The sequence below is a fragment of the Manis javanica genome, chromosome 6 (genome assembly GCF_040802235.1).
Source record: "Manis javanica isolate MJ-LG chromosome 6, MJ_LKY, whole genome shotgun sequence".
Classification (NCBI taxonomy): domain Eukaryota; kingdom Metazoa; phylum Chordata; class Mammalia; order Pholidota; family Manidae; genus Manis; species Manis javanica.
Genome location: NC_133161.1, coordinates 42,300,673 through 43,454,105, shown reverse-complemented (window position 1 = coordinate 43,454,105; position 1,153,433 = coordinate 42,300,673). Strand labels below are relative to the sequence as shown.

Genomic DNA, 1,153,433 nt, shown 5'->3' with positions numbered 1-1,153,433 from the left:
ACTCAGCTGGTAGCTATGAAAGGGCAAGTCTCCAAGTATAGGACTTTTACACCACACCCCAAATTTCCTTTGCCCATCACACAGAGACTTGTGCCAATCCATTCTGCTCTTCAGAGCTGAGTGCTGAATAGTACACATTTCCTACATTTCGGCCACCCACTTTTTCAGTTGATTCACAAAATGACTGGGTCCCACTCAGTGGGGACATTGTACCTAGAATATGACCATCTCATTCCTCTGTAAGGGCATTGGGGTTATTAACAGGGTTTCCTCAAGAATCCCCTGAAAGCTGAAACCTGGTTTTGGCTTTAAGCCACAAGTAGGGAGTTCACTTTTCTGTCAATTGACCCATGATGAATGGATAATCAAAATCATAAGGGTAAAAACTAATTTATTAAGGGTTTTTATTTTTTCAAGAATGGAAATTTGTTTTATCTCAGTCAGCCTAAGAAAAGAGATTGGGAAATGGTAAAGGAAGACTAAGAAAGAAATGGAAGTTTGAAATATGCCAAAAATGAATAGTTTGTTTGGCTTGGGAAGGGATGGGAGGCAGGGCAAGGATGAATGGTACACAATCCAGCAGACATTTTTAAAGATAACACTGTCAAAATATGTTCTAGAACATGTTTTTTATCTCTATTTAAAAACTGAAGGCATATTTTGTTGGTAACCTGGAATTGTTTTCATAGAGCAAATATCTATCACATGATTTCTAAAACACCAATGCTCAAGACTTTTGCAGCATTCAGTGTGTAGGCATAGTCTGTTCCCACTACCTGGAATGTTTTCCCCCTTACCAGGTGAGCAACCTTCAAAATTCAGCTCAATGACTACCTCTCTGGAAAGCCTTTCCTGACCACTCAGGAAATAGGAGGCTGATCACCCACCCCTTCCTTTTGTGTACCCACAGCCCCCTCTTCCCACTATCTCTGTATAGTTCTTCACAGCTGACATTCAGACCTTCTTTGCTAGCTCTTCTAACTGATCCTTGTACCCTTTGCACTGAGCCTAACACAGTACCTGACACACCTGACCAAAGGTTTGTTGGTATAACAACCAAATGCAGTGGGTAGACCTGATTTCAATCCTAATTCAGACAACCTACTGTAAAAAGTTGTGAAACAACTGGGCAAATCCAAAATATACTATTAAAAAACATTATGGAGTTATCTCTAATTTCATGAAGTATGATAATGGTACGATTGCTCTGTAAGAACATATGCTTATTTTTAAGAAATATATACAGAAGTAGCTAGAAATGCAGTGACATAATGACAGCGATTTGCTTTAAAAGACTTCAGCCAAAGGAAAACTAAAAGAGAGAGGAAGGGCAGAGAGGAGGGAGGGAGAAAGGAAGGAAGATGAAAGAGAGATGAAGCAAACAAGGCACAATGTTGGCAACCATCGAATCTGGGGATGGATTTGGCAACTTTCTGAATGTGAGAATGTTTTCATTATAGAATGGTTTTTTAAAAGGCTTACTGGAAAAGAAAATATAAAGAAGTTGATAAAATTAAGCCCAGATGATCTTTGCATTCATTTCATTTTTGAGGCCTTTTCTAGCTTCTGAGAATCTGCTGTTAAGGGCTGCGTTGGCCACATATATCTGAACCAACTAAGGACAGGAGCTCCCTCCAAGCAAACCTGTTACAACTTTTGCTTTGGAAAATCCTGGCTTGTTTTCAACCTGCTCCGAACCTAGACCAAACACAGCCTCTAACCTGGGCAAAAGGAGTCCCCTGCATGATCTAATCTATCTCACCAAGGTGCCAAATTTTCCCTTTATGACTGTATTGATTAGGCTTAACCAAGTGGGTTCAAGAAGATAATTTATTTCTCCCTCACGCAGATGACCAGGTAGGGGTCTAGGACAGGGACAGCAGCTCCGCAACTGCCAGCATCTCCTCTTTCTTATTCTGCAGTGTCCATCTCATACTCCAGCACTACATTTACATCCCAACAGCCAGAATCTTTGCATGATTCTTTCTTTTCTAAATGGAACTATCACTGATATACAGTCTTATGTTGGTTTCAAATGCACAACACGGTGGTTCAGTAGTTACATTACCAAATCCTCACCCCCTCTAGCATCGTTACTATTTATCAAAGTAGAAAGATGTTACAGAATCATTGACTATATTCTCCACGCTATACTACCTTCCCTGTGACCAATGATTGCAAATTACTGTGCCTCTTTATCCCCCCACCCTTCTCCCAAAACCCACCCTTACCTCCCCCCTTGGTAACCGTAGTCACTTCTTATTGTCTGTGAGTCTACTGCTGTTTTATTCCTTCTGTTTCACTTTGTTTTTATATTCCACAAGTAAGTGAAATCATATGGTATTTGTTTTTCTCCACCTGGCTTATTTCAATGAGTATAATACCCTCTAGATCCATCCATATTGTTGCAAATGGCAGGATTTGTTTTCTTTTTATTGCTGAATAATATTCCATTGTGTCTGTATATCACATCTTCTTTATCCATTCGTCTATTGACAGACACTTAGGTTGCTTCCATATCTTGGCTATTGCAAATAGTACAGCAATAAACATAGGGGTGCATATACCCTTTCAAATTAGGGATTTTGTTTTCTTTGGGTAAATTCCTAGGAGTGAGATTACTGGATCAAATGGTATCTCTATTTTTAGGTTTTTGAGGAACCTCCAAACTATATGGGACAGGACCAGACACCACCAGTTTACATTCCCACCAACAGTTGGGTTCCCATTTCTCCACATCCTCACCAGCATTTGTTCTTTCTTGTCTTTTGGATAATGGCCATTCTAACCGGTGTGAGGTTAGAATGTGGTTTTGATTTGCATTTCCCTGATGACCAGCAATGTGGAGCATCTTTTCATATACCTGTTGACCATTTGTATTTCTCCTATGAGGAAATGTCTGTTTAGGTCCTCCACCTATTTTTTAATCAGTTTTTTTGTTTTTTGGATGTTGAGGCATATGAGTTCTTTACATATTTTGGATGTTAACTTCTTACCAGATGAGTCATTTATGAGTATATTGTCCCATACTACAGAATGCTATTTTGTTCTGCTGGTGGTGTCCTTTGCTGTACAGAAGCTTTTGAGTTTGATGTAGCCCCACTTCTTCATTTTTTGTTTCCTTTACCCAAGAAGATGTGTCCAGGAAAAAATTGCTCATACTTAGATTAAAGAGATTTTTGCTTATGCTTTCTTCTAAGAGTGTCATGGTTTCATGAGTTATATTCAGATCTTTGATCCATTTAGAGTTTACTTTTGTGTATGGAGTTAGATAATAATCCAGTTTCATTCTCTTACATGTAGCTGTCCAGTTTTGCCAACACCAGCTGTTGGAAAGACTGTCTTATCCCCATTACACATTCATGGCTCCTTTATCGTGTACTAATTAACCTTATATGTGTGGGTTTATTTCTGGCTCTTTATTCTGTTCCATTGATCTATTGGTCTGTTCTTGTGCCAATACCAAACTGTCTTGATTACTGTGGCATTGTAGTAGTTTGAACTCAGAGAGTGCAATCCTCCCAGCTTAGCTATTCTGAGGATTGCTTTGGCTATTCGGGGTCTTTTGTGGTTCCATATGAATTTTAGAACTATTTGCTCTAGTTCATTGAAGAATGCTGTTGTATTTTGATAGGGATTGCACTGAATCTGTAAATTGCTTTGGGCAGGATAGTCATTTTGACAATATTAATTTGTCCTATTTATGAGCATGGGATAGATTTCCATTTATTGGTGTCTTCTTTGATTTCTCTCGTGAGTATCTTACAGTTTTCAGAGTATAGGTCTTTCATCTCCTTGGCTAGGTTTATTCCTAGGTATTATATTCTTTCTGATGCAATTGTAAATGGAGTTGTTTTCCTGATTTCTCTTTCTGCTAGTTTGTTGTTAATATATAGGAACATGACAGATTTTTGTGTATTAATTTTGTATCCTGCAACTTTGCTGAATTCAGTTATTAGTTCTTGTAGTTTTTTGGTGGATACTTTAGGGTTTTCTATGTCTAATATCATGTCATCTGCAAATAATGACAGTTTAACTTCTTTCTTATCAATATGAATGTCTTTTATTTCTTTGTGTATTCTGATTGTGTATTCTGACCAATAAAAATGGTCAGAGTGGGCATCCTTGTCTTGTTTCTAATCTTAGATGAAAAGCTTTCAGTTTTTTGTTATATTAAGTAGCATGATTCTTACATGACCGCAATTTGCTGAAAGGGATGTCTAGAAATGTCATCTTTGTCTGGAGAACCATGTAAGGAGAGTAAAAAATGCAGGACAACCAGTAATTTTCACTATCATGCTCAAGCAAAAAAAGGCATTTATTATCTTTTGGGCATATATTCCTGGGGACTATTTAGAAAGATGTGGTCAGTAAAAGGTAAAAATCAGGTTTCCAGGAGTTCCTGCAAAAAACATTCTCTTAATTAATATAACTTGCATTGGTGCTCTTTCTGCTGGCATCAAAATGCATCCTTGCTCCTATCTGCATCAGGGAGAGCTCACCTGAGGATGGACATAACACATGGTAGAGCACAGCAAGACATGGAGAGACTGCAGACACCATTAGAGTCTCTGCATCAAGCCATGCCAGTAACTGGAGTGGTAAATTATGTAAAACAACAAATATTCCCCAGCCATGCTTTTTTTCTTAACAACAACAAAACACTATTTTGACCTTTGTCACTACAACATGCAACCTGACATTGGAGGAGACCTAAAAGACGGATATCTGCAAAGGGCAGGAGATGCAAGGCACTCCTGGCACTTCAGCGGTTTCCAGGAGGAGGAGACTCTCACCTGCAGAGTATCTGCTGCATATTCAGCATGGTGGTGCCTTCAAACCAGGTGTATTTCATACATATTAGCATATATACCATATATTTATCATATACATTCTCTCACTGAACTCTCACATAATCCTGAAGTACACTCATCACCCCCATTTTACATAGGTGGGCACAAAGGCTTAGAGTTGCTAAGTCACCTCTCCAGGGTCACACCATTGAGAGGTAACAAAACAGGTATTAGAAGCCAGATCCACCCCACTCCCATACTTCCTTTAAATTCCCTCCTGGGTCGTCTTCCTTTCCTGGTCCTGTCCCATATAGGCCCCTCCTCCTGGTCCTCCTGCACCCACTGGCTTCTGTTGCTGTCAGCCTTTTTTAAGGTGCTGGGGGCCCCAAGGCAGATGGGGAGCACTCCAGCTAGCACTGCAACTGGCTCTTTGGAAATAAACTGTGAACGCACATCTCTAGGACACCGTTGGAGATGCACAGGGTCTCATGCGTAAGTGATTTCAATCAGATTGTAGTAAGAGGGTGGTAATTTTATCCCAGGTAATCCAACCGTGACCACCTGGTCATGGAGGAGGACTGGCATGGCCAAAGAGCTCCAGGGATCTAAGCACTGGTTCCAGCTCTGGCCCTGAATCCCTTAGGCAAGTCACGGCCCCTCTCTGGGCCTCCATCTCTTCATCTATAAAGGCAGGACTGGGCCTAGTGGTGTGGTAAGCTCTTTTCTGACTCACCATAGCTGGGATCCGAAAGTCCTCAGATCTCAGTGCCAGTTTGTGTCATCCTCAAGCAACAGTCACTAGGCCAGCAGGAGGCCAGGTTTCACTGGGGAGTTCCTCACCTCTCAAGAGTTAAACATTTATTCTCCCAAATAGATGTATTAAGTACAGAAATGGAATAGAAGTAACCAGGTGTCTATGGGGGCTCATTTATGGAAAATTCCTTAAGCTTCTGCAATCTCTACCCGTGGTGATGTGAGCACCCAATCTGGATCTAAGAGAAAACATGGGCCAAATTGCTCCATTGAGCATATCACTTCTTCCCCAGCCTTTCTCACCTTCTTGCTGGCACAGGATGCCTCTTGCCTGATCAGTTTTCTCCACTAATTAAATGTCACACTTCCAGCTGCAATCACCAAGCGATGCTCTCCAGGCAATTCAGTAGAGGGAAAAATAAGGTCCTTCCCATTTCTTACTACCCTCATGAGATGTTGTCTGTGAGGCTGGCAAAAACCGATGACAAATAACAGGGTTGCTATGAGGAAGTGTTAATGGGGCCTATGGCCCAAGCAGCAGCAATTATGAGGCAAAAGGAAATACTTAAAAGGAAGTAAATAGATCCTTCCCAGAAAGCCCATGACCCACATATCTATGATTCACCATACCCCATAGTCATGATCTATTCTAGTATATTTCTCTATTTTATAGGAAATATAATGACCCATTATTATGTAAGCATTCTTGTAGGCTGCCACACTTCTTTTTGGAAGTGGTGGGCTACAGATTCATAAGTCTACAGGATGTTATCAGCTGGTGTCCAATGATGAATGAATAGGGATCTAGAGTCAATATGGAGAATTGGTCAAATTAAAGCATTTCATAGCAATAAGCACCCTACATCTTCAGAATATCTGTGTGAAATATGAAAGGCATGAGTTCTTACCAGACCCAAAAAGGATAAATCACTTGGCTGAGCTCACTGAGTCTGTACGTGATAGACTTCTACACCAGACCATGACTCCTTTCAATGTGGTTGCCACCCTAACAGTTTTCAAGTTTACTCTCATTGAAACAGAACAGAAAAGGAAGAGGCAGCAAGAACAGGGAGCATTACAGCTTTAAAAATTTAGCCACAGTATTCAAAACCACTAGATTCCCTCCGGACAATAAGCCCTGGGTAATCAGCAGACATGGGAATGTGATCCCAAGTCCCCAAATGCTCAACCAATTCCAAGCACGCCACAACTGGCAGTGATGGCGTGGCTGATGGTTGGAGGGAAGAGTTTGCATGCCTGAGCCTTAGGAATGTGACCTCTCTCTCAGGGTCAACCACCCTTCCTCCCCACTTGGACCACAGGCCCTTGGCTAATTTTCTCTTCCACTGAAATGCAGACATCCAAGAGCAGAGGCAAGTTGTTGCTGGAAGGGAACCCAAACATTCAATTCAACTTGTTTTATAGGTAAGAAAACTGAAGTCCTGAAAAAAGGGGGTGACTTGCCCAAGGTTATACAGACATTGACAACAAACAGGTTTCCTAACTGCCTTCCATTCCTCTTTCCAAACCGTCCAGCTGCCCGCTTTGCCTGTGTGTGACTGACATAATCCTGGTGGCACAGACTCCTTTTAAGGTGCCAGAGGAAAAATGCAATTTCCTGAAGATATACAATGGAGCTCAAGGCGGCAGCTCTTACCGTTCTCTTAGACCACCTCTTTCCTCCTCAGCACGTGCATCCCAGGGTGGGGAATGGAGGGAATGAGTTTGGATTAGTTAAACTGTCCCCATCCTTTCCTAACTACACAGTCACCATACTTTACTCCTTTCTGATTCCCCATGCTTCTTTGTGTGAAGCCACTTCACCATACTTGTGATTCTTTTTTCTGTGATGAAATCCCTCCTTCAACCTGACTTCCAGAGCACCCCTCTTTCAAATTCATCAGGTAAGACTGAAGAGGTCTGAACCTCAACCTCCAAAAGACTACCCATCCTCCCTATAAATTGGGTGATGCAAACAGATCCCTTAGAGAAGGGAATCCTTAACTCCACTCTCTAGATGTTGCCAAAGCCCAGTTCTAGCTCAACTGGATTCAATTTTCAGATGCATCCTATATCCAGCTCCCACACAGCCCTCATCCCAGACCCAAAGACCAAATTCTTCCCCTCTCCATGCCAGTCCCCTTTGTCTGCAGTGCCTTTTCCTCTCTCTGCTGGGCAATGCCTGCTTATTTGCCAAGGGCCAGCTCCCATCACTCCTATTCTAAGATGCTATATTGATCTGGGTCCCAACAAGGTTCAGATGAAGAGATTCTATTTCATGGAAGGAATACTTACTGAGGTGTGGACAGTACTTAAAAAAAAAAGAGGTATAGTGAGGCAACCAAATGATAGCAAATGCGGGAAGCCACTGCTATCCAGTGACTGAATGGGACAAAGGGAAGAAAGTGCCACACAAGCCTTTTGAGAACCAGAGGCAGGGAGGAAGGACTGCCAGCCTGTGCTGCAGTTGTGGACAGTCGCAGTCACTGCTGGGGAACACAGTGCTGAAGAAGAAAGAACACCCCAGCCTCTCTCTTCTACCCTCTCATCTTCTGCTGTTGCCTCCCTTTGGAGGAACCCGACTAGGCACCACAGGGCAAAGCAGCATGGCATGCTGTTTGCAGGATTCCACACCAGGATGCAGGGCGGGGCAGAGATGAGCAGAGAAAGAATCTAGGGTTAGGGGAGGTGAGGGACACAGAGAACAACTGGGAGAGCTCTCTATGCCCTGGCCAGTTAGCTTCTGAAAGACAGGCACACAGGAGGTACTCAATAAGTGATTACTTCATTAATGAATTAATGACAAGCATGAGCAAATTTTAACTCTCTGGTTCTTTATTTTACTCCCCCAAATTTAATTTCTTTGTTAAGTTCAGCCACTTTCTGATTAATAAAAAAACTTCTCAGTCTCATCCTAAGGAAGAAAAGATAGCTTCCTGCTCTATTGTCACCAGTGAACTCAGCAAATATCAGTTGGGTCTTTCTGCCCACGTACTTTGTGATAGAAGACTCAAATATGATTAAGGACTCAGTTCTTGGGGGAAATGTTATGGACAGTCTTAAGTGGCAGATAGCTTGAACTCAAATGGAATTGTTTTGATGGAAAAAAAACATAAAAACAAGTTGATCCAAAGGCTCTTTAAATAGCAGTAATAACTATCACTATTTATTGAGCACTTACTACGTGACTGAAACATTACTGGATGCATTCCAGACATTAATCACTATTAGTTAACCTTTACAACCTGGAGAGGTGGTTGTTTCTTCCAGTTTACAAATGAAGGAATTGAAGCCAAAGACATTAAGTAGCCACCTAAACTCACACAATAAATAATTGACTGTGATTAGTCCAAGTCTCACTCTAGAGTTCATGTTTTATCCAAAACATTTAGACAATTTTTTACTGTAGAAAAGGCACCTCCTGTAGAAAAATATGAATAAAAAACTTTTCCATAAGTGAGTATAAAAGAATAGATTCAACCCTTTACCTGCCCTTGTGGTGTGATCCAATAGTAATAAGTATAGCAGAGTGGAAGACCAGAAGTCTGAGTTCTAATGCAGAATCTGAGAAGACACAAAAAAACTTAACCTCAGCAACTAGCTCCCTGTTCCACAGTGCTCTCTGGTGGCCAGCTCACATCATGCATGATTTTTCTTTTTGAATTCAAGAATTAAATGTTTAATCACCAAAGATTCACCTAGGGTCAACCTTGGGTAAAGTAGATTAAGTCTGTTTTCCAGTCATTTTGTGTTCCAGCCTCATGCCCGCTGACCTCACACTCTTCATGACTGCAGTAGACAGAGCATAATCTGGGCATCAGGATGACCTGAGGTCAAGTGCCAGCCCCACCCCTTAGAACATGCCCACCAGTGGGACAAACAGAGCTCCAGGATCCTGCTGGAGCTCCCCAAGTTTCCATCCCTAATCTTTCCTGTTAACACCCAGAGCCCAATTCTGTCACTGTACTAAAGGTTGATTGACCACATCTAAGACCTTCAGATGATGGTGGTGCTGGTGACATTAGTGGTGGCTCAGACTCTTAGTTTCTGGTCCAACAGCGTAACAGGATTTATATCCCTTGAAATCAGGATGTTGCATGGCATGAACTAATTGAAGCTGTTTTTTTTTAAAGGAAACAGCTGTTCAAGCTAGTATAATCGAAAAGTTCTTTGAAGTCTCCATGACATGCATTGAGAAGTGATAGAGGGGTAGGGATGTTGTAGGACTTCCTGTAGGAAGTGACACTTGACACTACTCTTAAAGATTGAGTAGAAGTAAACCATGTAAAGAGAAGTTTAGAGACAAAGGTATTCCCACAGGGACCCAACATGAGTAAAGCCAAAAATCCAAAAGGAAGAAAGTCAGCATTACAAATTCTGTGACCAAGGCAAGACCTAGATGTGATCGACAAGGTCAATGGATACAAGAGGTATTTTTCATGGTATCCTGCTGAGGAACTTGGGCTTTTGTTGTATAGTGGGTAAGTTACTAGAGGTTTGAAAGCCAAAGCATGACAGGATCATACTTGGCATTTTAGATAAATCACTCAAATGTTCAGATGGCTGTGAAGGACAGATGTGATAGAATGAAATAGGAGGCAATCAGGAAGGCAGAGGAGGTTGTTGTATTTGGACCGCAGAGAAGTGAGGGTTACTGGAGTCTTTGAAGGAACCAAAATGAGTTCTAAACCATGAGAGAGAAGGAAAAACTGTCAAACAAGGTCAAAACAGGCTAATTTACAACAAAATGGATGGATCTAAAGGGTATTATGCTCAGCGAAATAAGCCAGGCCAAGAAAGACAAATACCATATGATTTCACTTCTTTGTGGAATATAAAAACAAAGCAAAACAGAATGAACAAAACAGCAGTAGACTCATAGGCACTGAGAAGTGACTGGTAGTTACCATGGGGGTGGGGGTGGGGTGGGTGAGTGGGGAAAGTGAGGGGGATAAAGCGGCACAAAAATTCTCAATCATGATATAAGTTGGCCATGGGGATAGTACAGTATGGAGAATATAGCCAGTGATTCTGTAACATCTTCCTATGTTGACAGATAGTAACTGCACTAATGGAGTTGAGGATTTAATAACATGCATAACTGTTGAACCACTGTGTTGTATTTGAAACCAATATAAGATTGTATATCAATGATACATCAATAAAAACCACTGTGTTGATTTGAAACCAAAAGAAAAAATAGGTTAAGTGGATGATGTAGTTTTTATCTGCGGGCTAGTTAACTTCTTAGTATGGAATTCTTGAATTATTCAGATTTACCTACTGCACCACAGACATTGCTGGACCTCCCCAGACTACTTCATGTCTCCATGCAGACCCCTACAAAAACAGCAGATGCTCCCTGAAGTCCGCTCAACCCTAAGAGGGAAAAGGGGCTTAGGCAAGCATGCCAAGTTTCCCTCTCCCCAGACTTAATCAGTCTAGTCACTCCATGTCTTCTGGGGCAGGGGGAACAAAGGAATAGAGGAGGCCAGGTTCGTTACACTAACCTACCTATACAATAGAATTAAAACCCAAAAGTTAAGATCCCTTGCCTTTATTAGTTTCAAGTCCAGCACTCTTCAGAAGTTAAAGGCCAAAAGCAATCTTCCCCAAATTCTTCTTAACCATGGGTTTTTGATGCTTGGGTGAAGATAAAGTCCTTTCAGCAGCCACAGCCTAGGTTATCATTCATGAAGAGGTCAGTGTTTCTTTCAGGGCCTCAAAATTACATTAGATTCAAATCGGTCTCACTTTTTAAAAAATTGAGACAGAATTCCCATACCTTAAGATCCACCCTTTTAAAATGTAATGTTCACTGGTTTTTAGTATATTCACAGAGTTGTGTAACCCCCAGACCCTGAAGTGGTTCTCCCAGGTAAAATTACATCCTCATAACACAAAGTATTGCCCAAGTCCACAGCAGAGACTCTGAAGTAGCTATGAAGGAAGTCAGACTTTGCGAGGATGCCTGTTAGTCTCTGTCCATTGCTCAGACTCCATGACCTGACAACATCAACTGGATTTACTTAATTCATTCAGTCGGTTGGTTGCCTTAAGTGGCTAATTATGGCACTAAGCTGACCATATCTGGGCGCACTTCCATCTATGAAAACGGTGCCTTTCTCAGCAAGTGGCATATGCAAAAATACTGCCTTCTAGCAGAGAAGAAATTTACACAGATGGCAGATCTAGTCACCTGGGCTTATTTGAGACCCCCTTTCTTTCTCATCCAATGTATTTTAAACCTCCCAATTTCTACGTCCCTTAAGAAATGAGTTTGAGTTTGGGCACCCTGGTGTTGCATTAAGGTGGGCTCTGTCCCATGACACGGCCCCTAACACTCACTCAGAATCAGGTATATTAGTCCTGCTGCACAGTGGCTGCTTTCCTTGCTTATGAAGTGACTTAACTCTGGGCAACCTCCCTCCTGGGTAAGATTTCCACATTTTTTTCAGCTAAAGAATCACACTGGCAGATTCCTAAAAAGAAACTGCTAATGGACATTCTGAAGGTTGGGCTGCTACAGCCTGGATGTGGACCAAAACCCCTGTCAGGGCTCCTAGAGATCCTGCGTTTCCTCAGCTTTGGATGCCCAAGCCTGGAGTAGCCTGCCTTCCTGATCTACCTTCTGCAGTCATGCACTGTGCCCCTACTATTTTATTTCTCTCCATTGTTCTATTTCATTCATTAAAACTCAGCTGCATTTCCAACTGCTTCTTAAATGGGATCATTTTCCTTTCTAATGCAAGTAATCAGTACTATTTGGTAGAAAGTGGGCTCTTAAAAAAAAATTATAAAAATTTTCAAACAGATAATTTAAAATAGAATGAACACCTTTAAAATTATTAGCTAGATTCAACATTGTTAACATTTTGTCATACCTGTTTTACTCATCTACTTACCGATATATTGCTTAACTAACTTAAAATAAATTACATATAACATTTTTCCCTGAAACATTTCAGCATACAAAACCAAAAAAATAAAGACAATCTTCTCCATAAATAGGGTATTATCATAGCTAACATTATCAATAATTCCCTATATCATGTTATAAATATTTGAATTTCCCCAATTTTTCTCCAAAATCTTTTCAGCTGGTTTTTTCCAACCAGACTGCCAAGGACCACCCATTGCAGTTGGTTCTGTCTAGAGCAGTCGCCACTTTCATTTTTTTTCTGCTTCCATGATACTTTTTGAAGAAACCAGATCAATTGTCCTGTATGACATAGCCAAAAGACAAGAAATAACAAGTGTTGGAATGGATGTGGAGAGAAGGAAATCCTCATGCACTGGTGGTAGGAATGTAAACTGATGCAGCCGCTATGGAAAACAGTATGGAGGTTCCTCAAAATAATAATAAATAAATACTGCACAACTCAGGAATACCGTATTTTAAAAAGGAAGGAAATTCCTTTTAATGCTGAACATTCCATTGTATGTATATGCCACATTTTGCTTATCCATTCATCTGTTGATGAACATTTGAGTAGCTTCCACATTTTATCTATAGTGAATAATGCTTATATGGATTTTCAGACTTTGCTTTCAAAATTTTTTTGCATATACACCCAGAAGTGCATTTTTAATTTTTTGAAGAACTACCAGTTTTCCACTGCAAATATACCATTTTACATTCTCATCAACAGTACATAAGGGTTCCAATTTCTCAACCAGAATCATGAATTTTTACATATTGAAAATGTTTCAAATAACTAGTCCTTATTGTTTTTGATACTTAGAAACAGTCCCCTTCAAGTAGCTTCCTGTTTTGCCCCCATTAGTATTTTAATGCTACCTTGCTATTACATGACTATTAGGTAGTAATTACTAATTAAGTAATTTCAGTAAGAAACACTGATGAATACAAAAATTGGTAGATTAAAGGGGGATGAAGGACAGGACATTTACATGGTCTTGGAGAATCACCCCACAGAATATTTAGTATATAATGGTAGGAAAATGTAACTTTACAATGGAGAAACCTGGCAACCATCATGAATCAAAGCTTAAAGTTTACACCATCGGAAATTGAACTAATTGACACTATTTGCCCCTCAAAGAGATGCACTGGGAGGAACAGCATTACTCCTGAGATATACCTGCCAGAAATGCATACCCTGGGTCTCTGGGGAGACTATCAAACAAATCCAAATTGAAGAACATTCTACAAAGGCTATTCTGCAATCTTCAGAAATGCCAGGGTCATGAAGGTCAAGGGGAGACTAAAGAACTCCTCCAAATTGAAGGTGACTGGAGAAACACAACAACAGGCTACAGCAGATAATCCAGGACTAGATGCTCTTGCTGTGGACATGGTTGGGGCAACTGACAAAACTTGAGCAGGGTCTGAGCGAGGGTGGGAGCTCTTTCTGATATTCTTGTAACTTGTCTTCAGTGAGTCTGAACTTATTAAAAAATAAAATTTGAAAAATAAAATGCCCCAACCACAGACCTTTGTTTTGGTTTACAATAATTTCATTGAGATTTTACAACTATGCCATATTCTCTACACTAAGGGCCCACATTATTTTTCTTTACTGATCAGAACCAACCACACCTCTGTGGGTAAAGCTACAATTCTGGGCCCTGAAATCTAAAGAATGGTTAAAGTTTGTGCAATCACCAAACCAACCTTCAAGAATGAAACTGAGATTACATTTCTAGGAAGTGACCCCAAGCCTACGGACAAGCCATGGAATCCCAGGCTGCCCCTCCACAGGTCCTCCCTTGGTCCAGGCTGAAGTCTGGCATTTGGGCAGCAGACGTTATCACTTCCTACTGAGGCCTGTCACTAACAATTTAAACTAGAACTCCAATAATACTCCACAGCACACAGAACTTAGCCGCTTTACAGTTTAAATGCAGCATATACTGTTCCATCCACTAACATATGAAAGATCTATATACAGATTCCCATCTCTAATCAAATCCTTGCTTCAGTCATGCCTGCTTTAAGAAGCTATACCTGCAGCAGCCTGCACTCCAAGGCAGTGGGTCTCAGGCTTTGGTGAGGATCAGAATTACCTGGGAAACTTGGTACAAATGCAAAGGCCCAGGACCCTACCCTAATTTCAACTGTGTTCTTTATTAGCTTTTCCAGTGATTCCGATACCAGTTTTCAAACCAAAGTTTGAGAAAAGAAAACCCAGACCTACAGTGCAGGCATAGCTTCTGCCTCTCCTGTTCTCATTTTCACTGAGGCTTCACCTTTTGCTTTAGGGCCCAGCACATGCAGCCCAGCCCCTCAGAAACCACCTGTATAAAAAAAAGGACACTTAGCAGCAACCTGCCAAACTGAAGATCCTATATGGTTAGCACATAATACAATATCATTTCAGCCTAGAACCACTCATTTTACCCTGCTGGACTCTTTAGTCAGCATTTTCTCTCCAATCCTTATTTATTGTCTAGAACCAACGTTTCTCACCCAAGCACCAAATATTATGGGATTTTAGAGGGTCCAATAAACAGCACCCCTACTGTTTAGAACAGTGGTTCTCCACTAGGAGTGTTACTTTGCCAGGATACCTGGCAATATCTGGAGCTATTTTTGTTATCAGTTGGGGGAAGCAGGAAGGAAGAAGGATGCCATTGGCATCTAACAGGTGGAGGCCCAGGATGATGATGAACACCCTATGATGCACAGAATGCCCACACAACTGAGAATTTTCCAGACAAAAATGTCAACAGTGCCAGTGTTAAGTGACCCTTATTTAGAATAGCACCCATTCTAAAATTGCAGTGTAAGACAAAAGTGTAAGAAGATAGGAGACACACCATTTTTATGACTTTAAAGACTAGATTAAGAGACCTTGTTTATCTGAAGGCAAGTGAATTTCCTATTACTGAACCCCAGAAGGAGATTATCCCCCTAGCAGGTGAGGTAACTGTATGCCTCCGTAAGTGAGGTGAGGCTCCTCTAGAACTCCTAGCATGTTGGAGCTAACATATGCCACCTGCAAGCAAATTCCCAGGAGGAAAAAAATACCCACAGAATAGCAACTAAAAAGGTAGAAAGAGCACAGTATTACATTTAACCTCCCTCCAAAGGTATGGCAATAACAGGGGGAAAGCATTCCCTCCCAACATGATTCAAAAGCACTGGGCAGGGGAGGTGTGGGCAGCAGGCTCCTACTAGCTCCTGAGAACCAACAGGTTGAATCTTCGGAACGTTTGCAAGCTAGCTGTTAAACCCTTGGCAGCTTGAAATCAGCCACAGTAGGAATATTTATACCATGAAAGCAAAAAAACACCATAAATCAGTGGCTTAGTTTTTTAGAAAATAAAGTTGGATCCTACTTTTACATGGAAACACTAAAACTGAAGATGGATTCAGGATTTAAATGAAACAAAGAAAACATAAAATACCAAAAAATGTACAATCAGAGCAAAGGTCTTTCTAAGCCATGTGTACCAATGACAAAAACCATAAATAACGAGATCAACATATAACTACATAAAAACACATTATTTATGTCAAAAAATTTCCACTAACAGGCAAACTACACACTAGGGAAATTATCTGCAAAATACATGACTAACAATAACCTATTAATAATCCTTACACATTAGTTAAGAAAAAGACAAGCACTAAATGGGAAAAAACTCACTTAAGTATTTCACAAGATATAAATGAGTTCAAAATTAATAAACTTAAACATACCAGGTTTGCCTATCACAGTGGCATAGAGGAGAAGGTAGAACATAGCCAATATGGTTAAATATGTAGAGTATTAGGAAAAACTTTTGGCAAAAGAACAGGTTGGCACAGAGAAGGCAGTTTAACACAGAGAAGACAAGTAATGATTCTATAGCATCTTACTATGCTGATGGACAGTGACTGTAATAGGGTACGTGGTGGGGAATTGATAATGGGGGAGTCTAGTCACCATGTTGCTCATGTAATTGTATATTAATGATACCAAAATAATAAAAAATTTAAAAAATTAAAAAATAAAAGAACAGGTTGGTACAAACCTTTTGTTGGCAACATGGTTATACCCTTTAACCTTCCACATTTACTACTCTAAGAAAAATGAAGTGTAAAAAGATTCAGTTAGACTATTGTGGCCAATAATAATAGGCTAAAGAAGTTATTGTAACTCCATTTAGTGAAATACTATGCATACTCTCATGTTGCTGAATTATTTGACATTGGAAAGATGTTCACCACTTAAATTCAAAAACAGTATTAAATAGAGGCTGCAAGACAGAATATTCGGGATGAGCAAGTTGTGTAAACATAAAATGTGTACTGAAAGTATACCAATAAAGTCTAAAAGGATATACAGAAAAGAGTGAAGAATATTTCCCTTTTTACTTACCTGCATTTCTACAGTGGGTATATGTTACCTGCATATTTCGCTGGTTTGTTTTTAATAGGAGTTAATGGAACTTGAGTTAAGCAGAAAAACCCTTATTTCAATATATCATTGTTTGAAGTGAATTTTGTAAATAATCATTTCAGGTTTTTTAAATATAACTGTTCAAAATCAAAGGTCATCACTTTGGAACAATTTTTGTTTAAGAATCAAATGGTTGTGCAAATGAAGCAAATAGGCATAAAATGACAGGAAAGCAAATGACAATCATTAACTACAATCTTTGTTCCACTGGCTATTATGTTATAATAAATAAAATGACAGTTAACCAAAAACACTTTTATTTTTGTCTTCAAAGAACAAACTGTTCTTTTTCTAAGATAATCATGATCAACTTACAAAAACGGGCATTTACAATGCATTTTCAAAGCATTTCCCTTTAACGGGAAACTTAGCTTTACAGAATCCAAATACTAAAAGGTTGGAAAAAATTTCTTGTCATTATAAAACAAAACATAATCTAGCATAAGAAAAGGAAATCCATTCATACTTCAGGTCCTTCTCCTCCAGGAACAAGCTGCATAGGAAGAAAAAGAGTTTATTAATAACACCATCACATCATCTAAAAACTCCTACTAGGAGCTCCTCATGAACCAAAGCCATTTTTCCCCGTTCCTCACATTCCCATTTTCTCCAGGTCATTGCTATCTACTTATAATTTCCAGCATCATCAATTAATACTTAGTGTGTCAACAATGATTCTTGACAAAATAAAAGACTAAAAAGCCCAAGCAAAATAATCTTTGGACCTAATGTTACCTTCAAGAGTTCAGTTTTGGGGCCCTGATCACCAGAGCATCCCTTTTCTATCTTAAGCACAACTGGGCCGTGAACATTTCGTTGAGCAAGTTAGTTCTAGTTAGTTCTGTGATCCCTGCCCCACAAATATGAGCTAACATCCAAGTAAAATAGCTTTATTGTGTCTTACCATTGTTATATTATTTCCATTAAGCAAAATCTGATCTAATTTAGTAATCCTTCTTCCTTCCGGTGTGATTTCACTAGATGAATAGATACAACAGAGTCAGGATAAATAATAATAATCAAAGCCATCATTCTGATCCCTAAACAAGATTATTCTTGTACATAAATCAATGTGAGGTTAGACAATTTTATCAGTTCTCAAACACAAGGGATATCCAATAGGTGACGTACATTCTTCCGGAACTGATTGACCTAAGACTCACATCCACTAGGACTTATCTCTATAAAAGCTGAAACTTGCCCACAAGATCAAATATGAAATCAAATGTTTACTCAATTTTTACAATTGCTTACAATTTTACAATTGCTTTCTATTAAATCAATCTATCAATCTGTACTCAATTCAATTTTGAAAGCAGAAATGCTGGTCATCATCATTATAACTAATACAATGGAGCCATCATTTACGTTTTGTTATACTGTTAAAACACTCTTATTATCAGTTACCTGATTTGACCTGAGCTCTAAGGTTCCTGGCTGTTTTTAGTATGTTCTACCTTAAACTGCTATCTCCACTAATTTCCTAGCAATTTAGTAATAATTACATTACAGTAGTATGGTAATAACCCTCTGATCCAATTTTACTGGTAGTAGTAGATAAAATTCCTTAAAGGTAATTCCAATGTTTTCTCATAAATCATTTTAGACACATTAATGCTAAAATTGCTTTAAATTAAAAAGAGAGATTTCCCAATTCTTTAATTTTTAACACTACTCACAACTCAGTGACATCCTCCAGTACCATATCTGAAAGAAGGTGTTAAGAAAACAAACTAACAGGTTGAATTTACTCTGGCTTCTGCCTTTGTTCAGGTTTAATTATAAAACTCAAAACAATGTCTCAAATTCATAATATTTGTAGTTGGTAGGAACTTTTTTTAGTACACACACCTCTTAAAATGCTATCACATGTTCCCTGAGAAGAAACAAATTTTTATTATAATAATTAGTAAATACTGATTATCTATAGTTCTTCTGTTCTTAAATAACAGAAGAAAAACCCATACCATCACCACCTTTTAGAAGGATACTGACAAAGTCGTCAAATCCTAGAAGCGTGCCAACAATTTCCTTATCACTCTTCATCACAATGTGAATTCTCGATCCTATACATTTGTCCACAAGCTCTATGGATATATATTTTTTAAAGGAAAAAAAGTGGGGGAGAGGGAAAAGATTATTTTACCCATTCATTTACTTCAACAATTATTTGAGCGCCTACTAGCACTTGTTATTTGCATATGGTAAGATAAACTAAGAAGTATTCATTCAAAAAACTTTAGATCTTAAACATTTCTCTGTTCAATAATTAGCATAAGTTTCCCCTGTTCGCCACTTACCTATCTTTTGTAGAAATTTATGGTCTTTGTGGTTTTATATTTATCTGATTAACATATGAACTCCCCCTTTAAAATCTAAACTCCAAGAGAGCTGAGACCGTGGTTGTTTTTTGCACATTACTGTATCCCCAATGGACAGTCCCTGGCACACACTAGGAATTCAAAAAGAGTTTGTCAAATAAATGAAAGAATGAAAACTTTCAATCACTGACACATCAGCTAACTCACTCTTCAGCTACGAATTAATTAGGAAGAGAGGCATAATTGCCTTCATCAGAGATTCCTCCCTGTTAGTACCTCTGCTTTGACAGCAGCTTTAACATCTCTAGCCGGCTTAGCATTATTTGGTATGTTATTTGTCCAGTATTCTATGTACTTCACTGGTTTGTGTATTATTTTAAGGCAATGGCCGTGATTTAAATGTGAATACTGCCAAGCCACTTTGTCTGGTACACAGACGCTCAACAACTCTTTGGTTAAAGAAAGGCAAATGGAACTGGTTTCCAGATTCTTCTTTTAAGGCTCATTCTATACTCCAGTGCTTCTCTTAATAACCGGCCGGATACAGGACAGGGTGTAATCTGTAGAACTTAAAACAATGCCAAGTTGAAGACTGGGACTGCTACCCGTGAACGTGGTAGGCGAGCTCACAACAACGAAGGCCGACCACGCATTTATAAATTGTAGACCTTTTCCGTGACGACGTGGTTTGGGAAGTCACAAGTCTCTGCCTCAAGGAGCCTTACCACGCTGAAGAGACATGGGCGCCCCATGGCCGCAGAGACTTGGAGCCTGGAGACACGCAGCGGAAGAGGAAAGCAGCTGGCCGGTTACGCTTCCCTAACACTCGGCCAGGGGCTGCCTCGGCCGGAGCCCCTAAACCCCCAACCGTAAGCTTCAGCTCCCTCCCGCCCCGCTCCCCACAGGACGGGAGTTACCGAGAGGTAGTAGCTGCGACGGGTTTGTGGTCGCGTTAGCCGCCATGGCTACGCCGGAAGTGGCCTGCTTCCATGCACAGAGGGGCGGTGAGTTTGAAAGAGCGCGCTTCCGCTTTTTTCCGCAGCGCGGACAGGCTCGACCAATCTGAGGCCGAGTGTGCGATCGGTCCAGTCCACGTGGGTCGTGCCAAGTAATTTCCCGGGCACAGTGAACCCGGCAAAAGTAACAGGCCATTGAACATTCTGCGGGCCTGACAGATACCCACTTTCCCCTCAAAGTTGCTGGGAGACGTTAAAAATATCCCGCCTTGAGGAGCTGAACAGACACTTCTCCAAAGAAGAAATTCAAATGGCTAACAGGCACATGAAAAGATGCTCCACATCGCTAATTATCAGGGAAATGCAAATTAAAACCACAATGAGATATCACCTCACACCAGTTAGGATGGCCAACATCCAAACGACAAACAAATGTTGGCAAGGATGTGGAGAAACGGGAACCCTCCTACACTGCTGGTGGGAATGTAAATTAGTTCAACCATTGTGGAAAGCACTACGGAGGTTCCTCAAAAAACTAAAAAAAGAAATACCATTTGACCCAGGAATTCCATTCTTAGGAATTTACCCTAAAAATGCAGGAGCCCAGTTTGAAAAAGACATACGCACCCCTATGTTTATTGCAGCACTATTTGCAATAGCCAAGAAATGGAAGCAATCTAAGTGTCCATCAGTAGATGAATGGGTAAAGAAGATGTGGTACATACACATAATGGAATATTATCCAGCCATAAGAAGAAAATAAATCCTCCTATTTGCAAAAACATAGATGGAGCTGGAGGGTATTATGCTCAGTGAAAGAAGCCAGACTGAGGAAGACAAGTATCAAATGATTTCACTCATCTGCGGAGTGTGAGAACAAAGCAAAAACTGAAGGAATAAAACAGCAGCAGACTCACAGAACCCAAGAATGGACTAACAGTTACCAAAGGGAAAGGGACTGGGAAGAGTGGGTGGGAAGGGAGGGATAAGGGGAAAAACGGGGCATTACAATTAGCACACATAATGTAGGGGGGTGGGGAGACACGGGTAAGGCAGAACATACAGAGAAGACAAGTAATGATTCTATAGCATCTTACTACACTGATGGACAGTGACTGTAATGGGGTATGTGGGGGGGACTTGATAATAGGGGGAGTCTAGTAACCATAATGTTGTTCAAGTAACTGTACATTAACAAAACCAAATATATATATATCCTGCCTTGTTAATAAATCCTTCTTCTAACCCGGAAGGCTTCTCAAAATACAGAAACCTTTGAGCTGTCTCATTTTCCACTATAAGGTTGCATCTCACTTCAAACCAAGATCTTTCTTAAAACCAGTATAAATCAATTCGATTTTCCCACCACAAATTCATTGTGTTGCAATTTCATAAAAGCCATTCATTTTCTTAAGGAATTACTGCTTTTAAAGTCCAGCGGATTAAAAACCCACAACCAACATTTTAAAAAAATTTTCTAGCGTGCGAATTTAAGATATGTTTTCTGTTTATTTCTACCACCTTATTTATTTCATTGTTCTTATTTTACTATATCTAGAAGTCTAATTCATTAGGACTTTGTATTCACTTTCTTCAGCCAACACATACTGCCTAACAAGCAACCAACCACCAGATGTCTCTCTGTTAATGTTAATGTCATCACACTTAAGAACCCTTAACGCTTTTTGCACTTCTGTTTTGAAAAGAGAAGAGAACAAATTCTCGGCCTTACTCTCTTTTATATGTGTATGCAAGGATCTTAAAGCTGGAGGATCAAAACAGCAGAGGCCAGAAAAACATCATTCATTCATACAACAAATAGTTGTAAAGCACCATCATTTATTCATTAAATAATTACTTATTAGTTGCAAACTATTTGACTAGCATTTTGCTGAGTACAAAACTGTACAAAACAACTACAAGGTTTTCTGCCCTTGTAGGAGCTGAAGATTGAATGGGGAAGAAAGACAATGAACAAACATTATGTACATGGCACATGAAATTTAATATATACAGCAAAAAGACCTCTTTAACCATCAGGGACCCTAGAGAATTAGTTATGATTTACCACAAATGTCAGCGAGGAGGTTCAGAAAGCCCTCATAAATGTGCCCTACATTTCAAAGCTTCCTAGAGTTCAGCCTTCTAAATACCAAGCCAATCCTGGCTTTTTTGCATTTCATAAAATATTGAGTGCCTACTATATGCTAGGATTCTCACAAATACACCTACTCAATCTTTATGACTATCCTTTGAGACAGGTGTTAGGATGAACTTCCTCAGGTTAAATAATTTGCCCACTGGTCACATAGATAGCTTGGGAAACTTCGCAAAGCAACTGACAGTAATCTAATCTTGGAGGATGGGTAAGAATTCATCTTTTGCCAAATAATCTCAGTCCTTAGTGATTTTACTTCTTTGCACTTAAGATGCTCTGTCCCCCAGTTCTGGTAAAATCCTGCTCATCTTTCAAAACCCTTTAAAGGTGACCACTTCTTTCAGGATTCTCTGACTTGCAGATTCGGTGGGCTCTGTCATTGTCCTGCAACAAGGTTAATAGCTCTCAGAATACTCTCAATATATTCTCTTTTTATTATCTATCCAGGGGGTTACCACCCCTCACAAAAGACTATTAGTTCCTCAAAGTCAAGAATTTTGGGAAGCAGTATAGTGATTAACCCCACTGGTTTTGAAATGAAATTAGTTTGGTTCAAATCCCATCACCACAATTCTTTCTCTTTACCTGACCTTAGACTAGTTAAGTAACCTAAGTCTCAATTTACCATTGGAAAAAATGAGGATAATCGTATCTATTTGTAGGATTCTTATGAAGACTGAGATTATCCATGAAAAGTGGTTAGCAGAGCACTGGCACATAGAGCTTTTTCATTAAATGTGTGCAGTTATTGCTTATTTATCTTTGTGTCCTAATGCTTAACATGATGAGTGACTTAAGAGTGGGTGTTACAAAAGCTAGCATTGCTTATGTTCATATTTGTATCTAATTTCTATAAGCCATTATAAACCATAGAATACACAGATCTAAAGCCGCACCAATATGCCTCCATGTTATCAAATATTTAAGGGTAAAAGCGAAGGAAGGGACATGAAGGAATTGGATACTCGGAGGTGAACAAAAAAGATGTTTAAAAGAAAGAAGAAAAGCTGAGGAAAAAGGAGGGAAGCGGCGGGGTTTTAAGGGAAGAAGTGAGGGCAAAGCAGGCGAAAGCGGGTTGAGACCGCACGGGGAGAGCAGGGTACAGGGAACAGGCGTGCGGTGTGCAGGGCGGCGCACCCAGGCAACAGGTGTACGGTGCGCAGGGCGGGGAGGCCCACCGGGGGGGGAGGCCCACCGGGGGGGGGAGGCCCACCCAGGCCCACCCAGGCCCCGCCCCATCCCGACACCAGTGCCCTCGGCGCCCACGTCCCCCACCATCAGAGCTCCGCCCCCTCCCCTCAGACCACGCCCCAGGTCCCTCCCCGTCCTGTCCTGCCCCGCCCGCCGGCGACGGCAGCGCACCAGGTGACAGCCCGGAAGCAGCGGAAGCGGCTGAGGGAAACGCGGCCATCGGCCCCGGAGGGCGGCGCGGTGGTCCAGGAGCCTGCGTCCGCTCCGGACGCCCTGCGGGGCCCTCATGCGGCTCCCTCGCTGACATCTGAAATCCGCCGCTCGCGGTCCTCCTGGAGACCGCTGGGTCGCCCCGCCTGCCGCCCTTGGCGGTTGAAATCGTGGTGCGGAACCGCGGCCGCCGCCCATGGAGAAGGCCGGGCGGGGCGGTGCTGGCTCCTCGCGGGGGCCCGTACTGCACATCGTGGTGGTCGGCTTTCATCACAAGAAGGGCTGCCAGGTGAGGAAGGGGCCCGAACCCGCCTCTGGCCGCTCGCGGATTCGCGCGCCGCGGTCCCCCGCCCCGCTTGGCTCCGTCCTCCCTCCAGCGCCCTCGGTCCCCCCGCCTCTGAGCTAGACGCCTCTCTCCGGCTCCTCGCACTCGCCCCACCCGAGGCCCATATCCCCGACTCCCTTCTATCTCCTGCCCTGAAAGTCGTATTTTGAGTAGCAGAGGAGCTAAGCGTTGGCGCGTTGGGTTGGCAGGTGTTTTTAAGTTTTTTGGTGGAGTGGGTCCCACTCTCCTCATCCATCTCTTGTCTCCATTGGCCTTCTGGGTATCCACCTGTAAGGGGAGCGCTTAGAGAAATTCAGTCCTTGGACTGCATTTTGAAGGTAATGAGCTCAGTGGGCTTTCACACAAATGGCTCGGGTTGATTGAAGCACAGACGGAGCCGTGGGAAAGTCAACTTCCTTTGTTTACTCGTGGAAACCCTAGAATCCGTCCGCCGTGTTCGGGTGGTGTATTGACTCCGCCCCCTTCCCATTGGGCCTTGGTTTTGCTATTTGATCGTCCAGATTTTGCCTTTTGGTGAGTAACTGACCTCCCCAGCTCAATTGCAATAAGAGAAAGTGTATTTACCGAGCAAAGAAATATACAAATACAAGTCATTTTTAAGCTTCATCATTGAAATGGTGAACGAGAGCAATGGAGCATTTGCAGTCTATGCATTGAAGGCAAGGAAACAAAATAGAAACAAATGAGCAGCATTGGAAGACAGTGATGTCATAATGTGCTATTGAACAGTAAATTGAAATGCTTAAAGTGCTAAAAATACTACTACCACTAGGAAATAGAGCTCTTGATTTCTTGCAATGTACAGATAATGTAACATTTTAGACCTGGTAGCAAAATTTAAGTTCCTTAGAGGATGATAACAGAAAAGTGGTGGAGTGGAAAGATAGCTGGGTATATATTGTAAAAACTGCTCAACTTTAAAATATATCATATTCATTGCCCCTCAGGTAAAAGCCCTATAGAAACATACCAAGGGGGAAGTGGCATTAAATGTGAAATTAAAACATTTTTTAAAATTTCAAACAACAGTAGTAGAATACAAGTTTTAAAAATGTGGCCCTATATTTAGAGGCAAGATAGGATAGATATTTTAAATTGAACCATGGTATGCAGACACAGTATTAATCATCATTGGATTTTTCATACTTTAAAACTCCACATTTTTTTACTTAGTTGTCATGTTATAACTTATTTTGGATATGGCTGAAAGAACTGAAGCCTGGAGGAAGTAAAATGATCTTACTGAGGTCACACAGCAAAACAAATCCTGGAGTCAGAATTGCTTCTGGCACCATGTGTGTTCATTCTGCTGATCCATGTGGCATTTAGGAATCACTTAGAGTAAAGAAGGAAGTGGAAGCCCACTTCCAAACCAAACTGAGTGGAACTTTTAAAGACAAAAAAGGAACTATTGGTAGGAGATAGAATAAAATCTTTTAGTTTTTGCTTTCATCTAGTGTCAAGATTAATAAGTTTTGTACCTGCTTTATTGGCAAAAGTAATATAATTTGTATTTCCAGAAATAAAAAAATATTTATTTTAGGAAACAAAATGTAATGTTGCTTAGGATAAAGTGAAGGTTCCTGTGGCCAGGATTCTTGCCTGGCCTGGTCGGCTCGCTCACTATTGACTCTTTATAAAGAGCTCCTCCGCCCAGTGCTCTGAATGACACGATGGCATGGGCCCATGGCCACAGGACGTGACATAGACTGAGGACAGAGACTGAGATGGCTGCAGGGGTAGAGAGGCCCAAAGGCAGAGACCAGCTTTCTGCATGCAGACACGCTCTAAGTGGATGGGATTCTAGTGATTGACCTGCCACCGTGGGATTAAAGTTCCATAGTGAGCTTGCCTGGGGCTGAAACCCATTGGCAAGACAGAGTAAAAGAAACTAAACAACATACTGTTCTAAAATGAAAGAGGCACTTTGGGCTGAAGTAGCACCCTGGGTGCCATGGCATTTCTCTATATTTGTCTGGCTTTTGGTTTTAGCAGTGAGGTAGCAGGGACTGGTTTTATAAAAAGAACAGTGTGCTTGGAGTCAGAAGACCCAGATGATGTCCTGGCTTCACAGCTCTTGTGAGCTCCAAGCAAGTCCAAATTGCTGACTTTTTCTGTACCTCATTATTTTCTACCAGATTTCTTCAGAGGAATTTTAGACCTAACAAGAATTCTTAGAGATCATCTACTCCATTTCCCTTAAATTTACAGATGAGTAAACTGAAATCCAGAAAGGTTAAAGGACTTGAGCATACTTAGCTCGTTTGGTGCTACCAGAAAAACCAGAGCTGGATAATAGTTAAAGTTGTAAAAAGTTTTCAGACAAGCTGTTGCAGTAGGGGGAAAGAGACCTCAGTACAGAACTGGGCTCAATTCCAAATACAATGAAGAAAAGCAGGAATTTGTAGCTAAGGAGTGGAATGGGGATCAGTGAGGGGAAAATTACTATCTCAGGAGTGCTGGTGAGGTTCTGGCTAAGCCCACCTAACAGGATTCTTGCTAAAATTAGGCAATGCAGAGACTAACAGGAAAGCCCTAGTTGAGAAGAGAGTTCAGAGAAACCTAACTTAAAGTTTGGTTAAGGAGAAATTATTTGTCAGCTAAAGCTGAAACCCAGATTTCCCTAGTATTTATAACTACATCTCTTAATAGCACTTTTAGGTTGTAAGCTCCTAGTAGAAAGGAAATATATGCCTTGAGTAATTGATTCATTTTTATTTATCTGTTTATCTATTTATTGAGACCCATATGGTGCTTCAGAGACAAGGGCAATTATTTTTTAATGCTTGTTGAGTGTCTGCTCATCTGGGTTGCTGATAGAATGGAGGAGAATGCAGTGGGTTCTGCCACAGTGCAATGAAAGGTGAGAAACCTAGTATGGATTATTTTCTTACTGCTGACCAACAAAAGAAGACAGCTTTTTAAAATGTCTCACCTCTCAAAGCAGAAAATGAAGAGTTAAGAGCTTAGTTTTGCAAATCAAACTAGGATTTGTTACAGGTAGTCATAGTCTAAATAATGCACAGTGAATAAAAAGGTGATTTTTAGATTGATATATTGCATAGTCTATAGCTTTTGCAAGAGTCAAACATTTATTTTAGTAGACCTATTACTCAGAAAAATTTTGGCTTACTAGTAATCCTCTGTTAATTTTCCTTTTGTGGAGGTTGGTTGGATAGATGGCACTATGATTTTTCAACTCTAAAGAGAGGGTTCGGGGAGTGGATAATCTGAAAAACCTTCATTCGGAAACACTCTGTGGTATTAGCCATGTTGTGTGTAGGGCCACAGGAAGTCTGCTCAGACAACAGAGCGAATGAATGAAAAAATATCTTATACTAAGTTGGTTGATGAAATTGACAGGTCAAGTCAGTAAAAAACAATGAAACTTTTGCTAGAGCCATAATTTGTGTAGTCATAGTAGTTCATCCAAGTGGAACAGGAGATTCAGTGGATATATATAATAGTATTGGAAACAATGGGAAAATAGTTTGTTCACCTACATTTTTTTCAGTTTTGATTGCCCTACAGTTCCCCTTTTTTTTGTCTTAGTTTTTCTAAAATACTGAGAATGATGTTGATTTTGCCAGGTAAAAAGGAGTAATGTAAAAGTGTTTTAAAATTTCCAGTGTATGTCATATTCCTAAAGTATGTTCTTCACCTCTACAAATCAATGCATTTAAATGTAAGCTTTCTTAAAGCCTTCAAAATCAAGTACATTTCATGTTTTGAAAAGTGCGTGTGTTACAGGTGTTAAGTCTTAGAATGTTCTCAAGCCTTCAAAATCAAGAATATTTCATGTTTTGGAAAGTGCATGTGTTACAGGTGTTAAGTCTTAGAATGTTCTAGAGACTGCTGTTCCTTTTCAATCAGTGTATCAGGTGATTCAAAGGCTCTAATTATGTAAGACTTCCCTCGGGATGAATTAACCAGCTACCATAGTCTTTTCCATTTTAGTTCCAGGTGTAAAGGATTAAAAGTGGATGGCTTATTGAATTTTTACTCTGACATCAGATTGTTTTAGTTTGTGTTGTGTGAGGGTGCTTTGTCAAACTGCTCTTCCAAATGTTCACAATGCTGCATGTCACGTTGATCATAAGTTCTTTACGTGCACTGAGATTATTCATAGTGTAGATTCCCATACTTCATTGTAATTTGTAATTTTTAGACTCAAGTGAACAGAAGTAAAACCTTTGTTTAAAAGTAATGCCTTTCAGCAGTCTGCTGGGCTAAGCATAACATTATGTAGAGGAATGTACTAAATCTTTGTGGACTCTTCTGTTATAAAGGTGCTCTATGGTGCTATGGTAAAGGAGTCAGGCGGACAAAGCCATCTTCTAATGCAGCACCGCTGTGTTGAAGGTCCCCAAACTAGGCATGTAGATGTTCATCTTGTTTCCTACATTTTTTCTACTTTTGACGCCTTCAGATGTATTTTAAATGAAAAATGCCTTCATTTAAATTAAAACGGACATCTGATGGCGGAGTAACTGATGAAGCAGATGTCAAGTTTGTAACTTAGTGAGATGCTGCAGCAGCTATGTCAAAAGACAAAGCAAATCTGCAGCACAGATATGTGTGACTCTTCTTGAATCCCTTGGCAGGAGCAAGCAGTGGTACTTGTGAACACAGATATGTGAAATTCTTCTTGAATCCCACAGCAGGAACAAACAGTGGTGCTTATGGTAACCAAAAGATGAGAGGCATGGGCTTGTCAAACCATTGAGTTATGGCAGCCCAGCCAGCCAGCCAGCTTCTGAGTCATGTTTATGGAGGCAGCTATGGTGGCCAGAACAGCATGAGTGGATATGACCAAATATTACAGGAAAAGGCCAGTGCTTTTCAATCAACATTGCATAGGCAGCCAAGGAGCAATGAACAGAAGCTTCTACAATAGTGGAAGCCATGCATCTGTGGGAGGGAACAGAATGAGAGGGATGGCTAGCATGTCCAGTATGAGTGGTAGATGGAGGATTATAATTGATCCTGATCAGTGACTCTTGGTCAACATTTGTGTGGTCAACAAAACTTACGGTTAATAGTTTTGCAATATAAGCTTGTGATTTAGGCTTACTCTAAGTGGAAAATCAGGATTGTTTTATTAAAGACTTAAGGTTCAGTATTTTTGAACATATATATTCATGTAAGATATAACAACCAAGTATAACTGTTAAACAATTTTCAGCTTTTCTCAAGTTAGTTGTATTATAGGACATACTTAAGCAGTAAGTGTATTATGGTGAATTATTTTGAATATTGCTCTTACACCACATTACATTGAACACTGGATGCATGTTGAAAGATGCTTTTTTGTAAAACTCAATACAGGAGCTGTGTCTGTAATTAAAAGTGAAACATTTGGCATGCTTGCTAATTCTAGTTTCATTTAATAACCTAAGGCATGTAAGTTTAAGCAGTTAATGGGGAGAATTTTGAGACACAATACCAGTACTTTAGAATTTTGGTCTTGGTCTTTGTATGAAATTCTGAGGCCTTGATTTAAATCTTCTCTTGTATTGTTATTTCCTTTTGGGTGTATTGCTGTAGCTCCAGGACAAGTCCTGGTGAAACCAAAATAAGTAAGGGAAAAGGATAGGTTGGGAGAAAGGCTCTTATTTCTTACAGTCACTAGCCAGGCTCAGCTCCGTCCATCTTCTCTGACCCTCTCACGCTCCCCTTCCCCTACCTGTCCCATCCGGCAGGAACTCCATGGGTGGGTCCTTGGTGTCTGGCAAAAGCCAGACCAATTCCATACCAGTAACAGAGGGGAGGAGAGAATAGCCATTTTCTCTCCACCCATTGCCCCAGTTCTACAGGAGTGCTCTGCAGTGGTTAACACCTATTGACATGTAAATGAACTAAGGCTAGGCAGGAGATCCTGGAAATTTTGCCCGTTTACCCCACAATCCACCCCTCCAGAATTCTTGCCTCACAGTCTACGTGTCCCCAATCTTCTGCAGTGGCCCCTGTGTGAGAAAGCTAGAGCACTGTAATCAGACTAACACTATACAAAAAAACAATAGTAGTTATGACACAGAGATCAATAAAGTCATGACAGTCCTTAAACTTGCGTGTCCAGCTGGGTTCAGAGTCCTACCCAGATTAAGTCCATAGCTCGCCCATTCCACAGGAGGCAAGCAGCTGAACTGGTATGGAGCTCTGTGCACACTAAGCAAGCAGCATCTGTAGCTAGGAGGTAGGCCCAATCTGCAAAGACTGTAGAAGAAAATAAGCTTAAGGGTGATAAAATACATGTTTAATGATATCAGTGAAGGCAAACCTTGTCCATTAAGAAGGCTACTGGAAGCACATGCACTGGCCACAATAATGAGACAAAACTCCCCTTCAAAGTGCTTTTACCTTCCAGCTATTTGGGTATACTAATACTACTGTGACCTTTGGGGGCCAGTCTGCAGTTACTCCAGGAACACAGGAGGCCAGCTTCCAGGCCTTGTACCCAAGGTGCCAGAAGGGCCAACCATCACTGGTCCATGTGTCCAGATGTCCAAGGCCATGTAGTCTGCAGGTTGCTGTGGGACTCAATCACATAATGTGTTCCTGCCAGGCTCTACTGACCTCTTCAAATGTCAGAGGCAGGACTACAACCCACAGGTCTTCTGTCCTGGACCAGGTTGTCTGCTTCATCATTCTCTAGGGATGCCAAGATACATGGCATGCAAGTTGCTGCCAGAGGCCCCAGTCACATGGACATCTAGCTTGTCCATTTTACAATGATGGAGATAACTGCACACATTAACTGAACTCTCTTCTTCCCAGCCCCACCTGATGCCCATGCATGCCAAGGGGAATAAGGGCCTCAGAATTTGTGACTAGTGCAGGGTCAACACTTTCCAGTAGCCTACAAGACCCAAAACCTCTTGCAATAATGCCATAGTTAACTGTAAGAGAATCAGAAGTGAGCATAACATCATACACATTAGATTCCCCTATTCTCAAGGGGATTCAGGCTTGTTCTACTCTGACAGCCCCACCCCTGTATAATATTGGGGCCCTAGGATACTGCTCAGGGTCACAATAAATCAGGGAACATCCAGCTCCTGTGTCCACCAGTGCCAGGACATGCACCTCCCCAACAGCCTCTAACAGCTCACATTTTTCTGCTTCCCCCTCCCACACCACTAGCATGTCTCTCAGGAGCATGACCTTGGTTTTCAATAGCTTTGTTCCCTTTTCAGAGCACCCCACAACTTGTCTTCCTGTTCTGACAGTTACCACCAAAGGGCATCTCTCCCATTAGTAACCCTTTCTAATGCCACAGGAAACAACCACCCCTCTTTTCCTGTAACCTCATGGCTACTCAGTTCCAAGGAGTCTCTGATTTTGCAGAGGGCCAACTCCATTGCCTCCAGGGTCCCCATCCTTCCTCAGTTCTGGGGAGGGGCCCCACTCCTCTAGGAGGCTCTTTACCCTAACCACATCCCCACTGGGGAATCTCCAGATGAATACCCACCATCCACAGGGAAGTCCCCAGGTGAATCCCCCCCACCCCTAGAGGGGTCCAAGGGTATTTCCCCACCATCTATAGGAGCAGCCCACCCAAACATTGATAGATTTCATGAAGATAGATTTCAGGTTCACCAGATCCTGCCTACTATGCCAGATGTAGCTCCAGGAGGAAGGATGTTCTCTGCCTGGGGCCAGTCCTTTTTGTATCCGATGAAACCAAAATAAGTCAAGGGAAAGGGTAGTTTGGAAAAAAGGCTCTTATTTCTTACAGTTGCTAGCCAGGCTCAGCTCTGTCCATCTCTGGCTGCCGGTTGTGCTCCCCTTCCTCCGCCTGCCCCTTCTGGCAGGAACTCCGTAGGCAGGTTCTTGGTGACTGGCAGATGCTAGACCAATTACATACTAGGAACAGAAAAGAGGAGAGAATGGCCATTTTCTCTCCACCCTTTGCCCCAGATCAGCAGGAGGCTCTGCAGTAGAAAATACCTATTGATATGTCAATGAACTAAGGCTCAGCAGGAGATTCTAGAAATTCTGCCATTTACCCCACAATTGTGTTAAGTGAAATTTATCAAATAAATCTTCCTTTTAAAAACTAAAGGAAAAAAAGGGTTTAAATGAACATCTACTAACTTTATCATGATCATCTCTTCACTTTTATTGGAGTAATTTGTGAGAATGAATTCTAATGGTGATTATTCTAGTTTATCAACATAGTATTTAGAACATTTGAAGCAAACAACATTTAAAATAGTTATGAGTCTGGCACAGCTGATGGGTAGGGAGAGGGGTCCCAGGGACAGCAGTGGAAGGGGCTGCCCAAAGCGGGGGCTGGCCCTACCCATCAGGGCTGGTACCTACCATTCTGTTGCCTCAGCCCTGCCGCCTGCGGCCCTGAAAGAGACTGAACTGCAATGAATGGAGAAAAAAAAGTGGGGGATGGGGGTGGATACGGGAACAAAACTGGCAGCTTTCCCAGGCACTGGGGCTGGGCTGGGGCAGAGTGAGCCCAACATGGGGTGGTGGCAGGCCTGGCAGACAGACCCTAGGCCTACCCTCCCTGCCTTGTTCTGAGGGAGCCCATGAGCCCCTCCCTGCAGACTCTCTATCGGTACATTAGTTCCCAATGCAGGCTGGGGGTTGAAGAGGCCAATGGGGGTAACTGGGGAAGCCCCTCTCATCCTGCCATGGCCCTATCTGTGCAGCCATGGTTTTGTGCATGGCTGTCCGTTCATGGAAGACACAACCCCTTTTTCCATCCCTGTGGGCTCAGCCTTGCTTTGACAGCCTTCATCACATCATCAACAGGCTTTGCTGAGGCTGGAGGGTGGGCAGGCTGCAGGGGGCCTGGCCTTTGGAAGCTGTACCCCTGACAAACAAGACTTAATCGGAAGCTAACTGCTGTACCTGTTGTAGACATTTAGTTGGCATTCCAGTTTTTTGCTATTTTCAGTAGTGCTACAAACAACACCCTTTTGGCTAAATCTTTGTGACTTTTTTTTTCTTAAGTATGGAGACATTTTAAGCCATTTTTTTTTTCATGCTGATCTTGTTAAAATGGATTTTGACGCAGAATATACTGAACACAATTTAAATTAGTCTGGATGATTCTGCCTTCATAACAGATGTCACTCATTGTACTGTGACATTCTCAGTTTATTTTAACATAGTGCCTCACACATGCCTCTGACTCAGCTAAGCTTTTGATAGCCAGTCAGAGAGAGATCACAGAGCAGATAGTTACGTCTCAGTGTTGACCCAAAAGAGAGTTGGATCAAAACAAAGTTTTCAGCTTTCCCTCCCTGCTTTCTCGTTTGTTGCTTCTTTTCTTCCATGATCAGGGAGACAGCATCTACTAAATGAATTAGAGCTGTTTATGAAAAAAAATGACATAGTCATGGGGTTTACAAGACCTAATGCCTTTTTAGCATATTATTGGGGGCTTCATGATAGCTGGTTAGACAGATATAGATGCTTTTCTCACTTATTTCTCGGTTTTGGCAGTATCTACATAATAATTATCAGAAGTCTGACTTCTGAATAAACTATGTTTGGGTGCCCAGTTAGGTTTGAAATATAGCCCTCTGCACTTGTATTTTTTTCATCCAAGTATGATCATTGTCACAAGGTATTCTGTGTATTCAAATATAAGGCAATGACTTCAGTGTTGTTAATGAAGTCTATTCCTGCCCCCACGGCCTTCACTGGTGATATTAGTAATTTGTTAGACTCTGTTGGATGGGTATGGTATGCTCCTAGAATTTGGAATTTTTTTTGCCAAGTTAAAGTTCAATATTGAAATGTTAAAAATGAATTAACTTATGAAAGCTTGCTAGGGTAGAGTTCATTAAAATAAATTGATTTAAATAGTACATTAAGAAGTTTCTAATTATTTTTTCCTGAAAGAAAAACATTTTTTGTAACATTGTTATCATTTTTGTATTTATTATCAATAACCTAGAAATAATATTCCTTACTATCTAATCTGGAAGACGAGTCTGTCATTCTACCATATATTTTGTACAAATCTTTGTCCTGTTTCTCCTCTAGTAGAAAATCTTGGCATACAGTATTCCTAATATCCCTTTCTGCTTTCAGCTCTGATAGATTGTCTTTTACCACTCTCTGATCAACAGCAAAGTGTGTGTAGTAATCAAGAGACCTGAGTTGCAATTTGGCCCTAAATGGTTGTTAAATGTGTAACCTGGGGCAAGTTGCCTAATGTTTATTTGTAGACTTGGTTTCTTCATTTAGAAAATGGTGTTTTTTTAAATGGGTGATTACTAACATCCCCTCCACTTCCTTGATTCTAATGAAATCAGCAAACATTTACTCAATAGCCATTATAGGCTATATTTGGAAACACCCTTCAGTTCAACAGGCAAAACTAATGTTCAGTGATAGCGGTCTGAACAGAGAAACCTTCTGGGATGATGACAGTTCCTGTGTCTTGATGGGGTGGTTGCCCATATCTATATAAATCATTATCACCTATAGACTCTGTACACTTAAGATCTTTGCGTTTTGTACTTTTTAGTTACACCTCAAATCTAAATAACTTTTTAAAAATCTTTCTCTTTGTTAACAGATCACAAACTATATCCTTCAATCCTTTTGAGGAGAGTTTGTCCAAAAACTGTCTATTCTATAATATTCTTTCTTTAAACTCCTACCTGTACAGAGCTAGGAATTAGCAACAATTCTCCATTTGTATTTAAATTTTGAGACTTAAAAATATATAATTTAGGAAAAAGAAAATGAATAACTGCGCAATCATTCCTTATGTCCTATCCTCACTTGTTGTACTAAATAAGCATGGTGTCTTCAGAGACATAAAAGCCACAGTTCAATGTAGAAACACAGACTTCTCTTAATGCTAATGTAATTTATGTACTGAAAGCATAAATTTCTGTTTAGTACAATGATTTTCGTCACTCTTTGTAACCAAGTAATAGTAAGGATACTAAATTCCATAAAGTGTGCCCTAAATACACTTACTACCTGTCATGAACTATTTAAAAACTACTAATGTAAGGGTTAGTCACCATGCAATTCACCATTGCTGTTCTATGAAGATACTATTATTAACAATACTAATAGCTGCCATTTATTGAATGTTTACTGTATACTAAGCACTGTGTTAAATGTGTATTTATTCTCACTTATTCCTCACAATATACCAAGGTTTTATTAGCCCTCTTTTATAGATAGGAAATTGAGATTTAGAGATCACTGACTTTAGAGATAAGGTCACATGGCTAATCAAGTAGCAGTCTGGGACTGAAACTCAGTGTTTATCCAGTTTCAAAGGTCCATGCATTTAAACACTTGGTCTTCATATTTTAAGTGTTTTCTTAAATTGATATAACATCAATAATTAAGTACACAAAACTTAATGGCATAGCTTGATTAGTTTAGATATATATATATATATGTATCTCCTTATAACCACTATCCAGATCAAGATAGAGAATAATTCCAGTACTTTAGAAGATCCCCGCATGTGCCCCCTCAGTCATTACCCACCTGAAGGTAACCACTGTTCTGACCTATGTCACCATACATTGGTGTTGCTCTTTTGTATCTTACTTGTTTTACTTGGTGTTATGTCTGAGATTGATCCATGTTGTTTATGTCAGTAGGAATAGTAAAATAGCTCCTTAATTCTAGAAGAAAACAGAACTGGAAGCCTTTATTCACTTTAATATATGAAAGCATATGGTTTAAACTTGTTTCCATATTATTTTTTTAGACACTCAAGACATCAAACATTCTCACTAGTTTTCCCCCCTTCACCTATTTCATTCATACCTCCAGTCCCCTTTCCTGTGGCAACTACCGATCTGTTTTCTGTGAGTGTGAGTCTTATTTCTGTCTTGTTTGTTCATCTGTTTTGTTTTTTTAGATTGTACATATAAGTGAAATCATGTGATATTTGTCTTTCTCTGACTTATTTTACTTAGCATAATAGGTCCTCAGGTCCATCCATGTTGTTGCAAATAGCAAGATTTTGTTCTTTTTCATGGCTGAGTAATACTCCATTGTGTATATGTATCACATCTTTTTATCCATTTATCTATCAATGGACATTTAGGTTGCTTCCTTATTTGAGCTATTGTAAATAATGCTGTGGTAAACATAGGGGTGTCTTTATCTTTTTGAATTGGTGATTTTGTTTTCTTTGGGTATCCCAAAAATGGAATTGCTGGGTCATACAGTATTTCTATCTTTAGTTTTTTGAGAAACTTCCATACTGCCTTCCATAGTGACTGCACCATTTTGCAGTCTCACCAGCAGTGTATCAGAGTTCCCTTTTCTCCATATACTTGCCAACACTTGTTCCTTTTCTTTTTAATACTAGCCATTCTGGCTGGTGTGAAGTGATACCTCACTGTGGTTTTGACTTACATTTCCCTGATGATTAGTGATGTTGAGTATCTTCTCATGTGCCTGTTGGCCATCTGTATGTTGTCTTTGAAAAAAAGTCTATTCAGGTCCTCTGCCCACTTTTAAGTCAGATTATTTGGGTTTTTTTAGTGTTGAGTTGTATGAGTTCTTTATGTATATTGGATATTAGACTCTTATTGGATATATCATTTGCAAATGTATTCTCCCATACAATAGGTTGCCTTTTTGTTTTGTTGGTGGTTTCCTTTACTGTGCGGAAGCTTTTAGTTTGGTGTAGTCCACTTGTTTATATTTGCTTTTGTTTACCTTGGGGAGACATATCCAGAAAAAAAATTGCTAATGCTGGTGTTCAAGAGTTTACTCCCTATGTTTTCTTCCAGGAGTTTTATGATTTTGAGTCTTATATTTAGGTCTTTAATCTATTTTGAGTTTATTTTTGTGTATGGTATAAGACAGTGATCCAGTTTCATTCTTTTGCATGTAGCTGACTGGTTTTCTACTACAGTTAATTGAAGAGATTGTCCTTTTCCAATTGTATATTCTTGCCTCCTTTGTCATATATTAATTGACCATTTATGCATGGGTTTATTTTGGGGCTCTCTATTCTGTTAAATTGGTTTATGTGTTCTTCTGTAGGACCATACTGTTTTGATTACTGTAGCTTTGTAGTATAGTGTGAAATCAGGGCACATGATACCTCCAGCTTTGTTCTTTTTCAAGATTGCTTTGGCTTTTTGTGGGTTTATTGTGGTTCCCTACATGTTTTAGGATTATTTGCTCTAGTTCTGTGAAAAAAATGCCATTGGTATTTTGACAGGGATTGCATTGAATCTATAGATTGCTTTGGGCAGTATGACCATTTTAACAATATTAATTCTTCCTATCCTTGAGCATGGAATAGCTTTCCATTTTTGTCTTCTTAATTTCTTTCATCAGTATTTTACAGTTTTCAGAGACTAGGTCTTTCACCTCCTTGGTTAAATTTATTCTTAAGTATTGTAGATTTATTCTTAGGTATTCTTTTTGATGCAGTCATGAATGGGATTTTTTTTTAAGTTTCTCTTTTTCTTTTTCATTATTTGTAAGTCCACTTAATTCTAAAAATAAAATGTGGACTTCAGTGGTAAGTCTCTGTAGTACCACTGCAGTTTTACAGTGTGCACTTTATTTTTCTGGGCATATAGTGCACTCATAAAACTATGAAACAGTTTGTCATGCTAAGGTAGAGTAATGTTAAACACAAGCTGTTTCAGAAATAAACAGCTGACAAGTATTGGCATTTGTTGCCAACTTTTTAAGAGAGTAGAGGAAAAGTGCCAGTTCTTTTGTAGTATTGATTCTTCAAGAGATTTGGGAGAGAAAACATACAACCACTGTTTTCTTTAAAGAGAAAAATATCATGACAGAGCCTTAACTTTGGAAGCTAAAGTTTTTGACTGAATATGAAAACAAATACCCCATGATTCTGATTGAAGGGAGAAAAATCCCTGAGGTGCCTGGAAAGGGAGGGAGAGGCAGAGCAGCTGGCTCAGAATTTCCAGGAAGCACTGTCCTCTCAGTAAGACCCTTGTGTCAGTATCTGTGGGGACCTTGGATGTGTTTAATATGTGTGGTTTGGGGCATTGTGGCTTCTATTATTTGTATGCTTCTCTAAATGTGGAATGGATGTTGCATTGATAAAAGTGAACAAAGGATACTTTTCAAGTTCTCAAAGTTCACAGCAGGATACTATGTTATTGTGTTTTTGTAGTTTTTCTTTGTCATTTTCTCAATCTTTTGTTTCCAAGGACAAGTAAATGGAATCTGACTAGAGAACACCAGTTTGGCTTGTGAGTTATGAAAAGGGGTGGTAATTTTTACTATTCTTGAAGGACATGTATATTGCCACTTCTTACATGGTTCATTTAACTTTTAGAAAAATGGCCTTTTTATTCCTTGTGATTAGAACATCTTTATTCAGCTTTTACATTTTTGAAATCTGCTACTGTCTTTTCCTTGCAGTCTTTTGTAATCATGTGAGTAGGTAAATTATTACGACTGGTTGGGATCAAAATAGATTCAGCCACATGAATATTGGTTGACATAAGAGAAGTATTTGAAATTTGCATGAATTAATAACATTATCTTTGGGGAGGCATTTGATACATCTGTCACACGTGGTATGTGTGACAGATACCATCTTTGATCCCTAAATTTAATTTAGATTTGGGGCTTGAACTTCCTCTGTTTAATAGCATCCCTACTGGATGATAATCTTTCTAAATGTTTCTTAATCTCTGGGGATTTATTTTGATTTTTGTCAATGATTGTTTATATATACTTAGGGCTGCCTTGTACTGCTGTGTAGACTACAGCACAGCTGCATGGAGAGTCCTTCATGTAAGCTGCAGTATTGTGGGATACCCCTGTAGTTGGACAGTGAGGCACCCTCTTAAGCCTACCTTTACTTTTGATGCTTAGCTTAATTGACCTTATTGTTTAAATTACTTTTGATTCAACTGAGTATTATTTAAGAGTTTGGTGTAGACTGTGTAGACTCTGCACAGCACACTGAAGGGAGAGTTTGGGGCAACTTCAAAGAGAATTCCTCTTAAGCCCCTGGGTGTTGGTCACTTGTTAAACTACATCTTCAGAAAAGTAGATTTCTGTATCTCCCTTTGCCTGCAAGAGGATAGAATGGAAATAGGATTTCCTTCAGAAGTTAGGGACTGCTTGAGGTTATCTTTTACTTTTTTTTTTTTTAATTCTAAAAGCAATACATATAAATTTTTTAAAAATACTAATTTACTTAAAAAGACAATAATATCTTCAATTTACTGTCAAATGGGTTCAGAAAAAGTGTGTGTATATACAAATACAACACAGATAAAGCACATGTGGCCAAAGAATTAGCAGTTTATCAATATAGATTATAACTTTCAACTTTTCTGTAAGCTTGAAATTTTAAAAAAAGAATTTAAAAAAATCTTAGGAATATTCCTTTATCTTCAATCCCCAATCATATTTACCTCACCAGAGGTAAAATCTCTTTTAGCAGTCTAGCTTCTGTATTTTTTTTTATTAAGATATCATTGATATACATTCTTATGAAGGTTTCACATAGCTTGGTTATTTTGAAGCATGATTTTTTTTAAATCCATCTATAGAGATATATAATTTTTTGCATAAATAGAATCACAGTATACGTAGGATTATACTATATTTACTGACATTCTGCTTGCTTTTTTTTTCCCTCTCACTTTTTTATTTATGTATCATTAATATACAATCACATGAGCAACACTATGGTTACTAGATTCCTCCCATTATCAAGTCCCCACCACAGACCCCACTACAGTCCCTGTCCATCAGCATAGTACGATGATGTAGAGTCACTACTTGTCTTCTCTGTGCTATACTGCCATCCCCATACCACCCCCCACATTATGTGTGCTAATCATAATACCCCTTGATCCCCTTATCCCTCCATTCCCACCAACACTCCCCAGGCCCTTTCCCTTTGGTAACTGTTAGTCCATTCTTGGGTTCTGTGAGTCTACTGCTGTTCCCTCAGCTTTTGCTTTGTTGTTATACCCCACAGATGAGTGAAATCATTTGGTACTTGTCTTTCTCTGCCTGGCTTATTTCACTGAGCATAATACCCTCTAGCTCCATCCTGTTGTTGCAAATGGTAGGATTTGTTTTCTTCTTATGGCTGAATAATATTCCATTGTGTATATGTACCATATCTTCTTTATCCATTCATCTACTGATGGACACTTAGATTGCTTCCATTGCTATAGTAAATAGTGGTGAAACAAACAGGGGTGCATATGTCTTTTTGAATCTCGGATCTTGCACTCTTATGGTAAATTCCTAGGAGTAGAATTCCATGTCAAATGGCATTTGTATTTTTAGTTTATTGAGGAACCTCCATATTGCTTTCCACAGTGGTTGAACTACCTTACATTCCCACCAGCAGTGTAGGAGGGTTTCCCTTTCTCTGCATCCTCGCTATTATTTGTTGTTCTTAGTCTTTTTGATGCTGGCCATCCTTACTGGTGTGAAGTGATATCTCATTGTGGTTTTAATTTGCATTTCTCCGATGATTAGCAATGTGAAGAATCTTTGCATGTGCCTGTTGGCCATCTGAATTTCTTCTTCACAGAAGTGTCCAGATCCTATGCCCATTTTTTAATTGGATTATTTGCTTTTTGAGGCATGTGAGCTCCTTATATATATTTTGGACGTCAGCCCCTTATCAGATATGTCACCCATGAATATATTCTACCATGCTGGAGGATGCCTTTTTGTGCCACTGCTGGTGTCCTTTGCTGTACAGAAGCTATTTAGTTTGATATAGTCCCACTTGTTCATTTTTGCCCTTCTTTCCCTTGACCAGGGAGATATGTTCATGAAAAAGTTGCTTCAAGAGTTTTCCTGTTTTCTTCTAAGAGTTTTATGGTTTCATTACTTGAGGTTTTTTATCCATTTTGAGTTTCCTTTTGTGTATGGAGTTCAACAGTAATTCAGTTTCATTCTCTTACATATAGCTGTCCAGTTTTGCCAACACCAGCTGTTGAAGAGGCTGTCATTTCCCCATTGTATATCCATGGCTCCTTTATCATATACTAATTGACCATAAATGCTTGGGTTAATATCTGGACTCTCTATTCTGTTCCACTGGTCTTTGGGTCTGTTCTTGTGCCAGTGCCAAATTGTCTTGATTACTGTGGCTTTGTAGTAGAGCTTGAAGTTGGGGAGCGTAATCCCCACTGTTTTATTCTTCCTTCTCAGGATTGTTTTGGCTATTTGGGGTCTTTTGTGGTTCCATATGAATTTTAGAATAATTTGCTCCAATTTGTTGAAGAATGCTGTCAGTATTTTGATAGGGATTGCATTGAATCTGTAGATTGCTTTAGGCAGGATGGCCATTTTGACAATATTAATTCTTCCTACCCAAGAGCATGGGATGAATTTCCATTTATTAGTGTCCTCTTTAATTTCTCTCAAGAGTGTCTTGTTGTTTTCAGGGTATGGGTCTTTCACTTTCTTGGTTAGGTTTATTCCTAGGTATTTTATTCTTTTTTATGCAATTGTGAGTGGAATTGTTTTCCTGATTTCTCTTTCTGCTAGTTCATCATTAGTGTATAGGAATGCAACAGATTTCTGTGTTTTAATTTTGTATCCTGCTACTTTGCTGAATTCAGATACTAGTTCTAGTAGTCTTGGAGTGGATTCTTTAGGGATGTACAATATCATGTCATGTACAATATCATTTGGAATGGATTCTTTAGGGTTTTTTATGTACAATATCAGTGACAGTTTGACTTCCTCCTTAACAATCTGGATGCCTTTTATTTCTTCATGTTGTCTGCTTGCTGTGGCTAGGACCTCCAGAACTATGTTGAATAAAAGCGAGGAGAGTGGGCATCCTTCTCTTGTTCTCGATCTCAGAGGAAAAGCTTTCAACTTCTCACTGTTAAAATATGATGTTGGCTGTGGGTTTGTCATATATGGCCTTTATTATGTTGAGGTACTTGCCTTCTGTACCCATTTTGTAGAGAGTTTCTATCATGAATGGGTGTTGAATTTTGTCAAATGCTTTTTCAGCATCTATGGAGATGATCATGTGATTTTGGTCTTTCTTTTTATTGATACAGTGGATGACGTTGACAGATTTTCAAAAAATGTACCATCCTTGCATCCCTGGGATGAATCCCACTTGATCATGATGTATGATCCTCTTGATGTATTTTTGAATTCGGTTTGCTAATATTTTGTTGAGTATTTTTGCATCTATGTTCATCAGGGATATTGGTCTGTAGTTTTCTTTTTTGTGGTGTCTACCTGTTTTTGGTATTAGAGTGATGCTGGCTTCATAGAATGAGTTTGGAAGTATTCCCTCCTCTTCTATTTTTTGGAAAACTTTAAGGAGAATGGATATTATGTCTTCTCTAAATGTTTGATAAAATTCAGCGGTTAAGCCTTCTGGACCGGAGGTTTTGTTCTTAGGTAGTTTTTGATTACTGATTCAATTTTATTGCAGGTAATTGGTCTGTTCAGATTTTCTGTTTCTCCCTGGGTCAGTCATGGAAGGTTGTATTTTTCTAAAGTCCATTTCTTCTGGGTTATCTAGTTTGTTAGCATATAATTTTTCATAGTATTCTCTAATAATTCTTTGTTTTTCTGAGGTGTCCATAGTGATTTTTACTTTCCAATTTCTGATTCTGTTTATGTGTGTAGATTCTCTTTTTCTCTTGATAAGTCTGGCTAGGTGCTTATCTATTTTGTTTATTTTGTCAAAGAACCAGCTCTTGGTTTCATTAATTTTTTTTTGTTTTATTCTTCTCAAGTTTATTTATTCTCTGATCTTTATTATGTCTCTCCTTCTACTGACCTTGGGCCTCATTTGTTCTTCTTTTTCCAGTTTCAGTAATTGTGAATTTAGACTATTCATTTGGGGTATTTCTTCCTTCTTAAATAGGCCTGGACTGCTGTATACTTTCCTCTTAGAACTGTCTTCACTGCATTCCACAGAAGTTGGGGTGTTGCCCTGTTGTTTTCATTTGTCTCCATATATTGCTTGATCTCTGTTTTAATTTGGTTACTGATCCATTGATATTAGGAGCATGTTGTTAAGCCTCCATGTGTTTGTGAGCCTTTTTGTTTTCTTTGTACAGTTTATTTCTAGTTTCATACCTTTGTGATCTGAGAAGCTGGTTGGTAAAATTTCAGTCTTTTTTATTTGCTGAGGCTCTTTTTGTGGCCTAGTATGTGGTCTATTCTAGAAAATGTTCCATGTGCACTTGAGAAGAATGTGTATCCTGATGCTTTTCAGTGGAGTGTTCTGTAGATGTCTGTTAGGTCCATGTGTTGTTCAGTGCCTCTGTGTCCTTGTTTATTTTCTGTCTGGTTGATCTGTCCTTTGGAGTGAGTGGTGTGTTGACGTCTCCTAAAATGAATGCGTTGCATTCTGTCTCCCCCTTTAATTCTGTTAGTATTTGTTTCACATATGTAGGTGCTCCTGTATTTGGTGCATAGATATTTATAATGGTTATATCCTCTTGTTAGACTGACCCCTTTACCATTATGTAATGTCCTTCTTTGTCTCTTTTTACTTTCTTTGTTTTGAAGTCTATTTTTTCTGATACAAGTACTCCAACAACTGCTTTTTTCTCCCTACAGTTTGCATGAAACACCTTTTTCCATCCCTTCACTTAGTCTGTGTATGTCTTTGAGTTTGAGGTGAGTCTCTCATAGGCAGCGTATAGATGGGTTTTGCTTTTTTATCCATTCTATAACTCTGTGTCTTTTGATTGGTACATTCAGTGCATTTATATTTAGGGTCATTGTCAATAGATATGTACTTACTGCCATTACAGGCCTTGGATTCGTGGTTACCAAAGGTTCAAGGGCAGCTTCTTTACTATCTTGCAGTCTACCTGAACTCACTCATTAACACTATTATAAACACAGTCTGAGGATTCTTTTTTCTCCCCCTTCTTTTTCTTCCTCCTCCACTCTTTATATGTTAGGTGTCATATTTTGTACTCTTTGTGTATCCCTTGACTGACTTTGTGGGTAGTTCATTTAATTTTGCATTTGGTTATAAGTTGGTCTGCTTCCTTTGCTGTGGTTTTATTTTCTGTGGTGACAGCTATTTAGCCTTAGGCACACTTCCATCCAGAGCAGTGCCTGTAAAATACACTGTAGAGATGGTTTATGGGAGGTAAATTCCCTCAACTTTTTCTTATCTGGGAATTGTTTAATCCCTCATTCAAATTTAAATGATAATCTTGCTGGGTAGAGTATTCTTGGTTCAAGGCCCTTCTGTTTCATTGCATTGAATATATCATGCCATTCTCTTCTGGCCTGTAGGGTTTCTGCTGAGAGGTCTGATGATAGTCTGATGGGTTTTCCTTTGCAGGTGATCTTTTTTCTCTCTGGCTGTTTTTAATACTCTGTCCTTGTCTTTGATCTTTGCCATTTTAATTATTATATGTCTTGGTGTTGTCATTCTTGGGTCCCTTTTGTTGGGAGATCTGTGTATCTCCATGACCTGAGAGACTATTTCATTCCCCAGATTGGTGAAGTTTTCAGCAGTTATTCCTTCAAAGACACTTTCTGTCCTTTTTTTCTCTCTTCTTCTTCTGGTTCCCTTATAATATGAATATTGTTCTGTTTGGATTGGTCACACAGTTCTCTTAATATTCTTTCATTCCTAGAGATCCTTTTTTCTCTCTCTACCTCAGCTTCTCTGTATTCCTGTTCTCAGATTTCTATTCCATTAACAGTCTCCTCTACCTCATCTAATCTGCCTTTAAATCCCTCCATTGTTTGTTTCATTTCTGTTGTCTCCTCCCTGAATTTGTCCCTTAGCTCTTGAATATTTTTCTGTAGCTCCATCAGCATGTTTGTGACTTTTATTTTGAATTCTTTTTCAAGAAGATTGGTGATTTCAGTCTCACTGAGCCCTCTTTCTGGTGTTTGAGGGATTTTGGATTGAACAAGGTTCTTCAGCCTTTTCATAGTCCTGGAGCGATGGGAGTGGTAGCTGGTGAGTGGTGTAGGTGTCATCTGGAAGGACAAAGTCCCTTCCTGCCTTCCGGTCACCGTGCCTGTCTCCGTTGTCTGTGCTGATTAACCATGGGCGGGACAGCTCTCGGGATGGCCTAGGGCGCTGGTGGCTTCACAGGCGAGTGGCACAGGTTGTGCCACAAGAAAAAAGCCCCTTCGTGGCTCCCAATCTCAGTACCCATTTCCACTGTCTGCCTGTCAATTACAAGCAGGGAGCAGCTTGTGGGTCTGGGCTGGTACGCTGTGCGCAGAAGCCTCTGCCTTAAGCTATGTAGTTGTTGCAGGCGGGGCTGCTCTCCAGACTGCCTGTAGCAATGGCATGGACAGCCTGTTTGTGCGCAGGTGCTAGTGTGGAGGAAAGACTGGCAAGCTGCTTATTGTTGTGAGGGACCTCAGGGCTGCGTTGCCAACCAGGGGGCAAGGGGATACAGTGCTTGAAGCTCCTGAAAGTTCCCAGACTGCTGGGCTGAGTGAGCCAAGACGATATTGTCCACCTGTTCCTTCTCCTAAACCATTGCTCCTTTAAGACTTTTAAAGCACCTGCTTTTCTTTTGTCCCAGCGCAGCCGGTTGTGGGAACCTGTTCAGTCTTAGTCTCAGACTAGTTTTCAGCCCCTCCGATCTCCAAAGCATCATGCAATGTAGGTCTGTGCTCCCAGAGCAGATTTCTATGGCTGGGTATTTAGCAGTTCTATTCATCCACTCCCTCCACTCTCTGATTCTTTTCCTCCCACCAGTGAGCTGGGGTGGAGAGAGAGCTCGGGTTCCCCTGGGTCACAGCTTTTTACTTTACCCTTTTCTGTGAGATGTTGACTTCTCCCAGATGTAGACTGGCTGGTGTACTGTTACTTATGGTCACTATTTTAGGAATAGTTGTATTTGCTGTATTTTCAAAATATATGAGGATTTGGGAGGAGATGTCCATCACACTACTCACAGCACCATCTTTCCCATCTCATTCTGCTTGCTTTTTAACAGTATGTATTAGTTTTCTATTGCTGCTGTAATGAATTACCACAAACTTAGTGACTTAAAACAACAAAAATTTTAGAACTCTGGAGGTCAGAAATCTGAAATGGATTTCACTGGGCTAAAATCAAGGTGTTGGCAGGGCAACATATCTTTAGAATGCTTGGGGTAAATTATGTTCTCACCTTTTCTAACTTCTAAAGGTGCCTGAATTCCTTGGCTCATGGCCCCTTCCTCCATTTTCAGAGCATCTTGAAACACAACATCTCTTACTCTGACTCATACCTCTCTCATATAAAGATCCTTGTGATTGTACATTGGGCCCACTTGAATAATCCCCATCTCAAGATCCTTAAACATAATCTGCAAAGTTTCTTTTGCATTGTAAGGTAATATGTTGACAGATTCCAGGAATTAGGATGTGGACATCTTTGGAGGGCTCTTATTTTACCTACCACACAGCATACTGCATCTGTCTTGCTTTATCGGTATATATGAATCTAACATTCTTTTTAACAGTTGGGTAGGACTGATACAAAATTAACCACTCTTCTGATGAATATTTAGGTTTCCAGTTTTTATGCTACAGTAAGTAAGTCATGCTGCTCTGAACATTTTTGTACATGTTTGTGTGAGTATGTTAGTATATCCATGGAATAAATTCCTAAAACTGACATTGCTGAGTCAAAGGGTAAATTTATTACTGATTTGATAACACTGTCAGATTGCCATCCCAACTGTGGCACTAATTTACAACCCCACAGCCACACCTATTTCCCTATACTGTTGTCAACACAAAATATTAATAATCTTCATGTATTTTAATATATGAGTAAAAGTTTAATTTCAAATGGCATTTCCATTGTTAAAAATAAGGTTGAGCATTATTGTACTACTTTCTTTTAGTATTATCTAGATTAAACTTTTTGGATCCTAAAGAACAACATGTTTCATGAAGTACTCATGAGAATTTGGGTCCATGATGTTTATGTTTACTTGAAAGCATGTTTATTCCATACTAAATACTTTTTAAGTAACTATTTATACATGTAAGTTAGTAGTTTTCTAAAAGAAATCATTGTGTAATAATTATCAAGACTTTTTAGGATGTTAAGTATTGGACTTGGGTGTTGACTACAAAAAACACAATACTTCCTTGTTCCTGTTTTGTTTTGAGGGTTTTTTTATGTTAAAGCAAAAATTCTGAATTGGGAGTTTTTAAACTATAGCTACCAGCTTCATAGTGTCAGCTTTGAATTTATAAGTGTTTTTATTACATCTTTGTCATGTCCTGCATTTCCCCACACTTTAAGGAATAGTCAGAATATAAAACCTGTGTGAAATATAAGTAAAGAAGATACAGAGAAGTGTGAAATGTAATTTGAGATTATTTATGCCCAGCCTTCAGTTAATTGATCTGAGAGAAAAGGAGTATTCTATAATCCAAACCTTTAAAAAATCCTTTCAAACTAAAAGCATTTATTGGTTCTGAAGGAGGGTCAAGGAAATGTACTGCATGGCCATAGTGTTAGTATCAGGGGTGGTAGGGAATCTTTTTACTGTGTAGTCCTTTGGTATCTTTAAATGTTTTTAAAATGGAATCAGACTGTCTATTAAAAGTAATCACTGTTAAAGCCCTTTTATAATAATTGGCTCTTATGTGACTGAAGTGGCAACTTGATTCCATTGAGGTGTAGGAAGATGAACCATCTTTATTAAAGATGGAATCTAAAAGTGATTGTTATTCCTATGTTGTTCCAACTTTAGTGTATATGTTACTAATGCAATACAGATTTCTGCTTAAATATACTTTGAAAGGCAATGAAGCCTACTTCACCTAGAACTAACACTTAGTCAATATGATAACCAGGTCCTGTGCATTTAATTCTTACTTCCTCTCCAAAAGTCTCATTGAAATAACAGAAACAAATAGAAGCACAGAGAAAATACTAATAAGTTTGTAGAATGCTAGAAACTGGGGGTACATCCTAAAAAGTTTATTATTCTATAAAACACAGTGTTTGAAAGACTTCATTGAACTGCCATTGATCAGTACTCAATCTTGGGGGAAAAATAAAACCTGAAATGTGGGTTAATGCCCATTTAGCCCCTGATCAACTCCCCCATCAAAACCTTGAGCTCAAAGCTACAAGTACTGTGAGCAAGGGAGCCAGTGGTGGGAAACAAACTTAGATCCTGGCTCAACATCTCAGGCTCCCTTCTTGGATCTCCTCTTCTCAGTTCAGTAGGATGTGGATTTTCCTCAGGGCTCCATGGCTTCAGTTACCATGTATTTGATGACAACTCCCAATTGAAAATCTCCTATCCAGTCACCACCACCACTACACCGTAGCCTGTTCTGCACATCAAAATTGAACAACCTTTAAGTCAGAAAGGGGAAAAGGCTTACAAATCTTTACCCCTTTGACTCCTTTTTCCTCTTCTAGGCCATAGGTTTGCTGATGATGTCAAACGGCATCAACAAGTGTGGCTTATCCTTACTTAAGAACTTAAAACCATTTTTGCCTGTCAGGATAAAATACTCCCTTTGATCAAAAACCTTTGGGCTAATATCCTTTACCATTTTAGGTTGAATTCTCTTACCCGCCCCTGATTCCAGGAGACAGACATGACAGTCACACTTTACCTGAAGAATGGAAGTATTTGCCCTTCCTTGCCTTACCGGATGGCGCACACAACTACCAGGAAGGTATGTAAAACGGTGAAGCAATTAGTAGGTGCTATGTTTTTTTAAATTTGCCAGTAAGTACTGTGGTAAATGAAAGGCCTTTGGCCTATTGTGACTACTCATAAAATTTTTCTGTGCTTGCTTGGAGATGAGTAGTCATGCACTAGAGGATCTCCAGGAGGAGTGTTAATTAGGCTTGTATTGATAATGGCTGGTCAACTTTGGCTACTTTTTTGCCAGGAGCATTGGCCAAGGTGATTAGCTGGAAGAGGACATCTGCTACTGGCAGCATGTCCTCAATTTATACTTCAGACTCCTCTCAGAGCCATGCTAAAGGGCTTACCTGCTCGAGCTGCAGATTGGAGCACCAGCTGCCAATTTAGTAGGTTATTACTCCAGTGTCTACCTGGAAACAGCTGGTATTGCTTCTCCACCCCCTGGAGCCACTGCTACCACAGTGCTCTGCCTAAAAGTTGCCTTGCATGTGTGAACATCCTCCAAAGCAGTGCTGTGAAGTTAGTACTGAGTCACCTACCACCCTACAAAAGAGTGCTTTGACTAGCTTGATGAAGGACTATATTTTATTATGGCATTAGAGGCTCTACCAAAACACCAGGTTAAACTTGGTTTGATTACCTATATTCCTAATATTTAAAAATTCTTATAGGAAATGAAGCAGATGTTACTCTGCAGTTTAACAGATATTTTCAATACAGCATTTTTAATCTCACAAATCTTTTTTCCTAACCTTTTTATTATGAAAGTTTTGAAACATATAGAAGAGTTGAAAAAATAGTGTAGCAAATATTCCACCGATTTTCTTTCTATTTGTGTGTGTGTACAGTTTTACCTGTACTATTTGAAAGTCAGACACTTTACCTCTAAATACTTTAGCATGCATCTGCTAAGAGTAAGATCATTTGCCAGGATAACTTCCAATACCATTAGCACAGCTAAGAGATTTAACAGTAATTCCATAATACCATTTATTAGCCAATTCTATGTTCAAATTTCCCCAATTGTCCCAAGAATTTCTTGAATCAATTCAAGATTCATGTGTTGCTTTGGTTTATATGATTCTTTCTTTTTTTTAAATTTATTTTTATTAAGGTATCATTGATAAACAATCTTATGAAGGTTGCACAAGAAAAAACAATAATCGTTACTACATTCACCCTTATTATTAATTCCCCCACCATACCCCATTGCAGTCACTGTCCATCAGGTTTCATAAGAAAAAACAATAATTGTTAGTATATTAACCCTTATTATTAATTCCTCCACCATATGCCATTACAGTCACTGCCACAGAGTCCCTACTTGTCTTCTCTCTGCTACACTGTCTTCACCGTGACCCCACACATACCATGTGCACTAATCATGATACCCTTCAATCTCCTTCTTCCTCCCTTCCCACTCACCCTCCCCCACCCTTCCCCTTTGGTAACCGCTAGTCCCTTCTTAGAGTCTATGATGATTCTCTTTCTTTTAATCTGGAACAATCGTGTATGGATAAAGTATTTTCTTTAGTAGTCAAAGTCTCAATTTGACCTGTTTCAATTCAGCCTCTTGGGCTTTTTGCGATGAGCATACACTGTGTAAGGCAATGAGAATTATAAGAAACCAGTGGTTGTGATGAAATAAGTATGGCATGGGTTCCTTGTTATGTCATCATTTTTGTTTTAATGACTGCATTATAATAACCTCAAATTTCATTATTTATTAATAAGGGCAACTCACTTTGGTATTTACACTTTTCTGTGTATCTCTTAGATACTGTGTTTTTTCACTTGCCACCCAGAAACGGAAATGGAGCCACAGTATATGGAATCTCTTGCTATCGACAAATTGAAGCCAAGGTATAATCGTTACAATGAGCAACCAAAAAACCCCAATTATAAGTGTTCACTGCCTAAAATGTAAAATTTAGGGAAATAACTAGTCTTTATTATTCATGTGGTGCTTGTGATACTATTTAAAAATTTTACAGTTTATAGCTATTCTCATTAGGAGAATTCACATGAATGCTTTTTAAGTTGACATTGGTAACCATAATTATATTTGTGTCATATATTTTATACATTGCTTTTAGACAGTGGTACCTAAATTATCCGTTTGTCTTCAAAATACTGCGTTTAAATTTCTTGGTGTCCTTGAATTGTATTTATAATGTTTGGTATGTGACTTAGGAAAATGGAGTAGTAATGTATGTTTTGTTCTTTTCTTTTTTTTTTTTAGAAGCATTTTAGTATTTAGTAGTTGAAAGGACTTGCAGTAGCTTTGAACTACTCACAAGTTATCTTAATAATCTACAACTAAGATTGTTGATAATTCTAAACTACCTGCCAGCTTAATGCCTGACTTAACTATAATGTCTCTATTTAATAAATTCAAATAAACCAAGATGGGTAGCTCAGCTGCCCCTTTCATGTTTTTTGTTTGGTAAGCAGCACTCTTTTTCTGTGGTGACAATACTCCTTATGAGTAAAAAGCTCTTTCCTCTCATGAGATCATTAAGACTTGGGAGTAGTAGGTACTGAGTGTTTCTCGACCCTTGGCTGCACCCTGGAATCACCTGGGGAGCTTTAGCTAGGGATGACTTGGCCCTAATCCCAGAGATTCTGATTTAATATTCTGGGCATTGGGAGTTTTAGAAGCTCCCAAATGATTCTAATATGTAGCTAAGACTGTGAACCACTGCTCTAAAACAATAGTTTTTGACCAAAATTAGCTGCACACTCTTTCTTTTCTTTTGTTTTCTTTTTTTAAAACATGCCCGGCCTTCTACCATAGAGTAGAGCTTAGGTGATGAAGTTTTAAAAGCTTCTCCAGATGAATAACTTAGTAAATCTTTAAAAATTTTATTTTAATTTTTTATAATGAACATTTCAAACATGCAGACAAATTAAAAAATTGGACAATGAATACCTCTATACCCACTGTCTAGATTTAACAATGTTGACATTTGACCACATTTGCTGTGGGGTGTGTGCGTGTATGTGTGTATATGTCTGTCCTTGTACCATCTGAAAGTAAACTGCAGGTGTGAATTCCACCTACTGTGAAATAACCCTCCATGTGCAGGGCCTGGATCATAGGACACACCCTGTAAATGTTTGTGGAATGAATAACTATTTAAAGATAAAGAAACCTGAGAATAGGAGTTAGGCTGGTAACTCTGTGCATTTGATTCTTCGTATACTGTTGCCCTTACATATTTTCATATGAGATGTATTGATCTGCTGCCCTTTCTTTGTGATCTGTTCCTTTTACTACCTCTTATCCCATATAGGTTATGAAAGCACTAGTAAAATTATTTCTCCAAAGCTGCTGTTGTTCACAACAGTTGTCATGTTCTCCATAGCCTTTAAATTTCATACTGCCTGTCTCCCTCACCCCTGAGTCTGACCCACTCCAAGTATATTGGGGTTGCCCATTCCTCCAAGTTTTTCAGCCTCATGTGAGAACCAGACAGATAAGCCAGATATCAGAGAGACCAAAAGTTTAGGAGAAAGACTGTAATTCCCTCTGAACAAAAGTGGAACAGATGGATGAATCCAGTCAAGGTAGGTAGAAAACAGATTGAAGAAAGGCTCTACTCTTATTTGGCTAATCATAAGTCACGAAGACACTGAGAGCCCTTGGTCCTCAGGACAGATACAAGATGTCAGACCATAGATAGAAGATCGAAGTGTTTCTTACTTCCTTCACAGTTTTACTAGAGGTTGATCAAATCAAGGCTTGTTTTCTACTAGCAGAGAATGGTAGAAATCACATGGTCATCCTCAGAAACACCAAGGCATGAGTAATGGCTCAGGTGTGGGCTACAATACAAGTCTGCCAGGATAGACTCCAAGCAGCACAGAGCAACCAGCTTAACAAAACTGCTGCCAGTTCTTAAATTTCTGGACAAACAGGCATTTTTGTCATCTCTTAAAACTATCTCCTTCTCATCAGAAACAGTGGTTTCTGAAAGGGACCCATTTTAAATTCAGAACCATGGCAGTTGATGTGCATTATGGGTGTGACAACTTACCACGAAAAGGTTTCTCCATCAGACTTAAGTTCTTGAGACTAGAGATTGTCTGTCACTGTTACATTCCCAGTGCGTGCCAGATTCTCACACACAGCGTCCTCGCTGACACTTGTTCATTCAATAAATGGTTCTTGAGATTCTCAATAAGTACTTTTTGAATTTAATTAATTAAATGCAAGAGATTTTTTTCTAATTGCTCTTTTTCTACTGCTAAGTAATGATTTTGAAGTATTTCTAACAGTGACTATTTGTTTATAATAGGCATTGAAAGTACGGCAAGCAGATGTCACCAGAGAGACTGTTCAGAAAAGTGTCTGTGTTCTAAGCAAGCTGGTAAGAGACCAAATAACTTTGTAACGTGCTTTTTTAAACACTCATGGCAGATTTGTGTTTGAGGATAAGGCATTATTAGAATAAGGAGAGATTTATGAAAACAGTGATATATTAAATTAGGGCTCATTACTTATATTCTTGCATCTCCTCTTTCTTTTTGCCTTTCAGCAGTTTTACTCTCATTTGCGCCTCTACCAAGGACTAGATAAGTGGAAGGAGATCTCATAGATAGGTTTTTGGAAAGGCGGTTGACACTTGACCAAAACAAGGCAGCTGATATATTTCACTTACCCATTTTTGTTTTGTTCTCAAGACTTATGATAAATAATATTTTAGTATTAAAATTCAAAATATAGTTACTCAGACTGTACTAATGATATAGAAGTGCATGACTCTTTTTGCAATGAAAAATGATAGCCTTAACTTGCTCTTTGAAAACTTAGAAAGTTTAAGGAAAGGAAATTTTGTAATTAATTGTATTATAACAGTACTCTAAAATTGATTCTTCTGTGTTCAAGTTGATCAGATTGAGTATATAATCATTTCAACTTCTTATTTTTAAAAAGAAAATATTGAACTTTTTTCATAGTTTTGTTCATTAAATCATTTGTGATGTTGTATGTTTATTACTAATGAAATAATAACACCTTTATCAGTAATACCAAATGACTAATTCTCCATGTCAGTATAGTCCCCCAAAATTCCTTTGTGTGGAAAAACCCAGATCTCTGTCATTTTATCTTAGATCTATATGATTACTGCATACAAAGGTTTCTGCAGTTAACCTAAACTGAAATTGGGAATATTTCATTAGCCTGGTCACCTTACGTATGTAGGTTTTGTTAATCATGTTTTCTGCAGTTGCCCAATTTCTTATGTCCATAGACAATTTAAGTGTAGTTTGCTTACTTTAGGTTGTTTTGCAAAATAAGATTTATTTTCGCTCTTAAAAAATAAACAAAATCCTGAATAATGTTAATTTAATACTGTGGACCTTAATAATAAGATTTTGAGGGTCAAGGTATTTCTTTCAAGATAGTAATTTTAAATAGAAGGCAGGACGAGTCTTCTAGGAAAGGAATGGTTATTAAAGACCCCAGTATCTGAAAATTGGCAGGTATTGCTAATCTGATTCCTGCACACAGTTTCTAGAATGGCAACCTAAAAAATATACATCAGTGAATAAGTGTTTTTGCACTGGGCCAGATGACCAGAACATAGGAGTACCAGATATTAAACCAAACATAACATGTTGAAAGGCTTCCTGAGTAATTTCATTATTCAGAGCACAATTATAATACCATAAGTGCCATTCATCCAGTGCCTATATGTCAGGAATGCTATACCAGACACTTTTTAGATATAATTATCATTCTAATCCCCATAAAAGAACAGTGAGATCTAAGTATTTACCCTTCTCATTTTAGAAATAAAGATATACATCTCAGAGGAGAAATTATCTCTCATAGACATGTAACTACTAAGTGATAAAACTGGGTAAAAATCCAGTTTTCTGTCTCTAAACAGGAATGGGGTTGGGGAGAGGTAGCTCACACAAAAAGGTTTGGGGGTTCATAGTGCATTGTAGTCTGTCTATATATATATATAAATACAACAATTTTATACTCAGATGGTAATAATGATATGTTAACAAGGATATTAGGAGAAAAAACTCTTCAGGTATAGCTAGTTTTTTACTAATTGTTTTATTTAATCAGAGCATATATACAGCATTGATCTCTATCCAAAAAAGAACATTAAAATCAGAAAGCATCTTAAAAATAAAAGGATAGAAATGGTAGAAGAGGCTTTAATTAGGAGAAATAAGAATTAAGGAATTATTTTGTTCAGGTTACAAAAGAATATTATGATAGAGGACAAAAGTTGTTCTGTGCCTCCATAGAGGACAAAAAAGGGAAATGAACTCAGATTTAATCATGAATGTTCAACAAGACATAAGTACCAGTTGCTACAGGATGATTAGATGTTGGCAGAGCCAGCAGAACTAGAACGTTTTAAATGTTATGAGAATAATAGCTAAGACTTAAGTGCTTTTTATGTGCCAAATACTCTACCACATGCTTTTACCTGTGTCATTAATTCTGAAAACAACCCCATAAGATATACTGCCTTTTCCTATACCCATGTTCACATCAGCAAGCAGGTATGGAGAGGCTAGGTGCCCAGAGTGAGCAACTGAGTAATGGAACAGAACCAGGAAGTCTCAACCGCTGTGCTCAGAATGTGACAGGCACTTTTCAACTGTAGCCAGAGCTAGAATAGATGACTTACCAGCTTTCAGCTGGGAATAATAAAAATACTAAAATTGACAGTTACTAACTTTTTTTTTTCCTGTTCTCCTTAAGTTAAAAAGCTGCATGGTGTTTGTTTTTTACTACTATCATCATAATGGTAATTTCTCATTTTTTCCTTTAAGCCTCTTTATGGCTTACTTCAAGCAAAACTTCAGCTCATTACCCACGCATATTTTGAAGAGAAGGATTTTTCCCAAATTTCCATTCTTAAGGTAACTACATCCCTCTATATAAATGTGTTTGGCTGAAGACAGATTCATGATCAAGTAAAATTGTTAGTAATATTGTGAAGAATATAATTTATTACCTTAAGAAAGACATTCTTTGAAAATAACATTGAAGGGCCAGGGATCTGCCCAAAATATATAATTCATACTTATTAAATAGTTAGCCAAACTGTCTTTGATTAGGAAATAATGACTGCAAATGACTGTACTAATATAAATGCTTTTATTAATGGATTATAGCCCTTTTGTCTATGGCTTCTCTAAATTTGCTTATCTATTAATAGACTGCACAGTATGTTTGTATATCAGTCTTTTTCCTAGCTCCCATAGCAAAAAATAGAAACACCATATGACTATTTTACTGAAGATAGGTAACATGTTTTTCTCAAGGCTGCCATGAATGTGTAGAATGTGGATCTCTCCTGGATTCTATTGAGGGTATGATGGTTAGGTATTTAGCAAAAAAGTAGAAATTTATCCTAGGAATCCATACCACCATGTGAATGAATCAAGCTCTAAAATGTAGCAGAAAAAGAGAAAGGAGTACTGGAAACTAGCAAGGTTTCAGGAAGACCATGTTTCTAAATTTAGGACCAGGCAAAACAAACTGCCTCAATTAACCAGTTTTTTTCTGTTTATTATATTTCTGATTTAGTGTATAAAATGATAATAAAATGGTCTAAACTGAATCTTTTTTATAGGAGCTTTATGAACATATGAATAGTTCCTTGGGAGGAATTTCATTAGAAGGATCCCAAGTATATCTTGGTAAGTAACTTTTTACAAGTTAGAAGACAAGCCTTTATTTTTTTGTGGGCATACTAAGTTGCATGTAAAACTTCATAATCACAATTATCTCTCTGTGTAGTACTTCTTGAGCATTTGATGCTGTTGCTCCCTTAAATACCTTCTTAGCCACTGTTTATATTGAGAAGGGTTAACATAACGTACCTGTAATATTTGCAACTACGATTGTACTAGGCAAGTTTTTGCTTTTCAGAATAGTAATGAAAGTTTTTTCTATCCTACGATAAGGTTAACCAGGTTTATTCCCTGTCATAACAGAGAGGGAGAGCAAGAGAGTGATCTGCTCAGCTCTTTTCTAAGATTCTTCAAGTTGGGGGTTTTGTTCAATTTATACTATCCTGACCCAGAATATCCATTGGTGTCCAAGGTACTCAGTAGGCATCACTATCCTTTTCATGGTTTTTTTAAGTTATAATCACACAGTGACTTTTGTTCAGTCAGCCCTCCTTTAACATGAAGTAGCCATTCTGTGCTAATTCACTTTTACAATCCTGTGTGTGATGTAAGCTAGTTTCAGAGCTCCTCTTCTGAGAACATGTTTTTCTCTAAATTATTTGCTCTTGACCTGTGACAGATGATCTGAGAAGGCTATGATTCAGAAATAATAGCATATGGAGGTAGTGACCAAAACCATGTATTTAAGTGATTGCTAAACTTGTGTAATTTGTAAGATGTGTATAGAATGGGGAGATGTTAGAGCAGAACTGTCTATAGCAGTAGCTACTAGCCACATATGACTCTTTAAATTTAGTTTAGAATTATTAAGTCAATTTGTCAGTCACACTTTCCACATTTCAAGTGCCGAATTAGCTGCATGGGCTACTATAGGGAGTAATGCAGAATGTTTTATTGGGCAGAATTTTTTAATGCTTGACTATTAACAGTGATTTGATAAGTTCTAAGTTTATGTGTACATAATCACCTGTTACCTAAATACTTGAATATTTGCATATTGCTGCTTTCTTTTTTACTTTCCTTTTGGGTTAGGGGAAGGACTTCAACAAAAACAGTAGAATGTGGTCACAGATGAGCAGCTTTTTTCTTAACGTTATAGGTCTGTCTCCTCGAGATCTTGTGCTTCATTTTCGACACAAGGTATGATACCATATTTAATTTACCATGTATTAAAATGGGACACAGTTTTTATTGTGTTTTAACTAGGCAATATTTTTTTATAAATGATACACAAAAACTGGACATATTTAATGTATGCAATTTGATGAGTCTGCATACATTAGTGAAACCAACACCACAATCAAAATAATGAACATATCCATTACCTCCAAAAGTTTATTCCTGCTTCTTTGATTTTTTTTCTTTTTTGTAGTAAGAACACTACATGAGACTGTCTTCTTAAAAAATTTCTAAGTGTACAATACTGAAGTGCTAACTATATGCACATTGCTCTACAGCATATCTCTAGAATTTATTCATCTTGCATAACTGAAACTTAACAGCTGTCAAGCAACAACTTCCATTTCCCATTCCCCCCAGCTCCTGGCAACTTTCATCCTACTGTCTGTTTCTATGATTTGACTCTTTTAGCTACCTTATACAAGTGGAATCATAGTGTTTTCCTTCTGTGATGGCTTAATTCACTTATTTATGCTCATTCATGTTACATGTGGTGGGATTTCTCTTTATTAAGGCTGAATAATATTCCATTGTATATATATGTATATGTGTGTGTATATATGCATACACACCAGATTTTCTTCATCCATTCATCTGTTAATGAACATTTAGCTGTCTGCATTCCTTGGTTATTTTGACTAATGCTTCTGTGAACGTAAAGAGTGCAAATATTTCTTCAAGATCTTGATTTTAATTCTATTGGATATATAGCCAGAAGTAAGATTATTGGATAATATGGGACTTATACTTTAAACTTTTTGAGGAACCTCCGTACTGTTTTCCATTGTAGCTGCACTATTTTCATTCCAATTTAAGAATACAGCAGTATGAGGGCTCCAATTTCTCCATATCCTTGCCAGCAGTTGTTATCTTTTCTTTTCCTGGTAACAGCCATCCCAACAAGTGTAAGGTGATAACCTCATTGTGGTTTTGATATGCATTTCCCTCATGATGAGTGATGTTGAGAACCTTTACCTATGCCTTTGGCCATTTACGGAGCTTTTCTTTGGTGAAATGCCTATTTAAGTTCTTTTCCCCGTTTTCAATTGGGTTATTTGTTTTTCTGCTACTGAGTTGTAGCTTATTATATATTTTGGACATTGAAACTTCATCAATCTCATCAAAGATTGCTTTGCAAGTATTTTCTCCTGTTCTGTAGCTGTCTTTTTCATTCTGTTGATTTTTCCTTTGCTGTGAAGAAGCTTTTAGTTTGACACAGTTCCACTCATCTATCTTTGCTTTTGTTGCCTGTGTTTTTGGTGTCATACTCATTAAATGGCTGCCAAGGCCAGTGCTGTGAAGTTCTTCCCCTGTGTTTTCCTCTAGAGTTCTACAGTTTCAGATCTTACATTTAGGTCTTTAATCTACTTTGAGTTGATTTATGTGTGTGGTGTAAGATAAGGGTCTGATTTCATTCTTTCACCTTTTTTTTTGAGTATCATTAACATACAATCTTATGTTGATTTCAAGTGTACATCACAGTGGTTCAACAGTCCTCATGACCAGCTTATATTGTGATTGCAAATTCTTGTGTTCCATTTATCTCCCACAACTGCCCCAACCCCTCCCCCTTTAACTGGACAAACTTCATGTGCTACATGGTCAAGTGCAGGATTGTTGCATAACTGTGTTTGGTTCTTTTGAAACAGCTCTCATAACAATACAAAGTTGAAAGTATTGGTGGTGATTATATGATAGAAATTTCTCAAAGTATATAAATACTGTCTGCACAGGATAGGATACTTTTTCCCATATTTGTAATTTCAGCTATCATGAAATTAGAGTAGAAAAAAACATGTTCTAGATATTTTATAGGTTGCATTGAGGTTGGAACACTTTTCCAGTAAAATACCTGTACTTGTGCCTTCTGATCTTTATTATTAAAGCATATATGTTGACTAGGATATACACACATTGATCATTCATTTAACAAGCATTTCTTATCTGCTCTATCAATGCCCTGGACATCCAAAAATAAATGAATAGTCCTGCCCTTTAAGAAACTTGCAGATTTTAAGCAAAAAATGGCACTATTCTTTACAAAACACACAATTTGTTAGAGATTTAAGAGGTTCTTTTTAGGGGACACATAATTTCTCAATGTAAGCTCATAATTTTCTATGTATTTTTTTAAAGCCCTGTTATTTAGTATTGATTAAAAATATATATACTTATGTTTGAGAGGGGGAAAAGGCAAATGAGTATTAGGGTTGAGTTTCCTATTTTAATACAATATTTCTCTTTTTCTTCAGGTCTTAATCCTGTTTAAACTAATTCTTCTTGAAAAAAAGGTGAGATTGGAAGAGATGGAATATTTAACATTACTGACATTTCTTAAATACTATATAAAATCAATGATGAAGTATAAATTAAGACCATTTTGCCTATCAAATGTGGTGAGCTGTAACACATATTCTTGTCTACTACCATAGAATAAATTCATGCAGTCTTTCTGTAAACAGTTTGATAGTATATTCAACTAGCGGAATGATTGTTGTTTTTTAATTTAAATATAGTTAACATACCATATATTAGTTTCAGATGTATGGCATAATGATTAGACATCACAAAGTAAAAATCATGATAAATATAGTTACCATCTGTCCCCATACAGAGTTTATTTACAGTATTACTGACTATATTCCTTATGCTATACTTTGCATCCCCATGATTTACTTATAACTGGGAGTTTGTACCTTTTAATCTTTAATCCCCTTCACCTATTTTGCCTGTCTCCTGACCCCAGGATAGTTTTGACTGCAGGTAACAGAGGTAACCAATTTAAACTGACTTAAATCGTAAGGAAATACATTGGCTCACTTCAAACATCAAGATTATTTGACTGAATGATTGAACAGTATAATAAAGTACCTAGTTTTTTTCTCATCTCTTTGCTCTGGAATCCTTGGTGCTAACTTTATCTTAAACCTGGTACCCTTTATAGAGTATGATAACTGCCAACAATAATTGAGCTAAATGCCTCCTCAGTTATAACTGGTGGCAGAAATAATACCTCTTCCCAAACCTTGTTATAAGAATTCCTCCTTTTAATTTGTTTGCACCTATGAGGCCATGTGCCTGTTCTGAACCAATATTGTTGCTAAAGAAATGCCTATACTGATTGGCTTAAGCTTGGATTCCATACCACTATCTAGTACAAAGGGAAGGGATTGCCATAATTTTAGGCCAAATATTTTGATCAGAGATTAAGCTAAGGATCTGCAAATTAGGCCCCAGGGCCAAATCTGGCCCACCACCTGTTTTTGTAAATAAAGTTTTATTGGAATACAGAGGTGGAATGGATTTTGGAGAGTCAGCCATTCATAATGTCCAGAATGTTTCATTACCTTAAAAATGCTTATTATTTGGCCCAGTTATTCTTCCCTTAGAACTAATATGAGTTGGACACAAAGCTCTAAGAGATTCTATCACAGAATCATTTTTAATAATGAATTATCAGTGAATAACTTAGTAATGGTTTATCTTGTATATAATTCCAGTCAGCAAAAAGATTCTGAGGGTTTTTTTAATTGTCATAAAGATGTTTCATGGAATGTTAAGTGAAAAAGGTTGGTCCAACTATTTTTATAAATAACATATATTCATTGGAAAGAGACTGGAAGAAAAGACATTAACAGTTGACAAGAATACAGCTTTTATTTTTAAGAAGGAAATACTTTTTCATATTCTAGTTTTCTGCAATGGATGTGTATTCCTTCTTCATACAGAAAAAAGTAAATTTAAAAAAAATGAATCTAATATATATTAGTATGCTTCAACCTTTTAAAAAAGTTTTTAATTGTTGTAAAATACACATAGCATATAATTTACCATCTTAATCATATCTAACTATATAGTTGAGTGGTATTAAGCACATTCACATTGTGCTTTTATGACCATCCATCCACAAAACTCTTTGTGCAAGACTCAAACTCTCTATCCATTAAATAATAACTCCCCATTCTCTTCTCCCCCCAACCTCTGGCACCCACTGTTCTACTTCCCATCTCTATGAATTTGGCTACTCTAGGTTTCTCATGTAAGTGGAATCATGCCATATTTAATTTTTTGTGACTGGCATATTCCACTTAGCATGATGTCCTTAAGATTCATCCATGTACAACATGTGTGAGAATTTTCTTCCTTTTTAATGCTGATTAATTTTCCATTGTACATACATACCCATTTGTTGATCCCTTTATCCATCAATGGGTTACTTCTACCATTTTGGCTCATGAATAATGCTACTATGAACATGAGTTTACATATATCTCTTCAAGAACCTGCTTTCACTTCTTTTGGGCATATATCCAGAATTGGGATTGCTGGATCATATGATAATTCTATTTTTAATTTTTTAAGGTACAAGCATATGTTTTTCATAGCAGCTGCACCATTTTACATTCCTACCAATAGTGCACAAGGGCTACAGTTTCTCCATGTCCTCGTCAACTCTTGTTATTTTCTGGCTTTTTTGATGGTACCGCCCTAATAGTTGTGAAGTGGTATCTCCTGGTCTTGATTAACATTTCCCTAATTATTAGTAATGTTGAGCACCTTTTCATGTGCTTGTTGTTGGCTGTTTGTATATCTTCCTAGGAAAAATGTCTGTTCAAGTCCTGTCACAATAGTTGTAGCATCCATTGGTAATTTTTACCTGAATCTTGGTGGGTATTGGTTGATCTCTAATTCTTAATCATTCATTCTGTACTTATTAGCTGTTAATCTTCTGTAAAGAAAAGTTTTCCCCCTAACTCTTATCCCCCACCACCACATTTTTTTAGTATCATTGGACTCATGGATTTTCTAATTTTGATTGAATCCATTTCAGGTTCTCTTTTATATTTCTCCAGTAAACAAATTGGTGGGCTCACTGATGACTGTCTTGTCCCTTTTTCCAGGTAAGAAAATAGCAATATCTACTTTTTCTTTTAACTTGTACTGGAATTTTCAATGATAAAAGTTTCAAAGATAAACTCGTTAAGATTAACATTTCTATTTTAATATGACATTTTCCTTTAGGCAGTATAGGTTTCTTTTTCTCTGAGATTTTCTTTTTTTAATATCTGTGCAAGCATAGCTTATTAAAATTTTTATAGGTGAGTTCCACTACTTAGAACAGAATATACAACTTTTATTTTCTTCCACCTTATTATAAGCCAAACTGTTCTCCAATGTTGTATGTTTTAGGCATGATTGAGCATGGTCTCAGTGACTCTTCTCAGTACAGACCCCGAAAGAGTATGTCTGAAGATGCTGGACTTGAAGAAAACAATCCCCCTGTAGATGATTTTGTTTCTGTGTCTGCTCCTGACATTTCAAATACTGACTTGGGAATGGTCAAGAAAATCATGACAGGAAACCATGGAGAAGATTCTGCCATCAAGACTGAAGAACCTTTGTTCCAAGTAGAAGATGAGAGCAGGAAAGGACAGGAATCCAATGATACCAATCAATATTTGAAACCTCCTTCTCGCCCATCTCCAGAGTCTTCAGAAAGTGACTGGGAGACCTTGGATCCTAGTATCTTAGAGGACCCCACGTTAAAAGAACGAGAACAGGTGGGGTCAGAACAGACAGACTCATTACTGAAGGAATCTGTGCCCTCAGACAGTCCTCCGATTACGGTACAACCTCAAGCTAACACAGGCCAGGTGGTGTTGATACCAGGGCTGATTTCCGGCTTGGAAGAGGACCAGTATGGCATGCCCCTGGCCATCTTCACAAAGGTAAAGTTCAATATCTTTTATTGAGGCCCTTAAAGAATCTGATAAACTCCCTTTAGAATTTAACTTTTAGTGTTGAACACATTTTAGGTATGAAAAAAATACTCAAAATGTATTTGTAATTTTTTTAAATAACTTAAACACAACATAATAAATCAAATTGAATCTTTGACTCAGGATCTTAACATCCTAGGATATCATTTCTTTATGTCATTGCCATTAATACATTTAGATTCTAGTAGCTACATTATTTGGATTCTCTAATTTTTCATTTTATTCAGGAAAAACTATTTTATTGCCATTTGTGAATTATTTTTCAAAATGGAATAAACGAAGAGAAATTCCATTTCATCCCCTCATCAGCAAGCGTTTATGGCCTTGCTGTGTGCCTGGGCATCATACTGTGTTCTGAATGCCTGCACCCGTGATTTCGCAGTCTGCCATGAAAAGCAAATACATCTTTACTGTAACTAGAACAAAGTTTTATGTTTTTCTCTATATACCATCCTTCATGCATGAAGTAAAACTTTATGTGGAAAAGAAAGTAGGAGGATAGCGTTGACTTGAACATGTACTTCTTCCTGTGCTGTACTCTGCCATACATTCTTCCTGGTATATCCAGCTGCACAAGAAGCCCTTGCCCCAGTAATAAGTACTTACTGAGCAGGTAACACAGAATGCTGTCTGTGTTCATTCTGTGGCCTGTTGGGGGATTCTGAAGCTATCTTAATTGGTTTAATGATTGAACTATTGCAGTTTCTTAAAACTGAGATTTAGGAACCTGTGGAGAAAACTCAGGGCTCTCAATCTGCTGGGTTAGTCAGTAGCCCTAAATTATGGTTTCTCTGAACTCGTGTGGTAGTCGACTGCATATACTTTTTGGAGCCCTTACTTTGCTGTTTTACCCACCCACCCTTAAATTTGTATGTTTGTGAAGATAATCAAGAGGGAGATTAACTGCGGAGGGATTTTGTTTTTTGTCTTTGAGGTTGCTGAGTTAAAGTAGTGTAAACATGTATTATGTGTGCTCTTAATAAACAGTGTTTGGCAGAATATTTTATTTGTGTGCCTTATACCAGTGCTGAATATATGATGGGCTTTCCATCCATCATTACAGTAAATAAAGCATTTTTCTTTTTGGTTTTATTTTATTATGTACTGGTTAAAATATGATTTCTCACAGTTTTAAATGCAAATGTCAAATCTTTCATGTTAGTAACTTTGGAATGTGAAGTATTCTTAAAAGTGAACTGTCTTTAGGCTTTTTTTTCTCTTGAAGGTCTTAAAATGCTTGTACAGAAGGAATTGGGTTAGCAAAACATCTTGAAAAGTAGTTTCAAAAAGCTGGAAAGAAGCTTACATGAGTGGAGAACATTGCTGAAGTAGGGTAGTGAGCTTTGAAGAGAATAATAAGCTAAATGATCCCTGGTTCAGTAAGCATGTGGAGACAGATTTCTATTTAAGAAAGCATTTTGTCTGGAAGAGATTCCCCAGCTCTCCAGCTCTCTAGTCTTCTCTCTGGTACGTAGAATTGCCTGAGGATGATGGCTTTCATGTCTGTGTTAGAGATGAGGATTACTATATAAATGCTGTAGACACCAGATTCTAAAATATGCTTAAATCTTTCCTGAGAACTTTGTAGGAAGTGTAGGAAATAAGCTGGGGTGCCGAGGGAGAGGAGATGGGTCTGGAGGCAGCTTTCAGGTACAAAACCCATAAGGTATAGGGACGGGAGTGAAGGAACCAGAGGAGAAGGACAATTAGAAAATGTACGTATTCTCCACTGGACATGTATTTCCACTTTATTAGCAAAAAAAGGAGAATGAGGGAAATGGGAAAAAAGGTTGAGAGGAAGTTGGGGTAGCTGTTGTGTTCAAATGTGAAAAGACAATCCTGAGGGCTTTTCTTCCATTTTACCCTGATCTTAAATCTTTCTATCTTATCACTGAAAGAGTTCTGGTATGGGCTGCACACTGGGGCAGAGCAGCTAGAGCAGGACTGGCCAGCAAAGCTTACAGCCCTGGGAGTTAGGGCTCCGGCCTGTTTGAATCTCACAAGTCAGCTTCCCCCCTCCTCTTTTCCAGTTGTAAGGGAACTTTTATTATTTAGTGAAATGAGTTGAGTGTGGTCATAAATGGAACTCTGGTGAATATAAAGTAATCACTGTAGAGATTGAGCATCTTTTCATAATCTTGTTAGCCATCTGGATATCCCTTGGTGTTCTATTTGTTCAAAGCTCTTGAATTGTCTCCCTTGTCACTGATTTGTGGGTATATGTTCTAGATACCATTTCTGTTTATTAGTTTTTTTTTAACCTTACAGTTAGTACTTTGTGGGTCTCAAAAAATTCTCCCCTCCGGAAGGTCATGGAAACAATCTCCTATATTATCTTTTAAAGCTTTATAATTTTGACCTTCACATTTTGGTTTTTATTTACCTGGACTTTATTTTTGTGTATGGTTGAGGAAGGTAGTCTGTTTCTGGACTCATTTTGTTGTTCTTCTATTGGCGTGTTTGCCTATCTGTGGGGAGTGCTACACTGAGTGAATTACCATGGATATCATGTCCAGCAGAGAAAAGGCTTCCCCTCCTATTATTCTTCAAGACTGTCTTAGCCATTGGCATTTCCACATCACTTTTAGAATCAACATAAGTTCTCACTCACACAGGTTGAGATTTTGATAAGGATTACCTTTAAACTCAAGATAAATTTGGTTAAATATTCAAAAGGTTCCAAAGCTTCTCTGTATAATAAAAAGTCTCCCACTCATTCCATCCCCTGCTGCTCAGTTGCCCTCTCTGGTGGCAGCCAACATTATCAATGCCTTCTGTTCCTTCTGGGAGTATTTTATGCATAAACAAATGCATAGATATTTCCCCTCTCCCTTTTTACACAAATGGGAGCAGACTGTACCCATCTTCATGCCCCTTGTTCGTGTTTACTAAATATTCCTTGGAGGTGAACTTAATCCCTGTTTATCACTGTAGGGTGTTCCACTATATGAACAGTTACTAAGTTTCCCATTCATGATTGGTTAGGATTCTAGTCTTCCACTGTAATAAATAATGCTGAAATAAATAGCTTTTTTTTTTTTTATTCTCACACATGAGCAGGTCTATCTGTAGGATAAATTACAGGAAGTAGAATGCAGGGTCGAAGAGTTTATGTATTTGTGTATATATATATATATACACACACAATTTTTTAGAGAATCTATTTTTTGATAATTTTAAAAAGCTTTGAACTGTTGACATTTTCAAACAATTTCTAGTTTCTGTGCTGTTACAGACCTAGCCAAGAATTCAGTGCTGTTACAGACCTAGCCAAGAATACACTTTTCTTCTCCAACACAATCAATTATGAAATGTAATACTATGCAGAGTTCTTACTACTGTTTTGCAATATAAATCTTCTGTGGTGATCGATAGTTCTGTTATCTGGCAACAAAGGAGGTGCTGTTGCTATTTACAGCACTTCTGTGACTAAGAAGGATTCTCAATTGCAGTTGAAGTGGGTATTTTGGGATCCACATTGAGTGTGAAAGAGCATTCAGTATTGTAATTATTTATGTTTAAAACAGGTAGTTAGGAAGGGTCTTCCTTTTAAATACATAACACACATAGTAAAGCATGAGCCACAAGCCCTTTGCATGAGCCACTTTGGCTGAGTGATTCTGAGTGAGGGCAGGGGTCCTTTCAGCCTTTAGTCACAGAAGGATGGTTTGAGAAGCACTCTGCTGAGTGTCTCTAATGCATAGCCATGGATTTATTTTTGCAGCTTCTTTGGGCAGTTTATCAAGCAGAGGAAGACATTGTCTAGAGTAAGAGTAAAACCAAGTTATTAGACCTACATTCCAGCTTTTGGAAGTTTTCTGTCCCATATTAGGTATTTAAAAACTACCTGTCAGTACAAAGTACATCCTAGATATACTGAAGAAAATGAACTAGCAAAAGGGATAGCTCCTGCCTTCAGAGGAATTCATCTCATGGTGTAAATAAGATTATCATCCAGATAAGTTCAGTTTTTCTGTTTCTGTTTTTTTATAAGTAAAAATAAATAAAACTGTCATAGAACTTGAGATTGAGAGCAAGTTCATGTGTTCCACAAGTCTGCCATCCTGGCCTCACACACAAATTGTGCCACTTGTTAAAAATCTGTCTTGATTTAGAATCTCTCAGCAGAATTCCGCTTCCTCCCTCAATGCGTCATTCCAGTGTTAGTACTTTATTCTCAGGAAAAAGCTGCATTTTGTGCACTGAACTGTGGTTTGGAAATTCAGCTGTAATATTCAGGACAATGGTATTTCCAAATAAAATGCAAATGGAAATTAATTAAATACACAGCCACTTCTAGTTTCATTTTGCTTTACACATTTAGTAACAAATATCTTGAAATATTTTTGCATGATTTTTAACAAGAGGACAATACAACAAATGCTATGCAGTGCTTTGATATTCTTATCATCGTACTTGGTGTACTGTTATGTATATATGTGCAGATGCATGTGTTTTAAATTTTTACTAGAAGAACTAACAGCTTTCTATTAAACAATATAGAAATACTAAGTATTAAGCCCAACAATGGGCCTAATGCTTCATTTCCTAAATGAAAAAGTCCAGTTCATTAGTTACTGTGGAGGGTTTTAAGTTGAACTGAAAATAAATCAAGTAAGACAATCTTCATGTTAGACATCTTTGCCAGGATCTGGCCATTTATTTATAAAGGTTGGTGATTAACGGTACTTATTGCAGTCAGGACCTGAGGTTTCCCTGGAATATTATTGCAATGAGTCAAAACTCAGCTGCATTAGAGATGAGTGGGTGTAGTGGAAGATGGGGAGTTTCTTTTCCTCCTATCAGCTCTCTAGGCTTGAAGAGAGAGGTAGCTGTTCTGTTACTTTTCTAATACTCTTTATTCCTCTAATTTGTATTCCTCTAATACTCCTTTAATTCATAGGGATATCTGTGTTTGCCTTACATGGCGTTGCAGCAGCATCATCTTCTCTCTGATGTCACTGTTCGGGGATTCGTTGCTGGAGCTACTAACATCCTTTTTCGACAACAGAAACACCTCAGTGATGCCATTGTGGAAGTAAGTTTATGTATGAGTACTTGTCCTTGACACTGCTGGTCTCTGTTTTCTTTATTTAAATGGAATTATAAGGGCATAATTGTCAAAAATAAGAATAAAACCAAGTTGTTAGACCTATATTCCAATATTTTGAAGTCTTCTCTCCCATACTAAGTGCTTAACAGCCACCTGTTAGCATGACACTTCCCAGATGCAGTGAAGAACATGGACTAGCAAAAGGGATAACATTATTAGTGTTAATAATAACACTAATAATGGTGACAGTTGCTTCCTGTGCCAGGCATTATGATGCCTTACATATATTAACTAATTCTCATAACAGCTGGTGAGATAGGTATTATTACCACACCTCCAAAAGCTAAGGAACAGAGAGATCAAACAGTTAGTTAAATGGATAAACCAGGATCACAACCCAGGCAACCTGATTCTACTACCATGTCATAATAAAAATTATTTATTGTTTAAATAAATACTTCTAGCCTGTTTAATATGCACTTGATATCAAGAGGAAGAGATATATATTTGACACCTTAGCAGGATATAAGATATATGCAGGATATAAACACATATATAGGTGTTCAGTTTCACAATTGAAGTAATTAAAAAGAAATTTCAGCCACCCAAAGGTTTTTTAAGGTTCTAACAGAAAGTACCAAATGTGCTTCCTGGGGAAATGTAAGTGAAAAATATGGGATTCAAAGCTATGTTTATTCCAATTTTGAAGAAAAGTACATACAGAACTTCCAAGGCAGGAGAATACAGATGGGGAGGACAGAGTTGCTTTAACATTATTGGTTACATTCTAGTTCTAAAGTTGGTTGGCAAGATCATGAGTTTTATTATTATACTTCAAAGCTAGCCTATAAGTTACAGATATTTCTCTGTATATCAAATATTATATAATAATATTCCAAAGTATCTGTACTCACAAGTTTTTAGGAATTAACCCTAATTTTATTCATTTGTGGTTGTGTGATAAAGGTGATTTTTATTATACATCTTTATTTCCCCAAATACTTATAATCAACATAAATTGCTTTTATAATTCAAAATTACATATTTATGTGTGTATTTTCAGAAAACTAAAAATAAGCATTTTTTAAATAGAGAAAGAAACTTCAATGTAAAAATCTGTCTTTTTCACTTTTTGAGAATGCTGTTGTTCATATTTTTTATTTCCAGCTCCAACTTCCCAGTAGTTACTCTTTAAAGTAGGACGTGGGATATCTGCATGAATGCCCAGACTCTGACTTGTACCTGGGTGCCCTCTAGGTAGAAGAAGCTCTGATCCAGATCCATGATCCAGACCTCAGGAAGCTGCTGAATCCAACCACTGCAGACCTGAGGTTCGCAGATTACCTGGTGAGGCACGTGACTGAGAACCGGGATGATGTCTTCTTGGATGGCACAGGCTGGGAAGGAGGTGACGAATGGATCCGAGCCCAGTTTGCAGTCTACATCCACGCGCTCCTGGCTGCCACACTACAGCTAGGTAAGGACCATACAGCCACTTTTTCATTTTGTTACATTTATGATGTTTTGAAATGCATAAGAAATATATTTTCATTTTAGAAAAATTACCTGTTACTCCTTCATACAGAGATAACTACTCTTATTCAAGACCTTTTTCTATGCATATACTTCAGATTTTACTTTGTGGTATTCATATATTTCCTTTTACAAAAATGGATCCCATCATTAAAAAAATGGATCCCATTAAAAAAATGGTTTTTTAAACTTTGGTTTTCTTTATAATACAAACAAATATATATCAAGACAGTAAATGCATATCTTTGTCACTTTTACATGGCTGCTTAGTATTAAAACATATTGCAGTGTTTAGTAGTGTTTAGGGGCTAAACACTGATGTACATACATAAAGGGAAAAAACAGAAATGTAAAAAATAGAAGTCACTGGAAATCACTTTCTGAGTGATTAGCCCTCAGACTTATTCCCCATTCTAAGAACTATTACTCCTGTTCAATGATTAAAATGGACCAAGTAAACGTAAAATCACTCCTCTATTAATACTATCTAACTCCCTGTAGGAAAAAATGTATGAAAAGAGAACATGAGGTTCTGCGATGAACTTTCCCACAATGGACAGCTACCCCCTGGATATTTTAGCAAATATTCAATTTTTTTATTGCTTGTTGTTGTTAAAAGAGTGTTGAGCTTTTGTTTTTCATTTTTTTAAATTACCTCTACCACCTTTTTGAGGATTTTTTTTTTTTTTAGAGGGCATCTCTCATATTTATTGATCAAATGGTTGTTAACAACAATAAAATGCTGTATAGGGGACTCAATGCACAATCATTAATCAACCCCAAGCCTAATTCTCAACAGTCTCCAATCTTCTGAAGCATAACGAACAAGTTCTTACATGGTGAACAACTTCTTAAATAGTGAATAAGTTCTTACATGGTGAACAGTGCAAGGGCAGTCATCACAAACTTTGGGTTTTGATCATGCATTAGGAACTATAAACAGTCAGGTCAAATATGAATATTTGTTTGATTTTTATACTTGATTTATATGTGAATCCCACATTTCTCCCTTATTATTATTATTTTTTTAAATAAAATGCTGAAGTGGTAGGTAGATGCAAGATAAAGGTAGAAAACATAGTTTAGTGCTGTAAGAAAGCAAATGTAGATGATCAGGTGTGTGCCTATAGACTAAGTATTAATCCAAGCTAGACAACGGCAACAAAACATCCACAGATGCAGAAAATTTCTCTCAAAACAGGGGGTGAGGTACTAAGCCTCACCTCTGTTGATCCCCAGTTTCTCACCTGATGGCCCCCCTGCGACTGTGCCTGTCTTAGGTTAGGTTGTTCCTCCCTTTAGGGATCTTACCCATCTCTGACTTACCAGTCATCTTCCAGGGCCATACAGGGAAATGTAAAGTTGGTAAGTGAGAGAGAAGCCATATTGTTTGAAAAGGTTAGCTTTTTACTTCTTTGCAGATTTATGCCCTGTGGCTTCTATGCCCAGCATTTGTCTTGAGGTATCTTTACCACTTGGAAGAATTATGATACTTGGTAAATTCGATATGAGGCACGAATTTTACTTAAGGGTTGTAATTAGGAAGGAAGAAGAAAAGCTATAGAAGTAGCAGATGGAAGAAAACATGGGAAGATTGATTATTTCTTTGACATATCTTCTTGTAGAGTAACATAAGCATGTATAGGTTTTAAACTACTAATTAAATTGTGCACACACATTAACATAGTAGGAATACAGCTAGATAACCAAAGCAGACCTACAATTACCAGCCATCTCCAGTGAAACCAAGAAAACCAGTTAGGCACCCTAGCCATTTGTGAAAACTTATCAATGATATGATGGATATTGTCTAACTGAATTGGAATAGTTTGAGAAAAATCAGACAAATTAAAACAACCCATTCCTGGGAACTGTTCACATCCCATATGTTCTTTTAACAGTAGATAGTTTGTAGTCACAAGATTTTGGAGCGCTGCAACTTGCACTTCTCCTAATTCTTGGTTGAGTTCTGACAGTATAGATCCAGTCAAATTTGTTGTTTTACTGTATGCACAGGCCAGCTTAGATATCTCCTTCTTCATTCCAATGGCAAGTCCAGGAACTGGTGGAATGAATGCAGCTACAACTGCAACAGCGCCAGGATCTTTGTTGAAGTTTTTTGATGATCATCTTCCAGAATGACTCTTCCAGAGAATGTTGATGTTGGAAGTTCTTTTTCATATCGTATCTTAATTCGTTTTCTGGGTAGCCAAATGAGGCTTTGATCCTCTGTATAAACACAAACAAACCCTTTGCCCACACTTTGATATGCCCTTTATATCATTGCGAAGAACTTAATGGAGATGACCACACAGGAACTGCTTTTTTTTTTTTAAGAGGAATATTATCAGAAAAATGTACTTCCATAGCTGATCATCTGACAACCTTTAAATGATCAAAATTAAGGATTTTAAAGCATGCTTTAATCGTAGATTTATGATTAGTTTTATCCTATCAGGGAGTAATAATCCCCCTTTCCTTTTTTTTTTTGTTATCATTAATCTACAATTACATGGAGAATATTATGTTTACTAGGCTCTCCCCTATATCAGGTCCCCCCCACAAACCCCTTTACAGTCACTGTCCATCAGCACAGCAAAATGTTATAGAATCACTACTTGTCTTCTCTGTGTTGTACAACCCTCCCCTTTCTCCCACCCCCCCATTATGCATGCGAATCATAATACCCCCTTTCTTCTTCCCCCCCTTATCTCTCCCCACCCACCCATTCTCCCCAGTCCCTTTCCCTTTGGTACCTGTTAGTCCATTCTTGGGTTCTGTGATGCTACTGCTGTTTTGTTCCTTCAGTTTTTCCTTTGTTCTTATACTCCACAGATGAGTGAAATCATTTGGTATTTCTCTTTCTGCACCTGACTTATTTCACTGAGCATAATACCCTCTAGCTCCATCCATGTTGTTGCAAATGGTAGGATTTGTTTTCTTCTTATGGTTGAGTAATATTCCATTGTGTATATGTACCACATCTTCTTTATCCATTCATATACTGATGGACACTTAGGTTGCTTCCAATTCTTGGCTATTTGTGCTGCGATAAACATAGGGGTGCATCTGTCTTTTTCAAACTTCAGTGCTGCATTCTTAGGGTAAATTCCTAGGAGTGGAATTCCTGGGTCAAATGGTAAGTCTATTTTGAGGAACCTCCATACTGCTTTCCACAATGGTTGAACTAATTTACATTCCCACCAGCAGTGTAGGAGGGTTCCTCTTTCTCCATAACCTCGCCAACATTTGTTGTTGTTTGTCTTTTGGATGGTAGCCATCCTTACTGGTGTGAGGTGATACCTCATTGTGGTTTTAATTTGCATTTCTCTGATAATTAGCGATGTGGAGCATCTTTTCATGTGTCTGTTGGCCATCTGTATTTCTTTTTTTGGAGAACTGTCTGTTCAGTTCCTCTGCCCATTTTTTAATTGGATTATTTGTTTTTTGTTTGTTGAGTCGTGTGAGCTCTTTATATATTCTGGACTTCAAGCCTTTATCGGATCTGTCATTTACAAATATATTCTCCCATACTGTAGGGTACCTTTTTGTTCTATTGATGGTGTCTTTTGCTGTACAGAAGCTTTTCAGCTTAATATAGTCCCACTTGTTCATTTTTGCTGTTGTTTTCCTTGCCCGGGGAGATATGTTCAAGAAGAGGTCACTCATGTTTATGTCTAAGAGGTTTTTGCCTATGTTTTTTTCCAAGAGTTTAATGGTTTCATGACTTACATTCAGGTCTTTGGTCCATTTTAAGTTTACTTTTGTATATGGGGTTAGACAATGGTCCAGTTTCATTCTCCTACATGTAGCTGTCCAGTTTTGCCAGCACCATCTGTTGAAGAGACTGTCATTTCGCCATTGTATGTCCGTGGCTCCTTTATCGTATATTAATTGACTATATATGTTTGGGTTAATGTCTGGAGTCTCTATTCTGTTCCACTGGTCTGTGGCTCTGTTCTTGTGCCAGTACCAAATTGTCTTGATTACTATGGCTTTGTAGTAGAGCTTGAAGTTGGGGAGTGAGATCCCCCCTACTTTATTCTTCTTTCTCAGGATTGCTTTGGCTATTTGGGGTCTTTGGTGTTTCCGTATGAATGTTTGAACTATTTGTTCCAGTTTGTTGAAGAATGTTGCTGGTAATTTGATAGGGATTGCATCAAATCTGTATATTGCTTTGAGCAGGATGGCCATTTTGACAATATTATTTCTTCCTAGCCATGAGCATGGGATGAGTTTCCATTTGTTAGTGTCCCCTTTAATTTCACTTAAGAGTGACTTGTAGTTTTCAGAGTATAAGTCTTTCACTTCTTTGGTTAGGTTTATTCCTAGGTATTTTATTCTTTTTGATGCAATGGTGAATGGAATTGTTTTCCTGATTTCTCTTTCTATTGATTCATTGTTAGTGTATAGGAAAGCTACAGATTTCTGTGTGTTAATTTTGTATCCTGCAACTTTGCTGTATTCCAATATTAGTTCTAGTAGTTTTAGAGTGGAGTCTTTGGGGTTTTTTATGTACAATATCATGTCATCTGCAAATAGTGACAGTTTAACTTCTTCTTTACCAATCTGGATTCCTTGTATTTCTTTGTTTTGTCTGATTGCTGTGGCTAGAACCTCCAGTACTATGTTAAATAACAGTGGGGAGAGTGGGCATCCCTGTCTTGTTCCTGATCTCAGAGGAAAAGCTTTCAGCTTCTCGCTGTTCAGTATAATGTTGGCTGTGGGTTTATCATATATGGCCTTTATTATGTTGAGGTACTTGCCCTCTATACCCATTTTGCTGAGAGTTTTTATCATGAATGGATGTTGAATTTTGTCAAATGCTTTTTCAGCATCTATGGAGATGATCATGTGGTTTTTGTCCTTCTTTTTGTTGATGTGGTGGATGATGTTGATGGATTTTCAAATGTTGTACCATCCTTGCATCCCTGGGATGAATCCCACTTGGTCATGGTGTATGAGTCCTTTTGATAAATTTTTTAATTCGGTTCGCTAATATTTTATTGAGTATTTTTGCATCTACATTCATCAGGGATATTGGTCTGTAATTTTCTTTTTTGGTGGGGTCTTTGCCTGGTTTTGGTATTAGGGTGATGTTGGCTCCATAGAATGAGTTTGGGAGTATTCCCTCCTCTTCTTTTTTTTGGAAAACTTTAAGGAGAATGGGTATTATGTCTTCTCTGTGTGTCTGATAAAATTCCGAGGTAAATCCGTCCGGCCCCGGGGTTTTGTTATTGGGTAGTTTTTTGATTACCGTTTCAATTTCTTTGCTGGTAATTGGTTTGTTTAGATTTTGTGTTTCTTCCTTGGTCAGTCTTGGAAGGTTGTATTTTTCTAGGAAGTTGTCCATTTCTTCTAGGTTTTCCAGCTTCTTCGCATATAGGTTTTCATAGTAGTCCCTAATAATTCTTTGTATTTCTGTTGGGTCTGTCGTGATGTTTCCTTTCTCATTTCTGATTCTGTTGATTTGTGTTGATTCTCTTTTTCTCTTAATAAGTCTGGCTAGAGGCTTATCTATTTTGTTTATTTTCTCAAAGAACCAGCTCTTGGTTTCATTGATTTTTGCTATTGTTTTATTCTTCTCAATTTTGTTTATTTCTTCTCTGATCTTTACTATGTCCCTCCTTCTGCTGACTTTAGGCCTCATTTGTTCTTCTTTTTCCAGTTTCAATAATTGTGATGTTAGACTATTCATTTGGGATTGTTCTTCCTTCTTTAAGTGTGCCTGGATCGCTATATACTTTCCTCTTAAGACTGCTTTCGCTGCGTACCACAGAAGTTGGGGCTTTGTGTTGTTATTTGTTTCCATATATTCCTTGATGTCTATTTTAATTTGTTCGTTGATCCATTGATTATTTAGTAGCATGTTGTTAAGCCTCCATGTGTTTGTGAGCCTTTTTGTTATCTTTGTAGAATTTATTTCTAGTTTTATACCTTTGTGGTCTGAAAAGTTGGTTGGTAGAATTTCAATATTTTGGAATTTACTGAGGCTCTTTTTGTGGGCTAGTATGTGGTCTATTCTGGAGAATGTTCCATGTGCACTTGAGAAGACTGTATATCCTGTTGCTTTTGGATGTAGAGTTCTATAGATGTCTATTAGGTCCATCTGTTCTACTGTGTTGTTCAGTGCCTGTGTGTCCTTACTTATTTTCTGCCCGGTGGATCTATCCTTTGGGGTGAGTGGCGTGTTAAAGTCTCCTAAAATGAATGCATTGCGGTCTATTTCCCCCTTTAGTTCTGTCAGTATTTGTTTCACATATGCTGGTGCTCCTGTGTTGGGTGCATATATATTTAGAATGGTTATATCCTCTTGGACTGAGCCCTTTATCATTATGTAGTGTCCTTCTTATCTCTTGTTACTTTCTTTGTTTTGAAGTCTATTTTGTCTGATATTAGTACTGCAACCCCTGCTTTCTTCTCTCTGTTGTTTGCCTGAAATATGTTTTTCCATCCCTTGACTTTTAGTCTGTGCATGTCTTTGGGTTTGAGGTGAGTCTTTTGTAAGCAGCATATAGATGGGTCTTGCTTTTTTATCCATTCCATTACTCTGTGTCTTTTGATTGGTGCATTAAGTCCATTTACATTTAGGGTGACTATTGAAAGATATGTACTTATTGCCATTGCAGGCTTTAGATTTGTGGTTACCAAAGGTTCAAGGTTAGCTTCTTTAGTATCTTACTGCCTAACTTAGCTTGCTTATTGAGCTGTTATATACACTGTCTGGAGATTCTTTTCTTCTCTCCCTTCTTATTCCTCCTCCTCCATTCTTCATATGTTGTGTGTTTTGTTCTGTGCTCTTTTTAGGAGTGCTCCCATCTAGAGCAGTCCCTGTAAGTTGCCCTGTAGAGGTGGTTTGTGGGAGGCAAATTCCCTCAACTTTTGCTTGTGTGGGAATTGTTTAATCCCTCCATCATATTTAAATGATAATCGTGCTGGATACAGTATCCTTGGTTCAAGGCCCTTCTGTTTCATTGCATTAAATATATCATGCCATTCTCTTCTGGCCTGTAGGGTTTCTGTCGAGAGGTCTGATGATAGCCTGATGGGTTTTCCTTTATAGGTGACCTTTTTTCTCTCTAGCTGCCTTTAAAACTCTTTCCTTGTCCTTGATCTTTGCCATGACGTCTTTTTTTTTTTAACTGTGAAGTACACATAACCCAGATTTGCCATCTTAACCATGTGTAAGTGTGGAGTTCTATAGTGACATTAAGTTCACTCACACTGTTGTGTCAGTGAAGTTTTTTACGCAACTCCACCACTATCAACTCCCAGATTAGTTCTTCACATAGTATATATGTAGTTTTAAACCAGACTTTAGGTGTGCAGTTGTAAAGGAAATGTGTAGAGCAAGTCCTTATTTGTTAATGTGATATTTTTTAATGTCTGCCACTTGTACAAATGTAGCAGCATCTGAGAAACCAAAATCAAAGCCCCTAACCCAGAATCATTCAGTAAGAAATAATCCCCAGTGACAAAACCCCAGTTACTAATAATAGGAGCTTTTTTTTCCCAACATTTACTATATACAGGGATCTGTTTTGAGCACTTTACATCTACTAACTCATACTCAAAATAACCCTGGAGATAGATACCTTGTCATCTTCATTTTAGAGGAAAAATGAGACACAGAAAGGTTAAATTGCTTCCTCATCCATTTAGTGTGAGCTGGGATTTAAACCCGAGGAATCTGGCTCAGGCCCACGCTGCTAAAGGAAGTTCAGCACAGTGAACTGAGTAAATTGTTTGAGGAGTATATGCTTATGAGAACTTCCTTATGCTGCATATCGAGCCATGTATATTCTTCTCCTTTCTCAGCAAAAGAAGTCATACTTTATCTTCAAAGCAAGCAATTTGAAATTAATATAGGACGGAAGAGCTACATTTAATCAGTTCTCCAAACTTTTTCTGTTATTCTAAGTAGAAGAAATGCTCTGCACTGAAGTTTCCCATGATATTGATAAAGCTGAAATGTTTTAAATGTTAAATATGAAAATCCCCTTTTTATTTTGAGTATTTTGACTGAGAAATGCATGGAAACTCAAGAGTTGAACATCACCAAATTAGAAGAAAAATTCCCAAAACAAGAGAAAAAGTTGGTTAAAGGATCCAATTTATGCATTCATTCTAATCTTTTCTTGTAGAAAAATGACATTTATGACAAGTTAGCAACCCTCATTTGCCTACTCCATATGTATGTATCAGTACATTTACTCCCTGTCCAGACTATAGTTTTTGCTAATAATCATATGCCTTTTAAGCTTGGTAAGGAACATGTGGAAATATTTTGGAGTTGTAAGTGACCTTAGAACATATCTGGCTCAATATTCTTATTTTCTGGTTAGGAAAATGAAGTTCAAAGTGATTAAGTGACTTGCTAAAGGCCACATAGCTTCTTAACAGGATTTCTGAAACTAGACCAAGTTCCCTGACATCTGGTAGGCTCTCTCCCCAAAAAAGCAGGGGAGCAAGGACAGTGAAGCCATTCCTTTACCCTTTTTGGTTGTTAATCTTCACATGTCTGATTGGCTGCAGTCCAGCTCAACTTTCAAATATTTACTTGACAGATAATGAAAAGATATTATTGGACTATGGGACAACCTTTGTTACAGCATGGAAGAATACTCACAACTACCGGGTCTGGAACAGCAACAAGCATCCAGCACTTGCAGAAATAAATCCAAAGTAAGCACATCCTTTGAAGATTGATAGATAACACACAAAATGGTTGCTTTACAGAGTGTCCCCAGTATAAAGAAAATCATCTTAACTTTCATGATATTATGCATATCTTCAAGAATCTCCTTAAGTAGATTATGAAAAAGGCTGCCAAATGCAGAGAAGCAGCTGAAAACTGCTTCCCTGTTCTTTTCTGAGACAGAAATCTCCGGGCACTCTTGGAAGCACTGACATTTCTCCCAGCTCTCGGTGTATTCACAGGAGGCCCTGGCACACAGTGACGCTCAGTATGTGATAGCTCTTCTCTCCCGTTGCTGGGATCTGTACTTCAGCAGAAAAGGTCAAACAAGATAGAAGCCTTAAAGGAAATACCGCGAGGCAAAACTGAGAGGTTATTGTAAACCATCAAGTATGAAAAACCAAAGTTGATATGTGAATTCCTAGGTACCTAGTCAGTACTGGTTTCCACATCAGATACTAAAATTCCACAAAATTTAATACCTGTCTTTGTATGGAATATGGACTGGACAAAGACTTTACCCCACATAGGCATAAAAGACATTTAAACTTGCTATGGAATGGTGCCACTATGAAATAATACCATCTTTGTATGAATGGAACAGAGTTGAGTCGAAAGAGACTCACTGATATAATGAAGACATCCTGGGAACTTATCTTGTAAATTAAGAATTAAAATGATGTGTATTTTTATAATACAAACATACACTGAATGTTTGTTTTCATTTGTATTTTAAACTTATACTTCCTGAGAATCGGACAAAAATCAACTTTGGACTGGCTACTATATTATTTGGGAACTAGGGTTAACTTAATTAAAGTGGGGATGTGATTTAAGTGGTGCAAAAATGGATACTCCCTTCCCCTCCCACAATATGTGAAGTCCAGGCATTTATGGCGTAGTAACTTGGGGAAGCATCTGCAAGGAAAAGGTACTGTAGCAGAGCTTTGGAAAACATGCATATTAAACTTCATATTATCTATCAAGAGAAACGATTAGGTTCAGCCCTGATTTGGGTGAACTGAATCATCATACTGAGCTATAATAGAATCCCACATAGACGTTCGAATGTGGTAAAAAAAGAATTAAAAAGCAAAACATTTTAATAGTATTAAATCAAAGAGCTAAGAGTTCACAGTATTCTCCCTCGCTAACCACGAGGTCTGTATTCTGAAGAGGGATGAGGAGAAACAGAGGTGTGTTTGGGTTGCCTGGTGGCTCTCACTGGAGGTTTGCGGGGGCCATCTGTCCTCCCCCAGGGCTCTGCACTGCTGACCCGCTCAGACCCTTAGCCAGTCGCCATGTCTGCTGTGGTGCCTTTCACTTGAACCAGTTCCACAGATTTTAATACGGCCTCATAAGAGGCTCAGGTGGAACAGGCTTTAAAGGATTGTAAAATAGTGCTTTTTAAAATATGTAAATAAACTGAGGTTATTTAGATTGGAGAGAAGACTGAAGAAGGACCTGAAATATATAGGGGAAGGAGCTTATGCAGATACTATAGTCAGCCAATTTTCATTATTTTCACTAAATTTAAAACAGAAATGATAGCCTTCAGTTGTTATCAGGAGGTGTAATTTCAAAATAATCCCAACTAATTGTAAGATTTGAGGTCTATGAAACCTTCTCTTCAATTCCTTAAAGATCAGAGAAGGTAGTCCTTAATTTCCCTTAGTAAGCAGCAGGCAGGCATATTTCATCTAAACACAGCCTTTCCAGGAATACAGAGCATAACTTGGTAATCTCTCAGTTCTTTCAAACTGTGATTCAGGAATCTACAAAGACAGAAGTTTTACATATGCTTAATATGGCCAGTAAACAAATTTATCATTTAAAAAGCCATGAATACATTTTGATGTTTTTATAAGTAGCTATAGATTTCATTAGGGTCACTTTGTTAGACATTCACAGAGACCCCTGAGAATAAGGTAAGAATCTGGAAATTTACTAACTCCTTCTTTTATAGTGTAACTTTGGTCAGGTTGCCTGATTGTGCATGTGTATACACATACATACACTTTTTCTCCCTTTTATATATTTTTTAGAACTGCATTTTGAGTTGCTTTTCTAATGAGAAGTCAAGATTTTACAGATCCATCCACAAATGTTTATATACTAATAGGTAGTCAGAATCAAGTTATAACCTGTGATCATGGCCTAAGTTAGTAACTATAACCCTGACTGTCCTGGGGAGCTTGTTAAAAACGTTGATGCCTTAGACCCAACCCAGACCAAATAGGTCAGAACATCAGGGTAGCACAAACACAAACCCCACCCAAGGAACAAACAAAACACCAATTTTACAAGTGAGGAAATAAGCTTACGTCCCCATAGCTGTAGGAGGAGAGCTGTGACCAGAGCCCCATTTCCTGCTAGCATGTTCAGAGCACCACTGCCCAGCAGAAGTCCCCCTGTGAGCTTACTGGTACTTCCTTGTGATAAATCTTGTTTGCAGCATTACTGGTGAAATACTTATAATCTAAACTCAAACTTTGTATTACAGCCATCCTTTTCAAGGCCAATACTCAGTGTCAGACGTGAAGTTAAGATTCTCACAGTGAGTATTTAAAGAAAGTACTAGGAAAATTTATCTGAATTTATGCCATGTGTTTCATTGCTAAATGGGAATTGTTTTTCTCACTTGATAGACTTGTGCTTCAAATGGTAACCAAATATGTGCATAACATTCTCTAGCTTAGCAGTGTGTATGTTTCAAAGGGAAAACACTGCTGTTTTATGGAGAATGGTGTGAACTAATAATAGGATTTGCCATTTTTATTCTGGTGAGGTAACTTTAGCAAATCATGACTGTAGGGATAATTAACCATACACCAATCCTTCTGTTCTTACCACTTTTTGGTTCATCTTCATGTTCTTTTAGTATTTTCTGAAAGTTTGCATGCTTTAAAATTTAATAAGTTAATTGATGCATAACAAATAATAACTTAGCTTCTTTTTCAATAATTCTAATTTGGGAGATGGTTATTGAGTGGTTAGTGTATACATGTGTGATTTTTTTTTTTAACTGTACTTAACACTTCTTTCTTTTACTCAGTTCTGTTCAAAACAGTGAACGTGGCAAAAAAATTGGAAACGTCATGGTCACAACTAGCCGTAATGTTGTACAAACAGGAAAAGCTGTTGGTAAGGCATGCCTTTAGCAAGGAACAGATTGGAATCTGAGCACATCGCTCATCTATCTTTAATATGTCATTGATAAAAACATAAAGTTGCAGAGGTCTGTGTATCATATAATAATGTAAAATGGTTGAATAGAGGTTTTTTGGTATTTTTCAGTTTCTTGTCTTAATCATTAAAAAATACTCTTGTGACACCAGATAGCACCAAAGAAAGTTCAGCAAATTTTGCTACATTTGATGGAGAGTGATAGCATTTTCTGTGAGTTTACTGTTGTTACCAGGATTTGAGGTTCACTGGAATTTTTCCCCATTCCCTGAGCTGCCCACAATTCTTTATAAACAGTAGAAAACCATAATAAAGTAGGCATTAGGAACTGCTTCTTCTAAGATATATCACACAAAGAAAATCAGTAAAATCAATAGTTCATTTCTTTAAAAGATCAAGAGTATTAATAAAACCCTTCCAGACTAATAGAGGAAAAAAGGAGAAGGTACAAATTACCAATATTGGGAATGAAGGAGGGAACATCACTCTACATCTTATAAAAATAAGATAATACGAGAATATTGTGAATAACTTTATGACATCTTTTGGACAGCTGAGGTAAAATACGTAAATTCTTTGCAAGACTCAAATTGCCAAAACTGATACAATAAGAAATTTCAAAAATCTGAATAGCCCTATATCTATTAAATAGATTGAATTAAAAATTTTAAACCTTGCTACAAGATTTTACATTTAATCCAGGCCCAGATGGCTCTACTTAGGGACTTTATCAAATAGGTAAGGAATAATATGCTACCCTGATGCTGAAGCCAGAGAGGTGATAGCATGTAATTATATATACTCTTCTGCACCTAGCTTTTTTTCACTTAAAATATTTTGAAGATTGTTCCATATCCATTCTAAAGAAATTCTTCATTCCTTTTCTGTGTATTGAACTTTTTGTATAATTTCAAACTTAAAGAATGATACATCAGTGTACAGAAACTCCCAGTTACCTCAGATTCACCAGTTATTTACCTTTTGCCACATTTGCTTTGTCATATCAGTATGTAAAAAAAACAGGACCCATCTCTTTCCTTAGCTCCTGGGAGAAGTTGACTAACCCTTACTGAACACAGTTCAACAGCCCTGGAACTAGGTGATCTCTGTGCAGGGGTCCTCAGCTATGAGGGATAGATTCCATATACCAGGAGTAGATGGGGGAGAGAACTGCTTCACAGACTGTCTTAGGAGACAAGATAGCTTTATCACTGGGTTCGTTTTATTACCAGAGAATGGAATTTGATGTATAAGCATTTATTTCAATATAATATTACACATTTGACTTATTTTTAATTCTTGTTTTTTAACAGACAAATTCTGCTTTATCATAGGTATATGCTATTAATTGTTACTTAACTCTTAGTGTTACTACTGCTAATGTCTAAATTCTAAGGCCAGTTCTCCTGTTGCACACTCCTCCAGGAATAGTGGGCATGTATGATCCAACTTAGATAATTTCACTTGAGCATCAACTTTTGAGATACTATTCTTTAAAACAAAGGAGACCTGAGGCAGAGAGAGCTCTTGTGTGACCTTTAATGCAACATCATTTTAGATGACCAAAGCAAATGTCCCTAAAGCAGCCTAACCCCTCCTCCCTGTATAGTGGTTATCTATTACCAGCTTGGGTTTAGGGTACAGAATGCACATAGGACTTTGTCATCTCTGCAGATGATTCCATGCACAGCCAGTGCTGATAGCCTAGCACAGTGGATATTAAGGGAAGAGTTTGCTGAATACCTTCAGTATGCTTAGAAGAATGCTTAGAGATACTTAAGAGATACAGGTATAGATAGTTCAAGATACTTAGGAAAATAGGCTCTTATACCCAGAAATGATCCAGTTTCCTATTAGGTACTCCCTTGGAAAGGAATTGTTTGGAAACTAGAAACTTCAGTGATATTTTAGTAACTATTATCACATTGATGTGTTAAAGTAAATTAACATTTACTAATTAGCATTGGTCTTTCACTGTCTCTCAACAAAAGTGAAGACACTTTCCTTTTGTTTTTCTCCTCTTTCCATCCAGGCCAGTCAGTTGGAGGAGCTTTCTCCAGTGCCAAGACAGCTATGTCTTCGTGGCTTTCTACTTTCACCAGTTCCACCCCTCAGAGTCTCACTGAGCCATCCGATGGGAAGCCCTGAGCACGGCATCCAGCGGCTGCTGTTGCTTTCTTAGGTTAAGTGTTCCCTGTCTGTCTGCTGCTCCCAGACTGTTCCTCTCTATTGGCCACAGGTCCACAGCAGGGTACTGATTCGTCGAACTGTTTACATGGACGGTTGCCCTCTGTCTAAATGAATGTCGCAGGATGCAGAAAAATGAAATCACAACCAATGCAGGGATGGCTTTCCAGGTTGGGGTTTAAATTGACTACTTTTATTTCAGTCTGAGCCTGATTAAAACTCACAGTGAACCTTCAATGAATTTGAGTTCTGATACACATTTGTTTGCTTCAGAGTTTTTACTTTCGTAAATTTTGTCCTGTTTTGATGTTTGAATATCCAGATGGTCACTGTAATTTATATGTGCTAAAATTAAGTTATATTGCTATTTTAATTTCTCTAAAGCTGGCCCTAAAATGTGCTTAAAAAGTTAAAGGGCCATGCAGTCCAGGCCTTTGTTATTTTTTTGCTGAGTTATATGATGATTTTTTTTGTTTGTTGCTTTTGTGCCCCAAAATAGATTTATCGATTCACTTCCACCTGGAAACGTGAAAGAGGTGGTAGTTCTGAGTATGGAGTGTTTTGTTTCATGTTTTTAATTTGTTCTTTCCCTGTCCGAAACACTTGCTTTGAGATGTCAAAGAGTGTCACTCTGCTTTCTTCTCTTCTTTCTCTTAGGTGTGCAGAGAACTAGCATAGTGACAATGACAGCGGTATAGCAGTGTTTGAGCAGCTTAGCCTGAATGTATATTTAGGGCAAGACTTTAAAAGACTTCGATGTTAGTTCTGGCAGCTCTAGTCACGTTGCAGTCTTTTACAAGGATTTTTTTTAACCTACAGTTTGTGCCTTCTGTTTCTTCGTTTGAACAGTTTTCCATTGGGTGTTTACAGGCCTACAGGTTTTTTTCTTAGTCTTCCTCTTCAGAAAGCTCTTTACGGCTCTTGGCCTTTCTAATTCCCTGATGGAAAACCCTCCTCTAATCAATCCCCAACCCCTTCTAAAAGTATTTATAAAAGAAAAGCAAGAAGATACATAAATAGAAATCTCATTTTAGATCACATTTATAAATGCAAGAGGCAAGAGAAGAAAACTACAGCCATGACATCAGTCATGTTTCATAAAGGACATCTGGTTTCATTTTAGACGTGCACATGTGTGCTATCTACTGAAGATTTTTACACAACTGGACCTCATGTATCTGCCATGCTCAGCTGTCATTTGCTTTTCAAGGGGACTTTGGATGGGTGTTCTCAGGGAGTACTTACAAGGGACAGACTGCTTTTTCAAAGGCTACTTGGAAAATACATTGTGAGTATAATCTACATATGATATAGAAAGTATTGGGGAAATAAGGGTCCTAGTTAAGGAGGACACTTGGTTATACTTGATGTATCACTTAAGAAATGTTTGTGTGATAAGGAAATCCTTCTAAAGCATGTGAAATGGACATAGGGACATAATATATAAATATTCCCAGAATTTCCAGTTTGTGTTTTAACACAAGTCCAACAAATCTAAATGCATACTTCCACTTGAGCGTAACTCAAGAATTCAGTGATGATAAATTAAAGGGCTTATTTTCAGAACTCCATTCTACTCTGCTAGGAAAATTAACCTTCTCAGGAAATAGTATTTGAAGAGAAGAAAGTAATACCAAACCAAACCTTTTTAAAAGGTACTTTAATCAGTGTTACACTGAAACCATAAAGAATTCATTCTAACATCATGTTGTTTTGTGAGACTACGTCATTAGCTGGAGTGTGATAGTGTATTTGTGTGCAGTTGTTACCTTTCACCTGCTAGAAGTACACAGTGCTCAGGGCACCAGGAGGGCCAGCTAGCACGCTGCAGGTCATCCTTTAGTTTGCCTGGTTTGTATGACTGGGGTAAACTCTCATCCCTCCCTCTTCGAAAGCAGCCCAATCCATGCTTTGGAAGCCCACTGAAATAAAAACATTTACATGACATTTAACTTTGCTCTAGTATCACTTATTTCCCATTTCAATGTACACCTCAGTTGAACTTTCTAGTAATGTTTCCCATTCAGAGTTCGACTTCTAAAGTGGTCGTTTAAGTGGCTTTCAGCATAAAATGAATTATCTCAGAAGAGAAATTTTATCATAGAAATGGTCAAAAGACTAACTGTAGTTCCTTTGGGTTCTGGGAGGTGTTGGAGTTTTTAGGGAGCTTAGGCTGTTGAGTTGTTGGCAGGAGCCATGGGGCAGCCAGCATGGTTGAAGTCAGGAAGCCTGGCCCCTTGTCCTATGTCGCCTGTGTGCTTCAGGCTCAGATTCCAGGCTCCAGCTGAGCAGCGGGACCCAGAGCGGTTGCTTCGCTCTAATCACCAGCTCAGTGAGCCATTGGAGCCAACAGTGGGCCGTCTTTGGACATATCCCTGGGAAAGGTGTGTGTTTCAGCCACAGTTGCTCCAGTGCTTTTGTGTCTAGTACTGAGTATTTATAAGTAGGCCTGAGGGAGCAAGGGTCAGCCAGGCTTTTCAACATGTGCCAGGCACACAGACTGCACCCCTTGCTTGGTGGCGACTTAAAAGTAGTGTTTGCAAACAGTTTCTGGCATACTTAAATTCCTACTAGGTACTGTAATGACAGTGATACTGGTAAGGAAAAGAGAGTAAACCTACCACATCCTAAGCTAGGTGAATAGAAAATGCTGTATGTCAAAGTAAAGCTTAGAATCATTGTGCCATATGCATTTAGCTCACATAAACCAATACGAATGGTCTGTCCCCAAGTCCATCACTGATTTGATTTACTAGCCCCAAGCCCTTAAACAATTCTTCCCTACTTTTTGCTTTAAGAAACACAGCAACAATACCTTTGGGCAGCAAACCAGACCTATGACAGGATTTCTTCAACCTTATCTTGCTTTCTTAGTTCTATATTAAGCGTTGAATATATATGTGTGTGTGTGTGTCACACACACACACATATATAAAATCATTTACTTGGGAAAGGCAAGGAGAATGCAAATTAGGAAGGGAGAGAAGTGAGAAGTTGCAAGGCTGAGGACCAAGGTACTTACAACCTAAATGAAAGTATTTTGAGAGCAGTATTTAACATGCTAAAGGTTGTAAGAATTATTTTGCAAAGAAGTTTGTATTTTAATCTGCTAGTTACAAGTTTTAAAATGAAGCTATAACACTGTCTCCCTAGCTGGCAGGTTTTGTTCTTATTTTATGTTTTGTGGAAGTTATACTGGTCTTTTTCCCTCCAGGCCTAGTGATGAGTCAGGATAAGGGGCCAGTGGACTGATGCCTAAACCACATGAACTTTTACATGCTTCAGCAGTTTGGGGAAGTAGTCCATTAGGATGGTTGCTGCTAAATGTTGCCTATTATTTTATCAGGGAGTTGACTGGGTCTCTTGAAATGACATTAGCATTTGCATGCTCTGATTGTTTGATCGGAGGTGGCAGGGCATTCATGGCCTTTCCACCCGATTCCTTGGTAGCCTTTAAACGGGATGGGTAGCCCTAGTTTCTAGAAGATGATTGTCATTCCATATAGCACATTGTGCCACTAGGAAATTTTTCATTCCAAGTCTTTGGACTTCATAACATTAGAATTGTTTTTCCATAATTTCCAGCATTCCATAAATACTCATCAAGACAAAGAAAAGCAATGTGGATCTTTATTATTTCCATATAAATAACTTCAGTACCCATGACTTCCTGCTTTAATATGGAGAAGAAACTAGCTCCCTTGTATGGTAACTCCAAAACTAAAAGATTGTACAAGTATAAGGGGTTGACTGACTGTATTTTGTAAGATGCTAATGCATTTGTATTTCTGTGCTGTTCTAAAGTTTACCTTTTTACTCATATTAATTAAAGATATAGAAACTATATATTTAAATCATGTAAATGGGACACTATTTAGGGATTTTTTCCGATCTTCCATCAGCTTCTCAGACACACATAGTATGCTGCTCAAATTTTTTTGTGTGCAATATAAACATTTGAACATTTCAGTCAGGTATTGAGCCAAAAAGGGTAACTGAGGTTTTTATAAGCTTCTGTGCTTTGCTTGAAATATTAATCATTTATAGCTGAAAATATAGGATCAAGACGTATGTATTTCAGGCCACTTGATCATTGGTTCCTAAATTTAGGAAACATTTGATTAATGAGTTGGTGAAGGCATTTAATAGTTACAAAAATAGTTTAAGTATCTGAGATTAAAGGCTTTCTATAAACCCTTTCTAAGAAAATTTAGCTTAGGAATCTTAGAAATTTTTTTCTGAGGAAATTTAGCTGTGACACATGTTTTGATCAGAAGTGTAGTGTCTCTTTGCTCTAGTAGTTTTATAATTTGTACTAGTTCTTTGTTTCTTAAAAATGTTAAAATTATAAATCATGTCTAATCATAGTGAATTGTAAACCTTCTACTGTACTTTAAGAAAAAATGAGAATAAAATTATACCATTGTCTTGCATACAATTGTACTTGGCCTGTCTTTGTGGAAGTACCCCTCATGTTGTCAGTGTGGTTTCTAGCCTGCTTCACAGTTGGACAACAGAGCCAGCTTGATATATTAAAAATTCAGCACACAGGAAGAACTAGAGGACTCATTGTTCATTTAGTCTCTCAGTTTGGCACCTCCATTTTTAAGGGATGACTCCCACAGGAAGAGCCCTTTAGTTTGTGTGGAGTGCTGAGTGCTTGAGACCCCACAAAGTACAGGCAGACTGAGGTTGGTCACCCTCACTAACAAATCCCCAGGGAAGAGGACATTGTCATTAGCAGCCCATTTTTCCGCCTGGACTGGGAAGCTTCAAAATAGCCCTTGACATTTCCACTGAAGACTTCCTAGCACGTTTTCTTATATCTATTTCCATGTACTATGGTTTTCTTACAGCCACTCTACAAACAGAAGCTGTGTGATGTGCTTCACAGAAGTGGACAAATTTTTTTGTCCCCTGGGAAAGTGCGCCTCCTAGAGTGCTGGGTTAAGTTTAAGATGCCGATGTTCTCTGACACGGACCTTTACTGGCCTGGCACTGCTGAGGTGACCTGGGGACAGTACAGCTCTGCACTGCTGGCATCTCCCCTTTTCAGAGGACTTGTTCCTGCTGGGCTCTGGGCCCTGCCGCCGTGAGGTGATGGTTCCACGTTTCCAAGGTCAGAGCTGCCTGTGCTTTACTCTGATAAGATGGGAGTTGTACTTACTGCATCTGGTATCATCTAGAAGAAGTGTGGCTATGGAGCCAGTTTTTTCCAAGGAACAACCCTTCATGAAGAGTTTACCTCTGCCTGGGTTTAATCTACATTGGATTGGGAAACACACTCGGCAGGACTGATCTGTCCAAGTTCATGATGGATAAATCCACAACTGGCCTTTAAGATAACATGGCTGAAAGTCCACTCCAGTTGAGGCGGCTGAGGTCTAGTCACTCAGCACACATAGACATACTTTATATGATCGTGGAGTCCGAAGCCAGGGAACCACCCAAGGCAGGAGATCAGAATGGTTATGCTTGTTCTTGATCCCATTAGCACCTGCATTTAACATTGCTAGTATTTCAATGCAAAAACTAAGACTAAAATATTTTTAAATCTGTGTTCTATCCTTCACTGGATCTGGCTACACTCCTGGAGCCCATAGATGTGGACTGGGAGTGTGAAAAAATGGAGAATAGTTGATCATTGTTGAAGCCAGGTGATGAGTGTGTAGGGGTTCATTAGACAGTTCTGGTTTTGTGTGTGTATGAGAATTTCCATAGTGAAAAGTTGAAAACTTCTTGCCAGCTATTAGCTCTCTCGCTAATGAAAAGACTGTACCCCAGCACCACCAACACTCTTTAGTTTTCCTGTTTATTTCTGCACAGGCAGTTCTCTCTAATAGTCATAGAGAATTTTTAAAGCCTTTGGTCAGGCTTTGGCATCAGATCAGTGTGTCTCCCAGTCCTGTTCTGACCTTGTGTGGTTCCAGTCACTTGTCCTTGTAAAGCAGAATCTAGAGTTCATTTTTTTCCCTACAGTTAGCTTTGGAATGGAAAGGCTTGAAAAGAGAAAATCACTTTCTGGAAGTTTGTTATTCAGTCGTAAGTTCTCACTCTTCTCAGTAACATGTCTCAATTCCATCTCTTTCTAGCTTCACTTAAATCATTTCCAGTATATTGTGTCTGGCCTAAACTGGTTTCCTTATTTCCAGTCCACCCTACCCACCACACCTAGACTAACTCCCTAAAACATGAGGGTATTCTCCGTTGTCACTTCACTGCATGGTAACCCCCTGTGTCTGCTTACTGCCTACGGAATGAAGTTGATTCCTAAGTCAGAACTCAGGACCCACCACCCAGCAATTCATGCCCCTTTAGCTTCTCCACTGATGCCCTGACCTCCACAAGACCCTGGCCAGCTTAAACCTTTGCTGTTGTTGTCACTTTCCCACATCTCTAGTTGTTGGAGACGCTTTATTAAGACAACCTGCAATCAAAGGAAGACCCACCTCCAGCCTGTCTTCTGCCTTAAAGTCTCCTCTGCGGCCACTCTTGAGTTCTTCTGAAAATAACTCAGTGAATACTGTATAAATTTCCCTGTCTTAGAAATTTGCAATTATTTTAAGAAAGGGACAGACAACTTAAGTGTGAAATACACATACAAAAAAGATCAGGAAATACATATATTACATTAAGGAGAAAGCAACCATTCATGCGACCACGACTCAGGTAAGAAATAGGATGTTGCCAGCACAGAGCAAGTCCCCCCTCTGTTGTTCCTGGATCACAACTTTTCCTATGGTACTCTGATTTTTGTCAGTTCTTTATAATTTTACCTCCTTCCTCCTATATATGTGTCCCAAACAGCAAAGTTTATTTTTTGTCTGGTTTTGAATTTCTGTAAATGGAATCACACCATTTGTATTTTGTCTTTTTCTGCCTAATTTTGGTTTTTAGGAGATGATTCTCTTTGCTTTATAATACTATTCCATTGTACGGCTCTTTTATCCAGTCCACTGTAAATGAACATTGGCTGTTTCTGGTTTGGAGCAAATGTGAACAGCAGGGCTGCTGACCATCCTAGTATGCATACCCCACTACTCCTATGCACGTTTCTCTATGGTGTAAATGTGGGAGCGAAAGGGGGGATCCTGGAAATATGTACATCTTCAACCTTTTTAGTTAATGCCCCCTTGTTTTTCCAAGTAGTGCTACCATTTAACCCTCACACCAGCAGGGCATGAGAATGTCAATGTTATTCAACATTGTCTCCAGTGCTTTGTTATCACCAGGAATTTTATTTTAATATTTGGTCATCTGGTAGGTGTGAAATGGGATCTCATTGTGAGTTTTAACTTAAATTTCCTTAGGTACTAATAAGGTTGAGTACTTTTTCTTTTATTTATTGACCATTTGGATTTCCAGTTTCATGAATGCCTGTTCAATTCTTTTCCCCATACTTCTTTTTTTTTTTAGTTTTTTAAGTTGATTGATATACACTCTTATGAAGGTTTCACATGAAAAACAATGTGGTTACTACATTTACCCATATTATCAAGTCCCCACCCATACCCCAATGCAGTCACTGTCCATCAGTGCAGCAAGACGCCACAGATCCACTATGTGCCTTCTCTGTGCTACACTGTTCTCCCCGTGATGCCCCACACCATGTGTACTAAACATAATACCCCTCAATCCCTTCTCCCTCCCTCCCCACCCACCGTCCCACACCTCTCCCTTTGGTAACCACTAGTTTCATTCTTGGAGTCTGCTGCTATTTTGTTCCTTCAGTTTTGATTCATTGTTATACTCCACAAATGAGGGAAATCACTTGGCACTTGTCTTTCTCCGCCTGGCTTATTTCACTGAGCATAATGTCCTCCAGCTCCATCCATGTTGTTGCAGTTGTTTCTTTTGGCCAAATAGTATTCCATTGTGCATATGTACTTCTTCTTTATCCATTCATCTACTGATGGACACTTAGGTTGCTTCCATATCTTGGCTATTATAAAAAGTGCTGCGATAAACATAGGGGTGTATATGTCTTTTTGGATCTGAGAAGTTGTATTCTTTGGGTAAATTCCAAAGAGTGGATTCCGGGGTCAAATGGTATTTCTATTTTTAGTTTTTTGCTTTCCACATATTGCTTTCCACAGTGGTTGAACTAGCTTTCCACAATGGTTGAACTAGCTTACATTCCCACCAGCAGTGTAGGAGGGTTCCCCTTCCTCCACATTCTCACCAGCATTTGTTGTTCTTAGTCGTTTTGATGCTGGCCATCCCCATACTTCTATTAAATTGTCTGTTTCTTACTTGCTTGGGTTTTTATTTTAATTTGGTATATGTGTGTGTATGTATTCTGGATACTATTTCTTTGTTAGTTTTGTGTATTGCAGATGTCTCATCCTGTGACTTACCTTCATTTGTGGTATCTTTTGATGAATGGAGTTCTTAATGTCGTGGAATTTATCTTTCCTCTTAGAGTAGAGGAAATCCTATTTTTTTGTATCTTTAAATTAAACCTTTCTACCTCCAGGTCATTGAAATATTCTCTGTAATCTTCTAGATGTTTTTCAGTTTTGCCTTTAACACTTAAGATCTTATCCACCTGGAATTTCCTCTTTAGAGTGGGAGTCGAATTGCCTGCCTCACGGGGCCCCTGCTGCCATGGCTAGGAAGTTTTGGCACTTCTGATTTTGTCAAGTAAGGACTCTTCTTAAACTACCTTCTGTTATCACTATCACTTCATACAAAGATGTTTTAATACCAAAATAATGGGAGGAGGATAGGGTAAAGGAAAATCCTTTAAATCAAATGATTAACTGTCAGAGTTATACTAGTTTAATTTGTTCTTATTTTTCTCATTTTATTACAGGTCCTGCCAAAGATTTGCCCCAGCACCAGTTCATGGAGATGGATGAAGGAGCCTCATGTTTTACTCTGAAGGGCTGACCTTCCCCAAGTACTAACCATCACATAAGACATCGGGTGTTTAACAGAACTATCCTGAGTAGCCACAAACCCAAGATAATGAACACGGTACCAGAGACTCACACGGCACCAGGGACCCAAGATTTGCCTTTCTGGCTACTTGCACTGGGAAGTTACTCCAGACTAACCAAAATCCCTCGTGTTCTATTTTTAAGCACTGCCTTCTATTTGTATTTGAGTGCCCACTATGTACACCATAGTACATGCCACACACACACACACTTCCTGGCTGCCTTAGAGTTCTTGCCGTTTGGCAGGGGAGGTGGGTGGTTACCACAGAGGGTAGAGGGTGGAGTCGAGGGTAAGCCAGGGTGTGCTCAGGTGCATCACTGTGACCACCTGCTTTCCAACAGGGACGAGTTCAAGGCGCTTCCCCTGAGAGCCTCAGCCAAGACCTGAAGGCTAAATGACCACTTTGGGGGTGAGGTAGGGAGTGAGAAAAGAGGTAGTAGAATATGAAGGCTCTAAAGCCTAGCGGTACGGCACCGGCACAAGCACAAGCACAGGCACAGGCACGGGAGCAGCGGACATTCTGTAATGCAGCTGGAGGCTAAATGGCAAAGGGGGACAGGCAAGAGATGAGGCTGGAAACCCAGCCAGGTCAGGGTGGGGAGAGCACTGTCAGCCGGGCAGGAGAGTGGGGACTTGATCTAAAAGGCCATAGGAGAGCCGAGAAGGGCTTCCCTGGGGGCAAGTGGTGGGTTGGGTGCTACATTTTGGAAACAGTTCATTCAGAAGGAAGTTCCCATCCCCCCGCATTCATGCTGCCCTTGCTATAAATTTCCTGATGTTTCTCTGAACACAAAGACCACCCTTTTCCCTTCCTCAGTGGCCCAGTCTCACAACTTTCCTCTGATTTTAAGTCACATTTGCCCCAAATGATAGGCCCAGGAGCAAAACTCCTATGACAGGGCCCTCAGTCAGAAAGGAGGCACTGTGAGAGCATGTGTTTTCCTCTCATTTCACGAGAGACTAGATTAATGGGGTTTGTCAATAAAAAGCAGCTATAAAGTGACTGGACGGGACAGGGATAGCATGGAGGACCCTTGAGTATCTGCTTAAGTTACTCTTTTTGGCAAAGTAGAGACCCAGGGGACAGATGCCACCAATGCTATGCTGTTTAAACTTGAGTGAAACTCACTTTTTCTTAATGTAAGTCACAAGCAGGAAGGAAGTACTCTGTATATTCAGAAAGCCCATCTGCAGTTAACATCTGGATTTTCATTTATACTCAATCTAATCCATGGATTTTTTTTTTTTTTTTTTTGCTAAACCCTATGAACCATATGCTTGCTTGTGGGGATAATGAGGTCAGAGTAGGACAATGGAGAATTTGAGAAGTATCCACCTGCCCCTCCTGGCTTTGCCCTAGAAATAGTCACCCAGCAGCCCTTCCTAGAAACCACTGAGGCAGAAGTTAGCCTACACTATTCTCAGCTACATTAATCCTGAATTGGTTCTTTGTACAAGACCATCCATTTGACACCAAAGCTTCCGTATCCTCACTAGGTCATTCACTCCCCACTAATGCCTTGAAAATGGAATTCCCAGGTAGTTTTAATAGATGAAGATGAATATTTTTTGAAGATGAATATTTTGGTCATTTAAAAGCATAAGGCAAGGCCAGCAGGACTGGAATTTTTTAATCTTGCCTATTTTACAGTCTTAAAGTGTGTTTTCCTATTAAGTGATAGAGCCCTCATTTTGAGACTTGAAGTTTAAAACATTTTTATTTTGAGTGCCATTAATTCCACCCTTTTGAGTACCTGGGCCTAATAAATTCTTAGAATTTTTCTGTTGGGGCCTTGGAAATGAAGGGTACTAGTGATTACTGGCTAGAAAACATGTTTGTTTCCTTTTAAGTTATCAGGTTAAATCCTGTGACTGTTCTCCCTTGAAGACAAGGCTAATGTTCCCAAAGTTTCTAATACAATTCCTAGGCAACAGGGAATGGGTCTCTTACTTGCACAGCATTGTTTAAAGTGCATAGAAGTCAGCCAGAGTATATGCTGAAGTATAGTATAAAGGTGTTAGAGAACTGAAATGGTCTGTACATCAGACAGAAAAATGTGTTAACCTACAACCTGACAGCTGGAAACATAGCTCCCCTCTGCTGCAGCCCAGCAGGACTAAGTAAAGATTTACTCAGCACAAGACCACTTACGATGGGGTGAGGTGTCATCTGAGGTCTCGAAGACAAGAGATCTACTCAGAAAGTTGATGTAAAGAATGTGATGAGTGTCTTGAGAGGTCAAGTAATGTGCTGTGGCAGTCCTTTCAGCTGGGGCAATCAGAGAAGACTTCCTGGAGGAAGTGGCATTCACGCTGCTCCTTGAGCGAGGATGGTAAGATTGTGAAGAAGGAGCAGATTTTCAGCCCACCCTAGAGGCACCCATGGCCTGTGTTGCAGGAGAGGAGCAGGTCAGAGTGTGTAAAGCTGTGGGAGTGAGTAAGGAGTGGTGATAAAGGAGAAGTAGGGAAGAAAATAGTCTGGGGGCGCATAAGCCAGAAGGAACCTGAGCATAGAAATCACTCCCAAGGTTACTCTTGGTGAGAATACAAGGATTAAACAAAAAAGAATGAGGCGGGAGAAAACTCCTAATAGCAGATACAGGAAGGAAAAGAACTGCTGTCGGGGTCATCTGTATGTTGAGGACTTGTGTTAGATGAGATGACTGCCTTTCCAGGGTCAGGAGTACAAAATATCTTCCATCAAGAAACCTGGAAAGTTTTGGAAAATGCAGTTATTTTACATCATCTTCCCAAACAAAAACATTTTGAAAATAAACAGTTTATTTTCTTTAGGGACCAAAAGGTATTTTATCCACTTTCAAGCTGAGACCGATTTCAAAGCCAAGCATAGTGTTGATTAAAATCAACTATTTCACTTTATCTAGGTAGTTACATAGGTATACACATAGTTAAGGTGAAGTTGTACACGTAAGATGTATTAAATTTTTTAAAACCATAAGCCCAGCCATTTCAAAATGTAATTTAGGTAGGCATGGTCAATAGAAGGAATATGGTTTGCATTTCTCAGGCACATCTTTCAAGAAAACTGCAAACCCAAAAAGGCTGGATCTGTGACAAGCGAAAATTACAAAAAGGTACCTGCATTTTCCATTTAGTAGACTTTGGCAACAGTAATTAGCATCACCTTTTGTAGTTGCTCAGGGCTTTATAATTTACAAGTTAGGGCTCCACAGATTGGAGGTGGATGGGCTTGGGTTTGAGGTAGATTTAGATATGAACATGTAGATGCATTTCTTTGTGTTTATATTTATTGTCCATCTTCCCCTAGAGAATGTGAAGAGGGATTTTTTTAATTTATTCTCTGCTGTGTTATCAGAGACTAGACCAGTGCCTGGCATGTAGTAAGCACTTAGTAAACATTGGATGAATGAATGGACAGACAGTTCTGATTTGTAACTGGGGGACAAGGGAAAAGTTTTATGTAATTAAAAGACAAAGAGTCACAATCCACAGACAGAACAGAGGAGAATGAAGAGAATGGTGAGTGTCTGGGGTTTGAGGAGGGGGGGACCAGAAATGAGTAATGAAATGGGATATAAAAAGGAAGCATGAACTTAATGCATATTCAAAGTAGCATTGTATCTGATACATGGTTAGCTCTGAACACACATTTGCTATTACCCTTATTTTTTATTATATTAACAATTGAAGAGATTTGTATGAATTTTTAATGAATGTGTAAGGTATAAAGTATAACAATAAAATGAACACTCCACCATCAAACTTAGGATGGTGTTTCTCTTCCCTCTGAGCCAGGAAAGAGATGGGCAGAGGCAAGCTGAAATGCAGAGGCTTGTTGAACTCCTCCCACATGGACCTCCTCCCGTGGGCTTCCAGTCCAATCTCTACCTCCCTTTCATTTATTTACTAGGAGAAGATTTCTGTATACAGAGAACCCCAAAAGGTGAAGGGAGAATACAGTCCCTACATTCTTGTGTGACCTTGGGCAAGTTAAAAAAAAAAACTTCTCTGGACCTATGTTCTAAAATAGGAGTTGGATCAGTGGTTTTCAAATACTCTTAGTTGGGAAACTGCTCAAACAAAAATCTTACCCCAGAAGAAAGAGTAAAACTGCTCTGACTGAAGTGGACACGTTCCCTGGTACCTGGCCATTTATTCCTTCCTTTCTTAGGTCTCCATGACTCAGTGCTTCCAGTACTATGCCGAGCTCCCGCACTCCAACACGGTTCTTCTTTGTATGTGTTTGAATGTTAAGCTAACACTTGTTTCATTGCTTTAAAAGATGCACTTTTAAGAAGCACAGCCCATGAAGCAGGAGGGAATGTTTTTTGGCCCTGCGCCCTGATTAGGAGAGCATCTAATGCATTTTAAATGGACATGATCCCATCCTAAGTTTGACTAGCATTCCATTCCTAAGAGTTAATACCAAGGAAATAATCCAAAAGGAAGCAAGAGTTATGTGCATGGAATTCTTTGTCATAGCATTTTTCATCAGAACAAGTAATGAAAACCTGGGAACAACTGACACAGAACGACTGAGTTACAATACTTAAAGGTTGATACTAAGAAGTACAATGCTCACTGTAATCTTAGCTGTTCAAACTATCACTGTGAAAAGTGGGGTAATATGGAGAAGAAAATGCAGAAACAAAATTATACAAAAGAAGGCAGTGCACGGGGGTGGGGGTGGGGAGAGTAATCCAACTTGCTTCCCTCTGCATTTCTTCCTCCTTCCTGGGCCTTGTCTTGGTTTCTCCCACAGTGCTAAAGAACATGGAAAAACAAGTGCATTTATGAGGTCAGTGACGCTACGGTGATTTTCTTCTGCTTCTGAACTGTTACTCTGTTGGAGGGAGGGGGCAGAATCTAAGCACAGATAGAGGCAAAGAAGACACAGCATATAAGTAAAAGCCTCTCAGCCTTTCATATAAGCCAGTGCCTTTTTTCCCCTTTGGGCCCTGAATACATCTCCCTCACCATCCTTGCTGTTCTGGGGTAACTCTGGTTGTGTAATGAACTAAGAGGATAGGAGCCTAGCACAGTAGGAGGCACTTGATGAGTACTGTAACATGAAGAGAATCTTCCCTTACTAAAGCAAGGCTTTGTGGTTATGGCTTACCAAGAAGCACAATGTAACAGATGTACTCAAACAGCAAAAGGAACTAAGAAAGCAGCGCTTCCAACTATTTCTGTTTTATGAAGTGTTTGGCAAAACTGTAAAAGGATATTTAGTATCAAAAAAAGTAGGCCAAGGGTAAGAAGAACTCTTCATACCCAGGAGAATTCAGCTGACCAAATGAAGTCTGATCCAGAATAAACAGTTCTCATCTGGAAATCTAGCAGTTCCAGAAAGTGCTGTCCAAGAGGAAAAAGGCCCACGACGCTGCTTTGCCTAATTATGTAATGCTTTAGGGAAGACGGAGGAGGTGCCGTCGTCTCAGTGTGCATGGGTGAGATCAAGTGTGAGACGAAAGATTTCTCAGGCTTCAGAGAAGGCTGTTTGAAGGGAAACCGTACTCACGTGCCCTTTCCCATGAACTCGACCAACCTCAGCCAGTTTCCCCCTGTTCACCCAATGTTCGAAGCCTAAAACAAGGTTTCTATTATCAAATCCCTCCAATAGAAATAACTATCAAATAGTCACATGAGTGGCACTGCAAACGAAGGAACTCCTTGAAAATGAAACTGAAGTTAGCTACTGCGAACAGGTCAAGACCATTGATGTTTGTGTTTTATCAGGAAAAGCTTTATTATCTTTCCCTTAGAAGTCACTTAAAAATATCAGACAAATTAAATTCCAGATGGTAAGAAGAAACTAAAGTATAACTTACTTTCTCCAACAGATTGTAAAAATCCAGGCTTCAGATTGAGAGCAGGCACCTTAAAGAGATAATTGTGCACCTTAAAGAGATAATTGTACACCATGTTCATAGCAGCACTTTTCACAAAAGGGGTGGAAGCAACCTAAGTGCCCATTTATGGATGAGTGGATAAAACAAAATGTGATATTATTCAGCCTTAAAAAGAAATTCTGACACATGCTATAACATGGATGAGCCTTGAAGACATTATGTTAAGTAAAATGAGCTAGTCATAAAAGGACATATACTGTCTAATTCCACTTATATCGAGTGCCCAGAATAAGACAGATTTCACAGAGACAATAGAATGGTGGTTGCCAAAGGCTGGTGGAGAGGAGGCACGGGGAGTTATTGTTCAATGAATGCGGTTTCAGTTTTGCAAGATAAAAGCAGTTCTGGCAATGAATGGTGGTGATGGTTGCACAGCAGTGAATGTACTTAATGGCACTGAACTGTACACTTAAAAATGGTTAAGATGGTAAATTTTATGTGTATTTTACCACAGCTTTTTAATATGCAGGCTTGATTCCACAGATCCTTTAATGATGGGAAAGTGCCTCATTTTATGTTTTCTACTTTTACTGGAGGTACTATGCAAATTATTTTCTATATATGTTATTTTTGCTAAATAGAGGATTCTGTTACATCCTGTAAAAAAATTAATCTATATTACTTAATACATAGAAGTCAGCCTAATTAATCGTAAGGACATTATTCTTTCTGCAACAGTTCCAGTGAACCCCTTCCAAGGCCTCATACCAACAAACTCCATGGGACAATACTACATCTTTTAACCATCAAATGGAAATTAATAATTTTTGTTTCACGTATTCATCCAATAATAATACTTATTAACAAATATTAAATAATTGCTGCATGTCAGAAAATATGCTGACAACTTTAACATGTAATATGTATTTAATAATTATATTAGTAGAAATTATCCCCAATTTTGAGAGGAAAAATTTGAACTGAGGTTAGAACTCAAATTCAGATAGTATATAATCCACTACACCCAAAAAGACCACAGAGCTGTACAACTGGAAGAGACAGTTGGAATCTTCAGGTTCAACCCCTTCATTGTTGTTTACCTTATCATGGAAAATTTCAAGTATGTGCAAAAGTAATCAAAAAAATATATAATAAATCTCTTCATACAGTATATAGTAAACCATTCAGCTTCAGTACCACCCAGCTTCAGTAGTGACCAATTTATAGTCATTCTTATTTCATCTTTACCCTCACTTAGTTTCCTGCCTCCCCAAGAATTTTTGTTTTAAACTTTTTATTTGGAAAGTATTTCAAGTATACATGTATGTTGCAAAAGTGAAAACAGTAAAAACAAAAACACTCATTACCCTTTACTCAGATTCATCTATTATTAACATTTTATTCCACTTGCTTTATTTATATGCCTTTCTCTCTCTTTTGCACACACACACACACACACCTTCCCTGACACACTCTTTTTTCTGAGCCATTTTAGGGTAGGTTACAGACATCATGGTCCTTTACCCCTATATACTTCATTGTGGGTTTCGTAAGAATAAGGATATTCTCTTACAGACCATAGTACAGTTATAAACTTCAGCAAATTTAACACTGATTCAATAATTTTATCTACTGTATAAATTTATATTCCGATTTTGTCAATTGCATTCTTTATAGTGTTTCTTTCCCAATTTTGTCAATTGTGTTCTTCATAGCATTTCTTTTCCTGCTAGCACAGAATCCAGTTTGGGCTCGCATGTTGCATTTAGTTGTCAGCCTCTATTTCCAGAACCTTTGTCTTTTATGACATTGACATTTTGTAAAAAAACACAAACCCCGCGTTCTTTTTTTAATAAGATGTTCCTCCTTTGGGGTTTGTCTGTCATTTCCTTATGATTAGATTCAAAATATGCATTCTTGACCAGAATACTACCTAGATGATGTGTCCCTTTCAGGATATCATCTGGAAGCATATGATGTCCCTCTGCCCTTTATTAGTGATGTTAATCTTGATCACTGGTCAAGGTTGTTGCCCAATTGCATCACTGTACAATATTCTTCCCACCCCCTCACAAATGATAAACAGTTTGTGGGGAGACACATTAAGATCATGCCAAGATTCTACTTATCATAAAAATTTCCCCTTGATTTAGCATCTGTGTTTAGTTACCTAATGCATAACAGATTGTGCCAAAACTTAGTGGCTTAAAACAATAAATATTTATGATCTCAGGCAGTTTATGTGGATCAGGAAATTGGCAGTGGCTTGCCTGGATGGTTCTGCATCAGGGTCTCTTGTGAGATTACATTTCAGCGATTGTCCAGAAAGTGCCATCATCTGAAGGCTTGCATAGGAGAATCCACTTCCAAGATGGTTCATTTACACCCCTGGCAAATTTGTGCTGGACCTGAGGAGGCCTCAGTTCTTTGTCACATGGACCTCTCCCTAGGCTTGTCTGCATGCCCTCATGACATGACACTGGCTTCCTCTAGAGCAAGTGATCCCTAAGAGAGCAAGGTGAGAGCATTGCCTTTTGTAACCTAGTCCTGGAAGTCACACGCTGTCACTTCCACTACAGTCTACTCATTATAAGTGAGTGACTAAGTCCAGCCCACATTCTACAGGAAGGGAATTAAGCGCCAACCCTTTTTTTTTTTTTTAAAAAGCTCCAGCTCTTGAAGGGAGAGTGTCACAGAATTTGTGGACATATATTAAGACTGTCACAGCAACCACTGATGATTCTTGCCTGATTCAGTCCTTAGCTACACAACAATGGTTTTCCAGCTATCCTGTATTATTTTTGAAGTAAATCCAAGCAGTATGATTCATCTGTAAATATTTAAGAATATGTTTCTAAAAGATAAATTTTTTAATCTTATAAACTAATAACTGAATATTATCAAGTAGCAAATCAGTACTTCAATTTCCATTTGTCTCAGAAATGCCATATCTTGTGAGATACAATTCACATGCCATAAAATTCACCCTTTTAAAATGTTCAGTTCAGTGGTTTATAGTACTTTCACAAAGCTGTACAATCATCACCATTGTTTAAATCCAGCACCCCAAAAACAAGTCCTATATCCATTAAAATCGCTTCCCATTTCTCACTCAGCCTCTGGCAACCACTAAGATGCTTTCTATGGATTCGTCTATTCTAGATAATTCGTATAATGGAATAGTACAATGTGTGGCCTTTTTTGTCTGGCTTCTTTCACTTTAGCATAAAGATTTCAAGGTTGATCCATATTGTAGCATGAGTAAGTACCTCAGTCCTTTTAATGACCGATTAATATTCCATTGTGTAGATATACTCCATTTGTTTACCCACTTTTTGGCTATTACAAGTAATGCTGCTATGAACAGTTGTGTACAAATTTTTGTGTGAAGCCACATTTATTTTTAGCTTGTTTGTTTGAATCAGGACCAAAATTAAGTCCACATATGCCATTAGTTGATAAATCTTTTAAGTCTCTGAAGTTCCTTCTCCACAACTATACTTTTTCCCCAGTTTGTTGAAGAAACTGGGTCAATTGTCCTGTACAGTTTTCCAAAATTTGTATTTTGCTAATTGCATCCTCTTGGTATAATTTAACATGTTCTTGTTACTTCATAAATTGGTAGCTGGGTATAGAGGCTTGGTGAGATTCAGACTTGAGGGAGGTAGGGGGCAAGATTGCATTACAGGTTGGCTGCTTTACTGCTAAAATAATGTCTAGGTGTCTCTCTCGCTTTGATATTAGCAGTCATTGACAATGCCCAGATCCATTATGGAATGAGTGATAGCCATTATGTTTTATTTGTTAGCTGGAATATGGTATATAAAATAAGCTATTTTATTACTGCAGGATTCAGTTTTTATATAAAAGGGCAGTGTTTGAGTATTTCCCTTTATTTACAATTTTCAAAATGAATTGGTTCATTATCATCTTTTAATAGTGATCAACCATGTGGTTTTTAAAAATGAGTTCATATTACAAATTCAATGAAATCCCCATCAAAATACCAATGACATTTTTCAATGAAATAGAGCTAACAATCCTAAAATTTATATGGAACTAAAAAGATGCTGAATAACCAAAGCAATCTTGAGAAAGAAAAAAAGCAAATGTGGGGGTATCATACTCCCTGTCTTCAAGCTATAATGCAAATCTACAGTAATCAAAAGAGTATGATACTGGCACAGGATCAGACCTATAGATCAATGGAACATAATAGAAAGCCCAGGAATAAGACCATGCATATATGGTCAATTAATATATGACAAAGGAGGCAAGAATATACAGTGCGGAAAAATGTTTCAATAACTAGTATTGGGAAAACGGCATAGAAATGCAAAAAAATTAAACTGGATTACTAACACCATACACAAAAGTAAACTTGAAATGTATTAAAGGCCTAAATATAAGACATGAAATGATAGAACTCTTGGAAGAAAACAGGCAAATCTCTTAAACCATAAGCCTGAGTAATTTTTTTCTGAATAAGTCTCCCTGGAAAAAGGAAACAAAAGCAAATTAAACAAGTGGACTAGATCAAACTAAAAAGCTTCTGTACAGCAAAGGAAACCGACAAAACAAAAAAGCAACCTATGGTATGGGATAATATATTCATAAATGATGTATCCTATAAGGAGCTAACATTCAAAGTGACTAAAGAACTCATACAACTCAACACCAAAACAACAACCCAATTCAAAAATGGGCAGAGGACCTGCACAGTCATTTTCCAAAGACATACAGATGGCCAACAGACACATGAAAAGATGCGCCACATCACTAATCCTCAGGGAAATGCAAGTCAAAACCACAATGAGTATCATCTCACACAGTCAGAATGGCCACTATCCAAAAGACAAAAAATAACAAGTGTAGGTGAGGATGTGGAGGAAAAGAAGCCCCTCCTACACTGTTGATGGGAATGTAAATTGGTGCAGCCTCTATGGAGAGTTCTCAGAAAACTATAAATAGATATACCATATTACCCAGTAATTCCACTTCTAGGAATTTACCCAAAGAAAACAAAAATCTCTGATTTGAAAAGATATATGCACCCCTATTTTTTTCTTTTATTTTTTTCTTAAGGTATCATTGATACACAATCTTATGAAGGTTTCACAAGAAAAACAATGTGGTTACTACATTCACCCTTATTATCAAGTCCCCCCCCATATCCCATTGTAGTCACTGTCCATCAGAGTAGTAGGATGCCACAGAGTCACTACTTGTCTTCTCTGTGCTACACTGTCTTCCCTGTGACCCCCGACACACCATGTGCACTAATCATGATAACCTTAATCCCCTTCTCCCTCCCTCACCCCTCCCCTTTGGTAACCACTAGTTCCTTCTTGGGAGTCTGTGAGTCTGCTTCTATTGTGTTCCTTCAGTTTTCCTTCATCGTTATACTCCACAAATGAGGGAAATCATTTGGTATTTGTCTTTCTCTGCCTGACTTATTTCACTGAGCATTATATCCTCTAGCTCCATCCATGTTATTGCAAATGTTAGGATTTGTTTCTTTCTTATGGCTGAATAGTATTACGGTGTGTATATGTACCACCTCTTCTTTATCCATTCATCTACTGATGGACACTTAGGTTGCTTCCATATCTTGGCTATTGTAAATAGTGCTGCAATAAACATAGGGGGGCATATGTCTTTTTGAATCTGAGAACTTGTATTCTTAGGGTAAATTCCTAGGAGTGGAATTCCAGGGTCAAATGGTATTTCTATTTTTATTTTTTTGAGGAACCTCCCTATTGCTTTCCACAATGGTTGAACTAGTTTACATTCCTACCAGCAGTGTAGGAGGGTTCCCCTTTCTCTGCATCCTCACCAGCATTTGTTGTTCCTAGTCTTTTCTATGTTGTCCATCCTAACTGGTGTGAGGTGATATCTCATTGTGATTTTAATTTGCATTTCCCTGATAATTAGCGATGTGGAGCATCTTTTCATGATATGCACTCCCACTTACAATAGCCCAGACATGGAGACAATCTAAGTGTTCCTTAATAAATGAATGGATAAAAAAGAAAAGATGGTACATATATACAGTGGAATAATATTCAGCCATAAAGAAAGAAATCCTGCCATTTGCAACAATATGGATGGGCCTGGTAGAGATTAGCCAGGTAGAGAAAGACAGATACCATATGATTTCACTTATTTGTGGAATCTTAAAAAAAAATGAACAAAATAGCAGTAGATTTATACACACTGAGAAGTAACTGGTAGTTACCATGGGGGAGGGGTTGGGGTGGGTGAAATAGGTGAAGAAGATAAAGTGGCACAAAATTTCAATCATAATATAAATTAGTCACAGGGATGAAAGTACAGCATAAAAAATAGTCAGTAGTTCTGTAACAACTTTCTGTGTTGACCAGTAGTTTGGGTAAATCAGTATGTTATATACTTGAAAACAATATAATGTTGTATGTCAACTATACTTAATAGATATATAAAATATCCAAAAATTTTTTAATACAATAAAAAAATACCATGTGTCAAAAACTAGCTAACCTGAGAGAAACATACTATACTCAAATTACTTTCTCCATTTTCTTTTTAAAAAATGAATTCATGGATTGGACATACTTAATATATTCTAATCCATTGAAATTATTTTTTATATATTTCAATTTTTTTTAATTCCCATATTGGTAGGAACATGAGTCCAATCTTTGATATTCATTATCTTAATGATTAATGATATTTCTTTTGATATAAAGTCCTCTTATTTAGAGTTTAATATTTAAAATAGTCTAATGGGTTTGCCACAACATGGATGGAGCTAGAGGGTATTATGCTCAGTGAAATAAGCCAGGTGGAGAAAGACAAGTGCCAAATGATTTCCTTCATTTGTGGAGTATAACAACAAAGCAAAGCTGAAGGAACAAAATGCAGCAGACTCACAGACTACAAGAAGGACTAGTGGTTACCAAAGGGGAGGGGTGTGGGAAGGTGGGTGGGGAGGGAGGGAGAAGGGGATTGAGGGGTATTATGTTTAGTACACATGGTGTGGGGGATCATGGGGAGAACAGTGTAGCACAGAGAAGGCAAACAGTGAACCTGTGGCATCTTACTACACTGATGACTGACTGCATTGGGGTATGGGGCGGGACTTGATAATATGGGTAAGTGTAGTAACCACATTGTTTTTTCATGTGAAACCTTCATAAGAGTGTATATCAATAATACCTTAATAAAAATTTTTTTAAAAGAATAAATAAATAAATAAAATAGTCTAATGGCATGCTTTTTCCAAATAAAAAGTGTTTGAAATTTTTCATGCTAATGTTTTAATTTCTGAAGAAGATAATGAGATTAAATATTAGTAGACCATTTCCAGGAATAAACATTGACATATTTTATAGTGGTATTCGTAGGAGGTTCAGTGGATTAAAGTGGTTTCCTTTATTAACTATTAAACAGCCAGCACCCTCATACAGACTATGGAATATCTTCAACATGAAGATACATGACACAACATGGGGTTGTTATTGCAAAAACAGCTACTTTCAAATACATACATTAATTTTTGCATTTTATGGCTCCCCCTGCAGAAACATTACTGGTAAACACCAGGAAAAATAAACTGCAATAAGTAAAGCATAAATGTATTATAATTCAGAAACTTTAATTTTCAACAAACTATTAATATATGTATCTTCCTCTTATTTGAGCTATTATTCTTAGTGTTGCTCCTGTTATCATCTCTTTGGCCAATGGTTCTCTTTTCGTTTTTCCCCTGTGGCCGGTATATCCTTACATGGCTGGGATCCAGGGATGGCTGCCAGCATGCATGTGTGCATGCACGTTCCCTCAGGTGTCAGGCCTTCCTGGCCTGTTGAATAGGGCCTGTCCTACTCAACCAGGCCATATTCCTGGGGCCTTTGCCTTCCCCACACTAGCTAGCCATTGAAGAGGAGGTTTGAATGATAACTATTATAAGACCCCATAAGGCCATGCTATCCTTATGGGCCCTGGAGCCTGCCCAGCAATCGTGAATCCTAAGTATCTCCTATTCCATGGAGCACACTAGTCAGGTCTGACTAATGGTTCTTGTTGGCTAGTTGGTTCTCAAATCTTTGATATGACTCCTAATAGTCTTTGATAGCTTCCTTGGTATCTGGTTTAAGATGTTTTAAGCTCCTCTGTACATTTCTTCCCCTGTATCTGGAATCAGCCTTTTCTCCGGGAATTCTTGTTTTTTTTTAGTATGCTAGGAATGGTCACTGCCATAGGACCGGTGATTGTTTCCAGGCCTGTTCAATAGTTTGGAGGAAATTTGTTTTCAGTTAAAATGTATTATTTCATATGGATATCTGCACTGCAAACTCGGAACCACAGGATTTTACTTATCTTTTATTTTACATCTCATTCTCCTTTCTATGGATTCTAAAATCCCAGTTTTAAAAAGATTCTAGTAATAGCAGTTACAATTATTCATCTTTTGTAACCTATTCATATGTTGTAATTCACAGTACATATACACACAATAGTCTCAGAATACTAATACCGATACTACCACTAATAACATAACTAAAAACAAAGAGTTTTCCTTCCCTTTTTTTTCCTCTTAGGGTTTATTCGATCCACTAGGAATGTACAAATTACTGTTTTAAATTGATTAAAATTTGGCGTGGTTTTACCACCCATTGGACATGAATTTAGACTCATTAGCTCCTTTGTAAAATGTTTAAATCTAATTTTGTTTTATTTACATAAAATATTACATAATTCCAAATCAAATTTACAAAACAAGGTATATTCAAAGAAGACTTTTTGTTTTATCCTTCATCCAGTTCTTTCCCTCTCCCTCTAATTAACCATTTAAAAATATTTATAATTTATTCTACTAAGCAAATTATAGATAATATACGTTTTACTGTACACACACACTTTTCTCCACTTTGCTCTTAATATATTCTGGACATCTACTATATGGATTTAACATTATTTAACCAGTCCTTTAATAATAGACATTTGGGTTTTTCTGATCTTTTTGCTATTACAAATATTATTGTAAGGAATAATAGTCTTGTGCATACTTTTAAAAAAATAATATTTTTTGCTAGTTTATCTTCGGAGGTTATCCCTAGATATGGAATTCCTGATCAAAGGGATTAGTATTTTTACCATTATTACCAAATCTCCCATCATTAAAAATAATTTGCAGGGCCATCAGCAACATATGAGAATACCTACTCCACTAACAGTATGTCAAACTTTTGGAGCTTTGCAAATTTAATATATGAGAAATAGTATCTCAGTGTTGGTTTTATTTTGTGTGTGTTTTTCTCTAAATATGAGTGAGGTGAACATGTTTTCATATTGTTGAAAGCCATTTCTTTTCCCGTTCAGTGTTCATCTCACAAGCTCAACTTCCTGTAGAGTTCTTGGTCTTTTTATTTTTAAAAGCTCTTTAAAGATATTAGAGAGACTAACCTTTGGAAATACTTTTTCTCACTGTGGTGTTGATTTGCATTTCCCTGATGATTAGTGGTGTTCAGCATCTTCCCATGTTTCTGAGGGCCATCTGTATGTCTTTGGGAAAATGTCTATTCAAGTCCTCTGCCCATTTTTTAATTGGACTATTTAGGGGTTTTTAGTGTTGAATTGTGGGCATTCTCTATATATTTTGAATATTAGCTATCAGATATGTCATTTGTGAATATATTTTCCCATTAAGAATAGTTTTCCATGCAGAAGATTTTAATTGAATGTAGTTTGACTTTTTTTTGCTTTGGTTACCTTGCTTCATGAGACATACCCAGGAAAAAAAATGCTAAGGCTTTTGTCCAACAGTTTATCATCTTTGTTTTCTTTTAGGAGTTTTATGGTTTCAGGTCTTATATTTAAGGCTTTGATCCATTTTGAGTTTTGAGAGTGGTGTAAAAACTGATCAGGTTTCATGCTTTTGCATGTAGCTGTCCAGTTTGTCTAGCACCTTTTACTAAAGAGACTGTCTTTTCCCATTGTGTATTCTTATCTCCTTTGTCACGTATTAATTGACCATATCTGTGAATTTGTTTCTGTGTTCTCTATTCTATTCCATTGATGTATGGGTCTTCTCTTGTGTCAGTACTGTACTGTTTTTCCTTTAATCAAATGTACAACACAGTGGTTTAACAGTCTCCCTTCAACTGCCCCCACCTCAGCCCACTACCCCCCATCTGGGTAACCACTAGTCATTTCTCAGTGTCTACGAGTCTAATACTGTTTAATTCTTTCTGTTTTCCTCTGTTTTAGATTCCACAAGTAAAATCATATTGTATTTGTCTTTCTCTGCATGGTTTATTTCACTGAGCATAATGCCCTCTAGATCCATCCATGTTGTTGCAAATGGCAGAATTTGTTTTCTTTTTATGGCTGAATAATATTCCCTTGTGTATATGTACCACATCTTCTGTATGTAGTCTCTATTGATGAACACTTAGGTTGCTTCCATATCTTGGCTATTGCAAACAGTGTAGCAGTAAACATAGGGGTGCATATATCTTTTTGATTCATGTTTTGTTTTCTTTGGGAAAAATTCCTAGGAGTGAGATTACTGGGCAAAATGATATTTCTATTTTTAGTTTTTTGAGGAACCTCCATGCTGCTTTCCACAGCAGTTCCACCAATTTGCAGTCCCACCAACAGTGTAGGAGGGTTCCTATTTCTCTACATGCTCACCAGCATTTGTTGTTTTTTGTCTTTTGGATAGTAGCCATTTTAACTAGTGTGAGGAGATATCTCACTGTGGTTTTAATTTGCATTTCCCTGATGATTAGTGATTAGTGGAGCATCTTTTCATATACCTGTTGGCCATTTGTATTTCTTCTTTAGAGAGGTATCTGTGCAGGTTCTCTGACTATTTTTTAATCGTTGTTGTTTTTGGGGTGCTGCAGCATATGAATTCTTGATATATTTTGGATATTAACCCCTTATCAGATGAGTCATTTACGAATATATTCCCCAATACTGTAGGATGCCTCTTTGTTCTGCTGATGGTGTCCTTTGCTATACAGAAGCTTTTTAGTTTGATGTAGTCCCACTTGTTCATTTTTTGTTTCCCTTGCCCGAGGAAATGTTTTCAAGAAAAAGTTGCTCGTGTTTATATTCAACAAATTTTTGCCTATGTTTTCTTCTAACAGTTTTATGGTTTCATGACTTACATTCAGATCTTTGATCCATTTCAAGTTTACTTTTGTATATTGAGTTAGACAATAATCCAGTTTCATTCTCTTACATGTAGCTGTCCAGTTTAGCCAGCACCAATTGTTGAAGAGGTTGTCTTTTCCCCGTTGTATATTCATGACACTTTTATCATATATTAATTGACCATATATGTGTGGGTTTAAATCTGGGCTCTCTATTCTGTTCCATTGATCTATGGGTCTGTTCTTGTGCCAGTACCAAATTGTTTTGCTTATCATAGCTTTGTAGTAGAGTTTGAAGTCAGGGAGTATAATCACTCCAGCTTTGTTCTTTCTGAGGATTGCTTTGGCTATTTGGGGTCTTTTGTGGTTCCACATGAATTTTAGAACTATTTGTTCTAGTTCATTAAAGAATGCTGCTGGTATTTTGCTAGGGATTGCACTGAATCTATAAATTGCTTTGGACAGGAGGGCCATTTTGACAATATTAATTCTTCCTATCCATGAACATGGAATAGATTTCCATTTTTTGTTGTGTAAATTTTTAAATTTCTCTCATGAGTGTCTTACAGTTTTCAGAGTAAAAGCCTTTTACCTCCTTGGTTAGGTTTATTCCTAGGCATTTTATTCTTTTTCATGCAATTGTAAATGGAGTTGTTTTTCTGATTTCTCTTTCTGGTAGTTCATTGTTAGTATATAGCAACACAACAGATTTCTTGTGTATTAATTTTGTATCCTGTAATTTTACTGAATTCAGTAATTAATTCTAATAGTTTTTTGGAGTCTTTAGGGTTTTCTGTGTATTATATGTCATTTGCAGTGGCAGTTTTACTTCTTCCTTACCAGTTTGGATGTTTTTTTTATCTCTTTGTGTTGTCTGATCGCTGTGGCTAGGACCTCCAGTACTATGTTGAATAAAAGTAGTGAGAGTGGGCATCCTTGTCTTGTTCCCAATCTTAGAGGAAAAGCTTTCAGCTTTTAGCTTTTAAGTATGATGTTGGCTGTGGGTTTGTGGTTTTTACCCTTCCTTTTCTTAATGTGGTGTATCACATTGATAGATTTACAGATACCAAATTATCCTTGCATCCCTGCAGTAAATCGCACTTGGTCATGATGAATGATCCTTTTGATGTATTTTTTAATTTGGTTTGCTAATATTTTTTTTTTAGTGCAGCAGAGTGGAAGTTTTATTTGAACACACTACAAATGAGGAGTGGGCCAGAGTCCAGGTAAACAAAGGCGGTTTACTAATATTTTGTTGAGGATTTCTGCATCTATCAGGGACATTGGTCTAAATTTTTTTTTTTGTAGTGTCTTTGCCTGGTTTTAGTATCAGGGTTATGCTGGCCTCCTAAATGTATTTGGAAGCATTCCTTCCTCTTCAGTTTTTTGGAATAGTTTGAGGATAGGTATTAACTCCTCCTTAAATGTATGATAGACTTTACCTGTGAAGTTATCTGGTCCTAGACTTTTGTTTGTTGCGAGTCTTTTTATTACTGATTCAATTTCATTACTACTAATCAGTCTGTTTGAATTTCCCTTGCTGCTGCTTTAGTCTTAGAAAATTGCATGTTTCTAGGAATTTATTCATTTCTTCTAGGTTGTCCAATTTGTTGGCATGTAATTTTTCATAGTAATGTTATAATCCTTTGAAGTTCTGTGATGTTGGTTTTAACTTCTCCTCTTATATTTCTGGTTTTATTTGAGTCTTCTTTTTTTCTTGATGAGCTAAAAGTTAATTTTATTTCCTCTCAAAGAATGGGCTCTTAGTTTCTTGATCTTTTTATTGTTTTTCTAATTCTGTTTCCACTCTGGTCTTTATTACTTCCTTCCTTTCACTAATTTGGGGGTTTGTTCTTTTTCTAGTTCCTTTAGGTGTAAGATGGATTTAGGATTTTTCTTGTTTCCTGGAGGTAGGCCTGTATTGCTATAAACTTCCCTCTTAGAACTGCTTTCTGCTGCATCCCAAAGATTTTGAACTGTTGTGTTCCTATTTTGATTGCTCTCCAGGTATTTTTTTCATTTATTTGATTTCATTATTGATCCATGGTTATTTTGTAGCATGTTATTTAACCTCTATGTTTGTTTTTTGTTTTTTTCCTTGTAATTGATTTAGTTTCATACTATTGTGGTCAGAAAAGTTGCTTGATAGTTCAGTCTCCTTAGATTTATTCAGACTAGCTTTGTGGCCTAATGTGATCTATCCTGAAGAATGTTCTGTGTGCACTTGAAAAAAATGTGGATTCTACTGTTTTTGGATAGACTGTTCTGTGTGTATCTGCTAAGTCCATCTAATCTAATGTGTCATTCAAAACCAGTTTTCTTATTTTCTGTCTGGATGACCTATCTATTGATATAAATGGGATGTTAATGTCCCCAGCTATTATTTTTTTACTGCCAATTCTTTCCTTTATATCTTTTAATCTTTTCTTTATATATTTAAGTGTTCCTCCCTGTTGGGTGCATAGATACTCACAATTATACCTTCTCGCTGGATCGAATCTTTTATCATTATGTAATATCTTTTTTGTCTCATTACAGTATTTGTTTTAAATCTAGTTAGTCTGATACAAGTACTGCTATCCTACCTTTTTTCTTTTTCATTTCTATTTGCATGGAGTATCTTTTTCCGTCCCTTCACTTTCAGCCTATGTGCCTTTAGGAATAAAGTGGGTCTCTTGTAGGCAGCATATAGATATGGGTCTTGGTTTTTTATCCATTCAGTCACCCAACATCTTTTGATTGGAGCATTTAGTCTGTTTACATTTATAGGAACTATTGATATGTATGTACTCATTGCCATTTTGTTACACATTTTCTCGTGTTTCTCTAATTCTTCTCTGATCCTTTCTTCTCTTGCTCTCTTCCATGCATTCACATGACTTTAGTGTAATGGTTAGATCCTTTATTTTTTTAGTATTTCTTACAGGCTTTTGGTCTGTGGTTACCATGAAGTTCATATGTAACATCCTACATATATAGTAGACTGTTAAATTGTTGACTGCATAAGTTCAAATGCACTGTAACAGCACATTTTTACTCCCTCTCCTCCATGTTATATGCATATGTCTTATTTTACACCTTTTTACCTAGTGATTCTGTCAGTAATTTTGTAGACATAACTGTTTTCACTACTTTGGTCTTTCAACCTTCATATTAGCATTTAATTAATTGATCTACTACCTTCACTATGTTTGTTTTAACCAGAGAAATTTTTCCCCTTCTTGCTTGTAGTTTGCCTTTCCTTTTTCTCTTAAAGAAGTCCCTTTAACATTTCTTATAAGGGCAGTTTAGTCATGGTGAACTCCTTTACCTTATGCACGTAACTTGTTACTTTTCTTTTTATGCTTTAATGATTACCTTTTAATCTTTTACAATTTCATTATGTGTCTTGGTGTGGACCTCCTTGGGGTCATCTTGTTTGGGGCTTTCTGTGCTTTCTGGACCTGTATATCTGTTTCCCTCCCTAGGTTAGCTAAGTTTTCAGCTATTACTTCTTCAAGTTAAGTTTTCCACCCATTTCTTCTTCTGGGAGTCCTATAATGTGACTGTTAGTACACTTGATGTTGTCCCAGAGGTCCCTTAACCATTCTGTTTTTTCTAGTTTTTCTGTGTATTGTTCAGCTTGCTTTTCAGTGCCCTTACGGATCAGCTATCTTTTCTGCATCCTCTAATCATGTTGATTCCCTCTAGTGTATTTTTCCTTAATTGTATTCTTCAATCTGATTGGTTCTTTTTATATTTTGTATCTTTGTTCAAGCCTTCCCTGAGTTCATCCATTCTTGTCTGAAGTCCAGTATCCTTATAACCATTACTTTGAACTCTTTGTCAGGTAGATTAACTGTTTCACTTAGTTCTTTTTGTTTTGTCTTGTTTGGAGCATATCCCTCTCTCTTCATTTTGTTAACATTTTTGTTTCTGTGAATTAGGTGGAACAGCTACCTTTCCCAGTCTGGCCTTCTGTAGGAACATTTCCTGGGTAGACTGTGTGACTGGCTGCTTTGGCTGGAGGGTGAGTGAGTGCAGTCCAGTGGACCCAGTGTGTGCTGGACCAGGGATGACTGGAGGCTTTAGGGTGCAGACCCAAGGACCTTGGTGCTCTGGGCCAGTGAGTATGAAGCAGCGGACTAGTGTGCTGGGCCACAGGGGTGCCCTAGGCCAAAGGGGTGTGAATCAGGCAAGTGCCGGTGTATGTTAGGCTAAAGGATGCCCTGTCAGGGTGGCAGAGGCCAAAGGGACAAGGGTCAGGGGAGTAGACTTTTGTGTTTGGCTGGTGCTGTCTTGGTAGGGCTGCTACATCTCAGGTGGGTGCACTTGGGCATGGGGGACTGTCTGGAGGTACTATGGGTGTCAGGGCCCTGCTCCCATCCGTACTATCAATGTGTGTGTGTGTGTGTGTGTGTGTGTGGCGGGGGGGAGTGGTTATAAACAATGGCACTTGCCAGCACCTCCAATCTCAGAGAGTTCTAGCAGTTCCCCTCCATTTGTGGGTGCTCTAGTTTTTTAATTCATCTAAAGAAGCATTCACTTAAAAACTGCCTCAAACAGATCTCAAATAATAGAGACAGCTATAAGGGCAGTTGGAATGAAAAGATCATGCTGACTGAAGCAAGTAGCATGGGCAAAGGCAGGGAAGTATAGCAAATGCGATTAGATATTAAGGTTTGTGGGTAAACAATGTAAGATAAGGCTATAAAAGAAACTTAAATCCAAATTACAGAGAGCCTTAAATGTGCTAAAGGATTTGTGGACTTCTTCATTCAGTAACCTAGAATCAAATCCTTTTAATTAAGCCCTAACACAATGGCTTTCATTGGAACTGCATGAAATAATCAATCACCTTAGTACTTCAAAAGAAACTGTTCCTAGATCCACCCACCAGAAACTGTGGTTAATTTTGTTTGGGATGAGGTTCAGGCTTTTAAAACTACCCCCAGATGATCTTATGAGACTAGGATTGAAAGTCATTTTCTTTGAACTATAATTTGTTAATACATGGGCACAAATCAGACAATAAAAAAGTAAAGCCAAATGTATTATACACATGAATGTATGTGTATAGATACATAATGTGTGTGTACATGTATCTCAAGCAAAATTCTGTGGAAACCACCCTTAACAAGCTAAACTGACACAGTACAATTAAAGCACAGCATTACACCATCACAAGATACCGAATATATACAATTTATTTAATAAATTAATGTCATTCAAAATACAGTGCCAGAACATTATGCAGTTGAACATGCTAGTAATGTTTGTCATGAAGCACCTGTGCTCATGTTAGATTGGCGGCACCCCGCTACTGCTAGTGGTTCCTGGGATTAATGCCAGAGCAGCACTAGTTACCTGCTCTTCTGCACAGCTAGTGCAGAGAATTCCTGAACAGTTCACCTTTCTAATCCTAACCCCCACACACACAACAGGATAAAAAAAACACACCCTGACAGCTAACAGATATCTATACACAATCACTCTACAGTAATGCTTGTTATTAAATTAAGATGTAATGACCTGGTTAACCCACTCTAAATCTTTAAGATGGAGAAATACAACAGCAGCAGGTAGTTATATGCATGAGCCAATGTTAATGTAATACAGAAAGTGGAGGCATTTACTGATTAAAGCCCCACAGACCCGCACAATGAGGGACTAGCAATTTTTATTGCAAGCCCAGCGACTTAAGTCCACACCTGGTAAATGACCAGCTGATTGGAAGACCTGTATTCTAGATAGACAAGTATAAGTTAGTGAAAAACAGAATACATGCACCTAATAGTATAGTTAGACTGATCCAGCAGTCATAGCTTTCCCTGTGCAATACCATAAAATGGAAGATCTTCCTCAACTACAGTATAGGATTTAGACATTTCTATACCAACATGGACACTAGTGTTAAGTGCAGCTGAATTAATTACACTGAAAAAACTGTATTCCAGGACTTCAAAACAGAAGCATAGGAATGAAATACATATACTAAAATAATCTCAGCATAATTTGATATACCACACTAGGAACAGGAAACTAAGTGAACTTTTTGAACTGTACATACACAGGGCTAACAATGTGTGTTAGATAATCCATATTCTTATGTCCTCATGATACATGTTTATCAATTATTGGATAATCTATTTGATATTATGGAAGCATATCTGTAAGACTCACTGATATATATATATATATTATACATATAATATATATATATTATGCTGATGCAAATAGTAAGTAGGGCATAAAAATAAAATTTATCAAAGATAGATTTTATATACTCATATTTAGTCCTTTCATAGCCTCTCTTATTTAGCAAAGAAAATGAAAAAGCACATAAATCAGGTGTGCACTCCCTGATCTCCCAACTATACAGGTGGTAGTGCAACCATTTCTCCATCTAGTTCAAACTCCTCTGTCCCATCGGGCGAAAAAAGGTAAGTTGGTGGTTTCCATGGAGATTCTTCAAGGCAGGATGGATAAAGTTTCCCCACAGTGCATCGAAAATCTCTCCCTAAGTCCCACAGTACACGTTCAGATATCTGCTGTCGTAGACACCACCGGTCAAGTTCCAGATCATATTGGTAGGTGACATACTTAGCTCTCTCACTTAAATGGGTTTCTCGCATAAACACACAGAGAGAATTCGAGATTACAACAGCTCTAACACAGGGGTCTGAGTACCTCTTAGCAGGGATGTTGGCTGCCATTTTCCACTCATTTTTATTCACATCATAAATTTCCACAGTTACTGAAGACCCATCTATAGTGCCAGAGGGGAGTCTTATGCCAGAATTGGTAGCAATGTGCAACCCTCCAATATAGAAAATTTTATCACCAAAAGCTGCAGCTGAAGCAAAAGACCTACTAGTCTGTCTCATGGCCATTTCTACCCACGAATCAGACCTTGGAAAATAACAGTACATGAGGTTCAATGTCATCACATAAATGCAGTCATGAACCACAACTGCTGCGCTCCACTGCCAAGCACAAGGCAAAGGGCTTACCATTGTCCATTCATCCTTCTCAGTGTCATATCTTTCTACAGTCCTCCGATTAAGTTCTCCACCTACACTATCTCCTCCAATTGCATAGATATAGCCTTCACAGCAAACCAAAGATGGCTTTATGCGGACAAAAAGCATCGGGGTCTTTGGAAACCAGGTATTTTGCTGTGCATCAAACCAATAAAAGCAATTCACAGTTCTAAAGGCAGTCTGAAGTTTGCTTGTTTTACTGTGATTTGTTTTTGTGTTTTTCAGAGGAACTTGACCACCTGCTATGTAGATGTCATTATCAGGAGTTACAACAGTCCCAACCTTATGCAAATCAGCTGGTGGGCTGCATATCTTGTAAACTTTTTCTGCTTGGGGGCTGTAACAGACAGAAGTGTAAAGACTACAAGGATTTTCTGAAGATGCTTCAATGAAAATCATCATCTCTTCTTTAGTCATTCCAAGTCTTGGTTTGAAAAACTTGGGCATGGATTTATACAAACCTTGAACCACTACAGACTTATCATTGGGTGGCAGACCTTGAAACCAAGCTCTCTGGGTTACTTCTGAAAGTGCATCAATTCTTATTTGGCTAAGAACTGAAGACAAATACTGGGATCGCGATTCTGTGTTGTACTCTAACCACAGCATAGCAGCTTCGCGAACTGTCTCCTCCTTTTCCACATTTAAATTGTCACTACTGAGAATGTCTATCAGTAGGTCATGTGACAGCTGCATGAAAGCTTCCTGGTGATACACAGCAGTAAACTTGTGCTCCACCATTCTTTTAGCACTTTGTTTTAATTCCTCACAACTGAAGAGATCAGCAAAACTCAACAATCGCACACAATTCTCTGCATTTATTTTTTTAATTAAATATTCTTGACAACGTTGTAGCACATCTTCTACCTAAAATGGGGGGAAAAAGGCTGATAAAGGCAGGATAGACAACACTTATATATAAAACACAAGTATATTAAGCAGATCCCTATACTGTGGTTTTTATTTTTAGATACATATGTTTGGTCTAAGAGATAATGTCTTCCAGTAGTAATAAAATTAGAAGACTATACATTGTTTTGCATTTCTTCTTCCTGTCCAGTGGCCTACTTAACTGTCCTATTTAGAAGCTGGTAATGTAACATCAAATGGGCTCTTAAAAAACTGAATAGTCTTAAGGGAAAGGTAAGGAAATTCATACTTACATATACTTTTATAGGCTTTAAAATGTATTTATATAGTTGAGAGAGCCATATGAAAACAATGTAAATCACAGTACAGGAAATGATTATTGTTAAGTAGCTGGACTCTGGTCATATGAAGACAGTCGTATGAAACCAGAAAACCATACATAATGACACGGTGATTATAATTTGCCTTTCTTATCTACAGAGGTAAGATAGCCAATCAAAGAAAAACAAATACAGTAATGTGAAGTTATAAATTACCTAGATTTAAAAGACCTTAGTCACTCTTACCTAGATTTAAAAGACCTTAGTCACTCTAAGTTTCCTAGATTTCTTAAGAAAGGAAAAATAGACCTCTGTTGCATGAGAAGTTCTACCTATGTGTTGAATATCACAACAGTTATTATGATACTGAATATCATAATGGTTAACTAGAAGCCGTTTAACGTGAGAAGTGAGGTTGTTTGGAATCAAAAAATGGACTGTCCAATCAATAAACAATATTAGACAAGTGGCCTTACCTCTCTAAGTCTTATGTTTTCTCCTATATAAAAGTGGGAAATCCTTACAAATGATTATTGTCAGGATTAGATGAGAACCTACCTAAAGCATTAGTACAGCACCTGGCAAATCATTTCATGTGATTAATAGTGGAAGACATGTTGGTAGTCATAAAATACCTCATCCCTAGCTTGCCAGGGCAACCCAGTTCAAGAAACAGAGTCCAAGAAGCTACCATGGCCTTCAGTTTCCCCAGAGTTACATGTCCAATAAGTATGATACCACAAGTTTATGGAAAATAAAAAGAGTACAGACCTCAAAAGGAAGAAAGGTATATAGGGCATAACAGAGTTACACCAGGTATTGGCATTCAACTACTGCCACTCATATTCATTCAGCACACATCTATCAAGTACCTACTAGGTATCATGAACTGTGCTCCCAAATTTAACCTTCAGTCTGAAGGTTCTCTCCTTGGAGAAATTTGTTCCTGAAATGCAAAGTGTCATTCCAAAACAAGGAAAGGAATGTGGAAATGTTTTTATATTCCACTTAAGATTTTTAAAAAATTTGAGGCAGAAATAAAGAGTAAAATAGTTCCATATGTAAATTAATCATCACTTTTTATTTTAACTATTTTCCCTCATTAGCTCAATATGGTCACACAGCTATTATAAATATTTAAGTTTGGTAATTTCCCTAAGAAACTTGAAATCTTCTTTGAAAACTAGTACCATCAAAAATTAGTACATCTAAGCTTTTAGCAAAAAAAAATGAAGCAGTGAAATTTAACAGTTAAAAATTATTTTTACTCAAAATCTAAATTTGTAGGTATATTAGGCAGACTATGAAACCATGAAATTTTTACTTATCTTTTAAAGTTCCCATCATAAAAAGTATGTTTACAGGCTGATCAAATCCTACGCTGCTTTGCCTTTACAAATATTAGAGAGAAGAAAACTTTTATCTTCTAAAATCTGCAGTAAGAAAATTACTCAGATTTAAGGTATCACCAATGAAACAATGTTTCTTGAAAAAATAAACTATAATTTATGTATGTAACTTAGAGAAAAAACTGCTTACCTGTAAGAAGCAAGCTGTTTCATAAAGCTGTTCTACAGTGCTGTCATTTATTGCCAAGTTACCCGTGTATGCATAAGTTATTATTATCTGTAAGGTGGCTGCATCCACATTCCTCAGGTGTACGTGTGTCTGTTTGCTTTCACTTAGTCCACTCATGAACATGGCCCTACAGCAGAAAGAGAAAACACAAAGCCTATGGTTTTAGTGTAAAACAAATGCAGAGCTAAAAAAAAAAACTAGACAACTTGAGACGTTTATTTAGATTATTTGCTGATGGACAACTTATAGTGAAAACTTTTGAGGGAAACAATAGAAAGGTATAATCAGTCCACGTATCAGCCAGAGATATACCAAACTACACCACTCAGGTGAATATACTTAATCCTTATACTCTTACAATGGAGTACTCTTCATCAAGAAAACAGTATAACACAGATGAACCTCAAAAACATTATGCTCAGTGAAAGAAACCAATACAAAAGATCACTTATCAGGTGATTCCATTTGTATGAAATGTCCCCAGAAAGCAAATATATAGAGACAAAACAGAGAGTAGTAGTTACCTAGGGCTGTGGGAAAGAATGGTAAGTGACCATAAACAGACAGAAGGTGATGGAAATGTTTCAAATTAAGACTACAGAGATGGCTGTATATCTATCTCTTTAAATAAACTAAAATTCAATTAATTGTACACCTAAAATCAGTGGATTTTATGGTATGTAAATTACAACTCAATAAAGCTGTCAAATTCATTTATTCAAACGATTTCCTAAAAATCTATTATATACACAAAACTATGCTGGAAAGACAATTAGCATTGTGGAGATTACAAAGGAGAACACCCATATATGGGTGAGAGATGAAAAGTCAATGTAAAGACTTACTGCATGCAGAGGAAAAAAGCCTGTAGTAATCAAAAGTGGGTATTCCAACAGTCATTAGCTTGGGCCCCTTGAGGACAAGATGAGAAAGGCATTCAAAATGGGTAAATAGTGAGTCAGGATAAAATGTAACCGTTTTTTTCCAGGGGCATGGCTGAATATGAGGGCTCATGCAGGAGACTGGAAAGTGAACTAGAAAGAGGAGTGGCAGACAGACCAAAGTATTTAAAATGAGGCATAGGGGTCTGAGCTTTTTCTTTGGTAGTAAAGAACACTGAAGGGTTTTAAGCATGGATTTACTAACATAATTGAATGTATTTCACGATGAATACTCCGTACACACCTTAAGGGCCAAGGACTAGAGACAGGAAAACTGGTTATGAGGCTATTACAATAATCTAGATAAGAAGAGGAATATGAGCTAGGGTGGCAGAAATGGATACAAAAGCTATTTACAAAGAAACCAGCACAATCTGGTGATTCTCTGAACATAGGGAATGGGATAAAATAGGAAACAGGGAAAGAATCAAAGCTACCTATTTATTTTCAAGTAAGTACCTGAAAAAATACTGTTTTTTTTTAAACCATTACGAGAAAAATTTTAAGGCCAAGGAAGAAAGTCAATTCTGGGGAAATTTTGGATATATTTAAGATAAGGGTGGTTCAGTCAAATGGAAATAATACAATCATCAGTTAAGAATTTAACATTATTGGAACTCTGGAGAAGGTCAGGGATTAATGCAGTGGATTGTGAATTACTTACAAAGTGACATGTTACAGCCACATAAGCTGTCTGAGGAAGAATAAAAATCTAAAGGAAAACCCCACACAGAAGTCTAATGACCAACCTGAAGTAGAGTTCAATTAGGATAAAAAAGAATGACGGAAAGCTGAGAAAGATTCATCTGAGAAATAAGAACAAGCAGGCCAGGGTATAATGCTATTCAGGGCAACAGAGATGGGGTGTCCAAAACTGTGGAGTCAAGGGTAATAAACACTGAAAAAGCAATCAGTTAGGATGGCTGATGACCTCCTCCCAAAGAATGTAAGACAACCATAAATAAACCCAAAAGAATAATGGAGACAGGAAGAGTTCCTGAAAAACATCCAAGACATGACAAGAAACTCTTTAAAAACATCCACTGCTAATAGCTTCACGTGTTTGACATGGGACAATGGGAGATTAGCAAAAAAAAACTCAAAAAGAATTATAAGTGCTCTGAGTAAAAAATGGAAGATTTAGGTGTCAAGTGGTTTTTATGTCTATTCTAGTAGAAGGTTATAACTCTGGAAGAAGTAAGGTAAGGGAACAGCTAACTATATAGATGACACTGAGACTGTTTAGACTAGGTTTATGATGAACCAGAATCGTAAATTTCTATGAAGAAACTTTTTCCTTAAGACCCAAGATATCTAGCCAACCTAATTACAAAACCTTCAAACAAGTATTTTTAAGAAATAGCAAATACTGAATATTATACAATATCAAAACAGGCTTAAGTACTACAGTGGGAGAGTTGCTGAGAAATTAATTCTCAAGTAATTCTCTCACTTGGGTTCTAAAATGAACTGTAAATGTTACTAAGAAATGGAAACCACTATTTCAGAGGTTCTTTTGGTTCTTGGTGGAATGGAATTGGTAATTCAAACTACAAAGGAAGAATGTATCTAGTTAAAAAGGCAGAATTTCTAACAGTAGATTTCTAATGGTAAAGATTGTAGCAATATATGTAAAGATACTCAAATCTACAAACATGAAAGAATCCAGTCAAAGAACACATGGGAAAAGATCAAATTATTATTGAGGGAGCTTATGATAATCCACCCCACTGAGAGAAAAGATATATATGGGAGACAAATATATTAATGCTTTTGTCTTGTGGATTATAAAACTGGCCCAGACACTGGGTCTTACAGATGGGTAGCTTTAATCCCAAACACATAGTGGACTATTCTTTCTATTTATTGTTCTTTCTACTTATTTTCACTTAGCTGATTTTTTAGGGAGAATATATTCTCCCAGAAGACCAGGGATGCTAAAGAAAGGAAACAGTGATAAAGAAAAAAGACTTTGTTATTTTTAAGATTGTAACATTAATGGAAGACTTAAGTTTCTTGGTTTTCAGCAAAAAAAGAGTAATACATGAGGTTTTTTTCAGCAAAAAGACTGACATCCAACCCACTCAATTAAAGATTAATAATAACCTCATGGCTAGAGAATTTTAAAGAACAGTGTCATCAATACAATCACATAAATAATGAGGAAGGAAAAAAAGGGAAGATATCTAAATAAACCCACGTTACTTCCTGTTAAAGATGACAACATAGAAACTACTACAGAACTTCTGCATAGGTTTAAAAGTTAGACTAGACAGTTGCTATGATTATTACCACAAAAGATTCTATTCTATCATTACAAATGCCCATCTGAAAATCCACAACTAAGGCATAAAAAAGCTCTTTTCAGTAACAGGCAATCAATTTATAATTAATGGCCATTAAAAAGGGAGAGCTAATAGGTCCAGGCATTGACTGAACCTGTAACCTCAAATTTCTAGCACAGTTTACTAAGCCAACAGACCTGGGGGGCGGAAAAGCCATCACACCATATGGGAAGCTTTTAAATATACAAATTTTCAAACTGTCTTACATACACCCAGTGAATAAATTTAGGTGTGAAATCCAAGAATCTCTGTTTGTAAAAGTACCCAAGGGGCTTCTGATGACAACCAGACTCTAGAACCACTGTTCACAAGATGCTAAGCTTTCTGAGATGAGAAAACAAGTATCTGACATTGCATGAATAATCCGCAGCTTAACCTGAAACAATTACAAACACAGCAAAAACAACTAGCATTTGGGCCTTAGCTTCTGTAATCACCATCAGATGTGTTATACTGAGGGATGTGAAATTTCTACACTTCATGTTAGCCTTATTAGCCTTGAAAAGTGAAGATTAAACCTGCCCTGTCTAGCAGCCGTCACTAAAGAGCAGCAGAAATGAACTTTCATGGCTGATCTCTACTTATGGTTGTTAGTATTTATTGTAGGAATATACTGATCCACATTTAATTCATCTTTATTCACCCTGTCCCTTTCAAGTATTAAGTAAAAATTCAACCTAAGGGCAGAGAAGAAATAAAGGAATTTTTATATGCTTTAGCTTCTATTTCCCTCATCAATCACATAACAGAGAGAAACCTACTTCAAAAAGATTCAAAGTTGCAAAACATCATAAAAATGTAAAATTAAGGTTTATTTATATTTAACAAATAACTACTAAATTCTGAGACACAGAACACATTAATATGTTATTAATTATTAAACATTTAAATCTGGCAAGGAGTCTGATAGGCTAAGTGGATAACACAAATGACAACAGTAACCAAGAATGAAAAAAAAATACATTTTTGCAAAGGAAACAGAAGTGCTTAACATGTCTCAATAGCACCACAATTATCCTCTGAAGTTACTGAGTCTACTGTAATTCTTTAATTTATAAATACCATTTTCTAAATTTAATACTTTAAAAATTTCAAGAGTAAAAGAACATCACCCCACTTGCTTTTCTTTCTTTTAATGGAAAAATAGTACTCTGAACTTATCTTACCATCATTAACTTTTCCTTAATTTCAACAAGTTTGTTGTATTTAATATTTAAACCTTTGTAGAAACTTTTCACCTGTTTTCCTTACTTATACATGCCAGGAAGTAATTTGGTAAGCACTATATCATCTGAATAGAAAATGTAAGCAAAATATTAAGACACATAATTTAAAAAAATTTAAATAATGTTTAAAAAAATTCCTACTAAAAGAAGCTAATAGTCTGCATTTGAAATTACAAACCAATTAGGATTAAAGTACTTACCTAAAATAAGAGCTACATGTTGCAAGAACCATCTTATGACAAGGGAATTCAGTGCCCTCAACAATTAACACTATGTCAGTAAACAACTGCTGCTCATAAAACATTTTTAACTGTTCCAACAAGGACACAGCATACTCAGTATTAATCTGCCTCTCGTCTTGAGTGGACATGACTGTATTCCATTAATATCTCCCAGAACAGATCAGAAAAGTCAGTACTGATGGAAAGTCAAGTGAATGTTTCAGATATAAAGGAGAAACTCTGCTTGCTGTTATCTGCAGTATTCAGACCAAGACTGACATATTCATTAATGAACAGTATATTGTTATAGGTTTGTAACCACTCTTAGGTCATCATGTGTTAATTAAGTTCTTCAGAGTTTTTTCAACAGTCTGGAGACATCTTGCTCAAACTTGCAATTGTGCAGCTCATGAGTGAAAGAGAGTAACACACGAGGTAGATTTTGTGACAACATCGTAGTTCTGTGGATCCCTTTGGAGTAACTAAAAATAAAGAAAAGTCAGTTAGAGTATCTAGGTCACTACATTTTTGGAATATAATGTTTAAAATGCCAGACTTAAATATAAATGATATTTAGTGAAGTTCAACTTTAGACATTACCATAAAAATGAAAAATAAGGGACATTTTTAGTCTACTACATTAAAAATAAAACTGGAAAAAATTAACATTTGCAGTTTTAACTTTTTGCTTTCTATATAAAATACAAACATTCTAGAAAATAAGGAGTGTATCAATCAGCATACATAAAGAATTTAAATTACTAGCAAAGCCAGATCTCCTTTTTATTTTTTTAGTATCATTAATATATAATCACATGAGCAACATCGTAGCTACTAGATTCCCCCCATTATCAAGTTCCCAGCACAGACCCCATTACAGTCACTGTCCATCAGCCTAAGATGCTATAGAATCACTACTTGTCTTCTCTGTGCTATACTGCCTTCCTTGTGCCCCCACCCACCACATTATGTGTGATAATGGTAAATGCCCCTTATTCCCCTTATCCCTCCATTCCCACCCATCCTCCCCAGTCCCTTTTCCTTTGGTAACTGTTAGTCTGTTCTTGGGTTCTGTGAGTCTGCTGCTGTTTTGTTACTTGAATTTTTCTTTGTTCTTATACTCCATAGATGAGTGAAATCACTTGGTACTTGTCTTTCTCCACCTGGCTTATTTCATTGAGCATAATATCCTCTAGTTCCATCCATGTTGTTGCAAATGGCAGGATATGTTTTCTTCTTATGGCTGAATAATATTCCATTGTGTATATGTACCACATCTTTATCCATTCATCTACTGATGGACACTTAGGTTGCTTCCATTTCTTGGCTATTGTAAATAATGCTGTGATAAACATAGGGGTGCATATGTCTTTTTGAAACTGGGCTCCTGAATTCTTAGGGTAACTTCCTAGGAGTGGAATTACTGGGTCATCTCCTAGTTATTTTAATGGCAATATATTACCGTAATTTAAAATAAGAAAAATATCCCTTTCTCTTGCATTGAGATTCTCATTCGGAGGAATTATTTTAAATGTATTCACAAAGGCTTTAATTTAAATTACTTAAAGTATAAAGTAAGTAGATTCAATTTGCTTATTTCCAATGTATAAATTACATATTTTTTAAACTTACAGTTCAATCCTGTAAGTGTATGCAATGTATCTCTTTGTACAGTGGTTCCTTCCTAGAAATCTTTATAAAAGTGTACAACTTCAGAGAATAAAGAAACAAAACACAATAAAAAGACCTATTTTCCTACATGAAGACTCATTATATTTACAAATATGAATGTTCTCCAAAATGTGTAAATTTAATATAAAATCCAACCCAAATTTATAGAAGATTGATATGGAAGAATCACAACTTACCAAGATATTTGAGGGAAAAAGGGCCAGTTTTTCCTCATGACTGATTAAATATTAAAATTCACTGCAAATCTACAATAAGCCCAAGTAAACTTAAGATATAAGATATGATAAAGATAAGCATGGCATTTCAAACTTGGAACAACTGACTAATCACTCAAGCAAGCAAAAAAAAAAAAAAAAGACCAAAAAACAGCCAACCAAGGGTTTAGTCATACTGCAAACCATTCCTCAAAAGAAATTCCAGCTATATTAAAGTTTAACTTTAAAATGTTATTTGAGTCAGTATTTACAACTTATGGCGAAGGAATTACAAATCAGGAGAAAAGAGAAAATGGATACAGAATGCTAGTAACAGTAATGCTAGCTAAAAACTATCACCTCTTTCCCAATTACATGATTTAGTTCCCATCATCAGAAAGTCAAATACTACTGACATGAAACCTATAAATATGACCCTCATTGGAACCACTAACATTTTTTCTCACAAAATATCACCCATGTCAAAGAGAAGATCATACTGTACACTTCCTGCAAAACTATACTATTACTTGAACTGTTTAACTTGATACAGACTGTCAAATTTCCAGGCAGTTAACTGTGTAAGTAACTAAAATGGGTGCAAAGGCAGTGAGACTTTGGTCATTTAAGGTAATGACTTTGCTCTTCCAGATCTGAAAGTTACACTATAATTCTAAGTTCTACTACTACTACATCTTCTAAGGCCAATCATACCTAAAATCACCGGCTATTTTCACATAAGGACTAGTGTTAGGGTGTGGAAAAACAAGCATTCCTACACAGGGCTGTAAGCTGATATTTATCTACAGGTCCTTTATTCAAAACTCCTGGAGCTACAAGTGTTCTAGAATTTACAATTTTTTGGATTTTACAGAAGTAATGTGGTACATATATCATATCTTGTAAGACTCAGAGTCTGGAGCAGCACTCCATAACAGAACATACTATCTTTGCTGTGGAAAATACGAACAGTGTGAAAAATAATACTATATATAGCCTCATGTTACTTCACGTCAGGTTTTGCAAAGTTTTTTTAAAAACTTGATTTTAAGGGCTTTTTGAATTTCAGAATTACAAGTGAAATATTATAGAGAGCATAATTATATAAAAATATAGTATTTGTCACTATAAATGCATAACACCTCAATCAATTCTACCTCTAGAAATTTATCTTACAGAAATGCATGTATTAATAAACTGAATGTACTAACCCCAGCTACAGGATCCAAAACTGTCCCATCTATATTTAAACCAGGCATCAGGAACTGAAAGCCAAGGCTAAGAGGAATTTGGATCACAACACTAGACCCCAGAATTCTTTGCAGACTAGCTGCACAGACTCAATTTAGGTCATTTCTTTAATCTATACTATGACCTGAGTTTTTGGAATGACTCTTTTGGGCCCCATTTAATTTGTTTTGTCCTGGTTTTACTAGCTTTGATATTTTAAAATCAGATGCATAAAACTATTAAAACATATGAAATTTACTTTTATAAAGCAGCCAACTTTACATAATCCTCATTATCACTGTTTTATGCACTCGTATTTTCCACCCTTTCCTTTCTAATCTAGGGTACATTTTCTTCCTGATGAGGTCGTTTTTATTTAGGATATCTTAATATTAAAATAGGCAGAAAGAGTAAGTCATTCAGATTACAAATTAAGTAAGTAAAGATCTGTATGTAGGGCAACTCAAAATAAAATTAAAAGTCACTTTTCTGGGAACGAAAGACCATATTAACTAAAAATGTGAAAAGCTGCAATGTTTAAGATGATTAACCAACCTTCAGACATCCATAACGTGAACATTTTCTATAACTATTCCCTCTCTTCTAAAAACAAAATTTGAAATATCTTAAATACTCTGAAACATTTCAGTCTGCACTATATTCATTATTACTAAGTGATCTGACACATCTTACAAATTTTCCCTCTTTAATATACTGTGTCATATATCATTCTGTATTACCTCTAAAAATAACTTCAGAATAAGTCACACATCCTGTTATCTGCAGAAGTTAGCATCCTTAGACTGAACAGTTCTGAGGCATCAAGGGAACAGCTTAATTTTATTATATATTAATGGCTACGTTTAACTCAACAAATGTTTATTGAGTATTTACTAAGTGCTGGCCATTGTACTCTACTTTGAGAGTTGCCAACCACTAGAACTCCAAAACCCCAAATGCACTTACTTTTACCATAGACTACAGCCAAAGCCATGACTGTCATTTAAAAACAGCATGCTTCAAAAAACCAATTATTCCAGACAAACCAAATAAAAAAAGAGGCAGGCAAATGAGTTGAGTATAAGAACCATTTTTCTTAAGATTTAGCCATCTTGACCTTTCATTTCCAAACTTTGGATAAAGAAGTTAAGTACAAGAAATTTTATTCTTAACCATAAGAAAAACTGCATGTAAAATGAGCAAAGGAGGTAGTAGCTGGCACTTGGCCACACTACTAACAGTGTAGGAGGAAAAACTTATCAAAGACCTATCTGAGCCTTCTGATTTTTATTACCCTTCTGATTTTTATTAATATATGTGATGAGTATCTAATTTTTTAAAAAAGTTCAAAAGGTATACTGCTCTCTTTTCTCATCACAAAGACCAAACATTTTAGGCTTTGCAAGCCATAAGGTCTCTACCCCAAATGTTAACTGTAGCCTGAATGCAGCAAAAGATAACATGTAAGCAAATGGATCCAATTGTTTTTCAATAAAACTTTTTTACAAAAATAGGCTTCAAGCCACATGCATCAATCTCTGCTTCAGACTGGTTTTTGATCAAATAATGTCAGTGACTAAAATGCATAATTCAAGTTATTTTTCCTAGAAGAATGTTTTCCCTTCATATCACAAAACAAGGAAAAAGCACAAACCTTAAATACTTGAAAAGTTGAATATAACTCTTACTCTAACCTCTACATATTCCATTTTTTTTCCCCAACAAGTATTTCAACACCTGTTAACTAATCACACAACTGCTTACTCCCACCTAGTTGGTGCAGGTTCATGGGACTCCTGAAACACTTTTTCATTTATCTAGTGAGTTCCCCCTCTATTAAGGTTAAAAAAAAAAAGGTACATTCCAAGATAATCTGTTGAAAAAAATCTCAAAATGAGAAAAAACTATCAAGTCAAAAACAAATTACTATTTTTACCAACTATAGCAATATCTAAGTAGATCTGAAAAACAGAAGATGTATACAACACAACACTATGTACAGATATTTAGTGGGCACATGGATTCATCTGATGAACCAAAGGCCAGAAATTGGGAAATGACTGTTACACTGTAACATGCTACAATTCCTAATACCAGTCACCTCAAGACTAATGGGAAAGTCCTGTATATTTAAAGCTGGTCATTTGAATGTATTACACAGTAGAAAATGCCAACAAGAGGAAGATTAAATGGGAGTCACACAAACAAAATATAATGAAATTCATAATCTAATAAGAGTGGAATATACTATGACATATAAACTATGGATATTCTTACTCCTTTTTCTAAGTTCTGGGCTCAGTTCAATGTTTTTGATGGATCTGCTTGATAGAGAATAACAGCAATGAGTAAGATTATAATACTATACACAGGATGAGATCCTTTCCTCCACTCTCTACTGACTTTCTCCAGTAGAATCTGCAGACTTTCTGCAAGTACAGGACAAGAGCTTCCTATAAAATCAGGAAATGTACAAATTAACTGAGACTGAGGGGAAAAAAAACAAAAATTTTGGCTCTAATGTATCTTTTCTAGGATACCAAGCCTTCAAGGTGAATTCCAGCCCATAAAATAGTTTCAAAACAAACACTGTTATTAAATGATTATCAGGATTAAATGAGTCAACAATCCCATAGTAATATACACAATTCTACTTAAATCTGAAACACCTTTTACAGAAAATTATTTCAATAGATTTTCCTCCCTTACATAACCCACATGACTATAAAGTAAATCTTCAGAGCTAACCTGATTTTTCATTTTCTCCATAAAGGCAGAAATGTAGAAAAATCTAACTTTCAAACCACAAGTACTCCAGAAGTTTAAGTTGGTTGTCTGAAATCCTCAATTCACTTTCCTATAAAATAACAGTATAAAAAAGGCATTTAAGTCTTTAAGTTACAAAAGCAAAAATATGCCCAAAAGTTTATCTGCAAAGAAAATTTACACAAAGTAAAAACTACTGTTAACACTAATTCAAAAAATAATAGTAATGACAGATCTTATTATATTCATTTTATAGATTCTGAATATTGATACTAAAGGGAAAGGAACCAAGATTAATTGGAGAAAGGTATGAAATGTTGAAATTAAAAAAAATAATCTCAAATATTCTTAAGAGTTTTCAGAGGTTGATGGCAGGGGTTTTTATTAAGGGGGAGGGACAGTGTCTAATCTCACTTAGAAACCTAATTTTCATTCCCACAGGTATGTCATTTGTAGTGCCTTTTCATTGGGTATCTCCAAAAACACAAATAGAAGCAAAGCAAGCTACTCCAACATTAACCAGGCAAAACCTGGAGGATCAAGGCAAGAATAAAGGATTAAGTACTGAATGTGAAAATGAGATGGATCAGCAATTACCTGCACTGTATTAAATGAAGGAGGGATAAAAAGATGGGAAGAGCTGCAAACAAGGGCCGCACAGAAACTATACAGTAGGAATGAATCAGTGTTAGAGACAAGGGTGTGGGCTATAGGTCAACATCTGTTTGAAGCACTTTGACAGTTACTAACTTGGTGGTGCTGCATCTTCCAGTGCAACAAATGTTAATACAGAAGATAGAAAACTTTTGTTGGAAAAGATCCACTGTGGAGCCAAACTGCTTGGGTTGAAAACCCAATTCTGCAATTTACGGGTTGTGTGATCTTTCACAGTTATTTACTTTCTGTGCCATAGTATGCTCATCAGTAAAATAGGGGATAAAAACAGAATTCTTCTCAATGAATTAAGGATTAAACAGGCTTCATAAAGAACTTGGAACAGTACCTGACACATAACACTACAACATAAATATCTGAAATTATTTATCTTAATGCAGTTAATGGTCAAGCTTTTGGTAGCACTTTTCCAACTCCTAAATCTCCACACCTACACCAGGTCTACAGGTCCCAATGACAAGGTTTCAGCACCCAGAGTTCTCTTTTCACCGAGGCTGAATGGCATTTTATAGATACAAGAAATTCATTCAAAGATTTTAGATGTATTTTGATGGCACAAATTATGAAACAAACTAGTTTAAACAAATCTTGAGAAGGCTGATGCCAGCATAAAAAAACTAAATAAGAGTCCAGGAAGTCACCAGTCAAAAACAAGCCTTTCTTCATTCAATGAGGAGACAGGTTTCTCCTCAGGGAGGACAAAATATTGGTGCCAGAAATAGTCTGCTTTCAAGTTAGTCAAAACCACCCTGACAGTTGAGAATGTTTGGAAGACATTACATGGTCTCTCAATTGTCATACACTACCACAAAGAGAATTTTTGGAGTTGTGACAAATATCAATCAAAAAACAAACACCTTGCCTTTTGAAGAACTTATCAAGTTTGATTAATTTCAGTATAGCTTGCCCCTACTATGGTAAAATTCAGAGCACAGGACTATTTCCTTGTGTTGCCCTTCTCCAATCACGCTGAAAAGACTACATAGCTCCATTACATTAATTATGCTCTGTGCCCTAAATAAATTCAGGTCACAAGTATAAGCTTCTATACTACACTGTGATTAATATATCACCTCACTTTAAAAAAATTAAACAAGAACATAAAGGAGATGTCGTCTGTAATAGAATAATTATATGAGTGTAGTATGTCCATTTATTTTGGATTATCACTTTTTTTTCCTCTCAGTTCTCTGCACAGTGACTTAAGAAAACAAAAGCAAAACTGACCTTAACTTTTTCTCTGGGATTTCTTTTTCCACCAAGTCAATGATTTTTTTTTCAATCACAATAGCAGAAGAAAATATTTCCCAGATATTCAAACATTCTCACAAGGTCTTTAAGGGCATACCCACTTAACACGACTGTTCAAGTTTATCGGTCACATAAAAAAGAAAGTAAACTAAGGAATACTTAGAAACCTCTTGCCTACCATGGAAGCTACTACATATCATCACTTGTCAGAGGTATTGGGAGTGGAGGAGAGAAGAGAAGTTTAAAAACCTCTCATTAATTATTTTCTCCAAATGTACAATAATCCCTTTTCCCCACACTGAGGAATCTAGGTACTGCAAACTCCCGGGAAAGGAACCATGAGTAATCTTCACATACTTAAAAAGTTACTTTAAAGAGATTAATCAAGTTTTTTTCTAAGTCTATGAGTTATTTGAATATTACCTGCTCTATTCACACTCCACAAAACTGAAATAAGACTGAGATAAAAGGAAGGACTTTGACCTTTTCATTCATGTATTTTATGACAGCAAAACAAATCATTCTCCCTGGTCTTAGGAATGTGGGCGAGGAGAAAAACTCTTCTAAATAAATGTGTAAAATCTTTGGGAAAACCAAGGTATCTTTTAGCTTTTAAAACTCGTTCCAGTTTCTAAGAATTTACCATCCACCTTAAACACATTCAGTGTTCAATGTTTGGAGCTTTCACTAAACCAGAAGAAAATCTACAGAAGAGTGTGACTTAAATACTGACACCTTTATTCCCACCCATCTCCTTACAAACCCTAGGAATAACTAAAGTTGACAATTTTATGGTTATGCTTCTTATGAGGGCAAAGAAGGGAGGAGAGTTACGCCTCCTACAAAACTGAGTGGAGAAAACAGCAGTACGCTATAAAGCACGCTGAACAGAAATGTCGCACTCTTGCAGCGTTTACTGACAGACAGCTTCTTGAGGATTTCAGGGCCCAATCTATGAAGGGGCTTCAATAAGCACCAGACCAACAAAAAAATCAAAGTGAAGAGGTAAGTTTAACACCAGTTAGCAGCCAGATGGAAAGAACAGCAAAATTCCACATCGAGGAGACTGCAAAACAACTAGACCGGTTTGACTTTACAATTTACGTTAGGTCAGATAAAAAGTCCTTCTGAAAACAAAAAAAATCAGGAAAAAAAAGTCCTCACCAAAGGTTAAAATAAGTCACAACTGCAAGAATCTTAAGCCCACACCACTCAAATTCAGGGAAAGAAATCAGTTTTTCAAAAGAAGAGAAATAAAACTCACTCTATTAGTTGCCTCAATGGAAGATAATTTAATTGTGGTCAGCATATTGCTGATAGCATTCTGTTTCTGAATGCTCAGTGAGACAAACTTATAGATTCATGTGTAAGTAACACGTGACCAGTCCTGAACCCTGTTTTTAAAAGGCTAAATGATATAGGAGACAGATACTTCACACAAACATTCCCTTTTAAAGTTAATTTTACATTTTGGATTCTTTTTCTAGTTTCACTTGAAAGGGCCATCGTGGTAGCGGGACAACTCTAGAGATCTGAGGCCCATAGTGTGTATTCTTGTCTTTGTGAGGTCGTTATAAAAAGAAAGCTTAGACTGTTACACCAGGAAAAAAAAATGTTAACTCAAAAAAACTGCTCCACATCAAACTAAGGCATACTCTACTCCGTGGTTTCTCAATTCACAGGGAGAGGTGGTCGAGTTCAAGCAAGTTAACGATTTCAGTCTAAAGTAAACACGTACACAGTTCTCCGTTTCAAACGGTAGCTTCTGCTTTCTTTTCAAAATCATTAGTAGATCATAATGGCACCTCTGTTAATCTAGTCATCTCCTGGTTATTCTACATGTACCAGGGAAGAAAAATGAAACGGCTTGCCTTCCTTCGACCCACCATCTCGCGAACCCGTCTCGAGTTGTTAAGGGAAAAAGCTTTATTTCGGAAAGGGTGGGCACCATCCGGAGTCAGGACGCCGCCCGGGAGACCAGCGGCCGCTCAAAGGCCGGCGGCCCGAAGCGGAAGTCCAACGAGCCGGTGCGCCCCGCTGCCCCAGCCCCGCGACCCGGCAGGGCTCCTGGCTGCAAAGGGGCCGCCGCGAGGTGCGGAGGGCGGCGCCGGCCGCCAGCGCCCCCCACCCCCCCACCGCCCTCAGCGGAAGCGTCTCGGGTTTGAAAGATGCCGCCGCCGCCCCCCGCCCGCCTAGCCACAAAGGGCCGAGCCCCCTCCAAGCGCAGCCCTCCTCCTCCAATTCCTCTACGGGTCGTCGCGGGGTCTCTTCTCCTGCCCGCTCCCTCCCGGTGCTGGCTGTGCCTGCTCACCCGAGTTCCTCAGTCGCGACGGTTAGGATCCCGTGCCGCCGGCTGCGCCGAAGACACTAGGGCCCTCGGACGCGGAGGCGGGGGCGTGGCCCTCCCGCTGCGGACAGGGCGGGGGTCGCGCCTCTGCCTCCGGCCCAGGACTGGCGCCGCCGCTTCCTCGTCCTTCCGGCTTCCCCTCGCGCCCTCCCTCGGTCGGCCGGTCCTGCGCGGAAAGCAGCGTCTTCTGCGGGTGCCGCCGCACGCTCCTCAGGGCCCGACCTCCTTGGAGAGCTGGGAGCGCGCGGCCAGCGGAGCGCTGGCCGGCCCTCAGCGAGTTCCCCTTCCCGCCCCTCGCGCCGAGCGCCACAAACGGCAGTTCTGCAGTTTCCCTGGTTCTTGAGCCGCCCCCCGCCCCTTCACTAGCCCCCTTACCCCGCCTCTTTCCTTTGCTGGAGCCCACCGGAAAGCCCAAACAATTGGATCCACGCAGGCGCGAAGGAGGAAACGGCTAGAACAGGAAGGGCGGGGGCGACGCGAGCTGACGGGGGAACGCTCTTCGAAGGGCTTTCCCGGGAAAGGTCAGCGGAGGGCGCGTGCGCGCCGAGGGGGTCGCTTCCCCAGACCCGCGGGTCTTGGTGACGCCCGCGGGTTCTGGCGGCGGAACTTGCGGCTTAACCTGCGAAAGGAGAGGCCGGAGAAATGCCATGCTAGGAAATCCAGACAGCAAAGCGCCGAATTACATGCCATGGACTCTTCCCCCTTTGAAATACGGAAGGTTGCAGACTGGGTCTGGGACTGGGAATAAGGGGGCTAGACAACAGACCAGGGGACGAAGGGGAGACATGGGAGACTGGCTGAGTGGGCTCTATCTCCTCGTCCCCTTGTCTGCAAAATACGCTCTCCACATTACAGTCCAGGTTCGGTTTTGCCGATCTCTTCCAGAAAGTGTTCATGTACTGGTTTCTCAAGGCGAAGGAAAAACTCAAAGCAGCACCCGAAAGAGCCCGCAGCTCTGGGGAGAGAATCGTGGGCGTGCGGAGGAGATTCTCAGCATGTGGAGCTTCAGACAGTTTTGTGCTGCAATGCGGTGGTTGCCTGCTCCCCTTCAGCCGGTTCCAGAGGTTCGCCTTAAGCTTCACAAAGCGAAGCCTTTGTTAGCCTCTGATGGCTGTGGCCCACGTTGGTTTGGCTTATTTGGTACAAATTGCTAACAGGCAGAAAGTTGTAGATTTGGTCTATTTGGAAAGTTTTTTGTGAATCAAAAATGGTCAGGAATGGCCACACAGACTTCACCTGCCTTTGTAACTTCCACTTTTAGCAGAAGCCCAATCTGAAGAATGTACATGACTAAATTACAAACTAAAAGCGTATACATTACTGAAGAGCCTCTTCCTGTAGGATAGGTTAGATGTGCTGAATGCACACAGAGATAAGTGTATCTGGGACTATTGAAAAAGGATTTACAGTACAATTTAGAAACAATTCATTCAACAAATCTTAACATTGAGTGTCCACTATGCTATCACCTTGCTTAGTCTGACTAAATGTTTAAGTGTTTTAATATAAAAAAAGCCACACTGAAGATTCAGTTATTTAACAAATGCTTGAGCACTTACTGTGCCAAACGATCCTCGAGATGCAAAGTAGAAGAAGGCAGAAACAATAAATAATACCTATGGTAAGAGTGTTTCATCTTGTAGACAACAGCCATTTAAGATTTTTAAGGAGGAGAATATTGTGGTAAGATTTTAGAAAACTAATTCTGAAGCATAGTGGATATCAGACTGGAAGCAGGGGTCCTAGTTAGAAGACTGTTAAAATAGTTCAGACAGGAGCTATGGGTTTAATGTAATTTAGTGGCAGTGAGGATAGTGAAGCAAAGATGGATTTGAAACTAGCTAGATACGATAAAACTTGGTTACTCTAAGGATGAGGGAAAGTAAGAAGTGAAGGATGACAGTTTTCTAATCAGAGTGGTTAGATATTAATATCTAACCTTAGAAAGTAGCTAATTGTCAGGATGAAAGGCCTAAAAATATGTCATTTTAATAGCTATTCAGTTAGGAATCCATTTGGCTGCAAGTAAAAAAAGGTTCTATTGCTATGACTTAAATAGGGGTCTATTTGGTCACTTAAGTCTAGGTAGTCAGTTACTCTCGGTTCAACAGCTCAAGTACAGCAGAACCACAATATCTGTAATTCTCTTGACATTTCTCATGGTTGCAAGATGGCTGCAGCAGTTTCAGCCTTCACATTTTTTTGTTCAAGGCAAGAAGATGGAGAAAGGAGTGGCTTCAGCCACCTGTTTTTGTTTGTTTTCAGTAAAGTAAAAGCTTTCTCAGGATAATACCTCATACCCCCCAACTCAGCAGACTTCCATATACATCTCATTTTCTGGAACTGTAATTTGGCCTTCCAAGCTCTAGTACAAGGGAGGAAAGCATTGGGAATGGGTGTTGGGTCAGACAAATAGTAATCTGGTAGTTAATACTTAAAGCATCACTCTTTAACATTTAAAACACAGGGCTGGCAGGCTGCATTGATGTTTCTGGAGTTTCAAAGAAGCCGATCTTTCTAGTGTCCTTTTCTTAACCGGCAAAAGGACAGGTTGAACAGTTACCCTCAACTATTTGTACTTGTTTGCCATTCCTTCCCTCAAGGTTGACATCCCCACTTAAAATGTCTCAGAGGGGACTGGAACATCAGGAAGAAGGGGCTGCTGCAGTCAGAGGAGGCTGACTCGTTCAGCTTTTCTTCTGCAGCTGCTATTGTAGAACAATTGTAGGGTGCTTGACATTATCCGCATCACTACTACCTTGATTTCTGTACAGAGCTTACCTCTCAGCTTGCAAGCTGAACAATCACAGCTTGTTATAGTGTCCAGTTTAGGGAGATCATAAGTTCTCCTGAGATACAGAGAAAAAAGAAGTAGAGCAATAGGAGTGTTGGAGGACAAAGACCCAATGAGGTAAATTCTGTGAAAGCAATTATGTGAATGGGTGTTATAGAACAAGCAGGTCAAGAAAGGCTTCTCGGAAAAAACAGGGCAGGATAGGTAGGAAAATAAGGGAACCAAAAGAGGAATACAGCAGGGTTTAAGGCACAGAGATTTAAATGAGCTCTGGTAGGCTTCACTATTATGTTCTCTTTTCTCACAATACTTTTATCTTGTAGCCCTTATTATGATTATTAGTAAGTTTTTATAATGTTAGCTCCATGAAGGCAGAAACCACTTTTATATCTTGCTGACTTTCCCATGCCTTACACAATACCTGGCAAGGCACTCATATACATGCTGAGTGAACCAGGTCATTTGCTATGACGGAACTTGGCGCATAGGTTTGAGAATGACAGGATATAGAGAGAGGTTAGAGGTAGATACAGATCATGAGGGGGCTTGTATGTTTAATTTGGAATCTATCCAAAAATAAATGGGGAACTATCTGCTTACGTTATCTGTCTGTTCTTGCATGTTGTCTACTTTATCTATTAGAACCTTTAGAATATTAATCATAGTTGTTTTACATTCCCAGTCTGATAATTCCCACATTCCTACCATATCTGAGACAGATTTTGATGCTTGTTCTGTCTCTTCAAACTGTGGGGGGTTTTTTTTTTTGGCCTTTTAGTGTGTCTGTAATTTTTTCTTGATAGTTGGATATAATGGACTGGGCGAAGTACATCATGGATACTGGGAACTGCTATAAATAGGCCATTAGCAAGGTGGTGATAAAGTGTGGGGGCAGGGCAAGTATTCTGTAATCCTATGATTTGGTCTTAAATCTTTTAGTGAGCCTATACCTCTGGATTATGAACTTCACACATCTTCTCTGTCCCCTTCCCTGTCAACACTTAGGTGGTATAGGACAGTTAGACTGTGCTGGAGTGTGGAATTTTTCTTCACTGAGGTAGTTTAGGCTCTGATAAAACCCAAGCAGCTTATGCTCTGGTTAAATACTTTCTCTTGAGGGCAGAGCTTGATAAAAAGAACAGAATAACCTAGTATATTTTTAAATGGTTTCTCTGCCTCTGCCGAAAACACTTGGGGATTATTCTTCAACACACACCATGAAAAGCTGGTAGAGCTCCAGGAGGTAAAACTCACAAAAGTGTGTGGACCCTACCCATAACGTCTCAGACTTGTCAGTAATTCTCAAATTTATTAACCCTGAGCCTCCAGCAATTTGTCAATTATAGTTCAGGTTGTCTTAATTGGTGCTTGTTCCTTCAGAGATTCCTACCTTTGGGAATCTGCTCCAGGAAATTGTGATTCTCTGTATTTACTTAGCCTAGAATCAGCCATTTCCCCAAGCTCTGATTCCTTTTAATGGAGAATTGTATTTAGAAAACAAGATCTAAGGGCTAAGTGTGCTCCTTGTATCTGAAATATTGTTGCTGTAGACCCTCTCAACAAACAGAACCAGAAAACAGATGTAAGCCTATACATACACACATATATAGGTATGTACAGACTCATTTGCATATATACCTATAGCTATCCATCTATGTTTATATTAAAGCCATGAGTTCACACTAATATCCCTAATTCCAATCAACACCACTGGGTTTATTTCTGTTTTTCATTCTCTCTACTAATGAAAAATCTGTCTCAGGGGTAGATTTCTAACACATGTCACTCAGGAAATTGTTGATCAGGGAGACCAAAAATTAATAAGGGTATAGGGAATTCGAACTGAACAAAAATTTGATCTAAAGGACTTTTATAAAGAAAGAACATCTGATAATTCACAAACTTGTGAAATGTAATTAAAGAAGTATTTAGAAGGAAAATTATACTTTAAACATATATATGTATGTGTGTATATATATATATATAAGTATATATATGGAAAATTAAATAAATTAGCTAAATGTTCAACTTAAGAAGCTAGAAAAGCAAACAACAAAGGAAACCCAAAGATATTTAAGGAGAGAATAACAGAATAGTAATTTATCATATAGGAAATATAAGAGATGAACAACAAAAGGAAAGGTTGCTGCTTTGATAAGACTAATGAATATCCTCTTGAGCACACTGATCAAGGAAAAATATAGAAGACAAACAATATTAACCAAAATGAAACCATATTTACAGATATCACAAGCATTTTTAAAAAGCAAAAATTATGAAAAATTTAATACTTATGAATTGGGAAACTCAGACAAAAAGGACAGTTTCTTAGAAAAATTCAAGTTATCAAAACTAAATAAATGGAAAACCCAAACAGACTTATGATCATTACATAACTGCATCAGTAGCCGAGTCCTACCTACAAAAGAAAATACAGAACACATTATTTCAGAGAAATTCTGTCAAGCCTTCAAGAAATAGGTAGATAAGCCTTCTCTTATGCAAACTGCTCTAGAGAACAGAAAAAGATGGCAAGTTATCTAACTTATTGTATGAACTTAGGATATCTTGAAATAAAGACAATAAAATAATTGAAAATTTAAAACCATCCCATTTATAATCTTAGATTCCAAAATCCTAAATAAAATACCAGCAAATGGAATGCAATATATATTAAGATATTTCAACACCAAGTTCGGTGTATCTCAGGAATACAAGGATTGTTTAATGAGAGAAAAATATATTAAGGAATCTGCCTTATTAGCAAGGCGAAGGAGAAAAAATAAGATTATTTCAATAGATGCAAGAAAACCATTTGTTAAAACTCAACATTCAGGGAGGGTGTGGGGGATAAAGGGGTACAAAAATTCTCAAACATAAGTTGATCATGGGGATAGTAATACAGTATGGAGAATATAGCCAATGATTCTGTGACATCTTTCTATGTTGACTGCACTAGTGGGGGTGTGGGTTTAGTAATATGGGTAACTGTTGAACCACTTGTACATTTGAAACCAATCAAATTGTATATCAATTATACTTCAATAAAAAATAAATTAGAAAACAACCTCAACATTCATTCAAAATGTTAAAACTTCTCAGTCAATCTGGAATAAGAGAGACCTTACTAACTTATCGAGTACCTAGAAAATAACCTACAATAATTCTTTATGGTGAATCATTAGAAATTACATACAAGACCATGATAACTGCTGTCAGTTTTTTAAATTGAATATTGTGTTGAAGGTCTTAGAAGGTTAAGATAAGAGAAATGAAAATACATTCATCAAAAAGGAAGAAATAAACTGTCATTATTTGTAGATGATCTGAATGTCCACATAGAAAATCTAGTCAAACCTATCTACCAAAAAATTGAAACTAATGAGAGTTCAGCAAAGTTGCTAGAATAGAAAATCAATATATAAATATCAATAGTATTCCTACATTACTACCAAATTAGAAAACATAATTTAAATAAAAGAAATAATTGTCATTAACAAAAACTGTAGCTCAAAGATATCTGTAAAGGAAATTATAAATTAGAACCTTGTATTTAAGATTCATGGAGACAGATGTAATTTTAGTTCATTCACTTAATTTCTGTGTAATATCCCATAATCCATCTGTACTATAATTAATCCATTCTCATTTCATGGATATTTAGGTCTTTTTATTTAATATTATGAGCAATGCTACTGAAACAAACATTTTCAATAAACGACTCCTTATGTGTATATGCAAGATTTTTTCTAGGCTACTTCTAGAAGTAGAGTTGCTGGTTCATGGAGTATGACACATTTTCAACTGTTTAACGTATTATCTATTTGCTCTCCAAAGTGATTTTTACCAATTTACGCTGTCATCAGCAATGTATACACATTTTTTTTCACTTTACTTCCTCCTTAACCCTTGATATCGTACAAATTTTCCCAGTCGGATAGTTGCAAATAGCATCTCATTTATATCCCACAAGAATGTGGGCTCCCTAGGAATCATAATTTTGTTTTTTCATTCCTGTTGTTTCCTTGGGGCTAGAATTGTGCTGATGTCATTGTAAGGACTCAAGTATTTGTGGAGGGAAAGAGTGAGGCTAAGCATCCTTAATGTATCTATTACTGACTGGTATATTAAAGAGGAGGCTCAAGGTGTGGAAAGACTTGTGTTCAAAATTCCAATTTGAATTCAGCAAGTCATCTGGAGAAAGTAGAAATCACTCTGCTTTAATGTGAGACAAAGACTTGTCATACTGTAAAAATGAGGGCGGCATTACCCACCCAAGCATTAGAAAAGGCACTGCGCCTGGAGACCCAAAGACCGCAGCCCAAACCCGTTCCTACGAGTAGGATTGCAATTTCACATATATGGGCAGATTACTTCACCTGTCTGAATCTCAGGTGTCTGTATGTTAAACAGAGGTGATGATAATACCCGTTTGGAATCCTGAACAGAGAACACAGTTCACTAACTGGACCTTAACACAAAAATAGCAACCATTATCTAACTTCAGACACTCTATCTCACACAAAATGCCTCAGTTGGTAGAAAAACCACCTTATATCAGAGGTCTAATTGGAATCCATAGATGAGTTAGTGCCACTCTGTTTAATCATTGACACCCTCCAGAACAGCCTCAAACACAAAGCTTCCAAGTGGCTGGCATTTCTGGACATCTCATTCCAGTCTTGCTCCTTGCTGACCTACCTACCAACCTTCTCAACTATGCAGCCTGCAAGCCCTGTTTGACTAAACGCAAGTCACCATATCCCTCCACCTATTTACTGCATAGTCACTAGACTTTGTTCCTTCTCAAGGACACTTCTGTTCTAAGCAGCCCTCATAGGAGGGTCTTCATTCTCCCACTCAACATACACTCCAGGGCTGAGACATGGCCACTAGCTCGTGACAGATCCAAGTATTCCGGGGACTGAATATTATAAAATTTTGGAAACTGTATTTAAGAAAAAACATTATAAAATTATGAATAAAAACATCTAGTTAAGTTTTTCTCATCCTTTGGTCAATCTGCCACATTCACTTGGGACATGGAACCTCTAAATGACTGTAATATGAAGGGGGTGACTCATCCTAAAACCCAGCTTCCCAGAACTGTTCCTTCCTCAGCACCAACGACTTTTCATCCCCATAGTACTTCAGCAAAACACTACTATGGCCATCCTATGGACCTTGTTACAATTTCCAATTGCTCCAACTCTGAAATCCTAAACTTCAAATTTCCATTTTCTGATTACAACCTCTCCACTAGATCTTTGACTGTCATGTAGAAGACTTCTATTACCTTGCCTCCGTTTGATCAGCTCCTCTCTGACATTACTGATTTTCTATTCCTGACTATATGCTAGGCCACTAAGTACGGTGAGGTGAGGGAGGCATCTAGAGAATAAAGTTTAAGGAGGCATTCAAGCTCAGTATCATACAAGTGCAGGGAATACATTATGTGCCATCATGTATTACTCTTCCACCATTATACTGAACATTCTTGAACCTTTAACTTTTCTTTCCACAAACCCTGCAAAACCATAGTTCTTGATCAATCATTCAGTATCTCTCCCAAGGGACTGAATATGATGAAGCAAGTGATGTACCTCTGCAGATGAGGGTCAATACAAATTGCTGATCCCCACACCAGGTCACCCCTCAACTCTACCAACAACTCTTTTACGTGTCTGTAGATGACTGCTTCTTCCATTCCCTGCATCAGTGTGGCAGACATTGTTACCTGTCTGCTCAATTAAAACCCAGTCTCTTTCTTATCACAGCCTCCCAGTTTATTGCAAGTGGCAATATGCCCGCTAAAAGACTTTATTTTCCTATGGTAAGCCAACGTGATAAAATTTGAAGTTGGTTAGTCAAGCTGTGCAAGAGCAAAACCAATGAAACAGCAGAAGCTGCTATGTGGCCTTTGTGCTCTTCTATACTTTACTTTCATCCCCTTTTCTGCTTAGATATCTTGGAACATGAGGCAATTTTGAGATGGTAGCCAGTGCTAAGGATAGTAGAGTACAGAGAAGATGGGGTTGTGACACCAAAGAGTTACCACATCAGCCCTGAATGGCATACCTCCAGATTTCTTTGTGTCAAACAAGAACACTGATAAGCCAGTTTCAGACACTATTTCTCCTCAGACACAATTTCTATCCAGAAATGCTGTCACTCATCCTAAATTTTCAATTTTCTCTGGAAATATTCCTGTTCTTCACTGAACATAAATCAAGGTCAAGAGATGCAAATACACTCAGACTACTGCCTTCAGGACTTCATTTCCCTCTGATCTCAAATTTTCTTTTGTCCAAGGCATTGTACCCAGTCTTAGTTATACCGCCTTCTATCTCCTCACATCCGCTTATCTCCCTTCTATGTCCACTATCTATAACATGTCTCTCCATTCAGGAGATAAAGATACCCAAATCGGTCTTTAAAAACAAAAACAAAAACCCTACTATCCCCACGACTCCCCTTAACTACTATACTGCCTTCCTTTCACATATAAACAGTCGTGTGTATGTGCCAGCTTCATTTTCAGACTGCATATCCATCATGCCACAGACGACTTCCGTCCCACCACTTTCCCCAACCAGTGGCGTCCTAGGGCCAGAGCTTCTTTTATCCAGGTTTTACTCTCAGTGGCATTAATCCGGCTTGAGCGCCCCTTCCATGTGTCTTCCTCCTCTCAAGCCGGTACTTTGCCCAGGTTGGCCTCCTCCCTTTCCCCTTTTCATCAATCCGCTCCTCTTTCTTAAGTGTTGGAAGCCTTAGGCCCAAGGAAGGAGGAGCTGCTTAAACACACCCAAATGGACGAGCGGTGCAAGAGAGCAAGGGGAACAGGGTAGCGCCCCATCCTCTGGAAGAGCGGACTCCAGAGCGCTACACGCACTACGGCAGAAAAGAAAGGAACACTGAGGTTTCACCCGGAAACAAAGGGCGGAAAGCTTCTAGCGGCTGCTAGGGCACCCCGTACGCGGGCTACTTCCGCCGCCTTGGTGTGAGTGGGGTGGGGAGTGGCTAGCCTCGCAAGGGACGCGTGCGCGGGCAGCCTGCGGGAGATCTGCGCGTGCGCAAGGCTCGGCACGTGCTGGTTCCGCCGCGCATATAAACGTGGACGCCATTTCCCGAGCCGCCATAAATGCTCCGGGTGGGTGAAGTACGTTTGGTTCAGTGGTGTGTGACGTCGTAGGCTCTCCTAGCCGTACACGTCAAACCAGAGGAGATCGCTGTGCCAGACGGTAGTAGGGTGTGTGCGAAGCGGTGGGTGTGGGGGTGAGTAGTAATGGAGTGGCTTGTGGCAGGGTGAGGCCTAGCTGAGGAGACGTTGAACCGATGCTCAATCTGAGGAGGGATCCCGAGTGGCCGCGCGGCAGAGCCTAAGGACATGAGAACACTGTAGGTCAGGTCTAAGGGGCCGACCTTCGCGTTTGAGGCCCTGCACTGGTTCGCTGCTGGGCTCCAGGGCCTCCGTCTTCCCAAGGTGCAGCTGCAGCGGGAGTCTTGACAGGCTAAGGCGCGACGCGGGCATGTTTTTGGGTGCTGCTACAGGAGTCCTAAACGCACTGCGGCCCTGTGTCCCCCAGGCCAGGCGGGCGGGAAGAGAACAGAGCAAATCTGCCACCAGGCTTGGAGTTCTGAAGGGGAACTAAGAAAACTTTTCTACCTTCACAGCATTTTACAGGGCTGAATGAGACTGCCATTTCCTAAATATGAACACCTTTTTTTTCAGGCTAGAGAATGAAATCTTCAGAAAACAACGGATATTTTGACAGCAGTAACGGCAGACCCTTTTATGTGCAGGCCATGGCCCAGCATCCTTACCTGAGTCCCTGGTACCAGCATCCCATCTATCATCCATTCTCTGCTCCTGGGGCAGGTAAGGGATCTAAGAAGGTTCAGTGAGATTAGGGACCCTCCCTGTAAACCAATGCCCGTAGGTTTTCTAGTGCTTTTCTCTATTACCTCCCTTCCTCACCCTGTCCTGTCCCAGAAGAGATTGTGGAAGCAAACGGGCAGCTTTTGAAGTTTGGATTAACAGGTAACATTTGCATTCTAGCAATATGCCAATTACTCTGCTAGAAATGGGTTCCCTCATTAGACCTCTCAACACCCCATGAGCTAGGTACTGCTGCTGCTGTTCTTTCATAAATGAGGGACCTGAGGCTGTCAGTGACTAGCCCAGGGTCACACAGGAGTCAACCCCAAAATAATCTTGTGTTCTGAGAGCAGTCAGATTGGAAGAGCTTAGACATCCTAGTCCTTTAATGTTTTCATCAAGGCCTAAAGATTTCAAAAGCTTACGCTGAGGTCAGAAAACTATTTTGGGGGAAGAAAGACAAGTAAGACTTGAAAATGTAAGGTAGACATCCAGGATTTCATTCATTACAGGGCAGTGCAGAGACTTTAGGCAGAGTGGGAGGATCCTCGGGGTGATTCTCCCTTCTATCACCTCCTGTAGCAAAAGTATTGTTAAACTTGTGTGTACTGTGCTATAAAGACAGCATGTTGTTTACACTGCACAACTGTTCCCAGCTGATTAGTAGAACCTTTTAAGTCCTCTGAGGAGCTGGTAGTGGCAGCCATTTCAGAATTGCAGCCAAAGCAAGAAGGAATTCTGCCGACATATGGCCTCTGACTTCAGCTCTTCACTGGGTCTCCAGTGAGCCAGACTACCTGGCTAATTTTGGACTTGACTTGTACCACCACATGAGCCAATTCCTTAAAGAAGTTTTTCTATATAAACATCCCATTGCTTTTTTCACTGGAGGTGTCTGACTAATACAGATACTGAAATGGTGTAAAGGAAGAAAATGTAGGAGGAAAACCCTTGACTATAGAGGTCGGAAATTCCCGAGAGAAAGAAACACATTTTTTATCTTAAAACCTTCTTTGAGTTAAAAGGCTGAGACCCTACAGACCTCTATAGTTTTTACACATCATTCCTCTTGAGGTTTAAAATATTTGTTATTTATAGAGTTGTGGTTTAGGAGAATGAAAGTGGTGATGACTGGGAGTAAGAATGAGATTTTTTTTTTAATTGCAGCCTCACTTAGATTTTGGTGAAAAAATAAATTTATAGGATTTATTGTCTGCATAATCTGGAATTCCAAGAGGGAAGCCACAGTTTGGCTGGCTCTGAGGGAATCAAAGGACATAATCCACTGTAGAGTCTTTCTCCCTCCATTCTAGGTTTTGATTTCTTTGTGTTGGCCTCAATTTCGGCCATCATTTCAAAGTGGCAAAGATGGTCACAGCATTTCCAGGCCTGTAATGATTTTATGACTAGTGATCCCAGGGAAGACTCTCTCTTCCAAAAGTTTCAACTAGAGTTCCAAAGCTGCCTCTCCTTGGTCAGGCATTGATACATGCCCTTCCTGTTCTAATTACCAAGCCAGGAAGAGGGACAAGTCTTCTTGACCAGTCTGGTGATAATGCCCATGTTGAGTTGGTGTGTGCCTATCCTCTACCATGTGGATAGAGAGGGATGGTCTCCAATTTTGTTAGGGCTTGAGGACCTATTAACAAAAGAAGATAGAATGGACACTGGCTGTAGAAAAGATGCTGATTCACAGAGGGTAATTTATACCATTTTTGGATAATTAGCTAGAAAGTCAAAATGCATTGAAAGTTAAATGGCTTGATGAAATTGTTTATTAAACAGCATGACTGTTGTCCTCAGGGTGTAGAGCTGTTCTTTAGACAAATTAAACATGAATTGAGCAAATAAACTCAAAGTATCCTGGTTGTGTTAATCTGGAAAGCATCTTCTCATGATTTATTTGATACGTAGTCATTTTGAGTAGGAATTATCCAGCATGAGAGGTGTGACTACTCTCTAAATAACAGAACGTCTTTTAGCTGAAAGTGGCTTAAGTTGTTTTTCAATAAAATACCCAAATGAATATGGTTAAAAATTAAAGTCGTATGCAAACATGGAATGAAGTCTTTCCCTCTGGCTTCTTTTCCCAGTCTCCCAAGTGCTCTTCTCTGAGGCAAAAAGTGTTAGGAGTAGCTGGGGTATCATTCCAGATGTATGCTATGCATATCAAGTATCTCTACCTCTTTTCAGTAGGCTTTATATTTTAGAACACTTTTAGGATCAAAGCAAGATGGAGCAGAAATGAAGATTTCCCAAATAACTTTAACCATGTATGGCCTCTCCCATTGTCAACACTCCCTACCAGGTTGATACATATGTAGTGAACCTACAGTGACATGTTATCACCTAAAGACCATAGTTTCCTCTTGGTGCTACGTGTATGGTTTGGGATAAAGGCATCCTGACAGGAGTCCATCATCATACTATTCTACTAAAGAGTTTCAATACCCTGAAAGGCCCCTCGCTATTCATGCCTCCATCTTCCCTCCCCTTGGCAATCACCAATCTTTTTACTGTCTTCGTAGCTTTGCCTATTCCAGAGAGTCTTGTCACTGGAATCCTACAGTATGTAGCTTTTCAGTTTGCCTTCAAAAGAAGTAATAGGCATTTCAGGTTCATTCCCTCATGTGTTTTCATAATTTAACAATATGTTTCCATTTACTGCTGAATGTATAACATTTCATATGCTCTCTTGCCTTCTGAAGGATACCTGAGATGTTTTGGTAATATTCTATGTTTAGCTTTGTAAGAGGGCCAGACTGTCTTCCAAAGGAGCTGTACCATTATTTCTTGATGACATGATGTGGAACATCTTTTCACATGTTTATTTTCTATCTGTGCATCTTCTCTGGTGAGGTGTTTATTAAGATCTGCAGTCACATTGTAAAGTCAGGTTATTTTCTTAACATACTAAGGGTTCTTTGTATATAGGCATACTTTATTTTACTGAACTTTGCAGAAATCGTGTTTTCACAAATTGAAGGTTTGTCAAACCTGCGTTCAGCAGGTCTGTCATTTTTCCAACATTATTTGTTCATTTTATGTCCCTCTCACATTTTGATAATTCTTGTAATTTTCATACTTTTGCATTATTATATTTGTTACAGTGATCTGTGATCAGTGATTTCAACTCAGTGAAAGCTCAGATGTGTAGAGTGTTTTAGCAGTAAAACATTTTAATTAGGAAATGTATATTGTTAGACAATGATATCACATGCTTAAAAGACTATAGTGTAAACATAACTTTTATATGTGTTGAAACACCAAAAAATTCATTGAACTCACTTTCTTGTGATACATGAAGTGTATCAATGGTGGTGGTCTAAAACCCAACCTGCAATCTCTCTGAGATATGCCTGTATTTTGGATAATAGTCCTTTGTCCTTTGTTAGGTATGTCTTGTACAAATATTTTTCTCCCAGGGGCTTGTCTTTTCATTCACTTGACAGTGTCTTTGGCAGAGTTTATTTTAATGAAGTGCAGCTTATCAGTTTTTACATGGATTGTGCTACTGGTGTTATATCTAAAAAGTCATCCCTATACCCAAGGTCATCAAGTTTTACCTTGTGTTATCTTCTAGGAATTGTACAGTTTTGCATTTTATGTTTAGATCTCTGGTCCATTTTGAGTTGATTTTTGCAAAGCGTATAAAATCTGCCTAAGTTGATTATTTTGCATGTGGATGTCCAGTTCCAGAACCATTTATTAATTAGTGTTGGCATGGTACATCTTTCTCTCTTTCCTTCTAATCCTGGTGTTTATACTGAAAGTAAGTGTGTTTTGGATGCAACAGTTAGCTTTTTAGTGTACCTTGTAATGTCAGGCATTATGTGATGGATAAAAGGAATGGATCTAAACAGGACTTGAGTAATGTGGTGTGTAGTAATGCAGTGGAGGTGGGAAGGGATCATAGTCCTATGGTTGTCAAAGGAATCTAATTAAGTCAGTCTTTTAGTGAAATTATGCCTTTGAACTGTGAACTGCACATGCTTTACTTCTCCCCTCCCATTGGATTGGAAAGGGTGAATAGTCAGCTGGAGAAAAGTATTTCCCTTTTCCCCAGATCAGCTGGGCTCTGGTTAACTGGTGTCTTAGGTCTGGCCTTGTAAAGAACAGTTCTGGTATATGTCACACTGGCTCCTTTGCCCCTCTCACTGAGGGAAGCATAGGGGATTTTTCTCCTACAATTACTGTGAGAAAATGGCTGAGCTAGGTTTTCTTGCCATTGGCCAACATCTCCCATTTTTCCCACCATCTAATCCCTGGCAGCTGCCATTCTACTGTTTTCTGAGTTCATGTTTTCTAGATTTTACATAAAAATGAGATTATATCACATTTGTCTTTCTCTGTCCAAGTGATTTCTTCTGGCAAAATGCCCTCAAGGTTCAGCTGTTATCACAAATGGTAGGATTTTCTTTGAAAAAGTGAATTAGATTTGGTACCACTTGGAAGGGGTTGGGAAGGTGACCCAGAAAAGGGAAGAAAAGAAGTTGGGCCCAGCGAAGCACCCATGTCTAGTTTGTGTCTTTGGTATTAGTGGGAGAGTAATTAGATGATTTACAGTGAGAGACCCAATAGAGGGCCTTTGTCCCATCCTAAGGAACATGTCATTATTCCCCATTTCCTGACAGGCCATAATAAGCCATTCAGATACTGTACATGCAGTGAGCATTCAAGTTGGGTCAGAGATCCAAATAGTATGGATTACAGACCCGTGATGTCAGAGAAGTCAAGAAACTTAACTAGTAGGGAAAAGCTTGAGAGAGGACTCAAGTCCTTTGCATTGGTAACTGAAGAGAGAAGACATAAGAACGGACAGATTTTGCTGAGGGGGACTAGAGTAAAACTAACAAATTTAACACCCATGATTTTGCAGTGGGTGAGTGGATAGTGGTCCTGAGGTGATCTAGTGGCAGGCACCTGCTACTAAGTATTCTGTTCTACTCTTACACAATTGACTGTATGGTGTGGCTTTACTGGGGAAGTGATCTGTCTCTGTCCTACCTCAACTTCATTGTGTTGGTTTCTAACCTCTTAAAACAGTGTTTAACTCCAAGCTCAGATATGCCTCCTTTCAGTGAAGGGAAGAACCCTTATGATTGTACACATGTATTACTACACATGCCAGGTACAGGAGGCACTTTGATACATTCCACAGCAGTGCAGTTGAGTTCCTAAGATCTACCTCACCCTCCTGATTAAATTGCCTCATGAACACTGAGTATAACTAATGCTTCTAGTGTATACTAGAATAGAAGTTTTATCTTAATTTGATGTGCTAATTGTACAGATCTGTCTTGCAAAATCAAATGCCTTTCCCAAAAAAGTACTTGTGAGAGAGAAATGTGTGGCATGATTGACATCACTGTGGTGTTCATCCCCGAGGAATGGAAATGGGGGAAGAAACATATATGTGTATGTGACTGAACAGTGCTGAACAAGTAGATTTAGAAAGGCTTTTAAATCTACAGAACATTTTTTCCCCTTGCTTTGTAAAGCCTGACATGCAGTGTTCTTTCTGCAGCCATGACAGTCCATGAACTCAAGTGTGTACTTGATCTCTTGTAAAGGAGTCACTAAGTACCAATGACTGTTACATGTGGAGTAATTGATGGCCTGGGACCCACCTAGTCAGAGCAGATGCCTATCTAGTACTGAGGAAGGGTTTGGGAGGCCCTGCTGTTCCTGTATTTGCTCCTTCACCCTTCATTGTTGCATCCTGGGTATACCCAGGGAGGAACTGGGAGCCATTAGTAAACAACCGGCAGGGAAAAACTCAATATTTCAAAAATTGATGTGTCCATATGGGTGTTTCCTGGCTGAATGTTGTAACTGGCTACAGTATACGAAACAGCTAACCACTACATTCTCTTTTTAGGTGTCAGATATGGAAGTGTGTATTTTCCATATGCAGTGATGCTCAGCGAATATCCTGGCTTTCTCATACCTCAGTCCCTGTTGTCTACAGTTAACAGAGGACCTGTGTTTTATAACACACCACATTTCCAGCACTATAATGGCTGTGGAAAAGAAAAGAAAATAAGTCAAACTGAATGTCAGAAGTCTAAAAACATGAATGAAAAACAAGACAACCACTCCGAAGGCGATGGCCATGACATAGGTAGGGTGGCCAGTGTCCCTAGTACTAACACTGACAGAGAAACTGACAACATTCCTGAAGAAACACGGGGGGCCTTGTCTTGTGTTGCCCAGAAGAGGGAGCTCCATGGTAAGAGCCCTGGGGATGAAAGTCTGCAGGGAAGTGCACCTCAAAGAAGCTGTGCGTCTGAGGGAGAGAAAATGAGGATGGAAGAGGGCAAAGGATCCCCCGTCATACAATTCTGGAAGAGTTTGAAAGAAACTGTGCGTTTGTATGACCTGGCTTACGGTAAAAGCATGCCAGAGAACGGGGAGCAGCACAGTGGGATTTCACAGAGTTCTTGTGAAGGTGGTGATGTGCTCGATAACCCTCGTGAGGCTGACGAGGGCATTGCACATAAAGATGACCACAGAGCTGGTCAGTTGGAGCAGTGCCTTGTAAGATGTGAGATGTTAAAGGCAGGATCACTCATGGACATGAACTTGAATAAAGCAGGACAGGTCCTGTCGTCTCCAGGTGAAGTTAAAGACAGAAGTCAGATCCATAAGACCGTGAACTCAAACACGTCCCAGTCTGCTGGAGGTGGCGGCCAGTACCAGCAGGAAAAGCCATTCTGCTCCAGCAACGAAGGAGTTAAGGACTTGAGCCTACACTCCAAATGCCAGACCCCCCATTATGTTGAGGGAAGAATGGGAACATGTAGTGGGGACCTTGGCTCCCTTTGGAAAGTGGTTGATGAAGTGGTAGAGAGTAATAGCTACCCAGAGGTGTGTGTCTCCCCCGCTGCCTGGTCAGCCCAGTTCAACAAGATTGGTGAAGGAATCCAGTGTGATAGGAGCTGGTGGCATGAAATGGAGCAGAAGTCCTTGGGGTCGTCACCAGAAAGTCGGAAGGGAACAGTGGATTCAGGGGGGAGTAGAGATCTGGATATATATCAAGTGATGCTGAGTGACAGCTACCCTGAGATGTGCACTTACTCGCCTCCCAGGTCACCCCAGACGAACAGGGTTCATGAAGGAATCCAGTGTTGTCGGTGCTGCTGCCATGGAATGGAGCAGAGGTCCCTGGGGTCATCACCAGAAAGTAGTGGGAAGGGAACAGAGGAGTCAGGCGGTAGTAGGGACCTGGATGAATATGAAGTGCTGGAGAGTGACAGCCGCATTGACTGGGGTGCTCGCTCTTCTGCCTGGTTAGCCCAGATGAACAGGGTTCATGAAGGAATCCAGTGTTGTCGGTGCTGCTGCCATGGAATGGAGCAGAAGTCCCCGGGGTCATCACCAGAAAGTAGTGGGAAGGGAACAGAGGAATCAGGTGGGAGTAGGGACCTGGATGAATATGAAGTGCTGGAGGGTGACAGCTGCACTGACGGGTGTGCTCTCTCTCCTGCCTGGTCAACCCAGGTGAACAGGGTTCGTGAAGGAATCCAGTGTGGTAGGTGCTGCTGCCATGGAATGGAGCAGAGGTCCCCAGGGTCATCACCAGAAAGTAGTGGGAAGGGAACAGAGGAATCAGGTGGGAGTAGGGACCTGGATGAATATGAAGTGCTGGAGGGTGACAGCTGCACTGACGGGTGTGCTCTCTCTCCTGCCTGGTCAACCCAGGTGAACAGGGTTCGTGAAGGAATCCAGTGTGGTAGGTGCTGCTGCCATGGAATGGAGCAGAGGTCCCCGGGGTCATCACCAGAAAGTAGTGGGAAGGGAACAGAGGAATCAGGTGGGAGTAGGGACCTGGATGAATATGAAGTGCTGGAGGGTGACAGCTGCACTGACGGGTGTGCTCTCTCTCCTGCCTGGTCAACCCAGGTGAACAGGACTCATGAAGGAATCCAGTGTTGTCGGTGCTGCTGCCATGGAATGGAGCAGAGGTCCCCGGGGTCATCAGCAAGAAGTAGTGGGAAGAGAACAGAGGAGTCAGGCGGGAGTAGGGACCTGGATGAATATGAAGTGGAGAGTGACAGCTACTCTGAGATGTGTGTCCCTTCCCCTACCATGTCGGCCCCACCCAGCTGTGTAGATGTGGGCATCATGTGCAATATAAGCTTGTGCCAGGGCGAGGACGTCTTGGCGAATCTTAAGGAAACTGCCCTCATAGGTGAAGGGCCATTGCCATACTGTAGAAGAAAGGGTTCTGGGAGGTCAGTCAGGAGTAGGGAACTGGTTGGTGATGAAGTGGTAGAGAGGAAAAGCTACCCCGAGTCGTGTGGACCCTCTCCTACTTGGTCGGCCCGGTTCAACAAGGTTGATGAAGGGATTCAATGTGAATTGAGCTCACAGCATGATGCAGAGCTAGAGAAGTCCTCTGAGCAGATGCTCTCTGCAGATGAAGAGTCCTCAGCAGGCTGCAAGATGAAGGGGTCAAGGGAAAAGTCAGTCAGGAATAGGAAAGTCAACACAGATGAGACTGCAGAGGTTTATAATGAAAGCTTCAAAAAGAGTGCAAAAGTTAAAAAGGTTCTGAAAGGCAGGGAACTCCAAGCCCTGAGCAGCTTCTCAAATGGTAGGGCAGTTGATGTGTTGAAGAAAAATGCTGCCCTGAACACCGTACTTCCCAAGGATTCAGAGGATGGTGAGTTGGAAGAGGGAGGTGAAGATGAAATGGATGAGGTAGAGTGCCTCCTTGAAGCTAGCCCAGATAGCCCTCTGACATCTTCCAGAGGAAAGTTTTATGGCAAGGCTGGTAGGATAAGCAGAATGCCGCCAGAGAGCTCTGTCCCCCAGCTTCCCGTCTGGCCCACCGGAAATGAGTACAAGGCAAAGCATGGCCACTATGGGAGCATCCCTGTGGTCTGCAAGGCGACGGGACCGGATGGCTGTGAGATCAACTGTGGCAGGCTGCGAATGGAATGTACCGTGGCCAAACGGGAGGGCTTGGAGTCCAGGAGAGCCTCCTGTGGACCAGTGCAGTGTAAGTGACTAATGGGCTCATTTCCTATCTGGTAGGTGAATTTGGGGTCCTGGGCACAGAGGTAGCTGTGAATCAGTAGCATTTCTCCATTTTGGAGATGTGTTCTCATTTCAGCTATGGGTCCCCATATTTGTAGGATTTGCAGAGATAATCTTAAGTTCTTGCACCCTAGGAAGTTACACTCACTGAGAGCTCTAGCAGATGACTGAAAGCAGGGTGATGGTGGTAAAGGAGAACTGGGGTTGAGATAGAAAAGGAGAGATGGACATAGATCTAGCTAGAGTTGCTGAGAATGGGCAGTCCATGTGGAGGCAGTAGATTTTGATACAGATTTAGGAGTTGTGGTTTACAGTGGAAATGGACAGAAGCATGAGCTCAGATGGGCATCCAGGGCAGGTCAGTGTGTCGGCCATTCAGCCTGAGATCATCCTGTGAGCAGGGAGACTCCTGATGAGTGGGATAAAAGAGATGCTAAGCAGAACGGGGGAAAAGTCCTGTAGGCAGTAGAAGCCGATCCACACTGAGTAGACCAATGGCAGGAAGCAATGGGCTGTGGGAATCTTAACTGGCAGTGCTCTGTAGGGGAGGTGAGAATGCAGGGCACCTGCATGGCCAAAAACCAGTTGACTCAGCAGTGGATAATGGGGCTCCTAACTCAGATGGGAGTAAGAGACATGGACATCTGAGAGGATTGCCATTTGATTCTTAGGAAAAAAATAAAATGCTGGGATTTGAAGTTGAGTGAGTAGAGGAAATGCTGACATCCATGGAGAAGAGCTAGCTCGGGTAAGGAAGTTGTTTTGTTTCACTCTGTAGTTGTGGGTGGGAGGGGTGTGAAATAGTGAGGTGAGGCACTGGGCTAGCAGGTCATGCACACCTGGGTGAAGCTGGAGTTTGGACAGCCTTTGCTTAGGGAGAGGGGGGCTTACAGGAGGGGACAGGCCCAAAGTAGAGCTTGGAGGAAGATTATATGTGGGTGCAAAGTGAAGTAAAGCAGGTAAGTGAGGAATGGGAAGCATGAGGGCCCCAGGGAAGTGTAATCAAGTTCCAGTCTTAGCCCCAGACTCTTCAGATTGAAGAAATACTTAAGTCTGTCCCTTCTACTTAAAAACCAGGGTATTGTCAAGTCTCAACTCTTGGCTGTTAGATGTCATGATTTTGGTTCATACTCTGATTTGGAAAGGGTTTTTTAAAGTAGGCTGATGTTGTGATACGAGCAGTGTTTTTATCTTTGGTTTGGTTTGTTGCTGCTTGTGGAGAAGGTAGGAGTGAATGTTCTGGGGCACTGCTTAGACCTCATGGTCTAAGGGGAGTCTTTGTGGAAACTCCATAACGGATGGGAGCATTCCAGATGTGTAAGCCCTAGTTCACAATGACTAACACTGTGAAGTTACTAGTTAGATTTGAACACTGGCCACCTTTATTGTTCTCAAGTCTTACTGCTTCTGCTGTCATTTCCCGTCATAGTGGATATGAATAATTTTTTCTATCTTGGGAAATAACATTGGTCTTTATTCCCCTCCCTCAACTCTAATACTGTAATTACACAATGAAGATCTTAATTTCCAGACTGAAGGTTCTCTTATCTGCATTGTGTGCATTATTATTTTTGCCAAATGGTATCTTTTCTACTGCTAAGAGCTGTGGAATGGTATAGAATGGTATCTTAAAGTAGGTAATTTCTGTACAATTTGTTTTTGGTGTGTTTCTCCCTTTGAGTTTTAAGCAACTGCTTATTTAATGTATGAAATGCATCTTCCCTCAGGTAACTGTGAGAGATCGAAAACCAAGGCACCTTACAAAGTAACAAGTAAGCAAAGAGACTGGGAGCAGTAAAGCTTTGGAAATACTCAGCAGGCACAGAGGTTGGTATTTAACTGTTGTTTTGATGTGATTTGCTCTTAGGATTTACTTTGGGGGTTTCGTACTGGCTGCCTCTTCTGCCCTCAGCTAGCACTGCTGTGGGCGATAAAAATGGTAGCATTCTAACCAGGTCATAGACATCCATCCATAGATCATAGCTTACAAATAGATCGGAGCCAAGCCTTTCATTCTTGGGACACTATTTTTATGCTGGTTTTTCACATGGAATTCCCCATGCTGTTAATGACAGTACATTATGGGTTATATGGGATTTTGTAAGGTATACAGGAGGCTTCACTCTGACCTCATGTGTCCCAGGTTAGAGCTGGGTACTGGAAGTGTAGTATATCCCTCACTCCAGGGTGAGGAGCAGGGCAGGCTTCCTTCCACACCTTGTCTAGGCATTGAGTATCTCTGCTGTACATCCAGCATGTCTTGGGTGTTAGGCATCTCCAGTTTGATGGCCATTTAAAGGCCTTTCCTGCTCTGGACTGATCATAAAGACTGATAACCAAGCTCAAGCTAAATGTCAAAACATTTAGCTTTATATCCTAAAGATAAGATATTGGTATGTTTCTCCATGTATCATTTTAAGGAAATGTTTTTCATTGTTATTTCATAGGAAGCATTGCTGAATTCCAGCTATCAAGAAGAGATGAATATTGCATCATCGTGATGGATTAGAATGTTATGATCTCTTGTTGAACTAATAAAGTTATGATACCAAAAGTTAAGTTTAGAAAATGACATTGTAAAGCCTTTGGAATTGTAAGTTCTAAAGTAAAACAATAAAGTTAGTTGCATATGTATGTGACTCTTAACTATTTTCTCCCCCTCCCAAGATGGTCATATCAGTGATAACACCAGTAGTTCTGGGTCATTCATGAACGTTTCTGCCATGTATGTCTGTGTCTTCTAAGCTCCAAGGAACATTAGGCAAGGGGGAAAGGTGGTAGACTGAAGACAGAATTAATTAAGGATTCCCCATAAGCATGGACTCCCCTATACTTTTTTTCTGCTTAATTTTTAATTAAGGTATTATTGATACACACTCTTATGAAGGTTTCACATGAAAAAACAATATGGTTACTACATTAAGCCATATTTTTTATTAAGTCCCTACCCATACTCCATTGTAGTCACTGTCCATCAGTGTAGTAAGATGCCACAGATCCACTATGTACCTTCTCTGTGCTACACTGTTTCCCTGTGATCCCTCACACCATGTGTACTAAACATAATACCCGTCAATCCCCTTCTCCCTCCCTCCCAACCAGCCCTCCCACACCCCTCCCCTTTGGTAACCACTAGTCTCTTCTTAGAGTCTGTGAGTCTTCTGCTGTTTTGTTCCTTCAGTTCTGCTTCGTTGTTATACTCCACAAATGAGGGAAATCATTTGGCACTTTTCTTTCTCTGCCTGGCTTATTTCACTGAGCATAATATCCTCCAGATCCATCCATGTTGTTGCAAATGGTAGGATTTGTTTCTTTCTCATGGCTGAATAGTATTACAGTGTGTATATGTACCACCTCTTCTTTATCCATTCATCTACTGATGGGACACTTAGGTTGCTTCCATATCTTGGCTATTGTACATAGTGCTGCAATGAACATAGGGGTGCATATGTCTTTTTCAATCTGAGAACTTCTATTCTTTGGGTAAATTCCAAGGAGTGGGATTCCGGGGTCAAATAGTATTTCTATTTTTAGTTTTTTGAGGAACCTCCCTATTGCTTTCTACAATGGTTGAACTAGCAGCTAACATTCCCATCAGCAGCGTAGGAGGGTTCCCCTTTCTCCGCATCCTTGCCAGCATTTGTTGTTCTTAGTTTTTTTGATGCTGGCCATCCTAACTGGTGTGAGGTGATATCTCATTGTGGTTTTAATTTGCATTTCCCTGATGATTAGTGATGTGGAGCATCTTTTCATGTGCCTGTTTGCCATCTGAATTTCTTTGGAGAATTGTCTGTTCATATCCTCTGTCCATTTTTTAATTGGGTTATTTGCTTTTAGGGTGTTGAGGTGTGTGAGTTCTTTATATATTTTGGATGTTAACCCCTTGTTGGATATGTTGTTTACAAATGTATTCTCCCATACTGTAGGATGCCTTTTTTTTCTGTTGACGGTGTCCTTTGCCGTACAGAAGCTTTTTAGTTTGATGTAGTTCCATGTGTTCTTTTTTGCTTTTGTTTCCCTTGCTTGAGGAGATGCATTCAGGAAGAAGTCGCTCATGTTTATATTTAGATTTTTGCCTATGTTGTCTTCTAAGAGTGTCATGGTTTCACGACTTTGATCCATTTTGAGTTTACTTTTGTGTATGGGGTTAAACAATAATCCAGTTTCATTCTCTTGCATGTAGCTGTCCAGTTTTGCCAACACCAGTTGTTGAAGAGGATGTCATTTCCCCATTGTATGTCCATGGCTCCTTTGTCATATATTAATTGACCATATATGTTTGGGTTTATATCTGGGCTCTCTAGCCTGCTCCATTGGTCTATGCTTCTGTTCTTGTGCCAGTACCAAATTGTCTTGATTACTGTGGCTTTCTAGTAGAGCTTGAAGTTGGGGAATGTAATCCCCCCAGCTTTTTCTTTGTCAGGATTGCTTTGGCTATTCGGGGTCTTTTGTGGTTCCATATAAATTTTAGAACTATTTGCTCTAGTTTATTGAAGAATGCTGTTGGTATTTTGATAGGAATTGCATTGAATCTATAGATTGCTTTAGACAGGATGGCCATTTTAACAGTATTAATTCTTCCTATCCATGATCACAGGATGTATTTCCATTTATTGGTATCTTCTTTTATTTCTCTCATGAATGTCTTGTAGTTTTCAGAGTATAGGTCTTTCACTTCCTTTTATTCCTAGGTATTTTATTCTTTTTGATGCAATAGTGAATGGAATAGTTTTCCTGATCTCTCTTTCTGCTAGTTCATTGTTAGTGTATAGGAATGCAACAGATTTCTGTGTATTAAGTTTGTATCCTGCAACTTTGCTGAATTCAGATATTAGATCTAGTAATTTTGGAGTGGATTCTTTAGGGATTTTTTGTACAATATCATGTCATCTGCAAACAGGGACAGTTTGACTTCTTACTTGCCAGTCTGTCTGCTTTTTATTTCTTTGTGTGATCTGATTGCCATGGCTAGGACCTCCAGTACTATGTTGAATAGAAGTGGGGAGAGTGGGCGTCCTTGCTCCTGATCTTAAAGAAAAAGCTTTCAGCTTCTCGCTGTGAAGTATAATGTTGCCTGTGGTTTTGGTATATATGACCTTTATTATGTTGAGGTACTTGCCCTCTATACCCATTTTGTTGAGCGTTTTTATCATGAATGGATGTTGAATTTTGTCAAATGCTTTTGATCTATGTAGATGATCATGTGGTTTTTGTTGTTCTTTTTGTTGATGTGGATGTTGATGGATTTTTGAATGTTGTACCATCCTTGCATCCCTGGAATAAATCCTACTTGATAATGATGGATGATCTTTTTGATGTAAATGATGTGTTTTTTAATTCGGTTTGCTAACATTTTGCTGAGTATTTTTGCATCTATGTTCATCAGGGATATTGACCTGTAATTTTATTTTTTTCATGGTGTCTTTGCCTGGTTTTGGTATTAGAGTGATGCTGGCCTCATAGAATGAGTTTGGGAGTATTCCCTCTTCCACTTTTTGGAAAACTTTAAGGAGGATGGATGGGTATCAAACTAAATGTTTGATAAAATTCAGCAGTGAAGCCACCTGGTCCAGGAGTTTTGTTAGGTAGGTTTTTGATTACCAGATCAACTTCGTTTGCTGGTAATTGGTCTGTTCAGATTGTGTTTCTGTTGGGTCAGACTTGGAAGGTTGTATTTTTCTAGAAAGTTGTCCGTTTCTTCTAGGTTATCCCATTTGTTAATATATAATTTTTCATAATATTCTCTAATAATTCTTTGTATTTCTGTGGTGTCTATAGTGATTTTTCGTTTCTCATTTTTTATTTTGTTTATTAGAGTAGACTTTTCTTTTGATAAGTCTGGCTAGGGTTTATCTATTGTTTATTTTCTCAAAGAAACAGCTCTTGCTTTCATTGATTCTTTCTATTGTTTTATTCTTCCCAATTTTATTTATTTATGCTCTGATCTTTATGATGTCTCTCCTACTGACTTTGGGCCTCATTTGTTCTTCTTTTTCTAGTTTCGTTAATTCTGAGTTTAGACTGTTCATATGGGATTGTTATTTCCTGAGGTAGGCCTGTACTGCAATATACTTTCCTCTTAGCACGGCCTTCGCTGTGTCCCAAAGATTTTGTGGTGTTGAATTATTGTTGCCATTGGTCTCCATATATTGCTTGATCTCTGTTTTTATTTAGTCATTGATCCATTGGTTATTTAGGAACATGTTGTGAAGTCTCCATGTGTTTGTGGGGTTTTTCATTTTCTTTGCGTCATATTTGTAGTTTCATACCTTTGTGGTCTGAGAAACTGGTTGGTACAATTTCAATCTTTTTGAATTTATTGAGGCTCTTTTTGTGGCTAGTATATGATCTATTCTTGAAAATGTGCCATGTGTACATGAGAAGAATGTGTATCTTGCTGCTTTTGGGTGTAGAGTTCTGTAGATGTCTGTTAGGTCCATCTGTTCTAATGTGTTGTTCAGTGCCTCTGTCTCCTTATTTTCTGTCTGGTTGATCTGTCCTTTGGAGTGAGTGGAGTATTGAAGTCTCCTAGAATGAATGCATTGTATTCTATTTCCCCTTTTAATTCTGTTAGTATTTGTTTCACATACGTAGGTACTCCTTTGTTGGCTGCATATTTACAATGGTTATATCCTCTTGTTGGACTGAGCCCTTTATCATTATGTAATGTGCTTCTTTATCTCTTGTTACTTTGTTTTGAATTCTATTTTGTCTGATACAAGCACTGCAACTTCTCCTTTTTTCTCCCTATTACATGAAATATCTTTTTCCATTCCTTTGCTTTTAGACTGTGTATGTCTTTCGGTTTAAAGTGAGTCTCTTGCAGGCAGCATATAGATGGGTCTTGTTTTTAATCCATTCAGTGACCCCGTGTCCTTTGATTGGTTTATTCAGACCATTTATATTTAGGGTGATTGTTAATAGGTATATACTTACTCCCTTTGCAGGCTTTAGATTCGTGGTTACTAAATGTTTAAGGCCAACTTCCTTACTAAGAGTTTAACTTAACTCACTTACTATGCTATTACAAATACAATCTAAAGGTTCTTTTTTTCTCCTCCTTTTTCTTTCTCCTCCATTCTTTATATATTAGGTATCATATTCTGTACTCTGTCTATCCCTTGATTGACTTTGGGGATAGCTGATTTCATTTACATTTGCTTAGTAATTAACTGTTCTACTTCCTTTACTGTGGTTTTATTACCTCTGGTGACAGCTATTAAACCTTAGGAACACTTCAATCTATAGCAGTCCCTCCAAAATACACTGTAAGATGGTTTGTGGGAGGTAAATCTCTCAGCTTTTGCTCATGTATAAATTGTTTAATCCCTTCTTCAAATTTAAATGATAATCTTGCAGGATAAAGTAATCTTGGTTCAAGGCCCCTCTGCTTCATTGCACTAAATACATCATGCCACTCCCTTCTGGCCTGTAAGGTTTCTGCTGAGGTCTGATGATAGTCGTGATGGGCTTTCCTTTGTATGTGATCTTATTTTTCTCTCTGGCTGCTTTTAATCGTGTCTTTATCCTTGATCTTTGCCATTTTAATCACTGTATGTCTTGGTGTTATCTTCCTTGGGTCCCTTGTGTTGGGAGATCTGTGAACCTCCATGGCCTAAGAGACTATCTCCTTACCCAGACTGGGGAAGTTTTTGGCAATTACCTCCTGAAAGGCACTTCCAATCCCTTTTTCTCTCTTCTTCTGGTACCCCTATAATGTGAATATTGTTCTGTTTGGATTGGTTACAGAGTTCTCTCAATATTCTTTCATTCTTAGAGATCCTTTTTTCTCTCTGTGCCTCTGCTCTTTGTATTCCTCTTCTCTAATTTCTATTTCATTTATTATTTCCTCCACTATATCTAACCTTTTAAAAAATCTTCCATTGTATGTTTCATTTGTGATACTGTGTTCCATAACGGTTGGATCTCTGACCAGAATTCATTCCCGAGTTCTTAAAATATTTTTCAGGTTCCTTGAACATTTCATATTTGTATGTGGTGCCTTCTAGTGCCCAGAAGCTCTACTCTCTGGAGCTGCTCAGCCCCTGGAGCGTTGTTGGGGGTCGCAGGGGACTGGTGATGGTGCCCTGTTCCATGAGGCTTATTCTTTTGTCTGGGTGTATGCAGTCTGGCGCAGCCCTCTTTCATGTTGCTCTTTCAGGATTAGTTGTATTAATTATGTTTTCATATTATATTCTGTTTTAGGAGGATGCCTCTGTCTCACCTCTCACACCACCATCTTTAATCCTCCCCTATACTTTTTTTTATGGAGACCATGCAGTGCAACTCCACTGATGGAATGACTGGGGTGAGGTGTAGTATCCTGTTCTAACCATTGTACCCTCTTAGAAACAAAGGTGACCTAGGGAAACAGTCTTTATGCTCAAACCTACAACTGCATTTTCAATTTGTGGAACAAATATCCCAATAAATGATACAGGCTGAGTATGACTTGGTGTCAGAATGTCTGAGTGAGAGTGAAGGCAGTTCGAAGGCTAACAGAAGAGCACAGATGTGGATGAGGATAAAGGTGCCCATGTGAAGAGCTGTCTGGGTGAGAATATGGAGGGTATTTTGATAAAAATGAATGGGTGTACTCAGTGTTGCCTCTAGTTACTGTGTGATGAAAATGTCTTAAATTTTTAATTTTAATTATAGTAATTAAGTAACTGTCAAATGGACTGAGATTAGGTAAAAAGTGGTATTGCTTTTTACAGATAAGATGCAGATGCAAAAAGGCAAGCAAAGGATGGGAGTTTCCAAAGCTGGTCTTTATAAGAATGTCTATGACTTTGCCTAACTGCTACTTAAACATGTGATTTATGTACTCCAGGAAAACATCATTAGCTCCTATCCCCACCCAAGGGTGACTTTTATGTGTTGTAGTATCACCTGTGTTTTCACTTGCATAGACCATTTCTTGACATAACATGAGACTTGCAATGTACCCTTCTCAAATAGACCACATATTCCTCGGGGCCGTGGATTGCAGTATCCAGTGCATTATTGCCCTGGGAGACTATAGATTTGGGCACAAAGAATGGCTTAGTGTCCATTAGATTAACAGATTTGGCCTTGTGGTCATCGTTCACTCCTTCATTCCAACACCAGCAGAACACTAAAGCGGGAAGGCTCAGTTAGGAATGCTTGGCTGGAGTAACTGAAGATTAGTGATGTCTTGATTTCAGATGACCCAACTCACTTGTTTTTTAATAGAACCAAGGCATGCCATAGCTTTGACTTACTCCCTGCCAGAAGTTCCAACGGTCTGATTTGTCCACCTATACATTCCTAAGAGAGGGTTAGAGAGAGTGACTTATAGTGTGTTAGTATGAGTTGAATCTGATTGCTTTTTTGACACTCGTGAAATGGGAGTTTGAAGTGTTAAGGTACTTAAATCAACTATAAGTGGGGTGCTCTGGCTAGTAGGAACATGTTGGAGCCTAGCAGATGGGGAAGATAGGGGAAACAAAAAGGATACCAGTGAATACATTACTGTTTTGTAGTAATTTCCAAAGTCTCACCTTTATCCTAAAGGCTACATAACAAGTCAAGCATACATTTGGAAAATGGAGTCCAAAAGGAAGGGTAATTCTTGACAACACACCCTTTCATTTTCCCAAGTGGCTAATGTACCCGTTAACAGTTTTGAGTTTCTTAGGACCAGGCTCTGAGATGACCTGTGTATGAAAAATTTAACAGGGAGTGCTTTGGGAAGTAACATTTCAAGGGGGGCAAACAAAGCATGATTAAGCACAGGGAGAAGCTTGGGTGTGATGCAGTCACACAAAAGACCTTAACCAATCCCACTGACAGTTCCTGAGCTGCAATGGCCCTACAAAGCTGTCTCAGTTGGGACAAGAGGCCACACTTTATACCTCTGCACTGACCAGTTACTGTGATGCAGGATGCCCCTAGGAAGGAGGCATGACTGGATCATACAGCTCTCTTCAAGAACAATCTCTGGAAAGGGGAAGATAGTTGCAAGCTGTCAGCTGTTAACCATCCCAGCAGCTGAGGAAATAAATACTTAAGTCTTGAAGTCAGGGTTTGGGGTTAGGAGCCAGATATAAAGTGACACAATATAGCATCCTCTATAACTTTCAAATCATGTTCCAACAGGAAAATGTAACCATACTTTTAATAAATTGCATTGAACACCACTATGTGTGACTCACTGTGTTAGGTGAGAATCCAACAGGAAAGAAGATGGATGGCCTCAGCCCACAGGAAGCTTCCAGACATGGACAGTGGATAATTACCACAAATGTAGTGGCTTAAGACAATACCAACTGACTTCAATTCCTGGTGTCATATGTAAGGAGGTTAAAAGTTTTCACTCTGCCCTAACAAGCTGAACAAACTAAAAAATGATCAAATCTTTTCTCTGTTGGAGAATTGTCCCAGGGCAACCTGCTGACTCAAAAACTGGAGAGAAAGGAAGATGTAAAGTCACAACTTACTGGAGTAGAAACCACTGGGAACCAGGGCCAGGTAGGGTATCAGTTTTAACAAGTGTGCCATTGTGTTGATAGGATGGTAAGGAGGAGGGAGAGGATATATAGGAAACTTCTGTTCTTTGTGCTTGCTTCTGTGAACCTAAAGCTGCTGTAAAAAAAAGATACTTTTGAGCTGCAGGTACCCAGACCTGCTGAGATGCATCAGCTGCAGCACATTCAAAGCTGGAAGTTCTCAGGTGGGCTGTGCTTAGCCAACAGGATGAGGATGTATTTTGGACATGGGTACCTGACTCCTTAATTTTTCTGAATGCTTCTGGGAACAGTAATGATCATGGGGCAATAGAAGTAAGATCTAATAAGCAAGTTAAGTACATGATTTTTCATTATTACAGGCTAGCACACGCCCGCCCAAAAACCCAACCAATCATGCCAGGGGTTTTTGAACACAGGCCTTCTGTGTGCAGCAAGGCCCAGCAAGCTTTATACTGTTGAGTTAAAAAATGAAAAAAACTGCAGATACATATGTAAAGTATGCTAGCATTTGTGTTAAGAAGAGAAAAAACATTTGCTTGTGATATATAAGATATTTCTGGATGAGTTCACGAGTAACTGGTAATGTTACTACTGGGGAAGGGAACAATAGCTGAGGGCAGAGGAGATAGGAGGAATGTTTTTCATGATTAAACCTCATACGCCTTTTAAATTTGGACCATGTAAGTACATTATGATTAAAAAATAAATGAACGTTTTTAAATAAGGAGCTTTTATTACCTTCAACCACAGAGAAAAGGCCAAGCTGAAGTCTGGGAGTGAAGTCAAGCCGCCTGTCAGGAGGGTGATGGCTGTGGCAGCGCCTGGAACTCCCCAGAGACTCCCTTTGTCCAGCCACCCTTGGCAGCGCTGTTCCAAAGAAATCACAAGCCGCAGATGAGCAGGGAGGAGGACACTGACGAAGGCGCTCCTGCCTGAAATCAGCCCCTGTGCACAGCCGGCACCTGGGAGGATCCCTCCCTCCCCTGTGGGTCACATCTGTGCTGGAAGACGTGAGAGCTCACAGGCCAACACCAAAGGTCCTCAGCGCGTCCCTCCTTTTCTTCTCCGACCCCCATGCCTCTGCTCTTTGGCCACAGTGTTTGATTGCTGAGATGAGAATGCCACACAAGTCAAGTCCTACCAGTCTGAGTCTGAACTCTCATTTGACTTACAAGACTTATGCTTCCGTTTTTTCTTCTTTTTCTTTTCTTTCTTCCTTTTCTTTTGCTTTTCTTTCTTCTTCTTTTTAAGTTTCTCTTTGCATTCTGAGGAACTGGAGCTGCTCGCATCTTCATCTGAGGTAGAATCCTCCAGTAACTGTTTTAACTGTTGTATCCTAAACATGTGAGAATGACCAAAGAATCATATTTAAATGAAAAAAAATTCCAGATAAAAATATATAAAAGCAGTAGTGAAGGTAAAAAATGCCACGAATAACCACCTTCTTGAAGACAATACTTGTTTTTACTTGTGCATGTTTCCCTGATTCTTGTCCACATCCACGCCCACTTTACATGACTGTAACCAGGGTACAAGCCATTTTGTGCTCTTTTCATTGTGCTAAATGTTTGTGTATTTCTGCAATCCTTACAGTTTTGTTTTGTTTTTTTTACATGAAGAACATTCTGTTTACTAGGGTCCCCCCTTCACCAAGTCTCCCCCCACAAACCCCATCAGTCACTGTCCATCAGCGTAGTAAGATGTTGTAGAATCACTACTTGTCTTCTCTGTGTTGCAAAGCCCTCCCCGTGCCCCCCCCACCAGCCCACATTATACATGCTAATCTTAATACCCTCTTTCTTTTTCCCCGCCCTTTTCCTCCCCTTCCTTCCCATTCTCCCCAGTCCCTTTCCCTTTGGTAACTGTCAGTCCATTCTTGGGTTCTGTGATTCTGCTGCTGTTTTGTTCCTTCAGTTTTTCTTTGTTCTTATACTACACATATGAGTGAAATCATTTGGTATTTGTCTTTCTCCACCTGGCTTATTTCACTGAGCATAATATCCTCTAGCTACATCCATGTTGTTGCAAATGGTAATTCCTTAGTTTTAACTTCTAACAGATGCATACTTTCCTGAATCATATCCCCCCTCAAGTTCATAGTAGATAATCTACCTCCTCAACAATTATAACTCAATACCACCAGTTTGAGAAAAACCCCATTTTTTCACCCTATCTTTATTCATATTTCAGAATAATTTTTAATAATAGCTCAGATCCTTAAAGACATTGGAGAAGATAAACTAACTCATACAAAAGAGAATCAATTGTTTAGTAGTAGAAGACACCAAAATGCGGACTGCCAACAATTGTCAGTGGTGTGAGCAGGCTGGGCCAAGCCCACTGCTTTAAGCTACCCCAAGTAGAACAAGGCTAGCCTGTTCATTCCTGCCACTGGTCTTTTCAGTGATTACCTCTGCTCTACAAATATTTCATAATTAATTAAAGTACCACATTTAATAACCTGTTCCTCTAATACTGGAATGATTGTTTTCAACTTAATATAATTTAAAACCTTATGAGGGTATTGTTATCAGGACAATCTCACCTTACATCCTTTTCATGTCTTTTATTCTCTTGTATGATGTCATACATGGGATCTTCATGTGCCTTGAGGGTGAGAAAAGGTTAAGGTTGGATTAGGCTTCGTGGACTGTTATTTAAAAATTAAATTCCTATATTACTAAAACCAGTTTTTTTCCCTGTTTGGTATTTTTTTTGTTCAACATGCCCAAATCCTTCCTAAGAGTCACCTAAAGATCATCACTGCAAACTCACTGAGGCTATGAAAAGGATTTTCCAATTAGAAAAATACATGTAATTTAAATATTCTTTGTAACAAAATCAACCATGGCACAATCATTCAATACTATTCAAGGTAGAAAAATAGAGCTAATTCTCTGTTCTATGTGGATAAATGACCAAGTGAATTACAATGATACATAAGAATGAAACATTTACAGATACACAGAATATATGTTAAGTACCCCAAAGTTTGGAAGTATAATGGAATTGTATATAATTTTAAATGACTTGAATTACTTAAAAATAAGAATATATATAGGGGAAATGTTATGGTATGTGAATTATCTCAATTTATAAAAAGAATAAATGTTTACCATAGAAATTTTAGATGTTACCAAAAATTAAAAAATATATATATTACTGCACTATCTGGGGATAATTACTATTAACATTTTGGTTTCTTTCAATCATTATTCATAAACTAGGAAGAATTATAATCATATAGTATATACAATTCTGCTTTCCACTTACGTTTTCAAAAACGTTGGGTGATCTTTCTAGTCCAATCAATTGGGGGGACCTCTGAAGTCAATAACCATAGGTTTTTCTTTGTGTGGGTTAACATTTTCCCATCGCATTGCATTCTTATAAAACACTACTAATGACTAATTTCTGATACAGAAAGTTGTTGATATGTTAGACTATTAAGTTGATTTTTCTTTAGTTTCCATTTTTTCAATCATAATTATGAAACCTATCCTTATACATACAAAAACAGTTATACGTATATTGATGTTTTCTTATATCCTTAAATTCTTACATTTCTGAGTCAAAAAAAATTAGTAGGTTTAAAGTTTTTCAGCTTTTTCACCTGTTCTATAGTATCTAAAAATTGACATTCCATCTAGAAGTGGAATGATTGATCCCACATAAGTTATTTCTAATTATTAAAATGAAAACAGTACTTTAAATGTCTTAACAACTCTAGAGAATGTCTATTGACCATGGTTTGATATACGTGGATAACCTCAGTATATGCAGACAGCAGCCTGTTTCACTTGGCAGAAGCAGTTACTGAATTGTAAATAAACACTTCTAGGAGTGACTGTTAAAGTGAGGAAATGATCTATTTTACTGTCATCTAAAGAGCACATAATTTATATACACATTCCTAGCTTATGATTTAAAGGCATCTAATCTTAGATAAAGACTGGGAAACTAAAAACCTGACTTTAGTTATGAAACATGCTATCTTAAAGTGATTGAATAAACATCTGCTTCAGAAAAAGAACCACTATTACCAAGATATAAGCAAATAGCACTATAATAAGAAGTTAGTTTTTTGTTAAAGAACTAATATGTCATGCAAAAGTAATTTAACAAAGATGTAGCTAATACCATATATTTTGGCCCAAAGGCTCCTGGGCATGTTTTCATGTGAACTTCCATTTCACTGATTATTACCTGACTCATTGGTATTCACTACCTCTAATGAATGTAAATTGACATGGCGGGGTTTTACTACTCTGAACTGTTCTAGCTTTTGGTTGCCTTTGATTAAAAAAGGGCATTCTTTGTCGCCTGTTCAATGACCATACCGTTTACAACGCCAACCTAAAATAAAGAAAAAAGGAAATATCTATAAGATAATACAGTTTCATTTAATGAAGATGAAGAATCAGTAGCTAATATTGAAATTTTTCTTCATTAAAATCCAATTCTAAAAGCACAGAAGCCATGGCAATGTAATGTATAGCATGATGACTATAGTTAATAATAGTGTACTGCTTATTTAAAAGTTGCTAAGAGAGTAGATCTTAAAAAATTGTATGACCTATATGGTGACAGATGTTAACTACACTTCTTGTAGTGATCATTTCACAATATATATAAATACTGAATCATTACTCTGTACACTTGAAATGAATACAATATTATTATGTCAATTATGCCTCAAAAAGGACCAAACAATAGTGGAGCCCAAGAAAAGAAAAATTAGTTAGTTAATTGAAAACAAGCATTAAAGAAAGAAATCAAATACAAGGAACCACAAACTGAATGAATCTATTTACATGATATATCCAGAAAAGCCAAATTGATAAAGGTAATAGATTAAGGTGGTCTGTTGTAGAAAATGGGGATCAGAAACAGTCATGAAGATCCTAATGGGCAGATAAAATGTTCTAAAATTTCCTTATGGTAATGGTTTGCACATAGTAGTTAATAAAGATCACTGTATTGTACACTTGAACTAGGTGGATTTCATGATACATAAACTATAGTAAATCTCTTTTCAAAAAGCCACAAACTCAAAAGACAGGTAAAAGTCCTAAGAAACAAAAAAAACCAAAAAAACACTGGATGTTGTAATGTAGATAAATTAATACTAAACGAAGAGCAACCCAGAAAACTCAAATTTTATGGCACCAGAGGAGAGAACTGAGAATCAATTCAATTTGTTCTTGCAGAACCTACAAAAAGCTCAGGAATTGGCAGCACCAGATAGCTCTGGAAATAGTTTGAAGGAGGAGCTAAAATAAGGAGGACTGGTAATAAGTCCAAGGGCAACTCTCCCTGGCAATGTAGAAGGAAGTTTATTGTCTAGAAAAGATGAAGCATAGAGTCTCTGGCCAAAGAAACATGAGATACATTTGAAGGCAAGGAGACACAGTAAATATAGAGGATTACATGAATGAATAAAAAGCAGATGGCAAGATTTCCCTGCCTTTTTCATCAAATCAGCTCCCACAACACTAACAGCACCGCCTTCACTCTCCAAGGAGGAGCCTTCTTCTCTAGGAAAATATAACCCACACAAAGAAAAACCTATGGTTATTGACTTCAGAGGTCCCCCAATTGATTGGACTAGAAAGATCACCCAACAGTGAAATCCAAAAAGCCCTACTCACATACTTAGAACTTACAATCAACTTTTTATCTCCTATTTATGAACAAGAATAGCTGTGGTAGCCAGTCTCCAAGATGGCCCAATAACCCGACTCCTAGAAAGCATGCCCTCATGTAGTTCTTGCTACCCTGAAAAAAATAATTGGTGTAACTAGAATACTGGAGAAATGATGAAGTGTTACTTCAAAAGTTAGGTCATAAAAGATGTTCTTCCTTCCCGTGTCATGGATCACTGGCTCTGGGGGAAACCAGCTGACAGGCTGGAGAATATGCAAACAGCATTATAGACAGACCTACGTGGCTAGGTAGGGCTCATCACTAAAACCATCATCAACTTACCAGACATGATGATCCTTGTGAATGATCCTTTTTTGAAGTGGATCCTATACTCCCAGCCAAGCCTGGGCTGACATCTTGACTGCAATCTCATTACAAATCCAAAGACACAGCCACCCAGCTAAGCTGTCCTGAGAATTCCTGACCCACAGAATTTGTAAGATATTAAATATTTGTTTTAAGTTTCTAAATGTTGGTATAATTTTTTACACAGTAATATATAACTGACATAACAGGGAAATAGATTACCAGACACCTGAAATCCTCTTCAGTGAAAGACAGAGGCCAAATTAAACCGACAGAAAACATAACAGAAAGCTCCCAGGGAGAAGAGATTCTGAAAAATATATATCCTTAGAGAGACAAGAAAATATAATTGTCAACAACACAACAGCATACCATAAAAACTACAGAGAACAAAGAAGAGCTTTTAAAAACAACAAATGAAAAACAGAATAATTGAAAAATAAAGATGAAAATATATTCTAAAAAGGAAAACAACAGACATGAGATAAAAATAAAGTTAGAAAGTTAGTGCAGGAGGTCAACACTCTGAATGACTGAACTGCAAACATAGAGGGGAAATTAAAAAATCTCAGAACTGAGATGCAATTCCAGATTGAAAAGGCTCACCAGTTACCTTGTACAATGGCTGAACATAGACACATACCAAGACACACCATTGTGAAATTTCAGAAGACAGGAAAAGATCCTATAAGCTTCCAGAAAGGAAAGACTAACAATAAGCAAAACAAAAAAACAGGATGTCATAAAATAGGGAGTTGTCATCACTTTGGACTTCTCAACAGCAATTCTAGAAACAACAAGGCAACAGAGTAATACTTTCAGAATTCTGAAGAAAACTGATTTAAAAATTTTTTGTTGTTGTAAAATACACATAAAATTTACCAATACAATCATCCATCTCCATAACTCTTTTCACCTGGTAAAACTTGAAAACTCTATACTCACTGAACAAAAATGCCTCATTCCCCACCCTACCCCCAACCCAGCGAATAGGCAGCTCCCATTCTACTTTCTTTCCTATGATTTTGAATACCCTAAGTAGTAAATGAAATCATAAACTTTCTGTCATTTTGTGAGCTGGTTTATTTCACTGAGCACAATGCCCTCAACATTCCATGTTGTAGCATGTGTCAGAACTTCCTTCTTTTATAAGGTTGGATAATATTCCATTTTGCTTATCCACTTATTCATCAATGGACACTTGAGTTGCTTGCATGTTTTAGCTTTTATGAATAATGCTGCTATGAACATGAGTGTACAAACATCTCTTCAAGATCCTGTTTTCAATTTTTGGGGGTATATACCAAAAATGGAATTTCTGGATCATGTAGTAATTTAAAAAAATTTTTAGGAAACAAAATACTGCTTTCCATAGCTTTTTAATTTTTTAAATCAAATGTACATCACAGTGGTTCAACAGTCCCCTTCCCCTCGCCCCTGCTCCTACCTACTCCCATCCTCCTTGGTAACCACTCGTCACTTCTCAGTGTCTATGAATCTAATGCTGTTTTGTTCCTTCTGTTTTGCTTTGCTTTAATATTCCACAAATAAGTGAAGTCGTATGTTATTTGTCTTTCTCCATCTGGCTTATTTTACTGTGCATAATATCCTCTAGAGGCATTTTTATTTTTATGGCTAAATAATATTCCATTGCATATATGTACCACATCTTCTTTATCCAGTCATCTATTGATAGACACTTAGGTTGCTTCCATATCTTGGTTATTGCAAACAGTACAGCAATAAACATAGGTGTGCATACATCTTTATGAATCAGGGATTTTGTTTTCTTTGGGTAAATTCCTAGGAGTGGAATTACTGGATCAAATGGTATTTCTATTTTTACTTTTTTGAGGAACCTCCATACTGCTTTCCACAGCAGTTCCACAAATATGCAGTCATAGCAGTATAGAAGGGTTCCCATTTCTCCACAGCCTTGCCAGCATTTGTTTCTTGTTTTTTTGGATAGTGGTTATTCTAAATGGTGTGAGTTGCTATCTCATTGTGGTTTTAATTTGCATTTCCCTCATGATTAGTGATGTGGAGCATCTTTCCATGTGCCTGTTGGCCATTCATATTTCTTCTTTGGAGAAGTGTCTGTAAAGGTCCTCTGCCCATTTTTTTATCTCATTATTTGATTTTGGGTGTTGAGGCATATGAGTTCTTTATATATTTTGGGTATTAACCCCTTATCAGATGAGTCATTTACAAATACATTGTCCCATACTGTATGATGCCTTTTTCTGCTGATGGTGTCCTTTGCTGTACAGAAGGCTTTTAAGTTTGATGTAGTCCCATTTGTTCATTTTTGACTTTGTTTCCCTTGCCCGAGGAGATGTGTCTAGCAAAATTAGCCCATCCTTATATCCAAGAGATTTTTTAATATGTTCCAACAGTTTTATGGTTTCATGACTTACATTCAGGTCTTTGATCCATCTCAAGTTTATGTTTGTGTATGCAGTTAGACAATAATCAAGTTTCATTATCTTACATGTAGCTGACCAGTTTTGCCAATACCAGTTGTTGAAGAGGACTTGTCCCCATGGTATGTTCATGGCTTTTATATCACATATGAATTGACCATATATATGTGGGTTTATATATGGGCTCTCTATTCTGTTCCACTTATCTATGGGTCTGTTCTTGTGCCAGTACCAAAGTGTTTTGCTTACTATAGCTTTGTAGTAGAGTTTGAAGTCAGGGAGCATAATAGCCCCCAGCTTTGTTGTTCTTTCTGAGGATTGCTTTGGCATTCGGTTTTTTTTTTTTGTGTGTGTGTGTGTGTGTGTGTGTGGTTCCATATGAATTTTAGAACTATCTGTTTTACTTCATTGAAGAATGTTGTTGGTATTTTGATAGGGATTGCAGTAAATCTGTAGTTTGCTTTAGGCAGGATGGCCATTTTGCCAATATTAATTATTCCTATCCATGAATATGGGATTTCTTTCCATTTTTTGGTGTCTTCTTTAATTTCTCTTATGAACATCTTATAGTTTTCAGAGTATAGGTCTTTCACCTCCTTGGTTAGGTTTATTCCCAGGTATTTTACTCTTTTTGATGCAATTGTATATGGAGTTGTTTTCCTGATTTCTCTTTCTGCTAGCTCATTATTATTACATAGGAATGCAGTGGATTTATTAATTTTGTACCCTGAAATTTTGCTGAATTCAGTTGTTCTTGTAGTTTTCTGGTGGATTCTTCAGGTTTTCTATGTATAAAATCATGTTATCTACAAATAGTCAGAGTTTAGCTTCTTCCTTTCCAATGTGGATGCCTTTTATCTCTTTGTGTTGTCTGATTGCTGTGGCTAGGACTTCCAGTACTATGCTGAATAAAAGTGGTGAGAGTGGGCATCCTTGTCTTGTTCTGATCTTAGAGGAAAAGCTTTCAGCTTTACACTATTAAGTATGATGTTGGCTATGGGCTTGTCCTATATGGCTGTTATTATGTTGAGGTATGTACCCTTTATACCCTTTTTATTAAGAGTTTTTATCATGAATGGATGTTAAGTTTTGTCAAATACTTTTTCAGCATCCTTCATTTCCTGGTTTCATTGATATTTTTCTATTGTCTTCTCCTCTATCTTACTTCTGTTCTGATCTTTATAATGTCTCTCCTTCTTCTAACTTCAAATTTCATTTCTTCTTTTTCCAGTTTCTTAAATTGTGATTTTAGATGGTTTATTTGGGATAGTTCTTCTTCCTTGAGGTAATCATGTTTACTGAGATATCATGTGGTTTTTATCCTTCTTTTTGTTAATGTGGTGTATGATATTGATGGATTTATGAATATAGTACCATACTTGCATCCCTGGAATAAATCCCACTTAGTCTTAATAGATGATCTTGTGGTTTGATATATTTTTGGATTCAGTTTGCTAGTATTTTGTTAAGGATTTTTGCATCTATGTTCATCAGGGATATAGGTCTGTAATTTTTTTGTATGGTATCTTTTTCTGGTTTTAGTATTAGAGTGGTGCTGGCCGCATAGAATGAGTTTGGAAGTATTTCCTCTTCTACTTCTTGGAATACTTTAAGAAGGATGAGTAATTGCTCTTCTTTAAGTGTTTGGTAGAATTTGTTGAAGCTGTCTGGATCTTATTTATTGTCTAGCTGGTTGATCTATTGATATGAGTGGTGTTAAAGTCTCCTAAAATGAATGTCTTGCAATCTATTTTTCTCCTTTAATTCTGTTAGTGTGTGTTTTATATATTTACATGCTCCTATGTTGGATGCATATATATATAATGGTTATATCCTCTTGTTGGATTGATCCCTTTATCATTATGTAATGTTCTTCTTTGTCTCCTGTTAATTACTTTGTTTTGAAATCAATTTTGTCTGATAGAAGTACTGCTACTCCTTATTTTTTCTCCCTATCATTTGCATGGAATATCTTTTTTTCATCCCTTCACTGTGTATGTTTTTGAGTCTGAAGTGAATCTCCTGCAGGCAGCATATAGATGGATCTTATAGATCCATCCACAGCACATAGAAGTTTCCTTATCCATTCTGCTACTCTATGCCTTTTGATTGGTGCATTCAGTCCATTTATATTTAAGGTGACTATTGGTAGATATGTACTTATTGCCATTTTATTAATTGTTTTCTAGCTGTTTATATCTCCTCTCTCTTCATTTCTCCCTCTCTTATACTCTTGTTATTGATGGTTTTGCTTAGTGTTGTAATTGGATTTCTTTCTTTTTTAAATTTGTGTGTGTGTCTTTATTGTAGGCTTTAGTTTTGTGGTTACCAACAGTTCAAGGATAGCTTCCTTACTATATAATTGTCTATATTAAATTACTGATTACTCTATTTCAAACACAATCTAAAGGTACTTTTTTATCTTTCTTCTTTCTCCTCCACATTTTTATTGAATGTATTAATCTGCACTTTTTGTGTATCCCCCTTGACTGATTTTGTGTATAGTTGATTTTTCTTTTGTTTCATTTTAATTTTGTCCTTTCTTGGTAATTAGTTTGTCTACTATCTTTACTGGGTTATTTTTTTTCACTGGTGAAACGTATTTAGCCTTAGGGTCATTTCCATCTATAGCAATTCCTTTAACATATCATGTAAAACTGGTTTAGTGGTGGCAAATCCCTTCAACTTTTGTTTATCTGGGAATTGTTAAGTACCTGCTTCAAATTTAAATAATCTTGCCTTGGCAGAGGATTCTTGGTTGGAGGTTCTTCTGTTTCAGGACATTAAATATATCATGCCACTCCCTTCTGGCTTTAAGAGTTTCTGTTGAGAAGTCTGATAGCCTGATGGGATTTCCCTTATAAGTAATCTTTTTTTCTCTCTCTCTGGAGGCTTTCAACTCTCTCCTTATTCTTGATCTTTGCCATTTTAGTTATTATGTGCCTTGGTGTTGTGTTCCTGGGGTTCCTTTTGTTAGGGGAGCTCTGCACTTCCATGACCTGAGTATCTGTTTCCTTCTCCTGACTGGGGATGTTTTCAACAATTATCTCCTTAAATAGACTTTCTATCCCTTTGTCATTCTCTTCTCCTTCTGGTGACTGTATTATGCAAATATTGTTTCACTTGGATTGGTCACACAGCTCTTATCATTCTTTGATTTCTAGAGATCCTTTTTTCTACTACTCAGCTTCTTTGTTTTCATAGCTCTAATTTCTATTTCACTTTTATGATCTAATCTACTTTTAAATTCCTCCATTGTATGTTTCATTTCAGATACTGTATTGTTCAGCTATAAGTGGCTCTTTCTCAGGTTTTCTATCTTTGTTGAAGTCCTCCCTGAGGTCTTGATTACTTTTCTATAATCTGTGAGAATGTTTATGGCTTTTATTTTGAATCTTTATCAAGAAGATTGGGGATCTCTTTTTCATGTAGCCCTCTCTCTGGGGTTATTTTTTGTAGTTTTATTTCGATCAAATTTCTTTGCCTGCTCATTTTTTCAGAAATTCTGCATTTTTCCCTTTGTATTAGATATCTCTGCTATGCTTTCTGGTCTAAAGAGTAATAGCTTTATGAAGATGTGCTATGATGCCCAGAAGCTCGAGATACTTTATTCTCTAGTGCCTGGTTCTATTTTGCGGGGGCCCCAGCTGTTGGCATGTCATGGGTGGGGCTGCTTTGTGTCTGGCTCAGTTGTCTAAGCCTGAAGGGACAGTTTGCTTGAGCTGCTGCTTTTGTGATCAGCTCAGGAATCTCTGTTGAGCTTGCTGTGGGCAGAGCCATCCTCTGACTGGCCTGTAGCAATGGTGGGGCTGCAGGATTAATGGAGTGGGCAGACCAACGTGCCCCAGCCAGAAGCACAGAACCAGGGTTGGACACCTGCATGGAGGTAGGAGCTGTTGGGGCTGGCTCCTCCAGGCTCCTCTCCAGTTGGGCTGAAATGGAGCCAAGCAAGCTGAGAGAGTCTCCCTTTGCCTGCCATGCAGCAAGTCTGATGCTAGTGCAGGGCCAAGCAGGTTGTCTATCAGGAGTGTGCACAGAAAGGAGCCTCAGGGCTGTGTTGCCAGCAAGGGGAATGGAGCATCTGGGGTTCCCAATCTGTTGGGTCAAGGAAGGCTGGGGAGATATCCTCCACCTGCCCTTTCTCCTGAGGACAGAATTCCATCCAACCCTCATCCCCTCTGATACCCCTCCAACTACTGACAAGTCTTTCCAAGTGTCACCTCTGCTTTGGGTCTCAGGACTGGCAGAACATGCCTGTCCTCCACACTGGCTGGAGTCTCAGCCTCCCAGAGTGTCCCACCTGCCCCTGGTGTCCAGCCCTGATAATCACGAGTACCCACTGCAATATAGGCTCATGCTCCTGCAGATCTCCAGGGCCAGGTGTGCAGTGCTCCTGGGCTCCTACCCCCTCCCCAGTCCATTCCTCTTTCTCCTCCCTGTTGACTGGGGCCAGGGGAGTTCTTGGGTCTCTCTTGATCTTGGCTTTGACACCTCACCCTTTTCTGTGTGGTCCTCTCTTCCTCCTTGGGTATAAGGGGTCTGTTCTGCAGCTTTCAGGTCATTTTCAGTCTAATTGCATTTGCTGTATTTTCCTATTTTATGTGTTTTGGGGAGAAGATTTCTGTCTTGCCTTCCTATTCAACATCTTTAATCCTTCTCTTCCACAGCTTTTTGCATCCCGTTTTACATTCCCACCAGCAGTACACAAACATTTCAATTTTCCACATCCTTGCCAACACTTTTTTTTGTTAACAGCCATCCTAATGGGTATGAGGTGGTATCTCATTGTCATTTTGATCTGCATTTTCCTAATGATTAGTAATGTTAAGTATCTTTTCATGGGCTTAATGGCCATCTGTATATCTTCTTTGGAAAAATGTTCAAGTCCTTTGCCAAATTTTAATTAGGTTGTTTCTTTGTTGTTGAATTTCAGGAGTTCTCTATATATTCTGGATATAATTCCTTATCAGATACATAATATGAAAATATTTTCTCCCATTCTGTAGATTGCCTTTTTATGCTGTTGATAATGTCATTTATTCAAAAAATGTTTAATTTTTCATGAAGTCAATTTGTCTGTTTTTTCTTGTTGCCTGTGCCTTTGATGTTTTATCCAAGAAATCACAGCCATATCTGATTTTGTGCAGCTTTGCCCTATGTTTTCTTCTAAGAGGTTTATAACTTTAGGTGTTAACATTTAAGTCTTTGATCCACTTGAGTTAATTTTTATGTATGGCATTAGATAAGGGTCCAATTTCATTCTTGTGGATATGTATATCCAGTTTTACCAGCACAATTTGTTGAAAAGAGTCTTTTCCCCCATTTAATGGCCTTCACACTCTTGTCAAAGATAATTTGACCATATAAGTGAGGCTTTATTTCTTGGCCTATACATCAGTCTTTTTGCCAGTACCACATTGTTTTGATTACTGTAGCTGTGTGGTAAGTTTTAAATCAGGAAGTATGAATACTCCAGCTTTGTTCTTCTTTTTTAAGACTCTTTGGGCTACTCAGGGCCCTTGAGATTCCATATGAATTTTAGGATGGGATTTTCTATTTCTGAAAAAAATGTCTTTGGGATTTTCATAGTAATTGTATTGAGTCTGGAGATAACTGAGTAGCATTGGCATCTTAACAATTTTTTTTTATTAAGGTATTATTGATATATACTCTTATGAAGGTTTCACATGAAAAAACAATGTGGTTACTACATTCACCCGTATTATTGTGTTCCCCCCATACCCCACTGCAGTCACTGCCCATCAGTATAGTAAGATGCCAGGGAGTCACTATCTGCCTTCTCTGTGCTACACTGTCTTCCCCTATAATCCCCCCCACCATGTGTGCCAATCATAATATTCCTGAATCCCCTCTCCCTCCCTGCCCATCACCCTCCCTGACTCCTCCCCTTTGCTAACCACTAGTCCCTTCTTGGAGTCTCTGAGTCTGTTGCTGTTTTATTCCCTCAGTTTTGCTTCGTTGTTACACTCCACAAATGAGGGAAATCATTTGGTACTTGTCTTTCTCCGCCTTGCTTATTTCACTGAGCATAATATCCTCCAGATCCATCCATGTTGTTGCAAGTGGTAGGATTTGTTTCTTTCTTATGGCTAAATAGTATTACAGTGTGTATATGTACTACATCTTTTTTATCCATTCATCTACTGATGGACACTTAAGGTTGCTTCCATATCTTGGCTATTGTAAACAGTGCTGCAATAAACATAGGCATGCATATGTCTTTTTGAATCTGAGAAATTATATTCTTTGGGTAAATTCCTAGGAGTGGAATTCCCAGGTAAATTGGTATTTCTATTTTTAGTTTTTTGAGGAAACTCCATATTGCTTTCCACAATGGTTGAACTAACTTACATTCCCCAGCAGTGTAGGAGTGTTCTCCTTTCTCTGCATTATCGCCAGCGTTTGTTCTTAAGACTTTTCAATACTGGCCATCCTAACTGGTGTGAGGTGGTACCTCATTATGGTTTTAATTTGCATTTCCCTGATAATTAGTGATGGGAGCATCTTTTCATGTGCCTGATGGCCATCTGAACTTCTTTGGAGAATTGTCTGTTCATATCCTCCACCCATTTTTTTAATGGGGTTATTTCCTTTTTGGTTGTTGAAGCATGTCAGTTCTTTACACATTTTGGATGTTAACCCCTCGTCAGATATGTCATTAACAAATATATTCTCCCATACTGTAGTGGCATCTTAACAATCTTAAGTCTTCCACACTGAACAAGAGATTGTTTCCATTTATTTATTTTGGCTTTAATTTGTTTTGGCAATGTTTTATAGTTTTCACTGTATAAGTCTTCCATTTCCTTGGTTAATTCCTAAGCATTTTATTCTCTTTGAAGCTACTGTTAATGGAATTGTTTTTGTAATTTCCTTTTCAGATGTTCATTTTCAGTGTATAGAAATGCAACTACTTTCTGTGTTGATATTGTACCTGCCACTTTGCCAAACTCATTTATTACACCCAATAGTTTTTGTACAGTCTTTAGGGTTTTCAATATATAAGATAATCTCAAGGAAAGTGATTTTTAAGCTACCATTCCATACCCTGGCAAATTAAAAAACTGTAAAAAAAAAAAAAAAGATGTTTCCAGAAAAGTAAGTTCTTGAAAAATTTATCTCCTATAAACCCATTTCAAAGGAAGGTGCAGGAGAAATCACCCCACATATAACAAGAGAATATAGTAACAAAGATAATGACTTAACACAGAAAAAAACTGGATATCCAACACAGGAAAGAAGCTTAGGGAAAGTGCAGAATGATGATTTCTTAGTCAGCTTGGGATCCCATAACAAAATATAAACTAGGTAGTTGAAACAACAGAAATTCATTTTCTCACAGTGCCAGCACGGTTAATTTTGATTGCTTATCTGGGGGGTCTAATATGTGGGTGCCAGCATGGTTGATTCTGATGTTTCTTCTAAGCTGACACACAACTAGGTACTCACATGGTATGTCCTCACACAGTGGAGTGAGAGAGCAAGCTCTCTGCTATCTCTTCTTAAAAGAAACTAATTACATCATGACAGCAACCCTCATTACTTAATCTAGTCCTAATTACCTCCCAAAGGCCCCATCTCCTAATGCCATTACATTAGGCGTTAAGGCCTTAACATATGAATTTGAGGGGGACACAAATTCAATTGATGACATATAGTGAGGGCAGATCCCTGGATGATAAGCATGGAGCAACCATTATTAGAAAGATGAAACTGATAGAATACTTCAAGCATTTGAAGGTCTGAAGATTAAGCTTGGGAACAATCTGGGGGTGAATAAGAAATCAGTACATGGAAACCAAAAACAAGAAGAAGAAGAAGAAACATACCCACACATACATAAAACAAGACAACTGTTAATTCCAGGGGAAAAGAGATTGTTATTCAGGATGCATGAAAGGAAAAGTAATCAGTTTACTATAAGTCTCAGCTCTGAATATAATCCTAATAAAATAAATACCAAAGATTTATCTAACAAAAAGGATGAAAAAACTATTCTTGGGAAGATAAGATTTGGTAAGGGTATATGTATGTGGTGAGAGAAGGAGAGAGCTAAATTCTCATCTTTCCTTATGCAGTTTCAACAGACAATGCCTACACCTGAAAAATCAATATAATACAAGCGTGATCTTTAAACACATGAAGATAAACATCAAAATGACTAACTGAAAGAGCTTCAAATGGGAAGGGAGAAAAAGAGAGTGGGAAGTCCCATTGTGAAGGAAGTATCTTTGTACAAACAAATGTCTTTAAAAGGCAGCAGTACCCTTTCTTCAAATGCCATCTTATGTTGGATGAAGGTATTGCTGCACTGGTGGGGCACACAGTGTACACACAGAACCTTACCTGCTCCAGACCCACCTCTGAGGCCTGTGGCTCCTTTGTGGTTATGGATACAACTTTAACACCTCTGATGGAGGGTGACTGACTAAGATAAGACCCAAAGGAACTGCCCTCCGATGCATCCCTTGTCCTATGGCATTTCAATCATGAAATGTCCTTTTTCTTTTTTTAAGATGGCCTCTGTAATTGTTAGTACAGAATATTCTACAGAGTTGAATTTTGCAATAAATTAGAATTCTACATGCCATATATAATTTGTGATCTGAATGGTGATTTCATATAGAAATAATGCTATAGTCTTGGTGATAAAATACAAAGGTTTAAGTTATTTTTTGGAATATCCTTTTTGTTACAGGAATATTACTGGCAAGCCCAGACTGCTGCACATCTAGTCAGAAGCCCTGGATCAAAGCTCTGCTCTACCTCTTACCTTAGACTACTCACTGACACATGAAGTTGGCTTCCTTATCTACAAAACAGAGGTCATCATGACTTAGTAGGGCTGTGGTGAACAAATTAATTAAAGAAAGAAGCACGGTGTGTAAATTGTGGTATGTAACTTGGGTGTGCCAGCGAGTGTTACCAGTTACCTGAAACTCTTCCATACTCACACTGCATAACTTTGACTTCCTTCCCCAGTGGCATCCAAAGGCCTTTAGTTGGTGCATGAGCCAGAAACTCCCTGGCATGTTCATTGCCTGGCACATCTGGTATACAGTCTTCTGGCTTAGTCTCATCTTCCTAAAACAGCAAACAACATATAAACCATATGGTTAAAAAGAAGCCCTGGAATTCTCTCCCACCTGCTTGAGGACACAGCATTCCCAGCTTTCTCATGGGCAGGAGATCCCAGTGTCATCCCTGATAACTCTCTGAGGAACTGGAAAAAAAGACAAATTAGACCTGGCCTAATAAATAAATAAATAATAAATAAATCAGACTAAACAAATAAATCAGAAGAACCATATCAGAGAAATGATGTAGCTGTTCTTAGAGAAATGTTACTAGTGTTGTTCATGCAGCAGTGATTTCTGAGCTACAAATTCTGATTCTAGATCATAAAAATTAGATTCTAAGGTCAAAGAAAGTCTCTGCTAACTTAAAAGCTTTGTGGAATGAGGCAAAGTATAGAATTAAACAAGTCAGGTTTCCTAGAAAAAAACAACATTTTAAGTTAAAATGGATTTTTATATCTTGAAAGCCAATGTTATGTTTTATAGTCTCACACATGCGGTACTTATGAAATGTATTTTTACCACTTAGTACTGCATTATACAATTAAGGTGCTATTTTTTTACTTTATGATTTTTTCAAAGTTTCCATGAATATTGAATTTATAATGGAAGATTGTTTTCTGAAAATCTTTCTTCATTAAAAGTTACAAATAGAGAGGCCTGCTCTGGCCTTTAATTCTCTATGTCTGGCTTCGCAGAAGGTCACTGCGGTGGGGCCGGCCTGCTGGAGGGCTGCCCACACCAGGGGAGGTGGGACTGGATGCACTTCAAGTCTCCTCAGTCTGCTGTTCTCTGAGCCGATGACATGCAACAAACCAGCAGTGGGTGTGTCAGGGAAGGAACACGGGGCAGCGGAGCTTTGGGAAGATGCAGCCATGAGAGAGAGAGGGAGAAGGGGAGCTGCTGACAATGCCTGTGGGTCTGCCACCGTCTCTGAGGGAACAGACATGTGGCTGATAACATTTGCACAAAGGCACAAGCTGTGATAAAGCCCAAAGTGTAGGAACCCACTGGCATCTGCAGGGAAGAAACAGGGTTATCCTAAAGGGAGGTTCAAAACCCAATGTGACTGTTTTCACAACTTACTGAGTCAAACATCTTAAGAGAATAACTGAAACTACAAATTCACACTGACCTTGATAAGCCCAGGAGGAGGTTTTTCATAGCTAGAAAGGAAAAAAAAGCCTGTCACCAACCATGTTCATAGGAAACCAACACATTTTATTAACACATGAAATAACACATAACACATTTTAATGAGCGAAAGCAACTGCAGGCCAAAGAAAAATGGATATTTTTAGGAGAAACGTAAAACTACATTGCATCTAAAACAGTCCATCAAATATGCCTGACAGTCAGAGATCACATGAAGTGATGCTGAGACCTAGACCTTAAATTCACTGAAATAATAGCTCACTTGGTGTCGTAACACAATTCTTTTACTTTTGTGAAGAGGGAAAGCAAGAGATTGCAGTGAAAATGTGCGGTAAGAAGACCTGTGAGATAATTTTGCCACCAAACAGTCATTACAGTTGCCAGATTATTTACCTAGCAGACCCACCACTTACTCAGCACTGAAGAAGCTCATGAGGGAGGGTTGAGGGGCCTGTTCTAGCATGGCTGGGACAGCACAGGGAGGGGCAAAGCAGGATGGAAGGGCCAGTTGCAGGGGAAGGTGGTGAAGGTGATCTGTCCTAGAGGCTCCCTGTCCCATTTCCCCGCAGCTCCCAACTGGAGATCCTCGCAGCCAGTCCTACCCGCAGAGTGAGCGGTCTGCTCCTCAGCTCTCTGACCACCCTTTTCCCTGACGGACCTCCCTGCATGCAGGGTGCAGGACCCCTGTGTGGCATCTGGATGATAGGCAGCATTCAATAAAGAATGCTGCTAGACTATTTGATCAATAAATATGAGAGATGCCCTCTCAAAAAAAAAAAAAAAAAAAGAATGCTGCTAGACTAAGAACAGAAATGATTGTGTGGGAATGTATTTCCCTTTCACCACAGAGTTCTCGGACCCCCAGGATCCCGAGGACACAGGTCAAGCCGAGGTTCCCAATTCACCTTCACTTCCCATCACTCTGCCAGAACTGTGGGAAAAGGCCTCTGGATTCCAAATCTGGAAAATCAGCACCAAATGCTCATGTTCATTTTTAAGTATTGACATACTACTAGCTATTAAATAAAGCTTGTGTATTTGGCTTTTAATCATGAATGCCTAAGAGGTCATAAACAAAAATAAGAATATAAAAAAGCAACAGAACAACCAAACATCCCAGTTTGTTCATCTACAAGGAACACTTTACTGAGGAAACCTGGACACTGCAGTTGATTTAAAATTGTGTCTTGACTCCAGAAACTAGGAAATGTGAGGGATTCAACACTGTTGTACCTACTCAACAAAATATCAGCAAAGCAAACTGAAAAATACACTGAAAGGATCATTCACTACGATCAAGTGGGATTTATTTCAGGAATGCAAGGATGGTTCAATATTAGCAAACCAATCAACATGATACACCACATTAACAAAAGGAAGGATAAAAACCATGTGAACATCTCAGTACATGCAGAAAAAGCATTTGACAAAATTCAACATCCATTCATGATGAAACTCAACAAACTGGGTAAAGAGGAAATATACCTCAACATAAGAAAGGCCTTATATGATGAACCCACAGCTAACATCATACTCAGTGTTGAAAAGCTGAATCTCAATTTCCTCATGGGTATATATTTCACAGCACACATGTGAAAGGCACTCCACAACACTGGCTTCTGCTGCTTCTGTTGAAGACAAGTTGATGCTCTCAGCTGCCTCATGACACAGCCCAAGGAGGCAGCACTAGAATTACAAAGGCCAAGATCTGGACCCAACAGAAGTAGGAGAAAACTTGTTGGGTGGTAAATGACAAATGCTATGAGTTACTAATCCAGAGCTTTTCTAAACAAACAGAGGAGGGTATGCCCCATGAAGATTACGTAGTAATTGACTGGGCATGAATACACTTGGCTTCTTAGGTATGATAGTACTTTTTCCAAGCAAATGCTTAAAATATTTTCTAACAAAATGGTGGCATGAAAAAGTCACAACATAGCAAGAACAATAGAAAGGTGCAAAAATTGAAGAAATGATCATGCTTTGCCTTATGCATAGATCAAACTGAGTTTGGTAGTACAGTCTATAAATCCAATAAACCAGTAAGCCATCCTTTTAGCCACAAAAGTTGTACAACCAAGAACAGATGGCCAATCAAGGTGAAATACAAATTCCTGAAAAACATTAACTATTGTTGCCAAGATGTTCAGGAGTGTGATGGAACTATACATTTTGAAATCAATTACTAGCAACGGCACTCCCTAAAAAGTCTATTTTATAATCATTTTCACAAAGTTAAAGGACTGTAACAATGTGGAATACAGCTAATCAATTAATTTAACATTCATAAAGATAATTCTCAAAACTTAAATCAACATTGTACTATTAAATATAACAGATTTATTAAATAAATAATCCCTTAGGATAGATCTTGTCTCTACCAAGGGTCAGATTATAGAGTGAATAATCTATAACTATCAACCAAGTAAATCAGTACTTTTTTAGGCACCAGTTATTTTTTTATTTTTTATTTTTTGAGAGGGCATCTCTCATATTTATTGATCAAATGGTTGTTAACAACAATAAAATTCAGTATAGGGGGGGTCAATGCTCATTGTACAATCATTAATCCATCTCAAGCCTAATTCTCGTCAGTCTCCAATCTTCTGAAGCATAACAAGCAAGTCCTTATGTGGTGAACGAATTCTTACATAGTGAATAAATTCTTACATGATGAAGAGTACAAGGGCATTCATCACAGAAACTTTCAGTTTTGATCACGCATTATGAACTAAAACAATCAGGTCAAATATGAATATTCATTTGATTTTTATACTTGATTTATATGTTGATCCCACATTTCTCCCTTTATTATTATTATTATTTTTATTTTTAATAAAATGCTGAAGTGGTAGGTAGATGCAAGATAAAGGTAGAAAACATAGTTTAGTGCTGTAAGAAGGCAAATGTAGATGATCAGGTGTGTGCCTATGGACTAAGTATTAATCCAAGCTAGACAAGGGCAGCAAAACATCCATGGATGCAGAAGATTTCTCTCAAAGTAGGGGGGATGAGGTTCTGAGCCTCACCTCTGTTGATCCCCAATTTCTCACCTGATAGCACCCCTGTGACTGTGCCTGTCTTAGGTTGTGCCTCCTTTAAGGAATCTTACCCATCTCTGGCTAACCAGTCATCTTCCGGGGCCATACAGAGAAATGTAAAGTTGGTAAGTGAGAGAGAAGCCATATTTTTTGGAAAAGGTTAGCTTTTTACTTCTTTGCAGATTTATGCCCTGTGGCTTCTATGCCCAGCACTTGTCTCGAGGTATCTTTATCACCTGGAGGAATTATGATACTCGGTAAATTCGATATGAGGCACGAATTCTATTTAAGGGTTGTAATTAGGAAGGAAGAAGAAAAGCTATAGAGGTAGCATATCGAAGAAAACATGGGAGGATTGATTATTTCTTTGACATATCTTCTTGTAGAGTACCTTAAGTATGCATAGGTTTTAAACTACTAACTAACTTGCACACACATATTAACATAATAGGAATATGGTGACATAAACAAAGCAAATCTATAATTACCATCCATCTCCAGTGAAGCCAAGAAAACCATTAGGCACCCTAGGCATTTCTGAAAATTTGTCTATGATATGATAGATATTGTCCAACTGTACTTGAACAGTCGGAGAAAAATCACACAAATTAAAGCAGCCCATTTCTGGGATCTGTTCACATCCCATATGTTCTTTTAACCGTAGATAGTCTATAGTCATAAGATTTTGGAGTGCTACAACTTGCACCCCTCCCAACTCCTGGCTGAGTTCCATCAGTACAGATCCGGTCAAATTCGTTGTCTCACTGTATGCACATGCCAGCCTAGACATCTCCCTCCTCATTCCTATGGCAAGTCCAGGAAACGGTGGGGTGGACGCAGCCACAACCGCAGCATCGCCCGGATCCCTGTGGAGGCTTTTTGATGATCATCCCCCGGCACGAGTCCTCCAGAGAGTGCTGATGCCGGAAGCTCCTCCTCATATCATATCTTAGTTCATTTTCTGGGTATCCAAGCTAGGCCTTGATCTTCTGCATAGAAACAAACAGACCCTTTGCCCACACTTTGACATGCCCTCTATACCACTGTGCAGAACTCATTGGAGGTCAGCAGACAGGGACTGCTTTTTTTTTTTTTTTTATTAAGAGAAAGGAATATTATCAGAAAAGAGTACCTCCATAGCTGATCACCTGACACCCTTTAAGTGATCAACATTAAGGATATTTAAAGCATGCGTTGATCTTTGATTTAGCAATAGTTTTATCCTATCAAGGAGTAATCCCCCTTTTCTTTCTTTCTTTCTTTCTTTTTTTTTTCTTTTTTTAATTTTTAATCTATACCTACATGAAGAATACTATGTTTACTATGCTCTCCCCTATATCAGGTCCCCCCTAACAACCACATTACGATTACTGTCTATCAGCTTAGCAAAATGTTGTAGAGTCACTACTTGTCCTCTCTGTGTTGTGCAGCCCACCCTCCCCTTTCTCCCTCCCCCCCATGCATTCTAATCTTAATACCCCCCTTCTTCTTCTCCCCCCCTTTATCCCTCCCTGCCCACCCATCCTCCCCAGTTCCTTTCCCTTTGGTACCTGTTAGTCCATTTTTGGGTTCTGTAATTCCACTGCTGTTTTGTTCCTTCAGTTTTTCCTTTGTTCCTATACTCCACAGATGAGTGAAATCATTTGGTATTTCTCTTTCTCCGCTTGGTTTATTTCACTGAGCATAATACTCTCCAGCTCCATCCATGTTGCTGCAAATGGTTGGATTTTTCCACTTCTTACGGCTGAGTAGTATTCCATTGTGTATATATACCACATCTTCTTTATCCATTCATCTACCGATGGGCATTTAGGTTGCTTCCAATTCTTGGCTATTGTAAATAGTACTGCGATAAACATAGGGGTGCTTCTGTCTTTCTCAAACTTGATTGCTGTGTTCTTAGAGTAAATTCCTAGGAGTGGAATTCCTGGGTCAAATGGTAGGTCTGTTTTGAGCATTTTGATGAACCTCCATACTGCTTTCCACAATGGTTGAACTAATTTACATTCCCACCAGCAGTGCAGGAGGGTTCCCCTTTCTCCACAGCCTCGCCAACATTTGTTGTTGTTTGTCTTTTGGATGGCAGCTATCCTTACTGGTGTGAGGTGATACCTCACTGTAGTTTTAATTTGCATTTCTCTGATAATTAGCGATGTGGAGCATCTTTTCATGTGTCTCTTGGCCATCTGTATTTCTTTTTTAGAGAACTGTCTGTTCAGTTCCTCTGCCCATTTTTTAATTGGGTTATTTGTTTTTTCTTTGTTGAGGCGTGTGAGCTCTTTATATATTCTGGACGTCAAGCCTTTATCGGATCTGTCATTTTCAAATATATTCTCCCATACTGTAGGGTTCCTTTTTGTTCTATTGATGGTGTCTTTTGCTGTACAGAAGCTTTTCAGCTTAATGTAGTCCCACTTGCTCATTTTTGCTGTTGTTTTCCTTGCCCGGGGAGATATGTTCAAGAAGAGGTCACTCATGTTTATGTCTAAGAGGTTTTTGCCTATGTTTTTTTTCCAAGAGTTTAATGGTTTCATGACTTACATTTAGGTCTTTGATCCATTTTGAGTTTACCTTTGTATATGGGGTTAGACAATGGTCCAGTTTCATTCTCCTACATGTAGCTGTCCAGTTTTGCCAGCACCATCTGTTGAAGAGACTGTCATTTTGCCATTGTATGTCCATGGCTCCTTTATCAAATATTAATTGACCATATGTTTGGGTTAATGTCTGGAGTCTCTAATCTGTTCCACTGGTCTGTGGCTCTATTCTTGTGCCAGTACCAAATTGTCTTGATTACTATGGCTTTGTAGTAGAGCTTGAAGTTGGGGAGTGAGATCCCCCCTACTTTATTCTTCTTTTTCAGGATTGCTTTGGCTATTCGGGGTCTTTGGTGTTTCCATATGAATTTTTGAATTATTTGTTCCAATTCATTGAAGAATGTTGCTGGTAATTTGAGAGGGATTGCATCAAATCTGTATATTGCTTTGGGCAGGAGGGCCATTTTGACAATATTAATTCTTCCTAGCCATGAGCATGGGATGAGTTTCCATTTATTAGTGTCCCCTTTAATTTCTCTTAAGAGTGACTTGTAGTTTTCAGAGTATAAGTCTTTCACTTCTTTGGTTAGGTTTATTCCTAGGTATTTTATTCTTTTTGATGCAATGGTGAATGGAATTGTTTTCCTGATTTCTCTTTCTATTGATTCATTGTTAGTGTATAGGAAAGCTACAGATTTCTGTGTGTTAATTTTGTATCCTGCAACTTTGCTGTATTCCGATATCAGTTCTAGTAGTTTTGGAGTGGAGTCTTTAGGGTTTTTTATGTACACTATCATATCATCTGCAAATAGTGACAGTTTAACTTCTTCTTTACCAATCTGGATTCCTTGTATTTCTTTGTTTTGTCTGATTGCCATGGCTAGGACCTCCAGTACTATGTTAAATAACAGTGGGGAGAGTGGGCATCCCTGTCTTGTTCCCGATCTCAGAGGAAATGCTCTCTGCTTCTCGCTGTTCAGTATAATGCTGGCTGTGGGTTTATCATATATGGCCTTTATTATGTTGAGGTACTTGCCCTCTATTCCCATTTTTATCATGAATGGATGTTGAATTTTGTCAAATGCTTTTTCAGCATCTATGGAGATGATCATGTGGTTTTTGTCTTTCTTTTTGTTGATGTGGTGGATGATGTTGATGGATTTTCGAATGTTGTACCATCCTTGCATCCCTGGGATGAATCCCACTGGTCATGGTGTATGATCCTTTTGATACACTGTTGAATTCTGTTTGCTAATATTTTATTGAGTATTTTTGCATCTACATTCATCAGGGATATTGGTCTGTAATTTTCTTTTTTGGTGGGGTCTTTGCCTGGTTTTGGTATTAGGGTGATGTTGGCTTCATAGAATGAGTTTGGGAGTATTCCCTCCTCTTCTTTTTTTTGGAAAACTTTAAGGAGAATGGGTATTATGTCTTCTCTGTGTGTCTGATAAAATTCCGAGGTAAATCCGTCCGGCCCCGGGGTTTTGTTCTTGGGTAGTTTTTTGAATACCGTTTCAATTTCTTTGCTGGTAATTGGTTTGTTTAGATTTTGTGTTTCTTCCTTGGTCAGTCTTGGGAGGTTCTATTTTTCTAGGAAGTTGTCCATTTCTCCTAGGTTTTCCGGCTTGTTGGCATATAGGTTTTCATAGTATTCTTTAATAATTCTTTGTATTTCTGTGGAGTCTGTCGTGATTTTTCCATTCTCTTTTCTGATTATGTTGATTTGTGTTGATTCTCTTTTTCTCTTAATAAGTTTGGCTAGAGGCTTATCTATTTTGTTTATTTTCTTAAGGAACCAGCTCTTGGTTTCATTGATTTTTGTTATTGTTTTATTCTTCTCAATTTTGTTTTTTTCTTCTCTGATCTTTATTATGTCCCTCCTTCTGCTGACTTCAGGCCTCATTTGTTCTTCTTTTTCCAGTTTCGATAATTGTGATGTTAGACTATTCATTTGAGATTGTTCTTCCTTCTTCAAATGTGCCTGGATTGCTATATACTTTCCTCTTAAGACTGCTTTCGCTGCGTCCCACAGAAGTTGGGGCTTAGTGTTGTTGTTGTCATTTGTTTCTATATATTCCTTGATCTGTATTTTAATTTGTTTGTTGATCCATTGATTATTTAGTAGTATGTTGTTAAGCCTCCATGTGTTTGTGAGCCTTTTTGTTTTCTTTGTAGAATTTATTTCTACTTTTATACCTTTGTGGTCTGAAAAATTGGTTGGTAGAATTTCAATATTTTGGAATTTACTGAGGCTCTTTTTGTGAGCTAGTATGTGGTCTATTCTGGAGAATGTTCCATGTGCACTTGAGAAGAATGTATATCCTGTTGCTTTTGGATGTAGAGTTCTACAGATGTCTATTAGGTCCATCTGTTCTAGTGTGTTGTTCAGTGCCTGTGTGTCCTTACTTATTTTCTGCCCGGTGGATCTATCCTTTGGGGTGAGTGGTGTGTTGAAGTCTCCTACAATGAATGCATTCCAGTCTATTTCCCTCTTAAGTTCTGTTAGTATTTGCTTCACATATGCTGGTGCTCCTGTATTGGGTGCATATATATTTAGAATGGTTATATCCTCTTGTTGGACTGATAGGCACCAGTTATTTTAATGCATGTTGCTTGTATTTGTAAAACTGGATACCTGTTGCTGTTTGCTAAATATATATGTATGACAGAAAGAGCTGTATGTAAAGAGAGATATAGAAATAAATATGACTAATACTGTTGTATTCTATTTCACTCATAACTTTTTCTAATGCAAAATAATAAACAGCTGTATTAAGAAACAAAAACAAAATAAATATAACAGATTTTGAAATGGGATTATGTTTATGTGCAGTTTGGCTTCTGTGGTATGACAGTGAAGAAGTCTACATTTGTCTTTGTAGTTAATTCTATTTTTTAAAAGTTGGTGAAGCCCATTATTTTGTACCATCTGAGAAACCAACCATTAAATCATTCATTTTGTAATGACTTGCTCTGTGTAGTAAGATTAATGTGAAAGGGAAGAAATATTGTGTATGAGGCAAGAAATCTTTATTTTCCCAAGTATTTCAAATGCTGCTTTTTTTTTTTTTTTGAGTACTGGTGGGATTTCTTTTAGAAAAGCCCTTCATGTGCTGATGGACAGTGACTGTAATGGGATATGTGGTGGGGACTTGGTAATAGGGGGTGAATGTAGTAACCACAATGTTGCTCATGTGAAATCTGAGCATAAGATTGTATATCAACGATACCTTAATAAAAATAAAAAGAAAGAGAAAAGCCCTTCATGTAAACATATTCCATCTCACACAATTACTCCTAAAGCTAGCTGCTATGGAGCTGGAAGGCAGTAATAAAACTGCCACATATATTTTGAGTGTCCATTCTGTTATGCCTGGCAGCCCAGGAGTGAGAAGAGCTGGAGCACAGATGGAAGACTCCAGATGCCTTCAGGAGTCTGGCAATAGAGAAAGTAAGTAAAGTATAACAAAATGACCAATGGAGAATGAAGCAGGCACATCAGGGATGAAAGGATTTAAATTCTATTTGTAAAAAAAAACTAGGGTCTCATTTAACATGACAGACTGACCAACATGCTTATCTGTTTTCTAAAACAACAGTAAAATAAAAAAGGTAGAAAGCCACAAAGAAATCTGGAGTGGAGATAACATAAGAGAAAGATTTCAACAACTTTGGGACAGTGGAAGGAGGTAATGTGACTTGTGTGGGTGCAGAAATTTACAGTCTTCGAAAGGTGGAGGTTGGTGAATATGGACATGGAGTAGCTAAAGCCACCACTATTCTCCTTGCCTACAATCAGGAGAGTCTGCCTGCCCACCCCTTGAAGGAGACTTCAGATTTAGTCCCCTCTGAGCAAAACCAAGGATGGGGATTTTGCTGAATGATAGTAAGCATGGGCTGACAACAGATGTGTGAAAGTTTCTGTCTGAACTCCAGAACACTCAGCTCTCTCTCTCCCAAAGCATCCCAGAACACTGACAGCCAGACATACATATCCCTGGGCTGAAAATTCTTCCCTGGAGAAAATGAAGAGCCCTAAAAGAATTCCACCTACTGACATTTGAGAGTTTCTTGATTAAAAGGGCAGCCTACAGTCTGACCTCCCTACAATGGTGCTACCAGTCAACAAAATGAGCATCTTTTCTCTCTTGCACAGACTCTCATCAAAAGAGCTTTATAATGCTTCACTCCTAAATATGACTAGAGGCTCAGACACCCACACATTAGGAGAAAAACTCTTAATGGAAGATAGGGATCAAAAGAAAAGGCAAATAAAACACAGAGGCAATGGAGGGAGCAAAAGAAAACAAAAAGAAACTAATGAATAGCCTCAAAGAATTTTCAGAGTAAGAAAGAGTTCTTGAATTTAAAAATATGATAGCAGAATTTTAATATGTGCAGTACAAGAAGTTACAGATAAATCTACAAAGTAAAATAAAAAGCCAAAGAGATGGACAGTAGGAAAGAAAAGAGAGGATCAACAGAAAGAAAAAGCAAAAAGGAGGGGAAGAAGTTAAAATGTAGATCCACATACACATTTAATGTACCCATAACATATCAGAAAAGACTTATATTATCAGGAAACTTCAAGATGACAGCAATAAGGGGAAGTTTCTTAAAATTAACCTCTGGTAGACACTTTCACAGGAAGATACAAAATGTGCTTGAGAAAAACATGGGAGTAAAGACAAAACAAGGAGCACATGGAATTCAGGAATAGGTTTCAAGGCATAAGAGTGGTAAAGGAAGTCCCAGAACAATTGTTATACACCAGATCTGGAAAGTAACCAATGACTATTTGAAGACAACAGATGGAATATTCTAAATAACAATAAGCCTATTAATGATATAATTATAGGAACATGTGGAAGAAGTACGTCAGCTTTTGGAGGCTTTAGGGAAAAAACAGAAGTTGATAGTAGAAAATGAAGCAAATGCAAAATTGACGCTCTTATTACATACTTGAAAGTTATACTACAGAGCAAAAAAAAATCATAAAACACTATTTGGCTCAAAAGTAAACAATATACCATAGTTATAATATTAATATGAACATTGATTTAACAAAATTACTATAATGGAGCTACTGAAGGATGGAAATAAGGTTAGCCAGGAGAACTAAATCGTTATCTACAACTCCAAGAAGTTAATAGACAAAGTCTAAAATGGTTACATCAAAGAAAGTAGTATAAAATTTACAAATATGCAGTTAAACCCAAGAACTAAAAACTGAAAGAGTTTGCACATGGAAGCCTTAGCCTTGTTGGGGGCGTGGAAAGGTTGTGCATGAGTGGGATGGGGGGTGGGGGCTCAAGTGGACAGGCCACCACTTTTTGTAGTATTTTTAGTAATATTTGAGTTTTAAAAGTGTATACAAGTATTGCTCAGGATGAATACAAGTTAATTAAAAATAAAAAAAACTGAAACAGAAACTATTTATGGAATAACTCAGTGAACACCAAACAGAAAAGTTTGCCTTCTAAAGCTAATTACAGGATGACAGAATCACAGAAAAGAACTGAAAGTTCATTATTCCAAACTCCCACCTGATGTTTAAACCTCCCTTGCAACCTGCCCTTCTCTCAGTGGTTATCGGGACTCTTCTTGAACCCCTGGGGCTGGGGCAGCAGTGCCTCTGGGTCAGGCAATGCTGACCAGCAAGAGTGAACGACTCTCGCCCTAACTCCTCTTGTTGAGCGATACTGGCCTCCGTGTGGCTCCCACCCGACCATCCATCCCCTCACCCCATCATTCTCTGGTTCTCCCCTGCTCACCACGCAACCGTTACAGGGCTGGGTTTTTCCTCTGCCCGTAACAGCGGGGGAGGAAGGGAATGGGGAGGTTACCCAGCTTCTAGTGGGTCCTTGGAACTGAAAAACCCGAAAGGACGGCGGGCAGAGCGCTCAGGCCCCGCCTCACGGATCCAGTCTCCGGATCCAGTCTACGTATTCAGTCCGAGCGCCCGACCCCCGGCGCGCAAGCCGGGCACGCACGCCGCGGGGTCAGGGAGACCCCCGCCGCCTCCGCGCTCAGGCCGGGGGCCCCCCGCGTTCCCCGCCGCGGGCCCGAGCGACGAGAGGGGGGCCTGCTCTTCCCGCCGCGAGGCCGCGCCCGGGCGCCCGGGCAACGGACCTTCCTTCTCCGCCGAGGGGCGCCGGGAGCCCGGTGTCTGCGCCGCTCCGCGGCCGGCCGGCTCGCCTGCCCACTCGCAGGTCTCCGAGGGCCCGGCCTGGCGCGCCCCCACGGCGCCCGGGAGACGCCCGTTCACGGCGGAAGGCCGCAGGGCGGGCGGGGACTCACAAGGACTCCAGGTGCTGGAGCTGCTGCAGCTGCTGTGCGTCGTGCCGCCGCCGCTTCTGCTCCCGGCGCCGCTGCAGCTCCTGCTCCGGCGGCCCCCGCGTCGTCGCGCCGCGGCCGGGACGACATTGCGCCCCTGGCGCAGCCGAGGCGGCGGCAAGACGGCCCTTCCTCCGCGCCGTGCCCGCTAGGCCCGCAGCGCCCCCTCCCGCCTTCGCCCCGCGGCCGCCCGGGCAGGGGCCGGTGTCCCCGCCAAGGCCGCTTGTCCCCCGCCTCCCCACAGACCGGCTGGGCCGCCTTCCCGCGACGCGGCCCCAAGGCCGAGCTGGGAGCACCCGGGCCCTCGCTGCCAGACCGCCTGGTGCCGGAGCGCGCCCCCTGGCGGCGGCCGGGGGCTGAGGATGCGCGGTGGGAGCCTGGGGCCCCTCTGCGGGCCAGGGCCGCCTGCCCTTGCGGCCTCCACCCCTGGAGGCCACGAACCTGTGCAGGTCATCACTGTCTTGCCCAGTGGCCAGGCACACGAGAGCTGCTCGTTACATGTACTGGATTCATTCAATTTGCAAGAAAGCAAGACTCCACAGACACTCCTCGTTTTCCAGAGCATGCGAAGCATGGTTAAGACAGTTGATGGTTTCTTTATTTAGACACATCTTGGGTGCTGGAAATTAAAATTAAAGCTAATATATATTGACCACTTTTTATGTGCTGTCATTGTCTAAGCGCTTAAGAGTTAATATTAAAACCTAATACGTGCTGTTTCCATGCTTATATATTACCTTTATTTTGAGGAAGTCGAGAGAATTGAGACGTGCTCAGGGATGCAGAAGTGTTAAGTTGTGGAGCCAGATGGAAAAGTCTTAGGTTCTGAGCTGGGTTATATTTTGAAACCGTATTTGATATGTGAAGTTATGATACGTGTTTTAGCTTTAACATAATGGAAGAAAGCATAGAGGAAGTAAAAGTAACAGCATATGGACTATTTCCCTCAAATGTGGCATTCAGTATGGTTAATATGTAACATATATGAAGAGCTCTTTCATATTAGAGAAAATCCAAATACGCAGACATACAAAAGGCTATGAACAGACATACAATGTTACACTGACATGTCCCAGAACTTGGAAATCAGGTTTCCCTCTGAAGGAAGAACTGGTGTGTGAATCAATTCAGCTATTAATGTAAATTACCTGGGCCAGTAAATGGCCTGTAAATACTGTGCAGAACATCCTCATCTGGACAAGAAGACTATAGTTACAGGAAGATGTGATGGGAAACAAAATGCAACTTAAATGTTACATAAGGAAAATGGTGGACAGGATTTTTCATCAAACCACGTGGTGACTCCAGGTGTGCTGTCAGTACTGGGGGTGGGAGAATTTCTTAGAACTTGGAGACGGAAGGAGAGGGAACACTGCTGAAACAAATTTCTCCTTCACATTTGCCTGCAGTCCACTTAGGTGGACTTTTCAGGGGATGTTTTTCTTAATGCTGGTCTTTATCCCAGCACAGTGTGTACCAAGCTAAAGTTATCAGTTTACTTGCCTTAGCCTTTGGGGTTTACTGCTCTTGGAAGATCTGACTCATGAATCCTCTTTTATTTCAGGCTCAATGAAAAGAGGAATTCTTTCTTTATAGCCCTGCTTGTTTGATTTTTCCCTCCTAACATTTCAACTTCCTGTATAGAGGAGGATAGGACAGAACCAGGTTTTCTGATTTTCATTCAGACCAATCTTTTTTCAAATCCCCTTTTCCTCCTGCATGCTGCTCCACACCTCTATCCTGTCCTCAGAACTTTTGGGTGTTTTTATATTCTTCTAATTGTGTTACATTCTTTTTTATCTTAGTCCTCTATTCTCACTAATTCACTAATTTTCTCTTCTTACTTTATCACTCCCCCTGCCCCATTTTTATTCTAGTATCTCATGCCTACTCACCTCTTCTCCCCATCTTTCTGAGCTTTTAGTCTACTCGACTCTTCTTGACTAACGAGTCAGTTTTTAGACTTGGGACATCCTCAAAAACCCACAGAAACTTAATGGAAATACTTTTTAAAAGTTTCAGCTTGATTTTAATTAGTTCTTAGGATAACGTTGTCACTAAAACCAAGAAGTAAACTTTCTCTTTGGTAGATTGCTACAGGTATCAAATTCATAAAATGTCTTTCAGGATTCAAAGAGTTATTGGAGAGCACATGTACTGTTTGATCAGATAATTAACATGTTAAAAGGAATGACAAGAAATCAAACCACTTGGAGCCTTAAAAAGCAAAATGGAAGCAGTAGCCAAGCACTCAGCCTGTCTCTTTTCATATGTCTACCTCCCTGTCCTGGAGTGTCTTCTCTTTTACAGTATCACAGGATTTTTAAAATTGAAAGAAGTCTTAGAAATTGACGCATAGATTGCTGTCATGTATTGCCAAGCTACAGTGGGACGTTTGCTCTTCAGTCACAATACAGGAGTGGAATCTAGAGGGTAGTATGCTCAGTGAAATAAGCCAGGCGGAGAAAGACAAGTACCAAATTATTTCACTCATTTGTGGAGTATAATGACAAACCAAAATTGAAGGAACAAAACAGCAGCAGACCCACAGACTCCAAGAAGGGACTAGCGGTTACAAAAGGAAAGGGGGTGGAAGGCAGAAGGGGATTGAGGGGTATTATGATTAATTAGTACCCATGGTGTGGGGGGTTCACGGGGAAGACAGTGCAGCACAGAGAAGACAAGTAGGGACTCTGTGGCATCTTACTACACTGATGGACAGTGACTGCAATGGGGTATGGAGGAGACTAGTTAATATGGGTGGATGTAGTAACCACATTGTTTTTCATGCGAAACCTTCATTAGACTGTATATCAATGATACCTTCATTAAAAAAATTATTTTAAAAAAAGAGTGGAAGATTCCTAACCGAAACAAGGTTAACTTGTTTGTATTTGTGCAAAACTTGAATTTTATAATAAATACCTGACATAGTTATTATATCTGTAAGGGAATCCTAGAAAGTATATAGAAAAAGCAAATCACTCAATTCAACCACCTACAACCAGTGTTAATAGAATGATGCATATTAATAAGTTTTCTATTTCAATAGAGTAAGTTCTGTTAGGAACAGTGAACATTTCTTTAGTGCTGCATGTAGTTTCTCATTATATTCTGGGACCCAACAAGATCTATAATAATCTTATAGTTAGTTTTATTCCTCTCACAGAGAACACTGACACTGTTAATTAACTTGCAGGTCACCTAGGTAGTCCACATAAAGGTGTATTATTCCCTTAATAAATCATTGAATTAAATTTGCTCATGTTTTAGGCATTTTTCCCTCTACATTTATAAATTAGATTGGTACCCAATTTCACTCCCCCTCTCTGTTGCTCTTTACCAGATTTGCTTATCAGGATTGTTTGCGTCTGAAAGAATGAGAATGAGAAACTTTCGGTGATCTGCTTTCATTTATCCAACGTTTTAATAAGTAAGAATAACCAATTCTAAACTAAGAATGCACTGAAACTAATGAGTTTCCTGCGGCATCTGGGTCTTTCTGAGCTCAGTCACGCGGCTGAGACCACGTGGCATGCTTGCTCCTAAGTATCAGCTCACAGGGCACCCACAGATGGCTTGAGGATCACTCAGCAACTTAAAAACTTTTCGCTGAACAACGGTCAGCGGAGCCTCGCAATACACGCCTCCCTCGTTCTCTAAATATTAAAAGAAAAATCCTGAAAAAAAAATCAAAGTATGGTTTCAGGCTTTCTCAACGTAGAATCCATCCTTGTAACTAAGTTAAAAACAATGATAGAAATCTAAGTTTCTCTCGCTCCCCGAAGCAGCAGGGGTATTTAGATCAGTGGTCATGTGGAGCTTCTCGTGGCCCTAAGTCCGGAGATTCTGAAGGGATGGGCGGAGCTCGGCGGACAAACGCTTCTCTCGCCCCCCGCTCTGGGCCGAGCGCCGCCCCGAGCAGCGCGCGTTCCTCCCCCGCCGGCGGACCCCCTCTGGAGCCCCCAGACTGTGGCCGGGGCCGCCGCGCACAGCTTGCGCGGCGCACGGCGCAGCAGGCCGGGCCTGGCGCGCGGCCGGGGCTCCTCCCCTCGCTCGGATGTGGCCGGGGGGCGGAAGCAAGGGGTGGCTGCTGCGGCCGGGAGTCTCCTCCACGTTTGCAAACGCCGCCGCGGGCCCAGGCCCGAGCCGCGCTGCCCGAGCGCCGTGCACCCCCGCCAGCTTCGTGCCGCGCGCCTCACCCGCCCCGGCTCCTCTCCCCGCCGCCGCCGATGGCGTTCAGGGCCCGGGGCTGGCGGTCCCCGCCGCCGCTGCTCCTGCTGCTGCTCTGGGTGACCGGGCAGGCGGCGCCCGTGGCGGGCCTGGGCGCCGACGCGGAGCTGCAGATCCAACGGCGTTTTGTGCCGGATGAGTGCCCGCGCACCGTGCGCAGCGGCGACTTCGTGCGCTACCACTACGTGGGCACGTTCCCCGACGGCCAGAAGTTCGACTCCAGGTACCACGCCCCGAGCACCCGGCCGGGCCTGCGAGGCTGGACGCCCCGCTCTCCCGCTCCCCTCTCTCCGGACAGGCCTTTCCCTCCCGACGGACCTCCCCCAGCTCCGCCCCGCGGGCCCCGCGCTCCTCCCTCCCCGTCGTCCTACCCCAGAGCTCCCCGACCCTAAATCTCTAAAGCCCGAGAGTGAGCCTCTCGGCCCTTCGGCTCCCGCAGCCCGCCCGCCCGGGACTGGGATCTTCTATAGGATCTTGCGCAGCAGGGTTGGAACAGATCACGCCCTCCCTTCCCGCCCAGCGCATTTACACAGGCGAAATCCATGTCAGATGGCCCTTCATGAGGAGACCCCCCCCAAGAGCGTTGATGCCTGCCTGCCGCCTCCCTTTACTGTTCCTTCAGGCAAGATCCTTTGAGTGTCTAGTCCGATGATGCTTTTCGCAGATGATGATGATAATGAAGCTGGTGACAGCAGCCTTAAACATTTATGGACCTATTACAGTGTGCCAGGGTAGTTCTAAGTGCTTTCCATATAACGGACTCATTTAGTTCTTAAAGTTCTCTGAGGGAGGTACTATCATTACCCTCATTTTGCCAGTTCAGGTAACTTAGGGCCATCGGGGCTAAGAAACTTGTTTAAGTGGAGTCAGGTTGAAACTTAAGTGGAGTCACATGCAATTCCAGGGTCTGTTATTGGAACTACCACTGCCCCCTTTTTGTGGCCATTGGACAGGGGTTAATCCAGACCAAGTCACTCTGCTTTGCCATGGGGCCCTGCACTATGCCCACGATTCTTTCCTGCAACTCTGCCCCAAGATCACAATATCTCTTCCCAACTTCTCTCCAGTTTAGCTTTAGCTTTCCTCCATTGCCAGGCTGCCCTCCTCCCTAAGGCTTTGTCACAAACCCAGGTCTGTGCCCACACTTCCCTCAGTGAATCACCAGACCAGGCAAAGAAAACTATTTGTTGAGCATGTGTTATGTGCCCTAGGCTGTGCTAGGCTCATTCCTGATGTTATCTTTTTAAACATACTCTCAGCCTCTTGCCATTTTTGAAAGTCCAGACAGTGAGTTGAATATACAAACGTTGTTTAGCATACTGTATGGCACAAGCAAGTGCTTAGAAATGATTTTTCTTACTGTTGTTTCAGTTGCTTTTTTTTAACACCTTTATTGAAATATAATTAACATACCACACAGCTCATTCATTTAAAGTATACAATTCAGTAGGGTTTTTAGTATATTCACAGAGTTGCACAACCATCACAACTATCTAATTCCAGAACATTTTCATCACTCCAAAAAAGAAATGCTAGACCCTTCTAGCAGTCACTCCCCTTCCCTCCAGCCCTAGGCAACCACTAATCTACTTTCTGTCCCTATATGGAATAATATAATTTGTGGTGCTTTGTATCTGGCTTCTTTCACTTAGTATGTTTACAAGGTTCATCCATATTGTAACATATATCAACAATCCACTCCTTTTTATGGTTACATAATATTCATTGTATGGCTATTCCACATTTTGTTCATCCATCAGTTATGGGTATTTGGGCTGTTTACAATTTTTGGCTAATGAGCATTTGTGTACAAGGTTTTGTGTGGATATACATTTTCATTTCTTTTGGGTATACACCTAGATTTGGAATTGTTGGGTCCTGCAGTAACTGTGTTTAACTTTTTGAGGAACTTCCAAACCATCTTCCAACATGGCTGCACCATTTTACATTCCCACTAGCAACGTATGAGGATTCCTAGTTCTCCACATTCTCTCCAACACTTGTAATTGTCTTTTTGATTATAGCCATCCTTGTAAGTATGAAGTGGTATCTCATTATCCCTTTGATTCACATTTCTCTAATGGCTAATGATGCTGAACATCTTTTCTTGTGTTTATTGGCCATTTGTATATCTTCCTTCACTTGATTCTTTAATTAGGAAATAAGGGAGAAATTCCTGCTTGTACTTATAGTAATTAATCATTTCCATTTATACAAGTTGCCTACCCCCCAGGCAAGGCAGACACTGAGGTGGTGTGGGTCAGTGGAAGGCGTACAGAGGAGCTACCATTATTCAGCAACCATGCACACAGGGTCTGCCTCTGGAGACAGTGTCCCTCCCTGTCTGCACCATTCATATACCAGACAGTTACATGGCATGATATGTACAGAAAAGATAATACCACACACTTCTGCCTCCCACCAGACTTCACACAGAGGTCTTACTGAACGCCTTTACATGTATTACTTCATTCAATCTCAGATGAATTCATTTAACCTCACAAGGCAGTGAGATGGGTACGAATGAACAAACTGAGGCTCAGAAAGTTCAAGCAATTTGCCCAAGAAGTCAGACTAAGTGGTGGAGTGCGGTCTTGAATCCAGGCAGTGTAGTGCCGGAGTCCATAGTCTTTACATCTATCTATACGACTGAAGAAGGGCAAGGAGCTGTGCAAACATACAGAAGCCTTGACTGTATGTTGTGTGTGGGTGGGGGGTGGGGGAGTGGTCAGGGTGGAGTCCCAGGATGACAGAGATGAGACCTGAGGATGATTCAGATTTACCAGGGAGCTGCTGAAGGGTGAGGGACTGGGGTTGGGGAGCATTGTTTTGGGGGGTGTGGAAGGTGTTCAGTATGGCCTGAGCTTGGAGGGCAAGTAGGGAAGTGACAGGAGGAAAAAGAAGGTGAGAAGAAGAGGCCTGAGAGGAAGGCGGGGGCCAGCCTTTGAGAGATCTTGTCGGCTTGGCTGTGGAGTTTGTTTGGACTTTGTCTAAGGACAGTGGAAAGCCAATGAAGAGTTTTAATCGGGGGACCCTTGTACTTAGACCCTCAGATTTGCATGTTATAAGGTACCTGTGGCTGCAGTGAGGACAATGGAGGGAGGGGCAGGGCACACTGATGTGAGTTCTTCTTTAGGGCCTGCATTCCTTTGGTAATTTATGAAGTATTAGAACATGACTTTGCTGTTCCTGCCCAAAGATTTCAGGAGAGGAGAAATCTAAGGTGTTTTGGACTTGGCTGCTGATTTGTAGATTTTGCTGAGAAGAAAATGATGACTATCACCCCAATCAGACTCATAAACCACAAAGGGCCTTTCTTCCCTCAGAGCTTTCCTCCTGCATCTTGGTGCAGTTGGTGTCTTGTGAGCTTATGGGCATTTGCAGTTACCAGGAGGTCCAGCTTCTGCCCTTGGCCGCTGGCTTAGACATGGTTTCATTTTATTTCAAAGCAACCACAGGCCTGTTCCTATGCTTCTGAGCTGCTGCTCCTGACACAAGAAGACAGCAGCTTCCCACCTGTAGGTTTCTGTGGGGCTTCTGCTTGCACTGTCCATCTTGGGAGCTCCTTGTCAGCCATTCCTGATTCAGCTTTTTAGGAATTCCATAGCATTCCTCGAGAAAGGGTTAGAGGAATGATCTCTTCACTCTGATTCCATCTGGGGCCTGACGCTTAATATGTTCCTGTTAACTTTAGCCAGCAAAACTAGCATCTGGCCGTTTCGTCCATAGCCTCCAGGCCTGTCCGCTGGCTCTTAAGTTCCAAACACTCAAAAGCTATTATTGTGCCCCCACTGCGTGCCCTATTAGGTGGGGTTCTCTAGCACAGGAGTGTTCACACTGTACACGCATTAGAATCACCTGGAGAGCTTGTGCTACACAGAGTCTCATTTGGTAGGTCCTGTGTTTCTAACAAGTTCCCAGGTGTTACTGATGCTGACGTTCTGAGGACCACACTCTGAGAACCTTACTCTAAAAGAATCATAGACTCATTACAGAGGTCAACTTCATTTTATATATCCATTCATTCATTCACTTATTCATTAAACAATACTTATTGAGTACCTACTATTCAAGGTGCTGAGATGTCTCAGAGAATAGAACAGACAAAAATCCCTCCTCTCCAGTGACACTAGTCTGTATGATACCACAGTGGATATATGTCGTTATGCATACGTCTAAGAATGCACCATGCCGAGAGCAAACCCTAATGTAAACTGTGGACTTTGGGTGATAGTGGTAGGTTCATGGAGTGTAACAAATGTCCCACTGTGATGGGGGGTGTTGATAATAGGGGAGTCTGTGGGGGAGGGGGATATATGGGAATTCTTTGCAACTTCCATTCAGTTTTGCTCCTTAGGCAGGGAGCTTTGAAAGTGAGAATCTGCATAGCAGCTCTTCCTGTGGAAAAGCCATGTAATAAAAGAGAAGTTGCAGCTAGTGCATTAGCCCAGTGAGGTTCTGCTGACTTTAGGAACGGAGCCTAGCTTCCAGGAAGTTCTTTCAACTAGGGTTCCCTGAGGCCATTGGCCAACCAACCTAACCTTGCAAAGACTAAATGGCATTGCTCTTTTCATTTGAGGTTCATTGCAAGCAACTGTACATTCATATTGTTCATTTAATTTGGCTATGTTTTACTGGGCTGAGAACTTGTGTAAGACAATAATTATTTATATAGATCTGACATTTTAACTTGTGTAGGTGCTTAAAAACAAAAATCCACAATAGCTATGTAATGATTTTACTTTGTTTTGCAGTTTTTCTTTAAATGATCTTTAATGTGTCAAAGACCATCCACACCCTCTACTCACATTTCTGGGTCGCATCTTCTGTGGAGGTGTGAATTGATACATTCTCTCTCATTTCCCTTCTCTCCTCTCCTTGCTTGTCTCTCCCTCCTCCATTGCCTTCTCTCTCTTCCTACCTTGCAACAGTCTGCCATTTTTCCTTCTGGATAGCAAGTAGCCTGCCAGTTCATTAATGGCTTGCCTTTTCCCCCTGCCAGGCTAACTAGTTGCTGGTAGAGGTGGTTGTTTCAGGGAAATATTCTTGGGCAAAGGGCCTGGGAAGCCCAGAGTCATCTTCGGGAGTGTGTGCTGCGGAGAGAGAGGTGGGAGGCAGAAAAGTCATACTTTGCTTCCCCACTGTCCAGTTTGCAGTTGAGCCCAGGCTCAATCTACGGGAGGGTGTTGAATCTCACCTGGGTAAGTTCTAACTACAGGGCAGTCTTCTCTTCCCTCTGTAGTGGCCATTTTTTCCTTTGTTTCCGGATCTGAGATCAAAATTATCTCAGCAACAAATAGTGTAAATGTATGTCGATTTTTGCAAAAAGCTTTAATTTTAGAAAGTAATACATCTGTGCAGAGTTTATAATTCCATAAATCTTAAAATTATAATTGCCAAGCTAACAGGAGTGGGGAAGGGGCTCCAAGGTGGGGTGTAGCTGTTCTGAAGGCAGATTTCAAGCTGCAGACTTCCTTCTGCTCTGCCGCCTTCCACTCTGCAGCCTCTGCAGCGTCGGAGGCACATGGGCCACCCTTGGTCAGACTTTTCTTTTGCATACACCAAGATTCTGTTTCTTCCCTTCTAGGTCAGTTCCCACTTCTTCATACCCTTTCTGTCTTCCAAATCTTGTTGTCGTCTCTTGACAGCAATGATTTCCTCTCTGAGTTCCTAAATCCTTTTTTACAAAGAATTGCTTAGGAGCTTTGGGGAAGGAATGGGCTTCAGAGGCTCTAGAGAGGGAGTATATTCAGTTCCATGTTCTTTTAAAAGCTCATCCTCACTGCAATTTGAAACCTACATTTAGAAATAAAGCCACAGTATTTATGCTTTATGGGTAGGGCCTCAAGGAGTGGTTACTTATCCTGAGGAATATGCCACAAGATAATGTGTGCTTGCGTGTGGGCAGTTTAATGAGTTGAATATGATGGGTTTTATGTGATGTCTCCTGTCTTAGTGGTCCTTGGGCCAGTAATCTTGAAGAGCACTGTTGAAGGGTGCTGCAGATGCCTCCCATCGCAGGGGCAGGGGAAGGCAGACAGACATGTAGGGCAGCAATCAAAGGGTCTGCTGTAGCAGTGAGTGAGCAGGGGAGAAAAAGACGCTGCTCGGGAGGATAGGAGAGTTTTGGATGTGCTGAATGACTTCCATTTGCCTTTCTAGGTCCACTGTACCCCTGTTCTATTTTTGTTCTGGAAGGCTGACCTCTATGGACTACATGTGCATAGTATGGATTATATCAGTGACCCTCTTGTCATCTGGCTTCTGGTTGTGTTCAGCCAATGGGGCATCAGTTGGAGATCAGAGGGAGGAGAGTGACGTGGAGATATTTATTCCCCTGGCTCCCTGCCTATAGAGTCACCACCTCTTTGTCCCTCAACCAGAGGTCCTAGCTTAGCATCTGTCAGTAGCCCTGAGACACCCTCACTATCCTTAGATCCTTCAAACCCAGGTGTGACAACAGCACCTCCTATTTGACCCCAAAGGTACTACACTGCCCCTTAAGTTTCTCTGCATCCACACACACTTTAGCACACAGCTCCTTTATTAAACTTTCCTGGAACTTCCTAATTTGGATGTATCATCTGTTTCCTGCAGAACATCTGCAAAAGGTATAAATCAGCCAGATCCTGGGACAGGCTGTGTAGGTGCTTATTCCAGAGCTTGCAGAAATAATTTTCATGGGCCAGTTCTGGGCTTGACACTACACGTAAATTTGTGCCAGTTGTGCTGATCAGGACAAATTTTCTCAGAATGACTTTATTTTTCCAGATGGTCAGAGTTTTAAGCAGTAGATAGGACTGATCTTGCATTGATAGTTTCTTGTGTATGTAAATTATACATTTTCTTTCAGAAAAGTGTTTTTTGTTTTTAGCACTTTACTTAGGCAGTCATCAAATGAAAAAATTAATGCTATGAGGCAACGACAGTTCTTATACACCATGTAGGGAGCCTCTGGCGGGCAAGAGGAGAAAAGTACTGGGTTCTAGCTTTTTTCTTAGGAGCCTAAGTCTCAGCACCACCTTGAAGTGTTATATGACATTAACTGGAGTAGTATCTGGGAAAACTTAGTTTTCCATGGTGCCTGACACATGGAATGCTCTGTAGTAGTAGTTATTTTTAAAAACTCTCGTTACATTTGGGAACTATATTCAGGTTCTGTGGACGAAAAACATATTTTTAAAGCAGTTCCCAGTCTGTGCATTGTTTTACACATGTTCTGTACCTGGGCTGCCTCTGAAGCCTTGTGTTCTAGTCCATTATGCATATAAGCCCACCAGTTTGATGATGGTTCAGGGCATGGAGTCCCCAGCCAAGTGAAATTCAAGAGCTGGCATTCCTGGGGGCAGTGTTGGTCCCTTGGAGATTGAGAGTGGAGGTGTAAAGCTGTCTTGGGCACAGAACTGATCATGTGCTTTGTCCTCAGGCTTAGGCCTGAACGTGGAATCTTGTTCTCTGTTCAGTGACCTCGGAGAAAGCAAAGCTATTAAAACGGGTTGTAAAACTGGAGGAGAGAAGGGATGGGGGGCAGGTCTGAGGAAGCTGCCCCGACGATGGACTGTACTGTTTGCTCGAGCTATTCATTAGGGAAAATGAGGAAAACGTGGAAGTGGGTTGCCACATGAAGGACAAAACATCCTAGTGAGGTAAATTCCAACAGCTTTTAACATCTTATTATACAGGTATTACATGATCATTTTGAAAATTAAGAGAGAATTAAAGACAAAACAAATTAAGTCACCTGAAATCCCCTACCAATAGATTACCATTGATAATATTTTCTTGTTGATCACCTTGTGGATTTTCTCACATGTATCTCTGTAAGTAAATTCAGAATGGCATTATTTTATACTGTGGCTCTGTAACCTGCACATTCCTCTTGACGTGTATGTCCTTCCATGCCAGTGCAGAGAGATCTGTTATTTTATATGGGAACAAAGCATTTTATTGTATGTCCTTGCCTTAAATGCAGTCAGTGCCATATCCTTGAATTCTAAGTTATTTCCAGTGTTTCATTGTTATAAACCAAGCCCTGTAGTCATTTTCTTAAACACAGCATCTGAAACTCTGTGGGTTTCTCTGCCAGTTTTTTATACTAGGCAAAGTCCATATCTTGGATGTCTTCATATCCCCCAAGCACCCAGCATAGTCTCCTCATGGGAAAACCCTTGTAGGTTGCTGAGTTTCACATTCAGGAGGCTGAGAGCATTGGTCACAGCCATGATTCTGTTCTTCATCTTCCAGCATAAGGCCAACTAATTTTTTAGTGGAAGAATTGGTAGCTATTGTGCAAAGTTGACTTAATTTACATTTTTTTTTGTACAGAGTTATGTGTTGCTTATCTGACTAGATTTGCTGGCAATATTCAAGGCAATTTTAAAAAGTACAGCCCTACAAGCACTGTCCAGTGAACACATTTCCTTTAACTCCTCCAGTGGCTTTTTGCTCTGCAGTGACCTTCTCATTTTCACTGGTTTCACTAAGGGAAGGATTAATTCATACTTTTCTTTCTCTTGCTCTACCTTTCCGGTTTTCAGCTATGACAGAGATTCCACTTTCAACGTGTTAGTGGGAAAAGGACAACTGATCACAGGGATGGACCAAGCTCTGGTCGGAATGTGTGTAAATGAGAGGCGTTTTGTGACGATTCCCCCAAAACTTGCCTATGGAAGTGAAGGAGTTTGTAAGTTTTTGTTCCGTGTTTATAAACATATCTGCAGAAACAACCAGAACATTGGCAGAGAATCTTTGGAAGCTTTAGATTAGGGAAAATGAGAAGCAACAAACACACACATACTCATAGGCACAGCTAAAATTTCATCTTAGGCTGATTTCTCCTAGATATGAAAGAAGGTGTTATTAACATAGGTATACTGATGTTACCCTTGTGAGAGGAAAATTTGTTTTTTCTGTTTCCTTTTAATTTCCTTTGGAGAAAAGAGGGAAGGTGCATGGTCCATCTTAGTTCATAGCAGTGACCCCCCTTGAACCCTTTAGCATCATCCTATGTGTTTGGCTGAAAGGCAGCAGCTTCTCAGTGTGAACTCTCTTTAATTTTTAGCTGGTGTGATCCCCCCAGATTCAGTGCTTCATTTTGATGTACTTCTGATGGATATTTGGAATTCTGAAGATCAGGTTCAGATTCACACTTATTTCAAGCCCCCCAGTTGCCCTCGGACCATCCAGGTGTCTGATTTTGTAAGGTATCACTACAATGGGACATTCTTGGATGGGACACTGTTTGATTCAAGGTAAGTGCCTCCATTTAGGGTAGTGAAATGCCCCTTAGTTCCTTCCATCTCACCTGATTTTTATGCCCCTGGAGAAACCAGAAAAGTCTGGTTTCCAACTTTTACAGCACCAACTTCTTTACTTAAGGTTTTTGGTTAATGTTTCATGTTTCACAGTACCAGAGTCAGCATTTTCATACATCTTAGAAAAATCTAAGAGCAAGGTTTATCTAAATTAACATATTTTGAGATCTCGTCATCAAGTAACAGGCCGTATTCCAAGTAGGTTCATGCATTTTTTGGTTTATTTTTATGGTTTTTCCATGGATGGCGGGGAGAAAGCTGAATGTATATGAAACTACAGAGAAGTGCAGAAGTAAAGTACTCAGCCAGAGAACAATGAACCCTTTGGGCTTTCCTCTCATGATCATGTTTGGTTAGATAGACTAGCAGGCCTGTTTTTGTGGAACACTGTGGCTTAATGCTACACTTTTCATGTCTTCCTTAACTTGAGGATTTCTGAGTTTGGGAGCAAAGATCCCATAAATGCCTGTCTCTGGGGATGGGGATGAGTTCACCATTTAGCTTAGATCTGGATTACCAAAACCTTCCCATGGGATGAATTAGAAACACCCTCATGACATGGAACTTTTCCCCTTTCTCATTGGTTTTCAGTCACAATCGCATGAGAACATATGATACGTATGTGGGAATCGGCTGGCTGATTCCCGGAATGGATAAAGGGCTGTTGGGGATGTGTGTGGGGGAAAAGCGCATCATCACCATACCTCCTTTTCTGGCCTATGGAGAAGATGGAGATGGTAAGTCCTTTCCATTCCTCAAGCCACCCTCATCTGTCCTTGCTTTTATTGTAGTGATTAATGTAACTTACCACGTGAAACCCACCAGACCTTCTGGTCTAGACTTGCGCTATCCACCATAGTAGCCACTAGCTATATAGGACTGTTTATACTTAAAATTAAATAAAATGTAAAATTCTGTTCCTTAGTCACACTGCCACTTTTCATGTACTTAGTAGCCACATGTTACTAAGGGCTACCACACTGGACAGTTCAGATACAGAGCATTTCCATCACTGCAGAAAGTTCTGTCTAGCAGTGCTGGTCTAGATCACCTGCTATCCGAGGACTGAGTTGCATAAACCTCCACATATTCATGATCCTCGGTGTCCCTAAGTTAGCCATCTGCTACTGCCTCCTCAGCTGTAACCTTGGGCACCAACCTCTCCAGCCTGCATTTTCCCATCTGTGAAATGGAATTTGAATTAGACAGTCTAAAGGCTGTTAACACCAAGGTAGAATTTAGCATCTGATGCCAGAATCACCATATTTTCTCTGATTCATAGCCCCACAGTGGGTTTTACCTGTGGTATTAGTTCCTTGCAGACAAATGCAAAGCATAATGCTAGGAAAAAAACAGTAATTTGAACTAGTGTCCCGTTTGTAGTTTTACTGTGAGGAAAAACAGAATATTAGCTGGTAAAGTTTCTCAGTTACTCATATATGAATTTCAGGCACATTTAATCATAGTGACAGGCTGACACAACAAAAAGATCTCTGGGCATTTAAACAAGCAGATATATGTAGTTAAGAATGGACATGAAAACATGATGTTATTAAGAAGTTTACTGACAGTGCTACCTGACTTAACTAACCCCCAATAGAATGTTTTCCAAGCTGTGTTTCCTGGCTTTGTAGGTCTACAGAGCAGGAGGAGAGGGGAGCCTGAGAGGATGGGGCTTAGCCTTCTTCCCTGCCCACCTCCATTGCAGACCGTTTCTTTAAAAAAGCAGGGTGGGTGGAGATTCCCTGCTAAAAGAAAAATAAAGTTTGAAAACAACAGCTCTAAATATGTCTTAATTCTCCCCTCCCTGAGATATGTGATCATTCTTACTGATGCTCAAATTGTCTCAACCTTGGCCAGTGGAAGTTCATTTCCCTTGAATCCCAAATCCTTTTGACATCATCCACATGCATATGATGTATATAATAAAACTAGATACCTACTCTAATATGAGGACTATTATTCATTTATTATAAATGAATAATTAATTTAAATATTTAAAATAAATAGCTTATTTAAAATAGTTGTTTTGTAATACTTTTTAATTTAGTATTGTGCTCAGGTGTCCAGGTCTAGCTAAGGTATGATATGGGAATTACAGCTCAATAAAGTTGTTAAAAAAAACCCCAAATATTCATTTAGTACATGATAATGCTAGAAAAACTTAAACCCTGGAGTTAACTTAAGGCTTTCTTTTTTCTATTAAATTAAAAGATAGAGAAAGTACGAAAGATTAAAATTCGCACACACACACACACCCTTCAAAAATTGGCCACACCTTGCATTCCAGAGACTGACTCAGCAGCCCACCTTCTGCAGATTTCACCACTCCCCTGAGGGCAAGGAGTCAGGGTGGGCTCTGCCAAAGAGCCAATCGAAGGAGCCGAGGCCTGGCTTGCCGTCTTCACTTGTCCAGGCCTACTCCTCTGCATGGTATTACCAGTGGTAAGGGTGTTGAGGTTGGTGGTCTGTTAGTTAACTTTCTTTTATCCCAAAGTTCTGGATTTAGAGTTATTTAGTGGTTGATGTTGATCTTTGCAGGAAGACCTAGTACCCAATGATCTCTTCATGTGGATTATCATTGTGCATATATTCAATAAAATCCCCAATATTAGGAATATCCAAGCCAAGCCTTACCATCCAGATGTGAGATAGAGATGATTTAAGGACTATTTTTATTTTGGATTGTGGGTGCCATTTTTTTCTTTAATCTCAGCTAGCTTTAGTTTAATTTATATCTTGTTTCAGATGCACTGAAAATGTTGAGTTTTGCATTTTGCGTCTTAAAAGAATTGACTGTTTAGTTCCAAAGAAAAAGTCTGTAGTGCTCTCCAGAACCAGATCCAGGCTTTGGAATTTATGCCTTTAAGTGTCTGTGATTTGCATTTGTACCCAAACAGAAACCCACAGAGGCATGTATTTGGGTTTGCATGTGGGTGCATATTCACCCACATAGAGCCTTGATCTGCCAGCACAAGCACAGAAAATATGTTTACTGTAGTCTCATGTCATGAATAACAGTTTGTTCCTTTTTTTGATGAAGTTAGGCTTCAAATTATATCTGCCACTATTTACAATAGCCAAGATATGAAAGCAACCTAAGTGTCCATCAGTAGATGAATGGATAAAGAAGATGTGGTACATATACACAATGGAATATTATTCAGCCATAAGAAGAAAACAAGTCCTACCATTTGCAACAACATGGATGGAGCTAGAGGGTATTATGCTCAGTGAAATAAGCCAGCAGTAAAAGACAAGTACCAAATGATTTCTCTCATTTGTAGAGTATAACAATGAAACAAAACTGAAGGAACAAAGTAGCAGCAGACTTACAGACTCCAAGAAGGGACTAGTGGTTACCAAAGGGGAAGGGTTGGGAGGGTGAGTGGGGAGTGAGTGAGAAGGGGATTGTGGGGTAACATGATTGGTGCACAAGGTGTGTGTGGGGTCACCGGAAGACAGTGTAGCTCAGAGAAGACAAGTAGGGACTCTGTGACATCTTACTACACTGATGGACAGTGATTGCAATGGGGTGCTGGTGGGGACTCAATAATAAGGGTGAATGTAGTAACTGCATTGTTTTTCTTGTGAAACCTTCATAAGAGTGTATATCAGTGATACCTTAATAAAAAAGAAATTATACCTGCCGGCCCATGGTTGAACAACATGGTGAGAGAGCATATGTAGGCACCACGGGGGACCATCCAAGATGTGGAAGAACATTTATTTCCTTGGCTTGGGAACTTCAAGGACTGAGTAGCACCAACACCATGCGTGTCGAGTTATAAAGTACTTCCTGAATGTTGCTTCCTGATTTCATCCTCCTCCTCCATTCCCCTCTAGGGAAAGACATTCCTGGACAGGCATCTCTGGTGTTTGATGTTGCATTATTGGACCTCCATAACCCCAAGGATGGCATTTCCATTGAGAACAAGGTAGTACCTGAAAACTGTGAGCGACGAAGTCAAAGTGGGGACTTTCTCAGGTATCATTACAATGGCACGCTTCTGGATGGCACCTTCTTTGATTCCAGGTAAGGAGGCAACTGGAGCCTTCACTCACCAGAACATCTTATTAAATATAGTCTGCTTCTGCCTAGACCGTTCTCTGAATGCCCTGTCAGTGTTAATCTGTGGTTGGTATTTTCATCTCCAATACAGATTTCTGTTTTCTGATACCGAGTTCCTTCAGAGGTCGTCAGACCAGGCTCTTCCTTGGGTCCTACCGCAGATGAGTCTGCAGGAAAACAGGGGAGCTTCCCCCTGGGCTCCCACCATGCCATTACGCTGTGCTCAGCTATCTGAATACACACCAACTGTGGGGTCCAAGATGGGAAGTGGGCGGAAGTGAGGTCCAGAGGATCGATGAGAGGAGAACAGACTTGGTGCCCAGTGACCTAGGTTCTACTTCCTGTGTGTGGTATCTTGGACAGCCTTTGACCTCCCTGGGCTTTCGTTTTTTCCGCTATTAGCACTTTTCTCAGCGAAATGGTTAGAGTCAAGGGTAAAGCTTGTGAGAGTGCTTTACGATCTTTAAAGCCTGATTTGCTGGAGAGAACTGGTTCAGCTCCCTTCCTGATGCTGCAGAGGCTGACTGCCATGACTCTGTTGTGATTCCATCTTGTTTTGTTTATCAGGCTCAGCCTGCAGTTGTGCAGATGGCTCAGAGCCCAGCCTGGCGGCAGGCTGTTCGGTATGTCTTGCTCATTCAAGTGGCATGTGTTTTTGGAAACCACGCCTTTAGTTCCCAGTAGAGCAAACAAGTAGTGACAGCAATCTACCTGTTTCTCTGAGGTAATAAGCTATCAGTTCATTTAGTCATCCAAAACACACCATACCGAAGAATTTTTATATGGTGTTACCTTATTTGAATAACACATCCCTCTTTTCCTAAGGTCTCTTAATTTTTCATTTGTTTTTTTTTTTGAGAAAAAGTAATAGTCACATGGTTCAAAATAAAACAAAATATTCATTGAGATATGTTATACTGCTCGTCCCTGCCTACCTCACATTCTCCTCTCCCCTAGCCACTTAGAGTTAACCACTTTTATTAATAATTTTCTTTTTTATTCTTCCAGTATATGGATTTTTTTTCTAATCCAGATATAAGGAAATACAAATATTATCTTATTTTCTTCCCTTTATAGTATCTAACATTATGTACATTATGTTATGTATTATATACACTGTTTCGCTTCTGGCTTTTTTTCACTTTGGGGTTTCTCCATGCTCATGCATAGAGAGAAGTCATTTATTTTTTTATGTCTGCATAGTGTTTCATTGGTGGGTATACCAAATTTAACCATTCCCCTACTGATGAATAGTTGAGTTCTTTTTATTTTTTCTATTATAAGAAAATCTGTGAGTGTGTGCATTATGTGTTACATACAAACTTGGTTCTGTCCTTTATTCCCTGAAATTATATTTCTAATAGAAAGGCCATTTTTTTTAGTGTACAGATTTCTTTTCACATTAATGGAACCTCAGTTTTCTAGGTTTAAAGCAACTTTCCATGTTAATGCGCTGGGATCTGGTCCATCTTAACAGCTGCATAATATTTTATTATGTAGATTTGCCTTAATTTAAGTAATCCATCCCTATTGTTTTCTACCTTTTGACATTCTAAGCAGGGCTGCAGTAATTATTTGTGAGGCTAAATCTTAAGATGTAAGATTGTTTCCTTGGGTAAAATTTCTATAAAAATCTATGGGTGAAAGGTTATATGTGTTTTTACAGCTTTTGATATACACTATGGTTTTACTCCCCATCACTGTCTAAGACTGACCCATTCCCTGCAGACTCAGTAGCACTGAGAATCATTTTTAATTCATATTTGCCAATTTATAGGATAAAAATGGAACCTTATAGTTTTAATCTGAATTTCTTTGAATTGCTGTTGAGGTTGAAATTCGTTCAACTGTTTATTGACTGTTTGAATATCTTCATTTGTGGTTTACCTGTTTATGTCTTTTGGCTGTTTTTATAGGGAGGGCATGGTATTTGTCCTGTTCTTATTGATTAGAGATCTCATACATTAAATATATTAACACTTTTATGGTTACATACTGTTGAAAGCATATCTCTGATTATTTGCATTTTTATTTTGGTTTTTGTGATTTTGGCCCTATTTAAATGTAAACTTTTTATGTTACATACATTCAACTTTTCCATTATTGTTCCCTTTATTCTTGTATTAATTCTTATTTTTCTGTCTTTCCTGTCTCTGGGGACTGCCCCCTCCCCCTAGAATATATGAATATTTGCCTGTATTTTCCTGAGGCCCTTTTATTCTTCTTTCAGTTCTTTTTTCCTGGGTCCCTTTTAATTGTTTTATTTTTTTATGTTTTAAAATAGTCTCCATTAGAATTTTTATTTTAAAAAGTATTATGTTCTTATTGTATAAGCAAAACACAGAATTGCATAATAAATTGTAATAATTTCCTATCAACCCCTTCCATGCTCACCACCCTGAGGTAAATATTAATAAGCTTGCATTGCATTTCTCCATGCTTATAAATGCTTTCATGTTTAAATCTTCAATTCATCTGGAATTCATTGTGGTATTCCGTGTGACAGTAAGGATCAAAATTCTGTTTTTCCAGATGCTTGGCTAGTTTTTCCATCCCCCTTTACTGAATAACTCAGTCTTTCCTTCACTCATCTAAAATGTGACTTTTATTATGTACCAAGTTCTTATATATACTTTTGGGTCTTTGTCTAGAATTTTTGTCCTTTCCATTGATTTAGCTATTCCGGAGCCAGTATCACCTTTAACTATTATTGCTTTTCTGTTTGTATGGTAGAGAGTGATCTTTCTCTTTTTTAAAATATTGTTTTTTTCCTACCAAGTCCAAGTGACGCACTGACATGGTTCAAAGTCCTGAAAGAATAAAAGGGTATAAAATGAAAAATTTCCCTCTTGTCCTTGTCCCTCAGTCAGCCAGGTCCCCTGTGTTATTAATGCCATAGGTCTTCCTTTACACACAATGAAATACATATACATATTCTCCCATTTAAATTTTTCACAGGAATGAGAATTTGATATGTCCTGCACTTTCAAAATAGTATTCTTAATTGTTTCTTTTTCCAAATGAATTTTAGAGTCCCTTCCCCCATGCATACCTGTCGAATTTTGATTGAAACTGTTTCAGAATTTCCAAATTAGTTTGGGGGCCATTGACAACTTTCTAATTCCCAGCTTTCCCATTGGGGACCATGATGATTTTCCATTTATTTAAGTCATCTTTGAAAATAATTCGAAGTTCTCTACACCTAAAGTCCACTCTGCTCCTCCATTCTCTTTGCTGAGGCTCTCCCCTGCCTCTGGCCCCTGCTGTTACCCCAGCGCCCTTTCTCTGTGCTGATCCCCACATCCCTCAGGCACCCCTCAGGGTCTGCCGACTCCCTCCACCCCCGGAAACTGCTGAGTGCTCCACCTGGCGGCTCTCGCTCCACGTGACAGCCCTTTGCAAGGCACCCATCCTGAGAGGGGCCTCCTCTTCCCTGAACAACCAGCGCTGGGCTGTCCTCCACTGATGATCGCCAAGTGCCTGCCAGAGAGGTAGTAACCTGGGGACAGAGTGAGGCCTGGAGGACGCTAGAGAGACAAGCCTGCCTGCCTTTGCTGTTGTGTTTCCACCCTGGCCTTCCTGGCCGCGTGAGGGGATAAGGTCTGGAGCTCCTTAATGCAGGGGAAAGGGTACTTCTGCACAGCCGCCTGCAGGGTGCAATGCAGATAATCTGCTTCCCAGGTGAGGAGAATTGTCTGTTCCTATTCCTTCATTCCCCTTGGCTTTGTGGTCTCTGAGGGGTGTTGATAAGGGAGAGCCCCTCCCAGCTCACTGGCCCCCTCTGCTGGCGGTCCTCTCTGAGGCAGTCACCCTGTGGCTGTGTTGGATAAGGTAGTGTTGGAACTGACTGGCTCTTTCAGGACAGGCTTTTTGCCACATCTGCGGCAGGTAACGTAGGGTAATGGGTGAAGATCACTATGGTTCAGCTTTTGGTAGTAGACGTGGCATATGCGGTCTTCTTACTTTGTGTTCTGGAGTCATCAGGCCTTGGGGAATTGGTTCCTGTTTTCAATTTCACAGTAATTGGACTCAATTGGCAATTTATACAGAGGCCGGATCTCTCTACTGAGCAGAATGCCTGGCCTCTTGCCAAGCACTTGGGAAGCCCAAGGGCTCACCAAAAGGTAGCTTAGTGACCAGGGGCTGAACCAAGGAGAGCTCCTCCCGGCTCTGGTACAGACTGCAGAGTTAAATTGCTCTCAGTATAGATGCTACTTTCCTGGCAATCCAAGTATTCATGTCCACATGTCCAGGTGTTCTTCTCTTTGTGACACATTCTCAGTTTCTTATAAGGGCTACCCCTGATGCTTGTTTCATTAAGTTGACATGGTCACCGAGCATATGGTCCGATTTCTATTAGTTCTATTTCCGTGGGGTTGCTTCTGGCCACCCTCAGCCCATCATAACCTGGCCGAACCAGAGGGCTGAAAGGCTTCTTTCTGGGGCTGTTCCTGGCACAGCTGCTCCTGTGCTGGGTGTGGGTTCTTGTTTGCCATTTCAGGGGAGCCTGTTTCCTGTGTCCTCATATTTTGTGGGTCACCCTATTCCAGGGCCCGGAGGCCTCTGCATTCCTGTCGCCTCTTGGAACCAACTAATGTACACAGCAGCTGTGGTGTCCCTTGGGAGGAACCTCTTTTCTATCTTCTCTTCCAGCTATTCGCGGAACCGTACCTTTGACACATACATCGGGCAGGGCTACGTGATTGCAGGAATGGATGAAGGTTTGCTAGGTGTTTGCATCGGAGAGAAGCGGAGGATTGTGGTCCCTCCTCACCTCGGCTATGGAGAGGAAGGAAGAGGTGAGCTGGCTGCCTTCCTAAGGTTAAACTAAGTGGCACTAGCTGGCTGCTTCCAAGCAACCAGGACTTCCTCAGAGCCAAAATGTTGAAGTTAAAGTCCAACTTAAAACTTAAATGCCCAAATAGCTTCAGTTTCTAGAAATGTTCTATTATTTCCCCTTTACCCCACAGGTGGCCCATTTTCCTTTTGAAAACTTTTAGACCTATACCAAAGTTGGAAGAAATGTGCAGTGAATTCTGCTTAGATTCACCAATTGTTAACAACTTGCTATATTTATTTTTTTCTCTATACCGTGACATTTTTTGTTGTTTTGAACCATTTGAAAGTAAATTACAAACCCCCCTTTTTGGTTTTTATTTTTAACAACTTTATTGAGGTGTAGATTATATACCGTAAAAATCACCTATTTTAAGTATACAATTCAGTGACTTTTAGTAACTGTAGTGAGTTGTGCAACCATCGCCCTAATCTAGTTTTAGGACATTTTTGTCACATTAGTAGCAAACTCCCTTTTAAAAATTAAACAAGTAATACATGTTGACTTAAGAAAAAAGAAAATACAGATAAACAAACAAAACTCTCCCATAATCCCACCACCAGGAATAAACATTGTAACGTGGTAGGCAGACTGGTGTCCCCAAAAGATGTTCATATCTAGCCCCAGAACCTATGAATATGTTACTTTATATGGTAAAAGGGACTTTGCAGATGTGATTAAGGTAGGGATCTTGAGATGGGGAGATTATCCTGGATCATCTGGGGGCCTTGATGTACTTAAAAGAGTCTTTTTAAGAGAGAAGCTGGAGGAAAAAGCATGAAACAGTTCTCTCCTGAAGCCTCCAAAAGGAACACATCCTCGCTAGCACGCTGAATTTAGACTTTTGACCTCCAGAGTTATGATGATAAATTTGAACTGATTTAAGCCACCAACTTTGTAGTGATTTGTTACAACAGCAGTAGGAAACTAATACAACCATGGAGTGACTATCCTTTTATGCTTTCGAATATATGCAAATCTATGGAGGTAAAAGGAAATACACAGCCACCTACACTAATAGATACCGACAAAAATGGGATCATCTATACATATTACTTTGTAAATTTCTCCACCTAACTTTTTGTGAACATCTTTCTAGGCCAACAGATACTTTTTAATGATTGTATAGTATTCCAAACCATTTTCTTTCTTAATTACGTTTTTTACTCATGTACTATTATTGATAACTTAAGAATAGTTGATACAGTATTTATTTTGCTTTTGTATTCTTTTTTGCTGATGGATTCTGGTTGCTGGCTGTACACATTCATTTTATTAACCTTCTTCTGACTACTACTGATATATCATGTGGATCTTTGGAATTTTTTTAGTAGGGTTTGTCCAGAAGATCTAAGAAACATGAAATATCAGATTGGTTGGAAACTAGCATGTACTGTGGAGAAACTTTTTTTCTTCTTGACTTAAATTTCTGATTTATAAATCTGCAATGGATCACAGCTTAAGTAAGACTCCTTCAACAGGCCTTGCTTCATGTCCTGTTTGTCTGGCGTTGTTTTATAGCATGTAAACTTATATTTCTAATCAAATACATATAGAAATAGACAAATACTTTCAGAGGATTCATGTTTTTTTTATGCCCTCAGGAACAAATTGTTTCTCTAAAAAGAATATATTAATGGAAAACATTTGCTTAAATTACTCTTCTCCTCTTGGCTTTCTATCAAGTATGAGACAGAGCTGTTGAGAACAATTATAAAAGGCTCTGGGAGGCATTTGAAGGCCCATAAATTTTCTGGGCATGAGGCTGCTTCCTCCTGAATCATATGTTACCAGGGCAGGAGGGGCACCCTGACGTGTGACACCCAGGTCTCCAGGCCTCTGTCCTCTGGATTAGCACCTCTGGCTTCTGTGTGTGATTTGCGATTTGCATAGGACCTTGTGCATCTCCCTAAAAAGGGTGTCAGGACACGGAAGACATTTGTGGTTTCCTTACCACATACCACAGGGCCAGACACAGAGTAAATCTTCAGTAAATACTTACAGAATAAAGCAATATGCTGGGCTCATGTGGAGTTCTCAGGGCTCCATTACGGACATTTCATTTTGTGGTAGCCACTTTTCCCTGCAGGGTTGGTAGAGGGGAGGGAGTAGGCTTTCCTGAAAGGGTCTGGCCCTTTCTACTGTCTGCTTTGTTTCATGGGGTCAGCCCTGAATTTAGGGTACTCGAATTTGTTTGCAGCCCTGAAGGGGGGAATGGATTCTACCTGAGGGTTTGTGAAAGCATCACTTTCTCAATGGTTTTCTGTTTCTCAATTTCCAGATTACCTTTCAAGACCTCTTTTAGGAAAGAGAGGGAAACAACTAGTATTTTATCCTCTGTGTGTCAAGGACTTCTTGCCTATGAACTCTCAAACCTTGAAATAGTTCTTAGTTGAGATAATGAGGCCCAGAGAGGTTGAGTCATTTGCCCAAGACCACAATAGCTAATTAGTAATGGAGCTGTAGGCCAAGGGGGAAGAACGGGTTTCCAGTAGGCAGTGGCTTGCTGATACCCATACACGGAGAACTGACAGCTCCAACCAGAAGTCCCAGAGCCCTTGGAGGAAAACCACAGCCACTGAGTGCTGCAGTGTTTCCTTCTGGCAGCGCTAGCCACTGCCTTAGTTTTTGTTATCTGTGCCCTTTCTTGAGGAGGCACTCTAGCGGAGGAAAGGGAATGTCCATTCAGTTACGGGTTTATTCTGTGAGGAGGCTGGTGTTGGGGCCATAAAGAAATGTTAGATTCCTTTTCACCTGTTCACTGGCCAGCATGTTGTCCTGCACTCCCGATGCTTTGTGGAAGGCAGAGCAGGATAGGGGGAAGGGGGTCGGGGGCTGCTGGCTTCCTGGGGCAGGTGGGATCCTGTGGCTTGAGGTCTGGTCTTTATTTTTTGTATGCCCAGAAACCCCATCTGCCCATTCATCAAAGATTTATTAAGTGCCTTCATGACCAGGTACTGCTCTAAGTGCTGGGGACTCAGCCAAGAAAAAAGACAAGCAAAACTCCCAAGCCCACCCAGACCTTATGTTCTTGTCAATGAGTCAATAGATGTGTGAGTTTGGGCCTTAATCAGGCACCTGGTAGACTAACTCATGTTAACTTCCAGGAGCTGATGTACAACCCGGATGCTTAAGAGTTACTTAACAGGGTGTCATTAACCTCTTCCAGGATCAGAATCTGTGGGCATGGAATCCCTGGGACCTGAGTGGCTGCTTATTAGGAAAGAACTGGACAAACTGGTGTCCGTGCCCAGGGAAGTGGGTGGTCTGGGAACGTGTTCCTTTTGGCCTTGAGAAAGGCCTGCATCTGTCTGAATGTGCCTTTGAGGGGAGATTAAATTTGCCCTGGCTAAGTGCTGGCAGGTCCTGTCGTAGGTGTCCCACTCTGGGTCCCATCCACATGTGTTTTCTTCCGAGCGGTTCATGGAGCTGTCAAGCCACAGCTTTCTTTTCCATCAATCCCGACCGCACTGCGACCACGGCCTGCACTTGGTCCTCTTCATAGAGATGGACTATCCTAAGTCTCTCAGCTGCTCTCATATAGACCATTTAGGACAGCGTTCTTTCAACGTGTCTGTCGTTTAGAACCCCCTGGAAAACTTTTAAAAAAATGCAGTGCCAGGTCCTGCTGTTCTCAAATATTGATGTATGTAATATACATAGTTACCATTTTAATCAGTTGTAAGTATACAATTCAGTGTTACTAAATATAATCACAAGCTTGTCTGACCACCACCACTATCTATACCTAAAACTTTATTTTTATTTTTTTAATTGAAATATATTTGACATGTAACATTGTGTAAGTATAAGGTATACCACATACCGATTTGATACACTTATTACCACAGTGTGATTATCACCCTGGATTTAGCTAACACTTCTGTCATGTCATACATGATCATTTCTTCTTGGTGATAGGAATGATTAAGGTCTAGTCTCCTAACAAAATAGCAGCAGACTCAGAGACTCCAAGAAGGAACTAGTGGTTACCAAAGGGGTGGGGTGTGGGAGGGCGGGTGGGGTGTGGGAGGGAGAAGGGGATTGAGGGGTATTATTTTTAGTACACATGGTGTGGGGGATCACGGGAGAACAGTGTAGCACAGAGACGGCACATAGTGAATCTGTGGCATCTTACTACACTGATGGACAGTGACTGCATTGGGGTTTGGGTGGGGACTTGATAATATGGGTAAATGTAGTAACCACATTGTTTTTCATGTGAAACCTTCATAAGATTATATATCAATAATACATTAATTAAAAAAATGTTTATCAAATGAAAAAAAAAGGCTGAGAATGACTTTAAATCTGAAAGAAAAAAAAAAAGATCTTGTATCCTAGCAAGCTTGGTGTCTGTAATCAGTATACTGTGCATTAGATTGCCAGGACTTAATGATCTACTAGTTGTAAGTTTGTACCCTTAAGTAACATCTCTACTGTTCCCCCACCCCACAGCCTTGGTAACCACTGTTTTACTCTGTTTTTACGAGTTCTGACTCTTTTAATTCTATGTATGAGTGATACCATATTATATTTGTCTTTCTCAAAGTCTGACTTCTCCCACTTAGCACGATGGCCTCAAGGTCCATCCATTTTGTCTCACCAAAACTTTTTCATCGTCCCCACCATAAACTCCATATCCATTAAACAGTAACTGCCCATTTCCTCCTCCCCACCACCTCTGGCAACCACCCTTCTGCTTTCTGGCTCTATGAATTTACCTATTCTAGGTGTAAGTGGAATCATATAATATTTTTCCTTCGTGTATGGCTTAGTTTGCTTAGCATAATGTTTTCAAAGTCCATCTGTATTTTAGCATATATCAATATTCATTCCTTTTTATTGCTGAATAACATTCTATTATATGGCTATACCACATTTTATGTGTCCATTCGTTGGCCAGTGAGCTGGTCCCCACCTTTTGGCTATCGTAAATAATGCTGCTGTGAAAACTGGTGTACAGATACCTGTTAAAATCTCTACTTTTAATTCTTTTGAATCTACATCTAGGAGAGAGATTTTTAATTTTTTATTGAGATATAAATTCACATAATTTAAAATTCACTGTTTTAAAGTGTCCAGTTGGTGGGTTTTAGTATTCACAAGGTTGTACAGCCATTATACTAATTCCATGTCTCCTCACTCCAAAAAGAAACTGCATACTCCTTAAGCAGTCACTCCGCATTCATGCATACACTCACACCCCCACATCTGGTAATCATTAATCTATTTTCTGTCCCTGTTCTGAACATTGCACATCAATGGAATCATGCAGAATGATTTCGTGTCTGGCTTCTATCACTTAGCATAATGTTTTCAAGGTTCATTCCTAGTTGATTTTAATGGGCAACCAAGGTTGAGAAACCAGTGTTCTGGTTCGACAGTCACTCACCCTGTTAGTGTGGCTAGCTTCCCACATAGAGCAACCCTAAGCCCTGGTTCTGAGCAACCTATGTGGCAGTCTGCAATACCTGTTTCTGGTGGGAAAGCTCCTGCACCCTGTTACCACTCATCAGCAACTCCCCATCACTAGTGAATATCAGGCACCTGAGTTCTGCTATAAAGGCAAAGCTTCTCTAACGACTACTTTAGAAATTTTGTGCAACCCCCAAAATCTATGCCTCAGTTTACTCATCTCTAGGTTGGGCATATGGGATTGTAATGAGAATTAAATAAGTTAATACACATAAAGCACTTAGAAAAGTGCCTGGTACTTAATAAGTGTATATGTTAGACAGCATTAAGTGTATATGTTAGACAGCAACTGAAAAACAGACACAGAAAAGTACATGGCAGGGGCAGGGGGCAGGGAGGGGCCGCTGGTGTTCACATAGCTTATCTCCATCTGAATTCTGTCTATAGCTGTGTTGTTTTCTTGAACAAGTTATATCATCTCTGTGTTGGTTTTTCTTATCTATAAAATGGTAATATAAATAGTATACATCCTTGATTCTAAGTTGTAAGTAACACCATTTACAAAATTTTTATATTAAACTTTTCTGCAATCATCTGGGTGTGTGTTGAATAACTGATGCATATGTTTAAGGTGTGCTTCGGACCCCCAGGTCCCTGAGAAGCTATCATTAAATTCATGAAGCGAGTTCTAATCCTGGATTTATGGTAATACCTCACAAGTTTGCGGCAGGGATTTAATTAGAAAATGAAAAGGACTTTTGTTAAGTGTGTAAAACATTGTTCAGTTGTGAGGTGCTGTATTCAAAAGTGGAGATAATGGAGAAGAAAAGCATATTGATGGTTTTGTATAGGACGAGTAGGATGTGTTGTGAAAGTACTCTGAATGTTAGGTGTACTGTATCGTGAAGGGTGGATGTGACCAGTTTTGGCTAGGTATTGTTCTCCCATGTCGTTTCTCTTAGTTTTAGTTCTCTTATGCAGTGATAGGGCCCTGCGGTGATTTCCACCCTCCAGCTGATGTTCCCATCTCACCTCTACCTCTGGCAGGAGCAGCACAGCCTTAGATTGTCTGAGCTTTCATTTTCTTACTGTGATGAAGCTAGCCATAAATTGCTCAGGCTTGGTGAGTTTGGAGCGCATCACCTTGAACTGTAGTCCAAACTGCGCTCCTAACAGCGCGTGACCCTGCACAAGTCCATGACTTAGTTTCCCCATCTATAAAATGAGGGGTAGGTCGCTTCTGCCTGCCTTCCAGCTTCAGTCGCCCAGTGTTCCCTGGGCTCCCAGGTCTGGGTCCCGCGTTCCCCACGGGAGGTCTGTGAGGACCCGCCTGGTGAGGCGGGAGGCGCAGGCGCTGCCCCTAGCAGGGCTCACCCACTCACTCACTCCCGCGTCTGTCCTTCAGGGGATATTCCTGGCTCGGCTGTGCTGGTGTTTGACATCCACGTGATCGACTTCCACAACCCTTCTGACTCCATCAGCGTCACCTCCCACTACAAGCCCCCCGACTGCTCAGTGCTGAGTAAGAAGGGGGATTACCTCAAGTATCACTACAACGCCTCGCTGCTGGATGGGACCCTGCTGGATTCCACGTAAGGGCAGTCGGATGGTGGGGGAATGAGCCTGGAGTTGTGTTCCCACCGTTCGCCTTTCATCAGCCACTGGTTGACAGCTCTATCTCCACACCTTCCCCACTGCAGAGAGCCAGCCAACACCCCCGCACGGGGCACTGTTCTGAGTTCCCCATGAATACTCTCCTCCTGCTCCTGTGAAACTGTCTTTGTGAAAACAGACATCACAACTGCTGTCTTTAAAAATTTACCTGCAGATGAAGTCCAGACTCTGGGGTCTGGCCATCAGGTCTTTGTCAGCTGTTCTGCTTCACTGCTTTCGCGTTCTGCTGGGGCCCATCTCCTGCCTCCCAGGCAGCCACGTGCAGTGGTGCAGGATGTGCACTGCTTACTCCCTTCTGGCCAGTTTCTGCCATGGCTTAAATGTATTCCCCTTCTCTCAAAATCTTTCCTTAATTCCTAGGAAGAATCAACTGCTTCCACTTCTGTAGTCTCATGATGTTTATTTTATGTGTTACCTCCTATTAGCTATCTATTTTTCTTTCTAATTCTTTTGCTGGTTTGAATACCTTAGGGACATTTAACATGTTTATTCATGTTTTTATTCCTTACACTTAGCCCAGAGCATAGCACAAAGGGAACATTTTATAAATGTTAATTGGCTGAGATGAATCTGAACACATATTAATAGGAATCAACAGTATAAGCTAGTATCATGCAGGTAAAAGGAGCTTTGCTTATTTTTCTGAATGTTCAGACTTATCTTATGATATAAATTAATACGATATATTCTCTTATTTGGGAAACAATTTCAGCCTTTCTTTATATCTCCATTTAAGTACATCCACTTCTATACAGAGCCTGACTTAGATTCCTAAGTTTGGTCTTGGGGAGAAACAAGGGCTTCTTATGAAGACGTGTGTGCTGCTGTATTTATTTTCCATGAGGAGGGGAGGGCCTTCTCTCCCTCCCACCAGTCCCTGTACCTTCTGGCTCCAGGTGGCAGTGTGTATGGCTGTGGAGAGCAAGGCCATGGAGACAGAGTCCTAGGGACATACTCTTCAGAAACATTTTTCTGGTGCTACGAGATCCTGTACACCAATGCATTTAGCATATTTCTTCAGATCTAACTAAAATGTATTGATTATTAGAAGCATCATTTTATATACCTCTAAGAAAGTAAAAATGCTGCCAAAAATAATGACATGCTGTCAATTGTAAAATGCATCTCAATTACATAGGTGTCAAAAGGTGAAAAAAAATATATTGTAGAATCAACGATGTAAATACTACCTCCTGGGGCAAATATTTATGGGGATATGACTTACAGTAAACCTCACACTAATATCAGGAGCCTTTGTAGCAGCAGGAGGAAACACAGCTTGTAGTTGTTTAGGGGATCAAGTGAATTTATGCAAATGAAAATGGCCCCCAAGGTTAGTACAGTCTGTGAGGTCAATGGCTTGCCGTCATCTCTTTTACCAACGTTCATATTCTTGTCTGGTACTCTTAGGTGGTGAAAAGAGGAAGTTAGGGGTGGAAAATGAACAACGGAATTCCTTCTCAGTGGGTTCAGGATGTGCTTCTCTTACAGGGTGCGGAGAGTCCGTCTTCCTGCTTTCTGATGTATCTGACGGATTCACGACACTCTTACAGAGTATTGGGAGCCCTATGATACTCTTTTCTCTTATCAGACTCCATCCTATGCCAGGAGAGTCATTTGTGTTAGCATGAAAATCTACACAGAGGAGCAACATCCAGGCGTCCCTGCTGGTCTCTTCTGGGTCTAAGCTTCAGGGTAATGGGAAAATGGGAAGGGCGGTAGGTGTTTGCCTGCCTGTGTATGCGAGAGGAGCCCCTTCTGGAAGTGGAACCTGGTCCCGCCCTGAGCCCCACGTAGCCCCATAAACATCGAGGCAGGTGCCACTGTGGACACTTGTTCATCAGCTCTGGGAGAGGCTGGCTGCTGAGAGGACAGGGAATGTGGGGGGAGAGCCAGAGAAGGCCGCCTGCCAGCAGGAAGCAGGAAGCAGGAAGCTTGCGATGGGTGGGAAGCTGGGAACTCACAGAAGGAATGAGGAGAATGTCTGAGAGACAAACTGGCCAAAAACTAAAAATACAAATGAAAGGATGACCTGAGGGAAGGAATCAGTGGCTTTTGTAGATGACACATGGAAACAAATTGTTTGCTGGAGGATTTTCTTAACATGTGTCTAAACTGGCCTCAGATGGGAAGACTCATTATTTGATAACTAAATGGGTTCTTAAATATTCTGTAAGAATCTGAAATCAAGTAGTCCCATGGGAAGGCTCCAGTGGTCCCTCGAGAAAGGTAGTGTGAGGCTTCTCTGTGCTGCTGACAAGGAGGCATTTTGCGGTGGGGGTGGGACAGAGGCCCCCTGCTCCCTTCTCCCCCTCCCGCAGGCCTTGGGCCAAGGCACCCTCTGCCAGAGTTGGCTTTGTGTTGGTTTCGTCCTGGGTAGGACAGATACAAACCCTGTTTTGGTTTGCTGGCCCCAGAGAACCAGCCAGGCCCTGGGAGCCAGTTTGAGGGGCGAGAGGCAGCAGGTGAGGCTGGGAACCTGGAAGGGATGCGACCCAAGGGGGTGTCCATCCCTCCCATGTTGGGCCTGTCAGCAAGGGGCCCCAAGATAAACGGAGGCTTCTTCCACATTGAGGAACATTCCCACTGTTTGTCTTTAGAAAGTGGTAGGAATGTTGTAGGTTTGGAAGTAGATTTATTTTCAGTAGAGAATCGAAAATCCAGGGTCTTAACTATATTATATATATTTTTAGTTTTTATGAAAATTCCTGACTAGGACATTAGCTAAAACTTAGAGATGAATTGCAGGAGCAGCACAAAGAACTTCTTTTCCCCTGAACCACTGGGGAGTAGGTTGCCACCATGATCCCCTCACCCTGAGTACTTTAGTTTGCATTTCCTACAAATGTGGACATCCTCCTACATAATCAATGCAGACATCAAAATCAGTAAGTTAACTTTGATACATCACTACCTTTTAATCCTCAAACCCCACTGAAGTTTTGCCAAATGTTCCTTTTAAGTTCTTTTGTAACAAAAGGATCTCCTTCCAATAGGCTCCAGCAGTCTGGCGCAGTCCTCAGTCTTCCCTTGACTGTCACCTTGAGACTTTTGAAGATTACAGGCTGGTTATTTTGCAGAAGAGGCCTTCAATTTGGGCATGTCTGTTTCCTCGTGATGAGATAGGTGTTCTGGATCTTGGGCAGAAAGATTACAGAAGTGATGTCCTCTTCTCATGAAAATATTCTCAAGTACCAATGGGTTGATGATCTAACCCAGAACTCTTTTGTTTGTTTGTTTTCAGGTGGAATTTAGGCAAAACGTATAATATTGTTTTGGGGTCAGGCCAAGTTGTACTGGGAATGGATATGGGTCTCCGAGAGATGTGTGTTGGAGAGAAACGGACAGTGATCATCCCGCCCCACCTGGGCTACGGGGAGGCTGGCGTGGGTGAGTGAGCAACATTTTTAAAGGGTGTTTGGGGAATATTCACCATCTGAATTTTGTGTTTTTTGGGGTGCCATGTTTGGAGATGAAATGCTCTAATTTAAGACCTAAAGAATCTGTGGTTTAAGTATTTCACACTTTTGTTTAAAGACCCCTGTGAATTCAGTGTTAGTGCCATTTTAATACCCCATGTCCTCCTGAGAAAGCAGGGGTTTCTGTGAAATAAGTCATTTTCCAACCCTGTGTGGGAAACATCCCTGAAGGGGTGTCCCAGGCCATCTGCTGTAGGCAAGGATAAGTGCTTCCTTCTGGAACGGTGTCCTTTCCTGCAGCAGTGGGGTGTTGCAGGCCTTTGCTTTGTGCTTCTCAACCTATAAACTCTCCAAGTAGTTTTCTTTTAGAAGAGATTAGTTTCCAGTTCTGGAAATTCCAGCTTTACCTCGCCCTCAAAGCTATTATGGCTCACTTCATGATTTCGGCCAGAATGAGTTGCACACATGCGGGACTGGGAGCCCTTTCCTTCCCAGCGTTTGTATGCGCCTACTATCTGGAGGAGATAGAAGTGCTAACTTGTAAAAGGCATAGGCAGATTGGACAGGTTTTCTTTTTTTTTTTTTTCACAATTTTTCAAATAATTTAAAAAATACGCTCTGCTACTTCCCCCCACCCCAATCTGAGAAGAAACACTTTAAAAAAGATGTAGAAATCCTATAAGACCATGCTCCTGTGACATATATTCTAAATTATTATAACATATCATAATAACTTTAAATAATACATATTACAGATTTTTTTCATAGACTTATAAAACTTATTTTGGGCCCATACTATATATACTGTTCTCAAATTTATATATATAGTCCTATCTTGGATCATGATTTTAAGGCATACTGTTATTATTCTTAAGTTATGCTGTTAGATTTATTCAAAAGTTCTACCATTATATCCTCTACTAGTGGCTTTCAAATGTTGTTCACAAAGACACACCATAAGAGACATTTTATTACCCAACCTGTTTTTTTACACATACACATACAATTTATATGTACATGGTTTTATATGTAAATTGATACTCAAGTTTCATAGAATAACACCTATTCTTTCTATGTGCAATGTACCCTTAGATATTTTATTCTATTAATTTTTTTTAAAATGCTAGACACCATCCTCTAAACTAATTTCATGACCCACTAGTGGTTACAGCCTGCAGTTTGGAAAAACCACTTGCTGATGCTGAGTTTTCTAGCCTTCACAAGAAACGCCCACCGTCCTACGGCAGCTAGACCCCCGGGTGGGGGAGGGCGGAGGGGACACGCACATCTGCTGCCCTGTGGCTTAATTCTGCCTCCCCGCCTGTGAGGTAGATGGAGAAGTGCCCGGCAGTGCCGTGCTGGTGTTTGACATCGAGCTGCTGGAGCTTGTGGCTGGCCTGCCCGAGGGATACATGTTTGTATGGAATGACGAGGTGTCACCCAACCTCTATGAAGAAATTGACAAGGATGGCAATGGAGAAGTCCTTCTCGTAGAGGTAACTGACCTTAAAGGGAAGTGGGACCAGAGCGGCTGGGGAACCTTCGTGGGCCGGGGACCTGCTCTGAATGTGAAGCCTTCTCAGAGGGAAGGCTCACCTGTGCTTCTCGTGGTAGCTGATACCCTCATGTACCAAGCCCTTCTACACACAGTCTAAAGCTCACAATTCCTCCTTGAAGAAACTGAGGCCCTGAGAGGTACCGGGCCCCCACATCTGGATTCAGTTCTTATTCCTGGGGGCTCACCCTGGGCCTGCATTGTGCTAAGTTTTTTTACATATATGATCTTGGTTGGCTCTCAACACAACCATGTAATCATCACTGGTTTTCAGAACAGCAGCAGCACACAGAGAATGTAAATGCCTTGTCTGAAGGACACACAGCTACCCAGTGGTTCAAACCAGGATACACACCCCCAACTTTATCCTGTGCTATTTCTCCGGTACCAGATACCCCTTCCTGGAGCTCCTGGCAAGAGTCCTCTGTCCTGTTACAGCCTGGGTGAATCCCAGCTTGCTTCCTCCTCCACATTTGCTTGTTCAAGGACAGTCTCCAGGCTTCTCTCTCTCTTCTATCCCCATTTTCTCTTAATATCAACAGTTCCTTGGTTACTGGATTGTTCACATTCACATAAAAACATGCTATTATTTTCCCTTCTCTTGATGTGTCTCTGTATGTCTTTTATTTATTTGCTCCCTTTATCATAAAATCCTCAAAAGAGTTGTCTGGCCTCCCTGCCTCCCATCAGTTCCTCTCCTCATCTCTTAAACTGACTCCTGTCGGGCATTTGTCCCTGCATGCCACCGAATCTGGTCTTGCTAAGGGGGCCAGTGCCTTTCACATTGCTGAATCCAGTGGATACTTCTCACCTTCCTTACTGGATGAAACACAGCTCGCTCCTTTGCAGGATGCCTGCCTTCCTCAGCTGCGATCGTCACCCTTGCTTGGCGCCCCTTCTACCTCACCAGTAGCTCCTTCTCAGGAGTCTCCCGTATCTCCTTATGTCGGAGTGTCCCAGGCGAAGTACTCTCGTCTCCACCTTCACATCACTCCCTTGGAGGCCTCATCCAGTCCCCTGGCTTACCATCCATATCCTGATGACTTCCAAGTTTGTAGCTCTAGTCTGCTCTTCCGTCTTCACTACACACTCATATGTCCAATTTCATTGGATTGACAGTTCATCGAGTGAACCCTGATGTCCATTCTCTACTCCCAACTTGCTTCACCAAAGCCTTCCCCATCTCTTCCATTGGCAATTCTATCCTTCCAGTTGCTCAGGAGAGAGTACCCAGTCATCTTGGACTCGTCTTGTTCTCTTACAGGTATAATAATCCTTGAGGAAATTATTCTAGCTCTATCTTGAAAATACATCCAGAGCCTGATGTCTCTCCACCCCTAGTCCATTGCATCTTAGCCCAGTGCACACATCTCTCTGACAGTCTTCATGCTTCACCCGTACCCCTCACGCCAGCCAGTGATCCTTCTAAAACACAGGTTGCATCATGGCCCGCTTTATCACAGAACTCTGCGGAAGCCCCCTCCCCATTTCCAGAGTCCCTGTATGGGCCTGCAAAGGCCCTATCTGACCTGTTCATGGCAACCTCTTGCCCAGCTGCTATCCTCCTGCTGTCCTGTGAACACACCAGGCATGCATCCATTCGGCCTTTGTGTCAGCTGCTCCCTCTGCTCAGAGTATGCTCCCCTAGGTAACTGTTTGGCTCATTCCCTCATTTCCTTCAAGCCTTTGCACAGTCTCCCTTTTCCACTGGGCTTTTACCCTGACTGCCAAATTGATGTTCCCCCTTGCTGTCCCAGTTTTATTCTTCACCTTCCCTCTTTGGCCCTACATTTTCATTTTTGAGGAACATTCCACAAATTCTAACTTAATGTGTAATTTAATTTCTAACTAAATATGTAATTTACTTATTTTAATGTTCATTTTTAATTGTATCCTTTCCACTAGAATATGCTAGAATTAAAGGCAGGATGTTCTGTTTATGGATGTACCTTTAGGGTCTAAGATGATGTTCAGCATACAGTAGACAATAAGTTTTCAATATACGTATGAATGAATGAATGCAGGTAGCCATGTTCTCAGAGGCTGGGTCTGGGTGGTTAGGGGATCAGCCTTTGGTGCAGAACGAAGGATTAATTTGGGAAGGGACAGCACCAGTGGCTGCTGTGTTAAACGCTGCCTGGAACCTGTGGGCTCCTGAGTCCTTTAGTGAGGGGTTTTTAACCTGCATCTGGGGAAGGAAACTTAAGTTGTGCAGCTCTCAAGATTTCCTGTCTGTTTGGCTAGCTCACTCACATTCCAGCCACATTGCCCTTCGGCTGCTCTGTTCAGCCCTGGCTCAGTGCTTGGCTACTGCACCTCACGGTCTGTCTCACTCCCTTTCTCTCCAGTTCTCAGAGTATATTCATGCCCAGGTGGCATCTGGCAAAGGGAAACTCGCTCCTGGGTTTGATGCGGAGATGATTGTGAAGAATATGTTCACCAACCAGGACCGGAATGGAGATGGGAAGGTCACGGCTGAGGAATTCAAACTCAAAGACCAGGAGGTCAAACACGATGAACTCTAAAGCTGACTGGAGCGGCTTGTGTGGCACCAAGCCCACTGTCATGGAAGCATGTGCAGTGAGGGCACAAGGGTCTCTCAGAAGGTGAATCGGTCAGCAGGGAGCAGATGGGTCATGTCGTACCTGGGGCATGCGTCAGGGGTGGGTTGATACACTAGGTGAGGATTTTTAAGCCTGATGCCAGCAATACTAAACAAATCGGTGTGACGTCCCTTAGCACAGACTGTGTAGAATACCAAAAAGGTATTTCGTAGTATGCGATGCATAGAGTATCAACAAGGCACTGCCAACCAGTGTTTTATGAACCTTCTGGGTAGTTTTATTATTAAAGAAAAAGTGTCATACAGAAGTTATAACCATCTTGGAGGGAACAGAAGAAAAAGTGTCCAGGATAGCTACATAAAGATTAAAAAAATTTTTTTAACTTGGTATTTTAAAAGTGTTCTCCAGATGGGCAGAAAAGACAAAGGGAACGCCCGGCAGGATTCCCAGAGCACCGCAGGAAACTTTTCTCAGCAGCCTGCATAGGCAGCAGTACCGCCCAGCCTCCCCCTTCCTCCTACAGGCACTCAGACCCGTGCTTTCTGTCGGTCACACCCGCCACAGTGGGCTTTCAATAGGCTGGGGAGCTTCGAGGTTGAATCAGTGGGCCAAACACAGGGCATCTTGGCCCATGAGGAAGGAATTTGATTCTGGGTCTGTTGCATAAGGTTATCTGCTCCCCTTTCTTACCCCCATCACTCCTCGCGCAGCGCATGCCCCTCCCTGAAGCCTCTGATCAGATCGTACACATGGGATCCGTGGCTGAGCTGAACTCCCGAGTATCTCACTGTGGCCAAGAAGGAAATGTCATCCAGATGTGAACATAAACAAGGCGATGTATTTCTGCCCTTCAGTCGTCTCCTGAAGAGGGGGTGCCCTAAAGCTGGGGAGCCTCTCTCTGTGCAGGAACACAAGGACACTGTACCTGCGGCCTGTCCCCGTGTGACACAGAAACCACCTTGCTGCCTTGTCTTTTGCTCCCAGGTAGTGGTGTCACTCACCCTGAAGTGATTTTGAAATTGCTTTGTTTTACTAATTTAAATTGTTTTGTACTGATGTAGCCCTGAGATAGTTCATGAAAATGCCATGCTCTCATTCAATGGAATAAATGTTGGAAAACTGATCTTTTTGCATATAAAATATTGAATGATACCATCAGGTTTTATGGTGTTTTATTGGAAGGCTGAGAGGATCCCCAGAGTATATGCCACGCAGACAGAATGCCTGATAAAAACCTTCGGGACTGCATTGCACTGAATTGGAAGGGGAGCACTGTGCGGATGTGCAGGTCCCAGTAGGAAGCACACCCTCATGTGGGACTTCGGAGAGAAGCTAATGAAAGGACTGTTTACAGTGTGGGCCAGGCTTGCAGACCCAGTAAAGATGTTGAGGTGCCCCTTACAGCTGCTGGCAACAGGAGGCCATTCTGCCCCCTGGGCCTGAAGGATCACGGGGAACCCAGGCAGCAGATGGAGCAGAGAAGTCAGGGAAGAAACATGCCATTCTCTCCGCCCCATCACTGGCTCCCATTTGCTGAATGCAATCTGAAGGCAGAGGGAAAATTGTTCGGGGCCTGGTGTTCTCAGAGGTCAGCCTTTTGAAGTGTAGAAAAAGGTGAAGAATGACTGTAGGGGTTGCAGTGGGAGCAAATAGAGAGTAACTGGCACATGTATAGGGAAAAAAATTATATATATAGTTGTTTTTGGAAAGCAAATATTGCCTAACCTTTTGCAGAAGCATCTTCAGGGACTTGTATTTTGGGAGGCAAAGGAGATGCCCGTGGCCTTCCTGGCTGCTGCTGGCCACGGTCACTGATGTCCCCTAACCCTCTTCTACCTAGGACTCAGTCACTCAGATTTTTCACTTAACAGAATACCTTAAGTGCACTGATAGGTATAATCTTGGTAAACTGACTTGCCCTTTGGAATGCATCTGACCTATAAATCTTCATTATTATTTTCATGAAGATATCTTCATGAAAATCTACCCGATTTTTAGTTGACCCTCTGAATTTCTTCAGTGGTGGTTTTATTTTTATTAAGTATTGCTTTCAACTGTGCATCACAGTGGTTCTATAGTCCCCCTGATCAACTTATACTGTGATTGCGATTGTTGGCCCTTTTATCCTCTTCCCCTCCCCCTCTCCCTGCACCTGCCCCAGCCCTCCATCCTCGGTAACCACCAGTCTGTGATTCTACTGCTGTTTTGTTCCTTCTGTTTTGCTTTGTTTTTATATTCCACAAATAAGCGAAATCATATGGTATTTGTCTTTCTCCTCCTGAGTGGTGGTTTTCTACAGGGTGGAGGGAGGTTGGCTAATGAAAAATAAGTTTCTCTGGGGGAAATTAAGGACTATGGGCTTTAGAGCTTCAAAAAGAGAGAGACCCATAGCTTGTTTTGTTTTTTTACTACTCTTGCCAGTCTGATGGCTGAGCTGGAAGATTCGTCTTTTCCCACCTTCAGATGCAGGCTGAAATACTGGCTCTTCTTTGGTCTCCAGCCTGCAGGATATTTTTTTCAGCTTTATTGAGGTATAATTAACAAATAAAATTCTAAGATCAAAATGTACATTGTGATTTGATATAAAATACATTGTGAAAGGATTCCTCCCAACTAGTTAACACATCCATTAACCTCACCTTTTTTTTTTGAGAACATTAAAGTTCTACTTTCTTAGCAAATTTTAACTCCACAATGTTACCAACTATAATCACCATATTATATATTACATCCTTGGACCTTATTCATCTTATAGCTGACCGTTGTACCCTTTTACCAACCTCTTTCCCCCATCCCCTAACCCCTAGTAACCACTTTTTCACTCTTCAGTTTCTATGATTTCAACTTCTTTATTTTTGATCCCTCATGTAAGAGATACCACACAATATTTATTTTTCTAAACCTTTGGCTTGCTAAGTGTTACCTGGGCACTTCCATTCTTCCTGGGGATAAAGAGGGCATTAAGTCATCTGTGGCTATGTCAGCGGCTTTAACCTCTCTGGAAGGGCAAGCCGCTTAGCTGGCCTCACTTCATGAAGCTACTGCAACACTTGCTTATATCTGTGTTATGATTATGGCTTGTACTCTGCCAGCAAGGCTGTGAGTACTAATTAACGATCCAAATGTAGGGTGGAGATGCCACACAGCATTTTTTCTTAATCATAGTTTATACTCAATTTCTGTGTTGCCACTTGAGGCAGCTTGAGTTCTATGCTTGAGTTCTCCTGATAGAACAGCTGTTCACAGGCTCCAGGGGCAGAGACTGACTTCTACCTAGTGTAGAACTAAGAGTATCTTAGAGAACAAGACATCTAAGTGGTGATGCATGTGACCAATGTGCTTGAAACACCACTAGACTACCTTGCAGGCATAAACAGTTTGCAATATTAGGTTAAAAACCCAGTGAGTTTTGATCTCTGATTACCTAATCTCTAATGTCTTTCAAAAGTTACTTAAGACAGAAAAAGGCTGTGCAACACAGTGAAGACAAGTAGTGATTCTACAGCATCTTACTACGTTGATGGACAGTGACTGTAATGGGGTATGTGGGGGGGACTTGGTGAAGGGGGGAGCCTAGTAAACAATGTTCTTCAAAAAAAAAAAATTTAATTTTGGCAGGGAAGTTGGCCTGACTACAAGATTATAATAAGCATCTTAAGAGCTTAGGTTTCTAGGAACAAAGTTGCTTTCTTTGAAGCCTGTTTGCCTTGGCTGTCTTGGGGACCTGGGGGTCTTTTTATAGGATAAGAATACTGCTCCCAATTATCTATTGCTACTTGCAGACATAAAACACCTTCAGCACTTTTGTCTATTAAAGTTGTACTGAAATATCAGACTAAGTACAAAAGACAGCCTGATGACTGAATCCTGGGGTAACATTGGAAGTTTCAGGACTAGTCATTCAAGATCACGTGCACCTTTTCCTTCCTGATTCTCCATAGGGTGTACCAAGAAGAAAACCCTGAACCTGAAGTGTGGTTAAAAATACCTTCAGTAAATACCTCATCAACTTCATGAAATCTACCATGGAATGTAGATTTCTTGTGAAATCACTCTGGAACAAGCTGGTATCTCTGAGGGTTTTTCTTTCTTTCTTAGTTTCATCAACATTGTCTTAGCATGCAGAACTATATCTTGTAAGTAATACATGAAATTGAAAAAACCTACAGTTTATGCCAGACCCTTTAGAGAATGTGGTAGTTACTATACACTACAAATGTTCCCTAGGACTACAAAAGATCTTGCCATTTCATCAAGATCTTGAAATGGAAATAAGTGTTCTGGGGGATATAATAATTTATACTTCTGTGGCTAGATAACAGCTAACAATACTTGAATACCTGTACTGAGCTATTTTAAATGCATACAGAGATGTAGATGAATATATCACATCCTCAACAATTGTAGAGGATATATTGTTACTTGTACTTTACAGGTGAGCAAATAGATATGGGTTAAATAACTTGTTCTGGTCACATACCTACTAAGTGGTAGAAAGAGGATTCAAATCCAGGTAGTCTTATAGCACGTCACCTAATACCTATATTAAATTGCTCTGAAAACTGAACTTGGAAACTAATTTTTAAATATCAGTAGCATTAGGTAGTGAGATGTGGTGGTGTCACAGGCATACAGTGGAGGAGGCCTGGCCTCACGATCAAGTTCCAGTTCCCGTGGCAGCTGGAGGGGCTGTAGACCTCAAGCTCCCAAGACCTTCATTTGATGGGCACGGGGGTGGGGGGTGATTGACTGTAGCCTTGGTAAAGGGCTGAACCATGATGAGAATGCAGGTCAGAACTTACATATTCTTTACATTTACATCATGCAGTATTTGTGGAAGCATGTTATTAATTCCTTTGGAAAGATAATATGGCAAGCTCTAATTGTAATATAAGGGGGAAGAGCTATCATTGCATCAGAGAGTCCCAACTTCTATGAAAAAGTCCCCTGGGTAATTCTGATATACCTATGTCATGCTGCCTGCTTTGAAGCAGGAAGTTTAGAGTTTGGTTTTGGAAAAAAACCGAAGGAGGGAACCATCTACCTGCCGCCTGTGGATCAAGTGAAGATTCCTGTGGCTGGGATTCTCACCTGGCTGACTTGTTCACTACACACATGTGGGTAATATATTGTTACTGACTCTAAAGAGTGCCCAGTGCTCTAGGCGACATGGTGGCAGGGCCACACGGCTGCAGGAGCACAGAGACCAGAGTGGTGGCAGCATTGAGGACAGAGACTCAGACGGCTGCAGGGGCAGAGAGGCCCAGAGGCAGAGACTGACTTGCTGCATGCAGACTCGCTCTGAGGTGGACGGGATTCTAGTGACTGACCTGCCACCATGGGAATAAAGCTGGGTATAAATGCTTTCACCCCAAGAATGTCCCATTGTCATTCCTTGGTCTCAATGAATCCACAGTGAACTTGCCCGGGGCGGAAACCCATTGGCAAGACACCACCACCTCATACTCTTGGTCGTTCACGATAAAAAGGAACAGTGGTGGAGGATAGGGATGGGCTGCTCTGTCAGAAAAGCCTGCCCTCTGCCACATCTGATTGGACTCGAGATTGCTGGCCACACTGGACACCCAGAACCAGCAGGTCATGCTTTGTGTGTATCACAGGTCAGATACTTTAAGAAAATCGATTAGTTGCTCGCAGAGTCTGGAGCTCAAGGGTTACAGTCAGGGTCAAATTTATCACAAGGGCACGTGTAAGCCTTGGGTAACCAGTTAAGGGCAGCAGAAATTTGGAATGGGAAGTCACACTGCAGAGAGGAATGTTGGCTTAGCTTTAGGCACCATGGGACCCAGCTACAGTTTTTTCGTGCTTATGGCTGTTTTGGCAATTCTTAGGCTTACAATTAAGTACATTCGGACTGAAATTTTGTGGGGGAAATAATTTCCCCAGGCCCCAGTATTTACTGGGGGGCAAATTAAATTTCTCTGCAAATATCTTAATTTTTTAAAGAAAGCTTTGCTTTTAAAAATTTCTCAAAAAACCCCCTTCAACAAAACTTCTTAAGAGAACTGAGCCAAAAGCATTGTCTACCAAAGGCAAACTTTGAAAACACTACAAAGAAAAGTTGACAGAAGAAAGGAAAACTGCTTAAAAGCAGCAAACAAGCCAGTGTCGGAGAGAAGAGACCTTCTGTAATACTCCACAGTAGTGACAGGTGAGAAATAACAGTACTGCCAGAGCCATAAAAGCCAAACAGTAGCTATCAGAAATATAATTCCAACAGTCTTATAAGCCATATAAGATACAGAAAATAAAAATTTTTTTTTAAAGAACCACTTGGACTGTGTTCTCTCCCCCTCCCCCTCCAAGGGAGAGAAGGCTCATAAATGGCAGGTCACAGTTGGAGAAGCAACACCAAGAGCCAGCTTCGTGCTCAGGAGAGAACAGAGCCTCCTTTCCCATGGTTTTGGATGCTGTACATTCAGAGAAACTTCTCTAGTAATGAACTAGAAAAATGATCCCAGAAAGTACAGTCTTGTCTGCAAATACCTTTTTTTTTATATCATTAGTGTATAATTACTTGAACATTATGGTTACTAGACTCCCCCCATTATCAAGTCCCCACCACATACCCCATTACAGTCACTGTCCATCAGCATAGTAAGATGCTATAGAATCACTACTTGTCTTCTCTGTATATACTGCCTTTCCCGTGTCCCCCTCCTACATTATGTTCTAATCGTAATGCCCCATTTTCCCCCCTTATCCCTCCATTCCCACCCACCCTTCCCAGTCCCTTTCACTTTGGTAACTGTTAGTCCATTTACAGGTTCTGTGAGTCTGCTGCTGTTTTGTTCCTGCAGTTTTGCTTTGTTGTTATACTCCACAAATGATGGAAATCATTTGGTACTTGTCTTTCTCTGCCTGACTTATTTCACTTAACATAATACCCTCATCCATGTTGTTGCAAATGGTCGGATTTGTTTCTTTCTTATGGCTGAATAGTATTCCGTTGTATATATGTATCACTTCTACTTTATCCATTCATCTACTAATGGACATTTAGGTTGCTTCCATTTCTCAGCTATTGTAAATAGTGCTGTGATAAACATAGGGGTGCATATGTCTTTTTCAAACGGGGCTCCTGCATTCTTAGGGTAAATTCCTAGGAGTGGAATTCCAGGGTCAAATGGTATTTCTATTTTTAGTTTTTTGAGGAACCTCCATACTGCTTTCCACAATGGTTGAACTAGTTTACATTCCCACCAGCAGTGTAGGAGGGTTCCCCTTTCTCCACATTCTCGCCGTCATTTGTTGTTGTTTGTCTTTTGGATGGTGACCATCCTAACTGGTGTGAGGTGATATCTCATTGTGGTTTTAATTTGCATTTCTCTGATGATTAGTGATGTGGAGCATCTTTTCATGTGCCTGTTGGTCATCTGAATTTCTTCTTTGGAGAAGTGTCTGTTCAGCTCCTCTGCCCATTTTTTAATTGGCTTATTTGCTGTTTGTTGAGGTGCGTTAGCTCTTTATATAATTTGGATGTCAACCCCTTATCAGATGTCATTTATGAATATATTCTCCCATACTGTATGTCTTTTTGTTCTGTTGATGGTATCCTTTGCTGTACAGAAGCTTTTTAGTTTGATATAGTCCCACTTGTTCATTTTTGCTTTTGTTTTCCTTGCCCGGGGAGATATGTTCATAAAGAAGTTGCTCATATTTATGTCCAAGAGATTTTTGCGTATATTTTTTTCTAAGAGTTTTATGGTTTTATGACTTACATTCAGGTCTTTAATCCATTTTGAGCTTACTTTTGTGTACGGGGTTAGACAATAATACAGTTTCATGCAAATATCTTTTTGCCCTTAAATTTATAATATGTAAATTTGTAAATATTCAATTTAGTCACTATGACAAGCACATTAGTATTCATATACCACAGACACGCAAGAAAAACAGGTGCTTAATAAATATTTGTTGAATGAGTCAATAATAGTCTCAACATTAGAATTAAAGTTTTCATTTCCTGTTTATTTTCAGTGCTGCACTAGAGAACATTTTATAATGATTAGTGATGTGGATAATACCAATAGTTGTTTCAAATACTAAGTGCTAGTATTTTCTGGTAAATATTGATACTCACCAAACAAAATAACCAAACATAACATAATTTCAGGAAATGGTGACACCACCTGTGTAATTCACCCAAATTACAAAATGGCTACATTTAAAATCATGCATATTTTACCATTTCATTAAATTTCTTTTAAAACTTCTACAAACTTTCCCAGTGTACAAAGATTCCTCCAAAACTTCATAACATTAAATTACAAAAGTCTTTCTAGAAAAGTAGAAAGTTATTTTTCAAATTTTGGCTTTATGAGTTTTTTTTTAATCTGTTAAAAAATATAGTGAGGAGTGTGTTGAGAGAGGCTGACTAAATGGAGCTTCCAGTTGATGGATACAACGTGTCTGAAAATACTTCAGTCATGTGGAGGAGAAACTTCAAGAGCAAGAATATATTATAAATAAAAGGCTTTCAGCAAGATGAAAAAATGAGCAGTTCTTGCATCAGTTGCACCCATCGGACAGAAGACTTCTTAAAGAATGCTTGTTTATAGAATCTTCTGTAAGATAGAGTTGGCTACATCCAGTGATTCATCTTTTACTAGAACAATATCATAAGAGTCCATGTACTTTGCTAAAAGCTCATCCACCTAATCAACAACAAGAATTAAATTAATATGCAAGGAAGAAAAGCAAATAATTTCAAGATAAATCTCTTTGTTAAGTCTTTTGGGCAAAATACAGCAAATTAAATTCACTTTCACAAAACCTTTGAAATGAAGAAATACTTTCAAATATATAACACTTGCTGACAGACATTTTCCCACATGGCACTCTTCCGAAATGATTTCTCTCTAGCCCAGTGGTTCTCCACTGGAGAGACTGTGCACAGAACACTTGGCAATGTCTGGAGACATTTTTGCTTCTCATGACTGAGGAGTACTACTGGCTTTTAGCAGAGAGAGGCCAGAGAGGCCTCATTTAGTATGTATACCCTCCTCACCCCCAATACCTGTGATGTGCACATATATGCACACCAACTCCTTTCACCATCACCAAAGTAATGAGGTAAAGAGCAATTAAAATGTCTCTCAGCTACTTTCTCAGCTATCTTTGGTACAACTACCTATCAAGTTTCATCCTAATTTTTTCTTAAAAAAAAATTAAACAACAGATCTGTATACTTACTCTGTCATTTAGATATCCAATTTTCAGAATATATTCAACATTAGCTACTCCATCTGCCATTCTTATGTCTCCTTGAGAGTCTCCCAGCAGAATTATATTGCTATTGTCTTTTAGTTGACTGAAATAGTCTGTATTCTTCAAGGCACCATCATGTTTGTTATATACATGAATTAGTTCTCCTTTAAATCCTTTGAGTATACCCTATTAAAAACATAAATCCTTTGAACAGTAGGTTTTGCAAATTCTATTTATTGTATTTTCACATTTGTGATAGGAAAGAAGGGTTCTGAGAAGTTAAGGATGCTCCAGAAACTACTTTAAATTTTAAACACAATGAGTTGAAAACCCCATTTTATTTTTCATTTGTTTCCCAACCAAAAGGTCCCATTTCATGTATATCATAATTTATTGTCTTGATTAGAAGAACTTGTTCAAATACTGTCAGTTATAATTAATTTCTATTTTTTTACTTATAGATGTCAAGTCTTCAGAGTTGCTACACTACATTACTTTAAAAAAAGTTTTACTAATTTTAATACTAGTCTCTACCTTGGGAAACAAAAGTTTAAGGGTACATTATTTTAAAAACATGAATGTTGATATAACACTAGAAAATGTAAGTCCCATACTAGGCCTATCAACATGGTCTAATTTAAATGAATATACATTAAATAATAAATAACAAGTACATTTACAAAATTAAAATCTTTTCAGATTTTAAAAGTAATTATGAGGAATTTCATAAACTTACATTGTCATCAAAATCCATGAAGTTGGACACTACTGTGATATTTGGATGGTAAACACCAGCTTGACGGATAACCTCTTCTAGTATATCACCGATACCAGCCGAAAATATAAACACAGGGATACTGTATTGCTGGAGCTTATCAAAGAAATTCTCATATCCCTCCCTGCAAGATGGAGGTAGAAATTGATCATTAAAGAGCAAGATAAGAAAGGTTTTTTTCACCTAGAAGTTAAAAAAGGTAAACATTTCTACCTATTCTATGGCTCATTTATATTCTCATTTCAAAATACTGCCCAGGAGGGCTGTTATTGATATTTATACCACTAGTGCAAGATTTTCAAACAGTTAACCCTTATTCTCCCTTTAATAAATCCAAATAGTACAAATTCGATGATTTTAGATTTGCACCGAATATGGATACAAACCTACAGTTCAGAATTTACACCATTTTACAACAAACAATTAAATCACATCTTGAAAACCCCACTCAGGGACAGCTGGAACACTTCCTGCTGCTCATCCTGCCTGGGTGCTCCTCACTGGCAGTAGAAGGAACTGAGCTGTATCCGCCTTACATCTGACAGCTGTAGGCAGTGCTTTGATGTTAAAATCTTTTCTTCCCTTTTTATTTTTCCTGAGCTATAGGTTAAGTGGCCTACAGAAGAATGAAATACTTACTAGCTGTCCTCACACTCTTTCTGTCAATTAATGCTTCCCCCTAAGGAGGAAACTCCTTAGAAGTTATCATCTTAAAATGCAGCACAATCCAAATGTATGTATATATGTATATATATATATATGTAGTATTATCATATTTGCCTAATGCACTGCAAATTTGAAAAGTAGAAAACAGTATTGAAAATAAGCTTAAAATGTTTATGTCTTATAATTCATGAATTACAAATATTTTTATTATTTGCTAAAACATAGCTGCCTTTCCTAGAGATAGATTTCAAGGGAGTTTTAAGAATTCAGAAAGTAGATTCATGTAACTTGATGAAGAGCTAAAAACCCCTTTCAACTTGATTTATAAATTTGTAAATTTCATAAATTTGTAAATAGTTGGAAATTTTTAATCTGGAGAAAGGAAAGATCTAATATGTCATTCTAAATTCCTTATGTCTCCACTATTTTATGATAAGTGGCATATTTTATATGTTTTTATATGGAATACTGTTATAGCTCACTTTAATGAAAATGTACACCAGAACACATATGTAACAGTAATTCAAGTCCGTAGATAATTTACAACAAAAACCCCCAAGAAACTTACTTGAGCATAACATCAGATTCTGCCACAATTTCTTTCAGTTTAGCTTTTGGTAAAGCCTGTTCAATAAGCAAACCATGTGACTTAGTATACCTGGAGTTCATGACCAAAGAAAAAAGAGAGTACCAATTAAAGCACATTAAAATGATTAACTTAATTAAAAAGCATTCTTCAGTGTGAGAAAAATGCAGTATTTCATTCATCATATTTTGGACTCAAATTTTAAGAGATTTAAATTCATCCCTAATGAATATATACCGCATGTATCTCAAAATGTGGTATGTATGTTTTTAATGCATTTCCCAGTTCTTCCCAAATTCTGGTTTGGTTTAAATGCATTAATAAGATAATGAAAGAATACTAAGTGCAAACCTTTCCTAAGTCTACAGGTAAGAGCTGAATGTAAACCAGTCACAGTCATTTATTTCTCTGAGCACAGTAAGAATTAGAGCATTTTTTTCACCTAGTTGTAGCCTGCATTTACACAAAATGTGTAAGTACTGAAGCTGTTGCCTAGTGAGCGAGAGAAATCTTTGTTATGAAAAGTTTTATATAAATAGGTGCCTTGTAATAACATAAAAGCACCTACAATCACAGCATCTCAGTATAATAGGCCTTTAGAGCCTCTCCACTGATAACTAAAAAATCCTCCTATGAAATCCCTAAGTGACCTTCCTCTCTGTGCCAGCCCCTGTTCTGCTAAGTGAGCTCATTTGTCCGGGAAGCTTGTGCTGTCGCTAGAAATTCTAATTGCTAGGCAGTCCTTCTTTGCATGTCGCTGAAAACTAAACCTCCAGAGTCCAGGTGCAGTGCTACTTCCACAGGCACGTATAGTTAAGTCTGACCTCTTCTCAGCACTTCATACCATCAACACTGTTCAAGTGTGCAAGGGAATGAGGTTAGGTAAAAGCATGATGAAGATACTCATCGTTCCTGGTCTCTTATTTTCTAAAACCACACGCTGTTGCTGCTCAAATCAAAGCTATTCTCTATTCCTTGAAATCTTCCTCAAATGGGATGGCTCCAATTTCTGTGATTATCTTTGTGGACTCCTCTGACCCACTCTAGTTTGTCAACATTTCTCTTAATAGCTTTCAATCCCAGGACTCAACACAATGCTTTCAGGGTGGTCTGCTTAGAACTCTGCATTTCGATTAATACCACGAACCACCAGAGGCCCATTTCTCACTATGTCACCACCTGGTTCCAACTGAGGTCACAGTCCATTTAAATCCTAATTCATTTTCTTTACATAATCAGATATCTTGTTTGTATACTCATAAAAAAAATTGTTTTTAAGACTTAAATGTAAGATTTTAAATTTATTTCCAATGATCTTCATCTTAAAAAAACAGAACAAAACCAAGTCTAGACTATTAGAGTGATGAGAGAATTAGAGTTCATTTTACTACATTTAACCATTGCTCTAACTCATTGGATATTTTGTGAATCTATATACAGTACAGGGGAAAACAAACCATTAATTGTAAGTGTAGTATCATTTTATCACATTTTTAACTCACCCATTGCCCAAGATGTACTTACCACTCTACCATGTAAGGGTACTTCTCGTCTATGGTAAGAACAGGATCAATTTCAATAGCATAATATTTTTCCTTTAGTTGCCATAACTACAAATAAACAAATAAAGATGAAGCATTGTCATTAAGAGTTGTCATTAAACTGCTTAGCTTTATAGAAAGCAAAATAACTTATACAAATGTTTTCCATAAGCTGCTTTAAATGATAAGGATTAGATAATGAGTGCTTAGTTAATGCATATATTGACTAAAGACATCTTTGCTGATTTTAGTTTACATGTAACTATAAAGGTAGTTTTCTTTTTTAAATACTTTCATGTCAGCAATTCAAACTAATATTTAAATTATCACTACAGAAAAACTTTCATTTTCATATGAAAGCATTAAATTTGATTCCCGTTTCAAGTGTTATTTTGTTAAAAGATGCCTACTCAAGGAAAGCAGAAAACTGAGGCAATTTCCTGATCAATTTAAGGGAGGAAAACCTTCATAAAACCAAAGTACTTTTAACTTTTAATTGTCCAGTTAATGTAAGGACACCAGAATATTCTGGTAATCAAAAGTTTTTCATTTTTTACTGTTGTCAGAAAGTTACTGTTAATTTTTTTCTTTAAAACATCTTGAGAGCATATAGTCCATACAATAAACCTAAAATTTATTGAGGGTTTACTTTGTGTCAGGTATGGCTATAAGCACTTGGCATCATTGTTTATTTTATTTTATTTTATTTTTTATTTTGGTATCATTAATCTACAATCACATGAAGCACATTATATTTACTAGGCTCCCCCCTTCACCAAGTCCCCCCCACACCCTTCCCCACAGTCACCATCCATCAGCGCAGTAAGATGCCACAAAATCACCACCTGTCCTCTCTGTGCTGCACAGCCCTCCCTGTGACCCCCCACACTATACATGCCAATCGCAATGCCCCCCTTCTTCTTCCCCGCCCTTATCCCTCCCTTCCCACCCATCTTCCCCAGTCCCCCTCCCTTTGGTAACTGTTAGTCCATTCCTGGGCTCTGTGGGCATCCATTGTTTATGTGAATGCAATCCTCAGAAATCCTCAGGCAAAGAGGGTAACGAAGTCTTCTTTGAGTAACTCTGGGTTCCTCTTAGTGTTTACCTTTTTTCGACATTCATCTGTAACCAGTTTACTGTTGTCAATGACATCTGAAGAAAGCAAGCAAATTACGCATTAAAACAAATACTCTGATTGATGCTGCTGAAGTAGGGCAGGGACATGGGACAAGCATCATGATTAGCTTTTCCTGCCTATGATGAAAAATGCCAAAATATAGATAGTATAGTAAGAAAAGGAGGGACTCCACCTTAAGGCTAAGATTCCATTTTAAAACCCAGGGAGTTAGGAGTTAAGATTCCTAACATATTCTTTGGTAATTAGCCGACAAACTATCTCAAAAGCAAGGCAAACAGTCTTAACTGGTATGTTCCCAGTACCTGAGGGAAGCCACTATCTTGGAGAGGAACCGGATCAATAAATTCCTTGTGTTAAGTTTATCTTACAGAATTATCTAGAGGAATGATAGTGGAGACTGGACATAGTGTCTTTCACTGGAGATAGACATCCTGAGATGGCATGACAAGCCTATGCCCCCCTGGCCTTTTATCCCATTCCTAAAAATCCTTAAAAGACAGAACCCCCAACCTTAAGTGTGCCTCCTCTCTGTGGTTGCTCACACTCTGATTTCTCCAAGTGTGTACTCTTTAAATAAAGCCTTCTCACTGCTCAACTTACTGCGTTTTGTCTCTATGCTCTTCTAGTGGTAGTGTCTTTGTTACTTTGCCATTTCATTCTATTTTCTAGACTTGAGCACAAGTCTTCACTCTCTCTGTCCTACTTCAGATTAGTAGGGAGAGGCTGCTGAGAACTCTGATTTGGGTCTGCGAGTTACGATTGCCCAGGTGACCTGGACAGGACTGTGGCTGTACAATCATGCTCTTTGGTAGCCTGCCTGAAATCTCCTTTCTTTGCCTTTGGGAAGTTCTCAGAACAATCTCACTCTATCCAGTGCTCTGCAGCTCCCCCAAATCCTGGGTGGTAGGGACTTAGACCCCACACCATGCAGATTCAAGTGGACACTGGACACCAGGTGACCCTGGCTTTAGGATTGGCAAGGGACCTATCTACCCTATGCCGAGCAGAGTTCAGTGAGCTTCCCTTTCCTCCCTCTGCTTTTTATTGCTCTCTGCTGTCTGCATGGCAGCTGCCATTCCCTGCTACTCCAATTTTAAAGAATTCCTTCCTTACCTAAACTCCTCTGACCTGTTCGAGAAAGTTCTCGTTCAGAGTCAAGAACCCTCCCCTGTTCAGATTGAAGTTTCTCCTAGTGCTTCATCTGGTACACAGGGAGACACCTCCACAGGTGCAGCTGCCCGGCAACACTACCACTACTTTAAATAACTTATCACTTTTCTTTTAAGTTTAAATGCCAAGTCAACTAGCATGGTCACTAAAACTTTCAGTTTTAGTATTGTAATTCATATGCATTGCTAAAGAATCCAATGATTTAAAAAATCTAAGCCTTGGATCTAAAGCCTTTTTTCTACATTTGGGATTAATTGATTAGAAAGTCTCCAAAGAGGAATTACTGGACCAAGGAGTATAATATGTAGTGGCTTTAATATAAATCATCAAAATGATTTTTTTAATTATACATATACCAACACCAAATAAGAGGGCTTACTTTGTCAGGTTAAAGAGTATTATTTTAAACACTCACTGCCAAGTTTAGAAACCAAAAGAAAATATATTATCCTAGCAAGACATTTCACTTTGATATTTATTTAGTAACATATAAATTGTGTTAAGAACACAAAAATTTAGTAATATTCCTGGAAAACACAGAATATTTGATAAATGCTGTTTCCTTAGGTTAATCCAAAGTTTAAGACCCATTTAGGTATTTCTTGAATAAATAATGAACAAGCCACACTTGGAAAGAAAAATTTCAGAAGACTTCATTCGTCTTGCAACCAAAACCACACAGAAAACAGCCATTTATGTAACGTGTGGAAAAACAAATTCTCAAAATATAGTTAGAAAAAACTGGTTCTCTCATTTTCAATGTCCAAAAAAAAAGAAAAGCACCCACTAGTCACAGAGATACTACAGGTAGAAAAGGATTTTAAAATAATAATTGATGAATTTATGAATGCCACACTTACAATGAGAGGTTGGGCATCTCTTGCCTTCATGGGAAAATCTACTCAGTGTCATATCAAAGTCTGTTATGATCTGCAACAGAAAGGAAAAAAAGGCATTATAGAAAACACAGCTACCAAGGCCACATGCTGCCTAGAGGCATGGGACTATGCTCTATCCCTGCCACCCCACTGTAGGTCATTTGCTCTAGATTGAGCTTTCTAATGCAGTTCCTGCATAAACTCCTGAGAATTACCTAATTACGAGGTGATACCTTAAGTGCCCTAGCACTGTCACCAAATAAAACCCAATGAATCTGTAGAGGAATTTACAATTGCAGGTGATATGGTCACTACTGTTGGTAGATATAAAACACTGCGCAATTTCAACCCACTTGGTCAATGTACAAAAATGCAGGGAAAACAAAGCTTAGTGATTGGTGCTGTTACTTTTTTTTTTAACTGAAGTATAGCTGATATACACAGTATTATATTGATTTTAGGTATACAACATAGTGATTCAGATACTGTTACATTCCCGATTTAACTTCTCTAATTAGGTAAGCTGTACCAAGCAACAAGGATACATGGCAATAGTTTACCATGCCCTGAAATTTAGGAGTCTGAGATTGGATTAAATATTTTTTTCAAAAATATTTAAAGAAACAATTTTTTTTTTTACTGGATATCTAGACTGTTGATTTAATTTACATTAAAAATATTCCTTAAAAAAAGAATATTATTAAAAAATCAGTTATCCTTTAATAAAGTTACATCTTTGAACTAGAATGGTTTATTTGATTAAAGGAAGAGCAATTTAAAACTGCTCAGATATTCAAGAATAGTACTGTTATTAATAAATATTAACAGTATTCTTAAAGTGGTTTAATACTTATGCATAGCATTAGTTTGCTTAGAACTTACTCAGATTTTGGCAGAACATGAGATGACTGAGTCTGCTTAAACATTAAAAGTAAAGACCTAATACTAAAGGCTTATAAGTAATTATTCACCTGAAGTTTGGCAGCTCCTCCTTTGATAAGACCACAGATAATCTCTTCTACTCTTGCAGGGTTCTTGATGTGAACTGAACTTTTCTGGAATTCTGGCATCTAAAAATAAAAGGAAATTACTTTATTTTTAATTCGTCATTTCCTAGGTTCTTTGAATGCCAATCAGAAGCGTGTATTATATAAAAATATAAAAATGTTGAGGCATTATTTAAAAAGAAGGAAACCACTGTATCAAATTACCATTTATACAAAAATATCAGTAGTTTCCATCTACGAGATTAAGATAAAACTACATCTGTAATACATTATCAGAAAGTAACTTTCCTAATTATAAAAGTCATGCATGCTTACCACAGAATTAACAGGAAAAAAAATTAAAAAGAAAATAAAAATTGCCTGGAATTCTGCTACCTAAAGATAAATATTTTGATTTATTTTCTATTATATTCATTTCTATAGTTATAAACATACATGTATACACACATAGTTTATCTCATTCTCCTTATATATTTTTGGCTTTCTTACATTATTTCATATACAATTTTATAATTTTCTAAACAGAATTCATTAATCAAAATAAAATCCTAGAATTGACTGCAAAATATTTGAATTGTGAGTTTTCACATAAGAACTTTTCTGCTTAAGATTTAGCTCACATTCATAATTACATTAAACAAATTTCTTAGCAGAAATGAAACAAATATTACATGATTCTTCCCCACAAGCTTACCTTTGTACAGATTAAAACATTTAATATATTTAATTTGAAAAGTTGCTTCAACATCTTTGCTCCTTTATTATACTATATCCCAAGTAATTTCATTGTTCTTGCATTAATTTACAATCGATTTATTTCAAGTTAAGACACCTACTAAAAAATATTAGACCACCTGGACTTAGGCTGCTACCAGGCTGGTTTATATAGATTTTAGTATTGCTCAACTGTTAAATATTGTTTCTTTTTTCTACCCTGTAACAGACAGAATGAAACTGATCAGAGTAAAATCAGCACAAGCACAGTGCTCTTAGAGCACATGTACAAAATGGGGGGAAGCAAATTATAGATCATTGAAGAGTCAGTTTCACAATATAAAAGAACAGCAATAGACCCTCAAATCAAGGTTCTGTGCTGGTTTGCACCCAATCGCCTTTATTTTATATGCTATTATTCTGGGTATGTTATCACAAATATTAATGTATTTCATGTGTGTTATGAAACATTCCCCAGACCTTACATCTTTGCTACAAGAGAATCTGACCAGATAAGTCTATCAGGTCCCAGGGTCTCTACAGAATGGACAAAATTAGAAAATCACAGAAAGGCTAAAATGTTTCCCTAAAACTAGAAGATGAATACAGAAGTGTACAGGAAGAGAAATGACACTGGATGCTGGGATATGATGATTAGCAGTACAGTACTTACACCATTTTCCTGATGAGTTTTAGGAACTCATTGCTGTTGGGGAATTATCATTTTTGTAGCTCCCTTACAAATACCTTAGCTAATAAGTTAATCTCCTAACAACTAAATTCTGCTCTTACCTCTGCCTTAACTGGTAGATGCCTAGTAATCCACATATTAATCAATAGCTAACCCATTATTGAGAACAACAGAGGATATAAGTCACTGACTGCATTTTCACCAAGAAAATTAAACATTTTATTTTAATGTGTCATGCTGAGAAAGATGCCCTGCCTTAAGTAAATCACACCCTGCAGTATAGTTTTTAAAAGCTGTATTTAAATAGGATAGGATATGTACACCTGAAACCAATATAATATTGTATGTCAACTATATTTCAATTAAAAAAATAAAAATAAATAGGATAGGATAACCTGTTTCAGATAATGGATAGGAGAATAGCACCAAGGCCACATGAAAGTAGGCTCATTTCTACTAGACCAAGAACTATCTGCTTGGCTTATTCTACATCAGTGGGGCCTGGAAAAGAACCAGAGGCCCCTGCTTCTGCACAATACACAACCATTCCTTTTCATATATGTAAGTAGTGAATACCCAAAGCGCATTAGAGTGAAATAACAGTAATGAACGCACACGAAAGAGCAGCTACTTTCTCCACAGAACACTACAGGATGGTGGACGTAGGTGTGAGAAATATAAAAGTGTTAATTATATCTGCCTTGATTATATAGTAATACAGTACACCCCCCCTTCTGCAATACATATGCAGTGTCATTAAAGTATATGATAAATATTTCTCAAACATTAGAAGTTGGTAATTTTACTCAAATATTTTAGAATGTAGCTTAAGAAATATAATTCTAAAATACCCTGTGGAACATTGTCAATGAACATCAGAGTATCAGAACCTTAAAAAACACACTGCCAGGGGTATGCATTTCGTATGTCAACATACTTTTTTTACCTCTTCAAATCCCTTCATCATACTCCTCTTGGATAAAAATACACCTGTTTGGTGGCACATAAAATAACAATACTTCAAACTGGAAGGGCAAGTTGTTTTTGAACTGCTTGAAAACGTTTCAATTTGATTATGACACAATTGGAAAATAAATAAGGGGATAAAATTTTCCATTCTCTGCAAACAGAAGAAAACAAATTCATTTTTAAGCCATAATGTGAGATGCTGGGAAAGGAGGAAAGCATTCCTGTTAAGAATCAGGGCATTTTGGCTGATTGGAGCCTAATCTGAATCAACACTAAAGATGACTAGGAAAAACCTAAAATACATTTATTCTGGCTCATCTTTAATAAAACATATTTGCATGGATAAAACGGACTCCTAATCATTAGTCTACTTCCATATTCAAAAAGCAGTGGTTTCTAAAGAAGTTGCTTTCATAGTGATACAGTTTCATTCACAACTCTATAGCAGTATTAGGTTATTTGGTATTACCATGTTACAGATGCATTCAGACAGGATAAAAATGAGTATATCTGCATGATATAGTCACAAATTTGTCCTAATGATGTTTGTATTTTTCTAAGAACAGCCCACATAAAGATGAGTACACATTACTTCAGAATCTTTGTTTGCTGCTCTCAGGAGAAACATTTTTTCTGTTTTCCAATGTTCATATTTGGTACAAACAAAAGACTTCATTATTTCAATGGTACAAAGAAGTGGTCACTACAATTTTTACGTAACTATACAAAATTTTATGTAACTACATAGATTTAAAGCCAGCTAATCAGACCAGTACATTTACTTAGATATGTAAAACATTCTATGATTTACTTGGAAGATGATGCATTAAATCACAAAATTTTAGTGATAGCCATCTCCCCCTGCCTTCCACATACTCGGCCTGTATCCACATTAAGGTAGTGTAGGCTAAATTCTTTCACATTGACATGATGTCCAGATAAAATACAAGAAGAACGGAAGGAACTGCAATTACTTCTGCTGGAGCCAAAGGAGGAAGATCCAACTGTGCTACTTTTCCAAGAAAAGCAGGATCTGAATTTGGGGAGAAGTCAGAGTGCAGGACCTAATGTGGAAAAAGAATAGGTAGTGCTATTTGTCTGGAGCTTAAGGGTACATGGAGGGGAAAGAGAGAGGCAGAGAGAGGGGGAGACAGAGTGTGTGTATGTGTGTGTGTGTAAAGGAGATTTGGAGCCAGATCCTAAGAGTTAAGAATAACATCCTAAGTTGTCAACCTAAAAGAGCCATCAACATTCTCAGAAAAGCAAACCCAAGGTAAAAATCATGTAAATTAATGCAGCGATAGTAAGTATATATATAATCTTCTGGCTTGTTTTCCTTCAATAGTCTTTTTGTGGATTGATTACATTGCTACCTGATTCTAAAAGAGACACACGTTAGAAGAATCTTGGACCCAGGTAACAAATTATATAGCAAAACATTACTACATCCCTTAAAATCATTTTAGTTAAAAAAAAACAAAAACAGAACTCAAGAAAGTAAGTTTAGACCAATTTAATTCTACAAAACAGAGATACATGCTCAATACCAAGGAATCAAATGTTAATCATGCAATGGATGCAAAGATCATGCCTATGTATTAGGTTGAAGCATATGAAACTGCCAATATTGGACTCTATTTGACATACAAGAAAACCCAGGAATTTCATATGCTTCATCCTAACAGCAATAGCTACACTGGCGACAACTTACTCAGCACTTTGAGTCAGCTTTCACTTCCCACTGTATGCTGGATGAGGGAAATTAAGCTGAACAAGAGATTTATTAACTGTGACACAAAGCTGTTTGCATGCTAAGTTATCTTCTGGTTTATAGGCTCAAACCAAAAAAAGAAAGCTGGAAAGCAAGAGGATGAAAAAATAGAGGAGAGGAAGAACAAGAACAGAAAGAAAATGAAAGGGGGTCACAGGGCAGTTTCCTCTTTAAAGAAGAGGGAGAAATTGTGATTTTTAAGAGTTTGTCATTTTGAATATGGAAAATGGATATAATTTTTTTTCCATGGGTACAAACAAATGTTACTTACAGAGTAAAAACACTCATTCATGATATAAGAGACTGACATTTACTGAGTGCTTATATGTGATATTAGGCACTTTATGTATACTTTTACATTAAATATGAATAAGAACATTTCAGTTATAAGATTAATAAGGTCTGAGAATCTAATGTATAACGTGACTACAGTTTATAACACTGTCCAACTGAACTTTGCCAAAAGAGTACAACTCAAATATTCTAAAAAAAACACGTAAATATGTGAGATAGATGTGTTAACTGTATGGGGGAATCCATTCACAATGCTTAAGTGTATCAAATCATCAAGTTGTACACTTAAATATCTTTCAATTGTTATTTGTCAACTATACCTCAATAAAGTTGGAAAAAAATATGAAAAAAGCAACATGAGGTTGGTGGTTTCATACCCATTTATTAAAAGTAAGATTGTTACCCACTGAAGGGTATCACAGCTATTAAAGACTGAGTTAAGATCTGAAGTCAGTTCTGACTCCAAAGCCTCTATTTCTTACCTCATTCTAATGTCTGTAGTGCAATGGACTCTACTGCTGTACAAGACTTTTTTTTTTAATGCTTGTGATTTTAATTCAGAGGCCTAAGATAAAACATCTCACACTATATGATTTTAGTGTTATTGATGAGCAAGGAAAACAGCACAGAATGAAATGGGGTAACCATTTTATAAACTGAGAAACAATGTAATAAATGCACACTACATTTCAAGCAAAAAAACCTTCAAAGATGAAGTTCAAAAACTTCAATTTAACAAATATTTGAGGTTCTGTTATGTATCAAACATTGTGAAGATAGATCTTCATAAAGTTACAGTCCCAAAATTAACTACCTGTTTAGAGACAGATGTAAAAGTGAAGATCCACCATTAATAAATGGAACTGGAAATACTAAAATACCCACCATTTTCACATGTACAGCAGAATCTTGATTAGGCATTTCTTGGGTATCCGATCAATCTTCTGGATTTTCACAGGTGATGTTACAGTAAAAGAGAGAGAAAAAGTACACGTGACACATACACATTTCAGGCTCTTCCCGTATGTTGATGACATACTAAGATGGTACTTTTGGTTTGATTTACATACAGTTTACTGAAGGCATCTTTTTTCTTTCCTAAGAACCTCAGCAAAGACTTTACTTTCACAAAGTTTTGGGTTAAAAATTTTGTATGGAGAACTTGCAGCTCTCCTATACAAACTTAAATGGTGTTAAGAATTGAATAAAGAATTAAACTGAAGTATATTTGCAAGAAATTACTTATTTCAAGAACATTTGGTCAACATTTTCTCTACATGTAAGGATGAAGTTTGTGGGGAAATTGTGCTTTACTACTATTGAACCAATGAAGGAATATATAAATAGAATGTAAGGAGAACCATACACAAAAGCCAAGTTTATTCTTCAATCTTCTCATACTAAAATCTTTAATTTTGTGAAATGATGTGATTAAGATCTGAATTGTGTTTGAATCTAACAGAGTGTCTGGCACAAAATAGGTACATGATAGTGCTTGTTAAATGAATGATAATTTTAAGGGTTTGGGTAAAATTTATACATATCTGTTTATTAAACCAAAAAAGCAATTTTTAAAATATCTTGTATCATTATTCCATTTTTTTTTCACTTTTGGAGTATAAATCTTAGGGAAAATTACTTCCTTTGGTTCCTCAGTGAGTTTACTTTTACTTTATTCTAGGTAAGAAAAATTTTATAATAAAAGCATTATTTAAAGAGGGCACTTAATTTAAAGGGGAAAATCTGACTTTCTGAAACTCTAGTAATAGAAATTGGAAATTAGATGTGTGTACTTTATAATTAACAGTAAGTTAATGAATGGTCTTTTAACTGATAGCATAGTAGAGTTGAGTAAACAGTATTTCCAAAGAGTAATATACCTCCAATTTTTCACATCTGAAAAATGACGTAGTATCTGTAGAAGTATCTATCTATCTACTCTATAAAATTCATAAAACATTTGATCACCACCCCCAAAATATAATTACAATGTAGTTTAGTAGAAGTCAGTAGTCTTTGAATGATTACAATCAAATTTGAGTTAACCTTTCCTTGGTCTAACTTCTGTCAGTCATCCATCTTAAACAAGTAAGATGTCACAGAAGCTGCCTGCAAGTCTGCTTCTTCATTTACAGAAACCAAAGCATGCAAAATTAAAAATGCTTATGGTTTTCCTTTGATGTTTAATATCTAAAAGTGGTATAGGTTTCTCAGCAGGCACTATTTAAATAAAATCATTTTATTATAGCTTGAAAAAGAGGAAGGAGAATGTGGAAAAGTACAGTAGAGTTTACAAAAAATATCACATCTCTGAAATATTTGAAAGGACCAAAAGAAAACAGAATTAAAGCAGTGAAGAACATATTTAGTAACTGGGAATCGAAGATCTTTTTGTTGCACAAAGCCAGGTAGCCTAATTCCTCCCTACCTTCCCCTCATCCCCCAAGTATGGCTCTTTTGGAGCACTCAGGTTTAGTGAAAAAAAAAAAAAAAAAAAAAAAAGCAGAGAAAATAAAAAGTTAATGTTAGTAGGTAAAAGAGTAATCATCTTTCTCATGGTATCTTCATATTTTATTTAAACAAAACAAATGAAAACATGGAATCATCAGAAATCTGATCATGGCTAACTTCAGGACATTATTTTTGACAAGTAAACCAACAATTCATGGATATTATGCAAATTTCAACTGAAGATCTTTCATTCTTCCCTACCTCTCCTGGCAACATGACCAAAATTTTTCCTTGTTCAAAGATAGTCGCACATAAAGTGATACCATGGTCTTAATTTAAAAAAAATAACCCTGCTGTCAATATCATTATAAAAGTACAGAGACGCAGGCACAAATGTCAGCATTCTGGCACCATCCTAATGAAGATACTAAAAAGTAGGGCAGGGTATTTTTAAACCAATAGGCTTGTAAACCTATACCTGGTATATAAAGTTCTGGCTTACTTTGCCAACAGTCGTCTGTTGCAGATGCTTCAAGAGAAGAGTTGTTGGAAAAACACATCAAGGGTAGAAACACATTCAAAAATAGAAAATGCTACCCTTGAACTATGAGCTCTCTTCAAAGGATGTCTTGAAGTTTTAGGTCTTTGGAATCTTTACATGTGGACTGGAAAATCTGGAAACTGGAAAATAATTATGGTGTGTGCTTTCACTATGAGGTTAAGGTCTCTACTCTGACAGTGTTCATTACAAGGAATATGTAGGACAAGGCTAAAGACAAGCCAAGAGGTAAGAACTTCACTTGAATAGCACAAATATGACAAACCGAAGCCTCAGCTATAGTGGCAGTTCATTATGAGATGATTAACTTTACCTTGAAAATATATTTATATAAATAAATCACTGACTGAAAATTTCTATGTGAAAAAAATGTATTTGCCTGTAATACAAGTGTTAAAGTATCCGAATGCAAATTGAATATCTTTAAAGGCCCACTTGATTCCATCTTATAAAAAGCAAAAAAGATTAAATGCATCAAAACTATTAGCTAAAAAAGTTACAATTCTGCTTTAATTTTGGTATCTGCAGAAACATTTACACTACACTAAAATGAAATTTTGAATGGTAAAAACTGTATACTCCTTACATAAGAAAAGGCATTGTATTACCGTAATATGGACAGGTTGACAACAGTACTAAACTAATCCAGAATGAATTAAATTAGTAAAGTAAATTAGAAAAATTAATTTATTTAGTAAATAAATTAATAAATAAACTAAATTAGTAAACAGTACTAATCCAGAATGAATCCATGTTTACTGTACTTTTCCAGCAACCTATATTACTTGTCTTGAGCTTGGGTTTTTAATGACAGTTTCTTAGGGTGATTAGTACATGGAAAATCAAACTGTAAGTTTGTTATTTCTGTAGCATTATAAATAGGTTTCTTGAATCATTTAAATAATTTTCCCTATAGATTTTCAAGACAGCAGTGAAAAAAACACAGACTGGAAAGTGAAACTTTCTCAATATAGACATAAAACAAAAATGAAACTGAACAACAAAACTTGGGAGAGGACGAGGAGCCAGAAGAGAGGGAGAAATTTCAAAGGCTAGTTATTTAAAAATTGGCAATTTATACCAACTTTCTTAAGTAGTAAAACTTGGTTTCTTGTCAGAATGTTGTGGATACTTATGAAAATACATTAATTTCAGAGCTCAGAATTTATTCACCTATCCACCCCATTCCCAATGACCTAATATCTAATAGCATTTTTTCAGATGAATTAACAAAGGCACAGGGAAATTAAGTATTATACTGATTACCCTTAAGCCACTTTGAGTTCTTCTGTCCTTGATTTTGTCCTAGAACAACAGCATAGGTGGTAAGCAAAATATCCAGAGATTCAGGGCTTGGATACAGGCTGCCAATAAAAACCAAGTAAACTGCTTTAAGAAATAGTTTGCCGCATGATTTTAATTATCCTCATAAAAAAAAAACCCTATAAAAATATGGTAAATTCAATTATTTAAATCTAAGCCACAACTAGCCACAATCTAAGCCAATTCTAGGCTTTTATGGTAATATATATAATTTTCTATATACAATTTGTTATAAGCTTTAGAGACAATAACACAGCTTTTATCAATTCTTAAAACAAACTACTATAATCCCATTCCATGATATCCTAGATAAAGCTCACAGGTACAAAATAAAAATTATTTTTATTACTAGGCATAATAAGTAGTTCCTAATCCTAGGGACACAAAACATGTAGCTCTCAACATAGTCACACAGCAACTCAATGAGCAACAAGACTGGAACTTAACAGTGTTTTTTTTCCCCTAGAAGAGAGATTTCTGACGGCACTTTGCTTTTTCTTAACACCTACATGTGAAACAAGGTTGTACAGTTAGATCTTAGAAATTGTAATTTCTGAGACCCCAGACACTGAAATTTTACATATTCATATATTTGAAAACTAAGAAGAAACTTTGCATTATATGGATTCATTATATTTTTACTTCTTTAATTTGTATTTTTAAGTGCCTAAAATTTCAACCAAGATACTGAACCAAATAAGATTTAGATAAAGTTAAACAAGAGAAACTCATTTGTTTTCATGAACTGTACACACTTACCCCGAAAGTAACCGGACAAGCTACGCCAGTGAAAGAAAATTCTTCCTGTCTGAGAAGTGTTAATATAGCACAAGGTGCAGCAGAGGGCGGTTCCAAAAGCCTCGGCTAAGCTCTCGGCAAAAACAGACCTGTGACGCACAAGTACGCGGAACTGTATTATGCTCTGTGTGATGGGCTTGTAGCTCTGGGCTGGTCACCAGTCTACAGAACATGATCAATTGAAATGTGATAGTGAAGAGGAGCTAAATCAGTACGTTAGGGCACTTGCAACTTGCTCTGCAAAGAAAAAAAGGAGCCTCAATATTAACACTTAAAACACCTCACGGTGTTTCCCGGATGTCAGTGTGCTTGTGGTATGGGCACTTTCCTGCATGAACACTGTATTTCAGTAGAGTCCAAATGCTGAGGTCGTGGCGCCAGGGTCTGGGGGAAGGGAGAATGGTTAACTATTGCTCAATGGGTAGGTTTGGAAAACATAAGAGTTATGGAGATGGACGGTGGTGATAGCACAAAAAAAATGAATGTACTGAAAAGGCCGTTGATCTGTACACTTAAAAGTTAAAGTGGTAAATTTTATGTTATGTATATTTTACCACAATTTAAACAAGATTAAAAAAGACATGAAGCATGTATATGTATAACAGAATGTTAACAGTCTATTGCAGAGTAATGGGATTTAAAGTGATTTTTATGCTTTTCTTCATATTTTCCTACAATGTAAATTGTTTACAAAATCATGAATGTATTTGCTAAAAATTCTGAACACAATGAAACTAGTTTTTAGGGTTAAGAAATTGAAAAAAAGTTCCTCTCCTGCTGTCAATAGAAGCAGTCAGACTGCTATGAAGAAAAATGTTTTTAAAGAGAATCAGTCTTACTTTAAACCATAGTAGTAGGACTGCAATATGCTAATACCATGTGTCAGAGCCTGATAGATAACTTAAGCTCCGGGCACCCTGGGAAGCTTTATCATGAGGAACATGGCTAAGCTACACTGGTGTAAACAAAAATTTTTTTTATTAGCCTTCTCTCTTCTACGCTCAAAAGAAATTGAACCCATGCATTTCACTAACAAAACTTTGTGAGGTAGTATCCACTATTAAAAACAACACAAAAATTTTTTAATTGCTTCTTTCAATGGCCACTAATAAATTATCCAAACTTGATATCTACCAAATGTTAAAAATTTGGCACGCTACCTTATTGTAATAAGAGAGAAAGCTCACATTAAACCCTAAGACCTTTATTATCTTGGAAAGTTGATCATCTACTTGGGGTGTACTGGAGCATACTACCTCCAAATTACAATGAGGCTGTAGTGAACAGCCTAAACCGGAAGTTACCTTAAATGAAGGTAAGTTTGCTCCTTCAAAATGCTGCTAATAAGAATAAATAAATGCTGCTAAGAAAACCTAACTAAACCTAATATTATCAATGTACAGGTATTTCTCAGAATTGAGTTTTAAAGGAATTTGTATTATGGCTCTGTGTATACATTAAAAACAATTCTTAAACAAGAACAAAAAAAAAAGAGGGAGAAGACTCACAACAAAACATTCCTGGAAAATCTTTCATGAAATGGAAGCTTAAGAGCAACCAGGTGATGTTTTGAAAATATTTCTGTATTACATGTGAATATGATAATTTTAGTGTCCTGTAATACATTAACAGAGTTAGCAAGGATGAGAGTCTTACAGGTATCACTTCGAAAGATGACTCAAGTCATCTTCACAACAAAGAATGCTGGAGTTAAGAGTTCCACAACCTTTTTGGAGGCCTATTTAGAGATACTATTAAAAGCTTTAGAAATATACATTCCCTATGACACACCAATTTTATGTCCTAAGGAATTTATCCTAAGGAAGTAAGGCAGTACACAAAGTTAAAAGGATGTGTACTGAAGAGTTGTTTTGTGGTAGGAAACCAAGGACACAAAGTTGAGGCTTCAGGAATGCAGAGGAATCACAAGGTGCTTGTGTTCTTGAGATTGAAACAATGTAACAATGTATTCCCCTCTCCACGTTGACTCAGTGGTATGGGACAGCTTGTTCATCATAGTCATGGAAGCCCCACTAGTTTATAATAAGATATTCGGGTAACCTTTACAGAGATAGATTAAAATACAGCTAGCATCGTGAATGCATCTATAGTGACCTAATAGCTCCCACTGCAGCTGTTCCTGGGTGATGACTCCCCCGTAGTTTGTAGTGAATGTATAATCCCCCATAACCTTGTAGTGCATGTATAAAAGACATGGCCCTGCTGTCCTGGGGGCTCAGCCTTTGAATATGAATCCGCTAAGCCAGTGTCGGCACTAATAAAGGCTGCTTCTCGCCAAACGTCTCGGTGTCCTGACTCCTTGTTTGTAGTTCCCGTGGTTCCTGCAACAGTTTTATAATATTGGGAAACTACAAACAACCTAAATGCCCAATATCTAAATGTTCATTAATATAGGGGAGGTGAATAAACTATGGTACACACATAAAATATGAAATTAAACAGTTCTCAAAAATGATATTATAAACTGCTAAAATGTATATTTACTATGTCAGATACTTCTAAGCACTTGACAAACCTCATCTATATAATACTCATAACCCAAGAAGGTATGTGCTATTATTATCCTCATTTTACTGGTGAATAAATGTAAGCTTTTAGCTGGCAAGAAGCAGAAATGGTTGCAAAATCAGGTTTCTGTGCCTTTGGAATCCATGCCTGTAAATCACTGGCCAGTACTGCTCTGTGAGATCAATAGTCACAGATACACTGAGGTGTACATGATCTATTGCTGAGTGAAAAACCTGCTGAGAGGACAGCAGGAGTCCAATTTTGGGGGATAAATATATAAGCAGAGGAAAGTCTCAAATGGAATACATAAGACAGTACCAGTAATGGGATAAGGGGCCATTTTTAATTTCTGAGCTTTATAAAATAAATGTGTTCCTTGGAGAATAAAAAATGGCTTATCAAAGACTGTATTGTAGTAGCACCAATCATGTCCAAAATCAGAAAAGAAAGTCAAAAAATAAAACAATTGGAGCTGGTCAACATCATATGGGTGGATTATTTGAAATAATATTTCTTAAGTAGAGACAAAAGCAAGGAATTCAGTCAGATTACTCTAAAACAAAACAAAATATTTGTATCATCAAAACAAAGAGGGATAATATCTTATCAAGAGGAGTGTTAGTCTCTTCAGGGTAGAAGATGGCTTTGACTATTGGTGTCTATCCTGGAAAAATGGGTATTGCTTCTTGCCCATGGGGGACTTCCTCCACCTTTTAATTCCATCCAGTGTATCTATACAGTGCGGGCGAGATGCTGTGTCTGGTGGGCTGTTACTCCAGGAGGGACAAACATTTTTTGAGCACTTTCTTAGCCAGTATATTTGAGTCCCAGAAGCATGCAATGGCCCTCTACATACACTCTAATTTAACTTGATCGGTAAGACCTTAAGAGAAAGATAGTACTTCCCCAGTTATTACCTGGAATAGATAAGGAATCTAAGGTCTGGAGAAGTCACTTATTATGTGACTTACATACAAGAGCTGGAACACTCTTTTTTTCCTACTACATATCACAGTTTCTGTGGCAGGAACCGCAGGGAACTACAAACAAGGAGTTGGGACACGGAGATACTTGGAGGGAAGCAGCCTTTATTAGTGCCCGCACTGGTTCGGCGGATTCTTACCCAAAGGCTGAGTCCGCAGGGCAGCAGGGCCGTGTCTTTTATACATTCACTACAAGGTTAGTGAGGACTCAGCACCCAGGAACAGTTGCAGTGGGAGCTATTAGGTCATTATAGGTATATTCAGGATTCTAGTTGTATTTTAATCTATCTCTATAAAGGTTACCTGGATACCATATTTATAAACTAGTGGGCTTCCTTGGCTATGATCAACAAGCTGTTCCATACCACTGAGTCCCCGTGAGGGGGGAATACATTGTTACATTGTTTCAATCTCAAGCATCCAAGCACCTTGTGATTCCTCTACATTCCTGGAGCCTCAACAGAAAGTCTCCTTGGCTTCCTACCATATTTCTAGGCAGTAATACACACGTAACACATGAGCGGGCTAAGAGATATCCTCGAATAGAATAATGTTTTGAAACTGCCACAGAAAAGTAACAAGGACACAGGCAAAGCATTGAATAAAAGAAAATGAATTTTGTTTCAAATAGCTCTATGATGCCTTTTTTTTGGAGAAGAGATATAAAAGGAGCTAGAAGTGTAAAGGAAGGCTTTTTAGCAGGACAAAGGACTTTCATCTCTGGACACAATGGCTGGCCCTGTTGCCTTGGAGTCTCTTCTCTTTACTCATTGTTGTATAAACAGAAAGTATTCTTATCACTCTGAAAGCAAACAGTAGGCCTGAAATTGATAGGCCAAAGAGCACAGCACTTCTCATGCAAGACTCAAACCTTTGGAAGATTTTTCTCCTCTTATAACACTAAGACTGGCTGTCTTTATCAATGGAGAACAGGATCCTGAGTAACTAGTTACAACTTTTTAGATATTGTCAATCAACTTGAAAAGCTAAAAATGATCACTTCATATTTTGTCATCAAAAAGTTTCTCAAATTTTTGAAGTAATTAAAAAAAAACCCATGAAGATAAAATCTCTCAATCTGAACCTTAATAATTTGATTCATTCACTCATTTGACCTTTAACCTTGGGGCAGAGAAGTAAAGGAATTAAAGGTATACATTAATTAACAAGTGTATGAGAAAGAAATCACTTCATAATCCCACATAAACCTGAAGTATAGTTACTTCTCAATAATCCAATCTAAGACTTAACTACTAACTCAGTTTACAATAATTCAATTATCATGCAATGTGTTTTTAAACTTCAATTTGAACTTGACTGACACCCTAGGAAGTTATTCCAAACAAAGCAAAAAACCATATAAGGAAGACAATTCAGTAGGAGGTGAGATGCAATACTCTCTATAAGCATTCTTGCAAAACTTGTTCTTGTTAATTGCTGCATGAGGCAAATAGAAAGGTGATTTTTAAAATGACAATACAAAAGATCCATCTAGGCATCTGACTTCTCTTAAAACTTCTCTGAAGAACAGTCAACTAACTTCAAAACTGTGATTGTTCAAAACAATTGAAACAAGGTGATATAAATATTTACACGAATATGGTTTAAAATGTTTAAGGAGCAAAAACAGAGGTAAGACAATGAATTACTATATTTTAGAAAAAAGAATGGCAAGTAGAGATTTTCTCATAAATTTTTTTCTCATTTAAAATAATTCCAAAAACTTAGCCTATTGGTGAAGCTGATTGCTGCATTTGTGAATTTACACATGCATATGCAAACTGAGGAAAACCTATGGTTTTATTAATCTTAGTTCATTTCTTGATGTAAAAATCTAGCATGAAAAACTTAATTTTCAGAAACTCAAATGCAGTTCTTGAACATACTATTTTTGTAACTTTCTTAAAAAGTAATAACATGTAGCTTAAACATAGGAAATGAATGACACTTATGTTGCGCTAGGTAGATCAAGTTCAAGAAAATCAGATGTTAAGAGCATCACAAAGGCAGCCTTTCCTAGATCTTCTCTCAAATGCACTGTTTTAATATTTCAAGATGCTTAGCACAGAAATTGTTTCCATTTTATTGTATCTGTGCCTGAAATGGAACAAGAAGAAAAACTTTGCTTTAATTTTGAACTCCTTCACCACAAGGTTGGTATTCTATCTGTTGAAAAGAAACAGTACTGTTGAGGATTGCTATTTTGGGAAGGGTTGTACTCAAAATGGCAAAATGGTTACACTATTTAATCTTTTATTCTTGGTGCATTATATCCAGTACATCTAAACAGAGAGTACAAAGACTTAACTTACTATTCCTTCTTTTTGCTATACCAGATAAATTCATTTAAAAGGTAGTAAGGAAAGAAAACTATTTTGAAACAGATTCAAGTTGATAAACTAATGACTTACAGCAAAGAATTATCTGAAATTGTGTGTTGGGCCACTGTGTAATAATTTGAATTTTAAAAGCATGTAAGTAGAAGAAATCACAAAAGAGCCCTTTCAAAACTACCTTGAATATTAAAAACTTAACATAGTAAAGCAAAGTACTTAACCTTAGAAAAATTTGGTAACATTATATATTATATTCAATAGTAGAATGTGTGCTCATCAGAATAGAATATATAAAAATAAGTTTACCAGAGAATACCTTCTAAAACTTGATGGTCAGGTTTTATACTGTTGAGTGCTTTTGAACTTTTAAAGAACAGATGGCTCCCATGCTAAATTGTTAACGACACAAAAAAATTAAGCTATCCAATTCCATTTATGAAACCAACTAGTATAAAACCCTGAAACAAAAGCCTATCAAAAATAGCACAAAAAGAGGACAAATACCTAATTTCACTTATGAATATAGATGCAAAAGTCTTAAATAATAAGACAGTAACAAACTAAATTCAACAGTACAATAACCACCTAACATGACTCAATCAAATACATTCCAAAAATCAATTAATATTCATCACAGATCAATAAGAGGATCACAGGCTGATTCTATTTTCTTCTTTATACTCTTTGGTATGTTCTAATTTTTCTAATGAATGTATCTTATACCCAGAAGAAACTAAAGATTATTTTCAAAAAGTTTTATGTTCCACAAAACAGCAGCAGACTCACAGACTACAAGAAGGGACTAGCAGTTACCAAAGGGGAGGGGTGGGGGAGGACAGGCAGGAAGTGACAGAGAAGGGGATTGAGAGGTATTATGATTAGTACACATGGTGTGTGGGAGCTAATGCAGAAGACAGTGTAGCACAGAGAAGACAAGTAGTGACCCTGTGGCATCTTACTACACTGATGGACAGTGACTGCAATAGGGTATGGGGGGGACTTAATAATATGGGTGAATGTAGTGATCACATTGTTTTTCATGTGTAACCTTCATAGAGTGTATATCAATAACACCTTAATAAAAATAAAATAAAATAAAAGGCATGGAAAAAAAAAGTTTTATGTTCCAAAACAAAAGAAAGTCCAAGTGTACATAATGCTACTATATCTTCAGAAGAACTGTACATGGCACATGTTAAGTCATATTTACTAAAATGAAAATTATCTGTTGAGGCAAATCATACCACACTATTTTTTCTGTAGTAGCCTTCCTCATTATATGGCTGGGAAAGTAAACTAATGAGCAGGTTACACAAATATTTAAGCAATATTCTATATTCTCCTCCTACTATGGCTATAGAATGAAGTCATAATTTGTAAATGAGAAGTCATGGAAATTAAGAATTAGTACATAGGTTTAAAGAAGTTACTTAAAAGGGTTGAAAAGGACGGTCACATTTTGACTATTCATAAGTAGAAGTTAAACAAAAAACTCAGAAAAATATATTTCTAACATCCTCTTACAGTTAAAATAATTTTATAAAAGTCCTTGCAAATCAAGAAAAAAAACTTAGACAATTCAGAAAAGAAAATAAATGGCCAATTATTTTAAAAGGTCAACCTCAAAAGTAATAAATACTTTAAAAAAATTATCATTTGGCACATGAGAAAAAAATGATACTCCCAAGAAAATAGGGAGTTAGGTATTTGAATATACTGCTGGTGGAAATGTAAATTGGTACAACCTTTCCAGAGTGTAACCTAACAGCACATCCAGAAACCTTAGATTTGCACAAGCCCTTTGACCCAGGAATTCCATTTAAACAATCATGGATATGCACAGATGCTATAATAATGTATACAGATCCATTATTTATCATAATGAAATGTACACTGAAGAACTTGCTAAATAGATTATGATATATGTATATGATAATATAAATATGATATTCTTTAAAATAAATGGGAAAATGTAGCTTAAAATAGGTAAATAATTTAAAATGGAGAAATTCCTTATAAAAAGCTGGATCTTAATTCAGGTACTCACAAGTCCTTAATTATTAAAACTCCCCTAAAACTAAGTCATATGATTGGAAATCCATGCATGTGAACCCCATGAGTTAATTTTTAAAAATCTATAGTGAATTATATGATCTGTGTTTGTTGTAAATGTATTAGAGAGGATTCAGAAGTGAGTCAAATGCATTTCCAATAGATTTCCAATAGAACTTTATCCACATTTCTTATTACATATGACAACCCATGTTCCTTGTACAATTTTAGTGAAATTAAGGTTAGTAACTGAAAATGACAGTTATATATGCCAAGCCTCCAAGTGTGCTAGCCAGGTCAGTTTGACTACCGCCAATTCTGACTGCAGCCATGCAGGGATTAGGCCCTATTTTCTGGAGTGCCAGGTGCTCAGGTTGAAAACTACTGCTCAACATCCAGATTGGTTAGGAAGAAGTTACACTCTTACTGTTTGCAGATGACATGATATTATACATAGAAAACGCTAAAGAATCCACCCCAAAAATAACAGAACTAATAATGGAATTCAGCAAAGTTGTGGGATACAAAATTAAAACACAGAAACCTATTGCATTTCTATATATTAATGATGAAATACCAGAAAGAGAAACCAGGAAAGCAATTCTGTTTATAATTGCATCAAAAAGAACAAAATACCTAGGAATAAATCTAACCAAGGAGGTAAAAGACCTATACTCTGAAAACTACAAGACACTCATGAGAGAAATTAAAGAAGATGCCAATAAATGGAAATACATCCCAGGCTCATGGATAGGAAAAAATTAATATTGTCAAAATGGCCATCCTGCTAAAGCAATCTACAGATTCAATATAATCCCTATCAAAATACTAACAGCATTCTTCAACGAACTAGAACAAATAGTTCTAAAATTCATATGGAACCACAAGACCCTGAATAGCCAAAGCAATCCTAAGAAGGAAGAATAAAGGTGGAGGAATTATACTCCCCAACTTCAAGCTCCACTACAAAGTCACAGTAATCAAGACAATTTGGTACTGGCACAAGAACAGACCCATAGATCAATGGAACAGAATAGAGAGCCCAGAAATAAACCCACACATATATGGCAAATTAATATACAATAAAGGAGCCATGGATATACAATGGGGAAATGACAGTCTCTTCAACAGCTGGTGTTGGCAAAACTGGACAGCTACATTTAAGAGAATGAAACTGGATTACTGTCTAAATCCATACACAAAAGTAAACTCGAAATGGATCAAACACCTGAAAGTAAGTCATGAAACCATAAAACTCTTAGAAGAAAATATAGGCAAAACTCTCTTGAATATAAGGATGAGCAACTTTTTCCTGAACACATCTCCTCGGGCAAGGGAAACAAAAGCAAAAATGAACAAATGGGACTACATCAAACTAAAAAGCTTCTGTACAGCAGAGGACACCACCAGGAGAATAAAAAGGCATTCTACAGTATGGGAGAATATATTCATAAATGACATATCCTATTAGGGGTTAACATTCAAAATATATAAATAACTCACAAGCCTCAACATCCAAAAAACAAACAACCTGATTAAAAAATGGGCATAGGATCTGGACACTTCTCCAAAGAAGAAATTCAGATGGCTAACAGACAAATGAAAATGTGCTCCACATTGCTAATTATCAGGGACACGCAAGTTAAAACCACAATGTGATACTACTTCACACAGTTTGATGGCCAACATCTAAAAGGCAAGAAACAACAAATGCTGGTGATGATACAGAGAAAGAAGAAATATCCTACACTGCTAGTGGGAATGTAAATTAGTTCTATTGTGGAAAGCAATAGGGAGGTTCCTCAAAAAACTAAAAATAGAAATATCATTTGAGCTGGGAACTCCACTCCTAGGAATTTTCCCAAAGAAAACAAGATCCCAGATTCAAAAAGACATATGCATCCCTATGTTTACTGCTGCACTGTTGACAATAGCCAAGATATGGAAGCAACTTAAGTGTCCATTAGTAGATGAATGGATAAAGAAGATGTGGTACATATACACAATGGAATATTATTCAGCCATAAGAAGAAAACAAATCCTACCATTTGCAACAACATGGATGGAGCTAGAGGGTATTATGCTCAGTGAAATAAGCCAGGCGGAGAAAGACAAATACCAAATAATTTCCCTCATTTGTGGAGTGTAACAACAAAGCAAAACTGAAGGAACAAAACAGCAGCAAAATCACAGATTCCAAGAAGGGACTAGCAATTACCAAAGGGAAGGGGGTGAGGATGGAGGAAGAAGGGAATTGAGGGGTATTATAACTGGTGCACATGGTGTGGAGGGATCTAGGGGAAGACAGTATAGCACAGAGAAAACAAGTAGTGACTCTATAGCATCTTACTATGCCGATGGGCAGTGACTGCAATGGGGTGTGGAGGGAGACTTGATAACAGGCATGAATGTAGTAACCACAATGTTGCTCATGTGAAAAACTTCTTAAGATTGTATATCAAAGATACCTTAATAATAATTTTAAAAAACTGCTCAAAATTGACATCATGCTGGACATCTCCCCATTTCCAATCCTTTTAGCTTTATGAAAGATGCATGATATAACTGGACATACTATGTTTATCTCCAAATCTGAGGGCTTAAATAAATTACTCTTTAGAGATAATTTTTAAATGCATTGCTAAATATGAACCTACCGTAAGAGAATGTCGTGTCTAAAAGTATAATTATTTAAAACAACAAGTGAAACCAACCATAGAGACACAAAGACAGAACATATTCTTAATACAATATACTGAAGGAAACAGGGAGCAGGAGAGTTTTTAGGTGTATCTTCTTCATTCTAGAGAACAGGAAACTGAGACTTAGACAAGTGAAGGATTTGTTCAAGGCCAAACCACTACAGTGGCAGTGCTGACTTTAGTTACGACATACTAAATTCTCAGACTTTGTATATACATGACTTCATTCCCTTACAAAATTGTCTAGTGTTCAGATCATGGATTATGGAAAAGAAAAAAACACTGTGTATCTTTACTAGATAAACCACAGTACTTATAATACATAGTGAATAACAGAATAATAATTAAGGATAGACTTCCCTATCCTACTGTTGGAGGATGTGTTTGTTCTCCTCAGTTCTTGTCCCAGCCCCAAGAAAGAACTGAAGGACCGAGACACAGTAGTGAAGCAGAATGAAAGTTTTACTTAAATACACTCCAAGGGAGGAGCAGGCCAGAGTCAAGGTAGAAAAAGGCAGGTTTCCTTGAATAAAGCAGAGGAAGGAAAACCAGATGGAGGAAAGGGAAGCTCATTGAACCCCTACTTGGCATTGGGCATATCCCTTGCCATCTCCTGAAGCCAGGGTCCCTGGCATCCAGTGTTCACTTGAATTTGCACAGCGTGGGAACTAAGTCCCTACCACCCCAGGATTTGGGGCAGCCGCCAAGCACTGGATGGAGTCAGATTATGTTGTGAACTTCCCAAAGGCAAAGAAAGGAGATTTTCAGGCAGGCTACTAAGAGCATGATTGTGTGGTGGGAGTTCCATCCAGGTCACCCAAGTGACAGGAACTTAGAAGCCCAAATCAGAGCTCTCAGCAGCCCCTCCCTACCTATCTGGAGCAGAACAGAGTGACACACTCCAAGAAAGGTGAGTGTGGGTAAAACTCAGGGAGGAGACACGCTTAAGGGTGTAGGGTCTGGGGTTTTATAGTGCTTTTTGGGTAACAGTCAGCATAAGACATGATGTAGACAGATCATTTATAATTCCTTTGAAGTTCTGTCTAAAGAACAGAGTTATTTAGGTGACTATGCTGGTTTGGACTTCAGCACTCTTTGTCCACAGAGATTTATTTACACTTTAGAGGTCTATTGCCCTAGTTACAAAGTTACTTGATTAAGGGGCTGGAAGAGAAGGAAAAAACAGCCTATAGATTAAGTTAAAGAATAAGCTGGGCCTTTCTGCAAGCTAAGTAGATTTTACAATGGCATGATCTAATTGATATAATGAAGACATGGGTTGGCTCAGATACTTTATCTAGTGAATATTCGGACATTCTATGTTACTCCTGGCCTTCAGAACGTCAACCTAATTAACTCAGTAACTCTGTGAATCCTTTCTGACTCCCTAGTTTTATCTGGTTAACTCTGAGTCCCATTTAGTGGGCTTTACTGGCTTTATTTTCCCTCTACCAGCTCATATCTATTTTTTGCCTAACACTACCAAAACCAGGAACACAGACAAAAATCATATATATTTTGTGGTTGTGCACAGAAGACAAAATAGAATGACTTAAATTACTTGAAAAGACATAAAAATTTTAAAGATCAACGACACAGTAACACCTTAAGTGTTAATTAAACACTAAGTGTTAAAGAAGTAATTCTCATTTTCAACTGGGAAGCTTATTTACAAAAAAGCTCTCTGAAGCTAGAATCAGATTGAATGCTGGCTCTGTTACTTCCTACTTAGTTCCTAAGTAAATTAATAGAAAATTAAGACAATAATTACCAGCTTGGACTGTGTCTTAAGGATTAAATAAGGTAAAAATGCAGCAGAGTGTACTTGGCCATAAACAGACACCCCAAAATTTGAGTTTCTTTTCCCTGGTTACAGGATAACAAGGCAGTGCCATACTAACCCAACTAGGACTTAGTTTCTAATTGTTTTCTAGTTCTAGTCCCCATATAGCCCCCCTTTCTCTTAAGGTAACTTTAGTGATTTTTATCTTTTGTAACATTTCATTATGCTCTAATGCATAGGTTTGTAGCTCTAAGAGTCCCTGCCCAGGGCAAGTTCCCAGTGAAGCTGAAGACAAGAGAAAGGACAGGTTGGAGGAAAAAGGCATTGCATAGCGTGGGATTGCTCACAGCTTGCTTGCGTTTGCTAGCCAGCCCTTGCTCCGTCCTTCCCCTACTGCCGTGGAGCACTCTCTCTCCCTGCCTGCCCCTTCTGACAGGAACTCCATGGAGGAGTCCCTAGTAACTGGCAGGTATCAGACTAATTATGTACCAGAATGGAGGAGAAGAGAGAATGGCCGCTTTCCTCCCCCCTTGCCCTGACTGGAGGCTCTCCTGTGGTAAACATCCATTCATATATAAATGGACTAATGACAGGCAGGAAATTCTGGATGAAAATTTCCACTTACCCGACAACCCACCCCTCCAGAATTCTTGCCTCATAATCTACGTGCCCCCAGTCTTCTGCAATGGCCCCTGTGTGAGAAAGCTGAAGCACTGTAACTAAAGTTCAAAGTCTGACTCAGATTAAATCCATAGCTCGCACATTCCACAGGAGGCCAGTGGCTGAACTGGCAGAGGGCTCCAGGCATACTCAGCAAGCAGCAGCTGTGGCTAGGGCGGGCCCAATCCGCAAAGACTAGAAGAAAATAAACTTAAGGGAGATAAAACGTATGTTTAATGACACCAATGTAGGCAAACCTGTCCATGAGGTAGGATGCATGCAGAGAGCGGTCCTGTGATGGGACAATGCAGGTAGGATGTGTGCAGAAGGTCCTGTGACAGGACAGTGGCAGGAACAGGGTAGGTGCAGTGCTACTGGAAGCACATGCACTGGCCACAATAATGAGACGAAAGCCCCTGCAAATGCGTTCACCTCCCAGCCGTGTGGGGTATATTAATACTACCCTGACCTTTGGGGGTCCCTCTGCAATTACTCCAGGAACAAACAGGAGGGCAGCTTCCAGGCCTTGTCCCCAACATGCAAGGAGGGCCAGCCAACACTGGTCCATGTTTTGAGATGTCCAAGGCCATGTAGCCTCCGGGTTGCTGTGGGCCTCAGTCACACGGTATGTTTCTGCCAGGTGGAGGCAAGCCTCACTGGCGGAGAAGAGTTCACACAGTCTTCTGCCCTGGACCAAGTCTGTTTCATCAACCCCTGGGGATGCCAAAGCAAATGGCCTGCAAGCTGCTGTCAGAGGCCTCAGTCACACATCGTCCAGCATATCTGTCAATTTTGCAATGGCAGAGGTAATTGCACATATTTTATCCCAGCCCCACCTGATGGTCTTACATGCCAAGGGGCACAAGGGCCTCAGAATTTGTGTCAAGTGCAGGATACTCTCCAGTAGCCTACAAGATCCAAAACCTTTTGCAGCAATGCCATAGTTATCTGTAAGAGAATCTGAGGAGAGTATAACACATACACAACATTATAGTCCCCTATTCCCAAGGGAATTCAGGCTTATTCCACTCTACAGCCCTACCCCTGCAACTATTTGTAACAGTGAGGGCGCCAGGACACCATTCAGGGTCACAGTAAATCAGGGAGCATTCAGTTCCTGTGTCCATGAGTGCCAGGACACACTACATATTCACTGGGGACTGCTCATTTCTTCAACATGGGGCGTCTCGCAAGCGGCCCCAGCAGTCCCCCAAGGCCTTGATCGTCTCCTCAGTCAAACCAGACACCCAATCATCATCCAGCAAGGTCCCAGACAGGTTCTGCATGTCCTCCCCCAGAAAGTCCTGCAGACACATGGGCCAGACATGGGGCTTTGCCTCCAGCTTCCACGTCTTGGACCTTAGCGGCTGGAGCTGCTGCTCTGGCTTTAATTGCTGCCACAGCGAGGAAGATTCTACTGGGCTGTCCATCAGTTTCTCTTTCACTGACTCTGCCTATATCAAATCAACCCACATTTGGGTCCTCAAGGTCTTCTGAACCTCTTCTTTCAGCAGCAGATCATATCTCCTTCCAAGCTCTTACAGTTTCAACCTCCCCTGGATCTGCTATAGTATGAGTAACCTCACTTATGGCTTACTCTATGTGGTGGGGCAAGAATCGTCAGCAGCGACCCAAACAGGGATTGGGGAGCTGTATGGAGCACCAGATTTCTCATCCCCATGGTGAACAACTCCTCATCGAGGCCCTGAGGGTCCATATTGTAGATGATACTCATGCCAACTCCCATAAAACCTGCTGGAGCTCTGCATAGCATACATCTGACAGCTAGTTGGGGTACAGTGATTAGGCCATATGGCTCGAAGTGCTGCTGTCAGCTAGTCCAAAAGCACATAATTCCCTGGGGTCTGATGGGCATTTTGTAACCTCTGCAGGAGAGTGGGGTGAGTCATCAGGGAAGCCAGTGTATCCATCTCTGACCCAGACAGAACAATGCCCTCTACTCCTAAATCCCAAAAATGCAAAAGCCGCGTGGGCAGAAGCTTGAGGGTTTCTACTGAAACCAGGTGCTCAAACCCACCAGCTCCGTCTGGGTATAGGGGCGGAGCATGGAGTGCTCCACAACGTAGGAGAGGGCTGCTCCTCTCCCTGAGGAACCCATATTTGCTGTGTCTTTATTTTCTTAACTACAACTGGTTAGGCTTTCAATATGGGAGGGGCTGCTAACTCAGGTGGTGGCCTTGGCAACTCTATCCTCAGCCCGCCCCCTCAGTCCCTGGACTCCTCCTCCCCTAACATCTAGTCTACCATTTCCAGAACCAAAGGCACCACCCCTTCTTTAACCTCCCCCACGGCCTGTTGCAGCCCACATTTTTCTGCTGACCCCTCCTGTACCACTAGCATGTCTCTAAGCAGCATGATCTGTTTTCAATAGCTTTCGCTTTTTCAGAGCATCCGGCAACTCGTTTTCCTGTTCTGCTAATTGCAGTCGAAGTACATCTCTCTCCTTGGTAACTCCTTCCAATACTGCAAGAAACAGCCAATCCACATTTTCTGCTACCTCGAGACTACTCAGTTCTCCTAAGGAGTTCCCTATTTTGCTGAGGGCCAACTCCACTGCCTCCAATGTCCCAACCCTTTCCCAATTCTAGGTAGGGGCCCACTCCTCTAGGAGGCACTTTACACCAGACAACATCCCCACTAGGGGATCTCTGGGTGAATCTCCGCACCCATAGGGGGGTCCCAGGTGAATTCCCACCACCCACTGGTGGGTACCTGGATGAATCCTCACCACCCATAGTGGGGCCCAAGGGTGTTTCTCCATCATCTACAGGGGCAGCTCACTGCAACATCACACTCATAAGGGCAGATTTCGGGTTCACTGGATCCTGCCGACTATGCTAAAATGTAGCTCCGGGAGTCCCCACCCAGGGCAAGTTCTTGGTGAAACCAAAGACAAAGCAAGGGGCAGGTTGGGAGACAGTCTTTACTGCTCGTAGCTCACTTGGGTTCACTAGCCAGCCCTCGCTCTGTCCCTCCCCTATGGCCCTGGTATGCACTCTCTCCCCCTGCCTGTCCCCTCGGGCAGGAACTCCATGGGCATTTCCTTAATGACTGGAGGGTGTCAGACCAATTAGGTACCAGGAGTGGAGGGGAAGGAAGGAGAGGGTAGGGGAGAAAGGCCGTTTTCTCTCTACCCCTTGTCCCCAGATCGGCCAGAAGCTCTGCGGAGGTAAACATCCATTGGTATGTAAATGGACTAAGGTCAGGTGGGAAATTCTGGGTGAACACTTCCATTTACCCCACAGGTTCTCAAAACTTTTCCTGCCTCCCTCCATCAAAATCAATTGAGTGTCTCATTCCTTCATAACACCAATGATAGCACAGAGAAATCTAGATAAACTGATAAACTGTTCAGGAGCAAGACTGTATAAAAATATAATATGTAATAAATATTAAACATATATTAAACAAAAATATATTATGTATAAAAATATGACTGTAAAAAAAAGTTGCAAAAATAACATCATTTTTGACGATGTTATTCTGAACCCAGACCCTGAGTGGTATGAGGTGAGGTAAATGAGATGGCTGAGTCATGACAAGTCTTTGAAGGAGATAAAATAGGGGCAGGAAGGTCTTGCAAGAAACCACATCATGTTAAACATGGGATATCTATTTCCACCTACTTACAAGCAGGAACTTGTGAAACAAATTAAGCAATCCTCCAATCAACTGCTTAACATCTTTGTAGTCAGTATCTTGAGGCAGATCAACAACATATATGGAAAAAATACACAAACAGATGTATATCTTATAATGGCAGATGTCATGCTTGATATAATTTTTATAGATGAATGGTTTGTCAGGGAAGAAAAGAAATTTTCCCTCTACCTTCCTAAGGTTTTGCATCTTGGCTGAGACCCCCCCATACTAAAAAGAAATATAAATTTTTTAAAAAAATTTTAATTTCATACCTATGGGGACCCCACAAAGATATAAAACCCAAAGACAACCAGACAACTGAAGCTCACATACCATCCTGCGCTAAGGAGAAAGGGGTAGGGGCCATGGCTTCAAAGGGGAGGAAGGCAACCACAGGAAGACAAGAAGAGCAAATGTGGAGGAAACAAACCTTTGCCCTGCCACCCAGATACATTTCTCACACGAAAAAGTATTCTACAGTAATAGCTCTCTGCCTGGTATAGGCGCCCTTTCTAAATTCTTTTAGGCAGTTAGCTGAGCAGTAAAGAAAGAGCTTTTCTTGACTGGCCGGGTCTTGATGACTTCAGCTGAAAATAATCCACATGCCAAAGTGGCACATTTTGGGGTGGCATATTTTGCTCCTTTTCAGGTTTAAGCAACACTGGGAGAATAAACATAAAAGTACATAAACAAGAGAGGTAATTTATATATTCAGGCAGAAAAAAGAATGAAATCTTGTTATCTAAGATAACGTGTAGACCTAGACAGTATTATACTAAGTGAAATAATTCAGACAGAAAATGACAAACACAGTATGTTTCAACTTATATATGGAATAAAAAAAAAAAAAACCAGAAACAGACTTATAAATATTGAGAACAAACTGACAGTTGCTAGAGGCCTGGAGGGCAAGGGGATAGGAGAGTTAGGAAGGAGATTAAGAAGTACAAACTTTCAGTTATATATAAATAAGTAATGGGAATGAAAAGCACAGGATAGGGACTGTAGTCAATAATATTGTAATTGTGCATTGACAGATGGTAACTGTACTTATCATAGTGAGCATTTCATAATGTACATATAAATGTTGATTCACTATGTTGTACACCTGACACTAATATAATATCCCATATGTCAATTACACTTGAATAAAAAAAGGTTATAAATGTACCACAGTGACACAGCAGGGATATGTCTGCCACCTGCTGACAGAAAAATAAGATTGCACAGATTTCCCAGATGGCAGATCATTAAAGAGAGGAAATCTATTAGGTAGGGTTTATGACATTAAATTTCAAACAAGTCATTATACTTAAGATATAAATTACAACCTCTAATTTGAGAGAGTAAGAATTAAAGCAGGATTCAAGTTTCTTTATATGTTTAATTCAGTAACTCTAAATAATGTGATACCTAAACTATTTTAAAAGCAAACAAAAAAGGAATATATGGAAATGACAACATAAACAATAGGGAACATTTAAACTGCTATGAAAAATTAAGAATAATCCAAAAGATTTTGTGAAATTATAAAATCTGTGAAGGAAAAAGTTTCCTTCTACCTTTCTAGGTTTTTTATTGAGACTCTCCTGTAATAAAAGACCAATAAACAGTAGAAAAACAAATAGTTTAATAACATGCATACCTCCTGTATACATGGGACGGGACCCAGGGAAATTCATTAACTTCCGAAAATGGCCCAAGTCATCACCTTAAAACACCATCTCTAGCTAAAGACTAAAGGAGATGTTACGTGCAGGAGAGACAGGTTTTCAGGCAAAGCACAGTAAACAAGAGTAAGGTTGTTACGCAGATTTAAGTCTGAGCCTTCTCCATTGGTAAGAGTTGCTACAGATTTATTCATCTCCCTCTTCCTGGTAGAGAGGGAGACTCCCTTACAAATGGAGATTTCCCTGTGCAAAAGGTAACTTCTAGTCCATCTTCAGAGCTTCTCAGTGTCTGCTGTGTCTCTGAAATAATCTGCTCAAATAATCCGTACGCCAAAGAGGTATGTGTAGGGCTGACATATTCTGCTACCCACAAGAGCAGGAACTGAATAAGTATGCATTAAAGATAGTTAAGTCTTACACTGCTGTGGGAGGAGCAGAAAGGGGAGGACAGAAAATTGGCTGAGTGCAGGTATGAAATCTGTAGGATTTAAAAGGGAGCAGAATTTGTAACTCCAAAATATACCTCTTTGGCATAAGGATTATTTTAGGCTGATTAATTTTTAAAAAGCAGCAGACATTGCAGAAGCTCTTAAGACCAATGTAGAGCAATTTGTTAAGAACAATTTATACTTACAGAGAAAATCTCCATTTGTAAGTGGGTCTCCCTCTCCGGACTTGAAAGAAGGACTGACTGAAGTATGAGAAACTCCTATCTGCAACCCTATGTTTACTGCTGCATTATTTACTGTGGGTAAAACTGTAATATTTCCAGAATATCTCACCTGGCTTTAGTACATTTGCATATGGACAGGCGGTCTTCAGCGGTGGAGAGCAGTCATCTCCATATCAGTGGGTAATTATCTGGGCAAAGGAGGGCTTATATGAACCTGAAAGATTATGGGAGTTCGGATTTACTTCGGCCAGAGCAGGATAGAGAGATGGCCTGGGACTGCAATTTGTAAGCAATAAACAGGTTTTAAATTTTATTTCTCCCTTTGATGTCAGTTTTAGAGGTATTATGCCCCAGGGTTTCCTTTCCCAGGACTTACATTCACATAGCCAAGAAATGGAAGCAACCTAAGTGTGATTAATAGATGAGTGGATAAAGAAGATGTGGCACCTATGTTGCCGGGCAGCTGTGTCTGGGGAGGTGTCTCCCTGTGCACTAGGTGAAGCCCTAGGAGAGACTGCAACCTGGATGGGGGAGGGTTCTTGACTCTGGACAAGAAAGAATTCTTTCTCCAACAAGTCTGACAGGTGCCAGGTGAAATAGGGCAGACAGGAGACAAGCATCACAGTTAACTTTTCCTGCCTGTCATGAAAAATGCTGAGATACAAACAGTATAGTAAGAACAAGAAGGATTCCATCTTTAAGCTAAGATGACATTTTAAAAACCAGGAAGTTAGGAAGTAAAATTTCTAACATTCTTTAGCAAACAGCCAATAAATAACTCAAACCACTTTGGGGGCAGTCTTGATTGGTATGTTCCCAGAGGTTAGTTGCTATCCTGGAGAGGAACTGACCAATTTCTTGTGTTAAATTAATTTTGTAGAATTATCTGGACGACTAATAATAAAAGAGACTTAATGTCTCTCACTGGAGATAAGCATTTTGAGACCACTTTCCAGGTCTATACCCACTCCCTGGCACCTTTGAAAAATCCTTAAGAGGGAACCTCCAACCTTTCAGTGCTTATCTCTGAGGATGCCCACACTTTTTAAGTGGATAACTTTAAATAAAGTTTTCTTGTGGTAGGAAGCCAAGCCAAGAATAGGGACAAATGTTTCTTAAAGGCTTTAAGAAGGTAGAGGAAAACCAGGGTGCTTGAGTTTGAAGCAATGTAACAATGTGCCCCCCACCAGGACCCAGTGATATGGAACAGCTTGTTGATCACAGTCATGTAGACCCATTAGTTTACAACAGGGTATCTGGGTAAACTTTATATTGAGATGGGTTAAAACATAACTAGCATTCTGGCTGAACCTATAGTACACTAACGGCTCCCACTGCAAAATCCCTGGGGGGCTGACTCTCCTTCACCCTTTTAGTGAATGTAGAAAAGTCATGGCCCTGCTGTGCTTGGGGCTCAGCCTTTGGATATGAATCCACCGAGCCAGTGCTGGCACTAGTAAACTGCTTCTCACCAAATGTCAAAGTGTTCTAACTCCTTGCTCATAGTTCCCGTGGTTGCTGCAACATTCTCACTACTCAACTTAATTGTGTTTTGTCTCTGCGCTTTTCCAGTGGTAAGTGTTTTGTTTCTTTGCTATTACATTCTATTTCTAAGTCTTCACTTAGCTCTGCTTTACTCCTGGTTAAGTAGGGAGGGGCTGCTGAGAGCTTAGATTTGGGCCTGCAAGTTCCCATAGCGTAGGGGACCTGGACAGAACTGCAGCCTGAAAACCTCTTTTCTTTGGGAAGTTCTCAGAATATAATCTCACTCCATCACATGTTCTATGGCTCCCCAAATCCTGGAGTGGTAGGGGCTAGCTCCCATGCAGTGCAGACCCAAGCGGACATGGAATGCCCAGTGACCTGGCTTTACAAGATGGCAAGGAAATCTGCCTTATACCAAGAAAATGTTCAGCAAACTTTCTCTCTTTCCCTCTGCACTTTCCTGTTCTTGGACACCTGCAAGGCAGCTGACATTCCCTGCTACTCTCACTTTAATTAATTCCTTCCTTACCTACACTCTTTCAACCTGCTTGAGAATTTTTTCTCCTACAGTCAAGAACCCTCCCCCCTTCCCAGGTTGTTTCATTTGGTGTGCAGAGAGAGACCTCCCCGATGCAGCTGCCCAGCAACACAGTTAAGGAAGGAATTCATTAAAACAAGAGTGGCAGTGAATGGCAGCGGCAGTGAATGGTAGCAGCCATGCGGCAGCAGAGAACAAGGAAGAGCAAGGGGAAGTTTAAGTCTAGAAAGAAATGAAATAGCAAAGTAACAAAGATGCTATCATTGGAAGAGTGCAGAGACAAAATGCATTAAGTTATGCAGTGAGAAGACCTTACTTAAAAAGTACACACTTGAAGAAAGGGGAGTGAGAGCAACCACAGAGAGGAGGCACACTTAAGGGTCTAGAGTTCCGTCTTTTAAGGCTTTCAGGGATGGGGCAAAGGTAAGGGAGGCAGGGCAGGGCAGGGAGGGGTGGGTGGGTGTGGACTTGATATGTGGTCTCATGACATCTCTGGTGAGCAACATTATATCACCACCCACAGTCAGTCCTTCAGATGATTCTGTTAAGATAAACTTAACACAAAGAATTTACTGATCCTGTTCTTCTCCAAGGCAGTGTTTTCCCTCTGGGAAACACCATTTAAGCACTGGAACGTAACAGTTAAAAACTGCTTGCCCTGCCTTAAGATAGGGTGGGTTACTGTCTTATTACCGAAGAATATATTAGGAATCTTACCTCCTAACTCCCTGGTTTTTAAAATGAAATCTTAATCTTAAGAGGGAGTCCCTCCTGTTTTTACTATACTGTTTATATCTTGGCATTTTTCATCATAGGTAGGAAGGATTAATCATGATGCCTGTCCCATGTTCCTACCCTACTTCACATATACACAATAGAATATTATCCAGCCATTATAAAAAGAAAGAAATCTTGCCATGTGCAACAACTTGGATGGATCTAAAGGGTATTATGCAGAGTAAAATAAGCCAGGCAGAGAAAGATAAATACCATATGATTTCTCTTATTTGTGGAATATAAATACAAAACAAAACAGAATGAACAAAACAGAGGAGTAGACTCAAAGACACTGAGAAGTGACTTGTGGCTACCATAGGGGAGGAGCTGGCAGGGTGGGAAGGATGAGGGGTATGAAGGGGCACAAAAACTCTCAATCATAATGTAGACTGGTCATGGAGACAGTAGTACAGCATGGAGAATATAGTCAATGATCTGTAACATCTTCCTATGTTGACAGATAGTAGCTGTACTAGTGGGAATGAGGATTTAATAATATGGGTAACTGATAAACCAATATGTTGTATATTTGAAACTAATATAAGATTGTATATTATCTATACTTCAATTAAAAATATGTATATAACATTAATAATTTTTAAAAAGAAACTCCTATCAAGAGACAATGCTCTTAAATCTCATATCAACCTTTACTCACTTTAGCCATACTTTTCCTCCCCTCCACCCTTTATCAGGTCTTCCCACACCTTACCCTCTTTTTGTCTTTAGCTTTAGATAGTACAATTCTAAACCACCTAAGTGAGTTACTCATTTCTCCCATGTTATTATATACATGTTATTCACTTGTTTGTTTTTCTCTTGCTAGTCTGTCTTTTGCTACAGGGTCAAAACTAGAGAATTTAGAAAGGCAGAGGGAAAATAATTTCCCCTCCTCCACACTCAACTCCTAATTCAGCTACCAAATTAATCATACTAAAATGCATTCCAGATCTTATCACTTACTAAAAAAAAAAAACACTCAAAGACTCTTTCACCAAGAAATTACAAATTCCTTACTACTGATAATGAAGATGTTTCTACAGGTCCCTACATGCTTTTAAAATGTTTTTAATCAGTCAGTTTAAAAAATATGTATAAAACACATGCTCACGTTATTTCAAACAGTATGAAGCGTTAAAGGATGAGAAAGCTGAAGTCACCCTCCACGGTCTCATGCTCCCAAGTTCTATCATCACCAGTAACAAACACAGACACCTTCTAGTACAGTTTTTCAAGAATTTCCACTGATATATAAGCATATACATGTATATTTCTTTTGGAACCTCAACTTGTACAGCTTGCTTTTTTCTCTAGTTACTATCTTTTGAACTTTTTTAAAAAAATGTTAACTCATGATACCAAAAAAAAAAGTTTACTCATATAGATCTACTTTTGCTTTTAGAGCTGCACAATATTTTATTATACACATGGACCATAATTTAACCATGTACTATAATTTATTTAACCAATGTATATTACCTCCAACAAAGTAAATTAAAGTGACCATTTTTCTGTATCCTCATCACTCTGCTTCCTCTCTTCACACAGTTAATGCTTTAGCAGCCCTCATTCTGACAATGTGAGCAATTAACCGGGAAGTTTTGTGAAGTAAAATCTGTGATTTTGCTGGAGGCAACAATTTGAACTGTTTATATCAATGGTTCTCAAACTTTAGCATTTGCAGAATCATGCAGGGTTTGTTAAATGAAAAAAAATAGAAGGATCTAACAATATGATGGCTTTTAGACCACAAAGAGAATTCTTGGATAAAGTTAAAATATTAGTATCTGGTTCAAAGGTGACTCAATCCATTAGGTAAATGAATTCACAACAAAAGGAGTAAGAAAAAAAATCTGCAAAGCTATAACTGTTTCAGGAATTATTCTAACATAAAAATAGCTCACTAGACATGTGAAGGAATGGGAACCCTCCTACACTATTGGTGGGAATGTAAATTGGTGCAACCATTGTGGAGAGCAGTAAGGAGTTTCCTCAAAAAACTAGAAATAGAAATACTATTTGACCCAGAAATTCCTAATTCCTAGGAATTTTCCCAAAGAAAACAAAATCCCTGATTCGAAAAGACATATGCATCCGTTTATCACTGCTCTATTTGCAATAGCCAAGATACGGAAGCAACCTAAGTGTCCATCAATAGATGAATGGATAAAGAAGATGTGGTACATAAATACAATGGAAATTATTCAGCCATCAAAAGAAAAAAAAAATCCTCCCATTTGCAACAACATGGACGGATCTAGAGGGTATTATGCTCAGTGAAATGAGCCAGGTGGAGACAGACAAATACCATGATTTGATTTATTTGTCAAGTATAAAAACAAAGCAAAACAGAAGGAACAAACAGCAGTAGACTCATAGACAGGGAGAAGGGACCAGCGGTTACCAAGGGGGAGGGGCTGGGTGGGAAGGAAAGCATTAGGGTGGGAAGGGAGGGTTAAGGGGATAAAGGGACACAATAATTCTCAATCACAATATAAATTGGTCACAGGGACAGTAGTACAGCATGGAGAATACAGTTGATGATTCTGTAATATCTTTCTAAGTTGACAGATAGTAACCACACTACAGGGGGTGAGGATTTAATAATATGGGTAACTGTTGAACCACTGTGTTGTATATTTGAAACCAACATAAGATTGCATTGTCAGCAATACTTAAAAAAAAAAAGGCTACCTCATAAAGTACCTTTTGTAGGATCTGAAAAATCAAAAGTTAGCATAAGTGCATAAGTACAGCCATCTTAAAGGCTTAAACACCACCCTCTAAGCTAGGAGAAGGAAAATTATTAGAATCTTGAAAAACAAGTTAGTCAGCCGTGTTAAATGTAGTGACCTTCAGTTAGCTAACCTCAAATCAGTTAATCATGAACACCAGGTGGTGGGCAGCTGCGGCCTTCAGACTGCTAACCTTGGTCGGATAGTCATGCATACCAAGCTTATCTTGCTGAAACACTGTGTAAGAAAATACTGTCTTTTTGAAAATGCTATGCTATAAAAACCTCTGGCTTTAGCTGCTCAGGGTACTTGTTGAGACCCGCTGCGTCGGGCTAACTTGGACCCCTGCTAGCTGGTTCCTGAATAAATTCCTCTTGCTTATTGCATCAAGAGACGCCTTTCGTGAGTGATTTGGGGCAGCGTCCTCCTCTGGGGAAATCCAACATTTGGGGGCTCGTCCGGGATCATGCGCTCACCCCGCTTCACTCCCGAAGTCGCTCTTGGAGGAAGAAGTAAGATTAGTGGCGCCTTGGTTTGTCTGTATTCTGTTTTCTGTTTTTCAGTAAGACCGGTCAGAATTCTGAAAGGGGGTACCCACCGTCTGGCAGCTGTCCCGATCCTGTAAAGGGGTCGAGACTGGAGCACCGCAGGCTGCAACCCTGGGGGACGCCTCGGGGAGGTTGGGAGGCCAGGGACGCCTGGTAGCCTCCCGTCTGTTTTTCCGGCAAGGTGAATCTGATGAGATAGGGTTGATTTTTGGGCGCCAGGAATATCAACCCTCTGATTCCTTTCGGTTTCTGTTTGAAAATCTGAGAAAAACAAAAAGCGGCCGCTGTGTGTCTAATCTGTGTGTCTCTGTTTTTTGTGTCTTTCACGTGCCTAATAATTGTTATACTGACAATGGGACAGACTCAGACAACCCCCTAAGTGTGTAAATGAATATATCTTTCTACCTCCGGATGGTATTAATGAAATTGATTTAAAGACAAGCGCTTGTGAAAATTGAGTGTTCTAAAACTTCCAGAAAACCTGATAAAAAAAGTGTTAAGCATTAATGCTAACTTGAGTTTGCCTGAGGCGGGCATGTCCTGGTAGTTATCAGCTGCCTAAGTTTACCTAAGGTCATTTAAGTCATGTTATCTGCTAAATCTTTTAAGAATAGAATGCTTAGAAGCTTGGCTTTGTCTAGTGTTCAGTGGGGGTCTTGTGAGTAGGCTAGCGTAGTTGTTGCAGGTAAGTGAGCTGGATAAGTGTGGCAAGTGAACACCTTTTTAATTGTGTGTTGCAGTGTGTATGCCTACCTGCAGCCTGAGAATCTTTGTAGTAACTTAAAGCCTTAGAGTTTTGTTAAGTTGAGAAGATGTGCTCTGTGTTTGCTGGGAGATTGTGCTGTGAAGCTCATGGTTGCAGAAATTGTAGAATGTGTTCGTAAGTTTGTCGGTCTAGAAAATGTTAGTTTGACAGTTTGAAGTGTCCTGCTTCTCAGTGTTCACTATAAGTTAAAGTTTCTAATGGTTTTAAGTTCTAATTAAAACCATTTAAAGCAATAAAGAAAACATTTCTCTATGCTAAAGGCTGTATGTTTTAATAAGAAAAAGTATAAAGAATGAAAACTCTTTTGCATGCTAAAGAATGTGTTTTGTGATAAAAGAAAGTAACTTTGTTCTAAAGTACAGCTATTTATTTAAAGAGAGACAAAGAGAGAAAACAGCGTGGTGCCTTTTCTTGTGGAAGATCCACTCAGCCTGTTGCTTTGGGGGGAGGGTTAGGATGTTTAGAGATAAAATGAGATAAACCCAGTCAAGCCCCAGGCAAGCCCAGGCATAATTCTCACCGGCTTATGTGCTTGGGACCATGGGGCAAATGAAGAATAAATTACTATATTCTTACAGATATAGTCGTGCCTAGTGAAATTAAAGCAAGTGAGTCTTGATATCAAGTGCACAGCAAAATTAGAATCTCGTTTCCAGTTAAACAGTTTTCTTTAACTGTTAGTCTGCTCTTAATGTTGAAAGATCAAAGCAGTTTCTCATGCTTAAAGTCTCAGTGAGTTGCCATGAAATCGTAATATTAAAAAGGACTAAAAGCTAAAGTTTGTTAACAACTGTATAACCTTTATTTGCCTTTGAAATATTTTGTTATTGAAAATGATTGCATGGCCTGAAAAAGTGAATTCCTAAGCAGAATGGTAACAAAGCTTTTTTCAGCTGATTAAATGCACTTAGTTAACAAACCAAAATTTATTCTTAAAAATTGAACTGTAGAATCTGGACAAGATTATGTTTCTCCCAGAAAAACAGGTTTCACTGTAAAAGTTTAGATAGACAAACATGTGACCACTTTTGAGAAAAGTTGTAATAGATTTTTTGAGAACTGAAGGGTCCCCACCAGTAAGATGGCAAACTTCCGGCTTCTCTTCGGGGGGGGGGGGGGGGGGGTCCTCAGTTCCCGCCGGCGCCACCTGAAGCCCAATCACCTCTCGCCCCCCTCCCAATCCCAGCACCTAGCCAACAGCCACCAGCCCCGTAGAAGTGACACCTCAATCAATTCATGCCCCCTCCTATATAACCCAGCACCTTTCCCTAATAAAGCGGAACTCTCCGGTGAATTGCTGCTATGTGTCGCTCCTTTCCTTTCAAGAACCACCAGGTCTTCTTGTTTAATTTATATGCTGTATGTTTTAAAAAAAAACATGGGGGACTCTCCATATTTTTTAATGCAAATGATCTTAGAGCTTTTAATAGAATTTGCATAGCAGCTTATATCTACTATTAAAGAGTAAAACATTCTTGAAGCTTTCAGGGAAGACCTGTAGACTTAAGCACTTTCTCTGCTTTTTTGTATCTGGTTTTAGACACTTATGCTGAGTTATGTTCTTATTATTTTCACTGTTTGTAAGCTATTGATTGTAAGCCAAAATTTATCATTTCTCAGTCCCTAAATGAAGAAGTAAAATGCCTGATCTCTTTCATCTCAAAGCATATTTCTGGTCAGATCTGAATATCTGTGTGAAAGAAAGGGACATTTAAATTTGAGATTCTGCTTAAACTTTTAAGTTGAATTTGACTATAGCCATATTCATTCTTTGTATGTATCTCTAACAGGCCTTTTGTATGCCTGGTGATATTATACTCTGCCTTGAGTTTAGACAGTTCTTTCAGCTAAATATGAATTCTTATTATAGCTTTTTTCCCCTCCTGAAGATGAAAGCAGAAGAATCTACCATCTGCTACCATTCTCTCAAGAATGCTTAGTAACCTAGAATTATTTTGACTTTCTGTATATTGTCTTTAAAAATTGACAGCAGCAGTCAATTTTTAAGCAGTCAACCTTTTTAAGATGTCTCATTTACTGTGCTGAGTATATAGACAATAAATGTGTAATGATAGTTCTAAAAAAATTAAATGCAAAAAGGTGCTTTTACCTCTAGTTAACTCTGATATTTTCCAGAGGGCCCCTGGAACATGTCAGAAGAATTTTTTCTCATTAGAGAAAGTATTTGACTAATTTGGCTTATTTATCTGATATATATATTTACCAGGAAAGCACTGTCAAAGAGAATGATGCTAAACTTTGTTACTGAATGTTTTGTATTACAGAAATATCTGAATTACCTTATGTCAACTGTTTCACAGTAAGCTCTCATCAGATCTTTAACCATTGTCATTTGTAAGTCTTTTGTCATTTATAGTATTATCCCTAAACTGGTAAAGAACTGGATTTCAGCAGAACAGGTATTAGTTACATAAGATTACATAAACTAAAGAAAATGATTTTGTGTCTTTTTGTTTCAAATGTTGCTGATAAAGTGTTTTAACCTTGTTCTCTTAAACTGACAACAGTTTAGTAAATGACTATCTTTATGAGCAGAATTGAAACGTCCTTCTTTCTACTTGATCCCTCCAGAGTTTAAAAACTTTCAGTGACTGTTTTTGTATTCCATGGCAGTATGTTTATTTGCACGAGTTCAATAAGAATCTGCTTTCCTTGTGAGAAGACTACTTAAGAACACTGGTTATACTACCAGGGCTTTGACTGGAATGTCATACCTGAGAGACATGTGTATAGACTCAGATGTGAACAACTTTAAAGAACTAAGATTGACTTTATAAAGCCAACAAAGCCCCTTGGAAGAACTGGCCTGGTACCTTGCTTACAGAGTTCCCAGCAGCCTTACCAGGTGAGTAAAGAAGGTCACTTCCTGGCAGGTGCAGAGACCTCGAGAAAAGAAGAATTCATCCAAATCTACAGGTACTGCAGGCAAAGCCTGATGGCAAGTCTAGCTTGACTGTCTAGCCTCAAGAGGCTTTTAAAAGTTCAATCTGAAATTCCTTACAAAAAGTTCCAGCAAAGCATATTTAAAAGAGCCTGTGTAATCAATTGCTCTTCTTGCTGCACCTGTGCAAATAATCAAGCCAGCTGTTAATTATTTTCTTAACCTAGTTACTTCTAGTAAAAATGAGAGTGATTTTAGAGAGAAGTATTGTTTCAATAATGCAGCCTCCTTCCAGAATAAAAAAATCCAACTCCAGATGCTGCTACATAACCTAATAACACAATTTGTTTTATCTTGCCTAGAAGCCACAAAACTGCAAATAGTAATAAAAATGAGACCCAGAATAAAAGTGCCAGCCTTCTGAAGCCCTCTCAACTGACCAGTGATGGAGACCTAGCTGCACCCTTTACTGCACCCCCTTCTCAGCACGAAGCAGCCAGAGCGGTCATCGCCCCTTTTCCCTAGCAGCAGCTAGAGTCTCTATCTGTAGAAGAAAGAATGAGACCATACCCATAGCCTTCCCTGGTAAAAACAGGTATTTAATCCCTCCTCCCAAGGGATGGTGGGCTTGTAACACTGGAGTGACCCCATGTGTCTCTACTTCTGCCTTCAACTCTTCCCGTGATTTCTGTATCATGGTCCAGCTGGTGCCCAGGTTGATGTATCAGGATGATCTCTCATTCGTAGCTGAATCTGAACCTAGGCGTAGATATAGAAGAGAGCCGGTCTCGCTGACCTTAGCTGTATTGTTAGGGATAGGTGTCACAGCTGGAGTGGGAACGGGAGCAGCCGCTATTGTCCAAGGGAACCAACATTATGAAGGGCTAAGGACAGCTATTGATGAAGACCTAAGGACCATAGAGCAATCCATTACAAAACTTGAAGAATCTCTGACTTCCCTCTCTGAGGTAGTCTTGCAGAATAGACGAGGGCTAGATCTGCTGTTCCTAAAAGAAGGAGGACTGTGTGCAGCTTTAAAAGAAGAATGCTGCTTTTATGCAGACCATTCCGGAATAGTAAGAGATTCAATGTCAAAGCTTAGGGAAAGGCTAGGCCAGAGAAAGAAAGAACGAGAAGCCAGCCAAGGGCTATTTGAATCTTGGTTCACTAGATCCCCGTGGTTTACAACCCTGATATCCACTCTGGCTGGGCCCCTACTCATCCTTGTGTTGCTCCTCACTTTAGGACCCTGCATACTAAATCGGCTGATAACTTTGTTAGAGAAAGAGTGAGTGCTGTTCATGTGCTGATGTTGAGGCAACAATATCATTCACTCACCCCACAAGAAGACACAAACATTCCATGATTGGAATGCCCCTAAAGAGAAGTGGGGAAATGTAGGATCTGAAAAATCAAAAGTTAGCATAAGTGCATAAGTACAGCCATCTTAAAGGCTTAAACACCACCCTCTAAGCTAGGAGAAGGAAATTAGAATCTTGAAAAACAAGTTAGTCAGCCGTGTTAAATGTAGTGACCTTCAGTTAGCTAACCTCAAATCAGTTAATCATGAACACCAGGTGGTGGGCAGCTGCGGCCTTCAGACTGCTAACCTTGGTCGGATAGTCATGCATACCAAGCTTATCTTGCTGAAACACTGTGTAAGAAAATACTGTCTTTTTGAAAATGCTATGCTATAAAAACCTCTGGCTTTAGCTGCTCAGGGTACTTGTTGAGACCCGCTGCGTCGGGCTAACTTGGACCCCTGCTAGCTGGTTCCTGAATAAATTCCTCTTGCTTATTGCATCAAGAGACGCCTTTCGTGAGTGATTTGGGGTGGCGTCCTCCTCTGGGAAAATCCAACACTTTCAGTCAAGAATCCCAGATAAGGTTTACTAACTTAGAAAACTTATTTAACATACTACAATGCTGTAAGTTTTTTGTGTCACTTGGAGAATTGATTTTTTATTAGTATAACTGCTGAAAAATAAATCAAAGAAAACGTTTTCCCCTAAACCTTGTATCATTAAATTTTCAGAGTTAGCCTTAACCAGAATGGTAATCAATCTCATTAAATGGAAAAAAAAAAAATTCATTACATAAGAGATCAAATTTTCATTCAAGTTGAAAATGTGGTTAAACTTGTTTCAAGAGGATAATACACAGGAAACATGACAAATGTGGTTTGAAAAGATAAATTTATATGCCCGGTATAAACATTGTTTTTTTTACAGACATTTCCGTACTTGCGAATTGGGGGTTCATTATCTTGGACAGACTTTTCACCAGTGTTCAAGAGTTTAATATATTTCCTTCATTTTACAATATTTTTTATTCAAACTGGACCAACCATAATTGTTACCCGTCAAATAATTCCACACCCATCAAACATTTCCCAATATAATCTACTCTTTTGGACTCCAAATAGCCTTTTATTGCTATCTTTCTCACAAAATTTATATTCAATCTAGAAGAACTGTTAGGACACTAGCTTTTAAGCTAGTTGTGACATATAAATGGGAAAGCAGCTTATAAATCTCATGAACATGTATAAAGGCAGTGGCCATCTCTCGAGAACTATTAAGTTCTAGATATTTCAGGTGTGAATAAATAAATCTTTACATTTGGGGTGGACAAAAGATCAAAGCTATTCTGAGTTTGTATTCTCTATTACTATAGTACCAACTACTTGCAATAGCTGGAATGCTCTATTCTTCTATCAGCTGACTGATCACCAGTAATATTTTAATTATATGCATGCATTTTATTTGATCAAATATTAAATCCCTATTTACTGAATGGCAAATGATACAGAAAAAGAATAGGCACTATGGTGTAGCATGGTAGACTGCCAATTACCTAATTCATACACATCCTCCCCTTCTTTCTAATTTAGAGTCTCAGTTTTGTCCAAGGGTGGCAATTTGCTCAACCAAAAAAATCTCCTCCACTTCACTTACAGTTAGGATGGCCATATGACATTGTTCTCTCCCATGACATGTGAGGAAAACGTTCTGCTTTACTGAAATAAGTATCCCCTCCATTTCCTCCTTTCTGCTGCCTGCAACTGGCTATGTTGGCCAGGACTATAACAGCCATCTCATGACCCTGAGAAAAACTAAGGAAATTTAAAGACCTCTGCCTTAATATCACATTACATTAGAAAAATAAACTCTGCATTGTTTATTAAAGCCACTGATTTGGGATCTCTGTTTCTCTTAATCAAGTGCAATTAAGACAAATATGTACCAATGTAGACCCTTAAAGAACACACACAATGGTAAACAATACAAGACAGTATAAATTGCTGCATCATGAGAAACCATCAGGAAATGTCACAGGAGTTGAGGAAATACACGTTGCAAACAAAGCAAGAATTCTAAACAGGTCTTAAAAGGTCATAACTCCAAGTATTGACATAAACTAGATAAAAGTTGAGATATACTGTTAAAGCCTATGTGATATTGTGATCCACTAAAGCGGTCATTTAAATCTTGGTGCACCCCTCAACCGTTTCTAAATACAGACTCATCAAAGGACTTTCTACTTACTCAGTATAATACCAAACGAGCATCCAGTATTATCTTAAGATAGAAGAAAGGAAGTTTTTCTTAGAAGTTTATCTCCAGTAAAGGAAACACACTATAGTAAGGTTTCCAAAACAGCACCAGCTATTTAAAGAGTGATTATTGATCTTCACAAGGAAGCCATAAATAACTAGTTGAGATGTGTTCAAATTAGCAATGACAGTTTTAACTGGTTGGGGAGCTAGAAGTGACATCCCATTTCCCCTACAATCCAAAGAATTCCTACCCTCCTTGTTGCTCTTTAGGGGATAGTATGAAGACTATACATTTGTTGTGTTTTTGTGCTTGTTTTATTTCATTTGTTAGATATTGCTACTTTGGGAGAACTAGTTTCCCCTAGTTTGGAGATACAATTAACATATATCACTCTATAAATTTGAGGTACATAACATTTGACTTACATACACTGTTCTGTGATTACCATAATTAAGTTTAGTTAGCATCTATTATTTCATATACATGCAATGAAAACACAAAAAAATAGAAAAAAAATTTTTCCTTGTGATTAGAATGTAGGATTTCCTCTTAACAACTTTTCTATATATCATACAGGAGTGTTAACTATAGTCATGTTGTATGTATGTTACATCCCTAGTACTTATTTATGTTACAACAGGAATTACTTATTTATCTTACAACTGGAGGTAGTACCACCTTCCTCCAATTACTTTGGGAGAACTTAATAAGTCATATGAGAAGAGTAAGACTAAGCTATCTAATATTTTCTAAAAATTGGTTTTCCATTAGAGAAAAATAGTAATTTGCCGGTAAAAAATAAAACTAGGATATATTTTCATAATGCAGGAGCAATTAGGAAAGCAGTTAGTATATATAAAATTTGGAAAATGGTACCACTTAATAGGAGAAATTATATCAACTGGATAGAAGTGCAGGCTGAAGTAGGTAGAGGGAGTTAATATAAGGTTGAAAATAGTAAGACATAATATAAATAAGAATATGCAGAAATAAGCAAATATAAGTCAATCTGAGTACTATACTCTAAAAGAGTGGGATGTCCCTATGCCTTTCAAAGGCATCTGTCTACCTGTGTTCTCCATCTTTTGCCTTTCTATCTCTTCTGGAACTCAGAGTGATGGATTATTCATTCATTCACTTTACTCTCTTCTCTCACTTATTTTTTTTTTTGCCCCTGCACAATCCCTGCTGTCTTCTTGGCCTCAGAGCACTGCCCAACCCAGGTAAGCACTCAGTAAGCCTTGTAAGTTTGTTTTCTTCCACAGTAAGTAAATGAAGGAGCAGCATTTCCCACAAGGGAGGGAAGGGAATGGGACTTTGTAGTTCCAAGACAGCACGGGGGCTGGGCCTTCCCACCTCACTCAGTCCTGGGAAGCAGGAGGTATGAGGCAGCTGATTTAAGAGCCCAGGAGTATATTCCTGGAGGGAAGGATGACATGCCCACCTCACAGGGCAGTGCAAAGAGCTGGCCCTCCTGCACCCTGCTCCCAGGCAGTGGCTCCCTGGGACTGGCTGTCCTCTCCCACTTCTTTAATTCCGCCCTTTTCACTGCTCCCCTACCTACCAACATGCTCATGTGCCAACCATCAAAAACAAACCAAAGTAAGACACACACACCTGCAGCAGAAGTATATCTGGTCCTCAGTCACTTTCTGGTTTTCTTCATTGTTTTTCTGTTGGTCACTCAACCAACCGTGACAACAGCCTTTCAGTCCAACTAGTGACCTCTGCAGACTGACACTGCAAATTCTGCCCCTTCTTTTGGAAAGGCTTCCTGTTATTCTACCTCTGACAGCTCTTTCTGTTTTTTATACTGAACACCCAATTAAACATCAGCATTCTCGAGTTTTCTCTTTTCTTCTTGCTGTACAATTATTGATGAGAAATCTTATCCCCACTATTACTGCTGAGAGGCTGGACATTTGAACAAATAATGTTTTTAGTTCCAATTTATTTTCTGAACTCCAGCCCTACATTTTCAGTTGCTGCTGCTAATAACAAAAAATAATATATATATTTTATATATATATGTATGTGTATATATATATACTGGTGTAACCCCAGGGGGAAAATCCCAGGGCAAAATACCTTTGAAACCAAAATCAGTCAAAGGGAGAAATAAAGTGGGAGAAACCCATTTATTTCTTACAAGCAGTTGTCTACTTCCACTCTCCCGAGTTTCTCTCAACCTGGCTGCAGAAGAAGGGACCCCAACCAACCTCTCAGGTCCAGATATGCCTTTGCTCACCCTAGGAATTACCTATTGATATGGAGATGTACTTCCCCCTACCCCTTGGAAACACCTATTGATATGGAGATGCACTAAGGTTAGACAAGAGAGTTTGGAAATACTGCGATTTTACCCACAGCCACACGTCTCACCAGAAATCTCACCTTACAATCTACTCGTTCCCCATCATCCTTAATGGCCCATGTTCAAGAAAAGTGGAGCATTGTAGCCAGCCTAATAATATACGATAGCAACAGCAATAAAATCATGATGATTCTCAAGCCGTAAGGTTCAACTACGTTCAAAGTCCCATGCAGATTAAGCCACGGCTCGCCCATTCCACAGGCAGGCAGTAGCTGAACTGGTAGGGAGTTCAGAGCAATCATCATGCTCTGGCTGCAGCCAGGGGGCGGATCCAGGCCAGAGAGACTGCAGAAGAAAATAACCTGAAGAGCAATAGGATACATGTTTTAATGACACCAGCACAGGCAAATCTTATCCCTCAGGTAGGATGCATGCAAGAGAGTGATCCTGTTATACAACAATGGCAGGAATTGGACCTCATCCTTGTCTAGTATACCAGACTTTCACCCCCTTCCCTGTGGGAGTTATAGATGGGTCAACATATAGGTAGGTACATGCACTGGCCATAAAGATAAAACAAAACTTCCCTGTAAGATGCTCTTACCTTCCGGACGTTCTTGGTACACTACTGTGATCTTTGGGGACCACACTGCTGTTACTCATGACTACACAGGAGGCCAGCTTCCAGGCCTTTTCCCCAGGGTGCCAGAAGGGCCAGTGTGGGTAAAATTCTAACATTTCCATAATATCTCACCTGGTTTTGGTGTATTTGCATATCCTCAGGGGTGGAAAGAAGCTCATCAATGGGTAATTACCTGGGCAACCAATGGAGTGTCTGAACCTGAGAGTTTAAAGGGAGGGGCTGGCTTGCTTGCTTGATTGCTTCCAGGAGGAGAGAGAGAAGGCCCTGGACTGCAGTTTGTAAGCAATAAACAGGTTCTAAACTTTATTTCTCCCTTTGACTGATTTCGGTTTTTAGAGGTATTTTGCCCTGGGATTTCCTTTCCCCGGACTTACAGCTAGCCATCGCTGATCCATGTGTCAAAATATCCAGGGCCACGTCCAATCAACAGGGTCTCCAGGGTTTAATACAGTTGGGGCTGGCAGCAGGAAGTTGCTCTGCTGGCCATATTCTGGTTTCAATAACTCCTCTTCAGTTTGCACGTACAGTTGTATAGGAGAGGCAGCAATGTGTAGTAGCATATCCACGGGGCTCAAAGCTCCTCTTTGGGGCTTCTCACTCAAATACTGTAGCACTGTCCATAAATGAAATGAAGAGCCCTGTAGACTACTGTTGTCTGACTTCAGACCAGAATTCAACAAACCACTGTAGCTCTCTATCATGCCCACCCTGGTAGGGTAAAATGGTACATGAAACTTCCACTTTATTCCTAATTGCCGCACCCATTCTTGCAACACATGTCCAGTAAAGTGGGTGCCTTGATCGCTCTCAATCACCTGCGGCTGGCCATAAGCTACAAATAGATGCTCTAGGCCCCTTTTGGTGCTTTGCTGATCTATAGGACGTGCAGGAAAAGCAACTAACAGGCCAGTAGCTGTGTCCACACAAGTCATGGCATAACGATATCCTTCTGATATGGGCAAAGGCCCAATGTAGTCTATCTGCCACCTGACAAGGGGTTATCAGTCCTTTTATTATTGTCCCATGTTGCTGTGGGACTCAGTATAAGTCCTTCTTAGAGCACACAAGGCACTCCTTCTGGGCTATGCTGAATTCTTCAAAGGTCAAAGGCAAGCCCCACCCCCACCCACAGGCTACAGCCCACATTGTCTTTTGCCTCATGTACAACAAACGCTGATGTAACCATTGGGCTACATCAGAGGCGGGCTGTCCTTTTAGCCAGTGCAGCTGGGCCAATGTGTCTGCTTCATCATTCTCTGGGGATGCCAAAGGTAAATGACCAGTCACATGACATACAGTAACTGTCTTAGTCAAGGCCCATAGGTCTTGCCACAACTCTTGCCCCCAAAGGGGCCGATGATCAACTATCCAGTTGGCATTGTACCATGTTAGTAGCCACACGGTCAAGTCCCAGTAGACGGCCCAGCTGTCAGTGCAAACAACTGTGGGGGAGGGCTCCTGGGTGATCATGAGCCATACCGCCTGTAACTCAGCCCATTGACTGCTCTTTTCCCCTCCATCCTCCATCCATATTGTCTCAATCTTAGGATGGAAAGCCACAGCCCTCCACTTTGGGGGCTGCCCACGACTGGAGCCATCTGTATACCAAGCATCTTCAGGTACAGGGGCTTTTCCCTCCTGATAAGGACTCACAAATATCAATGGCTCAAAAGCAAGTTCTTCCTGCTTTCCACTGGTATATGTCACTGGCTCCAGTAAGTGCTTCTCCACTTAAGGGGATAGTACAGAGCATGCTGTACAGCTGTAAATATGTGCCCCATTTTGGCTACTGTAGGTGTCTATGCCATGCCACTCCATGGCCTTTGGGTCCAGTCTTGCACCCACCCCGCAATGGGACAGGTGGTTATTACTTTGGTCAGAGCTGTTCTGGTGATGGGCTCCATAGCCAGCAAGGAATGGTATATAGCAGCCAGTTCCTCTATCAAGGTGTACCAGACCTCTCCTCCTTCCCATAGGTGTGACCAGAATCCAATAGGTTGGCGACTCCCTTCAAGCCACTGCCAAAGACCCCATCCATAACCATCTTTGGTTAAATGAACATCTAGCTCACAGGGCTTTGATGAGTCCATTACACTCAAGGCCTGTATGGCCTTCACTGCTGGCTTAGCAGCAGTAAAAGCAGCTGCACATGTCTCATCCCAGTCCCACCTGAAGCCCTTTTGTACCAACCAGTATAAGGGCTTCAGAACTTGTGCCAAATGCAGGATAAACATTCTCCAGTAGCCCAAAAGACCCAAAAACTTTGGTAATACTGCCACAGTGGTAGGGGTGGGGAAAGCCTGGACCTTATCTATGACTGCTTCTGGGGTAATTTTAGTTTTACCCTACCAGACAACCCCCAAGAATTTTATAGACAAACCAGGTCCCTAAACCTTGGTGCTGTTCACAGCCCATCCTTTCTCCTGTAGATGTTGCAGCAGTCTAGGAACTGCCCCTTCTAAATCTGCAAGAGAATCAGACGTGAGCATGATATTATCAATGTAGTGAAACAGCCACATTGTTTGCGGTTTTTTCCATGTAGCCAAGTTCTAGGCTACAAGTCTGTGACAAATGGTGGGACTGTGGAGGTATCCTTGCAGAAGGACAGTGACTGTCCATTCCACTGACGGCCTTCCCATGGGAAGGCAAACTGTCATGACTTTCCTGTGCTATGTCAAACGAAAAGAAAGCATTAGTAAGGTCCACAATATATGTCCCTAGTTCATGACCAAGGGTGTCTGTAAGGGCTACTATAGAGGGAACTGCAGCATGCAAATGGAGTGTGACTTTACTCAATTCCCCGTAATCCATAGTCATATGCCAGGAGCCATCTGTTTTTTTCACTGGCGACACTGGGGAATTAAAAGGACTATGAGTGGGCTTTATGAGGCCCACCTTCTCCAACTCCTGTGGAGTATCTCCAATTTCCTCATGCCCTCCAGGCAATTTATACTGCTTTGTATTTGTCACTCGCCAAGGTATAGGCAGAGCTACAGGTGGGTGGTTACCATGTCCCCTCAGAACTGCCTTTACCACATGTACCCTCAGTTTGAACTTATCTGCAGTGGTCTGTAACCACAGGCACTGCAGGATATCTACCCTCAAAATATATTCAGGGATGGGAGAAATGTACACAGTATACTTCTTTGGGGGGTAAACGCCCTATCCCCAGTGGGATTTGGGCTTTCTTCACTCTAACTGCCTCACCCCCATAGCTATCACAGCAGGGGTTCCGGGAAACTGCTCAGGGTTGCCATAAATCAGAGGACACTCAGCTCCTGTGTCCACCAGTGCCAGGACACACTGTACATTCACAGGGGACCAATGAATTGGTAATTCTACATGTGGCCTCTGGTCCCCACCACGACCCCCAAGATGGGGGCCTTAACACCCCCTTCAGTCGAACTGCAATGCCCAATCATCATCTTGGGGGGGTGAGGGCCCAGATGGATCCTGAGTACTGTCCCCCAGGAAGTCTTACAGGGACACAGGCCAGACATGGCCTTTCCCTCTGGCTTCTGTATCCTGGACCTCAGTGGCTGGAACTGCTGCTCTGGCTTTAATTGGTGCCACAGTTCTAACAATATCCTATTGGATTGCAAATCAAGTTTTTTTTCACTATACCAGCCTTTATCAAATCAACCCACATCTGGGTCCTCGATACCTTCATGGGGCCCTTTGTACCTCTCCTTTCAGTCATAGCCCATACTCCCTTCTGTGCTCTTATTGTTTCAACCTTCCTAAGATCTTCTAAAGTAACAAGTAGCCTCAGTTATGGCTTGCCCTATGTGGGGGCAAGAATAGTCACTAGGAACCCAAAGAGAGATGGGGCAGCTGTATGGAGGCACCAGATTTCTCATTCCTACGGTGAACAACTCCTCATCAGGGCCCTGGGAGTCCATAGTATAGATGATATTTTCAGCTCCCATATACCTGCTGGAGCTCTGCATACTTTTGCCTGCTAGAGGGTAAGTATGGTAAATTACCCTGATTAGGCCAAACTGCCCTGATGGCTGCTATCAGCCAATGAATGCAGAAGCACCCAATTCCCTGAGGTGTTACAGGCCCTTTGCAACCGCTACCAAAGGGAAGGGTGAATCATCAGGGAAACCAGTCTACTCATTCAGAACCCAACATAACAAGGTTTTCCACCCCCATATCCCAGACACATAAAAGCCATGTAGGCAGAGGTTCCGACGGCTTCTGCCAATACTGGATACTCATGTCCACCAGCTTATCCTGGGTATAGAGGCGGAGCATGGAGTGCTCCACAACCTGGGGAAGGCTGGGGAAGGGGAGGCTCTTCCTTGAGGAGCCTGCAGTTGTGGCGTTTTTATTTTCTTAATTACGACTGGGCAAGCCTTTAACACAGGAGAGGCTAGTGCCTCAGGTGGTGGCCTCGGCAAGAGAGAGCCCTCGGCCCCACCCTCTCAGCCTCTCTCAAGATTTCCTCTTCCACCTCCAGGGCTAAAGGTACTGTTCTTTCCTCCCTCTCCCCCATGGTCTCCTGCAGCGTGGATTCCCCTAATGTCTCCTCCCTCCTTCCTGCTAACTTATCTTCCAGGATCATGACCTGTCCTCTCAATAACTGTCTCTCTTCCTTAAGGGCATCCCATAGGTCATCGCCCAGGTCCTCCAAGTGTTGCCGAAGTGTGTCTCTCTCCTGCGGAAGTCTCTCTCTCTCCTCGATAACACTTTCTACTATCTCAAGGAGGACAACCACTCAAGGCCTCTATGTAGTCTTCTATCTCACAGAGGGCTAATTCCACACTTCTGGTGTCTCCACCCTTCCCCAATTATGGGGAAAGCCCCACCCTTCTAGGAGGTGCTTTACCCTAAACCAATTCCCCACTAGGGGCTCCCCAGTTGGAAGCCCCACAGAGGTCCCCCAGGTAAAGCTGTACCCTCTACTGCTGCAGCTACTAGAGCCTCCCCACCATCCATCCACAGGGGGAGTTCCGGGCATCTCTCCACCATCTCTAGGGGTAGCTCACCCAAGGGTCACATCCATGTAGACAGATTTTGGGTCCTGCTGACTACTGCCAGATATAACTATGGGGGGAAAATCCTGAGGCAAAATACCTTTGAAACCAAAATCAGTCAAAGGGAGAAATAAAGTGGGAGAAACCCATTTATTTCTTAAAAAGGGACCCCACCCAACCTCTCTGGTCCAGATATGCCTTCACTCACCCTTGTAATTACCTACTGATACGGATATGGACTACTCCTGCCCACCCCTTGGAAACAGCTATTGATATGGAGATGCACTAAGGCCAAGCAAGAGATTCTGGAAATATTGCAATTTTACCCACAATTGATTACTGTGAGCCAATATACTGACCAACAATAACCAAATGCTTTTCTAAGCACTTATATTAACTAATTTGTGGACATTTCTACTTTACTATTCCCTGACCTCCTCACATATAACATGACAAAGTGAACTTACTTTTCCATGTTTTCCCTGGCTGCTCTTCAAACTTCCCCTTTCCCCTTTTCTGTCCTGGCTAATAATCTAGCCTGTCTCACCATTTTACCTTGTAACTCTGAGGTCTACCCTCCCTGTGATTACTCGATTTAATGGTCATAAATAATGCTAAGCTCTCAGATGATAGCAGTTGAATTCACTGTTATCTCATTTAATCTCCACAACCCTATGAAGTAGGTACCATTACTTCCTAATTAGCAGATGAAGAAACAGAGACTCAGTAAAGTTCAATAACTTGCCCAAGATCACACAGCTTGATAAACAAGTATGATTACATTTGTATGACCGCAGTTTGTGCTGCCAGAGTCCTGTTGATTTTCTCTCTGAAATGTTTACATTTTGATCTCTCATTTCCTAGTCTACACCCTAATTATTTTCACAAGAAATACTGACAATATCCTCCTAAATTATTTCCTTCTTTCTAGGGCCTCCCCTTCCACTCCATCCTGCCTAAGTCATCTTTATAAAATAGTTTTGAGCATGCAACTATTCTGTTTAAAAACCTCTGGAGGCCCCTCATCGCCTACAAAATAAAGGGGAAACTCTTTAGAATGTCATTACAAGATCCCATTACAATTTGGGCCTCCTAATCCACTTTCCCTATTTCATCCCTCCAAATACATATCTTCTCAGCAGCAGCCAAAACACTGCTTGCCATATGCCTTTTCTCATGCTATCCCTTCTGCCTCAAATTGCCTGTCTTCCTATTAAATGTATGTTTGAAGGCTCTTCTTCACTATTAACAGTTGTGTAGCAAATCATACATTCTAAGTAGGGTTAACTGTTTCCTTTTTTGTGTTTCAAGCATTTTCTGCATATTTCTATTGAATGCAATGGATAAGAGTACACATAGACTCCGGAGCTAAGGAGACCTGATTTGAATCTGGGCTTTCCTTCTCACTAGCTGCGTGACAATGACCAAGTTCCCATTGCAAAAATTCTGGGGACATCATTCTATATTTGTAAAGTAGAGGTGGGGGTAGGAGACTTAGAATGGGTACAGTAATTATTGAACCTATCTCACAGAACTGCTGTGAAGAGTAAGTAAATTAAATCAACATATAAAACATTAGGTGTAGGTCTGGGCAACATATTAAACATGCATAACCATTATTATTATGGTTCTTTTATTTATATACTTTTTTGTGTAAGTATACCTGAGTTTTGGGTCTGTGTTTTATTCACATTTATATCTCAAAAGTACAGTTACTACTCAACAAATGCTTGTTAATTGAATAATACATTTTTAATTAAAAATGCATTTCCCATCTGAATATATAAAATAAGTAGTCACACATATCCATCAGCTTTCAGAGTATATGAAAATTCAAAAGTTTTAACCTAACTTTTCTTGCTACTCAAAAATCATAACAAGTAAAGAAAACAGGTCTTCAGAAAAAGCAATTACTTATATCCCCCCCAACAAAAAATTAAACAAAGGAAGTCTGTTGTGAGAATAAAAAGTCCCAAAACATCCGTTACATGTATCAAATAATCCAAGGTTTTTAAAAATGCATTTTAAAGCTAAATACTAAAATTTGGCCAAATAATTTCTGAAATACAAAGTAAGAGAATGAAAAACTAGATTGTCTCATTATTATTCAGTGGGTATAAAAGTATAAATAACTTGCTAAAAAGAATCTGACTAAAAAGTGTTAAGTTTTCCAAATACAGTAAATCATTTGTGTCTAGGATTGACCTTGCTCTAGAAATTGACATTGAATGAAATAAACATGTTGAAATAAAGTCATTAAAAAATAAAAAAGCAAATAATTCAAATACTTCCTAAAACTAATTTTGAAACTTTATAATTCAGTAGATCAGTCACAGTTTATACTCTTTTGACCTTTTTACATCTTCATATAAAGAACTGAGCACAAAGTTTCTCTGTACAGATTGTTTATCTATAGTACAAAATTATGGCTAATGCAGTGGAATCTGAGATGTCACATTTGTGAAACTTTTATGTACATTATTACATCACTGAATGCCCTTCTATCCCAAACTGATTTGCCAGTGTTAGCAGCTGTAACAATAAAGCAAGATTTTTAACCAATAAAATTTAGACTATGATTATGCCTTATTACTATCTTATTACCCTATTTCTTGATGTCTTAAATTGGTTCATCTATTTCTGTAATTCAAAGCAAAAACCCAAATACGCCGAATCTCCCTGTTTTTTTTAGACACTTCTAAAACTACAGGAGAGGAAAAATTTAAGATTAATTGGAAGTAAATATCTGGTTCACTTATAGCAAAATGAATTAAGGGAAAAAAACTTAAATGGCACTAGAATTATCCTAAAAGCACTATATATATGATTTTGTGTGCTTTGTTCTTAAAATTAGTGCAAATCTTTTGAATGAATGGTAATTTAAGATAAAATTACAATTGAGAGTATACATCATCCAAGCTATATTTTTCATGAATCATGAACATCAAACCCTTCCTAACATTTTCAACCCTTTCTTTGGGGAAAAAAGGAAACCCCTTGCTTGGTGCTGTTTTCCCTGATTACTGCCCTCTTTCCTTTCACAAAAAAGTTCTCCAATGAGTGGTGTACTGCACCACCCTATTAAAACTGGCTCACTAAATCCCATGTCTCTCCTACCATAGTTTGATTATTTTTTTTTTATTAAGTTATCAATGATATACAATCTTATGAAGGTTTCACCTGAGCAACATTGTGGTCACTACATTCACCCCTATTATCAAGTCCTCACCCCCACCCCATTGCAGTCACTGTCCATCAACGAAGATGCTATAGAGTCACTACTTATCTCTTCTGTGCTATATTGCGTTACCTGTGACACCCCCTACATTATGTTTATTAATCATAATGCCCTTTAATCCCCTTCTCCCTCCTTCCCCACTCACCCTCCACAACCCCTTCCCTTTGGTAACCACTAGTCTCTTCTCGGAGTCTGTGTAATTACTCTTTTTCTTAAACTCTTTTCTTCCCTTTTGGCTTTGGTAAGGCTAACCAATATCCTGAAACTCCTAAAACCATGCTTCTTCCTTAATTTTCTTCACCAGCTCCTTACCTGAGAATTTTCTGCAAAATTTAGTCCTCAGCCTATAGCTCTTCTCTCCTTCTCAGAACATATACTGGACTCTTTTTCAATTTTAACTTCTATATAAGTGGCTCGCAAAATATTCTCCACTTCTCCCTAGTATGATCTCATCTCTAAATGTGTGATGGGCACTTCCACTCAAGTGTCACCTTACCACCTTAAATTCAAAATGTCTGAAAACAGACTCTTCTTCTACACAAACCCAGTTAGTTATCCCTCTCAATTGTTTTTGTCAACTGTATCTGTCACTCAGAGAGGAAAATAAATTTTGGAATCATTTTTAATCCCATTCTGTCTGTCATCTAGTCAAGTAGAATTTATAAAAATCTACTTTTAATGTGCATACCCCATTTCTGCAAGAAAATTTTAAAGCATGGTATCTAAAGCTTTCTGAAATTTGGACTCTGACTTGCTTTCAAACCTTGTAACTCACCATCCCCATCCCTTAATTTCTAAGAAGCATTTTTGTTTCCAACCAGATTTGTCAACTCATTGTCTCTTTCATTTTCTACCTCTGACTAGGCTCACTTCACCAGGTATCAAAAAGCTCTCTCATGTCCTTTAATTATCTGAGTTTCACTGAATTTTATGGCCATTTCAACTCCTACTTTTTCCATCCTCCCTAACTATTAACTCTCCTTTCTCTGACCACCCACAACCCTAGCACCCCCAAGGACAGGGATGTTTATGTTTTCTGAACTACTGTATCTGAATAGCTAAACCAATGGTTGCATACAGAGGTTACCAAATAAACAGTCAATGAATCACCACAGGGCTTACTGTCTTATACAGTCTCAAGTACCATCTTATTCTATTTAACTTCTCACATTTTAAGATAATGCCTTGTCTCCTTCAAAGGGAAGGACTTATAATTTCTCCTTAATGTTGATTTTTCTCTGGTTGCTACTATGAATGGGGCTCTTTCGTATTGCATTTTCCAATTTGTTTTTGCTGGTAGTAGCAGAATGTTACACATTTTCGTACTTCAATCTTCTTTCTGGTCACTTTAACAAAGTCATAAATTCTAATAGATTTTCAGTTGGTTCATTAGGATTTTCAAGACAGTTACATTGCTTATAATGGAGAATTAGTCTCTTCCTTTCAAATATGTGTACTTATTATTGCTTTTTGGTTAATGTATTGGCTAGATTAGATTTATCATTTTTTATATCTCATAAGGCATGAGCAAGGTGTCAATCATATATTAGGCACTGAATAAATTGTACTATATAACAGTCCTCACACTACACTGCACATGAGAATCTGATATGTATTTAAAAATAAGCTTCTCAAATGATTTCACATTTAACTTGAGATTTGCTAATACAGAGGGTATGTAGAAAATGAGACTATGGATTTCGAGGTGGGATTCAGTTTCCTCCTATTATAATAAGATAAAACACATCTAACTTTCTAAATGATAAAGACTGTAATTTCTTTTTTACTAGGGTGATAAATGTTGACCTTGGGCAAGAGTAAGTTGAGAAAGAAAAAAAGAGATGACAGACATTCACCAAAAAAAAGAAAATTAAGAAAACAAAAAACCAAACACATTTATGAATCTCTTTATAAACAAAACAAAACAAACAAACAAAAAGGGCTAGTTGGCAGAGCTGCCATAACAAAATCCCTGGCTGAGTGGCTTAACAGAAATTCATTTTGTCAGCCCTGGAGGCTAGAAGTACAAGATGAAGGTGTTGGCGGGATTGCTTTCTTCTGAGGCCTCTCTCCTTGGCTTGGAGATGGCTGCCCTCTTGCTGTGTCTTACAAGTACACCCCTCTGTGCAGGCAAGCCCCTACGTTTTCTTCCTTTTATTGTAAGGACACCAATAATATTGGATTAGGCCCCTCCCTAAGGTCTCATTTCACCTTAAACACTTCTTTAAAGAACTAATCTCCACCCATGGTTACATTCTGAGGTGCTGGGGATTAGGGCTTCAGCATATGAAATTTTTTAGAAGTATAGTTGATATTGTACTGGTTTCAAGTACACCACATAGCGATTCAACACTTATCTATATTGTTAAGTGCTCACCCCAATTAAATGTAGTTACTATCTGCCAACATAGAAAGGTATTACATTATTATTGTCTAGGCTGTACTTTCATCCCTGTGACTGTATTATAATTGAGATTCTGTGCCTCTTTATCCCCTTCACTGATTTCAACAATGAATTTTAGAGGACACAATTACCCATTACAAAGAGTAAAATCTAAAGTCTTTTCACAGAATGCTAAATTTATGTAAAAGGATATTAAATTGGGAATCTCCTTGTTTTGATTCAATTCAGGAACCAAAATAATATACATGGATGAGGAAACTCCCATGTATATTATTTAGTAAGGAAATGGAGAAAATTGGTTTCATGACTTTTGGGCCCTCATCCACTTAAAGAGTGAAAAACGGTAAAGAGAAGGAAGAGGGTATCTGGATAAGTTGCTGTGCCACATTTGCCCTCTGCCTTCAAGGGGGTGGCTACCACCTTACCAAGCTAGCAAGAGGAGCCTTTTATGGGGTCACTCCAAGAACCTAAAGTGAGTTTGTTGTGGCACCCTGACACCTGATCCATGCTCATAAAGATAGGTAGTGTGGCAGAGGTGGCTTTGTTGTACTCCACTACAAAGCACATATACTAAAACCGGAACAGTATTAGCATGGCCCCTGTCAAAGCACAGCATGCAAATTCATGAAGCACTCAATATTTTTTTATAGTTGGTAATGCTATTGCATACTTGAAATTTGCTGAGTAGAAAATATATGTTCTCAAACACATACACAAAAAGATAAGTATGTGGGGAGGAAGGAGTGACATTCTTGTAATGGCCTGTATCTTAAGAGTTTGTCAGAGTTATGGTGTGTGAATATTTCCCACACACTGGACAGGGAGCAAGGAAGGGAACGAGCCAGGAACCGATGTCCGGCCCAAAAGTGCCACCTGAGAGGGAGGGACTTCAAAGGCAAAAGCCCATAAGAAATGGGTCATTTAATATGAAAATCTGGCTAAGGGGAGTGGGGTACCAAAGGAAATTAAATGCCCACATTAAGGGGCAAGAGTGAAAGAACAAAAGAAAGTCAACTTGAAATATCTTGCAGGCAGAGAGCACAAACCTAGCCAGTCAAATAAGAACTTTCACTTTTTATTTCCTCAATGCTGCCCACCCCCCCACACACCACTTTCTCCTATCACACTGACCCAAAAGTCTGAAGCAAGGGCCAGTAGGGTAAGGAAGAGAGGCAGGCAGACAGGTTGGTAATGACTTTCTCTCCCATCCCAGACCACTGGCCACCACTAACTAGGGTGAGGAGAAGCCACCTGCAGTCACAGCCTGGGAGTGGTGAAGAAGTTTGTGTTAGGATAGGTTATGGTGCAGTTACAACACAAAAATCTCAGTTCCTTAACACATAGAAAAGTTTATTTTTCATTCACAAAATATGGTTCTAGATGACTCTCCAGCGCAGATGTCCTCCATGTGTTGGCTCAGTATATTCCAGGCATCTCTGATAGTGTGTCTTCTCCTTCTCATCATGATGCTTCATGGTTTACTCCAGTAGGAGGCAAGAATATGGACAACTGTGTACCTGATCATAACTATATTGGCTCAGAAGTGACCATATCATTTCCGGACACAGTCTACTAGCCAGAATAGTGAAAGCTTGTCCAACTGCAGGAAGGGGAGAACTAAAAATATTGGTGAGCACTAGCTAATGTCTACTTATAAATCCCAGCTCAGAATTAATATTGAAACTGTAAATAATATGTAACAGTGGACACTTCTATTTACAGAAATAGAGTCGAGACTAGTTGTAATTTTAAAAGATTTTTTACCTATGAGTAAATAAAAAAGTCATGGGCCTATCACTTTTCACCAGAGGCAAAAAAGATTACCATTGCTGAATCAATTTTAAAGGGCTACAAGGGAAAAAATAAGCTGTGTTCTATTTATATCCTTTGCATCATGGCTATTACACATATCTATCACTTTTAGAACATCATCTTCTAAATCTTAGAAATCATCTAATTTAACGTTTTTATACTAAAATTTTTAATCTCTCTCTAGTTTAAGAACTGTAATTCTCTTTCCCTCAGTAAACATGTGAGGCTAGAAATGTGTTGTCATCAGGTGTCTCTTCCTGTTTACTGAGTAGCCTATCAAATGTCATTCTTTTCTATGAACATAATTTATTTTAGCTTTTAAACTCCTTCAAGGAAAGACCCGTATTCAACTTAGTTTAACAGCAAACTGAAGAGTGTATATATGGGCTTTAAATTTAAGTCATTTTTAGAGCCTTCTTTTAAAATCTTGGAATTTTAGAAAAATATTCTCAGCTTTCTAAAACAGCTTCAAAAGCACAAATTAAACATATATGATTTTAAATCATTTGTCAATTTGTTATCAATATATTAAAGGCATTACATTTTCCAAACTACTTGATACTAAGTTTTCTGGATTAGTCTCTGGAATGATTACAAAGGAAAACCAAATTCTAAGTTAGTTTACTGAGAGATCAAAGTAGATTTGGGTGACCAAATGCAAAATTTAATAAAAATAAATAAAATGCACACTTCTGGATAACCTATCTAATAAGAATGATGACTGAAGAGGATCAATAAGGAAAACTGAGATTTGTGAAGCTGTAGAAAAGCTCAATTCTGCTGAGGGTAACTGTAGGACAGGAAAGATACCTTTCATTCACAAATAACTGGTAAAAATCCTTGCAAGATTTCTATCTTGCAAGTAATCTAGAAAGTATAAGACAAATTCTTATAAATAGCATATGTGTGAGTAAACAGTTGATCCGTGAATAGCTCAGGGTTTCGGATGCCAACCCCCACCAATCCATAGTTGAAAATCTGCACATAACATCTGACTCCCCAAAAACTTAACTACTAAAAGTCTATTATAGACCAGAAGCCTTACTGGTAACATAAGCAGTCAATTAACACATATTTTGTATATTATATGTTTGATATACTGTATTCCTACAATAAAAAGATTCCAGAGAAAAGAAAACACTTTTTTCTAATTGTCACAAATCTCCAAAAAAATGTTGTTTATGAAAAAAATCACCCCATTAGAGGATCCAGTTATATAAATAGTGCAAGGGTTAACTGTATAAACATATATATGCACACATTTAAAATAAATGTTTTTACTTTAAAATGAAAGTTCCTCTTGAAAGTGATTCCATCTTATATCCAGAAAATAAAAAGGAGTTTGTTTCATTGGTGCTGTCCCAATTCCCTGACAACTAACCATGCACATTTTTAGATGGTGTAAAGATAACTATCATCATTAGAAACCAAATTTATTTATTTATTTTCCAGACAGGTTTTTTTTTTCATTTTGGTATCATTAACATACAGTTACATGAACAACACTGTGGTTACTAGATTCCACCCATTATCAAGTCCCCACCACATACCTCATTACAGTCACTCTCCATCAGTGTAATAAGATGCTGTAGAATCACTACTTGTCTTCTCTGTGCTATACTGTCTTTTCCGTGCCCTACCTCCTACATTATGTGTTCTAATCATAATGCCCATTTCCCTTTATCCCTCTCTCCCCACCCATCCTTCCCAGTCCCTCTCCCTTTTGTTAGTCCATTCTTGGGTTCTGTGAGTCTGCTGTTGTTTTGTTCCTTCAGTTTTTTCTTTGTTCTTATACTCCCCAGATGAGTGAAATCATTTGATACTTGTCTTTCTTCACCTGGCTTATTTGACACTTAGGTTGCTTCCATTTCTTGGCTATTGTAAATAGTGCTGCGACAAATATAGGGGTGCATATGCCTTTTTGAAACTGGGCTCCTGCATTCTTAGGGTAAATTCCTAGAAATGGAATGCCTGGGTCAAATGGTATTTCTATTTTGAGCTTTTGAGGAACCTCCATACTGCTTTCCACAATGGTTGACCTAATTTACATTCCCACCAGCAGTGTAGGAGGGTTCCCCTTTCTCCACATACTTCCCAACATTTGCTGTTGTTTGTCTTTTGTATGTTGGCCATCCTAACTGGTGTGAGGTGATATCTCCTTGTGGTTTTAATTTGCATTTCTCCGATGATTAGTGATGTGGAGAATCTTTTCAGTGCCATATGAATCTCTTCTTTGGAGAAGTGTCTGTTCAGCTCCTCTGCCCATTTTTTAATTGGATTATTTGCTTTTTGTTTGCTGAGGTGCGTGAGCTCCTTGTATATTTTGGATGTCAACCCCTTGTCAGATACGTCTTTTATGAATATATTCTCCCATTCTGTAGGATGTCTTAGTGTTCTACTGACAGTGTCCTTTGCTGTACAGAAGGTTTTTGGTTTGATATAGTTCATTTTCGCTTTTGTTTCCCTTACCCATGGAGATACGTTCATGAAGAAGTTGTTCATGTTTACATTCAAGAAAATTTTGCCTATGTTTTCTTCTAAGAGTTTTATGGTTTTATGACTTAATTCAGGTCTTTGATCCATTTCGAGTTTACTTTTGTGTATGGAGTTAGATAGTAATCCAGTTTCATTCTCTTACATGTAGCTGTCCAGTATTGCCAACACCAGCTGTTGAAGAGGCTGTCATTTCCCCACTGTATATCCATGGCTCCTTTATTGTATATTAATTGACCATATATGCTTGGGTTAATATCTGGACTCTCTATTCTGTTCCACTGGTCTATGGCTCTGTTCTTGTTCCAGTACCAAATTGTCTTAATTACTGTGGTTTTGTAGTAGAGCTTGAAGTAGGGAAGTGAGATCCCCCCTGCTTTATTCTTCCTTCTCAGGATTGCTTTGACTATTTGGGGTCTTTTGTGGTTCCATATGAATTTTAAAACTATTTGTTCCAGTTTGTTGAAGAATGCTGTTGGTATTTTGATAGGGATTGCATTGAATCTGTAGATTGCTTTAGGTAGGATGGCCATTTTGACAATATTAATTCTTCCTATCTGAGAGCATGGGATGAATTTCCATTTATTAGTGTCCTCTTTAATTTCTCTTAGGTGTGTCTTGTAGTTTTCAGGGTACAGGTCTTTGACTTCCTTGGTCAGGTTTATTTCTAGGTATTTTATTCTTTTTGATTCAATTGTGAATGGAATTGTTTTCCTGATTTCTCTTTCTGCTAGTTCATGGTTAGTGTATAGGAATGCAACAGATTTGTGTATTAATTTTATATCCTGCAACTTTGCTGAATTCAGATATTAGTTCTGGTAGTTTTGGAGTACATTCTTTAGGGTTTTTTATGTACAATATCATGTCATCTGCAAACAGTGACTGTTTAACTTCTTCCTTGCCAATCTGGATGCCCATTATTTCTTTGTGTTGTCTACTTGCCATGATGAGGACCTCCAGTACTATGTTGAATAAAAGCGGGGAGAGTGGGCATCCTTATCTTGTTCCTGATCTTAAAGGAAAAGCTTTCAGCTTCTCACTGTTAAGTATGATGCTGGCTCTGGGGCTGTCATATATGGCCTTTATTATGTTGAGGTACTTGCCCTCTATACCCATTTTATTGAAAGTTTTTATGATGAATGGATGTTGAATTTTTCGAATGCTTTTTCAGCATCTGTGGAAATGATCATGTGGCTACTATTTCCCTAAAACTTTTTACAGATTTTTATCAGCATCTGTGGAAATGATCATGTGGTTTTTATCTTTCTTTTTGTTATGTGGTGGATAATGTTGATGGATTTTCGAATGTTGTACCATCCTTGCATCCCTGGAATGAATCCCACTTGATCATGGTGTAAGATTCTCTTGATGTATTTTTGAATTCAGTAGAAAAAAATTTAATTCTTAAATCTGTACACTGCAATTTTTTAAATCACTAACACTAAGTTTCAAGTACTGGGTTTTTCTTTTATGAGGAAAAATTAGTTGCTACTATTTCCCTAAAACTTTTTACAGATTGTCCCCAACTTATAATGGTTCAACTTTTAATTTTTTGACATTACAATGGTGCAAAAGTCACATGCATTCAGGGGAAACCATACTTTGAATTTCTGATCTTTGATCTTTTGCTGGGCTAGAGACATGATATTCTGTCTTCATGATTCCAGACAGCAGGAGCTAGCCACAGCTCCCAGTCAGCTACGCTGTCACGAGGGTAAACGGGCACAAACCAAACCATTGCTTTTCACTTTCATTACAATATTCAATAAACTACATGAGATATTCAACACTTCATTTTAAAACACACTTGGTGTTAGAAGATTTTGCCCAATTTTAGGCTGATGTAAGTGTTCTGAGCACATTTAAGGTATGAGAGGCTAAGCTATGTTCAGTTAGTATATTAAATGCATTTTCAACTTAATGATGGGTTTATAGAGATGAAACCAAACTGTAAATTGAGGAAGATCTTCATTGTTAATGTTTTCATATTTAGGGTAAATTAATTTTAAAGTAGATAAATACTATTTGGAGAGAAGCAATGACTGTAGAAAAGTCAACCAAGTAAAAAACACTAAAGTTGTCATGCATCATTCTGGTTACATTTCTCCCTCAGAGCCTCATCCTTCAAAGCCTAAATTCTGTATTGGAGTGAAACTTTCTGCCTGGCAGGAAACTTCCAATCAGTTCAAGCTTTGGTACAGAATCTTTGTTTTTAAAGAAAGTAGACATTACTGGCCAAAAATGCCACAGAGAGAACAGATCATACCTGCTGAGTAGGTGTGTTTGATTGGAATAGTGAGTTAATACTCAGCAGAAAGTGAGAAGTGATGGTCAACTTATATGAGGAAGGAATTGAAACTTTCAAGAATTCATGATAGGTCGGGGGAAAGGAGGAATTCAGGCTTACAATTATATATTGTAATTCATTCCCAAATATAATTCATCTCCAAATACTAGTTGCATTTGTGCAAAGTTCTACTGCATGTGTATCAACTTCTATATACATGTTTGGCAACCTTTATCTTTTTGGTCCAGTTTACAATAACTGCAAGTCATCCTTATTGAGCATAATTAGAGAAGTTTTTATAATGAAGGATTAGGAGAGATAAAGATGAGAGAAAATAACACCAGTGGCTAAAACTTATGCCCTATACTAGTGTCCCTTAGGAAAAATGGCTGTAGAATGTGAGAGGCTGATCATCTGTGTCCTACTATTTATTAAGTAGTTACTATGGGCCAAATATTACTAAATGTCTACACAACTGTGTTTATATACAGCACTTCTGACACCAAAGCTGTGAGTTTTATCCTCATACCAAGCAATCTTCCAACTGTCTAGACAATTCAATTATGATGCTATCTAGAGTTAATGTCTGATTCCATGAATTAAGGACTCAGTCTGCAAATCTGCCTCCACTTCAGATACCAGTCTCAAGTCCCAAGTTGCCACTCTGTTGGGAAAATGGAACTTTCTGACCAGGAGTCCCGCCAGGCCTTAATAGCGTCCACTGCTTATATAATAAGGGCACATGTGCACATTTATGGGATGTTTATCTTCAACAGAGCCACTGGTCAGGTACCAGACTGCCTGCCAGTCCAAGGTAGGGGTGGAGTCTCTTCTTCCCTCCATTCCTGGTACGTAATTGGTCAGGCCCCCGCCAGTCACCAGGGACCCACCCACAGAGCTCCTCCCAGTGGGAGGGGAATGGAGTAACTTGGATGGATGAAGAGAGCTCAGGAGCCATGTGAGACAGGGTTCTCAGCAGTGACAGGGAGAGAGAGGGGCAGCTGGGGGTTCAGAGCCCTAAGAATGGGGAGGGAACCGAGAGAGCTGCTGGTGAGACCCAGAAGAGACTGAGCCATGAGAACAAAGCCCTTTCATTCCCAACATCTTTCCCTTGCCTTTCTTTGGTCTCACCAGATTCATAAGGAACTTGCCCCAGGTGGGAAACCCCTCCTCCCAGGGCTACACATACTTCTTACTGACAAGCTGTAAGTTTGAGAGTTTCCAGAAACCCCTCCTCAGGTTCCAGAATTTGCTATAATGGCTCCAGAACAGCCATATGGAAGGGAAGCACAGGGCAGGTATGGGAGATGGGGTGGACAGCCTCCATGCCCTTTGCAGGCACACCATACTTTCAGCACCTCAAGGTATTCACCAATCTAGAAATCTCCTTTACAAGTTTTTATTGAGGTTCTGTTATATAGGTAAGATTGATTAAATCACTGACCAAAAGTGATTAGCTCAAACTCTAGTCCCTTCCCCCTACAGAGAAACTGGGGGTGAGGTGGAGGGGTGAGACTGAATGTTCCAATCCTCTTACCATGCCTTGATAATTATGGCAACTTAGTCCCATCCCATGCCAGTTCATCTTATCAACATACAAAAAAACACTCTTAACACTTCCCAGAGTTCAAGTACTTTAGGAGCTGTGTGCCAGAAACTTGGGACGAACACCAAATTCATTAATTTCAATAAATGTACCACACTAATGTTAAGATGTTAGTAATAGGGAAAACTGGTTGGGAATACAAGAGGACTCTACTTATCTGCTTGACTATTCTGTAAACTTAAAAACTGTTCTAAAATAACAAGTTTATTTAAAAATAAAGTGCATTGACTATGATAAATTAATTAATAATCTTGAAGAGATTTTTGGTGCAAGGAAGAGAAATCTACACAAACTAGCTCCAGTAATAGGCAGGGCTGGTTGTTACAGGATCCCAGGTAACACACAAAAGAATGAACAATTAGGGCTGGAAGGAAAGAAACATCAACTTTGGGAAACCACTCATCTCTTAGGTCTGAGCATCTCAAGCTTATCTTCTGACTGGCTTCCTCTGTATCTTTATCTTGCTGCCCCCTATGGACATTTCAGCTGTAGCATATAAAGCCTACTAGCAACTCTTCCACTCTCTTAATCAAAAACTCTTAAAGTGCTTTATTATCTTAAACTCAGTAGTAGAAGTCATTTGTTTACCTAGCCAGCTTTGGATATGCCCACCTTGGTTAGGTGGTTGCCACTGGTTCCATTACCTGTGACCAGTCTGAGCTATGTCCACTGGATATCCATGGCTATACAGATTCTCTAAGGTAGAGGTTTTTGGGGATGGGGTAGACAGTGGAATAAGCATGCCCCCTAAAACACAACTATTAAAAGAGATAAAACCAGGATTTGAAGCCAGGTCTTCAGACTTCCAATTAAGTGTTTATCCCATTTGAAGAAGAAACCTATTAAAATTAGAAGTTAAAAACATAGAGCTCTCTTGACTTTTTCCTTTTAAAAGCTACTAGCAGTACACATATATTACAATCTGAAATAATGTAACATTAATGTATACAAGTATATGTAAAGATGACTTGTCTCCATACAAATAAGTAAGTTGGTCTGCCTGATGGGCCTTTTATTATTTTTCACACAGATGGAAAACTGTTATGATGGTATCATTGTGGGATTTTATGAAAGCACTGATTATTCTCTACTTGGTTTAGAAAAGAAGTGATGTAACAGACCAACCAATCCAGTACATAAAGGAAGATACTGCAATTAGTCTTTTTTTCCCAAATATGTATGCTACATTTTTGGTTTGGTACAAGAGAAAGTCACCAAAGTTCTCTAAGCAGGACAGCAACATAAGTAAAATGAAATTTCTGAGATAAAAACATTTGCTGCTGTGGGTATAGAAGTGGATTAATAGTGATAACCAAAGAATAATTTGGTTCAAGGAATATTATTGGCATATGAGACACGTGGGAGTTAATTTTTTAAGTTTTAGTGAGAAAATCTGTATTCAACCTGCGCCAATAGCAACTAATTGGGCAAATAGTTTCTTGGATTAGAATATATGCCTGAGACTTAAGCATATGGACTTTAAATGATATTATTTAGTATAGTAATAGATTGTTAACTTACTTGACATAAATATTTCGCCCCAGATGTTCAAGTGTATAGCACTTTATTGGAAGTATAAATGGGATTATACACTCCCCTAAGTACACTGGAATGCAACCCAGTAATCTGTGATCAGTGAGCTTTAATTTAAAAAAAAAACTAAACTAAAAACACCCTCAACTTTGAAGCAAATATTGCTTAAAATGTATTTCAAATAGAATTCTTTAAACACTCTCTTACAATAAAATTGGACGTAAATTTTTAAAATAATGTTATGCAAGAGGTTTGGGAGGAAAATGAATACAAAAATACTTCCTGGCAGTTTCAGACAGGAATTTGTATACAAAACACACTATACCTGAATTTCAAATGGATTAACTGGCCTTCTTTCCACCACTGCGAAAGTTACACGTTCTCATAATATAATCCATTTTAGCAACGGTGCAAAAATTACAACTATTGTAATTGGATTAGTTGCAAGACTCTGACCGGGATGCTGGAAGGAAGGGGCATCCTGTCCAGAACGTTCAGTTTACTTCTTAAGAAACGGGTTTTGCAAGACGAGATTGCTTGTTTCCAAATCACCTATTTACTGCGGCCGTTTTGTTTCAAGTGGAGACATAACAAAGGCCACGGGAACCCGAGTGATGCCGGTCACATCAGGTCACTGAGCCCGCAGGGTCGCTGCACACGGGGTAAAAGGGCCCCCGTGCGCGCCTCGCATTCCGGCAGCGGCCGGTGAGAGCAGGCGAGGCCGGACGCAACGCCCCGCAGCCCATCAGGCGCTCAGCGCGCCAAGAGCCCGCACTCACCATCTCGATGATCTTGGTCTTCCGGCCCGTCTTCCTCTTCAAGGTGAACAAGTACTGGGCCAGCGCCACCCCCGCCACCAGGGCGCACACGCTGGCGCTCGCCACAGCGCCCACCCTCGCGACGGCCGCCCGGTCCATGGATAGTCCCTCCGCGCCTCCCGCGCCTCTCGGCCTTGAAAGGAGAGGTCGTGCACCGTCAGAGGCTGCGGAGAAACGCGGACGCCCCGCCCCAGCCGCTTGGCACGAGCCCCGCCCTCGCGGGAAAGCCCTGTCCACGAAGGCGCAGGACCGGGCTCCGGAGAGGCGCGGCCTGGTCCACGGCGAGGGTGGAGCGGGGTGGTGGGTGTTTCTCCGAGCCTGGGCGGTAGGAACTATCCAAACACAAAAGGGAATTGTGCCAATTACCGTTCTCTGCTAAGAAGGACAGCGTAGTGTTCATTCTAGCCCTGCCCAGTAGAAATCTGTTACTAGCCACTGTCTACTCAGAAAGACTCTGCCTTCCCCCCAACCCCATCCCCACTCGGTCACTCGGGACTACAACGCCCAGAAGGCATCGCGGCCCAGCCTCGGACTTGCGCAGTAGGGTTCATTGTGAAGCGCCTTGTGCTCTGACAAACTGTCGCGCGGCAAAGGAAGTAATCGCGAGTAGGAAGGCAATCTACAAAATGTGAGAAAATATTTGCAAACCACGTATTTGATAAAGGGTTAACATCCAGAGTATGTAAAGAACTCATAACAGCATAAAACAATCCAATTAAAAAATGAACAAAAAAATCAGATAATTACAAGTTTTGGGGAGGATGTGCAGGAATTGGAACTCTTGTGCATTGTTGGTGGAAATATAAATTGGCTTAGCCACTATGGAAAACAGTATGGAAGCTCCTCAAAAATTAAAAAAATTACCATGTGCTCCAGCAATCCTAGCTCTCGGTATATAACCAAAAGATTTGAAAGCCGGTACTCTGATATCTGTACTCCTGTGTTCATTGCAGCGCTATTATAGCTAAGATGTGCAAACAACCTGTGTCCATCAACATGAATGGATAAGGAAATGTGGTGTATACACCAAGTGTAATACAATTTAGCCTTTAAAAAGAAGGAAATTTTAGTGTTCAACAACACAGATGAGCCTTGAGGACAATTATTTAAGATAAATGACATAAGCCAGTCACAAAAAGACAAATACTGCATTTTTCCACTTCCATGAGATAAAAAGCAGAAACAGAAAGTTTAGCAAGAAACAGAAAGTAGAATGGTGGTTACTAGGGATGGTGGAAATAGAAAATGAGGAGTTTTTCAGCTGAGTATTGTCAGTTTTGCAATATGAAAAAGTTCTAGAGATCTGTTGCACAACCATGTGCAAATAGTTAATACTGTACTGTACATTTTTAAATGGTTAATTGTAAGTTCTGTGTTACATGTTTTATATAACACAATAAAAGAAAATCCTATGGCAACAAGGGCAAAGATGGCTTAAAGTTAGGATGGAGTGAGGAGGTGTCCTTTCCACCACTGCTGCCCTTTTTCTCCTACATCCAATCACCACTTCTTCCATCATTTCCCCTTTGTGAGCAGCAAGGCTTGTTCCTACCTGCCTGGTCTCTTCCAAGGGATTGGCAATTTCTACCATTAGTCTCTGCGAATGACAGAGAAGGGATGCAGGGGAAGTCCTTTCAGGGACCACTCTGACTCAGTGGAGCTGGTGGTGCTGTATCTCTGTCTGGAACACGGACCAAGTTGGAGCAAGAGAACAAGCTGGAGTAGTGAAGCCAAGGGTTGCTTTTCTTGGCACCCTCCATTCTTGCTCTCATCCGTCCAGTTCTGGGAACCTGGCAGATGTTCTTAAAGGGACATTTGTGGAAAGAGTGCTCTTAGAAAGGTGGGGCAGGACCCCTGACCAGGCAGTTGGTAAGAAAACTTATGGAATTAACAGCTAGGAGCATGAATGCCCTTTCTATGTTTTGTTTTGTGAGCAAGATTGATCCTCCAATGCCATATAATGATGTTGGGGATACAGAATGGTTCTTTTCTTATGAAGGATGTTGGCTTTTTAATACAAGTGCAGTATATGTGAGATCCTGTGAACATATTTGAGAAAAAGGTGACAAAAATTTTAAAGGATTGCATTGAGGACTGTCACATGCTTCTTGAGCATCCTCCACTTGACCTATTCTTCAACGAGTCCCCAGCAAACGGTAAAGCAAATTTCAGCCTGAGATTCAAGTGGAATGCATGTACTAATACCTATTAATTCCTCGTTACAATAGGATTATTCCTTTCACTCAGGCCTGTGGTACTGGCAGGATGGGCAAGTGTTTTGGTCTTCATACTGCCATGCTACTCCCTATCCGCCCCTGAAGTGGCTTGATAAACAGTACAAAGAAACACATGTGGGCACAGCCCTAAAGGCCAAGCCTTTTGAAGGTGCTTCTCATGCAGAGGGAATTGTGCTAGAAAAAGTAAGAGTTAAAGCCAAATAGCCAAATCCTGCCATCAGGAAGTGTGCACAGTCCAGCTGACCAAATGGTAAAAAAAAAAATCACATCCTTTGTATCCAATAATGGTTGCTTGAATTTTATTGAAGAAAATGAAGAAGTTCTGGTTGCTGGATTTGACTGAAAGGTCATGCTGTGGGTGACCTTCCTGGAGTCCACTTTAAGGTTGCCAAAGTAGCCAGTGTTTCTCTTTTGGCTTTATCAAAGGCAAGAAGAAGAGACCAAGATCGTAAGTTTTGATGGTGAAAACACAGTAGTAATACATTCTCATATGCTAAAAAAAAAAGGATTATTGCTTCCACTTATGTCTACTTTGTAGACCACTGCAGTTTAGATTAATTTAGCTGAATTTAAAACCAAGATTAAGAAAAAATTAATTATACATAGAGTTATTATTAAGACAGCTGCTGTATACCAAGAAAATGTTTTGTAGGTGTGTTTGCTTTTTTGAACCAAATGATCTTTATTAATACTGTTGAAGACAAAAAAGGATATTCAGAAACCTTAACTGGAATTGTTTGGATATGCTATCAGATCCATCTGGAAACCCAAAGGAAAATCTAAGCTGTGATTTTAAAACCTACCAATTTTTTAGAAAAGAAAATTAATAGTATGCAGCCTTTCCACAAATGAAATTTTGTGATTTTTGCCTTTGAAGCCCTAAGAGGTACTGGGAAACAAATGGAAGCTGCTGATGATTGCCCATATGGGTTTTTTGTTCTGGTTTCTTTTGTTTTTTTTTAACTCTTTAAGTATGTAAACCTTTATTTTTCAGCAAATTATTGTCCATAATGTTTCATGATGCCACTTGGGACAGAAGAAACTATGGGAAGCAATATGCAGGAATTTGATGTAGTGGAGTTTATAAAATTTTGCTGTGCATTACTTTCCACTTTGCTGTGGTATAATAATTGGTACAGCCTTGGTTTGAAGTAGTTTAAATAGTGTTCTTGTGAGGAAGAGCCATTTCTTGGATGCAGGTTTAAAAATCACACCCACTAATACTCCTATTAAAAATTAAAACAACGCAAAGCATAACTAAAAACTCACCACTGACACCCACTTTCTCATTTTTTGGGGTATTAAGCTGTGGGATGGTGGCAGCCTAAAAGAATTTCGAGACCAGGAAGAGGGTACATACAGAAGCAGGGTTCTGCTATTATATGTGTGATTTAGAGGAGTCGTGGGACATCTCTGGACCTTACTTTCTTATCCCTCAAAAGTTGAGGACAAATGATTTTGGACACCTTTTAGCTGTTAAAGCTCTTTGATTAAAAAGTAACGGTCTTTTTCATGCCCTGGGAGGGAACTTGGCAGTGGTCTGAAGAAAAAGAGGAGGGAAGCCCTGCTGTAACAAACATACACTTAGGCAATCAATTATCAGTTAATCCAGTGTTTCTCAAACTTGCAGGTGTTCGTGCACCACCTGCGGATGTTTGGGGAGGGGCCAGAAGTCTGCGTTTCTAGCAGCTCTTGAGGTACGCAGATGCTGTTCACCCAGGGACCACACACTGAGAGGCAAAGAGCTCAGTTGTGACTGAGGGCCTTTCAGGAACCTAGAGGACTTAACAGAGTGGAACAAGGGTGGAGAAATAGGAAGGAATTAAAGTTTGCTAATGCTATCAATAGATCTGCAATGTATTTTTGAAATCCAGGAGAAATGAGTGTTTGACATAGAGCATTTATAGACAATGTTGGAAAGTTAGTTTTGTTTATTAGAGACATTTTCTTGTTTATTCTATCAATTTAGAATTTTTTCAGTCGTGAAGATGTTCAAGGCCATTGTCACATTACAGCTATTTTTCGCTGATACAATCTGTTTAAATTCAAACTGAAGCTAAGTCTCTTATCTAAGAATTTTGACTGTTTATATATCATTCAGTAGCATTGATGGAAAAAAAAACTTTCACCATAACTTGGGTATTTAGGATAATCTCTAGTCAGTCCCCATGAGGTTTTCTCTTCTGCTTGCATGAGGCAAAGAGAGACCTTTTCAGATGCTGAACACATCTCCACTTCCTATTTTCTCTCCTTGAGATGACTTTTGAACTGGCTGATGCAGAATGTGTGCAAACGATCACTTACTTATTGTTTAGCCTATTGATTTCTGTCCTTGCTTGGCTATATCTCTAAATGGAACTTGTGCTCCCAAGTTTTTTTCGTTATGATGTATTAGCAGCATTTGAGATAGCTGGTTACTCCCTCCCTCTAAATAGACTTTTTGTTTTTTCACTTCTTTCCTAATAATACTCCTGGTTTTCCTTTGATCTCTTAAGATGCCCCTGTTCAGATTTCTGGCAGACTACTCCTCTTCTCTCTGACCTCTGTGGCACCTTAAAGCCCTGTCCTTCTGCCTCTTCATTTCTCTATCCCTCACTTCCTGAGAGACCTTCTGTTTTGTGACTTTAAGTACCATGTATATGCTAATGGCTCTCCCAAATCTGAATCCTGCACTATGGAAAGGTGAATCTAACTTTTTATTTGGCACTTCCTCTGAGATATCCAAAAAACATTCCAGACTTAATGTGTGCAAGGCTAAACACCTCATTATACCTTCCTTCCAACTTCTGCTACTCACTGTACTCTCCATTTCATTAATGGAATTTCATCTGGCCAGTTACTCAAACCAAACTCTTGGGAATCATCTTTGACCTGTCTCTGATACACACCACCTGGATCCAAAATACATCCAGAATCTGACCACTTCTCACCTTCAGTGCTACATTTTGGTCTCTCCCACCATCATCTCTTGCCTGGATTATTGTAGTAGCCTTCTAAATTGTCTCCCCCAAGTCTATCCATGCTCCTTTACAGTCTGTTCGCCCATATATGGTAGCCATCGTGATCTTTTGTATCACTCCTTTCCTCAAAACCCTCCAATGGCTGGTCCCCCAGCACACTCATAGTAAAAGCAAAGTCCTCACACTGGACTATATAAGTACTCAGTTTATCCAGGTTAACCTCGTGTTCATCATCTCCTACTACCTTGCCCTTCATTCCATTTGTTCCAGTCATCATAGGCTCCTTGCTGTTCTTTGAATGTGTCATGCATGTTCCTATCTCAGATTTCTTTGGAGTACCTGTTTCCTTGCTTGGAAAGTTCTTTTCCTGGATATTCCCATGTTCTCCTTTATCTTCAAATATTTGCTCAGAAGTTGCTTTCTCAGTGGTCCTTACCCTGACCATTCCATATATAATTTCATTCCTTTCAATAATGCAAGATGATTAAGCTCTGGCAATTCCGATCCCCTTCACTCTTACCTTAGCACTTTTTGCCTCTAACAGACTATATAATTTACTAATTTGTTATGTTTATTGTATCTCTTTTCCTGCTGGAATAATCTTCTGAATGGCAGAGATTTTTGTTATCTGATGTATTTTTGGATTTTAGAACTGCGCCTAGAAAATGGAAATTATGCCACATGTAACACTGTGGATAAAGCTGGAGGACATTACACTAAATAATATTAAGTTAAGCCAGCCACAGAAGGACAAATACTGCATGATTCCACTTATAAAAGGTATCTAGAATAGTCAAACTCATTGAAACAGAGAGTAGAATGGTGATTGCCAGGAACTAGAGGAGGGAGCAATGAGTATAAAATTTCAATAATGCAAGATGAGTAAGTTTTAGAGATCTGCTGTACAACATTGTGACTATAGTTAATAGTACTGTACTGTATATTTAAAAATTTGTTAATAGGGTAGCTCTCATGTTAAGTATCCATGCCATACACATTTTAAAAAAGTGATGAGTGTGTGTAGTAACAGCAGTCAGTAAACTTCCAAATGGGTATGCATCAATTGCTTTCTGTCCTGAATATTAAATGTTACTACACATACACTCACAAAGAATTGTGCCTGGCACATAATAGGCACTCAATAAATAGTTTTTGAATCAATGAAGAGGGCATTTTGGTACATTTTAGCATAATGTCAGGGTGTGGTATATGAGTGAAAAGTACAGATTACACTCTTTCTCATCTTTCTTTTGAATAAATGTTACCATTGTAAGGTAAAATTGATCCAAAATGACCAGGCAAGGAGGCTACAAAGAAGCCAAAAGTTTAATAGGGCGCAATCCCAGGCGATGTTCACCAGTCTGATTAGTCACAGGCCGGAGAAGTCGCGCCCAGCAGGGCAAGTAGCGAGTTTTTAAAGAAGGTAGGGGGAGGCAGAGCATAGATTTACAGTGGCGCAAGGATTGGCTAGCTTAAGGCACCTTTTTCAGGTTGGCAGGGGGCAGCAGCTGGGGACTTTGGTACGTCGTCAGTGTCCGATGTGCTCACCCCTCCCTCTGGTGCCCCCAGCCTTACAACCATTGTAGTCTTTTATTGGAGTAGAGAATTAGTTTCTTATATTTGAGTGAAACCAAAAGTAATTTAACAGTACACCAAAGGAGTAATTTAGCAACTGGATGTAATATGGATGGAGATATAAGTAGGACCAATAGGCACATTGACTTAAGTTTTCCATCAATCTTGCCCTTTTTTTAAAAAAAACTTCAGCTCATTTCTGCCTTGTCTTATTTACCTTTTCTAATGGCTTCATTATTTATGATTCTTTTGTGTCTGCCCTTACTAATGTCATGGAATGCATTTGGATGAAAGTTTGGTTGTTGCAGGTTTCTTGAACCTTGGTTGGAATGAGTTTGATAATTCTATTCAGTTTGAGGCTGTACTAAAAGAGCCCAGGTGATTTGAAGCAGTTCCAGGGAAAACGTAAGAATATCTACATTGATTCTGGGTCATCAGATAATTCAGAATGACCTAGGTGGTATTTTAGGCTGGGAAGTTTGGGAACATTCTGATATGGGTTGCAAGAGAGTGATGTATCTTTCGTAACCCAGTAGTATGGCATATTATAATATTCCTGTGCATTTGGAGTACATAAATGAGAAAAGATGGCACTTACTAAATGCTGTTACTTCCTTTAAAAAAATCAGTGGAAGTGTATTGCATTTGTTTAGAACTCATTTACCAGATCTGAAGTTTAATCATCTGCCAATTTGTGTGGTTATACAACACAATTAACAATAATGAGTGATACAAATGTTTTTCAGAAATTTTTCTGAAGTGTTAATATTCATTATAGATTTATTATTTATCTGCTATATATTTTTTCTTCAGTTCTACCCAGGGATATTTTTCAAGTACAATAGTTCATTTTATTTTATTTTAGTTTTTTATTATTGAAAAATTATTGAAAATCATTTAACATTTATATGTTGATATACAATCTTATATTGGTTTCAGATGTATAACACAGTGGTTCAACAGTTACCCATATTATTAAATCTACACCCCCTCTAGTGCGGTAACTAACTACCAACACAGAAAGATGTTACAGAATCATTGACTATTTTCCTGCTATACTACTGTCCCTGCGATGAACTTACATTGTGATTGCAAATTATTGTGCCCCTTTCCACCCACCCTTCACCCTCTCCACCTACCCACACCAACCCCTCCCTCTCTATAACCACTAGTACCTTCTCAGTGTCTATGAGACTACTGCTGTTTTGTTCTTTCTGTTTTGCTTGGTTTTTATACTCCACAAAAAGTGAAATCATATGGCATTTGTCTTTCTCCACCTGGCTTATTTCACTGAGCATAATATCCTCTAGATCCATCCATGTTGCTGCAAATGGCAGGATTTCTTATTCTTTTTATGGCTGAATAATATTCCATTGTGTGTATGTACCACATCTTCTTTATTCATTCATCTATTGATGGACACTTAGGTTGCTTCCATAATTTCGCTATTGTAAATAATGCAGTGATAAACATAGGGGCACATATATCTTTTGGAATCAGGGATTTTGTTTTCTTCAGGTAAATTCCTAGAAGTGGAATTACTGGGTCAAATAGTATTTTTAGTTTTAGTTTTTTGAGGAGCCTCCATACTACTTTTCACAGCAGCTGTGCAAATTTACATGGCCATCAACAGTGTAGGAGGGTTCCTATTTCTTCACATCCTCACCAACATTTGTTATTTCTTGGCTTTTAGATAGAGGCCATTCTGCCTGGTGTGAGGTGATATCTCATTGTGGTTTTGATTTGCATTTCCCTGATGATTAGCAATGTAGAGCATCTTTTCATGTGCCTGTTGGCCATTTGTATTTCTTCTTCAGAGAAATGTCTGTTTGGGTCCTCCACCCATCTTTTAATTGGGTTATTTGTCTTTTTGGGTGTTGAGGCATATGAGTTCTTTATATATTTTGGATGTTAACCCTTTATCAGATGAGTCATTTATTGTTAGGGTCCAGGCTTCCGAGGCTTCCCCAGAGAACAAACTACACAGGCATAGAGATGTAAATTCAAGCAAAGTCTTTATTCAGCCAGCTAGCTGGGGTCCAAGTCAGCCCGATGCAGAGGGTCTCAACAAGGACCCCGAGCACTCAGAGCCAAGGGTTTATATAGCAATTTCAAAGCACTTAACTCATAGCAATTTTCTATAACTATACATTATTCTTGCAAGACATATATCCTGGAGTTAAGCAAGGGCAGGGTAAGACTACTCCTCAATGGTTAGGGAGGTTCTGCACGATAAGCTTGGTATGTAAGATTAACTGACCAAGGTTAGCTGACCAAGGGTCACAGCTGCCCACCACCCGGTGCTCATGATTAACTTGTTTTTCAAGGCCTTACCCAGGCCCAGGGTTTGTTTTTTTTTTTTTTTTTTTTTCCTCTGAGTCACACTCTCAGAAAATGGTTTCTAGGTTTCTAAGATGGCTATGCTTATGCTAATTTACTAATCTTACTAATGCTTAGATTCTACATTTCCCCACTTTCCTTTGACCATTCCAATCATGGAATGTTTGTTTCTTCCTGCTGTGTGAGTGAATGATACTGCGTTCTCAGCATTAGCACCTGAACAGCACTCAGTCTTTCCCTAACAAAGGCTATTAGCCGGTTTAAGATACAGGGACCTAAAGTGAGAAGCAGTATAAAAATAAGCAAGGGCCCTGCCAGGGTGGATATCAGGGTTGTAAACCATGGGGATTTAGTAAACTAGGATTCAAATAGCCCTTGGCTGGCCTCTCGCTCTCTCTTCCTTTGATCTGGTCTCTCTCTAAGTTTAGACATTGAATCTCTTACTATTCCGGAATGGTCTGCTGTTAAGGTTTAGCTAAGTTTTATTAGTTCTTTTTCCTGACTCTTAATGCTCTCTGCACTCCTTTACATTATGAATATATCCTCCCATACTGTGGGATGCCTTTTTGTTCTGCTGATAAAGTTTCTTGCTGTACAGAAGCTTTTTAGTTTGATTTAATCCTACTTGTTCATTTTTTTATTTTGTTTCCCTTGCCTGAGGAGATGTGTCTAGGAAAAAATTGCTCATGATTATATTAAAAAGAATTTTGCCTATGTTTTCTTCTAAGAGTTTTTGATTATTGTCTAACTCCATACACAAAAGTAAACTCTGTGTATGGAGTTAGACAAAATCAGTTTCATTCTCTTACATGTAGCCGTCCAGTTTACCCCACCAAGACATTTTTTTAAAACTCTAACTTCTTTTTTCTTGACATAAAGAGGACATTAGTTGAAGATATCTTTACCCTTCCCTTCCCTCCTTAATATTTTTTTCTTTCTGGTATTTTTTTTTTGAAATAATTTTAGACTCCCATAGAAGTTGCAGAAATAGTACAGATAATTCCTGTGGACCTTTCACATAGCTTCTTCTAGTGATCTTACAACTGTATCTTATAACTGTTGTGGGACAGCTGCGTCTGGGGAGGTCTCTCCCTGTGCACCAGGTGAAACCTCAACCTGGACAGGAGAGGGTTCTTGACTGAACGAGAAAGAATTCTCAAGCAGGTCAGAAGAGTGTAGTTAGGAAGGAATTTATTAATGCAAGAGCAGAGATGAATGGCAGTGGCCTTGCAGGTAGCTGAAAGCAGGAAAGTGCAGAGGTGCAGAGGGAGGGAGAAGAAGGTCGTTGCATAGGGTTCCCCAGGCGATGGGAACTTGCAGGCCCAAATCAGAGCTCTCAGCAGCCCCTCCCTACTTATCAGGGGTAAAATGGAGACTTGGAAATAGAATGAAATAGCAAAAAGACAAAATGCACTAAGTTGAGCAGTGAGAAAGCTTTATTTTAAGGTACACACTTAGAGAAAAAGTGCTGGTGTCCTCAGAGAGGAGGTATGCTCAACGGCTGGGGGTTCCCTCTTTAAGGATTTTTCAAAGGTCCAGGGTATATAGACTTGTAAAGTGGTCTCAAAATGCTTATCTCTGGTGAGAGACATTAAGTCTTTTCTCTTCTATTATCAGTCCTCCAGGTAATGCTGCAAAATTAACTTAACACAGAAATCGGTCAGTTCCTCTGCAGGATAGCAGCTTCCCTCTGGGAACATATCAATCAAGACCACCATCCCTGCCCACAAAGTGGATTGAGTTGTTGTCTGTTTGCTAAAGAATATGTTAGGAATCTTACTTCCTAACTTACTGGTTTTTAAAATGGAATCTTAGCCTTAAGACAGAATCTTTCTTGTCTTACTATATAGTTTATATCTAGGCTTTTTTGGAAAACTAATCATGATGCTTGTCTCCTGTCTCTGCCCTATATCATAACCATAGCATAATTACAAAATAAATATGGTGACATTGGTACAATATAGAAATTCAAGTACACATCTTATTTGGATTTCATCACTTTTCACAAGCACTTCTTTGGTTGTTGGTATGTAGTTCTAACAAATTTTGTCAGGTGAAATCACCATCAGGATCAGGATATAGATCCAGGAACAGGCTCCACCATCCCAAAGGAGTTCCCTTGTATGACCATTTTATAGTCACACCCTCACACCAAACTTAACCCCTGGAAACCACCTATCTGTACAGTATGATGTTCTTGTGATCCATTTAAATTGTTCTGTGTAGCAATAATTCGTTTTTTCTAATGTTGAGTTGTATTACATGGTATGAATCTGGCAACTTGTCTAACAATTTATACATTACACATTAAATGACATTTGTTCTTTTTCTTGATCGTTGCTTTTTTAAAAACCTTGGGGAAAAAAGTACCATCACTAAAAAAAAAAAAAGTAGCATCACTGCCTAATATTTATTGGATACTTAATAAATAATGCCAGGTTCAAAAGTTTTGACCTCCATCTGCAACTCTACTCCTCCTGCCCTCTCTGGAAGTTGAGGGTTGGGACTGAAAAGTCCAACCCCTAATCACAAGTTTGGTCTTTCAGGTAACCAGCCTCCTTCCCAAGATATCTAGGGGCCCCACTGTGAGTCACCTCATTAGCATAGACTCTTGTGTGGTTGGAAAATGGCTTATGAATAACAAAAGATACTCCTTTCGCTAAGGGAATAACTAGGTGTGGGTAAGATTGCAGTATTTCCAGAATCTCTCACCTGGCTTCAGTGCATCTTCATATCAATAGGTGTTTCCAAGGGGTGGAGAAAAGTAGTCCATCTCCATATCAATAGGTAATTACAGGGCAAGCAAGGACATATCTGGACAGGAGAGGTTGGGTGGGGCCTCTTATTCTGCAGCTGCTTACAAGAGACAGGAATCAACTGCCTGTAAGAAATAAATGGGTTTCTCCCACTCTGTTTCATCCTTTGACTGATTTTGGTTTCAGAGGTACTTTACTCCAAGATTTTCCCCCTGGAGTTACAGTAGGGTTTCAGAAGCCTGGTGCCAGAAACCAGAGACAATGACAAGATACATGTTTTTCTTATACCAGAGGCCATGGATTAAAAAAAAAAAGGATAAAAAAAGGTTAAAAAATACTGGCACAAAACAGACTCACATTCAGTAATTAATAATTAGTCCAGTCTCTTATGTTTTCATATGAAAATGTCTCCCAGCGCAAGGCTTCTCTTCCCAGGCTTGCATTCCTAAGGTTATGTTTCAAAAGCAGGAGTGAAAGGGTATCTCACTGCAACCCTCCTTACCCAGAAGGACTCAGGAGACATGGGCCCACGCAAGACATTTTATTATCTGAAAGAGAAAGTGGCTGCCCCCAGAGAGAGAGAGAGAGGGAGCAGCAGCGTGGTGCAGAGAGTTGTGCCTTTTATTGTGCCAGGGTACTGCTTGGCCTGTTGCCTTCAGGGAGGGTGGGAATGTTAGAAATAAGGTGGGGCAAGCCCAGACAAGTCCAGGCATGATTCTCATCAGCTTATGTGCTTGGAACCATGGGGTAAATGGAGGATAAATTACTATATTCTTATAAGGAGTGACTTCATCCTTTTAGGCAACTAGTGTAATTGCACTGAGAGACAAGGTTATGTTTTATTCTGAACCTCTTTCCAACTGTTAATGTAACTGGATATTGCTCATCATTTAACGTATTTATTCATTTATTTTATCTTCAACTACTATACTTAAATATTTCCACCTTCTAAAGGGGAATGTAAGATTGGATCACAGTGTGGTCCAGAATGTGGGCAGCCATACTATCTAGTAGGCACCTCCCCATCAGTCCATTCCCTTTCATATAAGGGAGGGTTACATGGGTACAGAATTAGAGAGCTGCTTCTACCACAAGGGAATATAGATCCATTCACTGTTAACCCCAATTTGCCCAATAAGGTGAAAGAGCACCCCTCCTTATCAGGGCCTTAAGGAACTCTGACATAATAGTTTAAAAATAGCTGAGGAATCATCCCTGCTGCCAGAACCTGTAGTTGTAGTCTTGGCCCTTGGAACCACTGTGTCAGGTAGCAAAAAAACAAAGTTTGAGTTGATGTGGGAAGAAAGAAAAAAATATAATCGTATCAGAGTTCTCTCACTTGGGAAAGAATTGGATAGTCATACCAGCATCCTCCTGCAGCTGCTCATACCCAGATCTACCATAAAAACAAAGGAAACTAGTAGGAACACTGTAAGATAAATTCTAGCCGAAATAAGCAGGCGACGGGAGGCAACAAAGGGCCAGGCAGTTTATTTGTGCACAATTCCCAGGTGAAGTTCACTAGTCTGAAACATAGGCTGGGGAAGTCGCGTCCAGGAGGGGAGGCGGGGAGTTTTTAAGAGAAATGGGAAGGGAGGGGGAAGTGGGCTGTGCTAGGGGTATGTGGGGAATTTTTTATTGGCTCAGGGTCAGGTGATGGACAGCCAGAGGTCTCCTCCTTCTGGATGGAGGGGGTCCGCATCCAGGGTTTGTCCACACATCATGGGACTGGAATCCAGGAAGAGCTATTCGTTCCTTCCCCATAAGGCACAGAGCTACTTGGCACTGTCTCTGCTCTGCCTGCACTGTCCTCACCCTTCCCTCCATTGACTCCAGCCTTACAAACACTACCTCTTCGTGTTGGGTGTGAGCACATGCTCATTAAGGCACATAAGCCATTCCTTCATGCTTATCTTCCCACCACCCCCAATACTGCAATTGCTTATTCCAATGCTCTATCAAGCTATTATTTTGAGGAAGATATCTCTTTGCCTATTGTTAGACATTAGGGGCTATAAAGTATGTTCCTTGGTCTGAACAAATGTGATTGAATGGTCCAAATATGCTATAGCAGCTTCTGTTCAGGTTCTTTTATGTTAGTCTGGTGCATTTGCCTCTACCACTGGGTAAGCAAAGCTCAGCCCCAAAACAGTGTCTACTCCTGTGAGACCCATTTGTAGCCCCCTGGGGCTACTGGCATCAATCTGACTTGCCAATCCTGTAACAAGCCTTCCCCCTGGGAATCTGCCATATAGCTCTCTCTAGTATCTGTCCCTTGGTTGGCAAACAGGACAGTTCTTAATTGACTTTTTTGTTTGCTTTTTAGTGGCTGGTGGTGTTTTTTATTTTTTATTATTTTTAATTGAAGCATAGTTGACATGCAATATTACATTGGTTTCAGGTGTATGACAGTGATTTGACAATTATACAAGTGCTCACCATGAGTTCTACTGACATTTTGTACCTCACAGGGTGCAAAGGAATATGTCTGCCTTCAGTCCGTCTCTGCATTGCTGCAGTCACTTCAATGCCCACTCATTTCATGGACCTAGGTGGCTACCACAAGCACGCACACAGGCTGTCCACTTGCCAGTTCCATTTCTTTGCAGAACCTGAAAACTTCTGATTTCAGCAATTACCTGGCTTTGCTCTCCCTCAGTGTGCACTGCTTTCTTACTTTCTTGGTGACCAGAGGTTTTAGAGGTACTCTCTGTTGTCCCAGTGTAATTATTTCCTTTGGCTATGGCTTTGAAGTTGGGAACAACCAAAATTTGAGCTTGATATAATATCAAAGTCCAACCCAGCATTCTCTTTTATTTTCATTTTAGTTATCACAGATAACACTAACCAAGGGATTACATATTTCAATTTATTCTTATTGTTTGCATTTCCTTGTGCATCAAGTAAACCGACTTCCTAGGAATGGAGTTCGTCTCTAAAATCTACTGGTACCTTTTAGTTAGCAGGATAGCTGCTGCTCCATACCATGGGTGACCACATAGTCAATCAGGAATCAAAGGTTCTTCATCACTCCTAACCCCCTTTCATCTGTTCTCTTCCCAAACCATAGGTCTACCTGAAGTAGGGAAGTTCTCATGAATCCTACATTTCCTAACACCAAAAATGTGTCTTTTCCAAATAACAACCAATATTCTGACACCAACCAGGTATCCAACAATTCAGTTCTGACACTACCCAGAGTAGTGCAGACCCACAAGACTGCCCCCACTTCAAACACCAGCTCCAAGTGGGATGCCCAGCCCACCAAACTTCTGCCCAGCCCACTACCAGTTCTGTGATTCCAATTACCTCTTCATCAGGTTTGCAAAATCACTAGAACATCTCACAGAACTCAGGAAAGTACTCTGCTCATAGTTTCCAGTTTATTACAAGGGACCTAGCCAAATGGAAGACATGTCTAAGGAGAGATTTAGGAAACTGGAGATGGCAAAGAGCTTCCATGTACTGTCTTGGTGCATCACCTTCCCATCACATCAGAGTATATACAAATAGCACTTTTTTCTTAATCCCATTTCTTTTGCCTATTATGAAAACAGTTGAATCTGGGGGAAAGAGCATTCACCAACCTGTGAACTCTCTTAATCTCTTTGTTCAAGTTTTTATTGAACTTATCTCCAGCACCCTTCTACTCTGGGGAAGTGGAGGTTAGATTTAAAGTCAAACTCTCTAATATATTTTTTTAGTTTTTTAATATTTTTAAATTATCAAATGTATATCACAGTGGTTCAACAGTGCCCCTCCCCCTTAATTCTTTCTTGGTAACCATGAGTTACTTCTCAGTGTCTGTGAGTCTAATGCTGTCAAACCCTCTAATCTTGTTTGGCCTTTGTGGTGACCAACCTCCACCCTGTAGAGACCAGACCCTGAACCTCTTATTAGCATAAACTAAGGTGTAGTCAAAAAGGGCTTGTTACGAGTACAAAAGATTCCTCTCTATCACTCAGAAAATCCCAAGGGTTTTAGGAGCTCAGTGCCATAAACAACAGAGAAAAACAAATATATTTTTATTATGTGCAATATAGATAAGTCCTTCTAGAATCCAGGGTCCTTTTGCATTGTAATTCAAAAGGACCAAAGGGCTTTCACATTGATGGCATACATAAGCCCAGTGATACGTAGAAATAGATGATCTTTAATTCTAGATGAGGAATCACTGCAGGGAGGTTATATGGGTTGCCTGAGGACACAAAGGCAGTTTGAGGCAAAAAATGGAGTTGTGACCCAGTTCTCTGGTTCTGTTTTGCTTTGCCTTTCCCCCTCTATTTTGCCTTTTTCCATATTGAAATGGGAGAGAGAATGGACATGTTTTGAATACTGTGGTCTTCCATCTTAGCATGAGCTATTTGGTTCATTTGATCTCAGCAGTTCATTTAGATGGACAAACTGCATTCTTTCCAAAGACAAAACTGAAGGGAAATTAGTTTGCAAAGGACATTGTGCTAAATAGTGCTGGTAGAAGAATCTTGATGGACTTCACAGATTATAGGTTTTTTTTTTCGGTTCTATAATTCTTACCCAAATATTCCAGAAGAGAGAATTTGTCCAATCCAAAAATGCAGACTTACTCAGTAACCTGACTTATTAATGTTATTAAAAAATATGTTGCCATTTGGATTTATAGTTTACCAATGATCATAAAACACAATTAAAATCAATAATGAATGTTTCTTCTCAAAAGTGTCTATATTTAATTTGCTATGCCTTTGGAGATAATTCATGGTGTAGATTTTTATGATTAAGAAATGTTTTCTTTTAAAGTGAAAGATCATGTCTTCATTTAAAGCCTGTGAGCAGTAGTCTACTATTCTATAAGAAAAAAGAATTTAATGAAGGCTGTTTGGCTGAGGCTGACAATAGTGGAAATGGATAAAGCAAGCAAACTATAACCAGGCATCTTGGAGGAAAGCATTCCAGAGGTGAAATATAAATTACTTCCCTTTTAAAAATTATGTGTACTATAATGAATTGTCATAAATATGCCCTAACTTTTAGAGTAGTTTTTACCAAGAAATATTTAGGAAAAAAGGTTATGTAGTTCTTACTTCTCTGGAGAGAGGTATAGGTTTGTGTTATTCCTAACATATTAATCTGCTGGAATTTTTGAAAAAATTTATGGTTTTGCTTAATTTGTTGAAAACCTAGGTTTGGTGGGGGTAGAGCTAGTACAAACATTTTGAATTATTAAAAAACTTTGTTTCGAAGTAATGTTCAAAAAATGTACAAGAACAATCATATTCCTTTTATTGGAAATGAAAGCCATTCACATCAGAATAAATAAATATGCTGGTTTTGTTAGAAAAGTTGTTGCCTTTTTCATTTGTGGTACTAAAAACATCCGTGGGAAAAATTGTAGTATTTCCAGAATATCTTGCCTGGCTTTGGTACATCTGCATATCAAAGCATTCAGAGGTGGAAAGAAGTCTATTCTTATCTGTACCTGAGAGGTGAAGGGGAGGGCCAGTTTTGCTTCTGCTGGAGCAGGAAAAAGAGACGGCCCAGGACTGCAGTTTGTGAGCAATAAACAGATTTTAAACTTTTTTTCTCCCTTTGACTGATTTTGGTTTTTAGAGATATTTTGCCCTGGGATTTCCTCTCCCCAGACTTACAACATCACACTATCCTTTTCCTAATTGCCTGTGTATTAGTTTCCTGAGTTTCCATAGCTACTATTACAGACTGGATGGTTTAAACAACAGTCATTTATTTTCTCGTAGGTATGGTGTTTACCTCCAGGGTTTTTTATGTGAAACAAAACCTTTATCTGTTACATTACTGCAAATTCTGGTAAAACACAAAATTCCTACCCAGGAATGCACTTAACACAAGTGTTCAATGCTCCATGGAAGTATCCTGCTGCTCTTAAAAAAAAAAAAAATCAAGGTCAGGGGGTGCTAATGCACAAAAGTTTCTACCTTCAGGACTTCATTTCTCTCCTATCTCAGGCAAAGTCTGTTCGGGAGGTAAAAATACCTAAATCTCTAAAACACTATACAAAAATTTCACAATCTTTATTACAACCCCACTATTCGCCTTAACTACTACTATCCTTTGTCCTTTAATTCACATACAAAGAGTTGTCTGCATGTGTCAGCTTCACATTCAAACTACGCATCTCATGCCACGACTTCAAGGGGCTTTCTGTCCCACCACTCCCCCAGCCAATGGCGTCCTAGGGCCAGAGCCCCTTCTCCCCGAATTTTACTCCGAGTGGCATTAAGCCGGCTTGAGCGCTCCTCCTGTGTGGCTCTGTCCTGTCAAGCACGTACTGTGCCCATGTTGGCCTCCTCCTTTTCCTCTTTCTCATCAATTGGCTCCTCTTCCTTAAGTGGCAGCAGCCATAGGCCAAAGGAAGGAGTCCAGGAGCTGGTTAAATATACTCAAGTGGAGGAGCGGTCCAGGAGAGCAAGGTGGACAGGGAAGAGCCCCATACTCTGAATCAGAGTCGGCGCCAAGGCGCTACATGCATGAGGGATGAGTAGAAGACAAGACCGAACGGTCACCATAAAGGACGGCACAGAGAGCAACTTCCCGCCTCCACTCCAGGGCCCACGCAGGCTTCTTCCGGCGCTGTGGGGCAGAGCCACTGGGCCTCCCACAGGGCGCATGCGCAGGTGGCCTGCAGAAGCAACGCGCCTGCGCAAGAGGCAGCACGAGCCTACTCCGCCGTGCATATAAAGGCGGGCGCCACGGCCCGCGATGCCATAACTCTCCGGGTGGCTAGGGCAGTAGTTTTGTGTTATGTGTGACGTCGTAGACACTGCTAGTCGCATAGGTCGACCCAGAACAGGTTGGTGTGCCAGATGAGAACAGGGTTTGTGCGAATTGGTGGTTGTGGGGGTCAGCGGTAATTGATTGGCTTTCAGGAGAGGTGAGGGTTGAGGGTGCCTGGGTGAGGCCTAGGTGAGCAGATGCTGAGCCCAGGGGATGGACTCCAGCATGAGCCGGGTCCCAGGTGGCCTCTGGCTGAAGACGAGAACACTTCAGCCCTGGCCTCAGTCGCTGCCCTTGAGTGCCCCCGATGGGCACCGCCCCTTGCGTTTGAGGCCTTCACTAGTTCTCTGTTGGCCTCAAGGCCTCAGTCTTACCACGGTACAGCTGCACCGGGAGACTTGACAGGCTAAGGCTTGAGGTGGGCCTGTTTTTGGGTGCTGCAACAGGAGTCCTAAACGCACAGCGGTCCCGTGTCCCCAAGGCCAGGTGAGCGGGAAGAGAACGGAGCGAATCTGCCACCAGGCTTGGAGTTCTGAAGGGGAACTAGGAAGACTTTTCTACCTTCACAGCATTTTACAGGGCTGAATGAGACTGCCATTTCCTAAATATGAACACCTTTTTTTTCAGGCTATAGAATGAAATCTTCAGAAAACAACAGATATTTTGACAGCAGTAACGCCAGACCCTTTTTTGTGCAGGCCATGGCCCAGCATCCTTACCTGAGTCCCTGGTACCAGCATCCCATCTATCATCCATTCTCTGCTCCTGGGGCAGGTAAGGGATCTAAGAAGGTTCAGTGAGATTAGGGACCCTCCCTGTAAACCAATGCCTGTAGGTTTTCTAGTACTTTTCTCTATTACCTCCCTTCTCAGCCTGTCCTCTCCCAGAAGAGATTGTGGCAGCAAACGGGCAGCTTTTGAAGTTCGGATTAACAGGTAACATTTGCATTCTAGCAATATGCCGGTTACTCTGCTAGAAATGGGTTCCCTCATTAGACCTCTCAACAATCCCATGAGCTAGGTACTGCTGCTCTTGTTCTTTCATAAATGAGGGACCTGAGGCTCAATCAGTGACTAGCCCAGGGTCACACAGGAGCCAACCCCAAAATAATCTTGTGTTCTGAGAGCAGTCAGATTGGAAGAGGTTAGACATCCTAGTCCTTTAATGTTTTCATCAAGGCCTAAAGATTTCAAAAGCTTACGCTGAGGTCAGAAAACTATTTTGGGGGAAGAAAGACAAGTAAGACTTGAAAATGTAAGGTAGACATCCAGGATTTCATTCATTACAGGGCAGTGCAGGGATGTAGGCAGAGTGGGAGGATCCTGGGGGTAATTCTTCCTTCTTACATCTCCCGTAGTAGGAATAATGTTAAGCTTCTGTGTACTGTGCTGTAGAGACAGCATGTTGTGTACATTGTGCAGCTGTTTTCCAACTAGAAAACTAGGTGTGATAAAGGACTGCTTTTGAGTTCATCAACTGTTTCCAGCTGGGTAGTAGAACCTCCAAGTCCTCCAAGGAGCTGCTAGTGGCACCATTTCAGAACTGGAGTCAGAGCAAGAAGGTGTTCTGTGGGCATGTGTCCTCTGACTTCACTGTGTCTCCAGTGAGACAGACTACCTGGCCGATTTTGGACTTGCACTACCACATGAGCCAATTCCTTAAAGAAATTTTCCTGTACAAACACCCCTTGCCTCTTTCGCGGGGGATGTCTAATACAGATACTGAAATGGTGCAAAAGAAGAAGTTGTAGGAGGAAAACTCTTGACTATAGAGGTGGAAAATTCCTGAGGGAAACAAACGACATATTGTATCTTAAACCTTCTTTGAGTTAAAAGGCTGAGACCTTACAGACCTATGGTTTTTCCACGTCATGGAAACCTCCTCTTGAGGTTTAAAATATTTGTTCTTGAGAGTTGTGGTTTAGGAGAATGAAAGTGTGATGACTGGGAGTAAGAATAAGATATTATTTTTAAATCGCAGCCTCACTTAGATTTTGGTGAAAAATAAATTTATAGGGTTTATTGTCTGCATAACCTGGAATTTCAAGAGGGAAGCCATGGTCTGGCTCCAGACGGAATCAAAGGACATGATCCATCATTGAGTCTTTCTCCCTCCATTCTAGGTTTTGATTTCTCTGTGTTGGTCTCAACCTCAACCATCACTTCAAAGTGACAATGATGGTCAGAGCATTTCCAGGCCTATAATGATTTTACGGCTACTGATCCCAGAGAGGAGTCCTCTCTTCCAAAAGTTTCAACTGAAGTTCCAAAACTGCCTCTCTTTGGTTTGGCTTTATCACATGCCCTGTCTGTTTTAACTAGCAAACAGTGTGGACAGAGAGGGATGGTCTCCAGTTTCAGTAGGGCTCGAGGGCCTATTAACCATAGAAGACAGAGTGGATGGATGCTGGCTCTAGAAAAGATATTGATAGAGTGACAGAGGATAATTTATACCATTTTTGGATAATAAGCTAGAAAGAGAAGAATTTATTGGAAGTTAAATGGCCTTGATTAATTGTATATTAAACACCATAGCTGTCATGGTCAAAGTGTAGAGCTGTTAGTCAGGTGAATTAAGCATGAGCTCAGCAAGTGGACTCAAAGTATCCTAGTTGTGTTAAACTGAAAGGCAAATTCTCATGATTTATTGGTACCTAGTCATTTTGAGTAGGAATTATTCAGAATGAGAGGCATGACTACTCTCTAAATAACAGAACATCTTTTAGCTGAAAGTGGCTAAGTTGTTTATTGAAAAAGTGACCAAATGAATATGGTTAAAAGTTAAAGTCATATGCAAACATGGAATGAAGTCTCTCCCTCTGGCTTCTTTTTCCCAGTCTCCCAGTACTCTTCTCAAAGGCAGAGTGTTAACGAGTAATTGGGTATCTTTCGAAATGTATTCTGTACGTATCAAGGATCTCTACCTCTACTTTTTTCAAGGTTTTATTTTTTAGAGCACTTTTAGAATCAAAAACAGACGGAGCATAAGTGAAGATTCCCCAGATATTTAACCATGTATGGCCTCTCCCATTATCAACATTCCCTACCAGGTGGATACATACATTGTAATCATTGAACCTACAGTGACATGTTGTCATGCAAAGAGCATAGTTTCCTCTTGGTGCTGCATGTATGGTTTGGGATAAAGGCATCCCGACAGGAGTCCATCATCATAACTATTCTACTAAAGAGTTTTACTGCCCTGAAAGGCCCCTCCGCTATTCGTGGCTCCATCTTCCCTTCCCCTGGCAATCACCAGTCTTTTTACTGTCTCCATAGCATGGCTTATTCCAGAATCCTATCATTGGAATCCTACAGTATGTAGCTTTTCAGTTTGTCTTCAAAAGAAGTAATAGGCATTTCAGGTTCATTCCCTCATGTGTTTTCATAACTGGACAATTCATTCCTATTTACTGCTGAAATAATTCTCCCTCGTGTGAATGTACAACACTTTATATGCTCTCTCGCCTCCTGAAGGATATGAGATGACCCAGGTTTTGGTAATAGAGTTTCTTTTTTGGTTGCCCTTTGTTATTTTTTTTTTTAAATTATTTTTTATTGAAGGGTAGTTGACACACAGTATTACATTAGTTTCAGGTGTACAACACAGTGATTCAGCATTTATATACATGATAATTTTAGCTACCAGCTATCACCATACAAAGTTGTTACAATATTTTGACTATATTCCTTATGCTATACATTACACCCCGGTTACTTATTTATTTTACAATTGTAAGTGTGTACTTTTTTTTTTTTTTATAGGGCATCTCTCGTATTTATTGATCAAATGGTTGTTAAAAACAATAAAATTCTGTATAGGGGGGTCAATGCTCAATGCACAATCATTAATCCATCTCAAGCCTAATTCTCATCAGTCTCCAATCTTCTGAAGCATAATGAACAAGTTCTTACATGGTGAACGAATTCTTACATAGCGAATAAATTCTTACATGGTGAACAGTACAAGGGCAGTCATCACAGAAACTTTCGGTTTTGATCACGCATTATGAACTATAAACAATCAGGTCAAATATGAATATTTGTTTGATTTTTATACTTGATTTATATGTGGATCCCACATTTCTCCCTTTATTATTATTATTATTTTTATTTTTAATAAAATGCTGAAGTGGTAGGTAGATACAAGATAAAGATAGAAAACATAGTTTAGTGCTGTAAGAGGGCAAATGTAGATGATCAGGTGTGTGCCTATGGACTAAGTATTAATCCAAGCTAGACAAGGACAGCAAAACATCCACGGATGCAGAAGATTTCTCTCAAAGCAGGGGGCGGTGAGGTTCTGAGCCTCACCTCTGTTGATCCCCAATTTCTCACCTGATGGCCCCCCTGCGACTGTGCCTGTCTTAGGTTGTTCCTCCCTTGAGGAATCTTACCCGTCTCTGGCTAACCAGTCCTCTTCCGGGGCCATACAGGGAAATGTAAAGTTGGTAAGTGAGAGAGAAGTCATATTGTTTGAAAAGGTTAGCTTTTTACTTCTTTGCAGATTTATGCCCTGTGGCTTCTATGCCCAGCACTTGTCTCGAGGTATCTTTACCACCTGGAGGAATTATGATACTCGGTAAATTCGATATGAGGCACGAATTCTATTTAAGGGTTGTAATTAGGAAAGAAGAAGAAAAGCTATAGAGGTAGCATATGGAAGAAAACATGGGAGAATTGATTATTTCTTTGACATATCTTCTTGTAGAGTACCTTAAGTATGTATAGGTTTTAAACTACTAACTAATTTGCACACACATTTTAACATAATAGGAATACGGTGACATAAACAAAGCAAATCTATAATTACCATCCATCTCCAGTGAAGCCAAGAAAACCATTTAGGCCCCCTAGGCATTTGTGAAAATTTGTCTATGATATGATGGATATTGTCCAACTGTACTTGAACAGTCTGAGAGAAATCAGACAAATTAAAGCAGCCCATTTCTGGGATCTGTTCACATCCCATATGTTCTTTTAACCGTAGATAGTCTATAGTCATAAGATTTTGGAGTGCTACACCTTGCACCCCTCCCAACTCCTGGTTGAGTTCCAACAGTACAGATCTGGTCAAATTCGTTGTCTCACTGTATGTACATGCCAGCCTAGACATCTCCCTCCTCATTCCTATGGCAAGTCCAGGAGACGGTGGGCTGGATGCAGCCACAACCGCAGCATCGTCCGGATCCCTGTGGAGGCTTTTTGATGATCATCCCCCAGCACAAGTCCTCCAGAGAGTGTTGATGCTGGAAGCTCCTCCTCATATCGTATCTTAGTTCATTTTCTGGGTATCCAAGCTAGGCCTTGATCTTCTGCATAGAAACAAACAGACCCTTTGCCCACACTTTGACATGCCCTCTATACCATTGTGCAGAACTCATTGGAGGTCAGCACACAGTAACTGCTTTTTTTTTTTTTTTTTTATTAAGAGAAAGGAATATTATCAGAAAAGAGTACCTCCATAGCTGATCATCTGACACCCTTTAAGTGATCCACATTAAGGATATTTAAAGCATGCATTGATCTTGATTTACCAATAGTTTTATCCTATCAAGGAGTAATCCCCCTTTTCTTTCTTTCTTTCTTTTTTTTTTTTTTAATTTTTAATCTATACTTACATGAAGAATACTATGTTTACTATGCTCTCCCCTATATCAGGTCCCCCCTAACAACCACATTACGGTTACTGTCCATCAGCTTAGCAAAATGTTGTAGAGTCACTACTTGTCCTCTCTGTGTTGTGCAGCCCACCCTCCCCTTTCTCCCTCCCCCCCATGCATGCTAATCTTAATACCCCCCTTCTCCTTCCCCCCCCTTATCCCTCCCTGCCCACCCATCCTCCCCAGTTCCTTTCCCTTTGGTACCTGTTAGTCCATTTTTGGGTTCTGTAATTCCGCTGCTGTTTTGTTCCTTCAGTTTTTCCTTTGTTCCTATACTCCTCAGATGAGTGAAATCATTTGGTATTTCTCTTTCTCCGCTTGGCTTATTTCACTGAGCATAATACTCTCCAGCTCCATCCATGTTGCTGCAAATGGTTGGATTTTTCCACTTCTTATGGCTGAGTAGTATTCCATTGTGTATATGTACCACATATTCTTTATCCATTCATCTCCCGATGGACATTTAGGTTGCTTCCAATTCTTGGCTATTGTAAATAGTGCTGCGATAAAGATAGGGGTGCATCTGTCTTTCTCAAACTTGATTGCTGCGTTCTTAGGGTAAATTCCTAGTAGTGGAATTCCTGGGTCAAATGGTAGGTCTGTTTTGAGCATTTTGATGAACCTCCAAACTGCTTTCCACAATGGTTGAACTAATTTACATTCCCACCAGCAGTGTAGGAGGGTTCCCCTTTCTCCACAGCCTCGCCAACATTTGTTGTTGTTTGTCTTGGATGGCAGCTATCCTTACTGGTGTGAGTTGATACCTCATTGTAGTTTTAATTTGCATTTCTCTGATAATTAGCGATGTGGAGCATCTTTTCATGTGTCTCTTGGCCATCTGTATTTCTTTTTTAGAGAACTATCTGTTCAGTTCCTCTGCCCATTTTTTAATTGGGTTGTTTGTTTTTTGTTTGTTGAGGCGTGTGAGCTCTTTATATATTCTGGACATCAAGCCTTTATCGAATCTGTCATTTTCAATTATATTCCCCCATACCGTAGGGTTCCTTTTTGTTCTATTGATGGTTTCTTTCGCTTTACAGAAGCTTTTCAGCTTAATGTAGTCCCACTTGCTCATTTTTGCTGTTGTTTTCCTTGCCCGGGGAGATATGTTCAAGAAGAGGTCACTCATGTTTATGTCTAAGAGGATTTTGCCTATGTTTTTTTCCAAGAGTTTAATGGTTTCATGACTTACATTTAGGTCTTTGATCCATTTTGAGTTTACCTTTGTATATGGGGTTAGACAATGGTCCAGTTTCATTCTCCTACATGTAGCTGTCCAGTTTTGCCAGCACCATCTGTTGAAGAGACTGTCATTTCGCCATTGTATGTCCATGGCTCCTTTATCGTATATTAATTGACCATATATGTTTGGGTTAATTTCTGGAGTCTCTAATCTGTTCCACTGGTCTGTGGCTCTGTTCTTGTGCCAGTACCAAATTGTCTTGATTACTATGGCTTTGTAGTAGAGCTTGAAGTTGGGGACTGAGATCCCCCCTACTTTATTCTTCTTTCTCAGGATTGCTTTGGCTATTCGGGGTCTTTGGTGTTTCCATATGAATTTTTGAATTATTTGTTCCAATTCATTGAAGAATGTTGCTGGTAATTTGAGAGGGATTGCATCAAATCTGTATATTGCTTTTGGCAGGATGGCCATTTTGACGATATTAATTCTTCCTAGCCATGAGCATGGGATGAGTTTCCATTTATTAGTGTCCCCTTTAATTTCTCTTAAGAGTGACGTGTAGTTTTCAGAGTATAAGTCTTTCACTTCTTTGGTTAGGTTTATTCTTAGGTATTTTATTCTTTTTGAGGCAATGGTGAATGGAATTGTTTTCCTGATTTCTCTTTCTATTGATTCATTGTTAGTGTATAGGAAAGCTACAGATTTCTGTGTGTTAATTTTGTATCCTGCAACTTTGCTGTATTCCGATATCAGTTCCAGTAGTTTTGGAGTGGAGTCTTTAGGGTTTTTTATGTACAGTATCATATCATCTGCAAATAGTGACAATTTAACTTCTTCTTTACCAATCTGGATTCCTTGTATTTCTTTGTTTTGTCTGATTGCCGTGGCTAGGACCTCCAGTACTATGTTAAGTAACAGTGGAGAGAGTGGGCATCCCTGTCTTGTTCCCGATCTCAGAGGAAATGCTTTCAGCTCCTCGCTGTTCAGTATAATGCTGGCTGTGGGTTTATCATATATGGCCTTTATTATGTTGAGGTACTTGCCCTCTATTCCCATTTTGCTGAGAGTTTTTATCATGAATGGATGTTGAATTTTGTCAAATGTTTTTTCAGCATCTATGGAGATGATCATGTGGTTTTTGTCTTTCTTTTTGTTGACGTGGTGGATGATGTTGATGGATTTTTGAATGTTGTACCATCCTTGCATCCCTGGGATGAATCCCACTTGGTCATGGTGTATGATCCTTTTGATATATTGTTGAATTCTGTTTGCTAATATTTTATTGAGTATTTTTGCATCTACGTTCATCAGGCATATTGGTCTGTAATTTTCTTTTTTGGTGGGGTCTTTGCCTGGTTTTGGTATTAGGGTGATGTTGGCTTCATAGAATGAGTTTGGGAGTATTCCCTGTTCTTCTATTTTTTGGAACACTTTAAGGAGAATGGGTATTATGTCTTCTCTGTGTATCTGATAAAATTCTGAGGTAAATCCGTCCGGCCCCGGGGTTTTGTTGTTGGGTAGTTTTTTGTTTACCATTTCAATTTCTTTGCTCATAATTGGTTTGTTTAACTTTTGTGTTTCTTCCTTGGTCAGTCTTGGAAGGTTGTATTTTTCTAGGAAGTTGTCCATTTCTCCTAGGTTTTCCGGCTTGTTGGCATATAGGTTTTCATAGTATTCTTTAATAATTCTTTGTATTTCTATGGAGTCTGTCGTGATTTTTCCATTCTCTTTTCTGATTATGTTGATTTGTGTTGATTCTCTTTTTCTCTTAATAAGTTTGGCTAGAGGCTTATCTATTTTGTTTATTTTCTCAAAGAACCAGCTCTTGGTTTCGTTGATTTTTGCTATTGTTTTATTCTTCTCAATTTTGTTTATTTCTTCTCTGATCTTTATTATGTCCCTCCTTCTGCTGACTTTAGGCGTCATTTGTTCTTCTTTTTCCAGTTTCGATAATTGTGATGTTAGACTATTCATTTGGGATTGTTCTTCCTTCTTCAAGTGTGCCTGGATTGGTATATACTTTCCTCTTAAGACTGCTTTCGCTGTGTCCCACAGAAGTTGGGCCTTTGTGTTGCTGTTGTCATTTGTTTCTATATATTCCTTGATCTCTATTTTGATTTGTTCATTGATCCATTGATTATTTAGTCGCATGTTGTTAAGCCTCCATGTGTTTGTGAGCCTTTTTGTTTTCTTTGTAGAATTTATTTGTACTTTTATACCTTTGTGGTCTGAAAAATTGGTTGGTAGAATTTCAATATTTTGGAATTTACTGAGGCTCTTTTTGTGAGCTAGTATGTGGTCTATTCTGGAGAATGTTCCATGTGCACTTGAGAAGAATGTATATCCTGTTGCTTTTGGATGTAGAGTTCTATAGATGTCTATTAGGTCCATCTGTTCTAGTGTGTTGTTCAGTGCCTGTGTGTCCTTACTTATTTTCTGCCCGGTGTATCTATCCTTTGGGGTGAGTGGTGTGTTGAAGTCTCCTAAAATGAATGCATTGCAGTCTATTTCCCTCTTTAGTTCTGTTAGTATTTGTTTCACATATGCTGGTGCTCCTGTGTTGGGTGCATATATATTTAGAATGGTTATATCCTCTTGTTGGACTGAGCCCTTTATCATTATGTAGTATCCTTCTTTATCTCTTGTTACTTTCTTTGTTTTGAAGTCTATTTTGTCTGATATTAGTACTGGAACCCCTGCTTTCTTTTCACTGTTATTTGCCTGAAATATGTTTTTCCATCCCTTGACTTTTAGTCTATGCTTGTCTTTGTGTTAAGGGTGAGTTTCTTGTAAGCAGCATATAGATGGATCTTGCTTTTTTATCCATTCTATTACTCTGTGTCTTTTGATTGGTGCATTAAGTCCATTTACATTTAGGGTGACTATTGAGAGATATGTACTTATTGCCATTGCAGGCTTTAGATTTGTTGTTACCAAAGGTTGAAGGTTAGCTTCTTTAGTATCTTACTGTCTAACTTAGCTCGCTTAGTGAGGTGTTATATACACTGTCTAGAGATTCTTTTCTTCTCTCCCTTCTTGTTCCTCCTCCTCCATTCTTCATATGTTGTGTGTTTTGTTCTGTGCTCTTTTTAGGAGTGCTCCCCTCTAGAGCAGTCCCTGTAGGATGCCCTGTGGAGGTGGTTTGTGGGAAGCAAATTCCCTCAGCTTTTCGTTGTCTGGGAATTGTTTAATCCCGCCATCATATTTAAATGATAGTCGTGCTGGATACAGTATCCTTCGTTCAAGGCCCTTCTGTTTCATTTTATTAAGTATATCATGCCATTCTCTTCTGGCCTGTAGGGTTTCTGTCGAGAAGTCTAATGTTAGCCTGATGGGTTTTCCTTTATAGGTGACGTTTTTCTCTCTAGCTGCCTTTAAAACTCTTTCCTTGTCCTTGATCCTTGCCATTTTAATTACTATGTGTCTTGGTGTTGTTCTCCTTGGATCCTTTCTTTTGGGGGTTCTGTGTAATTCCATGGTCTGTTCGATTATTTCCTCCCCCAGTTTGGAGAAGTTTTCAGCAATTATTCAAAGAGACTTTCTATCCCTTTTCCTCTGTTTTTTCTTCTGGTACCCCTATAATACGAATAGTATTCCTTTTGGATTGGTCACATAGTTCTCTTAGTGTTGTTTCATTCCTGGAGATCCTTTTATCTCTCTCTATGTCAGCTTCTATACGTTCCTGTTCTCTGGCTTCTATTCCTTCAATAGCCTCTTGCATCTTATCCATTCTGCTTATAAATCCTTCCAGGGATTGTTTCACTTCTGTGATCTCCTTCCTGACATCTGTGATCTCCCTCTGGACTTCATCCCATTGCTCTTGCATTTTTCTCTGCATCTCATCCTATTGCTCTTGCATTTTTCTCTGCATCTCTGTCAGCATATTCATGATTTTTATTTTGAATTCTTTTTCAGGAGGACTGGTTAGGTCTGTCTCCTTCTCAGGTATTGTCTCTGTGATCTTTGTCTGCCTGTAGTTTTGCCTTTTCATGGTGATAGAGATAGTTTGCAGAGCTGGTACGAGTGACCACTGGAAGAGCTTCCTTTCTTGTTCGTTTGTGGCCTTCCTCTCCCCCTTCACAAGGCGCTGGGTTCTTCCAGGTGTGGATTTGGTCTAGATGTTGTCCTGTGTCCTCTGGTCTTTATTTTAGGAAGAGTTTTCTTTGTTATATTTTCATAGCTCTATGTATTTTTGGGAGGAGATTTCCACTGCTCTACTCACGCCGCCATCCTGGCTCCGCCCCCCCTTTGTTATTTTTTATTAAGGTATCATTGATATACACTCTTATGAAGGTTTCACAAGAAAAGCAGAGTGGTTATTACATTAACCCTTGTTACCAAGTCCCCCCCTATTCCCCTTGCAGTCAGTGTCCATCAGTGTAGTAAGATGTCACAGAGTCAATATTTGTCTTCTCTCAGCTACTGTCTTCCCTGTGACCCCCCACACACTATGTGCACCAATCATAATAGCCCACAATCCCCTTCTCCCTCCCTCCCCACCCACCCTTCCCCACCCCTACCCTTTGGTAACCACTAGTCCTTTCTTGGAGTCTGTAAGTTTGCTGCTATTTCGTTCCTTCAGTTTTACTTCGTTGTTATACTCCACAAATGATGGCAATCATTTGGTACTTGTCTTTCTCTGCCTGACTTATTTCACTGAACATAATACCCTCATCCATGTTGTTGCAAATGGTAGGATTTTTTTCTTTCTTATGGTTGAATAGTATTCCGTTGTATATATGTATTACTTCTTCATTATCCATTCATCTACTGATGGGCACTTAGGTCGCTTCCATGTCTTGGCTATTGTAAATAGTGCTGCAATAAACATAGTGATGAATGGGTCTTTTTGAATCTGAGTTGATGTTTTCTTTAGGTAAATTCCTAGGAGTGGAATTCCTAGGTCAAATGGTATTTCTATTTTTAGTTTTTTGAGGAACCTCCCTCCATATTGCTTTCCACAATGGTTGAACTAATTTACATTTCCACCAGCAGTGTAGGAGGGTTCCCCTTTCTCTGTATTCTTGCCAGCATTTATTGTTCCTACTCTTTTCTTTGTTGGCCATCCTAATTGGTGTGAGGTGATATCTCATTGTGGTTTTAATTTGCATTTCCCTGATAATTAGTGATGTGGAGCGTCTTTTCATGTGCCTGTTGGCCACCTGAATTTCTTCTTTGGAGAAGTGACCATTCATATCCTCCACACATTTTTTAATAGGGTTATTTGCTTTTTGGGTGAGTTCTTTATATATTTTGGATGTTAACCCCTTTTTGGATGTGTCATTTACAAATATATTCTCCCATACTTTTTGTTCTGCTGATGTTGTCCTTTGCTATAAAGAAGCTTTTTAGCATGATGTAGTCATGTTCATTTTTTGATTTTGTTTCCCTTGCCTGAGGAGATGCATTCAGGAAAAAGTTGCTCATGTTTATTTTCAAGAGATTTTTGCCTTTGTTTACTTCTAAGAGTTTTATGGACTTATGACTTACATTCAGGTCTTTGATCCACTTTGAGTTTACTTTTGTATATGGGTTTATACAATAATCCACTGTCATTCTCTAACATGTATCTGTCCAGTTTTCCCCACACCTGTTGTTGAAGAGGCTGTCATTTCCCCATTGTATGTCCATGGCTCCTTTATCGTATATTAATTGACCATATGTGGTTGGGTTTATAACTGGGCTCTCTAGTCTGTTCCATTGATCTATGGTTCTGTTCTTGTGACAGTACCAAATTGTCTTGATTACTGTGGCTTTGTGGTAGAACTTGAAGTTGGGGAGCGTAATCCCTCCAGCTTTATTCTTCCTTCTCAGGATTGCTTTGGTTATTCGGGGTCTTTTGTGATTCCATAATAATTTTAGAATTATTTTCTCTTGTTCATTGAAGAATGCTGTTGGTATTTTGATAGGGATTCCATTGAATCTGTAGATTGCTTTAGGCAGGATGGCCATTTGACAATATTAATTCTTCCTATCCATGAGCATGGGATTTGTTTCCATTTATTGGTATCTTCTTTAATTTCTCTCATGAGTGTCTTGTAGTTTTCAGAGTATAGATAGGTCTTTCACTTCCTTGGTTAGGTTTATTCCTAGGTATTTTATACTTTTTGATGCAATTGTGAATGGAATTGTATTCCTGATTTCTCTTTCTGCTAGTTCATCATTAGTGTATAGGAATGCAACAGATTTCTGGGTATTAATTTTGTATCCTCCAACTTTGCTGAATTCATATATTAGATCTAGTAGCTTTGGAGTGGAGTCTTTAGGGTTTTTTATGTACAATATCATGTCATCTGCAAACAGTGACAGTTTAGCTTCTTCTTGCCAGTCTGTATGCCTTTTATTTTGCTCTGTTGTCTGATTGCCGTGGCTAAGACCTCCAGAACTATGTTGAATAAAAGTGGAGAGAGTGGGCATCCTTGTCTTATTCCTGATCTTAAAGGAAAAGCTTTCAGCTTCTCTCTGTGAAGTATGATGTTGGTTGTGGGCTTGTCATATATGGCCTTTATTATATTGAGGTACTTGCCCTCTATACCCATTTTGTTGAGAGTTTTTATCATGAATGTATGTTGAATTTTGTTGAATGCTTTTTGCATCTATGGAGATGATCATGTGGTTTTGTCTTCTTTTGTTGATGTGGTGGATGATTTTGATGGATTTTTGAATGTTGTACCATCCTTGCAACCCTGGAATAAATCCTATTTGATTATGATGGATGATCTTTTTGATGTATTTTTGAATTCAGTTTGCTAATATTTTGTTGAGTATTTTTGCATCTATGTTCATCAGGGATATTGGTCTGTAATTTTCTTTTTTTGTGGTGTCTTTGTCTGGTTTTGTTATTAGGGTGATGCTGGCCTCGTAGAAAGAGTTTGGGAGTATTCCTTCCTCTTCTACTTTTTGGAAAACTCTAAGGAGAGTGGGTATTAGGTCTTCACTAAACGTTTGATAAAATTCAGCAGTGAAGCCATGTGGTCCAGGTGATTTGTTCTTAGGTAGTTTTTTGATTTCCAATTCAATTTCCTGGCTGTTCATCTATTCTGATTTTCTGTTTCTTCCTCAGTCAGCCTTGGAAGGTTGTATTTTTCTAGATAGTTGTCCATTTCTTGTAGGTTATCCAGTTTGTTAGTACATAATTTTTCATAGTATTCTCTCATAATTCTTTGTATTTCTATGGTGTCCATAGTGATTTTTCTTTCTCATTTCTGATTCCGTTTGTGTAGACTCTCTTTTTTTCTTGATAAGTCTGGCTGGGGGTTCATCTATTTTGCATATTTTCTTGAAGAAAATCTCCTGTTTTCATTGATTCTTTGTATTGTTTTAATCTTCTCAATTTTATTTATTTCTGCTCTTATCTTTATTATTTCCCTCCTTCTACTGACTTTGGGCCTCATTTGTTCTTTTTCTAGTTTTTTTATTTGTGAGTTTAGACTGTTCATATGGGATTGTTCTTCTTTCCTGAGGTAGGACTAAATTGCAATATATTTTCCTCTTAGCATGGCCTTCACTGCATCCCACAGATTTTGCAGTTTTGAATTATTGTTGTCATTTGTCTCCATATATTGCTTGATCTTTGTTTTTATTTGGTCATTGATCCATTGGTTATTTAGGAGCATGTTGTTAAACCTCCATGTGTTTGTGGGATTTTTTGTTTTCCTTATGTAATTTATTTCTAGTTTCACACCTTTGTGGTTTGAGAAGCTGGTTGGTACAATTTCAATCTTTTTGAATTTACTGAGGCTCTTTTTGTGGCCTAGTATATGATCTATTCTTGAAAATGTTCCATGTGCACTTGAGAAGAATGTGTATCCTGTTGCTTTTGGATGGAGTGTTCTATAGATGTCTATTAGGTCCATGTGTTTTAATATATTGTTCATTGCCTCTGTCTCCTTACTTATTTTCTGTGAGGTTGATCTGTCCTTTGGAGTGCATGGTGTGTTGAAGTCTCCTAGAATGAATGCATTACATTCTATTCCCCCCTTTAATTCTATTCGTATTTGTTTCACATATGTAGGTGATCCTGTGTTGGATGCGTAGAGATTTATAATAGTCATATCCTCTTGTTGGACTGACACCTTTATCATTATGTAATGTCCTTCCTTGACTGTTGTTACTTTCTTTGTTTTGAAATCTATTTTGTTTGATACAATTACTACAACTCCTGCTTTTTTCTCCCTGTTAGTTGCATGAAATATCTTTCCATCCCTTTACTTTCAGTCTATGTATGTCTTTTGGTTTGAAGTGAGTCTGTTGTAGGCAGCATATAGACCGGTCTTGTTTTTTTTTGTTTTTTGTTTCTATGTTGGTAATAATATACAATCAGATGAGCAACATTGTGGTTACTAGATTCCCCCCATTATCAATTCCGCACCACATACCCCATTACAGTCGATGTCCATCAGCATAGTAAGATGCTATAGAGTCACTACTTGTCTTCTCTGTGCTATATTGCCTTCCCCGTCTCCCCCTCATGTTAGGTGTGCTAATTGTAATGCCCCTTATTCCCCTTCTCTCTCTCTTCCCACCAACCCTCCCCAGTCCCTTTCCCTTTCGTAACTGTTAGTCCATTCCTGGGTTCTGTGAGTCTTCTGCTGTTTTGTTCCTTCAGTTTTTTCTTTGTTCTTATGCTCCAGAAATGAGTGAAATCATTTGGTACTTTTCTTTCTCTGCCTGGCTTATTTCACTGAGCATAATACCCTCTCCTCCATCCATGTTGTTGCAAATGTTGCATGTTGTTTTCTTTGGGTCTTGTTTTGTTATCCATTCAGTGACTCTGTGTCTTTTGATTAGTGCATTCAGACCATTTACATTTAGGGTGATTATAGATAGGTATGTATTTATTGCCACTGCAAGCTTTCGATTCTTGGTTACAAAAGGTTCAAGGGTAATCCTCTTACTATCTAACAGTCTAATTTAACTCACTTAACTCACTTAGTGTGCTGTTACAAACACAACCTAAAGGTTCTTTTTTTTCCTCCTCTTTCTTCCACCTCCGTTGTTTATGTATTAACTATCATATTCCGTATTCTTTGTCTATTCCTTGATTAACTTTGGGTGTAGTTGTTTGCATCTGCTTAGCAATTAATTGTTCTGCTTTCTTTCCTGTGGTTTTATTTCCCCTGGTGACAACTATTTAGCCTTGGGAACACTGCCATCTACAGCAGTCCCTCCAAAATGCACTGTAGAGTTGTTTTTTGGGGAGGTAAATTCTCTCAGCTTTTGCTTATCTGGAAATTGTTTAATCCCTCCTTAAAATTTAAATGTTAATCCTGTCAGGTAAAGTATTCTTGGTTCAAGGCCCTTTTGTTACATTGCATTAAATATATCATGCCACTCCCTTCTGGCCTGTAATGTTCCTGTTGAGAAGTCTGATGATAGCCTGATGGGATGTCCTTCATAGGTGATCTGTTTTCTCTCTCTAGCTGCTTTTGTAAGTCTGTCCTTATCCTTGATCTGTGCCATTTTAATTATTATATGTCTTGGTGTTATCTTCCTTGGTTCCTTTGTGTTGGGAGATCTGTGCATCTCCATGGCCAGAGAGACTATCTCCTTCCCAGATTGGGGAAGTTTTCAACAATTACCTCCTTTTAGACACTTTCTATCCTTTTTTTTCTCTCTTCCTCTTCTGGTATCCCTACAATATGCATATTGTTTTGTTTGGATTTGTCACACAGTTCTCTCAATATTCTTTTATTCTTAGAGATCTTTTTTTCTTTCTGCTTACTGTCTCTTCTACTACATGTGATCTGTTTTTAAATCCCTCCATTGTATGTTTCATTTTAGATATAGAATTTCTTAATGATTGAATCTCCTGCTTAAATTTGTCCCTGAGTTCTTGAATACTTTTTTTTTTACCTCCATGAGCATGTTTATGATTTTTATTTTGAATTCTGTTTCAGGAAGATTGGTGAGCTCAGTTTCACTTCGGCCTTTTTCTGGTGTTTGTGAGATTTTTATCTGAACCAGGTTCCTTTGATGTTTCATATTTGTATGTGGTGACCTCTAGTTCCCAGAAGCTCTAGTCTCTGGAGCCCCTCAGCCTCTGGAGAGATGTCGGGGTTCACAGGGGAGGGGCACTGGTGCCTAGAGGGAGGAAAGAGCTGTTTCCTGCTTCCCGGCTGCAGTGCCTCTCTCCACTGTCAGAACTGGGCTGAATACACAGGTGTAAGCCTCTGTGCTTTGCATCTATAGCTGGCATTGTCACAGCCTCCCTCTAGCTGGTCTGATGCCAGGGCAAGGACTGCCAGTTTGTGAGCCGGTCGTGGCAGGCCTGGAGGAAGGTGCAGCCAGCTGTGTATCACAGTGGGGGGGTCCCAGAGCTGATTAGCCAGCCAGGAGGATGGAGTGCCTGAACCTCCCAAAAGTTCCCAACCTGCTGGGCAGAGCACACCCAGACAGCCTTGTCCACCTATCCCTTCTGCACAGCAAGCTCCATGGAAACCCCGCTCCTTCAGCAGCCCTCTCGCTGCTAGGAAGCCTCTCAGGCCACTCGCTTTTCCTTTGTCCCAGAGCAGCTGGATGTTGATCCCTGTCCTCCACAAATGGCTGAAATCTCAGTCTCTCCAAGTATTCTGCCTGTCTTAGCTTTCCAACCCCTCTAATCTCCAGAGCACCATGCAATGTAGGTTTGTGCTCCCAAAGCAGATCTCCAGGGCTGCTATTCAGCAGTCCTAGGCTTCCACACCTTCCCAGCTCCATTTCTCTTCCTCCTGGCAGTGAGTTGGGGTAGGGAAAGTGCTTGGGTCTTGCCAAATCAAGGCTTTGGTATGTTACCCTGTTTCATGAGGTCTGCTCTGTTCTCCAGGTGTATGCAGACTGACATAGCCTTCTTTCCTGTTGCTTTTTTAGGATTAGTTGTATTAACCGTATTTTCATGTTATATATGATTTTGGGAGAAGTTCTCTGTATCACTTCTCATACCATCTTCAATATTCCCTCTTGGTTTGGTAATATTCTATGTTTAACTTTGTAAAAGAAGGCCAGACTGTCTTCCAGAGGGGCCGTGTCATTATTTCTTGATGACATGATGTGGAGTATCTTTCACATGTTCATTTTCCATCTGTGCATCTTCTCTGGTGAGGTGTTTGTTAAGGTCTACAATCACATTGTAAGGTCAGATTATTTTCTTAACGTATTAAGGGTTCTTCGTATATAAGTGTACCTTGTTTTACTGCATTTTGCAGAAGTCGTGTTTTTACAAATTTAAGGTTTGGCAACCCTGCGTCCAGCAGATCTGTTGGTGTCATTTTTCCAACAGCATTTGCTCACTTCATGTCCTTCCTACATTTTATAATTCTCATAATATTTCATAATTTTACATGGCATTTGTGATATTGGTGATTTCACTCATGAAAGCTCAGATAATATTTAGAGTGTTTTAGTAATACAGCATATTAATTAAGATATGCATGTTGTTAGACATAATGGTATCACACACTTCAAAGACTAGAGCAGAGTTAAACATAACTTTTATATGTGTTGGGACCAAAAAATTCACTGGAATTTCTGGTAATATCTGCTCCATGGCGGTGGTCTGGAACCAAACCTGAAATTTTTCTGAGGTAACACCTGTATTTTGGATAATAGTTCTTTGTCAGATACGTGTTGTTCAAATAGTTAAACCCAGTCTTCTCTCTCAATGGCTTGTCTTTTCATTTGATTGTCTTTGGCAGAGTTTATTTTAATAATGAGATCCATCTTAGCAGTTCATACATGAATTGAGCCATTGTTGTTTCTAAAAGTCATCACCATACTTAAGGTCATTGTGTTTTACCTGTGTTATCTTCTAGGAATTTTATAGTTTAAAATTTATAGTTTCGCATTTTATGTTTAGATTTGTGGTCCATTTTGAGTGAATTTTTGCAAAGGGTATAAAATCTGCCTAGATGAATTATTTTGCATGTGAATGTCCAGTTCCAGAACCATTTGTTGATTAGTGTTGGCATGGTACATCTTTCTCCATATACTTCTAATCCTGGTGTTTATATTTAAAGTGAGTATTTTTGGAGGCAGTAGGTAGCTTTTAGTGCGCCTTGTAATGTTTTCAGACATTATGTGATGGATAAAAGAAAGAGCTCTAAACAAGACTTGAGTAATGTGGTGTGCAGTAATGTGGTGGTGGAGGTGGGGAAAGATCATAGTCCTATGGTTATCAAAGGAACATAATTAGGTCTGAGTCTTTTAGTGAGATTATGCCTTTGGACTGTGAACTACACATGCTTTATTTCTCCCCTCTGATTGGATTGGAAAAGGTGAGTGTCGGCTGGAGAAAATTATTTCCCTTTTCCCCACATCCGTTGGGCTCTCGTTAACTGGTGTCTTAGGTCTGGCCTTGTTAAGAACAGTTCTGGTATATGTCACACTGGCTCCTTTGCCCCTCTCGCTGAGGAAAGCATAGGGGATTTTTCTCCTAGAATTACTGTGAGAAAATGGCTGAGCTAGGTTTTTCTTCCTGTTGGCCAGCATCTCCCATTTCCCCCACCAACTAGCCCCTGACAACTGCCATTCTACTGTTACTGAGTTCATGTTTTCTAGATTTTACATACAAGTGAGATGGTGTTTGTCTTTGTCTGTCTGAGTGATTTCTTTTAGAAAATGCCCTCAGGGTTCAGCTGTTGTCACAAGTGAAAGGATTTTCTTTGAAAAAGTGAATTAGATTTGGTACCAGTTGAAAGGGGTTGGGAAGGATGACTCAGAAAAGGGAAGGGAAGAATGGTGTCAGTGGGGAACCCTTGTATAGTTTGCATCGTGGTGTTAGTGGGAGAGTAATGAGATGATTTACAATGAGAGACTCGATAGAGGGCCTTTGTCTCATCCCAAGGAACACGGTCATTATTTCCCATTCCCTGACAGGCCATAATAAGCCATTCAGATACTGTACATGCAATGAGCATTCAAAGTTGGGTCAGAGATCCAAGCAGTATGGATTACAGACCTGTGATGTCAGGGAAGTCAAGAAACTTAACTAGTAATCAGGGAAAAACTTGGGAGAGGACTTAAGTCCTTCTCATTGGTAACCTAAGAGGGAAGACATGAGAAAGAGCAGCCATTTTGCTGAGGAGGGAGGGTGAAAAACTAACAACTTTAACACCCATGATTTTGCAGTGGGTGAGTGGATAGTGGTCCTGAGATGGGGTCTAAAGGCAGGCACCTGCTACTAAGTATTCTGTTCTACTGTCTTACACAGTGAACTGTGTATGGTGGGACTTTACTGGGGAAGTGATCTGTCTCTGTCCTTACATGAACTTCATTGTGTTGGTTTCTAATCTTTTAAGACAGTGTTTAACTACAAGCTAAGACCTGCCTCCTTTCAATGAAGGGAAGAACCCTTATGCTTGTACACATGCCAGGTACAAGAGGCATTTTGATACATTCTGTAGCAGTGCAGTTGAGTTCCTAAGATCTGCTTCACCCTCCTGATTAAATTGCCTCATGAACATTGAATATAACTAATGCTTCTTGTGTATACTCAATAGAAATTTTATCTTGATTTGCCAATTGTATGGATTTGTCTTGCACAATCAAATGCCTTTTCCAAAAAATGTACTTATGAGAGAGAAATGTCTGGCATGTGGTGTTTACCACTGAGGAGTGGAAATGGGGGGAGAAAAATAAATGTGAATGAATAGTGTTGAACAAGTAGATTTAGAAAGGCTTCTACTCCCCTTTCTCTGTAAGGCCTGACATGTAGTATTGTTTCTGTAGCTACAACAGTCCATGAGAGTGTGTATTTGGTCTTTTGTAAGGAGTCACTAAGTACCAGTGACTGCTACGTGCTGACTTAGTGATGGCCTGACACCCAATTAGTCAGAGCAGAAGATGCCTATCTAGTGCTGAAGAAGGGTTCTGGAGCCCCACTGTTCCAGTCATTGCCCCTTCCCTTCCTTGTTGCATCCAGGGTACACCCAGGGAGGAACTGGGGGCCATTAGCTACCACCTGGCAGGGAGGAGACTCAGTTGGCGTGGACACATAGGTGTGTGCTGGCTGAATGTTGTGACTAGCCGCAGGAGACCAAACAGCTAACCACTACATTCTCTTTCTAGGTGTCAGATATGGAAGTGTGTATTTTCCATATGCAGTGATGCTCAGCGAATATCCTGGCTTTCTCATACCTCAGTCCCTGTTGTCTACAGTTAACAGAGGACCTGTGTTTTATAACACACCACAATTCCAGCACTACAATGGCTGTGGAAAAGAAAAGAAAACAAGAGAGTGTCAAACTGAATGTCAGAAGTCTAAAAACATGAATGAAAAACAAGACAACCACTCCGAAGGCGATGGCCATGACATAGGTAGGGTGGCCAGTGTCCCTAGTACTAACACTGACAGAGAAACTGACAACATTCCTGAAGAAACACGGGGGGCCTTGTCTTGTGTTGCCCAGAAGAGGGAGCTCCATGGTAAGAGCCCTGGGGATGAAAGTCTGCAGGGAAGTGCACCTCAAAGAAGCTGTGCGTCTGAGGGAGAGAAAATGAGGATGGAAGAGGGCAAAGGATCCCCCGTCATACAATTCTGGAAGAGTTTGAAAGAAACTGTGCGTTTGTATGACCTGGCTTACGGTAAAAGCATGCCAGAGAACGGGGAGCAGCACAGTGGGATTTCACAGAGTTCTTGTGAAGGTGGTGATGTGCTCGATAACCCTCGTGAGGCTGACGAGGGCATTGCACATAAAGATGACCACAGAGCTGGTCAGTTGGAGCAGTGCCTTGTAAGATGTGAGATGTTAAAGGCAGGATCACTCATGGACATGAACTTGAATAAAGCAAGACAGGTCCTGTCGTCTCCAGGTGAAGTTAAAGACAGAAGTCAGATCCATAAGACCGTGAACTCAAACACGTCCCAGTCTGCTGGAGGTGGCGGCCAGTACCAGCAGGAAAAGCCATTCTGCTCCAGCAACGAAGGAGTTAAGGACTTGAGCCTACACTCCAAATGCCAGACCCCCCATTATGTTGAGGGAAGAATAGGAACATGTAGTGGGGATCTTGGCTCCCTTTGGAAAGTGGTTGATGAAGTGGTAGAGAGTAATAGCTACCCAGAGGTGTGTGTCTCTCCCGCTGCCTGGTCAGCCCAGTTCAACAAGATTGGTGAAGGAATCCAGTGTGATAGGAGCTGGTGGCATGAAATGGAGCAGAAGTCCTTGGGGTCGTCACCAGAAAGTCGGAAGGGAACAGTGGATTCAGGGGAGAGTAGAGATCTGGATATATATCAAGTGATGCTGAGTGACAGCTACCCTGAGTTGTGCACTTACTTGCCTCCCAGGTCACCCCAGACGAACAGGGTTCGTGAAGGAATCCAGTGTTGTCGGTGCTGCTGCCATGGAATGGAGCAGAGGTCCCCGGAGTCATCACCAGAAAGTAGTGGGAAGAGAACAGAGGAGTCAGGTGGGAGTAGGGACCTGGATGAATATGAAGTGGTGGAGAGTGACAGCTACTCCGAGATGTGTGTCCCTTCCCCTACCATGTCGGCCCCACCCAGCTATGTAGATGCGGGCATCATGTGCAATATAAGCTTGTGCCAGGGTGAGGACGTCTTGGTGAATCTTAAGGAAACTGCCCTGATAGGTGAAGGGCCATTGCCATACTGTAGAAGAAAGGGTTCTGGGAGGTCAGTCAGGAGTAGGGAACTGGTTGGTGATGAAGTGGTAGAGAGGAAAAGCTACCCCGAGTCGTGTGGACCCTCTCCTACTTGGTCGGCCCAGTTCAACAAGGTTGATGAAGGGATTCAATGTGAATTGAGCTCACAGCATGATGCAGAGCTAGAGAAGTCCTCTGAGCAGATGCTCTCTGCAGATGAAGAGTCCTCAGCAGGCTGCAAGATGAAGGGGTCAAGGGAAAAGTCAGTCAGGAATAGGAAAGTCAACACAGATGAGACTGCAGAGGTTTATAATGAAAGCTTCAAAAAGAGTGCAAAAGTTAAAAAGGTTCTGAAAGGCAGGGAACTCCAAACCCTGAGCAGCTTCTCAAATGGTAGGGCAGTTGATGTGTTGAAGAAAAATGCTGCCCTGAACACCGTACTTCCCAAGGATTCAGAGGATGGTGAGTTGGAAGAGGGAGGTGAAGATGAAATGGATGAGGTAGAGTGCCTCCTTGAAGCTAGCCCAGATAGCCCTCTGACATCTTCCAGAGGAAGGTTTTATGGCAAGGCTGGTAGGATAAGCAGAATGCCGCCAGAGAGCTCTGTCCCCCAGCTTCCCGTCTGGCCCACCGGAAATGAGTACAAGGCAAAGCATGGCCACTATGGGAGCATCCCTGTGGTCTGCAAGGCGACGGGACCGGGTGGCTGTGAGATCAACTGTGGCAGGCTGCGAATGGAATGTACCGTGGCCAAACGGGAGGGCTTGGAGTCCAGGAGAGCCTCCTGTGGACCAGTGCAGTGTAAGTGACTAATGGGCTCATTTCCTATCTGGTAGGTGAATTTGGGGTCCTGGGCACAGAGGTAGCTGTGAATCAGTAGCATTTCTCCATTTTGGAGATGTGTTCTCATTTCAGCTATGGGTCCCCATATTTGTAGGATTTGCAGAGATAATCTTAAATTCTTGCACGCTAGGAAGTTACACTCACTGAGAGCTCTAGCAGATGACTGAAAGCAGGGTGATGGTGGTAAAGGAGAATTGGGGTTGAGATAGAAAAGGAGAGATGGACATAGATCTAGCTAGAGTTGCTGAGAACGGGCAGTCCATGTGGAGGCAGTAGATTTTGATACAGATTTAGGAGTTGTGGTTTACAGTGGAAATGGACAGAAGCATGAGCTCAGATGGGCATCCAGGGCAGGTCAGTGTGTCGGCCATTTAGCCTGAGATCATCCTGTGAGCAGGGAGACTCCTGATGAGTGGGATAAAAGAGATGCTAAGCAGAACGGGGGAAAAGTCCTGTAGGCAGTAGAAGCCGATCCACACTGAGTAGACCAATGGCAGGAAGCAATGGGCTGTGGGAATCTTAACTGGCAGTGCTCTGTAGGGGAGGTGAGAATGCAGGGCACCTGCATGGCCAAAAACCAGTTGACTCAGCAGTGGATAATGGGGCTCCTAACTCAGATGGGAGTAAGAGACACGGGCATCTGAGAGGATTGCCAGTTGATTCTTAGGAAAAAAATAAAATGCTGGGATTTGAAGTTGAGTGAGTAGAGGAAATGCTGACATCCATGGAGAAGAGCTAGCTCGGGTAAGGAAGTTGTTTTGTTTCACTCTGTAGTTGTGGGTGGGAGGAGTGTGAAATTGTGAGGTGAGGCACTGGGCTAGCAGGTCATGCACACCTGGGTGAAGCTGGAGTTTGGACAGCCTTTGCTTAGGGAGAGGGGGGCTTACAGGAGGGGGCAGGCCCAAAGTAGAGCTTGGAGGAAGATTATATGTGGGTGCAAAGTGAAGTAAAGCAGGTAAGTGAGGAATGGGAAGCATGAGGGCCCCAGGGAAGTGTAATCAAGTTCCAGTCTTAGCCCCAGACTCTTCAGATTGAAGAAATACTTAAGTCTGTCCCTTCTACTTAAAAACCAGGGTATTGTCAAGTCTCAACTCTTGGCTGTTAGATGTCATGATTTTGGTTCATACTCTGATTTGGAAAGGGTTTTTTAAAGTAGGCTGATGTTGTGATACGAGCAGTGTTTTTATCTTTGGTTTGGTTTGTTGCTGCTTGTGGAGAAGGTAGGAGTGAATGTTCTGGGGCACTGCTTAGACCTCATGGTCTAAGGGGAGTCTTTGTGGAAACTCCATAATGGATGGGAGCATTCCAGATGTGTAAGCCCTAGTTCACAATGACTAACACTGTGAAGTTAATAGTTAAATTTGAACACTGGCCACCTTTATTGTTCTCAAGTCTTACTGCTTCTGCTGTCATTTCCTGTCATAGTGGATATGAATAATTTTTTCTATCTTGGGAAGTAACATTGTTCTTTATTCCCCTCCCCCAACTCTAATACTGTAATTACACAATGAAGATCTTAATTTCCAGACTGAAGGTTCTCTTATCTGCATTGTGTGCATTATTATTTTTGCCAAATGGTATCTTTTCTACTGCTAAGAGCTGTGGAATGGTATAGAATGGTATCTTAAAGTAGGTAATTTCTGTACAATTTGTTTTTGGTGTGTTTTTCCCTTTGAGTTTTATGCAACTGGTTATTTAATGTATGAAATGCATCTTCCCTCAGGTAACTGTGGGAGATCGAAAACCAAGGCACCTTACAAAGTTACAAGTAAGCAAAGAGACTGGAAGCAGTAAAGCTTTGGAAATACTCAGCAGGCACAGAGGTTGGTATTTAACTGTGTTGTTTTAATGTCCTATGATTTGCTTTTAGGACTTGGAGGGTTTTGTACTGGCTGCCTGTTCTGCCCTCAGCTAGCACTGCTGTGGGCGATCAAAAATGGCAGCATCCTAACCAGGTCATAGACATCCATCCATAGATCCTAGTTTACAAATATATCGGAGCCAAACCTTTCATTCTTGGGACACTATTTTCATGCTGGTTTTTCACATAAAATTCACCACGCTGTTGGTGACAGTATGGGTATCCAGGAGGCTTCACTCTTCCCTCATGTGTCCCAGGTTAGAGCTGGGTACTGCTAGTGTAGTATATCCCTTAAGGGGTGAATTGCAGGGCCGGCTTCCTTCCACACTGTATCTAAGCATTGAGCTTTCCTGCTGTACATGCAGCCCCACGTCTTGGGTGTTGCAGCCCCACGTCTTGGGTGTTGGTGTATCTGGAGTTTGACAGCCATTTAAAGGCCATTCCTACTCTGAACTGATCATAAAAGAAAGACTGATAAGACTAAGCTCAGGCAAAATGTCAAGACCTTTATCTTTATCCTAAAGAGAACTGAGGATATTGGCAATGATTCTCTGTATAACAGATCTTGAGTGTGTTGTACAATTTAAGGAAATGTATTCTATTGTTATTTCATAGGATACACTGCTGAGTTCCAGCTGCCAAGGAGAGCGAAATGTTCCATCATCATAATGGTTTAGAATGTATGATTTCTTGTTGAACTAGTAAAGTTGTTATATCAAAAGTAAGTTAAGAAGAGTACATTGTAAAGCCTTTGGAATTATAAGTTGTAAAAGAAAATAAATTGAGTTGCGTGTGTGTACAATAAGCTTTTTTCTTCCCTTCCCCAAATGGCCACATCACTGATAACATAACCAATAGAGTTGGGTCGTTCATGTACACCTGCCATTTATACTTCTATTTTATAATTTCCAGGGTACCTTTAGGTAACAGCAAAAGCATGGTGGAGTTTAGAATAAACAGGTGAATGATTCTCCATAAACAGTACCTTTCCTGAGGGTAGAGACTATCTTGCTAAATTTTATAGATGGAGAGCAGGCACACAGTGGGCCATTTGATGGGTGTGACCTGTACTGGGTTATATGATATATATTCTTTACTTCTATGCAGTGTATATTCCTAGTAACAGGAAGCTTTAGGGAAGCGAAACTTCCTCATAGTCAGATCCTAGGGCCTAGATGTGGAGCCATTCTTCTCCCAATATTGGTACAAATTATGTCTGACTAGGTGCCAGAGAGGTTTATGTGGCATTAAATACTTCCTATGTTATTTGAAAGAGCTACACATGGCAGCATTCATTGTGCTGCAGATGTGGGAGTGCTACCAAGAGTGGACAGAATGAGGATACATAGATGGGACCATGTCTCTCAGCTCAGGTTTGAGAAGCTATACTTACTGTGTTTGTAACTCCTTACAGTAATCGAGTACCTCTCGAGATAGTGTAATGAGAGTAAAAACTGATAGCATTGCTGTCGGGTGAACAAGTCTTGTTTCCAAGGCTGGGTTTATGAGGTCTTTGCGACTGGTTCCGGTGACTCCAGGTGAACAGCTCTGGCCTATATCCCACCCCTGGCTGGATAAGGTGATCTTCCTGTATCCCCAGTACACACTGCGTTACCAGTTTCACCATATGATGCATGAAATACAGTAGGAGGTGTACTTGTCACTCTTCCTGATCCACAGGGTGTTAACATTTCCAGGTGTTACTGATAAATTCTATCTCCCCTATGGTATATCCCTACTGAGTAGTTAGTGTGGAGTCTGGCGTTTAGCATACAGTGTTTAATGGATTAGTTTTAACAGATTTTGCCCTGTGGTCAGTTTTTACCAGCATTCTGAGCCCATCAGAACACAAGTGAAATACAGAGGTTGTGAGCAACATAATGGATGGGGTGGGGTAGGAAGGGTACAGTGAGGTGCTTTCAAAGATCCTCCAGGTGACCCAGCGTTCATGCTTGTATTAGAGGAGGTGGAAGGCATTTCATTTTATTCAAACTCGTTTGTACTCCTTTATCTTTCCTGGAAGATGAAGTGGGTTTTCATCAGTGTGTTAGTTGAATCTGTTTGTGTTTTTGATACTTGAAGTGTTAGGAAAGAACTGTCAGCACTTAAGAGTGTAACTTCTGATCTCTATGGTAGGGAGATGTTGGGACCCTAGAAGGAGGGGAAGGAGATAGCAGTAGATAGAAACACAAAAAGAGGATAGCAGTCAATGTATCTTCTCCGTTTTGTAATCTTGCTGAGAGTCTGATCTTTATCCTAGAGGTTAATGAAAAGACAAGCATACATTTGGAAGAGGTCAACTGAAGGACCTACGCTATCATTCTCTCAAGCCGCTATTAGCTGGCTGCGGCAAGCTCAGTACTTGAGAGCTGTACTCTGAGGTGGAGATTTGTGTGCAGGAAATTAATGGGGAGTGTTAGGAGTGACATTTCTTGGGGAGGGAGGTATAAAGGAAGCAGCAGACAGAGAAATTGGGATGTGGTAAGAGTCACAAATGAGTCCTTGGCCAATTTCCTTGAGAGCATCTTAGTTATTGTGACCATGCTGAACTGTTCCCCTTGGGGTAAGGGGTCAGATCTAATAATCCCTGAATTTATTTGTCACTATGATGTAAGACTGTCCTGGAAAAGGGTGTACTGTGTGTGGGGCAGCCTTCTTTAGGAAACTTCAGTTTCTGGAAAGGGGAAGTCCATTGAAAGCTGTTGGGAGAGAAAATACTTAAATGCTAATGTCCAGGTTGGGGTTGGGATGGGTTAGTGGGCAGATAACAGGTAACAGAGCATCCACTGAAACTTCCTGGTCATGTTCCAGCTGGAGAATCTATACATTCAGCAAATTTGTGTTGAACACAGTGTGTCATTCAGTGTGTTGAAAGCTGAGAAGCTAATGGAATGTGATGTGTGCCCTCAAGCTTTCAGGTGAGTGGGCGGTCAAGACAAGGAAACAGTCACCATGGAGTGAGTGGTTTCCTGGGTATTACAGCACAGCAGGAGCAGCTGGGAGCCCCTGGGAAGGGTCCAAGCTAGGCTTCTGACTTAATACTGTGGTGGCTGGTGGCACCATTTGTAGAGTAAAAGAATGCTGAGTGTCACACTTGAGAGCAGGATATGATGGTGTGGCCACCCACGGGGCTTCTAAGTCTAGGGCTCAGGAAAGCGCTGAGGTTTGTCATCATCAGTCTTGATGCTTTTTAAGCTGTTAAGAGTCAATGAGAACACAGTAAAGGGAAAGTCTAGGTCAGACTGTGATAAATGGATATTTAAAGGGCCAAGGCCAAGAGTTACAAGGGAAGGCAAGCAGAAGCAACCAGTGAGCTATTTAGTGGACAATCCCGAGTGGTGTCATGAAATGTATTGTTAAGGATCTTTCACAAAAAAGTGGCACCCTCTTTCCACCATCTTTCCATGCCGCCACAGTGGTGTGCATGAGTGTTCTGGCCAATGCTCTAAAGAGAGTTGAAAAGAGAGGCAACCGTTAGGTTCTTACTAGGCTGTGTTCCAAAGTCGTCATTTGGTTTCTAATGGTGATGATGAAGCATGGTTACATCAGTAAATTTGAATTTGATCACAGCTGGGAAAATTGTGAACCTCACCATCAGGTTAAACAAGTGTGGAGTGATCAGTTCCAGATTTGATGTGCAACTCAAAAGATCTAGGAAAATGGCAGAATAATCTGCTCCTGTCCCATCAAATTGGTTTCATTGTACTGACAACCTCACCTGGCATCATGGAACACGAGAAAGCAAGATGAAAACACACAGGAGGGGAAATCTTGTTTTTTTTTGCCTAGGGATGTCATATATATGTGCAAATAAAACGCCTCAATGGAAAAAAAAAGTGGTCAATGTCAAATGTTAAAAAAGCCAAGTAAGAAAAGGACTAGAAAGGATTTGTGAAATAATGGCATCATGTGGTCCTAGCAAGATCACTTTCAGGGATGCTATAAAGGCGTTAGGGACTGAACTGCATCCCAAGTTCATATGTTGAAGTCCTAATACCCAGTGTATTTTTGCAAAGGACGTGTAAGAGAGCAATTAAGGTTAAATGAGGCCCAAAGGCTGGGTCCCTGATCCAGCAGAACTGTTGGAAAACTGTCAGAGATCCCAGAGCCTGTTCTCTGCATGCTTGTGTTGAGGAAAGGCCACATGAGGCTCAGTGAGAAGGCTGCTGTCTGCCCTCAGCAGAAATCTGTTGGCACTTTGGTTTGGAAATTTTATTCTCCAGAACTGTTAAGAAATTTATTTGTTGTTAATGCCACCCAGTCTGTGGTGTTTTGTTATGGAAATCTGAGTGGACTGATCTAAGAAGTATAACCCAGAGCCCAATGCAGTGGGTAAGGCAGGAAATGGCTAAGTTAAGTACAGAGAACAAATATAGGCAGTTCTTAAAGAAACTGCTCAAAAGCAGTGGCTCCCAGCTGAGCCTGTTTCTGTGCATTTTGTTATTTATATATACCATTGCATTGAGGTATGACTGACATATGAAAAGCACGTATGTAATGTATACAACTTGAGTTTGGAGATAAGAATATACCTGTTAAAACATTTACCACAATCTATGCCACAAACCTATTCACCTCTAAAAGGTTTCCTCTGACCTCTTTTTTGTGATAAGACAACTTTCTTTGAAAATTGTTAAGTATATGATACAGTATTATTAACTATGGGCACTATGCTGTCAATTTCTAGGACTTACTCATCTTGTAGAACTGAAGTTTTTACCCACTGACTAATACATTCCTGTTTCCCACTCCTCCCAGTCCCTGGCAACCACCACTCTACTTTCTTGTCCATAGTTGACTATTTTGGACTCATCATGGATGTAGTATTTGTCTTTCTGTGTCCACCTATTTTACTTAGCATAAAGTCCTCCCGTTTCATCCCTAATTTCACAAATAGTAGGATTTCCTTCCTTTTTATGGCTGAATAACAGTATGTTTTGCCATTCTTAATCCCTTTATCTATTGGACATTTATATTGCCTACATATCTTGGCTATGGTGAATAATGCTTCAATGAACACTGGAGTGCAGACATGTATCTTCAAATCCTGATTCCAGTTCTTTTGGATATATACCCAGAAGTGGGATTGCTGCATCATATGGGAGTTCCATTTTTAGTATTTTGAGGAACGGCCACAATGTTTTTGGTAGTGGCTGCACCTACTTACATTGCCATTTACAATTTACAAAGGTTCCCTTTCTCCACATACTCACCAGAATTTATTATCTTTTGTCTTTTTGATAAAAGCCATTCTAACATGTATGAGGTAATATCTTACTGTGATTTTGGTTTGCATTTCATTTACTTCATCAGAGATGTTGAGTACCTTTTAATACCCCTGTTGGTCATTCTTTGGAGGAATATATTCAGTTTTTATTTTTTAAATTAGCTTCTTTTTTGCTATTGAGACGTAGTTCTTTATATATTTTGTACACTAACCCTTTATCAGATGTATGGTTTGCAAATATTTTCTCCCATTCCATAGGTTTCCTTTTCATCTTGATTGTTTCTTTGCTGTGTAAAAGCTCATTATTTTCATATACTCGGTGCCATATCCAAAAAAATCACTGTCACAGGTAATGTCAAGAAGCTTTTTTCTTGTGTTTTCTTATGGGAATTTTAGTTTCTGGTCTTAATGTTTTGAGCATTTATTCCATTTTGAATTGGTGTTTGTGTATGGTGTAAGATAAGGGTCCAGTTTTATTCTGGAGATATTTTCAGTTGTCATAGTTGAGGGGGTGGTGGTGTGTGCTAGTGGCATCTAGGGGGTAGAGGCCAGGGATGCTGTTGAATATACTGTGATGCACAGAATAGGGCCCCCACAACTAAGATTTATTCAGTCCCTGAAATAAATAGGGCTAAGTTTCAGAAACCCTGATGTAAAGGACAGAAAACTTCTAGATAGAGATAGAGGACTAAGATAATTTTTTTTTTTAAGATTTAAGAGGCTTGAGCATATTAATGACTGTTGGGCAGGTAAATGGGCCCCTTCAGACAAGGTAAGAGGATGTGTAAATTGGTACAGACTTTTTTGGAGGGCAATTTGGTAGTATCTGTAAAAATTAAAATATGTAATTCCACTGTTAATGAGCTATTATATTGAAATAATTGCACATGGACACTACTCATGGATTTTCATTATGGTTGTTGATAAAGAAAAATTCTGAGATGTCCTAAAATTGAGTGACATAAGGGCTGGAGAATAGGGGAGAGAGATAAGGAAAGGTAATCAGTCAACAGCTGTGGGCACAGCTAACCAGACGCTCCACTTTCCTAGATGAAGTCACAACAGTTACCTAGAAAGCCCCCAGAATTCCTGGATCCCTCTTGTGTATGAATGGTGCCAGACCATCAACAGTCAATCCATGAGCCTTCTCTATGGACTAACCACCCATCCCTGGACTTTCTCTGATTCATGTTAGTCTACCTTCTTTATAGCCAATTAAAGAATCTTCTTTAAGACCTCTTATAAATGTCCTGTTCTTTGGGTTTGGTAGACAAGTTGTTTTTGCTAATGGCCTTGCTGCTGGTGAAACAGAAATTTCCTGTCCCAGGACTCAGTCTTTGGCTTGCTAGTCAGCTTTATGGCCTGAGTTCAGTTTGGAGATGATAAATTTGTGTGGATACCAGTGTACAAGGCTGTGTGATTTTTCTCTAGCATCATGGGTGTAAATGCAGAATAGGTTTGAGGTTCTTCTGAGAAAGCTGGGCAAAAGGACAGGTCAACCCCTATACTGAATTTTATTGTTGTTAACAACCATTTGATCAATAAATATGAGAGATACCCTCTCAAAAAAAAAAAAAAAGTTAAAAAAAAAAATTAAGTAAACTGAAGAAAATGATTTTATGACTTTTCGTTTCAAATGTTGCTGATAAAGTGTTTTAAGCTTTTCTCTTAAGCTGAGAACAGTTTAATAAATAATAATACTTTCATAAAAAAAATAAGTAAGTCATGGGGATGTAATGTAATGTACAAGTATTGTACAGCAAGGGGAATACAGTCAATACCATTGTACTAATTTTGTAAGGTGACAGATGGTAACTAGACTTGTTGTGGTGATCATCTGACACAGAATTGTCAGATCACAATGTTGTATACCTGAAACTAACATAATATTGTATGTCAATTATACCTCAAATATGAAAAATAAAACTGAAAAAAAAAAAAAAAAAAAAAAAGGACAGGTCAAGACAGATGACAGGCTTAGGTGATGGACTTTGGAATCTAGACTAGAAACAGAAGACAGAGAAAACCTGAGTGAGGAAGTAGGGATAGTAGTTAATTTCCAAGGGCTGCAGAGAACGGACAGATTCCAGTTAAAGCAGGAAGTGGAGGAATGCTCCAGGAAGAGGTTAAGCTATACAGCAGTGGTTCTCCAAGTGTGGTCCTCAGACCAACAGCATTCGCATCATTTGGAGATTTGTTAGAAAGTAAAATTCCCAGGTCTACTCCAGACCTACTGAATCAGAAATTCTGGAAGTCTGGAAGCACAGGTATATGTTGAACAATCACTCTACTTGATTTTGATGCCCAAAGGCTTGAAAATCATTGATGGGCAGATTCTTTCATATTGTTTTAAGAATACTTTTATCATGAGTGGGATTCCAGAGTTAGAAATTTCTGGAAGGAGAAAAGTAGAGGCTGGGACTGGGTAGGAAATTCAGAAACATACAGGAGAGGACAAATGGCCCATATTCTGATGATGAGCAGGATGCCAAAGATAAGTGTAAAGTATGCCTGAATTAACTGGCCTTAAGGTTTTTATAAACGACAAACCCCAGTGATTCCAGTCTGGACCAATTATATTACTGAGGTACTCCAAAGCCAAGACCAAGAGTGTTTATTGATGAGAATCAGAGATAGGTCCTTTCTGGGCCTTGCTTGGTGTTCTTTAAGGAGGGGGTAATCCAACCCAGGGAAAGAGGCTACATATGAGAGCAGAATTCCTGTGACTCTGAAAATAGCAACAGATCATGCTGGATAGGAGGGACACTTACCTGTGAGCAAGATCTAGCTCCAGTATGGCTCAGCAAAGAACAAGACTTATCCCCCAGGCTGTAGGCACCACCCAGAAGGGCTGAGCTGCTTCTATGGCTGCACAGTCAAAGATAGAAAAGCACAGATGGGCTCTGCTTAGGTAGACAACAGGAAGATGAAAGAAGTGAGGGATGATTTTGGGATGTGGGTAGCTGACTCAGTATAGTAATTCTCCTATATTCTTAAAATTTTTCCAATTACTCTGAGAAAATCTTGGGACTCAGGCAGTAAGATGCAATAAAATTAAATACAATGTAGCCACACAAGGTTTTACATTATTGTAGGAACTCCTCCCCACCAGCAGCAAATCATCTCAGGTGATTATAAACACCTTTTAAGGCAGGAACACGCGATGAGAAAAAGATAGTCTCTTCAATAAATGGTATTGAGAAATCTGTACAGCTAAATGCTGAAGAAGGAAACTGGACCACTGTCTTACACCATACCCAGAAATAAACTCAAAATGCATTAAAAGCTTAAATATAAGACCTGAAACCGTAAAACTGCTAGCAGGAAACATGCAGTAAACTCTTAAAAATTAGCATTAGTACTTTTTTTTCTGGATATGTCTCTTCAAGCAAGGGAAATAAAAGCAAAAATAAACTGAATGACTACATCAAACTAAAAAACTTCTGCACAGTGAAGGAAACCATTGAAATGAAAAGGCAACCACTACTGAATGGGAGAATATATTCCCTAGTGATATGCCCAATAAGAGGTTAAAACTCAAAATATATAAAGAACTCATCCAACACCAAAACAAAAAAAAAATCCGATTAAAAAGTGGGCAGAGGATCTGAATAGACATTTTTTCAGAGAAGTCATACAGATGGCCAAGAAACACATGAAAAGATGCTCAACATCACTAATCAGGGAAATACAAATCAAAACCACAATATCACCTCATACCAGTCAGAACAGATAGTACAAAAAAGACAAGAGATAATAAGTATTGGTCAGGTTATGGAGAAAAGGAAACTGTTGTGCACTACTGGTGGGAATGTAAATTGGTGCAGCTACTATGGAAAGCAGTATGGGGGTTTCTCAAAAAATTAAAATAGAAATACCGTATGACCCAGTGATTCCATTTCTGGGAATTTACCCAAAGAAAACAAAACCACTAATTCGAAAAGATACATGCACCTCTATGTTTATGGCAACATTATTTATAATAGCCAAGATATGGAAGAAACCAAAGTGTCCATCGATAGATGGTGGATAAAGATGATGTGGTATCTATATGCAATGGAATATTAGCCATAAAAAAAGAATTAAATCTTGCTATTTGTGACATTGTGGATGGACTTAGAGGGTATTATGCTAATGAAATAAGTCAGACAAGACAAATACCATATGATTTCATTTATATGTGGAATCTAAAAAAATAAATGAGTAAGCAAACAAAACAGATTCATAAACACAGAGAAGAAACCAGTGGTTGTCATAGGGGAGCGGTTGGAAGGATGGTTAAAATAAGTGAAGGAGATAAGGTACAAACTTTCAATTATAAAATAAGACACAGGGATGAAAAGTACAGCATAGGAAATAAAGTCAGTAATATTGTAAAATCTTTGGTGACAGCTATTTACTACAGTTACTGTGATGAGCATTTTGTAACGTATGTAATTGTCAAATCACTATGTTGTACATCTGAAACCAATGTAGTATATCAACTACACAATAAAAATAAAACACCTTTTAGTGCAACATCAAATGTATTTTTATTAAAATAATACATTTTATGCTGTTAAATGAAAAAAAACTGTGTGTAGATGAATGTATAGCATTTGTGTAAAAAAAGCCCTGTATTTGTTTGTGACAAGAAGCTGCTAAAACTGGCAGACATTGAGGAAGGGAAGTGGGTAGCTGAGGGAGAAAGGAAGAAGAGTTTTCATGACTGAACCTCATGTACTTTTAAAGTTTGGACTACATAAATAGGTTATGATTCAAAACTAAATGAATGTTTTTTGAAATAAATATAATAAGGAGCTTTTATTACCTCTAACCTTTATTACCTTTAACAAGAGATAAGGCCAAGCTGAAGTCTGGGAGTGAAGTCAAGCCGCCTGTCAGGAGGGTGATGGCTGTGGCAGCGCCTGGAACTCCCCAGAGACTCCCTTTGTCCAGCCACCCTTGGCAGCGCCGTTCCAAAGGAATCACAAGCTGCAGATGAGCAGGCAGGAGGACACTGACGAAGGCGCTCCTGCCTGAAATCAGCCCCTGTGCACAGCCGGCACCTGGGAGGATCCCTCCCTCCCCTGTGGGTCACATCTGTGCTGGAAGACGTGAGAGCTCACAGGCCCACACCAAAGGTCCTCAGCGCGTCCCTCCTTTTCTTCTCCGACCCCCATGCCTCTGCTCTTTGGCCACAGTGTTTGATTGCTGAGATGAGAATGCCACACAAGTCAAGTCCTATCAGTCTGAGTCCGAACTCTCATTTGACTTGCAAGACTTATGCTTCCGTTTTTTCTTCTTTTTCTTTTCTTTCTTCCTTTTCTTTTGCTTTTCTTTCTTCTTCTTTTTCTTAAGTTTCTCTTTGCATTCTGAGGAACTGGAGCTGCTCGCATCTTCATCTGAGGTAGAATCCTCCAGTAACTGTTTTAACTGTTGTATCCTAAACATGTGAGAATGGCCAAAGAATCATATTTAAATGAAAAAAATTTCAGATAAAAATATATAAAAGCAGTAATGAAGGTAAAAAATGCCATAAATAACCACCTTCTTGAAGACAGTACTTGTTTTTACTTGTGCATGTTTCCCCGATTCTTGTCCATATCCACGCCCACTTTACATGACTGTAACCAGGGTATAAGCCATTTTGTGTTCTTTTCATTGTGCTAAATGTTTCTATAGTCCTTACAATTTTAACTTCTAACAGATGCATACTTTCCTGAATCATTCCCTCCCTGTTCATAGTAGATAATCTACCTCCTCAACAATTATAACTCAGTGTCACCAATTTGAGAAAAACAAACCCTTCTGTTTTTTCACCCTATCTAAAATCTTCTGACAAAAGCTCAGATCTTTAATGAAATTGGACAATATCAACTATTAGTGGCATGAGTGGGCGAGGCTGGGCCAAGCCCACTGCTTTAAATTAATCCAAGCAGAACAGGCTGGCCTGCTCATTCCGCACACATTGACCTTTTCAGTTATTACTTCTGCCCTCCAAATGTTTCACAAGTAAAGTTCCATATTTGCTAGGCCAATCATTCAATACTGGAACAGTTGTTTCTAACTTTCAGCTTCAAACTTAAAAGGACATTGTTATCAGGACAACTTTACCTTATATCCTTTTCATGTCTTTTATTCTCTCTTATGATGTCATACATAGGATCTTCATGTGCCTTAAGGGTTAGAGAAAATTAAAGTTAGGTTAGGCTTCACAGACTGTTAGTTAAATTAAGACTAAATCGCTATTTCACTGAAACCAGTTTTTTCCCCTTTTAGCATGATTTTATGTTCTAATTGTTCCTAAGAGTCACCATCACTTCAAACTCATGGAGGCTATAAAAAATATTTTCCAATTTTACAAATATAGGATATAATTTGAATAACCTTTATAAAGAAAAAAACCATGGTAGAAACATTAAATACTATTCAAGGTTAGAAATACTGAGGTAATTCTCTTTGTTCTATATGGACAGATGATCAAGAGATATTACTAAGCTAAACAAGTGAGTTGGAAAATGATACATAAGAATAATTCATTTAGAGGTGCACAAAAACATGTATATGCTCAAAAAAGAGTCTGGAAATATACTGAATAAGCTACTTACTACAAATTCCCTCTGGGGAGACAGGATAGAGTGGACTTGAAAAATCAATTGTGAAAAACCTTAACTGTACTGTTTTCATTTTGTTAAAGTAAGCAAACGTATTCTTGTAATATCTGTAGAATTTAAAATCACTTAAATTACTTAAAAATATGAACACAGAGTGAGCTTTATGGTGTGTGAATTATCTTTAAAAATGTTTATTGTAAAAATTTTACATACTAAAGGAAAAAAGTAAAATATACATTATCTTACCACCAAGGTATATCCAGTGCTAACAATTTGGGGTGATGCTTCTAGTCATTAATTCATAATTTACAAAAAATTATAATCATACTATATATACAACTTTATTCTTTTGTGAACATCTTCCCATGATTATATATTCTTCTACAACATAATTAGAAGTGATATGATTTCTATGTTACAGTAATTTATGTTGGCCACTGAGATTGTTTCCTGTTTTCTTTAGTTTCTATTCTCCAACCACGTCAATATGATAGTTACCCATCTCATAAAAATTTGCATATACTGATGTTCTGTTATATCCTTAGGATCAATTCTTAGAATTTAGTCTCTGAATTCAACAATATGGATTTACATTTACATTTTTGAAATGTATCACCAAAGTGTATTATAGAAGCTATAAAAATTGGTAGTATAGCTAGAAGTGATTTATCTAGAATATTTTCTTCAAATTATTAAAGTGAAAGCACAATATTTTAAATGTCTTAATTATTTCACTGTCATCTAAAGGGGATATATATAATTTATATACACAAAGACTGAAGAACTAGAACCCTAATTTTAGAATAGATAATGTCTGCTTCAGAAACAGAATCAGTATGCCCAAGGAATAAGCAAATAACACTTTAATAAGTTAGTTTTTTGTTAATGAAATAATCTGTCACACAATTTGATTTAATGGAGATGTAGTTGACACCAGATACTGTGGTCCAAAGGCTTCTAGGGATGTATTTTATGTGAACCTACAGTTCACTGGTGATGGCCTGGTTCACTGATGCTCTCTATTTCTGGTAAATGTAAAATGACACTCTGGGGTTCTACTTACTACTCTGAACTGTTCTAACTTTTGGTTGCCTTTGATGAAGAAAGGACATTCTTTGTCACCTGTTCGGTGACCATACCGTTTACAACGCCAACCTACAAAGAAAAAGGGACATATTTTAGTAAGATAACACATTTTTACTTAATCAAGATAAAGTATCAGTAGATCATATTAACTATTTTCTTCATTAGATTCCAATTTTAAAAAGCAGATCGATTGATGGATGAACCACATAAAATCCTGGAAAACAGAGGGAAGCTAATTGCTTCCGTAAGTATTCTTTAATCTTGGAATTTTAGAAATGAACCAAGTACTTACCCAGCAATCCCATGCAAATAAAATAGTGTGATTTTTTTTTTTTTTTTAGTAAGGGTTGAATTGTGTCATCTTTCCTGCGGTTCTCGTTGTGTTGAATGTCCACCTTCTGGGACCTCAGAATGTGACCTTACTGGGAGATAGGGTCTTTGAAGACCTGGAATTGATCCATCCCTCCACAGCCCTCAGAAGGCACCAACTCCACTGACATCTTTATTTTCGACTTTCAAGCCTTCAGAACTGTGAGACTAAATACATTTCTCTTGCTTAAGTCACCCAGTCTGTGGTACTCTGTTATGGCCGACCTAGCAGACTGTAAGGTATTAAACAACTCTAACCAAGGTCAGGAAGCAGGAAGAGGGATTATAGGTAAGATCACTCAACATGGCTCCATGCTGACAGCTACTGAAAATATGTAGTGACAGAGAAGTAATATTTTTCCCTTTACATTTTTATGTGAGAGTTGGTAGTAGGAAATCATTGGAAAAAATTTGGTTCACAGAATCTCTTATGATCATCACTGACCTGCACTTGTCCATACCTCCCCACTAATTAGTTCCACATGGGAAAGAAGGAATGCACTCTTAATGCAAATGCACACTGCTTTAAACAGATGTCTGTCTGTATGAAAAAAACGGAGGGATGTTCAAAGCCATGCATTACTGTGTGACTATTAAGAAGGATGTATACCATCTGTGATAAGAAATCTTTGTTAAAGGAGAGGTGATTCTTGTTACTTCAGGTGTGGTCAATGGACCAGCATACCTGGCATCACCTGAGAACTTGTTAGAACTAGATTATCAGCAACCCCACATCCCACCATGTTTGAGAAGCTCCACTCTAGATAACACTAGGATAAGTGAAATTAAAATGTGATTATGGGCTATCTGTGTTTTTTTATGATTTTTTAATTAAGGTATTATTGATATACACTCTTATGAAGGTTTCACATGAAAAACAATGTGGTTACTACATTCACCCATATTGTCGTGTCCCCCCGTTCCCACTGCAGTCACTGCCCATCAGTGTACTAAGATGCCACAGATCCACTATGTGCCTTCTCTGTGCTACACAGTTCTCCGCATGACCCCCCACACCATGTGTGCCAATCATAATACCCCTCAATCCCCTTCTCCCTCCTTCTCCACCCACCCTCCCCCACCCCACTCCTTTGGTAACCGCTAGTCGTTTCTTGGAGTCTGAGTCTGTCGATGTATTGCTCCTTCTAGTTTTGCTTTGTTATACTCCACAAATGAGGGAAATCATTTGGTACTTGTCTTTCTCCGCCTGGCTTATTTCACTGAGCATAATATCCTCCAGCTCCATCCATGTTGTTGCAAATGGTAAGATTTGTTTCTTTCTTACGGCTGAATAGTATTTCATTGTGTATAGGTACCACCTCTACTTCATCTATTCATCTACTGATGGACACTTAGGTTGCTTCCATATCTTGACTATTGTAAATAGTGCTGTGATAAACATAGGGTACATATGTCTTTTTGAACCTGAGAAATTATATTCTTTGGGTAAATTCCTAGGAGTGGAATTCTGGCTCAAATGGTATTTCTATTTTTAGTTTTTTGAGGAACCTCCACATTGCTTTCCACAATGGTTGAACTAGTTTACATTCCCACCAGCAGTGTAGGAGGGTTCCCCTTCTCCTCATCCTCACCCCCATTTGTTGTTCTTAGTCTTTTAGATACTGGCCATCCTAACTGGTGTGAGGTGATCTCACTGTGGTTTTTATTTGCAGTTCCCTGATAATTAATGATGGGGAGCATCTTCTCATGTCTCTCTTTGGAGAATTGTCTGTTCATATCCTCTGCCCATTTTTTAATCGGGTTATTTGCTTTTTGGGTGTTGAGGCGTGTGAGTTCGTTATATATTTTGGATGTTAACCCCTTGTCGGATATGTTGTTTACAAATATATTCTCCCATACTGTAGGATGCCTTTTTGTTCTGTTGATGGGTGTCCTTTGCTGTACAGAATCTTTTAAGTTTGATGTAGTCCCATGTGTTCATTTTTGCTTTTGTTTCCCTTGCTTGAGGAGATGCATTCAGAAAAAAGTTGCTCATGTTTATATTCAGGAGATTTTTGCTTATGTTATCTTCTAAGAGTTTTATGGTTTCATGACTTACATTCAGGTGTTTGATCCATTTCGAGTTTACTTTTGTGTATGGTTATAAACAATAATCCATTTTCATTCTCTTGCATGTAGTTGTCCAGTTTTGCTAACACCAGTTGTTGAAGAGTCTGTCATTTTCCCATTTTATGTCCATGGCTACTTTATCGTATATTAATTGACCATATATGCTTGGGTTTATATCTGAGCTCTTGTCTTTGCCATTGGTCTATGGGTCTGTTCTTGTGCCAGTACCAAATTGTCTTGATTACTGTGGCTTTGTAGTAGAGATTGAAGTTGGGGAGCATAATCCCTCCAGTTTTATTCTTCTCAGGATTGCTTTGGTTATTCGGGGTCTTTGGAGGTTCCATATGAATTTTAGAATTATTTTCTCTAGTTCATTGAAGAATGCTGTTGGTATTTTGATGGGGAATCCACTGAATCTGTAGATTGCTTTAGGCAGGATGGCTATTTTGACAATATTAATTCTTCCTATCCATTAGCATGGACGTGTTTCCATTTATTGGTATCTTCTTTAATTTCTCTCATGGGTGTCTTGTAGTTTTCAGTGCGTACATGTTTCATTTCCTTCATTAGGTTTATTCCTAGGTATTTTATTCTTTTTGATGCAATTGTGAATGGAATTGTTTTCCTGCTTTCTGTTCACCATTCGTGTATAGGAGTGCAACATATTTCTGTGTATTAATTTTGTATCCTGCAACATTGCTGAATTCAGGTTTTAGTTCTAGTAGTTTTGGAGTGGATTCTTTAGGGTTTTCTATGAACAATATCATGTCATCTGCAAACAGTGACAGTTTTAACTTCTTCTTTACCAATCTGGATGCCTTTTATTTCTTTGTGTTGTCTGATTGCTGTGGTGAGGACCTCCAGAGCTATGCTGAATAAAAGTGGAGAGAGTGGGCATCCTTGTCTTATTCCTGATCTTAAAGGAAAGACTTTCAGCCTCTCACTGTTAAGTATAATGGTGGCTGTGGGCTTGTCATATATGACTTTTATTATGTTGAGGTACTTGCCCTCTATACCCATTTTGTTGAGAATTTTTATCATGAATGAATGTTGAATTTTGTCAAATGCTTTCCCAGCATCTGTGGACCTGCTCATGTGGTTTCTGTTCTTCTTTTTGTTGACATCGTGGATGATGTTAATGGATTTTTGTTGTTGTTGTTGTTGATGGATTTTTGAATGTTGTACCATCCTTGCATTCCTGGAATAAATCCTGCTTGATCATTATGGATGATCTTTTTGATGTATTTTTGAATTCAGTTTGCTAATATTTTGTTGAGTATTTTTGCATCTATGTTCATCAGGGATATTGGTCTGTAATTTCCTTGTTTTATGGTGTCTTTGCCTGGTTTTGGTATTATGGTGATGCTGGCCTCATAGAATGAATTTGGAAGTATTCTCTCCTCTTCTAGTTTCTGGAAAACTTTAAGGAGAATGGGTATTAAGTCTTTAATAAGTGTTTGATAAAATTCAGCAGTGAAGCAGTCTGGTCCAGGGATTTTGTTCTTAGGTAGTTTTTTGATTACCAATTCAATTTTGTTGTTAGTAATTGGTCTATTCAGATTTCCTGTTTCTTTCTGGGTGAGCCGTGGAAGGTTGTAGTTTTCTAGAAAGTTGTCCATTTCTTGTAGGTTATCCAGTTTGTTAGTGTATACTTCTTCATAGTATTCTCTAATAATTCTTTGTATTTCTGTGGTGTCTGTAGTGATTTTTCTGTTTTTATTTTTGATTGTTTGTGTAGACTATCTTTTTTTCTTGATAAATCTGGCTAGGGGTTTATTTATTTTGTTTATTTTCTCAAAGAACTAGCTCCTGCTTTCATTGATTCTATTGTTTTATTCTTTTCAATTTTATTTATTTCTGCTCTAATATATATTATGTCCCTTCTTCTACTAACTTTGGGCCTCATTTGTTCTTCTTTTTCTAGTTTCATTAATTTTGAGTTTAGACTGTTCATATGGGATTGTTCTTCTTTCCTGAGGTAGGCCTGAATTGCAATGTATTTCCCTCTTAGCACATCCTTTGCTGCCTCCCACAGATTTTGCAGTGTTGACTTACTGTTGTCAATTGTCTCCATATATTGCTTTATCTGTTTTCATTTGGTCATTGATCCACTGGTTATTTAGGAGCATGTTCTTAAGCCTCCATGTGTTTGTGGGCTTTTTTGTATTCTTTGTGTAATTTATTTCTAGTTTCATACCTTTGTGGTCTTCTTGAGAAGCTGGTTGGTACAACTTCAATCTTTTTGAATTTACTGAGGCTCTTTTTGTGGCCTAGTATGTGGTCTATTCTGGAAAATGTTCCATGTGCATTTGAGAAGAATGTGTATCCTGCTGCTTTTGGGTATAGAGTTCTGTAGATGTCTGTTAGGTCCATCTGTTCTAATGTGTTGTTCAGTGCCTATGTGTCCTTACTTATTTTCTGTCTGGTTGATATGTCCTTCAGAGTTAGTGGAGTGTTGATGTCTCCTAGAATGAATGTATTACATTCTATTTCCACTTTTAATTGTTAGTATTTGTAGTACTACTGTGTTGGGTGGATATGTATTTATAATGGTCATATCCTCTTGTTGGATTGACCCCTTTATCATTATGTAATGTCCTTCTTTGTCTCTTGTTACTTTGTTTTGAATTCTACTTTGTCTGATACAAGTACTGCAACACCTGTTTTTTTCTCCCTATTAGTGGCATGAAATCGCTTTTTCTAGCCCCTCACTTTTAGTGTGCATGTATTTCGGTTTGAAGTGAGTCTCTTGTAGGCAGCATATAGTTGGGTCATGTTTTTTATCCATTCAGTGACTCTATGTCTTTTGATTGGTGCATTTAGAGCATTTACATTTAGGGTGATTATCAATAGATATGTACTTATTGCCATTGTAGGCTTTAGATTCGTGGTTACCAAAGGTTCAAGGGTAATTTTCTTACTATCTGAGAGTCTAACATAACTCACTTAGTATGCTATTACAAACACAGTCTAAAGGTTCCTTTTTTTCTCCTCCTTTATCTTCCTCCTCCATTCTTTATATATTAGGTATAATATTCTGTACTCTTTGTCTATCCCTTGACTGACTTTGGGTGTAGTTGATTTAATTTTGCAATTGTTTAGTAATTAATTGAGCATTTCCTCCAAAATACAGTGTAGAGATGGTTTGTGGGAGGTAAATTCTCTCAGCTTTTGCTTATCTGGAAATTGTTTAATCCCTCCAAATTTAAATGATAATCTTGCTGGATAGAGTATTCTTGGTTTGAGGCCCTTCTGTTTCATTGCATTAAATATATCATGCCACTCCCTTCTGGCCTGTAAGATTTCTGCTGAGGATTCTGATGATAGCCTGATGGGTTTTCCTTTGTATGTGATCTTTTTTCTCTCTCTGGCTGCTTTTAATATTCTGTCCTTATTCTTGATCTTTGCCATTTTAATTATTGTATGTCTTGGTGTTGTTCTCCTTGGGTCCTTTGTGTTCGGAAATCTGTGTACCTCCATGGCCTGAGAGACTATCTCCTTACCCAGACTGGGGAAGTTTTCAGCAATTACCTCCTCAAAAAAAACAACAACCCTCCATTTTGTTTTTTTCTTTTAATTTTTATTTTGGTACCATTAATCTACAATTACATAAGGAATATTATGTTTACTAGACTCCCCCCATCACCAAGTTCCCCCCACATACCCTATTGCAGTCATTGTCCATCAGTGTAGTAAGATGATGTAGAATCACTACTTGTCTTCTCTGTGTTGCACAGACTTCCCTGTGCCCCCCCAAATTATACATGCTAATCATAATGTCCCCTTTCTCCCCCCCACCCCCACCTATCCCTCCCTTCCCATCCATCCTCCCCAGTCCCTTTCCCTTTGGTAACTGTTAGTTCATTCCTGGCTTCAAGTGAGTCTGCTACTGTTTTGTTCCTTCAGTTTTTTCTTGTTCTTATACTCCACAGATGAGTGAAATCATTTGATACTTGTCTTCCTCTGTTGTGTTCTTAATCATTGGATCTCCATCCTAAACTCATTCCTGAGCTCTTGAATATTTTTCTGTACCTCAGGAGCATGTTTATAATTTTTATTTTGAAATCTCTTTGAGGAAGATTGATTAGTGCAGTCTCACTTGACCCTTTTTTTTGGTGTTTGTGGGATTTTGGTTTAACCAGGTTCCTTTGATGCTTCATATTTTTACGTGGTGCCCTCTAGTGCCCAGAAACTCTACTCTCTGGAGCTGCTTAGTCCCTGGAGGGAAGTCAGGGGTTGCAGGGGAGCAGTCCTGGTGCCTGGGTAGAGGAAAAAGCTGTTTTGTCCTTCCTGGCTGCTATGCCTGTCTCCACTGCCAGACCTGTGGGCTGAACACACAGTTGTAAGCCTCTATGCTTTGCGTTTGTAGTTGCTCTTGGCAGGGCTTCCCTCTGACTGGCCTGACACCAGGGTAGGGCTTGCTGGTTTGCGAGCCAGGTGTGGGCTGGCCGGGAGGAAGGTGTAGCAGGCTGTGTGTCACAGTGGGGGGCCTTGGAGTTGTGTAGCCAGCCAGGAGGATGGAGCACCTGAAGATCCTGAAAGTTCCCAACCTGCTGGGCAGAGTGCACTTGGCGAATTTTGTCTACCTGTCCTTTCTCTCGAGCAGTAAGCTGTGTGTAATCCTTGCCCCTTTAGCATACCTCTCGCTGTTAGGAAGTCTCTCAGACTGCCCACCCAGAGCAGCCGTATATAGATCCCTGGTTTCCACAAGGAGCTGGAATCTCAGTCTCTCCAGGCATTCCGCCTTAGTTTTCCAACCCCAGTAATCACCGGAGCACCACGCAATATAGGTTCGTGCCCCCAGAGCAGATCTCCAGGGCTACGTATTCAGCAATTCCAGGCCTCCACTCCCTGTCCGCTCTATTTCTCTTCCTCCTGCCAGTGAGCTGGGGTGGGGGAAGGCCTTGCATCCCGCCGGGTCACAGCTTTGGTATGTTAACCTGTTCTGTGAGGTCTATTCTTTCCTTCAGGTTTATGGAGTCTGGTGCAGCCTTCTTTCCTGTTGCTCTTTCAGCATTAGTTGTATTAATTATATTTTCATATTATATGTGGTTTTAGGAGGTTTCTATCTCACCTCTTACGCCGCCATCTTTAATCCCTTCTTCTCTATGTGTGTGTTTTTTATCATCTTGGATGGATCTATGCTTTGTGGTCCTGAAGCTTATATAACTTAAGGGGAGGAAGGGCTCTTAAGGGGAAAAAATTAATCTTGCCTTGGCAAATTGAAAAAAAAAAAAAGGCTGTATAAGCACATTATTGGGACTCCATAAGGCCTTTGGAAGTTCTAAGTGAGGGGTCTTAAATCTTATGCTTCATTAACCTAATGGTAAAAGTGGTTCTGGTCCTAATCAGTTAATCTGTAAGTCAGTGAAAAGACCTGTAAAATGGCAAGTGAAACACAACTAACTATGCCACAAACCCAGAGTGGTTTTTAAGCTTAAAAAAAGAAAAAAAAAGCACAGCAGACTTCTGGGTAAAGATGACTGACTGAAAGTAATCATTTACTTTTATCCCCTTCATGACATCCCATAAAAATAACAACAAAGAGAATACTTTTATAAAAAGGCATAAACCACAAAGACAGGGAATACAGGAAAGGAGACAACAGTATAAAATTATTGGAAGCTCTAATGGAGATAGAGCATGCTAAATGAATAGCAGACCCCAAAAAACTGAATTCTAAGTCAGTGGTAGGGAGAACTGAGAACCAACTCAGTTTCAATTTGTAGAACTCCCCAAAGCTCCGGATTTGGCAGCCTACTTCTGGGAATAGAGTTGAAGGGGTAGCTTAAAAAGGATAATTGGTCAGAAGACCATGTATATTCCTCCCTGACCCTGGTTAAATGTTTATTTTTTGGAGAAGGTAAAAGGGATCGTCTCTGGCTATAATGATGTCAGGCACTTTAGAAGGCAAGGTGCCATGCCGAACATGGGAAGATCATGTGAATGCCTGAGGACTGAGTGCTGGGTGCTGAGACTTCACAGCCTTCTTCCTTCAATCAGTTCCCAGATGTCTTGCCAATGGGTTTCAGTCTTTCAACACTATGGCTTCAGTGTTACCAAAGAAATGACAGTAGAACATTCTTGGGGTGAAAGGGTTATACCCAACTTTATTTCCATGGTGGCAGGTCAATTACTAAAATCTCATCCACTCAGAGCAAGTCATCATGCAGCAAGCTGGTTTCTGCATCTGGGCCACTCTGTCTGCACAGTCGTCCCAGTCTCTATACTCAGCGATGCCATCACTCCAGCCTCTGCTCTGCTCTCCTGCAGCCTTGCAGTCATGCCACTGTGTCTCCCAGACCACTGGGCGGGGCTCTTTATATAGAGTCAATAGCAATGTATTGCCCACATGTGTGTAGTGAGCTAGCCAAGGAGGGCCAGGTGAGAATCCTGGCCACAGGGACTTTGATTTTATCCACACTCCATCCCTCCAGGATTCTCTCCTCTCAATCTATGTGCCCGCAGTCCTCTGCAATGGTCTCTGTGCAAGGAAGCTGGAACATTGTAATCAAACTCCACAACAACATAATACAATATAAAAATAACAAAAATTACAACAAATTATAATAACCCTCAAGCCTGAGGAGATCCATTGCCACCAAGTGGTCATCCTAGCTGTACTGAGACCAGTTCTACTCAAATGAGTTAATCAAAAGGGCCATGGGTGGGCCTTACAATATCCACCTTCTCTAGCCTCTCCAGCAAAAAGTCTTGCAGACACACAGGCCAATCTTTGCTTTATCTCTGCCTTCTGCTTCATCCTCAGCAGCCAGAAGTGCTGCTCCAGTCTCAGTTGTTGCCACAGCTCCAGTCCAATTTCTTTCTGACTGATCCTGCCTTTTCAAAGCCACCCACATTTGGGTCCTTGCAACCTTCACAGGGTCCTTTAAATTCTTTCTTCGAGAAGCAGACTGTATTTCTTTCCGTGCTTGAGCCTGAGGATAGTAGTAGATCATGGAGTGCTCCACAACCTGAGGAGGGGGCTGAACCTCTCCTGAAAGAACCCGCAGTTGCCAAGTCCTTCTGGCTTTCCACCAGCTTTCAACCAGGGGAGGTCTCAACTGAGGAGGGGCCAGTACCTCTGGGCCTCCATCCCGACCTGTTCATCAAACCTCCACTCCTCCATTTCTGGGGCTGACAGCTCCACTACATCCTTCACCTGCCCCACGGCACCAGGAAGCCTGCATTCCCATACTGCTGCTTCTTGTGCTGCTCCTTCTTGGGCTGCTGCTCCTTCTCATGCTGCTTCCTCTCGGGCCACAGCACTTCGTAGTGACGTCATTTCTGTCAGCTTTCTCTTGGGGTAGACCCCATTCCTCCACCCCTTCACAGTACCACATGTCCACAGGGAACGCTTGAATGCCTCCCTGACCATAGGCACAGCCTGCTGAAACACTCCTCCTATGAGGGCAACCTGTTCTTCTTCCTTGGTCACCAATGAACCCTGCCAACTGTCGCCAATTGTCTTGCCAATGGATTTCATCCCTGGGCAAGTTCGCTATGGATTCACGGTGACCAAAGAAATGACAGTAGAACATTCTTGGGGTGAAAGCGTTATACCCAACTTTATTTCCACGGTGGCAGGTCAATCACCAAAATCCCATCCACTCAGAGCAAGTCTTCATGCAGCAAGCCAGTCTCTGCCTCTGGGCCTCTCCGCCCACACAGCCATCCTCTGGGCTTCTCTACCTGCAGAGCCGTCCTCTGGGCCTCTATTCTCAGCGCTGCCACCACTCCAGCCTTTGCTCTGTTCTCCTGCAGCCTTGCAGCCATGCCACTGTGTTGCCAAGACCACTGGGTGGAGCTCTTCATATAGAGTCAATAGCAACGTATTGCCCACACCTGTGTACTAAGCTAGCCAACCAGGGCCAGTTGAGAATTCTGGCCACAGGAACTTTCATTTTATCCACACCAGAACATAAGGAATGTAGCCTTTACCCTGAGGCAGGAAATAACTTTTCTGTCAAAATCTACCAGCCTAATGAAAATGACCTACAGATACTGATCTGAGAGATTACTCTTTACTACAATATTTTGTTATCTGTTTAAGAAAAAAAAAAGTTTACCAAACTAATCATCCCAGACAGGACACCTTACAGTGATGTTTAGAATTTTTACTCAGCTTTTTAAAAATCTCTCACTCCTAAACAGGAATGAGTGTGACAGCCAGCCTCTAAGAGTACACCAGTAAGCCCTACCTCCTGGTATGCACACCCTCCTATAGCCTCCTCCACAGTGCACAGGACTGAGCTTGTAAGCAAGTGCATATTATGGAAATGACAGCTTATGATTTCTGAGGCTTGGTCATAAAATACAGGGTTGCTTGTACCTTATTGTCTCCTGGATCACTGGCTCTAGGTAAAGAACACTGGAATATCATCCTGAGGATACTCAAACAGTCCTACAGAGAGGTACATGTAGCAAAAAATGAAGACTTCCGTCAATTGCAATGCATCAGTTTGCAATGTATATGAGTAAGACATCTTGGAAATATGTCCTCCAGTTCCATCCTTGCCTTTGGATGACTGCAGCCCTAGCTGACATTTTGACTGTAACTTTATGAGAGACTCAATGATAATCACCCAGATAAGCTCTCTTCAATTCCTGGCCCATAGAAACTGTGAGATGGTACAAGATAATTTTTGTATGAAGCCACTATATTTTGGGATCATTTGTTACACAGTCATAGACTACAGTAATACAGTAGGTAGCTGGATTCACAGAGATCTGAAAGCCTTTTAAATGAAAGACAAAGGTGAAAAAATAAACAAACAGAAATTACTAATTTGGAAGGAACAGACACATCAGGAAGAAGGAAAAAAATTTACATCCTTAGATAACATACTGCAATAGAACATGAAAAAATAAAATTGTAGACCAAAAAATGCCTGTTGCATTGGAAAACATGATAGCATAAATAAAAATCTTAAATGAAAGACTGGAAGATATGTTGATGAAATAGTCTAGGAAGCAGAAAATAAAAATATGGGAGAAATGATCAGAAATTAGAAAATCAGTCTAGAAAATCCACTCTCTGAAAATTAACAAACACAGAAGGGAAGAAATAACCAATGAAACAATTTGTGAAATTTCAAAACACAGGGAATTCCAAGCTTCCAGAATGTAAAAATTTAAAAAAAGTAACAACAAAACAGTTTACATCAAAGCATCCAGAATCTTAATTGCTTTGGATTTCTCAATGGCAGTTCTGCAAATGAGAAGGCTATGAAGCACTGCCTTCAAATTTCTGAAGGAAGCTGGTTTTTAAATGAGAATTACACTAAATGGCTATCTAAAAATATAAAATAGACAGGTTTCTAGGAAAATGAAGTCTTGAAAATTTTATCTCCCATAAACCCACCTCCTAATACTAGAGTATGTGCTCGACATAGCAAGAGACTACTGCAAAGACCCAAGATACAGGAAAAAGGAGAGAGGATAAGGGAAAGCACAGAATGATGGTAAAGGAGGATCCCTGGATGACAGCATATGGAGTAACTATCCTCAGAAAGGCGATTCTGACAGAGTACCTCAAACATCTGAAATCTTGAATTAGTGATTATACACAGGAAAAAACAGCAAAAACAATAAGAACCACAACAAAAAAAACGTATTAATTGCAGGGCAAACAAAACATTATGCATGATGATGGAGGAAATGTAATTAGTCTAGTACAGGATTCAACTCTGAAAATAATCATTAAATTATGATACAACTATTACTGGGAAAAAGGGAGATAGGATGGGTGTGTGTATGAGGTCAGGTGGAGGCAAAAAGAGCTCAATTCTTGCTTTCTACAGTAAGATAATGAAAAAATCTGAAAAATCAAGGGTCAGGAATACAATCATGCTAATGAGATACATGGAAATAAACTTCAAAATAACTTTCTTTAGAGGTTCAAGTGGCTGTTTTAATTATGTGCATGAGGAATCTTTGTACAAATGCCTTTAAAAGGCAGCAGTACCCTTCCTTCAAATGCCATCTTATGTTGGATGAAGGTGTTGCTGTTCTGGTGGGGCACAAGGTATACACACAGACCCACCTCTGAGGCCTCTGACTCCTTTGCAGTTACGGATACAACCTTAACACCTCTGATGGAGGGTGACTGACTAAGGTTAAGACCCAGAGGGACTGCCCTCCGATGCATCCCTTGTCCTATGGCATTTCAAACATGGAATATCCTTTTTTTTTTTAAGATGGCCATTGCTTTAACTGTTAGTACAGAATATTCTATAGACTTGGATTTTGTAATAAATTAGAATTCTACATGTCATATATATAATTTGTGGTTTGAATGGTCATTTCATATAGAAATAACGCTATAGTTTTGGTGATAAAATACAAAGGTTTAAGTTATTTTTTGTAATATCCTTTGTGTTACAGGAATATTACTGGTGAGCCCAGACTGCTGCACTTCTAGTCAGAAGCCCTGGATCAAAGCTCTGCTCTAACTTTTACATTAGACCACTCACTGACACATGAAGTTGGCTTCTTTATCTATAAAACAGAGGTTATGCCATGACTTTAGTAGGGCTGTGGTGAATAAATTAATTAAAGAAGCACAGTGTGTAAATTGTGGTATGTAACTGGGGTGTGCCAGTGAGTGTTACCAGTTACCTGAAAGTCTTCCATACTCACACTGCATAACTTTGACTTCCTTCCCCAGTGGCATCCAAAGGCCTTTAGTTGGTGCATGAGCCAGAAACTCCCTGGCATGTTCATTGCCTGGCACATCTGGTATACAGTCTTCTGGCTTCGTCTCATCTTCCTAAAACAGCAAACAACATATAAACCATATGGTTAAAAAGAAGCCCTGGAATTCTCTCCCACCTGCTTGAGGACACAGCATTCCCGGCTTTCTCATGGGTAGGAGATCCCAGTGTCATCCCTGATAACTCCCTGAGGAACTGAAAAGAAACACAAATTAGACCTGACCCAGTAAGTAAGAAGTAAGTAAATAAATAAATAAAACCAACTGAACAAATAAATCTGAAGAACCGTATCGCAAAAATGACATAGCTGTTTTTAGAGAAATGTTACTAGTGTTCATGCAGGAATGATTTCTGAGTTCCAAATTCTGATTCTAGATCACAAAAATTAGATTCTAAGGTCAAAGAAAGTCTCTGCTAATTTAAAAGCTTTGTGGAATGAGGCAAAGTATAGAATTAAACAAGTCAGGTTACCTAGAATAAAAATAACATGTTAAGCTAAAATGGATTTTTATATCTGGAAGGCCAATGCTATGTTTTATAATCTCACATATGCTGTATTTATGAAATGTATTTTTACCACTTAATAACTGCATTATACAATTAACGTGCTATTTTTTTTACTTTATGATTTTTTCAAAGTTTCCATGAATATTAAATTTATAATGGAAGAATGTTTTCTAAAAATCTTTCTTCATTAAAATTAACAGAGAGGCCTGCTCTGGCCTTTAATTCTCTATGTCTGGCTTTGCAGAAGGTCACTGTGGTGGGGCCAGGCTGCTGGAGGGCCACCTGCACCAGGGGAGATGGGACTGGATGCACTTCAAGTCTCCTCAGTCTGCTGTTCTCTGAGCCGATGACATGCAACAAACCAGCAGTGGGTGCGTCAGGGAAGGAACACGGGGCAGCGGAGCTTTGGGAAGATGCAGCCACGAGTGAGAGAGGGAGAAGGGGAGCTGCTGACAATGCCTGTGGGCCTGCCGCCATCTCTGAGGGAACAGACATGTGACTGATAACATTTGCACAAAGGCACAAGCTGTGATAAAGCCCAAAGTGTAGGAACCCACTGGCACCTGCAGGGAAGAAACAGGGTTATCCTAAAGGGAGGTTCAAAACCCAATGCGACTTGTTTTCACAACTTACTGAGTCAAACATCTTAAGAGAATAACTGAAACTACAAATTCACACTGACCTTGATAAGCCCAGGAGGAGGTTTTTCATAGCTAGAAAGAAAAAAAAAGCCTGTCACCAACCATGTTCATAGGAAACCAACATATTTTATTAACACATAACACATTTTAATGAGCGAAAGCAACTGCAGGCCAAAGAAAAAGGGATATTTTTAGGAGAAATGTAAAACTACATTGCATCTAAAACAGTCCATCAAATATGCCTGGCAGTCAGAGATCACATGAAGTGATGCTGAGACCTACACCTTAAACTCACTGAAATAATAGCTCATTTGGTGTCATAACACAATTATTTTATTTTTGTAAAAAGGGAAAGCAGAAGATTGCAGCAAAAATGTGTGGTAAGAACACCTGTGAGAAAATTTTGCCACCAAACAGTCATTACAGTTGCCAGATTATTTACCTAGCAGACCCACCACTTACTCAGCACTGAAGAAGCTCATGGGGGAGGGTTGAGGGGCCTGTTCTAGCATGGCTGGGACAGCACAGGGAGGGGCAAAGCTGGATGGAAGGGCCAGTTGCAGGGGAAGGTGGTGAAGGTGACCTGTCCTAGAGGCTCCCTGTCCCATTTCCCCGCAGCTCCCAACTGGAGATCCTCGCAGCCAGTCCTACCCGCAGAGTGAGCGGTCTGCTCCTCAGCTCTCTGACCATCCTTTTCCCTGAGGGACCTCCCTGCATGCAGGGTGCAGGACCCCTGTGTGGCATCTGGATGATAGGCAGCATTCAATAAAGAATGCTGCTAGACTAAGAACAGAAATGATTGTGTGGGAATGTATTTCCCTTTCACCACAGAGTTCTCGGAGCCCCAGGATCCTGAGAACACAGGTCAAGCCGAGGTTCCCAATTCACTTTTACTTTCTATGACTGTGCCGGAACTGTGAGAAAAATGCTTTGGATTCCAAATCTGGAAAATCAGCATGAAGTGCTCATGTCATTTGAAGTTATTTTTAAAAATACTAATTTTTTTTTTACTGAGATAGAATGGAGACATAACATTGTAGTTTAATTGCAATCATGTTCATTTTTTTTGTGTGTGTGTGTGGAGTGGAGGCAGTCTGTAGGATGAAACCCTTAACCTGGGGGTCTGGTGCTGTCTCTGGGCAGGCCAGACTCATGTTCATTTTTAAGTTTTGACGCACTACTGGTTATCACACACACTGGACACCCCCACCACACACACACACACACACACACACACACACATACACATACACAAACGGTGAAAAAAGAAGACAACTGAGCATCTCAGGTCTTTTCAATGTCTTTATAAGGGACATTTCACTGAGAGAGGGAATCTGGGCACCATGGCTGGTTTGAAATTGTGTCTTGACTCTAAAAACCTGGAAAATGTGGGAGTCTCAAAATTGCTGCATATAGATAGTGAGTTCAGAGATTATTACTTTTCTGAGTTTCGTAGTGAAAATGTCTTATTTTTAGCATCAGTAAAACAGTATGTTAAAATTGTAAATCATTTAAGTAATAGTCAAAAAGATTTTGAGTACCCCAAAACTAATATAGGACCATCTGCAAAATAGTTTAAGATTAAAAAAAAAAAAAGGCAGTGGAGTACAGAAAAACATATTTGGATTGCTTCTATTTGCATGTATGGGAAAAAGGGGATTCTATATGCACATTTATAATCAGACATGCTTTCCTATGAAGAGAATACCTCTGAAAGGATACCTGAGGGAGGCAGCTTTAATTTATTTACATGCAAATATACTGCCTCAAACAATGTATTTTAATTATAAAAGAAAATGAAATTAATGGCATCTTCTTTGCATCTATGTAGGAATAAGCCCAGGCTAATATATTCTGAAAAGCCAAAGGAAACCCAGGACTGAGAGAAAAATGGGCCAAAAATACATCATTAGGAGCTTATTTCTGCTATAGAGTTATATAGACTACATTAAAAATTTTTTTTTCAATTTTCTTTTTGCAATTAAATTCCCACTCTAGCTTTAACCAACTTAGTATTTTTCTCCTACAAAAAACAACAGGTACAACAGGAGAAACTAAACTTCTCAGGCAAGTTGAAGGTTCAACTTAAAAACTTACTCCTTGTAGAAGTAAACAGTCGACAATGATCATCAAGGCACAGTGCTAAGTACCAGAAGGGAGGACTAAGGGCATAAAGATACTCCTAATTCCAACTAGAAAAGTATAAAATTAAAACTGTTCTCAGAAATGTCCACATAACTCTTGACAAAGGTCACTGTACATTGGGACCCATAACATGGGAGCACCCCCACCCTGCCCGGAGCCCAAGAAGTCAGATGTAAATGGAAGTCTGCCGCACTAATAGGAAATACCTCACTGTCAAAGAAACTTAACATAAACCATTCACAACTTAGCTTTAGCTAGCTTACCTGACCCTGGAAAACAGGACCTGCTAGCCTTCTGAGGAAATCCCCATCTGAAATAACTAATTTGGTGACAATCATACCCTGTTTCCCAGTTGCCTCTTTTAATGTTCTATTCAACTTGATCTCGCCCAAAATTCCTCAGGAAGAGTACTCCACTGCTGGTGAGGCACCGTGATGCCCCAATTCATGACTGTTTTCCCTTAAATAAAAGATACCAAACTTGTTACTAAATGGAATTACTTTGTCATTTGACACTCTTTATAACTGTGTAACACTGCTGGTGAGGCACTGTGCTCCGCAGTTCATGAATTTCCTTTGAATAAAGGATACCAAACTCACTACTAAATCGTATTACTTTGTCATTTGGCACACTTTATGACTGTGTAACTGTCCTGATAAAGGATATATTTGGGTTTTTGAAGAAGAGGACCCCATATTCCGGCTGCAACACTTTCCAGTTCTACATCAGTGTGAATGGGCTTTGGTGGTAAATAAATTTTGAATTCTTATTCATTTTCACTGCTGTGTACTTTGGGTAAGTTACTTAACCCCTGGAACCTCAATTTCCTCAAGGGTAATATTTCACAGCACATGTGTGAAAGGCACTCCACAATGCTGGTTTCTGCCCCTTTTGTTGAAGACAAGGTGATGCTTTCAGCAGCCTCATGACACAGCTCAAAGGAGCACTAGCATCACAAAAGTCAAGATGTGGACCCGACAAAGAGACTTTGTCAACCCAAGCCAGCCTTCAGGTATTTTCACAGATCTGTAGCTTTACATGGATTTACCAGCTGCTAATAAGCAAATGTGGGCCCATACTTGGCATTGGACTTCCCACATACATTGTCCCCAGCTGTTCTTACTGCCTTTCTAGGCCATGTGACTTGGAGGAACCCTCTTCTACATCTGGCTTCAGGGATGTATGCAGACATCCCTTACTCCATGCAGATGGCACATCAGCATTCAGCCACATGTATCCCTAACCTCTTGTGAAGCTCATAAAATATGTCTAATTACAGTTAATAAACTATCTTGTTAGTAAGAGCAGGGCAGGCCAGGAATCCTGACCTTCATTTACCAATGATAAATCAGAGGCTACCCCAGTAAGAGGCCAAATTGGGACAGGCACTCAAACCTCATGATATCAAGAGTTCTTTCATTGAGTTGCAGCCTCCATTCCAGGCCAGCAATGCAGTCTGTCTCAACAACCATGAGGAGTTAAATAAACCTTGCAAGGGCATGCAGCCCAGTGCCCAAGTGCTGGCCTCTGGTCAAGCCTCACCTGCACAGGACTGTCCATAAGTGTTTAGCTGAATCCATAATTATTCTAGCATTATGTTTGTCACTGGAAATCACAAGACTCCAGGGACACTTTATATTCAGAGCACGAGTACTGTTTGATTTGGGCACACATACTGTTCTGAATCCAGTTTTCCTTAATTTTCCCCCCTAAAACACTGCTCATTTATTCACTTTTTATTTATTGTGATATAATTCACATACCATGCCTTCCTATATTTTGACAATACATTCCCCACTAAAGCAAAACCTATGAGTTTGGAGGGAGCTAGTAAAAAGAACAATGACCTCTGCCATTTCTGAGGCAAGGGTTGGGTTGAGTGTGTGCAGATATTAAATGCATACACACGTTTTCTTGTTGATCCTGGGAACATCCATGCATGTGTGAGGGAAAAAGTCAAGCTAAGAGTCAATATCTGAGCCACACTCTGATGGAAACAGAGCTGTAGGGTTTTTAATCAGGGATTTAGCAAAGATAGGCTTTCATTATCTGGTTTGCAGACCAGGAACGACCTTGTTACAGCAGAAAGCTTCTGCCTGTGCTCATCTGTACCCAGCTACCACAGACTAGCCAGGCCCTCTGTATTTCCAGCCAGGACTGAGCTGAGAGAGTCCCAAGTACAAATCTGTATTTGAGAAAGGCTGAGACAGGAAGGAAATTCTGAGGCCAGGTGTGTGTGCACTCAAAAGAGAATCTCTTAAGCTCTGTCCCTCTTCCTCAAGAAGTAATACATACACATATTTAGCTCAGATCTGTGTCTTTACCCTGTAAACCTCCAGGGAAGTAGGCATTATTATACTTCAGAATGGTTGCAAAGTTTAGAAACATTTCACATTTTCCTTTACGGTGAATGACGGATGAGAAATGCCACTGACAGTCACTACAGCAGGAAAAACTTCCCTTTGGCTTAGTCTCTGGGTGCTTCCAAATTAAGAATTGTGATGGAGGTTTTTCCACTGACATCCTCACCATCATTAATTCAGAGCTTTTCTAAGGAGACTTTAGAAGTCTAAAGGTAAGGAGGACTTACCTACTCCCTGAGGATTGCATAGTAAACCTGATATAAACAGTATTAGCTTTTTAGGTATGGTATTTCCAAAGTAAATATTTAAAATATCTTCCAATGGAAAGCTGTGGCATGTTATAGGCCTAACAAGAGCAGTGGAAATTTACATAAGTTGGGAAGGCGATACAGTTCATCAGCAGCCATTCATTAGAAACATTAATAATATGCCTTATTTTAAAGGAGTTTGGAAGGGAGGGGGTAGACACTATGTAAATATTCAGTAATCCAACAATACTTTATTTTTGCGATAGTTGTACAAATAACACATGCCAAACAAAATAAGATTCAAATTCCTGAAAAATATGTAAATGTTTTTGCCTAGGTGGAAAAGGAGTGTGATGGAACTGCACATTTTGAAATATGTTATTATTAGCAATGACCTTCCCTTACAAGTCCATTTTACAACTGTTTACACAAGTTTAAAGGAACATGGTTAAAGTTTTTTTCCTAGGGCTTAACAATGCATTAGTTTATGCACTATGTTAAAAAAGATATTTCTCAAAGACTGAAGGATTATTTAAAGATTAACAGATTTGGAAACGAGAATAGGAGGGTGTTTGTATAGTTTGCTTTTGTGCCGTGACAGCTGAGAAGTCTGTTACCTTTGTAGTTAGTCCTTACAATTAAAAAAAAAAGAGGTCCCTTACTTTGTACCACCTGTGAGCCTTGCTATTGTATCATTCAGATTGTAATAAACTGTTCTGAGCAGTATGAAGACTAAATTATATAAGAGAGGAAAAACACTGTCTTCCCAAGTGGGTATGGGGCAAGAAATTTTTATTTTACCCAGTACTTAAAAGTACTATTAATATTTTTGAATGCTGGGTAGGATTTCTTTTGGAAAAGTCCTTCATGTAAGCATACTCCGTTCCAACTATTCCTGCAGTGGCTCTTATGGGGCTGGAAGACAGAGAAGAAACTGCCACATATATACATAATCTCCATTCTGTTACGACTAGTGGTCAAGGCACACTTCAGTGAGAGACCCACAGCAGGGGTTGGCGCACAGATGCAAGACTCAGATGCCTTCAGGGGCCTGGCAGGTATGGTCAAAGGGTAAGAAAATTTAAGGTCAAGTGTAAGCAAAAGGTCAGAGGAGTGTGAGGGCACTTAAGGCACACCTGTGGGTAAACGAACTTGAATTCAATTTGTAAAAAACCCCAATGGGACTTTCCCTTTAACAAGGCAGGTTGACCAACTTATTTTTTTGCCTTCCTTTCTAAGCTTTTCTTAAAATGACAGAAAAGAAAGAGAAAAGGTAAGAAGTCACAAAGAAATTCTGTGAAGAGATACTACCAGAGAACAATTCAAGACAAGGCTGGGAAGACAATGGGAAGTGGAAGAAAGTAACTGACTTCTTTAGGTAGACGAAGTTACCCCCTTTGGAAGACTGGAGTTGGGAGTATGAAAACTGAGTGGCTGAAACCACCAATTTTCTCCTTCCTCACAGCCAGGAGACTCTGTCCTCATGCTTGAAGAGACTGCAGGTTTAGTGCCCTGTGAAACTTTCTTGGAAAGGCCCCACATGCATAGGAATATTTGTACAGGATAGGGATCAGGGTGAGTGCTGGCTGGAAATAGTTGTTAAGTGTCAGTCTGAACTCTAGATCCCCAACGTCTCCATCTTAATCCAGAACCCTGGTAGCAAAGCTTATTTCCAGCACCCAGACCTGAGAATGGAAGTTTCTTCTTTGGAAACTGAACAGGCCCCAGACAAAAACCTCCACCTCCTAATATGTGGGAGCTTCCCACAGATGACCACAGTCTGGTATCCCTACAGTGAAACTTACTAGTCAACAAAGCAATACCTTTGCATCATCCTCTCTTTCTCAACAGCCCCCTCCAAAATAGCTTTGTAATGCTTCAGTCTCAATGAGGGAGATCCAATATCTCTACACATTAGGACAAAACCTCTAAGTGAAAGAAATCAAAAGAAAAGGAAAAGAAGAAACAGGCAGTGGAAGGAGAAGAAAACAAAGAAAAACTCATGAGTATCCTCCAAGATGAGAGATGTTATTGATGAAATAATAGGATGCTATGAAAAGAATTCTCAGAACAAGAAAAAGCTCTTTAAAGTTAAAGATATAATAATTGAATCTTAAAAAATGTAAAACAGAATGGTTGGAAGATAAGTCTTACAGAAGGTTAGAATGAAAAGACAAAAAGAAAATGGAGAGAAAAGATAGAGGATCAATAGAATTCTAAGAGAAAGAGAAAACAAAATGGTGGAAAAGAAATTAAAATATAAATCATATATGAATATTAAATATCCATGAAGTGTTACGCAAATAAAAAATTTTAAAAATCCAGTGAGAAAAAGTTCAGATAACCATGAATCTGCAAAATACTTGGGACCAAGAATTCTTTAACATTTCCAAAGGTGGGGTGAAGTAGAACAAATAACTTCTAAAGGAAAGGGAATCACAGCAGCATCAGATTTCTTAGCAACATTGGGAGCTAGAAAATTATGGTGTCTCACCTTTGAAATTGAGTGAAAATGATTTCTAACCTAGAATTCTATACCTGGCAAAACTACCCATCAATCATGTTTGAGGGTAGAATAAAGACATTTTCATACATGTAAGAACTCAACAAATTTACCCCTAATGCACTTTTTACAGGAAGTTACATAATGTGCTTCAGCAAAATAAAGTAAAGACAGAAGATCCAGGAATGGATCCAATACAGGAGAGTGATGAAGTCCCATGACAATTGCTGTACACCAGTCTAGAAAGTTAGTAGGGTGTACTGGTGGAGAACAGAAGGAAGACTGTAGGTAACAAAACAAAACAAAAAAACCTTATCAGGTATGTAGAAACATATGGGAAAAGTTTTTAAACCTTTGGAATAAAATTAGCAGTGGATGATAGGAAATAAAGCAAATGAAAACATGGAGGATCTTATTAACTACCTAAAAAACAACAGTTGTACTAGAAAGCAAAAGAAATCATAGAACACCGTTTGGATTAAAAGTGAACAATACTGCATAGTTATAATCTTAATACTAACTATATTTAACAAAATTATAATGGAGCTATACTGGAAGGATGAAGATATGAAGCGCAGGGAAAGAACTAACCCCTCATCTATGAAGCAGGTTGATAGGTAATATCGACTGTTCAAAAAGAGCAGTGTAAAAATATAATTTAGAAATAAGTAGTTAAATCTCTTAAGAAAAAACTAAGTTTCTTCAATTGAAGCCTCAGTTGGAGGGAGTGTTGCAGGAAGTATGTGGGGTGACTGAAAAGTGGGGATGGGAAACACTATTTTTTGAAATTAGTCTTTTAATTTTATTTTTTATTAGTTCTTTAAATTTTATTCCAAAGATTTAAAAGCTGAGAGTACTTTAAACTAATGTTTAAACTACATTAAAGTCTTACTTTGGAAATAAACATTTTCGTTTAAAAGCAAACAAGCATCTGAACTAGCAAAACCACATATGTCAGCAGCTGGGAAAGTTTTAAATCTCTTAAATGGAAAAATCAGAGTCTGGAAATCTGATACCTGGGTACTTCCTTAGTTTTGCTAGGTTACAGACAGATGTATCCTCGATCAGGTTACTTAACTGCTGAACCTGGATTTCCTCATCTGCAAAAGGTTATAATAATCTCTGATGTCTGTTGAGTGCACTATGAGCTACAAAATAAATACAGAGTATTAACCATCATCTGGTATCCGAGAGTTTAAGATACTGAGGGCCGAGCTGGGCTGAGCCCTGCCTGAACTAATCCTAGGGACAATAGGAGATGGAGAGGGCTACAGGGAACAGGATCGTGAATGTCAGCAAGGCAGGGCCTGTATCCTAAAACCACTGCCTACTGGGATGAAGTTTAGCTTGAGAACCACACTAAAATGAGCAGGCCAGACTCCAATAAAGCAATGTATTTTTTTGTCAAAGCTTCCATAAGATTAATTATTAAGGATTTTAACATCTTGAGACCTTTCCTTACATGATCATCTTGGCATAGTAATAAGTGGTGCCTGAAACAGAAACGCATTTTTTATGGAATAACTCAGTGAATACCAAACCTAAGTTTGTTTTCTAAAGCTAATTACAGAATGACAGAATCACAGAAAAGAACTGAAAGTTCATTATTCCAAACTCCCACCTGATGTTTAAACCTCCCTTGCAACCTGCCCTTCTCTCAGTGGTTATCGGGACTCTTCTTGAACCCCTGGGGCTGGGGCAGCAGTGCCTCTGGGTCAGGCAATGCTGACCAGCAAGAGTGAAAGACTCTCGCCCTAACTCCTCTTGTTGAGCGATACTGGCCTCCGTGTGGCTCCCACCCGACCATCCATCCCCTCACCCCATCATTCTCTGGTTCTCCCCTGCTCACCACGCAACCGTTACAGGGCTGGGTTTTTCCTCTGCCCGTAACAGCGGGGGAGGAAGGGAATGGGGAGGTTACCCAGCTTCTAGTGGGTCCTTGGAACTGAAAAACCCGAAAGGACGGCGGGCAGAGCGCTCAGGCCCCGCCTCACGGATCCAGTCCCCGGATCCGGTCCGAGCGCCCGACCCCCGGCGCGCAAGCCGGGCACGCACGCCGCGGGGTCAGGGAGACCCCCGCCGCCTCCGCGTTCAGGCCGCGCGCGCCTCGCTGCGGGCCTGAGCGACGGGGGCGGGGTCTGCTCTTCCCGCCGCGAGGCCGCGCCCGGATGCCCGGGCAACGGACCTTCCTTCTCCCCCGAGGGGCGCCGGGAGCCCAGTGTCTGCGCCGCTCCGCGGACGGCCGGCCCGCCTGCCCACTCGCGGGTTTCGGAGGGCCCGGCCTGGCGCGCCCCCACGGCGCCCGGGAGACGCCCGTTCCCGGCGGAAGGCCGCAGGGCGGGCGGGGACTCACAAGGACTCCAGGTGCTGGAGCTGCTGCAGCTGCTGCGCGTCGTGCCGCCGCCGCTTCTGCTCCCGGCGCCGCTGCAGCTCCTGCTCCGGCGGCTCCCGCTGCCGCCGTGCGCCCGCGGCCCCCGCGTCGTCGCGCCGCGGCCGGGACGACATTGCGGCCCCTGGCGCAGCCGAGGCGGCGGCAAGACGGCCCTTCCTCCGCGCCGCGCCCGCTCGGCCCGCAGCGCCCCCTCCCGCTTTCGCCCCGCGGCCGCCCGGGCAGGGGCCGGTGTCCCCGCCAAGGCCGCTTGTCCCCCGCCTCCCCACAGACCGGCTGGGCCGCCTTCCCGCGACGCGGCCCCAAGGCCGAGCTGGGAGCACCCGGGCCCTCGCCGCCAGACCGCCGGGTGCCGGAGGTCGGAGCGCGCCCCCTGGCGGCGGCCGGGGGCTGAGGATGCGCGGTGGGAGCCTGGGGCCCCTCTACGAGCCAGGGCCGCCCGCCCTTGCGGCCTCCACCCCTGGAGGCCACGAACCTGTGCAGGTCATCACTGTCTTGCCCAGTGGCCAGGCACACGAGAGCTGCTCGTTACATGTACTGGATTCATTCAGTTTGCAAGAAAGCAAGACTCCATAGACACTCCCCGTTTTCCAGAGCATGCGAAGCATGGTTAAGACAGTTGATGGGTGCTTTATTTAGACATATTTTGGGTGCTGGAAATGAGAAAAAAAAGCTAATATATACTGAGAGCTTTTTATGAGCCGTCATTGTCTAAGCACTTAACGAGAGTTCATTTAATCTAAAAACAAGTGTTGTTACTACTCTTAAGTTTTACCCTTATTTTATAGATAAAAAGGAGGTCCAGAGAGTTAAATGGTATGTTCAAGTATACATAAGTGGTAAGTCGTGAAGCCAGGATGCAAAAGTCTCAGGTGCTTAACTAGGTTGTATTTTGAAACCATATCTGATACATAATTGTTTTACCTTTGAAAGGAAGGACAGTACAGAGGATGTAAAAACAACAGCATAAGAGAAATACTTGTCACAAATATTCAACTGGTTAATACCTTACATGTATGAGGAGCCCTTTCAAATTTATTCAAGAAAACAAAGAGGTGATACACAGACACAAAATTATACTGACATGTAGTATAGTTCGGAAATGACCTATTCCTCTAAGAATGAAGCTAATAAAAATTGTTGCATGAATGGATGACTCAGCCATTTATGGAAGTTACCTGGACCTATAAATGGCCTATAAAATACCTTATAGGACATCCAAATCTAGCCAAGAAGCAGCATATAGTCTCTGTAAAATGTGATTTAGAAGCAAAGAAAATCTATGTTACAGGGGAAGTTGGTCTACAAAATCTAGAAAAGGAAAACTAAGGAAAATTAATCAGTGTTTGTCTATCATTTTTCAGTAGTGACCCAAGCTCTGTAATAGAAATGTTCACTATTTGGACAAAAATGGGTGGAACTGACCAAAATCGGCTCCATCTGAAAAGATGTTCTGATTCCATTCTCACCTGGCAACATTCTGATGGCCATTTTATAGTAGATCCTGTTAATGAGCAGAAGAAAGTTTTGGTTAAAGCTAGGTATCAGAGTCCTTGGAAAAGTGTTTCTCCTATTATAAATTGACATTGTGATTTATAAATCAGTCTCTTGTGACTAAAGTTATTATTATAAAAATACAATGACAATGTTATTGTTTTTTTTAAGATGGCTGCAAGGGTATCTGCCATCCAACTTCTTTCTCTAGAATGTGGTGTTGATTCTCCTCCCCATGGAGAGTTGGGGTCTATGCCCCATGCCTTGCATCTGGGCCAAACTTGAGGTGACTTGCTTATAACTAGTAGAAAGCAGTGTGATGGTGTGTAATTTCTCATGTGAGGTTGGATAAATTCATATAGTTGCCACCTATATGAACCACCTGGTTTGCTTGAAATATTCCCTCTTGAAGCCTTTAGTGCAGTATAAATTATTCAGGAGCCATGATGCCACCAGCTCTGAGATGGCCTTAGCTAACCCAAGATGGGAGATCATGTGAAGAGGCCTGAGACTAAATAGATGTCAAGCCAACCTCCAGCTAACTAACCACCTCCCACCCTTGTCAGCTCCAGTCTGACACCTCATGAGAGAGCTCAAGTCAGAACTGCTAAACCAAGCCCTTCAGGAATTTATGACACACAGAAAGTGAGAGAGATAATAAGTTGCTCATTATTACATGCTAGTATGTTTGGGGTGGTTTGTTACGGAGTGACAGTTATCATTAGACTTCAAGGAAGTGTTGGGCTTTGGGTCTATAAAGCTAAGGAGTCAACCCTGAGCAGTGGTGCCCCCTGCAGCTCCTGGGGAGCCAGAGGACTTTACTCACTAGCACACTTTTCCTTTCTCTAATCTTAAGATTGTTGGTAAACTAACATTGAAAAATATGCAGTCTCACTACTAATCAAAGATATGCAGACTAAGGCATTATTAACATAGTGTCTCATATTTGTTGTAAGAACATTTTAATATTCAATGATTATACCTATTATGGCCACGTGGTGCAATCATTACATTTTTGTATTATTGGTGGCATATCACTTTTGGATGCAAAGAAGTGGGTGTTTGACATGATGTGTTGTGCAGGGAGCTTGGATTCCTAGAGGCCTGGAGATGCCTTGTGAGTCAGGAGGTGGCCTCTGACCCTAGTTGATAGACAGCTCCATGCGACCACTGCCCTACATCCTGTAATTGTATTTGTCTACTAAGAAGGGAGGAACTGTCACTGTCATCCTTGCTTAGGCTTCCCCTTACCAATTGACTGGTTGTTATGGATTCCATCAAATTTCATTCTGTAGGTAATAAAGGACTGATCTACCCTGAGTAGTTGAGACGTGAGATGTGAGGTACAGTTTCGGCTTAGCCATTGGTGAGAAAGGCATGAAGGACATTGGTGGAAATTTGAATTTGTGACCCAGTCCTGTCCCTCTCAGGCTTTCTAGCATATGTCTGAGAGACTTGTCACCTAAATGTCCAAAAGTGTTCTACAGGAAAAGATATTCAATAAAAGAGTGATGTACAGTGGTGGGGGAACATATGAAGTGGTATACTTTTTTTAGACTTTTTCTCCATATATTGTGAACATTTTTTTCAAGTCAAACATTTTGATGATTTGAATTTTAGTAGTGGGATAGTATATTACCATAGTTGGCAATCCAAATAATTTCCTTGTTTATTTTTTATAACCAATGTTAACCATTTCATAATATCAAAACATGAAAAATTAATGGTCTCAACGATTTTCATGAAATTCTATTTTATCTTTAAGAAATTTAAAAGATAATTACATATTCTAGTGGAAACAATTGGTTAAGATGGGAATTTAAATCCTAAGCTAAAATCCAGTGAAAAAAGCGAGAAGTTTCAACGTTTTCTGACAGGGTATTAGAGCTACAGTGAGTGACTTTGAAAGCAAAGATTAAAAAAAAGTTTTAAATATTGGCATTATTATGTTCATCTGTAAAGTTGAACATTTGCATATGTTATATACTACTTGGTAATCTACTCCAAGGTATATAGTAAAGAGAATATTTAGCACATGTGGTCAGAAGACATGTGCAAGTGATTTCATAGCAGCACTGGTTCTACTAGGAAAAAATGAATGCTGGCAAACTGTTCAAATGCCCCACTGTGGATAAAATGAAGGTTCCTATGGTCAGGACTCTCACCTGGCCCTGGCTGGCTACCTCACTACACATGTGTGGGTAATGCATTGCTATTGACTGTATATAAAGAGCCCCGCCCAGTGCTCTGGGTGACACGGTGGCACAGCTGCAAGGCTGCAGGAGAGCAGAGAGAGGCTGGAGTGGTAGCAGTGCCAAGGACAGAGGCCCAGAGGACGACAGCTGTGTGGACAGAGGGGTCCAGAGGCAGAGACCGTCTTGCTGCGTGCAGACTCACTCTGAGTGAACGGGATTTTAGTGATTAACCTGTCACTGTGGAAATAAAGTTGGGTATAACCCTTTTACCCCAAGATTGAGCTACTGTCATTTCTTTGGTCACACTGAATTCGCAGTAAACTTGCCAGGGGCTGAAATCCATTGGCAAGACACCCACCATCTCTGTGATCTTGGTCTTCCTCTCCATCATCTTCTTCTACGTGAATTAGTATGGACCAGCGCCACCCCTGCCACCAGGGCGCACACGCTGGCGCTCCCACCGCGCCCAACCTTCTCAGACCAGCAGGGTCCATAGCCTGTGCCTGCGCCTCCTGGCCCTAAACAGAAATGCAGTTCCCCAGGGCTGTAGGCCTCGGAATCGCAAACACACTACCAACGCGGACGCCCCGCCCGCTCTGAGTGAGTCCCGCCCCCTCGGAAAGCCCCCTCCCACGAACACCCAGGGGCGGAGGCGGGGGTTGCGCGGGAGGGCGTGGCCTGCAGCGGCCTGAGCGGGAGGAGGATGGCTGGTGTTCCTCAGAGACTGGTTCCCTAAGGTCAGAAAAGGGAATTGTATTAATTTTTGTCTTTGCTAACGGGGACCGGGCAGCGTTCATTTTAGCCCTGCCCAGTAGGAATCTGTTTCCTACCACGGTCCACTCAGAAAAACTGTGCCTTCCAAACTCCTCTGTCCCTCGGGACTACAAGCCCCAGAAGGCATCGCGGCCCAGCCTCGGACTTGCGCGGTAGCGTTCGTTGTAAAGTGCTATGACAACAGGGCGAAGATGACTTGGAGCTAGGCAAGAGCGGGGAAGTGTCCCTTCCGCTGCTGCTGTCCTTTTTCTGCTGCATCCCACTCACTGCCTCCTTCATCATTTCCTCCTTTTTGTGAGCGGCAAGACTTGCCGTTGTTCTCGCCTGCCTGGTCCCTTCCAAGGGACTGATGCCGTTTCTCCTGCTTGTCTCCGGGGGTGACTGAGAAGGGATGCAGGGGAGCTCCTTGCGGGGATCGCTTCAACTCTGTGGAGCTGGTGGTGCTACCTGGTGAAGCTCTGTCTTTGCCCGGGACGTGGAAAAAGTTGCAACAGGAGAACAAGAGCGAGTGGTGAAGCTAAGGGTTGCTTTTCTCTGCAGCCTTCGTTCTCGCTCTGGTTGTTCCAACCTTGGGACTTTGGCAGGCATTCTTACAGGGAAATCTGCGGTGAATTCAAAGAAAGGTAGGCAGGACCCACATGACCTGGCATCAGGTAAGAGAGTATATTTGGAATTATCCACTGGGTACATTGAATGCCTTTTCTGTCTTTTGTTTGGTGGGCAAGATTGATCCTCTGATGCCATGTAATGGTTTTGGATGATAGGTTTCTTAGAAAGGATGTTTGCATTAGAACAAAACGAAACAAAGCACACATCTACGAGCATAATGTGTGTGAGATTTTGTGAATATTTTCGAGAAAGGGTGATAAGAATTCTGAAATATTTTATTCAGGAACGTGGGGCAGGGGCATCCTCTTGTGACATTTCAACAGTTCTTGTGAGCAAATGGTCAAAGTAGTTCTCAGTCTATGACTGAAGTAGGATGCATGTTACTAATACCCCTTAATTCCTTCTTGCAATAGGATTACTTCTTCTCCTCCTTTCTTTACATTGCAGACCATAGCAGTTTAGATGAACTGAGCTGAGTTTATCAGCATCTCCCTGTCCCAAGCAAGTCCAGTAGTTGACCCCATTTCCTGGAGAAATCAGTAGGTTTTTTTTTTGTTGTTGCCTTGTTATTTTTATTTTAAAAGTGAAACCATGTAACACATATACACAATTTGAAGGTACTGGGAGAGAACTATGGGTCATAACTGAAGTGTGCCAGCATTCAAAGAGAGAGAGCTTTTCTAACTTAGAAATATGTAAAGAGAATAACTGATGAGATTATTTTTTTTGGTTAATAGACTGAACCATTATTTAGAAGAACTTAAAAAAAGAAACTTAAAAAAATTTCAAATAATTTACAAGTTATGTATTAGAGTTTATGGAATTTTTCATTTTATGTAATTGTCCTTAAATTACAACTACACACTCATGTTTTTGGTACAAATTATTGATGGAAACTTTCAATGAAGGGAAAAAATCCAATTTCAATAGTATACAGTAAATTTTAAAGTTCTGTCTCTTTTCAGAAATGTATCAAGTCTATTCCTTCATAATAAATAAAGGCTTTCAACTATTTCTCAACAATTATTGAAGCACACAAAGTTATAAAATATTGCTGTTGATCAGCAACATTTTAATGAAAGATTACTATCAGTCTTTTGAATGTCTCATTTAAATCTTCAGTCCAGAGATTTAACTTTGTAATTTTGTCTTGCTCAGAACATGCTCTACCACCTCTACCTCTACTACTATAGCTATATTAGGTTGCTACTGACATTTATTTGACATTTATTGAATGCTTCCTATGGGTTGGGCACTAGGGTAAGAAGTTACATGTGTTAGACCATTTAATCATCCCACTCCCCAGTACAATTGGGAAATTAGAGGGTGAGGGACTTGTCTAAGGTTGCATTGCTGGAGTGTGGAGTCAGAAAGGGAACCCAGGTCTGTACAACTGCCTCCTGTGCTCTTTTTTCTTTTATTGAAAATTCCGGCACTCAAGCTTTATAATACTGTCTTCAAAAGCAACATTCTTCTAAACCGTACGTGCATTTGCCATCTTTTTTGGACTGGAAGACCTGATTCTTACTTTCCAAAATTTGAGGGGGCAGTAGCAAGATCTGGAGAAAGCAAAGCTCTAAATATGAATGATGACAGCATAAGGGTCTTAGCCTCCTAATTCCAGAATCTGCTTTCTAATGCACATGTTCTTTCCACAGGATCTTTGGGTTATCATTGCTGCAGCCATCCTTGTAGTCATCCTTCCGTATTGCAGACTAAGCCCAATGAGGTGTTAAAGCATCTGTATCTTAAATGAAAACTCAATCTGAGTAATCTTGGTGTTGAAGGTAACATGTATGTAAGTATTAAAAACAACAAAGAAAGTGGTAAGAGTAGAAGAGAATTTCTGGAGCTTAGGGGATAAAGAGATTATCTCCTATTTATTATTTTAACAAGGCATAAGAAATCACTCTTTTGTTAAACCTTAAATATTATTAAAACCTTCAAGTTATTTTCTAATCATCCTTTAAAAATGTAATTAAATATATGAAATACTTTTCTGCAGTGTGAACTTGCAGTGATTATAATTAATATTCAGAGACTTATAGCTTTTGGTCTTTGTAGGGTGGTTGCACTTGTTTGTGGTTCTGGAGTAAACATCCAGGTTTTGGGTGGTACTTCCACCACTTTATCATTGTGTGAACACTTGGGCAGGTTTCATAACCTCTCTGTATTCAGGGATACCTGAATAGTAGTACCTAGGATATACTTTGTAGTTCTGTTATGAAGATTAAAGGAGAATTTTTGCAAAGCATTTAGAACATTGCTAGAGGACTATTAAATGATTAATTAATGTTAGCTATTATTTTCCCTTCTAGTGGAGGGAGATACTAGCCACTGAAAACCAGATTTTTGGTTTTTGTTTTTAATTTACTTTAAATCACTGAGGAGCTGGAAATCAATACTGAATAAATAGAGGTTTATAAAATACAAACCCTTGTTTCTTATTTTATTCAAGACAGCTAAACCAAATAAATAATCAATTTATACATACTTAATTTTTTGCTGTTCTGAATGCTTTTTGTTTTTGTAACAGAATAGCCAAGTTTCATGACTGAGAAATGCCCTATTACAATTATCCCTTACTGTAACTGAACTTGTAACTGAACTTCACCCAATTGCTTACCTTAATATCTTAAAGTCAAGACCTGTATCTTTCTGAATTTGGAAAATGAATTAGCATTTTATTTGTTTTATTTTATGGTTGTTTTTAATTTTTTTCTAGGTGTAGGATGTCCTTCCAGGAGAAAGGATAGAATTTATTTTGCTAACCTTCTGAATTTAATTTACTAACTTATTAACCTTCAGATGAAATAGTAAATGTGGCCAAAATAGAGGAGTATCCCATTTTAAAAAAGAGTGAAACTTTATTATTTTTTTGTTATGGAAAATTTTATTATTTTACTTTTATTATTTTTTATTATTTTAATTTTTTTGATATCATTAATATACACTTACATGAACAAAATTGTGTTTACTAGATTCCCTCCATTATCAATTCCCCACCACATACCCCATTACAGTCACTGTCCATCAGCCTAGTAAGATGCTATAGAATCACTACTTGTCTTCTCTGTGCTATACTGCCTTCCCCATGCCCCCCCTACATTATGTGTGCTAATGATAATGCCTCTTTTCCCCCCTTATCCCTCCCTTCCCACCCATCCTCCTCAGTCCCTTTCCCTTTGGTAACTATTAGTCCATTCATGGGTTCTGTGAGTCTGCTGCTGTTTTGTTCCTTCAGTTTTTCTTTGTTCTTATACTCCACATATGAGTGAAATCATTTGGTACTTGTCTTTCTTTCCCTGGCTTATTTCACTGAGCATAATACCCTCTAGCTCCATCCATGTTGTTGTAAATGGTAGGATTTGTTTTCTTCTTATGGCTGAATAATATTCCATTGTGTCTATGTACCACATTTTCTTTATCCATTCATCTACAGATGGACATTTAGGTTGTTTCCATTTCTTGACTTTTGTAAATAGTGCTGCCATAAACATAGGGGTGCATCTGTCTTTTTCAAACTGGTCTGCTACATTCTTAGGGTAAATTCCTAAGTATTTGGGTGGAATTCCTGGGTCAAATGGTATTTCTATTTTGAGCATTTTGAGGAACCTCCATACTGCTTTCCACAATGGTTGAACTAATTTACATTCCTACCAGCAGTGTAGGAGGGTTCCCCTTTCTCCACAACCTCGTCAACATTTGTTGTTGTTTGTCTTTTGGATGGTGGCCATCCTTACTGGTGTGAGGTGATATCTCATTGTGGTTTTAATTTGCATTTCGCTGATGACAAGCGACGTGGAGCATCTTTTCATGTGTCTTTTGGCCATCTCAATTTCTTCTTTAGAGAGAACTGTCTATTCAGCTCCTCTGCCCATTTTTTAACTGGATTATTTGCTTTTTGTTTGTTGAGGTGTGGGAGTTCTTTATATATTTTGGATGTCAACCCTTTATCAGATCTGTCATTTATGAATATATTCTCCCATACTGTAGGATACCTTTTCATTCTATTGATGGTGTCCTTTGCCGTACAGAAACTTTTCAGCTTGATACAGTCCCATTTGTTCATTTTTGCTTTTGTTTCCCTTGCCCAGGGAGATATGTTCAAGAAGAGGTCACTCATGTTTATGTCCATGAGATTTTTCTTTTTTTTTTTTTTGAGAGGGCATCTCTCATATTTATTGATCAAATGGTTGTTAGCAACAATAAAATTCTGTATAGGGGAGTCAATGCTCAATGCACAATCATTAATCCACCCCCAGCCTAATTCTCATCAGTCTCCAATCTTCTGAAGCATAACAAACAAGTTCTTACATGGTGAACAAATTCTTACATAGTGAATTAGTTCTTACATGGTGAGCAGTACAAAGGCAGTCATCACAAAAACTTTCGGTTTTGATCACTCATTATGCACTATAAACAATCAGGTCAAATATGAATATTTGATTTTTATACTTGATTTATATGTGAATCCCACATTTCTCCCTTTATTATTATTATTATTATTATTATTATTTTTTAAATAAAATGCTGAAGTGGTAGGTAGATGCAAGATAAAGGTAGAAAACATAGTTTAGTGTTGTAAGAGAGCAAATGTAGATGATCAGGTGTGTGCCTGTAGAGTATGTGTTACTCCAAGCTAGACAAGGGCAATAATACATCCATGGATGGAGAAGATTTCTCTCAAAACAGGGGGGGTGAGGTTCTAAGCCTCACCTCTGTTGATCCCCAATTTCTCACCTGATGGCCCCCCTGTGACTGTGCCTGTCTTAGGTTGTTCCTCCCTTGAGGAATCTTACCCGTCTCTGGCTAACCAGTCATCTTCCGGGGCCATACAGGGAAATGTAAAGTTGGTAAGTGAGAGAGAAGCCATATTGTTTGAAAAGGTTAGCTTTTTACTTCTTTGCAGATTTATGCCCTGTGGCTTCTATGCCCAGCATTTATCTTGAGGTATCTTTACGACTTGGAGGAGTTATGATACTCGGTGAATTCTATATGAGGCATGAATTCTATTTAAGGGTTGTAATTAGGAAGGAAGAAGAAAAGCTATAGAGGTAGCAGATGGAAGGAAACATGGGAAGATTGATTATTTCTTTGACATATCTTCTTGTAGAGTAACTTAAGCATGTACAGGTTTTAAACTACTAATTAAATTCCACACACACACTAACATAATAGGAATACAGTTACATAACCAAAGCAGATCTATAATTACCAGCCATCTCCAGTGAAGCCAAGAAAACCAGTTAGGCACCCTAGACATTTGTGAAAATTTGTCTATGATATAATGGATATTGCCCAACTGTACTTGAAAAGTCTGAGAGAAATCAGACAAATTAAAACAACCCATTCCTGGGAACTGTTCACATCCCGTATGTTCTTTTAACAGTAGATAGTCTGTAGTTGTAAGATTTTGGAGCGCTACAACTTGCACTTCTCCTAATTCTTGGTTGAGTTCCAACAGTATAGATCCAGTCAAATTTTTTGTTTTACTGTATGCACAGGCCAGCTTAGATATCTCCTTCTTCATTCCAATGGCAAGTCCAGGAACCAGTGGGATGAATGCAGCTACAACTGCAGCATGGCCTGGATCTTTGTTGAGGTTTTTTGATGATCATCTTCTGGTATGTTCAGAGAGTGCTGATGTTGGAAGTTCTTTTTCATATCATATCTTAGTTCATTTTCTGGGTAGCCAAATTAGGCTTTGATCCTCTGTATAAACACAAACAGACCCTTTGCCCACACTTTCATATGCCCTTTATACCATTGTGTAGAACTCATTGGAGGTCACCACACAGGAACTGCTTTTTTTTTTTTAAGAGAAAGGAATATTATCAGAAAGTGTACATCCATAGCTGATCATCTGACACCCTTTAAGTGATCAAAATTAAGGATATTTAAAGCATGCATTAATCGTTGATTTACAGTTAGTTTTATCCTATCAGGGAGTAATCCACCTTCTCTTTCTTTCCTTTTTTTTGTTATCTTTAATCTACACTTACATGAAGAATATTATGTTTACTAGGCTCTTCCCTATACCAGGTCCCCCCTCTAAACTCCTTTACAGTCACTGTCCATCAGCATAGCAAAATGTTGTAGAATCACTACTTGTCTTCTCTATCTTGTACAGCCCTCCCCTTTCTCCCACCCCCTCCATGCATGCTAATCTTAATACCCCTCTTCTTCTTCTCCCCCCTTATCCCTCCCTACCCACCCCATCCTCCCCAGTCACTTTCCCTTTGGTACCTGTTAGTCCATTCTTGGGTTCTGTGATTCTGCTGCTGTTTTGTTCCTTCAGTTTTTCCTTTGTTCTTATACTCCACAGATGAGTGAAATCATTTGGTATTTCTCTTTCTCCGCTTGGCTTATTTCACTGAGCATAATACCCTCCAGGTCCATCCATGTTGCTGCAAATGGTAGGATTTGCCCTCTTCTTATGGCTGAGTAGTATTCCATTATGTATATGTATCACATCTTCTTTATCCATTCATCTACCGATGGACATTTAGGTTGCTTCCAATTCTTGGCTATTGTAAATAGTACTGCCATAAACAAAGGGGTGCATCTGTCTTAAACTTGATTCCTGCGTTCTTGGGGTAAATTCCTAGGAGTGGAATTCCTGGGTTAAATGGTAGGTCTGTTTTGAGCATTTTGATGAACCTCCATACTGCTTTCCACAATGGTTGAACTAATTTACATTCCCACCAGCAGTGTAGGAGGGTTCCCCTTTCTCCACAGCCTCGCCAACATTTGTTGTTGTTTGTCTTTTGGATGGCAGCCATCCTTACTGGTGTGAGGTGATACCTCATTGTAGTTTTAATTTGCATTTCTTTGATAATTAGTGATGTGGAGCATCTTTTCATGTGTCTGTTGGCCATCTGTATTTCTTTTTTAGATAACTGTCTGTTAAGTTCCTCTGCCCATTTTTTAATTGGATTATTTGATTTTTGTTTGCTGAGGCATGTGAGCTCTTTATATATTTTGGACTTCAAGCGTTTATCGGATCTGTCATTTACAAATATATTTTCCCATACTGTAGGGTTCCTTTTTGTTCTATTGATGGTGTCTTTTGCTGTACAGAAGCTTTTCAGCTTAATGTAGTCCCACTTGTTCATTTTTGCTGTTGTTTTCTTGCCTGGGGAGATATGTTCAAGAAGAGGTCACTCATGTTTATGTCTAAGAGGTTTTTGCCTATATTTTTTTCCACGAGTTCAATGGTTTCATGACCTCCATTCAGGTCTTTGATCCATTTTGAATTATTTTTGTATATGGGGTTAGACAGTGATACAGTTTCATTCTCCTACATGTAGCTGTCCAGTTTTGCCAGCACCATCTGTTGAAGAGACTGTCATTTCGCCATTGTATGTCCATGGCTCCTTTATCGTATATTAATTGACCATATATGTTTGGGTTAATGTCTGGAGTCTCTAGTCTGTTCTACTGGTCTGTGGCTCTGTTCTTGTGCCAGTACCAAATTGTCTTGATTACTATGGCTTTATAGTAGAGCTTGAAGTTCGGGAGTGAGATCCCCCCTACTTTATTCTTTCTCAGGACTGCTTTGGCTATTCGGGGTCTTTGGTGTTTCCATATGAATTTTTGAATTATTTGTTCCAGTTCATTGAAGAATGTTGCTGGTAGTTTGATAGGGATTGCATCAAATCTGTATATTGCTTTGGGCAGGATGGCCATTTTGACGATATTGATTCTTCCTAGCCACGAGCATGGATGAGTTTCCATTTGTTAGTGTCCCCTTTAATTTCTCTTAAGAGTGATTTGTAGTTTTCAGAGTATAGGTCATTCACTTCTTTGGTTAGATTTTTTCCTAAGTATTTTATTCTTTTTTATGCAATTGTGAATGGAATTGTTTTCCTGATTTCTCTTTCTATTAGTTCATTGTTAATGTATAGGAAAGCTACAGATTACTGTGTGTTAATTTTGTATCCTGCAACTTTGCTGTCTTCTGATATCAGTTCTAGTAGTTTTGGGGTGGAGTCTTTAGGGTTTTTTATGTACAATATCATGTCATCTGCAAATAGTGACAGTTTAACTTCTTCTTTACCCATCTGGATTCCTTGTATTTCTTTGTTTTGTCTGATTGCCATGGCTAGGACCTCCAGTACTATGTTAAATAGCAGTGGGGAGAGTGGGCATCCCTGTCTAGTTCCCGATCTCAGAGGAAAAGCTTTCAGCTTCTCGCTGTTAAGTATGATGTTGGCTGTGGGTTTATGATATATGGCCTTTATTATGTTGAGGAACTTGCCCTCTATTCCCATTTTGCTGAGAGTTTTTATCATGAATGGATGTTGAATTTTGTCAAATGCTTTTTCAGCATCTATGGAGATGATCATGTGGTTTTTGTCCTTCTTTTTGTTGATGTGGTGGATGATGTTGATGGATTTTTGAATGTTGTACCATCCTTGCATCCCTGGGATGAATCCCACTTGGTCATGGTGTATGATCCTTTTGATATACTTTTGAATTCAGTTTGCTAATATTTTACTGAGTATTTTTGCATCTACATTCATCAGGGATATTGGTCTGTAATTTTCTTTTTTGGTGGGGTCTTTGCCAAGTTTTGGTATTAGGGTGATGTTGGCTTCATAGAATGAGTTTAGGAGTATTCCCTCCTCTTCTATTTTTTGGAAAACTTTAAGGAGAATGGGTATTATGTCTTCTCTGTGTGTCTGATAAAATTCTGAGGTAAATCTGTCTGGCCCGGGTGCTTTGTTCTTTTGTAGTTTTTTGATTACCGTTTCAATTTCTTTGCTCGTAGTTGGTTTGTTTAACTTTTGTGTTTCTTCCTTGGTCAGTCTTGGGAGGTTGTATTTTTCTAATAAGTTGTCCATTTCTCCTAGGTTTTCCAGCTTGTTGGCATATAGGTTTTCATAGTACTCTTTAATGACTGTTTGTATTTCTGTGGAGTCTGTCGTGATTTTTCCATTCTCATTTCTGATTCTGTTGATTTGTGTTGATTCTCTTTTTCTCTTATTTAGTCTGGCTAGAGGCTTATCTATTTTGTTTATTTTCTCGAAGAACCATGTCTTGATTTCATTGATTTTTTCTTTTGTTTTATTCTTCTCAATTTTATTTATTTCTTCTGTCATCTTTATTATGTCCCTTGTTCTGCTGACCTTAGGCCTCATTTATATTTATTCTTCTTTTTCCAATTTTGATAATTGTGACATTAGACTATTCATTTGGGATTGTTCTTCCTTCTTTAAATATGCCTGGATTGCTATATACTTTCCTCTTAAGACTGCTTTTGCTGTTTCCCACAGAAGTTGGTGCTTTGTGTTGTTGTCATTTCTTTCCGTATATTGCTGGATCTCTATTTTAATTTGGTCGTTGATCCATTGATTATTTAGGAGCATGTTGTTAAGCCTCCATGTGTTTGTGAGCCTTTTTGCTTTCTTGGTACAATTTATTTCTAGTTTTATACCTTTGTGGTCTGAAAAGTTGGTTGGTAGGATTTCAATCTTTTGGAATTTACTGAGGCTCTTTTTGTGGCCTCGTATGTGGTCTATTCTGGAGAATGTTCCATGGGCACTTGAGAAGAATGTGTATCCTGTTGCTTTTGGATGTAGAGTTCTATAGATGTCTATTAGGCCCATCTTTTCTAGTGTGTTGTTCAGTGCCTGTGTGTCCTTACTTATTTTCTGCCAGGTGGATCTATCTTTTGGGGTGAGTGGTGTGTTGAAGTCTCCTAAAATGAATGCATTGCAGTCTATTTCCCCCTTTAGTTCTGTTAGTATTTGTTTCACATATGCTGGTGCTCCTGTGTTGGGTGCATATATATTTAGAATGGTTATATCCTCCTGTTGGACTGAGCCCTTTATCATTATGTAGTGTCCTTCTTTATCTCTTGTTACTTTCTTTGTTTTGAAGTCTATTTTGTCTGATATTAGTACTGCAACCCCTGCTTTCTTCTTCCAGTTGTTTGCATGAAATACCTTTTTCCATCCCTTGACTTTTAATCTGTGCTTGTCTTTGGGTTGAAGGTGAGTTTCTTGTAAGCAGCATATAGATGGGTCTTGCTTTTTTATCCATTCTATTACCCTGTGTCTTTTGATTGGTGCATTCAATCCATTTACATTTAGGGTGATTATTGAAAGATATGTACTTATTGCCATTGCATGCTTTAGATTCCTGGTTACCAAAGGTTCAAGGTTATCTTCTTTACTACCTTACTGTCTACCTTAACTTGCTTATTGAGCTACTATAAACACTATCTGATGATTCTCTTTCTCTCCTTTCTTATTCCTCCTCCTCCATTCTTCATATGTTGGGTGTTTTGTTCTGTGCTCTTTTTAGGAGTGCTCCCATCTAGAGCAGCCCCTACAAAATACCCTGTTGAGGTGGTTTTTGGGAGGCAAATTCCCTCAACTTTTGCTTTTCTGGGAATTTTTTAAACCCTCCTTCATATTTAAATGATAATCATGCTGGATACAGTATCCTTGGTTCAAGGTCCTTCTGTTTCATTGCATTAAATATATCATGCCATTCTCTTCTCGCCTGTAAGATTTCTGTTGAGATGTCTGATGATAGCCTGATGGGTTTTCCTTTGTAGGTGACCTTTTCTCTCTCTTTGGCTGCCTTTTATACTCTGTCCTTGTCCTTGATCTTTGCCATTTTAATTATTATGTGTCTTGGTGTTGTCCTCATTGGGTCCCTTCTGTTGGGAGTTCTGTGTGCTTCTGTGGTCTGAGCAACTATTTCCTCCCCCAGTTTAGGGAAATTCTCAGCAATTATTTCTTCAAGGATATTTTCTATCCCATTTTCTCTCTCTTCTTCTTCTGTTACCCCTATAGTATTGTTCCTTTTGTATTGGTCACACAGTTCTCTTAATTTTGTTTCATTCCTGGAGATCCTTTTATGTCTCTCTGCGTCAGCTCCTTTGCGTTCCTGTTCTCTGGTTTCTGTTCCGTCAATGGCCTCTTGCATCTTATCCATTCTGCTTATAAATCCTTCCAGAGATTGTTTCATTTCTGTATCCTCCCTATGGACATCACCCCTTAGCTCTTGTATATTTCTCTGCAGCTCTGTCAGCATGTTTATGATTTTTATTTTGAATTCTTTTTCAGGGAGACTGGTTAGGTCTGTCTCTGCAGATCCTCTCTCAGGGGTTGTCTGAACTATTTTGGACTGGACTAAATTTTTTTGCCTTTTCATGTTGATAGCGGTGGCTGTTGGCACATTGCGGGTGTGTCAGTTGGGAGAAGAAAGTCCTTCCCTGCTTGCTGGATGCCTTGCCCTTCTCTGCTGCCTGTGTCGGTTACCTGCACTCTTGGAGCAGCCACCGGGTTAATCCCCTAAGCTGCTGTGGGCAGGGTCTCTGTCAGAGCAGCGCAGAGCCCCGCGGGGAGTGGCAGGCACGCCAGGTGCGTCTCCTCCATAATATCGATGCCCCTGCCGGGCAGCTGTGTGCCAGCAGCAGCCTTTGGGTTTGGCCCAGGCAGCTGTGCGTTGGGCTGGGATTCTGGTTGGCTACTGGGAGTGTGGCTGCTCCCTCTGGCTCTGCTGCAGGTGTGCACGGGGCTCTCCTGCACGGACCTCTCCTGGGCTCCTCTGTCGTCACTGGCGCTGGTGCACTCAGGCCTCTCCCTGGGTGTTCGGTTGCTGCTGCGGTGGGCTCGCACGAGCTGCTTGCGGTCCCCTCTGGTGTCACTGGTGCACACAGGCTGCTCCCAGGCCCCTCCGGTGCCACTGCCCCCGGCTCATGCTGCCACTCTCCCACTACTGGGCTGGTGTGTCGGGGTCCGCACCAGTTGGGGGAATGATTTGCAGGCTGCTTAGTTCTGTGAGGGGCTTCAGAGCTGTGCTCCTGCCCAGGGGTTTAGGGCATCGATTCCCTAGGATTCCCAGCTGCTGGGTAAGTGTGCTAGGACGTCTTCGTCCAGCTGTGGGGTCCCTGTCTCTTTTAGACTTGCAAAAAGCACTCGCTTTTCTTTTGTCTCAGGGGCGCTGGTTTTGGGGACCTGCCCACAGGTTTTGCTTTTCCGTTTCTCTAATATCCAGCACCTGGTTCATCTTGTGTCTGCGCTCCAGGTGCGGATTTCTAGAGCTGATTGTTTCGCAGTCCTGGGCTTTCACTCCCTCCCCATTTCAACTCCTTTCTTCCTGTCGGGTTTTGGGGTTGTGGAGCATTTGGGTCTTGCCTGGTCATGGCTTGTATCTTACCCCCTTCATATGATGTTGAGTTCTCACAGATGTAGATGTATCCTGGTTGGTGTACTGCATTCACTGGTGTCTCTTTTAGGAATAGTTGTATTTATTGTATTTTCATAAATGTATAGTTTCTGGGAGGAGATTTCCACTGAAGTATTCATGCTGCCATCTTCCCGTGATCCTACATGGTTGTTTAACAATTTTCACCAGTTTCCCTGGTGAGGAGTAGGTCCATGGTGCCTCTCACATGTCATACGAAAAGTAGAATCCTCTGAAACTGTAAATTGTATACCATAATGGTTATGGGAGAAATACTTAACATATGAAAGGATTTGGTCTGATTTCCATTAGATATCAAGGTTCTCTGGTGTCTGTAAGACAGTCAAGAGTACACAAAAAAGTGATTATGTACAATCTTATTACAAACACAACCACATGTGCAAAGATAACTTTTTTGTGGATATTTTTTATTGGCTTGAGCCTACGAATTAAGCTTTTTGTGAATAAACAGGGATATTCAGGAACTTTCAGTTCAGACTTGCTGTCAAATCCACCTTTGAAGCCAAAGTAGAAATAGTCTCCTCTTAGAAATCTATTGTCCTGAAACCCAAGTTGTCATTTTAAAATCTTCCAATTTTTAGAAAAAGAAATTAATGGTGTATCAGTTTAACATAGATAAGATTTGTGGTTTCTTAATTTCTTGGGAGTGAGCAGTGTGCCTTTCTCTGCTTCTGCCTCTGAAATAGGAAAAGAATTTGGGAAACACATACTGGCTATTGACCATCAACCCAAATAGTTGGTTTTCCTATTGTTCATTAACTCTCTAAAGGTGTAAGTCCTTATTCAATAAATTATTTTCCACAGTGGTACACAATAACACTTGGGACATGGGGGAGTCAATGTGCAGGATTTGATACAATGGAATTTAGGTGTTTCTGCTATGTATTACCTCATGTTCTGTCCTGAAATGAAAGCCAGTTGATGTGAAATAATTAAGGTAGCTGTGGTCTTGTGAGGAAGAGCCACTAATTGGACCTAGGTTTAAAATCAGAAAACCCTCCCCACCCTGTTGTAAAAATTAAAATAAAGCAAAATAAGCAAAAAAGTCCCTCTATTGGTCCATGGTTTTTCAATTTTTTTGGAAATTAAATTGCAGAGAGTGGCAGCCTAGCAAGATAAGGATCTAGAGACCAGGGAGAGGGTATGCAGAAGCAAGTTTCTGCCATTTGCTGTGTGATTTAGGGGAGTCATATAACCTCTCTGGGCTTCTCCTATAGAACAAGAGGATTATCTAATTGATGGTACCTTCCAGCTGTAAAGCTCTTTAATTTAAAAAATAATTCTCCTTTTTAAGCTTTGGAAAGGTAATTGGTGGCAGAGGTCCCATGAAAAAGGAATGGAGAAAGTAGAGCATGCTAGAAGAAAACGTCCAGTTAGGCTACCAGGTGTTAGTTCAACCAGTGCTTTTCAAACTTGAAGGTGCGTATGAATCACGTGGGAACGTGATCTGGGAGGGGTTGGGATTCACATTTCTAACAAGCTCTGGGTGGCCCTGCTGCTACTGGTCCAGGCACTACACCCCAAATGGCAGATAACTAAACAGTCTAGGAAAGGAGGGCTTTCAGAAGCTAATGAGAAGTGGTAGGTGACCAAGGAGAATTGTTAGAGCAGGAGAAACAGGAGGGAACTAAATGTTGCCTGTGTTATTTTGTCAACAGGGATACATCTTCAGTTTTATGGTAGAAGTCCATGAGAAATTAGTGCTTGTTTCCATTCCAGAAATTTGGGGAACATTTCCATTTACAGACAATTTTGGAGATTTAATTTTTCATATTGAAGGGTTTTACTGCTTTATTTTAGGAAGCTGAAAAAATCCATTCATTAACAAAGGTTTTTAAGGCCATTTTCACATAATAGCTATTTTCACCTGATGCAGTCAAACTGCAGCTACGTCTCTTGTGGTCAGTAAGCATTTTGATTTTATATATGTCATTCAATAGCATTGATGAAAAAAACTTCTCTTTCATCATTACTTGTGTGTTTTATATGTTCTCTAGGCAGACCCCATGAAGTTCCTTCATCTGCCTGCATGAGGTGAAAGAGACCCCTTTGGATGTTGAGCAGATCTTCTTTTCCTATTTTCTCTCAAGATGCCTTTTGAACTGGCTGATGCAGAATGTGTGAAAAGATCACTTACCTTCTGTCTAGCCTATTGATTTCTGTCCTTGGCTATGTCTCCAAATGGAGCTTGTGCCCCCAAGTATTTGTTCTTTATGATGCATTTCATATAGTTGGTCATTCTATTTTTCTAGATATACTTTTTTTCACATTCTTCCAGACAACTCACTCCTGATTTTCTCCTGGTCTCATTGGATTCTCCTATTTGGTTTTCTGGCAGACTTCTTTTCCCTGACTTCTGACCCTAGAGTGCAGTCCTTCTACCTTGGAAGCTTGTGTCTGATTTCCTCCATTCTCCCCCACCCCCATCACCTTTTTCCTTTCCTAATTATGTTTTGTATCCTTTCACTGTAATAAATCATAGCCATGATGATACTGTATGCTGAGTGCTGTGAGTTCTCCTAGTGAGTCATTGAGTGGTATTGAATTGGGTGATGTTCTGCTTTGGGTTGCAAGAGAATGATGTCTCTTCATCCTGGTAATCCAATAGTATGCCATATTATAGTTTTCCAATGTGTCTAGAATATATGATGAGAATATATAGCATTTATTAAATATTGTTACTTCCCTCTAAAATAAAAAAAATCCAATAAAAGTAGAATAAAAATGTTTATTACATTTGTTGAATGCTTACTGCCAGATTTGAAGTTTAGTCATCTGACAATTTGTATGATTATACAGTGCCGTTAGTAATAATGAATGATGCAGATGTTTTTCAGGACCCCAACCCCCCACATATGTTAAAACTCATATGTTTATTTACCTACTATGTATTTTTCCTTCACTTCCATCAACATCTTGCCTCTAATTTTTACTAATTTCTTTTTTAGTAAAAAAGAGGGCCATGGATGGATTCTATTCAATCTTTGTCATTCACATTTTTTTCTTTTTTTCCCTATTGTTTGTTTCTTTAAATTTGTCATTTTGAAATAATTCTATATTCACATAGAAGTCGCAGTGATCAAAACCATTAAATTGACATTACTACAATACAATATCTAAACTAGAGGCCTTATTTCAATTTTACCAGGTATTACACTTTTCTTTTTGGAATGCAGTTCCAAGAAATTGAAATTTATCCCATGGAACTACCACCAAAATCAGAATAAAGAACTTTTCCATCATCCCAAAGAAATTTCCTTTCACTAGCCCCTTAGAATCACATATCTGGCAACCACTGATCAGTTTAATTTGTCATTTTGAAAATGTTATAGAAATGGAATAATTTTATATGTGACCTTTTGGGATTGGGTGTTTTTTTCACTCAGCATAATGCCCTTGGGATCCATCCAAGTTGTTACTTCATTTAAAAAAATTGCTTGGTTTTATTCGATGGTATGGATGTACCATATTTTGTTTAACCATTCACACATAGAAGGACTCTTGGTTTTCTTTTTCAATGAAGGTTTTAAAAATAATCATAAAAAGAGTAAAAACCATAGCAATGGGTGATGTTTTTTGAGTGCTTTTTATGTGCCATGTTTTGTGGTAATACTAGTGTAATACTTTTTTTTAAACTTAAAGTTTTTATTTTTTAATTGTGGTAAAATATACATAACAAAATTTACCATCTTATCCATTTTTAAGTGTATGCTTGAGTAGTGTTAAGTACATTTGTATCTGTATGACCAATCCCCAAAATTCTGTGTCTTACAAAACTGAAACTCTATCCCCATTAAACAAAAACTTTCCATTTCCCACTTCCCCAATCCTGGTAATTACTATTCTTCTCTTTATAAACTGAACCACCCTCATATAAGTGGAATTATACAGTGTTTGTTTTTGTGACTGGCTTATTTCACTTAGAATAATGTTCTCAAGGTTCATCCATGTTGTAGCGTGAGTCAGAGTTTCCATCCTTTTGAAGGCTTTTTCATTATATGTATATATCACATTTTATTTATCCATTTATCTGTTGATAGACAATTGGGTTGCTTCTGCCTCTTGGTGATTAAGAATAATGATACTATGAACACGAGTGTATAGATCTCTTTCTGAGCACTTGCTTTCTGTTCTTTGGGTGTATACCCAGGAGTAGAACTGCTGTATCATATAGTAATTTCTCTTTTTAATTTTTTATCATCATACTGTTTCCGTAGTGGCTACACCATCTTATATTCCTACCAGTAGTGCACAAGGGTTCTAATTACTTCATGTTATTTTCTTTCTTTTCTTCTCTTTTTTTTTGGGTAGTAACCATCCTAAAGTGGCATCTCATTGTGGTTTTGCTTTGCATTTCCCTAATGATTAGTGACATTGAGCATCATTTTATATGCTTTTGGTCATGTGTATATCCTCTTTGGCAAAATATCTATTCAGGTCCTTCACCCATTCACATTTTTTTGTTCTTGAGTTGCATATTATGTTCTTTGTATGTTCTGTATATTAACCCTTTATCAGACATATGATTTTCAAATATTTTCTCTCATTGCATAGGTTGCCTCTATTGCATTCTTATTTAATCCTCCCAACAATTCCTACCTTATTTTATAAGTGAAGAAGCTGAAGTATAGAGAAGTTCAGTAACTTTTAGTCACCTGCCTTTGGTTACTTGGTTAGTATATGGTATAATGGAAATTCAAATTCATACTGATTGCTTCCAGATCTGTACTTTTCAACACCACTTTCAGCTAATTTCTTGGCCAACTTTTTGAAACAGTGGCCTTGGTTTCTGTGATTAGCCTATGTAGAAGGCCTCCTTTAAGAAGCAGATTAGTCTACATTTAAAAAAGATGCAGTTGATCCTCATTATTTATAGTTCCATATTTGTGAGTTTGCTCTCTTGCTAAAATTTATTTGGCATTCCAAAATCAATACTCATGGTGATTTTGGGGTCATTCATAGTCATGTCAGAAAATTTGAGTCACTGGATGCAAATATTCCCAGCTGCCTTCTTGTTTCAGCTTTTGTACTATAAACAAGTATCTATTTCATGGTCTATTTAGTGTCATGTTTTCCACATATCCCATTTAAAATGGTCCCCAAATATAATGCTAAAATGCTGTCTAATATTCCTATGTGCAAGATGTACCTTATGGAGAAAATACATAAATTAGAAAAGCTTTCTACAGTATGGGAGAATACATTAATAAATGACATATCTGATAAGGGGTTGACATCCAAAATATACAAAGAGCTCACATACCTCAACAAACAAAAAGGAAATAATCCAATTAAAAAATGGGCAGAGGATCTGAACAGACATTTCTCCAAAGAAGAAATTCAAATGACCAACAGGCACTGAAAAGGTGCTCCACATCGCTAATCGTCAGAAAAATGGAAACTAAAACCACAATGAGATATCACCTCACACCAGTTAGAATGGCCACCATCCAAAAGACAAACAACAACAAATGTTGGTGAGGGTATGGAGAAAGGGAAACCCTTCTACATTGCTGGTGGGAATGTAAATTAGTTCAATCATTGTGGAAAGCAGTATGGAGGTTCCTCAAAAAACTAAAAATAGAAATACCATTTGAGCCAGGAATTCCACTCCTAGGAATTTACCCTAAGAATGCAGCAGCCCAGTTTGAAAAAGACATATGCATCCCTCTGTTTATGGCAGCACTATTTACAATAGCCAAGAAATGGATGCAACCTAAGTGTCCATCAGTAGATGAATGGATAAAGAAGATGTGGTACATATATACAATGGAATATTATTCAGCCATAAGAAGAAAACAAATTCTACCATTTGCAACAACATGGATGGAGCTAGAGGGTATTATGCTCAGTGAAATAAGCCAGGGAGAGAAAGACAAGTACCAAATGATTTCACTCATATGTGGAGTATAAGAACAAAGAAAAACTGAAGGAACAAAACAGCAGCAGACTCACAGAACCCAAGAATGGACTAACAGTTACCAAAGGGAAAGGGACTGGAGAGGATGGGTGAGAAGGGAAGGATAAGGGGAAAAAGGGGCATTACCATTAGCACACATAATGTGGGGTGTGGGGCACAGGGAAGGCAGTATAGCACAGAGAAGAAAAGTAGTGACTCTGTAGCATCTTACTACACTGATGGACAGTGACTGTAATGGGGCATGTGGTGAGGACTTGATAGTGGGGGGAATCTAGTAACCACTATGTTGCTCATGTAATTGTGTATTAATGATACCAAAATACAAAAAAAGAAAACCTTTATTCAAATATGAGTTATAGTGTTGTTGGTGTTTGAGTTCCTTGTTAATGAATCAATAGTATGTTAAAAAAAAGTCTTTAAACAGAAACACAAAAAACACAAAGTTGATGAAAATGTGACTAGAGGCTTGCAGAAACCTAACTTTGTATTTCCTGTAGGATCAACAGTTCAGTATTCTTTAATGCAGTGTTTACTGTGACCTTGTAGAATATAACTTTGATTAAGGAGGATTGAGTGCATTTCCTAATTATCACTAAAAGCAGTATAGCATGAAGGGAAGCCTCAGTTATGTTAGGTGAATGAACTCTCATAGAATTGCAGGATGTGTGATATTTGTGTTATAATTCAAGAGGTCCAGTGGGCTGGACCATATTAGTAACTAAATGGTAGTTATGGCTGGTATATTCTTATTCTAGATAAAGAATTAAAATACAGAGAGGTTTTGTGAGTGATGTGAGGACACAGAGGTAGTTGGTGGTTTAAGTAGACTTATAACCTAATTTTCCTGGTTCTTTTTTGATGTGAATTTCCCTCTTCCACCATGCCTGTCTGCAATTAGGATGAGAAAAGGGAGTGAATGCTTTTTGAGTACCTGCAGTGTACCAGTTCTGGTGTTAGTTATTTGATGCATTTGCTCTCATTTGATCTTCAGCAACTTTTATGACAGAGATGCTGCAGACTGTCCAATGACCAAGAAAATTAGGCATTTTGCTGAGGAATTATGGGCTAGCTAGTGCTGGCTGAATTTCAATCTCCATCCTCCAAAAAAAAAAAAAAAAAATTTTGCAGTTGTCTAATGTCCCAGAAAAGAGAATTGGCCCACCATAAATGTAAAATTTATCAGTCTTACTTCCCAATGGCATTGTAAAATACCTTATTAATGTTTCCACTCATTTGGAGCTGTGGTTTCACATATGTCCACGAGGTACAAAAAATTGAAGTGAAATGCAGAAATGTTTCTCTCAAAGTTGTCCAAGTTCACGTGCTATGCCTTAAGAGATAATTAATTCATAATTCATGGTGTGAAGTTGTGTTTTTTTGCAAAGTGGATTTTTATTATAAATAAATACTTTCTTTTTATAGTGAACGAAAATGTCTTTATTTAAAGCCCGTGATTGGTGGTCTATTGTTCTGGGAGAAAAAGAAGAATTTGATCAAGGCTGTTTGTGTTTGGCTGATGTTGACAATACTGGGAATGGACAAGGTAAGCAACTCACCATGCATCTTGGAGCAAAGCTCTAAGATGAAATAGAAATGATTCCCTTTTTTTTAATAAAAATTATTTTTTAAACTGAGGCATATACAATAAAATGCACAAATCTTAATATACAGTTCAGTGCACTTTGACATATGTATGCACTCATGTAACCATCACCCAAATCAATATGTCAAACACTGGCACTAATTTTTTTCCCCTTCACCCATTTCACTTATCCTTCTACCTCCTTACTTTTTAAATGTGTACCTTATAGAACTTAAGTGAACTGCCATAATTATGCCCTCATTTTGAAGGTAGTTTCCTTTCTAAGTAGTATGCCGGTCATAGGCTGATAAATGCAGTTCTTCTTCATTGTTTGTGTTTTTCTAGTTGGTGTTGATCCTATCTTATTATTTGGAACTGGAAGAATATAAGGTATCATTTAATTTGTTTTCATGTGTTGCAAAGTTAGGTTTTGGAGAGTAAAGGTGGTAAAATATTTTGAACTTTGAAAAAATTTCTTTTTTAGAATTTATTTGCAAGAAAATTACATTCTTTATAAATTGAATCTAAAAGCCACTCATACCAGAATGGAGCAGTTATGCTAGCTCTATTTCTTGGTAGAAAATTATTAAATCATTGCTTTCATTTTCATATTATGATGCTAGAAACAACATTTTATGTTATTTGCTCCTTTATGTATCTTCAGATGTTTTTTTGAGCAGTCTTTAAAACATTTTAGTTCTATGTCATTTGTATTTGAAGTTTGTATTTGGTTTTGATGATTTATGGTTATGACCTTTAATTTTTTTTTGGTAATCCAGATAGTCATTGGTCTCTTAAAAAGAAAACTTACCATGATTATTCTTTTGTTCACTGTATATAAATATTGTTCCCTTATGTTTTTCTTTATTCTATTTCTTTTGCCTATAATGAAAATGGTAGAATCTGGAGGGCAAGGGGAAAGGAGAAGATTATATTGGCAAAGAAGAATGGGAGACATTAAATCATACTGAGCACCTATTAAATTGTTTCTAAGGAAAATCTGGCTCCATCCCCCCAACAATTGGAGATACCTTCCATTCAGAGGGTATCCTGAAAGGGTCCTCAAAGATTATTAACCCTGCCTCCTGCCCAACTGTTTGTTAAAACTTATGATTCCCCTATTATTTGGCAACACAAGAGTTATACCACAAAAATTCCTGCCAGAGAGAGAACACTTTTAAACCCACTCCCACTCAAACTGTCTAAAGGTCAACTTGGTTGGAAAGTATACTTATTGACTGTTTGAATAACACACTGTTCATTTCATCATTTCTGTTAGAGCTCCTCACTGGGGTGCCACCAGTGTGTTACCAGTAAGCTCAGGTGTTGCTTCCCCCAGTTAGTGGCCAGCTGTGTGCAGCTTCCTCTGTTCTCCCAAGCATGCTGTACAAAAATCATTCCATGTGTATGTTGCGCATAGAAAAAATAAAAACCACTGATAATTATTTCTTAAAGCCTGGATTACCTGAACCATAATATCCTAGGATGATTATTATATATGAAGGTTTTTCTATCCCAGATGTACAGGATCCTATAAGATCACATTCTCTGGGGGTAGGTGGATAGGGGGCAGGGGGAGGGCTTAGTAAGAATCAGAGTAGAAAACACATAAGGCTGGCTGAAAAATAGCTCCTGCATTTGCCTTTTAGCTATCTAGCATTTATACCTCAGATGGTGGGACTGTCCCTTGTACACTTGCACATGCTCATGTTCTTACCCAACTGCAGTGGGAGGTAGCCATGTGCGCCTGGGGTTACAGAGGCCCTTTCAGGGAGCCCTGGCTCTTTAAGTCCAAGGTGATATCCCTTTTTCTTGTCACTCAGACATGGTAATGTTACAGTATTCTCCTGTCTCCAGACAAAGTGGAATGTACAATCCTGTTCACAAAACCTATGTATAATAGTTGAGGGAAAGGAGAGAGAGAAAAATTTTAAAAATTAAAATGAAGGAGTTGGAAAAATTATATGTTAAGTTAAAGAAGTCATGTTGGAGGCTATCTTTGCTTGTTTTGCAGTTGGTCACCACACTGTGTAATGATGCTACTAACTTAAAAATTTTAACTTTGACTAATCTGTCTGGTTAGGGTGATTGGTCTTGGATGGAGATGAAAGGATGAGAGCAGTGATCTGGCCTTCATTCCTGAGGGATCTAGAACACTGATGCTTCTCTGAAGGGAATTATAGTAGTTTCATTTACTACTGATTCAGACAATATAGGGTAGTGCCCACAGGGACCCCTGGGTTTCACTCGTATTTCTTTCAGCCCCATTTGACCCTTCTGAGATGACGATGTAGTCCTGGTTCCTGCAGACTGGATTGTGGGAGTACATGTAGAGGTACATATAAAAGTACCTGTCAGGTAAAAGCAAACTGTGTCTCTTGGTGTCTGTGTATTGGAACAGAGAAAATGTATTACTAAGATCTAGGACAGTACTCAAGAGGATGGGTTGTATTAGTTGGCTCCAAGGAAAGATAGGATATGGAAAATAGAAGAACTTGGAGTTACCTTTTAAATTATATTACTCTGCCCTAACTTTATAAGACCCATTAGACTTTAATATTGGCATATTTGTTTATTAAACAGGGATGTGATAGGAGTCACTACATATGCATACTTCAGATTTTTGGCGTCAAATTTTGGAAACTGCCCCAGATTAGGTGTAGGAGTGATACTGATTTTGATTTTTCTCCCTGGTGGGAGATAGAGTTCCACTGGCTTTTATATAGACCTCTCAATATAATATCCCTCACTGTAGATGTTAGAGAACCAAATGGATATTCTGCCATTTTCTGTTGAAATATAATTTCCTTTAAATTTGCAGAAACTGAGTGAGAAATCATAGGTTAGCTTTGCTTCCCACTGGGTGAACTAAGTTGAAAAATTCATTTACCACTGGGTCTCCATAATTGCCAACAACTATCTTTCTGGGCTTTTAGAATTAGTAGTAACTCAGAACTAGTATTCACTATTCTCACAATGTTTGGTTATTTCTCTTTTCTCAGTACACTTGGATAAATGACTAGTTTTTCTGTGGGGAAGGACCTGAAGGAAATTCATCTTAGGCACGTGTGGTACTATAGCAATGCCTATACACATCTTTGTCTTTATTTAAGGGGCTCTGAGTCTGTAAATTGACTTAAATGTGGGAATAGGTGAGACAGCATGACTGTCTAAGATGGTGGCTTAAATTAGTCCTCTTTTTCCTAGGCCTGGGTTATATATTTTTGGTTATAGACTTAAAAAAAAAAGACCCTAATGTAAAAAACACACTATAGTACATTCTTACAATCGAATACTGCTCAGTAATAAAAAAGTTAATGAACCACTGGGGAAAAAGACCTTAATGAGTTGTCTCTACATTTAATTCCTGGGAATCCCATGTTAATTAATCATAGCTTGAAATCTATAGATTTCAACAATTAGACTGTTACCTGAGACTTTGTTACTATAATAGTCCTGCTGTCTATTTTAATAATCATGCATCCACATTTTGATTCTGAAGCCTCTAGGATCATTCTTTGTCTCTCCTAGCTTCTGGTAGTCCCAGGCATTCTTTGGCTTGTAGACGTATCACTCTAAACTTTGCTCCCATTGTCACATGATCAGCTCCTTGTATGTCTCTGTGTCTTCATATAGCATTCTCTTCCCCCTGTCTCTTTTTTCTCTTCTTGTAAGGATGCTAATTGAGTCCTATTACACACCTAATTGAGTGTGGCCTCATCTTAACTTAATTACATCTGCAAAAACCCTATTTCCAAATAAACTCACAAGTACTGGAGATTAGGAGTTCAACATATCTTCTAGGGGGACACAGTTTAACCCATAAAGCCTAGCCTACTATTTCCCCCTTTTGTACATAAGGCTAGACATGTTAATCAGATCACTCTATCTAGTGAGGCCTTAGAATCCTTTTAATACATTGTTTTCAGCAGCCACAACTAGCTGTGGAGTTGACACTGTGATGAAATCAGTTTACAACCTTTTATTAGTCCTTTGACAAAAGGCTTGCTTTGTATTTAATTATGACTACTAATTCGAAATTAAGGCTTAGGAAAAAATGTGATAGATATGTCAGTACATTTGAATATTGGTAATGAATGTAAAGCTATTTTTGAAAAGCTGTATGCTATCAAAATAAGTTCCCTTTAATTACATATTCTGTTGGCATATTGGCCTTTGTATATGAAGCAAAACTGGATTCTTTTAATTTTTAGATTTCTCTTTTAAATATTATAAGTTTATTTCCAAGGAAATTTTGTTGCTAATGTTTGTTTCTTTCTGTATCTTTTTTTTTAAAATTTCTTTACAGATAAAATAATTGTGGGTAGCTTTATGGGATACCTAAGAATCTTTAACCCCCATCCTGTAAAAACAGGAGATGGAGCTCAAGCTGAAGATTTGCTTCTAGAAGTGCATCTACAAGATCCAATACTGCAAGTGGAAGTAGGAAAGTTTGTTTCGTAAGTACAGCCCACTAACTCTGATACTTCATCTTGCTTGGAGTAGGCCAGTCCCTTACTTTGTCACTTTAGTGGATTCTTCAAAGAAAAAAAAGACCACCTACAAATTAAATATATTTTCTAGATATTGTCACCTAGGTGTTCCTCAATTACGGAACATTTTTTATATGGAAACCTATACATTTCAGGTAGAGTAATTTAGGACTTTTAAAAAATAATGACAGACTTAAAAGCCTGATATGTCAGAAGATTAAAAAAAGAAAAGGAGATAAACTTTTCAAAATAACCAAATAAAAAAATAGAAAGCATTCACATACTTAAAATACTCATTGTCCAGGTTATATAAAATCTGTTTAAATAATTGACAAAATACAGTTATGTTATTTGGCCCATAACTTTGAAGTTTTAAAACAAATTACTTATTTGAGGTAGAGAGGTCCTTATTTTCTTAAAGCCAGCTCAACCCACAAAGTAAGTCTTCCGCTTCCCAGAGTTTTGTTTCAGAGTGCTTTACCTCTAAACCTAATTAATTTTAGAAAGCTGTTTATTAGCGTGCATTTTGTGTAATATGTCTGTTTTTTATTTACTAATGATATGCTATTTTATCTTATTTTCATACATGAATTAAAAAAAATAACCCTGTTTTTCTTAATCACTTGTAAGAAAAATTATATAGGCAGAGGTGGTCTTGTTTTCCCCTACTCTTCTTTTTGAGCTTCCTTTTGCCTTCTTAAGTCAGGGAGTGCCCTGGGCTCTAGATTTGACTTACTCCATTTACTCATCATAATTTATTGGCTCCATTTATTCAGGGCTCTGACTCAAGAAAAGCTTGAACAACCGTTCCTGGGCATTAACCATATTCTGGTCATGGTTCATTCTGAAGGGAAGCTCTTCATAGATATTATAGGCCAGGGCACAAGGTGGAACTTTTATGTACTGCGTCAGGCTGGCTTGGAGAGATTTTGTGATTGATGTGGTCGGTAAATACCTGCTCCTTCTAAAAATTAATGATGGTCAGGAGCCCATTGTGTACCTAGCACATATTAGACATGATGATTTATAAAGTGAGAAGACAAGAGGATTGTTGCCTTTAAAAAGCATTTTTATCTTTCTATTTTTTAGATGAATTCAATTACATAAGATGAATTGAAGAGTTAAATGCTGTCACAATCATTCTGCATAGTAGTTCTAAGTGTGGCTCTCATCTATGTGATCACCTGTTGGAAGGGAGGAAGTTAACATGAATGAGTAGATATTGTACTAGTAGTGATTAACTAGTGTTATCTCATTAATCTTATCTATAAGATAATGATTGACATTTAGAGATAAGGAAACTAGCTAGAGCTCAGAACTTCAGTTAGGATTCAGGCCCAGGTCTGTCTGACTCCATAATTTATTGTCTTTCCATGATATCATATTCTTTTCCTGTGTATGATGGAAAAATTGTTTTGAGTGTTCAGGCTACATATAAAAATATTTTGAAGGCAATATTGATTACTTGGTAGTGAGTGATGAGTATTTTCTTCTTAACAATGTTTGAGAGGTATTTAACTTAATTCTTATTTTATAAATGAGAGACGAACACTCTGAAACATTAAATGGTCACACAAATATCATTGTATAAAGTCAGGACCCCAAACCAGGTCTTCAGATTTCAGTTATAGTTCCAGTTTAGAACAGTATCTGTATCATAGGTTGTACACTGGAGGCCTTCTTACAGATGTGTTTTAAATTTAAAAGAGTTGTCAACATTTAAGAACCAGGAGATTTCACATAAAGTCCCTGCCTTTTGGCTTTCCTTGAAAAAATGTGGAGATCTGACCACCAGCCCAGAACTGAGTAGTAGTCAACTCCTTTAGTCTGGCCCCAGTCTGCAGTTCATCACAGCCATTTACACCCTTTACTCATTTGCATCCCCTGGCTTAGACCTTGAAGACTTTGAATTTTGGATTTCTAGACTGCTGTGTCTTGGGAAACCACTTGACAGGGGCTAAAAAGTCTGGTTGTGACAGTGGCAGTTTATTTCAATTTGAAATTTAGAGTGAAGTCTTTCATACCTTTTATAAAATTTCAGAACTGGAAGTGATGTTTGCCATTTACTAATAATGATTAGCATTCTGTGGTGCTTTATACTTTACAAGGTGCTTATGCATGATTTTATTTTGTTTAATTGGACCCCTTGTTTTTCAGAAGGGGAAACAGGCTCAGAGAGATTACGTGACTTGCCCAAGGTCACAGGTTAGTTAGGCAGAGAGCCAAGACCATAACTTGTATCTCTGTACTGTGAGAGAGCGCTCATGAAGGGGCCCACAGTGTGGGGAGGCTGGCTGCCTTGGCTTCAGTCTGAAGGCAGCTCCTTGAGGCCGAGTCCTTGAGCTTCTGGGATTGTCAAGTTGCTATTTGTGTCACATTTATTTTTCAGTTTCGAATGTTATCTAATGAATTGTTTAGTTTACTTGTGCCAGGTTGTGGTTACAATTTCTTTTTAAAATTATCATACAATTTTTTTTCTTTTACATCTGGAACCAGTATTTAAAGTTTTAAAACTTTCCCCATTTTTCAGAGGTACTGAAATGCTTCATTTGGCTGTGTTGCATTCTAGAAAACTCTGTGTCTACTCTGTCTCAGGTAAGAAACACTTTTTTTAATGTAGAATTTGTGCTGGAAACTGGGTTTCTTAATATTATATAAGAATAGATACTCTATGTTGACTTGGTAGAGAATACAAACCATTTGGTTGAAGGTTTTCTTACTGTGGTTAGCATTTTCTCATTGTTCATTTATTCTTTCTGGTACTTAGGTTATTACATTTTCTTGGTCTGATATTTCCATGCATAATTCCTTTTAATAATCTCCTTTCTCCCAGTAATTGTGTCCAGGATTGTCTTTCACTAATAAAGGCCAGTTCTGGGTACTTAGGACACTTGAGTCTTAAGAAATGTTCAATAGCAACAACAAAATTCATTAGATGCTGAGTCATAAGTATGTTGTCTTTTGTGAAGCCCAAGTGTTTTCTCTTTACAGTTCCAATTTCTTGGCTTTTGGTTGTCTTCACTCAACCAGACCTCAAGATGCTTATTTGAGGCTTAATCAGGTTTTATTCTCTGACACTGTTTTGTGGATACAAGTATGGTAGTTAACTGTGGTTTGCTTTCAGCATTTTGGACTTTATTAAAAGGTAACTTAAAACTTTTTTGTTTCAGTTATTAGATAAGTTTTAGTTCAAGTTGAGAGAGGTATTTTCATGGACATCAATATTGGGGAAATTTTTAATGGGACCAGTAAAGCTAAGTGTCTGTGGGTCTGTTCCTTGCAGAAAAGATACTCTCCTTTGGAGTTTGCTGTAAATATTAGCTTCTGTACTTTGGATTTCTCACACTCATTCTCATGGTTTGGACTTTCTTTGTGTTTTGCTTTCAATTTGATTAATGATTTATGTTTATTGTCCTTGAGCTGAATATTCTTGGGCAGTCTCTTTTTGGGGTGAAGATCTGTTAGATTTCTAAGCTGGATTTAGTAACCTGACCTGTGGTATATGGTAAGCATACTTGTTGAATGAATGAGTAATTTCCGGATAGTGCTGAGGCAATTGGTGGTGGCTCTTTATTACTTTCTATATGTTTTCTTCCACCTTTTTCTCCATTAGCACCATCATTTTCTTTTCCACTCTGTTTACATCAGAGGTCCAATACAGTACCTCTTATTAACACTTTCATTGTTAAACACTTCCGTTGGTTTCAAGGTAAAAGATGTTGCTCCTCCTAGTATAGGGCAAATACTTTCTGTTTTAGAGTAAATGGAGAAGGTATGATAATGGCTACTTTATTGCATGCATCTGTTCCTCTGTTTTCCATCATAAGCCTGTTAACTGTGAGTGGTATTTTAGTAACTGGGTTACACATGCCAAGGAAGAGAACTTGCCCTTAGTTGCCTCTGAATACTTCTTGGAAACTTGGTCCCTTCTGGAGGCTCTGTGGGGACCCCAAAAGGGCAGGAGAGGGAAAGATCCTAGAAATTAGAAATTAGGTTAAGACTCTTGGCCTTCCCTGGTTCCACTTGAACAATGCCCAGAAAGAGAGATGCCCCTTGAGAGTCACTGGGGCATAGGGCATAGACTAATATGTAAATGTAGTTTGTGTCACAAAAGTCTACTGAAAGAAACTGGCATGTTTGGTCACAGCTTCTTTGTGGGACATTGGTATCCTTTAAATTAGTGTTGAAAATTAAAGTTATTCATCCTGGGAATGGTGATTTTATCACTCTTTTATTCTTTGTATTCATTTACAAGCTTGGTGTTCTCTGGGGAGGAGTTCTCCAAACTACATTCCCTTATGCCCCACCTCACTTCCCTTCTCTGTCTCTCATTTCTTCAGCCTCTTATGATATTCCTAGGCTGACAATTTGTATATTTTTCCTGGCTTGGCTTAAATTGAAAAACAGGGAAGTGAATGTTTTTGTTCTCTTGAATATGTTTCTTGAGGTTCCAGACTGAACTTTTACCTAACTTTTACTGTAACAGAGGAAGCATAAACATTTTCTAGTTTAAGTAAAACCATTGGTGTCTGCAGATGAAAGTGTTAGCTGAACTTGACATCCTTTCCCCCAACAGCCTCCACAAATATTTTTGGTTTTCTTTTGTATGCTGTGTGCTTCTAAAAAAGTTTTGAGGCAAACTAGGGGAGACCTTTTGGACACACCAAACAACCCTTAGTAATTAGAGGCTACCATGCTGACTTCTTTTTGGTGGGTAATATGTCATAAAATGCATGTTTAATACAGAGAACCAGCAAGGGTCTTGCTGACTTGGAGTTAGCCCATTTTATACTCTGGTAAAGGAAAATTATCACATAGATTCTCGGATTCCTTTCTGATGGGCTTTAGTTTCTGAGTAAATGGTTACAGATGTGTGAACTTAAGCCATACTGATTGTGTTCTCTTAAATTTTGTTTTGCAAAAATTGTGTACTTCTCAACAAGCACTTACTAAGCATTTGACATATTTATAGAATTTAAGTGTTTGTCATGAGAGGGCAAAAAGATACGGTTCTTTACTTTTGATAGGCTTATGTAATCTGATTTGGTTATTTCACACAATGAACCTTTTAACTTACTCTGTAAAGGCTTTTATTTCATTTAACATCATTAGATTTCTCAGCAGTTATGTAAAATTGCACTGAAAACTGTTGTCAAGGTGTCTTGATTATTCTGGAGAATTTTTTTTAAAAATCAGATCTTAAATAAGGCCAACAGCATAAATGTTTTAATATCTATTTACTTTCTAAATGAAACTTTATATTAAATTGAGCTATATGTAGACTATAATTATAGATATACACTTACTATATTCAGTCTGTATATATAAGGACAAAACACATGTAAGTAATTTAAATCTTCTGTCATATTGATGTTTCTCTAGGAAAAAAATGCAGAAATTTATTCCAATGCAGTATCTAAGGAAAATAATTTGCCTTTTGTTCTCCATGGTTGCTATATTATGTTTTAAAGTGCTGTCACCTGAAATTTAAAAATTTACCAGTGCGTTTGGAGTTTTTTCAGAACACAAATGCTAGTGTCATTTCATGCCAAGTTTGTTTAAGTATTGACTGCTGACCCCTGTATTCACTGACCTGTTGGCTAGCAGGCATTTGTAAGTGCATTCCTTACTCAGAGGGGTTGACCTGGTTTTAGGTGTAGAATGAAATTTATAATATCTATAGGAATAAATGATATGTTTCTTAGAATTTCATTCTTTGGTTTTCTTGGAGGCTAGAACTCTCCTTACGTTAATGCTGTGAATTATTTAGTTATGTTTTATTTTTGTCCATGTGGTTGTGATTATCCCTCAGTTTCCTTGGGCCTTACTGATTTTACTACCATTTAGATTCCAGAAAGCTTTTATCTCCTATCAGGGCTAGCTGGCAAATTTTAGTCTTTCTCTTTGTTTTTTATTTCACTGGTATGTGAAGTCTTTTGTAGCCATTTCCAGGGGCATAGATCTGAGTCATAGTGATTCTCCTCTGAAAAATTCTCTTGTTAGTTTTCCTTTTTCAACCCTCCACCTTCCAATGAAGAAGAGAAGGCCTGGCTGAGGTTGGAGGTGAAAATGACATATTTTTGATGCTGCTTTCTTTCAGGGAACTGTCATTAGCTTACCAGTCTCTCTGAAATTTGTTAAAAGATAGACATCCAGGAACCAGGATATATAGTGCTGGCTCTAAATACCTATTTTGAATACTGTGGCCTTTACCAGCTGTGTGATTTTGGGGGAAATTGCTTAAAATTTTTTGAACTTAAGGTGCCTCAATTCTAAAATAGAAATAGAAACATTTCTATTCTTCAACCTCAGTGTATGTTGGTAAATCCTTCTGGACAAAAACAAATAAATGCTCATGTATAACTATGTATATACATACAGATAGACATATATATTTAGATTGCTTTAATGATCTAATACTATCCAGTTTGGGGACTGTTACATTTGCTTTATATTTTAGGTTTTTGTTTAACTTTGCACTTTTGAGTTAATGACAAAGATGTTTCTTTATAGAAAAAGTTGTGTTCTGAATCCTTTTTCTTTCCAACATCTTTTAACCATAACATTATTGTCTGGTATATCACTTACATATAACTCCAACTGTAAGTATTCTAGAAATCTTAACAACCAGAGAGTAAAATATGGATAAAGACTCTTTTCTCATTTGGAAAGAACTTAAAAGTGAATGTAGCACATATGATCTGTTAAATGCAGAGAAAGTTTCTTTGTTTTGAAAGAGATTCTTTTTGGCAGACTTCAAGTAAATCATTGTCCTATTTACTTGCTGAGGGAAATGTTAAGACGATTTCTCCATTAAATTAGAATATAATATATTAAGAGCTTGAGTATTTTGAGAGCTGGTACAGAAAATTGAATTGCTTAAAAGTTTGGGGAATTTTTTTTCTTACACACTTTGAATCATGTCTTTGCTCTATTATTGTTTATAATTGCAAGGAACTTAACCTCATTTATTTCGGAGCTGAAACTAGAGGGTTTTATTTTATTTAAATTATTACACTTTACTCAGATGTAATGGAAATAGAGTAAAATGTCACCCAGGATAGTATTTCATCTAGTGGTATGACCTAGCTGACACTTAAATTGTTTTAACTGTGCTGGCATTCTGTGTCATCAGTATGCTAATTGTTTAAAATACATAGTGTTTTAGTGCTTTAGTCACTTCAAATTTCACTGAAGTAGAATTACTTAGAATTGGTGGAGAGGATGAGAAGAAATTAATATTTCTTAATGTAAAAAAAAACAAAGCTATCCTTTTATTTCTTTCTCCTTAGGAACCTTGGGTAATGTGGAACATGGGAACCAATATCAGATCAAACTGATATATGAACATAATCTTCAGAGAACAGCCTGCAATATGACTTATGGATCATTTGGTGGTGTAAAAGGTAATTTGCAATAATCATGAGTGTGCTATTGCAAGTACTAGGTTTAGAATATTTAGAGGATTATGTGGTGTGAATATATTTTATTGAAACTTTATATTGAATTGGCCAAGCAAAATAACAAAAAAAAGAAAACTGAACATTGGATGTGTTTGATTTTCATATAACCAGCATTTTTATATATAGAGACATTTTTAAAATTGCCTTTCCTTTAAATTTTGTCTCTTCTACATGGGCTGGCTGAAATCGAGCTTTTTCATGGATGAACTGTGTGCCTGCCACTCTCAGTGGAAGAGGGGGTTTGTCTCATTGATGAGGGTCCCTGCTGCACTGACTATAGGGAGGGCAAAGCCACAGACCCTTCTCCCCACCCACCTGACCTCCAGGGCCACTGCACAAAGTTGTGCAGTTTGTTTCTGCTCAAGGGCACCTGGACTGGGGGGCAAATGGAGACTGAAATGCAGACCTGCTTCTGCTTGTCAAGCCACATGCCCTGGCCTGGAATGAACCTCCCCAGGGGAACGCTGCCTTTTCTAAATTTCACAAGGCATTACCTTCACCAGGCACTGGCTCAGTGAGGCTGGGTTCCTCCCACATTGGGGTATATTTTTCTAATTAGCACAAGGGCTACCTGCAGCATGCACTGTAGTCCCAGAGCTTCCGGAGTTACCAGGGCAGGGGGCTTGCCTGTATACACTGTTGCTGCTGGCGTGGGAGGGTTTTTTTTCGTAACTTGACTCCTCTGACTTCATTGTGATAGGTTGATAGAGGAGCTGCTGGTGCCAGAGCAGGGACTGGAAGCCAGGGGGAGACACTTACCTGAGTGATTTTGTGTGTGTGTGTGTGTGTGGCACCTGCTGAACATGTGACTAGGAATTGTATAATATTTTAGCTGTTTTTGAACTCATGTTTTTATGAGTTTATTGTCTAACCCTTGCATTAAGAAGTAGATTACCTATGTTAGATTCTTCTGTAGTGACATGAAGAAGTGACCTGATATTGGAAGTATCCTTCATTCATGTGAGCTCAGTTTTTTCATACAGAAGGGAAAAAGCAAGGAATAGATGAATTTGAGCATACCAGTTAGTAGTCAGGAATATTTTGGGTGGTGATATACAGGTAGATATTTTGTATCAAAGTGATACAAAACAAAATACTTGACTGGATTACAGGGTTGCTTAATTTGAGTAACAGGAATGTTTGGTGAAGACTATGGGAGATGTCTAGAATAAGATGAAGAGAGGAGAGAAAGCTAAAATTTGATGAGAGGCTAACTTCTATCAGTGAAGTGTCTCTCTCAATATCAGTTGTTAGAACTGATTTTCCCTGTTCTTTAAAAAAATGTCTGACAATTGGGGGACCTAGGTCTCCTTTGTTTAATTAAGTATTTTCAATTGTCTTTCCCTTACTAAATCCCCAAAGGGCTAAATTGTATAAATCTGGAGTCCAAAAAATTATGATAAGAGAAAAAAATGCTTTGGCTAAATGAAAATAAGTTTTTAATTTTTTTTGGTTCCATCAAGACAAATTCTTTAGGTCACATATGAAAAGTTATATTTATTGCACCATACTTTTAATTTTATTATCAGATCAGGTTAACCCAATTAAAGTTTCAAATAAGTTAAATAAAAAAGTCTTGCTTTTGCATGACATTTTTTGCTGGATTTAATAATGGACTTCCCAAGTCATTATAGTTGCTACTAGTTTTGAAAAGAACAGAACACTCTGTACACATATGATACCCCTTTTAGTTCTTGAATTATAACTTACATTTAAAAAGTACCTTTTGAAAAAACAAGAGGCCATTCATGTTTTACTTTCCTATGGTTAAGCAGAATATTTCACAATTTGAAGCAGAGAACTGTTGAGTAGCAGAAGTAATTATTCCATTTTATGGGTTTGAAACACATAACATTATTGAGGTATCTGCAAGAAAACATGAAAAAATAGTGGGGTGGTATTTCAGTAAAAATTAGTCATTTTTGGGAGTTGACATGGGGAGTGAGGTGTTACTGCAAATGTGACAAGATTTCTTTTGGGGTTGATGAAATGTTCTAAAATTAGATTATAGTGGTGGTTGCACAGTTCTCAATGTACTAAAACCTATTGAGTTGTATACTTTAAAGGAGTGGTATGTAAATTACATCTCAGCAAAACTTTGTATTAGCCATGGGGTAAACTCTGATGCTAGAGATGATAGTACAGTCTATGCATTCTATCTTACTCATGGCCATGTGAAATGCTGGCTCAGTGAGGCAATACTCCTACAAAGCAGTTTGGCTATTAAGAACCATGAAAGTGTTCTTGGATGCTGATGTGTCACTTATGGGAATTTACACTAAGAAATGATCCAAAATGTGGAAAAGTCATACCAAGTTGCTGTATAGTTTTTTTTGTTTCACTTCATTTTTTAAAAATTGAAATATCATTGATATACAATCTTATATTGGTTTCAAATATACAACACAGTGGTTCAACAGTTACCCATGTTATTAAATCCTTGCCCCCTCTAGTGAAGTTACTATCTGTCAATATAGAAAGATGTTACAGAATCATTGACTATATTTTCCATGCTGTACTACTATCCTCATGACCAACTTATGATTGAGAATTTTTGTGTCCCTTTATCCTCATCCTTCCCAACCACCTACCCCAGCCTTCCCCCCATGGTATACACCAGTCAGTCACTTCTCAGTCTATAAGTCTACTGGTGTTTTGTTAATTCTGTTTTACTTTGTTTTTATATTCCATAAATAGAGTGAAATCATATGATATTTGTGTGTCTCCACCTGGCTATATACTTATTTCCTCCCTCTTTCTATCTTCCCTTCCTTCCTTTTATATGTACATATATGTATTTATTTGTAATATAGAAAAATTAGAAGTGATCTAAATGAGTAATAGAGAATGACTTTATTTTGATGTATAGATTCAGTGGGTTATTATGAAGGTATTAAGATTAAGTTTTGTTTATGGAAATGAACATCTTTGAACATAAATTACTGCCTACTCTTCTGATTATTTCCTTAGGATAGAATGTAGAAGTGGAGTTATTGAGTCAGAAGATCATAAAATACTTTTTTCTCAGTTTGAAAGCCCCTCTCCCCCCAACTCTGAAACACTACATAAATAAATTGTAAAAATACAGAACTCAGGAAGAAGAAAGTAAAAGTCATCCTGGTCAAAAGAAAGCCTACGCTTTCTTTAAGCCTGATGTTGCTAGGGTATGTCTAATGAGCAACTTTCTTGGGTAAGCGGGTCAGTCTGTTAAGCTGAAAACTTCCCTAGACTTAATCTGACTTTATAAGAGGGAACTTAAAAATCCTTGTCACCTGCCTTTCTCTGTATTTAAGGTGGCTTATTGTGGAAATGTTAAGTTGGGTAATTATGTCAGTAGTCTTCAAGAAAGGAATTAAGCAAAAGAAAGCCTGAAATAATTTTGAACAAATGTGTTTAAAATATGGGAAAACAGTTTATTTTGTATGTGCATCAGAATGAATTACCACAAGATGGCAGTCCTCTACAACCTTGGGTTTTAGTTGGGTCTGCCTTTGATTTAGGTATGGTAAAATATCACTAAAGGAGGATTTTGATCCCAAATAATACTTTGCCTTTTATTAAAAAGAACTTCTTTAAGTTGCAAAAAGTAATACAATGATTAAAAAAAATTATTTGTAATAGGTAACACCTCAGAATATAATGTAAAAATGCTCCCAACTGCGTTTCTCAAACTTTGATTTGCATTTGAATCATGTGATCATGATAAAAATGCCTGTTTTGATTCTGTAAGTCCAGGATTGGAGAGTTAATTTCTGACAGTATCCCAGGTAAGCCAGGTCACAGTGATCATGATAAAAATGCCTGTTTTGATTCTGTAAGTCCAGGATTGGAGAGTCAATTTCTGACAGTATCCCAGGTAAGCCAGGTCACAGAGATTTAGAAGTATGCTGCCAGCCTTCATCCACCAAGTGCTTTTTCTGTACCAGGCAGTGTTCTAAGCACCTTACAGGTCGAGTCACTTTAGATACACTTACTATATGGTAGAGGAAGGATTTTAACCCAGGCTCTCTGCTTCCAGAATGTTGTGGTGTTAACCATACTAGACTGCTTCCCTGTCTGGGCTGTAAGTAAACTTACCTTCTTCCTAACTCAGAAAAAAACTTTCCTTCCAGAAAGGATTATATCTTGGTTTGGCCAAAGTTAGTGCATAACTTTGGTTCTTCCTCGATTATGGAAAACATGTTGAGTAACTTCTGGGTCAGATATTTGCTTTTTCAATTTCATTTTCTTGGTTGGTGCTTTGGTTCATAAGAAAAGTCTACCCCCCAAATAATCAGAGGTTAAATGTGGGAGGGTAATCTATTATTTGAAATTAGCAAAATAATAATTACTGTTTTTATTTAACCATTTTTATTTGCTTGTTTGTTAAGAAAATCTTTCAAAAACACCATTGATGCATTTGCAATAACTCAAAGGTGCATTGATTCTATGTAGTAAGAAGGTTTGGTTTTACCTCAGGTTATGTTCAATGCATGTTAATGAGAACAAAGTGATGAAGAAATAGGAAATCTAGTTTAATGAATTAGTTGAAGAATATTTACCTAATATCTTTATTCAGACTATTCCCTACCATTCTAGAATTCAGATTAAAATTCTTTTTATATTTAGGGGAGAAATTACTGAAATGTGCAATATTAATGGCTGTGTTGGGATTTTTTTAGAGGGGGTATGGGAGATGTGTTTGAAATTGGAGATGATAAAACAGTTTCTTTGATTTAAACGTAAACTTTTTTGAGGGAACTTGTGACCCTGAGTTTTTATAAAAGTAGTAGTTTATCTTTGTTTTTTATACTATTGACAAGTTAATGCTTGCAAAAATTTGTGAGTGGCATAAGCATGGACAATCAAATTACAGTTTGGAAATATACTAAATCAATTTTGAAAAGGTGGATTTGAATAGATTTAAAAATATGTTACTAAAATTGGTGGAATTTATTTGTCTTGGTAATACGAACTTTACTTATTTTTGAAAAAAGGAACAAACGATATTTCTGCCAGATTTTCCTCTGCTTTTGTTTCATTGTGTCACAATAACTGCCAGGGGTTGTCGTCATGGTACTTTACCTGGTTAAGATAAGCTTGCCAATTCAGAATAGTGTTCTGAAAAGGACAACATTAGTATTGACTGACAGAAAGCCAGTAGTGGAATGAAGAAAGAATGTTACTGTTTTAAGGTCAACAACTGTATATACTTAGCTTGGTAAAATAAGATCTTTATATAGTCTATGTAATGTATCTTGCTACCATCAAGATATTTGAGCTAGAATTTTCCTTTACTCATAATATGACTTAGAGACTCTGTAGTTAGTTATATCCTCAATTACCCAAAATTTGTCCTATAGGGCTGGGCCAGGTTAATGAATGTGTAGGGAACCTTTCAAATGTCGGACAGGGACACTGGGAAGAAATAATAGATTTATTGGAGATACATGGGAACTTTCAGGGACTAGAGCAAGTCTGATGGTAGTCACCCTTGCATCATCTCTTTCTCTCTGTTTGTCCATCTATCCATCCATCTAGTCATCCCATGCACATTTACTGAGAGTCCTCTGAGTGCCCAGGTCCAGTAGTCATTTCTTGGAGTAGAAAAATGAATAAAAGATAGTTTATTTTCTCAACCAGCTCATGACCCAGGGAGCAATAAAGACTAAAATTAACTATATTATAGGTGGTAATAGAGATGGATATGTATAATTATGCTGGAGCTCTGAGAATGGAGCAGCTCACTTAAGCTGAAAGAGAGAGTGTGGTGTGTGTGTGTATGTGTGTGTGTGTGTGTGTGTGTGTGTGTGTGTGTGTGTGTGTGTGTGTGTGTGTATGTGTAGGGGAGTACATGAGGGCAGGGGAATGTGCTGTTACCTTTTTTTATTCCAGCTCTTCATTTTTATCCTGTTTAATCCAGAGATTAGTAACTCCAGTTTCCTATAAATGAGCAGTTTTATGGCTTTTAGTATAAACCTTTCATTGCCCATAGGCTGAGACATTCAAATTCCTTCTGGGGTAGTCTTTTTCTCTTGAGATTATTTTTCAGACTTTGGAGCACTTTAAAAGAATATTACTTTGCTATAAAAGATCTTGGTATTTTCAGACTACTAAATTGACTTTCTTACCTGTAGTTTAAAGCAAGGCAAAATTACCTCCATTAGCTTCAAGCTGACTTTAGTGGAGAAGGGTATAGTACTCTGTAGGTAGATAGAGTACTTTGACTGTTTATTGAGAATGACAAGTTTAAGGGAAGAGACAAGAAAATGAACTAACACAAGACATTAAGATATAAATGGAAAGACAAATTTACCACTAGGACGAAGAGTGGGAAGGGGTGGATTTCTGAGGCAGTATCAGTGAGTAATTAACCTCACAACAGTTATGTTTTTAGTCCTGGTGTACCATAGATATGTTAAATTTGGGGGCATGTCCCAAATTCTCTATAGATAGATTGAAACTTGAAATAATGTAGGGTCTGATTTTGTTTCCTCTCTTTCAATACTCCTCACACCAAAGTGCATTCTTTTGTAATAAAAGTGATCATGTTCACAAAGGAATATTTTAAACATATGGACCTGTAGAAAAGAGAAAATAAATGATTTAGCTCAATCTCCCAAACAATAACCACTGATAACATGTTAGTGTACAATATATTATAACCTAGAACATTCCAACATGGGCTAACCCAGAGTAATTTTACATTTCTGCAATTTATCTATCTCACCAGCAAAAGAGCACAGCTGTTGTAAAGATATGTTTATCATGTAAACGCTGGGATATCATGTATTCTGCAGCTGGGGATGCAGAATAACAGGTGTAAGCAAGTAATGGCAATAAATATGTTGAATAGTTGTACTTCTTAGAAAAGCTTTTACTTCAGATGAATGTATCTTGAAGTCAGTTGAAGAATTTACTAAGTAATGGTCCTCAATTTGCATCAGTTGAAAACATGATAATGTAGGGGGTGCACAGGGAATGCACTATAGCACAGAGAAGACAAGTAGTGACTCTTTAACATCTTACTATGCTGATGGACAGTGACTGTAATGGGGTATGTGGTAGGGACTTGATAATGGGGGGAATCTAGTAACCACAATATTGCTCATGTACTTGTATATTAATGATACAAAAAAAGATAAATGAAAGACATCAGATATTAAAAAAAGAAAACATGGATTTACTAGCAAACAAAAAACCCCGTATTACTTAGGTTTATCTGCAAATAATAAAAAGAACATGCTGTAGGATATTCCTAAATATATGGTGATGGATATATTTTACTTGTCAATTCTTACATGCCAAAGTAAACTTGCCTTTCCATTAAAGTGGCAAAAAATTTCATACGGTGATTTTAAGACTATGTACATTTATATTCTGGGAGAGCCCTCTTGAGCCACATGGTGGGTGTCCAATGGCAGCTCAGGATCTCTGGTAGCAGTGTCTGTGGGTAGGTGGGGAGTACCCTGTATCAGTACTCTGGGACGGATGGGGAGTACCCGTATGACTACTCTGGAGAAGTATGAAAGTGCTTCTGACACAATGCCCTCTGCTTGTTCTTGCTACCTTGCCTTTCAGTTATTTTTTTGTGTGTATATACTTGGAACATTGCTTGTAAATGACTTTTGTTTCACGAAATTTGAGATTTTGTGATGTGAAGTAGTTCCTGAGTCTCATTTTGGATCTTTTCCTTTTGCATCCTGTCCATATCACGTGGATCATCACTGATGGTTTGAGATTTGGTAGCTGACACCACCACTGTGCCTCACTTGTTAACAAATTGTCCCTCAATTATTATAATGTTGTATTGCATATGTGTGTATATAGTATATTGTTAGGGTTTTATTTTGGTTCTCATTTTGTTTTAGTTCTGCAGCTTCTCATTATCACCCTGTCATTGGTGCATGTTTTGTTTAATTCATATTAAATTGCTTGGTAGTGTGAAACGTCAGAGAGCTTTCTTCTGATTCTTGGTTTTGTTTTTTCTTCATCTCTTTTGCTTGTTATTGTCCCTTTTCCTTCTCTCCCTGCCCTTTTTCTGTAGTGTGTTTATGGATTTGCCAGGCCAATCTCTATCTCGCTCAAGCTTAGCCTGGCCAACTCCATCTGGACCAGTTTGCCTTTTCATGATGCTGGTGGATTTTCCTTGCCTTTGTTTCCACCCAATCAGAGATGTGTTTGTTTTTCTTTCTCATGCCCGGTTTTAAGGTCTGGATATCGCTGTGTCTCTGCCTGTCATTTGTCTGTGGAGGTGGTGGGGATGGAAAGGAGAGGCAGAGAGAGTGTCTGATTGTGGCAGCCTTACTGGATGATCCGGCCTCAGCCCTGTCTTCTGTGTATTGTTAAGTGTCTTGAATTGCCATTCACTCCCCCTTGATGGTCTCTAACTTGCTGTCTTGGAAGGTGAGGAGGATGTTCTCAGACTTTAGATCTTCCCTGTAATGACTTCCTCACCAGGATTCCTCAGACAGCCCTGTCGTTCCTTCCCGTTTGATTGTATCTCATCAGAATTCATTTCTATTCTCCCCTTTCCCTTTTCCTCCCTTTCCCTGTCTTTTCTTCTGGTCCCCTGTGTGCGTGTGAGGCTTCATTCTGCAGTTCCTTTTCTAACCTGTCTTACACTCCCCACAGTCATCATCATTACCTGGTATATTTAGCTTGGCTGCTGTTTTTATGGTCTATGGCCTTTACTGCTGTCTTTCTATTTGCAAAAAAATACCAACATGGTAAAATTTGTTTTTCTTGTCTGATAGAAAAGGAATGTGATAAAGGTAGAGCTTTTGTTATTCTGGGCATTTCCATTTCTCCAGGTGGTCCACATGTCCTCTGGACCTGTCTTTCTCTAAATTTGAAAGGTTTTCAGAATTTTGTTTATTTACAACCATGCCACCCCTCTTCCTTGCGTAGAGTCTGGAGTTAGCACCTTCACAAAATGCACTAAATCTACCCTAAAGATTCTTGGAAACATCTATGTTTCTTTATAGTCACCATTTTTCATAGATTATGGCATGAAGTCATGTTCTTTTCTTTGTTTCATTGCTGCTGGTATGTATTTACTGTTCTTTCTCATTTACTCATTTATTTGTTTAATCCACAATGTTACATTTTTGAAAGGGTTTTTGAAAATAGCCCTTGAACTGCCAGATTTGAAAAACGGATGTTCATCATAAAAATTCTTGTGGATTCAACAGTTCAGTTGTTTGGATGATTCTGGTATATTCTTAGGTAGACAGTCTTTTATTTTATTCCTATTATGTGAGCTATTTATTTAGTACAGATTAATTTCTTTGTACTTGATGTGACTGCCTTTTCCCCAGATTGTTCTTGGCTTTTAAATTGTGTATGTGTTTTAATGTGGTCAAACTGTTCCTTTCCTGTACAATTTATTCTATTTCTTCTACGCTTACAAAGTTCTCCCCCTTGCAATTTTCTTTGTTCTGTCTTCTGTAGCTTGATTTTCTAGCAGGAATTTTTATATCTGCTTATAAAGAAGACTGAATGGAAAGAGACCTAATATTTATTATGTCCTATATGTTGTGCTAATGCAGTTTACCTTGTAAAATAGGTAACTTAATTGCCCAGTTTGGGAAACAGAAGTTCAGAGAAGATAAAGGTCTTGCTGCAAATCATACCTGGACATAGTGAGGCTTTGAATCCAGAAGTATATGATTCCAAAGCCCATGTTCTTTCTAATACACTATCTCTTATTTAATTGCCTTGCTAGTAGGGAGAGGGTCTGTGTGAACTCAGAAAGAGGAAAGAGAAGGAGGCTTTTCCACAGGCTTAATGAAGGAAGAGACCATATCTTTTATTCACCACTGCATATCTAATGTGTCGCACAGTTTTTGGTACATAGTAGGTGCTAAATAAGCATATGTTGAGTGAATGAACCAAAACAGTCATGTGATTGCAGAACTGATGTTATATTTATCAGGCTTTCAAAATTATTTTTCAAAAACAAATGTTGGCCCAGTACCCTCATTCTGAACAACTTCTGAGTTTTGCTTTCTTGTTTAACAAACACATGGTAAACATCTAGTACAGTATGTGGCTATGGTAGTTATTGTCTTCCACAGTGGTAAAAGTGGAGGTGATTATTTGGACCTCCTGGATTCACCTTTACTCAAGTTGTTTCTCAATATGCTAGTGAGAGCTTTTATACAAGTCAACCTTATGAGTAGAAATAATAACTTTTCTCATTGACTCAGAGTTTCATTTCTATATACATTATTCATCCTTTTGTTAATAAGTTTCTCAGCATAAAAATGTGATATTCAGACTTGTTATGTATTTGTGATAATAATCACAAATCAAAAGTTTTTAGTTTTCAAAAATTATTTAAATACTTTAATATTTGGTATAAAAGAGATTTCTTCTCTTTAACCCTTTTATCTCTGTCCTCTCTGTGCCCTATGAAGGCTCATTGTCTTTGAACTCTTCCACTTCTTTTATTTTACTTTGATTTTTTTCAGTCAAATGGAACTTCAGAAAAATAGAATTTTTATCAAGAAAGTTGGGAGTCAAAGTATATACATAATATGGGCATGGTGTAGAATATAAAGGTCTGACAGCACAGTAGTCACAAATTTGTGACTGAGGTGGAAAGAAGATAATATATTTAAAAGGTTCAGTATGTTTGGGAATATAATTATCAGTAAAGGAAGCAAAAATATTTTACTAATAATATGTATGAGCATGGTGGAATATTTTTTTTTTTTTTTTTTTTTTTGAGAGGGCATCTCTCATATTTATTGATCAAATGGTTGTTAACAACAATAAAATTCAGTATAGGGGGGTCAATGCTCAATGTACAATCATTAATCCATCTCAAGCCTAATTCTCGTCAGTCTCCAATCTTCTGAAGCATAACGAACAAGTTCTTACATGGTGAACGAATTCTTACAGAGTGAATAAATTCTTACATGGTGAACAGTACAAGGGCATTCATCACAGAAACTTTCGGTTTTGATCATGCAATATGACCTATAAACCATCAGGTCAAATATGAATATTCATTTGATTTTTGTACTTGATTTATATGTTGATCCCACATTTCTCCTATTATTATTATTATTTTTATTTTTAATAAAATGCTGAAGTTGTAGGTAGATGCAAGATAAAGGTAGAAAACATAGTTTAGTGCTGTAAGAAGGCAAATATAGATGATCAGATGATCAGGTGTGTGCCTATGGACTAAGTATTAATCCAGGCTAGACAAGGGCAGCAAGATATCCACGGATGCAGAAGATTTCTCTCAAAGCAGGGGGGGTGAGGTTCTGAGCCTCACCTCTGTTGATCCCCAAATTCTCACCTGATGGCCCCCCTGCGACTGTGCCTGTCTTAGGTTGTTCCTCCCTTGAGGAATCTTACCCATCTCTGGCTAACCAGTCATCTTCCGGGGCCATACAGGGAAATGTAAAGTTGGTAAGTGAGAGAGAAGCCATATTGTTTGCAAAGGTTAGCTTTTTACTTCTTTGCAGATTTATGCCCTGTGGCTTCTATGCCCAGCACTTGTCTCGAGGTATCTTTACCACCTGGAGGAATTATGATACTCGGTAAATTCGATATGAGGCACGAATTCTATTTAAGGTTTGTAATTAGGAAGGAAGAAGAAAAGCTATAGATGTAGCATATGAAGGAAACTTGGGAGGATTGATTATTTCTTTGACATATCTTCTTGTATAGTACCTTAAGTATGTATAGGTTTTAAACTACTAACTAATTTGCACACACATATTAACATAATAGGAATACGGTGACATAAACAAAGCAAATCTATAATTACCAGCCATCTCCAGTGAAGCCAAGAAAACCATTTAGGCACCCTAGGCATTTGTGAAAAGTTATCTATGATATGATGGATATTTTCCAACTGTACTTGAACCATCAGACAAATTAAAGCAGCCCATTTCTGGGATCTGTTCACATCCCATATGTTCTTTTAACCATAGATAGTCTATAGTCATGAGATTTTGGGGTGCTACAACTTGCACCCCTCCCAACCCCTGGTTGAGTTCCAACAGTACAGATCCAGTCAAATTCGTTGTCTCACTGTATGCACATGCCAGCCTAGACATCTCCCTCCTCCTTCTTATGGCAAGTCCAGGAGACGGTGGGCTGGATGCAGCCACAACCGCAGCATCGTCCGGATCCCTGTGGAGGCTTTTTGATGATCATCCCCCGGCACGAGTCCTCCAGAGAGTGCTGATGCCGGAAGCTCCTCCTCATATCGTATCTTAGTTCATTTTCTGGGTATCCAAGCTAGGCCTTGATCTTCTGCGTAGAAACAAACAGACCCTTTGCCCACACTTTGACATGCCCTCTATACCACTGTGCAGAACTCATTGGAGGTCAGCACACAGTAACTGCTTTTTTTTTTTTTTTTTTAATTAAGAGAAAGGAATATTATCAGAAAAGAGTACCTCCATAGCTGATCATCTGACACCCTTTAAGTGATCAACATTAAGGATATTTAAAGCATGCGTTGATCTTTGATTTACCAATAGTTTTATCCTGTTAAGGAGTAATCCCCCTTTTCTTTCTTTCTTTCTTTTTTTTTTTAAATTTTTAATCTACACTTACCTGAAGAATACTATGTTTACTATGCTCTCCCCTATATCAGGTCCCCCCTAACAACCACATTATGGTTACTGTCCATCAGCTTAGCAAAATGTGGTAGAGTCACTACTTGTCCTCTCTGTGTTGTGCAGCCCACCCTCCCCTTTCTCCCTCCCCCCCATGCATGCTAATCTTAATACCCCCCTTCTTCTTCCCCCCCCTTATCCCTCCCTGCCCACCCATCCTCCCCAGTTCCTTTCCCTTTGGTACCTGTTAGTCCATTTTTGGGTTCTGTAATTCTGCTGCTGTTTTGTTCCGTCAGTTTTTCCTTTGTTCCTATACTCCTCAGATGAGTGAAATCATTTGGTATTTCTCTTTCTCCGCTTGGCTTATTTCACTGAGCATAATACTCTCCAGCTCCATCCATGTTGCTGCAAATGGTTGGATTTTTCCACTTCTTATGGCTGAGTAGTATTCCATTGTGTATATGTACCACATCTTCTTTATCCATTCATCTACAGATGGACATTTAGGTTGCTTCATGGTGGAATATTTTTTAAATGAAATGAATAAAATGAAAAAATTAGTCATCATAAAATAACTTCTATAAGTTTATTTGGGATCAAATTGTCACATAACTAAAAATTCATGAATTCTTTGGACTGAAAAGCCTGCCAAAGAAAATAATGAAGTGAAGAATGTCATGTCACCTTTTGCCTCATTTTGAGGCAACCCTAGATAATCAGGTCCTCAGTCTGCAAATAACCTCTAATCGTCTCTAAACTGAAGCCTTTTTCCTTCTGCCAAGGGACTGTATTAGTGGTCACATGCGGTTGCTGAGAGGCTGTGGTTCCCAAAGCTGTCTGGGTTCTTTGATTGCCATCCAGGGAGTGAACTGATAGGCTCAGCTGGAGTGAATGAACAGACAGAATGCAGCCTTGCTTTTCTGTGTAGGGATGTTGGTGCTAATAAAAGATTAATGCTGTTTTCTTACACGGAATCAGCAAATAAGGTTTTGATAACCCTTGTCTCACCAGTGAATCATATGGCCCCTGTTGTCAAATAGATATGGTTGAAATGCTAGAGAATAATGTCAGAGGAGAATCCCAGTTGTATGCTGGCTCTTGTTACTTGCCTAGGCATTATAGTTGTAGGTGTTTTATAATGTTGGGGAATTTCCCTCATTTGTTTTTAAGATCCTTTATGGATCCACAGTGAGAACTCAGAAGATCAAGGGAATAATAGGATTGATTCTCATCCTGTGCCGGATTTTCTCATATATATGGTATTCATTTATAAAATCTCTGGTCCAAGACCCATAAAACAATGTTACTTTCAAATAGCGTCTTCCTGTGTACTATGCTGTATAAAACCTTTAGTTCCTGGGGAAGGTTATAAAGAGGGTTCCCTGTAGTCTGCAAATTCATTTTTTACATGATCATTTAAAGTTGTTACTTTTCCTGAAAGGTGAATTCTGATTCCTTCTATACATATGCTATAGAAATTTGGTGGTTAAATGCCTCCTTGCCTACTATGGCTAAGAGAGGGAAAGGCTAAAAAGAATATTTGAAGTTTCTTGGTGTTGTTTAAAGAAAATAATAATTTCTTTCATGGTGGCTGAATGCCAAGCTGGAAAAGTGTTTTGGTAATGTCTGTGGTCAGAATGGCTTTGATAAAAGGATGGTTAAATATGGTAGTCTTGATAGGATTTGACAACCAGTTTCGATCTATATATATGTTTCATTATGGTCCACTTCTTAATAGTGGAATAAATATTTTACTCAAGTGAGAAGGAAAATGATTACCATAAAACTACTTTATTCAAATGACACTGATATAAGTGGTTCCAGTAGTTTCAGAAATTCATCTACAAAATACATTGCCATGGGAAATGAACAGTCTCCCTTTCCCCCCAAGTTTCTTGCATTAGGTTAATTGAGTAACCCTTTTCCATTCTACATGGAGACTCTTGCTGGCAGATATAAATTCTAAAACACAAGGTAGAGCTATATGTTAATGATTAATAAGAAAAGCAAATATATATATATATATATGTGAAAGAAATTTTAAGTAGATTATCTTTTTGATGGACATTTGGGTGGTTTCTAGTTTTTGACTAATGTGAATAAAAGTGCTATGAACATTCTTATGTAATTATTTATATGCATGGGACAAAAATAAGAGTCATACAAATGTAGGATGGTTTTTTTTTGTTATATTGCTAAAAAGTTTTTCCAGTCCTTTTCACTACGGTAAGATTTTAAGACACTTAAGAATATCAAAAGTAGAGTACTAATAATAGTAGGTATGCTTTATGTGGAAGAATGGTATCATATGTGTTTACCTCTTAAACCTAAAAGATATAAAATTTACACCTTCAGTATTTCATACAGTACATAATTTAAGTCACTTCTGGCTGATTTAGAGTGCCAGAAATGATTAAGCATGGCATATTAGAATAAATCCATATTAGATTAATATTTGAACTATATTTCTAAGTTAAGAATAAGCAGGGTTTTAAAAACCAAGTATCCTTACATTGAAATTGGTAAGAGCCTTTTAAAACTGTATTTCTAGATCTTTGCTAAAATAAGACAGTACTATTTAATATGGAAACAATAACTGAGAAGTATTCCTAAATCTAATTTGGAAAGTTATATTCATGATTTTAGAGAACTGTGAACATAGAATGTGTGAGTGGAAAATTAAGATTTCATATGGCTTTTTGCAGGCTGGTTGATTAAGTCCTATATAGTTCATTGTCCTAAAGATGAAATTTGTACACGGTTTTGGAAGGCAGGAGTTGTATATTAAAAGTGCTTGTTTCCAAGGTAGTACAAACTGGTTTTAACAATCTGTCATCTTTCATTTACCAAAGGAAATATGTAAAAAGAAAAGGAAAATGTTCAGCGGGAACAAAATGTTGCGATGATGAAAAGCTTCAAGGAAAGACTACTAAAAAGAAACTTGCTTTTTTCCTCAACAATCTGAATTCATTTTGCTTTCATTATATATCTAGCCTGAAGGCAAAGTATGCTGAGTATTATAACAAAGAGGGTGTTATAAGGAGGGCTTTAAAAAAATAATAAAGTATAACATATGTGTGAACCATGCAACTTTATAACAGGAAACTTTATAATAAGGGAGGGACTGTGCTTAGCCTTTCCACAATTTTGGAAGAATGAATTTTATTAGGTGTTAGACAAAGAAATTATCAACTGACTTTTATGCTGTAAGGTTGAAAGATTTGTTATGACCATTTCTAGACTTTAGCAGTGGTTTTATTGTGGGTCCTGATATATTAGGAACAGTGCCTAGCTCTATTAATATGTCTACTGTTGCTAGTTCTCTTAAGGAATATGATGTTTAACTTTTACCTTTCAGTGAAAGATTATTCAAAATCCTGTTATTCTGTGGTTTTTCTCAGCAGTATTAGACTGTTCTTGAATTGATCAACACATAATATAATTTGGGAACCCAATCAATGGTTCTTTTCTTTTTGAAAGATGGTGACAAATTCTTTTGAAACTTGGGAAATTGGCTCCATCATTCATCCCTTACTCTTTATTTGCTTCTCTTGCCTGACTTCCTAAAACCGTATTGTTTTGATGTCATGTGTAGAATAGATTATCTGTTGGGGAATCAGTGTGGATTAATTATATTGGGATAAATATAAGCTTGACAAATGATATAGGTTATTAGGCATTGGGCCTAAAAAGTTTTTCAGTTAATGAGGACACTAAAATTAGGGACCTCTAATATGCCAGAACCATATTTCTTGTAAATTTTCCCTAGTTTTGAAATTAACTGGCAATAGGCAGTTTTTCTAGTTCTTAAAGGCTAATATATTATGGTAGAGTTTTAGGATTTATACAGTGCTTATTATAGAATAGTTGAGCTCTTCGTGTTTATCACAGTTACTGAACTGAGCTAGAAGTGTAGAAGTAAGTCTTTTACCTTTTGGCTTTCCAATAATCTATTTAAAAAATATTATACTTACTCATTCTCCTCTTCTTCCTCTCCTACTTAAAAACGATTATACGTCTTGCACATTTTTGTACTATTAAATAAAGATGTCAAAATTTAATGATACCTTTTAATATGGTTCAAGAAACTGCAGGGTTGTTAGAAAATCAGGGGTAAAGTTCCTAGGCTTAGGAGAGAGATGTTAGAAGTATGTTAACTAGATATATCATTACATCTTTAAAAATCGACTATTTACTTTAAACCCTGCAAGATCACAGAAGCACTCAAAATAACTTTTAACCGTGTATGTAATAATACGATAAAACAAAAAGTCAAAGCTTATGAAGGATCAGTCCCTCTCACTCCCCCTCTCTCCAGTGATTCATTTCTGCCTTTATTTTTTCTGATGGTTACCTCCTTATCTCTAAATAATATGGTTACACCCCTATTTTGGATTAATCATATTTAGATTTTGTCTATTGATGTACCACAGTGATAAAGGTTTTGATTAATGAAGCATCCTTTCTTTTATCCTTCTATTTATCACTATTCTCATATAAAAAGTCAGTCAAGCTGCTGACTTTTGCACTTAGAACAGGAAACTTAAATTTCTATTTCTTGTTCTTTCAGCTTTCAACTGCTTGATTCCACATTTTGTGAAACTGGGCAGATGAGCCATTTTATCTTTTACCTTTGTTTCCCCCTCCCTTAAGTCAACTTCTGTCAACTCTACCTTTATTCTTTGTCAAGGGTAACAATATTTACATACTAGTCTGTGATTATAACTATATCTCCCATAACTTCATAGAGATGATTCTAAAAGTCAATGCATACTCTGAATTATGTAAATATTTTTCAATGTAGTTTACCAGGATTGTATTTCCTTCTTTATTGAGTACAATGTCCCGTGTTACTCAAAGGAAAATGTTCCTAGTGGATTCTTTTTTTTTTTCAAAGTACTTTTCTCTACATAGCCTTACAGTTGCTGAAGGTTTTCTGTGCTTTCAATAATCCTACTGAAACTGTCAATTCCTTTTTATTTCTGGAGGCCTTCCTGTCATCCCGGAGGTATGGGATTTTTTTCCTCCTAATTTTTTACTTCTTGAATTACCTCATTTTGTTCTTTGTTTTTCTTGGGATTTTCTTATTGCAGGCTTTCCTCAAATGTCTGGTTATCAGTTTTTATTTGAAGATGAATCTATAAAATGGCTAAGTACTGTGAAAGTGGATTGGGCTTTTGACTAGCTGGCTACCTTTAAAGTGTGAAGGCAGGGAGCTAGCTTAAATAAGGGACCTCTGAATATCAGAATGAAAAGAAAGTCATATAGTTACAGGAGCTAGCATCTATATTAGTCACTATAGCACTTCTCAGACAGGTCAATATTTTTTAGAGAGAAGGACCCTTCTCTCCCCCTACCCTTTTGTTTTCTTTTTTGTTTTGTGGTTGAGGGCAATAAATAGCTGGCAGATAATGTATGACAAATGTAAAGAGGGAAGGAAAGTGGACATTTGACTATCTGGCTATGCTTGGCTACCTACCTGTCTGTCTAATCTTGCTTTCTGTCAAAGCATTTTTATTAAGATATGACACGCACCATACAATTCACCTATTTAAAGAACATAATTCATTGGTTTTTAGTATGCTTACAGAGTTGTGTAGCCATCACCACATTAATTCTAGAACATTTTTACCACTCCAAAATAAACCCCTTGCTCACTAAAATGGTTCTGAGACTTATTTCCAGTGTGTATTTGTGTGTGTGTAGGGGGGGTTTCATACATACCAGCAATTCTCCAGATACCAGCTGGGTGTTCTGCAACTCAACTCAGTTCTGGCACTATCTACCCAGAGATGTCACCTGTTGAGAGTTTGGTCCTACAAAACTCTCCCATCCCCCATTTCAGATACCAATCACAAGCCCAGGTTGTTACCTGTGATTCTGACTGATTGGCTATAAATCAGAGGTTCGCCTCTTTGGGTTTAATTAATGTGCTAGAGTAGCTCACAGAACTAAGAGAAACAATTTACTTATTAGATCACTGGCTTATTATAAAAGGATATACGTCAGAAACAGCCAGATGGAAGGGCAAAGTATGGGAAAAGGGCGAAGAGCTTCAATGCCCTCTCCAGGTGTATCACTTTCCCTATATCTCCATGTGTTCATCAACCCAGAAGCTTGCTGAACCCTGTCTTTTGGGTTTTTAGAGAAGCTTCATTAGCTATGACTGATTAAACCATTGGTGACTGGCGACTGAGTCAACCTCTAGCCCCTGTCCATTCTGTGGAATTCAGGGTGTGGTGCTGAAAGCTCCTATGGTCTAATCACATGGTTGGTTCTTCCAGCAGTCAGCCTCCATCTTTAGGTGAGGTCCAAAGGATACCTCATTAACATAACAGGAGACATCTATATTGTTCTCAACAATATAGGATGTTCTGAGGTTTTTGGGAGCTGTGAGTCAGGAACTGTGAATGAAGACCAAATATATGCTAAAGTGACCAAACACATGTTTCTTATAAATTACAATATTGCATCCATTAACAGTTACATCCCATTTCCATCCAAGCTCCCCAGTCCTAGGCAACAACTAATCTATTTTCTGTCTCTATAGGCATTTTCATATTCTGGACATTTCATGTAAATGTAACCATACAATATGATGTATTTTCTGATGGCTTTCTTTCACTTAGCATAATGTTTCCAAGGTTTATTTATGCTGTAGCATGTGTCAGTATTTCATTCCCTGTTCATTGCAGAATACTGTTCCACTGTATGAATAGACCACATTATATTTATCTATTTATCAGTTGATGGACATTACTTTATTTCTACTTTATTGTTATTTGGAATAATGCTATTATGAACATTCATATACAAATTTTTATGTGGGCATAAGTTTTCATTTCTCTTGGGTATGTACTTAGCAGTGGAACTTGCTGGGTATTAGGGTAACTCTATGTTTAACCTTTTGAGAAACTGCCAAACTGTCTGCTGTACTGATTTTCATTCCTACCAGCAATGCACAAGGATTCCATTCAAGGATGAGGTTGTTCACATACTTGCCAACACTTGTTATTGTTCATCTTTTTGGTTATAGCCACCATGGTGGGTGGGTGGTGGTATCTCATTGTAGTTTTGATTTGCATTTCTCTGATGGCTAATAATGTTGAACATCTTTTCATGGATTATTTGCTACTCATTTATATTTAACAGTCAAGCAATGAAGGCTGACTATAGACTGTATGTCCCTGGGGGCAGGGGCCAGGGCTTGCCAACCGGAGGGCTCCATTTTAGGAAATCTAGGGGACTACCTGGCTGTTTTACTGGGGACTCATATTTTATCTGTAGCTGTAGGTCCTTTCTCCTGAGGTAATTTTCTTTCTCTAGGGTTTTTTTTTTTAACTCTTGTCTGGGGAGAATGAGCCTAGTCCCATGTATTCTGGAACTGGCTGGGAAAGGGAGTTTGAGTATTGACTAACCAGGATGTAGACTGTTTCTTCATCCATGTGTTTTCAAGAGCTTGCCCTATTCCTGTGTTATTCTATGCCTAATGTCCTGCTAATCTGGAGTCCCTTGTTTAGTTCAGCTTCTTCAGAGATTATATATTGTTTCCTGTGAAGGTTTGGGTATCTGTTACTTACATAGACTTTTAAATAGCACGCTTGTCTTCAGATCCCACCTCACCCCACTTTCTGTGGTACCTGGTGCTTTTATTTCCTGAGCCTTTTCATAACTTTATGGGGTGAATAAATACATTCCTCTTTAGGCATTTAGACTTGACCTTGCTCTGCTCTTCTGTGTTGATTACCTTTGTTCCGTTCACTTTCCATCCTCACAGAGTGCAGTTAGGCTCACCACAGGTCTTCTGATTTCTTTGAAGGAGTTTATGTCTGTTTATTTTATTCCTTGTTGTTTGGGGTGATTTTTATTTTTAAAGACAAAAGAGTCTTTAGTTCACTATCTTGAAATTGGAAGTCATACTTCTTCTTTTGATGTAATGCTTCTATAAATATTGGGAAGAAGCCTGTCCTCAGAGTCACTTGTCAGGTACAAGAAGATGTGAATGGGTGTCTCCACAGGCTCTTAATTTCTTTCCTGAGTGAAATAATAATAAAGGGGGTCATAATGGTTGCCAGGTCATGATTACTGAAGCTTGGCTCTAAGACCTGGGCAGAAAGCTTGGTTGTCTGCCCCCAGAGTTGAGTGAGTTATTTCACCTGTGGGACCCAGTGAATGTTCAGACAGTTGAGTAATCCCACCTTCAGCCACCATGGCTGGCAGCAGGACAAGTAATATCTGAGTACTTGGCATGATAATTAACAGAGAATATAAGAGAAATGTAAATGTTTGCAGGACTTTGTCTCTTAGTTTCCTACAGTTTCCTTTTTATTGCTATCAATAAGATTAGTTTTTCTCAGAGAATGGGGGGCATTCTTAATTTTGGCAGGTGTGAGGATTACTATCATTCTGACATGGTTTCTGTAGGGAGAGGAGATGAACACAGTGTACTACAAGAGCATTTAACCCAATGTTTGTTAGAGACACTAACAATCCCGGGTTCTAATTTTCTATTTCTGATTAGGAAGCCTGGTTCTATCTTATAATAGCATATAAGTCATTTCACCTGGCTCTTCCACTAAATTTCATCCATAATTTAACATATTTGAGTACAGAGTATCTGAGATACTGTTTGTAAAACAGTCAGTCCTGTGCTTGGTTCCATCTACCAACTGTCAGCCCCCAGTTTAGCAAGCCCAGTGGAAAATGAGAGTCTCTCCTAATAATTCTAACCAACAAACAGACCTGCCAAGGACTTTAAATGGCTCAACTTGGATCATATGCTCATTCTTGAGCCCATCACTAATGTCACAGAATGGTATACTCTTATGGGTAAGGTCTTGGTTAAGTTCTTAGCTCTCAGATAAGTGGTGGATTTTGGTACGTAGTTAGTCCTATTTGGATCACACAGAATTTGTGAACAGATCCTGGCTCACCAAACCTGTATGTTTGCTATACAGAGAAAAGATAAATCTCTAGAATAGTGGTTCTCAAACTTTAGTGTCCACCAGAATTGCCTGGAAGGCTTATGGAAACACAGGTTGTGGGGCTGCACTCTCAGAGTTTCTGCCTCAGTAGGACTGGGGTGGCACCCTATAATTCGTATTTCTAACTAGTTCTCACGTGATGTTGATATTGCTGGTCTGAGAAACCACACTTTGAGAACCACTGCTTTTTTTTTTTGAGAGGGCATCTCTCATATTTATTGATCAAATGGTTGTTAACAACAATAAAATTCTGTATAGGGGAGTCAATGCTCAATGCACAATCATTAATCCACCCCCAGCCTAATTCTTGTCAGTCTCCAATCTGCTGAAGCATAATGAACAAGTTCTTACATGATGAACAAATTCTTACATAGTGAATAAGTTCTTACATGGTGAACAGTACAAGGGCAGTCATCACAAAAACTTTCGGTTTTGATCACTCATTATGAACTAAAAACAATCTGGTCAAATATGAATATTCGTTTGATTTTTATACTTGATTATATGTGAATCCCACATTTCTCCTTTTATTATTATTATTATTATTATTTTTTAATAAAATGCTGAAGTGGTAGGTAGATGTAAGATAAAGGTAGAAAATTCTGTTTAGTGTTGTAAGAGAGCAAATGTAGATGATCAGGTGTGTGCCTGTAGATTATGTGAGAACCACTGCTTTTGAACAGTGTTCTTAAACTTCAGTGTGCAAATAATTTTCTGGGAGGTTTTGCTGAAAGTGGTGCTTCTAGGGCCAAAATTCAGATTTGGAAGTTTAGGGTAGAGCCTAAGAATCTGCATTTTTTTTTTTTTTTTTTTTTTTTTTTTTTTTTTTTTTGAGAGGGCATCTCTCATATTTATTGATCAAATGGTTGTTAACAACAATAAAATTCAGTATAGGGGGGTCAATGCTCAATGTACAATCATTAATCCATCTCAAGCCTAATTCTCGTCAGTCTCCAATCTTCTGAAGCATAACGAACAAGTTCTTACATGGTGAACGAATTCTTACAGAGTGAATAAATTCTTACATGGTGAACAGTACAAGGGCATTCATCACAGAAACTTTCGGTTTTGATCATGCAATATGACCTATAAACCATCAGGTCAAATATGAATATTCATTTGATTTTTGTACTTGATTTATATGTTGATCCCACATTTCTCCTATTATTATTATTATTTTTATTTTTAATAAGATGCTGAAGTGGTAGGTAGATGCAAGATAAAGGTAGAAAACATAGTTTAGTGCTGTAAGAAGGCAAATGTAGATGATCAGATGATCAGGTGTGTGCCTATGGACTAAGTATTGATCCAGGCTAGACAAGGGCAGCAAGACATCCACGGATGCAGAAGATTTCTCTCAAAGCAGGGGGGGTGAGGTTCTGAGCCTCACCTCTGTTGATCCCCAAATTCTCACCTGATGGCCCCCCTGCGACTGTGCCTGTCTTAGGTTGTTCCTCCCTTGAGGAATCTTACCCGTCTCTGGCTAACCAGTCATCTTCCGGGGCCATACAGGGAAATGTAAAGTTGGTAAGTGAGAGAGAAGCCATATTGTTTGCAAAGGTTAGCTTTTTACTTCTTTGCAGATTTATGCCCTGTGGCTTCTATGCCCAGCACTTGTCTCGAGGTATCTTTACCACCTGGAGGAATTATGATACTCGGTAAATTCGATATGAGGCACGAATTTTATTTAAGGTTTGTAATTAGGAAGGAAGAAGAAAAGCTATAGATGTAGCATATGAAGGAAACTTGGGAGGATTGATTATTTCTTTGACATATCTTCTTGTATAGTACCTTAAGTATGTATAGGTTTTAAACTACTAACTAATTTGCACACACATATTAACATAATAGGAATACGGTGACATAAACAAAGCAAATCTATAATTACCAGCCATCTCCAGTGAAGCCAAGAAAACCATTTAGGCACCCTAGGCATTTGTGAAAAGTTATCTATGATATGATGGATATTGTCCAACTGTACTTGAACCATCAGACAAATTAAAGCAGCCCATTTCTGGGATCTGTTCACATCCCATATGTTCTTTTAACCATAGATAGTCTATAGTCATGAGATTTTGGGGTGCTACAACTTGCACCCCTCCCAACTCCTGGTTGAGTTCCAACAGTACAGATCCAGTCAAATTCGTTGTCTCACTGTATGCACATGCCAGCCTAGACATCTCCCTCCTCCTTCTTATGGCAAGTCCAGGAGACGGTGGGCTGGATGCAGCCACAACCGCAGCATCGTCCGGATCCCTGTGGAGGCTTTTTGATGATCATCCCCCGGCACGAGTCCTCCAGAGAGTGCTGATGCCGGAAGCTCCTCCTCATATCGTATCTTATTTCATTTTCTGGGTATCCAAGCTAGGCCTTGATCTTCTGCGTAGAAACAAACAGACCCTTTGCCCACACTTTGACATGCCCTCTATACCACTGTGCAGAACTCATTGGAGGTCAGCACACAGTAACTGCTTTTTTTTTTTTTTTTTTAATTAAGAGAAAGGAATATTATCAGAAAAGAGTACCTCCATAGCTGATCATCTGACACCCTTTAAGTGATCAACATTAAGGATATTTAAAGCATGCGTTGATCTTTGATTTACCAATAGTTTTATCCTGTTAACGAGTAATCCCCTTTTCTTTCTTTCTTTCTTTCTTTTTTTTTTTTTTTTTTTAATTTTTAATCTACCCTTACATGAAGAATACTATGTTTACTATGCTCTCCCCTATATCAGGTCCCCCCTAACAACCCCATTACGGTTACTGTCCATCAGCTTAGCAAAATGTGGTAGAGTCACTACTTGTCCTCTCTGTGTTGTGCAGCCCACCCTCCCCTTTCTCCCTCCCCCCCATGCATGCTAATCTTAATACCCCCCTTCTTCTTCCCCCCCCTTATCCCTCCCTGCCCACCCATCCTCCCCAGTTCCTTTCCCTTTGGTACCTGTTAGTCCATTTTTGGGTTCTGTAATTCTGCTGCTGTTTTGTTCCTTCAGTTTTTCCTTTGTTCCTATACTCCTCAGATGAGTGACATCATTTGGTATTTCTCTTTCTCCGCTTGGCTTATTTCACTGAGCATAATACTCTCCAGCTCCATCCATGTTGCTGCAAATGGTTGGATTTTTCCACTTCTTATGGCTGAGTAGTATTCCATTGTGTATATGTACCACATCTTCTTTATCCATTCATCTACAGATGGACATTTAGGTTGCTTCCAATTCTTGGCTATTGTAAATAGTGCTGCGATAAACATAGGAGTGCATCTGTCTTTCTCAAACTTGGTTGCTGCGTTCTTAGGGTAAATTCCTAGGAGTGGAATTCCTGGGTCAAATGGTAGGTCTGTTTTGAGCATTTTGATGCACCTCCATACTGCTTTCCACAATGGTTGAACTAATTTACATTCCCACCAGCAGTGTAGGAGGGTTCCCCTTTCTCCACAGCCTCGCCAACATTTGTTGTTGTTTGTCTTTTGGATGGCAGCTATCCTTACTGGTGTGAGGTGATACCTCATTGTAGTTTTAATTTGCATTTCTCTGATAATTAGCGATGTGGAGCATCTTTTCATGTGTCTCTTGGCCATCTGTATTTCTTTTTTGGAGAACTGTCTGTTCAGTTCCTCTGCCCATTTTTTAATTGGGTTATTTGTTTTTTGTTTGTTGAGGCATGTGAGCTCTTTATATATTCTGGACGTCAAGCCTTTATCAGATCTGTCATTTTCAAATATATTCTCCCATACTGTAGGGTTCCTTTTTGTTCTATTGATGGTGTCTTTCGCTGTACAGAAGCTTTTCAGCTTAATGTAGTCCCACTTGCTCATTTTTGCTGTTGTTTTCCTTGCCCGGGGAGATATGTTCAAGAAGAGATCACTCATGTTTATGTCTAAGAGGTTTTTGCCTATGTTTTTTTCCAAGAGTTTAATGGTTTCGTGACTTACATTCAGGTCTTTGATCCATTTTGAGTTTACCTTTGTATATGGGGTTAGACAATGGTCCAGTTTCATTCTCCTACATGTAGCTGTCCAGTTTTGCCAGCACCATCTGTTGAAGAGACTGTCATTTTGCCATTGTATGTCCATGGCTCCTTTATCAAATATTAATTGACCATATATGTTTGGGTTAATTTCTGGGGTCTCTAATCTGTTCCACTGGTCTGTGGCTCTGTTCTTGTGCCAGTACCAAATTGTCTTGATTACTATGGCTTTGTAGTAGAGCTTGAAGTTGGGGAGTGAGATCCCCCCTACTTTATTCTTCTTTTTCAGGATTGCTTTGGCTATTCGGGGTCTTTGGTGTTTCCATATGAATTTTTGAATTATTTGTTCTAATTCATTGAAGAATGTTGCTGGTAATTTGAGAGGGATTGCATCAAATTTGTATATTGCTTTCGGCAGGATGGCCATTTTGACGATATTAATTCTTCCTAGCCATGAGCATGGGATGAGTTTCCATTTATTAGTGTCCCCTTTAATTTCTCTTAAGAGTGACTTGTAGTTTTCAGAGTATAAGTCTTTCACTTCTTTGGTTAGGTTTATTCCTAGGTATTTTATTCTTTTTGATGCAATGGTGAATGGAATTGTTTTCCTGATTTCTCTTTCTATTGATTCGTTGTTAGTGTATAGGAAAGCTACAGATTTCTGTGTGTTGATTTTGTATCCTGCAACTTTGCTGTATTCCGATATCAGTTCTAGTAGTTTTGGAGTGGAGTCTTTAGGGTTTTTTATGTACAGTATCATATCATCTGCAAATAGTGACAGTTTAACTTCTTCTTTACCAATCTGGATTCCTTGTATTTCTTTGTTTTGTCTGATTGCCGTGGCTAGGACCTCCAGTACTATGTTAAATAACAGTGGGGAGAGTGGGCATCCCTGTCTGGTTCCCGATCTCAGTGGAAATGCTTTCAGCTTCTCGCTGTTCAGTATAATGCTGGCTGTGGGTTTATCATATATGGCCTTTATTATGTTGAGGTACTTGCCCTCTATTCCCATTTTGCTGAGAGTTTTTATCATGAATGGATGTTGAATTTTGTCAAATGCTTTTTCAGCATCTATGGAGATGATCATGTGGTTTTTGTCTTTCTTTTTGTTGATGTGGTGGATGATGTTGATGGATTTTCGAATGTTGTACCATCCTTGCATCCCTGGGATGAACCCCACTTGGTCATGGTGTATGATCCTTTTGATATACTGTTGAATTCTGTTTGCTAATATTTTATTGAGTATTTTTGCATCTACATTCATCAGGGATATTGGTCTGTAATTTTCTTTTTTGGTGGGGTCTTTTCCTGGTTTTGGTATTAGGGTGATGTTGGCTTCATAGAATGAGTTTGGGAGTATTCCCTCTTCTTCTATTTTGTGGAACACTTTAAGGAGAATGGGTATTATGTCTTCTCTGTGTGTCTGATAAAATTCCGAGGTAAATCCGTCCGGCCCCGGGGTTTTGTTCTTGGGTAGTTTTTTGATTACTGTTTCAATTTCTTTGCTTGTAATTGGTTTGTTTAACTTTTGTGTTTCTTCCTTGGTCAGTCTTGGGAGGTTGTATTTTTCTAGGAAGTTGTCCATTTCTTCTAGGTTTTCCAGCTTGTTGGCATATAGGTTTTCATAGTAGTCTTTAATAATTCTTTGTATTTCTGTGGAGTCTGTCGTGATTTTTCCATTCTCATTTCTGATTATGTTGATTTGTGTTGACTCTCTTTTTCTCTTAATAAGTTGGGCTAGAGGCTTATCTATTTTGTTTATTTTCTCAAAGAACCAGCTCTTGGTTTCGTTGATTTTTGCTATTGTTTTATTCTTCTCAATTTTGTTTATTTCTTCTCTGATCTTTATTATGTCCCTCCTTCTGCTGACTTTAGGCCTCATTTGTTCTTCTTTTTCCAGTTTTAATAATTGTGATGTTAGACTATTCATTTGGGATTGTTCTTCCTTCTTCAAGTGTGCCTGGATTGCTATATACTTTCCTCTTAAGACTGCTTTCGCTGCATCCCACAGAAGTTGGGGCTTAGTGTTGTTGTTGTCATTTGTTTCTATATATTCCTTGATCTCTATTTTGATTTGTTCATTGATCCATTGATTATTTAGTAGCATGTTGTTAAGCCTCCATGTGTTTGTGAGCCTTTTTGTTTTCTTTGTAGAATTTATTTCTACTTTCATACCTTTGTGGTCTGAAAAATTGGTTGGTAGAATTTCAATATTGTGGAATTTACTGAGGCTCTTTTTGTGAGCTAGTATGTGGTCTATTCTGGAGAATGTTCCATGTGCACTTGAGAAGAATGTATATCCTGTTGCTTTTGGATGTAAAGTTCTATAGATGTCTATTAGGTCCATCTGTTCTAGTGTGTTGTTCAGTGCCTGTGTGTCTTTACTTATTTTCTGCCCGGTGGATCTATCCTTTGGGGTGAGTGGTGTGTTGAAGTCTCCTACAATGAATGCAGTGCAGTCTATTTCCCTCTTTAGTTCTGTTAGTATTTGCTTCACATATGCTGGTGCTCCTGTATTGGGTGCATATATATTTAGAATGGTTATATCCTCTTGTTGGACTAAGCCCTTTATCATTATGTAGTGGCCTTCTTTATCTCTTGTTACTTTCTTTGTTTTGAAGTCTATTTTGTCTGATATTAGTACTGCAACCCCTGCTTTCTTCTCACTGTTGTTTGCCTGAAATATGTTTTTCCATCCCTTGACTTTTAGTCTATGCTTATCTTTGGGTTTAAGGTGAGTTTCTTGTAAGCAGCATATAGATGGGTCTTGCTTTTTTATCCATTCTATTACTCTATGTCTTTTGATTGGTGCATTAAGTCCATTTACATTTAGGGTGACTATTGAAAGATATGTACTTATTGCCATTGCAGGCTTTAGATTCGTGGTTACCAACGGTTCAAGGTTAGCTTCTTTAGTATCTTACTGCCTAACTTAGCTCGCTTATTGAGCTGTTATATACACTGTCTGGAGAGTCTTTTCTTCTCTCCCTTCTTATTCCTCCTCCTCCATTCTTCATATGTTGTGTGTTTTGTTCTGTGCTCTTTTTAGGGGTGCTCCCATCTAGAGCAGTCCCTGTAGGATGCCCTGTAGAGGTGGTTTGTGGGAAGCAAATTCCCTCAGCTTTTGCTTGTCTGGGAATTGTTTGATCCCACCATCATATTTAAATGATAGTCGTGCTGGATACAGTATCCTTGGTTCAAGGCCCTTCTGTTTCATTGCATTAAGTATATCATGCCATTCTCTTCTGGCCTGTAGGGTTTCTGTTGAGAAGTCTGATGTTAGCCTGATTGGTTTTCCTTTATAGGTGACCTTTTTCTCTCTAGCTGCCTTTAAAACTCTTTCCTTGTCCTTGATCCTTGCCATTTTAATTATTATGTGTCTTGGTGTTGTCCTCCTTGGATCCTTTCTGTTGGGGGTTCTGTATAATTCCATGGTCTGTTCGATTATTTCCTCCCCCAGTTTGGGGAAGTTTTCAGCAATTATTTCTTCAAAGACACTTTCTATCCCTTTTCCTCTTTCTTCCTCTTCTGGTATCCCTATAATACGAATGTTTTTCCTTTTGTATTGGTCACATATTTCTCTTAGTGTTGTTTCATTCCTGGAGATCCTTTTATCTCTCTCTATGTCAGCTTCTATACGTTCCTGTTCTCTGGCTTCTATTCCTTCAATGGCCTCTTGCATCTTATCCATTCTGCTTATAAATCCTTCCAGGGATTGTTTCACTTCTGTGATCTCTTTCCTGACATCTGTGATCTCCTTCCGGACTTCATCCCACTGCTCTTGCATTTTTCTCTGCATCTCATCCCACTGCTCTTGCATTTTTCTCTGCATCTCATCCCATTGCTCTTGCATTTTTTTCTGCATCTCTGTCAGCATGTTCATGATTTTTATTTTGAATTCTTTTTCAGGAGGACTAGTTAGGTCTGTCTCCTTCTCAGGTGTTGTCTCTGTGATCTTTGTCTGCCTGTAGTTTTGCCTTTTCATGGTGATAGAGATAGTTTGCAGAGCTGGTACAAGTGACCGCTGGAAGAGCTTCCCTTCTTGTTGGTTTGTAGCCTTTTCCTGGGAGAATAGCGACCTCTAGTGGCTTGTGCTGGGCAGCTGTGCGCAGACAGGGCTTCTGCTTCCTGCCCAGTTGCTTTGGGGTTTATCTCCGCTGTTGCTGTGGGCTTGGCCTGGCTGGGGCTGTTCCTCCAAAATGGTGGAGCCCCGTTGGAGGGGGAGCAGCCAGGAGACTATTTATCTCCGTAAGGGGCCTCTGTGCTCCCTGCTGCCCAGGGGGTTAGAGTGCCCAGAGATCCCCAGATTCCCTGCTTCTGGTCTAAGTGACCTGTCCTGCCCCTTTAAGATTTCCAAAAAGCACTCTCCAAACCAAAACAACAGCAGCAACAATGAGAGAGGGAACAGAAAGAAAAAGAAAAAAAAAAGGAAAAAAAAAGGAAAAAACAAGCGATTTTTTTTTTTTTTTTTTTTTGTCCTCAGGTGCCGGTCCCAGGCACCCGCTCACTGGTCCTGCTGCCCTGTCTCCCTAGCACCAGGGTCCCTGTCCTTTCAAGGCTTCCAAAAAGCACCCACCCACCGGTCCCGCAGGGAAGGAACGCTGAATATTCTTTGTCCTCAGGCACTGGTCCCACGCACCCGCTCACCAGTCCCGCCGCCCTGCCTCCCTAGCACCGGGGTCCCTGTCCCTTCAAGGCTTCCAAAAAGCACTCGGCAAAAAGAGAGAAAAAAAAGGGGAAAAACGCGCGATTTCTTCCGTCCTCAGGTGCTGGTCTCAGGCACCCACCCACCGGTCCCACAGGGAAAAATGCGGGATATTCTTTGTCCTCAGGTGCCGGTCCCAGGCACCCGCTCACTAGTCCCGCCGCCCTGCCTCCCTAGCACCGGGGTCCCTGTCCCTTTTAGGCTTCCAAAAAGCACTCGCAGAAAAGAGAAAAAAAAAAAGGGGAAAAACGCGCGATTTCCTCTGTCCTCAAGTGCCGGTCTCAGGCACCCGCCCACCGGTCCCGCAGGGAAAAATGGGGGATATTCTTTGTCCTCAGGCGCTGGTCCCAGCCACCCGCTCACCAGTCCCGCCACCGTGCCTCCCTAGCACTGGGGTCCCCGTCCCTTCAAGGCTTCCAAAAAGCGCTCGCCAAAAAGAGAAAAAAAAAAAAAAAAAAAAAGGGGAAAAACGCGTGACCTCCTCCGTCCTCAGGCACCGGTCTCAGGCACCCGCCCCCAGGTCTCGCAGGGAGAAACGCGGGATATTCTTTGTCCTCCGGCGCCGTTCCCAGGCACCTCCTCACCGGTCCCGCCACCCTGCCTCCCCAGCAACGGGGGCCCGTCCCTCTAAGGCTTCCAAAAAGCGCTCGCCAAAAAAAAAGAAAAAAAAAACCGCTCCGGTTTCTCTCCACCCGCCGGGAGCCGGGGGGAGGGGCGCTCGGGTCCCGCCGGGCTGGGGCTTGTATCTTACCCCCTTCACAAGGCGCTGGATTCTTGCAGGTGTGGATGTGGTCTGGATGTTGTCCTGTGTCCTGTGGTCTCTATTTTAGGAAGATTTTTCTTTGTTATATTTTCATAGCTCTATGTGTTTTTGGGAGGAGATTTCCACTGCTCTACTCACGCCGCCATCTTGGCTCCGCCTCAAGAATCTGCATTTTTAAGTACACCTAGCTAATTCTTATTATAGGAGCCACAGGAGATCATTAGACCTTACTGTGAGAAATGCTACTCTGTAGGTTTCATGTAACAAATATTATAATTAACCATCCTTATTTATTTGTTTTTACTAAATTGCTACACAACTTTTCTGATTTCTATATGTAATTTTCTTTCAGTCATTACCCTGCAGGAAATGGAACTTATTTCAGATAATTTAAATGAAGGGATTTTGCAAAAGCTATCATTGACAGGTGTAGGCACGGTTAACGGAACAAATAGTGAAGCACCCAAATATTATCAACAGTGGAAGCTGTTATCATTTCTATGGTTGAAGAGACAGAAGGAGGTAATTGTTTAATTTTGAGGGTTTATTAAGAGCTGGAGCCAAGGAGAAGATCCCTCTTCCTACTTTTCATTCAGATAAAAGTTTCTCATCTTTTGCCAAGGGAGGCACAAAGTCCCATCAGTCACTCTATTGTCACTGGGCAATATTTCAGTCATATTCCCATCTGAAACCAAAATTGCAATTTAGCAAATGTAGTGTATATGAATATGAATATAAAGTATACTGTTCACTTAGATAGCAGGAAAAGGGGTGTGATGGGGAGAAATAATTAATACAAAATATGTTTAGTTGTAATAGTCTCTATCTTTGTAGCTAGTAAACAGACTGCAGTTGATAAATAACTTCCTTTCTCTACCACCTACTTTATGTTCCCTTATATTTTTCTAGCATCTTAGCTAATCACGGTTCTTTACCTTCATATCTGAAACATCTGAGTTCTTAGTGGTTCTAAGTTTGTTGGGTCGCCATAGTTTTCCATTAACTTTATTATTGGACATAATACTAAGAGGCCAGTGAATCCCCTGGATTTTAGACATAGCCTACCCGTTCCTGCTGTACAACTACCATCTAGTTTGCTCTTAGTGATAGGGAGCAATCACTCTGTCAGTACATTAACCTTTTTTTTTTTTTTTTTGGCCTGTCACTCCTCTGGTGGTGGAATTTCAGCTAAGGGGTAGTCTCAGTTTCAAATTTAGTAGACCCATGGTTGTGTGCTTTGCTGGAAGATTTCTTTTCCCAGGAACTAGGATCTTTAATATCTTCACAATGTGTGTCCACACACCTCTCCCCTAGATATCCTTTTAATCAATATTTCTTTCTAGTTCTTTGACCCCAACCCATTAGCCATTGCCCATGTATCAGCGTAAATCTGAATCTCAGGCCATCTCACCTTCCTAGGGCACTGATGACCAGATGTATTGGTCGAAGTTAAACTCACTAAGAAGATTTTTCTGTTACTGTTTTTCAAGGATACCTCGGGATGAGAAGCTGATATTATAGCTGACCACTGGTGCCAGTTTATCATGTAGATCCAGCTGTAAACAAGTTTGTGTGTTATTTTTTTCCTCTGTGCATTGGTCATAGGAAATCCCCATGAGGCCATGGAAGAGGCAGTGAAGCAGCAGGAGTAGGTATATGGGAATTTGAGCCACTTGGTTCATTCAATTTATGCCTTTTTTTCCTGTTTATGGATTTCATTTGTGTCTAATGATGAAATGCTATTCACATGCTCAATTTCATGTGACTTAGTAGACTGAGTAAACCACTTCATGATGAGCAGCTCTGATCATGTAGTCACTTGCTGTCCTATAGCTAGCTGTGCCATCTGTACCATGGCCCAGTAGAACTAGGAGCTGTTTTTCAAATGGAGAATAATTGTTGACAGAAGACTCTAGGATCTGTGCAGTGACTCCTTTTGGGGCTTTCCAGAGGCTATACAGAGCTGACCTACCCACTGTAGATAATTCAAGTACTATTGAGTTGGCTGGGTCATAAGGCAGGGCAGCTTACATTGCAGCCTTTGTCAGCTGCAGAGCCCTCTTTCGTTCTGGACTCTACTTGAAAGTAGGAACTTTACTTGCATGTGCCACATGTTGCTTCCAGATTCAAAGAGACTCTCCAGATTTTGTGTTTTTCCTCTTTGAAAGGCAGTACAAGGTGAAGCAATGTCTATTTTTAGAGGGCATATCCCTTCATGCTCCAGACTTCCCTGGAAAGTTCACAGTATGGCAGGTTCTTGAATTTTTATTGAGTACTTGCCCCTTCCTTCTTCCCAGGTCTAGTTATAAAATCATCAGTGTTCCTTGGGTTATCAAGATGATCAAGGTCCCTGAGGACAGTGTAATAACAAAGATCAGGAGAACTAAAATTGAAGCAAGAGTGAAGATAATCCTTTTTTTTAAATGACAGTCTTTACTTTTAAGTGATTATCAGTATACTAAGTCATAACAAGTAATACATTCTTGAATTCTATCATCTAATAATTTTGACTAAGAGAAACTAAAAGCAGTCCAAACAATTATACTACTATTCATTGTTCTAACCCTTATCTGGAAAGGATAGTTTTAAGGCTGGCTGCTGCTTCACACAGATTACAAATAACTATTTACTATTTTTTCATAGATAAAGTCCCTGACCTTCAAGAAAGCTTTAGGAAAAGAATTGATCCCTTTCTTTCTTCATAATTAAAAAAAATACTATGTCTAAGAAATTAAGAACCAGTATAAATATATACGTTACTTGAGCACAGGAAAATGGCACAGGAAAATAGAGAATGTATACCCAGTACATTTCTAAGAATATGAGGTAAAAAGACAAAATCTTCGTGTAAGCTCTAAGTTCATATAAAAAGCCAGATTTTCCAAAAAAAAATGAAGGGACGTACTCTGTAATAGAAATCATTTAATGCCTTTTCACAAGAATATAACTTGAGCTTTGCTAAATGTTCATATTCCATGAAAGCATCTAAAATGCCAATTCATGGAATAGGTGCTTCTTTCTTTTTTCCCTATCCATTTATGCAGTAGTTTGCACGAATTTCTTGTCAGATGTCACAGGCAAAGGCCAAGAGGTTATTCATCTGTGTTCTGCTGGACGTAGGCCTGGAGGATGGTTTTCTTTTTCACTTCAGTGCTGTAGCTGCCATGGGATCCCAGAGCTCAGCCTGGAAGCCTTTCTCCCTCTACAGGTGGTTCTGTTCAATTTCTGCTGGAGCTGCTTTGGCCTGCTTCAGCCTCAGGTTCTTTTGCTTGGGGGCCTTGGAGACCTCAGTGGCACAATTCTCAGCTTGCACAGCAGCTGGGTGCCCTGCAACTGACTTGCCTTGGTGGCGGTCTGTACTGCTATTTTTGATAGACAAAGAGAACTAGTACTTGTGATTGTCTTTATTAATTTGGATTAAAAAATGTGCTAGGTTAATAGATTTGCACCAGGTTTTATGGGCTGTGTTGACCTTTCCACTAACTATACCATATTTTTGAGTAACAGCTGTAATTGGAATCTCTTCTAACTAAGATTATGATAATCCATAGTCATTATCCAAGATCCATTTGGCTCTTTCACAGGCCAAAGAGGATATTGAATGAGGGTGCATCATCATTGCGTCTTTGAAGTCTTTGATGGTGGCACTAATCTCTGCAATTTCCTTAGGGATGAGTATTGCTTTAGAAAAGTGTGCTATTTTGGTGGGTTGGGGGCAGTTCCAAGAGATTCCAGGAATCATAATAGCCTTCATAATACCCTTATTAGAAAGGAAGCTAATGTAGATATTCAGTTCATGAGTATTTCTGTTCCAACTGTGCTTTAAACAAATTGGAAAATCATGTCAGGTCTGTGTACCCATTGGACTTACTGTGAGGAAGACCTGGGCCAAGGCTTCATTTATAAATAGAACTCCATAAATCCCATTTTGACTTAGTGAATTATGTGGTATTTGGCATTCCTAGGGATTAATGAACTCTAGAAGGTCTATGAATTTCCTTTTCCTTTGTGAAGTGTCGTCCTGTTAAATGGCCACTGAAGAAGATTTTGGGTTCTCCTCTGTCCCTTGATTTGGGTGTTCAAGGTCCCAAACTTTTTTATTTTGTAAATACTCAAGCAGAGAAGGTAGCACACTCAGCAGTTTTTGTATTTACTGTTGTCACCAAATAACAAAGTGCAACAGCCACTTATCTCTCAAAGCTATGTCTTGCTGGCACTTTCTTCTACACTACACCAATGATAACTTGAACAATTGTGATTCCATTGCATGCCGTGTATTTCTGTTTCCTTATTTTGTCTTGGCAGGGACATCATCTGTGTGTTTATCAGATATATGAGCAAAGCAGTCCCCAAATCCTAAGTACTACATCAGTTAAGGTCCCAGAAGGAAACAGAATTCATGTCAGATGGTTCAAATGAAGACATTTTTTTTTTTGAGAGGGCATCTCTCATATTTATTGATCAAATGGTTGTTAACAACAATGAAATTCTGTATAGGGGGGTCAATGCTCAATGTACAATCATTAATCCATCTCAAGCCTAATTCTCGTCAGTCTCCAATCTTCTGAAGCATAACGAACAAGTTCTTACATGGTGAACGAATTCTTACATAGTGAATAAATTCTTACATGGTGAACAGTACAAGGGCATTCATCACAGAAACTTTCGGTTTTGATCATGCATTATGAACTATAAACAATCAGGTCAAATATGAATATTCGTTTGATTTTTATACTTGATTTATATGTTGATCCCACATTTCTCCCTTTATTATTATTATTATTTTTATTTTTAATAAAATGCTGAAGTGGTAGGTAGATGCAAGATAAAGGTAGAAAACATAGTTTAGTGCTGTAAGAGGGCAAATGTAGATGATCAGGTGTGTGCCTATGGACTAAGTATTAATCCAAGCTAGACAAGGGCAGCAAGACATTCACGGATGCAGAAGATTTCTCTCAAAGCAGTGGGGGTGAGGTTCTGAGCCTCACCTCTGTTGATCCCCAAATTCTCACCTGATGGCCCCCCTGCGACTGTGCCTGTCTTAGGTTGTTCCTCCCTTGAGGAATCTTACCCGTCTCTGGCTAACTAGTCATCTTCCGGGGCCATACAGGGAAATGTAAAGTTGGTAAGTGAGAGAGAAGCAATATTGTTTGAAAAGGTTAGCTTTTTACTTCTTTGCAGATTTGTGCCCTGTGGCTTCTATGCCCAGCACTTGTCTCGAGGTATCTTTACCACCTGGAGGAATTATGATACTCGGTAAATTCGATATGAGGCACGAATTCTATTTAAGGGTTGTAATTAGGAAGGAAGAAGAAGAGCTATAGATGTAGCATATGAAGGAAACATGGGAGGATTAATTATTTCTTTGACATATCTTCTTGTAGAGTACCTTAAGCATGTATAGGTTTTAAACTACCAACTAATTTGCGCTCACATATTAACATAATAGGAATACGGTGACATAAACAAAGCAAACCTATAATTACCATCCATCCCCAGTGAAGCCAAGAAAACCATTTAGGCACCCTAGGCATTTGTGAAAATTTGTCTATGATATGATGGATATTGTCCAACTGTACTTGAACAGTCTGAGAGAAATCAGACAAATTAAAGCAGCCCATTTCTGGGATCTGTTCACATCCCATATGTTCTTTTAACCGTAGATAGTCTATAGTCATAAGATTTTGGAGTGCTACAACTTGCACCCCTCCCAACTCCTGGTTGAGTTCCAACAGTGCAGATCCGGTCAAATTCGTTGTCTCACTGTATGCACATGCCAGCCTAGACATCTCCCTCCTCATTCCAATGGCAAGTCCAGGAAATGGTGGGGTGGATGCAGCCACAACCGCAGCATCGCCCAGATCCCTGTGGAGGCTTTTTGATGATCATCCCCCGGCACAAGTCCTCCAGAGAGTGCTGATGCCGGAAGCTCCTCCTCATATCGTATCTTAGTTCATTTTCTGGGTATCCAAGCTAGGCTTTGTTCTTCTGCATAGAAACAAACAGACCCTTTGCCCACACTTTGACATGCCCTCTATACCACTGTGCAGAACTCATTGGAGGTCAGCACACAGGAACTGCTTTTTTTTTTTTTTTTTTTTTAATTAAGAGAAAGGAATATTATCAGAAAAGAGTACCTCCATAGCTGATCATCTGACACTCTTTAAGTGATCAACATTAAGGATATTTAAAACATGCTTTGATCTTTGATTCACCAATAGTTTTATCCTATCAAGGAGTAATCCCCCTTTTCTTTCTTTCTTCTTTTTTTTTCAATCTTTAATCTACACTTACATGAAGAATACTATGTTTACTATGCTCTCCCCTATATCAGATCCCCCCTAACAACCACATTATGGTTACTGTTCATCAGCTTAGCAAAATGTTGTAGAGTCACTACTTGTCCTCTCTGTGCTGTGCAGCCCACCCTCCCCTTTCTCCCTCCCCCCATGCATGCTAATCTTAATATCCCCCTTCTTCTTCCCCCCCCTTATCCCTTCCTGCCCACCCATCCTCCCCAGTTCCTTTCCCTTTGGTACCTGTTAGTCCATTTTTGGGTTCTGTAATTCCGCTGCTGTTTTGTTCCTTCAGTTTTTCCTTTGTTCCTATACTCCTCAGATGAGTGAAATCATTTGGTATTTCTCTTTCTCTGCTTGGCTTATTTCACTGAGCATAATACTCTCCGGCTCCATCCATGTTGCTGCAAATGGTTGGATTTTTCCACTTCTTATGGCTGAGTAGTATTCCATTGTGTATATGTACCACATCTTCTTTATCCATTCATCTCCCGATAGACATTTAGGTTGTTTCCAATTCTTGGCTATTGTAAATAGTGCTGCAATAAACATAGGGGTGCATCTGTCTTTCTCAAACTTGATTGCTGCGTTCTTAGGGTAAATTCCTAGGAGTGGAATTCCTGGGTCAAATGGTAGGTCTGTTTTGAGCATTTTGATGAACCTCCATACTGCTTTCCACAATGGTTGAACTAATTTACATTCCCACCAGCAGTGTAGGAGGGTTCCCCTTTCTCCACAGCCTCGCCAACATTTGTTGTTGTTTGTCTTTTGGATGGTGGTGATCCTTACTGGTGTGAGGTGATACCTCATTGTAGTTTTAATTTGCATTTCTCTGATAATTAGCGATGTGGAGCATCTTTTCATGTGTCTCTTGGCCATCTGTATTTCTTTTTTGGAGAACTGTCTGTTCAGTTCCTCTGCCCATTTTTTTAATTGGGTTATTTGTTTTTTGTTTGTTGAGGCATGTGAGCTCTTTATATATTCTGGACGTCAAGCCTTTATCGGATCTGTCATTTTCAAATATATTCTCCCATACCGTAGGGTTCCTTTTTGTTCTATTGATGGTGTCTTTCTCTGTACAGAAGCTTTTCAGCTTAATGTAGTCCCACTTGCTCAGTTTGGGGAAGTTTTCAGCAATTATTTCTTCAAAGACACTTTCTATCCCTTTTCCTCTTTCTTCCTCTTCTGGTACCCCTATAATACGAATCTTATTCCTTTTGGATTGGTCATGTAGTTCTCTTAGTTTTGTTTCATTCCTGGATATCCTTTTATCTCTCTGTATGTCAGCTTCTATACGTTCCTGTTCTCTGGCTTCTATTCCTTCAATGGCCTCTTGCATCTTATCCATTCTGCTTATGAATCCTTCCAGGGATTGTTTCACTTCTGTGATCTCCTTCCTGACATCTGTAATCTCCCTCTGGACTTCATCCCATTGCTCTTGCATTTTTCTCTGCATCTCTGTCAGCATGTTCATGATTTTTATTTTGAATTCTTTTTCAGGAGGACTGGTTGGTCTGTCTCCTTCTCAGGTGTTGTCTCTGTGATCTTTGTCTGCCTGTAGTTTTGCCTTTTCATGGTGATAGAGATAGTTTGCAGAGCTGGTACGAGTGACCGCTGGAAGAGCTTCCCTTCTTGTTGTTTTGTGGCCTTCCTCTCCTGGGAGAATTGCGACCTCTAGTGGCTTATGCTTGTCAACTGTGTGCGGACAGGGCTTCTGCTACCTGCCCATTTGCTATGGAGTTTACCTCCACTGTTGCTGTGGGCGTGGCCTGGCTGGGGCTGCTCCTCCAAAATGGTGGAGCCCCGTTGGAGGGGGAGTGGCCAGGAGGCTATTTATCTCCATAAGGGGCCTCTGTGCTCCCTGTTGCCCAGGGGGTTAGAGTGCCCAGAGATCCCCAGATTCCCTGCCTCTGGGCTAAGTGTCCTGTCCTGCCCCTTTAAGACTTCCAGAAAGCACTTTCCAAACCAAAACAACAACAGCAACAATGAGAGAGGAAACAGAAAAAAAAAAAAGTAATACGAAAAAACACGCGATTTTTTTTTTTGTCCTCAGTCGTCGGTCCCAGGCACCCGCTCACTGGTCCTGCTGCCCTGCTTCCCTAGCACCTGAGTCCCTGTCCCTTCAAGGCTTCCAAAAAGCACCCGCCAAAAAAAAAAAAAAAAAGGGAAAAACGCACGATATTGTTTGTCCTCAGTTGCCAGTCCCAGGCACCCGCCCACCAGTCCTGCCGCCCTGCCTCCCTAGCACTGGGGTCCCCGTCCCTCCAAGGCCTCCAAAAAACAGTCGCCAAAAAAAAAAGGGAGAAACACGTGACCCTCTCTGTCCCCAGGTGCCGGTCCCAGGCACCTGCTAACCGGCCCTGCCGCCCTGCCTCCCTGCCTCCCTGGCACTGGGGTCCCTGTCCCCCTAAGGCCTTCGAAAAGCACTTGCCAAAAAGAAAAAAATGGGAGAAACGCGCGATTTTCTTTGTCCTCAGGCACCGGTCCCAGGCACCCGCCCACCAGTCTTGCTGCCCTACCTCCCTGGTATTGGGGTCCCTGTCCTGCCAAGGCTTCCAAAAAGCACTCACCAAAAAAAAAAAAAGGGAAAAACGCGCAATTTTCTTTGTCCTCAGGTGCCGGCCCCAGGCCCCCGCCCACCGGTCCTGCCACCCTGCCTCCCTAGTATTGGGAAAAATGCGCGATTTTCTTTGTACCCAGGCGCCGGTCTCAGGCACCCGCTCACCAGTCTTGCTGCCCTGTGTCGCTGGTATTGGGGTCCCTTTCCCTTTAAGGCTTCCAAAAAGCACTCGCCAAAAAGAGAAAAAAAAAAGGGGAAAAACACGCGATTTCCTCTCTCCTCAGGTGCCGGTCTCAGGCACCCACCCTCGGGTACCGCAGGGAAAGATGCGCGATATTCTTTGTCCTCAGGCGCCACTCCCAGGCACCCGCTCACCGGTCCCGCTGCCCTGTCTCCCTAGCACTGGGGTCCCTGTCCCTTTAAGGCTTCCAAAAAGCACTCACCAAGAAGAGAAAAAAAAAGGGGAAAAACGCGCGATTTCCTCTGTCCTCAGTCGCCGGTGTCAGGCACCCGGCCACCGGTCCCACAGGTAGAAACGCGCGATATTCTTTGTACTCAGGTGCCGGTCCCAGGCACCCAGTCACCGGTCCTGCTGCCCTGCCTCCCTAGCACCGGTGTCCCTGTCCCTTTAAGGCTTCCAAAAAGCACTCGCCAAAAAAAAACCGCTCTGGTTTCTTTCCACCTGCCGGGAGCTGGGGGTAGGGGCGCTTGGGTCCCGCCGGGCTGGGGCTTGTATCTTACCCCCTTCGCAAGGCGCTGGGTTCTTGCAGGTGTGGATGTGGTCTGGATGTTTTCCTGTGTTCTCTGGTCTCTATTTTAGGAAGAGTTTTCTTTGTTATATTTTCATAGATCTATGTGTTTTTGGGAGGAGATTTCCACTGCTCTACTCACGCTGCCATCCTGGCTCCGCCCCCCCCAAATGAAGACATTTTAAAGAAGTACAATTATAGAGGTGTGGGAAGGGTTAAGCAAAGAAATTGTTTCTAAGGTTAGCAAAATAAATATAAACTATCTAACTTAAGTCATTGTATTTTGTATACAGTCCAAAGCTTGGAGTGTGTTTGTTACAGCAGCTTGGCCTTTAATTCAAGAATTTACAATGTTTTGGCTGTGTAGATGTGACTGACAGCTGAGACATGATTATATTTCCTTTGTTTTCTCCAAGGTTTAAAATAATATAAGAAATACCTTTATACCCTTTACCCAGATTTTTATCTCATTTGCTTTATCATATCTTTTTGTCTTTTTCATTTACTCTCTCTTATTTTCATGTCTATAATTTTTTTCTGAACCATTTGAGAATATAGTACATACATATGCCTCTTTATCTCTGAGTATTTGAGTGTATATTCTCATATAACCATAGCACAGTTAATAATTTAAAAAAATTACATAAATATAATACTTTTATTAGTTCTAATATTGAAATTCTGGTGTTATCAGTTGATCTAATAATATAATTATGTGCTCTTTAGCATTTCCACATGCTACTACAGAATCTAGTTTAGGGGCAGGCACTGCATTCAATTACATATATTTTTAGCCTCTTTTAGGCTGGAAAATTTCTACAGCCTCTCTTTATCTTTTATAACATTGATATTTTTGAAGAATTTAGTCTCCAACCATTTCAAAAAATAGGACATTCCTCTTTCCCTTGTCAGTTGTTTCTTTGTGATTACATTGAGATTATCCATTATTGGCCAGAATACTGCCAGGAATAAGTGGTACTTCATTTTTCTCATAGTGTCATGTAGAGTCACTTTCATTGATGATTAATTTTGATCTGCTGGCCAACGTGTTGCCTGATTTCTCCACTGTATAATTACTCTTTCCTCCCCTTGCTCCTAATAAGAAGTAAAAATGTCCTGCTTTTCACTAAAATTTTCCCTTAAAATTATCATTCATTAATTATTCTTGCCTTTTAAAATCTTCACTGTAATGGTTGCAAGATGATTTTTCTAACTTAGCACTTCCTTTATATTTGCCAGTAGGCCCTCAGTGTCCTATAAGCAGTAGATATCCCTCCTCTCTGATTTATTTGTGTATTTAAGAGTTTCTATTTTTTCTAAATAGTTTATAATTCAATACTGAACTTAATAATTTGGTGAGTAAATTGTCCCAGATTTGGCCACTAGAAGCCTTTTCATGTTGGCTCCTGTGTCCTGGTATGTGCCTTCATCTTGTTTTTTTTTTTTTACCACTTGTTTCCTTCTAGCATAGCAAGGTATTCCTGGGTCAGTTTATACTTGTCCTGCTCCAACCATGGAATAAGCTGTTTCTCTGAGGTGCCCTGGCTCCTTTTAATGAGAAATGGTATTAGAAACCAAGATATGAGTACTAGGTGTACTCATGTTACACAGAGTCTTTGTTTCTAGGCCCTTTCAGAGAACAAAGCTAGGAAATATGTTCATGTATACTCACATATATGTATATACATAAACACATACACACATGCACATAAAAATACATATGTGGACATAAACATGCGTATACTTATACATATACATTATTTAGATATTACAAGTTTATGCCGATATCACTAATTTCAGTCCATCACTACCTGATTCTTTTTTGCTTTCCCTATTCTATATTTATGTGTCCCTTTTCTCAAAGCAGAACCCTGGTTCCCAGCATCAACACATGTACTCATTTGCTCATTCTTATACAGCATCTAAAGTAATTTCGGACTTGCTTTTGTCCATATCATTACAATAAACAAAACTGTATCTATCTTTTCTTTCTAGCTAACTCACTCCCAGAATCAAGTGCTTCTCTAAGGCTGCCACTTTCAGTCTTGCACACTGTTCAAGTTCTTTCCCTGGAGTCAGAGCCATGAGCTCTAGGCCCCAACACATGTTGAGTATTTTTGCACTTATTGTTTCATTTTTTCAAAATCATTGTTTTGATTTTGTTTACACTTTCTCTACAATCTCTGCTGCCCTCTCTTCTTTTTTATAGAATCTTACCAGCTTTCCCTTCACTATTTACTATGCTCGCAGGTTTCTGGTAGTAGCAGTGGGCTGATGGTGGAAGTGCTATTGCATTCTTCCACACGTATTTGTGGAGGTTGCAGTGTTCTCATAGTAATGCAGAAGATGTGGCTGCAGTGTGGTTTTAAGGCTTTTTCAGGAGAGTAAAGGAGAGAGGGTTTTGGAATTAGATGACTACCTTTATTCTCTGAATCCAGAAACTCTGTTTTTTGAAACATTTTCATATCCCCGAGATAAAATTAAAAGGAATATAAAGGACTATTGTGAAAAACTTCACACCAATAATTTAATAACTTAGATGAAATAAATAATGGCCTGAGGACCACAACTTACCAAAAATTGATACAAGAAGAAAAAGAGTCTGAATAGCCCTCTATTAATATTTTGAATTCGTAGTCAAACATCTTTCCACAAAGAAAATTTATAACTCAGGTGGTTTCACAGATGAAATATATTAAATATTTAAGGAAGAAATAATATCAATATTATACAAACTCTTTCCAAAAATAGGCAAGGAGGAAATGTTTCCCAAGCCATTTTATAAGGCCTGTACAGCTTTGATACTAAACCTGACAAAGGTATTATATGAAGGAAAAATTGCAGTCAGTACTCCTTGGAAACACAGGTGCAAAAATACTAAAATGATATTAGCAAGTGGAATCTAGAAATGTACAAAATGAATAACCTATCATGAACAATTGGAATTTATCCCAGGAACGCAAGATTGGTTCAATAATTGAAAATAAATCAATACAAAAGCTACAAAATTTACCATGAAATGGATCATAGACTTAAATTTAAAAGCTAAAACTACAAAATTCATCAAAGAAAAAAATAAGAGGAAATGTTTACTACGTTGGAGTAGGCAAAGATTTCTTAGGGCATACAAAGAACTAATCATTAGAGAAAGAAAATGATAAATTATACTTCACCAAAACTGAAATGTTCTAGTCTTCAAAAGACAGACTGTTAAGAAACTGTAAAGGCAAGCCTCAGACTCAGAGAAAATATTCACAATGCACAAAGCTGACAAATGAATTGTATGCAGAAAATATAATGAACTTTTGTAATTCTTAAGAAAATAAAGAACCCAATTTAAAAAAATGGACAAATATCTGATGATAATTATCACAAAGAATATATAAAAATGGTCTAATAAGGACATGAAAAGATGGTCAGCATCGTTAGGCCTCGGGGAAATTCAAATTAAAACCACAGTGAGATACTTCTACATATCCATCAGAAAAATAAAAAAGACTGAAAATGTCAGGCTCAATTACTGGCTTATCACCTTGAACTTGTGACAGTTTGATTTTGTGTTCTTATAGGGCAGATCTGTGGAAAATTCAAGTTTTCTGAACTCCTTTTATTTGGGATGTCTGAACTCCCATATTCTCTCTTGCCTGTGGATCGTGTTAGGGCTTGTTTTAGGTTTTGTTAGGTAGGTCTAGAGCTGACCTTGCACTGGGATATGGCCCTTACTCTCAAGGGAGCAACCTTTCTCAGGGTATTTACAGGTCTCAGTGAGGTCTCTCCATATCAGCTAGGCCAGACCTTTAACATCCTCCAGCACTGCTTGCTTTCTGGTATCTGTTCCCTTCTCAGCCCTATACTAGTCATCCTCTGATAAATCCTGTCCAGTCTCTCCATGGGCATGTTTAGTTCGGTGCTTAATCCAGAATGCTCAGGAAACTGTCGCCCAGCCTTCTGCTTCTCCTACTGCAAGGCTTCCTTCTCTCTGGTGCTCTGCCCCACAGATTGCATGTTCCTCAGCTGCCTCCAATTTTGATTTCTGCCACCTCTGCTTTGTGAGGCCACTGCATTCTGCTTCAACTCCAGCTTGCTGTGTTACAGTTGGAAATTGTCTCTTGACAGAGAGATTGGACAGTGATGGGGCTTACCTCATGAATTTCCATTTTCTTGGCATCATAGGTTTATGCTGCCTGTGGTTGAATGCCTGCTACCAGTAGCTGATATATTTTGTCCAGTTTATGGTAGCTTATGGTGAGAGAGCTAGTTACTTTATTTTAGCAGGAAGCTGAAATCTTCCAAGAGAGTTTGGACTTCCTCAAAGCTGGAAAATGAGATTATTCATGATTTCCTGAGATAGAATAGAAAAGCTGTAAGATCTACTTTACATTTTGTTCAGGAACAGGGAAGAATGATTCCACAGTGCAGGTTTAAAGGGACAATAATGAGGAACAATACAATTGTTTCTTGCTCGTACTCTGCCAAGTTGAGGTAGGAAGGAGACTTTACCTTTTCATTTGCTTTCTGACTGTTCAGTCTTACTAGGTTTATAATTTAAAATAGTTAAAAATAAACCAAGTTTAACAATAAGACTAAATGCCTGAGAATAGCCCCCGCAGCCCTCAAATGACCTATGATTGGCTCTTTGATAAGCACAAATATGTTTATAAGTATTAAATAGCTTTGGCAATGACAGAAGATAATAATTTGAAATCTTTATTATTCTGAATATTGGATTTCTGGTTATCTTTCTCAGAATCCAAGAAGTGACCTACTTGTTTAATTAAAATATATGTTGTACAGACCAAGAATACATGAATAAGAATGTTAGACTTAATGGGCTTCATAACATTTCTCATCATTTAATTTTAATTTTAACTTTAGCATGCATGATTAATAACACCTATCACTTACTGAGTACTATCTTAGACACTGTGCTAGGTGCTTTGCAGTACTGACTTTTGTATTTTAAGAAATATGAAATTGGTACTATTTTACTCCAGTTTTTCATATGAGAAAATTCAGAGAGTTTAATCTGTTCAAAGTTGCCAACTTAGTAAATGGCAGAGCTGAGATCTGAACTTCAGCTGACTCCACAGTCTTGCTCTTGGGACCCTGAGTGGTGCTGGAAAATGGAGTGGTATTTCTTTCTTTCTTTGTATGAAGAAAAATGATAGGGGAAATTCAGGGTCCTGCATACCTAAACTGGTTTAGTGGGTCAAAGTAGGTTTCCAAGAAGGTGGTCTCAGAGCTGGAATTAAAAAAAAAAGGTGAAATTGGGGCATGTGGTGGGGACTTGATAATGGGGGGAATGTAGTAACCACAGTGTTGCTCATGTAATTGTATATTAATGATACCAAAATAAAAATAAATAAATAAAAAGGGAAAAAAAAGAAACTTGTATGCTAGAATCAACGTAAAATTATTTTAAAAAAAGGTGAAGAGGATGTAGGGAAAAGGAAAAGGGTGAGTGGGGAAGAAGAACCCGGATGATATAGGTTACAGGACACACATTTTTAGTTTTAAGTAGAGTAAGTTCTGAGAACCTAATGTATAGCTTTGGTGACTATAATATTGTATTGTATATTAGAAAGTTAAGAGTAAAACCTCACCACAGGCACATATGTACCAATAAACTATGAGAAATGATAGATATGTTAATTATCTTGATCTTGATAATCATTCCACAATGCGTTATGTATATAAATTCATCACATTATATACTGTAAATACATACAATCATATTCTTCAATTATTCCTTCATAAAATTTAAAAAAAGAGAAAATAAAGAGAGGAATAGCAGTGCAAATGTCAGGAGCCAAGGTAGAACCTATTTCTTTCGTAAGGAATGATTTTTTTCAGAAGTTTGATTTCAGTTGGTTTGTCTAAAGCAGAGCTTCCCAAAGTATGTCCAGCTAAATGGTGATTCTGTAATGTGTAAGCAGGTGTTCCCTTGGCGAAATAAGTCTGGAAAATACTGGGTTGATCAATTATATAGGAGTTCTTAGAGCTGTTAATACGCTCAGCTGTGCAACTGTAACTCTGAGAGGGGATGTAGGATGTACTGTTTTTCACATCGTTTTTTAAATTTTTTTAATTTTGGTATCATTAATCTACAATTACATGAAGAACATTATGTTTACTAGGCTCCCCCCTTCACCAAGTACCCCCCACATACTCCTTCACAGTCACTGTCCATCTGCGTAGTAAGATGCTGTAAAATCTCTACTTGTCTTCTCTGTGTTACGCAGCCCTCCCCGTGCCCCCCATGCACTATACATGCTAATCGTAATGCCCTCTTTCTTTTTCCCTGCCCTTATCCCTCCCTTCCCACCCATCCTCCCCAGTCCCTTTCCCTTTGGTAACTATTAGTCCATTCTTGGGTTCTGTGATTCTGCTGCTGTTTTGTTCCTTCAGTTTTCTTTTGTTCTTATACTCCACATATGAGTGAAATCATTTGGTACTTGTCTTTCTCCGCCTGGCTTATTTCACTGAGCATGATACCCTCTAGCTCCATCCATGTTGTTGCGAATGGTAGGATCTGTTTTTTTCTAATGGCTGAATAATATTCCATTGTGTATATGTACCACATCTTCTTTATCCATTCATCTACTGATGGACATTTAGGTTGCTTCCATATCTTGGCTATTGTAAATAGTGCAGCAATAAACATAGGGGCGCATCTGTCTTTTTCAAACTGGAGTGCTGCATTCTTAGGGTAAATTCCTAGAAGTGGAATTCCTGGGTCAAATGGTATTTCTATTTTGAGCATTCTGAGGAACCTCCATACTGCTTTCCACAATGGTTGAACTAGTTTACATTCCCACCAGCAGTGTAGGAGGGTTCCCCTTTCTCCACATCCTCACCAGCATTTGTTGTTCGTCTTTCTTTTCGATGATGGCAATCCTTACTGGTGTGAGGTGATATCTCATTATGGTTTTAATTTGCATTTCTCTGATAATTAGCGATGTGGAGCATCTTTTCATGTGCCTGTTGGCCATCTGGATTTCTTCTTTATAGAACTGTCTATTCAGCTCCTCTGCCCATTTTTTTAATTTTTTTAATTTTGGTATCATTAATCTACAATTACAGAAAGAACATTATGTTTACTAGGTTCCACCCTTCACCAAGTCTCCCCCACATACCTCTTCACAGTCATTGTCCATCTGCATAGTAAGATGCTGTAAAATCACAACTTGTCTTCTCTGTGTTGCACAGCCTTCCCCGTGCCCCCCATGCACTATACATGCTAATCGTAATGCCCTCTTTCTTTTTCCCCGCCGACATTTGTTGTTGTTTGTCTTTTCGATGATGGTGATCCTTACTGGTGTGAGGTGATATCTCATTGTGGTTTTAATTTGCATTTCTCTGATGATTAGCGATGTGGAGCATTTTTACATGTGTCTGTTGGCCATTTGGATTTCTTCTTTAGAGAACTGTCTATTCAGCTCCTCTGCCCATTTGTTAATTGGATTATTTGTTTTTTGTTTGTTGTGGCATGTGAGCTCGTTATATATTTTGGATGTCAATCCTTTATCAGATCTGTCATTTATGAATATGTTCTCCCATACTGTAGGATACCTTTTTGTTCTATTGATGGTGTCCTTTGCTGTACAGAAGCTTTTTAGCTTGATATAGTCCCACTTATTCATTTTTGCCTTTGTTTCCCTTGCCTGGGGAGATATGTTCATGAAGAAGTCACTCATGTTTATGTCCATGAGATTTTTGCCTATGTTTTTTTCTAAGAGTTTTATGGTTTTATGACTTACATTCAGGTCTTTGATCCATTTGGAGTTTACTTTTGTGTATGGGGTTAGACAATGGTTCAGTTTCATTCTCCTACATGTAGCTGTCCAGTTTTGCCAGCACCATCTGTTGAAGAGACTGTGATTTTGCCATTGTATGTCCATGGCTCCTTTATTGTATATTAATTGGCCATATATGTTTGGGTTAATGTCTGGAGTCTCTATTCTGTACCACTGGTCTGTGGCTCTGTTCTTGTGCCAGTACCAAATTGTCTTGATTACTGTGGCTTTGTAGTAGAGCTTGAAGTTGGGGAGCGAGATCCCCCCTACTTTATTCTTCTTTCTCAGGCTTGCTTTGGCTATTCGGGGTCTTTGGCGGTTCCATATGAATTTTTGAACTATTTGTTCCAGTTCATTGAAGAATGCTGTTGGTAATTTGATAGCGATTGCATCGAATCTGTATATTGCTTTGGGCAGGATGGCCATTTTGATGATATTCATTCTTCCTAGCCAGGAGCATGGGATGAGTTTCCATTTGTTAGTGACCTCTTTAATTTCTCTTAAAAGTGTCTTGTAGTTTTTAGGGTATAGGTCTTTCACTTCCTTGGTTAGTTTTATTCCTAGGTATTTTATTCTTTTTGATGCAATTGTGAATGGAATTGTTTTCCTGATTTCTCTTTCTATTAGTTCATTGTCAGTGAACAGGAAAGCTACCGATTTCTGTGTGTTAATTTTGTATCCTGCAACTTTGCTGAATTCCGATATTAGTTCTAGTAGTTTTGGAGTGGAGTCTTTAGGGTTTTTTATGCCCAATATCATGCCATCTGCAAATAGTGACAGTTTGACTTCTTCTTTACCAATCTGGATTACTTGTATTTCTTTGTTTTGTCTGATTGCCATGGTTAGGACCTCCAGTACTACATTGAAAAACAGTGGGGAGAGTGGGCATCCCTGTCTTGTTCCTGATCTCAGAGGAAAAGCTTTCAGCCTCTCACTGTTCAGTATGATGTTAGCTGTGGGTTTATCATATATGATCTTTATTATGTTGAGGTACTTGCCCTTTATGCCCATTTTGCTGAGAGTTTTTATCATGAATGGATGTTGAATTTTGTCGAATGCTTTTTCAGCATCTATAAAGATGATCATGTGGTTTTTGTCCTTCTTTTTGTTGATGTGGTGGATGATGTTGATGGATTTTCGAGTGTTGTACCATCCTTGCATCCCTGGAATGAATTCCACTTGGTCATGGTGTATGATCCTCTTGATGTATTTTTGAATTCGGTTTGCTAATATTTTGTTGAGTATTTTTGCATCTACATTCATCAAGGATATTGGTCTGTAATTTTCTTTTTTTGGGGGGTCTTTGCCTGGTTTTGGTATTAGGGTGATGTTGGCTTCATAGAATGAGTTTGGGAGTATTCCCTTCTCTTCTATTGTTTGGAAAACTTTAAGGAGAATGGGTATTATGTCTTCTCTGTATGTCTGATAAAATTCCAAGGTAAATCCATCTGGCCCTGGGGTTTTGTTGTTGGGTAGTTTTTTGATTAGTGATTCAATTTCGTTGTTGGTAATTGGTTTGTTTAGATTTTGTGTTTCTGGGTCAGTCTTGGAAGGTTGTATTTTTCTAGGAAGTTGTCCATTTCTCCTAGGTTTTCCAGCTTGTTAGCATATAGGTTTTCATAGTATTCTTAATAATTCTTTGTATTTCTGTGGGGTCCGTTGTGATTTCTCCTTTCTCGTTTCTGATTCTGTTCATGTGTGTTGACTCTCTTTTTCTCTTAATAAGTCTGGCTAGAGGCTTATCTATTCTGTTTATTTTCTCGAAGAACCAGCTCTTGGTTTCATTGATTGTTTCTATTGTTTTATTCTTCTCAATTTTATTTATTTCCTCTGTCATCTTTATTATGTCCCTACATCTGCTGATCTTAGGCCTCATTTGTTCTTCTTTTTCCTATTTCGATAATTGTAACATTAGACCATTCATTTGGGATTGTTTTTCCTTCTTTAAATATGCCTGGATTGCTATATACTTTCCTCTTAAGACTACTTTTTGCTGCATCCCACAGTAGTTGGGGCTTTGTGTTCTTGTTGTCATTTGTTTGCATATATTGCTGGATCTCCATTTTAATTTGGTCATTGATCCATTGATTATTTAGGAGCATGTCGTTAAACCTCCATGTGTTTGTGAGCCTTTTTGCTTTTTTTGTACAATTTATTTCTAGTTTTATACCTTTGTGGTCTGAAAAGTTGGTTGGTAAGATTTCAATCTTTAGGAATTTACTGAGGCTCTTTTCGTGGCCTAGTATGTGGTCTATTCTGGAGAATGTTACATGTGCACTTGAGAAGAATATGTATCCTGTTGCTTTTGGATGTAGAGTTCTATAGTTGTCTGTTAGGTCCATCTGTTCTAGTGTGTTGTTCAGTGCCTCTGTGTCCTTACTTATTTTCTGCCTGGTGGATCTGTCCTTTGGAGTGAGTAGTGTGTTAAAGTCTCCCAAAATGAATGCATTGCATTCTATTTCCTCCTTTAATTCTGTTAGTATTTGTTTCCCATATATTGGTGCTCCTGTATTGGGTGCATATATGTTTATAATGGTTATATCCTCTTGTTGGACTGAGCCCTTTATCGTTATGTAGTGTCCTTCTTTATCTCTTGTTACTTTCTTTGTTTTGAAGTCTATTTTGTCTGATAATAGTACTGCAACTCCTGCTTTCTTCTCTCTGTTGTTTGCCTGAAATATGTTTTTCCATCCCTTGACTTTTAGTCTGTGCTTGTCTTTGGGTTTGAGATGAGTTTCTTGTAAGCAGCATATAGATGGGTCTTGCTTTTTTATCCATTCTATTACCCTGTGTCTTTTGATTGGTGCATTCAGTCCATTTACATTTAGGGTGACTATTGAAAAATATGTACTTATTGCCATTGCAGGCTTTAGATTTGTGGTTACCAAAGATTCAAGGTTAGCTTGTTTACTACCTTACTGTCTGACTTAGCTTGCTTATTGAGCTGTTATAAACACAGTCTGATGATTATTTCTTTCCCTTCTTATTCCTCCTCCTCCATTCTTCATACGTTGGGTGTTTTGTTCTGAGCTCTTTTTAGGAGTGCTCCCATCTAGAGCAGCCCTCCAAAATACCCTGTTGAGGTGGTTTGTGGGAGGCAAATTACTTCAACTTTTGCTTGTCTGGGAATTGTTTAATCCCTCCTTCATATTTAAATGATAATCATGCTGGGTACAGTATCCTTAGTTCAAAGTCCTTCTGTTTCATTGCATTAAATATATCATGCCATTCTCTTCTGGCCTGTAAGGTTTCTGTTGAGAAGTCTGATGATAGCCTGATGGGTTTTCCTTTGTAGGTGACCTTTTTTCTCTCTCTGGCTGCCTTTAATACTCTGTCCTTGTCCTTGATCTTTGCCATTTTAATTATTATGTGTCTTGGTGTTGTCCTCTTTGGGTCCCTTCTGTTTTGAGTTCTGTGTGCCTCTAGTCTGAGCAACTATTTCCTCCCCCAGTTTGGGGAAGTTCTCAGCAATTATTTCTTCAAAGACACTTTCTATCCCTTTTTCTCTCTTCTTCCTCTGGTACCCCTATAATGAGGATATTGTCCCTTTTGGATTGGTCACACAGTTCTCTTAATATTGTTTCATTCCTGGAGATCCTTTTATCTCTCTCTGCATCAGCTTCTATGCGTTCCTATTCTCTGGTTTCTATTCCATCAATGGCCTCTTGCATCTTATCCATTCTGCTTATAAATCCTTCCAGATTTTGTTTCTCTTCTGTAATCTCCCTCCGGACTTCATCCCTTAGCTCTTGCATATTTCTCTGCAGCTCTGTCAGCATGTTTATGATTTTTATTTTGAATTCTTTTTCAGGGAGACTGGTTAGGTCTGCCACTGCAGACCCTTTCTCAGGTGTTGTTTGAACTATCGTGGACTGGACTAAATTTTTTTGCCTTTTCATGTTAATAGTGGTGGCTCTAGGCAGGTTCTGGGTGTGTTGGCTGGGAGAAGAAAGTCCTTTCCTGCTTGCTGGATGCCTTGCCCTTCTGCACTGCCTGTGACAGTTATCCGCACTCCTGGAGCAGCCACCGGGTTAGTCCCCTAAGCTGCTGTGGATGGGGTCTCCATCAGAGCAGCATGGAGCCCTGCGGGGATTGACAGGCATGCCAGGTGTGCTCCTCCATGCTAGCAGCACCCCTGCTGGGCAGCTGTGTGCCAGCAGCGGCCTTTGGGTCTGGCCTAGGTGGCTTTGCGTTGGGCTGGGATTCTGATCGGCTGCTGGGAGCACGCCTGCTCCCTCTGGCTCTGCTGCAGGTGCGTGTGTGGCTCTCCTGTGCAGGCCTCTACTGGGCTCCTCTGGCTCCACTGCTGCCGGTGAGTGTGAGCTGCACCCGGGCTTTTTGGTCGCGCTTCTGTGGGCTCGCACAAGCCTCTCCTGGTCCCCTCCTGTGCCGTTGGTGCATGGATCTGCTCCTGGTCCCTTCCGGCACCACTGTCCCCATCACGCGCTGCCACTCTCCCGCTACTGGCCGGTGTGTTGGGGTCAGCGCCAGTTGGAGGAACGACTGGCAGGCTGCTTAGTGCTGTGAGAGGCTTCAGAGCTGCACTGCCTCCCTGGGGTTTAGGGCACCCACGTTTCCCCGGGATTCCCAGCTGCTGGCTAAGTGTGCTGGGACAATTTCATCTAGTGATGGGGTCCCTTTCTCTTTAAGACTTGCAGAAAGCACTCGCTTTTCTTTTGTCTCAGGGGCGCCAGTTGTGGGGACCTGCCCACAGGTTTTGCTTTTCCGTTTCTCTAATATCCAGCACCACGTGCACCTTGTGTTGGTGTTCTGGGTGTGGATTTCTAGAGCTGGTTGTTTAGCAGTCCTGCGCTTTCACTCACTCCCCATTCCGACTCCTTTCTTCCCACTGAGTTTTGGGGTGGGGGAGCATTCGGGTCCCGCCTGGCTGCGGCTTGTATCTTACCCCCTTCGTGTGATGTTGAGTTCTCGCAGATGTAGATGTATCCTTGCTGTTGTACTGCATCCACTGGTGTCTCTTTTAGGAATAGTTATATTTATTGTATTTTCATAAATATATATGTTTTGGGGAGAAGATTTCCTCTGAACTACTCACGCTGCCATCTTCCCCTAGTTTTCACATCTTAATGGACATGGAGTTCTTATTGTTTCATTGAGCTTTTTATGAGGCTAATGTTTCAAAGCAGAAATTTGGGAGAAATTTGGTGAAAGATTTTGATCTTCCTTATATATCAGGCAAGAATGTCAGTAGAACATTATATATAATGACTGTAATTGTTATATGGAATAATTTAAACCCCTTATATTCATAGTAATTCCTTAATTATGCTGGAGTTGTAGTTGTGTTAGAAAAATTTATCCCTTAGTTCTGTTTTGGCACTTGGATCCATCTCCCATAGGTACAATGCTATTAAGGGTGATTAGGTTCCACAAAAGCTCATTTTACCCATAATGGAGACAAAGTATATTATTGTTGTTATATGTATATTTAGCAAATGTGATAACATTTCTATGAAGAAATGGCTTCTGAATATTTATTTGGAATTCCTGGAGCACAATTATGTAACATCAGAGAGCCCAGATTCTGGTAGGAGGAGAGATGATGTAGTGTTTTCCTAATCTGCTAATGGCAGCATTTGTATAGATGCAGATACCTCTCCACGAAGATAAATGCTTCTTTAGGTCAGTGCTTTCCTACCTTTTTGGAATTGAGAACTAATATTAATTCTCTTCAAGAAGATCCAGGTTCCTGGCCTCAGAATCAAATATGTATTTGTGGACTATGTGGAAATAAGAACATGCCTGTATTTTTTTCCTTTTGTCCTATTTATAGTATTTTTACTTGTAAGAAATGAAAACAAATTTTAACATTTTTTTAGGCTTCTGATAGTCTCTGCCTCTTAAAATATCAGGAAGGAAATTAAACATTATTAAATGGGTAGATTACCACTATTTAGTATAGGATGAATTTAAGATGAAAATAATGTCACAATTACAAAATAAAATTCCTGTTCTTTCATCAGTTTAATAAATCACTTTCCTTTCCAAGTTACTATGCATGTATTTAGAAAGATATTAAAAGTATTTCTGGAAGTTCATTAATGGTAGACAATTTTACACACAGATTTTAAAATATGTATTTGCTAATTCAGTTTTCCCCATTATTTTCCTATTCCTTGGCTTCCCCTAGCCTTTTCTCCCTCATATGTTGTCTTTCTCTAACATTTCATCTACTTATATGTGTGCAAATTCTAAAGGATGCCCAAATGTTAGGGATGCTTTGTAGGAGGGAATAGAATTTCTTTAAGATTCTGGGGTACCCAATTTAAGTAGTACTAACAAAGTTACATACCTGTAGGTTTGATCCTATTACTGGTGAATTAACCCCACTCATTCAACTTTAGCATTCATTTTTGCCATTTGGGGATTAAGTAAAAGGCTATGGCTTGTTGTAAAAGAACTTATTCTCATGACCAGCAAACAGTTCTAAATGCATTTATTACTGTCTGGATCCATTTTCTTATATTCATATGTGAATGGAGGTGTTTCTTCTCAAATAAGTGGCCTAAAGTACCGCAATTTGTTTTGCTCTCTCTCTTCTCTATTTGATAAGAGGAATTAAGTTTGCATGTTCTTCTCAAATTGTTGGAACCAACACGGTGAGTCAATAGAGACAGAAGAAGCTGGATGAGAAGAGAAGCTCAAGCCATTTTATCATTAGATTCAATATAGATAAATATAGATTAGGAAATATTTTCTGTTTGAGTTGCATCCTGTCCCTTTTTCTTGCATTTTCTTAGGAAAAAAATTCATGTTTTAGGAAACTAACATAAAAAGGAACATTTGAATAGTGATTCCTGGATTAGGGAAAGAATTATTACCATCTGTGATTCATTGTTAATTAGTTTCCTCATTCTTACCCATTTGAGGATCAAAGGCTTTGTTTGATATCATTGAACTCTGATGTCTTATAAGAGCACACACTTCTGACACTAGGCCACCAGGCCTTCTATGTTCTTGCTAAATAAACAGTCATAATGTACGCGCTGTTCTTTGGCTAGTACAATGGCATCTGCACTTCTGCTTTTAATAAGAATAAGAATAGCCTCTTTCTAAATACTGCCATTAAAAATAGAGTGGTTCTTCCATTAGTAGGAGAAATTCTTTACTGATAGTTGACCCTTTTATTTTCCTTTTTGGTTATCAAACCTAGGCCTCAGTCCTACTGCAGAAAAATAAGCTGAACTTTATACTTTCTGTTTACCAAAAAAGAGATTTGTATGTCTCTATACAAAGAAAAGTAGCTTTTTCCCATACAAGAAAAGCATGGGTACTATATTCCACTGGAGTAAAAAAGAATTGCCTTTTAATGATGGAAACAACCCCGGATCTTTCAGAAAAAGAAAAAAAAAGGTATCTATGGGAAGTGTATAGGCAATCAGGTAATAAGCCTGTTGAAAATCATTTAGGATCAGCAAGTAGTTTACTCTACTTGGTTTCTTCCCATGGCCGTAGTTTGGGGGAGAACTTTGATCTGGTTTGAGGCAGTGGGTGCATGTGTTTGCCTAGCTTATGGATATTGTGTGAAGGAAAGGGTCTCTTGGGTGGACTAGAGTGCTTTTTGTTTTATTGATTATCTTGTAAAATAGGGGTTGCCTTATTAAAAACAAGGAATATATGTGGTGAAATTTGATACTTCATTTTTAACAACTGACATTTTCTCATACATTGATATATTTATGGCAGATTTTACTAAAAGGGCTGTACATTAATAACCATTTGTTATGTAACAGAAAAGAGCACACTTAAGATTATTTGCAGTTCCTGACTTTTTATCACTAAAGGTGCTTTTTCTGGCAATTAGCATTTTTGCTTACATGAGCCATTATTATACCTGTGAAGTGTCTTGGGCTTAAAGTAATTTTGAAAACAGGGGAATTGATTAAAATTCAAAAATGTTAGTTCCCCAAAATGCTACCCAATGGTTACTTAGATTTTATATTGACTCCATACAATGCTTATGATGCAAATATATTCCGATTACATTTTCATACAGAATAACATTTATAATTCTCAGATTGCACATATATTCCAACCATACTGAAATAACTATAATGTTCAAACAACAGTAGCTGGTCTGACTTTTAAATGAAACACTTGCTAGCTGAAGGACATTCCTCTTGAGGCATGGATTGGAAACCATGTTGAGTATGCTAAGTGATTCCATCTGATCTGTAGAAAATCACTATGGGTTACATTTCCACTTTGCACATATGTCACTGACAAAGCCAACTGGCTGGAGTGAGCTTGAAAAGGACATTTCTGTCTGGGCTTTTGGAAGACTGCATTTTTTAATGTGAAACATAAAAAACCCCACTATTCACTGGTTGCATATAAAAAGCAAATGGTCAAAGGAAACAAGATGAACTATAAAAAGCTCATAGGATGAAAACATTAAAGTTTGTGTACAACTTTAATTTATTATATTTGTAGTAGGTTTAAAAATAATTACACTTAATATAATAAGCCAACCTCCCAAAAAAAGCAAAAAGATTTAGAATCAACCTCAGACTGTACAGAGAAGGATACATTGATATAGCTTGAAAAAGAAAAAAATTCAACATTGTTCCTTTTATAAATGTTTAATCACAACTGTATATGGATTTCTTACTTACTGAGTGTAGTCTTGGAAAATTGATGTGAATAAATGTACTTTTGTCCTTTGAGGAAATGCAATCTGGGCTGGAAAAAAACTCTCAATTTGAGGCAAAAATTTCTGAATTTGAGTCCTTGTTTTGCCATTGACTGATTTTGTCCATATAAAACACATCCTCTTTTAGCTTTGGGTTTCCCTCAAAATATAGCTGTATATTTCCCTGATCCTGTCATTGTCAGTAATGAACTGTTATTTAGAAGTGGCTTAAGCTCCTGGTAAGAAAGCCACTTTTGTAGTTGCAGGGTATTATTTTTAAGTGTGCAGTAACTGACCTGGTGAAGCCAGAGCTTATGGACCACATGTGCCATTGAGAGATTCAAGAGTATTTAGAAGTAGTTACAAAAGCCATTTTAGTTAGTTAGGATTTATCATAGACTTCTTTTGTGAAGCTCTTTGCTAGGTACAGTTAGAGTTATAAAATAAATAAAGTGCTAGTGTCCCAGCCCTAAGAAAGGAAAGAAACTAATACAAGAAACCAACATGAGTTATGCCGACTTGTGCTATGGAGTTTTGCTGGCGATTGACAGACTTCATGTAATCACCTATCAAAGACCTCACAACAGCATTTATTGAATGCTTACTATGTACCAGGAGTTTTTCTGAGAGTCATATAACTAGTTTATTTTATAGATGAGGAAACTAAGGTTTAAAGAATTTCCTTTAGGGCACAGAAATGAGAAGTGGCACAGGTTACATGTTCACACCTACCTAAATTGCATAGTGCTGGGGGCTGCATATCTTCAAATGAGAAGAGTTTATGCGTTAGGTGTCATGACATTAAAAAACAAAAAGGTGTATTTCCATGTTGAGTGATTATTAGAGTGGAAGCCAGTGATACCTTTTGGCTGACCCTCTGTTGCCTAATATGAGAGGCTCTCTGGGGTCAGGATGTGGGGCTGTTCCAAATTGATCTGCACTTAGGATTTGCTTTGATGTTTGCCACACTCCCGTCATGGTTAGATTGCGTCTTCACCACTGTGGTGACTCCTATTATATAAAAAACTAGTTTGTATGCAACTGTGTTCATAAACTAAGGGCTAGATTTAAGCAGTTTTGAGTACAGTCATGTTAATGAAATGTGAAGGTAATTGATTCTCAGGCAGGCAACTGTAATTTGTCAATAAAGAAATGAGTTCTATGTGATACGTATTTTTATACATATATTATTTGCCCATTGTAAGTTATCCAATTCATGTGTTTACCAATTTACATTTAATCTTATATAGACTAAGTACTAAACAAATGCCAGTACCCTTCTTAATTCTGAAATTAGTTGCAAGTAATAACAATAAAATAAAACATTCCAAGCCCACCTTTTAAATACAAGTTATAAAATTTCACTTGGCTAGGAATAGGGGGAAAGATATCATGTTTTATGGTTTTGATTTAGACTAAGAAATTTGTTTTACAACCACAAAATGAAAGCCACGTACCTTTTCTGAAGTGTATGAGAAAAATTTAAAGCCTTTCTGTAAGTTTAGCAGTGCTTTTTGTACCTTCTGTTTCTCTTGTCCCAAATGCAGTTACCAGCTATTGGCTCATCAACAGCAGCCAGAGACTCCTCAGAGGCCCAGCTCTGCTAGTGTCACTTTCTCCATGAGGCCTTCTTAATCTGGCCTCTGGTTTGGTTATTTCTGCTTGTTTATTTCTGCAGATTTTGTTTTTTTATGTCTTGCCTTCAATTGTTGTATGTATTAAGTTATGGTGCAATGATTTGTTTTAGTCTTTTTTGACCTTTTGACCGTATTTCTTTCTTGAGACCAAGGACTATATTTATTCATGTTTTTAATCTCCAGTATGTAGCTCAGTTCCAGACGTACAGCAAGTAATTAATGTCTGGAATGAATGGATATGCTAATTATATTGTGATTCAAGAAAAAAAGATTGAAATCACCAAGTATAGTGAACTCCATGCGAAAGTATTTATTTTAAAATAGTTCAGTTTGCAATTAAAATGTCTTCTTTGGTTATTTCATTATAACAAGAAGAAAAAAAAATAGGGGAAACTGTTTTTTACTGTGGGAGGTTATGTCCTTGATTAAATAATTCCCTTGCTTTTAAATCACACACTTTTTTACTAGTATAGAAATTTTAGAGCATTGTAATTTTGGAATAATTCTAGAGTGCTTCAGGCAACTCATGTAACTGAAGATAAAGGTTTTGTACTGTTCATATACTAACTGGAGTGAATTTTTAATTGCTTATAACCTTTTTAAGAAAGTTTAACAACCTTACAAACCTTGCCAGAGTTGCTGTTCTTCATTGAGGTATGTGGCAAGTTTGAATTATGGAATGCATTTGTGTTTGAATTTTGAATAAGGAGGAATTTTGAAAAGGGAATCATGCTTATATTTGAGGAACTTGGAAATGATGGAAATAAAAAGCAATAAATGTGTCTGTATCTATATATTCCAATGTACGGATTTAAAGAAGTATTCTTTTTTTAAAAATTTATTTTATTTTATTTATTTTTTTTAAATTTTGTTATCTCTTTACTTGACATCAAAGCAGTGTCTGCTGAGGGCCTTACATATCTTATACATGATAATTCTAGGTACCAGCTATCACCATACCAAGTTGTTACAATATTTTGACTATATTCCTTATGCTATACATTACATCCCGGTTATTTATTTATTTTACAATTGGAAGTGTGTACTTTTTTTTTTTTTTTTTTTTTTTTGTGAGGACATCTCTCATGTTTATTGATCAAATGGTTGTTGACCACAATAAAATTCTGTATAGGGGGGTCAGTGCTCAATGCACAATCATTAATCCACCCCAAGCCTAATTTTCATCAGTCTCCAATCTTCTGAAGCATAACAAACAAGTTCTTACATGGAGAACAAATTCTTACATAGTGAATAAGTTCCATGGTGAACAGTACAAGGGCAGTCATCACAGAGGCTTTTGGTTTTGATTATGCATTAGGAACTATAAACAGTCAGTTCAAATATGAATATTCATTTTATTTTTATACTTGATTTATATGTGGATACCACATTTCTCTATTATTATAATTTTTAATAAAATGCTGAAGTGGTAGGTAGATATAAGATAAAGGTAGAAAACATAGTTTAGTGTTGTAAGAGAGCAAATGTAGATGATCAGGTGTGTGCCTGTAGACTATGTGTTAATCCAAGCTAGACAAGGGCAATAAAACATCCACGGATGCAGAAGATTTCTCTCAGAACGGGGGGGGGGGTTCTAAGCCTCACCTCTGTTGATCCCCATTTTCTCACCTGATGGCCCCCCTGCGACTGTGCCTGTCTTAGGTTGTTCCTCCCTTGAGGAATCTTACCTGTCTCTGGCTAACCAGTCATCTTCCGGGGCCATACAGGGAAATGTTAAGTTGGTAAGTGAGAGAGAAGCCTTATTGTTTGAAAAGGTTAGCTTTTTACTTCTTTGCATATTTTATGCCCTGTGGCTTCTATGCCCAGCATTTGTCTTGAGGTTTCTTTACCACTTGGAAGAATTATGATACTCGGTAAATTCGATATGAGGCACGAATTGTACTTAAGGGTTATAATTAGGAAGGAAGAAGAAAAGCTATAGAAGTAGCAGGTGGAAGAAAACCTGGGAAGATTGATTATTTCTTTGACATACCTTCTTGTAGAGTAACTTCAGCATGTATAGGTTTTAAACTACTAATTAAATTGCACACACATTAACATAATAGGAGTACAGTTATGTAACCAAAGCATACCTGTAATTACCAGCCATCTCCAGTGAAACCAAGAAAACCAGTTAGGCACCTTAGGCATTTGTGAAAACTTATCTATAATATGGTGGATATTGTCCAACTGAACTTGAACAGTCTGAGAGAAATCAGACAAATTAAAACAACCCATTCCTGGGGACTGTTCACATCCCATATGTTCTTTTAACAGTAAATAGTCTGTAGTTCTAAGATTTTGGAGCACTGCAATTTGCACTTCTCTTAATTCTTGGTTGAGTTCCAACAGTTTAGATCCAGTCAAATTTGTTGTTTTTCTGAATGCACAGGCCAGCTTAGATATCTCTTTCTTCATTCCTATGGCAAGTCCAGGAACCGGTGGGATGAGTGCATCTACACCTGTAGCAGTGCATGGATCTTTGTTGGGGTTTTTTGATGGTCATCTTCTGGCATGAGTCTTCCTGAGAGTGCTGATGTTGGAAGTTCTTTTTCATATCGTATCTTAGTTCATTTTCAGGGGAAGTATTCTTGATTAAAGACCAAATACAGTATAGGAATTTTTTTTAACTCTAAGATGAAAATATTGCAATTATATATACAGTGAAATCAGGGGGTCTTTGTAAATGAAAGGAGGCCAGTGTATAATTAGCAGAGGCAGACACTATGATATATTTGAATATAATTTTAGCCTTTTATCTATAGCATGAACACTATTAAAAATTGAAACTTTATTTTTGTATTGTGTATGTATGTGTGTGTGTTTCTGTCTAAGAAGTTAAAAACTTAAGGATGCAACTGTTTGTTGATGGAAATAATAGAGATTGTATGGAGTTTTGCCTTAAAAATTTTTTTTACTCTCTTGTAACCAAGGTATCAGATTGTTCTGTGATTGAGTTTAAGAAAAGTTTGGGGAATAGTTCCTAAGGCTAGCATAATGGATGGGTTTGGATGACATCTTTATTACCCCGTGAACTGAAAGGTCTGGTCATTGGCCTTGATTTCTATGCTGTTCTGCAGGTCCCTCAACAAAGGATTCTAACGGTGTAGAAAAAAGAGGAGTAAGATGCATTATCACCATCTCTACCATCATCGCCTTAATTTGGCTTTCTCTGTTGCTCATTTACATTGCTGACAGAGCCTCCCTACTTGTTTGCATGCCTCTTATCTTTCTCCTTAGGCTCCCTGTTTCTTCTCTCCTTCCAATCTCCATTCTGCTGCTGTAGAGTAGTTTCTCAGAGCCCAGATCTGATTGCTCGTGGCTCCCATCACCTGTAAGAAGAGTAACAGGGCTTGTATAAGTCTCTGGTCCTGCTGAACTCCCTTGTCTGATCTTGCTTCACACCTCACTTGAAATAACACTTTCTCATGCTTCTGCCTATGCAGTGAAATACTTTTGCCCAGGTTTTTGTTTAGCCAACTCCTGCTCCTTCAAAATTTCATTCAGTCTTCTCATTTTTGGTGGGAGAACTTTGAAACCAATTATACCCATATCTCTCTCATCCCTGTCTTAGGGATGCCTTTTAAGTGAAGCTCTAAGACACTTTGTGTGTGATTCTACCATAACATCACACTGTCTTATAGTTTTTTATTTCTCTCTTTCACTAGACTATGAGTTCCTTGAGGTTAAAGACTTCTTTTTATGTCTTCATCTGATGCCTGACATAACTTCTGTTTGTTGGGAATCCTAAAAACTCAAGGAGTTATTTATTATTTATTATATTTGAGTTCATTTTGTTTGAGTCCATTGTCCTTGAGTCCATTTATTTAGCTACAGGTCCCAAAGTCTAGTGCTACTTTGTAGTAAACCAAGTAGTAACAATAGTCATTTTGATTTTCTAACCTCTTTACAGGTGGTAAATGTTCACTGTCATCTGTTAAAAAGAGATTTAAAGTTGATGGAGGCATATTTAAAATTAGTTTATCTCCACTCTGGATGTTTTCTTAAACGGGTCTTAGTGTGTGTGAATGTGGTGGGTTTGGTATTTACTTTTGAATAGGAGTTTTATGATTAGTCATATTTGCATTTTATAAATTCTAGTATGAGATACTTATAATTTATAATATTACTAATAGCTACATTTTTTGGACATAATTCATGAGTGACTGTGTGCTATATCTTTGTATATAGTATCTTTTTTTCTTTTACTTTTTGAGCCAGAAATACATTTATTGACATGGAAGAATGTCCTTATATTATTGCTAGAGTATAAAAAGCAGATTGTGAACAACATATATTCGTTACTTTCTTTTTAACATACAATACACATAGAAAGAGGCTGGAAAGATCTGTATCACAGTGTTAACTGTGTTTCTCTCTTGTGGCAGTTCTAGGTGATTTTCACTTTGTAATTTGATAACATTTTTTAGGATCTGGGTTTTTGTAGTTTTTACAATAATCACATAGTATTTTCATAATCTAATAAAAGTACTTTCAATTAAAATATGTCATTGACTTGGAAATGACAGTGGCCATCGCTCTTGGAGAAAGACCAGTGTTTTGCCACCTTTAATGTGCATATGAATCACCTGTGCATGTGTGCATATGATTTAGCAGGTTACAGGTGGGACCTGGGGCTTTACATTCCTAACAAGTTCCCAACCATTGCCTAGGTTGCTTCAAAGTTCACCCTTTGAAGAGCAAGTTCTTGGTAAACAATAAAAAGCCTGTGTTATGAGATTTCATTGCTTTTGTTTTGCCTATTTTATTTCAGGTAGAAACATGCATGGAATAATAAAAGACTTCTAGAAAACAAAACTGGTTTAACTATTATGATTTAAATTATCATTTAATATTCCATTGTGTACATGTGCTACATCTTCTTCTTTATCCATTCATCTACTGATGGACACTTAGGTTGCTTCCGTATCTTGGCTATTGTAAATAGTGCTGCAATAAACATAGGGGTGCATATGTCTTTTTGAACCTGGGATCTTCTTTTCTTTGGGTAAATTCCTAAGAGTAGAATTCCTGGGTCAAATGGTATTTCTATTTTTAGTTTTTTGAGGAACCTCTATAGTGCTTTCCACAATGGTTGAACTAATTTACATTCCCACCAACAGTGTAGGAGGGTTCCCCTTTCTCCACATCCCCACCAGCATTTGTTGTTCCTTGTCTTTTTGATGGTGGCCATCCTAACTGGTGTGAGGTGATATCTCATTGTAGTTTTAATTTGCATTTCCCTGATAATTAGCGATGTGAAGCATCTTTTCATTTACCTGTTGGTCACTTTAATTTCTTCTTTGGAGAAGTATCTTTTAAGATCCTCTGCCATTTTTTTAATCGGGTTATTTGCTTTTTGGGTGTTGAGGCATTTGAGTTCTTTATATATTTTGGATGTTAACTCCTTGTCAGATATGTCATTTACGAATATATTCTCCCATACTGTAGGATGCCTTTTTGTTCTACTGATGGTGTCCTTTGCTGTACAGCAGCTTTTTAGTTTGATGTAGTCCCGTTTGTTCAATTTTACTTTTGTTTCTTTTGCATGAGATGTGTTCAGAAAAAAGTTGCTCATCTTTTTATTTGAGAGATTTTTGCCTATGTTTTCTTCTAAGAGTTTTATGGTTTCATGACTTATATTCAGGTCTTTGATCCATTTTGAATTTACTTTTGTGCATGGAGTTAGACAATAATCCAGTTTCATTCTCTTGCATGTAGCTGTCCAGTTTTGACAACGCCAGCTGTTGAAGAGGCTGTTGTTTCCCCGTTGTATACCCATGGCTCCTTTATTGTATATTAATTGACCATATATGCTTGGGTTAATATCTGGGCTCTCTATTCTGTTCCATTGATCTATGGGTCTGTTTTTGTACCAGTACCAAATTGTCTTGATTACTGTGGCTTTGTAGTAGAGCTTGAAGTTGGGGAGAGTAATACCCCCAACTTTATTCTTCCTTCTCAGGATTGCTTTGGTTTTTCGGGGTCTTTTGTGGTCCCATATAAATTTTAGAACTATTTTGTATATGGTATCTTATTTAATTGCCAAAGCAATCTTATCAAGTCAGTATGATTAACTGTGTTATATAGGTGAGGAAACTGATGCTTACAAATAGAATTTTTTTGCTTGAGTTTATACAGCTACTCAGGGCAGAGCTGAAGTTTGGATGTAGGTGGACCTCACTCTGTAGAGTTCTTAGCTATTATGTTTTCTCCCTGTTGCATTGTGACAGATAGTGCTTTTGATAATTTGAATGCAGTAAGTTCATTTCAAGTTTTTAAAAATATTCTTGCACAGACATTTCATTTCAGTTAGGCTTTACTTCGAAGTACAGTGGAAGAATAATGTGTTAAAACACTAACTTTTACTGTTTTTTTATTCCTTTAAAATAGATTTAAAGGTGAAGGTTAGGATGTTGAGTGTGCCTGGTCTCTCCTCATTAGATGCCAGTACCAGCCCCACCCCACCCCAGCCCGCATGGGACAACCACTGCAAGTTAAAAATCACCCCTGCAGTTCTACATGATGGGGTTAATATTAACCAAAACTAAGCACTGCATTTTAGGTATGGCTTATACCCCTTTTTTCTTCTATTACAACTGTTAGATATGGATCTGAATTTAATATATGTCCCTTTTGAACAAACCAGGAGAAGTCATAAATTCATACACTAGCCTGTTGATATTACACATTTTTTTGGAAGTAATGATCAATGCCAAAGTTTCTGATTTATATTTCATACTCATATGTTCTGCTTATTTATTTCAAATTATAAAAGCCATATATGATTTGCAGAAAACTTGGAAAAATACAGAAAATTATTAAGAAGAAAATTTAAATCACTTATAATCCTAAAATTTAGATATAAACAGAAAAACATGTATTTATAAATAAAGTCTTGATGAAAATGCAGTGTAATTTTGGTGAACTCTTAGAAACATTCTAGATTAAGATAGAATCTTCCCTTTCTGGGTTAAAAATGGGAAACAATGACAAAAAAAACAATTGTTTACAAATAATTCCTGATTTGAGAAAACACTCAAGGTGCTAGATCTGTTTAATTTTTGTACTTAATTTTGAAATATATAAATTGTGATAGCATGTATGAGGATAACTGGGAGATTAAGAAAGGCTGCTTTATGAATGAATTATCCATTTGAGAGATTAATTTCCTTATATGTGTGTAAAGTACCTTTCTATATAACACTCTCTTTCAACTGTTCATATATAATATGCAGCCTAGTTGTATATGTTGACATATGTGTATGTATAAAATATTTATATATTTGTATCTGTTCTTAATTTTATAAACAATAAAATCTAGGTTTGAACAGAAGCCATAGTCTATGTTATATAATTGAAAAATCATGTTTCTATCTAGGCAAACCTAAGGAAAGTAATAACTCTCAAACAATTCATCTGTTTAGAAAATGCTTTCAGGACTTTACATGTTAAATGCATAATTCTATTACAGTTATTGAATTTTGTAATGAGAAGCATTTGTTCATTGACTTAAACTTTTAACAGAACTTAACAATTAAAAATTTCCCAGAATGATGCATAGCATGTTTGCTGGAGAAATAGAGGGGATTGAGAAATGATATTGTCTGGAAAACTGAAATTGTCTTATAGGTTAAATTTGAATATTGGCATTGGTAGTTTAAGGTGGCTATTGATGATGCTGATGTACTAATTTATTTTGTATTATTTTCTCTTAGAGTGTACCATAGCAATTCTGACTGATTTCAGGTAGTTACTAAAATGTTACCAGATTGCAAATATATTTTTATAAATTACAAATAATCTGTTTAGAATCTTATTTATTTTATCTAGGAAGGGGTAGTTTTCATTATTAAACTTTTGCTGTCTCTTTTTGGAGTTAGACGTTTGTTGACTAAGGGCTTTCTATAAGGAGGAACACATTGTATTTCATACATTTATTTATGGTTTTATTAGACCAGCCATTTTTTTTTCTTATGAAAGCTGCTGGTATTATATAACTGGCATCCCAAAATGTGAAGTCAGTAGAGAACTATTAAAATATCCTAGATAGAAAGTATATTTGATTTAAGAAGGAAAAACAAGACAACTGCAAATGTTATTTCTTTTACTTGGGTTAAAGATATCTTTTAATAAAGGCTGTTAACTTTTCAATTTATATTGTCTTTATAAAGGCTAAGAGAAACAATTTTTTGACTACAGATTTTGGTTATATGTTTGATGTTGTGCGAGGTCCTTTCATATGTTTCTGGTTAATTCTTAAAACAACCTGTGAAGTCTTTATTATTCCCATCCTACAGAAGAGGAGACTGTTAGAGTCAGAATTATACACAGTTATATGCATTTCTATATATATACATATCAAATATATAAATATATGAATACACACATATGTATTAAAAGATGTGAAAAATTCAAGGTTTAGATATCATAATTGCAGTCTCAAGGAAATGGAGAAAAAATACTTCTTTGGAAGTACTGATTTTTTTCAATATTGTAGCATCAGATTTGATTGAATAGATGATAATAAAAGTAGTGGTTTTATAATGTAATCTCATTTTTTTCCTTCTTGAATTTGTCACTGCTGATATATTTTAGTTTTGAATTTAATATGTGGCAGGCGTTTTAGTATTTTATTAAAGGAATGCCATCAAGTAAAGGATTTTATGGGTTATCTCAGAACATGGGTCCAAAAAGGAGTGTGGTTTACTTTTTTGGGGAATGAGAATTTTGCATTTGGTAGCACTGAATAGGTTACATGACCTCACTTACCTTTCCACATGAGCATATTTATTTTTCTATTTTCCTTTTTCTTTCTTTAAGACAGGATTCAGTTCTGAGGTCTTTTGAAAATCCAGTTGAGGTAGGTCATGAAGGATTTGACTTTCTCTTCAGCAGGAGGTGGCAATCTTAGCACATTTAGTTCTAATTAAAACCAGATCCCAGTGTTTCACTAGGGAATTTATTATTACTTATAAGCAATGAGAATTTTGAGCTTGGGAGTGGAGTTTTCTCTCATAAACTTTATAGTGCATTTGGGCCTCAGCATTTAAAAAAGCTGTTGACTGCTCATTGTGCATTAAAAAGGTTAAAAGTCATCATTTTAGTAGTTTTGTGGCATTCTCTTTCATTATAAAGCTCATTTTATAGGTTTTATAAAGGTGCATTAAAATACAGCAGCTTCTGTTGGAATGATGTTAAATTAAGTTCTCGGCTTTACTGGTCACTTTTTTATCCTGCACAAAGTTGTTTGGACATTTAAAGTTATACACATGACTGAAGATTGGAAGTATTTGCGCACTAACACATACAAATAACCAAGGTGTGTGTACAGATACAGGAATGAAGTGGAAAAATGGAGGTGCTTGCTTATCTGGGCAGTTCAGATTCTTTTTTTTTACTTTGGTATCATTAATCTACAATTACATGAGCAATACTGTGGTTACTAGATTCCCCTCATTACCAAGTCCCCCCCACATACCCCATTACAGTCACTGTCCATCAGCATGGTAAGATGCTATAGAATCACTACTTGTCTTCTCTGTGTTGTACAGCCTTCCCCATACCCCCTGCCCCCACATTATGTGTGCTAATCATAATGCCCCTTTTCCCCCCTTATCCCTCCCTTCCCACCCACCCTTTCCAGTGCCTTTCCCTTTGGTAACTGTTAGTTCATTCTTGGGTTCTGTGAGTGCTACTGTTTTGTTCCTTTAGTTTTTTTCTTTGTTCTTATACTCCACATATGAGTGAAATCATTTGGTACTTGTCCTTTTCCACCTGGCTTATTTCACTGAGTATAATACCCTCTAGCTTCATCCATGTTGTTGGAAATGATAGGATTTGTTTTCTTCTTATGGCTGAATGATATTCCATTGTGTATATGTACCCCATCTTCTTTATACATTCATCTACTGATGGACACTTAATCTACAATTAAGGTTGCTTCCATATCTTGGCTATTGTAAATAGTGCTGTGATAAACATAGGGGTGCATCTGTCTTTTTCAAACTGGGCTGCTGCGTTCTTAGGGTAAATTTCTAAGAGTGGAATTCCTGTGTCAAATGGTATTTCTATTTTTAGTTTTTTGAGGAACCTCCATATTGCTTCCCACAATGGTTGAACTAATTGCATTCCCACCAGCAGTGTAGGAGGGTTCCCCTTTCTCCACATCCTCGCCATCATTTGTTGTTGTTTGCTTTTGGATGGTGGCCATTCTAACTGGTGTGAGGTGATATCTCATTGTGGTTTTAATTTGCATTTCTCTGATGATTAGCGATGTGGAGCATCTTTTCATGTGCCTGTTGGCCATGAGAATTTCTTCTTTGGAGAAGTGTCTGTTCAGCTCCTATGCCTATTTTTTAATTGGATTATTTGCTTTTTATTTGTTGAGTGCATGTGATTTTTATATATTGTGGTTGTCCACCCCTCATCGGATATGTCATTTATGAATATATTCTCCCATACTATAGGATGTCTTTTTGTTCTACTGATGGTGTCCTTTGCTGTACAGAAGCTTTGCAACTTGATATAGTCCCACTTACTCATTTATGCTTTTGTTTCCCTTGCCCAGGGAGATATGTTCATGAAGAAGTTGCTCATCTTTATATTTGAGAGATTTTTTTGCCTATGTTTTCTTCTAAGAGTTTCATGGTTTCATGAGATACATTCAGGTCTTTGATCCATTTTGAATTTACTTTTGTGTATGGGGTTAGTTTCATTCTCTTACATGTAGCTGTCCAGTTTTGCCAACACCAGCTGTTGAAGAGTCTGTCATTTCCCCATTGTACTTCCATAGCTCCTATATCATATATTAATTGACCATATATGTTTGTGTTAATATCTGAACTCTCTTTTCTGTTCCAATGGTATGTGGGTCTGTTCTTGTGCCAGTACCAAATTGTCTTGATTACTGTGGCTTTGTATAGAGCTTGAAGTTGGGAAGTGAGATTCCCCTGCTTTATTCTTCCTTCTCAGGATTGCTTTTGCTCTTCGGGGTCTTTTGTGGTTCTATATGAATTTTAAAACTATTTGTTCAAGTTCGTTGGTATATTGATAGGGATTGCATTGAATCTGTAGATTGCCTTAGGCAGGATGGCCATTTTGACTATATTAATTCTTCCTAGCCAAAAGCATGGGATGAGTTCCCATTTGTTAGTGTCCTCTTTAATTTCTCTTAAAAGTGTCTTATAGTTTTCAGGGTATAGGTCTTTCACTTCCTTGGTTAGGTTTATTCCTAGGTATTTTATTCTTTTTGATGCAATTGTGAAGAATTGTTTTCTTGATTTCTCTTTCTGTCAGTTCATTGTTAGTGTATAGGAAAGCCACTGATTTCTGTGTATGAATTTCGTATCCTGCAACTTTGCTGAATTCCGATATTAGTTCTGGTAGTTTTGGAGTGGAGTCTTTAGGGTTTTTTATGTACAATATCATGTCATCTGCAAATAGTGACAGTTTGACTTCTTCATTTCCAATCTGGATGCCTTGTTTTTCTTTGTTTTATCTGATTGCCATGGCTAGGGCCTCCAGTACTATGCTGAATAACAGTGGGGAGAGTGGGCATCCCTGTCTTGTTCCTGATCTTAGGTGAAAAGCTTTCAGCTTCTCGCTGTTCAGTATGATGTTGGCTGTGGATTTTTCATATATGACCTTTATTATGTTGAGGTACTTGCCCTCTATACCCATTTTGTTGAGAGTTTTTATCACGAATGGATGTTGAATTTTGTTGAGTGATTTTTCAGTATCTATGGAGAAGATCATGTGGTTTTTGTTCTTCTTTTTGTTGATGTGATAGATGATGTTGATAGATTTCAAATGTACCATCCTTGCATCCCTGACATGAATCCCACTTGATCATGGTGTATGATTCTCTTGATGTACTTTTGAATTCGGTTTGCTAATATTTTGTTGAGTATTTTTGCATCTATGTTCATCAAGGATATTGGTCTGTAATTTTCTTTTTTTGTGGTGTCTTTGCCTGGTTTTCGTATTAAAGTGTTGCTTGCTTCATAGAGTGAGATTGGAAGTTTTTTTGGCAACTAAGGAGAATAGGTATTATGTCTTCTCTATATGTCTGATAAAATTCAGTGGTGAATCTATTTGGCCTGAGTTTTTTTTTCTTGGGTAGTTTTTTGATTACCGATTCAATTTCATTGCTTGTAATTGGTCTGTTTAGATTTTCTGTTTCTTCCTTGGTCAGTCTTGGAAGGTTGTATTTTTCTAGGAAGTTGTCCATTTCTTCTAGGTTTTCCAGCTTGTTAGCATATAGATTTTCATAATATTCTCTAATAATTTTTTGTATTTCTGTGGGGTCTGTCATGATTTTTCCTTTCTCATTTCTGATTCTGTTAATGTGTGTAGATTCTCTTTTCCTCTTTATAAGTCTGGCTAGGGGTTTATCTATTTTGTTTATTTTCTCAAAGAACCAGCTCTTTGTTTCATTGATTTTTTTCTATTGTTCTATTTTTCTCAATCTTTTTTTTTTTTTTTTTTGAGAGGGCATCTCTCATATTTATTGATCAAATGGTTGTTAACAACAATGAAATTCAGTATAGGGGGGTCAATGCTCAATGTACAATCATTAATCCATCTCAAGCCTAATTCTCGTCAGTCTCCAATCTTCTGAAGCATAACGAACAAGTTCTTACATGGTGAACGAATTCTTACATAGTGAATAAATTCTTACATGGTGAACAGTACAAGAGCATTCATCACAGAAACTTTCGGTTTTGATCACGCATTATGACCTATAAACAATCAGGTCAAATATGAATATTCATTTGATTTTTGTACTTCATTTATATGTTGATCCCACATTTCTCCCTCTATTATTATTATTATTTTTATTTTTAATAAAATGCTGAAGTGGTAGGTAGATGCAAGATAAAGATAGAAAACATAGTTTAGTGCTGTAAGAGGGCAAATGTAGATGATCAGGTGTGTGCCTATGGACTAAGTATTAATCCAGGCTAGACAAGGGCAGCAAGACATTCACGGATGCAGAAGATTTCTCTCAAAGCAGTGGGGGTGAGGTTCTAGCCTCACCTCTGTTGATCCCCAAATTCTCACCTGATGGCCCCCCTGCGACTGTGCCTGTCTTAGGTTGTTCCTCCCTTGAGGAATCTTACCCGTCTCTGGCTAACCAGTCATCTTCCGGGGCCATACAGGGAAATGTAAAGTGGGTAAGTGAGAGAGAAGCCATATTGTTTGAAAAGGTTAGCTTTTTACTTCTTTGCAGATTTATGCCCTGTGGCTTCTATGCCCAGCACTTGTCTCGAGGTATCTTTACCACCTGGAGGAATTATGATACTCGGTAAATTCGATATGAGGCACGAATTCTATTTAAGGGTTATAATTAGGAAGGAAGAAGAAAAGCTATAGATGTAGCATATGGAAGGAAACATGGGAGGATTGATTATTTCTTTGACATATCTTCTTGGAGAGTACCTTAAGTATGTATGGGTTTTAAACTACTAACTAATTTGCACACACATTTTAACATAATAGGAATACGGTGACATAAACAAAGCAAATCTATAATTACCATCCATCTCCAGTGAAGCCAAGAAAACCATTTAGGCACCCTAGGCATTTGTGAAAATTTATCTATGATATGATGGATATTGTCCAACTGTACTTGAACAATCAGACAAATTAAAGCAGCCCATTTCTGGGATCTGTTCACAACCGTAGATAGTCTATAGTCATGAGATTTTGGAGTGCTACAACTTGCACCCCTCCCAACTCCTGGTTGAGTTCCAACAGTACAGATCCGGTCAAATTCATTGTCTCACTGTATGCACATGCCAGCCTAGACATCTCCCTCCTCATTCCTATGGCAAGTCCAGGAGACGGTGGGCTGGATGCAGCCACAACCGCAGCATCGCCCAGATCCCTGTGGAGGCTTTTTGATGATCATCCCCCGGCACAAGTCCTCCAGAGAGTGCTGATGCCGGAAGCTCCTCCTCATATCGTATCTTAGTTCATTTTCTGGGTATCCAAGCTAGGCCTTGATCTTCTGCATAGAAACAAACAGATCCTTTGCCCACACTTTAACATGCCCTCTATACCACTGTGCAGAACTCATTGGAGGTCAGCACACAGTAACTGCTTTTTTTTTTTTTTTTTTTTTATTAAGAGAAAGGAATATTATCAGAAAAGAGTACCTCCATAGCTGATCATCTGACACCCTTTAAGTGATCAACATTAAGGATATTTAAAGCATGCGTTGATCTTTGATTTACCAATAGTTTTATCCTATCAAGGAGTAATCCCCCTTTTCTTTCTTTCTTTCTTTCTTTTTTTTTTTAATTTTTAATCTACACTTACATGAAGAATACTATGTTTAGTATGCTCTCCCCTATATCAGGTCCCCCCTAACAACCACATTACGGTTACTGTCCATCAGCTTAGCAAAATGTTGTAGAGTCACTACTTGTCCTCTCTGTGTTGTGCAGCCCACCCTTCCATTTCTCCCTCCCCCCCATGCATGCTAATCTTAATATACCCCTTCTTCTTCCCCCCCTTATCCCTCCCTGCCCACCCATCCTCCCCAGTTCCTTTCCCTTTGGTACCTGTTAGTCCATTTTTGGGTTCTGTAATTCCGCTGCTGTTTTGTTCCTTCAGTTTTTCCTTTGTTCCTATACTCCTCAGATGAGTGAAATCATTTGGTATTTCTCTTTCTCTGCTTGGCTTATTTCACTGAGCATAATACTCTCCGGCTCCATCCATGTTGCTGCAAATGTTGGATTTTTCCACTTCTTATGGCTGAGTAGTATTCCATTGTGTATATGTACCACATATTCTTTATCCATTCATCTCCTGATGGACATTTATGTTGCTTCCAATTCTTGGCTATTGTAAATAGTGCTGCAGTAAACATAGGGGTGCATCTGTCTTTCTCAAACTTGATTGCTGCGTTCTTAGGGTAAATTCCTAGGAGTGGAATTCCTGGGTCAAATGGTAGGTCTGTTTTGAGCATTTTGATGAACCTCCATACTGCTTTCCACAATGGTTGAACTAATTTACATTCCCACCAGCAGTGTAGGAGGGTTCCCCTTTCTCCACAGCCTTGCCAACATTTGTTGTTGTTTGTCTTTTGGATGGTGGTGATCCTTACTGGTGTGAGGTGATACCTCATTGTAGTTTTAATTTGCATTTCTCTGATAATTAGCGATGTGGAGCATCTTTTCATGTGTCTGTTGGCCATCTGTATTTCTTTTTTAGAGAACTGTCTGTTCAGTTCCTCTGCCCATTTTTTAATTGGGTTATTTGTTTTTTGTTTGTTGAGGCATGTGAGCTCTTTATATATTCTGGACGTCAAGCCTTTATCGGATCTGTCATTTTCAAATATATTCTTCCATACTGTAGGGTTCCTTTTTGTTTTATTGATGATGTCTTTCGCTGTACAGAAGCTTTTCAGCTTAATGTAGTCCCACTTGCTCATTTTTGCTGTTGTTTTCCTTGCCCGGGGAGATATGTTCAAGAAGAGGTCACTCATGTTTATGTCTAAGAGGTTTTTGCCTATGTTTTTTTCCAAGAGTTTAATGGTTTCATGACTTACATTCAGGTCTTTGATCCATTTTGAGTTTACCTTTGTATATGGGGTTAGACAGTGGTCCAGTTTCATTCTCCTACATGTAGCTGTCCAGTTTTGCCAGCACCATCTGTTGAAGAGACTGTCATTTCGCCATTGTATGTCCATGGCTCCTTTATCGTATATTAATTGACCATATATGTTTGGGTTAATTTCTGGAGTCTCTAATCTGTTCCACTGGTCTGTGGCTCTGTTCTTGTGCCAGTACCAAATTGTCTTGATTACTATGGCTTTGTAGTAGAGCTTGAAGTTGGGGACTGAGATCCCCCCTACTTTATTCTTCTTTCTCAGGATTGCTTTGGCTATTCGGGGTCTTTGGTGTTTCCATATGAATTTTTGAATTATTTGTTCCAATTCATTGAAGAATGTTGCTGGTAATTTGAGAGGGATTGCATCAAATCTGTATATTGCTTTGGGCAGGATGGCCATTTTGACGATATTGATTCTTCCTAGCCATGAGCATGGGATGAGTTTCCATTTATTAGTGTCCCCTTTAATTTCTCTTAAGAGTGACTTGTAGTTTTCAGAGTATAAGTCTTTCACTTCTTTGGTTAGGTTTATTCCTAGGTATTTTATTCTTTTTGATGCAATGGTGGATGGAATTGTTTTCCTGATTTCTCTTTCTATTGATTCATTGTTAGTGTATAGGAAAGCTACAGATTTCTGTGTGTTAATTTTGTATCCTGCAACTTTGCTGTATTGCGATATCATTTCTAGTAGTTTTGAAGTGGAGTCTTTAGGGTTTTTTATGTACAGTATCATATCATCTGCAAATAGTGACAGTTTAACTTCTTCTTTACCAATCTGGATTCCTTGTATTTCTTTGTTTTGTCTGATTGCCATGGCTAGGACCTCCAGTACTATGTTAAATAACAGTGGGGAGAGTGGGCATCCTTGTCTTGTTCCCCATCTCAGAGGAAATGCTTTCAGCTTCTCGCTGTTCAGTATAATGCTGGCTGTGGGTTTATCATATATGGCCTTTATTATGTTGAGGTACTTGCCCTCTATTCCCATTTTGCTGAGAGTTTTTATCATGAATGGATGTTGAATTTTGTCAAATGCTTTTTCAGCATCTATGGAGATGATCATGTGGTTTTTGTCTTTCTTTTTGTTGATGTGGTGGATGATGTTGATGGATTTTCGAATGTTGTACCATCCTTGCATCCCTGGGATGAACCCCACTTGGTCATGGTGTATGATCCTTTTGATACACTGTTGAATTCTTTTTGCTAATATTTTATTGAGTATTTTTGCATCTACATTCATCAGGGATATTGGTCTTTAATTTTCTTTTTTGGTGGGGTCTTTGCCTGGTTTTGGTATTAGGTTATGTTGGCTTCATAGAATGAGTTTGGGAGTATTCCCTCTTCTTCTATTTTGTGGAACACTTTAAGGAGAATGGGTATTATGTCTTCTCTGTGTGTCTGATAAAATTCCGAGGTAAATCCGTCCGGCCCTGGGGTTTTGTTCTTGGGTAGTTTTTTGATTACCGTTTCAATTTCTTTGCTCGTAATTGGTTTGTTTAACTTTTGTGTTTCTTCCTTGGTCAGTCTTTGAAGGTTGTATTTTTCTAGGAAGTTGTCCATTTCTTCTAGGTTTTCCAGCTTCTTCGCATATAGGTTTTCATAGTAGTCCCTAATAATTCTTTGTATTTCTGTGGAGTCTGTCGTGATTTTTCCATTCTCATTTCTGATTATGTTGATTTGTGTTGATTTTCTTTTTCTCTTAATAAGTTGGGCTAGAGGCTTATCTATTTTGTTTATTTTCTCAAAGAACCAGCTCTTGGTTTTGTTGATTTTTGCTATTGTTTTATTCTTCTCAATTTTGTTTATTTCCTCTCTGATCTTTATTATATCCCTCCTTCTGCTGACTTTAGGCCTCATTTGTTCTTCTTTTTCCAGTTTTGATAATTGTGATATTAGATTATTCATTTGGGATTGTTCTTCCTTCTTCAAGTGTGCCTGGATTGCTATATACTTTCCTCTTAAGACTGCTTTCGCTGCGTCCCACAGAAGTTCGGGCTTAGTGTTGTTGTTGTCATTTGTTTCTATATATTCCTTGATCTCTATTGATTTGTTCATTGATCCATTGATTATTTAGTAGCATGTTGTTAAGCCTCCATGTGTTTGTGAGCCTTTTTGTTTTCTTTGTAGAATTTATTTCTAGTTTTATACCTTTGTGGTCTGAAAAATTGGTTGGTAGAATTTCAATATTTTGGAATTTACTGAGGCTCTTTTTGTGAGCTAGTATGTGGTCTATTCTGGAGAATGTTCCATGTGCACTTGAGAAGAATGTATATCCTGTTGCTTTTGGATGTAGAGTTCTATAGATGTCTATTAGGTCCATCTGTTCTAGTGTGTTGTTCAGTGCCTGTGTGTCCTTACTTATTTTCTGCCTGGTGGATCTATCCTTTGGGGTGAGTGGTGTGTTGAAGTCTCCTAAAATGAATGCATTGCAGTCTATTTCCCTCTTTAGTTCTGTTAGTATTTGTTTCACATATGCTGGTGCTCCTGTATTGGGTGCATGTATATTTAGAATGGTTATATCCTCTTGTTGGACTGAGCCCTTTATCATTATGTAGTATCCTTCTTTATCGCTTGTTACTTTCTTTGTTTTGAAGTCTATTTTGTCTGATATTAGTACTGCAACCCCTGCTTTCTTCTCACTGTTGTTTGCCTGAAATATGTTTTTCCATCCCTTGACTTTTAGTCTATGCTTATCTTTGGGTTTAAGGTGAGTTTCTTGTAAGCAGCTTATAGATGGATCTTGCTTTTTTATCCATTCTATTACTCTATGTCTTTTGATTGGTGCATTCAGTCCATTTACATTTAGGGTTACTATTGAGAGATATGTACTTATTGCCATTGCAGGCTTTAGATTCGTGGTTACCAAAGGTTCAAGGTTAGCTTCTTTAGTATCTTACTGCCTAACTTAGCTCGCTTATTGAGCTGTTCTATACACTGTCTGGAGATTCTTTTCTTCTCTCCCTTCTTATTCCTCCTCCTCCATTCTTCATATGTTGTGTGTTTTGTTCTGTGCTCTTTTTAGGAGTGCTCCCATCTAGAGCAGTCCCTGTAGGATGCGCTGTAGAGGTGGTTTGTGGGAAGCAAATTCCCTCAGCTTTTGCTTGTCAGGGAATTGTTTAATCCTGCCATCATATTTAAATGATAGTCGTGCTGGATACAGTATCCTTGGTTCAAGGCCCTTCTGTTTCATTGCATTAAGTATATCATGCCATTCTCTTCTGGCCTGTAGGGTTTCTGTTGAGAAGTCTGATGTTAGCCTGATGGGTTTTCCTTTATAGGTGACCTTTTTCTCTCTAGCTGTCTTTAAAACTCTTTCCTTGTCCTTGATCCTTGCCATTTTAATTACTATGTGTCTTGGTGTTGTCCTCCTTGGATCCTTTCTGTTGGGGCTTCTGTGTAATTCCATGGTCTGTTCGATTATTTCCTCCCCCAGTTTGGGGAAGTTTTCAGCAATTATTTCTTCAAAGAGACTTTCTATCCCTTTTCCTCTTTCTTCTTCTTCTGGTGCCCCTATAATACAAATATTTTTCCTTTTGGTTTGGTCACATAGTTCTCTTAGTGTTGTTTCATTCCTGGAAATCCTTTTATCTCTCTCTATGTCAGCTTCTATATGTTCCTGTTCTCTGGCTTCTATTCCTTCAATGGCCTCTTGCATCTTATCCATTCTGCTTATGAATCCTTCCAGGGATTGTTTCACTTCTGTGATCTCCTTCCTGACATCTGTGATCTCCTTCCGGACTTCATCCCACTGCTCTTGCATTTTTCTCTGCATCTCATCCCATTGCTCTTGCAGTTTTCTCTGCATCTCTGTCAGCATGTTCATGATTTTTATTTTGAATTCTTTTTCAGGAGGGCTGGTTAGGTCGTTCTCCTTCTCAGGTGTTGTCTCTGTGATCTTTGTCTGCCTGTAGTTTTGCCTTTTCATGGTGATAGAGTTAGTTTGCAGAGCTGGTACAAGTGACCGCTGGAAGAGCTTCCCTTCTTGTTGGTTTGTGGCCTTCCTCTCCCCCTTCCCAACGCGCTGGGTTCTTGCAGGTGTGGATGTGGTCTGGATGTTGTCCTGTGTTCTGTGGTCTCTATTTTAGGAAGATTTTTCTTTGTTATATTTTCATAGCTCTATGTGTTTTTGGGAGGAGATTTCCACTGCTCTACTCACGCCGCCATCCTGGCTCCGCCTCTCTCTATCTTTTTTGTTTCTTCTCTTATTGTTATTATGTCCCTTCTTCTGCTGACTTTGGGCCTCATTTGTTCTTCTTTTTCCAGTTTCAGTAATTGTGACTTTAGACTGTTCATTTGGGATTGTTCTTCCTTCTTTATATAAGCCTGGATTGCTATGTACTTTCCTTTTTGAACTGCCTTTGCTGAGTCCCACAGAAGTTTGGGCTTTGTGCTGTTGTTGTCATTTGTCTCCATATATTGCTTGGTCTCTGTTTTAATTTGGTCTTTGATCCATTGATTATTTAGGAGCATGTTGTTAAGTCTCCATGTGTTTGTGAGCCTTTTTGTTTTCTTTGTATAATTTATTTCTAGTCTTATACCTTTGTGATCTGAGAAGTTGGTTGTTAGAATTTCAATCTTTTTGAATTTACTGAGGCTCTTTTTGTGGCCTAGCATGTGGTCTATTCTGGAAAATGTTCCATGTACACTTGAGAAGAATATGTATCCTGTTGCTTTTGGTTGTAGAGTTCTGTAGATGTCTGTTATGTCCATCTGTTCTAGTGTGTTGTTCAGTGCCTCTGTGTGCTTACTTATTTTCTCTCTGGTTGATCTGTCCTTTGGAGTCAGTGGTGTGTTGAAGTCTCTTAATATGAATGCACTGCATTCTATCTCCTCCTTTAATTTTGTTATTATTTGTTTCACATATGTTGGTGCTCTTATATTGGGAGCATATATATTTATAGTGGTTATATCCTCTTGTTGGACTGCCCCCTTTATCATTATGTAATGTTTTTCTTTATCTCTTGTTACTTTCTTTGTTTTGAAGTTGATTTTGTCTGATACAAATACTGTAACACCTGCTTTTTTCTCACTATTGTTTGCATGAAATATGTTTTTCCTTCCCTTCACTTTTAGTCTGTGTGTCTTTAGGTTTGAGGTGAGTCTCTTGTAAGGGGCATATAGATAGGTCTTGCTTTTTTATCCGTTCTGTTACTCTGTGTCTTTTGATTGGTGCATTCAGTCCATTTACATTTAGGGTGATTATTGATAGATATGTTCTTGTTGCCATTGCAGACTTTGGATTCGTGTTTACCAAAGGTTCAAGGGTACCTTCTTTACTATCTAACCATCTAACTCAACTCTCTTATTAAGCTATTATAAACACAGTCTGATGATTCTTTATTTCTCTCCCTTCTTATTCTACTTCCTCCATTCTTTATATGTTAGGTGTTTTATTTTGTACTCTTTTGTGTTTCCTTTGACTTCTTTTATGGATAGTTGATTTTATTTTTTGCCTTTAGTTAGTATTTGGTTGGTCCACTTTCTCTACTGTGATTTTGTTTTCTTTGGTGACATCTACTTAGCCTTAGGAGTGCTTCCATTTAGAGCAGTCACTTTAAAATATCCTGTAGACATGGTTTGTGAGAGGCAAATTCCCTCAACTTTTGCTTGTCTGGAAGTTGTTTAATCTCTCCTTCAAATTTAAATGATAATTGTACTCGATAGAGTATTCTTTGTTCAAGGCCCTTCTGTTTCATTGCTTTAAATATATCATGCCATTCTCTTCTGGCGTGTAAGGTCTCTGTTGAGAAGTCTGATGATAGCCTGGTGGGTTTTCTTTTGTAGGTGATCTTTTTTCTGTCTCTGGCTGCCTTTAATACTCTGTCCTTATCTTTGATCTTTGCCATTTTAATTATTATATGTTTTGTTGTTTTCCTCCCTGGGTCTGTTGTTTTGGAAATATGTGGACTTTCCTGGTCTGAGAGAGTTTCCTTCCCTAGCTTGGGGAAGTTTTCAGCAATTATTTCTTCAAAGACACTTTTTATCCTTTTTTCTCTCTCTTCTTCTTCTGGTAACCCTATAATGTCAATATTGTTGCATATGGATTGGTCATACAGTTTTCTTAATATTCTTTTTCCCCTTGAGATCCTTTTATCTCCCTGTGCCTCAGCTTCTCTCTATTCCTGTTCTCTGATTTCTATTGCATCAACAGTCTCTTGCACCTTGTGCAATCTGCTCTTAATACCTTCAGTTGATTGTTTCATTTTTGTTATCTCCCTCTAGACCTCATCCTTTTGCTCTTGCATATTTCTCTGCAGGTCCATCAGCATGGTTATAACTTTTATTTTAAGTTCTTTTTCAGGAAGATTGGTTATATCTATCTCATCAGGCCCTCTCTCTGGGTTGTCTGAGTGAGCAGTGTCTGGGATAATATCCTGAGCTACCGTGCGTGGGGCAGCCCTCAGGATAGCCTTGGGCCCTATGGGGTTTGCCGACATGCCGGGTGTGTTCTCCTGCAAGAACGGTGTCCCTTCCTGCCTTCCAGACCTTGCTCCGGCTTCCACTGCCTGTTCTGGTTACCTGTGCATTGAGAGCAGACTCTGGGATAATCTCTTGGGCTGACGTGGGTGGGGTGGCCCTTGGGAAAGCTTAGCGCCCTGCAGGGGGTGGCAGACATGCTGGGTGTGTTTGCCTGCGTGAATGGCATCCCTTTGTGCCTTCTGGACCTTTCTTCAGCCTTCTCTGTCTGTACTGGGTTGTTAAGCGCCAGCATCTGCCTCTGGGTCTATCCCGGGTAGCTGCGCCCTGGGAGAAGACTCTGTGTGGTTTCTGTGGGCGGTGCTGTTCTCCAACTGCTCTGCAACTGTGGTGGGTCAGCTGGTTTGCTTGCAACATCAGCGGCGGAGCGGGGTGGGGGTGGGGAGATGAATGGCAGGCTGCTTATCACTGTGACTGGCTTTGGGGCTGTGTTTTCCCCCAGGCGGTTAGGGCACCTGAAGCTCCTTAGGATTCCCAGCCTGATGGCTAGAGTGTGTGGGACAATTTTGTCCAGCTGTTAAGACCTTGTCCCTTTAAGACTTTTAAAAAGCACCCACTTCTCTTTTTTCCCAGGGGAGCCAGCTGTGGGGACCCTCTCTCAGTCTCCATCTAGGATTTTACTTTTCTGTTTCTCTAATATCCATGGCACCATGCAGTGTGTGTCTGTGCTCCCAGTGCAGATTCCTATGGCTGGTTATTTAGCAGCCCTGTGCTTCCATTCCCTCCCAACTCTGATTCTTTTCCTCCCACTGGTGAGCTGGGGTGGGGGGAGTGCTTGGGTCATGCCATGTCATGGCTTTGTATCTGACCCTTTTCATGAGATGCTGAGTTCTTGCAGATGTAGATGTAGTCTGGCTGCTGTACTGTATCTTCTCGTCTCTCCTTTAGGAATAGTTGTATTTGTTGTATTTTCAAAAATATATATGGTTTTGGGAGGCGATATCCACCACTCTACTCATGTCGCCATCTTGAGCCCCTCTGACTGTTCAGATTCTTAATGTCCTTTACTTGAAGTACTTGATTATTCTCTCTCTTTGTGTGTAGGTACATATTTTGTTATGCAACAATTTCATTTATTTTTTACTTTACATAGTGTGACTAGACACTGTATTAACGATGACTTATTAGTGAACTTTGGATATATAGCTCTCTTTGTGTAGTGAAATTGCTTTAAGGAGTATTTTTCCTTATTACACTACTGGTATGTTAATTGTTTTCAAAGTAGAGAATAAAATTAAATGAATAGAAACCAATTATACAAATAGGTTACTGTTGCATTTTATGATTAATTGTGATTATTAATTAATATTCTCTACATACATGCATACATATTTCAGACAAAATGGGTTATACTGTCCATTCCTGACTTTTTTGCCTCATAAATTTCAACTGTCTTTCCATATCAATAAATATAAATCTACTTCATCATTTTTAGTGGCAGAGAATTTGTGTTTTATGCATACATATACATCATATTTAATTTCTGTTCATATAAAGCTGATGCTTTTAATAGTTTTCTGTTTATAAATCATTGAACTTATTCAGAATTTTCAATATCTTTATTAAACATAAAACAAATACATTCTCATTAAAAAAAAAGACCAAAAACTGAAAGCCCCTTTTTATTTCCTTGCGGCATATGAAATCTCACTCTTTTCCCAAGGTAGTACTTTGGTGAGCAGCCTGGCACTTGTATACATTATTCAATGCATTTACAAATATGTTTGGTTTTATGTCAGTGGTATCACTATTTATTAGTCCATAACTTTCTCATCACCTTTACATGGACTGAACACAGACTTACCTTGTCCCATGTCTGAACACATAGATGTATCTTGTTCTTGTATGGGCTTCATAGAATTCTGATATGGGTATTTCAACATTTATTTAGCCATTGATATTACTTCTAAAATTTACTATTGTGGGACATCTCTCATTGCATTGGCTCACTCTACTTTGATAAACAGACCCAAAGTGACTATCCCATTGTGCTGTCACATGTATTTTAACATTTATATTTTATTTTGTTTAGGAGTACAGTTGTATTTGTTGATTTTATGGTGGAGAATAGAAGCAGTTGTCTAAACATACTAGAAAGTTTGCAGAGAGTTTGATCAAGTAAGCTGAGTGCAGGAAGTTCCCCACTTCTGGTTTACCACATATATCTAGTACATTCTTTAACAATCATTTAAATTAACCTTTTCACTGAAAGCCCAAGTGAGTAGTGGAAGGGTTCCAGAAAGGTACTGAGGAAAAACAATAACAAATTAGCAGGAATAAAAACTAACAAGATTTAGTCAGACAAATATTTTTTGAACTCTTGTTATTTTTTCCCCAAGGATCTTTCTACATGACTGGAGAGATGAGACTAATATACATTGGTCTGATATAATACTGAATAACAGAAGTCATCGTGTAATATTTGTCCTGATTAATTTTGAACCCAGTCTTCTCATGAGGAGCTGTTGGATTTGAGGCTCAGTTATTCTACTCTTGATGGCCTGTGAGATCTTTATTATCGTCTAGAGAAATAGCATCATTGTAATTTGTTTTCTGACTTGTGTTGACTTTTCACTCTGTGAAAAGAAATTGATAGATTCCAGTGTGTAAGCTCTTTCTACGTAGGGTACTCAGTAATTAACGCTTCTTCATGCTTTTATCCTGTTGAAGATCAAGATCAGCAGGAGTCTGGCATTTGCGTGGCTCAGGGTACTGTTTACAGTGTGTAGAAACTGGGCTTCTCTACAAGTCTTATCGATTACTTTCTGATGAGGTGAATGCATGTTCTCTCCTCACTTTCCTTCCCTTCTTCCTCTTCCTTAAAAAAGAGAGATATTTCATAGACAGAGGGCAATTTTTAATTTCATGAAATAAGAATAGCTTTTTGAGGACCAGATGCTTATTGTCACTTACTTCTGTAAAGAGGAAATCTAAATCAGTTATCTAAAAATTCATCAGGAATCATGGGGATTTTGATGGATTCCTGTTCTCCTCCAGTGTTTTTCTTAATTTAAGTAACATAGAAAACCTTGGGTGAGGTTTATATGAGGAGAGAAATAAAATAATAAAAAATAAAATAATAAAATGAGATTACTTACAAATTTAAAAGTATATAATCATTGCCTAAATAATAATAAAAAAAAACCCAAACAAAAAACCCCAAGTGGGATTACATCAAACAACTCTTATACAGCAAAGGAAACTCAACAAAATGAAAAGGCAACTACGGAGAGGAGTAAATATTTGCAAGTCATATATTTAATAAACAGTTAATATCCAAAATATATGAAGAACTCATACAACTCAATGGGAAAACAAAATTATCTGATTAAAAATTGGGCAGAGAAACTGAATAGACATTTTCCAAAGAAGACATTCAGATGGTCAACAGACACATGAAAAAGTGCTCAACAGCACTAATTATCAGGGATAAGATACTGCCTCACATATGTTAGAATGGCTATCATCAAAAAGACAAGAGAGAACAAGTGTTGGAGAGGATGTGGAGAAAGATAACTCTTGTGTATTGTTTGTGGAGTGTAAATTGCTGCAGCTCCTGTGGAAAACAGTATGGAGTTTCCTCAAGCTCCATAATAGAAAAGAGAACTACTTTGTGATCCAGCAATCCCATTGTTGAGTATATATCCTAAGGAAAATGAAAACAGGAGTCCAAAGAGATATCTGCATTACCTTGTTAATTGCATCATTGTTCACAATAGCCAAGATGTGGAACAACTTAAGTGTCTATCAGTGGATGAATGAATAAAGAAGATGTGGTAGATACATAAAATGGAATATTATTCAGCCATGAGAAAGAAGGAAATCCTGTCATTTGTGACAACATGGCATGTATTCATCTAGGGGCATTATGTTAACTAAAATAAGCCAGGAAGAGAAAGACAAAAACTGCATGGTATCATCTATGTGGAATCTAAATAAAAAAGTCAAACTCTTAGAAATAAAGAGTAGACAAATAATTTGCCAGGTGCTTGGGGCTGGGGAAATAGAGGGTGGTAAAAGGGCACAAACTTTAAGCTCTGAAATGAATAAAATCTGAGGATCTAATGTAAAATCTAATGATGGCTATAGTTGATAATATTGTATTGTATAATTGAAATTTGCTAGGGGACTAGAACTTAAATGTTCTCTCACACACCCAAAATAATGTGTATCTCAGATGATTGTTTATGTATAAACAATGTATGCTTATATCAAATCACCATGATTTTATATGTCAATTATGCCTCAATAAAAGTGAAATTAAAATTGGAAAGAAAATAGTGTGGTCATAAATTACTGGCATGTGAATTTCTGTGTTTGTCTCTGATATACTGTCTGTGATAAAATCCTAAGACTGGGTAATTAAGATAAAAAACTTTTGATACGTATTATAAATTGCCTTATGTCAGAGAGGTGGGTTTAGTTTTACCCTTTTCTCAGCTATGTGTAGTATCTGTGCCAACACCAGGTATTATCACTTTTAAAAAAGTTCAAACTCTGCATTTAATGGGCATAAGTAACATGTTGTTATGTTTTCATAAATTAAAATAGCAGTAAAAAATATTTACTGGGCATTTGCTAGGTACAGCCACCTAACAGTATTTAAAGGATTGAACTTAAATTTTTCTTATTAAATTCTCCAAATAGTAAATTAGGTTATTATTCTCATTTTAGGCATGAGAAAATTTAGAATTGGGAAGATTAAGCTATTTTCTCAAGGGTACACAACCTATGAATGATGGGTTTTTAACTTTCTAACTTCAACTTTGTTCATTTACTTAGTTTGTAGAAATGTTTTAATTTTTTATGACATTGTTTTAGTTTTTTTTTTGTTATAGCTTCTGATCTTTCTTATGGTATCATTCTTATGAAGACCTTTCCTATACTACACATCTAAATATTTTCATGTTTTCTTAATCTTTTTGAAATTTATTTATAGATATGGTATACAGTAGGGCTTTAATTTTATTTTTTTCCCAAATGTATATCCAGTTGTACAAACATCATTTATCAGTATTTTTTTATAATTTGAAATGCTACTTTTCTCATTTGCTAAATTCCACAGTTATTAGTTTGCTCTTAGACTCTATGCCTTTCCCTTGATTTATTTGTCTGTAAATAGTGTAATAAAGAACAAGTATCATATTTTAAAAATTTAATGTACAGTATATTTTGATATGTGGGAGGATTAATCATTCTTCATTGTTCTTGTTTTAAAAACAAGATTTTTATGGTCTGTAGATTATTTTAGTGCATAACTGACATGCTTCTTCTTCCCACCCAGGAAGACAATATGCCTATTTATTTATCTGTCCTTTTATGTCTTCTATTAAAATTTCACTTTTAAAATCTACATTAGTTGTTTGTTTATTGGTTAGATCTTCTCTACCTCCTTCCTTCCCTCCCTCTTTAAAAAATCTGCTCGGTCATTGATAAAGTCTCTTGATCATGTTTTTAATATCTGTTTTTGTATTTTAAAACAAAATGTAATATTTTTATATTCTCTGTTGATAATTTAAATATATGAACTCTTTGCAGCTCTGATTCTGCTGTTATTTTTGATGTCTCTTCTTTATATTGCCTTCAATCCTTTTATATTGTGATTTTCCCTGTGGAGTCATTTTTGGAACGTCATCCATGGGAATGATTGGTGTCTTCAAAGATTTAAATTCTCTTTTGTCAGGTGTTTGGTGGTACTTATAACCTGAAAGTTCAGTTTATACTAAATTCACATATTGAAGTTCCTTGGGCAAGCCAATAGAGTGAATTTGGTCTGAAAATCCACAGTAAGATCAGCTTGGGGTTATGAATTCTTAGGAGAGATTTTTTTTCCTTCATCTGGTTCCAAGATTTGAGATGTGCATTTTATTTTGCCTTCTCTTGGGCTTGAGGGGAAATGCTATTTCTGAGTGCTTCTTACACTAAGGGTAGGGACCTTTGTGGGTAGCTTTATACTCAGGGGAGGGAGATAATGTACAGGATCAATTAGATTCTCCACATTGAGTGGGCCCTAAGGTTTTGCTCCTTTACCATATGTCATTTGAAACCTTGAAAACTGAAGCTGAACATTATCTGTTTTAGGAAAATGCCTGACGGGCTCTATTTACCTTTGTGGGTTCCCACTTTCACTCTGTGTTTGGCTTCAGAATTTTATTTCCTTTTTTTTTTTTGGCAGCATATTGATGTACCAAAAAATGCTGTTTTTAACAGACATTTTATTCAGTAGTTTTAGTGGAAGAATCAGAGTTTTATCTGGTTTTTTCCTCATCCACTTATTTTATAATTTGTTTCATTTTATTTATCTTTGCAAGCACTTCTTTTGGAAGTAAAACAGAAACAAATAAATTAAAATGAATTAATCAAGAGGCTGTATCAAGTTTTATCTGCTAGCATGAAATATTTAACCTTTTATGTTTAAGTCTGATGTTTCTTTTAAGCTTACAAAGTGCAATTGTGATGATAGACCATGTTAAATTTGAAATCAGAAATGTTTTTAGAGATTATATCATTAGAGTACCTACTTTATGCAGTGACAGACTGGAGGTTAGAAGACATGTAGGGATGAAACTCTGGCCCGGCTACTTAACAGCTGTGTGTCCTTAACAAATCATTGAGCTTTCCTGAGCCTTGGGTCCCTCCACAGTCAAATGAAAACAATAGTTTTTAACCTTACCGTGTTACAAAATAGTCGCTAGAATTGGATGTGCTAATAATATATAGGCCAGTGTTTGTGAACTGCTATTTTTGTTAACTTTGAAGTTTTTAATTTGCTTCTATTAATTTCATGGAACCTCTATGAGAGGTTGTCAATGAATTCATAGAGTGCTACCCGAGTCCGAACCTGAGCCCAAACCCTAACCCGTACATAACCTCTTGAAACTCATCTCGATTCTTTAGCCTTTGTTTAGTGTCCTCTTTGTATGACATAGCTCAGTTAATCTTTTGAACAGAGAGCAGAAACCAAGACATTCGAAAGCTGATATAGACAGATTTATTGGAACATAAAAATGCTACCTAGTTAACATTTCTTTCACATTTGTATCATATGGCGCCCTATTTCAGTGTTTTAGGGTATAATGTAAAAACTATGATAGAGAATAGTGAAAGCCCATGCAATAGCCAGTGTTGTGAAGATTCTTAAAAAGTCGATTGCCACAGAACCCAATAATGGACTAACAGTTACCAAAGGGAAAGGGACTGGGGAGGATGGGTGGGAAGGGAGGGATAAGGGGGGGGCAAGAAAGGGGGCCTTACGATTAGCATGTATAATGTGGGGGGAGGCACGGGGAGGGCTGTGCAACACAGAGAAGACAAGTAGTGATTCTACAGCATTTTACTACGCTGATGGACAGTGACTGTAATGGGGTTTGTGGGGGGGGGACTTGGTGAAGAGGGTAGCCTAGTAAACATTGTTCCTCATGTAAGTGTAGATTAATGATACCAAAAAAAAATCCGATTGCCCTTTGATAGGATTAGGTTCTTAGTCTACTTGTCAGCAGAGGGAGCCTTTGCCTCGCTTTTTGATTCCAGAAGTATGACAGTAGTAGGTTTATAAAGAACCAGTGTATCTATGGAAAATGCTTGTTTCCCCACCTAGGCTTAAATAAGTTTTGGAACCAGTTTTTTCTTTGTTCCTATAAAGGAAAAAACTTGTGCTTGTTTTCTGAGTTATTTGTGTAGTGGTTCTTAAGTGCTGATGTGGGTTCTTTAGAAGAGGCTAATGCTGGGAAAAGAGAGTGGTTCTCAAATACTGTCCCTTGTTAAAGTTTTGAAGGGTCTTAAGGTAATGAAAAAAATTAGCTAATGTACTAAATTTTTCATAAAGCTAAAATTTGTTTAGTTAAAGGGCTGTACTTAGTGCTAACATGTTCTACTTTCTACTTACTTGTATTATATTGTTTTGGTAGAAAGTATGGGGGATGGTAGTTTCTCTGTCTTTGAAAATATCTTCTGTTTGGGCAGTTCACAGGGTTGACAACCCTATGATGTTCCCCAATAGTTTCTGTGCAATGTTATAGATTAGTGAAAATGAAGAGCTTGAGAATCACTGTTTTGGCAAAGTACTTTAGCAAATAAAGATTGAAATTTCTGAACTGATCTGTTTCTTAACTTCTTGGTCACCTTTAGTCCTAACTTTCCCTTGACATGTTTTCTACCCCTTTTTACCTAGAGTGAGACTTAATGACTAAACTCTCTGATATCCAATATACAGATAAGTGTAGATACTGGGGGGAATTGGTTTGATTATTTTTTTAAGCGTGCTACGTTTGGGATTAAGATTAATGAACATTCCTACCCTGTTCCAGGTACTAAACTGGGTAGTTTGAGTATGTTCCCTTCTTTACTCTTCACAGCAAGCCAATAGAGTTTAGAAGTTGTGACAAGGTTTATTTTGCATTTGAGGAAACAGACTGAATGAAATTAGACAAAGTAATCAAAGTCACATATCTAGGATATCTTGTTATCTTATTTTTCTGATTCAAAATCATTGTTCTTTCTACTACATATTAATACTTTAATCTCCATTTGATACTTTCCCCATTTTTGCTTTATTTGTTCTTTTATAATATACCATCCTGCTCTGGGATGGGGAACCATCAAAGATCATCCTATTCAGTTCCCTTTTGGGGGTACTTTTCCTCTGGTTATAATCCCTTATTCTATTTTGCCCAGAAAAAGACTTTGTATCCAGGGCTTTCATAATTAATAGAGCTTTAAGGTTTAATCTATGTGTGTTTTGAAGTGAGATTTTTAAGAAATACTGATGGATCTAAAAATTATTCTACTCCTTTGCTATCTCCTTTGGGCTTTCACAATTTATTCTTCATGGTTGAGTGATCTCCCCACACATTTATATATTTTCCTTTTGGATTCGTCTCCTACACCACCTTTATTTCCTGTGTGTTCCATTAGGCTCCGTCTTTCCTTAAGAGCAGAGTTATCCTTAACTTTTTCCCTCTCTCCTTAATATTTCTTAATGTATCTAATGTTGGACATACAGTGAATACTTTGTTTTTTCACATAGTACTACACACTAAAATAATTTAGAATTCCAATTTCTTAAGTGTCACATTAAAACTAATTCTTCCAGGTCCTTTACCATACAATTTTTACTTTGATGATATTTATTCAACAAATATTTCTTGAGCTTAGCTATATAATAGGGACTTTTGGGAGTGGGAGGGTGTTGTGAATAAAGCATGATGCCAGATCTCAAGGGGTTTTCACATGAATATGGTGATATTGTCAAATATCTTGGTGCACCTGATGATCATTAGCATCCTGGTAGCCAGTATTATAATTTGACATATTTTTCTTACTTTCATGAGGGTTCAGTTGATATGAACAGATATTTTTTGAGCATCAACATGTAAGGGACTGTATTCAGTGCTGTGAACTGGACACTGAAAAGTTGGGGAGGGGAGAGAGAGATGACAAATTTAGCTGCATCACCAGGAAAAGTATTGTCATTACTAATAGGGAGTGATGCAGAATGATAAGAAAGAATAGAGGGAGAATGGGTTTTGTATGCTTAAAGGAGATGGGAAAAAGCTTTGAAGTGATGGGGTTGGATCCTGGGGATTAAGGACTTGTAGAAGGATTTTGTGAGGTTCAGATAGGGGCATGGCACCTGAGGTGAATTGAACTAGACTAACACATGCAAAAGGGCATTTAGGGCAGGCTCATGTTACCTGCAGTGTTTGGTGGTTGGGACAGGATGAGAAGGAGTAGTCAAAGTTCATTTAGCAAACACATTAATGAGTCTTTGGCTATACTGCTTATTCATTTGTACTTGTTTTTGGAGACACTGGAGTACCTTTGAAGTTTCTGTGTGGGTTGATGATTACATCTGTATATTAAGATGATTGTTATATTTGTTTTTATGACTTTTATTAAAGGTAAGGTATTTTTATCGGCTTCTTGTAGAAGAATCCAAAGAAATAGATCAAACAGTGTTATGTGGCACTTTGAACTTTGTGATAAGAATTGGCAGATCAAGAAGTTTAAAATCATTTTTGTTATTATTCCTAATTCATTTTGATTTATGTTTTAAAACTGTATAAGTTCAGAAGAAGTTGAACCTCAGTTGAGAATTTTCTGGCTTTAGTCATTTTTTTCACAACTTAATTTAACTGATTACAGTGAGTTCAGTGTAGACTATAGTTTTTTCTTGTTCCTTCTTTTGATACACTTATGGTTTTAGGGTTAAGGAAGTTAACAATATATAAAAAGCAAATACTTAGCTTTTGGAGTTATTGCTTTATGGGACTGATAATATATTTTTATCTTAATTAATTAATTTTTTTCCTGGTACAATTTTTTTTGAAGTATCATTGATATACAATCTTATATTGGTTTCAAGTATACAACACAGTGGTTCAACAGTTTCCCATATTAGTAAATCCTCACCCCCACTAGTGCAGTTACTATTTGTCAGCAGGGACTGATAATATTGCAAATGAAGAATACTTGTACAAAATTAAGAGGTATTTAATTTTTTTTTCTGTTTTTTAAATTTTTTGGGGGGTTTCTCTGGGTTTCTTATCATGATTGGTTATTACCTTGAGAAACTTACCTCACTTTGAAGCTAGTTATTTAAAAAAACCTTTTTTTAATGCTCTCAACATTATACTCTTCCTCTAAGAATTTAGATGAGGGAGCAGAAAGAAATGCTAATAATTAATGGACTCTTCTGTAGGACATTATCTCTCTTGTCTTTCTTATGTCACTTAGCGTGGGGACAACCTGCAAAAACATCATTTAAAGCAGGGAAAGAATATGGATATAGGTGTGTTGAGGGGAGGGTGTGGAGGCAGAGACAGCTCATTCCTGCACAGGGCTTTCCGGCACACTCACAACATACTTCTTTAGAGATTTCAATAGATACCATGTTAGGGAAATTGCTGTTTTGAGGAAAGTCAACTTAAAATAGGCAGAAAGTTATCTTGAATAACCAGCAGTTCATGCAGACCTAAGTTTTGAAAGAATTTCCATAGTTCTTAAGGTCTTCAAAACTCTTTGTTTTGGCAAAAAGTATGAATTTCTCATTGTATGTGTGTCCTCACATTAAATTTTATCATTTTGCTTTGAAGCCTTTTTTCCCCTCTATTTTTTTCACCTGTTTGGTCTATAAGGAATAGGGTAATCCAATACCAGTTACTTAGCATTTATCAAAAGCTTTTACCAAGTACCATGCAGTAGGTATTTTTATTATATTTTATCTCTACAGCAGCATCATGCAATCTCTGATTACCACTGCTTTACAGATGAGGAAACTGATAGAGCTTTCAGGGTGAAAATGTGAAGATCAGCAAATCTGGTCTGAAGTTGTGACTTTGTCATCATTTCTGATGAGCATGCCTGCCACCTTCCATCATCAGCAGTGTCTCCTGCCACTCAACCAGAGGTCCCTGATCTCGCCCCTTCCCAAACACAGCTCTCTCATAACCCACGTCTCTATGCACAGTGTGCGCTCTGCTTTTGCTTCTGGTCTGGTAGACTCTTTCTCAACCTGCAAGACCTGAGTGTTATCTCTGTTCGGAAGCTTTTCTTGATTCTTCCAGACACTGTTAATCATGTGCCCATTGCTTTTTAAGCTATTTTAAATGCCTCCTTACACTGTTGTAGTATTAACTATTTAACTACCATACTCACTGAACTTCCTGAAGTTCATGTCTCTGAACTTGTCTTCTGAAGCAACTATGTTTCTCCTAGCTCATACTAGGTGTACAGTGAATGTTTGTGGGATTTGTTGAATGAGTGTGAGTTCTGGACCATGTTATCAAACCTTTTGTGATCATTACAACTGATGAAGTAATTCACCCAATATGTTGTGGGTACAAGTGATAATAAATGTTTAAGACTTTCTTTTAAATTCTAACATCACATTCATATTGAATCCATCCCAAATAAAGCCAATTTAACGAATGGTTGTAATTTCTTTACAATATGTTATTAACCTTGTTCACAGTTTAGGCAGAAAATTGTGATAAATAGCTTGGCAGAACACACACTAGTGGTCTTTATAATCCTATTACAGTTCCTATTAAAATGAGGCACATTAAAATGTCAAAAGGCAAGTTCATAGGAAGAGTTAGTATGTAGACCCAATTTTTATTTTTTTGAGTCTTAAAATAATTAGCCTCATGAATTTATTTATTGGGGGTTAACACTTGAATAATAGTTGAGAATTTGTGTAATTTTCCCCTAGTACTTATTTAAAAATATTAGCTATTTAGATCAACACATATACTCTATTTGTTGATTTCCTTTGGTTGCTTATGGCTTTAAATTTTATTTATTTGTAATTAAGATTTTAAATGTAGAATTTGCTTGAATTTTGCATTATATTATCAGGCACTAGTTACTTGTAGAATGCTCAAATAAAAAAGATTGAGGGAGAGAGTAATAAGAAGCTAACTATTCTTTCATTTAATTAATTACCAATTATTAATTATTAAGCATAGCTACATAGTAGCATGTATCTCAAAAAATGATGGTAGTTTTACTTTTATGATGATATGAGTGAAAAAGTACAAAATGATGTTTAATGGCAAATTCATATTCCTGCCAACTCTAGAAATCCATCTACCATTTGTTTTTAAGTCAGTATCTGTTGAAATCCTGCTTTGAACATTTCTATGTCCTTGTTCATAGCTAACTTATTGTATCATTTTTGAGTTAGGTTTGCAATAAAGATTAATGAGTTAGTGTTTCAGTTTTTCTGTAACAACAACAAAAATTTTTTCCATTTGTGTGTAAAATGAGCGGAAGTTCCACAGACTTTTGGACTCTTCTGTTCTTATGTATCAGTCTCTTGATGTTTCCTGTCTGCCTTTTTGACTACCTGTACAGCTGTTTTTCATGTATTTTTCAGAGTTGGAGAAAGACCAAGTTTTTTTGACAGCTGCACCCTGAACTGCAATATATGCTTGGCCACAGGTCACGTTTGCATTTCTTCACTTGTATTTTTACTCAATGTGTAAAAGAAATACAAGCATAGAGGGATTCAGAAAACATGTAGCATGCTGAGTAATGGTAGTCTTTTTTCATATATGCCATTCCACTTACTGTGCTGCATAGATTCCACAGGAAGAAAAAGACAGCTGAAAAATGGAGGAGATGGTATTCAGGACTGCCTTCCATGGGGCCCTGGTTTGCCGTATCAGGAATGATAGAAAATGCTCTGGGTCCTGCATGGTAGAAAGAACTTCTGGACATGGGGACACAGACACAGACACAGACACAGACACAGACACAGACACACACACACACACACACACACACACACACACACACACACACACACAGCCACACACCATTTTAGTGAATAAATTATACTTTAGTAGAGAAAACTGTTAATACAGCAATCAACATATAGTTGATTACCAGTTTATGCATCATGTTAAAGCTTTGACAACATGATAGTTTTAACATCAGGAAATGGGACACACTATTTAATAAATATTCATTTCATGAGAGTGCCATAATGGAACTTTCCTGCCTCCACCCTCTATTCCCACAGGCACAAAAAATTTTCATTGCCTTTGAAATGAAAAGTAGTGATTTTCAAAATCCTTTCAAAATGGTTTTGGTAAGCCCTTTCTCCACTGTTCCCAGATCTTGCAAATAATATTTCAAATCACAGCAGTTCTTTTCTCTCTTCATGTTTAAGATCAATGGGATAAACACCTAAAATTTTAAATTCTGATGAAATCTTTAACCTCAATTATTTCAACTTTAAAAGATATTATATTTTTCTCTGTACAGTTTAGGCATGATTTTTGAGGAAGCATTGTTAAGATATCATCATCTTTGTCAATCTGTCGTTTTTACATTTCATTCCCTGTTTGTACAACTTGATCCATTACACTGGATCAAGTCTAACTGCCTCCACATCTTTTTCTAATATGTTCCTTTTCTTTCCCAGAAATTTCCTCTCCTTCTACCTTTGACCTGTATTCATTCTACCTATCCTTCTCAGTCTAGGATATATCCTACCTTTTTAATGAAACTTTTCCCAGGAATTTCACTATAATGAAGCTCTTTGATTTTCGATAGTATTTAGTCTGTTTCACATCACTTAGGTCTTCTATGTTAACTTATGTTATTATTAACAATGGACCTGCTTGGTATAATGGAGCCAGATAGATTTTGACTTGAGTATGAGCTCTCATTTTCTAACTCTGTGGCATTATATAAATTGTTCAAGACAAACTGGGGGTTTGTCTCACGTGTAAAATGGGACTATTGTCCACCTTTTAGAGATACTAATATTTACAGCTAATGTGCTGGGTAAACGTTTAGCATCAAGGTGGGAATGTAACAGGTATTCAGCAAATGGTAGCTGTGGTTATTGCTGCTGCTGTTCTCTGTTTCTTACAACTCCTTACATAGTACTGAGCATGTCGGAAGGACTCTTGAGTGTGGTTTATGGCTAGGTCATTTAAATAGCTCTTGAAATCCCCTTGTTTTTATCAAGGCTTTCTTCTGGCTCTGTTCCTTCAGAGCTGCAAAACTTCTACTGCTTCTTGGACTATTCTTTCTATTCCCATTATCTGTAAGGGGAGCCTTTGGTATGTATTCTGTAGTGGCTTCCAAAACAGTGATTTGAAGGATTTATTTATTTATTTTTGAGTAATGTTTTGGATTGTTCCCTACATTTTTCTAAACGTCACCAGCCAGGATTGTAATAAATAAAGCATTATTCACATATTTCAAATGCAGTATGTGAAACACATAGAACAAGATCTCAGCCAATCTGAGCTGAAGATGAATAATTGTTTTTCAGGAAAAACAGTGCTCAAGAGTTTATTAAAATTATTTGATATTTCAGATTTTCTATGTTATCACTGCATACTTCCACTCATCTGAAGACTCCTACCAAAAGTTGTGTTAAGAAATTAGCTTCAGATAAGTTGGTGCTAAAAAGTTGTTCTAGAGTGTTTTTGAGAGATGGGTAGAAAACATAGTTTTTGAGATTAGGGGTCCCAAGTTCAGGAAGAATGGGATTGTTGTAGAAGACTATTTAGAAATTAAATTTTATTCAGATTTTCATCTTTCCTTGCACATTTATTTGATGAATAACAAGTCAATTTTTAATTGCCCCAGGTTTTCAGTACACTGTTTGGATAGTCTCATTGTTCCTCATGATTGAATGATCACATACTGGTGTCCTATCTTGTTATTTTTTCATTCTTTGCAAGGCATAACTAATTCTTAAGTCTGTTTTTGGCAGCCTGACTCTTCTGTTTTAGGTTTTCAATCAACTAAAAATTATTGGATGATTTTCCATTTGCTCCCACATTGCAGCACAGAGAAAGACTGCAAAGAAAATCTTATAGTATTTCTAAGTAACAGCTCTTCTGAGTGGGCAAGAGAACTCGAGGGAAAAAAGATCCCTAATATTGGAAAGACACAATATAGGGGGGCAGTTGAGTCTTCTTACAGCTTCTTAGCAAATTATACTGTAAGAACTTTAAATTAGAATGTTAGCTCTTCAAGGAAAGCTGCTTTTAGATTATCTATTTAGATCATTCACAGTCATGCTCTTGTTCCTGCAATGTACTCTATGTAGTCCACCATCAGGGATATGGACACCTTTGGTGATAGGAAACCCTAATCTCCCTAGTTAACCACCTGTCGGCTCTGAGCAATTACATTCCTGCTTTAACTTGGGCTCTAACTTCTCTTTCTGTCATTTTCACCCTTTCATGGTAAATACTGATGGTAGTTTTAATAATAATTCTTCTAATAATTGAAGACAGTGAGCCATCATGTCCCTTTGACTTATCTCCAGGTTAAATACTCCAGTTTCATCCAAGAATTCTGTGTGACATGGTTTCCAGGTCCATCACCCATCTGCTTGCTCATCAGTCTTCTGAATCTTTCTTTTCTTTTTTGCAATTCACTTAAAAAAAATTGAAGTATTGTTGATATATATTCTTTTTTTAATTGAAGTATCGTTATACAATATTTTATTGGTTTCAAGTATACAGCACAATGGTTCAACAGTTACCTATATTATTAAATCCTCATCCCCACTAGTGCATTTACTATCTGTCAACATAGGAAGATGTTATAGAATTTTTGGCTATGTTCTCCATGCTGTACTACCATCCCTGTGACCAGCTTATGCTGTGATTGAAAATTTTTGTGCCCCTTTATCCTTCTCACCCATCCTTCCCAATCCCTCTCCCATAGTAACCACCAGTCCCTTCTCAGTGTGTACGAGTGCTATTTTGTGCTTCTCAGTGTGTACTACTGCTGTTTTGTTCATTTTGTTTTGGGTTGCTTTTAGATTCCACATATAAGTGAAATCATATGGTATTTGTTTTTCTCTACCTGGCTCACTTAATATGCTCTAGCTCCATCCATGTTGTTGCAAATGGCCATTTTGACAATATTAATTCTGGCGAGCCATTTCATTTTTAATGGCTGAATAATATTCCATTGTGTATATACTACATCTTCTTTATCCATTCATCTGTTGATGGACACTTTTGTGGTTTCCATAACTTGGCTATTGTAAATAATGCAGCAATAAACATAGGGGTGCATATATCTTTTTGAATCAGGGATTTTGTTTTCTTTGGGTAAATTCTTAGAAGTGGAATTACTGGGTCATATCGTATTTCTGTTTTTAGTTTTTTGAGGAACTACATACTGCCTTCCACAATGGGTGCACCAATTAACATTCCCACCAACAGTGTAGGAGGGTTCCTTTTTCTCCACGTCCTCGCAAACACTGTCATTTCTTGTATTCTGGCCATCCTAGCTGGTGTGAGGTGATATCTCTTTGTGGTTTTGACTTGCATTTCCCTGGTGATTAGTGATGTAGAACATCTTTTTGTGTGCTTGTTGGCCATCTGTATTTCTTCTTTGGAAAAATCTCTGTTTCAGGTTCTCCACCCATTTTTTAATGGGGTTATTTGTTTTTTTTTTGGTCTGGAGGTGTATGCATTTTTTATGTATTTTGCATGTAACCCCTTATTGGATAAATTATTTACAAATACTTTCTCCCATGCTGTAGGTTGCCTTTTTGTTCTGCTGATGATATCCTTTGCTGTACAGAAGATTTTAGTTTGATATAGTCCCACTTGTTCAATTTTTATTTTGTTTCTGTTGCCCAAGATGTGTCCGGAAAAAAATTGTCATGCTTATGTTCAAGAGATTTTTACCTATATTTTCTTCTAAGAATTTTATGGTTTCATTTCTTATGTTGAGGTCTTAGATCTATTTTAAGTTTAATTTTGTGTGTGGAGTTAGACAGTAATCCAATTTCATTCTCTTGTACGTAGCTGTCCAGTTCTCCCAACCCCAGTTGTTGAAGAGACTGTCTTTTCCTCATTGTATATTCATGACTCCTTTATCATATATTAATTGACCCTATATGCATGGGTTTATATCTGGGCTCTCTCTTTTGTTCCACTGAACTATGGGTCTGTTTCTGTGCCAGCACCATACTGTTTTAATTACTATAGCATTGTAGTGTACTTGAAGTCAGTGAGCGGCTCTCTCTTTTGTTCCACTGAACTATGGGTCTGTTTCTGTGCCAGCACCATACTGTTTTAATTACTATAGCTTTGTAGTGTATTTGAAGTCAGTGAGCATAATCCTCTCAGCTTGTTCTTCTTTCTCAGGATTGCTTTGGCTATTCAGGGTCTTTTGTAGTTCCATATGAATGTTAGGATTATTTGCTCTAGTTCATTGAAAAATGCCATTGGTATTTTGATAGGGATTATACTGAATCTGTAAATTGCTTTGGGCCAGATGGCCATTTTGACAATACCAATTCTGGCTATCCATGAGCATGGGATAGATTTCCATTTATTTGTGTCTTCTTTAATTTCTCTCATGAATGTCTTAATAGTTTTTAGGGTATAGGCCTTTCACCTCCTTGGTTAGGTTAATTCCTAGGTATTTTATTCTTTTTGATGCAGGTATAAATGGAATTATTTTCCTGATTTCTCTTCTGCTAGTTTGTTGTTAGTATATAGGAACACAACAGATTTCTGTGTATTAATTTTGTATCCTGCAACATTGCTAAATTCAGTTATTAGTTCTAAAATATTTTGATGGAGTCTTTAGGGTTTTCTACACATAATATCATGTCATCTACAAGGAGTGACTGTTTAATGTCTTCCTTTTATCTCTTTATTTTGTCTGACTACTGTGGCTAGGACCTCCAGTACTATAAAATACTATATCCTATACAGTATACTCCAGTATACAAAATACTCCAGTACTTTGAATAAAAGTGGTGAGAGTGGGCATCTTTGTCTTGGTTCCAATCTTAGAGGAAAAGCTTTCAGCTTTTCACTATTATGTATGATGTTGACTGTGGGTTTGTCATATATGGCCTTTATTATGTTGAGGTACGTATCCTCTATACCCATTTTGTTGAGGTTTTTTATCATGAATGGATGTTGAATTTTGTCAAATGCTTTTTCAGCATCTGTGAGATGATCATGTGGTTCTTATCCTTCTTTTTGTTAATGTGATATATGATATTGATGGATTTTTGAATGTTGTACCATTCTTGCATCCCTGGAATAAATCCCACTTGGTCATGTTGGATGATCTTTTTGACGTATTTTTGAATTCAGTTTACTAATACTTTGTTCAGGATTTTTGCATCTATATTCATTAGGGATATTGGTCTGTAATTTCCTTTTGTGGTGTCTTTGTCTGGTTTTGGTATTAGAGTGATGCTGGCTCCATAGAGTAAGTTTGGAAGTATTCCCTCCTCTTCTACTTTTTGGAAAACTTTAAGAAGGATGGGTATTATCTGTTTTTTAAGTGTTTGGTAGAATTCAGCTGTGAAACCATTTGTGCCTGGAGTTTTGTTTTTAGGTAGTTTTTTGATTACCAATTCAATTTCATTGCTGGTAATTGGTCTGTTCAGATTTTCTGTTTCTTCTTGTGTTAATCTTGGAAGTTTGTATATTTCCCGAAAGTTGTCCATTTCTTCTATGTTGTCCAGTTTATTAGAATATAATTTTTCATAGTATTCTGTAATAATTTTTTGTATTTATGTGGTGTCTTGTGATTATTCCTTCTTTGTTTCTGATTTTGTTCATTTGTATACACTCTCCTTTTTTCTTGGTATGTCTGCCTAGGGGTTCATCTATTTTGTTTATTTTCTCAAAGAGCCAGCTCCTGGTTTCATTGATTTTTTTTTCTATTTTATTTTTTTCTATTTTACTTATTTCTATGCTGATCTTTATTATGTCCCTCCTTCTATTGACTTTGGGCTTCATTTGTTCTTCTTTTTCTAATTTTTTAAATTGTGGTTTTAGATTGTTTGTTTAGGATTGTTCTTATTTCTTGAGGTAAGCCTGTATTGTTGTGTACTTCCCTCTTAGAACCACTTTTGCAATGTCCCACAAAATTTAAGCTATTGAATTTTTGTTTTCATTTGTCTCCATGTATTGCTTGATTTCCATTTTAATATGGTCATTGATCCATTAATTATTTAGTAGCATGTTGTTTAGCCTCCACGTGTTTGTGGGCTTTTTTGTTTTCTTTGTGTAATTTATTTCTAGTTTGTACCATTGTGATTTGAGAAGTTGCTTGATACAATTTGAACCTATTTGAATTTATTGAGGCTCTTCTTGTGGACTAGTATGTGAACTGTCTTGGAGAATGTTCCATGTGCACTTTAGAAATCCTGCTGCTTTTGCTTGGAATGTTCTGTAGATACCTGTTAAGTCTATCTAATTTAATATGTTGTTCAGTGCCTCTGTTTCCTTATTTATTTTCTGTCTTATTGATCTGTGTATTAATGTGAGTGGTGTGTTAAGGTCTCCTAAAATAAATGAGTTCTAGTCTATTTCCCCCTTTATTTCTGTTAGTATTTGTTTTACATATTTAGGTGCACCTATGTTGGGTGCATAGATATTTATAATGGTTATATCCTCTTGTTGGACTGATCCCTTTATCATTATGTAATGTCCTTCTTTGTCCCTTCATACTTTCTTCATTTTGAAGTCTGTTTTGTCTGCTCTAAGTACTGCTATTCCTGCTTTTTTCTCCTTATTATTTGCATGAAATATCTTTGTAGATGCATAAATTACTTTGCTGTGCTTACTTCAGCTTAACAGACATTTATTAGTGTATCTCCAATGTGCCCAGAATTTTATATTGTTGGATTTACAAAGATGAGGAAAATGGTTCTTGAGTTTATTTTTGGGTGAATGAGAGACATACAAACAGACCATTTCAATCAATGATTAGTTGTAGATGGAGGTAAGAGTTGGGCTCTGTGGGATCACAGATGGAGGATGATTGAGGAGGAAACAGAAGACATGGGTCTTAACCTGTGATGTCTCTCAGACGATAGTTTGGTTGATTCATTTGATTCAGGGACAGAGACCTTCGGTATTTATGATAATTTATTGCCCGCAAAGTTCACAGGTACGTTTGGCACCAAGTGAGGCTTGATGCACTGGTTCAAACAGAGTCTTCCATGGCCCCCTCTTAACTGTGTTTTTGTAAAAACCAAATGGCCTCTGCAATCCACACCCTATCCTCCTTTCCAATTACTGTAGTTAGTGAGTTACTAATTGGTTTATTTAAGTCCTGGCCTGCCTTGAAGCTTAGAGTGATGTCAGTCTCACTTGAACTTTATGGCTAAACATGGAAGGAGAGGGGAATGGGTGACCAGGACCAGCTAGCAAATGATCAATAGTTTCTTTGGGAAGGTAGTAGTATAAGCCAGAGTGGGGAAGAATGAGCCATCATGATGTATGTAGGAATAAGGAAATACTTAAACATTAATACATGTAGTGTAAGACTTAGAAAATAATTATAAAATAATAATGTGGTAGATTATTTACCACCTGCTGGATCTAGCTTCCATACATTACTTCATTTACTATTCACAACAACTAGCTAAGATAGGTACATAATCTTTCAGATAAAGTAACTTGATTCCACATTCACAGCTAAAATAGGTGGAGCTGGACTTAAATTCAGATTAACTGATTTTAGATGAAGATCACATGGACATGATAGTATATTAAGTACTCTCTTTTATATTGCTAGAGCTTCAGGAAATAAGATTTCATTTATCATGCTAAGGAGGCAAGTTTTCCTTGGGGCTCAAGTTTTCTTCAAGCCCCAGCTCTCTGTCATACCATGTTAAGGCAGTGGTTCTCAAACTTAAGCATGCATCAGATAGCCGTTAGGGTTTGTTAAAACCCAGAATTGCCAGGCACTAACACCAGAGTTTCAGTTTCAATAGTTCTAGAATGGGACCTCATAATTTGCATTTCCAAGAAGTTCCTGGATGGCTGTTGCTGATAGTCTGGGATATATAATTTTTTTTTAAGTTGAAGTATAGTTGATATATAATCTTATATTAGTTTCAAGTATACAATGCAGTGGTTCACCAGTTACCCACATTATCACACCCCTCACCCCAATTAGTGCAGTTACTATCTGCCAACATAGAAAGATGTTACAGAATCACTGGCATATTCTCCATGCTGTACTAGCATCCCTGTGACCAGACTGGGAACTACAGTTTGAGGACCACTTTTTTAAGGTCTTTGGGAGACTAAAGATTTGTTGTTCTGTGATATGCAAAATACTGAAATGAACTAAGCTTTTATTGGTACTTCTGCTTAGAAGTACACATGCTCTAACCTCACACTCTTCAATAATACAGATGTCAAGGGTATATTTTAGTTAAAGCAATACCCTCCCCCATATGTCAAAGTCATTGCACAAGTGTTTCGTTAATTGGGTTTCATCTGTCTCTCAGGTTTTTGACTTATTAAAATTAAATTTGTTCTCTTCTAGGTACTACTCAGTTCACTAATGCTCATTTTCCTCCTTGATTGTTGAAAAAATGAGTTTGTATACAGAAGGCATATTTCTAAACACTTCATTTCATTTGTCTATATTTTTATTGTGAAAATTTTAAATATCTGAAAAAGTAACATGAGCACCTATATTTCTACCATCTAGAGTCAACAGTTATTAATATATATATACACACATTTTTTTGATGAGTCATTTGAAAGTTAGAGATCTTGTGCCACTTAATCCATAAATATTCTCCCAATAAGAACATTCTCTTAGGTAATCACAGTACCATGATCACATGTAAGAAAATTAACAATAATTTCTAATGTTATCTGACATGCAGTCATATTCCAGTTTCCCCAGTTGTCCTAAAGTCTTCCATACCTGGTTGTTTTTTTGGTACCAGGATCCAATCAAATGAAACTAAATTTAAGAGTCAGCAACTCTGGATGGATCTTTAGGCTCAGATAAGTTCTGTGTTATTTAAGATACAGGTTTCATTGCTTTAAGAAAGACCCAATTTAATGATGCCTTAATGAGGAAGATGTTTATATCCATCATATGTAACCACCTGGAGACAAAATGGCCCAGGGTCAGTAGGGGGGCTCTTTTGTCCTCAATATGTGGCTACTATTTCTGAGCCTAAGACAGCTGTTCCAGTCGTACCATCATGATGGGAAGAAAGCAGGGGAGTGCATACCCAGTCCTTTTAAGGGCGTGTCTGGATGTTGTACATATCATCTCTGCTCCCTTCTCATTAGCAAGAATATAATTATATGATATATCTGTAATAGAGGCCTGGAAATACAGGTTTCATTTTGGATGGCCGTGTGTCTAGTGTTAACTCAAGTACGAGAAGAAAGAATGACTATTTAAGGGGAAGCAGTTAGCATCTCTGCTACAAGTTTTTTTTGCAAATGAGAGCTATATCAAATTATTAAATTCATTTAATAACTCCTAATACATTACAATATGACATTTCTCATTTTGAGATATATAGGGCTAGTGTACACCCCTACCCTGAGCCCAGACTGTTATTCTTTTTTGAGTTATTTAATATTTTTCATAGATGTATTTTATAGATGTTCTGTCATCTTTTTTGTTAGGGCATAGCTGTCACTGCTCAGAGCTGTCACTGTCTTCATATGTTTTCTAATTTGTCATTTTCTTTGGGTTAGGGAAACAGGTAGCAATTACTGTCATAATAATTCTACAATTTATTGTGTGTTTTATGTGTACTATACAGAGACTTTTACATCTTATTTCTAGCTTTGGAGCTCTTATACAAATACATGCATTTTGCAAATGAGGAGACTGAAGCACCCAGAATATCAGTTACTTATTTATGAGAACTACGATTGTTAGAGCCATATTTAAAATAGAAATTGATGCTTTCAATGAGAGCTGGGAACCATTCCCATAAAAAGTTGGCATGATTTTCACTATAAAAACTTTGCAGCATCTATTTAGACTATTTAGAGGCATTTTTATATTTTTACATTTTGCTAGGTGCAGACAGGTGGGATTGCTAAATAGTTAATTTCTAGATAGATGAGGTACTCTGAATATGTCTCTGTGAATATACTTTTATAGCATGCACACACAGCATATATAAATTCATACCGTTGTGAAGCCTTTAGTAAGCATAGGGAAGATTAGCTTAAAAAAAAACTTAAAACAGTGACTACAAAACCTACCATTCATTATAAAAGGATCTGATCATTGAGAAAATACTCTTAAAACAAACATTAATATAAATAATCCTTTTCTTTCTGAAGAGGTCTCAGAGAGGCTCAGGTGTCTGTTTAATGAACATTCATATGGTAAGACAATATTCGACCTGAAACACCTGTCAGTCTATTTTAGGGTATAAACCTATTGAATCAATTGAGATGAAGTGTGATGGAGTATGAGGGGTACAGTATGTTGCAGTAATAAGCACCCCCAAAATCTGTTCATTTTCTTTTTTAAAAAACTCCTTTGGCATATTTATTTTTGAGTGAAGTATTCTTTAAACTTCAAAATTTAAGTATAGTGTACTGGCACTGACATCTGTGATATGGAAGAATATGGGTTAGAGATGACAAATAAATTAGAGGATTGACCTTTTGTTTATTCCCTTAATGAGTAGCTTACTTTTTCTCTGACATGGTTCTTACATAATACATATCGGATACACTAATCATACTAGTAGAATATGAAAATTTATAGCCACTAGATCTTTCTCAGATTAGGGACACTGTACTGTATCATAGAAATCGTCATCATTATCATCATTCAGCATATTTTATGACCGGTGAATTTTGTAGTTAATAGTAGAAGTAGACAGTAGAAGTAGAAGGCCCTTTAAAATGAATCTGTAGTTTAGGGCAAGCTGTGATTAGTAATTTTCAGTATTAGTATTTTTCACTCCCAACAGAGCTTACCACTGATTTGCCTAATACATGTCTACGGATGTGGTCTGCTATGTTTAATGGATGGCTAAGTCATTTGAAATTATGATGCTGACATACTGTGAAGAAGAGAAGTAGCTTTGTGCTGGACAGTTTTTGTTATATTTCTGATTTTGGAAAAAATAAAAAATAACATCTTACAAAGAGTCATGATTTTTCTCAGGAAGGGATTATTTTGAGCTAGGGATTTTAGCATACAGTAAATGAAAGTAAGTGTATATAAAATTACAGACATCTTAAGAATTTAAAAATTATGAAATGTATATATGCTTATTTACCATAATCTGATAGTTTCATCGATTTTTAATTTACAGGTTAAACTGCTAATTTTACACCTAGGGGGGAAAATTAACTGTGACATATTTGTGGTAGGTAGATAACAAGAAATGAAAACCATCATATTTATGAACAGGTCACCTAATTTCCTCTAATTCTTCTTTAGGTCGAGATTTAATTTGTATCCAGTCTATGGATGGGATGCTGATGGTGTTTGAGCAGGAAAGCTATGCTTTTGGGAGATTTCTCCCTGGTTCTCTTCTTCCTGGCCCTCTTGCTTACAGTTCCCGTACAGATTCCTTCATTACTGTTTCTTCTTGCCGACAAGTGGAAAGTTACAAGTAAGTTTGAATGTTGATTCTTTTGAATCAGGACATTTGGTGCGTATGTTGCTGGTTAATTCTTTTCCCTTAAGAGCTTGAATATTACAAATGAAAATGAGACTGCTTTCTTTGATAAAGTATAACTGTGGTGACTTAGAGGATACATTTATGTATCATGAAATATTTGAAAGACAGTATTGTGCAGAGGCTGAGAGGAGGGATTGGAGAGAGGCAGACGTGAATGGGAATCCTGATTTTACTACTCACAGCTGTTTGGTGGTCACTTCCTTATCCGGGATTTATAGGGGATGGTAATAGCTATTTTGACAGGCTTGTTTAAAAGGATTAAATATAGGTCCAGTTGCCACCCATAGAAAATGCTAAAAAATTATTGTGACTGTTCCATGAATTTTAAGTAATAAAAAACATAAATAATAAAACACATAAATTATAAATAGTAAAACACTTTGTTGAGTGAAAAAAGACAGAAACAAAGATGTATATAGGAAATAATTTTAAATTATCATGACATAGAAGAGTACTGGCAAAAATACAAGTATTACTATGAATGGTTTTGAAAGAACAATTCCTTGTAGAAGTATGAAAATGACTCTATGAAAACAGTTTATGCTCTTTGCTAGAAATTCTTAATTGATTTTAGTGAGTTATATTTGAGAGAGACCTTTTTCTCCTTTACTGGATAAATTTTAATAAAAACTAAAGTATTGAGTTTTTGGAGGGAGTGTTTTTTGTTGGAAGGGAGAACAGGAAAAAGAAAGAAATCCATGCTGTGGAAAGAAATAGGCATGGAGGATTACAGTATCTTCAGTGACTTTATTGTTATCTGACTGATGGCAATATTTAGAACTTTAAACATCTAAGCACACTTCATTATAGCTTTTCGGTATTATTTTTTGTCACGTGATTTTTCCCAAGACAGGAAGAAAACATGAATTCGTCAGGCAACAACTGTAAATTTTTGTCTACAAGTTTCAATATTATGTGTTTATCAAATTAGTGCAGTGTTCCCTTCATAAGTGGCAATCTATCCTTTGTGAATTATTGTCAGGCTTTGAAGATTCAAAACTCTGAAAATAGGCAAATGTTTGTAACTAAGGAGAAGTTAATTGATGGAGATAGTGTATTATTATGTCATATTCCTTCTATAACTTTTATGGCTCTTGGCCAAAGGAGATGAATGAATTGTGGCATTGCTATTGGTAATAAATAAAATATTGTGTTTATTTTGAGAGGTTGAGAAAAATATCTGTATGGTTCATTCAAGTCTGCCAAAACTTAAGTCATACTGAGGAGCTCTGCTTGTCAGCTTTCCACCCAGCTCGGTGCCTCAGCTCGTGCCAAGTAGTGGCACTGGCAGTGGGGTCATGATGCAAAGGTTTGAGTGCTCCATGACTTACTCTTTGAAATATGTGCATCCAGGAGTGATTGGATGAGGAAGCAATGTGTAGGTTTTCTTAATGTTAGGGTTAATCTCACAGAAATGCACATTTTTAAAATTGTGGTAATTCTCCAACATACCTATATGTTAATTCATCTCCACATAGGATTAAAAAATGCACATTATGTTTATTATGTGGATCTTTTATAATGGTATAGATGCATGGGATATGAGATTATTGTGAAATGATGACAGTCAAGAGGGTTTATAATGTTAAATGGTATGTTGTTTTTATATACACTTTGAAGTTTAAAAGATTAAATGATAATCACTGGTGCAATTTAGGATGGGAGAAAGCACGAAAACTGTAGGTTTGTTCTTTTGAAACTTAATGATATCCATTTATAATCAGTTAATAGAAAAGACTTTTAAGACATAATTCATTTTCAATATTGATACTTAGTTACTTGAAAACTGCAATTATGTTCAAATGGGAACTAGGGAAGGTTGTGGATTGCAAACTTTAGTTTGCATAAGAATCACCTGGGCAGCTTGTTATAAAATACACACTTGCAGATTCCCATTTCCCAATATCTTAGATTTTGATTTAGTAGATCTGGAGATAAGACCTAGAAATTGTCATTGCAAATACATACTCTAGGTGATAACAATTTGAAACAACATTCAAGGGACATACCTTGAATGTTGTTTTTCTTTTGAAGAGAGAATTGTTGGTCTATTTTGGGGAAGAGGGGCTTAGGTACCATAATTCTCTTGACCAGGTTTGTCCAAACTCTGGGTCGTCTTTTATTCTTTTTCTTTCTTTTATTGGTCAGTTAGTCTGTCAGTAAATGCTGACCTTTCCACCATTTTCTTTCTTACTCAGCCCTTGCTTCCTATTGGTACTCAGGCCTTTATCTTCTCATTTGGACTTCTGGTTTTCTTGCCTTTAATCTAGACTTTGAGGGATCCTTTTGATATCTATCCTTTTAAACATCTCTTTAAATCAGAATAAATTTTGTTGCCTGTGGATAAAGTGAAGGCTCCTATGGCCAGGATTCTCACCTGGCTCTGGTTGGCTAGCTCACTACACATGTGTGGGCAATACATTGCTATCTATATAAAGAGCTCCGCCCAGTGCTCTGGGCGACACGGTGGCATGGCCATGCAACTGCAGGGCCGCAAGGCTGCAGGAGAGCAGAGCCCGGAGTGGTGGCAGCACCGAGGACAAAGACTGAGATGACTGAGGTGGGCAGAGAGGCCCAGAGGCAGAGACCGCTTGCTGCATGCAGACTCGCTCTGAGTGGATGGGATTCTAGTGCTTGACCTGCCACTGTGGAAATAAAGCTGGGTATAAACCCTTTCACACCAAGAACATTCCATTGTCATTCCTCACTGAATGTTGGTCTCACTGAATCCATAGTGAACTTGCCCAGGACTGAAACTCATTGGCAAGACAATTGGTGACAGCTGGCAGGATTCATTGTTGACAAAGGAAAAGAACTGGCTGCCCTCATGGGAGGAGTGTTTCAGTGGGCGGTTCCTGTGGATGGGGACATGTGGTCCGACATGGCTTGCCTCCTAGAGTACTGGGCCCCACCCCAAGACTGGGAGGGGTTGAGGCAAGACCTGAGGCAGTAAAGTTGGCCCTCAGCAAAATAGGAAATAAGTTAGAGAAACAGAGTCCCCATGAGGCTGCGGGAATGGTGGGAAGTTTTTTCCTCACAATATTGAGAAAAGCTGTAAGGGAGTGTGGATACAATGAGAGTTCCTGTGGCAGGATTCTCACCTGGCCCTGGCTGACTAGCTCACTGCACACCTGTGGGCAATACATGGCTGTTGACTCTATAAAAAGAGCTCTGCCCAGCGCTCTGGGCACGACACAGTGGCAGGGCTACAAGGCTGCAGGAGAGCAGAGCAGAGGCTGGAGTGGTGGCAGCACCAAGGACAGAGGCCCAGAGGATGGCTGTGCTGGATGGAGGGGCCCAGAAGCAGAGACTGGCTTGCTACGTGCAGACTCACTCTGAGTGAATGGGATTCTAGGGACTGACCTGCCACCTGGAAGTAAAGTTGGGTATAACCCTTTCACCCCAAGAACGTTTTGCTGTCAATTTCTTTGGTCACACTGAATCCATAGCGAACTTGCCCAGGGCTGAAACCCATTGGCAAGACAGGGAGAAAGATGTCCTCCTGCAGGAAGCACGAGAATGTGAGCTGCGAGGTGCCACTGAGGAGGGAAAAAAATTTGTTAATGACTGAAATGGCATCACTATGAGGTTCTGTGGAAATGGTAAAGAATGTTGTGGTAGCCCAACAGGAAGCAGCATGAGAAGCAGCAACACGAGGAGAAGCAGCAGCACGAGCGTGCAGGCTGCCAGGTGCCGAGGGGCAGGTGAAGGATGGAGTGGAGCCGTCAGCCCCAGAAATGAAGGAGTGGAGATCTGATGAACAGGTGAGGGTGGAGGCCCTGCTGGTGCCGGAGGCATCAGCCCCTCTGGTTTAAACCCCACTGGGTTCAAAGAAAGCTCCAAAGAAAACAGACTCGGCAACTGCGAGTTCCTCCAGGAGAGGTGCAGCCCGCTCCCCAGGTCCTGGAGCACTCCACGCTCTGCTTCTGTCCTCAGGCTCAAGCAATGAAAGCACAAAAGGAAATACAGTCTGCTACTCGAAGGAAGAATTTAAAGGGCCCCGTGAAGGTCACAAGGACACAGATGTGGGTTGGTTTGATAAAGGCAGGAGCAGACAGAAAGAAATTGAATGGAATTTCAAATAGAATCTCACGTGGCAACAACTGATACTGGAGGGGCAGTTCCGGCTGCTGAGGATGAAGCATAAGCCAGAAACGCGATCGGCCTGTGTGTCTGCAAGACTTTCTGCTGGAGAGGCTGGAGAAGGTGGGTATTGTAGGGCCCATCCATGGTTCTCTGGTTAACTCATTTGAGTAGAACTGATTTGAATACAGTCAGGATGACCACTGGTGGCAAAGGATCTCCTCAGGCTTGAGGGTTATTATAATTTGTCGTAATTATAATTTGTCGTAATTGTTATTTGTGTATTGTATTATGTTTTTGTGGAATTTGGTTACAATGTTCCATCTTCCTTGCACAGGCACTCTTGCAGAAGATTGAGGGCACATATATTGAGAGGCAGGAATCTTGGAGGGGTGGAGTATGGATAAAGTGAAGGTTCCTATGGAGGATTCCCACCTGGCCTGGTCAACTAGCTCAGTTTCATGTGTGGGCAATACATTGCTATTGACTCTATATGAAGAGCTCTGCCCAGTGCTTTGGGCAATGTGGTGGATTTGTGGAAGTTAATTGACAATATCTTTAAAAGGAGATTATGTTCTTCACTGGTCTTAAGACTCTGGTCAAATTGAAATATTTGTTATCTGTATGTGTTCAGGGCTTTTCTCTCCTCTTTTGCTCATGCTATACTCTGTCTGAAATGCTCTTACTTTTTTTCTCTGCATTTGGAAATCAATATCTGGAAGCCGCCTACTTCTCTTCAGTTCTTCCCTAACCTAGTTGTAGATAACATCTTCTTAGTTGACAGAGTAGTTTTTCCCTGCTTTCCACAGTGAAGTGCTGTTCACACTTTCACTGATACTATGTATTTGCTTGTTTTTCTCCCTGACTAGGCTAAATGAGCCTTGATGGTAGGGATTTTGTATCTCACCAAATGCCCAGCACTGTACTGCCAAAAGCAGATGTTTTACAAGAACTTGATGAAGGTTGGAAAGTTTGTAAGGAAAGCTTATCTTCTGTTACTGGCATCTTTCAATAAAAATGACTCTCCCTGGCATAGTAAAGAATGTTTTAGCTCTAGCTGAAGTGAACATAGTAATGCTCTGTATCCTGAGCTTCCATTTCCAGTAGAGTTCTCCAAGTTAAATATCAAGGTTCCAAAATCTCCCGGTACCCTTTGTGGTGACATTTGAATATTAATGATTTTGAAGGGTTTACTTTAGTGCTTTGTGACACTTGTATCCATGTTTTAGTTATTTCCTGCTGTTTTTAGGATGTGATTACAGAACGGCACTAAATTACATGGTTGAGTTTGTCATTGGTGCTCCACAGGACCTGTTAAGCATTTGTGGCTATTGGGTCAAGAAGTACTGCCGTTCACCTGGACTTGCCATTCATCTGGATTTGCTGTTCATCTGGACTGTTTGTTACCATAAACTGGGAGTGTAGAACAATCCTATTAGCGCCTTTCTGTCCTGAGAATCATGTATAACATTCTTTCATGAAATCTTATTACTTTGGCTGATTATTATTTCAGCACCTTCAACCAGGGAATTTCATTCTTAAGCTTTTATCAGTGAACACTTGAGTGGTAAGAAAAAAAAAATCCAAGTGTGTTATTTATTTCAGAATTTCCGAATCTGTCTAGAATTGTTTGGTTTTGGAAATAGATTTCTATGTACATTATTGGTCACAGTTAAGAGGATTTAGGGAGGAGGCATAAAATAGATGCTATTGTAAGGTTGTCATGATCTAAATATACTGTCAGTTACATTTGGTAGTAAAATACTCTGTGTTGTCTTCCAGGAAGAGAAATGTTCTGGATTTGGAAAAAAAAATTTTTTTGACTGTCTCTGCCTACTGTTTTGATATTAATGAGGCCACTTTAGGGGCTCACTTACTCCTTAGATGCAATGATAACTTTGTGGTTATGTTGACAAACAGGTGAAAGCTTTGGATTTTTGCAGCAATCTCATTAATATCCATATCATCCTTCAGTAGTTTGGTGTCTGCAGGAGATGAACTGCCTGTATAATTAAAATAGCCTGAGCTTAGATCTGTAGCAGGACTAGCTCTGGCTGACCTTATAGTCGGTCACCAGTGCATACTGTTTCTGTTACCATGAACTGGGAGGTGTAAAACAATCCTATTTGAAGATTGGAATGTGCAGTCTAATTTTTTGGCACTTTTGGAGACTTAGGGAGAAGGCCAGTCTTAGATGGTATGGAGACATTTGCTGTAGCTGCCTATGGAATTTTTTAGCATGGTTTTACAAGGCTAAGATCTTCACCCTCCTACTTTTTTTGTCTCATTTCCCATTACTCATTCCTCCCTTCCTCCCAAGCATTCCTCCCATGATTGCATCTCTCCTAAACTTCTGTCGTGGCCTTTCCTGTCTCTCACTGCTGCTTGCCTTTGCATGTGCTGTTTGCTTCACTATATGCCTTTTACCTTTTTACCAGCGTGATGAGTTTTCACTCATTCTTTAAAACCTACCTTTCTCCTCCTGAACCTGTGTCAAAAGTGTGTACTTCCTCCATCCCAATTACTTGTTTCTGCCACCATGTTCCCTTGGTGCTATGTGCATGACTTCTATTAGCACACAGCACTCAGCACTCTGAGTGACACTCACTTAATTGTATGTGAATCTCCACAATTGCTCTGGGAGGTCCTGATGGATACAGACCATGTAGTAGTTTTTTTATTGTCAGTGCTTGTATTAGATTCCTACTATATGTTCATTAAATGAATGAAATTCTATATACATTAAGCTTTCAGAGTAACCATAAGACTGATTTTCATGAACGCCTTGCAAAGCCTATCTTAATTAAGTCATTTTGCATCAGTTGAAATGGGAGGTTTCTTTTTTTTTCTTTTTACAAATGAAGTATTTCTGATGAGAAAGGATGGCTTAAGAGTTGGTATATGACATTTGAATACCAGTATACATTTCAAACCTTATTTAGATGTTCCACATTGTCTTTGTTCATTTAGATACTTGAATTTCACACTTTCAGACATCTGTCTCTTAGACAATATAAAATGTCTGAATATATCTATATGTTCCTCTAGGCTATGGAGGCACAGTGCGAAGAGTTTTGATTCCATAGGAAGGAAAGGAATCTGTGAACCTGATGTTTCTTCATTTACAGTAGAATTATAATTCTAACAATATACTATTAATAATGGGAGATAAGGAGATTTAAACTTTTTTGGCTAAGTTAATCATTTCTAGATTGAATAATATTTATAAATGCTCTTTAAGAATCATTTGAGCCAAATGTTTTTGTAATAAAAGCTTTAAAATACCTATAGAAAGTCATAATGTCCATAACACTTATTATTGAGAACTTATTACATATCAGGTAAATTATGAGGTGGTTGATCTCTATGTATAAATCTGTATCTATCTGTTAATCTATCAGTTAATAACTGGGCAACTAATATATACCAGATACTGTACTAGGTGCTAAGTTACTTAAAAATTCTTTTAACAATCTTTGAGTTGGAGATTATTATTCCCATTTTATAGATGGGACACAGAGTATTAATTTGCCAACATTCACTCAGCTAATAAGTGGTTTAGCTGGGGATTAAACTCAGTTCTTCTGGGTTTCATAAACTAAGTATTAATAATTTCCACTACATTTCACTGCTTAGCATAATTTATTCTACTTGGTGTTTTGCTGCTAGATCTGTCTTGAACATTATTATTTGTCACATAAAATTCTAATGAAAAGGCTTGGATAGTTGGCAGAGCTATTTTCCCAATATTGAAATTTGGGACATATGGTTATAATTTCTTTATCATGACAGTTTTATGTAGTCTCATGTCACAGTATCATTCAATGAGAATTCAGTCTTAAATTATACAGCTTTTAAGAACAAAGAAAAAGTGATTCATAAGGTTTATAGATTATATGCTTTTAAAGTTTAAATTAATTTATACTTTTTAACTGTAAAGCCACTTACAATTATTCCATATCTTTCAAACAGGTACCAAGTACTTGCTTTTGCAACGGATGCAGATAAAAGACAGGAGACTGAACAACAAAAACTTGGTTCTGGAAAAAGACTAGTTGTAAGGCCCTTTTTTAATATATAAAATTTTCAGTAATGTCATATCTAACCACAGACGTTTGTTCAGAATAAGAATTCCTGGGGAGAAAATAAAAAAGTATGTATTTTAGCAATTTCTCTTTTCTATGCTGTGATTGTATCAATGTTCAAAGAATTTCGTTAGCTCTTATTAACAATGGAAATCACACCTGGCCATGGTCATACTATATCAGGTTATAGGTTGCACCACTAGAAGTATGGATCTCCAGATAGGGTCACTTTTAACTGAACTGATTATAAACTGACATAATGAAAAGAGAAAAATAAAAAAAGTCCCCTTTAATAGGCAAAAAATATTGCTATTAGTAGGCATGTGACCATACATTTAAGTAAAAAATAAAAATTTACAGCCCATACAGGTAAAGTTAGCTCAAAGATAAAGGTGGAAGCTTGATAACTTGAAAAATAATTTAAGAAAAATGGTAAATGATAAATTTTCAGTTTAATGAAAGTTAGAGGATGGATGATGATTGTGAACTCTTCTTTATCCTGAGAACCTCCATAGACTGGAATGTCAAAAATAGAAGGAACTGAAAGTTACGATAGAAACAGCAAAGTGAATCTGAATGAAGAAACTAAATGAAGAAATAATGTGGAATTTAGAATACTAAGGGAATAAGAATATCAGAGAAGACTGATTCTCTGTATTAGGATACAGAAGTTAAGGGAGATGGTAGAAAGGAATGCTAACTTGAAAAGAATCAAGAATGAGGTGAGACCACTTTTTCTCGGTGGTAGTAAAAGGTGAAAGAGCACAGCATACACAAACATGACATAATATTGCACAGATTTTGGAGACACCATAGTAGTGTTTAAAGCATAGCTTTTGGAGTCAGATAGTGAGAGCTATACTAATTACTTATTTTTGAGCAAGCTTGACCAAGTTTGTTAACCTTGCTGTCTCAAGTTTTCTCATTTGCAAAATGGTGATAATGCCTATTTTACAGTGCTGCCATTAGCAATAGATATAAGGCCTTTAGCAAAATGTCTGGATGATGAAGATGACAAATATAATGGTGATCAAATTTTCTTTGACCTCCTCCTGAATAGTAGTTTTCTTCCATTTGTCCCTTATATTCTGCACTCCAGCCACCTGGGGCTTCTCATTCATTGTTCCATATATTCCATGGCTTTTCTTGATTCTAGCTTCTGCATATGGTTTTTCTTCTCTAGAATATCCTTCACTCATTTATTTGCAGGTACTACTCTGCTTTACACTGAGGATGTACTGAAGACAATTACAGTCGAATGATTTTCCCATTCCCCATTAATTAATGATCAGAGTAAGAAATAGCAGTAAAACTTCTTTTCATTACACCACAGTTACTTGGCAGGACTGTGATGCCATTGAACATTATTAAATCTATTGCAGAGAAACAGAATTTATCCAGTATAATGTTTTTAATAAGATAGTTGTGGGAAGGCAGTTAATAGCTGCCTTTGTTATTCAGAGCTACCTTTTTAACTATTTGTTGATTTCTAACTTAATTCAATTGTGGCCAGAGAAATACTTTGTGTGACTTGAATTTTGTTAAATTTATTGAGATGTGTCTTTTGGACTAGAACATGGTCTGTCCTGGTAAATCTTCAGTGTGCACCTGAAAAGAATGTTCATTTTTTTGTTGTTCTTGGGTGCAGTGTTCTATACATGTCAATTAGGTTAAGTTGGATGATAGTGTTGTTCAAATCTTCTATATCTTTATTAGTTTTTTTTACTAATTCCAGTCAGTTATTGAGAAAGGAATATTGAAATCTCTGACTATAATTGTGGATTGTCTGTTTCTCATTGCAATTTTTTGTTTTTTTCCTTCATGTATTTTGAAATTGTGTTATTAGATACATAAACATCTAAGATTTTGCTTCATTATCAACATACATCCTTTTTAATATGAAATAACCCTCTTTATCCTTTTTCTCTGGTAATAGTCTTTGCTCTGAAACCTACTTAATCTGTTAGTTACATAGTCATTTTACTTTTAGCCAATTTGTGTCTTTGTACTTACAGTGCATTCTTTATATATAGCATACATTTCAGTTTTGCTTTATTGTCCAATAAGGTATGCTCTGCCTTCTATTTGGCATGTGACTTAATATGGGAAGGTTTGAATCTGCCATCTGGCCATTTGATTTCTGTTTGTCCTGTCTGTTGTTTTCTTTTCCCTGTCTTTCTGCTTTCTTTTGGAGTTATTCAGTATTTTTTTATGATTCCATATTATCTTTCTTGATTTATTAGATATAACTCTTTATTATTTTAGTAGTTGCTACCTGTCTTTAACTTATCATAGTCTACTCTCCAATGATACCATTCAGTTTCACATGCAGTATAAGAACCATGTTCTGCTTCTCACCTTCCAGCCTTTGTGCTGTTGTCATATATTTTAATTTTATACACATGATAGACTTCACATTATATTATTGTTTTGTTTAAATACTATCTTTTAATGAGATAAAAATTATAAGAAAAATACATATTTACCCATGTAGTTACCACTTCTGGTGCTCTTCATTAAATTGTGTACTCCGTATTTTCATCTAGTGTCATTTGCTTTCTTTGTGAAGGACTTACTTTCACATTTCTTTCCGTATGGGTCCATTGGTGATGAATTCTGTGTTTTTGTATGTCTATAAAAGTATTTTTGCCTTGTGTTTGAAAAATCTTCGGGGATAAAATTTTAGTTTGACAGATTCTCCCCCCAGTACTTCAAGTTGAATGATTTTCCCATTCCCCATTAATTAATGATTTAAGTACTTTAAGAATGCGTCACTGTTTTCTGGCATTGTTTCTCATGAGAAATCTGCTTTCATCCTTATTTTTGTTCCTTTGTACAGACTTCTTTTTCTGACTGTTCTTCATATTTTCTCTTATCACTTGTTTTGAGCAATTAGATTATGATGGGATTTGTGTACTTTTTCTTTGGTGTTTGGGATTTGTTGAGTTCTTTGCATCTGTAAATTTATAGTTTTCATGAAAATTAGAAAAATTTTGGTTATTCTTCAAATATTTTTTCTGCCCTGCATCTTTCTCCTTTGAGGCACTCCAATTACATTCACATTTAGGCTACTTGAAGTTGTTACCAGATCACAGATTTTCTTTTCATTTAAAAAAAATTCTGTCTTCTGTTTCATTTTGGATAATTTCTACTGCTATGTTTTCAAGGTTGCTAATCTTTTTTCCCTCATTGTCTAATCTGGTATTGATTCCCATTTGCTACAGTCTGTACCTCTACAAGTTTTATTTGGGTGTTTTTTATATCTCCCATGTCTCTAGTTAACTTTTTGAAGATATATAGTTATAATAATTGTTTTAATGTCCATGTTTTCTAATTCTAATATCCATATCAGTTTTGAGTCAGTTTGATTTGATTGATTTGTCTCCTCTTTTTGGAGCATATTTTCCTGTTTCTTTGCATGCCTGGTGATTTTTTATTGGATGCCAGATACAGCCAACTCTACTTTGGTGGGTGCTAGATACTTCTGTATTCCTATAATTGTTCTTTTAGAAGAATAATTTTTATACAATATTGTACTAGTTTCAGGTGTACAACATAGTGATTTGATATTTATGTACATTACAAAATTGTCACCACAATAAGCCTAGTTACTATCTGTCACCAAACAAAGTTGTTACAATATTATTGACTATATTCCCTATGTTGTGCATTACATCACCATGTCTTATTTATCTATAACTGGAAGGTGTATCTCTTAATCCCCTTCACCTATTTGATCCTTCTCTCCATCCTCCTCCCCTCTGACAACCATTAGTTTTGTTCTCTCTATCTATGAGTCTGTTTCTGTTTTGTTCTGTTTGTTTTGTGTTTTAGATTCCACATGTAAGTGAAATCATATGGTATTTGTCTTTTATAACTTTTCTTGAGCTTAGGCCTGGGATACAGTCAAATTACTTCACAACGGCTTGATCCTTTGGGGTCATGCTTTTAAGTCTTGTTAGGTGGGACAAGATCAGTGCTCATTTCTGGGGCTACTTACTCCCCACTCCTGAGACAAGACCTTTCTAAGTTCTCTGGCCAGCTCTCTTTGAATTATGAGGTGTTCGTGCCTGACTGGCAAGCGCAGGCAGTATTCCAGGCCCTGAGTGAATGCTGGGCACTGTTTCCTCTAATCCTTTTGGGTGGTTCTTTCCCTGGCCTTGGGTAGTTCCCTTACATGAATGTACTGATAAGTATACCGCTGAATATTTGAGAGTATTCTTTAGAGATTTCAGAGTTCTGTTCCCCTGTTCCCTCTTCTCTTTGACATGCTCTCTTGTGAACAGTCGCTGCCTTGGTTTTTCTGAATGCTCAACATCCATCTCTGTAACTCTGGGAGTCTCCTGGGCTTCATCTGGGTTCCCTCTGAGTTCCTCCTCCCTGTGCCATGGCCGGAAAACTCTCTAATGGCTGGAGCAATCATACCACTCATCTCATTTGTTTTCTGTCTTTAAGGGATTACTGTCCTTTGTTGTCTGCCATCAGTGCCTTGCAGACTGTTGTTTCGTATGTTTTGTCCATGTTATGATTGTTTCAGGCAGGATGGTAAATGCTTCCTTTTACTCCATCTGGGTAGACAGCAGAACAAATTTTAAATTATTATTCTTATTAAACCTCTTATTTTTTGATACTCAGTAATTTAGAATGTGGCTATTTCCCTAAGGGAAAGTCACAGAATGGCACTCAGTACCTAGTGAACTGAAGGTGTTTAGTAATTAGATCCCATTTTGTGGCCTCAGAAAGATTTGTCCACTCTAAGTGACTTGCCATCTCTCAAGGCCATGGCACATTCGGGCTGCATTAGACACTGATAGATAATACTAGAGGCTAGCCTATTAAAATGTAATGAGAAATGTAATTGCCATGAGACTGATATTTTTCATTTGTATCCAGTGGAATCTTTTCATATAGGTAAGCTGCACTTGAGCTGAACAGTAATTGGATGATTTCTTGGTGTTGAATTCTAAACCAGATTAAGATAATCTGCATCCACCTGTTCTCACTGTGTTGTCTCCTTCTTCCAGATTGTTCTTACATACACACAGATGATATTTGCCCCTCTAATCAACCCTATTTGGATTCCTTACCATCTTCAGATATTTTAATACCTAAAACAGATAGATTAATACCTAAATCATGTCTTGATTCAAAGAAAAGAAATTCTGTCTCTTTAATGTGACTTTTCATATCTTCTTTGATCCAGTGTTTGTTGATTGCAGCCTAACTTTGAGGGCATTCTTGTTTTCTCTTTGTCTAGATAATTTTGTGCAGCCATGTCACTGTCATTGCCATATACAATATATGCATGGGTCAGCCAGTGTTTTTCAAAATAGTATGTCTTTGCTTTTTTGTGTTTTCTTGATTTAAAAATATGAATTAACTGGGGGCTGAATTCTGAAACTCTTCTTTTACATGTCTATTTTACATTTATTCCTTTATTATTTTAAGAAGCATTTTTTGAACATTGATCATTTACATGTATTCTTTAGTGTCTTTCATCAATGTTTTATAGTTTCCATTGTACAGATTTTTCACCTCCTTGGTTAAATTTTTTTCTTTTTATTAAAGTACCAGATACACTCTTATGAAGGTTTCACAAGAAAAACAATGTGTTTACTACATTCACCCTTATTCTCGAGTCCCCCCCAATACCTCATTGCAGTCACTGTCCATCAGTATAGTAAGATTCCACAGAGTCCCTACTTGTCTTTTCTGTGCTACACTGTCTTCCCTGTGACCCCCCACACACCATGCACTAATAATGATACCCCACAATCCCCTACTCCCTCCCTCCCCACCCAGCCTCCCCTTTGGTAACCTCTTGGAGTTTGAGTCTGCTGCTATATACTCTCCTTGGTTAAGTTTATATGATTATTTTTGAACCACTAAATAGCTAATACCAGCTGTTAAAAGATGGGACAAATCCTACTATAAGTCTATAAAATGTCAGAAATATGGTTATAGCAAAAAAAATGTGGACATTAGACAATATGTCTGTTTTGTTGTAAAGCGATTTTTTAATTGTATTGATATGAAAGTGATTAGATTGTTCAGCTTTTAGAAGCTAAATTGACCTAAGATTTTCCTCTGAAGGTGGATTGGACTCTAAATATTGGAGAGCAAGCCCTTGATATCTGTATCGTCTCTTTCAATCAGTCAGCGTCTTCTGTTTTTATTCTTGGTGAGAGAAACTTTTTTTGCCTTAAGGATAACGGACAAATTCGATTCATGAAGAAACTTGATTGTAGCCCAAGTTGTTTTCTCCCATATTGCTCAGGTGAGTAGAAGGATTTTCTTTTATCTTTTTCATATGTCATATAAACTATTTTATATACATCAGAAAAAGCCAGACTCTCACACATATATTTTAAGCATCTAGGAAAATAGTTTTATGCTAAACATGTAATGGAAATTTTAACTTTTAAAGTTTGAAAGGAAATTTGATATAAATCACACTTTTATTTTTTTCAGTCATTTTACTCTGTACAAAATGACTTATAGAATTGGCCTCATTATACATTAATGCTTTCCAAAATGTGGTTGCTCAGGATGCTTCCAACAGAACATCAGACTCTTTTATAAGCAGAATGGAGTGTAGTAATATCTAAGAATAACTTATCTGTAGTGAATGCCTAGTCAATCATTATCTTAAATGTGTTAAATATTAATATGCATGTTTTCTAGATGACATGCAAAAATGTTGGCCACTATCTAGTTATAGTTTCCAAGTCTGTAAAATGAATTTTTTTTTTCTTTTTGATTTTGGTAGTATGAAGTTGAAGAATAATGTTTGTTACTTAAAATTTTTATGCATTAACATCAAAATACTAGAATTAGTTTATATTGCGAATCCCCTAAAAAGGATGTAATGTACTGTTGCAAATGACCATTTCCTAATTCTTATTTTCCTCTTTTTCTATCGTCAACCAACAGTTTCTGAAGGAACAATAAATACTTTAATTGGAAACCATAATAACATGTTGCATATTTATCAGGATGTGACACTGAAGTGGGCCACTCAACTTCCCCACATTCCTGTAGCAGTAAGAGTGGGCTGTTTACAGTAAGTGATTTAACACAGCTTTTTCCTAGAGGATCTTCTTCAAGGAATTCTCTAGAAGTTTTACAAAACATTGGCAAGTGGTTTTACTAAAAAATGGCAAGTGATATTGTAGTGTGAATATTAACAATGGAAATAACTTCAAATATAACTTTTATTGGAAAAGAAGGATATAAAAAAGCTTTAATGAGAACCATTAATCATTTGTATTTAGGATCTTTAGCAAGATATGCTTTGTAAATTAAAGATTTCAAGAAAATGGTGTACCTGATAGATTATTTTCTTTAAAATAGAAAAGGATTTCTAGAAGCATATGATGTGTCCATTTAGAGATCACTTATTGTTAGACTGAGAATATTGTACTTCAAAACTTGTTTCAGACCTTATGTCAAGCAGAGTTGCTAATAGTTATGTGTTTAAGACAGTTTAGATTTTAAACAGGGCCACTTTGCATTTGAAATGAAAGCCAAAATCTGTATTGTAACATTAAATTTACAAAATTTGTTAAAAATGAGAGAAGCCAGACATCTAAGTTTGTAATGTTTCTAGGTCATCAGTATAGAAGGCAAGATCCTGACAAATATTTTAGCATTTCAGATTATGTTTGGGAATCGAAATTCTCAGTAAATATACAGAAACAAAGCTCTCTGTAAAGCTTTATAGATTGCAAGACCTGTTCAGTTTTGCTTATTTAGATAATTTTAGTGAACATTTCAAAACCACGTATAGAATTCTTCAATGACACCAATAGTGGCTGATCAGTATGACTAATTTCTCCAAATTAAGAGGCCAAATGTGTGATATTGTTGAAGCTAAATGAAGGGCATTCATATTTGTATTAATGGTTAAAGCCTGAACATTGGAGAAATGGAAGCTCTGTCTTGAAATCATGCAATATTTTAAAAAGAAGTTGCTTTGTCATGTTTTATGAGGAAATACTATCATGCAAATAACTGGTATGCACTTAACACAATTTATAGGTACTTTGTATCTGAAGAAAAGTAAAAAATTTTGAGATTGGCTTTTGCAATGTCCACCAGATGGCCTTTTAAGTCCAACCAAACACTCATACTCACCAGACATTTTATATCAGATTTACTTAGAAGGATTTAGACCAGGAAATACATCTTGCCAGGAGAGCAACATCAAGTATTTCTTTTCTGGGAGAGTAATTCTTGCAGCAGTCCGTATGTCCATCCAAGAGCTGTTCTCTTTGAACCCCAAAGTGACAGTTCAGGTGCAAGAAGACAGATCTACGCTAGCGGGTACAGCCCATCTTGGCGTATAGTCTCCATGCCCCTCAAGAGTGCAAATCTTTAAATACTAAAAAGTCATTGTGGTTTTCATGTATATGTGGGGCATAGGAAAGTGCTGGATAGAAAGATCTTTTTGAGACATTTAATTGGAATCCTTATTTTATACATTTATTATTTATAAGAGATGTGCCTATTTCAAGAGTCTCTATACTTTGAGAAGCTCAAAAATATGGCTTCTCAGCAGATATTTATGGTTAATTTATAGTCTCTGGTCCACGTTGCAACTTTCAAGTCAAGGGTTCAGTAGTGACTGAAAAATACTACCAATAAAAAACCAAATTTCCATTTAGTGTGCATCAAAGTGCTTATATTCAGAGTAGCCTGTCACAGCTAAACTTAGGTGATTGTGAGTGTAACTTCCTATTTCTCATAGGTTTTTCAAGATCATTATAAACAATTAAATGCAAATAATAATGATTTCTAGAGTTAGTATACATAGCAGTAACTTCTAATAATTCATTGGAAGACCTTTCTTATTTTTATATATGTTGACAAAGTGTACGATTAGGCTGCTTGAAAGAATTTCACTGTAATTTTAATTAGTATTTTAAAAGTGATTATTGCTGATATATTTATGCATATTTATGTGAAATAATTTCACTCCTTTTTATTACCTTTAGGGTTAAATGTTTTTGGTAGAAGCTTTCTTGGCTGACTGTGTTTATTTGTAAAGGAAATTGCTCCTATTTTAATATGTTTCTTTTCAGTGAATCTGAAAAACTGGATTTGGATCAAACTGAGGCAATTATATTAATAACAGCATTTTGCTCAGAAACTAAGATGCTTTATTTCCTTCTACTCCCACCTACTTGGCAGACCTAGTCCTCGCTACCTTGTTTATCATAAACCAATTCTAAATCTGTCTGTGCTTCCTTTTTTTCTTTTCCAGGTTAAAAGGCATTCTTGATTAGATAGAGTTCTTTTAGGTTAATTATTTCAGTTTTTGTCGTTTAGACCATGGGAATGTGAAATAAGTTTCCAGTTTCCAGAGGCAGAAGAGCTTGAATGTGACAGTGTTCTTTAAAGTCTTAGCTGTTAATGTTTTCCTCTCATTGCACGAAATAGCTGTGGCAGCCTGGTGGAGTATCTTACCTCTGGTATGGTCAGTGTCGCAGATGGTAAATAAAGACCACAATTCATCAGTAACATTATTCTTCCTAGGGATACGAAGTATACCTAAAAGTGGAAGTCTATTTGAATGAATATTCAAAGTGACGAGAACCTTCCCAAATTTAGCTGGCAGTTTAAAATCCTTTGTGTTTTAAAATCCTGTTGCAGCTCATTTTTAGTGCAAACAGTTTGGTCTAGTACTTCGGTGTTTTTGTTCCTAGGCTATATCCACTGTAGTAACTTACTAGAGCTGATAGTATTAAAATTTTTTTCTTTAGCCTTAATTGATACCTTATTCTTGACCAGAATGTTTCCCCAATTTCTTTTCTGGATTTTCAAATTTTTTCTTTCTTTGAGTACTAACTCAAGTCACATAAATAAGCCTTCCCTTCCTACCCTGCTCTCCTTCTCTGTATTTCTATAGTATTCTGAATTTCTATAAATAATATTTATTCTATGTTGCTGATTGTTGTTTGATTTTCCTGATTCCCCAACTTGGTCACATACTCCTTTAATGTAGGGACCTTTTCTACTTTTTGGGTATCACACCAAATAATTAGCCAGAAAGCTGAACATATGTTATGAACCTGGTTAAATATAAGAAAGTCATTGTGGTTTGTATGTGTCAGGGGAAGTGGGGGCTAGACAGACCTTAATAGGAGCTTCTATTTGGAAAACCTTTTTAAAATAAGAAACAATTGAGACTCATAGACGAAAGATATTATTTCTTTAAAAATAAATTTATTAGAAGAGTTTTTAAAATTTCAAAGTGACTTTTTTTTAAGTTTCACTTTTTCTGATTGTCATTTTTTTTATTTTTGTGCTTTGTAGAAAGAAGATACATACACTTTTTGCTATGTTACATTTTTAAGAAGTTCCTTTGTGGCTTAATATTCCACATAAAATTTGTAATTATTCCTGGAATTAGGGTATACTATAAATTTTGATTTACAGAGCTTCTGCATTCTTACTGCTATTTTCCTCTATTAATCTTGTAGCTCAGGAGTGGAATGTTAGTCTTTCACTGATATATTTTTCTGTCAAATTTTTGTTCAATATCTGATCATTTTTGGTTTATATATATATATTCTAGTTCTATCTATCAGCTTTGTTTATGATAGTTACTTTGTTTTTGGTGAGTTTAAATAATTTATCACTATAAAATGACCTTTTTTTCATAATGTTTCTTCGCTTTGTTTTGTTTGCTTTGAGTTCATTTTATTATTGGTTAGTTATTTGTGCTTTTTTAGCCTGTAACTTTATTTTGGATGTGTCTCTTGTAAACAGAATTTGGTTGGATTTTTCAGCCTATTTTTAAGACCCTTGGTCTTCAATTAATCCATTTACAGTTCTAATTGATATATTTGGTCATTTTTTATCTCATTTGGTAGTCTGTATTTTTTGTTACTATTTCCCTTGGTTTCCATCTCTTGTTATGTGAGTTGGGGTTTCTTCGTACTTGGATTCTCCCATGTATTGGGTGGTGCACACATGTACATATCTTTTCTGTTTGTGTTTACTTTGTAGTTTTGCCATAATTCAAAAATGAAATGAATCTTTCTCCCTGTGATAGACAAGGTGTTTAATACAGTTTTTCTCTTTCTCCTTTACTATTTTCCCACTCCTTCCATAACTACCACACCCAGACATGGGTGTATACATCTGCTTATTCTCATACCCATTTACCGCTGTACACTCATATATACCTTCTTACTGCTCTTTGCTACAGTAGCCTAAGGTTTTAGCTGTAAATTATTCTTCTTAAACTATTTTAATGCTTTTTTAAAGTATGTTTTAAAAGTTGTATTCACTTTTTATCTAGAACTATTGTAATATTTGAGTTTTTTTCTGTATCTATTGAAGATTGAGAATATTTTATTATCATTAGTTACAACTTTTTGACTTACTAATTTTGCTTCATATTTCAGTAGGTTGACTTAATGTTCCCAGGAATGTTATAAGTGCTACACTGTATGGTAAAGATATATTGCCACATTTTCCCCTCAAACTATTGATGTTCGCTTCTTAATTTTTTAAAACAACTTTTGTGGAAAAGTATAACCTTGTGATTTTTGTAAAAAGTATAGAACTGCACTGTTTAAAATTCAAGCATTATGTAAAGGTGCAAGGAAACAACAAAAAAAAAGCTAATAACTTTTCCATCAAAGTTACCTCAATCTTACCATCCATAATTAACATTTGTTAGTACCTGTTAAACATCAAGCTTGATATTTTTGTCTACGCATCTGCAAATTTAGGGATAGAATAAATTTATAAATCAGAATCATAGGTTTTTTAAGTATAACTTTATTGTAACAAAAAAGAAATAGATGAAATGGAGGGAATAAATGAATTTTATATAAATCCTTATTCACAAATGTATATTTTAGATTCTAAAAGAACTCTCTAAACAAGAATAATAAAAAGTAAAAGGTTGGTATTTTTAATTTTTTTAAAGCTGCCTTTCAACTTTTGGCAGTGTCCATTGACTCCGTTACAAAAGATAAGGAAAGCAGCATATTTATACTTTCTTCTTCCTCTCTTCTTGCCAAGTTCTGGTATTGTTATCTTATTTATTTTGTCAAAATTTAAAACATCTACATACATTTTAGTAACCACAATTTTCACAGTCTTTTCATCCTGTCCATATGTCTACATGGACTCAAAGCTAACCACCACTTTTTTTTTTTTTTTTACTATTCCTGAATTATCTTGATTCAGTTTTTGGTTAGTTGAATTTAATCATCCAGTAGTTTTTAAGGAAAGTCTGTAAGGCTTCTTGCATCTTGAGATTGTTTATTGCTTTTATACTTGAAGGTTCCCTCAGAAGTTTGGGCGTTCCACTTAGTGTTGACAGTTGGCATGGAGAAGTCTGAGCCTGGCTTACATTTAAAAAAAAAACTTCTTACCAAAGGAATTACATTTTCTGCTTTACTAGTTTAGCTTTTCTAATCAATATAATTATTATAAATAGATCTACATTGTCTTCCATATCTAGCATCTCCTTACTAATTATTTATATATGCATTTTTCTATTTTGTGTAATTTTTTTCCCTGTCTCTACCATGTTCTTGAGTTTGTTTTTACCTTGTTCTGTTTTTTTCTTGTTATTGTTTCTAATGTGACTTTTATCCCTATAGCTTTGTCCGAGCTTTTCAAACAAAAAGTATGTTTTCTTTGATTTCCTTGATACAGTGGTAACTGTTTGATTTTTTTCTTCTGTTTCCTTAGGAAGTTCTTGCTATGGATATTTTCTGTCTTTTGATTATGTTCTTATTTATCTCATCTCTACTTCTTTTACTTTATTAGTAATTTCTACACATAGGTCCTCTGTTAATTACTTTGCAATTATCACTCATTTTAAAAATGGTGATAGCAATTTGCTGAAGAATCATATGAGAAGTGATGGGAGAGAGTAATGAGCTCGGACCACCTAAGTCTTTTCACCTTCTCACTGTGTTTATTTTGTTCTTTGCCCTGGGGTCCCGTCTCCCTCAGTTTCCAGGATTTAAGAGGTTGATGAGGCTAACAGAAGTCCCCAACCATCCCCAGGCACAGGCCTCGGTGCTGAGAATCACTGGCTGTTGCTTGTCTTTGTTGGTTAGGAAGCTGACTGATTGATAAATCACCTTTTGCTTCCACTGTTGTTTTCTGATTTTGCATCTCCTGCATACCACCTATACTCTTAAATTTCATTGTGCTAGTCTGAGACCTAACTGTTTTCTGTTTGAGGTCTGAGGAGCATGTGTCAGCTCTTAGCATCTTATTTCTTATTGTGGGCCATAACTTAAAATGTTTGGTGCTGCAAAGTTGGTTGATGGTGATTGTAGTCATTTCCTTGTTCTATTGCCCTATCTTTGATGGGGCACATGGTTGTTATTGTCATACTTTCTGCTCTTTTGGTGAGTTCTTTTTCATTGGAGTATAGTTGATGTACAATCTTATATTGGTTTCAAGAATACAATACAGTGGTTCAACAGTTATACATATTATTGAGTCCTCACCCCAACTAGTACAATTATATCTGTCAACATAGGAAGATATTACAGAGCCATTGACTGTACTCTCCATGCTGCACTTCCATCCCTGTGACCAACTTATATTATGATTGAGATTTTGTGCTTTACTCTCCTCACCCTCTGCACCTACCCACTGCAGCCCCTCCCACATGGTAACCACCAGTCACTTCTCAGTGTCTGTGAGTCTACTGCTGTTTTGTTCATTTTATTTTCTTTTGTTTTTAGATTCCATAGTAAGTGAAATCATATGGCATCTGTCTTTCTCTGCCTGGCTTATTTCACTGAGCATAATACCCTCCAGGTCAATCCACCTTGTTGCAAATAGCAGGATTTCTTTCTTTTGTATGGCTGAGTAATATTTCATAGTATACGTGTCCCACATCTTCTTTATTTACTTATTGATGGATACTTAGATTGCTTACATATCTTGGTTATTGTAAATAATATGGCAATAAACATAAGTGTGCATCTATCTTTCTGAGTCAGGGCTTTAATTTTCTTTGGGTAAATTCCTAGAAGTGGAGTTATGTAGTCTGTTTTGGCGAGTTTTAAGGAGTTTTGCTGTGCTGTCTTTGACTGGGAGTCATTTATCAGTCGCTGTTTATTGTTGCCAGGGAGAGAATTACGGACAACTTGATTTTTATTCTCTTGTAGATAACTAGTTCTTTATGTCTGATTGCTTATAGGATGTCTCATTTTCTCTGGAAATGCCCCATTTGCCATTATATATTTGTGTGATATTGTTTTCTTAAATTTATTTAGGAATGTAGTGAATTTAATCTGTTTAAACTGTTTGATTTAAGCTGAAGAAAGCTTCCTTATGTTAAATCTTTGATTATTTTTTCAGTTCTGTTTGATATAGTCCACCCTTCAGGGAAACTAATACCTTTTGGTTTGGCTATTCATTTTCTGTTTCTCATATCTGCTATCTTCTTTCTCATTATTTTCATTTCTTTGTCGTTTTTTCCCGTTTTCTGGGACAGTGTCTGAATTTTGTGTTCTAAATCACTGGTTTGAGCTTTCAAGGCATTAGTTTTGCTCTTCTCTGTGTCTACCACTGGAATCTTTCATCTACTGAGGTGATATCTTTTTCCTGCCACATGCCTCCCACCTTCTGCATCTTGGTATTATTAATAGTGTAGTACATGGCAGGCTACAATTTCCATGATGCTCTTTTACAGGTATGTCTTGCTTTGAAACATGTTTATAGTGTTTATTGTGGGACTCTTGCTCTGAGCAAATAATGTGCTACTATTAATTTCTGCCCTTGGCTAGTTGCTTTACGCAATTTATTACTTTGTATGGGTGTAGACAGATTGTGCAGAGGGGCCAGGGGCAGTGGTAAAGGTAGGAAAGTTTAGGTGGGTAGGGTCAGAATATGTTGCTTCCACCATAGGTTAGATTTGAGTAGTAAAAGATGTTTGCATAGTTTTATGGTTCATGTAGAGCCTGGGTTCTGACTAGACTGAGGCAGAGATTGGGATAGGGGAAGAAGAAAGAAACATCTTCCTACTCTTGTTCAGGTGGCCTCTATAAAGTAAAGATGGGGCGTGGCATGTGCTAAAGCTGCATTTTGGCTTCATCTACCTGATAGTTATTTTAAATTTCTTCTAGGTTCTAGATTCACAATTTATGAGGGCTGTTTTCCTCTCTTTCCTCCCCACTTCTCCCTTTTTCCAGGGATTTTTGTGCCTATCTTTGTCTCTTTTCAGTCCCTGCATGACTATTTTAGTTAGTTGATTGCATTAGAGGTTGCACTGAGAGCTGTTGCTGTGTTTAATCGAACATTTCAGAAGAGCTCTAGGCTCCTATTATTAAATTGGAGAGAAAAACCTAGGTGGGAATTGGATTGGAAATAGTACTGAATTTAGAGATTTTTTTGGAGAAACTGGGTTTTCCAGTTCTAACTACCTTTTAATTTCTAAAAATTCTGTTCAAACTGGAGATTGATCAGTATAGTGTTTTTTTTTTCTTTTGAAAGAAATTTAAAAATAATATGTCAATCTTTTTAGAAAGATATGGTTCTTGAATATTGGCTGAGCCCTTGATTTTACACAGAAAATATTACTGTCTTTGGTAATTGGATATCCCACTGTCTTCCCTGCCCAGTTAATATTTGATCTTATTTTGTGCACTGTTCATTATAGCTAAATTCTAGTTCAATGAAAGAATTTGCATACCTTCATGAAATTTGACATAGTGGGTTTTCACATTAATATGATTGTTTTCCTAACTTTCCTTTCTCCCCACCATAATGTAGTATTTATACTCCTTTGGTGATTTTTAGAAATTGTACTTTTGGTTGTAACTGATGTTTTTGGCATTGTAATTAAATTAAGTTGAATTTAGCTCACATTACTGTGTTTAAAATTGCTGAATTTCAGTGTTTCTACCATTACTTTTTCCTGAGAAGTCCATCTCCTTTCCCCATTTTTATTTTTGTATTTTTTGTCTTTTCATTCTATTTGGGAAGTAAAAAATACATTTTTTTCTGTATTAATAGTGATAAATCAGTTTTAAAGAAATCCACTATAACTTAAGTGGTATAAAATTATAATTGAGTTTTTAACTAGAAATGTTAAATAGGGTGAGAGAACTGCTACCAGAGAAGGTGGGCTTCAGTTTGGGGCCTGCTGGGCCTGCTAATGCAACACAATAAGTTATGACTTAACATAAGAAGTTGTGGGAGAAGGAAGAACAGAATTTTTCATACTTGGTATTTTTTTTCTTTCTCTTATTGTCAGTACCTCAGTAACCATGATATGGACTAATTGTTTATGTCAACTTTTGAAACAGTTTTGGGGTAAAATGAATTGCATTCATTGTTTGATTGTCATCAGTACTTGCATGCATCTATTTCTACTGTGTGAGGTCAAGGTCTTTAATGAGATGATCTCTAGATTTTATACTGATTGGATTATATATTGACTGAATAAGAATTGTGGCTTGTAATGTTCTTATAACCATGTGTCTAAGCCATGGTTGGCATATGGCCTATCATTTGGTATGCTACTTTTATAAATGGCACTATCCCTATTTTGAGAAGTGTTTTATTCAAATGGAAAAAACTTGCAGTAATCTTATAAATAAATTAAAAAGCTGTATCTTTACTGTTATTTGTCAGTTGGGTTATAACCCTCAGGAAAATTCTCCTTATGAAAGTTAGAAATCTGCTTGGTTTCATGTTTTTGTTCTTATTTTGTTTTTTAAATGTAATAATGTAAAACACAGCATCCTCTATTCTCATGAAAAGTTTAATAGTAATTACAGTTCCAGATTGTTTGACTTGTTGCATTCCATAGTAAATCTGTTTAATTTGCCTGCCAGAGTTTTTAGAAACACTGTATAGCCAAGGATAAGGGGTTGTGCTTAGAATACTAGTTGGGTTTTACTTCTCTGTTTTGTAAATTAAATGTTTTAATGGTAGAATTTTTCTTATTACCATGTATTTCTACTGAAAAATTTCTTTAGACCCGCTGTCATTGAGACTGTGAACTTCTGTAAAACTGAAGCTCTCAATCTCAAAGAAAATAGTATATATGGAAAAGTGCCTTGTGTTTTTGGGTCTGATTCTCTATCCCATAACGGACATGGGAGTTAATTTGATAGTGGATATGGTGGTGGGGGTCAGTTCAAAGAGTTGTAGACAACAGGACAGTATTTTGCTTTTCCTTGGTTATGGTGGGTTTTACCTTTTATTAAGTACATACGTCCTTGAGATAATTTGTGTCAGATTGGTGACTTGCTTTAGTCTTTCTTGGGAATACATAAAGTTTTATGTCTGTCCTCATTTCAAATACTCTGGTTTCAAAGGTAGAATGGGTTTTTTTTTAGAAATTAATTTTTTATCTCTATTTCCAAGAGGAAATGGTTACTTTTTATAACTTGCTTGTTAGAGAATATAAAAATGAAACCAGGCAATTTTTGGGTAACTTTAGGTTTATATGCTGCTAAGAACTTTGGAACTTTGGATGGACTTAGATCCTTTACTCAGTTAACCAGTATATGGCCTGTAATTCAGAACTAACTTTGGAGTGCAAGTCTAGGTTATTGCCAGAATAAAAAACAAGTGTTTGTAAATGTGTGAATCTTACTGAATGAACTAATGTTGGATGACTTAAAATGAGAAAAAATTGTTGTCTAAAAGAAAATGCAAGAAATACAGCAATATTTATTACCTGCTATATACACAGGCATCATTGGCTCGTTAGGATCGTAAGTTTTAAAAAGAACTACCTTAGTAGTTACTCAAAACTTTTGAAATATTTAATGTATCATATTTAATAGTTTAGAAACTTTCACTAACTCACTACATCTTTAAGAAACAAATTTGGGAGAGTGATGGTGCATTTTTTTCATGTTAAAAGAACAGAATATTAATAAAAATTATTAAAAATGAGGTTGAAAAATGCAGCCAATAATCATGTCATCATTTACGTTCCCTTTGTAACCTCCACTTGAAACTTATAAGCCATACCTCACTTGGTAAAAATAGGGCTTTAACTCTCAATAATCTGACTTCTGTGATCTACAGAATCTGCTACTGAACAGATAGGAGCCTTCCCATGTATTCTAAAACAGAGACCTGGATTCAGTGGTTTTCCTGCCTGTAGATAGAGAAAATCTACTGACTTTTGTTTACTGAAATGCAATTTACTATTTAAAATGAATTAAAAGTAAAAACAGAATTATTACCTATTTGCTTAAAAAAGAGGCAGATACCCCTGTACTATGTTTGGAGTGTATAATATTTAAAGCCACAGAGAAAAACTATACTAATTCAAAGTTAAAGTGTTCTCATTTTAATTGAGTAGAAGATGACAGAATATCACGATTGACCATCAATTCATCAATTTAGAGCTATGTTCTAAGAGCTTATGTCCAAATCTTGGTAAGTCTTGGCTTAATAAGTTTACTTGGTGCAGAAAGACAAGTTAATTATCCTTTTCCCCCTTGTAATTCATTAAAAAAAATCATCTTTAATTTTCACATGTTTTTAGAGTGAGCATATTTTAATATTTGCATGTATTCCATATCATGAAGATGTTTTAGAGCATACATTGTCTAATTAGTAACATGTTCTTTCAATGTAACGCTGTTCCAAAAGTCCAAATAACAGCTGATATTTATTTCCTTTACTATGTATCAGGTAATGTTCTCAGTGCTTTGCACGTATTAATTTATTTAACTCTTCTAAGAACAGTTACTATTATATTCTTTTATTGCCATCCCCATTTTAGAGATGATGAAACTGATGCATGGAAAGATCAAATATATCGCCAAAGCCATAATAACAGCTGGGAACAACTAATTACAGTGTAAATCAAATACAGAAAAGCAGAAAATGATAGGGCCCTTCAGGTATGCTAGAAGGAGAAGTCCCAGCTCTTTTTGTTTCCACTACAAAACTCTCAAACTTTTCTTTTCTCCAAACCAGCGGCTTCCCTTTCAGATTAGTGCTACTGAACATTCAAACTAATGAGAAGGATATTATTTGAAGTTATAGTGGTAAACATCTGAAAAACCAGAAAGCAGAAGCCTAAAACAAAATTGATAATTTCTAGAGTGTGAGACTGAGTTATGGAAGAATATGAATATGTTCTTTAAATATCTTTTAGAAAGTCTCAGTTATTCTAAAAATCAGTTCCAGTCTTTGGAAAACTAACAGTGCTGCCAAGGCTGTTTCATTAAAATCTAAAAGAGTTTCGATGTATTAGATTTAAGTATAAATCTTTTGGAATGAATGAAAAGTGAAAGATAAATCACTAAATATTTTAATTAAGAAGAGCATTGTAGAAAATTATTTTTCTTTTTATTTCAAGGAAAAATTATGGTTTGTAAATTGGAAATTATTAGTATTTCAGTAATCAGAATACAATGAAAAATTAATACCTTTTCCTTTTGGAAACAGCATTTTAGAATGCTACCACTTATCTTTCATTTATATTTATTACAAATAGCGAATTTCTCTCTTCTTTAAATTCCATCTTATTATCTTTATCTTTTAAGTGACTAGGTCCAGTTCATATTAATTGAACATTTAAAAATTTTTCTTGGAAGGAAAATTATTTTGATTTGGACTATATAACACTTTAACTTTAGAATGAATTTTACAATAATTTTGAACATGTAAGAATTTAAAATTCTGCATTCCCGTCTTAAAACAAAACACTATTAATGACAGAGCAAGCAAATATGACATCTATCAAGTACTATAGTTAGAAAACAACCTTCTCTACTTTCCAAATCCTCAGCTGTGCCTGTACTGTGTGAATGCAGCATGGAGCTAGTGTGTGGGTGTGTGAGCAGCAGGGACAGATTCTGCAGAAACGATATCCAGGATACTTAAAATTTAGCAGAAATATATGAAAAATTAAAACATAATCACATTGAGAGTAATGGAGGAACAGAGTTAAAAAGGTTATCTTAACTGTTTTTTAAATTTCTGAAGGCTTCCCGCTGGTAGGAATTGCTTTGCTCTTCCCTTCGGCCCATCTGTCGTTCTTTAGTGTAACTGACATCACTGCAACTACTGCAGCCATAAAAGTATCACCACAGAAAAGTGGCAAAATTTAGAACTTAATACATAATCTTATGGAAAGATTCCAAGAACCAAAGTTATACTTTGTTGAAAGATTTGCTTTTTTATTTTTTGATATGTGTGGCATAGTTGTATGATAGAAGTAATGTCCAGGAGTGATGTGCTCTTAAGATTAGAATAGATTTTCCTTATTTGAGTTGGTGTAGAAAATTTTTCATGACTTAAAATTATATACAGGAATTTATGTATCATTGAAATGAATTTTTAAATAAGGGATATGATATACACAATCCACTAAACCTATGCATTTGTTTTGTTCCTTCTTTCCCCCCCCAGGCTATTATATCTTTGCCAGAAATGGACATGTGTATTACTGTTTTTTACACAAGAATTAAAGAAAATAGTTATAATAATAGTTATTTGTACCAGTCTTAGTTCAGCAAATACAATTTTTGTTAGTTAAAAAGTTTTTTTTAATTAGGACAGTAAGTGAAATTATTTTCTCTTTAAGTAATATGAAGTATTATAAAATAATTTTTATTTTGGTGCCTGCCTCAAGGCTGATCTCATAAGTTCTATTTATTTCTGTCTTTGTATTTTTATCAAACAGAACTTGTGTTTGCTAGCATAGAACTTAGGTAGTGAATCCTTTATTCTTAATCAGCAGTCAAATGTTTAAGGAAATTTTGAATGGTTTATTCATCTTAAATCTCTTTTCCTTTTCTATTCCTTAATTACTTATTGTCTAAAAACTGGTCTTTCCAGAGGTTAAATAAAGTTTTGTTAAAGTTTTACAATTCTTACCTTAGGTTACTTTTGCCCATTTTTAGTGCTATAATATAAAAATACTTTAGAAAAGTCAAGCAGTAGTTGTTATGTGTTGCTTTTAGGGAGATTGTTGTCACCTTCCTTGTGTTTCTTCCCCCAAATACATATCTTTCTTCCAGCTTATATAAATCATGAAGACTCATTTCTTTTGAAAAAGTCTTTTATGATTATGTCACTTATGAGTTCAGGAAATCCATTTGTGACTATAAGTATTATTTTGTCTTTAGGGATATGAAAATGAGTTAATACTGTACCTTGAGTTTTGCAAACCTCATTTTTAAGTCATTTGAACCATCCAAGTAGTCGTGTGTGGTGAAACTCACTAGTCTCTAGAAGCCCCATGAGTTCTACAATGTTTTCTTAAAAACAAGCTACACTGAATAGCAGTGTTAGATGAGTTTCATTCAGAATGCCACATAGCGCAGAAACAGGGCATTTGTCTTCTAGTGTGAATTCTAAGAGTCTTAATTCTCCAATCTTGGATCTTTTTTTTGGCCAGAATTAAAGTCCTATGATGTTTAGTCTTTGGGGCTACTCTAGATTCAAGTCTGGGAGACTTCCAGCTGAAGTTATCTCCAGGGAATTGACTTTTAGAATGGTCATTTCTCACAGAATAGGATGGTAATTACCAGGGATGGGGGAGATGGAGAGATGCTGCTCAAAGGGTACAAGTATTCAGTTATGAGATGATTAAGCTCTGTGGATCTAAGGTACAGCATGGAGACTATGGTTAATATTGTGGTGTATACTTGAAATTTGCTAAGAGATTAGATGTTAAGTGTGAATTGATGGATGTGTTAATCTGATTGTGATAATCATTTCGCAGTGTATTTGCATGTCAAATTATCAGGTTGTATGCTTTAAATATAGGCAGTTTATTTGTCAGTTATGCCTCTATAAGGCTAAAAAAATGAGCATTTCTTCCTTTCACATAGGGACCGCACTTAGCTTCTTCATTCTTGGTAACTGGCATTCAGTGAATGTTGGTTCAGTGACTGACTGAAGGGACTAGTGAATCAGGAATGGTCTGAAAACAAGTAACTCAGAATAAGGGTAAAAGTATGGAGTTGCCTAAAAAAATTAAAAATAGAAATACCATATGACTCAGTATTTTCACTTCCTGTTACCTACCTAAAAAAAACAAAGTCACTAATTCAAAAAGATACGTGCAGTATTATTTACAATGGCCAAGATATGGAAGCAACCTAAGTGTCCATAGATAGAAGAACAGATAAAGATGTGGTACTTGCACACAATGGAATATTACTCAGCCTTAAAAAAGAATGATATCTTGCTATTTCTAACAACATGGATGGACCTAGAGGATATTAGCTAAGTGAAGTAGATCAGGTGGAAAAACACAAAAGACCATATGATTTCACTTATATGTGGAATCTAAAAAAATTAAAACAATCAGATTCATAAATATAGAGAAGAAACTGGTGGTTGCCTAAGGGGAGGGAGGTTGGGGGATGGGTAAAATAGGTGAAGGGGATAAACAGGTACAACATTTCAATTATAAAACAAATAAGTCATGGAGAGGAAAAGTGCAGCATAAGGAATGTAGTCAATAATTTTGTAATATTTTTGTATGGTATAAGATGGTAATTACACTTAATTGTGGTGAGTATTTCATGTATTTAATTGTTGAATCATTGTTATGCTCCTGAAACCAAAATAATATTTTATGTCAATTATATCTCAATAAAAAAACATATATCCTCTAAAGCAGTAAGGGGGACGATTTATGTTAAGATATCTGTAGTAATATTTAGGTGATAGATTTAAAAATAATGCTTTTTTGGGTATAGACTTGGTAAACTTTTTACAATACACATTAATTTTGTAATAAAAAAGAAAAACCATAAAGAAAGCACACTGCTTCTGAGTCTAAACATTTTACCTATGGAAAGTTAAAAGAGCATTTAATTTGGCCACCTAAAACATTTTTTTTGGCCATATTCCATTTGTTGCAGGAGTAGGTTAAAACTGTAGTTAAAACAGGTTGTCAGTTTTGTGGGAATTTAATTTAGTCTCAGTAATCCTGTCTTTTTTTCTATGGGGGATGGGGATTTGTTTGTGGAACATTTGTTTCTTTAGGTCAAACATTTTACTAACCTTTTTTATTCTATCAGATATAGATGAATACCTCATGAGGCATCTTAGACCCATATTTCATAAAGGGCATAATTACAACTTAAATTACTTATAGTTATAATTATTTGTTATGCTAATGAGTATGCCTGTACTGCTAACTTTAGATTGTAGATAGGAAATTTCAAAAGGATTATGTTTTTTAAACTGGCATTGACTTTATATCAGTAGTCATGAGTTCAAGTATTTTTATTTAAAAAAATTTTTTTATTTTGGTATCATTAATCTACAATTACATGAGGAACATTATGTTTACTAGGCTCTCCCCTTCAGCAAGTCTCCCCCACAACCCCCATTACAGTCACTGTCCATCAGCTTAGTAAGATGCTGTAGAATCCCTACTTGTCTTCTCTGTGTTGCTCAGCCCTCCCACATTAAACATGCTAATCATAATGCCCCCTTTCTTTTCCACCCCCTCTTTGTCCCTCCCTTCCCACCCATCCTTCCCAGTCCCTTTCCCTTTGGTAACTGTTAGTCCGTTCTTGGGTTCTGTGAGTCTGCTGCTGTTTTGTTCCTTCAGTTTTTTCTTTGTTCTTATATTCCACATATGAGTGAAATAATTTAGTACTTGTCTTTCTCCTCCTGGCTTATTTCACTGAGCATAATACCCTCTAGCTCCATCCATGTTGTGCCAAATGGTAGGATTTGTTTTCTTCTTATGGCTGAGTAATATTCCATTGTGTATATGTACCACATCTTCTTTATCCATTCATCTACTGATGGACACTTAGGTTGCTTCCATTTCTTGGCTATTGTAAATAGTGCTGCGATAAACATAGGGGTGACTTTGTCTTTTTCAAACTGGGCTGCTGTATTCTTAGGGTAAATTCCTAGAAGTGGAATTCCTGGGTCAAATGGTATTTCTATTTTGAGCATTTTGAGGAACCTCCATACTGCTTTCCACAATGGTTGAATTAATTTACATTCCCACTAGCAGTGTAGGAGGGTTCCCCTTTCTCCACAACCTCACCAACATGTGTTATTGTTTGTCTTTTGGATGGTGGCAATACTTACTGGTGTGAGGTGATATCTCTTTGTGGTTTTAATTTGCATTTCTCTGATGACTAGCAATGTGGAGCATCTTTTCATGTGTCTGTTGGCCATTTGAATTTCTTCTTTGGAGAACTGTCTGTTCAGCTCCTCTGCCCATTTTTTAATTGGATTATTTGCTTTTGTTTGTTGAGGTGCGTGAGCTCTTTATATAGAGTTCAAGTATTTTTATGTACAAAATGTCTCATACCATTTTATAGAAAGCATATTTGACTATCATCTAATGGACTATGTCAAAATTTTACTTAGTATTTTACATGAAAATATTTTATATTTTTATCAAACTTGTATAATTTATATTAGCATTGGCCACTTGAAACATGTAATCATGACAAAGTGAAAATAGAAGGAGTTACAGTATAGAAACATTGATAATCAGAAGTTCACAATACTCTGATGCTCTTTGGAAAAAAATCTCAGAGTTCAAATGAACAAGCAGATAAACAGAGGACTCATGGGCAAAAGAAAAAGGATCTCCAATTTGTCACAAGAGAAGGGGGTGAGTAGGTCAGAGTATGTTTAGACCTACCTGGGTACTGAACCACTTCATACCTTATAATGCAAACCTGTGTTTCTAGTGAAATACTGTTTCTTGAGGTCAAATACTATCATTTAGAAAACAGTGTAAGTAAAAAAAAAAGTTTCTTTTAGGATAGATAAGACCAAGTGCGCTGTGTTATCTGTGGTTTCTTTTAGTTCTCCCTTTTCTGGGTGTCTAAATAATGTGTCTTGTTTAATCAATAGATAAGAACCTATGCTGTACACCAGACCACTAGGCCATAGTAATTCATATACTTTTAATTTCTATAATTATTAGTGGGTAACACTTCATTTCCCCCTAATACCTTTTGTTCTTCACTATATATGTCTTTATTTCATAACCTACTGCTTTTGGGAGACTTAATTTTTTTCTCTATGTGAAGAGATCTGAACAAAATGTTACGTGTGGCTTTAATGTAGCTGCTAGAGATATTTTCATGCTTCTTCATTTCTCAGTGGAGCACAAGTTACATGGCTCTAATGTGGGGGTGTTTTAAAGACATTTTGGCCCTTTCTCTCAGAGTGGCCTAGAACTTCTGAACTGAAAGCACAGAAAAATACAACTTGGAATCATAGTTTAATATATAGTTTCTTAGAAGTCACTATGGTAAGTAGTTTATTCTGTATTATATGATACTGTTTAACTTAGATCTGGCCAATTAGTAGCACTAAGATATAAAATATCTTTATATTTGGAGATATTTCCTGCTGTTATCAGCAGCAAACCCCTCCTCTATCACACAAAAAACTTCCATTAATGTATGTATGTATGTTTGTATGTATCTTTCTTCCTCTTCATAGTTGATAGCATGTGGGTGGCTTTCTGGAGAGGGAAGGGGGAAGGAGGATTTGGTTAGGGGCTGTAGCTGATTTGCGGCAGTGGCATTATTAGGTAGCATCTACCCTCTCACTTTTGGCAATACAGCTGACCCTTTTAGCTGCTGGATACATGAGCTGTAAGTGGCAACTTTAATGTGATACCTTAGAGTTATGTTCTTATAAGTAAATCATATTTGGAAGCTTTTATGCAATCATAGTCATTCTTGTATTTTAAAAAGGCTAAACATGATAAACATTGATAATGAATGTATATTCATGAAACCAAATTTGATTTTCTAGGTAATAACCAATTTATATAGAAATTCAAGTGGTTGCTTTTAGTGGTCATCTGTATAGACTAACACAATAAAAAAAGTAAGCTGTGCTTTGTGCTTCACTGCAAATAGTTTTCTTGATGACAAATTTATTTTGTCTAATGCATTTCAGATAGTCTCTTCTAAGCAGAATTTGTTGTAATTGGAAGTAACTTAATAACATGTTTACTGTTAGACCAATGTGATCTTACTTAGTTTTTTGTTTTGGAGTAATTTTTTTTTAGTTAGTACTACCTGAGTTGGCATATTGAATATTTGAAATTTGGTTGTAGATTAAAGGCTGTACAGAGACATTATGTAGTCTTATAGATTTCTACTTTTAAAGTAAGCAGTGTTGGAATTTATATTTAAATGATGTTGGATTTAAAATTGGAAAGCAGCAGGAATTCAGAGGGATTTGGTTCTCCCTAATTTATAATGTTAGAGAGAAAAGAATTGCCCTTGATGTTTAAAAGTAAATTCTTAACCATAGTAGAGAATTTCCTGATATGTTTCTTGTATCATTCATATATAGCTTTCAGTATTTAATTTTAGATTTGAGGTGAGAAATTGCCAAGAAGCAATTTTAAAATGGAACTTCAAAGATTATAGACTGTACAATTAAATTTTTAATTTTTTATAAGAAATAATAGTGGACAAAAAGCAGAACTTTATGTAATACCTAAATTTTAAACTTTAGTTCTGATTTTACTTCATAATTTCATTTCCAATCTCTCCCATCATTTTGAATTTCTAGAGTATCCTCCTTCACCTTCTAAATTAAAAAAGTCTATTATTTTAGTTTGTGGAATTAAAAAAATAGCTCCAGATTTTATTGAAATAAAGTGACTTTCTATTTCAGAAAACACTGACACTGAAGAAAGGACACAACAATTTAAGACATGCTATAATAGGCAGAGAAATCAAGAAAAATTTAACTAGAAATTCACTTCAATGTGACTTAGCCATGCCAGTACATGTTTAATCCAGGACTATGACAGAGTAGCCTAGAAAGTATTATAATTAGATTTTTTTTGCTCATTAGCAACTCTTGATAGTAGTTTTCTGAACATATCTTGGAATTTGTTAGTACTTTTAAGTTATAGATTTGTAGAAAATATATACTATAGATTACATACAACATCATTAGAATTTAATTTGTGAGTAGGTGACATTTGGCCATATTTTGATAAAATTTTATTGATAAAAAGTAAGTGAAACTTTTAAGCTCGACAGTTAATTTGAAGCAATTATTTAATGTTGAGAAATGGGCCTGCTTTCATTTTGGGTCTGTAGTTCAACAATTCTTTTAAATCAGAGAATGATCACCCGCTTTGTTGAATTTGTGGTAAAATCTAAAGGAGCAAGATTGGACCTCTACTTAAATTAGACCTCTGACTCAAGCTTGGCAGTTCTCTCAGCTTGCCAGGGAAAACACTGGGAGGGTTCATTACTTTCTTCTGTCTTCTTGAGAGATTCTATCCTATTTTTCTTCTTCATTGACTAACCTTTGACTTCCTAGACCTGCATTTCTTCCCAACAGGGGCGAATAAACACTCTTGGTATGTGAAGATTAAAGGTCCCTGGCCCCTGCAGGCACCCTGAAGCAAATTTCAGAATTAATTTGGCACCTCCAATTGTGGTTTGTTTAGGATAAGAAACCAGATAGAATTCAATAGTGTATCTTGAATCTTGAATCTTGAACTTAGTTTTTTTGTTACAAACAACAGAAAAAAAAAAGACTAAGTGCCAGTATCATTTACTCTTCAAGGGAAGGTTTTTGTCTTTCTGCACCTGGTTATTTTCAAGAGTTGCTGAGTAAAAAAGAAAATTTCAGTGGAAATATGTTTCTGCCTCTGATATAGAAAAGACCTTTGAAAGAGTCATTGTTGACGTGAAAGGGAAAACATTCTGATTTTCTGGGATGTAAGCCTTAGAAAACAAGCCAGAGTAAAAGAACATGTAGAAATGAAAAACTTATGACTCCAGGAGATGACCTGTTGTGAATTATTTCAGAATTCAGTGGGTATCTCAGATGGCTGATTTTTCTCTACATCCTTGCTCCTATGAACTTACCTTACTGAGTAGGCTTCAGTTTTGCTTTAGAGTGAAAAACCACTTTAATGAATACCACTGTTCTGAATACATAGAAGAGTTACTATAGAACAAACTGTAAAAAAACAAAAGTTTCTATGTGACTAAAGAATATAAGGAACCATTTATCTAAGAAACTGTAACTTGGCTTTTACTCATAGGTGGCTAAGCTTTTAGATTCTAGAATGTAAAACCTAGTGGATGCATTTTGCCAATTGTACTTAGGTGCTTCTGACTCCAGATTAACAGTAATCTGGAAGCAATCTCAATCAAGCAGCAGAAAAGCAAGAAGGAATGGATCCTTTCTTAGGCACATACTTTCTACCTTTTTGTAAAATAAAGTGGGCAACAAAGGATCTGTTTCACAATACTACCAATGTAGCTGGTTCCTGGAGTCTAGTTGATTGTATTCTATTTTGGAAGAGAATAAAGAACAAGCATTTAATACATATTTGATAAGTTCTGAGTTGGGTTGGTAAAATAGTGCATTCAGAATTCTTCACTAAGGGATGCTTCCCTTTAAACATTAAGCATAGGCCAGAATCAACTTTGTTAGGTGTAAATGCTATCATGTCATTGACAACTTCTTGAATTATTGGGTGCTTTATAAATAGTTATCAAAGACAGTTTCTCAAACCTCTGCAGTTTGCCATAGTAAACCTGAAATTTCATTGGATAGAAATTTTAGGAGAGATATGCTCAGTTCTCTTATTTGCTTGGAAATCCAGGCTTTGAAATTTAATTTGATAAAAAATAGAAGAGATTGAGACTAGGGCTTTAGAAGAACCTTAGTTCAGTAGTACCATGGTTCAAGAATATTTAAAAAAAACATGTTTTTAATGTCAGAATGTAATGATGATTAAAGCAGAGGACTCCGGACCATGTGCTCACTAGCTTTCTTAGCTCAGGCAAGGTATTTAAATTCTCTGTGCCTCAGACTCCCTTTCCACAAAGTGGGTCTAATAATAGTACCTACCTACTACATGGGGTTGTTATGAGGATTGACTAAATTAATCTAAGCATTTAGAAAAGTGCTTGGCAATACCACAGTACATATGTTTAAGCCAGCATTATTGTTAGATTTGGTGTATTTGCCAATTTGCTCACTTTTGACAGTTATTTTACTTAGCCTATAACTGTAGTCACTGAATAAAATTCCTTCCAGAAATACAGTTGTCTTTGAATTATAGCTCTCTTATAAGATTGGGCTCAAGATAGGAAAGCTATAAAATGAGTTAGGTATTTTCTGGTAAGTATTATATAATGTGTCACTTATCAGCAATATCATTTAGTGCCCATGTGTACAAAGTTTTGTTATAGCCTCTCGTGTTTGCTGGATTGCATGAAGTTCAAAAACTTCAAATCAGAGGGATTTAGAAATTATGTTTCTTAGAGGGAATTGACTCAGAATGGCAGCTAGTTATGGTCTCTAAGATAAAGAACTTGAACTGTGGTCCACATGGTTCAACAACATGTTGAACTGGTATCTTGACACAATACAAAGGAATCTTTTTCTTTTTCTACCTATTGAACCAGTACCATAACCAACCTGCAAAAAAATATTTTGGTTTGTGGTTTAAATAGCAGTCAGCAGTCTTTTATTGTTGTTCATACTGTTTTTTTTACTTAGAGAAAATTTGGAAGATGGTTATCTGTTTAGTGCTGCCAAATATATTGTTATTATGCAGACCCTCCAGGCAGCAGCTGCAATTGTTTTCCAAAGGATATGCAACCAGTGTAGCTATTGTGCACTCGGCTTTACAATTGCTGGCTGTATTTGGTCTTTTACTCACAGTTGCATGTACTAATACTTTTAGTCACAAAATTGAAATTGAAGAATAAGTGCTGTGTTTTGGTGGTCTTTAACTTCTCTTACATATTCTTGGTTTCTTTTTTTATTTTGGTATCATTAATCTACAATTACATGAGCAACACTGTGGTACTAGACTCCCCACATTTTGAAGTCCCCACCACATACCCCATTACAGTCACTGTCCATCAGCATAGTAAGATGCTATAGAGTCACTACTTGTCTTCTCTGTGTTGTACAGCCTTCCTTGTGCCCATCCACCCCCACATTATATCTGCTAATTGTAATGTCCCTTTTTCCCCCTAATCTCTCCCTTCCCACTCATCCTTCCCAGTACCTTTCCCTTTGGCAACTGTTAGTCCATTCTTGGGTTCTGTGAGTCTTCTGCTGTTTTGTTCCTTTTTCTTTGTTCTTATGGTTCACATATGAGTGAAATCATTTGATACTTGTCTTTTTCCACCTGGCTTATTTCACTGAGTGTAATACCCTCTAGCTCCATCCATGCTGTGCCAAATGGTAGGATTTGTTTTCTTCTTATGGCTGAATAATATTCCATTGTGTATATGTTCCACATCTTCTTTATTCATCTACTGATGGACACTTAGGTTGCTTCCATTTCTTGGCTATTGTAAATAGCGCTGTGATAAACATAAGGGTACCTCTGTCTTTTTCAAACTGGGCTGCTGTATTCTTAGGGTAAATTCCTAGGAGTAGAATTCCTGGGTCAAATGGTATTTCTATTTTTAGTTTTTTGAGGAACCTCCATACTGCTTTCCACAATGGTTGAACTAATTTACATTCCCACCAGCAATGTAGGAGGGTTCCCCTTTCTTCACATCCTCACCAACATTTGTTGTTGTTTGTCTTTTGGGTGGTGTCCATCATGACTGGTGTGAGGTGATACCTCATTGTGGTTTTAATTTGCATTTCTCTGATGATTAGTCATGTGGAGCATCTTTTCATGTGCCTGTTGGCCATCTGAATTTCTTCTTTGCAGAAGTGTCTGTTCAGATTTTAATTGGAACATTTTTTAATTAGCTTATTTGCTTTTTGTTTGTTGAGGTGTGTGAGCTCTTTGTATATTTTGGATGTCAACCCTTTATCAGATATGTCATTTATGAATATATTCTCCCATACTGTAGGATGCCTTTTTGTTTGCCTGATGGTGTCCTTTGCTGTACAGAAGCATTTCAGCTTAATATAGGCCCACTAGTTCATTTTTGCTCTTCTTTCCCTAGCCTGGGGAGATATGTTCATGAAGAAGTTGCACTTGTTTATATGCCAATAGATTTTTGCCTATGTTTTTTTTCTAAGAGTTTTATGGTTTCATGACTTACATTCAGGTCTTTGATCCATTTCAAGTTTACTTTTGTCTATGGGTTAGACAATGATCCCGTTTCATTCTCTTACATGTAGCTGTCCAGTTTTGCCAACACCAGCTGTTGAAGAGGCTGTCATTTCCCCATTGTATTTCCATGGCTCCTTTATCATATATTAATTGACCATATATGTTTCAGTTAATATCTGGACTCTCTATTCTGTTCTACTGGTCTTTGGGTCTGTTCTTGTGCCAGTACTAAATTGTCTTGGTTACAGTGGCTTTGTAGTAGAGCTTGAAGTTGGGAAGTGAGATCCCCCTTGCTTTTTTCTTCCTTCTCAGGATTACTTTGAATTTTAGAACTATTTGTTCCAGTTCTTTGAAGAATGCTGTTGGTATTTACATAGGGATTGCATTGAATCTGTAGATTGCTTTAGGCAGGATGGCCATTTTGACAATATTAATTCTTCCTAGCCAAGAGCATGGGAAGAGTTTCTATTTGTTAGTGTCCTCTTTAATTTCTGTAAAGAGTGTCTTATAGTTTTCAGAGTATAGGTCTTTCACTTCCTTGGTTAGGTTTATTCCTAGGTATTTTATTCTTTTTGATGCAATTGTGAATGGAATTGTTTTCCTGATTTCTCTTTCTGCTAGTTCATCATTAGTGTATAGGAAAGCAACAGATTTCTGTGTATTAATTTTGTATCCTGCAACTTTGCTGAATTCAGATATTACTTCTAGTAGTTTTGGAGTGCAGTCTTTAGGGTTACCATTTGTATATATGTCTATATCATTTATTTCATTTTCTTTTCCCTTACATCCCCTCAGTTCCTCTCCCCTCCCTTCCCTTCCCCCTAATAAAGCAAAACTGCACACTCGAGGAGGGAGAGTGGGCATGCTGCATATATGAGCAACCTGAACATTGCTGCTGTTTCTTCTTTTTTTTTTGTTGAAGTATTGTTGATATACAATCTTATGTTGGTTTCAAATGTACAGCATAGTGGTTTAACAGTTACCCACATTTTCAAATCCTCACCCCCTCTACTGCGGTTACTATCTATCAACACAGAAAGATGTTACAGAATCATTGACTATATACTCCATGCTCTATTACCATCCCTGTGGCCAACTTATATTGTGATTGTGAATTATTGTGCCCCTTTACCCCCCTCATCCTCTACACTCACCTGCCCCAGTCCCTCAGCCTTTGTACCTTCTAGTCATTTCTCAGTGTTTAAAAGTCTACTGTTGTTTTGTTCCTTCAGTTTTGCCTTGTTTTTGTATTCCACACAAAAAATGAAACCATATGGTATTTGTCTTTCTCTTCCTGGCTTATTCGCTGAGCACAATACCCTCTATATCTATCCATGGTGTTGCAAATGGCAGGATTTCTTTTCTTTTTATGGCTGAATAATATTCCATTATGTATGTGTGCCACATCTTTATCCAGTCATCTGTTGAGGGACACTTAGATTGCATCCATATCTTGGCTATTGTAAATAGTGAGGTGATAAACAAAGGGGGTGCATAGATCTTTTCAAATCAGGGATTTTGTTGACTTCAGGTAAATTCCCAGAAGGGGAATTACTGGGTCAAATGGTATTTCTATTCTTAGCTTTTTGAGGAATGTCCATATTGCTTTCCACAGTGGTTATACCAATTTACACTCTCACCAACAGTGTAGGAAAGTTCCCATTTCCCTGCATTCTCTCCAGCATTTGTTGTTCCTTGTCTTTTGGGTGTTGGCCATCCTAACTGGTGTGAGGAGATATCTCACTGTGGTTTTAATTTCCATTTCCCTGGTAATTAGTGATGTGGAGCATCTTTTAATGTGGCTGTTGGCTATCTGAATTTCTTTGGAGAAGTGTCTAGTCATATCCTCTGCCCATTTTTTAATTGGGTTATTTACTTTTTGGGTGTTAGGGTGTGTGAGTTCTTTATGTATTTTGGATGTTAACCCCTTATTGGATATGTCATTTACTAATATATTCTCCCATACAGTAGAATGCCTTTTTGTTCTACTGATGGTGTCCTTTGCTGTACAGAAGCTTTTCAGTCTGATGTAGTCCCGTTTGTTCACTTTTGATTTTGTTTCCCTTGCCTTAGGACATGTGTTCTGGAAAAAATTGCTCATGTTTATATTCAAGAGATTTTTACCTATATTTTCTTCTAAGACTTTTATGGTTTCATGCTTTACATTCAGGTCTTTGGTTCATTTCGAGTTTACCTTGTGTATGGGGTTAGACAATAATCCAGTTTCATTCTCTTACACGTAGCTTTCCAGTTTTGCCAACACGAGTTGTTGAAGAGGCTGTCATTTCTCCATTGTATGTCCATGGCTCCTTTATCGTATATTAGTTGACCATATGTGTTTGGGTTAATATCTGGACTCTGTATTCTGTTCTACTGGTCTGTCAGTCTGTTTTTGTGCCAGAAGTAAATTTTGATTACTGTGGCTTTGTAGTAGAGCTTGAAGTTGGGGAGCATAATCCCCCTCTGCTTTATTCTTCCTTCTCAGGATTGCTTTGGCTGTTTGTGGTCTTTTGTGGTTCCATATGAATTTTAGAACTATGTATTCTAGTTCATTGAAGAATGCTGTCCGTATTTTGATAGGGATTGCATTGAATCTGTGGACTGCTTAAGGTAGGGGGGCAATTTTGACAATATTAATTCTTCCTGTCCATGAGCATGGGATGTATTTCCATTTGTTGGTGTCTTATTTAATTTATCTCATGAGTGTCTTGTAGTTTTTAGGGTATAGGTCTTTTACTTTCTTGGTTAGGTTTATTCCTAGGTATTTTATTCTTTTTGATGCAATAGTAAATGGAATTGTTTTTCTGATTTCCCTTTCTTCTAGTTCATCATTAGTATATAAGAATGCAACAGATTTCTGTGCATTAATTTTGTATCCTGCAACTTTGTTGAATTCACTTATTAGTTATAGTAGTTTTGGGGTGGATTCTTAAGGGTTTTTATGTACAATATCATGTCATTTGCAGACAGTGACAGCTTAACTTCTTCCTTACCAGTCTGGATGCCTTTTTATTTCTTTGTGTTGTCTGATTACTGTGGCTAGAACCTCTAAGTACTATGTTGAATAAAAGTCATAAAAGTGGGCATCCTTGTCTTGTTCCTGATCTTAGAGGAAAAGCTTTTAGCTTTTTGCCGTTAAGTGTGATGTTGGCTGTGGGTTTGTCATATATGGCCTTTATTTTGTTGAGGTACTTGCCCTCTATAACCATTTGGTTGAGAGTTTTTATCATGAATGGATGTTGAATTTCGTCAAATGCTTTTTCAGTATCTATGGAGGTGATCATGTGATTTTTGTCCTTTTTGTTGAAATGGTGTATGATGTTGATGGATTTTGAATATTGTACCATCCTTGCATCCCTGATGGATGATCATGATGGGTGATCTTTCTGATGTATTTTTGAATTTGGTTTGCTAATATTTTGTTGAGTAATTTTGCATCCATGTTCATCAGTGATATTGGTCTGTAATTTTCTTGTTTTGTGGTGTCTGCCTGGTTTTGTTCGGTATTAGAGTGATGCTTGCTTCACAGAATGAGTTTGGAAGTATTCCCTCATCTTCTACTTTTTGGAAATTCTAAGGAGGATGGGTATTGGTCTTCACTAAATGTTTGATAAAATTCAGCAGTGAAGCCGTCTGGTCCAGAGGTTTTTGTTCTTAGGTAGTTTTTTGATTACCAATTCACTTTCATTGCTGGTAATTGGTCTGTTCAGATTTTCTGTTTCTTCCTGGGTCAGTCATGGAAAGTTGTATTTTTCTAGAAAGGTGTCCTTTTCTTCTAGGTTGTTGAATTTGCTTAGCATATAATTTTTCATAGGATTCTCTAATAATGCTTTGTATTTCTGCAGTGTCCTTTGTGATTATTTCTTCTTTGTTTCTGATTTTGTTTATTTGCACTCTCCATTTTTCCTGATACTTCTGCCTAGGGGTTTATCTATTTTGTTTATTTTCTCAAAGAATTAGCTCCTGGTTTCCTTGATTCTTCCTCTTATTTTATTCTTCTCAATTTTATTTATTTCTGCTTTGATCTTTATTATGTCCCTCCTTCTACTGACTTTGGACCTCATTTGTTCTTTTCCTCATTTCATTAATTGTGAGTTTAGACTGTTCATTTGGAATTGTTCTTCTTTTTTGAGGTAAGCCTGTATTGCTGTATACTTTCTTCTTGGTATGGCCTTTGTTGTGTCCCATAGATTTTGTAGTGTTGAGTTGTTTTCATTTGTCTCCACATATTGCTTGATTTCTGTTTTTATTTGGTCATTGACCTATTAATTATTTAGGAGCATGTTTTTAAGCCTTCATGTGTTTTGGGGCTTTTTTGTTTTCTTTGCATGATTCATTTCTTGTGTCATACCTTTGGGGTCTGAGAAGCTGGTTGGTACGATATCAATCCTTCTGAATTTAATGAGGCTCTTTCTGTGTCCTATTATGTGGTCTATTCTGAAAAGTGTTTCATGTGCACTTGAGAAGAATGTGTATCCTACAGCTTTTAAGTCTAGTGTTCTGTAGATGTCTATTAGGTCCATCTGTTCTAATGTGTTGTTCAGTGCCTCTGTCTCCTTACCTGTTTTCTGTCTGGTTGATCTGTCCTTTGGAGTGAGTGGTGTGTTGAAGTCTCCTAAAATGAATGCATTGCATTCTGTTTCCCCATTTCATTCTGTTAGTATTTGTTTCCCATAATTATGTGCTCCTATGTTGGGTACATAGATATTTATTATGGTTATATCCTCTTATTGGACTGACCCCTTTATTATTACATAAAGTCCTTCTTTTTCTCTTGTTACTTTCTTTGTTTTGAAGTCTATTTTGTCTTATTCAAGTTCTGTAACTCCTGCTTTTTTCTCCCTATTATTTGCATGAAATATCTTTTTCTATACTTTCACTTTTAGTTCTTTGTATGTCTTGGTTTGAAGTGAGTCTCTTGTAGGCAGCATATAGTTGGGTCTTGTTTTTTTTTATTTGTTCTGTAACTCTATGTCTTTTGATTGGTGCATTCAGTCCATTTACATTTAGGGTGATTATCAATAGATATGTGCTAATTGACATTGTAGGCTTTGGATTCATGGTTACCAAAGGTTCAAAGGCAGCTTCTTTACTATATAACTACCTAACTTAACTCACTTAGTATGCTATTTCAAACACAATCTAAAGGTTCTTTTTTGTTTTCTGTCCACCCTTTTACTTCTTCATCCAATTTTTATGTATTAGGTGTCATATTCTGTATTCTCTGTGTAACTCTTGATGACTTTGGGAGTAGTTTATTTAATTTTGCATTTGCTTAGTAATGAATTGTCCTACTTCCTTTACTATGGTTTTATTTTCTCTGGTGACGAGAAAGGGGGATGGAGCATGTAGAGCTCCTCATAGTTCCCAACCTGCTGCACTGAGTGTGCTGGGAGTATTTTGTCCACCGCAAGCTTTGTGTAATCCTTGCCCCTCTAGCAGCCCTGTTGCTTTTGGGAAGTCTTTCAAAGTACCCGCCTTTCTTTTGTCCTTGAGTGGCTGGTTGTGGGTGCCTGTGCTCCTAAAGTGGCTGGAATCTCAGTCTCTCCAAGTATTCTGCTTATTTTTGCTTTCCAACTTCACTAATCTCCAGAGCACCATGTAATGTGGGTTCGTGCTCCCGGAGTAGATCTAGGGAACGTTCTTTAGCTGTCCTCGTCTTCTACTCCTTCCCTGCTCTGTTTCTCTTCCTCCTGCTGGTGAGCTGGAGTGCGGAGAGGGCTTGGGTCCTGCTGGATTGTGGCTCTGCTCCTTTACCTTTTGTGGTAAGGTCTTCTGTCTTCCCCAGAGACAGGCTGTCTCTTGCAGTCTCCTTTCTGGTCATGCTTTCTGAATTAGTTGTATTTGCTGTATTTTTGTGGTTATATGTGGTTTTGGGAGGAGGTTTCTGTCTCACTTCTCATGCTGCCATCTTGTTTGAGACAATTGATCATTTGTTTTTTTGTACTTCTTTTTTGTGAATGGGGTATATGACTTTGATTCATTTACAAGTATTTTACTATCCTTGCATCCCTAGAATAAATCCCACTTGCTCATGATGCATTTTTTTAAGTATTTTTGAATTTGGTTTGCTAATATTTTGTTGAGGATTTTTGCATTTATGTTCATCAGGGATACTGGTCTGTAATTATTTTTTGTGGTGTCTGTGTCCAGTTTTGGTATTAGAGTGATGCTGGCCTCATAGAAAGAGTTTGGAAGTACTCCTCCCTCTTCTACTTTTTCAAATACTTTAAGGAGGATGGGTATTATCTGTTTTTTAAATGTTTGGTAGAATTGAGCTGTGAAGCCAAGTGTACCTGGAGTTTTGTTTTTAGGTAGTTTTTTGATTACTAATTGGTTTGTTCAGATTTTCTGTTTCTTCCTGGGTTAATCTTGGAAGTTTTTATAATTCCAGAAAGTTGTCTATTTATTCCAGGTTGCCCAATTTATTGGTATGTAATTTTTTGTAATATTCTCTAATAATTCTTTGTATTTCTGTGGTGTCCATTGTGATTATTCCTTCTTTGTTTCTGATTTTGTTTGTATACACTCTCTTCTTTTCCTGGTACAGCTGCCTAGGGTTTTTATCTATTTTGTTTATTTTCTCCAAGAACCAGTGCTTGGTTTCATTGTTTTTTTTATTGTTTTATTCTTCTCTATTTTACTTATTTCTGTTCCAATATTTATTATGTCTCTCCTTCTGACTTTGGGCTTCATTTGTCTTTCTTTTTCTAGGTTCTTTAATTGAGAGTTTAGACTATTTATTTGAGGTTGTTCTTGGTTTCTGAGGTAAGCCTGTACTGCTGTATATGTTTCTCTTAGAACTGCCTTCTCCACATCGCATAGATTTTGGGCTGTTCAGTTTTTGTTTTCATTTGTCTCCATGTATTGCTTGATTTCTGTTTTAATTTGTTAATTGATCCATTGATTGTTTAGAACCCTGAATATTGCTTCTAGATGGAAGGTTGACAGTTGTGCCAGATGTCAGGAAAGATAAAAGAGAATCTAACAAGTTTCCCTCTTTGCCTTAGCTAATGCTAGGGAAGTAGAAGGGAAGTAAAGTGGAGACTTTTTTCTGCCTTTATCTAGAACACTGCGAAAGAAGATAGAAGAGAGAGGCATGTGATTTTTAGAAATCTTATTGGTTGGTACCATGTAGCATACATTTCTAGTATTTTTTTTGTCTTTGTCACTTCATGACAATATAATGCATTTTAAAAGACAAATACTTTTTAATGTAAAGAATTATAGTAATTCAGAAGCATTATACAAAGTGAAGGATCTTGAAAATGGTAGAGGAATGATAATTGTAAAAGATAAATTAATTTTATCTAGTGAATGGCAATCTTTAGTGAACGCCATCATGCTACTGAAGCATTTTTCCTTCTATACACCAAATTCATTTTATGTTAGCATTAGTGAAGTCTCCAATAATTAATCCTGTTACTAAGGATAAGAAAATGTTGAAAAAGGAGAACAAGGAATTTTATGATTTAAAACATAATCATTTTTTAATCACTGAACTGTATTGGAATAAAAATGATGAAATGCCTTTTCTTTTTCTAATCTGAAAAGCTTGTGTACTGAATCATGTAAGGAAAATATTAGAGTTATTGGACTGATACTGTATAATGGAAAGTATCTTAAGCATTTTGATGTCTTAAAAGGTTATGTTTTAAGAAAATTTGTTTTTGTAAGAGTAGACATACAAAAACACATGCTATTGTTATTACCTAGGATCCAATAAAAGATAGATTTTGCAAATTATTACCACGTGTGTGTAGGAGTTGTTTTCATAGTTAGGTTATTTTGATACCGGAGTAATTTGTTTCATATTTAAAGCACTGAAATGACCCTTCAAATTCATTATTCCTGTGACTCTAGCATGATGTATAATAGAAATAGCTTAAAAATCATTTCAGCAAGTAATTCAAATAGCAAATTCTATGGGAAGTCTATTAAATGAAATGATATTTGCAGGGACATTGTATGAATGCAGTGTGTGTGAGAAATCCTCCCCTAAAGTTATTAAATTCATGAGTTATATCCTTAAAACATGTAATTAAAAAGAACAAGAACATGAAGCAATTTGAACTAAGAACAATTCGTTAGTGACTACAATATAGTATTATTTTCAACTTTCAACTTGTATGCTATATTTTCTTTTAAAGTGTCACTTTGTTATGTATATACAGTTATAAAATAAAGATTTTTTTCTTTAATGGTCTTTATTTATTGGTAAGTGATGACAAAATTTTAAAGCCATTTGAACCCTAATGAAATTTACATTCTGTAGTAATAATAGTATCAGAAGTGATTAGTAAACATAAAGAATGCCATTCTCATTCCCCAGTTAGCAGAGCATGTGCCTTGTGTGGTCTGTTGCTATTGATGGCTTATCATAGGCAACCTAGAATTTACAAAATTTCCTTTCTAGTACTGAAATGTGTTTTAAAAATTGGCTGTTCCATTTAGGAGTACAATTTTTGCCTTACCTATTGCATTTTTTTTCTGTGGCATTTGTTACTAGCGATTCCTCAGTTGTAGTGGCTAATAGACTTTGTAAAATATTTTGCTTTTGTGACTTAGAGATGTTACTAATTTGGGCTAAGTTCCAGTAGAGCTAGATGACTTGTTTCTTGTAAATGTGATTGCAAATAAGTAAGTTCTGTAGGCCTACATGGAGACAGATTTGTGCAGTAATGAATCCATTTGAAGCAATTCAAATTGTGTGTATTTTGTTGCAAGATGGTCATTTTATATGCTACCAAATGAAGTTCTAAAACCAACCATTTGCTAGATAGTATTAGCAGGTGCAAAACCATCTCAATCACTGAATAAAGAAAAAGCCAGGTAACAATGATGTGACATGTGTTCATTGTAATGTTGTGTATAGAGGGGTACAAGTGAATAAATGCCATCTTTTGACTGGTAAAAGATAGGCTGGCAGGATGTTGTTGGTTGTTCAGAAGCTCAGGCAGAGAGCTAACTGTATGGTGATGAAGATCACATTGACCATTAAGACCACAGAGACCACATGCAGCATTTGCTGAGAAGCATGAAATCAAGTTAGGGAGGACTGGAATTCGAGGATGAACCTCATTACAGAAACCTCTGCTCTTCTTAGAGAAGGAAATAAGGCCAGAATCAAGGGATAAGCTGCTGAAAGGGAATTGTGAAAGCAAATTTAGAGGTTGATTTTTTCAAGGTTAGCCTAAACTTTTAGGCAAGAGTAAAGTAGGTGAGAAAATAGACCTTAGTGAGTTCCTGAAATTATCTGTTTTAATTGGATTGTGCTAAAGAATTATCACTTCTAATGTGTCTAGTCATAATATTTGGTTATTCACTAAAGGTGTGAAGTTTAGAAGCTTGAGTTTATAGAGCTATAGGAAAACACCATCCATCACAATTCTGAACTTAGGAATTTTCCTTCTCTCCTGAACTTTGTGCTATACTGATTCTCCATCTCAACCAACTGACAGTATCCCTAAATTACTGTGGCAGTGATTTTTATTGGCATTGATATACAATCTTAAATTGGTTTCAAGTATACAGCACAGTGTTTCAACAGTTACCCATATTATTAAATCCACAGCCCTACTAGTGCAGTTACTATCTGTCAACATAGATGTTACATAATCATTGACTATATTCTCCATGCTGTACTACTATCCCTGTGACCAACTTATATTATGGAGAATTTTTGTGCCCCTTTCTCCTCCTCATTCTTCCCACCCACCCACTCCAACCCTTCCCCCATGGTAACCACTAGTTACTTCTCAGTGTCTATGAGTCTACTGCTATTTATTTTGTTTTGTTTTTATATTATTATTGTGACAGTTTTCAAGAGATTAATAGATTTCTCTTTGGTATTTTGAAAATGCAAACCCAAATCATTACTTTAAGAGAGATATTCTATAAATAGACATTATTCTTATTGTGTCCATTTCAGAATGGAGTCTTAGAAGACAATAAACATACACATATTGGGGAAAAAAAGCATTTTTAAAGCAATATAAAAGCAGCATTTACATCGACTGGTATGGATTGTATGTTTAAGTACCAGTTTCTTTTTGTCAGGATGAAAAGAATCAGAGAGTGTGGTCGATTTATTAGTTGTGAAATGTTGAGCTCATCTTACTACTTTTCTGAGCCCTAATTTCCTCATTTCCGAATGGAAGTGACAGTAATGGGGGCTTAGACTTATGATTCTGTTTTGGAGATATTAGTATCACTGGAGCAGAGGATTTTACTTCTGGACCCTAGAAAGACCAAGTATAGGTGATTTTTTTTAGATGATTCCCCAGGTGATTCTAATGTCCTGCTTGGTTTGAGAATTACTAGCCTAGACTTAAGTAGTGGAGAACGAATCCAAGAATTTTTTGACTACAGTCATAGTACAGTTGTCTTAGAAGGGGCATTAGATCATCTTGTTTAACTGCTTCATTTTGCAAATGAGGAAACTCAGAAGTGAGTAAGTAAATTGATTTGGTGATTCCCATTTTTAAATTTAAGTTCATTTTTTTATGAAAAGAAAATTTTTTTTGCCTGCTATTTCCTTTTCTGAGTGCTGACATTTCTCCAAGTAAGCCATATAGATCCTCTCTCTATCTCTATTTATTTAGTTTTATATTTTGACCCTGTTCACCATTTTTCCCACCCAACATGCCTCTGGACTCTGGCAACCACCAATCTCAATCTGTTCCCTGTATCTTTAATCTTTTTTTAATATTCCATATATAAGAGATATATATGGAATTTGTCTTTCTCTTGACTTAATTCCCTTAGCATAATGCCCTCAAGGTTTATCCATGTTGCTGCAAATTGTGAAAGTTTATTCTTTCTTATGGCTGAATAATATTCCATTGTGTATAGATACCACAATTTATTTATTCATACATTGATTGACACTTAGGTTGTTTCAAGATCTTGGCTATTATAAAATATAAATATGCTACAGTGAATATGGTGGTGCATGTATCTTTTTGACTTATTTTAATTTTCTTTGGATTACTACCTGGAAGTGGAATTGCTGGATCATATGGTAGTTCTATTTTTAATTTTTTGAGGAATCTCCACACTGTTTTCCACAGTGACTGCATCAGTTTATATTTCCACTAACAGTGTACAAGGGTTCCCTTTCTTGCACATCCTTGCCAACATTTGTTAGTTCCTGTCTTTTTTGATAATAGCCACTCTTAACAAGTGTGAGGTGATACTTCATTGTGGTTTTGATTTGCATTTCCTTGGTGATTAATAATATTGAACATCTTTTTATGTGCATGTTGGCTATGTGTGTGTTGTCTTTGGAAAATTATCTGCCCATTTTTAAATTGGATTTTTTTTTTTGCTGTGGGTTTTACAAGTTCTTTATGTATTTTGGATATTAGCTGCTTATCCAATATATGATTTCAAATATTTTCTCCTATTCAGTTGGTTGCCTTTTCATTTTATCGATGCTTTCCATTGCTGTGCAAAGGCTTTTTAGTTTGATGTAATCCTACTTGTTCATTTTTTATTTTGTTTCCTTTGCTCAGGGACATGTGTCCAGAAAAAAATTTCTCACGCTTATGTTTGAGACATTTTACCTATATTTTCTTCTTAGAGTTTTATGGTTTTATTTCTTATGTTGATGTCTTAGATGTATTTCAAATTTAATTTTGTGTATGGAGTTAGACAGTAATCCAATTTCATTTCTTGTATGTAGCTGTCCAGTTCTCCCCACACCAGTTGTTGAAGAGACTATCTTTTCCTCATTGTATATTCATGGCTCCTTTATTGTATATTAATTGACCTTACATGCATGGGTTTGTATCTGGGCTCTCTATTTTGTTCTGTTGAACTGTGGGGTCTGTTCTGTGCCAGTAACATACTGTTTTAATTACTATAGCTTTGTAGTATAACCTGAAGTCAGTGAGCATAATCCTCCCAGCTTTGTTCTTCTTTCTCAGGATTGCTTTGGCTATTCAGGGTCCATATGAATTTTAGGATTATTTGCTCTAGTTCATTGAAAAACACCATTGGAATTTTGATAGGGATTTCACTGAATCTGTAAATTGCTTGGGACTGGATGGCCATTTTGACAATATTAATTCTGGCTGTCCATGAGCATGGGGTAGATTTACATTTATTTGTGTCTTTAATTTCCCTCATGAGTGTCTTAATAGTTTTTAGAGTATAGGTCTTTCACCTCCTTGGTTAGGTTAATTCCTAGGTATTTTATTCTTATAAATGGAATTGTATTCCTGATTCCTCTTTCTGCTAGTTTGTTGTTAGTATACAGGAACACAACAGATTTCTGTGTCTTAATTTAGTATCCTGCTGAATTCAGTTATTAGTTCTAAAATATTTTGGTGGAGTCTTTAGGGTTTTCTATGTATAATATCATGTCATCCACAAATCGTGATAGTTTAACTTCTTCCTTAGCAATTTGGATGGCTTTTAAATCTTTATGTTGTCTGATTGTTGTAGTTAGGTGGTAACTTAATAGAGAGCCATGAAACAGAGAAAGAATCATAGTCATTATTAGGACATAGTGATGAAGTTAGTTATAGTGATATTGAAAGAGGTGGCAAACTTTGAATAGGAACCAGGTTCATAAGAAAGAAAAGTTTCATTTTCAACATGTTGATTTAAGGTTCCTGTTGTACATAGATGGAAATAAATGTGACAAAGTTCTTTTTAAATTGGAAATCCTTATGCACATGTAAATTAGTTCAATACTCAGAAGTGATGTAGTCACATGATATTTGCTATTATAAACTAGGAGTTAGGCTGGCAATTATCAACAGAGATCTAATAGTTCTCAGAATGTTAAAGGATAGTGGGAAGAAAGAGAGATGTGAGTAGTGTTTAGGGATTCTCATAATTGGGAAGTAGGAAGAAGAGCTCTTGAAGAAAATCAAATGGTAGTTAGAGAAATAAGAGACGTCCAGTGATGTTGGAGCTAAAGGAGTGGAACATTATCATGGTAAGAATCTATGTGTCTACAAGATCTGTGTTTCCACGTGTGTGGTGGGTATCACATGAGTATTGAAGGGGTGCCTCAAAATGCAACCTTGCTGTCTTCTTTACCTCCCCATTAACCCCAGAAAATCCAATCCTCCTTCCACTGTATACCTTAACTTGATAGATGACTTTATACCTAGCTCTCCCAAGCTAACTTAGGAATCATCTTTGACTTCTTTCTCTTTTCCCACATTTAATTGATCATCATGTACTAGTATTCATTCTCTCTCTGACATGTTTCTCCTGTCCATTGTTATTACACTGTTTCTACTTCCAAAGCCTACTACATAGATTTTTTTGGGTTTTAAGCCATATTTCTTGGAAGTAATGTTTATGCTATTATTCCTGCTACATTAGAAGCAGAACCGTGGTCATTATATACATAATAGTTCATTTATTCTGGGCAAAGGAATCCATAAAAGTTCATTCAGGTAGGATGACAATATAATTTATCATTCAAACTGGGATACTTAAAGAATGAAAGGGAGTGCTCTTAATAATTTTACCAGAACAACACACATAAACAATGACTATCTTGTGCAAACCAGATGTATGGTCACCTAGCTCAGTGGTTCTCAACTGGGAGCAGTTTTGCCCCCAAGGTACATTTAGCATTGCCTGGAGACATTTTTGGTTGTGATAACCACATTGGAGGAGGGAGACTTGTTAGTGTTATTCAGTGGGTGTAGGCCAGGGATGCTGCTAAACATCCTAGAATGCATGGGATAGACCCTATAAAAAAGAATTATTTGGATTTCTTCATTTAATAAGTTCAGTGAATGTTTATGTGTCTTCCCTCTCTATGCCATGTACTGTGCTAGGTTCTAGAGATACATTTATGAGCAAAGCAGCCACAGTCACTGAATTCATGGAAGTTGTAGTGGGAGAGACCAAGATTAAATTCATAATAGTATAACTACATGTATTATTTCAACAGTGTGAAAAATCCTATGATCATAGCTTTGTTAAAAGGAAACCATTGCAGGTTTCTCATCCAGGGAATGATCTGATCAGATTTGCATTTTAAAGATCCCATTTATAAATGGTATTATGACCCTACTTAAAAGAGAGTGTTCACAGAATTCAAGATCAGTCACAGTCTAGTTCATTTGCATATGTAGTCATATTTCTCACTTTGTAGTTTCCTCACATACCTGCCTTGTTTACTGCATGACATGTTAGAAAGCTACCTTGATTCTTTTGTTTTTTTTCAAAAACATTATAGTAGCTTAAAAATAGTGGCCATAATTTCTTCCCACTGACATTTTCCCATTCAGTAGAATGTTAATCTAAAAGTAAAAAATATACCTTCCCCCATATTAAAAGCTATTTTAATTTTGAAAGAAAAGTGATGTGGTCCAGAAACATTGACCTTTTTCTGAATTAACTCTTTAGCAAAAAAGGCTTTTGTTCCATGCTTTAGCCATATTGTACTTGCAGTGATATATGATTGTGTATGTCTAAATCTTCTCTTGCTGCTTCTCCACCTGAAATACCTTTTTTTCTGTTTTACTTATTTTTCAAACCCTCCATGAAGCTTTTCTTGGTTTCACCAGATTAACATAAAGTATGTTTCTACTGAACTTTGTTCAGCCGTTACATTACTTAATACATAGTGTCTTGTGTTGTCTAGAATAGTATAAGTGTCTATCTGCCTTAGTTCTGGAGATGACCCACACTTTTGTAAACTTTTATGACATATAACACAGCATTACTTAAAAAATATTATTTTTAACACAGGATCATGTACCTACACAGTGAGTGGTGCTGAATGAGTGAATGGGAGGGGCATAATCAATTTGTCAAATACCACATAGAAATTGAGGAGGACTGAGGAATGTTTATTGTTTCTCCTTCATTGGGATCTCTCAAAGGCTTCCCACTGGCTGTGGGATAAGTCCACAATTCTTTGGGAAGACATTCAAAGCGTTTGTATACATTTAATTCATATCAACAACCATTTTTCCATCTGAGTCCTCTTGGGGAAAAAATAGACTTTCTGGCTGATACAGACACTTGTATCTTAATACTTATGCTTATGTTGTACCACTCTTCTAGAATGCCCTCCCCAGCCTCAACACTTACGCAAATCATCCCTTTCCTTCTAGGTCCAGTTTGAGTCTTATTTTACATGCTTGCTTTTTCTCCGCAGCACATGTTACCTTTGGGTATACTATATATTTATTTCATTGTTCATTGTGTTTCTCTCCTTTCTAGAATGTGAACTCCTGGAGGATAGATATTTTTGTGTGATTTCTTCACTGAGAGTCTCAATCTGAGAACTGTGTCTGGAACATCTTTGATAGTCAATAGATACTTCAATGAGTAGTTCTGCCCTTAGTAAATAAAGCAGGTTTGCTGAACGTTCTATTCTCTGTACTCTGCGCTGTGTGCATGTTTGTCCTTCTTGGGGAATGCTTCGCTGGGATGCCCTGCTCCTCCTCCTCTTATCCAGCTCCTGCTTGTGTTATCTCTTCTAGGAAGCATTCTCTCCTCTCACTGTCTGATTTTGATTTACATTGTTTCTATTGACTGCCTTGCTTCTGTCCATCATTCCCAGAGCCTGATACATTCTTGTTTGATTTACATATCTGTACAATCTACTGTACTTTAAATTCTTTGAGGAAAATGACCAGTGCAATCTACCTATCTTTAACCTCTAGAATGATGCCTGAATGCAGTAGGTGCTGAATAAATATATTTTTTCTCAATAATCAAAGAAGTTAGAGTTGAATCAAACTCTTATAAATATATTTTGCTTTTCAGTACAAAATAGGCACTTCTAGAAGTTACATCATTTTGTTTTTCTGGTTAGCACTTTACTTGTTTAGTCTGTGAACATAATTAGTCAGATTTAGTAGTCTTTGTTGACTTTCTAGTAAGTCTAGTAGAGTTAGTTTTGAAAGAACAGGTTAACCTCTGAGCTCTTGATGCTTAAAAGTTTCTTTACTACAAAAGGCATTTTGTTCAGTCACCCCACTACAACCTCTGTAATTTCTGCAATTTGCTGTGACAACTTCTTTTTGCACAGTTCTTGCTACTTTGATATCTTTGGAAAGTGGCCTTGCCTTCCCCATTTTATTTGTCCTTTTCTTGGGCATTCTAATTACCATGTCTCTCTCATAAATAATCCAGCTCTTGATTATCGAGGCTAATTGTGGGTAGCAATAATAAATGAAAACCGTTTACACAAACCTCAAATTGCACCTAAAAATTTGTTTTAAATTTTCCATTCTTGGGAAGTCAATATGGAATGGTGGGCCAAAAAATACCTCACCGTGACTCAGGAAACAGATTCTATGCTTGATTCTTCTTGGCTCCCAGATTTTTGTATTCAGTATGGTCAAACATATTGATATAAAGCTTTGCCTGATAGATGGTCATGCAGGAAAGGACAAACAAAGCAGAAGTATTTAAAAAAAATTACCAAAGTAGCTCCTGAATACATAATGTGCTGAAAATACATAGGTGGTTTGCTTAATGCTTGACTTAATTCTGGTAAGGACTTAATACATTAGAAAATTATGTGAACACATCTCCTTGGGCAAGGGAAACAAAATAAAAAATGAACAAGTGGGACTATAGCAAACTAGCCTCTGTACAGCAAAGGACACCATCAACAGAACAAATAGGCAAACTACAGCATGGGAGAATATAGTCAAACAATTTATCTCATAAGAGGTTACATCCAAAATATATAGAGACATATGCCTCAACAACAAAAACCCAAATAACCTAATTAAAAATGGGCAGAGGACCTGAACAGATATTTTTGCAAAGAAGAAATACATATGGCCAACAGGCACATGAAAAGATGCTCCACACTGCTAATCATCAGGGAAATGCAAATCAAAACCACAATTTGATATAATCTCACACCAGTTAGAATGACCAGTATCCAGAATACAAGAAATAACAAGTGTTGGCAAGGATGTGGAGAAAGGGAACCCTCCCACACTGTTGGTGGGAATGTCACCTGGTGCAGACACTGTGCAAAGCAGTATGGAGGTTCCTCAAAAAGCTAAAAGTAGAAATACCATTCAACCTAGTAACTCCACTTTTAGAAATTTTCCTGAAGGAAACAAAATCCCTGGTTCGAAAAGATATATGCACCCTTATGTTTATCACTGCATTATTTACAATAGTCAAGATATGGAAGCAAGTAGTGTGTCCATCAATAGATGAATGGATAATGAAGAGGTGGTACATATACATAATGGAATATTATTCATCCATAAAAAAAGATATCCTGACATTTGTGACAACATGGATGGACGTAGAGGATATTATGCTAAGTGAAATAAGCCAGGTGGAGAAAGACAAATACCATGTGATTTCACTTACTTGTGGAATCTAAAAACAAAACAAAACAAAATGACCAAAATGGTAGTAGACTCAGAGACACCGAGAAGTGACTGGTGGTTACCATGGGGGAAGGGTTGGATGGATGGGGAGGGTGAGGGGGAGAAAAGGGCAGAAAAGTTCTCTATCATAATATATGTTGGTCACAGGGATAGTAGTACAGCATGGAGAATACAGTCAATGATACTCTAACATCTTTCTATGTTGACAGATAGAAACTGCACTAGTGGAGGTGAGGGTTTAATAATATGGATAACTGTTGAACCACTGTGCTGTATATTTCAAACCAATATAAGATTGTATATCAACTATACTTTAATTAAAAAGAAAAGAAAATTAAGGCAGAATCATGTCTTTTTTCATGCATCAGGGAAGGACTCCAACATCTAGTTTTATTTTTGGAATGATTCATTGCCTTGCATTTCTACTTTAGAAAACCTTCTTTTCTTGGGAGAGAGTATATTTGCATAGTAGCTTTCTCAGCATTTATACATTCAAGGGGTAGCGCTGTGTTAGAGCTACCACCTTCATACTCTATCTTCCCACTGCTCTGGCAATGCCTTATTACTTGATGATTAGAAGGACTAAGGAAAGGATATTAGGGAACTATAAATAAAGTTGGGTATATTCTATATTGACTTCAGGTGTTCCATTTGAACTATTATGGGCAATAATAGAGGTCTTCTACATTTACTTCTTAGTCTATAAGTAGTGATTCGTACATGGAATGTTGTAGGACTTTTGTATTTGTTTATAATAAGTAGTATAGGTAAAGAGAAATTTAGAGTGAATTCTTTTGGAATATTTCATGTAGATGAAATCAGTGTGTCTGGCATTGATGGATAAGTTCAATGTTACATCACCCCTGCCCTGAGGGAACATATAGCCTGGTCAAAGGTGACAAACATGCAAAAATTAAAAAAATGCTGTAACATTTTATAGGTGCTATTATAGAAGTACTGTTTAGTGGGTATAATGAGGTGGTCTATTTTATTTTAAGGTATTAAGATGGTATAGGAGATAATGTTTGAAAGAGTATTTTTAAAAGGGCATTATTAGCAAGGTTGATTGTGTCAGTTAGCTTTGCTGTGTAACAAACTTTCTTAAAACTTAGTAGCTCAAAACAACAACTGTTTATTTTGGTTATGATTCTGTGAGTTGTCAATTTTGGGTTGGGCTTAGCCAGGTGATTCTTTTTTTTTTTTTTTTTTTTTTTTTTTTTTACAAGAAATAATACATCTGTTTATTTTTTCTAAATAAAATTAAATCTGATTTAGGATCTTTACCCACTTCTTGTTAGAAAGTACAATGTGTCATTTTTTGGGGGTGGGAACATCAATGGGTAGTATACAAAATATTATAACTTTGGGGCTGGGGCTCTGGTCTTTGGGGCCTCAGGGTTGCCCTTGAGACATTCATTCCTCAAGCTCCTGGAGTCATTAGAAGGGTGCTCACAGTGTCTTCTGTTCCCAGGTACTCCTCTTCCAAGAAAGTAGAGGTTTTTCATGGGGGTTTGCAGGTATCCTGGAGACTGGGCTGGGATCACATGGCTGTGTGTGTGGTTTTGCTTAATGCTTCTGTTTTCTACTTGGTACCTTTTGCCTGTCCTATGTTGTGCCTTCTGCCTAAAGGTCTCAAGCCTGGTTCAGCAGCTCCGGGGAATAAAGCTCTTGCTTATTTAGAGCATGGGGAGTTGGTGTGCTCTGACTGCAGAGGCCTGGTGAGGGTCTGGGGTCCAAATGCTGTTTGTGCAGACTTTTAGGTAAGCCCTCTTTTTAGCAACTCGCCTCTCTCATCATCTTTAGTGCCCGATGCTTCCTGCACTTGAGCCAGAGGGCCAGAGTAGCTGGCTTCTGGTCAATACACCCCTCTGCAGGTTCTCAGATGTTACTTTCCCCACTGGGCCAAACTATTTACTACATCTCCATCCACTATCTGGCTGCATGTTTTCCTGTTTAGGGCTACAGATATGTACTAGTTTTACTGTTGAGGAAGTTTTTATTGCCTCTTGTTCTTGCTGGTTTTAGATGATATCTGAGAGGATTACTTTACCCTATTTGAAGTATGCATCTTTCAAATCAAATTTTTCTTTCCCTTATTTGCTAGCTTTTTTTTTTTTTTTTTTTGAGAGGGCATCTCTCATATTTATTGATCAAATGGTTGTTAACAACAATAAAATTCAGTATAGGGGGGTCAATGCTCAATGTACAATCATTAATCCATCTCAAGCCTAATTCTCGTCAGTCTCCAATCTTCTGAAGCATAACGAACAAGTTCTTACATGGTGAACGAATTCTTACATAGTGAATAAATTCTTACATGGTGAACAGTACAAGGGCATTCATCACAGAAACTTTCGGTTTTGATCATGCAATATGACCTATAAACCATCAGGTCAAATATGAATATTCATTTGATTTTTGTACTTGATTTATATGTTGATCCCACATTTCTCCTATTATTATTATTATTTTTATTTTTAATAAAATGCTGAAGTGGTAGGTAGATGCAAGATAAAGGTAGAAAACATAGTTTAGTGCTGTAAGAAGGCAAATGTAGATGATCAGATGATCAGGTGTGTGCCTATGGACTAAGTATTAATCCAGGCTAGACAAGGGCAGCAAGACATCCACGGATGCAGAAGATTTCTCTCAAAGCAGGGGGGGTGAGGTTCTGAGCCTCACCTCTGTTGATCCCCAAATTCTCACCTGATGGCCCCCCTGCGACTGTGCCTGTCTTAGGTTGTTCCTCCCTTGAGGAATCTTACCCGTCTCTGGCTAACCAGTCATCTTCCGGGGCCATACAGGGAAATGTAAAGTTGGTAAGTGAGAGAGAAGCCATATTGTTTGCAAAGGTTAGCTTTTTACTTCTTTGCAGATTTATGCCCTGTGGCTTCTATGCCCAGCACTTGTCTCGAGGTATCTTTACCACCTGGAGGAATTATGATACTCGGTAAATTCGATATGAGGCACGAATTCTATTTAAGGTTTGTAATTAGGAAGGAAGAAGAAAAGCTATAGATGTAGCATATGAAGGAAACTTGGGAGGATTGATTATTTCTTTGACATATCTTCTTGTATAGTACCTTAAGTATGTATAGGTTTTAAACTACTAACTAATTTGCACACACATATTAACATAATAGGAATACGGTGACATAAACAAAGCAAATCTATAATTACCAGCCATCTCCAGTGAAGCCAAGAAAACCATTTAGGCACCCTAGGCATTTGTGAAAATTTATCTATGATATGATGGATATTTTCGAACTGTACTTGAACCATCAGACAAATTAAAGCAGCCCATTTCTGGGATCTGTTCACATCCCATATGTTCTTTTAACCATAGATAGTCTATAGTCATGAGATTTTGGGGTGCTACAACTTGCACCCCTCCCAACTCCTGGTTGAGTTCCAACAGTACAGATCCAGTCAAATTCGTTGTCTCACTGTATGCACATGCCAGCCTAGACATCTCCCTCCTCCTTCTTATGGCAAGTCCAGGAGACGGTCGGCTGGATGCAGCCACAACCGCAGCATCGTCCGGATCCCTGTGGAGGCTTTTTGATGATCATCCCCCGGCACGAGTCCTCCAGAGAGTGCTGATGCCGGAAGCTCCTCCTCATATCGTATCTTAGTTCATTTTCTGGGTATCCAAGCTAGGCCTTGATCTTCTGCGTAGAAACAAACAGACCCTTTGCCCACACTTTGACATGCCCTCTATACCACTGTGCAGAACTCATTGGAGGTCAGCACACAGTAACTGCTTTTTTTTTTTTTTTTTTAATTAAGAGAAAGGAATATTATCAGAAAAGAGTACCTCCATAGCTGATCATCTGACACCCTTTAAGTGATCAACATTAAGGATATTTAAAGCATGCGTTGATCTTTGATTTACCAATAGTTTTATCCTGTTAAGGAGTAATCCCCCTTTTCTTTCTTTCTTTCTTTTTTTTTTTTTAAATTTTTAATCTACACTTACCTGAAGAATACTATGTTTACTATGCTCTCCCCTATATCAGGTCCCCCCTAACAACCACATTACGGTTACTGTCCATCAGCTTAGCAAAATGTGGTAGAGTCACTACTTGTCCTCTCTGTGTTGTGCAGCCCACCCTCCCCTTTCTCCCTCCCCCCCATGCGTGCTAATCTTAATACCCCCCTTCTTCTTCCCCCCCCTTATCCCTCCCTGCCCACCCATCCTCCCCAGTTCCTTTCCCTTTGGTACCTGTTAGTCCATTTTTGGGTTCTGTAATTCTGCTGCTGTTTTGTTCCTTCAGTTTTTCCTTTGTTCCTATACTCCTCAGATGAGTGAAATCATTTGGTATTTCTCTTTCTCCGCTTGGCTTATTTCACTGAGCATAATACTCTCCAGCTCCATCCGTGTTGCTGCAAATGGTTGGATTTTTCCACTTCTTATGGCTGAGTAGTATTCCATTGTGTATATGTACCACATCTTCTTTATCCATTCATCTACAGATGGACATTTAGGTTGCTTCCAATTCTTGGCTATTGTAAATAGTGCTGCGATAAACATAGGAGTGCATCTGTCTTTCTCAAACTTGATTGCTGCGTTCTTAGGGTAAATTCCTAGGAGTGGAATTCCTGGGTCAAATGGTAGGTCTGTTTTGAGCATTTTGATGCACCTCCATACTGCTTTCCACAATGGTTGAACTAATTTACATTCCCACCAGCAGTGTAGGAGGGTTCCCCTTTCTCCACAGCCTCGCCAACATTTGTTGTTGTTTGTCTTTTGGATGGCAGCTATCCTTACTGGTGTGAGGTGATACCTCATTGTAGTTTTAATTTGCATTTCTCTGATAATTAGCGATGTGGAGCATCTTTTCATGTGTCTCTTGGCCATCTGTATTTCTTTTTTGGAGAACTGTCTGTTCAGTTCCTCTGCCCATTTTTTAATTGGGTTATTTGTTTTTTGTTTGTTGAGGCGTGTGAGCTCTTTATATATTCTGGACGTCAAGCCTTTATCAGATCTGTTATTTTCAAATATATTCTCCCATACTGTAGGGTTCCTTTTTGTTCTATTGATGGTGTCTTTCGCTGTACAGAAGCTTTTCAGCTTAATGTAGTCCCACTTGCTCATTTTTGCTGTTGTTTTCCTTGCCCGGGGAGATATGTTCAAGAAGAGATCACTCATGTTTATGTCTAAGAGGTTTTTGCCTATGTTTTTTTCCAAGAGTTTAATGGTTTCGTGACTTACATTCAGGTCTTTGATCCATTTTGAGTTTACCTTTGTATATGGGGTTAGACAATGGTCCAGTTTCATTCTCCTACATGTAGCTGTCCAGTTTTGCCAGCACCATCTGTTGAAGAGACTGTCATTTTGCCATTGTATGTCCATGGCTCCTTTATCAAATATTAATTGACCATATATGTTTGGGTTAATTTCTGGGGTCTCTAATCTGTTCCACTGGTCTGTGGCTCTGTTCTTGTGCCAGTACCAAACTGTCTTGATTACTATGGCTTTGTAGTAGAGCTTGAAGTTGGGGAGTGAGATCCCCCCTACTTTATTCTTCTTTTTCAGGATTGCTTTGGCTATTCGGGGTCTTTGGTGTTTCCATATGAATTTTTGAATTATTTGTTCCAATTCATTGAAGAATGTTGCTGGTAATTTGAGAGGGATTGCATCAAATTTGTATATTGCTTTCGGCAGGATGGCCATTTTGACGATATTAATTCTTCCTAGCCATGAGCATGGGATGAGTTTCCATTTATTAGTGTCCCCTTTAATTTCTCTTAAGAGTGACTTGTAGTTTTCAGAGTATAAGTCTTTCACTTCCTTGGTTAGGTTTATTCCTAGGTATTTTATTCTTTTTGATGCAATGGTGAATGGAATTGTTTTCCTGATTTCTCTTTCTATTGATTCGTTGTTAGTGTATAGGAAAGCTACAGATTTCTGTGTGTTGATTTTGTATCCTGCAACTTTGCTGTATTCCGATATCAGTTCTAGTAGTTTTGGAGTGGAGTCTTTAGGGTTTTTTATGTACAGTATCATGTCATCTGCAAATAGTGACAGTTTAACTTCTTCTTTACCAATCTGGATTCCTTGTATTTCTTTGTTTTGTCTGATTGCCGTGGCTAGGACCTCCAGTACTATGTTAAATAACAGTGGGGAGAGTGGGCATCCCTGTCTGGTTCCCGATCTCAGTGGAAATGCTTTCAGCTTCTCGCTGTTCAGTATAATGCTGGCTGTGGGTTTATCATATATGGCCTTTATTATGTTGAGGTACTTGCCCTCTATTCCCATTTTGCTGAGAGTTTTTATCATGAATGGATGTTGAATTTTGTCAAATGCTTTTTCAGCATCTATGGAGATGATCATGTGGATTTTGTCTTTCTTTTTGTTGATGTGGTGGATGATGTTGATGGATTTTCGAATGTTGTACCATCCTTGCATCCCTGGGATGAACCCCACTTGGTCATGGTGTATGATCCTTTTGATATACTGTTGAATTCTGTTTGCTAATATTTTATTGAGTATTTTTGCATCTACATTCATCAGGGATATTGGTCTGTAATTTTCTTTTTTGGTGGGGTCTTTTCCTGGTTTTGGTATTAGGGTGATGTTGGCTTCATAGAATGAGTTTGGGAGTATTCCCTCTTCTTCTATTTTGTGGAACACTTTAAGGAGAATGGGTATTATGTCTTCTCTGTGTGTCTGATAAAATTCCGAGGTAAATCCGTCCGGCCCCGGGGTTTTGTTCTTGGGTAGTTTTTTGATTACTGTTTCAATTTCTTTGCTTGTAATTGGTTTGTTTAACTTTTGTGTTTCTTCCTTGGTCAGTCTTGGAAGGTTGTATTTTTCTAGGAAGTTGTCCATTTCTTCTAGGTTTTCCAGCTTGTTGGCATATAGGTTTTCATAGTAGTCTTTAATAATTCTTTGTATTTCTGTGGAGTCTGTCGTGATTTTTCCATTCTCATTTCTGATTATGTTGATTTGTGTTGACTCTCTTTTTCTCTTAATAAGTTGGGCTAGAGGCTTATCTATTTTGTTTATTTTCTCAAAGAACCAGCTCTTGGTTTCGTTGATTTTTGCTATTGTTTTATTCTTCTCAATTTTGTTTATTTCTTCTCTGATCTTTATTATGTCCCTCCTTCTGCTGACTTTAGGCCTCATTTGTTCTTCTTTTTCCAGTTTTAATAATTGTGATGTTAGACTATTCATTTGGGATTGTTCTTCCTTCTTCAAGTGTGCCTGGATTGCTATATACTTTCCTCTTAAGACTGCTTTCGCTGCATCCCACAGAAGTTGGGGCTTAGTGTTGTTGTTGTCATTTGTTTCTATATATTCCTTGATCTCTATTTTGATTTGTTCATTGATCCATTGATTATTTAGTAGCATGTTGTTAAGCCTCCATGTGTTTGTGAGCCTTTTTGTTTTCTTTGTAGAATTTATTTCTACTTTCATACCTTTGTGGTCTGAAAAATTGGTTGGTAGAATTTCAATATTGTGGAATTTACTGAGGCTCTTTTTGTGAGCTAGTATGTGGTCTATTCTGGAGAATGTTCCATGTGCACTTGAGAAGAATGTATATCCTGTTGCTTTTGGATGTAAAGTTCTATAGATGTCTATTAGGTCCATCTGTTCTAGTGTGTTGTTCAGTGCCTGTGTGTCTTTACTTATTTTCTGCCCGGTGGATCTATCCTTTGGGGTGAGTGGTGTGTTGAAGTCTCCTACAATGAATGCATTGCAGTCTATTTCCCTCTTTAGTTCTGTTAGTATTTGCTTCACATATGCTGGTGCTCCTGTATTGGGTGCATATATATTTAGAATGGTTATATCCTCTTGTTGGACTAAGCCCTTTATCATTATGTAGTGGCCTTCTTTATCTCTTGTTACTTTCTTTGTTTTGACGTCTATTTTGTCTGATATTAGTACTGCAACCCCTGCTTTCTTCTCACTGTTGTTTGCCTGAAATATGTTTTTCCATCCCTTGACTTTTAGTCTATGCTTATCTTTGGGTTTAAGGTGAGTTTCTTGTAGGCAGCATATAGATGGGTCTTGCTTTTTTATCCATTCTATTACTCTATGTCTTTTGATTGGTGCATTAAGTCCATTTACATTTAGGGTGACTATTGAAAGATATGTACTTATTGCCATTGCAGGCTTTAGATTCGTGGTTACCAAAGGTTCAAGGTTAGCTTCTTTAGTATCTTACTGCCTAACTTAGCTCGCTTATTGAGCTGTTATATACACTGTCTGGAGAGTCTTTTCTTCTCTCCCTTCTTATTCCTCCTCCTCCATTCTTCATATGTTGTGTGTTTTGTTCTGTGCTCTTTTTAGGGGTGCTCCCATCTAGAGCAGTCCCTGTAGGATGCCCTGTAGAGGTGGTTTGTGGGAAGCAAATTCCCTCAGCTTTTGCTTGTCTGGGAATTGTTTGATCCCACCATCATATTTAAATGATAGTCGTGCTGGATACAGTATCCTTGGTTCAAGGCCCTTCTGTTTCATTGCATTAAGTATATCATGCCATTCTCTTCTGGCCTGTAGGGTTTCTGTTGAGAAGTCTGATGTTAGCCTGATTGGTTTTCCTTTATAGGTGACCTTTTTCTCTCTAGCTGCCTTTAAAACTCTTTCCTTGTCCTTGATCTTTGCCATTTTAATTATTATGTGTCTTGGTGTTGTCCTCCTTGGATCCTTTCTGTTGGGGGTTCTGTATAATTCCATGGTCTGTTCGATTATTTCCTCCCCCAGTTTGGGGAAGTTTTCAGCAATTATTTCTTCAAAGACACTTTCTATCCCTTTTCCTCTTTCTTCCTCTTCTGGTATCCCTATAATACGAATGTTTTTCCTTTTGTATTGGTCACATATTTCTCTTAGTGTTGTTTCATTCCTGGAGATCCTTTTATCTCTCTCTATGTCAGCTTCTATACGTTCCTGTTCTCTGGCTTCTATTCCTTCAATGGCCTCTTGCATCTTATCCATTCTGCTTATAAATCCTTCCAGGGATTGTTTCACTTCTGTGATCTCTTTCCTGACATCTGTGATCTCCTTCCGGACTTCATCCCACTGCTCTTGCATTTTTCTCTGCATCTCATCCCACTGCTCTTGCATTTTTCTCTGCATCTCATCCCATTGCTCTTGCATTTTTCTCTGCATCTCTGTCAGCATGTTCATGATTTTTATTTTGAATTCTCTTTCAGGAAGACTAGTTAGGTCTGTCTCCTTCTCAGGTGTTGTCTCTGTGATCTTTGTCTGCCTGTAGTTTTGCCTTTTCATGGTGATAGAGATAGTTTGCAGAGCTGGTACAAGTGACCGCTGGAAGAGCTTCCCTTCTTGTTGGTTTGTAGCCTTTTCCTGGGAGAATAGCGACCTCTAGTGGCTTGTGCTGGGCAGCTGCGCGCAGACAGGGCTTCTGCTTCCTGCCCAGTTGCTTTGGGGTTTATCTCCGCTGTTGCTGTGGGCTTGGCCTGGCTGGGGCTGTTCCTCCAAAATGGTGGAGCCCCGTTGGAGGGGGAGCAGCCAGGAGACTATTTATCTCCGTAAGGGGCCTCTGTGCTCCCTGCTGCCCAGGGGGTTAGAGTGCCCAGAGATCCCCAGATTCCCTGCTTCTGGTCTAAGTGACCTGTCCTGCCCCTTTAAGATTTCCAAAGAGCACTCTCCAAACCAAAACAACAGCAGCAACAATGAGAGAGGGAACAGAAAGAAAGAGAAAAAAAAAAGGAAAAAAAGGGGAAAAACAAGCGATTTTTTTTTTTTTTTTTTTGTCCTCAGGTGCCGGTCCCAGGCACCCGCTCACTGGTCCTGCTGCCCTGTCTCCCTAGCACCGGGGTCCCTGTCCTTTCAAGGCTTCCAAAAAGCACCCACCCACCGGTCCCGCAGGGAAGGAACGCTCAATATTCTTTGTCCTCAGGCACTGGTCCCACGCACCCGCTCACCAGTCCCGCCGCCCTGCCTCCCTAGCACCGGGGTCCCTGTCCCTTCAAGGCTTCCAAAAAGCACTCGGCAAAAAGAGAGAAAAAAAAGGGGAAAAACGCGCGATTTCTTCCGTCCTCAGGTGCTGGTCTCAGGCACCCACCCACCGGTCCCACAGGGAAAAATGCGGGATATTCTTTGTCCTCAGGTGCCGGTCCCAGGCACCCGCTCACCAGTCCCGCCGCCCTGCCTCCCTAGCACCGGGGTCCCTGTCCCTTTTAGGCTTCCAAAAAGCACTCACAGAAAAGAGAAAAAAAAAAGGGGAAAAACGCGCGATTTCCTCTGTTCTCAAGTGCCGGTCTCAGGCACCCGCCCACCGGTCCCGCAGGGAGAAACGGGGGATATTCTTTGTCCTCAGGCGCCGGTCCCAGCCACCCGCTCACCAGTCCCGCCACCGTGCCTCCCTAGCACTGGGGTCCCCGTCCCTTCAAGGCTTCCAAAAAGCGCTCGCCAAAAATAAAAAAAAAAAAAAGGGGAAAAACGCGCGACCTCCTCCGTCCTCAGGCACCGGTCTCAGGCACCCGCCCCCAGGTCTCGCAGGGAGAAACGCTGGATATTCTTTGTCCTCCGGCGCCGTTCCCAGGCACCTCCTCACCGGTCCCGCCACCCTGCCTCCCCAGCAACGGGGGCCCGTCCCTCTAAGGCTTCCCAAAAGCGCTCGCCAAAAAAAAAAAAAAAAAAACCGCTCCGGTTTCTCTCCACCCGCCGGGAGCTGGGGGGAGGGGCGCTTGGGTCCCGCCGGGCTGGGGCTTGTATCTTACCCCCTTCACAAGGCGCTGGGTTCTTGCACGTGTGGATGTGGTCTGGATGTTGTCCTGTGTCCTGTGGTCTCTATTTTAGGAAGATTTTTCTTTGTTATATTTTCATAGCTCTATGTGTTTTTGGGAGGAGATTTCCACTGCTCTACTCACGCCGCCATCTTGGCTCCGCCCTCCAGGTGATTTTTCTGTTCTGTGCTCATGTGTTGGTTTCTAGGGGCTGCTGGAACAAATTACAGTAAACTTGGTACCCTAAAACAACAGAAATTTAGTCTCTCCCAGTACTAGAGAATGCAAGGCAAAAATCAAAGTGTGACAGAGCTGGTTTCCTTTGGAGGCTCTGAGGGAGAATGTATTCCATACCTCTCTCTTAGCTTCTGGAAACCTGTGGTGTTTCTTGGCTTGTAGTCATCTCATCACTCCAATCTTTCTCTGTCTTTACCTGGCCTTCTCTATGTTTCTCTGTGTCTTTTTATTTCCTATAAGGACATACATAATTAGATTTACAGTCCATCCTCACCCAGGATGATCTCATCCTTCTCTTAGGCAAAGCAAGGCACAAGTCCACGACAGATTTAAGAGGTACAGGAATAGACTTCACCCCTTGATGAGAAGAGCTTTAGAGTCACATTGCAAGAGCCATAGATACACAGGGAAGAAAATTTTGGCATTCTTCACAGTCTATCACACTGATAAAGAGAAGTGGGTAGGATGGAGGAGAGGGTTGAATGGGGGTGGGAATTGGGAGAGAAAATATTTATGGCATAAGTATGGAGCTAAAATGTCAGGCAGTCTCAGGTTATGTCAGGGTAGATTTTCTACATCTCTGTAGTATGTTGGTGTCATTTTATATATATATATATATATATATATATATGTGTGTGTGTGTGTGTGTGTGTGTGTGTGTGTGTGTGTATGTATGTTTGCACTTTATTTGCTAGTCTCTCTGCCAATTTTTCTATTACAGAAAACTTCAAATATGTAAAAAGTTAGTGGATAGTATAATGAACTCCCTTGTTCCCAGTGCCCAGTTTCAACAATTATCATCATTGTAACATCTTGTATTTTCTACACCTCCAAATAACCTGTTTTTATTCCTCTTTTTAGGGTAAAATGTATATACATTGACATACCTTGTCTGTACAGTTTTGACAGATGGATATACCCATGCACCCCCTAACTCTCCAAAATTATAGGACATTGCTATCACCAGAAATTTTCCTTTTGTCCCTTTCCAGTTAATAATTCCCTTCTCTCCTGCTTCCAGGTAACCACTGTTTATATTTTTTATATATTTTTCATAATAGATTTATGTTGCCTATTCTAGAATTTCATACAAGTGGAACTACACAGTATGTACTTTTCATGTCTGTCTTGCTTTGTTCAGCATAATATTTTAATATTTTTGAACATTTATTTTTTTTGTTGCATATAACAGTGGTTATTTTTTATTGATGAGTGGTGTTCTGTTCAATGAATATACCGTACTTTGTTTATCCCTTCTCTATAAGCCTTTTTGTGCATGTTTTTTTTATTTAGGATAGATAGCTAGGAGCAAAATTGCTGACATATGTTTAATCTTATGAGAAACTGCCAAATCTTTTTGCAAAGTAGTTAAACCATTTTACATTCCCACCAGCAATATGTGAGAGTTCTGGTTGCTTCACATCCTCTCCAGCATTTTGTGCTGTCAATCTTTTCAATTTAGACATTCTAGTATATGTGTAGTGGTAGTCAATTGTGATTTTAATTTGCATTTCTCTGATGACTAATAATGTTGAGAATTACTTTTCTTGCCTCATTGGCCACTTTGAGATGTCTCTTCAAGTTGTTGGCCTAGTTAAAAATTGTTTTGGGTCTTTCTGTAATTTGTTCTAATAGTTCTTTATATGCAGAGGTCACGGTCCTTTGTCAGAAATCTGTTTTGTGAGTATTTTTTCCCTGTTTTTGGCTTGCCTATTCATTTTCTTAACAGTGCCTTTGAATGAGAAGTTTTAAAGTGTGAAGTCATTTTTCTGACATGACTTTGGCTTTCCACATCCTGAAAAACTTTGTTTATCCCAAGTCATGAAGATATTGTCTTATGTTTTCTTTAAAAAACATTATAGGTTTGGTTGTTATGTTTAGGTTAATAATCCATCTCAAATTAATTTTTGTGGCTAGTGTGAGGTTTAGTTTTTTTCTGTATGGATATCCAGTTGTTCCAACACCATTTGTTGTTAAGAAGACTTCTTTCCCCATTGAATTACTTTGGCATGTTAGTTGAAAATCAATTGACTGTACAAGTACGGGTTTGTTTCTGGAGTCTGTTCTGTTCCATTGATCTATTTATCCTCATGCCAATACCACACTATCTTGATTACTATAGATTTATAGTGTGTCTTAAAGTCAGTTTATGAAAGCCCTCCATCTCTTATTCTTCTTTTTCCAAGATTGTTTTGCCATTCTAGGTTTTTTGCATTTCCATATAAATGTGGAAATCAGCTTGTTAGTTTCTAAACACACACAAAACAGCTTTCTGGGATTTATGTTTGGATTGTGTTGCATTTCTAGATCATTTTGGTGAGAATAAACATTTTAAACAATATTGAGTCTTCAAGGTATATTTCATAGAGCATATTTCTTACGTTACTCACCAGCTCAGAAGCCTTCACTGATTTCACAATTACATAGCATAATGCTTAAGATCTTTATGTGGCTTTATTACCAACAGTCTCTTTCCTCTTTGTTTATTCATGACATGTTATATCCAGGCTGCTTGTTCTTTCTCATACTTAATCTAAACTTTTCTCCTTTCATGCTTTTATTCTCTCATGTCCTTGATACTGGATGTTCTTCACACCTACTCCCTGAATCCAAAAAGCTCAAATATTACAGATATTTGTGTTATAAGTCATAAGTTACACATTAACAGTAAGAAAATAAACAAAAAGAAATTGTCATTGAGTAGGTCACTTAACATTTATATAGTATTGTAATTGGAGAACCAAAAAATTAAACAAAACCAAAACCACCAAACAACAACAAACTCCCCCTCCAACAAACTCCAGTAACAATCATGATGAAATAGGACCTTACTTTATTTATTTAGTTATCATTGATATACAGTCTTATGAAGGTTTCACATGAAAAACATTGTGGTTAATACATTCACCCACATCATCAAGTCCCCCCCATACCCCATTGAAGTCACTAGGACCTTACTTTTAAATAGAAAGAGGAAGGTAACTCAAAGGAAGGGTTGAGGAGACAAAAGCAAAATGCATACTGATCATGAGAACCATGTAAGAAATACTTTCAATACAGCACACCTTTACAAACTGACGCAGTGAAGAACAGTGGATTAGTGGCACCTTGTATACAGTCAGGTACTGTATTTTCCTGTCACTACTTTAAGGTTAAAAATATCCATGTATTGGGAAAATTGAGTGTGATACAACTTCAAAGTTCTGTTTACATCATTTCCTTGTTAATGAATTGCATATAGGTTAATTCAAGGTCAGAAACAATCATTGAAGGACAAACTGTATTCAGGGTTCAGCTTAAGCCTTTATTTCCACCATTAAAATTTCCCTGATCCCTATGGCTAGAAATGACATTCCTAGTTCTGAAGACTAAAGTGCTTTATACTGTCTTATGGCACTTATGTCTTCTATACCATCTTTTACTCATCAAGGTGCATGTCTTATATTTTTGTGGGATTGCAATTTCTTTGATTTGAGTGCTGATTTTAATTTAAACTGCATATGCTGTATAGTGCTTCAGATGGTATCCTGTGTAAAACAGGTGTTTAAAAATATTTGATGAGTGAGTGAACAAATGAATGAAATACAGTGGAGATATGAGAGGTGAACAGTAAATAAAAAAGGGACTAGAACAAAACTATGCAGTTTGGGTTTTTGTTTTGTGTTTCAGTTTTAGTTTGGTAAAGGCACTAAAGAATCCACAGCTGGTTTAACTATAAGAACAATTACAATTTGAGGTATTTCTAACATGAAAATTGTTTCTCTTTTGTTTAAGATTTATTTGTCTTCACAAGAACTAACCAGAAAGCCACATCCCTGTTAGAGTCTGTAGATATTCTTTGATCTACTTTATTATTCAGATAATTTTAAGAATTGATAACTCTAATCAAAAAAGATTTTAAACTTTTTCTAAATATGCAAAGTTGGAACCTGCTGACAATAGTAACTTCTAAATGGCTATCAAATATGCCTTTACTATTGAATTCCAAGCCTATGTCAACATGAGATATATCCATAATCATTTTGTAAAGGCATATATCATTTCACATGATATTTTATAGCATTCACATCATATATGTAGAATTGGTCTCTTTTCTTTTTTCTCTTTTCTTTTCCATATTTGTTTCTTAAATTCTTTGGCATTGTGCTTAGAAAAATAATGAAAAAATCCCCTCCTGTATTTTATTTAAAATAAAATTCAGCTAAATTGTAAATTCTGTTGTTTAGCATTTATATTTGCTGAATACATAATGTGCTTTAAAAAAATCATATTGTAGTAAGAGTCATCTGCTGCCTTCTGAGTACAGCTATGTGGCAGCAAAAATTTCAGACCTGAAGCTAGAATGCCAGCAGTTTTTTGCAATGCTTGTTATTATCTTTCTGATAGATTAACTATAATCTTTTACTTCCTCTTCTCTGGGTTTCACTTTATTATTTTTTTTTGCTAAGGAGGAGGTGGTATCTTTTCCTTATAAGGTTAGTTGGGGGAATTAAATGAATAATGTGGTTCTACCTCCTAAATGTGTTTTGGTCTGTCCCCTTCTCTCCATTCCCATCATCCTTGTCTGGGCCACCACCTTTCCTCACCTGAATTTCTGTATTAACCCCACCCAAAGTGGTCTCTCCACATTGCTGTCAGAAGTGATCTTTGCAAAGATGAATCTGATCATGTTACTCCTCACTCCTGTACTTAAACACTCTTATACTTTTGTGATTTACTATTGCTTAAGGAAAAATTCAAAAATTTTAGGAGAGTCTAGAAGACCCTGTATGTAATTTCTTGGCACCATCTGAGCCCTAGTCACCCTCTGAGCTTTCTTTGTTCCAGCCAGTCTGGGCTTTATTTCACTGAATGTTTAATGTATCTCCTCGACTTAGAAATACGTAAGACTACAAGAGGGGCAGGTTCGAGTTAGAGGGGAGGAGCCTAAATTAGGAGCTCAGTTGTAGCCACTTTCAGCTTTAGACATCTGTTGGACTTCTAAATATAGATATCAAGTAGGCTGCTGGATGTACATGACTGGACTTTCTGAGGGAGGTCTGTCTGGAGATGTAAGTGTGGGAGCTGGCACAAAAAAGGTATTTAAAGTCATAAGACTGAATGAGTTCACTAAGGCCAGAGTCCTCTGCCTTCTGACTGTCCATTTTTTTTTCATCTCTGAGGATCTGCTTGTAGGTCAGGATTCAGCTTCTGTATCCTCTGCCCTGTGAAGCCTTGTTCTGCTTTCTTAATGTACTGTGCTATAGCATCTGCAATGTATGTTGGAATTGCTATTTTTTAAACAAAATTTAGTTTTTTACAATTGGCCAGCATTTTTATGGGACAAGCGCCATGCTTTCTTTTGCCTTTGTAGCTTCTGTTGTGTAGCAGATGCTCAATAAACATGTCTTAAATGAATGATGATCAAGTGACTCAAAATATGTTCAAGTGACCAAGTTGATCCTGTTGGGAATGGGGAATGGCTATCCACACTAAGTCTGTCTTCTGTGCTTGAAGACAAGTGCCTTTAAGTCATGTGCTCCTTACTGAGGCAGAGTAAAAATTGAGGCATTAAATAGTATTTAATTTTTAAGATTTTTTTTGATATCTGTTTATATTAATAAGAACCAGACTTTGACAATTTGATGACTTTAAATATTTCTATTTTGCATTAAACATGGCTGGCCAAGAGACTACTAGATTAAGTGCATGTTCTTTTATTTTTAAAATAATTATTCATTTGTTTTATTATATTAGCAAATGAAAGAAACTGTCTATTTTCTATCACTTGTGAGCTGTATTTAAAATATTTCCATTTTGCACATTTTATAGATTGGCCTTTTCAGAAAAAGACTAGAAATGTTTTAATTCCACAGATTAACCTCTGAATTGCTGATTCAAATTCAGTATCTGGGGATGGAAAATGGAATATTTTTTTTTTCTTCTTAAAAAAACAAATTTTCTTTTTAATCTTGGTTTGTAACCATAAGACATGATTAAAAAGTTCATAATTTTGCTAACCAGAGATAGTCACCATTCTATTAGCATTTAAGTTATTTATTTCCTAATCTGTTTAATATACTTGTATTTTATAAAATTAGGATAAAATATATATGCAGTTTTTATTTTGCTTTACATTTAATATTTACTTTTTTGCTATTTTTTTCTGATAGCAGATATTTGTAAGACATGATTTTTAAGGGCTTTTAAACATTTTGTTATAGATGTACCATGATTAAAAAAATTTCCCCTTTTTCTTATCATTTGGGTTGTTTCCAATTTTTTTAATTAACTGGGAGTAGATTACTGTGTAAAAGGCAATGAGTATATTTAGGCTTATGAAATATATTTCTAAAATGTTTTCTAAAAGAATTTTTAACATATTTACATTCATACTGAAAGTGTATGAGAGTTTTTATCTCAGGTATCTTATCTAAAAGAGGACTAATTATTAAGTGTAAGTTTAGCTAGTTTGATATATTAAATAATCAGTTATAGCTTTTAAAAGGCTTTATAATATACATTTCTTTGGTTTTGAAGAAAATTCTCATGTATTTATTGACTTATTTTTATGTATGAATTATATATTTCCTTTGACCTTTGTCTTTTGGGATATAATCTTATTTTCATTGTTTTGTAGGAGTTCTTTACATATTAGATAAAACATATAAAACTGTTTTTATAGGCCAGAAAACAGTTGAATATTCACAACTTCATATGGTTCAACTTAAATTATGTATTTTATGTTGGCTGCCAATGTTTTCCCAGTTTGTCTTTTGTTGTTTTTACCATGTTTTTTAAGTCATATAACAAGTTTAAAATTTTTTTGTGGTTTAATTTAGAGAGCTTTTCCTTTGTAGTTTCCTCTACTGCTTTTTTGCAGCAAAAGTTCTTTCTATCCCAAGGGCAGATAAATATTTTTGTGGTTTCATATTTTAAAATTTAGCTTTTAGAATCCATCTGGAATTTTGTTTGAATGTATTCTTAAGACAGGGATCTGTTTACTAAGTGATGAAACAATTACTTTCAGATTCCTGGGAAAACTATTGTTGAATTTCATGCCCCATTGCTAAAATCACAAAATTATTATGTGTCCTAGGAATATAACATTTTTGACCTTGATTCTTCATTAAATACATTATTCTGGTGCCTTGGGTTAGCTGATGTGCCTCAAGCACTAGTAATAATCTAAAGACCATAATTTTGGCATTGTTAACTCTAAAGATGTGAGTAATAGGGTACGAAATACTTAATTTACCTGATGGCTTTTTCTAGCATAAAATTCTATCATTCACAGGGCCTTATAGATTTTACATGGACAATATTGTTAAATAGAATATTCCTTAAGTAGAGAGATATAAAAAAATCTTGATAGTATTTTTCTTTTCCTCTTTATACTTAAGTTGGGCTTAACTTTAGGAATGACATATATTGTCCTTTGCATTAAGATAGCAAGCGATGACATTTCTTATTTATTAAGTAGTGCTATAGGTTTGAGTCAAAGTGCTTGTCCCATCATAGATATTTTAGAAATTCCACTGATTTATTGTAGTTTTTAGGGCTTATCTTAGTGTTCCTATGGGATAAAATATGCAATGCTAACTAAATTCATCTATAGCCAAAATTTCTGTTATTTGATCTAAATTATATGTAATGGTTCTGATACTTGTGATAAGAAAAAGTGAATTGCTTAAGTTTTGTAGTGTACTCTGAAGACAGTTGGGTGACATTTGGTAAGTTTTTTTCAGTGAGGGAAGCCCCTGGCTCATCCCTTTTCCATTTGGACACCTCAAGCACCAGTAAAGAATTTCTTTTGGAGAGTCTGAAGAAATACAAATATATTCTACTATTCAAACTCTTCCTGTCTGAACACAGAAATTTAATAGGTTCAGATAAAATTTTAGATAAACCCCTTTTGTCTACATTCTTGCTATTTGCTGTCTAAGATAGCAGAACAAAACTGATTTAATAATAAGCTATTCAACTCAGAGATCAAATAAATTTGGATAGTGAGGGATACTTGTACTGGTTCATGCTAGGTCCATATTATGGACCACTCAAAGGGTAAAGATGAAATAGAAATACCCTTCCGGATTTAAAGAACTGAATATCTCCACATTCTCTGAGAAACCAGCCAAAGATTCGTCCTTTGATGCCCTGGAGTTTGCTGAGACTCACTGGGTCCAGTTCCCAATGGGGAACAAACGGTGAGGTTTGCCCTCTCGAGATGGGCTTGTCATAGCTGCAAGTAAGGATCTTCATGGCCACTAGGTGGCTTCAGTTGCCTCCAAAGAAATGGTCAAGCTCACAGGTACTGTAGGGTTCCTTTCATACTTTATTTTAGTAGAATAATTTCATTCTGGGAGTATTTATTTTCTGAGATGGATTGATAGAACCAAATCATAAAACTTAAAGACTTGAGAATCATCTAGTCTCACCTCATTTTAGAGATAAAGAACATTTAGGAAGACCTCTCTAAGTTGACTCAGCTATATAGGGGCAGAGTCAGAGTTAGGACCCAAGTCTCCTGACTCATAATCTAGTTCTTTAGCTATGGAATCAGTAATATCCGTCTACTCTTTATTTCTCTGAAGTCACACGACAGGTTATGTGGCACTGGCTGTGTCTAAGCCCTGGTAAAAGTGCGTATAGGAATGTTGTGTTGCAGGCAGGTGATAAAGAGGATACTGGTAGCCACCTTATGGGAGGGGTTGAACAATGGTAATATCTGCTCTCAACCTACTTGAGCTTTTGGATTAATGAACTGACCCAAAGTTGGGAAGTGTTAAAAATTCCTACTCATTCTGAATAAGGCCTTGTCTCTTATATAAATTATCTCCTTTTCTTCAGATGATAGCAACATTTTTTTTCAAGTTCTTTTCTTTTTCAAATTTTCTATTAATTATTATTTAACCTTTAGAACTGGGTTGGAAACACTTTTTAAAAATAAAAGGCCATTAGAAAACATAACAAACAAATCGTACAAGCCAATTCATTACGTATCAGCTTAAAATGACTTATGAGAATGTTAAATTTTTTTTCTTCTGGGCAAGCTAGGAAAGAAGCAAAGAGTGTTCATCTCAACTTTTTATAACATTCAGAAAAACTTAACTTTTTTTTTTTAAAAAAAGGTATATCAATATGATCTATTGTTTACATATTATGGCTAGTTTCTAGAGTAAAACAAAGATAAGGGAGCCAAAGAGAGAAGGAAGAGTAAAAGGATGGGGAGGAAAAGAGAAAATCAGGATAAGAAGAGTAAAAGAGACAGAGCTACAGAAAAAATGGTATCCCTGTCTCGGAGAGTGAAGGGCAAGAGCAACCTGAACCAGAGAGCTCCTTGAGTCGGTGTGTGAGTGAAGGGAGCCATGTTTGGGTGTACCTGGGGAAGGAGGGCAAATGGGATCCCAAAAGTAGAGAGAAGGAAAAGGAAAAGAGAAAGGGACATACTTCTCTTGTAGGCCTCCCAGGGCCTCTCCACCAACCTTCATTATTCCCCCGGATTGTCCTGTTTTTGGTCCTGTGCCTCAACCTTGTTGTGCAGCCTGCCAGCAACCCAGCTCTGGAGCCACTGTAGCTCCCCAAGTGTTGTTCATGTGCTTATTATGAGTCTGCCAAGTGGGAGCTGGAGGGAGGTGTGAATGATGCACAGTAATGGAAGAGCTCTTAGGGCAGGGTTTGCCATTAGTTAGGTCCCCCAAAGTGGCAGCTATTAAATTGTTACTTTCTCTCTTGTAATAAATCATAACATTGGGAGTACTTCTATAAATATAAATCATGTTTGAATCATTTAAATTGAATCTTGGATGTAAAACTTTAGAAATAGATATATTATATAGTCATTTTCTTAATGGTATATTGAAGCTGAATTGAATAAAAATGTATTTGGTGAAGTCTAAACCCACCAAAAAATTTAATTATGTCTCATTTCTCTTCTCTGTTGTAGTGATTTAAAAGGAGTGATAGTCACTCTGAGTGACGATGGTCACTTGCAGTGTTCATACCTGGGGACAGACCCTTCTCTGTTCCATGCTCCAAAAGTTGAATCTAGAGAACTAAACTATGACGAGCTTGATACAGAACTCAAAGAACTTCAGAAAATCATCAAAGATGTTAATAAATCACAAGGTAGCTGGTTTGTAGTTTTTTATTAATTGATTTTAGTATTCATTGTAAAATTCACTTTATTTTGTATATGGATAATGTTTTGTTTATGGATAGAGTTAATTTTCTCCCCAGATTTTATTAGTCATATTTGTGTTGTTTTTAAGCACACAAAGTCTTTGTGCTTAATTTGTATTTCATAGCTTCTGCAAAATATGTCCTATTATGTGTTTCAGGGACAGTGCTATCTGTTTTGTTTTTTTTTTTCTTGAAATTCTAACAAAGGAACAAGTACTTATTTGGATAGTGTTTTCAGGCCTTGAGGAGAGCATTAAAATGTAGAGTGGTCGTTTATTAACTTCTAACATCTAAAAAATTTTTCACTTCTTCTCTTCAAAGAAATGAAAGCAGTATATGAGTTACCACTCTTTTACAAAAAAAGTCGTCATTTGCAGTTTAGCGATATAATTTATGTTTATAGTTAATTAGCCATCCAAATGGAATATAGCCTGTGGTATGCTGATGTCTAATGACTCAGATGCTGATGATATTTTCAGTTCCTGAGTTTGAATAACTCAATATTATCTTACTTTGGGATTCACAAGGGTATAATTTTATTGTAAATTAAAAGGAGAAACAAAACACCAATCCTGCAGTTTGAGTTGGACATGTAAAAAGCATTACTTTAAGTTCCCTTCTCAGGGTCAGGTAAAAGTATTTTTTTAATAAGAAAAAATATGAACTATTTTCACATAAAAGACTGTTAAAACAAGGAGGAATGATAAAAGAAACAGAGCATCAAAAGCCAACCAAAACAACAGAGCCAGTCATAATCCTGGTCCAATCACTTTATTAGATTTATGTGTTTTTGAGTCCATATTATCAAGACATTCAGAAGAATTTAGATAATATATTTAAAAAATAAGAATATTAAAATAAAATTATGCTTTGGCTTCACACGTTCTTTTAGAAAGTTTTGAAAGTAAACCAGTGAAACGTAGGTCTTTTAAGTACCTTCACTGACTTAAAAACCTATTCATTGTCAGCACCCTGTCAAATAGAGAATGTTTAAAATTGGATGTGTCCTATTGCAATATACAGCTTTTTTCTATTTTTTGATATTAATGTTTTTAGGATTAATGGAATTATAAGTCTCATTTTCTTTAAAAATTTAATTGGGGAAGAGTGGCATATATATGAAGCATGCCATTTCGAGTTTGCTAAATAAATTCAATGTGTCTATTCATTCCAAATTTTGTGTCTTAGATTTGCCCTTTCCATAAACAATGTGTGAATGATATTTTGGTTAATACTTAATTGTGTAAAACAATCCTCAGAAAAACCCCTTACAGCTGAGAGTTATTTTTTAGTGTTATCGCCATGTTCTTGGGTGTGAAGGGTTAGACTCTTCTGCTTGTCATGGATCCTTTTGTGTTTCTTGCAATAACTGCTAATTGAACTAGGAATGTGCTCACAGATTTGAGTGCAAAGTTCATTATTTACATAACCTCAAGTTTTAGTTAATATTTGAAGTTCCCTGTCCCTTCTGTGCCACATCATTTAGTTTTTTAAAATTTTATTTATTTATTTTGGTATCACCACCATCCAAAAGACAAACAACAACAAATGTTGGCAAGGTTGTGGAGAAAGGGGAACCTTCCTACACTGCTGGTGGGAATGTAAATTAGTTCAACCATTGTGGAGAGCAGTATGGAGGTTCCTCAAAAAACTCAAATAGACATACCATTTGACCCAGGAATTCCACTCCTAGGAATTTACCCTAAGAATGCAGGAGCCCAGTTTGAAAAACACATCATTTAGTTTTATTCCTGAAGTAGAAACAGAGAAAAACTTCTGAAAAAGGGAGACTTTAAAAATATTTTTTATATATGGGAAAAAATTTAGAATGCTGTACCCTTGTAAAACTGTGGTATATTTGTTTATTAAAATACCTGTAATTATATAAAGGTATCAAATCATTTCATTTCAGAAGATTATGAGAAGTTAAAACTCTGAACTTTGTGATGACCTCATTATTCATTTAAATACTACTTATTTCAGTATAGTGACTTTAACTTGCAAAAAATGTTCACAGTCTTTGGGCTATGTTCAGTACTTAAAGATTTTTTTTTTTATTTCTTCAAAGTGAGAGTTGTAGCAAATTTAAAGCCAATTTAAGGAGTACATTTTGTTGTACACATGGTGTATATTATCTATTATAATAAAAATGTTTTTGAAGCTTATGTGTGTAAGTTATAGGGAGGAATGTATGTTGTAATCATGAAATTATAGCAATAATTTGTGTATGGCTCATGGATTTTGAAGCTTTTCAAATCCTCATTACTGTGAATTCTGCCAACATTTCTGTTACCAGTAGTCAGCAACATCTGTTGGTAGGCACTTTCAAAGATGGAGTTTCCTTCTGATTTAGGCAGTTAATCATGTTCTCTGCCTAGGCTGGGTATGAAGGGAATGTGTGTGATACTGAGGTAGACTCCCACACAGTTGTGTCTTTAGGAAGGGAAAGAACATAAGACAGGCGCATATAAATGAAAGTCTGTATCCTATAAATGAAAGTCTGTATCCTGTTTGAAATGTCTAAGATAACAAAGTTGCTTCTACCATTGAGCACTAGAAACATTTGTACTTAGTGACTTTGTTGGAAGATGTGTTGGTTAGGGCTAGGTCTGGCTGCATTTAACAGAAATTCAAAATAAGGTGGCTTGAACAAGGCAGAGATTTATTTCTTTCCCATGAAAAACAAGTCCAGTCTATGGGCAGACCATGGTTGGTTAGGCAGTTGCACTGTCATCACACTCCAGTTCCTTCCCTCTCAGGGTCATCTTTTGGTGTAGGATGGCTTCTGGCACTTCTGTCCTCACATCTGTAGCTGAGTCAGTCCACTTAAGAATCTTGGAAGCTGCACCATGAGTGTCTTCTTAAATCTCACAGGCCAATCCAAACTGCAAAAGAGTCTGGGAAATTTAATGTTTTAGCTGAGTAGTTTGTTGCTTAGAATAAAATTGGACTTCTTTTAGTAAAGAAAACTGATGAATATTTATTGGGTGGGCAATGAGCAGTCTGTTTTTTATTTTTATTTTTTAAGTTTTTTATTAAGGTATTATTGATATACACCTTTATGAAAGTTTCACATGTAAAAACAATGTGATTACACATTTACCCATGTTATCAAGTCCCCACTCATACCCCATTGCAGTCACTGTCCATCAGTGTAGTAAGATGCCACAGATTCACTATTTGCCTTCTTTGTGCTACACTGTTTTCCCCGTGACCCCTCACACCATGTGTACTAAACATAATACCCCTCAATCCCCATCTCCCTCCCCGCCACCTGCCCTCCCACACCCCTCCCCTTTGGTAACCACTAGTCCTTTCTTGGAGTCTGAGTCTGCTGCTGTTTTGTTCCTTTCAGTTTTGCTTTGTTGTTATACTCCACAAATGAGGGAAATCATTTGGCACTTGTCTTTCTCCACCTGGCTTATTTCACTGAGTGTAATATCCTCCAGCTCCATCCATGTTGTTGCAAATGGTAGGATTTGTTTCTTTCTTATGGCTGAATAGTATTCCATTGTGTATATGTACCACATCTTCTTTATCCATTCATGTACTGATGGACACTTAGGTTGCTTCCATATCTTGGCTATTGTAAAAAGTGCTGCGATAAGCATAGGGGTGCATATGTCTTTTTGAATCTGAGAACTTGTATTCTTTGGGTAAATTCCAAGGAAGGGACAAATGGTATTTCTATTTTTAGTTTTTTGAGGAACCTCCATGTTGCTGTCCACAGTGGTTGAACTAGCTTACATTCCCACTAGTGTAGGAGGGTTCCCCTTTCTCTGCATTCTCACTAGCATTTGTTGTTTTTAGTCCTTTTGATGCTGACCATCCTTACTAATGAGCAGTCTTTTTACTCTCACTAAGTAAGTTATGAACATTTCTGTTCCAAATATTGCAGTATTGGTGGGAATGCTTGATGGCAACTGTAGGCAGTTTTGTGAAACAGCTGATTCATGCTGGCATCTTCCAAGTGCTTTCCATATTTCCAGTCAGCCACCCTCAGTGTGCGGGGAGTGTTTCGTCTCAAGGTTGTAGGCTGACTTTAGCAATTCCAGGCATTATGTGCAAATATGATTTCCAGGGAAGAAGAGAGAGATTTCTCTGGACTCTCCCCTTAATTAGGGAGGAATAGTTTTTCTAGAAACATGTGCCAGGACCACCCATTCCTAACTTCCCTTACCTCACATCTGCCAGGATTAAGTCCCATGCTCATGCCTAAAACAACAAATGGTCAGGGTAATGAAATGACCATGATCGAATTTGACCAATCCAGTAGCTTTGAGATGAAGGTGAATCCCTTAGCAGAATTAGGGCTCTGCCAGAAAGATGGAGGAGGGAAAAATGGATGTTGGGTGGGCAGTCAGTAGTCATATGTGTATGTGTATATATATATATATATAATATATAATATATATATATATATGAATATTATTTGTTTCTTGTTTATTTAGGTTCATATCACATTTTGTACTATAAACATTTTTTAAGTTGTGAAATTTGAAGTTGTGAAAAGAATATAAATGTGGTAAAAATAATTCAAACAATACTATAAAAGGGTAAAATTCAGATATTAGTTATACTAGATTATTTAAAGGTAAACTTTCTCATGAATGTGTATTCTATGAAAATTTTCATGTCTATGTAATTGTTTTTACACAAATAAGTGCATATTAGACATACTGTTCTACATCTTGCCGTTTTTAATTAATAGGCATATCTTGGACTTCTTTTCATATCACTGTGTAAAGATGGATAGCACTCTTATTTACAGCTTTGGGCTTTGTACCATTGCATAGTATGGATGTACCATAATTTAGTTAGGCATTTTCCTATTAGTAGAAATATAGAAATTTAGATTCTCTTCATTTCTGTTTTTGTTTTCAATAACTACCAGCAGCAGAGACCCTCCTTGGGCATGTTTGTGAGTATTGGATAAATGCTTGGAGTAGAACTGTTAGGTCACAGAATATGTACATTTTACATTTTGATGGTTATAGTCAACTTACTTTCAAAAGGCTTGTACTAATGTGGGCTTCTGCCATAAGAAGAGGGCATTGAAATTCCCAACACTGATCAGTGGGTCACATTTTAGCTAATATCTTTAGATAAAGAGAGTTCTTTAAAATATTGTAGAGGGAGAAGAATTAGTATGAAGCTTCTAATTCTGTAATACATTAGTTTTTCCAACTTGTGAGTATGTTATGGGGTTGTTTTTTGATACAGAGTATAGATAAACCTTAAAGAACTATATGTAGTAGTGTTTACTTTGTGATTAAATCTTTTTTTCTCTTTAAATTATAGGTATTTGGCCCATGACTGAGAGGGAGGATGACTTGAAAGTTTCTGCCATGGTTTCAGCTAACTTTGACTCACTGTCTGTAGGTTTATTTGAGTCTTCAAAAGGGTTTATGATAATGGTGGATGAAATGGAATAAAAATAAATTGGTCTAAATTCTGGGCCTACAAATAGAAACTTTAGGGAGGATCACAACTTTTAGTCTTTGTTATTTTCTGGAAAAAAACATTTCTAGCTTCTTAAGATAGTAAGAAGTTCTTTAGGCAGGATTTCTGTCTAAAAAAAGGGGAGGGAAGGGGACAGTAGAATGGGTGCCCGCCATTATTTTGAGTCTTTTTTTTTTTAAACTTTTTCAGTACAAGACTATTGAGATAATCCTAACCCAGATGAATAACACTGACCCCACAAGATTTTTGTTGAAGGTTCAATGAGATAATGTTTATGAAAGGCCTAGTACAGGTTATGATAATTTATAGTCTTTAGTACATTATAGTGGTAGTGTTGGGGAGTAGCGTAAGAGTATACGGTTGTTCCAGGAATTATTCCCCCGTCATTTCTATCTATGTGACCCTGAACAAGGTATTTAGTTTTCTTAGTCTCAATTTTCTCATCTGTAAAATGGGAATCATACAGAATCTACTTTGTTGACTTGTTATGATAGTTAACCATCACCATCATCATCAAATAAAATTACATTTTAGTTCTTCCAACATTATCATCACTACCACCACCACCTACATTCCAATGCTTGTCTTATTTACTGCCATATCCTTAGTGCCTGTCATATAATGGGTGCTCAGTATATATTTGCTTTATGAATGGACGAATAAAGCTGAGAAATAAGAAGGATGAAAGAAAAGATGAAGGAAGGGTGAAAGGGTGAAAGAGACTGTCTTTGGTTGGGTTGCCCCATCTCCTTGTTTAGTCGTCTGTTAGCCCTTGTTTGGTGATTGATCATGTCCCACTGCCTGCTGTTTGGGCAAAATCTATTCAGTTTATTTATTTCTGTGCTAAAAGTTGATCAGTTTAGGCAAGTGATCAAAATGATTGGTTTTACTGTATTTGGAGTTCATGTCAAATAATTTTGTCCAGAAAATGACTTTGATATTTAGAAGTCAGAATATAATATAATAAGTAGTTGTCATAAGCTTTCAAAGATTAATCTTAGTTTAAACAGCCCAGCCAAGTTGTGATAAAAAAAATCATGTTAACATTGTTATAGTATAGTAAGTTGGGTATACTTAAAAAAACAGGTCTGTAAGTGAAAGAAACATTCACCCAGCTGAGCCACATAGTAGAGGCACTGTTTTAAACATTGGCTGTTCAGCACACACCATTTCTCACTCTACCTGAAGGGAGTAGTCTGAGTGGAACATTTTTGCTTAGTTAGCTGACAAATGTACACACATTTTCTTGCCTTGGAAATGATTCTTTTTTTCCTTTGGGCAACCTATATAATTTTTTCTAGCTTCTCTTAAACATAGGCTATTTGGAATGAGGAATTCCCTTTCTGTTCTTTAGCAACTTTTGACCTCTGTAAGAAAAAGGCCTTATGTAATAGCATGATATTATAATGTATGTGTCCCTGTTGGTAACCTGGAGTGCTGTTTCCTCTTTAACTAGGTGTCCCTTTCCAGCTTCATTTTCCCTTACTATTTTTTTCCTTCTTAAGAGATTCTTGAGAGTATCATATTCATCCCATTGGAAAACATTAGCCCAGAGATTTATGTGGCTATGGTGTCATGGTATCTTTATATAGCCATTTCTCTCTGGCTATAATTTTATATTGCCAAATGACTGCCATCCTTGAAGTATGTAGGTGTTTAGACATGGATTGAAAAGAGCAGGAAACAGAAGATGTTGGTTTCTCTTCTTGATCTGCAGACAAATAAATGTAAAACATTTCCTGGATTGTAGGTTTTACTAGAGCAAAAAACCTGACTTAGTATTTTATTTCAAATCATTATTATGAAAACACACATCTAAAAAATTAATATAATTTGTATTAGAAAGGTATTTCTTATAGAAGAGAAAAGCACTGTTATACTATATTCTTGATTGATAAATTGGATCAGAGTTCATATGTGGTTTCCTAAGGAGTCATAAATAGAGTATGAATCTCTCAACTCTTAATTATGCTAATGTCCATTACATCATAGTGATCCTTTGCTTAGAAGTGGCTTAGATTTTCTTAGTAAAAAAATTTCATATAGGTTAGCTTAAAACACAATGGATCTATTCATTGGTTAGATAGGGATTTTATAATTTTAATTGTTCCCCAGGAATTTATGTGGGTACTATTAGAAAATATGTTACCCCTGGTCTTAGTCATAGAGTGAGCATTTTTTCTTCTCAATCTGTCATTCTAAAAAATAAGTTATATATTATAAGGAAATGTTTGCTCTACTATATACTGAATTCTTCAAGAGGTAGGACCAGGTAACCCAGGCTGGTGCCCAAAGAGGAGACTAGTTTATGATATGAACTCCAAAAAAAATACACCCCTCTTTTATTTTCCAATTGTAAGGTCACCCAATCTTTATATCACTAGTTTATTACTATCGGAATAAAACATACCTTTGGCAAGTTGAAAATACAAGGACCTAAAAGAATAGCATAATTTTTAATTTAGAAATACAAGGAAGCCTTCTTTTATGTATTATAAAGAATGAGTTATTAGAATTAATTGGTTTCAACATTGAAGTAAATTTGTCCATAGAGTAGTTTGATAATAAAGTATGTGACCTTTTCTTTCCTTTTTTTGGGGATAGGTCTTTGAATATTAGCTCATGACTTTCCAGATGAAGGCATCCCGAAAGCCACATTGACTCTTTTAGTCTGTCATTAGAGTGGTAAATCCATAGTTAGTCAGTTTTCTATTTTGGTGGTAGGAAGTATATATTGCACTCATTGTGTTCACTCGGTGGTTTGTAATATTGAAATCATTCTTTCCTTCTTTCTTTTCTCAATTCTGTGTGTTCATAGCAAGCTACCGATGCTGAGGTGGGAACTGACCTTGTCCCTTCAGTCACAGTGAAGGTATTGTACCATGTTCTAGACTGTAATGTGCAAACAGTGTTACACATTTCATCATGTATGTTATACTGTTGTCACCCTAAACATAACTATAGAAATGTAAAACAAAAACTTGAAATTTGTATGTTTTCTTTTGCCATGTGTGATGAATAGACAGCCTTTATTATTTCCTATAAATATAAAACTGATAATTGCATTTATAGTAGTATGTATGTAATATAAACAATTGTTATGACTCATGCCTACTATTTTTTAAATGTGTTATATGATCCAGGGCTTTTTTCTGGAAACAAAATTAACATTTTAAATATACTAAAGGAATTGTGTTATCACCATTCGTAATAGAGGAACCAGTTGATTGCAGCATCATATATATATATATATACACACACACATATACATATATATACATACGAATCATATGAATACTAATAATATCTTTCATCTACATATGATTGATTATGTGTATGCTTAAAAAGAATTCCCAGTGACCTATCTGCTGTAACATTAGCTTTAAATGGATTATTTATAGCAAGAGAATATTAAATGAAGACACTACAAAGTAGAGTAGTGACAAACTGATAGTCCTAAAAAATAGAATATGAAGGATGTGGTTTTGGTTAGGATTTTTAGTCCTGTTATTATAGAATTTTAGAACTAGAACTCATATGTAGAAGCCTCTTAAGGCATTTAGATTAAAGTGTGGTAATCAGACAGCACATTATTAAGCTGAAAATATTTATCACTGCCCAGACTTTGGAGCCAGGGAAGTTGTGGATCTTGGCGATTCATTTAGTCAAAACTTGGACAGGGCTTTATATTTTTTTAGATTATGGGTTGCTGTCCTTGGAGGAGCTTGACAGGGCACCAGACTTTACCAATTGTGTTCGCTTACACTGGGCCCAGCGGGTGGCCCAAGTGTTGGGATCTTTGGTAGAAGTTAAAGAGAGCCCAATCTTATAACAGTTTCCTAAGCTAATTTTTTTGGATTCTTGCCATTGGAAACAAGGGTGGTCTTTCCCAGTCTCCCTCCCCACTATCCAATCAAAGGTATATCTCATTAATACTTCTGAGTCTGGAAAATCGTTAGTGGCAAGAAATCAAACACTTAAAAAAAAATCAAACCCGTAGAGTTCCAAGAATGATCTATAGACTTTTGTATAGGGAAACCTCTTTGATATCTATCTATTGATATTGTTCAGACATATATGCTTAATAATTCAGGAGCACACATAAATTGCAAATAGAATCTTGTATCTAAACCAGATAACATTACTCATGTTAATGCCCCCCACCCCAACAACTAGTTATTCCTGTAAGTAAACACCTTTCTGTCCCATGCAGTTGTTAGGCTCCCATGTGTAATAGCCACCTTAAAATGATGGCATGCTACTACTGGAAAATTCTCCTTATATTTGAGAATGATTAAGTCACAACTCTTCCTCATTGCTACTATAAGAGCATGAGAAAGAGTGTTACACACAAGAGTTGCATAAAGTCAGCTGGGCTTACACAGCAGGCACAATGACTTCCTGATTCTGTCTGACAGTTTCTATACAAATTTCTGCTATAAATCGCTCCTTATAGCCTTTTATAACAACAGCAGCCAAGATATATAACCATACAAGTTTCCATCATAATAAATCCTGTTAATTGAGAAATTTTTTCCATCTGTTCCAAGTGAATGAAGATGTGGCTGCCTTGCGTATGTGTGCATGATGTGTGACCATCTATTCCAGGCAACTAAGGCAGAGTGGTTGTTTATACCTCGCCTTTGGAGTCATATTTATATATCTAGGATAGAAATTTGGTATTATATTTCTTAAGGGTCACATTTCATTTTGTTAGAAGCAGAAAATAGCATGGAAAATTCTTATATTAACGTTTTAGATTTTCCCCTTAATATTCTGTAATTATTTTTCTTTTAAAATATGAGGTTTATGATCTAGCCAAGTCTTTAACTCTTTTTTTGGCTCATACACAACTCTTCTTTGTTACTGTAGTTATTTTCATCACACATCTCCTTGATTCACATTTGAAAGTGCCTAGCCCATTGTTGGGGTTCAATAAATTTGTGTAGAGAGCTATCACAGTCTCGCATCTAAACCAAAAGCAAACATGTCTTGTAACAATGTAAAATTGTGTGATCGTTGTCGAAGTACACATTGTTATGCCAGGCAGAGTCAGAATGTCTGCTCTCTTACAAATGGCTTATTACTATTTTAAGGATTTTTCATTTTCACTTTTATAACTGAGTTCTCAAGAGAAATTCCTGGTCACAGTTTTCAGCTGTCTTGTATGTACTGGTTTGATGATCATGGGCATGTTATTTAGCTTATCTGAACCTCTTTTTTAAACTGTAAAATATGAATTTTTTTTGTTCGCAAAATTGTTTAGAGACTTAACTACAATTGATTAAGAATATGACATCTGTTCGGAGACACCAGAATTAATAACACTTTTTGATTTTGAAAAAAAAACACATGACATCTGGATTCTGGCAGACAGTAGTTAAACTGGTTCTTCCACTTAAAACCAGTGTGGCCTTGGTGATTATTCAGCCTCTGTGAGCCACAGTTTTCTCTTCTACATACAGTGATATTACCTATTTTAAATGTTCTGAAGATTAAATGAAATAATGCACATAAATAATTTATTAGCACAGTTCCTTTAATACACAAAGCTGCTAATGGTTACTGTCACTGATACTATTTATTTAAAAATATGTATAGACTAGTAACAGAAGAAATGCCCTGCAACCCTTAGGAGGTGGGCTGCAGCTGTGGGACAACCTGGGAACTGGTGAGCCGGCAGGGCAGCGGTGCTCAAGATCATGGTCAAGCTATTAGATGAATCTCTTAGAAGGATTCAAGGGATACAGAAGAGCTGTGGTGGTCATGGTGCCTCAGTATCCCTTTCTGTAAACTGTACATAACAACAGTGTTCATACCTATAAAGTGGAGACAGTGGTACTTAAATCTTAAGATTTTTAATGTGAAATTGTTAGGAAAATAAATATGAGCAGCAAGGAAAGAGAATAAGGCCAGTAAAGCCCACTAGAAGGGACTCAAAGAGTTAACCAATTAAAAATAGAAAGCTCAGGAGAGAGGATTAAAGATGCCAGCATGAGAGGTGAGACAGAGACCTCCTCCTAAAACCACATATAATACAAAAATATAATTAATACAACCAGTCCTGAAAAAGCAACAGGAAAGAAGGCTGCGCCAGACTGCGTAGACCTGGAGGTAAGAATAGACCTCACAGAACAGGGTAACATACCAAAGCTGTGACCCAGTGGGACCCAAGCCCTTCCCCCACCCCAGCTAACCAGAAGGAGGAAGAGAAACAAAGCCGGGAGGGAGTGGAGGCCTGGGACTGTTGAATACCCATCTCTGGAGATCTGCTCTGGGAGCATGAACCTACATTGCATGGTGCTCTGGTGATAAGTGGGGTTGGAAAGCTAAGACGGGTGGAATACCTGGAGAGACTGAGATTCTATCTGCTTGTGGAAAACAAGGATTCATACCTGGCTGATCTTGGTGGGCAGTCTGAGAGACTTCCTAACAGCAAGAGGGCTGCTAAAGGAGCAAGGATTGAACAAAGCTTACTGCTCAGGAGAAGGGACAGGTAAACAAAATTGTCCCTGTGCACTCTGCCTAGCAGGTTGAGAACTTTCACGATCTTCAGGTGCTCCATCCCCTTGGCTGAGTACCCAGCTCCAAGAACCCCCCACCATGATACACAGCCTGCTGTGCCTTTCTCCCAGCTAGCCCACACCTGGCTCACAAACCGGCAGTCCCTAGCCTGGCATCAGGCCAGCCAGAGGGAAGCCCTACCCACAGCAGCTACAAATGAAAAGCATAGAGGCTTACACCTGTGTGTTTGGCCCAAAGGGTTTTATCAGTGGAGATAGGCATAGCAGCTGGGAAGCAAGAAACAGCTCTTTTCTCCCCCCAGGCACCAGCACCATGACCCTGCGGCCCCCGACATCACTCCAGGGGCTAAGCAGCTCCAGAGAGTAGAGCTTATGGGCACTAGAGGGTGCCACATACAAATATGAAACATCAAAGGAACCTGGTTCCAAGCAAAATCCCAACACCAGAAGAAGGATCGAGTGAGACTGAACTAATAAATCTTCCTGAAAGAGATTTCAAAATAAAAATAATAAACATGTTCCTGGAGGTACAGAAAAATATTCAAGAACTCAGGAACAAATTTAGGATGGAGATCCAATTGAGGAACACAATGGAGAGTACTAAAAGCAGATCAGATATGGTGGAGGAGAGGACAAATGAAATAGAAATTTGAGAAGAGGAATGTAAAGAAGCTGAAGCACAGAAAGGAAAAAGAATCTCTAGAAATGAAAGAATAATGAGAGAACTGTGTGACCAATCCAAACAGAACAATATTTGTATTATAGGGGTACCAGAAAAGAAGAGATAAAAAGGGATAGAAAGTGTCTTTGAGGAAGTAATTGCTGAAAACTTTCCCAATTTGGGGAGAGATAATCTCTCAGGCCATGGAGGTGCACAGATCTCCCAACACAAGGGATGCAAGGAGGACAACACCAAGACATTCAATAATTAAAATGGCAAAGATCAAGGATAAGGACAAATTAGGAAAAGCAGCCAGAGAGAGAATAAGATCACATACAAAGAAAAACCCATCAGGCTATCATCAGATTTCTCAGCAGAAACCTGACAGGCCAGAGGGAGTGGCATGATATATTTAATGCAATAAAGCAGAAGGGCCTCAAACCAAGAATACGCTATTCGGCCATATTATCATTTAAATTTGAACGAAGGATTAAACAATTTCCAGATAAGCAAAAGCTGAGAGAATTTAACTCCCACAAACCATCTCTACAGTGTATTTTGGAGGGACTGCTATAGATGGAAGTGTTCCTAAGGTTAAGTAGCTGTCACCAGAGGTAATAAAAAGGGATAGACAAAAAGAGTACAGATTATGATACCTAATATAAAGAATGGAGGAGGAAGAAAAGGAGGGAAAAAAACCTTTACATTGTATTTGTGATAGCATACTAAGTGAGTTAAGTTAGACTCTTAGATAGTCAGGAAGTTAACCTTGAACCTTTGGTAACCATGAATCTAAAGCCTTCAATGGCAATAAGTACATACCTATCGATAATCACCCTAAATGTAAATGGTCTGAATGCACCAATCAAAAGACACAGAGTCACTGAATGGATAAAAAAATAAGACCCAACTGTATGCTGCCTACAAGAGACTCACTTCAAACCCAAAGACATACACAGACTAAAAGTGAAGGGATGGAAAAAGATACTTCATGTAATAGGGAGAAAAAAGCAGGTGTTACAGTACTTGTATCAGACAAAATAGACTTCAAAACAAAGAAAATCACGAGACAAAGAAGGACCTTACATAATGATACTTGGGTCAATCCAACAAGAGGATATAACCATTATAAACATCTGTGCACCCAACACAGGAGCACCTATGTATGTGAAACAAATACTAACAGAATTAAAAGGGGAAATAGAATGCAATGCATTCATTCTAGGAGACTTCAACACTCACTCACTCCAAATTACAGATCAACCAGACAGAAAAAAAGTAAGGTGATGGTGGCACTGAACTACACATTAGAACAGATGGACTTAACAGACATCTACAGAACTCTCCACTCAAAAGCAGCAGGATACACATTCTTCTCAAGTGCACATGGAACATTTTCCAGAATAGACCACATACTAGGCCACAAAAAGAGCCTCAGTAAATTAAAAAAGATTGGAATTGTATCAACCAGCTTCTCAGACCACAAAGGTATGAAACTAGAAATAATGCAAAGAAAATGAAAAATCCCACAAACACATGGAGGCTTAACAACATGTTCCTAAGTAACCAATGGATCAATGCCCAATAAAAACAAAGATCAAGCAATATATGGAGACAAACGAGAGCAATAATTCAACACCGCAAAATCTGTGGGACACAGTGAAGGCTGTGCTAAGAGGTATGTATATTGCAATACAGGCATACCTCAGGAAAGAAGAACAATCCCATATAAGCAGTCTAAAGTCACAATTAATGAAACTAGAAAAAGAAGAACAAATGAAGCCCGAAGTCAGTAGATGGAGGGACATAATAAAGACTAGAGCATAAATAAATAAAATCGAGAAGAACAAAACAATAGAAAGAATCAATGAAAGCAGGAGCTAGTTCTTTGAGAAAATAAACAAAAAAAGATAAACCCCTAGCCAGACATATCAAGAAAAAAAGAGAGTCTACACACATAAACAGAATAAAAATGAGAAAGGAAAAATCACTACGGACACCACAGAAATACAAAAAATTATTAGAGAATATGATGAAAAATTATATGCTAACACACTGGATAACCTAGAAGAAATGGACAACTTCCTAGAAAAATACAACCTTCCAAGGCTGACCCAGAAAGAAACAGAAAATCTGAACAGACCAATTACTAGCAACAAAATTGAATTGGTAATCAAAAAACTATGTAAGAACAAAATCTCTGGACCAGATGGCTTCATTTCTGAATTTTATCAAACATTTAGTGAAGACCTAATACCCATTATCCTTAAAGTTTACAAAAATAGAAGAGGACGGAATACTTCCAAATTCATTCTAAGAGGCCAGCATCACCCTAATACCAAAACCAGGCAAAGATACCACAAAGAAAGAAAATTACAGACCAATATCCCTGATGAACATAGATGCAAAAATACGCAACAAAATATTAGCAAACTGAATTAAAAAATACATCAAAAAGATCATCCAACATGATAAGCTGGATTCATCCCAGGGATGCAAGGATGGTACAACATTTGAAAATCCATCAACATCATTCCACCACATCAACAAAAGAAAGGACAATAAAACCATATAATCATCTCCACAGATGCTGAAAAAGCATTAGTCAAAATTCAACTTCCATTCATGATATAAACTCTCAACAAAATGGGTATAGAGGGCAAGTATCTCAACATAATAAAAGCCATATATGACAAACCCACAGTCAGCATTATACTTAGCAGTGAGAAGATGAAAGCTTTTCCTTTAAGATTGGGAACAAGACAAGGATATTCACTCTCCCCACTTTTGTTCAACTTAGTTCTAGACACCCTTGACACGGCAATCAGACAACACAGAGAAATAAAAGGCATCCAGATTTGTAAAGAAGAAGTTAAACTGTCATTGTTTGCAGATGACATGATATTGTACATAAAAAACCCTGAAGAATCCACTCCAAAACTACTAGATCTAATATCTGAATTCAGCAAAGTTGCAGGATACAAAATTAATACACAGTAATCTGTTGCATTCCTACACATTAATGGTGAACTAGCAGAAAGAGAAATTGGGAAAACAATTCCATTCACAATTGCATCAAAAAGAATAAAATACCTAGGAATAAACCTAACCATGGAATTGAAAGACCTATACTCTGAAAACTACAAGACACTCAAGAGAGAAATCAAAGAAATACCAATAAATGGAAACACATCCCATGCTCATGGATAGGAAGAATTAATATTGCCAAAATGGCCATCCTACTTAAAGCAATCTACAGATTCAATGCAATCTCTATCAAAATACCAACAGCATTCTTCAACGAACTGGAACAAATTCTTCTAAAATTCATATGGAACCACAAAAGACCCCAAATAGCCAAAGCAGTCCTGAGAAGGAACAATAAAGCAGGGGGGATCTCACTTCCCAACTGCAAGCTCTGCTACAAAGCCACAGTAATCAAGACAATTTGGTACTGGCCCAAGAACAGGCCTATAGACCAATGGAACAGACTAGAGAGCCCAGATATAAACCCAAGCATATGCGGTCAATTAATATACAATAAAGGAGTCATGGACATACAATGGGGAAATGACAGCCTTTTCAACAACTGTTGTTGGCAAAACTGGACAGCTACATGCAAGGGAATGAAACTGGATTATTGTCTGTCCCCATATACAAAAGTAAACTCAAAATGGATCAAAAACTTGAATGTAAGTCATGAAACCATAAAACTTAGAAAACAACATAGGCAAAAATATCCTGAATATAAACATGAGCAACATTTTTCCTGAATGCATCTCTTCAAGCAAGGGAAACAAAAGCAAAAACAAACAAGTGGGAAGGACAAAAAAACCATATAATCAAAACTAAAAGACTTCTGTACAGCAAAGGATACCATCAACAGAACAAAAAGACATCCTACAGTATGGAAGAATATATTTGTAAATGACATGTCCGACAAGGGGTTAACATCCAAAATATATAAAGAACTCATGTGCCTCAACACCCAAAAAAGCAAATAACCTGATTAAAAAATGGGTGGAGGATATGAACAGAGACGTCTCCAAAGAAGGAATTCAGATGGCCAGCAGACACATGAAAGGATGCTCCACATCACTAATTATCAGGGAAATGCAAATTAAAACCACAATGAGATATCACCTCATGATACTTAGGATGTCCAGTATCGAAAAGAGTAACAGCAGTAAATACTGGTGAGGATGTGGAGAAAGGGGAACCCTCCTACACTGTTGGTGGGAATGTAAATTAGTTCAACCATTGTGGGAAGCTATATGGAAGTTCCTCAAAAAACTAAAAATAGAAATGCCATTTGACTTGGGAATTCCACTCCTAGGAATTTACCCAAAGAATGTAATTTATCATATTCAAAAAGACATATGCACCCCTGTTTATTGCAGGACTATTTACAATAGCCAAGATATGGAAGCAACCTAAGTGTCCACCAGTAGATGAATGGATAAAGAAGAGGTGGTGCATATACATAATGAAATACTATTCAGCGATAAGAAAGAAACAAATCCTACCATTTGCAACAACGTGAATGGAGTTGGAGGATATTATGCTCAGTGAAATAATCTAGGTGAAGAAAGACAAGTACCAAATGATTTCCCTCATTTGTGGAGAATAACAATGAAGCAAAAATGAAGAAACAAAACTGCAAGAGACTCACAGACTCTAAGAAGGGGCTAGTGGTTACCAAGGGGGAGGGATGGTGGAGGGTGGCTGGGGAGGGAGGGAGAAGGGGATTGAGGGTATTATGATTGGCACACATGGTGTGGGGGCGATCATAGGGAATACAGTGTAGCACAGAGAAGACAAATAGTGACCCTGTGGCATCTTACTATACTGTTGGATAGTGACTGCAAAAGGGTATAGGAGGGACATGATAACATGGGTGAATGTAGTAATCACATTGGTTTTTCATGTGAAACCTTCATAATAATGTATATCAATAATACCTTAATAAAAAATATGTATAGACTAGCATTTTATTAGCAGTAAAATATTTGAATTGTGTTCTGTTTATTTAGTGGATTAGCTATTTTTAATGAATTTTATGTCTATTCTATATTTTAATGAATTTCATGATTGTACAAATAATACATGTTTATTGTAAAAAAGAAAATCAGATTACACAAATAAGGAAAGAGAAGAAAGAAAAACTGTCCTTATCTCTACCTTAAAGCAGTTTTGATTTTATATATATAAATATTTTTATTGAAACATAGTTGATAAACAATTTTATACTGGTTTCAAGTGTAAAACATAGTGATTTGACAGTTATATACATTATTAATTGCTCACCCCAACTAATGCAGTACTGTCTGGTGGACTGCCTATTTGAATGTTGTCTGCAGTGCTTGCATAGATTCTTTTTCTCATAATTACCATTAAGGATTTACTAAAAAGATATGTTATTTATAATGGTCAGATGACATTAAGGAACCTTTGCTTGTGGCATGCACATTCCCTTGATGTATGCCCAGGGCTTATAAAGACTGGATTCATTGTTTATTTGCTGTGTTTATTATATTTTTTTGTAGAAATAATTGTCGTTTAAAAATTTTATTTGCAATTTCCATAATTTTTATGTTTAACTTAATTTTAAGTTGTACCTAATACCCATATCATTTAAATTTAGTATTAGATATTTACTGAATCTAGCTCTCTCTCTCTATATATATAACATTTTTGGGTCAGTTGTATATTCCTGTATATTGTTTCTCTTTCTAAGTGTGTGTGTGTGTGTTTATATATAGGAAAAAAAAATAGGAATAAGTGATAAATACCTTTTACTTAAGAGAGTCCTGAAAAGCACTTTTCTTAAAAAAGGTATGCCCTTGCATTATGTCAATTAATATTAAAATGTTTCTGTCTCATATACTAGTAACTAGACCAAGTTGTTCCATACCAAAGTTGCAATGTAGAAGAGGGTTCTCAACTCTGGTTGTACATAATTATCACTTGTGGAGCTAAAAAAAAAAAACTCAATACCTAGTACTACCTCTAGAGATTGAGACTGTTGGTGTACCAATGCTTCCTGGGCAGTTGACTGATAAATCTTGCTTACAACACAAGCCAGCCATTTGGATGAACTCATCTCAAGAAGACTGTTCAAAGAGGCTGGGACTTTTAGGAGGCAAAATCCAAAGAGGAAACATGCCCAGTGGAAGTCAGCTCTTTAAGCTTTTTCTTAAATAGCCTGAAAATGATGTCCCTTAATACCGTGGCCCAGTAAGGATCCTTCGGCCTGATGGTTTCTACTGACGCTCCTCTTTGGGGGAGTGAGAGAAGTCCTGGCCTTTTTTTTTTTTTTTTTACCCATATCCACCCTATTTCCCAGGCAAACTATTACACCAGCGTTCTTATGTATTGATTCTAATTGGTATTAAAGAGGCTTTTCTTAGCATTATGCAGCAGCACCAGTTTGGAAATGCGTCAGTCAGGAGTGCCATTCTTTGGTATTTTCTAGGATTAGTTATATCATATATTTTTATATTAAGCCATGGAAGAAACTGTAGTGCTTTGATATCTATCTTGATTAGTAAATGTCTACCTAGTAAGGAAATCTTTAGAGAATAATCAACTTGTACAAAAGATAATATGGAGGATAAGATCCATAATTCATCATGCCACATCTATATATGAAAAGAAGAACAAGCACATGTTTTGATAAAACATCTTTAATAGCTTTATTGAGATATAATTCACATACCATACAATTTAATCACTTAAAGAGTACGATTCAGTGATTTTTATTATATCTGCAGTTGTGAAACCTTCATTACAATTTCATTTTAGAATATTTTTGTTTCCTCATTAACTGTCATTTCCTGTTCCATTCTCCCACTCCATACTCCCATACCTCAGCAACTACTAATCTACTTTCTGTCTCTATAGATTTGAGGTCACATGGTAAATTTAATTTTTAAAGAAACTGTCAAAACAGTTTTCTCAAGTGGCTCTCCCATTTTACATTCCCATTAGCAATGTTTGAGGGTTCTAGTTTCTCCATATTCTTACTACACCTAATTTAGTCTGTTCTTTTGATTATAGCATTTTAGTGTATGTGTAGTAGTATCTTGTGGTTTTAACTTATATTTAGTAGTGATTAAAGGTACTGAACAATTTTTCATGTGCTTCTTGGTCTTTCCTAGATCTTCTATGGAGAAAAGTCTGTTTATTTCCTTTGCCCAATTTCTAACTGGGTAGAATATTTTGATCTAATACTCATGTTACATGTTATGTTTTGTGACTACTCATTTTTCCTCAGATATTTCCTAACTATTTGCTAGTGATTTTTTTAAGTAGTTGTGATATTCTATCAATTTGGATAAAATGTAATTTTCTATTCATAACACTTTTTACTTCCCTAGGTCACATTGCAGAGTCGAGTGGCATTGCAAAAAGCCAAATTATCAATCTACGTGCAGCCACCTTTAGTACTGACCAGTGATCAGTTCACGTTTGAATATATAGGTAAGTATTTTGTTTTGACCTAAAGTCTGTTATGAAGGGAAACTTACTTTAATTACAAGTTTTTGTTATTAGTTTCTTTATTTCATGGCTATATTTCTTATCTGAGTAGCGAGACTGGTTAACTTCTTAAAATCAATGATTGTGTTGTTTTGTTGATATTTTTGCTCCAAGCATCAAGCATGAGTGATGCTTTTTATTTTTTAAAGCAAAATTCAGTGAATGGTTGTTGAGCTTAAGTAATTACAGGTGTCCAAGTGCTTTCCTTAACTAGATGGACCAGTAATTGTACTTAAATACTATAATTTGGAAGCCTTTCCTTATTGGTGTTTCTCTAGTGAGCTGTTTATTGAATGGGTAATGTTCGAAGAAAGAATATTGACTTTGGAGTCTGGCCTGAGTTTGAATCTTGGCTCTGATGTTTACTTGATGTGTTACTTTGAGCAAGCTCTTTTAGTGATAATTACTGGGACCCTCAGTTTTTTAATCTTCAGAAAGGGGATAATCATATCCATCTTGCAGGGCTGCTTTGAGGATTTAATTAGAAAATGAATCTATGTAAGATATCTGTAATACTGCCTAAAATAGTAGAGGGGTTGTAAATGCAACTCATCGCATAGACTCTCTCGTCCCCTTCCACTTACATTCAAATTGTCATAGTCCTGCTAAAATGATTTCTAAGTTATCTTTCAAATCTCTTTCTTTCTTTGTTTATTGTTTCTGTTCACTGGATATTCTAAGTCTAATTCATGAAGCCAAGAACATATCTCTCTATCTTGCCTTTGTATAACCAACCCTTACCTGAGTGCCTGGTAGATAGTAGGGACTCAATAAATATTAAATATTCATTGAATGAATGAATGAATGAATGGTTGAATGTTTGAAGTAAATTTGTGGTAGATGATATTCAGTCATTGGATTATCACTTCATTTTCTAATTTTCCACAATACTTCAAATTCGTCTTTATAAAACACATTCTGAAAATTTTATTTTTCCAGTTAAAAACCTCTTATGGCTTTATAATGCAGGTTGGCGGTTAAATACATGAGTACAGAAAGCTGTGCACAATATGCTAACTAACTACCATTGTAGTTATCTCCAGTCTAATCCCCTACTTCCATTTTCTCTTACAGTCTCTGCTCTGGCCATGATGAAGTACCATTCCTACTCCCAAACTCTCTTGCCTTTTGGTGTACGTTTTTTCTGTTTATGCTGCCAATTCACCTGAGTAAAGAGAAGCAGTGGTGTAGAATGTTAGGCACTCTTGTTCTGGAGTCCGTTCCCAGTTCTGCATTAGCTAGATGACTTTGGGCAAGCTTCATCATCTCTCTGTAGCCATTTTCCTCATGCACAAAAAATGGGGACAATGATAGTACCCGCCTTGCAGGGTTGTTGTGAAGATGGAAGGTATTAATCCATAAAGTGCTTAGGACAGTAGCTGACATGCAGTGTTTGCCTCTTTTAATTGTTGTTAATAATAGCTGTACAATATAATGTAACATATTACTTTCACACTGCTTGCAGCACCAGAGATGACTAGAGCAGTAGCCTTTTCTATTTTTGCGAAAGGAAATTATACACCACCAGAATTGGAAGGAAATGCTGTTGTTTCTTATTCCAGACCAACAGGTAAACATACAGTTGTCACAAATTTACACATTGTAAAATATTAGATGAAAAAATATTTTTTTTGCTATTAAATAGAATTGTATATCCAAATTACTTTTATGTGTTATAAATAATTAGGATAAGTGTATTTAGCTGCTTTCCACCTATAATGTTTGATTCTCTTTTCAATTAATGGCAAATATGATATATTTTAATCCCACTAGAAGAATGGTATCTAGTCATACTTCATTTATTTGAACTAAGGATAAAAGTCTAGTCTGAATTAGTGAAAAAGACTATTATGGATACTCAAATATTAAGGCAATATTCAGAGTTTCAGACACTGTTTCAGTGACCAAACTCCTTGGTATCTCATGTGTTAAAATATTTAAGGACAGATCTACTGAAATTTGATCTGTATTTATTTAGGGAACTCTTTAAAAAAAGTTATCTTTAGTCCAGTTGAGATTCAATTATTATAAATTTTAACTTAGTTTGGTCAAATTTTATAGTTTTTTCATCTTTAGTGAATCTTTCATAGTAACAATTTGACAATCAATTGATTCATAGAGTAAGAATAATCATCGCTTAAAAAAAATTAAAAGTGTAACTGATTACAGGGTATTTCAGCAATATTGCATTTGTTTTTAAAACATTTCTATAGTTTTCTTAGTTTTAAAGGATTTAAAGATGGTATTCATCTTTTTTTTTCCACCTCTATTGATGCCCAATTTGCTTATTTAGCAATGTTTTTAATAATTGTAGTTTTTATTTTGCCTAAGCGATTTTTCTGGCTTCTGCATTGACAACTCTATGCTCTTAGATGATTTTATAACTTTAGTATATTTTCAAATTTGTTTCTTCTGCATTGTAAGTTATTTTGCTTTAAATTGTTTAAAAGTTCATTTTTAACCAGAAGTGACCACGTCAATCATTTCCCTATAGTTTAAAAATTTGGGGTTGCATAAATATTTCATGTTTAAATGGCTTTCAGAAAGAAATATAAAACTTCCATAAGGGATCAAGGAATAATGGACGTTTTAGTTGGTTTTATATCTGAAAAGAATATTGAAATTTGCAATGTTGTTTTAATTTAAGTTATGTTATAAAAATGTAAAAATATTTGGCTGAAATGTATAGGTCATTTATCATTAATTGAACATCTCAATAACTGTAGGCATTTTTATGCTTTTTATCCTTGTTTCACTTTGAAAATATAGTCATAGGTATTGATACCTTAACTCAATTATTTCATTTATTTTCAGAGAAAAGTAGAGACAATGATCAAAAATAAATTTAAAATGGAGAAATGGCTTACTATAGCTTATGGACAAAATGCATAAAAATTCATTATGTTATAAAATAGTCCAAGTTTATGGCTGCACATACCATTTTTAGCTCCTACATTAAGTAGATTGTAATTATTGATAAACCTAAGAGCATAGGCATTAAGTGGTTGAAATTAATTAGAAATTAAAGTAAAAAAAAGGTCTATAAAAGTAAAAGAAAAGCAAGACAAGCCAAAAATCTAAAAAAAAGGCAGTACTTCACGGTAGTATCTACTGACTGAAATTATAAGGAAGACTAACTAGAAATATTAATATTATATATTTGGTCTTTCACTCATCTTTTCTTTCAACAGTTAATGCTCTTGATTCCATTTACATTTGAATCTCATTTGCTGTTCGGCTAGGTCATGTTTCTTTACCTCATTTACACTGGAATAACACACTCATGGACTTCTAAGAATACAAATGCAAATATATTGTTAGATTTGACTTATTCATGTTATACTCTTCAATTGTGAACTGGCTTATTTTTATGGGAGGGTCATTTAAAACATTTGCAAGAATCTTGAAACTTTTAATATATATTTTTAAGCAGATTGTATTAAATGTGTGTTGTGATTTTACCAGAGATAATTTGTGCATTCTTTCTCTTCTATCCCTTTTTTGCATTCCCTCTGATGGGTAGATCGAAATCCTGATGGTAAGTAAAAAGATAATTTAGAACAAAGTGAATTTCAGATCTGAAATTGGTCAATGTTTTAAATTGGCATTATACCATAAATAAACATTGGACTCCTATTTTAACTATAGAAACCTCTTTAGTATGATTCAGTGTCTTGATCTAGCTATGGAGAGGATTGTGGATGATTTCTCTTATAGAAACTTTATTATTCACTATTGTTTGAAGCTCCATGACTTTTTTGGAAAAAACCAAAACCCACCCCCCTAAAAAAAATGACACAAAACCCCCAAAGATGTTACTGACTACTTATTTTTGGAAGTGATTGGTGATTTGCCTGTGTGCTTTATCATATGTTACTTAAAGAAAGAGTAGGGAGAAGAATAGTGTTTGTCACTGAATTCTAAATCATTTTTTTCTATATGCCCCAAAAGATCCACCTCTTTCTCCAATCAGAATGTCAAGAGTCCTTATTCTGTGGGCCTATTCCTTGTCTTGTTTGAAATTTATAGGGGGTGTCATTAAGGGTGTGACTCCTTGAAATTGCCTGGATCAGTTAATTTTTACCCACTTTGTTTTCCCCAAATCCTTTGCTTATGCCTGCTATAATACTTAATATAATATGAATTTTATTAAGTTTGTTCCTTAGGTTCCCCTAGGAGAATTTGAGTTCCTTGAGAGCAGGGTTCAAGAACTTAGCTTTGAGTTGCACATAATCAGGGTACTCTAACAGGCACTCTAAACGTCTCTCCTATTTTATTTTTCTCCTAGACACAGTCTTAATTTGGTGGTTTATCTTAGTTTATTAGCTATTTTATGATAAATATTAGATAACAGTAATGAGTAGTAATTAAATAAAATACTTAAGTATAGTTTCACGGGATGCCAATAGCCTGAGTTGCACAGTATCTGGAAGATGAAAATATATTTACATGATAAAGATTCTAAAAGAAGTATTTAGCTTAACAACATAAAACGTATTTGTCAGATGGGACTTAGGCTATTAAAATATAACCTATTGTTCATAATAAATATTTACATTTTACTTTGCAAGATTGTAGTAACTGATGAGATTTTGTACTTTATAAAATACCATAGTGTCATTTAAATGATTTAAGTTTTAAAAAATCAGGAATGTTGCTGTTGAAAGAAATTTATTTCCTCTTACTGTAAATGCAGCCCAGACCATGAGAAGTCACAGTAAATGGAAATTTTAGTATTTAAAAGCTAAAGCTGGTTTTAATAATCTCATGATATATTTTAAAATTATAATTAAGCTTTAGGGAGTAGAGTTGAAATATTCAGCTTCACCTAGTTGGCATGAAAATAATATGTTGCCACTTAGATCTCACTTACCCACAAGGCTTCATATTTCAAAGGCTATTCCGTTTTATTGGCCTGATCTGTTCAGGCTCTTTGCAGATAAGCAGTCCTGTTTTTACATGTGGAAAAAGAGAAGCAAACGAGATTTTATGTTGTCCCATAAGAGTTAGTCTCCATTATTTCTGCATTAAAGTTACATGACATGGGTAGTGTAAAACATGACTGCAGATGGAGCACAGTACGTAGCCAGACATAACAGGAAAGGATCGAGGAAGTTCTGGCTACTAGACATTGCTACTGCTTTGGGGTTCCTTGTTTTCAGTGTGAAATGACTATAGCAGGCTCTTGGAAAGAGTTCTATAGGCATTATATGGATGTATAATATATAGATATAGTTATTCTACTCTGATATATATGTTCTTTTTTCTTTTTTTTTGAAACGCATTTTGGCTTCCCTTTTGACAGTGATCCTGGACTCTTGAGTGTGCCAGGTGTGTTTAGGGGGTTCCCTTCCTGGAGAAATTGTTCTGTCAGGAGTGGTTTGATGTGAATTTTTTTCTCTAAGTGTTAAATAATTTTGTGATTAATTGTACCATAGTAGATGTGACTCTCCATTTCCTATAGTAGGTTGGAAGGGTAACTGTTTAAAGGAGAGTGATTATATTTAGTAAAAAACTGCAGACCAGAGTCAGTCTGATGAACGAGTAGGCCAGTATTTTGAGTATTATAAATAACCATTTTTTTTCTTTTCTCTCAGCATAACTAACAGTCAGAGTTGAATAAGCCACGTATAGAGACTGTTGTACCAACTACATAGAGAAAATATTATAGGCACAGTTAGGCTCAATTAGGCTCTTTCAACTAGGTTGGAAGCTATTCTACTGGCAACTTTGAAAACTCTAAATACATTTAATTCTTTCCTTATTACAGATACACACATGTATATATTCACACCTACCTCTATGTGTCTCCGGTTTCATGTTCTTAGAATCATGGCCTGAAGAGTAATTGGTAGCCAGATTTACATTTCAAGTTACATTTCAAGCTTCTCAGGAAAATGTAGATCTCAATAGAAATGTGCCTCTGATAAACCCCATGTTTAAATACTAGAGATTGTATTTTCAAATGCTTGGGTTTTAATTTGATTGGAAGTAATATAAAATACTGGCATTCTTCATTTTTCTTTTTGAAGATGTGGTTTCCTAAAACTGGTTTCTAAAGGATTTCATATTTTTTTTTCTCCTAATGGTAAAGCTTTTAAAGCTGCCATCATTTAAAAAATAGCCGTAATCATTTTATTAAGTATGAGTGTCATCATTTTTCAAAGTAATGCTTTCCAAATGTCCTATGAAACAGGTTTACAGTTCTTGGAGAGAAGAGAAATTCTGGAGGAGTTCTACAAATCTTAGCAATTGCAGACCATTGCCCTAGTGTGTGATATTGTCATTAACTGACCTAACTGAATTCTGATTTGAGTTATAATGTATTTCCCTTCTTGGGTTTATTAGTGCTTGCAATCCATTTGTTTCAGTTTCTAAAAACATACGTACACCAGCGGTTTCTTTAGCTTTGAGTTCTTGGAGGTGTAGGGTAATACTCTCCAAATATATAGACTCAGTAACATAAGGCCAGTGTTGTTGATCATGATTGATTTTTTTGCCACAAATTTAATCATTACCTAGACCAAGTGAAGAGCCACAGTTTGAACAGTACAGTTTTACAAGAACATTTACAGCCAGTTTTGTTTGAACAATTAGCTCAGATTTTGGTTGAAAGTTCATAGGAGATAGCTTTTTTTTTGTGCATATACAGAATTGTCAGAAAATGAAGCATTTTTTTTTCTGTTTTTCATTCATTAAAGAATGAAGGAAATGGAAATTGGTTTCAGTTTCCTTATTTTGTCCAGACTGTACCTATTATTGAGGCTATAATTTATGTATTGTGGAGGAAACGTAGTAGGTATACTTCCATAATTTGAGGGTATATGGAATATATAAAGTTGGAGAAATATTGCTTTCTAATTTTTTTGTGGTGATATTGATAGTTGGGGTTTTAGTAGTCGCTTAGATCATGTTACCATAATATTTTGAGTCAAAACATTTCATCATTGTAAAGTACAAATACACATGCCTCTAAAACCTCAGAGAATGTGAGGAAGTAATACCCTGGGACTTTTCTGAAGAGACACCAGTTATAATTTGCATCTAGGATTCCACAAGAACTGAATTTTACATCTGTTAGTTATGAGCAGAAAAACTGAGCTATGTAATTTGATGGATAATATATTATGTTGAAGAGAATGACAAATATGCCCCACATGCTCTGAAAAAGTATTTAATTGACCTCATATATCCACATGCTTGCCATTGCTGATCTCTCACTATCCTAGTAAATAGTACTGAAACATGTGCTTCACAATTGGATGTAGAGTAGGCCGCACAACTCCAACTAGCATTACCAAAATATACTGCTTTGAGATCATGTCCCCAAACTTGGCCTCTACTTTTGCTATTTTTAAGCTACTCACTTTATAGTGACTCTACTATAAAGAACTAAGGAAATTAATGTGTGGATCCATCAAGTAGAATAGAACATTTTAAGTTTTCCATTTTTCTATAACAGTGTACTAAGAAACAGGTCTTTGTATGTTATCTTTTATCTTATCCAGTCAAAACAGAGTCCTAGACCACAAGGAGAGAAAACTAAAGTTGTAGAATTGCTTCATAAGAAGAGAACCTAATTTAGTTTGATTTCAATTTTGTTCTCTGTAAAAATTTTGAAAAGAATATTTTTTAAAAACTTTTAATTCTGACAAAACCCTCTTAATTGTTATTTATTCATTTTCCTCTTTCAATATGCCTGTGTATGTACTGAAAAAATTTAATGGTTGAATGATTATGTACACCTTTCAAAATGTCACTTTAAAGTGATAGGTAAAGTTAAATGGATTGAGAAAAATTTAATTCATAAGAAAGTAATAGTCTTAATATTAGTGTATAAAATGACATGACCTTCAGTGGAATTTCAGTAGGGCAAATTCTGCTTTCATGCTCATGATTCATTTTACTTGTTGGTTATAATTTCAATATTCAATAAGTAAGAAAAGCTAAAGATTTAAAAATTATTTGGGGTAAAAGAGCTATTAGGTATGGTCATATAGAGTCTTCCTGATATAAAGCTCATATATTTGCTCATATATTTGCCCTTGGATTAGGGATAGAGGTTTGAAGGTCTTACTTTAAAGACAGTTCAGTAATTTGATATAACTATATATAGTGTTTATATGGTGCTCAACTACGGTGATTTTTAAAATATGATACTATTATTAAAGGCAGACTTCATGCCTATGCTCCTTTTTAAGATTTTAGTTTTGTCTTGCAATTTTTGACAATAATAGGAAAATATAAATTATGATAATGTACTGCAGTTAATTTCAGTTATGCTAAACAAAATGGGCAGGCAGTAAACTGTCACCCTAAGATATGTTGTACTCAAACTATTAGCAGAACAAAATTTCTTGGTCAAATGCATTGTCAAATCTATGACTCTGTGTTTCTCTCTCTTTATTTCAGGCGTTCCTCGAGTTATCCAGTGTAAATTTAGACTTCCCCTGAAATTAATCTGCCTACCAGGTCAGCCTTCGAAAACTGCAAGCCACAAACTAACTATTGATACCAACAAATCCCCAGTCAGTCTTCTCAGTCTCTTTCCAGGTAGGATTTTGAAGTAACTTGCCTGGAACATCAGAAATGTTAAGAATTTAGAATGGAATCCTTTGTCTGCATATATAATGATGGGCAATTGTCAGATAATTGTTAAATCAGAATATAGAAATGCCTCAAGGATTTTCCCTCATTTGCCCAGAGGCAAATAGCTTGTATCAATAAGGTAATAAGGTGTAACTTTTAAGTTTGAGTAAAATTATTATTTTGCTTCAGTATTCAGAAATGAAAACATCAAATATTTCTTGTTAGGCTGTGGAATTTTTTGGCTTGGATGTAAATATTTATTATTTATCTTTATTGTAGGTTTTTGTCTACATACCATTTAGAGGTATATTCATATGCCCCTGAAAAGTAACCTCATAAGTAGGTGCTATTAGTGGTTCTGTTGTCTCCAGCAGCAGGAGGGGGTGAATGTTCATTCTCTGGCTCTGCTGGTTTAGAAGGGGCTTCATGTATACTGTCTGAATATCACAGTGAACATTTGGGGTAATTTGTGAAAGTGTGACTTTCTCCAGGTGTTAGTTTTTCTTTCTGAGTGGCTTAGAAAAGAGAAGCGTAGATTGAAGAAAACATTCTTACCATAATGTGTTTCTAATGTGTTACATCTATTAACTTTTTTGGTGATGGGGTGGAATTAAAAAAACAAACTGGGAGTTAACTCAGCCCTTTTAAATCCCTTATTAAAAATCTGCACAGTTGGACTATCAGATGCATCCTCACCCTTGCATTAGTGGATAAGATTTAGAATACAAAGAGTATTTCTCACAAGGTTTAGAAATTTATGGTAAGTCAACTTTTGGGTTATTAACTACTTAAAGTGCTTAAAATTTATTTTTCATTAATTTGGAGGCTTTAAAATGCTATATGTAACTATGGAAAACCTCCAGAATTAAATCCTTTTCTTCTTGGTCAATTTCTTACAACAAATTTGGAGTATAGAAAAAGCAAAAAGATCCACTATACATCTTATAAAAAGAATATTAGTTTCTTTGGTCTCCTGTATTATCCTGGGAATGTAGTATAGTCGGAAATTATATGTTACACACCAAATTTATTGGACCTTTAAAAAATGTTTAACACCCTGGCTTCTGTGAGTGGTTGATCTTTACTGTAGTTGTATATAAATCCACAGAGATTGAATAAAAATACATGCATTTGATCTGAGAGGTAATCTCTGTAAGATATGGGTTGGACAAAAAGAACTAAGGAAAGCTTAGATAACTCATCAATTTTCTTCCTGATTTTGGGCTCAGTTGTTGTGGTGTCACAGGTGTCTTTGGCTCATCGGCATGTATTTGCTTATTACTCACTTTAGAAATGGGACTCAGTGACAAAATAAGTTTTCTCCTAAGGTCCAATGTATATAATGTGGCACATTCTCTTGTGGAGTTCCTGGATTTGTGTTTATATTGAACATGCTGAAATGCTGTAATTGTTTCAAATAAGAACTCTTGTTACTTTTTCACTTTTAAGAATACTTTTTACTGTTGGTATATGTAAGACTATTTATATGTTTCTATCAGATAAAGTTGCTATTGCAAACCTATTTTTTAACTGAAATAACAAAGTTAGTAAGCTTCACAGAGAAGAAATAAAACTACTTTCAATCTATCTCTTTTCCTCTGCTTATTTCAGTTCTTCTTTGAGAACAAATATAGGTATATTTGAAATAATTTTTTAAATTACAAAATAAATGTGAAATTTAGAAATGGATAATCAAAAAGAAGAAAATGAGTTAATGGTACCTCTACTTTCTGTCAATATCTACTTATATTTTATTACATTTTTGTAATCTTTTAAAAAATATTTTTTCTAAGCATTTCATCCCCCCCAAAGGGTTTTACTTTGCAGAGTGTGTGAGACATCTTTCTGTATAATTAGTTTTTTAATACATGATTTTAATGGTTGCATACTATTCTATCATAAATCCATACTATAAAGTCATCATTATATTTATGTTGTTTTTAGTTCATTAATATTATAAATATATTGTAGCAATACATTTCCAGATTTATTTCTTTGATGATTATCTAAAAGTGGAATTACTGAGTCAAAGGATAAGAATATTTTTAAAAGTTTTGAAATATAATGCGAAACTGACTTCCTGCAGAGCAATACCAGTTAATCCTATCAACAGTGTTTGAATGGAGGTGTCTAGTATGGCTAATCCTTGCTGATGGAGAATATTATAATTATAAAAAGCTTTTAATATGCTTAATGGCTCTATAAAATATTTATATACATATGTATGTATAAATAGCTATCCAGGAAGTTCTTGTTTTTGACTTTTTAATTGTACTTTAGTTGATATACAATATTATATTCGTTTCAAGTATACAACATAGTGATTCAACAGTTACATACATTATTAAATCCTCATCCCAACTACTGTAGTTACTATCTGTCAACATAGAAAGATGTTACAGAACTATTGACTATATACTCTCTGCTATACTTTCATCCCTGTGACAATTTATATTGTAGTTGAGATTTTGTGCCTCTTTATCCCCTTCCATCTGTTTCACCTACCCATCCCAGCCCCTCACCCATGTCATTTCTCAGTGTCTATGAGTCTGTTGCTGTTTATGTGTTTCATTTTTAGATTCCACATACAAATGAAATCATATGGTATTTGTCTTTCTCTGCCTGAGGTGTTTTTGGATAAATGTTACTTAAGCAATAAAGATACTTTTAAAATCTCATATAAAGAGAAGTCCGGAAGTGGGCAGTGGAGTCTGATATAATGGCTTGTGAAAGTTATCAAAGATCAAGCCTTTTTTTCCCCTTTATAATGTGCTTTCTCTAGTGTTTTGTTCCCCTTTATAATGTGCTTTCTCTAGTGTTTTGTTCCATGAGAGTAAGATAGCTGCTTCAGCTTCAGGCATCATAATAGACTATAAGGCAGGAGGTAGGGAAGGACATGGCTATAATAATGACTGTTACCTTTATTAGCAAGACATGTCTTCATAAAATTCTTAGGAAATTTCTACTTGTCTCAATAGTCATAACAGTGTCACATGGCCTCTTCTTACCTGTAAAAGGAGCTAAGAACTAACATAGATGAGCTAGGGAAAGGGGGTTGGGAATAGATGTTAAATCAGCTAATGTTCAGCGTGTGCCATGATACCAGTACAATTTTTTCACAAAAATCGTATTTATGTGTAACAGCTAATAACATTCAATTGTGATAGTCTTTTATGCTACTCAAATATATGGCTCTCTTTCCTTGTCCATAAATTTATATTTTAATGATTTATATAATATTCCTTTGTTTGGAGGTGCTACATATGTAGTTTTTCTGTACTTCTCTGTTTCTCTTTGGAGAAATTCTTTAAAAACAAACGACTGAGGTAAAGAGTATGCACGTTTGAAAACTTTATTCAAATGTCAAACTTCCTTCCAGAATAATATCAGGTTACATGCCCAACATTAGGGTTCATACCCAGGGTAGCAGCTGGATTTCTATCTTTATAAATTTTTGACATGGTTAAGTAAAAAATGACATCTTTTTGCATTTCTAAATTATTTGTTAGCATAGACATTTTATAATTTTTATTAACTACTTGTATTCTTCTAATATAAGGTTTATATTTTTAGATAGTAACATTTAATTTTATTATTTGCTTTCTTTAAAGTTTCAAGCTTTCATGTTATGCTTAAAATGGTCTCTTCTACAATTACAAAATATTTACTTATATTTTCTTCTGGTACATTGTAATACATTCTTTAGTTGTCAAACACAACTTCAGTGTATATGTATGTATATATTTTTAAACCTTTATTGGAACATAACATATATACACCTGTTTAAAGTGTACAATTTGATAAGTTTTGATACTTGTGTGAAACTTGTGAAACCATCCCTGCAATCATGATGCTGAAAAAATCCATCACCCCTAAATGTTTCCTGTGCCCCTTTGTGATCTCTTACACCCCCCCTTCTCAGACTATCGTTGGTTTGCTTTCTGGCACTGTAGATTAGTGTGCATTTTCTAGGATTTTAGGAAGTAGAATTATTCAGTATGTGCTCCTCTTTGCCTTCTTTCAGTCCTTTGTTGGATTATGTGATTTGCAAATATTTTCTCTCAGTCTCGGGCATATCTTTTCATTCTTTTAACAGTGTCATTGGAAGAGCCAAATTTCTTAATTTTTATAAAACCCAAGGTATCATTTTTTCCTTTTATGGATCATGATTTTAATATTTACTAAGAAATCTTTGTGTAACTCAAGGTAACAAAATGTTTCTCCTATATTTTTGTTTAGGAGTTTTCTAGTTTTACATTTTACTTTAATGTCTCTTGACTCTTTCAAGTTGCTATTTAGATATGGTGTCAGATATTGATAAAATTCATATTTTTACATATGAGTAATGTTCCAGCACTTTTTTTTTACTGAAGTAGCGTTGATATACAACATTATATTGCTTTCAAATGTACAATACAGTGGTTCAACAGTTACCCATATTATTAAATCCTCACCTCCTCTAGTGCAGTTACGATCTATCAACATAGAAAGAAGTTACAGAATCATTGGCTATATTCTTCATGCTGTGCTATCACCCCTGTGACCAACTTATATTGTGATGGTGGATTATTGTCCAGCACTACTTTAGAAAAAAAAAAAAACAGTCCTTTTCCATTGAATTGTCTTTGCAACTTTGTTGAAAATCATCTGACTATGTATTATAGAACTATAAATCATATGAAAAAATATATGTATTTCTGATCTCTTCAGTGTGTTCTATTGATCTATGTGTGTTTGCCCACCAATATTGCTTTATACCAATAGCAGAGTGTCTTAATTACTATAAACAGATATATTTAGAAAGCAGTGTAATTTCTCCAACTTTTTTTCAAAGTTGTCTTGGGTAGATCCTTTCATATGAACCTTCTAGATCCTTTCATATGAATCTTGGAATGGATTTGTCAGTTTTTATGGGGAAAAAAAGCCTGCTGAGGTTTTGAGGAATTGCTTTAAGGGTTTGCATTAATTCTATAGATAAATTTGGAAACAAAATGTAGAGAGTATTAAACATAATACAGTTTGCTCTATTTATCCAAGTTTCTTTAGGTGAAAGTAGAAACCTTCCATATTTAGGGCTTTTTAAATAATTTTTCTCAGTGAGAGTTTATACTTCTCAATGTACAGCTCTTACTAATATTTGTCAGATTTATCCCTAAATACTTAATATATTTTGATTCTATTGCAAATTATATTGTTTTATTTCAATTTCAAATTGTTCTTTTCCAGTACATAGGAATGCAATTGGTTTTTGTATATTGATCTTGTATCATGCAGCATTGTTAAACCACTTACTGATACTGCTATTCTTTTGTACCTTCTATCCATAGATGAAAACAATTTTAATCTTTCCTTCGGTTTATCCATTTTATCTCTTTTCAAACACCAGCGTTTTTATTAAAAAATTAGTTTCATTAATTTTCTCTTTACTTTTTGGTTTCCTGCTTCTTTGATTTTCTGTGATTTTCCTTTTGTCTGCTTACTTTGTGTTTAAATTGTTCTTTTTCCAGTTTCTTAAGGTGGAAGCAGAGATCATTCTTTTAAATATAGTTGGTTAATGCTATAAAATTTTCTCCACTGCTTTAGCTGCATCGTACAAATCATGAAATATTGTGTTGTAATTTTCATTCAGTTCAAAACACTTTTTAATTTCCTCCTTGACTTCTTTGAACATATTTATATAATAACTGTTTAAATGCCTGTTTACTATTTCTATCATTTGCATCATTTCTGAGTTAGTTTTGATTGGGATTTCTCCTTGTTATGGATTGTGATTTTTTTTTCCTTGTGCATATTCTATAATTTTTGATTGAAGGACAGAACTTATGAATTTTATCTATTTGTATGTTTTGTATTTTGATTTCCCTACAAATATTCTTGAGCCTTTTTTCCTGGGACACATTTAAGTTACTCGAAAAAGTTTGATCTTTTCAGGTATTGCTTTTAAGCTTTGCGAGGTGGGATGAGAACAACATTTATTCTAGGGTAAACTTCATCTACTACTGGGGCCGAACTCTTCCATGTATTCCATGATATCCAGTGAATTATGATGGTGTATATCCTGGCCAGTGAGAATGGAAATTATCCGTGGCACTGCATGGCCTCCCGGATTATCCACTGTGATCTTTTGGGCGCGGTGCTTTCCCAGCCTCAGGTAGTTCCCTCACAGGCACGCACTGATTAGTGTTCTGCTGAATACTCGAAGGGGAGCTCTGCAGATCGCTGGAGTTCTTTCTCTGTAGCGTTCTCCTGTCTGATATTCTGCCGTTTGAGCTTTTGCCACTGGCCTTCCCAGATTCCCAACTCTATCCCCTCAATTTGGGGAGAATGCTGGGTTGTGCCTGGATTTCTCCTCCCTGGAAATTTTCCTCTTCCTGTTGCAGCCTGGAAGTTTTCTCTAGGCAGCAAGCTGGGTCAATTATAAGGCTCACTTTTTTTGCTCCTTTTTTGTTGGAGATTACTGTTGTTCATTTCTTGATCTCCACGGCCTTAAAAAATGTTTCATATATTTTGTCCCATTTTTCAGTTGTTTCAGTTAGAAGGGTAAATTTGGCCCCAGTCTCTCCATCTTGGCCCATAGTGAAAGTCTCCAATGTTATAATTTTTATTTGTTTTTGAGCTAGAATGTTTCGACACAGAGAACCTTTCCCTTATCTACTGTTGGTTATGTGATGTAATTCAAGTAGGATAATCTGGATAAATGCTTGGTTCTTTGTCTTTATTACTGATTTTTGAATAATAAGTTGATTATCTAGGATCCCCCAAGAGTGACCACTTGACCTTTTTTTGTTTTTGCTTTGAGTATCAATATGAACACATGCTTTTAAAAATATTTGATGTGTAGCACTCTGCTGTAGATATTACCTTTTTTGATACCCAAATATTTTCATCTGGGCCAATGGTAGTCTCTTGAGTTGGCTCTTATGTCCTTTTCATGTACCTCTACTGGTCAGTGATAGTTTCCATGCTTTCTTGTGTGACAAAGGTTCCAGGTTCATCTTGTGTACTTCTTGCCCTCAAACCTAGAATGAATCAGTAGAAGAAAGGAAATTAAATTATTTCAGAGTGTTATTGTGAGGCAGAGGTTTTAGTAACTGGAAGCTATATTATGGAAATCAGCTCACATATTATAGTTCATACGTAAGCTTTAAACATGACCAGTGATATAAAAAATACTTGTCATCAACTAAGCTTCCTATTTCAGACATTAAGTGCGTTGCCTTGTGGTTATGTAAGGTGATTTCTTTTTTTTTCTTTGTAGGCTTTGCTCATCAGTCAGAAGATGATCAGGTGAATGTAATGGGTTTTTGCTTCTTAGGAGGTTCCCGAGTTACTCTTCTTGCTTCCAAAACATCTCGTAAGTAAAACTATGGTAGCATTGCTTTTGAAATTTTCTATTGAAGACACTATATCACAAATCATCACCACATCAAGGATTTCTGCAAAGGGTGCTGTTCAGCTAGACATAGAAAACTAAGAGCAGTGGTTTTAGGTACATAGGACATAGAAGTTAGGAAGATAGGATCCTGTTTTATTAGAGATATGTAACTGGTTTTGGGGATGAAGAAAGCTTGAGAGGGGAAAATTTAAAGAATTGAAAAGATAGTTATATGGTGAACTGGGTTTTAGGAACTATGAGAAACTGGAATTAATTTTTGTGTGTGTTTGTATTCTTTTATCCTCCTTTTGGACATGGGCAAAGATGAAGAGGGATGTGAATGACTTGCTGAGATGAATCTCAGTAGAATGAAAAGTAGTTATTTTATATAGTCTAGTTTGAATTTCACCTTTAAATAAGATTTTTTGTTTTGGTTGCTGCATATGAGAAAAATAGCTGAAGCTACTCAGTGTAAAACTGATTTCTGATGTATGTAGGATACTGAAGTTACTAAACTGACTGAGTCATATACACCTTTATGGAAATAAAGTAAAATATTAAGGGAAATGTTTAACAAGTTTTAGGAAAATTAAGAGTATTGGGGGGATAGAATGTATGTGTGTATCTACATATTTACACACACAAATACACACACACACACACACACACACACACACACACAGCTGAGCCTTGAATAACATGGGGTGTTGCGACACTGACTCCCCATGCTGTTGAATTCCACATACAACTTTTGACTCCCCAACAACTTGACAACTGAGAGCCTGTTGTTGAATGGAAGCCTTATTGATAATATAAGCAGTTGATTAATACATATTTTGTATGTTATATGTATTATATACTGTATTCTTACAGTAATCCAGTGTTCAAGGGTCAACTGTATGCTCCAATTCTTTCAATCTCTGTAGTTTATGCAGTGCTCTTACTTTATATTTTATGTATTTGTAGTTAGTTGGCTGTTTCTTTTATAATCAGAAAATATCATAAAATAAGGACATATCCTTTTTGAAAATAAAGATGTTAGCAGGAGGAGAACATATGCACATCCTTATTTTAGAAACTGTAACAATGTTTCTGTGGCTAAAATCCTGTCAGCCTCTGGAATATGCAGATGGTGACTGGTGCATAAACTTGCATACAACTAAAAATTCTAGAATGAAGCACACAGAAATCAAAGAAAATTCTCAAAAGAATGAGGATTCTGTATTTTTTATGGTCTTTGTGAATGGTTATGATTGTAGTCTTCTTCACATCGGTATCATTTTGTTCTGATTGGCTTTAATATTTGGTTGGCTGATGGAATAATTTTGCTACTTTTCTCTTTAGAGAAAAATTGTTGCCAACATTTCTTTGGGAAATGGTACACATCTGTTTGACTTCAGCCAATCATGCTGTATGATCATTAAAAAAGGGCAAAAGTTATTCTTTGTAAAAAATGGGGAGTTTTATGTCCAAATGCATTATATGTATTCTTTTTTAGATAAAGTAGCTCTTAGAGCATTGCTGTTGCCCACAATTACCTTACCATTTCTAAATTTCACCAAATATCCATGTGTATAACTGATTTATTCACATTCATCTGAATATATGGCAATACCATGACCCAGCCGTGATGTGAGCAGACAGGAGTAGGTGATAGGACTTTTTAAATAAGGAACCAAATGAGTTGTGTAAACTGCAATGTGAAGAGTAGCTATTACAAGTTCCAAAGGGTTTTTGGCATCCTTGATACACAGAATTTTACCTAGGAATACCCTTGGTAATGAAGGGAGATGGCTATGAAGAGAGTACAGTTTTCTGGGGTTGAGGCAAATGTTGGTGTTCTCTATTGCTCTATCAAAGTCATCATTCATCCCCAAGAAAGGAATAAAGTAATTTGTGCTCAGTCTGTGGCATTTTTCATTTTTGTGAAATGCACATCTTTAGTCTGGAAATCTAGATTGACAGAAATACCCTACATATAAAAAGCATCTAGTATTTCTTCCCTAGTAAACAGTCAACTGCTTCTTAAGTCATATAGAGTTTGCCCTTGGTTCTTGGATAGTATTTTTTGTGGGTTCCACATATTCATCTCTTTTAAAAACCTGTTTGATAATCAACCAAAGCTTAAAGTGTGCTATATAGTAACTTTAGTTCAATTTTCTGATTTGTTATAGTTCAGCCTGTGTAGACATGAGAAAAGCAAATGCAGGTCATTGTCTCAGATGTCAAATCACATTCTCTGGGGAACTGAATGGTTTTTTATTTTCAAAAGTACAATAGTGCTTCCGTGTAATAGAGTTTATTATGTGAATTCTGAAAAAAGAAAGCACTGAAGATAAAAATATCTGGGAAAAGTACATTAGTGAAATTTCTGAAAATGATTTCCACATTCTTAAATTGAAAATAAGAAGACAGTGATGGATATGTCTGTTACCTTGATTGTTGTGATAGTTTTACAGGTGTATGCATATGTCCAAATTCATCAGATTGTGTACATTAAATATTTGCAGTTTTTTGTATATCAATTATACCTCTATAAAGTTGTTTAAAAATAACAACACAGGTAATTTATGAGATAAAATATTTTAGCATTATAAAATATTTCTACCTGGAAGTCAATTATTTTGAGTGATGCGGAACAGTGGGATTTCAGAAGAAATGTGCTGCTGCCTCAATATGTATGTATCCCGACCACGCCACTTTCTTAAGCTCCAGATCCACCTTGTGACCTCACACAACAAACTCTGCCACCTCTCGCTCCCTCTTTCCCTTTCTGCCTCTTTCCTCTTCTTGGTCTTCCTTGTCTCTACTTCTGTTTTTATCTTTATTTCTGTTATACCTATTTGTGCTTTGCCTTGTTCCACTTGGTTCTTAAAGGAGTTAGAATAGTTTACAAAAATTTCCAAAATATGAAAGGAGAAAATAAATAGTTGAAGGAAACTGAGAGAAAATAAGATCAGATCATTAATAGCATGAGAATAAGATCAACACTCAGAAATGTATACTACATAATTGATAAGGTACTAGCAGCCTATAAATAACAATTTATTCCAATTTTCAGAATATTCAAAAGATAAAATCAAATCAGTTGTTTAGGTGATGCATAGCCTTACTGGTGCTGAGTCCATGATGAAATTTCTCTTTTGAATATCACAAAGACAACCCCTTCAATAATGTCTCTACAGCTTATTTTTAAATGCTTATATAATTATAATTTATTAGTAACAAATTTCATAGAGCTTTAAAAATAATGACAAAACTCAATTTAATAAATATAATTCTATCTGAGCCCAGATCAGTGCAGTACAAACTGTAGTTTAATCCAAGAATAAATTTAGATTATCTAGTGTTGCAAGTTTTCAGTATCTGGTGTTTTTAGTAAGAATTGGACAATCAAACTAAGTAATTCCAAAGTGAGATGTAGCTGGAAAGAGTTGTCTGTTTCATTTTGTTTTTAAATGAGCAATATTAGAACATATTTGAATATTAATTGAAATGATTGTGTTCAGTGGGAGAGGCTGATGATCAGGAAAGAGAAGGGGATTTCACAAGCAAGGAAGTCTTTGAGGAGGAGGTGAGGTGGGATGCAGAGTTTGAGGGACAGGGAAGATTGAAGGATAGGTCTTTATAACTTTACTGTGACAGGAAAAATTGGTTGTAGGTTCAGGGAGACTTTGTAGATTTGATGGTAGAATGATAAGAGAGCTTTGATGATGTCTAATCGTGAACAAAAGTTATGACGTTTGTGTCTTGGAGAATAAGAAAGCAAACGTATGAAGGATAGGGCAATGTTGAGGTCCTATCTGAAGGTTGAGAAACTGAATTTTGAAGTGAAACCAGTCATCCTTAGGTGATTTTCCCCAGCAATTATTTGTTTATCAGCATACAGGCAACTAAAGGCTGGGATATTGAAAAGGAGAATTGAAGATAAAATATTTTTATGAGAATGGTTGTAATAATGGACTACCAAATCTAAGCTGGTAAGAAAAGAAATAGAGAGTAGAGAAAGTGATACATGGTGAAAAATTAATGCATTCAGTCAATTACAAGTCTTGACAAAGTGAAGCAGTGTGAATTGTAAGAGCAAATGAAGTAGAAGAACAAAATGGTGGTCAGAGAATGAATGAGATGTTGATGTTAAGAGCTCAGAGGGACTGCGAATTCTAATGACAAGCTCATCAAAGAATGTATAACTTTGCGGGAGTGGGTTGAGAAGATGGAGAGAAGACCAGTGGAGACCAGGATTTCAAGGAAATGAGCTGTCACAGTATGGATATTGAAAGAGCCTGTTTGATATTAGCATGATGAATGAGAAAAAGAAACCCATTTAGATACATTATTGTGAAATTTTAGAGCACTAAAGATCAGGAACATATCCGCAAAGGTTAGAAATAAAAAAAACAGGCTACTAAAGGAATACGAATCAGTAAGGCATTTAACTTTTCATCAGAATCATTGGATGCTAGAAGATGATAGAAAAATTTTCTCCAACATCTGAGGGAAATGATTTTCAACTTAGAATTCTGTACCCTGCTAAACTGGTGATTGGCAATGAATGCTAAGTAAATACATACTCTCAGTGTCACAAGTAGGGCTAAGCAGTTGCTAATAGTAAATTTATGTAGCCTCAGGTAGGCCTTTGGAAAATGGGAAAGATAATTAAAACACCAAATATTTCAATATCATGAAAGATGTTAACATGCTAGAAAGAGTGATTTAATTGAATAAGGCCAAATTTAAAAGTCCTTTGCTTATCCACTTGATTATTTTGCTTTAGGTATAGTGAAATAATTATAGTTATGTATGTAAAGACTGGGCCTTAAAAAAGTCTTTCTTTTTGCATGTATGAAAAGAAAGCACATGTGATCTTGAATGTTTTACCAAAACATCTTCAGAATAATGAAAGTGAGAGTTTTGCTCTCTCCCTCTCTTTATTTTTCATTCAGCATATATTAGGTATAAAGACTATCGTGGCTTTTGTGGAGTCCCTGGGCTAATGGGAGAGATGATGGAGAACTGATAATAGAATGGTTGATACACTTATAGAAGCATAGTTCAGGTGCTATTGGAGCCCAAAGTAATGAGCCTTCATAAGAGATTTTATTTGTAAAGCATATTGAGGGATGAATAGGAAATTATTTAGTGAAGGGCATTCTAAAAGGGGAAAGGTATCTTTAAGTGCTTGATAAATCATGGAATTTTTGGACATCAGTGAACTAACTTCTGCGCCTGGAAGTTCATATAGTAGGGGCTCTGTGATAGTCCTTTAATGAAGCCGAAAAACTTAGAGACAAATGTATTGATCAAACCTAAAGTCCCCTCATGCCACTGTGAGTGCTGTAATGTATACAATGATGCATCAATATAGTATTTTTAATATTTATCTTAGAATTTCTTAGCAATATTTTCAAAAGACAATAGAAATATTATATAAATTCAGCTTGGAAAAAGTCTTTTGAGAAGTCCCCTTTCAAACCTAAAGTCCCTTCATGCAATTGTGAGCACTGTAATGTGTACAATGATGCATCAATATAATATTTTCAATATTTATCTTAGAATTTCTTAGCAGTATTACCAAAAGACAGTGGAAATATTATATAAATTCAGCTTGGAAAAAGTCTTTTGAAAAGTAAACTGAGATAGCCATGTGTAGTTTCTACTAACATTGAAAAGGTGGTATATTTAGATTATTATGATAATATCTACTGAAATTATATTATTTCCTCCAATCTTTTGTTTTAAAAAGCATTCATCTGCTCTTCCATCTCACATTTAAAAATTTCCAAATAGCGTAAATTATACTGATGCTTTGTTTATGACATGAATACAAACATTGTTTATATTGATGAATGTCAGATGTTCTGACATGAATAGAGACTGGCATGATGTATTTTTGTGCCCTGCTTAACTATATTACCTTCTCTGTTTGTAGTAGACTGGAATGGCAATTGACTAAACTCCAATCATCCAAATTTATTTCATTTGGAAGATGAAATGGCTATTTCCACTGAGCTGGCTATTACAAGATGCAAAGGAAAAGAGATTAAAAAAATGTTTTGAATGTTCATTTTGGCAGCTATTTTAATTACCAATATTGTAAGGGTGTATTTTAAAATACAGCTTTCTTCTTTCATGTTATATTACAAATAGAAATTTTCATTTCTCCTTTCCATGAAATGTATACTCTGGAAGGTCTCCAGAACAATGTTAACCATCTTGGAGCACTAATTTTGAGAAAATGCTGAAGAATCAAAATAATACCTTGTAAATCTTTGACTCATTGGTTCTCGTTGATTTTTGGTAATCTAAAAAAAAAATCAACCTAAAAATATTATGTTTAGATTTAAAATTTCCAACTGTAATTGTAAATTTTTTCATGACAAATAAAATTTCCCCTCTGCATGTATTAATGAGAATAAGAAAGTAATTGAAGCCAAAATTTTAAAGTCACAGAAAATATGACAGCTTTTAAATGTTTGTTTTGATTTTTACATCTCTATTATTTGGTGACATTCATGTATTATACTTGGTCACAGTAGAGTACTGTCCTAGTCCATTTGGGTTTCTATGACAAAATACCCTAGACTGGTGGCTTTTACACAACAGAAATTTATTTCTCACATTTATGGAGGTGGTAGATTCAGTATCTGGTGAGGGACTGGTCATAGATGTCTGTCTTTTTGCTGTGCCTTCGCATGGCAGAAGGGGCAAGGGATCTCTCGGGGGTCATTTTAAAGGGCACTCATTTCATTCATGAGGGTACCACCCTAAGGACCTAATCACCTCCCAAATGTACTACCTCCTAACACCATCCCATTGGATGTTAACATTTAACATATTAATTTTGGGGGGACCACAAGTGTTGTCTATAGCAAGTACCTACTGGGTATTTAGAATTTTATTTATATTTGGATTTTTCATTGAGTTTTAGATTTTTCCATGGTTTTACTTCACATTTTGGGTCAGATAGTTTTAATTTTTTCAACCATTATTTTTTGAATATCTAATTTTCCTTGATCTAAATTTTATATTACAAAGATGAATTGCATTTGTATAGGTCTTTTCAGGACAACATTGTATTTGCTTTCCATACCATCCTCATGAGGTATGTTTTATTTCCACTTTCTGTAAATGAAGAAATTGTAGATGAGATAATTTATTTGTATGGAAGTCACAGATTAAAAAATTTACTAGATTTTAAGGTTTGCTTAGAATATAAGACTTGAGAAACTTGAGGATTTCCTTTCTAATATGATGCCCTTAGTTGCTACATATGCCACCACTGTCTGTTGCCTGGACCATAGTTATAATGTCCTAACTATAATTCTATTTTTGCCCTTTCTAATCCATTTTCTACTTGGCAGCTCTTGTAAACAAATGAAGAAACAATTAAAAATTATATCATGCCACTCTCTCACTTAAATTCTTTTTTGTTTATAGTAATATCCAAACTCTTTATGAATGCTTATAGGTCTCCCTGTATGTTCTGGGTCTGGCCTAACATCCCCCCTCATCTAACGGCACTCCCATCCTCACTCTGGCCTGGTATATATCTGACTTTTTTTGCCCTGAGGTCTTTGAGCTTGCCATTCGCTCTACTTGGACTATTCTTCCCATCCTTAAGTTCCAAGCTTTATGTACAGAATGATTAGAAATGTGGGATATAGACTCAAATTGATAGTTTAAATCCAAGCTCAATTCATCTGAATGACTTGGGAAAAATTACTCTGCCTATTTTTTCATCTACAAAATGTGAGTAATAGTACAATTATAATGTGTAAGAATCAAATGAGATAATTTCTGAAAAGCATATAGTAATTTCCTGGTACACTCTAAGTACTTGGTAACTTTTAGCTGCTAGTATTGTTTTCATCATTGTTACTATTGGTCCTATCATTGATATCGCCTTTTCAGTGAGGCTTTCGTAGGCCACAGTATCTCAAGAAAGAACACCCATTACTCTCCATCACAGCAACCTTTCTATGTGCATCATAGTCCTTTCATAACTTGTGACAATTTATTTGTTATTTACTTATTTATTTTCTGGTGTTCTCACTAGGATGAGAACCCAGACCAGTATGTGTCACTCCCCGTTTTCTCCCCAACACTTACCACTTGATATTTTTTGAACGAATGAACAGGTACAGTGTTACCTTGAGTCTGTCAGTGTTGCCTTGACACTGTCAACTAAAGACAGTCTTGCATTACAACTCTTTCACAAAGGGGATTGCAGTTTGTTTCTCTAATTTGTCCTTCTCCTTCAAACCCACTTGCACATGACTTGTCTCTGTTCCTTTATGGGCAAGTAGAAATCTTTGTTTGCCCACTAGGAGGGATTGAGATGGGTTTCTCAGAGAGTTCATTATTTCAGATAATCCAAATCTTGATTAAAGAAAAAGGGAAATACCTAGACTTGCCCACATTTCATTTTGTCAGAGTAGGAACTTTTTTGCCCGACAGGGGAAGGGAAGGAGCTCCAGTTGTAGGTAGCAGAGACAAGATGCTTCACCTCTCTAGGGAGGAGTTCTGGGTACTGAGACCCTTCTTGGCTAGCCACAACCTGCCCTACTTTCCTTAATAGAACACCCGTGCCCAGTGTAAGCTGTGAATGGGGACTAAGTCCAGCACTTTCTAGGAGGGATTAGGATAGGTGCTAATGGGATTTGTCTTCCCCCATCAACACCTCAGCTCCTGGCCAGCTGGGCTCAAGGGTACTATTGGTATCCTGCCAAGAATTCTCTTTATGTTTTCCCCAGTGATAACTTTCAGTAAATAGACTTGCCTGGCATATCTGAATATGCCTTGTTTCCATATTTTCTTGCAGTACCTACATGGAGATTTAACAGAAACTAGTGTAATATCTTGTTTTAAAGCAGCACAAAAACTGCTCACTCAGCTTCAGCCATACTGAACCTCAGTGTTCTAAGGGCACAGTCCTGCCCCAGGGCCTTTGTACTCACAGTTCCCTTGGCTTGGAATGCTCTTCCCATAGATATCTCCATGGCTTTCTCCTTGATTTCATTCAGATACCTTAAAATGTACATTTTTTATATCTTGGGCTAAATGATAAAGTTCTTCTAAGTTTGTCATAATAATCCCATTTGTTTGTGTGCATCTCTTATAAGATATGTAAATTATGTCACATTTGTATTGAAATATTTTAACTGAATAGAATAACTTACATAGTTTCATTTCATTTTATAGATAATTTTATTCTTTATGTATAGTTAGGATGCCCTTCAGGTTTTTCTACCTGCATATAGAAGCCTACTCAAAATCTTTCTAGAACCTGAATGAATTAAGTTTCCTTTGAAATATTAGCACTGTAATATTTATTTAAAAGTTTATAGTTCTATCTAAAATGATAGCAATTTTATGCTAAGGAAAACACATTTTTGAAAGCCACTTTTTTCTCTTATTTGCTATTTGAAAGTTACTGAGTTAGTTAGGTTCTATGTGGGTCTAATAAACTAATGCCCTTTAGTTTACAATATCCTTGGGGAAGGACCTTGTTCAATATTATAAACCCTGGAGGAAGCTCTTCTTTAATCCTCTTGACAAGTATGTCTATGGGATCTCCATAGAGATTTGCAATAAAGGCAGGGTTCTGAGCTCCTGAGGCAGAGCTCACACAGCCCAGAAAGAGCTGCAGCTGAAAGATCAGGATCATGAGCAGCTATTCCAGGTGTGGGAACTGCTGGAACAGGAGGTGGAGGAGTTGCTGATGGCCAGCTTGTCCAAGGAAGCCCACAAGATGGTGTGAGAGGTCCACATGAAGTAGGTGGTGTCAGCAAAGCTGCTGATGGAGGCCTTGGGCAGGATCAACATGCAGCAAGGTGGAAGTGACAGTCAGGAAGACACGGTTATCATACCCACACCAACATCTCCCAACCACGAGCTCTATCTGCAGCAACTGGGCCCTACAAGGGCAGAGAGCACCAGCAGCTCCCTCTGCTCAGCTGTGTGCTCCACGTGGGATATACCCTCACCCTGGACAAGGAAGACAAGGAGGGGGACATGACCCTTTTTGGAGAGTTCCAAGCTTAGAGGGAATCAGCCACCCTGGACAAGCCCTATTCTTTCCTGTGAAGTGAGTATCAGGAGGACATAGGCCCCTGCCTGGACTTTATAACGTGGGACCTCTAGTGCAGGCCACTCTGGAGGAAACATACTCACCATCCAGCTTGTGGCTGTGCAGATGCTTTCTGCAGCAAGAGCGGCAGCAGTCAAGTGTGGCAATGCCAACATATGTGCCCACACCTGCCACTGTCCCTCTGGCTCTGTCATTCCAAAGGCTGTGACTATATCTTGCTGTCCTGTTGGGGCCTGGATCACTACAGCGTACAACTTTATTACCTATATCTGCTGCATCCAGCAAAGCCTGGTCCAGCAGAATATGAAGCCAGTGTTTTGGGAGATCATAAAGCTGCAAAACAAGATGCAGCTGACCCAGCTGAGCGCCGTTCCCCTAGGAGGCCTAGGGTACTGCCTAGGCCTGGAGGGGGGGCTCAAGGCTGGACAAACACCTGCCCCAAGGTGGACAGACACAGAAAAACAAGGGTCCTGAGGCCATCCCTGAGTCAGAAGCCAAACATCTGCCCAGGAGGGACAGATGGCTGGGACCTGGAGGCAGCATTGAGCTGGTGGCAAACACCTGTCCCAGTACAGAGAGACAGACAGGTTTGTAGCTCAGGACATGACCCACCTTTCTTCCCCAATGACTTCTATAACTTACAAGGATACTTTCAAGAAAGTGCCAAACACTAAGGAGTTCCGAGCCTTTAACACTTCCAGCGGAGTGAGAGAGTTCCCTACCTCTGAGGCTGCTAACACTGAATATCTGTGTGCCATCTACCCTTTGCAGCTTCCTTGCTATTGTCAAATTCTTTTGCTGTGTGAAAGGTTTTCACATACTTGAAAATAGTAATCTGTCCCCTCGGGTGAAGTCCTGGCTCTTATGTGGCAAGGTCAGCCTCAGTGGGGTATCCTTGAAATAGTGGTACCAGAGGTACTGCTCACTCTCTCCCCATCACTCCATTTTCCCACATCAACAGGGAACTCCTTGAGGGCAGAGGCTCTTGCTTTAGTCACAATTTTATCCCTAGCAATCTTGCACTGAGGTTTATCAACGAATGAAAGAGTGAATAAATAAGTGTCTGTATTTAATATGTTGAGTCCCAAGCTTAGCTTGGTTAGGACCTAGGATTTAGAGCATTCTAATACTGTATTTTATCATAATCATTTTCTCTTCTAACTCTCTACTCCTACCCCACCATAACTGTGCTCTTTCTAATCTCCGGAAGCATTCAACCTTCAGTGACATTTACAAAGAAAGGTAAAGGCTGTTATATCTGACCTTGGTCCTAATATCTCTGATGGGGAGAAATGAATAAAACATCTGATCAGCACCATAGGTTGAAGCCAGCATTCAGAATAAGCCGGCAGTGAGGGGAGGGCTGCCGAAGCTCCAAGACGGATGGTATGATTGCAGAGAAGACCTGAGTGTTTGCCATGCACCAACACAGCATCCCCAGTATATTTTATTCCTTGTATAATTGAAAAGGAGGATAACTGGGGACATGAGAGCAGATACATTCTTGAATTCTGGCTGAGGATGGCAAATTGAACTGCTAATAACCAATTTAAAGATGTAATATATTAACACAATTTGTCAAGGAAACATGGGAATATGAATGAATATTTCACATGTTCATATGCCATGCTACCTTATCTAGACCTTGGCCTCTTTAAGCAGAAAGATGGAGTTCATCTTTGCACTCCTAACATTTCTTTCTTTATGACATTGCACAAAATAGATTATAAATATTGAATTACATGGAGTAGGGCACTTGGTCCTAGATCTCAATAAGTGTATAATTTCTTTGAGGAAACTGAATATAAACATCTGGAGAGTTAAATAATAATATGTGGTGCATGTGGTTATATTAAATCTCTAAATTCAGAGGTATGCAATATTGTGAGGTGGTTAAGATTAATAGCTAATCTTTGGATTAATAGCTAGCATTCCTATCCCTGCTTTGTTACTAACTGGCTAGATGACCTTGCAGATATTTAGTCCTCTGTCACTGGATTTATTCTTCTGTAAAATGGGGATAACATTTCCCCCATAGGGCTGTTGAGGTTTGAATAAGAGATTTAAATAAGAGGCTTATGACAGTGCCTGGCACATATTAGGTTGCTATGATTGGTACACATTAAGGTTTCTTGGGGTAGGTGAGTTTCAAACCAGGTCCTGAAGAATAGGTAGGATTTAGACAGGTAGGGAAGAGGCATATATATCATGAATTCTAGCTCTGACATGTAGTTTGCTTTGTGACCTTTGGCAAGTCTCTGAAATTCTCTGTCCCTAGGCTTCCTTCCTTCTTATAAAAATGGATTTGTTGTAATCACAGTGCTTGGTGCATAGTTGGTGCTCAAGAAATAGCAGTTGCTCTTACCATAGGTCTAGGCCTGCCACCTTTGTCACCATGATTGTTGTCACCTCCGTCACCAGAATAGGGGTACACAGGAAGGTGGCTTCCTTGGAGCCGAGTCTTCAGGGCATGGAAGGAAACAAGACTTGTATTTAGAGAAGAGTGTGCTGCAAAAAATCTCTTCAAATAAAAGAGCTATTAGAAAAATAGAAAACTTTGATGATGATTACAGAGACTTAAGTTGGCTATGGAGTCCAGGATGTGGGACTTTCTATAGAATACATTTTATTTCACGCTGATATTCTGAAACAAAGTAATGATACCAGATTGTGCTCTTGCGATGGCTATTTTATTGCCTTTTAAGTAAAGTTTGTCTTTTTTTAGAAGGACTCAAATTTGGGTGTTTTCATTGTACTGAAATCTGTTATAAGATACATAGTAAAAAAGGACCATACTCTACAGCTTGCCACTGTGACCACAAAACTTTGGAATTACACTTGAAAATGTTAAGTGGTTGATACAGAAAACTGCAATAATGCACAAGTGTTTTTATCAAGTCACTAGAAATCATATCTGTATTACAAAAAAGAAATCTTTATCCTTCATTCTGGTATTCATGTCAGAGTTAGTGATAATTTATGTAGCTTCAACCAGCAATTATGTGTTAATAAGCATTTTTCCTTATTATTTTTTCTCTCTTAGAACGATATCGCATTCAGAGTGAACAATTTGAAGATCTTTGGCTCATAACAAATGAGCTTATTATCCGCCTTCAAGAATATTTTGAAAAACAGGGAATCAGAGATTTCGCATGTTCTTTCTCTGGGTCTCTGCCCCTTCAAGAATATTTTGAGTTGATTGATCATCATTTTGAGGTGTGTATGATCATAACCCACATCATCTGTAATTTTTCAATATATTCAAGAGAAAGAGATGGTACAGAGGTAAGAGTTCTGGAACACATGCTGTTAGGCCCTGTGCTTCAGGTTGTTATCCTTACGTGGATGGTGGGTTTTGTGAATCTGTTTCTGCCCTCTTGCCCAGTTTGTGATCAGTTGCAGACATTTACAGAGTGGCTGCCTGGAGGTGAGCATTGGTTTGGCTTCAGAACAGAGCTGATTTAATTCTCCCACATGGGGACTTAACCTTTGACTCCAATAACCCAGTGTTAAAACTATCTGAGTTTATCGGCAGCCATTTGGCTAACTAATTCTAGCAGGCCGTAAATGAAGTGTGATTATAAAGTGATTTTTCCTTTTCTTTTTTAACAAGCATACCAGAATGTCTGTATTTGAATGAGGGTTAAACACAAAAAATATTCTCCAGTATCTGGCACAATGGGTGCTTCGGAAATACCAAATGGTTAAATGTCTAAATAAATGAGATCTGACAGTGACTTTGTTGTCTTACTGTTTTTTGTTTTTGCATTTTTTCTTTGGGAGTATCTTCAGAGCCTGTGCTAGATTCTCTTGAGTATCTTGATAGTGTCAAATCTTAATCCTTTGAAGATTGATTTGATATTTGGAAATAGTCAAGAGTAACGTTTTGTAAATCAATTGGACAATTATAGCCATTGTTTTAAAAGTCCCATATATTAAAAAAATCAAGCTCTACTTATTTGCCTGTAAATAGACTCTGTAGGCAATTACAAGGGGGAATTTTTAAAAAGAATTCTGAACATCATTGAAGGAAGCATTGCTTCCCCATAGTGACTACTTTTTAAGGAACAAATAGTTTTTTTGCATTTTAGATTAGAAACCATGGCGTGTGTGTATGTCTTTGCATGTGTGTGTGATGAGAGAGAGAGAGAGAGAGAAAGATGTCATGTAATCTGTCAGTCACATGAAGATTCTATCCAATGTTTAGTCCCTGGAACTTCTAAGAACATTGATTTTAACCTGTAAAGACTGAGTGCAGAAGGAACATAAAGGGAAAATTTTAGTGCATACAATCGCATTATAGATAGCATGTCATTAGCAAATAAATCGAACTTACTTGGGTTTTCCCTTATCTATGCTGATAATACTTTATAGAACAGTACACTTTTGATGAAATTGTGGCACCACAGTGGACAGTTTGGGGAATATATTTAGTTATTTTAAGGATTGAGAACCTTTACAGCCTTTTAGGATGTATTTTAAGAAACTCTGGCTTCACTGCACAAAACTGGGACTTAGTTTATGGAAGAGAGTCCACTGAAAGACTGTACTAGTTACATATTTGTAATATTTAAAATAGAAAATACTGGCTTCTGATTGACCGTATGTTTGACATATAATTTTCCCACCCTTATTTGCTGGCTCGTAAATCCCTTGTGTTTCCATATAAGGGATATTTCCTTTCTGGGGAGGGGCTTAGGGAATATAGTGAACTATAGGCACTTTCATTTGTTACACAAATTAAAAGGATACAGTTTATTTCCTTTACTCTCTGGCCCTTCTCTGCTTTTTTAAAAAATTTGATTTTAAACTTTTAATGAAGATGGCTTTTGGAAACAAGTGTCCCTTGGTGTAAGCTCCATGAAGGCAGGAATTTTTGTCTGTTTTTTTTTTTTCATTCTTGTAATTCCTACTGCCTAAAACAGTGCTTGGCTCTGGGATCAATAAATATTTGTTATGTTGAAATTCTGATGCATGGAAACATTCAATCAGTGCTGTTTTGTTATACATTCAGTAGGATGATAATCTGGCTGATGTCTCAGTACTGAGAACATCTTTTTATATTTTGTGTGGGTTTAATGAATTCAGGAAATAAAATACCATAGCAGGAAATTATACAATTAAAAGAAAAAATTTGATGAGTAGGCTGAAATATTCTTTTTAAAATTACAGTAATTTAAAAAATTTATCACAACTTTTGGTAATGAGTCTTTTTTTTCATTCACAACTTTGATTTAAGTATCTAGTACTTCTGAAATTGGGGTTAAAGAAGTTAATAAAACCTACAGTATAGGAGATGATTTATCATTTATCCCCATCATTGTCATTATTGGTCACTTATTATCATAAATGATTTATCCAATAAGGGTAACATTCAAATATGTAAGAGAACTCATATGACTGAACACCATAAAAACAAACAACTTGATTAAAAAATGGGCAGAGGCCCAGAACAGGCGTTTTTCCAAAGAAGAAATACAGATAGCCAACAGACACATGAAAGGATGCTCCACGCTGCTGTCATTAGGACGATGTGATATCACCTGTCACCAGTTAGGATGGCCACCATCCAAAAGACAAGAATTAACTAGAGTTGGCAAGGATGTGGAGAAAGGGAATTCTCTTATACTATTGCTGAGAATGTAGAGTGGTGCTGCCACTGTGGAAAGCAATATGGAGGTTCCTCAAAAAAATTAAAGTAGAAATACCATTGGACCCAGTGATTCCACTTCTAGGAGTTTATCCGAAGAAAACAAAATGTCTGATTTGAAAGGATATATGCACCCCTATGTTTATTGCTACATTATTTACGATAGCTAATATATTGAAGCAACAAAAGGGTCTGTCAATAAATGAATGGATAAAGAAGAGATGGTACATATATACACAATAGAATATTATTCAGCCTTAAAAAAGAAAGAAATTCTGCCATTTATGAGAACATGGATGGACCTAGAGGATATTATACTAAGTGAAATAAGCTAGGTGGAGAAAGACAAATACCATATGATTTCACTTATGTGTGGGGTCTAGAAGCCAAACACAACAAAATGAACAAAACAGCAGTATTCTCATAGACACTGAGAGGAGGGATTGGTGGGGGTGGGTGGGGAGAATGAGAGGGATAAAAGAGCACAAAAATCTCAATCATAAATTAGTCATGGGGATGGAAGTGCAGCACGGAGAATGTAGTCAATGGCTCTGTAACATCTTTCTATGTTGACAGATAGTGACTGCACAAGTTGGAGTGAGGGTTTAATAATGTTGGGTAACATTTGAACCACTGTGTTGTATACTTGAAACCAATATAATATTGTATATCAACAATACTTCAATAAAAAAAGTTCATAAAATTCCAAGTCTTAAAAATCATGTATCTGGAGAATGCACACACTGAAAAGATAGGTTTGATATCAGAAATGTAAACTATAATACGTTTGATTTCTGGACATTTTTGAATATGATATTTATTTCAGAATAGTTTATGACTGTTTTGTAAAGTTGAATTAGCAGTTCACATGATCTGACTGTGTGGAGTGTTCCTTCTACCCTATAGCTTTGACTAGCTTCCTTTTATTTTAATAATATTGAATTAAAAAATTATGAGAAGAGTTGTGTGAGAAGAGTCATTTCTAATTCCTCTAGCTATGCAGTCTCATCTTTGGAGGCAACCTCTGGTGTGTAGTTTCTTGTGGATCTTTCTAGAACTATTCTATGCAGTCACAACTATGTTAATATACAGATTTATTTTTTAAAAATACATGAATGGTAGCACATTATCCATACTATTCTGTATTTTTTGCTTTGTTTCATTCAGTGCATCATTAGATAGCATTGCATATCGGTACTTAATAGTCCTGCCAAGTAGTCTTCTTTATTTAATATTCTCCTGTTGATGAATATTTTGATTATTGATAATATTGTACTATAATAACAACAGAGCAAACCTATAATGAATAGCTTTGTATGTACATTGTTTCTTGTAAGCATACCCCTAGGATAAATTTTAGAAGTGGGATTACTAGGTCAAAGTTGTATGTTTGATATGTTTGAGATCTGTTTAAGTTTTCTGTAAATTTTTCCCATTTGGACTGTTACACTTTTTTTTTTTTTTGCTGATTTGTATGGGAGTGTGGTCCTTTTATCATTAATTTGTAGATGCTTTCTAGATATTGTGATCATGACATTTTTTTCTGTGGTTATTGCTATTATTTTTTGCAGTTTGCTGTTTGTATTATCACTTTACTTATAATGTTTTTCTTTTTATTAACTATATAGAATTTTTAACTTAATTTATCAGGGTGTGTGTGTGTGTATGTGTTTATATTGGTTTTTGACTTATAAGGATCTTTCTTATACCAAGATTATTAAAAAATTCTAATTTTTCTAGTACTTTTGTTGTGTCTAAACTTTTGATTCTTCTGCAATTTGCTTTTGCTGTAAAGACTAGGAGAGAAATTATTACTTTTTTCCCATGTATTTAATTAGTTATCAGAAAACATTTTTTGAATAATCTCTCTTTTCCCCAGTGATACTGGGTCTTTACTAAATTTCCATTTGACCTATTCCACTGTATTTTCTATGTATTCATGTACCAAATACCACAGTTTTAATTCTCTTAACTCTATAATATGTTTAAATTTCTTCATTATTCTTTTTCCAACTTGCATTGGCATTGCCTTGTATCTTTACTTTAAACATGTTTGTCATGCACATTTAACCTGAATTTAAGAAATTCTTCATTGCAGTTGCGGATAAATGGTGAAAAATTAGAAGAACTCTTATCTGAAAGAGCTGTACAATTTCGGGCCATTCAACGCCGGCTATTAACAAGGTTCAAAGATAAAACACCTGTGCCCCTCCAACACCTGGACACCTTGCTAGATGGAACTTACAAGCAGGTAAGTGTGATATCAGTGATAGTTTTCCGTTACTGGATATAATTTTTTCCCTCACTCTAGAATCATATACCAGAATATTGAGATAAGGTATTTCTTTCCTGTGGAGCAGTAAATAGCACACAAGCTTTAGAGCCAGAAAAACCTAGCTTAAAGTCACACTGTGCCACTTTTTAACTGTGTAACCTTGAGTAAATTACATAAGGTCCATGTTTCCACATTTTACCTCCCAGAGTTATTGTGAGGATTTTCAGTCATTTACATGAAGTAACCAGCACAGTGCCTGCCACATAGTATGTGCTTGATAAATAGTAGCTATTATGATTAGTGTTATTATGAGATGATTCTTGTTGCATCCCATAGTTATCAACATAATAATACCATGATAAGTATTTCAGTTGATGTTTTGAAATATAATTTTTAAACAACCTTTTGTTTCAGTTCAAAAAGACCTTTTTCTTCCTCTTCCTGCTTCTTCCTTCCTCCAATAGTTTATCATTTGCATGGCTAGGGTAATCTGTCACTCTTGAGGTATTATGTCACCAAAAACTATTCAAAACTATTGTTTCTGGGTTGAAATAGTAGTTTTGAAATTTTAATTTCATGGATAAGGCCTCTGTCAGTTGTACTATAATGAAGTCAGCTTTGAATGACTATATGTTCTTATTTATCTATACAGTATCACTAGTCTGTTTCAAAATCAGTGTTGTGATATGAATATTCTGTTTTTTAATTGAATTTTTTAATTGAGATAGTTATTGATTCACATGTAGCTATAACAAAAATAATAGATATCATGTATCTTTTTTTAAAGTTGAAGTATAGTTGATAATATTTAAGGTTCAGGAGTATAACATAGTGATTCAATACTTGTATATATGCTAGGAGATGCTCAAGATGGTAAGTATAGTTGCCATACAAAGTTATTACACTATTATTGATTATATTCCTTATGCTGTAGTTTTCATCCCTGTGGACTTATTTATATTGTACTTAGAAGTTTGTGTGTCATTATCCTCTTCAACCTATTCTTTACCTACTTTTCTCCAGTAATAATTTTTTGCAAACTACATATAATGTCACAATTTTATCAGTTGGCATTGATAAAATCCACAGATTTTATTCAGATTTACATAATTTTACTTAAACTCTTTTGTGCATATGTAGCATATCAAGTTTTATATAATTTTACATTTGCATGTTCATGTTTTTACCACCACATTCAAGATACTGAACAGATCCATCGCCACAAGACTCCCTCATACCCTTTATTACCACACTCCCCTGCCCTCCTTGCCCTCTTCTAGCACTTTCTGTCGATTTGAAAGGGCACAGAAGATTTTTTTTCAGTTTGCTTCTCTAGAGGAAAGAGAAATAACTTACTATGTAAGCTTCAATAAATGTGTTATTAATACTTTGCTTCTTGAACTTTTCATGGCTATTTGAAAATTACTAGCTATATGAAGGACAGTCTATAGCAGCAATAGGGCATTAGAAGGAACATTGGGCCTGGAGTCCAAAGATCCCAGTTATGTCACTTATTAACTGTGTGGCTTTTGGCAATTCCCTTACCCTCTCAGAACTTAACTTTCTTTCCATAAAACGGGATACATACTTATATGTTGTTACAAAGATTCCATTTCCTAATGTATGTGGAAATGCTTGCTAAATTGTTCTACAGGTACACTCTGCCAATTTCTATTGAGCTGGAGCAATTATGTGACTCTTAAGTCAGTAGGCACTAATGCACTTTCTGTTCCACACTTCTGTTCTCTCTTCAGTAAACTTTTTGGGGGTTTGTTTTTCATTTCCTTTCTTTTTTTCCTCCTCCACCTTCATATCTCTTTGATGGCTTGTCTATCTCATTCTTAGGCCTGCTCCCATACTTGCCATTCTTAGGGCTGAAGATATGCTAAGTCTTACCTTTAGTGATGCTGTTTCTTTCTGTGGACACAATGGCTGAGGGGTGTTTTGAGGGATTTGATGAGGATGCTTGGTTTAATGCTTTCCATATTTTCTATATAGAAAGACTTCCTTTGTCTTTGATATATTTATAGTGCTGGAGTTTTTTTTTTTTTTCACTTAGCTTCAGGGTTGGATTTTTCCATGATTTTATTGATATTACGGAGATCAAAACCATGGGTTTTCACTTGAATCTATATTTTTAAGTCTCCATTTATTTTTAGAATAAAAAAGAGAATGAACAAACTTTTGAAAGAAAATATGAAAACTATAAGGAATTTGACTTAATTTTAATGTAATTTACTGCTCAAATGTATTATATGTATATATTCACATTGTAGTCGATATTGATTAGTCTCTATTTGACATAGTTAATACAGGAATATACTTTCCCAAAGAAAATTGCAAATTATACATGATGTTAAATTCTCCATCATGGTTCTTTAGCATCTCCCCAGAAATGTAATTACTTTGACACATTTTTTTGTGTCTTTTCTGCCTTTTTTTTGCATTCAGAAATGAAATATTGTTTTCTATATTAAAAAGTCCATAAATAGTATCATACTGTATGTAGTAGCCTATCTCTCTTTTTTCTTTTTCTTCTAACAGTATGTACTGAGTTCTTTCCATATTGTGTAGATCTATTTCTCTATGTGTAATGGTTGCATTGTGTTCTGTAATACAGAGATTCTGTAGTATGGACAAATCACAGTTTATTGAAGGATAGATCTTAATAATAGTTTTAATGTTGAGTCTAACACTGAGAAAAATCTCTTCTAGACAATTCTACTGTGGCCAAACAGGTGTATGACATACCTCACTATCATATCTGCCTACCTTCTGTTTCGTATAAAGTTTTCTTAATACTTTTCCTGGGTAAGGGGAATGATTTGCTTGGCAGATGGGCCAAGCCTGTGAAGTAATGAGCTGTGCTAGAGCCTGAACTTACTCTACATGGCATAACTCCATTGCATGACTGTCACTAGGTTTTTAAAGTGTTTTCCTAATTTGTCAGTTTAAATTTGATCTGCTACCTATGTGGAGTCTTTGATTTCTCATGGGCAGGAAGCTTTTCTCTAGTCCTTCTGTGGATCTTAGTGCCACCTCATTTCCATCAGGAGCACTGAGATAAGCACTCTGAACTGTGCAGTGAAAGATTTATACTCTGTCCCATTTATCCGTGCATCTAGAAGATGCTATATTGTCACCATTGATGAAGCAGTGATAATTGGCTTATGTGAAAATAGAAGCAGAAGCCAGTATCCTCCTAAAACAAACTACTGTACAAACTCTGGAGGCAGGGACTTTTTTTGGATAATATTCACCACTGTATTCTCAGTGTAATACATTTCTTGCCACACTATAGGTGCTTAATAAATATTTGTTCTATGAATGAATGCTTTATTACCACTAAGATGATTTATTGAAACTGTATGTCTTTGATAAGGGCAGCACTACAAAGAACAGAGCAGCAGAGAATTCTTTCAGTTCAAGCTTATGAGTCATTACAATAATTTATTCTAAAATCCTCAAAAGCCACTAAAAATGGAAACATTCATCTCTCTTCCTAAATTATATAGCTGGAGGACTCAGGTAAACTGTCTTAGGTCAGAATGTTTTATAGCTGCAAATTCTTGACCAAGAAAACCTCTTCCATTCTTTTTCTGTGAGTATGTATGTGCCAGAGTTAAATATGAAATAATCATCTGTTAAAATACCTCCAAACAGATAGACATTGTTGAGATTGAATCCCATCGTATTCTAAGTGACATGAGAATTAACTGGGCTTTTTCAGTGTTAATATATGTCCAGAAGCATGAAAAGTTTGATTTTCTTCACTTCCTATTTACATAATTGCTGAGTTCTTCCTCTTGGAAGGCAAAATTTCTTTCATAAAACACACCCATTAAGCAGTTAGAATATCAGAATACAGAATATCGAATACAGAATATAGAATATCGAAATACAGAACTGGAGGAAGTTTGGGGGTCTTGTGGGTGCCAGATAGTCCAGAAACTACTATGAATTCCAATAAAGTACTTAGGACAAATTGAAAGTGAAGTCCAAGGTCTTTCATAAATGAATGATTAGGCTTTGCTGGGTTTGCTGTAATGTGAGGCAGTTTGTATAGTCTACTCATTAATATAATAGAGTTAGCTATGCTGCACTTGTAGGTTCTGAGGTCAGTTTGGCTTATAAGATCTTCACTCAATAATAGTAGCTATTGTTGTTATTTAGGCTCCAAAAGGTCAGTTTACCTGGTACAGAATTAGGTAAATCAAGGGCAGGGAGTATAGGATTTGTGCCATTGGTGTGTAGCAGAAACTCTGGATACCCCCAGCTTACACAGTGAGCCAGTGAAGTGGGCCTTTAATCTTCAAATGACAATTAGATGCCTTTGATTCTGGTCCAGCAAGGCCTATTAGGGAAAGCCGCTGCTTCTAAGATTTCAGTAAGACATCCAACATTGTTTCCTTCAAATATATAGTAATAAATGCTTTAGGGTTTGAAGTGACATATCGGATATATCTTAATATAATTAAGAACTCTGTGTCTAGAGTCTGCGTGCATTCTAGTTCTGGCTCTGTGACCTTGGGCAATTTAGAAAAAGAGAAACAAAACCCTAAGCCTCAGTTTTCCCACCTGTAGAATGGTGTCTTCTTCATGGGTTGTTGTGTGGATTGAAATGTTGAAATGTGTAAATACATACATTGCATTGAATAGTGCTTGGTATATAATAAAACTCTCAACAGATGTAAACTACAACTCTGGGGGCTATACTTCATCTTTATTTGACTAATAAGTTATGCCATCTTAAAAGTGGTGCTATTCATTGTTCATACAAAAGAGGTTATAATAAATGTCATCTTTCTGAAACTTTGCTATCTGGTGACCTCAAAAATCTAGACCTGAGCTAAGATTCAGGAAGATCCTGTATCCTCAGAGGCATCCCAAGATTTTTTTTAAGAATACCTGCCTTGGGTGTTTGATTCCAGAGAGGAGAGCAAAAGGAAAGGGGTATGAGGGCCATGGGGTCAAGTGGCCATCTTTCCTGATTCCCTGATTGTTTCATATAGATGTATTCCTAGAAGGAAAAATGCTCAAACAAAAAATACTTCACACACATAGTACACGTACACACATTTACACATACATACTGCCATGCAGAAATGTTGTACCAAATTATAGTTCCACTAGCAGTATATGAAAATGTCTATTTTCTAGGTCTTATTGATCTTTACAATTTTGAACTGAAAAGAATCTGATTGTTGTTTTACCCTTTCTGTCTTTGCTTACCATGGAGGTTGAGCATTTAAAAAATGTTAATTGGCCATTTGTATTCCTTTCCTTGTACATATGTATGCCCTTTGTCCAATAGTCTATCAGGTAGTCAATATTTTGTGTGTGTGTGTGTGGTATTTTGGATATACAAAGTGTAGCAACCTTTTATCATGCATAAAATACTTTATCTATAAAGGGATGTAGTCTCTCTGTAGATTAAACAAATTTTTACCAATTTGTTATCTGCCTTTATTTTTATTTGTAGTGTTTTTTTGACATGTAAGATTAAAAATGTATTTACACAGTAAAATCTATCTTTTTCCTTTTATTTATCTGCATAGGAAAGCCTTGCCCATGCCAAGAGTACTGTAATTTATTCTAACATTTTCATGCTATCATTCTTATACATACTTTAAAAATCCATCTGGAATGTCTTACAATTTACTGGGAATCTAATCTCCCTGCCAAAAGTGGTGAACTAGTTGTCTCAGCCTCTGTTTATTGCATAACCCATTTTTCTCCTACTGAACTAAAATAGCACCTGTATCATTTAACTATTTTACTGTATTGCAAACCACCCAAACCTTAGTGGCTTAAAGCAATGTAATTCATTATTGTTCATGAGTCTTTGGATCAGCTGTGCAGTTCTGTTGATCCGGGCCCTGCTCTGCTGATTTCAGCTGGGCTCACACATGTGTCTTTGGTCAGGCGCTGGCTCTGGGGATTGGATGGCCTAGGATGTACTTACTGACACATTTGGCAGTTGGCTCACAGTTAGGTGGGATGATTGCACCATGTGTTTCTCCTGGCCCAGCAGGCTAGCAGGGCTTGTTCACATGGTCCCAGTGCATAAGGACTCTTCAAGCCTCTTCCTGTGCCTACTTCTAATTCCCCATTGGTTCTGGCCAGTCCAGATCAAAATGGTGGAGAAATGGACTCTTCTTCTTAACTGGGTGAGTGGAGAATTGTGGACATTTTTACAATCTATCCTACTTCTTTTAACATATACTACATCAGTAAAATGTTTTAGAAGACAATTTTTTTCAATCTTCCCTCACCCTTGAACTGAGGTTTTCTATACTTTTGACTTTCAAACCTAAAGTTTTGTTGCCATTAAGATCTCATTCATTCATAATCAGTTGTGGTCTATGGACTCTGAAGATAATTTATCTTACAGTCAATTAGGATTGCTTATTTAAAGCAAATGGAACATCTGTGCTGTTTTCAGGCTCGTAAGACTGTCTGAAACTGTGTTAGTTATGGTCAGTTGTTTTGGGGCTGGGGCTGTTACCCAGTTTCCTTGTAGATTGGCACCTTGGGAGACCTAGGGCAGGTGTCATGGGCATGTGACCCACATGGTCACACAGAGCCTTGTGTCTGGCTTAATGCTTTGTGGCAGCCATATTAAAATTCTTAATACTTTTGAACAAGAGTCCCTGTATTTTCATTTGCTCTGGGCCCCTGCTAACTAGATTCTGATGAGTAGAACAAGACAACTGGAAGTTCAGAACAGAAATCAAAGACAGAATGGCTTTATCCATTACCCCCAAAGCCACCCAGAAATTGCTCCGAAGATGAAGAAAAAGAGATGTAGTAGGCACCTGTGAGAGCTCCTCTGGACAACTCAAGGGCATCTCACTAGGAAAGGCATCTCAATTAACTGACACTGAAGTGACAAGGGTTATCTTATTTAGGAACATCATCCTGCAATTAGTTGTCTCTATGCATATTGTGGTGGCAGCCTCTTTTTTAGATTTCCAACAGGTGGGCCACTGGCTTTAAGATGCAGTTATGAGTTATGAGGTGAAAGTTTTGGTTCACAAGGGGGTCAGCCAACCACTTGTCCTGTTTTCAACTGCACATCATTTCCTATTTTATGTATCTTTAATTGGATAGGAATCCCCAAACTCACATCCCCACATTAGAATTTTACTCTTACTAGAATGTCTAGAATTTTAGCAAAAAGTTTTCCTTTTGGAAAGAACTTTCACCTTTATATATGGCTGTAGAGATCTAGTGTTGAAAGTAACCGTGTCAAGAATTTCTTTTTTTCAGTAGTTAGCAACCTACATTTCCTCATTTGTGTAAGTGCAATACCAACTTCTCAACCACCTGAGTATATTTTTGGAGGACCTAAGAAAGGAAACAAGGGAAGAGAAGGGAAATTCATGTTTATTGAGCATCTGTTTCATATAAGGTAAATCTCACTTATTACTTCATTTAATAATACAATTACATTGTGAGGGTAGGAGTTTTATTCCCATTGTATGGATGCAGGACTTCAGACTCCAAGCAGGGTTAAGCAGTTTGCTCAGTGTTACACAGATATTAAGCAATTTTCCACAGTCCATGCTTTAGTGTATCATGTGACATTTTTACTTTGATCATTTCCAGGTGGGACATAGACATCTTAGATTTTCTTTAGCAAAACTAGTCAAGTTGAAGAAAAAGGAGATTCATGCAAACTATTTCTATATATTCATGGTGTGTACATGGATATATTCATGACCATCTAATATTCATCATATATATATATATATACCCATCAGAAAGGTAGCAAAACCTTTTGGTGAGTGCCCCAAAGTATATATTGCATCTGAACCTTGAGTATCAGAAGAGGCAACTTTGTTAATTTGTTAACTTACACTGAAGTTCACTTTATTTGCCATCAAATGCTAATGCTTATTGCACTTGGCAGAAAAGTTTTAGAAAATAAGTTCTCTTTAATGTTATAAAATTTTCATGTACATTTGTTAGTCAAGGCAGGACTCATTAGTTGTATTGAACTAGGGGAAATTTAAACTTACTCTATGGTTTGGCTTGTGTTTTGATGCTTTTATGTACTGAGATTTTTTCCCCACTTGGACACTAACCCTCTGTTGTAGCAGAGGAAAAATGTTTACTAACCTAAAAGTTTGTGTCAGTTGACATGTATGTGATATAATGACTGATAGTCATTAATGTTCTAGAAAGGCACTTGGCTGATTTTCCTCCTCTACAAAACAGAGATTGTATTAGGCATAATTTTAAACAGAGATCCTGTGGTTTGGAGTTTGCTTTTTGTTACTTTTTCTGTACTTAAAATTTCCTTCCATTCTGTTTATTTGTTGGGTATTGATGTATAAAAATTATTTTAAGTCATGCAGAAGTCTAAGAGCCTTTTGGTACATGACTTTTTAATGAGTGTGATTTTGGCTGATAACACAAAAGAATGTGTGATGAAACCACTCAGGGGCCTACTTGCCTCCGTGTCACTGGTAAGTAAAAGCAGCATGCTGATCGACTGAGGGGGCGCCAGGGCTGGGGTGGCGATGCTGCATTGTTTTCCTCATAACCAATTAAGGGCTACAAAGTTCTTTCTCCTCTGAAGGAGAGACAATAAAAAGCTGAGAAAGGTGGGCACAGAAATTTGCAACCATATGTTTGGGGGTGAATGGGAGTGATAAGTTAAAAGAAAAGGTAAAATAAAAGCTAGAGGTAAAAAAATTGAAGTTTGAATGTTTTTATCCCATAATCTTCCTCTTGGACTTTTTATCTAAGAAAATAATTCACAAAGGAAAAAAACACATTCACCAAGTTGTTCATTTCCAATATTAATCACTTTTGTAAGAAATTATAAATCAGCTACCCATAGCTAGGAAATGATTATGCTTACTGTAGTGCTACCATTTCATATAATATTTCATTTTGTTATTTTAAAAACTGAATAATAAACATTTCAAATAATTGAAAAAAGCTGATTAGTATGTGGTTAGTTTCACACAATGGAATAGATATTTCTATAATAGAAATGTGCAAAAATTTGGAAGGAATAAAAAAATTGAAAGTGGTATACATTTGTTTTAGATGATTTTAAATTCTTAAACAATTTCCCTTCATATTGATTGTAAGTTGAAAGCATAAAAATGATTTTTTCACAATATATGAATGTATTTAACACTACTGGACTATATACTTAAAATAGTTAAGATGGTAAATTTTATATTCTCTGTATTTTACCATAATTAAAAAAAAACAATATCTTTTTGAAAAATGGGATGTGGTCACAAACTTTTGGTCTTCATTGGTATTTTCTGAAGGAATTATTTTCTCTATCCTGTATATTTCCTATAAACTCATTTCTTTAGTCCCTAGAATGTTTAAGACTTTGGATTATCATTCCATATATGTTATTTATTCCTATTCACTCAAAAGAGAGCAGTCAGGTAACTGAATGATATGCTTGAATTGAATATATGAAGAAGGGTGGGTGCTGTCTTGCTCTGAGTCTAACCTCAGTAGTCTCTCAGTTAAACTGGAGAAGTATACATGGCTCTTTCAAAACGGTTACTTTTTCTTCATCCAGGCAGGAATGCAACCGAGCATGCAATCTCTAAAGTGTGTTTCTTGCAAGTACATCGCTGATACATTCAGTGCATGTGTATGGCTTTACAGCCATGCAAGGTCTAGCCTAACAGCAATATACCTCAAGCCGCAAATAGGTGCTGTGTATGTAGTTTGAAGTTTTCTAGTAGCCACATTAAAATAGTAAAATGAAATAAGTGAAATTTTGATTTGTTTTATTTGACCCTAGATATCTAGACCACTATCACTTCAACATGTAACCACATAAAAATTATTAATGTGGTATTTATATATTTTTTCAGAACAAGTCTCCAAAGCATGGTTTATTTCACACTTGCAGCACATTCCGAATGCTGAATGGCCACCTGTGGCTAGTGGCTACCTTAGGGCACATTACAGTTCTAGCTACAGGTAATTGTCAACTCATAACTTTATATTGTTTCTTGCAATGTCTCTTTTCTGGAGTTTTTATTTCTTTTAGACTTTAAAGATTCTTGCTCATGATAGGACTATCGCTGATGCAATGATTTTCACTCACTGGATGTGAATAGCGGGCAGTGGGAAGTACTCCTAGATGGTTAGGCGACTACCAGAAACCTTTACTCACATAAACCAGGCCTTCAGGTATTGTTAAAAGACTCAAATCTGCAAGATTTGAGTCCTAGTTCCAGCTCTTTCTGGCTTTTTGAGATTGTCACTTAACCTCTCTGAACCTTGGCTTTTTCCCTTTCATCTTTGGACCCCTTAGAACTTACCTGAGCAACATCCAGCCTGGTGCTTATTTTCTAGTAAAATTCTCAATAAAATTTATGGTATCTGTATAATGGTTAGGGAAAGGGACTTAGAATTTTAAATTTCCATCAGTTCAGAATTTCAGAAACAAATGGGGCCTTTGGGAGCCACCTAGTGCTAGCCCCAGGTCTGGGGTGTGGTCGTTGGCCAGTCAGCATTTGTTTGGTGGACTCTCATGATAATCACCTAAGCAACAGGGCTTTAGGAGACTGAGTTAGTTTTCAAAGAGGATATATGAACACAAAGTATTATTGTAACACTGGAGTTATGCTTCCCTCTATTTAGGTATGTAACAGTAATTGACATTAATGGGAGTTACACATAAATCAAGGGGAGAACAGACCTATTAGTGTATAAAAAACATTCTACTTATCCATCTGTTATGCTTTACATCCCTGGGGCATATGTGTTTTTTTAAAATAAATTGAATGCATACTTCTTTATCTGCATGTTCTTCAATCAGTATTAGAGTTTTCTTTTTGCTAGTGTTAGTTTGAACAACTTCTTAATTGTAAATTCATTATCAGGATTTAATTTTGGCAAATTTACCAGATTCAGAATTTCAATAATATTTGATATAAAGCATTCTAAGCCCATAGTAATCAGGGGTACCTTCTTCTACTAAAATTTCATTCTGTTTCTTGTTTGATCTTAAAAAAAAGATTAGTCCTTTGAGATATACTCAGAAGCAAGATGTTTCTAATATTACAGTAAAACTATTAATGGGGCCCATTATAAGGAAATGAAAATCTTATCTTTTTGTGTCAGTGATGAGAGAAGAATATATAAGTGGCCTCCAATTACCTGTAATTGTATGAGGTTTTCTTTCATTTATGTTATCTGTCTTCCTGTTTAATCCCATCTAGCACAATTAGTCCTTTTGTATTAGTTTTCTGTAAGTGGAGTTCTGAATGGTTTGAATTGTGAATTAACAATGATAACAATCCTCACAATTCTTCTCTCTACTTTCCTTTTGTCCCTCCACTTTCTCTCTCTCTTTAAATGAAGGGAAACAAAGCCAGTTGCCTAGACAGATTAGTTTATAATATTTCTTAACAAAAGTAAAAGATGTATAATCTTTATAGGAGTATCATTGAACAGCTGAGCAGTTATATCAGTCCTGATATTTGTTTCTCTATATATTAATATACAAAGAGCTAATAGTACTCTGAGTGTTGCTTGAAAGCACCAAATGTAATGAAGGATAAATTGAGGTGATGTATTTTTAAAAAGATATTTTTGTGAGACCCAACAGTATATCCAGGAACAAAGTAGTAATAGGTAAAAGCGATTTAATTTAATTAGAAGAAATGAACTTTGAAATTAGGACTTTAAGTGGATTAAATATATTGTCACTCTACCTGGGAATCATTTATAGAATGTCGTACAGTAAAGTGAGACGATAGTTAATGTCATTATTTTCCCTGACAGACTACTCTATATTGTTGTTTTTAAGTTTCCTTTTATGGGATTTCTAAATCTCTTATAGCAGGACATTAGATTTCAGGGAAATCCAACCACCTCTCCCACCCAAATATTGATTCTCTGCCTCCCTCTACCCCCATCTAGGACTGGCTTCTGGCCAGTACTTAAAATTCTTATTCAGTTGATTTCCCAATTAGAATGATGGGCTCAGAAGCTATATTCTTGGAGATGGTTTTTCCATAGAAATGATATGTTTCATGGGGTCATCTCCCTCTGTCTTTTATTCCACCTTTGTTATTCAAGATAAAGTTATGTAAGAGGGTTGGCCTTGCTAAATTGAGGTCAGGAGCTCAAGGAAGCCCACAGGTCCTGGTCCTTATGATCTAATGTGTCAACTACTTCTCTGACATATTTAATAGGACTAATCTTCTGAATGTAATTACCTGTAATTTTTTGTCTTTTCCTATCCTATTCCAAGACCCCGAGGGGATTCCTCTTGTCTATCCTATTGTGTTGAGTCTTCTCACTCTGACATTCAAAGATCTCTGAAGAGTGGAATCCAACTCCTCCTAATCTTAACTCCTACTTCTACAAAGTCTAGATGCCAGTCAAGCTAGCCTATTGTCTTAGAAAAAAAGAAAGCTTTATTGATATATACTTTGCATACTGCAAAAGTTACCCATTCTAAATATACTATTTATTGATTTTTTAGTAAATTTATGGAGTTGCACAACCAGCATCACAGTCTAATTTTAGAATATTACCATTGCCCCCAAAAAACTCCCTTGAGCCCATTTACACTTAATCCCTTTTGTTCCCCCCTAACACCAAGAAACTACTGATCTGCTTTCTATCCCTTTAAACTGGATATTTCATATGAATAGAATCATACAATATGTAGTGTTTTGGATCTGGGTTCTTTCAGCTAACATATCGTAGTTTGTGTCAGGAGTTTGTTCCTTTTTAAAATTGCTGCATAGTCTTCCATTGTGTGGATATACCACTTCTGCTTTTATCAGTTGATAGACATTTGGATTGTTTCCAATTTTACCAATAAATGAATAATGCTACTATGAACATTCATGTACATGTCTTTATGTGGACATAAGTTTTGTTTTCTCTTGGTAGATTATTAGGAGTGGAATTGCAGGGTTGTATGGTAAATTTATGTTTAACTTTTTATGAAACTGACAAATTGTTTTCTCAGTTTTATCATATTCCTACCTGCAGTGTATGAGGGTTCCTTCCTCTTTGTCAAGATTAGTTCTTCATGTGACCCTTTTGACTTTCCACTAGCTTCTGAATACTAATTTATTAGTTATTTATTCTGGCTTTTATATTTTTTATCTCTTCCTCTCTCAGTTTCTTTCCTACAGCCTATAAACATGCTGAAGTTTATCCCAGCATATTTCTGCATCCTGCATCTTTTCTTTGTGGTTTCTCTTCTAGATGTAGCCCTTCCTTTCTTTTTCCCTTTCACACATGTCTCATAAGAACTATCTACTTTTATTTTCTCTGCTCTCTCACCTCCCATTTCATAACTCTACTTTATTAACATATTTTAATTATACATCATAGTTTTGTTAACTGTATGCAGAATAGATCTCTAGAACTTCATCATTTTGCATGACTGAAACTCTATACCCATTGTCCAGCAAGTCCTCATTCCATACCCCTCCCACCATTCTACTTTCTGCTTTTATGAGTTTGATTGATTTATATACCTTATACCTCATGTAAGTGGAATCATGCAATATTTGTCCTTCAGTGATTGGCTTATTTCACTTAAGCATAATGTCCTCAGAGTTCATCCATGATGTTGCAAATGGCAGAATTTCCTTCTTTTCTATGACTGAATAATATTACATTGTGTACAAACACACACACATGCATACACATACACACACATGACATTTTCTTTATCCATTCCTCTGTCAACAGACATTTAGATTGTTTCCAAATCTTGGCTACAATGAATAAAGCTGCAATGAACATGAGAATGCAGACCTATCTCTCTGAGATACTGATTTCAATTCTTCTGGATATATGTTCAGAAGTGAGACAGCTGGATCATATGATAGTTCTATTTTTAATCTTTTGAAGAACTTCTATACTGTTTTCCATAGTGGCTATATAATTTTGCATTCCTGCCTACAGGGTACAAGGATTCCAGTTTACTTCCTTGCCAACACGGTTATTTTCTTTTTTCTTTTTCTATAATGGCCATACTAACTAGTGTTTATTATTGAATTGTAGAAGTTCCTTACATATTTTGAATATTAGTGCTTTATTGTATATATGGTTTACAAATATTTTCTTCCACTCTGTAGGTTGCATTTTCCCTCTTTTGATTGTTTCCTTTCCTGTGCAGGAGCTTTTTAGTTTGATGTAGTCCCATTCATCTATTTTTGCTTTTATTACCTATGCTATTTGTATCATATCCAGGAAATGATTCCTAAGACTGATATTATGATAAGGAATGCATTGACTCTGTAGATCACTTTGGGTAGTGTAGACATTTTACAATATTAAGTCTTCCAATCCATGAATGTAGGATGTCTTTCCAATTATTTGTGTCTTCTTTAATAATTATCCATCAACTTTTAAAGTGGCTTATACTTCTGCCACTGTTACTCTTGACCTCCTGATTGCCAAATCTATTAAATATTTCTTTTTAGTCACAATATTACAGGGTCTTTCTATTATATTTATCTCTATTGTCCATTCCTACTTTTTGAAGTCTTCCCTGGCTTCCTTAAACATATAGCCATTCCTTTGACCATTTCTTGTTTGCTCTCCTCACAGGCTACTGTTCCTTCTCCTACCTTTAATGTTGATGTTCTACCTGACCTGCTGATTTTCTCTCTTGACTTGCTGTCACTATCTAGATGATTTTTGTGTATTCATTTATTTCCTTATGAGACATTTTGATGTTTACTTATGTGTAAAACCCTGTTAGGCATTGGGTGGGGAGTGGTGATAAAAATTAACTATTTCCACATCCAATGAATATTTCAACTCTCAAACAGTGAGTCATGACACATCAATGGTGTGTGTAATCAGATGTTTGAGAATCTCTGGGAATAGAACAGAAAACAAGTTTGAGGACTGAGCCGGTGGTCGTCCAACATTTAAAGCCCATTAAGTATTGTTTGTCCCTCCAGTGAGTGTGGTCTAGACAAAAAGCTATTTAAAAGTCATGTCTCTACTTAAAAAAAAAAATTGTGTATGTGGGTATGTAAAATCTGACTATTCCTTTCTGTTGAATTTTTGGGATAATATTGCTGGTTCTTTCTTTTTCTGATTTGTAATAGCCCTGCTGATTCCTAATTGACTGGTTCTAGCGGTTTAGCAAACAAGTTACCAAGTTTGTTTGATACATAAAGTAAGAATAGAGTGAGTGCTAAGCAGGGGCCTGAGTTCTTGTTAGTGCTTTTATATTAATTTGTTTTAGGGTGTAGGCTTCTTTATAAATCCAGTCTGGGAGTTCAGGCATGTTCCCCCCTTAGTCTCTGTACTATCCCCTCATAATTCTTACTGTTTCAAGGTTGGCATTACTAGATAATTGAGATCTAGACAGCTGGTATTTTACTGAATGAGCACACCTTCACACACATCTATATGCATATATGTATTCTTTTAGTTTGTTACAAAGGTTTTAGCCTTAGAAGATAGACTGCAAGCAATTTCCAAAGCTAGACACCATGTGATACTCTACTGCTGCCATAATGATATTCTTTGTGGGTACCAAATAAGTAAATATCACTTGCTCTAAAAGTCCTAGTCAGAAAAAAATGTATGCTGTATTAAATAACATAGCATTACTATAAGACTTGATACTTGATTTAGTTGACACAAGGTAAAATAAGTTATAACAACCTAGAGCCACAGGCATAAATGCTGTGGTAACCAAGTTGCCCATGCGGGGGATTTCTTCCATTTGTGAAGAGCTTCTACTGATTGACAATGCACTGAATCACTTCTTGCAACTACCCTTACTTAGGAAGTTTCTCTTGAAGTTAAGGGAGCCATGTAGATAAATAGGCTGATTCAGAATATCTGAATTGCTTTCCAGCTTCAGGCTAGCTAGAGGCAATATTTGATGATAAGATGTTTTTTGTTTGTTTGTAATTTTTGGGGAGAGAGAAGTGATTTAGGGCATGCCTTTGAATTATTACCATTTAGATAGATAGTTTGGAACATCAAATACTTAAAAGAAGACCCGTGTTAGCACATTTTTTAGTTTAGAAAAAAAGATAGAATTTTACAGGAGGCTAAGTTTGGGTTGTGCACATACAGAAATGGGTCACAGGAGAATTTAAAATTTTCCTTTTCTTTTGGTTCCCCATATACCTTTAGTATAATACAAGCACTATGTATACATAAGGGAATAATTAAATACAGAAATGCAGCCTACTTGTTAGCCAGAAAGGATGCCTGGAACATGTGGATAAGCTTGGATATTTGTCTAATGTTAATTGGAATATTGGTTTTCAGTTGAGGATGCCAAATCTTCAGAAAAGTAATTGGATTTAGCTTCCTATTTAGCAAACTACTTCAAATCCCTGAAGTATTCCACATCCGAAACTAATTTTTTCTTGATTGTATCAAGTTTAGTCATGAACAGAACAAGTTTTGACATAGTTTTTTAATATTTAAATATTTCCTGACAAGGTTTCAACACTGTTGCTTGTCCACAAACCTTGTTGTTAGGTTCACTAATGATAGATGAAATCTTCGGTTCTATGGAGGTAGTTCTACAAGTTTGCAAAACTGTCTTTTTGAAATAAACCAATTCATTCTTTTTTCCTATATATTTAAATTTAAACTCAGATTTTGATCAGATTTCAAGAAACAACACAAAAATGATGTATTTCTTATCAATTTTCATATAAACTTATGTGTGTGCTTAATTTAGCTCTTTTAGATTTAGCCTAGGAAATGCATTTTATGGTGATTCTTGAATACTGAAAGCATTATTTAATCTACAAATGTTTAATGTGTGTAAAATATTTGGAAATAGTTTTTAAAAAAGAACAGTTTATTTGATCACTGAAAACAGTTTATTTGATCACTGAATAGAGTTCATTTGAGGGATTGCCTTATATTTATTGAGCAATTACTATGAATAGGTTTCTTTGAGATTGCAGGAGATATATAAAGGTGTTTATGACATGGTTTATAATCTCAAAGAGCAAAATGCATGACTTTCTTATATTGATAATTATAAAGATAGATGAGCATTACCTCGTAGTTTAGTCTTTTGCCATTGAGGATGATATTGACTTAAATATTTGGAAAGATAAAATGGTGCTTCTTAAGTGAAATATGAGCAGATGCATCATCCATAATTTTTAAATCAAAATGTATTATCAGATGGAACTCATTTTAGTTGATAGTAGTGACTGATAGGAGCTATATAGTTTAATAATAGATTATTCTAATGTATTTTTTGTGCTAGGACCCATCTTGTTAGAAAAAATGTAAAGCCGTGTTTCAATGTCATTTTTTTTCCAGAATCCTAAACTTATTTATAAGATAAGTATTGTATATTTTAGTTGATGTGGATTTTCAGTCTGTTTTTAGTCTGTCTCCAGGGTGGAATTAACTGCCAGACCCAATGTTCACTACTGTGCCCCACTGCCTAGCATGGAGCCTGATGTGGCATGTAGTAGGTGCTCATTGTGTTTTTGTTGAACTCAATTGTCCTGCCCCAATGGCTGTTGGCACTTCTTAATGGAACTTCTGAAGGCATGCCTTCTGCCACTGCCAATAATTTCCACTGGAAGCACGGTATTATTTTGTCAGTGAGATATGCACTTCTCAGTTTGCATCATTAGACCTGCATTTAGCATTCCCACTCCTAGAGCTGGGCAGTCATTGCAGATACTATGCGCAGTGCTACTAATCCTCCTTTGCTATAATTGTGTTCAACTATTGAGTTGTTTTTGGACTTTCAATTTTGTCACTGTAGAATTTTTATGATCCCTTTGTGTTTAAAAAGTAATTATCATCTTGGAACAAGAATAGGCTCCATAATCTTTCTGGTGTTAAGTTGCAAGTATTTGGAACGTTTATGTTGTGTATCAGATGAGGTAAATTATTATTATTATTATTATTATTATTATTTTTTTTTTGAGAGGGCATCTCTCATATTTATTGATCAAATGGTTGTTAACAACAATAAAATTCAGTATAGGGGGGTCAATGCTCAATGTACAATCATTAATCCATCTCAAGCCTAATTCTCGTCAGTCTCCAATCTTCTGAAGCATAACGAACAAGTTCTTACATGGTGAACGAATTCTTACAGAGTGAATAAATTCTTACATGGTGAACAGTACAAGGGCAGTCATCACAGAAACTTTCGGTTTTGATCATGCAATATGACCTATAAACCATCAGGTCAAATATGAATATTCATTTGATTTTTGTACTTGATTTATATGTTGATCCCACATTTCTCCTATTATTATTATTATTTTTATTTTTAATAAAATGCTGAAGTGGTAGGTAGATGCAAGATAAAGGTAGAAAACATAGTTTAGTGCTGTAAGAAGGCAAATGTAGATGATCAGATGATCAGGTGTGTGCCTATGGACTAAGTATTAATCCAGGCTAGACAAGGGCAGCAAGACATCCATGGATGCAGAAGATTTCTCTCAAAGCAGGGGGGGTGAGGTTCTGAGCCTCACCTCTGTTGATCCCCAAATTCTCACCTGATGGCCCCCCTGCGACTGTGCCTGTCTTAGGTTGTTCCTCCCTTGAGGAATCTTACCCGTCTCTGGCTAACCAGTCATCTTCCGGGGCCATACAGGGAAATGTAAAGTTGGTAAGTGAGAGAGAAGCCATATTGTTTGCAAAGGTTAGCTTTTTACTTCTTTGCAGATTTATGCCCTGTGGCTTCTATGCCCAGCACTTGTCTCGAGGTATCTTTACCACCTGGAGGAATTATGATACTCGGTAAATTCGATATGAGGCACGAATTCTATTTAAAGTTTGTAATTAGGAAGGAAGAAGAAAAGCTATAGATGTAGCATATGAAGGAAACTTGGGAGGATTGATTATTTCTTTGACATATCTTCTTGTATAGTACCTTAAGTATGTATAGGTTTTAAACTACTAACTAATTTGCACACACATATTGACATAATAGGAATACGGTGACATAAACAAAGCAAATCTATAATCACCAGCCATCTCCAGTGAAGCCAAGAAAACCATTTAGGCACCCTAGGCATTTGTGAAAATTTATCTATGATATGATGGATATTTTCCAACTGTACTTGAACCATCAGACAAATTAAAGCAGCCCATTTCTGGGATCTGTTCACATCCCATATGTTCTTTTAACCATAGATAGTCTATAGTCATGAGATTTTGGGGTGCTACAACTTGCACCCCTCCCAACTCCTGGTTGAGTTCCAACAGTACAGATCCAGTCAAATTCGTTGTCTCACTGTATGCACATGCCAGCCTAGACATCTCCCTCCTCCTTCTCATGGCAAGTCCAGGAGATGGTGGGCTGGATGCAGCCACAACCGCAGCATCGTCCGGATCCCTGTGGAGGCTTTTTGATGATCATCCCCCGGCACGAGTCCTCCAGAGAGTGCTGATGCCGGAAGCTCCTCCTCATATCGTATCTTAGTTCATTTTCTGGGTATCCAAGCTAGGCCTTGATCTTCTGCGTAGAAACAAACAGACCCTTTGCCCACACTTTGACATGCCCTCTATACCACTGTGCAGAACTCATTGGAGGTCAGCACACAGTAACTGCTTTTTTTTTTTTTTTTTAATTAAGAGAAAGGAATATTATCAGAAAAGAGTACCTCCATAGCTGATCATCTGACACCCTTTAAGTGATCAACATTAAGGATATTTAAAGCATGCGTTGATCTTTGATTTACCAATAGTTTTATCCTGTTAAGGAGTAATCCCCCTTTTCTTTCTTTCTTTCTTTTTTTTTTTTTTTAAATTTTTAATCTACACTTACCTGAAGAATACTATGTTTACTATGCTCTCCCCTATATCAGGTCCCCCCTAACAACCACATTACGGTTACTGTCCATCAGCTTAGCAAAATGTTGTAGAGTCACTACTTGTCCTCTCTGTGTTGTGCAGCCCACCCTACCCTTTCTCCCTCCCCCCCATGCATGCTAATCTTAATACCCCCCTTCTTCTTCCCCCCCCTTATCCCTCCCTGCCCACCCATCCTCCCCAGTTCCTTTCCCTTTGGTACCTGTTAGTCCATTTTTGGGTTCTGTAATTCTGCTGCTGTTTTGTTCCTTCAGTTTTTCCTTTGTTCCTATACTCCTCAGATGAGTGAAATCATTTGGTATTTCTCTTTCTCCGCTTGGCTTATTTCACTGAGCATAATACTCTCCAGCTCCATCCATGTTGCTGCAAATGGTTGGATTTTTCCACTTCTTATGGCTGAGTAGTATTCCATTGTGTATATGTACCACATCTTCTTTATCCATTCATCTACAGATGGACATTTAGGTTGCTTCCAATTCTTGGCTATTGTAAATAGTGCTGCGATAAACATAGGAGTGCATCTGTCTTTCTCAAACTTGATTGCTGCGTTCTTAGGGTAAATTCCTAGGAGTGGAATTCCTGGGTCAAATGGTAGGTCTGTTTTGAGCATTTTGATGCACCTCCATACTGCTTTCCACAATGGTTGAACTAATTTACATTCCCACCAGCAGTGTAGGAGGGTTCCCCTTTCTCCACAGCCTCGCCAACATTTGTTGTTGTTTGTCTTTTGGATGGCAGCTATCCTTACTGGTGTGAGGTGATACCTCATTGTAGTTTTAATTTGCATTTCTCTGATAATTAGCGATGTGGAGCATCTTTTCATGTGTCTCTTGGCCATCTGTATTTCTTTTTTGGAGAACTGTCTGTTCAGTTCCTCTGCCCATTTTTTAATTGGGTTATTTGTTTTTTGTTTGTTGAGGCGTGTGAGCTCTTTATATATTCTGGACGTCAAGCCTTTATCAGATCTGTCATTTTCAAATATATTCTCCCATACTGTAGGGTTCCTTTTTGTTCTATTGATGGTGTCTTTCGCTGTACAGAAGCTTTTCAGCTTAATGTAGTCCCACTTGCTCATTTTTGCTGTTGTTTTCCTTGCCCGGGGAGATATGTTCAAGAAGAGATCACTCATGTTTATGTCTAAGAGGTTTTTGCCTATGTTTTTTTCCAAGAGTTTAATGGTTTCGTGACTTACATTCAGGTCTTTGATCCATTTTGAGTTTACCTTTGTATATGGGGTTAGACAATGGTCCAGTTTCATTCTCCTACATGTAGCTGTCCAGTTTTGCCAGCACCATCTGTTGAAGAGACTGTCATTTTGCCATTGTATGTCCATGGCTCCTTTATCAAATATTAATTGACCATATATGTTTGGGTTAATTTCTGGGGTCTCTAATCTGTTCCACTGGTCTGTGGCTCTGTTCTTGTGCCAGTACCAAATTGTCTTGATTACTATGGCTTTGTAGTAGAGCTTGAAGTTGGGGAGTGAGATCCCCCCTACTTTATTCTTCTTTTTCAGGATTGCTTTGGCTATTCGGGGTCTTTGGTGTTTCCATATGAATTTTTGAATTATTTGTTCCAATTCATTGAAGAATGTTGCTGGTAATTTGAGAGGGATTGCATCAAATTTGTATATTGCTTTTGGCAGGATGGCCATTTTGACGATATTAATTCTTCCTAGCCATGAGCATGGGATGAGTTTCCATTTATTAGTGTCCCCTTTAATTTCTCTTAAGAGTGACTTGTAGTTTTCAGAGTATAAGTCTTTCACTTCCTTGGTTAGGTTTATTCCTAGGTATTTTATTCTTTTTGATGCAATGGTGAATGGAATTGTTTTCCTGATTTCTCTTTCTATTGATTCGTTGTTAGTGTATAGGAAAGCTACAGATTTCTGTGTGTTGATTTTGTATCCTGCAACTTTGCTGTATTCCGATATCAGTTCTAGTAGTTTTGGAGTGGAGTCTTTAGGGTTTTTTATGTACAGTATCATATCATCTGCAAATAGTGACAGTTTAACTTCTTCTTTACCAATCTGGATTCCTTGTATTTCTTTGTTTTGTCTGATTGCCGTGGCTAGGACCTCCAGTACTATGGTAAATAACAGTGGGGAGAGTGGGCATCCCTGTCTGGTTCCCGATCTCAGTGGAAATGCTTTCAGCTTCTCGCTGTTCAGTATAATGCTGGCTGTGGGTTTATCATATATGGCCTTTATTATGTTGAGGTACTTGCCCTCTATTCCCATTTTGCTGAGAGTTTTTATCATGAATGGATGTTGAATTTTGTCAAATGCTTTTTCAGCATCTATGGAGATGATCATGTGGTTTTTGTCTTTCTTTTTGTTGATGTGGTGGATGATGTTGATGGATTTTCGAATGTTGTACCATCCTTGCATCCCTGGGATGAACCCCACTTGGTCATGGTGTATGATCCTTTTGATATACTGTTGAATTCTGTTTGCTAATATTTTATTGAGTATTTTTGCATCTACGTTCATCAGGGATATTGGTCTGTAATTTTCTTTTTTGGTGGGGTCTTTGCCTGGTTTTGGTATTAGGGTGATGTTGGCTTCATAGAATGAGTTTGGGAGTATTCCCTCGTCTTCTATTTTTTGGAACACTTTAAGGAGAATGGGTATTATGTCTTCTCTGTGTGTCTGATAAAATTCCGAGGTAAATCCGTCCGGCCCCGGGGTTTTGTTCTTGGGTAGTTTTTTGATTACTGTTTCAATTTCTTTGCTTGTAATTGGTTTGTTTAACTTTTGTGTTTCTTCCTTGGTCAGTCTTGGGAGGTTGTATTTTTCTAGGAAGTTGTCCATTTCTTCTAGGTTTTCCAGCTTGTTGGCATATAGGTTTTCATAGTAGTCTTTAATAATTCTTTGTATTTCTGTGGAGTCTGTCGTGATTTTTCCATTCTCATTTCTGATTATGTTGATTTGTGTTGACTCTCTTTTTCTCTTAATAAGTTGGGCTAGAGGCTTATCTATTTTGTTTATTTTCTCAAAGAACCAGCTCTTGGTTTCGTTGATTTTTGCTATTGTTTTATTCTTCTCAATTTTGTTTATTTCTTCTCTGATCTTTATTATGTCCCTCCTTCTGCTGACTTTAGGCCTCATTTGTTCTTCTTTTTCCAGTTTTAATAATTGTGATGTTAGACTATTCATTTGGGATTGTTCTTCCTTCTTCAAGTGTGCCTGGATTGCTATATACTTTCCTCTTAAGACTGCTTTCGCTGCATCCCACAGAAGTTGGGGCTTAGTGTTGTTGTTGTCATTTGTTTCTATATATTCCTTGATCTCTATTTTGATTTGTTCATTGATCCATTGATTATTTAGTAGCATGTTGTTAAGCCTCCATGTGTTTGTGAGCCTTTTTGTTTTCTTTGTAGAATTTATTTCTACTTTCATACCTTTGTGGTCTGAAAAATTGGTTGGTAGAATTTCAATATTGTGGAATTTACTGAGGCTCTTTTTGTGAGCTAGTATGTGGTCTATTCTAGAGAATGTTCCATGTGCACTTGAGAAGAATGTATATCCTGTTGCTTTTGGATGTAAAGTTCTATAGATGTCTATTAGGTCCATCTGTTCTAGTGTGTTGTTCAGTGCCTGTGTGTCTTTACTTATTTTCTGCCCGGTGGATCTATCCTTTGGGGTGAGTGGTGTGTTGAAGTCTCCTACAATGAATGCATTGCAGTCTATTTCCCTCTTTAGTTCTGTTAGTATTTGCTTCACATATGCTGGTGCTCCTGTATTGGGTGCATATATATTTAGAATGGTTATATCCTCTTGTTGGACTAAGCCCTTTATCATTATGTAGTGGCCTTCTTTATCTCTTGTTACTTTCTTTGTTTTGAAGTCTATTTTGTCTGATATTAGTACTGCAACCCCTGCTTTCTTCTCACTGTTGTTTGCCTGAAATATGTTTTTCCATCCCTTGACTTTTAGTCTATGCTTATCTTTGGGTTTAAGGTGAGTTTCTTGTAAGCAGCATATAGATGGGTCTTGCTTTTTTATCCATTCTATTACTCTATGTCTTTTGATTGGTGCATTAAGTCCATTTACATTTAGGGTGACTATTGAAAGATATGTACTTATTGCCATTGCAGGCTTTAGATTCGTGGTTACCAAAGGTTCAAGGTTAGCTTCTTTAGTATCTTACTGCCTAACTTAGCTCGCTTATTGAGCTGTTATATACACTGTCTGGAGAGTCTTTTCTTCTCTCCCTTCTTATTCCTCCTCCTCCCTTCTTCATATGTTGTGTGTTTTGTTCTGTGCTCTTTTTAGGGGTGCTCCCATCTAGAGCAGTCCCTGTAGGATGCCCTGTAGAGGTGGTTTGTGGGAAGCAAATTCCCTCAGCTTTTGCTTGTCTGGGAATTGTTTGATCCCACCATCATATTTAAATGATAGTCGTGCTGGATACAGTATCCTTGGTTCAAGGCCCTTCTGTTTCATTGCATTAAGTATATCATGCCATTCTCTTCTGGCCTGTAGGGTTTCTGTTGAGAAGTCTGATGTTAGCCTGATTGGTTTTCCTTTATAGGTGACCTTTTTCTCTCTAGCTGCCTTTAAAACTCTTTCCTTGTCCTTGATCCTTGCCATTTTAATTATTATGTGTCTTGGTGTTGTCCTCCTTGGATCCTTTCTGTTGGGGGTTCTGTATAATTCCATGGTCTGTTCGATTATTTCCTCCCCCAGTTTGGGGAAGTTTTCAGCAATTATTTCTTCAAAGACCCTTTCTATCCCTTTTCCTCTTTCTTCCTCTTCTGGTATCCCTATAATACGAATGTTTTTCCTTTTGTATTGGTCACATATTTCTCTTAGTGTTGTTTCATTCCTGGAGATCCTTTTATCTCTCTCTATGTCAGCTTCTATACGTTCCTGTTCTCTGGCTTCTATTCCTTCAATGGCCTCTTGCATCTTATCCATTCTGCTTATAAATCCTTCCAGGGATTGTTTCACTTCTGTGATCTCTTTCCTGACATCTGTGATCTCCTTCCGGACTTCATCCCACTGCTCTTGCATTTTTCTCTGCATCTCATCCCACTGCTCTTGCATTTTTCTCTGCATCTCATCCCATTGCTCTTGCATTTTTTTCTGCATCTCTGTCAGCATGTTCATGATTTTTATTTTGAATTCTTTTTCAGGAGGACTAGTTAGGTCTGTCTCCTTCTCAGGTGTTGTCTCTGTGATCTTTGTCTGCCTGTAGTTTTGCCTTTTCATGGTGATAGAGATAGTCTGCAGAGCTGGTACAAGTGACCGCTGGAAGAGCTTCCCTTCTTGTTGGTTTGTAGCCTTTTCCTGGGAGAATAGCGACCTCTAGTGGCTTGTGCTGGGCAGCTGTGCGCAGACAGGGCTTCTGCTTCCTGCCCAGTTGCTCTGGGGTTTATCTCCACTGTTGCTGTGGGCTTGGCCTGGCTGGGGCTGTTCCTCCAAAATGGTGGAGCCCCGTTAGAGGGGGAGCAGCCAGGAGACTATTTATCTCCGTAAGGGGCCTCTGTGCTCCCTGCTGCCCAGGGGGTTAGAGTGCCCAGAGATCCCCAGATTCCCTGCTTCTGGTCTAAGTGACCTGTCCTGCCCCTTTAAGATTTCCAAAAAGCACTCTCCAAACCAAAACAACAACAGCAACAATGAGAGAGGGAACAGAAAGGAAAAAAAAAAGAAAAAACACGCGATTTTTTTTTTTTTTTTCCTCAGGTGCCGGTCCCAGGCACCCGCGCACTGGTCCTGCTGCCCTGTCTCCCTAGCACCAGGGTCCCTGTCCTTTCAAGGCTTCCAAAAAGCACCCACCCACCGGTCCCGCAGGGAAGGAACGCTCAATATTCTTTGTCCTCAGGCACTGGTCCCACGCACCTGCTCACCAGTCCTGCCGCCCTGCCTCCCTAGCACCGGGGTCCCTGTCCCTTCAAGGCTTCCAAAAAGCACTTGGCAAAAAGAGAGAAAATAAAGGGGAAAAACGCGCGATTTCTTCCGTCCTCAGGTGCTGGTCTCAGGCACCCACCCACCGGTCCCACAGGGAAAAATGCGGGATATTCTTTGTCCTCAGGTGCCGGTCCCAGGCACCCGCTCACCAGTCCCGCCGCCCTGCCTCCCTAGCACCGGGGTCCCTGTCCCTTTTAGGCTTCCAAAAAGCACTCGCAGAAAAGAGAAAAAAAAAGGGGAAAAACGCGCGATTTCCTCTGTCCTCAAGTGCCGGTCTCAGGCACCCGCCCACCGGTCCCGCAGGGAAAAACGGGGGATATTCTTTGTCCTCAGGCGCCGGTCCCAGCCACCCGCTCACCAGTCCCGCCACCGTGCCTCCCTAGCACTGGGGTCCCCGTCCCTTCAAGGCTTCCAAAAAGCGCTTGCCAAAAAGAGAAAAAAAAAAAAGGGGAAAAACGCGCGACCTCCTCCGTCCTCAGGCACCGGTCTCAGGCACCCGCCCCCAGGTCTCGCAGGGAGAAACGCGGGATATTCTTTGTCCTCCGGCGCTGTTCCCAGGCACCTCCTCACCGGTCCCGCCACCCTGCCTCCCCAGCAACGGGGGCCCGTCCCTCTAAGGCTTCCAAAAAGCGCTCGCCAAAAAAAAAAACTGCTCCGGTTTCTCTCCACCCGCCGGGAGCCGGGGGGAGGGGCGCTCGGGTCCCGCCGGGCTGGGGCTTGTATCTTACCCCCTTCACAAGGCGCTGGGTTCTTGCAGGTGTGGATGTGGTCTGGATGTTGTCCTGTGTCCTGTGGTCTCTATTTTAGGAAGATTTTTCTTTGTTATATTTTCATAGCTCTATGTGTTTTTGGGAGGAGATTTCCACTGCTCTACTCACGCCGCCATCTTGGCTCCCTGAAAAAAGGAGGTAAATTATTTTTTACATTGCAGTTAGATTTACAGTTCTTTTTAAAACATGTTTTCTATGAGCCTAAATCGTAGGTTCCGATGAGGTACTTCATCTTTCTGTAATTTGGTTTCTAGTTTGATAGCACTTGGTTACCAAGTATGGGCCTTTGTTCTTAAAAAAATTATTTTCCATAGAACTTTGAAAGCTGGTGACTTCATTGTTTGATATAGTTTAATAGGAAATGTTCTGTAATAATTGTATACTCAAGACCTAGTAAAAGAGCTAACTCATGTTTTTTACTATGAATTAGTTTTTCTGGATTTCTCCATAGTCAACACTAGGTGATGAGTTAAATGACCGTTCTTTTTTTAGCTGATCAAGTACTGGTTCAGATCAAATATGTTTCAATAGTAAATGTGTGAAGAACCAGGTATACCTACAACTCTTGTGCCTGAGAAACCTTATATGCTCACTCCTACTCTCAGCCATTGTAACTTTCAGCTTTGTCAAAATGGAGACCATCGGGGCCATAGATGATGTTTTACTTAACCATACTCTTTTATTAAGACATGGTTTGAGTTGGGATTTTTTTGTTTTGAATATCTTTTTTCTAAATACGAGTTTCTTTTCTTAAGATAGACTTCCATAAAATAATTAGCAGGTCAAATGAGCAGATTATTGCTAATTTTATGAGTTGATAGTAGCACGAGCAGCATAGAAAGTACAAGGGTGATTCTTTAATTATTCCCTGACAATGTCTTCACTAGTGGTACATTGACATCACTGTTTGGGAAGCACCTTACAATGAATCACCAAAAGAATGTGTCTATATGCTCCTGTCTTAGAAGACCACCCAGCCCAACTGCAGACAGCACAGAGCTGCATATGGAACCAGACACAGAATACTGGCATGAGTAACTGAAGACCTGGTCTGGGTATTGGCTCCTTACATATAGTAAATTAAAAAACTAAGCCAAACAAACCCACCTTCCCAGAGTGAACTGAGAAGGAGTCAGCAAATGAGTACCTCTGTAGTCTTACCTTATTTTGGGATTTAGATCAATTAGTAGCAATTTCTCTGACAGCTTCAGGCCTACAAATATCTCCATTTGCTAGGAAGGACAAGAGAGAAAGGAGGAAATGACTGAAAGGGGGTAAGCAATGATTGACTTTTATATAGTGATTATATAGTGAATTATATAGTGGATTGGATTATATAGTGAAATGAGTTTAAATTACACTCACAAAGCATTTTACAAAACTCTTTCTTAAAAACAATAAAAAATACTGTCATTTTATTACCTTAAAAAAATTTAGAGTTATATTACATACTGTTATGGTATAAAAATATTTGTAGAATTCCAACAAATGCAAAACAAAAATTAAAATAAAAAATACCCATAATTTGTACATTGTGCATTATTTTAAAAATTGGCATCATTATGTAAAAGATGTTTTTGTAGATCTCAGTAATGTTTTTCATGTCATCACAAATATTATTTATAACATTTTATTTAATGCTACACAGTGGCTGTGTCAAAATCAGTTTAACCAGTTTCCTAGTGTTGAATCATTTGGTCTCTTTGATGATCTTATTTTTATCAATAATGCTGCAGTGAACATCTTTGGAAGTAAAACCTGGTACATATATGAGCATTTTCTCAGGATAAATTCATACATGTGAAATTCCAGGGCCAAGGTCCATATTTGTAAAGGCTCCTAATAACATTTCCCTTTAGAAAAAGTGTCTGTCCCTTCACTGGTCCACCAACAGCACATGGTAAAGTCCACTTCTTGGCATTTCTGTTAACACTGGGAATTATCATGGAAAAGCAAAAAATCTTTGCCCGTTTTATAAATGAAAATGGTGTCTTAGAGTTTTAATGTGAGTTTGTAGTGTGGCTAGGCCTTTGTCCTTATCTTGGTGAGCATTTAGGATGAGCTAGTTCCTCTTTGAGGTCTAATGTTGGATGTAGAGACTAAGGAATAGAACTCCCATGCAATTCCCAGTGTCTAAGGGGTTTTATCTAGTTTGTCTCTGGGCCTTTCAGTGGCATCTTCTCTTACATGTGCTATTTGAACTCAAGGCATATGGGAAAAACTGTAGCTCCTGGCTTGTGCTACTGATGGGTTTCTCCCTACCTTTGGCTCTTACTCACATCACTTTATAATGGAACATTTTACAAAAACATATTTTTATTTTGAATTGTGATTCCAAGTCCTTACTCCTATCTTGGATTTACCTTAGGCTTTGCGTCTTTCCTCTCACCTCAAGAAGCCCACCACCACAGTCCCTGGTTTTCCAGAATGGGTTTCAGTGGAATCCTAGGTCCTTAGTGGAGACTCTTGGGGGCCATCAGAATAACAGGTGGGAGGTCAGCCTTCAATTGGAGCACCTCAATTTTGTTTCCTTTAGGTATTGGGCTTCAGTGATTTAGTTTAGATTTGTTGAAGTTTAAGAACTGCTGTTCTACTGATAGTTTTTCCAGGTTAGAAGGGGCCTTTGAAGCTGCCTGTTTAGCCTCCTGCTTATTGTATTCCTATTTTTCAGCCTTCTTACTTTTGTTTAAATACTCCAAAGGAAGCCAAGTGCTAATCTCCCACTTTTCTTTCTTTTGCCTTTAGGATCCACATAGGAATGAATCATCTTTGTCTGCTTGATTAGATATTAGAATTGGCTAACACTGGGTTTTTATTAAAACATTTATTAGCTGCCAAAATTAAAAACTAGGAGATTTTATACTTGAAAATGTGACTTCTGGCTTCCCTTGAAATATCAGAAATCTTGGCTTCACTGGGCCTGCATTCTAGCTGTCCCCTTCATGTGGGGGTACTTTCTGCATGGTAGCCTCCACCACTGGTACTGTCTTCTGTCACTGAGCCCAAGGGTCAGTTGACTTTTATCATCAAGTTTATACTGCCTTTTTATTTCATGTTATAAAGTTTAAAGGAAAAGAGAAATTGTTCTTTTACCCATATTTATAATTAGAGAAATGAATGATAGCTGAGAAGTTATGTACATTTTAGGGTTCAAAGCACTGTGCTGACCAGTACGATCCCAGGGGCTTGATGAAGGCGATTGCCTAGACATTGTAGTCACTCATTCATTCAGCAAGAACTGTTTGAGTGCCTGCTCTGTGCTCACTCACTGAGCTAGTCATCAAGGCCTCAATAGTTCATAAGACAGTCATGGTTCCGACCATTACAGAGTTTACAGTCTAGCTGGGTTTTCCACATTATTCTTAATCTAAAGCTTATAAACATCTGACAGGTATAAGTGACCATTCTGAGTCACATGAAGCAGTGTAGGAGGTAGCCAGTTGTCTCCTTTTGGTGAGAAAACAATGATGCTGAAGTCCTGTTGTCTTTTTTCCCTTTTATATAGATAGAAAAGAGTAGGGGAGTTTGCTTCCCTGCTGCTCCTGGGCTTCTGACTAGGAAAACCTGTCATTTATATATCCTTGCTCAGCATTTATTAGGGACACTGGGTGGGGAGATGGCATGGGATGCCACATGTGCTAGATGTGGTTGCTCTCCTTAGGGTGTTTCAAGTCTCTCCAGGGAGATGAGATAGGCACCAGAACAGCTGCAATGGACACAACATTTTAACAGTTTGAGTAGTTGTTCGATCTTGGGTCTAGTCCACAAAACTGTTTTGAACTTTTATTGTGGTTAGTATACTAACTGCCCCCCACCACAAGTCTATTATTTTCTATTAGTTTTTCATTTTAAATGTAAACTGGTTCAGTTCCATTTTGGCACATAATAGACTAAAAGAGTCTTTTGAGGACTGGTTTGTGAAATAAACAACTTATAGTCTCACTGGGTAAATCCTTCACTGGGTTTAAATACCCTTCTAATAAACACACTTTTGGGATGTTGTGATTAATTTAAGTTGGATACTTCCTATTTTTAGAATTTCATATTCCTAGATTCTTGACATTGCAACTGACCTTAGCCATCTACTCCAACCTTCTATTGTATAGAAACTCTTTCTTTTAGTACAATCTAAGATTGCATTGGCAAGTAATTTTCATATACTATGCCAATTCTGAACAGTTGGTGGTAGCTGCCTAAAATGCTAAGGTGAGAAAGATTCTGAGGTTTTATTTGGGCAAATGTTTACATAACTGTTTAGCAGAGCCAATCAAGGGGATGGGAATTAAGAATGTTTTAGTGTATGCCTCACTATAATAAAGGAGATTATCTGGCTCATTGGAATGAGGTTTTACTGTCAAGCTTTAGAAACAGAAGTCTTAGTACCAGTTTCTCTTTTTAACGTAGAATCTTTCATTCAGCCAAATACTTTAGGGACTTCACCGAAAGATTAAAGCACAGAAAAGAGGGTACATAATGAAGATGGATAGAAATAGTGCTTCTGCAGACCCACTGTGTTCACTTTTTGGGTTTGGGCACCTTCCTCTCTACAAAGGCTGAAGCCTGGTTGACTGAGCCTATCTGTGTGCAGCTACTAAGCCCTAGGTCCTGTGTGGATAGGGACTGTGTCTGTCTTGTTCACTGACAAACACATTGCCTAGCATATTGTAGGTACTTCAGAGTTTATAGAGCGAATGAATGAATATAGCCCCTGTTATCTTTGGAGGAATTTAAGATTAGGTCTTAGTGCTCTTGGGAAGTTAAATGGTACTGTTTCCTCTAGGTGCTTATGCAGTCTTTTTAAAAATTACAAATGTGGGCAGAAGGAGGGTGGTGGGTTTATTTTTAACCCCTGATGATGAAGAACAAGAACTGACATGTCACTGACCCTCTCCCTTGGGAGACAGAGTGTGTGACCACTATAGCACAGTGACTTCTTGCAGTGCAGTTCTGAAACTTGAGCACATGTTCCACTCCTCTTTTGTCAAGCTTTGGAGCTAGGTCATGGGGGTCTTTTCACAGTGGAAACCATTTTCACTCAATTAATTGGATGAAAACAAAGGCTGGCCCCATGCCGCATGGTTATTGCTTTACAAGCAAGAGGCCCAGATTGAATTGCCGGCTCCCTAGGTCTTGGACGGGAATGCTGTGGTGGCTCTGCCCCTGCAGAGAAAGCGGGTTTAAAAGCTTCTTGTAGCCACCTTTCTGGTTGACTTAATAGGGGAGAAGGTAACCAGGAGAAGCTTTTCCCAGCCTAGGAAAGTGTTGAGAAGAAATTCTGGAAACATGCTAACAAAACTCCTTAAAGGTTTTTGATCTTTCTCCCTCTTTTAAAAGGAAACAGCAAACAAAACATGCCAATCAGATAGCAGAATCCAGTCTTTCATGTCACAATGTGTCCATTTACTACAGCATTTAGGTAGGCCAATAATGCCTTTAGCTTGAAGTAGTTAACAAGCATACCTTACAGTGTTACTTTTATTTTCTGCTGCCTGTAGCACTTAGCAAAATCCCATTATGCAATTGGGTATTATTAAATGTTAAAAAGTTAATTTGTTCTGCATTCCATTAAAATTGCACTTTTTAAAAAAATGTGCATTGGTCTTTACATCTTGTTTGAAACCTATAATTTAAGCTCACACCGTAGTAAAGTCTTAAGTAACCTTTTGCCCTTGCTACCTTAATCATTCTTCATCACACACATCGTTTTAGGGGGATTGTGGCAATTGGTTAACTATTTGTTAGTTAATGAAAATATCTGTCACTGACAATGCAAAACATGGTCTTAGAGTTTTAATTAAAAATGTACTTCAATAATGAAATGAAATGCACCTTTTACTGAGGAAAATAGACTTTAAAAGTATTGCTTATTTTTTAAAATAACTATGCTTTGGTTAAGGCCAGACAATTGATTAAAGAGTTGATGGAAATGGGAAGCTTATTATAAAAAAGAAAATTAAAAAATTTTCTTTTTAAGTGTAATAATTTTCTGGTTAAGTTCATTGTCACCTTATATAAATATGCTTAGTGATTGTGATACAGTAATAATATGTTGTGAAACCAGTAAAGGTGGTATGGTGAAAACATCTTTCATTATTTGAGGAAATATGTTAGTTAATTCCAAATATGTTTTAATTTGTCTTTCTATACATATTTTTACAATCCTGTAGTGAGTAAATAATAAATAACTTTAGGGGTTGAAATTTCCTGAGACTATGCTAAAATATTTCAATAGTACTTGGTGCTCTATCTGGCTTTGCTTTTATTTGATAACCAGTATACACTGTTAAACATGAGCAGGTTCATTACTGACAATTGCAACCTATATTTAGCAGTAGAGAGGCTGTTTATGAAGTCCTTAGGATTATCCTGTATTTTCTTAGCTTGGAGAATTTACATCCTTATGTTATATAAAAAATAAAAATGGCGGGGAGGTGAACAGAGAAAGAGATGAGTAGTTTCTGAGAATATTGATGTTTAAGGGCATTGGAAATTAGGCTAAGTTACTTCATTTCAAAATAGAATAAAAACAAGTCCCAAAGGTTCAATGACTTACCCAAAGTCCTCCAAGTGTAAGTAGCTGAGATGGGACCAGAACTGGTGTCTCTAAGGCAGTTTGGTGGACTTGAAAGAGGATTTTGGGGTCAAACAGATCTGGGTTTCAACTCCGACTTCATTATTAACCACATGTGTGACCATGGGCAGATTATTGAAGCTCTCTTAGCCTCAGTTTCCTCTTTTGTAAATGGGGATAATTTTCCATTTTAGGGGCATGGGTGATTTCATGAGATAATGGATTTGCAGGGCTGGTTCAGGGCCTTGCCCTTCTGCTTAGTCAGTATGGGCCCTTCCGCTTTACCAGATCAGTATTTTTCTCTATAATACATGGTCATCATATAGCAGTCATTTATACAAAATGACACCCTTGCTATTTTGGCCTTGAGCTCTGAGTTTACTGCTGGCTGGCACTAGACATATGGAGGCACCAGTACGCACTCAGCTTTTGCTGATACTGCTGGAAGGTTTGGGCAGGGATCCACACCGACGCCATCCCACACTTATGTTCTGTGGCCTATGACCTCCTGAATTGCCCCGCTTGCACTTAATAGTGCAACAGAGAAGTCCATAGTGAGGGAGAGGATGCTGAGGAGGCCACTGCTTTTATTTTCATAGAAATGTTCCATGGAAACTTTCCCATGAACCCTCTTCAGGAGATTTATGCAGATTATAAAGTCAAAAGACAGGGTCATTCTGCTTTCCAGGCAGAGGCCAAAACATAATTTTAGCAGGTATTAGTAAAAATTGAGAAATATTTTGGGTATGCTGGGATTCTTTCCAACATCTGTGTTTGCAACTTCCAAGACAGGGCTAAGGTGAAAGTTTTTCCTCACAGCCCTCAGAAGATTCCTGAAACAAGCCTGCCATGATTCTTTCCAATGCATCTGTGTTACTGAGGCCTCTCCACACACAGTTTTGTGGAATCTTGGGCCAACACAAATTGATTTATTTCTCACCAAAAGAGCTTCATGCTGAATGTTGACTGCAGGTGTGTTTTTGGGGAAGGGGTAAAAGAGTGAAAACCAAAGCATTGGTAGTTGGAGTAGGTGTATATCATAGACTATTCCCAACAATCTGCAGAACTGTTTTAATTTAATAAGGTTATTTATTTATTTAAATATAACAAATGATTCTACAAAATCCGAGTCCAGTTAGGTATATCCAGGCAATTGACAAGACTGAAAATAGACCTTAGAAGGGATGAGAAGAGATCTATCTTTGAGGAGTTACAAAATATATATTTAAAAAGTATTACCACTGATAAACCATAATCAACTATTGCATTGATAACCATTTACTAATATGTGAGCGTGTGATCCTTGGTGGGTATGTTTGTAAACTATATATATCCCTTTTGTTAGAAAAAGAATATTCTCATTTATCCATGAAATGTCTGAACCTCCATGAGAATATTTTAACCAGATGTAGCAAAGACCTAAGCAGTCTCTATCGATCATTTTGTGTGGAACACTAGAGAATATTCCAGCAGAGTGCAGCAAAAGCTAGTTATTGCAAAATATACTCTTGTTTCTCAGCCAGTCTGGAATGTGGAGGCAGAAGAATTTCAGATTCATAAAATGATGATAAACAATAGAGACCCTGGGACAGCGCTCTGTTCCCCTACCCTGAGAGTAGGTCTCAGAGAATAAAAGTTTTCTCTAATTTGCTTATAAATACCGATCTTTCTTAAAGAAGGGACCTGGTGGTAGCATGGCATAGTTTTATTTTCTTTTCTTTAAATATAACTTTTCAAAAAGCCACAACTGCTACATAATAGAATTCTTCATCAGAAAATATAGATAAGTAAAGGGAAGGAAATAAAAATAAAAATTAGCCTAATCCTATCACACAGGAAGAAATCATATTTTAAATTTAGTATACACCATGCCAGATTTGTGAATGTGTTGTATTGTGTAAATATAAATAAAGAATAGAAATATTTTTAAATGGACTCAAAGTACATACTGTGTGGAAAATTCTTTTTTTCATGTAAAAATAAATCATTAACATGTTCCATGTCAATATATGTAATTGTAGCTACTATAGCTTTTAATAAATAGTTACTCTAGCTGCTATTTTCAATAACACTTGTATGGTATGTTTCTACCTTTTGAAAAAATGTGGCACAAGCCTTCTCAGTAACATGTAAATAGTTAATTTCACTTTGTGAATAAATATTCTGACGCAGATCACTGTATATTTGATGTGCACCACAAGGAATAAATATTTACTATTGCAGATTAGTTGATTTTCCCTTCTTCTGGTGATTTACTTTAAGAAGCTTCTTTTTCTAATTTCTAGCCCATTTTTAAGTAGAGTGATATTTTTGTACTGTAATGTGATTATGTAGTGATACTACCTTAATTTAAGATATATTGGTTAAATAGGAAAATAGATGTCCAACTTTTCTTACCTTCCATCTACCAAAATTCTTTTACTTTTGGTTGTTCTACATAAATTCCCACTTTAAAAGAATAATAATACCTTATGTTCACAGTATAATTTTTCAAGAAGCATATAAGATTATATTTGGCTTTCCACAAAGAGAAAAGAGCTGATTGCCAGAGAAAAGAACTTTCAAGCTTTTAAAAGGTTTAGTTAATAAATGCTAACTATTCAGTTTGTGTATGAGCACATCTGTTTGAATTATGTCTGGCATATGAATATTCCTAAAGAAAACCTGACTTGGAGAGAACTTGGGGTGATCCAACTTGAGGACCCTCCCATCAAATAGCAGTGTCACTTCCTCTGCTGGCTACGGTAGTGGTCACAGTGAGTGCCTGGGATCCTGACTCTTGGTGACCATAGAGCAGGAGATCAAAGTTAGAGAGATCATGGAAGCCACCCACCGAGGGGCCAAGGATTTAACAGGCCTGGCTGTGGGATAAGACTGGTTGCCGAAGCACAGGTGTGGACCCCATTCCATAGCAGAACACATCTTCCTTGCTATTAGGGGCAGGAACAGCCCTGGGCTTGTAGGAACACAGTGGGGAGGCCTGCAGAGGCAGGGCCACAGGTGGACATGCTCTGCTTCTGGGTGTTAGCAGAAGGTAAAATTAAGGGGGCCTTTTATATGGTTTATAAAGAATATCAAAAAATATTAAAAGCATAACAATATCTTGTGTTTTTTAGCAATACCGTTTAAAGTTGGTAAACTTGAAAAATTGTAGATGCCCTGGAAAATAAATTTATTCTAAAGATAGTAACTTTAGAAGAACGAATGTATCAGGACATTTAGAAGGCAACTTTAGTTTCTGGTCTTGCTTCAAAGATCAATGAAATTGAAGTATTCTTTCAAGACTTATTTAAGCCTCCCTAAAAGATCTTGTAATCGGGGTAAGCAGCCACGTGTGGGCAGCTACACCTTGGTTAAAATTGTGTCTGAACAGTAAAATTCATATTTTCTCTGGTGGGAGAGTTAAAAGGGTCACTTTTATTCCTTTTGAACTAAAGCAAAGATAATTCAGTAAAATTTACGAAACTATAATTTCTTGCCTTGGTTTAAAAGGTGCATTCTTTGACTTTTGGGCTAACTGGCATTTTTTGCTTCAGCCTCCAGCAAGTCTTTCTCTGACTTGACTTCACTTGATGATGACTTTCGTTTCTTGCAGCTAGAAAAATGCACACATTCACCAGGTATATACATTATTTATATTTTCTACTTCTCTCTTTTTGATTCTGTGCTTGAAGAATAAGTTGTTACAGCCAGGTGATCCAGGGAGGAACACAAGAAAGCAAGCTCCTTGGCTTATTTCAAAAGAAGAGAGAGAAGACTGCTCTCTATTCTTTTTATGAAAGAGAGAACCGCCCTTTTCCAAAGCCCAATTTTCTGCTGCCAACTGGGTGCTGCTTGAAATGTACAATCTTGATCTTTTAATAGTTCTAAAATTTGCCTTGGGTTGAATCTAGAGGGGAGAATTTAAAAATACAGATTCCTGAGCCCCACCCTAGATTCAATGAATTTCAAGGGGATGTTTTTTTAAAAGGTTTCCTAGTGATTCTGAGGCAAAGTCCAGGAAAATGCCTGGAAACTTTCTCTCTTGTGACTTGTGAGAACTACATTAGTAGGATCCTCAGAAATAACTTCTTCAAAAGTTTGAATTATTGGAAATAGGTATTTAAAAATATAAGTAGTACATGTCATAAGGTTTTAGGCAGAAGTTTTAAGACAGTTTTGTAGAAACTTTCAGTATGTAGACCACATTTTAATGAAATTTCTTATTTGGGAGCTTCTTCACAAGGATGGCTATATAAGATTTATTTTTTGACTTTTGGAAATGAAATGTAGTCCCTTATTAGCTGCTGTTGAAGAAAGAACTAGAATGCCAGAGTACTGAAGTTCCTTTTTAGAACTCAGAGATCGGATCACTCTGACAGTAACAGTTGTGCAAATGGATATTCACTGTCGTGTTATAGTAAAATATAAAATTTTTTTAATGACTTATTTGGCATAAAATTAATATTTTAAAGATGTTAATCTTTCCTCTAAACTGTGAAATAAAGGAGGAAAGTGACATTCTAGTTTATAGACAAGAAATTGAGCATTGAGACAAAACATTTATCTAAGGACATTGTAACACACTATACATGCACAGAATACTAGGTTGTTTTGATTCCCATGTCATTTCCCTCCTCATTTCCCTAACCCATGTCTCAACTTAGAGACTGGTTATAGATCCAATTCTTAAGTTTTTCTTTCTAGACCTTACTTTATCTAGTAGTTTGTCATTAATTCAAAGCAGTATGATAATACAAATAGAAACATTTTTAAGAGACACTCTGGTCAGGTGATGGATGTCTTGTAGAAATGGATGCCAGTTTACCTGCCAAATCTCCCCTCCTCAAACACTAAGAAAAAAGAAGGTACAGTCATGAGAGGAACTGGAAGAAGCTGGGAATTTAGAAATCTCTTTTGGGACCCACTCAAGCTAACTTGACCTTCCCTTCTCTTTGAAATACCAAGCAGGCCTCACTGTATTTTATTTTGGTGTTGAGCTTCAGATAACTAAGCCAGTGTCTTTGGCCACTTGCTCATGAGGTCCAGCTTGACCTTTCGGGGGCAACCCTGTTAAGAGAAAAAAACTGACAGAAAGCACGAACACAGTTTTGAATTAGTTCTTTTAAACAAACGGGGATCTAATTTTGTACATTAAGAGAAAACAAAAAGGAAGATTGGCTTTGAGTAGCATTTATCAAATTTAGACTAAAATAAACTTAGAAGTTTGTAAGGTCCAGTTTGTGGAGTAAAAGATTGGCATGAGAAGAATGGAAACATTGCATGTAGGAAAATGTAAGGTAGTAGAATTAGAGAAGGAAAAAACCACTAGTCATGACCCGATGTTACTACAGCCACACCAGCTTACTTATAATAAGAATTCAGTCTGCTATAACAAAGAGGGTTCTGTAAACGCAGCGTGATAAAAATGGCTAATACTTATAATAGCTGTTATTTTTTGAGCACTTACTGTGAGCCAGCCAGGGCTAAGTATTTTACCTACATTATCTCAATTATTTTTAAGGGTTCTTTTGCAGAGAGGCACTCTGCAACTTTTTACTCTCAATAATTTAATACTTTTAAAAAGCATTTCTTTATGTAAATACTTCCCTGTGGATTTGGGATTTTAGGAAATAAATGGGAAAATTTTAGCTAACTTTGTACAAGACAGAATGATGATATTGGGCACCTGGTATAAACTCTCCCCAGTTTTCCCAACCTGTGATCCAAGGAATATTCCTTTGGGAGATGTTAATAGGTGTTTTGTGAAAAATGGTTTTAAAATATTGCCTTCTGTATGTTCCTGTTGGGGGTTCACTAAGTGACATTGGGTTATTAAAGGCTCTGAGAGGTTCTGCTCTGAAGAAACATAAAAAAAAAATCCTGTGTTACTATTTCTCGAACTTATCTAAACACAGAGCACTGTGTGGGGCAAGGGGGGTGGGCACATTCCATGAATGCTTGCTTGGTGTTGGGAGAAAATTCTACATGGTGTATTATGTTTCTGCACAACTTATAAACAGGCATTGCCTACCTTTGCTCTGGACTATCTTTTAAAATGTATATTTTACAGGGAATAGCTTTGGATGATAGAGATAGGTTCCTTTGGAGCAAAGTGTAGGTTGTTTACTGTCTAGTATAATAAAGGTAATTTGCTCCTAGCCAGGCCCACTTACTGTCCATTACTAAAGATTTGGGTTTGCAAAACTCTCGGTTTTTCTCCTAGAACTCAACCTGTTATATGTATAAATGTCACCTTGGCCCTTTTCACATCACCTGGGGGAATTTGGACTCAGGGAACTAGCTCAAATGCTGATATTCTGGCTATTGCTGTTACTATAAGTAATAAAGTCATTTGCCTATGACCAGGAGTCTTGAATCTTCTGTAAGCATCCGTAAAACTATGGCAGATAAACTTGTTAGCTTGCTAGTAGGGTAAAATCTTGGACCCTTCACAATTCTTGACAGTTAGGAAATGCTAAAATAATGTCCTTGGCAGTAAATGGGTCTAGTTTTGGCTGAGCAGACTAGGGTGGGATGGGGTGGAGTGGCTGGGGAAAGCTATGAGGAATGTGAAAGAAATAGAGGTTCAACAATGTGTATCTCCAGAAATTAAGCACCTTCCAAACATTCTAGAATATTGAATCTCTTTGTAATTTTGCTCCTCCGAGAAGACTCATTTCAGCTCCTGTTGCTTTCCTTTTAGTTTTATTATATAGACGTAAGTTATATTTTGCTACTGTTCTGTGCTTTATTTTTTCCAGGTGTAGAATTTCTATTTGTATAATGAAACATAAAGTGGTGGTGAATCATGAGTACTGCAGCCCTTAGAGATTTAGGAAAATGAAGGAAACACACACTTACTGAGACTGTGTATTGTGTATCTGACATTCTGCTAGGCATATTGGATGAGTTTTTTAATACAATCTGTATCACTCAGGATTTTGGTATTATTATTATATTCAATTCATATGCGAAGAAACTTGGGGCAGTGTGAGGATTGCAATATTCATAGCTAGTATTTTTAGAGCACTTAATAGACACCAGCTGCTATGCTAAACATAAGATATTTTCTTATTTCATCCCCATAATGACCCGGAAATAGTGCTATTATTATCCTATCTTATGCAGAAGAAACTGAGTATCAGACAGGAAGTGATCTCACCCAGATCACATAATTAGCAGAGCTGTGATTTAAATGCAGATGTATATGTATGGCTTCAATATCAGGTTTTCACCCAACCCCTAACTTGATGTTTTATGAAGATAACTATATGATGTGAGCTTAGAGTGGCTGTGTAGTTATAGTCCAGACTAGACATTTGGCAAAGGAAGGGGACAGTGTTAATAATGGCACCAGGACAGCAGGTATGAGCCCAGACTGTCATGGAAAAGCAGGGTGTGTGGTCACTTTACCATGCAAATAAAACATGCAAGTAAATCCTGGGGTAGATTGCAGTCATATTTGCACTACTGATTTTTGGCAATTGTGGTTCTAGGGTGTTATCTCCCATTGAGTCAGTATGTTGAATTCAAATAGTTTTAAATATTTTATTGTGCTTTTAAACGTGTTTTATTGCCAAGGTAGATCCACCCTTATTGACAGTTCCAATAAAGATAAAATGGATTACTGCACATCCTTTCTCACACCTCAGTGTTTTATGGGTTTCCAGAATTAAGTGCAGCCTAAAATAGAGGGAATATTTATGACATTTCTAAAGCAAAACAGAAGAGAATTATTTTCCTTTCTCTTCCTCCACCCCCTCAAACTGAGGAACATGATTGGCTTTATAGGGTCCACATTTCTCCTCTAAATGAAACCCAGCTGAGGATGGAAAATTGCAACATTATCTTGTCCTCCCAGTGTCAACCGAAAAAGGATAAAATACTTCCCTTCCCTGGATATCATTTTCAGCGGGTGTTAAAACAAAGAGAGAATAATACTTAACATACAGATGTATAATAACTATGGTAGTTTTCTTGTTATGGCTTATACAGGGTTGTTTTATTAGCCTCTACAGGGTATTACAGTGGCTTCCAACTGATTTTTCTGTGTTGTACTATTAGTAAGATTTTTTTTATGTAAGTGTTGGGCTAGCTTTGTAAGTACGTTTGGTGTGTTTTTTCCATGCTGAAGTATTATTTTAAAAAGTCTATTCCGAGAAATGATGTATCTTTTGGAGATTAACAATACACTTAGCATGCTAAACACTAGGAGAAATGCTGGAAATAATCTTTTCATTTTGTTTAGCCCACATTTTCCAAATACAGATACTTAATCCTCCGCCTTTTTTTTTTTTGTGTGTGTGTGTGTGTGTGTATGTGTGTGTGTGTGGAGGACCTGTTAGCTTTCTATAGAACACTAGAAGCATACTTTGAAATACATTGGCATATATATACTTACCCTATTTTTTTATATGTCACTCTTATTTGTTGTTACATCTCATTTTCTTTCCCAGTTTTGTGTTTCCCTCAACTCCCTACTTTTTTTTTGCCCTGGGATTTGAAAAAACATTCAAACAGGACTATTACATAGTCATCAAATTTACTCTACTTCATTATGCTCTGAATATCTTAATCCCCTTTTTCCTGCCTACTGTGATTTGCTTAGTTCCTTTTTCAAACTTTTTACTTGAATGTTTGCATCATTAGTTTTTTTCTTTTAGAACACTGGAAGCATTTAAGGCTATGAATTTGTCTTTTAGTGCAGCTTTGCCAATATACACATTTAGATGCAGTGATGATGCAGTATGTCTTGGTGAAAATGGCATAGGATTAGAAGGCAGCTAGCCCTTTATTAGGATCCTGCCACTTATTAGATGACCTTGAGCTTCAGGGTCTGTTATTATGAAGTGGGACTATTACTACTTTCAGGTTTAAAAAATATAATTAACTTTTGTCTGTAGAGTTCATAGCATAGTACCTGGAAGGTAGATTGTTGACCAACAGGTACCTCTATTATTTTTATGATTTTACAAATACTCTATAATTTCAATTTTGATTTCCTTTGGATATAGTAGTTGTATAGTAGCTGTTTAGGGAATTGATTTTACTTGTCAAATAGCAAGATTTAAAAGCATAGTCTTCTTAATTTTTAGCTTTTTATAAGCAGGTTTGAACATGTAATCTTTAAAATTTTATTTAGCTAGACTTACATAGGCAAGGGCTAGATCTGGATTTTGGTGGAAATCTTTTTTGAATGTCCAACTCTCTTTGCTTAACCTATCTTTTTCTGTTCAGAAGCAGAGCCACATGTTTAGTTGAAATTGCTCCTGATGTATGGTAGATGGTTGATGAACATTCTTACTTGTCAGTGTTTTAAAACTGAGCTTCTTCTGTGTTTTCAAGAGGATTAACTCTGAAATAGAAGAAAAGGACAAATCAAATACTGCCTGCTAGCCACTTTGTCAGCCAGACATGGAAAAGTAGCTAACATCAAATTCACAGTGTTCTTTTTCTTTTTTTCTCATTGTGCTGAAGTGTTAAACTGCTAAGATAGCTTTGTTTCTTTTCTTTCCCATTTTACAAGAAAAACTTAAGCAGAAAAATGCTCTTGGAAAATCAAATTGTATGTTTTGTTATTCAAAATGGAGAATGATTTGAAATGAAAACCATATAATTTTAAATTAGAGCTATAGGAGAGTTATTATGAATATCTCTAAGCAATATGATAAACATGCTTTTCCTTTTTCCCAAGGTATTTTACCCCATTTTATTGTATGTGAAACATTATGCCCTATGAGTTTCCCCTGTAGGAAATTAGAGTTAAGGAGTCATTTACCAGCTACTATCTTCTCTCCTTCACTCTTTTAAAGCACTGATCTATTCTATAATTCAGATTCTCAGTTGAAAAGGAGCTGATATATATGTGAATAAGAGGGGTTATGTATTCTTTGAGGCATGTTCCATCACTCACCTAGCCACTTTACCTAGAGACTGAAAACTGTGAATCATTTCCTCCAGTGCTACATTCTAGAAGACCCTTGATTTAGGAATATGGATTGTATGTGCTACAGTTAACTCTTTTATATCTATTTTATTTCTGTTCTTTGTTTTAACATATAGCATATAATTTTATATTAATTGCAGAGATGGGGATTAACAATTTGCATTTTCTATCAACACAATGAGTCTTTTGTTGATGGGTACATAGTTACATGAAAACACATGTATATTAATTAACGATTTACCATCAGTAACAGGTGTCTGTATGGTGTCTTTCCTCTGATACATCAATGGTAGAATACAATTTGGCAGTGAGAACGCCACGGTTGTTATTGATTTTGCATTGTTTTGGCAGAGTTGCAACAATTCTCCCTTCCCCTGATCCAGTAGAGATGTTAGATAAATTGCTATACTGTACTTGAATTTGAAATTTCTTCCTCTGTTTTTACTCTGAGTATTTAGTTTCCATCAGCTTGTAACTTTGTAACATCGATTGGTGCAAGTAATATATTATTCATGTCATTCTGGTTTCATTCCATTAGTGCTATCAGCATTAGTATTCAGTCTAAAGAGATACAATTATGTCAAGACCTCTCTGCATCAGCTTGTCCTGTTTTGCATTTGTTTCACATTCTTAAAAGAAACTTCTTTTGTATCATAGATCTTTCTGTTTTGCTGGTGCCAATTGGAATCATATAAGAAGCTAATCTGAGGCTGATGTAAATATAACCTCTTAAAATTTTTTTTAGTTTACAAATAAGCATTGTACCAAATTTGGAAGATTTGGAATCCTATAGGGATGCAAATAAAAGCACCCATCATTTCATGACCTTTTTCACATGTTTGTCCAATGCCTTCCTTCAACTCTCCTTGAAAAAAAAAAAAAGTTAAGCATATACAGTTTTGAATACCGATTTTTTTCTTTAGAACTATATGTAATAACATTTTGGAATACTTCATTTTTGATGTAATGATTGTTCATGTATCATTTTGAAACTTTCTTAATTTTTAAATATTTATGTTTTTTCTTGGTTTTATTTTTATCAGTAGTAATGCACATCCTTGTTCATTAATCTTTGATCAAATCTCTTTTAGGGTGTATTTCTAGAAGTGAAATTTTTGGGCCAAAGAATACAAATATTTAAAAAGTTCTTGATACAGATTGCCAAGCAACTTTCCAAAAACTCTGAACCATTGTCTAGTCTTCTCTTTTAACTTATGTTGTAGTCATTTTTTTTTTTTTTTTTTAGTTTTGGTTACTATGTTTATTGATTTATGGAAACATTTTATTTCTTTTAGACAAATATGACATTCTTTTCCTTTATAGCTTTGGCCTTTGGTATTATGCATAAAAGGCCTTTCTGCCTCAAGATAACATAAATAGCTCCTTTTATTTTCTTCTAGTATTTTTTTTTTTTGAGAGGGCATCTCTCATATTTATTGATCAAATGGTTGTTAACAACAATAAAATTCAGTATAGGGGGGTCAACGCTCAATGTACAATCATTAATCCATCTCAAGCCTAATTCTCATCAGTCTCCAATCTTCTGAAGCATAACAAACAAGTTCTTACATGGTGAATGAATTCTTACATAGTGAATAAATTCTTACATGGTGAACAGTACAAGGGCATTCATCACAGAAACTTTCGGTTTTGATCATGCATTATGACCTATAAACAATCAGGTCAAATATGAATATTCGTTTGATTTTTGTACTTGATTTATATGTTGATCCCACATTTCTCCTATTATTATTATTATTTTTATTTTTAATAAAATGCTGAAGTGGTAGGTAGATGCAAGATAAAGGTAGAAAACATAGTTTAGTGCTGTAAGAAGGCAAATGTAGATGATCAGATGATCAGGTGTGTGCCTATGGACTAAGTATTAATCCAGGCTAGACAAGGGCAGCAAGACATCCACGGATGCAGAAGATTTCTCTCAAAGCAGGGGATGTTGTAGTCATTTTTGATGTAATGTTGCATATTTATTTCATTTTGGTATATATTCATTAAAGTAGACAAATCAGGATATTCTTAGATTGCTAAAATAACCAAAGCAATTTGATGGATAGCTTCCTAATGCTTAAAGCGGCCTGACATTTTGGTGGACCATTTTTTTCTTAGCATGTAATTTTTTGATGACTTAAATTTGTAGATCCTGTAGCTAAATATATGAACAGAAATATGGCATGCGTCTGAGCATTCATATAACAAGTGTTCTATTAGTTTACTGTGGAAAAGTGAGAGCTGCCATCTACTGCTTCATGAATAACTGAGCTTTTATTGTGTTTTACCTAGTTCATAGGATCATTTAGTGACCTAGCTTTCTATTTATAAATAAATCAAAATTAGTAGAAGGTTTAGGTAATCTAATCAAAATAGGTTACATATGTAATTACATCCCTGCTCATTTATTTACTGGATTTTAAGTAATGGAGTCCAAAATGTGCAGTGATGGTCATGACAAAATATTATGTGAATGTAAAGTTATATTGTGTCTTTGACCTCATAAAATATGTAGAAAATACTAAGTTCAAAGAAATGTTTTAATTAGAGTGTATGACTATTACTTCCTTCTAGCCTCTATCACGAGATATTTTAGAGTATTAGGAAATCTCACATTCTCTCTACAGGCTATGTGAAATGAACCATGGTTTCTGTTTCTCTGTCCAAGCTGGTGGCAACACTTTTTATTTCATCATAAAGTTACCCTAAAACTAGGGCATAATATAAATCCTGCATTTTGGGAAGGTCATTTCTGGTGCTCTTTCTATTTGAACATCTTTCTTCAGGTCCTGCATTGGGAGACCTCTTAATGATGGAGAAGGAAGGAAGCACTGGAATTATCAAGACACTTGGAGTCATTTAAAAATTCTGTCTGTAACATTTATTGGCCGTATAACCTTTATCAATTTCTTGATACTTTCTTAGTCCTGTTTTACTCATCTGTTAATGAGGAATGACATTACCTCAAAAATTTAAGTAGATATTGAGTGAAATGCCCCATTTGTAGAAGCTACTTAATAAAAGTTTGTCCTTTTCTTGTTCTTCTATGTAATATATATGGAAGGTTAGGGTAGACCAATGATTGTTGAAAGGAATCAAACCGTAAAGCATGCATTGTGCAGCACTTAGAAAAGTAATACCTTCAAAAATGTTTTTTGTCCTTTCTTTGCAATACAGATGCATCAATAGATACTGAATTATAATGCCAAGTTTGGTATGTGGGTTGACAACATCCTGTGTTTGCAACAGTTATTGGAACCAGTTTGTCCAATTTGTATGAACCATAATTATAAATATGTTATTCACAAAATGGCAATGCATGTTCATTATAGAGACATATTTTCCATAAAAGTCATTAAATTGGTACCAAGAGGATTTAGTCTGTTTTCTTGTGACACTGAGTTTTTGGTCCTTTCTCTTTCTGATGTGTGAAAACTTAAGAGGTCAGAATTACCAGTGTAATTTGGCCTCTCTTAACACTGAAGCAAGGGTACTACGAAGAGTGAGGAGGGTGTTCCTTGGGGCCAGAGGTGGCACCAAATGTTCACTTAGGGCAGGTGGCTTTAGTGCTGCGCAAGTGCAGCTTCGAGATAAGTCAGCGCCTTAACTTCCAAGCAGATCGCTACACTGAAGCTAGAGCTATTACAATTTGGGTCTGCCCGATTTAAGCAATAATTGTTGGTTTGCCATCAACAGTGATCTCTATTTACTTAATTCTTTCCTGAATCCTAGACATGTGGGAACCCTGTTAACAAAAACATGGCCACTGCTATCACTGCTGATGTGAACTTAGATCATATTTTTGCACGTTATGGGATAATTATGTTATAGTGTACTTGATGAAAGATGTCCATTGGTTAAAAATGCACTTTGTATTATTAATGATTGGTTTAATATTCTTTTAATCAGTATGTCAACTTTGAACGCTCTAACTTCAGATGATCATTGCTCAGAAAGCCAGTTTCTTTAGGAATATGTAATTGACACTTGTAATTATAATATATAATCTCAAACTCTCATACTAGAAATAGTGAATAAAAGCATTTTTGAAGTCTAAACCAAAGGCATCAAGTCCACTGAAATAATTTAAAATCTATTCCTTTAAGACTCAAATCTACTGTTAACCCCCAGTTTGCCATCACAGCTTTTTAGATCTACCTCTACTTGCGTTTTTGACATTGTTTTGTAACCATTTGATTACACATCTGTTTTGCTAACAAAACTGTGATCTGTTTAAGGGGAGGTGGCCTATTTCCAGTGATATCCCTAAGAGTTAGTAAGTGTCCCCACTGTTAATAAGTGCCAGATAAATATTTTCCAAGTGATCTGGAAATAACTTACACTTGGGATCCTGTATAAAACACTCAAGTTATAAAGCATTAGCAGTCTGAGATCATTTTTGTGTAACTCGAAACTGTGACATGATTTACTTAAGATAAATTTTGGCAGTGATGTTTGTACATGAGTGAGGAAATATTAATAAATGATTCAAACAACAAAAACAATAACCTACAGCTTTTAAGTGTCTGTTGGGCCAGCCATCCAGAATCCATCCCTGCCATCACAATTTTGTTTCTTCTTTAGGCCCATCCCGAACATTTCATCCTTGTCTAGAACGTTAGAAACCACCTAATTTAATGTCATTTCTGTTGAGGTAAAATGAGTCAGAATAAACTGAAATTTGCCTTGGCGGTACCCTTGTTCATGTTGGAGCTAGGCTTGCCATTGTAAAAGGCTGGGCAGCTGATCTCAGCAGCCACACCACTCTTCTTCCAAACAGTAGCTGGTGAGTGGTTACCAAACAAAGCCAAGTCTGTATCAGTTTACTCCAGGGCATTTCTAGTGGCTGTAGAGGGATGTTTGCCAAACTATTAGTATTAATTACTGAATTTTAGAGAAACATCAGAGTGGTATCTGTAAGACTTACTTACAATCGCTTTGAGAAAATTCTCTTGAATTTCACATTAATTCTTTAAATAGAAACACAAAGTGATTTCTGTTGAGGATTACTACATACAAGAAGTGAGAACTTCTTAGATAATAGTGCTTATATGTTTTCAGTGTGTCTTTAAGAACAGCTTTTGGACTTTAACAAATAACAAATCAGTATTTTTGCTGAGCATGGTGTTAGATTCTGAAATACAGAAATGAAAAAGCCACAAACTGTCTTTTTTAGCAATGCTAATCCACTGGCAAATAAAATAAGATAAAATTAAAAATTAAAAGGCCATTGCACTATGTTGTGATAAAGGCCACAATAAAAGTTTTGTATTGTTTTGTATTTTTAAAATATCATAAAACTAAGTGACGCATATATATATATATTTTTTTTTTATGAAACATGATTGTATCCTCATCTCACACTACAAACAAAAGGAAATTCTAAGTGAATTAAATAACTACATGTGAAAGGTATAGCTTTTATAAGAGGAGATGAAAACCTTTATAACCTCAGCTTGGAAAGGATTTTCTAAAGAAGCTACAAAAAGCATTACTAGTCCTTAAAAAATTAATAAATTTGACTACATTAAAATATAAAACTTTTGTGCAACAAAGGAAACTATAAATAAAATTAAGACAAAATTATCAAAAATTCTTTTAGTTCATTTTATTAACAAATGAGTATGTAAAGAACTATATGCAAGTAAGAAAAACAAACCTGGTAGAAAAATGGGCAATGGTTATGCCAAGAAAATTCCAAAAGAGGAAATGTAAGTAGCCAAAAAACATATAAAAAGATGCTTAGTCTTGGTAGTAATCAAAGAAATGTAAATTAAAACCACAGTGAAATTCCGTTTTGCACGTACCAAATTGAAAAAATATTAAAAGGGCTGATAGGATAAAGTGTTGGCAAGTATATGGAGTGAGGAGAACTTCCTGCATTCTTGCTAGTAGGAATACAAATTGGTATAATATTTGGAGAGCACTTAAAAATGAATTAACCAGGGCTACATTCTTTTATTTATTTATTTATAATTTTTTATTAAGGTATGATTGATATACACTCTTACGATGGTTTCACATGAAAAAACAATGTGGTTACTACATTTAACCAGGGCTACATTCTTAAATTTAAACATTTAAAACAATCTCAAAACTACAGTGTTGAGAAAAAATAATGCAGAGGAATATCTGTGGTGTGATATCAGAGTTGAACAACATGCAGAACAATCTTACATATTGTCTAGGGACACATATGTAATAAAAGTATCCAAGAATTCTATTCAGGATACTGGTTACCTCCAGGGGAGGGTAGTATGATGGGAGCAAGGCCCTGAAGGGACTTGATATCGACAATGTTTAATTTCTTAAAATCTGTGGAAAATACGGAATAATATAAGACTTGTAAATGCCAGGTGTTTGCTGTGGTATTTCCTACTACACCTTGTATCTTTTGACTATTTCATAACAAAAGGAAAGGGAGAAAAAAGTACACTGGAGAATTAAATTTCTGAGGGAAGGTCAGGGAGGGCTCTCTGGAATAAATGACCTTTAGGCTGTTTTGGAAAAGTGGTACAGTGTGTAGAAAGATGTAGCGTTATGAAATAGCATTTTGTGTTCAGTGACCTATATGCAGTTTGTTATTTCTGAAGTTCCACGACTGGAGTGTGGATGGGATGAGAAAACAGGAAGGGTATATAGAGATGAGCCTAGAGAATGAGCCAGGGATTAGATTTAACAGTACCTTCACTTCCCAAAGCAGGTAACATTTCTCATACACTGCTATGCTCCACTTCAGTTGGGACACTCAGTTCATCGAGGTGTGGTGACTAGAGCCCCCAAAGAAGACTCTCATGACCTTAGTTAATGACATTTTGTGGGTGCTCCCAGGTTTGAGAGAACTCTAATGGTGCCTTGGGAGATAGGCAACCAAGAAGGAAAACAGAACTTTCAGCCTTTGAATTGATTGTTACAAACAGCCAAAATAGCTGTACTGCTGAGCAAGCTTTATGGGACATCCAGTCCTAAAGCCTGGGGCCAGCTCAGATCTGAGAGACGTGCTAAACATGACCCTGGTTTTCTTCCCTGGGCCAGCTGGAAGGGCAGTTTCACGTTTTCTTACTGCCACTCACATGGCGCTGCCATTCATATTTTTGTTTTACTCTTTTTGAATACATTTGTTTCTTGCAAGAACTTTCTCTTGGGCTGTTCTGGAGTGGAGTGTTTTGATTTTTGAGTGACTGCCTGTGTGAGCTCTTACTATGTTTTGCTTTTATCAAATGAACTTAATCTGAGTTTCAAAGAATGCCTTTTTACTCTTTTGGGGGTGGGGGGAGGAATGCTGTTTTCTGTGCCATTCATGATTTCATAGGTTTCTACATTTTGTTTTCCAGCTTTCACTATTCCAGACTGTAGCATTTCTGTTTCCATAAAGCTGTACCCACACTCTCTTTCCCTCTTTCATATTGCTTCTTAAAGGAGCATCTTCCTCTCCAGTCTTTTCTGATATCTAGAGGTGGGGCACGAGGGAACTGTCTGAGATGGGCAAAGCAGATGAGGTCAATCTTAGTGATTAGGTTTTGCATGAGGTGCTTATCTGGGACAGCACGTAATATCCCACAGGAAATTTGATACAAAATCAGAATATGTTTTCTGGTGGTACAGTGCAAATGTTTGGGATTTAGGACTGGAAGTTTTCTAGCTGTGTAATCTTAGAAAAGACTCAGTATCTCTAAACCACAGTTGCATCCATAGAAAGACAGAAATAATAAAACATCTCATAGAATTGTGTAGTTTAATTTATTATAAAGTACCATGTGATATGAGGTATTAGTGTTATCAATATTCTTCTTCATGATGCCTAACATTCTTTTGGCCTTTTTTGACCTCATCAATACATGATGCCAGTGTGCTCATAGTGCAACGTGAAGTAACTTTCTTTCCTGGTTTCTTAGTGGCTTCGTTTTATAAAGAAAGTGCAGATTATTTATTCATAGATGAATTGCAGCTGGGGGCAGCCCTTTTAACACATACATGGGATAGTGCTACATGCAGGGTTCTGAGTCACAGTTCTCAGTTTTGGGAATGCTGCCCTCCAGTTTTCAGATGTTGTGCTTAAGGATTTGAGGTCAATAAAGAGAAGCTGCTAGAATTTTGGTGTTCCTTCCTAAAGAACTCATCAAGAACCTAAAAACCTGCTGAATTGTAAAGCATTATATTAATTGATGTTAGACATTGGAAATTCTTGAACATGGAAAAATTCAGGGTCCATTAATATACCATTAGATGAGGTGGGACAAGGTCATATGAGCCCAAAATATTTCAATATACAATGGAATAAAGCCATCCAAATATGGCAGTCTAGTGTTTTATTATTTAGCTGTATGAGAAAGATGAAAAAAGACTTTGGGCATAGCAATCAGTATTTGTGGGCTTTAAAACTGCTCAACACTATGCTGGGAAAAGTAGGCAACATATGATTTTTCAGAGAATAAACAAGGAAACTGAATTTTGAACACATGTCAGCTTGCTCTTTATATACATGGAGCCAGAGATAGTGGACTAAGAAAACAAATCTAATGGTGGTGCCACCACTTAATTTGCAGGGTAATTTTGAGCAAGTCAGTTACTACTTGAATCTTCTCATCATCGATAAATTAAGACTTCCACTTGCCCCTGCCTACTTTGAAAGGCCGTTGAACATTAATTAAGATAATGTATATTATTCAGTTTGGAAATACACAGAGTAGGGTTTTAGGACTTAATTTTTATGTAGTATTGAATAGTTGAGTAGTATTCTGAAAGACCAGGTTTCCTAATTGAAATGTGTTACCTATTTGAAAAGTGTGGTTTTAATTTGAATTCCTCTAATAACAAGTGATGTTGAACATCTCTTCATGGACCTGTTGGCTTTTCATAATCTTTGTTTTGAAAAATGTCTATGTAGGTCCTTTGTCCATTTTTAATTAGGTCATTTGTTTTTTTTTGCTATTGAGTTGTATGAGTTCTTTATATACTTTGAATATTAACCCCTCATCAGATAGTTTGCAAATATTTTTTCCTATTCCATAGGTTGTTTTCATTTTGTTGATTGTTTCTCTTGCTGTACAGAAGCTTTTTAGCTTGATGTCATCCTAATTGTTTATTTTGTATTGTGTTGCTTGTGTTTTAGGTGTCATATCCAAAAAATCATTACCAACATTGATGTAAAGGAGTTTTATTCCTAAGGTTTCTTCCAGGAGTTTCATATCTTACATTTAAGTGTTCAATCCATTTAAAGTTAACTTTTGTGAGTGGTGTAAGATGGTCCAGTTTCATTATTTTACCTATGTATGTCTAATGATTGCAGCACCATTGAAATAAGTCAGAGAGAAACAAATACCGTGTAATCTTACTTATATGTGGAATCTAAAAGCAAAACAGAACAAAACCAAAAAACTCTTAAACTCATAGTAAAAAAGATCAGACTTGTAGTTACCAGAGATGGAAGGTAGGGAATGGGGGAATCTGAAGGTGGTGAGAAGGTACAAACTTTCAGTTTCAAGATAAATAAGTACTAGGGCTGTAATGCACAACACAATGACTATAGCTGACACTGCTGCATGATATATAGAAAAGTTGTTAAGAGAGTTAATGCTAAGAGTTCTCATCACAAGGAGAAAACTTTTCTTCTTTCCTTTCTTTTATTATGTCTTTATGAGATGATGAATGTGAACCTACTCTAGTAATCGTTTCACGGTATATGTAAATCAAATAATCATGCTGTATACCTTAAATTTATACAGTGATATATGTCAATTATTTCTCAAAAAACTAGAAAAGTGTGACCTTTTGTGTTAGTACATCTTTTGTTCAAATAGGCTATGTGTTAGGACAGTAGATCAACAAGCAGTCTTGACTCTAGAGAGCCAGAGACGTAGATGAAATTTGAACAATAAAAATATATTAACAGCATCCAAGGACTTGTGGAATGGTATATACTAATATGACAGTAATATAACTTACATTTTAGTAAGTGGGCATGATCTACAGGAATAGAAACCAGAAGAATGGCTGCTTTGGGGGAGGGAGGGGAATTAGGTGGAAAAGGAACTTTCTGATTCTAGGGTGATAGAAATGTTCTGTGTCCTGTGTAGGCTGTTGATTATCCAGGTGTGTTCACTTGTCAAAAATCATTGAACTGACACTTAAAAATTGTGTATTTTCTGCACCTAATTATGCTCGAACCGAAATAATAAAAGGAGAAGATGTTTAAGTGGAAAAATTACTAGGTATGAAAGCAATAATCAAGTGGATACAGATTATCATAGTATAACATCTAATTTTGATGGGAAACATAGTGAAAGAATCATCAAAATAGGCTGGAGCAGAGTTAATCGAGGAATGCTCCCTGCCTATTTGGTGAACTTTTAAATTGGGTTTTAAGGAAAGGGTGAGCTGTAGATTGTAAAAAGAAGGGAAGGGACTGCCTTTCTTTTTCTTTTTTCAGAGCCCCTTCAGTGACGTAGGAAAGGGCAGGTCTTTCAAATCCTGGAAACCCATAATATGCACAAGGGCTCAGAGGGACCAGGGTGCAAACTGAGGCAGGACAGCAGGTTGATTTTCAAATAATTTTTGATAGAGTAGCAATTCTTTAATCTCTCTATTCATAATATGAGAATCCTGATAACAGCCTGTGGAAACTTAACATTTAGTAATTCAATGATATTTTGGATTAATACTACAGAAAATATATGTATTTCCTTAGAATGTTCTCTTTGAGAACTTGTATTCCTGTAGTAAAGTCTGAAGCTTGAACACCCACTTTTTTTGGGTTTATATTGCTCATATCCCTATTGTACCAGGAGGTTAGTATTCACATGGTTATTATGCCTTTTAGTCGGAACTAAGTGCAGTTTGATGACTTTTGTTTTACTTATTACCTTTTGGTTTGTTTTGTTTTCTAAGAATCCATTATGAGGATTTCAATTCATCTTTTGTGATGGTCAGAAAGTTGTGTTAAAGACATTCCTTTTATAGGTTATCTTGACTCAACCCATTAAAATTGCTTGACAATTATAGGAATGTTTTCAGCCATCCCTGGCATATATATTCAGAAGTTTCCACATTCAGTCAGTCTGACAGGTGAATCCATGAGCTCTTGGTCTAAAGGCCCTTAACAGTAATTATTGCATGATGTTCATCAAGGCACAGGAAAGAGATTCAGATAACAGTAGTTCGCATAATTCAGGCGGTAATATACAGCATAGAAAAAGGAGCCGTGTGGTTTGTGCTGTGTAATCTATATGCAGAGTACAAGTATGAACTTTTTAAGACCAGAATGTTCTCAAAAAGTATCAGTGGCATGCATTTAAAGTGTTTTGGAAACATTTCGCTAAATTATTATACTTGTAGTGGAATTAGAGTGAATGAAAATTAACAATTTTAGAAGTTCTTTTTTTAAAATCACCAGCTGAAGTATTATATTTTATTAAAATGGAAGCAAGATCATTTTCATCTGAAAAATTACTACTTTCTTTTGGTTGAGAAGGAAAAGGTAATTACCTCCTCCCAAATCAATACCAATGATGGAGTCTTCACTGTAAATACACCAATATTGATGATTCTTGTCCCTCAAAGAAGGTATGCATTAAAGATGACATGATCATTCATATTTGTCTCATTAGCTTTATGTTTATCTGATTTCTGTTGTTAACCGAGGTCTGGCTCGCGTTATAAGCTGCTTTCACCTGGATTGGTCCTTGTCCAACTTTCACACTGTGTAAATACAGGCAGAAATTCAAAAAAAATATCCCTAAGGAATAGTTTTTAAACTAAGGAAGTCTATTAGAAACATAAACCATTTTTGGCATCTATATGTCATGTGTAAAAAGTTAATGGAATTGGTTTTTATGATTGGCTTATGGAATTGGTCTCATATTCTACTGTTACACCTTGTATAAGGTAAATGGGTAGATCATATACTCATTTCTTGAAAAATTATGATCACTTTGTAGTAGAACTGGCAGTATTATCAAGCATTTATGAATTGGAATTGGTTTTGGTAAAAATGGACTTTATCTCAAGTCAAATGCCTTACTAACCACACCTTTCAGTCTGTAACTCTTCACCAGAATTACTCAATTTTAGCTTGATAAAAAGATGGAGATGGGGGGGCGGAGCCAGGATGGTGGCGTGAGTAGAGCAGTGGAAATCTCCTCCCAAAAACACATAGAGCTATGAAAATATAACAAAGAAAAATCTTCCTAAAATAGAGACCACAGGACACAGGACAACATCCAGACCACATCCACACCTGCAAGAACCCAGCGCCTTGCGAAGGGGGTAAGATACAAGCCCCGGCCCGGCGGGACCCGAGCGCCCCTCCCCCCGGCTCCTGGCGGGTGGAAAGAAACCGGAGCGGTTTTTTTTTTTGGCGAGCGCTTTTTGGAAGCCTTAAAGGGACGGGCCCCCGTTGCTAGGGAGGCAGGGTGGCGGGACCGGTGAGCAGGTGCCTGGGACCGGCGCCTGAGGACAAAGAATATCCCGCGTTTCTCCCTGCGGGACCGGCGGGCGGGTGCCTGAGACCGGTGCCTGAGGACAGAGGACATCGCGCGTTTTTCCCCTTTTTTTTTCTCTTTTTGGCGAGCGCTTTTTGGAAGCCTTAAAGGGACAGGGACCCCAGTGCTAGGGAGGCAGGGTGGCGGGACTGGTGAGCGGGTGCCTGGGACCGGCGCCTGAGGACAAAGAATATCCCCCGTTTTTCCCTGCGGGACCGGTGGGCAGGTGCCTGAGACCGGCACTTGAGGACAGAGGAAATCGCGCGTTTTCCCCCTTTTTTTTCCCTCTTTTCTGTGAGTGCTTTTTGGAAGCCTAAAAGGGACAGGGACCCCGGTGCTAGGGAGGCAGGGCGGCGGGACTGGTGAGCGGGTGCCTGGGACTAGTGCCTGAGGACAAAGAATATCGAGCGTTCCTTCCCTGCGGGACCGGTGGGTGGGTGCTTTTTGGAAGCCTTGAAAGGACAGGGACCCTGGTGCTAGGGAGACAGGGCAGCAGGACCAGTGAGCGGGTGCCTGGGACCGGCACCTGAGGACAAAAAAAAGAAAAAAAAAATCGCTTGTTTTTTCCTTTTTTTTTTTTTTTCTTTCTTTCTGTTCCCTCTCTCATTGTTGCTGTTGTTGTTTTGGTTTGGAGAGTGCTTTTTGGAAGTCTTAAAGGGGCAGGACAGGTCACTTAGACCAGAGGCAGGGAATCTGGGGATCTCTGGGCACTCTAACCCCCTGGGCAGCAGGGAGCACAGAGACCCTTTACGGAGATAAATAGCCTCCTGGCCGCTCCCCCTCCAACGGGGCTCCACCATTTTGGAGGAACAGCCCCAGCCAGGCCAAGCCCACAGCAACAGCGGAGATAAACCCCAAAGCAACTGGGCAGGAAGCAGAAGCCCTGTCTGCGCACAGCTGCCCAGCACAAGCAACTAGAGGTTGCTATTCTCCCAGGAAAAGGCTACAAACCAACAAGAAGGGAAGCTCTTCCAGCGGTCACTTGTACCAGTTCTGCAAACTATATCTATCACCATGAAAAGGCAAAACTACAGGCAGACAAAGATCACAGAGACAACACCTGAGAAGGAGACAGACCTAACTAGTCCTCCTGAAAAAGAATTCAAAATAAAAATCATGAACATGCTGACAGAGATGCAGAGAAAAATGCAAGAGCAGTGGGATGAGATGCAGAGAAAAATGCAAGAGCAGTGGGATGAAGTCCGGAAGGAGATCACAGATGTCAGGAAAGAGATCACAGAAGTGAAACAATCCCTGGAAGGATTTATAAGCAGAATGGATAAGATGCAAGAGGCCATTGAAGGAATAGAAGCCAGAGAACAGGAACGTATAGAAGCTGACATAGAGAGAGATAAAAGGATCTCCAGGAATGAAACAACACTAAGAGAAATATGTGACCAATACAAAAGGAATAACATTCGTATTATAGGGATACCAGAAGAGGAAGAAAGAGGAAAAGGGATAGAAAGTGTCTTTGAAGAAATAATTGCTGAAAACTTCCCCAAACTGGGGGAGGAAATAATCGAACAGACCATGGAATTATACAGAACCCCCAACAGAAAGGATCCAAGGAGGACAACACCAAGACACATAGTAATTAAAATGGCAAGGATCAAGGACAAGGAAAGAGTTTTAAAGGCAGCTAGAGAGAAAAAGGTCACCTATAAAGGAAAACCAATCAGGCTAACATCAGACTTCTCAACAGAAACCCTACAGGCCAGAAGAGAATGGCATGATATACTTAATGCAATGAAACAGAAGGGCCTTGAACCAAGGATACTGTATCCAGCACGACTATCATTTAAATATGATGGTGGGATCAAACAATTCCCAGACAAGCAAAAGCTGAGGGAATTTGCTTCCCACAAACCACCTCTACAGGGCATCCTACAGGGACTGCTCTAGATGGGAGCACCCCTAAAAAGAGCACAGAACAAAACACACAACATATGAAGAATGGAGGAGGAGGAATAAGAAGGGAGAGGAGAAAAGAATCTCCAGACAGTATATAGAACAGCTCAATAAGCGAGCTAAGTTAGGCAGTAAGATACTAAAGAGGCTAACCTTGAACCTTTGGTAACCACGAATCTACAGCCTGCAATGGCAATAAGTACATATTTCTCACTAGTCACCCTAAATGTAAATGGACTTAATGCACCAATCAAAAGACACAGAGTAATAGAATGGATAAAAAAGCAAGACCCATCTATATGCTGCTTACAAGAAACTCACCTTAAACCCAAAGATAAGCATAGACTAAAAGTCAAGGGATGGAAAAACATATTTCAGGCAAACAACAGTGAGAAGAAAGCAGGGGTTGCAGTACTAATATCAGACAAAATAGACTTCAAAACAAAGAAAGTAACAAGAGATAAAGAAGGCCACTACATAATGATAAAGGGCTCAGTCCAACAAGAGGATATAACCATTCTAAATATATATGCACCCAATACAGGAGCACCAGCATATGTGAAGCAAATACTAACAGAACTAAAGAGGGAAATAGACTGCACTGCATTCATTGTAGGAGACTTCAACACACCACTCACCCCAAAGGATAGATCCACCGGGCAGAAAATAAGTAAAGACACACAGGCACTGAACAACACACTAGAACAGATGGACCTAATAGACATCTATAGAACTCTACATCCAAAAGCAACAGGATATACATTCTTCTCAAGTGCACATGGAACATTCTCCAGAATAGACCACATACTAGCTCACAAAAAGAGCCTCAGTAAATTCCACAATATTGAAATTCTACCAACCAATTTTTCAGACCACAAAGGTATGAAAGTAGAAATAAATTCTACAAAGAAAACAAAAAGGCTCACAAGCACATGGAGGCTTAACAACATGCTACTAAATAATCAATGGATCAATGAACAAATCAAAATAGAGATCAAGGAATATATAGAAACAAATGACAACAACAACACTAAGCCCCAACTTCTGTGGGATGCAGCGAAAGCAGTCTTAAGAGGAAAGTATATAGCAATCCAGGCACACCTGAAGAAGGAAGAACAATCCCAAATGAATAGTCTAACATCACAATTATTAAAACTGGAAAAAGAAGAACAAAGGAGGCCTAAAGTCAGCAGAAGGAGGGACATAATAAAGATCAGAGAAGAAATAAACAAAATTGAGAAGAATAAAACAATAGCAAAAATCAACGAAACCAAGAGCTGGTTCTTTGAGAAAATAAACAAAATAGATAAGCCTCTCGCCCAACTTATTAAGAGAAAAAGAGAGTCAACACAAATCAACATAATCAGAAATGAGAATGGAAAAATCACGACAGACTCCACAGAAATACAAAGAATTATTAAAGACTACTATGAAAACCTATATGCCAACAAGCTGGAAAACCTAGAAGAAATGGACAACTTCCTAGAAAAATACAACCTCCCAAGACTGACCAAGGAAGAAACACAAAAGTTAAACAAACCAATTACAAGCAAAGAAATTGAAACAGTAGTAAAAAAACTACCCAAGAACAAAACCCCGGGGCCGGACGGATTTACCTCGGAATTTTATCAGACACACAGAGAAGACATAATACCCATTCTCCTTAAAGTGTTCCACAAAATAGAAGAAGAGGGAATACTCCCAAACTCATTCTATGAGGCCAACATCACCCTAATACCAAAACCAGGCAAAGACCCCACCAAAAAAGAAAATTACAGACCAATATCCCTGATGAATGTAGATGCAAAAATACTCAACAAAATATTAGCAAACAGAATTCAACAGTATATCAAAAGGATCATACACCATGACCAAGTGGGGTTCATCCCAGGGATGCAAGGATGGTACAACATTCGAAAATCCATCAACATCATCCACCACATCAACAAAAAGAAAGACAAAAACCACATGATCATCTCCATAGATGCTGAAAAAGCATTTGACAAAATTCAACATCCATTCATGATAAAAACTCTCAGCAAAATGGGAATAGAGGGCAAGTACCTCAACATAATAAAGGCCATATATGATAAACCCACAGCCAGCATTATACAGAACAGCGAGAAGCTGAAAGCATTTCCTCTGAGATCGGGAACCAGACAGGGATGCCTGCTCTCCCCACTGTTATTTAACATAGTACTGGAGGTCCTAGCCACGGCAATCAGACAAAACAAAGAAATACAAGGAATCCAGATTGGTAAAGAAGAAGTTAAACTGTCACTATTTGCAGATGATATGATACTGTACATAAAAAACCCTAAAGACTCCACTCCAAAACTACTAGAACTGATATCGGAATACAGCAAAGTTGCAGGATACAAAATTAACACACAGAAATCTGTAGCTTTCCTATACACTAACAACGAATCAATAGAAAGAGAAATCAGGAAAACAATTCCATTCACCATTGCATCAAAAAGAATAAAATACCTAGGAATAAACCTAACCAAAGAAGTGAAAGACTTATATTCTGAAAACTACAAGTCACTCTTAAGAGAAATTAAAGGGGACACTAATAAATGGAAACTCATCCCATGCTCATGGCTAGGAAGAATTAATATTGTCAAAATGGCCATCCTGCCCAAAGCAATATACAGATTTAATGCAATCCCTCTCAAATTACCAGCAACATTCTTCAATGAATTGGAACAAATAATTCAAAAATTCATATGGAAACACCAAAGACCCCGAATAGCCAAAGCAATCCTGAAAAAGAAGAATAAAGTAGGGGGGATCTCAGTCCCCAACTTCAAGCTCTACTACAAAGCCATAGTAATCAAGACAATTTGGTACTGGCACAAGAACAGAGCCACAGACCAGTGGAACAGATTAGAGACCCCAGAAATTAACCTAAACATATATGGTCAATTAATATTTGATAAAGGAGCCATGGACATACAATGGCAAAATGACAGTCTGTTCAACAGATGGTGCTGGCAAAACTGGACAGCTACATGTAGGAGAATGAAACTGGACCATTGTCTAACCCCATATACAAAGGTAAACTCAAAATGGATCAAAGACCTGAATGTAAGTCATGAAACCATTAAACTCTTGGAAAAAAACATAGGCAAAAACCTCTTAGACATAAACATGAGTGATCTCTTCTTGAACATATCTCCCCGGGCAAGGAAAACAACAGCAAAAATGAGCAAGTGGGACTACATTAAGCTGAAAAGCTTCTGTACAGCGAAAGACACCATCAATAGAACACAAAAGGAACCCTACAGTATGGGAGAATATATTTGAAAATGACAGATCCGATAAAGGCTTGACGTCCAGAATATATAAAGAGCTCACACGCCTCAACAAACAAAAAACAAATAACCCAATTAAAAAATGGGCAGAGGAACTGAACAGACAGTTCTCCAAAAAAGAAATACAGATGGCCAAGAGACACATGAAAAGATGCTCCACATCGCTAATTATCAGAGAAATGCAAATTAAAACTACAATGAGGTATCACCTCACACCAGTAAGGATAGCTGCCATCCAAAAGACAAACAACAACAAATGTTGGCGAGGCTGTGGAGAAAGGGGAACCCTCCTACACTGCTGGTGGGAATGTAAATTAGTTCAACCATTGTGGAAAGCAGTATGGAGGTGCATCAAAATGCTCAAAACAGACCTACCATTTGACCCAGGAATTCCACTCCTAGGAATTTACCCTAAGAACGCAGCAATCAAGTTTGAGAAAGACAGATGCACCCCTATGTTTATCGCAGCACTATTTACAATAGCCAGGAATTGGAAGCAACCTAAATGTCCATCGGTAGATGAGTGGATAAAGAAGATGTGGTACATATACACAATGGAATACTACTCAGCCATAAGAAGTGGAAAAATCCAACCATTTGCAGCAACATGGATGGAGCTGGAGAGTATTATGCTCAGTGAAATAAGCCAAGCGGAGAAAGAGAAATACCAAATGATTTCACTCATCTGAGGAGTATAGGAACAAAGGAAAAACTGAAGGAACAAAACAGCAGCAGAATTACAGAACCCAAAAATGGACTAACAGGTACCAAAGGGAAAGGAACTGGGGAGGATGGGTGGGCAGGGAGGGATAACAGGGGGGAAGAAGAAGGGGGGTATTAAGATTAGCATGCATGGGGGGAGGGAGAAAGGGGAGGGTGGGCTGCACAACATAGAGAGGACAAGTAGTGACTCTACAATATTTTGCTAAGCCGATGGACAGTAACCGTAATGTGGTTGTTAGGGGGGACCTGATATAGGGGAGAGCATAGTAAACATAGTATTCTTCATGTAAGTGTAGATTAAAAATAAAAAAAAATAAAAAAAAAGAAAGAAAGAAAGGGGATTACTTCTTAACAGGATAAAACTATTGGTAAATCAAAGATCAATGCATGCTTTAAATATCCTTAATGTTGATCACTTAAAGGGTGTCAGATTATCAGCTATGGAGGTACTCTTTTCTGATAATATTCCTTTCTCTTAATTAAAAAAAGAAAAAAAAAAAGCAGTTACTGTGTGCTGACCTCCAATGAGTTCTGCACAGTGGTAAAGAGGGCATGTCAAAGTGTGGGCAAAGGGCCTGTTTGTTTCTATGCAGAAGATCAAGGCCTAGCTTGGATACCCAGAAAATGAACTAAGATACGATATGAGGAGGAGCTTCTGGCATCAGCACTCTCTGGAGGACTTGTGCCGGGGGATGATCATCAAAAAGCCTCTACAGGGATCCGGACGATGCTGCGGTTGTGGCTGCATCCAGCCCACCGTCTCCTGGACTTGCCATAGGAATGAGGAGGGAGATGTCTAGGCTGGCATGTGCATACAGTGAGACAACGAATTTGACCGGATCTGTACTGTTGGAACTCAACCAGGAGTTGGGAGGGGTGCAAGTTGTAGCACTCCAAAATCTCATGACTATAGACTATCTATGGTTAAAAGAACATATGGGATGTGAACAGATCCCAGAAATGGGCTGCTTTAATTTGTCTGATGGTTCAAGTACAGTTGGACAATATCCATCATATCATAGATAAATTTTCACAAATGCCTAGGGTGCCTAAATGGTTTTCTTGGCTTCACTGGAGATGGATGGTAATTATAGATTTGCTTTGTTTATGTCACCGTATTCCTATTATGTTAATATGTGTGTGCAAATTAGTTAGTAGTTTAAAACCTATACATACTTAAGGTACTATACAAGAAGATATGTCAAAGAAATAATCAATCCTCCCATGTTTCCTTCATATGCTACATCTATAGCTTTTCTTCTTCCTTCCTAATTACAACCCTTAAATAGAATTCGTGCCTCATATCGAATTTACCGAGTATCATAATTCCTTCAGGTGGTAAAGATACCTCGAGACAAGTGCTGGGCATAGAAGCCACAAGGCATAAATCTGCAAAGAAGTAAGAAAGCTAACCTTTGCAAACAATATGGCTTCTCTCTCACTTACCAACTTTACATTTCCCTGTATGGCCCCGGAAGATGACTGGTTAGCCAGTGACAGGTAAGATTCCTCAAGGGAGGAACAACCTAAGACAGGCACAGTCGCAGGGGGGCCATCAGGTGAGAATTTGGGGATCAAGAGAGGTGAGGCTCAGAACCTCACTCCCCCTGCTTTGAGAGAAATCTTCTGCATCCGTGGATGTCTTGCTGCCCTTGTCTAGCCTGGATTAATTCTTAGTCCATAGGCACACACCTGATCATCTGATCGTCTACATTTGCCTTCTTACAGCACTAAACTATGTTTTCTACCTTTATCTTGCATCTACCTACCACTTCAGCATTTTATTAAAAATTAAAATAATAATAACAATAGGAGAAATGTGGGATCAACATATAAATCAAGTACAAAAATCAAACGAATATTCATATTTGACCTGATTGTTTATAGGTCATATTGCATGATCAAAACCGAAAATTTCTGTGATGAATGCCCTTGTACTGTTCACCATGTAAGAATTTATTCACTATGTAAGAATTCGTTCACCATGTAAGAACTTGTTCGTTATGCTTCAGAAGATTGGAGACTGACGAGAATTAGGCTTGAGATGGATTAATGATTGTACATTGAGCGTTGACCCCCCTATACTGAATTTTATTGTTGTTAACAACCATTTGATCAATAAATATGAGAGATGCCCTCTCAAAAAAAAAAAAAAAAAGTTGGAGATGGGATAGGAGAGTTGCTTGGCATTATGTCTGCTGGTTCGTGAACACAAATATGGAAAATTTCATCCTGCACATTCTGATCCTGGGCTGGCAGAGGACTAGCTTTGTCACTAGGACTCTCTTGAATCTTGGTATCCTGTCTTCCGTGACCCTCACACCCACCCTGGGATCCCATATATTATCCTTCCCTGTGGGCTCCATGCTTTAAATATTGTTTTCCCTAAGGATATTATATCATTTTATATATTTTTTTATTTATACGACATAGAACTACATATAAAAGTTTCTAATCAGCGTAAAATAATCTGTATTGCTACAAAAAGACTTAATGTTTGACTGCATTTTGGAAGCCATATTAAACATAAACATGCACATACCATTTAAAAAAATATTGAAAATAACTTGTTGATTCTCTATTTTGACCTATAAGGAGTCTATATTGGAGGCACTTTCTCATGGTCCTGTTAGCAAGCATTGATCTATCATCAAGCCAAAACAGGGTACATCTGACACCAGACCCCTGAATGTGAACATTAATTGTAAACTTTTTAAAAGTATCTTTACTTGAGACAAGTTTAGGGCAATAAAGTGAATGCCTGAGAAAAGACGTCTTCTGCAGAGTTTTATGAGTTACCAAAATAGAGTTTAAACTGGTGCTCACCACAAGTAGTAGTAAAAAAATTAGAGAAGGTGTTTGAATTGTTTCTCTGATCTCTGAAATTGCCTTTCCCATCACCTCCTCAGGTTTGAAAGATAATTGTTCTTTCCCCCTAAGGTAATCCTGGCCAGAATTGCTACTCTTCCTTTTGAAGGGTGATATCATGGTGCAGTGTGTTGGGTCAGGATATGACCTTGCACATCTGTACTTTACTAGGACCACTGAATAGAGATGGCCACCACTGCTGCTACATTTGGATGTGGGCTGAGGGAAATGCCTCCCCCAGTCCAAACCAGTGTGCATCTTGATAGCTTCTTATAATAGGAGGATCATTCTGTTCTGCCCTAAAATTAGTTTTTTCCTTGTCAATTTTAGAGAACAGTAACTATTATCCAAAGAGATAAAAATGAAATAAGTTATTAGAAAGTGGTCTAATATGATATAATTATTTTATATGATATAGATTATTTTAAAGTTTCTAGTTTTCAACATGTTTAGCTACTGTCTTGTCTTCATGGCATTTTGAGAGCTGCAGTAATGAACAGCTTAATCAGATCATATAATTTGCTGTGCATTGCTAAGGACTTTAATTGCAAATACAATAATCCTTGAAGTAAGGACTAGTCATTATGGAAAGCTGATTTGCAATAGCTAAATGTTCACATTATACTAAAGTGAGATATAAACAGTCCTTTGTAACTTGCATGTCATTATAACACACAGATGTCTTGGCTCTAAGAACACGTGTATTATAAATGAGTGCTGGCTTGGATTTATGCCAGGGTTGAGGCTTAGTGATCTTAAGTTAGAGCCCAGAACATCATGTGATGGGAGTTCTCATCCATGCTTTAGAGTCTGTCACTTGTGGAGGGTGGATACCCAGTACACTCTGATCCATAATGTACTCCAAGCTCTCTTACAACTATAGACAAAGCCTTCTCAGGACATGAAGATCTTAAGATATAGGTTGAAAATCTTGCAGAATATTTTTACTTTAGGGCAAAGAGTTGCTGTTTAGTTATTTCAAGAACTGCATTTTCCACAATATTTAGTTATCAGGAAGCTTAGGGTATAGAGTGCATCTTTTCCTGTGTTTAAAAAAATAGTGTGTGTTTTGTGGGAGAGTGAGTGGGAGGAGGGAGAACCAAAATTGACTTATTCCTGCCTTGTCCATTGTCTTGTGTGTATTTCTCCTATTCCATCAAAAAGACAGTACCACATTTTCCAGGATCAGCCACTTCCTCTTGTGCTACTGGGGGTGAGTGGTGAGCTCTACTAGTGGAAGACTTGGATATGAGTCATATCCCTAGGTCGCATTTTGAATTTTGATGTATCTGGTCTTTACAGGAAATGAATCCATGGAAGGACCTAAATCCTGAGAAAGCGTGAGCCTGGGTTTTAGGGCTGTAAAGCATTGACTGACTGACTGCTGGGTGCAAATGCCAGCAGAGGTTAATATTACTGTGCTAGTATTACTGTACAACTCTTATTATTTAGTTGGTACTCTGATTACACAACTTCATAAATTTTGAATGGTCTGCCCATAATCTCTTTCCTCCCATAAGCCCTGTTGTTTTCAATAGGCAATTTTAGTAAACTACTTGCATGTTGATATAAAAAGTTACATTTTGTTGTAAAACCTCTGTAATGAGATTTAGAAGCTAGGACATAAAAAGTTTATGCTGTTATCATATAATTGGAATGTTCTCTGTTTGTCAAATTATTCATCACTTCATTGAAACCATCTTAATGGTACCATCTTAATGGTACTAATATATTTTTGAAGCAGATAACATATAATTGTATCCTTTTTTACCCCCAAAGATTTATTTAGCTTTAGTAAGTGATTCATGTATCGGGCAGCATCCCATCTAGCAAGCAGAGAGATGTTCCCTCATCATTCTTTTAAATAATGTGTTAAGACTGCAAATCTCAAATTTAAATGTATTTGCTGTGAGAGTAGGGCTTACAGGATGTGGTTGAGATGAAAACAGCCGCAACAAAGCCTTTAGTAACAGAGACAAAGTCACATACTTTATAAGTAAAGGAAGGAGGCTCTAAAAATTCAGTCTTTGTGAGCAAAGAGAATAACTTACATAAGCCAAAAGTGTCTAATATCAGGGTACAATTCTGAGTCCACAGTATTGCCAATGGGTTAACATATCAATATTAAATATCAAAGCAATATTTAAGTAGTAATATTTAATTAACAATTTTAATACTTAATAATTAAATATTAATGCTATTTTCTTGAAAGAGCTCAGAATTTCCTTACAATATTAGATGTCACAGCTATCATCATGTCAAATGTAAAACCAGGCAAATGTTAGTTATTGATTGGGTATCTGCTCAGTACCATGATCATATCTGATGAACAGTCTTTCTAAGAGAATATTAAGCTTAAGCTTTATTTGGAGTTGGAAACCTGGTGTTGGCCAAGAAAAGGCAGAAAATGGTTAAATGAAAAAGTGGCTTATTCTTGCCTTCTCCATTGTCTTGTGTGTATTTCTCCTATTCCATCAAACAGTATCACATTTTCCAGGATCAGCCACTTCCTCTCATGCTATTGGGGCGAGTGGTGAGCTCTACTAGTGAAAGGCTTGGGTCACTTGCCTTTCCATTCCCTTGGTGTGAAGCACTTCCATCCCCAGATAGAGGGATGCATCAGAGCTCTTCCAGCCCGCATCTGGACAAGGCCTGAGAGTGCGGAGAGCAGATTCAGTTTGAGTCAACCGTGAATCTCCTTGTGCCCTGCATTGGGCCAGTGGTGGAAAGCCCTGCTACCAAGTGAAGGCTGCTTACTGGTTAAAGGGGGGGGGGAAAAGCCAAACATGGGCAGTTAAGAAACTAGCGAATTTATAAGTAAAGAAGCATGTCACATTATCAAAGGCCAGATTAACCTTCAGAAGCATCTATCCAAAGACCATACAAGTATTTTTAGGATTGTGTTCCTTAACACTTTATCATCTAGGAAGAAACAGCAAAACAAAGATTGCTAAAGATGTGCAAGAAGAGACAAACCAGAAATTCTACTTTATTCCTAGTTGGCAGTCTTCCTTCACTTTAAGGCCAGATGGCCAGAGACTGATACTGTAATGAGAGGCCTGAGACCCATAATTAATTTTAAAGCTGCGGGGAAGCAGTCGTAGTGGGCACCTCACAAAGAAACAGACTTCAGAGGAAGACAGGCCTTCAGACCGAATATTTCAGAGGACAAACCTCATTACAGTTTGCATTTGTGATTTTTAATAAATTAAATAATAATAATAAATAAAATCTACATTTTCAGTAGTCATGGCTGGTCTGACTATTGTCCTGACATGAAAAAAATTTGCATATAGTAAACCTTAGATATGCTTTGGATGCTGAGAAAGTTAGTCATCTAATTATTTCTAAAAAGATTTTTCCCATGAATATCTTCCTTAAGTTGCTACTGGATATATTAACTGTTATTTTACAGAAATTTACTATTAATGTGTTAAATATCTTTTTTGTGTCTGTAGGGTGATTAGGTTGGTGATCTGTGATGGATACTATGGGTCATGTGCCTACCAGAGACCTTCTGTGGTTTTTAAGCCAATGCTGACTTTGGAGCTTTGCCCTAGGCACGAAATATAGGTTATTTTGGGGAGCTTCAAAAAAAAAAAAAAGGGATCACAGCTGATTTTAAGGAAGAAGGAAAGGTGGATGGGTATATGTTGTCCAGAGACTTTAGGTTTCTTATATGGTATCTAGCACCTCTTTTCTTAGTAGTAGAAGTCCAATTTTATATGGGGGTCGAGGAAAGGAATGGTGAGCAAAGTTTTACTGGTACCTAGTTAAAAAAAATACCGTCCATTTCTAGGCTCTTTTTCAGCGCAGAGTAGACATGTTCTGCAGTTCTGGCCAGTGAGTTCTGGCCTCCTGACATCTTTGATGTTCCAATTCCTTTGATTCCTGCCTGCCAGATTTCTGGCGTCTGTTGGCCCTGATAGCTGCAACATTCCCTGCCTTATGGGAAAACAAGAACTTGTTCTGATGAGAGTGGGTGCCAGTGCTAGATTGATCCTTTGGTCCCCAAACATCCCGATCTCAGCTCTGCTCAGACCTCCAGATATTTCCCCAGCTCAGCCCTCTCTCCCCTCTTTTGTTCCTTAGCCTTTCTGGTGTCTGGCATGCATTCTTTTAGGCTGGAGCTGGTTTTTCAGATTGAGGTGTACCCTGAGTGATTTCCCTTTGTTTTGTCCATTTTCCATTCAAGGGCTTTTGTGTGTAGTTTCCCTATCCCATGAAGGCAGGATGGGATAGGGGTCCAGAACAGCAGCTCTAGGGTCAGACTGACCTGAAATTAGATCTTGGAACTTACTTAATCCCCCTGTTCCTTAGTTTCCTGAGCTGTAAAATGAGGATGATAGGCTCTATCTCATGATGTTGTAAGGATTAAATGAGGTAATAATATCTGTAAAGCAATTGGTCCAGTGGCTGAGCATGTAGCAAGCACTCAGTAAAGTTGGAATAATTTTAGATGATAATGATGATTATCCTAAACCAAAAACAAACATTGAACAGTGTTCTTTTCTTTCTTTTAAAGAATAGGAATCTAAGACAGTTCGGTTATTTGTGTCAGAACTGGTGTGAAATCTGTGAATCTAAGGGCTCCGTGGGGCAGAACGCCTGTTAGTTTTATTCACTGCTATCTCCCTAGTATCTGACATAGGGCATGGCATAGAATAGTAGGAAAAAACAGCTAACATTTAGTGAACACTTATTTTTATCAGTCTGTTTGAAGTGCTTTACATATATTAACTCATTTCCTTCCAAAGAACAATGAGGGCAGGTATTATAATTACCCCTATTTTGGAGATAAACTCAAGTCCAGAGAATATAAGTAACTAGCCCAAGGTCACATGTCTCAAATGACCAAGCAGAATGGCAGTAGTTTGGTTCCAGAGTTCTGTGGCCTTTCAATAAATATTTGTTGGCTGCCTCAGGGAAGGAAGGGAGGGAGGAAAGGATGAAATCCTATAATTTGACTCCTTGTATTTGGGGCTGATTGTGGTTGTCGCCCTGTAGACTGGGTTTTGACACTACTTTAGCAAGGGGTCTCAGCCTTGAATGATTGACTTTGTGGGGAACCATAATACATTACTTAGTCCCTCGGGCTTCTGTAAGGTCACAGTAAAGGAGGGGTGCATGAATTACCACCCATAGCAAATAGATGACTAAGAAAACAGAGCTGGCTTATAGGCAGTTTCCAATTTATGGGCATGTTGGTTTTTCAAAACATGCAATTTCACTGTTTGAAACTCAGCATGTTTCACCAATAAATAGCTAAGTTTCCCAATAGAATAAGAATAGTTCTAGGGCCTAGGGCCCTGGAAGGGCATTGTGGGCTGGGTGGAGAGAGGCTTCCATGACAGGAAGCCAGCAGTGAAGGCTTAAAAGGCCTCAGATTTTATTACTTTTGAGAAATTTAGTATTTTTGAAAAATTCCTACATTTGAGTTAAGATTTTATATTACTGGAGGACATAGTATATGCCTGTGTTAGAGCACAAAGACATTTTTCTGGACATATTTCTCCATAAATAATCTGGAAATAAAACATATTCAAGGTGAAGTAAGCAAACCCATCCAACTGCATGTGTTATGCCTGTCTCCTTTTCACCATAGGAATTAAGAAAACAAATTGTATCATGTGTGACCAATAATGGACTCACCTCTTTTTAAAAACTAGTTTATGGAGTTGAGTTTATTTCCAAAGTTCTCCTTCCACAATAACACCGTCTTTTTGAAATTTAGTTCTCTTTTCCCTCACCAAGAAGCACAGTCCTTTGAAGAGTCAAAATAATGTTCACAAAATCCTTGTACTTCACTTAGAGGAAATCATGAAAAATCGAACTTCTGCTCATACCCACCATCTCACCTTGGAGAAGTTACCCTGCCCTCTCTGCCTCAGTGTTCTCATTCCTTAGTGGGGATAATATCTCCCTTACAAGGTTAAGTATAAAATGAGATAATGGACACAGAACTCTGACTATAATTCATGGAACATATTTATTGTATTTGTTATTTGTATCTGTTATTATTTATTAAATAATAATATTTGTTATTAAATATTAGAAATAAAGCATTGTTAATGTTTCATGTATTTCAAAAAACACAGTAGAGTAACATAAACTATGAAGGTATGAGGATTATCATAGGAAGACACTGTAGCAATAGTGGGAAGTAACAATTGTGTGATTGGAAGAAAGAAGACTGAAATTATAAAATTAGATACAAGAGCAACAATCGTGCAATATTATAGCCATGTAGTCCAGGATCAAAATAGCTTTCCACCTCTCCATAATTTCTTCCAGCTGAATAAATGTACAGCCTAAGGCAGCAATTGATGTTCATAATAGTGACTTCTTTGAGTCATCAGGAAAAGATTATATTGTATGAAGTGCACTCTGTTTAAGAAGGCAGTGGGGCTGGAGCACAATTTAGGAAGGTTTTCTCTTCACAATAGTGCCTGTTTTACTGTGTCTCTATAAACCCTCAGCTTATCTAAAAATTCCTGATATTCCATGTGACTGAGATTTTAAAGAACTGAAAATCTGACTAAATCTCAGCTGCAGTGCTGGTATAAGAATGGTGGTGTTTTTAGATAAGACATGCTCTTTATTGCTTTTCATATGCTGTTACGTTCTAGAGGATTCACATGCTCTGACTGCATTCATGAAAACGCTGAGCTAAAGGGAAAAGGGGCCAAGTGGCCCTGGCTGTACCAACAGTGCCAGGCTGCATCTAAACACTCATTACCCTGGACATAAGCAGAACTTACGAGCTTCTTGGTTCTTCACTGGAGGTCAGGACTGCCCCGTATGCCTTCTTCTGTGTGGGAAGCAGTATTGTATAGTGGCTTTGAGATCTACCCAGTAGGGATGCTTTGGTTTGTAAGTAACTGAAATCCAACTCAGACTGGCCTGAACTGGCAATGTATGGGTCCATATAGCTGAAAGTCCAGAGGAACCAGGGCTGTCTGTCTAGAGGTTTCCATCCTGTTGCCCTGTGACTCACCTGGCTTTGCCTTCCTCTGTGTTTTGGTTTCATCTTCAGGATGCTAGTAGGGAGATGTCCACAGCAGCGCCGGGTCCCACCACTGCATATGACATTGACAGGCTTTTGCTTGGAGGAAATAAACTCCAAGAAGCATCCAGCAAACTTTTCCTAATTTATCTAACCTGTCACTTTGGATTCCATTTGTTCTTCTTTTTCTAGTTCCTTTAGTTGTGAATTTAGGTTGTTTATTTGGGTTTGTTCTTGTTTCTTGAGGTAGGCCTGATATTGCTATTTACTTCCCTCCTAGAACTATTTTTCCGGCATCCCACATATTTTGAACCATTGTGTTTCTGTTTTCATTTGTCTCTACATATTGCTTGATTCCCCTTTGATTTGTTCATTGATCCACTGGTTATTTAGAAACGTGTGTAGCCTCTGTGTGGGGTTTTTTTTTCTCTTCATTTAATTGATTTCTAGTTTCATAGCATTGTGCTCTGAAAAGATAATAATAGCAATTTCAATCTTTTTGAATTTATTGAGGTTCTTTTTGTGTTTTAATATGTGATTTATTCTGGAGAATGCTTGATGTGCACTTGAGAAAAATGTGTTTCCTGCTGCTGGAATGTTCTGTATATATCTATTATGTCCTTCTGGTCTAATGTGTTGTTCAATGCTTCTGTTTCCTTATTTATTTTCTATCTTGATGATCTGTCCACTGATGTAAGTGGGGTGTTAAAATCTACTAATATAATTGTGTTGTTGTCTGTTTCTCCCTTTAGGTCTGTTAGTGTTTGTTTTATATTTTTAGGTGCTCTTATATTGGGTGCATGGATATTTACAATTGTTATGCCTTCTTGTTGGATCATTATGTAATGTATTTCCTTGTTTTGAAATCTATTTTGTCTGATATAAATACTGCTACTCCTGCTTTTTTCTCCCTTTTATTTGCATGAAATAACTTTTTTCATCCCTTCACTTTCAGTCTGTGTATGTCTTTAGGTCTGAAATGAGTCTCTTGTAGGCAGCATTTAGATGGGTCTTGTGTCTTTATCCATTCTGCCACCTGTGTCTTTTGATCAGTGCATTTAGTCCATTTACATTTAAGGTAATTATCAATAAGTATGCACTTATTGCCATTTTATTAATTGTTGTCTGATTATTTTTGTAGTTCCTTTTTGTTCCTTTATTCCTCTGTTATGCTCTCCTCTTGTTATTTGATGGTTGTCTTTAGTGTTATGCTTGTATTTCTTTTAAAAATTTTTGTGTATCTATTTTTCTGTTCTTATCTTCCTCCACACTTTATGAATGTCATAATCTACATCTTTTATGTATTCCTTGACTGATTTTGTGTATAGCTAATTTTACTATTTTTGTAATTTACTTGTAAATTGTTATGTACTTGTAAAGTGCATTGTATGTACTTTAATTTCATACTTGCTTTGTAAGTAATTGGTCTACTACCTTTACTGTAGGTTTATTTTCACTAATGAAAAATATTTAGGCTTAAGAACATTCCCATCTACAGAAGTCCCTTTAACATATTCCATAAGCCTGGTTTATTGGTGGTGAATTTTTCTTTATCTGGGACACTTAATCTCTCCTTCAATTCAGAATGATAACCTTGCTGGGTAGAGGATTCTTGGTTGTAAGTTCTTCCCTTTCAATAGTTTGAATATTTCATGCCACTCCCTTCTGGCTTGTAATATTTCTTCTGAGACATGTGCTGATAGCTTTATGGAGTTTCCCTTAGAGGTAACTCTCTGCCTCTCAATTGCTGCTTTTAAGATTCTCCCTTTTTCTTTCTTTTTTTAAAAATCTTTGCCATTTTAGTAACTATATGTCTTGATTTTGTCTCCCTTGGGTTTCTTTAAATAGGGGCTCTCTGTACTTCCAGAACCTGGGTGTCTATTTCCTTGCCCTATTGGGGAAATTTTCAGCTATAATTTTTCAAATACATTTTCTACTCCTTTGTCTCTCTCTGTCCTCCTAGGATCCCTATTATGTGAATATTATTAGTTTGGAGTTGTCACATAACTCTCTTGGCATCTTCTCACTAAAAATAGAAGTTTTGTGTTTAAATCCTTTAAACTATTAGGTAACTTCAAATTTCCCCAGGCTTTGTATTTGAATGTAGGTACTGAAATTAATTCCATATTAAAGGAAAATATATAAATTTAATTAAGAAAATATTTTCACAGCAATGGCTGTATTGCTGCAATTATGAATGGAAAGAAAGATATGTAATGAAAGAAGTAAGATAATATCTTTTCTTAAGAACCTTTTGTCTTAAACATGTGCCTATACTAATTTCTATTTTAGTCTAATGCAAAGAGTTATTTTTAAGTTGTAATTCAAAGACTAGTTTACTTTGTTTAGGTGGTTTTATGACTTTAATTTTTAGAGTTAAGAGAACAAATCTTGAGTTAGAACCAGGACATCCTTGTTGTTGCTCTTTTACCTAAGTTATACATTTTCTGTATCTTGGATATGGGTAAATAAATATCTCTTCTTGATAAAATGGAAAATTTAGGATCGCTGCTGTAGATAACAAAATTGTGAGTGTAGGATCTCACTAAGTAATGTCCCTGCATTTCCTATAGTATCAGATGGAGCTTTGATTAAAAAGAGGCAAGATGTAACATCATTCAAAATGTTCAAGTTTTTAAGTAGGAAAAATAGGCCATGAATAGAAGGATTACCAATTATCTCTAAAACTGATCCTGATTATGAGATGATTTTTCTTAATAAAATATGTTTTATTAAAAATAGAGCAAACAATTCATCACTATTAATTAGTAAATTGACTACTAAGTAGGGCTGAGACTTGGTCTCCATGATACAGTGGAGAATGTGTATATAGCCCCTAAGAGGGAGCCATAGGCATGCTCCAGAACAATTTGAAAGCTAGTCTTTTGGGAGAGAGATTAGGATTTATCCGTTTGCCCTCTTTTCTGGCTTCTGAGGCCTCTTCAGACATTGTTTATACACAGGGTCATCTTTCTGGAAAATCCATGGGACGCACTGATTAATGAGTTACAGAAGCAATTAGCTTTATAATACTGAGAGTTATTGGCAAGAGGCCACATATTTTTCTAAGGTATGAGGACATCAAGAATGAAAAAAATTAGCTTATGCTTGCTCAGTGGAGTTTTTGTCTTCACAAAACTAGTCTCTTATTATTGATACACTTTGAGAAATAGGGTGGGGCAGATTGCTGGGCATTCTTCCACTTGCCCAGAGGGTAAGATTTTGACTTTCTCTGTAACAACAAATAAGGATTCATGAATCTTGGCTAACATTATTGTTTTAATAAGCCCTTCCACTATAGTTAATCGATGAGAAATGTTACCAAACTCATTTCTATGCAGTATGAGATCGGATGCCTGCTGAAAGTTATTTGTTGAAAGGAAAAATACAAGTTTTGTACTCAAAATGTTTTACAGAATATACAAAAAGCATATATCTTAGGAGAGTCTTCTGCATTTTCGTTGGCCAGCTGGTAATTTTGAACTGAAGATTAATTTGTCTGTAAATGTGAAAGGTTTATTTGTGGAAAAACTTTAATGAAATTGTGTCTGAAAAGAGTATTATTTAAAGACCCTGATATCTTTATTTAGTGTTTAAAAATACAGTTTAACTTCTATTTAACAACTTTTAACCAGTGCTCTTTAAAGTTTCCCTTCTATAAATTACCCTGTCATTTGCCAAATAGTTGCCATTTATAGATCAATAAAAGTTCAAGGAGGTTAAGTGACCTGTCAAAATAACACAGCAAGCAGCAGAGTCAGAAGATCTGAGGCTTTTAATTTCTAGTCTTTTGCTCTAAGACAATTAGCTAGTTCTCCCCTGAGCTCAGCACAAGACAATTTAAATGGAGTTCCAGGTGCTGTATAAAAGGGACAGTTGTTTGACCTGGATGAATCTGTGTTTTTTGAATAGTACGTGTTATAGGAAATGTCTGGTTTTGGATAAACTGTTTGCGTCAGTCTTTATCTATGAAGGGGTGTTAAACTCAGCTGAGGAAAAAGTGAATGCAACACATCTGTAAAGCTGATTTTCTGAATAAGAGAAAAAATGAAAGAGAAAACAAACTTCCTTTACCTTTAAAAACATAGCTCTCAGAACATTGTGCCAGTGTACCTGTTTCTTCATTTGATCTGTAAGTTTCTTTCTCGAGAGCATTTAACACCAGTATACATAATTAGACTTCTGCTTGAAGTTGTAGCCCAGTTTAAGAATTTGGAGAATTAGCTTGCCGCTTTTGGAGAGAATGTTTATAGGAACTATTCTGTACCCATTTCTCTTTGTGGAAAATCCTTCTCTGCTTTTAGGCTAAAATAAGTAACGAGAAGCTAAGGATTGTAGCTAATCGTCTAGACGACAGGATTAGAAATCCAGTTCTGACAGAAGTCAAAGGAGTTAACACTGAATTTGACACTGGGTGTAAAAGAAACAGGTCTCTGTTAATGACATGTTCTTGTTCGTAAACAGGTGTTTGCCCAAGGGGAGTATACTTGCATTTCTTTGCAAATGTGGTGGAAGAGTGATTCACTGGAACAGGTGCACATTTCTCCTTTCACACCTTGAATATGTTATGGCAATTCTTTCAGTGCCCTGAGTTCGGCAAGCTTTTGCTAGCATTGGAAGAGATGGGATTCCAGAAACTGTAGCACCCTCCTTACATGGTGCTCCTGAGTTTAACTGGAAGGCTGTTGTCTCTGTCCTTAATTAAACTGCTCCTCAACCCAGGGTCTTTCAAACACATCTTTTGATGTGTCAAGTGGTAGGGCTTTTACTCTTTTTTGTCACAAGGCTTTTTAGCAGCAGCCAGGATGAAGTTAGGGCATCAGGAACACAGTGCTAAAATAGCCATTCAAAAGGCCTTACTACTGCTTTTTGCTGAGGGGGAAAGAAGAGAAAGATTAAGAAAAAAAAATCCAGTTCCTCTCCTCTGAGATCCCTCTTCTGTTGCTATATTGGCTCTTTACACGGACTGAAGTCTCACAGCATTGTTATCAGCGTGTTTGTTTAACTCTCAAGTTTTATTTAGTTCATCATTTTGGAAATTTCTGTAGAGCAGTGGTTCTCAATATGGAGATGGTATTTTGTCCCCCTGCCCCGAGACATCTGGCACTGTCTGGGAAGGAGGGGGCTGATGCTATTGGCATCTGGCGGGTGGAGGTCAGGAATGCTGCTAGACTTCATACAGTGCACAGGACCGTCCTCACACAGGCATCAGGCACAAGATGTCAGTAGTGCTGACATTGAGAAACTACAGTAGATGGAAAAGTTGTAAGACTTGAAAGAACTGCCTTTCCTAATTCATGTCCAATTTGTGCAAGCAGATATTCAAAATATCCTGCTCCAGTTAGAGAAGGTGCTGAGCTTTGTTTTTGTTTTGAGAATTTCCTTACTTCCTGGTACTACAAGATGCTTCAGGCTCATCTTGTGTATTTCCTTTCCTTCCTCAGCCCTAAAATCTGTTACTTCTCCAAGAAATTCTGGTTCTTTCTGTTGGGGAGTAGTGTTAGAAACCCAGGGCTGGGTGCTGGGTGCACTTGCTGGCCCAGTTTTTGAACTCTGTAATCTAGACTTAGTTTGTTCATTAGGTCAGTTTTTAAACCTTTGTCTTTACCATGTACATAAATGTACTTTAAAATACTTTTCTGATGTTTGAGCTAATATGGAGCATGCAGATTACCCAAGTAATACTGAAATTTGAAATGACATTTATATATATAAAACCTCTAATAATGCATTTGTAAAATATATTCTTTTATAACATGTTGGTGGCATCAAAGACTACTGTTGCTTTGCCACCTTTTGTTATTGAACATTTAGCACATGCAGTTTTATTTCATAGCCTCCTACAGCTGGAAGGTGCTTAGTAGTGCTCTGTCTACATACAGATGATTTGTTCTGAAGTGTTGAAAATCTACATGATGGTGAAACTTGCTCTAAAAGTTCTAGTATGATTAAGTTAAATTTATTGAAGTCCTTAGTCTTCCAATAGTCAATTTTCATCTCTGTAGAAATTTGTTTTAAATTCTCATAAGATGATTTCTAAAATTCCCTGGCTTTGCCTTTGCCTTTAACTGTTTTGCCATTTAAAAAGCTGTCATCTATACCTGGGATTGATCTATATAACTCGTCAGGGTTTTCTCTTTAAGTGGCGTCATTGACTTTGAAAGCATTTCAGGTACAATTGAAAATAATTTTGGTTTTAAAACAAAACAATGCGATGATTGTTTGATTCCTTAAATGCTTATTTTATTCTCTTCCACATAATCAATATTTATTGGATAAATGAATGATTTTTAAAAATTATTTTTTATGTATTTATTGAGAGAACTTTCTGAGCTTTAGATGCAAATTTTATAATTTATTGCACTTAAGTACTACACATGAATAAAATAAAAAATAAAAATTATAAACAAAAAAAATAAAATAAATTAATATATTCTTAAAACTTCTTCACATTTGGGGTCTATTTGGGATCACTTTTATATATTAGAGTTGTCAATGTCTGCATTTGTCCAAATAATATTGTCCTCTGTGTTTTAGTTATATAGCATCATTATAAGTTAATTCATTGAGGAGAAATTCGCATGACATAAAATGAGCCATTTTAAAGTGAATATGTCATTGGCATTTCATATATTCATAATATTGTTTAACTACCACCTTTATCTAGTTCACAAAAAATTCTGTCATTCCAAAGTAAAACTTCTTCCCATTAAGCCATTTCTCTCATTGCCTCTTCCCTTGTCCCCTGGCAACCACCAATCTGGGTTCTGTTTCTGTGGATTTGTCTATTCTGGATATGTCATAAAAATATCATCATGCAATATGTGATATTTTATGTCTGGTGTTTTTCACTTGGTGTAATATTTTGGAGGTCCATCCACATTACAGCATATATCAGTACTTCATTCATTTTTATGGCTTGATAATATTCCACTTTGTGGATACAGCAATTTGTTTACCCATTCAGTTTCTTATGGATACCTGGGTTGTTTCTGCTTCTGGGCTATAATATAGTGAGTGGTGCTGCTGTGAACATGTGTGTCTGTGTACTTGTTTGAGTACCTGTTGTCAGTTCTTCTGGGCGTACATTACAAGTGGGATTATGGGGTCATATAGTCATTTTGTGTTTAACTTTTTGAGGAACCAGCAAACTGTTTTCCACAGTAGTGGAATGGTTTTTAAAAATTATTCTTAACTTTACATCTCTTATCCAAATCACAGTGCTCAATTTGGAAGCATACTCTCTCCAATGCCTGATTTTACTATTAAAAAATAGAATATTCTTTAACATATCCAGTTTTTTTTCCCCAAAGCTACTCAAAAAAAGAAAAAAAATCTTTGGATAATTTCCATGTTCCTCTCAGGAGAGTTTGGAAGACTCTCAGAGAAGATTCAAGGCGTTTAATTGCTAGCTTTCTGCTCTAAGACAATTAGCTAACTCTTCCCAGGGCTTAATTGGTTATTCTGATAATGATGTCTACCTCTAGTTAAACAAAACTAAAGTCATGTTCAATAATCTTTCATGTAATTTTCTTTTTTTTTTCTTCTTTGCCATTTTGCTGGAATTTAAAAAAATTTCCTAAAAAGGTATTCTTTTGCACTGGACTCTTGTAACTTCACACAACATATGTCATTACCAAGTGGATTCAGAAATAGTGTGTGCATTCTGTGGTATTTATTATTAGCAACTAATAGTTTGCATTGTTTTCTAAACACTCCATTTAAAGGAGCTTTTTATTTCCAAAGACATAGAAAGGGAGTCAGCACTCCTATGTTAGCTTTCTTGTATCCTTAAGTGAATCAACACAGTACTGGTTTGTTACAGATACTTGATAATACTTTGTTGAACTGAATTGCTGGTAAATTCTCCAGTCAAGAGACTTCATGGATGTGGAAAGCATACCTGTCTGGTTTATATGAATACCGCCAACACCTACCATTGTCTCTTCCACATAATCAATATTTATTGGATGAAAGAACAAATGAACTCTAATGTATAACATAAATATTTTTTAAGTATTGATAAAGGGCAGGTTTTTGAAGGTAATTCTACCCATATCAAAGGCCATTTAAATTTTATTTCTATACTTGGCATCTAGCTATTAAACATGAAGATCTATAGTTTTTCCTTGGGGTAGGTGTACTAGTTAATCATTAAATAATAAAAGTCAATATGAATTTAAAACCTTAACTCTAGTTTGATTATGCAGAACATTTTGCTGGGATAATATTTGGTTATTTGTTTGCTTCTCCTGTTGTGAAATGCTTCCATTCTATTAAATACATAAAATATTCCAAATCTGTATCCATAATGTGGCTGTCTTTTATATCCTGAATATGTTTTGCATTTACATTTGAAGCCCATCAAACCTTTTCTTGCAATCAAGGAAATATATAAATTTCTTTGACAAGAAATATAGTGTCATTGTAGGAAATGAAGTCGTATGGTTCCCTCAGGGATTGGCATTGGGAAATGGCACATAGTAAATTTAACTCTAAGTTACCACAATTATTACATACCAGAAATATTCTCTAGTGGATGACTATACATATCTGAAAGGATGACAGTAAAAGTTATTACAGAATATTGACTTGGAAAGTTGCAGTAGTTTAATTTGAAACTATGAAGCTTGAAGTACTCTTCACATTATTTCTGGAACTGGCAAGAAAATGATGAGATCTACTTGTCTTTATGTAAACTCTAAAAGAAAATCTGTGCTTAGGCACATACTTAAGGGCAAACATTTAAAGGTTCTGCACGGGTTCTTTAAAATGAGAACCCCACACAAGTGAAGATATTACTTGAAATAAGTCAGGATGAGGTTACCCAGGGCAAATGAAAGGGCACGTGCAGCTCTTGCACTATGGAAGGGCTCTTCTGGGTTTGATCCAAGAAACACCCATGAAAAGCCCATGCTCTGTCCATTTTTTAAAATATATATTTTTTTAAATAGGAAACTAGGTCAAAAGTCACTTAGTGTACTGAACTTTTTTAGGATTTAGAACTATAGCAACAACCCAGGAGCATATGGGTGATAGAAGGGTGTGTGCTTGTGTGTGAGGAGGAGCCTGGGGGGTCTTGCATAAGGAGTAACAGACTTAGAGCTTGCTGGATTTTCAAAGATTTCTTAATAGGAGTGGTGTGCCCCTAAAGGGAAGAGAGTGCTTCCCGTGTGTTTTTCGCTGGCCAAAATAATGAGATTCTCTTGTGCCATGAACAGCCAATCAATTAATTGACAAAACCAAACTAAACTGGTGGCTTGCAATCATGTAGACCAAAACACAGATGTGCAAAGGCTTAAAATTTCCCTTTACAATCAATTGTGCTGGTATTGTATATTCAGAAGTGAAATGGCAAAGGGAGTTTCTACTTAAACTTTCAGGCAGGGCCATACCTGTATCTTGCTCACAAAACCAGTTTCAGTTAGGGATTTGGGGAAAGAAAATGCAATTGTGTTGTTTGGAACAGTGGGTGAAATGGGTTCCAAAGTATTTTCTTGCTACTGTGATCCCTTCCAGTTCTAAAATTTTGGAGATTTTGGGCTGTGAGTTTATACATTCTCTCTGGGAACTGTGATAAGCTCTTACTATTGCCCTTAATTTTTAATTTTTGTTTGAAATAACAAAATCAAATTCCTCTACACTGGAACAAGCTTCAGCTAGTGAAATGGGGCTATTGCAACAAGATGTAAATAAAGTTAGTGCAATGGTTTTCAAGTAATTTAAGCTTTTAAGCTATTCCGTTAGCCAAAGCAGAAGAACTGAATTTATAGAATGAGACCCATCAATTACTATACAAATGTAATGATGCTCAATTCACTTATGGAAAGATTAAACTTAGAATTAAAATTTTGGTCTCCCAGCCCTCTCTGAAATGGTATGAGTTGTCATTTATATTTTGTGCAACTACATGAAAACTTTTTATTTTTAAATCATGTAATATTTTTCTAGGTAATATCTATTGCTTGTTCAATGAAGTTGACAAATGGTATAATGTCTTCAAGTATTTTTCGATGTGATAATTTTTAAATGTTTCATGCTTTTAAGTGACAAGTCTTCTTGTTTTGTTAAATTAATAAAATTACACCCATCTGTGACATACTGCAATTCATATAATGTCTCATGGGACTCATTCTATAAGTTTGGCTATCTGTTTTGGCTAATAGAATTTCTTAAAAGCCTATACTACTTGAAAAACATGACTTTAGTTTTGTTTAACTAGAGGCAGACATCATTATCAGAAAAAGTAGGTCAAGATAAAACAAAGATGAGCCTTATGAAAATGAGGTAACTAATTTTTAGACAGCCTGGGGAATAAAATAAAAAGATAAGAAGTGTAGCTCAGAAGATATGAAATTTATTTCATGTTTTTCCACTTACTCCCTGACTCAGTTTCTTCTTCAGCAAAATAGGAATAATAATATATTTCCTTCATAGTACATAGAATGAGAATAATAAATATGTAATGGATATGAAACCAAAAGACTTCTTTATAATCATATAAAGATTTTTTGGGAGGTTCTAGAAATAGTTTTCTTGGACTTTAGTCTTTCCCCAGATTTTTTTTTTCAGGTTTATATATTCATTTAGAAGGTGATTCGAATATCAGTGAAGCATTTTAGCATTATGAAATCCAGTGTTTGAAATCTTTTTTCCGGGAAATTTTATTTATTGTAGTTTTATAATCCTAAAGAGACTTTATCTGATGTTTTTTAATGAATTGAGGTATTTTGCACGATGTCTGATGTGATCAGTAATAAAGGTTGCAATAAAGTAGTAGCTATGATCGGAACCCTCTTGTAATCTAAAAACAACAGGGATTTTCTTTATGGGCAGGTATAAAGTTATCAGGCAATAACTGTTCCTCAGAAAGAAATTGGTCATCTTTTCCTTGATCAATTAGTATGTCCAGCTGAGAACCTGGATAGGACTTCACAAGATGAGTAGCATCATAAGCCTTCCACTTATTTTGATCTGTTCCCAAATATCCACTAAAGGCTTTTTTGCCCCAAGGACAGAGCACTGGGTTGCAAATTGGAGCAAATGCTGACACAGATTTGTATTTTCCAGGATTCTTCAAAGCACAAATCAGAGCTCTCTGGCCTCCCATGGAATGGCCAAAAATAGACATCTTTTGAGGGTCCACTAGAAAACTGGTATTTATGAGTTGGGGAGGCTCCTTTGTTACGTAAGAGTACACTCTGTAGTTGGTTTTCTGAGGATCTTCAGGGGCATCCACATAAAATCCAGCCCCAGTGCTGAAGTCCCAGCTCTCATCTTCTCCTTTAATATCGCAGCCGCAAGGGCTGGTATCTGGAGAAATGATAACAAGGCCATGTTCTGAGGCAGCTTGATGATAACCAGATTTTGATATAAAATTTTATTCTGTGCAAGTTAAACCAGACAGCCAGTACAGTGGAGGACATTTTCCAGTTTCTGCCTTTGGTGATAAGTAGATAGTAAATTTCATCTAGCAGTTCAGTTCAATACTGTCATGTTCAAGAACTCTCTGCAATCCCCCAAAACACTTGTTGCTGGAAATCTGTTTCAATGCCATTCTTCCCCTAGTAGTGAAGATTAATCTCATTAATTTCTGGAGAATTAGTTCCCATCTAATTACTACTTGTTTTTTGGTCGGCACCAAAGGGTAGGTGATCTCCAGTGGCTGCGGAGAGAGGAACCGTGGGCATGGGAAAGAGGGCCCTCAACACGGCCATCCGAGCCACTGCCTCATTTCCCCACAACTTTTAAAGGTCTCTATTTAGGTGATCCAAATGAAAATGTAACATCTGTTTGCCAATTTTTTCTGCATTGGAATACAGGAGGATATATTAACATTTTTCACATTGTTCTGATAGATTATAAATATGGAGTGCTGTTGATTTTATTCTCAGTTTTCATATTATATGTTTAATTAGTATTTAATTATAATAAAGCACACTTACCAGTTCTTGCTTACTTTTATTTAACTCTCTTAATAAGCCCATCGTATAATTATTATGATTACATTTTACAGGTGAGGAAACTGAGGCTTAGAAACTCAGACTTTCTGGCCATCACTTTCTCTACCAACCCCACAAGCCTCTGATGTTGTATGTCAGTTGATCAGACCTCATAGTTTATTAGTTAATTATGTTGTTCTTTTCAAACTTGCAATAGCCAGTTCTTCCATAAAAGCCAGAGCTCCTGTGTGTTTCTCAGTTACTTGGTGGCAGCTGCATGCATAGATGGAGATATGTGGTTATTGCTGGTAATTTTGCTTCAGAAATAATAAATATTTTTGGTACAATAAAGGCTAAGTCTACGTGGAAATAGCATGGATGGTTGTGCATTCTTCAACTTTTTCCCATTAACGCTTCAGTGAGGCATATTCATTTTTTTGTTTTTTTCATTAATAATTTTTTTTTAATTTTTAATTTTGGTATCATTAATCTACAATTACATGGGGAACATTATGTTTACTAGACTCCCCCATCACCAAGTCCCCCCCACATACCCCATTACAGTCACTGTCCATCAGCATAGTAAGATGCTGTAGAATCACTACTTGTCATCTCTGTGTTATACAGCCCTCCCCATGCCCCCACACACATTATGTCTGCTAATCGTAATGCCCCCTTTCTTTCCATCCCCCAATCCCTCCGTTCCCTTCCATCCTCACCAGTCCCTTTCCCTTTGGTAACTATTAGTCCATTCTTGGGTTCTGTGAGTCTCCTGCTGTTTTGTTCCTTCAGTTTTTTTCTTTATTCTTATACTCCACAGATGAGTGAAATCATTTGGTACTTGTCTTTCTCTGCCTGGCTTATTTCACTGAGCAAAATACCCTCTAGCTCCATCCATGTTGTTGCAAATGGTAGGATTTGTTTCTTTCTTATGGCTGAATAGTATTCCATTGTGTATATGTACCACATCTTCTTTATCCATTCATCTACTGATGGACATTTAGGTTGCTTCCATTTCTTGGCTATTGTAAACAGTGCTGTGATAAACATAGGGCTGCATATTTCTTTTTCAAACTGGGCTGCTGTATTCTTAGGGTAAATTCCTAGAAGTGTAATTCCTGGGTCAAATGGTATTTCTATTTTGAGCTTTTTGAGGAACCTCCATACTGCTTTCCACTTTGGTTGAACTAATTTACATTCCCACCAGCAGTGTAGGAGGGTTCCCCTTTCTCCACAACCTCGCCAACACTTGTTGTTATTTGTCTTTTGGATGTTATTCCTTACTGGTGTGAGGTGATATCTCATTGTGGTTTTAATTTGCATTTCTCTGATGAATAGCGATGTGGAGCATCTTTTCTTGTGTCTGTTCACCATCTGAATTTCTTCTTTGGAGAGGTGTCTGTTCAGCTCCTTTGCCCATTTTTTGATTGGATTGTTTGCTTTTTGTTTATGGAGGTGCATGAGCTCTTTATCTATTTTGGATGTCAACCCTTTATCAAATCTATTATTTATGAATATTCTCCCATACTGTAGGATGCCTTTTTGTTCTACTGATGCTGTCCTTTGCTGTACAGAAGCTTTTCAGCTTGATATAGTCCCACTTGTTCATTTTTGCTTTTGTTTCCCTTGCCTGGGGAGATATGTTCATGAAGAAGTTGCTCATGTTTATGCCCAAGAGATTTTTGCCTATGTCTTTTTCTAAGAGTTTAATGGTTTCATGACCTACATTCAGGTCTTTGATCCATTTCGAATTTACTTTTGTGTATGGGGTTAGACAGTGATCCAGTTTCATTCTCTTACATGTAGCTGTCCAGTTTTGCCAACACCAGCTGTTGAAGAGGCTGTCATTTCCCTATTGTACTTTCATGGCTCCTTTATCATATATTAATTGACCATATATGTTTGGGTTAATGTCTGGACTCTCTGTTCTGTTCCACTGGTCTGTGGGTCTGTTCTTGTGCCAGTACCAAATTGTCTTAATTACTGTGACTTTGTAGTAGAGCTTGAAGTTGGGAAGTGAGATTCCCCCCTGCTTTATTCTTCCTTCTCAGGATTGCTTTGGCTATTTGGGGTCTTTTGTGGTTCCATATGAATTTTAAAACTATTTGTTCCAGTTTGTTGAAGAATGCTGTTGGTATTTTGATAGGGATTGCATTGAATCTGTAGATTGCTTTAGGCAAGATGGCCATTTTGACAATATTAATTCTTCCTAGCCAAGAGCATAGAATGAGTTTCCATTTGTTAGTGTCTTCTTTAATTTTTCTTAAGAGTGTCTTGTAGTTTTCAGGGTATAGGTCTTTCACTTTCTTGGTTAGGTTTATTCCTAGGTATTTTATTCTTTCTGATGCAATTGTGAATGGAATTGTTTTTCTGATTTCTCTTTCTGCTAGTTCATTGTTAGTGTAAAGAAATGCAATGGATTTCTGTGTATTAATTTTTTATTCTGCAACTTTGCTGAATTCAGATATTAGTTTGAGGCATATTCAGTTTTTAAAAATATTTTTTATTGAAGTACATTTAATATACAATATTATTTTGGTTTCAAGTATTAAACATAGTGATTTGACTGTTATATACATTATTAAATACTCACTCCTAGAGTAGTTACTATCAATACAGAAAGATGTTACAGAACTATTGACTATATTCTCTATGCTGTACTCTTATCCCCATGACTAATTTTATTATGACTGAGATTTCATACCTCTATCCCTTCACCTATTTTACCCACCCACTCCTCTCCCCCATGGTAACCACCAATTACTTCTCAGTGTCTATGAGTCTACTGCTGTTTTGTTCATTTTGCTTTGTTTTTGAATTCCACATATAAGTGAAATCATATGCTATTTGTCTTTCTCCATTGGCTTATTTCACTTAGCATAATACCCTCTAAGTCAATCCCTGTTGTCACAAATGACAGGATTTCTTTCTTTCTTATGGCTGAATAATATTCCATTGTGTATATGTACCACATCTTCTTTATCTACTCATCTGTTGATGGACACTTAGGTTGCTTCCTTATCTTGGCTCTTGTAAATAATGTGGCAATAAACATAGGGGTGCATATCCCCACAGTTTGCATTTTTCGCCCTTTGTGTGATATGAGGCACTTCTATTGGGATCCATTTTGGCAAGGCCATCTTTGGCTTGCAAGTCAAAAATGGCAGACTGCTGCTGGGCCAAGTGTGCTGGGCAGGGTGGGCATCCTATGTGGTGCTGGTGTTGAGCCACTGGACCAGATGGAGAGTTTAGAGCTGGCTTCTACAAACCCCTGACTTTTTGTGCTGCAGGAGGGCTGGGAAAGCCAGGAAAGTATTGTCAGCCCCCCTCCTGCCAATCAGCAAATTTGGACTGTTGCTTGTCAAGTGAGCTGGGTGGGGTGGGTGCACAGGGAAGCTCCTCTTTGGGGCTGACCCACCGGCGAGGAAGATGGAGCTTTTTGGAGCTGGCTTCCACATGTGCCTGATCAGTTGGACTGAGGGAGGACTGGGAAAGTGTTGTCTGCTTGCCTTTTTTCCACAGAGAACTCCCTCTGACACCCCTCTCTCTGGTACACTTGCCACTGCTAGTAAATCTTTCATACTGCTGTCTCTCTGTGGGTCTCAGTGGTACCAACAGAGCATGCCTGTCCTGCACAAGTGACAGGAAGGAGTCCCAGCCTTCCAGACTGCTCCAACTTTTCCTGGTATACAGCCCCTTTCATCACCAAAGCCTAATACAATGTAGACTTGTATTCTGGGCAGATCTCCAGGGCCAGGTGTGCTGGATTCCTGAGCATTTATCCCCTCCATACGCCCTTCTTCTCCCTCCTCCTTGTGGGCTGGGGTGGCAGAAGGGCTTGGGTCCTGATAGATCATGGCTCTTCCCCTTTACCCTTCTCAGTGTGCTCATCTCTTCTTCTCCAGGTGTAGATGGTCTGTTCTGCAGTCTTCATTGTTTTCAGGATTAGTTGTATTTGCGGTAGTCACTTCCTTGGTATGTATGGGGGAGGAGGTTTTCACCTTGCCATCCCTGGCATATTCATTTTATGATTCTTTTGAATGCCATTGCCAGTGTGATGCTCATCAGGGGTGGGGCACCGTGAATGGTGAGTTGTACAGGAAGGCCAGCAGTGTGAAACATGAATGCTATTATACTGAAAGTACCTCAGGTAATAAAGTGAAGGACAGTTCTGACTTTGGCTCTTTCTAATATTGAAAAGATAAAAATGAACACTCCATAAATATTGCTTAATTTCAAGTTACTATTAATTCTATCCAAAATGACTGGTTTTGAATTAAAAATCTCTTTCTGGAACCTATCCGAGTTTGAACCCTGGCCTTCACTTACTAGCTGTGTGTCCTTAGACATGTTACTGTCTGTATCTTGCTTTCTTGTATTTAAATGGGGGTAATAATAACCTTACCTCTTAAGGTTGTTGTAGGATTAATTGTTTTGATATATATGAAGCACTGAAGAGTGCATGGTACAAACTAAATGCTCAATAAATGTTAGGTGCTTTCAATATTATTATTGTTGTTATATTCCTCCTTTGTTGCTCATAGTTAAGTGAAGTAGTAACTTTAAAGAATACTCTTTCTAGCAATGAAAACTGTAATTTAATTTATTACTATATTTAATAAACTATAAAAAAAATCAAGATGATATAAATCAAGGAAGATCATTTAATTAGGAATACTTGTATTCTTGAAAGACACTAATTGATCACTGAATAAAAGAGTAAGAATCATGACATCACATCTGAGATCCTTAAAAAAAACAGTTACTAAGAAAAATAATGATCAATGCCAGTTAAAGAGAAAGAGTAAATTCATAATCAGGAAGAAACAGAACAATGCCAGTTGTTGATCAGATATAAATCAGAGAGGGCACACAAGAGGGAAGCCCAACAAACTTGGCCTAGGGAATATGTCATGGACATGGGCCTGTTAGGTGTTCTGCTTCAGTGTGAAAAGGTTGGTGTGGGGGGTTGTCAGCAGAGGTCAAGGGTGAGCCATTCTCTGCTGAAGCTAGTGCTGGTGACCATTAAGATAACATTGGTTTCCTTTTTAGTAGGGTTGGGGGTGTAATTGAAGATGGCCCAAAGACACTAGCTGCATGCATCCTTAGAGATGGAGTAGGGGATGAGAAGGATGGGGTCTGCTTGATACTGACAAGATGGTTTTCTAGGGAAGATTCCATGCACTATCTCTAAGTTGTCTGTTTGCTCAGTTACTCGTATCAGCAAAATACCTCCTTCCATTTCAATTTGTGTACTAGACCCAGAATGATACACTGTTTTCTTCTGGGTTTATGTTACCTTACAGCTCTATTAAAAAAATCAGTACAGATCCCAAACCCTGGGCTAAATTTCTTTGGGTTTGGACAAGATCATTGACTTCAATCAATTTGTGCATTACTATTCCAGTTTACACAAATAACACTCCCAGTTCATCTGTATATTTCTTGCACTTTGGCCTCCTTTCATGGCCCTTTTTAAAATTTCTCCGTCACTGATCTAGTTGTGCTGTGGAACAAGCCCCTCCACCCTTCCACTATTGTAATTGTTCTATAATTTCTAGTACTCTTGATATAATGTGTTAATCTTCTTGAGTAATATTAACATTTAAGTATTCTTGATAAAGTGTGCTGGGCTTCATTAATGGAATTTTCCTTTGTATATGAAAGAATCTTGCTGGAGTAGTGGTTAAAAGCCATTTCTTCATTCTTCATTCAGAATTCGTTATCTTCTCTCCATTTTTCCCCTCTCTTTTAAGCATGACTCTTTTGTCTGTCTTCATTTTCATTTACGTATTTATCATTTATTATACTGACTGAAGACATTTTGCTTTTTTTTCTGACTTACTACAGGTAGCATGGGTGACAGAATCCATTAACAACCTTTTGCCGTTTGATTTGCACCTTGTTATGCCTGTGGGAATTTAATGTAATCTTTTGCTATTTTGAGATTTCTGACTGCTGTTGACACAGGGCAATAGCTATGACTTTAAGTACGACAGCTCTTTCTCCTATTCCAAACCACTGTTATGATTCCTTAACTTTTTTGATCATTATGTCCTAGACTGAAAATTATGTCCTAGACTAGGACTCACCATGTTTAAAACCCAAATGCTGTATTCCTATCCTGTTCATCTCTTACAGATTCTAAACAAAGGCCCAGCTGCCCAGAAAACTGCTCTGTTTTCTAGTATTTTAGCAAAGAGGGTAATTCAAACAATAGAAGAAAATCCAGGAGGTGTTTAATTTAATTTGTTCAAGATATTAAGCTGTGCTTCAATTTTGGGGGTTCTGTTACATACACACAAATAAGCATCAGAACATTACGTATAACATTTTATCATCCATAGGTGTTAGAAATCAAACTGAAGACCAGAATCAGCAGTGAATAGATATATCTTGTGCTGAAAGACAATAGATGAAGTGAATCTTTTAATGTGCAGAAATTCTAACCAATTCTGAGTAGTCAGGGTACCTAGGTGAAACAGTGGTGAAGAGAAAATGTGACAGCTTCTGTGCATGGCAGAAGGAGGCAAATGACAAGAGAAAGCAAACGTATCCTGAGGCTGAAATCTAAATGTATAGCTACCTCATTGAATTGACTACATCCCTGGCTGAAGACTACAGGTCACCTTGAAAAAGATTTTGCCCATTACTTTGCTGATAATTGATCAGACTTGAATTAACTGTTCAAGTGATTATTAATTTTTAGGTAAAATGTAGCTACAGGAGGATGCATGTGTTCTTTAACTCTGATGATATAGAAAATAGGAGGAGGAAGATGAAAAGAGAGAGGTCTGGGATTGGATAAAATAACTAAGAAAAGCAGGAAAGAAAAGACTCTCCTAGCACTAATTGGGGGCAATGTGGACATACTGATCAACTCACATTGTTTCAAGCCCAGATATTTTTCAATACTTTTTGAAAACTGTTCTAATAGATCCATTTCACTCTGAAGGCTGACTCCATTAAATAGTGCCAAATGCTTGAATAATTTATTTCTTATCTGAATCCAGATACCACACTTTTGGAAGTTGTATTATAACCACTTATTACAGTAGAATAGATTGTGTATTATTAAGTCATATCAGTTGGTCATCACCTCTTCCAATGATTCATTGATAGAAACTGAAGCAGAACAGAAGGACTGGTGAACTGTTAGATTGTTTCCAAAACTGTTTCAGCACACAGATATCTCCAGCTAGGGGAGAAAAAAACAATATAAGTTACTGTTTATGGCATCCCAGACAAGGGCAGTCTATCTTTTATCACATTCCATTTGGTACAGACCTTGTGGAGCAGTCAGTAGAGTCAGTGTGCAGACAAACATGTACATTTTTGGATAACAAGGTCTTGGACTTTATTTTAAAGTCTGCTTTTCCTACACATCAATTTTATTTGACTAAATATCTTTGATATGTACTGTATCACAAAATCCTACCTCTTTACAAACAGAAGGGATATCATTATCAAATTAAATGAAATAATAAAGAAATTGATGAGGGATAAAAATTTTTCTCAGCTAAGATGCAAAATGAAATGGTTGACAAAATGGGACAATATCTGGAGGTTTAAATGAACTACAAAAATATGAATTCTATTTGAAACCCTTTTTAGTTTGGAAACTAGCAAAACCAAAAGAGTAACTTCTTTGGGCCAAGCTTGTGGGGACCTTAACCCACAACTTAACCAAGCTGTCAAAAAAGAATAAAAGAAAGAAAACATGGCTCCAGAAAGCATGTAACCCTGGTTAATAACTCAAAGTGCCTTAGGATTGCTTTCACTTTTCCTAGTTGTGTGACCTTGAACAAACCAGTTGGCTATGATGTCTTAATTTTCTTACAATAGTTTCTTTTTCTCAAGAGTATATACTTGTGAGAATATTTAAGGAGGCTTTGTTTTAATTACTGTAAGTAGCAGATATTGGTGTGTTAGATTGGATGAGTTCTGAGAAAGCTTTTGTTGAGCTTAAAACTAGAATGTAAGCTCCTTGAGGGTAGAGGCCATGTCTTGTTCCTCTTTGGAACTGAGGATACAGCACAATGCCTGGGACCATGGTGGGCCCTCAAGAAAGGCTTATTTTGCTAAATTGAACTGTGGTATTACTTTGCTCTCTCATCACAATTTATAATTACGTGACTTTTCCCCCCAGAGTTTCAGATTTATTTTAGTATAAGCTTCCTAGATTTTTGTAAACAGTGAATATCAGCATCCTTTTTCTCAGATAAATGATTTGATACAGGTCACTCAACTATTTATTTCTGCAGTGGAAAGTTAGAACCTAGCTTTTTTTAAAAATCTCATCCAGACTTTCTAAAAGATACTCCTTTTCTATTGATATTCAGGCACTCTCCCTAATCTACTGTAAATTCCATATTTTTCCTTTGCTTTTGTACCACTCCTATTTATTGCTCTCCTGTAGATGATCTACAGTCTCCCAAGAAAATGGCAAGCTTTTTTCCTATACTGATATGTATGATGCCAATGCTCAGTGTATTCCCTCTTTTCAAAGTGACAATGGACCTCTGTTTTAGCTCAACAGGCCTTGGAAGACATAAAGCTAAGAGAGATGTAAAATAGTGTGTACTCACCTTGGGTTGTGATAATATACTACCCTGAAGAATTAAAAATCCGTAGAAGAGAGGTCAGACGCACAAGCTTACAAGGCAACACATGAAGAATGCAAGAGAGTCCTTGAATCAGCTGAGTCCTATGGAGATCTAGGCAGCTAAGTGGACATACAGAAGGAAACCAATCAGGGGAAATAGGATGGTGAATTTTGGGGCTTTTCACAAGAGAAGACAAACAACAGTTAGCTGAGAAATAGATGATGACAGTTCTTAGAAGTTCTATAATATCATCATGCTGCATACTGGCATAGGTTGTCATTCCTGTGCCTTATTCATTAGCTGGCTTCCAATGTGACAACCTCACATGTGGAAAAATCTGAGATTTTTTTTAGCTGGTTTCACTAAAAAGTATGTTTTCCTTTAGCATCAATTCAAGCAATGTTCCAGTGGCTAATTATCTGACTATTGACTTATTCAAGCTTGTTTCTCCTATTTCACCCTCATCATTTTTGATTTTTAAATATATAATCCTAGTGCGACAAGGGAAGAAAATGGAAGTAATGGTCTTTCATTTATTTTAAATTTGTCACCTATGTAGAAGTTAGTGTAGAAAAAGTTATAGAGTTGACCAAAATGAGATGTTAGAATTGATTCTGGGTTTATAAGCAGCATTTCTTTTTTAAGCATGAAAGATGGCAAGTTGGCTGAGTATGGAGTCAGAGAATTGTTCAGACAATGAACCCCTGGAGGGTGAGGTTAGTTGCTTATATCCCTTATTATACATTTAGCCCATACTCTGTGCTCATGAACTGCTGTGGAGTAACTGTCTGTCTGACTAGAGCTGGAAGGGAGCTTGGGGATGCGGAAGCGAATATCCAGGACATTTAAGGGCATGCTCATTAGCAGCAGAGGCAGGACTGGTCCCAGGTCTCCTTACCTTCCATCCACCGTGCTTTCCACCACACTGAGTTTCCAGAGGCAATGGCAGTGTGAGCTGTGGAGAGCCCAACAGCCAAGCTGGAGGCTGTGTCCAGGGACAGGAAATGGGAGGCAGCTGGGGTGGGAGGGGTCTCTTGCCAGATTTGCAAATGTTGGTGTTCAGCAAACCAGAGTTACAAAATCGTTTTAGAAAATTTCCAGTTAAAGTGGAATTTTCAAAACCATGAACTGCCACCAGGTCAGTGAAGTTGATTTTATGGGAAACCAGGGTTCCGCACAGCTGGTAGAGAAGACTGGTAATGGTGGCTCAGGCTGAAGACTTCTATCAGGCAGGATTGCTTCTGACCACAAGTGCCTAAAATCATCCACTCATAGGGATTGCTTTCCTCGTTAGTTCTTAGGACCAAAACTCATTTTCTCTCTAAGGCCTGTTGACTCATAGAGCAACTTCTAGAGAGACATTTATCCATTTTCTCTATCTGCGAACTAGTGAAGTAAGCAAGAGTGTGTAGGAGTGATTGCTCAATGATAAATAATGACTTATACAGAGAAATTATGTTTTTATTCTTCAGAAGCAATAGGTATACTTAAAACACTGTAAAGATGTCCAGGTGAGTTTATTAAGTATTGAAAGAAAAGATGAGCAGATGAAAATCTTGGATGAAGGCCTAGACCTTGATCATGGAAGGTTTTATTTATTTTTTGATATTTAAAGTGGATAATAGTAAAGCAAAATTTATAAGGAGGAAAATTTTCCAGAGAAAATGTAGCACTGATTTCTTATGCAATACTTGAGAACATATCTCCCAGAGAAGATTATGGCTCTAATTCTAGTAAATGGGTCAAATGTAATTAAACTTGAGCTGGGTGGCCTCTTAGATCTAATAAGATAAGGGCATGATGTTAAATAACATTGGGGTTGACTAATATTTATGGACAGACGGTCCCTAGCAGATATGGCATTAGTCAACTGCTTGAACGTTTCTTTAGCAAAGAGGTAATTGCAGGATACATTGATAAGTGGAGTTTATAGTTGAAGTTAATGGCATAGTTAATTGTGTGAGCTATTTGGACCAAATGACCTCTTCTCCTGTGGCTCCTGAGTTTCTCACATACCGTAGCATTAACCCCATTCTCTTAACCACACTTACTTTAGACAATTAGACAATTTAAAAAATTAGACAATTTTTTTGTGAACTTACCACATGATAAACATTGTCAATATTGCCAGTGACTATAACCATACAACAAATCGTTTTTCTAGTTGGTCAAACATGTAATGAAATGATTTGTCCCAGATCTCTTCTTCATGGTGACTTGACTGGGTATTTATTAATTTCCTGGTTCCATAGGGTTTTGGATTCTATCTAACCTGAGGCACTAATTTGGCCTTGTGGACCCTGGATGGCCCTGCTGAGGCCTGGCTCTGGGATGGACCTTCTTTGTACTTGGGAAGACTTTGTCATTCAGGAAACTGGGATCATCCTTGTTGGTCTTGAAAGGTGATGTCTTTCCCTACTAGGTGTACACAGAGAAATTAATGAGATTATATATCCAAGTGCAGTGAACTTTCAGAGAGAATAATGTTTTGCACATCAAAAATGTTGCCTGCAGACTAATGTGTTTTAAATAATTATATTCAAATTACTTTGCAATACAAGTGTTACAGTATTCTGTATTCCCAGTTTTCCAAATAGCAGCTTCTAAAATCTTTGTATTTGTGTGATAAATTATAGTTTCCATATTTTCTTACTCATGACTTTGATTTTGACTAGATTATCTACTCCTCCTAGTGTTTCTGTAATACTGTAAACTTCTATACTATGATTCCTTGTCTTACAATTCTGTTTACATTTATCATTTTTCACACTAGATGGAAAACTAGTTGAAAGCAGGGGGCTATGTCTTATTTGTTCTTGAACCTAGCACAACACTATTAGATATTAGGTACATTATTATATTAACTAATTATGAGCTGGGCTACATTGTATTCTGTGGAAAATTCTTTACACTTTGAGGATACTTAAAATCTTCAAAGATTTGGTGTACCACAAATTCGAATTGTTTACAATCCAAGTTGGCATCTCTTTTGTTGCTGTTGCTTTCTTAGAGAAAATGGTCACAGGTAGAATGAGCTTGTGCTCCCTGTGGTAAATCTTTGATTATATTTCTGCAAATATGGCCTGTTAGTTTAAATTGCTCTGGTTACAATAGAAAAGGAAATAATTATTCTTCAATATTGTTGGGGGAAAATTTAATTTGCTTCAAACCAGAATTGTTTTACTTTAGAATTTGTATGGATTATGGATCTAAACATACATACACTAAAACATAGACTTAAGGTAATTAAAAACTCCTGCGTTTCTTTGGGTTCAGTCTTTTTTTCTTTTTCTTTTTTTTCTTTTGACTTCTTTTCCAGTCTTTTTGCTTCTCAATTTTAATTTTTTTTTTCTTATTACTCATGTAGTACAGCCTCATTGTAGAAAAAAATCCTTAACATACATACAGAAATCAGGTTCTTTCCATCTCTCACTTCTTGGAATATTGTTCTTGCCCTTAGCCTGGCTTTCCTCTTGGTTGTAAGATGGCAGCTGTAATATCAGCTATCACATCCAGACAGTATAATCTCCAGAGGAACAAAGAGAACATCCCTTTCTGTGCCTCCTCCCTAGAACAAAAAGGAATGTTTTTCATACTGCTTCACCTTCTTGTCTAGTAATAATCCTCTCCCATCCTATTGATCTTCATGATCTTATGCTTCCCTGGGCAGTACATTCCTAAGCCAATAACTGGCAAGAATAATAAAATTACCATGACTGCCTTCAGGGGTTGGCATGCTTTTTTGGAAAGGGCTAGATAGTAACTATTTCAGGCTTTGCAGTCCATCTGGTCTCTGTCACAACTATTCAACTCTGCTGTTGTAGCAACAATAGACAAAAAGTAAACGAATAAGTCTGGCTGTTTTTCTATAAAACTTAATTTGCAGAAACAGGTGGCAGGCCACTAGGCCATTGATAGCCAACTTCTGGAGCCTTAGACCAGAAACTCTGAAACATTAACATGTATCAGGATCATGTTAAATGGGAGCTTGTTAAATTATAAGGTCCCACACACAGAGTTTTGATTCAGCAGATTTGGGGTAGAGCCAGAGAATTTGCATTTCTAATAAATTTCCCTTTGATCCTGGGTTCAAGATCTAGTTGATGCTGGTTCAGGAACATTACTTTCAAAACCAGTGGCTTAGACCAGGGTTTCCAGATAACTCATTGTCATGTGGGGGGGCTATCCTATGCATGGTAAGATGTTTAAGAGCATCCCTGGGCTCTACTCTTTAGATGCCAGTAGCCTCCCTGCTGCTCCTCTATTATGATGACCAGAAATGTCTGGAATATTGCCAAATGCCGCCCCAAGGGGCAAATCTCTGATTCTTCCTCCCTTGTAGATTTAGACTATTCACGTCTATCTCCTGGATCTGGGAACAGGTTGACCCTTCCTTTTAACATTTTGGGGAGGGGTGTCACTATTGTGCAAGGAAAGAAGGGAGAGAAATGATCATTGGTTGGGTAACTGGTAGTGTTTACTGCTGATCATATCATAACTCATGAGAAAAAAAAGACCTCAGTGGCCAAAATATTCCATAAAGTGGAACAAGCATATCTATTTTTTAAAGATTTTCTTGAGCACAGAATCTAATTGGATAATTGAAGGAACTTTACAGAGATTCTGGCAATAAATACAGAGTAGTGGACAAATAATTAAAACATTCTGTTAAGGACAATATTCCATTAATAAATATTTTGTTAAAGGTGGCATCTGTATTTGGTCCTTATTGGATGTTTTTCATGCAAACTCTTTCATAAAAGATGTTATGTTTATAAGATTTTGTTAGTGTTTCAAAAAGTACATGAACAGTAATGTGCTTTCTATTTTATATAGTTAAAATGTTAAAATTCTGTTTTTGGTGAATTTGTGGACCTTTTGCTTAGGACGTCTTTCCTCTTGGATATTATCTGCACTAAAACTGTTTATGTAGGTAACAAAGCCATCGTGGAAACTTGTGTGATTCCTGAACCATTCCTTACCCTTCTCCAGTTCTGCTCTGTGCCAATGGGGGGTCGCGCTGCATCTCAGGATCCATGTCAGCTGGGAGGCACTGGAAGGATACCTGAAGACAGAAGGAATTTTGATGTCAGTGTTCTTCTCGCTCCTAATCTGGTTTGGGCAGCAACTTATTAGTGGCTGCATTTCCTCTAGGGGTCTAGCTCCCTCTAAGACTGCTATTGTTCTGTCAGGGGATCTTGGATCCCTGGGCTCTGATATCTCTGTCACTTCGCATTATCTCTCCAGCCTGTGAGGTGGTAGTCACTTTCTGCTATTGCTACTCTCTAGGTTGCCTCACTACCCATCCCTTGCTTGGCCTCTCAGCTCCTCCCTACCTATTAAAGCCTAGATCAAAATCCCTGAATTAGAATTATTCAAAGGGGTTTGTTTTCTTGGTTAAACTCATACTGATAAAAAGCCCAACTCTGACTGTTTTGTCATACACACCTAAAATTTTATATGTCATTATAAGATATTGTCATTTTCAAATAAAGTTCAAATATCTACTAGAATTGTCAAAATGACCCATTGCTAATGTGTAGTCTAATTGACAGGTGTTAGATTCTTGTAAACAGAAAAGCAAGGTAAGAAGTTGGTATACTATTTCACATGGGGACCCAGTATAGCCTAAGATGAAGAGCACTAGCTCTGAAGTTGAGCTGCCCAGGTTCAAGTGGGCCCTTCCATTTCATTGTAGCTTTAAGCAAATGATCTAACTCTCGTACCTCCGTTTTCTCTTCTGTAAACTGGTGTTTATAACGGTACATATTAGGTCTCAAAGGGACTGTTGGGAGGATTAAGTAAATCATATACCAAAAACACTGAGAAGTGCTTGGCATGGAATAAGCACCCAATATATATTAGCCATCATCATCACTATTGTTACACTTAACCATAACTGACCAATCCAACCTGTCATGATGGAGAAGACCTATAGGCCCTAAAAATAAGTTTCTATGTCGAATAAGGATGAAAATGTGTATCAAGGGGAAATGCCCATTTGAATGTATGTTTCCTGAAATATCTCCTATTTCTTCCTACTTTGTTTACCGTAAGTCCAACTGCTATAAAGCATGCATACGTTAACATGCATACCCATACCTCAGTATCTCATGATAGAGGTTATTACTTTAAAAAAAGCTTTTGTCAATGTCAGGACTTCAATCTTAAGAAGAGCAGGGCTCCCGATTACATGGCGAATGGCACGTACTAACTCAGCATGCCACTTCTGTTACTCACACTGTCCTGAACACTGGGAATGAGCAAGTGTAACACTAGGTAGCTCACCACAGACGTGCTATTAACTGTGGGCATTTTAATCATGGAGTGGAAGTGGTGGGCTTCTGGAAGAGCATTAACTAATTCATTAAAGTTTGTGTGGTAACTAAGTTCTACAAGCTGGGACCAATAGACGGAGCAGACATTAAGAATAGTGGTGGTGGGGGTAACAGTTGAAATTTTTATAGGATGCATTGTGTTTTGTTTTTGTATGTTTTTTGAAAGAAGTGAGAAGTCTTCTGAGAGATATGAAAAAAAAAAGCAGGAAATAGTAACCATAATTTGTTAATTGTTAAAATGGTTGTTAAAAAACAAAAGGTTTTCTGTTTGAGTTTTCTGTGGGTTGTACTGCTATCTGTTTAGTCCTAAATTTCTTATTAGAGATCCAAGAAGTTGGAAACATTTGGTGTGAGAGGTGGAAATTTGTCACTTATATTCTGCTAAGTTCCTAAAAATAATTTGGGTTGACTGTTAGATTTGTTAAGTAACTTACCTTAAAGTAAAATTCACTGACAAAGAGAACAGTAACATTTATTTCATTAGTCAAATATTGCACATTGTATTTATGAATTTTAACATTAATTACTATTGTATACATTTAAAGACAGGTTTTTACTGGAATTCATTTTATAGCTGAGGATCATCCCACAACAGTTGGGTCTGAAGGCTGATGTGGTGTGGCATAAAGTGTGGTGTAAGACCCGACCTGCCTTAAAATACCCTATTATTCTAGGTTTGGATGCTTACAGTTTTTATCATAAAAGGTATTTGTTTTATTTCAAAACTTGTCTTTGGAAGTCTTTGTAATATGGTTACCTGGGGAATGTATCACAGAAAACCCTGTGAACACATTGGCCCATTAGTTCAAGCAGACTGGCATCCTTAACCAGTTAGTTGTCTGTGCTGTCTGTCAACAGTTGGAGAGTGGTAGCTCTGACACATCAGGTGAATTGGGTGTGTGAGACCTAGTGGGATGCAGGGGTGGATGAGGGAATCTCAAAGAGAGCATTGTTGAGGGTAAGGGCATTTTAAGTGAAGCAAATCAGTCATATGTCTCTTGCTTCAAGGCAGCAGATACGTTTCCTTGACTCTGCTAGAAAATCCAGATCTGTGAAATAATGGATGTGGGCCATTAAATATGATGGAGGTGATGAAAAGGGAATATTAAAATTATACTTGTGAGCCTTATTTAAGGTCAGAGATTCCCATGGGACTTTGAAAGCTTTGTGCTCTTTCCTCCAGAAAAATACATAAAAACACTCAAATGTTACTTATAGTTTCATGGGATTTACTGACCGCTAAAGTCTATTCTTTAGCCCAGGTTACAAACCTCTAGGCTAAAGGAAAAGTTAAGGTTATAGGACCATGCCAGTTTTTATAATTTTACTGTTTATTTGGGAAACAATTGGGAGCCACTATAGTTTTCTGATTGTGGAGTTGGCATCATCATACTACTTACATTTCTTACAGGATGCCTCCAGACTTCTATTATATAGAATATAGTAGCTGATTAAAATGCAATTGAGTTAGAACTGTTTAAATGAGAAAGTAAAAATTTTAGATCCCCATCAAGGGAAACACAAAAAGTACAGTAAGTGTCATTTTATTTCAGAATAAAAAGTGTTTATTGGAAGCTTTGACTTAGTCAAAACAATCAGGAAAATTTGTTAGTAATTTATTTATAGTTTTTTACTTGAGAGACTTTCCAGGTTTTTTGTTTGTTTTAGTTTTCTTTTCATTCTCCTTAAACAGAACATGATTCATTAGAGCCAGATACTTTGCTTTTATGACAGTTTGTAAACCTCCATTTAGACCCTGATATGTCTGCAAAACAGTCAATATAGATGATTCTTCCAATAGGCAAGAGAAACAATCTTGGTATTTGTGATTTTTGATGCTATTTAAATGTAATGTTCTTGTTTTTCCCCAAACATAATTTATTCTTGATTGATAATGTTACTTTAATGTCCATTTACTAACAAGTGATACTCCTGAAATCAATAGTAACAAGCAGCCAATCAGACTAGGTGCAAGATATGGCTGTGCAGTGGAGCAAGCGTTCTGTCTTTTTAAAAGAATTTCAGAATTTCAGCCATGCTTGTTGACTTTTAGCCCAACGTGGCTAAATGCAGCAGGAGTAGTCACAGCATTGTTTTCACATAGTGGTGCTTAGAGAGGAAAGTCTCTATAAAGAATTATGCTATCTTTAAACTCTAGACACCACTTAGAAATATGGGAATAGATGTAAATGATAAAAATTCTAAACTTTATTAGCAGCATGCAACTACTAGCCAAATTCTCAGTGTTAGCAGCAATATAACAATACCCTGTTGTTTATTTTAATTAGTACAAGACTCTGTACTAATTTCTGGGAACACAAAAGAAGGACCAAACAAGTTCTCTATTTGTAAGGAGCTTAACATTTAAATGGAGAAGAAGCACATGTACCCCAGAAGTAAATTATAGTATAAGAGAGCATAGGCTAGGTTTCAAAATAAATAGCATGGGGAATAAGTAAATGGCCAAGGAATTCTGACTTGAGAGGAGACATCTTGGGCTGGAATGTCTTGTCAAAACTTCATAGAGGGAGGGAGTTTTTCTGATGGGTGCCACGTAGGTCTCTGTTGTGCACCCTGACCTAATGTTCATCACATTTTTGTGTTATCACTTGTTTAGTTGTCTTCATCGGCCATTGGCCAATGGGATGTTTAGGGGAAGGGCTGATGGGTGCTTTGTTCAACTCTGAATCTTTAGCAACTGGGTTATGTAGATGCACAGTAAATATATGTTGAATGAGTGAATAGTGAATGCATAAATGAAGGTGAGACTTGTGTTTAATCTTGAGGGAAGGTTACACATTTGGGAGGAGATAAGAAGGACTTACAGGCAGAAGGGAGTATACAAGTTTGTATGATAGTGGAAATACTTGAAGAATCTGGGAGATGATGAATGCACCAAATTATTTTTGATGAAGAGGCTGCTGCAGAAGAGTAGGGTAAATTGAGATTAGATAAGATAAACACTGGCAAGATTGGGAAGCCTTTGAATATTGTTATTAAATTACTCTACAGCATTGGAAAGACCTATGACTTCAACACATATTTCTTTCTCTGTAAAAACAGGGTAGGAACAGATCAGTCAGGAAATGTATAGAAAATGGTATTTTAGAATTAAATTATGTAGTATGAAAATGATTGTATAATGTTGCATAAAATAAAGCATCTAAAATATGATTCCATTCATATAAGTTTGTATACATATCCATAAATGCGTAGCTAGTCTCAGAAAGAATTGTCTGAAACAGTATTTCCCAAAATACTCATAAAGGCACTTTCCCTAGGTAGCATAATCTGAGTGATCTTTTCTCCTCTTTTGCAATTTAGCTGAAGTCTGTTTTAGTAGTCCAAATGTGATTTGAGGAGGATAATGATGGTTGAAGGAGAACAAATAAATATGAGGAGATATTTTGAAGGCAGATTTGAAAGTACTTGGGCGCAGGTAAGAGGGAAATTGTGAGCTAACTATGGTGTTGAGGTTTTGAGCCAGTTCACGTTGTTAGTAGCAAACTTGGAAGGTATGTGCACCCTATAGGTTGGGACACTTTTTATGAGAAAATTGGCTTATTGATGTCAATGTCTCAAACTATTATATAAATATATGAAGCAGTAGCTGGAGTAGTAGCTAATAGTGAACTAGATCAGGTAAAGCATAGATTGGAGTAAGCAGAGACTGGTAATTGTAATTTTCTGCCACAGAATTCAACATTCTTGAAAAGGTAAGTGTCTTCTTATTTCTCATATATTCTTGAAGAGGATGGACAAGTTTGGTTTTTTCTCATTTTAGAGACTGAGAAAGCAGGAGTTAGGGGAATGGAGAAGCTTCTGGTTGTGTTCAGGGGCTTACTGCGTGGCAGAGCTGGAGTCTTACTGTGGACTGACTACGGTGCTGCCTTCAGCGGGAGAGAAAGTCCATCCCTTATGCTCATGTATCCCATTGGGGTTGTTCCTTCAGTTTTAACTCTCTTCTTTTTTCATCCAGATTTAAAAAGGGCTCTGTTTCCAAACGCTGTGGTTGCCTATTTTTAAAGTGTGACCAATAATGTAGATGAAGTGCCATGAATGATAGCTCAAAATAGAAAATACAGTTGTATAATTGAGGCAAAAAGGGATATCCCAGAAATAATAATGTTTAGTAGTAAGTTTTAGAGCTTCTAATTATGCTGGTCTTTTCCCTCCCCCAATTACTAATTTTTGAAAATGTTTCTTTCAATTTAAGAGTTAGTCAGCATTAAATTTGTCTACTGAAACTATATTAGAAACCACATTACTTGCAGTTCAGTTGAAATTACATGGTATTAAACCTGTATCTTTCCAGGTTCTATAGGTTTTGGTAGAAATGTTGGGGTTTAAAGCATTAGTGTTTCTAATGGCTTTTCAGACATTAAGACCCTCTTATTGTTTGGGCCATGCACACTTGACCAGTTTTGTTGCTGAGCTGTTCTGGAATGGAAATGGGGTTTATTCATTTCCTTTGAAAAAAAGTATGTTGTTTATCCCCATTTTAGGGGTAGATTAGTTAGCCAGATTCTGGATAGAAATCAAGAAAAGGGGCAGTTTTACACTTTAATCTCATAGTTTGAGTAAATCATGAATTCTCAATGTAGAATAAGCACCTTTATTTTCTTCTGGGAAACAGCTTAAACAAAGACTGAAATCTTTGATAGTTGGTAGCCTGTTTTAAAATAATTTGGTCCTTGACTTTGAGCAGAAAATCCTTACACTCTTTAAAAAGAGGTAGTTACCTGTTGTATTGACCTGGCAGAAGGTGGGAAGACTGGGCACCCTTCTTGAATTTGGGGGTCACCAAGTTCAAGTCTTGGATTTGATTATGTTCTTCCATAATTGAATTTTTCAGAACTTTTTATCCTGTAACTTTTGCTTTTTTCACATGGCTTTCTTTCTTCATTGGTTTATGAAAACACAATGTCATTGGCCTGTGAAAACGCAGAGTCTTACTTCTGTGCCTTACTGCCATTTATACCTTACCTAGAATTACCTCTAGTCATCTTTGACAGAAATAATTTAGGTTCCCCAACCTCTAGGGAGTCTTTTCTAACAACTCCAGACTTCACTTATTAAGCTCATCAAGATCATTTACAGGAAACACTTTGAAGTTTACTCCTGAGTTTAGTACCATGTGATATTTTCCTTGATTTAATAGATGGCTGTTTGATCTCAACTTAAACTTTACTTAGTGTCCCCTTTAAGCTTACAAAGACAAGAACCTTCTTTTTGAGGCAATGTGCCAGGCATAGTACATGATCAACAGGTACTTGGCATTAGTGTTAAGGTAATCTGAAGAAAAAAATTCTGAAATGAGACTTACTGGACTGAGACTTAAATATTTGCTAATGTTAATCAAGCTGAGTTGAGACTCTTTTTATTGTGCTTAGCCTTGCATGAGCCTCTTAAATCAAATTCAGCAAGACGTTCTCTTTGTTAATCAGCAGAGTCAGCCCAGGAGTACCCAAGAAAATCTGGAGAAAAGTTGGTTAAATCAAAGTAGATTTCTCAATAACTCTATGGCAGTCTGGATGGAAATACACATAATATATTCCTATATTGCTAGATATGGACTACGGATTTGGCTTCTCTCTAATCAGTTCAAAGTTGGAATCACAACCATTTAAGAATCTTAATATTTTAAAGAAACAGGACCCTTTTTTTTCTGGTTTCAGTTTTTGTTTTGTGTTTATTTATTATTTTTTTGTTTGGTTTTTCAATAGTAGATTGCTTTTACTAATACCGAGGCCTGAGAGAAATTTTTCTCTCCTGTGCCTATATGAGGTGGTCATGGTGTGATACAGTGAATAACAACCTTGACAAGAGTGCAAAAACATGGTCAAAGTAGTTGATACATTTAAATCCAAAATCAAATAGCTGATTGGGTGTGAACCTTAAAAAGGCTACTGGCTCATTTTACCCAAATTGTTCATTTTTGCCAGTTCTTTGCTGTAGTGGAGATAACTACTGGAAAAAAGATGAATTCATTCACTGATGGAATCCAGTGCCTGATGACTCATGAGTAGTTGGGTGTAATTCTTATGACCACACAATGGTGGGCTGAAGCCTGGTTTCCTAACTTAGGAAATTAATCATTTTTATGCTCTTTCAGGGGTGGGTGTCGGGGGAACAGCCAAAGTGGTCTCTGCCCTCTCTAATTCAGGGACATAATTTACTCTTCAAGTCTCCCTGCCAAAGTTGAGTGTAGGGCAGAGTGCTTTCCCTCAGTCTAAATCATCTAGGTTAAATCATTTTTCAGCTTAAAATCAGGGGCAATCTTGGAATAAAGGCACTATCATAGAACCTTCAATTCGTAATATTCAAGTGGGCTGCTCCTCATGATTGTGTGGCTTGGGGGCAGCCCCCAGAATGCCCCCGGGAGAGGAGGTGCTAGGAGTGAGCGAGCAATCAGAGAATCTCCTATTTCACTAAATCACAGTGTGCTCCTGAGAAAAAGCTGCAAAGAAATAAAATTGGTTTAAATCAAATCTTATTTTTAGTGCACTTAGGGAGTTGCTGAACGTAGAAGGGATTCTGTTAAGAATCATTCTTAAAGCAAATAAACTCCAAAATATTGTATCATTTCATAGTTTTACATATTCAGGATCCTTGCCTAACCTTTGGATGTATAGATCTTAAGGCTTAGGTTTGTTTCAGAATTGTGAGGTTTTGGGGACATAGCCAAGATTCTGCTCTTCCCTCACCCAAATGAGAAGCCAACTTCTTCTTTTTATTGTTGTTTTGATAGATGCTAAGAAAAAAAATCCCAGGTTTTATTCTAGGAACTTCTCTCTTTGTGCTATATGCCAATTACTATTCAGAGGTGGCCCTGGTAGCCATTCAGGTGAAAAGGGGAATTCTCAGGGGAGGTCTTTTACATTTTCTCTAGAAATGTCAGTATACTTGCCCATCCTGTTAACCTGATGATAACATGTCAATCTAATGGCCTAATAACAGCCTGGTGATAACAGGGAAAATGATTATTTTCATTAATGTAAAAAAGAGGTGGTAGACTGTAAACTATACAAGTTGTAAAACTGACAGTGAAGAAAATTACTAAGTTTCTGAGGAAATAGAAAATCAAAACAAAGCCTATGATCCTGTTTTACAGAGACTTACCACTGCCAACTTTAAGATCTCTTCCTCCAGCTAACTACACCTGGGCCCCCATATCAATTTCTTTTTATGCGACATCTTTGTTTCCCCTTTCTTCTGCCAGAATGGATTTCTGACATCCTTGAAGTTTTGTGGTGAGCCATTTCCCAATAATGTGTATAATTTTTCATAATATTGTTTTTTAAATCATCAAATCAATTTTTCTAAAGATTGCTAAACACTACTTTCCTAAGGTGTTTTTTAGGAGAATTAAAATATGGCTGCAGGCTAAAGCTCTAGAGAGCTGAAACAAAGAACTATTTCCTGAGGGTTCACAGCTAAACTGAGATCATTCCCATCACTAATGCACCCCTGAGGTTGCCAAGGTGGCATTCTATCCCCCCCAGATTTAAGATTTCTCTTTGGAATGGTTGGTGTAATACCTGTTATTTTATCCAAATTCAGCTTGTTATCACATTTTTGGATATTAATACCAGGAATTTAAACAAAAAGTGGCTGTGTGAATCAGTTACTTGTGTGATGAGAATCTTTTTGTTTTGTTATTCTTTGAAAATGGATTCAGATTTCTGGTAAATGGACTCTATCGGAAGATTCTGATTTAAATGGTGACACCTGTTTGATTTAGTCAACGTAAGTTATTTTTAAAACTAGCTTGTAATCTATACCTCCCTCCTCAGATAGTCCATTTCAACTACTTAGAAGTAAGAAAAAAATATGTTTTGGCTTTAGAGGGATCTCTCCTCCAATCAAATCCAAACTTGGACATTTCAAGAAAAGATGTCATTTTAATATATCCCACATTTACTTGCTTGGGCTTACAGATTGTTTTTCTTTTTTCTTTTGCCGAGGCAGACATTTTATGTTTTTGTTATATTTTTCTGCCTGTTTTGTTTTTGTATTTTTTGTTTTGGCGGAGAAACTTTAAATTAGAATGTTAATGCCATGACTGAGACCAGCATAGATCCTTTTCTTTTCTGTTTACTTCTAGTCTGTACTAGTAATGCAAATAGATATTTACTATCTTTAGGCTAAGTTCTGTAGTTCAAGATCACTTTGAAAATCATCATTAAAAATTATTTTTGTGATTGTGAAAAATGTCACTATCTCCCAAAATGTTTATTAATCACCCACTCCCCCATTTCAGCCACCCACAGAGCCACATTTATTCTTCCACTAAGGTCAGTATGGCACTTAGTGCGTGCTCAGTTGATGTTTGTTGAATAGGTTGCATAAACATATATATTTTATTTTTTATTAGGGTAAATCAACCAGCCTCTAGTCATATGAAATATACTTTATTAGCATTCCAGAATGCATATTTTTCCATTGAGATCATATAAAAGGCAGAATTAAATAGAAAAAAGAAAAATTTGCAGAAGTAAATTTTCTGGCTCCAGAGAGCTGTATAGTTCTATAGAAGCAGTGTGTGTAGTGAAGGAGCCTGGCTTTGTGGCTGGACAGGCCTGGGTTTGAATCTGGCCCCATGTTTATGGGCAGCCAATCTTTTAAGCCTTTCAGGCCTCAGTTTCATCATGGCCAAAGTGAATCTAGCAACTGTGCCACACAATTCTGTAACGGACATCATATGAAAGAACTCAGGCTTGGCCTACAGTCGGTGCCACTAGGAAGTGCAGAGGAAGCTCCGGGGACCTGTGTGAAAATCTGAGTGAGTGCCCCGCAAGGGGCAGCCAGGGCTCTTGGAACTGTCATTTTCTGGCGACTGTATTAAGACCCTGGCATCAGTGAGGCATAATCCCAAACAAAACACCAAGCAAAAATAAATTAATGTATTCTGAGATGTTAATTTTAAGGTACATTATTGACTTGATCACTTTGAAGATAAAAAGTAAAGCTAGCACATTAAATAAACACAGACATGGTAACAAACATCCTGATTTGGAAAACATTAAAATGTGTGTGTGGGTGTGCACATGTGCACACCTAACAAGCAAAATGTATTATGGAGTTAAGGAAATGTTCTATTTTCTGGGCAACTGGTATGCTAGGTATGAGCTGTACTTCTGAGAGAAGCTTCTAATAGTAGTATTAAGCCAATATATGACCGGTCTAGGATATACCATGTAGAGTTTATTTCAGTTCTGTTCAGGCATTTGTTGATCCATGCTATGTGTTAGACTCTGTACTGGATGCTAGAGGCACAGTAGTAAATAAGGCAAAACACAGTCCCTGCCTTCACAGAACTTAAACAAGTAATTTTTAATGTGATGCATATAATGGAAAGGTACAGGGTGCATAGAGAGAGTAAGATATGGGAATTATGCTATATACTTTGACAAGTAACATATATAACTTATGTGCTAAGTCAATCCCATGAACAGATGCAGAAATTATTGGGACTGACTCTCTCAGGGTCAAACAACAGTCAGGGGTGGGACAAGACCAAAGCCCAGATTTGGATTTAATCATTTGTGTGCGTATGATTTTTGATTTTCCATACCCGTTAGTTGTTTTATGTTTGAAAAGCTGGTGATGATTGTAGGGACTACAAAAATCTAAATGGCTACAGGGCCAGGCAGGTAACAAAGCTGTAGACGGAAGACAGTAAGGAGTGATTGAGGACTCATGAGTGTTTTCCTGAACCAAAGGCATTCAGACATTCAAAAGTGGATTTATTTAAAAGAAAGGACAACAAAAAAGGAATCTGTGGGTCCTTCATCCCCAAGAACTCAGGTTGGTAGGGAGGGTGTTTGTAGTTTTTTCTCATACTAAACTCAACCCTATAGTCATCTGTATAGTACTCATAATCTAGCGTAGGGATGTGTATGTGTGTGTGCATGTGCACTCGTCTTTCAGGATACAGTGTGGTACACTGGGAAATGCCTAGTTTGAATTGAGGCAGTGCTATGTGATTTTGAACTAGTATAACTTTGCTGAACCTTGTTTTCTTCATCAGTCAAAAATAATAATTACCTAGAGGGGTTGTTGAAAGGTTTAGGAATAATATACATGGTATTCACAGGACTGTGATTGGCACATAGTGGACACACAGTAAGCAGTACCTGTTGTTTTTGTTAATGTATTTGTTTTCCTTGCTCAACTGTTCTTGGCAGGCAGGTCTTAAATCACATACATCCCCATCGCTTAGCACAGACTTGACGCTGCACACTACATTTATCAATTTGGACATGCACAACTCTTAAATTCTTTTCAGTAATGATAGCCATCAAAAAGCTTGAGATGGATGAGAATGACTACTTGTATGCACCTTTTCTCCCTGGTTATAATGAAAGTGAGTCATGTCAAATTTTGTCACACAGGAAGACATTTATTAAGTAAGCATTTATAATCATGGAACAATTCATACAGCTTGAACTGTAGGCTGGGTGAAGGCTCAACTCTATGTCTTTTAGTTACTAGAATACCACCATTCTGGAAAGGTCACTTGAGAGAGAGAGAAAAATAATCCAAGGCCAAGATCCACAGGCTCTCATAATGGGCATCAGGTAGCTGGAAATCTTCTCCAAAGGCAAGACACAGGATTGTTTAGGCTCAAGCCTTGGACCATATGCCTTCACTGTCTTCCTGGATTCTCATACCTCGTTCATGCAAAGAAGAGTATGAATGTAAAAATATTCATCCAATTCATGTATCTTCAATATCATTAATTTTGCCAATGAATTGAACACCCACAATGCTGATTATCAAACATCTGATCTCACCAGCCAAAACCTATTTCTGACATTCATTTCAATAATTAGAAAGTCTCAGGGGTTGCTGGAGACACTAATAGCACAAGTGCTAATGGTAGACCTTTAGCTTGTGAGTTTTGCTTCTGATTAGCATTAGCTATTTTGAGCACAAACGTAGACTCTTGAGCAGTGATTCTCAACCAGGGTGATATTGTCCCCAGTAAGACATTTGGCAATGTCTGGAGACATTTTTAATTGTCACAATTAGAGGGAGGCTGCTATTGACATCTAGTGTGTAGAATCCAGAGATGCTGCTAAAGTTTCAACAGTGCTCAGGGCAGTCCCCCACAACAAAGAATTATCTGGCCCCCAAAATCATTAATGAGGAGGTCGAGAAGTTCTGCTCTAGGGTGTAGCTTAAACTGACTCATATACTCACATCATAAGACCTTTTGTATGGTGATGTATTTTGAAATTAAATTGCAGATACTTACCACATAAACTTAGCAGTGAAGATTTAAACAAATTTAATAATTCATTATAATGTAACACAAATGGGAGGTATGAATTTAGAGCCTAATTATTTACTAACCTATGGTAGACCTAATAAATAACATAGCCTATAAAAACTTTTCAAAAATGGTAGACCTTGGTCTTGTTCCCCTGAAATGTAGGAATGGGCTTCTATTGCTCAAATAGTGTTTCTGTAAGTTGTCAGCTTAATGGACACTCTTGTGCTACTGAGTTACTAGGCTTTTTAATTTACTTCAATATGACAAATAGGCATTGAATGCCTGCCATGCGCCAGAGACTGTAGGAGGGGTACAGCAAACAATAAAACAGTCTCTGTTCTGGAGGAGTTTACAACACAGTAAGAGCCAGGCACAACATGTCTTCAGTAAGGCCACTTCCAATTATAATGTCCCAACGGCCTGTGACTGTAGAAATACCCACAATTTACCCTTGTTTCACTACACATGACACCAGGCAGCTTCACTTCTTGCTTTTTGTGTTATTGCCATGTGGTCTGAGCCATATTGGCCTGTACATGTCTTGCTAAAGTACTACCAGATAGTAGTGGTATAACTATGTATTTATCTAAAAAAGCAAAAATAAATAAGCACAGGAGTTCGAGAGAAGTGGACTCTGAAAAACTAGATGTTCTAAAAGGAGATTCATAGAATGAAAAGTCTCAACAGTTTTATTTTATTGTGAAAAATGTCACATTCATTTCTTAAACTCTGAAATGAAGGAAATAATTGATAGGTCATCAGCACGGCTGGCATCTCCAGTTTCCCTTTTTGCCTTTTTAGGTAGATACCAGCATGTCTTAGTTGATCACATGTAATAATGTGTCTTAGCATTCACCGCCTTAGCTAAGGAATGCTCTTAGAACACCAAGCCAACGGCCCACTCTCTCCATCATTTCTCTTCATTGGAGATGGCACTCAAAGCTGTGTGGGTGGCTGCATAATTACCAACATGTCTACATGTAGGAATGCGGCCTGAAATATTCTAAACTTAGAAACTATTTGGATCAGGCCTTGTGAATGTTGTTTTTGGACAGTGATAACTGTGGCATTCTCCAGGGTTTGTAAAATGAGCTAGGACATTGCCAACCACAGCTTCCAGCTTTAACAGTGTTCTGCTCAGTGAGTAACCATGGTTGGGAGAGCCTTCATTCTTCTTTTTACAACTTGGTACCATTAATTATTATTCTTTAAATTGGGGTTTCACTTGGCTATAAGTAGATAATTTTATGGAAAGAGGTAAAAATTTGGTCAGCCAGAGGGTGGGGGCACAGGTAAAAATATAATCAGGTTTGATTGAGATCAGTTGTATTTTTAGCATCATTATTAGCCAAGTGTTGGTGTTCGTTGCCTTTCAGCTGATTAAGTTACATGCCTATTTGGTGAATAAACTTTGTAGAAATAGCAAAATTTGTCTCTATGTCACTTATAAATGATTTATTGTCTTTCTCATTTGATATTCTTATGTATCAATAGTATATATTTTTAAAGTCTCAGCCAAAGTCTATATTCCAGCACTGCCTACCTTTCATATTCTTCTGGGCAGAGCTCTAAAAAAAGAAAAAGAAAAAAGATTTCTATAGTATATAGTGTAAAGAAATTTCCCAGGAATAATTTGTTTCTCTAAAACCAGTTTTATATGAATTCGAAAGGCATTTGGCAAGTGTAGATTGATGTCAAGGAAAACTATAATCCTATACCAAATAAACCATCACGACTTCTGAGAGTCATAATGGCCATTCCTTGGTGTTTCCGAGCATGAGGTGATTTAGCCAATTAGCAGGTCTCTTTTTATAAAGACAGCTGAAGTTCATACTGAATAGGTACACTTTTCATGTTGTTTTAATAGCTACCCAAAATGGTGACCTGGTTAAAACTGTATTCTAATCCTGAGTTTGGTTTCGGAATTTCAGCTAAATATACATTGTAGGGGAAATCGTGGGTTTTTACTCCATGTGAGGTGCACTAGAGTGTAATTCAGTACCCTGTCCTGTTTATACAAAGTAACTGAGTAGCAGAAGTAGCTAAGAGTTATATTGTTGCTCTGCCTTTGAGTTAAAATCCAAGGGTTCTCTTCTATCTAGTTGAAGATTCAGCACATAGATAATGAAACACTTCTTACATGCTTTTCTGACATTTAAATCATCTCTGTGCCCTTTCTCTTTTCATTTTGAGCCTTATATCATTGTTTTTGGAGAAAGAACAATTCTTTTGGATACAGATTGGATATTTTCAGCCAAAGTAAAAGTTTACACCTGGCAAACATTTTCTTCCTTGTGCAAGGCCTTTGCCGCAGTGAAGTCTGCAGCAAATGCCATCACAACATCCTTGAGTGAGAAGTATGCCCTGTTTGTTGTCTGCTTTCAGATCTCCCCTAGGCTGAAAGTGTGTCTTTTTAACCAAAGATCAGCCATGTAGAGAATAAATTAATTTCTGTAGTCATTAGAGCTGTTTGTGGCTTGGTGTTAGGCAGCTGTGGCCAAAGGTGAACCAGAGAAAATTTTAAAAAAGCAGATGACAGATATATTGAGGTAGATCTGTTGTTTCCATGTGGCATTACTTGGGTTCTGTTCCAGTTGGGAGCCTGGTGATACTTGATGGAGTGTGTGTAGGATTTAAGATTAGTTCAGTGTGGTTGCTAGTTGTGCTGGATTGTTAGGTGGGCTGACTCTGAGGTTCATCAGCTCAGCCAGCATTTGTGCAGCACACATTGTGTACCAAGTCTGGAAGACTGAGGGCTTGTTGGGGACTTAGCAGTTGCTCTTATTACACTGAAATTTTCTGGGATTGGTATGAGTTTTGATTTCCCTCTGTCTTCCCGTAGTGTACTTTATAAACATTTTATTCAAATCACTAAATTTTCTAGCATTTTCAATAAGGTACAAAAGAAAATCAAACAATGTCTTATACCCTGGTGAATAAGCCTCAGAGGATTTCTAGAGAACATGTCATACCAGGCAGACATGGTGTGTGTGTGTGTGTGTTTTAATATAATTGCTCAACAGGAGTAAGAAAGGGAATCCAATACATGTAACTACATAGCTTTTAGAAATATGTTTGGTCCAAGATCTCATGACATTTCACTTTGAAATTTGGCTAAACTTGGCCACAAAATGAGTGCTGTCCCATTGAGTGACCACATGGCGATGGCCAGGGAACATTGCAGTGTGACCGGCTGGTCTGCATCACCTAGGAGGTGATAGTTGGTAGTGTGCCTTAAGTCTCAGGAGAAATATCTTCCTTTTTCAATGTCATTGTTAAGCTAGCAGAAAAAGTAAAATTTACCAGGTGTTATGAAATTGAAAGGAGCCCTCAACTATAGGGAGTATTGGAAATACTAACCAGGAGTGGACACATTAGAAATGAATAGAAGGGTTGTTAACTAGCTTTTATTGAGTATCACTTATAGATGAGAAAACTAAGTCTGAGAGAGAAAAAGTAGCCAAAGGTTGTACAGCTAGTAAGTAGTATTACCAATATTCATACTTAGATCTAATTGACTCAAAGTCACCTCATTATTCCATCCTCCAGAATGTTGTTAATCCCCAATTGCAATATGGTATAGCCATTAATATATAAAGATGGTTGCTTAAAGGTGCTTTTATTTGTGTTAATTTATCTACCTTACATGAATTATACTTTCACGATACTTTTTCCTTTTCTTATTATTTTTAACAGCTTTATTGACATATTATTTACATACATACAATTCACCCATTTAAAATGTACAACTTAATGATTTTTTGCATATTCATAGGATTGTGCAACCATCACCACAATCTAATTTTAGAACATTTTCATCCCCCCTTAAAGAAACCCCATGTGTATCAGCAGTCACTTTCCATTCCCTTCTGTCCACCACCCACCTGCAACCCTAAGAACTAATCTATTTGCTGTGTTTATAGTTTTGCCTATTGTGAACATTTCATATAAATGGAATAATACAACATATGGTCCTTTGTGACTGGCTTCTTAACTTAGCATAATGTTTGTAAGGTTCATCCATAGTAGCATGTGTAAGTACTCTATTTCTTTTTATGGCCAAATACTATTCCATTATGTGGATAGGCCACGTTTAGTTATTCCATTAATCAGTTGTTGGACATTTGGTTGTTTCTACTTCTGGGCCATTATAAATCATTCTGCTATAAACATTTGCAAGCGAGCTTTTGAGAGGACATGCATTTTGGTTTCTCTTGGCATAAACCTAGAAGTGGAATTGCTGGTCATATGGTAACTCAGTGTTTAACTTTTTGAGGAACTGCCAAACTGTTTTCCAAAGTGACTGTATCATATCATATTACCACTGGCAATATATGAGGGTTCTGATTTTTCCACATCCTTGCCAGCACTTGGTATTGTCCATCTTTTTACTTCTCTTGTTTAATTCTCATAATCCTAAGAATTAACCAAAAACATATTCTTACTGTTATTTTATAGGTTAAAAACTCCAAATCAACAATCATTGAAGAAGAAACCCAGTATGTGTAAATGGAGGTGAAGAAGTGGCATAGATAGTTCAAAACAACAAATCATCCCAAAGTAATTTAAGGTTTTTCAGTCTGACACTTATGGTTATGTTGAATGGTACAGATCCTATTTCCCATCCCTACATTTTAAAGGTGATGAAACTAGAGCCCAGAAAAGGGCTAAATTGAATACTGACATAAAGCTGCTTGTTAGAGAAGCCAGGATTAGAAACTCCATCTCCTTGGCCCCCAGGCCATTGCCTGTTACAGCACAGCCTATTGCATTCTGCCATAGGGGATGCATAAACTCATCCACATCATTGGAACTCCATTTGCTTAACTCATTCATCCACGCTAGCCCTTTTTAAAATAAACTTCATTAATTTGCATGGAGTATTGGAAGGTCAGCAAAGCTGAAATCTCCCATTGGGAAGTTCCTGATACAATTTGTTGCAAATATTGCCTATGATGAAAGGGATGTACAGGCAGAAAACTGATGTGGGCAGTGTCGCTCAGTGACATTTCTTGGGGTCAGATTGCTTGGGTGTGAATTCTGACTGCCGCTTCCTAACTGCTTGACCCTTTTTGTAATTCTGTTTCCTTATTTTTTAAGTGGGGGCAATACCTCGTAGAATTGCTCTGAGAATGAGATTAGGTATGCCCTGTAAGGAGGTTAGCACAGTGCCTGGCATCTAGAAAGCCCTTAGTAAATGTTGACAATCATTATTATTCAGCATCAATTTGCTCAGACCACTGACAATGTTGTAATCTGAGATTTATAGAAAGCAAGTGAATCATCTCTTTTAAAAAGGAGCTCCACTCACAGAATAGGCCTAGAAAATAGCTGTTTTCTAAAGTCTTCATACGTTTGAATTAACTTCTCAACCTTTACAAATTATGAACTTATTTCCTTTATACTGTAACTTTGGGCAGAAACCAGCCTGGAAGTTTCAATTCAAGTTGACTTCATGTTTGAAGGCCCAACAATGGCAAACCTTAATTAGAGTAATATGCCTGTTACGGATGGAATATATAAGTAGGGTTTTCCTTAGTGTCTTTGTTTGATTATCAAGATAAAAACCCACTGTTTTTTTTTTTTTATGGGGCCAACTGTATATATTTGTGTCCCAGTGCAGAAGAAAGGGCATGTGATGGGGAATTAGGAGACAGGCTTGGAATCCTGGCTCTTCTCTGCCCTAGTTTATGATCCTAGGCAGTGTGCTGTCTGAGCACTTGAGCTCATCAGAGCTCTTAAGCTTCTGTTCCCTCATCTGGAAGTGGGCACGAGGGGATCAACAACTGCTGTCTCAGAGGGTAGTCATGAGGACCGAAAGGTAATGTGGGTATAACAGCACTACCATAGTTCCTGGCCCACAGTTGGGGCTCAGTAAATGGTGGATAAACAGCAACAGAGTGGGGTTCTGTGTGCCACACCTGAGATTTGGAGGCAGATTTGACGGTGAGTTTAGGTGAAGAGATTGGATGCATCTGTGTTCACACAGTATGATTCATGTCTACCCTGCTGTAGCTGCTGCTTTCCTGTAACCAGTTTTAGAGACTATCTTGGCAGCTGGAAGTATTTGGGATTAATTTCACACTCACTTTATGAGCTGAGCATTTTCTTGCAAGCAGCTCCCTTGGCCTCTGCCTCATTACTTTGGCATCAGCTGATATGGCAGTTGGACAGAGATGTCCTTTGGGGTCTCCATTTTATTTGGAAACCTTCAATTTAAAAAAAAAAACAAAGGCCATCAACACATTGTGCTTGAAGTTGTTAGCATTTATTGTTTCCTCAATTCGTTCCTTTCTGTAGTTCTGTTGAACACCAGGGAACACACATTTTGCACAGCCAGTGATGAGCCCTGAAAAAATCACTCTCCCTCAGATTTAAGCCCTAGCAGCTGGTTGGCCTCATTTCTCAGTTCCAGGTGAGCTATGAGATCCTCTAGGCCTTGGTCAGACAGATCTACATCTTGACGCATCTAGTTTTTCCAGCCCTTTTTCACTATGTTAATTCTGCTAAATTCATTTGGCTCTCTTGGAGAACAAAGTAAACTTGGCTGTTACGTGTAAAACTAAATTGAGAACATGGAGATCTGTTTAATATTTCATGCTGGCCAGTAGGTCAGGAAGATTTTCCTTGGGGGTAATTTACATAAGGAATTGTTTATCCCATTTCTTTCCAATTTCTGTGGCCATTTGGGGATAGCAGAATCTTTTCACAATGGCATAGAAGTATATCCAGAGAGACTGAAACTTAGAGAAATGGTGCTTCTCCCGGATTGATGTATTCTGGGCCTTGCTCAGGAAAGATCCTGTGGCTTGGGCTGCTGTCTCACTGAGAAGTCATTCTTCCACCACAGCTGTGTTTAGCAAGTTGGGTGGGTCCATGAACTGACATGCTATTACACTTAGTAAGAATTTTCCCTTGATAGTGAGGAACGTGCATAAAAGCGTCACTTAAGCTCCAGCAAATGCCCCAAATGTTACTGTGATCTGATTGATACCCGTTTAGGGTGCAGCCTCTGTCAGGTAGCACTCACATTCAGACTACTCCATGGCTCCCCAGTGCCTACGGCATCCAGCACAGGCATTCCACCTTGACATTCTGGTTCCTCTGTAGCAGTTGCCCCAAATTATCCTTTTTGTCTCATCAAATGCTATTTCCAAACTGGAATATTTGCTCCTTTCTGAACTAACAGCTTCTGCTTTTTTGCTTTAATACATTTGCTCAAGTTATTTCCTTCACTTTTAAAGTCCCCTTACCCAGTATCTATTCTTGAGGATGAATATCAGCTACTTCTTCTCAGTGGAATGCTGGTAAATATTTAACAACTGGCTGTCTGGGGAGGATGGGGTGAGTGGGACGCATGGCTTTGTGTATTTGTACATTTCCATGTTGTCAGTACTTCTACCACAGTTGACTTTAAGCTACTAATGTGAGGTCACTAAATGCTGAGTTGGGAAGAAATGGGCAGTAGTCCACCATTGCAGAGTGTTTCCAATGTACAGATACAGTAGGCATACATAACCTATAGGGCCTTGATTGTAGTACAATAATTAAGAAGTAGTGAGTTTGGAGTATTTTCCTTTCTTCAGTGGTCTCTCTTTCATGCTTTCTGAGGGTGTTTTTATTTTCTACTTAATGACATTCCAAGTGAGGAAAAATTAAAAATTTAAATTGTTAGCATGAATTCTACCATTAATCTTTATATTGTGCAATGCCAGTTTTAAATGCAAATAGAAGAGCATTTAACTATATGAGTTAATGTGCATGTCTCCTCTGCTCCTGTGCATGCTCCATTATCCCATTGGGTTCACTTATAAGACACAAATTCAAAAATAAAATTAATAAGTATTTCAAGACAGAGACAACAGGGCATTGCCAAGCATGGAGTCCTTCTAAGCAGAGGCACAGTTGGCATTCCCTGGATACAGGACTGGCAAATTCCTTACATCTGCTGAGTCTCAGAGGCCTCATCTGTGAAACCGAGATTATGCCAGCTAAGCCACAGTGGACGTGGGAGGACTGAAGGCACTGATATCTGTATGGCACAGAGCAGGACGCTTGGCATGCAGTCTATGCTCAATTAATTGGAAGGCTTATTATTAACATAATTATCATAATGTTGATGGTGTTCTCCTTTATAATCTATAAGGTCTTCCCTACATTGTCAACATTTTCCTCGACCTATTTTCCTTTCTGCATTATAAACTCTTTGAAGGTAGAGATTATATCTGTTGCCATTGAATTCCCTATAGTGCTTCCTGCAAATTTTTGCATGTCCCTGGCACTCAGGAGGTGTTTATGACCTTGATCTTTGTATGATTTGGACTTACTGACAATAAGCATCTGTGTCATAATATGATGGTCCCCACCATGAGGCTTAATTGGTAACATTCACAGGAAGAAAAAGAATATAAACTTAGACTTTAACAGGAGTCAGTTGTAATCATGGTGAGGGTGGGGAAAGCAGATGATTCCAGGTGTTTTGGTTTAAGGAAAGTGGCCTCTGTCTGTCTCTTCAAGGGGACTTCTTGAAGTAATGGGAAGGGATGAGTTCCAAGCCTCATTTGAGTAAAAGAGGCCCCAGGGATATTAAATCTGGCCCATAATAATCTGTCCCATTGCTAACTTCTTTCACACTTACTTTCTGTTCTGCACAATTAGGACATTATTACAGTAATGTTTCTTTCCACTAATTGGTTGTGTATATGCTTCCTGTCCAACATATTATAAGATCCTCATGGGCTATAAGATATCATGTATTTCTTTTGAATGCAAATGAAAAGTAGCATGGTACTAGACACATAGTAAGCAATGTACTTTATTCTATGCTGACCTTTATCCAAACTGCCAGGGTTCCCTGGAGAGCTGAATGTGAATTACAATTGCCTTTTATAACTCCTGCAAGCCCTGAACCGACTGGCAAAGAATCCTGGTAGCCCAGCAGTGTCAGGCAAGGACCTTCATTTGCTTTGTCTTTCTGTACCTTACACCTCTTTTCCAATGTCTCCCAGACACTCTGAGGACTGTCCCCCTGTAGTCCCTCTTCTGCCATGGAACTTAGGAAACCACACAGCTGTAGACTCTACTTGTTTGAATGATGATTTCTTAACAGACCTTTGGACCAGTTGTCCCTAAGCCATGAAATATTACCGAATGGTCATCTGTGCTAGGCTTCTGAAACTCATCTCAGCTCTAGTTCCTCAAGCTGGCAGGCACTTGTAGAAAGGAGCTCACATTGCCCTGGCTTTTGCTATTTCTGTTTTGGGGGCTGTCAGATGCCTTGAGCCTGTGGGCCAGTCAGTTCATTATTTTTAATGAGCGCAAAATTCACCGAGACATTAAAATAAAATAAAACGCCAGTGGGCAGTCTTGGATGTTCCATCCAATTGTTGCTTTAGTTCTTTTTTCCACAGGATTATTCAAGAGGATGAAAAAAAAAAGGCCAATCCTACTCACTCCTGCCAATTTTGTCCTAACTAGATTTGGCATTGTAAAGCTAGCACACCCTGAACATTCTTTTTTCTTTAAGGTCCCGGTGGGCTGCTGCCGAACATTTCTGTTAAAAATGACATTACTTGACTGATCAAATGTTTGAACGTTATCTATTTTTTGGATAGAATAAAGACATATTGGATGTCCCAATACCATGGAGCATATCAAGAATAACAATCAGAGGAAAGGAAGACAGCCATTTTTAGAAAAGGATGTACTGAAGTTATTTTAAAACACAAGGCAAATGCAGTTATTTTGATAAGAATTTTTTAAATTGATCAATCTGTGGCTATTACTAAAAACTGTTATAACTGTATTAGAGGTTACTTATATCATCATATATTGTAGGAGGTCAGTCGATGGTGAAGCAGACACTGAACAATGGTCCCCATTAAGCTGATTTTGTGGATATTTTCATCTTCTGGCCATATGGATTTGAAATTACTTTGGACTCTTTTTTTAAAGAAGGAAGTGAACAGATGAATGATAACTCTTTTATTATTCAACATAGCTTGTGTTTGTGGAAGACAAAGTTCATCAAGTTGTTTTAAAGAAAAACAAGAGTGTGCCAAATGTAATTTGTTGAGGGCTCAAGCATTGTGAAATTATGCCTAACTGATGTTTGTAATTTTTGCAGGTAATAGCTCTAGCAGATGCAGTGGAGGAGAACCAGGACAATCTGTTCCAGTCATTCACCAGGCTGAAAAGTGCCACTCATTTGGTGATCCTGCTGATCGGGCTGTGGCAGAAGCTTAGTGCTGACCAGATCGCTATTCTGGAAGCGGCATTTTTGCCACTGCAGCGGGATACTCAGGAGTTGGTAAGGACCCACAAGCCTGCAGTGGGAACAGCCCTGGTTACTGGGAGGATTGTGGTTTTAGGAAGATGTCACTTGGCTATCATATTATCTAAGGTATCAAATGAAAGCTTGTTTTTGTTTTTAACCCAAATCCTGTTTTCTTTTTCTTTAAGTCATATGAAAATATCAAATAAAGGCCCTTTTTCTAAGGCTATTTTAAAAATAGGTGTATAGCCCATTTTTATGTGGTATCCAGTCTGTTTTTTATATGCTCTTCAATCACTTAGAGGCCAGGGGAACAGTCATTTGACCGCCTGAATGATGGCAGTAAACCTTCAGATTAGCTAATCCTTTCCTTTTCCGCCAGAGAAAACAGCTCACATTTTAATTTGTTCAACGTTCTTAAATTTAAGTGTCACTTCAGTGGTTACAGAGAACTGAGATAGCCTTGCTAAATGACAGAAATATTTTATTACAGTTATATACTTTTTTATATGGAGTTTATAAACTCTTCTACGCTTGATCCTCTGAATGGGAAGTTCAAAACAAAAAGGAGAAAAGTGAGGGTTTATATTTGGGGTTTTTGGTAAAGGATTACTTAAATAAAAACACTAAGATCTTATGAATTGTAGAGTTATTTATGACCACCAGGTATCATTTTGGGGGGAACTTTTTACATGCTTTTATTTATAGAGAAATAATATACTTCTTGGAAATTTGAAACCCTTGAGCTTATTTTTTGTATTGGAAGAAACCATTTCAAAAAAAAAGTCATTTCAAATCCATTTTTAAAAATAGATATGAGAACACAGTACTAAATATAATAGTACTAAAACTAACATTTTTGAGTACTTACTAGGTACTAGGTGCTATTTTGAGTGTTTCACAAGTATTATCTCATTTAATCTAAAGCGTGGTCTTGTAAAGTAGTTAAGGTACTGTTTTTATCCCTATTTTACACATGGGAAAGTTTAGGCTCTGAGAGCTGCATACCTTTCTGAAAATAGTGGGCAGTAGAACCAGGATTTGGATCCAAGTCTGTCTCCTTCCGAAGCATGTTTTTCACTAGTACACTATTTTAGTGAGTGAAGTCCTGAACAAGATTTTGAAAATCACAAGCCTTGTCAGTTTGATCTAATTTTCTATAGTTGGGTTAAAGGATTGTCATATTCAAAAATAATCAAGCTATATTTTACATCCTAAATAAATTACTAATAAATGAATAGGAAAAAATTTAGAGTATACCATTTTTTAGATTGATAAAGTAAAATTGCAGCTAAAATTGACCTTTGAGAAGCTAGAAATATAGACGTTGTAATAATGGAAACTAAAGAATACAATGTTGAGGATTATATGAATAAGAATGATAACTGTCACTTATGAACTCAGGTTTAGTAGCCAAAAATACTTGGATGGTCTAAGTTCCTGGTCCTCCTCTTAATGACAAAGTCCATCTGGTTAAGTTTCTGAACTCAGAATTCTAAGTCTCTGTTTCTATAGCTAAAATATGGAAACAATAATAGGACCTACCCAGTATGTTGTAAGGAGAATTAAATGAGATAATGGAGTAGAGGGCTAATCATTATTATAAATGGTTTGTACATTTTACGTATCTTGTTTATAGTCCTCACTAAAGTCATGCAAGATAGGTATTCTTACCTTTCCATGGTTATTTGTCTCCTTAACTACTGGAGGGCAGGAATTACATCTTACTCAGGTTTACAGTCTCAGTACTTGGCACAATGCCTGACCATCGCACAGTCAATATTTGCTGGGTGAGTGAACAGAGAAAAGGGTGGAAGCTAACAAGAGGTGACTTGGCAGAACTGATGGAGTGGCTATGATCTGGGGCATGAGGAAGTAGAGCAGGGCCAGCTGCATAATTTATAGGGCCCAGTGCAAAATGGAAATGCAGATCTCATGTTTAAAAAAGTAGGGAAAAGTGTTAATGTGCTATTAAAATAGGTACTAAAAACAAAGACTTTTACTTTCTTCAGTCTCTCTGGTCAGTGTTTTTATTTGATGTTTTATGTTTTTGTAAATAAAAAAATTTTAAATTTAAATTGTTAGCATGAATTTTACCATTAATCTTTATAATGTGCAATGCCAGTTTTAATACGAACATAAGAGTATTACACTTGTATGCAGAACTACCAAACCTATGCAGTTTGTACTTGGTAGCTCGTACGTGCATGTGTGTTTTGTTCTGCTAGAACCATGCAATTGCTGCACACATTCACTGTCTTTATTTTACTTAACATGCACACATCTGCTGACACTCTCCACCTTTAGTTTACTGCTGAGTAAGGAAAGACCAAAGAGAAAAGAAGTGCTGTCACTCTATTTCTTTTTTCTTCTGTGTTACCATTTTCAGTGTAGGTGGTGGATAATATAGGGATGTAACAGGAGTCTAACAGGCTTCCTTAGTCATTTGTTTTTTTGAATCTGTTACCTTCTTTCTTCATTCAAAACAAGTTCTGGTTCAAATGAAAAATCTTTCAGGGCCGTCAGTGTCTCTGCTTCATCCGTTCAGATGTAACACACCTTCCTCATACTGGCTGTGAGTCTCCTTGAACTCCCACTCATCATGGGACCATAGGAATCCTGAGCTCATGGGCTGTGTGAATGGGGCAGAAAGGAGGGAGGATGCACACATATTGTGCATGTCTTCCCTTCTCATACATACTTCATTGTCCCATCAGACTTTGCTTAGAAAACACAGGTTCAAAAACAAAATTACTAAGAATTTCAGGATGATGCCAACAAAGCATTAAACCGTGTCCGGGGCCCCTCTGAGTGCGGGACCCTCCTGAGCACGAGTACTTCTGAGCATGGCACTCTATGCGACCGCACAACTCATATGCTCCTGAAGCCAACCTTGAAGTGTGGTTAGAGTCAAAGGAAGAATTTCCTAGAAATAAAGGTTCTCAAATGTAGGAACTGAGTCTCAAGAGAGATTGTGGTATTTCCAACTCCAGATATCTTTAAAAACAGCCTCTTTTTGCTGGGCATTTGTAAGTATGTTCATCCCTGCAGGCAGGTGAATGGACTTAGCATCGTTTCAAAGCCCATTTCTGTCCTGCCTCTGTGTTCTCTCTGTCATACCTCTCAAAACATGTAGGGGAAAATTCTTTCAACTCACTTCCAAATTTGGTGAGATTAGAAGGTGTATATATTTTTTATGTCTATTGAAGTCATTAATGAGACAGGACATTTGATAAAGACATACCTTGGAGAAGAATGAATCAAAAAAGACATTTTAATACTGCTTGTTATGCTCTTCATCTTTAATTAAGTTGTGGTATTCACTTTGGACTTATACTGTTGAGACAGCTTATGTATCTCGAGAAAAAAGGAATCCCTTTTCATTCTTTAAGACGTACGTATGCAGTATGTGGTTTTGACATGCTAGTTCACAATTCCCCACATTGTGCTTTAGACCTCACAAATAAATGTTATGTGATGGGTGTCCCACTGAGATGTGAAAATGAAGAATGCAAACTTGAAATAACTGGGAAGGAGGGTGAGGCAGGGAAGAAAGGACTCTCTGACTGGAATGTTGAAAATACATCCCATATTGAAGTTATTATGATACCACAAAAATCTGAGTGTAATTTAAATGGCTTGGTTGAGAGTGGATGGCAGAGTACATGTGTGAGGGGGAGAACTTTAGACGTGGACAACATTTTCAGAACAGCCTCAGCCTCTCAGTTCTAGGTCAGATGTTCCCACAACTACTAAAACGTAGAAGAAAGTGCTCAGAAGATGTTTTATTTATGTTTCAAATAGCACTGTATAGTGGATTGTTGTATTGCTATTTAGATGGCATGTGTCACAAGGTAGATTAAATGCTATAGTCAACTCTGGAATATTTTGTTCTTAATGGCATCAGGTTCATAAAGCAAAAATAATTAGAATTTATTATTGCTAATTAAAAGTAATGTTCTTCACACTGTATTGTCAGTATTTAAAAAAATACCATTCTATTTGGAAAAGAATTCATCATTTTTTCCTTTGATGTGTCTCTGTAGCCCATTTTTGCCACCCCTCACTACTATTTGAGGCCAAATAAATGCTGGTATTACAGACTACTACATGTGACTTTTAACAGGTGATGGAAGTTATATATGTCCAATGTGTTCTTGTACAGATACTCCCTTTTGCTTCAAGGAAACAGTAAATGTTCTATTTAGTGTCTCCAAAAAAGCTCTTAGATTTCCATCAGAGGATTTGATAACATATTATTGTCCCTACCATCTTCCTGTGATGATGGAGTTTTACCCGACATAATGTTCTATCAGAGTGCCAGATAGGGCAATTTTAAAACTAATTATTTTCTTACTTTTCAAGTTAGGGGCTGAGGATATTTCAGAGTATTTGAATTCTCCGTGCAGCATTTAAACATGCCTATACTGACCCTCTATCTACATTAGGTTCTATGGAATATACTATCTCTACTTAGGCCAGTGAGGTGCTGTGTTACTGGCTGGAGTCTGAGAGTGCATTTAATTGTGGTGTTATACACATCCCCCTCCTATGGTGCTGTAACAGAAGCCAAAAGCTGCAAAAATACTACATGCCTCAGGACTGGCCTAAGAAGGCAAATCTTTTATCCAGGAATTTTTTCATTCACTAAATATTTGAGCATCTACTATGTTTCAAGCAGTGTTCTAGGCACTTAGTACACCTCAATACACATAACAGACTTAGACCCATCCTTTGTGGGCCTACTTCAACATTGCAAGCAAACATATTCTAGTCATATTCCACCATAAACATATTGGCTGTCTAATATGGTAGCCACTTGCCATACGTGGCTAAATTGAAATTTAAATAAATTAAAGTAAAGTAAAATTAAAATCTCAGTTCCTCAGTCTCACTAGCTATATTTCAACTGCTCACTAGCCACATATGATAAGAGGCTACCACACTGGGCAGTGCAGATATAGGACATTTCCATCATTGCAGAAAGTTCTGTTGCATAGCACTGTCGGTTATTAAGAGAGAAAGTGTTAACAAGTTTAGTACATTTTAACAAGTTAGTGACAGTAGGGGAGGACACTGACATTCAGTTCTGCTGCGGTGTCTGTATTAGCAGCTCTTATTTCTGGTGTTCTGCATCAGCCTGGTCGTATGTGCAATAACCAGACACTCTCCCAGCAATCAGAAACTTCTCTAGGGAGATGTGTGCGTCTGCCTGAAGGGAAGGCACAAAGCTGGCACAAGTGCTGCTATTCCCCCATCACATGCTTTGGTAGACATTGTCATCATTATGAATTCTTTCCTGTTGAGCCTGCACATGGCCTCAGAATCCGTTTGATACAGCATTCTAGGTGCTCATTGTCACTTGTAGTTGGTATGTGGATGTTGGTAGGTGGTATCACCTTGCACTCTTCTCAATCTCTATATAGATCTGCTTCTCATTTTCCTAGCAAACAGCTTAGATGACTAAGATCTATTAATATGGAGTCCAGCAGATGGCCAGAGGAACTAGCCATCTCAGACTTCTGCTTTAAATGTTCATTTGTGTTGCAAATGACTCCACGGGAATCTCTAGCGAAAGGAGCCACAGTGCGTTGGTTTTGGGTCTTGATTACGTACAGCCCTAGAGTTGGAAGAAATACTGGCACATTGCACAGCCTTTTGCCTGACTTTTTCTTTTCTTTAAAAGTACATTTAATATTTTTAGTAGATGTTATATGCTATTTGAAAAAGAAAAGCTTTATCGTGTTTTTTAATGATTTAAAAGCTACCTTCCCTAGTATTAAAATCTCCTGGGAAAGTTAGGATAGGAATTTATATCAGTGGGGGAAGGAGATTTGGACCTTCAGTCTACTTTTTGATTGATTATTCCTTTACAAACTGATATGGAAAGAGAAACTTACTTTTAACATGTTCAACATGCTTCATGTGAGAAAACAGATGTTTATGATAGGAAATCCTGTTGTGTGGAGGGACTTACAAGGCTTGAAGACCTCTACGTCACAGGTCAGATTTGATGTACGGGCTATTGTGCCTCCTGTCTGGATTGAGCGATGACTGAGACAGCTAATCATTACTATTATTAATGGCCTCTTCTTAAAAGGCAAGCAAAAAGAGGAAGTCTGGTGTCCGGATTGAGCCTGCCTTTATGACTGTTAAAGAATCATCACAATTAAAACTGTCTATGGGAACATAGTACAGAAAGTAAATATTTTGGTAATTCCCATGATCGGAGCCAGCAAGATAAACATGAAAGAATTAGTTTCATGTTCCTAATGGCCACATATTCTGTGTTGTTGCTAGTTAGATGCAGACTGGTGCTATGGTGAATATTTCACCGTAGTGGAATATAACATATTGTCAAGCCTTTCTGATGACTTGTTTGCTGTTTTAAAAATTGAAATAGTTGAAATACATCAGAATAGGAGCCACATAGAATACAATGTACAAGTGATAGTAGGTAATTTTTAAATCTTTCATTATGTATATCAAATATGGAATAGTGCCTTAATGGTCATATTTAATATTATTTATGTATTTAAAAATAAAAGAGACTAAATAAATGAACAAATAAGTGATTAATTGAAGATTCACTATCACAGTATGCCACCCCAAATCCTTTGTGACATATGGTGTGGTTTAGGTATAAGTAACCGATTAAGTAAACTCCCACAACTGCGGAGAGGACAGTGATGACCCTCCTCCTCCTAATGCTTACCAATGGGATTCCTGGCTGCAAGTGTATTTATATTAGTTCAATTTCCTTAAAGTGCCTTTATCCAACCTAGTTTGAGTCTGTTAGTTTACAAAGAGATGATTTTGACATTTCTTGGCCATTGCTTTCTTATAGAAAAGTACACATGGAACTGGGGACCCCTTCCTCTAGACCAGCACACCCAGTGCCGTAATCTCACATAGAGTTGCACCTCCACACTTGGCTGGTCACTCTGGTGGTGTTCATTAGAAAATGTTTCTGAGAAACTCCCGTGACTTGCATCCTTGTTATTCTACCTGGCTTTCTGTGGTGGCATTTGAAGTAGCCTTTCTGTCCATGTCTCCATTATGTCCATGTTGCTATGCCCTGCACGTCACTGCCAGACTCAGACCGCTGCTCTCCCCACACCCAGCTGCTTACCTACACTCCCTGGCCCTCTCTGCACCTGGTTCGGTCTGGACTCCAGCGCCAGGCATTCAGAACTTTGAGTCACTTGGCTCCACCCTATCTTCTTTCTGAAACTCGTTTTCTGTGACTTGCCAGCTCCCCTGCACTGTTCTTGCCATGGGTACACGACACCTTCCCATCTTGCCAGGGCTAGTAGTGCTTTTTTCTTTGCCTAAAATAGTGTCCTCTGTTTACTCCTTGATCCACCTTTTCAAAAAGGCAGTTCATTTTTCATTTTCTTTCGAGTTATTCTGGTTTCCATTCTCTTATGAATTTCACTTGAAAGCATGACATAATTTAGTTCTCATCAAATACTCTAAATTGTCTGTGTCTTGTATTCCAATAAATATAAGGACAGATACTTCTATATATCCACAGAATTAAGGTTTAAATTAAGCATATAGTCTGGTATAAAGACCTGGAGATTGCTTGCTACCCCATTTATTTTCATAATGTTTCACACAATTCCAGATTCTCCTCTACCAACTATATATATATTTTAAATCACTTTTAAAAGGGAAGTGTTCTACTTCCATTTTTGTACCACACCTTTATCTACAAGCAGCCTCAAATATTTTTGGGTTCTATAAGAGCAAAACCTGATCTCTCTTGTACAGATGGTAAAAGATCTTTTAAAAGAGAGATTGATAGCCAGACGATTACACATATATGTTTGTACATATATATTTATTCACATGTCCTGTAATTCAAATCAGTAAACACAAAAATTTTCAGTCTCACAGTGATAAATATATGCAAGTGAAAACAAGTATTAAGTACACTTCACCTGTATTGATTTGGCCAAATTTTGTAATAAATATTGCTAACAGACATGTAGAGAAAAACAGACCCACCTATTTCTGATATAGTATTTCCAGAGAGTCCTCTAGGAAGGAGGTGGACCATAAAGTGAATCCAATGCTTGGCACTGGTAATCTAAGTTAATGCACTGGAAGAAGTAAACTAAATTCCATTTGGTACCATAATGTTCCTATTTACAATTATGAACTACTGAAAATAACCTAAATACTAATCATTGGAAAATATAACCTATGGTATATCAATTGAATAGAATATTAGGTCAAAGTGGGGTTCAGTTCCCTTTCTGAGCAAATACTTAACTAGCCCTATGTCCTGAGGGAAATGGAACCCTCTAAGCGTTGTTTCCTAGTTTATAGTGGTGAGCTAGATCAGACCTGGTTCTATGCTGAAGAGAGATGAGGTGAAAATGAGCATTCAGATTTGATCTCACCTTGCTTTCACTTCATATTGCTACTGAACCAGTAAACAAACAGTACAGAGGAAGAACATGACATTTTAAAAGTGAGTGAACTTGGCTTTCCACTGCCTTTCTTATGAGGCATGCCTGGAGTTTGATGGAAAACACAGTTTGTGCAGAGGGATGAATCTGCCAGTCAGAGGTGCTCAGAACAAGAGGCTCACTGCCTTTTGCAGTTGGGTTGCGAGGGGCCACGTCAGCACCTCAGGAGCTGTTACACATGGAAAATTTCTCTTTACATTTCCGGTGTATCCTTTCCTTTACTATCCTTTTTTTAATTTTTGACTGAATAATCTGGCCTTCATTAAGCTTGGCTGTGGCCTAGTACAACAGATTTAGTGAAACACAACAAACACTGAATAAAAAATATACATAATAAATAAGGTTTTTCTTCCTCAATATGATATATCCAAATTCTACTTAAACAAAGTAACTAAAAATTACATTGCTTGTTTAGTCTCATTGAACTAGACCACATACTGAGCCCCCCTTGGGCATCTCCACCAGCATTTTCAGATTCAGGGTTTAGATGTTTAGTTATGCCATCTGGAAGACCAAAATGCTACTACTACTACTAACACTACTACAAAGGTGCTAAACTGTGTTTTAAAATACTGCATTACATACATGACCTCATTTGGAAATGGCCTGTCCAAAGTGTGCAGGTGTTATGAAGACACTCTTTATATACTTCTTAAGATGCTTGTGAGGACTAATTGAGATAATGTATATAAAAATGCCAAATCTAGTGCTGGGCATATGACAGCCATCTAAGAATTGGTAGCTATTATTATTGTATTTCAGCAGTAGAATGCCATCCATTCATTGTAAATTAAAGCATTATTTTATGGCCCATCTAGAAAAAAACCTGCCAATTAAACTATGACAGTGTTTTTTGTCACTTAAGGTTTTAATAATTATTGAAAAGGCTCTTTCACACTTATTTTAGACACATTTTATTATATATTATTCTTATGCCTGAATAATAAAGACATAAGCAGCATAGGTTGATTGGTTAGGGTATTTCCTGAAACTTTTTCACAACCAAAGTTTGATTCTTTTAAGTCACCCTTTAACCCCAGTACATTGCGATCCATGTTTTTCAACACAGTATTGTCCTGTGTGCCATGAAGAGTGTTGATGATGTGGAATTTAAGGGCATGCCACTGTTGCCTTCATGATTTTTTTTCTGAGCCTCTGATATCCATTCTAAAAATTTTCCTTTGCCTAAACTCAACACTTCAGTTTCTTTTCTCTATTGAATCTTATATTGCTGGCAGTTAAGCAGCATCTGTCCAGAGTTAGCAGGAAATTTTAGGAAAACTGATGTTTACTGTTTTAACAATAGCCCTGCATAATATATTAATTAATCAAACATCTATTCTAGGGATTTGGCAATTTGTCCTTCTTTGGTTGTATTGCTTGGCATAGAATAGTAATCTGTGTACATGTACCTCAGTAACAAAACAACACATCTCTACTATCTGTATCTTCTTGTTTTACACCCTGGAAAGCACTTAGCTTTTGTTTTGCAAGAAACATGGAATTGCTGTCTTTCTTCGGTCATGAATATGTATTTCACTAATTTCAAATCTGTACTTCCAACTGCTCTATTTCCATGCCTTCCTGTGCACACAGCATTTTTCTTCAATGATGAGTCATAATGTCATTTTAAAAGATATTTTAAATGACAATCAGTTCAGTAGGTGACTATAACCATTGCACATATGTCAGTTGAAGTGCCATGAACAGCCTGGACAAAGACTGTGCATATGGAGGCACTGACATTGATAGCAAGCCTGGAGCCAGAAGCCAGCAGTTGTTAGCTGCCACTTAGACACATCCTTATTGCAGAGATATTAAAATACAAAGAAAAAAAAAGGCCTAGAATTAGTGGAACATCATTGTTTTGTCAATGACTGATGAGAGTTGGCAGATTAATACCCCAGCTCCTTCTCCCCTCCAGCTGGGAAAGTCCAAGGCACATTGTACATGGTTTTCCAGAGGAGCCCAGCAGGATCACACCAGTCGCCCCTGATGGTAACTCTTCACAGCACAACAGTTTTTTGGCACTTCCCCCTGGGTACTTCTTAGATAAGCTTTCAGGTAAACTACGTGCACGCACATCCTTGTCTCAGGACTATTAATTCCCACAGATGGGGAAATAAGGGTCACACAGCTAGAAAACAGCAGAGGCAAGATTTGAATCCAAACTGTGGGGCCTCACAAAAACGGACAGTTTGATTCAGTGGGGGAGCTTTCAACCATGTGATTATATTGAAATTTTACTCTTCTCCAATTTGACTACTTCAGCAAGGATAAGTATAAATTATATTTTATACTTATGTCTACCTGTGTTGGCTTGTATACTAGAAACTGCTGACAAATTTAATTAACTTGAGGTTTGCCTCACATAGCACTAAAATGAACTCAAACCATATAATTGATTTTTGCACAAAAATTAATGGGAAGTTAACCTTATTCTGTAGACACATGTAAAGACTACATGTAAAGACACATGTCTTGAATAATTTTTTTTTTGTCTTGAATAATTTTCTTATTTGACAGATAATTCTTGATGTTATTTTAAGAAGGAGGCTAAAACAAAATTGTTCCTAAAGTAGTTTTTTTTTTACTTCTCTCTAAATACATTTCATTTCTGCATCATTAAATTTTTGTTCACATTCTTACGTTATCATTTGAGTAAAAGCTACTTGAAAGTAAGCTCTATATCTGATTCATCTTTTTTAACCTCACATTATTTACCATAATCAGTTAGCTCTAAGTAAATACTTAAAAATAAATAAATTACTATATGGACTCAAACTAGTGTTTTACTAAAGGAACAAAGACATTTGAAATTAGTATCATCACAGGGGTAAAGATACCATCTCATAAATAACTACTACTGAGAAATTTGTGCTGCTGTATTACTGTTAGCTTGATTGCTGTGAAAAATGACACTAACCTTGAACGATATGCAACTCAGTCACTTCAGATACCATTCTAGATAATTTTTCTTGAGACCTGAATGGTATTTGATAGAAAAAAGAAATAGAAATCTAGTGTGTGGACCTTTGCATAGCTGTTTCAGATCCATTAATGGTACTAACCAAGAAAGAAGTAGGTAGGCACATACTAAAACAGTGAAGCTTCTGGGTGGTCCTGAAAAATCCATACCAATTAAAGGGAGGATAGGAAAAACAGAAAGAAAAGGATCCTGTACTGCTTTATACTTAAAATCAGTGGGTTCATGTATTTTTGAACATATTTTCCTGAGTTTGGTCATTCCTATTTTTTTTTTCTTTTGAGAGGGCATCTCTCATATTTATTGATCAAATGGTTGTTAACAACAATAAAATTCTGTGTAGGGGACTCAATGCACAATCATTAATCAACCCCAAGCCTAATTCTCAACAGTCTCCAATTTTCTGAAGCATAACGAACTAGTTCTTACATGGTGAACAAGTTCTTACACAGTGAATAAGTTCTTACATGGTGAACAGTGCAAGGGCAGTCCTCTCACAGAAACTTGGTTTTGATCAATATCAAATATGATTATTCGTTTGATTTTTATACTTGATTTATATGTGAATCCCACATTTCTCCCTTATTATTATTATTTTTAATAAAATGCTGAAGTGGTAGGTAGATGCAAGATAAAGGTAGAAAACATAGTTTAGTGCTATAAGAGGGCAAATGTAGATGATCTGGTGTGTGCCTATAGACTAAGTATTAATCCAAGCTAGACATGGGCAACAAAACATCCACGGATGCAGAAGATTTCTCTCAAAACGGGGGTGAGGTTCTAAGCCTCACCTCTGGTGATCCCCAGTTTCTCACCTGATGGCCCCCCTGCGACTATGCCTGTCTTAGGTTGTTCCTCCCTTGAGGAATCTTACCCGTCCCTGGCTAACCAGTCATTTTCCGGGGCCATACAGGGAAATGTAAAGTTGGTGAGTGAGAGAAAAGCAATATTGTTTGAAAAAGTTAGCTTTTTACTTTACAGATTTATGCCCTGTGGCTTCTATGCCCAGCATTTGTCTTGAGGAATCTTTACCACTTGGAAGAATTATGATACTTGGTAATTTCGATATGAGGCACGAATTCTACTTAGGGGTTGTAATTATGAAGGAAGAAGAGAAGCTATAGAAGTAGCAGATGGAAGAAAACATAGGAAGATTGATTATTTCTTTGACATATCTTCTTGTAGAGTAACATAAGTGTGTATAGGTTTTAAATTACTAATTAAAAAGTGTGCACACATTAACATAATAGGAATACAGCTACATATCCAAAGCAGACCTACAATGACCAGCCATATCCAGTGAAACCAAGAAAACCAGTTAGGCACCCTAGGCATTTGTGAAAACTTATCAATGATATGATAGATATTGTCTAACTGAATTTGAATATTTTGAGAAAAATCAGACAAATTAAAACAACACATTCCTGGGAACTGTTCACATCCCATATGTTCTTTTAACAGTAGATAGTCTATAGTCGCAAGATTTTGGAGCGCTGCAACTTGCACTACTCCTAATTCTTGGTTGAGTTCTGCCAGTATAGATCCAGTCAAATTTATTGTATTACTGTATGCACAGGCCAGCTTAGATATCTCCTTCTTCATTCCAATGGCAAGTCCAGGAACTGGTGGGATGAATGCAGCTACAACTGCAACAGCGCCTGGATCTTTGTTGAAGTTTTTTGATGATCATCTTCTGGAATGACTCTTCCAGAGAATGTTGATGTTGGAAGTTTTTCTTCATATCGTATCTTAATTCGTTTTCTGGATAGCCAAATTAGGCTTTGATACTCTGTATAAACACAAAGAAACCCTTTGCCCACACTTTGATATGCCCTTTATACCATTGTGAAGAACTTATTGGAGATCACCACACAGGAAGTGCTTTTATTTTTTTTTAAGAGAAAGGAATATTATCAGAAAAATATACTTCCATAGCCGATCATCTGATACCATTTAAATGATCAAAATTAAGGATATTTAAAGCATGCATTAATCGGTGATTTGCAGTTAGTTTTATCCTATCAGGGAGTAATCCCCCTTTTCTTTCTTTCATTTTTTTTTGTTATCATTAATCTACAGTTACATGAAGAACATTATGTTTACTAGGCTCTCCCCTATACCAGGTCCCCCCCACAAACCCCCTTACAGTCACTGTCCATCAGCATAGCAAAATGTTGTAGAATCACTACTTGTCTTCTCTGTGTTGTACAGCCCTCCCCTTTCTCCCACCCCTCCATTATGCATGCTAATCATAATACCCCCTTTCTTCCTCCCCACCCTTATCCCTCCCTACCCACCCATCCTCCCCAGTCCCTTTCTCTTTGGTACCTGTTAGTCCATTCTTGGGTTCTGTGATTCTGCTGCTGTTTTGTTCTTTCAGTTTTTCCTTTGTTCTTATACTCCACAGATGAGTGAAATCATTTGGTATTTCTCTTTCTCCACTTGGCTTATTTCACTGAGCATAATTCCCTCTAGCTCCATCCATGTTGTTGCAAATGGTAGGATTTGTTTTCTTCTTATGGCTGAATAATATTCCATTGTGTATATGTACCACATCTTCTTTATCCATTCATCTACTGATGGACACTTAGGTTGCTTCCAATTCTTGGCTATTGTAAATAGTGCTGTGATAAACATAGGGGTGCTTCTGTCTTTTTCAAACTTGAGTGCCGCTTTCTTAGGGTAAATTCCTAGGAGTGGAATTCCTGGGTCAAATGGTAAGTCTACTTTGAGCATTTTGAGGAACCTCCATACTGCTTTCCACAATGGTTGAACTAATGTACATTCCCACCAGCAGTGTAGGAGGGTTCCCCTTTCTCCACAACCTTGCCAACATTTGTTGTTGTTTGTCTTTTGGATGGTAGCCATCCTTACTGGTGTGAGGTGATACCTCATTGTGGCTTTAATTTGCATTTCTCTGATAACTAAGCGATGTGGAGCATCTTTTCATGTATCTGTTGGCAATCTGTATTTCTTTTTTGGAGAACTGTCTGTCCAGTTTCTCTGCCCATTTTTTAATTGGATTATTTGTTTTTTGTTTGTTGAGGTGGGTGAGCTCTTTACATATTTTGGATGTCAAGCCTTTATCGGATCTGTCATTTACAAATATATTCTCCCATACTGTAGTGTACCTTTTTGTTCTACTGATGGTGTATTTTGCTGTACAGAAGCTTTTCAGCTTAATATAGTCCCACTTGTTCATTTTTGCTGTTGTTTTCCTTGCCCCAGGGAGATATGTTCAAGAAGAGGTCACTCATGTTTATGTCTATGAAGTTCTTGCCTATTTTTTTTTCTAAGAGTTTTATGGTTTCATGACTTACATTCAGGTCTTTGATCCATTTTGAATTTACCTTTGTATATGGGGTTAGACAATGGTCCAGTTTCATTCTCCTACATGTAGCTGTCCAGTTTTGCCAGCACCATCTGTTGAAGAGACTGTCATTTCCCCATTATATGTCCATGGCTCCTTTATCAAATATTAATTGACCATATATGTTTGGGTTAATGTCTGGAGTCTCTAATCTGTTCCACTGGTCTGTGGCTCTGTTCTTGTGCCAGTACAAATTTGTCTTTATAGTAGAGCTTGAAGTTGGGGAGTGAGATCCCCCCTACTTTATTCTTCTTTTTCAGGATTGCTTTGGCTATTCGGGGTCTTTGGTGTTTCCATATGAATTTTTGAACTATTTGTTCCAGTTCATTGAAAAATGTTGCTGGTAATTAGATAGGGATTGCATAAAATCTGTATATTGCTTTGGGCAGGATGACCATTTTGATGATATTAATTCTTCCTAGCCACGAGCATGGGATGAGTTTCCATTTGTTAGTGTCCTCTTTAATTTCCCTTAAGAGTGAGTTGTAGTTTTCAGGGTATAGGTCTTTCACTTCTTTGGTTAGGTTTATTCCTATGTATTTTATTCTTTTTGATGCAACTGTGAATGGAGTTGTTTTCCAGATTTCTCTTTCTATTGGTTCATTGTTAGTGTATAGGAATGCCACAGATTTCTGTGTGTTAATTTTGTGTCCTGCAACTTTGCTGTATTCCGATATCAGTTCTTGTAGTTCTGGAGTGGAGTCTTTAGGGTTTTTTTTATGTACAATATCATGTCATCTGCAAATAGTGACAGTTTAACTTCTTCTTTACCAATCTGGATTCCTTGTATTTCTTTGTTTTGTCTGATTGCAGTGGCAGGGACCTCCAGAACTATGTTAAATAACAGTGGGGAGAGTGGGCATCCCTGTCTTGTTCCCGAATTCAGAGGAAAATCTTTCAGCTTCTCGCCATTCAGTATAATGTTGGCTGTGGGTTTATCATATATGGCATTTATTATGTTGAGGTACTTGCCCTCTATACCCATTTCGCTGAGAGTTTTTATCATGAATGGATGTTGAATTTTGTCAAATGCCTTTTCAGCATCTATGGAGATGATCATGTGGTTTTTGTCTTTCTTTTTTTTGATGTGGTGGATGATGCTGATGGATTTTTGAATGTTGTACCATCCTTGCATCCCTGGGATGAATCCCACTTGGTCATGGTGTATGATCCTTTTGATATATTTTTGAATTCGGTTTGCTAAAATTTTGTTGAGTATTTTTGCATCTACATTCATCAGGGATATTGGTCTGTAATTTTCTTTTTTGGTGGGGTCTTTGCCTGGTTTTGGTATTAGGGTGATGTTAGCTTCATAGAATGAGTTTGGGAGTATCCCCTCCTCTTCTATTTTTTGGAAAACTTTAAGGAGAATGGATATTATGTCTTCTCTGTGTGTCTGATAAAATTCTGAGGTAAATCCATCCGTCCCGGGTGCTTTGTTCTTGGGTAATTTTTTGATTACCGTTTCAATTTCTTTGCTCGTAATTGGTTTGTTTAACTTTTGTGTTTCTTCCTTGGTCAGTCTTGGAAGGTTGTATTTTTCTAGGAAGTTGTCCATTTCTCCTAGGTTTTCCAGCTTGTTGGCATATAGGTTTTCATAGTAGTCTTTAATAATTCTTTGTATTTCTGTGGATTCTGTCGTGATTTTTCCATTCCATTCTCATTTCTGATTCTGTTGATGTGTGTTGATTCTCTTTTTCTCTTAACAAGTTTGGCCAGAGGCTTATCTATTTTGTTTATTTTCTCAAAGAACCAGCTCTTGGTTTTATTGATTTTTGCTATTGTTTTATTCTTCTCAATTTTGTTTATTTCTTCTCTGATCTTTATTATGTCCCTCCTTCTGCTGACTTTAGGCCTCATTTCTTCCTCTTTTTGCAGTTTCGATAATTGTGATGTCAGACTGTTCATTTGGGATTGTTCTTCCTTCTTCAAGTGTGCCTGGATCACTATATACTTTCCTCTTAAGACTGCTTTCGCTGCATCCCACAGAAGTTGGGGCTTTGTGTTGTTGTCATTTGTTTCCATATATTCCTTTATCTCTATTTTAATTTGTTCGTTGATCCATTGATTATTTAGGAGCATGTTGTTAAGTTTCCATGTGTTTATGAGCCTTTTTGTTTTCTTTGTAGAATTGATTTCTAGTTTTATGCCTTTGTGGTCTGAAAAGTTGGTTGGTAGAATTTAATTATTTTGGAATTTACTGAGGCTCTTTTTGTGGGCTAGTATATGGTCTATTCTGGAGAATGTGCCATGTGCACTTGAGAAGAATGTATATCCTGTTGCTTTTGGATGTAGAGTTCTATAGATGTCTATTAGGTCCATCTGTTCTACTGTGTTGTTCAGTGCCTCTCTGTCTTTACTTATTTTCTGCCCAGTGGATGTATCCTTTGGGGTGAATGGCATGTTGAAGTCTCCTAAAGTGAATGCATTGCAGTCTATTTCCCCCTTTAGTTCTGTTAGTATTTGTTTCACATATGCTGGTGCTCCTGGGTTGGGTGCATATATATTTAGAATGGTTATATCCTCTTGTTGGACTGAGCCCTTTATCATTATGTAGTGTCCTTCTTTATCTCTTGCTACTTTCTTTGTTTAGAAGTCTATTTTGTCTGATATTAGTACTGCAACCCCTGCTTTCTTCTCGCTGATGTTTGCCTGAAATATGTTTTTCCATCCCTTGACTTTTAGTCTGTGCATGTCTTTGGGTTTGAGGTGAGTTTCTTGTAAGCAGCATATAGATGGGTCTTGCTTTTTTATCCATTCTATTACTCTGTGTCTTTTGATTGGTACATTCAGTCCATTTACATTTAGGGTGACTATTGAAGGATATGTACTTATTGCCATTGCAGGCTTTAGAGTCATGGTTATCAAAGGTTCAAGGTTAGCCTCTTTAGTATCTTACTCTCTAACTTAGCTCGCTTATTGAGCTGTTCTATACACTGTCTGGAGATTCTTTTCTTCTCTCCCTCCTTATTCCTCCTCCTCCATTCTTTATATGTTCGTTGTTTTATTCTGTGCTCTTTCGTGTTTCCTTTAGCTGCTTTTAGTGGGTAGTTGATTTTATTTTCTTTGCCTTAAGTTATTATTTGGTTGGTCTACTTTCTTTGCTGTGATTTTATTTTCTCTGGTGACATCTGTTTAGTTTTAGGAGTGCTCCTGTCTAGAACAGTCCCTAAAATACCCTGTAGAGGTGGTTTGTGGGAGTCAAATTCCCTCAACTTTTGCTTGTCTGGGAATTGTTTAATCCCTCCATCATATTTAAATGATAATCGTGCTGGATACAGTATACTTGGTTTAAGGCCCTTCTGTTTCATTGCGTTAAATATATCATGCCATTCTCTTCTGGCCTGTAAGGTTTCTGTCAAGAAGTCTGATGATAGCCTGATGGGTTTTCCTTTATAGGTGACCTTTTTATCTGTAGCTGCCTTTAAAACTCTTTCCTTGTCCTTGATCTTTGCCATTTTAATTATCATGTGTCTTGGTGTTGTCCTCCTTGGGTCCTTCCTGTTAGGAGTTCTGTGTATTTCCATGATCTGTTTGATTATTTCCTCCCCCAGTTTGGGGAAGTTTTCAGCAATTATTTCTTCAAAGACACTTTCTATCCCTTTTTCTCTCTCTTCTTCTTTTGGTACCCCTATAATATGGATATTGTTCCTTTTGGATTGGTCACACAGTTTTCTTAATATTGTTTCATTCCTGGAGATCCTTTTATCTCTCTCTATGTTAGCTTCTATGCATTCATGTTTTCTGGTTTTTATTCCATCAATGGCCTCTTGCATCTTATCCATTCTGCTAATAATTCCTTCCAGAGTTTATTTCACTTCTGTAATCTCTTTCCGGGCATCTGTAATTTCCCTCTGGACTTCATCGCTTAGCTCTTGTATATTTCTCTGCATCACCGTCATTATGTTTATGATTTTTATTTTGAATTCTTTTTCAGGAAGACTGGTTAGGTCTGTCTCCTTCTCAGGTGTTGACTCTGTGATCTTGGTCTGCCTGTAATTTTGCCTTTTCATGGTAATAAGAGATAGTTTGCAGAGCTGGCATGAGTGACGGCTGGAAGAACTTCCCTTCTTGTTGGTTTGTGGCCTTCCTTTCCTGGGAGAACAGCGACCTCTAGTGGCTTGTGCTGGGCAGCTGCGTATGGACAGGGCTTGTGATTCCTACCCAGCTGCTGTGGAGTTTATCTCCGCTTTTGCTGTGGGCGTGGCTTGCCTTGGGCTGCTGCTCTGATATGGTGGATCCGCATTGGAGGGGGAGCGACCGGGAGTCTTTTTATCTCCCTGAGGGGCCTCCATGCTCCCTGCTGCCCAGGGGGTTAGAGTGCCCAGAGGTCCCCAGATTTCCTGCTGCTGGACTAAGTGTCCTGGGATGCTTCCATCTGGTTTTGGGGTCCCTGTCCCTTTAAGACTTCCAAAAGCACTTGCAAAAAAAAAAAGCCGCTCACTTTTCTTTGTCCCCGGCCTCAGGGACCCGCTCACAGGTCTTGCTGTCCTGTTTCCCTGGTATCCAGGACCCCTCGCCTGCACTGTGTGTGAGCTCTGGTGCGGATGGCTAGGGCTGGCTATTTAGCAGTCCTGGGCTCCCTCTCCTTCCCTGCTCCGACTCCTCTCCTCCCTCCAGGAGCTGGGGTGAGGGGCGCTTGGGTCCCGCTGGGCCAGGGTTTGTATCTTACCCCCTTTGCCAGGTGCTGGGTTCTTGCAGGTGTGGATGTGGTCTGGATGTTGTCCTGTGTCCTCTGGTCTCTATTCTAGGAAGAGTTGTCTTTGTTATATTTTCATAAATATATGTGGTTTTGGGAGGAGATTTCCGCTGCTCTACTCATGCCGCAATCTTGGCTCCACCCCCTATTTTATATATATATATATATATATATATATATATATATATACTTTTTAAAATAATTTTTTATAATGCTGAAGAATACAGCATTGTCAGGGGAAGATATGACATCTTTAGTTTCTTCACATAGTTCTTCTTTTGTCCTAGTTTTAATAACGTTTTTCCCAGACTCTATCAGATACATGGGTATTTGAACAGTCTGTGACCCCATGTGTCTTATGATTCCATAACTGTCATAGCAATGCAAGTATTCTCTATAATCAGTCCTTAACATGAGCATCTGTAATACATATTCATTGCAGTTAAGTGTGGCCATTGTTGTTTTCAGGGTATGTGTCCCAATGCCGTTCCTAGGTGTCAGTTTGTACAGGTGTTTGAATGTCCATTCCAGTAGTCTATGCAGGTGCTAAAAGCCTTGGTGGATTCTTTTAAAGAAAAGTTTGGCCTATCCAAACTAGCAGAGATCACAGTGCTTTTGGATTATGCAGTGAAATTTTATTATATACAGATTATATACTTGGGTAAAGAAACTGATTTAAATTTTGGTTCCAGGAATATATTAATTATGCCCATAAATTTCCTGGGGGAAGACCTAATATGATATTTTCTAAAGCCCAGTTTAGTAAAAGGAGCGTAGGATGATTTGGTGATAGTAGATTGAAAGACACACAATGAAATGGGGAAGAAGTGTTCTGTAGCCTAGTGGTCCAGAGCATGGAATTCAGAGCCATACTGCCCTGGATTGCATTATTGCCCCATTTTCCATTTTTAATTATTGTCACTTGCAGTGAAATACTTTATACCTAGAGCCTTAGGTGGAAGTCGCAACAACTTCCTCATAGGATAATGGTAAGAATGAACTGAAATAGTATTTGTAAAATTCTTAGTACATCTTCTAGCACATAAAAGGTTCCAAATCGTTTTTACTCTAGTTGCTGTTATTTCTGCTGCTATTATTCACAGTAACCAGCCCAGAAAGGTTAACTTTGAGAACTTTCCCAAGTAAGAATAATAGCATGAAATTAAGTACCTGTAATTCCTAAATTTGTCTCACATCTGCACACCTGGCAAGGGAAATTATTTTTCTGATATTAACTGATGAGGAAACAGAGACCCAAAGAACTAAAATAATTTTCCTAGAGACACACGGCATGTAAGGAAAGGTGCCACAATTCAGCCTAGGTCTTCTGACTTCTAGTCTGACGCACTGTGACCCATGCTGCCTCATAAATACAAATACATAAGCAAGCATAAGTCATTGGTGTGAGAGATGGTGAGAATGTGAGGCCAGGCTAATCACCTTATGGGGGAAAAAGCAGCATCAAACTTAGGATTTACTTTCCGGAGCCTCTATTGTCCCTGGATCTTGACTCGGTAATCTCCATCTTGTTAGCTTTCTTGTCCTTTCGAAGAAATGATTTTTATAGATCTTTTCCTGGTTGTTCTCTTTGGGATGATTAGTCCAAATGATCTATCATCACCAGAAGCAGCTCTCTGGAATGAAATTATCAATTTCATTTTCCAGTTTTAATTTTGTTTAAGTTGCTTCAGAATAGTGCATGTGACTGGAAGCTTTTGCCTAAAGCATCTTAATGTTTAGTCAAGGGGATTGGCTCCTTGGGGTATCATTCATGTTTTATTTTGTTTTAACACTGAATGTGGCTCTCCACGATCAAGTTTCATGATAATTCAGGTAATCTACTTTGGGTTCATTTATCTAAGGCATTGGGGTCAAATGCAAAACATAAGCTTAAAAAAACAGGCGTAGAGGAGGTTGGTTTGAAGCAGGCTTGTCCTTTCTGCTTATATTGGGCTAAACGCTATGAAGATCGTTTGGTTTCTGTTTGTCAAAGAGGTTTTAGATTTTCATCTAATAGGAAAAAAAAGTGCTTCATTTTTCACAAAGCAGTGTTCATAAGCCCAGCACCCTGTTTGTGCTTTCATTTGAAACCTAAATTAGATTTTCATAGCTTTTGAATCATTACAAAGAAATAGAGAACTCCAAAAGTCCAATAAATTACTTCAGTTTAAAATGACAGTCATATCAGGGAGTGCTTCATTTTATTAGTGATGGATTTAAAAAGTTAGAGCTGATTTTTTTCAATGCTTTATTTGATAGAAACTGTTGAACATAATTTTAAACTCATTAAGATGCCCCACAGGCCATAATCGTGGATTCATTTTTTAAAATTCCTTTTTATTTGGTTTAGGTTCAAAGAGCTGTTTCACTTTTCAAAGGCAAATAGCTCAACATCTTGAACAGTCTTTTGCATGAAAGGGAGTTTTGCTGAATATAATCTATTTCTTTAGAAATACTCTGAACCTAGATAAATCCTGAAAAATGCTTGTATCTTTCAAAATATATAATTTACAACTGAAGTACTAAGTTTTATTTGTTCATAGGTTTATAATGACCCTTCATGTGACTATTTTTAGCTTATCTTGGCTGCTAAGTATAATTGATATAATACAATATAAAGTAATAATAACCATATGGCTTTGTAGAGTAATCATAAATACCAAAGACTTTTCATTGTGTATCCTTTACATGTATTTAAGATGAAATTTATTTCTTTTTGATACAGTTTTTTTCCAGATAAATGAATATGGTATATGGTGTAAAGGCTATTTTGCCTTTGAATGTATCATGTAAGACAGGCCATTTATGAGTCTCCTCCTCTCAGCTGAAACCTGGACTGTGGCTACACAATCTTCATTTGTTCTTTTAGACTGAGCTCCTTTTTTCTCCCCATTAGAGTTAAACTGTGGGCACATTTGGTAATAAATGACATTTTGTGTTTTTTCTTTATACAACTACAATTAATGATGTAGTAGTGTTTCTATTATAAACGTAAGTTTGCAGAAGTTTACAGTTTGTTTGAATAAAAGTTAAAGATGTTACTCTGCACATTTGATTTCAATGGGATATTTGTGTTTTCTGATTAAAAAAAAGTAGGATTAAATATTCTATTCTGTAGTATCTTCCACTGAAGTTTTCGGAGTGCCCTCCCATTCATGTAAGAGTGGCATGCAAATACCGTTCTTCCTGTTTTATGTAGGCCTCAGATGTACCGCACATAGATTGAGTGATTTATCTAAAGTTGTACAGAGAAGGGGCAGTTAAAGTGAGTGAGGTTAAGTCAGAACCCAGAGCCTAGAGGCTGCTGTATTCAACTCTGTGGTTTAAATTCACAGGTAGCATCAGACTACTCTTCCAGCTTATTTTTTAAAAATTTAGTTACATTGGTTGATACCCTAGGAAATTAATTTCACAAACTTGGTCAAACTTTCTGTTTCTGATAAGCCACTTGTACTGGTATTTAGGCTTATTCACCAGTAGAGACTAGTAGGGCAGGTAGAACAGAGAAATCGAGAAACTCTCCTGTGGCTCTCTGGTTTCTGGACAGCAAGAAGCACAGCTCAGTTGACTCTAGTCAGGAGAGGAAACAGACTAGGAGACGCCAAGGCCTTGAATTTAAAAAGCTTCCTTATAGAAATGGGGCATCTGGGACCAGCATGGTGTACAGGAGCTTCCACACAGGCAGGTGGAACACAAAGCAGAGGCTGCAGAGCCACGTGGGGGATGTGTGCAGCAGGCGGCTTGGCCTTGAAGTCAGGCAGCAGGGCCATAGCTGTTGGGTCCAGCTCCTCGGGGGATTTGGCAGGAGCAAGGCAGTCCAGTTCATCAAGGAGGGACCCTTTTGTAGGCTCCCAACATTGGGGTTCAGTAGAAGGACTAAGACAAAAGTGAAGCTACCATGTAGAGTACAGTCTAGACCTTGGGAACAAAGGAAAATGCCAATTATCAATACTAGACTAGAAAAGGAGGTACAGAAAAACCCAATAAGTAAGTGAACTTCTAATACTGACAAGGGCTATGAAGAAGATAAAACAGAGTAACATACATTTAAATTGACTGATTGATTTACACATTTATTTACTTATTTAACTTCTGCCACTGTTTTCTAAAAGCTACACATGAGTTAACTGGGACTTTACGAGTTAGGCTGTGCATTTGAGAACTAAAATCAGTTCTTACTGAAGAGCTCAGGCTGAGTAATTTCTTCCTTTCCAGACATTTTTTTAGCACAATTTTCTAAAAACTAAGATTTACTTTCACTCTCACAATCAGAAAAGGCAGAATGACTAGTACAAATGGTATTCAGTTTTAAAGGATAAAGATTAGGTATGTGCATGCATGTGGGTTGTGTGTGTGTGTTTAGACATTAGAACTGAATATTAGACTTGTTAATTTAAGGGCTGCAGATAAAGGTGGTGGATTCAAACACCAAAAGGTGATTAAAATAGCTTACCTTTAAGATACTTCTCGTATATGAGATTCTAGATTTTTCCATAGTTCTGTTTTACATTTCATCAGGTAAATATGTTACATGTTTGATCAATGAATTATCACACTGTTTTTATTTAATGGAAGTTTTATTTCAAAGGCTTTCATAAGCATTCCTTTTTATTATCATATTTGAATTTGCATAGCAATTCAGGCCCTCCAAATAATAACCCTACATTTTAGTAGCAATCTTTTTGAATTATTGACATCATGCCTCATTATATTAAAGAAATATCTTTGCTAAGTACCTAAACATCGCATGGTTTTTGACTTGATCTGCAAGTTGGCAGTAAGAAAGGAAATATATAGTACTCCTATATTAACTAAGTGCCGTATCTACTTAAATTATCTAATAGGCTACTATAACCTACTTAGAAAAATAGTAGTTTTCTTAGACAAATAGTTTATAAAATAGTAGAAACTCTTTTAATTCTGACATGACCACAGAGAAAGGATCTTTCTTTCTAATACTCCAGAAGTCTTTGTAAATGGCTCCAAAAGCAACTGGAAAATATGTGTTCTCCCGTGACAGCTGGGTTACTATTTTGTCTTAACGTACCTTTTCCCATTATTGAAATACAAATTCAATTTTTATAGTTCAGATTTTGATAGTTGTATAGAGATGCCTTTGTAGTAACTAGTGATTTATTATTCTTTAGTGGTTTGGTGTAGGAAGCTGTTTTTACAGTCTTTGACATTGCTTGAAAGGAATGTCGATTATTTTAAAATAATTAAAATTCGTCTCCTAAATTGCTTAGTGGCATCTGTACTGGGTCAGTAGAATTAAAAATCCTGATTTGGGCAATCAGTGGGAAGTTCTCTAGTGACCACACACACATACACACACACAGAGTTTTCACTTTGGTCTAAGAATCAACTGCTTACGTCTAGAAGGAAGGCGGTGGTGAGTGTGGAAAAGGCCTGGGGCTTAGTCATCCGTGGGCTCATTGTGAATCAAGATTGTGGTGCAGCTGCCAAGAGAGCAGAGGCGAGCAGAGGCCAGGCTGGCAAGGAGAAGATCCCCAGTAAATGACTAAATGGGAGGGATGGCTGTGTCCTGCCCTGTACTCCATTCCCACCCTGGTGTCTTGGGGTCAGTTTGGGGTTTTCTAGTTTGCTGTATAAATGTTTAAAACTGGAGCTCATTCAAAGACAAGTGGTCAGGATGGAGAGAAAACTTGAAACCATGTTTATATAAGGAAGAGCTGGAGAAACTGGGGATGTTTATTCTGGAGGAGAGGGTACAGAATTGCTGTCTTCACAGATATAAAGGACTGTCATGTAGAAGAGAGGTTAGATTTGTTCTGCCTAGCATTGAAGGGTAGCATAAGGGCCAGTGGGGCAGATTTGGGCTCATTATAGGAATAGGTTTATGATGGTTATAGATGTCCCTGAAAGGAGTGAACTGCCTCCAAAAGTAATTTTAGATTGTGAAGACAGCCATGCCTGGGCAAATGGTTGTTATTGTATAAAGTATCCTGGGAAAATCCCCCAAGACTGGACTAAAGATCTCCAAAGTTCTCCCAACTCTAAGGTCCTGGGAGTATGTCTCACCATCCCACTGTCCAGCAAACACATTTCTTGACCACCCTCTGTGCTAGGGATGCAGAGTATTGCAGATACTCTAGCAAAGAAACCAGACATGCGGACAGCCACACAACCCAGGGAGAGGAGTGCTGTGTTGGAACTGAGTGTGTGAGGTCCCTGAGCCCCAAAGAGGTCCCACGAATGCCGGCCTTGGGTGGCAGTGCCTGAACTGTCATATGTGGAAGTTAGCCAGGTAAAAAGCAGAGGAGACAGAGCATTACAGTGGGAGACCAGAACATTCAGAGGCCTGGGCAAGAGTGTGGGTGCAAATGGATAGGAAGAGAATAAAATGGAGCAGAAGCTGAAGCAGAAAGTGCCTTATGTGCTAAACTGAGCATTTGGATTTAGGAGTTGAAGTTTAGGAGCAACTTACTCTGACTTGCGTATTTGAAAGGTAGCTCAACTGAGAAGGTAGAGGGTGGAGTGGTACTAACTGTAAGGCTTCCCAGGGTCTCCTTCTCTCTGCCTCATGTTTCTCATCTCTTAGAAAAGGGTCTTGGGCTATGCAAATAAATTCATTCAGTGTCTTCCTTTATAATTTCACTTTGATTGTCAGGCCCATTCCAGTCTCTGGTACAAATGGAGTGCTATCGGCAATAACCCAGGCTTCCCTCACGCTTCCCTATTGTGCTGTGTAGGACCTGTAAGATCCACATAAAAATCTTACGCAGGTATCGCTGGGATCCCCGGGGGTGCCCAGTGGGACCTCCTCAGCTGGCCACTCCTCTTCCTGTTCTGTTGCTGTCTGGACCCACGTGCGGGTCCTGCCTGTGCTGGTGCCTGGGTGACCGTGCTGAGGTCCCTGCCCAGCATCTATATCCCTAGACTTGCAGCCTCGCGGTGCGACGGTTACTCTGCACTTCTCAGTTTTCCCTGCAGCACAGCCACGCTGTTAGCAGCAGCAGTGAGGTCAATGGCTCTTTTCCTCTCTTCAGGTCACTTTTGGTTACTCAGGCAGTGACACGGAACTAGAAAGCCTTATGTTTCACAAAATCCCTCTTGAAATAGGCTCTTCTGGTTTCTACCTACAACCCCAAGGCTGTGGGACCAATGGCTGAGAGAGGACCAGAGTTTTCTCTCTATTCCAGTTTCCCTGAAGATATCCAAACGTCCTCGCTGTCCTAGTTAATTCTCCTACAGAAAGATAAAGTAAAAGGAACTATGCTCCTGGCAGCTGCACTCTCCAGATCCTTAAACATGCGTAGACCTGAGATGATGATTATTGTTATTGTTATCACAGTAAAGTGCCTGCTTTGCTTATTTATCATCTTTGCAAAAATTCAGAATTGCCTTTTGCATCCAGGGCTGGGAAGAAACAGTGGATGCTGCCATTTCCCACCTCTTAAAGACCTGCCTGTCGAAGAGTTCAAAGGAGCAGGCTTTGAACCTCAGCAGCCAGCTGAACATACCCAAAGACACAAGCCGACTGAAGAAACATATCACCTTGCTCTGTGATAGATTAGCCAAAGGTGGACGTCTCTGCTTAAGTACTGATGCCGCGGCTCCACAGACCATGGTCATGCCAGGTAAGAGCTTCCAGGCTCCCTAAACACAACTGTACTTTTCCCAAATTAAAGGAATGTGCCTGTGGTTGTATTCGGTATTTACGTTTCATGTTAAAGTGATGATAGCCAAGAAAATTGCTTTCACATTTCCCCTCAGATATCTCAGGGTAACCACTTGGATAAATATTCTTAGGGTATTCGCTTGCTAGACATTTCTAGAATGGTATGTCTTTTTTTCCTCCTGCTTTTAAATATATGATCCATTTTGTTTTGTTTCTAACCAATAAAAAGTGGATTAGAGAATAAAACTATTTTTAAGGTAAAGTTTTACTAAATGTGATCTCGCGATACCATATTTCATAAATGTAAATAGCATAATACAAGCAGCTAATATAATCCAGATGAATCCTGTCCCTTCTGCTGTTTGCTTGGATTGTGGTAGTCAGAATTAGGGGGAAGAGACAAAGAAACACACCGGGGATCAAGAGATATGGGCAGGCTTCAGAGCCAAGGCACCTACAGGTCAAAGCAGAGAGAGATCCCACTCGCCCCTGTGCGGCCGTGGGCATCCAGGTGGGCCCTGCCCGTGGTCAGAGGGGCTGAGCAATCAATGGTGTTGCACTTCCAAGTCCCACTTCCCTCTTCTTGGTGTCTGTCTTTCTGGCAGTGGCAAGGAGCATGAAGTAAGTGAGTTTATTAAATGCAGCAGCTGTAGTCTCTATTTCCTTCTAAAGCAAGGACTACATGCAGTATGAGAAGTGGTATGTTTCTCTCTTCCTCCTTCTTACATGCCTTTTGTGCACCTCCCCAGCCATGCTGATGCTCTTCCTGTTGCTTCCTTTTTCCCTCAGTCAGCATTCCTTGAAGTATAAAGGAATGCAGGCAGAAACTTAAAAAGATAGGCATGGAGACAGCGTAGCCTAATCTAATAAGCACAGTCTCGGGAGGCAGACAGACCAGTGTTTGGGTCCTGCCTCTGTCTCTTACTATTTACGTGACCTTGGGTTTCTTAGATAACTTTCCAGAGTCTCAGTTTCCCCCTTCTGAAAGTGCAGTGATGCCTCCCTGGTTGCCAGAGCCTTGGATGTTTGTAAAGCATATAGCACAATGCTTGCTATAAAGACATATTTAAAAAATTAAGCTATAATTATTGTAGATACATCTTGTTATAGATGTATATATAATTCAACCTCCAAATTTGGGGGTGGGCAAATAGCTGGCTTGGAGTCACGGGGTTCTATACTCTATGATTTGAAAATTTTTTTTAACCCGAGTCACACATGGATAGAACCTAACTTTTGTTCCAAAGGAATAGTTTTAATAAGGTATTTCAGAAGAAGTGCCTTTTCACACAGAACACTACTAATATTGTTTGTCTTAATTTACGCCCTCTTCATCTTACCTTTGTTAACATTCTCCTAAAGGGTCCTTTTGCCTCTATTTGTCTGTCTTCCGGCCACTGTTACAGGATTATTTTCCTAGGAAGTAAATGTTTAGGCTCAATGAGATAGTAAATGAAAAATATTCACGATGATAGTGCTCTGTATATGGCTCTCCTTTCTTCTTTGCCAATTGGAAAAAAAAATGAGGCTTGAGGGAGAAGGACACTTAAGAAGAGCTGGGATTGGTCTCCCGACTGGCTGGTGTGTCTGTGAGCACAGCCGGGCACCCTGCCGCCTCTTTTCCACGTCCTGTTAGAGCTGCTAGGGGAACAGCCAGGAGGAAGGAGTCCACCGACCACCGTGTGAGCAACGACCTGGACGTGGGGTGAGAACAGATGCACGCCTAATCACATTTACCGATTATGGAACTTCAGTCATTTGTCTAGATAACTAGCAAGTGAGAAGTGTGTCCATATAAGCCCTTGAAGCAAAATTTTTGAATGTATGGGAGGAAGGGAAAGAGGAACAGAGGAGAGAAGGGAGGAAGAAACGAAGAAATGAAGGAAGATGGAACATGTGTTTGTTCACAAACTTGGCGTGCATTTGGCCTCAGTGCCTCATCTTACTCTTGGCTTTCCCTTACTCATGACCTGATTTCTCACTCTGGTTGGGTGCCTTTCCGCTCCTCTTGCTCTGACCTAATCGAGACAGTGAGCTTTTTAAAATTGTTGAACCAGGGTTCTTTGTCATGAACATGCTTCATTATTGCCTATAATACCCTTCCTCCCTGGAACTCAAATTTTTCACATGCTTATTTCTGTATTTAATATGTTTCTGAGGTGGAAGAAACATGTAGAATTATTGCTGTTTTTCAAATAGAAAATAGTTAGGAAAAGTTAAACATCTTCCCATGAGTTACATGGTTCCTGGAAGGGTTCGGTCTAGAACGCGAATCGTAGCCACTGTGCTTCCCTCTAGACCATGCAGGCCACAGTGGTACAGAGACATGTCCAGCCTGAGCTTCCTCCTTTGTAAGCTGCTCTGGATTTGGCCTGCTTTGCACTTAAATTGGTTCAGCAGTGTGGGAGGGAAAGGGCAGAAAAAGTTTTACACAGTCTTTTCTCTTTGAGGTATATGTTAAAGATTTTTCTTCATTTTGTGCGTTGTTCTTATTATTTCCATAGGTGACATAATACCATTATCACAGAGATAATAAGAAATACTGTGAATTATTTCTGCTTTAAGCCAGTAATTGTGCAATTTACAATGTTAGTTTAGCTATGATATTTGTTTCAGAATACCTGAGGGTAAAGTGGCATGTTAGAAAGGGGTGGCTTATCAAACATGTAAGCATACAAACATTTTTTACAGACATGATCTTTTTTAAAAGCTAGGCAGGAACTCAGAAATCATCTGGTTCACCTCCCTCACTTAAGTAAGGCCTGGGAAGACGAAATGACTTAGTGGTTGGTATTAAAAGGCAGGAGTATGTGTAATTTTACCATATTCCTATTAAATTGCAGATGGATAAACAATCTCAGAATAAAAACTCCTTGGTCTTTCCCAGCCTCATGACTTTTTGAGCCTAGCACCTTGGATGTGCCCTTTCTTTGCTCAAATAAAGGCTATGATTGACAGCATTCTCCTTGGCATCCAGAGTTCGAACATCTTTCCCACTAGGAACTACCTTAGGGACTTAGGTGTCTCACATTTCTCTATTTCCCTTTATGAACCTTCAAATTCTTCATCAAAATTTAACTTAACCTTTACTGGGTAGATTCTTTTTATTGCAGAATCATTATACTTACATTTCTTTTATCTGTAGTTCTGGTATTCACGTATTTCTGCTGAAGAATATTGCACTTTCATTAAATGTCTTTTTAAAAAATATCTCAGCTGTATGCTCTCTACCTTTAGAGCAGGAGTCACAGAGGGCTACTAGGGTGTTGTTTTTAAAATTTTGAATGTGAATACCTTTAGCTGACTTTCTCGTACAAGTTTGTAACCTGCTTCTTCCCTGCAGGTGAGTGAGGCTGAGAGATTAGCTTTAGATTGCTAGAGCCTCCCTTTTATGACCTCAGTGTCTAGGACATTTCATTGGTCCTAATTATAGCTAAGACTTGACTTTTTCAAGCACATATGCAAAACTTAATGGGTATGTGGGTGGGCCTAACTTGTGATTTTTGGGACTAATTCATTTCAACCTCCTGAACAATGGAGCTCTTACTCCCTCTCTGTGGGTTTTTAAACTTCATGTGTCTAGGTGATGCTTTGCCCACCAAGGAGTAGAATGGGTTAGGGACAGTCCATCAGATGGAAGCTTAGACAGCAAATGGTGTGGGCCCCCAGCAGGGGAGGCAGAGAGAGGTGGGTAAGGAAAAAGGCTTAAAGACAATCCATGCTGATCAAGTACCTCAAGTGAATATTCCTCTTAATGTGATTAAATGAGTCAGAAGTCTTGTGGGCCATAGCTTCAGCTGTATTTTTCTTGGCACTGCTGGGTTCCTGGACCCAAAGGAAGCCAAGGCGGGTGGGAATGGGGGGAGGAAGCAAAGAAAGTTTGATAAATAAGATGAGCCTTTTCACAGATATGGATCAGAAAATTTATTTTGAGATGTGGTGTACAGACCACCCAAGAATTAGTATTTTGTACATCTTTACTATATTAAGTAGATAGGAGAAAACAGTATAAATCTGGATAAGGTATCTATACTATCGTTTTGTGAAATATATTTAAAATTCCCACTTTTTAGTATTTTAAACTTGAGTTAATGACATTTTTGCCTTAAGGGTTTGATGTTATCTTGAGGCTACTTCCACATGACTCATGTCAACAGAATTTAAATTTAGTTCTCTGAGGTCTCACTTAGATGCTTGTTAGGACACTTTCTTGTCAGTATGATGTAGGTGTTGGTTTTACACTTTCATTGAATTTTTATAAGTTCAACATCTTTCATTAAGGAAATTTAGATGAATTCAGTATAAGAAAAGCTACAGAGAATATAATACTTTGTCCATTTTTTTTGTTTAAGAGGAGTGAGTTCCCAAATGGGAGAATACTATGGTGAAGTGGACCTTGACATCAGAAGTGTATGGGTTGCAGAACTACAGGTCTTTTACCTGTTGTATAATACAGGACAAATTCTTAGCTTGTATACTTCTCAATTTTCTCAACTCTAAATAGGAATGATAATGGTGCTGTATCAGAGTTTTTGATCAAATTAAATATGCTAGTGTGTGGAAAATGCCTAGCAAGTGCTGGACACATAGCAAATTCTCACTAAATGTGAGCTTCTATTAAGAATAATTATAAATACTAATGCAAAAGCTGAAAGGCACTTGTGAGAACTTGACAAAAGAGAAAAGTAAAAATATAAACTCTGACAGGAAACTTTTAAAAAGGAGAATGTAAATTTTGTCTTTTCAGAATATTTGTTATAGAGTGACAATAAACGGCAGTGTTGCAATTGTAAAGAGAGTACTTGATACACACCAAACAGCAAGTCCAGGAGTGATGAAAGTATGGAAGGTCTGATACCAATTGGTATCAGAAAAAGGCTAATACCTCGGACTGGAACCAGCATTTCACTGTTTCATTTGGAGAAACAAAAGTTTCATTTGAAAAATATGTAAAATTAAAATTAACAGTAAATTTATTTTATCATGTATTTGTCAAAATTTGTTATGCCTACAATTATGTGCTACATCTTCGAGACAGCAATGAAAGAGTTGTGTAGGGTTTTGGTTTTGGTGTGTTGATACACACTTTAATTTGACCTTACCAGCACCTTTCCAAAGAGGATGCCTTTTAGGAAAAAAATTCCAAGGCACCATCCATTTTCCTAGGGGTCTTCATTAATCCTTTGATATTCAAATCATTTTCTTCAGGAATTTCTGTTTAATGTCATCATTCTCACCAGTTTTCTTCTCCTGATTGTTAACTGGACTGCTGCTAGATTTTCACTGGTCACTGTCTTTGCCTGTGATAAGAGTTGTTCTCTAAGAACACTTTACCTACATTAAATCTTACATCATTTGCAGGATTTATAATTTCCCTCTGCTGCCTATTTATGCTGTATTGGACAATTTCCAACAGTTGTTGAGAGATGAACAAATATAAAAGGTTGATAGGAGGAGATTCATCTAGTGTTACATGTGGAAAGATATTTGAATAGAGACTATTTTTTAAGTGGTCAGTTCATTTTCTGGTGGATCACTTTTCTATGACTACAGTTGGGATGATTAGAACTTCTATTCACATGAGAATCCCACCCTCCCTTTATATATGTAATAGCTTAGAATGTGCTGACTTGAACTCAGACTTCATATACTACTGTAGCATTTCAAAGCAATGGAGAGAGGATGGAATGAATTAGTTTAAAAATGGTGCTGGGAACTGGCCAGCTATTTTGGGGAAAAAAAGTTAGATTCCCTTGCCCACACCATGTGCCACAACACATTTCAGACAGATAAGAGATTTAAATGTAAAAAAGTGCAATCACAAAAATGCAGAAGAAAATAAAGGTAGATACATAGATATGGAGACAGATAGGTTTTTCTCCATAAGTCAGCAAAGGCAGAAAGCAAAAGATTGAGCTTCAGTTATATGCTTCTCAAAATCTGATTCAAAAGCATATGAACTCTCGTGTATGCATTAATGGTAATTATCCTGGGTGGTGAAGTTACAGTTGATTTCTGAGTCCTCCTACTCTTTTTCTTCCATATATTGTGTACACATTCCTACAAATAACACACAACTTTTGTCAAAAGGGACCGTGATAGAAAGTACCAACAAGAAAACAACTGTAATTGTGTCAGGAATGGTGGTAAGGAAAAAGCAGGACCAATTTCAGAAATCAGGATGGATGGCTTTTTACTAATGGCTTATTCCCACAAGGAAGTAAGTTATTCAAGGGCAATGGCCGTGTGTTTATGGCACTTGTTTGTATTTCAGTTCTGATAAATTAACCCAAATTCTTCACAGGATTCTTTGCATAAGTGTGTGCAGCAAGTTTATGGATTCTGCCTCCTTTCCATCTCTGCATCTCCTCTTTGAAAGTAGGTCAGACCATGCAAGTTATTGATATCTGAGTTATTTTTCACTTTTTCATGAGTCACTTCATAATTGCTAATCTGGTGAACACTTTGCCTACAACTCATTCTGCAGCCTTTTACGATGAGACCATTTCCTTCTTGGACCATTCTCCTTACTTGGCTTCTCTTTCACTGCTGGAAACTGTTCCTGATACCTTCAGGCCTGTGTTTTCCAGTCCACTTTGTGGCTTCTTGCTCCTTTTTCTATCTTTTGACTATTGGTGTTCCCTCTTCATGTTCTCCCGGACAGTCTCATCCAACCACCACCTGGATTCCATGTACCTCTGTGTGTACCTTTCTGTCTGGCCTTTCTTCTGTGTCTCCATCAATATCCCCATCCATGCCCCACAGGCCTTTCCAATTTCACACGTCTGAGTGAAACTCATCTTCCCCCGGGTGTCTCATCTCAGTGAATGAAGTGACCCAGTGCCCATGCAGAGACCTCAGGAACCATTTTGACTCTGTTTCCTTTACTCCCCACATCAGTCAATCACCAAGACCTGATGGGGGCACCTCACAATTTTATCTCTTTTCACTGTCCACACCACTCTTACCTTACTTAACACCCTTATCTCTTATTCAGACTATTAAAACAACCTACCAATATGCTCCTTGTATTAAGATTCCTCCATTATCTTTAGTACTACCACAAAAAACAACTTATGACTATTCATAGGAGCATTATAGCAAAAAAAATGGAAACAATCTAAATTTTTCTCAACTGATGAATGGATAAATAAATGTGGTCTATCCATAGAGTGGAATATTTTTTAGCGACATGTACTACGACATCGAGGAACTTGAAAACATTAGGCTAAGTGAAAGAAGCCAGTCCTAAACTCCATATATGATTCCATTTATATAAAATATCCAGAATAGGCAAATTTATAGAGACAGAATGTATATTAGTGGCTGCCTAGGACTGGGGTGGGGTGGAGGTGGGGAAATAGGTGGTGATACATAATCGATGTGGGGTTTCCTTGGTTTCCTTTTGGGACAGAAAGATGTTCTAAAATTACAGTCATGGTTGCACAACTCTGTGGATATACTAAAACCATTGAATATATATTTCAAAAGTATGAATTATATAATATGTGATTACATCACAGTAAAGTTAACATACATTTTAGTACACAGATAAAACACATTCTTTGTACAAATTTAGAAAATTCAGATGAGAATAAAAGAATAAAATAAAATCGCTAATAATCTAGACATCCTGAAGTAGATATAAACTGTGTAAATTTATGTATGTTTGTATGGATATCCTTCCAGTCTTTTTTCTTTGCATATATGTACTTTTGTTTTATAAAATCAAATCATACAGTACCTCCTGCTTTATAACCCACTTTCAAAACTTCCATTGTATCATTATTAATTATTAAATATTATGTATTATTTTAGTAGCCTACATACCTAACTGGTCCCTTTTTTCAAATATACAACTTCTGATTTTATTGTGATAACCATTTAGTGAATATTCTTGTAGCTAAATCTCTGTACATCTTAATAAATTTATAGTTTTCCATGAATATGAGTTTCTTTGAAATAATAGGCTTCTGGGTATATTACATCTCTATTTGAAAATATTCTACAGCTCCCTGTTACCTACCATACCTAAGCCTGAGATCCAACATACTTTACTAACTGAATCAAATTATTCTTCTAGCCATTATTTCCTGTACTTTTCTTCTTTAAGATCCTTTACTGAGTCTAAATTATTCAATATTTTCCACCTATACCACACTTTGCAAGCTTCTATGCTTTTAAATAGTTCCTTTGGCCTAGAGAAGCATTCATCAGCTGGTGGAAAAATGATCACTAATTTCTGAAGATCTGGCTGAAATGATGTTCCACAAAGCATTTCCTGGTCCTCCTGGAACTACTGGTCTCCCTCTCCTCTGTGTTCCCCTGATCTCTGGGCATATGGCTATTATAGTGCTTATCATACAGTACCATTGTTTAACATTTTTATGTCATCCTGCATTAGTCTCCTTAGGCTGCTGTAACAAAATGCCACAGGCTGTGTGGCCTAAACAACAGAAAGTTATTTTCCCATAGTTGTGGAGGCTGTAACTCCAAGATCAAGATGCTGGCAGGTTTGTTTTCTCCTGAGGTCTTTTTCCTTGACTTGCAGAGAGCCACCTTCTCTTTGGCCTTTTTCTCTGTGCATGCACACTCCTAATGTCTCCTCCTCCTTTTATAAAGACACTAGTCCTCAATGGTTTTCATGTGAAACCCTCATAAGAGTGTGTATATCAGTGATGCCTTAATAAAAAATAAAAATAAAAATAAATGAAATACAAAGAAAAAAAGAGAGACACTAGTCCTTTTGGATTAGGGTTCCACCCTTATTACATTATTTGACTTTAATTACCTCTTTAAAGGCCTTCTCTCCAAATATAGTTACCCTGGGGGTTGGAGCTTCAACCTATGAAGTTAGAGAAGGACACAGTTCAGTCTATATGCCCCCAGGTAGAAGGTGAGTGCATGGAGGGCTCCACATGCATTGTTTTCTTCTTTGTGACTTCAGTATCCTACTTATGCATGGCATATATATATATATATATATATATATATATATATATATATATATATATATATATATATATATATATATATATATATAGTTGTGCCTCCCCATATATTTTTAAAACTTATTTTGAAATAATATAAAATATCTCTAGTATTTTGAATCATAGTAAGATGTAAATATACTACATAGAATCCTATGTACCTGTCATCTAGTTTTCCCCAATGGCAACATTTTAGATAATCGTAGTATGGTATCAAAAATAGTAAATTGTCACCAGGCTACCTTGTATTTTTAGAATGAATCAGTGGAACTTTTTATAAAGAGAAAAGGATCTACTGTTGGTATAAGTTTTGGACTTTTAGAATGGATGGTGGCAAATACGGAGTTAGTGATCTTAGAAGGGAGATGTGCTTCTGTAAGTAAACTGGTTAAGTTCAGATTAGAAATTCAGTTGTGTAGAGCAGTGAGCTCTAGCTGATATAGGAATTTGAAAAGCTAGACAGAAGAGATTGAGCATGCTACAAATGGTAATGGTAGCTATCATAGGTTCTTAAGCTGTAAGTGACTTATAAAAAGCTGTGTTTTAGAAATATTAATCTGATGGTGGTATGCAGGAGAGGGGGAAATGTGAAACATAAGGGAAGAATACAGGTACATCAAGAGTATACAGTCCATCAAGTTCTTTAGTGCCATTGTTGGAAATAATAGGTTCACAAGTGAATTTTGTTTGTTATGAACAATGTGCTTCATTTCAAATGCAATGAGCTTGAGATGATGAAGTTGCATCCAAGAAGAGGCATTTGTCAGCAGCTGGATCTGAGGAATTTTAGTTTAAGGGAAAGACTGAAGCTTGAAAAGTAGATTTTAGTATCCTCAGCTTAGAGTCATCACTGAAACTTGCAACTGAATGTTGAAACCTCTGATGAAGTGAAGGCATAGGGAGAGAAACACTAGATTTGGGATTAATTGTAGAGCCATGAATCTGGAACTGAAAGTAGATTCCAAAGGGAGGAGTGAATTTCAAGGCACTTCTAGAAGAGATGGTGTCAGTACTATAAAGGACAGAAGAAGGTCAAGGGAAGATCCTTCTCTAACTGGAAGGAACAACATAGGAGCTTGGCTCTTGTCTATTGTCAGGGTTTTTATTTATGTTCTTTAAAAATGATATTTAGAAATGTTTGAAGGTTGGGGGTGGTGGTAAGATGAGAATGCTAAACTCCAACATTTGTGTTACATCTGAAGTTCTGAGGAGTAATTTGAAGAATAATCTAGAATATAGGTAAACTGGATAGAGTTGTTATTTGAGAAGAGAAAAAGATGAGAAGTTTTATAATAATATGTGAGAGAAAAAGAAGGGGTGAATGGTGAGGTGGCAAATTAAATTTGATTTGCAACAGCCACTATGGGAAGGACGAGCTCAGCCATTTAGTAATTGTGCAGCTACTTATTCTTTTGGAGCCATGGTTTCCTCACTTAAAATACTGAGATAACACCTTCTTATTTTGAAACAATGATCTGTTTCAAAATTATTCCCAAAGTCAAACTATATTGTATAAGTAAAGAAAGCATTCAGTTATTAATAGTTTGCTCCTTTTTATCCATTGCAATAGGGAGTCCATAATGGGATGAATGGAAGATCAGTGGAAGAATATTTGAATTGAGGATTAGAGTTGTATTTGACAGGAGAAGCAATTAGGAATAACTATAGGGAAAGTTCTACCATCAAAGACCTAATAGAATAGCATTCTCCCTGTGTGTACTTAGCAAATACTTGTTGATAGACAAGCTGGCTGGTAACTAATTACAATGTGATGACCAAAGGCTGGTTTTCTTGGAAGTAGGATGGTTAATACAGGCATAGAATACCAGGGGAGTTTGAGGAATTTCCTTCCCTGCAGATGTTTAAACTAATGTGGATGTTCGGTGCTCTAAAGATAATTTGGGAAAAACCCTGGCTGAAAGCAGGGGAATAAATAGCTTTTAAAGAACATCACTATTCCTATTCCTATCACTATTCCTCATGTGGTCAGATCTATAAAATCCCCATTCTTACCCTCACCTAGCTGTAAATATGAGCTCTTTTCTTTGGGCTGTTCTCATATGAAATATTACAATGATCACCCTAACTCTGTAATTTTTCAGTATCCTTAAAACTTGCATAGGTTGGCCAAAAGAAGCGGTATCTCAATACCCTGGAGCATCCCACAGGCAGATGCTTATATCTGATATTTATCTCTTGTATTATATAAAAAAAACTTTTCTCACATATTCTGTTTCACATTTGGGGATGTTTCATCTTCAAGTACAAGGATGAAAAAAATTGGTATTTATTCCAGCAGTTGTGGATATGAAGGGATTGTACAGATTCACCATGAGCTTTTAACATTTTTTTTCCACTTTTCTTCTGCACTTTTACCTTCACCTCAACTTCTGCTACTTCTGTGGTTCTATATTCAACACTGAAGTTTTCATTGTTCACCTCAAAATTGTAATAAGTGTATTGCCTGTTTCCCTTGCTTCAAGTTTTACTCCCTGTACTTGCTATTTCTCTAAGTAACTCTCTCAGTAAGAAGAGAAAGTTTCTCTGCTTTCAGTGTAAGCTCATGAATATTATTAAAGTTGTATTTATTGTTTTTCATTTGCCTTTAGATTTTAGGGTGCCTGGATAAAGTACTGTCAGTGCTTAAAAGACATATGAGAGAGTCGTTGAGACTTATTTCAAACCACATCATTTTCATTTAAAAATATAAAATATATGCATAATGAGAATATCCTCAGATAGATGAGGCAGACCCAACAATATGGCCCATCTCATATTGCTTAGTCATTTTAAATTCTGGTCAATACACCTGGCCTCAAATAGGATGACTCCCTACTTCTGACACTGCGCAGCCGCAACCAGCAAAAAGAACATTCTTACACTGAACATCTGTGCTGACTGAAAGAAGCTAGGTCTATGCTGCCAATCTTTACAAAAATATTTTCATACCAAAATTTTTTTAAAACACCATATTTAGTTTGTTTATTAAAATAAATTGTTGAAATAGTCAACCCCTTCTGATTTACATGTAATGTTGATGTTTCTTAATTAAAAATTAAAGTGTTTCTGGTGGCTCTCAGAACCTATAAATATCCAATTATAAAAAGTAAAACAGTGAGAAATTGGGGATCAACAGAGGTGAGGCTTAGAACCTCACCTCCGCTGTTTTGAGAGAAATCTGCATCTGTGGATGTTTTGTTGCCCTTGTCTAGCTTGGATTAATACTCAGTCTATAGGCACACACCTGATCATCTACATTTGCCCTCTTAACAGCACTAAACTATGTTTTCTACCTTTATTTTACATCTACCTACCACTTTAGCATTTTATTAAACATAATAATAATGATAAGGGAGAAATGTGGGATTCACATATAAATCAAGTATAAAAATCAAACGAATAATCATATTTGACCTGATTGTTTATAGTTCATAATGCGTGATCAAAACCGAAAGTTTCTGTGATGACTGCCTTTGCACTGTTCACCATGTAAGAACTTATTCACTATGTAAGAATTTGTTCACCATGTAAGAACTTGTTCGTTATGCTTCAGAAGATTGGAGACTGTTGAGAATTAGGCTTGGGGTTGATTAATGATTGTGCATTGAGTCCCCTATACAGAATTTTATTGTTGTTAACAACCATTTGATCAATAAATATGAGAGATGCCCTCTCAAAAAAAAAATATTATGCTGAACAAAAGAAGCAAGACAGATGAGCATATATTGTACAGGAAACACTAGAAGTGACTAATGGCATCTCTAGTGGCATAAAGCAAATGGGCAGAGTGATTAGTACAAAGAGCCAGAGGGAACACTCTGGGGAAAAGAAAACATTCTATGTCTTGGTTACGATGGTTGTTCCTTGGTGTGTACAGTTTGTCTAAATTCACTGAACTGTAACACCTGAGATGGCTACAATTTATTACTGCATGTCAATAAACTGACATTGACTTGCAATAATTTTATACCTCAATAAAGTAGATTTTTTATAATGTAAAAAAAAAAGTGAAACAGTTATAGTCCTTCATAGAGTATGTCTCTGTATGTTTTAAAAACTGAAGCCTTTTATTTTTTTATTGTTTAATTTTTATTTAAAAATAGTTATTGGGCTGAGCTAGAATTCTTGTTATTTCGTTTGAGCCTGCTTTCTGAGCCATATTCCAGTGTCATGTGGAAAATGTTACCAAAAAATGAAGTGATGTGTCTATCAATAGATGAATGGATAAAGAAGATGTGGTGCTTATACCTCATCTTTTTTATGGCTCAGCCATAAAAAAAGAGAGCCTGTCATTTGCAACAACATGGATGGACCTAGAGGTCCAAGTGAAATAAGCCAGGTGAAGAAAGACAAATACCTTGTGTTTTCACTTACTTGTGAAATATAGAAACAAAACAAAACAAAATGAACAGTAGTAGACTCACAGACACTGAGAAGTGACTGGTGATTACCATGGGGGAGGAGTTAGGATGGATAAGGGTGAGGGGGATAAAGGAGCACAAAAATTTTCAGTTGTAATACAAGTTGGTCACAGGGATAGTAATACAGCATAGAGAATATAGCTAATGATTCTGTAGTATCTTCGTGTTGACAGAAAGTAACTGCACTAGTCAGGCTGAAGATTTAATAATATGGGTAACTGTTGAACCACTGTGTTGTATACATGAAACCAATATAAGATTGTATATCAACAATACTTCAATAAAAAATGTGTTGTCATTCTGTAGCTTTCAGAAGCCATGACTTATGCTAATAGAGATAGGGTGATTTTTATTTAGTACAGTTGTTTGCATATTGGTTGCTCTAGGATGTTTTTGGCATTTGTTAGGAATAGTGCTGGCAGTGACTGCACCCATAAAACAAGAGGCAAATACCTTGTACTGGTGACTAGCATGGCAAGGCGTATGAGGCTTCAGCTTACTGGCATTCTAGTGATTAGCAAACACAATGGCAGGGATTAAGGGCTCAGTATAGAAGTCTGGTGAGTTTCACAGAAAAAAATGAAGGTCAGTGCAGCATACGTTGTCAGCAGGGCATTTAGTCAATATGTGACTGTATACTAAGTAAGTTATTTGGTGTTACATATATATATTTTTGTTTTTTAAGAGAGAAAAAAAATCTTTACTTTCAAGGTAGATACTAGAGGCACAGTGGTAAGCCAGAGCAACATAACCTCTGCCCTCATGAACCCTCCATTCAGGTAGGTGGCAGTCAATATACAAGGAAACAAATTTCAAACAGAGAAAATGCAAAAATAAGTCAGGTTAAGGAGAAAGAGTGCAAGTTATAAACCATTTATGCCTGTTTTTTTCTTATGACTAAAGGCTGTCTTTCCTTCATTAGTGAAATGGGAGGATGGCATATTTAATTTTTTTTAGAGGGATTCCTGTGTCACTAAAGTAATTCTATGCTTGATTATATAATATAGTTCAGTTTATTACTATTAATATTACTTGGGCACTATAGTTTTCAAGCTTTCTGATAAAAGAATATATTTAAATTTTCAGAAAAGAAACCAACTAATTCTTGAAAAGTTTCCTAATAAATTTGATAAGTATCTGTAGTGATCATGAAAATATTTTGTAGCATGAAAACAATTTTCATCATATTTATTTTTCATGATAATACTCATTTTATTTTGAGTTTATTCTTATTTTTGTGTTACATCATCCATCATTATTAGATGTCTGCTCATTGGTATCAACTTACTAGACAATGGCATCTCTGAGGGCAGAGACTGCCATTCATTTCCACATCCCTAGAATCTAATGTAATTGGAACAGAGATAATGCTCAGCACATCCTTTTGAAATTGATTTGAACTGAATCATTTCCTTGAACACTGTCACCTCCTTTTTCCAGTTCCGAATCATTCAGTTCTCTACTCCTCTCAACCCCCACCTTCCAACACACCCATCCATGTCCATCTGCCCCTCCAACTGTCCCTTTTTGCTTTGCCTGTGAAACCCCGTGGATTTCCACCCCCTGCCCTAGTCAGTTTCCAGCCCTGATTGGCTTTTCTTGTATGTACTCTGGGACTAGAAATTGTTGCTAAAATTAATCATAAACTGACCCAACTGCTTCTATTTCCTTTCATGCTATATATCTTCACATGCACCTTCCTCTGCAAATCAGTTTTACTTACTTGTTTTTGATTGATTTCCTATCTCAGTCCCTGTAGAAGTTAATCCTTGGAGTTTTCTCATTTTCCAACCTCTTCTTCTCCCCCAAACTCTATAGAAGACATCACTCCTACTGTTCCATTGAAGAGCAAAACTATCCAAAACAAATTCTACTTCCAGTCAGTTTATTTAAATTTTTTTCTTTTTTGGTAATTTTATTCATCTTATATCTTTCAGTTCTTCCTCAGAAAAAAACTTAGGATTCAATTCAGACTTGTTACCTTGACCTACAGGACTCAGCTTCCTGTCTCTCCCCATCCATTTCTCTGCCAGCAATTTCCCATAATTCCCATGACCCTCTCTGCTTTTACCACCTGAGTCTCCCTTGAGTTTCACTCATCAAGCTTTTTCATGCCTCTAGTCTTTCACATGGTGTTCCCTTTGCCTTGAATACTAGCCTCTATCCACCTCCAAATATTGTCCCCTACCACAGATACATGTGCTCACCAGCTAATTTATATCCATCCTCAGGTCTCAAGTTATAGGTCACTTTTTGTAAGAGGTCTTCTGTGACTCTTATTATTCTTGCTCAAAGCCTCTTGGACTTTTTCTTCACAGCATGAAACATAGTTCATAATTAAATCTCCATTGTGGGTTTATTTAATATTTTTCCCAGTATGCTGTAAGTTTCATGAGAGAGAGACCACATCTGTGTTACTGCAATATACTCAGCTCAGTGTCTGCCGTGTAATGGGTGTCCCAAAGACAGCTGATGGATGAACTGCATCTTCTCCTGTTTCCCTGTTTTCTTCAGGGACCTGGTAGCCTCATATTCACCTCAATTGAACTGTCTTCCTTTTCTTTTCCACTGTTACCTTCCCATTTCTAAACTCACTCAGTTCTCCTCTATTTAATTATATTAACTGTCTTCTTTTGATTCCCCTTCAGACCTATAAATTATACAAATTATACAAATTATACTCTGGTCTCTTGAATACAAATTTGGGATTAGACTAAATAGCAGCATCTGTACACAATTCATCTTTTGGCCTAGGGAACAAATATTAGGAGCATAATGTACACATGAAAAGTTCTTAAAGGGGGGAAGAGTTTTATTTGTGAAACAGTACCATTTTTTGTTCATTTAACAGATTTCTTTTAAATACCAATCTGTTCTAGGTATTATACTAGTCATTGCAATATAAAAATTAAGAAGAGAGAGACAGCATTCCTACCCTCATGGAGCTTACATTTTGGTGGAGGTGCCAGATAGTGAACAGTTGTATAGATAAATGGAAACTTGCAGATCATATTATGTGCCATGAAACAAACAGGGAGTTGGGAGAGTTTAGAGGTGGCAGCTCCTGTTGACGCTGTGATTGGGGAGGGTTTCTGTGAGAAAGATCAGAAAATGAGGAACTAGGGGTATAGCACTCTAAGCTGAAGGAATAAAATTCAAAGGCCTGGATCTGCTAAAAGAGTAAAACTTAAATGTTCACACACACACACACACACACACACACACACACACACACACACACACGGTTAATATGTGAAGTGATGGGTGTGTTAACTCTGGGGGGCAGGAGGGAAAATTCTTTCACAATGTGTATATATATCAAATCATCACATTGTACACTAAGTATATTACAATTTTATTTGTCATTTATGCCTTCATAAAGCTGGAAAAAAAGAGAATTTAAAGGCTGGAGGGGAGACAGGGCTTCAAAAGACCCATGGCCTCCTTGGCTTGACTTTAATGAGAAAGAATGTCAGGGAGAGTGAAATCGTGTAGTGTTCCTTACATTCCATGGTAAGGAATCTAGATGTTATCCTGTGAGTAGGGGGAAGCCACCGAATTCTCTTAAGAAGGAAAATTGTATGATGTGATCTCTCTTTTAAAGAATTACTATGGCTGCTATGTGGGGAATGATTTGGAAAACAGTTGGAATGATGCAGGGAGATCTGGAGAGACTTGCAGTAGTGTAGGCAAGAACCGATGATGACTGGGGTTGTAGCTATGGGGATAGAATTAGATTGAAGGCTTATTTTACATGCTAGAATACATAGGATTTGGTGATGGACTGCATGTAAGATGTGAGGTGAGGGAGGAAGCAGAGATGACTCCTGGAACGTTGGCTTTAGTAACAAGTAGACAGTAGTGTTATTGGTGAAATGGCGAAGGCTGAGGGAAGAATAGTGTGTGCATTTGGGTCAGGGGAGAGGACAGAATGAGGCTCTGTTTTGTATCTGTTCCACTTGAGAGGCCCAGTGGGCAACCAGTTGTAGATATCAGGGTCTGGAGCTCAGAGGAGAAGCCTGGACTGCAGAGAGACTGTTGGGAGACAGCAGCCTCTGTCTGGTATTTAAAGCTCAATGGGCTCACTTATATGGAAAGAGCAAAAGAGAAGGGGCACCTCATCTAAACCTTGAGGCTTGCCAGCATCTAGAGGTCAGGAAGAAGGGCAAGAACCAACATCAGAAATTGAGGAGAAGCAGCCAAGGAATGAGTAAGAGGAAAACTGTAAGAAAGTAGCCACATGGAAGCCAAGAGAGAGGAGGGTTTCTAAGGTCAGCATCGTCACATACCACTGAGATGGAGCAAGAGGGCAGAGGTGGGAGCTGACAGGCATCCACCTGAGGGTCTCAAACATTTTGTAACATTTCTTCTTTTATATATTCATTCCTTATTGTTAATGGAAAAAAGTTTTATGCAATTTGCTAACCCCCCTTTTTTTTTCAGCCTATAGCAATAGCAAATTTAAACACTGTATGGAACTGATCAGTACTGTCTCCCCATTGTGTTAGTTCTTAAGAGGGATATGGTATCAGCCCCATTCCTAGTTACAATACCAAGTTTTGTGTTTTAGGTCCAGGCTCTTCATAATCTGGCTTAATCATTCCTCCTTCTTCCACTCTTTATCTGGAACCTTGGCTCCATTTAGGCCAGTTTCTTTACTTATTTATTCCGTGTGTTCCAGGTACTATTGTAAGCAGTGGAAAATTGATGGTGAGTGAAAGAGACATGATCTCTATCATCATGGAGCCTATTTTGTCAATGAAATAATCATACAGATACTCAATTACAAAATGAGGTAAATAACTATGAAGGAAGAGATGACAGAGGCTCAGACTTGGGAAGCAGTGATGGAGATCAAGGGGAGCAGATAGATATGAGAACTGTCTCAGGAAATGCAATTAACAAGATTTGGTGATACTTCATAATCCCACAGATTATTGATTTGGTAAAATCTGATTAGAGATCAGGGCTGAGTGGTAGTTGGGAGGGCTCTTGGAATTTTTGTTTCTGGTAGAGATGCCATTCATCAAGAAGGCATCTTTGGGAGAGGACAAGGCTTGAGGAAGACAGATCAGAAGTTCAGTTCTGTCCATGTTGAAAACAAGTACTTATATCTGCTTTTCCTACAGGAAGCCTTCCCTGAATATTTTACCCTTTGCTATTATTCTAACTCTATAGATTAAATGATGTTAGCAATTTCTTATGCTTCAACCTAATCCTTACTGTCAGTGCTTCCCACTGGCACTTCATGTTACACTAGTCTCTAATTGCTGCTGTATGTGCCTTCTAAGTTAGAACAAAATCCATGTGGGCACAAAATACATGATTACTATTTTTGCTTAAATAATTGCTAACACTAAACAGAGCATGATGTTATGTATTAGTACATATTTGGATTCTTAACAATGCTAGGTGATTTTCTTGAGACACAGCCTGATTTCATATAGGTCAATCAATAATTTACAAAGACTCATCAGGTAACAAGTGTCTTCCAGGGCAACAGGAATGAGTGAATTTATTGACATGCAGTGAATTATATATTCTGAAATACTATCTATAGTGGAACACATATGGTGGAATGGTGGAATAATGTTCCCTATCTGGAACTATTTTCTAATTAAAGTTGTAAAGCCATACTACCCACTATGTTGGATAGCATGTAGCTGAACTTCAAGTAAAACACAAGGATGGTGAACTCTTAACAGTTTTCCCAGTCTTAAATATTGTTTTTTGTGAGCCTTTTCTTTATTGCATTACAAAACATCATCTAAATTTGCATCTGTAATAGAATTTGATAGTTCTCTTCATAGTTCAAATTGGCTTCAGAGATTTCAGCATTGGAAAGTTGGAATTTTATTTTCCCAGCTGCTTAAACGTAATATATTTGAAGACAGAGGCACTGTCCTGTAAGTTTATAGCCTAAATAAATCTATTTTAAAGGTGTGCTGGTCCAAGGCCAGGTGGCATAATGGGATGACATATGAGTATTCACATTTGAAGACCTGGCACTAAATTCATCTTGGGATGCCAGGAAAATGACTTGAGAGGTGTCAATTTGCTGGAGTCTTTGGTGGGCATCTGAGAACATCACAGAACTGTTGTAAGCCTAACATAATGTATCCTCTGTAAATTATATAGCCACGTTAGCCACCTAAGGTACAAAAGGGCTATTTGAATGACTTTAGTAGGCATTCCAAAATCTTGTTTTAATAAGCAATGAGAAGTACAAGCCTCTCTTACAGAAGACCAGCCTACTCTAAAGGGTTGAACGTGGGTTCTATTTCTGTAGTCTTTATAGGACTCATCAGTTATTTAACAAACACTTAAGCCCCTTTTTCTAAGCCTTTATCATTTTAAGCATGGATTTCATTATGAACCTAGTCACCTTTCCTTTCCCTGGCTTCAGGTCTCCTACAAATGCCAATAACATTATTTCAAAGAAGTGTTGTTAAAAACTTAGTAGTACTCCAAAAAACTAAACAAAAATTCATGATAACCCTGTCTTGAATAGTTGTAAAATCAACTCTCAATAATCCCAAGGTGCTTAATTAGACTGCTTATCTGAAGACCTTTATTTTTTTCATTTGCATTTGCCAAGAATGTCCAGTAATTATGCACTCAGTTTTCCATTTGAGGACCCTTTTCAATTACTTAAAAGGCCATCATCATTCATGTTTAATATCTGAATCTAGTGTTTCCTTATTGTAGTAACACATTGCATGTTAGCCTGAGACATTATTTAATTTGAAAAAACAAAATGCTCAAAAGTACCTGTCAGACTTTGATTTTTGTTGTAAAAATGTATTTCAGTAACTCACAGACTTAGTCTCTGTTAACTTGCTGTATTTATTCAGTACTTTTCCTTTCGCTTTTAGCATCAGTTCTTTGCACAAAGTGGCCTGGCCAATGCTTTGTTCAGAGGAGACTAACCAGGGAGGCGGTGATGGTGGGCCATGGCAGCAGGTGAGGGGTGGCCTTCGGCGAAGCTCATCCTCTTTCTCTATGCAGGAGGAGAGTTCGGCCTGAAACTAAGCTGCACGTGGTTTGTGGCATTTCTGGGGCGTCAGTCCCAGTTCATAGTGCTCTAGGCTGCTTCTAGGGTCTGTTCTTTCCAAAGATCCTTCAGTTGGCTGAGGGTACCCTCCACGGAGTGCAGGATGTTGAAGGATAGGCAGATGGTTTTTCACTCATCCTCTCTGAACCTCAATTTCTTTTTCTTTACCTCTAACTGTTAGGATCTCAGGATCCTTCTCTCAGTGAGAGTCTGTGATCCAACCCTCTTCCCTCAACAGTCCCAAATTCTACGTTATGGTCAGTGGCTCTGCTGCTTGCAGGGTAGAGCCCTTTGATGGCTCCTGAAGTCAGTTCATAGAAAGATGTGAAGAGACTTGAGGATCTATTGTACTTACGTAACTGAAGAGCTTATTTGAAGTTAAAAAATACTTCAATCATTATCTCTTGGATTTCCAAATCCATATATTTTATAAAGCTTTACTGAGTACCTACTGTGTACTCGTTACCATATTAGCGTCTGGGTATACACTGGTGAAGGAAACAAAGACTCTGCCCTGATAGAGCATCTATCCTAGGGGGAAAGAAAGGCAATACATAAATAACAAAAATATATTTACAAACTGTGATAAGTAATATGGAGGCAGTAAGCAAGGTAGTGTGATAAAGAGTAACAAGCAGGGGGAGGAGGTACTTGGGGAGGCCCTTCTGAGGAGGGGACATCTGAGGTGAGACTGGGAGGATGGGAAGGAGCAGCTGTGTGAAGATGCCCTTGGTGGGTTTGGGAGCAGGGGGAGCGGTAGACATCCAGAGAGAGGGAACAGGAAATGCAAAGGTTCAGAGTAGGTAGGGAAGAAGGCCAGGGTGACTGGGGAGAATGACAGGAGATGGGCTTGGTAGAGCAGGCAGGGGTCAGAGCATAAAGAAGGCCTTATTTCAACAAATTCAGGTTTTATTAGAAAGGACAATTTTGGAAAAGGACATTTTTTGTGAACCTGTTAGCTCTTAGACCTAATGAAACATGGCAGTCCTAACCTTGAATAGCCAGCCTGCATTCATGATCTGCAACAACTGTGAGCAAAAGCCGGCAGCATGTTGAAAAAGCACTTCATTGTATTCAAAGACCTGAGACCACTCAGTTCTCAGACATCTATCACTTGGAAATAGAGGAGTAGAAAAGTTTAAAAGGCTGTAGCAATAACATTTGAGAAAATGAATAATTTAAAGCAAGTGAAATCATGAATAATGAATTGTAAAAAAGAATTCTCACTTGTGATTAGAGATTCATAATTTTCATTCTACAGGAAAATATAGTTGGCTGCCCTGCATTCCTGACTTACTTCATTTAAGTACAATTAGGCCCAACACATTAGTGCCTTGATGTGCAGACTTATGACTGGCTTCTTGTGTTGAAACCATTAAATTTTAATATAGTCAGCTTAAGCATAAGTGGTCACAGATGATTCATAACCCGGCTCCCAGCTTTTGGTGAAAATGATCATCAGTAAGAGAATTATCCCCAGTGGCCACACTTATCTTCGTAGTTGATTTCCTAAACATTTTTGTGTCTGTAGGAGACCAGGAATAAACATTGCATAGCTGATGGGTGAAGTACAATGATAATTGCTCTGAAACCACAGGATATTTGATGATGATAAAGTAGAACTCTGTAACTCTTGACATTTTCTTTTTTAATCCCTGGTGTCAGGAAGGTACAAGTGATAAAAGCTGCTCTTTAAGAATGGAGTTAGCCAATCATGAGTTTTGGAGTTTTTTTTTTTTTCTTTAGGAAATAAATGCCAAGAGTTGCCCATAGTATTACGACCTCATCATTCAGCTGTTGGGTATAGAGGCAGGATGAGTGAGCAGGCTTGCCTGACTGAGGCTTTGGACAGCAGCTTAATCCGATAAAAAATATGACTGTGGTTTGGGTGTATGAGATTTACCAGCCCAGTAATTTCTTAGATGCTTACCTGGTCCAACCACACTCCAGGTACTGAGAAATCTCAGCCCAATATGCTGCTAGCTGAGTTTACTTGTCTTGTACAACCCATGTAGACACTTGTGATCTGATCATGTCCCTCAAGCTTGAAGTCCTGATTGCTTTCATCATAAACTCCCAGTCATCTGCCATGGCTCAGGAGTCCCTTCATGATCTGGCTTCTGTGTTTCCTGCCCCTTCACTGCACTTGCCACCAGCAACTTATGTAGACACCATGCTGACCCATCTGCACATTCTCCCTTGTTCTCAGGTCTCCCTTGTTCCCAGGCTATAGCTCTTCTGCCTAAGATTCCCATCTTACCAAAAGACCACAGCTGGCTGACTTTCTTGTGGTCTTCTGCAACTCAGATATTGTCTGAGACCATTCCTGCCTCTTCCCCTACTCTTAATACCTCCTGTGTTGGAGTCATGGCTTCACCGCCGTTTGACCATCATACCTATGTGGGATTGCAGTGTATGTAGAGATGGGTATCCCTTAACTCAGTCCTGCTGTGGGCTTCTTGAGGACAGGGAATGTGTTTCATGTTCATGGTACCCCTAGCTGTTAGCACAGAGTCTGTGCATGGTGGACTCTTGGTGCTGGATGGTTTGGCATATGCAGTGTGTCTCTGTCCTGGCTTTGACATAGTAAAATGATGTAGAACAACTGGCTCTTCTCCAAACCAGTGTAAGTATCAACTGGATTATTCTTGGTAGTAACAAGATAGCCAAATTTACTTCAGTCTCCTCATCACATTAAATTTGACTGCTTCCATTTATAAATGAAGACATTTTAACAATCCCTTTACTTAATGAAAGAGCATAGTCCAAAATTGTATAACTCTGTGAAATCCTTCTGAAACTCATTCGTTAACTATTATGAGATTAGCCGCAACTGTGTATAGGCTTTGATTCAGGAAACTTACTTTTATCCATTGAAGGTCAAAATAAGAGTGCTGCCGCCCGCTGCGTACTCCCACCCCCCACCCCCATTCATTGTAGCTTCAGTGAATGGATGTACCACTGAACAGACTGTCTCATTAAGTAAAGCAATAATATTTTAGGACTAGAAGATAAATCTAAAAATCTCCATGCAAATACCTCAGCGCTATTCTGTATCTAAAACCACCCTAGAAGGATAGATGTTTATTTGTAAGCATCTCCAGGGATAGGTTTCCACAGCCGTGGCAATTATGTGTTCTATTATCTCACCAGCCTTCTCATCGGGAAGTTTTTTTTTCCCTTAATGTCTAACTTTAATCCCTCCCTTTTTCAGTGTGCATGTCTGTTACCGAGGAATATTTAAAATCAACTATGGCTACTCAAAAGGAAATGAAATACTCCTTTCTCATGCTTTTCTGGAAAGATAGCATTTGACTCAAGTTCCAACCTGCAGATAGGATAAAATGTCAACTTCTCCCAAATTAAATTAATTGGCTTCTACAAAATTAATTATGCACCCTATTGTATGGCACAGCCCTGAATCCTAAACTACACTTGCAACGTCTAACCTACAAAAACCTAAAAAACTAATATCTTGGAAACTTAGTGATAAGAGTTATAGAAGCAAGAAAGGAGACATTCTTAATGTTTTTTTACACAACTGAAAAAATGGCCATTTTGATGACATATTGTTGATGCAGCGGAGAGCATGATTTAAGAGTGATTATTATTATGGAGTGTCTCTTTTGATTTACATTGCTAAGGCCTAGGCAGTTGTAGTGGGTCTTAGGAATTGAGTGTAAATCAGAAACACTGTCAAAACAGTACTCCAGATATGTTGTGCCATCTCTAGTGTCAAAATGGCAAGTTCAGATCCATTAATTTGCACGCATATATGTAGGTACTCAACTAGATTTAAACTTCCAGATTTTAATACATCTATACATTTCACTTCAACTTTAAACCAGGGTCAAGATCACTGGAACCTGAGATCTAAAAATAGGTTTATTGTTAGGATTAGTAATAATTGTTTCATTTTAATTAATTGTTACCTGTGACCATCATCCTAAGAGACTGCTTTTAAAAGAATTTACAATCCTCATAAACACAAGACATAAAGTCTGTGTGAAAAGATCATTCTGTTTGAGCCACTTCTGACATCATTCTGATCAGAAATCAAGACATTGATTGGAAAATTGAATGTTGATAACAGTTTTTATGGCTTTCTCTCTTAGAAAGGAGACAGTCTGGTGCTTTTGCCATCAAAGGAGTAGTGTGTATTTTTGGCCTCTTATCCAGCACTTTAAGAGCAACTTTTTAATTTAGTCTAATGTAAAACTGATTCTCAGGTGACCAACTCAGTCCTCTATGGTGGTTGAGTCACATGCATGAGCCAGTCTAGCTGCAGCACACTGTAACTGATGTTGAAGGGAAGGAATGTCTGAGTGGGAGTGCAGTGCCGTAGCTGTGCCAGTCCGCACTCGGTGCTGAAGCAGAGGCATGCGGTGGGAAGGCAGAGCTTTGAACAGCAGTTATGGGGGGCCTTATGGCATTACCGGAGTGTCTGAATGGAAGCGAGGTTAAAACTTCAGATCACAGTGTGTTGCTGCTGATAAGACCAAGTATTTACTGGAACTTATGCTTTATTCATTTTAGCTTTGAAAGATTAAAAAGAATCTTGCCTGGAATTCATCAATTTAAAAAATATAATTCATAATGTTACTGTGTCTTGCTTTGAAGGTAAAGATTTTTTTTAAGCTGTCTCTTCCTTTGTTTTGTTGGTAAGTGAAAGAAACACTGGGAGAGGGAGAGAAGGTGGAGTGGTCTTTATTATTTGCATCTTGGTTACATTATAATGTAACTTACTGCTGTGGATCTATTCTTACATTATTCACCCCATGCTCCTCTATTACCATATTTGCAACTCTCACCTCTGATACCTCTTGCATTTTAACATTGGAAGGCATTTTAATATAAATCAAGCAACACATAAATAGTTGGAGGTGATGTGTTATATTTTCAGAGCATGATCTATCCAGGCAGGCCAACATGGGTTTGCATTCTAGTCTACCACTTACTTGCTGTGTGATATTTTTTCCTTTTTTTTAATTGAATTATAATTGACACACAACATTACATTAATTTCAGGTGTATAAGAGAAGTGATTTGATATTTTTATACATTATGAGATGATCACCATGATAGGTTTAGTTATCATCTGTTCTCACATAAAGTTTTTACAATATTGTTGACTATATTCCCTGTGTTCATCATCCCTGTGACTTACTTATTTTATACCTGGAAGTTTGTACTTCTTCATTCCCTTCACCTGTTTTGCCCATACCCTCAGCCTCCTTTCCTCTGGCAACCACCAGTTTGTTGTCTGTATCTATGAGACGGTTCCTGTTTGGTTTTTTTGTGTGTGTGTGTGTTTTACTTGCCATGTGATTTTGAGCAAGTAACTTAAGCCTGTGAGCCTCTGTCTTTTCAACTGACACAGTAGTAGCTTTATGAGGACTGACTGAGATAATGCCTAAGAGACAGCACAGGACCTGGCCTGTGGCAAAGGCTTAGTTCATGATGACTTTTTGTTTTATTATGATAATTATGATAGAAAATGATTTGTTCCTTTTTGTGTCACATGTTCTAAAACTGCCATGGAAGATTACATAAAGAAATTCTTGGCTGTTACTTTAAAGCCCTGATAAATTTCTTCTGAAAAAGAGGTGAAAATATAATGTGTGCTCATTCTATGATGAGAATAACAATCTCACAACTATTTCTATGTTGCCTTACCAGGCATTTGAGATTGAAAGCAGATCCAGCCTGTTTCTCCAAAAACTGAACTCATTGCTGGGAGATAATCTCTCTTTTTGAGGTGAAGAATGATTTGCACTAATTTTTTGGAACTAACACTTAAGAATCTCTGGCTGTAGAACTGCAGTGTAGATATCAGAAGGAAATATTTGCATAGATGGGTGAGGCTACATGGGGAAGTAGAAATAGCCTAAAGGTTGGTATTGGTGACCTTATTTAAATGCAGATTCTACCTAGTAATTGTATATCATTTGCTACAGTATCATTTCTAAAATGATAGTTATAATGCCTATTTCAAAAGGATATTGAAATATCAAAATAGATAATATACAAAAAGTATCTCAACCTAATATCTGGCTCATAGTAGATGCTAAGTAAATCCTCTTGTCCTCTGCCCTTCCTGTTTGAGGTCGTTTTATGAAGTACTAGAACTCCTTTTTTTTTTTTTTTTTTTACCAACTTGCTCTGTTTTCTAGGCTCTCTGACTTTGAGCCCTTGTTTCTGACCCAGTATTACATTTGCCTTGGTATGAGGAAGACCGGTCCTGTCACATAAGCTCCTAGTAGAATTTTAGGAAAATATGACTTAAAGAGAAATAAAACCTATTTACCAACGACAACATCTGTGAGCTGGCATCAGTTCCAATTAGTGGCTTCTTTACTAATTTCATCAAGGTCAACAAAATGGTTATTCAAGAGTTTATTTCTGTTCTTGCTCTTGATCCCCTATCTCTTTTGCTTTTTTGTGATACATGAAGACAGCACGGATTGTTTTAAATCCTATATTTAGTTCAGAGCTGCCAGAGTATGGATATTCTCTTGCCAGTGAAGGAGAAAGACATGAATGTCATCACTTGAGTTCTGACGGCCTGTCTGCAGGGCTGACTCGGAGGTGTGCATAGCGGCCGGCATCCAAGGAGAGTCAAAAGCACAGCCCAGATCAATGCAAACATTAAGGCTATCTGCTCAGAGGAGGTGTCTGTTGTAAGTTTGACTCTAAAATATAGCCATAAATAAATCAGAACACTTCATAGACGGCAGTTATGGAGTATTTGTTTATACAGGTACAAGGTAGAAAGTAGAAGAGAATGTATGTATCCCAGGATCTGATTTGGATTACTTATTTATTATTGGAAAAAAGCATAGGGAGTGTGGTCTGTACATAACATCTGGTCCAGTTTTATCTCCAAATGGCTATTTAGGTTTTGTTTGCTTTATATGTAAATTCTGTTGATTTCTGCCTTGTGGGTCACAGATTTCACTTTGCTTCACATGTTCACATGTATATAGACACGATGTTGATACTATCAATGAGAAAGATTGGTTCTCATTGTTAGGACGTTGGAGTAGTGTTAGGTTGGTGATGAAGAAATCCTTCAGATAAGCTGTGACCTTTTTGAAAAACATGTCTATGCTTTTGCTTATTTTGAAAGATCACACACTGTGATATATATATGTGTGTATATGTATTATACATATATATATCATATGTATTATACATCTATAATATAGATGTGTATATTATACACATGTATATTATATATATTTAAATTCTGATGGGAAATTATTTCCTTTGAGAGTCACAGCAGCCTTTAAGTTCCCATTTAATGAAGAGGACTAAATATTCCTAAAAAGGACCTCCTGATCTAAAAATTAAAGAGGAGTTTTTCTGTTTGTTTCAGAGAAGTACCTATGATTTGGAAGAAACAGAGAAAAGAATTAGTGTCTTCCAAATTTAAGCCTTGTTTGCTATTTTTATAGCTTTCGTTTATTGTCAGAGTGCTATCCTTTTTTCTTTTTTAATAAGGTGAATTAGAGAGTCATTACTACATGTGTATTATAGTACATTTCTGCCAAAAAGTTATAAAATACACATGCTATTAATACAAAGATAAAACTTTCAAATGAAAGATTCTAAATTGGCTTAAAATTTCATTGAACAAGAATGTTTATTTGACAAATTGGAGACACATTTTTCCAAAGAAAATTATAAGAACAAATATTAGATCCTTTGTGTTAAGGTATAAACAGGTACAATTCAGGAACATAAGGAGAATAACCATATGAGGAACTAAATCTCCCCAGGTGGTAAGTCCTGTTGGAGTGGTAATTAGGGAGAATAGTAAGGCCTTTAATAAAGAAAAACCAACAGCGGTGTCACTCAGGTTCTCTTCCCCTTCAGAATGGAAGCCTGATGTCATCTTGAAGTGGATTTAATTAAATATTGTGACTTAAAGGATCCCTAAATCAGATCCAGTTAGTTCTCTATTAAATACTTAGGGTGAGCTTACCTGAGAACCTATCTTTCTGCTTTTTCTTCCCGTCTGATGACACAGTGCTTTATTGGACTGGAAACATACACATTTGTTCCTTCTCAGCAGTACTCAAATGCAACTGAGTCTTTCTTCTGTTCCATGTACGTCCACTTAATGTTGCATATATTTCCCTGGATCCCAGGACTCTCAATAGATGTTGCTATTTCTTTCTCCTTTGAAAATCACACTTTTCTGAAATCATTTCCCCTTTTCTTTCTGTCCCATGAGCAGCATTTGGAGCTGGTTGGCCATTCCTTCCTCCTTAACATAATCTTCCCCTGACGGTGATAGTGCTATTTCCTGGTTGTCTCAAAGTTGGCGACTCCATCTCAGCCTCCTTTGTAGGCCTCTCCTGCTTTGCCTGAAAAATTGATAGTCCTTTAAGGTCTGTGCCTGGCTTTCTTCTCACTTATTGGTTGGTTTTAATTTCTGTCATTAGTTACCCTCTGTCTGCTGATGACTTCCATATTTGTATCCTCACCACATCTCTCTCAACTTCTAGATCTGTATATCTAGAATTTATTGGCCTCCCCACTTAAATGATACATTTGCACCTTAAGCTCACATTTTCAGAAGCTGAAGTCATCTTCTACATCCCACCCTACCCCAAGCCTACTTGCCTTTGTATCTCACATCTCAGGATTAGTACTGCCACCTGTTTAGTTGGGCGAGCTAGAATCAAATTAATGCATAAAGTTCCTCATCTTGACCCATTTCTTTCACTGTTACCACAAACATACTCCAGGCCATCGTGACTGCTACATTTTCTTTGTTGCAGCAGCTTCTTCTCCTTTCCTCTACTCTTTCTTCTTCAAAATATTTTCTGTGTTTCAGAACATGTAGAAAAAACCCCCTTGGTTTAAATCTTAACTTTGGCAGCTCCCATTGTTTCTAGGATTAAGTCCAGATTCCTCACCATGGTAACAGGCCCTTCACCACCTCATGATCTCTTCATTGCCTTCTTTCCTAGCTTTGTCTCCCCTTCCCGACACAAGCAAGCTGAATTCTCTTTACTTAAACTTGTGGACATGACTCACTCTCTGGAACTCCTGCCTCTTCCTACCTTACCACTTTTGCCCAGCCAGCTCCGAACTGACCTTTATATGTCCGCTTGTTTGACATCTCCTCAGAAGCCCTTGCTGGCATCCCCACTTCCTCCTTCCCATTCACCAGATCAAGATTTTGTGTGTCTCCCATGTACCCCCATAGCTCACCGCTATCATAGCACTTACCCAGTGTATTAGAATTGCCTACTTACTCTCAACTTTTCCCTCTTGACTCTAAGTTCCTTAAGGCTAAAGGTGTTGAAACTTGTTAATAGTTACTGGAATATAGTATATGCTTGAAAAGCATTTCTTGAGTTGTACATATAAGTGAGTTACTGTTACGATTCCTTACTGTTTCCATGGCGGTTTTGCCAGTGTCATCATGTGTCATATTTTCCCTTAGTTTCAGAATCTCTCTCTTAATTTCACATGTGAGCTTAACTTCCAAACACATTAAACAGTATATACTGTTAAGTAAAAAAGTAAAATACAGAATAGTATTATGGCAATCTACTAAGGAATATAAGAAAATGTATGTGTATTTACTCATTTGTGCAAAAGAAATACAGGAAGAATAAACCAGAAACTAAACAGATGGGTTACCTACAGGGAGTGAATGGCAAAGGGGTGGGGAGGAAAGGGAGACATGGGAGAAAGAGGAAACAATTATTATTATTTTTTTTTGAGAGGGCATCTCTCATATTTATTGATCAAATGGTTGTTAACAACAATAAAATTCAGTATAGGGGGGGTCAGTGCTCAATGTACAATCATTAATCCATCTCAAGCCTAATTCTCGTCAGTCTCCAATCTTCTGAAGCTTAACGAACAAGTTCTTACATGGTGAACGAATTCTTACATAGTGAATAAATTCTTACATGGTGAACAGTACAAGGGCATTCATCACAGAAACTTCCGGTTTTGATCACACATTATGACCTATAAACAATCAGGTCAAATATGAATATTCATTTGATTTTTGTACTTGATTTATATGTTGATCCCACATTTCTCCCTCTATTATTATTATAATTTTTATTTTTAATAAAATGCTGAAGTGGTAGGTAGATGCAAGATAAAGGTAGAAAACATAGTTTAGTGCTGTAAGAGGGCAAATGTAGATGATCAGGTGTGTGCCTATGGACTAAGTATTAATCCAGGCTAGACAAGGGCAGCAAGACATCCACGGATGCAGAAGATTTCTCTCAAAGCAGGGGGGGGTGAGGTTCTGAACCTCACCTCTGTTGATCCCCAAATTCTCACCTGATGGCCCCCCTGCGACTGTGCCTGTCTTAGGTTGTTCCTCCCTTGAGGAATCTTACCCGTCTCTGGCTAACCAATCATCTTCCGGGGCCATACAGGGAAATGTAAAGTTGGTAAGTGAGAGAGAAGCCATATTGTTTGAAAAGGTTAGCTTTTTACTTCTTTGCAGATTTATGCCCTGTGGCTTCTATGCCCAGCACTTGTCTCGAGGTATCTTTACCACGTGGAGGAATTATGATACTCGGTAAATTCGATATGAGGCACGAATTCTATTTAAGGGTTGTAATTAGGAAGGAAGAAGAAAAGCTATAGATGTAGCATATGGAAGGAAACATGGGAGGATTGATTATTTCTTTGACATATCTTCTTGTAGAGTACCTTAAGTATGTATAGGTTTTAAACTACTAACTAATTTGCACACACATATTAACATAATAGGAATACGGTGACATAAACAAAGCAAATCTATAATTACCATCCATCCCCAGTGAAGCCAAGAAAACGATTTAGGCATGCTAGGCATTTGTGAAAATTTATCTATGATATGATGGATATTGTCCAACTGTACTTGAACAATCAGACAAATTAAAGCAGCCCGTTTCTGGGATCTGTTCACATCCCATATGTTCTTTTAACCATAGATAGTCTATAATCATGAGATTTTGGAGTGCTACAACTTGCACCCCTCCCAACTCCTGGTTGAGTTCCAACAGTACAGATCCTGTCAAATTTGTTGTCTCACTGTATGCACATGCCAGCCTAGACATCTCCCCCCTCATTCCTATGGCAAGTCCAGGAGATGGTGGGCTGGATGCAGCCACAACCGCAGCATCAACTTGATCCCTGTAGAGGCTTTTTGATGATCATCCCCAGGCACAACTCCTCCAGAGAGTGCTGATGCCGGAAGCTCCTCCTCATATCGTATCTTAGTTCATTTTCTGGGTATCCAAGCTAGGCCTTGATCTTCTGCATAGAAACAAACAGACCCTTTGCCCACACTTTGACATGCCCTCTATACCACTGTGCAGAACTCATTGGAGGTCAGCACACAGTAACTGCTTTTTTTTTTTTTCTATTAAGAGAAAGGAATATTATCAGAAAAGAGTACCTCCATAGCTGATCATCTGACACCCTTTAAGTGATCAACATTAAGGATATTTAAAGCATGCATTGATCTTTGATTTACCAATAGTTTTATCCTATCAAGGAGTAATCCCCCTTTTCTTTCTTTCTTTCTTTTTTTTTTTTTTTGAAATTTTTAATATACACTTACATGAAGAATACCATGTTTACTACGCTCTCCCCTATATCAGGTCCCCCCTAACAACCACATTACGGTTACTGTCCATCAGCTTAGCAAAATGTTGTAGAGTCACTACTTGTCCTCTCTGTGTTGTGCAGCCCACCCTCCCCTTTCTCCCTCCCCCCCATGCATGCTAATCTTAATACCCCCCTTCTTCTTCCCCCCCCTTATCCCTCCCTGCCCACCCATCCTCCCCAGTTCCTTTCCCTTTGGTACCTGTTAGTCCATTTTTGGGTTCTGTGATTCCGCTGCTGTTTTGTTCCTTCAGTTTTTCCTTTGTTCCTATACTCCTCAGATGAGTGAAATCATTTGGTATTTCTCTTTCTCTGCTTGGCTTATTTCACTGAGCATAATACTCTCCAGCTCCATCCATGTTGCTGCAAATGTTGGATTTTTCCACTTCTTATGGCTGAGTAGTATTCCATTGTGTATATGTACCACATCTTCTTTATCCATTCATCTACAGATGGACATTTAGGTTGCTTCCAATTCTTGGCTATTGTAAATAGTGCTGCGATAAACATAGGGGTGCATCTGTCTTTCTCAAACTTGATTGCTGCGTTCTTAGGGTAAATTCCTAGGAGTGGAATTCCTGGGTCAAATGGTAGGTCTGTTTTGAGCATTTTGATGAACCTCCATACTGCTTTCCACAATGGTTGAACTAATTTACATTCCCACCAGCAGTGTAGGAGGGTTCCCCTTTCTCCACAGCCTCGCCAACATTTGTTGTTGTTTGTCTTTTGGATGGCAGCTATCCTTACTGGTGTGAGGTGATACCTCATTGTAGTTTTAATTTGCATTTCTCTGATAATTAGCGATGTGGAGCATCTTTTCATGTGTCTGTTGGCCATCTATATTTCTTTTTTAGAGAACTGTCTGTTCAGTTCCTCTGCCCATTTTTTAATTGGGTTATTTGTTTTTTGTTTGTTGAGGCATGTGAGCTCTTTATATATTCTGGACGTCAAGCCTTTATCAGATCTGTCATTTTCAAATATATTCTCCCATACTGTAGGGTTCCTTTTTGTTCTATTGATGGTGTCTTTCGCTGTACAGAAGCTTTTCAGCTTAATGTAGTCCCACTTGCTCATTTTTTCTGTTGTTTTCCTTGCCCGGGGAGATATGTTCAAGAAGAGGTCACTCATGTTTATGTCTAAGAGGTTTTTGCCTATGTTTTTTTCCAAGAGTTTAATGGTTTCATGACTTACATTCAGGTCTTTGATCCATTTTGAGTTTACCTTTGTATATGGGGTTAGACAATGGTCCAGTTTCATTCTCCTACATGTAGCTGTCCAGTTTTGCCAGCACCATCTGTTGAACAGACTGTCATTTTGCCATTGTATGTCCATGGCTCCTTTATCAAATATTAATTGACCATATATGTTTGGGTTAATTTCTGGAGTCTCTAATCTGTTCCACTGGTCTGTGGCTCTGTTCTTGTGCCAGTACCAAATTGTCTTGATTACTATGGCTTTGTAGTAGAGCTCAAAGTTGGGGAGTGGGATCCCCCCTACTTTATTCTTCTTTTTCAGGATTGCTTTGGCTATTCGGGGACTTTGGTGTTTCCATATGAATTTTTGAATTATTTGTTCCAATTCATTGACGAATGTTGCTGGTAATTTGAGAGGGATTGCATCAAATCTGTATATTGCTTTGAGCAGGATGGCCATTTTGACGATATTAATTCTTCCTGGCCATGAGCATGGGATGAGTTTCCATTTATTAGTGTCCCCTTTAATTTCTCTTAAGAGTGACTTGTAGTTTTCAGAGTATAAGTCTTTCACTTCTTTGGTTAGGTTTATTCCTAGGTATTTTATTCTTTTTGATGCAATGGTGAATGGAATTGTTTTCCTGATTTCTCTTTCTATTGATTCATTGTTAGTGTATAGGAAAGCTACAGATTTCTGTGTGTTAATTTTGTATCCTGCAACTTTGCTGTATTCCGATATCAGTTCTAGTAGTTTTGGAGTGGAGTCTTTAGGGATTTTTTATGTACAGTATCAAATCATCTGCAAATAGTGACAGTTTAACTTCTTCTTTACCAATCTGGATTCCTTGTATTTCTTTGTTTTGTCTGATTGCCGTGGCTAGGACCTCCAGTACTATGTTAAATAACAGTGGGGAGAGTGGGCATCCCTGTCTTGTTCCCGATCTCAGAGGAAATGCTTTCAGCTTCTCGCTGTTCAGTATAATGCTGGCTGTGGGTTTATCATATATGGCCTTTATTATGTTGAGGTACTTGCCCTCTATTCCCATTTTGCTGAGAGTTTTTATCATGAATGGATGTTGAATTTTGTCAAATGCTTTTTCAGCATCTATGGAGATGATCATGTGGTTTTTGTCTTTCTTTTTGTTGATGTGGTGGATGATGTTGATGGATTTTCGAATGTTGTACCATCCTTGCATCCCTGAGATGAACCCCACTTGGTCATGGTGTATGATCCTTTTGATATACTGTTGAATTCTGTTTGCTAATATTTTATTGAGTATTTTTTGCATCTACATTGATCAGGGATATTGGTCTGTAATTTTCTTTTTTGGTGGGGTCTTTGCCTGGTTTTGTTATTAGGGTGATGTTGGCTTCATAGAATGAGTTTGGGAGTATTCCCTCTTCTTCTATTTTGTGGAACACTTTAAGGAGAATGGGTATTATGTCTTCTCTCTGTGTCTGAGAAAATTTCGAGGTAAATCCGTCCGGCCCCGGGGTTTTGTTCTTGGGTAGTTTTTTGATTACTGTTTCAATTTCTTTGCTCGTAATTGGTTTGTTTAACTTTTGTGTTTCTTCCTTGGTCAGTGTTGGGAGGTTGTATTTTTCTAGGAAGTTGTCCATTTCTTCTAGGTTTTCCAGCTTGTTGGCATATAGGTTTTCATAGTAGTCTTTAATAATTCTTTGTATTTCTGTGGAGTCTGTCGTGATTTTTCCATTCTCATTTCTGATTCTGTTGATTTGTGTTGATTCTCTTTTTCTCTTAATAAGTTGTGCTAGAGGCTTATCTATTTTGTTTATTTTCTCGAAGAACCAGCTCTTGGTTTCGTTGATTTTTGCTGTTGTTTTATTCTTCTCGATTTTGTTTATTTCTTCTCTGATCTTTATTATGTCCCTCCTTCTGCTGATTTTAGGCCTCATTTGTTCTTCTTTTTCCAGTTTTGATAATTGTGATGTTAGACTATTCATTTGGGATTGCTCTTCCTTCTTCAAGTGTGCCTGGATTGCTATATACTTTCCTCTTAGGACTGCTTTCGCTGCGTCCCACAGAAGTTGGGGCTTAGTGTTGTTGTTGTCATTTGTTTCTATATATTCCTTGATCTCTATTTTGATTTGTTCGTTGATCCATTGATTATTTAGTAGCATGTTGTTAAGCCTCCATGTGTTTGTGAGCCTTTTTGTTTTCTTTGTAGAATTTATTTGTACTTTTATACCTTTGTGGTCTGTTTCCCTCTTTAGTTCTGTTAGTATTTGCTTCACATATGCTGGTGCTCCTGTGTTGGGTGCATATATATTTAGAATGGTTATATCCTCTTGTTGGACTGAGCACTTTATCATTATGTAGTATCCTTCTTTATCTCTTGTTACTTTCTTTGTTTTGAAGTCTATTTTGTCTGATATTAGTACTGCAACCCCTGCTTTCTTCTCACTGTTGTTTGCCTGAAATATGTTTTTCCATCCCTTGACTTTTAGTCTATGCTTATCTTTGGGTTTAAGGTGAGTTTCTTGTAAGCAGCATATAGATGGGTCTTGCTTTTTTATCCATTCTATTACTCTATGTCTTTTGATTGGTGCATTAAGTCCATTTACATTTAGGGTGACTATTGAGAGATATGTACTTATTGCCATTGCCGGCTTTAGATTCGTGGTTACCAAAAGTTCAAGGTTAGCTTCTTTAGTATCTTACTGCCTAACTTAGCTCACTTATTGAGCTGTTATATACACTGTCTGGACATTCTTTTCTTCTCTCCCTTCTTATTCCTCCTCCTCCATTCTTCATATGTTGTGTGTTTTGTTCTGTGCTCTTTTTAGGGGTGCTCCCATCTAGAGCAGTCTGTGTATGATGCCCTGTAGAGGTGGTTTGTGGGAAGCAAATTCCCTCAGCTTTTGCTTGTCTGGGAATTGTTTAATCCCGCCGTCATGTTTAAATGATAGTTGTGCTGGATACAGTATCCTTGGTTCAAGGCCCTTCTGTTTCATTGCATTAAGTATATCATGCCATTCTCTTCTGGCCTGTAGGGTTTCTGTCGAGAAGGCTGATGTTAGCCTGATGAGTTTTCCTTTATAGGTGACCTTTTTCTCTCTAGCTGCCTTTAAAACTCTTTCCTTGTCCTTGATCCTTGCCATTTTAATTACTATGTGTCTTGGTGTTGTCCTCCTTGGATCCTTTCTGTTGGGGGTTCTGTGTAATTCCATGGTCTGTTCGATTATTTCCTCCCCCAGTTTGGGGAAGTTTTTAGCAATTATTTCTTCAAAGAGACTTTCTATCCCTTTTCCTCTTTCTTCTTCTGGTACCCCTACAATATGAGTATTATTCCTTTTGGATTGGTCACATAGTTCTCTTAGTGTTGTTTCATTCCTGGAGATCCTTTTATCTATCTCTATGTCAGCTTCTATACGTTCCTGTTCTCTGGCTTCTATTCCTTCAATGGCCTCTTGCATCTTATCCATTCTGCTTATAAATCCTTCCAGGGATTGTTTCACTTCTGTGATCTCCTTCCTGACATCTGTGATCTCCTTCCGGACTTCATCCCATTGCTCTTGCATTTTTCTCTGCATCTCATCCTATTGCTCTTGCATTTTTCTCTGCATCTCTGTCAGCATGTTCATGATTTTTATTTTGAATTCTTTTTCAGGAGGACTGGTTAGGTCTGTCTCCTTCTCAGGTGTTGTCTCTGTGATCTTTGTCTGCCTGTAGTTTTGCCTTTTCATGGTGATAGAGATAGTTTGCAGAGCTGGTACAAGTGACCGCTGGAAGAGCTTCCCTTCTTTTTGGTTTGTGGCCTTCCTCTCCTGGGAGAATAGCGACCTCTAGTGGCTTGTGCTGAGCAGCTGTGTGCAGACAGGGCTTCTGCTTCCTGCCCGGTTGCTATGGGATTTATCTCTGCTGTGCTGTGGGTGTGGCCTGGCTGGGGCTGCTCCTCCAAAATGGTGGAGCCCCGTTGGAGGGGGAGCGGCCGGGAGGCTATTTATCTCTGTAAGGGGCCTCTGTGCTCCCTGCCGCCCAGGGGGTTAGAGTGCCCAGAGATCCCCAGATTCCCTGCCTCTGGTCTAAGAGACCTGTCCTGCCCCTTTAAGACCTCCAAAAAGCACTCTCCAAACCAAAACAACAACAGCAACAATGAGAGAGGGAACAGAAAAAAAAAAAAAAAAGGAAAAAACACTCGATTTTTTTTTTTGTCCTCAGGCGCCGGTCCCAGGCACCTGCTCACTGTTCCTGCTGCCCTGTCTCCCTAGCACCAGGGTCCCTGTCCCTTCAAGGCTTCCAAAAAGCACCCGCCCACCGGTCCAACAGGGAAAAACGCGCCATATTCTTGTCCTCAGTTGCCGGTCCCAGGCACCCGCTCACCAGTCCCGCCGCCCTGCCTCCCTACCATCGCAGTCCCTGTCCCTTTAAGGTTTCCAAAAAGCACTCGCCAAAAAGAGAAAAAAAAAGGGGAAAAACGCGCGATATTCTTTGTCCTCAGGCGCCGGTCCCAGGCACCCGCCCACCGGTCCTGCTACTCTGCCTCCCTAGCACCAGGGTTCCTGTCCCTTTAAGGCTTCCAAAAAGCACTCGCCAAAAAGAGAAAAAAAAAAAAGAAAGGGGGAAAAACGCAGGATTTCCTCCATCCTCAGGTGCCGGTCTCAGGCACCCGCCCACCGGTCCCACAGGGAAAAACGCGGGATATTGTTTGTCCTCAGGCACCGGTCCCAGGCACCCGCTCACCAGTCCCGCCGCCCTGCCTCCCTAGCACCGGGGTCCCTGTCCCTTTAAGGCTTCCAAAAAGCGCTCGCCAAAAAGAGAAAAAAAAGGGGAAAAACGCGCGATTTCCTCCGTCCTCAGGCGCTGGCCTCAGGCACCCGCCCACCGGTCCCGCAGGGAAAAATGCGGGATATTCTTTGTCCTCAGGCGCCAGTCCCAGGCACCCGCTCACCAGTCCCGCCACCCTGCCTCCCTAGCAACGGGGGGCCCTGTCCCTTTAAGGCTTCCAAAAAGTACTTGCCAAAAAAAAAAAACCGCTCCGGTTTCTTTCCACCCGCCGGGAGCCGACGGGAGGGACGCTCGGGTCCCGCCGGGCCGGGGCTTGTATCTTACCCTCTTCGCAAGGCGCTGGGTTCTTGCAGGTGTGGATGTGGTCTGGATGTTGTCCTGTGTCCTGTGGTCTCTATTTTAGGAAGATTTTTCTTTGTTATATTTTCATAGCTCTATGTGTTTTTGGGAGGAGATTTCCACTGCTCTACTCACGCCGCCATCCTGGCTCCACCTCGAAACAATTATTTTTTAAGAAACCCTTTGTACATTCCTTTGGTTCCAGGGACCACAGTAATATTTTGCCTCTTCTCTCTCCAAAATTAAGTAGATGAATAAAACCAGAATGTGGGGGAATCCAAAATGTGAAACAAAACGTCACAGACGATCCTAACTCTATTGTGAAAAATGACATATTCACGCTGAAGGGAATGGGAGAGAAAAGCACTAACCTTAGTAATTTTGGAAACCAGTACTTTTATTGGGTATTGAGAGGCTAAGGGCAAAAAGTACTGTACACAAATGTAGTACTGTAGTTAGTGATTCTGATTCTCATAGAGGTGTGGGTTATCAATTCTGAAACTGCCTTTTATGTGTTTTAAGATTAAACAAAGAGTTTAGAACTATAGAAGGGGAATCCTGTAATTGGGTTGAAGTCACAGGTAGTAGTATGAACTCATGTTTTTTGACATATATATGTATCTATGTTTTATATACATATATGTATATGTTTTGCAAATGCATATATGTTTAATATGTGTATCTATATACATATACAGACCTATATAAAGACTTGTAGATACCAAAATAAAATGTGTGTGTGTCTGCAGGTGGTGAATATATGTGCACTTGGTTAGTGTATTAATATTCCCTTTGTCTGCAGAGAAGGCCTAAAATCAATGACATACCAGCAGTAGTGAGCATTACTAGTGCCCAGGGTTTGGTTTCAAATTACCATCTCTAAGAGAAAGAACAAGGCTAATTATATATGTCATGCATGCTTATTTGAAAAAAACAGCTTTATATTCTGACTTTCTTACTTTATTATAAGTATTGTCCTGTGTGTGAAAAAACATTTCTTTCTCATGATACAAAGTATATACAAATACAAGGGATGTTGACATTAATAATGAAGATTAATAGCTCCTTCATCTACCAGACAAAATACAAAAAATTTCAACACTTGAACAGCAACCAAAAAAGGAATAAAGCTCCTTGGAGAAGCAGCTGATTCCAGGCGCACATCGCAGAGCTGTTTCACAGTGAGTTTCAACTACAATCCAGGTCTCCAAATGCCATGTCACATGCTCCTTCCACCTGTGCCGCATCATCCTTTCTTCTATAAACATCACACCTGGCATGTGGTCAGAAACTTTCTTCAAATGGTAATTATAGGAAAAAACTAAAGAGCTTATTTTGAATTTAACCTGTAAGCCCCTGTTTGTGCCCCAGTCCTGATACCAGGTTGGCCTCTTCCTTCTTACCCAGCCTGTATCAGTGCCAGGCAGCAAGTGCCTGGGTGCTGCTTACTCAGTGCCAGGTTCTTCCTCAAGCACATTACCAATGCTAAAGCATGTAGTCCTTGCAGCACCCAAAGAGGTAGGCATGATTTCAGATGAAGAAAGCAAAGCCCGGAGAAGTGGAGGAATTAATCAAGGTCGCATACTTACTCAGAAGTCTGGGCTGTTAAATGTATGGTAAGGTCCTGGTTAGAAAGATTTTTACCTGGAGTCTTTTTTTCTTTTCTTGCCACTTGTAGTGACAGAGACAGAGTCTCTCTGGCACCACATAGGCAATCCTGGTAATTTCTGGTATAGGAGAGAATAAATACATCGATTGTACTGGCAGTCATGAAGAATATTTTGTTTTAGGAGGGCTAACATTTTGGAGGTGGTAGAAAGACTACAAAGAAAGTTTGGAAAGACATTTTTAACACTACTTTTTATTTTTTTTTGGCCATCAATTAATTGTTATTTTCAAATTTAAAATATACAGATTTTAAACCCCATTTCTTGAAGTTATAGCTTGGGTGTGTTTCCTACTCTTAACTGAAATGATCTCTCTATTCAAAAGTGGGATACTTATCTGGCTTCTCCTGTTATGTAGTTTTATCTGACTTTAACGGGGCTGGCAATAGGATGATTAACTGCTCTGAACTCCAGGACTTCAGGCTGGTAAATATTTGTCTTTTAAAAAAGTGAAATGTTTAAAAAAATAGATTTTTCAACCTCACAAGCAGAGGAGGACAGAGAAGAATTGATGCTTACATGCTCTCTGTTGGCTCAGTATTCAACTTTTTAGAAGGTGAATTAGAGTGCTGCGCTTATGAATTCAGTCACTTGGCATTAAACAGTTCCTCAGTGTGTTGCAAGCCTTGGAGAAATATATGGTTTCTAAGAAGGCTTACAGTTTAATTCTGACATATCTTTGCCCTATCACTTTATTTGTATTATTATTATTTTTAATAATTTTGTATTATCATAGTGCTTTCACATGAGTTACCACTTTTGATTTTCACATCAACCCTGAAATAAGGAGGGAAGCCACCACTGTATGGAGAAAACTAAAGCTTAGAGATTTTAAGCCATTTGCCCAAGGTCACAGAGCCAGTGGTCAGGTAGAACTGGTAGGAGACAGTAGTCTGGCCTCCCAGCTCTGAAGCTCATGCTCTGAAGGACAGCTCCCCAATAGGACGATCTTCTGTACCCCGGAAAAAACACTGTTAGCTGGGGCCTGGTGTGGGGCAAGACAGTGTCTGGGACTGCTTTCTTTCACTGGTAGTCAGCCGCCATCTGCTTGTGTTGCCCCTTTTAGACCATTTTGTACTTTTCTGCATGTTTCTCTTCTTTTGGTGGAGAACCCTGCTAAAAAAATGAAAGTCTAGGTTTGGCAAGTTCTGGAAGACAAACCAGAAATCACATAGGAAGTAGAGTGTGTTACCACTTACACCTTGCACAATCTCTTGTGCCATATTCTGCAATAAAATACTAACAGGGTTTCAGATAAAAATTTCTGTTTTTCTTTTACCTTTAGGAAGGACTTATTATAGGCATGTTCCAAGATTCAAGAGCTGTTAAAATTTGTCCCGTATCAATATATAAGCTTTCATATTTCCTACATCTGAGACAAGGGGAACTGATGTCATCTTCCATCTGGATTCAGAATATAGTTAGCAAAGAAAAAGCACATGCAATAACCCGAATAAAGCACTGAAGTAAAGCCTGAAGAAAGTAGCCATTAAAAGTACCAGGACATGAAGATCCTCAGTGCTCAAAGGAGAGAATTCAGCCTGGCTTTAGGCTGCTACCTGTTGCAAGCTCTGCTTTCGCACAAGTCTGCTGGCCTGTCTGCTTCTTCATGTTTAGAAGGCTAAAGCTCTCTCTTTGGCCCTAAGTCCTAACAGCTTGAAAATCTTAATGCTGGGTATTTCTATTTGAAATCCCTAATAAAAGCGGGAAATTTTTGAGGGGCTGTCCTTTTCACTGTTTAGTTTGGAACTCATCCTGTCCGTCAGGGGCCTCCAAAGACTGACCACTTCATCCTCTGAAACACTTCATTGTGAGCTGAAAGGGAGCCAGGACAAAAGACCCTATTCTATCTGAGATGGAACAGGACAGTATGTTTGTCTTGTTCCCAGTATTGCCAGGTCTTAAGGTCACCACGCCACTCACCATTTCAAGTTGGTCTTATTTATTTGTGTCATGCAAGGGAAATCTATTTTCTAAATTTTTAAGAGTTTGAATATATTTATTACACTCTTTGGAAGGTTTGGCCCAGCCTTGTCCTGAGGCACTGAGGTTTGTTTTCCATCAATTTGAGCCTCAAAACATAAAAGAGTTTCAACAGTGACTGGGATATTACCTGTCATTTGAATGATCAGATGAAGAGAAGCTAAATTATGAGACGACCTGGACAGCAATCAGACCTCAGAATCACTTCAGAAGCGTGTTAGTGAGCAGCCCAGTATCCCTGATGGCAGCAAAGAAAAGTCAGCCAGTATTTTCAAAGCAGAGAATTACTCAGTTCCCTCACCTTCTTCATTTTGAGTCTAATGCAAATGTTTGTTTAAGAATTGAAAACTAAATAGCTTATGTTCAACTGGATGAATTTCGTTCATTTGGGACATAGCAACAACCAAAAAAAGTAGTCTATAGTGTTTATTTAATAACTGGTGTATTCTTAATGAAGAACATTCTTTTGTATGTCGGTATTCAAAACTGGAACACTATAAATAATCAAAAATATTATTGAATATCATGTTTTTAACTCATAATAAAAATAAAAGTCACTAGCATTTATTGACCATTTTCATCTTCCTGACCCATATGTATATAGGTTGTCTTATTTAATATTTCAAAAAGTCCACAAGACAGGTACTGTTATTTCTGCACTTGATAGATGACTAAACAGAGGCTTCCATTGTTTAGATGCTTCGCCTAAGTCATGCGGCTGAGAAGCTGGAACTGTAGCCCTGTGATTCTAACTCCAGCATTGTGCTCTTATCAGCGCGCTGCATGGTCTTCTGTTGTGAAACTCAGTCCATCAGGTTGTGTATCAGTTGATGACAGGTTAACCAACTGGTCACTTGAGAACAGAAAGCTAGTCATGTGGCATTGCCTAGCAGAGACAGCGGAAGGTATCGACAATTTGTCAACATATGTTTTCAGCATCCGCATAATGTAACTGTAGATACTTCAGAAGCAAGTTCATGGAAGTCAGGTAGAAATGAAGTTGGGTGGTGATCAAGAAGTAAACTGTTTATTTGATGCAGAATGATTGCCATTCATTATGTTCCCAAATTAGACCTTTTCCTTTTTAAGTGATGGATACCCATATGCTGCTCATAACAGAGCAGAGAAACATCAAAGAATCCTGCAAGAGACTGAACCAGAAAGTGTCCTGGGAGGTTGTTAAAGGATAATTTCACCAAGGGGAAAACTTCTACAGATACAGCTAGCAGACGGGATAAATTCATTAGTCTCTTTTAGAAATAACTGAAGGGTATAAGAAACGTCATTCCAGTCCAAATATATGATAGACACAGATACAGCCAGGATGCTCGATAATTTTGGACTTTTTCAGTTTCATGTGCTGTGGGTTTCAATGAATATCACTGGACCCATGGTTTGGCGACGTGGAGGCTTAGGGGCTTCACCCTCCTGCACTGTGAACCGTGTCACTCAGGACAGAGCCTTCGGGAAAAGTGAAGATTGTTCTTTAACATTGGTGACTGGCCCTATCAAGTTGTTTTGTACAACCAGTCACTGGCCACAGCCTTCAGAGATTTATCTGCTGTTACTGAAAGCTGTGTATGTGAGAAGAACCATTTCTTCAATTCTAATGACCATTTGGGCCAAGATATGTTGTACTTTTTTGGCGGGGGATGGGGAATGGCTATTATAAAGCACATGACTTTCAAATAAGTAGTTTTTCTCATAGAATTAAATGATAGAGGAGTAAGTTCTCACTGGCAAAATGGAAGGTCACAGTATGTCCTGAGTCTTTCATTTATTTCTGTAAACATCGTGGCCCTGGCACATTAAGCTCATTTTCTTGTACATAAAAAGCTACTTTCCCTCAGCCTTGCCTTGTTTCTGTAAAAACAGAGGTTTGTTTTATGGCCCTTCTAGCTGTACCTCTACTTGACGAATAGACCTTAAATAAAGAACCAATTGTAACTTTCTCAGAGACTTTGGCTAGATGTACTTACCTGAACATCCCTTCATAGTAACAAACAGGGCCCAGCTGATAAATGGCTGGTTTTGTTTTCATGAAAGTTAGAGGTATCACCTGCCAGAAGGGTTTATCTTAAGAGTTTTGGGGTAAAAGCCTTTACTGGTTCCAGAATGATGGCAGTCACTAACATTTATATGATAGTCTAACCTTTCCAAAATCATTTATATGATCTCATTTTATCCTTACAGAGATTTTAGAAAATAAAAGCCATAATACACATAGTATATACACTGTTTCAGTTTGTTTTTCACTTATATGAATTTAAACACAGACTGACACATACCCACACACACAATTTTCAGAAATATATTCATTCTCAAGTTCTTAATAGATTCATGTACTCTTGTTTTTTCTTTTCATGTTGTTCCTCTCCTTTGATATTCTCTGGACAATTTCTCTTCCAATTATTTTACACATATTCAGACATGAACGAACCAGAATTTGCTAAACATTGTGATTATTTGTTCTTTTTTGTCAGATTCACTGTGAAATTGTGACCTTTCTTTTTTTCCCCGTGGTTTTCTCACTTACCCCTAACCTCTTTTTACCTTGTCAAATATTGAACCAAAGTCCTTGAGTCAAGCATAGTCATAGTCAGGGTCAGGGAAGGCGTGTCAGACATTTGAGCAGGTTTGGGGGAAAAAAGTGGGAGTTCAGGGCAAGAAGGAGGGAAAGGCACTACTTTCACAAAGGCACAAAGGTGAGGACAGAGGGAAGCGGCCTGGGAACCTTTGCAGCTGAGAACGCAGGCTGTGGTGAGAGGTGGGGCCTGTGACAGGAAGCTGGGGAGAGGCTAATGTTATGGCCAGACCAGGCCAGATTGTGAGAACTTCAGCCTTTACCCTGAAAAGTCAAGCAGAACCATTACAGACTTTTAAATAGAAGAGTGATATGGTCTTTGTCCTCTTTTCTGTAAAATTTGATGTAATTTTTATCAGTCTGATGCCTGGAAGTTCAAGCTTCTGTGGTCAGTATTTCTGGACACCCTTGTCCCTTTAGGTTCTATTTCTACTCACCTGACATGCTTTTCATTTTGATTTCATTCAGTAAACAGTTAGTATGGGATGTTTTGAAGCCCTCAGGAGCTGATGTGGCACATTGTATATTTACATGGACTTGAAGAGAATTTTAAAAATTTTAGAGAACATCTTTCCCATCCTTGTGCTGCTTTGTTGAATGATCTTTGTGAGGACCGCGGTGGTACGTCTGTGCTGTTGGTGCTACACCTGCCTTAGGTGCCAGCCTCTGGCACAGGACTGCCGGGCCAGGACTCAGTGATATCGTGGCCTGCCTCCTCCACTCTCCTTAGCTATATATTTTTTATTATCCTAGGTATAACCTTCTGCATCATTAAGCTGGTATCTACAGTTTGGCCTGCTTGTCAGTGAAAATAGGTATTTTTTTTTTCTCAGACTAGCCTCACCAGCTTCATAGAACTCCGAGGGACCCTCAGGCTCATCCTTTTTGGCTCCTTGAGTGACATATCTTACATGGAAGCACTGAGCACACTGGCAGGTGGTAGGTGCTCAGAGCTGACTTCTTTTCTTCTTCCCCCTCTTTATCTTTTGGTTTTAGTTTTGGTCTTTTGATTGATATTGTGTTATCAGCCAACATCTGGTTGATAGATAGATAGATAATCTATAGATCTGTAATCTATAATTTATTAACGTCCTTGGGTCCCTCTGTATATAGAGTTCTTGATTCTTCGGTTCTTGATTTTCAGTTTCTCTAACTCTTACGCATATTTGTGTTTATTTATTTATGGGTAAACACATACTGAAAGTCATTGTCATTCCAGTGATTGTGCTTAATCATGGGAGACCGGCGCCTGACTGGGCTTGGGACAGGAGGAATTTTACAGAAGAGGTGGCCTGGAGAGGCCAAATGCTAGGAATATGGATTTAGAACAACTTTTTTGGTTGGATTTGTATCCTAGCTCTAGCACTAACTAGCTGTGTGACCTTAGGGAAATGATTTAGCCCCTATATGCCTCAGTTTTCTCCTCTGTAAGTGGAAATAATACAAGTATTACCCAGTATTAAATGGCAATATATGTAATGCAGAATACCAGTTGCCTCTTAAAAGTTCTTCATAAATGTTAGCCATTGCCATTATTATTATTTTCATAATGATTACTGTAATTGTTATTATTCTTTAAACTGATTCATGAAGAATACGAATTTAAGGAAATTAGGGGAGGACATTCCTGATAATTTAAATAAGGGCAAAGGAATGTAGAAAAGCAGAGCTTGTTAAGAAACTATCTGAAAGATCTCTGGAGAAGGTATAACAAAATGTGGGATGTTGTAATCCTGACTGTTGGACATTTAGATAGTTTCATTTTTATAATTTTATTTTTTTGTAGATAGTTTCATTCTTAAATTATAAATACTGCTGTGTCCAGCGTCTGTCTGAGGATATTGTACCTACCGTGGATTATTGCCTTAGAGTGAGGGCTTTGTGAGTTTGCCCTCAGGACTCTGTGAGGTTTTCTTAGTCCGGTTCTGCTAACTTTGGAAAACAGATCTGCATGTAAATATTAAATGTTCTACCACCGCCCAGCATCCTGAGAAAGATATTTAGTTTCCTTCCTGATGATCATTCTTTCGATCATTTTCTTTTATTTTTGGTGTAACTAAAATGTTTCCTCTATGAACTCCTTTGACATTTCCCAAATTTCAGAATACTGAATTTGTCTTTTCCTCACTGGAGTTGGAAAAGGCATTATCTTCCACTTCACTATTTCACATTTTTCTAGTTGTAAATCTTGTCCACTCTATGGAGCCACTTCTTCTCCTTTATAATTATATTCTATGGAAGCATCCATCAATTCTGAGTTCTTTTTAAACAGTAGAAGGGGCCTTTCAGATGGTCTAAGGATCTGTCTTCACTGGGCTCTTTTAAGTTACTTCTATGCTGATTTCTTTTTTACTGAGGTGAAACTTCAGTCATTTTCCCAAACTCTTTCACTTTTCTTTTGAGGAAGAGATGGGGGTGGGTGGTTGTTGAGGATATGAAGTACACACCTTGATCCTAATTTTGCCAGTCTAAAACTCTTCCTGTTTTAACAGTAATTCACAATTCCATTGCTGTGTGTCTTTTTTTTCTATCAGGGAGAAGCACGGTAATGGAATGGCTTAAGGCTTGGATTTTGGTCTCAACATATACTAGATTCTCTCATTGACCATGTGGTGACTTTTAGTAGGTCACTGAAAGTGAGCAAACATGTAAAGTTTAAGTAGCACCATGACCAGCATATAATTAATGCTAAAAAATTGTGCTAATGTAATTATTATTAAACTATCATTAAAAAAAACCCTAGCCCTGTCCTTTCATGCATCAGTCTTTCTTCTCATTCTTACAGTTTTTCACCCCTCAGAACCCATAGTCTGGATCTTTAGTCACCTGCATTTCTCTACTGCATGTTTGTACCTTGTACATCTGTACTTCTTTTGAGCCCCCTCAGTTTCTGCCTTCTGTCTTTCTCTCTGTACTGCAGTGTGGACAGTGTCTGCGCCACAGGAGACCCAGGTTTTCCTCCTAACAGCATCATTGGTTCGTTATCTGACCTTAGGTCAGTCAATCTTCTTAATTATTATAACTGCCAGTTATTGAGCATGGCTTTGCATCTGATGCTTTATATAATTTCTCATTTACTCATCACAGTCATTCATTAAGATATGTCCATTTTGCAAATGAGGAAACAGAGATTCAAAGTACTAAGTCACTTGCTGAGAAGTTAGTTGGGTGTGTGGGTGGTTTTCCTGGAACATGGGAGTGCAGATTTTCGCTTATTCTACTGCTCAAACTTGTGAGGACCAAGGTCGAGTGAAATTGTTCGATAAGCTGTTGAACATGATGTAAATGGAATGGCTCTATCAACCTAGCATTTTCTCTTCTTCCCTAGCCATCTCCTTTTATTCTGAAACCTCCTGACATGTGGGTTGTACTGTGGGATGGGTATCATCTTCCCTTTGCATTTTCACACACTTGGTTTTCCTCCATTCCCTGCCTCCCTTCCCCTCTCCCCTGTGGTGTTCCCACAGAACTGGGAATGAGGAGGTCTTTTCCTCAGCCAGAGAGAGCTCTCCGCTTACTGATATTATCTCCCCTTACCAACTGTTTCAACCTATCTCTTTTGTGTTCGACACCATTTAAAATTGTTTTCATAGTTTATTTGTAGGCAGACAGCTTCACATTTCCTTTCTGTGTTTATAAAGGCCTGGTTTGAAAAAGGGCAGCACAGGGACGCATAGGAGGTAAGAAAGAAAGAAAAGAAACTGTTGGGCTGGGCGGCTGTGTTCCATCTTCAAAGCAAGCAGAGTTGGGGTTAGTCCAAGTTGTTTAACAATTGGAAGAGGGTCATAGTACCATGGTTTGGACAAAACCTGGCTCTTTGTTGCCAAAAAAGTATAAGATGGAAATGGAGGGAAATTTGAATAATTCAAAGTACTGCTTAAACTTTCAGGATATTCACCTTCTCTGGAATTAGAGATTTATGCTAGTAAAGAGTTAGGGAGGAATTAGAAATGTTTATGTTACCAGAGTGTAAAAAATATTGTCCAGTTGTTTATCTAATCTTTCACTGGGCTTGCTTTTAAAAACACGTTTAGATTTGAAGTAGCCTGGGAAAAGTAAACTGTTCCAGGCCATAACTTGATGCCACAGTGGAAATAAGCTGGATCCTTTTTCATTCGTTTTGGGAAATTTCCCAAGCAGACAAATATCTTAGTACCTTCCTTTGCAGTCCCTTCATCCACAAATAACTATTATCAGGAGCTAGAATTACAAGTGTTCTGTTACTTCTTTTTAACTTTAGCTCCTACAAAAATTACTGCTGGGATCTTATTTCTTTTCTGGACTGGACATTTTGTGACTGTGCGTACTCAGTCTCACAGATTCTCCATGTGTTATCTATCATCCAGTGAGATTTATTTCTTAAAGGTGTGTATCAAACAAAGCAAGGAACTTTTTGAGAATTTTTTTGGTTCATAGAGCAACCAAGTATCCTGAGAGGTAGGAAGAAGAGGTTCTAGTCTAATGTTCTGCTATAATTACTTTCTAACCTTCTAGTGGAAAAAGCAGATAATGTTATATAAGAAATAGAACTTCAGTTTCCATTGCTTCCTCCTCATCTCTTAGTGTGTGTAATCATTCAAGTCGACAAATAATAATTACTGTGCCTACTGTGTGCCAGGCACTATTCTAGGGCTTGAGATACAGCAGCAAACAAACCACACAAAGATTCCCGCAGTTTTGGAGCTCTTATTCTATCGGGGAGATACTAAACAGCAAACAAGGGAAATAAGTAAACTGTACAATGTTAGAAAAATAACATTAGTGTCAGTGTTAAAAGATGGTAAGTACTATACTACAGAAAAAGAAGAGGAATGTCAGAGGAATGTTAAATTGGGTTGTCAGAGTAGGCTTTATTGACAAGGCAACTTCTGAACAAAGACTTGAAGAAAGTGATGGATTTACTTATGCAGAGATCAGAGAGGTAAGGATCCAGGTGAAGGAAATGGGCCTAGCATGTTCCAGGGACAGCAAGGAGGCCAGCACGGCAGACGGGTAGATGAGGTCAGAGGAGTCAGATTGTGTATGGCCTTTGGCCCACTTTTGTCTTTTCTCTGGGTGTAATTGAGAGGACCATTTTGAAACAAGGAATATAATCTTAATTTTCACAAGGTCCCTTGGCTGCTGTATAGAGAATAGACTATTAGGGGTTAAAGGTGGAAGAGGGCAGTCAGTTTGAAGGTTGCTCAGGTAAGTAATTTAGCAATAATTCAGGTAAGAGGTGATGGTGGATTGCACCAAAATGGTAATGGTGGTAAGAATGGTAAGAAGTGGTCTGATTCTACATATATTGAAATGTAGAAGCAATAGAATTTTGCTTCTACATGATGTGTGGCCATGATGTGTGAGAGGGAGAAGGGAGGCCAAAATGACCCCAGAAACTTGGCTGGAGCCACCAGAAGGACAAAGTTGAGATGAGAAAGGCCGTGGGGTGGACCAGGTTTGTGGGGATGATCAGGAGTGCAGTTTGGGATCTGTTGAGTTTGAGATACTGTTAGAAATCCAAGTGAAGATGTAGAGTAAGTGGTTGGGTATGAGTCTGAAGTTCAGGAGGGAACTCTGGGCCAAAGTTATAAGATTAAGAGTTGGCAGTATGAAAATGTGATTTTAAAGCCATGAAAGTGGGTAAGGTCATGAAAGGAGTGATTTTAGAAAAAGAGATGAGGATCAAAACCGAGTGCAGGATATTCTGACTTTTATGAGGTTTGGAAGAAAAAGAGGAACCAGCAAAGGATACTGAGAAGGAGCATGCGATGAGGTGAGGGGAAAATCAATAGAATGTGGTATCCTAGAAGTCAAGTGAAGAAAGAGCTTCCGATTGTTCAGATGGAACAATCAGTTGTGTCAAATGCTGCTAAAGGGTCAAGTAAGTTGTGGGCTAAGAATTGTCCAGTAGGTTTAGCAGTGTGAAAGTCATTCGTGATCTTTACACAAGCAGTATTTGTGGAGGGGTAGAGGCAAGGGCTAGACTGGGATGGATGTGCAAGAAAAAGGAACAGAGAAGAATTGAAAACAGCAAATAGAGACAACTCTTTGGAGAAGTTCTGCTGCCAAGAGGAGCAAAGAGATGAGGAAGGTGCAGAAGGGCTGGGTCAGGGGGCAGTAAGTCATCCTGCTTTGATGTTTCTTGTCCTTTATTAGTTATCCAGCTCCCAATCTTTGTTCTTTTTTTACCAAGAGGTTATTTCGTACTGACCACTGTTTTTGCCAGACCAGACAACCAATTAAGGTTTTCTTTGACTAGCTGACACAATAGTTTGTTTTCCTGGAGGACAGTTATAGCTGCTGCTCTTTTCCTTTTGAAAGTTTAGCATCCTCCTTCCCTTCAGCTTGTACGAGACTCTCAGGCTTAGGTGAGATTTTAGCAGTAGAAGGCAGGGATGATGATGGTGATGACAGCAGTCCTTATTATTATAATGCTCATACGTCACTTACTCACTGAGCCAGGCACTGTTTGAAGTGCTTTCACAGGTTATCTATTTAATCCTTACAATTACCCTATGAGCAAGTTACAGTTATTCTCCACATTTTACAAACAAGGAAATTGAGAAAGAGTAACTCAAGTAACAAGGTGAGCTTGCATTAAAATTCGGCCAGTCTAGCTCCAGAGCCCATGATCTTCAAGCAACTAGAGAATTCTGAGAGAAAGATGTTAGCTAGAGAGATTTCATCTTGCACAATGTAAGAATTTGCCTGAGTGGATGGCTTAAGTTCTTTGAGAAGCAAGATAGAATGTAGGAGCTGATTGGGCATTTCCCCAGATTTATTAGCCTGTATGTTAGTGGGCTGTCACCAGCCTTCAATTCTGGAATGATGTGGTAGAACATTCTTCAAAGATAACTTTTAAAAGACTGTTTCCTGTGTATTTCTTCAAATTTCCCGAATTCCTTTTCAAATCAACAAGTACATATTAAGCGCCTACTCTTTGCATGCGAGAAAAAAATTGTTTAACTCCTTCCCTTTCTGTGTTTATTTTTCTGTGGGAAGCTTATATTTTTATCACACAGGCTATAGAATCATCTGGAAACTAAATTAGAAAGGATTGTGTATGTGCACATAAACCTTCAATATTTTTTTAAGGATCCTTACTATTTCTGTATCTTTAGAGATGAGGTCTGAACTAAATGACTCTTTGTTAAGCATTATTTCATAGAACGCTGGTAAGCAGTTGCCACTGAATCTTTCGTTAATAATCCCTGCCTTTTCCAGGAGGACTTGCCAACACCCATAAAGTATTCACTAGGAGAATTAAAGTCACATAAAAATAATTGGTGTTTGCTTCCTTCAAGGCATACACTTAAATACATTGCTTTATTCCTCCGCTTCTTGGCTGCCTCCTATGTTTAGTAACACTAGGTCAGCAGACTTCCTGTTTTAAGGTTCATCTACTGGCCATTTCAATTTCCCATGAGAAACCAAACCTACCACTCTTTTACCCTTTTATCTTAATGTTTCATCCATTTATGTCATATTATCTTGTGGCTTTGCATTTCTCAGTAGTAATGGCCCTGCTGGTAAATAGAAAATGGTGAATGTGATTATGTACCCTGATCATCATCATGTGAGTCCTCTTAAAATTCCTACTATGATCTCAGATCAGTGGTTATCTAGGACAGTAGATTGCCCATGATTTCATCTCAAAAGGAATATGTGCACTGTTGTCAAGTGAGTTTAATTTTACTGCCTCTTTAACAATTTTGGCTATGGCCACAGGTCTAGCTGGAAACTTTCCACCACTGGTTTGCTTACCCCATCCTCAGTTTTTACCTGAGTGTTTTTTAGCATGTCAAATATAAATTTGTGCTGTCCTCATGGCTTGCTACTTCATGTGTAATTGGGTATAACCGTAATGATTAACATATGGTGGGGGGTTAGTCCTGAAAATAATAACTGACATTTATTGAATGCTTACTCTGTGCCAGGCTCTGTGATAACCATTTTACAAGCATTAACTAACTTAGTCTTCATCTCTCAAGAGCAAATACTGTATTTGCTGCATTTCAGAGGAAAGGAAACTAAGGCTCAGACTTACTTAACTTTGCTCAGGACATAGTGATGCTGACCATGTCCCTTTGCGTGATCAGCGGGCTGGTCTGTTATCCTATGTACATTTCCCTCTTCTGCAAAATATGACATCATTTAATGGGCTGTCATAGAAATATATCATTAGATAATAGGGTCGCTTTGGAATGAGTACTGAGTCTTTATTCAGATTCCTCATCATATGCAAAAGAATATGCTGAAACAGGCCCTCTCCAGAACCGTAGTGTTCTCTTCTCTTTACTTCAACCTGTTTATAACCAGAGTGACCCAGTTGAACTCTTGGTTTCATAATCACCACCTAGACTCTGTAATTATTAATTGTGGGAAAAACCCCAAGTTGAAGAAATGTTGCCATGATCATTGGGGAATTAAGGGCCACTTGATGCAAGAGGGAAGCTGTGAAAAACACTGGCCCTCTTATTATGCAGTGTCCAAGCAAACGAGTTATGTTCTTACTATTTAATTTCATTTTTTAAAGAAATTATTATTGCAGAACTATTGGCTTCCATTCTTTCTCAACTGTAGTTATAATGTTTTATTTGTACATGTGTACTTTTGAGAGAGAGTTGGTCTCTGAAGAGGGAGTTAGGAGAGGAAAGTATTTGAAATGGAAATGTCTTAAAATTATGTCCCTTTCTAGTTATACATTGGATTTCCTTAAGATTTAGGACAAAATGGAAATTAAAAACCACAGTCAGCTTCTTTTTGAACAAGAAAATACTGTACTTATCAGTATAGAAAAGACCTAGTTGCAAGACAGTCTATGTTACATTTTGTTGCAGAGTGCTTCAGACATTGATCAACTGGCAAGGAAAAATGCAAATGTTAACTTTCTTTTTTTCCCACCTCTCACAATGGCTCCGTCATACTTTTATAGTCTTGTTTGGAGGATTTAATGGCTTTGTTAACATGTGGGGCAAACACTATGATTAGAGACTTTAACAAAATAGTAGTTTTTTGTTGTTTTTCTTTTAAGTTCCATGTTTATGCTCTTACTGCATGTGTGTCTTTCCAAGTGCTCCAGGTTAAGAACTAAATGTGTTAGAAAAACAGATGTAATGCAAATAAACAGGAGAGTTCTCATTTCCTTCAGTGAGCAAAGCTCCAAGTTCCTGAGCAGTAATTTTATGGTAACTTCTTTCTACATCAGAAGAAGTTGTGCTGACCCGAGCTTCTTTCTCCTGAGATCTGTTGTGTCATAACTGGTTAAGGATTGATAGGGCCAGACAGCAACTCACCTACATATGGTAGGGGGTCATAATGCATGAATACAGTGTACAGATCACTCTTGCCAACAATTAATTGAGGAATTCACATTATGAAGTCCTGTTTACAGACTGACATCTGGAGAAATTCTTAACCTGGATCCATTCCAATCTGTAGGATTTATGAACTGTGCTTGCTTTTTTGTAAATAGGACTTTCTCCTTGGTACATTCTGTTTATATAATTATCAATAGATGAAAATGGCTATCTTACTGTATTTCTTAATCCTCTGTACCAAGTGGACCTAATTTCTAAGTGGTGGCCCAGCTAAAAGAACACTTGGATGTCTATAAATACCTTAATGCCAGGAGCACCCTGCTCTCTTAAATCCATACTCTGACTGGAGTCTGTACATCCCAAGGGTCTTAATGTTCAACCTTTATGGGGGCTTTAAAATTTGCTGAGACACATGCTAGACTTCTTAAAATATATTAGACTCACTTTTACTGACATGCTTGGTCTTTGCTGTTAAGGTGTGAAATGGAAGTATTTTCAAGCATAGGTACATGCATAGTCTTGAACATAAATTTTAAGTTCTCGCTGTGTGTTTGGGGGAATCAAAGTTTGTTATTAGGCATTGGAATTGAATTCCCAAACGTCCCACAGGATTTCATGCTGGACATATGTTCCGATGACCTTCACCTGCCTCCCTGGCTAACCATCGTCATCTCGCTGTTGCTGGTGTATCAGTTACTATCAATGAGGTCAGCATGGCATCTGCAAATACAGAGAAATAAAAGTTGTGGAATGAACTTACAAGGAACATAGAAAAATATCGTATGTCAGAACTGGAAACATTAGACTATAGAGAAAGGCATTTTCTTCTGCTTTGATGATTTTGAAACTGTAAAATTGTACCATGTTAAGAGTAGGATGGCTCTGCATTACAACAAAGAAAAAGGCAGAATGGAAGTGGAGATGAAGAAGACATGGACCTAGGTCCTCCAGTTCCTCCTTGAGAGAAGCAGTATCGTCATGATGTCAACCTGATTTACCATACTATGGTAAAAAAGTGTTTAGCAATATATTACATTTCTGAAGGCTTAATTTCTAGGATGTGATTCAATGAGATCTGTGCTTATTGTATTTCTCCTATATATATTTATGTTTTTCAGGAAAGCATCTATTCAGTAAGCACCTTTATAAACCCAGTTTCACAGAAATGCTGACTCTCCAAAATGGCTCACATGCATACACACAACGCAGTCATTAGTCAAAAAAGTTCCAACCATAGCTTTTAAGGATATCTCAATTATGGTGTGCTTTTAAGGAAATCTCAAGTCCAAGCAAGAAAGGTCAGTGGAGGATTGATCTGGGAAAGTACAGTCACTTTTCCTCCAGAGATTTTTGCATTTTGTAGCCCTTGTTTAAGTGTTTGTCTCTGTTTTATCCACAATTCTTGCTAGCTATAACTCCTATTCTGTATTACATGTTTCTGTTAATGTTTTTTTATGCTTTAATATTTTATCATCTACGCCTTTAGTAAATCCCCCCAAATATCTTACTGAGGAGTGTACACACAGGACAACAGAATACATTGGGGGTTCATCCTTTCCCTCCCTTTTCTTTTCATCCTCTGTCGCCCTCTCTCTTCTACCCACCCCCCTTCCTTCCATGCATCCATTTCACCAAAAGAGTTTCTAAATACTCAGCTAAAATTGCTACATGAGCATATAGTAGGGTACTTGGCATTCTATAGCTGACAGTCTCCTTGGACTAGGAAAAATATTAGTTGAAAACACTAGAAAAATGAATAGAGTAGAATTATCAGGGAAAATCTTCTACATACACATATAGATAGATAAAGAGAGACAGGATAAAGAATGAAACTTCCCAATGACTATGGAGAATTTTTAAACTACTCATAGTTTCTTAGGAAAGCTCTTCATATTTAAGATAGTGAAATGTTCCTTTAAAGCATCTATTCCCCACACTTAACATGAATTATAAAACCTCTGAATTGAAATCTGAATGTTAACCTATAAAAACCTCACTTTATCCATCAAGTAAATCTTAATTAAGTGAAAAATGTCACTGATGTATATTTTTGAGGTTTTTGCTGTTTTTAATTCCAAATGGTAATTCAGGTCACGTGAACAGAAGATTCTTTGGCTGGCAAGTCAGAGCAGGGTCTGTGGTTATTTGTGATTCTCAAAGTGCCTCGTTGTTTGATTCCTCTGAAATATATGAAGAAAAAAGAAGAAAAGATTTTCTCCCTGAAGGAATGGAACATTCTCATCCATGCACCCAGCTGATTTAAAGGGCAGTATTGCAAGAAAATAAGTCAGCAAAGTCCTAAAGTAAACCCAAAGAACAACTTGCTAACCCTCTAGATTTTCTGTATCATTGACAGCAAGTACTAGTTCAGACATCCAGCTCTCAATCAAATCCATTGAGATCTTTCTGGAAAAAGAAGTGTTCTTGAGAAAGCTTTTGTGGTTTAGGAAACAGAAGAACCAGAACTAGCTCTGGGACTAGCTAGGGGCATCAGCTACCCTCTTTGAGCCTCTGTTTTCATATCTACTAAATGAAGGTGGTTGAACTAAAAGCTGCAGTTCTTTGAGTCCACAAAAAAGGTGCAGAAAGTGCATCTATGCCAGAAAAGTTAATAGAGGGCAGAGATGATAAAATGTGCTGTGTGCTAAGCACTGTGCTAGGTGTACATGGTCTCATGTAACCTCACAATGTTTCCCATTAAGACCCTCATTTTACAGAGGGGGCCTGTATTCTGCAGCTAGATGCAGCCTCCTTCACTGCTGCCAGCTGCACAGTCTAAGTCCAGCTGCACTGGTGGCCTCCTTCCTCTGCAGTGGCTTCTCCACTCACTGTCCTCACAGCTTTCACTTTGGAGAGAGCAAAAAATAAGAACATGAAGATAGCTCAAAATATTGGAAACCCAATGAATTTATGAAAAGAAACCTATAAAAATTACCCCCAGTCTAATCACAAAAATACATCAGGCTTATTTCAGTAGAAAGGCATCCTGTGCTATGCCTGACTGGTACTCCTCAAAACTGTCAAAGCCTTCACAAGCGGGGAAAGTCTGAGACACTATCACAACCAAGAGGAGCCAAGGAGAAGTGACAACTAATGTCATGTGGTATTCTGGATGGAATCCTGAAGCAGAAAAAAGACATTAGGTAAAAACTAAGGAAACTGGAATAGACTATGGACTTCAGTTAATAATAAGGTATCAATGTTGGTTCATGATCATAACAAATGTACCACACTAATGCAAGATGTTAGCAACAGGGAGAACTGTGCAGAGGATACGGGAATTCACTGTACTAGCAGCCAAATTTTCTGTACATCTAAAATTGTTAAAAGTAAAGTCTATTCTCTATAGCATCTTACTATGCTGATGGACAGTGACTGCAATGGGGTGGGGGACTTAATAATATGGGTAAATGTTGAAACCACAGTGTTGCTCATGTGTAACCTTTATAAGATTGTATATCACCTTAATTAAAACAAAAAGCAAAGTCTGTTTTAAAAAAGTTTATCACTGCCCCCAAAAAGAGCATTTATAGGGCAAACAGTATGTTCTTAAACAACAATAACTACTACTGCTGTTTCCTCTCCTCCTCCTTGTTGTGGTTGTTGTAATTGTCCTTCTTTCTCTAATTGTAATAATACTATTAGATGGTCTGGTAGTGTTAAATGCCTCTAGGAACCTTTAGAATTAAGATACTTTATGAAGAGTAGCTTTCCATGAGCCTTGGATTACTTACAACCCATGGGCCCAGTCTGACCTACTGTCTGTTTTAGTAAATAAAGTTTTATTGGAATACAACCGATGTTCATTCATGTTTACATATTGTATGGCAAAAATTGAGTAATTGCACCAGAGATCACATGGCCTGTGGAGCTGAAGACATATTTACTATCTGACTAACCTCTGGTTTAAGCTATTTGAATCATAAAGTTATAAAGTGAGGCAGGTAAACTGGGCCACCAGGATTCACCTGGGGTAGAGTCAAATAGTAGAACTCAGCAGATCCAGTAGCAGAGATACCAGATAGGGTATGTGTAAAATAGAACAGTCAACTTCAGAGGGGCACCATGTGTTTAAGGTTTCTGGACACTTGCTTTCCCGCTGCAGAGCTGTGACTTTGGTCCCATGGCTTTATCAGCTTGTGTGAACCCTACCCCTTTAGACTCCACCTGCGGGGACCTCTATCTTGGCCTAGTTACTCTTCTTTTAATGTCCCTAACTTTGACCTGAAAATAAATAGTCAGAACTTAATGTGCTTTTCAATGTGCCAGGCACTTAATACGCACATTTACTGATTTCTCCTTTTTGAGGTAGGGCTGCCATAGTCTCTAGGTTATAGATAAGGAAACTGAGGCTCATTTAAGTGAAATAACTTGCTCAAGAGGGTCACATGGCTTGCAAATGCAGAGCCACGATTTGAGTCAAGGCTTCAGAACATAGCATTAAATTTTCTGTGCCATGCCTGCCTTCAGTGTTGGATCCTCTCAAATTATTTTATTACATTTTACTATTATCTATGTTCTTACGGTTATTTGTGTCTGCAGAAGCTGTATAGTGAAAGTGCTATCTAATGGTGTGTGCCTGTACATCTCTGCCATGGTCTACACTTGATGATGTCATATTGGTTGCTTAAAATTGGGCACAGTGGGAGTATTTTCACCACAGGAATGGGCAAACACAAAAGATCAGTGCTTTGCTTTTTTTCCCACTGGTTACACACTTACCAGCCTGCCACACTTACCTTGCATTCTAATTTTGATCTCCAGTACTCTAGATGATAGTCACATTTGTTTCTGCCTGGTCTCCTATCTTGACCTTTGCACTTGATAACTTTTATAGTTAATACCACAATAACAACCTGGAGAGAGAGGGCCTAAGCTCTTTTTTATTGTTATTTCTGTTTGCTTTTCTGACAGTACTTAGAAATTCCTTCCTGCTATTCTTTTTTGATAAGATGTTCTACCTGGTGAGGAGGAAATTCAGCTATTTTATAATTTGCTTTTGAATGCAGAAACAGGTTTGAGGATAGCTTGGAATCTCTAAAAAAAAGTCTCAGAGTTGAATGATCTTTCAACTACTTATGTAAATAGAGGGTAAACCCCTGTTTGTTCAGAATTTTGGTGAGAAGCCCCTGTTGCTGTCAAAATGAGTTTACTGGCTATTTGAACTTGAGATAATTAGGAGTAGTAGTTAACGGAATTATCCTTTTGAAACTCTAATTCTATTTATCATGTTAATTAAGGTGGACTGTATCTTGAAGTCTGTGCTCTGCAGAGTCTGGTCAGAAGCTGAGCATCTGTCTACAAATTTTGTGTGATCTGAAAGTGAGAATGAGTGTTTAGAAACTTGTAGCAATTGACAGGTAACTTGTACTAAGTTGACTAACACTAAAAGATGGTTTATTGTGCATATTGTTCATTTCATTTTTCTACTAATTACTTTTCTTCATTTTTGTATCATACAAAAGTATCAGTATAGCCAGATGGGAAATTTTAGAAGCCAGTCCTGTAGAGAAGCTCTGTTGTCATGCAGAGATGTGCATGTACCAGTCAAGATGGAAATGGGGGTTCAGGAAGAGAAGAAGGGTGCTCTTTCTTGGGCTCCTCTGGCAGTCCTGGCACCTCATAGCCTGCCCCGACCTCACAGCCTCTCAGCAGTGCTGCCTGCAGTCACAGTGCCTGGTTGGCAGATGCTGCATCTGGAAACCACATGGCCAGCGGTGAGACAGCAGGGGCTCCAAGGGTTGTCAGGCTTGAGGGTGAATTCTGTCTTACTTCTTAGGAGCTGTAAGACCTGGGCAATGTGCCAAATCTTGTGGTACCTCAGTTTCTGTATCTGTAAAATGAGAATAATATCTATTTCATAGTGTGGTTTGTAGGAACTAAGTGAGATAGTATGGGCAGAATTTATAGCACTTAGTATTTGATAATGATGGTTATTGTTACTATGATCTATAGGCTTTGGAAAGAGATGAAAAATAAACCTGGTTCACTTTATAGATGGGACCCTTACCATTTTTCAGATATAACAGGTTGAGTTCCTTGCACTGATGAATAATTCTAACATTTCCTGTTTGGGAACCTCTGACCTACTTCTAATTGTATTTTGTGAGTGTGAGGATGCTTTTCTCTAAGTTTCCCTCAGCACCAATTTCTTTTTCATAATTGAGGTGTGGGGATGCGTGGGAAGGCGCACTCCTTCCCTCTCCTGTGAATGGTGTGGCTGCAAACCGGTGCAGCTTCTTTGGACACCCCTTCATGCAGGGAGCCAGACCTAAGTATGGAGGCTCTGGACTCAGGGTACCATAAGCGACAGAAGAAGAAGGAAAAAATCACACTTCATTAACAAGAGAATGGCTTTGGGAAAAATATGTATAGTATATACAGCATTTAGTACATTTCCAAGAAATGATGGCAAAGTAGTCGAATCAAGTCACAGATGTCAGGAAATTCTCATGTGAGTTTCCCATACAAGATTTTGGTGGATAAAATCGAATGACTTATGCCAGGATTTTAAAAGGGCAGCGGTGGCAGCTCTTCCTCAAATCACCTGGGAGTTGACTTAGAACTGAAAGCTTCCACAGTGCAGTTCATGGCTTTACTGTTGAATTATGAAGTGTTTGTGTCTGCGCTGTGAGGTGTCGGGATTCAGGGAGAGAAGCAAATAGCAGAGAAATACCACCACAGTCACAGTCCCGCAGCCTTCCTCTTGCTCGCGGAGACTTTTTTTCTCCTCACAGTCAATGTGCTATATCTCTTTTATAGTTTCTGATGGTCTGGTATTAAAAAGAATTCCTGCTGAGGTGCCATTATAGTATGAATATCCCATACGCTAGAGGTTTGTCCTTTCTGACTTTAAAAAGGGTAAATTTAAAGACAGCACCATTGCTGCTGTTGCTAAGTGATCATAGTATAATATGTCTTTGAGAGCAATAAATCATTCCCAGGATTTTCACCAAAGAGAGGCATTTAAGAGTATTCTTTTTGGATTGCTCCTGAAGACTGTTGTCACGTCATTTATTATCTTTATGACTGGTATTTCTTAAGCTGTGGTTGCCGTGTTGACAGGCAGATTTTCCTACACATTGTTTAAAGTATTGTTTTTATTTTTCGACTAGGTGGGTGTACTACGATCCCAGAATCAGACCTAGAGGAAAGATCGATTGAGCAAGATTCCACTGAACTGTTTACCAACCACAAGCATCTCATTGAAGAGACCCCCATACCTGGTAAGAGAATGAGTAGCCTTCACAAATGCTATGTCAGGAACAGTGACACACTCTTCAGTTTTTGTTATTTCAGAGAGCATTTTGCAAAGCTGCTTGTTTCCAACTAATTCATTCTTCCCCTGGGCAGTGGTGCAGCTGAATTTGATAATTTGCATATTTCTTTGAATATTCAGACCTTTTTTTTTTCTCTTTCTCGCTGTCTTTCTTTTTTCCAGAAGTTTCACCCCTCCAAGAAGTCTCGGAATAGTTCAAGCAGAGATGTCTGGTTGAGGGGAAGATGGCCTTTCTGAGGCTGATCGTGTGTGGACCTCAAACCAAGCACAAATGTAGGGCTGGTCAGGTGCTTCACCCAGCTCCCCTGCCTAGAGATGGCACTGCGTACAGATAGGGACTTTTCTTTTGGTAGGAGGATTGTAACTAGGTGACAATTGAAATTTGTCTTACCAGGAAAGGATGTCGCTGCTTTTTTGTCATTTGCCTGCTTGCAGCCATAGGATGTAGTGAAATGACATCTTCTTGGGACAGACTTTGTAGTGCAGAGACCTATATCCAAAATAATTTGATAGCGCATTTTTTTCTCACAGAATTCTTATAACAGTAAATGTATCAAGTTTAATAAAGCATCTCATTGTCAAACAACATCTTGTATTGATTTATAATCAGAAGGTTATGTTATATAAGTGATTTCTTTACATCATTTCTTTATAGGAAAGGAATTGAAAACTGCTACTCTATGGTAAGACTTGAATGTGATTGTTTTATAAGTAAGAGAAACTGCAGAACTTTCATATAATTTACTCTATTAGGCTAAACATGGAAAGAGGTAAGTTTTCTGCTATATGAAAATGTTAAATTATTTTTGAGGAAGCTAGTACATTAACATCCTCTTTTCATTACCTAATGGGGGTGATACATTTTTTAAATCCAGGTTATAAAAGGTTTCACACTTTATTACAATTAAAATGTAAAGTTTGTATATGCAACAAATAAAGGAAATTTTGCCAATCTCAAGTTAAAATTGTAGTGGCAAGACTGATTTATTGAAACACAAATTATGTCTGTGCCGGTTTAAAATGCCTCTTAGTACAAAGGTGGAAATGGTTCATGGATTTTCTGTATGTGAAATGTCAAAAATGGTGGAGGATGTATTGTTTATTATTTCTAGCATTCTTTTTCAAGGAGATGCAGCAGAAGATTTAATAGTTTCAATTGTCAAGTGCAGAAGTGGAATAACTTCTAGCCATTGGGCCAGAATCAACAATTAGGGTTAATTTCATCCAGCCTGTGGAGACCAGTAAAAGATACCATAGCTCTGGATATGCCTGTAGTTGCAAAAACACATCACTTCTGATCATCTTTAACAGCTTCATTCAACAGAGGTTACTAGAGAAGTATACTACTTAAAAATGTTTTTCTGTGTCATGTCCCCTCTGGATATTTGGCCCCCATGGTTATTTTTTATACTGTGCCTGTGTCATGTGCTCCTCTCTGCCCTCTCTCTCTCTTGTTTGAGTCAGGTGCTATTTGTATGTATCCTTCTAACTGCCTTTCTTTAACTCAGTTTCTTTTTCTCTCTTGTGTTTCTATGTTCATCTGCCTTGATCAGTCTTTCTCTCACTCACCTATTTTCCCCAATTCTTCCCCTTTGCTTTTTGATTCTCTCTCTATTTTCCATAATATAAAACTGAAGCTTTGGTTGCACATTATGATCTTTTATTTTCTTCCTATTGCTGATTTTTTTTTCGGAGTATTCTTTAATGAATATGTATTGCTGTCATGATAAGAGAACAGACACTATCTTTGTGTGTATCAGTCAAGATATCAGTGTTAGTGATATAAATAATAATTAGTAATGTGCTTTTATTGTTTAGCATTTGGTATGTTACCAGCATGACTTTTAGAGAGCAGTCTACTTGGACACTGTGCTCCAATAATTTTAAAGGGTCCAGAGTATAATATAGTATCATCAAAATGACATTATTATAATTTATGGCAGTAATATGAACATAAAACTATATTAAAAATTATAGTTTTCTTTTTATGTGGATAAAATCTTTTGATGCAAAAATCAAATTATGTATCAGTTAAATACAAAACAATGTCAGAGAGGGTTCTGAAAAAGCAATAAGAGGCTACTGGCATTGTATCAGATGCTTCCCTTTCTATATAGCCTTTCTGTGTTTACCTGTTAAATTAGCTGTTGTTATTTTTCTATTTTTGCAGATTATGGAAGCTATGTGGATATGTTAAGGGTTTTGTTAATTTGGACTTTAAAAGGTCTAACTGATAGTACAGCACAACTGCCAAGGCCTAATGAGAGTAAGATGCCTGTTAGAGGGATCACATTCCCCAGTGCTAAATCTCTGGGTAAGAGAACAAGTCTCTATTTGGGCTGATGTGGGAAAATAGTGGCAAAACCCCTGATTCTCAGGTTTTCTGCTATCTCATTTTAATTATGTTCAACAATGCCAGAGGAAATGTTCAACCCAGATCCCATTCTTCCTTCAAGGCTTGATCTGAATAAATTAACTTCTCGCCTGGACACTAGGAGTGGCCGTCGAGGCCCTCTTGGAACAATGGGGAAGGCACTGTGGAAACACTTTGGGTCCCATTTTCTGCTGGCTTACTACATTCTCCTCTTTTTTGTCTTTTTATTTTGCTCCACTTTTTAGCATATTCTTTCTTGTTGTATTCATGGGTCCCAGTAAGCCCCTTAAATCATTTCTGTAATGGGTTTGTGGGGGGTGAGTATAAATCAGTTTTGGCACCTCTCAAGATTTTCCTGCTCACTGTTGCTGGTGGGCAGGCTTCTCTTTTGAGAAGTCATGAACTCCACCCCTCCTAACACACCATCTCTCACGTACTCTATTTCAGAAGTTGGATTCTCCCTTCCTGTTAGGAGAAATTTGCAAACTCCTTGGACACAATTGTTCTTGGATTCTTTCTACTGTTTTAGTAAATCTTCATTGTATCAATCGTTCCGCTAACCTAACAGAAGTCAGCAAGTCACAGAGATATGGAAAAAAATCAATGATTTAGAATATTGGCTGTGGTCTTAATTTATTTTTTGCAGATTGTGCTATGAAGAGGCTATGACTCTCCTACTGTATTTACTTTAATTTGGCTTTAAAGAGAGGTATGAGTCTTAAAAATTCAGTATTCATGACATTTATTTTTCCATGAGTGCTAATTTTGGAGCACTTTTAAAGAAAAAGAATAAAAAATTTTAATATAACACTAGGTACAAAAATGTGTATTTATTTATAATAAAAAAGAAATAAGATCAAATTATACATGTGTAAAAAGCTGACAATTGCCACAAATATCACAAAACTGAAATCCATAAAAATAACGTATTTGTATTATTAACTGCTTGATACAGCTTTTTAATACTTCAGATATTCTTGGCTGTACATTATTTACCTCCTCAATTATCAACAATTTTGTAATTTCATTTTCTATAGAATGAGTTGAAAGATAATCAAACTTTCCTCTGGCATTGTTGATCAAACATTTAAAAAATTACTGATTGTAAAAATTTCATTCTGCTTTATAATTTATTGTTAGCAATGTATAAGTTTTTAGGATTCTTTGCATTTTTAGGAAAACTTTTATTAAACTTCTTTCCTATCTGCAGTGTCAGAGTTCAGGGCATTCTAAGTTATATTGTACAGTGATAAATTTTAAATAGTCATTGAATTGACAACTTATTAGTCAGTTTATCATCAGTGTCCTCACTGAAGTCATCTTCATCATCACCAATAATTTATATCAAAGCACCAAGAAATTTAAATATTTTCCAGTGTCTTCACATGATTCATTCTTCTTCATTAGCTAGATTACTAAGCAATCCAAGAGTCAATTTATTACTTCTATTTGAAATTAGTCATTTTTCTTAATGAATTAATCTTGGTATTATTTGAAAATGATTTTGTTACAATTTTCTTGCTAATATCAGAGTAATTTTTATTGATCTCATATAGAAGTTGCATGACAAAGAATGTTATTATTTGATGCATTTGTAATTGTATACCCTGAATTATCAAAGATTCCTGACAGGCAAGAACTTCTGCTTTGACTTGGTGGTCATGAAACTGGAATCTCTACTTACGCTTTCAGATGCCTGACGTTCAGAATATCAACTTTGGTATGTTTTAAACTGTGTTTTATTTCCACCACACTTGTACTTCTGGTGCCAGGCACTATGGAATATGCTCATCTAGTGGCTGCAGGCTTTTGCTCTGCATCTTCCTCTCAAGACACCGAGTGAGGAAGAGCAATGGGCAGTAGTGGAATTCCTGGAATCCATACCTCCAGCAGAACAGCTAGCGATATGTTAACCATATTCAGAGTTGACAGGAACCCACATAAATATATCCCACTAACCCAAATTAAATGTCTCCCCAGCTCAATACCTCTTTGCCAGATTCCTCAGTCCACAGCTGTCCATTGCCTGGTAAGTAAAAGAGACAGTGGTCTTTACTGGACATGATTCAAATGTCTTTCACAGTTAATAAGAATGTAAGACCACATGCCTGGTAAGGAAGGCACCCTGAAGTGTAAGCCGCATCAATGACACAGTAAGTCCACCACCATTTAGCATGAGAAATTGAGAATAGAAACTATGCTTTAAGGAGTTTCATTTGTTTTTGAACTTCTTTCATAAAAAAGCTCCAAAAAACGTATGTGACAAGAGTAGGTGTGTGAAGGATAGGGAGGGCAGATTTTGTAAGGATGTACATTATATGTGCATTCTTTACATACATTCTAAATCTCTTCAAGTATGCCAGTGTAAGCCTTCACCTAGCTTTCTCCTAAACTCTAAGTATATTTTCATTTTTTATTTTTGGTATTTAATTTTTCTCTTGGAGACATCAGTGAGCCTGTATGGACTAGCAGAGCAGCAATTCTGTAGGTCACTTTGCATGTCTTTTGATTCTATGGAGACGTGTTTCACCTCATGCACTCAGGGCAGTAGAACTGCCCCTCTTACCTCTTAGCAACCACTCTGAGTCCGTCCTCCCATCTTGGATGGCTGAAGGATCTGTTCAGACAAAAAAGCATGAGCAGATTATCAAATTTAAGAAGGCCACAGCCCCTTCATTGGCTCCAGGATCATTAGGTTGGTGAGAATGAAGAGGTTTAAAGTGATACTAGTTTAACTAAATTCTGTTTAACTGGCCACAGTCATGAATGTTTGCTCTATTTGATACCAGGGCCAGAGAGAAGCTCATGGTGTCATCTGGAAACTCTCACTTCTGTGTGCTAGGAATCCCATAAGAACATTAAGATTATCTGACTATGGGGAATAGTTGGGTGCAAATCCTTTTATGTAAACAAAAAGTATAGAAACTTATCTTCACACTTAGGACAGAGAACTAATTAAGCCCACACTCTGGTCACTTGCCATTTAGTGAAGTTTCAATCTGAAATATTCATTGAATCACTTAATGTTATCTTTCTGTATTTATATGGACTGTTATTTATTTGAGGATGAAAATTAGGAAAGGTCTCTAGTCATAAGAAAAAAAACTGAACTTTTATTTTACTAAGTCTTTTGGAATAAAATCAAGTAGTTGCTTATTCCTTGGAGAAAAGGATGATGTGTAATCCTCATCTTTCACATTCAGCAGTTTGCAAAAATGAAAAAAGCAATTAACAAGTAATTCTGAAAGAAAACATTAAATATTCCCCAGACTTTAGTCACACATGGGTGGGTAGAAGATGAGAGTTAGGATTTATTTTCAACTTTTCCCAAAATGTCAATAACAAATCATACAACACACACACTTTATATTCTCTACTTCTGAAATCAATGCCATCCAGTTCTGGTCTCCCCCTTCAATCCCTGTAACAGTGGTGCATTTTTCCTCTATCTGGTCGCCAATTTCATCATCTTCTTTGGTGCCTGGTTGCCTTTGTTCTTCATTTGAGCCCCTCCCAGCATTTGCATGTATGTAATTAGTCTCTACAGTGGCACTGGCTCTTGTCATCTAACCTTTATCTTTGGGTGTATAGTCTGTGGTGCTGGATCCATTGGGCAGTCACATGCCAGAAAATGAATCTAGACACAGACCTTACACCTCACTGAAATTAACTCAAAATGATTCATAGATGTACATGTGTAAATGTATAATATAAAACCCATAGAAGATAACATGGGAGAAAATCTAGGTGATCTTCCGTAGGCTGATGGCTTTTTAGATACATAACCAAAGCTATGATCCATGAAAGAAATAATTGATAAACTGGGCTTCATTAAATTTAAAAACTTCTGCTCTATGAAAGGTACTTGTCAAAAAAAGTGACAAGGCAAGCCACAGACTTGTCTTCATAGATAAAGAATTATTATCCAAAATACACAAATAACTCTTAAAACTCAACAGTAAGAATAACAAAGCCTGATTTTAAAAATGGGCAAAAGACCTGAACAGACACTTGATCAAAGATGATACATACATGGCAAATAAGCATGTAAAAATGTGCTTAACAACATATGTCATTAGGGAATTACAAATTAAAACAATGAGATAGTATGACACTCCTGTTAGAATGGCCAAAATCCACAATAATCACAACACCAAATGCTGTCAAGGATGTGGGGCCATAAGACCAATCATTCTTTGCTAGTGGGAATGCAAAATGATACATATACTTATTTTGGAATACAATTTGACAATTTCTTACAAAGCTAAACATACTCTCACCATACAAATGAGCAATCATGTTCCTTGGTATTTACCCAAATGAGTTGAAAACATGTCCACACAAAAAACTACATATGAGTGTTTATAGCAGCTTTATTCACAATTTCCAAAATTTGGAAGCAACCAAGATGTCCTTCAGTAGGTTAATGTATAAATATACTATGTATATGTAGACAATTTAATACTATTTAGTGTTAAAAAAAAAAGAAAGCTCTATCAAGCCATGAAGACTGGGATCCTGACTGGCAAAGGCTCTGGGTGTCTGTGGGGGTAGCAAGGGCCACTGAGTCCGTGGTGGCAAAGGCTGCTAGGGTCCCCCTCCTGCTTTTCTTTTCTCCCAAGAGGGGAAGTGTGGGCCAGCAGATCCCTCTTGGCACTCAGCTGTGCTGCCCTGGCAGATGGGGTAAGAGAGGTAAATTCTTCCTACAATTTTCTATGTAGCCATCCTCAGTTGTTGTGCTCCACTCAGTTGCTGCAGCTTCTTAATTGTACTCTGGAGCTCTTTCCCTTTATGAGTAGGTGTTAAAATGTTGTTTCTGTTGGGGAACAAGGGTTGGGACCTTCTAGTCTGATATCACTCTTAAAAGAAACCACTCCTATTCAGTTTCTTAGAGAAGGTACGAGTCAGTGGTAAAAAAGGAAAAGATATAAAAGGTATGTGGATTGGAAAAGGGTGTACAAAACTGTCACTGTGTGCAGACATTATAATTATCTATATAGAAAACTTCCTGCCTACATTGCAGATACATTGCAAGGAAACTATTTTAATTGTTAAGAGTTAGCAAGTTTGTTTGGTACCAGACCAAGATGCAAAAGTGGATTTTATGTCTCTGCAATAGCAATTGGAAGTTGGAAAATGAAATTTGAACAATAAAGATATCACTTAAAATAGCAATAAAGATACAAAGTATATAGGGAAAAATGTCACAAAAGATATGTATGTAGAGATTCATAAAACTTATATTAATGGTGAAATAGAACATGTTCTTGAATAAGAAGACTCAAAATAATAAAGATTTATAGATTTTAATGCTATTCCAATAAAAAAAAAGTCCTAACAGGGCTTTTTATGAACCTTGACAATATGATTCTAAAATTTAAACCTAAGAGTTAAGATCCCCAAATAGTCACTACTTGCTCCAGCAAATCTCAAATCTAATTATAAAGCTTTAAGGTAGCATGCAATTAGTGCAGGGGTATAATAATAGGCCAGTGCAGTGCAGTATTATATAATTGTAGGCAAAGAATGAACTTTTCAATAAATGCTATTAAAGCATTGCATAACCATGTTTGGAAAAATGAACTTATGGAAATATTACTCATATGTGAACATAAAACCCAATTTCAATTGGATTAAATACTTAAATGTAAAAGAAAAAACTAAAAATATGTAGAAAAACATGCAGGAGAATGTCTATATAATCCCAGGGTAGTGAGGGATTTCTGAATTTGAAAATCACAGTCTACTGTATTTATAATTACCTCTAATTGCTTTATCTCAATATATGAAACATTACATTAAAAAATTTTTTTCCTTTGAGCAATTTAAGAACCACATTTATTTTATATGGTGTTAAGACCCCTTTTTCTCAAAACTGCATCTTTGTACTCTTCAGATGAATACAGAAGCACTGTGACATATTTTCAGTATTTTTTTCATTAAAAATTATGGTTTTCACACACATATACAAAAGAAAATCATAGTCATAAAAGAAACTACTGTTAAGTCAGAAAGTGAGAATCATCTCACCAAGTGGGAGAAAATATATCCAATGCATATAACCAGTAAAAGATCCGTATCCAGAATGTATAAGGATCACCTTCAAATTAATAAAAAAAGAGACATCTTAATAGCAATACAAGCAAAAACATGAATAGACATGTCACAGAAGGTAAATGATTAATATGCTAAAAATGAAATTTTAAAAGCAGAATCTCATTAGTAATCAAAGAAATGCAAATTAAAACCACAATGTGATTTTGCATCTACCAGAGAAGAAAAAATGAAAAAGTCTAAAAGTAACAATTACTGGAAAGGATAAAGAAGAGCAAACACCCTCATCTGTTGGCGGTGGGAGTATCAGGTGGCTCAGTGATATGGGTCAAGAGTTCCTTAACAAAGTTGCACATGCATGTAACCTGTAACCAGGAATTACATTTCTAGATGTGTACCCTAGAGGAATTCTTGCATTCATGCCCCAAAGACATTTATACAAATGCTTACCGAAGCATAATTCTTAAGCAAAAACCTCTAAACACTGCAAATATTCAACAATAGAGATGACCAATTTTAACATATTCTTATGATGAATTGCTATACAGCAGTTAAAGTTAATTAAGGCTACCAGGGTTAACATAGATGAATCTCAGAAACTCTTTTTTTGAGCAACAGAAGCAAATCATAGAATGCTTACATTATGATTCTGTTTATAAAAAGTTCAAAATAGGGCAACACATAACAACACTGTTTTGGGATACATGCCTAGGTGACTAACTGTAAGGCAAGAGGGTAACAAAGTTTTAGAATTGAGATCGCCTTTCGGTGGTGGGGAAGGGAGAAAAATGCTTCTGGGGAGGGGCATCAGAAGGCCTGTTTTATTTCTTGAACTGGTTAGTGAGCAAACCTTTTGTTCATTTTATTATTTAAAAAAATCCATATTTATAGGTTTATACATTCTTTTGGTTGTGTAATTTATTTCACTATAAAAATTTGAAAACATGAAACCTCACATACCTCATCTCCCTCAAGTTCTGATAAATTTGTACCCCTGAGAGATGTGCCCCAATTTGCAAATCTCTGTATAGCCTTGCCATTAGAGGTTTTGGCTAAACTTTACTTTCCTTGATTTAAGAAAACAGTAGGTATTTTTGTTTTTTAAATATAAAACTTATAAATACTACTATATTGAATAAGCCGTTTCTGATTATATATACCTATCCTTCTCTGTCTAGATTTTGATATCTTCTCTACCACCAGCTACCACTCACCAACCTGTATTCCATTAACCTTTGAGAATTACCTTACAGTAGCCACATTTGAAGCCAAGGATTAATAATGGGCAGAAAGTTTTGTAAATATTAACTTTCTGATTTAACAATCCCATCTGTATCTCCTCATTCTATAAACACTCTGGCAGCATTATTGAGATCTATTTCTTCTCTTTCATTTTCTAGTTAACTTGCAATATGTTTTCTCTAAATTTACATTGAGCTTGGCATAAAAGTAATTTGCTTCACCAGGTGGCTTTCTGACATTCCAGATGTTAATATAGGTCTTAACCTTTGATCAGCTTTAAGAGTAAAAACAGCACAGTAGTACTTACGACATCTACCAAATTAGTTGCAGAATATGGTTGGTAATGGATAGTTATAGATAGAATGACCATGTAATTGGTTATCTAAATACTTCTGGGAGTAAAAGGGGACACTATTAATAATTCTGGGACAATAGTCATAAGCTGGAATAGTTCTAGGCAAACTGGGATGTTTGGTCATCCTGATTATAAAGGAATCTATCTCAGTGGAGAAGCTAGCCAAAGACACATCTGGTCTGCTAAGGTCCCATTTCAACAATTAAACCATTGTAAACAGAAACTGTTCTGGTTTAGGAAAGTGCCCTGCCATAATTGTAGTCCTTAGCTAGTACTCTTGGCAGATATGTTTGCTAGGCTTCATTGACACCAATAAATGGGGTGCCTGTTTATTGAGAGGGGTTTTCTCAGAAGTCCATTAAAGTAACAAGTACCCAACTGTTCTATGAGGGAAAGATGATTTGCTATTTTTTGTCACTTTTAAAAGTTGATTATTACCTGAAGCAGCACAAATGCAGAAATTTGGGTCAGATTCTATGTGGGCTCAAAATCTAGACAGACGGTTTAGCTGTAAGAATAAAATTTCGTTCTGGAGATGACATGGTTTTATACAGGTTTATAAATAATAATGAAGTAATGAGAATAAGCCTTTACTGAGTTCCTATTATGTGCAGGCATTGAATTCTAGTCATATCATAACAATCTTCTCAACAGCCATGTTAAGAAGTTATTATTTCTGTTATCCAGATAAGGAAATTGTTAAGGAATTTGTCCAAGATTCTGTAAGTAAGTAGCAGAATTAAGGGTATAAGTTCAGGTCTGTCTGACTCAAAAACTTTTTATCTGTTATGCCTACTGATCCACTGAGATTTTTCTCTTATTATTTATATGACCAATTGTCTCACGACTGATACTGAGGTCAGGCTCTCCTTGAATATTCATAAGGTGGCTCTTCAATTTCCACTACACAGTTACTTTTGGAATTACTAAGTTGATTTTAGGAAGCATCTCCCCATGATTTGTGATCATTTTTACATTTGTCACTAATGGTGCCTACCAAATCAAATAAGGAAAGGGAAAATATAAACAAAACAAAATAAATGGAACATTTAGAGAAAAATACAATATATGAGATACAAAATACCCTGGGTAGCCGTAACAGCAAATTAAGCAGTGCAAAAAAAGATTAGTGAATGTGAAGACATAGTAAGAAAAAAAGTCTGAAAATAAACAGAGCCTCTATGACTGGTATGAAAATATCAAGGACTTTAACAATACATATAATTTGAGACCCATAAGAAAGTTGGTGATTAGAAGGTGGGGAGGGAGAAGAAAATATTTGAAGAAATAATGAGACATTTACAGATTTAATCAAGAGTATAAGCCTACAAATCCAAGAAGCTCAATGAATACCAAGCAAAAAATAAAGATCATGTCATAATCAACTTGCTGAAAACCAATGTGAAGAAATCTTAAAAACAACCGGTGAAAAAGGCACAATTCATATAAGGAAACCAATAAGAGGATTGCAGTCTTCTCATTAGAAACAATATAAGCCAAAAGACAATGGAGCATCATCTTTGGTGTGCTAAAAGAATGAAACTGTCCATTAAGAATTGTATATCCAATGAAAATACCCCTCAAAAACAAAGTTAAGACATTTTTTAGACCAACAAATCTAGAGAGTTCATAGTTCTTTGTCAGCAATCTGCATTACAATAAATGTATTAAATGTTCTTCAGGTTGAAGGAAAATGATTCCAGGTGGAAACTCAGATGTAGACAAAGGAATGAAGAGTGCCAGAAATAGTAAACATGCAGGTAAATATATAGAACTTTCCTCTTTTTTTTTATTTAAAAGAAAATTAGATGTTTGTAGTAAAATAATAACATACTAGAGGAGAATTGAACATATACTGTTTTAGGCTTCTTACATATACATAAATTGATATAATACTTGAAGAAAGTTTGTGATATGCTTAAGTTATAGATATTAAACCCCAGAGAAAGCCCTTAAAAAAATCCAAACCAAATAAATAGGTATAGAAGACAATATAGAACATAAAACAGAATACTAAGAAATAACTAATACAAAAAGATGGAAAAGAAAAGGAATCAAAGAAAATATAGGTTAGAATGGCATAGCAAGGTGGTAGACTTATACCCAACCATACTGATAATTACATTCATTGTGGTTTTTTTCAGACTGGATAAAAAAGCAAGATCTAACTAAACACTGTCTACAAGATACAAAATTTTAATGTAAACACAGCTTAAAATTAAAGGGAGGAAAAAGACTTACCATACAAACATTAATCATATATAAGCTGGCATAGCCTTATTAATGTCAAACAAAATAGAATTCAAAACAAAGAATATTATCACAGGTAATAGAGACATTTAATAACGATGAAAAGGACAGTACATTAAGAAGATATAACAAATTTAAAGGTGTAAGTAATAACAGAACGTCAAAGCACATGAAGCAAAAACTGAGAGCTAAAGGAAAAAACAGACAAATGTACAATTATAATTTAGAGATTTCAGCAGTCCTCTCTCAATAACGGACTGAAAGAACAAATGAAATTAATAAGGATATGGCAGACACGAACAACCTCATTAACCTAATTAACATCTAGGGACACCACATCTATCAGGGATAGAATACACATTACTTTTAAGTGCCATTGAATATTCACCGACGAAGACCACATGCTTGGGCATAAAACAAGTCTCAGTAAATTTCTGAACCTTGGTTCTTAGCATATGTAAAATGAGTAAAAATCACCTACTGTAGCCAGTTGTGGTGCTGACTAGCCTGAGCTAAAATATATAAAGCTTTTGGTATAATTCTTGCTCATGTAGGAGCTCAAACAATGTTATTTTGCTTCTTTCCCTTTCGCATATTTCAAAACATAGTCATTAAATTTTATCAGAAGCAAGGTACTTAAATCTCACAGGCCAAACTATCAAGGTGATATAGCCTCATTTAATGTTAAAATTGCATTTCTGTGAAACCATTTATTCAACTGCATCTCTTAAATAAATAAAATCTTTCTTATATTATCAGCAAATTAGATTTCAACAATTACACTTGCTACTGTGGTTACCTCTGAGTTCCTCTAAAACTTCTCTGTATTTTATTGCTGTGTACATATTTAGAAGACTTTAAAAGGCTAATTTCAGATTTGGGCCTTCTCTGTTCAACAGTTTATATATCAAGACTTTGTATACAGTTTGTATTCTCATTTGTGAAACCTAGCATGGTTCTCACACTGATACTATTTACATTTTTTTTTCATGTGCCACAGGTTTATAAAACTTTCATTTAAATTTTGATATGATTAGCTGCTTTTAATTACATCTGAAAATCCCTTGCCAAATAATGATCAAAACACACAGAAATGGCATGGTTGAGACATCAGCAAAGCAAAACAGATCTTTGTGAAAACTGCTTCAAGCAGTGTAACAGAAGTAAATTCATTTAATTTGTACATATGTGGAGGATTTAACTCAAACTGCAATAGAACAAAAGCTAAATAAGGTGAGAAAGGTGGATAAGGGAACTTTAAAGTGTACAAGTTCAAATGCTGTTTTTGTTTTTTTTAAATCAGAGCATAATTGATTCTTCTGGGGAAAATTTTGGAGTAAAAAATAAAACTCATATATAATTATGGCTCATAGCAAATTGCATTTACTGCCTGTTGAGCAGACTCAATTGGATTACTAAACCACAATATTTTCCACCCCTGCGAGGAGATCAAACACTCCTCACTAGTTCTCAAAGACCCTGAATACTTAAGCACACCTAGAGTCTTCTGTGTGCTAGGTTTTTCAGGCAGTCACTCTCTTCCTATTTTTCAGTGGGTCCCCACAGCTTCCAGGATCAAATTCAAATTCCCATTCTTGCTGGACCCAAGTTCCTTCATGACGTTCTCCGGCTTCTCTGCAGGCACCCCCTGCCTGCCACATACACACCCTGCCCTCGGTCCACACAGCGCTCAAACTTCCCAGGCATACGGTTCCCTGCCTTCTGTGCTCACTCTCTTACTCATCCTTTCAGTCATTCAGTTACTCATCCTACAAGTATTTATGGGCACTGTGCTCAGTGGTAGGGAAACAACAGGAAGTTGTACGTAGAGAAGGGGTTACAGTCAAGTGGAGGAAATAAGCTTTAATTGATGGATCCCACAGTAAACTGTGAAATGACTACTCTGACAGGCGCCGCAGAGGTGAAGCCCGCGGCTGATGCAGCCCCTGAGATACAGGCACTTGGTCTGGTGGGAAAGCCGGACCACCTTCTCCGAGGAAGTGAGAGAGACCCTGACACAGAAGGAGGAGCCACAGTTGCTTGAGTGAAGGTGGTGCACTAGAGGCAGGAGCAAGAGCGCAGTAGGAGCTGTGGGTTAGAAGAAAGAGAGAAGGCAGGCATGGCTGGCCCACAGAGAGGGGGAAAGCGCAGGGAGACAGGCAGGCCTCCCTGGGACTCTCAGGCCCCTAGGGCCTGCGGTAGTTCTCCTATTAGCGGTCCATTCTGGTGGCCCTGCCTTCCCTCTCCCGTCACCTTTATCTCGTGGGCTTCAGCTCACATGTCCCCTTCTCTGGGAAGCCTTTGGCAGCCTCACTCTCTCCAAAGGGTGAAGTGTCTTCAGCTCGTTTCACAGGCTTTGACACAAATTAGGCAGCATGCCGGGGAGGAACAGGGATGTGGGAGAGCAGGCTAAGCATGAACTGGGACATATTGCTGAGCCTGTAGAAGGCAACTCGGCCGTACGAGTCCAATTTCCGGAGGCTTTCCCAGAGGGTGGCGCTAACTCTCCCAGCAGCAGTTCAGGGGCCCCTTCCCTCAGAAAGGCTCCTCCCTTTTAATTCAAACCAAATCCCAGCTTGATGAAATTTCAGATGGTAAGGAAACCCTGGATATAATGAGGAAGCATGTGGTTTGTCCAGAAGAACTCAACCATGACTTACTCCACACTCCAGGCGCATCCCAGTTCTCATCAGCTCTCCCAGCGTGGCGTTCCGGTGATAGGGGGCATTGCAGGGATCCTGGGAGGAGATGCTACTCCCTCTTGGGAATGTTCCAGTGAACAACAGGGGAATCAGGATGGGGAATCACAGCCACTAATTAGGGCATAGATGGAACAAATTCCCTCTCATCACAGAAGGGTGTTGTATTTCATGTTGAGGGAAAGGAGAGATTTGCCTACCAATTAGGCTGGAAACTGTAGAGAAGAAATTGTTTGCTGGCCAGATTGGTGTGCCAGGACTGTAATGAAATATGATGTAAGGAGAAGGGGGGAGGTGCTCAAATAAGAAAGGGTTTTCTTTAGTATTTCCTTTACTGTCCTTTTGAAGGGTTGAGTCCCCCGTTGCTGGTGTTTCTTGGCACTTGCTCCACCGAAGAAGCAGCAGCCCTGAGAAATGTTCACTATTCATGGTTCTACCAATTCTATGGAGAACAGAATGAAAGCTGCTTTCCATTTACTTTAGAATCACCGTGGGAATGGAAGGGTGTTTTGAACAATATTTTCTGTATGTAAATAAGCAATGAAGTTAGACAGATATCAAGCCCACAGCCTCTGGTGCTACATGCAGAGTGACCGTATCCCACCCTTGGGTGCCCCTGTGGCTTGTTTATTTGTTCTGTCCTTATTTGCCTCTCTGCCTTGCCCTCCCTCTGGATTTGCCTGTACCTGGATTTTTCTGTCTCCAAATGACCCATTTACTTAGGTATTGGGCTTCAGAACCACTACTGCCAGTCCCCAGACTCCAGCCCCCAGCACTTCCACTCCCATCCTTCCCAACAATCCAATGACAATGAAGGAAAAGAATTATCTAGGGTCTTTTGTGAGGTGGCTTTGACATATACAACTTATAAAAAGGCCACACTTTTACACTCAAGTATTCTTTATTTAAAAAAAAAAACACACAGGAAATACAGACAGATGTCAATAAAAGCACTGAACTGATTTTTGGTTTATTTGGGGGTGGATTTGAATGATGGGGGAGGCCCTGAGCCTGTTCGGACAATGTTGTTTTCCCTTTGGCATTAAGGAAGATTTTGGTTTGTGGTAAGGGATCACTGAAACTTTTCAACTGGGTGAGTTGTCAGCAAGCAGTCAGCAGTCTAACCCATTCTAAAGCATTTGTGTGACCCAATTAGGGGGCTCAGAGTTGGATTAACCAGACCAAAGCAGGCCTGTGAACTCAGACATTTTGCATGGGAGAACCACTTGCCCGAATACTTAATCCCCGAAAGAGCCACTTGTATGCTGCTCATTAAAGCATTGAAATTCCTTTTCTCTTTACCTGTTATGTCTATTTGATTGAACTGTTCTTTTTTTCCAAAAGGCAATGTGCAAATATAGTCACTGATTTTATTACGAACCAGTTTTGTATGTTTTTGCATTAGTTTGTTTTGAAAAAGACTTAAAGAAAAGATTTGAAAAAACTTCAAACGAATCATCACTGGATTGCCTTTTCTTCTGAGAAAACTCCCAGATACTTTTTTGGGGGATGCATTATGAAAATGTTTTTCCAGGAAAATTATATTACTCAGCTGACAGATTTTGAAAGTTGGGAACTATTGATAAACAGTTGTTTTGCTTGTGAAGTTGGTGAAGTTAACTTTTTTTTCCCAGGTTTGAAAAATACTGGAATAGGGATAAGAAAAGAGCACTTAACCAGGTAAATATCAAAATATATCTATCATGTAAAGAAATACCTGTAGTATTCTTTGTATGCACTTTATAAGTTTAACTGCAGTGTTGATCTGAGGAAAAACTATTTCTTCTCCTCTAGTAAAAACTGTTTTCATATAATTATCTTGGGAAATGTGGTTTTGAGGTCAGTAAAAAGGAGACATCTTGACCGTAGGCCACCTTTTCTCCATGTGAACTGAAGTTTGTCACTTGGGTATCAGAGCTGTTTCTCCTGACCCCTCTCCACTCTCTGCCAACCCCAGCTCTGAGTCCTTCCTGAGCTTGTGCGAAGAGCTGCCTCCCTTCATGCCACAGCCTACTCTTCGTGGTTCAGAGTCGCGTCCAAGGACTGTTTAGGGAATCAGCAGCAGACTACAGCCTCTACAGCCCTCCCCTGATCTCCAGGCACACGGCCAGCCCACCTCAAAAGCTGCACAGACACTTCCTCACCAGGCACCTTGCCTCACGAGACCCACAAATGAAAGCCTGCAGGCTTCCTGCTCTCCCAAGTCCCCTGCCTTGCCCTGCGGTGACTGAGTTTCAGTCAGGAGGTGGGGGCAGGCAGGCCCCAGTTTTGGCTAAGTGTGCCTGGGCCTGCTTCAGCTTTTATTTACAACCTACCCTGTATGCACAGATACGGTATGATTATGCATTATTATCAACTCAAATGGTGTCTAGACTTTGGGTTTTGTTTTCTGTTTTGTTTTTTTCTTGAGCTCTTTCCTACAAACATGCACTGAATCTTCCTTCCTGAATAAAACAAGACCCAAGAGAGCCCACAAGCCTTTGCCATGTAAAGTGTGAGGTAGGGGAGGCAGTGGGCAAGCTTAGAGTAGAAGATCTTGCTCGGACCCTGCAGTGGGATAGCCTGGAGTCTGGATGACAGCTCAGCAGGTACACTGTTAACTTCTCTGAGCCTCACGTTCCTTATCTATAAAGCAGAGATAGTACTACTACCTACCCACCTGGTTGTTGTGGGGAGAATATTCAGTCACAGGTATAAATAACTTGGCATACTTCCTGACCTATTAGGAGTCACAAAACAGCATTTCTAGGCTTTTCCATTGACATTTGTCAGAGGCCCCTACTGTCAGCAATACCTTGTGTTGTTATCCCAGGTGTGTCTCTGTCCAGCCCCAGGGTGTGTGGGGCAAAACAGATCCACTGCATGTTTGTAGGGAACAGCTCAGAAAAACCCTAGACACCATTCGAGAGACCCTGAGTTGGTAATAATGCACATGATATCTGTGCTTACAGGATAGATGGTAAATAAAAGCTGAGGCAGGTCCTGGTCAGAACTTGAGACCTGTCAGGTGAAGGTGGGATGACCTGGCTCCCTAGTTAGCCAAATGATGGCATCAAGAAAAGGTTCTGAAGCCACAGTTAAGTCCTCAGTATTCGGTTAAAGATGACATAGTGGGCTCCTCATACATTCACCGGTCATACCAGAAACAGAGGTGCAGGTGTTGTGCAATTGGCTGCTCTTCACTGAAATTTAGGGAGCAGAGCCCACTCTGGGGGAAATTGTACAGTGGGTGACATTCCCCTCTGGTGTCTTTGGCCTTGTCATTGGTACCTCACCACTTTTGGTGACTCTCCTAAGACATCAGATCCCCAGTATCTTTCCCTTTCCTTCCTTTAAGTCCTGTGCTGAGAATCAAATGCTGCAGCACATATGAAGGATGTCCTGTTGGTCTGTGGTAGCTGTGGGTGTGAATGTCCTGCAGGCCCACTTCCACTCCATCCCTCTCTGATCACAAACCCTGTGTCTAGACCCTGGTGGTGGGCAGAGGAGCCAGATCCAGACTTTGCGGATACACCACCCCCTTGGTTGTTTCTCTGGCTGACCATTGATATATGGGTCCCAAAGCCAAGATAGGCCAATCAGAGACCACCAGGATGGTTGAGAATGGGATGAGCTAATGGAGAAGGTCCTGCTTTTGGTTTATGAAGTTAGAAACACTGGGGCCTTATCCTACTGTGTGGAGAAAGCACTTATGCCAAAGAGGTGCCCAGGGCTGAGTCAAAGTGGTGAAATGAGGGCTGGAGACAGGCCCCTGTGGCCCCAGAACTGGCGCCATCCATGCAGCTGTCACTCTTCCTGTTGGTGAGCTGCCCCAGTGACTTGCCAGTAACCCCCCCTTATTTTGCTTTAATTAGTTTGCACTATATTTCTGTTGCTTTTCCTTGGAAAAATCCTGTGTGCTTTGACAGACTCCACAGTCTTCCTTTCTAAGGTTGATTTATTCAAGTAACTATTAAATATCCAAATATAGGAGAGTTTGTAAGGTGTTTTTCTTTGAACTATCCACCTTAATGAATGACAGTGCAGAAATAAGTAGGAAATTGAATTCATTGTAAGATTATTGGTCTTTATATACTTCTTTTGGTCTAAAATGCTCGGAGTGTAGGTAGTGAGCAGCTATGATAAAGATACTTTATTTTTGAAAGAGCAAAGACAACGTAATTTAATTTTAGATCATTCTAGATTGAGTTCGAGTCAACATACCGATGACTGGAAAAATGCCAGAAATTAAATGCTGATTATTGGGTCCCAGCTTTAGGTTATGACCCAAGTTAGGGTCACTGCGAGTATCCAAAAGGGCTAGAATATTATTTAAAAAAAAGAACATGTTATCCTTATGTTTGAGCTTCATTTTTATTGGGTTGGGGGAGGGGATAACTTTGCAAAGGGGAGGAGCTCGGGGGAAGAAAGTCAGCTATAGAGAAGCAGGCCAAGGGTGGCAGCAACGCCAGAGTCCTGGTCAGGGACAGTGTCCAAGCAGAGTGTATACCAGAGACAGGAGCTTGCATATCTGCATTGACTTGGAGCAGAGAAGAAAAATAGGTTTCCTCTTAAGAGACAATTCTTGGCAGATAATGAATCCTACTTGAAGAATTATATTCAGAAAGAGTTTGAGGTTGAAGATAGTCTCAGCAGGTTGAGCATATTTATTCGTGTTGTCTGCCTTGGACACTGGAGTGGATTCTGGTGATCCCACATGGACCTGCTATTTCCCAACCTCAATCCAGAGTCTCAGCAAAAGAGGGAGTAAAGACTTCTGCCTCATCACAGCAGAGCCATACTTGATGAATATGAACATTTCACATCTAGTTCTTTTTTGAAAGCATTTATCTGGTGATTGCTGTCCATCTCATTATCTCTAATCCTTATGAGTAATTTTGCTTAAATGTATCTCTTTTAAATATCAACACAGATGAAAAAATTTTTTTTGGCCCAGTCTGTGTCTCTTTCAATGGAAGGAAATTCATCATTTTTTTGTTATGGAAAATTTCAAACATACACAAAAGAAAACAATGAATGTCAATTTCAAAATAATAAATTCTCAATAATTTGCATTACTCTTAATCAGTATTTTTTTAAATTTGGGAGAACTGACAGCAGGGATTTTTATTGCACATGGGAGTGAGCCAGGAGAAGGAAATACAAAATTGATGAGGATATTCAAAATGTTTTTTTTTTTTTTTTTTACATTATGCCTCTTCTTAGGCATAATTTCCTGACAAATGTCTCAAGTATGGTCTTGTCAGTACATTTTTAGGTTTACCTGGGAGTTTTTCTAATATATTTATTGGATTTGTGTTTTGGATTTGTTTTTTATTTTTCTAGAAGATATCATCTAATGAATCTTCCAGAAAGGATTCCTGATTGATAACTTTTCAGTGAATAATATTTTCCCCATGAGTACAATTTCAGTTCAAAATTATTTTTCCCTCTGAACTTTGGAGGTATTGCTTTTTGCCTTCTTGTATCTGGAATTACTTCTTCCATTGTAGATAAATGGCTTTTTTTTGTTGTTTTGGAGCATCCAATTATTTTAAAGCAAAGTTGTTTGCAACATATTCAAGCAACAGAAAGATGTTCTCAGGTAGCTAGAGCTCAGAAATTCATGGCACCCATGTATTGTATTTTATATGTTTACCTGAAGACATGTATCAGCCAACTGAGACATGCATTAATCAGCAGTTCAGGGGATTCATGATCTATTGAGTTCTACCTTCACTGAGTTTTGACCCCTCAGCCTGCTTTATTCCCTACATGGATTATTTGTTGTTAGATTCTGCTCCTGTAGGGAGAACTTGGTCCCGTGGTGTCTCAAGCAAACATTTTCCTTCTACCTTTGTTGTTTTCCCACTTGTGAGGAATGTGTTTTTCAAGCTCTGTCCTTCACCCTTGAAATTCAGAAGAAATTTCTTTTTTTTCTTGATTGCTTAAAGCAATAATAATGCCATTCTGTCCTAGCGGTTGCTAGCATTGGCTAAATATTTTACTGAAAGAGAGATGGAGAGAGACACAGTCCGCTGCCATTAGATGCTTCCTGCAGGGTTTTCCTCTCCCCATTTATTGCTTCAGAAAGCCTTCATTACTGTCCTCCCTATTCCTCTGGCCTGAAGTAACCCCATGCCGCCTCTGTCTCGCTTGTCTTGAGCAACTTGTCATTGTTTCAATTGGCTGAAGCTAAAAACTATTGGAGAGTAATGGAAGAGCTAGAGTGTATTTTCAGTTTTTGGTAGTGAGAATATGAATAATAAAAAAGAAAACCCAATCTGGATTTGTTTTTAATGAGATAGATACAGTTTCGACTTCCTCCCCAGTAGAATACCAGAAGGAGATGGAACTGAGAGCCACAAATAAGGCCTCAAGTTGAGCACAACAATGATTTTGCTATGTTGTCCACTCTATCCTCAGCCCATTCCAAGATCCATTCTCTGTTTTCATAACACTCAAAATGATTCCACATCTGCAAGTAATTAGTTGCAAAATAATCTATCTTGGGACTGTGGGCCACAGAAGGGTTGGGCAATAGGAGTTCCAACTGTGGTATAACAATGTGTAAATCATGTATTCCTTCTGCTTTTGTGTAAATGTATAACTGTAAATATATCACATGGCTATAGGTTGGTCCCGTGCAATTGTGAACACAGCCCATTGTTTGAGAAGCTCATCATCCACAAGAACAATACCTCACATCTATTTATGATCTCACATTTTTCAAAGTTCCCTCCTAACATTATCCTAATTCTTTTGCATAGCAACCCTGAGAGATAGGAGAGGGGAAGATTTCCATCCGATATATGAGGAACCTGTGGCTGTTAAACTGCAGGTTGGTAGGCAGCACTATTTGTTTCATTGGTTTTTGCAAATATTTGGTAACAGTTCTTTACTGTAGTAACACACATAAAGAGAAGTGCAAAAATATCCTAACCACATGGCTTGATGAATTATCACAAAGTGAAAACATTCGTGTAACCAGTTCTCAGATCAAGAAACATCAGTAGCCCTACACTCTCTTCCAGTCACCTGCCCCCGAGATAACTACCATTCTGACTCCTAAAGAGGTGACAGGTTTATTTGAATTAATTTTGTATGGTTTGTGAACTGGGACCTTGAAATGCTTGGATGCATTATACATCAGTGCTTGATACATTTAGGAATACATCTTTAAGTAGGGAAATCTCATGCACATGAGGAAATGATAAAGAAATGAAGATGCTCCAACCTGAAGAAAGTTCATCTAAGTTGGGACTTAATAGCTCCAAAATATGAAGGATGAATGTCTGGAATATTACAAGATGCTTTCACCATTTCTAAGAACTGACAACTCAGTTTACACAGAAAGAGAAAAATACCTTTCATTCTTAGAACTTCGTGGACAGGAGCAATCCATTTCCTTCTATGGACATTTTCCATTTTAGACTCTAAGTTCTTACTCCAAGATAACTTTGGTTCCTTCTTAACCAGAGGCAAGAAATGGACAAGGGGATTTTTCAAGAGGGTTTCCTTTCCCTCCCTAAGTTTGAGCATTTCTGTTTGTTTCTGTGGGAGGATCAGCACCATGTTCTTTTAAGGGAAATGATGTTTTCCTGGAATAGGGAAGCATTGTTTAATTTGCCTCCCTCCCTTGGAGGTAAGTGTCCCAAGAGATGAAGGCTTTGCTTGTAAATGTGCTGCATCTCCTTCAGATGGACAGAGCCAAAGACTGACAGTAATTGCTCCAGCTGGTATCCTTCATCAGACGAATTCTGAGAGCTAACCCTCCCACGTCCTCACCACTATTCTCTCATTTTTCTTCACTGTCTGGAGAATCGGAAGCCAACGGGCAACCAGTGACTTGTTTGAAATGGTTTGGGCCTCATGCACACAGAGGAATATAGACCTAAGACTGCACTGCCTTGAAATGGAATCCTTCTGGACTTTGTTTAACAAGAGCTGTGCTGCTATGGTCTCCATTAGAAAAGACCTGCTTTCTCTTTGGACTCTGTATGTGTCCCTCTGCTTCACCCCCCAGACCCACTGAGCTCAGAGCAGAGGAATGTTTACATGAAACGAGACTGCCAAGGTTTTAAATTGCATCCATTAAGAAACGAATTATCCTCTTAATCGTTTTTTGTTCCATTCCTCAAAAGATTAAAATGCTTTTAATTTAATAAAGTTTTGAAAAATAGGTAAGTTTATAATTTTACAGAAATGTATTCAGAGAAGTAAGAGTACCCAGGGAACTCTATAAGATACTGAAAATGACCTACTTAGGTCTCGCTTATCTCTCATTTCTCCAGTACAAGGACACTGCCCAATTTTCTCTCCTTGAGGAGCACTTGGGCTACTTTCTTATCTTCTATCAATCAGTTAAGTCAGAGTGTAGGTCAGAATCTTAAAAAATAAAAAGCTGGTGTTTCTTCCATTCAAAATATTGACACTCTTCTCTAGACAGATATCCTTGCTTAGAGAGAAATGCTGTTTTTATTCACTTTCTCATCATTATCCTGCAGATGCATGAAAATGTAGATCACAAAGTCTGCAGTGCAGCATTACAAGGTCAGTTTTGAAATGAATGAACATCTGATTTGATTATAAATAACTTTTGTAAATAATTCCACCCAAGTTTGGAAGAAAGAAGAACAGGTCCTGGTGCTTGTGCTAATTAATTTGTCTCTGTCCATAGATTCCTGATCATTAACTAGTCTAAACAAAGAACAGAGAAAAACAAATGCTCACATGTAATAATCACTTCAGCTCAATATGCTAAGCAATTTTTCAATAAGCCATTGTTTAATCACTGGGAAATAATAGCTATTAATCTCCAAAGGAAAATATTTAGAAAACAAACCTCTCATGTTGTCACAAGGTGCTATAGATTAAATATTTGTGTCCTCCCTAAATTCGCATGTTGAAAGCCTACCCCCAGTGAGATGGTATTAGGAGGCAGGGCCCTTGGAAGGTGATAAGTCATGAGGACAGAGCTCTCATGAATGGAATCAATGAGAAACATTTGGTAACAGTTCATTACTGTAGTAACACACATGAAGAGAAGTGCAAAAATATCCTAATTGCATGGTTTGATGAATGATTACAAGAGAAAACATTCATGTCACCAGTTCTCAGATCAAGAAACAACAATATTAGTACCTCCATACTCTCTTCCAGTTGCCCGCCCCCATTGGTAATTACCATACTGATTCTGAAATAGGTGACAGGTTTATAATAGGTGGCCTGAGAAAGCTCCTTTGTCATTTCCATCATTAGGACACAGCTAGAAGGTGCTGTCTATAAACCAGGAAGCGAGCCCTCACTAGACACTGAATTTGCTGGTGTCTTATGCTGGACTTCCAGCCCCCATGATGAGAAATAAAACCATATATAAGTTGCCTGGTCTATATACGCTGTTATAGCAGTCAGAATGGACAAAGACACAAGGTATACACATAAGAGTAGTGAATTTCTGTTTGAGAAGTGCCTAGGGTAACCCCTCCCTGAATGACAGGGAATAGTAACTAGACACCTTGTTATATCTTAGATTATTCATACTCTCTGGCATCCCTGAAGAGGAAAAGGAAAATTTAAACTTAAAAAAATATACTTAAAAAAATATAAGCATTTGAATGATAAAAGTTAATTATTTAACTGAAGTTTTGAAAAAGTATAGAAAATACCTAAATTAATGAAATCTCCTTAGCCTGATGATTATTGCCTTAAAGAAAAAAACGTGACTCCTATACAGAAAAAGTTAAATCGTGTGTACAGCTTTATGAGTTTTCACAAAGTAAACAACCCTGTGTAACCAACATCTACATCAAGAAGGAAAACATCAGCCCCCCCAAAGTCCACCCCCTAAGAAGTGCCCCCAACCCAGTCACTTCTCCATTCCTCCCCCTCAGGTAATTGTTAGCCTGGTGTTCTTTGAACACCATTGAATAGTTTTGTCTTTTTCTTTTTCCAAAAATTTTTTTATTTTGAAAAATTTCAAAGCTATATTAAGGCTGAAAGAAAAGTATAATGAACACTCACATTTCCTTTAACCAGATTCACTTACTGTTAACATTTTCCCATGTTTTCTTATTTCTGTGAGCCATTCTAAAGCTGTGAACATCATGTCTCACTCCTAAATATTTTACCAGATATCACCTAAAAATAAAGACATTCTCTTGTATAACCCAATACCATAATCACACTCACAAAATTCAACATTGATGAAACAATCTAATGTATAATGATATCCAAATCTTCCCAGTTCCAATAATATTATAGGTTCTTTTATCCATGATATGATCAAGAATCGTGCATTATGTTTTAATTCTTTTGCCTCTTTTAGTCTTCCATAAACTGGGATAGTTTTTTTGGCTATTTAAAAAAAAATGATATTGGCAGTTTTTCAAATGTTCAGATTGTTTTTATAAAATGGCCCTCAAATTGAGTTTGTCTGATTGTTTGTAATGATTCAATTCATATAAAATAGTTTTTCCAAAAATATCAACAAGTGATGTGAGTTCCTTCTCCACATAGCAGTCAGGAGTCAAATATCAGTTTATCATATTACTGATGATGGTAAATTGGATGTCTTGGTTAAAGAGGTATCTGCCAGATTCCTTCATCATGAAGGTATTCCTTCCCTTCATGCTTAATAATCATTCTATGGGATTATATTTTGAGACTGTGAATGTCCTGTTCCCCTAAAAAGTTTACTTGATGGTTTTAACATCCACCGATGATCTTTGCCTGAATTATTATATTAATGCCTGCAAAATGGTGATATTTAAAATTCTATTATTCCTTCTACATTGATTAGTTAGCATTCTTCTCTTAAGAACTTTTCCATTTCCCTTCTCACTTCTCCCCATTTCTTGATTTCAACATGGACTCTCTGATTCTTTTCACTGAGTGTTTTATGATCATCATCATCATTTGTTTTGATGCCTCCAAATTTGGCTATTGATAATCTCTTCAAATGAGACCATGAGTCCTTTTGATATCCCAGCAGTTTGGGTGCACTTCTTTCTTTCTGACATGAGTGTCTTCCCATTTAAGAATAATATTGCATATATTTTCAGAGTGTTTTAATACTTTTCTTATATAGCTTTTGCACATTTTCTTATATAGCTTTTGCACATAAAATATAATGAAGTATATTATATTGTTGTTGCTGTTATAAATGAAGTTTTTATCCTCTAATATATCTTCTAATTATTTTATATATGTATATGTATATGTATATATTATACTGACAGCATATATACTGTTGATTTTTGTATGCTAACTTTATGACCAGCTATTTTATTGAAATCCCTATTTGTTGACTTAGTCATTGACTCTTTTGGGTTTTCCAGATACATTATTCTATTATCTGAAAATAATGAGTTTTACATCTTTCTAATTCTTGATTTCTGTTTATTTTTCTATTGCTTAATTGTGTCAATAAATACCTCCAATACAATGATAAATAGTTGTTCTTTACAGCTGTGGGTATGCCTTTAGTATTTATTGGAGATACTATGTTCAGAACTGAAGTAGGTATATGTTTGTATTTATGATACATAAATATATGTACAATATATGTGTATATATACATATGTACATACACATATATACATATACATGTATGTGTGTATTATATAAATATATATATATGAAATCATGTTAGAAATTATCCTTCAATTTCTTTTAAGTTGGTTGTTTTCATCAGGAATGGGTTTGATTTTTTCAGACACCTTTACTGCATCTAAAAAGCAGTCATAAAAGTTTCCCCTTAGCTCTGGTAATATGGTCAATTATATTAACACATACCCTATTTCAGATTTAAGGACCCACATAGACTCAAAGTGAAGGGATGGAAAAAGACATTCCATGCAAGTGGGAACAAAAAAAAGTGGGGGATAGCTATACTTATATCAGACAGAATAGATTTTAAACCAAAAACAGTAACAAGAGACAAGGAAGTTCATTATTATATAATGATAAAGGGCTCAATCCATCAAGATGATATAACAATCATAAATATATGCTCATCCAACAATGGAGCATCTAAATATATTAAGCAAATACTAACAGATATGAAAGGAAAATAGAAAGCAATACAATAATAGTAGGGGACTTTAACACCCCACTTTCAACTTGCAACACTTTCAACAATGGATATATCATCAAGACAGAAATCAGCAAGGAAACAATAGACTTGAGCCATACATTAGACCAGACAGACCTAACAGACATCTATAGAACATCCTATCCAACAGCAGAAGAATGCACTTTCTTCTCAAGTGCACACAGAACATTCTCAAGGATAGAGCATATGATAGGACACAATACAAGTCAGCTAATTTAATAAGACTGAAATCATTTCAGACATTTTCTAACTGTGCAATGGTATGAAACTAGAAATCAACAGCATGATGAAAGCTGGAAAACCTACAAATATATGGAAACTAAACAACACACAACTGAAAAAACCAATGGGTCAAAGAAGAAATCAGAATGAAATCAAAGAGTATCTCAAAACAAACAAAAATAGAAACACAACTTAAAATCTGTGGAGCACTGAAAAAGCAGTTCCTAAAGGGAAGTTTGCAGTGATAAATGCATATGTTAAAAAATCAGTAAAACTGCAAATAAACAACCTAACTTTGCACCTTAGGCAACTAGAAAAAGAAGAGCAACTTTAGTCCAAAATTAGCACAAAGAAGGAAACAATAGAGATCAGAGTAGAAATAAATGAAGTAGGAACCAGAAAAAAAATTTAGAAAAGAGCAATGAAATTTAGAGGTATTTTTTCAAAAAGATAAACAAAACTGACAGAACTTTATTGAGACTAGGAAAAAAGATACACAACTCAAATAAATAAAATCATAAGTGAAAGAAGAGAAATAATAACTGACCCTACGGGAATACACAGGCTCATAATAGATTGCTATGACCAATTATATGCCAACAAATTAGATTACCTAGAAGAAATGCATAATTTGCTAGAATCATACAACCTACCAAGACTGAACCAGGAAGAAATAGCAAGTCAGAAGAGACCAATAACAAGTAAGGAAATTGAATTAGTAATAAAAAACTGCCCAACACAGAAAATTCCATCCAGTACCAGATAGCTTCACAGGTGAATTCTACAAAACAATTAAAGAAGAATTAATGCTAATCTTTCTAAAACTCTTCCAAACAACTGAGGAGGAAGAAACACTTTCAAACTTTATTTGAGACTAGCATTGCCCTGGTACCAAAGCCAGATAAGACACTAGAAGAAAATTATAGACTATATCTCTGATGAAGATAGATGTAAAAATTCTCAACAAAATATTAGCAAACCAAATTCAAGAACTCATTAAAAGGTTTATACACGATGACCAAGTGAGATAATATCCCTGGGATGCAAGGATACACAAGTCAATAGATTTGATACATCACATTAGTAGAATGAAAGATAAAAATCATATGAAAAAGCATTTGACAAAATGTAACATCTTTTCATGATAAAAACCTCAACAGACTGGATATAGAAGGCACATACCTCAACATAATAAAGGCTGTATGCAACAAACCTAACAGGTTACATTATATTCAATGGAGAAGAATTAAAAACTGTTCCTCCAAGATTAGGTACAAGACAAGGGTGCCCACTATCTCCATTCTTATTCAATAGTCCTGGAAATCCTATTGAGTAATCAGGCAAGAGAAAGAAATAAAAGGCATCCAGATTGGAAAGGAAGAAGTAAATTATCACTTAGCTGATGATATCATCTTATATATTGAAAATCCCAAAGACCCCACTAAAAAACGGTTGGACCTAATCAATGAATTCAATTTTAAAGTTTCAGTATATACCACCAATACACAGAAATTAGTTGTTTTCTGTATACTAACAATGAAACATCTGAAAGAAATGGAGAAAACTATTCCATTCACAATAGTGTCAAAGACAATAAAATAGCCAGGAATAAATTTAACCAAGGAAGTGAAAGATCTGTACAATGAGAATTACAAGACTTTGCTGAAAGAAATAGAAGACACAAACAGATCGAAGGACATCCTGTGTTCATGGACTGAAGAGTTAATATTGTGAAAATGTCCATGCTACCCAAAGTCATTTATAGATTCAATGCAATCTCCATCAAAATTCCAAGGGCAATTTTTTCACAGATATATAACAAACATTCTTAAAGTTTGTATGGAACCACAAAGACCCTAAATAGTTAAAGCAATCATGAAAAAGAAGAACAAAACTGAAGACCTTATACTTGTTGATTTCAAATTATATTGCAAAGCTTAAACATAAGACCTGAAATCATAAAACTACTGGATTTTTAATTGAGAGACTCCTTGACATTGATGTTGACTGATTTTTTTGGATATGACACCAAAAGCACACAAAAGAAAAAATCAAGCAGGATTATATTAAATTTAAAAGCATCTGCATGGCAAAAGAAACAACAAAATGAAAAGGCAACCTCAGAAAGGGAGAAAATGTTTGTAAATTATGTATCAGATAAGAGATTAATATCCAAAATTTATGAAGAACTCATATAATGCATTAACAAAAAACTAAGCCATTTGATTAAAAAATGGGCAGAGGAACTAAACAGACATTTTTTCAAAGAAGACGTTGGTGGCTAACAGGTACATGACATGATGCTCATCATCACTAATCATCATTGAAATGCAAGTCAAAACCAGGATGAGATACCACTTCCCAGCTGTAAGAAAAGCTATCATCAGGAAGATGAGATAAGTGTTAACAAAGATGTGGAGTAAAGGGAAACCTTGTGCGCTGTTTGTGGGATTGTAACCTGGTTCAACATTATGGAGATCAGTATGGAGGCTCCTCAAAAAATTAAAATTAGACTACCATTTGATTCAGCAATATCACTGCTGAATGTATATCCTAAGTAAATAAAAACAGGTTACCAAAGAGACATATCCATGCCTATGTTTCCTGTAGCATTATTCACAGTAGCCAAGATATGGTAACAACCTGAGTGTCCATCAGTGATAAAGGTATAAAAAATCAGTGGTATATGTACATACAGTGGAATACTGTTTGGCCATGAGAAAAAGAAAGAATTCTGCCACCTGTAACAACATAGGTGGACCTTGAAGACATTAGGGTAAGAGAAGTAAGTCAGACAGAGAAAGACAAATACTGTGTGATATCTTTTATACATGGAATCTATAAGAAAATTAATTATAAAAGGGAGTAATGGTGATTATTACCACTAGAAGTCATAATTACATGAGGCAGTAGAGGTGTTAGAGCTAACAATATAATGGCAACCATGCTGCAGTGTGGATGTATCAAATCAGTATGTTGTGTACCAAACTTATACAATGTTTAATGCTAAATTATTTTAATAAAAAAATAATAAAAGAGGGTTTTAGATTTCCAGATGGAAAGGCCACTTTTTATATTATTTTTATTTTTAAGGCTATTTTATTTTAACAAATTTGTTACTAATTTATATTTTTATGCTTTGTGATAAGAGAATATGTTTTTGTTTTTTCCCTTTGTGGGACTTACTGAGGCTTTCTTTGTGAACTAACAAATGACTGATTTTTGTGAATGTTCCATGAATATTCTATTATTAAAGTGGACAGATCAAGAAGTATACACTAAATCTGCATTATCGTTGTCTTCTGTAAACTTATGTTTTTCCTGCTTGACCTTGGCTTTTTCCTTTCCTCAAATCTCTTGAAATCTTGCTGATCCACTATTGTCTTGTTCTGTGAAGTATTTCTATTGAGAAATCTGATGCCAAACTGTATTTTGCTTCCTTTAAGTGACTTAATTATTTTGCTTGGAGGCCAGAGGATTTTTTTTTTCTTTTTCTTTAAAATTCCAATAGTGTATATCTTGAAGTTGACCATTCTGGGTCAGTCTTACCAGATAAACAGTGGGCCATTTCATTATGTAAATGATGTAAATGTATGTCTTTTTCGTCTCTGGAAAGTATTCTTGGATTATAGTTTTAAATATTGGTCTATTCCATTATTTTGTTTCTAATCTTTCAGTGACTCCAATTATTCATACTTTGGATCTTTGAAGTTATCTTCTACTTTTCTGATTCTTGTTATATTTTTTGTTATTCTTTTGTTTATTTTTATGCCTTTCCTGAATGCCTTTTATTATAGTTACTTTCTCTTGGACAAATTGTAGTTTAATTGTAATTTCTAAGATGATTTTGCCTTTTTCTTCATTTTCTTTCCTGATTTTTATCCATTTATGTTTTGAATTTCTAAGTGAAGCTATTTTTTTTACCTCCATATTGCCAAATGCTTGTTTAAGGATATTTGGGGTGTTGACATTTTCTTCTGCTTTGTTATTGTTTTGGGAGGGAGAATATTCATCAGCTAAAAGTTATTGATTTTTATGTTCTAATTTCTTCTTACAGTCACTTTGCATAGACATTGTGGTGTTTATTCTTCATTTTGAGTTGTTTTATTTTCCTGGACCAGCAATAACACAGGTAGACAGAAGTAAGGAAGTGAAGGTTGAGGTTGTATGTGAAATTTCTTAATTCAAGAGCTTCCCCTTCCATTTATGAAGTACACTTTATTAAAAATCAGCCCCTTTTTTAAGATGGTGGGGTATCTTCTGATTTTGTGATTCTTTTGTTTTTGAAGTACTCTTAATTTCTAGTACTTTCTTATTTTTCAACCAAATCTTGAAGGCTGCTCTTTCCAAGTTACCCCTTCTCCTCCAGAACTGGTGCCTTCCCGGTTTCCTCCTCTGTTCTTGCAGTCTTTGAAGACTTTGCAGACTTTAAGGCTTTCCTTCCTTGCGATTCATCAGTAACCAGTGCTTTATCAAGTCTCATTCCTATGTTCAGTGTTTTCCCATTTGGGGGAGATAATCTCTTTCAGGGAGTTGTATGTTTTTCCACACCTAGGCTCCTGCTTCCCTTTCTTCTTTTCTGAGCTGACAGTTGCTGTATTGGTCACTTATTTACCTATTTGGATATGATTTGAAGGTTTTCGTATTCTTTGTCTCATAGTTGTGAGTGGATTTAAGCGTTTTTACTTTCTCATCTTGTTGATCTATATGGTTTTCTGGAACATTTATGGTGAGATTCAGAATATGGAATATTTATTTCCTTCTGATTTTTTTTCCCTTTTCATCTTTTGTCTGTGCATAATTTTACATAGCTGTCATCACAGGTTTACTCAGTTTTGCTTCTTTTTAACTTAGCAATATCATTTTAATTTTCCCAATTTCTTTCATAATCCTATAGATGCTATCATTATCTGTGAAAAGGCACATAATATTCTGCCAAGTGGATACGTCATGCTATATTTTATTATTTCTCTGTTGTTGGATATTTACATTGGAAAACGAAGGTTATAAGTGTTTGGCATTGAATATATTTAGCTCAGGCCATTTTGAGGGATGAGCTCTTGGCTCAGGATAAGCATGTGATGAATCTTTGTGGAATCAATGATTCAAAATAAAAATACAACCAGACAAAACTGCCCAAATGGGAAGAAAATCAAAGTGTTCTTTAAAATGCCCAACTTAAAATATGTAAATATCATATTCTACAGGAATTTTATCAACCGTTCAGGACTTCACTTGGGGCACACCAGAAGTAATTATTCTGGGCATCAGACTGAATAAACTTGATAATTAAGTTAGGTGTTGGGTGGAGTCAATTGCAACAACTGTGTCTCAGAGTGAAGGTCACAAAACGGTGCTTCAACCTGAGGGTGACTTTTATTCAGGGTGACTCCTGGGCCTGAGTAACCATGTGACCTTGTCATTTTTTTCTCTCCTTTGCATGGGTGGTGATGACTGAACAAGGAAAATGAATGAGGCTTGCAATTCTGGATGTGGTCGGTCTCCATAAATCATTTCTTCCATTGTTTAAATACATTTGGGCATCCACAGTAGTTTATTTCCAAAGTATATAAAGAAGCAGAGGCCAAGGGTGTAATCTTGGAGCTATTTAAATAGAGTGGCTCCAATCCAGACAAGCAGCTGTTCCTAATTATTAGTCCATATATTCCAGGTGCCAGGGAAAACCCACAAGGGTGTCACTAAATTGAATTTTAAAGTGACCTCCTATTCAGATGAACATCTCCTAGCTGTTTTTCCCCCCCCCCAAAAGATTGTTCTCCTATTGAACAAGTTAGCAACACTCTTGTTATGAATGAATCGTTGCTGCTGCCTATAGAGGAGGTCTCAATTATTCCAAAGGGCTTCCAAGCAATGTGAATTTACCTTCCAGGGAATCCTTTGTAAGTGCTATTAGAATAAAAGCTTGGCCACAAGGACAAGTCAGAAATCTGCAAAAAAAGAGAAAACTGTAATGATGGGGGAATGGTTGTAATATTTTAAACTTATGTGAGTTGTGTCAAAGCATGGTACTAAGGGATGCCTGGTTCCTGACACACCTCTTGATGGTCCTGCTAGGAACATGGGACTTGTGATCCATTTCTACTTGCACAAACAAGTCTTTCTCTCTTCGGAGCTTATCACAGGTTATAGGAATAACTTCTGCCAGAGCAGTCCATGAAATCTTGCACTTCCACAGACTCCTACTGTGGAATGCCTTGTGTCCTTTCCACCTAGTCCCATAAACTCTAGTGCTAAGGAGCACAAGCTCTGGAGTCACATTGCTTGGGTTTAAGTCTTGGCTTTAACATTTATGCTATAGTGTGACTTCGGCATGTTAGTTAACCTTTTTTTTTTAATCTCCATTTTTGTATGTGGGAAATGGAGATAATAAACTACTAAATTAATAGGATTGTTGTATGAATTTAACAAGGTTATCCATTTAAAGGTCTTGCCAAATGTTTATGGCTGATTTCCTCACCCTTTTCCATTATCATTGACTATTGTCATCCCTTTCAAGGGATATATACATGAAATTAAAACATTGCTTTCATTTATCTGAGCCCCTTTATTGAAGTTACCATGTGCAGAACATGGACTGTTTCAATAATTCAAGACCAACTATTTTCCTTTTCCTCCCTCCGTATGTGTAAAGATTACAGAGAAAAGTCTGAGCAGCTATTTCACAATTCACAAAGCTAAAGGTGTCCTTTGTTAAGCTAATGGAAACATCTCCTGGGGTCACTGGCCAAGCCAGAATGTCATCCCACACACAGGTTTCGAAAGTGAACCGGGTCAGTGAGAAATTCCTCATTGTGCACATTTTCCCTTGTGATCTTAAGAATTGAAGTTTGAGGAAAACACATTTGGTGACAGTCAATGTAAAACCAAAAAGCAATGTGTATAATTCTTTATGCCTCAGAGAGATATATCAATAGACTATTTATTTCACAAATATGAAAAAGGCCCATTTAATTAGTTGTCAGAGTTAGTGAGTTCATATCTTAAAGTGCATGTGAAAACTCTTTGAACAGAAGCACAATTTATTTAGTTGTTCTGTTTTTCCTGCAGCGATGTGCCAAGTTGACTCCAGAGAAATCTTGCAATGTGGTGCCTAGGAGTCTAAGACCTAAATTGAATGCCTAGGCTGCTGTCTGTCCTTTCCATGTCAAGAGTAAGAAAACAACCTCAAGAGCAGCAGGCCTTTTATTTGACACAAATGAATTCCAAATAGTTGATGTTTATGATTGTTTTTACATACGGTTTTTACGACTTATTTTATGTCTACAAGCTTCCTAGATTATATGTCCCCGAGTTCACTATTTCCCCTCTATTTTCTCCAACCTAACTGTGTTTGATATGCTGCATTTGATATGCTATCTTTTATTATGCAGAAGCCCTTTGATCTCTGCAGAGGAAAGGCGCCATATAAATGCAGAATTCCATTATAATCATACAGAAGAGTGGCTGTATGGGTGAATTCCAGTTTAGCAATGCTGTTGGATGGAAGAGTATACTAGGCTGTTGAATGCTAATGCCAAAGTATATATTCAGATAAGTGGTCTTGTTTAAGAAATTTATTTTTTAAGTATGCTTTTTAGTAAGGTAATCATACAAAAGAAGTGCATAGATCTTAAGTGTTCAGCTCGATGAATTCATCACAGTGCTCATGTAACCAGCACCCAGATAAAAAATAGAACATTACAGTACTATCCCTCTTGCCCCTTCTCGTTTCCTACACCCCTACAAGGTCACCACTATTCTTTCTCACCATAGATTAGTTTCTCTTGATTTTGAACTTCGTGTAGATGAAATCACAGAGTGTAGTCTTTAGGGTCTGGCTTCTTATTCTCTGCAGTGTTAGCAAGATTTATGCATGCATGCAACAATTCTTTAGTTCTTTTTAGTGTGTGAATTTTACTGTATGAATTTTATGGTGCAGGTTTTCTCATACAACCAAATTTACCCATTCTGCTATTGAAAGGCATTTGAATTGTTCCCAATTTTTGGTGTAGTGTGAATATTCTTTCAGATGTCTTTTGATGAACATATGTATGTATGTACATTGAGTGTGGAATTCCTGGGTCATGAAGTCTGTATGCAGATACCTGGCTGTGCCAAACAGATTTCCAACATGGCTGCAGCAGTTTCTACTCCTTAAGTGCTTGTGGAAGTGCTCTGGTTGCTCAACATGCTTACCAGCTTTGGCTTGGTCAGGTTTTTAAAATTTGAGCCATTCTGTTGGGTATAAAGTGATATCTTATTGTGATTTACTTTTCACTTCCCTAATAACTGGTAATGTTGGACACCCTTACATATGTTTATTGCCTTTTGTGAAATGCCTTCATTTCTTTTGTCTTTTTGTCAAGTTGCTTTTTTAAAATGGGTTTGTTGAGTTCTTTGTTTATTCTGGTTATGAGTCCTTTGTCAGATATGATGTGCATATTGCAAATTTCTTCATCCATTCTGTGGCTTGGGTTTCACTTTCTTAATAGTGTCTTTTGATAACACCAGTTTTAGTTTTAATGTATTCCAAGTTACATATTTTTTCCTAAAAGAAAAATCATTGAATGCTTTTCGTGACCTTTTAAGAAATCTTTTTCTATTCTAAATCATGGAGCTATTCTGTTTTTTTCCAGAAGAGGTATTGTTTTATGTTTAATATACAAACCATTTGGAATTGATATTTTTTATGTGGCTTCAGGTGGAGGTCAAAGTACACTTTTTTTCTTCTACACAGATTAGCAATTTCTCCAACATCATTTTTGGAGAAGGTCATACTCTCTCCACTGAAATTCACTATTGAAACAAGTTCAAGGTTGAAATTCACAGCAGGGAGATCACTCTCTTCTCATAAATAGGTTTTCAGGCTGTTGTGCATAGGAATCACCATGGAATGTGCTTAAACCATGGATTCCTAGGCCACACGCCCAGAGATTCTGATTCACTGCAGATGATTCTTGTGCCTGAGGGTCTGGCCCATGCTCTAATGATTGATTCAGACCACCCTGAGCTAATCAGATGCTACATCTCTCTGCCTCATTTATTCATCTATAGGAGGCATTTGTACCTTCTATAGGTTTCAGAGGAAAGAGCAGTTAACATGTCAGTTTTGGAGGATCCTATTTATCTTACCAACTCTAATGTTTTGTTTGATTACTATTCTCTCCCTTCATTAGTCATTCATCAGCACCAGTCAGTTAATGATCATTGATTTGAATTTCACATGAGCATTCCACCACCTCCCTTGCCACCCTATTCTGGTCCTCAGAAAAGCTCATTGCAAAGCAAATCCTTTGAGACAACTTACTTGTCTCCTAATAGAGCTTAACTTAGTTGTCTTACCCTTTTGTTAGCATCCATAATGTCCAATCAGCCGTTATTCAACACCTGCTAGTTGCTAAGCATTATCTTAGAGTCAACTCTTACCCTCAAAGTTTTTACAGTCCCTAGTGGGGAGAGGGGAGACTGACCAACTTCTTAACAGATGAATGCAATGAAGAGTGACAGATATCACATTTAGGGGCTGTTCAATGTTACCCCCTCCCCACAGGAGACTAGAGTCTTTTGAGTTGGGTATTGAAGAGTGTGTAGAAGTTCGCCAGGGCAAGAGAACTTCAGCAGAGGAAAAAGACATGGAACAACTTGTTGTGGTCGAGGAGCTGCATATAACACCGTGTGTGCAGCCCCCTGAGTGACTTGAAAGCCCATGTGAATTGGGTGGAGGAGCACTGTATCACTGACTCTCAAACAAGTTCCAAACTACCAGACAAAAATCCCAATTAAATTAGTGAAATTTTGAGTAAAGTGGCATGTGAGCCACAGGTGCCCATGGTTCTGGAAGTCAAAATCCATTTCCCATTGAAAGACAGGCATCTAGACCAACACAGAAGGGGAGATACTGGTGATGTGTGTTTCTCAATCTCTCAGGGTTTGTTGCAGATTTTTCTGGCCTGTTAGATGACACCACCCAATGCTGAAGTGGGCTGCTACCCACTCTCACCTTCCTTTGCTGAAGAGGTTCAAAAATAGGGGTGAGGGGGGCATCCTTACTGTCCCACGGACAGAGGGGACTTCAGATGACAACACCTTTCCTGATGAGATCATGAGGACCTCAGTCCCGTATGATGGACAGGGATGTGTCTGCTTTTGTATCATAGATAATAAAAATGGGGAAAACCCTATTAAATCAGTGTAAAAAATAACTCAGTCATAAATATACCAAACTGAAAGCAAACTCCAGAAAGGCTAGTTTTGATATTGGAGGTAATTAATTCCTCGTGCAATGTGCTGAAATTCAACCCAGACGTGACTTTTTTTTTCTTTCAGACAGCTTACAGTCCGGGGGAAAGTAAAACCATGTAATCCCTGGTGTGGCACAGTTTTACTGTGTGTCTCTTTTTATTATTTTGCTCATTTTGATAATTTTTTTACATGAACATGTATGTAATGAATTCAATTCCTCTTGTCCATGAGATTTATTTTACCCCAAAGATTTCTCTTCCTTCTGTTGGTAGTCGAATTGTTAGTGCATTTTTGATAAAAGCAAAAGATCTTCAGACTAGAGCATTAAAGGTAAATGCTGACATTAATTTGAAATTTGGATTTTTTTAAATTCAGAAAAAGAGCTGCTGCTTATCAAAATGGGACTTAAGTTTTAAGTTAGCAAAATGAGGTTTAAATCCAGGGAATTGTAAGCTTCCATACGGCCTGACCTTTCAGGGTCTTCTACTCCCTAAATGAAAGTCTTTTTAATCCCTAAATGAATTGTACCTTTACTTCTTTCATTCTCTAGCTGGCATATCCTCACCACTGCTTTCTTTCTGTAAGTGGAATTGTCCACAGCAACTCAGATGCGCAAGAGAAAATAGTTTCTTTTTCTAGAACTCGTCCTCTGTAGGATCCTCCATACTTCTAAGTGAGACAAAAATAAAATATACAATCCACTTTAAACCTTAGACCCAACCAACAATTTGAAGAGTATGCCTACATAACTCTGTTTTTGGAGATGATTGCTCTAATTTCTTTAATTTCTATCCTGACTCACTGGCTGTCTTTAGATAGTGGCTAGGTGTGTGGAGTGGAGGCATTTGTTCTCATGGGTCGGTCCCTGAGTCTATACTGAGATGGTGCCTGGATCTACATCAGAGCCCTGGGTCTGGGTCCCTCTGTGGCCCCAGCTGCACGGGGGCTGCTGGCTTCTCAGGCAGCGTTGCCCTTGTGTGTTTTGCTGGCCTCTTTCCCTAATGCCTGATAAATGTGTCACCTAGTGTTAGACTGGCCAATGATGGCTGCCTCCTCTCTAATGACAAGGCCCCTCCTTACCCACACCTGCTCCCTGACTTAGAGACTCTGCTAAGGAGGTCAGTGTGTGCCCTGTGGGGTCTCAGGGCAGGGCTGCTGGCTCTTAGCAGTGTCTGCTCCACTTGGTACTGAGGAAGCCCCTGGCGTGGACACCAGCCCTCTCCACCTGACTGCACGCTCTCTCCTCTTCACTCTGCTGGGTCGTTCCGTGTAGGCATGGGACCCTGCATCACACTGTGCCCCTGATTCTCAAACACTGTCCTCGGTATTCCCCACGACTTACCTGACACGGTGCCTCTGACATGTTTTCATCTGAATCATATTTAAAACAAAATGACTTTCCCTAGGAATTTCAGAGCTTGGTCACTGCTTGTAATTGATCTTTTTAACACATTTGAAGGCAAAAAGGAAAACACTATTGTTAATGAAGTCTAGTTAATGAAGAACTGAGTATTCCAAAAAGTAAATGTGTGTGTCCTGTTACAGCTGTTTGTGTCTCTCCTCTGGAAAACTTCACAATGACTTCTGACTCTAACGCCTGGCATCGTGTCTAGCACTGCACAGAGAGAGGCTCACTAAGATGCTTCTGGACTTGACTGGATTGTGAATTCTTTTTGGTGATCAGATCCATGCTTGGGTTGGCAAATAGATACGAATGACCGTTATTCTCTTAAAATTCTATAAAGATCATGGTTGATACTCTCCGAGACAGACGGGTTTTCAGATCCCAGAAGCCTGGTTCTGGTGTCGTTTCAACACTCTAAACTCTCTAATAAACCCCTCCCCAGTCTGAAATGCTAGAATTCTTGATTTTATGGAGACCTACCTAATACCCACATTCTAAGGAATACAACAACAACAAAAAAATTAGAAATAAAAAGTCCCCCAGACGGTGCTGGAGGTTTTTGTTTTGTTTGAATATACTTAGTGGGAGAGAGAAATGAGAGTTTATGATTTACTTCCTTTCTGATTTCTTCTCCTTTGTTGTTGATGTAATCCGACCATTCACAGCGAAAGTTCCAGAGAGCACACCTATGTGGAGAAACACCCAGTTCGAAAGCCAAGGTAAAGAGGTATCTAGATGGTGTCAGAAAGTTCCAGAGGGAAAATTAACTTCTGCTTGCTGAGTGGTAAGGCTAGGTGGACAAGACACCTTGGTGATGTGGGAGTGTTGGCTTATTAACTAATTTACAGACATTTATCAAGTGTCTTGTGTGTGTGTCTGCCAGTTTTAGCCTCTGAGGAAGAATTATCTTAAGGGAGAATCATCTTCCAAAGGGCTGAGGCAGCACAGGATGACAGCGGCAGGCTGCCCCAACGAAGGATGAAAACAGTTCTCGTATGTTTGCTAAGAAGTCCACACTTTAAACTTAGGTCACTGTCAAGGTGTCATTTGTGACACAGAAGGCTAGAGACAAAGTGTATAGCTAACACCATGCATGTATTGGCTAAAGGCTTATTTTCTCAGAGATTTGCTTTGGAAGTTTTCTTCTTTGACATTCTTTGTCAAGAGTTTGTGCTCTTTTTATCCATTAACTTCTTTCTAACTTGTTTTGGCATTTTGAAGTTTAATCCTAGATAGAAAACCACTATTGAAATTGGAAACTGACCTAGAAGAATCCTTTTAAATTGAATGTGCTTTGTCACTTTTAAATTTGTGTTCATTTCTAGGAAGGGAGGTGAAGCATGATTTATCATCACTGGGATTCCAGACCAGGCTTGGATATTCAAAATAAAGCTCGAAATTAATGAAGTCCTCTCATAACAACAATGTCTTCCTGACTTTGTTTATTTTAGGGGTATTTAATTTTTAGGAATGATATTCTTTCCTGATTTTATAGCAGGTTAAGTGGTTTTAAATTTGAACACTTTTATTCCTTTTCCAGCATAGTATTTCAGAGTCTATAGCGAGCTGATTTTTTAAACTTCCAATTTTTGTATGCTTAAGCTTTTTATAACCATGGTGAAGAAAGAAAATATAAATATTTGTGTTCAGTTTTCTTCCTGCATATTATGATTAGTATAAATTCCCACATCATTTCCATTCAGAATTTTGATTTTGATTAGAAACTAGTATGTGTAGATGTATGCACATATTAGCACTTTTTGAAGAAATAGGATAGTGAGAAGCTAGGGACAAGACGAGAGGATCTTTTTCATGAAGGAGGAATGTAGGTGGTCTAATGTGCTTCATTCACTGTTGGTTAACTGATAAAAAGGAGTTGTTATTCATGAAATAGTAGATCTTTTGTATCTGTTACATCTTTACTATTTCAATCATCTAAATGTACATGGTAAATGACATGGATTCATGGCCTTGGTATGGGCAGGAGTTCAAAAGGCTCATCAGCCAAAGACCGGGAACTGAAATGGCACAGCACTCCCACCTGCACCCCACCACACATTTACTCTATAATACATTAGCTTCATCAAGCAACTTCACAAATCTTATGGGGAGAAATCAGAAGACTTAGTTAACATCATTATCTTCCTCCTTCGGCACTCACTTTTAAGCATGGCCAGCTTAGGGATTGGGTGGATGGAATAGAATTTGGTGCTAACAAAGAGCTGCTGTTGCAGCCCAGCAGAGTTTCAGTGAAAAGCAACAAATTATCATCATTTAAAGGGTTAAGGAGTAGAATTGGTTTGTTTCAAGGTGGAATACTATGGGAAGGCTCTGTGGAAGACTTCCATTGCAAGTGAAGTCCTGAGTCCCCATTCCAGCTTGGCCCCAGTTGGCGTCGCTGGTCGCGCCCCTCGCTGGGCCTCGGGAGGTGGGGTGTGGTTAGCAGGTGTCTGTTTTCAGCTCGGGAAGACTGTGTTAGCAGTAGGTGTGCTCCGTGATGGAGCAGTAACCATTTGGACCTCAGATTTGATTGCCCCTCCAGTTTTACCTAACTGCAGGGAACTTCACGGGAGGCCTGTGTGTTAAGTGTTAGTTTTGTCAGCAATAGGGACCAAAGTCATGTGCTGATAGCTTGTGGGCCACTCTGGTACTGGCCCCTCTCCTAATCTAGACTTCTGCCTTTGGGCCTGTTATTGGTTCATAAGGGGCACTCTGGGATATAGAGTCCAGTAGGCTCAACATACTCTGAACAACATGAAGCAAATGAACTATCAGCAGGCATCATCTCCCCTTATGAGAGGTTACATGGCAGAGTATTGACAGAGAACTTGTGTCAACATCATTCAATTGCCTACTTCTAATGCATTTTAAATTCTGTTGGAAGAATTTTTTGAAAGGAGAGTTATTAATTGGCCTTTGCTAACCAGATTGTTTAGCTGTTAACTTTCCTGTCTATTCCAAAAAATTTTTTTTTCCCTTTAGGGTTTTTCTCCATTTTATGTTCTTTGTAGAGTTTTGTCTTAAATTATTTTTGCTATATCTTATATTCCTTGAAGTTTTTAAGATCCTTGGAAATGATCTAGTCCCAACACCTGTCCACTGTCTTGAGTCCTGTACACAGCTCTGACAGTGAGGCCCTCCATCCTGCTTGAAAACTTCCAGTGAGGCGAATAGACTCACTCCCTAGGAGGTGCATTGCATTTTTAAAATGACTTTATTTCTTTGGAGCAGTTTTAGGTTCACAGCAAACTGAGAGAAAGGTATAGAGATTGCCTATACACCTTGCCTCTACTGATGCAGAGCCTCCCCATTATCAACATTCCCCACTGTACAGGTGCATTTGTTAGAATTGATGAACCTACACTGATGCATTATCATCACGCCAAGTCCATAGTTTAAATCACAAAGCAATAAACTATAAGTCTGAAATATTGCTAAAAAATCTTTGGTATCTTGAAGTTGTTTTTCTCAATAAAGTTATGAGATATTCCTTGCCAAAACAGACCCTGGGGTTTTTTGTGAAAGTTGTTAAAATACAATCAAAGCCTACTGCTATTTTCAATTTGGAATTTTTTGCATTTTTCCCCAGTGGACAGGTTTCAAATTTAATTACATTGGAAAACTAGGTTGCCATCACCTATATAATCTTGAAAAATGCATTTGAAAGAAGCAATTTCCTATATATCCTGCATAAATGGACCACAAAATGAGTTTAGTAATTTGATAATTTAATAGCAAATCATTCTATTTTAAGTGACAGTTAATTTACTCTGGTTGACCATTGGTAAGTAGACAGGAAGGAATATGAAGGAGCAGAGGGGAAAAGTTTTACCAGGAGCTTCAGCTAATGCCAGAGGCAGAGATCAGACAGCAAGTTTTCAGTTCTATGCATGATCATCTCATACACCTCCTTTTAAAAATAGACGATGGTGAACATCTAAATAGAAATCTTAAAAAGGCAAAGAAAGAGGCTGTAGGAATGCTGTATATTGATTCAGGTCTAACAAATACAGAACCAGTCATTGGTAAGGAAAGGATTTTGGAATGGTCTTTAGAATTCTTTTTAATGTATGTTTCTATAAAGTTGGCTGTAGAAAACATTTTCCTGTGGAATATGGTGTTAGATATAGATTTTCAAAAGAGAAGGAAGGAAATGGTCCCACTGTGCAATAAAAATCAGTGTTGAGATTGAAACAACTTTTATAAATCACATATTTTAGGAGGATATATACTTAATTTTCTTGGCTAATAGTCCTAACATTCAGAGATATAGAAATGAAATACAGGCATGAAAAACTGAAAATATTTTATAATCAGTTATGTCCTCTGGGGGCTAAATTTTTGGATTACCCAGTCTTTGATATGAGAGAATTTTGCTAAATTTGGTCTTTGAGATAAATAGCCCCTTGTGGGGATTTCTAGCTTTTAGCTGCCATCCGGTTCTGACAGGATTCATCTTGTACTCTGTGGGTGCTATTAAGATGTGTCTGCATTAGTCATTAGGACCTGTCCTTGCTTCCTTTTAAAGAATTTACTCATTTCAGTAATCTGAAGAATAGGTTTCCGAAGAATGAGTTTCTCCTTTTAAGCAGGGGTCACTGCACAAAGAAAATAGCTTCTCATATTTACTCATATCCTTCTCTCCCTCACTTCTAGGAAAAGGGACGAGAGGTAGATAGAGTCTCACTCATTCTTAAGTATTTATTGAGTGTCTATATGTGTCAGGCACTGTGCTAGATACTGTCACATAGTCCTGGCACTCATGGAACTTTCTGGAAAATGTAACGGACCTCTACCAGATGGCCTACAAGGCTAAAAATCTTCCTCCTCAGAATACCAAAACAAATATTATCAGTGTAAATAGCCCAATAGTACACACAGTGCCATAGTGTCAGTTGGTACCTGTGTGCAGTATGCTGATATAAAACTAAATATGTATATTTTCCCCTATTCACTGTATAATTTACCTAACATGTCTTTGCATTTTATAAATAGGAGACAATTTAAAGGGGCAGATTAATTCACAGCTGGTTAGATAGGTTCTCAGTCATGTTAGCTGCTATCTTGAGAGTTTCTGTGCCCATTGCAGATAGCCATGAGGTAGGTGTGGGCTCTGCTCTCTAATTCCAGTCACTAATACCTGCAGATTCTACAGTCCAGTAGAAAGGGATAGCAGAGATTTCTTCTGTGGTGTAGAATTCTAGGCATTTCTAAATTAAGTGTCAGATTCCTTAATATGTTCTGGAGAGAGGTGTATAATCCAATCAATTAGGTTAATTGTAAAAGGGATAATAACAGGACTCACTTCTTTAGTGGGTGTGAATATGACCTGATAGGACACATGCCCAGGGGTTGAATAGGGTGTGGGGCAGGGGCAGGCTCAGGTGCAGTGTGGCCTGCAGTTTATGCAGCTTATGCATTTTGGGAAGGCACATAAGAAAAAATACAAAATTATGAATTGAAACTATATCAGAATGAGGAAAATATCAAGTTAAAAATTAAATGCCAGCAATTGCCATAAACATCATAATATCCAGAATAATAACATCATTTTTAAATTAATTAATTGCTGGATCCCTGACCCCATAATATTTTTCTTCTCTATCTTTGATCTGCATACTCTTTGGCTGTGCCTTCTTAAGACATTTTGTGTTATACTACTTGTGGAGAGAACAGCAAGATAAACTTGTCTTTAGTCTGGCATAGTTGATCACATCAATCTTTTTGTTCTTTTTGCTATTTATGCTTTAAAAAGCATTTTTCAGCTTTACAACTTGCTATTGATATTGTATAAAATTTTAGGATTGTTTTCAGGTTTAGAAAAAACTCCATTAAATTTATTTCGGGGCTCTTCAAATTTTCTTGTGAAACAAGGAATCCTAAATATTCTCATTATCACTCACTAAACAGTTTGTTTCTGATGTCCTTGTCAAACAATATAAATTTTATGTGATCCTTATTCATAACATCAATGTGCAAAAAAGGCAACATCTTTTTCTAATGTGTCCATATGATTTATTCTCTTTCATTAGATGGATTATCAAGAAACCTAAGAACCTGTTCAAATCTTCCCTTTCTAATCAAAATGTTATCTCTCTTTAAAGAGTCAATGATTTTTGCATGCTTAGAAAATGTTTTGGTTACAATTTTCTTCTTTATGTCATTAACATTTTTATTTTGATAAGTGTTGATGAGAAGTAAAATCTTTTCTTACCCTTCTGACTGGGGCTTTCTGTAGAGTAGTTTCTTGCCCACATCCCCTCTCTGGCTCACGCTTTCATGTCGTGTGGGGTGAGTCAGCACAGGGAGGCGTGGGAGTGTCCCTTCCTCGCAGGACAACTGGGGACTTAACTGTGCAAGGAAATAGCTATGGTCTTTAGAAATAATACTCTACTAAACCTAAATTACCTGTACCCTAGATCAGTGGTGCTCAACTGGGGGGGACTTTGTCCTTTCTTTCCACCTCGGGGAATTTTTTACAATGTCCGGAGACATTTTTGGCTGTCATTACTGAGGGGGTGGGCTGGTACTACTGGAATCTAGTGTCAGAGGCCAGGTATGCTGCTAAACATTCTTCAGTGCCCACCGCAGCTCCTGCCCCGGTGTCCACAGTGTGAGGCCAGGAAAACCTTACTAGATGGATCCCCTCAAAGCCACAGCTATTCCAGTGCCACGACGTGAGCAGCAGTGTGACTGAGGGACGTTAAAGGGGAAGTGACTGCAGTCATAACTGATTGTGGTTAAAATATTTCACTTTTGTGGATTTGGGGAAATAATGACCACATGAACACTGTCCTTGGCCTTGGAAGGGCCCAGAGGAGATGAGGCCCCCTGAAGCTTCAGCCTCCCTAGTTGAAGGGCTTTGTATTGGATCCTGTGTCCCCTCGCCTGTGTTCCCCAAAGGTGGAATGTTAGTTTTACAGATAAGATGAGAAAAGTCTCATGAGCACCGAGCGGTAGGACTGCCATTTTTCTGATTGAATGATGGTGTGTGGAGAGGGAGCTACCAGCAGCTTGCCTTCGATTTCACCTGAAGTCGGGATCTTCAGGTGAAATCTCATGAGCCCTGCTTCTGGGGGACAGCACAGCTTCCTTGTCCAGAGGTTTCCTCAAAGGTATTGTCTTTATTTTATCTGAACCTACAGTAGCTCCTTCAAATAATGCTCCCTTCTGAGGGTAAAAGCAACCTATGTGTATGGAAAAAAAAATTAGAAAGTATAGAAAATACAAAGACTATTAATACATTCTGAAAACTACCACAACTGTTATGGCTGAGCAATGTTTTGGTGTGCTTCCATCTAATCAGTTTCTGTGGGCTGTGTGTGTGTATTTAATTGGTATATTGTATAGTTTCCTGTTCTTCTCATTGTCTTGTTTTATTTATTTGTTTTGTGTATTTTATTCATCGTGATATTTTTCTTGTCATTAAATGTTTTTGAAAAATGTTTTTTATGATATTTTATTTTATGACTATCGTAATTTACAGAAGCATTTTTCTTATTAGACATTATATTCTTGTTAGACATTATACCTATACCCATTCTCAGTGTTGCCACTTCTATAAATAATGCTTTAATGACCACAAATCTTTGACTAAATCTTGATTCTTTCTTTCAGGTGGATTCCCAGAATTGGAATGATGGCTAAAAATGAACATTTAAGGTACATGAATCCAAATTATAAAGTTACTTTCCAGGCCATGGTGTAACTTAAATTTTATTTCTAATGTCATCTTGATGGTTAAGAGGAAGAATCTAAACCCTCAACATTCTAGTTTAATGAAAAAAATAAGACCTTAGTGAAAATAGCCATTATTGTATGCAATATATTAAACTGTTCTGCCAAGTTCACGTATTGTTGGACCTGTAAAGGTGACTGCTTCCCTTTATGTGGACCTGCACTGAGGCTTACAGAGGTGATGTTACTCACCTTAGGATGCCCAGTGGACTGGTGTAGGGTTGGACTGAGAACCCACAGTGCTAATGTCAACTCTTAAAACTGATAAAACTGGACATTTTATTTTCAACCTAACTAATTTGAACATAGTGAACCTGTAAGACAGGAAGGTGAGTTATAATGGCCATTTTACATAAGAAAACTAAGGCCCCGTGAAATCGAGAGCCTTGTGCATAGCCTTATAGCTGTTGTGGTCGAGCTTGAATACTCTGTTCCACTAAGCCAGTGTTCTCATACTTGGCAGTACATTATAGTCACTGGAAACATACTGGTGCCTGGACTGTATCTCAGACCAGCTGATCAGGATTTGGGGGATAGAAACTGAGTACTCATGTTTATTTAAAGCTCTGCAAATGATTCCAATGTGTAGCCAGGGTTGAGAACACTGCATCCATGTCTAGGATGTGTAAGGCTTCATCTGTCCTGCCACCTCTGATTTCTTGGTTGTCATGCTTGGAGCCTAGTGTTAAGAAGGATTCTGATCCTTCTTGTCTTGTGAGCATCAATATATTGTCTTCCAGGAGTTGGGACTGGTGAGTGGCATGAATGTACTATACCATGTGGCCATTCTCATAGTTTCTAGAAAGTATATTTTCATTAAAGACATATAAAGATGAGGGCATGAATGAGAGTTTGTGTTAGCGTGTAAATAGCAAACAGTCTGAAGCAAATTGTTAGGGCATTATAAATATTCAAAATATTTTCTAGCAGTGGTTATCACCCTGCCTGTGAAAAGAAATCTGGATTATAAACAGCATTGCCATGAGTTAACCTTTTATTTTGCTAGACTTGGAAGCAATTCTGAAATCCTCCAAAGCATTTTCTAAACAAAGTGGAAAGTAAGGGCAGAAAACTCAGTGTGGCTCTTTGGAGCTTGTATGAGTTTGCTAGGGCTTCTACCACAGACCAGATGGCTGAAACAGCTGACATTTACTGTCTCATAGTCCTGAGGCTAGAACCCTCGGACTGAGGGGTCGGCAGCATCGGTTTTTTCCGAAGCCTCTCTTCCTCCTCCCGTGTCCTTAAATGGTCTTTCTTCTGTGCTCGTATCCTTGGTACCTCTTTATGTGTCCAATTTCCTCTTCTTATAAGGACATCAGTCAGACTGGATTAGGGCCACCCTAATAGCCTCCTTTTGACTTCATCATCATCTCTTTATCTCCAAAGGCAATCACAGTCTGAGGTACAAGGGATTAGAATTTCAGTGTGAGAATTTTAGGGGACACAACTCAGCCTGTAACAAGGCTGATCCTTGTAAAGGGTTGAAAAATAATGCCTCTTCTTATTCATCATGTGCTTTGGGTTGGAACAGTATGACCCAGGGGCAATTTTGCCTCCCAGGGAACATTTGGAAATGTGGGGGATGTTTTTGGTTGTCCTAATTGGAGTGGGAGGTTGCTAATGGCATCGAGGGGGTAGCGATCAGGAGTACCGCTGAATATTGTATGATGTACATGAGAGCTCCCCAGCAACACGGGACAATCTGGTCCAAGATGTCAATAGTGTTGAGGCTGAGAAACCCTGAGTTAGAGAGATCTCAGTTTGAATCCCCACCTTATGATACCTAGGAGATATGTGACCATTAACATATTCCATCTTAATGAATATCATCATGCATAAAGTCCCCAAAGTGAGTTAAATGAGATATATGTTACAGCTTTGAGTGCATGGCCTGACTCCTGGGAAGCTCTCAACCACTCTTAAGTGCTTTATAGATTTCTCACCCACAGATGCTTTGGTCCAGAGCTCAAGCTGGAGCTGGAACTGGGTGGTATCCGGGTGAGGAAAGAGGAAGGGCTGCACCAGGTGCAGGCAGGTAATTGGGCTGCAAGAAGGCAAAGGCCAGAACTTGCCAAAATATATTGAATTCTGTGTTTTCTTTGGATGTTTTCCAGTTTCAGATATGTCTACTTCATTGGGTGAAATATGGCTTTTATTAGGGACAGCCCTTTCTCTGAATATAAAAGGTCACATCATGCATTTCCAGTATCTGTGCAGCCTGCCTCTTCTTCCGTGAAATCATTTAGAAAGAGGGTTGACGGGTGCATCGGATTTCCTGCTCACAGTGTCAGGTCCAGAAGGTCCCAGGGGAAGAAAGGGGGGCCAGGCAGAGGAGTAGAAAGCATTCTTCAGAGGGGAAGTCTCTTTGACACATACCAATATCCTCAGAATTTTCTGCTAATTACAAAGTTCTTAGGATGCTCTTCTATATTAGGACCGACACTGAATTTTACAGAAAGGTTTATCTGAGCTTAGTAGTAGTTTTGTGCTCTTTCGTTAGCTTCCTCTAACTCTGCTACGCAAAGTGTGGTCCATGGGCCAGCAGTCTTTGCTTCACAAGAGAGTCTGTTCGCAAAGCAGAATCTCAGCTCCACTCCTGGGAATGTAATGAAGCAGAACATGCATTGTAATAAGAGTCCCAGGTATTCCTACCTGGGGAAGCACTGCTCCACTCCCTGTGCTGTGTTTCCCTCTCCCTTTGCTGGGATCTTCTCTTTTAGCTCTCTTTAATGGTTCCTGGATCTCTTGTACTTCAGTCTTTAATTTTTAGGCCTCAATGGGGTGTAAATATTTAGTAATGTAAGGGGTCATCTGCCTTCCAAGCCAGGGTTTGGAATAGAACTTTCCGTTGGAGAAGTCCAAGAACTTTTATATGTTAGAGAGAATATTTTTGTAATAGCTCTGTGAAGAAGAAAGAGTTGTATGTGGTTTTAACCCAGTTTAATCTTAACAAGTAGGTACCATTAGTTGAATATTTACTGTGAATTATCCCTCTGTATTTGAACTTTCTGAGTCCACAAAATTCTACCTGGCAGTTGTTTTTATCTCCACTTTAGGAACAGAGACTCAGAAAGTGTATTTACCTCGAATGCAGAAGGCAGTGCTAAGCAGCGGCTTCAATAGCTTCCTGCCACCACCACCAAGACACCACTAACCATTAATCTCATCATAATAGCATGGGGATAGTTTTGCATAAAATTGTGCATAACAAATGAAATTGCACATGTCCCCAGACACTCCCTTTCACCCTTGCTCATGGTCCCTCCTGCCCTTCCAAAGGGGATTTTGCAAGTGACACTGCCCCCAGTGCCACTTAACTCCACCACATTGTCTCCATTTGTCTTCTACAAAAAAACGTTTAAGTAGTCTGCCAAGTCAGGACAGGTTGGAGAAATTTTCTGTAACAGGGTAAGGGACCTTCCAAAGGAAACCCTTTCACCTGGCTATGCTGTAGCCACTTCCTGTCCAGTGCCCTTAAATCAAAGGAACTGCATGGCTGGCCTGGGTCCCGTCGGCCCCTTCTTCACTGTCCCATGTTTCAGATGAAGAGACGAGGTCAGATGTGCAGTAGAGGGAAACTTCCCATTGGGTCAGCAGTGAGGACAGTCATGTGAAGCACAATGCCAGGCCACAGGCTTACTCCTGTTCCCTGCTCTCTGAGGCCTGTACTAGTGCTGTGACTAAAGAAGGGCTGTGCAGATCTCAGCTAGAAAGAAGTCAAGAGCCCTAACAGCAGGCACGTACCCAGGGATTGCAAAGAGGTCTGGGGCCATAGCCTTGCACAGTCACATTTGAATCCTGGCTTTGCAGCATACCAGGAACCAGGCTTTAGGGAAGTCAGCTCGCCTCACAGAGCATTGTTTATCTGTCCATAGGGTATAGGCAATTGTGTATCTCAGGCATTCTGTGGACCTGACACATAGTGTGGGCTTAGTGAAAGGTAGTTGTGATAATGATGAACAAGGTGGTGTGAACTGAAAACCATCTGAATTAAGAAACATTAAAGGACTAACATTGTTCTGCCCGGAGGGGAGAAGTGCCTTAGACATGACCTTCCAGCAAACAGTTCTCAGGCAGGGCTGGTGCTAGCTTTTTCTGTGTTCTGATCGAGTGTGGAGACCATGGAGACCAGCTGACCGTGGTAGATGAGAAAGTGTGCCTGGAAGCCAGGCAGCCCGAGTTCAATCTGGGTCAACCACATTCTGGCTCCATAAATAATCAATCTGGCCAATCCCTCTGAGCCTCTGTTTTCTCATCTATAAAATGGGGATAATAATGCTAGAGGACTCAAGCATTTTTGTGAGGAATGTGCTTAACACAGTGCTAGCACACAGTTTGGTGGCTGTTATTTACCTTTACATTTAAATACAAGGTCAGCTCTTCCGGATCTATTTCAGAATGGCGTGTAGAAACACTTTGCCGTCCCCCTTCGAGAAGGCACTTGGTGAGCAGGAAAGATTATCTTAGCATGGAAAGGTTCAGAGGGACTCCTTACTACAGTGGAGACAAAGGAGCTGAGAGAGAACCTACCTGGCTAGCCTTGTGGGCTGTGGAGACAGGCAACCTTTCCCAACAGCCTAAACTGCAGGATTCATCAGCAGGGCTATTGCTGAGAAAACTGATAATCTACTTTCTCATTTTACTTTCTGCCATCTTGCCAAAGGACTATAGAATGGTTATTATGGGACAGTCTTGGTAATTTCCATTTACCATATTTAAATACTTTCAAGTCAGCCTCCATTTTGACAACATGTTGTCCCTCCAGGCTCTATCAACCTGGGTGATCAGAGATTCTTGTGCAGGAAGCTTTAGGGTGGGCTCCGGTAAGGCAACCCTGGGAACGCGTTTCTGTCATATGAATAGTGTGATTCTTTTCTGCTTTCCCCATTGTATCTGATATAGGAGTAGAAATGAGATCTTCATGATGATGGCTTGATATTTTCCCTCTTTGCTTCTGTGGCTTATTATCTATCTGACATAGTATTTGTGGGGGGTGGCAGGAAGGAGGTGTTTTAACTTTCTAAGGACTAAGTATTCTGATGGGGTAGTTATGTTCAGAAATAAGTAAACACTGAAGCAAGTAATCCTATTTTTCTGAAAATAGTTGGGGAATAAGAAAAGGAGACTTCAGAAAATATGATCGGTCATATCAGATTGTTTCTAAAACAAGCTGCTTTCTAAAAGTAAAGATGAATTTTTTTCTACCATGTAATTATGCTGACCTGCATAGATCCAGTGGGTACTGTCAGCTGGGCTGGAGTGGCAGGAAATTCCCAGTTTGTATAAGTTACAGAAAACACTGTCTTTATTTGTTTTTGGCATAAAGACCATTCACTCATTGATTTGTGAACTGATTTGACCATTCCTTCAACAATATCTATTGAGCATCTATTGTGCAGAGATGGATGAATTGTGGACCCTGCATAAAGGCATTCAGTGTTACTGGGACAACATCATCCACTCTCACCAGTGTGGGGACCATGTAGCACAGGTTTGTGAGCACTGAGTTGAGAGTCCCCCAAATTTGAGACTCTCAAGGGAACTTCCCAGAAGTGAGAGTTAAGCTGACCCTTGAGGAATGAAAAACAAGAATCAGTTAGGTTTTGGTGAAGCAAATGAGAAAAGAAAAGGATTTCAGGGAGGTGAAAGAGCATATGCTCAGACACAGGGGTCAGAAAGTATGGTGGATTCATGGAGCAAAAAGCAAAGCTACTCCAGGAGGCAGTGGGGTGCCACTGAATGTCATTCACTGAATGCAGTTTAATGCAATGAAAGAAATGAAAGATACGAAAGATAGAAACACAGTCCTGGGACTCCTTAATAGATCCATCCTTCTACCAAGTTTTACAAGACACATGTTCATATGTGCTTAGTCCCATATAGAGAAGGGTCTGTTGTTCTCTGGTCTCCAGGAAATGTGCCACAGTCAAAACAGCACTTGACATTACATCCTTTGCGACAAGCAGGATGGCTGAAGCTGTACTTTGTCTTGTAATTGTGATCCATGACAATTACATTACCAAGAACAACAATCTTTAGAGCAAGATCCACAAATTTATCACTAGCATTTAAATCAACGCCCAGCCACTTAAATAAATATCCACTTTGCTAAATTAGTTTCTTTGTCAGTGTTGGCCAGAAAAGGAGTGCCTGAGAACTTTTGTTGCAGTGAAATAAAGACCCGAGGAGCAGGGATGGGCAAATTGAGAAATACATTTCTCAAATAGTTAGAATATCAATGCTATGAGGTAGGAGGGGGTATTTCTGAGCCTCTCTGTCAAAGTATTTGGCTCCAGGGTGTGAATGAGTATCCTAGTCACCTGGAGGCAGAAATGAGAAAGAAAGAATAGTTAAAAGCACAAAACCCATTTTGACACCTGTGTGTTTCGAGCAGTCGGGAGTCAAGTGAAGGCCTGGCCAGGTGGCTTCTTCAGCTCTTCCTAACTGCTAACGAGTCTGCTTTCTTCTCTCACCACTGGGGCAGCCATTGCTCCTCTCTGATGTGGCAGAGGGTGTGGTGGATATGGGAAACCCATGAGGCTGAAGGGTCTTAGGAGTGACCCTTCTCCCTCCATTTGCTGGGAAGCTCTGCCATTTAGTTAAAGAAAGAGCCAGTGCCATGTGGTGGTGTACTGGGCATTTCACAGAGTGACTTTCACTTCCTTCTGCATCAACACTGTGGGATAAACATTGTCATCTCCATTTTCAGAGGAGGAAACTGTAGTTCAGAGGAATTTAATCTGCCAAAATCCCCTAGCCAGTAGGTGATGGAGCTGGGTTGGAACCCAGGCAGTCTGATGCCAAAACCATGTTTTTCCACTTTAGTATACCTTTTCCCTGTGGTGCCTGGACTTGTAGCATAGGATTTGTGGGCCAACATTTTAAGTCCCTAAATCAGGTTTCTTAGAGTACACTCTTTTCCACTGAAACAAGAGTTAACCATAGAGAGACAGAGAGGTATGGCGAGGGGGGTGAGGGGAACGTTAAGACTTATGTCTTTCTGTGGCTATAGTGGAAAGCATCCCTGAATCTTCTGCTCCAGACAAGATGATTTTGAGCAAGCCAACCTCTCTGGTTCTACATCTGTAAGCTGAAGGAATGGGGCCAGGTGCTCTCTGTGGTCCACCCAGGCTTCAAATCTATAAATCTGATTTACTCCCCAAACAGAGAAAGAGAGGTGGGGGAGGAGAAAATGGAGGTGAGTTTCACAGGTAGTAAAACATTTAGTTTGGGGGTTTATATTGCAGAAATAAGTTAATTGAGCTCTTTAGGCAGCAGTTATAGAAACCCAACCTGAACTAAGTAGCTTATATTCAAACCTGGAAATTTTACTGATTTCATGACTGGGGCCACATCCTGAACTCCAAAGGCTGGGAGGCAGCTGGACTTCACAAAGAGATTTTGCAGCTGGGACTCTCAGAACCTCCAAGGCCCTGCTCTCCTGGCCTCTCTTCTCTGCCTCTCCTGGGTGCTTGTCTCCTCTTTCTTGCAGAATGGTCTTTCCTGTTTAGTTGTTAAGGTGGCAGAAAATGATAATCTCTTAGATCTGATCCAAATTTTGCAGGGACTGATTTCCCTGGCTTGGGTCCCCTTGGACAGATCAGCAACAGCCAGAGGGTTATGTAGTAGGGACAAGTTGCTTCTACTCACCTTTGAGGGTAGAGAAGAACCATAGTTGACACTAAGCCTGGTTGAGTTCTTCCAGAGATGAGAACCACAGCTCCCATTTATCCTAGGTGATGGCTGTGATGAAAAGAGATTGAAAGATTTAGACTTTTTCAAAGAACAAATGACTGCATGGATTGAGTAGAACTCAGATTTCAGCTTTTAATTCCCTCTGCCTACTTGAATAAATATCACTAGGCCTTGTGAGGGAATCCAGTCACTTATTTGAGGAGATTCTGTGACTGCTTTGAGAGGTAATTCTAAGTATCAGAAGAAGGAATCTGAAAACACTTATTGCCCCTGTACTCCCCCAAAGATATATCTTGTCCTCTTCACATTCAATTGGTCCAAAGTAAAATTAAATTGAATATGTGTCCTTCCACACTAAGCTTTCATTCAGACCCTAATTTTATAAGACTGCTAGGAAAGATTTTATCAATTTTAGAGGTGAGCAATACATAGATACCCCATTTCTTATCAGTCTTACAACTCATACCTTGCAGCCCCGAGTCTCCTGCAGGGTATCACTGTGGTTCGCTTGAAGGGCTTCACATCTTTGCCAGCGGGATGCAATCTTGTTTGAAGGGCCCAGGCATTTGGAATGATGGAAGGATCTCTTTCATGTGAAACAGCTCAGACATGCCATGTCATGCTTCACGGAGTTGTTTATGGGCTACCTCCTTTCTACCCCAACCAGAAGGCTCATGGCTGCATTTCACAAGCTATTAAAAACATGAGCACTCTCTTTTGTGTGTGTGTGTGTGTGTGTGTGTGTGTGTGTGTGTGGCATCTAACCATTTATTTTGAATATTACATATTTGGGAAAGCATTCAAAATAGAAAATGATGGCTTTGGGAGATTCTGACTATGCTCTGAGTAAACTAGATCTATAATCTGAAACATATTCATATTATGCAGGAATGAAGACCATGGTCTGTTGCCACGATTTTTTCAATACTTGAAAGCTTCATTTTTCTGTTTTCAGGGAATTATGTTTTGATTTCTGTTTTCCATAGACAGTAGCAGACACTCACCTCCTTTAATCATTCATGACCTTCCCTTACTGTTTTTATTTTGGCTCCTAAGAATTGCTCCTTCTCCAAAAATACCCTCCAGAGCATTCAACATTTTTCTCTGTTATCACTTAAACCAATACAATCTTTTGTTAAATTATATTCTTACAGTTTATGAGGCACATTTAAGCCCATTTCTATCACTTGATCCTATCCTAAGCCCTCTGAAATAGTTACCATTCTCATCTCCTTTTAACAGATGAGTTACTGAAGGTCACACAAAATGGGATTTGTGTCCAGGGCCTCCTTCAACAGAGCCTGTGCTACCTAATTTTTAGTTCATTCACCCATTCACCCATTCATTCATTCATCTACATATCCACCTGTCCACTCATTTATTCATAAAGCAATAGATTAGTACCAGTAATATAGAAACGGATATGGGCATGCCCCTGCCTCTAGATGCTATAGAAGCTCATGGAAATCCCATGGAATACAATAGGTCTTCTGGTAGGGTTAGTATGTTGGGCTTGCTTGAGGAGCCATTTAGCTAATTGTGCTTGTGTTCCATGGTGCTGTGCTTGGCTACACTGTAGGCTGTTCAAGCTCCCACGAGTACTTGTTCATGTCTTGTACTTGGCCTGTTGCTTCTTCCAGTAAGAACTAAAACCAATCTGACAGCTGCAGAGCCGGAGGGAGGAGCCTCCTTAGCTCTTCTGTTTGGCTCAACTGACAGCATCTTAACCATTGTGCTGATGACAAGATACATACTATGCTTTCATTTTCCTTTGCTTTCCCTTCAAGTTTATTCTCAATGGTTGCTGATTTTATTTCTCACTAGAAAGACAACTCTGTTCGTCTTGTCTGTGTTCTAGCCAGGGGTTGGCAAACTTTCTGTAAAGGGCCATGGGAGCAGGACCAGGTGAGTGAAGCACATGCCTTTGGTGAAAAATATGAGTATCATAAAACTCAGTAAGCAAGATAAATAATATTTCAATACAGTATTTTCAAAAATCAGAACTAATACAAAAGCAAAAATCCAAAACTAATACAAAAATCCATGATAACCAACATATCAAAATTTTAAATAAAGATTCGATTAAGTTGCAATGCCTACAGAGCCATGTAGGAGCCTGGGGCAAAGGAACAATCAGGGATACTGACCCTTTGCCAGACAATTGAAATCCTACACAGAATTTGGTCTTTGTTTGGCCTTATCATTGTCAAGCTGCCTCGAAACTCTCCTCTGCTCTTCCTTAGTGGGTCTCCTGAATAATCTCTTTTCTGTAAGCATGATGCACTGCTCCTAACTATCCCTTACTTTGGAAAACTCTACTTTTGATTTCTAGGGAAACCTCAGAGTCTTGAAAAGGTCTTTGAAGTTTTCCTATAGCAAATGCTCATTCCTGACATCTGGGAAGATAGGAGAATTATGGTTTCCTGTTGGAAGCCTGCTAGAGATCTCATTATACCTGTGCATGTGGCAAAAAGAAGGCATTTGGGTATCTCTTCCTTTATGAATTCTTGTTTGATCCCAGAGACAGAATTCAAAAGGCACTTCATTCCCACTACTAATATTTAACCAATTTTGGATTGAGAATAAACATGCTTAGTTTATTTATAACATCATATTTACAGATTTTGGAACATATTTGGATATTAACATTGGCAAGACAGGATGAGGGTCACTTGACTGACATGTTTGCTCCAGCCCCTTTCTCTTGGTTGTTAATTAGATTAAAGAGAGGAGTGCTATGGTCTGAATGTTTGTGCCTCTCCAAAATTCACTTGTTGAAACCTAGCCCCTGAAGGTGATAATATCAGGAGGGGAAGCCTTTGGGAACTGATCAGGTCTTGAGAGCTCTGGGATTTGTGCCCTTGTAAAAGAGGCCTAAAGAAGCAACCTTGCCAGAGGTCACAACCAGACGGCACCATCTAGGAACCAGGAAGCCCTTACCAACACTGAATCTGCTGGCACCATGATCCTGGACTTTCAGCCTCCAGAGCTACGAGAAACACATTTTTGTTATTTCTAAACCACCCAGTCTGTGACATTTTGTTAGAGCAGCCCAAATGAACGAACACAAGGAGGGAGAGAGTGGGGGCATCCAATGTCCTGGAGACATTGGTCAGGGTGTCCATTTCCCAGCTGGGAGTCCCAGGTCAGGTGAACAAAAGGCCACATGATATACACAAGTGAGGGGCTGACATTTTCCTATAGATCCACAGGAATCCACATCTTTATGTGAATAGCTCTTTCCAGCCATGCCCTCTGCCTGGCAATGGGTTCCTGTGAGTCCCACTTTGAAGGATTAACAAAACAAAGTAGTTTCTTTGATGTCTCTGCTGCCTCTGAACTAAGCCTCATGCCTGACCTGGAAAGTATGGAAATCCTGTCTGGGTACAGCTGGGCTCAATGTGCAGGGACTTCACTCCTATCTATAGTCTTTAGGGCTGGGCTTCTGTAGTAGCTCTTTGCTCATGACCAAGGTAACCGTAGCATTTATCTTGGGCAACCTGTGATCTCCGAGCTGCTCAGAGAGTTTCAGCTGGCATTCTAAATAGAGTGACCATATTTTCTGAACCCTAAATTTGGTGAACTATATTTTGTGAACTATGACCTTACATTGGAAGAGAACACTTTAAGTCAGGAGTCTCTAGGAAATTCAGCATTAAGTCTATGAATCTTTGAGAAATGTGTGGATTTTTAAATTATTTATTACTATATTAGGACATATTGATTTTATAAGTGACAGTGATATATGGGTTTCTGGAAGACCAAGAATCATAAAGCAAAATAGATGAGGCCTGCAAACATTTGCATAATCATGTTACTATAGAACTCATTTTTGGGAAAAAAATAAGCATTCTTCTTTGATCATGAAATATCATACCTGGAACCTTCTCCTTGTCAAAGTTAACTGTCTTTGAGTTATGTTTCAGAGCTAAATCTGATAGATTTTACAAATGGGACCAGCACATAAATGTGCACTTTTAATATAGGGGACTCTTTATTCTCTAAAACAACAGTATTGCAGTCAAGCTGAGTGAATAAGATACTCCCCAAGTTAGGAGGACCTGAAGGACTGATCCTCTTAGTAACCTTGAGTTCTAAATGGGGGTCCCCCCAGAGTAATACACCAGTGAGAGGGACAGCTTAATGGCAAGAGGGAACAGCTTCTCCTATAGGCTCTGTCTGCTCAGCTAAAAACAGCAGCACAATAATTTCTCCCCCTATTTAAAAGAAGGAAAAAAGACAAAAGATAAGTCTCCTCGTAAGTTCACAACATCCCCTTGACAGTTTCTGCCAGTCTTCATTAAACCTCTGTGACTTGAAAAATAAAACCAGTGCTGTCTTGTGAGATGCCACAACCATTCCTGTACCCAGGTTTTTCTGTCTGTCTTTTCTCTTCCTCTTGTTGTTAGAGTAAATGTCTCTTTTGAGTTGTTTTGTGCCCATCTCAAGAATGACTCTACAAAGTAAACAAGAAACTGCTTTTCCCCCAAGTATGTTCTTTGGCACAGAAATATGTATTGAGGCATGCCCCAAGCCTGCCTATTTTGAAATACACAGCAAACAAGGAAAGGGAAACCTTTGGGCAATTCCTAAACTCTAGCCATGACCCCCAGCCCTGATGTACTACAATTTACCACTGAGAATTTGGATGGGGGCAGAAAGCTGTCAGCAGCAGGCAAAATGAAGCTACAAGAACATCTACAAAGTATTATCTTCTGTGATTTGTGGGACATGCCACCATTTGTTTAGCTTTTTAAAAGCTGACTGAAAGATAATGCAGCATCCAATTTGATACTCTTGAGATGAATTTCCAGTTGGAGGAAGTAGGCCTGTTTCCTAGGTTTCCTCCCACTTAGTGGGCTCATCTCAAGAAAAGACAGATGAGTATGGTTGAGATTGCTGCATTCATAGAGAGATAAGTAACCGATAGTCTTCATTCATTGCTTTTAACATGAATTTTCCGTAGAGTAATAATTGTTCAGAGAACTTAAAGAGATGTTTGAGAACCTCTCCCTCCTTGGGAGATGGTGCTGCATGCTGTATGAAACCAGGGGTTTGGAGTAGCAGACCTCCAAGTTTGTTCAGACACTTACTTTTCTGTGTGACCTTGAGCAATTACTTCATTTCCCTGTGCCTCAATTTTTCCCATACTACCTGTAAAATGGGTAGAATAATCCCCTGTCCACAAGATAATTGAAAGAATTAAAGGAAAGAATGTATATAAGCTGATCGACGTTCTTTCATTCCCTCACTACACACTCTCTCTTTTAAGTGTTTCTAAATGAGGATTCTGAAAAAAAAGAAAGAAAATGAATTAACAAACCAAATAATAGTGAAATTCCAAGTGAGTTTTATTTACTAGCATTATAATTAAACATAAATTTAGTATTTTTAAAGAGAGGGAAAAGATTGAAAGAAATTAGGCCACAAGTCTAACTTACTTTGCTTAAAAATACTTCAGTTTTTATTTATTTATTTATATCTGGTTTTGCTATTTTAGCCAAAGCCATCCTCTCTCTGGCAAGCATGGGCCATTGTATCGAATATGTACTGTGGTTTGTATACACATCCTTCAGACAGGCAAAGCATTAGGCAAATAAACTGAATCCTATTAAAATATATTGCCTGTTTAAAAACAATTTTCTTTCTGATTTGATAAATCAACAAGAGGTCCAAAGATGCAACCTGAGCATTTCTGGCAAAGAAACTCCCTTCCACTTTGCAACCATGTACAAAGAACACACTAGTCCCAGATACCACCTCTCTTTGTGCCTGGGCTTTGCCTCACAAAAAGGCATTGTTCAGAGTCCAATGTGTTTCGGAGTCATTTTTGCTAGACTAGTCAAATCTTGATAATTCGGGATCAGGAGCATGTGAAATGTATGTGAAATTCACCTAGAATCTCAAAGTCTCATTTTTAACTGCTGACTTCAATTTCCCCCCACATCAAGCTATTTCTGAAACTCAAAGGGAAATGGAATATCTAGACATGAGATTTCCTCCTTTACTTTCATTTGACAAGCTCTTTGGAATTGGGTATTAAGAGTATCAAGCAGGAAAAAACAGAGCCAGGAGATAAACCCAATGAGGGAGAGCTGTGTCAGCAAGAGTCAGCAGGCTTGGATTTATATCCTAGCTCTGACTCTGTTCACCATGTGACGATTGGTTGACAAGTTCCATAATCTCTCCCATCCTTAGTTTCCTCGTCAGTGACCTGACAGTAACAAAAGCAACAGACAAAGATTATTTAGTTCGCAATTAATATATCAAAATGACTAATTGGTTTAATATTGGTATTTTCTCCCTTTGGTTGTTCAAATATTAGTTATTTGGAACTTTCAATGCATTGTAAAAGCATTTTTAAGAGAACATTTGTTTAGAAATATTTGTTTTGTGAGTTCTAGAATGATTCAGCAACTTTTAACCTATTCTAACACTTTGTTTGTTCCTGAGATTCCCTGTATGCCTAATTTATTTGTAGCCATTAAAAAAATGAACAACGTTAGAAATAAGAGATAAAATAAAGCTAAAATTAAATAAAGAAAAAAATTAATAAAAAACCTCAAGAAAAATAATGCCAAAATAAATAAAATGACAAAATAATAAATGACAATAATGAAAAAAAAACCTTTTGCTTCATTAGCCAGTATTTCCACAAATTTTATTGCACAAGGTTTTAATTTTATTTTTCATTTTTTTGCACAATTTTTGCTAGATATTCCTGAGAAGGTTCCTAACATGTTATTTTAAAAAATGGAATGTGGGAGGGGCTCAAGATGGTGGCATGAGTAGGGGGGCGGAAATTTCCTCCCAAAACCATATATATTTTTGAAAATACAACAAATACAACTATTCCTAAAAAGAGAGACCAGAAGATACAGTATAACAGCCAGGCTACATCTACATCTGCAGGAACTCAGCATCTCATGAAAGGGTAAGATACAAAGCCGTGACCCGGCGGGACCAGAGCACTCCCCCCACCCCAGCTCACCAGTGGGAGGAAAAGAATCGGAGTGGGGAGGGAGTGGAAGCACAGGGCTGCTAAATAACCAGCCATAGTAATCTGCACTGGGAGCACAGACACACACTGCATGGTGTACTGGATATTAGAGAAATGGAAAAGTAAAATCCAAGACAGAGACAGCAAGTGGGTCCCCACAGCTGGCCCCCCTGGGACAAAAGAAAAGCGGGCACTTTTTAAAAGTCTTAAAGGGACAAGAGCTCAACAGGTGAACAAAATTGTCCCAACACACTCAGCCCAGCAGGCTGGGAATCTTGAGGAACTTCAGTTCCCTTAACCCCCTGGGGCAGCCCCGAAGCCCTTCACAGCGATAAGCAGCCTGCCATTCATTCCCCCCAGCTGGCTGCAAGGAAACTGGCTGACCCGCCACAGCTGCGGAGCCCCTGGAGATCAACCCTGCCCACAGTAACCACACAGAGTCTCCTCCCAGCGTGCAGCTAACCGGGACAGACAGAGGAAGCCAGAGCAAGGTCTGGAAGGCACTAAGGGGCGCCGTTCTCACAGGAGAACACACCCAGTGTGTTGGCCACCCCCTGCAGTGCACTGGCTATCCCAAGGGCCACCCACCCACGGCAGCCCAGGAGATTATCCCAGAGACTGCTCCTGGTGTGCAGGTAACCGGAACAGGCAGCAGAAGATGAAGCAAGGTTTGGAAGGCATGAAGGGGCGCTGTTCTCACAGGAGAACACACCCGGTGCTGCTGTAACCCCCCACAGTGTGCTAGGCTATCCCGAGGACTGCTCTGACCATGGTAGCTCAGGATTATCACAGAGACTGCTCCTGGTGTGTGGGTAGATGGCACAGGCAGTGGAAGCTGGAGCAAGGTCCGGAAGGCACGAAAGGGCACCATTTTCACAGGAGAACACACCCAGCGTGGCTGCGACCCCTGGCAGTGCGCTAGGCTATCCCTAGGGCCGCCCCACCCACGGGAGCTCAGGAGATTATACCAGAGACTGCTCCCAGTGTGCAGATAGATGGCACAGGCAGTGGAGAAGGGCAAGGTGACCAAAAAGCAGGAAGGGACTTTGTTCTTCCAGCTGACACATGTGCCACCTGCCTGCAACCACTTCTATTGCCACAAAAAGGCAGAAGAATCTGGTCCAGTCAAAAATCACTCAGACAACCCCAGAGAGAGGGCCTGGTGAGACAGATATAACCAATCTTCCTGAAAAATAATTCAAAATAAAAGTCATAATCATGCTGATGGACCTGCAGTGAAATATGCAAGAGCTAAGGGATGAAGTCTGGAGGGAGATAACAAAAATGAAACAATTAATAGAAGGTCTTAAGAGCAGACTGAATGAGGTGTAAGAGACTGATAATTGAACAGAAATCAGAGAACAGGAAAACAGAGAAGATGAAGCAGAGAGAGATTAAAGGCTCTCTAGGGAAGAAAGTATATTAAGAAAACTGTGTGACTAATCCAAATGGAACAATATTTGTATTATAAGGGTACCAGAAGAAGAAGAGAGAGAAAAAGGGATAGAAAGTGTCTTTGAAGAAATAATTGCTGAAAACTTCCCCAAGCTGGGGAAGGAAATAGACTCTCAGACCATGGAAGCCCACAGATCTCACAACACAAGGTGCCCAAGGAGGACAACACCGAGACATATAATAATTAAAATGGTAAAGGTCAAAGACAGGGACAGAGTATTAAAGGCAGCCAGAGAGAGAAAAAACATGACCTACAAAGGAAAACCCTTCAGGCTATCGTCAGACTTCTCTACAGACACCTTACAGGCCAGATGAGAATGGTATGATATATTTAATGCAATGAAACAGAAGGGCCTTGAATCAAGAATACTCTATCCAGCACAATTATCATGTAAATTTGAAGGAGGGATTAAACAATTTCCAGACAAGCAAAAGTTGTGGGTATTTGCCTCCCACAAATTACATCTACAGGATATTTTAAAGGGACTGCTTTAGATGGAAGCACTCCTAAGGCTAAATAGATGTCACCAGAGAAAATAAAATCACAGCAAAGAAAGCAGACCAATGAAATACTACATAAAGGCAAAAAATAAAATCAACTATCCACAAAAGCAGTCAAAGGAAACACAAAAGAGTTCAGAACAAAACACCTAACATATAAAGAATGGAGGAGGAAGAATAAGAAGGGAGAGAAATAAAAAATCATCAGACTATGTTTATAATAGCTTAATAAGAGAGTTAAGTTAGATGGTTAGATAGTAAAGAAGCTACCCTTGAACCTTTGGTGACCACAAATCCAAAGCCTGCAATAAGTACATATCTATTGATAATCACCCTAATGTAAATGGACTGAATGCACCAATCAAAAGACACAAGAGTAATAGAATGGATGAAAAAGCAAGATCCGTCTATATGCTGCTCACAAGAGACTCACCTCAAACCCAAAGATATACACAGACTAAAAAATGAAGATTTGGAATAAAATATTTCATGCAAACAATAGGGAGAAAAAAAGCAGGTATTGCAGTACTTGTATCAGACAAATCTGACTTCAAAACAATGAAAGTCAAAAGAGATGAAGAAGGACATTACATAATGATAAAGGGAGCAGTCCAACAAGAGGATATAACCATTATAAATATATATGCACCCAACACAGGAGCACCAGCATATGTGAAACAAATACTAACAGAACTAAAGGGGGAAATAGAATGCAATGCATTCATTTTAGTAGAATTCAATACACCACTCACTCCCAAGGACAGATCAACCAGACAGAATATAAGTAAGGACACAGAGGCACTGAAGAACACACTAGAACAGATGGACCTAACAGACATCTATAGAACTCTACACCCAAAAGCAGCAGGATATACACTCTTCTCAAATGCACATGGAACATTTTCCAGAATAGACCACATACTAAGCCACAAAAAGAGCATTGGTAAATTCAAAAAGATTGAAATTCTACCAACCAATTTCTCAGACCAAAAGGTATAAAACTAGAAATAAATTGTACAAAGAAAACAAAAAGGCTCGCAAACACATGAAGGCTTAACAACATGCTCCTAAATAATCAATGGATCAATGACCAAATTAAAACAGAGATCAAGCAATACATGGAGACAAATGACAATAGCAGCACAAAGCCCCAACTTCTGTGGAACACAGTGAAGGCAGTTCTAAGAGGAAAGTATATAGCAATCCAGGTCTATTTAAAGAAGGAAGAACAATCCCAAATGAAGAGTCTAAAGTCACAATTATTGAAACTGGAAAAAGAACAAATGAGGCCCAAAGTCAGCAGAAGGAGGGACATAATAAAGATCAGAGAAGAAATAAATAAAATTGAGAAGAATAAAACAATAGAAAAAAATCAATGAAACCAAGAGCTGGTTCTTTGAGAAAATAAACAAAATAGATAAGCCCCTAGCCAGACTTATAAAAAGAAAAAGAGAATATACAAACATAAACAGAATCATAAATGAGAAAGGAAAAATCATGACGGACCCCACAGAAATGCAAAGAATTATTAGAGAATACTATGCAAATCTATATGCTAACAAGCTGGAAAACCTAGAAGAAATGGACAACTTCCTAGAAAAATACAACCTTCCAAGACTGACCAAGGAAGAAACAGAAAATCTAAACAGACCAATTACCAGCAATGAAATTGAATTGGTAATAAAAAAACTGTCCAAGAACAAAATCCCAGGCCAGATGGATTCACTGCTGAATTTTATCAAACATATAGAGAAGACGTAATACCCATTCTCCTTAAAGTTTTCCAAAAAATAGAAGAGGAGGGAATATTTCTAATCGCATTCTTTGAAGCCATCATCACTCTAATACCAAAACCAGGCAAAGACACCACAAAAAAAGAAAATTACAGACCAATATCCCTGATGAACATAGATGCAAAAATACTCAACAAAATATTAGCAAACTGAATTCAAAAATACATCAAAAAGATCATCCATCATAATCAAATAGGATTTATTCCAGGGATGCAAGGATGGTACAACATTCAAAAATCCATCAATATCACCCAATACATCAAAAAAAAAGGACAAAAACCACGTGATCATCTTCTTAGATGCTGAAAAAGCATTTAACAAAATTCAACATCCATTCATGATAAAAACTCTCAACAAAATGGGCATAGAGGGCAAGTACCTCAACAAAGTAAAGGCCATATATGACAAACCCACAGCCAACATCATACTTAACAGCAAGAAGCTCAAAGCTTTTCACCTAAGACCGGGAACAAGACAGGGATGTCCACTCTCCCACTGTTATTCAACATAGTACTGGAGGTCCTAGTCATGGCAATCAGACAAAACAAAGAAATACAAGGCATCCAGATTGGTAAAGAAGAAGTCAAACTGTCACTATTTGCAGATGACATGATATTGTACATAAAAAAACCCTAAAGACTCCACTCCAAAACTACTAGAACTAATATCTGAATTCAGCAAAGTTGCAGGATACAAAATTAATACACAGAAATCTGTTGCATTCCTATACACTAATGATGAGCTATCAGAAAGAGAAATCAGGAAAACAATTCCATTCACAATTGCATCAAAAAGAATAAAATACCTAGGAATAAACCTATCCAAAGAAGGAAAGACCTATACTCTGAAAACTGCAAGACACTCTTAAGCGAAATTAAAGAAGACACTAACAAATGGAAACTCATCTTATGCTCCTGGCTAGAAAGAATTGATATTATCAAAATGGCCATCCTGCCTAAAGCAATCTACAAATTCAGTGCAATCCCTATCAAAATAACAACAGCATTCTTCAACGAACTTGAACAAATAGTTCTAAAATTTATATGGAACCACATATTACCCAAATAGCCAAAGCAATCCTGAGAAGGAAGAATAAAGCAGAGGGCAGCTTGCTTCCCAACTTTAAGCTGTACTACAGAGCCACAGTAATCAAGACAATTTGGTACTGGCAGAAGAACAGACCCACAGACCAGTGGAACAGATTAGAGAGTTATTAACCTAAACATATACAATCAATTAATATATGATAAAGGTGCCATGGAAGTACAATGGGGAAATGACAGCCTCTTCAACATCTGGTGTTGGCAAAACTGGACAACTACATGTAATAGAATGAAACTGGATTACTGTCTAACTCCATATACAAAAGTAAATTCAAAATGGATCAAAGACCTGAATGTAAGTCATGAAACCATAAAACTCTTAGAAAAAAACAGGCAAAATCTCTTGGACATAAACATGAGCGACTTCTTCATGAACATATCTCCCCAGGCAAGGAAAACAAAAGCAAAAATGAACAAGTGGGACTATATCAAGCTGAAAAGCTTCTGTACAGCAAAGGACAGCATCAGTAGAACAAAAAGGCACCCTACAGTATGGGAGAATATATTCATGAGTGACACATCCAATAGGGGTTGACATCCGAAATACATGAAGAGCTCACACACCTCAACAAACAAAGAACAAGTAATCCAATTAAAAAATGGGCAGAGGAGCTGAACAGACAGTTCTCCAAAGCAGAAATTCAGATGGCCAACAGGCACATGCAAAGATGCTCCACATCGCTAATCATCAGAGAAATGCAAATTAAAGTCACAGTGTGATATCACCTCACACCAGTAAGGATGGCCACCATCCAAAAGACAAACAACAACAAATGTTGGTGAGGTTGTGGAGAAAGGGGAACCCTCCTACACTGCTGGTGGGAATGTAAATTAGTTCAACCACTGTGGAAAGCAGTATGGAGGTTCCTCAAAAAACTAAAAATGGAAATACCATTTGACGCAGGAATTCCACTCCTAGGAATTTACCCTAAGAATGCAGGAGCCCAGTTTCAAAAAGACATGTGCACCCCTATGTTTATCACAACACAATGTACAATAGCCAAGAAATGGAAGCAAGCTAAGTGTCTGGATAAGCAACCCGTAGATGTATGGATAAAGAAGAGGTGGTACATATATGCAATGGAATATTATTTAGCCATGAGAAGAAAACAAATCCTACCATTTGCAACAACATAGATGGAGCTAGAGGGTATTATGCTCAGTGAAATAAGCCAGGTGGAAAAAGACAAGTATCAAATGATTTCACTCATATGTAGAGTATAAGAACAAAGCAAAAACTGAAGGAACCAAACAGCAGCAGACTCACAGAACCCAAGAATGGACTAACAGTTACCAAAGGGAAAGGGACTGGGGAGGTTGGGTAGGAATGGGGGGACAATAGGGAAAATGGGGCATTACAGTTAGCAGACATAATGTAGGGGGGCACAGAGAGGGCTGTACAACACAGAGAAGACAAGTAGTGATTCTATAGTATCTTACTATGCTGATAGAGAGTGACTGTAATGGGGTATGTGGTGGAGACTTGATGATGGGGGGAGTCTAGTAACCATATGTTGCTCATGTAATTGTAGATTAATGATAACAAAATAAAAAAAATTGGAATGTGAATAAAATCCTGAGGGATATTTGTCTAGGCTATTTCTTTCCAGTAGTCATTATTGTACATTTTTCTCTAGATCCTTACTGTACATTTATGTGGGGCAGGTCTTTCTACCTCACAGTTAGTAAAAAGGCAAAGTTGGTGTGACTGCCAGGAAACATGTTAAAGTTTTTTCAAAGCAAATTACTTAGAAAGTGGTAAAATACCTGAAATAAATCAATTAAAATAAAAAATGGTAATTAAAATCAGAAAATCATTGCTGGATACAGAGACATCATCAACCCATGATTTACTGATCAGAAACAAGAATTCTTGAACCACTTTACTTTCAATCAATTCACTTAAAACTGAACATCAAATTTTTAACTCATAAAAAATATTGCCAAAAAGAGAAATAGAGTAATCAGAATGGCTTAAAATAAATAAACTATTTGGACACCAATGATCTGGAAAATGGACAAAATACAAAAAAACAAAATTTTGAGTTGCTCTCCAAATTAAAAAACCTGCAAAATGCATAAGAACTTACAAAGAATACCCAAACTGCCTACTAATCCACCAAAATGACTAACTGCCTAATGATACACCAAAATGACTAACACATGCCAAAAGTCTGTCTGGAAATATGCATTTTTACCTAATTAATCATTTAGCCAATTTGTTATTTCAACCAATTTTTTAAAGTAATTCATGTATACTCATAATTTCCTGCCTTGCAAGATGGTGCATGATGATGAAAATAGATGTTTGTGAAGTAACTGGATCAAAATAGACACTTAATAAAACATAACTCTCCCTATTTTTTAAGTCTCAAAAAACTTGATAGCATGCCAAAAATGTATAACAAAAATGAGTGTAACAAATTGAAATAAACTTCAGGATTTGTGCATTGTTGGAGAATAGTTTCTACAAATCATCTTTTATTCAGCATGTGTGATATTTACATACTTAATGGAATTGTTCTCTCTGGCAGAAAGAGAAATATATACAAAGCTGATTTAATTCTAAAACTCATTGACATGCCAATTTATGCAATGACTATTTGGTAAACCTTGATAAAGGAGGTGTAACTAGAGGCTCACCAGCTTCAAGGCTGTCCCCCATATTCTCTCCCTGGTCTTCCTGCTGTTGGCTTGTGGTGACTAGCATCTGTATCATGAAGTACAATAATTATGTGCAATAATATCAGAATTTTTTATTATATTCCTATTTAGTGACAGAAACACACACATACATCAGCTGAGCCAAGTTATATCTCATGATTCTTTTTCCTGTTTTTTATAATTTTCTGATTTTTCCAGAGTTAGTAATTCTCTCACTTTCCCCTCCAAAGAGGACTGTATTTGGGCCAGTTGCCCAGTTGTCACCTGGGAATTCCTCTGCATTACTCTTGCCTGCTGCATATTTTCTGGACCCCGTTTGTCCCTTTCTTTTAGGCTTACTCCCTCACTTCGGTGAAACTGTATTCTCTGGTAACATCTTGAGAAAAAAGTCTGTGGGTACATTTGAGACTTTGCATGTCTTAAACTGTCTTTACTTTGTTCTTGCACCTGATTTATGGTTTGCCAAGATAGAAGATTCTCAAAAACTTTTTTCACTCAGCATTTTCAGGCCTAACATTGCCTCTAATATTGTTATGAGAAGTCTGATGTCATTCTGTTTCCCCATCCTTCTGGAAGCTTTTAAGATCTTTTCTTTATTGTTGGTGTTCTGGTAAATTCATGATAATATGCCTTGGTGTGCATCTTTTTCATTTATTGTGCTGGGCACTTCATGGGCTCTTCCAATTGAGAGTCTGGAAAATTTTTCTTATTACTTTGATAATTTTCTTTCTGCTACATTCTCTATTCTCTCTCTGGAATTTCTCCTTCTAGAAATTGGACTTCTTGAATAAATTCTTTATATCTTATCTTTTCAATTACATATGTTTTCAATTTTTTTGTTCTAGTTTTGAGGAGACCTCTTTGACTTGACATTTTAACTTTTTGCTGACTAAAACTATTCAGCTGTTACATTTTTAATGTTAAGAATTCTTCGCCTCTGATTATTCCCATTATATAGCAACCTGTTCTTGTTTCATGGTTCTTTGAAATTCTCTGCAACTTCCTGCAGTGTCTTTATCTCTGTGTTCTCTGTTGTTGGTTTATTTGTTTTTGTCTTCCTTCTTCCCCTTGGAATCTTTCCTCAACTGTCTAGTAATCCTTGGCTGTCGCTCATATGTGAAAAGTGGGCTACTAAAAGCTGATTGGAAATGTGTATGAGTGATGCTTCACTATGTGGTCTAGTTGCTAATTGGCCTTTTCATTGGTGACTCAAATGTCAGTATGTTTTTGATGGAATGGTACCTTTTGGAAGGATCTTCTAAGTTTAAGAGTTTTAAGCTTGGCTGCTGGTATTCAGAGGTGGGTGAGAAAGAGAGCCTGGGGGCATCTTTCTTTGGTATGCAGGCTTTCACTTAATTTCCAAGTTTTTAGTCTGATATCCTTCTGAATGTCTGACTCCTTGTTTCAGGAACTTCCCTGTTCTGATTTCTCCAGAGACCATACCACTTCTCTCTCATCCGGGGAGGGATTCAGAAGTAAGGATGGAACCTAGAATTATAACTGGCTCTAAAGCAGGCGTTGAATAACCGCCCTGTTTTCAGTCATCCTCCTCACCCCTGCCTTCTTGGTGTTTCCAATGCCTGAGCATTTCCAGTTTCACAGAATGACTCAGCTTGTTTCTCTCCCATAGTGGCATCTAGAGGCACTTATTTTTAACCCTCCTGCACTGTGTTGGCACCATCCTCTTTCTATGTATATTACAGTATAAGATTATAGGTGTCTCTTGATACTATTGAAGATAGAATTTGTATTTCTGTTTCTTATTACACTTATGTTTGGAGATGATTTTTGAAATGAGAAGAAGATAGAAATATCTTTACTATATCATCCTGAAATGTGAGGACTCTGGTGTTAACTTTTACATCAGAATATACTGGGAATGAAACATTGTTCTCTGTGACTGTAAATGTTAATACCTGGACGCTAAAGAAACTGAGAAAGCCCTCTTCTTTTTATAATAATTGAATTTGGTTTTCATGGAACTTTGAACTCGTGCTGACTATTGACCCTGTGTTGATTTGCTGTAGATCATCAACATCAAGTTATTAAAGAGACTAAGTATTTCTGGGAGGAGAATTGGTAATGAGAGCCTTCTGGTCAGTGGGCCTTTCACTGTGTGAGTCTCTCTCTTTAAAGTCAGTGCCCCATGCTGCTTATGACAATTTTTTTTATGAGAGGGCATCTCTCCTATTTATTGATCATATGGTTGTTAACAACAATAAAATTCTGTATAGGGGACTCAATGCACAATCATTAATCAACCCCATGCCTAATTCTCAACGGTCTCCAATGTTCTGAAGCATAACGAACAAGTTTTTACTTGGTGAACAAGTTCTTACATAGTGAATAAATTCTTACATGGTGAACAGTGCGAGGGCAGTCATCACAGAAAATTTTGGTTTTGATCACGTATCATGAACTATAAACAATCAGGTCAATAATGATTATTCATTTGATTTTTATACTTGACATATGTGAATCCCACATTTCTCCCTTATTATTATTATTATTATTATTTTTAATAAAATGCTTACGTGGTAGGTAGATGCAGGATAAAGGTAGAAAACATAGTTTAGTGCTGTAAGAGGGCAAATGTAGATGATCAGGTATGTTCCTATAGACTAAGTATTAATCCAAGCTAGATAAGGACAACAAAACATGCACGGATGCAGAAGATTTCTCTCAAAACAGGGGGGGTGAGGTTCTAAGCCGCACCTCTGTTGATCCCCAAATTCTCACCTGAGGGCCCCCCTGCAACTGTGCCTGTCTCCCTCCCTTGAGGAATCTTATCCGTCTCTGGCTAACCAGTCATCTTCCGGGGCCATACAGGGAAATGTATAGTTGGCAAGTGAGAGAGAAGTAATATTGTTTGAAAAGGTTAGCTTTTTACTTTTTTGCAGATTTATGCCCTGTGGCTTCTATGCCCAGCATTTGTCTTGAGGTATCTTGACCACTTGGAAGAATTATGATACTCGGTAATTTCAATATGAGGCACGAATTCTACTTAGGGGTTGTAATTATGAAGGAAGAAGAGAAGCTATAGAAGTAGCAGACGGAAGAAAACATGGGAAGATTGATTATTTCTTTGACGTATCTTTCTGTAGTGTAACATAAGCGTGTATAGGTTTTAAATTACTAATTAAAAAGCGTGCACACATTAACATAATAGGAATACAGCTACATAACCAAAGCAGACCTACAATTATCAGCCATATCCAGTGAAACCAAGAAAACCAGTTAGGCACCCTAGGCATATGTGAAAACTTATCAATGATATGATGGATATTGTCTAACTGAATTTGAATATTTTGAGAAAAATCAGACAAATTAAAACAGCACATTTCTGGAAACTGTTCACATCCCATATGTTCTTTTAACAGTAGATAGTCCATAGTCACAAGATTTTGGAGCGCTGCAACTTGTGCTTCTCCTAATTCTTGGTTGAGTTCCAACAGTATAGATCCAGTCAAATTTGTTGTTTTACTGTATGTACAGGCCAGCTTAGATATCTCCTTCTTCATTCCAATGGCAAGTCCAGGAACCGGTGGGATGAATGCAGCTACAACTGCAACAGCACCTGGATCTTTGTTAAAGTTTTTTGATGATCATCTTCTGGAATGACTCTTCCAGAGAATGTTGATGTTGGAAGTTCTTCATATCATATCTTAATTCATTTTCTGGGTAGCCAAATTAGGCTTCGATCCTCTGTATAAACACAAATAAACCCCCTGCCAGCACTTTGATATGCCCTTTATACCATTGTGCAGAACCTATTGGAGATCACCACACAGAAGCTACCTTTTTTTCCTTTTTTTTTAAGAGAAAGGAATATTATCAGAAAAATGTACTTCCATAGCTGATCATCTGACACCCTTTGAATGATCAAAATTAGGGATATTTAAAGCATGCATTAATCAGTGATTTGCAGTTAGTTTTATCCTATCAGGGAGTAATCCCCCTTTTCTTTCTTTCTTTCTTTTTTATCATAAATCTACAATTACATGAAGAACATTATGTTTACTAGGCTCTCCCCTATACCAGGTACCCCCCAAACCCCTTTACAGTCACTGTCCATGAGCATAGCAAAATGTTGTAGAATCACTACTTGTCTTCTCTGTGTTGTACAGCGCTCCCCTTTCTCCCAACCCCCAAGCATGCTAATCTCAATACCCCTCTTCTTCTCCCTCCCACTCTTATCCCTCCCTACCCACCCATCCTCCCCAGTCCCTTTCCCTTTGGTACCTGTTAGTCCATTCTTGGGTTCTGTGAGTCTGCTGCTGTTTTGTTCCTTCAGTTTTTCCTTTGTTCTTATACTCCACAGATGAGTGAAATCATTTGGTATTTCTCTTTCTCCACTTGGCTTATTTCACTGAGCATAATACCCTCTAGCTTCATCCATGTTGTTGCAAATGGTACGATTTGTTTTCTTCTTACGGATGAGTAATATTCCATTGTCTATATATATACCACATCTTCTTTATCCATTCATCTACTGATGGACATTTAGGTTGCTTCCAATTCTTGGCTATTGTAAATAGTGCTGCGATAAACATAGGGGTGCATCTGTCTTTTTCAGACTTGAGTGCTGCATTCTTAGGGTAAATTCCTAGGAGTGGAATTCCTGGGTCAAATGGTAAATCTATTTTGAGCGTTTTGAGGAACCTCCATACTGCTTTCCACAATGGTTGAACTAATGTACATTCCCACCAGCAGTGTAGGATGGTTCCCCTTTCTCCACAACCTTACCAACATTTGTTGTTGTTTGTCTTTTGGATAGCAGCCATCCTTTCTGGTGTGAGGTGATACATCATTGTGGTTTAATTGCATTTCTCTGATAATTAGCAATGTGGAGCATCTTTTCATGTGTCTGTTGGCCATCTGTATTTCTTTTTTGGAGAACTGTTCAGTTCCTCTGCCCATTTTTTAATTGGATTATTTGTTTTTTTGTTTGTTGAGGTGGGTGAGCTCTTTATATATTTTGGATGTCAAGCCTTTATCGGATCTGTCATTTACAAATATATTCTCCCATACTGTAGTGTACCTTTTTGTTCTACTGATGGTGTATTTTGCTGTACAGAAGCTTTTCAGCTTAATATAGTCCGACTTGTTCATTTTTGCTGTTGTTTTCCTTGCCCCAGGGAGATATGTTCAAGAAGATATCACTCATGTTTATGTCTAAGAGGTTTTTGCCTATGTTTTGTTCCAAGAGTTTTATGGTTTCATGACTTACATTCAGGTTTTTGATCCATTTTGAATTTGCTTTTGTGTATGGGGTTAGACAATGTTCCAGTTTCATTCTCCTACATGTAGCTGTCCAGTTTTGCCAGCACCATCTGTTGAAGAGACTGTCATTTCACCATTGTATGTCCATGGCTCCTTTATCAAATATTAATTGACCATATATGTTTGGGTTAATGTCTGGAGTCTCTAATTTGTTCCACTGGTCTGTGGCTCTGTTCTTGTGCCTGTACCAAATTATCTTGATTACTATGGCTTTGTAGTAGAGCTTGAAGTTGGGAAGTGAGATCCCCCCTACTTTATTCTTCTTTCTCAGGATTGCTTTGGCTATTTGGGGTCTTTGGTGTTTCCATATGAATTTTTGAACTATTTGTTCCAGTTCATTGAAGAATGTTGCTGGTAATTTGATAGGGATTGCATCAAATCTGTATATTGCTTTGGGCAGGATGATATTAATTCTTCCTAGCCACGAGCATGGGATGAGTTTCCATTTGTTAGTGTCCCCTTTAATTTCTCTTAAGAGTGACTTGTAGTTTTCAGGGTGTAGGTCTCTCACTTCTTTGGTTAGGTTTATTCCTAGGTATTTTATTCTTTTTGATGCAATTGTGAATAGAATTGTTTTCCTGATTTCTCTTTCTATTGGTTCATTGTTAGTGTATAGGAAAGCCACAGATTTCTGTGTGTTAATTTTGTATCCTGTGACTTTGCTGTATTCCGATATCAGTTCTTGTAGTGTTGGAGTGGAGTCTTTAGGGTTTCTTATGTACAATATCTTCTCATCTGCAAATAGTGACAATTTAACTTCTTCTTTACCAATCTGGATTCCTTGTATTTCTTTGTTTTGTCTGATTGCTGTGGCTAGGACCTCCAGTACTATGTTAAATAACAGTGGGGAGAGTGGGCATCCCTGTCTTGTTCCCGATCTCAGAGGAAAAGCTTTCAGCTTCTCGCTGTTCAGTATATTGTTGGCTGTGGGTTTATCATATATGGCCTTCATTATGTTGAGGTACTTGCCCTCTATGCCCATTTTGCTGAGAGTTTTTATCATGAATGGATGTTGAATTTTGTCAAATGCTTTTTCAGTATCTATGGAGATGATCATGTGGTTTTTGTCTTTCTTTTTGTTGATGTGGTGGATGATATTGATGGATTTTCGAATGTTGTACCATCCTTGCATCCTTGGGATGAATCCCACTTGGTCATGGTGTATGATCCCTTTGATATATTTTTGAATTCAGTTTGCTAATATTTTATTGAGTATTTTTGCATCTACATTCATCAGGGATATTGGTCTGTAATTTTCTTTTTTGGTGGGGTCTTTCCCTGGTTTTGGTATTAGGGTGATGTTGGCTTCATAGAATGAGTTTGGGAGTATTCCCTCCTCTTCTTTTTTTTGGAAAACTTTAAGGAGAATGGGTATTATGTCTTCTCTGTGTGTCTGATAAAATTCCAAGGTAAATCCGTCTGGCCCAGGGGTTTTGTTCTTGGATAGTTTTTTGATTACCGTTTCAATTTCTTTGCTCGTAATTGGTTTGTTTAACTTTTGTGTTTCTTCCTTGGTCAGTCTTTGAAGGTTGTATTTTTCTAGGAAGTTGTCCATTTCTTCTAGGTTTTCCAGCTTGTTGGCATATAGGTTTTCATAGTAGTCTTTAATAATTCTTTGTATTTCTGTGGATTCTGTCGTGATTTTTCCATTCCATTCTCATTTCTGATTCTGTTGATGTGTGTTGATTCTCTTTTTCTCTTAACAAGTTTGGCCGGAGGCTTATCTATTTTGTTTATTTTCTCAAAGAACCAGCTCTTGGTTTCATTGATTTTTGCTCTTGTTTTATTCTTCTCAATTTTGTTTATTTCTTCTCTGATCTTTATTATGTCCCTCCTTCTGCTGACTTTAGGCCTCATTTGTTCGTCTTTTTCCAGTTTCAATAATTGTGATGTTAGACCATTCATTTGGGATTGTTCTTCCTTCTTCAAGTGTGCCTGGATCACTATATACTTTCCTCTTAAGACAGATTTTGCTGCATCCCACCAAAGTTGGGGCTTTGTATTGTTGTTGTCATTTGTTTCCATATATTCCTTGATCTCTATTTTAATTTGTTCGTTGATCCATTGATTATTTAGTAGCATGTTATTAAGCCTCCATGTGTTTGTGAGCCTTTTTGTTTTCTTTGTAGAATTGATTTCTAGTTTTATGCCTTTGTGGTCTGAAAAGTTGGTTGGTAGAAATTCAATATTTTGGAATTTACTGAGGCTCTTTTTGTGGGCTAGTATGTGGTCTATTCTGGAGAATGTTCCATGTGCACTTGAGAAGAATGTATATCCTGTTGCTTTTGGATGTAGAGTTCTATAGATGTCTGTTAGGTCCATCTGCTCTACTATGTTGTTCAGTGCTTCTGTGTCCTTACTTATTTTCTTCCTGGTGGATGTATCCTTTGGGGTGAGTGGTGTGTTGAAGTCTCCTAAAATGAATGCATTGCAGTCTATTTCCCTCTTTAGTTCTGTTAGTATTTGTTTCACATATGCTGGTGCTCCTGTGTTGGGTGCATACATATTTAGAATGGTTATATCCTCTTGTTGGACTGAGCCCTTTATCATTATGTAGTGTCCTTCTTTATCTCTTGTTACTTTCTTTGTTTTGAAGTCTATTTTGTCTGATATTAGTACTGCAACTCCTGCTTTCTTATCTCTGTTGTTTGCCTGAAATATGTTTTTCAATTCCTTCACTTTTAGTCTGTGCATGTCTTTGGGTTTAAGGTGAGTTTCTTGTAAGCAGCATATAGATGGGTCTTGCTTTTTTATCCATTCTATTACTCTGTTTCTTTTGATTGGTGCATTCAGTCCATTTACATTTAGGGTAACTATTGAAAGATATGTACTTATTGCCATTGCAGGCTTTAGATTCATGGTTACCAAAGGTTCAAGGTTAGCCTCTTTAGTATCTTACTGCCTAACTTAGCTCATTTATTGAGCTGTTATATACACTGTCTGGAGATTCTTTTCTTCTTTCCCTTCTTATTCCTCCTCCTCCATTCTTCATATGTTGGGTGTTTTGTTCTGTGCTCTTTTTAGGAGTGCTCCCATCTAGAGCAGTCTCTGTAAGATGCCCTGTAGAGGTGGTTTGTGAGAGGCAAGTTCCCTCAAGTTTTGCTTGTCTGGGAATTGTTTAATCCCCCATCATATTTAAGTGATAATCATGCCGGATACAGTATCCTTGGTTCAAGGCCCTTCTGTTTCATTGCATTAAATATATCATGCCATTCTCTTCTGGCCTGTAAGGTTTCGTCGAGACGTCTGATGATAGCTTTATGGATTTTCCTTTGTAGGTGACCTTTTTTTCTCTAGCTGCCTTTAAAATTCTTTCCTTGTCCTTGATCTTTGCCATTTTAATTATTATGTGTCTTGGTGTTATACTCCTTGGGTCCTTTCTGTTGGGAGTTCTGTGTATTTCTATGGTCTGTTCGATTATTTCCTCCCCCAGTTTGGGGAAGTTTTCAGCAATTATTTCTTCAAAGACACTTTCTATCCCTTTTTCTCTCTCTTCTTCTTCTGGTAGCCCTATAATACGGATATTGTTCCTTTTGGATTGGTCACACAGTTCTCTTAATATTGTTTCATTCCTGGAGATCCTTTTATCTCTCTCTTTGCCAGCTTCTATGTGTTCCTGTTCTCCGGTTTCTATTCCATCAATGGCCTCTTTCATCTTATCCATTCTGCTCATAAATCCTTCTGGAGTTTGTTTCAGTTCTGTAATCTCTTTCCGGGCATCTGTAATCTCCCTCCGGACTTCATTCCTTAGCTATTGTATATTTCTCTGCATCTCCGTCAGTATGTTTATGATTTTTATTTTGAATTCTTTTTCAGGAAGACTGGTTAGGTCTGTCTACTCAGGTGTTGACTCTGTGATCTTGGTCTGCCTGTAATTTTGCCTTTTCATGGTGATAGAGATAGTTTGCAGAGCTGGCACAAGTGACAGCTGAAAGAACTTTCCTTCTTGTTGGTTTGTGACCTTTCTCTCCTGGGAGAACAGTGACCTCTAGTTGCTTGTGCTGGGCAGCTGCACGCAGACATGGCTTCTGATTCCTGCCTGGCTGCTACAGAGTTTATCTCCACTGTAGCTGTGGGCGTGGGTTGTCTCGGGCTGCTGCTCTGATATGGTGGAGCCGCGTTGGAGGCGGGAGTGGCTGAGTGGCTGGGAGGCTATTTATCTCCATGAGGGGCTTCTCTCCTCCCTGCTCCCCAGAGATCCCCAGATTCCCTGCTGCTGGACTAAGTGTCCCAGGACACTTCTGTCCTGTTTTGGGGTCCCTGTCCCTTTAAGAGTTCCAAAAAGTACTTGCAAAAAAAAAATATTTAAATAAAAAATAAAAAAAAAAAAAGCCGCTCACTTTCCTTTGTCCCCAGGCGCCGGCCTCCAGGACCTGCTCACAGGTCTTGCTGCCCTGTTTCCCTAGTATCCAGTTCCCCACGCATGCACTGTGTCTGCACTCTGATGTGGATGGCTGGGGCTGGGTGTTTAGCAGTCCTGGGCTCCCTCTCTCTTCCCGCTCTGACTCCTCTCCTCCCTCCAGGAGCTGGGAGGTGTGGCGCTCAGTTCCCGCCGGGCTGGGGCTTGTATCGTACCCCCTTCGCGAGGCACTGGGTTCTCGCAGGTGTGGATGTGGTCTGGATGTTGTCCTGTGTCCTCTGGTCTCTATTCTAGGAAGAGTTGTCTTTGTTATATTTTCATAAATATATGTGGTTTTGGGAGGAGATTTCCGCTGCTCTACTCACGCCACCATCTTCTGCTTATGACAATTTACAGGAGTTAGCACTCTTCATCTTTGCTTCCAATCTCTTAATCTGGTAGAAAGGAAAAATAATTGGCTTTGTAATAATTTCCACATGTGGATCCTGATAGTTCCTTATGAACTATGTGAACTTGGACAAGTTAAACAATTTGGCAAGCTCAGTCCCTTCTCTCATAAGCTAGGGAAACTAATACAAGAGTTATGGCTAATATTAAATGAATTAAGAAGTTAATTCATTCATTTATTTAACAAACACTTCTTAAACTCCTTTTAAGTGCCAGGCATTATGTTTGGTAGTACAAAGAGGAATAAGCCAAAAATTCTGTCAAGTATTTTATCAGGAGAGGTAATCACAGGTGTGATTTTTAGGGTATAAAGTGGGGAGTTTTCGTCTCCAGAGTTGCATTATTATGGAAGCACAAATGATGAGCAGCTAACTCAGCCTTGGTGGTGTGGAAGCATGTCAGGGATTACCCCCAAAAGGGTGATACCTGAGACTTGAGAGGCAGATCTTAAAAGAAGAGTACGAGCTACCTAAATGAAGAGGAAGTTAAAGAATATTTCAAGTTAAGGAGACAGCACAAACAAAGACTACATGTGTGCGAATCAACATTGTTTGCACAGGAATGTGAAAATGGTCTAGTGTTAATGTATTGCCCAACAAAGACTCTGACACTGCAGAAATGTTAGTCACCTACCTCTCTTTAGCCCCTAAATGTGGTCTTCTTAAATATTCAGCGGGTTCACAAATCTTATAGTTAAGATGTAGTTATCTGTCATATGAATCAGGTATAGTCACATAAGCATGTGTATGTGTGTGTACGCACTTGTATATGGATGTGTGTGTGTTGTGTGTGTGTGTAAGTGAGCTTGTGTTTTGTTATCTATGGCTGACTTTAAATAGGTTTTGTTAGGAAGTCAGTTTCTTCCTCTTAGCTATTTAGTTTGACCTCTGCCATTAGTTTATTAGGTTAGAGTATAATCTAATATGCATGTATATATTATACACACAAAATATACATTAATGTGGTCTATTAGGTTACCCTTTGTTGTACTTCTGTATGAACTCTCTGTGTAATTCTCTATGAAAATACTGTCATGTGCTGTGAAAATCCTTGTGCTCAGACTGGCAGCACAAAGAGGACCTTTCTTAGCACCGAGCTAGGATTCCCTATTTGTGAATTCCCTGAAAAGGTGTTCCTGCCAAGGTCTGCAATGGAATTGAGACAAAACCCCCTCATCTGAGGCATATGGGAAATGCCAGCTCAGTATTAAAACTCTGCTGTGGAGGGTAACATGGATTTTTCTAATTAGATCTTTCAAAAAAAGAGATGGATTGATCACCTGTCTGCTCTCCATCCTTTCTCAGAATCAGAGGCAAGTTGACACAGACATCACAAGTTGCTGTTAGTGTTTATGACTTTGCTTGTATTTTCCACAGGGAGCATAGAGTGGCTTCATCATTAAGCTTAGCTTATTTCACAATAATGGTAAATATTTTCTCCCTTGAAGTATATCTATAAAATGATGATAAAAATCATACAGAAAACTATGACCTCCATTAGGGTTATTCTCTTGGGAAACTGTATTTTTAGTGTCAGTGTTATCTTTAGATCCTGGAGCACAGACTATTGGGTATTCTTAATTAATTTCACTCTTTAAGGAATTCCATTGTGGAAACCTCACAATCATGTCTTGTGAACAAAATGTGGAGTATCATTTTAATCTACATATGAGGTGTCACTGTGAAGTAAAGAGAATCATTTTCTTAGATGTTTTGCAAAAATGGTTAAGATAGTTTAAAAAGGAACATTTTCAGCATTAACTGAATCACTTTTTAATTTATTCATTTGCTCATTTATTCATTGGATATCTATTAACTAGGGCCTATTATTATTATGCCCTATTATTTTGATACCCTATTATTATTATTCTGATACTGGGAATAAAAATGATGAGTGAGGCTCAGCCTTCTTTGATGAGTGCTGAATCTACCTAGGGTGGTGGGAATGGGGTAGGCAGGGAAGAAATACATGGAATACAGTATGACAGGTGCCCATAGTGTTAAATATATTCTTATGTCTTATGTATATTATGTATTATTCAATAGTGACCAATTCTTGGGTTGTTAGGGAAGGCTGCACAGAGAAAGTAAGGATCTCTTCCCAACTGATGTCCCTGAAGAACAGGACTGTGTTGGGAAGATTTAAGTTCTGCCTTTCATTTAAAAGACAGTATTGTTACTTTGCAGATGTACTTACAGGGACACAATGTGCTGGATATTTGAATTTCAAGTAGTATATCTATGGAAGGAAAGATTTCTGGGTAAGTTAAAAAAGAAAAGAATCTTCATTTCTTTTAAAATTAGTAAACCTATGGTTATTTTTTTAAGACAACAATGAACATGAAAATACTTTTTCATGTTGTTCATATAAGAATTGTAATTGTTATTATTATTTCTACTGGTACCCATTAAGGCTTTAAATCCGCTATCAAACACAAAGTTATCAAAATGACCAATAGTGGTCCTTGAAGCCTTTTTTCTTGCAGCAAAGTATTCACCAATTGAGATAAAAGGAAAGAAACAGCAATCACAGTTACTGAAAAGCATATTTTATGTGCATTTTTTAAGGGAAATGCTATTTTACTACTTTGGGGTAAAATAGAGAAGCAGCAACCCTTTTGCCAAGTGAAAAGAGTTAAAAACAATTAATTCTAAATTCTCTATGTCTTTCTGTCGATCTTGTTTTCATAATTTCACTTCTTTCTATACAACTTTCTTGTGCAGAGATAAATGTCATGTCAATCTAAGATAAATGTAGCAAAATTCATAATTTATTCATTGATCATAATATTTTGGAGGTCAAATATTGCCTTCTGGCCAGCACCAGAATTGGTTGCAACTACTGGGAGCCCTGAAGGTAATAAAAAAGACACATAAAGACTAGGTTTTTCCTTAAAGAATGGGGAGTCAAACTGGAGTCTCAATAATTTAATGATATTGCTAGATTCATGTTAAAAGCTTGTGGTGTACCTGCAGTTTTTTCATGTATAAACTCTTAAAATATTGAAACCCTAAGAAACATTTCAATGTTGACTTAATTTCGGATGATGTATTCATTTACTGATTACTAAGTAGAGACCTACTGTTTCCCAGGCACTAGGTTTGCCACACAGGTATTGCTCTTGCCCTCATGGAGCAAATGTATCAATAGATTGAAGGAGTAATTGTATTAGACATGGTTTCTGCTTCTTGTTGACAAAGCAACAGATATTTAAATTCATTTTTAGAAAAGGGTGATTTATAGGGCTTGTGGTGCAGAAGACAATAAATGTAACAATGACCCTGAAGTTTTGAAACTAGACCCAGTCCGTCATGATGATTGGTTTGGACCTGGAAATCTCCCAGGATGGGACGGCTGAGTTTGCATGTCAGAAAAATGTGTGACCACAACTCTGAAGTCACCTCCTGACATGTTACTGAATTTCAGGGCCTGGACTCTGGCCTAAGAAGTGAGTGTTTATAATTATGTGTTTTCACATATGTTTTCCTGACTGCTGTGTATATTGGCCATTCTTTATATATGCTCTGGATAGGAAAAACATATGCTTGACAAGAAAATTAGTGAAAAGATTTTGATGTCTATAATGACAGACTTGGGGCCTGAAATTTCGGGAGAAAACTGGCTAGTGAAGGTTTAACCAAGCCTGCCTTTAACATGAAGGGAAAAGAGATCTCCTGGGATGTGTTCTTAGGTCTCTGGGCCAGTCCTTCCACAAACCCACCACACATACAAGCCTAACATTTTGCAAGTCTTGAACAATAGCTGCTCGAAGAAGGTTACATCACATGGCATGTTTTTTAATCAGGAGAAGGTATATTTGTGAATAGGTTGGCCTGCAGCAGTTTTAGTCCTGTGATTGACACATACAAATTGTTCCTGTAGTGGCAGCATAGTTAGGGATCACCGCTGCTGTGTGCGGTGCACGTGGCCCTGAGCCTGAGTGAGGTATTTGGGAGGCGGGGCTGCTGAGGCTGATTTTCAAGGTGTTTCTTCTTTTGTTCCCTTTAAACCTCTTTCTTATAGAAGCTGTCAGAAAGTCAAGCTCTATATTGAGAAAGATTCTGCCGAATCCCACTCACTAAGCGATGAGACAGTAACATAACACTCTTGCGACATGCTTGGGACCTGGCTTGCCGAGTCCTCACTGAATGATGATCAGTGAATATCAAGAGACCCAAAGAAGTCCAGAGTACTCCCAAGTCAGCCTGTAACTGAATTCTGCTTGTAGTAAATCCAGAAGAAAAACCCTGAGTTTTTAAATTGTTTTTCTCATGCCAAACATGCCGCAGAAGTTAAAGGTAGAGAAGTGGAAACAGGAGTGTGGCTATAAATAAAGCCCAGGAGAGCTGGAAGGTTTAATAGCAGGTACTAGGACCATGCCAGGGTCAATGATTAAAAGAATTTTGTTGCAATTCCCAGCTATTGTTTTATTGTCCTTTACAGGGTAGATCCAAAATTTGAATCCCTTCTGAGCTATCTAAATCACCTACTCTGTCTTATCCAGAATCTTCTCTCATGGTCAAAGATTAATCTCAAGGGGAAAGGGGTGATCATGTGGTGGTTTCACCTTAGAGTTTGTCTTTGTTTTCTGCATGTTTGGCTTCTGATATAATTACCTTTGCTAATTAAATAAACATATGGAATTACTTTTTCTAAACATGACTGAGGGGTCAGAGTTTATGTTCCCCTTAATAAGATTACAAAAGTTCTTAAAGTTGAGAGAGAATTTTCCACATGTGATAAAAAATTCCTTGGAGATTCTTGATTAAACATTTTTTTGAAAGCTAAAGACTTGAGCACATGTTTTAATTCTCACTAAATACCTGTGTATAATTTTAACTATTCTTTATTTGATAGTTTACATCCATATGAGACATTACATAGTGTGATGGTCCCAGTTCCCCATTTTAAAGTTGGGAACTTTATAAATATTTTGGCACATGTTTTCAGATTTTATTTTACCCCAAATACCCAAATATAATTGTATATATTAAAGCTCATGTAAAAATGAAGTATGAAACTCCTAGAATTCATTTTATTAGAATAAGATAAGAATCCCAAATACTTGTATAGAATTATAAACTTATAACAACAGCTGATTTGGAGGTGATTTTTTTCAAAGTAGAATGGAATTCTTTGCTTTATGAAATAACTTCCCCAGAGTTGATTTAAGTAGCATTCCCACCCAGTTTATTTAACAGAGGATCATGAATATGAAAAATTTCTAAGCACTTTGATGTACATTTAACTTCTGAAGAACATTTCTGTGGAGTGAAGTAAGGCCTTCGTATATTTGTCTTTCGTTCAGTGGATATTTTTTAGGTACTTTTTATGTGCTGAAGCCTGGACTAAATGCTAAGTATACTATAATAGAGTCTGCAGGGAGAGGTAGATTTGTAAGCTGGATTTACCATTCAGCGAGACAAGGGCTACGGGAAATTATGCCTAGGGTGTTGTGGGCAAGAGAAGGGCATGTGTATCAGCCTAGAGGAGAAAGGGGGACTTCATGAAAGTGGTGATATTTGAGCTTAGTTTTGAAGGATGAGAAAGGAGAAAGAGCCTTCTAGTTACAAACAGTGGTGCGTAGAAAGCCTCCTCAAGATACGACACATCATGACACTGAGCAGGACCTGGATGCTTGGTCAAGAAGAGGAACATGGGAAAGTGATAGAAGACAATAATAATAATCTTTCTTGGTTGTATTCCTCCTCGCTGGTTACTCCTTCTGCATCTCCTTGGCTGGTTCCTATGTTTCTTCCTTATTCCTAATTCAGTTTCAAGAGCTCAATGCGTGGTGATCTCCTTTAGCTATATTTACACTTTCATGATTTTTTCCAGTCTCACGGCTTTCAATGGCATCACAATGCCAAGAGCTCCTGAATGTGTATATTCTAGCCCAAATGTTCTGCCACACTAAAAACTTGCATTCCAAAGTATCTTTTTGACATTTCTATTTGAGTGCTTTAATAGACCTTTCAGACTCAAAATGTCCAAAACTGAACTGTTAATCTCCTCCAGCTTGCCTGTTCCACACAGAGCCTTCCTCACCTCAGTAGCTGGCCACTTCATTCTTCCAGTTACTCAAGCCAGAATGTTATGAGTTATTTTTCTTTTAATTGAGGCAAAATTCACAGAATGTAAAAGTCATGATTTTAACCACCTTAAAGTGTATAATTTGGTGGCTTTCTGTACATTCATTATGTGCAAGCATCACCACTAATTCCAGAATATCCTCATCACCCCCAAAAGTAATCCCTTGTCCTTGGCAATCATATTGGCCATTCTCTCCAGCCCCCCAGCTCCTGGCAACCACTAATCTGCTCTTTGTAGCTATGGATCTGCCTCTTCCAGATAGTTCCTGTCAATGGAATTATTAGTATGTGGCCCTTTGTGTCTGACTTCTTTCACTTAGCATAATGTTTTTAAGATTCATCCACATTGTAGATTAAGAGGGCTTTTTGATTCTCTCATTCTTGCACACCTCTTGCATTCACTCCATGGAGAAATTCTTTTGGCTCTATTTTCAGAATATATCTGTAATCTGAGAAGATCTCATTTCTTTCACTTCTCTTACCCTGCCATGTCTTTATGCATTACTGATAGTAATAGTCCCCTCTGCTCCCTGGCCTTATTCTCACCTTCCCTCAGTGGGTCCCCCAGGTAGAAGTCGGAGGAATACTCTCAAAACCCAAGTCAGCCAATGGCATCTTCTTGATCATGGCCTTAGCAGCAGAAAAAGATGAAAATAAATAAGTAAGTAAGTAAGTAAGTAAGTAAATAAATAAATAAAATGATTCAGTGATAAATATATATCTGGTATTCAACTGTTATTACAAAGTACATTATTCTGTGCAGCTGTTCAAGGAAAAAGCCAGTATTTAATTGAATCAGTAATTACTTTTCCTTTAAAACATTAATGCAAATAGCACTTATCTAGGTCATTGACTAACCAGGTGATGACAAGGAAATAATTAATCTCCACTATTCAAGTTTAAAAAGGGGAGTCTATTAATGGCTGCAGTTTCTTATCTATAGATCTCTTGTTATGGAGAAAATTTTTTTCTGATGGTTGAATAATTATAAAATAAGCCAATAAAATAAATTTGGACACAATTTTTTACTGTCTAAAATCTTTCAGTTAATTTCAATTCTCCAGGTAGCATATCAGCAAGAAATTAGGAGTTGTAAATTAGGCCCCATGAATGACTCATTGTGTAGCATTCCTCAAGTTCTAGAACTTGCAGTGTCTGTTGTGTTTATTTTGATCTCCTATTCTATATCTCCTGTTGGTTTTCTAGGATAAATGCACCAGCACTAAGGCAGAGGATGCAACTACATTAAATGTTTTTGTTAAAATTTGATTTTAAAAATGGTGAACCATATTAAATATGAACCAATCTGATGTTGCTCAAGCTAGAAATTAGTTACAAAAATACATATGAAGTAACATAAAGTTTCAACTTCTAGCATATAGCACCCAGAAATGTTAGACAAAATGAGATTTCTTTAACAGCAACAACAAAAATCAAGGAAAAAAGCCAAACCAAAACCAAACCCAAATCAGCACAAATCATTCCTCTGTTTAAAACCTGGCAGTGGCTCCCCATCCCATTCAGAGGAAAAGACGAAGTCCCTACTGTGTCTTACAAGGCCCTGAGGACCTTATAGCTTACCAAAGAGTTGATTTAAGTAGCATTCCACCTCCAGACTGGCCTACTTTCTTCCTTCATCACTGAACTACACAGGCCTCCCTGCTGCTCCACAGATGCACCCTTTTCCCTCCTTAGGGACTTGGCACTTACTCTCCCCTCTGCCTAGAAAGTGAACCCACTCACTTCCTACAGACGGCTGGTCATGGGTCACCTTCTCAGTGAGCCCTGCCACCCCCTGCCCATTCACTGACACCTACTCCTTTATTTGAAATTGCAATAGGACCTCCAGTTCCCGCACCAAATTGCCCTTACCTTGCTCTTGTAAGTATTTCTAGGGCGTGTATCACCCTCTGATGTGCCCTATTAATTTTTATTCATTTCTTATGTGTGTATCACCTGCCAGAATGTGAACTCCACAAGGGTGGGAATCTTTGTTTCATTCATTGATATGTCCTGAATGGTTAGGACAGTGCTTGGCACATAGTAGTTGCTTAACAAATAGTTACTGACTTGAATAAATTAATAATAATAATAATAATAATAATAATGATATAATATTTTTAGGACTAATTACCATTTATTGGTCTTAGGTGCCAGGAACTCAGCTCACGGGTGTTCTTACATTATTTATCTGATTTAATCCTCACCAGTAACTCTGTGGGATAGATGATCATTTCTCCCACTTCTAGATGAGAAAACAAAACTTAGGTCAGATAACTTATCTTAGGTTTCAGAGTGCATAAACACTGGATTGCTGGACTCTAAATCTGTCCTCTTAACAGCAACTTTGAACGGCTAGAGAAGTAGGCAGGAGAGGATCATGAAAGGAGGTAGGGATACCTGAAGTTCAAGGAAAGAGTTGAAAAAATTTCAGCCGAGAGGTGTGATAGGATAAACTTTTGTTTTATGTGGTAGGCTGAATAATGACACGCCCAAAGATGACCACATGGGAATCCCCAGAACCTGTGACTATGTTGCCTTATATGGTAACAAGGAGTTTGCAGGTCTGATTAATTAAGGATTCTGAGGTGGGTAATTTATCCTGGATTACCTGGGCAGCCCCAGTATAAGCACAAACGTCCAAATGAGAGGCAAGCAGGAGCATCAGAGTCAGGGAGAGATGTAAGGAGGGAAACCAAAGTTGGAGTGATACACTGTGAGGACGGAGGCAGCGGCCATGAGCCGAGGAATGTGGGCAGCCTCTAGAAGCTGGAACAGGCAAGGAAACTGATTCTCCCCTAGGACTCCAGAAGGATGCTGACACCTTGATCTTGGCTCTGTTAAATGGACTTTGGACTTCTGACTTCTGACAGCCAGAACTGTAAGATAACACCTTGAGTTGTTTTAAACCATTGTTTGTAGTAATTTGTTACAGCAGCAATAGGAAACTAACACACAGAGTTCCCCCTTATTTCTTGAAATTAATAGAGAACTGGTAAAGATCAGGTTTATCCTAATACCAAGGATTAAAGGACCTATTATTTGCAACTGCAGGTACATATCTTCATTTAGTGAACTTCTCTTTATGCATATATATACTGAGTCTCTTCTACGTGACAGGGATGCAGAGATGAATAAGACATGTTCCCTGTTCTCTCAAGGGGCCAGAATAGTTTTAGATGCTTTTGTCTTGCTGAATGGGCAGAGGTTTCAGTACCTATTAATGAATTCATTATAGGAATTGGGCTATTTTAAAATGTGTGCTGAACTGGAAGATACTAAATTATACTAGCCCATTTCTGAAGGTAGTTTTTCCCCCATGTGATTCTCAAACCCCTTCCAAGACTGGCCCACCCTGAGTTCATGGCTGTGTGTGGAGAACCTGGTTCCTCACACAGCCCCTCGTCTCTGGGTTCTCTGACTACCTCTCTGATTACTGCTGCAGGAGGCTGAGAAGAGCTGATAAGGCCACTTACTGAAATTCAACACAATTTAATTAGACCCAATGCATTTATAGCTGCTTTGAAAGGGTAATACAGATTAAAAAAAAAAAACCTCCAACAAAGAACTTATTTGGGAGAAATGTAAAGCTGAGAATTGGAAAAGAAGCATGTTAGAGAACAAACTTATGAATAACTTTGCCACACCTGGCTCAGATGCAGTGCTTCAAAGGAAGTGAAAGTGATTTGGAGAAGGTATCTGGGTCCAATCTAATGTTAAAAAAGAAAGGAAAAGGAATGTAAGTCTGTCTTTCCAGTCTGAGAGAGGTTAAAAAAGAGAGAACCTAACAGGGTTTGAGGAGGTGGCTATGACAAGACTGTGGCACATAATTCACCAGGTCTTCAAAGGAAATTATAAAGGGCAAACTACGGTGATTAATAGGAAACCCAGGAAAGCAGGAATGGAGGAGTGGACCAGTGGAGTGAGGAGGGAGGGAACGTGAAAGCACAGAGTTTAGGGGATTGGATTGTGGAGGAAAAAAGGATAAGGTTGTGATGGATAGGACTATAGAAAGCTGCAGAACAGGGTGAGGTTTAAATAGCCCATAGGCAAGGAAAACCGCTGGAAGATCTTGCAGTCTTTATCCCTTGCACTGCATTGGGCTTAATGCATCCCTAACTTTATCCCATAGCTATTCAGAGTTGAAAGGGAAGTTCTTCCTGTGTTCATCCATCTCCGGATTTAAACATGTAAAGAAACATGAGTCATCTTCCTCATGGCCCGCGGAGGAGGCATGTTTCATGATGAGTTCTCACCACTATACAGTTTCTCCTCAAACATAAACTGTTTTTTTTTTTTAATCAGAAGAGAAAATAAAAGAATAACGTATCTCCTCTTTGGACAGAGCCTGGCTCAGTAAGACTGGTTTGTGGAGCTCACGATAGTCTCAGTAAGGTTAGAATGACTGCCAGTGTTCAGTGGGAGGGTGGGCGGTGTGAAGGGGGTCGGCTTCCCATTTTCCAGTTGTACATCTGCTCTTGACATTGTCCTCCGTGAAGCAAGAAACTGGCTTATCTGTTCAGCAGTGGAATATGCATTGAACAGCAAAAGCTGTCTTTTCTTCTCTCAAGGTGAAGGCTAGATAGCGTAGCTCCAGAACAATGCACATAGAGAAGCAAGTACATGAGAGGTGAAGGGAATCCTTTTTCCCCTGTAAGTACTTGAAGTTCTTCTGGTGAAAATGCATCATATTTAGTTGACAAGGAGTTAAGTTTGCTTATTGCCTCTCAACTCAACCCTAACTTATGAGAGAATTTAGTTCCACAAAAGCAAATTTAGAGAAAACAGAGTTGCATTAATAAAATAACAGTCCCTTTAGGCTTGGGTCATCTTGAAGATTCAATTTCAAGAAGGTTTTAGTATAACACATTTCTAAAGTTTCTTAATGCCAGCTGATATAGTCCTTTTGGGTGAAACCAAATGTGCCCAAATAAAATAGGGGTAAGTGCCACAGATAAATTCTCATAAAAGACAAAGCATTGCAAAAGGATATATGTATCTTTAAAATAGATACAGTTTTTAACTATTAGCTTTGGCCAGAAATTCAGCAGATAGCTCAAGATAAAGGAGGATAAAGATTAAATCATAACACTTTAATACTTTTGATTATAAGTGATTCAGAATTACTTAAAATAGTCCTTCCATCTTCACAACGGAGTCATCTGTGGTTTGTCCCAGCAAGAGCCCAACTAAACAGTGGCACTGACCCCAGGATGAGCAGCTCTGGATTCATTCTGCTTGTTCCCTCTGCAGTGTCTTTAGGAAAAATGAGGGATGGCCAGTTTTCTCCACTCAGTAGGAATGATCAGATGTTCACAGACTCTTGAGTTAAGATGGTCCATGTTTACCCAATTTTAACACGGCAAACACTTCCTGAACTCCCTTCATTTAGCAAATGTTTACTGGATGCTCCTTTGCATTGTGGCTATAGAGATTAACCATGGTCTCTTTCCTCAAGGATTTCACAGTCTCTTGAGGGAGGCCCATCAGTAACCCAATAATAACCGTGCCTGAGTCACATGGAGTGCTGGGGAGGCCAGGAGAAGGCAGATGATTCATCTTGGTAGTGAGGAGCAGATCGGGAGGGTTCTGAGAAAGGCATCCAGAGTCGGCCACCCGGGAGCCAATTCTAGTACTCTGAGTGGTAAATGAGTTAGAATGAGACCCAAACCTTAGTTCTCAGTGGGAAAGATTTGTCTTTCTTACTAAGTGATGGATTGTAACTCAAACAGAATAATATGTCTGAAGATTATTTTACTGGTTTCCCATCCCTACTCCTGCTTCTTCCTCCTCTTAGATGTTAGCTACTCACTCAGTCAGGCTCCTGAAGTGTCAGGGTGCCGTTTTAGAGCTCATGACTACACTGGCTGAGAGTCTCTTTGTTCAGGGGCAATAATAGTTGAGGAGATGATAGAGACAACCCCCTACATTTGTATAATGCCCTCAGAAAGTATGTTAATGGGCATGATATTATTTAGCTAATACTCAACTCATCCTTTCAATGACTAGAGCCAACCTCACCCAGGCAGAACTTCTGAGCCATAACCCATTGTTAGGGGTTGAATTGTGTCTCCTGAAAATCCGTACATTGAAGTACTTACCCCAGAATGTGACTCGTTGCTGCAGATGTGGTTAGTTGAGATGAGGTCATCCTGCAGTAGGTGAGTTCCTGGTCCAGTATGACAGCTGTCCTTCTAAAAAGGTAGAATTTGGACGTGAGCACTCAGAGGACGGGTGATGTGAAGAGACCCAGGGAGATGATGGCCATCTACAAACCGGGAAGAGAGGTCTGGAACACAGTCTTGCTTTAGCCCTCAGAAGGAATCAATCCTGCCACAACCCTCATGTTGGACTTCTGGCCTCCAGAGTGCTGAGATAACTCATTGCTCTTGTTAAAGCCACCCAGGGCATGGTACTTTGTGACAGCACCCTAGCAGACCAGTACACCCACCAAATTCTGGCATATGACTTTGAGTAGAGGGAATGGGTCTCTTGAAGTGCTGCCTCCTAGTGTCAGAGCCGTCCACTTTCCTCTGCACCGCCAGGAGGGAACTAGAGTTTTTTCCAAGAGGTGCTGAGCATGGACTGGGAATTCAGTATGGCTCAGTACCACCCAGTTGGGGACTTTTGTCTTTTAAAAATGGTATTGAAAGAGGGTAAGAGCTCACAGATAAGCTTTCTTTTATTTTGTGGAATGTTCGACAGGGAAGAAAAAGAGAAAGAAACAGCCCCCAGGGCACTTTAATAATACTTTTAACCAACAGTGAAAAGAATTCACAAGTTATTGATGGGATATTTTTAAGGAGAGAAGGTATTTTTGTGGATTTCCTTTTCAAATAACCAAGGAAAAAAAGAATGAAAGAAAAATTAAAAAACCCAAATCCAAAGAATCTTTCATTTTGTTCTTGGAATTTACTAGTACTCTGTGATCTTCATCTCAACTTCTTAGCTTATTTTTTAGATTTTCTCTGAATTTCAACCCCTAATGATTAGTACTCTTTAAATCCATGCTTAATTGTTATTAGTTGCTCAAAAGCACATAATTTATTTTCCCTGATTTATAAGCCCATGTGTATTTGTCTAAGGCACAGATTATGATTCTACTTTTTATTTTATGTGGAAAGCTATTATTATTAATAAAGCCTATACATGCAATAATTAGATTTTTAATATGACTGAGTAGGCAAGTTGAAAAGAAATATGGTGGCTAGAAAGAGTGTTGGACATGGAATAAGAAAGCCTGTGTTTAAATGCAAACTGACATTTCCTACCTCTGAAATTGTGAGCTGATCATATAACATCACTGAATATTGATTGTTCAAGGGTATAAGATTGATATCTTCCATATTTTTATTCTGAGAATTAAAATTAGATAATGTACATCAAATTATTTGGCATGATCCCCCACAGGCATACTAAAAAAATAACTAAAAATATAACTATGGGAATTGATTAAATGGAAAGCTCTGTTAGAGTAATGAAATGGATATTATTTGCATTCTAGTTACTCTGTTTTTTTTAAATAGCATGTTTCTTCTCAAATTTCAAAGCTGCTTAAAATTAAGTAAAAAGGACCTAACCTGTAATCTATTTTTCAGGTACCTAGTTTTAAAATGTCGTTTGATACTTATTGAGGGTTTACTATGTAACACAAAGTATTCATTATTGTCTGTTATTTCATTTGGTCCTTATAAAATCCTGAGGAGGGGGACACTCTCATTACTCCCACATGGAAGCTGAGGTTTAAAGAGTAAGTCTAAGTGCAAAGCCCCAGCTGGGAAAGGAGAGAACTGGGCAGGAAGAGGATTCCCCCACGGTGGCATGGAGCTGAGAACAAGCTCCTACCCTCTGCTGCCTCCCTGTAGCAGAGAAAACACCCCAAGCACTACCCTCTCCCTCCGCGGAGGACAGCGCTGGATAAAATGGTTTTGTCTGGAGAGATAACCAGTGAAAAGGATTAGACTTATTATTCCTGCAGTCTAAAGAATGAAGACTTCTCAGAGATCACTGTTGTTTTTAATCTCTTCTTAAAAGAAAAGTCTTGGGACAGGATAAATGAAAGTGAATGATGCCCAGCCTTGGGAGAGAAATGTTTTCCCACATCTGAGATGACTCACATCTTAACCTTTTTGTTCTAATTTCTCTCTTTGTCCCGATCCTATGATTTACTCTCTGGGTGATAGCTCTGCAGCAAATTCCCGGCCAGCACACGCAGACATTACCCATTCCAGAAGGATGTGCACTCTGCTTTTAAGTGGTCACTTGCCCCTTAACTTCTTGTATTTCTTTTCCCTTAGGAATACATTATCTACCGTGGAGCAGGGTAGACAGTGGAACCATTTCACACAATAAAAATGGCAGGTTGGTTTTGCAGAGTTTTGCTGCACTGGTCACGACCAAGTGACCCCAGGCGTTAGGGGCTCCTGGCACTTCCTCGGGGGCCATGGCAGTGCCGGCATCACACTAGCTTGGTAATGTGTTGTATGAAGGATTGATCACTGTCCAGTAATTGGGGACTTACTCCCTTGATTTTGTCTCATCAATCTGCTTTATTTTGCCTCAGATACATTTTTCTCTCCAGATTATCTCCACAAACTCCAGTGCTGAGAAGAATGAATTCCAATAAAACCCAATAAATCTGACAGAAAAATGTGGAGTTAGAGATCCACACCAACCATGAGGATGGTCGCATTAAAGGCTCCTGGGGATTTTTTTATGACTTTTTCCCCTCCCTCTAATGCTTGGTCTCTTGCTTCTATAAATTGTGCAGTCTGGCTTTTCATTAACTCAGAAAGCTGAAATAATTCTTTGTAAAGAATTCTTTAGTCACACATGATTCAAAAGTTCACCAAGATCAAAGCCAGTCGGCTTTGTGGTGGGCCCAACACCGTATATTTCATGTAAATGGTGTGGCTTGCTGCCTTCTCAGCTGGAGTTGTTCCAATTTCACATCCCTTCTGCAGATAATGGGACTCTCTGATACCGTCCCCAGCACAAGGGGCTGCTCTGTGTCTGATCCCGTCTCCCTCAGGAGCCCATATAGATGCTGTCTGTATGGGCCAGTGAAGTCATTCTGACATCCCTCTCAATATTATCTGAAATTTCATGAAGCATAGGAGTCATTCCTGGCCCTAGGGGGTCTGGGGCAGTGGGTCAGGGGAGGTGGGGAATGAAGCAGAGAAATGCTTCATTGTTCAGCCTCCTCTGTCTCTCTTATTTTCCCTTTAGGAGGGTGGGATGTATTAAAGAGACCCAAAGGTGAGATTAAAGTAAACCAAGACTAACAAGAACAGTCTTCCTTTTGGGGGATATTGCTCCCTTGTTCTTACACTGTCTTATTGTCCTTACATTTTTCATTTCAAATATATGGGCACAGGAGGAAATGATGTGTGAGAGATATGGGAGAAAGAACTTGACAGTTGGGCTGTAGCAATAACAGTGGAATAATAGTGGGCCTTTCAAGGGGCTGACCACTTGCATGCATCCCCCACCCTGGGCAGAGGCTCAGAGCTGTTAAGAGACACACCACACACTCAGACAGAAGCAAGGATAGAGGAGAGGACATTGTTCATGCTGCTGGAGAGGGAGAAGGGTGTCCTAGCAGGTGAGCACCAGAGGCTCCTGGTGCCTACTTGCTGTATGCCTGTTGACTAACACAGTATTGATTAACTGGTAGCCACCTAAGTCGGTTTCCAGATAAGTCCATGGAATGCATGAGTACTCAGTCTCATGCATTGTCAGTAGTGGCTGTGATATGTGAGAACATTTTCAGGGGCTTGAAGGAAGCATGGAGATAGGAAGTGATGGAGAGGCATGGAATGTCCCTGAGGCAAGGAGAGGGAGAACTCAAGGGAGGAGATGGAGGGTCAGCCCAGCTGGGGAGCAAAATGAACACCCATACCTGGCTCATCACCACACACACTGAGTGGATTTGGCAGTCCTGTTTCCTCTGGTGGTCTGTGGAACTCTCATGGACTTCAGCTGTCCAGCTAAAATGGCCCTTCCATTGTGCCACAAAATTCAAACCCTAAAAAAGTCTGGGTTCTGGTTCATTCCTTCCTTGGCTTGCATGACTTAGAGCTAATTGCATTAACCCTTTCTGCCTTAGTTTTCACATCTCCATTATGGGATCATAATGTAATATAATGTAAGTAATAAGCTTTTGCTTCTTTTGTTAGGATGTGAGCAAACACAATAATGTAGGGAGTAATTCAAACTTGTAGAAAAATGCTCTGTTTGCCAACATGATGGAAATTTTGACAGTAAAGATAGAGGAACCAAAACTGGTTTTCTATTCTCCCAACAACAGCTCATACATCACAGAAATTGCAAATCAGCCTCCCCTCCTTCCTTCATAAGGAGAAAAATATGTTTTCAAAAATGGAAGTGTCTGGTTAAATATTAAATAGGAGAGTCATTCTTCCGAGGTCTCGCATTGCCAGCACTTAGTAGCAGTTAAGTAAGATGGCCGTTGGCTTTGACAGCCATGCATTTATAATGCCATATAAATAATAACTGACAGCAATGCCATGGCAATCTTTCCACCAGTCTCACCTCTCTTTGCACTTTCTTCAGCAATTTATGTGCACACACACTTCACCTATCATAATAGCTATTGTCTTTCCCCTCCCCCCTTCTTTCAACAGATGTGTCCATTTTTAGTTAATGCAAAGGAAATGGCAGCTTTTAAAGGTAGCCTTTTGCAGTGGGAAAGAGCTGCATTAACTGTAAAAACCTTTTAGTTGCACAGTTTTGATATTCAGACTCCCCTCCTGAGACACTGCTTCCCCACGTCTGCATTTCCCTTTAAGCTTACTGGCTATTAGAAGCGATTGCTTAGAGGGCTGCTGAGGAGCAGTTCAGGGCAGCAGCAGCTGAGAAACTGTAGCTCTAGGCTCCTGGGCCTGGGAATAACAGCTTTTAAGGCCTCTGACAAAGTAATATTTGTGTGTTCAAAAAACGTTTTATGGAAAAGTTTGTTGTGCCAACCTGTGCTCACAATGCTAATGGTATTTGTCTAGGCCATTGGCCAAATAAGAACAGATTCACACCTATGAAGTAAAAGGACACTTGAAATAATAACTTACATTTTCAGGTTGTCTGCAAATGTGATCAGCATGTGTGCTCACACAACTGTGAGATTCACAGGGCCACTGTGGAGAGAAACTACAGCACGAACTGTCCTCAAATGAATCCATACAGGAGAGAAACCTTGCACATTTGCAGTGTGGGAAAATCTCCTTTTAGACTTTTCAAATGGAGTCACTTTGAGAGAATCCACACAGGGGCAATGTCAGGTATTTGGAATGTGGGAAAAGCTTTCCAGGCAATGGAGAATGCTGGCTCCATGTGCCGCCTCAGGAGTAGGGAAGAAAACCCAAGGATGCAAGTTGTGTCAGAAAGATTCTGGAAGGTGATCACACTGATCCCACCTGGTCTCGAAGGCCTCACACTTTAACCAGCATATGCATCCTACAGACCTTATTTGACAGAGTATGTCACCAGAAAGACAAACCTCCCTCCCTTTCACTTTGATTTGATGCCTAAGTATTGAAAATGCACAAAATAATTTGAGAATTCTGAAGTGCTCTCTGGAGCTTTATAAATGCATGTCTTACCAATAGGTTTCGGCCCCCAGCAAGTTCGCTATGGATTCAGTGTGACCAAAGAAAATGACAGTAGAACATTTTTGGGGTGAAAGGGCTATACCCAACTTTATTTCCAGGTGGCAGGTCAGTCACTAGAATCCCATCCACTCAGAGCAAGTCTGCATACAGCAAGCCAGTCTCTGCCTCTGGGCCCCTCTGTCTGCACAGCTATCCTCTGGGCCTCTGTCCTCAGCACCGCCACCACTCCAGCCTCTGCTCTGTTCTCCTGCAGCCTTGCAGCCCTACCACCATGTTGCACCCAAAGCACTGGGTGGAGCTCTTTATATAGAGTCAATAGCAATGTATTGCCCACACATGTGCAGTGAGCTAGTCAACCAGGGCCAGGTGAGAATCCTGGCCACAGGAAATCTCATTTTATCTACAACGCAGGAAAACTAGCCATTGGCCCAAACTGTAGAAATGTCCATTCCATCATGGCTCAAACTTTGTTTCTCACTGGGAAGAAACCATCTATCAGGATCACACCCCTGTTGGTATCTGTATTTTGGACTTAAAGAAAAGTCTTGTGACAGTCTCTCCATTCCACTGTATTCCACATTTCTGGGAAAAATCTATACCCCCCTAAAGTCCGCTCTCAGCAAAAGTGAGCTGAGGGGACTGTTTCCTTTGTGAATGCACTTGAATCTTACATTAGTAAACTTTGGAGTGTTTCCATACACCTCTAAGTGGAACTGAGAATCACTGAAAAGATAGGATCCTCTGTAAACATTTTGAGCACCAATTAAATTCTGGGGGATATGAAAGTTTTCAAGACAGATAATGTCTGTACCTTTCTCTGTTGAGCAATGCATGTCAGCATGAAGATAAACTCTATCAGAAGAACCTACCAACACCTGAATATGAGGTTTCAGTGGAACCAGTGGAAGCACCTGGGGAGGCTTAAAATACATCGACTCTTACCTTCCTGAGGTTTTAATGTAATTGGTCTGAGCTGTGACTTGGGAAGAGTTTTTTTTAAAAGCACCTCAAGTAGTTCTAAAGAGCAGCCAAAATTGAGCACATCATTTCCCCACGACTATTTCCAAAGAACAGGCCATCACTGATCTAGCTGCTGCGAATGTCTTTTCCACTCTTGCCTGTCCATGCCCAGCGTATGGGTCTCCGTGTGTTTGTCAAGTGGACTTGACTGAAGCAGGTTTTCTAACACCAAGAATGATTTGTTTTTTCTAAAAGGTCTCACATTTCAGAAAAACATGTGGCTAGTTGTGTTAGGTTTCTATTGCTGCCATAATGAATTACCACCAATTTAGCAGCTCAAAATTTACTTCAAATTCAGGTTTATTTAGAGCAATACTCTTATTATCTTGCAGTTCTGTAGGTAGCAGTCTGACACAGGTCTCACCAAGCTCAAATCAAGGTGTGTGGCCCAGCTGTGGTCCTTCCTGGAGGCCCCGGTGGAGAGCCTGCACCCAGACTCATTCTGAGTGTTGGTAGGTAGCAGTTCCATGTAGAGGGAAATAATAACTGACAAGAAATAATAAATATCCTTGTTTCCTTTCTGGCTGTTAGCTGTGGTCATTAGTAGCTTCTAGAGGCCAACTGCACTCCTTGGCTCATGGCTCTCTCCCTCTGTCTTCAAAGCTGGCAATGGCAGGGTGAGTCCTTCTCATGCTTCAGATCTCTCTTCCCTCCCCTCTGGTCATCTGTCCTGTCCCTCTCTCTCTTCTACCACATCTTTGACTCATTCTTCCACCTTACTCTTTTGCCTTTCAGGGCCCATATGATTACATCAGGCTCAACTAGCTTAGCCAGGACAATCTTCTGTTTTAATGGTTAGCTTATTAGTAACCTTAATTCCCTCTGCAAAGTCTTTCACAGGAGCACCTAGCTGAGTGCTGCATTAAATGCCCAGAGATGAGGATCTCAGAGACACCTTGCATTTTGCCTGCCACAGGGAGGTGATGGTTAGAATGAGGAGCTCCTTTGTGCACATTAAGTTGCTAGAGATCAGGGCCAGGGTCAGCCAGGGGATGAATGTTTTAAAATGATTATTACTTTAGCAATAACCATAGATGTCTACAGATGATAGACCCTGTAACTGAGAGAGCAAAGTGGGAAGAATAGACATATGTTTATCCCAGGCTTTCTTTACAAAGACTTTTCTAGAATTGGCTTGGATGCTTGAATACTAGGCTCTGTGCACAGGGCAACCAGGGGATGTCAGAGGTGCCACAGGGACTGCTGAGAGGAGGAGAGGGTTTGAGTACCAGGGGTTAAACAGGCAGGGCTCTGCCTTCTTCCTCAGCCCTCAAAGTGGTATGTTTCTGCTTTGATGTGTTTTCAGTATTAGACTAGAATACAAATGACTTCCAAAGAAACATTTCTTCGTGAAATGGGCTTCAGGGTGCCTCTGAGATAGGTGGAGCAGCTCTTAATTTCCCTGTCTTGCCAGTGAGGGAAGAGGTTCCCTGAGGTTCCATGATGTTCCCAGGATCCATTTAGCCAGTGATGCTTCATTCTCAGAACAGGGCAGTTGCTGCCTGAAGTGGCCTGCAGAGCCTACTTACAAGCCATGAAAGGGAAATCAACTTTTTTTGCTCTAGTGCAATCTCATTCTGGCCCTGAAATACTAGGCTCCAGCTTGATTGTTCTTTAAGACATCAGACATGGCGCTTAGCATTTTGGATTTTTCTTGCATGGCACACTATGCAATATGAAGAATATTCAAAATGATGTGCTAAGCACTGAATGCAATTGCCAGAGAATTTCTCACAGAGAGAGAGAAGTGATTTTGTGTGCTATGTGTGTGTGTGTATGTGTCTTGTGGAGAAGGGAGGGGAGAGGCTTCATTGATAAAAGCCCAAGTCTCATATAGGAAATCTACTCTGAAGAGGATGAGACTTATTTGGATACATATGTTTTTCTAGTGTATTTTTTAGAGAAAGAAAAAGCCACCTAATTTTACCACATTTAGTTTTTGATAGATTTAATAAAGACCTTTGAAATCACTGGAAAAAGGACAAGAGGAAATGGAAAATATTGAGTCCATGGCATGTTATCAACCAAAATATTAAAGTTGTGTGTTGCTAAGCTTTCAGGCTTTTCTCTTGCTTTGGAAAGGGGTGGGTTTTCTTCTTGGCTGCAGAATTTTTATAGTATTATTGAGGCTGGCTAGTACTGCAGAAAGAACCCTGCTGTCTATATGAAAAACATTAGCAGCAAGAAGTAAGCATAGCTGTTGATTAGCAGGGTATTTCCTAGAGAGAAAATCACGCTCTTCTGTCTTTTCTTCCTTTGAAGTGTCTCTCTTGTGGTCTCGAAATGGGGTGATTTGAGAAGGAGGGCTCGCTGGGGTGGGCCGGGGGAGAGTCAGGCCAGGGAAATGTATCTGGGAAGAGCAGCCTCGGCTGCTGCTCCCAATCTCGTCCCCTTACCGCACACACACAGACACATGCACATTAGCGGTCAGTTTAGCTGCAATATTCACAGCACATTTGCTGGGGTTCAATTGATCGCTCCAAGCAAAGAGATAGCGTCAGCAAGGATGTGGTGTGGAGAGGCCTGGGGCCTGGGGGCTTCCGCTCTCACACATCATCAAGCTCCATTTTGCAATGGTTGGAATTAATGACACTTATTCAGACAGACAAAGTAGGTAAATGGAAATATTAGACAAGGCTTTTCACCTACTTTGCTCAACATTTCCCGTTACCTTGAGTGCTGGAAACGCTCCACAGTCTTGCTCACAGCCTGAGAGCTGCCGGAGCTCACAGCCTGTGCTGCCTGAAGGTGGACGTGCGCGTGTCTGCCCAAGTGGGGAGGGTTGTGGTGGAGGAGGCCCACTGTCGGGGCCGATGGGCCAGCATGGAGAACGTGCTCGGGGACATGAGTTCTGACCCTCCAGCAGCAGGGCTACCCCTTCTGGGGGTGCCATTCATCTTGTACAGTTTTATAAGGATCATGACACATTTCTGGCAGTTGACAGGAAAGTATCTTGAGCAAGGGCACCTTTGACAAATTCAGATCAAGTGGGCTTTGAGGCTGGCGGTGAGGCTTCCAAGCATCACCAAGCAAGCAAAGCAAGGGCTGTGGAGCCAGAGCCCTGCTCACACCCTCGCTCTGCCATCTCCTGCCCGTGTGCCTTTGGGCACACCACTTCACACACTGCCATCTTTAGTTTCATCATCCGTAATCATGAATTTCATGTGAGCTCAGGTGAGGTGAGCTGGGAAAATGCTAGTCATGGTAAGGATTGCGTGGGCTCATGGTAGTTGCTCACAGATCATTAGGCCTTTGCCCTCCTGTTCCTCTCTCTACTTCCTGACCGGAAAACCTGGAACCACAGATCATGGGAGCCTATGGGGACACCAAAGCACTAACACATAAACTTGACCTGGCGAGACGTGTTCATTGTGGGGCCTGAGTTTGACAGCCTGCAAAGCCATCCTTCAGCGGGGCCCAGGAATTTTGTTCCCAGGGAAGCAAGTTGTTGGAGCTTCTTGTTGGAGTGTCCAAAGTTACCCCATCGCTCCCTCCTCACCGCAGGTCAGGGGCAGCGGCTCCAGTGTAGGTGGCTCTGGAGCTGAGCCTGGCAGTGAAAAGCAAGCAGGTGGAGGAGTCCTTTGCTTTAGAGTAGGGTGACAGACTTGTGAAGGGTGAAGGATGGGGATGCAGGCCTGTGAAGGGGAGGTGAAGGCCTACAGATGAGTAGGTGAAGCATTTTATGTCTGCTTCTAGGACTTGCTCTGTGAAACTGTTCTGGGTTTCTTTTTGGTGCCTTGCTGGTCTTTTTTATGTATGTGGGGGAGCCAGGTAGAGCAAGATCTGGAGTCAGACTGACTGGGCAGAATCCAGACTTTGCATACTTACTGGCTGTGTGACCTTGGGCAAACTACTTAACCACTCTGTGCTTCAGTTTCCACATCTGTTAAGTAAGGGTATACCCACCTCACAGGATGGTTGTAATGATACATGAGGAGGGACTTATTAAGTACTCAGTACATGTTGACATTTTTTATTTGGTGTTTATTACATCATGTCACCTCCTTAGATTTCTACTTTATATGATTACAAAATATATCCAATGGACTTTACATGCAAATTAGTGTCTTTATCATATCAACAGATTATTGATTTGGTTTCAGCACCCATTATTAGGACAGTGAATAGTCCAATCTGCTAGGCTTGGGCTCCCTGAGACCCCGCTCTGTTGCCATGTCATCTGAACCTTTGGCTGACTTTCCTGAGGCTAAGCTATAAAACTCCTTTTATAGATTGAGGGATTTTTTTATTCTGAAAATATTATTTTCATTTTCCTTTCTAAAGGGGGTTTACTTTTCTCTAATGGGACAATCTGAATTCTCTTTCAGATTACATGTTTTTAGTGTAAATGTTTTAAGGGGAAAAGTATATGGTTAGGTGAAAGAGCTCAGTCCAAGTTCCGTGTGTGTTAGTGCAAGTTTTCAAATGCAAATATTTGATAACAATGTGTGGTTTTGTTTATTTATGTGTATCTATATATTAAAAATGTTAGCTTGAACGGAACCATTTAACATGCTTAATCCGAGGCAGATGGAATGGTCAATGAATTATTTTTGCAAACCACTTCTGTTGGCATTCAGAGCTTCCTTTCATATTGATTCAATTCTGGCCTACCACTCGAGGTTTCACCAGAATAAGCTGGGGCCAGACTCCACTTCAATGACGTATGTGTTCGTTCCCCTGAAATACAACACAATTGCAAATTTCTGCAGCCCGTAGAATCACTTTTGTAACTAATTAGACCAGACAGAGTGCTGCCGAGAAACCCTGGACACAGCATTGCATCCTGATAGATACTCATACGGGCCAGCCCCTTCACAAAGTGAACAATTGCCCAAATAATTATTTCCTGCTGTGTACTCCTTTTTTTTTCTTTTTTAATGCTTTGTTTGTTAAATCCTATTTTCCTGCCTACTTTCCTGTTGACTGCAGCTAAATTGAATTTGGTCCAACACATCTCACACTGGGTCAGCAAAATGCTTCACTCTGTAGAGGAAAGGGGTTAACTCCTTGAACGCTGTCCAACATCTGGTTCTCTCTTCTTCCAATAGCAGAGCAAGAGGAGAGGCAGGGCTGAATTGATTTGAGGCGGGGGAATGAAGAATGAGGTAGAAACAGAATATGTTATATTAGGATCATGACCATTTTTGGTAAAGGAAGTTCATGTCACATTTCATATTTTGACTCAGGATACAGAGTTATGAAAAGGCAAAGAAGTTTAGTAGTATAAGGAAGGAAGGCATTTTTGACTGAAGGCCCTCTCTAGAAATGTAATATTGGAGTGAAGGGCAGGTTGTTGAACAAAATTTAGGAAAACTGGGCAGTCATCCCTGGGTAACAAAATTAATAGAGGAGTCTGACTTCAAAAGGTGGGAAGGGTAACTCTAGTTCCTGTGACATCTCAGAGCAATCTGTGGTAGGAGCGCTGGTCTCATTTGTGGTTTTTCATGTTTGGACCTAGAGGTGCAATCAGATAGCTTGGTCTGCTGAGAGGTGTGAGATCCCAAGGGAAGAGAACCAGCTGTGAGAAATATTCTGGCCAAGCAGAAAGTGTGCTTTTGTTAGTTGAGGCTTCTGGCCTCCATTGTGTGAAAACTGTCCCCATCCTGTGAGAGTCAGTGGAACTTGCTAGAAGCAGAAATAGTGTCAGAGGTTGCATTCAGCTGTCAGTCCTGGAAATGTAGCTTATGTTTCTGCAGGTGGAATTTCTGGCTCAAAACATTTTCCTGTTTGATGAAGAGTCTCAAATTTCCCTCCTTAGATATTGTATGAAATTTTACTTAGAACTGCAATGTATAAGACTACCTGTTTCCCCAGCTCACCCCACGAAGAGCATGTGATCATACTTTTGTGTTTTACCAATACATGTTTAAACATGGTATTTCAGCTGTGTTTTAATGTGCATTTCTCTTATGAGTGAGGGGGGCATCTTTTCATATGTTCAAGAGCCACATATGTAATGTTTTTCCTGAACTGTATGATCATATCCTTTGGTAATTCTTCTATTGACTTCTTGGTCTTTTTGTATATTTTGTATATTTACAAAGTTTTTAAAAACTTTCATACATATATAAGGATATTAACTTTTGATTTATTATGTCAGTTGTAAATATTTTCCCAATGTGTTGTTAAACTTCTGACTTTGCTTATAGTGTTTCTTGCTATGCAAAGTTTTCTTTTTTTAAATTTTATGTGGTAGAATTTATCAATCTTTTTTATGGCTTCTGGATGTTAAGTCATAGTTAGAAAAGCTTTCATTTTCTGCTCTGAAGTTAAACAAAACAAATTCCCTATTTTTCTATAAAAACGTGGAATGATAAAGGAAGATAAGAGAAATAGAGGAAATAAGAATCATAAAAGACTGTTGTTGTTCAACCATATGAAAATAATTTTGACACTTGGATGAGATAGATATTTTTCAGGGAAATATGATTTCCCAAAACTAGAAGAGAAAGAAATTCTGAACTAGTTAATTTCCGGTAAAGGCAGAGCAAATTGTCAAAGAGTAATATCCCCCAGAAAAGTACCAGACCCATATGGTTTTGCAGGCCAATTCTACCATATCATTAAATAAAAAAAAATTCCATGGCATAGAAAAATCATAGAGTATAGAAAAAGAATAACACTTCCAATTTTGTTTACAAAATGCATTACATTGATACCAAAACCCTTAAAAAGTTTAAGAATAACCTGTCTTATGAATATTTAAAAATCTTAAATATTAAGAAATATAATTCAACAGCACATTAAAACAGTAAAGTATCATATCTAAAGTATTCTAGGAATGCAAGGTTAGTTTAATATTAAGAAATCTACAAATTAATCGATCATATTAATCAGAGAAAAATTATATATTTATAAAAATTATTTTCATGGATGCTAAAAAAATCATTTGACATAATCCCATGTCCACTCCTGATAAAACACTAAGTAAGTTAATAATAGATACTTCAGTGACATCCAGTGCCATACTTAATGCTAGAGGCATTCTCACCAAATCACCACTTGATACCATTATTATTTGTCATTGTAACAGAGGTACAAACTGATACAATCAGACAAGAAAAAAAATTATAGCTACAAAAATTAGGAAAGATAAAATATAACTATTGCTATGTACCAAAAATATTACTGTGAAACTGTAGATGATCTTGTAGAAGATCATCACCTAAAAAAAAGTTGAAAATAAGAAAATTTCAAAATATATCAGTGTGCAAATGGGACATTCTGGGATAGGAAATCCAATTCTTGGATAGGAAGACAATACTGTAAAAATGTCAATTTTCACTAATTACAAATTTAACATGATCACAACAAAAATAATCCACAGGTCTTTAAAAAATAGTTAAGATAATTCTAAATTAAGAAGAGCAGGAAATTTCTGGAAAAAAAATTATGGGGGAGGTTGTTCTATCAGATATTAAATTATAACTATTCAGTGATAGCAACAGTATAACACTGATGCATGAATAAGCAGAAAGATCAATGGAACAGACTGAAAAGTCCAAAAATGAGCCTCAATATATGGAACTCCAATAGATGGGGAGTCAGTGAGTTATTCTACTCAATAAATGGTATTGGAATAAATCATATAATTGTAGCCAAGTGGAAAGAGATAAATTTATATCTATACTTCATGTCATATACCAGGATAAATTCCAATGGGCTAACATTCAAAAAATTACTCTCTAACTGGTATTTATTTTCTGCTTAATGTTAAATATATTATGAACATAGTGCTGCATAAGTAAATATACTTCTGCTGTTTCATTTCTAATAGTTACAATAGCATTCCACTTAACAAAATACTGTAAGTTGTTTAAAAAAAACTGCTATTTACAGACATTCTAGGCTGTTTCCAATTTTGTACTTGTATAAGCAAAGCTGCAGTGACCATTTGTCAGGGTGGTGGGGATTATTTACCAGAACAGCAAAGTGAATTTCTCAAAATCGAAGGTCAGTTATTGTATTAATGTCCTATAGCTGCTGTAACAAATTACCACAAATTTGGTGGCATAAAACAACAGAAATTTATTCTTTCACAGCTCTGGAAGCCAGAAGTCCAAAATCAGTCTCATTGGGCTGAAATCAAGGTGTCAGCAGGGTACACTCCTGCTGAGGGCTCTGGCTTTTCCCTTTCCTCTTCAGCTTCTTGTGGCTTCTGGCATCTCTTGGCTTGTGGACACACCATCCCAATTTCTGCTTCTGTAGCCACATTGCCTTCTCTTCTGTAGTCCAGTCTCCATCTGCCCCTCCTCCCCTTGTAAGGATACATGTGATTATATTTGGGAATCATCTAGATAATCTGGGATAATCTCCCCATCTCAAGATCTTTAATATAAAGTCTCCCCACTCCCCCACCCCCATATAAGGTAACATTCATAGAATCCAGGGATTAGGACTGGGAAATTTTGCGGGCAGGAGTGCATTTCAAGTTCTTGGAAATTGGTAGATAGTTCCAACCCTGGAGAAATTTTTAGCAGTGTTAATTTTTATGCAGATTTAGGCTCTTGCTAAATTACCAGGCTCCCTGTTGCTTCTGCACCCTTCTTCCCCCCTCCTCCCAGGGTCATTGGCCCAAGCCCACCCACTTCCTGCTCATCCGGGATAAGGCTTCTTGGCCTTGTGGTAGGCCACCTGCTCATACCCTGAGGGTGATTTTTCCCACAGTTCATCATAATGTCAGGTTTATCTCTCCCCTAAGAGGATTTCTTTTTGGTGTTAGACAACTTCTCAGCTTCCACTGGTATATAGCTATTCACTTTATAATCATCACCTTGCTAAAAACTCTATTCTAATGGCTCTTCACTTGTTTCTCTTGATGTTTCTAGCTAAACAATGGTATTATCTGCAATAATAATTAGCACTGTCTCCCTGTTTCCCAATGTTGATACTTCAGGCCTTGGCAATTTTAATAGAAAGGAAAAACAAAAACTTTTCTTCGCAATCATGTGTCCCCCCAAAAAGTCCCAAGCCCATGGCTTTGTTTTTTTTCTCATGCCAGATGGGCATTCTCTGCTTATCATTTGTGCTCACTTTTGGCCTCAGCAAAGGGAGAAACCAGGGAGCCCCCTGACCCTCCAGGACTGAGTGCTTTGCTGGAAATCTTGCTGATTCTGCCGTGGATGCTGGGATCTGCTGGCCACCTTCTTACTCACTATTCATGCCATCTTGGCAGCCTATAGGTTTGTCATCAGAAAATTGTTTAATAGGCCAATGACCCAGTCCCCAGCCCTGGATAGATTCTGAGACTAAGTCAGCAGAAATTCAATGGCAAACCTATTCCAGATACGGTGGAGTGTAGTACAGGCCCCAGGTGCCCTGTCTTTCTTTGTAAACCTCTCCAGCATCTGTGTAGCAATTTCCATTATTCTTTTCTGGATTCAGTTGTGCTTCAGTGTAAGGAAGATAGGATTTGCATCAAACCAGCTGGGTTCACATCCTGGATCTTCCATTGGCAGAGATACAATTTTGTCCAAATTATATAATCTGGTTCAGCCTCTGTTTTCCAGTCAGTGTAATGGGCCCAGTAAAATAATGTCCGAGGCTGTGTACATACCAAATGAGACAATGGATGTTGTACACCTAGCACACCTAGCACAATTCCTGGCACATGGGATGCACAGGATGCATCTGAATGTATGCTTCCCTTTTCACTAATGCTCAAACTTGAGCCTTGTTTTTTGTTCTGTATTTTCCCCACATGAAGTTCAACCTTCCTTCTTAGGCTAAACTTATGCTTAGACAACCACAATATACATTTAATAATTAAGATAACAGATATTTGTATTTATTAAGCCAGACACTATGCTAAGTGCCTTATGTGCATTTTCTCATTTAATCCAAACTTTAAAAGAAATCACAGAAGAACTTGAAGCTTAATTTGTATTCTCTTCTAATCTCATCCCTCTCTCTCTCTCTCAAACACAGGTTTGAAGTTGATGAGGATCGTTTCTGGTCCTTTTAGTGAACAAAATGGTGCTGTTTTCTGTGTTTTGAAAATCTGTACAAATGGTATTACACTGTACCTTTCCTTCTCCAACCTGGTCTTTGGAATCAAAAGTATATTTTAGAGATTTATCCATGTAGTTCTAGTCCATTAATTTTAACTAGTAGAATAGCTTATTGACCAAAAACACTGCAATTTATATATACATCCTTCTGTTAATGGTATTAGTTTTCAAATTTATAAACAATTCCGTAGTGACTATTATTGTGTATTTTTTTGTGATCTCCTTGTTCCCAACTTATTATTTTTTAAGACAAATCCCTAACAGATGAACTATTTGACACATTTTTTAAGACTTGTTATTTACTATCAAAATTTACTCCATCTCTACCACCACCATTTATGATTTCACCAGCAGGGTATGAGAATGTCCATTTCTCTAGATCATCACTAACATATATTATGATTTAATTAAATGTTTGCTGATCTGATAAGAACAAAACAAAAACAAAAACCCATCATCTCATAGTTTTAATTTTCATGTCTTTGATGAGTAGTGTGACTGATGGTTTTCCAGAAACTTAATGACTTTCAGATATTTTGTGAATTGCTTATTCTTGTCTGGCCTATTACCTTTATCTTCCATATATTTTGCAAATATATTGTTCAATTTGCTGTTAGTCTTTTGGCTTTGTGGGGATTTTCACTCTACACAGTGTTTAACTTTTTATATCAAATGATCAAATCTGTCAACATTTTCAACTGAATCTATTTCTTTTTTAGTTATTGGTTTATGTTCAATTAAACTCTACAGTTATACCTGCTATGTGAAAGACCCCAAGGGTTACAAAGAATAGTCAGTTATGGTTTCAGGGGGAACTGATAATTTAGTCGTGGGACACTAATACACACTGTATATGATGAGTGTCAAATACTTGGCACAAAAAAGCAGGTGCTTCCACTTTGGCTGCCAGGAAGCTGAGAGCAAAGAGGGTAAGTGAATGCTGACTCGCAGTGACTAGATCAGCTCAGGTGACTCATGACAATGCAGCATATTCAGGGTGGAATAATCCTGAGAGCCATCTAGTCCAATCCCTCCATTTAGAATAAAAATATGTATCTTTCAGAGTTGATTGAATTTCCATCAAGCTGTCCTGCCAATGAACCCAGCAGTAGCCCCCGCCAAATGCTCTATTTGTCCCATAGTTCCCAAGACCATGCATGCCTCCTCCAGCCTCTTTCTGCTGTGGGAGCTCCCCGGCTCCGGGGACAGCTGCCACATGTGTGCCCACAGCCCCCACAGATCCCACTGACATCAGCACCAGCCCCTCCTGCCATGAACAACAGCCCGTGGGTGCTCTGGCTGCTGCCCCAGCTCTGGACCCTCGAGCCACAGGGAAGCAGCATTGCGGAGATCAAAGCAGGAAGGATCTGTCCCAGCCCAGGGCTAACCCTGCCCTCTCTTTACTGTATAGGCTGACAGGTTTTGTGTTGATGGAGTGAGTTTTCCATGCAGAACTTTCTGTTTGATATGAAAACTCAGTATTCATATTGGATCCTTATTTCATTCTTTTTTATTTTTAAAACTCTTGGCATCCTCATCATTGTCAGATTATTTGCACATCATACAGGCCGTCAAAGCCCAGGACCCTAGGATGCCCCTCTTTAAGGGAAACGGCACAGCTGATTAAGCGCTGAGCCAGTTTGGACACTCCAAGGAGCCCTTCTTCCCCAATTTTTTTTCACTTTTTATTTTGAAATAATTATAGACTTACAATAAATTGTAATGATAGTATAGGAAGGTCCTGTGTACCCACCCCCAGCATTCCCCAGTGATGCCCTCTTACAGAACAGTACATTATGAAGCAAGGAATGGATTGGCTCAAAACCATCAAATGGATTATAAATCTTAACAAATGTCACTAGTTTTACATGCACGCATGTTTTGTATGTCTTTGTATATAATTCTATGATACTTTTTGTAGGTGTGGATAGATTCATATAGCTAGCACCACATCAAGTTTAGAACTGTTCCATCACCACAAAGGAGCCCCCTGTAGTTGCCTTTGTAGACACACCCTCCTCTCTGCTCTTCCTAGGCAAACACCTGTGCTCCATCTCTGCAGTTATGTCACTTCAAAGATGTTGTATCAATGGAATCATACAGTGTGTATAACCTTTTGAGATTCAGTCTTTTTCACGCAGCATGTTGCCCTGGGGATCTGAGTTGCTGCCTGCATCAATGATTTGTTCCTTTTTATTGCTGAATAGTACTCCATGGTATGGATGCACCACAGTTTGTATTACCACTCACTTATTAAGGACATTGGGTTCTTTCCAGGTTCTAGATATTGTACATAAAGCTGTTCAAGTCACATACTGGTTGAATAAGTAAATTATCAGTCATACAGATATTTTAAAAATAAGCTCTTTTAATCTTTGTTATAGAAAAATATACATATTTCTAGCACAGTTCTTTTCTATCTGCATATTTCAGGGTTCATTAAAGGGTATCTGGTCAAATGTTCATCCTCAGGCCACTGGTCTGATTTCTACCAGTGATTTTCAGACTTATGTTTGGGAAGACCAAAGCTGGCCCTTTGCTGTTTAGAGGTTAATTTTCTGAAAATTCTAGCTATCAAAATTGTATCTGTTATGCACATTCTGACTTTGGGGCCATTGTATATTTTCACTTTGTTCCATTGCCTCTTAGCCATTTATCACTCTGACATCAAGATCATTTCTGACTTGTTCCCTTATTTGTTGACCATCCTTTGCATGAGAGCTAGACTTTGCTTTGTTCCCTGCTATCCCCAGATTTATGGCTTGGGGGCCAAGCATAGTACAGGTGTATAATAAATGTAAATTAATTATGTCTTCAATATATAAAAGAGACTTTTAGAAAGTCACCCCCAAGATTGGATTAAAGTAAATGTAAATAAACACCACTAAATAAGTAGAGTGAAGGAAAATCATCCCAGGGCTTGGATTTAGAAAGGCTGAGTCAGAATTTCAGCTCTGCTGAGTCTATATTTTCTGAATCTCTAAGCAAATGATTAACTTCTTTGCCAAAGTCTTTGCACCATCATCTTTACAGGATAATTATGAAGTTCAAGTCAGACATTGTGTGAATGCCCTTTGCAAGACACGAAAGTGCTGTATAAATCTAAGGGGTCCTCCCTATTATACAGTCATGGTCACCTCCTTCTCTCTTCTCTTCTCTTTCCCCTCTTCCTGCATCATCATTCTCATGGCCACCTCCAGCATGACCATCTGCACTCTGGCAAGGAAGGAAGCATCCAGGCGACAAAATAGGAAATCATGGTACTCTTGTGGCAGTCCATCCAGTAGAGGGCAATAGTTCCTATGAGCTAAGTCCAATGTCTTTAAATATCAGGTTGAAGTACAATCATGGCAACTTATGATCATTTATAGTTATTTATGGTTAAAGGGGACACACATATCCATCCTAATAATCCTTCCATTCAGCAATCTCCACTATTCTTTTTTTGGGCCATTGTCTTGTAGCCCAAGCTTCTTTTGGACAAGTCTGGCTGCCATGAAAGTAATCTTTTTTAGAAAAACAGGATTTGCCGTATCTTTCTTCCTTCCTGGTTAGCTGGGTAAAATGTAGAGCAAATTATGTCACAGGAATGATGACACAGCTGTGCTTCTCTTTTGAATATTTATATCCTTGGCATTGGTGTTAGAAGATAGGGCAATTGCTTTGCTAGATTAGGTTATCTGAGAATTCTCCCACTCCTTTGGTGGGACTTCTCCCACTTGCATCCTCTGTTTGCTGGACTATCATGATATATGTCATCTAGGGTTGGTGGAAAGAGTTCTTCAAAGTAAGTGCTCTCCTTAGTCTATCTGGTAGGGCCTGGGAACTCCCTCCCATGACGCCTGTCACCGGTGCAGGGACAGAAAGGCCAGGAATTTGCTGAGGGCCGTCACTGTAGATGGTAAGTGCAGCTGGGTCTTTGATATACTGCCTTAGCCTGTTACCAGGGGAACCATACTAGGGTAAGCTAGTGCAGCTACCTCCAATAAGGAGAGAGAGAGAGAAGCAAGGTAGCCTAGTTCTTTCCTATTAAGGAAAACCAGTTGGGGATAATTGGACATAGTCCTGGGACACTGCTTCTTTTTTATGGAGGTCAACCTGTGCATCATACCGACCCCTTTTATTAAGGAAGGCACCAAGATATGTGCGACATGATGGTTTATACATTTGCATACCATTTACTCATTCATTGATCTAATGTCAGTGGAAGCCCTACTATATGCCATGAAGTGGAAATTCAAAATGAAATAAGATCAAACCCTTGGAGTAGTTTTCAGTCTCGGGGGAAGACCAGTGTAAACTATTAACGACCTACAGGGGAGTAAGTGCTGTAACTAAGCCAAAGGCGTGAGGCCCTGAGAGTGTCATGTAGATGGTGATTCTCTCTGTTTGTGGGAGCCTCCTAAGGAGGTGGAGCTCTGTCTGTGTGCCATGGGGCATGTTTCAGGAGGTGAATTTTTCATCTTGTTTCACCCCCTAAGCAAACCTTGGTTCATATCTACAGGAATGCTGGTGAGGAAGATGAAGTCAGTATTTGTTATAATTCCCGCTTGAAATCTCCCGAACCCTGGCTGGTGTAAGTTGTGATTCAATTTGACAGTAGTAAATTTGTGAGCACTGTGGGGTGTGCTGGGACACACGTCCTGAGAGTTAAGGGTGGGAAGCCAGTCTTGAGCACAGGGCACCTTTGGGAAAATGCCAGCTTACTCCATCTTCCCTGTCCCTTGACCAAGGAGAGAAATGAATGGAACTTCTTGGCTTTCTTTGTCAGGGACCACATTAATATTTCCCCAAGACAGGGCACACCTCTTAATATTCTGCCGTGATTACTTTGGGGCCATTTGGAAAGAATACTGTCTTCTGGAATGGACATTGCAAGCTTTAGATGGGGAAAGAGGCCCTGCCCCGGGAGAAAACCCCGACTCTCCCACTGAAGCCTTATAGACCTGTGGGTAATGTATTTTCTCTTCTTTGGAACCATACTACCCTGGATATTAGTTTGGTCATTTTACCAACATTGCCCTCTCGGTGTTGGATCTCCAAGATCCCTTTAGTGTGTCCTTGAGGCAGAGGCTGGCTTTCCAGGCCCTCAGGTTCTCTGGAGCTCCGAGCCCCATCTGTGGGGTGGTGGGTGTGAGCAGCTGCCCCTCGGCAGAGTGGGTGGTGGAGCTGACACACCAGCGGAGTGCCCGAAGCTGCACAGCCTCCAAGCTGTGACCCAGCCCAGGGCAGAGCCTAGTCCCAGGGGCAGCATGACCCACACTGCTGGGCTAGGAACATTTCAGATTCCTGCTGGCTGGACTCTGGAGCTGGCTGTGGCCACTGGGACACTGAACCAGCTGCTTGTTCTGTCGGCAGCCCTGAAGAGCTGGAGCCCTTCCCCTGTGGGTGAAGTCTAAATTTAGCCCCAAAGAGGCTGCCTTCCCATTTTGCTGGAGAAAAGCTCTTTTCACTGGAATGGGCTTTGCTTTGATTAGGTGGGAGGACCCACATCTGGGAATACATAAACTTTATTGTCCTTGGATGACAAAACAGTTTCCTTGCCTACTGGTTTTCCGCCTTTTTAGCCTGGAGTGTGATCGTCTGCTTAAGACTGTGTTGGCCTTTTCGCTGTGGACTTACGCTCCCAAGGCCTGAGCCTAGGCTCGAGTTGATACCTGGCATGTTGTCTCGTCCTCACCTCACCTCTGAGGCCCAGCTCTACGCACGCAGAACACAGTGGGGAGCAGGAGGCTAGATCTCTTGCATGATCCTGGGAGAATGTAAGGCCCAAGGTGTTCCCTCTTGGACCAGATCCTGGGACTGCAGGAGGCCTGAAACATCCTGGGAGTTCCCTAGAAGGCTCCAGAGTCCAAGGTCTCAGGGGCCATCCTGGGCCCACACTAGAGTGAACACAGGACTCCTGTCTTAGATAGACAGTAGCCCTAAGGGGTTCTCTGAGCAGAGAAAAGCTCTTAGGTTTTCTGTCCCAGGGCAGGCTCCTTAGCTGTCCCCCATCCGAGAACCCCTGTGTCATTTGAGTCTTGTGTGAATAGTCTGGAGAGGCTGACTAGAGGCCATTTCTTTGAAAGTCAAGTGCCCTAGTACATGGTTACATCCCTTTTGATAAACATTTCCCTGGTGTCCAGTGATAGAAGCTCTAGCTCACTCATCTAGTTAAGAACTTCTGAATGTAGGGTAGGGAACACTGGACTTGGAGTCTGAAAAGCTGAGCTGCTGGGTGGGCTGGATTTACTGCTTATTAGCTGTATGACGTTGGGCAGGTTACTTGTCTGGAAAATGGCAATAATAAGATGGTATTCATAGCTCCATTGTCAGCAACAAGTGAGAAGATGTTACATATTTTCCCAAAAGCTCTTTGTAAAAGTAGATTGCCTTTTTCTTTAAGTGATCAAGCAGGTAACAAACGTTTGCTTGGATTGATTGGTTTCCATACACTGCCCTCCCTCCACCCCACGGGATCTCTTTTCTGTCAAAGAGCCCCCTAAAGGACACTGGGGGCTCAGTAGACCAAGAGAACTACTTTATTAGAGTCCTCTGTCCTCACCTCTGTTCGATACCTTAAATGGCACTTGGCTTTCCTGCAGAAGGACGGAGAAGGAGGTCTGGGGACAAGGCAACGTGAACTTTGGACAGATTTGGCAGCAGTTCTGCTGAATGCCCATGAGCAGATTATATCTGGTTTGTATTTACATCAGTTTTCTGACCTGAAGAATGGATACACAAGTACCCATAAGCAGGCCTTGGGAAATGACTTAGAGAGAATTCAGAGAGAAAAATTGTAATAATTTTAGTGCTGTGGTCATGACCCAACTCCAGCATATTTTCTGATCAGAGTTTGGCAATTTTTTCCAGGCTGTTTTGCACAACATTAAAATTTAGTACTAGAACAAGCTTCCTCCTTAAATAGCAATAATTAATAGAAGAGAAAGAAATTAGACAACTAAGTCTAAAAGAAATTAGGCTCTGGGTGAGGATGAATGAAAGATAGGCTTTTGCTGTAATTTTCCAGGATGCCCTAGACCATTCCCGGAAGTTGTCAGTATGGAAAGAGCTCAGGAACATTTTACAAGCTAGTAAACCATTGTTGGAGGGGTGATAGTTTCTTTGGAATTTATCTGCAAGGCTGATGGCACCTTCGCAGCACAGGGAGCCAAACTGTCTCAATGTCTGGCCCCTTTCTGGGATTGTTTCCCAGTAGTTAATCCCAAGTGACCCTTCCGGCCATTTACCTGTCAGAAATTGTTGGTTTGCTCTGGGAAGTGGCCCTTTCTGGGTCCCTGAGGCTGTCAAGGAAGCTCCGACTTTAAGCTGAAATGGAAGGGAAGCTGACGGCATCTCTGGGCTGAGCCCCTCTCCCCTGAAGCTCCGCGTCTGAGCTGTCCAAGCCTTGTATTTCAAATCCCTGTCTCTTTGCTTCCATAAGTCATAACAACTGTCACGCTCACCAGCTGGACACCATCCACAGGGGTTCAGCATCCTCAGCTTAGAGGACTAGAATGTGGCTTCCACCAGTAGCCTGGGCAGCACTCTGCCGTCTGCAGGACCATGCTGAGTCCCTGGCTTTGCCATGGTTGACAATGTCACATCACCTTTCCTAAGCTTTAGTTATTATAAAATGGTGTTCATTTTAACATGGACATTTGGAGGATTTGGCAATGGATCCAGGGAAGGGAGGGGACAAGGAAGAAGGGAATAACATTTATTGAGCACCCACTAGGCACCAGGTACCGTGTTTAAATGTTTTGGTATTCAGAATCACAGTTAGCTCATTAAACAACTCCCAAGGCTAGGACATCACAAATCTCATGTCACAGATCTAGAAACTAAGGTTTGGGGAGCTCAGAGTGAGATGAAGAGTTGTGTGGCTTCTTGCTTCTTTTGGGGGTTGGCTTCTCAATAGAGGTGATGTCATCTTATATTGGGATAATGATCCCAGTGTCATGGTAATAAGAACCCACTGAAACCATATGTGATGGATACATTTCCCTCAAGAGGCCCACCTGAAGCCTCCCAAATGCATGATGGGCTTTTCTAGGCAAACCACCCTCCTCCAGTAGAAGAGTTGGGGTGACTAGATGTCACCATTCCTCACCTTTAGGACAGGGTGGCCTTTCAGAAATCAGTGACTCCCAAGAAGTCTCCACAGATCCCCAGTGCTCAGCGCCAGCAGTGTTCCAGAAATCTTTATGCCTCCCAGACAAGCCTGGGGAAACAGGCATTACTCTCCAGCTGGCGAGACCCTGGGGTGACTCATCTGGCCGCTGGAGCCTGAGTGCCAGCACGCCCTGCTGCCAGCTGCTGCCTTGGCTGTGACCACAGTGGCCAAAAGGCATGCCAGACCCCAGGGGCTGTGGCCACTCAGCCCTGAGAGGGAGTGGTGGGCTCAGCAGCGTGCCCCTGGCATTCCATGCCCACCTTCCTCGCCTGCAGCTCAGTCCTCCCCGACTTAGCGTGTGGAAGATGAAAGCCCCGTGACTGAGCTGAGACAGGAGGGATCTGCAGTCCCCCTTCAGTCAGAGACAGCAAAGACATTTATCCCTAGAGACCAGAATCCCCTGGGTGAGCAGTGATGAGCCTGGGGAGCGGCTGCTGCTGCCTGTCCTCAGGAAAGGTCCACCGCTTTCTGACCTGGTGCTGACCTTGACTCAAGTGGCAGCTCTCCCCTGACATTTGCTCCTGCAGTCAGAGAGGGACAGATGACGCCATGGCACTTTTTAGAGTGCCGAAGTGAAGTTTTGACAAATTCCAAGGAACATCAAAGGGTAGGACAACAGCCAATACATCACAGCCTGTCACCATGGCCCCCGCCCCTGATTATCACATTAAATCAGCAATGGGCATATTTCAGCTACTCAGCAGACACCTCCTGGAACTCATGGTTGTTCCTTCCAGTGTTAAACAAATATGGCAGTGGTTACATTTAAAAATCTGTGTTCTTTATTTTGCATTCAGAAGCTCAGCCCTTCATCACACACGAGGGCACATACATGCACATACACACACACTCTCTCTCTCTCTACTTCCCTCCCTCCCTCACTGAGAAAGAAAATATTGCTAAAGCACACTAGGTAACTGGGATTATGCAGCCCAGTAGAATAGAAAGCAGAGTTGGCTTCTAATCCTTGCTCTGCCACTCAGTAGCTTGAGATCTTCAGCAAATTAGTTAACACCTCTGGACCTCAGTTTCCTTAGTGTAAAATAGGGCAATAACTCCCCCATTTCCAAAATTGTGAGCTTTGTGGGTAGAGCAGTTCAACATTCCTTCTGGCCTGAAAACCATGGACATTATTTGCTAGTCATAGTGTTTTGTATTAGTTTCTTGATGTGTTTATTGCACGTAGCTTTTCAGATGTAACAAAGATAAAACATTTTTTCCATTAAAGTTTGCTGAGAAGTTTTTGTGAGTGACAGGTGGTGGGCCATAGCTTGAGTGGCAAGTTATGAAGGAAATATTTGCTTGGTTGGTATTTCCCTGGGTAAATTCTCACTGCGGTGGGAGTGGAAGGTAACTTCAGAAAGAGCTTTTGCTGATCTTTAGAACTGTCTCCCCCACAGTGGAGCATCCAAAGAAAGCAGAGTTATCTGCCAGAATGTCCCAGAAAGAACAACAGGCATGTGAATTCTATGCCACGTGATCAGGCATAAGAAATGTCACATTTCTTGAATTTGACATGCTATCGTGGCCATCCTGAGAGGGTGGTGGGAAATTCAGTCTCAGTCCTCCCAGGAACATCCCTTCCTCTCAGTGTCTGTGAGTGTCCCCCCAGAGCACTCAGGTAGGGCCCTCTGGTCCGCCTCCCACAGCGGTGACCACAGATGTGTTCCTTTGCCAGGTCCCCATCGTCCTTGAGGCTGGTGGCTCTGCCATCTCTCAGCACAGCTTCGCCATGGCTGTAATTTTTCTCTGAGGCCCTGCTGCCTCCCCAGGGGGCTTTCACAGAGGTAGAGCCTCTCTGCTGGGGAACACAGGTCCTTCTATCCCCTTCTTGTCCTAGAGAAGGCTCTAGAATTCTTTCCAGACTCCCCTCTCTAGTGGGACAGACCGCCTTCTCCGTCCTTTGGGGAAGATAACCAGTAATATCCTTCCAAGAGCCTTGAGAAACACAATGATGGCCTCTGTTTCCTGGGGTGAGAGAAGGATAGTTAACTAACCAATTCTGATACTGAGATGAGAAACAAGACAGGATTGGGGCATTTGGGGACTTAATGAGGAAAATGCAGGAGAGAGATCTAAGGAATCGGATGAAACTGGATAAGATTCTGGGCCCTCTAAGGTACATGTGGTTTTCCTTCCTCCCACTTTTACTTTTAAAAGTCACTGGAACAGGGGGTGGGCTGGGAGAGCAGCAGAGGAAAAAGGCAGCTCTGTGGATCCAGAGCCAGCTGAGGAGACTGCCTGCCAGCCATACAGCATTAATCTCTTTGTAAATCTAGAAGGTGCTTGCTGCAGGATGATCTGATTTAACTGTCATAGTTACTCTGCAAGGCAGGTGAGGCAGCTGTGGATCCCATTTTCCAGACAACAAAACTGGGGTTCAGATGGTTTTAAAGACTTGCCCAAAGACGTGGCTCTGCCATCTCTTGGCACAGCTTCGCCATGGCTGTAATTTCTCCCTGAGGCCCTGCTGCCTCCCCAGGGGACTTTCACGGAGGTAGAGCCTCTCCACCAGAGAACACAGGTCTTTCTATCCCCTTGCTGTCCTGGAGGAGGCTCTAGAGCTGAGTGGTAGGGCAGGAGGAGGCATCTGAGTCTCCTGCTTTTTCTCAGGACTCCCCAATTTTGCTCATGGTTTTAGATTAGGCTTCATCTGTCGGTGACTTGGGATGTTTGCCTCTTGCCAGTGGTCTGGCGCTCTGGACACTTGCCGAGAGATTCTGTCTAACTCTTGCTCTTACGTTATTCTTTGCTACTTTCAGGAAGACAGCTAGGAGTACGATATGTTCCTTATGAGAGAATATGCTCTGGACTTTGATACGTATCTGGTGGGGTCCCTAAGGACCAAGTCATGGCAAGTTTAAGACCATGTTGCTAATTCTTTGTGCATTTACTAGGACTACCTTAGTGAGGGAAGCAATTTTGTAAAACTGTTAATTCAAGCCTCAAAGAAGAATTGCAGGAAACATATTTCTGACTATTTAGAAGTGACTCATTATGGGAGTATTTGAAAACTATATATTATTTTTATCAGTAAATAGAATTGCCTATAGTCAATGTTATCTCGTCACATCCAGCGATCCTAGGATCCGGTTGCCCATTTCCCTCAAAACAACGGACAGCAAAGCTGGGGAAGAGAGAGCCCTCCACAGTCTCTGCAAGGCTAAACCTCCCTTGCACCCTACTGCATACTGATAACACCACGCCCTCGGCTGCAAAATAACAGAGGGCAGATAAGATGGAAATTTTCATTCCAGTTCTCAATAATTTCCACAGCCAGCGAGATATCAGGATCAGAAGAGATTCCACACTAGAAAATATTGGCTGGAGTTTCACTGTTTGCAAGCAAAAAAGGAAAATTAAGGAGTGCCTTAATTAGCCTTTCTTAAGGGCTTTGTCAGGATAGGGCTTTTGAATATTTAAATCAGAACAAAGGGTGGCTAAGAGGTCATACTCTTCAGACATTTCCCAATTAAATATGAGACTGCATAACATATTTTTATAGAAACTACATAATCCACTTTCACTAGCTGCTCTTTGGCCTCACTAGCATGATGCAACATCAACTCTACTTGTGTTAGCCACATTCTCAGGCATGGGTATTTGCCACATGAAGCTTTCTAACCCCTAAATAGTCAAGCACAGCTAAACTCTGCTGCTTCCAAAATGACCATCAAGAAGCAGGGCTTCCAGCTGGAGAGTGGGGGCAGCTGTCTGGGCTTGCTGCATTCGGGGTGGGGGGTCCAGATCTTTTCCTGCCAAGCCACCTCTGGTTTGGATGCTTCCTGAGAAAGCAGAGCTTGTTCTCTGGAATGCAGCTCTTCCTGTTAGAAAGACAGTGGTCTTTCTGGGAAGGGTAGGTCTTGCAGGCAAGAGAGACTTGATCAGCATGGAGGAGGATGCAAGCTTTGCTAGAAGGGAAATGGAAGGCACAGACCCCCTACATAGGTGTTCTTGAAGGCTGGAAGGGGCTGCCTGAAGCCGAGCAGGTGGTAGGGAGGAAGAAGTGGGGTTAGAAAAGTAGTCTGGGGGAGGCAGTCCAGAGTTTTTAACATCTAGTTTTGGAATCCAGGATACAGCCACTCCAATATGGTCCAAGGACCAGCAGCATCCTGTCACTGGAGAGCTTGCTAGAAATACAGAATCCCAGGGCCCACTCCAGACCTACTGAATGCCAATTTGCATTTTAAGAGGAAGCCCAGGAGATTTGTATCTTCATTCAAACACAGCTTTGGTTTAAAGAGGGAGCAAGAAGGATTTTGGGAGCTGCGGGTAATGTGATGGCAGAGATGTTTGGGAATGAGTCCACTGGAATGGTTAGGGCACACCCATTGTGCCTGTGGCAACAATCCAGGTGTGAGTGGGGAGTGAGGAGGAGAGGCAGAGGAGATTGGTGTTTTCACCAGAGCGACTTGTGGGGACTTTGGGAGGCAGGCCCCCACCTCCCTGCTTCCCCCTCAGGTGGCAGGAATCTTGTTGGTGATCAGCCCAGACATTGCACAGCATTAGGAAATGTGTATTCGGGAAGTGGACATCCCCAGGATCTGGGTTTTTGTGACTGATTGCTGAGGCTGAGTATGTGCTCCACCTGGGGAGCTGAGATAGCATGAGTGCCCTGCAGCCACACAAACAGGCAGCCGCTCCTGCTGGAGCCAGAGGCTCCTGTGAAAAACATTTTGGAAGTTTCCTGAGTCTGCAACAAATTGTGGGGGTCTGTCCCACAGCACCACTGTGACCTGCATTTTTCCGTTGTTGGGCAGCCAGCTCCTGAAACTGCAGCCTCCCAGGGCCCCGCAGTCTCTCTTCCCATGGGGTATGAGGAGAACAGCCCAGAAGCCCCCCCTCCCTGTTCCAGCAAGGTGGCCCTGCTGATGCCCGGGATAGACTGACTTTCTCAGGCCTCTTGGCCCTGGGAGGAGGTGTTTGTTCCTTCCTTAGAGGTGGTTAAGAATAAGGGAGGCAAGTACAGCATGCAGAATATAGCCAATGATTCTGTAGCATCCTCCTGTGTTGACAGATGGTAACCACACTAGTGGGAGAGAGGATTTAATAATATGGGGAACTGTTGAACCACTGTGTTGTATATTTGAAACCAATATAAGATTGTATATCTATGATATTTCAAAAATAAAAAAAAATGTAAGGGAGGCAGCGATCTAGGTCTGGGACCTGGTTAGGTCGGCATCTGCAGGCAGAAAGAGAGGCTGCATGACTTAGAGAGAACTCTTTCACTTGCAACATCCTAAGGTTCTCAGTGTTGAAAGGAAAGGACATGAATTAAGTTGTCAGTTAATTCCTGCATTTTTCAATTGCTGCTGTGTGACTTTTGTCAGTTGATGAACCTCTCTGAGTCTCAGTCCTCTCTCTAAAAGGAGCTGACAGTAGCTTCTGGAATGTTTGTCCCTGAGCATACTACCCGGCACATGAATGGCAAACCAATGTCATTTTCCTACCCTTCTCTTCTCAGGAGTCTCTCCCTCTCTTCTGCTGTTTCTTGCAAATAAACTTCTTAATTAAATAGTTCCTGTCTGGTGATTCAGATCACCTAGAAGGAAGACAAGCCTTGAATACATGACATTTGGAATCTGAAGGGTACATGTTAGAGTAAATGTGATCATTTGCTGAAACCAAACCCTTTCCTAGAATGGGGGGCCTCCTTCAGGAACCAACCAGAGGGTCATTAGCATGTTAGTTATTTGATAGCAAGTGGGTTCTCTTAGGACACAAATATAATTAAAAGCAGTTTGTTCTCATGTCTGTGATTTAAATGTTGCCAGCAGTGTCCTTTTTTCTGCCCTTGCTGAGGGTAGATCCATACTTGGTGAGTTCAAACGCTAACCTCTAATGAGCCCTACTAATTTTAAAGATACTCTCAAATAATGGGTTCCACAACTCAAGGTATTTTCTGTTCTTTGCTCTCTGGAGACTGTGAGGTTATTGGTGTTTTGGAAAACCTCTCAAAGTTTTCCTCTTATATAGACCTTGGGAACACAGAAGCCTCCTTGAATGGTCAGACTTACCTTTTCCCAGGACCATAAAAAAAATATGTTTTTGTTTCCTACCCTAAACACAACATAACTCACCTCCCATTTTTCCTGGGAGATTATGGTAATATGGGGAGGCCTGGGGGGTCTCTGGGCTAGAGCAGCTTGTAAAACAACTGTGGGCGATTCCAGATCTGACTTAATCAACATTTCTCAAGATCCATAGACCAATAAAACTGTTTGCTTTCTTACCACAGTTCAGCTGCCTGATTTATTTCTCTCATCCTGCTGAAGCTGTCGCTGCTCAGAGCAGTTCATTTGTCAGGTTGAGAGAATTACAATTCACAGGACCCTCACTAGTGCTATCTCAGTTTATAAATTTCACGAATTACAATTTATTGCTATGTACCCCACAGAGTCTCGTATTAATAAATTGTGTCTCATCTGCAAAAGCAAGTGTATATGGCTCCCTTGGACATAGGCCTACAGTCCTAGAGCTGCACCATGTCTGCATGTGGCCAACACACAAACAGAGCTCTTCTAATGGAACCAAGAGCCCCGCAAGTTCCCGTTGCCTCTGTCTGGCTTTCCCTTCCTTGCAATGATTGTTCGTGGGCCCTGATTTCTTGTTTTCACCTTGACAGGGATGTTATGCCAAGGAGACCAGACACTAGCTGTGTGTGAGTGGTTGTAAGAAGAATTTAATTCTTCCAAAATGCACAGAGTTTACTGTAAACGTTTCATCAAACTGTGGGTACAAACAGAATCGAATTAACGCAAAGCTTTCTTTGACAACTCTTGTCCTTACCAGCCACTGGAATCTCACCACACGCTTCCTGGATTCCCTGGTGGGTTTCTCATATGCTCTCAGAAGCCAGTCCAGTTGTCCCTGGTTAGCTCCCACAGGGCATCTTCCCGTTCCTTCCTTTTCCCCTGCTCCGCCTCTTCTGCTCTGTAGGGCTGTTGGGTCCTGTCCAGCACCTTACGATTTCTACCCAGTGCCCCTGAGTCCATCCTACAACTTTGTTTCTTACTGAACACCTGCTGGTTACAACAGATTCCCACTGGGTACACCATGAATCCCACTGTTTCTTAGTCTGCCGGGGATACTTACACTTTGTTGTGGGTTGACTTGTGTTCACCCAGATTCGTATGGTGAAGTCCTGATCCCCGAATGCCTCAGAATGCAGCTGTATTTGGAGATAGGGTCTTTAAAGAGGTGATTAAGTTAAAGTGAAGTCATTAGGGTGGCCCCTAATTCAGTATGACTGGTGTCCATACAAGAAGAGGCAGTTTGGACACAGACGCGCACAGAGGGAAGACCGCCTGAGTACACAGGGAGGTGACCGCCGCCGGCAAGCCAAGGAGAGTGGCCTCGGAAGAAACCAATGCCGGCAATAGCTTCATCTTAAGACTTTTAGCCCCTCAAATGCGAGAAAATAAATTCTGCAGTCTGTAGTACTTTGTTACAGTAACCCTAGCAAAATAGTTCAGTCCCCTGCCAGGAAATGTCTGGAGTCTTCATGGTGACTAAGTTGGGTACCAGTGGATGTCATGTCAGGGACGCGTTTGTGACTTCTCTTGAGACTCTGCTTTATTAGAAGTGCCCCCAAGCCTTGCTGGTTTTCGTGTGTGTAGATCCAGCCTGGATCCAGATTATTGCTCCAGGCCCTTTTCCCTGCCCTACCCCCCAACATATGCCCTGTGCTCTAATCATACTGGACTCACTGTTTCCAGAAGCTATTGTGTCTTTCCTTCAGATCTGGTGCTGGGATCCCAGGGGCACCTGGAAACACAGTGATCCTATCTGGTGGGAGTGGAACCGTGTAGCAGACATGGCTGCTACTGCGCATGCCTTCTCTTGGAGGCTGAGAGAGGAGGGGCCGGGAGAAATACCCTGGCTGCTCCCTTCCTCCCACCGGGCGCCTCCCATTGGCTGAGCCAGCTGGAAACCACAGGAGTCTGGGAAACACAGCCCGTGGGGGTCAGCCTGCTGCCACAGCACGCAAAGCAGGGAAATGGGGGAGGGGGGCTGGAATGGACCTTGGGGCAAACAGGCCTAGGATTGGCGCTCCTTCCATACCTCTGTATTCATTTCCTGTGGCGGCTGAAATACATACCACAAACCTGGTGCCTAACGCAGCAGCAATTTATTCTCTTACAATCTGGAGGCCAGAGGTTCAGCAAGGCCCGCGCTCCCTTCAGAGCTCTAGGGGAGATCCCTCCCCTGTCTCTGTCAGCTGCTGGTGGCTCCAGGCGTTCCCTGCCTGTGGCTGCCCCCCTCTAGTTGCTGCCTCCAGTGTCTCTGCAAGGCTTTCTCCTCCTGTCTCTGTGTGACACTAGGCATTGGATTTAGGACTCACCTGGATGATCCAGGATGATCTGACCTGGAGATCCTTAACTCGGTTACATCTTTTCCAAATAAGGTCGCCTTCCCAGGTTCCGGGGGTCAAGACATGCTCTGCATTTGTGCCACTCCATCCACTTCAATCTCTGTAACTTGGCTCAAGCTATTCCCCAGCCCTTGTCTATCTAGAAAAATCCTTCAAGTCTGCACTCCAGTGTCCCCTTCACTGGGAACCCTTGCCTGAGTGGCAAGCTCTCAGACTCTCACAGCCTATTCTGGGCCCTGGCCTTCTTTGTTCACATGCATGGTGCTGACCACCCTGATTCCTCCATTAGACCATGAGTGCCTCAATGACAGAGCGGGGCCAGTTTCACATCTCGGCTTCTCTCTTCCATAAAGACCAAAGCTTTTCTGTCTGGACACCACTTCTTTCCAAATGTTTTGGGTCACAATAGCTTTCCTTACTCCTGGACTGCATTTGGCTCTGCTTTGCATCTGACACACATTACTGAGCACCTCATGTGTCTGGAATTCACCCCCTAGTTTGCATGAACCGCTCTTTCCTGAACCTTCATCACACAGGCTTCCCAGCACAAGCCTTGTACCCAGCACAATCCAAGTAGTGCTGCTGGTAAAGAAGTCTTGTGAGAATCAGGCCTGAGGTGGGGAAAGAAACATTTTGTCATCACAGCATTTCTGGTAGAAGAATTGTATTTGGAATTTTGAATTTTGAATAAAGGGTGGGTCTAGGCCTGAAAAGCTCATTTAAAACAAATAAGCAGGTCATTTTCTGTAGGGAGAGATTTTTTTTCATTTTTTCTAAGAAGTACTTTGAAAGCCTCATCGGACCAAAATCTTATAGAGGAAAACCTTAATTATCTGGAACACTTGGGAAATGGAGATCTTTCTTTGTTCTTTTAATTTGTCATAAGCAAAACCCCTTTAAGCTTTTAATTCTTGATGCTATTTTGCCTAATCTACATGTCTTTACTGTCTTGGTGGAGGGCAGCAAATGGGATGTCACTTTCCGCTCAAAGGACAGAGGGCTAGAAATGTAGATTTGGGAATCAAACTGAGTACTCTGGGGCAAAACCTTAATAATTCCTGTTTCTCTACCAATTTTCTGGGGATTTTATGTTTTTCTCCAGAAGTAAAGGGCAGAAAATAGTCCATGAAGTAAAGGTTTCTTTTGTTGACTTCTGATTACTTTGAGCTTTCCTTCTGAAGTGCCAAGAATATTGTCCTCACAGTAATCGAGTATATCTACACAGAAGAAAGAGAATATTATAAGTGCTGCCAGAGGAAGAAGTTTTGACCACTTTTCCAGGTTCCTCCTATTGGGTGCTTATAGTTCGGTTTGGGTGTGTGATTGAGTGTGGGTGTAACTGTTAGCTGGGGGTAGATAAAACTACAATGGAGGAAAGCAGTGGATTAAATGGCAGAAGCCTGGATACCTTATCCCTCTCCTTACTACTTACCAGTGCTTTTACCTTCGGCAAGTAAATTTGCTGTATCTGTTTTCTCATCTTGAGAGTAATTCTCATCTCTACCTTCCTTACAGGATCGCTGTGGGAATGCAGTCAGATGCCTTAAATACAACACTGCCCAGATGTACCATGGCATTTCCATGACACCAGCCCCATGAATAACTGGTCAGTATTGTTGTAAAGGACTGCTGTGAATGTGTATTGTTGCTCTTTCATTTACTAATACTGGTTCTACTTTCATCACGCCTGAGTTTGCGTATGGGGCTCATCCTGTGACGAGTCCACGTCTGCAACCCTGGCCATCCTCTTCTCTGGCCTCTTTCTCCTGCAGGTTGCACAGCGCCAACCTGACTCACCCTGGTGCACAGCCATCTGTTATGTTCCAGGGAGAATCTAGACTCTGCTCTTTTACCCAACATAAAACCTGATGACTCCCTGGTGTCAAAAAAAGAGAGGATTAGATGACAGAGAGACACTATATATAGTTTTTCTTTGACTGCTGGAAAAGATAAGTGGCTGAAAAAAGACGGGAATTGTTTGCCTATAAATTGAGTGGCAGCAGGTTTATCGTTGAACGCTGTAGATTATGTTGAGTGGAGTAATCAGGAGGAAGAATGGGAGGCTACAATAACATTGCGATAGGGTCTATTTGGAGTCCACAATCAGACCCTCCTTGACTTACGCACCCTTGTGGAAAGTGCTTATGTTACAAAACAGCATGAGGTCCTGGCCCCGAGATACTGATGTGTCTCACGGATGGTGAGGCGGCCGTGGCCAGTTAAGCTGTTATGCTCCTTGGCTGGGTCCGCTGTCACTTGAGAGGACTGGATGGGATGGTGCGGATGGCCAGGGCTTCCTCCCACAGGATGTGGCAGTGCCCCAGAGCCGGAATCCAGAGGGATGCTGAGAAGGGCAATAAATGCCTGGTGCAGAATAATATTTGGGCAGGGTGTTCCTTGAACCATGGGAGACTTGGAGTTTCCTAAGTCTGCCTCCTCCTGCAACCCTGTAAGCTGCAGGTGATAAATAATCTCTCAGTCCTAGTGGCACTCAGGGTCCCCCTGGCGCACCGGTGTGGCCCCTAGCTGAGGCAACTGTGAGAGCTGCATATCACAGCACCGGAGCCTGGGGGGGTTCGCATCAACTCCATGGACCCCAAATCCTTTCCGTTTGCTTGGTGCCTGGCATGTGGTACAGTGCTCTGCACAGTGAGGTTCCACTTCCAAACAGTCCCGTGCTGTGGCAGAGAGACCATAAAGTGGGCAGGGGGCAGAGACTGACTCCAGTGAGGAAGGTAATGGTGCTCATGTTCTGCTGGCAAGCATAGATCAACTCTAGGAGGCTTCTGCTCCCTTATCTTGGCAGTGGGTTTGCCTTCTTGACAAATCACCCTCATGATCAAATGAATTTGGCCCAGATTAAGTGTTTCTTGATCATGTAATTTACTCACATTATTTCTCATTTGTGACTCCAGTGGGCTCATGGCAGGGCAGACTCAATTCCCAATAAAATGCATACTTAGTGTGCCCCCTAGGAGCCTGCTGTGTGAATAACCCCAATACTCTAAGACAAGATGAGTGGTCAGAAAGAGGAGTCCATGGTAGGCACCTCTTCCAAAAGTCTGTCAGCTGAACATAACATTTACAGACATCCCAGGTGTTCTCTGCTGCCTTCAAATAAGCCTAACCTCAAAGCTGGGGATTTAGCTTTTCTTTCAGCCTCACCTCTTGCCACCCTCTACCTGCACCCTTCCTTCCAGCAGTGCCAAATACTTAAAATTTTCCAAGCAGTGGTAGTGTAACTGCTTGGCTGCGAGTCACTGCTGAGTCGGGTAACACGGGACCGACAATGATGATACCCAGATTCAAATCCTACCTCTGCCATAAATCCTACATCATCTTTGTTTCAGTTTGCTCATCTGTGAAGTGGACAACTCAGCTCAATCCATCTCATTGAACAAATTGTTTTACAAGTAAAACGAGACCGTCAGCAGGAGAGTATAAGGTACCTCCACCATGTGCCAGGCGTTTTGCTGGGATCTTTATGTAGTTATTTCTGAGGCTCACCCACTGCTATGCGTAGACTTCCGTATTAGCCTCACTTTGTAGATAAGGGCTCTGAAGCTCAGAGGGTTCACCACAGTGAGGTATTGCCTGAGTAGCTGAGTGTAATTCAGGCCCAGGTCTAGCTCCAAAACCCACAAGTGTACTCTGACCATTGTCCGCTACTTATATTTTGGACATAAGTGTGCTCTGTTATTTTTAGGCCTTGCAGAAATAATCTCTGCAAAACTTAAAGTACCTAAAAGCCATATGGTTGCCAAATATTGTGCATCTAAGTGTACAAAAATTCTTCTTTTAAATGTTCTAGGAAATCTGTGTCTAATATGTGCTTCTCACTATTGCTAGGATGACCTTTTTTTCCCCAAATATAATCTGATCATGACTAACGCCTCCTACAAATCTTTAATTGGCTCTCCATTACCTATAAGATAAAACCAAAATTCCTAAGGAGAATTTCAAGAGCCCTTGCGGTCCAGTTCTGGCATATATCCCCTGCTTCTCTCACGCTTCTCCCCTGTAACACTTTCCCCCACCACCTTGCCACCAATAGGTGGAAGCAAGATGGAAGTAGCAGTGCTCCCTCCAACTCCCTTACCTGCACTGTGCCAGCTCAGTGGGCCATACACGAATTCCCTCTGCCTGAGAGTGGGTTCCTACCTTCTCTCCTACCTAGCCTTGTCAATTATTTATTCCCATGCAACTTGCTAAGGTATTATTTTCTCTGCCCTCCAAATCTGAAAGTTAATTATCTCCTCTTTGTGCTGGGCACAGCTACTTGCCCAATGCATATACCCTCCATCTATTCTTTCCTGTTTCCCATATTAGTTTTCCATTGCTGCAGAATAAATCACCCCCAAACTCATTTAAATTAATAATCACTTGGGATCTTACACTGTTTCTGAGGGTTATGGATTTAGGAGTGGCTGAGCTGGGTGCTTCCGGCTGAGGGTCTCTCATGAGGCTGCGGTTGGGCTGTAGCTGAGCCGAAGTCATCTGAAGGCTTGACTAGGGTGGGAGGATCTGCTTCCAGACGGCACACACACACAGCTAGCATGTTATGCTGGGCTTTGGCAGGACACCTTAGTTTCTCTCCACGTGGACCTGTCTGTAGGACTGATGGAGTGATCCTGTGACATGGAGGCTGGCTTGTCCCAGATCTTCCCTTTTTTACTGATCTGAAATTCTGTTCACTGCCGCAATGCACCTACCTTACAGATTTGGATTCCCAGGCTCACTGGCACCTACGGTGGCCCTCTGATGCCATTCTAGTCAATGAGCTGTATATGGGAGTCTACTGGGTGGGACTTCCAGGAGGGCTGTTATTTTCCTGATTAAAAGGGACAGTCTCACTTGGCATAGGCCTTTTAACCATTAGCCTTACCTGTTTTTCCTGCCCCAAACTCGTATTTGATGCTTGGGTGTGCCAGCAGTCATCTTGTAAGCATAATGATGAAAGTCACAAATGAAGAATAGCAGAGGGTATGATAAAAAGGATTTGGTCTCTGATGGCTTCATGGAGCTTTGACACCTGCTCTGGGCTGCCTAGCTCTGCATTTCTTGTTACCTGAGAAAAATGACCCCATTTACTTATGTCACCGTTACCAGTTTCTTGTTACATGCACCTGGAAACAGTCCTAACCAATACAATCCTTTTCTTCTTCTGAACTTGTAAAATTTCTATTACTACACACATCACACTGAATTTTCATTACTACTTATTTACATGGGCTTCTCCTCAACTCTTCAGTGAACTACATGAGGGCAAATATTATGTACTTAGCCTTGTACATTTCATTGATATTAAACTGATGAGTTTATAATTAAAGACACTAATGAATTGTTTGAGCTTTGACCTCAGAGAATGAGCTCAATCATTTCATTGGTGATCAGCAAATTGAGTCTCACCCTGACTTTCTTTCCCACCAGTGCCAAGACCTGGGTCAGAGAAGAGAGACATCAAAGGTAATGGGTTGGGGGTAGGTGGGGAGAGGCAAACCTGTTTGATGTAGAAAAAAAGGGAGGGGTCTTTTGCTAGATTGACTACAAAGAAGCACTTCTGAGAAAATGGCTGCTGGCTCACCAGGTCATTATTTTTGCCATTCACCTTGCATGGGTCAGAGGACTTGAAGACAGATTCCTGCAGCCAGAAAGTCTAAGCTCACTGAGAACATGATTCCAACCTGTCACTGGGTGCCCTCCCCCCTCCTTTCAAGGCCTCTGCCTCAAAGAATGAGGAGGGAAGAGTCAAAGTTGATTCCAGGGTGATGAGGTGACTAGGAGGATGGCTTGTCATGGAGAGAAAGAGGTGGTCGGGGGCCAGGGAGAGGAACAGACAGCAGGCTTGCTTCTGATATCCCAGTGGAGATACGGGCAGGCCAGCAGGGATTTAACTTGGACAGCTGCGGGGATAGAGGTGGCCCCGAAAGTGTGCAGCTGGAAATGATCCCCCAAGGGGGAGAAGAAGAGAAACAGGTCAGGATCAGAACTTCAGGGAATCTCCTACCTGGGTGAAAAAGAAAGAAATGGGATTTTTAGGGCAGTGGACTATTCTTTATGATTCTGTAGTGGTGGAGGCAAGTCATTAGACATTTTTGAAAAGCAACAGAATATACAAGACAAAGAGTGAGTTCTAATGTAATGGGCTTTAGTTAATCATACTGTATCAGTGATAATATATAACACTAACGCAAAATGTGAATAACCCGGGGGAGTGGTGAGAGGGGGGAGGTGTATGGAAGTTTTCTACTTCCTGCTCAATTTTTTGGTAAACCTAACATTGCTCTAAAAGATCAAGTCTATTAATTTTTTTAAAATCACAGAAAACAGAGAGAAAGAAAAATGGGTAGGAGGAGAATAAAAAGAGTCCAGTGCCTTAGATGCCAAAGGAGAAGAGAAAGCGGAGGTTAGAGGGACACACTAGCAGAATCGCCTGTACCAAGCCATTTCCACGTGTGGCCTTGGGAAATTCACTTATTCTGTCTATTGTGTTGGGATTCAGGGTCTTCATCTGTGTAATGAACATGTAAGATATTAGAATGTTTTCTCAAAACTCAGTAAATATATTCTTCTGTTTTCAGAGATGCTGGAATATGACCTTTGATAACATTCAGTCACAGAGTGAGGAAGTTTATCAGCTTTCCAGTTCAATTTCAGACCTAATTCGGTCAAGTAGAAAGTTTTACTTCGGTGCTGGTATGACTTTTAATACCTTACTAACAAGTACCTGCTGATCTCACTTTTAAAAACTATTGTTAAATATGTATACATAAAAGTCACCATTTTAACCTTTTTAAATGTAAAGTGTGTGGCCTTATAAGAACATTCACATTCTTGTGCAACCATCACCACCACCACTCTCCAGCACAGGATGCAACTCTGTACCCATTTTGTTTTCACTGAATTTATTTACACAGTTTCCTCTTATTTATGACAAAGGCTACTGATTCTCCACTTATGAGAATTATATGCATTTTTTTTTCAAAACAAACTTAAGCCAGAATATGTGAGTCATTTTTAGGAAAATAATAATGCAGGAGCTGTAAGTAAATAATGCTGTAAATAATAATGCAGGGGCAAACAGATTTGGCAAAAATTGGGAAGGTGGTTCGGTCATCTGGACTGAAGTTTGGGAATTTCTACGGTATTACAGGCTTTTTTTTTCCACAGGATCGTGAACTCCAAATGACCAAATGCATGTGAAAGTATTTTATTAGCTGTAAGGTACCCTTGGGTGATACATAATGTTGTTTTCATGACAAATGCTGTGGAGGTGATTCAGTGGAGGGGTTGGGGCAGCAGGCCGATCATGGAGGATTCACGAGTAAGTAGGATGTAGAGAGTGAGGAGAACAGGGCAGGCAGTGACTTTCACAGATTGGGTGAAGAAGGGCAGAAAGCCGTATGCTTTTTCTTGCTTTAAAGAAGGGGCTGCCCTGAGGGTTCTCCTGGATGGAGAGGCAGGGGGAAACCGCATTTGGCAGTAGATGTGGGTTGGAGTAACTGCAGTGGAGCGTTATCCTGGATAAGGCAGCGGAGGTGGGACTGGCAGCAAGCGAAGGAAGCAGACGACACTGCCTCTGAGGCCAGGGCTCACTGGTTTGGTGGAGGTGGGGAGGAGAGAGCTAAGAGGCGGCCTTGTTAATCTGGGGACGCTGGGCTGGGCACGTGGGGCCGTCTGCGGTTTATTCTTGATGGGAGGGGGTACTGCTGGGAGTGGGAATCCCCGAGCAGCCTCCTTCAGCCCAGTGCTGAGGCATCTCTTGGGCGGAGTTTGCAGAATGCACACCCCTGGGCTCTTCCCTCTGGCTCTGTTTCAGAATGCCTGCTGAGGGGCCTAAGAACTGTACTTTTAAAAGTACCCAGGAGATCATGGTGCTGGCAAACAGTTAAACACACTTAGGAAATAGAGTGAGGAAACAAAGGGTGAACAAAAGAGACTGCTGGCTCCTCGGTTCGAGTTAGAGATCACAAATGCATTGTTGTACGCATGTCATCCACTTCATCTATTGGAAGGTTCCCATTGTGCCCTGATATGCCTGGCACTGCAGGAAACACCTCAAGGAGGCCTGGTGGCAGCTCCTGACTCTGTTTGCCCTCAGCTGAGGTCTGGACTTAGGACTTGCTGCTGATACTGACAGGCGGTCTGGCTCTAGAGCATGTAAGTGCTGGGACTTTGGTGCTGGAAGAGGCAAAGGGCGGTGTCAGCCTGGACATTAGGTCCCCTGCTGTGTCTAGGCTCAGGGTAGGTATAAAGTCTGGGTGGCAGAGCTGAGAGATCAGAGCTAAGAATAGAAAGACAAGGGTACTGGTAAGAAGTGGTCCAGGATCGTGGGTGTGGGATGACTTGTATAACGTCAGCAGGTATTTGCCACTCCATTATGTGCCACGTGAGTGAGCACCAATGGCTTGCAGGCCTACACCCAGGCCTTTTTCTGCTTCCTTTCTGCGGGTGACACCGGTTCCTTCTGCTTGGGAGGCGATAGGACCTCTGCTGGTGTTGGGGCTAGCAATTTTCCAAATAAGATTAAAACCTAAAATGCATATTTAGTGTGTCTTAAAAGCATCTCATAAGCAATCTTGTTTGCTGAAATCTGCATTTTGTTTTCCTTCTTAGCAATGGGATCTACAGGTTTTAGGCAGAGGCAGGTGATAGTTTGGAGCTGGTGTTGAGGCTTGAAAATGTAGCATTGCAACATTCAGCTGGATGTGATTCAGAGAAAGTTTAGACAGTCTCCCCCTTAGAAATCTATGCAAATCTGAACTCTATTTGCCAGGAGGCTTAGAGGCAGTTGGCTGCTAATGTGCTCATATGAGATTTGGACAACACCTCTTGCCCCCCTCTGGACTGTTGTCAAGCACATGCTCCAGATGTTGGCCTTGCTGCTTTGTTTTCCTCCATTCTCTTGTCCATCTTCACTTTTTCCTTCCATGCAATACATTGTGTGGCCCTCACCATGCTTCTCTTTGGTTGTACCAGATCAACTATTCAACTGTAGTAGCTGTAGAGCAATCAGAGAATATCTTTCTATTGCTTTCCTGGAAAGAGGCAATGATTGTTCCAAGTAGCAGGAGCTCAGAAGTGGGATGAGCCTGTTGCTTTGGTGCCAAAACTGGCGGGGTCTGATGCATCGCGATGAAAAAGGTGATAGAACAGTCAATTCTGGATTGGCTTCTCTTCTGCAGGAGTGAGGCATCATCAGAAGGTCAGTTTTAAGAGGAACTCTAGGCTATAGCAGAATTCTAGTGGAATAGAATTTCTGCATCTGACAGTATTCAGAGGTACAAATATCCCAATTGAAGGAGCCAGTTCTTATTCTGATTTGATCCTCAGTCTTTCAGGCTGAGACAATTCTGTTCAACAGAGTCCCCTGGTGGAGAGCTTAGATGTAGAGATTTTATTAAAGGTTCTGAGAAGTCATGTAGCAAGAAGCCTGTTTCCTTTCATTCTGCACTCTTAATGTTAAGAAGCCAAAGAACCCCGCTTTTCCACATTTTACTCTCTACTTCCGGGAAAACACATGTTCTATAAACTATCCTTTGAGAAGCATTGTTCTAAGAGTTCAATAATTCCAAAACCTCCCTTGCCTTAAAAAGAAAAATCTGTGTTTCCCTGTGATCAGCTTTGAAAAAGCTAGAAAGCCTTACTTTTTCAAAACATCAAGAATATTAGATGCATTAATTAGCATACATCAACTATTATAACAAAAAAACTCCCTAAATCTCAGTGATCCTTAATTAGAAAGGTTGATTTCTCACCATGCCTCCATCTAATGCAGTTAACGGGGAGCTCTACTCCAAGTAGTCATTCAGGGATCCATACTCCTGCCAGTCTGTAGCTCTGCCATCTTCAGAAGAGGACTTTGAGGTTTTCTGGTGTGATCCAACAGTAGATGAGGGAAGAGAGAGAGGAGAAGATACACGCTCTGAACTCCTTGTGGCTAGATGTGACATAGCCAATTCTGTTCACATTTGATGGCTGAGATGCAGTCCTGTGTCCTACCTAGATGGACATGTGCTGGGAAAGGTGACTTAGCTCTTTGTCTAGGAAAATGAATCATGTATGGCAAACATCTAATTCACCTCTGCCACTGTAAGAGAATAAAATATATTGAAAGTAGGTGTCTTGAGTCCTATTCTGATACTACTCTTTGTAGGAGAACAGAGGGAAGAGACCCAAGAGATGGAGAAGGTGGTGGATACTACCTTCTCGAGAAAAAGAAGCAGGCATTTGTGGAGCCTGAAGCAAAAGAAAGGGATCCTCAGAAGCTAACGAAGGAGATGAAGAGCCAGAGCCTATGGGATCTGCATGAACAGAAGATGCCACGGTCAGGCTCGGAGGGGATTGAATACTTTTGAGGAAGCAGTGGGGGAAAGAAGGAAGCAGGGCGAGGCACACACAAACTCAGGAAGCACGTCAGGGCAGTAGCTATCTGTGTGTTATTTCCATACTAGGGAACTATTCTCATTTTATTTATAGCATATCTAAAGAATATGCATTTTTTTGAGGGGAAATAAAAATGTTTCTTTTGAAGTTAGCACAAGCCTGGGACGACTTTTATTTTACTTTTATTGACTTTACTTTTGCAAGGTATTTTTTCCCCATGAGCCCAGTGCCTCTGAACCTGTGTGCCACCAGTGGGTTATAGATGTTCTGATATAATGGTCTTCTCAGGCTTTGGGGAATGGGACAGAGTGGAGATAGAACCCTCAGCCATCTCCTCTGCCTCTGAGCATCTCCTTCCTTTACCTCAGTGAATCATACCAATCATGCCCTAACCCTAACATTAATCACAAACCCTAACTCTCAAGGTAACTATATCCACACCCTACATATAACCCTAACCCTAACCCTGGCCACTAACCCTAACTCCTCACTGTCACCTTCATTCACACACAACAGTAATCCTAATCCTAAACCTAACCCTAAACCTAGCACTGAAAACTAAACCTAACTCTAACTAACCACATGCTCACCTGGATCCTAACACGAATCTTAATCCTAACCCTAACCCTATACCTAAACCCTCACCTTAAACCACATTCACAGGGAACCGTAACCCTAAATCTAATGCTAACTCTCATGCTGAACCCAAATCCTAACTCTAACCCTAGCCATAACTTTATCCTAAACCTAACCCTATACCTAATCCTTAACTTCACCTTAGCCCACACCTAACTGTAACCCTAAACCTAAACCTAGCCCTAACCCCTCGCATTAAACCCTAATCCTAACTCTCACCACAACCATATCCTCAGCATATAGCTAATCCTAAACAAAATCCTAACCCTAACCCTAGGCCCTCACCCTCACCCTGACTCCCACTTCACTGTTAGTCTAAAGCCAAACTTCATCCTGAACCTAATCCTAATGCTTCACATTAACAAAACTAAAACTATAACTTAGCCCTAACCCTAACCCTAAACCTAATCCTAACCATAATCCTACATCCAACCTCTAACCCTCACTCTCACCCTCACTCACACATATATAACGTCATTATGAAAAATACTTTTTTAAGGCCCATTTTAGTATTAGGAATAGCTGTGCTTTTGAATATCCAATTATTTTTATCTTACTGATGCTGTGGAATGTGCAGCTGACTGTGTTGTCTTTTTTTTGCCTTGCCAGCTAGAAAGATCAGAGCCAGTTTCCTTCTAAACTCCAGCAAGTTTATTCCACATCACTCTTGGCTCCTTCTTATCTTTCCAACCTTAATTTCCCCTTTGTCATATTTTCTTCTATGACTGCAAATTGGATCACATCTTGCAATGCAGTGCAGCCTGTAAATAAATAAACGGTAATCTACATGTTCATGTGGGTCATTATGACTGATGCCACCAAGTACCTTAGAAGTCTGTGATCCTGAGATCAGATGTGGTACTCCCCAGAATTTGTCACGTCATGGGGAACATTGAAAATCATGACCTTATTTCCTTGTTCAGTCTAGATTTCATAAAATGACACTTTTGCATATGTGATAGTTCACAAACCTTTCTTTCCAAAATGGAATTAGTGAAATTCCAACCCTGGATCAAACTAACATCCACCTCCTGGTGTCTGGAAATCACCAGAGGAAATATGCACAACTGGGTAACTTACAACATTGTAAGATCTGGAATAAGTTCACTAACGGGGTGTCCATGGAGTGCAGCAAAACTGCTTCCTTTTCTTTAAGTGCCCACTCTCGCCTACTCCACCATGGCAATTCCATGTCTTCTAAATTTCCTTTAAACCTTGGTTCCCTTCCTCAATTTAAGCCCCATAGTGCAGCTCCCAGGTGGAACCTGCTGCCGGGCCCTGCCTGCACCCACGCTCATCCTCCACTTCCTGCTTGCAAGCCCGCTGGTGGGAATGCTGGCCCCCACCTCCACGGCCTGCTCAGAGGCCTCCTCCAGGTAATCAGGTCCTCTTCTCCTTCCTCTTAGTCACTCCTCTCTCTTGCAGGCTCCTTAGGATTGTCCTAACTTGAGTTAGCCTCTCAAATCTTAGATAAACAAACAAACAGCATCAACCCCATGAGAAAGCCCTGCCTCCCGAGCCTCTGTCCTGGAACTGGCTGAGCTCCGCGAGAGCAGTCTGGGGGGTCTGGAGCCTCAGAGGAAGTGTGTGCCGGCCTTCATGTGCTGTGCTGCAGTTTTGCATGGTGGGGCATCTCACCCCAGATTTGGCAAAACAGACTTCCTCTGCCAAAGGTAGAGCGTGATTCTTTCCTCACCAGTGTGGGGCTTACAGGGAGTCTTGCACATAAGGAGAGTTTCCAGAATAATGCTGGCATGTGGTGTTGGACAAGGGTGAGGACAGTCTGAGGTTTAGAAATGGGCTTGAAGTATCTCCCTTGGACTGGGTTGGGACTACACTTAGTGGGTATGGTAGCGGGGGCAAAAGCCATTGTAGAGAGGGATTGCCTCGCAGCAGCGTGATATAAAGGTTACTCACCAGAGTTCCAAAGGAAGAAATATTTTGTCCATATGGGATAAGCCAGTGTTTCTCAAAGTGTAGCCTATAGACCACCTAAGTCAGTATATTCTGGGATCATTTGGCAAAAAGTCTGATTTCCCAGACCTCATCCTGGACCTACTGACTCAGTCTCTAGGGTGTGCCTGTGAAATCTGAACTTCTGCAAGTTCCCTAGATTACGGTTTATGAACCTAGTGGCTTTGACCTTGAGAACTGATTAAGTGATCTTCAGGGACTCCACTCTCTTCAGAATAACAGTCAGTTCTTCCTTAGGAAGACAGAAAAACAATGGAGAAGCTCAATCTGACCTACTACTCTCTTCCCAGAACTTTATTAGGTGAGATCCAGGCACATACCCTGGAAATGCTTGGGCCACCCTTTCTCTTTAATATCTGGTGTTTTGTTAGAGCCTGTATAGGTTCAGACTATCTGAGAAATCTGTTAGGACACAATAGTCTCTGGTAACACACGTGCACACTCACAGATTCTCAACATGCAAAATTCCCACAATGTCAGAAAGAAAACTATTGTATTAACTTTTGTGTACTATGTCCCAGAACTGGAAAGGGTTGACCCATTATCCTCCATAGGCAAGTTTCCTTTCTCATTCTCTCTTCATCCATTCCTTAAAAGGCGGCACAAACCAGTGAAGGAGCTGGCAAGGGTAGGATTGCAGGTAGGGAGCAAGGACGTTGGGTCATATTTTAGGGGTGGTTGTGAAGGCTGGGGGAGGAGCCTTGGTTGTCCCGAGGAGGATGTTCGCCAGCTGCCTCTGTCCGGGGCGCAGCCTCTTACCACGTGTCTCTCCCTGCCAGCATTTGTCTCCTGGGACATTGAAGAAGCAAGCCTGACTAGGGTCACATAGGAGAGCAGGAAGGCAGAGAAGAGGGGGAGGAAGAAGAATGTGAGAAAAAGAGAAGACGAAATTCTTTTAAAATAAAACATAGTTAAGAAGTTCCAAGAAAACTAAAGCATTGGTAGCAAGGCAAGGAAAAAACAATGTAAAGGAACAGGAATAGAATATTAATGAAAAATCGATTTAAAATCTTTGTAAGTTAAGGTACCTGAGATAAAATGGATAATGTTTAAAATAAAAGATAAAAGGCTTGAAGCCAATAACATAAAATGTTAAAAACATAAAAGAAGAAGGGGTAAAATGTTAAGATAAAAGGCTTATAAGATGAAAAGCTGAACGTGTAAAAGTAGATGGGATTTAGCAATAAATTCAGGAATTCAGGACTGAAAAGACTAGGCTGAAAATATGAAAATTCTCAGCGTTCAGAAGTCCTCTAGAGTTGAGTGCTTTTCAGAGTAATAATAAGTTTCCTGGTGGCTCCCACAGATTTTTCTGGTGGCTTGTTTGAGAGCCGAAGCCTGGCCCCACACTCTGCCCAGCAGCACCGTGGCAGTTGATCGGTGGTCTCCTGCCTGCAGATTTCTATCTTATCTATGCCCCTGAATTCTGCTTCCAATTCCACACATCCAAGCAAACGATACTATACCAGCTGGGTGTCCTACTATTCAACTCAGTTCTGATACTATCTACCTGGAGATAGCATCTGATTCCACAGGATAAGGATTCAGTCCTACAAGACAACCCTGCCTTCCCACTTCAGAAGTCCAGATTGTCAGCTGTGCTTCTGACCAACCGGGTATAGATTGGAGGTTTCAACATCCCCTCCTTGGGCTCTTGTAATTTGCTCAAGTGGCTCACAGAGCTCAGAGAAGCATTTTACTTACAAGATGTGGGTAAAATTGCAATATTTCCTGAATCTCTCGCCTGATCTTATTGCATCTCCATAGCAATAGGTGTTTCCAGAGGGTGGAGAGAAGTAGTTCATCTCCGTATCAATAGGTGATTACAGGAGCGAAGGTCCACTAGCAGGACTGCAGCAGCCCACCTCTTCAGGCCTCACATTGAACCACCTGGACATACCACACCTTCAGGTCCCTGGGCTCTATACATTCCAGTCTTCTGCCTACAACACCATTCCTCGCTGCTGCTGCCTGGGGAGGTTTTACCCATCTTATCAAACAGCTTAAGTGTTATTTCCCCTGAGAAGCTTTTTCTGAATCTCCTTTCCATGTGCCTTCCCACCCCCAGTTTAGTCTGCTTTCCAACCATACTGCAGAATAATGGTTAATCTCCTTGTCTGCCTTCTGTATTAGACCAAAGGTCAGGGACCACTGCCTACTAGTAAAAGAACTGGTAATCATAAAGCACTACCCACCCATTTTTTCCTCAGAGCCCCAACACCCCTGCAAGGTAAGCCCTGACAGCCATGTTTCACAGCTTAAGAAACAAAGAACTAGTCATTTCTGTCTTTGACAAATCTTCATTGTCCTCCTACTATGTGCCAGGCTTAGAGGAATTAAACAAGTTGTCCAGGATCACCCATTTAGAAAGTTACAAAGCTATTTATTGAACTCAGGGCCATAAAATTCCAAGCCTGTGTTCTCACTATGTGTTTTTCTCCACAACATGTAGTAGGTGCTCAATAAATGTTTGTTGAAAAAACAAATAAATGAATGGAGGCAAGCCCATCATGAAAAATGCAAATGAGAATAAAGGCCTTGGAAAACCATTCCTACTTTCTCTGACTCATCTCCTCCAACAACTGGCTGTGACGCCACTCCTGGGAGGTGCTTGTGTGTGCATCTTTTGATCTTCCATATATAAGCTCCTAATAAGGTGCTGCTGAGTATGTGGAGCATGTTAGAAAGATGCCCAAGGTAAATACACAGGGTGCAATAAAGCTGTCCTGGGAATCTGCTTTTGAGATGGCAAAGAGGACACAGACTCGGGCTTTTTCAAGTCTTTGAAATTTCTAGGATTCATTTTTACGGTTTGGAGTAGAATGCATGGTTTAAGCAAACACAATTAAATCCAAATTACCCGTGGCCAAGCAGCTACTTGCTGTCTTTTAGTGTGGGAAAGATAGGGCTTTTTAGGGCCAGAACAGATTTTTTTGAAATTAGGTATCAAATAGCTTTGTCCTTTTCTTTTACATAAACGTTCATTTAGAACACACCAAATTTCTGAGGAGGCTGCTGTTTTATTTGTTTATTTTTTGATTTGTTAGTGTCATGGAGCATGAAATCTTATTTAAAAGGCACTGTGCTTTCTGGAGAAAGATGCCCAGGATTTGCATTCTCAGAGTCCAAATCCAGAAACTAAATACAGCTTTTGCCTCTTTGGGGCATCTCCACGTTCTTTAAAATATGCTGGTGTTTTTCCTGCTAAAGATTCTTCAGACACAAAGTCAGGCAATTTATTGTGACTCCCAGTAAGTTGATTTATATGGAGATTGTTTTAAACATAGTGTGTCCCTGGGTACATAATATATGTGTGACAGTGTCATCTCCATATGGTTGGTGCAGGCCATTTGAATAAAACACCAGATGGAAATCATCATTCAAATTACTCCTTTCTCATCACCTAAATGCAAACAGCAAAATGGGGAGCCATTTTCCATTGCTTCCAAAATAATAATAATAAATTAATAATAATAATGATATTAAAGATCCTGACAGATACCTTCAGATGCCATGGTATTATAATGTCTGTAACTGCTATAATGGGGCTCTTTTACAGATGGCAGCCGAGGCAGATCAAACCCTTCATTAGTCTTTCTAAAAAAATTGTCATATACTTTCTCTTCTTTATGATTGAAAGAACAAAAGGCCCTTTGTGCCTTTAGAAACTTAGCTGCAATTTCAACTAGAAAGAGAAGCACATTAGCTGCTATTATGCATGAGCCATATCATCAGCATAAAAATGAATTTGTAATATTTTGCCACATGTGATGTATTATGGCTGGGCTATGTAAACAATACTGGGCCTGAAATTGAGCCTTGGGGACTCCCTTTACAACTGACAAATTGAGAAACAAGGCCATCAACTCTCACACATTGCATCCGGTGAGTAAATAACTCAGCCAAGATCCATTTCCAGCCCAGTCTGAGATAATCTCTGTCCTGTAATAATAAATCATAGTCAAGGGCGTCAGATGCCCCAGGCAGATCTATAAACCTGTAAACACTGCTATGCTACACAGTTCTGATCTCTTGCACAAGCTCTAGCCAAATCATTCATGGGTTTAATCTCAGCATTGGTCCTAATTGCATTCGCAGCTCCTGTCTGCCCATCAAAAACAGCAGGGTTGCTCTTTGGAACTACATCAAGGTAGTAGCCTTCTCTCTTTTTTGATTCTTTCGGTTTTCCCTCCACTCTCCTGGATTCAGCAAGAAGTGGCATGTGCACTGAGAATCAGCTCATGGAGATTTGGGGATAAGCTCTATTTATTCCAGAGGAAGGAAGCAAAGAAAGATTGCATGGTAAAGTTGGATTGGTGGGGCAAATGATTCTCTGTTACAGGACCTGGGACAAAGGTGTGGGCCAGAAATGGTCTGGGGAATGTCAGACCTACTCAGGTCTGCCTTCTCACTGCTTTTCTTCCCTTTGCTTTAGTGCCGTATGTATGGGATTTTAGAGGGTCAACTGCTTAGTGCCTACGTTGTGCCCAACAAAATTGTTAACACTTCATGATTGTACAGAGTCAAAGCTGATACATGAAGCAGCATTTGGCATTTTTCAGTGTGTAGTTAGTTTTAACTCACCCTAAAATTCACAATAGAATTCATGTATTCCTTCCCTCATGCCTTTACTTATCTGCTGAGTCCAGTACTTGGAGCCAAAGTGGTGGACACTGGCAGGGGATACAGGAGAGAGAATCTGGAATCCTAGGTAAGATGCAGAACTCCTTGTATGATTAATACTGGCAGGAGAGGGAATTAGATTTGTTAAACATAAAAGTCCAGGAACTGTGCTGCCAGGCTTGGAAATATTCTGTCACTTAATCCTCACAGCATTCCTGTTAGCAGATGACATAATCCTTGTTTAAGAAGAATGAAACCAAGTCCCAGAGAGACAGAGCAACTTACCCAAGAACACAGAGCCAACTGAGTGATGGAGCTGGGATTTGAAACCAGTTTAATGTGCTGGTGGGCCTGTGTTCATGGCCCATGCTCCTATGTCTTACTCATTTTTGAGAGTGGTATCTTAAATTTATGTGACCCCTTTGTCTTAAGGCTGGATAAGCAAACAAGATTTATGTCATATTCCATCAATTAGTAGTAGTGCCTGGAATGCTGTGATGAGAAAGCTTCTTACCAGGGAAGGTTCTGTGGTTGATTAGTGATGTCTGGGATGGGTGGTATGGGGAGATCATCAGCACACAGGCTGTGCATTGCTGGCTTCCCCTCACGGTCCTTCGAGGGTCAGGTCATCTTTTGGTAGAATTGTGCCTGCGTGAATGTTGTGTAACATATATTCAGAAGTAGCCAGATGTTTATGAGTGGGTAGCAATATATTGTTTATGTCTTTTGGGAAAGAAACTTCCACAAAAAGAATGCCTCCCGATTCCCAGTACCACTCTGGAAACCATCAAGTTGTGGTCAATCAGCATTTCAGGGGCTCATTCTTGGAAATAGAACATGTCTGAAGGCACCCTAGAAATACCTAGAGTATCATATCCTGAAAGCATCCTATTTAGGGAGCAGTTATTTTCCATCTTCTGAGAGAGTTGGAGAAACAGTGATAAGTGAACGAAGCCTAAATAAATTATCACAACAAAAACTCCAACCACGTTAGGTGGCTCTATAATTATTACCCTTAATTCATACAGCTTTGTAGATTACTTGCTGGCTGCCCACTCTATTTTCTTTTCACACTCAAGTTCTTTGCCCCACTTCTCCAAATCTCCTCAAAACCAACCCATTACTTAATGGTCCAATGGACAAACATCTGTACCAAGTACTTTTAACAGTTATTTTCTTTCTCATTGACCCATATTTTAAATGCTACCAAATAAACATCAGTTAGTAATAAAAAACCATTTACGGATTTTCACTAATCAAAGACCGCCTATCAGAACTTCTCAGAATATGACAGTAGATGTTGCCAGATGAGTTGTGTTTCTCCAGTTAAAAATCAAAGAAGTTTAGTGTTTTAGATTGTATGCCTGTATAGTTTTATCAAGGATAAACATACATCAAGGATAAGCTACTGGGCTTTTCGAAGCCATGAAAACTGTTTACCAATATTCATCACTGCCTTTGAATGCTTCTGGTGGGGGGCATTTCTGAACCCAGTTTGAGAGCTATATCATCAATTCCTGGAGGTCTGGCAGGACTTTTGTAAATACAGGATGATGGTGCTTCCTTCCTAAAAGCAATAACTATTGATTCTCTTTTTTGGTCAAATTTAATCATAAATTCAGGCTCCTTGTCCAGGATTAAATTCTCCATTTGAGATGCTTACTTGTACATGAATAACATCATGAATTCTCAGGTTTTAGGACTCACCAGGAAAAGTAGGCTGCATTTAGTTTAAATTAAATCACCAAAGGTCTTGTATGGTTAGTTGCTAACAGTAAAAGAGACGAGGACTCAGGGGATTAGGGATCACTCACAGTTTTAACAATTAGATCACACTTCCTCCCAGATACAATTTTTAAGGCCTTCAAATAAAAACAAACAGGTTTTCTGGCTGCAAGATTTCAGTTTTTGTTTCATTCCCAGTTAGCCTGGACCCCAGCCGTCCAGATGTGTCTGACAGAGGGGAAGATGGTAAGACCAAATGTTGCTCAAAACCTTGGAGACAGATTTAGTTCCAGCATGAATTAGAGTTTTACTAGATTAGGGATTAATTCAGGCCACATCCCTCAATTCCTCTACATTATTTCCCACTGCCTAGTGAGCACTATAATTCAAGGACCAATGGCACAGAAGCCTTAGAAATCAAAATTCATGAAACCAATTACACAGCATGCTTATAATTTGGTTTCTTCCGCTGATAGGGGCAGTGGGGAGGGGGGAAAAATGTTCCTATTGGACTATGCTTAAAAGAAGTGAAAGTTTTGTGGCAAAAGCAATTCCCAGCCAGTTTTTACGTTATAAATTAATCCTAACAGTCACCTACTCACACCCTCCCCGAATTCTATCCTTGACTAATTGTCTTCCTAGTGATGTGCCCCAAATGGTTTCCAGTAGACTCATATCAGAGCAGATGGGAGAGGTAATTTTTATTTTTTTCTGAAAAGGAGCTGGAAGAACTTAAGTTTAAACATCATCAAGAAAATTGGAGTAGACCTTTAAAATTTATCATTCACCATTTAATCAGAGCAATGAGATTACCAACCTAAAAAAGACTTTCAATAATAATTTACTGGGGTGGTTGCAGGAAGCCACTGGGATGGTTGAGGAGGGCCCAGGGTGAGAGTTTTCAGAGGCTGGTTCATTGTATGCTCCATGTCTTGATTTTAGAGAATTCAGGAGGAGAACAAAGTGCAACTATGCCTGAAGAACCACTGGAGCTCAGACATTGTTGATGGCTCAGCCAATGCAGACCCAAAATAAATAGACCCATTTCAAAGGTATTAAATTTATGATCAAGTGGGATTCAGAAAAGGAAGAGTGTGTGCACCAGTGACATCTGGTAACCTTCATAAAGGGAAGGAGGACCCCAGATCCCCAAAATGATGCTGGATATGGCCAAGATGTAGATTGGTGTCTGCCAGCTGCCATTAAGGCATAACCCAGGCTGAGAGCCTCCATCCTGGCACAGAAATTGAGAACACTGAGCTACAGCTCTGTGACCTTCTTTCCCTGGGGCTGTGTCTGGCCTGGCTATAAAGATGTTTGGAGGAGACCATAAATCCAGCCCATGACCTTGGCTTCAGTCCAGTTCCTCTCACCTCCCTAAATCAGGTCTCAAAGCAACTTGAGCCTATTGCAGACAAAGATAATTCTTCTGACTGTGGAAAATACTAGATAGGGAAATAGATGACAAAGATTGGTTATAAAATCTAAGAATTAGGAAGAGTTGTTTAGACCAGTTCTCTGTTTGCCTTATAGATATAATTAACCCTGTAAGCTTTAGTTTTTTCATCTATAAAATGGGGACTCCGGCTGTCCCATACCTTATAATTTAAGAGAGATCATCAAAATTTCATCTCAGCTATCCCTCTGCCTCCTAGTAGTCAAATCAAAAGCACAGAAAAGTCAGATTTTCACTGCCAACTGCATACTTTTTGAGCATCCTATGTATTATAACTCTTTACTCTTACTCCACTCCATGAAGAAGATGTTGTAATCACCATTCTGGAGGTGAGGAAACCAAAGTTCAGACAGGTTACTAGACATGTCTGAGGTCAGATGTGTACTTGGTGGACAAACTGGTGTGTGGATCTTAGGTCTAACTGAATATGTTGCTCTTGCTTGGTAGCTATGCTACATCTAAATGCTCTACAGCAGTGGTCTTCAACTGGTGTCAGTTTGGCCCTGCAGGGGACATTTGGCAATATTTGGAGACATTTTTAGTTGTCACAACTTGGGGCAGCTATGGGCAACTAGTAGATAGAGGCCTGGGACTTTGTTAAACACCCTGAGATGCACAGGATGAACCCCATGACCAAGAATTGTCAGGCTCAAATATTAATAGAGCCAAGGTTGAGAAACTCAGACCTGAAGGTATTCAGGGGAAGCTGTGTGGTGTAGTGGAGAAAGAAACAGGCTTATGAATGCTATACCATCCATGAAGGGTGTATCTCATGTCCCAACTCTGCAGGGAAGGTCTAATTACATCCATTTCACACACAGGGAACCTGAGGCTCCGAAAAGCAACTTGCCCAAGATCACCCAGTTAGCAATCATTGGAATTCAAACAAAGGCCTCCTGATCAACCCCAGAAGTTTTCTCCTTTATCTTAACTATTTTCCTGGATTCCTGCTTTTCTCCCTGAAGTTTGACCTTTAGTCTACCTAAGCATTGTTTAGCTGGGTCAGTGGTTCTCAAACTATAGCATCAGACTCACATGAGGGCTTGTAAAATCACAGATTGCTGAGTCCCACTACAGAGCTTCTCATTCAGTTTGGCGTTGGTGGGACCTGAGCATTTGTATTTCTAAAAAGCTCCTGTAATGCAGCTGGCCTGGGGCCACACTCTAAGAACCACTGTGTTAGGTCCGAAGTGTGTTTTCCTTTCTTCTTCCCTTTGGAGTCTTCTCCTGTCTCCTCCTCTGGAGCAACTTTAAGCAGTTTTTAGTTCAGTTTTGATTTCAGCAAACCTTTGTTATGTAATTTTGGAAAAGTATTTCTTCATTTGTTTGGTGCAGAGAATCTAGAATGAGTGGAAATAATGCTGCGAGGGTTTTTTTTCCATCGTTAGGCAAGTGACATGTGGAGTGAATATTCCTCCCCCAACTGTCCAGGGACACAGGAGTGCTGAATGTGCTGCCTGACTCCCATGGACAAGTTGAGGCCGACAGGCCAGTGAAATATTAGTGGAACATGTGAAACCTAACAGCCTTACAAATGCTCACTGCAGAGCTCAGCCAGATTACATGTGTTACTGGTCCAGGCATTCTTTACAGTCCCCCAGGAATGGAATAAAATCATTTGCTGGTAACATAGGCTGGTGAGCTGGTTCTGGGTTGGGTCTAATCTGGGTCAGAGAGCTCGGGCCAATCTGTCATCTGAAACACTAACATCTCCCCCTGGTTCTCCTGGGGGACTGTGGCTGCCCTCTGTGTGCACAAGGATGGAGGTGCAGATGGAAGCTTATACCCTGCCCCTTTGTCTGGCAGCTGCTCTCCTCACCCAATGGCTGCTTCAGGCAGCAGTAGGTGGTCCGCTTAAGGGGCTGGGAAGCCAGGCTTCCCGCAGCCCAGAGGGTTCCCTCCAATTTATTACCTCTTAATGTTTGGGGCATCTGATGTGTCAGAGGTCCAGGAATTTGTGATGAATGTACAATCAGGACATGTGCTGTGCTCAAATTAGCACTAAGTAGGCCAGGGACGGGGGGACAGAAGCTAGAGTTTATTGAGCATGAGTATGTGCTGGGCACTGTGCTTGATGCTTTACAATAATCTCATTTAATCCTCCTAACAATTTTGCAAGTTAGGTATTATTAGCATTGAAGAAACCGGGGCTTCAAGAAGCCAACTCACTTACCCAAGCCTATAAACCTTGTATGTGGGGGAGCCAGGATTTGAACCAGGGTAATCTGACTCCAACAGCTGTTATCTTTGCATTTAGTGAAAGAAAGAAAGAAAGAAAGAGGGAGGCTGAGTTTGAAAGCTTGTGGTTCAGAGGAGGTGAGGATTCCTGTATCTAATGATTTACTTAGCAGTTTTTAGTCCAGTTTTGATTTCAGCGAACCTTTGTTAAGTAATTTTGGAAAAGTACTTCTTCATTTGTTTGGTGCAGAGAATCTAGAATGAGGGGAAATAATGCTGCGAGGGGTTTGTTTCCATCATTAGGAAAGTGACATGTGGAGTGAATATTCCTTCTCTCAGAGCTTTTTAGGAGACCCAGTAAATTCCAAGACTATTAATGGAGTTGTAGAAAAGGGATAATACAAAATATTAGGAAGTTCAGGCTTGGTCAGGCTAGAAATGCAAATTGTTCTCTAAACTGAAGTTTGCCATCTCATTTTAGATATAGGCAGAACTTTACTGCACTTTTTCTTTTTTATGAACAGGAAAAATTAATCAACTTACTCCCTATAGTTCCTCTGCCTTGTGAGAATAAAATCAGAAAAGATCTTTGTAATTTTATCCTAGACCAGAAGAAGATGAAAGAAACATGATCCCCAGAGATATGCCAACCCACTCTCTCTGTGGTCCCCAATGCCTGGGTCTTAACTGCAAATAGGAAGGGTACTTGAATTTGTAAGACTTTTTTTTTTAGCATTCATTTATCTGGAGCAAATGTGACACCCATGGGGTGGGAAGAACCAAACATTTAAACCACTGTGGTGGATAATTGGCCTTGAGCCTCCTAATCCCATAATATGCTTAGTAGTGTCTGCAATAGGCCTTATTTCCAGCACTGGCCAATTGAAATTAAATTTAATGCACAACATAAGAAATAACACCTTTCATTACTTAATTCCTTTTACAGTCTTATAAAACATTTTCATTCACACTATCTCATATAATCCTCAGAACACTCTGTGGAAGGAGATATTTCATCTATAATTTATAGATAAGAACTCAAGCCTTGAAAAGATCACACAGTAAGGGGCAAAGTCCCAACTTAAATTCAAACCTTTAAGTCCTATCTGAGTGCTTATTTACTACCTTTCTATCTACCTCTTTGTTCTGTAAGTTTGACTTTGTTCTTTTAATTTAGTGATTAGATTTTATTTAAAGTAGCATTGTGGGTAAAATTGCAATATTTCCAGAATCTCTCACCTGGCCTTAGTGCATCTCCTATCAATAGGTGTTCCCAAAGGGTGGAGAGAAGTAGTCCACCTCCATATCAACAGGTGATTTCAAGGGGGAGCTAGGACATATCTGGACATGAGAGGTTGGGTAGGGTCCCTTGGTGCAGCCAGGCCACAAGAGACATGGGTAAGCAGAAGTAGACAACTGCTTGTAAGCAATAAATGGGTTTCTCCCACTTTATTTCTCCCTTTGACTGATTTTGGTTTTAAAAGTAATTTGCCCCAGGGTTGGGAGACAGATTCTTGCCCCACCCCCGCCCCGAGTTATAAGCATTTTTCCTGATATAAAATAAACACATATTCTCATCGAAAATACAGAAGAAAATCAGTGAAGCAATTCTATCTCCTTAATTAAGACAGCCAATGCCAATGTTCTGTTGTTTTTTTCTACATGTATTGAATCAGCATCTCCTCATTTTGATCAAGTTGAAATTGCATGTATATTTTTCAGTTTTCTCTCCCTTAGAATCCCTAACACTCTTCGGAGAGCCTTACAGTTGCTCTGAAGCGATCTGCTGAACAGATGATGGGATAGAAAGATGAATGAATATATTCATAGGTAAGTATGGAACACAAAGATTTAGAAAAAATAATCCCTGCCCTTGAAATGCTTGCTATCTAAATATAAGACTGGACATTTACTCATGCAGTAACTTTTTGGGACTAATATAAGCATAAGGAAGCACATAAACCTGAAGTTACTCAAGTAGTATGAGAGTCATATGTGAGTGTTGAGAATGGGATTGAACAGCACAAATCAGGGCCAGTCCATGGGAGAGTTCCTGGTGGTGGGAGGGGGTTGGGGGCAGTGCACAATCTTTAGTTAAATCTTAAAAGAAATGTCTGTGGTTGGCAGAAAGGTATATGGCTCTCTAATCTTTTCTAGATAATGGATCACAGAGAAGCAACTGTATCACTATTATCTGAAAACTGAAAAATATTTATATTCTAACAATTTTCCCATGACTGAGAGTACAGAACATCTACTGGATCAAGAAAACCTATTGTTTTAATCTGTTTATCAAAAATATAAATGTGGCCTGTATTTCTGAGGAGTGTTACTTTCTAATCACTTGGGGAAATAAGGAAATGAAAATAGCTGCTTTAGTACTTAAGCTTTCGGATAAAGAAATGGTGCAAGCTAAATAATTTACAGATTAAATATCTCAGTGTTAAGGAAGAGGTCAGCTTTGTTGCTTTTAGAAGAATGATTTACGGGTTTACTTAGCTTTTAAAGTCCTGCTGTGACATTTTGGGAACATGCTTTTCCATTGATAAGTAGTACTGTATTGTGATAAATGAGGGAACAATAGCATAGTTTGACCAAATAGCTATTCTTAATGTTTGTTTAACAGATAAAGCAGTCAGGTGACATTTTCCATCAGTGTATTGTGCAATGCTGTAAAACTACAGCTCGAAGATTTAGCATTGAAAATGATAAATTCCCAGGGAAACTCTAGGCTGGCAGTTTGAAAAGGCCACCCAACATCAGCTGGATTCCTTAAATACCTTTTCCTGTGGTCTTTATGATTCAGTTAAAAGTGCTCAGACTTTGAAATCAGATCTGTGTTCAAATCCTGGCTCTACCACTCCTTAGATGAGAGCCTTTGGAGATGTTATATAACTTCCATGAGCCCTTCTAAATGAGGTTTATAATAGCTATGTCACAGGGTTGTTGAGAGAACAAAAATAATTACATGCATAGAGTGCCTTACACAAAACTTGATGCTTAGCGGACACTCAGTATATCTATTCATTCAGTGAACATTAGGCACTGTGCTAGCAACTGGGGAATACAAGAATGATGAAGACAGTTAGCCTGCCCTTCTAGAACTAATAATTTAGTAGAGAAGACAGACCCAAACTATAAGTAAACAGATAAATATATATCATCACTACAAATTTAGCCAAATGTTATAAAGACCCCAAAGGCTGAGACTGAGATTATTTGGAGTAAGTGTAGAACTGCTTCACATAGGGTAGGGATGCTTTTTTAAGCTGTTGACTTCAAGCAGAGATCTGAAGCCATGAGAAGAGTTGGAGGGTAAAGTATTATAAGCAGAAGGAATAGCATGTGCTGTAGCTCTGAGGCAGGGAAGATCCTGGAGTGTTACAGGTACTGAACAAGGCCAGTGAGTATGGCCTGGACAGCCAAGAGGTGAACCACTAGGGAAGGATGAGGCAGGAGCTGTCAGCAAGGATGGTCACATACAACCTTGGTAGAGAGTTTGGATTTCATTCTAAGTACAATTTCATCATTACTTCCATTTCCATTGTACTTTGAACCATTATTTAGCACCAAAAGCTGGTCAGCTGTCATCCAATTTTGCAGGAATTCCAAGGAGTATGTGTTCTAAGGATTAGGCATGTTAACTATCAGAGTGGTGATAAAGCATATCCTGTTGTGAAGTTAAGCCTCTGGAATCTGCAGTGAGAGGCGACTGGTCCAGCATTTGTTTCACTAACTCGCAGCATGTCTGAGTTGTCATGCTTTTAGAGCTCCTCTAGTCCTGCTCCCTTATCCTGTAAGTGGGAAAGAAAGACTACATAGGGCATGGTTCTAAGGTAACTGGGGGAAACAGATTTAAGTGCTAATTTATTGATAGTTCTCTGTGTCGTAGGAAGGGTGCTGGGTACTTTCTTGTTGAACTATTCTAATCTTCACAGGTACCTGTAAGGCAGTCATTTTAGTCACATTTCGCATGTGAGAAAACTGAGTAAATTGTCTCAGATAGTGACCATTGTTGCAACTACTTCGGAAAATAGTTTGATGAGGTGTTTTTTCCCTGTTAAATTGAATTTTCATACACTCTTATAACCCTAAATTTCCATTTCTTGGTATATTTCAAAAGGAAATTCCTACACATGAGTACCAGGAGACACATGTAATGTTCAAAGAACCATTGTCTTAGTAGCAAAGAATTGGAAAGAACCCAAATGCCCATCCTCCAGGAAATGGATGAATAACTTACAGTATAATCACACAATGGTGTACCACCCAGCAGTGAAATGGAGTGACCTACTGTTACCCCAATAATATGGAGTACATTTAGTATGTTAAATGAAAATAAGTCCCAAGTGACTTCTTAGAATATTATATTATTCTTAAAAAGTTCAAAAACAAGCAAAACTAAACAATATATAATTTATGCATACATATACATGTGATCAGACTTTTTAAAGCAAAGGAAAGATAATTATTAAATTCTGGATCTGGGTTACCTCTGTGTGGGAAGGCAGGAGATAGGATAATAGAGAGACACATGGATAAATATAGGTAACATACTTCAAGTTCTTGAATAGAGTGGTGGATTCCTAGGTGTTCATGGCATTGTAACTGAGTGAATGGATGAGTAAATGAATGAATAAAAGTTCACCTTACTTAGACCAGTGATGACAGTGTGCTTAAACTAAGATAATGAATAATTCAACTCTATAATTGAAGTCCAAAAGAAAAATAGACAACAGTGACTTTTATGGTCTTTACCTATGCTTAAGGATCAAAAATAAATATCTGACAATTTATTAGTAGAGCTCTGAGCTACTTGCTTGGTAGTTTCACGATATGTGTTGAGCCACGACTATCCGTATACTCACATTATTGTGGTATTTATTTGAATTTGTGGTGTTTATTATATAGATCTGTGGTCTTTAAAGTTTTCTGATCATGTGCCTAATCAGTACAAAATTTGGGGGCATCCACTCCTAAAATCTGTGACTTTTTGATAAACTGTGATGTATACTATTATTAGTATGTCCATATATTTTTCTTTGTTTTTAGGTAAAATAAGATATAAATAAAAGCTTGAATAATTAATTTCTTCCCACACTCTAGTGGATTATCCTGTGTACTCTACTCTGGGGAGTCTATAGATCTCTAAACAATATTATACAATACTTTACTTTTGTATCTCAGACCAGCCTATCTTCAAATTCCATCTCCAGGGCTATGTGTGCTTAGATGGGTGACTCAATCTCTCTGAATCTCAGTTTTTTCAATCTATAAAATGGTGATAATTATATCTGCCTCACCTTATGATTGTAAGAAATAAAAATAAGATCAAATGGATTAAAACCTATTAGGACAAGACAATCAATAAATGTTAGTTTCTTTTCCTTCCTATGCTTATTTCCCTCTTCCAATATACAGACATATTTAGCAATTTTTTCAAAGTCAGAAGAGTAAGTGGTAATTGTACACAGGATATGAGATACAATTTTATGTGTTTAATTTTAAATGCAGAAGGTCCTGTGAACAGTATTAATTTTGCTCTGAATGTATTTCATTCTTAGATAGGGTTTGGCCCCTAGGTGGGGACAGCTATCACAATGAGAACAAAACAGGCCAAGGCTACTTTAAAGCCATGTGGTCCACACAGACTTTCCCACTTCTGTGGTGTTGAATAGGATGCCACACTGAAATATTTCATAAATGTACCCATTATTTGGCTAAGCTCTAGCTCTTTAAGTTGTAATATGATATTTTTCTTCCTTATCTCTATCTGAAGGAGCAGAAAAGATTTTTTTTGTATCTAAATTACTACACCAGCATGGGAGGATCCACTCACCTGGGCACCAGAGAATCATCTAATTCATACACAGCCCAGTCTGCAAATAAAACTCCTATAAACATAAGATATAATGACACATCTTTACAGAGCTGACCTACTGAATGCCTGCACATGTTTCTAATTTATGTGGGATTGTTCTCTCAGGAGATTCCATTCTCCCTTAACAAACACACATGTACAAACACAAAACTTGATTTAAATGAAACAGACACCTTAAGAATCTTAACAAGTAGAGTTGACCTCTGAACATAATTCTGCAAAATTGTACTGTGCTCCCCAAGTGCTGCCAGTAGGCCTCAGACAAATCAATGCATGACCACTCCTTCCTGAACTTCTGTAAGCTCAGATAGCAGAGGCAGAAGGGAACAGATTCTACGAGACCCACGAGCAGGGGGGACTTGGCCAAAATCAAGTGGCACTGTTCAGGCTGTAATCAAGAGCCCTTTCTTCTTGGAAGCTAGTATCATGTACGTCCTCTCATTTGACAGTAGCAAGGCCTTGTAGTAAAGAGGCCATGGGATGGTGCCTTCTATGTGAACAGACATGTATGGACACTAACATACATGTAGGTGTGCAGGGACATGCTTAGACACACAGAGCTTCTGTGCATGCATGTCCCTACTGATCATGAATCCAGGTTTATTGCAGTGTCACAGATAGATGTTTAGAGAATGATATGTTAGAACAAAACACACTAAATCTACTGTGAGGGCAATGATTCCATTTTTCTGAAGAGACATTAATAGCATTAATATCTTAGAAAGACTTGGATCATCTTTTGACCTTCATTTCTCATGGTTTAGGCCAAGGGCAACAAGGTTGCTGTGGGGACTACTTGTTCCCAACAGGCAGATCCACAGAGACAGAAGCAGGTGAGTGGTTGCCCAGGGCTGGGGCAGCAAGGGATGTGGAGTGACTGCTTAGGCTACAGGGGTTTCTTTGGGGGATAATGAAAATGTTTTGGAGTTAGATAGTGGTGATGGTTGTACGACATTGTGAGTTTACTAAAAGCCCCTGAATTGTGTACTTCAAAATGGTTAAAATGGTGAATTTTATGTTAAATGAATTTTACCTCAATGAAAAAAATATTAGGGGGAAAATTTGTAAGAATGTTTGATATCTTGATTAGGGTAATGGTTGCATGAGTAGATACACATGTCCAAATTCATCAAGCTGTACACTAAGATTTGTGCATTTTCTTATATATAACTCAACATGAAAATATTTTTTTAAATAAAAGAATAAATAAAAAATAAGAGGGACCATAAACTAAGAGTGTTAAGCCATGGAACAAATGGCAGGTCTCCTGAGAGCTAGGGAACAGAGGGCTGACTTCTTTCTGGAGAGTCAGAGGTGTTCCTAAGGCTTGGGACAGGGCCAGGGGAGAGCATGGTTAGGTTTTGGCGCTGGAGGGAGGCAGGTAAAGCACTGGCAGGAATGCATTGATGCAGTGTGCACACAGGGCATCTGGAAAGCAACCACTCACCTTTCCCTGGCCACTGTCCCCCACTCACCTGCCCATTTGACTGATTTTCTGACCCTTGATAATGTTCTGGAGACTAAAAGCAGGGGATGCTCCCTAAAACATGTAGGTCTGATGTCCCAAAGCACAGCCTCTGCTTTTCTTTGCCTAGAATACAATCCAGCTTAGAGGGCTTTTAATTCTGACACCATGTGGTATCACTTGAGCCTCTGTGCAACAGCCCTGGGGTCACCTCAGGTAGCCTGTGCCATTGGGAAGTGCAGGATGCCAACTTCCCTGGTGTCTGTGGCCAGAACTTTACCCACACATGTTGACAGACTGTGCGTTTCTTCCTGACAAGTTACGCCAGTGTCCTTTCTGGGTTTCGCTCAAGAGGAAACCAGTTTTATATCTAAGGTAAACCAAGTTGTGTTTTTATTTGGGAAACTAGAAAGCTGGGACTGAGTAACTCATGTAGGTTATTTTTTTAAAAACATCAGCTCTCTTATGAAATATTAATGTTAGGCCTGCATTTGGAAGTGTCATTTAAAAGGCTTTTTATTTTGTTCATACAGCAGGACTGAAATGGTCTTCTCTGGCATAAACTCTTTTGTCTTGAAAAACACCAGTAATGATTGCTATGAATTCCTGTATTGGAAAATCTGAATCACTCTGGGATCCACATGAGTTTCTTGATGAAAATGTGAAATTAATTTTGTACTAAATAAAACTTGAAAATGGTTTCAATTATAGGGAGAAACAACATGAAATGAAGACAGTAATTCCACTGTATTGTACTCTTGTTTCATTATTCTGAATTTTTTAAAAAAAGTCATCATTTCTAGATACTGTTCTATTCCATAAAGACAGTGAGATGATGAACAGTGGGGGTTGTGGTGATGCTTAATACCAACCTGTCACCTTATAAGAGAGTCTGAGGCTGCTTTGGAGCTTCAGGAAAGGGGAGGGAGAACAAGGATTTGTGGAGCTTCCATTATGCCGAGACCTGGGCTAGGAAGTTTCATACTGGTTCTCTCACTTAATACTCATGACTGTCTGAGGTGAATATTGTTATCTGTTTGCTTCAGTTGGAAAATAAAGGCTCAAGGAGATCCTATCAGATGGTAAGAGTGACAGAGCGTGTAACTGGCAGAATGGGAATTCAAGCTCATTTCTCTCTTTACACTGTTCTTTGCAACCCCAAAACCTGTCACTGAGGAAATCCAGGCAATACCCTCCCCTACCCATGGAGGAGGCATCTCCAGACTTTCCACCTCTTTGACCTGGGCTCACTCACCATCACCTTAAAATTGGCCTGAGTTTCTAGTCCTGAACCCACACTGAGCTGAACTTTCCTGAGAGAATCCCCATGATATGTCAGGAATTCTGGTCTGGGTACAAAAGTGAACAAAACTCAGTTTCACTCTCTGACAGCTTGATTTGAATGACGAACTTTACAGCATCTGACCTCAGTGGCTTCACCTACAATGATGATAATGATACTTGACCTGAAGGGCCAGGGCTTGAATTGAAGTTCTGTCCGGTGCCTAGCACTGGGTCTGGCTTAAAAGAGGAAGTCAAAACATCTTAGTTTTCTTCCTTCCACTACCTGCAGTTTTGGGCAAGAGGCAGATGAGAAACTTTCTTAGAAATTTTAAAGGTAAGATGGAGTTAGAGGGCACACAATTGGGGTTTTTCTTCCATCAGATGCTACCAAAATCTTGATCTTACTCACATAAGCATGCATACACACACACACACACACACACACACACACACACACACACACACAAACACACACACACTCCATATTAAATTGAAATCTGAGAAATCTGAATGCGCTATAGCTTCTAGCCTTTGGAGTAATTTACAGACAGCTTTGTGGTGGAGTTTTATGACTACGGGATGAGGCCTGAGTGGAAATGGAGTCTTTGGAACACTGAGTGATATACCACTTGGGGTCATAGTCTCTCCCACTCCATTAAAGATGAGCCCAAATCAGAGCAGGAAAGGGGAAGCATTTTCTCTCTAACACTGAACTCTGCTGTTCATCAAAGGAGACACTTTTTAAGGAGCCAGCTTTTCAGAATGAAATGGAAGCCTGGATTGTTAGAGGCAGAACACAGATTCATCATTGTAAGTGTTGGGGATCCCCTCTCCTAGGCCTGACATGTGCATAGAAGACAAACAAATCAGAGTGAGAAGGAACGGGTGCTGGTGTGCGTGAAAGATGAAGAAGCTTCTGGGCTCAGAGGGCTTGGCGGGGGCCCGCTCAGAGCTGCTCCAGGGGTCTGGAGCTGACAGCGCTGATCGCTCACCTCCGAGTTTTCTCGATCATTCAGGCCACTCTCTCCACATCCTCTCCTGTTGCCCTGTAAGGCAAGTAGAAGGAAGGACAAAGGAAAAATAACATCTTGAATAGAACTTCTAGGGTATATTGGGCCCTGTGCTAAGCACTTTCATGTGACTTTATTTTACCTGGTCCCCAGGGCTACTCTAAGAAATACACAGGAATCCTCTTCCCATTTTGCTGGTAAGGAGACTGAGTTTCTGGTAGAGATGGGCCTTTTGTCTTTTAGGTGTGTCTGTTTGTGAGTGTTTATAGTGTACTGAGGAGAGTTAGACATGAAAGAGATCAGGGAAACCGTCCATTTTGAGACCATGTGCAGATAATGGGGCAAAGCAAAGCAAAACCTTAGAATACATAAAGGAAACATAATTTGACATTGTGGGTGAGGGAATACCTACTGGGCGTGTCTAAGTGCCATACCCCAAAGAATGTGCCTCTAAATCTGGTCCCTATTTCTGAATTATGCCTCTACATTTGTCTGTGTAGCAGGCTCATTACTTTGCAAGTCAGAGAATGTGAGGGAGCTGTAGTAGTGATCCAAGTCCACTTAGTTTGGGCAAATAAAGAAGCTTTTCAAGACCATGGAAAACAAATCCAAAAATATACAAGGGACTTGAAAGTGACCAGTATGATTTGGTAATGAGGGAAGCTTTTAAACAGACTCTTTTCATCCCAAGTCCACAGTGTCTTGGATTCAAGCTGTCTTTAGCTTGCTTATCTTGAACAATGATGAAAACACCTTGCCACTCCAAGCTTACTAGAAAAATAGTTTTTAAACTGTGTTCCTTGGAATTCCAGGGCTCCTTGGAGAACCCCCCAGGGGGACTCCCTTGGGAAAAGGCTACAGTTAATCTGGAGGAACTCTCTGCTGTCTCCCCCTCACAGACCTCTTTCCTCTTCTCCCCTTCCTTCACTTCAGTCAGAGCAACTCTGCCTTTATCCCTCTCATGTTTGGTTTAGTTTAGAAAAGCTACATTGCAACTAACAACAATGTTAAAATCAAAGCTTTAGGAATGGTAGCCCTTGGAATCTAATACGCAAAGCTCTCCTCCGAGGAGATTTACCTTGAGGTTAATGACTTGGAGAGCTTCACCTGAGGGAGTATGGGTCAGGAGTTAGGGAAGCATGTTTCACTGTCCAAAAGCATGTCAGCTTTCAGGACTGAAAAAGAACAAAACCATTGTGAATACAGAATGTATCAGAAAAAGAACAAAGGGTGGCAACCCCACCAGTGAGATCAGACTCCCTTTAGCCCACAGGCTTACTGATTGGAGTTTTCTGACGAGGCAGACAGACTCATGGAAGGCTGCCAGGAAATTCTGGACATCAAATTGCTTCAGCTAAGCCAGCCCAGCGGTGTAGTAAAGAGCTAAGGAGTCCCGGGAGAGGGGTGGGAAAGGATTGGTCTCTGTTTCTCTACCCCTGATGTGGGCCTTTTTCGATTAGGAAGTGGAGTGTAAAGGAAGTTATCGGGGGTGAAATCAACTCAGCAAGAAACCTTTTTAGACCAAAGCCCAAGGAAAACTAATAAAACCAGTTGGGCTGCTTCATGCTTATCATATGTTGTGCGTGTAGGTCAGCTCACTTTACACAAAGACAGACACCCCCCCAAAACAAAACTCAGTTCTACAAAAGGATTACCAAGCCCCGCCAAAGGATGGCCTGGTTCTTTTCAGGGGCATTGCTACATGGAACTCTAATACAAATATCGGATATGCTATTTCTAAACTAATGATTGAAATGAAGTGTTGACTATTGTATGAATTGGGGGTTATATTCTGCTGAGAAAAATCCCCTTTTCTGCTGGGAGAAAGAAAGCCCCCATAAGCAGAGCCTTAAATAATCTACTGGTTCTATTTTTCTTAGATTATGAGTAGTCTGGAGGCACAGGGCTGCTGGTTTGGAACTGTGGCTCAGCATGTCAGGATAAAGGTTCTTGACAATTCTTTGGGTTCACTGCAAACCAATGGTTGCTCCCATTTCTACTCTGGTATCTTCTTTATGTTTCAGGCAGGAGGAAGGGGACAAAGGGTGAAGCAACAGGAGACCACTGAGTGTGTGTTCCTCCTCCACTACTCCCATTCCCACGTATCAAGGAGCTCATCTGGAAATTTCATCCTGCAAAGTCAGCTAGAACTATGTCACACACCATTCCATCTGCAAAGGAGGCTTGGCAATAGTCTTTGAGCTGGACATTCTCTTGTCCTCAACGAAACTGGGGCTCATTTCTAAGGGAGAAGGGGAGAGGGTATATCATTCTGAAAACTAGTAGTATCCAGCAGACCTATCAGAAGATTCTTTGGGACACATCCCTCACACCTCCTTCCTGTTCTTTCCTACCTTTTTAAGAACTTCCTTCCACTGTGGCTTTCTTTTTCTTTGTTTAATGGGTTCTTCTTTCCTTCATGACCTCAGGTTCCTCACTGGACTATCACAAGTTTAGGTAGGAAACACGTCTCTTCTCTGACTCATGACGGCTGCAAGTATTGCTCAAGCTGTGTCACATTTCTAGATGTGGAGGATGGTGAATTCAATCCTTTGCAGATGAAGCAACTGGTGGTAGGCTTGAGAAAACAGGTGACTCCACAGCTTCCTTTAAGGTTTTGTCATTGTGAGGTTGAAGGTGCCCCAATGCCAAATTCACAGTTTGTTCAAGTGTAGCTCTCATCCACAGAGGCAGCTGAGAAATGACAGCACAGATGCTTCACACTTATTTCTTCTCAAAACTCTGACTATATTTTCATCCCCCCTCCTCAATAGTAGATGACCTCAAAATCCTACTTTGCCAAAAAGAAAGATGAGGTTATTTGACCTCACGTGCATCTTTTGTACCTCAGACATCAGTGTGTTCTCACTCTTCCTGTTTCAAGTTGACCCTGAAGAATCCAGCCTTTTCTTTGTTCCAACACTGGCCTCCTCTGCTCTCGACCCCATTCTCCTGTGCCCTGCTTTACCATCCCACCCTCTCTCCTTTACATTTCCAGTCCCTTCTTTTCAATCAGCACCTTCTTATTTGTGTACAAATGATCACGACTGCTCTGCTCTAGATAAAGCGTGCTGACCTGATGCTCCCTTGAGCTTCTGCTCTTTCTCCCATTCCCGGTCCAGAAGTCTGGCTGCATCCTCTACTGGAAGTCCCATCTCCCGGCCTCTTGTTGGATGGCCCTCTCCACACAGCGATCCCTCTGTCTGTCTTTGAGTACCCAGGCTTTCCTCTTCACATTTAAGAGTGGTAAGTGCTCAGAAAAAAAAAAAAAAAGGAAATCTGAAGGTTGACAACTGTTTTCTCTGGGTTGGGAAATTATTGGTGATTTTTTTAAAGGTATCTGTTTCTTTATTCTTATATATACTTTATAATTCCTCATATCAAGCATACTTTTAATCAGAAAAATAGCTTAAACTTGGGTAAATTTCTATCTGCTGAGGAAAGCAAGTAGATAAGAGCACAGAGATAGAAAAGTCAAGAGAAGTGGGCTCAAGTCTTATTGTTACAAATAAGTGGACTCAAATCTTACTCCTTTAGCAACACCAAAAGTCACTAACTTGGTTTCCTCATCCGTAAAATCTATAAATGGCAACAATAATGCCTAATGTTTGTACTTTTGTGAGGATTAAATATGTTAATATATGTTAGGGCAGTTCTTCTTAAGTTATCTGTGGTAAGGACCAATTTATTTCTTCTTCTTTTCTTTTTTAAAATAAATTGAAGTCCATGGTTATTTAGATTCCTTAATTTTTACCTAATGCCCTTGATCTGTTCCAGTCTCCCCACCAGGTCACTGCATTATGTTTCATCAGCATGTCTCCTGAGCTCCTCTTGGCTGTGACAGGTGTTCAAAATTTCCTTGTGTTTGATGACCTTGACAGTTGTGAGGATTATTGGTTAAGCATTTTGGATTGTCCCCCTAGTGGAATTTGATGGCTTTCTCATGACAGATGTGGTTTATGGGCTACTGGGAGGAAGACCACAGAGGCAAAGTGCCACTTTCATCACATTATATCAAGAGCACAAACTATCAACATGATCTATGACTGTTGATGGTGACCTTGATCACCTGGTGGGAGCATTTGTTTCTTATTTCCATTCCATTTGATATGTGGTCCTCTTACATGTAACTAGGCTACAGTTCATGCCACATGCAACTCATCATGGAAGCACAGCCAGACGAAACCTCTGGTCACATGCTTGGACCTTGTGGTGTGTCAAATTGCCAGAAAGTTACTGATGTTTACTTTCAATTTGCCTACTTATCTCATTACAGACCCAGTAACAGTTTACAGCCCAGCCTGGGTCCATGGCCACACTTTGAATAGTATTGTGCTACCACATGTAACACAAGAGTTTTTAATAAATAATTTGAAATCAAATTGAGTCTGATTCAGAAACACAAGGCAAATTTGAGTTGGAATCTTGAAATCATTGCAGCAAGAATGGGAAGGGATCTTGGGGAGCATCTTTTCCATCCCCTTACGTGGAATGTGGGCCTCAGGGGAGATGGGAGTTTGGCTCTGCATGGGAATGTGAGGACAAGCCAGCTAAGCCAGGTCTCCTGCCTCTAACCAGGGCTCTTCCTGGCCTTGGACTCTGATTGAAATCATTCAGATCCTCCCAATAGGAAGAACAGGGAAGAAAACAGAGGTGGAAGGGGAAAGGGGCATAGATCTACAGCAAAGCTAAATTTCTCCCTGACTTTCTGACCTCTGGTACCCTGTTAAAAGTTAAATGAGCAGCCGAGAAAACCAAAATGTTTAAGAAGAGGCAACGTGCTTACTTGGATATAATTGGTATTCTGATAATTGGAGAAAATTTATGCTTTCGAGGTAAATAAGTTAGCCTTCCTTGGTACATCCCGTTTGTCCTGTCTCAGTGCAGGTCAGAGAGAAAGAAATCCAGGGCCGAGGATGGAAAACAAATTAGTAAGTGGTGGAGTCCCCCTCCTCTCCTTTGCCCACTTTTACTTCCCTTGGAAAAAAAAAAATGAAACGGAGATGTGGGTGAAGGGCTAGGGAAACAAGAAATCAGGGATATAGGAGAGGTTTACTCATTTGACTCCTTTCCTTTGGAAATGCATTTAGGATTAAATTAGACATGACATTTAGTAGACTCCCAGTGGAAAAATATTTTCTTATATCTGAAGGGGCTCTGGGAAAATGGAATAGCCTGGCAACCAGGCTCGCTGGGCCAGGCTGTGGTGGGAAGACAGGGTCCCACACAGTCCAGTGCACTATGCTGCACAGGATCTGCAGGATAATGGATGAGGGTCTCTGGGCAGCCTTCCTCTTAGCCATGCTTCATTTACTTTTCTCTGATTTCGACAGTTTCAAATTTAGAAGGGAAAGGTGCTATGAGAATGGGTGTTATCTGATGGGGTTTGCCCTGCTTCCCAACTTTCCATGACAGCCACTGCCTATGTGATGAAGTGCCTGGCTCCCACCATGGCCCACAGGGCACCCCACAGCTGGGCTCACCTGCCTCCATGGCTTCCTCTCCCTCTCATGCCTCTGCGGATCCTCCATGTCACTTCTCACCTCCATCTCTTTGCACATGCTTTCTTCATCGTGGAAAGCCCACTCTCATTCATTAGCTGTGAAATCCCTTTCAGTCTTGAAGCTCTAGTTGAAACCTTACCTCCTATGAGAACCACTACCCTAGGCTCTGTTAACAGCCCCATCCCCACCTATTGAATGTGGCCACAGTCCAGCACTACAACATTGTTTTCAACGTCCATTTATATGCAAAGCATCTACTGGGGTTCTACTGTGTGTCAGGCACAGTGTCCCCACTTTACCTAATTTTCTTATTTAATCCTGCCAGATCTGTGAAGTAGGATTACCTTCCTTCTACAGATGGGAAGTAGAGCCTCTGGGAGGCCAGGTAATTTGCTCAGAGGGATTTGAACACAGGACTTCCTACTATTTAGTCCTTGCCCTTTGCCTGGCTATACTGCCTCACCACATTGAGAGCTGTGTTGGTCATCCCCAGACCAGCTCCAGCCCTGGGCCCACCCCTTCACTGTAGCCCCCCTGGAAGCAGATCCCCATCAGACTGTTCTCTGGGTTCCCCTGGCCCCTGGCCCACAGAGGAGCTGGCTACTCTTTGTCAGTTAATGTAAACTTGCTTGCTTGAGCTCTCGTACAGAATCTTATCTTGGTAAAACCTTTGACTCAAAAAATTGAGTCTTGACACATCAAAAGCTTTGATTTACTTGCGCAGAGAAGAGCCTAGCAGTCAGAAAAATCCACAGCTATGTCTGAGTGGCTAGCATGTGATTTCCTTGATTCTCAGGGCTTTCCTGGTTAAAAACAGTGAAGCCTTTTTCGTTAAGGCCAAACTAACCTCAGTCTGTCCGTCTCAGCCCCACTGCAAAATTTGAAACTTTTCACATCACTCTCAGCCCTGGCAGGGCAGCCATCTGATTTACTCTGAATCACAACCATGCAGCTGACTGCTTCTGCACCTCCCGGGTGTGTTTGGAAGCCACTGGGTTGCCTCTTTTTGCTCTCTCTTTCTGAGGAACAGGTCCGAACTTCCAGACTTTTGAAGTAGCTCCAAGAATGGAAAGGCACACCTAAAAAGGGAAATTCAAACAAACACACTCACACACACAAAAGGACTTTTATTTGTGTGTGTATACATGTGTTTATCTAATCAGCTTTTAGTTGTCCCTACAGAGTTCCTTGCCATGTTCTGCAGAGGAGGCAGAAGTGGAGGTCTTTGAGGCAAGGATTCATGGTGTCCTCAGGGCCAGAAAAGCCTTTGCTCAACCAGGCTCTGAGCGTGCTTCCCTCCCCTCGGAAAAGGATTTCCCAGCTATTCCCATGCATTTCTTTTCCCTCATGTTGTTACCAAACTTCCCCCACCCCAAAACCCCACTGGGATTATAAGTGCAATCGCATGACATTCGTAATTGAATTTGTAGACTGGCCTCTTGACAATGCTGATTCTTCCCACATAGGAACATTATTATGTCTTTCCAGTTATTCATGTCCCTCAGTCATATTTTGGGTTTGTCTTCATGCACGACTTGTATGTTCCTTGTAGTGTATTTCTCAAGGTTTTGTGTTTTTACGGCTGTAGTTGGGATTTGATATTGAATTTCTGCTGTTTCCAGCTGTTTTTAAAAAGGGATGTCCTGGAATTAGACAAGCGGGCCAGATTCCTGTTGTGGAGTTTCAGCTACATCATGTCACGAGCAGCAGGGACCTGGTACATGGAAGTACCTAGGGATCATGAGAGTGACAGGTAGGGAAAAGGGTCTTTATTCATCAAGGTCCAAAGTCTGAAAAAGGTCTTTAATCATCAAGGTGGGTTTGTATCTTCCCCCATATTCTCTGAACTCGGGGCTTCAATAATTATTTAGTGCTTAATTACATCTACATATTGGCCGCAGCTCAGCGGTCTAGTAGGGGTGTGGCTGGGCTCCTCTGCCTCAGGCTGCGGCTTCTGGGGTTGCATTGAACCTGCTCTGCTGCCTCTTCTGCACAAGGTGGTACAAGTGGCCAGGCAGAACGTAAGGTCTCTTCAGTTCTGGACATCTAATGGTATGCTGGCACTTCTGCCCCCATGCCACTGGCTTGGCAAGCCGCATTGCTGAACTCCAAGTCAGGGACAGTGTGGTGGCTTAGCTAAGCGGGAGCTGTGTTTCTCAGAAGGCCCTTCCCTGCGTGGTTCTGGAGTAGGGCTGGCTACAAGGGAAATTTGCATACAATTTGGAAGGTGGAAGTGAAGCCATGGCCATATTTCTGACTGGTGAAGATCACCGAAGAGCTGCCGGCTCACCTTGTTGCTGTGGGGCAGCAGCTAGCCCGAAGCTGCTTTAGCTCCTACCAGGTCTCCTTCTTCCGCTTCTCCAGGTCATGGGCCAAATCTGTGGGCAGCTCCCTGGAGGGAGAGATGCAGCAGCTCTTCTGCAGATATGTGTGAATGTTGGGAGCCTGGGGGCAGTGAGACCCTCCTGCAGGAACTAGCTCACCCTTGGGGGTTCCAGTTTGCACTTGCTCCTCCCCACTTCACATCCATCCTTGCCTCCTGTGTGCAGGCCCTGCTGGCCTCAGGTCCAGCACCAGATGCAAGCATAATACACTTAAATAGACTGCTTAACCCACTCCCAAGGTCACATAAGGTCTAAACCATATAAAAAATCCATTACATCCCTCACCATGATTCTGCTGCTCTGATGGAATGCTTCCTGATGCAGGTGGGGAAGTGCGCTTTGCCTGTGACAAGGTCATGGCGAGGGAGGGTGAGACTTGGAGCTAGTAATTCATTCTCCCATGGTCATGATGCTGTCCTTACAAAGTTAGGAGTGTGCATGCAAGCCCTTCTTGAATATTTTTTACTAGGGTTAAGGCATTCCAGTTAATGTTCAGAGCACAGCGACTTTAGTAATCAGTATCTCCCATATTGCTTAACTACAGATTTAACTCTGTGCTACTCATTTTAAATGATCAGAGACACCTCCAGACAGTCACCCCTCGAGAAACGTTACCAATACTTCATTATGAAGGGAATTTTCAAAAGTAGGCTCTCTTTTTCAATCAAAGCTGAAGGTCAAATTGCATTGCAGATGCTTCTTCAAAAAAATTGTGTATAAGAAATTTCTGAGGTCTAAATCCTGACCCACTTACTTGAAAGAATCTTTGATAGGGTGATAGGGCAGAATAATTAAACAATCCTGGTCTCTTTAGAGTTCTTTTTAACAAGATTTTATCTTTAGTATAAATAATTTCTTCTTTACTTTGCCTACCACCATCCCGTATTCCCCATTTCTTACTGGCCGAAGCTAGGGGCTTAAGTAGCACTTTAAATATGAATTTCCTAAGAAGCCTTTTGTGCCTTTATTTTTTCTTAAAACAATTTCGGCTTGCCTGGCCTGGGACAGTGGCTTTGAGGCTTTTGCAGAGATAAGATACTTCAATGTTTTCCTGACAGCTGAACTAAAGAAAACCTCTTACACACACGTCATCTGATTTGCTGCATGTCATTTTGATAGCTCCTTCTGACAGTTTCGATCTAATTTTTGTTTAAAAAAAGGGGGTATCAATTTCAAGGTTTAGAGTTCTTAGGATTTAGAATCTTTGATTAAAAAAAGTGAAATTTAATCTTGATTCAAGGGTAAGGAATGTGAGCAAAGTTGGTAGGCTTCCCCTAGATAGAAGACTCTTGTGACCAGTATTTATTATGGTAATGCTTTGTTATCATAAACCTCCTCTGAATAATATTTTGGGGAACCACTACACAACAAGGCATACATTATAACACCCTGGCTAGAAGGGGGGTGACATCAATGAACTGAGAAGCACAATTATCTCATGGTCATGCATGCCTATGAAGTGTGTTATTACTTTTGTTTTTTACAACTCACAGAATATTTTTGTTGTAGGTGAAGCATCAGACTCATTTTTATTCAAAGGAAGAGAAACAAAATGCAGGTTGTGTCTGCTGTGTGTTCTGAATAGTACCCTGGTGGCCCCGGTCCTCTGGCTGGGGAGCTAATTTATAACAGAGCGTCTTGCGGGCGCCAGGACATTCTGCTTTATTGTCTGTGTCATGGTCTTCGGATAGCTGCGGCACAAAAGGAGTCATTATTCGAAAATGGTGATCAGTCAGTTTGAACAGGAGCTCTTGCTGGTATGCCTGCAATAGGTATTGTTTAGAAATGATTTAGTAAAAAAAAAATAAAATTCAGTAAAACTTGGTATTTGTTTGGTGTCCCTAGAAAGCAAGTAGCCATGCAGTTGGCATTTGCTGGTTTGCCAGAGGATTTACGGCCATACCGACGGGGCTCAAGGGTAAAAAATAAGGCAATACTGGGGAAAGAAATTGAATTAGCCACTATTAAGTACTTAATGAGTGCTGTGAGATTTCCTTAAGATATCTCTTTGAATCCGCAGAACAAATTACAAGGTGAATATTAACTGTGCATTTTTGCGGAGGTGAGGAGTCAGATGAGTGCCCACATTGTTAGAACCTGGTGGAGCAGACTTTCAAACTGGGGTCTGCTCGATTCTGTAGTTGAAACTTGCTTCCATTAGCCTGGCATTTCCTAAAGTGGACTTAGAATGGGGACACTGTGGGTGATGTGTGGAAGAGATGGGCTGTGATCAATGCATTTTGGAAATGTTAGACCAAAGACACTTATATGTTATTTTTTTTTAACTGTGGGACTTTTCAGAGCTTTTAATATACTACTAGGCAGGATTTCTCATCTTTATTTAACCTGCACATGCCTTTTTTTCTTCCAAAAAATGGGATCATAATATTAGAGACCTCATAAATTCATTTGTCCCTCCCATGCTTTCCATGGAGCATTTGGTGGCGTTAATGTTCTGAGGATCACCCGCACCTCTGCTGCTGTGCGTCTAATGTCCTTCCACCTCTGCCTAAAACTCCCTCAGCAGATATGCTTGATTTGAATCCAGAAAGAGGTGAATTTTTTTTTTTTTTTGCTCTTTAGTTATGGTTGTGTGACTATTTTGCTCTGAGGAAACAAGCAAGCCTGAATCTGTATCCAAGGCAGGGGAGCATGTGAACCCACTCTGCTGGTCTCCTCTCTGAGTGGGTGCACTTTATCTGGCCGCTTCTGCATGGATACCAAAGCTCTTCTGTCACTTGTGCTTCACTCTCAAGCTACTGTCCCAAGCTGGCATGGGAGGCAGGCACACGCAAGGACAATGGTGCTATAACGTGATGCTGGCTAATGATGGAGAGATGCCAGAATGTACTGGGAGCACAGGGGAATGAATGGCAGGAGGTGCAGGATAGATGTCCAGGTTTTAAAGATGGAGTAGGATTTAGTCAAGTGTATAAGAGAAAAAGGGCAATTCACACTGAGGGAGCTGAATGAGCAAAGTTCTGGAGCGTGAGACAGCGGGATTGGTTTAAGGAAACAGAGACAGTTCTAGCAGCAACTTGCACATAAACTAGGGGGCAAGGAGGCGGAAGAGCTGAGGCTGCTGAGGTGGACGGTGCTCAGACCATTCATGGAAGACTTTGTTTGCTGGTTAAGAAATGAGATTCATCCTGTAATATATGAGGGGACACTTCAGGGTTTGAAAGAAGCAAGCAATGGGGTCAGATCTGGGTTTTAAGAAATTTGCTGTGTGGACAAGGACCAAGCCTGGAGATGAGGAAACTGGCTATGAAGCAGTTGAGGGGAAGGAAGGGGCAGTGCAAACAGTGGAGGAAAGAGACAGATTTGCTCCCTATTAAGGGAGGCAAATGATTGGAGGATGACTGGAATTGAGACATGGAGAAGAAGAAGAAGAATTACTTCAGCCAAAGCATGGATTGGGAGTAAGGGGCATGCCCATTCATTTTGATCTTTTGCATCAGAGGGTGTGAGGTAATCCCAAATGTGGAACTCCCTTGACCCACATTCTTATACCCTCGTTGTTCAGTTGTTTTATCTTGAGGGCTGAAGAAAATTGCTAGGGCAACTTAGGAAGAGATCATGACTGGGACCTGCATACTAAATAGTTGACAACTCAACTTGGGATGCAGGAAAGCCATAGGGGACTAAGTAGGACCTGATCCCAATTTCCACATGTACCATATCTTGGCTATGCTGCCTTGGATGAGCTCTGCAAGTTTTAATATCCTCATTTGCAGAATTGGAGATAGTCTCTACTCTGGGGCACAGGTGTGAGGGTGATTTGCTTGCAGCCTTTCTCTCTCTGTGTTGGCCCGTATTGATGTAACCCATCCTGCTGGCTAGGCAAGGAGGCCAACCTTCTTCCTTTCCTGAAGCTCTGTGCTTGGTCCAAGAGGTCAGGCTTCTCAAGGACCTCACCTCTGCCTTGAGTACGGGTGAAAGTATGCTCTGCTACCAGTCCTTCCAAATGATCCCTTGAGGTCCAAGAAGTAATATGTAGGGTGTTTGTGAGGACTGGATGACATCACAGATACAAAACATTCTGTACACCCTAAGGGTTTCCTCCATTTGGTTGTTATTACCCTGGACATAGTTTCTGTTCTGTTCAGCCATAAAACTTACCTGGAGAGAATGCCCTGGTAGTGTCTCCTTTCTATTCCCATTGTCTTATATTGATGCTCCACAATTGCTGTGGCTGCTGTGGCTTGTGTGCTTCTCATCTCATTCCCTATCAAATGAAGGAAACTCTGGGCCACTGCAGCAGCCTCCTGGATGCCCAAAGGCTCTGAGGACCAAGTGCACGGGGCCGCGAAGATCTTCAGTGACTCCCCCTCCCTCCGGGACCCCAGGAGCCTCATATTAGCTTTCTTTTACTGTGTAATAAATTATACCCCACCCAATCCTCCACCAAATCTGGCAGCTTAAAATAATAAATGTTTTTCTTACAGATTCTGTAGGGCAGGTATGCCTTACTGGGCTGCCTCAGGGCATTTCACAGTGTTGCAGTCATGGTGTCGGCTGGGGCTGTGGTCTCGTCTGGAGGCTGAAGGAGGTCTCACTCCCTTCTGAATTCAGTTCCTCCAAGCCTACCTGACCCACAGTCTCGGTTTTTCCTGCCAGCTGGAGCCCTCCTCAATTCCTTGCATGTGGACCTCTCCATAGGGCAGCTCATTACGCAGTAGCTGAATTCCACTTGAGCGAGCAAACAAGACAGCAAGATGCTGTGTAAGACAGAAGCCCCATCTCTTTGTAATGACAAAGATTTTCTTCTTGACTTAACTCTAGTCAGGCTCCTCTGAGCCCTTAAGGCTCCAACCTTGGACTCTGTCCCTGGTTTGCTTATTTCAGTTTTAGCAAGAATCCTGCTGAGTCAGTTTAGCTAGAATCCCCTACCCTTGGTACCTCACCACCTTTGCTATCTGATACAATTCTCTATCTCCAAACCTCCACGTCTTATCTGTCACCTTGGCCTACCTTCAGTGAGAATCCACTGCATCACAGTCGCCAGACCCCCCTTGTCCTTCTTGTTTCCTCTTAGTCATTTTCCACCAACTGGCCTTTGCCTTGCTCCTGGCCGTAAATCCCCACTGGTCCATTTTGTACTCAGAATTGAGCCCCATTCTATATTGAAAGCTCTCTTCCCCTATTGCAGTAGTTCCAGAATAAAATACACTTTCACTGCTCTAACTTCTGTCTGGCTCTGGTTTTCCTTGACAGAAACCTCCTGTGGGAAAGGGCATCCCATCACTTTGGCCATACTCTATTGGTTAGAAACTGGTCCACTAGGTCCCATTCACTCTCTTGGGGATGAGATTGCACAAGGCTGTCATACCAGGTGGCAGGGATCACTGGGGGCCATCCTACGGGCTGTGTACTGTGGCTCCCACTGTGGCCCTGTGGTCACAGGACCACTTTCTGTGGCTGTCTCACAGTCTCCAAACCATTGCAGTGCCTCCAGTGGTCCCTTTCCGCTGGCCCCAGGTGGGCTGATGACTCAGGCTTTGATGTCAGTGATATTCTCAGAAAGTTCTTCCAGTCCTACCAGTGCCCTGCTGCCCTTTGGCTCACACCATTCAATCTGCCACATGACTCTCCTCTGTGGTTAGAGGCCCTGGCTCCTGCTTATCGGGGAGAGGGGGCAAAGAGGAACCAGGCAGCACAGCACCCCCAGAGAGTCCTATTTGGGTTTCCTGAGCTTAGATGACTATCGCTTCACAATAATACAGACTTTCTTGATAGCAAAATCCTCTTTGCTCCCAAACAGAGCTCAGACACAGGCTGTGGTAGGTGTTCCCTCTCACCGTGCAGCGCTTCTAGCATCCTGAGTTTGTAGCCACCATCTCCTAGGAGAGTTTGCAGGCTGTACCATTGAGGCCTGTGGTCTTGGTAAGATTCCTAAATGAATATTTAATGGCTGGGGAACCTGGAGTGACCTGTTGTTTCCACAACATGTAAGCAATCCTCTCTAACAAAGTTGAATGTTTCCCTTTTGGGCTTGCTAAATTGTGGAAAATAAACATGAAAGAGCTTTTAAGATACCTCCTAATCCCAGGGTGAGCACAATTGCCCTTTTGTTTACCTTAATGTAATAGGATCATTATCTGGGTGCCCTATTTGGATGAAGCCTTGAAAACATATTAACCTGTTGACTTTGTTAATAGTAATTTAGGAAAATCTCTCCGGCTCCAAACCCAGCTTTTTAAAGCCAAGTGTAAAGTGGTCTCTCCTTGTTTTCTGTGTTGACTTTTATTAAAGATTTGTGCAAACATAGCTGAATGGTGACTGTGTGGCTTTTTGGTGCCAGCCAATTATGTAAATTGGCTTTTGCTGGCAGAGGGTGTTTTTGATCTGTAGAGCCTATAAAAGGTGATGTTTTTCGGTGTTGGTTGACCCTGACCTCAAAAAAGGGGAGGACTTACCTCTGTATCTCATGGTCCAGTGACATATGCAGTGGCAAATGTGGGTGAGTCAGTGGCTTTGCATCCCAAATGTGACAGAGTCTCGTTCCCAGAACCACCAAACTGCCCAAAGGAGGGTCTGCGCCTCTCTTCTCACTGACCCACATCTGCTTCCATCTGCCCAATTAAAGCAGCAGAGGCCGTGACCCGCCTGGTTTCACTCAGCCGACCCACCCTCTTTGCCTTTGGAAAGCATGATGGATTGGTTTGAAACAAAACCATCTCGTTCCCAAACTGAAAGGTTCCTTTTTACATTTGGGAACAACTTGAAACCACTGGAGAAAATCATGTGCCAATTATGTATAAACTCCTTCACCACAAGGTATAAAGGAAGCTGTAATTCGGGGGTCTTATGTTTGATTGAATTCATCTGTTTCCATTTTGTAAATAGAGAGGAGAGAGAATCCATAGTGGTGGACAGTTGATATAATGCAGCTTCTATTCCTGGGCAAATGAAGGGGTGGCCCTGTCGCTTCACTCCCTCAGAGCCAGGCCTCATAGGTGTAAAGAATCACAAGAAAGTCCTGCTCTGGAAGGGAGGTCAGCCTTGCTCCAGGCTGCGCCACCTTCTCCCAGAACCGTAGACACACTAGAGAGGGAACCGTGTTTTGTCAATCACCCAGCCAAGAACAACAACCTTCAACTGGGGAAATATCCCTGCCCACCCCCCTCCCCCCCAACCTTTCCGGGATGAGATTTACACTGATGGGTTTGTGTTTGCCAGCAGCTGACAAGTCAGACTTCACCCTTAACATCCCTAAGTGTGTTGGTACTAATTAGGTGAAAAATGAGATGCATTGTTAAAACTGGCTTTCCTTTCCTGCTTGGCAGCTTGACATTATGGGACACTGAAACCTCAAATTGCCTCACAGAAACATGCTTGAGGGTAACTGCAGTATGGGGGTACGGAGGACCTGGTAAGGGAAAGAATAAAGGGCCTTTCACCGTAGTCATTTCCATCTGTCATTCATGAAAGACTGGCTTGCTAATGGGCAGAGCAGATTTGCTGTTATCTCCTTCCAAGTGTGTGGGGCTGGGGACCTCTGATGCTCGGCAGTCAGGAAAACTTGGGTGTAACCCCTGTGCATCTTCACTGGTGGTGTGATTTTTGGCCCCCACCTTCTCTCAGTCTCTTCATCTATAAAATGGAGATACTTCATTGTGCTATTGTGATTAAAACAATATTTGAGAATCACATAACATCATAAAAGTAAGTTGTTGGACTTTTCAATTCCATTCTGGGCGTCTCATTTCTGAAAAGGCTGGCTCCTGTAGCCTCTATGTTAAACTCCCTACGGTGGACCAAGAGGGTTTCTTGCCATATAGTAGAGAATGGCCACAGTCAGAGGCCACAGATACACTTTTTCTAAATGTTTTTGTATTGTCTCCAGGACTTTGGGTCACTTGTCTTTGTTTTGGCAACTGTAATAACTTGCCCTCTGCATCACTATACACCTTAAAATAATTTTCTCTGCTACTATTTAAAATATAAAAATATTTCCCCCCAGAATGAAAACTGCAGTTAGATCATTGCTATTGTTTTTATTAGGTCACTCTTGATTACCAGGGGACTCAGGCTTTCAGTCCATGCATTATGCAGACCCTTGTTTTTTTCTTGCCTTCTCCTCATCTCTAGTCCATTCTTGATTTAATTTTGCAAATATTTCATGATAGCTAAGTGGATGGCATGGACAATCTAACTTAATCTTCTTGACTCCTTTATTTATATTCCTGTTTTACTGAGAAGGGGAGTACAGAGTTATTAAGCAACTTCCCTGAGACTATCCAACTAATAAGTGGTGGGGGTGGGATTTGAACCCCAGCAGTCCAGACTCAAAACCTGGGCATTAAGGCTGGCACCTTTACCCACCAAGTGTCCCTTCACATGGTTAGGAGAGATTGAGTCAATGACGGCCGAACCGTTAAGAGTGAATCAGGTAAGTCAAAAGGCTCTCTTGTGATCAGTGAGGGAGGAGCAGGACATGGAACATGGGGTGAGGACTTGGCGGGGGCCTCGCACCCACAGGGAAGCCTCCTGGCTCATTCCCGGTTTCTTCTCCTGGTCAATTCAGGTCCAGGGTGCACACTACTCCCAGAAAGAATCAATACCCAGTTTCTCTTAAGATAAATGTTACTTTATTATAAATTTTAAAAAAAGAAACACACCATAGCCTCCCAGGGCAAGTCACTCGTGACATCCTAAAATAAACCTGTTACAAACTGCCAGGCTTCTGGGCAGTGAAAACTGTATTCAGGAGTTATCAAGATTTGTACTCAAGCGTCTGCTCCTCCTGCTCCTCTGGAGTCTTGTAATTATGTTTTGTTCATGATTTATGCTGCAACCACACATCTGACATATTTTTCCTGTTATTTGTTTCAGGCACCAGAGTCTCTCAGCCTTTTCCTAGGCCTGAGACATAATGGCTCTATTTTGCATTTAGGATTTGCCCCCCCTTGGGCATTCAGACCTCCCTGGGTTTGCTTGGTGACTTGAATATAGCTTTTCTCACGAGGCAACTCCTTGGACTTTCTGCACAGCCCTTTCCCCTCCACCCATCTTATGAGCAGAGGTGGCCCGAGCTTGCAGGACAGACCTAGACTTTCTGGAGGGTCAGTCCTGTCAGGATTTCCAGGGTAATTTGTCTGTGGGATGGGTAATGATGGGGTTCCAGAAAGTCTGGGACTTTCCTTCCCAGACAAGGATGTTCTTATCAGGGGCTGACTATCCATGCTGCTGAGGCTGAGCCTGTAAAGCTCAGATGATACCTGCTTTTAAAAGGCTGGAAACCAGAGCATGCCAGTACTCCAGCTCCCTTCCAGGCAGCTGACCTAATCTTACCCTGATGCAGGCAATTTAATTCATCGAGGTTCTGCCTGAAGATTCTGGTGATTGACATTGTTGTCATTCTTGAGCTTCATTATGTTTTCAAAGAAAGGGATCAGGCCTATGGAGACATTTTCCTCTAAATGCATCCGTTGAAGGACACTGCTGACCATGTAAGGGAGAGGAACGGAACAAGAGTCTTCTGTAAGACAGCCAGGGTGTCTCCTAAGAACACTGGGAAGAAGAGCACCTATTGTATTCACACTTGGGTATCTGTAATTCCTTATCCCCTGTACTGAATCCTCAGAGTGATGCTTGGGTCTGTGGGAATTTTTAGGGTTCCCCCGTGCCCAGGTTTGGCTTGGTCCAGTATTATTCTTCAAAGCAGGCTCCCCTTGATTTCATGGAAAGAGGGTTCCTACCATTACAGAGGTGGAGGAGGCACTCTTCCAGGCACTTGGATCCAGAGAGGATGCTGTGAAGGGAAATTCAATGAGCCTCATGGTTGTTTGAAGACATGGAGAAAAATCAAAGGAGGGAATAGAAAGACAGAGACCTCATCGCTTGAGAGCCACCCTTAAAACACTGACCGCCTCCTTCATTTCCTGCCTCCTTCAGCAGGGGGAGGGCTGGTCTGGCCAGAGTGGTGTAAAGCCTGTTTGTGCCCTTCCTTCAACACTAATTGTACATCTTCGGTACCCCAGGCACTGCCAGGGGTGTGAGTTAGCAAGCCTTCATCACCTGTCACTCGAATTACTAGAAGAGCGCCCCCTGAGCTGGTCTTCTTGCTCCCATCCATCTCTCCACCCTCAACAATCTGTTACCAATGGAACAGCCAGAGTGATCCTATGAAAATGTATGTTCAGATCCTATCATATGCCTCCCCCAAATCCACCAAAACTGCCTGCATCTCTCAGAGCCCAAGTCTCCGTAGTGGTCAACACCCCTAACCCAACACCTCTCAGTCCTCATTCAGCCGCCGACACCCAGCTCCCGTGTCATCTCCTGGAGATGCCCCTAGACCTCTATGCACCCCTTAGTCCTTGGCTGTGTCTCAGTTTTAACCTTTACTACACTGTTACCTAAGTTTCTTTTTATTCTTTCTTCTCCCCTAACCCCATTCTCTGAGGTTCTTGTGAGAGGAAGTGGGTTTTACTCATCTCAGAGTCATCCCAAGACCCTGTTATTGTTGAATCAATGAATGAAGAAATGAGGGAGTGACCAAGCACCTCTCTGTGTGTGAGCGCTTGGCTCTGGTGTCGTGCTCTTTGGAAACCAGCAGACAGACTCCACAAACATGCCCTGCTAATCATGCCACACTTTGCAGGCTGCCACGCTCCATAGCTGCATGTAGTAGCAGAGCACTTCCATTTCCTGCCCCAAGAGATGCTGCGGTCTGACCACTGTTCTATTCCTGGCTCCTGGAGAAACAATGCATGGCCAAAAGATCTTCCTTTGCTCCCTCAGTACCCGCAGGGCCCCAGGAGAGGGTGGGTGGCAGGAGGGCAGTCCCTGTAGAGTCAGGTCCGTGGCAGCCCCCTCCCCACAATGCTCTTGTTGAGCTCGGTTTTGTAGCCTGGCCCCTCACACTCTGCGGCTCCGTCAGTGTAAATATTGTTCTTTGAGGCTCACCACCGTGGTGAGACAGGGAAGGAAAGCCATCACTGGGGACACATGTCTGCTGTGCCTTTTCCAGAAGACAAAATGCAGTCAGGGCAGAGCCAGCTTTGCAGTCAGGCTGATGTACCTGCACCAGAGGAGAGAGCCCTGCAGGCGCTCTGCAGGAGCCCCTCCCGCGCTCCCTGTGCACTGGTGGCACCTACCGTGGTCCAGACCTTCCTCGGGGGCAGGCGCTTGATGGGTTCCCGGCACCAAAAAGGTTTGGAAAAAATTACAGGGGAAAAGCCATTTGCTCATGGCACGCTGCCCAGGCGGGTTAATCCAATCCTCTGAGAGAGTTCTTCCTGCACAATTTGTAATTAATCCCGAGATCCCACAGCCAAAGGGGGTTATGAGGCCAATTTATTCCATAGGTTTCTTAAAGGGAGCTGCTGTCCATGTGTAAGGGTAGCATCTTTCCTTAGACAAACTGGCAGGAAGCCTACAAGGGCTATCTGTGGGTCCCTTTGGGGCAGAGAGGAAATGCAAAGTCTGAGGGAAAAATAAAAGGTGCTCAAGTTAATCATCGCAGTAGTTAACTTCGTGAGCAGTTATTACGTGTCTGACTTCATGAGCATTTTATTTGCATCTGCTCTTGTAATTCTCAAAAGCAGTGGATGCTGTTGTCATTCCTGTTTGACAGATGAGGGAAAAGGAGCCCAGAGACATTAAGTGACTTGTCCATGACTACACAGCAACAGCATTCCACACTAAATCTAAACTAAGGCAGAAGGTCTCTAGGTCAGCTCTTAGTACCTGGGTCCTGGTTCCTCTGCTGCCATGGGTTTGCATGACTTCAGCCAGGCCACACACATCTTTGACTTAGTGTCATGGTTTGGAGAAAGCACTGGATCTGGGAAATCCATTTGGTCATTAGCAGTGTAACCCTGCAGCAAGTCATTTAGTGTCTGAGTTAGTATTGCCATCTGATAAAATAGACCTAATGCCTGTTTTGGTTGGTGAAATATAATGATGTACTGAAATACATGATAAATGCAGAAGTGCTAATCAACTCTCAGGCTTTGTTTTGGAATTTTCTATAGTTGTGATAAAATGAGAGCATTAGACCTGGGCTGTCCAATAGGACTTTCTGTAATGACGGAAATACTCTTTATTTGTGCTGTCCAATATGGTAGCCACTGCCCACGTGTAGCTATGAAAGCCCTTGAAATATGACTAGTGAGATGGAGGAACTACATTTTAAATTAATTTTACTTAATTCAGATTTAAGCAGTCGGGAGGCTAGATGCTCCTAATGGTGAGTAGCCCAGAAGGTTTCTGTATCTGGAGGGGACCTCGGAGACAACTTAGTCCGACTCTTTTGTTTCCCAGGGGACGAGACTGAGGTTTTTAGTGGGGCAGGAACTTACCCAAAGTCATGTAGTAAGTTAGCAGAGAGCAGATCTGGAACTAAGTCTTCGAACACCCTGATATTCTCCGCTTAACAAATTCTGATTTAGCCCAGGTGATAAGAAAAGACGATTGATCATCGCCAGTCTAAAGCCCATGTGAAATAAGCATCTAGTGAAATACCAGGAAAACTCCAGTTTTGAGAAGGTTCTGAAACAAGGGTGCGCGATCCCATTGTGTGGAGCCAGAGGGCTCTCTGTGCTGCGAGCCTAACTTAGTGTTGCCCTGGCCAAGTGGGGCTCTTCTTCTTTACAGTCAACAGGCAGGACTTACTGAAACCCTTCCTGACAGCGATGGAGAACCCTGGCCAGGTCTGTCTCTCTGAGGAGCAGCCTTGCTGGTGACGGAGGGCTCGGGGCTCCAGTGGGCTGTAAGGGTATATCTGTGGAAAGAAAGAAAGGCCTGCAGGGAGCCTACAACCCCGGTGCCAAATCACAATGTATAATTGGGTCTGATTTTTTCCATATGTATCAACAAAAACAGCCTTGCTTTCATGGGAGATGAAAGTGACGCTTTTCTTTGGTTGTATTTCCTTTTTGTGTATAGTTCCCAGGTCTCCACTGGGTTCATCATTCTCTGTTTAAAACAAACCTAAGAGAGAGAGAAAAAAATCAGAAGTTAGGGATGTGGAAGGACTTAGGAAGAAAATATCTTTGTGTTTTCCATGGCAGAGAGATACACTGTTTTCTCTCTTTTCTTAACTAAAATAGAATTAAATGAGTTTGTCAGAGTTTTGGGGGAATCATACTTTTGAGATAGTGAAAGCAAATAAATGATTCAGAGCAGTGGATTAATGTACATGTATGAACGGTCTTTCTTAAGGGACCCTCCTTCATTTGTCCGACCTTCCTTCTGCATTCATGTGCCAGGGCTGCTGTAACAAAATGCCATGGGCTGGGGGTCTTAAGCAACAGAAACTTATTTTCTCACAGTTCTGGAGGCTGGGAGTCCAAGACTGAAGGGCCAGCCAGCTTGGTTTCTCCTGAGGTTCTGTCCTTGGCTTGCAGAAGCCACCTTCTCTGTGGCTTCACAGGGCCCCTTCTCTGTCCAGGTATCTTTGGTGTCTCTTTCTGTTCTGATACGGACACCAGTTCCATTGGATTGGCCACCCTATGACCTCACTGAACCTTGGTTACCTCTTTAAAGGCCCTATCTCCAAATATGGTCACACTGGGGGTTAGGGCTGTAACACGTGAACTTTGAGGGGACACAATTTAGTCCTTAGAGCTTTTATTGAGCTCTTTCAATACACTGGACACTGGAGGAACAGAAAAAAATGATATGACAATCTGGTCTCTGGGAATCTGGGAGTTTTACAAAAATGTAAAGAAAATGCAATGTGATCCTCAATTTATATACCCCCGGGCGTCAAGGGAGAGAAATCTACTTTGTTTTGGTCCCTGGAAGAGGAAGAACTCAGAGAAGTCTTCAAAGATGAGTAGCTGAGTGAAATGAGTTTAGAAGGAAACTCTGACCTAGGCACGATGGCAGGAAAAAGAGTAAAGAATATAGATAAAATAAGCCAAGTCTCTCTCCTGGCTTAAAAAGTTCTAAAAATACACTCCCCAACTTCAAAGGCCTAAACTTATGTAATTAGAGATGATTTCTTTCATTAAGCCACCATTTCCTAAAAAAACAAAACTAAAGCAAAATCTGTGATGGCTGGAATGGTCTTGGTCACAAACATCATAAAACAGTGAGGCACGCTGGCCTGAGGACTAGAGTCATGAGTTATTTTGTATGAGCAGAAGGTGAGTGGTAGGGTGGGATGGGGACACAGTTTGATTGCCAACTGAGTGAGGACAGCAAGGGCTCAATCTTTTGCTGTCTTTCCATTTTGCCTTCTTTACCAGTGGCCTCAGCCAAAGGCTGGATCTTCTCCTGGTTATAATGGTGCCAGTGGAAATCAGGTCTACATGCTTAATTCTTCACATCCTGCAGCAGAGAAAAAGAAAATCTCTCCCACAGTCATTGATGTGCTAGAGTTCATTTGTGCTCATGAGATCTGATTGTCAAATTTTCAGGAATGTTGCAAGATGGTGGTTAAATATAGCTGTTATTAACTCAATGATATAGACTTTAATGAAATTAATTACATCAAAAACAAAGATAATAAAGACTCAAATCTCATCACTTCCTAATTATTTAACTAGTTTTACTGTTATCTGTGCACTTGGCATGATTCACCTCTATCATCTGAATGGCAGTGATGCTTCAGGATGGGGCGTCACTGCACTTCCTTCCTGCCTCCACACCAATGGCTTGAAATCAGCCACGAAAGGAGTATTCACACACAGAAATGGGCAGATGCTGTAAGTCAGGTATGTTTTATGGTTTTTGGATTGTCTGGACTTAAAAAAGTAATGGAGACATGTAAATAATGCAGATCAAACAAAGAATGTTGCTCTAAAACTATTACACTGGGAGTAGTACAAAAATTTGAGGACCTGTTCTGCCACTATTATCTGATTCAGCAAAGTCACTCACACAATTGAAAAATGAGTGAAATTCTGACCATTTATCTTCATTCATCAACATAAACAAAAAGAGCCAACATTCATATTAATATTATCCTCATCAGTCAACTGCAATCATAGGTTGGCTATAGATGCAAGAAGCAAAAGCCAATTAAAGTATTCTGTGAAAATCAATTGGCTGTGTGGAATTTACAATAAAGAACCATACATGTTTTATTTTATTTGTTGGGTTCTACACATCCTTTAGATCAGTAAAAATTTATAATAAATATATATGTATTTATGAATACATTTTTCCCTGGGTAATCCTTTGTTAAACATTTATTAGCACCCTAATCTTTTAGTTTGATAGGGCCAATCTATCTTGCACGCCCACCCTTAAAACTGTAATGCCATGCATTAATTACCTATTGTGACTGGGTATGGGTGGTTTCCTAAATTAAATAGAGGGTTTGTTCAGATAAAGGAAGTAGGAGATAGCTTTCTGATAGGCAACCAAAAGTACCTACAACTGTAAAGGTCACCCATCCCCACCAGGAAAAATGCCACAGTAATATGCTATCAGTCTTCACGTTTTAGTGTGAATTAATGCATGACACCTTTTTCAGTAGAACAGGTGGCTCGGAGCAGGTTAGATAGAACTATTGAGAATTTGGGCAAGATAATTCTTGGTTGTGGAGGCTGTCCTGGACATTTTAGGGTGTTAAGCAGCATCTCTCCCCTCCCCACTGTATGCCAGTAGCACCTTACCTCTAGGTGCAACAACCCAGAAGGTCTCCAGACATGGCCCAGGGTTTCCTGTGGGACAAAATAGACCCCAGTTGAGAGCTGTTGGTTCAACCCAGGACTTAGCACGGTTTTAAACTTGAGAAGTTTTCAGTTTCTTTTCCACTCCTCTAAGGTAAAGCTATCTGCAATTGAATGTTAAATTGATGGGTCAAAGGCAACACCTGAAGAGTTCCTAAAGGCTGAAGCCCTTGGCCCCATAAAGGTGAATCTGGGCACAAACCTTCTGAGCTTAGGAGAGAAGGATGTTCCGATGGGAAGGCCACAGACTCTAGATGCCAACCTCTCCTCAATTGCAGATTTTACCAGGGCTTTTCCCACCTTTGGAACTCAAAGAATATGAAGCTCTTGATATGAAGATCTTCGAAAGGCCTTGGTTCCTTTTAGAAAACCTAAGGACATTTTTAATTGGTTAGAAGCAACATTTCATTTAGCTTGTGCTTGGGTTCCACAAACATCAAACTTTCAGACCACAGCAGTGATATATATTCTAAAAGAGGCAAACAAAGGCATCTGAGCAATTTGTAAAATGTCCAAAGTCTGAGAAATGTCCTCATGCCAGAGTCTATTGACATTCGTGTAAAATAAGCCTACCCGAAGCGCTCCTCTCCTCAAGAGAGCCCCTCTTAGACGTGACTGCTCCTCCGGCTTCCAGCTGGGCTTCATCTGTCCTCAATAGCTAAAGCTCTCAAAGGATTGATCTTCATTTTCTGTCACAATTTATTCTCCTCTTGCTCATTCCTTGGATTTTTGTCTCCAAATACTAGTGATGTTCTGATGTGTCCAGTCACCTCCACAACCTCCTTCTGTTTCACCCTTAAGACAGCTTCTGATTCCGCAAGCCATCCTCTCTCCCTTATTTTTTACCTCCTATAAGTTTCAGAATACCATGGTATTCCTCCTACCTTTCTGCTGAATTCCTCATTAGCTCTCTTTTCTCTGTTCGTTGTTTCAATAAACATGTCCTGGGATTCAGCCTGTTCTTCTCCTCTCCATTCATTTCCTTCTGGGCCATCTTCTTCTTATCACTTCTCAACTCTAGACAGATGGCTCCTGAGTCTATGTCTCCAGTCATGGCCTCTGTCCTTGCTTCCAGAGATGGGTACGTCTTCACATGGGTGTGCTAAGGGCACCTCAAATACTTTTAACACCTGGATTCTTACCTTTTTTCCTAGCCTGTCTTCTTCTCATCCCTATTTCAGTTAATAAAATTGCTTTCCTTGATATCTCCCAGGCTGAAGACCCTAATGATACCTTGAATTAAACTTCCCTCGTAAATCAGTCCCCTCTTGTCATCTGAATCTTGTGGTGGATTTCACTGCTGTCTTTCCTTGGTATGCGTTCTACCCTGTCCACCCCTACCCCTCTAGTTTAGACCACAGGCTAGCAAACTTTTCTTGAAAGGGCCAGATAGTAAATATTTTAGGCTTTGCAAGTCATATTGTCTTTGTTGCAACTATTCAATTCTACTCTTATACCATGAAAACAGCCGTAGGTGATATGTGAATGAGTAGGTATGCACTACTGTGTACTAATAAAACTTTATTTACAAAAACAGACTTCTGGTCTGATTTAGTCTGTGGGACATACTTTGGCACCTCCTTGTTTAGAGGTTGTTAATCTCTCTCTTGGATTATCTCATCCTCCAGGAGTTGATCTCCCTGCTCCAGTAATACTTTCCTCTAACCAATTATTTTTATCTTGCTCTCCTAAGTAAATATTTGTTGATGAATGCATCTTCCTAAAATGCAAGCCCCATTGCACATCAGAACTGATACCCTTGGTAACTTAGCTTCTTTGAACTGGCCACACACTCAAGCTCTGTCCTTCTTCCAGAACTGTTTTCCAACCTAGAATGCTCTTGTCCTTTAATTCTTGTAAGTGCCAATCTGCAAGACCCAGCCTGCAAGACATCTCTTCTATGAAGCACTCTATACCTCCATTCCCAACTCAGAACTCCTTTTCCAATATCCTCTTAAATAATATAACTTTCTACAGTGGCATAAGAGTCGGCCTCATAGTGAACTTACTTCTACCCATGTTTGTCTGCCTCCCTCAATCAGAAGCTCCCCAAAGAGAAGAAGATTGTGTGTGTGTGTGTGTTTAAATCTTTTTATTTCCCAATTTATTACTCTGTTCAAGTAGACTAGTTTCTCTACTTACATCTTCTCCAGTTTCAGGTGCAAAATCAACATTTCCAATGCATTGATGCAAAAAAGGCAGTCCAAAGCTAATGTAAGTCTTCTCCACCCACTACCACCAAACAGAGCTGGGGATTGGTCTCTTCAGTGTCACCACCTCTTACGTAGCATGCTTACTGAGCCTGTAATTTGTTTTTAGGTTTTTTTTTTTAATGAGAAAAAGCATCAAATCATCTTGCAAAAATGGATATGGTGTTGAAAGATCTAGGAAGAGGAGGCTATGATGGAAATAAAAGAAAAAAATTAATTAAAAAAAAAGAAAATGGCAGGAAAATGGAGAGAGCTATATATATGGGTCAAATAATTTGTCCATAAACATGGTTTTAAAGGTCCAAGAATGAACCAGATAAGTGTGAAAAGCACAATGTCATTATGATGCCAGTGCAACTAACCATAAACATTCAGAGGGTAAGGTATATACTGAAAAAATGGAAACATATTTTGAGGGTTTATCTAGAGCCCACACTATTTAATATGGTAATTACTAACCACATTTCAAATAACTGAAATGAAATAAAATATAAAATTCAATTCCTCAGTGGCATTAGCCACGTCTCAAATGCTCACTAGCCACTTATTACTAGTGGCTACCATATTGGTAGTTCAAGGGTACCTCTTTTCCATCAACCCAGAAAGTTCTATTGGATAGTGCTGGTTTAGGGTCAGCAAAGTCAAGTGCCTCTTAGCTGAAAGTTAAGTCAAAAGAGGGTGGGGCTTTGTTTGAGAAGGTGACGGCCAAACATGATAAACATAATGGTGATGAAAATTTAGTAAAAAGCAGCAGATAGTTCCACAAAGTTGGGCCTACTGGAATCTGCTCAGCATCCGTAGTAGGTTGTCAGACCTGAATAGATTACCTCAGACACTCAATAGTTCCATGTACTTATTGAGAGTGTCAAGCATTACCAATGCTATTTTGCTTTTTTTGATGTAGATTTAAATGCATATTTTGTGAAGTGATACTCTACAGCAATATTTGTTAAACTATGGGTCCAATTCAATTGGTAGGTCATGAGTCATTTAGACAGACACAAGCAGACCTTTTTTAGCATACTAGAACAAAACAGGGAAATCTCAGGCTGCTTCGCACATTGTAAGGGCAAATACTGCTCTGTGAAAGTTTTGTTTCTGAGATTTTGTATGCATTTCTTAATGTGAGTCAGGCGCCAGAAGTTTGAAAGCCACTCACTCTTCAGAACACAGATGAGCCAGAAAAGGCAACATTTGTTTAGTTTTTATAATGCACAAAGACACACTCACACTTCTTTGTGTGGAGCTGCATGTGGAGACTACAAACTTGAACCCCTTTAAGTCACTTGAGCTTAAGGAAAAAAATCAGACTTAGAAACAGCCTTGCAGAATAGAACCTGTCTGTTCTTTACTCTCACTTCCTGGAAAGGTGTGAATGGTTGATGGTCGGCTTCCTGCCATAGGAGGTAGCCTGCCACCAGAACCTGCCTGAGTTTGCCTGCCAGAAGTGGACTGACCCCTTGGAAAGTGGGTGTGAGCCTGGCATGCATGCGAGAGGCAAGATCAGAGTCCACAATGTGCTTCTTAGCTGCACAGCTCTAAGTCACCTTCCGACTTGACAAAAACAAAAGCTCTATTAAATTTTTGAAAGAAGAGAATAATGCTTGTCTTATTCTCATATTAATATGATTTATTTAAAAACCCTGATCCTGCTGCCTCGGAATGACTTGTAGTGCTCTGTTTATCTCTTGGAACGTTGACAAAGAGAGTTCAGATTTCTCCCTCTAGCCTTCTAAATGATCCTTCTGGAACTGGTGCAAGCCCAGTGTACTCACCACCCTATACATTACATGGCAACATGGAAACCTTGATTGCTGACTTAGGCCAATTTAATTAAAAATTTAAAGAAAACCCCCTGGTTTAATGAAAATTCCTATGGCTGGCCACCCATATTTGCAGAAACCCTGAAAACTTGATTAGTCACTTGAAAATAGCATTGATTACTTATAATTGTCATTAAAAATTCAGTCTCAAAATTCTTTCCTCAGGTTAAACATCCAATCAATTCTGACTGAAATATATACATCTGCTTGTTCTAAATTATTAACATTTCTCTACACAAGAACTTTTTTGCTTCAAAGGGGGTAGATAGGAACTGAAATTTTGGAAGTAATTTTCTCAGGGTCTTTAGATAGATGAGATATTCCCAACTTCTCTGCCCCTGAGCTTTCATTATACATCTATATAGTTTTTAAATGTGGTGACTAACAAAGTTTCCTTCAGAATGTTTCTATGTTTGCATTTATTCTTCAGTTTTCTCTGTGAGGCACTGTGAGGGCTCAGCAGCTGACTACATGCATTCATTTCAAATTACATTGATCCCAAATTCGTATAACCTAACATAAGCTCTGTTAGGAGTATATGAATACTCCTGGGCCCTGTATTCTGGGGGCATCTCCCCTTGAATCTCCGTGGGCACCTCAAATTCCGCGTGTCCAAATCTGAGCTCATCATCTCGCAGCCTCAAACCTCTTCATCTTCCAGCCGCAATTCCTGGGGGACTGGTCTTGGAAACTGGTGTGGCCTCTAACTCATTTCTTAAGTGAGCAGCCTGGAAGTGGTCTCCAAGCTTTCTTTTGTCATCAGGCCCCTATTAATAAAAGCAGTAATGCTTTTAATGATAAAACATTAGGGTTTTATCAGTTCTTCCTGAGAAATGCCTCTTAAATCTCAGACTCCGCTGGTGGTGCCCAAGGCCAGATTCACTCTCTCTCACCTGGATTATAGTCACAGCTCCCTAAAGGGGCTCTCTCTCCATTCTAGTTCCACCCACGCTTCCTCTGTGTTATCTCCCTAAAAAACGAACATACTCCTGGACCTCCCCTCTGACTCTCCCCTATAGGAAAATCCCTAATACTTCCTGTTGTCCACAGGATAAAACCAAACTCCCCAGAAAGGCAGATGCCCTTCACAATTGGCCCCTTGCCCTCCACCACCTCTCCTCTCTGCCCCTCCCAGATTCATTGCTTTGGCCACACTGAATTTCCCACGCCTGCCTTCACATGGAAGGTGTTTTCATATCCCCCGCCTTTGCAAAGCCCTCCTCTCCTAGATTGCTTATATCCTAGCTCTCCAGGAAAACACCTTTTCATCCTTCAAGACCAAACTCAAGAGACTACTATGGGAGATTTTTGTAATTCTTCCTTGAAGTTTGTTCGTTTATGGCTTCCTCTTTTTTCCATTTCTCTATTATTGCACTTTTCACATTGTGTCATAATGATCTATTGATTTGTGTGGTATTCTTTAGGGCTGTTCTTCTACCGTTTCTGGGCCTCCCCCATTCTAGTTGTAAGGTAGAATTGCCCTTCCTGGTTTCCTTGTGGTTGGGGAGGACCAATAACTAGTTGTGGTCAGTGACATGAGAGCAGAAGACATGAGCGTCATCCAGGAGCAGCGAACTCCTCAGCAAGCCTCACTATATTAGCCTGGCATCTTACGGTCTTGCAAGTGCATGGTAGGTGTTCAGTGAAATGTTTGTTGAATGAAGGTATATATAAATAATGTATTTAAACCCCAGAATGATAAATAGAAAGGCATTAATAAAAATACAGTAGTTCCATACCACTTGAGAAATGTACTTAAATCCAATTCAAAACTGTTCTCTTTGATAACTGTTTTCTTTAAGTTTTCAGTATAGTTTGTGTTCTGGCTCTGAGCCTTGCATTGCAATGAGGGGAATGTTTGTCAAATAAATGGCACAGGAATAACATGTTTTGTCTGTAAATCTCTGTATGGTTGGATGACTGGTCCTAATGGACCATCAGTGCTTTTTAGAAAACAGTGCTCAACAGTGTACACATTGCCTGGATTAAGGGAGCTCCTGGATGTGTCCAGATGCCTGGAGACCCAGGAACTAGCTTCAGATGTCTGCCTTGTTATCTCCACAGAAGTTAAGGGACTAGCTGTTCGGGAGCACCTAGTTACTGAGGCTTACATTTTTCAAGTCATAGAAAATGACAAGGAACTGCCCTTGAAACAGCTGTGTGTTTGCCTGTGTAAGTGACCCAAACTGTGTCAGAGCCCCACACCAAGCTGATCACTTGCATTTGGAGCTGCTTCCTCTGTCTTCCTGGCAGAAGCTCAACATTAGGAATTTGTGATTAATGACAAGGGGAAAGAGCCCTGGGAGGCTTATCTAGCTGGGGAGGGCTTCAAGGAGATCTTTCCTGGAGCCTGAGGAAAGAAACTGTGGCTTGACTCATCAAGATAAGATAGGAGCGAGCAGAGTGGACAGTCTTTTGAAAGGGGACAAGAACAGATGCAAGGGACTCCCGAGAGGAGTCGTGGTTACTGTCAGTGTCATGGTTACTATTTTATTGCATTGCAGCATGAATAGTTCGTGATTATCCAAACCTGTAACCCAAGCAGAGGGTTCTACAGCCTATGTAAGCTATGAAACTTCCTTTAACAGGACTTCTTTCTATAGACTATGAAGGGGAGAGGGGAGCAGTGAACTTTATAGAAGACTATTTAGCCTTGAAATCAGACCCATCTGGAAGGGGGTCAAATCCCAGAGCACCACCCACCTACCAGCTCTGTGACCTCAGGCAAGGTGCTTCACTTCCTTCCCCCTGAGTTTCCTCATCTATAAAATGTCATGCTTACTACACTGGAGTGTTGTGAAGATCCAGTAAGGTAATGCACATACAGCTCTTTCTATTCTTATAAGTACATACCAAACGCTCCAATGCATGTTAGTGGAGATCCAGTCCTGAAATATGCATTAGAAAGTCCTTTACTTACAAATCATGGTCTGCTCCTTAAACAGTGAATCAGAATGGAGAGGGTAATGCGGTGGGGATAAGGAGCAGAGAGGTGGGTTGAAAGACCATTTTGGGGGCAACTTGTGTTTCTTGTTCCCTACAGGAAGATGTCTTCCACGAGACAGTTTTGGGTCCTGTTGTTTCTGCAGCAGTTCCGGACTGAAAGCTTCCTGCTGATGCTAATAGCCTGGTAGTCGAACAAAGCCCACAGTCTTTGCCTTCATAAAGCAGAGGCCCAGGAGTCACTGTTTTTTCAAAGGCTGTGTTTGAGCTTTGTCAGCTGGTTGGGCTGGAGTTTATCCTGTGTCCACTTCCCTTATCAGCCGCCTATGGCAGGCACACGTTTCTTTGCTCGATGAATGGCAGGACTTAGGACTCCCTGTTGACAGAGCTAATCCATCTTTCTGCTGCTGCCATCTTGACATAACTTTGGAGCAGCTTGTCAGGGGAAATAGAAGCAGCCATGATGACTGGGAAGCATCCTCAGGGCATGAAGAGTGCTTATGTCTAATAAGCTTTCTCCTTATGGAAACTCCGATGAGGATATACTGAGGATGTGGCCCAAAGCATTGGGGCCCATCTTTGGGGAAGTGGGGGGCATTCTCACAGGACATCCCAACACACCCCACTCATAAACCCTCTTATCACAGTGTCTTTAAGAGAGGTTTCTGAGCAGGAGAGCTCCTGACAAAGCCAAGCCATCCTGCATCCCTCTCAGCCTCTTTGTGCAAACTATTGGCCCAGATTACTCACTGTCACTACAGCAGAGGTGGGCTACGGCCTGTCCCTCGAATTGCCTCTGGCGGTGCCCCTGCCTCAGAGCTTCCCTGGCTTAAACTCTCTGCTATCAGGCCATCTCCATGTGATTGGTCTTAGGTTTTGAACTGTTTTTCTCTGATAATAGAAAGGAAGGGGGTGGAGGTAGGCCTTTACGCATTTAGTTTTCCCTCCTCTAGAGGTGGATTATCTTCTATTTAAAAACCCTGGGTGTATGAGAAACCAAGTCATCCTAAAGGCTGATTAAAGCAGAAACCAGCATGCCTGCTTTTCTCTTCTTCCCCACAAAGTCAAAAGCCAGGCTAGGGGGCTCCCTTTTAGAAAACAGTCCCACAAGTTTGGCCAAAGGGAAGGTGTGGAGTATGAGTTTAGCCTAGTCAAAGTTGGCGTGTAGGAGATTCCAAGCTGGCTCTACAGTCATGCCTGGACAGGCTCTTCTCATTCCACAACTCTAGGGGTGGTGCCACTCACACCACAGACTGTGTGAATGGTGCCCCTGGAGTCGTGCAGTTCACAACCTGCAGAGCAGTGTGTGGCAGCTTGAACTCAAGCCTCAGCACCCACAAGGCCAGCGATTCTCCGCCTCACGTTATGTTCAGTGGGCTGCTGTGACCGTATACCAGTCAGTGGCTCTGAGTCACTCATATCTCATAGTAAAGTACAAACATTTCAAACACATTCATTCATTAATATGAATTATAGAAAGCCAAGATCGTCATCACTAGGTCACCCATGTCAGTGAGATAAGGTGGCTTTGCCTTTCTTATTTTAACACTACATTCTGTATATATGTATATGTACATATATATATATATATATGTACACACACACATATATATATATATGAGAGAGAGGTGGTGGTAGAGGTACAGCTCCAGAATGAGAAATACATATGACTGTATGACACCTGATCATTTATCTCAGGGGGCTAGGTATATGAGTCATTAGCCATGTGTGATACGATGGAAATAGAATCAAAGATCGCCAGACAAGACCAGGCGCTCTTGTGGCAAGGACTCTAATTTGGTCATCTTTTTTCTTAAAGCTTGCTGCCTGGTTTGGAGTAAATGTGCTGTCAGTCCTAAATTCAGATTTTTAGCATCGATACTCCTGGCACCACGCTGCCTCTGGGGGGCTAGTGAGACTTTAGCTCCGGCCCTTTAAAGGGAAGAAGACAGATTGAGAGGCACCCAAACCATTGCTTATCCTTTGCCTTGGATTGAATTTCTCTTAGTACACAGTGAGCTGTGTTTTTAAAAGGATACTTTCAAAGGGGAGTGATAGCCTTGTTAAATTTGGCAGACTAGCTTAATCTCTGCTTTTTCTTGTGACATTATAATCAGTCTTCATTTTTTGCTTGGTTATAAATGTGTCCATCAGAAACATGGGATGTATTTGGAGAGAAGCAAGTGGTGGATTTACAGATTCATTTTTTTGAAATGGGAAAGTCAAGACAGTTAATTCAGAATTCTATCAAAGATGGAGCTATAAAGGCAGTTTTCTTCTCTTACGTGATTTTGTGAAACTAGCCCCATTGTGGCTGAAAGATTGCCTTCAGGCTCCGGCAGGGCTAGTGTTCACAGAGCCCTCAGAGACCGCCCGACACAACCTGCCCTGCACAGCGAAGGTCCTCGGACGGCAAGTGAATTTGATCCTTAAGGAAAAGTAATTTGGGCAAAAATTACCTGCCTTCTGCATTGTGGGACAGCAGAAATGGGGCTGGACCTGGGGCATGGTGTTCGCATCTCAGCTCTTCTGCTCCCTGTTTGACCTTGGCCAAGCTCCTGAACACTGTCCTCCTGGCATATCAAGTAGGAGTGCAGTGGTTTCCCTGCCGGTGGGCTGTAAGGACAGAGGAGAGAGTGCCTTGCTGTGTGCCTGCCACACAGTAGCATCACAGCACTAAAAAGTGCTTCCTACTAAGCATCTCCAAGGCTTTTCCTTGCCCCTGATTAAGTTAATAACTCTAAATTCTCTGTAAGAACCATCTTTCATACACAGCTGATAATTGGCAAGGCTCTTGCCCCACTGCTACTCCCTCTGTACTTGTAAAAAGAACTTTCTGCTTGTTTAGGGACTGACTGACTGCCCAGCCCTTCTGTAGGTGCCTCAGTGTTTCATTGGACATACCCTAGGGAGTTTTAAGCCTTCCCCTAAATAAGGGGATGCTTCCCGTCTTTGTGCCACACCCAGATTCAGCACAACCTTCAATGCTGCACTGCTCTTTGGGGTTATTGAAATCTTGTGGGGTGGTGCAGGGTATTTTCACTCTTCATGTTCCTCCAAAAAGGCAGATTGCTGTCCGTTCATATTTTAGTGAAGTTCCATAGCTTACCCAAGGTCACTCACTGGGTTTGCAGCAGAGCCAGAAACCAAGGACACAAAACACTTGACCATGATCCCTCCCTTCCTACCACATGAACTAAGAAAAGCTTGGGGAGCAGATAGCTGATGACAAATGCAGTCTGAGGCTGCACCAAGCAAACAAGATTCTCAAGCGTAGGTCATCCTTCCCTGGGTCTCTCTGGGGCCCTCCCTGTGTTCTTTCTCCTACTATAATTTGAGTCTGGACTTGAGGATGGGATTTCAGTTTCAAAGTTTAGGTGCAGCACTGATTTGTGTAGTTGCTCAATTGGTCACTAAGTATAGAGAAAAGTAAGAGATTTAGCCTATTAATTCTACAGCTTAGCCACCTCTCACATTGTCTTGTATTATAGCTCCTTGGGGTTTGACTGCTGCATCGGAGCTGTGAGACCAGGAATGATATCTTATTCTTTGCAACATCATTTCGCTGACTTAGTTCTAAAATCTGAGCAGAATCGATACCATTAACTAATGGCATAGCTCTAGAACTCTGATTTCCTCCATCAAATCACTTTTCCTGCAGTCTTTCCTATGGCAGGGAATGGCATTACCACCCCAGTGTCCAGACTGACACCTGTAATACTTACAATTCCTCTCTTTCCTGCCCGTCACCTCTCTATGTGCAATCCATCAGCACATCCTGTTAGGACCTGTCAGCATTCACATTGGCTGAGGTGGCTATGCAGATTAACATGTTAAAATCATTCCAAACTAGTTGGTAAATGGTCTCTTCCATGTCCCCCGGGACCTCTATTCCATCATCTCAGCACCCCAGTCCCTCCTGTGCAACCCCACCTCCTAGGGCCTAACAACCAAGTGATTAATGCCTGGCCTAGGAAGAATCTCACCTTTCTGAGCCTCACCCTCTTCACCCACTGTAGAAGGGGACAGTAATGCCATTTTTAACTTTATTGTGAAGATTAATTGAGACAATTTATTTAAGGCTGTGATGCATTTGGCCTGACCCGCCCCATGTGGATACCCCAGAAATATGAGTTTGCTCTCCTTCTGCTCGAGTTGATACAGTATAGAAGTGGGAAGACCATAGACTTTAGAGAAAGATAAAAATCCAGACCTCACCTCTTCACCTGGCATGGAAAATTAACCATCAACTCTGAATTTCTGTTTTCTTGTCTGTAAAATAGGAATAAGGAATGTTTAGTGCTATTCCTGGGCATAGAGGGTATCCATCTTCATTAAATGTCAACTTCCCTTTGTTAACTGGGTTTGTATTAATGAATGGCTTTGAAATGGAAAAATATAAAGCATACTTAAAAAGAGCGTAAACATAACAATGAGATACTACTATACACATATTAGATTGTACAAAATCCAGGATGCTGACAAATCCATATACTGGTGAGTCTGTGGAACAACAGGAGTCTCATTCATTGCTGGTGGGAGTGCAAAATGGTCCAGTCATTATGGAAAATAGATCGACAGTTTCTTATGAAACTAAACATGCTCTTAACCACATGATTTAGAAAATGTATGCTTTGCTATTTACCTGAATGAATTGAAAATTTATGTAAAAACTGCACATGGATGTTTATAAAACTTTATAAATGATTACCAAAACTTGGAAGCAATCAAATTGCCCTTCAGTAGGTGAATGGATAAATAAATTGTGGTTCATCCACACAATAGAATATTCAGCATTACGCATACCATAAAAAGAAATGGAGGAAACCTAAATATATGTTACTAAGTGAAAGAAACCAATCTATAAAGGCCATGTACTTTATGATTCCAACTATATGACATTCTGGAAAAGACCAAACTATGGAGATAATCAAAAGATCAGTGGCTGTCCCTCAAAGGAAGCATGAATAGTAGAATAGCACAGAGGATTTTTAGGGCAGTGAAATTATTCTCTATGATACTACAATGGTGGATATGCATTACTATACATTTTTAAGATCCATAGAATGTATACTAAGAGTGAACCCTAATGTAATGTGGGTTTTAATGTGGGTAGGTATGATGCGTCAATGTAGGCTCGTCAATTGAACAAACATCCCACTGCAGTGGGGGATGTTACAGTGCAGGAGGCTGTGCATATGTGGTGACAGGGAACTCTGTCTGCTTGATTTTGCTGTGAACCAAATATTTCTCTAAAAACTAAAGTCTGCTTTTTAACAAAATCTAAACTCAGATTTTTTTTCTAATCAAATTGGCCTCTTTCCTAAGAACTGCTTAGAGATTTGTAGTCTTTTGACAGGAAATAGGTGGATGCCCTATGTTCTTGATAATAATTCCCTCCTCCCATGCCCATGTACCAGAGTTCATTCCTCTTTGTAAATCTTGAATGAAGTTGACTTTGCAGATAGTTTGCAGTCTGTGGGTAATGCAGACATCACAGTGCATGAGAAGAAGGACCAGACTGTAGTAGGTCCAGTTTGAACTAGGGCAGAAATGCCAAAAACAGAATCCTTTTAACCACCAGTATCTTCTACCTAGAGACTTGCCACTAAGTGGAGCCTGTTGACTTACTGTGGTGATTGCTTCCCGAATTTTGTCCCATAGTTTTGAATCCTTTGTTTGAGTCAAAATAATGACCATGATGTACTGCTTCACATGAGTCTTTGAGAATGAAGTCATTGCACCTCATATCCCCTGTGGAATGAGGCAGGCTATGAATGCAGCCCTGTGTGAACAAGTTAGTGAGCAGCACACATTTCTGTTGATAGCTCCTGTTGCTCACTGTATTAGGTTAATCTGATAGAAAAGTTGATTTGCCACAAGTTCCCTCAATGTCTGGGGTTGCTGTATGGGTAGCATACCAGGAATTTGCATGTGAGCCTGTAGCACTTGCTCGTTTATTTCTTACATCTGCATTTTTCCACACGCAAGAGTTCTCCTCTGAGCACCAGGATGGTTTGGAAAGGGCAGAATTAGGTAGGAGAGGGTGTGCCTCTATCCCCTCCCATCCTGTGTGATAACTAGACCACTCAAGTTTCTGGAATGTTCCTTACCAAGTGATGAAAGCATGCATGAGTGATCAGGAAGGAAAGACAGTACTGACAAGACCCACGCGGTCTTGGCTTAGTTCTTAGGAGCATTCTGAGTGTATTTGGGCAAGATTTCTCATGGGGGTATTGAGTAAATCCAGGAAAAGCATGCTCACATCTGCTTTGCAGGTCAGTGGACATTCCTGAGCTCTCAGGGCCTCCCCCTAGAATTTTGGTTCTTAGTCAGAGAAGTATCAGCAAGTCAGGTGTAAGAATCCTTTTTTTCTTTCTTCTTTGGCTTCACTGAGTACACCAGTAAGCATGGGAACTTCGTGAGCCCACATGCTCTCCTAACACTTGGGACTGTAGAAGCATTACAAATACCCTCTCCCCAGAATACCCGCTGCCCAGTTACCTTGGTGTCACTGGGCTGTAAGGGAGCTAGGTTTTCCAGAGAGATATCCAGGCTTCATTTTGAATGCACAAAGAAAACGGGACCTATGTGAAAGCAAAAGCAGCCTCTTTTTCCACAGGAAATCAGGTCTTCTGAAATTTGAGCATCTTCGTTTGTGTTGGCGTTGAGTTTTGGGTGAAGGTTCAGCTAGATTCTTGTTTTCCTTAAACTGTTCCTATCCATAGATACACTGGCTAGTGAAGCCGAGTCATGTGATCCAAGCTGGCAGATATTTTGCTTAAGTCACCAGAGTTTGGCGTGAATAAAGATCGAACAAGGATTTAGGATTAACTTCCTTGGTCCCCAAAGGTGAACTAAATTTTCAAGACCCTTGTTTAAGGGATTTACATCCAAATTGCCATCCATCATTTGGGTATTTGATAAAAAAGAATTCGCATTTTTTTAGGTCTCCCTTTAGTCCACTTCTAAACCCACATAAAAGCGGTTTGGGACTGGTTGGAGACCCACAGAAAGAAATAGGAGAAGGAGATTTTTGGATAAAAGTTTTTCCTTTTTATGGAGATAATTTGCAATAATACTGACTTTCAGCATAGACTCCATAGCCTTTATCTTGATCAGAAAACATTTTGGATAGGGTGGTGGGGAGGGGGTGAGCTCATTGCCTGCAGTGACTCCCGCGCTGGGACCCTGAATAAGACATTCATTGGCAGAAAAGCAGTGGTAACAGAAAAAAGTTGGGGGAAGGGTAGAGGGGAGGGGGAGTTGAGTGGGGCTTGGGTTCCTTCCTCCTCAGGGGAGCTATTTTTTGCTTTACATGCAAAGAATTGCTTTGTACAGCCAAGTTGGTCTCAATCTTGTTTACATAAAAGAAATCGAACATTTATTTTGTGCTGGGTTATTTTTTTCCTTCCTTTGCCAGTCAGAGGGTCCAGGCAAATCAATAAACAAAGACCCTGCTCTGTTTTCACTTTGTGGCTGGGGTTGGACTGGGTAACCCTTCAATGACTGGATTAGCTACTTCTGTGGGGACTGAGACTTTCTGCCATGGTCAGAAAGGTTGTCAGTGATACACTGGTCATGCTGGGAACCTGTGATTTCATGAGACAGTGGGAGCACCCCTGGATTCTTGGGTTCTGTGGCAGATGGCAAAAGTGAAAGAAAACTGCCTCTTGGCCTCTGCAGAAGGCAGATGAAGCCCTGAAGCCTAAGATTTGGTTACTCTGATCTTCACCCAGTCAACAGCCAGCATTGTTGTTGGGCATTAAATCAAACCAAATGCCTGTAAAAACTACAGCCCTGAAATCTGATGCTACAAATATGGAATTCCATAGAGGGGCTCCATGCTGTGAGGCAAAAATATTTTCTTTATTTTTTTTTCTAAACTTACCTGCCATGAACTTGGACTGACCCTTTGTACTCTTGTTTTGGGACAACATGAAAAATAAGGGTGAAAAAGTACTCATTATAAAAAGCATTCCCTTAACCAATGTTCAACTGGCTAGCTTTCTCCCTTTTAAAAGTTCACAACAGTGGCTTTTATAGTAGTTCATCATCTGTAAATTCCACCCATTTAATTTCTTCTTTAATTCTTCTTAGCTTTGGTTGGAGAAGTCTGGTTGAGGTAGGAGAGAATAAGGGCTTTGGTGTTAGACCGAACTTGGATAGTTATTACATCTCTTACTAGTAGGTTGACCTTAGATAATTTATAACCTCCCTTAGCCCCATTTTCCCCTAGATAAAATAGGAACGGTGAGACTTATTTTGGAGATAATATCTATAAAGTGCTTAGCATAGTATAGCATAGCACAGACTCCCAATAAATGGTACTCATTATTGGTTTCATTTTTAGATTTGGAATCTGTGGTGACAAAGTTCCTCAATATATGAGGTCCTGTGTCACTGACTGGTTGCACTGGCTCTTCACTCTTCCCAGGGACTTCAGATCAATCATTAGTGGCTTGATCAGTAACATGTCAGTCATACACAGTATTTGTGTGTGTGTGTGTGTGTGTGTGTGTATGCATGTGCAAATATGCCTACCATGTTCCATAATAAGCCTGCACAAAATGTAAACAAAGTAAATTAAATTGAATTAAGCAGGCCTTGATTTTTACCAAATATGTATTGTTTCCCAAGTTGGACAAACTCATTACTTTGAGTCTATGCATGTTTGGACAGATGTAGAATAATAGAAAAAGTATGAATTAGTCAAAAGACCTGTGAGTCTAAGTTCAGCCACTTATGAGTTGTATATATTTGAGTAAATTATCTAACCACTTACCCAGCTGGAAAAGTAGGTGGAGTACTAATTAAAATTAACAGTATTTAATGAGGATCTATATAGGTCAGACAGTGTTCTAAACTTGTCACATATATCCAAGTCATTAACAATTACCTAAATACAGTCTCATGGGATAGGTACTATTCTTAACCCCATCTTATAGACGGGACCACTGAAGCTCAGAGGATTAAGTATTTTCTCCAAGGTCACACAGATGGAAAATGGTAGAGCTAAATTTTGAATAGTTTGACTCCAGAGTCCATTATTTTTGTCACTATTATTCTCCCTGTAGTAGTGATGGAGAAGTCCGGAGGCAAAAGACCTGAGTGTGTGTCCCAGCAGCAATCCTTCCCATACACGTGATCTGTGTGAGGTTTCCACCTGGAAATCTTTCCAGATCTAGCTTAGATGATGTCCTCATGCAACTTGAGTATAATAAAATGACATGATAAAAATTAGGTGAAAGGACCAATTTATAGTGAAGTTATATGTCATGAAAGGATTCGAATCTGTAAGTTATTGCCAAGGCTGAAAATCACTTACAATCAAAATTATCCTTGAAAATCCCTTAAGTGGTTCACTGTGTTCTGCGTACATAACTGTGTGCATACAGCCATGAGGTGATGGCTTCTCCACAAACACCAGTGAGCACTCCACACTTGCCAGTGACTAGACTTTCTGTCCCTGTGACAACACTATTTAAGTCTATTATCTTTCTTTCCCACTGACTGTATAGAACTGAAGCCATATCCTTAAATATAAGCAATGTGGTACAAATGGCTGTGCAAATTTTACCTGAATTAGAGCCATCCCTCGTTGGTGAGAAACTTCTGACATTTCTCCCCCTCAGAACTGTTACAAGGAACAGAGACGAAGGAGACATGAAAACCTTTTTTTTTAAAGGACCATCTAAATAAGCAACCACATGACATTGGGAGGACGCATTTGCATTCACCTTGGTTCATTGTTGGAGATGCATGGTGCTCGGTAGTGTTTGCTCACAATTACAACCATTCTGCCCGCTGGGTTGTTTGACTGCTTATTTGTTTGCTTTTAATCTGCTTACTTTTCTGACTCTATTTTTTTTTTCTGTCCTGCAAATGTGGTATTCCACAAGGTTAAGGGGGACTTCTTGAATCTTTGCTTTTCCACAGCATGATTTTCAGATCTCATGTCCTGTCAAACCTACCACTTGCTCAATTCAGTGCCACACATCGGTCAAGGGTTCCCTCTGCACCAGGTTCTGTGTTTTCTGCAATCCTCATTCTCAACTTCCTTCATAACATTTCCACTTAGAAGGCACGCCAGCCCTTCATCTCAGCCTGTTTAAACCGGAATTGGGCATCTCCCTCGCCTTTTCGAAGCTACTTCCTGCCTTTGTGGGTTGCTGGAGGCAGCTTCTCCCTGTTGGATAGAAGCACTATCACAAGGGCCCCTGCCCTCTTCCCTCAGCCTGAGGAGGCACCAAGTCCCAACTCTTGCAAGTCCCAAACCATTGCAGGGGGCCCCTGGCAGTCTCTGGCATCCTGTGTCTCTCCAGTTTCTTTAGGGCATGCATGTTTTTGAGATTAATTTTCCTTAACAGTGCTTTGTATTGCTCCCAAGAGAAATGTAAATGTATCTGGTCACAACCTAATGAACCAGTGTTGTCTCTCTGCTCCTACAGGATTCCAGAGGAATGCTTCTCTTCAGTCAAGTATTTGTGTTTCTTACTGTTTCCCCAGATGCTCAGCATTTCTGTTCCTGAATATTCTGTACTTGCTAGAAGATGGCAGCTCTCCCCCAGATTAATCTGCAGTGGTCCCCTTTATCCTCTGTTTTGCTTTCTGTGATTTCAGTTACTTGCGATGGTCAGGAATCAGATGGTCCTCCTCCTGACGAATCATCAGAAGGCCAGTAGTAAGTAGCCTGTCACTACATCACCAATGCCTATGTCATCCACCTCCCTTCATTTCATCATGTAGGCATTTTACCATCTCACATCACAAGAAAAAGGGTAAGTACAATACCATCAGAGACCTTGAGACCACATTCACATAAGTTCTATTACAATGTATATTTATAATTGTTCTATTTTATTATTATTGTCCATCTCTTACTGTGTGTAATTCATAAATTAAGCTTTATCATAGATATAGATGTATAGGAAAAAATGTCATATATATAGAGTTTGGTGTTATCCATGTTTTCAGGCCCCCACTGGGGGTCTTGGAACATATCCCCCGTGAATAAGGGGGGACTGTACACACTTAATGGAGTTGCAGTTGAAATGCAAATAGATTTTTCTTTGTAACTTCTAAAGTTTATCTGAAAGAATAGATGCAAATGAATAGCAAAAACATATTTAAAAAAAGGTATTGGACAGGAAACTTACACTGACAGATACAAAATTGATATGTAAACTTGCCTTCAAATAAAGATGCAGAAGCTTCAAATAAATACAACAGATAGAACAATGGAATAGACAAGCCCAAAAGGATATGTCTATTTTTCATAGGTGAAGGAAAAGAGCATTTTAAAATAAAGTGCAATGATGGATTATCCAATAGATCGTGCTAGAATATTTATCTAAAAAATTCAGCCAGTCCTTTACTTCTTACCATAACCTAAAATGTCCAGGAAAATCAAAAACCAAAAATGTAAGACACACCATAAAAGCATCTGAAGAAACTTTGGCTAACTATTCATATAATCTGGATACCTGAGAGGTCTTTTCAGGCATAACCTCAAGGTAGAAACCATAAACATTTCAGATATGTAACTACCTAAATATGAAATTATGCATAAAAACTTACCATAAGTAAAATGAAAAGCAAGTGGCAAAACAGAAAAATTTTAGTAACGTAAGACTAACAGGAAAATGAATACATTCAGCAATGTAAAGAATCAAGTTTATTCAAGTTCATCAGACAAAAAAAAAAACAAACCCCTGTAATAGAAACAAAAGAGCAAAGGCTATAAATAAGCAATTCACAATGAAGAAGTAGAAATGTTCAATACAAATATGAGAACTTATTTAATCTTGCTTGTAATAAAAAAAGCAAATTTAAATAAATTACTCCTGAGGAATAGGATTTTCACTGTTACTTAATAAATGCCTACATACCTTAGTAATTTTTTTTAAAAAAGACATTCACATAAAATAACGCAAATTCATGTAAACCTGTAAAATATCATCTTCTTAACCCTTGAGAATGATCTTATAGAGTATATTTGTTGGAAAGTTGATCACCAGTAAACACACTGATAAGAGAAAAAATAGCCAATAGATCAGAACTTGTGATAAGATCCCATTTTGGCAAAACTATATGTAGAAATATAAAAACATGTAGAAGACAATCTAGATACATATAAAATATTGACGGGGGTTGTTTTTGGGTATTGGAAACATGGATAATTCTTTTGTTTGCTTATTTTTGCTCATTTATTTTCTAATTTTCAACCATGAGCTTCTATTGCTCTTCCAAAAGAAAGCTTTTAAGTGTAACACATATGTAAAAGTATGTAACCTGTATGTGCCAGCTTGATGAATGACCCCAAAGTGGGCACACCTGTTGAACTGATTTCCTAACTTTAGCATCTTCTGCAATCGGGACAGGCCAGCCACCTCTCAAATCAAGTGCTGGTTCCTTGCTGATCAGCAGTTTCTTCCTTGATTTATCTGTTTCCTCTCAGCTTTTACTATACGGAACAAAGAGAGACAGGGCTGTATCTTCCACACTTTGCTTGGAAATTTCCTCAGCTAAATATTCAAAGTCTGCCTTCCACCCAACACAACTCAGTTCAGCTAAGTTTTTTTCACAATACATACCATGGATTGCTTTTCTCCTGGTTTCTAGAAGCATGTTCCTCACAAAAAGTACTTTAAATGTTCACTATTTCTTTTAAGATTCTGTTTATGGCAACATATATATTCTCTAAAATGATGGAAGATTCCTCTTCCATGCCCTGTGCTTCTTCCTGAGCTCTCACCAGAACCAACCTTTAAGTTCCTATTTCTACCATCTCCTCAAGGCAACCCAGGCTTTTTCTATCATGTGCCTCAAAATTCTTTTAGCTCCTGCCTATTACTCAATTTGAAGCCATTTCCACATTCTTAGGCATTTGTTATAGTACCACCCCACTTCCCAGTACCCAAATCTGTACTAGTTTCCCAGAGTTCCTATAATAAAGGATCACAAATATGATGGCTTAAAACAATAGAAATCTATTGTCTCAGAGATCTGGAGGCCTGAAGTCTTGAGACCTACATCTCAGCAAGGCTGCACTGCTTCGGAAGGCTCTAGGGGAGAATCCGTCCTGTCTCTTCCAGCTTCCAGGGGCTCCAGGAGTTCCTTGCTTGTGGCCGCGTCCTTCCAGTCTCTGCCTACATCTTCACAGGCCTTCTCTGCTCTCTGCCTCTTCTTTTCTGTTTCTTCTAAGAACATCCATCATTGGGTTTAAGGCCCACCCTAATACAGGATGATCTCATCTCAATCCTTACTTTAACTACATCTGCAAAGACCCTTATTCCAAATAAGGTTACCTTCTGAGGTTCTGGTTAGACATATCTTTTAGGGGATACAATTCGGTCCACATTACCCATATAGCTACAACCCAGGTTAATACACAGAATATCTTTGGGCATCCTGCCTTCTCTACCCTTCCCTCATCTCCATAGGGAATTATTATCCCTCCTAACGAAGAGGTCACTTTTACCTATTTTTAAGCCTTATATAAATCGAGTCCTACACATGTAGTCTGTTACATCTGACTTCTTTTACTCAATATTGTATTTATGGTTTTCACTTATGTTGTTTCATGTAGCAGCGATTTGTTCATTTTCATTGATACATGCATCACATACTTTATTGATCCATTCCACTGTTGATAGACGTATGGATTGCTTCCAGTTTGGAGTTATTATGAATAACTGTTTTGAAAATTCTTGCACATGTTATTTGGTGCACATATGTAAGCATGTTTGAGAGGTGTATATGTAGGGGTAAAATTGCTGGATCATAGGGTATGTGTATATTCAGATTTAAAAGTTATTTTCAAATAGTTTTCTAAAGTGGTTGTATAAATCTGCACTCTTACTAGGATGTGTTTAAAAATCCCAGTTGCTTCACATCCTCACCTTCACTTGGTATTGCCAATCTGTTTCATTTTAGCCAATCTGTGGGTGTGCAGCAGTATTTTACTGTGGTTCTCATTAGGATTTCCTTGAAAACTAATGACAGTGAACACTCATATGCTTATGTATTACTTTCTATATACAAATGAAAGAGTGACAGTTGTATTGAAAAATCTGATCTCCTGTCATAGACATTTCCATTGAACTACCCAAGAGTGCTTACATTCAGATGGTACCTCAAAAACAAGCTGGTGGGAGAAAATTCTTTTTAATCTGGGAGTTAAGTCATTTTTTCTCCCCTGCCTGTTTGCTAGTTTGGAAAAAAGTCCTTTATTCTAGTTGGAAAAAAGTTTTCTAGGTGATCTATGAGAAGCTTTTTCTTTATCTTAATGGCAAAATTCTGAAATATTCTTTAAATTTTCAAAGGCCCGCCCTTTCTCCATATATCCATGGTATTCCTACAAGAAATGGTCTTCAGGTCACAGAAACCTAATTGAGGCATAGTTACCTGATTTAGTCTCTGCCTGTTTGCGGTTGGCCATTTTTCTTTACCTGCTGCTCATTTCCCTGTGTTCCTGGTAGAGTCAGAGAGCTGCTACTTTTTCTGCATCAGCCTGGACGGAGTTACATTAGTTACAAGGGATTTCCCTTGTTATATAGGACAGGTTTGCCTGTGGATGACCCCAATCTGGAAAAGATGGTAAGGATTTGGGTGACAGCTTTGAATGACGACTACTGATATTTACTGCATGTTTACTCTGTGCTGGTCACTATACTAAGCTCTTCATAGACGAGACCCAGGTATTCTTCACAATAGCCCCATAAAGGGGATTCCTTTACAGAACTAGTGATGAGTAATTATAAGATTATTTCAAGTTTTTCTCTGTCTTCTGATTATAAGGTTGCTGCATCCTCCACCTTGCCATGTGATATTGTAGCAATAGAGCAGGCAGAGAATCACAGCCAGTCTGCAGATTCATGAGTACAAAAATAAATGTGTGTTTCTGTAAACCATTGAAAATTGAGAATGTTTGTTATTACTGAACAGAAACTGACTAGCAGAGCAGTACTCTTTTTACCACCATCTCCTTGATGAGTAAACTTAGGCTTAGATAACTTAAACAATACCTCCAAATCACACACCTAGTAAGAGAAGGAGCCAGGATTTGAGCCAGGACTGTCTGCTTGCTGGACCCCAGCTTTTAACCACTACATTGTATCTCCTTTCAAACTTGCAAAAGCTAGGGCAATGGGCCAAAGGCAACAGGATGGAATTTAATTGGAATGAATACATGGCCCAACATGTCAGTTAAAACAACAACAAAAATAGCGGTAGCTAGGATGCAAGCAGAGAATGAGCAAGGTGTTCCTTGACCATAGAACTAGTGGTGTGGCTCAAAGACTTGAAGCTCAACTGAGAAGGAAAAGGTGGTTCAGTCGCTATGTCAGTGGAAGAAGGAAAATGACACTTCTTTCTACTCTGGCTGGTCAAAGAACACTCCGACTATTAGAGTTAGTTCCAGGCAACACATTTTAAGAGGACAAGCTAAACTGTCCAGAGGAGAGTGAAGAAGATGCTGAGGAAACTCAAGGCAGCTGTAGACTGAAGGAGCTTAAGTATTTAACCTGAAGAGAAGGCTCAAGAGAGAGGTCATTGCTGTCCTAGGCTACCTAAAGGGCTACGAGGGGTAAGAAGGAGGCCAAGTGAACATCACTTCTCACCTGGATGCTACCATCACCTGCAGTACCCATTCCACTCACCATATGCAACCCCATGTGATTGTCTCAAAACACAAAAGTTTAACCCTGTCTGACTTTGTGATGATTGTACCCCCTTTTCTTCTGACCAGACACCCCAACTGCACACATGTGTACATACACACAGTCACAGATAAACAGACATGCATATGTACACACCCACGTAATGCCATCTGGTTTCTTGAAACACAGAGCCCAAGACAAAGCTCAAGTGCTAGTACTTTGTTGGAGGTCTGGGACAAAGAATGGGTAGAGAAAGAGTAGGGTATAGAAAAAGGGAAGAAAATATGAGGTTACAGTGTGGTTATGAGGTGAACTACATCTCCACAAAGAGACGTGGGTCCATCAACTGGGCAGGGCCAGACAGGCCATGTGGAACCACTGGGCCTCCCACATTCCATACAAGGAAGGAAGAGGAGGCTCGGAGAGTTTATTGGCCCCTTCCCATCTCCCATGCAGGCCCTTCCTATGGGAGTCAAATCCCAGTCTACAAAACATGGAGTTTTGTCTGATTCTAGAAGTCCCAGGAGGAGGCAGAGCCTCCACGGGGCCAGCAGCAGGAAAGGCCTGGGCATCCAGAGGCATGCGGGAACCTGCTGGGCATGCAGCGGGGGACCGACAGGGGCTTGGTGTTAGTGGCAGCCCTCATGGCTGCATTATTCAAGGCTCTCCCTGTGTGAGCAGCCAGGGCTCTGGGAGAACGTTGAGGCAGGAATCTAATTAGGTGTATGTACTGGGTCCAGCACACACACACACACACACATACACACTTTCAACTGTTCCCACCACTCTGAGAATAAAGACAGAATCTTGTGAATGATCTTGGCTCCTGCTCACTTGCCTTGTGTTGGAGTCGTGTTGGTTTTCCTTTGGTTTCTTGAATGCATTGGGCTTCCTCCTGTCCCAAGCTTGTTCTTTCTGGAATGTCTTTGGTCTCTAGCCCCATTCAGGAGTTACCTACTGTTCATCCTTCAGCTCTCAGCTTTGAAGGGCTGAGGATCGTTTTCAGCTGCCCTCTCCCCTGCCTCCTTCCTTGCAGCCTAGGCGATACCACATCACAGAACTCTCCTTTATCTGACCCTCAGAGTACTTAGCCTGCCCCTGTCAGTCATGTTTGATTAGTCTGTCTCTCCATGTAAACTATAAGCTCCATAAGGGCAGGGAATGTGTCTCTTATTCTCAGGTTTCCCTTTGCTCAATGCCTGGCATAAATGCTCTTTAAATACATAAATAACTTCAAGATGAAAGAGAAATCACATAGGTTTTGTATGACAAAGACCAGTTTATACATTACAGTTATTTCCAAGGAGTGTGGTTGCCTCCACTGAGTTTCATTTCTCTGTTAGTGAAAATGTTCTAAGATTGATTCATGTATCAGATAAGGGTTGGCCCAGATGACCTCTAATAGTCATCCCTGCGAATCTGTGCTTTGAATACCACACACACTCAAATTATGCCCGGGAGTAGAACTTACTGGAAGGGGCTCTACCATTCTGTTCACTGTTCACTCTCCCTTTCCTTTGACTTCCCAGCCCATGGAGCATTTTGGAAGCATTGGATGCTTCTAGCTGGCAATGCAGGAGGTTTGACCCTTTTGACCTTTCTTGTTGGTTTCTCTGTTTCTGGTGGTTGGAATCTGTGATCCAAAGAATGGGGTTAAATCTGTAACCCATTTTATTTATTCTGCCTATTGCAGCACTTGAATTTGGAGAGGGTGGTGGGTAGGAAGTTCACAGAATATCAAATTCCATCAGGGTAGAATGCTGAGTGGAGACAGGGGGGAAGTGAGCAGGAGGCGAGAGGGACGGAACAAGGCAATGTGTCCTTAGCTAGCAAAACCTGAGAGGTATCTGCAACTTCTCAAAGGCTTGATCTCAGGTATCCCAAGGATGGACACATATAGTGTTGCATAGCACACTTCTGCTCTAGTATGTTGGCTCCAGTGAGCTCAGCATGTGCAAAAACAGGAATCCCCAAAGGCTGGCCTGGGTAGCAATGTATCTCTTTAAGAGTTTATTATTTTTGCAAGTTCTAATGTTCCTTGCCTATGGTTTGCTCTGGTGAATGCTTGTTAATGCAGTTTCATTGTTGCCTAGGGAAAAAGAACCGCAGTGACCCACTATAATAACTGCTTTAATGTGGGGCCTCTGCTTTGGGCCTGGGTAGTATCCTTTAACAAATGAGCAAAAGTGGCCAAACTTACATTAGGCAATGCTGCCAGAGGTTTATGATAAAATCTCCAGTCACTGCCAGGGACAGTGTGAACCCTGTCAGTCTGAGGATTAACTTTTCTGTAGTTAACAGCTAAGATCTTTTTTTAGGCCTCATTGCCTGCCAGGCACTGTGCTGAGGTGGGGGTTCGAGGGAGATGCTTTCATATGCATGATTTCAATTAGTCTTCATACTAACCTTCTGAGGTGGGTATTAATATTCCCACTTTACCAATGATAAAATGGAGACTTATTGCTTAGGTGACATACGCAAGGTCACACTGTTGACAAATATTAGGGCTGAGATTCCACTTCAAATCCATTACCTGCACCAGGCTGACCTTAAGATAAATTGAGAATGTAAAGCCAGATGGCCTAAGGTTGGTTATTTGTCACCTATTGGTCAACAAGAACCAGAACTTTTTCCTAGTTCATCTGAGATGATGTGAAGAGAGTGAGTTAGGAATGGGAGCCATGAGACTTGCAGCTGGGCATCCTCCATCTTTCCCAGGTAGCACATAGAAAGTGGTGACAAATGTTGCAATAAATTAGAAGATTTTTAACCAGTCATTTCTATTTGTTTAGCTGCCTTTTGTTATAAATTCCCATTCTAATGCTGAGCCAGAAATTTTCCTTTATCTGAAAGATTCCAACATGTATTTTAAGTCTCCTAACTAATACCTACTTTACTGGGTTGTTATAAGGAGAAATTGAAAATTATAATGAAATATGCAAATGATCATATTCTCATCTTTCACCTTGTTAATTACATTAAAATATTAAGATCTGGAAAATGTGAATATGCAGACAAAAGAGTCCTATACAGTTTTTAATACTGAGCAACAAATTTGACTCAGAATTGCTGGTGGGGTCAATGTAAAAAGAGAAACAAGATTGGCTATAGGATATTGAGTTTCATAAAGAAAAAACTATAGAAAATACAGTTTCTCCAGGGAAACATATTTTCCTGGCACTTAAATCTGAAATCTCTCTAGAAGATTGAGGATAACGCTGGATCTTGTAGTGACCGTTGTCCTCATCTCTCTCTTCCCCTTCATTAAATTCAGTGATATTTTATGGTGTCTTCAAAATTACATAATGGCAAAGTACAAAGCACAGGCCACTGAAAAGATTTCTGCAAAAGCACTTAAAGAATGTGGTCCATTGGTACAGATTCCTGGAGCTCCAATGAATCCAGGATTAAAAACTAATATCTAAAAATGAATAAAGTGCCTATCTTTTAATCCATTTTCTAGAAATGATATCTTTATCAATGGAGCTTCAAACAAAAGTTGGGCAAACAACAGTAGTGGCTTCAGAATTTCTTCAGGGGGCAGAGGCCTAAGGGGAACAGGCTGGTTGGAAGTGGGGATGCTGGGTAGACCAACTTTTCCGGTTTCCCCAGAATTTCTTGGTTTGGGCACTAAAAATCCCACATCACCAGATGTGCCTCAGTCCCATGCAGACTGGAATAGTTGGTCACCCTAGTGCTAGGCTAGGAATCTCAAAACCACACTTACATAGCAAGCATGCTGTTTTCACTTGGATTGTGTGTTTATTTTGAGGTGGCTTTGGGGAATACTGAGGGATTCTCTCCTAGAGCCAACACACGTGTTCTGTGTCAACAAGTCTGAGTTCTTTAGCAGACTACTGATTGGGGAGTGGGATCACATCCTTCTGTGATAACTGAGGAAGATGAGGAAGATACTGGGGATGAAACATTCATCCTACCTGCCTCAGTGAGCATAAAAAAGCTAGGTGACAGTGCACATGGGGAAGTTTTCTTCTCTGAAGTTCTTTGTAAGTTAGAGAGAACAGTTGGGTGGAATGCAAAGAACATGAGCTTTGGAATTGGACTGACTGGAGTTAGGGTCCTGGCTTTACCAGTGATCAGCGATGGGATACTGAGATATCCCTTAACCCTCTCTCTGTGATTTAGTTTTCTCATCTGTAGAGTGGCCCCAGGGATGTTATAAAAATTAACTGAGATACTTGAAAGCACCTGGCATAGCCTCTAGTTCAATATCTCTTGACTCCTGCTTTCCGCTTCTCTGTCTAGGATGAGTGAAATTCTGGTGGCCTGCTGGTGGGAGATTTGAACCAAAACAATAATTGTTCTTTAGATAAACCTCAACAGTTAGAATATCCCCACTGAACCACAGTGATGGAGAACCAGACCTCTGAGGGGCCATTCCTGTGTTTGGTTGGTCTACTTGCAAAAGATGAATTTAGTTCAACCAGATCTAAAATATTTGGACTGCAGAGTCTCCTCTTCAGCCAGCAAAATGTATATATATCCTCCCTTCCTTCCTTTCTGTTTTTTCCCTTTTCTTTTTGTCCAGAACTGCTTTTTCTCCATACTATGTACATTTCCTTTCTCATGATGATCCCTTCTTGCCTCCTATGCATTTGGATTTACTAGCTGTGAGGACTCAGGTAGGTTATTTCCTTTCAGCAGATGCAATCCCCTCATCTATAAAACAAAAGGATGAAACCAGATAGTTTATAAGACTTCTTACAGCTCTAGCATCCTGTGATTTGAGGAATCCTATTCTTTTAATTATTCAGCAGATACTTATTGAGCAACTACTAAGAACTAAGCACAAATGTAGTAACTGGGGATACAGCAATAAGCCAAACAAGAAAAACCTGCATCTCATAGAACTTAGATGCCAGGAAGACAGACAATAAAAAAAAAACATAAATGAATATATAACATATCAGGGTAAGTAAGTGCTGGGAAGGAAAACAAAGTAAGGTAAAGTGATAAGGTGTGACAGTGATGCTGGGTGGGGGGTCTGACAGTGCTACTGAGGCGCAGTGGTTGGGAAAGTTCTCTCCAGTAAGTTGACATATGAGCGGAGACCTGGATGAAGTGAAAAACAAGCCACACTGATATCTGGGGGAAGTGTTCTGAGCAGAGGAAATAGAAAGTGCAAAGACCCTGAGGTCAGAGCAGGCACATGTTTTCAAGGATTATCAAGGAGGCCAGTGTGGCTCTGGATTGTGTGAGGCCGGGGAGTGTAGTAAGAGGGGACGTCAGGGAGGTGGCTGAGGGTTGAACTGTGTAAGATAACAAGAATAACTCACTGTTGGCTCAGAGTCTTTGCCGCTGCAGGTTCTCATATGAACCCAGCAGATGATCAAAGTCCACCTGGACTCTTGTCTAGACATTTATAGTTCTGGCTTCTCACAATCCCTTTTTATATTACACTGTGTTCTTTAACCTCCCTGAGGGCATAGGAGGACAGTCTTCAGAGACCATCAGGCAAGCTAGGGTGCCAGAGAAACTGAAGTCTAACTGTCCTGGCTAGTTATTGCCGGTACTCACAGGGACACTCCTAGTGTTCTCAGGGACTAGGACTTGCCCCAGGTCCTACCTTTTACCGTATCCCTGCCTGGAATGATCCTTAGAGGTTTAGAAGACATACAATATGCTTAGTGAGAAATTAACATGTGGTTTTTCCCCTCACATTGAAAATGGAGCAGTGTGATGGAAAGCAAGCTATGGAGGAATGTAACTCTCAGTGTTGTTAATTCCTCCCCAATATTTCCCCCATCTATCTGGCCCTCCCCTAAGATGGATTTGCACTGAGCTCATCCCTCCCAGCACCTGTTTTTCTGTTATAAAAGGGGGAAAAAAGTGCTTGGAAAACCGACTGGTACTTGCTGTGACAGGCCAAGAACCCCCAAAGTTTAACCTTTGTGTTTTCAATTATATGTTGCGACACCCTGGATGTGGCTGAGGCTTCCTGTGTCCCCCTAAAGCTACGCTATGTCCTGAAGGGGGATGTGGAAAATCGGCCCATCTTTGTCAGAGGCAATTGTGAAGGCATTAATAGAATATTTCTTTCTTTGGGGTCGACTACCTCCTTACATGCCATAGATCCAGTAAGGCCCAGGACCAGCTGCCCTGGTCCCACTGCCCTGGAAACCATCCCTAACCATTTCAATTTCTGAGAATTCTCTGTGTTCAGGAAAAGGAGACTAATATATTTTTGAGTGGCTGTAAAGTTCTAGACACAAGGCCAGGTACTTTTTACATAAATCATCTCCTTCAGTCTTGGCACGAGATGGTGACGGTGGACACGATGATACCGACTTTCCAGGTGCAGCAGGGGAGGCTCACTTTAATCACCTGAAGGCATAGAGCTGGTAGGTGAGGGGCACTTTTCCTCTCATTGTCTCCCCATTATTCTGCTAAACATGATCAGCCTTCATTCTGATGAGGGCTGGCTTCTTGACCCAATCCATTCTCTATCCAAATGCCAGCTGGATTGGAATAGAGGTTTTCTGGAAGGTAGAGCAGAGCTGGTGTTTCAGACAATGGTCTTTCAATAATGATGAGCTGAGCTCGGTGGCATCCCTAAGCTGGACATCCCCAGCCAGGTCAGAAAGAGGACCGTGCAACCTTCAGCCCAGTGCCGCTGCACAATGGGTTCCGCCTCACCGGCCCGCTCCAGGTGCTGCGGGAATCTTGTCGGGGTCCTTGCTTCCTCGGCTCTCCTTGTCTCGCTGCAGCCCTGCATGGTTCTTCCTCTTGCTCTGCACGCAGAGCTGTGGGAGGCCTGGGCGAGTGACGTGCTTACTCTGGCCCCAACAGCAGTGCACGTGGCCTTTCCTTTCTGGGTTCCACGCGCCCAGGTGTTTGAAACGTCAGTGCTTTGCCTTGTTGGGTCTCGGCTGTATCGGAACCTCTCTGGGTAAGTATGGGTTAGGTGAGTCCTGCTGTTTTGGAGATTGGGACTCTGAATTGTTCTTTCTGGCCTCTTATGCCTATTACTTTGTGGTGAGTAGAAATTCCCCTGCATCTGCTCACAGAGAACTCAGTGGGGGTCATTATCATCCTTCTGGGGCTGTCAGCACCCCAGACAATCAGGGGAACTGGGTCCAAGCAGGACACAAACTTGACTCCATTACATGCGGTGTCTCGGTAATCCCTTTGGTATTGACAAATCCAGCTCAGGGACACGGGCAGCAGCTGCAGCTCCTGCAGACAGCGTGTAGTAGCATCACATTATTGTCCTTGGCCGGGGCAGCCTGGGCACTATAGAGGATTAAGTGATTAGCACTGCATATGTTACAACCATCTTTCTATTTCTTGTGACTTTTCAGTTTTCCTCACTCCATAAAGATGTAAAAGGGGTCTCTGAGTAAAAACAGATGCATTTGTACATTTTTTGGGGTCTGATGGGTAGCACATGTCTCAGACATTTGGGCAATATTGAGATATTATCAAGTTGCTCCATGCGCAGAGCAAATTGTCTTGCCTTTGTAGCAAAATTGGTTTAAAGGGGGCTTTGAGGTATATTGTAAATATTTAAAAAGTAAAGATCTGTGAATTTCTAATTATTATATTCAATGGGGTGGTGTATGTAGGCCACATAATCATTTAATGGACTTTGTTCCCTGGAAATTTAGTAGATGGTAGATTGATCTCAGGAGGGGTTGCCTCTAAGATGGGTTTAAGATGATAGTTAAATATAGCTATTTTTTTGGCATTTATTTTTGACTCGACCAAATTCTCTGGAATATTAACACACAAAAAGTGGTCCAAAGGAATATCAATCAGATTTCTCAACATCGTCTTTATAAGTGATAACATTTTATGCATTTCTAGGGTAGAAAAGGCTATTACAGTCATTATAAATTAGGACATTTGATCTTTATCATAGAGAGTGATTTTTACATTATAAAATGCTGACCTCTTACATTCTGTATTTTCATTTCTCTTAATTTATTCATTCATTCAACAAAGTTTTTATTGAGCACCTATTATGTGGAAGTTGCAGAAATCTAGAGCAATTTAAAATATATTTTTTGCTCTCCAAAAGTCCATTGATCATAGACCCATCACAAGATAATTTATAACTAAGTGCCAAGTGAGCAACAGTAAGCCGTAAACAGAGTGGATACTCTGCAGGGAGGAATCCATGATGATGGAGAAGGTGCACAAAACTTTATAGAGGAAGGGAAATGAAGATGGCCCATGGAGAAGGGAAGGTAGACAGGAGCGAAGGGGATGACTCTCACTGGGGCAGGGGAGGTAATTAGTAATTCATATCTAGGGTTCCAGGTAAGGTCAGGAAGGGAGATCAGAGCAGACTGTGTCAGACCTTCAACTGTCACATTTTGGGAGCTTAGACTTTATTCCATAGAAATAGTGAGCTTCACCAGGTGTTTGTGAAGAGACTTGGAATAAGAATGCTGGTTTAGGAAGACATTTGAGAGATGTTTACATGACAGGTTATCAGGTAGGATGAGATAGGTGGCATGGAGGCCACTGCAGCCATCCAGGCCTCTAGAAAGGAGATCCCGAACTCTAGTCACCACGAAGGAGAGAAGGGAGGGGTTTTACAGAGGAGGAGGTAACTACGCTGTTAGGAGTAGGAGTCGGCATTTTTGGACTCCTCATGTGTCTGCCAAACTGCTCAGCACTTTGCACATATTTAATCCTTACAAAAACTCCTTGAAGTAGGGACTAGTATTAGTCTCATTTTCAGGTGAGGAAACCGAGGCTTAGAGGGGTCAAGTAACTTGGTCAATGCCACATTGTAGAATGTGGAAGAGCCCAGGATTTGAAAGTAAATTTCAAATTCCCCACCACTGTGTGTGCTTTCCTGCCTGATTGTGGAGGGGATGGCAGGAGTGGGGGAAGAAGGGGAAGAAACTTTTAAAACATACTGGAAATCTAACATTTTGAAAGAATTTTAAAATTAGCTAGAATAAGTAGCTAGCTTGAAATAGAAGTGAGTAAATTATATTTTCATATAGAAAAAAGATACTCCATGGAGTGAAAGTGCAGTTCCTCCAAAATGTCCTACTTTAAAATAGATGCAAAATGCCATGCGTGATGTTTATCTTTATCCTCTTTATTTACATGTTCTCATACACAGAGTACTTCATAGTGAGTCTGCCTGTGTGTACATGCATGTAAAAATGTCACACAGGGACATGAACGAATTTAACCTTGATTCAAACTTGACATGAAAAATGGCTGTAGTTTCAGCTTTTAAAAAATTGTCTGTTTATTTCCCTTTCTCTGTCGATAACTCCTGGTTGTACTGCCGAAATCTTATAAATACAGCACAGTTAACTTGCAAAATGAGCTTAGTGTTCTCGGGGCGGTGCAAGTTGAACAACACATAATTTGGCACAATTTGGTGGGCCTGAGTTTAAGACAAATACAAGACTGAGTGAGCATAGAGGCTTTATTATTTCTAAGTGAGTTCATGTAGTGTACACGGGTTGAACTGATCAGAAACCCCCTCGCGGCCCTCTGCCACATCTGAGGTGTTCAGCCCTTCTGCTTTCATAAGCGTCCTATTCACAGCACTACGTCTCTCCCTTCCCAAATAGGAATGTTGCTGTTTCGAATTTCCATCTGTGCTTTTGCCCGAATGGTGAATGCCATCTCCTTTTGCCTCAGACATCCCCCTCCCCACCCTGTTGGTGTCACAGTGAGGTTGGAAGGGCAGTAGGAGCGAGGCAGGGTGTGTGGAATCATACAGCTCTAGTTTTCTGAAGTATTAGGAGAGGAATTGTGGAGGGATGTGCTACCAAGAGCTGAGTAACGGGGGCTCCACTGTCCAGTCTGAGGGCTTGAAATTCATTTACAAACAGGAGAGATGGATTTTAATGTAGAAGTGCTTCAATTCTTGAGAAAAAAGAAAGAGAAAGAAAACTAAGATTTTTCAAGAATCTATGTGCCAAGCACCATGTCGTATAACTTGTGTGGCCATATACCCAGTCACAGATTTTGCCTATGGGGCTAACATAATTAATAATAAAACTCCTTTTCACTTTCAGAAGTGTCCTGGTTTGAACAATAAATTACACAGCCACCCTATTTATAATCTGCATAAGAACTCTTTAGGGAAAATCTCATTATTTCCATTGTTCATGTCTGGTAACTGAGCCTCTCTGAAGTTAACTAGTGCAACACGCAACACAACTGAACTTAATTCATTCAACACAACTTGACGCAACTCAACACAACAAGGATCTGACAACATAGAGGATTTCTGTTTCATGTGGTTCCTCTCAAAGAGTGTTTTCTCTACACCAAAGGTACTCATGCAATGATACGGCAAATTAATTTATTTTTAAGCTATTTGAAAGAGCAGCTTTCTTTCTGTTGTCTTCCAGTGGTGGTGAGTTGGATTGATCCCATGCTTCCACATGCTTTCTCCCGGCTTGCCCTTTCGTGACCAGGAGTGAAATTTGAGGAAGTAGATGAGGAATTGATTATCACAGGTGAGCTTATAATTTGGGCTCATGGGCTACAAGAAAGGTAACATATCTGTACAGAAATTAGCCCCCAAACTGCTTCTGCCTACCATGAACTCAGGGGCTGAAACAACTCATGGGCCACAATAGTGGAAGCTAATATTTACAACATCACGTTTCAGCACCATGTGTGCATTAAGTAATAAAATGATTTTATCCAGTGGCTATTTGATAGAGCTTAGCCAATTGCAGACAGCTTAGAGGCCTTTTGGGTAAAACTTCTACTACAGGAAATAGCACAGAGGTAAAGAGCTCTATAAAAGGGGTCTGGAGATTGATTCCTTCTTCACTTGTCAGTTACTAGCCATGTGACCTTGTGCAAGTCACTAGACTTTCTGGGATTCTTTTTCCTTATCTAAAAAAATAAAACAAAATAATGAGGACATCAGATTATAAAGGGTCCCTGCTTTCAGGAAGGTCCTGCCTACTTTTACTTACACCACACTGTTTACATATTGTCTACGCCGGTTTTCTAGCTACACTAGCAGAGTAGAGTAGTTCCAACAGAGGCTGTGTAAGCTGCCGAACATAAATTATTTACTGTCTGGCCCTTTGCAGAAAAAGCTTGCTGATCTGTGGACTAAATAATCTCTGAGTATGCCTTCATTCTTTGTAAGTCTCTAACCCCAGGAAAGGAGAGATGGAGAATGTGAAAAGGAAGATAAAGTTAGAGTTAAAAATCTGAATCAAAAGAACAAAGCAACTTGCAAACCATTCACAGGCCAATTGTCCTAACAGTGAGAGATTGTAGTGCCCCACCCACCCCCTCACTGGACAGGAGGACCTTTTTGCTTGTAATGTTGGCTCAAGGACTACACCAAACATTAACAATTCTGTACAGGATACAAAACTTCAGACTCCTTTTCTTTTCTCTTTTTTTTCTTCGATTTTTAAAAATTGAAGTATGGTTGATATACAATATTATATTGTATTGGTTTCAAGTATACAACACAGTGATTTAACAGTTATTAAATCCTCACTCCAACTAGTGAGGTTACCATCTGTCAACATAGAAAGATGCTACAGAACCATGGGCTGTATTTTCCACGCTGCACTTCCATATCCATGACCTATTTGTGTTATGATTCAGACTCATTTTCAATGTGGTGGTCACTGCAGGTCAGTAGGGAAGTTTCTGTTCACTCCTGATGTCTTTGAATTCATAAAGCACATGCTTTAAGTAGGGAAACTCGGGAAATTTGGGTCCTCGGCTAGAGTGTAAAGCTCCTTTAGACAGAAGTAAAACCAAGAGAAGACAAGAAAAGCGTGCTTGAAAAGAACTTAACCATGGCAAATGAAGCCAAAGCTAATAAACAGTGCTGGATGGGCTCTTGTGGGCTCAGACGGTAAGTGAGGATGGTTATTATTGGGACTGCACTAAATCATACTAATCCCAATGCCAAAAGCCACTTGGAATGATGAAGTGGAGTGGCCTGCAGTGGTGACCAGAAGGCTCGGCGTTGCTGTCCTGGCAGGGCAGGGCTGCTGTCAGCCCTCTCCTCGAGCTCTGCATCCTATCCGAGGGGCCCAGCACTCCCTTCACAGGAGACTTGCAGAGCTGGCAGATTTCAGTTTGGTTTGGAGTTTTGTTGTGTATTTCTTGGCAGGAGGGGACCATCCTCCATCCATAGAGTGCCCCAGATTAATGGCTAAAGTAACAACTACTGGCTGGCCCAACCCAGGCTGGGGGCAGCCTTTCTGCTGTTGACTCATGGCTCCTCTTGACTCACAGCCTCACTCCATTTTGTTGGCTGTTTGAGGCTCCTGCGCTGAAGTTCAAACTGCTCATTCCATGATGTGGAAAACATCCTGAAGAGTAGTCCCTGGGCCTTCCTCCCCAGAGTGGAGCCTGCTGCTCCTTCTCGCACAAACGTTAGAGGAGTCAAGAGGAAGTTGTTTTGCACTATGGTGAATTTAAGGCAAAAAATAAATTAGTTCAACTTACAAAATCTTGACTTGGTTGCTGTCTCTTGTAAGTTCTTTGGCGTTCTGCTCGCAGTTTTGGGGAATGGTTGAATTAAAGTTCTAAGAGCAAATCCAAATGGAAGCTTGGGTTTTTCCTTTTGGCTCCAGTGAATTGAGGTGAAAGTTGTCACAATCTTAGTATATTTTCTTCTCTGTGATAAACCTTTTTGAGATCAAGGTGGAATGTGAGAATACATGGCTGTATGGTCCTTTGCTTACATTTTTTTCTGCCTGTTCTCTGAATACAAATTGTGCCAAGATGTGCTATTTTTTAATACTAGGTAAAAGGGGGGAAATATTTATTTCTCCAATTCTCTTTCCTGGGAATCTAAAGAAAATCAAAATATTTCCTGTAAAGATTTAAAATGGGTTAATTTAACTTGGAGTATGGCAATTATATTGTTTCAGATAAAACATTTATTTATAGCATGGGTAGACAATGAATAATGTGATTTTCTTCATTTTTGAAGGATATAATACACAAACCAAAGGAATGGTGAAGCAGCTGTTGAACTGCCTTAGTCTCCCTGTTGCAATGATGCTAAAAAATAGAAGAAATAAGGATGAAAAATAAACTGAATTTCAAGAAAACTGAACAGCAAGTTCCTAGGCAAAAAGACACACAAAAAAGAACAGTGGGGCTCATTACTCACTGCATGTGTGTGTATGCGTGTGTGTGTGTGCATGTGTGTGTGAGCATATGCACTTACTCAGTGGGGTGACAAGTCGGAAGAATCTGACTGAGGGATCTAGTGCCTGGGGTACAGGCACAAGGAGAGAGGAGTCTGGTGTTTAGGGTATTGGAGTGGGAATGGATCCCATGTCTGCCAACATGGACCTGTGTGCTGAGAACACAGCAAGAACAGTAGTCATCCCCATCGACTTTCTAGGCAAGAAATCTGACCTGGTACCCATATGTTCCCTTTAGAGAAGAGACCGAAGGTTGGAGCACATAAGGGTAGTAAAGTGAACTTGTACGAGGGATCTCTGAGAAGAGAAGAGGAACGCACTGAGATTCAGCCAGGCCACCCTCTCCCCACCCATTCTTACCTCTTGGCCAAGAACAGCTAGCACTGGAATGTGCTCTAGATATCCAAATGAAGCCTTGTCTGATGCGTTGCTTGATTTCCCTAGTCTGGGGGAAAATTCTCTTTCTACAGCAACTTAATTCAACTGAAATTTTCCTGTTGTGGGTTACCCTTAAAGCCAGGATCTCAAAAATGTCAAAACCACCTGCTAAAGTTAATTATTTTCCAAGTGACATAGATCTCAAAGAAGGAGATGTTTTCCTCTCACCTTCTCACCCACCCCCCTGAGTGGCAACTGTATATGAACTATGGGGATTACCCTGAAGTCACAGTTCTGGGAGGAGAATCTAGCTGGAGTGATGACCTTGTCATTGGAATTCATGTCAAAATTAACACTCCAGGTGAACTTTCCATATGTCCCACCTCCCAGCCACAATGTACACTTCTAAAACCTTCAGAGACTTTATTTATAACAGTGTCTGACAAATAGCAGCATTGCACCAAAACATGTAGCTGTGGATTTTCCTCTTGTTTCTCTGCATTTGTAATGCTGAGCCTCCCAGGCACATGGCAAAGTCTTGCTTCTTACATGAGCCAAGAAGCTTCATTCGGCTGATATGCTTAAAGGAACAGAGAATTGAGGACCTTATTTACCCAAGTAGATGGTCCATACATATTTACTCAATCAAATATTTTTGCTTTTAAATAGAAATCAAAGAGTTTGTGGGAAGGTGGTGTTTAAAGAGAGGCAGAGTGACTTGCAGATCAGTCTGCTCTCTGTACTTGGCTCTTTAATTTTGAGCAGTACATCAAGTTGACAGTTTTAGAAAGATAGTATCCGGTACTGGTGAAGTGCTGGGAAGTGAGCATATTCCTAGATTGCCAACACGAGTGTAAATTGTTACAGGTTTATGGATAAAAGTATTTGTACATGTAATTCAGTAATGCCTCTTTTAATAAGTTATCCTAAGGATGTAATCAGTAATATATGTAGAAGTATATATGCAAGGATTTTGGTCCCATTATTCCAAGAATGAAAAATTTGAAAACACTGAATTTCCCAATATAAGAGGATGGTTATAAATTATCATGTACATATTGTGCAGATAAAAAATCAGTTTGAAGACATTTTTTAGAGGTAGAAGAATATTTTCTCAACATAATGTTAAGGGAATGAAATGAATTAATTAAATAGCTGTGGTGAAAAATATACTTAGGAAAAAGATTGGAAATACGCAATTAACTGTACGTTTTGGTTTATGTCTGACTGGGGGATTATGGAAATTTTTTTCACCATACTTTCAACAACCACCATGCATCACTCTTATAATTAAAAATTTTATAATTGTGATATTTTTGAAGAACTGAGCAGTTCATTAAAGGGTATGATAAAAACAACATTTAATTTAACCATGCTGTTTTATCCATAAAAGATTTGAGGCTAATTATAAGAAACACATACTGTAAAATGACTAAACACAATTAAAAAAAATAAGGATAAAAGAAAAACTAATTTGAATTCAATGTGAGGTCTGAAAGATAAAAAATAGAACCCAGATCTTAGGTCATAAAGTCCTACCTCATTGCATCAGTTGAGCCATAGATTGGATGACGTTACCTAGAGGCTGGAGCACAAAAGAAAAGCCTCTCTCAGGGGTGCCGATGTGAAGTTTTGGCACCTCGACCTGAGAGACATGAATGCAGGACTTTCTCGGGTAGACATCAAGAGATGAGGTCACCATACTTCATGGCAATATCTCTACTGCAGAAGTTGCCACTTAGATGGTTTTTTGTAGCATTCCTCCAAGAATGTCAATGGAGGAAATCTAAAATGTGACTCAGTGGTCCATTAGGTTCTTCCTAAAATAGCCCAACAAAGATATGGGTGCAGCTAGTTTATTTGGGAAGTGATCCCAAGAAGCAGGAATATGAGGCCGGGAAAGCCCATAAAGAGGCGTTTTGATTTTTGATAATCGCTTTATTGAGATATTATTGGACCATATAAAGGGAAGCTTATCCTTTCTCTTATTGTCACAAGTGAATACCATACAATTCACCACTTACAGCATACAATGCAATGATTTTTAGTACCTTAACAAGCATATTATTAACTGGTTACTGGGGGTCAGGGGTTTCCATAATGCTGAGGACCCTCTAAGGAATTGTCCCCCAAAGCATAGGACGCTGGGACGTCGCCCTACCCCAGCTGAAGGAAGCCTGTGTGGTGTTAACTGACCTGAGCTCTGGGCAGGCCTGTGTTGCAGGCCCTGAGATAATGGCTGTTGGGAAGCAGTGGGCCTGCCCAGGGAGCTACCTGTGCAGCCATAGCTCAAGGCATGGATGTGGCGAGGGAGGTGGCAGGGGTACCAGTGTCAGAGTCAGGGGCGATGCCATGCCAGGCCTCAGTTTGATTTGACCCCAGGCTAAAACCATGGCCACCTACTCTGGTTTCCAAAATGCACTTCTCAGAGAAAATGTGTGTTGTCTTCCTAATAACTCACACTTTCCCACCCTCTCCTCAGCTGCAGGGAGCCCTATTCCACCGTCAGGGCACTCTCATCCCTTCCCTAGCTGCGCTTCCAGTGACTCCTCTTCTTTCCCATTAGAGGCTCCCTGAAGCCTCTTGTTCCTCACAGACCCTCTCCCCAGGGGAAACAGGACATCGTCCATGCCTCGCCACCTTCTCCTTCCATGGCCATTCACAGAGAACAATTGTGTTTCTGCCCGTAATTATAGAAAATGTTGTTTTCATCCAGTTGAGTATTATTATGGCATATATACATATTTATAAATTGTATGTATAAAGTGCATAAGATTTATACATTCATACATGTGTTAATGAAATGCCAGAGCAAGAGATGTATCTGCTTAATATGCTTACTTACCTTGAAAAATAATCTAATGTGCATAGGGGTAATATTTTTAAAGTGATACTTTAAAAAGCAAATACATTGCCTTCTTTCTTTTACCAGCTGCCTGTCATCTCTAACAACCAGGAAGCATCTCTGCTTATCACAGGCTGGCGTCACATCCCTCCTCTTGCTATACTCGCTTCTCTACTGCCTGCCCTCCAACACATGAACTTCTTTCTTTTCTTTCCTTTGAATATAACAAGTCCCAACCCAATGCTCTGCCTTCATCCATGCTTTTCCCTTTGCCCAGAATATCCTTGTCCCCTTTTCTAGATGGAAGGCTCTTAGACACTCATAATAAAATGATCATAATGGAGGTAATATATATTAGATACTTAACCTGGGTCAAGCCCATCATTGCACATAATCCTCCTAACAGTTGTGTGGTGTTGGTACTGTTTTTCATTCTTACGTTACAGGCTGAGGCTTAGATAGGTTTAAATCACTGTGGTGGTCTGATGCTAAAATAACCTATAATGTTCTCTACCTCCTGGCATTCATACTCTTGTGTAATTGCTTCCCCTTGAATATGGGCTGGCTTAGTGACCTGCTTCTAACCAATAGAATATGGCACAAGTGATACAATAGCAATTCAGTCATTGTATTACAAAAAATTGTTAACATATGTCTGCCTAACAGATTCTCTTCCTTACTGGTTTTGATGACATAAGTCACCATGTTCAGAATGTCTGTGTGGCAAGGAATTGATGGACCCTCCATTCAAAAACCAGCCAGGAACTGAGACCCTCAGAAGGAACTGAATCCTGCCAGCAAGCGTGTGAGTGAGGTTCTTCCCCAGATAAGTTTCCAGATGAGATCCAGCCCTGCCTGATAATTCAGTTGCAGCTTCGCAGGGCACCATGAAAATAGAAGACCCAGCTAAGCCATGTCCAGATTCTTGACCCACAGAAACCGTGAGGTAACAAATGTGTGCTGTTTTAAGGCACAAAGTTTGTGGTACTTTGTTATGCAGCAATAGACAGATAAATATAATCACATTCTTAAGATTCTGGGACTTAGAAACCCATGCCTGACTGAATCCAGAACCCACACTGTCAAGTCGTTTCTCTGCCAGCTCTGAATTTACCAACCCTACAGGCAATTTTCCTACTCTGAATATAATTAGCTCTGATGGTGACTTTTACCGCTGTTAGTACCTTAATTTAAGCTCTTCCCATATTGAATTGTAATTTTGTTTATTTATCTGTCTCTCTACTGTTAGATGTGAGCACTTCAGGGACAGGGATTGATTCATCTCTGTAACTTTGGCACCTAGCCCAGCCCTGACACGCAGGATCTTTGGTATATTTATTGAATTGATGAATAATTAATTGCTTTGCAAGACAGTGTCCACAATCAACAATTCAATTCTGAAGGTGTTTATTGATATCTGCTATGTGGCAGCCACTGGGCCAGGTGCCAGGGATTCAAACATGAACAAATCACTCTCTTACCCTAAAGTTATCAGAGTCTAGAAGAGGAGATTAGCACACCAAAAAGAATGACAACACAGGGCAGATAAACAATATCGGAGAGGTGTTCAGTTGAACCGTATGACATGGTCATCTTTGTAGCTTAGAAAACAATTGCATGTGGGCAATGCCATATATTCAACCTATTAAAGATTATGCTGCCAGAACAGAAGGGGGAATAATTAGTGAATCTACATGGCATTGATCTGTAAGGGCCTTAATTTTAAGGCTTGGAGAAAATGATTAAATCCCTTGAGCCCTTAGCAGACATTAGAGGATCCCTTTAGAAGACAAGCCCAAGAAAAGATTACATCATGGACAAGCAGGATGGCTGATATATTAAAGAAAGTGGAGAGTAAACAGGATGAGGTTTTAGACTGCCAGCTTCAGAGGAAAAGCATCTTTTTTTTCAATATCACATTTCCCTCAGCTAGTTGTTATTGAAATAAATTATGAGAAAATTATCTTGTGAAATTCCAGCTCAAGTAATTTACAGCATCACCTGGGCTGCGAACATCATGGCCACTGAAATTCATCAGGGCGACAAGTGACAAAGCAAAAGAAGGCAAGCAAGATACGAAGTTACATAAATAATAAGTTGTCATTTAAAACATAATCAAAGTTATTTAGGAATTTTCACATTCTGAAGGGGAAGAATTGTGTTAAGAAGTTGAACTCTGAGGTGAATTTGGCACTGGATGATCTGAGAGCCTCTTTTTAAATCCAACATTACTTGGCAGTTTACAGGTTTTAAAGCAGCAGCCAGTCCTTCAGAAGGCTCCAGAAACTACTTTATCTAGTTGAAAATCCTAGTATCGATAGTTGCTTTGGCTGGCATATGAGTCAGTTTATACCTAGCCTTTTTTAACTCGGCGCCCCAAATCTTGGATGTTCAGGTTTCAGCTGAACTGATCTTCAAAATCTGGGAAAGGAGTCAGATGGTCTCAGCAAGCCATGAGGCGTGGTTTTGTCCTCGCACACGCCACCACAGAATGGGTAAAGTGCCGAGGAATGTTGGTGTACTGTCTCTCGCCATGTGGGCCTGTGTCCCTGAGAGCCAATTTGTTGGTGACATTAGATTGTCTAGGCATATGTGTCAGTGCACATCGCCCCATGGTCATGCTGGGCAAGGCAGCCAACCAGGAACAAATCCAGCCCTCTCTCACTCTGAAACCTGCAGCTTTGTTTATATTTGGACTTGTTTTTACACATTGTCACTCAGATTCTCATGCCTGCTGCTTCACGTTGTATATCCTATGTCCAGGAAAAGGTGTATCAATGTTGAGAAGCATTTCTACGGTGATGGGCCCAGCAAGGCGCCCAGTCACAGATTCCAGCCTGCCCTGTCCTGTGTTCCCAGAGTCTATGTGGCCTCTGATAATTAAGGATCATAAAAGGGGCCAGTGTGGGAAGGGACATGCAGGTCCTCTCTGGAACCCAGGCAGCGCAGGTTTGAGAATAGCTCAGTGAGTGGCCGAAGGAAGGCTGTGGACTTTTACACCACTGGTGTGCTTAAGGGTGGTTGGGTCAGAAGCTGGTGTTTAAATGGGGTCTTGAGCCCTATATCTGTATCTTGGATGGCAGCAAATGACAGCATAAAACCTGAGATTAAAAGTTCTGCCTGGGACAGAATGACAGCACATTCTAAGGGTCTATTTTGTAGCATATTTTCTGTAAAAGTCTGCTTGAATTTATGTGTTTGTTCTCCCTTACACACACACACACACACACACACACACACACACACACGGTCAGGATTAAGGTAAGGCGAGGGAGACACTTGATCTGGGCACAAAATTTAAGTTGATGCCAAAAAAGCAGTCATCAAGATAAATAATATTCTGATGCAATATCTTAAAAAATAAAAATTAATGCAAAAAAACCCCCCTGATGAACAGAATATGAAAACTAAATTTAAATGGAAGCAGGGTCAGTTTTATTGATTTTTCCTTTGCCTCAGGCTCCAAAATAGCATGGCATGACATGGCACTGGAACCCATCTCAGTCTTTATTTAAAAATTTGATGTTTTGTTTATTTTTGTGATTTTTGTACTAATTTTGATCTTTACAATATTGCATTACAGTGATTAAAGACAAACTTATTTATCTATCTTGATGACTGTGGCTTTTGGAGCTCCCTTCAGTTTTGTGCTAGTCACAGCCCTGCAGACACAGGTCTCAGACAGACACATGTAGATAGACAGGCAAATGTGCATGCGCACACACACACACACACGTGCACACACACTCTTTTTGCAGTTAACAAGGAACTAGTCTTTGCCTAAAACCTTTTCCTATCCATTAATTTGTTGTCTCTTTCTCCTGCTCCAATGAGTGCTGCTTCATATAGCAATTCTCTTATGAGAGCTACTTTACCAGAGAACATATTTTGTATTGTTTTCTTTATCCTGATACAGTATTAATTGATACACAAATTGTGCTTTGACTCTTAGGTAGGGATCTCTGTTGATGTAAACATTTCCCAAGTCCCTCTGTCCAGAACTCCCCTTTTAGACTTCTGTATAGTGGGGGGCCCCAGGGGTCCTCAAACCTAACAGGTCCCAAAACAGACTATCCCCCACTGTCCCAAGTCTCCAGCATGTTAAAGCCTTCACCACTCACACATTTACCCAAATTAGAAATCTGAGACTCTCTTTTCCTGCTCTCCTTCCCCATTAAGCCATTTCTGCTTTGCTTTTGCAAGAGCTCTTGGGTTCTCCTATCTTTCCCATTGCCATCACCCTACTCAGGCCCTCCAATCTGCTCTCCCCTGGCATGCCTGTGCCTCTGTGATCCACCTCTCCAGGCCATCCTTCACACTGCAGCCAGAGAGGCATCTTTGGTCTCTGGGCTGGTCAACTCTCCCTTTGCCATGTTTTCTGGAGGGGTGGTTGAGCTGTTTGTGTTCACGGAATGCCTTCTATACTTGGCACTAGTTCAGAGCTGGGAATACACCAAAGACTTGTCTGACTTCTTCTCCCACTCTCCGCCCCTGTGCACCACATGCCCCAGCCGCACTGCATTCTGCTGTAGCGTCTGCATCCTTTCAGGGAGGTGAAGGTCATAAATCACTCTTTTCTGTTGGTTTCCACTAGCAACCCTCCATGCAGTACTCCAATGACTGGGATTGCATTTAACTGCCATTTCCTGATGGTAATCCATTTCTACCTGAACCTGTTTGGATTGCTGCATTTACAGGTTAGCTTAGGTTTTAGGGACAGGAAGACAACCTGGTAGGAAGAGAGCAGCAGTAAAGGAGAGTGGCTGGTCCAGGAGAATTTGTCAGGGCTGGGACTAGAGCTGTTTTTTTTTAGTTTTGTTTTGTTTTCAGATGTCATAAGGGACAAGAATTAAATAGAACAAGAACAGGTTTGGGGTTAGGTAGAAGTTGAAATTGAAGTCTTCAGAAAAGGAAGCTGGAGAGTCGCTGACCAAAAGGGGTCATGTCAATGTGGGAGAGCATCAAGTATGGAGCCAGAAATACAGTAAGCAAGGGATTGAAGCAAATGCATGGTGATCGAGAAAGGCCTGAAAAGGAGTATTGAGGGGATGAATGGGGTATTGGGGGGATGGCCGAGGCTGGGGAGGCCACAGGCCTGGGGCAGATGAGGCCAGGTGTGTCCAAAGTCTGGGAATTAGATGTCTCAGTTATGATACAGGCTGTGGAAGTTAGAGGGCCAGAGGAGAGATATGCAGTTGGCCTGGGCTGCTAATCTATTACCTGTACCTTTGGACCGTTAGTATTTTGAGGCTATCTTCTACAGGCCCTTCCAAGATTTACTACTGATAAAATATCATTGCCTACCAAAATGGCTCCAGAAGCTTCTCTTGGGAAGAAAGAGCATATTTGAATGACTTCATGCACTGTGTTAGCTCTTTGGGTAAGTTCCATGGAGTTAGATGAAAGGGAAAATCAAAGTTATAGTAATACTGCTTTTCAGCACATTTTGTTATTCTCACCTTCCAAACATAGCAATACATCATATACATTCCTGGCTTTTGGATTAGTCTTGAAAGATGGGCAAGGAGGCAGTGTTGATTCTAAGTACCACACTGAAGCACCAGAGTTATTTCCCTTTCTTCCAGCGTCTTTACAGTTCTGTTAGTTGCATGGTGAGTGACCCACTGAAATCGGAAAGAGCAAAAAGAGCTGGACAAAGTGGAGTGCAGACAGTGTGGCTGATGACCTGAACTCCAGTCTGGAGCCCTGGACCCATCATACTGAGAGGTGCTTAGACCATAACTGTGGATGTGTCCAGCCATCTTCACCTGGAAGCAATTTATGGGCTCAGTTTACCTTGTATATTTGGGAAGCCTCTTCAGGGGCTTGCAGAGGAGGAGCAGGGATTAGGGATAAGGAAAATGGCAAGACAGAGCCAGACACTTAGGCTGTGAGAGAGGAAAGATGTCCGTCTGGCTCATAATTGCATCCTAGGACACAGAAGAGCATTTGGAAAGCAGTAGGTGCTTGGCAAATATTTGTTGAATAGATGGGTGGGACCCCTTTATCAACCTTGTGAATTTAGGCATATTTAGTCATGTAAGACTTTGCATAATCACAGATAAAATAGAGACATTAATACCTGTCCTGACTTCATTACAGATTATTGTCAGAAAATGGTTCTTAACCACATACAAACTTAAGTCATTACAGATTCCCTTCATAAAAGCATGTGCACTGCTTTATGAAGATCATAAAAATGTAGCAGATGTCAGAGGAGAAAAATTGTCCAAGAACAGGACAATAAGCCTTGATTAACCAGAATGCTCAGAAAATGAGGTGTTCCAGTTAACTGAATTATTGTTTAGGTAGGAGATAAGTAGAAAGACTTTTGTTTCAACCCACAGTGAATCTATATCTTGCCCTAGGAAGAACAAACTGATCCAGGTATTTCATTAATGATTAAGGATACTGCTGCATCTTTTGGTCATTGTTCTGACCACCATTTGTTCTGAGGCAATAAAAGTCACTGACTACAGGAGATAGCTGAGACATGGTTCTATAATCTCATGTGCAGGTTGGATATAAAGTATTACATGTTTTAGAAACACAGTGTTGAAAAAGGTGGAACTAGATAGGGCAGAATGTACACATTGTGAAGAAGCTCTTACATGCTCTTAGGGTATTCCATACTTAAAGTCCAAAGAACATCATTGCTGTTTTATTCTGTTTTTTAATCAGCAAACATTTATTGGGGGCTTACTACATTCAGGGCAGTAGGCTGGTTTCTGCAGTCTACATGTTCGTGACCTTGTGGGAGAGACAAATCAACTTAGTGCATTATGGTTAGTGATACAATAGACCGATCCCAGGAGGCTGCGTGAGCACAGAGGTAAGGTGTGCTCACCTGGCTTCCGGCAGGAAAGAGGAGATACATCTGGCAGGTATGGCCTATCGTTCAGGAACTGAATGATACTAAGGTGGCCCAGGACAGTGTGGCTCTGGGATATTGGCTGGATTCCAGGGTAAAGACCTATCACGTTTAGAGCCAGTTGTTCTGGGATTTGGAAAAGGGCTCCAAGTCCCAAGAGGTAGCAGAGTCATGGGCAGAGAAGCCAAGGCCCACACAGCATTCTCTAGATATGCACCAGGGGGCCTGGTGACCAGCTGTGTCTAGGTGTGGGGGCCTGGGCACATGAGATACCATGACCCCTTAACTCTGCTCCATATCATGTTCACTTATTCAACCATCCATTTGGAAATTAAAATCTATGAATGTCTCTCATCTCATCTGTGATTTGGAGATAATAATACAATAAGCACACACGGGTCTGGAACGTAGTGGGTTCCCAATGGTAGCTGGATACCCAACCATTTTCCATTTTTATTTTCAACTGTTTTTCTTTTTCTCTACTTGAAATTTTCCTTCCTTTCCTTCTTATCCTCAAAGGAAGATTTCATGTTGCCTTATGATCAGAGTCTCTTTCCTTTAGAAGCATCACTATATGATGTATTTTCTCTTTCTCATGTGTTAGAAACCAAAGGGGAATGAAGAGATGAGAGAGTAATTGTGACATATGCCTATGGCATGCTTTTAATAGGACTATGAAAGCATAGCTTGATTTTTAAAAATCACCTTAGAAAGGAAGTAAATGCCTGAACCTAACATGCTCTTAGTGAACTTTCTTTATCAGGGGAAATATTTTGAAAAATATTCTCTAAATTGAGCATTTTAAAATACATGTATTTTAAATTAAGTTGACACTGTGCCAACTTAGAGTGAAGAGGGACACTTCTATTCTCAGAAGCAATTCTAGTAGACATTTCTTGTTTCTTGGCTTCTAATACCAAACTCCCTGACTTTCCTACTGGCATCCCATCTTCCAGTCCTTGGGAGAATGGTCTTTTGTGAGTGGGTTGCCTAGCAATTCCTAGACTATGCTTCATGTTATGGAATCTAGGAGTCCAGATTCTTGCTTTCCACTGCTTGCTGTCATATCCAAGGACCAAGCATGTGAACTAAAGACCAAATATGTAATCTTAGGGCCAAGCATATGACCTAAGATCAGCCAATCAGAAATGAATTCTAGGACTCTAAATACTTAATAAATAGCACAATAAAAGAGAAAATATTTCAAAGTCAGTTTCATTGCTGAGTCAGCTTATATGTGCGTTGCGTGTGGCAGTTCCAGCCGCATGTCTCTGCCTCGTCCTTGGTGCTCACTCGGTTTCTGCCTTTGCACAAGCCTCGCCCTTTAGCATCCTGTTGATCTTAAGAGTTCTCCTGACTTCCATCCAAAAATGATCATTTCTACTTAAGTTACTGAGAGTTGGGCTGATAGAGCATGACTGTTTAAGCATTACATTGGTGATAAGGAAAAATCAAGCCGAGAGGTTAATATTTTTTTCTTTCATATCTCTTAAAACGACAGTTCTTAACCCTACTGGGTTGCATCAACTTCGTGATTTGGTTGAAGATGGTGAAGAAGCTGATCCAGTTTCAGAATGTGAGTCAGTGGGAATGTTGGTTAGAGGGACCTTTGGAATTCAGAGCCTCCTGTGTTTTATCTCTTTTCTGAAATTTTGTATCTGTAAAGAGATAAAGTGCCAGGTAATTAGTGTGAATCTTTGCATTGGTTCATTGACCTTTTAATTATTTCATTTTCCTTTCGCTGAATAAGCTCAAAATAGAGCTTATTTAAGTAAATACTTAGAAATAAATATAAAGTGCCGGGATACTGAAGTTTACAAAATGACCACTACTCATGTGATATGAGCCAGTCCACAGAAGGAGGTTATTATGGACATGCATGTATGTCATATGAATCAGTCCACTGCAGAAGACAGAGTAGGAGGAAGAAGTCTTGGCAAAGGGGGAACATTGGTCAGCATTTGTTCTTTTAATGGTACTTGGCTGCTTCCTATTCTAAGCCCTGTCACCGTTGAATTATGTTGTTCCTGAGAATAAAATATAACGAAGTGTGACTGAGATGGTAATGTGGTGAGTCCCAATCACAGTTCCTTAGAAGTTTCTTTTGCTGAATGAGGTCTGTGATCAGTAGGAAAAAGAAAAAAACCAACGGGAATGAATGAATGATCACTGAATAAACGTAAGCTCATTATTGAGGCCCTATGCTGGGCCAGTGACTGTGCTAAGCCAGAGGGTGTAGAGATGAAAGGACACTGGTTCCTGTCATCAGAGAGCTTAGAATCTCTTATAACTTGCAAATGTGGGTGAAGTTGATTTACTGTATATCAGTCACTTCAGACTAGAGGCTTGCAGGGCTGGAGGTGGCTTTACACAAGGCAGGAATAGTTGGTCCACTCTAGGCCCTTCCACTCTCACCGCGATTGTTTGTCCATCACTCACTGATCCTGTGGGTTTAGCTAACGAATCTGGGGGCTAAACAGACAAGAAAACAGAAAGAAGACAAAGTGAGAAGATAACTGCAGAGCATAATAGAGCCAGCTCTGAAGCAGGAAAAGGAAGAGCAGAATAAAAGGCCAAAGATTTCACAAGTCTATGGACTGGTGCCATCTTGGTGATATTTTATGATCTATGGCAAAATGAGACAAATAAGCCCAGTGTAGTAATTTACAATAAGCTAGTTTAAGGTTGCCAAAGGTCCTTTGTGGAAAAGACTGTTATTTATTTTAGGAATATCTTCTTCCTAATTTAAAATGTCCCTTCTTTTATGACAGCAGGTACTCAATGGACAACTCCCTGGGAATCCCCCAGAGTACAGTACCCTGGTCTGCAAGATCTGGAAATAGGAAGCCCCGGAGAAATTAGAGCACAGTTGCCACCTGGGGTACTTGCGCTCTTCCGAAGTCTGGGGTGTTTCTCAGGGTGGAATTGAGCAACCCTGGGTTCTTTGTGCAGACAGTGAAGAGGAAATGGTCAAAGGGATCCTGGACCCAAAGCCTCCCTCACAGTCTGCAGGGATGATGCATCTGGCTCATCAGAGTTTTGACTTTCAGGAGAAGCTGGCCTGGGGGCAAGGGTCAGGCCAGTGCTCACAGGGCCGATGGGAGAGTGGGAGAAAGCAATGGGTGAGTCAGGATACAGCTTCCTGGCGTTAGAATGGGTTCCTCTCTTCCTCAGCAACATGGTTCACCAACCAGCTGCAGGAAAACTCAGAACTCCCTCTAGCAATGCGGGGAGGGGAGAGAAAAGTCACCTAAACTTTCTAAAAAGGAGCTAATCTCCTTTTATCTCTTCATCTAAAGTAAGGGAGGCTCTTGAAACTAGAAGCCTCTCCTGATAGTGAAACTATAGCCTCTCCCGATAGTACCAGGCTCCAAACAGCTTTCCCACGGAGCCTGCAGCGTGGGCTGTGCTTTCCCTGGGCACTGGCAGAGGAGGGAGTAGAGTCACTGTGCTTATCTCACTCCAGCGGACAGGGCTCACCTTGCCCTCTTCTTCCTCTTCATGTCCAGCTCAACTGTAGGCTAAAAGCATATTGCTTTTCTCAACAGGAGTGAACCACTGCTTTGCTAGTATTATCAGTAGGTGCTACAGACTGAATTGCTTTTCCCACTGAATTTAAGTATGGAAGCCCTCACTCCCAATGCGACTGTCTTTGGAAATAGGGCCTCTAAGGATATAATTTCAGTTAAACGAGGTCATAAAGGTGGGGCCCCAATCTGGCAGGGCTGGTGCCTTTATAAGAAGAGGCATCAGAGTGCACTCTCTTGGTCTCTGCTGTGTGAGGACACAGCAGCCAGGCGGCCGGCTCTGGGCCAGAAGGAGTGCTTTCACCAGCGGCCAAATCAGCTGGCATTTTGTCCTTGGACTTCCCAGCCTCCAGAACTGTGAGAAATTAATTTCTGTTGCTTAAGCCACCCAGTCGGTTATATTTGGTGATAGCAGCCTGAGTAGACTGATATAATCAGCAATTACCCTATGAATTGACTTTTTTCTTTAGGAATAAAATGTTTACCTAGAGGAAGTGATCGAAGTCTCATTCAGTGCCACTTTAGAAGGAGAAAAGGTATTTACATTCTTTGTATTGTTATATATTTTCTCAGCACATGCTAATCATTTTATGTGCACTAGATAAGAAACTGTGCATTAGAAGGTTTATGTAATTTGCCCAAGATTACAGAGCTAGTTCAATTGAAGGCCCAGTGGTATATGCCAGGTTTGCTGGGCTCAGAAGACAGGCTGTACCTGTCTGCTTTGCTTTCTATAGCATCAGAGCTCACATCAGACTGGGATCTCACTTTCCCCATCTAACATTCCATCTGTACTGTAGATGTTAAAACCACTCAATAAACTGGAGAAGGTTCTTTTGGAGATTCACCGAGATCCATTGTTTAGATGATCCCAAGAATAAACAAAGAGCAAAAGAAAATACGTATAGTATATGTTGCTTTAAAGAAGCCTGAGAGATTGACATTGAGTTGTAATAGTGTTTTTTCCTGATTAGTAGGATACTGAGTGACTTTATTTTGCTTTTGTACTTTTTTAGACACTTTTATTTTACACTCTCAATGCCTCTAATCAGAAAAACAACTTTTAATACTGAAACATGCTGTCCTCCTCCTGGACATTTGTGTGCTCCACCACAGCAGAGGGACTGTGGCTGGTTCCCGAAAGCCTGGGTATCAAGGTCGGGGCTGGGAGAAACACAACAGAAGCGAGTGGCAGGGCTTACCCCAAACAACCCTACTGCAGAGGACTGGGGCAGGGAGGACATGCTGACGCTGGTTCAGTTCCAAACCTAACTGGGAAAACATGAAAATGGTTATCGTCTGGAGCTGTCTGGTGACAGGAGGTGAGGCGGGGAGGTGATCTGAGGCCAGGGCACCCACAGCTGTGACTCCAGCAGGCATCGCCTTCTCTGGTGTCCTGCCTTTCTGCCGGCTGAGTCACGGGAGAAGGAACTACACCTCTCTGTGACCTTCAAATGACTCAGCAACTCAGACGGGATGGCCACTGTCCTAGTGATGTTCCCAAATAATAGACTGTTCCATAGAAGCTGGGCCTTATCTTTGTAGATCTGTCTTTATCAAAGAGTAAAGAAATGAAAAGCAAATCCCATTTTTATTCTGGAGTGTGTGGCCCAGATGGGTGGTATTTTCCATGGTTATCTTGGCAAAACTCAGTTCCTGCTCCCCTCTTACAACTTCTGAAGTGCCATTTTTGGAAAAAGGGCACAGGAGAAATATTATATGTTGAGGAAAAGGAAATAGTTGGGTTTCCACTCCCATCGCTCCCTCTCAGTTTCATTACAAAAAACCTGTAAACAGTAGAGAGCTAGGATTTCTATAGAGGAAGTCAGGGTGAATGAAAGCTTCTGAAAAGTGTTGGAATATTCTGGAGGGGATCCTGCTAATTAGGAAGTAAAAGGGTTATTGTGTTTTCTCCAGGGAAACCTTGGAGGCTGGAATGCCTTGAACACACTAGCACTTCCAGAAGGATTGGCCACTTTGCCGAAGTTCTCTTCCCTGGGTGACTGCTCACGTTGGAGGAGCGCTGTGAAGGAAGGAGGTATTTTGTGAGGGCCTAATTCCTCATGAGTGTGCCTACCTTTGCCTTTAGCTTTTACAGCTCTTCCAAGGCAGGGGCCCTATTCTGTTTATACATTTGCTCTTTCAATAACTATTATTGAGCATCTGTTATGTGAATGGTTCTGTGGGGCACATTGAGTATATATATATATATATATATATATATATATATATATATATATATATATATATGTATGAATTTATTGTGCATATATTCATTATATACACTATATATGTATACAGTATGTATGGTCCACTGCTCCATGAGATCTGGCACGTTCTTGTCAGCCTTGTGTGTGTGCAGACACACACACACGTGTATGTATATTAGTGTCCCAGCCACTCTGACTCTGGAGCCTCTACTCTCACCATAGGCTCCATTGCTCTTTAGTACAAGGGACAACTAGGAATAGAACTGAGCCTGGCTTTCTTTCAGACGCACCGCACAGGATGCTCAGCACACCGGGATATGTACGATAACTACTGCTTACATGAATGGCTCCTTTAACATGCCCATCCTATTCTGAAAAAGGAGAACTTGCAGCAAAAAGACTGGTCTCTTTTACAAATGGTCTTAATCTGGGCTCCAGCAGAAGCTGATACTAAGGCAAGGGCTCCAAGGGCAGTGATCCCAGGAGACACTGGTAGGAGAGTGGGGAAGCAGGACAGGGAAGTGGAGGAAGCCAAGATAAGGGTTCATTATGGAGCAAGTTCCCACCGTGGGGAACTGAAGTTCAGTTCTGCTGTGGCTCCCTGGGGGCTCATACGGAGAATATCCTGCGGTAGAATGTACTCCTGCTGAGCAGGAAGGGAGCTGGGGTACTTACACAGCAGCATCCATTAGTTTATTATAGAAGGCTGTTCATGGGCAGCATGAATTCCCTGGTACTTCTGGCCTACCAAGAAGCAGCCAAGGCCTTCCAGCAGAGAAGCAGGTGTGTTTTCCTTAGAGGGTGTAATTTGGGCCAGGGCCCCTGAGGTAAGGGGTTGAGGGCCATGGGGAGAGTACTGAGAATATCTTCCCTGGGTGATTGCAAGGATTCATCTTCTAATGTTCCTGGTTGTAAGGCTTCATATGGAGATAGAGGTGGGGCATTGTTTCCCAGAAATTCCAGACCCCTAAACTAGACTCACTGTCCCTTTGGAGTCCAGAGACTCCCGGCTCAAATCCAAATTCAGTCAAAAGCCACGCAGCAAAGAGCAGCTAAATCAATTCCTCTGTGTTCCTCCTTCCTCTCTTTTACATAATCAGATTGTGTCTATTGTGATTTAAACAATGTCCCTATTTCATGTGAGGTATTACAGAAAGATTGGCAACCATGTTGGGGGGTTGGAGAATGGGTCATGAGCTAGAAAAACAGATAAAGAGAGGAAGCCTATCTGTGTAAGTCATCTCAGATACTCCCAAATCCTATGATATAAATTTGGCATTGGGAAATTAGAAAATGATCTTTCTGTCTTTCTTTATCTTGGGAGGGTATGGGCAGCTGGGAGGTGGGCATTTGAAGCCCAGCATCTTACTGTATTTCTCAAGTCCAATGGAAAAAGAATCTTTGGGCCCCATAGATCTTTTTTTACCTTGACCTTCATAAAATGGAATGTGAACATGGGTCCTCTTTGTGTGAAAAATTGTTACCAAATCCTCCTAAAGGAGGATACACATCTGGGATTGGGGATCTTCTTGCTCTCTCACACTGGTAGCAGAGGTTTCTTTCTCAAGGAAGTAGCTGCCACTGAAGTTAATTGTTTGAGGAAGGAGGGATGGAAGTATCTTCTTTACCAATCCAAGAACCCTCAGCAACCTTGGAAAAGGGTCATTTGGAGGCCCGAGAGAAATTTCTGGAATGAAATGTATAACATCATCTCTGTAATCCCCCGTAAAGATAACATGAAATAAATTCCACATTTTTTAAGATAACAGAAGAGAGCAGTTTCAGAGGTTGGTTCTCAAAGAGGGGCAAGTAACCCCCTGGAGGGACTGGAGGCTGAAGCTATCAGAACGTCAGTGCTGCCTACGGGTGGTTGCAGCTCTGAGACGAGGAGTGAGCTGTGCACATGGGGCATAGGTAGAAGGTTGTGGGGAAACACGGAGGATTAGGGGAGCCCTCCGGAAGAATCGGGGAATGAAAACCTGGAGGTGTGCTGCTCTGACCGGGTGAGAGAAGAAGGTATCCAGGACTGTCAAGTCTGTGTAAGTAAGTGCTTGAAAAGAGTTATAAAGTGTAGTCACAGATAACTTGAGGTATGGTACAGCCAGCCAGTGGATCAGGGGATGATTGCCATGAGAGGACAGTTCAATACTCACAGTTCCCAAGTGGAGGGGGCACGCCATATCAAGGTGGCCCAGCGCATGGCGGAGCCCCAGGGTCAGGGAGGAGATGGGGCGAGACAGTGTACAACAGCCTTTCTTATGGTTTCTGCAGGAAGAAGCAGGCAAGCCCAGGTGAATGGGCTTCAGATTGGCTAGTCTGGGTGATTTCAGTGGGCTCAGGGGCACACGGCTGTCCCTACTTGTCTGGCACCTGGCCCTGGGGTGATTAGGGCAGATGATCAGTGGCCTGGAGTATGACAGCCCAGTAAAGGTGGCAGTTGGGGTATGAGCTCTAGATTGGCTGTTGTGTATTTGAAAAGTGTGCTCACGGGAATGTTGTTCATTATCTAGGAAATGGCTGACCTTGGGATGGGTAGTCTCTCCAGTGTTAGTAAATCCCAAGAAATTGAAGCATCAGAATACATAAAATAGAAGACAATATAACAAGCCATGGTGGTGAACACCATTTTCTCTTTTTCTTTTTAAAGCTTTCATAAAAAGGTTAAGACAGTTCATATTTTAAGTCATGGCCCTGTATGGACACACAGACTAGCCCTAATATATCTACTTGTGAAGGGAAGTGGTTATGTTTGTCCCAGGCCTCATTTGGAAAGGAATCTGAAGTCCTTCTCTGCAGAAGGCCTCATATGCATAAGTACAAAACCTTATTCATTAATAATGAACTTCAATGGAAATTTTTAATCGTGTTTTTAAGGGCTGCTGTTTCAAAGCAATCCGGTAGAACCAAAGCCTTCATTATTTAAGAGATGTTTTTATGCAAAGTCTGTTGATACCACACTTTGAAAGTGAATTCATGATGAGCTTGGGTATGTTGGGTATTCAAAAAGATGTCAAGGGGAGTTCCCCACTGGAAATATGAAAATAGTGTGGTATTAAATGGGGTTCCTGTCTCAAACGCACATGGTGCGGCTCTGAACTCTGGCGCCCCTTCCCTCCCTCTCTCTCCTCTCTTCCTTTCTCTCTCTCTCATTGCCCTGCCAAGAAGAAATCAGTAAGAAAATTACACTGTGTATTTCACTATAACACTGTGTATTTCACTATATGGCTTCACGGTTGCTTCCATTTGCATATTAATTTTCTAGAATCAGATGGAAGTGCAACTGCATACATCATACCAGGGAGTGTATGAAGGAGTGAGTGGTTTACCACAGCATATAGATTCCTTTGTGACACCTTTAAAAAAATCAATAAATACAAAATGTTTTTAAACAGGCAAAGCTTTAAACCTCAATAGACTTTGGTTCTTGGGCTGTTAGAACAGTGTGCTGTCTGAGCCATAGAGTGAGCTCTCAGGGAGAGCTGAGCACTTGGAAGCGGTATTGGCTCTGGGAATGAAGGGGATCCTGGTGCAGTGCAGATTCCAGAAAATGGAGCCAACGCTTCACTTGTGTGTCCAAAAGTCTGATGTTCGTATTGGAAAAGTTCTCTCAGGTCATCTAGTGCAAAGTAACCCTCTTCAACACCAGGCCCTTAGACTCTGTGCTAATTTGACCCAATTTTAGTCTGCCTGAGGGTTGCTGATACGGAGACTCAGCTCTCAGCAGACTGCACCTCATGAGGACCGCTGGACTTTCCTCCTCCATGATGGCTTTACGCCACCACCACTGGGCTTGCCACAGACGCCTGCTGCTCGTCAACAGGATTTCTGAAAGTGCAGAGTCAAGCTCTGGCGTGATGTGGTGAGAGATACAACTCATGCCATTTCCAGAAGAAAACATTCTCATCTTCACTTTCAAAGACAGATAAGACAGTAAGAAGGGCCCCTCTATTCTGCTTAGGCGTTTTCAGCCAGCATGAATGATCCTCATGCCATGTGCCCAGAAATACAGGCCATAATCACCTCCAGGTGTTCATCATGGTGTTCTTTATGAAAATAAAAAATGGGCAGGAGAGAACATGGGGTTGCTAAAATATTAATTTTGCCATATAAGAATTTTTTAAAAATCTATCCTCCCCATCATTTCACAATCAAAGGATATTGTAACACCAAAAAGTATGAGTTCATTGTCCTAAATTTTCTTGTTTATTCACTGTCTGGAGAAAATGTTGGCAAGATTGCTGTAGCCTAGGTAGAAATAAGTGACTCCTAGTTATTGAATGTTTACCAGGTACAAGGTACTCTTCTAAGTCCTTACATGTATTATCTCATTTTTCCCTTTTTAAAGTTCTTCAGTGACTCCATATGGTCTCTTGCAGTGTTGGCAAATTTTCATTTCTGTCACCTTGGATCCAAGGCCCAGGACACTGTGTAGACAGGGATCCTGGGATTAACCAAGGCTCAGCTGAAAAGAATGACTGACTGGCTAACAATGCCTGGCATGGGAATGTGTGTGTGCTGGGGGGTGGGGTAGGAATGTTGGGTCTTTGCTACTGCACATCCCTCCAGGAAAGATTCAAAGTCCTCAGTGGGCAAGTTAGTGCTTTAGGGTCCATGGGATGCCCTTCCAGGCTTGCCTCCTGCCCCCTTTCTTTACATGCAGGGCCAGTGCTTCTACAGCTGTAACATGCACTTGAATCTCCAGGGAATCTTGTAACAGTACAGACACTCAGTAGGTCTGAGGTGGGGTCTCAGAGTCCACATTTCTATCAAACTCCCAGATGTTGCTGGTCCATGGCCCACACTTTGAATAGCCAGGCCTCTTAGCAGTCATTCCTGGAACCTGCCATGTACTTGTACATATTTTTACCTCTCAGTTTAGTAAGTATTACCATTTGTTATTTACTAGGTGCCAGGCCCTATGCTAAGCATTTTGCGTAAATCATTTTATTTAGTCCTGACAACAGACCTCTTATATAGGTAATAGTGTCATCATCCAGTTTACAAGTGAATAAAACCAGATTCATAGGTTCAGTAATGTCCTCAAGTTTAGAGGCCAGCACAGGGCTTGCACCCAGGCCTGCTGGGCCACAAAGTGCACGTTCTAAGTCCCTGCTGCTCAGCCTGTGGATGAGTACTACCAGCATCATCTGGGAGCTTGTTAGAAAAGCAGAGTCTCAGGCTCTGCCCCAGACCCACTGAATCAGAATCTGTACTTTATCAAGATCTGAGGTAATTTGTGTGCACATAAAAGAGGAAGACGTGCTGAACAACCATGACTATTCATATATTCTCATGCCATTTCTTTCAAAATACAAAGTCTTGAATCACAATTTTTACCACACCATTTCACTCAAAGATTTTTTTTTTTCATACTCTGTGATTTTGATTCCACAAATTTGACCCACAGGGCATTTTTACTAGGGTTCTGGGAAATTTTTGGCTTGGTGGAAATAATCAACACAAAATAAAACTGACAGCGGCTAAAGATGCAAGTGCTAAAACTTACTATAAATGAAAATCTGCATGAAGGGTCATATCATGCGGGTCATATTGGATGCTGCAGGAGTTGGCTCAAGAAAAAATTCAAACTTGGTAGAAATAACCAACATGAAATAAAACTGTCAACAGCTAAAATTGCACATGGCAAGATACAGATAAAAAAAACTTGTAGAAGAATCAAGTTTTCTTAAATAAATTAAATCTGCAAAATTGGACCCAGAGACATTGAACTTGTTAGAAAAATACTGACCTCAAAGAAAAGCTCACAAAGGTGAAGATTACTCTAAAATTATTTCTAGACAACAAAAAAGCCCTGATTAATGATTCAATATTAAGTTCCATGAGTGCAGAAATTGGTATCGGTCTTATTTACTGTGTATTCCCAGCATCTAAAACAGTGCCTGACATATAACAGTATTTCAGTTAAAATTCTGTTGCACAAAACCTTAAAATTTACAAGGAATACAATCTGATAAAAATAGTCAGTAGAAAAAAAAGTGAAAACAGAAGAAAACATTGAAAAAGGTGTGGTATAAATTTGATCAGAGTTGAAATGATTTAGTGGCATTTGATCCAGAGAATACTTTCATTTGAGAAAGACTTCATGAGAGGGTGATTCATCAGTGTCAGCAAAATTTGGATAAGAATTTCATAAACATGAGTCAAAATGGGCTAGTAGAGTGAGATCATACTATCCACCTGGTCAAATGGCAGAGTCAAAAATATGGAGCATAGCAGCTGCATGAAAACAATCTGTATTCTTTCTTTCTGGCAGTAAATCTTAATTATACTTCAATGCCTAACTGAAATTTAATATGTTGCATTAGGCCTTTTCTGATCCAAAGTAGGACATTTTGCCCCCAATGTTTTCACCCCTACCATTTTGACCCAATAATATGTTGACTATACCATGAGCCTATTGAAATTCAAGTTGAAAGAAGACTTTTGAGAGCAACAAGAATATTTTCATAATAGAGCAAACTTCCAACATCTGAGAATTGCCTACAATTTTATTATAATTTAGCTAAGAAACAAATACAAATGATCAGACTGTTACTCAATTCATAATGTATATTGCTAAAAATATATATATAAAATAGAAAGCATTATCTGATTAACTGCCTGAAAAGTCACCTCATATTCATAATATTGAAAACGATAAGAATTCACCAAAAATAAACAACTTTGTAGAAATATTCAACACAAAACAAAGTTGTTCTTAGTTGAACTTCTTTTGAAATTTAGATCTGAAAAATTTAATTCAAGAAATTAGACCTGATGAAAGAAATCACAAGTAGAATGATTCAGTACTTATATTTTAAGTATGTTCCATAAAGACATAAACTAATATGAAAGTTATATCCTAAAATGTTCATTAAAAGTTGTTTATAATAGAGAAAAGTTCATAGATACTGCTAAATATTAGATATTAGGGGAATATTAAGTAAACTGTGTCACCCTCTCCATTCTAGTATTTGAAACTTCCCTCTGGTATTCTCTTGATGGTGAATGGCTATTTCCCAGAGCAGCAACTCTGTGTTTATATCTGATCATTTTTATTTGTATAGAAGTAAAAATAATATTTTCCACAAGTCTCCTTAACAGTTTGCAAGCTGGCATTACTGTGGGTAGTTGTGTGATGTCTCTAAGAAGGACAGAACCTTAGAAATACAAAGGCTGCTGTTAATGCTTTTCACTTCCAGGATACCAGACATCAAAGTTGTGTCAAGGGCTTGAGCTGACACAATTCTTAAGGATCAACATGTCATCTTGCTGAGTGCCTAGCATGCTGGGATCTAGAGGTTGGAAGATGGAGGAATGAGACAAAGAAATATAAAACGCAGTCCATGACCTCTAGTAAAAACCCAACAACCTGTGTCTCTTGATTGACTTATTTCAACAATTATTTATTGAGTAGCTACTGTGCACCAGACACTGTTCTTGAGAATGTTCTAGATTTAGAACACCAAATCTAGAGATTGGCTGGTGAAGAGAAGGAAAAAATTCCTGGCTTCATGGAGCCTACATGCTGGTAGAGAGAGCAGTCATAAAACAGAATAAGTAAATTCTATGGTATGTTGGAACGAAGAAGTGATACAGAAAAAGCAAAGCAGAAAGTGGTATAAGGAATGCTAGGAAATGGGGTTGTAATTGTAAATGTGATGGTCAGAGAAGGATCTGATGAGGGCTGGCCATTTGAGGAGACTTGAGGGAGGAAGATGAGTTAGCTGCGTGGACATCTGGGGGAAGGTGTCCCAGGCATAGGAAAGAATCCGTCTGGTGTTATTCAGCTTTGGACTTCATCTCTGGCTCAGTCTATGGTGGTAATCACCTAAACCTTGGAAATAGACTCAAGATTAATGAGTGTTTGGAATTTTGGAGAAAGACCCCCAAGGGTACAGAAGTATCTTTACCTCTGTTAGAAATGTTTTCAAGTCTGTGGCTTTCTAAATGGGCTAGAACTTTTGAGGCTCCCTGACCCTCTCTCTGCCATTAGAGTTTCTCCCTATTAGTGTCTCCAAAATGGGTTCATCAGGAACATCCTGAGCAATAGCTGCTCAGTGATAAAAGGGTTTCATTCTTACATAAATTTGGGAAATGCAGCATGCTCTCTTCCTCATTTGAAAAATAAGTTTTTGACCTTGGTTCAACCCTGAGCTTCCCTAACTTCCACTCATGCCATGGCTCACAGTATCCCACAGAACAGATGTCCTGCAGAGCACCTGGCCACATTCTAGTGTTCGGGCTGGCTGCAGACTCTCTGGTAACTGTTCATTTGCTCCTCTTTAATGTCAGTGTTGTTGAATTGTAAGGCAGGGTTCAGTGATGAAATTTTTCTGCATAACCACTGGGGTCTGGACACAGATGGCAAATAACAGAATCATTTCTGCTTGAGATTAATTTGCTGGCTGATGTTGTTTTGAAAGGAGTCATTGATGGTTGGAAATGTGGCCCTACAGAAGAGATCAGTCAGGGTCTTCTTGAAGCTGAGCAGGAAAATATTTAAAGATAAGGCCTTCTTTCCAGCACTGACCAACCCAGAGACATAATTTCATTGCGAAACTAAGCATGAGAGTGTGAGAGAATTTGTGGCCAGGAGGCGAGGCAGCAAAGCTGTGGGGAGTTTAGGGGGTGGCCCAATCCTACACAGAAATCTCACAAATGATTCTCTTTTGTGGTGCACTCAGCTGAGCCCAGCTCTAACTGCCTCCTCCCCCTGTCCCTTGCCTCTCCTTTCTGTAGCTACTGAGCAAGATTTGGGCCCTGGTTCTTCCTCAACTTTTCTGCCTCCCTTTAATCTTTCATTTCTCCTATCCTTCTGGCTGGCCTTTTACTTCTCATCCTTGTTTTTCTTGTTTCCTTCCAATTTCTCCTCTTTTCCTCTCACACAGTATCAGTCTACACCCATGGATGTTGTATCTCCCTCCCCGACTCCGCTGCTGGCCTTATGGGGTCTGTCTTCTTTCCCTGCCTCCATACATTCCTTTTATTTCATGTCCTGGGCCCAGAGGAAGACAAACCTTGATTTGTCTGATGCTTTTTTTTTCATAGCTACCTTAGTCATACCCGTGTTTGTAAAGCAATTCTCCTTGATTTTGTTTACATGTTCAATAATACATAGGATTTATATGCATAACAAAATCTTCTGCCTGGACTTCCACAGTCCCCACATCTATCAGCCCTAAGGATTTATTCAATCGTTCACTTATGGAGCAATGTTTATGTGTAAGGCACTGAGGGTAGGGAGACAGAAGACCCAGCTCTGTTCGGAGGAGCTGATGGGCCAGACAGCTGAGAGATACAGGGGAGAAAGCAGACCATCTCAATAGAATGTGGGAAAAGTTCTGCCAGGGGTTTGGAAAGAATGCTGTTGGAGAAGCACCCCTAACCCAGTTTGGGGAGGGTCAGGGAAAGCTTCCTGTCTCAAGGGGAACTAGCAATGAGCACTGTAACAAGAGGTAGAGGAGCAGTACAAATTTGGACTTTCAGCTGAAGATTGAACTTTGAAAACTTTTACTTCTACTTTGAACTTGAGAGCTTGTTAATACTTAAAGGCTTTTCTGAAGAGGTCACTGATATTATTAATAAATGGAATTGTTACTTTTTAATTAATTACTTTTTAATATTTTTTATATTGAGATATATACAGTAAAATGTACACATCTCAGTGTACAACTTGATGAATTTTGACACGTGTATACACTCACATAACCATTAACCACCAAGATCCCTTCTGGTCATCCTCACCAGTGCTGTGCATCCTAAATTAAGCTAAGTTTGGTGCATGTTGCTGCTAATGGCTTATAGGTGCAAAATTCTTCAGAGGATTGTCCATGGCTACCATAGCTGCCCAACCTGTGCCCAAGTCCCCAGGAGTTTACTCCTGGACCTCCACCCACTAGCTGATCACTAACTGATGCTCAAGTACAAAAACCCAGTTTCCTTTGCCACTAGATAAACTCTGGGGTGCAATTCACACTCCAGGCCTTTCTGGGGACCAGGCTGAGGCTGGTATGCCACAGAAATCAGACCCCTGCTTTGCTTATTCCTCTTCTCTCTGCTTCTCAAACTTTTGCCATGTTTTCCCTGGGAGTTCTTTGTTGATAAATCACCTAAATTTGAATAATCTATGGCTCAGGGACCATCTGCTTCTGGGAAAATCTGGCTGAAGAAAATTACCCACCTATGGGGCAGAACTCAGGATTTGAAGTCGTGGCCATCTGACTTGAACACACATGACTTTTTGACCAGCACACTTGACAATGTTTCCAGTTTACTGGTATGGGCTTGTTGTCCAGTTGGTTCATTCACATGTTAATTCTATATACTCACATTTCTTACTTTGCTGCAACACCTGGGCATTTCTTTTTACCTTGAGCCTATGTATTCTTTACTCTCTTGAAAGAAACTCCTGCACAGAGGAGAAAGTAGCATTCAGTTAGGTGGTCATGTGTTTAAAGCCAGTCAACTGGAAACAAGCATATATAGGCACACGCTACCCTCCTCTCTCCTCTACCAAAGTAAAAGTAAAGGCAATAACAACACATTCTTTCCTCCCACCCACGAGGGCAATAGTAGGCTGGCAGGGACACACCACGGCCTGGTCCATGGATCCGCAACAGTAGCTGGAATGTCATAAGCCATCATCACCTCCAGAGAGGAGGGGCAGTAGCCTGGTGTGTGTGTGTCAGACACGGTCACTAGGCTGAACTCTGCCTTCTGTGATGAGTGCACAAACTGTTGCTCCCAGAGCTCGAACCACCCCTTGATTAGGTTCCCCTAAACTGGAGTCAGGGGACTCAGACTGTAACTATCCATCCATCACCTTTACAGAAAACACTTCTGGTCTTGCCTATTGGTGCTCCCTTGAATTGTGGGATCCTTGAATTTGGTGTTAAAGTTCACAGGAGGCAAAGGGACATGTCTCCTCAAAGCAGCCTTAGTACCAAAGACATTTTTGTGGAAAGAGCCCTCCATTACTACAGAACTGTTTATTTTTTCAATTACCAAAGGATCAGGTGGTCCACTGGGGAATTTTGGCTTGGAGTCCCAGAATTTAAATGTGTGTGCTAAGTGGGAGGCTAGAAAGAACTTAAAATTAATCCAGTTCTTGCAACATCTGGGCCCGAGGGTGGGGAGGGGCAGCTAATTTAAGTGCTGACTTTGGAAGGAGCCAATCTGTCCAAGTTTGGAGCCATGGGCTCAAGTCACAGCTGCAGGCTTGGAGCATTTCACTGAGCTATACTCAGTTGAAAAGTTGACAGTACATTCTTTGACATGCCTTAGTATCTACTGTCATGCCTCTTTTTTACCTTTTCTGTCATCCTCAACAAATGGCACTTTGATATGTTGCCTACAGACTTTGACACAGTGTATTTTTGGATTTCAGGAAGAATGAGCCCCACTGTGAGCCTTGGGGGACAAGTCAGGTGCAGGGAGCCCTTCTGTGATCCATGCTGCTTTTAGGTTACACTGAATGTACTGCTTTTCTCCCTTCTCTCTACTAGTTGCTCTATTGAGTTTCAAAGCAAGTGTATATGTAGAAATTCAATAAATTCTCCAGCTCTGCTCTGCTTTATGGCAGGGATTGGCGCACAAAACAAGGGTGGGTGGCGTGGGGCACATTAGAAGCTACTAAGATTATTAATGAAGGAGGAATAAGAGGTCACACTCTGCAAACTTCCCTTTTCATTTCCTTCCTGGCTCTCTGTCCTCCCACTCCAGTCTGAAAGTACAGATGCTTGAAACTCCCCTAGGGTGGGGATGACCAATGACCAATCTGATCCTGGGAGAGACTAGACTTTGCCTGACCTTCAACAGAGAGCCCCAATCAGCTTTCACCCTCCCATTTGTGGAAATGAGAAATATTTAGTTAGTATTGATTTGAGTGTGTGAAGTCTTTCAGAGGAGCTACTACTTTGCACTGTGGCATCAATGTAATTTATCATGGGTGGCATTCAGTTCCTGTCTTTGCTCCATTCCACTTCCATTAACTTGAAGGAACTGTGTCTTGAATAAAATGTGTGTTATGATCACAACACCTCTGAACATAGGAACCAGAACACCGCCCCCCCCTCCCCGGGAATTGTGGATTCATGTTTACATAATAAGACTTAAGGAAACAGAGGATGGTAAAGGCTTCTGGCTGAAAATTCAGTTTGGAGTTTGTACTAACCATTTAATACCAACCCCTTCCAGAAGGTGGAGTTCCATCGCAGCTCAGAGAATGCACTAATGTGGAGACAGGGCTGGGCAAAACGGAGAGGTGCGAAGACTTGGTTTGCCTCCCACAGACCCTCCACTTCCCAGCGAGTGTCCTGCTCACTCTCCTCTCCCTCATTTCCCTTCGTCTCTTCCTGCTGCCCTCAAGCCCATCAATTCTGGTACTGGGTAAGGTTGGGTTTTGAGGTCAGTGTCAATGAATTTAGTTCAATGTGTTGACTTCCCTCTGCATTTGTCTTTCCTTTAATTATGGGAGGCATGGTTCTGTCCTTCTAAAGGCATTGTGGGGAGTCTAGAGGGGGATTGAGGACCCAGAAAGGCAACATTTCAAACACTATCTGAAAATGCCTAAGCTAACAAAACTGAGTTTAGGACATCTGCTTCTGGCCCATTCTCATTAACCACCATGTCTCTGAAGACTGGTTTTCCTCCTAATATGGTGAAATATGCCAAAAGCAAGTAAATTCACCTGTGGGATTTAAAGGATTTAACTGAATCACATGGAAAGTTACCAGGTCTACTGAATGATTTATGTGGTGGTTCTATTTGGATGAACTTTCATTGTATCACAGGAAAAAAGAAAGTAAAATATTCAATATATACTCACTAAGTGGTTCCAAAGGCCTCCCTCACCTTGAAAAAAGATATAGTTCGTCTTAAAAGTTAGCTTAGAAATATATATATAAAAGACATCCCATTTTTACAATTAGAGCTATCACATTGCCAAGTTTTCATCAGTGCTGTAAATAAAGCACTTTTCTTGTTAGTGCATCATTTAATTGCTCATAAATAAGAAAAAGGTGTGTAAGTGTGGTCTTAATCTAAGTGCTAACACATTGGCTGGAAATGTGAAGTCCCTCAAATTTATACCAAACACTTAAAACACAAGAGATATGTTTTAGAAGCTGGAAGCCACATGAGGATGCTGGGTCCTAGACACATGTCCTTGTTTCCTCAAAAATCTACAGCATCTCTTAAAACTTGAAGTTCAGTTCCACTGAAAAAGGCATAATTTCCATTCTTAGCCCTATGTTAAAATGGAGCAGCAGAAATGAATTCTATTGGCGTTTGTTCACATATCAGCGACCCTAGGGAAGTCCACAGAAAGTACACCTCTCAATCGAACACTTAGCTTCCATTGACTGCAAGCCCCCCAGATACCATGTGGTGTTTTTCAACAATTGACCCAAAATGTATTGCTAGAGAATTGGGGAAAAAATACACAACTTAAGTCTTGCTTTTCAAAGGCATCTATCTTCAACTGGAGAGGCAAAAATTATCAAAGAATCTTACATTATAATAAAGAAGAGAATGATCTCTTTTTAAAAAGTATAGAACAGCGAGTGGGGTGGGGGAAATCCAAATGGAATGCCAGTAATCACAGCTCTGCTCCATTCTGCAGCAGATGCTTCATTTTTCAGACACAGTTGGGAGCACGGTGCAATCATGCAGGTGGGTCTCCTGTCTCTGCTCTCCCTAGCAAATTTCTCTTCAGCGTGGTAGCAGAGGTCCAAGGAGGGAATTTGGGTACTTATTTAGAGTAACTAGTCTTCATGATTTAGAAATGTGATTCTTAAAATACTAGGTTTATAGAATATTTTGAGAAACTGACTAAACACAAGAAATAAGGGAACATACATACCGCATAGGCATTGCATTTTACATTCAATTCTATCAGGTCTACTTAAAGAACATCCGTGATAGGCAGGAGGAAAGAAATAGGGTTCTGACTTTGGGCAGTGAAATTAACTCCTTTCACTAGTGACCAATTAATCCAACCCAATGGAATAACCTTTGCCCTTTTTGCTTTTGAGGGGTTTATAAAAAGGAACAACAGGAAATGGCATTGCTAGGAGCTTTTCAGAACTGGAAACAGTATCTAATTGGCTCCAAAAACAAATAAATAAACATAATATAATATATACACCAAATTCAAGTTTGGAATGCTATTCAAGCCTGAGAGGCAAAGGAGGAAATGCTGATTATTTAGGGGAGAAATGGTTGGGGGTGGGGTGGGGAGGGAAATGGTAAGGAAAGGCCAGATGTTCAATATTCAACATCAATGTTTCTGAAGCCAAGAGTGTATTGCTGACCTAGGCATGATAAAATGAGCAGGAATTTCCAGCAATCTGCAGTCAGCTGACCTGTTTAAGGAGAAAAACAACAATTTTAAAATAATAAAGTTAGGCTGTAAATACAATTTCCTTATCTGGGATTGTGGTTATTTATACCTCAAAATGAATAGCTGCATAAAGAGCTTATTGTTTCTCACTGGAACAAGCTTCAAGTTTAGAGAATGCCTTAACTTCATGAAGTTATCATAAAAAAATGTTATATTTTTATGTGATAGACTGACATGGATCTTATTCAAGAGACAATGTGGCATTTATCAAGAGTCTATCAATTATATAAAAAATAAATAGAAATTTTCATTTTATTGCTGGTTATGTGGCAGTACTGTTCTCCTTCCGGAAGCTGATGGGGATGAATTTTTTTTGCTTTTCATTTGAGCCATTTACACGTTTGTTGTTAGAATAAAATGATTTATCAGTAATACTGAGTGAGCTATACATTGCCTTAATAATGTGATATTTTTTAAGGTTGGTTGCCTATAGACACCATTTAAAAGTTAGCACTCTGTCCCCTTTTGATTTGACCTTGCAATTACTAACTGAAGAAAAATGGCTTTAATAAGGTCATGAATCCTTTCATAAGTTCATGAAACTTCGCAAGATTGGAATCATTTAATTTTGGGAGGTTGTGTTTCATCCAAAAGTTTTCTGTGGTTTGGGTACCCCAAATATGATTGTTCTATCCAAGTCATATTTGAACAAAGCAACAGATAACATGTCCTGTGTTTCCAAGAAACCTAATCTGGTGCCAGGGCAGGGGGTAGTCTATTACCTTCTCTCCCACCACCACCACCACCTGGTGGTGGTGGTGGTGGGAGAGAAGACTGGTAGGAAGTTCATTTGAAAGCTTGTTATTGTATTAACGAAGTCACACACAGAAGTTGCTTATTTTATGTCAGGTTTAAAAAAATTACATTCCTAATAAGTATATGTTCTTTCTTGTCAAAATATAGTTTGCATTTTTCAGAACCTGAGAGAGTAGATTAGTCTCAGCAGAAGTTGTTCTTTTTTTTCTCTACTCAAGATAGACAAAAATGTTTTTGCTATTTTCTTAGAAAGAATGACCTTAATGTCAATCGTCTTTTTCCTGATACAACTTTGGTAACTTCGATAAATACACCAACTTTGTATTGCACCTTGCTGACAAGGTCTTTAAAACTGATAAGATAAACAAAGAGGTCAGTGATCACAGGAACTTATATTGAAAAGTAAAATGATTTTCAGTAAAAATTTGGTGAAAATATTGTTTGGTGTTAGGGAAAGAGAGTGGCAGTGCTTGTTAAATTGTAATCAACTTTAAAATATTTTAACATGGAATTCAAGGTGATAAATACTTGTGTTAATTTATTTCTATACTCCAACTTGGACTAGGCACTAATTGAAGCAAGCTACCTAACCAGGAGTGGTTGGTTAATATTTGGAAAAATTCTAATCAGGGGTCTCCAGGAAGTTAACACAGGGTGTGGTGGGTAGTCTCCCAGGATTCTTACCCTTGTGCAATCCACTCCCCTTGAATGTGGGCTGAACCAAGCAACTTGCTTTAACAAATAGGATACAGCAAAAGTGATGAGGTGTCTCATTCAAGACACAAGCTGCTGTCCCCTAGGTTTTTTTTTTTTAGGCAAATAATGGATTAAAGTGACGTATTTGCAGAGCCATAAGTTAATTTAAGAAGCCTTAGAGGCAGCATGGTACCAGTTAGTCTCTCACTCAAAAGCCTTTCAAGGCATCCTGTTTCCCAAGAACTAAGTCCTACTCTTTTTTCTCAAAGACAAGGTTCTTAGAACTTTTGTTTTTTACCCTCTGTCATACACCAAACTGGACAATTTAAAAGTGGGCTGTTCTTGTGCTTTCTTGCTTTCCTGTCTTTGCTCATTTAATTCCATCCATCTGAATGCTCTTCCCACCCATTAACTTTAAGCAAACGGAGTTTATTATTTTTGAGGCCCTTCGGTACAAGGACAAATGAAGTATGGTGTGGCCACAGGAGTGTACTATTAGTGTATCAGTTGGCCATAGCAGCAAGCAATTTCAATACAATTTGGTATGTATTATGATAGGTTTATGTGGTGAGATTAAATATGGCCACTACTTCTCTGTGGTTTCTTCTGTTGAAAAATGGAGTCCTTTTCCTCTACCCCTGAAGCCTGGGCTCTTTGTGTCTTGCTTTGACCTCTAGAAGACAGTGAAAGTGATGTCACATCATTTCTGAGCCTTGGCATCTAGAAACCATGCAAGCTTTTGCATTCTCTCTTGGAACTCAGCTGCTCCATCCGGGGCTGAGACCCCACCAACCTCTTGTTTTAACTGTCACACCCAAGCTGATATGTCCCCTGCCCTGAATCCACCCAGGGCCAGCGATCAATAGTTAGGGACAGCCCCATGCCCAAAGCCTGTCCAAATTATTCAATCCAGATAATCCTCAATGGTTTTCCCTGCCCTGCCTTGCCTTTCCCGTGAAAACCTCAAGAAGGTTTCCTTCTGCTCCCCCTTCCATGGTGCTTTCCCACAGCCCCCTTTGGTGTGCCATGCCCCCTTCTCTTGGGATATGCAAGTAATGAAAATCTTCTTTCAATATCATTAGTCTCTCTGTGTCATCATTCAGTCACCACCATCAATTAAAAACCTTCAGGCACAAATTCGAGAGCACATGTCAACTGGCTGGATTCTCTAGCCTCAGTTAAGCCTTCAGATGACTGGAGCCCCAGGAATGATCTCAGGTGAACCAGCAAAGTCACCAGCCCAGTTCAAGGTGAAGTTATGAGAAACCAAGTGTTTATGGTATTCAGAAAAATGTTATGCTGCAATAGAAAACTGCATTGTCTAGAGTACACTATTTCAGGTTATCAGGTTCTGATTCCGTGGGAGCTATTTAAGAACTCTGTGAAATGTTGACAACTGATTTCCATCCAAAATAATTCTTGTCTATAGATGTGCAATGAATTCTGTCCAGTGGTGGGACAGCCCCTCATTCCTGATCAGTGTCTCCATTTCAACTTCATTTTAACACTCCTTTACTCCATATAAATCTATGCTTCTTTGACTTTGCATTCTAATCAGTTATAACATCTACATATTTCCCTCATTTAATTGAGTTAAAGTCATCAATGCACATTCATTTTAAATCTGTACGAAAGTCATGACTTTACCTTACTTTGAAAATTAGCCCTTAAATCATTAAGTATTGAGAGCAATGGATCATGAAAACAGTGGTAGATAACAGACTGCTGACATCCTGTTTGCCTATATTTCTTTGCTAACATATCACTAATAGAAAATGCCATTTCTTTGTGCCAAAGATAATAAGCATTTATAAAGGAAATGTAGGAAGCACAGTCCCATTACATTCTGACTACAAGGAGGCAGTAGAGATGAGGCTAAGGGCATAGACTTTTACCATTTAATATGTTGGGTTCAAACCCAGACTTCACCATGTGTCAACTGTTTAAACTTGGGCATATTTGTTAATATTTCTAAGCATCAATTTCCTCATGAATCAAAATCATATTTACTACATAGGATTATAGCAAGCACTAAATAATACTGTGGAGTGCACACCTTTGGTTGCACCCCTCCCTTCTGAACAGAGCCCCAAGTTAGGCTAGTTATCTACATTGTATCCATCTCCAGGGAGGTTTCCTGAGCTGTGTAAATCAAGGAGTCCATGGCCCTTCCCTGGCATCTGCAGTTGTTTAGGAGCAGGCACAAGACTGAGTTGACCCCATTGTACAAATAGGAATGGTTTGCATCCCATGTTGGGAGAACATTCTTTCTTTTTTCCTGCTGGGTGTGAACCAGGAAGTATATGAACACTTAGTGCTACAGGCAGCTGTCTTGTAACCAAGAGGCAAAAGAGTCTTGGAACAGAGCCTCTGCTGAGAGTCAGAACAACAGAAGGACCAAAACTGTATATTCAGTGTTCAGTGCATGTGATCTAAGCAGCAGCCTGAATTCTGTTGAGTTGGAGAAAAACCTTCATTTGAATGTGCACCAAAAGGACTCTGGAGTGTTGTCCAGTGACAATTGGAAGGCCCATTCTATTTCCCGTATGTTGTGTGAGGAAAGCGTGGTTTCATCACGTGACCAGCCCTGGATGATTGTTCTCCTTAAATCTGAAACTCAAGTACAACTGGGACTTTGGCCTCTGTATTCATTGCCTGTAGTGATTATTCATTTCTGTCAAAAACAGTCTTTTCCTGCCAAATAGTTGAAATTACAATTTTCAAGAGTCTGGCAAAAAAGCATTTTCCCATTAGAGATAGCATTTCTACTGTGATTTTTGCCCATTACATTATAAAATAATAATAATCAAAACCTTTCTTCTGGTAATAGAGTAATCTTTGAATTATCTGCTAGCACCACCACAAAGTGACTCTTCCAACTCAGTCCTCTTTTTTGGGATGTGATAACAGAGTTGAAAACTGCTGGCTAACACTTAGATTTAATATTCCAAGCTTTCTTCTGAATATAGTTTTGCCAAAATGCAGATAAGCACACATAGACAAGTACACATGTGCACACACACAGTTTTTTGGTTTTTGTTTTGTTTTACAAAACACAGAAGCACACTGTCTGACAAGGTGTGAAGTTTTGTTTTCTTCTAGTCTCTTAACAACAACCTAGTTTTTTGTTTTTTTTAATTTCTAAATTTACTGAAAAAAGAATCTAAGACATATGCTCTATAAAACTCAGTAGTCCATGTAGCTCAATTCTCTTACCAGGTGGGGCAACCTAGTTTTAAGATGTAGGACAAGACCAGGAATTCATTCAAAATGATGTCCACTTTTTTGCTGAAGTTTTGAAATATAGCAACTAGTTGGCAAATACTTAAGCTTTGGGAAAATGGCTAAACTTGCATGCTTTTGAGTCACAGGACTAATTTTTGGATGATTTTTATGATGATTTATTTCATCTCCTTGTGAGACTTCATTCAGTGCTTCCATTTGGGTATGTGTGGGGACTCCTCAGCAGCATCCAGGAAAATCTCCAGTCAAATGTCTGCTTGAGTCCTATACTAGAAGCTAGTCCCTCTATGATCATTCAGTGCCCGAGAAGAAGTCCAAGTCCTATTTGGGGTTAAATGTAAAATCCCGTCTGTTGGTACAATTCATTAAAAGGCAATTTGCCTATAATAGCTACTTAACGTGTCTGCAGTATATTTTCACCATAGACAAATCAATAAAGATGATCAATAAAAAGAATTATCACAGATTTCCTGACAACTCCATGGTGGCAGCAGCTGGGAAGCCACGGCAAAGTAAACAAGACTGCACAGGGGACTTGCCAATGGCAGGGCTGGGGGGCTGGGGCAGCCATCAGAAGACAGTCTAGACTGGGTACGTCTTAGTGACAGCCCATGGCTCTCAGCCCTTCCCAGTGTGGAGATGGGATGGAGTCATTCTTGCTCACCCCAACCAGGAAACTCTTCAGGACAAGTGTAGCCAACTGCTAATTGAAGATGAGGGAGGTTGCTAGGTGGAGTGATAGCAGAATGGACATGTACTTTCATTCCTGAGTTGTCTGTATTGTTTGTTTATTTGTGCTTACCTACTTTATCCATGCACAAAATATTTGAGCCATCTTACAGTAATGACAACACATACATTAAAACAGAAATGGAATAAGAAGTCAAGAACCAAGACATATGGGACTATTTAATGGCTTCAACCGAGTTGCAAAAAAAGACATGAAGCAAAACAAAACAAAACAAAACAAAAACACCCCAAAAGGACACAGCGCTTGTTACATGGCTCTTGATTAAGAGCAAAAAATACACCTGCTCCTCATGCCTGGCTTCTTTTACCCTGCTCACTGGGCCAGGATTAGTCAGGTAGTGAAGATGTCCAGGCCTCAGAGAAAATGACTCTGTACAAAAGCCCCATAGGAAGCTTGTTACGGACTTCAGTTTCCATTTGCTTGGGCCTCTTTGCCCCAGCAGCTTCACAGAGAGAAGTGGCCATGTGCAGACCAATGACACATAAAAAGAGGTCTCCCAAGATAATGACAGAAGCTTCTATGGGGAAAGCCTATTGTAGTCACTCTTTCCTTTCTCCTGTGACCTTAGTATGAAAGCTTAATGGCCAGTGTTTTTGCTGCCATCTGGCCACCTTGGAGGAAAGACCAACAGAAGTGCAAAACTGTAAAACCAGACCCATCTGGGACTACTCTCTGCAGACAATGGGTTATATGAGGGAATCAGATGCTTTTACTATGTAAGACACTATCGGGAATTCTGTATATTGCAGCTGACCATATCCTTCTGATACAGATGGGTGCTATTATTCTCTGTTATACAGGTGAAGACAGCTGAGGCTTCCCAGAGTGACACAGCTGGTGAGGAACAATGTCTGGGTTGGAATCTTCCTCTGTCTGACCTCAGAGCCAGACCATTTGCTCCCTCTCACAGGATTCTCTAATTTCACCTGGGGCCTTTATCAAAAATGCAGGTTCCTCTACTTCACTCCCAAAGATTCTACTCAGTAACTCTGAGGTAACCTGCCTGCTCATTTCTTTCCAAAGCCTACTCTCCCTCTCACCACTTGTGGGCTGGATCTCACTGCAGCATCCATACCACCATTCCCACCCCTCACTTCCAAGACAAGAGGAAATTCCAACATAGGTCTACCTCATCTTTGGGTCCCCATCCCAATTCCTTGGGATCTGAGGCTGCAAAGTAAGAACAATCAAGGAGTTGGGAGATAATCTCCTCCCCTCTTAAGCAGTACTTTCTCATCTGTCGAACTGCACATCCTTGGTGACCACAGATTGAAACAACCAGCTCTAATCCTTACTTATTCCACCAACCAAGCTGCTCATGACCTGGATTCCAACTCCTTGAATGATAGCGAAGTGAAATCATCATGAGTCTTTGTGTTTGGGAGCATATAGGGAAAGTAATGCACACACTCATTTTTGTTTCAAAAGAAACCCATGTGGTTCATGTTTGTTTCAAAAGAAACTCACATCATTCAGTGTAGATTGATTGGTCTCTGGCTTTGCCTGAGAGACACAGAATCCAACTTAACATGAAGCTATGAAACCAAAGTTTTGAATTTTTCTCAAGAATTTCAGTTTTAATAATAAAAAATCACCAAGTCCATGTGGCCTATAAAAATAAATGAACGTTTTCACTCTTAAACCAGATGAAAGTTGGAGGACACATATGCTGTCTGTATAGCTCATCCAGGCTGTAGAAGGACTTGGAGAATCAACCATTTTATGTTTTTCAGATGAGAGAAACTGAGGAAGTAACAGGCCCATGTCCTCAGCGTGGCTGTCAGAAAGTTGCCTGCCAGCTGCTCTTATTTGGAGGGGCAGCTTTCTTGAGGGTTGGAGGAGAGCCCAGATTCTGTAGTATGGCAAGTTCCAGCATAGTTGGTGAGTCCAACTACATTTTCAGCTGAGTTCTTCTTGCACCCAATGACCTGTGGTTCTTCAGAGGGTCACGTTGCATTGTGGCTTTGTGCATGCTGCCCCTTGCTGAAATACTCTCCAGCTCCTTTCCCACCCAGCAAACACCCCCTCATCCATGGCTCACCCATCAACAGAAGCTGTTGGTCCCCCCATGTGGCTGCTCTGGTGGGCCCTACCACAGCATGTGGAAGCCCAATGACACTTCTGTGGTCTCAGGTATCTGGCCATCCCACCTTCCACCAAAATACACATGTTGCATCTCAAAGGCTGGATCCTGTTTAATTCATATTTATGTTCCCAGAAGGGTTACATAGCCAGGCAAATAATAGATGCTCATGAAATGCTAGTTGAAGGTATAAGTTGGTGAACTGATGTAGACATGGAGTAATGTGAATAAAAGGATAACGCCCGTGGTGCTCCCTAAAAGAAAGTGTAGAAAGAAGCAGGTAGGAGGAAGCCCGTTCAACTTCCTGGCTTGCCTTTTCCCAGAGGCCAGGTCTCTTCTCTTAGTTTAAGGAATGTAAACATGCAGATTCCTTTCACTGATAAATAACTTCTCCTTCCATTAAAATAAAAATTGGGAAGGAAAACTGACAGTTACTTGAGGGAATGATTTCTGCTTGGCTGCCAGGGAAGATGTTTGTCACTGTGATAGGTATTTGGGCAAAGACACTATAGGGTGCACTGGGATCAATTAAGGCCTACCCCATTTTGGGGGAGAGTTTTTTAAGTCAGTTCTTCCCTTGGGAGAAAGTCATACCCCAGCAGCTGCTGTCATGCTGTGCTCAGTTAAGTCCTGAATGAGAAAACCCTGGGTTTTGACAATATGGCATCACTTACTTCTTCAGTGCAAAGACTGGAAATTGAGTAACAGCTATCCAGTGAGAGGGATTTTCCCTCTAGCCGCCGGTGTCAGCCTCCCCACCAGGGGGCTGGAGTCAGGCCTGGTTAATGTATTTACCCAGGCCTCCAGGCAAGGTGGCCCACTGTGCTATGGGGTTGCCCCCAGCCTAACCTGGGCTGTCCTTCTGACTTTCTTCTCATGGATCCAATAGGTCCTGCTATATCTAAGCAACCTCCCTACACAAAAGATGGAGGTATTTGAGTTTTCGTAGTGGAAGCCTGGGAAATTGGGAATGGTTATTGATGGGAGAGGCTCATGAGACAGAATTGGAAAGATCTGAATCTTTAAGTAGGGTGAACTTTGCTCCCTTCAGTGAGGCGCAGTGGTACCAAACAAGAAAAGATGGGGGTGCTGTGGGGGTTTGAATAGGACAGGGAAGGGAATTAACCTTCAAAAGTGCCTGATCTGTTAGAGCTGCTTTTTATGTATCATTTCATTTAATATAGCCAAATAGCCTGGAGGCCTGATTTACTCTTCACTGTCCGTATGCACAGTGATACCACATATATGTACAAATGACTCTATACATGTGACAAAACTAAGGTTAAGGGGGATAAAGGGACTGCCCAAGGCCACACAACTAGCAGATAATGAAGGTCACATGTGAATATGGTCTGTCTGGCTCCAGACCATGAATAAAGTATATGGAGGGGGAAAGTCATTTAAAAAAAAAGATGCGCCAAACAGTTTAAAATCAGGTCAGCTTAGATTTCTTGAGTAGCTTTTCTCTGCCAAGCATCATCCCATTTGATCCTTATAAAATGTCCATTTTGCATATGAGGAAACTGAGACTCAGAGAGGTCATGCCGCTTGTCCAATATCAGATGACTTGGCATTGTAGGAGCAGGACTCACACTCAGGTCATCTGGGATTCTAATCATTGTGCAAAGGCAGGGAGGAATACACTTCGGCAAAAAGGAGAAAGAAAATAAGAATGCATTTGTAGACCTGATGAACTATTAGGAAAATAATATCCTTCTACAGACAGCAAGTTAGGTAAGGCAAAATCCACAGGATTTCAGAGGATAAGGGAGAAAGAAGGTGAGAGAGAAAGGAGCACAGAACAGAGAAACACACTTGCTGTTGGAGATTGACACCCCGTATAGGCAGGTCCCAGCACTCTGCTGCTTTCCTCCCAGATCTTGGGATAAGTGCTGGCTCCCAAATACAAGGATATTTTAGCTCCTCTGTGGTGGTTTTACACATGAAAACAAATTCTTTGATATTCTTCCCATTGGGGCAAATTCGTTGCATTGGAGAAATGGTGTTGGGGGGGAGCATTAATGTTTCTTCTCCTTGAATCTAGGTGGGCTTGTTATTTGCTTAAAATCAATAAAATGAAGCAGTAGTGACTGCAAGATTTTCTACACTGGCTCAGAAAAGGCAACGCAGCTGCTCCCTTTTTTGTTGAGATGCTTACCTGTGGGGTTTGAGCTTCCATGTGAGAAATCTGGCCCCCATGGTGCTGCTATGCTATGAGGAAGCCCAGGTCATGAGTTCTGGCAACAGCCCCAAGTGAGCTCCCAACCAGCAGCCACCATCAACCACTAGATGTACGAGTGAAGGCTCTTCCAGATGATCCCAGTCCACAGCTTTCAAGTCACCACCCCACCCCACCTTGCCCCAACCTTTGTATCTTCCCAATCAAGGCTCCAGATGTCCTAGAGCAAAGACAAGCTATGCCTATTGGGCCCTGTCAGAATTTTCAACACAAGGAATCCAGGAGTATAACAACATTGTTGTTTCATGCCACCAAGTTGTGGAGTAACTGCTGTGTAGCAATAGTAACCGAAACATCATCTTGCTCCATTTATCTTTGGGAGCAGCCCATGTCCCCTTCTTTGTCCCTGATAACAAGCTCTTACTTTTCAGTAAACTGTGTGGTTATGCTGGTAGCCATCCTCTGAAGACTACACAGGCTGATCTCATTCTCTGATGTGTGTCCTTTAGACTGGCAGACATAAGTGAGCTACAACTGCCTCTCCTATCCAGGCTCCCGGGTCTCACTTCCAGCCCCTTTCCATCCTTCCCTTCTGGCTGACAGCATCTCACCACCTCCCCAGAGCATCCCCATTGGGATGGCAAATACCTCTCAGTCCATTTGGCCCCCAGGACGAAAGCTTCCAGTCAACTCAAGAGCCATTTATGTAATTCACACCGCCATTCACCACAACCCCAGGAGCCCTATGGGTTTTTTGTAAAAGTGGTGGGTATGGAGCCGCCTTAGCGGCTATCTGTCTGGCTCAGGTTCTATCCTACTGGCCCAATTCCATGGTTGTTAAAATTCTTCAAAGAGCTAGATGAGCTCATTTCTCTTAAATTAGAGACTGTAGGAGATCTCCCATTTCCCAGCACAAAGTTCATTATGGCACCCCAGTGCTAACTCACTGTGAGTGATCCTTTCAGCCAGTAAACAGAGAGTAAAGTTCAGGGAAAAGTCAAGTAAGACTTTTCTTGCTGTCATTTAATTATTAATTTTTTCTGAGTTGACTCTGAAATCTAGCATCCTTCCAGCATGGTGTGCTGGTAAGCTTTTGGATCTCCTCTACTTCCTAGTTAGTGCCCTTAAGCAAGTTATACAAACCCTCTGAGTCTCAGTTTTCTAATCTGCAAGATGGAGGCAAAAATTCCTACCCACAGTTATGGTGAAGTTGGACTGAGATAATGTTGGTAGCCAAGTTAGCCAGAAGTTAGGCTAGTTGAAAGGTATGGTCTAAGATGCTGTTACTATTTTTGGTGTGGTTATTGTTATTGTTCGTGGTTACCCTTCAGCAAATTGTAGCTGCTTTACCTTCCAAATAAATCCAGAATCTAGATGCTTCTTATCTCCACTGCCAGTCTGTTGGTCCAAGTTATGGTTACCTCTGTGTGCATGGCTGCAGTACCTCCTATCTGGACTCCTGATTTCATCCTGGACACCTCAGCCCCTCCACACAGCAGCCAGAACAATTCTGTTCAATCTTGCCACGTCGCACCCAGGCTCCAAACCCTTCAATTACTCCCCGCCTTACTCAGAGGAGTTTTTAGAGTGGCTTACAAGTCTATGCAAGATTGGACTCCTCTCTGTACTCGTCTTTTCCTTTCTCTTCCTTACTGCTATTCCTCAAACAGCGCACACCTGCCCTCGAGTCTTTATGCCTTCTATTTTTCAGCCAGAGTGCACAGACTGTGCCTTTATTTCCTTCAAAGTTTGACTCAAATGCCATCTTCTCATTGAGTTCTTCCCTGCTCATCCTATTTAAAACATCCCCACCACCTCTCGCTGATTTATTTTTCTATAGTTGATCACCTTCTAACATATCATTAACTTCGTATTTATTGTCTGTTTCTTCCATCTAGAATGTAAGCCCATTGAAAGCAGAAATTGTTCTCTTTTGTTTATTGCTCTCTCCAGTGCTAAAAACAATGCCTGGCACATAGCAGACCCACAAATATGGGGTTAAATTGACTATAGACCACAGAAACAACTTACTTGACTGCTTGCTAATATACTAGATGACGATGTCTGTGTGCATTTACTGCATCATCAATAACTTTGTTTAAAAACATTGTCATTGTGGTGCCCTTTCCTAGTTTGAGAATATGCTAATGATAAAAGCCTTGAGAAAAAAATTCAACTGAAGTCAAGGGATGCAAGAATAATAAGACCTAGGTCTTCCGATTGCTGATTCAGAAGGCGTCCCCCAAATCAAGTGTGGACTCTCATTGTCAGGACTGGCTGTATAATTTGCAGAGCCAAATGCAAAATGAAAATGTGAAGTGGTCCCTTGTTCTAAATTATCAAGAATTTTAAGACTTTGATAGCAGAACATTAAACCAAGAGCGGGTCTTTCTGAACACAGGGCCCTGAGTGTGACCACACAGGCTGCACAGCATAACCCTGGCCTGGCCGATTTCTACAACTGTGTATCTTTCTGCACCTAGTGAAAACAAACCTTAGAAGGATTGCTTACTTAGTGAACTTCATCCACACTAATATCTCTCGAAATTGCCATAAGGCGGGAAAAGATCGTGGTATCCATTCTGCTTGAGGTCCACTGGTATTCAGGCTTTAAAATAATCCACCTCTGTTTGGTACTCTTTTATATGACAACCACAGTTTTGGAGCAGAAAGATAAAAAGATGCCTAAATCACTGCCTTTACCCCTTGAATAAGTGACAGTCTTCCTCTGAAGGCAGTGCTAAGTGCTGCGGAGGCTGGAAATGTCCTGGGGCAAGATAAACAGGGATTGCTGCTTCTGGAAGAGATCAGGTCATTCTTGGTTCATTTTCACTCTTACCCAGGGTCTGACCTTCAGCAGCAATCTCAGGCTTAATGATTTACAAGTATGAACAGTCTTAGAGGTGGTCTGAGGAGAGAGACTGGGACTAAGATCTGGTCCAGGGTGGAGGCAGGGCCCCAGGGTTGCAAAGGCATCGGGTAATTTTAGCTAATGATGGTGATGTGTGCTAGAATTCACCAAGGCATTGCTGGCCAAATCAACTCTCTTCCTTGGGATTTATTTTCTCCATCTTTCAAAGGAAGACCATACTGTTCAGTGGTTATTTTTGAATATTAACCAGCCTTTAAATATTCTCTTACAGTTTAAGGTTTTTGGAGTCAGGCAGTATAACATGCTTGTGGTGCTGGTCCCTTTCATTCACATTGTTCTGAAAACCAGACAAGCCTTTTGCAAATATGCATTACAGTTCCATTTTGACATGTTACATTTTTTAAAGACCTGTTCTATGGCTAGGAATATGATTTAGTTGACTAGGCTGCTTCTAGACCCTCCCATGTATATATATATATATATATATATATATATTTTTTTTTTTTTTTTACAAACTATTACAAGCATCATAGTTGAGTTAAAGACAAATGTAACAGAAATGTATTATTTAAATGCTGAAGTTATTTCTGCATTTTTGGAAGCTTCCAAAGATGAGATGATTTGGCCACAAAGATTTTAAAAATATCAAGTGAGATGAGCCAAAACATTAGTTTCACATGTCAAGGACAATTTATCACTAAACAAATGGATTTGGACCTCTGGAGTTCTTTCTTACAAGACTTCAAAGTCTTTTTATAAAGATTTAAAATAAATATCATACACTATTAGGAAAGCTCTATGTACACTTACATATTAAAATGAGTTGTTTTTTGTGGGTCAGCAGTAACCCATTTGAACAGGAGGACACATGACCATCCATATTTACAAGGTAAACTTTTCTTCACTTCCATGTTCATCCTTGATAGGTGCTGTTAACATTTCAAGATGGTTTGGCCTATCATGATTCTTAAATGTGTCCATTAAACTGTGGGCATAAGTTTAATAGGAAGTGAAATGACACAGGGTACCACACTCTCGTGTAGACAGAAGAACTCAGTCAAACACATTTGAAATCATCACTTTCTGGGAATTTAACTATCTGGTTCTACACCAAGTGCTCACATAAGTAGGACAAACTTTCATTTTGACAATTCTGATTCAGATATTGTTTAGGGAAGAAGACAGCTTGCTCCAGAAATAAAGACTGGGGCATGAATGGCCTTGTTCCTGGCCAACCCTAACAAAACTGCTGCATCGTTAGGGATGACTAGCAGAGGAAAAGGAATTCCTTCCCTTGCAGAAAAATCCATCAGCAAAGCTGCATTGCCAGGAAGCTAAGATAGGTTATCTTAAGGGCAGCTAACCTGGTTCTCCGTCTCCACCAACCAAGATACCCCTGCAAACCACTGAACCCGGACCAGGCAGGTGCCCGTATTTCTGGCTCCTGCTGAGATTCTGCTCTTCTAAGCCCCTTCCTCCCCTTCTGATCTTCACATTCTTTCCTTAGATATGTTAATGTCCTTTCCCAGGCGCTACCTGGGGCAGCCTCTCAGTCTCCTTGAGAGGATTTTATATCTCCCCTTAGATAATTGTGGCTCCAGTGGAGTTGAAGGCCCAGCAAGAAGCCTGGTGTCTCTGTTTCTAAGTTTAGGTGAGGTTTGCAGGCAGATGGTACCACTTCTGTGCCCCAGATATGTCTGACGGGCGTGGCTTTAAAGTATTCACACTTAGATTGTACTAAATCCGGTCCAAGACCTCTAAATATTTATTGTTTCTAATAGGTAAAAATCAATAAAAATAATTGGTAGTAAAATTGGTAAAATGATTGATAATTGATAAAAATTATTAGGGTGAGCCATATGAAATTGCCCATATGAAGCAATTTTTACTAACAAATGGTAATTTTCTGTGGTTCTATTAATACTGCAAAATGCTTTCAGACATCAGTGAAGGGATCCTGAAAGGTTCTTGTTTGTTCTTTCACTGTTTCCCGGCTCCTAACTTCTTTTCCTGTATCCCACATACTTATACTAAAACCTCACACACACACACACAAACACTGACTTAATCTTTCTCTTCTGGGACCTTAGGGAGTTAACAAAACCAGATGACAAAGACAAAACACATTTACTTGAATACAAGGCTTGAACAGCTTACTCACCATACTCTCGTCCTTTGTTGGGATATCTGCTCCTCCTCACACCCCGCCCCATACCCATTTTTGCCTGCAATCATTTTATTACTTTGAAAGCAATGAGGACAACTTCATGAAACAGGGTTGTGGAGCTAGCTGCATGTGCACAGAACAAGCCCCAGCTCTGAGCCACAAAAATCTGAATTCTGCATTTGGTTTGATTATTTCTTGGTGTGTGAGCATACTAAGCATGCCATGTCTTGGGCAAGTTACTTAACCACAGTGTTTTTCAGTTTTCTCATCTCTAAGATGGGGATAATAATATCTACTTTATAGAGTTGAAGGGGGCTGAATAAGATAATGTGTGTAAACTACCTAAAACTGTGGTGAGAAGTAGTAAGTGCCGCAAACTCATGTAAAACCAACATCCAATTTCCTATCTGCTGGAGCTTCCAGCCTCCATGCCTACCCACCTACCATTTCTGGCTCAGGAACTAAAGAGCCACTTTTCTTTAAGTGACATGTGGCCTGGGACATTGGGTGTCTCAGTGGTAAATGGTCAACTGGGTGAGTCATGGCTAGTGGGATCTCTGCTGCTCTGGGAAAGATAACTTGCAGCTGGGGAGGCACAGAAGTGGCTTTGTGGCATCAGTGACATTTGGGCTGGTCCCTAAGGATGGTCAGGATTTAGACATCCCTGTAGGCCTGTGTGGTCTCATTAAACTTTCTGCAGTGATGAAGTGCTCTATAATCTGCACAGTCAAAAATGTGTGGCTACTGAATGCTTCAAATGTGGCTAGTGCGACTGAGGAAAGAATTTTAAATTTAATTGAACAGCCACATGTGGCTAGTGGCTATGGTATTGGACAGCACAGAATTAAGCAGAGGAAACAGGAGAGGTGAAGTAATAGAAGAAGAAAATCTCAGGGGCAGGGGTGGGGTGCAGCGCGGGTTTCAGCTCAGCTGTAGCCCAGGCTGTGTGAAGGACACCAGCAGTACGGACATCTGAAGAGCGGCATGTGGCAAACTCTGGTAGTCAGCATAGAGTTTAAATGTTCTTTCCTAAGCCATGGGAGCCAGGGAAGGCCTGGGAACAGAGGGAGGACAGCGTGTTGCTCCACGTCAGAGCGGTTCATCCAGCAGGAAGTGGGGGAGTAGAGTCTCTCTGACTGGGTCACATAGAAGCTGGAAATGGGAGCACCTGGGAGTGTGAGGCAGAAACCCAGGTGACGCCGCCCCTGAGTGCGGGGGCTGTGCAAACAGCTCTGCCGGGAGTACTTTTGTCACTCCAAGGCAGGTACTACTAAGACATCCACTTTACAGACAAGATGCAGATTACCATTGCTAAATTACACATTCTCAAGTTCAGAAATAAAAATTAGAACCCAGGTCCATTGGATTCTAAAGACCATAAAAGAAAGTACTCAACTCCACTCTACCTGTTTTAGGTTTCCCTGGGGAAAGTAAGATAATCTGGTCTCCCCAATGAGATTGATGACACCAAACCAAACCTACAGGACAGGATTTGATATTCATTGGAATGGATGTGGTTTTTCCCCATGAGCTGAGGAAAGGAAACTCTTCTTTCTCTTCTATGTGCATTTCTGAACCCGACTCCCTGTTTCGCTGCCAGACCCAACCTCTCATCTTCCTACTTGCCTCTGTGAAAGCCCAAATTAGGCCTTTATCAAGCCCATTAGCTTGTCTCTCTTGGGTCAGAAGAGTTATTATCTGCATTTGGGGAACTTTCCAGAAGAGTAGAGACTTATTTCCTCCCTGAGATCTCCTCAATTTGCAGGCAATTAACTGATGGCTTTAAACATTTCTTTTACAATCTTCCCTTAAGAGGCAGCTCAGTGTGGTGGTAAAAATACCAATTTCCAGCACTAGGCTGTCTGGCTTTGAGCCCTGGTTTGCAGTCTGACTTTGAGCAGGTTACTGACAATACTATCTATATCTCATGGCCTAGTTTTAAGGACTTAATGAATAAAGGTACTTAGAGTTATGCAAAGCATTTACTAGATGTGGTTTACAAGGATTATTATTTGCCAAAAACTGGGGGTGAGGGCAGGAGTGCCCCAGTGTGGCCAGAAGGAAGAAGCAACTCTCAAAAGATCAATCTAAAATATTTGGGTGTCAATCAAAAGGAATTGGCCAGAGAGATAATGGAAGGCCAGTTTTCTGAGTTAAGTTCAGACTCACCCTAATAGAGAAGCCCATACAAGTGTAAACATATGTACAGAAGTTAGGCTGGGAGAGAAGGTGTGGATAAAGGATTCTCACCTGGCCTGATTGGCTCACTCACTACACACACGTGGACAATACATTGTTATTGATTCTATATAAAGAGCTCCACCCAGGGCTCTGGAAGCATGGTGGCATGGCTTCTGCAGGGCTGCAGGAGAGCAGAGGCTGGAGTAGTGGCAGTGCTAAGGACAGAGACTGAGATGGCTGCAGGGGTAGAGAGGCCCAGAGGTAGAAGACTGGAGTGCTGCATGCAGATTCACTGTGAATGGACACGATTCTAGTGATTGACCTGCCATCGTGGGAATAAAGTTGGGTATAAACCCTTTCACCCCAAGAGCATTCCATTGTCATTTCTTTAGTCTCATTAAATCCATCGTGAACTTGTCCGTGGCTGAAATCATTGGCAATACAATTGGCGACAGTTGGCAGGATTCATTGTTGACCAAGGAAAAGAATGGTCTGCCCTCATGGGAGGAGTGTTTCAGAGGGGTGAGCTTATGGATGGGGAGACCTTCGAGTGTCCCCCAGTGGATATGTGGACCCATGTGGCTTGCCTCCTAGAGGACTGGGCCCCACCCCAAGACTGGGAAGGGGTGGATACAAGACCTGAGGCAGTAAAGTTGGCCGTCAGCAAAATGGTGAATTCTTTAGAGAAACTGCCCATGAGGCTGTGGGAAGGGTGAGAAGTTTTTGCCTCACAATATTGGGAAAAGCTGTAAGGGAGAAAGATGCCCTTCTGCAGGAAGCACAAGAAGAGGCAGCACAAGAATGTGAGCTGCGAGGTGCCGTTGAGGAAGTAAAAAATTTGTTGGTGACTGAAATGGCGTCACTACGAGGTGCTGTGGAAATGGTAAAGAACGTCATGGTAGCCCGAGAGGAAGCAGCATGAGAAGGAGCAGCGGCCCGAGAAGCAGCCTGAGAGCGCAGACTGCCAGGTGCCATGGGGCAGGTGAAGGATGTAGTGGCGCCGTCAGCCCCAGAAATGGAGGAGCGAGGTTTGACAGGTTGTGGGTGGAGGTCCTGCTGGTGCAGTGGCATCAGCCCCTCCTCAGTTGAAACTCCACGGAGTTGAAAGCTGGTGGAAAGCCTGAAGGAAAATAAAAGACTCTGCAACCACAGGTTTTTCCAGGAGAAGTGCAGTCCCCTCCCCAGGTCGTAGAGTGCTTCATGATCTGCTTGTATCCTCAGGTTCAAGCAATGAAAGCACAAAAGGAAATACGGTCTGCTTCTCCAAGGAAGAATTTAAAGGGCCCGGTGAAGGTTTCAAGGACCCAGATGTGGGTTGATTTGATAAAGGGAGGAGCAGACAGAAAGAAATTGGATGGAAAGTCAAATAGAATCTCACTGGAGCTGTGGCCACAACTGAGACTGGAGCAGCGGTTCCGGCTGCTAAGGACAAAGCAGAAGCCAGAGACAAAGCAAGATCGGCCTGTGTGTCTTCAAGACTTTCTGCTGGAGAGGCTGGAGAAGGTGGGTAGTGTAAGGCCAGCCCACCCATGGTCCTTTATGTGAGTTTATGTTAACTCATGTGAGTAGAACTGGTTTGAATACAGCCAGGATGACCACTTGGTGGCAATGGATCTCCTCAGGCTTGATGGTTATTATAATTTGTCATAATTTATTGTATTATGTTATTATGGAATTTGGTTGCAATGTTCCATCTTCCTCGCACAGGGACCCTTGCAGAAGATTGAGGGCACATAGATTGAGAGGCAGGAATCTTGGAGGGGTGGAGTATGGATAACATGAAGGTTCCTATGGCCAGGATTCCCACCTGGCCTGGTCAGCTAGCTCAGTCACATGTGTGGGCAATACATTCCTATTGACTGTATATAAAGAGCTCCGCCCAGTGCTCTGGGCGACACGGAGGCACGGCCACTGCTCAGCTGCAAGGCTGGAGTGGTGGCAGCGCTGAGGACGGAGACTTGAGACAGCTGCAAGGGTAGAGAGGCCCAGAGGCAGAGACCGGCGTGCTGCATGCAGACTCGCTCTGAGCGGACAGGATTCTAGTGACTGAGCTGCCACCGTGGGAATAAAGTTGGGTATAAACCCTTTCATCCCAAGAGTATTCCATTCTCATTTCTTTGGTTTCATAGAATCCATGATGAACTTGTCCGGGGCTGAAACCCCTTGGCAAGACAGAAGGGAAAAGGAAATCTTGGCAGATCCTGGGTATAATAGTTTCTACATGCGTGGGAGCAAAGTCTTTGTATGTTTGGGCAGATGGCACCGGCTTAACCACAGTCCCGGTCGCGGCGGGCGCTTCTTAAATTGCGGGGCTCAGTGCTGCCACCTACAGGGCCCACGAGGCAGAGCGTGCAGCCCTAGTCAGCTGGGCGGCTGGGCGTTGGGTAGGCGCAGGAGCTAATGCGTCTTCACCAGCCATCATTAGCTCTCTCACTTAAGGACGTTTTAAATGTTTCTGCTCCCTAAACACAACAATTCTGAAACGCATTTCTACACATTGTTTCTAAAGGGGCGTGGGGGCGGGCAGTGAAAAATAAAATCAGACAAAGATTAACGAACAAGTGTAGAAATATCACGTTGACCCAGCACAACGTGCCACTGAGTTAGTGGTTTGAGGCATGTTATTACATTTAATTCACATAAAAGATAACCATATTATGATTCCTATTTCCAAGTAGGTTAAGGATATCAATACACAACTGTGTCTCTCACATTTCAAAGTCCAGGTAAGTCACAACACACTACCTAAATGTTTTTCCATCTTTGCCAAGTATAAAAACCACAACGGAGTTGACCAATGGCATCAGCAGTCGCAAAGGGCTTCTGTTTGCACACGGTGGATGCTGCTTACCTTGAGCTGTAGCTTTTAAAATCTGAACTCCTCAAATGAAGACACTATAGCAGAAATGTTCACATGTATAAGTGAGTCAGGTCTTTATTAGTAGGTTCTAAATCTTTGTTGATTTTGAATTAAGCTATTTGTATTCATTCAAGCCGGCTTGAATGAATGAGTATTGTGGACTAAATTACAAAACCAAGTGTTCTGTCTTGTTTTTACCAACTCAAACTCTTTATTGGACATTTGGGCACACTTGTGCTGGATTTATACTACAAAGTCATGTTTAAACGGACCATGCCATGGTACCACCAGTGCTTCTCAAACTTCATGTACCACTCACCTGGGGACCTTACTGAATTGCAGATTCTGATTCAGTGGATCTGGGATGGAGTTTGAGATTCTGGCTGCATCTAGTCCAGCAACTGCACTTTGAGTTTCAAAGACTTTGAAGATCTTAAAGTTCCTTTGAATCATCAAAGTACAATTTTAATTGCTTACATATTAACTATTTTAATATTTTCTAACGCTTTTGGAATCAGTAAACTATATAGTCCATCTAAAACATTTTATCAATGAGAACACTGAATTTATCAGAAAATTTTATTCCTTCATCCAGCCTGGATCACAAAATATTTATCCTCAAAAACTTTGTGACCAAAAGGAAGATGGAAGGCTTTTTGCCTTCAATCAAAGAGTAATTTAGGCAGCATGAGCATTATTTTAAAAACTCAAAGGGAGAGTAATGATGATGCTAACTGAAGAAACTTGGCAAAGATAAGCTTTCCACTTTTTCAGGTGTTCCAGGCTGATTCTTGCTGTCTGAGGAATTGACTGCATCTAAGAGAGCAGCAGTCTCAGTGATCCACTTTAAAACCAAAAAGCACCTTTTCATATCACTCAGATCTTGGGGTTCATTTATGCTTGCACTTATCAGAGTCTCCAGATGTTGAAGGGCAAAAAGTAACACATACACATGTGATACAGAGCAAATGCCTTTTATGATGCCCAAAGGACAAGCTATTTATAGCAGTAAAGAATAAAGTGACCCATAAATAGACTGCCATTTACTTGTTTGTTCTGTCTCGGGTCCATTTAATGGCATCTGTTAGTACTACAATAGCTAATGCCCAGCAATTATTTCCATCATAAACCTCAATGGGGATGAGAAATGCAGTGGAATTAGATTCTCTGTTTGGAATTGATTTTTTTCCCCCAACATCATTAAAAAAATTTAGTAAAGGTGTTGAGTTCTCTCCCACTTCTTCCTATTTACACAAATAAGACATGCACATTTGGATAAATGTCAGTGGTTGCCTTATATGTCTTAGAGAATATAATGTGTCAAATTAGACTAATGGCTATTATGTCAACTTTAATGAGAAGAAAATGAAAGAAGGTATGGTAATTTCACTGGGAACAAAGTACCTGCTGTGCACATAGTAGTTTTCAATAAATGTGGATTTGCTGCCTTGAATGGCCTTAAGATTGGTTGCTAGGTTTGCATAGCAAAGACTGACATGGTCTGTGAAGACAAGGGTAAGCTCCGTTATGGGGTAACAGGCTCCTGATACCTATGTCCCCTGATCTGAGGAGTCCAGCAAGGCCAGTCTCTCTTTCCTTCTTTGTGGTTCCAACTCTAATGCCTGAAGTTTTCTACCTTTAGCTTTAGTGCTTTAGATTGAAGTACTGCCTGTAAGGTGTTGTAATACCTAGATGTTGGTATGTTAACGTAGTATATTATTATTGTCAGTATGTCTATGTTGGCCAACATTTATTCAAAGCCAGCCATGTAGCAGATTCAAGCAGAAAGTACAAGGTACTTCCCCCTCATCTTAAGTTGGAAAAATCCAGAGGAGCTGGGGTCCTGATTGCAATGCTGGATCAATGAATGTGGTCAGAGGGATGTGAGATAACAATTGGCCTGGCTCTGTCCCACATGATCTCCCTGTTTGCTAGAAGTGTGTGTGTGAGGGGGAAGGGGCATAATGATTCACAGACCTTAGTAAAACCACATATTTTGAGGAATATTTCCCAAATAAAGTGTGTGCTCTTGTAAAAAAATTTATGTCCACCCACAGCTTTGGGCAAGTTAATTTATTTGAACCTCAGTTGAAGAATTTGCATAATCAAATAGAATTGGATGCTTTCTGAGGGCCCTTTTATCTAAAATTTCCAGTTTTCATTTAACTTTTTTTTAATGCAGTGTTTTCTAAAATGATTTCACATCCAACCCTGATAGGCAGAGGGGATGCTATTTCATCTTCTTATTAGATGGGGAAACTGAGTCTCACAAAGTCAGCTAATTTGCCTCATATCATTAGAATGGCAAATGGCAGGACTAGGACTAGATATGAAGTCATTGAATTAGTTTCAAAGAATTACCTTTGAATGCTTCACTCATTACTGAAATTAGTTTTGTTCATTCTGTAATGACCACTAATCTCATTGGTAGCAAGCTACTATAAATTAAGGTAGAGATGATGGGATAGTTTCAATGAATTAAGTATTGAGCGCTTGAATTTTTTACTTTTCTGTCTTCTGAGAGAGACAGACTGAGATTGTTCATTAAGATGATTACTGTCTTTCTGATGGAAGGTACTGGAAAGTATGGCTTGGGAAGGAAAAGTTACTTAGGATTCAAATTAAAAAAGACTGCTTTTAGGAAGTGATTGAGGGAAAAACTGGGAGGAGCTGATTATCATCTTCCAGCTCATGGACACTTGACTCTGTAACACAAAGCTGACAGTGGTCAAATAAGTCACTAGTGTTTGTTTTTAGACTTCCCTAAGTAAATATTTATACCACCCAATCAATGCAATCTAGAAAGTCAATGAGATGTGTTTTATTTTCAACAAGTCTTAAATTAATTGTATATCCTTTGCATTTACAAACATCTATTAAGATAACTGAAAATTAGCTTAGAACTCCTAATGACTTGCTCTCTTTTGGAACAAGTACATTAGTCAAGCATATAAAAACATGAAGACCAAAGGGAAAAATAACCTTTAATTAAGAACATAAAAATATGACTCAAAAGTCTTAATGCATATACCTTTGGTCTGTCAATCAGTGAATCTATCCTTAAGGAAATGAGTACAAATAGTGAAAGGATGTTCACTAAAGTAGCTCTTACAGTAAAGAACTGGAAACACCCTAGATGGAAGGTTATTTAAAAGGATTTTGGTACCTTCATGAAATGGAATAGTATACAATTATTAAAAGTGATGCTGCCAAAGAATAATTAGTGACAAAAACATTCACAATAGCTTAATCAATAAGAGCACAGGCTCCAGCATCAGCCTACCTGGACTCTGATTTTAATTCAACTATCTGCCTGTTGTATGACCTTGAATAATTTACTTAATCTTTTGTGTTTAATTTCATTAAAATGTAAAATTGGGCTAATGATGGTATCTGCTTCAGCTTGTTGGGTGAATAGGATGAGGTGATTTATAAAAACTGCTTAGCACAAAGCCAGTCACTATTAAAAGGTTATAAAACAGTATAACATTTTCTTTCCTTGTTAATCTGTGTTTTGTTATTTTTAGAGCCAACAATTATGTTAATTTGGTAATGAAAAAATTATAAAAGTTGCTTTAAAAAAATTTTAAACTCCATGGTAAAACACATATAACATAAAATTTACTATTGCAACTATTTTTAAGTGCACAGGTCAGTGGTGTTAAGTACATCTACATTGTTGTGTAACCAATCTCCAGAACTCTTCATCTTGAGAAACTACAACTTTATACTCTAAACTCTCATTTCCTTCTACCTCCAGCCTCTGGCAACCACAACTCTACTTTGTCTCTATAAATATGACTATTTTAGTGCCTCATCTAAGTGGAACTGTGCAGTAGTTGTCCTTTTGTGACTGACTTACTTCAGTTAGCATAACAAGGTTCAGAATCTGTGTTGCATCATGTGTCAGAATTTCCTTCCTTTTTAAGGCTGAATAATATTCCATTATATGGATATACTAAATTTTGTTTATCCATTCATCATTTGAACACTTGGGCTGTTTCCACATTTTGGCTATTGTGAATAATGTTGCTACGAACATGTTGGTACAAATATTTAAAAGTTGTTTTTTCAAAGAAAGAATATTGTTAAGTTCCCCTAAATTTCCTAAAACTCATTAAACACACATAAACAGGAACTGTAGGTGGTTGAAATCCTAGATCTGTTTTCTGGCTCTGAAGGCACTTCATTCTTTAATTGACAGATTCATTCTTTAATTAACACGTTTAGCTTTTTATTGGGTGTTTATTCTTTGTCTTTGGTGCTAAATGTTTCAGAAGATTTTATGTTTGAAAGTAACAGGCTAATAAAAAAAAAACTATTAACAAGGGCTGAAACAAGGTAGGTGTTGCTTTTGGTCTCATATTTGAGAACATCAGAGGTAGTCAATCCAGGTTTCATTATTGCCCTTTGTGGTATCAATCTAATCTTTTCTCTTTTTGCTTAGCAATGTCCCTAAATCTTTCTTCCCAAGTTCTTCTTCATGGGATAAGGTAGTTAGTTGCTGGAGCTCTAGCAGCACTATTTATATGGGTCTTCTGGACAATCAGAAAGGAGAAAAGGTGGGAGGAAGTGTATTTGTATCCCACTGGCCATAAATTTGTATGGGATCACTCCTATATGTGAGAGCAGCTGAGAGAAGAGTGGCTACTGCTGAGCAGCATAGGGGTTTATACTGAGGAAGAGTGGATATTGGGGTGGACAGCCAGGAGTCTGTGCCAGAGTCTGCATACATGTTAACTAGCACCCTTGTATTGGTAACGTTGCAGTGTTTTCCTCTGCCTCTGTAGATGAGGCATGAGTAATCGTTCTGAGGCCTGGTGATTTTCTCAGCTCTGTTGATCCTTAATCCAAATGAATCTGATTTAACGTCTTGGAGGAAAGCTGGTAAAACCTAGAACAATAGGAACAAGGTATTAGCTCAATATTCTGGTACACTGGGTTTGTGTTGATATTCTCTCAAGTATCCCCCATTTCAGGTAGACAGATAGGGCTGCAGCATTGGTGCCAATAAAGCTGGTGATTAGGCAAATTTGGTTTGGGGAGTGACTTCCCAGATGGAGTGTGAAGAGGACTCTTTCTCCAGGTCATTCTCTATAAATGAGTGACACTGGTGCCTGCCTACTGACGGGATCAACCTTATATTTGGTTTTTGTAACTTCTAATAATATGATTTGTTGAATATTTTAGATGTTGATGGAAACATTTTAAAAATCTTTGAAAAATCACTGCTTTTGTTTTAACTGTAGAACCGGAGAATCTAGGACATTCTCATCTGGTTGTTTTGGCTTAGGGACACTTAAATGAACAAGTATTATGTGAAGGAGACAACCTCACCCATCATTGCTGCTGTACCATCGTCCTGGAGGTAGGGACCGAGAGGAGCCAGAGGTAGGTGGGGGCCAGGGAAGGAGTGAAGGGGAGTTTACTTATTAGAGTATTAATTCACTGTTTGAAAAGAAAGCCCAGTGCTTTTGTTATTTCAATGCAACTATGTCTAAAAATGTGTTGTTCTATCATCTTTTTCAAAATACCCTGCTTCAGAAATGGATAAATTCTGTGGTGAGTATGGTCATATGAAAAGAATCTTAAGGGCACAAACCATGGAGAAAATGACTAAGTGAGAAAAGATAAGGTTGATGATTTAATAATTTAATTCTAAAAATGATCAGTTAAATAAAATAGACCAATATCACTGAAATGATGCTTTTGTCATTGTCCCTACTGTCCGCACTCCCACAAAAAAAGTAATGGCAGAGCCTCTGATGTTTTGAATTGACATTAGAGCTCTCTGGCAGAATCTAGAGGACTTCTCATCATCCACAATGGTACCCAGCCCTCCGGGAAGGACCAGAAACTAGGCAGACCAGTAGCAAAGCCCAGAAAAGAATGCAGCTCTTTAACATTTTGGCTTAGAGTTATTTCTCTAAGCTAAGAGTAAATTCACTGTTCAACTGGTGAGCAAAGTTGTGGTCTGCTTTTTATGGTCTTAAAACTTATCATTGGTGCCAGCTTGGTTCAATAGATATTTGAGTACCTATTGTGTCAATTCCATATCTTTAATGTGTATCATATCTAACACATCTTATGACTCAAGGGGGTGGAATTTTTGCAATAGAAAGTGCTGTGATGAGAGAGCCAGAGGAGCTCTGCTTAAATGGGCTATACTGTTAATCAACTGAGTGACCCTGGTCAAGTCATTTACCTCTCTGCTCTCAGAAATCTCCTTTTTTAAGTGAAAGGGCAAGGGGTTGGTTTATTTGATCTCTAAGATCTCCACTACCTTAAAAATAGTTGAAAATAGCATTTCTACTTTTATCCCAGGGAGAATCTTATAGCCATTGCTATATAAAGAGGTTGGGAAACTGTCTCATGTGTATTGTGCCCACCATCACCCAAGCTCTTGCAAACAGATGTAGGTGGAAATGGTACTGTCCAGCATCATGATTAATCATGACTAAACATGCAGAAGTGCTGCATACACCTGCAGAGATAATCTCCATTTAAAGAAATGTAGTCTGGTTGTTTCAAAGAAGAATCAGGCACTAACTCCTTAGTAAACTTCCTCTTGCTTATCTGGGAAGGATCTTTCAAGTGCTGCCTATAGATTCCTTATTATTTCCAAGTATTCCTGTAGCGCCTGCTCAGCCAACTGATAGAGTCAACTGAATGACTGTTCCCCATTCTCTTTATAAACTGTGTGCCTCCCTCCTGTTACCCTGCTATTTCCACATTGCTCAGGCCCCAGGAAAACCTCCCCCTGTTTTCAAGGCTCAGCTTTGGTACCACCTCCTACGTGAAGCTTTATCTCTTCTTTCTTTAAACATCCATGGCAGGGCATGTTATCTCCTCCTTTTACACAGCATTTTTCCCTTATCTACAGTTTCACTTCCTGCTGTTACAGTTATCGGAGGTTAACGGTGATCCGGATGCAGAGGATGCCCTGACGAATCTTCAGAAGGTCAATAGCAGCCTAATGTTACGTCATCCTGCCCAGGTCATTCACCCCACTTCATCTCATCCTGTAAACATTTTATCATCTCACATCAGGACAAGAAGGGTGAGTATAGTACAATAAGGTATTTTGAGAAAGAGACCCTATCCACATAAATTTTATTACAGTATATTATTATAATTGCTCTATTTTATTATTAGTTATTGTTGTTAATCACCTACTGTGTCTAATTTATAAATTAAGCTTTGTCACAGGTATGTATGCATAGGAAAAACAGTATATATAAGGTCCGGTACTATGCATGGTTTTAGGCATTCACTGGGGATCCCAGAACCCATTCCCTGTGGATAAGGAGGGACCACTTCATTTACCTCCTGCCTTGTACTGCAGTCACTTACAAACGTGCTTTATCTTCCTTCCTAGACTGTAGGTGCTATTGTCCGTAGCACCATCTCTTACCTTATCAAGTCTAAAATGCTAAGCCTGGTGTCTTCTATAAAGCAAAGCCTTCACACATTTATGGAATACTTTCAGCCCTCCCTAGTGGTTGGTATCACAATTCCTTTACCCTGCTGCCTTTTTGATGGGTCTGTTTATTTTTATTTTTAGGAAACTGTGGTGATGTAATTTCTCTTGAAGTAACTTTGAATCCATGTTAATAAATTGTATATTTAGTTGGATTTTTTGGTACAAATTCAGCATCATAGTTTTGCAAGGAGATGAAGAGAATTGCTTCTACCACAGGCCTGGTTCCCGTTTAGTCTGAGTAGGTTATATATTTTATTTTAAAGAGGATGAGACTGTGCTTTGTCTGAGACTGGGACAGGCCCTGAGTTAAATAATGGTCTTTGGGTCCCATTGAAAATATGTCATCAACAGAGCCAAACATACATTTTGTTCTCCTTTTGACTTTAGTCAAGAGCATTTTGGGATTTGCATGGTACCACCATTTATTTTAAATGTGAAAGCAGTTCTGATCTGTGTGTCTTTCGGGGCAGGCCTGCTTCTTTTACTTTTTCTTTCTGTTTTGACCCCAGAATATCTCAGCTTAGTATTGGGGTGGTGGAGGCAGCAGCAGGTGGTCGCAGAAACATTCTGATAAGCCCTTTGGGGAGAAGGATGCCCTTCCAGAAGGAGGGCCCATTTGCCTGGAAGGCAGCAAGGGAAATCACTGGTGACAGCTGATTAGAACAAACAGGAAGAAGAGACAGGTTTGCCAAAGGCTTCTGTACACCTTCCCCGTTTGCAAACTTCCAGGCAGATGAAAATGTTTTCCAGGTGGGTTTTGGATTTGTACCTATAGGGAGAGTTCCCACACATCCCAAAGTACCATACCCTTGGCTAGAGAAATGCCACACACACCTAGATGCCATCATAAAGAATCTGTCATGCAAACACTGGAGGATGCATGATGGGTGCCAGGAAAGGCACATCAAAGTAACCGAACTCTTACAGTGTCCTGTATTTCCATAAAGTGTATTTATGCAAATCTATTGCTGACGTCTAAGACAATAAAACGTCTCTCAGCCTCCCCATCATTCCCTTTTCTTCAATTAAGTCACTGTTAACATCGTCATCTAAAAACCCCATGCAGAAAGAATCTTTTTTAAATAGAGATGATAGTGGTTTTGACTGCTTGTACTTATTCGTTGATAAACGTTTTTATTTTGTTTTTTAATCAGTCACTATGGGTTGGGTGTAAGGCTGGGTTTAGAGGTTTTTT

At 38.8% G+C, this 1,153,433-nt stretch overlaps 10 protein-coding genes, 2 long non-coding RNA genes, 1 other non-coding gene and 3 pseudogenes across 38 annotated transcripts; 9 read left to right on the top strand and 7 right to left on the bottom strand.

Annotated features, from left to right (window-relative positions):
* Nucleotides 1-17,197: 17,197 nt before the first annotated feature.
* On the bottom strand, nucleotides 17,198-20,324 carry LSM5 (LSM5 homolog, U6 small nuclear RNA and mRNA degradation associated). Of its 2 annotated transcripts, none has more exons than XM_073238634.1 (5): nucleotides 20,196-20,324; nucleotides 18,949-19,044; nucleotides 18,637-18,664; nucleotides 17,862-17,934; nucleotides 17,198-17,450 (listed from the first exon to the last, which is right to left on the bottom strand). In XM_073238634.1, exons 1-5 carry the CDS (start codon nucleotides 20,239-20,241, stop codon nucleotides 17,418-17,420), a joined length of 276 nt encoding a protein of 91 aa, XP_073094735.1. In that variant the 5' UTR covers nucleotides 20,242-20,324; the 3' UTR covers nucleotides 17,198-17,417. The 2 variants fall into 2 exon arrangements, with proteins under 2 accessions (XP_073094735.1, XP_073094736.1); XM_073238635.1 differs by lacking the exon at nucleotides 20,196-20,324 and adding an exon at nucleotides 19,258-19,409.
* A 3,419-nt stretch (nucleotides 20,325-23,743) lies between these two features.
* Nucleotides 23,744-97,538, top strand: AVL9 (AVL9 cell migration associated). Of its 4 annotated transcripts, none has more exons than XM_073238631.1 (17): nucleotides 23,745-24,082; nucleotides 48,628-48,748; nucleotides 50,501-50,586; nucleotides 53,025-53,096; nucleotides 55,534-55,623; nucleotides 56,340-56,406; nucleotides 57,500-57,540; nucleotides 59,832-59,870; nucleotides 62,411-62,480; nucleotides 62,770-63,308; nucleotides 68,263-68,397; nucleotides 69,670-69,889; nucleotides 78,513-78,630; nucleotides 81,147-81,200; nucleotides 81,699-81,787; nucleotides 83,862-84,011; nucleotides 92,832-97,538. In XM_073238631.1, exons 1-16 carry the CDS (start codon nucleotides 23,990-23,992, stop codon nucleotides 83,975-83,977), a joined length of 1,950 nt encoding a protein of 649 aa, XP_073094732.1. In that variant the 5' UTR covers nucleotides 23,745-23,989; the 3' UTR covers nucleotides 83,978-84,011; nucleotides 92,832-97,538. The 4 variants fall into 4 exon arrangements, 3 of the variants coding, with proteins under 3 accessions (XP_073094733.1, XP_073094732.1, XP_073094731.1); XM_073238630.1 differs by lacking the exon at nucleotides 92,832-97,538 and adding an exon at nucleotides 85,140-88,454; XR_012132211.1 differs by lacking the exon at nucleotides 92,832-97,538 and adding an exon at nucleotides 85,140-88,454 and having other exon boundaries at nucleotides 23,746-24,082; nucleotides 83,862-84,186.
* A 17,562-nt stretch (nucleotides 97,539-115,100) lies between these two features.
* Nucleotides 115,101-135,118, bottom strand: KBTBD2 (kelch repeat and BTB domain containing 2). 5 transcript variants are annotated; one of them, XM_017664405.3, is made up of 5 exons: nucleotides 134,991-135,099; nucleotides 134,580-134,781; nucleotides 124,440-124,942; nucleotides 119,689-119,854; nucleotides 115,101-117,826 (listed from the first exon to the last, which is right to left on the bottom strand). In XM_017664405.3, the coding sequence occupies exons 3-5, from the start codon at nucleotides 124,607-124,609 to the stop codon at nucleotides 116,291-116,293; spliced, it is 1,872 nt and encodes a 623-aa protein (XP_017519894.1). In that variant the 5' UTR covers nucleotides 124,610-124,942; nucleotides 134,580-134,781; nucleotides 134,991-135,099; the 3' UTR covers nucleotides 115,101-116,290. The 5 variants fall into 5 exon arrangements, with proteins under 5 accessions (XP_017519894.1, XP_017519895.1, XP_017519896.1 ...); XM_017664406.3 differs by lacking the exon at nucleotides 134,991-135,099 and adding an exon at nucleotides 130,325-130,433 and having other exon boundaries at nucleotides 134,580-134,973; XM_017664407.3 differs by lacking the exon at nucleotides 134,580-134,781 and having other exon boundaries at nucleotides 134,991-135,118.
* A 9,350-nt stretch (nucleotides 135,119-144,468) lies between these two features.
* On the top strand, nucleotides 144,469-156,963 carry LOC118974142 (uncharacterized). 5 transcript variants are annotated; one of them, XM_073238628.1, is made up of 5 exons: nucleotides 144,469-144,559; nucleotides 145,142-145,288; nucleotides 151,170-154,295; nucleotides 156,061-156,160; nucleotides 156,781-156,963. In XM_073238628.1, exons 2-4 carry the CDS (start codon nucleotides 145,150-145,152, stop codon nucleotides 156,129-156,131), a joined length of 3,336 nt encoding a protein of 1,111 aa, XP_073094729.1. In that variant the 5' UTR covers nucleotides 144,469-144,559; nucleotides 145,142-145,149; the 3' UTR covers nucleotides 156,132-156,160; nucleotides 156,781-156,963. The 5 variants fall into 5 exon arrangements, with proteins under 5 accessions (XP_073094729.1, XP_073094728.1, XP_036883202.2 ...); XM_073238627.1 differs by having other exon boundaries at nucleotides 144,521-144,672; XM_037027307.2 differs by having other exon boundaries at nucleotides 144,521-144,684.
* An 8,575-nt stretch (nucleotides 156,964-165,538) lies between these two features.
* On the bottom strand, nucleotides 165,539-197,339 carry LOC118966945 (uncharacterized). The gene is made up of 7 exons (XM_073239995.1): nucleotides 197,327-197,339; nucleotides 195,396-195,918; nucleotides 183,495-183,525; nucleotides 182,237-182,366; nucleotides 169,167-169,182; nucleotides 167,372-167,433; nucleotides 165,539-166,162 (listed from the first exon to the last, which is right to left on the bottom strand). Exons 1-6 carry the CDS (start codon nucleotides 197,337-197,339, stop codon nucleotides 167,373-167,375), a joined length of 774 nt encoding a protein of 257 aa, XP_073096096.1. The 3' UTR covers nucleotides 165,539-166,162; nucleotide 167,372.
* Nucleotides 197,340-199,504: 2,165 nt separating this feature from the next.
* Nucleotides 199,505-233,669, top strand: FKBP9 (FKBP prolyl isomerase 9). Of its 3 annotated transcripts, XR_012132207.1 has the most exons (11): nucleotides 199,505-199,887; nucleotides 208,202-208,347; nucleotides 208,726-208,915; nucleotides 209,570-209,715; nucleotides 212,825-213,014; nucleotides 217,704-217,849; nucleotides 224,711-224,897; nucleotides 228,224-228,369; nucleotides 229,731-229,894; nucleotides 232,302-232,559; nucleotides 233,228-233,669. XR_012132207.1 is itself a non-coding variant. In XM_017672648.3 (10 exons), the coding sequence occupies exons 1-10, from the start codon at nucleotides 199,664-199,666 to the stop codon at nucleotides 232,476-232,478; spliced, it is 1,716 nt and encodes a 571-aa protein (XP_017528137.2). In that variant the 5' UTR covers nucleotides 199,505-199,663; the 3' UTR covers nucleotides 232,479-233,669. The 3 variants fall into 3 exon arrangements, 2 of the variants coding, with proteins under 2 accessions (XP_017528137.2, XP_073094724.1); XM_017672648.3 differs by having other exon boundaries at nucleotides 232,302-233,669; XM_073238623.1 differs by lacking the exon at nucleotides 208,202-208,347 and having other exon boundaries at nucleotides 232,302-233,669.
* Nucleotides 233,670-238,806: 5,137 nt separating this feature from the next.
* Nucleotides 238,807-239,012, bottom strand: LOC118966964 (small nucleolar RNA U3). Its single transcript, XR_005053718.1, has one exon. It is a non-coding gene; the product is annotated as a small nucleolar RNA U3 (small nucleolar RNA).
* Nucleotides 239,013-240,488: 1,476 nt separating this feature from the next.
* Nucleotides 240,489-315,751, bottom strand: NT5C3A (5'-nucleotidase, cytosolic IIIA). Of its 5 annotated transcripts, none has more exons than XM_073238625.1 (11): nucleotides 315,533-315,712; nucleotides 258,225-258,322; nucleotides 254,834-254,892; nucleotides 249,474-249,572; nucleotides 248,485-248,554; nucleotides 246,422-246,468; nucleotides 245,300-245,385; nucleotides 243,758-243,847; nucleotides 242,485-242,647; nucleotides 241,734-241,934; nucleotides 240,489-241,195 (listed from the first exon to the last, which is right to left on the bottom strand). In XM_073238625.1, the coding sequence occupies exons 3-11, from the start codon at nucleotides 254,867-254,869 to the stop codon at nucleotides 241,094-241,096; spliced, it is 894 nt and encodes a 297-aa protein (XP_073094726.1). In that variant the 5' UTR covers nucleotides 254,870-254,892; nucleotides 258,225-258,322; nucleotides 315,533-315,712; the 3' UTR covers nucleotides 240,489-241,093. The 5 variants fall into 5 exon arrangements, with proteins under 5 accessions (XP_073094726.1, XP_073094725.1, XP_036883399.1 ...); XM_073238624.1 differs by lacking the exon at nucleotides 315,533-315,712 and adding an exon at nucleotides 259,041-259,185; XM_037027504.2 differs by lacking the exon at nucleotides 258,225-258,322 and having other exon boundaries at nucleotides 315,533-315,672.
* Nucleotides 283,287-289,684, top strand: LOC140849882 (uncharacterized). Its single transcript, XR_012132206.1, has 2 exons — nucleotides 283,287-283,906; nucleotides 287,614-289,684. It is a non-coding gene; the product is annotated as an uncharacterized lncRNA (long non-coding RNA).
* Nucleotides 315,752-334,129: 18,378 nt separating the features above from the next.
* LOC140850079 (uncharacterized) lies at nucleotides 334,130-360,079 on the top strand. 2 transcript variants are annotated; one of them, XM_073239881.1, is made up of 5 exons: nucleotides 334,130-334,247; nucleotides 334,799-334,945; nucleotides 355,060-357,390; nucleotides 359,156-359,255; nucleotides 359,909-360,079. In XM_073239881.1, exons 1-4 carry the CDS (start codon nucleotides 334,199-334,201, stop codon nucleotides 359,224-359,226), a joined length of 2,598 nt encoding a protein of 865 aa, XP_073095982.1. In that variant the 5' UTR covers nucleotides 334,130-334,198; the 3' UTR covers nucleotides 359,227-359,255; nucleotides 359,909-360,079. The 2 variants fall into 2 exon arrangements, with proteins under 2 accessions (XP_073095982.1, XP_073095983.1); XM_073239882.1 differs by having other exon boundaries at nucleotides 334,131-334,247; nucleotides 334,870-334,945.
* A 2,557-nt stretch (nucleotides 360,080-362,636) lies between these two features.
* LOC118966946 (small ribosomal subunit protein uS8-like) lies at nucleotides 362,637-363,082 on the top strand (annotated as a pseudogene).
* Nucleotides 363,083-369,321: 6,239 nt separating this feature from the next.
* LOC108384192 (RP9 pre-mRNA splicing factor) lies at nucleotides 369,322-396,393 on the bottom strand. 2 transcript variants are annotated; one of them, XM_073238622.1, is made up of 6 exons: nucleotides 396,117-396,393; nucleotides 386,546-386,576; nucleotides 385,262-385,412; nucleotides 372,180-372,271; nucleotides 370,617-370,678; nucleotides 369,322-369,945 (listed from the first exon to the last, which is right to left on the bottom strand). In XM_073238622.1, the coding sequence occupies exons 1-6, from the start codon at nucleotides 396,266-396,268 to the stop codon at nucleotides 369,747-369,749; spliced, it is 687 nt and encodes a 228-aa protein (XP_073094723.1). In that variant the 5' UTR covers nucleotides 396,269-396,393; the 3' UTR covers nucleotides 369,322-369,746. The 2 variants fall into 2 exon arrangements, with proteins under 2 accessions (XP_073094723.1, XP_036883378.1); XM_037027483.2 differs by having other exon boundaries at nucleotides 385,283-385,412; nucleotides 396,117-396,388.
* A 4,112-nt stretch (nucleotides 396,394-400,505) lies between these two features.
* BBS9 (Bardet-Biedl syndrome 9) lies at nucleotides 400,506-879,522 on the top strand. 6 transcript variants are annotated; one of them, XM_073238620.1, is made up of 25 exons: nucleotides 400,604-401,268; nucleotides 402,883-403,022; nucleotides 420,820-420,915; nucleotides 421,300-421,344; nucleotides 425,264-425,414; nucleotides 427,978-428,042; nucleotides 432,740-432,853; nucleotides 538,389-538,563; nucleotides 546,688-546,772; nucleotides 552,894-553,077; nucleotides 553,734-553,863; nucleotides 616,015-616,196; nucleotides 621,552-621,628; nucleotides 624,532-624,585; nucleotides 636,278-636,380; nucleotides 637,903-638,007; nucleotides 639,961-639,975; nucleotides 644,850-644,990; nucleotides 652,285-652,380; nucleotides 665,538-665,710; nucleotides 670,243-670,395; nucleotides 790,018-790,200; nucleotides 817,078-817,300; nucleotides 878,377-878,487; nucleotides 878,703-879,522. In XM_073238620.1, the coding sequence occupies exons 5-25, from the start codon at nucleotides 425,287-425,289 to the stop codon at nucleotides 878,732-878,734; spliced, it is 2,529 nt and encodes an 842-aa protein (XP_073094721.1). In that variant the 5' UTR covers nucleotides 400,604-401,268; nucleotides 402,883-403,022; nucleotides 420,820-420,915; nucleotides 421,300-421,344; nucleotides 425,264-425,286; the 3' UTR covers nucleotides 878,735-879,522. The 6 variants fall into 6 exon arrangements, with proteins under 6 accessions (XP_073094719.1, XP_073094721.1, XP_073094722.1 ...); XM_073238621.1 differs by having other exon boundaries at nucleotides 420,795-420,915; XM_073238617.1 differs by lacking the exon at nucleotides 421,300-421,344 and adding an exon at nucleotides 401,672-401,763 and having other exon boundaries at nucleotides 420,795-420,915.
* On the top strand, nucleotides 660,535-665,515 carry LOC140850043 (guanine nucleotide exchange factor for Rab-3A pseudogene; annotated as a pseudogene).
* LOC108396705 (S-formylglutathione hydrolase pseudogene) lies at nucleotides 752,423-753,555 on the bottom strand (annotated as a pseudogene).
* A 124,806-nt stretch (nucleotides 879,523-1,004,328) lies between the features above and the next one.
* On the top strand, nucleotides 1,004,329-1,008,279 carry LOC140850078 (uncharacterized). Its single transcript, XR_012132822.1, has 3 exons — nucleotides 1,004,329-1,004,408; nucleotides 1,006,153-1,006,247; nucleotides 1,008,233-1,008,279. It is a non-coding gene; the product is annotated as an uncharacterized lncRNA (long non-coding RNA).
* The last annotated feature ends 145,154 nt before the right edge of the window (nucleotides 1,008,280-1,153,433 follow it).

Excerpts from the sequence above, each read along its gene's own strand:
- BBS9 (XM_073238618.1), top strand. The coding sequence starts at position 420,804 with ATGTCTTTATTTAAAGCCCGTGATTGGTGGTCTATTGTTCTGGGAGAA. Across the intron at positions 425,415-427,977 it reads GAAGTAGGAAAGTTTGTTTC|AGGTACTGAAATGCTTCATT; the intron begins GTAAGTACAGCC and ends CCCATTTTTCAG. Across the intron at positions 538,564-546,687 it reads CGACAAGTGGAAAGTTACAA|GTACCAAGTACTTGCTTTTG; the intron begins GTAAGTTTGAAT and ends TCTTTCAAACAG.
- AVL9 (XM_073238631.1), top strand. The coding sequence starts at position 23,990 with ATGGAGAAGGCCGGGCGGGGCGGTGCTGGCTCCTCGCGGGGGCCCGTA. Across the intron at positions 24,083-48,627 it reads ATCACAAGAAGGGCTGCCAG|GTTGAATTCTCTTACCCGCC; the intron begins GTGAGGAAGGGG and ends TTACCATTTTAG. Across the intron at positions 62,481-62,769 it reads TGTCTTGTCCCTTTTTCCAG|GCATGATTGAGCATGGTCTC; the intron begins GTAAGAAAATAG and ends TGTATGTTTTAG.
- KBTBD2 (XM_017664407.3), bottom strand. The coding sequence starts at position 124,609 with ATGTCCACTCAAGACGAGAGGCAGATTAATACTGAGTATGCTGTGTCC. Across the intron at positions 119,855-124,439 it reads ACATGTAGCTCTTATTTTAG|GGCCATGTTCATGAGTGGAC; the intron begins GTAAGTACTTTA and ends TTTCTGCTGTAG. Across the intron at positions 117,827-119,688 it reads AAACAGCTTGCTTCTTACAG|GTAGAAGATGTGCTACAACG; the intron begins GTAAGCAGTTTT and ends CCCCCATTTTAG.
- LOC140850079 (XM_073239881.1), top strand. The coding sequence starts at position 334,199 with ATGTGTGACGTCGTAGACACTGCTAGTCGCATAGGTCGACCCAGAACA. Across the intron at positions 334,248-334,798 it reads CATAGGTCGACCCAGAACAG|GCTATAGAATGAAATCTTCA; the intron begins GTTGGTGTGCCA and ends CTTTTTTTTCAG. Across the intron at positions 334,946-355,059 it reads ATTCTCTGCTCCTGGGGCAG|GTGTCAGATATGGAAGTGTG; the intron begins GTAAGGGATCTA and ends TTCTCTTTCTAG.
- LOC118974142 (XM_073238628.1), top strand. The coding sequence starts at position 145,150 with ATGAAATCTTCAGAAAACAACGGATATTTTGACAGCAGTAACGGCAGA. Across the intron at positions 145,289-151,169 it reads ATTCTCTGCTCCTGGGGCAG|GTGTCAGATATGGAAGTGTG; the intron begins GTAAGGGATCTA and ends TTCTCTTTTTAG. Across the intron at positions 154,296-156,060 it reads CTCCTGTGGACCAGTGCAGT|GTAACTGTGAGAGATCGAAA; the intron begins GTAAGTGACTAA and ends ATCTTCCCTCAG.
- FKBP9 (XM_017672648.3), top strand. The coding sequence starts at position 199,664 with ATGGCGTTCAGGGCCCGGGGCTGGCGGTCCCCGCCGCCGCTGCTCCTG. Across the intron at positions 217,850-224,710 it reads CTATGGAGAGGAAGGAAGAG|GGGATATTCCTGGCTCGGCT; the intron begins GTGAGCTGGCTG and ends TCTGTCCTTCAG. Across the intron at positions 224,898-228,223 it reads GGGACCCTGCTGGATTCCAC|GTGGAATTTAGGCAAAACGT; the intron begins GTAAGGGCAGTC and ends GTTTGTTTTCAG.
- LOC108384192 (XM_073238622.1), bottom strand. The coding sequence starts at position 396,268 with ATGTCGTCCCGGCCGCGGCGCGACGACGCGGGGGCCGCGGGCGCACGG. Across the intron at positions 385,413-386,545 it reads CTCCTCCTGGGCTTATCAAG|GAAGATGAGACGAAGCCAGA; the intron begins GTCAGTGTGAAT and ends TTGCTGTTTTAG. Across the intron at positions 369,946-370,616 it reads AGACATGAAAAGGATATAAG|GATACAACAGTTAAAACAGT; the intron begins GTAAAGTTGTCC and ends TCACATGTTTAG.
- LOC118966945 (XM_073239995.1), bottom strand. Across the intron at positions 183,526-195,395 it reads CTCCAGCACCTGGAGTCCTT|CTATGAAAAACCTCCTCCTG; the intron begins GTGAGTCCCCGC and ends TTTCCTTTCTAG. Across the intron at positions 182,367-183,494 it reads CTCCTCCTGGGCTTATCAAG|GAAGATGAGACTAAGCCAGA; the intron begins GTCAGTGTGAAT and ends TTGCTGTTTTAG.
- NT5C3A (XM_037027503.2), bottom strand. The coding sequence starts at position 315,670 with ATGGACCGGGCGGCCGTCGCGAGGGTGGGCGCTGTGGCGAGCGCCAGC. Across the intron at positions 243,848-245,299 it reads TACCCTTACATGGTAGAGTG|GTATACTAAGTCACATGGTT; the intron begins GTAAGTACATCT and ends CATGAACTCCAG. Across the intron at positions 242,648-243,757 it reads GAATCTGATGTTATGCTCAA|GGAGGGATATGAGAATTTCT; the intron begins GTAAGTTTCTTG and ends TCCATCTTGCAG.
- LSM5 (XM_073238634.1), bottom strand. The coding sequence starts at position 20,241 with ATGGCGGCTAACGCGACCACAAACCCGTCGCAGCTACTACCTCTCG. Across the intron at positions 18,665-18,948 it reads AGGATTTGACGACTTTGTCA|ATATGGTACTGGAGGATGTC; the intron begins GTATCCTTCTAA and ends ACCTTCTTTCAG. Across the intron at positions 17,935-18,636 it reads CTGGAGGATGTCACTGAGTT|TGAAATCACACCGGAAGGAA; the intron begins GTGAGTAGTGTT and ends CTATTCATCTAG.